At 39.6% G+C, this 942,500-nt stretch overlaps 9 protein-coding genes and 7 long non-coding RNA genes across 37 annotated transcripts in view; 7 read left to right on the top strand and 9 right to left on the bottom strand.

Annotated features, from left to right (window-relative positions):
- Nucleotides 1-165,102: 165,102 nt before the first annotated feature.
- On the top strand, nt 165,103-545,754 carry LOC311299308 (retinoic acid receptor beta-like; the record flags this gene model as incomplete). Its single annotated transcript, XM_084422816.1, has 8 exons — nt 165,103-165,309; nt 250,238-250,386; nt 383,966-384,107; nt 410,490-410,650; nt 526,112-526,288; nt 542,739-542,943; nt 544,257-544,415; nt 545,537-545,754. The coding sequence occupies exons 1-8, from the start codon at nt 165,177-165,179 to the stop codon at nt 545,752-545,754; spliced, it is 1,344 nt and encodes a 447-aa protein (XP_084278942.1). The 5' UTR covers nt 165,103-165,176.
- Nucleotides 339,590-341,093, bottom strand: LOC311299309. Its single transcript, XR_014629094.1, has 2 exons — nt 340,986-341,093; nt 339,590-340,388 (listed from the first exon to the last, which is right to left on the bottom strand). It is a non-coding gene; the product is annotated as an uncharacterized lncRNA (long non-coding RNA).
- On the top strand, nt 505,825-507,328 carry LOC311300221. The gene is made up of 2 exons (XR_014629241.1): nt 505,825-505,932; nt 506,530-507,328. It is a non-coding gene; the product is annotated as an uncharacterized lncRNA (long non-coding RNA).
- Nucleotides 545,755-550,047: 4,293 nt separating the features above from the next.
- Nucleotides 550,048-622,074, bottom strand: top2b (DNA topoisomerase II beta). Of its 2 annotated transcripts, none has more exons than XM_084422813.1 (35): nt 621,228-622,074; nt 619,760-619,939; nt 619,407-619,497; nt 618,617-618,680; nt 617,508-617,653; nt 612,774-612,871; nt 612,438-612,650; nt 612,119-612,292; nt 611,667-611,768; nt 611,392-611,529; nt 607,678-607,816; nt 600,868-601,025; nt 597,916-598,041; nt 597,667-597,777; nt 597,481-597,586; nt 597,289-597,398; nt 597,064-597,156; nt 587,982-588,096; nt 587,556-587,677; nt 587,147-587,295; nt 570,772-571,003; nt 566,926-567,060; nt 566,501-566,701; nt 563,566-563,761; nt 563,223-563,314; nt 561,781-561,936; nt 561,221-561,304; nt 560,098-560,295; nt 558,497-558,650; nt 558,227-558,391; nt 557,703-557,874; nt 557,397-557,479; nt 557,234-557,323; nt 555,264-555,487; nt 550,048-550,571 (listed from the first exon to the last, which is right to left on the bottom strand). In XM_084422813.1, exons 1-35 carry the CDS (start codon nt 621,267-621,269, stop codon nt 550,404-550,406), a joined length of 4,827 nt encoding a protein of 1,608 aa, XP_084278939.1. In that variant the 5' UTR covers nt 621,270-622,074; the 3' UTR covers nt 550,048-550,403. The 2 variants fall into 2 exon arrangements, with proteins under 2 accessions (XP_084278939.1, XP_084278938.1); XM_084422812.1 differs by having other exon boundaries at nt 619,760-619,954; nt 621,228-621,739.
- An 11,896-nt stretch (nt 622,075-633,970) lies between these two features.
- LOC311299307 (T-cell differentiation antigen CD6-like) lies at nt 633,971-657,280 on the bottom strand. The gene is made up of 15 exons (XM_084422815.1): nt 657,169-657,280; nt 653,982-654,029; nt 652,534-652,806; nt 651,844-652,116; nt 649,581-649,892; nt 648,544-648,855; nt 647,884-647,943; nt 647,499-647,630; nt 646,044-646,160; nt 645,828-645,947; nt 641,824-641,898; nt 639,578-639,673; nt 639,313-639,450; nt 635,104-635,181; nt 633,971-634,580 (listed from the first exon to the last, which is right to left on the bottom strand). Exons 1-15 carry the CDS (start codon nt 657,218-657,220, stop codon nt 634,447-634,449), a joined length of 2,220 nt encoding a protein of 739 aa, XP_084278941.1. The 5' UTR covers nt 657,221-657,280; the 3' UTR covers nt 633,971-634,446.
- Nucleotides 657,281-659,842: 2,562 nt separating this feature from the next.
- ints8 (integrator complex subunit 8) lies at nt 659,843-729,441 on the bottom strand. Its single transcript, XM_084422811.1, has 28 exons — nt 729,305-729,441; nt 728,672-728,807; nt 727,363-727,537; nt 719,706-719,846; nt 713,176-713,247; nt 713,044-713,095; nt 709,684-709,866; nt 709,484-709,591; nt 709,165-709,320; nt 682,231-682,331; nt 672,266-672,407; nt 672,046-672,116; nt 670,534-670,709; nt 670,287-670,417; nt 670,032-670,142; nt 669,339-669,543; nt 667,525-667,646; nt 666,860-667,044; nt 666,636-666,669; nt 666,471-666,530; nt 665,081-665,142; nt 664,813-664,931; nt 661,203-661,306; nt 661,020-661,070; nt 660,868-660,941; nt 660,715-660,779; nt 660,504-660,547; nt 659,843-660,287 (listed from the first exon to the last, which is right to left on the bottom strand). Exons 2-28 carry the CDS (start codon nt 728,799-728,801, stop codon nt 660,171-660,173), a joined length of 2,991 nt encoding a protein of 996 aa, XP_084278937.1. The 5' UTR covers nt 728,802-728,807; nt 729,305-729,441; the 3' UTR covers nt 659,843-660,170.
- A 2,155-nt stretch (nt 729,442-731,596) lies between these two features.
- On the top strand, nt 731,597-738,931 carry LOC311300414 (zona pellucida sperm-binding protein 4). Its single transcript, XM_084424660.1, has 11 exons — nt 731,597-732,365; nt 732,453-732,571; nt 733,199-733,415; nt 733,542-733,664; nt 735,212-735,384; nt 735,808-735,905; nt 736,785-736,939; nt 737,040-737,217; nt 737,685-737,823; nt 737,907-737,981; nt 738,847-738,931. Exons 1-11 carry the CDS (start codon nt 732,104-732,106, stop codon nt 738,853-738,855), a joined length of 1,548 nt encoding a protein of 515 aa, XP_084280786.1. The 5' UTR covers nt 731,597-732,103; the 3' UTR covers nt 738,856-738,931.
- A 40,204-nt stretch (nt 738,932-779,135) lies between these two features.
- LOC311300450 (fucolectin-7-like) lies at nt 779,136-789,051 on the top strand. 2 transcript variants are annotated; one of them, XM_084424729.1, is made up of 7 exons: nt 779,136-779,224; nt 779,745-779,804; nt 785,243-785,307; nt 785,508-785,540; nt 786,345-786,627; nt 786,793-787,423; nt 788,794-789,051. In XM_084424729.1, exons 2-6 carry the CDS (start codon nt 779,794-779,796, stop codon nt 787,004-787,006), a joined length of 606 nt encoding a protein of 201 aa, XP_084280855.1. In that variant the 5' UTR covers nt 779,136-779,224; nt 779,745-779,793; the 3' UTR covers nt 787,007-787,423; nt 788,794-789,051. The 2 variants fall into 2 exon arrangements, with proteins under 2 accessions (XP_084280855.1, XP_084280854.1); XM_084424728.1 differs by having other exon boundaries at nt 779,155-779,224; nt 779,742-779,804.
- Nucleotides 789,052-805,313: 16,262 nt separating this feature from the next.
- On the top strand, nt 805,314-808,741 carry LOC311300452 (fucolectin-5-like). Its single transcript, XM_084424731.1, has 5 exons — nt 805,314-805,481; nt 805,647-805,783; nt 806,697-806,976; nt 807,112-807,248; nt 807,347-808,741. Exons 2-5 carry the CDS (start codon nt 805,774-805,776, stop codon nt 807,349-807,351), a joined length of 432 nt encoding a protein of 143 aa, XP_084280857.1. The 5' UTR covers nt 805,314-805,481; nt 805,647-805,773; the 3' UTR covers nt 807,352-808,741.
- Nucleotides 808,742-847,704: 38,963 nt separating this feature from the next.
- On the bottom strand, nt 847,705-850,683 carry LOC311300190. Its single transcript, XR_014629234.1, has 3 exons — nt 850,070-850,683; nt 849,729-849,852; nt 847,705-848,118 (listed from the first exon to the last, which is right to left on the bottom strand). It is a non-coding gene; the product is annotated as an uncharacterized lncRNA (long non-coding RNA).
- A 201-nt stretch (nt 850,684-850,884) lies between these two features.
- Nucleotides 850,885-851,214, bottom strand: LOC311299335. The gene is made up of 3 exons (XR_014629105.1): nt 851,185-851,214; nt 851,016-851,088; nt 850,885-850,933 (listed from the first exon to the last, which is right to left on the bottom strand). It is a non-coding gene; the product is annotated as an uncharacterized lncRNA (long non-coding RNA).
- A 7,718-nt stretch (nt 851,215-858,932) lies between these two features.
- On the bottom strand, nt 858,933-860,224 carry LOC311300455. The gene is made up of 2 exons (XR_014629325.1): nt 859,762-860,224; nt 858,933-859,686 (listed from the first exon to the last, which is right to left on the bottom strand). It is a non-coding gene; the product is annotated as an uncharacterized lncRNA (long non-coding RNA).
- Nucleotides 860,225-875,217: 14,993 nt separating this feature from the next.
- On the bottom strand, nt 875,218-882,371 carry LOC311300226 (uncharacterized protein). The gene is made up of 2 exons (XM_084424380.1): nt 878,845-882,371; nt 875,218-877,154 (listed from the first exon to the last, which is right to left on the bottom strand). Exon 1 carries the CDS (start codon nt 880,004-880,006, stop codon nt 879,044-879,046), a length of 963 nt encoding a protein of 320 aa, XP_084280506.1. The 5' UTR covers nt 880,007-882,371; the 3' UTR covers nt 875,218-877,154; nt 878,845-879,043.
- Nucleotides 882,372-884,990: 2,619 nt separating this feature from the next.
- LOC311300453 lies at nt 884,991-896,564 on the top strand. 6 transcript variants are annotated; one of them, XR_014629318.1, is made up of 3 exons: nt 884,991-885,063; nt 888,331-888,517; nt 888,757-896,564. It is a non-coding gene; the product is annotated as an uncharacterized lncRNA (long non-coding RNA). The 6 variants fall into 6 exon arrangements; XR_014629319.1 differs by having other exon boundaries at nt 888,331-888,686; nt 888,811-896,564; XR_014629320.1 differs by having other exon boundaries at nt 888,331-890,533; nt 890,636-896,564.
- Nucleotides 886,053-897,368, bottom strand: LOC311300454. Its single transcript, XR_014629324.1, has 2 exons — nt 894,227-897,368; nt 886,053-893,705 (listed from the first exon to the last, which is right to left on the bottom strand). It is a non-coding gene; the product is annotated as an uncharacterized lncRNA (long non-coding RNA).
- A 22,176-nt stretch (nt 897,369-919,544) lies between these two features.
- The window catches only part of LOC311300449 (fucolectin-1-like), a 135,722-nt gene continuing 112,766 nt past the window's right edge, over nt 919,545-942,500 (top strand). For 3 of the 15 annotated variants that reach the window (XM_084424717.1, XM_084424726.1, XM_084424727.1), the window contains exons 1-5: nt 919,546-921,665; nt 921,852-921,884; nt 927,895-928,174; nt 928,350-928,486; nt 929,927-929,959. In XM_084424717.1, the coding sequence (XP_084280843.1) occupies nt 921,515-921,665; nt 921,852-921,884; nt 927,895-928,174; nt 928,350-928,486; nt 929,927-929,959 (634 nt within the window). In that variant the 5' untranslated portion in view covers nt 919,546-921,514. Of the gene's footprint in view, nt 921,666-921,851; nt 921,885-927,648; nt 928,175-928,349; nt 928,980-929,926; nt 929,960-932,426; nt 933,061-942,500 lie in introns of those variants that run through there. The other 12 variants (XM_084424724.1, XM_084424723.1, XM_084424722.1 and 9 more) reach the window with 12 other exon arrangements.

The raw sequence follows: 942,500 nt of genomic DNA, 5'->3' as shown, positions 1-942,500 counted from the left end.
TTACTCAAGAAGGCAATGTCCAATCTGCGCCAAACTTCACACTTTTGATAAGCGTTCTGTCCTGAACACATGACCATGCTCATATTCAGTTACAGTCATAGCGCCACCTGCTGGCAACAGGAAGTGACATGTTAAACACTGTTGTGGACTCCTGATAACATATAAAAAAGTGCCAGCAAGTGCTAAACATGCTAACAACATACTAGAAACATGTTAGCAAACACTTAGCTAAGTGCTAAAGCATGCTATTGCTGCAAATAAATAGGAAGTTGCTGTAACTAAGGCATGGAATGTCCAATCTGCCCCAAACTTCACACTTTTGATAAGCGTTCTGTCCTGAACACATGACCATGCTCATATTCAGTTATAGTCATAGCGCCACCTGCTGGCAACAGGAAGTGACATGTTTAACACTCTTGTGGACTCCTGATAACATATAAAAAAGTGCCAGCAAGTGCTAAACATGCTAACAACATACTAGAAACATGCTAAAACATGCTAGCAAACACTTAGCTAAGTGCTAAAGCATGCTATTACTGCAATTAAATAGAAATTTGTTGTAACTCAGGCACAGAATGTCCAATCTGCCCCAGACTTCACACGTTTGATAAGAGTCATGGCCTGAACACATCTACATGAGAATATTCAGTTATAGTAATAGCGCCACCTACTGGTAACAGGAAGTGTCATGTTTAACACGTTGATGCCGTTCTAGCAACATGTTAAAAATGCCATTGACTTCTAAAAATGCTAGAAACATGTTAAAACATGCTAGCAATACTTAGCTAATTCAATGAAACAGGATGTTGTTGTTACTCAAGAAGGCAATGTCCAATCTGCCCCAAACTTCACACTTTTGATAAGCGTTCTGTCCTGAACACATGACCATGCTCATTCAGTTACAGTCATAGCACCGCCTGCTGGCAACAGGAAGTGACATGTTAAACACTGTTGTGGACTCCTGATAACATATAAAAAAGTGCCAGCAAGTGCTAAACATGCTAACAACATACTAGAAACATATTAGCAAACACTTAGCTAAGTGCTAAAGCATGCTATTGCTGCAATTAAATATGAATTTGCTGTAACACAGGCATGGAATGTCCAATCTGCCCCAAACTTAATATGTAACATGCAAGAAACATGCTAGCAACACATAGCTAAGTTCTAAAGCATGCTAGAAATTCTAAAGGAAGTTGTTGTAACTAAGGCATACAATGTCCAATCTACCCCAAACTTCACACGTTTGATAATAGTTATCTCCTGAACACAAGTCCATGCTCATATTCAGATATAGTCATAGCGCCGCCTGCTGGCAACAGGAAGTGACGTTTAACACTATTCTGGACTCCTAATAACATATAAAAAAGTGTCACCAACTGCTAAACATGTTAGCAACATACTAGAAACATGCAATCAAATACTTAGCTAAGTGTTAAAGCATCCTATTACTGCAATTAAATATGAATTTGCTGTAACTCAGGCATTCAATGTCCAATCTACCCCAAAATTAATATGTAATATGCTAGAAACATCATAAAACATGCTAGAAATGCTAAAGGAAGTTGTTGTAACTCAAGCATACAATGTCCAATCTGCCCCAAACTCCACATGTTTGATAAAAGTCCTGCACTGAACACATCTACATAGCGATATTCAGATATAGACATAGCCCCACCTACTGGCAACAGAAACTGACATGGTTAACACAGTAATGCAGTACTAACCACATAACTATTGTGTACTAAGCATGCTAAAAACATACTAAACATGCTAGCAACTACTATATATACCTCCTTAAATGCACATTGTCCAACCATGCTCTGTCTTCCTAAAGCCACCGGGTGGCGGCGGCACGGGTGCGAGGGCCCTTTCATCGCTGCTTGCAGCTTTAATTATTATTATTATTATTATTATTATTATTTTGTCAAACTTTCGGGCACTTTTGGGGCTCTTAACATGCTCGAAAACTCTTGAAATTTTGCACACACGTCAGAACCCGCGGCCATCAGGGCCGGACTGAAGCTGGTACCCGGGCGTGGCAGGGGGGCTCGACAGCGCCCCCTGGAACGGGATCCGAACACGTGTCCATAAATCAAACACGCTTGCATGTAATAATATGAAACTCGGTACACATATAGATCTCATCCGGCCGAACAACTTTCGTGCTCTAAGTTTTACGCCAGCCAAACAGGAAGTTGGATATTTAGCGTTGTTTGGAAACGCATGCTGTGGAATTTAATGTACTCCTCCTAGGGAATTCATCGATTCACCTCCAAACTCGGTGTGCATGAAGTCAAGACATTGAGGATGCTAAATTGCGGACGGATTTTTGATATCTCGAACGGTTTGGCCGTGGCGAGGAAACAAATTTATGGCGAAAAAATGAAACAGGAAGTGTGTTATAACTTCTGCATACATTAACTGATCTTGATGAAACGTCAGCAGTGTGTTCGTTGTAAGAGGCCGATCGCACAGATGTGACTATTGTGAGTCAAAGTTATAGCGCCACCAACAGGCAGCAGGAAGTACATCACTTTCAAAATGCTTTGAAATCAGTGTCTTATTTTTACCCGATTTGCTTCAAACTTTATGTGTACAATGTAGACACACGGCAGATGTAAACCTGTGAAAGGATTATTGATATCTTAGATACTGTTGCCGTGGCAACGCATCAAACTTTAATATTCTTTTTTGATGCTTTTGAGACTCTTAACATACTTGAAATTGCATGAAACTCAACAGACACATCACATTTATTAGCCAGTAGACATGTGCAAAGTTTCAGAAACGGGGGTGGTGGAATGGCTCAGTAGCGCCACCTTTAGTCAAAAATGGGGGTTTAGTTTTTCCTAGAATCACAAAACTTGGTATGTGTATTGTTCTCATCAAGACGGACAACTTTCTAATTTACATGAACCATCTCCGACCAACAGGAAGAGAGATATTTTGGTTTGAATGTGGATTTTCTGAAGAATTTTCTCTCCCTCTCTCTGTGTCTGTGTGTGTGTGAGGGGAGGGGGGGATTTGACTATTGCTTTTATATTGTTAATCAAGGTTTCAGGGGCTTTTGGGGTCCTTAACGTGCTCAAAAACTCTTGAAACTTTGCACACAGGTCAGAACCCACGGCCATCAGGGCCGGGCTGAAGCTGGTACCCGGGCGTGGCTGGGGGGCTCAACAGCGCCCCCTTGAACGGGGTTCTAAAACTTGATCCATATATCAAACACGCTCGCATGAATTAATATGAAACTCGGTACACATATAGATCTCATCGGGCCGAACAACTTTACCCCGGTCAAGTTTTACGCCAGCCCAACAGGAAGTCGGCTATTATGGGTTGTTTGGAAAACGCTTGCTGTGGAATGTGAAATACTCCTCCTAGAAAATTCACCGTGTCCCCTTCAAACTCGGTGTGCATGTAGTCAAGACTTTGAGGATGCTAAATTGCGGACGGATTTTTGATATCTCGAACGGTTTGGCTGTGGCGAGGAATCGAATTTATGGCGAGAAAAGAGAAACACGGAAGTGGAATAACTTCTGCATACATTAACTGATCTTGATGAAACTTCAGCAGTGTGTTCGTGGTAAGAGGCCGATCAGATGGATGTAGCTATTGTGAGTCAAAGTTATAGCGCCACCAACTGGCAGCAGGAAGTGTGTCACTTTCAACATGCTTTTGACAAAAGTGGGGGGGTTACTTTTAACTACAGTAAAGAAAAAATTGTTTCTATATTGTTCTCATCAAGCCGGACAACTTTCTAATTTACATTCAATAGCTCTGGCCATCAGGAAGTCAGATATTTTGGTCTGAATGTGAATTTTTTTGCAAAATCAGCCTCTGAATTTTTAGCCACTCCTCTTAAACTATTTATTTTATTCGTACCAAACTTTTTCAACATGATGAAACTACATTAAATATGCTAAATTGTGAATGGATAAAAAATATCTCAAACGGTTTTGCTATGGCGAGGGATTAAAGTAAAAATCTTCTAAAAATGTAATTATATACCATTTATTTCTATATAAAAGTATACAAATATCACAACTAAACCCATTTTATTCTGTTTTTGCAATTCAAGAAGAATGAAAAAGTTAAAAACAGGCTATTTAGTGCTATTTGGTTCAACAAAAAAGCAAACATAGGGCTATACTGCCCTCTTGTGTCCAAAAGGACATCAAAATAGTATATAAAACTTTTTACCAGGTAGGCCAATATTGTATTTAAATATACATTTATTAGGTATGTGTCTGAGGATATTTTCCCACCGGTTAATCGACGTGTGACACGAGTGGGTGCTTTTAAATCGCTAATATAATAGTGAAAGAAAAATAATGATAATGTTGCACACACAAATCACACACATGTGGGAAAGAATGATGCTTTTAAACAACACTAAACCGCCATTAGGTGTCGCCAGGCATCCATCTTAATAAGCGAGTCATTGATTCATTCGTTCAAACGATTCGTTCGAATGAGTCGATCATGATTAAGACAGATGTTTATGGATTGATCATTCAATCTTTGAGTCAAACGATTCGTTAAAAATGCTGAATCGTTCAGTTATGAGAAAACACGTGATGCGTGATGGTTCTGCCGTGATCTTTGTTTAACTATTTTCGCTGCTGAAACAGAACAAAAACAGTCAACATTGCATCTAAAATGTAAGTGACTTAATTGTAACTGTTTATTAACCTGTTGTATGAAATCTAGGGGTGGGAGAAAAAATTGATTCTTAGATGCATCGCGATGCGGACGTGGACGATTCTGAATCGATTCACAAATGTCAAAAAATCGATTCTCTAAAAAAATATTTTTCTAATAACGTAATATTGACGGAAGGCAAAAGGCGGAACTCTAAGCGGACGTGCGTGCAGTCTGTGGCGCGCACATAACAGAGAAGTTTCTTCTGCTCACCAAGGCTGCATTTATTTGATTAAAAATACAAACAAAAACAGTAATATTGTAAAATAGTATTCCAATTTAAAACAGCTGCTTTCTATTTTAATATATTTTAAACTGTTATTTATTCCTGTGATCAAAGCTGAGTTTTCAGCATCATTACTCCAGTCGTCACTGTCACATGATCCTTTAGAAATTATTCTAATATGATGATTGATACTCAAGAAACATTCATTATTATTTTAAATGTCGAAAACAGTTGTGTACAGTCTTTGATGAATAGAAAGTTCAAAAGAACAGCATTTATCTGAAATCTAAAGCTTTTGTAACGTTAAACACTACCGCTCAAAAGTTTGTGGTTAGTAATAATTAAAATTTTATTTTTGGGGGAAAGAAATAAAATAAATCAGTACTTTTATTTATGAAGGATGAGTTAAACTGATCAACAGTTACAGTAAAGACATTTATAATGTTAAAAATATATATATTTGAAATATATGCTGTTCTTTTGAACTTTACATTCATCAAAGCATTTTGAAAAAAAAAAAAAATCTGTACACAACTGTTTTCAACATTGAAAATAATAATGAATATTTATTGAGCATCAATCATCATATTAGTATGATTTCTGAAGGATCATGTGACACTGAAGACTGGAGTAATGATGCTGAAAACTCAACTTTGATCACAGAAATGAATTACTATGTAAAATATTTTAAAATTGAAAACAGCTGTTTTAAATTGGAATAATATTTCACAATATTACTGTTTTTGTTTGTATTTTTAATCAATAAATGCAGCCTTGGTGAGCAGAAGAGACTTCTCCTAAAAACATTAAAAATCTTACTGACCCCAAACTCTTGAACAATAATATATATATATATATATATATATATATATATATATACATATACATATATATGTATGTGTGTGTATGTATGTATGTATGTATGTGTATATATATATATATATATATTAGTGCTGTCAATCAATTAAAAACTTTAACTAGATTAATCACAAATTTTTTCTGTGATTAATCGCAATTAATCGCAATAAAAAAAGAAATGTTTTTGTACGTTTTTAATATATTTTATAATGTAATAATTTCACAGTTAATCAAATTAATGTAGAAACAACATAGACAGTATATTTTAAATACTTGTTTAATGGCATCTTTTTATGAATGAAGGCCAGTATTACTGATATTAATTTAGCTACTGATTTTTTTTCTTTTTCACATTTATTAGGCTTCAAAAATATAACAGTTTTTAATTTAAGTGAACTTAAAACAATGCTAACATAAACCCATAATAAATGTCATATTTATTCGTGCCCTTCCTGTCTTAACAGTTAGGAAATATACAGAAATTTAATAAAGTTATCAAAGTTATATCCAGTCTGCACTGCATAAACTATAAATTAAATAGTTAATCCTTATTAAAGCTACAAAAGTTATTTAGTCAACAGCAGTGAGTCATTTTCTCTGTTCCCTTTGTTCTTTAACTTTACTGACAGGAAGCTTTATTGGCTGCTGTCCCTTTAAGAGCAGACACACACACACACACACACACACACACACACGCGGATCTCACCGTTTATATACTGTCTATGGATCTCACACGCGCCTCATTCTCTCGCAACTCTTTGTTCATTTTAGACTTTATATAAATCATTTAAGACTGCTCTTATGAGGATAATCGACAAAACGGATATTTTGGGATTGTTATTGTTATTGTTAGTTCAAGCGCGAAAGAGAACTGGATTCTGGCGCCCTGTCTATGTGTGTGTGTGTGTGTGTGTGTGTGTGTGTGTGTGTGTCACATAAGGACATTCACAGACAGCGCATTCTCTTTTGTCTTGCCGCGCTTGAAATGTTTAAAAGCATTTAAATGAATAAGAGCGTGATCATAAAATGTAAAGCTAGCCAACGAATGGCAGAAAAGACGGATGCTGCGTTAATTGCGTTAAATATTTTAACACGTTAAACCAGACAAAAATTAATCGCATGCGTTAACGCGTTAACGTTGACAGCACTAATATATATATATAGCGATGGAGGGCCAAAGCCGGCGGTACCGCCACCCCGGTGCCTTTAGGTAACTAAAGGCACCGGGGTTGCGGTGCCACCGGCTTGGGCCCGTAATCGCTGCTCGCAGCTATATTTATTATTATTATTATTATTTTGTCAACCTTTCGGGCACTTTTGGGGCCCTTAACATGCTCGAAAACTCTTGAAACTTTGCACACAGGTCAGAACCTGCGGCCATCAGGGCCGGGCTGAACCTGGTACCCAGGCGTGGCAGGGGGGCTCGACAGCGCCCCCTGGAACGGGATCCGAACACGTGTCCATAAATCAAACACGCTTGCATGTAATAATATGAAACTCGGTACACATATAGATCTCATCGGGCCGAACAACTTTCGTGCTCTAAGTTTTATGCCAGCCAAACAGGAAGTCGGCTATTTAGGGTTGTTTGGAAACGCATGCTGTGGAATTTAATGTACTCCTCCTAGGGAATTCATCGATTCGCCTCCAAACTCGGTGTGCATGAAGACAAGACATTGAGGATGCTAAATTGCGGACGGATTTTTGATATCTCGAACGGTTTGGCCGTGGCGTGGAAACGAATTTATGGCGAAAAAATGAAACAGGAAGTGTGTTATAACTTCTACATACATTAACTGATCTTGATGAAACTTCAGCAGTGTGTTCGTTGTAAGAGGCCGATCACATGGATGTGACTATTGTGAGTCAAAGTTATAGCGCCACCAACTGGCAGCAGGAAGTGTGTCCCTTTCAAAATGCTTTGAAATCACCCTCTTATTTTTACCCGATTTGCTTCAAAGTTTAAGTGTATAATGTAAACACACGGCAGATGTAGACCTGTGAAAGGATTTTTGATATCTTTAATACTGTTGCCATGGCAACGCTGCAAACTTTAATATTCTTTTTTGATGCTTTTGAGACTCTTAACATACTTGAAATTGGATGAAACTCGACAGACACATCACATTTATTAGCCCGTAGACATGTGCAAAGTTTCAGAAACGGGCGTGGTGAGGAGCTCAGTAGCGCCACCTTTAGTCATAAGTGGGGGGGTTAGTTTTATCAACAGCAACAAAACTTGGTATGTGTATTGTTCTCATCAAGACGGACAACTTTCTAATTGACATTAACTACCTCCGACCAACAGGAAGAGAGATATTTTGGTTTGAATGTGGATTTTCTGAAGAATTTTCTCTCCCTCTCTCTGTGTCTCTGTGTGTGTGAGGGGAGGGGGGGGGGGGATTTGACTATTGCTTTTATATTGTTAATCAAGGTTTCAGGGGCTTTTGGGGTCCTTAACGTGTTCAAAAACTCTTGAAACTTTGCACACAAATCAGAACCCCCTGCCATCAGGGACGGGCTGAAGCTGGTACCCGGGCGTGGCAGGGGGGCTCAACAGCGCCCCCTTGAACGGGGTCCCAAAACTTGGTCCATAGATCAAACACGCTTGCATTAATTAATATGAAACTCGGTACACATATAGATCTCATCGGGCCGAACAACTTTCCCCCGGTCAAGTTTTACGCCAGCCCAACAGGAAGTCGGCTATTATGGGTTGTTTGGAAAACGCTTGCTGTGGAATGCGAAGTACTCCTCCTAGAGGATTCATCCAATCCCCACCAAACTTGGTGTGCATGAAGTCAAGACATTGAGGATTCTAAATTGCGGACGGATTTTTGATATCTCGAACGGTTTGGCCATGGCGAGGAAACGAATTTATGGCGAGAAAAGAGAAACACGAAGTTGTATAACTTCTGCATACATTAACTGATCTTGATGAAACTTCACCAGTGTGTTCGTGGTAAGAGGCCGATCAGATGGATGTAACTATTGTGAGTCAAAGTTATAGCGCCACCAACTGGCAGCAGGAAGTATGTCACTTTCAAAATGCTTTTGACAAAAGTGGGGGGGTTAGTTTTACCCAGAGTTACAAAAATCAGTACGTACACTGGTCTCATCGAGCCGGACAACTTTCTAATATACAGTTATTAGCTTCGACGAATAGGAAGTCAGATATTTTGGTTTGAATGTGGATTTATTTGCAAATTCAGCCTCTGCTTTTTACCCACTCCTGCTAAGTGTTTTTTTTTTTATTCACACCAAACTTTTTTAACACGATGAAAATACATTAAAGATGCTAAATTGTGAACGGATATTAAATATTTCAAACGGTTTTGACATGGCGAGGGATTAAAATAATGTAAAAAAAGGAATCAGAAAACATCTCATATCTTCTTAAAATTTAATTATACACCATTTATTTTCATATAAAATTATACAAATATCAGAACTAAACCGAAACAGAACTAGTTTTGGGTTTATTCAGTTTTTTTCAATTCAAGAATTATGTACAAGTTTAAAATCAGCCAGAATGCGCTATTTAGTAAAAAAAAAAAGTCATACATAGGGCTATACTGCCCTCTCGTGTTCAAAATCAGGTAGGCCCATTGTATATTGTATTTATATATAAATATAATAGCGATGTGACTGAGAATTTTTTCCCACTGGTTAATTGATGTGTGACACCGCGCCGGGGGCTTTTAAATCGCTAACTTAAAGGGATACTCCACTTTAAATGGAAAATTCTGTCATCATATACTCACCCTCATGTTGTTTCAATCCTTTATTAATTTCTTTCTTCTGCTGAACAGAAAGGAAGATATTTAGAAGAATGTCAGTAACCAGACAGTTTCTGGTCTCATTGACTTCCATAGTATAAATTTTTTTCTCCTAAATATCTTCCTTTCTGTTCAGCAGAAGAAAGAAATTCATAAAGGATTAAAACAACATGAGGGTGAGTATATGGTGACAGAATTTTCATTTTAAAGTGGAGCATCCCTTTAAAAGCGAAAGTGAAATACGGTCGTCCAGTAGGAATGAACTAAAAAACATTCACTCTGTTCTGCTCGTTCCTCGCTGTAGACGCGTTATTGCCCATGCAGCCGTGAGCATTTTAGTTTCATTTAAAAAATAGCGCCATTTCGGGGGTGGGATTGCTTAAATGTTTTTTTTACAAAAAGCACAATGTTGTGTTTTATTGCGAGTGTACATAAATATAAGTAAACACAGTGCAGTTTAAATGATGTCCTGTATGAACAAACCGACGGAGTAGCCTATGTTTTTATGTTTCCACTGTTCGATCGTGCCCACGCCTCACACACACACACACACACACACACACACACACACACACACACACACACTGTGCATTCCAGCATTGCAATCTTGACATCGCAGCCGGTTCATTACAGCCGTAATAAAATATAATAATAAATATAAATAGTCAACCTATTTGCAGCAAATGATAGTAGATTTTAGATCAATATATTTGTTTTCCTTACAATTTTAATTAACACTAACTTTATTCTCATCTGAATTATAAATAATTTATTTCTGTATAAAATAATACTACCATTAAAAAATACATTTGATTGTCTTTTTTAATCAATGGAGAATGTGTGACTTAAAAATAAACAGATTAGTGCTCGGTTTGAGGACAAGAAATGAAAATCAATGCAATATGATGAATGTCCAAAAACGTACGCTCTTCTCTGCCCGTTCCTCGCCTCGCCATATATATAAATATATATATGGCAAGGCAAGGCAAGGCAAGTTTATTTATATAGCACATTTCATACACAGTGGCAATTCAAAGTGCTTTACATAGAAGAAATTAAAATAATAAAAAGAATAAGAATAATTAAAACAGTTTATACAGAAAATACAGTACAGTTCAAACAGTCGGACGAACATTGGCACAGTGCTCATTCATTAAATGCATAGCTAAACAGATGTGTTTTGAGTCTGGATTTGAAATATATATTTATTTTTTGTTACATATATATAATGTATATATATATATATATTTATTTTTTGTTACATTTTTATCTCTCTCTCTCTCTCTCTCTCTCTCTCTATATATATATATATAAATATAGCTGCGAGCAGCGATGGAGGGCCCAAGCCGGTGACACCGCCACCCCGGTGGCTTTAGTGTAACTCCTAGGAAATTCATCCATTCGCCTCAAAACTCGGTGTGCATGAAGTCAAGACATTGAGGATTATAAATTGCGGACGGATTTTTGATATCTTGAACGGTTTGGCCAAGGCGAGGAAACGAATTTATGGCGAATAATGGGACACAGGAAGTGTATTATAAATTCTGCATACATTGACTGATCTTGATAAAACTTCAGCAGTGTGTTCGTGGTCAGAGGCCGATCACATTGATGTGACTATTGTGAGTCAAAGTTATAGCGCCACCAACTGGCAGCAGGAAGTGTGTCACTTTCAAAATGCTTTGAAATCACCCTCTTATTTTTACCCGATTTGCTTCAAACTTTATGTGTATAATGTAAACACACGGCAGATGTAGACCTGTGAAAGAATTTTTGATATCTTTAATACTGTTGCCATGGCAACGCTTCAGACTTTAATATTCTTTTTTGATGCTTTTGAGACTCTTAACATACTTGAAATTGGATGAAACTCGACAGACACATCACATTTATTAGCCCGTAGACATGTGCAAAGTTTCAGAAACGGGCGTGGTGAGGGGCTCAGTAGCGCCACCTTTAGTCATAAATGGGGCGGTTAGTTTTATCAACAGCAACAAAACTTGGTATGTGTATTGTTCTCATCAAGACGGACAACTTTCTAATTGACATTAACCATCTCCGACCAACAGGAAGAGAGATATTTTGGTTTGAATGTGGATTTTCTGAAGAATTTTCTGTAAAAAGCTTCTAAAAATGTAATTATATACCATTTATTTCTATATAAAAGTATACAAATATCACAACTAAACCCATTTTATTCTGTTTTTGCAATTCAAGAAGAATGAAAAAGTTAAAAACAGGCTATTTAGTGCTATTTGGTTCAACAAAAAAGCAAACATAGGGCTATACTGCCCTCTTGTGTCCAAAACGACATCAAAATAGTATATAAAACTTTTTACCAGGTAGGCCAATATTGTATTTAAATATACATTTATTAGGTATGTGTCTGAGGATATTTTCCCACCGGTTAATCGACGTTTGACACGAGTGGGTGCTTTTAAATCGCTAATATAATAGTGAAAGAAAAATAATGATAATGTTGCACACACAAATCACACACATGTGGGAAAGAATGATGCTTTTTAACAACACTAAACCGCCATTAGGTGTCGCCAGGCATCCATCTTAATAAGCGAGTCATTGATTCATTCGTTCAAACGATTCGTTCGAATGAGTCGATCATGATTAAGACAGATGTTTATGGATTGATCATTCAATCTTTGAGTCAACCGATTCGTTAAAAATGCTGAATCGTTCAGTTATGAGAAAACACGTGATGCGTGATGGTTCTGCCGTGATCTTTGTTTAACTATTTTCGCTGCTGAAACAGAACAAAAACAGTCAACATTGCATCTAAAATGTAAGTGACTTAATTGTAACTGTTTATTAACCTGTTGTATGAAATCTAGGGGTGGGAGAAAAAATTGATTCTTAGATGCATCGCGATGCGGACGTGGACGATTCTGAATCGATTCACAAATGTCAAAAAATCGATTCTCTAAAAAAATATTTTTCTAATAACGTAATATTGACGGAAGGCAAAAGGCGGAACTCTAAGCGGACGTGCGTGCAGTCTGTGGCGCGCACATAACAGAGAAGTTTCTTCTGCTCACCAAGGCTGCATTTATTTGATTAAAAATACAAACAAAAACAGTAATATTGTAAAATAGTATTCCAATTTAAAACAGCTGCTTTCTATTTTAATATATTTTAAACTGTTATTTATTCCTGTGATCAAAGCTGAGTTTTCAGCATCATTACTCCAGTCGTCACTGTCACATGATCCTTCAGAAATTATTCTAATATGATGATTGATGCTCAAGAAACATTCATTATTATTTTAAATGTCGAAAACAGTTGTGTACAGTCTTTGATGAATAGAAAGTTCAAAAGAACAGCATTTATCTGAAATCTAAAGCTTTTGTAACATTAAACACTACCGTTCAGAAGTTTGGGGTCAATAATAATTTTAATTTTAATTTTGGGGGAAAGAAATAAAATAAATCAATACTTTTATTCATCGAGAATGAGTTAAACTGATCAAAAGTTACATTTATAATGTTAAAAAAAAATATATATTTGAAATAAATGCTGTTCTTTTGAACTTTACATTCATCAACACATTTTGAAAAAAAAATCTGTACACAACTGTTTTCAACATTGAAAATAATAATTAATATTTATTGACCATCAATCATCATATTATAATGATTTCTGAAGGATCATGTGACACTGAAGACGGGAGTAATGATTCTGAAAACTCAGCTTTGATCACATAAATTAATTACAGTGTAAAATATTTTAAAATAGAAAACAGCTGTTTTAAATTGGAATAATATTTCACAATATTACTGTTTTTGTTTGTATTTTTAATCAAATAAATGCAGCCTTGGTGAGCAGAAGAGACTTCTCCTAAAAACATTAAAAATCTTCCTGACCCCAAACTTTTGAACGGTATATATATATATATATATATATGTTTGTATAATATATATATATATATATATATATATATATATATATATATATATATATATATATAAATATAGCTGCGAGCAGCGATGGAGGGCCAAAGCCGGCGGTACCGCCACCCCCGGTGCCTACACTAAGGCACCAGGGTGGCGGTGCCACCGGCTTGGGCCCGCAATCGCTGCTCGCAGCTATATTTAGGGCCCAAGCCCTGAAAGGGCGAAGGCCCTATTGTTTTCGTTAGGATTATTGTTTATTATTATTATTATTTTTTTCTACTTCTCGGGCACTTTTGGGGCCCTTAACATGCTCGAAAACTCTTGAAACTTTGCACACAGGTCAGAACCCGCGGCCATCAGGGCCGGGCTGAAGCTGGTACCCGGGCGTGGCAGGGGGGCTCATCAGCGCCCCCTGGAACGGGGTCCGAAAACTTGGTCCATAAATCAAACACGCTTGCATGTAATAATATGAAACTCGGTACACATATAGATCTCATTGGGCCGAACAACTTTCGTGCTCTAAGTTTTATGCCAGCCCAACAGGAAGTCGGCTATTAAGGGTTGTTTGGAAACGCATGGTCTGGTATTTGAAACACTTCTCCAAGGGAATTCACCCGATTGCCACCAAACTCGGTGGGAATGAAGTCAAGACATTGAGGATGCTAAATTGCGGACGGATTTTTGATATCTCGAACGGTTTGGCCGTGGCGATGAAACGAATTTATAGCGAGAAAAGATAAACAGGAAGTGTGTTATAACTTCTGCATACATGAACTGATCTTGATGAAACTTCAGCAGTGTGTTCGTTGTAAGAGGCCGATCACATGGATGTGACTATTGTGAGTTAAAGTTATAGCGCCACCAACTGGCAGCAGGAAGTGTGTCACTTTCAAAATGCTTTGAAATCACCCTCTTATTTTTACCCGATTTGCTTCAAACTTTATGTGTATAATGTTGACACAGGGCAGATGTAGACCTGTGAAAGGTTTATTGATATCTTAAATACTGTTGCCGTGGCAACGCATCAAACTTTAATATTCTTTTCAGATGCTTTTGAGACTCTTAACATACTTGAAATTGGATGAAACTCGACAGACACATCACATTTATTAGCCGGTAGACATGTGCAAAGTTTCAGAAACGGGCGTGGTGAGGGGCTCAGTAGCGCCACCTTTAGTCAAAAATGGGGGCTTAGTTTTAAGTAGAGTCACAAAAATCGTTATGTATATTGTTCTCATCAAGCCGGACAACTTTCTAATTTATAGTCATAAGCTGTGACCAACAGGAAGTGAGATATTTTGGTTTGAATGTGATTTTTTGGAGAATTATCTCCCTCTCTCTCTCTGCCTCTGCGTCTCTGTGTGTGTGAGGGGTGGGGGGATTTGTCTTTTGAGTGAGATTTGTTTAAAATTCCTGTTTTTCAAGGTTTCAGGGGCTTTTGGGGCCTTTAACGTGCTCGAAAACTCTTGAAACTTTGCACACATGTCAGAACCCGCGGCCATCAGGGCCGGGCTGAAGCTGGTACCCGGGCGTGGCAGGGGGGCTCAACAGCGCCCCCTGGAACGGGATCCGAACACTTGTCCATAAATCAAACACACTTGCATGTAATGATATGAAACTCGGTACACATATAGATCACATCGGGCTGAACAACTTTCGTGCTCTAAGTTTTACGCCAGCCCAACAGGAAGTCGGCAATTATGGGTTGTTTGGAGAACGCTTGCTGTGGAATGCGAAGTACTCCTCCTAGAGAATTCATCCAATCCCCACCAAACTCGGTGTGCATGAAGTCAAGACATTGAGGATTCTAAATTGCGGACGGATTTTTGATATCTCGAACGGTTTGGCCGTGGCGAGGAAACGAATTTATGGCGAGAAAAGAGAAACACGAAGTGGTATAACTTCTGCATACATTAACGGATCTTGATGAAACTTCACCAGTGTGTTCGTGGTAAGAGGCAGATCAGATGGATGTAACTATTGTGAGTCAAAGTTATAGCGCCACCAACTGGCAGCAGGAAGTGTGTCACTTTCAAAATGCTTTTGACAAAAGTGGGGGGGTTAGTTTTACCCACAGTTTTAAAAATCAGTACGTACATTGGTCTCATCGAGCCGGACAACTTTCTAATATACAGTTATTAGCCTCGACCAATAGGAAGTCAGATATTTTGGTTTGAATGTGGATTTATTTGCAAATTCAGCCTCTGCTTTTTACCCACTCCTGCTAAGTGTTTTTTTTTTTATTCACACCAAACTTTTTTAACACGATGAAAATACATTAAAGATGCTAAATTGTGAACGGATATTAAATATTTCAAACGGTTTTGACATGGCGAGGGATTAAAATATTGTCAAAAAAGGAATCAGAAAACATCTCATATATTCTTAAAATTTAATTATACACCATTTATTTTTATATAAAATTATACAAATATTAGAACTAAACCTATTTTATTCTGTTTTTGCAATTCAAGAAGTATGAAAAAGTTAAAAACAGGCTATTTAGTGCTATTTGTTTCAACAAAAAAGCAAACATAGGGCTATACTGCCCTCTTGTGTCCAAAAGGATATCAAAATAGTATATAAAACATTTTACTAGGTAGGCCTATTGTATTTAAATATAAATGTATTAGGTATATGACTGTGAGGATATTTTCCCATCGGTTAAGCGACGTGTGACACGAGCGGGTGCTTTTAAATCGCTAATATAAAAGTGAAAGTAAAAAAACGGACGTCCGCACGGACATTGATAATGGTGCACGTTGGAAAGAATGATACTTTTAAACATAACACTAAACCACCATTAGGTGTCGCCAGGCGACCATCTTAATGAGCGAGTCATTGATTCATTCGTTCAAACGATTCATTCCAATGACTGAGTCATTCATGATTGAGACAGATGTTTATGGATTGACCATTGAATCTTTGAGTCAAGCGATTCGTTTCAAAATGCTGAATCATTCAGTAATGAGAAAACAAGTTGCTGTGATCTTTGTTTAACTATTTTTGCTGCTGAAACAGAACAAAAACAGTCAATATTGCATCTAAAATGTAAGTGACTTAATTGTAACTGTTTATTAACCTGTTGTATGAAATCAATGTCACAGTTTCAATCGTGATTGTATTCAGGAAATAGTTGCCTACTCGTCAAGTGAGGTTGCTTAACTCTATCATATGTTATAAAATATATAAAAACTCCATATTTGTAATTGTTATAGTCAGTATGTTGTTAACTGGGTTGCTTTTTTGTGTGCTGCGCTCATTTGTTTACAATTCTCCTGGAGAAGCAGCATGAGCCTCAGCAGTGCAACCTTGTTACCATTAATCAGTAATACATTTATTATTAACTGCTGATTGCAACTTAAAATGAATGTAATGAAATTAGAATAATCTCTCGTTTTAGTGATTCCCAAGTTATTTTTTTGTTATTGACGTTCTAATCAGGCTATACTTTGGTCGGGCAAGTAAAATTCTCTTTCAGGTAGGCCTATTGTATTTATATATAAATATATTAGGGATGTGACTGTGATAAATTTTTCCCACCGGTTAATCGACATGTGACACCGCTGAGGGCTTTTAAATCGCTAACTATAGTATACTATGTACTAGTAAAATACAGACGTCCGCACAGACATTGATAATGATGCGGAGTAGAGCGAGCATTTTCAATGTATTCCTATGGATGTAGGAATTAACTAAAACATTTTATTTATGTTTTTGTGTCCACTGTTCAACCGCAACCGCGTCACACACACATTCCAGAATTGCAATCTTGACATTCATTATAGCCCTAATACAATATAATAATAAAAATAGTCAACCTAACATAAACGAATTACACTGCTCTGTTTAAATAGTCAGTAGTACAATCTGTACCATTCACAGTAAGCAGAGCTCCACTGTGATGTTTCCAAGAACATTTTTGCGCGTGTGAAGAGGATGATTTTTTCCATCGATATTGGAACACGAGTGAAGTACAAAGCCTATAATAAAGAATAGTTTAGCATCCAAATACATCGCAAAAATTGAAACATTTTGATTCTAATGAGAGGGTTACGTGAGACCAACACTGCTTACTTTCGTTTTTATTTTTACATTAAATTTAAAGGATTTGTTGTGGAATATTTTGAGTGTATCATAAAATCAGAATAAGGTAAGACAAGTAATATTTTCTGTCTTATATATATATATATGTGTGTGTGTGTGTGTGTGTGTGTATATATATATATATATATATATAGATATAGATATATATATATATATAGATATAGATAGATAGATATTTATATACACATACACATATATATATGTATATATATATATGTGTGTGTGTGTGTGTGTGTGTGTGTATGTATATGGGCCATTCTACAGAATTGGTGCAAACTGCTGTCCCTCATCCAAAAAACACATTTGAAAAGCATTTAATTATTAAAATCTTAGATGTTTACTAAGATCCTTCAATTATCTATTGAAACCCACAATAATATTTAAGATATCAGTAAGCTTTATATATATAAAATCATAATTTATGGGCTACTTTCAATTAGGAGGTGGCTGTCCCAAACCCTAACCCCTAAATTTCAACTTGTGAAAATGATATTGAAAAAAATTTTGCAAATTTTTCCATTCTTGTTTTAAAAAAAATATTTTTGTTTTTTTTTAAAAATGAAGTTAAAAAAAATATTTATTTTATATTTTATTTTTAAATCATGAAACTTTATCAAAAAAAACATGTCCCGCATTTTCATGTCACTACCAAAACAGTGAATGTTGTAGTCCATTGGCTGTCCCTCTCTCTCATGTGCTATATGGTGAGTAGATTGATCCCATCATTTTGAGGTAAATGTGTTCTAAAGTCTAAAAATCTGTGTGTAACTTTAAGGAATGTCACTACCAAACTCATTTTTTCTGCTATTGAGAATTTTTTTTGGGATGTTATTCCATAAAATTTAGTTGTTATATGTGTTCATGTTGAGTTATATGTTCTCATTAAACATATAATTTATATTTTGTTATGTAGCTTGCTGTTATTTTATTTATTTTTTAGATTATACCAACTGTTGTATTGTATCATATGCCAAAAATGTGCAAGAGTTCATTGTGCGCATGTGTGAACAAACGGGACTTTTATTTTGACTCAAGTTGTTGAATGCGAATCTTAGTACTGAGTACTTAGTACGTGTTGCTGCTCCCTCGGGCGCTGATGTTATACCAGCGCGTTGAGATGTAAACGAACAAAATAAATAATACTAAGAAGTTTTATCTGGATTTTCTTTAATGGATGGATGACAAAAACATATTGCACATAGACATGACGGAGAGAAATGAAACCTTAACAGGTTATGGGCCCAGGCGCGCCAATGCTACAGGAGGAAGATGGCAGAGGTTAGTTTTCGACGGAGACGAAAACAACTACGAACTATGGGAAGTAAAATTTCTTGGCCATCTGAGAATAATGGGTTTAAAAGAAACAATACTGTCTACCGGGGATATAGACGAGGAAACAAATGAGGAGTGCTACGCTGAATTAATCCAGTTTCTCGATGATAAAAGCCTGTCACTGGTGATGCGGGAGGCGACTGATGACGGCAGGAAAGCTCTGCAAATACTTCGAAATCACTACGCCAGTCAGGGTAAGCCTCGAATTATCGCCCTATACACTGAACTAACTTCGTTAAAGAAGGAATCTGACGAGACGATAACAGACTACATTATCCGAGCTGAGAAAGCGGTGACTTCCCTAAGAAACGCAAAAGAAGTAATAAGTGACGGACTGATAATAGCTATGATCCTAAAGGGCCTGCCAGATTCCTACAAACCTTTTGCTATCCATACTACACAGAGTAGTGAAGAATTGACTTTTTCCCAGTTCAAAAGCAAACTAAGAAGCTACGAAGAGACAGAAAAATTTGATGATAAACCCAAATCTGACAATGTGATGAAAGTGCACATAGCATCCGTGACCTGCTACGGATGTGGAAACCGCGGTCATATTGCGCGCGATTGCCGCCAAAAAGGCGTACCTAAGTGGTGCAGCTACCATAGAAGTTCAACACACAGTGATGAGACATGCCGCCGGAGAAAGGACGGACACAAAGATGAAGCAAAACAGGCTGCGGAAAAACAAGAGGAGCGTGAGAAAGAACAAACATTTGTGTTCAAAGTAAGTCAGACATTTCTTCCAGATAATATTACGAAAAATGGACTAATGGTAGACTGTGGAGCAACATCCCACATCTTAACAGACAAGAACAATTTCACAAAATTTGACGAGAGTTTCGACCCAAAGTCACACTACATGGAGCTGGCGGATGGAGCCAGGATGAACAACGTGGCATTAAAGCGGGGCGACGCAGAGGTGTTACTGCTGGACGTGGAAGGGAAATGCGTCAGGATCACTCTAAAGAAGGCCTTGTTCATACCATCATACCCACAGAGCATCATCTCCGTTCAAGCTGCTACAACAGACGGGGCCAAGGTGATCTTCCAGGAAGGACAGAATGAACTGATAAGCAAGGATGGAGCTGTGTTCCGCATAGAAGAGCATGAAAGGCTGTACTATCTGAAAACGGTAAATAACAACAAACAATGTGTTGATGCATCAGTTACAGATATGATGTCCAGGGACAAAGTGAGTCTAACTTGTGATGTTAAAACATGGCATGAGATCATGGGACATTGTAATGTTAGTGATGTGTTGAAATTACCTGAAGTGGTTGAGGGTATGAAAATCACGGGTAATACCAAATTAGACTGTAATGTTTGTACTGAGGGAAAGTTCATCAACAGCAGAAATAGGAAAACTGACACAAAAGCTGGTGAGGCCCTAGAGTTGGTACATATACTGACTTAGCAGGTCCCATTGAACCAACTTCTCAAGATGGATATAAGTATGCAATTTCATTCACAGATGATTTTTCAGGGGCAGTATCTGTTTACTTCCTTAAGAACAAGAGTGACACTACTCTAGCGACAGAGAAGTTCCTTGCAGACAGTGCACCATACGGTAGAGTCAAATGCATAAGATCAGACAATGGCACAGAATACACAAGCAATGCATTTCAGTCACTTTTACGAGAAAATGGTATAAGACATGATACATCATCCCCGTACTCCCCTCATCAAAATGGTACAGCTGAGAGACAATGGCGAACCATCTTTGAAATGGGAAGGTGTCTGCTAATAGAGAAGGGATTACCAAAGGTTCTGTGGCCTTATGCTGTCCAAACTGCAACTCACATCCGAAACAGATGCTATAATGACAGAATTAAGAATACTCCATACTTCATGTTGACAGGAAGAAAGCCAGACCTTTCTAAAATGTGGATTTTTGGATCAGAATGCTATGCGTACAAACACAATCATAAGAAACTGGATCCTAGATGTGAGAAGGGAATATTTGTGGGGTATAGTAAAAATAGCCCAGCTTATCTGATATACAATCCACAGACAGAAAAGGTGTCAAAACATAGATTGGTAAAATTCATTAGGAAGAGCAGTGCTGAACAGCAGACACAAACCGATGAAGATTTCTTAGAAATACAATACAGAGACAGAACACAGGATAGTAAGAACAGTGGTGATGCCCCACAAAGTGAGGAAAGCACAGAGAACAAGGTCCTAAATGGAAAGATGGAGAGTATTGATACAGACAATACAGAGGTGTCAGAACATGATGGAACTATAGAAAAAGTAGACACAGAAGACAACAAAAACAGTACAGGTCCAACAGCCACGGCTAGTCAAAAACATTACCACTCAAAAAGAGAAAAGAGAGCCCCAAAGTATTTACAAGATTATCTGACATACTCCAAAGATGACGTAACCAATGTGAGTGTTGATTATTGTTACAGGGCAGTGTGTGGGGTCCCCCAAACCTATAGAGAGGCCCTTATGTCACCTGAGGCTCCCGGATGGGAACATGCTATGAAGGAAGAGATGGACTCACTTAAAGAAAATGACACATTTGAATTGACAACTCTACCAGAGGGCAAAAAGACAGTGGGGGGAAGATGGGTATATGCCCTTAAAGAAAATGCAGAAACAGGAAAAATCTTCAAGGCTAGGTATGTTGCAAAGGGATACAACCAAACTGAAGGCATAGACTACCATGAGACATTTGCTCCTACAGCAAATCTCACCTCAGTACGGGCATTAATGCAGATAGCTGCTCAGAACAATTTCTTAGTTCATCAGATGGACGTCAAAACAGCATACTTGCATGCTCCCATAGAGGAAGACATATACTTAGATCAACCAGAGGGTTTTGAAGAGACATCTGACATAGGAGACAAGTTAGTATGCAAGTTGAAAAAATCTCTGTATGGTCTAAAACAGTCTGGAAGAAACTGGTACGAACTTTTAAATGATCATTTGGAACAAAACAACTTTGAGAGAAATCAGTCTGATCACTGTGTGTATAGAAAGCAGATTGAAAATGAGACGATCATAGTGATCATCTGGGTAGATGATTTGATAATTGCAGCAAGCAGTGAGGATCAGCTCAACAGTTTTAAAGAAATAATGAAGTCCAAATTTAACATGAAGGATCTAGGGAAAATATCTTATTTTTTGGGGATTCAGTTTGAGCAAAAAGAGGGAGAAATTAAAATGAATCAGAAAAGGTACATCCTCAAAATGCTTGAAAGGTTTGGAATGTCAAACTGTAAACCAAAAGCTACCCCAAGTGAGTTAAAAGTGGAGTGTAATAGGAATGAGGAAGGAAACAACAATGAGATTGAGAACCCCAAAGAATACCGTGAACTTGTTGGAAGCTTGATCAATGCAATGACCTGCACCAGACCAGACATTAGCTGGATAGTCAGTAAACTGTCACAAACCCTTGCAAAGCCTAAAACACATGACTTAGTAGCTGCTAAACATGTCCTGAGATACCTAAAAGGTACAGCTGACTACGAGCTGTGTTTCAAGAAAACAGACAAGACTTTAAGTCTAATAGCATTCAGTGATTCTGATTGGGCATCTTCTGTAGAAGATAGGCGTAGCATTTCAGGATACTGTTTCAGCCTAACAGAACAAGGCCCTGCTATCTCATGGAAGTCTAAGAAACAGCCGACAGTGGCACTGTCGACCTGCGAAGCTGAATACATTGGTCTAGCAAACACTACTCAGGAAAGCATGTACCTAACTCAACTGCTAAATGGCATGGACAGTAGTGTTTACACTTGCACCACGATGTATGGTGATAATCAGGGGGCCATTGCACTGAGTAAAAATCCAGTGAATAGATCTAGAACTAAACACATTGATGTGAAATATCACTTTATCCGTGATGCTGTCAGTAAGGGAAGAATACATATTGTGTACTGCCCAACAGAAGACATGGTAGCAGACATTTTGACAAAATCTGTTTCAAAAATTAAAATTCTAAAGTTCAAAGGTTTTCTGTTTGGGAACTAAATATTTGTGATGACATTGTGCATGGCTTAAGGTGATGAGAACAAGTGGGGGTGTTGAGTTATATGTTCTCATTAAACATATAATTTATATTTTGTTATGTAGCTTGCTGTTATTTTATTTATTTTTTAGATTATACCAACTGTTGTATTGTATCATATGCCAAAAATGTGCAAGAGTTCATTGTGCGCATGTGTGAACAAACGGGACTTTTATTTTGACTCAAGTTGTTGAATGCGAATCTTAGTACTGAGTACTTAGTACGTGTTGCTGCTCCCTCGGGCGCTGATGTTATACCAGCGCGTTGAGATGTAAACGAACAAAATAAATAATACTAAGAAGTTTTATCTGGATTTTCTTTAATGGATGGATGACAAAAACATATTGCACATAGACATGACGGAGAGAAATGAAACCTTAACAGTTCAACTGTTCTGACCAGTGATTGCTAACCATGTGCTGATTAGCATCTTCGAGCTAGGCTCAAAAGTATCTAAAATTGTCACTACCAAAACAGTCACAACCGAAACATTTTCTTGAAGTTTCGGTTGTGACATTGTTTTGGTAGTGACAAAAGGGAACACATAATCCTTTATTTGGAGGAATAAACTACATTTTAGTACAGTTATGCAAATAATTACTACTGTAGTATGTTTTAGTAGTGTTTTAGTATGCAATATTCTGTTAAAATTCTGTAATGTAATGAGGTTACAATTACTTAAGGTTGCAGTCCATGATACTAGCTTAGGTGTAAGGTTGTTGTCAGTAATGTTAATTTATATGATTAACTTGACAGGGAGAATGACATAAAACACCAACATGCCTAAAAAAAATAGAAAAACTACAACAGAGAGACAGAGAGAATACAAACAAAGGTTGAGGGAAGACCCAGTGAAGTACGAGGAATACTTAAGGAAAGAAAGAGAAAGAAATAAGAAACGAAGGGAAGAAGGAAAGTTGAAGAGTATCAGTGAATTACCTGACAGGGAGCAAAGAGATGTCAGAAAAGCATGGAGGAAAAGACACAGGATGATGGTGAAAAGACAAAAAGAGGTGGAGACATTTTGCAGGGCTTCCACACCACCTAGTACTTCCAGTGAGGGTGATCAGACACCAGTACACACACACACACACACACACACACACACACACACACACACACACACACACACACACACACACACACACAGTTCAGTGGTTCTGGAGATTTATCTGAATGAGGAAAATTATTCTGAAATTAATGTTTTATGTACACACACACACACACACACACACACACACACACACACACACACACACACACACACACACACACACACACACACACACACACACACACACAGTTCAGTGGTTCTGGAGATTTATCTGAATGACTCATAAACAAAATGTTTAAAATGTGCAAATAAAACAAAGTGGTTCTGAGTCTACATTGTAAGTTGTTGTTTTTTTGGGAAGAAAAATCTAGGAGCATACCTCTTCTCACTTGCACCTCAAGACCCAAAGTATAGAATAGCTCTAGGTGTTCTTATAAGATATTTACTGTCAGATGTGTGTCTGCTATATGTACTGACTGCATATGTGCATCATAGTTATTTATTTATATTAACATAAAATGTGGACAGTCTGATTCAGCCATGGCAAACTAATTATTGTGGTCACTACCAAAACATTACTGTCACTACCAAAAATGTGCAGTCACTACCGTAACATGGGATGTTTTGTCAAAAATAAAGTATATTGAATTATCAACTAAGATGTTATGATAGTGTTTGGTTCAATGCATATTCAAACTAATGAATCCTTAACTTTGAAATCAGTACGATAAACTTTATGCCTTCTACAAAGAAAGATTGGGTTCAAAATACAACAAATCTCATAAATCACACTTAAAATATTATTAAAATTATAATCTTTATTGATTTCACCAGTAAAAATATTTTTTAAAAATAGAAAAAAATATATTTATAAGGTAGATGTAAACAAAATCTTAATAGGTCATTATAAGCCTTCTTAATAAATTATTTAATATTGTGTTTCGGTAGTGACAAATTTGGGGAGAAGGAAAATATTCCAGCATTTTCTGAAAATACAATATGAGAATTAACTGCACAATTACTAGAAAAGCGTACCTTGGATATTATACAATTTGCATACATGCAAAATTTGTGGGAAAAAACAAAAAAATTTCAAGATGTTTCCAACTCTGACTTTGCACCAATTCTGTAGAATGGCCCATATATATATATATATATATATATATATATATATATAAAAAAAAAATATATATATATATATATATATATATATATATAAAAAATATATATATATATATATATATATATATATATATATATAAATATAGCTGCGAGCAGCGATGGAGGGCCAAAGCCGGTGGCACCGCCATCACCGGTGCCTTTAGGTAACTAAAGGCACCGGGTTGCGGTGCCACCGGCTTGGGCCCGTAATCGCTGCTCGCAGCTATATTTAGGGCCCAAGCCCTGAAAGGGCGAAGGCCCTATTGTTTCCGGTAGGATTATTTATTATTATTATTATTATTATTATTATTATTATTTTGTCAACCTTTCGGGCACTTTTGGGGCTCTTAACATGCTCGAAAACTCTTGAAATTTTGTACACACGTCAGAACCCGCGGCCATCAGGTCCGGACTGAAGCTGGTACCCGGGCGTGGCAGGGGGGCTCGACAGCGCCCCCTGGAACGGGATCCGAACACGTGTCCATAAATCAAACACGCTTGCATGTAATAATATGAAACTCGGTACACATATAGATCTCATCGGGCCGAACAACTTTCGTGCTCTAAGTTTTACGCCAGCCAAACAGGAAGTTGGCTATTTAGCGTTGTTTGGAAACGCATGCTGTGGAATTTAATGTACTCCTCCTAGGGAATTCATCGATTCGCCTCCAAACTCGGTGTGCATGAAGTCAAGACATTGAGGATGCTAAATTGTGGACGGATTTTTGATATCTCGAACGGTTTGGCCTTGGCGAGGAAACAAATTTATGGCGAAAAAATGAAACAGGAAGTGTGTTATAACTTCTGCATACATTAACTGATCTTGATGAAACTTCAGCAGTGTGTTCGTGGTAAGAGGCCGATCACATGGATGTGACTATTGTGAGTCAAAGTTATAGCGCCACCAACTGGCAGCAGGAATATGTCACTTTCAAAATGCTTTGAAATCAGTGTCTTATTTTTACCCGATTTGCTTCAAACTTTATGTGTACAATGTAGACACACGGCAGATGTAAACCTGTGAAAGGATTATTGATATCTTAGATACTGTTGCCGTGGCAACGCATCAAACTTTAATATTCTTTTTTGATGCTTTTGAGACTCTTAACATACTTGAAATTGCATGAAACTCAACAGACACATCACATTTATTAGCCAGTAGACATGTGCAAAGTTTCAGAAACGGGCGTGGTGGAATGGCTCAGTAGCGCCACCTTTAGTCAAAAATGGGGGCTTAGTTTTTCCTAGAATCACAAAACTTGGTATGTGTATTGTTCTCATCAAGACGGACAACTTTCTAATTTACATGAACCATCTCCGACCAACAGGAAGAGAGATATTTTGGTTTGAATGTGGATTTTCTGAAGAATTTTCTCTCCCTCTCTCTGTGTCTGTGTGTGTGTGAGGGGAGGGGGGGATTTGACTATTGCTTTTATATTGTTAATCAAGGTTTCAGGGGCTTTTGGGGTCCTTAACGTGCTCAAAAACTCTTGAAACTTTGCACACAGGTCAGAACCCACGGCCATCAGGGCCGGGCTGAAGCTGGTACCCGGGCGTGGCTGGGGGGCTCAACAGCGCCCCCTTGAACGGGGTTCTAAAACTTGATCCATATATCAAACACGCTCGCATGAATTAATATGAAACTCGGTACACATATAGATCTCATCGGGCCGAACAACTTTACCCCGGTCAAGTTTTACGCCAGCCCAACAGGAAGTCGGCTATTATGGGTTGTTTGGAAAACGCTTGCTGTGGAATGTGAAATACTCCTCCTAGAAAATTCACCGTGTCCCCTTCAAACTCGGTGTGCATGTAGTCAAGACTTTGAGGATGCTAAATTGCGGACGGATTTTTGATATCTCGAACGGTTTGGCTGTGGCGAGGAATCGAATTTATGGCGAGAAAAGAGAAACACGGAAGTGGAATAACTTCTGCATACATTAACTGATCTTGATGAAACTTCAGCAGTGTGTTCGTGGTAAGAGGCCGATCAGATGGATGTAGCTATTGTGAGTCAAAGTTATAGCGCCACCAACTGGCAGCAGGAAGTGTGTCACTTTCAACATGCTTTAGACAAAAGTGGGGGGGTTAGTTTTAACTACAGTAAAGAAAAAATTGTTTGTATATTGTTCTCATCAAGCCGGACAACTTTCTAATTTACATTCAATAGCTCTGGCCATCAGGAAGTCAGATATTTTGGTCTGAATGTGAATTTTTTTGCAAAATCAGCCTCTGAATTTTTAGCCACTCCTCTTAAATTATTTATTTTATTCGTACCAAACTTTTTCAACATGATGAAACTACATTAAATATGCTAAGTTGTGAATGGATAATAAATATCTCAAACGGTTTTGCTATGGCGAGGGATTAAAGTAATGTCCAAAAAGGAAACACTAAAAATCTTCTAAAAATGTAATTATATACCATTTATTTCTATATAAAAGTATACAAATATCACAACTAAACCCATTTTATTCTGTTTTTGCAATTCAAGAAGAATGAAAAAGTTAAAAACAGGCTATTTAGTGCTATTTGGTTCAACAATAAAGCAAACATAGGGCTATACTGCCCTCTTGTGTCAAAAAGGACATCAAAATAGTATATAAAACTTTTTACCAGGTAGGCCAATATTGTATTTAAATATACATTTATTAGGTATGTGTCTGAGGATATTTTCCCACCGGTTAATCGACGTGTGACACGAGTGGGTGCTTTTAAATCGCTAATATAAAAGTGAAAGTAAAAAAACGGACGTCCGCACGGACATTGATAATGGTGCACGTTGGAAAGAATGATACTTTTAAACATAACACTAAACCGCCATTAGGTGTCGCCAGGCGACCATCTTAATGAGCGAGTCATTGATTCATTCGTTCAAATGATTCGTTCCAATGACTGAGTCATTCATGATTGAGACAGATGTTTATGGATTGACCATTGAATCTTTGAGTCAAGCGATTCGTTTCAAAATGCTGAATCATTCAGTAATGAGAAAACAAGTTGCTGTGAGATGCGCAATGGTTCTGCTGTGATCTTTGTTTAACTATTTTTGCTGCTGAAACAGAACAAAAACAGTCAATATTGCATCTAAAATGTAAGTGACTTAATTGTAACTGTTTATTAACCTGTTGTATGAAATCAATGTCACAGTTTCAATCGTGATTGTATTCAGGAAATAGTTGCCTACTCGTCAAGTGAGGTTGCTTAACTCTATCATATGTTATAAAATATATAAAAACTCCATATTTGTAATTTTTATAGTCAGTATGTTGTTAACTGGGTTGCTTTTTTGTGTGCTGCGCTCATTTGTTTACAATTCTCCTGGAGAAGCAGCATGAGCCTCAGCAGTGCAACCTTGTTACCATTGATCAGTAATACATTTATTATTAACTGATGATTGCAACTTAAAATGAATGTAATGAAATTAGAATAATCTCTCGTTTTAGTGATTCCCAAGTTATTTTTTTGTTATTGACGTTCTAATCGGGCTATACTCTGGTCGGGCAAGTAAAATTCTCTTTCAGGTAGGCCTATTGTATTTATATATAAATATATTAGGGATGTGACTGTGATAACATTTTCCCACCGGTTAATCGACGTGTGACACCACTGAGCGCTTTTAAATCGCTAACTATAGTATACTATATACTAGTAAAATACAGACGTCCGCACAGACATTGATAATGGTGCAGAGTAGAGCGAGCATTTTCAATTTATTCCTATGGATGTAGGAATTAACTAAAACATTTTATTTATGTTTTTGTGTCCACTGTTCAACCGCAACCGCGTCACACACACACGCACATTCCAGAATTGCAATCTTGACATCGCAGCCTGTTCATTATAGCCCTAATACAATATAATAATAAAAATAGTCAACCTAACATAAACGAAACACTGCTCTGTTTAAATAGTCAGTAGTACAATCTGTACCATTCACAGTAAGCAGAGCTCCACTGTGATGTTTCCAAGAACATTTTTGCGCGTGTGAAGAGGATGATTTTTTCCATCGATATTGGAACACGAGTGAAGTACAAAGCCTATAATAAAGAATAGTTTAGCATCCAAATACATCGCAAATATTGAAACATTTTGATTCTAATGAGAGGGTTACGTGAGACCAACACTGCTTACTTTCGTTTTTATTTTTACATTAAATTTAAAGGATTTGTTGTGGAATATTTTGGGTGTATCATAAAATCAGAATAAGGTAAGACAAGTAAAATTTTCTGTCTTATATTTATATATATATATACGTATATATATATGTATATATATATATATGTGTGTGTGTGTGTGCGTGTGTATATATATATATATATATATATATATATATATATATATATATATATAGATAGCTAGATAGATAGATATAGATATAGATAGATAGATATTTATATACATATATATATATATATATGTGTGTGTGTGTGTGTGTGTGTATATATATATATATATATATATATATATATATATAAATATAGCTGCGAGCAAAAATCATTCCCACCGAGCAGCGATTGCGGGCCCAAGCCGGTGGCACCGCCACCCCGGTGCCTTTAGTTACCTAAAGGCACCGGGGATGGCGGTGCCACCGGCTTTGGCCCGCAATCGCTGCTCGCAGCTATATTTATTATTATTATTATTATTATTTTGTCAACCTTTCGGGCACTTTTGGGGCCCTTAACATGCTCGAAAACTCTTGAAACTTTGCACACAGATCAGAACCCGCGGCCATCAGGGCCGGGCTGAAGCTGGTACCCGGGCGTGGCAGGGGGGCTCGACAGCGCCCCCTGGAACGGGATCCGAACACGTGTCCATAAATCAAACACGCTTGCATGTAATAATATGAAACTCGGTACACATGTAGATCTCATCGGGCCGAACAACTTTCGTGCTCTAAGTTTTACGCCAGCCCAACAGGAAGTCGGCTATTATGGGTTGTTTGGAAACGCATGGTCTGGTATTTGAAACACTTTTCCTAGGGAATTCACCCGATCGCCACTAAACTCGGTGGGAATGAAGTCAAGACATTGAGGATGCTAAATTGCGGACGGATTTTTGATATCTCGAACGGTTTGGCCGTGGCGAGGAATCGAATTTATGGCGAGAAAAGAGAAACACGAAGTGGAATAACTTCTGCATACATTAACTGATCTTGATGAAACTTCAGCAGTGTGTTCGTGGTAAGAGGCCGATCAGATGGATGTAACTATTGTGATTCAAAGTTATAGCACCACCAACTGGCAGCAGGAAGTGTGTCACTTTCAACATGCTTTTGACAAAAGTGGGGGGGTTAGTTTTAACTCCAGTAAAAAAAACTCAGTTCATATATTGATCTCATCGACCCGGACAACTTTCTAATTTAAAGTCATTAGCTCTGACCATCAGGAAGTCAGATATTTTGGTCTGAATGTGGATTTTTTTGCAAAATCAGCCTCTGAATTTTTAGCCACCTTTATCTAAGTGGTTATTTTATTCCCACCAAACTTTTTCAACATGATAAAAATATATTAATGATGCTAAATTGTGAACGGATAATAAATATCTCAAACGGTTTTGCTATGGCGAGGGATTAAATTAATGTCAAAAAAGTAAACACTAAAAGGCTCATATATTCTAAAAATGTAATTATACACCATTTATTACTACATAAAAGTATACAAATATCAGAACTTAACTCATTTTATTCTTTTTTTTTCAATTTAAGAATGAAGTTTAAGTTTAAAAACTGCCAGAATGGTTGTTTAGTCTAAACAATAAATAAATAAAGTCAAACATAGTGCTATACTGCCCTCTTGTGTTCAAAATCAGGTAGGCCTATTATATCTATATAAAAATATACTAGGTATGTGACGGTGAGAATATTTTACCACCGGTTAACTGACGTGTGACACTGCTGGGGGCTTTTTAATCGCTAACTTAAAAACGAAAGTAAAATATGTTCGTCCGCACGGACATTGATAATGGTGCGGAGCAGAGCGAGCGTTTTCAATAAATTCCTATGGAAGGAGGAATGACCTAAGAAACGTTGACTCTGTTCTGCTCGTTCCTCGCTGAGGACGCGCACCATTATGAATGCCTGTGCAGCCGTGAGCATTTTAGTTTCATTTTCGGGGCGGATTGCTTGAATGTATTTAAAAAAAGCACAATGTTGTGTTTTATTGCGACTGTACAAAAATATAAGTTACCACTTTGCAGTTTGAATGATGTTCTGAACAAAATGACAGAGTATGTTTTTATGTGTCCACTGTTCAATCGCGCCCTCGTTTTAGTGATTCCCAAGTTATTTTTTCATTTAAGTTTTTTTCATTGTTCTAATCAGGTCAGGCAAGTAAAATGATCTGTCTTATCCCTTACATTTTTATATAATTATATAAATATATAATACACTACTGTTCAAAAATTTGGCGTCAGTAAGATTTTTAAGCTAAGTTTCTTCTGCTCACCAAGGCTGCATTTGTTTGATTAAAAATACAAACAAAAACAGTAATATTGTAAAATAGTATTCCAATTTAAAACAGCTGCTTTCTATTTTAATATATTTTAAACTGTTATTTATTCCTGTGATCAAAGCTGAGTTTTCAGCATCATTATTCCAGTCGTCACTGTCACATGATCCTTCAGAAATTATTCTAATATGATGATTGATGCTCAAGAAACATTCATTATTATTTTAAATGTCGAAAACAGTTATGTACAGTCTTTGATGAATAGAAAGTTCAAAAGAACAGCATTTATCTGAAATCTAAAGCTTTTGTAACATTAAACACTACCGTTCAGAAGTTTGGGGTCAGTAATAATTAGGGCCCAAGCCCTGAAAGGGCGAAGGCCCTATTGTTTCCAGTAGGATTATTTATTATTATTATTATTAGGGCCCAAGCCCTGAAAGGGCGAAGGCCCTATTGTTTTCGGTAGGATTATTTATTAGGGCCCAAGCCCTGAAAGGGCGAAGGCCCTATTGTTTCCGGTAGGATTATTTATTATTATTATTATTAGGGCCCAAGCCCTGAAAGGGCGAAGGCCCTATTGTTTCCGGTAGGATTATTAGGGCCCAAGCCCTGAAAGGGCAAAGGCCCTATTGTTTTCGTTAGGATTATTATTAGGGCCCAAGCCCTGAAAGGGCGCAGAGCCCTATTGTTTTCGTTAGGATTATTAGGGCCCAAGCCCTGAAAGGGCGAAGGCCCTATTGTTTCCGGTAGGATTATTTATTATTAGGGCCCAAGCCCTGAAAGGGCGAAGAGCCCTATTGTTTTCGGTAGGATTATTTATTATTAGGGCCCAAGCCCTGAAGGGGCGAAGGCCCTATTGTTTTCGTTAGGATTATTATTATTATTATTATTGTTCTTCAAGGGTTCGGGGGCTTTTGGGGCCTTTAACGTGCTCAAAAACTCATGAAACTTTGCACGCAGGTCAGAACCCGCGGCCATTAGGGCCGGGCTGAAGCTGGTACCCGGGCGTGGCAGGGGGGCTCAACAGCGCCCCCTAGAACACAATCTTAAATCTTGGACACATACAAGAACGTATTAGTATGAAACTCGGTACACATATAGATCTCATCGGGCCGAACAACTTTCGCACTCTAAGTTATTAGCTCTGCCCAACAGGAAGTCAGCTATTATGGGTTGTTTGAAAAACGCATGCTGTGGAATTTAATGTACTCCTCCTAGGGAATTGATCCGATCCACACCAAACTCGGTCAGCATGAAGTCAAGACATTGAGGATGCTAAATTGCGGACGGATTTTTGATATCTCGAACGGTTTGGCCGTGGCGATGAAACGAATTTATAGCGAGAAAAGATCAACAGGAAGTGTGTTATAACTTCTGCATACATTAACTGATCTTGATAAAACTTCAGCAGTGTGTTCGTGGTCAGAGGCCGATCACATTGATGTGACTATTGTGAGTCAAAGTTATAGCGCCACCAACTGGCAGCAGGAAGTGTGTCACTTTCAAAATGCTTTGAAATCACCCTCTTATTTTTACCCGATTTGCTTCAAACGTTATGTGTATAATGTAAACACACGGCAGATGTAGACCTGTGAAAGGATTTTTGATATCTTTAATACTGTTGCCGTGGCAACGCATCAAACTTTAATATTCTTTTCAGATGCTTTTGAGACTCTTAACATACTTGAAATTGGATGAAACTCGACAGACACATCACATTTATTAGCCGGTAGACATGTGCAAAGTTTCAGAAACGGGCGTGGTGAGGGGCTCAGTAGCGCCACCTTTAGTCAAAAATGGGGGCTTAGTTTTAAGTAGAGTCACAAAAATCGTTATGTATATTGTTCTCATCAAGCCGGACAACTTTCTAATTTATAGTCATAAGCTGTGACCAACAGGAAGTGAGATATTTTGGTTTGAATGTGATTGTTTGTAGAATTCTCTCCCTCTCTCTCTCTGCCTCTGCGTCTCTGTGTGTGTGAGGGGTGGGGGGATTTTTCTTTTGAGTGAGATTTGTTTAAAATTCCTGTTTTTCAAGGTTTCAGGGGCTTTTGGGGCCTTTAACGTGCTCGAAAACTCTTGAAACTTTGCACACAGGTCAGAACCCGCGGCCATCAGGGCCGGGCTGAAGCTGGTACCCGGGCGTGGCAGGGGGGCTCAACAGCGCCCCCTGGAATGGGATCCGAACACTTGTCCATAAATCAAACACACTTGCATGTAATGATATGAAACTCGGTACACATATAGATCACATCGGGCCGAACAACTTTCGTGCTCTAAGTTTTACGCCAGCCCAACAGGAAGTCGGCTATTATGGGTTGTTTGGAAACGCATGGTCTGGTATTTGAAACACTTCTCCTAGGGAATTCACCCGATCGCCACCAAACTCGGTGGGAATGAAGTCAAGACATTGAGGATGCTAAATTGCGGACGGATTTTTGATATCTCGAACGGTTTGGCTGTGGCGAGGACACGAATTTATGGCGAATAATGGAAACAGGAAGTGTGTTATAACTTCTGCATACATTAACTGATCTTGATTAAACTTCAGCAGTGTGTTCGTGTAAGAGGCCGATCACATGGATGTGACTATTGTGAGTCAAAGTTATAGCGCCACCAACTGGCAGCAGGAAGTGTGTCCCTTTCAAAATGCTTTGAAATCACCCTCTTATTTTTACCCGATTTGCTTCAAACTTTATGTGTATAATGTAAACACACGGCAGATGTAGACCTGTGAAAGGATTTTTGATATCTTTAATACTGTTGCCATGGCAACGCTTCAAACTTTAATATTCTTTTTTGATGCTTTTGAGACTCTTAACATACTTGAAATTGGATGAAACTCGACAGACACATCACATTTATTAGCCCGTAGACATGTGCAAAGTTTCAGAAACGGGCGTGGTGAGGGGCTCAGTAGCGCCACCTTTAGTCATAAGTGGGGGGGTTAGTTTTATCAACAGCAACAAAACTTGGTATGTGTATTGTTCTCATCAAGACGGACAACTTTCTAATTTACATGAACCATCTCCGACCAACAGGAAGAGAGATATTTTGGTTTGAATGTGGATTTTCTGAAGAATTTTCCCTCCCTCTCTCTGTGTCTGTGTGTGTGTGAGGGGAGGGGGGGATTTGACTATTGCTTTTATATTGTTAATCAAGGTTTCAGGGGCTTTTGGGGTCCTTAACGTGCTCAAAAACTCTTGAAACTTTGCACACAAGTCAGAACCCACGGCCATCAGGGCCGGGCTGAAGCTGGTACCCGGGCGTGGCTGGGGGGCTCAACAGCGCCCCCTTGAACGGGGTTCTAAAACTTGATCCATATATCAAACACGCTCGCATGAATTAATATGAAACTCGGTACACATATAGATCTCATCGGGCCGAACAACTTTACCACGGTCAAGTTTTACGCCAGCCCAACAGGAAGTCGGCTATTATGGGTTGTTTGGAAAACGCTTGCTGTGGAATGTGAAATACTCCTCCTAGAAAATTCACCGTGTCCCCTTCAAACTCGGTGTGCATGTAGTCAAGACTTTGAGGATGCTAAATTGCGGACGGATTTTTGATATCTCGAACGGTTTGGCCGTGGCGAGGAATCGAATTTATGGCGAGAAAAGAGAAACACGGAAGTGGAATAACTTCTGCATACATTAACTGATCTTGATGAAACTTCAGCAGTGTGTTCGTGGTAAGAGGCCGATCAGATGGATGTAGCTATTGTGAGTCAAAGTTATAGCGCCACCAACTGGCAGCAGGAAGTGTGTCACTTTCAACATGCTTTAGACAAAAGTGGGGGGGTTAGTTTTAACTACAGTAAAGAAAAAATAGTTTTTATATTGTTCTCATCAAGCCGGACAACTTTCTAATTTACATTCAATAGCTCTGGCCATCAGGAAGTCAGATATTTTGGTCTGAATGTGAATTTTTTTGCAAAATCAGCCTCTGAATTTTTAGCCACTCCTCTTAAACTATTTATTTTATTCGTACCAAACTTTTTCAACATGATGAAACTACATTAAATATGCTAAGTTGTGAATGGATAATAAATATCTCAAACGGTTTTGCTATGGCGAGGGATTAAATTAATGTCCAAAAAGGAAACACTAAAAATCTTCTAAAAATGTAATTATATACCATTTATTTCTATATAAAAGTATACAAATATCACAACTAAACCCATTTTATTCTGTTTTTGCAATTCAAGAAGAATGAAAAAGTTAAAAACAGGCTATTTAGTGCTATTTGGTTCAACAAAAAAGCAAACATAGGGCTATACTGCCCTCTTGTGTCCAAAAGGACATCAAAATAGTATATAAAACTTTTTACCAGGTAGGCCAATATTGTATTTAAATATACATTTATTAGGTATGTGTCTGAGGATATTTTCCCACCGGTTAATCGACGTGTGACACGAGTGGGTGCTTTTAAATCGCTAATATAAAAGTGAAAGTAAAAAAACGGACGTCCGCACGGACATTGATAATGGTGCACGTTGGAAAGAATGATACTTTTAAACATAACACTAAACCGCCATTAGGTGTCGCCAGGCGACCATCTTAATGAGCGAGTCATTGATTCATTCGTTCAAATGATTCGTTCCAATGACTGAGTCATTCATGATTGAGACAGATGTTTATGGATTGACCATTGAATCTTTGAGTCAAGCGATTCGTTTCAAAATGCTGAATCATTCAGTAATGAGAAAACAAGTTGCTGTGATCTTTGTTTAACTATTTTTGCTGCTGAAACAGAACAAAAACAGTCAATATTGCATCTAAAATGTAAGTGACTTAATTGTAACTGTTTATTAACCTGTTGTATGAAATCAATGTCACAGTTTCAATCGTGATTGTATTCAGGAAATAGTTGCCTACTCGTCAAGTGAGGTTGCTTAACTCTATCATATGTTATAAAATATATAAAAACTCCATATTTGTAATTTTTATAGTCAGTATGTTGTTAACTGGGTTGCTTTTTTGTGTGCTGCGCTCATTTGTTTACAATTCTCCTGGAGAAGCAGCATGAGCCTCAGCAGTGCAACCTTGTTACCATTAATCAGTAATACATTTATTATTAACTGATGATTGCAACTTAAAATGAATGTAATGAAATTAGAATAATCTCTCGTTTTAGTGATTCCCAAGTTATTTTTTTGTTATTGACGTTCTAATCAGGCTATACTCTGGTCGGGCAAGTAAAATTCTCTTTCAGGTAGGCCTATTGTATTTGTATATAAATATATTAGGGATGTGACTGTGATAACATTTTCCCACCGGTTAATCGACGTGTGACACCACTGAGCGCTTTTAAATCGCTAACTATAGTATACTATATACTAGTAAAATACAGACGTCCGCACAGACATTGATAATGGTGCGGAGTAGAGCGAGCATTTTCAATTTATTCCTATGGATGTAGGAATTAACTAAAACATTTTATTTATGTTTTTGTGTCCACTGTTCAACCGCAACCGCGTCACACACACACACACATTCCAGAATTGCAATCTTGACATCGCAGCCTGTTCATTATAGCCCTAATACAATATAATAATAAAAATAGTCAACCTAACATAAACGAATTACACTGCTCTGTTTAAATAGTCAGTAGTACAATCTGTACCATTCACAGTAAGCAGAGCTCCACTGTGATGTTTCCAAGAACATTTTTGCGCGTGTGAAGAGGATGATTTTTTCCATCGATATTGGAACACGAGTGAAGTACAAAGCCTATAATAAAGAATAGTTTAGCATCCAAATACATCGCAAATATTGAAACATTTTGATTCTAATGAGAGGGTTACGTGAGACCAACACTGCTTACTTTCGTTTTTATTTTTACATTAAATTTAAAGGATTTGTTGTGGAATATTTTGGGTGTATCATAAAATCTGAATAAGGTAAGGCAAGTAAAATTTTCTGTCTTATATTTATATATATATATATATGTATATATATAAGTATATATATATATATATATATATATATATATATATATATATATATATATATATATATATATATATATATATATATATATATATATATAAATATAGCTGCGAGCAGCGATGGAGGGCCAAAGCCGGTGGCACCGCCATCCCCGGTGCCTTTAGGTAACTAAAGGCACCGGGGTGGCGGTGCCACCGGCTTGGGCCCGCAATCGCTGCTCGCAGCTATATTTATATTTATTATTATTAGGGCCCAAGCCCTGAAAGGGCGAAGGCCCTATTGTTTTCGGTAGGATTATTTGTTATTATTATTATTATTTTTTTCTACTTCTCGGGCACTTTTGGGGTCCTTAACATGCTCGAAAACTCTTGAAACTTTGCACACGGGTCAGAACGCGCGGCCATCAGGGCCGGGCTGAAGCTGGTACCCGGGCGTGGCAGGGGGGCTCGACAGCGCCCCCTGGAACGGGATCCGAACACTTGTCCATAAATCAGACACGCTTGCATGTAATAATATGAAACTCGGTACACATATGGATCTCATCGGGCCGAACAACTTTCGTGCTCTAAGTTTTACGCCAGCCCAACAGGAAGTCGGCTATTATGGGTTGTTTGGAAACGCATGCTGTGGAATTTAATGTACTCCTCCTAGGGAATTCATCCAATCGGCTCCAAACTCGGTCAGCATGAAGTCAAGACATTGAGGATGAAAAATTGCCAGGGGATTTTTGATATCTCGAACGGTTTGGCTGTGGCGAGGAAACGAATTTATGGCGAATAATGGAAACAGGAAGTGTGTTATAACTTCTGCATACATTAACTGATCTTGATTAAACTTCAGCAGTGTGTTCATTGTAAGAGGCCGATCACATGGATGTGACTATTGTGAGTCAAAGTTATAGCGCCACCAACTGGCAGCAGGAAGTGTGTCACTTTCAAAATGCTTTGAAATCACCCTCTTATTTTTACCCGATTTGCTTCAAACTTTATGTGTATAATGTAAACACACGGCAGATGTAGACCTGTGAAAGGATTTTTGATATCTTTAATACTGTTGCCATGGCAACGCATCAAACATCAATATTCTTTTTTGATGCTTTTGAGACTCTTAGCATGCTTGAAATTGCATGAAACTCGACAGACACATTACATTTATTACCTAGTAGACATGTGCAAAGTTTCAGAAACGGGCGTGGTGAGGGGCTCAGTAGCGCCACCTTTAGTCATAAGTGGGGGGGTTAGTTTTATCAACAGCAACAAAACTTGGTATGTGTATTGTTCTCATCAAGACGGACAACTTTCTAATTGACATTAACTACCTCCGACCAACAGGAAGAGAAATATTTTGGTTTGAATGTGGATTTTCTGAAGAATTTTCTCTCCCTCTCTCTGTGTCTCTGTGTGTGAGAGGGGAGGGGGGAATTTGACTATTGCTTTTATATTGTTAATCAAGGTTTCAGGGGCTTTTGGGGTCCTTAACGTGCTCAAAAACTCTTGAAACTTTGCACACAAGTCAGAACCCCCTGCCATCAGGGACAGGCTGAAGCTGGTACCCGGGCGTGGCAGGGGGGCTCAACAGCGCCCCCTTGAACGGGGTCCCAAAACTTGGTCCATAGATCAAACACGCTTGCATGAATTAATATGAAACTCGGTACACATATAGATCTCATCGGGCCGAACAACTTTCCCCCGGTCAAGTTTTACGCCAGCCCAACAGGAAGTCGGCTATTATTGGTTGTTTGGAAAACGCTTCCTGTGGAATGCGAAGTACTCCTCCTAGAAAATTCACCGTGTCCCCTCCAAACTCGGTGTGCATGTAGTCAAGACTTTGAGGATGCTAAATTGCGGACGGATTTTTGATATCTCGAACGGTTTGGCCGTGGCGAGGAATCGAATTTATGGCGAGAAAAGAGAAACACGAAGTGGAATAACTTCTGCATACATTAACTGATCTTGATGAAACTTCAGCAGTGTGTTCGTGGTAAGAGGCCGATCAGATGGATGTAACTATTGTGATTCAAAGTTATAGCGCCACCAACTGGCAGCAGGAAGTGTGTCACTTTCAACATGCTTTTGACAAAAGTGGGGGAGTTAGTTTTAACTCCAGTAAAAAAAACTCAGTTCATATATTGATCTCATCGACCCGGACAACTTTCTAATTTAAAGTCATTAGCTCTGACCATCAGGAAGTCAGATATTTTGGTCTGAATGTGGATTTTTTTGCAAAATCAGCCTCTGAATTTTTAGCCACCTTTATCTAAGTGGTTATTTTATTCCCACCAAACTTTTTCAACATGATAAAAATATATTAATGATGCTAAATTGTGAACGGATAATAAATATCTCAAACGGTTTTGCTATGGCGAGGGATTAAAGTAATGTCAAAAAAGTAAACACTAAAAGGCTCATATATTCTAAAAATTTAATTATACACCATTTATTACTACATAAAAGTATACAAATATCAGAACTTAACTCATTTTATTCTTTTTTTTTTCAATTTAAGAATGAAGTTTAAGTTTAAAAACTGCCAGAATGGTTGTTTAGTCTAAACAATAAATAAATAAAGTCAAACATAGTGTTATACTGCCCTCTTGTGTTCAAAATCAGGTAGGCCTATTATATCTATATAAAAATATACTAGGTATGTGATGGTGAGAATATTTTACCACCGGTTAACTGACGTGTGACACTGCTGGGGGCTTTTTAATCGCTAACTTAAAAACGAAAGTAAAATATGTTCGTCCGCACGGACATTGATAATGGTGCGGAGCAGAGCGAGCGTTTTCAATAAATTCCTATGGAAGGAGGAATGACCTAAGAAACGTTGACTCTGTTCTGCTCGTTCCTCGCTGAGGACGCGCACCATTATGAATGCCTGTGCAGCCGTGAGCATTTTAGTTTCATTTTCGGGGCGGATTGCTACTGTACAAAAATATAAGTTAACACTTTGCAGTTTGAATGATGTTCTGAACAAAATGACAGAGTATGTTTTTATGTGTCCACTGTTCAATCGCGCCCTCGTTTTAGTGATTCCCAAGTTATTTTTTCATTTAAGTTTTTTTCATTGTTCTAATCAGGTCAGGCAAGTAAAATTATCTGTGTCTTATCCCTTACATTTTTATATAATTATATAAATATATAATACACTACTGTTAAAAAATTTGGCGTCAGTAAGATTTTTAAGCTAAGTTTCTTCTGCTCACCAAGGCTGCATTTATTTGATTAAAAATACAAACAAAAACAGTAATATTGTAAAATAGTATTCCAATTTAAAACAGCTGCTTTCTATTTTAATATATTTTAAACTGTTATTTATTCCTGTGATCAAAGCTGAGTTTTCAGCATCATTATTCCAGTCGTCACTGTCACATGATCCTTCAGAAATTATTCTAATATGATGATTGATGCTCAAGAAACATTCATTATTATTTTGAATGTCGAAAACAGTTATGTACAGTCTTTGATGAATAGAAAGTTCAAAAGAACAGCATTTATCTGAAATCTAAAGCTTTTGTAACATTAAACACTACCGTTCAGAAGTTTGGGGTCAGTAATAATTTTAATTTTATTTTTGGGGGAAAGAAATAAATAAATCAATACTTTTATTCATCGAGAATGAGTTAAACTGATAAAAAGTTACAGTACAGACATTTATAATGTTAAAAAAAATTATATTTGAAATAAATGCTGTTCTTTTGAACTTTACATTCATCAACTCATTTTGAAAAAAAATCTGTACACAACTGTTTTCAACATTGAAAATAATAATTAATATTTATTGACCATCAATCATCATATTAGAATGGTTTCTGAAGGATCATGTGACACTGAAGACGGGAGTAATGATGCTGAAAACTCAGCTTTGATCACATAAATTAATTACAGTGTAAAATATTTTAAAATAGAAAACAGCTGTTTTAAATTGGAATAATATTTCACAATATTACTGTTTTTGTTTGTATTTTTAATCAAATAAATGCAGCCTTGGTGAGCAGAAGAGACTTCTCCTAAAAACATTAAAAATCTTCCTTACCCCAAACTTTTGAACGGTATATATATATGAAGAGTTCAGATGCAAAAGCCTCTAAGTGCCATCTGAAATTTTCTTCTACAATGATCATTTTTATCAAGCTTGTATATTTAAGTTAAGTAATTTCACTTAAATGACAATAAATAGGTCATTTTCATTGCCATTTAAGAGAAATTACTGAATTTAAATATACGAGCTTGATAAAAATGATCATTGTAGAAGAAAATTTCAGATGGCACTTAGAGGCTTTTGCATCTGAACTCTTCATATATATATGTTTGTATAATATATATATATATATAAATATAGCTGCGAGCAGCGATGGAGGGCCAAAGCCGGCGGTACCGCCACCCCGGTGCCTTTAGGTAACTAAAGGCACTGGGGTTGCGGTGCCACCGGCTTGGGCCCGTAATCGCTGCTCGCAGCTATATTTATTATTATTATTATTATTATTTTGTCAACCTTTCGAGCACTTTTGGGGCTCTTAACATGCTCGAAAACTCTTGAAATTTTGCACACACGTCAGAACCCGCGGCCATCAGGGCCGGACTGAAGCTGGTACCCGGGCGTGGCAGGGGGGCTCGACAGCGCCCCCTGGAACGGGATCCGAACACGTGTCCATAAATCAAACACGCTTGCATGTAATAATATGAAACTCGGTACACATATAGATCTCATCCGGCCGAACAACTTTCGTGCTCTAAGTTTTACGCCAGCCAAACAGGAAGTTGGCTATTTAGCGTTGTTTGGAAACGCATGCTGTGGAATTTAATGTACTCCTCCTAGGGAATTCATCGATTCGCCTCCAAACTCGGTGTGCATGAAGTCAAGACATTGAGGATGCTAAATTGCGGACGGATTTTTGATATCTCAAACGGTTTGGCCGTGGCGAGGAAACAAATTTATGGCGAAAAAATGAAACAGGAAGTGTGTTATAACTTCTGCATACATTAACTGATCTTGATGAAACTTCAGCAGTGTGTTTGTTGTAAGAGGCCGATCGCACAGATGTGACTATTGTGAGTCAAAGTTATAGCGCCACCAACTGGCAGCAGGAAGTACATCACTTTCAAAATGCTTTGAAATCAGTGTCTTATTTTTACCCGATTTGCTTCAAACTTTATGTGTACAATGTAGACACACGGCAGATGTAAACCTGTGAAAGGATTATTGATATCTTAGATACTGTTGCCGTGGCAACGCATCAAACTTTAATATTCTTTTTTGATGCTTTTGAGACTCTTAACATACTTGAAATTGCATGAAACTCAACAGACACATCACATTTATTAGCCAGTAGACATGTGCAAAGTTTCAGAAACGGGCGTGGTGGAATGGCTCAGTAGCGCCACCTTTAGTCAAAAATGGGGGCTTAGTTTTTCCTAGAATCACAAAACTTGGTATGTGTATTGTTCTCATCAAGACGGACAACTTTCTAATTTACATGAACCATCTCCGACCAACAGGAAGAGAGATATTTTGGTTTGAATGTGGATTTTCTGAAGAATTTTCTCTCCCTCTCTCTGTGTCTCTGTGTGTGTGAGGGGAGGGGGGGATTTGACTATTGCTTTTATATTGTTAATCAAGGTTTCAGGGGCTTTTGGGGTCCTTAACGTGCTCAAAAACTCTTGAAACTTTGCACACAGGTCAGAACCCACGGCCATCAGGGCCGGGCTGAAGCTGGTACCCGGGCGTGGCTGGGGGGCTCAACAGCGCCCCCTTGAACGGGGTTCTAAAACTTGGTCCATATATCAAACACGCTTGCATGAATTAATATGAAACTCGGTACACATATAGATCTCATCGTGCCGAACAACTTTCCCCTGGTCAAGTTTTACGCCAGCCCAACAGGAAGTCGGCTATTATGGGTTGTTTGGAAAACGCTTGCTGTGGAATGTGAAATACTCCTCCTAGAAAATTCACCGTGTCCCCTCCAAACTCGGTGTGCATGTAGTCAAGACTTTGAGGATGCTAAATTGCGGACGGATTTTTGATATCTCGAACGGTTTGGCCATGGCGAGGAATCGAATTTATGGCGAGAAAAGAGAAACACGAAGTGGAATAACTTCTGCATACATTAATTGATCTTGATGAAACTTCAGCAGTGTGTTCGTGGTAAGAGGCCGATCAGATGGATGTAGCTATTGTGATTCAAAGTTATAGCGCCACCAACTGGCAGCAGGAAGTGTGTCACTTTCAACATTCTTTTGACAAAAGTGGGGGGGGGTTAGTTTTAACTACAGTAAAAAAAACTCAGTTCATATATTGATCTCATCGACCCGGACAACTTTCTAATTTAAAGTCATTATCTCTGACCATCAGGAAGTCAGATATTTTGGTCTGAATGTGGATTTTTTTGCAAAATCAGCCTCTGAATTTTTAGCCACCTTTATCTAAGTGGTTTATTTTATTCCCACCAAACTTTTTCAACATGATAAAAATATATTAATGATGCTAAATTGTGAACGGATAATAAATATCTCAAACGGTTTTGCTATGGCGAGGGATTAAAGTATTGTCTAAAAAGGAAACACAAAGGCTCATATATTCTAAAAATGTAATTATACACCATTTATTACTATATAAAAGTATACAAATATCAGAACTTAACTCATTTTATTCTTTTTTTTCAATTTAAGAATGAAGTTTAAGTTTAAAAACTGCCAGAATGGTTGTTTAGTCTAAACAATAAATAAATAAAGTCAAACATAGTGCTATACTGCCCTCTTGTGTTCAAAATCAGATAGGCCTATTATATCTATATAAAAATATACTAGGTATGTGACGGTGAGAATATTTTACCACCGGTTAACTGACGTGTGACACCGCTGGGGGCTTTTTAATCGCTAACTTAAAAACGAAAGTAAAATATGTTCGTCCGCACGGACATTGATAATGGTGCGGAGCAGAGCGAGCGTTTTCAATAAATTCCTATGGAAGGAACAATGACCTAAAAAACGTTGACTCTGTTCTGCTCGTTCCTCGCTGAGGACGCGCACCATTATGAATGCCTGTGCAGCCGTGAGCATTTTAGTTTCATTTTCGGGGCGGATTGCTTGAATGTATTTTAAAAAAGCACAATGTTGTGTTTTATTGCTACTGTACAAAAATATAAGTTAACACTTTGCAGTTTGAATGATGTTCTGAACAAAATGACAGAGTATGTTTTTATGTGTCCACTGTTCAATCACGCCCTCGTTTTAGTGATTCCCAAGTTATTTTTTCATTTAAGTTTTTTCATTGTTCTAATCAGGTCAGGCAAGTAAAATTACCTGTGTCTTATCCCTTACATTTTTATATAATATATATACACTACTGTTCAAAATTTGGCATCAGTAAGATTTTTAAGCGAAGTTTCTTCTGCTCACCAAGGCTGCATTTATTTGATTAAAAATACAAACAAAAACAGTAATATTGTAAAATAGTATTCCAATTTAAAACAGCTGCTTTCTATTTTAATTTATTTTAAACTGTTATTTATTCCTGTGATCAAAGCTGAGTTTTCAGCATCATTACTCCAGTCGTCACTGTCACATGATCCTTCAGAAATTATTCTAATATGATGATTGATGCTCAAGAAACATTCATTATTATTTTAAATGTCGAAAACAGTTGTGTACAGTCTTTGATGAATAGAAAGTTCAAAAGAACAGCATTTATCTGAAATCTAAAGCTTTTGTAACATTAAACACTACCGTTCAGAAGTTTGGGGTCAGTAATAATTTAAATTTAAATTTTGGGGGAAAGAAATAAAATAAATCAATACTTTTATTCATCGAGAATGAGTTAAACTGATCAAAAGTTACAGTACAGACATTTATAATGTTAAAAAAAATTCTATTTGAAATAAATGCTGTTCTTTTGAACTTTACATTCATCAACGCATTTTGAAAAAAAATCTGAACACAACTGTTTTCAACATTGAAAATAATAAATATTTATTGACCATCAATCATCATATTAGAATGATTTCTGAAGGATCATGTGACACTGAAGACGGGAGTAATGATGCTGAAAACTCAGCTTTGATCACATAAATTAATTACAGTGTAAAATATTTTAAAAAAGAAAACAGCTGTTTTAAATTGGAATAATATTTCACAATATTACTGTTTTTGTTTGTATTTTTAATCAAATAAATGCAGCCTTGGTGAGCAGAAGAAACTTCTCCTAAAAACATAAAAAATCTTCCTGACCCCAAACTTTTAAACGGTATATATATATATATATATATATATATATATATATATATATATATATATATATATATATATATATATATATATATATATAATATAGCTGCGAGCAGCGATGGAGGGCCAAAGCCGGCGGTACCGCCACCCCGGTGCCTACACTAAGGCACCAGGGTGGCGGTGCCACCGGCTTGGGCCCGCAATCGCTGCTCGCAGCTATATTTATTATTATTATTGTTGTTCAAGGGTTCGGGGGCTTTTGGGGCCTTTAACGTGCTCAAAAACTCATGAAACTTTGCACGCAGGTCAGAACCCGCGGCCATTAGGGCCGGGCTGAAGCTGGTACCCGGGCGTGGCAGGGGGGCTCAACAGCGCCCCCTAGAACACAATCTTAAATCTTGGACACATACAAGAACGTATTAGTATGAAACTCGGTACACATATAGATCTCATCGGGCCGAACAACTTTCGCACTCTAAGTTATTAGCTCTGCCCAACAGGAAGTCAGCTATTATGGGTTGTTTGAAAAACGCATGCTGTGGAATTTAATGTACTCCTCCTAGGGAATTGATCCGATCCACACCAAACTCGGTCAGCATGAAGTCAAGACATTGAGGATGCTAAATTGCGGACGGATTTTTGATATCTCGAACGGTTTGGCCGTGGCGATGAAACGAATTTATAGCGAGAAAAGATAAACAGGAAGTGTGTTATAACTTCTGCATACATTAACTGATCTTGATGAAACTTCCGCAGTGTGTTCGTTGTAACAGGCCGATCACATGGATGTGACTATTGTGAGTCAAAGTTATAGCGCCACCAACTGGCAGCAGGAAGTGTGTCACTTTCAAAATGCTTTGAAATCACCCTCTTATTTTTACCCGATTTGCTTCAAACTTTATGTGTATAATGTAGACACACGGCAGATGTAGACCTGTGAAAGGTTTATTGATATCTTAAATACTGTTGCCGTGGCAACGCATCAAACTTTAATATTCTTTTCAGATGCTTTTGAGACTCTTAACATACTTGAAATTGGATGAAACTCGACAGACACATCACATTTATTAGCCGGTAGACATGTGCAAAGTTTCAGAAACGGGCGTGGTGAGGGGCTCAGTAGCGCCACCTTTAGTCAAAAATGGGGGCTTAGTTTTAAGTAGAGTCACAAAAATCGTTATGTATATTGTTCTCATCAAGCCGGACAACTTTCTAATTTAGAGTCATAAGCTGTGACCAACAGGAAGTGAGATATTTTGGTTTGAATGTGATTTTTTGTAGAATTCTCTCCCTCTCTCTCTCTGCCTCTGCGTCTCTGTGTGTGTGAGGGGTGGGGGGATTTGTCTTTTGAGTGAGATTTGTTTAAAATTCCTGTTTTTCAAGGTTTCAGGGGCTTTTGGGGCCTTTAACGTGCTCAAAAACTCTTGAAACTTTGCACACAGGTCAGAACCCGCGGCCATCAGGGCCGGGCTGAAGCTGGTACCCGGGCGTGGCAGGGGGGCTCAACAGCGCCCCCTGGAACGGGATTTGAACACTTGTCCATAAATCAAACACACTTGCATGTAATGATATGAAACTCGGTACACATATAGATCACATTGGGCTGAACAACTTTCGTGCTCTAAGTTTTACGCCAGCCCAACAGGAAGTCGGCAATAATGGGTTGTTTGGAGAACGCTTGCTGTGGAATGCGAAGTACTCCTCCTAGAGAATTCATCCAATCCCCACCAAACTCGGTGTGCATGAAGTCAAGACATTGAGGATTCTAAATTGCGGACGGATTTTTGATATCTCGAACGGTTTGGCCGTGGCGAGGAAACGAATTTATGGCGAGAAAAGAGAAACACGAAGTGGTATAACTTCTGCATACATTAACGGATCTTGATGAAACTTCACCAGTGTGTTCGTGGTAAGAGGACGATCACATGGATGTGACTATTGTGAGTCAAAGTTATAGCGCCACCAACTGGCAGCAGGAAGTGTGTCACTTTCAAAATGCTTTTGACAAAAGTGGGGGGGTTAGTTTTACCCACAGTTTTAAAAATCAGTATGTACATTGGTCTCATCGAGCCGGACAACTTTCTAATAAACAGTTATTAGCTTCGACCAATAGGAAGTCAGATATTTTGGTTTGAATGTGGATTTATTTGCAAATTCAGCCTCTGCTTTTTACCCACTCCTGCTAAGTGTTTTTTTTTTATTCACACCAAACTTTTTTAACACGATGAAAATACACTAAAGATGCTAAATTGTGAACGGATATTAAATATTTAAAATGGTTTTGACATGGCGAGGGATTAAAATAATGTCAAAAAAGGAATCAGAAAACATCTCATATCTTCTTAAAATTTAATTATACACCATTTATTTTTATATAAAATTATACAAATATCAGAACTAAACCGAAAAAGAACTAGTTTTGGGTTTATTCAGTTTTTTTCAATTCAAGAATTATGTACAAGTTTAAAATCAGCCAGAATGCGCTATTTAGTAAAAAAAAAAAAGTCATACATAGGGCTATACTGCCCTCTTGTGTTCAAAATCAGGTAGGCCCATTGTATATTGTATTTATATATAAATATAATAGCGATGTGACTGAGAATTTTTTCCCACTGGTTAATTGATGTGTGACACCGCGGCGGGGGCTTTTAAATCGCTAACTTAAAGGGATACTCCACTTTAAATGGAAAATTCTGTCATCATATACTCACCCTCATGTTGTTTCAATCCTTTATTAATTTCTTTCTTCTGCTGAACAGAAAGGAAGATATTTAGAAGAATGTCAGTAACCAGACAGTTTCTGGTCTCATTGACTTCCATAGTATACATTTTTTTCCTACTATGGAAGTCAATGGGATCAGAAACTGTCTGGTTACTGACATTCTCCTAAATATCTTCCTTTCTGTTCAGCAGAAGAAAGAAATTCATAAAGGATTAAAACAACATGAGGGTGAGAATATGGTGACAGAATTTTCATTTTAAAGTGGAGTATCCCTTTAAAAGCGAAAGTGAAATACGGTCGTCCAGTAGGAATGAACTAAAAAACATTCACTCTGTTCTGCTCGTTCCTCGCTGTAGACGCGTTATTGCCCATGCAGCCGTGAGCATTTTAGTTTCATTTAAAGGAGTCATAACCTGCAATTTTCACTTTTCCACGAGAATCAATGTATGTTATGATCGACTAACGATTATACACTGGCCGGGAAGCCGATATTTAAAAGTGAAGCGTTTGTTTACCTCAGGGTAAATAAACCAGCGCGCGTGCACGCCCACTCAAATACGAGATTTTGATTTCAGCTCCCTCTTGACGTCATGAGGTAGTAGGATATACCATATATGGACACCGCAGCAGGAAACCCCCCCTTCCCCTCTCCCCCTCATATTCAGTTCAGTCGGGAAAGATGGAGAAACCGAGTGCACACCGGACTTGCTCTGTGGTTGATTGCCATAAAAAACATGGAAATGTGTTTTATCTCCCAAAATCGGACGAAACTATCAGGGACCAGTGGATGAAATTCATTTTTAATGACGCTGTCCCAACAACCCTTTCAACTGGCGTGCAGAGCCATATAGAGCGTCCACGACAGCCAAAACATCGCATTGATCTCGCGAGACAATAATGCCTTCAGAAATAAGGGTAAAAGTAGGTCTGTGTTTATTTTTTTTCCACTTTTCTTTTTTAGAAGGGCCTGAAAGACTATAATACAGCAGTAGGTATCCAATGTAATACAAGGTTATGACTCCTTTAAAAAATAGCGCCATTTCGGGGGTGGGATTGCTTGAATGTTTTTTTACAAAAGCACAATGTTGTGTTTTATTGCGAGTGTACATAAATATAAGTAAACACAGTGCAGTTTAAATGATGTCCTGTATGAACAAACCGACGGAGTAGCCTATGTTTTTATGTTTCCACTGTTCGATCGCGTCCACGCCTCACACAAACACACTGTGCATTCCAGCATTGCAATCTTGACATCGCAGCCGGTTCATTACAGCCGTAATAAAATATAATAATAAATATAAATAGTCAACCTATTTGCAGCAAATGATAGTAGATTTTAGATCAATATATTTGTTTTCCTTACAATTTTAATTAACACTAACTTTATTCTCATCTGAATTATAAATAATTTATTTCTGTATAAAATAATACTACCATTAAAAAATACATTTGATTGTCTTTTTTAATCAATGGAGAATGTGTGACTTAAAAATAAACAGATTAGTGCTCGGTTTGAGGACAAGAAATGAAAACCAATGCAATATGATGAATGTCCAAAAACGTTCGCTCTTCTCTGCCCGTTCCTCGCCTCGCTATATATATATATATATATATATATATATATATATATATATATATATATATATATATATATATATATTTATTTATTTTTTGTTACATATATAATGTATATATATATATATTTATTTTTTTTGTTACATTTTTATATATATATATATATATATATATATATATACAGTGAGGAAAATAAGTATTTGAACACCCTGCTATTTTGCAAGTTCTCCCACTTGGAAATCATGGAGGGGTCTGAAATTGTCATCGTAGGTGCATGTCCACTGTGAGAGACATAATCTAAAAAAAAAATCCAGAAATCACAATATATGACTTTTTAACTATTTATTTGTATGATATAGCTGCAAATAAGTATTTGAACACCTGTCTATCAGCTAGAATTCTGACCCTCAAAGACCTGTTAGTCTGCCTTTAAAATGTCCACCTTCACTCCATTTATTATCCTAAATTAGATGCACCTGTTTGAGGTCGTTAGCTGCATAAAGACACCTGTCCACCCCATACAATCAGTAAGAATCCAACTACTAACATGGCCAAAACCAAAGAGCTGTCCAAAGACACTAGAGACAAAATTGTACACCTCCACAAGGCTGGAAAGGGCTACGGGGAAATTGCCAAGCAGCTTGGTGAAAAAAGGTCCACTGTTGGAGCAATCATTAGAAAATGGAAGAAGCTAAACATGACTGTCAATCTCCCTCGGACTGGGGCTCCATGCAAGATCTCACCTCGTGGGGTCTCAATGATCCTAAGAAAGGTGAGAAATCAGCCCAGAACTACACGGGAGGAGCTGGTCAATGACCTGAAAAGAGCTGGGACCACCGTTTCCAAGGTTACTGTTGGTAATACACTAAGACGTCATGGTTTGAAATCATGCATGGCACGGAAGGTTCCCCTGCTTAAACCAGCACATGTCAAGGCCCGTCTTAAGTTTGCCAATGACCATTTGGATGATCCAGAGGAGTCATGGGAGAAAGTCATGTGGTCAGATGAGACCAAAATATAACTTTTTGGTCATAATTCCACTAAACGTGTTTGGAGGAAGAAGAATGATGAGTACCATCCCAAGAACACCATCCCTACTGTGAAGCATGGGGGTGGTAGCATCATGCTTTGGGGGTGTTTTTCTGCACATGGGACAGGGCGACTGCACTGTATTAAGGAAAGGATGACCGGGGCCATGTATTGCGAGATTTTGGGGAACAACCTCCTTCCCTCAGTTAGAGCATTGAAGATGGGTCGAGGCTGGGTCTTCCAACATGACAATGACCCGAAGCACACAGCCAGGATAACCAAGGAGTGGCTCTGTAAGAAGCATATCAAGGTTCTGGCGTGGCCTAGCCAGTCTCCAGGCCTAAACCCAATAGAGAATCTTTGGAGGGAGCTCAAACTCCGTGTTTCTCAGCGACAGCCCAGAAACCTGACTGATCTAGAGAAGATCTGTGTGGAGGAGTGGGCCAAAATCCCTCCTGCAGTGTGTGCAAACCTGGTGAAAAACTACAGGAAACGTTTGACCTCTGTAATTGCAAACAAAGGCTACTGACCAAATATTAACATTGATTTTCTCAGGTGTTCAAATACTTATTTGCAGCTGTATCATACAAATAAATAGTTAAAAAAATCATACATTGTGATTTCTGGATTTTTTTTTTTTTGATTATGTCTCTCACAGTGGACATGCACCTACGATGACAATTTCAGACCCCACCATGATTTCTAAGTGGGAGAACTTGCAAAATAGCAGGGTGTTCAAATACTTATTTTCCTCACTGTATATATATATATATATATATATATAAATATAGCTGCGAGCAGCGATGGAGGGCCCAAGCCGGTGACACCGCCACCCCGGTGGCTTTAGTGTAACTAAAGGCACCAGGGTGGCGGTGCCACCGGCTTGGGCCCGCAATCGCTGCTCGCAGCTATATTTATTATTATTATTATTATTGTTCTTCAAGGGTTCGGGGGCTTTTGGGGCCTTTAACGTGCTCAAAAACTCATGAAACTTTGCACACAGGTCAGAAGCTGCGGCCATTAGGGCCGGGCTGAAGATGGTACCTGGGCGTGGCAGGGGGGCTCGACAGCGCCCCCTTGAATGGGGTCCGAGTGCGGTCCGAAAACTTGGTCCATATACCAAACACTCTTGCATGAATTAATATGAAACTCGGTACACATATAGATCTTATTGGGCTGAACAACTTTCGTGCTCTAAGTTTTACGCCAGCCCAACAGGAAGTCGGCTATTATGGGTTGTTTGGAAAACGCATGCTGTGGAATTTGATGTACTCCTCCTAGGAAATGCATCCATTCGCCTCAAAACTCGGTGTGCATGAAGTCAAGACATTGAGGATGATAAATTGCGGACGGATTTTTGATATCTCGAACGGTTTGGCCGAGGCGAGGAAACGAATTTATGGCGAATAATGGGACACAGGAAGTGTATTATAACTTCTGCATACATTGACTGATCTTGATAAAACTTCAGCAGTGTGTTCGTGGTCAGAGGCCGATCACATTGATGTGACTATTGTGAGTCAAAGTTATAGCGCCACCAACTGGCAGCAGGAAGTGTGTCACTTTCAAAATGCTTTGAAATCACCCTCTTATTTTTACCCGATTTGCTTCAAACTTTATGTGTATAATGTAAACACAAGGCAGATGTAGACCTGTGAAAGGATTTTTGATATCTTTAATACTGTTGCCATGGCAACGCTTCAAACTTTAATATTCTTTTTTGATGCTTTTGAGACTCTTAACATACTTGAAATTGCATGAAACTCGACAGACACATCACATTTATTTGCCCGTAGACATGTGCAAAGTTTCAGAAACGGGTGTGGTGAGGGGCTCAGTAGCGCCACCTTTAGTCATAAGTGGGGCGGTTAGTTTTATCAACAGTAACAAAACTTGGTATGTGTATTGTTCTCATCAAGACAGACAACTTTCTAATTGACATGAACCATCTCCGACCAACAGGAAGAGAGATATTTTGGTTTGAATGTGGATTTTCTGAAGAATTTTCTCTCCCTCTCTCTGTGTCTGTGTGTGTGTGAGGGGAGGGGGGGATTTGACTATTGCTTTTATATTGTTAATCAAGGTTTCAGGTGCTTTTGGGGTCCTTAACGTGCTCAAAAACTCTTGAAACTTTGCACACAGGTCAGAACCCACGGCCATCAGGGCCGGGCTGAAGCTGGTACCCGGGCGTGGCTGGGGGGCTCAACAGCGCCCCCTTGAACGGGGTTCTAAAACTTGATCCATAAATCAAACACGCTCGCATGAATTAATATGAAACTCGGTACACATATAGATCTCATCGGGCCGAACAACTTTACCCCGGTCAAGTTTTACGCCAGCCCAACAGGAAGTCGGCTATTATGGGTTGTTTGGAAAACGCTTGCTGTGGAATGTGAAATACTCCTCCTAGAAAATTCACCGTGTCCCCTTCAAACTCGGTGTGCATGTAGTCAAGACTTTGAGGATGCTAAATTGCGGACGGATTTTTGATATCTCGAACGGTTTGGCTGTGGCGAGGAATCGAATTTATGGCGAGAAAAGAGAAACACGGAAGTGGAATAACTTCTGCATACATTAACTGATCTTGATGAAACTTCAGCAGTGTGTTCGTGGTAAGAGGCCGATCAGATGGATGTAGCTATTGTGAGTCAAAGTTATAGCGCCACCAACTGGCAGCAGGAAGTGTGTCACTTTCAACATGCTTTAGACAAAAGTGGGGGGGTTAGTTTTAACTACAGTAAAGAAAAAATAGTTTTTATATTGTTCTCATCAAGCCGGACAACTTTCTAATTTACATTCAATAGCTCTGGCCATCAGGAAGTCAGATATTTTGGTCTGAATGTGAATTTTTTTGCAAAATCAGCCTCTGAATTTTTAGCCACTCCTCTTAAACTATTTATTTTATTCGTACCAAACTTTTTCAACATGATGAAACTACATTAAATATGCTAAGTTGTGAATGGATAATAAATATCTCAAACGGTTTTGCTATGGCGAGGGATTAATGTCCAAAAAGGAAACACTAAAAATCTTCTAAAAATGTAATTATATACCATTTATTTCTATATAAAAGTATACAAATATCACAACTAAACCCATTTTATTCTGTTTTTGCAATTCAAGAAGAATGAAAAAGTTAAAAACAGGCTATTTAGTGCTATTTGGTTCAACAAAAAAGCAAACATAGGGCTATACTGCCCTCTTGTGTCCAAAAGGACATCAAAATAGTATATAACACTTTTTACCAGGTAGGCCAATATTGTATTTAAATATACATTTATTAGGTATGTGTCTGAGGATATTTTCCCACCGGTTAATCGACGTGTGACACGAGTGGGTGCTTTTAAATCGCTAATATAAAAGTGAAAGTAAAAAAACGGACGTCCGCACGGACATTGATAATGGTGCACGTTGGAAAGAATGATACTTTTAAACATAACACTAAACCGCCATTAGGTGTCGCCAGGCGACCATCTTAATGAGCGAGTCATTGATTCATTCGTTCAAATGATTCGTTCCAATGACTGAGTCATTCATGATTGAGACAGATGTTTATGGATTGACCATTGAATCTTTGAGTCAAGCGATTCGTTTCAAAATGCTGAATCATTCAGTAATGAGAAAACAAGTTGTTGTGATCTTTGTTTAACTATTTTTGCTGCTGAAACAGAACAAAAACAGTCAATATTGCATCTAAAATGTAAGTGACTTAATTGTAACTGTTTATTAACCTGTTGTATGAAATCAATGTCACAGTTTCAATCGTGATTGTATTCAGGAAATAGTTGCCTACTCGTCAAGTGAGGTTGCTTAACTCTATCATATGTTATAAAATATATAAAAACTCCATATTTGTAATTTTTATAGTCAGTATGTTGTTAACTGGGTTGCTTTTTTGTGTGCTGCGCTCATTTGTTTACAATTCTCCTGGAGAAGCAGCATGAGCCTCAGCAGTGCAACCTTGTTACCATTGATCAGTAATACATTTATTATTAACTGATGATTACAACTTAAAATGAATGTAATGAAATTAGAATAATCTCTCGTTTTAGTGATTCCCAAGTTATTTTTTTGTTATTGACGTTCTAATCAGGCTATACTCTGGTCGGGCAAGTAAAATTCTCTTTCAGGTAGGCCTATTGTATTTATATATAAATATATTAGGGATGTGACTGTGATAACATTTTCCCACCGGTTAATCGACGTGTGACACCACTGAGCGCTTTTAAATCGCTAACTATAGTATACTATATACTAGTAAAATACAGACGTCCGCACAGACATTGATAATGGTGCGGAGTAGAGCGAGCATTTTCAATTTATTCCTATGGATGTAGGAATTAACCAAAACATTTTATTTATGTTTTTGTGTCCACTGTTCAACCGCAACCGCGTCACACACACACACACACACATTCCAGAATTGCAATCTTGACATCGCAGCCTGTTCATTATAGCCCTAATATAATATAATAATAAAAATAGTCAACCTAACATAAACGAATTACACTGCTCTGTTTAAATAGTCAGTAGTACAATCTGTACCATTCACAGTAAGCAGAGCTCCACTGTGATGTTTCCAAGAACATTTTTGCGCGTGTGAAGAGGATGATTTTTTCCATCGATATTGGAACACGAGTGAAGTACAAAGCCTATAATAAAGAATAGTTTAGCATCCAAATACATCGCAAATATTGAAACATTTTGATTCTAATGAGAGGGTTACGTGAGACCAACACTGCTTACTTTCGTTTTTATTTTTACATTAAATTTAAAGGATTTGTTGTGGAATATTTTGGGTGTATCATAAAATCAGAATAAGGTAAGACAAGTAAAATTTTCTGTCTTATATTTATATATATATATATATATACGTATATATATAAGTATATATATATATATATATATATATATATATAGCTAGATAGATAGATATAGATATAGATAGATAGATATTTATATACATATATATATATATATATATATATATATATATATATATATATATATATATATATATATATATATATATATGTGTGTGTGTGTGTGTGTGTGTGTGTATATATATATATATATAAATATAGCTGCGAGCAGTGATGGAGGGCCAAAGCCGGTGGCACCGCCATCCCCGGTGCCTTTAGGTAACTAAAGGCACCGGGGTGGCGGTGCCACCGGCTTGGGCCCGCAATCGCTGCTCGCAGCTATATTTATTATTATTCTTCTCCGCATTTAATTGCATTTTTGAGGGCCTAAACATGCTCGAAAACTCACGAAACTTTGCACACGCGTCAGAACTGGCGAAAATTTACATCTGATATAGGTTTCAGAATTGGGCGGGGCAAAATGGCTCGATAGCGCCACCTATAAATGTTCAACAGAGTGCGCCTCCCGCTGTGTTCCACGTACGTGTACGAAATTCGGTACATATGTGTAATGACCTAATACCTACAAAAAAGTCTCTTGGAGCATAGCTCTAAACACAACAGGAAGTCAGCCATTTTCAACTTCCTCTCTGATTTTTGTGCACTTTTTGCCATTTTCAGGCCTCGTACTTTAACGAACTCCTCCTACAGTTTTAATCTGATCATCTTCAAATTTGGTGAGTGTAATCTTAAGGCCTTTGCGACGTTAAATTGCGAAGATCTTGAGTTTTCGTCGAAGGGCGGGCCCTCGGCGGCCTGACAAATTTTGATGTTTCGCCATGAAACAGGAAGTTGCTGTAACTCAGGCATGGAATGTCCAATCTGCCCCAAACTTCACACTTTTGATAAGCGTTCTGTCCTGAACACATGACCATGCTCATATTCAGTTACAGTCATAGCGCCACCTGCTGGCAACAGGAAGTGACATGTTTAACACTCTTGTGGACTCCTGATAACATATAAAAAAGTGCCAGCAAGTGCTAAACATGCTAACAACTTACTAGAAACATGCTAAAACATGCTAGCAAACACTTAGCTAAGTGCTAAAGCATGCTATTACTGCAATTAAATAGGAATTTGCTGTAACTCAGGCACGGAATGTCCAATCTGCCCCAAACTTCACACGTTTGATAAGAGTCATGGCCTGAACACATCTACATGAGAATATTCAGTTATAGTAATAGCGCCACCTACTGGTAACAGGAAGTGTCATGTTTAACACGTTGATGCCGTTCTAGCAACATGTTAAAAATGCCATTGACTTCTAAAAATGCTAGAAACATGTTAAAACATGCTAGCAATACTTAGCTAAGTGCTAAAGCATGCTAATTCAATGAAACAGGATGTTGTTGTTACTCAAGAAGGCAATGTCCAATCTGCGCCAAACTTCACACTTTTGATAAGCGTTCTGTCCTGAACACATGACCATGCTCATATTCAGTTACAGTCATAGCGCCACCTGCTGGCAACAGGAAGTGACATGTTAAACACTGTTGTGGACTCCTGATAACATATAAAAAAGTGCCAGCAAGTGCTAAACATGCTAACAACATACTAGAAACATGTTAGCAAACACTTAGCTAAGTGCTAAAGCATGCTATTGCTGCAAATAAATAGGAAGTTGCTGTAACTAAGGCATGGAATGTCCAATCTGCCCCAAACTTCACACTTTTGATAAGCGTTCTGTCCTGAACACATGACCATGCTCATATTCAGTTATAGTCATAGCGCCACCTGCTGGCAACAGGAAGTGACATGTTTAACACTCTTGTGGACTCCTGATAACATATAAAAAAGTGCCAGCAAGTGCTAAACATGCTAACAACATACTAGAAACATGCTAAAACATGCTAGCAAACACTTAGCTAAGTGCTAAAGCATGCTATTACTGCAATTAAATAGAAATTTGTTGTAACTCAGGCACAGAATGTCCAATCTGCCCCAGACTTCACACGTTTGATAAGAGTCATGGCCTGAACACATCTACATGAGAATATTCAGTTATAGTAATAGCGCCACCTACTGGTAACAGGAAGTGTCATGTTTAACACGTTGATGCCGTTCTAGCAACATGTTAAAAATGCCACTGACTTCTAAAAATGCTAGAAACATGTTAAAACATGCTAGCAATACTTAGCTAATTCAATGAAACAGGATGTTGTTGTTACTCAAGAAGGCAATGTCCAATCTGCGCCAAACTTCACACTTTTGATAAGCGTTCTGTCCTGAACACATGACCATGCTCATTCAGTTACAGTCATAGCACCGCCTGCTGGCAACAGGAAGTGACATGTTAAACACTGTTGTGGACTCCTGATAACATATAAAAAAGTGCCAGCAAGTGCTAAACATGCTAACAACATACTAGAAACATATTAGCAAACACTTAGCTAAGTGCTAAAGCATGCTATTGCTGCAATTAAATATGAATTTGCTGTAACACAGGCATGGAATGTCCAATCTGCCCCAAACTTAATATGTAACATGCAATAAACATGCTAGCAACACATAGCTAAGTTCTAAAGCATGCTAGAAATGCTAAAGGAAGTTGTTGTAACTTAGGCATACAATGTCCAATCTACCACAAACTTCACACGTTTGATAATAGTTATCTCCTGAACACAAGTCCATGCTCATATTCAGATATAGTCATAGCGCCGCCTGCTGGCAACAGGAAGTGACGTTTAACACTATTCTGGACTCCTAATAACATATAAAAAAGTGTCACCAACTGTTAAACATGTTAGCAACATACTAGAAACATGCAATCAAATACTTAGCTAAGTGTTAAAGCATCCTATTACTGCAATTAAATATGAATTTGCTGTAACTCAGGCATTCAATGTCCAATCTACCCCAAAATTAATATGTAATATGCTAGAAACATCATAAAACATGCTAGAAATGCTAAAGGAAGTTGTTGTAACTCAAGCATACAATGTCCAATCTGCCCCAAACTCCACATGTTTGATAAAAGTCCTGCACTGAACACATCTACATAGCGATATTCAGATATAGACATAGCCCCACCTACTGGCAACAGAAACTGACATGGTTAACACAGTAATGCAGTACTAACCACATAACTATTGTGTACTAAGCATGCTAAAAACATACTAAACCTGCTAGCAACTACTATATATACCTCCTTAAATGCACATTGTCCAACCATGCTCTGTCTTCCTAAAGCCACCGGGTGGCGGCGGCACGGGTGCGAGGGCCCTTTCATCGCTGCTTGCAGCTTTAATTATTATTAGGGCCCGAGCACCGATGGTGTGAGGACCCTCTTGGAATTGCTCTGTTTATTATTATTAGGGCCCGAGCACCGATGGTGTGAGGACCCTCTTGGAATTGCTCTGTTTATTATTATTATTATTAGGGCCCGAGCACCGATGGTGTGAGGACCCTCTTGGAATTGCTCTGTTTATTATTATTATTATTATTAGTGGTGCTTGCTGAAAGCAAGGCATCACTATTGTTATTGCTCATACTTATTAGTGGTGCTTGCTGAAAGCAAGGCATCACTATTGTTATTGCTCATACTTATTATTCTTCTTATTATTATTATTAGTGGTGCTTGCTGAAAGCAAGGCATCACTATTGTTATCCTCCATACTTATTATTATTATTATTATTTTTATTCCACTTTTTTTTCGGCGCGTAACTCGTCCCGCACCGTTTGTCACAGACCCATGAATGAGGTGTCAAATCGACCGGCTCATTGAGGAGAGGTGTGCTATGACTTTTATAAGCGATCGGGGGTGCGGTGTTCGCCCCAGGGGCGAAAAAGCGGCCAAAAAAGTCCCATTGACTTAACATTGCGACGAACTTTGACCACACGTAGCTCTGAGCGAGGATTTCGCAGAAATGTGTGATTTGCCACATTTGAAGAGGCTGACAGGCTCTGTAAGAACATACCTCACAATGGGGTAAAAGTTGCACCCCTGGGGGGCAGGAGATGCCCAAAGTTGCCCCATTGACTTACTATGGGGAAGGAACGTCCCGTGAAACACACATGCTTTTCCTACTATGGTAAATTGCATAGGGACTTTGTATTGAACGTAGCTCTGGATCACAGTGTCATAGAGACAAGGGGGAGGGCTCATTTTACTCAGACGACCAATCAGTCTCTCAGGATCATTGTGAAGCTATCAAGCCACGCCCTAGCAACCATTTAGAGCCCCTTAGCAACAAGTTCCATAGACTTCCATTGAAAGAGTTCAAAGAGATATCTCCAGACTGAATTGTCATAGAAACATGGGGGTGGTCTCATTTGACTCGGGGCAGTAAACAGCCAATCATGAATCACCTCAACACTTCCAAGCCCCTCCCTAGCAACCATTGTCGAGCACCTTAGCAACCAAAATCCAAAGAGGGATATCTTCCATTCTGAATGTCACAGAGGCATGGGAGTTGGTTTATATCATTCATACTGACAAGAAGCCTTTGGAATTTCATCATTGGCAGCTGCCAAGTAACTCCATAGCAACCAAAGATAGTATCCTAGCAACCGTTTAGCAAAACGTATATCTCTGCATCAAAACATAGTATAGAGATGGGACTTGGCTCTTTTGACTAAATCATGGTAAACTATGGTAAATCAACCTTGAATCATAGTAAATCATACTAAAACATGGTAAATCATGGTATACTATAGTAAATCATAGTACACTATGGTAAATCGTGGTAAATCATGGTAAACTATGGTAAATCATGCTAGAATCATAGTAAATCATACTTGAACATGGTAAATCATGGTATACTATAGTAAATCATGGTAAACTATGGTAAATCATGGTAAACTATGGTAAATCATGGTAAACTATGGTAAATCATGGTAAACTATGATAAATCATGCTAGAATCAGTAAATCATAATTGAACATGGTATATCATGGTATACTATAGTAAATCATGGTAAACTATGGTAAATCGTGGTAAATCGTGGTAAACTATGGTAAATCATGGTAAACTATGGTAAATCATGCTAGAATCAGTAAATCATACTTGAACATGGTAAATCATGGTATACTATAGTAAATCATGGTAAACTATAGTAAATCGTGGTAAATCATGGTAAACTATGGTAAATCATGCTAGAATCATAGTAAATCATACTTGAACATGGTAAATCATGGTATACTATAGTAAATCATGGTAAACTATGGTAAATCATGGTAAACTATGGTAAATCATGGTAAACTATGATAAATCATGCTAGAATCAGTAAATCATAATTGAACATGGTATATCATGGTATACTATAGTAAATCATGGTATACTATAGTAAATCATGGTAAACTATGGTAAATCGTGGTAAACTATGGTAAATCATGGTAAACTATGGTAAATCATGCTAGAATCAGTAAATCATACTTGAACATGGTAAATCATGGTATACTATAGTAAATCATGGTAAACTATAGTAAATCGTGGTAAATCATGATAAACTATGGTAAATCATGCTAGAATCATAGTAAATCATACTTGAACATGGTAAATCATGGTATACTATAGTAAATCATGGTAAACTATGGTAAATCATGCTAAAATCAGTAAATCAGACTTGAACATGGTAAATCATGGTATACTATAGTAAATCATGGTAAACTATGCTAAATCGTGGTAAATCATGGTAAACTATAGTAAATCATGGTAAACTATGGTAAATTATGCTAGAATCAGTAAATCATACTTGAACATGGTAAATCATAGTATACTATAGTAAATCATGGTAAACTATGGTAAATGATCCTAGAATCATAGTAAATCATACTAAAACATGGTAAATCATGGTATACTATAGTAAATCATAGTAAACTATGGTAAATCGTGGTAAATCATGGTATACTATAGTAAATCATGGTAAACTATGGTAAATCATGGTAAACTATGATAAATCATGCTAGAATCAGTAAATCATACTGGAACATGGTAAATCATGGTATACTATAGTAAATCATGGTAAAGTATGGTAAATCGTGGTAAATCATGGTAAACTATGGTAAATCATGCTAGAATCAGTAAATCATACTTGAACATGGTAAATCATGGTATACTATAGTAAATCATGGTAAAGTATGGTAAATCGTGGTAAATCATGGTAAACTATGGTAAATCATGCTAGAATCAGTAAATCATATTTGAACATGGTAAATCATGGTATACTATAGTAAATCATGGTAAACTATGGTAAATCGTGGTAAATAATGGTAAACTATGGTAAATCATGGTAAACTATGGTAAATCATGCTAGAATCAGTAAATCATACTTGAACATGGTAAATCATGGTAAACTATGGTAAATCGTGGTGAACTATGGTAAATCATGGTAAACTATGGTAAATCATGGTAAACTATGATAAATCATGCTAGAATCATAGTAAATCATACTTGAACATGGTAAATCATGGTATACTATAGTAAATCATGGTAAACTATGGTAAATCATGGTAAATCATGCTAGAATCAGTAAATTATAATTGAACATGGTAAATCGTGGTATACTATAGTAAATCATGGTAAACTATAGTAAATCGTGGTAAATTGTGGTAAACTATGGTAAATCATGCCTGAATCAGTAAATCATACTTGCACATGGTAAATCATGGTATACTATAGTAAATCATGGTAAACTATGGTAATTAGTGGTAAATCGTTGTAAATCATGGTAAACTATGGTAAATCATGCTAGAATCAGTAAATCATACTTGAACATGGTAAATCATGGTATACTATAGTAAATCATGGTAAACTATGGTAAATCATGGTAAATCATGGTAACTATGATAAATCATGCTAGAATCAGTAAATTATCCTAGAACATGGTAAATTGTGGTATACTATAGTAAATCATGGTAAACTATGGTAAATCATGCTAGAATCAGTAAATCATACTTGAACATGGTAAATCATGGTATACTATAATAAATCATGGTAAACTATGGTAAATCGTGGTAAATCATGGTAAACTATGATAAATCATGCTAGAATCAGTAAATCATACTTGAACATGGTAAATCCTGGTATACTATAGTAAATTATGGTAAACTATGATAAATCGTGGTAAATCATGGTAAACTATGGTAAATCATGCTTGAATCAGTAAATCATACTTGAACATGGTAAATCATGGCATACTATAGTAAATCATGGTAAACTATAGTAAATCGTGGTAAATCATGGTAAACTATGGTAAATCATGCTAGAATCATAGTAAATCATACTTGAACATGGTAAATCATGGTATACTATAGTAAATCATGGTAAACTATGGTAAATCATGCTAAAATCAGTAAATCAGACTTGAACATGGTAAATCATGGTATACTATAGTAAATCATGGTAAACTATGCTAAATCGTGGTAAATCATGGTAAACTATAGTAAATCATGGTAAACTATGGTAAATTATGCTAGAATCAGTAAATCATACTTGAACATGGTAAATCATAGTATACTATAGTAAATCATGGTAAACTATGGTAAATGATCCTACAATCATAGTAAATCATACTAAAACATGGTAAATCATGGTATACTATAGTAAATCATAGTAAACTATGGTAAATCGTGGTAAATCATGGTATACTATAGTAAATCATGGTAAACTATGGTAAATCATGGTAAACTATGATAAATCATGGTAGAATCAGTAAATCATACTGGAACATGGTAAATCATGGTATACTATAGTAAATCATGGTAAAGTATGGTAAATCGTGGTAAATCATGGTAAACTATGGTAAATCATGCTAGAATCAGTAAATCATACTTGAACATGGTAAATCATGGTATACTATAGTAAATCATGGTAAACTATGGTAAATCATGGTAAATCATGGTAACTATGATAAATCATGCTAGAATCAGTAAATTATACTAGAACATGGTAAATTGTGGTATACTATAGTAAATCATGGTAAACTATGGTAAATCATGCTAGAATCAGTAAATCATACTTGAACATGGTAAATCATGGTATACTATAATAAATCATGGTAAACTATGGTAAATCGTGGTAAATCATGGTAAACTATGATAAATCATGCTAGAATCAGTAAATCATACTTGAACATGGTAAATCCTGGTATACTATAGTAAATTATGGTAAACTATGGTAAATCGTGGTAAATCATGGTAAACTATGGTAAATCATGCTTGAATCAGTAAATCATACTTGAACATGGTAAATCATGGCATACTATAGTAAATCATGGTAAACTATAGTAAATCGTGGTAAATCATGGTAAACTATGGTAAACACCTTAGCAACTGCCTAGCAACCACACTGAATACCCTAGCAACCACTTAGCAACGCCCTAGCAACCACCCAGAATACCTTGGAAACCTCCCAGAACACCATAGCAACCACCTAGTAAAACCCTAGCAACCGTGCCGAATTTTGCCACTGCAAGCACCACTTCACATTTTCTTCAGGAAATGTACATTCTAGTTATTAGTGGTGCTTGCTGAAAGCAAGGCATCACTATTGTTATTGCTCATACTTATTAGTGGTGCTTGCTGAAAGCAAGGCATCACTATTGTTATTGCTCATACTTATTATTCTTCTTATTAGTGGTGCTTTTCAAAGCAACACTATTGTTATTGCTCATACTTATTATTCTTCTTCTTCTTATTATTATTATTCCGCCCAAAGTTTGGCGCGTAACTCGCCCCGCACCGTTTGTCACAGACCCACAAATGAGGCATCAAATCGTGCGGATTATTCGGGAATGGTGTGCTATGACTTTTATAAGCGATCGGGGGTACGGTGTTCGCCCCAGGGGCGAAAAAGCAGCCGAAAAAGTCCCATTGACTTAACATTGTGACGAACTTTGAGCACTCGTAGCTCTGAGTGAGGATTTCGCAGAAACGTGTGATTTGCCACATTTGAAGAGGCTGACAGGCTCTGTAAGAACATACCTCACAATGGGGTAAAAGTTGCACCCCTAGGGGGCAGGAGCGTCCCAAAGTTTCCCCATTGAAATTTTTCTAGTATTACATTCTTACTATTCCGGGAAAATTTTTGGGGCACTCCTCCTCCCGCAGCTTTTGTCACAGACCCATGAATGAGGCGTCAAATCGTGCAGCCTATTGAGGAGAAGTGTCCACTGACTTTTATAAGAGATCGGGGGTACAGTGTTCGCCACAGGGGCGAACGAAAAGCCAAAAAAGTCCCATTGACTTAACATTGCAACGAACTTTGACCACTCGTAGCTCTGAGCGAGGATTTCGGAGAAACGTGTGATTTGCCACAATTGAAGAGGCTGACAAGCTCTGTAAAAACATACCTCACAATGGGGTAAAAGTTGCACCCCTGGGGGGCAGGAGCTGCCCAAAGTTGCCCCATTTACTTACTATGGGGAAGGAACGTCCCGTGAAACACACTTGCTTTTCCTACTATGGTAAATTGCATAGGGACTTTGTATTGAACGTAGCTCTGGATCACAGTGTCATAGAGACAAGGGGGAGGGCTCATTTTACTCAGACGACCAATCAGTCTCTCAGGATCATTGTGAAGCTATCAAGCCACGCCCTAGCAACCATTTAGAGCCCCTTAGCAACAAGTTCCATAGACTTCCATTGAAAGAGTTCAAAGAGATATCTCCGGACTGAATTGTCATAGAAACATGGGGGTGGTCTCATTTGACTCGGGGCAGCAAACAGCCAATCATGAATCACCTCAACACTTCCAAGCCCTTCCCTAGCAACCATTGTCGAGCACCTTAGCAACCAAAATCCAAAGAGGATTATCTTCCATTCTGAATGTCACAGAGGCATGGGAGTTGGTTTATATCATTCATAGTGACAAGAAGCCTTTGCAGTTTCATCACTGGCAACTGCCAAGCCACTCCATAGCAACCAAACAGAGTACCCTAGCAACCAAAATCCAAAGAGGGATATCTGCCATTCTGAATGTCACAGAGAAATGGGAGTTGGTTTATATCATTCATAGTGACAAGAAGCCTTTGCAGTTTCATCATTGGCAACTGCCAAGCCACTCCCTAGCAACCAAACAGAGTACCCTAGCAACCGTTTAGCAAAACGAATATCTCTGTATCAGAACATCGTATAGAGATGGGAGGTAGTTTATATCATTCATACTGACAAGCAGCCTTTGGAGTTTCATGATTTGCAGCTGCCAAGCCACTCCCTAGCAACCAAACAGAGTACCCTAGCAACCAAAATACAAAGAGGGATATCTTCCATTCTGAATGTCACAGAGGCATTGAAGTTGGTTTATATCATTTATAATGACAAGGAGCCTTTGCAGTTTCATCATTGGCAGCTGCCAAGCCACTCCCTAGCAACCAAACAGAGTACCCTAGCAACCGTTTAGCAAGATCTATATCTCTGCATCAGAACATCGTATAGAGATGGGAGTTGGTTTATATCATTCATACTGACAAGAAGCCTTTGGAGTTTCATCATTGGCAGCTGCCTAGCAACTCCATAGCAACCAAATAGAGTACCCTAGCAACCATTTTACAAGACCTACATCTCTGCATCAGAATATTGTATAGAGATGGGGGTTGGCTCATTAGTTTCGGTTGGAAAACAGTCTGTAAATATCACCATGGTAACTGTGTATTCACACCCTAGCAACAGTTTAGAGCCACCTAGCAACCCTATTGCAACATATAGAAGCCATATTTTAGCTCCACAACATCGTACAGACATGGTTGTTGGCTCGTATGCAATCATGTACAACACCCTAGCAACCGAGTGGCGAGTTTTGCCACTGCAAGCACCACTTCACATTTTCTTCAGGAAATGTACATTCTAGTTAGTGGTGCTTTTCAAAGCAACACTATTGTTATTGCTCATACTTATTATTCTTCTTCTTCTTATTATTATTATTCCGCCCAAAGTTTGGCGCGTAACTCGCCCCGCACCGTTTGTCACAGACCCACAAATGAGGCATCAAATCGTGCGGATTATTCGGGAATGGTGTGCTATGACTTTTATAAGCGATCGGGGGTACGGTGTTCGCCCCAGGGGCGAAAAAGCAGCCGAAAAAGTCCCATTGACTTAACATTGTGACGAACTTTGAGCACTCGTAGCTCTGAGTGAGGATTTCGCAGAAACGTGTGATTTGCCACATTTGAAGAGGCTGACAGGCTCTGTAAGAACATACCTCACAATGGGGTAAAAGTTGCACCCCTAGGGGGCAGGAGCGTCCCAAAGTTTCCCCATTGAAATTTTTCTAGTATTACATTCTTACTATTCCGGGAAAATTTTTGGGGCACTCCTCCTCCCGCAGCTTTTGTCACAGACCCATGAATGAGGCGTCAAATCGTGCAGCCTATTGAGGAGAAGTGTCCACTGACTTTTATAAGAGATCGGGGGTACAGTGTTCGCCACAGGGGCGAACGAAAAGCCAAAAAAGTCCCATTGACTTAACATTGCAACGAACTTTGACCACTCGTAGCTCTGAGCGAGGATTTCGGAGAAACGTGTGATTTGCCACAATTGAAGAGGCTGACAAGCTCTGTAAAAACATACCTCACAATGGGGTAAAAGTTGCACCCCTGGGGGGCAGGAGCTGCCCAAAGTTGCCCCATTTACTTACTATGGGGAAGGAACGTCCCGTGAAACACACTTGCTTTTCCTACTATGGTAAATTGCATAGGGACTTTGTATTGAACGTAGCTCTGGATCACAGTGTCATAGAGACAAGGGGGAGGGCTCATTTTACTCAGACGACCAATCAGTCTCTCAGGATCATTGTGAAGCTATCAAGCCACGCCCTAGCAACCATTTAGAGCCCCTTAGCAACAAGTTCCATAGACTTCCATTGAAAGAGTTCAAAGAGATATCTCCGGACTGAATTGTCATAGAAACATGGGGGTGGTCTCATTTGACTCGGGGCAGCAAACAGCCAATCATGAATCACCTCAACACTTCCAAGCCCTTCCCTAGCAACCATTGTCGAGCACCTTAGCAACCAAAATCCAAAGAGGATTATCTTCCATTCTGAATGTCACAGAGGCATGGGAGTTGGTTTATATCATTCATAGTGACAAGAAGCCTTTGCAGTTTCATCACTGGCAACTGCCAAGCCACTCCATAGCAACCAAACAGAGTACCCTAGCAACCAAAATCCAAAGAGGGATATCTGCCATTCTGAATGTCACAGAGAAATGGGAGTTGGTTTATATCATTCATAGTGACAAGAAGCCTTTGCAGTTTCATCATTGGCAACTGCCAAGCCACTCCCTAGCAACCAAACAGAGTACCCTAGCAACCGTTTAGCAAAACGAATATCTCTGTATCAGAACATCGTATAGAGATGGGAGGTAGTTTATATCATTCATACTGACAAGCAGCCTTTGGAGTTTCATGATTTGCAGCTGCCAAGCCACTCCCTAGCAACCAAACAGAGTACCCTAGCAACCAAAATACAAAGAGGGATATCTTCCATTCTGAATGTCACAGAGGCATTGAAGTTGGTTTATATCATTTATAATGACAAGGAGCCTTTGCAGTTTCATCATTGGCAGCTGCCAAGCCACTCCCTAGCAACCAAACAGAGTACCCTAGCAACCGTTTAGCAAGATCTATATCTCTGCATCAGAACATCGTATAGAGATGGGAGTTGGTTTATATCATTCATACTGACAAGAAGCCTTTGGAGTTTCATCATTGGCAGCTGCCTAGCAACTCCATAGCAACCAAATAGAGTACCCTAGCAACCATTTTACAAGACCTACATCTCTGCATCAGAATATTGTATAGAGATGGGGGTTGGCTCATTAGTTTCGGTTGGAAAACAGTCTGTAAATATCACCATGGTAACTGTGTATTCACACCCTAGCAACAGTTTAGAGCCACCTAGCAACCCTATTGCAACATATAGAAGCCATATTTTAGCTCCACAACATCGTACAGACATGGTTGTTGGCTCGTATGCAATCATGTACAACACCCTAGCAACCGAGTGGCGAGTTTTGCCACTGCAAGCACCACTTCACATTTTCTTCAGGAAATGTACATTCTAGTTATTATTATTATTATTCTGGACAAAGTTTGGCGCGTAACTCGCCCCGCACCGTTTGTCTCAGAGCCATGAATGAGGTGTCAAATCGACCGGCTCATTAAGGAGAGGTGTGCTATGACTTTTATAAGCGATCGGGGGTGCGGTGTTCACCCCAGGGGCGAAAAAGCGGCCAAAAAAGTCCCATAGACTTAACATTGCAACGAACTTTGAGCACTCATAGCTCTGAGCGAGGATTTCGCAGAAACATGTAATTTGCCACATTTGAAGAGGCTGACAGGCTCTGTAGGAACATACCTCACAATGGGGTAAAAGTTGCACCCCTGGGGGGCAGGAGCGTCCCAAAGTTGCCCCATTGCCTTACTATGGGGAAGGAACGCCCCGTGAAACACACATGCTTTTCCTACTATGGTAAATTGCATAGGGATTTTGTATTGAAGATAGCTCTGCATCACAGTGTCATAGAGACAAGGGGGCGGGCTCATTTTACTCAGACGACCAATCAGTCTCTCAGGATCATTGTAAAGCTATCAAGCCACGCCCTAGCAACCATTTAGAGCACCTTAGCAACAAGTCCCATAGACTTCCATTGAAAGATATCAAAGGGATATCTCCGGACTGAATTGTCATAGAAACATGGGGGTGGTCTCATTTGACTTGGGCCAGCAAACAGCCAATCATGAATCACCTCAACACTTCCTAGCCCCTCCATAGCAACCATTGTCGAACACCTTAGCAACCAAAATCCAAAGAGGGATATCTTCCATTCTGAATGTCACAGAGGCATGGGAGTTGGTTTATATCATTCATAGTGACAAGAAGCCTTTGCAGTTTCATCATTGGCATCTGCCAAGCCACTCCATAGCAACAAAACAGAGTACCCTAGCAACCAAAATCCAAAGAGGTATATCTGCCATTCTGAATGTCACAGAGAAATGGGAGTTGGTTTATATCATTCATAGTGACAAGAAGCCTTTGCAGTTGTATCATTGGCAACTGCCAAGCCACTCCCTAGCAACCAAACAGAGTACCCTAGCAACCGTTTAGCAAAACGAATATCTCTGTATCAGAACATCGTATAGAGATGGGAGGTAGTTTATATCATTCATACTGACAAGCAGCCTTTGGAGTTTCATGATTTGCAGCTGCCAAGCCACTCCCTAGCAACCAAACAGAGTACCCTAGCAACCAAAATCCAAAGAGGGATATCTTCCATTCTGAATGTCACAGAGGCATTGAAGTTGGTTTATATCATTTATAATGACAAGGAGCCTTTGCAGTTTCATCATTGGCAGCTGCCAAGCCACTCCCTAGCAACCAAACAGAGTACCCTAGCAACCGTTTAGCAAGATCTATATCTCTGCATCAGAACATCGTATAGAGATGGGAGTTGGTTTATATCATTCATACTGACAAGAAGCCTTTGGAGTTTCATCATTGGCAGCTGCCTAGCAACTCCATAGCAACCAAATAGAGTACCCTAGCAACCATTTTACAAGACCTACATCTCTACATCAGAATATTGTATAGAGATGGGGGTTGGCTCATTAGTTTCGGTTGGAAAACAGTCTGTAAATATCACCATGGTAACTGTGTATTCACACCCTAGCAACAGTTTACAGCCACCTAGCAACCCTATTGCAACATATAGAAGCCATATTTTAGCTCCACAACATCGTACAGACATGGTTGTTGGCTCGTATGCAATCATGTACAACACCCTAGCAACCGAGTGGCGAGTTTTACCACTGCAAGCACCACTTCACATTTTCTTCAGGAAATGTACATTCTAGTTATTAGTGGTGCTTTTCAAAGCAACACTATTGTTATTGCTCATACTTATTATTCTTCTTCTTCTTATTATTATTATTCCGCCCAAAGTTTGGCGCGTAACTCGCCCCGCACCGTTTGTCACAGACCCACAAATGAGGCATCAAATCGTGCGGATTATTCGGGAATGGTGTGCTATGACTTTTATAAGCGATCGGGGGTACGGTGTTCGCCCCAGGGGCGAAAAAGCAGCCGAAAAAGTCCCATTGACTTAACATTGTGACGAACTTTGAGCACTCGTAGCTCTGAGTGAGGATTTCGCAGAAACGTGTGATTTGCCACATTTGAAGAGGCTGACAGGCTCTGTAAGAACATACCTCACAATGGGGTAAAAGTTGCACCCCTAGGGGGCAGGAGCGTCCCAAAGTTTCCCCATTGAAATTTTTCTAGTATTACATTCTTACTATTCCGGGAAAATTTTTGGGGCACTCCTCCTCCCGCAGCTTTTGTCACAGACCCATGAATGAGGCGTCAAATCGTGCAGCCTATTGAGGAGAAGTGTCCACTGACTTTTATAAGAGATCGGGGGTACAGTGTTCGCCACAGGGGCGAACGAAAAGCCAAAAAAGTCCCATTGACTTAACATTGCAACGAACTTTGACCACTCGTAGCTCTGAGCGAGGATTTCGGAGAAACGTGTGATTTGCCACAATTGAAGAGGCTGACAAGCTCTGTAAAAACATACCTCACAATGGGGTAAAAGTTGCACCCCTGGGGGGCAGGAGCTGCCCAAAGTTGCCCCATTTACTTACTATGGGGAAGGAACGTCCCGTGAAACACACTTGCTTTTCCTACTATGGTAAATTGCATAGGGACTTTGTATTGAACGTAGCTCTGGATCACAGTGTCATAGAGACAAGGGGGAGGGCTCATTTTACTCAGACGACCAATCAGTCTCTCAGGATCATTGTGAAGCTATCAAGCCACGCCCTAGCAACCATTTAGAGCCCCTTAGCAACAAGTTCCATAGACTTCCATTGAAAGAGTTCAAAGAGATATCTCCGGACTGAATTGTCATAGAAACATGGGGGTGGTCTCATTTGACTCGGGGCAGCAAACAGCCAATCATGAATCACCTCAACACTTCCAAGCCCTTCCCTAGCAACCATTGTCGAGCACCTTAGCAACCAAAATCCAAAGAGGATTATCTTCCATTCTGAATGTCACAGAGGCATGGGAGTTGGTTTATATCATTCATAGTGACAAGAAGCCTTTGCAGTTTCATCACTGGCAACTGCCAAGCCACTCCATAGCAACCAAACAGAGTACCCTAGCAACCAAAATCCAAAGAGGGATATCTGCCATTCTGAATGTCACAGAGAAATGGGAGTTGGTTTATATCATTCATAGTGACAAGAAGCCTTTGCAGTTTCATCATTGGCAACTGCCAAGCCACTCCCTAGCAACCAAACAGAGTACCCTAGCAACCGTTTAGCAAAACGAATATCTCTGTATCAGAACATCGTATAGAGATGGGAGGTAGTTTATATCATTCATACTGACAAGCAGCCTTTGGAGTTTCATGATTTGCAGCTGCCAAGCCACTCCCTAGCAACCAAACAGAGTACCCTAGCAACCAAAATACAAAGAGGGATATCTTCCATTCTGAATGTCACAGAGGCATTGAAGTTGGTTTATATCATTTATAATGACAAGGAGCCTTTGCAGTTTCATCATTGGCAGCTGCCAAGCCACTCCCTAGCAACCAAACAGAGTACCCTAGCAACCGTTTAGCAAGATCTATATCTCTGCATCAGAACATCGTATAGAGATGGGAGTTGGTTTATATCATTCATACTGACAAGAAGCCTTTGGAGTTTCATCATTGGCAGCTGCCTAGCAACTCCATAGCAACCAAATAGAGTACCCTAGCAACCATTTTACAAGACCTACATCTCTGCATCAGAATATTGTATAGAGATGGGGGTTGGCTCATTAGTTTCGGTTGGAAAACAGTCTGTAAATATCACCATGGTAACTGTGTATTCACACCCTAGCAACAGTTTAGAGCCACCTAGCAACCCTATTGCAACATATAGAAGCCATATTTTAGCTCCACAACATCGTACAGACATGGTTGTTGGCTCGTATGCAATCATGTACAACACCCTAGCAACCGAGTGGCGAGTTTTGCCACTGCAAGCACCACTTCACATTTTCTTCAGGAAATGTACATTCTAGTTATTATTATTCTTCTTTTTATTATTCCACACAAAGTTTGGCGCGTAACTTGTCCCGCACCGTTTGTCACAGATCCATGAATGAGGTGTCAAATCGACCGGCTCATTAAGGAGAGGTGTGCTATGACTTTTATAAGCGATCGGGGGTGCGGTGTTCGCCCCAGGGGCGAAAAAGCGTCCGAAAAATCCCATAGACTTAACATTGCGACAAACTTTGACGAGTCATAACTCTGAGCGACGATTTCGCAGAAACGTGTGATTTGCCACATTTGAAGAGGCTGACAGGCTCTGTAAGAACATACCTCTCAATGGGGTAAAAGTTGCACCCCTGGGGGGCAGGAGATGCCCAAAGTTGCCCCTTTGACTTACTATGGGGAAGGAACATCCCGTGAAACACACATGCTTTTCCTACTATGGTAAATTGCATAGGGACTTTGTATTGAACGTAGCTCTGGATCACAGTGTCATAGAGACAAGGGGGAGGGCTCATTTTACTCAGACGACCAATCAGTCTCTCAGGATCATTGTGAAGCTATCAAGCCACGCCCTAGCAACCATTTAGAGCCCCTTAGCAACAAGTTCCATAGACTTCCATTGAAAGAGTTCAAAGAGATATCTCCAGACTGAATTGTCATAGAAACATGGGGGTGGTCTCATTTGACTCGGGGCAGCAAACAGCCAATCATGAATCACCTAAACACTTCCAAGCCCCTCCCTAGCAACCATTGTCGAGCACCTTAGCAACCAAAATCCAAAGAGGGATATCTTCCATTCTGAATGTCACAGAGGCATGGGAGTTGGTTTATATCATTCATACTGACAAGAAGCCTTTGGAGTTTCATGATTGGCAGCTGACAAGCCACTCCCTAGCAACCAAACAGAGTACCCTAGCAACCAAAATCCAAAGAGGGTTATCTTCCATTCTGAATGTCGCAGAGGCATGGGAGTTGGTTTATATCATTCATACTGACAAGCAGCCTTTGGAGTTTCATGATTGGCAGCTGACAAGCCACTCCCTAGCAACCAAACAGAGTACCCTAGCAACCAAAATCCAAAGAGGGATATCTTCCATTCTGAATGTCACAGAGGCATGGGAGTTGGTTTATATCATTCATAGTGACAAGAAGCCTTTGGAATTTCATCATTGGCAGCTGCCAAGTAACTCCATAGCAACCAAAAAGAGTACCCTAGCAACCGTTTAGCAAAACGTATATCTCTGCATCAAAACATAGTATAGAGATGGAACTTGGCTCTTTTGACTAAATCATGGTAAACTATGGTAAATCATCCTAGAATCATAGTAAATCATACTAAAACATGGTAAATCATGGTATACTATAGTAAATCATAGTAAACTATGGTAAATCGTGGTAAATCATGGTAAACTATGGTAAATCATCCTAGAATCATAGTAAATCATACTAAAACATGGTAAATCATGGTATACTATAGTAAATCATAGTAAACTATGGTAAATCATGGTAAATCATGGTAAACTATGGTAAATCATGGTAAACTATGGTAAATCGTGGTAAATAATGGTAAACTATGGTAAATCATGGTAAACTATGGTAAATCATGCTAGAATCAGTAAATCATACTTCAACATGGTAAATCATGGTATACTATAGTAAATCATGGTAAACTATGGTAAATCATGGTAAACTATGGTAAATCATGGTAAACTATGATAAATCATGCTAGAATCAGTAAATCATACTTGAACATGGTATATCATGGTATACTATAGTAAATCATGGTAAACTATGGTAAATCGTGGTAAATCATGGTAAACTATGGTAAATCATGGTAAACTATGGTAAATTATGGTAAACTATGGTAAATTATGGTAAATCATGGTAAACTATGGTAAATTGTGGTAAATCATGGTAAACTATGGTAAATCATGGTAAACTATGGTAAATCATGCTAGAATCAGTAAATCATACTTCAACATGGTATATTATGGTATACTATAGTAAATCATGGTAAACTATGGTAAATCATGGTAAAGTATGGTAAATCATGGTAAACTATGGTAAATCATGCTAGAATCAGTAAATCATACTTCAACATGGTAAATCATGGTATACTATAGTAAATCATGGTAAACTATGGTAAATCATGGTAAACTATGGTAAATCATGGTAAACTATGATAAATCATGCTAGAATCAGTAAATCATACTTGAACATGGTATATCATGGTATACTATAGTAAATCATGGTAAACTATGGTAAATCGTGGTAAATCATGGTAAACTATGGTAAATCATGGTAAACTATGGTAAATTATGGTAAACTATGGTAAATTATGGTAAATCATGGTAAATTGTGGTAAATCATGGTAAACTATGGTAAATCATGGTAAACTATGGTAAATCATGCTAGAATCAGTAAATCATACTTCAACATGGTAAATTATGGTATACTATAGTAAATCATGGTAAACTATGGTAAATCATGGTAAAGTATGGTAAATCATGGTAAACTATGGTAAATCATGGTAAACTATGATAAATAATGCTAAAATCAGTAAATCATACTTGAACGTGGTATATCATGGTATACTATAGTAAATCATGGTAAACTATGGTAAATCGTGGTAAATCATGGTAAACTATGGTAAATCATGGTAAACTATGGTAAATCATGCTAGAATCAGTAAATCATACTTCAACATGGTAAATCATGGTATACTATAGTAAATCATGGTAAACTATGGTAAATCATGGTAAACTATGATAAATCATGCTAGAATCAGTAAATCATACTTGAACATGGTATATCATGGTATACTATAGTAAATCATGGTAAACTATGGTAAATCGTGGTAAATCATGGTAAACTATAGTAAATCATGGTAAACTATGGTAAATCGTGGTAAATCATGGTAAACTATGGTAAATCATGGTAAACTATGGTAAATCATGCTAGAATCAGTAAATCATACTTCAACATGGTAAATCATGGTATACTATAGTAAATCATGGTAAACTATGGTAAATCATGGTAAATCATGGTAACTATGATAAATCAGGCTAGAATCAGTAAATTATACTAGAACATGGTAAATTGTGGTATACTATAGTAAATCATGGTAAACTATGGTAAATCATGCTAGAATCAGTAAATCATACTTGAACATGGTAAATCATGGTATACTATAATAAATCATGGTAAACTATGGTAAATCGTGGTAAATCATGGTAAACTATGATAAATCATGCTAGAATCAGTAAATCATACTTGAACATGGTAAACTATGGTAAATCGTGGTAAATCATGGTAAACTATGATAAATCATGCTAGAATCAGTAAATCATACTTGAACATGGTAAATCCTGGTATACTATAGTAAATTATGGTAAACTATGGTAAATCGTCGTAAATCATGGTAAACTATGGTAAATCATGCTTGAATCAGTAAATCATACTTGAACATGGTAAATCATGGCATACTATAGTAAATCATGGTAAACTATAGTAAATCGTGGTAAATCATGGTAAACTATGGTAAACACCTTAGCAACTGCCTAGCAACCACACTGAATACCCTAGCAACCACTTAGCAACGCCCTAGCAACCACCCAGAATACCTTGGAAACCTCCCAGAACACCATAGCAACCACCTAGTAAAACCCTAGCAACCGTGCCGAATTTTGCCACTGCAAGCACCACTTCACATTTTCTTCAGGAAATGTACATTCTAGTTAGTGGTGCTTTTCAAAGCAACACTATTGTTATTGCTCATACTTATTATTCTTCTTCTTCTTATTATTATTATTCTGCCCAAAGTTTGGCGCGTAACTCGCCCCGCACCGTTTGTCACAGACCCACAAATGAGGCATCAAATCGTGCGGATTATTCGGGAATGGTGTGCTATGACTTTTATAAGCGATCGGGGGTACGGTGTTCGCCCCAGGGGCGAAAAAGCAGCCGAAAAAGTCCCATTGACTTAACATTGTGACGAACTTTGAGCACTCGTAGCTCTGAGTGAGGATTTCGCAGAAACGTGTGATTTGCCACATTTGAAGAGGCTGACAGGCTCTGTAAGAACATACCTCACAATGGGGTAAAAGTTGCACCCCTAGGGGGCAGGAGCGTCCCAAAGTTTCCCCATTGAAATTTTTCTAGTATTACATTCTTACTATTCCGGGAAAATTTTTGGGGCACTCCTCCTCCCGCAGCTTTTGTCACAGACCCATGAATGAGGCGTCAAATCGTGCAGCCTATTGAGGAGAAGTGTCCACTGACTTTTATAAGAGATCGGGGGTACAGTGTTCGCCACAGGGGCGAACGAAAAGCCAAAAAAGTCCCATTGACTTAACATTGCAACGAACTTTGACCACTCGTAGCTCTGAGCGAGGATTTCGGAGAAACGTGTGATTTGCCACAATTGAAGAGGCTGACAAGCTCTGTAAAAACATACCTCACAATGGGGTAAAAGTTGCACCCCTGGGGGGCAGGAGCTGCCCAAAGTTGCCCCATTTACTTACTATGGGGAAGGAACGTCCCGTGAAACACACTTGCTTTTCCTACTATGGTAAATTGCATAGGGACTTTGTATTGAACGTAGCTCTGGATCACAGTGTCATAGAGACAAGGGGGAGGGCTCATTTTACTCAGACGACCAATCAGTCTCTCAGGATCATTGTGAAGCTATCAAGCCACGCCCTAGCAACCATTTAGAGCCCCTTAGCAACAAGTTCCATAGACTTCCATTGAAAGAGTTCAAAGAGATATCTCCGGACTGAATTGTCATAGAAACATGGGGGTGGTCTCATTTGACTCGGGGCAGCAAACAGCCAATCATGAATCACCTCAACACTTCCAAGCCCTTCCCTAGCAACCATTGTCGAGCACCTTAGCAACCAAAATCCAAAGAGGATTATCTTCCATTCTGAATGTCACAGAGGCATGGGAGTTGGTTTATATCATTCATAGTGACAAGAAGCCTTTGCAGTTTCATCACTGGCAACTGCCAAGCCACTCCATAGCAACCAAACAGAGTACCCTAGCAACCAAAATCCAAAGAGGGATATCTGCCATTCTGAATGTCACAGAGAAATGGGAGTTGGTTTATATCATTCATAGTGACAAGAAGCCTTTGCAGTTTCATCATTGGCAACTGCCAAGCCACTCCCTAGCAACCAAACAGAGTACCCTAGCAACCGTTTAGCAAAACGAATATCTCTGTATCAGAACATCGTATAGAGATGGGAGGTAGTTTATATCATTCATACTGACAAGCAGCCTTTGGAGTTTCATGATTTGCAGCTGCCAAGCCACTCCCTAGCAACCAAACAGAGTACCCTAGCAACCAAAATACAAAGAGGGATATCTTCCATTCTGAATGTCACAGAGGCATTGAAGTTGGTTTATATCATTTATAATGACAAGGAGCCTTTGCAGTTTCATCATTGGCAGCTGCCAAGCCACTCCCTAGCAACCAAACAGAGTACCCTAGCAACCGTTTAGCAAGATCTATATCTCTGCATCAGAACATCGTATAGAGATGGGAGTTGGTTTATATCATTCATACTGACAAGAAGCCTTTGGAGTTTCATCATTGGCAGCTGCCTAGCAACTCCATAGCAACCAAATAGAGTACCCTAGCAACCATTTTACAAGACCTACATCTCTGCATCAGAATATTGTATAGAGATGGGGGTTGGCTCATTAGTTTCGGTTGGAAAACAGTCTGTAAATATCACCATGGTAACTGTGTATTCACACCCTAGCAACAGTTTAGAGCCACCTAGCAACCCTATTGCAACATATAGAAGCCATATTTTAGCTCCACAACATCGTACAGACATGGTTGTTGGCTCGTATGCAATCATGTACAACACCCTAGCAACCGAGTGGCGAGTTTTGCCACTGCAAGCACCACTTCACATTTTCTTCAGGAAATGTACATTCTAGTTAGTGGTGCTTTTCAAAGCAACACTATTGTTATTGCTCATACTTATTATTCTTCTTCTTCTTATTATTATTATTCCGCCCAAAGTTTGGCGCGTAACTCGCCCCGCACCGTTTGTCACAGACCCACAAATGAGGCATCAAATCGTGCGGATTATTCGGGAATGGTGTGCTATGACTTTTATAAGCGATCGGGGGTACGGTGTTCGCCCCAGGGGCGAAAAAGCAGCCGAAAAAGTCCCATTGACTTAACATTGTGACGAACTTTGAGCACTCGTAGCTCTGAGTGAGGATTTCGCAGAAACGTGTGATTTGCCACATTTGAAGAGGCTGACAGGCTCTGTAAGAACATACCTCACAATGGGGTAAAAGTTGCACCCCTAGGGGGCAGGAGCGTCCCAAAGTTTCCCCATTGAAATTTTTCTAGTATTACATTCTTACTATTCCGGGAAAATTTTTGGGGCACTCCTCCTCCCGCAGCTTTTGTCACAGACCCATGAATGAGGCGTCAAATCGTGCAGCCTATTGAGGAGAAGTGTCCACTGACTTTTATAAGAGATCGGGGGTACAGTGTTCGCCACAGGGGCGAACGAAAAGCCAAAAAAGTCCCATTGACTTAACATTGCAACGAACTTTGACCACTCGTAGCTCTGAGCGAGGATTTCGGAGAAACGTGTGATTTGCCACAATTGAAGAGGCTGACAAGCTCTGTAAAAACATACCTCACAATGGGGTAAAAGTTGCACCCCTGGGGGGCAGGAGCTGCCCAAAGTTGCCCCATTTACTTACTATGGGGAAGGAACGTCCCGTGAAACACACTTGCTTTTCCTACTATGGTAAATTGCATAGGGACTTTGTATTGAACGTAGCTCTGGATCACAGTGTCATAGAGACAAGGGGGAGGGCTCATTTTACTCAGACGACCAATCAGTCTCTCAGGATCATTGTGAAGCTATCAAGCCACGCCCTAGCAACCATTTAGAGCCCCTTAGCAACAAGTTCCATAGACTTCCATTGAAAGAGTTCAAAGAGATATCTCCGGACTGAATTGTCATAGAAACATGGGGGTGGTCTCATTTGACTCGGGGCAGCAAACAGCCAATCATGAATCACCTCAACACTTCCAAGCCCTTCCCTAGCAACCATTGTCGAGCACCTTAGCAACCAAAATCCAAAGAGGATTATCTTCCATTCTGAATGTCACAGAGGCATGGGAGTTGGTTTATATCATTCATAGTGACAAGAAGCCTTTGCAGTTTCATCACTGGCAACTGCCAAGCCACTCCATAGCAACCAAACAGAGTACCCTAGCAACCAAAATCCAAAGAGGGATATCTGCCATTCTGAATGTCACAGAGAAATGGGAGTTGGTTTATATCATTCATAGTGACAAGAAGCCTTTGCAGTTTCATCATTGGCAACTGCCAAGCCACTCCCTAGCAACCAAACAGAGTACCCTAGCAACCGTTTAGCAAAACGAATATCTCTGTATCAGAACATCGTATAGAGATGGGAGGTAGTTTATATCATTCATACTGACAAGCAGCCTTTGGAGTTTCATGATTTGCAGCTGCCAAGCCACTCCCTAGCAACCAAACAGAGTACCCTAGCAACCAAAATACAAAGAGGGATATCTTCCATTCTGAATGTCACAGAGGCATTGAAGTTGGTTTATATCATTTATAATGACAAGGAGCCTTTGCAGTTTCATCATTGGCAGCTGCCAAGCCACTCCCTAGCAACCAAACAGAGTACCCTAGCAACCGTTTAGCAAGATCTATATCTCTGCATCAGAACATCGTATAGAGATGGGAGTTGGTTTATATCATTCATACTGACAAGAAGCCTTTGGAGTTTCATCATTGGCAGCTGCCTAGCAACTCCATAGCAACCAAATAGAGTACCCTAGCAACCATTTTACAAGACCTACATCTCTGCATCAGAATATTGTATAGAGATGGGGGTTGGCTCATTAGTTTCGGTTGGAAAACAGTCTGTAAATATCACCATGGTAACTGTGTATTCACACCCTAGCAACAGTTTAGAGCCACCTAGCAACCCTATTGCAACATATAGAAGCCATATTTTAGCTCCACAACATCGTACAGACATGGTTGTTGGCTCGTATGCAATCATGTACAACACCCTAGCAACCGAGTGGCGAGTTTTGCCACTGCAAGCACCACTTCACATTTTCTTCAGGAAATGTACATTCTAGTTATTATTATTATTCTGGACAAAGTTTGGCGCGTAACTCGCCCCGCACCGTTTGTCTCAGAGCCATGAATGAGGTGTCAAATCGACCGGCTCATTAAGGAGAGGTGTGCTATGACTTTTATAAGCGATCGGGGGTGCGGTGTTCGCCCCAGGGGCGAAAAAGCGGCCAAAAAAGTCCCATTGACTTAACATTGCGACGAACTTTGACCACACGTAGCTCTGAGCGAGGATTTCGCAGAAATGTGTGATTTGCCACATTTGAAGAGGCTGACAGGCTCTGTAAGAACATACCTCACAATGGGGTAAAAGTTGCACCCCTGGGGGGCAGGAGATGCCCAAAGTTGCCCCATTGACTTACTATGGGGAAGGAACGTCCCGTGAAACACACATGCTTTTCCTACTATGGTAAATTGCATAGGGACTTTGTATTGAACGTAGCTCTGGATCACAGTGTCATAGAGACAAGGGGGAGGGCTCATTTTACTCAGACGACCAATCAGTCTCTCAGGATCATTGTGAAGCTATCAAGCCACGCCCTAGCAACCATTTAGAGCCCCTTAGCAACAAGTTCCATAGACTTCCATTGAAAGAGTTCAAAGAGATATCTCCAGACTGAATTGTCATAGAAACATGGGGGTGGTCTCATTTGACTCGGGGCAGTAAACAGCCAATCATGAATCACCTCAACACTTCCAAGCCCCTCCCTAGCAACCATTGTCGAGCACCTTAGCAACCAAAATCCAAAGAGGGATATCTTCCATTCTGAATGTCACAGAGGCATGGGAGTTGGTTTATATCATTCATACTGACAAGAAGCCTTTGGAATTTCATCATTGGCAGCTGCCAAGTAACTCCATAGCAACCAAAGAGAGTATCCTAGCAACCGTTTAGCAAAACGTATATCTCTGCATCAAAACATAGTATAGAGATGGGACTTGGCTCTTTTGACTAAATCATGGTAAACTATGGTAAATCAACCTTGAATCATAGTAAATCATACTAAAACATGGTAAATCATGGTATACTATAGTAAATCATAGTACACTATGGTAAATCGTGGTAAATCATGGTAAACTATGGTAAATCATGCTAGAATCATAGTAAATCATACTTGAACATGGTAAATCATGGTATACTATAGTAAATCATGGTAAACTATGGTAAATCATGGTAAACTATGGTAAATCATGGTAAACTATGATAAATCATGCTAGAATCAGTAAATCATAATTGAACATGGTATATCATGGTATACTATAGTAAATCATGGTATACTATAGTAAATCATGGTAAACTATGGTAAATCGTGGTAAATCGTGGTAAACTATGGTAAATCATGGTAAACTATGGTAAATCAACCTTGAATCATAGTAAATCATACTAAAACATGGTAAATCATGGTATACTATAGTAAATCATAGTACACTATGGTAAATCGTGGTAAATCATGGTAAACTATGGTAAATCATGCTAGAATCATAGTAAATCATACTTGAACATGGTAAATCATGGTATACTATAGTAAATCATGGTAAACTATGGTAAATCATGGTAAACTATGGTAAATCATGGTAAACTATGATAAATCATGCTAGAATCAGTAAATCATAATTGAACATGGTATATCATGGTATACTATAGTAAATCATGGTATACTATAGTAAATCATGGTAAACTATGGTAAATCGTGGTAAATCGTGGTAAACTATGGTAAATCATGGTAAACTATGGTAAATCATGCTAGAATCAGTAAATCATACTTGAACATGGTAAATCATGGTATACTATAGTAAATCATGGTAAACTATAGTAAATCGTGGTAAATCATGGTAAACTATGGTAAATCATGCTAGAATCATAGTAAATCATACTTGAACATGGTAAATCATGGTATACTATAGTAAATCATGGTAAACTATGGTAAATCATGGTAAACTATGGTAAATCATGGTAAACTATGATAAATCATGCTAGAATCAGTAAATCATAATTGAACATGGTATATCATGGTATACTATAGTAAATCATGGTATACTATAGTAAATCATGGTAAATCGTGGTAAATCGTGGTAAACTATGGTAAATCATGGTAAACTATGGTAAATCATGCTAGAATCAGTAAATCATACTTGAACATGGTAAATCATGGTATGCTATAGTAAATCATGGTAAACTATAGTAAATCGTGGTAAATCATGGTAAACTATGGTAAATCATGCTAGAATCATAGTAAATCATACTTGAACATGGTAAATCATGGTATACTATAGTAAATCATGGTAAACTATGGTAAATCATGGTAAACTATGGTAAATCATGGTAAACTATGATAAATCATGCTAGAATCAGTAAATCATAATTGAACATGGTATATCATGGTATACTATAGTAAATCATGGTATACTATAGTAAATCATGGTAAATCGTGGTAAATCGTGGTAAACTATGGTAAATCATGGTAAACTATGGTAAATCATGCTAGAATCAGTAAATCATACTTGAACATGGTAAATCATGGTATGCTATAGTAAATCATGGTAAACTATAGTAAATCGTGGTAAATCATGGTAAACTATGGTAAATCATGCTAGAATCATAGTAAATCATACTTGAACATGGTAAATCATGGTATACTATAGTAAATCATGGTAAACTATGGTAAATCATGCTAAAATCAGTAAATCAGACTTGAACATGGTAAATCATGGTATACTATAGTAAATCATGGTAAACTATGCTAAACCGTGGTAAATCATGGTAAACTATAGTAAATCATGGTAAACTATGGTAAATTATGCTAGAATCAGTAAATCATACTTGAACATGGTAAATCATGGTATACTATAGTAAATCATGGTAAACTACAGTAAATCGTGGTAAATCATGGTAAACTATGGTAAATCATGCTAGAATCATAGTAAATCATACTTGAACATGGTAAATCATGGTATACTATGGTAAATCATGGTAAACTATGGTAAATCATGCTAAAATCAGTAAATCAGACTTGAACATGGTAAATCATGGTATACTATAGTAAATCATGGTAAACTATGCTAAATCGTGGTAAATCATGGTAAACTATAGTAAATCATGGTAAACTATGGTAAATTATGCTAGAATCAGTAAATCATACTTGAACATGGTAAATCATAGTATACTATAGTAAATCATGGTAAACTATGGTAAATGATCCTAGAATCATAGTAAATCATACTAAAACATGGTAAATCATGGTATACTATAGTAAATCATAGTAAACTATGGTAAATCGTGGTAAATCATGGTATACTATAGTAAATCATGGTAAACTATGGTAAATCATGGTAAACTATGATAAATCATGCTAGAATCAGTAAATCATACTGGAACATGGTAAATCATGGTATACTATAGTAAATCATGGTAAAGTATGGTAAATCGTGGTAAATCATGGTAAACTATGGTAAATCATGCTAGAATCAGTAAATCATACTTGAACATGGTAAATCATGGTATACTATAGTAAATCATGGTAAAGTATGGTAAATCGTGGTAAATCATGGTAAACTATGGTAAATCATGCTAGAATCAGTAAATCATATTTGAACATGGTAAATCATGGTATACTATAGTAAATCATGGTAAACTATGGTAAATTGTGGTAAATAATGGTAAACTATGGTAAATCATGGTAAACTATGGTAAATCATGCTAGAATCAGTAAATCATACTTGAACATGGTAAATCATGGTAAACTATGGTAAATCGTGGTGAACTATGGTAAATCATGGTAAACTATGGTAAATCATGGTAAACTATGATAAATCATGCTAGAATCATAGTAAATCATACTTGAACATGGTAAATCATGGTATACTATAGTAAATCATGGTAAACTATGGTAAATCATGGTAAATCATGCTAGAATCAGTAAATTATAATTGAACATGGTAAATCGTGGTATACTATAGTAAATCATGGTAAACTATAGTAAATCGTGGTAAATTGTGGTAAACTATGGTAAATCATGCCTGAATCAGTAAATCATACTTGCACATGGTAAATCATGGTATACTATAGTAAATCATGCTAAACTATGGTAATTAGTGGTAAATCGTTGTAAATCATGGTAAACTATGGTAAATCATGCTAGAATCAGTAAATCATACTTGAACATGGTAAATCATGGTATACTATAGTAAATCATGGTAAACTATGGTAAATCATGGTAAATCATGGTAACTATGATAAATCATGCTAGAATCAGTAAATTATACTAGAACATGGTAAATTGTGGTATACTATAGTAAATCATGGTAAACTATGGTAAATCATGCTAGAATCAGTAAATCATACTTGAACATGGTAAATCATGGTATACTATAATAAATCATGGTAAACTATGGTAAATCGTGGTAAATCATGGTAAACTATGATAAATCATGCTAGAATCAGTAAATCATACTTGAACATGGTAAATCCTGGTATACTATAGTAAATTATGGTAAACTATGGTAAATCGTGGTAAATCATGGTAAACTATGGTAAATCATGCTTGAATCAGTAAATCATACTTGAACATGGTAAATCATGGCATACTATAGTAAATCATGGTAAACTATAGTAAATCGTGGTAAATCATGGTAAACTATGGTAAACACCTTAGCAACTGCCTAGCAACCACACTGAATACCCTAGCAACCACTTAGCAACGCCCTAGCAACCACCCAGAATACCTTGGAAACCTCCCAGAACACCATAGCAACCACCTAGTAAAACCCTAGCAACCGTGCCGAATTTTGCCACTGCAAGCACCACTTCACATTTTCTTCAGGAAATGTACATTCTAGTGTTGTGATTACTATTCACCTAGACAAAACTTCGGCGCGTAACTCGCCCCACACCGTTTGTCACAGACCCAAGAATGAGGTGTCAAATCGACCGGTTTATTGAGGAGAGGTGTGCTATGACTTTTATAAGCGATCGGGTGTAAGATGTTCGTCTGGCGGGTGAAAAATTAGCCGAAAAATGTCCCATAGACTTAACATAGGCACAAAATTAGCTAAATCCTATCTTTGGCTCAGAAGGTCATAGAGCCTTGGGGTTGGACTCTTTTGATTCGTCCTATCAAGCAGCTAATAAGTAGTGACATAACAACTTCATAGCCACGCCCTAGAAAACAGTTACAGGCCCCTAGCAACCATTGAACAACATTTACAAGACATATCTCAGCAACAAAACATTGTAAAAACACAGAGTTGGGCATTTTTTGACCCAGACCTGCAAATACTCTTTAAATATTACCCCATAAACTGTATAAACAAACCTTAGCAACCATTTGGAGTACCCTAGCAACCGTACAAACACATGAATGAGCTATATCTCAGCACCAGAACATCGTATAGACATGGGGGTGTGCTTATTTGTTTCGGTTGGGAAACCAATCTGTAAATATCATCATGGTAACTGTGTAACCACACCTTAGCAACCGTTTAGAGCCACCTAGCAACCATATTGCAACATATCGAAGCCACATTTCAGCTCCACAACATTGTACAGACATGGTTGTTGGCTCGAATGCAATCATGTACAACACCCTAGCAACCGAGTGGCGAGTTTTGCCACTGCAAGCACCACTTCACATTTTCTTCAGGAAATGTACATTCTAGTTAGTGGTGCTTGCTGAAAGCAAGGCATCACTATTGTTATTGCTCATACTTATTATTATTATTCTTCTTTTTATTATTCCACACAAAGTTTGGCGCGTAACTTGTCCCGCACCGTTTGTCACAGATCCATGAATGAGGTGTCAAATCGACCGGCTCATTAAGGAGAGGTGTGCTATGACTTTTATAAGCGATCGGGGGTGCGGTGTTCGCCCCAGGGGCGAAAAAGCGTCCGAAAAATCCCATAGACTTAACATTGCGACAAACTTTGACGAGTCATAACTCTGAGCGACGATTTCGCAGAAACGTGTGATTTGCCACATTTGAAGAGGCTGACAGGCTCTGTAAGAACATACCTCTCAATGGGGTAAAAGTTGCACCCCTGGGGGGCAGGAGATGCCCAAAGTTGCCCCTTTGACTTACTATGGGGAAGGAACGTCCCGTGAAACACACATGCTTTTCCTACTATGGTAAATTGCATAGGGACATTGTATTGAACGTAGCTCTGGATCACAGTGTCATAGAGACAAGGGGGAGGGCTCATTTTACTCAGACGACCAATCAGTCTCTCAGGATCATTGTGAAGCTATCAAGCCACGCCCTAGCAACCATTTAGAGCCCCTTAGCAACAAGTTCCATAGACTTCCATTGAAAGAGTTCAAAGAGATATCTCCAGACTGAATTGTCATAGAAACATGGGGGTGGTCTCATTTGACTCGGGGCAGCAAACAGCCAATCATGAATCACCTAAACACTTCCAAGCCCCTCCCTAGCAACCATTGTCGAGCACCTTAGCAACCAAAATCCAAAGAGGGATATCTTCCATTCTGAATGTCACAGAGGCATGGGAGTTGGTTTATATCATTCATACTGACAAGAAGCCTTTGGAGTTTCATGATTGGCAGCTGACAAGCCACTCCCTAGCAACCAAACAGAGTACCCTAGCAACCAAAATCCAAAGAGGGTTATCTTCCATTCTGAATGTCGCAGAGGCATGGGAGTTGGTTTATATCATTCATACTGACAAGCAGCCTTTGGAGTTTCATGATTGGCAGCTGACAAGCCACTCCCTAGCAACCAAACAGAGTACCCTAGCAACCAAAATCCAAAGAGGGTTATCTTCCATTCTGAATGTCGCAGAGGCATGGGAGTTGGTTTATATCATTCATACTGACAAGCAGCCTTTGGAGTTTCATGATTGGCAGCTGACAAGCCACTCCCTAGCAACCAAACAGAGTACCCTAGCAACCAAAATCCAAAGAGGGATATCTTCCATTCTGAATGTCACAGAGGCATGGGAGTTGGTTTATATCATTCATAGTGACAAGAAGCCTTTGGAATTTCATCATTGGCAGCTGCCAAGTAACTCCATAGCAACCAAAAAGAGTACCCTAGCAACCGTTTAGCAAAACGTATATCTCTGCATCAAAACATAGTATAGAGATGGAACTTGGCTCTTTTGACTAAATCATGGTAAACTATGGTAAGTCATCCTAGAATCATAGTAAATCATACTAAAACATGGTAAATCATGGTATACTATAGTAAATCATAGTAAACTATGGTAAATCGTGGTAAATCATGGTAAACTATGGTAAATCATCCTAGAATCATAGTAAATCATACTAAAACATGGTAAATCATGGTATACTATAGTAAATCATAGTAAACTATGGTAAATCATGGTAAATCATGGTAAACTATGGTAAATCATGGTAAACTATGGTAAATCGTGGTAAATAATGGTAAACTATGGTAAATCATGGTAAACTATGGTAAATCATGCTAGAATCAGTAAATCATACTTCAACATGGTAAATCATGGTATACTATAGTAAATCATGGTAAACTATGGTAAATCATGGTAAACTATGGTAAATCATGGTAAACTATGGTAAATTATGGTAAACTATGGTAAATTATGGTAAATCATGGTAAACTATGGTAAATTGTGGTAAATCATGGTAAACTATGGTAAATCATGGTAAACTATGGTAAATCATGCTAGAATCAGTAAATCATACTTCAACATGGTATATTATGGTATACTATAGTAAATCATGGTAAACTATGGTAAATCATGGTAAAGTATGGTAAATCATGGTAAACTATGGTAAATCATGCTAGAATCAGTAAATCATACTTCAACATGGTAAATCATGGTATACTATAGTAAATCATGGTAAACTATGGTAAATCATGGTAAACTATGGTAAATCATGGTAAACTATGATAAATCATGCTAGAATCAGTAAATCATACTTGAACATGGTATATCATGGTATACTATAGTAAATCATGGTAAACTATGGTAAATCGTGGTAAATCATGGTAAACTATGGTAAATCATGGTAAACTATGGTAAATTATGGTAAACTATGGTAAATTATGGTAAATCATGGTAAATTGTGGTAAATCATGGTAAACTATGGTAAATCATGGTAAACTATGGTAAATCATGCTAGAATCAGTAAATCATACTTCAACATGGTAAATTATGGTATACTATAGTAAATCATGGTAAACTATGGTAAATCATGGTAAAGTATGGTAAATCATGGTAAACTATGGTAAATCATGGTAAACTATGATAAATAATGCTAAAATCAGTAAATCATACTTGAACGTGGTATATCATGGTATACTATAGTAAATCATGGTAAACTATGGTAAATCGTGGTAAATCATGGTAAACTATGGTAAATCATGGTAAACTATGGTAAATCATGCTAGAATCAGTAAATCATACTTCAACATGGTAAATCATGGTATACTATAGTAAATCATGGTAAACTATGGTAAATCATGGTAAACTATGATAAATCATGCTAGAATCAGTAAATCATACTTGAACATGGTATATCATGGTATACTATAGTAAATCATGGTAAACTATGGTAAATCGTGGTAAATCATGGTAAACTATAGTAAATCATGGTAAACTATGGTAAATCGTGGTAAATCATGGTAAACTATGGTAAATCATGGTAAACTATGGTAAATCATGCTAGAATCAGTAAATCATACTTCAACATGGTAAATCATGGTATACTATAGTAAATCATGGTAAACTATGGTAAATCATGGTAAATCATGGTAACTATGATAAATCATGCTAGAATCAGTAAATTATACTAGAACATGGTAAATTGTGGTATACTATAGTAAATCATGGTAAACTATGGTAAATCATGCTAGAATCAGTAAATCATACTTGAACATGGTAAATCATGGTATACTATAATAAATCATGGTAAACTATGGTAAATCGTGGTAAATCATGGTAAACTATGATAAATCATGCTAGAATCAGTAAATCATACTTGAACATGGTAAACTATGGTAAATCGTGGTAAATCATGGTAAACTATGATAAATCATGCTAGAATCAGTAAATCATACTTGAACATGGTAAATCCTGGTATACTATAGTAAATTATGGTAAACTATGGTAAATTGTGGTAAATCATGGTAAACTATGGTAAATCATGCTTGAATCAGTAAATCATACTTGAACATGGTAAATCATGGCATACTATAGTAAATCATGGTAAACTATAGTAAATCGTGGTAAATCATGGTAAACTATGGTAAACACCTTAGCAACTGCCTAGCAACCACACTGAATACCCTAGCAACCACTTAGCAACGCCCTAGCAACCACCCAGAATACCTTGGAAACCTCCCAGAACACCATAGCAACCACCTAGTAAAACCCTAGCAACCGTGCCGAATTTTGCCACTGCAAGCACCACTTCACATTTTCTTCAGGAAATGTACATTCTAGTTATTATTATTATTCTGGACAAAGTTTGGCGCGTAACTCGCCCCGCACCGTTTGTCTCAGAGCCATGAATGAGGTGTCAAATCGACCGGCTCATTAAGGAGAGGTGTGCTATGACTTTTATAAGCGATCGGGGGTGCGGTGTTCGCCCCAGGGGCGAAAAAGCGGCCAAAAAAGTCCCATTGACTTAACATTGCGACGAACTTTGACCACACGTAGCTCTGAGCGAGGATTTCGCAGAAATGTGTGATTTGCCACATTTGAAGAGGCTGACAGGCTCTGTAAGAACATACCTCACAATGGGGTAAAAGTTGCACCCCTGGGGGGCAGGAGATGCCCAAAGTTGCCCCATTGACTTACTATGGGGAAGGAACGTCCCGTGAAACACACATGCTTTTCCTACTATGGTAAATTGCATAGGGACTTTGTATTGAACGTAGCTCTGGATCACAGTGTCATAGAGACAAGGGGGAGGGCTCATTTTACTCAGACGACCAATCAGTCTCTCAGGATCATTGTGAAGCTATCAAGCCACGCCCTAGCAACCATTTAGAGCCCCTTAGCAACAAGTTCCATAGACTTCCATTGAAAGAGTTCAAAGAGATATCTCCAGACTGAATTGTCATAGAAACATGGGGGTGGTCTCATTTGACTCGGGGCAGTAAACAGCCAATCATGAATCACCTCAACACTTCCAAGCCCCTCCCTAGCAACCATTGTCGAGCACCTTAGCAACCAAAATCCAAAGAGGGATATCTTCCATTCTGAATGTCACAGAGGCATGGGAGTTGGTTTATATCATTCATACTGACAAGAAGCCTTTGGAATTTCATCATTGGCAGCTGCCAAGTAACTCCATAGCAACCAAAGAGAGTATCCTAGCAACCGTTTAGCAAAACGTATATCTCTGCATCAAAACATAGTATAGAGATGGGACTTGGCTCTTTTGACTAAATCATGGTAAACTATGGTAAATCAACCTTGAATCATAGTAAATCATACTAAAACATGGTAAATCATGGTATACTATAGTAAATCATAGTACACTATGGTAAATCGTGGTAAATCATGGTAAACTATGGTAAATCATGCTAGAATCATAGTAAATCATACTTGAACATGGTAAATCATGGTATACTATAGTAAATCATGGTAAACTATGGTAAATCATGGTAAACTATGGTAAATCATGGTAAACTATGATAAATCATGCTAGAATCAGTAAATCATAATTGAACATGGTATATCATGGTATACTATAGTAAATCATGGTATACTATAGTAAATCATGGTAAACTATGGTAAATCGTGGTAAATCGTGGTAAACTATGGTAAATCATGGTAAACTATGGTAAATCAACCTTGAATCATAGTAAATCATACTAAAACATGGTAAATCATGGTATACTATAGTAAATCATAGTACACTATGGTAAATCGTGGTAAATCATGGTAAACTATGGTAAATCATGCTAGAATCATAGTAAATCATACTTGAACATGGTAAATCATGGTATACTATAGTAAATCATGGTAAACTATGGTAAATCATGGTAAACTATGATAAATCATGCTAGAATCAGTAAATCATAATTGAACATGGTATATCATGGTATACTATAGTAAATCATGGTATACTATAGTAAATCATGGTAAACTATGGTAAATCGTGGTAAATCGTGGTAAACTATGGTAAATCATGGTAAACTATGGTAAATCATGCTAGAATCAGTAAATCATACTTGAACATGGTAAATCATGGTATACTATAGTAAATCATGGTAAACTATAGTAAATCGTGGTAAATCATGGTAAACTATGGTAAATCATGCTAGAATCATAGTAAATCATACTTGAACATGGTAAATCATGGTATACTATAGTAAATCATGGTAAACTATGGTAAATCATGGTAAACTATGGTAAATCATGGTAAACTATGATAAATCATGCTAGAATCAGTAAATCATAATTGAACATGGTATATCATGGTATACTATAGTAAATCATGGTATACTATAGTAAATCATGGTAAATCGTGGTAAATCGTGGTAAACTATGGTAAATCATGGTAAACTATGGTAAATCATGCTAGAATCAGTAAATCATACTTGAACATGGTAAATCATGGTATGCTATAGTAAATCATGGTAAACTATAGTAAATCGTGGTAAATCATGGTAAACTATGGTAAATCATGCTAGAATCATAGTAAATCATACTTGAACATGGTAAATCATGGTATACTATAGTAAATCATGGTAAACTATGGTAAATCATGGTAAACTATGGTAAATCATGGTAAACTATGATAAATCATGCTAGAATCAGTAAATCATAATTGAACATGGTATATCATGGTATACTATAGTAAATCATGGTATACTATAGTAAATCATGGTAAATCGTGGTAAATCGTGGTAAACTATGGTAAATCATGGTAAACTATGGTAAATCATGCTAGAATCAGTAAATCATACTTGAACATGGTAAATCATGGTATGCTATAGTAAATCATGGTAAACTATAGTAAATCGTGGTAAATCATGGTAAACTATGGTAAATCATGCTAGAATCATAGTAAATCATACTTGAACATGGTAAATCATGGTATACTATAGTAAATCATGGTAAACTATGGTAAATCATGCTAAAATCAGTAAATCAGACTTGAACATGGTAAATCATGGTATACTATAGTAAATCATGGTAAACTATGCTAAACCGTGGTAAATCATGGTAAACTATAGTAAATCATGGTAAACTATGGTAAATTATGCTAGAATCAGTAAATCATACTTGAACATGGTAAATCATGGTATACTATAGTAAATCATGGTAAACTACAGTAAATCGTGGTAAATCATGGTAAACTATGGTAAATCATGCTAGAATCATAGTAAATCATACTTGAACATGGTAAATCATGGTATACTATGGTAAATCATGGTAAACTATGGTAAATCATGCTAAAATCAGTAAATCAGACTTGAACATGGTAAATCATGGTATACTATAGTAAATCATGGTAAACTATGCTAAATCGTGGTAAATCATGGTAAACTATAGTAAATCATGGTAAACTATGGTAAATTATGCTAGAATCAGTAAATCATACTTGAACATGGTAAATCATAGTATACTATAGTAAATCATGGTAAACTATGGTAAATGATCCTAGAATCATAGTAAATCATACTAAAACATGGTAAATCATGGTATACTATAGTAAATCATAGTAAACTATGGTAAATCGTGGTAAATCATGGTATACTATAGTAAATCATGGTAAAACTATGGTAAATCATGGTAAACTATGATAAATCATGCTAGAATCAGTAAATCATACTGGAACATGGTAAATCATGGTATACTATAGTAAATCATGGTAAAGTATGGTAAATCGTGGTAAATCATGGTAAACTATGGTAAATCATGCTAGAATCAGTAAATCATACTTGAACATGGTAAATCATGGTATACTATAGTAAATCATGGAAAGTATGGTAAATCGTGGTAAATCATGGTAAACTATGGTAAATCATGCTAGAATCAGTAAATCATATTTGAACATGGTAAATCATGGTATACTATAGTAAATCATGGTAAACTATGGTAAATTGTGGTAAATAATGGTAAACTATGGTAAATCATGGTAAACTATGGTAAATCATGCTAGAATCAGTAAATCATACTTGAACATGGTAAATCATGGTAAACTATGGTAAATCGTGGTGAACTATGGTAAATCATGGTAAACTATGGTAAATCATGGTAAACTATGATAAATCATGCTAGAATCATAGTAAATCATACTTGAACATGGTAAATCATGGTATACTATAGTAAATCATGGTAAACTATGGTAAATCATGGTAAATCATGCTAGAATCAGTAAATTATAATTGAACATGGTAAATCGTGGTATACTATAGTAAATCATGGTAAACTATAGTAAATCGTGGTAAATTGTGGTAAACTATGGTAAATCATGCCTGAATCAGTAAATCATACTTGCACATGGTAAATCATGGTATACTATAGTAAATCATGCTAAACTATGGTAATTAGTGGTAAATCGTTGTAAATCATGGTAAACTATGGTAAATCATGCTAGAATCAGTAAATCATACTTGAACATGGTAAATCATGGTATACTATAGTAAATCATGGTAAACTATGGTAAATCATGGTAAATCATGGTAACTATGATAAATCATGCTAGAATCAGTAAATTATACTAGAACATGGTAAATTGTGGTATACTATAGTAAATCATGGTAAACTATGGTAAATCATGCTAGAATCAGTAAATCATACTTGAACATGGTAAATCATGGTATACTATAATAAATCATGGTAAACTATGGTAAATCGTGGTAAATCATGGTAAACTATGATAAATCATGCTAGAATCAGTAAATCATACTTGAACATGGTAAATCCTGGTATACTATAGTAAATTATGGTAAACTATGGTAAATCGTGGTAAATCATGGTAAACTATGGTAAATCATGCTTGAATCAGTAAATCATACTTGAACATGGTAAATCATGGCATACTATAGTAAATCATGGTAAACTATAGTAAATCGTGGTAAATCATGGTAAACTATGGTAAACACCTTAGCAACTGCCTAGCAACCACACTGAATACCCTAGCAACCACTTAGCAACGCCCTAGCAACCACCCAGAATACCTTGGAAACCTCCCAGAACACCATAGCAACCACCTAGTAAAACCCTAGCAACCGTGCCGAATTTTGCCACTGCAAGCACCACTTCACATTTTCTTCAGGAAATGTACATTCTAGTGTTGTGATTACTATTCACCTAGACAAAACTTCGGCGCGTAACTCGCCCCACACCGTTTGTCACAGACCCAAGAATGAGGTGTCAAATCGACCGGTTTATTGAGGAGAGGTGTGCTATGACTTTTATAAGCGATCGGGTGTAAGATGTTCGTCTGGCGGGTGAAAAATTAGCCGAAAAATGTCCCATAGACTTAACATAGGCACAAAATTAGCTAAATCCTATCTTTGGCTCAGAAGGTCATAGAGCCTTGGGGTTGGACTCTTTTGATTCGTCCTATCAAGCAGCTAATAAGTAGTGACATAACAACTTCATAGCCACGCCCTAGAAAACAGTTACAGGCCCCTAGCAACCATTGAACAACATTTACAAGACATATCTCAGCAACAAAACATTGTAAAAACACAGAGTTGGGCATTTTTTGACCCAGACCTGCAAATACTCTTTAAATATTACCCCATAAACTGTATAAACAAACCTTAGCAACCATTTGGAGTACCCTAGCAACCGTACAAACACATGAATGAGCTATATCTCAGCACCAGAACATCGTATAGACATGGGGGTGTGCTTATTTGTTTCGGTTGGGAAACCAATCTGTAAATATCATCATGGTAACTGTGTAACCACACCTTAGCAACCGTTTAGAGCCACCTAGCAACCATATTGCAACATATCGAAGCCACATTTCAGCTCCACAACATTGTACAGACATGGTTGTTGGCTCGAATGCAATCATGTACAACACCCTAGCAACCGAGTGGCGAGTTTTGCCACTGCAAGCACCACTTCACATTTTCTTCAGGAAATGTACATTCTAGTTAGTGGTGCTTGCTGAAAGCAAGGCATCACTATTGTTATTGCTCATACTTATTATTATTATTCTTCTTTTTATTATTCCACACAAAGTTTGGCGCGTAACTTGTCCCGCACCGTTTGTCACAGATCCATGAATGAGGTGTCAAATCGACCGGCTCATTAAGGAGAGGTGTGCTATGACTTTTATAAGCGATCGGGGGTGCGGTGTTCGCCCCAGGGGCGAAAAAGCGTCCGAAAAATCCCATAGACTTAACATTGCGACAAACTTTGACGAGTCATAACTCTGAGCGACGATTTCGCAGAAACGTGTGATTTGCCACATTTGAAGAGGCTGACAGGCTCTGTAAGAACATACCTCTCAATGGGGTAAAAGTTGCACCCCTGGGGGGCAGGAGATGCCCAAAGTTGCCCCTTTGACTTACTATGGGGAAGGAACGTCCCGTGAAACACACATGCTTTTCCTACTATGGTAAATTGCATAGGGACATTGTATTGAACGTAGCTCTGGATCACAGTGTCATAGAGACAAGGGGGAGGGCTCATTTTACTCAGACGACCAATCAGTCTCTCAGGATCATTGTGAAGCTATCAAGCCACGCCCTAGCAACCATTTAGAGCCCCTTAGCAACAAGTTCCATAGACTTCCATTGAAAGAGTTCAAAGAGATATCTCCAGACTGAATTGTCATAGAAACATGGGGGTGGTCTCATTTGACTCGGGGCAGCAAACAGCCAATCATGAATCACCTAAACACTTCCAAGCCCCTCCCTAGCAACCATTGTCGAGCACCTTAGCAACCAAAATCCAAAGAGGGATATCTTCCATTCTGAATGTCACAGAGGCATGGGAGTTGGTTTATATCATTCATACTGACAAGAAGCCTTTGGAGTTTCATGATTGGCAGCTGACAAGCCACTCCCTAGCAACCAAACAGAGTACCCTAGCAACCAAAATCCAAAGAGGGTTATCTTCCATTCTGAATGTCGCAGAGGCATGGGAGTTGGTTTATATCATTCATACTGACAAGCAGCCTTTGGAGTTTCATGATTGGCAGCTGACAAGCCACTCCCTAGCAACCAAACAGAGTACCCTAGCAACCAAAATCCAAAGAGGGTTATCTTCCATTCTGAATGTCGCAGAGGCATGGGAGTTGGTTTATATCATTCATACTGACAAGCAGCCTTTGGAGTTTCATGATTGGCAGCTGACAAGCCACTCCCTAGCAACCAAACAGAGTACCCTAGCAACCAAAATCCAAAGAGGGATATCTTCCATTCTGAATGTCACAGAGGCATGGGAGTTGGTTTATATCATTCATAGTGACAAGAAGCCTTTGGAATTTCATCATTGGCAGCTGCCAAGTAACTCCATAGCAACCAAAAAGAGTACCCTAGCAACCGTTTAGCAAAACGTATATCTCTGCATCAAAACATAGTATAGAGATGGAACTTGGCTCTTTTGACTAAATCATGGTAAACTATGGTAAGTCATCCTAGAATCATAGTAAATCATACTAAAACATGGTAAATCATGGTATACTATAGTAAATCATAGTAAACTATGGTAAATCGTGGTAAATCATGGTAAACTATGGTAAATCATCCTAGAATCATAGTAAATCATACTAAAACATGGTAAATCATGGTATACTATAGTAAATCATAGTAAACTATGGTAAATCATGGTAAATCATGGTAAACTATGGTAAATCATGGTAAACTATGGTAAATCGTGGTAAATAATGGTAAACTATGGTAAATCATGGTAAACTATGGTAAATCATGCTAGAATCAGTAAATCATACTTCAACATGGTAAATCATGGTATACTATAGTAAATCATGGTAAACTATGGTAAATCATGGTAAACTATGGTAAATCATGGTAAACTATGGTAAATTATGGTAAACTATGGTAAATTATGGTAAATCATGGTAAACTATGGTAAATTGTGGTAAATCATGGTAAACTATGGTAAATCATGGTAAACTATGGTAAATCATGCTAGAATCAGTAAATCATACTTCAACATGGTATATTATGGTATACTATAGTAAATCATGGTAAACTATGGTAAATCATGGTAAAGTATGGTAAATCATGGTAAACTATGGTAAATCATGCTAGAATCAGTAAATCATACTTCAACATGGTAAATCATGGTATACTATAGTAAATCATGGTAAACTATGGTAAATCATGGTAAACTATGGTAAATCATGGTAAACTATGATAAATCATGCTAGAATCAGTAAATCATACTTGAACATGGTATATCATGGTATACTATAGTAAATCATGGTAAACTATGGTAAATCGTGGTAAATCATGGTAAACTATGGTAAATCATGGTAAACTATGGTAAATTATGGTAAACTATGGTAAATTATGGTAAATCATGGTAAATTGTGGTAAATCATGGTAAACTATGGTAAATCATGGTAAACTATGGTAAATCATGCTAGAATCAGTAAATCATACTTCAACATGGTAAATTATGGTATACTATAGTAAATCATGGTAAACTATGGTAAATCATGGTAAAGTATGGTAAATCATGGTAAACTATGGTAAATCATGGTAAACTATGATAAATAATGCTAAAATCAGTAAATCATACTTGAACGTGGTATATCATGGTATACTATAGTAAATCATGGTAAACTATGGTAAATCGTGGTAAATCATGGTAAACTATGGTAAATCATGGTAAACTATGGTAAATCATGCTAGAATCAGTAAATCATACTTCAACATGGTAAATCATGGTATACTATAGTAAATCATGGTAAACTATGGTAAATCATGGTAAACTATGATAAATCATGCTAGAATCAGTAAATCATACTTGAACATGGTATATCATGGTATACTATAGTAAATCATGGTAAACTATGGTAAATCGTGGTAAATCATGGTAAACTATAGTAAATCATGGTAAACTATGGTAAATCGTGGTAAATCATGGTAAACTATGGTAAATCATGGTAAACTATGGTAAATCATGCTAGAATCAGTAAATCATACTTCAACATGGTAAATCATGGTATACTATAGTAAATCATGGTAAACTATGGTAAATCATGGTAAATCATGGTAACTATGATAAATCATGCTAGAATCAGTAAATTATACTAGAACATGGTAAATTGTGGTATACTATAGTAAATCATGGTAAACTATGGTAAATCATGCTAGAATCAGTAAATCATACTTGAACATGGTAAATCATGGTATACTATAATAAATCATGGTAAACTATGGTAAATCGTGGTAAATCATGGTAAACTATGATAAATCATGCTAGAATCAGTAAATCATACTTGAACATGGTAAACTATGGTAAATCGTGGTAAATCATGGTAAACTATGATAAATCATGCTAGAATCAGTAAATCATACTTGAACATGGTAAATCCTGGTATACTATAGTAAATTATGGTAAACTATGGTAAATTGTGGTAAATCATGGTAAACTATGGTAAATCATGCTTGAATCAGTAAATCATACTTGAACATGGTAAATCATGGCATACTATAGTAAATCATGGTAAACTATAGTAAATCGTGGTAAATCATGGTAAACTATGGTAAACACCTTAGCAACTGCCTAGCAACCACACTGAATACCCTAGCAACCACTTAGCAACGCCCTAGCAACCACCCAGAATACCTTGGAAACCTCCCAGAACACCATAGCAACCACCTAGTAAAACCCTAGCAACCGTGCCGAATTTTGCCACTGCAAGCACCACTTCACATTTTCTTCAGGAAATGTACATTCTAGTTATTCTTATTATTCTTATTATTCTGGACAAAGTTTGGCGCGTAACTCGCCCCGCACCGTTTGTCTCAGAGCCATGAATGAGGTGTCAAATCGACCGGCTCATTAAGGAGAGGTGTGCTATGACTTTTATAAGCGATCGGGGGTGCGGTGTTCGCCCCAGGGGCGAAAAAGCGGCCAAAAAAGTCCCATTGACTTAACATTGCGACGAACTTTGACCACACGTAGCTCTGAGCGAGGATTTCGCAGAAATGTGTGATTTGCCACATTTGAAGAGGCTGACAGGCTCTGTAAGAACATACCTCACAATGGGGTAAAAGTTGCACCCCTGGGGGGCAGGAGATGCCCAAAGTTGCCCCATTGTCTTACTATGGGGAAGGAACGTCCCGTGAAACACACATGCTTTTCCTACTATGGTAAATTGCATAGGGACTTTGTATTGAACGTAGCTCTGGATCACAGTGTCATAGAGACAAGGGGGAGGGCTCATTTTACTCAGACGACCAATCAGTCTCTCAGGATCATTGTGAAGCTATCAAGCCACGCCCTAGCAACCATTTAGAGCCCCTTAGCAACAAGTTCCATAGACTTCCATTGAAAGAGTTCAAAGAGATATCTCCAGACTGAATTGTCATAGAAACATGGGGGTGGTCTCATTTGACTCGGGGCAGTAAACAGCCAATCATGAATCACCTCAACACTTCCAAGCCCCTCCCTAGCAACCATTGTCGAGCACCTTAGCAACCAAAATCCAAAGAGGGATATCTTCCATTCTGAATGTCACAGAGGCATGGGAGTTGGTTTATATCATTCATACTGACAAGAAGCCTTTGGAATTTCATCATTGGCAGCTGCCAAGTAACTCCATAGCAACCAAAGAGAGTATCCTAGCAACCGTTTAGCAAAACGTATATCTCTGCATCAAAACATAGTATAGAGATGGGACTTGGCTCTTTTGACTAAATCATGGTAAACTATGGTAAATCAACCTTGAATCATAGTAAATCATACTAAAACATGGTAAATCATGGTATACTATAGTAAATCATAGTACACTATGGTAAATCGTGGTAAATCATGGTAAACTATGGTAAATCATGCTACAATCATAGTAAATCATACTTGAACATGGTAAATCATGGTATACTATAGTAAATCATGGTAAACTATGGTAAATCATGGTAAACTATGGTAAATCATGGTAAACTATGATAAATCATGCTAGAATCAGTAAATCATAATTGAACATGGTATATCATGGTATACTATAGTAAATCATGGTAAACTATGGTAAATCGTGGTAAATCGTGGTAAACTATGGTAAATCATGGTAAACTATGGTAAATCATGCTAGAATCAGTAAATCATACTTGAACATGGTAAATCATGGTATACTATAGTAAATCATGGTAAACTATAGTAAATCGTGGTAAATCATGGTAAACTATGGTAAATCATGCTAGAATCATAGTAAATCAGACTTGAACATGGTAAATCATGGTATACTATAGTAAATCATGGTAAACTATGGTAAATCATGCTAAAATCAGTAAATCAGACTTGAACATGGTAAATCATGATATACTATAGTAAATCATGGTAAACTATGCTAAATCGTGGTAAATCATGGTAAACTATAGTAAATCATGGTAAACTATGGTAAATTATGCTAGAATCAGTAAATCATACTTGAACATGGTAAATCATAGTATACTATAGTAAATCATGGTAAACTATGGTAAATGATCCTAGAATCATAGTAAATCATACTAAAACATGGTAAATCATGGTATACTATAGTAAATCATAGTAAACTATGGTAAATCGTGGTAAATCATGGTATACTATAGTAAATCATGGTAAACTATGGTAAATCATGGTAAACTATGATAAATCATGCTAGAATCAGTAAATCATACTGGAACATGGTAAATCATGGTATACTATAGTAAATCATGGTAAATCGTGGTAAATCATGGTAAACTATGGTAAATCATGCTAGAATCAGTAAATCATACTTGAACATGGTAAATCATGGTATACTATAGTAAATCATGGTAAAGTATGGTAAATCGTGGTAAATCATGGTAAACTATGGTAAATCATGCTAGAATCAGTAAATCATATTTGAACATGGTAAATCATGGTATACTATAGTAAATCATGGTAAACTATGGTAAATCGTGGTAAATAATGGTAAACTATGGTAAATCATGGTAAACTATGGTAAATCATGCTAGAATCAATAAATCATACTTGAACATGGTAAATCATAGTAAACTATGGTAAATCGTGGTGAACTATGGTAAATCATGGTAAACTATGGTAAATCATGGTAAACTATGATAAATCATGCTAGAATCATAGTAAATCATACTTGAACATGGTAAATCATGGTATACTATAGTAAATCATGGTAAACTATGGTAAATCATGGTAAATCATGCTAGAATCAGTAAATTATAATTGAACATGGTAAATCGTGGTATACTATTGTAAATCATGGTAAACTATAGTAAATCGTGGTAAATTGTGGTAAACTATGGTAAATCATGCCTGAATCAGTAAATCATACTTGCACATGGTAAATCATGGTATACTATAGTAAATCATGGTAAACTATGGTAATTAGTGGTAAATCGTTGTAAATCATGGTAAACTATGGTAAATCATGCTAGAATCAGTAAATCATACTTGAACATGGTAAATCATGGTATACTATAGTAAATCATGGTAAACTATGGTAAATCATGGTAAATCATGGTAACTATGATAAATCATGCTAGAATCAGTAAATTATACTAGAACATGGTAAATTGTGGTATACTATAGTAAATCATGGTAAACTATGGTAAATCATGCTAGAATCAGTAAATCATACTTGAACATGGTAAATCATGGTATACTATAATAAATCATGGTAAACTATGGTAAATCGTGGTAAATCATGGTAAACTATGATAAATCATGCTAGAATCAGTAAATCATACTTGAACATGGTAAATCCTGGTATACTATAGTAAATTATGGTAAACTATGGTAAATCGTGGTAAATCATGGTAAACTATGGTAAATCATGCTTGAATCAGTAAATCATACTTGAACATGGTAAATCATGGCATACTATAGTAAATCATGGTAAACTATGGTAAATCATGCTTGAATCAGTAAATCATACTTGAACATGGTAAATCATGGCATACTATAGTAAATCATGGTAAACTATAGTAAATCGTGGTAAATCATGGTAAACTATGGTAAACACCTTAGCAACTGCCTAGCAACCACACTGAATACCCTAGCAACCACTTAGCAACGCCCTAGCAACCACCCAGAATACCTTGGAAACCTCCCAGAACACCATAGCAACCACCTAGTAAAACCCTAGCAACCGTGCCAAATTTTGCCACTGCAAGCACCACTTCACATTTTCTTCAGGAAATGTACATTCTAGTTATTAGTGGTGCTTGCTGAAAGCAAGGCATCACTATTGTTATCCTCCATACTTATTAATGGTGCTTGCTGAAAGCAAGGCATCATTAGTGTTCTCTTGCATACTTATTATTATTTTTATTATTATTATTCTTCCACACAAAAGTTTGGCGCGTAACTCGTGCCGCAGCTTTTGTCACAGACCCACGAATGAGGTGTCAAATCGTGCGGATTATTCGGGAATGGTGTGCTATGACTTTTATAAGCGATCGGGGGTACGGTGTTCGCCCCAGGGGCGAAAAAGCAGCCGAAAAATCCCATTGACTTAACATTGCAACAAACTTTGACGAGTCATAGCTCCGAGCGAGGATTTCGCAGAAATGTGTGATTTGCCACATTTGAAGAGGATGGCAGGCTGTGTGAGACCATACCTCACAATGGGGTAAAAGTTGCACCCCTGGGGGGCAGGAGCTGCCCAAAGTTTCCCATTGACTTACTATGGTGTAGGACGGCCCAGCATGTGTTTTTCCTACTATGGTAAATTGCATAGGGATTTTGTATTGAACATAGCTCTGGATCACAGTGTCATAGAGACAAGGGGGCGGGCTCATTTTACTCAGATGACCAATCAGTCTCTCAGGATCATTGTGAAGCTATCAAGCCATGCCCTAGCAACCATTTAGAGCACCTTAGCAACAAGTCCCATAGACTTCCATTGAAAGAGATCAAAGGGATATCTCCGGACTGAATTGTCATAGAAACATGAAGGTGGTCTCGTTTGACTCGGGGCAGCAAACAGCCAATCATGAATCACCTCAACACTTCCTAGCCCCTCCCTAGCAACCATTGTCGAGCCCCTTAGCAACCAAAATCCAAAGAGGGATATCTTCCATTCTGAATGTCACAGAGGCATGGGAGTTGGTTTATATCATTCATACTGAAAATCAGCCTTTGGAGTTTCATCATTGGCAGCTGCCAAGCCACTCCATAGCAACCAAACAGAGTACCCTAGCAACTATTTAGCAAGACCTATATCTCTGTATCAGAGCATCGTATAAAGATGGGGGTTGGTTTATATCATTCATAGTGACAAGAAGCCTTTGAAGTTTCATCATTGGCAGCTATCAAGCCACCCACTAGCAACCAAATAGAGTACCCTAGCAACCAAAATCAAAAGAGGGATATCTTCCATTCTGAATGTCACAGAGGCATGGGAGTTGGTTTATTTCATTCATAGTGACAAGAAGCCTTTGAAGTTTCATCATTGGCAGCTATCAAGCCACCCACTAGCAACCAAATAGAGTACCCTAGCAACCAAAATCAAAAGAGGGATATCTTCCATTCTGAATGTCACAGAGGCATGGGAGTTGGTTTATTTCATTCATAGTGACAAGAAGCCTTTGCAGTTTCATCATTGGCAGCTGTCAAGCAACTCCATAGCAACCAAATAGATTACCCTAGCAACCAAACTTCAAAGAGGGATATCTTCCATTCTGAATGTCACAGAGGCATGGGAGTTGGTTTATATCATTCATACTGAAAAGCAGCCTTTGCAGTTTCATCATTGGCAGCTGCCAAGCAACTCCATAGCAAACAAACAAAGTACCCTAGCAACCAAAATCCAAAGAGGGATATCTTCCATTCTGAATGTCACAGAGGCATGGGAGTTGGTTTATATCATTCATACTGACAAGCAGCCTTTGGAGTTTCATGATTGGCACCTGCCAAGTCACTCCCTAGCAACCAAACAGAGGACCCTAACAACCGTTTATCAAGACCCATGTTTCTGCATCAGAACATCGTATAGAGATGGGGGTTGGCTCTTTTGTTTCGGTTGGGAAACAGTCTGTAAATATCACCATGGTAACTGTGTATTCACACCCTAGCAACCGTTTAGAGCCACCTAGCAACCATGTTGAAACATATAGAAGCCATATTTCAGCTCCACAACATCGTACAGACATGGTTGTTGGCTCGTATGCAATCATGTACAACACCCTAGCAACCGAGTGGCGAGTTTTGCCACTGCAAGCACCATTTCACATTTTCTTCAGGAAATGTACATTCTAGTGTTGTGATTACTATTCACCTAGACAAAACTTTGGCACGTAACTCACCCCACACCGTTTGTCACAGACCCCTGAATGAGGTGTCAAATCGACCAGTTTATTGAGGAAAGGTGTGCTATGACTTTTATAAGCGATCGGGTGTAAGATATTCGTCTGGCGGGCGAAAAATGTGCAGAAAAATGTCCCATAGACTTAACATAGGCACAAAATTTGCTAAATCATATCTTTGGCTCAGAAGGTCATAGAGCCTTGGGGTTGGGCTCTTTTGATTCGTCCTATCAAGCAGCCAATAATTAGTGACATAACTTCATAGCCACGCCCTAGCAACCAGTTACAGGCCCCTAGCAACCATTGAACAACATTTACAAGCCATATCTCAGCAACAAAACATTGTAAAAACACAGAGTTGGTCATTTTTGGACCCAGACTTGCAAATACTCTTTATATATTACCCCATAAACTGTATAAACAAACCTTAGCAACCATTTAGAGTACCCTAGCAACCGTACAAACACATGAATGAGCTATATCTCAGCACAAGAACATTGTATAGACATGGGGGTGTGCTTGTTTGTTTCGGTTGGGAAACCAGTCTGTAAATATCATCATGGTAACTGTGTAACCACCCCTTAGCAACCATTGTCGAGCACCTTAGCAACCAAAATCCAAAGAGGGATATCTTCCATTCTGAATGTCACACAGGCATGGAAGTTGTTTGATATCATTCATAATGACATGCAGCCTCTGGAGTTTCATGATTGGCAGCTGTCAAGCAACTCCCTAACAAACAAACAGATTACCCTAGCAACCAAACTCCAGAGAGGGATATCTTCCATTCTGAATGTCACAGAGGCATGGGAGTTGGTTTATATCATTCATACTGACAAGAAGCCTTTGGAATTTCATTATTGGCAGCTGCCAAGTAACTACATAGCAACCAAACAGAGTACCCTAGCAACCAAAATCCATAGAGGGATATCTTCCATTCTGAATGTCACACAGGCATGGGAGTTGGTTTATATCATTCATAATGACAAGCAGCCTCTGGAGTTTCATGATTGGCAACTGCCAAGCCACTCCATAGCAACCAAACAGAGGACCCTAGCAACCAAACTCCAGAGAGGGATATCTTCCATTCTGAATGTCACAGAGGCATGGGAGTTGGTTTATGTCATTCATATAGACAAGAAGCCTTTGGTGTTTCATGATTGGCAGCTGCCAAGCAAATCCATATCAACCAAACAGAGTACCCTAGCAACAAAATTCCAAAGAGGGATATCTTCCTTTCTGAATGTCACACAGGCATGGGAGTTGGTTTATATCATTCATACTGACAAGAAGCCTTTGGAATTTCATCATTGGCAGCTGCCAAGCCACTCTCTAGCAACCAAACAGAGTACCCTAGCAACCAAAATCCAAGGAGGGATATCTTCCATTCTGAATGTCATAGAGGCATGGGAGTTGGTTTATATCATTCAGAGTGACAAGAAGCCTTTGCAGTTTTATCATTGGCATCTGCCAAGTCACTCCCTGGCAACCAAACAGAGGACCCTAGCAACCGTTTATCAAGACCCATGTCTCTGCATCAGAACATCATATAGAGATGGGGGTTGGCTCTTTTGTTTTGGTTGGGAAACAGTCTGTAAATTTCACCGTGGTAACTTTGTATTCACACCCTAGCAACCGTTTACAGCAACCTAGCAACCATATTGCAACATAAAGAAGCCATATTTCAGCTCCACAATAGCGTACAGACATGGTTGTTGGCTCGTATGCGATCATGTACAACACCCTAGCAACCGAGTGCCGAATTTTGCCACTGCAAGCACCACTTCACATTTTCTTCAGGAAATGTACATTCTAGTTATTATTATTATTATTATTTTTATTCCACTTTTTTTTCGGCGTGTAACTCGTCCCGCACCGTTTGTCACAGACCCGTGAATGAGGTGTCAAATCGACCGGCTTATTGAGGAGAGGTGTGCTATGACTTTTATAAGCGATCGGGGGTACGGTGTTTGCCCCAGGGGCGAAAAACGGGCCGAAAAAAACGCATAGACTTAACATTGCAAAAAACTTTGACGAGTCATAGCTCTGAGCGAGGATGTCGCAGAAACATGTAATTTGCCACATTTGAAGAGGCTGACAGGCTCTGTAAGAACGTACCTCACAATGGGGTAAAAGTTGCACCCCTGGGGGGCAGGAGATGCCCAAATTTACCCCATTGACTTACTATGGGGAAGGAACGTCCCATGAAACACACATGCTTTTCCTACTATGGTAAATTGGATAGGGACTTTGTATTGAACGTAGCTCTGGATCACAGTGTCATAGAGACAAGGGGGAGGGCTCATTTTACTCAGATGACCAATCAGTCTCTCAGGATCATTGTGAAGCTATCAAGCCACGCCCTAGCAACCATTTAGAGCCCCTTAGCAACAAGTTCCATAGACTTCCATTGAAAGAGTTCAAAGAGATATCTCCGGACTGAATTGTCATAGAAACATGGGGGTGGTCTCATTTGACTCAGGGCAGCAAACAGCCAATCATGAATCACCTAAACACTTCCAAGCCCCTCCCTAGCAACCATTGTCGAGCACCTTAGCAACCAAAATCCAAAGAGGGATATCTTCCATTCTGAATGTCGCAGAGGCATGGGAGTTGGTTTATATCATTCATAGTGACAAGAAGCCTTTGGAGTTTCATGATTGGGAGCTACCAAGACACTCCCTAGCAACCAAACAGAGTAGCCTAGCAACCAAAATCCAAAGAGGGATATCTTCCATTCTGAATGTCACAGAGGCATGGGAGTTGGTTTATATCGTTCATAGTGAAAAGAAGCCTTTGGAGTTTCATGATTGGGATCTGACAAGCCACTCCATAGCAACCAAACAGAGTACCCTAGCAACCAAAATCCAAAGAGGGATATCTTCCATTCTGAATGTCACAGAGGCATGGGAGTTGGTTTATATCATTCATAGTGACAAGAAGCCTTCGGAATTGCATCATTGGCAGCTGCCAAGTAACTCCATAGCAACAAAACAGAGCACCTTAGCAACCAAAATTCATAGAGGGATATCTTTCATTCTGAATGTCACAGAGGAATGGGAGTTGGTTTATATCATTCATACTGACAAGCAGCCTTTGGAGTTTCATGATTGGCAGCTGCCAAGCCACTCCCTAGCAACCAAACAAAGTATCTTAGCAACCATTTTGCAAGACCTATTTCTCTGCATCAGAACATCATATAGAGATGGGGGTTGGCTCTTTTGACTCATGCTAGCAAAGAGGAATTCCAACATGCTACACATGCTAGCTGTGAATAGCTACATGCTAATAGCGATTAGGTAAGTGCTAAATCATGCCAAGAAAATTCTAAGAACTCCAATAGTAATCATCTGTGACAACTACAAACCACTTAGTAACACCATAGTAACCACCCATAATACCTTATCAACCGCCCTGAACACCCTAGCAACTGCCTAGCAACTCCCTAGCAACCACCCAAGATACCCTAGCAACCAACTAGGAACACCATAGCAACCACCCAGAATACCCTAGCAACTGCCTAGCAACACCCTAGCAACCACCAAGAATACCCTAGCAACCGCCTAGCAACCACCCAGAATACCCTAGCAACCGCCTAGCAACATCATAGCAACCACCCAGAATACCCTAGCAACTGCCTAGCAACACCCTAGCAACCACCAAGAATACCCTAGCAACCACCTAGCAACACCATAGCAACCACCAAGAATACCCTAGCAACCGCCTAGCAACACCATAGCAACCACCCAGAATACCCTAGCAACTGCCTAGCAACATCATAGCAACTACTCAGAATACCCTAGTAACTGCCTAGCAACGCCCTAGCAACCACCTTCCTAGCAACATAATAATCATGCTAGCAATATGTTAATCATGCTAACATGGTACTAGCATTATGTTAGTCACATGCTTATCATGCTTGCATGATGTTAATTTTGTTATCATCTTGCTAAAATCTAGCTAACCGCACCCTAGCAACCGAGTGGCGAGTTTTGCCACTGCAAGCACCACTTCACATTTTCTTCAGGAAATGTACATTCTAGTGTTGTGATTACTATTCACCTAGACAAAACTTCGGCGCGTAACTCGCCCCACACCGTTTGTCACAGACCCCTGAATGAGGTGTCAAATCGACCGGTTTATTGAGGAAAGGTGTGCTATGACTTTTATAAGCGATCGGGTGTAAGATGTTCGTCTGGCGGGTGAAAAATAAGCCGAAAAATGTCCCATAGACTTAACATAGGCACAAAATTTGCAAAATCATATCTTTGGCTCAGAAGGTCATAGAGCCTTGGGGTTGGGCTCTTTTGATTCATCCTATCAAGCAGCCAATAAGTAGTGACATAACAACTTCATAGCCACGCCCTAGAAACCAGTTACAGGCCCCTAGCAACCATTGAACAACATTTACAAGCCATATCTCAGCAACAAAACATTGTAAAAACACAGAGTTGGGCATTTTTTGACCCAAACCTGCAAATACTCTTTAAATATTACCCCATAAACTGTATAAACAAACCTTAGCAACCATTTGGAGTACCCTAGCAACCGTACAAACACATGAATGAGCTATATCTCAGCACCAGAACATCGTATAGACATGGGGGTGTGCTTGTTTGTTACGGTTGGGAAACCAATCTGTAAATATCATCATGGTAACTGTGTAACCACACCTTAGCAACCGTTTAAAGCTACCTAGCAACCATATTGCAACAAATAGAAGCCATATTTCAGCTCCACAACATCGTACAGACATGGTTGTTGGCTCGTATGCAATCATGTACAACATCCTAGCAACCAAGTGGCGAGATTTGCCACTGCAAGCACCACTTCACATTTTCTTCAGGAAATGTACATTCTAGTGTTGTGATTACTATTCACCTAGACAAAACTTCGGCGCGTAACTCGCCCCACACCGTTTGTCACAGCCCCCTGAATGAGGTGTCAAATCGACCGGTTTATTGAGGAAAGGTGTGCTATGACTTTTATAAGCGATCGGGTGTAAGATGTTCGTCTGGCGGGCGAAACATTTGCCGAAAAATGTCCCATAGACTTAACATAGGCACAAAATTTTCAAAATCATATCTTTGGCTCAGAAGGTCATAGAGCCTTGGGGTTGGGCTCTTTTGATTCATCCTATCAAGCAGCCAATAAGTAGTGACATAACAACGTCATAGCCACGCCCTAGAAACCAGTTACAGGCCCCTAGCAACCATTGAACAACATTTACAAGCCATATCTCAGCAACAAAACATTGTAAAAACACAGAGTTGGGCATTTTTTGACCCAGACCTGCAAATACTCTTTAAATATTACCCCATAAACTGTATAAACAAACCTTAGCAACCATTTGGAGTACCCTAGCAACCGTACAAACACATGAATGAGCTATATCTCAGCACCAGAACATCATATAGACATGGGGGTGTGCTTGTTTGTTTCGGTTGGGAAACCAATCTGTAAATATCATCATGGTAACTGTGTAACCACACCTTAGCAACCGTTTAAAGCTACCTAGCAACCATATTGCAACATATAGAAGCCATATTTCAGCTCCACAACATCGTACAGACATGGTTGTTGGCTCGTATGCAATCATGTACAACACCGTAGCAACCGAGTGGTGAATTTTGCCACTGCAAGCACCACTTCACATTTTCTTCAGGAAATGTACATTCTAGTGTTGTGATTACTATTCACCTAGACAAAACTTCGGCGCGTAACTCGCCCCACACCGTTTGTCACAGACCCCTGAATGAGGTGTCAAATCGACCAGTTTATTGAGGAGAGGTGTGCTATGACTTTTATAAGTGATCGGGAGTAAGATGTTCGTCTGGCCGGCGAAAAATTAGCAGATAAATGTCCCATAGACTTAACATAGGCCCAAAATTTGCAAAATCATATCTTTGGCTCAGAAGGTCATAGAGCCTTAGGGTTGGGCTCTTTTGATTCATCCTATCCAGCAGCCAGTAAGTAGTGACATAACAACTTCATAGCCACGCCCTGATAACCAGTAACAGGACCCTAGCAACCATTGAACAACCTTTACACGCCATATCTCAGCAACAAAACATTGTAAAAACACAGAGTTGGGCATTTTTTGACCCAGACCTGCAAATTCTCTTAAAATATTACCCCATAAACTGTATAAACAAACCTTAGCAACCATTTGGAGTACCCTAACAACCGTACATACACATGAATGAGCTATATCTCAGCACCAGAACATCGTATAGACATGGGGGTGTGCTTGTTTGTTTCGGTTGGGAAACCAGTCTGTAAATATCATCATGGTAACTGTGTAACCACACCTTAGCAACCGTTTAAAGCTACCTAGCAACCATATTGCAACATATAGAAGCCATATTTCAGCTCCACAACATCGTACAGACATGGTTGTTGGTTCATATGCAATCATTTACCACACTCTAGCAACCGAGTGGCGAGTTTTGCCACTGCAAGCACCACTTCACATTTTCTTCAGGAAATGTACATTCTAGTTCTTATTATTATTATTATTATTATTCTGGACAAAGTTTGGCGCGTAACTCGCCCCGCACCGTTTGTCTCAGAGCCATGAATGAGGTGTCAAATCGACCGGCTCATTAAGGAGAGGTGTGCTATGACTTTTATAAGCGATCGGGGGTGCGGTGTTCACCCCAGGGGCGAAAAAGCGGCCAAAAAAGTCCCATAGACTTAACATTGCAACGAACTTTGAGCACTCATAGCTCTGAGCGAGGATTTCGCAGAAACATGTAATTTGCCACATTTGAAGAGGCTGACAGGCTCTGTAGGAACATACCTCACAATGGGGTAAAAGTTGCACCCCTGGGGGGCAGGAGCGTCCCAAAGTTGCCCCATTGACTTACTATGGGGAAGGAACGCCCCGTGAAACACACATGCTTTTCCTACTATGGTAAATTGCATAGGGATTTTGTATTGAACATAGCTCTGCATCACAGTGTCATAGAGACAAGGGGGCGGGCTCATTTTACTCAGACGACCAATCAGTCTCTCAGGATCATTGTAAAGCTATCAAGCCACGCCCTAGCAACCATTTAGAGCACCTTAGCAACAAGTCCCATAGACTTCCATTGAAAGATATCAAAGGGATATCTCCGGACTGAATTGTCATAGAAACATGGGGGTGGTCTCATTTGACTTGGGCCAGCAAACAGCCAATCATGAATCACCTCAACACTTCCTAGCCCCTCCATAGCAACCATTGTCGAACACCTTAGCAACCAAAATCCAAAGAGGGATATCTTCCATTCTGAATGTCACAGAGGCATGGGACTTGGTTTATATCATTCATAGTGACAAGAAGCCTTTGCAGTTTCATCATTGGCATCTGCCAAGCCACTCCATAGCAACAAAACAGAGTACCCTAGCAACCAAAATCCAAAGAGGTATATCTGCCATTCTGAATGTCACAGAGAAATGGGAGTTGGTTTATATCATTCATAGTGACAAGAAGCCTTTGCAGTTGTATCATTGGCAACTGCCAAGCCACTCCCTAGCAACCAAACAGAGTACCCTAGCAACCGTTTAGCAAAACGAATATCTCTGTATCAGAACATCGTATAGAGATGGGAGGTAGTTTATATCATTCATACTGACAAGCAGCCTTTGGAATTTCATGATTTGCAGCTGCCAAGCCACTCCCTAGCAACCAAACAGAGTACCGTAGCAACCAAAATACAAAGAGGGATATCTTCCATTCTGAATGTCACAGAGGCATTGAAGTTGGTTTATATCATTTATAATGACAAGGAGCCTTTGCAGTTTCATCATTGGCAGCTGCCAAGCCACTCCCTAGCAACCAAACAGAGTACCCTAGCAACCGTTTAGCAAGATCTATATCTCTGCATCAGAACATCGTATAGAGATGGGAGTTGGTTTATATCATTCATACTGACAAGAAGCCTTTGGAGTTTCATCATTGGCAGCTGCCTAGCAACTCCATAGCAACCAAATAGAGTACCCTAGCAACCATTTTACAAGACCTACATCTCTGCATCAGAATATTGTATAGAGATGGGGGTTGGCTCATTAGTTTCGGTTGGAAAACAGTCTGTAAATATCACCATGGTAACTGTGTATTCACACCCTAGCAACAGTTTACAGCCACCTAGCAACCCTATTGCAACATATAGAAGCCATATTTTAGCTCCACAACATCGTACAGACATGGTTGTTGGCTCGTATGCAATCATGTACAACACCCTAGCAACCGAGTGGCGAGTTTTACCACTGCAAGCACCACTTCACATTTTCTTCAGGAAATGTACATTCTAGTTATTATTAGGGCCCAAGCCCTGAAAGGGCGAAGGCCCTATTGTTTCCGGTAGGATTATTTATTATTATTATTATTATTATTTTGTCAACCTTTCGGGCACTTTTGGGGCTCTTAACATGCTCGAAAACTCTTGAAATTTTGCACACACGTCAGAACCCGCGGCCATCAGGTCCGGACTGAAGCTGGTACCCGGGCGTGGCAGGGGGGCTCGACAGCGCCCCCTGGAACGGGATCCGAACACGTGTCCATAAATCAAACACGCTTGCATGTAATAATATGAAACTCGGTACACATATAGATCTCATCGGGCCGAACAACTTTCGTGCTCTAAGTTTTACGCCAGCCAAACAGGAAGTTGGCTATTTAGCGTTGTTTGGAAACGCATGCTGTGGAATTTAATGTACTCCTCCTAGGGAATTCATCGATTCGCCTCCAAACTCGGTGTGCATGAAGTCAAGACATTGAGGATGCTAAATTGCGGACGGATTTTTGATATCTCGAACGGTTTGGCCGTGGCGAGGAAACAAATTTATGGCGAAAAAATGAAACAGGAAGTGTGTTATAACTTCTGCATACATTAACTGATCTTGATGAAACTTCAGCAGTGTGCTCGTGGTCAGAGGCCGATCACATGGATGTGACTATTGTGAGTCAAAGTTATAGCGCCACCAACTGGCAGCAGGAATATGTCACTTTCAAAATGCTTTGAAATCAGTGTCTTATTTTTACCCGATTTGCTTCAAACTTTATGTGTACAATGTAGACACACGGCAGATGTAAACCTGTGAAAGGATTATTGATATCTTAGATACTGTTACCGTGGCAACGCATCAAACTTTAATATTCTTTTTTGATGCTTTTGAGACTCTTAACATACTTGAAATTGCATGAAACTCAACAGACACATCACATTTATTAGCCAGTAGACATGTGCAAAGTTTCAGAAACGGGCGTGGTGGAATGGCTCAGTAGCGCCACCTTTAGTCAAAAATGGGGGCTTAGTTTTTCCTAGAATCACAAAACTTGGTATGTGTATTGTTCTCATCAAGACGGACAACTTTCTAATTTACATGAACCATCTCCGACCAACAGGAAGAGAGATATTTTGGTTTGAATGTGGATTTTCTGAAGAATTTTCTCTCCCTCTCTCTGTGTCTGTGTGTGTGTGAGGGGAGGGGGGGATTTGACTCTTGCTTTTATATTGTTAATCAAGGTTTCAGGGGCTTTTGGGGTCCTTAACGTGCTCAAAAACTCTTGAAACTTTGCACACAGGTCAAAACCCACGGCCATCAGGGCCGGGCTGAAGCTGGTACCCGGGCGTGGCTGGGGGGCTCAACAGCGCCCCCTTGAACGGGGTTCTAAAACTTGATCCATATATCAAACACGCTCGCATGAATTAATATGAAACTCGGTACACATATAGATCTCATCGGGCCGAACAACTTTACCCCGGTCAAGTTTTACGCCAGCCCAACAGGAAGTCGGCTATTATGGGTTGTTTGGAAAACGCTTGCTGTGGAATGTGAAATACTCCTCCTAGAAAATTCACCGTGTCCCCTTCAAACTCGGTGTGCATGTAGTCAAGACTTTGAGGATGCTAAATTGCGGACGGATTTTTGATATCTCGAACGGTTTGGCTGTGGCGAGGAATCGAATTTATGGCGAGAAAAGAGAAACACGGAAGTGGAATAACTTCTGCATACATTAACTGATCTTGATGAAACTTCAGCAGTGTGTTCGTGGTAAGAGGCCGATCAGATGGATGTAGCTATTGTGAGTCAAAGTTATAGCGCCACCAACTGGCAGCAGGAAGTGTGTCACTTTCAACATGCTTTAGACAAAAGTGGGGGGGTTAGTTTTAACTACAGTAAAGAAAAAATAGTTTTTATATTGTTCTCATCAAGCCGGACAACTTTCTAATTTACATTCAATAGCTCTGGCCATCAGGAAGTCAGATATTTTGGTCTGAATGTGAATTTTTTTGCAAAATCAGCCTCTGAATTTTTAGCCACTCCTCTTAAACTATTTATTTTATTCGTACCAAACTTTTTCAACATGATGAAACTACATTAAATATGCTAAGTTGTGAATGGATAATAAATATCTCAAACGGTTTTGCTATGGCGAGGGATTAATGTCCAAAAAGGAAACACTAAAAATCTTCTAAAAATGTAATTATATACCATTTATTTCTATATAAAAGTATACAAATATCACAACTAAACCCATTTTATTCTGTTTTTGCAATTCAAGAAGAATGAAAAAGTTAAAAACAGGCTATTTAGTGCTATTTGGTTCAACAAAAAAGCAAACATAGGGCTATACTGCCCTCTTGTGTCCAAAAGGACATCAAAATAGTATATCAAACTTTTTACCAGGTAGGCCAATATTGTATTTAAATATACATTTATTAGGTATGTGTCTGAGGATATTTTCCCACCGGTTAATCGACGTGTGACACGAGTGGGTGCTTTTAAATCGCTAATATAAAAGTGAAAGTAAAAAAACGGACGTCCGCACGGACATTGATAATGGTGCACGTTGGAAAGAATGATACTTTTAAACATAACACTAAACCGCCATTAGGTGTCGCCAGGCGACCATCTTAATGAGCGAGTCATTGATTCATTCGTTCAAATGATTCGTTCCAATGACTGAGTCATTCATGATTGAGACAGATGTTTATGGATTGACCATTGAATCTTTGAGTCAAGCGATTCGTTTCAAAATGCTGAATCATTCAGTAATGAGAAAACAAGTTGCTGTGATCTTTGTTTAACTATTTTTGCTGCTGAAACAGAACAAAAACAGTCAATATTGCATCTAAAATGTAAGTGACTTAATTGTAACTGTTTATTAACCTGTTGTATGAAATCAATGTCACAGTTTCAATCGTGATTGTATTCAGGAAATAGTTGCCTACTCGTCAAGTGAGGTTGCTTAACTCTATCATATGTTATAAAATATATAAAAACTCCATATTTGTAATTTTTATAGTCAGTATGTTGTTAACTGGGTTGCTTTTTTGTGTGCTGCGCTCATTTGTTTACAATTCTCCTGGAGAAGCAGCATGAGCCTCAGCAGTGCAACCCCATTGATCAGTAATACATTTATTATTAACTGATGATTGCAACTTAAAATGAATGTAATGAAATTAGAATAATCTCTCGTTTTAGTGATTCCCAAGTAATTTTTTTGTTATTGACGTTCTAATCAGGCTATACTCTGGTCGGGCAAGTAAAATTCTCTTTCAGGTAGGCCTATTGTATTTATATATAAATATATTAGGGATGTGACTGTGATAACATTTTCCCACCGGTTAATCGACGTGTGACACCACTGAGCGCTTTTAAATCGCTAACTATAGTATACTATATACTAGTAAAATACAGACGTCCGCACAGACATTGATAATGGTGCGGAGTAGAGCGAGCATTTTCAATTTATTCCTATGGATGTAGGAATTAACTAAAACATTTTATTTATGTTTTTGTGTCCACTGTTCAACCGCAACCGCGTCACACACACACACACACATTCCAGAATTGCAATCTTGACATCGCAGCCTGTTCATTATAGCCCTAATACAATATAATAATAAAAATAGTCAACCTAACATAAACGAATTACACTGCTCTGTTTAAATAGTCAGTAGTACAATCTGTACCATTCACAGTAAGCAGAGCTCCACTGTGATGTTTCCAAGAACATTTTTGCGCGTGTGAAGAGGATGATTTTTTCCATCGATATTGGAACACGAGTGAAGTACAAAGCCTATAATAAAGAATAGTTTAGCATCCAAATACATCGCAAATATTGAAACATTTTGATTCTAATGAGAGGGTTACGTGAGACCAACACTGCTTACTTTCGTTTTTATTTTTACATTAAATTTAAAGGATTTGTTGTGGAATATTTTGGGTGTATCATAAAATCAGAATAAGGTAAGACAAGTAAAATTTTCTGTCTTATATTTATATATATATATATATACGTATATATATATAAGTATATATATATATATATATATATATGTGTGTGTGTGTGTGTGTGTGTGTGTGTATATATAGATATTTATATACATATATATATATGTATATATATAGATATTTATATATATATATATATATATATATATATATATATATATATATATAAATATAGCTGCGAGCAGCGATGGAGGGCCAAAGCCGGTGGCACCGCCATCCCCGGTGCCTTTAGGTAACTAAAGGCACCGGGGTGGCGGTGCCACCGGCTTGGGCCCGCAATCGCTGCTCGCAGCTATATTTATTATTATTTTTCTTACGACTATTTAGGCATTTTTGGGGCCCTTAACATGCTCAAAAACTCTTGAAACTTTGCACACGAGTCAGAACCCGCGGCCATCAGGGCCGGGCTGAAGCTGGTACCCGGGCGTGGCAGGGGGGCTCAACAGCGCCCCCTTGAACGGGGTTCTAAAACTTGATCCATATATCAAACACGCTCGCATGAATTAATATGAAACTCGGTACACATATAGATCTCATCGGGCCGAACAACTTTACCCCGGTCAAGTTTTACGCCAGCCCAACAGGAAGTCGGCTATTATGGGTTGTTTGGAAAACGCTTGCTGTGGAATGTGAAATACTCCTCCTAGAAAATTCACCGTGTCCCCTTCAAACTCGGTGTGCATGTAGTCAAGACTTTGAGGATGCTAAATTGCGGACGGATTTTTGATATCTCGAACGGTTTGGCTGTGGCGAGGAATCGAATTTATGGCGAGAAAAGAGAAACACGGAAGTGGAATAACTTCTGCATACATTGACGGATCTTGATAAAACTTCAGCAGTGTGTTCGTGGTCAGAGGCTGATCACATTGATGTGACTATTGTGAGTCAAAATTATAGCGCCACCTACTGGCAGCAAGAAGTGTGTCACTTTCAAAATGCTTTGAAATCACCCTCTTATTTTTACCCGATTTGCTTCAAACTTTATCTGTATAATGTAAACACACGGCAGATGTAGACCTGTGAAAGGATTATTGATATCTTAGATACTGTTGCCGTGGCAACGCATCAAACTTTAATTTTCTTTTTGGATGCTTTTGAGACTCTTAAGATGCTTGAAATTGGATGAAACTCGACAGACACATCACATTTATTAGCCCGTAGACATGTGCAAAGTTTCAGAAACGGGCGTGGTGAGGGGCTCAGTAGCGCCACCTTTAGTCATAAATGGGGCGGTTAGTTTTATCAACAGCAACAAAACTTGGTATGTGTATTGTTCTCATCAAGACGGACAACTTTCTAATTGACATTAACCATCTCCGACCAACAGGAAGAGAGATATTTTGGTTTGAATGTGGATTTTCTGAAGAAGTTTCTCTCCCTCTCTCTGTGTCTGTGTGTGTGTGAGGGGAGGGGGGGATTTGACTATTGCTTTTATATTGTTAATCAAGGTTTCAGGGGCTTTTGGGGTCCTTAACGTGCTCAAAAACTCTTGAAACTTTGCACACAGGTCAGAACCCACGGCCATCAGGGCCGGGCTGAAGCTGGTACCCGGGCGTGGCTGGGGGGCTCAACAGCGCCCCCTTGAACGGGGTTCTAAAACTTGATCCATATATCAAACACGCTCGCATGAATTAATATGAAACTCGGTACACATATAGATCTCATCGGGCCGAACAACTTTACCCCGGTCAAGTTTTACGCCAGCCCAACAGGAAGTCGGCTATTATGGGTTGTTTGGAAAACGCTTGCTGTGGAATGTGAAATACTCCTCCTAGAAAATTCACCGTGTCCCCTTCAAACTCGGTGTGCATGTAGTCAAGACTTTGAGGATGCTAAATTGCGGACGGATTTTTGATATCTCGAACGGTTTGGCTGTGGCGAGGAATCGAATTTATGGCGAGAAAAGAGAAACACGGAAGTGGAATAACTTCTGCATACATTAACTGATCTTGATGAAACTTCAGTAGTGTGTTCGTGGTAAGAGACCGATCAGATGGATGTAGTTATTGTGAGTCAAAGTTATAGCGCCACCAACTGGCAGCAGGAAGTGTGTCACTTTCAACATGCTTTTGACAAAAGTGGGGGGGTTACTTTTAACTACAGTAAAGAAAAAATAGTTTGTATATTGTTCTCATCAAGCCGGACAACTTTCTAATTTAAATTCAATAGCTCTGGCCATCAGGAAGTCAGATATTTTGGTCTGAATGTGAATTTTTTTGCAAAATCAGCCTCTGAATTTTTAGCCACTCCTCTTAAACTATTTATTTTATTCGTACCAAACTTTTTCAACATGATGAAAATACATTAAATATGCTAAATTGTGAATGGATAATAAATATCTCAAACGGTTTTGCTATGGCGAGGGATTAAAGTAAAAATCTTCTAAAAATGTAATTATATACCATTTATTTCTATATAAAAGTATACAAATATCACAACTAAACCCATTTTATTCTGTTTTTGCAATTCAAGAAGAATGAAAAAGTTATTTAGTTAGCTATTTAGTTAAAAAGTTAGCTATTTAGTGCTATTTGGTTCAACAAAAAAGCAAACATAGGGCTATACTGCCCTCTTGTGTCCAAAAGGACATCAAAATAGTATATAAAACTTTTTACCAGGTAGGCCAATATTGTATTTAAATATACATTTATTAGGTATGTGTCTGAGGATATTTTCCCACCGGTTAATCGACGTGTGACACGAGTGGGTGCTTTTAAATCGCTAATATAATAGTGAAAGAAAAATAATGATAATGTTGCACACACAAATCACACACATGTGGGAAAGAATGATGCTTTTAAACAACATTAAACCGCCATTAGGTGTCGCCAGGCATCCATCTTAATAAGCGAGTCATTGATTCATTCGTTCAAACGATTCGTTCGAATGAGTCGATCATGATTAAGACAGATGTTTATGGATTGATCATTCAATCTTTGAGTCAACCGATTCGTTAAAAATGCTGAATCGTTCAGTTATGAGAAAACACGTGATGCGTGATGGTTCTGCCGTGATCTTTGTTTAACTATTTTCGCTGCTGAAACAGAACAAAAACAGTCAACATTGCATCTAAAATGTAAGTGACTTAATTGTAACTGTTTATTAACCTGTTGTATGAAATCTAGGGGTGGGAGAAAAAATTTATTCTTAGATGCATCGCGATGCGGACGTGGACGATTCTGAATCGATTCACAAATGTCAAAAAATAGATTCTCTAAAAAATTTTTTTTCTAATAACGTAATATTGACGGAAGGCAAAAGGCGGAACTCTAAGCGGACGTGCGTGCAGTCTGTGGCGCGCACATAACAGAGAAGTTTCTTCTGCTCACCAAGGCTGCATTTATTTGATTAAAAATACAAACAAAAACAGTAATATTGTAAAATATTATTCCAATTTAAAACAGCTGCTTTCTATTTTAATATATTTTAAACTGTTATTTATTCCTGTGATCAAAGCTGAGTTTTCAGCATCATTACTCCAGTCGTCACTGTCACATGATCCTTCAGAAATTATTCTAATATGATGATTGATACTCAAGAAACATTCATTATTATTTTAAATGTCGAAAACAGTTGTTTACAGTCTTTGATGAATAGAAAGTTCAAAAGAACAGCATTTATCTGAAATCTAAAGCTTTTGTAACGTTAAACACTACCGCTCAAAAGTTTTGGGTTAGTAATAATTAAAATTTTATTTTTGGGGGAAGAAATAAAATAAATCAGTACTTTTATTTATGAAGGATGAGTTAAACTGATCAACAGTTACAGTAAAGACATTTATAATGTTAAAAAAAATATATATATATTTGAAATATATGCTGTTCTTTTGAACTTTACATTCATCAAAGCATTTAAAAAAAAAAAAAAATCTGTACACAACTGTTTTCAACATTGAAAATAATAATGAATATTTATTGAGCATCAATCATCATATTAGTATGATTTCTGAAGGATCATGTGACACTGAAGACTGGAGTAATGATGCTGAAAACTCAACTTTGATCACAGAAATGAATTAATATGTAAAATATTTTAAAATTGAAAACAGCTGTTTTAAATTGGAATAATATTTCACAATATTACTGTTTTTGTTTGTATTTTTAATCAATAAATGCAGCCTTGGTGAGGAGAAGAGACTTCTCCTAAAAACATTAAAAATCTTCCTGACCCCAAACTTTTGAACGGTATGTATATATATATGTATATATATATATATATATATATATATATATATATATATATATATATATATATATATATATATATATATATATATATGTATGTATGTATGTATGTATGTATATATATATATATATATATATATATATATACATACATATACATATACATATATATATATATATATATATATATATATGTATGTGTGTGTATGTATGTATGTATGTATGTATATATATATATATATATATATATATATATATATATATATAAATATAGCTGCGAGCAGCGATGGAGGGCCAAAGCCGGCGGTACCGCCACCCCGGTGCCTTTAGGTAACTAAAGGCACCGGGGTTGCGGTGCCACCGGCTTGGGCCCGTAATCGCTGCTCGCAGCTATATTTAGGGCCCAAGCCCTGAAAGGGCGAAGGCCCTATTGTTTTCGGTAGGATTATTATTATTATTAGGGCCCAAGCCCTGAAGGGGCGAAGGCCCTATTGTTTTCGTTAGGATTATTATTATTATTATTATTGTTCTTCAAGGGTTCGGGGGCTTTTGGGGCCTTTAACGTGCTCAAAAACTCATGAAACTTTGCACGCAGGTCAGAACCCGCGGCCATTAGGGCCGGGCTGAAGCTGGTACCCGGGCGTGGCAGGGGGGCTCAACAGCGCCCCCTAGAACACAATCTTAAATCTTGGACACATACAAGAACGTATTAGTATGAAACTCGGTACACATATAGATCTCATCGGGCCGAACAACTTTCGCGCTCTAAGTTATTAGCTCTGCCCAACAGGAAGTCAGCTATTATGGGTTGTTTGAAAAACGCATGCTGTGGAATTTAATGTACTCCTCCTAGGGAATTGATCCGATCCACACCAAACTCGGTCAGCATGAAGTCAAGATATTGAGGATGCTAAATTGCGGACGGATTTTTGATATCTCGAACGGTTTGGCCGTGGCGATGAAACGAATTTATAGCGAGAAAAGATAAACAGGAAGTGTGTTATAACTTCTGCATACATTAACTGATCTTGATGAAACTTCCGCAGTGTGTTCGTTGTAAGAGGCCGATCACATGGATGTGACTATTGTGAGTCAAAGTTATAGCGCCACCAACTGGCAGCAGGAAGTGTGTCACTTTCAAAATGCTTTGAAATCACCCTCTTATTTTTACCCGATTTGCTTCAAACTTTATGTGTATAATGTAGACACACGGCAGATGTAGACCTGTGAAAGGTTTATTGATATCTTAAATACTGTTGCCGTGGCAACGCATCAAACTTTAATATTCTTTTCAGATGCTTTTGAGACTCTTAACATACTTGAAATTGGATGAAACTCGACAGACACATCACATTTATTAGCCCGTAGACATGTGCAAAGTTTCAGAAACGGGCGTGGTGAGGGGCTCAGTAGCGCCACCTTTAGTCATAAATGGGGCGGTTAGTTTTATCAACAGCAACAAAACTTGGTATGTGTATTGTTCTCATCAAGACGGACAACTTTCTAATTGACATTAACCATCTCCGACCAACAGGAAGAGAGATATTTTGGTTTGAATGTGGATTTTCTGAAGAATTTTCTCTCCCTCTCTCTGTGTCTCTGTGTGTGTGAGGGGAGGGGGGATTTGACTATTGCTTTTATATTGTTAATCAAGGTTTCAGGGGCTTTTGGGGTCCTTAACGTGCTCAAAAACTCTTGAAACTTTGCACACAAGTCAGAACCCACGGCCATCAGGGCCGGGCTGAAGCTGGTACCCGGGCGTGGCTGGGGGGCTCAACAGCGCCCCCTTGAACGGGGTTCTAAAACTTGATCCATATATCAAACACGCTCGCATGAATTAATATGAAACTCGGTACACATATAGATCTCATCGGGCCGAACAACTTTACCCCGGTCAAGTTTTACGCCAGCCCAACAGGAAGTCGGCTATTATGGGTTGTTTGGAAAACGCTTGCTGTGGAATGTGAAATACTCCTCCTAGAAAATTCACCGTGTCCCCTTCAAACTCGGTGTGCATGTAGTCAAGACTTTGAGGATGCTAAATTGCGGACGGATTTTTGATATCTCGAACGGTTTGGCTGTGGCGAGGAATCCAATTTATGGCGAGAAAAGAGAAACACGGAAGTGGAATAACTTCTGCATACATTAACTGATCTTGATGAAACTTCAGCAGTGTGTTCGTGGTAAGAGGCCGATCAGATGGATGTAGCTATTGTGAGTCAAAGTTATAGCGCCACCAACTGGCAGCAGGAAGTGTGTCACTTTCAACATGCTTTTGACAAAAGTGGGGGGGTTACTTTTAACTACAGTAAAGAAAAAATAGTTTCTATATTGTACTCATCAAGCCGGACAACTTTCTAATTTACATTCAATAGCTCTGGCCATCAGGAAGTCAGATATTTTGGTCTGAATGTGAATTTTTTTGCAAAATCAGCCTCTGAATTTTTAGCCACTCCTCTTAAACTATTTATTTTATTCGTACCAAACTTTTTCAACATGATGAAACTACATTAATCCCTCGCCATAGCAAAACCGTTTGAGATATTTATTATCCATTCACAATTTAGCATATTTAAAGTAAAAATCTTCTAAAAATGTAATTATATACCATTTATTTCTATATAAAAGTATACAAATATCACAACTAAACCCATTTTATTCTGTTTTTGCAATTCAAGAAGAATGAAAAAGTTAAAAACAGGCTATTTAGTGCTATTTGGTTCAACAAAAAAGCAAACATAGGGCTATACTGCCCTCTTGTGTCCAAAAGGACATCAAAATAGTATATAAAACTTTTTACCAGGTAGGCCAATATTGTATTTAAATATACATTTATTAGGTATGTGTCTGAGGATATTTTCCCACCGGTTAATCGACGTGTGACACGAGTGGGTGCTTTTAAATCGCTAATATAATAGTGAAAGAAAAATAATGATAATGTTGCACACACAAATCATACACATGTGGGAAAGAATGATGCTTTTAAACAACACTAAACCGCCATTAGGTGTCGCCAGGCATCCATCTTAATAAGCGAGTCATTGATTCATTCGTTCAAACGATTCGTTCGAATGAGTCGATCATGATTAAGACAGATGTTTATGGATTGATCATTCAATCTTTGAGTCAACCGATTCGTTAAAAATGCTGAATCGTTCAGTTATGAGAAAACACATGATGCGTGATGGTTCTGCCGTGATCTTTGTTTAACTATTTTCGCTGCTGAAACAGAACAAAAACAGTCAACATTGCATCTAAAATGTAAGTGACTTAATTGTAACTGTTTATTAACCTGTTGTATGAAATCTAGGGGTGGGAGAAAAAATTGATTCTTAGATGCATCGCGATGCGGACGTGGACGATTCTGAATCGATTCACAAATGTCAAAAAATCGATTCTCTAAAAAAATATTTTTCTAATAACGTAATTTTGACGGAAGGCAAAAGGCGGAACTCTAAGCGGACGTGCGTGCAGCCTGTGGTGCGCACATAACAGAGAAGTTTCTTCTGCTCACCAAGGCTGCATTTATTTGATTAAAAATACAAACAAAAACAGTAATATTGTAAAATAGTATTCCAATTTAAAACAGCTGCTTTCTATTTTAATATATTTTAAACTGTTATTTATTCCTGTGATCAAAGCTGAGTTTTCAGCATCATTACTCCAGTCGTCACTGTCACATGATCCTTCAGAAATTATTCTAATATGATGATTGATACTCAAGAAACATTCATTATTATTTTAAATGTCGAAAACAGTTGTGTACAGTCTTTGATGAATAGAAAGTTCAAAAGAACAGCATTTATCTGAAATCTAAAGCTTTTGTAACGTTAAACACTACCGCTCAAAAGTTTGTGGTTAGTAATAATTAAAATTTTATTTTTGGGGGAAAGAAATAAAATAAATCAGTACTTTTATTTATGAAGGATGAGTTAAACTGATCAACAGTTACAGTAAAGACATTTATAATGTTAAAAATATATATATTTGAAATATATGCTGTTCTTTTGAACTTTACATTCATCAAAGCATTTTGAAAAAAAAAAAATCTGTACACAACTGTTTTCAACATTGAAAATAATAATGAATATTTATTGAGCATCAATCATCATATTAGTATGATTTCTGAAGGATCATGTGACACTGAAGACTGGAGTAATGATGCTGAAAACTCAACTTTGATCACAGAAATGAATTACTATGTAAAATATTTTAAAATTGAAAACAGCTGTTTTAAATTGGAATAATATTTCACAATATTACTGTTTTTGTTTGTATTTTTAATCAATAAATGCAGCCTTGGTGAGCAGAAGAGACTTCTCCTAAAAACATAAAAAATCTTACTGACCCCAAACTTTTGAACAATAATATATATATATATATATATATATATATATATATATATATATAAATATAGCTGCGAGCAGCGATGGAGGGCCAAAGCCGGCGGTACCGCCACCCCGGTGCCTTTAGGTAACTAAAGGCACCGGGGTTGCGGTGCCACCGGCTTGGGCCCGTAATCGCTGCTCGCAGCTATATTTATTATTATTATTATTATTATTATTATTTTGTCAACCTTTCGGGCACTTTTGGGGCCCTTAACATGCTCGAAAACTCTTGAAACTTTGCACACAGGTCAGAACCCGCGGCCATCAGGGCCGGGCTGAAGCTGGTACCCGGGCGTGGCAGGGGGGCTCGACAGCGCCCCCTGGAACGGGATCCGAACACGTGTCCATAAATCAAACACGCTTGCATGTAATAATATGAAACTCGGTACACATGTAGATCTCATCGGGCCGAACAACTTTCGTGCTCTAAGTTTTACGCCAGCCCAACAGGAAGTCGGCTATTATGGGTTGTTTGGAAACGCATGGTCTGGTATTTGAAACACTTCTCCTAGGGAATTCACCCGATCGCCACTAAACTCGGTGGGAATGAAGTCAAGACATTGAGGATGCTAAATTGCGGACGGATTTTTGATATCTCAAACGGTTTGGCCGTGGCGAGGAAACGAATTTATGGCGAATAATGGAAACAGGAAGTGTGTTATAACTTCTGCATACATTAACTGATCTTGATGAAACTTCAGCAGTGTGTTCGTGGTAAGAGGCCGATCACATGGATGTGACTATTGTGAGTCAAAGTTATAGCGCCACCAACTGGCAGCAGGAATATATCACTTTCAAAATGCTTTGAAATCACCCTCTTATTTTTACCCGATTTGCTTCAAACTTTATGTGTATAATGTAAACACACGGCAGATGTAGACCTGTGAAAGGATTTTTGATATCTTTAATACTGTTGCCGTGGCAACGCTTCAAACTTTAATATTCTTTTTTGATGCTTTTGAAACTCTTAACATACTTGAAATTGGATGAAACTCGACAGACACATCACATTTATTAGCCAGTAGACATGTGCAAAGTTTCAGAAACGGGCGTGGTGAGGGGCTCAGTAGCGCCACCTTTAGTCATAAGTGGGGGGGTTAGTTTTATCAACAGCAACAAAACTTGGTATGTGTATTGTTCTCATCAAGACGGACAACTTTCTAATTGACATTAACTACCTCCGACCAACAGGAAGAGAGATATTTTGGTTTGAATGTGGATTTTCTGAAGAATTTTCTCTCCCTCTCTCTGTGTCTCTGTGTGTGAGAGGGGAGGGGGGAATTTGACTATTGCTTTTATATTGTTAATCAAGGTTTCAGGGGCTTTTGGGGTCCTTAACGTGCTCAAAAACTCTTGAAACTTTGCACACAAGTCAGAACCCCCTGCCATCAGGGACAGGCTGAAGCTGGTACCCGGGCGTGGCAGGGGGGCTCAACAGCGCCCCCTTGAACGGGGTCCCAAAACTTGGTCCATAGATCAAACACGCTTGCATGAATTAATATGAAACTCGGTACACATATAGATCTCATCGGGCCGAACAACTTTCCCCCCGTCAAGTTTTACGCCAGCCCAACAGGAAGTCGGCTATTATTGGTTGTTTGGAAAACGCTTCCTGTGGAATGCGAAGTACTCCTCCTAGAAAATTCACCGTGTCCCCTCCAAACTCGGTGTGCATGTAGTCAAGACTATGAGGATGCTAAATTGCGGACGGATTTTTGATATCTCGAACGGTTTGGCCGTGGCGAGGAATCGAATTTATGGCGAGAAAAGAGAAACACGAAGTGGAATAACTTCTGCATACATTAACTGATCTTGATGAAACTTCAGCAGTGTGTTCGTGGTAAGAGGCCGATCAGATGGATGTAACTATTGTGATTCAAAGTTATAGCGCCACCAACTGGCAGCAGGAAGTGTGTCACTTTCAACATGCTTTTGACAAAAGTGGGGGGGTTAGTTTTAACTCCAGTAAAAAAAACTCAGTTCATATATTGATCTCATCGACCCGGACAACTTTCTAATTTAAAGTCATTAGCTCTGACCATCAGGAAGTCAGATATTTTGGTCTGAATGTGGATTTTTTTGCAAAATCAGCCTCTGAATTTTTAGCCACCTTTATCTAAGTGGTTATTTTATTCCCACCAAACTTTTTCAACATGATAAAAATATATTAATGATGCTAAATTGTGAACGGATAATAAATATCTCAAACGGTTTTGCTATGGCGAGGGATTAAAGTAATGTCAAAAAAGTAAACACTAAAAGGCTCATATATTCTAAAAATGTAATTATACACCATTTATTACTACATAAAAGTATACAAATATCAGAACTTAACTCATTTTATTCTTTTTTTTTCAATTTAAGAATGAAGTTTAAGTTTAAAAACTGCCAGAATGGTTGTTTAGTCTAAACAATAAATAAATAAAGTCAAACATAGTGCTATACTGCCCTCTTGTGTTCAAAATCAGGTAGGCCTATTATATCTATATAAAAATATACTAGGGATGTGACGGTGAGAATATTTTACCACCGGTTAACTGACGTGTGACACTGCTGGGGGCTTTTTAATCGCTAACTTAAAAACGAAAGTAAAATATGTTCGTCCGCACGGACATTGATAATGGTGCGGAGCAGAGCGAGCGTTTTCAATAAATTCCTATGGAAGGAGGAATGACCTAAGAAACTTTGACTCTGTTCTGCTCGTTCCTCGCTGAGGACGCGCACCATTATGAATGCCTGTGCAGCCGTGAGCATTTTAGTTTCCTTTTCGGGGCGGATTGCTTGAATGTATTTTAAAAAAGCACAATGTTGTGTTTTATTGCTACTGTACAAAAATATAAGTTAACACTTTGCAGTTTGAATGATGTTCTGAACAAAATGACAGAGTATGTTTTTATGTGTCCACTGTTCAATCGCGCCCTCGTTTTAGTGATTCCCAAGTTATTTTTTCATTTAAGTTTTTTTCATTGTTCTAATCAGGTCAGGCAAGTAAAATGATCTGTCTTATCCCTTACATTTTTATATAATTATATAAATATATAATACACTTCTGTTCAAAAATTTGGCGTCAGTAAGATTTTTAAGCTAAGTTTCTTCTGCTCACCAAGGCTGCATTTATTTGATTAAAAATACAAACAAAAACAGTAATATTGTAAAATAGTATTCCAATTTAAAACAGCTGCTTTCTATTTTAATATATTTTAAACTGTTATTTATTCCTGTGATCAAAGCTGAGTTTTCAGCATCATTATTCCAGTCGTCACTGTCACATGATCCTTCAGAAATTATTCTAATATGATGATTGATGCTCAAGAAACATTCATTATTATTTTAAATGTTGAAAACAGTTATGTACAGTCTTTGATGAATAGAAAGTTCAAAAGAACAGCATTTATCTGAAATCTAAAGCTTTTGTAACATTAAACACTACCGTTCAGAAGTTTGGGGTCAGTAATAATTTTAATTTTATTTTTGGGGGAAATAAATAAATAAATCAATACTTTTATTCATCGAGAATGAGTTAAACTGATAAAAAGTTACAGTACAGACATTTATAATGTTAAAAAAAATTATATTTGAAATAAATGCTGTTCTTTTGAACTTTACATTCATCAACGCATTTTGAAAAAAAATCTGTACACAACTGTTTTCAACATTGAAAATAATAATTAATATTTATTGAGCATCAATCATCATATTAGAATGGTTTCTGAAGGATCATGTGACACTGAAGACGGGAGTAATGATGCTGAAAACTCAGCTTTGATCACATAAATTAATTACAGTGTAAAATATTTTAAAATAGAAAACAGCTGTTTTAAATTGGAATAATATTTCACAATATTACTGTTTTTGTTTGTATTTTTAATCAAATAAATGCAGCCTTGGTGAGCAGAAGAGACTTCTCCTAAAAAAATTTTTGTATAATATATATATATATATATATATATATATATATATATATATATATATATAAATATAGCTGCGAGCAGCGATGGAGGGCCAAAGCCGTCGGTACCGCCACCCCCGGTGCCTTTAGGTAACTAAAGGCACCGGGGTTGCGGTGCCACCGGCTTGGGCCCGTAATCGCTGCTCGCAGCTATATTTTATTATTATTTTTTATCAACCTTTCGGGCACTTTTGGGGCCCTTAACGTGCTCGAAAACTCTTGAAACTTTGCACACGGGTCAGAACCCGCGGCCATTAGGGCCGGGCTGAAGCTGGGACACGGGCGTGGCAGGGAGGCTCGACAGCGCCCCCTGGAACGGGGTCCGAAAACTTGGTCCATAAATCAAACACGCTTGCATGTAATAATATGAAACTCGGTACACATATAGATCTCATCGGGCCAAACAACTTTCGTACTTTTACTTTTTACGCCAGCCCAACAGGAAGTCGGCTATTATGGGTTGTTTGGAAAACGCATGCTGTGGAATTTGATGTACTCCTCCTAGGAAATTCATCCATTCGCCTCAAAACTCGGTGTGCATGAAGTCAAGACATTGAGGATGATAAATTGCGGACGGATTTTTGATATCTCGAACGGTTTGGCCAAGGCGAGGAAACGAATTTATGGCGAATAATGGGACACAGGAAGTGTATTATAACTTCTGCATACATTGACTGATCTTGATAAAACTTCAGCAGTGTGTTCGTGGTCAGAGGCCGATCACATTGATGTGACTATTGTGAGTCAAAGTTATAGCGCCACCAACTGGCAGCAGGAAGTGTGTCACTTTCAAAATGCTTTGAAATCACCCTCTTATTTTTACCCGATTTGCTTCAAACTTTATGTGTATAATGTAAACACACGGCAGATGTAGACCTGTGAAAGGATTTTTGATATCTTTAATACTGTTGCCATGGCAACGCTTCAAACTTTAATATTCTTTTTTGATGCTTTTGAGACTCTTAACATACTTGAAATTAGATGAAACTCGACAGACACATCACATTTATTAGCCCGTAGACATGTGCAAAGTTTCAGAAACGGGCGTGGTGAGGGGCTCAGTAGCGCCACCTTTAGTCATAAATGGGGCGGTTAGTTTTATCAACAGCAACAAAACTTGGTATGTGTATTGTTCTCATCAAGACGGACAACTTTCTAATTGACATTAACCATCTCCGACCAACAGGAAGAGAGATATTTTGGTTTGAATGTGGATTTTCTGAAGAATTTTCTCTCCCTCTCTCTGTGTCTGTGTGTGTGTGTGAGGGGAGGGGGGGGATTTGACTATTGCTTTTATATTGTTAATCAAGGTTTCAGGGGCTTTTGGGGTCCTTAACGTGCTCAAAAACTCTTGAAACTTTGCACACAGGTCAGAACCCACGGCCATCAGGGCCGGGCTGAAGCTGGTACCCGGGCGTGGCAGGGGGGCTCAACAGCGCCCCCTTGAACGGGGTTCTAAAACTTGGTCCATATATCAAACACGCTTGCATGAATTAATATGAAACTCGGTACACATATAGATCTCATCGTGCCGAACAACTTTCCCCTGGTCAAGTTTTACGCCAGCCCAACAGGAAGTCGGCTATTATGGGTTGTTTGGAAAACGCTTGCTGTGGAATGTGAAATACTCCTTCTAGAAAATTCACCGTGTCCCCTCCAAACTCGGTGTGCATGTAGTCAAGACTTTGAGGATGCTAAATTGCGGACGGATTTTTGATATCTCGAACGGTTTGGCCGTGGCGAGGAATCGAATTTATGGCGAGAAAAGAGAAACACGAAGTGGAATAACTGCTCCATACATTAACTGATCTTGATGAAACTTCACCAGTGTGTTCGTGGTAAGAGGCCGATCAGATGGATGTGGCTATTGTGATTCAAAGTTATAGCGCCACCAACTGGCAGCAGGAAGTGTGTCACTTTCAACATGCTTTTGACAAAAGTGGGGGGGTTAGTTTTAACTACAGTAAAAAAAACTCAGTTCATATATTGATCTCATCGACCCGGACAACTTTCTAATTTAAAGTCATTAGCTCTGACCATCAGGAAGTCAGATATTTTGGTCTGAATGTGGATTTTTTTGCAAAATCAGCCTCTGAATTTTTAGCCACCTTTATCGAAGTGGTTTATTTTATTCCCACCAAACTTTTTCAACATGATAAAAATATATTAATGATGCTAAATTGTGAACGGATAATAAATATCTCAAACGGTTTTGCTATGGCGAGGGATTAAAGTATTGTCTAAAAAGTAAACAGTAAAAGGCTCATATATTCTAAAAATGTAATTATACACCATTTATTACTATATAAAAGTATACAGATATCAGAACTTAACTCATTTTATTCTTTTTTTTTCAATTTAAGAATGAAGTTTAAGTTTAAAAACTGCCAGAATGGTTGTTTAGTCTAAACAATAAATAAATAAAGTCAAACATAGTGCTATACTGCCCTCTTGTGTTCAAAATCAGGTAGGCCTATTATATCTATATAAAAATATACTAGGTATGTGACAGTGAGAATATTTTACCACCGGTTAACTGACGTGTGACACCGCTGGGGGCTTTTTAATAGCTAACTTAAAAACGAAAGTAAAATATGTTCGTCCGCACGGACATTGATAATGGTGCGGAGCAGAGCGAGCTTTTTCAATAAATTCCTATGGAAGGAGCAATGACCTAAAAAACGTTGACTCTGTTCTGCTCGTTCCTCGCTGAGGACGCGCACCATTATGAATGCCTGTGCAGCCGTGAGCATTTTAGTTTCATTTTCGGGGCGGATTGCTTGAATGTATTTTAAAAATGCACAATGTTGTGTTTTATTGCTACTGTACAAAAATATAAGTTAACACTTTGCAGTTTGAATGATGTTCCGAACAAAATGACAGAGAATGTTTTTATGTGTCCACTGTACAATCGCGCCCTCGTTTTAGTGATTCCCAAGTTATTTTTTCATTTAAGTTTTTTCATTGTTCTAATCAGGTCAGGCAAGTAAAATTATCTGTGTCTTATCCCTTACATTTTTATATAATATATATACACTACTGTTCAAAAATTTGGGGTCAGTAAGATTTTTAAGCGAAGTTTCTTCTGCTCACCAAGGCTGCATTTATTTGATTACAAACAAAAACAGTAATATTGTAAAATAGTATTCCAATTTAAAACAGCTGCTTTCTATTTTAATATATTTTAAACTGTTATTTATTCCTGTGATCAAAGCTGAGGTTTCAGCATCATTACTCCAGTCGTCACTGTCACATGATCCTTCAGAAATTATTCTAATATGATGATTGATGCTCTAGAAACATTCATTATTATTTTAAATGTCGAAAACAGTTGTGTACAGTCTTTGATGAATAGAAAGTTCAAAAGAACAGCATTTATCTGAAATCTAAAGCTTTTGTAACATTAAACACTACCGTTCAGAAGTTTGGGGTCAGTAATAATTTAAATTTAAATTTTGGGGGAAAGAAATAAAATAAATCAATACTTTTATTCATCGAGAATGAGTTAAACTGATCAAAAGTTACAGTACATACATTTATAATGTTAAAAAAAATTATATTTGAAATAAATGCTGTTCTTTTGAACTTTACATTCATCAACGCATTTTGAAAAAAAATCTGTACACAACTGTTTTCAACATTGAAAATAATAATTAATATTTATTGACCATCAATCATCATATTAGAATGATTTCTGAAGGATCATGTGACACTGAAGACAGGAGTAATGATGCTGAAAACTCAGCTTTGATCACATAAATTAATTACAGTGTAAAATATTTTAAAATAGAAAACAGCTGTTTTAAATTGGAATAATATTTCACAATATTACTGTTTTTGTTTGTATTTTTATTCAAATAAATGCAGCCTTGGTGAGCAGAAGAGACTTCTCCTAAAAACATTAAAAATCTTCCTGACCCCAAACTTTTGAACGGTATATATATATATATACACACATATATATATATATATATATATATATATATATATGTGTGTATATGTTTGTATAATATATATATATATATATATATATATATAAATATAGCTGCGAGCAGCGATGGAGGGCCAAAGCCGGCGGTACCGCCACCCCGGTGCCTACACTAAGGCACCAGGGTGGCGGTGCCACCGGCTTGGGCCCGCAATCGCTGCTCGCAGCTATATTTAGGGCCCAAGCCCTGAAAGGGCGAAGGCCCTATTGTTTCCGGTAGGATTATTAGGGCCCAAGCCCTGAAAGGGCGAAGGCCCTATTGTTTCCGGTAGGATTATTTATTATTATTAGGGCCCAAGCCCTGAAGGGGCGAAGGCCCTATTGTTTTCGTTAGGATTATTATTATTATTATTATTGTTCTTCAAGGGTTCGGGGGCTTTTGGGGCCTTTAACGTGCTCAAAAACTCATGAAACTTTGCACGCAGGTCAGAACCCGTGGCCATTAGGGCCGGGCTGAAGCTGGTACCCGGGCGTGGCAGGGGGGCTCAACAGCGCCCCCTAGAACACAATCTTAAATCTTGGACACATACAAGAACGTATTAGTATGAAACTCGGTACACATATAGATCTCATCGGGCCGAACAACTTTCGCACTCTAAGTTATTAGCTCTGCCCAACAGGAAGTCAGCTATTATGGGTTGTTTGAAAAACGCATGCTGTGGAATTTAATGTACTCCTCCGAGGGAATTGATCCGATCCACACCAAACTCGGTCAGCATGAAGTCAAGCCATTGAGGATGCTAAATTGCGGACGGATTTTTGATATCTCGAACGGTTTGGCCGTGGCGATGAAACGAATTTATAGCGAGAAAAGATAAACAGGAAGTGTGTTATAACTTCTGCATACATTAACTGATCTTGATGAAACTTCCGCAGTGTGTTCGTTGTAAGAGGCCGATCACATGGATGTGACTATTGTGAGTCAAAGTTATAGCGCCACCAACTGGCAGCAGGAAGTGTGTCACTTTCAAAATGCTTTGAAATCACCCTCTTATTTTTACCCGATTTGCTTCAAACTTTATGTGTATAATGTAAACACACGGCAGATGTAGACTTGTGAAAGGATTTTTGATATCTTTAATACTGTTGCCGTGGCAACGCTTCAAACTTTAATATTCTTTTTTGATGCTTTTGAGACTCTTAACATACTTGAAATTGGATGAAACTCGACAGACACATCACATTTATTAGCCAGTAGACATGTGCAAAGTTTCAGAAACGGGCGTGGTGAGGGGCTCAGTAGCGCCACCTTTAGTCAAAAATGGGGGCTTAGTTTTAAGTAGAGTCACAAAAATCGTTATGTATATTGTTCTCATCAAGCCGGACAACTTTCTAATTTATAGTCATAAGCTGTGACCAACAGGAAGTGAGATATTTTGGTTTGAATGTGATTTTTTGTAGAATTCTCTCCCTCTCTCTCTCTGTCTCTGCGTCTCTGTGTGTGTGAGGGGTGGGGGGATTTGTCTTTTGAGTGAGATTTGTTTAAAATTCCTGTTTTTCAAGGTTTCAGGGGCTTTTGGGGCCTTTAACGTGCTCGAAAACTCTTGAAACTTTGCACACAGGTCAGACCCCGCGGCCATCAGGGCCGGGCTGAAGCTGGTACCCGGGCGTGGCAGGGGGGCTCAACAGCGCCCCCTGGAATGGGATCCGAACACTTGTCCATAAATCTAACACACTTGCATGTAATGATATGAAACTCGGTACACATATAGATCACATCGGGCTGAACAACTTTCGTGCTCTAAGTTTTACGCCAGCCCAACAGGAAGTCGGCAATTATGGGTTGTTTGGAGAACGCTTGCTGTGGAATGCGAAGTACTCCTCCTAGAGAATTCATCCAATCCCCACCAAACTCGGTGTGCATGAAGTCAAGACATTGAGGATTCTAAATTGCGGACGGATTTTTGATATCTCGAACGGTTTGGCCGTGGCGAGGAAACGAATTTATGGCGAGAAAAGAGAAACACGAAGTGGTATAACTTCTGCATACATTAACGGATCTTGATGAAACTTCACCAGTGTGTTCGTGGTAAGAGGCCGATCAGATGGATGTAACTATTGTGAGTCAAAGTTATAGCGCCACCAACTGGCAGCAGGAAGTGTGTCACTTTCAAAATGTTTTTGACAAAAGTGGGGGGGTTAGGTTTACCCACAATTACAAAAATCAGTAAGTATATTGGTCTCATCGAGCTGGACAACTTTCTAATTTGAGGTCATTAGCTTGGACCAACAGGAAGTCAGATATTTTGGTTTGAATGTGGATTTATTTGCAAATTCAGCCTCTGCTTTTTACCCACTCCTGCTAAGTGTTTTTTTTTTTTATTCACACCAAACTTTTTCAACATGATGAAAATACATTAAAGATGCTAAATTGAGAACGGATATTGAATATCTCAAACGGTTTTGACATGGCGAGGGATTAAAATAATGTCAAAAAAGGAATCAGAAAACATCTCATATATTCTTAAAATTTAATTATACACCATTTATTTTTATATAAAATAATACAAATATTAGAACTAAACCTATTTTATTCTGTTTTTGCAATTCAAGAAGTATGAAAAAGTTAAAAACAGGCTATTTAGTGCTATTTGTTTCAACAAAAAAGCAAACATAGGGCTATACTGCCCTCTTGTGTCCAAAAGGATATCAAAATAGTATATAAAACGTTTTACTAGGTAGGCCTATTGTATTTAAATATAAATTTATTAGGTATATGACTGTGAGGATATTTTCCCATCGGTTAAGCGACGTGTGACACGAGCGGGTGCTTTTAAATCGCTAATATAAAAGTGAAAGTAAAAAAACGGACGTCCGCACGGACATTGATAATGGTGCACGTTGGAAAGAATGATACTTTTAAACATAACACTAAACCGCCATTAGGTGTCGCCAGGCGACCATCTTAATGAGCGAGTCATTGATTCATTCGTTCAAACGATTCATTCCAATGACTGAGTCATTCATGATTGAGACAGATGTTTATGGATTGACCATTGAATCTTTGAGTCAAGCGATTCGTTTCAAAATGCTGAATCATTCAGTAATGAGAAAACAAGTTGCTGTGATCTTTGTTTAACTATTTTTGCTGCTGAAACAGAACAAAAACAGTCAATATTGCATCTAAAATGTAAGTGACTTAATTGTAACTGTTTATTAACCTGTTGTATGAAATCAATGTCACAGTTTCAATTGTGATTGTATTCAGTAAATAGTTGCCTACTCGTCAAGTGAGGTTGCTTAACTCTATCATATGTTATAAAATATATAAAAACTCCATATTTGTAATTTTTATAGTCAGTATGTTGTTAACTGGGTTACTTTTTTGTGTGCTGCGCTCATTTGTTTACAATTCTCCTGGAGAAGCAGCATGAGCCTCAGCAGTGCAACCTTGTTACCATTGATCAGTAATACATTTATTATTAACTGCTGATTGCAACTTAAAATGAATGTAATGAAATTAGAATAATCTCTCGTTTTAGTGATTCCCAAGTTATTTTTTTGTTATTGACGTTCTAATCAGGCTATACTTTGGTCGCGCAAGTAAAATTCTCTTTCAGGTAGGCCTATTGTATTTATATATAAATATATTAGGGATGTGACTGTGATAACATTTTCCCACCGGTTAATCGACATGTGACACCGCTGAGGGCTTTTAAATCGCTAACTATAGTATACTATATACTAGTAAAATACAGACGTCCGCACAGACATTGATAATGGTGCGGAGTAGAGCGAGCATTTTCAATGTATTCCTATGGATGTAGGAATTAACTAAAACATTTTATTTATGTTTTTGTGTCCACTGTTCAACCGCAACCGCGTCACACACACATTCCAGAATTGCAATCTTGACATTCATTATAGCCCTAATACAATATAATAATAAAAATAGTCAACCTAACATAAACGAATTACACTGCTCTGTTTAAATAGTCAGTAGTACAATCTGTACCATTCACAGTAAGCAGAGCTCCACTGTGATGTTTCCAAGCACATTTTTGCGCGCGTGAAGAGGATGATTTTTTCCATCGATATTGGAACACGAGTGAAGTACAAAGCCTATAATAAAGAATAGTTTAGCATCCAAATACATCGCAAAAATTGAAACATTTTGATTCTAATGAGAGGGTTACGTGAGACCAACACTGCTTACTTTCGTTTTTATTTTTACATTAAATTTAAAGGATTTGTTGTGGAATATTTTGAGTGTATCATAAAATCAGAATAAGGTAATACAAGTAATATTTTCTGTCTTATAAATATATATATATATATATATGTGTGTGTGTGTGTGTGTGTGTGTGTGTATATATGTGTATATATATATATATATATATATATATATATATATATATATATATATATATAAATATAGCTGCGAGCAGCGATGGAGGGCCAAAGCCGGTGGCACCGCCATCCCCGGTGCCTTTAGGTAACTAAAGGCACCGGGGTGGCGGTGCCACCGGCTTGGGCCCGCAATCGCTGCTCGCAGCTATATTTATTATTATTATTATTATTTTGTCAACCTTTCGGGCACTTTTGGGGCTCTTAACATGCTCGAAAACTCTTGAAATTTTGCACACACGTCAGAACCCGCGGCCATCAGGGCCGGACTGAAGCTGGTACCCGGGCGTGGCAGGGGGGCTCGACAGCGCCCCCTGGAACGGGATCCGAACACGTGTCCATAAATCAAACACGCTTGCATGTAATAATATGAAACTCGGTACACATATAGATCTCATCCGGCCGAACAACTTTCGTGCTCTAAGTTTTACGCCAGCCAAACAGGAAGTTGGCTATTTAGCGTTGTTTGGAAACGCATGCTGTGGAATTTAATGTACTCCTCCTAGGGAATTCATCGATTCGCCTCCAAACTCGGTGTGCATGAAGTCAAGACATTGAGGATGCTAAATTGCGGACGGATTTTTGATATCTCGAACGGTTTGGCCGTGGCGAGGAAACAAATTTATGGCGAAAAAATTAAACAGGAAGTGTGTTATAACTTCTGCATACATTAACTGATCTTGATGAAACTTCAGCAGTGTGTTCGTTGTAAGAGGCCGATCGCACAGATGTGACTATTGTGAGTCAAAGTTATAGCGCCACCAACAGGCAGCAGGAAGTACATCACTTTCAAAATGCTTTGAAATCAGTGTCTTATTTTTACCCGATTTGCTTCAAACTTTATGTGTACAATGTAGACACACGGCAGATGTAAACCTGTGAAAGGATTATTGATATCTTAGATACTGTTGCCGTGGCAACGCATCAAACTTTAATATTCTTTTTTGATGCTTTTGAGACTCTTAACATACTTGAAATTGCATGAAACTCAACAGACACATCACATTTATTAGCCAGTAGACATGTGCAAAGTTTCAGAAACGGGGGTGGTGGAATGGCTCAGTAGCGCCACCTTTAGTCAAAAATGGGGGTTTAGTTTTTCCTAGAATCACAAAACTTGGTATGTGTATTGTTCTCATCAAGACGGACAACTTTCTAATTTACATGAACCATCTCCGACCAACAGGAAGAGAGATATTTTGGTTTGAATGTGGATTTTCTGAAGAATTTTCTCTCCCTCTCTCTGTGTCTGTGTGTGTGTGAGGGGAGGGGGGGATTTGACTATTGCTTTTATATTGTTAATCAAGGTTTCAGGGGCTTTTGGGGTCCTTAACGTGCTCAAAAACTCTTGAAACTTTGCACACAAGTCAGAACCCACGGCCATCAGGGCCGGGCTGAAGCTGGTACCCGGGCGTGGCTGGGGGGCTCAACAGCGCCCCCTTGAACGGGGTTCTAAAACTTGATCCATATATCAAACACGCTCGCATGAATTAATATGAAACTCGGTACACATATAGATCTCATCGGGCCGAACAACTTTACCCCGGTCAAGTTTTACGCCAGCCCAACAGGAAGTCGGCTATTATGGGTTGTTTGGAAAACGCTTGCTGTGGAATGTGAAATACTCCTCCTAGAAAATTCACCGTGTCCCCTTCAAACTCGGTGTGCATGTAGTCAAGACTTTGAGGATGCTAAATTGCGGACGGATTTTTGATATCTCGAACGGTTTGGCTGTGGCGAGGAATCGAATTTATGGCGAGAAAAGAGAAACACGGAAGTGGAATAACTTCTGCATACATTAACTGATCTTGATGAAACTTCAGCAGTGTGTTCGTGGTAAGAGGCCGATCAGATGGATGTAGCTATTGTGAGTCAAAGTTATAGCGCCACCAACTGGCAGCAGGAAGTGTGTCACTTTCAACATGCTTTTGACAAAAGTGGGGGGGTTACTTTTAACTACAGTAAAGAAAAAATAGTTTGTATATTGTTCTCATCAAGCCGGACAACTTTCTAATTTACATTCAATAGCTCTGGCCATCAGGAAGTCAGATATTTTGGTCTGAATGTGAATTTTTTTGCAAAATCAGCCTCTGAATTTTTAGCCACTCCTCTTAAACTATTTATTTTATTCGTACCAAACTTTTTCAACATGATGAAACTACATTAAATATGCTAAATTGTGAATGGATAAAAAATATCTCAAACGGTTTTGCTATGGCGAGGGATTAAAGCAAAAATCTTCTAAAAATGTAATTACCATTTATTTCTATATAAAAGTATACAAATATCACAACTAAACCCATTTTATTCTGTTTTTGCAATTCAAGAATAATGAAAAAGTTAAAAACAGGCTATTTAGTGCTATTTGGTTCAACAAAAAAGCAAACATAGGGCTATACTGCCCTCTTGTGTCCAAAAGGACATCAAAATAGTATATAAAACTTTTTACCAGGTAGGCCAATATTGTATTTAAATATACATTTATTAGGTATGTGTCTGAGGATATTTTCCCACCGGTTAATCGACGTGTGACACGAGTGGGTGCTTTTAAATCGCTAATATAATAGTGAAAGAAAAATAATGATAATGTTGCACACACAAATCACACACATGTGGGAAAGAATGATGCTTTTAAACAACACTAAACCGCCATTAGGTGTCGCCAGGCATCCATCTTAATAAGCGAGTCATTGATTCATTCGTTCAAACGATTCGTTTGAATGAGTCGATCATGATTAAGACAGATGTTTATGGATTGATCATTCAATCTTTGAGTCAACCGATTCGTTAAAAATGCTGAATCGTTCAGTTATGAGAAAACACGTGATGCGTGATGGTTCTGCCGTGATCTTTGTTTAACTATTTTCGCTGCTGAAACAGAACAAAAACAGTCAACATTGCATCTAAAATGTAAGTGACTTAATTGTAACTGTTTATTAACCTGTTGTATGAAATCTAGGGGTGGGAGAAAAAATTGATTCTTAGATGCATCGCGATGCGGACGTGGACGATTCTGAATCGATTCACAAATGTCAAAAAATCGATTCTCTAAAAAAAATATTTTTCTAATAACGTAATATTGACGGAAGGCAAAAGGCGGAACTCTAAGCGGACGTGCGTGCAGTCTGTGGCGCGCACATAACAGAGAAGTTTCTTCTGCTCACCAAGGCTGCATTTATTTGATTAAAAATACAAACAAAAACAGTAATATTGTAAAATAGTATTCCAATTTAAAACAGCTGCTTTCTATTTTAATATATTTTAAATTGTTATTTATTCCTGTGATCAAAGCTGAGTTTTCAGCATCATTACTCCAGTCGTCACTGTCACATGATCCTTCAGAAATTATTCTAATATGATGATTGATACTCAAGAAACATTCATTATTATTTTAAATGTCGAAAACAGTTGTGTACAGTCTTTGATGAATAGAAAGTTCAAAAGAACAGCATTTATCTGAAATCTAAAGCTTTTGTAACGTTAAACACTACCGCTCAAAAGTTTGTGGTTAGTAATAATTAAAATTTTATTTTTGGGGGAAAGAAATAAAATAAATCAGTACTTTTATTTATGAAGGATGAGTTAAACTGATCAACAGTTACAGTAAAGACATTTATAATGTTAAAAATATATATATTTGAAATATATGCTGTTCTTTTGAAGTTTACATTCATCAAAGCATTTTGAAGAAAAAAAATCTGTACACAACTGTTTTCAACATTGAAAATAATAATGAATATTTATTGAGCATCAATCATCATATTAGTATGATTTCTGAAGGATCATGTGACACTGAAGACTGGAGTAATGATGCTGAAAACTCAACTTTGATCACAGAAATGAATTACTATGTAAAATATTTTAAAATTGAAAACAGCTGTTTTAAATTGGAATAATATTTCACAATATTACTGTTTTTGTTTGTATTTTTAATCAATAAATGCAGCCTTGGTGAGCAGAAGAGACTTCTCCTAAAAACATTAAAAATCTTACTGACCCCAAACTTTTGAACAATAATATATATATTTATATATATATATATATATGTATGTGTGTGTATGTATGTATGTATATATATATAAATATAGCTGCGAGCAGCGATGGAGGGCCAAAGCCGGCGGTACCGCCACCCCGGTGCCTTTAGGTAACTAAAGGCACCGGGGTTGCGGTGCCACCGGCTTGGGCCCGTAATCGCTGCTCGCAGCTATATTTTATTATTATTATTATTATTTTGTCAACCTTTTGGGCACTTTTGGGGCCCTTAACATGCTCAAAAACTCTTGAAATTTTGCACACACATCAGAACCTGCGGCCATCAGGGCCGGACTGAAGCTGGTACCCGGGCGTGGCACGGGGGCTCGACAGCGCCCCCTGGAATGGTGTCCGAAAACTTGGTCTATAAATCAAACACGCTTGCATATAATAATATGAAACTCAGTACACATATAGATCTCATCGGGCCGAACAACTTTCGTGCTCTAAGTTTTACACCAGCCCAACAGGAAGTCAACTATTATGGGTTGTTTGAAAAACGCATCCTCTGGAATTTGAAATACTCCTCCTAGAATATTCGTCCAATCACAACCAAACTCGGTGTGCATGAAGTCAAGACATTGAGGATGCTAAATTGCGGACGGATTTTTGATATCTCGAACGGTTTGGCTGTGGCGAGGAAACGAATTTATGGCGAATAATGGTACACAGGAAGTGTGTTATAACTTCTGCATACATTAACTGATCTTGATGAAACTTTCGCAGTGTGTTTGTTGTAAGAGGCCGATCACAAGGATGTGACTATTGTGAGTCAAAGTTATAGCGCCACCAACTGGCAGCAGGAAGTGTGTCCCTTTCAAAATGCTTTGAAGTCACCCTCTTAATTTTACCCGATTTGCTTCAAACTTTATGTGTATAATGTAAACACACGGCAGATGTAGACCTGTGAAAGGATTATTGATATCTTAGATACTGTTGCCGTGGCAACGCATCAAATTTTAATATTCTTTTCGGATGCGTTTGAGACTCTTAACATGCTTGAAATTGGATGAAACTCGACAGACACATAACACTTATTAGCCAGTAGACATGTGAAAAGTTTCAGAAACGGGCGTGGCAGGGGGGCTCAACAGCGCCCTCTTGAACAGGGTCTGAAAACTTGGTCCATATATCAAATACGCTTGCATGAATTAATATGAAACTTGGTACACATATAGATTTCATGGGGCCGAACAACTTTCCCTCTGTCAAGTTTCACGCCAGCCCAACAGGAAGTCGGCTATTATGGGTTGTTTGGAAAACGCTTGCTGTGGAATGTGATGTACTCCTCCTAGAGAATTCATTCAATCACCTCCAAACTCAGTCAGCATGAAGTCAAGACATTGAGGATGCTAAATTGCGAACAGATTTTTGATATCTCGAACGGTTTGGCTGTGGCGCGGAATCGAATTTATGGCGAGAAAAGAGAAACACGAAGTGGAATAACTTCTGCATACATTAACTGATCTTGATGAAACTTCAGCAGTGTGTTCGTGGTAAGAGGCCGATCAGATCGATGTAGCTATTGTGAGTCAAAGTTATAGCGCCACCAACTGGCAGCAGGAAGTGTGTCACTTTCAACATGCTTTTGACAAAAGTGGGGGGGTTAGTTTTAACTACAGTAAAGAAAAAATAGTTTGTATATTGTTCTCATCAAGCCGGACAACTTTCTAATTTACATTCAATAGCTCTGGCCATTAGGAAGTCAGATATTTTGGTCTGAATGTGATTTTTTTTGCTAAATCAGCCTCTGAATTTTTAGCCACTCCTCTTAAACTATTTATTTTATTCGTACCAAACTTTTTCAACATGATGAAACTACATTAAATATGCTAAATTGTGAATGGATAATAAATATCTTAAACGGTTTTGCTATGGCGAGGGATTAAAGTAATGTCCAAAAAGGAAACACTAAAAATCTTCTAAAAATGTAATTATATACCATTTATTTCTATATAAAAGAATGCAAATATCACAACTAAACCCATTTTATTCTGTTTTTGCAATTCAAGAAGAATGAAAAAGTTAAAACAGGCTATTTAGTTCTATTTGGTTCAACAAAAAAGCAAACATAGGGCTATACTGCCCTCTTGTGTCCAAAAGGACATCAAAATAGTATATAAAACTTTTTACCAGGTAGGCCAATATTGTATTTAAATATACATTTATTAGGTATGTGTCTGAGGATATTTTCCCACCGGTTAATCGACGTGTGACACGAGTGGGTGCTTTTAAATCGCTAATATAATAGTGAAAGAAAAATAATGATAATGTTGCACACACAAATCACACACATGTGGGAAAGAATAAACAACACTAAACCGCCATTAGGTGTCGCCAGGCATCCATCTTAATAAGCGAGTCATTGATTCATTCGTTCAAACGATTCGTTCGAATGAGTCGATCATGATTAAGACAGATGTTTATGGATTGATCATTCAATCTTTGAGTCAACCGATTCGTTAAAAATGCTGAATCGTTCAGTTATGAGAAAACACGTGATAAGTGATGGTTCTGCCGTGATCTTTGTTGAACTATTTTCGCTGCTGAAACAGAACAAAAACAGTCAATATTGCATCTAAAATGTAAGTGACTTAATTGTAACTGTTTATTTGTATGAAATCTAGGGGTGGGAGAAAAAAATTATTCTTAGATGCATCGCGATGCGGACGTGGACGATTCTGAATCGATTCACAAATGTCAAAAAATCGATTCTCTAAAAAAATATTTTTCTAATAACGTAATATTGACGGAAGGCAAAAGGCGGAACTCTAAGCGGACGTGCGTGCAGTCTGTGGCGCGCACATAACAGAGAAGTTTCTTCTGCTCACCAAGGCTGCATATATTTGATTAAAAATACAAACAAAAACAGTAATATTGTAAAATATTATTCCAATTTAAAACAGCTGCTTTCTATTTTAATATATTTTAAACTGTTATTTATTCCTGTGATCAAAGCTGAGTTTTCAGCATCATTACTCCAGTCGTCACTGTCACATGATCCTTCAGAAATTATTCTAATATGATGATTGATACTCAAGAAACATTCATTATTATTTTAAATGTCGAAAACAGTTGTGTACAGTCTTTGATGAATAGAAAGTTCAAAAGAACAGCATTTATCTGAAATCTAAAGCTTTTGTAACGTTAAACACTACCGCTCAAAAGTTTTGGGTTAGTAATAATTAAAATGTTATTTTTGGGGTAAATAAATAAAATAAATCAGTACTTTTATTTATGAAGGATGTGATCAACAGTTACAGTAAAGACATTTATAATGTTAAAAAAATATATATTTGAAATATATGCTGTTCTTTTGAACTAACATTCATCAAAGCATTTTGAAAAAAAAAATCTGTACACAACTGTTTTCAACATTGAAAATAATAATGAATATTTATTGAGCATCAATCATCATATTAGTATGATTTCTGAAGGATCATGTGACACTGAAGACTGGAGTAATGATGCTGAAAACTCAACTTTGATCACAGAAATGAATTACTATGTAAAATATTTTAAAATTGAAAACAGCTGTTTTAAATTGGAATAATATTTCACAATATTACTGTTTTTGTTTGTATTTTTAATCAATAAATGCAGCCTTGGTGAGCAGAAGAGACTTCTCCTAAAAACATTAAAAATCTTACTGACCCCAAACTTTTGAACAATAATATATATATATATATATATATATATATATATATATATATACATATATATGTATGTGTGTGTATGTATGTATATATATATATATATATATATATATATATATATATATATATATATATATATATATATATAAATATAGCTGCGAGCAGCGATGGAGGGCCCAAGCCGGCGGTACCGCCACCCCGGTGCCTTTAGGTAACTAAAGGCACCAGGGTTGCGGTGCCACCGGCTTGGGCCCGTAATCGCTGCTCGCAGCTATATTTATTATTGTTCTTCAAGGGTTCGGGGGCTTTTGGGGCCTTTAACGTGCTCAAAAACTCATGAAACTTTGCACGCAGGTCAGAACCCGCGGCCATTAGGGCCGGGCTGAAGCTGGTACCCGGGCGTGGCAGGGGGGCTCAACAGCGCCCCCTAGAACACAATCTTAAATCTTGGACACATACAAGAACGTATTAGTATGAAACTCGGTACACATATAGATCTCATCGGGCCGAACAACTTTCGCACTCTAAGTTATTAGCTCTGCCCAACAGGAAGTCAGCTATTATGGGTTGTTTGAAAAACGCATGCTGTGGAATTTAATGTACTCCTCCGAGGGAATTGATCCGATCCACACCAAACTCGGTCAGCATGAAGTCAAGCCATTGAGGATGCTAAATTGCGGACGGATTTTTGATATCTCGAACGGTTTGGCCGTGGCGATGAAACGAATTTATAGCGAGAAAAGATAAACAGGAAGTGTGTTATAACTTCTGCATACATTAACTGATCTTGATGAAACTTCCGCAGTGTGTTCGTTGTAAGAGGCCGATCACATGGATGTGACTATTGTGAGTCAAAGTTATAGCGCCACCAACTGGCAGCAGGAAGTGTGTCACTTTCAAAATGCTTTGAAATCACCCTCTTATTTTTACCCGATTTGCTTCAAACTTTATGTGTATAATGTAAACACACGGCAGATGTAGACTTGTGAAAGGATTTTTGATATCTTTAATACTGTTGCCGTGGCAACGCTTCAAACTTTAATATTCTTTTTTGATGCTTTTGAGACTCTTAACATACTTGAAATTGGATGAAACTCGACAGACACATCACATTTATTAGCCAGTAGACATGTGCAAAGTTTCAGAAACGGGCGTGGTGAGGGGCTCAGTAGCGCCACCTTTAGTCAAAAATGGGGGCTTAGTTTTAAGTAGAGTCACAAAAATCGTTATGTATATTGTTCTCATCAAGCCGGACAACTTTCTAATTTATAGTCATAAGCTGTGACCAACAGGAAGTGAGATATTTTGGTTTGAATGTGATTTTTTGTAGAATTCTCTCCCTCTCTCTCTCTGCCTCTGCGTCTCTGTGTGTGTGAGGGGTGGGGGGATTTGTCTTTTGAGTGAGATTTGTTTAAAATTCCTGTTTTTCAAGGTTTCAGGGGCTTTTGGGGCCTTTAACGTGCTCGAAAACTCTTGAAACTTTGCACACAGGTCAGACCCCGCGGCCATCAGGGCCGGGCTGAAGCTGGTACCCGGGCGTGGCAGGGGGGCTCAACAGCGCCCCCTGGAATGGGATCCGAACACTTGTCCATAAATCAAACACACTTGCATGTAATGATATGAAACTCGGTACACATATAGATCACATCGGGCTGAACAACTTTCGTGCTCTAAGTTTTACGCCAGCCCAACAGGAAGTCGGCAATTATGGGTTGTTTGGAGAACGCTTGCTGTGGAATTTAATGTACTCCTCCTAGGGAATTCATCCAATCGGCTCCAAACTCGGTCAGCATGAAGTCAAGACATTGAGGATGAAAAATTGCCAGGGGATTTTTGATATCTCGAACGGTTTGGCCGTGGCGAGGAAACGAATTTATGGCGAATAATGGAAACAGGAAGTGTGTTATAACTTCTGCATACATTAACTGATCTTGATTAAACTTCAGCAGTGTGTTCATTGTAAGAGGCCGATCACATGGATGTGACTATTGTGAGTCAAAGTTATAGCGCCACCAACTGGCAGCAGGAAGTGTGTCACTTTCAAAATGCTTTGAAATCACCCTCTTATTTTTACCCGATTTGCTTCAAACTTTATGTGTATAATGTAAACACACGGCAGATGTAGAACTGTGAAAGGATTTTTGATATCTTTAATACTGTTGCCATGGCAACGCATCAAACATCAATATTCTTTTTTGATGCTTTTGAGACTCTTAGCATGCTTGAAATTGCATGAAACTCGACAGACACATTACATTTATTACCTAGTAGACATGTGCAAAGTTTCAGAAACGGGCGTGGTGAGGGGCTCAGTAGCGCCACCTTTAGTCATAAGTGGGGGGGTTAGTTTTATCAACGGCAACAAAACTTGGTATGTGTATTGTTCTCATCAAGACGGACAACTTTCTAATTTACACTAACTATCTCTGACCAACAGGAAGAGAGATATTTTGGTTTGAATGTGGATTTTCTGAAGAATTTTCTCTCCCTCTCTCTGTGTCTCTGTGTGTGTGAGGGGAGGGGGGGATTTGACTATTGCTTTTATATTGTTAATCAAGGTTTCAGGGGCTTTTGGGGTCCTTAACGTGCTCAAAAACTCTTGAAACTTTGCACACAAGTCAGAACCCCCTGCCATCAGGGACGGGCTGAAGCTGGTACCCGGGCGTGGCAGGGGGGCTCAACAGCGCCCCCTTGAACGGGGTCCCAAAACTTGGTCCATAGATCAAACACGCTTGCATGAATTAATATGAAACTCGGTACACATATAGATCTCATCGGGCCGAACAACTTTCCCCTGGTCAAGTTTTACGCCAGCCCAACAGGAAGTCGGCTATTATGGGTTGTTTGGAGAACGCTTGCTGTGGAATGTGAAATACTCCTCCTAGAAAATTCATCCAATCCCCACCATACTCGGTGTGCATGAAGTCAAGACATTGAGGATGTTAAATTGCAGACGGATTTTTGATATCTCGAACGGTTTGGCCGTGGCGAGGAAACGAATTTATGGCGAGAAAAGAGAAACACGAAGTGGTATAACTTCTGCATACATTAACTGATCTTGATGAAACTTCAACAGTGTGTTCGTGGAAAGAGGCCGATCAGATGGATGTAACTATTGTGAGTCAAAGTTATAGCGCCACCAACTGGCAGCAGGAAGTGTGTCACTTTCAAAATGCTTTTGACAAAAGTGGGAGGGTTAGTTGTATACAAGTAACAAAAATCAGTACGTACATTGGTCTCATCGACCCGGACAACTTTCTAATTTAAAGTCATTAGCTCTGACCATCAGGAAGTCAGATATTTTGATCTGAATGTGGATTTTTTTGCAAAATCAGCCTCTGAATTTTTAGCCACCTTTATCTAAGTGGTTTATTTTATTCCAACCAAACTTTTTCAACATGATAAAAATATATTAATGATGCTAAATTGTGAACGGATAATAAATATCTCAAACGGTTTTGCTATGGTGAGGGATTAAAGTATTGTCTAAAAAGGAAACACTCAAAGGCTCATATATTCTAAAAATGTAATTATACACCATTTATTACTATATAAAAGTATACAAATATCAGAACTTAACTCATTTTATTCTTTTTTTTCAATTTAAGAATGAAGTTTAAGTTTAAAAACTGCCAGAATGGTTGTTTAGTCTAAACAATAAATAAATAAAGTCAAACATAGTGCTATACTGCCCTCTTGTGTTCAAAATCAGGTAGGCCTATTATATCTATATAAAAATATACTAGGTATGTGACGGTGAGAATATTTTACCACCGGTTAACTGACGTGTGACACTGCTGGGGGCTTTTTAATCGCTAACTTAAAAACGAAAGTAAAATATGTTCGTCCGCACGGACATTGATAATGGTGCGGAGCAGAGCGAGCGTTTTCAATAAATTTCTATGGAAGGAGGAATGACCTAAAAAACGTTGACTCTGTTCTGCTCGTTCCTCGCTGAGGACGCGCACCATTATGAATGCCTGTGCAGCCGTGAGCATTTTAGTTTCGTTTTCAGGGCGGATTGCTTGAATGTATTTAAAAAAAGCACAATGTTGTGTTTTATTGCTACTGTACAAAAATATAAGTTAACACTTTGCAGTTTGAATGATGTTCTGAACAAAATGACAGAGTATGTTTTTATGTGTCCACTGTTCAATCGCGCCCTCGTTTTAGTGATTCCCAAGTTATTTTTTCATTTAAGTTTTTTTCATTGTTCTAATCAGGTCAGGCAAGTAAAATGATCTGTGTCTTATCCCTTACATTTTTATATAATATATATACACTACTTTTCAAAAATTTGGCGTCAGTAAGATTTTTAAGCGAAGTTTCTTCTGCTCACCAAGGCTGCATTTATTTGATTAAAAATACAAACAAAAACAGTAATATTGTAAAATAGTATTCCAATTTAAAACAGCTGCTTTCTATTTTAATATATTTTAAACTGTTATTTATTCCTGTGATCAAAGCTGAGTTTTCAGCATCATTACTCCAGTCGTCACTGTCACATGATCCTTCAGAAATTATTCTAATATGATGATTGATGCTCAAGAAACATTCATTATTATTTTAAATGTCGAAAACAGTTGTGTACAGTCTTTGATGAATAGAAAGTTCAAAAGAACAGCATTTATCTGAAATCTAAAGCTTTTGTAACATTAAACACTACCGTTCAGAAGTTTGGGGTCAGTAATAATTTTAATTTTATTTTTGGGGGAAAGAAATAAAATAAATCAATACTTTTATTCATCGAGAATGAGTTAAACTGATCAAAAGTTACAGTACAGACATTTATAATGTTAAAAAAATTATATTTGAAATAAATGCTGTTCTTTTGAACTTTACATTCATCAACGCATTTTGAAGAAAAATCTGTACACAACTGTTTTCAACATTGAAAATAATAATTAATATTTATTGACCATCAATCATCATATTAGAATGGTTTCTGAAGGATCATGTGACACTGAAGACGGGAGTAATGATGCTGAAAACTCAGCTTTGATCACATAAATTAATTACAGTGTAAAATATTTTAAAATAGAAAACAGCTGTTTTAAATTGGAATAATATTTCACAATATTACTGTTTTTGTTTGTATTTTTAATCAAATAAATGCAGCCTTGGTGAGCAGAAGAGACTTCTCCTAAAAACATTAAAAATCTTCCTGACCCCAAACTTTTGAACGGTATATATATATATATATATATATATGTTTGTATAATATATATATATATATATATATATATATAAATATAGCTGCGAGCAGCGATGGAGGGCCAAAGCCGGCGGTACCGCCACCCCGGTGCCTTTAGGTAACTAAAGGCACCGGGGTTGCGGTGCCACCGGCTTGGGCCCGTAATCGCTGCTCGCAGCTATATTTATTATTATTATTATTATTCTCCGCATTTAATTGCATTTTTGAGGGCCTAAACATGCTCGAAAACTCACAAAACTTTGCACACGCGTCAGAACTGGCGAAAATTTACATCTGATATAGGTTTCAGAATTGGACGGGGCAAAATGGCTCGATAGCGCCACCTATAAAAGTTCAACGGAGTGCGCCTCCCGCAACGTTCCACGTACGTGCACGAAATTCGGTACATACATGTAATGACCTAATACCTACAAAAAAGTCTCTTGGAGCATAGCCCTAAACACAACAGGAAGTCAGCCATTTTCAACTTCCTCTCAGATTTTTGTGCAGTTTTTGCCATTTTCAGGCCTCGTACTTTAACGAACTCCTCCTACAGTTTTAATCTGATCATCTTCAAATTTGGTGAGTGTAATCTTAAGGCCTTTGCGACGTTAAATTGCGAAGATCTTGAGTTTTCGTCGAAGGGCGGGTCCTCTTCGATGTTTCGCCATGAAACAGGAAGTTGCTGTAACTCAGGCATGGAATGTCCAATCTGCCCCAAACTTCACACGTTTGATAAGAGTTCTGTCCTGAACACATGACCATGCTCATATTCAGTTATAGTCATAGCGCCACCTGCTGGCAACAGGAAGTGACATGTTTAACACTGTTATGGACTCCTAATAACATATAAAAAAGTGCCAGCAAGTGCTAAACATGCTAACAACATACTAGAAGCATGCTAAAACATGCTAGCAAACTCTTAGCTAAGTGCTAAAGCATGCTATTATTGCAATTAAATAGGAATTTGCTGTAACTCAGGCATGGAATGTCCAATCTGCCCCAAACTTCACACTTTTGATAAGCGTTCTGTCCTGAACACATCTACATGAGAATATTCAGTTATAGAAATAGCGCCACCTACTGGTAACAGGAAGTGTCGTGTTTAACACGTTGATGCCATTCTAGCAACATGTTAAAAATGCCATTGACTTCTAAACATGCTAGAAACATGTTAAAACATGCTAGCAATACTTAGCTAAGTGCTAAAGCATGCTAATTCAATGAAACAGGATGTTGTTGTTACGCAAGAAGGCAATGTCCATTCTGCACCAAACTTCACACTTTTAATAAACGTTCTGTCCTGAACACATGACCATGCTCATATTCAGTTACAGTCATAGTGCCACCTGCTGGCAACAGGAAGTGACATGTTAAACACTGTTGTGGACATATAAAAACATATAAAAAAGTGCCATCAAGTGCTAAACATGCTAACAACATACTAGAAACATGCTAAAACATGCTAGCAAACACTTAGCTAAGTGCTAAAGCATGCTATTGCTGCAATTAAATAGGAATTTGCTGTAACACAGGCATGGAATGTCCAATCTTCCCCAAACTTCACACGTTTGATAAGAGTCATGGCCTGAACACATCTACATGAGAATATTCAGTTATAGTAATAGCGCCACCTGCTGTCAACAGGAAGTGAAATGTTTAACACTGTTGTGGTCTCCTAATAATATATAAAAAAGAGCCAGCAAGTGCTAAACAGGTTAGCAACATACTAGAAACATGCTAGCAAACACTCAGCTAAGTGCTAAAGCATGCTATTACTGCAATTAAATAGGAATTTGCTGTAACTCAGGCATGGAATGTCCAATCTGCCCCAAACTTCACACGTTTGATAAGAATCATGGCCTGAACACACGTCTATGCTCAAATTCAGTTATAGTAATAGCGCCACCTACTGGCAACAGGAAGTGACGTTTAACACGTTGATGCCGTTCTAGCAACATGTTAAAAATGCCATTGAGTTCTAAACATGCTAGAAACATATTAAAACATGCTAGCAATACTTAGCTAAGTGTTAAAGCATGCTAATTCAATGAAACAGGACTTTGTTGTTACTCAAGAAGGCAATGTACAATCTACCCCAAACTTCACACGTTTGATAAGAGTTATCTCTTGAACACATGTCCATGCTCATATTTAGTTATAGTCATAGCGCCACCTGCTGGGAACAGTAAGTGACGTTTAACACTGTTCTTGACTCCTAATAACATATAAAAAAATGCCAGTAGGTGCTAAACATCCTACCAACATACTAGAGACATGTTAAAACATACTAGCAAACACTTAGCTAAGTGCTAAAGAATGATATTACTGCAATTAAATATGAATTTGCTGTAACTCAGGCATGGAATGTCCAATCTGCGTCAAACTTCACACTTTTGATAAGCGTTCTGTCCTGAACACATGACCATGCTTATATTCAGTTACAGTCATAGCGCCACCTTCTGGCAACAGGAAGTGACATGTTAACACTGTTATGGACTCCTAATAACATATAAAAAAGTGCCAGCAAGTGTTAAACATGTTAACAACATACTAGAAACATGCTAAAACATGCTAGCAAACTCTTAGCTAAGTGCTAAAGCATGCTATTATTGCAATTAAATAGGAATTTGCTGTAACTCAGGCATGGAATGTCCAATCTGCCCCAAACTTCACACTTTTGATAAGAGTCATGGCCTGAACACATCTGCATGAGAATGTTCAGTTATAGTAATAGCGCCACATACTGGCAACAGGAAGTGACATGTTTAACACGTTGATGCCGTTCTAGCAACATGTTAAAAATGCCATTGAGTTCTAAACATGCTAGAAACATGTTAAAACATGCTAACAATGCTTAGCTAAGTGCTAAAGAATGCTAATTCAATGAAACATGACTTTGTTGTTACTCAAGAAGGCAATGTCCAATTTGCACCAAACTTCACACGTTTGATAAGAGTTCTGTCCTGAACACACATCCATGCTCATATTCAGTTATAGTCATAACGCCACCTACTGGCAACAGAAACTGACATGGTTAACACAGTAATGCAGTACTAACCACATAATTATTGTGTACTGAGCATGCTAGAAACAGACTAAACATGCTAGCAACACTTAGCTGAGTCATGAAGCATGCTATTATCACCATTATACAAAACATTTTGTAACTGACTTTGACATACTCTTACTATATATACCTCCTTAAATGTACATTTCCCAAACATGCTCTGTCTTCCTAAAACCACCGAGTGTTGATGGCACGGGTGCGAGGGCCCTTTCATCGCTGCTTGCAGCTTTAATTAGGGCCCGAGCACCGATGGTGTGAGGACCCTTTTGGAATTGCTCTGTTTATTATTATTATTATTATTATTATTATTCTTCTCCGCATTTAATTGCATTTTTGAGGGCCTATACATGCTCGAAAACTCACAAAACTTTGCACACGCGTCAGAACTGGCGAAAATTTACATCTGATATAGGTTTCAGAATTGGACGGGGCAAAATGGCTCGATAGCGCCACCTATAAAAGTTCAACGGAGTGCGCCTCCCGCAACGTTCCACGTACGTGCACGAAATTCGGTACATACATGTAATGACCTAATACCTACAAAAAAGTCTCTTGGAGCATAGCCCTAAACACAACAGGAAGTCAGCCATTTTGAACTTCCTCTCAGATTTTTGTGCAGTTTTTGCCATTTTCAGGCCTTGTACTTTAACGAACTCCTCCTACAGTTTAAATCTGATCATCTTCAAATTTGGTGAGTGTAATCTTAAGGCCTTTGCGACGTTAAATTGCGAAGATCTTGAGTTTTCGTCGAAGGGCGGGTCCTCGGCGGCCTGACAAATTTCGATGTTTCGCCATGAAACAGGAAGTTGCTGTAACTCAGGCATGGAATGTCCAATCTGCCCCAAACTTCACACGTTTGATAAGAGTTCTGTCCTGAACACATGACCATGCTCATATTCAGTTATAGTCATAGCGCCACCTGCTGGCAACAGGAAGTGACATGTTTAACACTGTTATGGACTCCTAATAACATATAAAAAAGTGCCAGCAAGTGCTAAACATGCTAACAACATACTAGAAGCATGCTAAAACATGCTAGCAAACTCTTAGCTAAGTGCTAAAGCATGCTATTATTGCAATTAAATAGGAATTTGCTGTAACTCAGGCATGGAATGTCCAATCTGCCCCAAACTTCACACTTTTGATAAGCGTTCTGTCCTGAACACATCTACATGAGAATATTCAGTTATAGTAATAGCGCCACCTACTGGTAACAGGAAGTGTCATGTTTAACACGTTGATGCCATTCTAGCAACATGTTAAAAATGCCATTGACTTCTAAACATGCTAGAAACATGTTAAAACATGCTAGCAATACTTAGCTAAGTGCTAAAGCATGCTAATTCAATGAAACAGGATGTTGTTGTTACGCAAGAAGGCAATGTCCATTCTGCACCAAACTTCACACTTTTAATAAACGTTCTGTCCGGAACACATGACCATGCTCATATTCAGTTACAGTCATAGTGCCACCTGCTGGCAACAGGAAGTGACATGTTAAGCACTGTTGTGGACATATAAAAACATATAAAAAAAGTGCCATCAAATGCTAAACATGCTAACAACATACTAGAGACATGTTAAAACATACTAGCAAACACTTAGCTAAGTGCTAAAAAATGATATTACTGCAATTAAATATGAATTTGCTGTAACTCAGGCATGGAATGTCCAATCTGCGTCAAACTTCACACTTTTGATAAGCGTTCTGTCCTGAACACATGACCATGCTTATATTCAGTTACAGTCATAGCGCCACCTGCTGGCAACAGGAAGTGACATGTTTAACACTGTTATGGACTCCTAATAACATATAAAAAAGTGCCAGCAAGTGTTAAACATGTTAACAACATACTAGAAACATGCTAAAACATGCTAGCAAACTCTTAGCTAAGTGCTAAAGCATGCTTTTATTGCAATTAAAAAGGAATTTGCTGTAACTCAGGCATGGAATGTCCAATCTGCCCCAAACTTCACACTTTTGATAAGAGTCATGGCCTGAACACATCTACATGAGAATGTTCAGTTATAGTAATAGCGCCACCTACTGGCAACAGGAAGTGACATGTTTAACACGTTGATGCCGTTCTAGCAACATGTTAAAAATGCCATTGAGTTCTAAACATGCTAGAAACATGTTAAAACATGCTAGCAATGCTTAGCTAAGTGCTAAAGAATGCTAATTCAATGAAACATGACTTTGTTGTTACTCAAGAAGGCAATGTCCAATTTGCCCCAAACTTCACACGTTTGATAAGAGTTCTGTCCTGAACACACATCCATGCTCATATTCAGTTATAGTCATAACGCCACCTACTGGCAACAGAAACTGACATGGTTAACACAGTAATGCAGTACTAACCACATAATTATTGTGTACTGAGCATGCTAGAAACAGAGTCATGAAGCATGCTATTATCACCATTATACAAAACATTTTGTAACTGACTTTGACATACTATTACTATATATACCTCCTTAAATGTACATTTCCCAACCATGCTCTGTCTTCCTAAAACCACCGAGTGTTGATGGCACGGGTGCGAGGGCCCTTTCATCGCTGCTTGCAGCTTTAATTATTATTATTATTATTATTCTCCGCATTTAATTGCATTTTTGAGGGCCTAAACATGCTCGAAAACTCACGAAACTTTGCACACGCGTCAAAACTGGCGAAAATTTACATCTGATATAGGTTTCAGAATTGGACGGGGCAAAATGGCTCGATAGCGCCACCTATAAAAGTTAAACGGAGTGCGCCTCCCGCAACGTTCCACGTACGTGCACGAAATTCGGTACATACATGTAATGACCTAATACCTACAAAAAAGTCTCTTGGAGCATAGCCCTAAACACAACAGGAAGTCAGCCATTTTGAACTTCCTCCCAGATTTTTGTGCAGTTTTTGACATTTTCAGGCCTCGTACTTTAACGAACTCCTCCTACAGTTTTAATCTGATCATCTTCAAATTTGGTGAGTGTAATCTTAAGGCCTTTGCGACGTTAAATTGCGAAGATCTTGAGTTTTCGTCGAAGGGCGGGTCCTCGGCGGCCTGACAAATTTTGATGTTTCGCCATGAAACAGGAAGTTGCTGTAACTCAGGCATGGAATGTCCAATCTGCCCCAAACTTCCCACATTTGATAAGAGTTCTGTCCTGAACACATGACCATGCTCATATTCAGTTATAGTCATAGCGCCACCTGCTGGCAACAGGAAGTGACATGTTTAACACTGTTATGGACTCCTAATAACATATAAAAAAGTGCCAGCAAGTGCTAAACATGCTAACAACATACTAGAAGCATGCTAAAACATGCTAGCAAACTCTTAGCTAAGTGCTAAAGCATGCTATTATTGCAATTAAATAGGAATTTGCTGTAACTCAGGCATGGAATGTCCAATCTGCCCCAAACTTCACACTTTTGATAAGCGTTCTGTCCTGAACATATCTACATGAGAATATTCAGTTATAGTAATAGCGCCACCTACTGGTAACAGGAAGTGTCATGTTTAACACGTTGATGCCATTCTAGCAACATGTTAAAAATGCCATTGACTTCTAAACATGCTAGAAACATGTTAAAACATGCTAGCAATACTTAGCTAAGTGCTAAAGCATGCTAATTCAATGAAACAGGATGTTGTTGTTACTCAAGAAGGCAATGTCCAATCTGCGCCAAACTTCACACTTTTAATAAACGTTCTGTCCTGAACACATGACCATGCTCATATTCAGTTACAGTCATAGTGCCACCTGCTGGCAACAGGAAATGACATGTTAAACACTGTTGTGGACATATAAAAACATATAAAAAAAGTGCCAGAAAGTGCTAAACATGCTAACAACATACTAGAAACATGCTAAAACATGCTAGCAAACACTTAGCTAAGTGTTAAAGCATGCTATTGCTGCAATTAAATAGGAATTTGCTGTAACACAGGCATGGAATGTCCAATCTGCCCCAAACTTCACACGTTTGATAAGAGTCATGGCCTGAACACATCTACATGAGAATATTCAGTTATAGTAATAGCGCCACCTGCTGTCAACAGGAAGTGACATGTTTAACACTGTTGTGGTCTCCTAATAACATATATAAAAGAGCCAGCAAGTGCTAAACAGGTTAGCAACATACTAGAAACATGCTAGCAAACACTTAGCTAAGTGCTAAAGCATGCTATTACTGCAATTAAATAGGAATTTGCTGTAACTCAGGCATGGAATGTCCAATCTGCCCCAAACTTCACATGTTTGATAAGAATCATGGCCTGAACACATGTCTATGCTCAAATTCAGTTATAGTAATAGCGCCACCTACTGGCAACAGGAAGTGACATGTTTAACACGTTGATGCCGTTCTAGCAACATGTTAAAAATGCCATTGAGTTCTAAACATGCTAGAAACATATTAAAACATGCTAGCAATACTTAGCTAAGTGCTAAAGCATGCTAATTCAATGAAACAGGACTTTGTTGTTACTCAAGAAGGCAATGTACAATCTACCCCAAACGTCACACGTTTGATAAGAGTTATCTCTTGAACACATGTCCATGCTCATATTTAGTTATAGTCATAGCGCCACCTGCTGGCAACAGGAAGTGACGTTTAACACTGTTCTTGACTCCTAATAACATATAAAAAAATGCCAGTAGGTGCTAAACATCCTACCAACATACTAGAGACATGCTAAAACATACTAGCAAACACTTAGCTAAGTGCTAAAGAATGATATTACTGCAATTAAATATGAATTTGCTGTAACTCAGGCATGGAATGTCCAATCTGCCCCAAACTTCACACTTTTGATAAGCGTTCTGTCCTGAACACATGACCATGCTTATATTCAGTTACAGTCATAGCGCCACCTGCTGGCAACAGGAAGTGACATGTTTAACACTGTTATGGACTCCTAATAACATATAAAAAAGTGCCAGCAAGTGTTAAACATGCTAACAACATACTAGAAACATGCTAAAACATGCTAGCAAACTCTTAGCCAAGTGCTAAAGCATGCTATTATTGCAATTAAATAGGAATTTGCTGTAACTCAGGCATGGAATGTCCAATCTGCCCCAAACTTCACACTTTTGATAAGAGTCATGGCCTGAACACATCTACATGAGAATGTTCAGTTATAGTAATAGCGCCACCAACTGGCAACAGGAAGTGACATGTTTAACACGTTGATGCCGTTCTAGCAACATGTTAAAAATGCCATTGAGTTCTAAACATGCTAGAAACATGTTAAAACATGCTTAAATGCTTAGCTAAGTTCTAAAGAATGCTAATTCAATGAAACATGACTTTGTTGTTACTCAAGAAGGCAATGTCCAATTTGCACCAAACTTCACACGTTTGATAAGAGTTCTGTCCTGAACACACATCCATGCTCATATTCAGTTATAGTCATAACGCCACCTACTGGCAACAGAAACTGACATGGTTAACACAGTAATGCAGTACTAACCACATAATTATTGTGTACTGAGCATGCTAGAAACAGACTAAACATGCTAGCAACACTTAGCTGAGTCATGAAGCATGCTATTATCACCATTATACAAAACATTTTGTAACTGACTTTGACATACTCTTACTATATATCCCTCCTTAAATGTACATTTCCCAACCATGCTCTGCCTTCCTAAAGCCACCGAGTGTTGATGGCACGGGTGCGAGGGCCCTTTCATCGCTGCTTGCAGCTTTAATTATTATTATTATTCTTCTCCGCATTGAATCGCATTTTTGAGGGCCTAAACATGCTCGAAAAGTCACGAAACTTTGCACACGCGTCAGAACTGGCGAAAATTTACATCTGATATAGCTTTCAGAATTGGGCGGGGCAAAATGGCTCGATAGCGCCACCTATAAAAGTTCAACGGAGTGCGCCTCCCGCTATGTTCCACGTACGTGTACGAAATTCGGTACATACATGTAAGGACCTACTACCTACAAAAAAGTCTCTTGGAGCGTAGCCCTAAACACAACAGGAAGTCAGCCATTTTCAACTTCCTCTCAGATTTTTGTGCAGTTTTTGCCATTTTCATGCCTCGTACTTTAACGAACTCCTCCTACAGTTTTAATCTGATCATCTTCAAATTTGGAGAGTGTAATCTTAAGGCCTTTGCGACGTTAAATTGCGAAGATCTTGAGTTTTCGTCGAAGGGCGGGTCCTCGGCGGCCTGACAAATTTCGATGTTTCACCATGAAACAGGAAGTTGCTATAACTCAGGCATGGAATGTCCAATCTGCCCCAAACTTCACACGTTTGATAAGCGCTCTGTCCTGAACACATGACCATGCTCATATTCATTTATAGTCATAGCGCCACCTGCTGGCAACAGGAAGTGACATGTTTAACACTGTTGTGGACTCCTAATAACATATAAAAAAGTGCCAGCAAGTGCTAAACATGCTAACAACATACTAGAAACATGCTAAAACATGCTAGCAAACACTTAGCTAAGTGCTAAAGCATGCTATTACTGCAATTAAATAGGAATTTGCTGTAACTCAGGCATGGAATGTCCAATCTGCCCCAAACTTCACACGTTTGATAAGAATCATGGCCTGAACACATGTCCATGCTCAAATTCAGTTAGAGTAATAGCGCCACCTACTGGCAACAGGAAGTGACATGTTTAACACGTTGATGCTGTTCTAGCAACATGTTAAAAATGCCATTGACTTCTAAACATGCTAGAAACATGTTAAAACATGCTAGCGATACTTAGCTAAGTGCTAAAGCATGCTAATTCAATGAAACAGGATGTTGTTGTTACTCAAGAAGGCAATGTCTAATCTGTGCCAAACTTCACACTTTTGATAAACGTTCTGTCCTAAACACATGACCATGCTCATATTCAGTTACAGTCATAGCGCCACCTGCTGGCAACAGGAAGTGACATGTTAAACACTGTTGTGGACTCCTGATAACATATAAAAAAGTGCCAGCAAGTGCTAAACATGCTAACAACATAGTAGAAACATGCTAAAACATGCTAGCAAACACTTAGTTAAGTGCTAAAGCATGCTATTGCTGCAATTAAATAGGAATTTCCTGTAACACAGGCATGGAATGTCCAATCTGCCCCAAACTTAATATTTAACATGCAAGAAACATGCTAGCAACACATAGCTAAGTTCTAAAGCATGCTAGAAATGCCAAAGGAAGTTGTTGTAACTTAAGCACACAATGTCCAATCTACCCCAAACTTCACACGTTTGATAAGAGTTATCTCCTAAACACAAGTCCATGCTCATATTCAGATATAGTCATAGCGCCGCCTGCTGGCAACAGGAAGTGACATGTTAAACACTGTTCTGGACTCCTAATAACATATTAAAAAGTGCCACCAACTGTTAAACATGTTAGCAACATACTAGAAACATGCTATCAAATACTTAGCTAAGTATTAACCTGTTAACCGTTGCCAGAGCGTCGGCGCACTGAAGCGGTTTTATTTATATATAGTTCAAAGTTACTATCAGATTTAATGTTATATCTTGACAAACTATACATCATTAAAAAGATATAAGACTCAAGTTTCAGTATTTGACCACTATTGTATTCTGAGAAACTTATAGAGACAGTTATTTCTTAATTTGTGTCAGGAGTTATGAAATGAAAAAATGAGTCGATACCTTTGATATGAATTATGCGCGTCAGCCGCTTTCATTCATAAAAAAACTCCCGTGCTGTCGTCATGACAGCGATACACAAAACAACGTCCTTCTAGGCTTTAGCTCAAAAATGTGCAGATTTGGAGAAATATTGATATATTCTCATAGGTTTACATCAGATTTCTATAGACAGGAATAATATTTATTGAATTTATACCCAAATGCGTCGATGTAATCATTATGAGCGTTTGCATACTCTGTTAATGTGTTTTCAATTCATACCAATAGCCTGAGGGCGCCCTCGCCGCCCTGTGCACAGTATTAGAACATGAAGAAGTGCCATAATCATGTGACAATCCAGGAAGCCTCGAACACACACACAGCTAACAACAGATCGCGCTGTAACTATGGCTGTAACATGCAGATACAGACATTTTGAAGACAATAAACATGATTGCACTGATATTTGAGTTACCTGTGTTTTTCAATCCATGCCAGGTATTTCCATAATAATAGATTATATGTATAATGTAATGCTAATCTATATAGAATCGTTGTGCAGAACACTATCCAATAGTAGGCTATATTTTCTGTCTGATTTTTTATCTGAAGCCAAATTAAATCACAGAAAATTATTTAAAATACTCGATTTGCTTTATAAAGTAAGTTTATAAGCACAAACATGGTTTTAATCTCATAAATTGTCGTGTATTGATGGTGTGCTAAGCTAACATGCTAGCTAGCCCTAGGTGCACCTGCCACCTAGAAGTTATATTTTTATTATTTTTTGAATGCTTACTGAAATGTTTCTTTATTGAAGAAATGCATTAGATACAGTTTAAAATGTAAAATGTAAGGGTGAACTTTGAGAAAAGAAATTAGTGACTGAAACCATATGAATAGCCTGTGAATAGCCAGTCATTAGTAACTATAATGCAGACAAAAGAAATGCATATTTAGAGCCATAACCAGTCTGGAGAGGTGTGAATGTGTGCAGGGGGAGACTGAGACTGAATGGGGCTCGTCTGCACCACAAAACAATAAAGAAAATATACTGGATAGATGGTTAGAAGATGGCAATAAACATCAGAAGCATCTTAGCGTCAAATCAAAATAAAGTCACATGACATGGTCTTGAAAAACATTTCACTAAATACAGAGTTTTGGACTTATTATCTTAAGATTTTAAACATAAAATGTTTAGACATGTGGCATTAGCTGTAGTGCATTTCTAGATTGCTCCAGTGCCAACTTCAATTTTATTTTCATGAGGATATTTCATAAAAAATAATTTCTAATAACTTTACAAAACTTTGAAGCTATTTATAACAATTTTTGTCATTATGACAATAATTAATTCTACATTTACAATAAACTGCCAGGTGTCAGCTTTCAAATGAGATCATACTTGTGCTTTTAGTACAAAGGGTTCATGAACTGTATCTGTTTCAGTTTGGGTATGTCATTTCTTGGGATTTTTCAAAAGTGGGGTTGCAGCTTAACAGGTTAAAGCATGCTATTACTGCAATTAAATAGGAATTTTCTGTAACTCAGGCATGCAATGTCCAATCTACCCCAAAATTAATATGTAATATGCTAGAAACATCATAAAACATGCCAGAAATGCTAAAGGAAGTTGTTGTAACTCAAGCATACAATGTCCAATCTGCCCCAAACTTCACATGTTTGATAAAAGTCCTGCACTGAACACATCTACATAGCGATATTCAGATATAGACATAGCCCCACCTACTGGCAACAGAAACTGACATGGTTAACACAGTAATGCAGTACTAACCACATAACTATTGTGTACTAAGCATGCTAGAAACATACTAATCATGCTAGCAAATACTTCTAGTCTTCCTAAAGCCACCGAGTGACGATGGCACGAGTGCGAGGGCCCTTTCATCGCTGCTTGCAGATTTAATTATTATTGTAATGTTATGTGCTTTGAGACATGAGATAATTTAATGCCATCTCTCATCTCGTGATGCCTTGCAAACTCTGCTGTGTGCGTTCATGTGTTTTGACTTTGGAAAGCGCCGTGAAGGGAGGGTGGGATGAGGGATCTCATGCTTTCAAAGCTAGCTTGCTATTGCGCCTCTCCAAAATTGCCTACCCTACCTTTAAGTATATTCTTTTAAACTATTATTTCCGTAATAAGTATAGTCTTTTTAAATAAATTATTTTAAAGTATATTATTTCCGAAATAAGTAGGCTAGTCTTTTGAAGTATATTCTTCTTTTTTTTTTTTTTTTTTTATAAGCTGGCTAAAGTGTAGGCTACTTGTTTTTCACAAGGGCTGCTAAACTAATTTTCTGTACTGTAGCCTACTCTTTATGCAATGCTGTGAAGTTGTAAGGAAAATATGAATGTGTAAGGAATAATTCTTTCAAAATGCTGTGTTGAGTCGTGCTTCTGTTCTCAGCCTCTCCTGCGTTGCAGAACTGCTTGTGTGTGTGTGTGTGATGTCACACTTGTGTGGGTCATCTGAAGGTTAGCAGCCTCGGAAGGGTTCATAGAAAGTTCACTCGCAAATATTAGGCAACTCAATCTTTCATTGTGTCGGAATGAACTAGTAGGAAATGAGCTGCACGCATGCAGGAGCCGAAATCCGTCATTGAGTGTTTAAACGCGATATATTTATAAAATAATTTTTCATTACAGAGAACCTCTGTCGCTAACCGGAACGGGACCGGTCACAACACCGAGCGGAACCATATTTATCGGGATGGATCGCATTATTTTGTTGTCTGGTGACTGTGTGGAAACAGAAAGAGATTCGCGCGTACCAACCATAGTGAGAGTTTGATGGAGTTTCTGTGAACAATTGAAGGACAACCAGATTGTTATCTTATTCTTTTATTCTTCAGTGAAATAAAGTGCATGATGTTTGACTGTATGGATGTGTTATCGGGACACATGCTGGAGTTTTACTCGTCCAGTTCCTCGTCATGCATGTTGCAGGAGAAAGCGTTCAAATCGTGCTTCAGCTGGCAACACCGACGCAACAAACACTGTATGTCTATACTGTCATTCCTTTAACTATCAATGTTTTATAATGATTCATATGCATGACGCGTAATTAATGAAAAATCAGCCTTTTATTGCCGTTTGCAAAAATTCATTGTAATAAAGTATTAATTAACCATAACAAAAAATACCATGGTAAGACTATCTACCACGGTAGTTCAGTTGTATTACATCAGAGTACCAATGTAATACACTATGTTATGTTGATCACTTACCATGGTAATATGTTGGACATGTACCATGGCATTTTTTAAAAACCATGTAAATACCATGGTTTATGATAATGGTAATCATTCAGTAACATGGTATTTATCTGATAGCATTGTATAAGTTCCATGAAATTGGCATCTGATACATCACTGTACCATGGTAAAATCCTGGTCCTTTTTTTGGAAAGGTTTGCTCTATACACACACACCTGACAAACAGTTTACTATGATAAAAAATATGATACAATTAAAAATTATACCATACATTACTGATAACAGCAATACATATTCATCTAAAGTATTAAAAGTATTACCACAGTATTACTATGTTTTCTTTTTGGACAATAACTTTATATGTAGTACAATGCAATTCTAAAATGTTGGCACATACAGTACATTTGCCAATTAATTCAATATATAATTGAAGTAACCATAAAACTAATGAATAACATGTACTTTACATCTAATTATTTTATGGTGCAGCTTGTAGTTACAATTTTTTATTGTTTAAAATTATTACAAAAAAATATATAAAATATAATATATAAAAAAAAAAATATTAAAATAATTACTAGTATTTGTTGCATGGATAATGTTTAGTAAAGTGTTACCAAACATTTTAGTGATCAGTTAATGTTTATGGTCTAATTAATAATTAAATATTAGGTACCTATAGCAGAATGTTATTAAATTAAATGTTCTTGCTCTAATATGTACATGTCAAAGCTTCTCACTTTCTCCAAGCCTGAGATACTATATTTTCCACTCATATTATCTGGTGTGTAGCCAAAATCTAAATACCTGGAACATGCCTAGATTTTTATTATCTATCAAATTTTTAGATACAGCCAAACACTACATATCTGCACGCCGTGGACTGGAAGCTGTTTCTCCTCTATGATGGTTATGGTTTAGGAATGTGCTCTGTAAACATTCATGATTTTGACACCCACTGGCTTCAAACCACACTCAGACAGACATACACAAAAACAACTTTTAAACATGGCTAACTTCATAACATAAAACAATATATATATATATATATCTGAGTTTGCTTGAGCGCTTATTTATTGTGAAAGCATGTCCTCCACGCAAGTCATCCAAATGTCTGTTTGGTCCTTTACCATCAAAAGCATTATTTATTTTTACGTCCTAATGACCCTCACGAAGATAGCACTGAGTGCATGTTCACTGTCATTTCCCCATCCATGTTTGCTCAGTGGACACAAATCTTAGCAAAGTGGCACTGATCAGACGGCAGCCGTCTGACAGTGTCAACAGCCCACTCAAGCTCCCTGAGATGCCCGCGTTCGTGCTGTACTGAAGCGATTACCACAACCCATTCACTCAATGTGACTGAATATCTTCTCTATATGAGCCCTATCTTGAACTGTCCCCAGACCTGCTTGATCTCACCAAAGGTTAAAATGTTTTTAAATAAAACAAAATCTGTACTACAGGATCATGTAGCAGAATTCAGAATAATTTTCACAAATCATATCTTATGTAGTGTGTCATTTGGTTGAGTAATTCTCAGCTATGAGTAATTGAATAATTTTCTATAGGCCAACAGATTCTTTAGTAATCACTCAACCTTTTTTTGCATCTCATAGAATTAGAAAATGGTCGTTATTAGTGTGTATTACATTTGCTCTGATAAAACAGCTTGTGTTCATCTGTGGTGCAATGAATTTACAACAAGATATAAGGATGAATTTGCTCTTTTGTTCTTTTATTTATATATATATGGCACGGACCGCAATTACAGAGGTCAAACGTTTCCTGTAGTTTTTCACCAGGTTTGCACACACTGCAGGAGGGATTTTGGCCCACTCCTCCACACAGATCTTCTCTAGATCAGTCAGGTTTCTGGGCTGTCGCTGAGAAACACGGAGTTTGAGCTCCCTCCAAAGATTCTCTATTGGGTTTAGGTCTGGAGACTGGCTAGGCCACGCCAGAACCTTGATATGCTTCTTACAGAGCCACTCCTTGGTTATCCTGGCTGTGTGCTTCGGGTCATTGTCATGTTGGAAGACCCAGCCTCGACCCATCTTCAATGCTCTAGCTGAGGGAAGGAGGTTGTTCCCCAAAGTCTCGCAATACATGGCCCCGGTCATCCTCTCCTTAATACAGTGCAGTCGGCCTGTCCCATGTGCAGAAAAACACCCCCAAAGCATGATGCTACCACCCCCATGCTTCACAGTAGGGATGGTGTTCTTGGGATGGTACTCATCATTCTTCTTCCTCCAAACACGTTTAGTGGAATTATGACCAAAAAGTTCTATTTTGGTCTCATCTGACCACATGACTTTCTCCCATGACTCCTCTGGATCATCCAAATGGTCATTGGCAAACTTAAGACGGGCCTTGACATGTGCTGGTTTAAGCAGGGGAACCTTCCGTGCCATGCATGATTTCAAACCATGACGTCTTAGTGTATTACCAACAGTAACCTTGGAAATGGTGGTCCCAGCTCTTTTCAGGTCATTGACCAGCTCCTCCCGTGTAGTTCTGGGCTGATTTCTCACCTTTCTTAGGATCATTGAGACCCCACGAGGTGAGATCTTGCATGGATCCCCAGTCCGAGGGAGATTGACAGTCATGTTTAGCTTCTTCCATTTTCTAATGATTGCTCCAACAGTGGACCTTTTTTCACCAAGCTGCTTGGCAATTTCCCCGCAGCCCTTTCCAGCCTTGTGGAGGTGTACAATTTTGTCTCTAGTGTCTTTGGACAGCTCTTTGGTCTTGGCCATGTTAGTAGTTGGATTCTTACTGATTGTATGGGGTGGACAGGTGTCTTTATGCAGCTAACGACCTCAAACAGGTGCATCTAATTTAGGATAATAAATGGAGTGGAGGTGGACATTTTAAAGGCAGACTAACAGGTATTTGAGGGTCAGAATTCTAGCTGATAGACAGGTGTTCAAATACTTATTTTCCTCACTGTATATATATAAAAAAAAATTTTATGTTCAAAAAAGATTCCATTTAATTCTGCTTGAATTGAAAAGCCTTTCAACAGGGTCAGCTGAGTATTTTAATTGACATATTTTGAGTAATGGAACACTTTACCATATTAATAAGGGACATGGAAAATGTGAGTTTGCTAAAAATAGCTCCCCTCTCTGATCATGTTTTGCAATGATAAGAAATAGAAAACAATAGAGCTCTCTATCTACATTATACTCAATTCCTAAAATAAGGTAGAATTCTGCACAGTCTGCAGTCAACTGCACAAAGATCTAGTGGAGATTCTTGTTGGCTGTGTTTGAAATAATACTAATTGATAAAAAAAAAAAAAAGAGATTGCCAAAATTCATTTTGATTGAATTTGTTTTATTGGTGTATTATTCAAGCAATACGGTATAGTAATAGTATTAGTATTAGTATTAATATATTTTTAAGTTAATTCATAAAATGGCATCCTTAATCTTGAAGATATAGTCCCTGATTATTAGTTGGGCTCTATCAGTGTTAAGTAGTGATATACTGTGCACACAGTATAACTTGTGAACAGGTGTTTCATGTCATAGCTGTTACTAGTAGTAGTAAACTGATATTATTTTTTTCAATGGTCGACTTATAACTAGACAGTAGGTGATCTAATGTTGATATAGACTAATACTATTAGAACAATTATGTCTCTGAGCTTTTTTTTTTTTTTTTTTTTAATTACTTTGTACCAGAATTTGAAAAAGTAACAAGTAAAAAAAAAAAGTAAATCAAAGTTTTATTGCTTTTTATGCTTTTATTTTTTTGTAGGACATGAGAGGATAAGCCAACGAGGTTTGTGGTAAAACTCAAAATTGGCAAATATTGGCCTAGTAGTGTCATCATATACATTTATTGACCACTTGTCAGTCACTTTTTACAGTATTGTGTATTTTAGCATAGCTGGAATGCTGCATTGACCATTGTATCAGCATCTGGAATATCTGTTTTATAAAGCCAACCAGATTTGAGAAGCCTGTCACATATATCGACTACTATTTTATTTATCTAATTTAAGCAGTTCAACACACCAAATTTGTGTTGGCCTCAAAACAACAGTATTCCCACACCACTAGTCTGTCATCGGAGCTCTTAGCTATGTTTGAACCCTTTAGCCTCAGCATGTGAAAACATCATAAGAGGAGTTTGGAGATTAAAGCAAGATATTTATACATCTCCCTCCATTACGTGATCGTGATATGTGCTAATTACAACCATTGCTTGCTTGCTCTCTGTCTTTCTCCCTCTTTAGTGCTTCACAGGCAAACTTGAAAGGCCATAGGCACAGTGTGCACAGCAAGCTAATTTTGTGGGTCTGTGATGTGACGGCTGAACGGTGGGAATAAAAAAGCTCTAAAACAACTTAGAAATGGGATGAAGCTGCATGTAATATGTAGTTGATGGTTGGACTTGCTATTACTATTTCTCATGCTGCACTGAAAGTTAATGAGTTAATTTGAATAAAGCCCTAAAATCTTTTTAGCATTCTTGTCATTTCACAATAACAAAAATGTAGATTTTAGACTTAAGTTCTTGGTCAAGTTAATTATTTAAATTCTCTTTTCTAAAATACAAAAATACTGCTACTTTTAAGTGTTTTTTTATTATATATATATAGATTTAATGCCATCTAATAATCTAGCATTGTTCACACACAGGATTTTTTAGAAGCTCTTAGAAACAGTTGCATCTCTATGTATAAGCAGTACTGACTGGATGTGGATTATAATTATCAGTCATAGCCTGTAGTGTGTGTTGTAGCACTGTTTTAGGCGTCTTGCATTGCGGACATTTCATTTTATTGCTCTGGCCACATCTTCACTCCTCATGCCTCCCTGTAGCAGGACTATCAGGAGTCAGTAGGAAGGTATCTTTACTGTCCAAAGTTTTTGTAACTGACCTTAATTGTCTTCTGCCTGTAAACTGATAGGGCCATCAGCTTATCAAGTGAAGTCAAGTCACCTTTATTTATACAGCGCTTTTTATAATACAGATTGTTTTAAAGCAGCTTTATAGAGATAACAGGAAAATAATGCAACAAAGTTTGTTTCTAGAAGAAAATAGCGTCACAGTCCAGCTTAAGTAAGTTCAGTGATGGTTCATTTTTGTTGAAAAAAAGTTATTAATTTAGTTAATTTATACGTATATATAGCCACTCTGGAGAAAACAGTGATGTCATCGTCAGCTTATGGCGCTTTTCCATTACCAGTACCAGCTCAACTCGACTCGACTCGCCTCGCCTCGGCTCGGCTCGGCTCGCTTTTCGCTCCGTTTTCCATTGCAGATAGTACCTCCACAATAGTACCTGGTCGTCATAGCGACGCCGCAGGAAACTGCTGTTAATCTTCTACGCGAGACACACCCACACACACAGGACAATGGAGGAAATCGAGTGTATGCTGTTTTTGGATGTTTTTGCTGTTTTTTATTCAGGATATTCCGTCTGGCGCGTGCAATGATGACGCAGTGAATAGTGACGATTCTCTCTGACCAATCAGCAGTCTGCCGTGTTTTCACGTCACATTTTAGTATCGCCTCAGCTCGCTCAGAACCTCGCCGGAGGTGGTACGAAAAAAAGTACCTGGAAGCAGGTACAGGTACAATTTTACACAGTGGAAAACCAAACAGAGTCGAGCCGAGCCGAGCCGAGGCGAGCTGGTACTGTGTAGTGGAAAAGCGCCATTAGTTCATTTCTCATATAATGGTGTCAATGCAGGCAGATCAAAAATATTGTTGAATATTAAATAAAATGTCCCCAAGTCAAGTCAAGTCATCTTCATATATATAGCGCTTTTAACAATGTAGATTGTTTCAAAGCAGCTTTACAGAGATAAACATATAATTTAAGGTAACAGAGACTGTTTTGGCTTTATAGCGGTTCTTTAATAAAGTTATTTTCCAGCTAAAGTTAGTTTTGATTAATTCGCTTCCGTCGCAACGATCATTGTTATTAAATTAGGGGCCGCCAAGACGACACCATTCTCTCTACACAGACTTTAAACGCGAACCTGTGATAAACGCTCAATATTTTCACATGAGCATTAAAGCTACACTGTGTGATTTTTTTTTAGTTGATTCTTAGCAAAAAACACTTAGTTCTTTCAAAAATATATGTGCTCATTAATGTATATTTACTTCTTTCAAGTAATAAAGTATTCTCGTAAGTTTATAATCTGCCATTGAAAGTACATACGGGTGAGGGGTTCGAATGCCGGTCGCCATGTTGCCCCTCCATCTTGAAACTACATTAGCCAAAGAGGGACATACCTGTAAATTCAAGCTTCGCCTTTCGCGCTTTACACTCAGTGACTCAGAGACGAATGCGAGGGGGAGATTACTCGCGACTGCCGGCAGATTTGAAAGATTGCTGATGGAGGATCACACCTATTTTCGAGGACATGTAGCAGAGTCGCCAAGGAAGCGAAAGAGAGAATTAAAACGTCAACGCGACAGGCAAATCAGCAAGACCAAAGTCAATACTGGAGTAACTTTTCACAGATGGAAAGAGCTCATGAGGAGCAAAGATTTTAAAACGGACGCCGAAGTTGCCTGCTTTCTTCTCGACAGGTAATTCAGCCTATTTGTGTAAATTCGAAGTTTTATAGTTGCTTGTCTAACCATAGCATGGTTGTGCATAATGCCAGAATGACCTCTAGTATAACTTGCGTTACTTTTCCTCACATCAATGGTGAAAAAGTATTGTTTACCTTGTAACATAAATCTGTGCTGCGACTAGGGATGGCAAAAACTAAAAAATTTCTTGACCGACCACCGAGCCTCATTAGCCGGTTGAAACCGGTTAACCGATTAGTTTAAAATATGCTACGCTATTTGAAATAACAGCCATTTCGAGCCGCGCCTGCAATTTCGCAAATCTGTCGCATCTCTCCGCCGCCCTTCCACCCACGTCACTTTTTTTTTAAATCCGGTGTTATAATATATTCGGTTCCTGAAATATTTGGTTCCAATGGGTGGAGCTACCATGAATATTCACGAGACCATAGCGTGCATGGGCGGGGCATATACAAGCGAGTGGAACAGAAATTATTAGCGTGAGCGCTTCATATCGCGTTTTGTCCTAAACTACTGCTAACTGTTTGTTTCTCACGAATGACTGAGATTAAGCTTTTTAAATGTATATTATTGCATGTTTAAATAAATATTTACAAATATATTCTTGTGTTTTGATTCTGTCTCCCAAAGTTGTCTGTAGGCTATTATTGAAATAGCTTGATGATAGCTCAAGACAACATAGGCTACTTGGAGTTGCATGTTGTTGCATGCTTTGAATGATGCTTTACACTCAACTGAAAATCTTTTTGATACACAACTGTCAAAGGTTATCATAAATGTTAAGCTTCAGTTGCTTTAACAGTTGTTTTCTCTAGCAATGCTTTAGAACATTGGTCAAATTAAGTGATAATTATTTCAATTGTATTGATGTATACATAGCAAGGTCCAACTAAGTAATTTTATACTCAGTTTGTGCAATTTTTAGTTTTGAATGTACCATTCCAAAGGTAAGTGCACTTAATTGTAATAAAACAGAGACAAAACTCCAGCAAATTGATTCATTTAATTTAGTTTTTTATTTGGCAATGCCAAATTTAAAATTTTCTTTCATTGATATCATGCATGGGAGTACAAAATTAAGGGTGTTTGCATCTAGGGCAAATAAAAACCTCACTGTATAATATAGTATAAAACCTCATCTAAAAGTAGTATGGTGTTACTTAACTCACCTCTCATTGTGAAGTTCTGTGCCCTTCTAAGAAGGACATATTTTTAATTTCTTTTAGAAACACCATGAGGAAGCTTTCCAGATTTTTTTAATCCATGCAAGGTTTTAAACATTTCCTTATCTATATTGACAGCCCAAGTGACAAATTCAACAAAGATGGGTTGGTTTATTTATGAATTGTGGTTGAGACTCGTTATTATTTTAAAACATCACCATAGCTAATTGGATGTTGAATTCTTCACAAACAATATGTACTGAACCAATTATTTATTGGCCAAAACTGTGTACAATAGTAAATTGCACAGACATAGAGGTCAGAAATAGAGGTCAGTTTCTCAGGTGTGGTGGGATATGGGCATATAATTAAAAAGTATTCTCATTTAAAGAATATAATACATATAATTTTTATAATATAAATCTATATGCATAAAGTTATCTACCTATCCTAAATATGATCTATTCTAGACTGTTTAAAACTGATAAACAAAAACATCTGTTTTTTTAAAGCATTCATTAACTCGAAATTATTTTTATAGTAAGATACAGTGTCTTAAAATTACATATTTTATTCATATTCAGCTGTAAAAACAAGAATGTTAGACAAGAGAAAAAAATGGGATCAAGGACAAAATGAATACAGCAGGACTAATAAAATATTTACTATATTATTCAAATATGTATTTATAAATATACCTTTCCTTAATATTTTGGTATACCTATGCCTTTTTCTGTTCACTTGTTTACAAAAAGATTACATAAGAATGATAACATTACTAAACTGATAAGATGTAGGCCTAATTTTTATCATTAATGGTTAGTCATTATTATCAATTATTTTGACCACTGTTCTAAAGCATCTGAAGCTTAACATTTATGACAACCTTTGATAAAGTAAAGGTTGTGTATCAAACATATTTTCAGTTGAGTCAGTATAAAGCAACATCCAAAGCATGCAACATGCAACTCCAAGTTCTTATGTCGTCTTGAGCTATCAGCCTATAATTTAAAGGCAATTTAATAATATGCAGACAACTTTGGGAGACAGAATAAAGACACAAGAATATATTTGTAAATATTTATTTAAACAGCAATCACACACCTTTAAAAATCCTAATCTCAGTCACTCATGAGAAACTAACAGTTCTATAATGTCAGCAACAACTAATCTGGGAAAATTTGGAGAAATATGCCTTTATTGTAGGTCTTGCAACGCTTCCTACAGGATTAGTTCAGTTCAGGTAAACTCAGAGTACTGAAACACATGCTACAAAACGATGAATTATTTATAAAATATATACGACTAGTTTAAGATTAACTTCGTTCAACTTTATTACCTGTTTGAAATAAATAATCCATAAAACAAAACGAGCAGGCGCTCACGCTAATAATTTCCGTTCCACTCGCTTGTATTTGTCGCCCCGCCCACGCTATGGTCTCGTAAATATTCATGGTAGCTCCACCCATTGGAACCAAATATTTCAGGAACCGAATATATTGTAACACCCTTACAGCGCGAAAGAGTCCCGCAAACGCGGTTGACAGAGTCCCGCAAACGCGGCTACGAGGAGCTTGTATGTAATCGGAGGACAAATGGCTCCTTAGTTTCGAAATGGTTTGGGTACAAGGTGATCGCGTTGAAAATAAAGGCGTTGTCTAGCGTTAGAAGTTCATCATTGCCGCGGCTCATTTAAGAAAATGACAGCTCCGAAGAGACGCCGCTTTAGTTTGAGGTAGTGCTTACAATAATAAAGAAAGATGATGATCATCATCACCTTACATCATAGATGATGTGCTACTACTGTATTTAAGCACTGTATCACACAAGTTGCAACTTACATCTGTGTCATTCTTTTTGGTGAAATGGTCCCACACACTACTTTTCTTTGCACGCTTCATCCTGTCGTCTGGCCTGGCTCTAACCTTGAGTGTTTTAGCCTGTAGCCTTTACGAAAAGCAAACCTTGTGAGCGCGCGAACCCAAACGCTGTGACCTCGCGCCAAATGTTTTTATTGGTTTATTAAGTACAAACAGGCGAGTTATGAAAAATTGAGTGTGAGGGATTTGTTCACTTCACACAAAAAGATCTTGGAATGAGATGGCTAACTGTAGTAGCGTTTAGTCCACTGTCTATAATAGCCTAATTTAGAGATCACTTTTTTTTTTCTTTTTTTTTTTTCTTTTTTTTACCGACTACCTACAACTTTGATCGGTTAACGTTGATACGGTCAACCATCGGTCAAACGGTCATCGGTTAACATCCCTAGCTGCGACGGATCACAGGTGATAGTTTTAAAGGCGCGGTTGGATGAAGTCGAACTGGAAGCTATGTTAATCTTGGAATAATACGGCCACCGTAGGAGTTAAAACGCCCTCGAAATTGAAAGGAACAGAAACTAATATTCACTGGGTAGTAGAGATGCACCGATTACAATTTTCTAGGCGGATTCCGATTTCCTATTTTTCATTGAGTTTGACCTGCCGATACCGATTTTAGCCGATTACGATTTAATTTTTTTCTAACCACTTTACAGCACATACAAATATTTATTTTCGATCTTTTCTTTAACCCTTTCAAGTTTAAAATATTCTAACTGACACCCCCACCCCCAGAGTGATTTTTTTTCAAGGCGAACGTTCCCTTTAATGTTTCCATGGCGACGCGTCACGCGATACACCGCAGCCACAATAATACTGTATGACAGATGTGTCGCTTTTATTTCGCTTTTCCTTTTTTATTTATTTTATTTTATTAAAAATATTCACAAACTTGCTTACCATGTCATCAACTAGCCTATCTGATATTCCGATTCTCAAATACGTGTAAGTGAGTGTGTTTGGTCATTTAAAAACCTTTATAAAGATGGGTGCCGCAATGTTGTCCTGTCAGTCGGATTTACTGCACGTGAATTCATCAGTTTCTCCCGAAATAAATGCAAGAAAGTGGCCGGTGAACTGAGAAGAATAGAGTAAACTTTATAGTTACTTCCACTATGTTTGTCTGATATGAATAACACATGTCGGTGTAAATAAAAATCCCATATATGAGACCGTACCTCTCAAAAGGTTAATCATGCGGCGCCCGAGTGCATTTGACCGGCATAAAATCGGCATATGTCCGATCACGTGAAAATCGGTAGTCATATACAATTTCACAGCTAGATGGGGGAAAATATCACACAGTGTAGCTTTAAGAATTGGTTCTATAGTTATGTGCGTTTGAATATATGTGTGCAGGTTTGTAATTCCCCACAAACCAAGCCTAAACAAAGTACTGGTCCTTCCTTATAAATTTTGATACAGAATTTTATTTTATTTTATCACTTCGGGGTAGGTACGCGAAATGAATTTTCCCGACAACGCTTTATCTGTAGAGTGGGAAAGGGATCCTCCATAGGGAGAGACTAGTTGGCACTTCAGCACTGCGTTGTCATCGGGTCCAGGCGAAGGTCCTTCATCAAATCTGGATACGGCCTGGATCCGGCAGGTTGCAGGAAAACCTCGGGATAAACAAAGACACTAAAATTAGCGTAGATGCCATTCTTCTTATGATGTAACGAGTACATCAGGATTTATGGGAAGTGTTCCCGGTTCCGGCTGACCTAATCTATGCAGCCTAACATTGAATTATAGAAGTCTATAATGTATTATGTGAATGCTAGGTCAAAGAGATGTGTCTTTAATCTAGCTTTGAACTGACAGAGTGTGTCTGCTTCCCGTACAATGGTAGGAAGACTGTTCCAAAGTTTTGGTGCTAAATAGGAAAAGGATCTACCGCCAGCAGTCGATTTTGATATTCTAGGTAATATTAACTGGCCGGAATTTTGAGATCGCAATAGACGTGAAGGACTATAATGCGTTAAGAGCTCGCTCAAGTACTGCGGAGCTAAACCATTTAGTGCTTTGTAAGTAATCAGCAATATTTTAAAATGTATACAATGTTTAATAGGCAGCCAATGCAGTGTTGACAGAACTGGGCTAATATGGTCATACTTCCTGGTTCTGGTAAGAACTCGAGCTGCTGCGTTTTGAACTAGCTGTAGTTTGTTTAATAAGCGTGCAGGACAACCACCCAGTAGAGCATTACAATAATCTAGCCTTGAGGTCATGAACGCATGAACTAATTGTTCCGCATTTGTCAATGAGAACATATTGCGTAATTTAGATATATTTTTAATATGGAAAAATGCTTTTTACAGATACTAGACACGTGACTTTCAAATGAAAGGTTGGTATCAAAGAGCACACCCAGGTTCCTAACCGACGACGAAGACTTAACAGAGCAGCCATCAAGTGTTAGACAGTATTCTAGATTATTACGTGAGGAAGTTTTTTGTCCAATAATTAGAATCTCTGTTTTTTCAGAATTTAGAAGTAGGAAATTACGAGTCATCCAATTTTTTATATCAGCTATGCATTCCGTTAATTTTGTGAATTGGTAAGTTTCGTTAGGTTTTGAAGAAATATACAGCTGAGTATCGTCGGCATAACAGTGAAAGCTAATTCCATGTTTCCTAATGATATCTCCTAATGGTAGCATACAGAGTGAACAGCAACGGTCCTAGGACTGAGCCTTGTGGTACGCCATACTGAACTTGTGATCGATGAGACATCTCTTCATTTACTGCTACAAACTGATAATGGTCAGATAAGTATGATTTAAACCATGCTATTGCAATTCCACTAATGCCAACATAGTTTTCTAGTCTATTTAAAAGAATGTTGTGGTCAATGATGTCAAATGCAGCACTAAGATCAAGTAACACTAATAGAGAGATACAACCACGATCGGATAATAAGATCAAATCATTCGTGACTCTAACGAGAGCTGTCTCGGTACTATGGTACGGTCTAAATCCGGACTGAAAATCCTCGCAGATATCATTTCTTTCAAGAAAGGAACACAGTTGTGAGGATACTGCCTTTTCTAATATCTTTGACAGAAAAGGTAGATTCGAGATCGGCCTGTAATTGGCTAATTCTGTAGGATCAAGTTGTGATTTATTTTTTTTATTTTATATATATATATATATTTTTTAACAAGCGGTTTAATCATAGCCAGCTTAAAGTTTTTTAGTACGTATCCTAGAGTAGTGATCGACCAATATATCGGTCGGCTGATATATTGGGCCGATATTTGCGGGTTTTACGTGTATCGGCATCGGCCGATATGCGGCTGCTGCGTTCGCCGGCATTATTTACAGACAGGCGTCCTCAGGCAGTTCTGTGTTGCTGGAGATGCTGCAGTTCATGTGCAGCCCATGCACTGCCCCTCCCACACTAGCAGAGTGCTGGAAGCCTCTTCAAGACAATGGAAAGTTTTAAACTTTCAAAGCATCTTTTAACTGTTTGACTTAGCTGAAATATTGCCATACACTTTGAAAGTGGAAACACGTTGCTCTATATGTGCGTGCAACTATAGCTAAGCAAGTCCAAATGGAAAACGCGAATGCCGAATGCCTCATCTATAAAACTGCTTGTCATTGTATTTAGGGAGCTGCAAATAGCTAAGTTTGAGGCTATCCATATGCATACGGCAGCTGTTACGAACACTGGTCATAGGATTAAATAATGCCGACATGTTCCGTGATTCCGTGATATTTGTGGGAGTTTTATTCAGCGACCACCTGGCTGAGGTTTGGACGTGTGCTCATAAAAGAAGCGACGCGGTTGCGACACGCATGCGATGCAGCGCGCTCGTTTGTCCAGGCGCTCCTATGCCGTGGTGAGATGAAAACATCTAAACTTTTCAGAATGCCGCAAGCGCACGCAGGTCATGTGACAAAAAACAACTGACCTTTCCATGACAACATCGAAAGCTCAGCCGAACAGCTGATCATAGCTGGACAGGACGGGTTTTTATTTCTCATCTCCATAAATATATGTAGTCGTAAAGGGCTAGAAATAAATTAATCCGTCATCATGGAGAGCGCAGTTCATGGTTGCATAGCAACGACAGATGCCACGGGAGCGCAATCGCTTGTAGAAAGGAGAAAGCGGCGCGGCCGTGCTTTCCATATGTTTTTAGACGCGATATGTGAACAGTCCCTAATTCATAATAAACTATGAATCTATTTGGTTTAAAATCGTTTTTGTTTTGTTTAAAATGGAGGAAAAGCCATTTCCTTAGGAAAGCCATTTGCTCTACAAGAGATTAAGTTAAGTGCACTAAAATTTAGGCCTAAGCATTAAATGACTAGGTTGTAAATAGTTGGTTACTTTTAAAAGTAAGTATAGTACAGTTTGCACTTTATTATGCTGCTTGCTTGTTGCTACTGTGTGCAATAGTGTAATTATTTTATTTATGCTTAAATATTTCTTTTCAGAATTTCTTTTCAGAATTTGAATTATTGTTATTATCTGAAATCATATCATTAACAATGAGTGCTTTTGGAGTAAGGGATCGAATATTCAGCAACCCAAGCTTTATCATTTGCTCATCTGTATTATAGCTGTTTTTTATTTGTTGAACATCAATTAAATGTTTAACCTTAGATGGGTTTGGACGTTTTTTGGATTTCCAAATTCGGGGAACAGACACAGTCTCTATATGATGATAGCTAGGTGAAAGAGGCTCTATGTGATGGGATTTATCTGACCTTGGTGATGTGAGGCCGCTAGCAGACAGTCGGTTAAGCCAGTCTGTCTGCTTCCTGACCTGGTGCCCAATTTGACATTTTTTTTATCTCTAAGACTATGAGCCAAATTACTAGAGAGAAGAGCAGCACCATCCCAGGAGGGATGAATACCATCTCTTTTCAACAGGTCAGGTTTGCCCCAAAAACTTTTCCAATTGTCTATGAATTCTATATTATTTTGCGGACACCACCGAGACAGCCAGCCATTGAGTGAACACAATCTACTAACTATCTCATCACTCCTGCGAACAGGAAGGGGGCCAGAGCAAATTACAGTGCTTGACATCGTACTTGCGAGTTCACACACCTCTTTAATATTAATTTTGGTGATCTCCGACTGGCGGAGTCGAACATCATTAGTGCCGACGTGAATAATGATCTTAGAGAATTTACGATTAGCATTAGCCAGCACATTTAAATTTGCTTTGATGTCAGGCGCTCTGGCTCCCGGCAAACATGTGACTATGGTGGCTGGTGTCTCTATTTTCACGTTCCGTGTGATCGAATCACCAATTACTAGGGCACAATCAACAGAATTTCACTGAGCGGGGCAAATTGATTTGTTATGGTAATCGGAACGGAAGAGTGTTTTTTTTTTTTTATCCGCGACTAGAGCGATCCCTCACTGTCACCCATTTGCCTTGCTGCACAGGCACTAATTCAGCCAGAACCGAGTCATGTAAAGAGTTCACTATGCGCATCCAAAGCACTATCTAAAGCTCTAGCACTCTTACTATCCTCAATTAAAGTTTGGATGCGTGTCTCTAGTTCTGAAATCTTCTCCGTCAGCCTAACTGTCTCCTTGCATTTATCACATATAAATCCTATATTGCCGACAGAGAAGGCTATGCTAAGCATGTGACATGAAGTGCAGGTGACAATAACAGGACAAGACATTACTCACCGTGTTTGTTGACTGATTCTTACTCACCTGAGCTTTTTATGAACTCAAAGGCGCGAGAGAAAAATAAATAAAAAATAGCTGAACGCACGGATGGCGCGTTAACAGGCTAGCGAATTACTAGCGTGTTGTGCTAGTAGTAACGGAAGCCAGCGATGTCAGGTTAATCTGAGATGTTGGGTAAGCTGTATTTAGTAGTATAAACAACTAGAAATTGTAGTAAATGATTAGGGGTGGGGGAAAAAATCGATTCTTCGATGCATCGCGATGTGGACGTGGACGATTCTGAATCGATTCACAAAAGTCAAAAAATCGATTTTCAAAAATATATATATATATATATATTCTAATAACGTAATATTGACGGAACGCAAAAGGCGGAACTATAAGCGGATGTGCAGTGTGCGGACAGTCTGTGGCGTGCAACAGAGACGCGCACATAACAGAGTCGCGCACATACATAACAGACGCATGATGGCTGAGCGCCAAATTCGAACGGCACCTTCTTCGTTAAAAGCTAACGTAAGTAAAATTGCCAATTTCATTGTTACCTATTTAGTATTTTTGTATGAGAGCTGCTTTCTGTATTGTTTAGTTTTCACATCAGTACACTGTGTAAACCGATCTGTTACGTTATACTGCAATATGTGCAATTTCAGTCACAAAAAGTTACATTTTGACTGTGCTCTCTGCAGATGTTCATTCACTTTTTTTGTATAAGCTGTTTTTGATTGTAGTATACAGCAAACATTTCAAGTCATAACTCTTTATTATTTAGTTGTGTATAAGAGTGGCTTTAATTTCTACCACCGGTGACATAATCTCTGCTCAGAGGTGTGCTCTTACATCTGAGCATGCTGATCAGTTAGTGTTCCTCAAGAAGAATATGCCTTGATGTGTCCACTGTTTACAGTAACTTACTACTGACGTTTCAGTATTATGGTTTACACATGTTAATGTTCATGTTGTTTTGTAATGTTCATGCACTTTTATCTGTCTAGATGTACAGTGTTTACATTTAAGACCAGGAGGCAGTGAGTTATTAATATGCAAATGCATATTTCTTTGCACAATGTTGGAAATGTTGGCATTAATAAATGCATAAAATTTCCTTATTTCCTTATTCCTTCTTTTTCTTTTCAGTCACATATATCGTGATATATCGTTGATGAAATTTCTTCCAATATATTGAATATCGTAGATATCGCGAATCGTGATATTATCATATCGTGGACCACATATCGCCACAGAATTGAATCGTGAGGTACCTGTATCGTCCCACCCCTATAAATGATGGTTCAAAACAAAGAAATACAAGGCTAAGACGGAGCTTACAGCACCGAAGCAAACAAACTCACAGCAGGCAGCGAGGCAGACAGGAGCAATCGATCAGCGATCTCTGCAAACGATCAAAGGCACCTTTTGCCAGTGGAAACCCTCTTTTGGCGTTAAAAAACTACTGCCAGGATTTACTAATGACACGCAGTGAAAAATTATCGCTAAAAAGGCGTGGACATAGTTGTTTTTGCGCCTGACCTTATTGCCTATACATTTGTAGGAGTTTCCCTTTTAGACACAAAATGTATGGGAGGAAAGTATTTGAATGAATCATACAAGGTGATTTACTAAGGTTTGTGCTAGTCAGTTTAATGGTATTTGTGCCATTATTTACCGCCCCAAAAAAGCATGTCTTAAACCAGATGCTAATTTGTGCTGCTCTGGGTAGATTCCCTGGCCCTCATGTGATCCTGCCATGTGTTCTGTGCTGTCATGTTGTCATTGGTTCATTGTGCAGAGGTGTGTCTTGTTCAATCATTAGTCTTGTGTGTATTTAAACCCTCATGTTTGCCATGTGTCCTTGTCAAGTATTATTTCCCTGTAACCTCTGTTGGTAAGGCCATGTCCATGGTTTGAGTTTCATGCCATACCTTTGTTTTGTTTATTCTTGTTTTGAATAATTATTGCACTTAGGTTCTTCCTAATTGAGGACTATGTTGAGGAGTTTTGTGCACTTTGCCACCAGGTGGGCTTTAATGACACTGCACTCAAAGACATTTTTCGATCTGGATTAAATGAGCACTTGGTTTATCTAAAGACGGACAATACCGCACACTGGACTTTGACTCAGTACCTTGACTTTGCACTTTTACTGAGCGGTTCTTCATTTACTGTGGGAATTGTGGATGATGGGCTCCACAATCCCGCATTACACACCACAGCCAGAGCCAACACGCCAAAGCCTGAGTCACTCTGTAATCAAGTTCCACTGATAGCAAGTTTGAAGTACCCAAGTGCAGTATTTATTCAAAACAAGATCAAACATAAAACAAAGGCATGGCATAAAACTCAAAACAAGGACATGGCCTTACCAACAGAGGTTACAGGGAAACAATACTTGACAAGGACACATGGCAAACATGAGGGCTTAAATACACACAAGACTAATGACGGAACAAGACACACCTGTGCACAATGAACCTGTCACAACATGACAGCACAGAACACATGGCAGGATCACATGAGGGCCAGGGAATCACATGACAAGACAGGAAACATGACTGACATGAAACATGAACCAAAACAACCTGTGACAAATATTTTTACTCCATCTAATTATATTTAAGTGTGAACTAGTGAATTGTTGTTGGCGTAATCTGCGATAAACATAGTGTATAATTATATATTGACAAAAAATATATATACATACTGCAATGATTCTTGAACTCCTTTGGAAGTAATTCCGAATCGGACATGATCTAAGGGCGATGTCGCAGGCATGATTGCTACTGACGTCACTTGCAGAGGAAGTGCTGGATACTAAGATTGCAAGTCTGCGAATGCAAGTCTGCGAGTGCAAGTGCAAGTCTGCAGCCAAACACTATTGGGTGTTTCAGTTTCATGTCCAATATATTTCTAAAATGTAAAGCTCTAATTTCATCACTGGTAACACTTTATAATAACGTTCAGTTGTAAGTTATTTATAACTGGTTAGTTAATGATGAACTAATCATTTACAAAACATTCATAAATGATTAGCAAGTGATATACTAACATTTTATGTATGTTTTGTAAATTCCGTTACAAGTCATTTACAAGTGATTAGTAAATGATTAACTAATAATTTACGAAAACATGACTATGCATTCATAAATGATTAATAAGTGATATGTTCATTATTTTATGTATGTTTTGTAGATTCAGTTATAAGTCATTTACAATTGATTAGTTAATGATTAACTAATCATTTATAAAACATGACTATGCGTTTCATAAATGTTTAATAAATGATGTTACTTTTTTTGTATGTTTTGCATACATCAGGTGCACAGTGGTTAAAGACTCCATGTGTTTCAGAGAAGACAGCTGTCTATACCCTCACCAGTCAGCACTTACACTGCAGTACACACTACAGTGTTCAACACCTGTTATAGATGTGTAAACGCATGAATAAATAATTTACAACACTTTCTGCATCCCCTAATCTAAAGTGTAAACTATTCATCACTTGTAAATGTTACACATCATTCGTATATTCGTAGATCTTATGCCTTATTGATTCTTGAAGTGGTCATCTACGAATGATGTGTAACACATTTACAAGTGATGAATAGTTTACACTAGATTAGGGAATGCAGAAAGTGTTGTAAATGATTTATTCATGCGTTTACACATCATTGTGTTGAACACTGTTACTTACCTGTTACAAATGATCTGTACGTGTATACAAGGCATTTACAACACTTTCTGCACCCTATAATTGCTACATACATACAATAAAAATTACATAATTTATTAAACATTTATGAAACGCATAGTCATGTTTTATAAATGATTAGTTAATCATTAACTAATCATTTGTAAATGACTTTGAACTGAATCTACAAAACATACATACAATTATTAACGTATCACTTATTAAAGGTCCTGTTCTTCGTGATCCCATTTTTTCAAACTTTAGTTAGTGTGTAATGTTGCTGTTAGAGCATAAATAATACCTGTGAAATTATAAAGCTCAAAGTTCAATGCCAAGCGAGATATTTTATTTAACAGAAGTCCCCTTTCAAAGCCTACAGCGAACGGCCGGTTTGGACTACATCCCTCTACTTCCTGCTTTAATGACATCACTAGAACAGTTTTTTGACTAACCTCCGCCCACAGGAATACACAAAAAAAGGGGGTGTGGTCTTGTTGCGCTCCCACAGAGAAGAGGAAGAGTTGCGTTTGTAGAGTGTGTTTGTTGCCATGTCGTCGAGACGCTGTTATTTTCATCCCGGAGTCACATCACCTTTGTTTGGCCTGAGCGCATGCATCTCCACGTTATGGTAAGAGGCGTGACCTTTCCGGGCAACGTGCGCTAAGCTTCTGTCGAATCACAACACAGGAACCGCTGGCACAATCAGAACTCGTTACGTATTTCTGAAGGAGGGACTTCATAGAACAAGGAAGTCATCAGCCTGTTTTTAGGACAGTGAAAACAGCGGTATACAGATAAGTAAATTGTGTGTAAAATACTGTGTTTTTTTACACGCGAAACATGAACACATGTTATATTGCACACTGTAAACACAATCAAAGCTTCAAAAACACAGGAAAACCGGGACCTTTAATCATTTATGAACGCATAGTCATGTTTCGTAAATAATTAGTTAATCATTTACTAATCACTTGTAGTGAATTTACCAGAATTTACAAAACATACATAAAATGTTAGTATATCACTTGCTAATCATTTATAAATGTTTTGTAAACGATTAGTTCATCATTAACTAACCACTTATAAATGACTTACAACTGAACTTTATTATAAAGTGTTACCAGTATGGTACCAGGAATCCTTCCAGGAACTATATGAAAGATACATTTTTGTTTTGTATTATGCTGTATTTGCCATTTGGCTCATTTTGAGATTCCCTTTAGGATTGGTCGGTAGAAGTTTCAATAGGAATCCTGTACACATTCCTTCAGAATTGTTATTTTCATTTTTTTTCACTTTTTCCGTGGCAACATGGGTTGACTGTGTGCATCAGCAGTGCTGTTTCTAGTTTGTTTTCCTGAGTGAATGGCCTGGAATGGGTGTGAGAGTTTCCTGTTTGACCCTGCAGTGGGTTCAGCCAGAGGGTAGGAGTTCAATGAGACAAACCATGAGACTTTAACAGCACAGCTCACCGTTTTTGCTAACCTCTTTTTGGCCTGTCTGTCATTTTATCTGTCACTTGGCCTTTTATCATCTATTGGCTGCTCTGTGTATGTTAGCATGCGGGAAGTCGCCCGGCCACTTAGATGAGATTTAATCACCCAGAAAATGGAGAAAGGTTCCTATACACCTCATGTGGTGAATGCAGAAAGAGTAAATGGAAATGCCTTTATGTGCCTCATGTGTCCGCAGGTGTCCTGAACCTCTCATCGCTACCCCAAAATAAACCGCAATGAGTGAAATGTAAGAATTGTTTTTTTATATTCTACAGATATCATCTTTCTCCTTCTCTCCGGTGTAATGACCCAGAGTTATAATGGAAGAATGCATATAGTGTTACAATTATGATTTAGTCATAAATGTGCTGCCGTAAGGTGGCACGGTGGCTCAGTGGGTTGTCTCACAGCAGGAAGATCCAGGTTTGAGTCATGGCTGAGCCAAAAGGCATTTGTGGAGTTTAGATTTAAGATGGATAGATGTGCAGCACTACATTCATGTAGTTGTGTGCAGGATGTTTTATGCTTTAAACTTGGCCGTCTGCCATTTTGATTGTGGACTAGAGATCTCTTGTAAATACTTCATTGTACCTATTAAGTAGGGGTGGAGAAAAAAAATCGATGCATCGCGATTCTCTCTCCCACGATTTTGGATCGATTTTGAGAATTTCAGAATATTAACCGCAGATGCGCGGTGTCTTATATATTAAAAACAAGAAACTCACTGACAGAAGGCTGCTTTCAATTTCAAATGATAACGTGCACTTTGTGAAGAGCGAAGAGTTAAATGTTCTTGCATCTCAAAATGCTTTTATGACGTGAAATGAATGTAAATACAGTCAGTGATGTCTTAAGGGATTAAACAGACAAGACAAACCAAGTCTTATATTTCAAAATATATCTGTTCATTAGTGTGAATGCCGCTAATTAGATCTCCCGCTGTCTATGATGTAATCAGTAATAATCAAAACAACAGTTAAGCTGAGAGAAAAAAATCCCTTGCAGCTCTTCACATGTATATACATGTTTTTATATTGTACTTTTATTTAAAAAATACCTGCATGAGATCAAAGCTATAATTTCTTTCTGTAATTACATCTGTAATTACACTCCATGATGCCTGTCCCATATCCCACATCAGTAACAGCAAAAGTGTTATTCAGCAATGTTTTTTTAGTTAAAGACACCTAATATCAAGTATGACAGTTTGTTGTAATCATGGAGAATAATGAATTTCATGTATTCAAAGTCCTCAAATCAGTGATGAGCATAGTGATAGACAATAAAAGGCACTCTCATGGTTTTATTTTATCTTCCATGAGCATACATACAGTAATACCGTAAGTAGTTTTAATGCTCAAAAAACTACCAATAACTAAATAATAAAACGTTTCATAAAAGTAGTTAATATTGCTATATAACAAATATTTTGAAATCTTCTGCACTTTCAAACCAAGTAGCCTATACTTGGAATATTAAATGTTCTTATGTAAATCTCAATTAAAAATATTAAGTACAAGTATAGGCTAAATATAAATTTCTTTATACGTATCAACCAAGTATACATATCATTTTAGTATCTCTCCGATTAGTACTTAAAAAGTAGACTAAAAGTATACTCTCTCATTTTTATTTGGAGTACACAAATAGCACACTTGAATGAACTACTTTTTTTGTAAGGGCAGGCAGATGGCAATGTCAACAAGTTGGGTGACAAAATATTAGGGGTGTAACGATTCGTTTTAACAACGATTCGATTTGTATCGCGATTTGTGGTTGTCGATACGATTCAAGGACGATATTGGTTCATTTAGAACGATATGATCCGAAACGATTCAGTGACCTGAAATCGATTCAGTGACTTTTTAGCCCAAAATTCTTGTAAGGGAATCAGGTATCAATTAATTATGGATATAAACAAACAAGTAAACAACAATTAATGTCAAATGCATTCACATTTTATTGGAATAAAGTAGGACTGAACGATTATGACAAAAATTATAATTGTCGATTATTCCCTTGAAATTGTAATTGCGATTATTAATTACGATTATCACAACATTGAATGATGATTTGAATAGTTTGGCCATGGGACCCACATTTCCCCATGGTCATCAAGCCACGACCCACCTTTTTAGGAATTATATAGGCCTATTATAATACATTTGTTTACACAAAAATTGTTGACACACAAGTTCTGTCCCCCTTTACTTAACATACAAAAAATTTTTTAAGAATATGACAAATACTGATAAACAGTAGGCACTGCGAGGTTAAGCTATTAAATAGCAGTCCCAAATTAGTTTTTGTTAATACAATCTTGGTATGAGCCACCACAGTCATATAAAAATATACAAAATAACCAGTAAGTGGCATTTTGTTATGGAAACAACAACAACAATTAGGCTACCATGGTGATACTCAATACTTAGAAGAACTGGTAAAGAAACATGGAAACTGCTCCTGATAAATAGCAACACACATGACGTACCAATAACGTAATTTATTGGTATTTTACTTTTATTTCTTAACTTACTAATTTACGACGTTGCATTCTTGTATGTCTTTTGCACTTTAGTGAAGTGATACAGCGCGCTCCGCCGCATTTGCGCGTGCAATTGAAGAGTGCGCGCTACTGCAGTATAGCGGCTGAGAGGACAGGAAAGTCCGTTTTTCTGAGGTGAGAGACTTTGCGCTGCTTGTTGTCTTTGCGCTGCTGCTGGCGCGTCACGCATGGCGACGACGTCACAGATAGGCAGACTGAATCGAGTAACGTTTAGCGCCTTTATCATTAAAAGTGCTAAGAAAAAACATCCATATAAAGTCGGACGTGCTTAAATCCAATGCGTTATTTCCTAGTATCGATACAATCGATTCATTACCTTTTAAAACGATGTTAGATCGATATATGTCGTCCGGAAGACCAACTTGCCGAGCACAGATCGATGTAGTTGGATCGTAGGAATATGTGAGGCTAATTCAACTTTTACATCGTACCCTTGTTAATCTGCACACACTTACACAACACTCTGTTCTTTGCTTGAGGAATCAATTGCGTCCACTGACAATAAGCGTAATCTCTATCCTGTTACTGTCTCAAACAAGACAGTCATTTGTTCTGTAATGATTGTAATGTAATGTTGTTTAAGTCAAGTCAAGTCACATTTATTTATATAGCGCTTTTTACAATACAGATTGTTTCAAAGCAGCTTTACAAAGATAACAAGAAAATAATGCAAAAAAGTTTGTTTCCCAGAAGAAAATAGCATCACAGTCCAGCTTAAGTAAGTTCAGTGATGTTCCCTTTTTGGGTAACACTTTATAATAACTGCACGCTATTAATCATTAGTTAAGCATTACTAAACCGTTAATTCATCATTTATAAAGCATTAATATACATTAATAAGCAGTTTATAAATACAGCTATAAATGCTTTATTCTGGATTTATAAGCATATCTATAATGTGTTTAATAATTGTATTTTCATACTTTATTAATGATCAATTTATCATTTCTAAATAAAGTATAGCATTATTTACAAAGCAGTTATTTAGGAGTTGTCATTGGTTCATAAGATCACTTAGAAAGTGTAAGTAAATGATTAATAAACTGTTTAAATACATATTATTATTATTATTCAGACATATAGTAATAGTTACTTAGTGTGTTAATAAATGCTTTATTAACATGTATTTCTACTGTAATTCATGATTAATTCAGGTAGTTATAAAGCATTTAGTAGTGGTCAGTTAACTATTTTTGTGAGCTCATCTAAAGTGAGGACTAGTTATGCCTTGTAAAGCATTTACAAAGGAGATTTAAAGGCTGATAAATATTTGTATGTTCTGTATCACTGTGTTGTGTTTGTTTCCTTTTTTCTGTTTAGAAGATCAATGAGCCTTTAAATCTCCTTTGTAAATGCTTTACAAGGTGTGAATAGTCCTCACTTTAGATGAGCTCACAAAAATAGTTAACTGACCACTAGTAAATGCTTTATAACTACCTGCATTTGTTACATTTATTTACACTTTCTAAGTGATCTTATTAATCAGTGACAACACTGTTTGTAAATAATGGTATACTTCATTTAGAAATGATAAAATGATCATTAATAAAGAATGAAAATACAATTATTAAACACATTATAGATATGCTTATGAATCAAGAATAAAGCATTTATAGCTGTATTTATAAACTGCTTATTAATGTCTATTGATGCTTTATAAATGATGAATTAACTGTTTAGTAATGCTTAACTAATGATTAATAGCATGCAGTTTTTATAAAGTGTTACCCATTTTATATGTATGCCAGACGGGCCGTTCTGAGTATTTCACAATCTGCTCAGTTACTGGGATTTTCACGCACAACCATTTCTAGGGTTTACAAAGAATGGTGTGAAAAGGGAAAAACATCCAGTATGCGGCAGTCCTGTGGGCGAAAATGCCTTGTTGATGCTAGAGGTCAGAGGAGAATGGGCTGACTGATTCAAGCTGATAGAAGAGCAACTTTGACTGAAATAACCACTCGTTACAACCGAGGTATGCAGCAAAGCATTTGTGAAGCCACAACACGCACAACCTTGAGACGGATGGGCTACAACAGCAGAAGACCCCACCGGGTACCACTCATCTCCACTACAAATAGGAAAAAGAGGCTACGATTTGCACAAGCTCACCAAAATTGGACAGTTGAAGACTGGAAAAATATTGACTGGTCTGATGAGTCTCGATTTCTGTTGAGACATTCAGATGGTAGAGTCAGAATTTGGCGTAAACAGAATGAGAACATGGATCCATTATGCCTTGTTACCACTGTGCAGGCTGGTGGTGGTGATGTAATGGTGTGGGGGATGTTTTCTTGGCACACTTTAGGCCCCTTAGTGCCAATTGGGCATCGTTTAAATGCCACGGCCTACCTGAGCATTGTTTCTGACCATGTCCATCCCTTTATGACCACCATATACCCATCCTCTGATGGCTACTTCCAGCAGGATAATGCACCATGTCACAAAGCTCGAATCATTTCAAATTGGTTTCTTGAACATGACAATGAGTTCACTGTACTAAAATGGCCCCCACAGTCACCAGATCTCAACCCAATAGAGCATCTTTGGGATGTGGTGGAACGGGAGCTTCGTGCCCTGGATGTGCATCCCACAAATCTTATCTGTGGATAATCAAATACTTATTTGCAGCTGTATCATACAAATAAATAGTTAAAAAATCATATATTGTGATTTCTGGATTTTTTTTTTTAGATTATGTCTCTCACAGTGGACATGCACCTACGATGACAATTTCAGACCCCTCCATGATTTCCAAGTGGGAGAACTTGCAAAATAGCAGGGTGTTCAAATACTTATTTTCCTCACTGTATGTATATATATATATATATATATACAGTGAGGAAAATAAGAACCTTGATATGCTTCTTACAGAGCCACTCCTTGGTTATCCTGGCTGTGTGCTTCGGGTCATTGTCATGTTGGAAGACCCAGCCTCGACCCATCTTCAATGCTCTAACTGAGGGAAGGAGGTTGTTCCCCAAAATCTCGTAATACATGGCCCCGGTCATCCTCTCCTTAATACAGTGCAGTCGCCCTGTCCCATGTGCAGAAAAACACCCCCAAAGCATGATGCTACCACCCCCATGCTTCACAGTAGGGATGGTGTTCTTGGGATGGTACTCATCATTCTTCTTCCTCCAAACACGTTTAGTGGAATTATGACCAAAAAGTTATATTTTGGTCTCATCTGACCACATGACTTTCTCCCATGACTCCTCTGGATCATCCAAATGGTCATTGGCAAACTTAAGACGGGCCTTGACATGTGCTTGTTTAAGCAGGGGAACCTTCCGTGCCATGCATGATTTCAAACCATGACGTCTTAGTGTATTGCCAACAGTAACCTTGGAAATGGTGGTCCCAGCTCTTTTCAGGTCATTGACCAGCTCCTCCCGTGTAGTTCTGGGCTGATTTCTCACCTTTCTTAGGATCATTAAGACCCCACGAGGTGAGATCTTGCATGGAGCCCCAGTCCGAGGGAGATTGACAGTCATGTTTAGCTTCTTCCATTTTCTAATGATTGCTCCAACAGTGGACCTTTTTTCACCAAGCTGCTTGGCAATTTCCCCGTAGCCCTTTCCAGCCGTGTGGAGGTGTACAATTTTGTCTCTAGTGTCTTTGGACAGCTCTTTGGTCTTGGCCATGTTAGTAGTTGGATTCTTACTGATTGTATGGGGTGGACAGGTGTCTTTATGCAGCTAACGACCTCAAACAGGTGCATCTAATTTAGGATAATAAATGGAGTGGAGGTGGACATTTTAAAGGCAGACTAAAGGCGGGCATACACTGTGCGATTTCTGTGCGATTTCGGCAAGGTACCAACTCACACTGTACGAGTACATCGCATGCGATGTAAAGCCAAAGCTCACGATTTATGTGCTCACATTCTACGGTCCGATCGTCGAGCCGCGACTTGTCCGCTCACACTATACGTGGGAAATCATCACGATCCCTCAGAACCCGGATGTTTTTTGGCTGTTTCAGAAGAAACATGCTTTCCCGGGAGAAACGCGCTGCCTTGGTGATATGCGCAATTCTGTGTGCAGAAACGTCCAAAAAAAAAAAGACGTCGTCGTATCTGGACGCGCAGGTGGCTCGGAAGACGTGGCACATATGGTTTATCCATTTTGCAACGCGAACTGGAGGTAAGCAGGCGTTTTCTTCTTTTCTTTTCCTTTCGTTAAAACATCTGTTTATCTATTATTGCTCATGCACCTGAACATCTTCAAGTGGAATGTAATCCATACACAGTCCGTAAATCTACAGTTGTCTTCCCAGTTTAGAGCACAAAACAGTGATATACCTACCGCTGAACAAGTAGTGTTTCAGTCAAGTGGCTTAAATAATAGGCTGTATTATGCTGCCAACACCTGATGTACTGCCTAGATCATCACTTACAGTATATTGCTATATGAAAATGAATTATATGTTTATGTCTCCAAATCCTGTTTCAGTTTGAACCATATTTCACTAATTATTATTTCTGCTTATGATGTCAGTGTGCCATTTCTTGACTAGTTATCATGTTATGTAATGTATTAATGTAGGTGGATGATATGAAGGGCTTTCGAGACCTTCTAAGGGTTTCTGTGGAGGACTTCAATTTCCTCTTGGAGAAGGTGGCTCCACACATCACAAAGAAGGACACCCACCTAAGAAAGGCCATTAGCCCCAAGGACAGGCTTTCTGTCACACTACGGTTTTTGGCAACAGGTGAGTGTGCACACAAATCTAATCACATTTTAAGACCCCCTTTCTCTGTATACCTCTCCATTCAACTAGGAATGATGATGTTATGCATCTTCCATACTCACCTATCTATCTATCTATCTATCTATCTATCTATCTATCTAAGGTGAAACCTTCAACTCGTTAAGTTTTCAGTATCGAATTGGAAGCACAACACTGAGCAGGATTGTTATGGAGACCTGTGCAGCCCTAACTTCTGTACTACGTGACGAATACTTAAAGGTAAATGACTGTAATGGTCATATGTATAATTGTACTCCTTTTGTATGGAATAATCACATTACCCATGTCCACTCTGTAAACAGAAAGTATTAAGAATTATGCTTTTTTTATTGCACATCTTTTAAATGTAACACTTTGACTATAAGTTTTTGTTAACATTAGTTATGTGAGTAAATGTGAGTAAAAAGGACATTCCACAATTATGTGGCTGTCTGAATCCTTGATGTTCTATTTATTCTGCCTTCAGCCTTGACATAATTGTTCATAAGCATTGGTTATTTGTTATACCCATATTTTATGGTGGTTGAAAAAAAAACATTTTGGTCAATTCGAACACGAAAATGAAACCATTTTGAGCTGTATGGCGATCCTAATGATTGAATAAAAATAGCGATTATTCACCTTCATTTGGTTAATTACCATGTGTCCATCTCACTTGTTTCACAGACACCAACAACTGAGTCAGAGTGGAAGGCCATTTCCAAAGATTTTGCTGACAAGTGGAACTTTCCACACTGCTTAGGGGCTGTGGATGGCAAACACATCTTCATTCAACCCCCTGCCAAGACTGGAAGCATGTTTTACAACTACAAGTCCAGGTTTTCCATCATACTTATGGCAGTAGTTGACGCCCAATACAGGTTTGTGTATGCAAGTGCAGGAACCCAGGGCAGAGTGTCTGATGCTGGTGTGTTTGCCCAGTCGGACCTGAGAGTTGCTATGGACGCTGGCCTACTGCATGTCCCCCCTGATGATACCCTTCCCAACACTGATGTCATGATGCCCTACATGTTCATCGGTGACGAGGCCTACCCGCTGAAAACGGATCTCATGAAGCCCTATCCTTTTCGAAACCTGACCAAAAATCAAAGGATTTACAATTACCGTCTTTCCAGAGCACGCCGTGTTGTTGAAAACGCCTTTGGAATTTTGGCAAATCGCTTCAGAGTTTTTAGAACAACTATTTGCCTGAATCCAGACAAAGTTGTGACCATTCTCTTTGCGTGTCTTTGCCTGCACAACTTTCTACGCAACCAGAGATCTGATGCCTATGTGCCCCCTGCCTATGTGGATTATGAGGATGCCAACCATCAGCTTATTGAAGGGGCATGGAGGAGAGAGGGAGCGCTACAGTCTGCATCAACTGGAAGAGCAAGAAATCCCTCTGTGGAAGCCAAGAAGCAACGAGACACACTTTGCCAATACTTTGTTTCACCTGCAGGGAGTGTTTCGTGGCAAGAGGATATGGTTTAGTAATTGTATTGGTTATTAAAATATATCATTTCTTTGCAGTAATAAAATTGTATAACCAAGTTGGATGGTGGACATGCTTTTTGAAATAAATAAAATATATACTTCCTTTTAAATGACTCTTTTAATAGTCTTCAGAACATATTTTTTACTGCACAGATAAAAACAGATTTTAGTCAAATGACTAATTCCCTGAATTCAAAACCAAACAATTGAATTAAAAAATATTTATTCAAAAATATGATTTCATTTTTTTTAAAACAAATGTTTTTTTATGGCACATGTGCATAACAACCCTTCAACCTTTACTATCACATTAGAGGTAGATTACAAAGAACATAAAGTGCTAATTTCAGTAGTCAAGGTAAACTCAGATTACACAGACAGGTTTTGCACATGCATTCAAACACAACTGTGCTTTGTTGTTTGTGTACCTCCAAATAAAGTAAACAAATATGTAAACAAATGTTTTGGTGAAGGTGCAATAGCAAATAACATTGCAACCCCTTACAGAGGTAGATTACATTTTTTGTGTACAACTAATTAAGCATCCTTATAAAAGAGAGTGGTGGAGGCAGACTTTGTGACTGGGCCTGGTGGTCCAGTTCACTTTGAGGGCTCTGCTGGGCCTGGTATACCTGATATTGCACTGGCACAGATGTGAGAGGCCTTGTCTGAGATGAAGGTGCCCCCACAAATGGTGGTTGGTACTGACTTGCTTGCTCTGACTCTTGAGCATCATACAACATATTCATGATATTTCTCCTAAGTCTTAGCTGCAGTGCTTTATCTTTAACATTTCTAAGCTCATTTGCTACTTGTTGGCCAAACATCTCCAGACAGTCATTATTTGTCGCAGACAGTGTTGAATGCACCTGTTTTAACAATGTGAGTTTTGCCATCTCAATATTACTGTCCGATGGCTTTGCCTTGGTTCTACTCAGCCGAGGCCTTTTAGCAGTGTCACCACGCACAGACTCTGACGTTTCCCCTTCCAATGCTGGGCTGCTTGGAGGCTGGCTGCAAGAAGCAGAAGATGACATTTCAGACCATTGGTCATTATCAATGGTGCACATGTCAAGCATGTGATCTTCTACTTGGCTGTCCTCTGTTGGTCCAACGTCTTCTGAGTCAGAGTCAAGCTATAAACAGCACAGATAAAGAGAAAAGCTTATAAGTTAAGACTTTGTCAATTTTGTGTAGGTAATTAACTTTCACTATTACATTTATTTATTTAGCTGACACATTCGTCAAAATAAACTTACAGTGAACTTAACAGAATAAAGGATAACCATCAAGTTACAATGTAATACAGGTGAAACTCAAAAAATTTGAATATCGTGCAAAAGTTCATTTATTTCAGTAATTCAACTTAAAGGGTGAAACTAATATATAGACTCATTACATGCAAAGTGAGATAGTTCAAGCCTTTATTTGTTATAATTTTCATGATTATGGCTTTCAGCTTATGTAAACCCCAAATTCAAAATCTCAGAAAAATAGAATATTGCATGAAATCAGTAATAAAAAAAAGATTTAAAATACAGAAATGTCAGCCCTCTGAAATCATGCATATGGTTAGTACTTGGTTTGGGCCCCTTTTGCATGAATTACTGCCTCAATGCGGCGTTCCATGCATGCTATCAGCCTTTGGCACTACTGAGGTGTTATGGAAGACCAGGATGCTTCAATAGCGATCTTCAGCTCTTCTGCATTGTTCGGTCTCATGTCTGTCATCTTTCTCTTGGCAATGCCCCATAGATTCTCTATAGGGTTAAGGTCAGGTGGGTTTGCTGGTCAATCAAGCACAGTAATCCCATGGTCATAGAACCAGGTTTTGGTTCTTTTGGCAGTGTGGGCAGGTCCCAAGTCCTGCAGGAAAATGTCAAATCTCCATAAAGCTTGTCTGCTGAAAGAAGCATGAAGTGCTCTAAAATGTCCTGGTAGATGGCTGCGTTGACTCAGGATTTAATAAAGTACAGTGGACCAAAGTCCTCTTTTCTGATGAGAGCAAATTTTGAATCTCATTTGGAAACCAAGCTCCCTGAGTCTGGAGAGGCACACAATCCAAGATGCTTGAAGTCCAGTGTGAAGTTTCCACAGTCTGTGTTGGTTTGGGGAGCCATGTCATCAGCTGGTGTTGGTCCACTGTGCTTTATTAAGTCCAGAGTCAACGCAGCCGTCTACCAGGACATTTTAGAGCACTTCATGCTTCCTTCAGCAGACAAGCTTTATGGATATGCTGACAACATTTTCCAGCAGGATTTGGTATCTGCCCACACTGCCAAAAGAACCAAAACCTGGTTCTATGACCATGGGATTTCTGTGCTTGATTGGCCAGCAAACTCACCTGACCTGAACCAAGAGAAAGATGAGAGACATGAGACCGAACAATGCAGAAGAGCTGAAGATCGCTATTGAAGCATCCTGGTCTTCCATAACACCTCAGCAGTGCCAAAGGCTGATAGCATGCATGCCACGCCGCATTGAGGCAGTAATTCATGCAAAAGGGGCCCAAACCAAGTACTGAGTACATATGCATGATTTCAGAGGGCTGACATTTCTGTATTTTATTTTTATTTTATTTTATTGATTTCATGTAATATTCTAATTTTCTGAGATTTTGAATTCGGGGTTTTCATAAGCTGTAAGCCATAATCATCAAAATTATAACAAATAAAGGCTTGAACTATCTCACTTTGCATGTAATGAGTCTATACAATATATTAGTTTCACCTTTTAAGTTGAATTACAGAAATAAATGAACTTTTGCATGCTATTCGAATTTTTCGAGTTTCACCTGTAAGTTCCCTCAGTCTAAGAATACATACTACCTTTGCATGCAATACAAAATCAGAGGATGACAGTGCAGTGCAATTTTAAGGCAATGGATGAAGTAGAGACAAGACAACTTAGGTTTGCAGACATTTCATATCACTTACTCTCAGAGTTGATTCGGTGGGTCTGTGTATCACATGGGCCTTTAAAAAGTCCAGATGTCTGAGGATCCAGTTTTGCTTGGATGTAAGGGGTTTCTGTCCACTGGCACTGGGTTTAGGCTTTATAAGTTTGCCATATTGGGTTCTTAGCGATGCTATTCTTGTTTTCACCTCATTCACTGCAAAAAAACAACAACAACTACACCAACATTTTCCTCTTTGTTATTACTGCATCCTCCTATTATAACAGTACTGTATTTCTATCATCTCTCTCACTCACACACACACAAAATTAAATGTTTTAACTAATCACCTTGTAATGAATATAGATAATGTTTTTACTTATTAGAAATAAGAGCAAATTAAACACATTTGAAGAGTATATAACAATAGGACAAATACGATACAAATTACATAAGCAGTGCTTTAAGTTTTTTAGGTCGGATATGTTCTCTCCCAGCTATTTACTTGGACCTAATTGACTGACTAGTTTATATAGCCTATTTTAACTAAATATGAATAATTTAGTCCCACACATAATGTAACGTTAACTCAAACTTGAGACAGACCGAGAGCGAGAGGACCATCTCGCTCTTTCTAGTTTAAATTCAAGCTGCTTTATTAGTATGACATTTGGAATATAGTACTGACAATGCATTTTTAGTATATAACTTAGGCCTAAATTCGGAATAGAATTTCTCTCTCTCTCTCTCTCTCTCTCTCTCTCTCTCTCTCTCTCTCTCTCTCTCTCTCTCTCTCTCTCTCTCTCTCTCTCTCTCTCTTCACACACACACACACACACACACACACACACACACACACACACACACGTTAACGGGACAAGCGAACCAAAATACATTAACTTACCAGGCAGCTGCAGCTCAGCAGCTATATCCTCCCAACTTTTCTCCCTGGCATTCCTGTCGTGGTAAGTTGACGATGACACGTCGAAAAGGCTGGCATGTTGCTGCCATAACTCCACAAGTTTTGCCTCCATCACTTCAGTCCACACTACACGCCGTGTCGCCATGGTTTCGTTTCTGCTTTTGCGCAGGCGCAGTGAGGGGAAACACGGCAAATCGGTTCGTAGCTCTGCTTCAACAGTGCGATACCTCACGAGAGGCGACCAAAATTTCTGACATGTCAGAAATCCATCCGACCATCCGATTGCCAGTCGGGAGAGGTTAATCGCCTCTCGTTTCTCCCTGTACACTGCACGAACACTCCACGGCAAACGACACACGACAAAGATGAAAATCGGCCCGATCCAAAAAAAAGTCGCACGAGTCAGAATTCGGCTCAAAATCGGACGAAAATCGCACAGTGTATACCCGCCTTAACAGGTCTTTGAGGGTCAGAATTCTAGCTGATAGACAGGTGTTCAAATACTTATTTGCAGCTGTATCATACAAATAAATAGTTAAAAAATCATATATTGTGATTTCTGGATTTTTTCTTTTTTGATTATGTCTCTCACAGTGGACATGCACCTACGATGACCATTTCAGACCCCTCCATGATTTCCAAGTGGGAGAACTTGCAAAATAGCAGGGTGTTCAAATACTTATTTTCCTCACTGTATATATATATATATATATATATGTGTATATATATATATATATATATATATATATATGTATGTATGTGTATATATATGTGTATATATATAACCGTTCTGGAGTAAACCGTGATGTCGTCATCATCCAGCTCAGTTCAGGTCTTGTATAATAGTGTCAATGCAGGCAGATCAATATTATTGTTGAATATTAAATTAAATGTAAAATTTAATGTCCCCAACTAAGCAAGCCAAGCCAATGGCAACAAATGTGGAATTTTTTTTTTACTAAATGTTTACTAAACTGATGTACTCTTGAAGTGCCATCAAGATACAACAGATTGAAATCAGTCTATCTTGTCTTATAAACCAAGCAATATATTAAATATTTACAGTGTATTTGCACTGATTTTGTTGCTTATAAATGAATCAATCTTTGTGAATATCACAATGATTTTAATTTGGCCTTTTAGTTAAGTTTCCTATAAAGCCTGTGTCCATGGTCTAATTTTGCACTCACTTATAAGACAGCGCTAAACAGAAATATTTAGTTTGACTTTCAAGTTAAACTGCCAATACAGTTTGAATTCTTTGGCTTCTTTTCCATGAATCATTTTTATTTATTTTTTAGTAAAATTGTTTCTGTTAATTTAGTCAAACATTTATTTAAATGTTTATTTAAATACGTTATAAAAGGTTTTAGTAGCAATACTTACCAATATATGTTATTGTTGCTATAGCACATTCACAAGTATTTAGACCCCTTCATTTTTGTTTAGATTGTATGTTGCAGCCTTATGCTATAATGATTTAAGTTATGCTAATAATGCAAAAAAAAAAAAAACTGAAATATCACATTGACATACTGTAAGTATTCAGATCCTTCTCCAGACACTTGAAATTTAGCTTAGACGTTTGTCATACTGGTAGTTCCTCTGACTGGAAACCCATTTCAGAACAAATAGATAAATATATCTATCAGATATTGTCATAAGACTGAAACATATTAAGATACATGCTTTAGCTATACAAATTTTTTTTACACCACCCAGCCATAAGTTGAGCCAGAAATCACACATACTGGACTTTGCACTCTGATGAAGTCCAATGTGTTCTAAGAAATGTATTTGTTTTTAGGAAACATTGAGGGAGTTTGGACTGGGATGGTTTAGATTGTCCCACAGGGGAGAAACATTATTTCTGATGGAGAGGAGCAAGTGAATGAGATGGTTAATGGATTTGACTGCAGTAAAGTGCTGTAATCTGATCAGCAGATCTGAGTGTAGGAGTACAGTAGGCTACATGACTACTAGTGCTGCTGGCTGATCCATAAATACTGACTACATGGACTGCTTATGCATGGTAGATTCAAATCTTGAAGCCTATGAGCCTATTCTTATGTAAAAGATGAAAACTTTGCAGACCATTTACATTCACAGACAGCTATATTACACACTGCATGAAAGGTAATGTTAAAAATAAAAAAAAAACACAATAGGGACACTTTAATTAATTTGTTAAAACTAGAGATGCACCGATTGATCGGCTGGTGACCGGAATTGGCCGATTTTCACGTGATCGGCCGTGGCCGGCCGGTCAGTCTGACAAATGCCGATTTTATACCGGTCAAATGCACTCGGACACCGCATGATTAACATCGCCAACGTCAGCATCACACACGCACACGGAACACACATGTAGGAAACCTCGTGAATTACGTCTGTTCAGACCGCAAACGCCTATTTTTTTTCGTCGTGCATGTTAATCAATGAGTGCATTCACAACGGGAGCAGGAGCAGCGCGTGAGCGTCAAGCAGGAGCGTCGCGAGCAGTGAAGCGCGTGTTTCGGCGCCGAGTCTATTTGCTGCACTGCTCACGCTCAATTAAAGGGAAAGCACACTTTTGATGGACAAAATAGCCTAAATAGGGTTTCACAAAAAAAGTGCCCAAAATGCACAGAATTTGCGTGTTTTAACAAGAACTGGAGTAGGCCATGTCAGAAAAGGGAAAGAAGACTAATATTTATATAAAATGTACCCATTTAAACTTGTTTTATTATTCAGTTTGTACAAGTGATTGCAATAGGCCACACAGGTGTGTGCTTTGAGAAACATTCCCTGTTTTCATAAAGACGTTTAGTTTGCTAAATACATATGAAGAGTTTCGTTGCAAAACGAGATATATCCATTTTGAGAAATGTTGGTTATTTGACATTATTATTTAAGACATCAAGTTCATTCACAATTTTTTGTACATTAAACTATTACTTGAGCTCAGTGAAGGCCAGGGACACAATATTCTTCAAATCCAGGATATTTTTTATTTAATTTTATGTCCATAAATAGTTCATAAATAAGTCAAAAAACATGCCAAAATGCAACATATTTATTTTAACATTGTCAAACATCTTAAATTGGTTAAAAAAACAATACATCATAAATATATGGAATAGTATATACAAAGATTGATTAATAATAATAAGATTCTGAGTTAGTTTTGGCCAGAACATAGGGGAGCGCGGGGCACAAAGTAACGCTTTTTGACTTTCTCAGTTTGTGTAAATCTACTTATGGTTCAGAGTATTTTTTTTCCCCCACATTAATTTCCCACATGTCTAGTACAATTATGTGTTTTTGTTTTATTAATACAGTATATACTTTTTTCTTGATATACCCCGAAAGAATGGAAGTGAAATGTGACAACATGCCCCATAGGTGGGGTACATTGTAACATGTGTGGGGCACATTGTAACATAACATATGACAGCTTAAAATGTTATCTGATCTAATAAAAAAAATATACAAAACAAACTAAAATATTTTCTAAATAAAATACAATTAAAAAACTTTTTCATACAAAATAATGGCAATTTTTAATAATTAAATATAAACTAATTTTTGAGTTTTGACTACGAACGCATGAAAACACAGCTATACAACATAGTTCAAAACAAATAAATAATTAGTAATTTCTGAACATTGACTCTAAGTCTTTATTCACCCTTTTCTCACGTTTTCTCAAAAAAAAAAAAAAAAGTATAGAATATAATGGCATATTTCTAATAGGGGCACATTGTAACACAGTGTTACAACATGCCCCGCCTGCACAACTGGGATTCAAACCCTGCTAGTGTCTTCTGCTCGTTAGTGAAGCATTAAATAACTGTCTCAACTGTTAAATAACATCTTGGAGATTAAAATAATATCATTTTTGTCTTATTTTAAATAAACACAAAAAATAGAGATGAAAAATTAACTTAAGTAAGAAATTTACTTTTGCTATGGTTTAATAAATGTCTATGGATATCTTCAAAAAAAAATAATAATTTTGGCGGAATTTTTTTTTCTATATAGTGTTGATATGGCAACTAGTAAATACACAAAGTTTCGTCATCCTAGCATGTGCGGAAGTAAAACAAGCGTGTTACAACTAACCCCGTGTTACGTTGTGCCCCGCGCTCCCCTACACAACATAACAATTTTTTTTTTTTTTTTTTTTGCAAAACGCTATATATCCACCTTAGGCTATATTCTACTGTAATACCATTAAGAAAAGCTAGTGAATCAATGTTTTGTTTGTGTGTGTGCGTGTGCGTGTGTGTGTATACGTGACTGACAGCTCGCCTACAGTATAAACAATTAAATGGTAAACGTTTTTTAGTTAGCCTATTGAATCCTCTTTTTAAAAATATATGTTTTTTGTTTTGATATTATCGTTAAATCACTGAGCAAACTCGGAGCACTTCACCGGCGGTGACTCTCTCCTCGCGTGACATCCTGAGCTCGCGCAGCATCCTGAACGTTCTATAGCCTAACCGTTATATCGCACTTTGTAAAGAAACTGGGCTGGCGGATATCGCGTTTTGTGAAAAAATACATTTTGTAGTAGGCTTAAAATGTACATTTTTAAATCTTATTAATGGCAGCAATTCACACATAGATTAAGGTACATCTGAACAGTGATTTCCAATAATAAAATCCAAATGTCAAAAAATGGCATTTATCGCGTTTTGCAACCGAACTCTATGTACTATGCAAATTGTAAAATGTTCTATTACAAAGAAGATATAAAATAAATATTTGTGTGTGCTGTAAAGTGGTTAGAAAAAATGAAACCGGAATCGGCTAAAATCGGTATCGGCAGGTCAAACTCAATGAAACATCGGAAATCGGAATCGGCCTAGAAAATTGTAATCGGTGCATCTCTAGTTAAAACTACATGAATCCTTTTTGATGACATAACTAACTGGGCAGTGGATCTGTAGTTCCCAGCATGCATTGCAAGGGACTTTATTAGGAGAGCAAATTTAGGAGTTAAGTGCTATTTTATGTGTTTTTCAGTAAAGGGAAATACATGTTAGTGTTTAATGCAGTTAGGTTGGATATTTTAGTTACTGTTATGTTTTAGAATTTTGCGTTACCATAAAATTTTATCTATAAAAAATCTTGTGCTTATGCTGTGGGCACTCTCTATTGTGCACTCTCAATAGTGATCTATACTATTGTCAGTACTGACACCAGTCTTTCCTTGTTTATTTTATACATTGTATGTAATGATGAATGAATTTGCCTGAACCTTAGAAAAATGAGTAAATTGAGTTTTTTGACAAATGTAAAGTTAATACATAAGTTAATACAGAGTAAATAAATTTGCCCTAAACCATCTAAATTGTGTTGACCCAACTAAACTAATTCATTTTGAATTAACTAATTTAAATTGTGATGATTTTTTTTTTTTTTTTTGGTGAACAATACTTTTCTATTGAAACAAATTTGTATGTCATGTGTTTAAATATATCTATAATTAATTTTAATGATGGAAGTTGAAATTTTGCATATTTATATACAAATAGAATATATTAATTTGTAATATTGACACTTTAACACACTGCAGGTAAAATTATTGTAAAGGGTGCGGTGAATCCACATGCACGCGAACCGGAATTATCCCAACAACATTTTATCTGTACTGAGGTAAAGGGAAGGGAAGGAGGCCTTCACAGGGGAGGAACTGGTTGACACTTCAGGACTGCGTTGTCATCGTGTCCAGGGGCAGGTCCTTCATCAGATCTGTATACGGCCTGGATCCGGCGGACTGCAGTAAATCTCGGATAAACAGAGAGACTAATATTAGCGTAGACACCATCCTTATGATGTAACAAGTACATCAGGATTTATGGGGAGTGTTCCCGGTTCCGGCTGACCTAATCTATGCAGCCTAACATTGAATTATAGAAGTCTATAATGTGTTATGTGTATGCTAGGCCAAAGAGATGTGTTTTTAGTCTAGATTTGAACTGACAGAGTGTGTCTGCTTCCCGGACAATGTTAGGAAGATTGTTCCAAAGTTTTGGTGCTAAATAGGAAAGGGATCTACCGCCAGCAGTCGATTTTGATATTCTAGGTATTATCAACTGGCCTGAATTTTGAGATCACAATAGATGTGAAGGACTTATGCATTAAGAACTCGCGAGTAATATAGCTGTACTGGGGAGCTAAACCATTTAGTTCTTTGTAAGTAATCAGCAATATTTTAAAATTTATACAATGTTTAATAGGGAGCCAATGCAGTGTTGACAGAACGGGGCTAATATGGTCATACTTCCTGGTTCTGGTAAGAACTCGAGCTGCTGCGTTTTGGACCAGCTGTAGTTTGTTTATTAAGCGTGCAGGGCAGCCACCCATAATAGCATTACAATAATATAGCCTTGATGTCATGAACGCATTAACTAATTGTTCTGCATTTTTCATTGAGAGCATATGACGTAATTTAGATATATTTTTAAGATGAAAAAATGCGGTTTTACAGATACTAGACACGTGACTTTCAAATGAAAGATTGGTATCAAGCTGATGGGGAAGATTTCAGAACTAGACACACGCATCCAAACTTTAATCGAGGATAGTAAGCATGCAAGGGCTTTAGATACTGCTTTGGATGTGACTAGCTTAGTGAACTCTTTACATTGTTCGGTTCTGGCTGAAGTAGAGCCCGTGCAGCAGGGCAATTGGGTGACGGTGAGGCGCTGTAGTCGCGGGACACAACACCGCTCTTCCGTTCCGATTACAACTTCAAATAGATTCTCCCCACTCAGTGAAACACCCACTGAGAATCCTGTTGAATGTGCCCTAGTTATTGGAGATTCTATTACACGGAACATGAAACAGGGTTCGTACGGGTGCTTGAAATCCTTGAAAATGCTTGAATTTTGATGTTGTGTTTTCAAGGTTTGAAAAGTGCTTAAATTTGGGATAAAATGCTTGAAAATACTTGAAATTGTAACTGTATTTCTTCACAACAAATACTTATCTGATTGAATAGTTCGTTTATTAAATGGAGAAATAAAATGTAGCCCTTCAGATACAGAGCGATTAGCGCTACGCTGGTCTGAGCAAAAGTAGGCAGAGTTTTCATTTTGATTTCCGCGCTTGTTTGGATGCCCGTTTTTATTGGCCGCGCGGGTAATCGTCACTGAGCGCAGCGGCAAAAGTTGAAAAGTTTTTTTGTATGTGAATATTATGACACGAGTGAAGCACAAAGCTTTGTTTACAAAAGAAAAAATAGGTTAGCAATTAAATGTTACATTGCAGCCATGGAAACGTTTGGATTTATGACGAATGAGAGAGTTGTGCGTGAGCCCGTAACTTTAACGTTAAGCTTGTCGGCTTTGAATTCTGGTTTGCGATCTGGTCACCCGATTATCAGCAAATTTAACAATATTCCATTGGTTATTCCATATAGAAAGCTTGAATTGTCTACTTTTAAACTAAACAATTCAAAACGAAAATAAACCGACTAGCCTACTCTCTGCTTATAATCCGTATGAAGTGTGCATTTCTCTCTATAGGCGCGTTCACTGCGAAGATGACGAGTCAGCATCGCCAACTTCATCTTTGCAGAGCCGACACTGACACAGAAAACGCTAGTTTATTAATAAACAATTAAAATGCCTCCTTGCTACATTTAGCCGCTTCCCGACCGGAGGAACCTTTTCACAGTTCCTAGAACTATTGGCTAAAGTACCCGGATGTCGGCGTGTTCGCACCGCAGGAACTAGGAACGATTTTAGTTCTCGGAAGTCCATTTGGAGGAACTAATTTAGGTCCTACTTCAGAGTAGGGTCTAAACCAGCACTGTAGGAACTACCCGTGACGTTAGTGTACGCTGATTTGCCGAACGCACGCGGAGCACCAGCACCCGCCATTTTTAAAACAGCTAGAATGTAAACACACAGATTATAGCATAATTTACTCCATAAACTAACTATACAAACATGGAAAACAGTGAAAGATGGGTCTCTAAACCTTTATGCTGAAGAGAAAATCCAACGCAACTTTGAGGGGACCAAGTCAAACATGATTATGTTTATCTGCCCAGCTAGCAACACTGGACATCAACCACACGGCATAGGCTAATAACCTTTTTTTCATATACTGTCTACTTTCTATAACAGTTGTATCTAATAACATATTAAACAGTACTGTTAGACAGATCGCTAACTAATAAACACAGAGAATGCGAGCATTGTTTGCTCTGGCATTCTCAGCGCCGCCAAAATAAAGGTCCGTCGCACCGTCAAAATAAAAGTCACCGTGCTTGCGTCACTCCCTTACCCCTCCTACCAGTTTCTATGGCCACTTGGCCAGTGCGAACGCAAACAGCAAAACTGAGTTTGGGGGAGAGTAGTTCTTAGAACTGTTTAGAAGTGGACAGTTCCTAGAACTAAGTTCCTGTAACTACTTGGTCGGAAAGCGCCTTTTGACACATTCATAATCATTACTTTTGCCGGTTCTTTGTGACAGCTGTTATGTGCGTTATTGGCAGCGTCACCCTCCGGTTACATGAACAAGTCACCGCATAAGCACAGAAAACATGGAGATTTTATTTTAGAGAATAATCGGTAACACTTTATAATAACGTTCAGTTGTAAGTCATTTATAAGTGATTAGTTAATGATGAACTAATCATTTACAAAACATTCATAAATAAGTAGCAAGTGACATACTAACATTTTATGTATGTTTTGTAAATTGTGTTACAAGTCATTTAAAATTGATTAGTTAATGATTAACTAATCATTTAAAAACATGACTAATCATTCATAAATGATTAATTAGTGATATGTTCATTATGTTTTGTAGATTCAGTTATAAGTCATTTACAATTGATAAGTTAATGATTAACTAATCATTTACTAAACATGACTATGCGTTTTATAAATGTTTAATAAATGATGTTACATTTTTTTTGCATGTTTTGCTCACATCAGGTCACAGTGGTTAAAGACTCCATGTGTTTCAGAGAAGACAGCTGTCTATACCCTCACCAGTCAGCACTTACACTGCAGTACACACTACAGTGTTCAACACCTGTTATAGATGTGTAAACGCATGAATAAATCATTTACAAGTGATGAATAGTTTACACTTTAGATTAGGGGATGCAGAAAGTGTTGTAAATGATTTATAACTCTTTCTGCATCCCCTAATCTAAAGTGTAAACTATTCATCACTTGTAAATGTCTTACACTTCATTTGTAGATTACCACTTCAAGAATCAAAAAGGCATAAGGTCTGTAAATGTTATCTACGAATGTATATGTAACACATTTACAAGTGATGAATAGTTTACACTTTAGATTAGGGGATGCAGAATGTGTTGTAAATGATTTACAACACTTTCTGCATCCCCTAATCTAAAGTGTAAACTATTCATCACTTGTAAATGTGTTACATATACCTACAAATGATCTGTATGTGTATTCAAGGCATTTACAACACTTTTTGCACCCTCTAATTGCTACATATATACAAAAAAACAAACATTTATGAAACATTTATGAAACGCATATTCATGTTTTGTATATGACTATTTAATCATTAACTAATCAATTGTAAATTACTTACAGTATAACTGAATCTACAAAACAAACATCCAATAATGAACATATCACTTATTAATCATTTATGAACGCATAGTCATGTTTCGTAAATAATTAGTTAATCATTAACTAATCACATGTAAATGACTTGTAACGGAATTTACAAAACATGCATAAAATGTTAGTATATCACTTGTTATTCATTTATGAATGTTCTGTAAATGACTAGTTCATCATTAACTAACCACTTATAAATGACTTACAACTGAACGTTATTATAAAGTGTTACCGAATAATCACACAACCTATTCGATATTCTATAATTAAATAAACTAGGCTACTCGAATATTCAAAAATCGTGAATCATCCCTGCATGGAATCTCTTGTTTCTTTTCCCAAATCTTAACTCACATCTAACCCATTTTCGAAGAGGATTATAAACGTTTCTTCCTTGGTTCGCTTTTAATTAGGCCTATTGTTTTCGTATGCTTTGCTGTGGTACGCTATAGGACAGATAGCCTACTTTTTCCTTGTACATCAAATTCTTTTTAACACAGTTTGTGCTTGTTATTAGACATGCTGCGTGTCAAGTTTATTTGTAAAGCGCGCCTCACACGCGCGGGTGATTTAGTTTCGCTTTCTCTGGCAGCGCAATATCAAACATAAATGATCTTGCCCTTGTGGAAGATAAAATTCGCTCTTCATACCTTTTACAAGAAGTAGCCTAGAAAACATGAAGATATCAGAAAAGAGATCGATGGTCTCTTTCCTGCTCGTGTCCCACGTCCCTCTCAAAGCGCAGAGCGGTAGGCTATCACGCGTCTTTTTTTTCTTTTTTTAAAAATAGATTTAACTTTATTATATTATTTAATTTGCCAGTATTTACTGATATTTATTTCAATGCTTTGCAGGCTTTAGTGTGTTGTTTCTTTGACGGAATTGCTCAAATAAACACAATTTTTTTATTATTTCAAAACCCCCCAACCACCGCACCACCGCCGGTAGTTGGTCCATTAAAAATGGAAAAAAAACCTCCCACCGTCACAGCCCTATAACCCGAAAGTAAAACAGCTAATTTTATAATTAAATATTGCAATACTTTGCGCTACTGTATCGATATAATTACGTGCGCAAAATATCGCGATACTGAACAGAATCGATCCCCCCCCCCCCCCCCCCACCCCTAATTTTCAGTCCTTGAAATTACTTCAGTTTTACAGCCTGAAAATCACATTATCTGGGAAGCAATACTTGGACATTAAATATAATGAAAAGTATTATTCATAGGCATTATCTACTTAGACAGTGATACATTTTGAAAAATAAAACTTGTGATTTGCTTAAATATCTGATTACGAAATACAATTTCGGCTGTTTATAGCATTATCTCTTTTAATGTGATAAAAACGCTAATTAATTTTGATTATGTATTGGTATGTAATTTACGGTGGTGTAAGGTGCTGGAAAAAGCTTTAAAATGGACCTTGAAAGTGCTTGAAAAGTGCTTGAATTTGACCTTGGGAAAGGTGTACGAACCCTGATGAAAATAGAGACACCAGCCACCATAGTCACATGTTTTCCGGGAGCCAGAGCGCCTGACATCAAAGCAAATTTGAAAGTGCTGGCTAATGCTAATCGTAAATTCTCTAAGATTATTATTCACGTCGGCACTAATAGAGTGCCAAAGTTATGACGTCACTTTGTAGGCCAAAACGCGGAAGTGAGTTAGCATTTTAGCACTTCCGGTTCCCTCGCCCTAAAGTCTATGGGTTTTTTTAATGGGTTTTTGCTAAATCGCCTGAAATAAGGTCTGTGGTTAACAAAGCCTCTAAATATTTTCACGTTTTGATCTATGACATAAAACACACCAGTTATAACCTGCTTGTGATTTTTAAAACTTTATTGTGTCTTAAAAACGGTGGTTGCTAATAAGTTGCTAAAAGGGACTACATCCTTTGGCGGGGACTTTAGACGTCATCATGACAAACATGAAATCTCTCACTAGCCCGCGTTTCAGCTTCACGTTCTTAGAAGTTTACCTTTCAGTTAATATACATAACGTTATATACTTAGTCTTTTCAAAATGTAGTTTTTCCAAATATTGTTGTACACAGAATTCTGTGATATTAAGGTAACCGATTACCAGTTCTTTATTTCTGTGGAGAGACAATGTCAATGGTGTTTTGTTTTGTCCCGAGATGCAACCACAAGTCGTCGAATGAAAGATGCTCGTTTTACCGTTTTCCGTCCGATGTTACCCAGCGGAGACTCTGGGTTCGTGCCGTAAGGTAAGCTCACACAACGATGATTTCCATGTGAACACTGTATTTACTGCCTTAATGTGGCCACGACGAAACTTTAATGGTGCATATTGCTTAACACGCTAATGTTACTTTGACGGTCAGATGGAGTAAAAAAGGCTAGCAGTAGCAAGAATAAACGTTTTTCATAACCAAATCAACAGCTAAAATACCTTTTGTCTTTCTCTTAAAATATCTAAAAGCTTGTTTACTTTGCCACTGTTTAATAGATTAGATCTGCTGCAGTTTTATTAAAGGCTAACGTTACGTCGAGAAATGTGTCTAATTAAAATATTCAAAATAATACCTGGTTTATTGACTTTTATTGTAACTTGTTTGGATATAATTATAGAAAGGGTGGGTCCTGCACCCTGATATTTGTGAACTTGGCTTTTACCCACTTATAATAATATGATTGTATTTGTAAACAGCATTACCGGTAGTTAAGGCATTAGGTAACAATGATATTAATCTTTGTTATTTTAGTAGTAAATGTTAACTATATTTAATGTGCTATATAAACGTGGACAGATCAATGAAGAAGATTAATGTAAACACAACTCTTTGTTGAACACAGATCTTATTTTTTGCGATTTTCCAAAAGTCAATGGGGAAAATGCATAGCTTTTCAATCGAGGGAACCCATGCGCCGCTAACTTCCAGGTTGTCCTACAAAATGACGTCATAACTTCGGCACTCTATGATGTTCGACTCTGCCAGTCGGAGATCACTAAAATTAATGTTAAAGAGGTGTGTGAACTTGCAAGTACGATGTCAGGCACTGTAATTTGCTCTGGCCCCCTTCCTGTTCGCAGGAGTGATGAGATACTTAGTAGACTGTCCTCACTCAATGGCTGGTTGTCTAAGTGGTGTCCGCAAAATAATATAAAATTCATAGACAATTGGAAAGGTTTTTGGGGCAGACCTGACCTGTTGAAAAGGTGGTATTCATCCCTCCTGGGATGGTGCTGCTCTTCTCTCTAGTAATATGGCACATAGTCTTAGAGCTCAAACATGAATTGGGACTCAGGTCAAGAAGCAGACAGAGTGGCTAAACCGATCGTCTTCCAGCTGTCTCACGTCACCAAGGTCAGATAAATCTCATCACATAGAGCCTCTTTCACCTAGATATCATCATATAGAGACTGTGTCTTTTCCCCGAATTAGGACATGCAAAAAACTTCCAAATCCATCTAAGGGTGAAAATTGTATTGATGTTCAACAAATAAAAAACAGATATAATACAAATGAGCAAATGATAAAGCTTGGGTTGCTGAATATTCAATCCCTTCAAAAGCACTTACTGTTAATGATATGATTACAGACAATAATCTAGATATGCTGTAATTGACACAAACCTGGCTAAAACCAAACGATTACATTACTTTAAATGAGTCCACCCCGCAAGCTTACTGTTATAAACATGAACCTCATCTGAAAGGCAAAGGGGGAGGTGTTGCTGTAATTTATAGTAATATTTTCAGAATTACTGAGAAGTCTAGTTTCAAATATAATTATTTTGAAGTGTTGGTGCTTAAAGGCAGGGTAGGTAGGATTTTTCAAAAAAAAAAAAACATTCCAAATTTGTTTAAACTGTCTTTATATACCAATACATAATTAAAATGTAAGTACTCTGAAAAAGAAAATATAAAAATCGAGTGACTGTAGACCTTTTAATCTGCAATAAACACAGCTCATTATTTCCATTCACTCCCACCCCCTCCCTTCTGAGCTCCTTCCAAAGCCACGCCCCCAAAACACATGAACGTGCGACGCCAAACGCTCAGGCTCAGCTGGAAGACGCATTTATTACCTGAGACGAGTGGAGAGGAAGGAGCGCAGTACATACAGTGACATCATGTCAGAATCACATGTAATAAAATACCTAACTTTATCACTATGAATATAAACAAATAAGATTTCTTTTAGTACTCACTATCAAGCTAGCATATCGATAATGGTAAAGTTTCATTCGGTAACGAGCTATATTTATAAGGCAAAACTAAAAACAGGTTGCATTGATACACGTTTTTCCATTACCATCAGTTACACTGTGATGAAGGTGAATTTCGTGTAAGATTCATAACATATACGGTGTTTTGCATGTAAGAGTTTCCATGATGAAAACATTGTTGACTCTAATGAAGACTAACGTACACTCCGAGTCCGGAGACAAGTACCGCATCGTCGGTTCGAGGACAGGTCCGGGGTTGAGGGCGAAGCAGAGGAGGTCGTTCAAGAGTGCGGGCAGGGTCCGAGGAAGTAGTTTTTGCCTTGTTTGCCTTCGCTGACTGCATATGCAGGTGCTTTGAGCTGAATATTTCCGGGAACGGTGACATGTGATGAGTGCACGCAGGGCAGCGCGTGCAGTGGGGCTCGGGCACGAGACATGAAGACATGTATCTGATTGGTTCTTTACATTCGCACCGAATGGCAGTGATTGGTCAGAGTTTTTACTGTCCTGCAGCTGCTACAGAGGTCTGATTTTTTTCATTCCTTTTTCTGAACACATAATGTATTGACTACTCTCAGGATGGAAGGACCATTTCACCCAGTATAAAAAAAAGTGTTTCTGAACAGGATTACCTACCCTACCTTTAATGTAGCAATATATAGTGCAAATGATAAATCACGTTTGACATTTGTGCTGGCTACTGTATACAGGCCACCAGGGCACCATACAGACTTTATCAAAGAATTTGCTGACTTTCTATCAGAGTTAGTACTGGCTGCAGATAAAGTACTAATTGTTGGTGATTTTAATATACATATAGATAACGAAAAAGATGCATTGGGATTGGCATTTAACCCTCTGGGGTCGGCAAATGCGCCAGCGCCTTTTGCTGAATTTTCTTCACACAGTAGCACAATAAACTTAAATTACTCAGTCATTTATGGTCATACAGAAAAAAGAAATATGAAAAAAGAATCTGTGAGATGTCTAAACAAAACATTGTGCTCTTGTAAAATAAAGAAAATAAACAGGGTGTGCTTTCTGCCTCTCCGTCTCGTGAACTTTTTTTTCTTGAGCACGTCAATAAACTGAAACAAAACTCAGCGAATACTTGTCACATATTTATGAGCCATATATCTTTATAAACATTTAAGTGTGTACTTTTAAATGATCAGATTCAAAATGAAAACAAATATTCTCTGTTTAAGTAATTTGTATAAAACCAACAAGATGTCCAGTTTCTCAAACCCTTGCTCATTATTTTTAATGTGACCACGCCCACGCACGCAAAAGAGATTGACATATGATAATCAATATATTTTTCTCTAGTGTAGTGTTATTGAAGTGTTCCTTTTTAACGATGGCTGCCTGCTATAGGCTATTGTTATTATTATTTTATGCAGCACTGCAGCCTATGCCTACAAGGCACAACAAACCTGGTGTTCATATATATATATATATATATATATATATATATATATATATATATACAGTGAGGAAAATAAGTATTTGAACACCCTGCTATTTTGCAAGTTCTCCCACTTGGAAATCATGGAGGGGTCTGAAATTGTCATCGTAGGTGCATGTCCACTGTGAGAGACATAATCTAAAAAAAAAAAATCCAGAAATCACAATGTATGATTTTTTAACTATTTATTTGTATGATACAGCTGCAAATAAGTATTTGAACACCTGAGCAAATCAATGTTAATATTTGGTACAGTAGCCTTTGTTTGCAATTACAGAGGTCAAACGTTTCCTGTAGTTTTTCACCAGGTTTGCACACACTGCAGGAGGGATTTTGGCCCACTCCTCCACACAGATCTTCTCTAGATCAGTCAGGTTTCTGGGCTGTCGCTGAGAAACACGGAGTTTGAGCTCCCTCCAAAGATTCTCTATTGGGTTTAGGTCTGGAGACTGGCTAGGCCACGCCAGAACCTTGATATGCTTCTTACAGAGCCACTCCTTGGTTATCCTGGCTGTGTGCTTCGGGTCATTGTCATGTTGGAAGACCCAGCCTCGACCCATCTTCAATGCTCTAACTGAGGGAAGGAGGTTGTTCCCCAAAATCTCGCAATACATGGCCCCGGTCATCCTCTCCTTAATACAGTGCAGTCGCCCTGTCCCATGTGCAGAAAAACACCCCCAAAGCATGATGCTACCAGCCCCATGCTTCACAGTAGGGATGGTGTTCTTGGGATGGTACTCATCATTCTTCTTCCTCCAAACACGTTTAGTGGAATTATGACCAAAAAGTTCTATTTTGGTCTCATCTGACCACATGACTTTCTCCCATGACTCCTCTGGATCATCCAAATGGTCATTGGCAAACTTAAGACGGGCCTTGACATGTGCTTGTTTAAGCAGGGGAACCTTCCGTGCCATGCATGATTTCAAACCATGACGTCTTAGTGTATTACTAACAGTAACCTTGGAAACGGTGGTCCCAGCTCTTTTCAGGTCATTGACCAGCTCCTCCCGTGTAGTTCTGGGCTGATTTCTCACCTTTCTTAGGATCATTGAGACCCCACGAGGTGAGATCTTGCATGGAGCCCCAGTCCGAGGGAGATTGACAGTCATGTTTAGCTTCTTCCATTTTCTAATGATTGCTCCAACAGTGGACCTTTTTTCACCAAGCTGCTTGGCAATTTCCCCGTAGCCCTTTCCAGCCTTGTGGAGGTGTACAATTTTGTCTCTAGTGTCTTTGGACAGCTCTTTGGTCTTGGCCATGTTAGTAGTTGGATTCTTACTGATTGTATGGGGTGGACAGGTGTCTTTATGCAGCTAACGACCTCAAACAGGTGCATCTAATTTAGGATAATAAATGGAGTGGAGGTGGACATTTTAAAGGCAGACTAACAGGTCTTTGAGGGTCAGAATTCTAGCTGATAGACAGGTGTTCAAATACTTATTTGCAGCTGTATCATACAAATAAATAGTTAAAAAATCATATATTGTGATTTCTGGATTTTTTTTTTTAGATTATGTCTCTCACAGTGGACATGCACCTACGATGACAATTTCAGCCCCCTCCATGATTTCCAAGTGGGAGAACTTGCAAAATAGCAGGGTGTTCAAATACTTATTTTCCTCACTGTATATATATGTATGTGTATGTATGTGTGTGTGTGTGTGTGTATTTTGTGATTTTTAAAAAGCAATTTTAAGCAGAAAAATCAAAAATGAATTCCCAAAATAGTGCAGCCCTATAGTTTCTCCTGATATCAGCATGTTCACAGCAGGGTTTTTTTTTTTTTTTTTTTTTTTTTTTACAGGGACCAGATGCCACTGATGAGTCCTGCTGACTTCAACATTCACATGAGTCTCTGTACATGAACATGGTAAAGTGAAAAATCAAACACCTTGGAAATGACTAGTATGTATGTTTCAGGAATGGCTCATAGGTGTGTGACTGTTCAAGTCTCTGTCTTTAGATCAGTGTGTTAAATAACTTTTAACTCTCTCTTTTCCAGCACTTTAGACACAGTTGCTCCGTTGCGCTTAAAGAAAAATAGAAAGAGAAATAAAGCTTCAAGCCCAGAAATTTCCAAGCAGCACAGCAGTAATGACTTTATGAACTTCTTCACTTATAAGATTGATAATATCAGGGAGAAAATTATAAAAAATTGATACCGCCTACTACAGTATCGCATCAGGCAGTGCATTGTAGTCTCCCTAAGGAAATATTCGATTCATTCATTGCTATAGAAGAGGAAGAATTCGCTAAACTTGTTAATCATCTAAATCGACAACATGTATGTTAGACCCTATACCGACTAAGCTACTGAAAGAGATGCTTCCAGAGGTCATAGATCCTCTTCTTAATATCATTAATTCATCTTTGTCATTAGGATACATACCAACAACTTTTAAGCTGGCTATGATTAAACCACTTGTTAAAAAAACACAACTTGATCGTACAGAATTAGTCAATTACAGGCCGATCTCGAATCTACCTTTTCTGTCAAAGATACTAGAAAAGGTGGTATCCTCACAACTATGGGAGATATCATTAGGAAGCATGGAATTAGTTTTCACTGTTATGCTGATGATAAACAGCTCTATATTTCTTCACGCCCTAATGAAACTTACCAATTCACAAAATTAACGGAATGCATAGCTGATATAAAAAAATTGGATGACTAGTAATTTCCTATTACTTAATTCTGAAAAAACAAAGATTCTAATTATTGGACAAAAACTTCCTCACGTAATAACCTAGAATACTGGCTAACACTTGATGGCTGCTCTGTCAAGTCTTCGTCGTCGGTTAGGAACCTGGGGGTGCTCTTTGATATCAATCTTTCATTTGAAAGTCACGTGTCTAGTATCTGTAAAAACACATTTTTTCCATCTTAAAAATCAAGTATAGTGTTAGTTCTGGCAGGTCACGTTAGTCAAGCTCGCATCAGCTGACTCTCAGCTGATCCACATCTACCTATAGGAATACGACGCCTTTCACCGTATACATATATAAGCTCCTTCAGTATTATCAGCAGCTATCGTGTTTCTCAGGAGCTAATTACCCTCCTCCATCCCCAGCTCCTCCTCTCGCCCAGTCAGGATTTGGCATTCTGATTCCCCTTGAATCAGAATAAATTCTCGAATTATATTGTACTTTAAAATCTTGAATTAAATATATTTGCAAACATTCATGTTGGTTCTGTTCTGTTTACCCCAAGGGGGGTTATTGTTGCTCTCCCTGCTCTTATCCATGCTAGGCTGCATGGATGCGCAGGGAGTTCTTGCCCAGAACGGTACCATACCGCCAATCCAAACTGTATACTAATTGTCAATCGTATTTGACGGTAGTGGTCCTGACAGAAATATATCTAAATTACGTCATATGCTCTCATTGACAAATGCGGAACAATTAGTTAATGCGTTCATGACATCAAGGCTAGATTATTGTAATACCATAATCGGTAACACTTTATAATAACTGCATGCTATTAATCATTAGTTAAGCATTAGTAAACAGTTAATTTGTCATTTATAAAGCATTAATATACATTAATAAGCAGTTTATAAATACAGTTATAAATGCTTTGTTCTTGATTTATAAGCATATCTATAATGTGTTTAATAATTGTATTTTCATACTTTATTAATGAACAATTTATCATTTCTAAACGAAGTATTGCATTATTTACAAACCAGTTATTTAGGTGTTGTCAGTGGTTCATAAGATCACTTAGAAAGTGTGAGTAAATGATTAATAAACTGTTTAAATACATATTATTCAGACATAGTAATAGTTACTAGTGTGTTAATAAATGCTTTATTAACATGTATTTCTACTGTAATTCATGATTAATCCAGGTAGTTATAAAGCATTTAGTAGTGGTCAGTTAACTATTTTTGTGAGCTCATCTAAAGTGAGGACTAGTTATGCCTTGTAAAGCATTTATAAAGGAGATTTAAAGGCTGTTAAATGTTTTTATGTTCAGTATCACTGTGTTGTGTTTGTTTCCTTTTTCTGTTTAGAAGATAACTGAGTCTTTAAATCTCCTTTATAAATGCTTTACAAGGCATAACTAGTCCTCACTTTAGATGAGCTCACAAAAATAGTTAACTGACCACTACTAAATGCTTTATAACTACCTGAATTAACCCTGAATTACAGTAGAAAAACATGTTAATAAAGCATTTATTAACACAGTAGTAACTATTACTACATGTCTGAATAATAATATGTATTTAAACAGTTTATTAATCATTTACTCACACTTTCTAAGTGGTCTTATGAACCACTGACAACTCCTAAATAACCGGTTTGTAAATAATGCTATACTTCATTTAGAAATGATAAATTGATCATTAAAAAAGAATGAAAATACAATTATTAAACACATTATAGATATGCTTATAAATCAAGAACAAAGCATTTATAACTGTATTTATAAACTGCTTATTAATGCATATTAATGCTTTATAAATGACAAATTAACTGTTTACTAATGCTTAACTAATGATTAATAGCATGCAGTTATTATAAAGTGTTACCCAATTATCTAATCAACCATGGCAGTTGCTTCAATGCATTTAGGGGTGTGGTCCTGGTCAAGACAATCTCCTGAATTCCAAACTGAATGTCAGAATGGGAAAGAAAGGTGATTTAAGCAATTTTGAGCGTGGCATGGTTGTTGGTGCCAGACGGGCCGGTCTGAGCATTTCACAATCTGCTCAGTTACTGGGATTTTTACGCACAACCATTTCTAGGGTTTACAAAGAATGGTGTGAAAAGGGAAAAACATCCAGTATGCGGCAGTCCTGTGGGCGAAAATGCCTTGTTGATGCTAGAGGTCAGAGGAGAATGGGCCGACTGATTCAAGCTGATAGAAGAGCAACTTTGACTGAAATAACCACTCGTTACAACCGAGGTATGCAGCAAAGCATTTGTGAAGCCGCAACACGCACAACCTTGAGGTGGATGGGCTACAACAGCAGAAGACCCCACCGGGTACCACTCATCTCCACTACAAATAGGAAAAAGAGGCTACAATTTGCACGAGCTCACCAAAATTGGACAGTTGAAGACTGGAAAAATGTTGCCTGGTCTGATGAGTCTCGATTTCTGTTGAGACATTCAGATGGTAGAGTCAGAATTTGGCGTAAACAGAATGAGAACATGGATCCATCATGCCTTGTTACCACTGTGCAGGCTGGTGGTGGTGGTGTAATGGTGTGGGGGATGTTTTCTTGGCACACTTTAGGCCCCTTAGTGCCAATTGGGCATCGTTTAAATGCCACGGCCTACCTGAGCATTGTTTTTGACCATGTCCATCCCTTTATGACCACCATGTACCCATCCTCTGATGGCTACTTCCAGCAGGATAATGCACCATGTCACAAAGCTCGAATCATTTCAAATTGGTTTCTTGAACATGACAATGAGTTCACTGTACTAAAATGGCCCCCACAGTCACCAGATCTCAACCCAATAGAGCATCTTTGGGATGTGGTGGAACGGGAGCTTCGTGCCCTGGATGTGCATCCCACAAATCTCCATCAACTGCAAGATGCTATCCTATCAATATGGGCCAACATTTCTAAAGAATGCTTTCAGCACCTTGTTGAATCAATGCCACGTAGAATTAAGGCAGTTCTGAAGGCGAAAGGGGGTCAAACACAGTATTAGTATGGTGTTCCTAATAATCCTTTAGGTGAGTGTGTATGTGTATATATACAGTGAGGAAAATAAGTATTTGAACACCCTGCTATTTTGCAAGTTCTCCCACTTAGAAATCATGGAGGGGTCTGAAATTGTCATCGTAGGTGCATGTCCACTGTGAGAGACATAATCTAAAAAAAAAAATCCAGAAATCACAATGTATGATTTTTTAACTATTTATTTGTATGATACAGCTGCAAATAAGTATTTGAACACCTGAGAAAATCAATGTTAATATTTGGTACAGTAGCCTTTGTTTGCAATTACAGAGGTCAAACGTTTCCTGTAGTTTTTCACCAGGTTTGCACACACTGCAGGAGGGATTTTGGCCCACTCCTCCACACAGATCTTCTCAGATCAATCAGGTTTCTGGGCTGTCGCTGAGAAACACGGAGTTTGAGCTCCCTCCAAAGATTCTCTATTGGGTTTAGGTCTGGAGACTGGCTAGGCCACGCCAGAACCTTGATATGCTTCTTACAGAGCCACTCCTTGGTTATCCTGGCTGTGTGCTTCGGGTCATTGTCATGTTGGAAGACCCAGCCTCGACCCATCTTCAATGCTCTAACTGAGGGAAGGAGGTTGTTCCCCAAAATCTCGCAATACATGGCCCTGGTCATCCTCTCCTTAATACAGTGCAGTCGCCCTGTCCCATGTGCAGAAAAACACTCCCAAAGCATGATGCTACCACCCCCATGCTTCACAGTAGGGATGGTGTTCTTGGGATGGTACTCATCATTCTTCTTCCTCCAAACACGTTTAGTGGAATTATGACCAAAAAGTTCTATTTTGGTCTCATCTGACCACATGACTTTCTCCCATGACTCCTCTGGATCATCCAAATGGTCATTGGCAAACTTAAGACGGGCCTTGACATGTGCTGGTTTAAGCAGGGGAACCTTCCGTGCCATGCATGATTTCAAACCATGACGTCTTAGTGTATTACCAACAGTAACCTTGGAAACGGTGGTCCCAGCTCTTTTCAGGTCATTGACCAGCTCCTCCCGTGTAGTTCTGGGCTGATTTCTCACCTTTCTTAGGATCATTGAGACCCCACGAGGTGAGATCTTGCATGGAGCCCCAGTCCAAGGGAGATTGACAGTCATGTTTAGCTTCTTCCATTTTCTAATGATTGCTCCAATAGTGGACCTTTTTTCACCAAGCTGCTTGGCAATTTCCCCGTAGCCCTTTCCAGCCTTGTGGAGATGTACAATTTTGTCTCTAGTGTCTTTGGACAGCTCTTTGGTCTTGGCCATATTAGTAGTTGGATTCTTACTGATTGTATGGGGTGGACAGGTGTCTTTATGCAGCTAACGACCTCAAACAGGTGCATCTAATTTAGGATAATAAATGGAGTGGAGGTGGACATTTTAAAGGCAGACTAACAGGTCTTTGAGGGTCAGAATTCTAGCTGATAGACAGGTGTTCAAATACTTATTTGCAGCTGTATCATACAAATAAATAGTTAAAAAATCATATATTGTGATTTCTGGATTTTTTTTTTTTAGATTATGTCTCTCACAGTGGACATGCACCTACGATGACAATTTCAGACCCCTCCATGATTTCCAAGTGGGAGAACTTGCAAAATAGCAGGGTGTTCAAATACTTATTTTCCTCACTGTATATATATATATATATATATATATATATATATATATATATATAGAATAGAAGAGAAAGTGTTAGTATTAATTGATCAAGTGTTGATTTTATGCCAGTATATCACTGGGAAACGCTGAGCATGAAACTTTGCGCGTTAAGTTCATATTCTGAGTCCATCTGCTTGCCTGTAGCCTATATAGTACAGCCTACATCTCCAATAAAGTGCAAGTTTGGTCTTTTAACACTGTTTTAGTCCATTAAGCTACGTTTTGTCCCGACGGAAGGGGAATTCTTGAGCATGATGAGGTATTGAGGGAAACCGATTATAATCCCGTTCATGGTAGAGAAAGCTGATAACATGTAGGCTACACAAGGAAAGGAACAATGAAGTTATTGAATGAAACATAAACACAGCTTTTGTGTCTTTATCATCTTTTCCGCATATATACTGACCCAGATCATCACAAAAACGTAATGCATACTCAATTGCAGTGAATGAGTTTTTATGAATGAATGGCTTGCTCTAACTGTTGCTGGTCTTCGTCTACAACGCGCTTTTGCACCACCTGTTGGTGAGGTAGACTAACAGCAGATGAAGTGTATGCTCGGCAATCTACTGCTTTTCCCGCAGTTCCTGGATGTCAATGTTGAATTTTCTGACGAATTTGACCACTGAATTTGTGGAAGCAAATTTGCAAAGCGAAATAAAATGGACCAAAATTGCCTGTTGAATATTATAGGTTGTATTTTTAAACAGTTTGAATATTTTGGAAGTGAAATATGAAAGGCGAATATGGATTATTGAATTTTTAATTATGAAAATGTTTTTGAATTGAAATATTCACAGCTTAAATATTCAACCATGTTGAATTCCAGCCCATAAAAATGCATTAAAATGCAAGCATGGTTAATGCAATGCCGTTTTTTTTTTTTTTACTGGTGCAATTCAACTGCGTTTTTTGTTTCAAAAACATTTGCCATTATTTTACCTCCAAAGATATCTCCCAAGGGTAGCATGTACAGAGTGAACAGCAACGGTCCTAGTACTGAGCCTTGTGGTACACCATTCTGAACTTGTGATCGATAAGACATCTCTTTATATACTGCTACAAACTGATAATGGTCAGATAAGTATGATTTAAACCATGCTAATGCAATTCCACTAATGCCAACATAATTTTCGAGTCTATTTAAAAGAATGTTGTGGTCGATAGTGTAAAATGCAGCACTAAGATCGAGTAACACTAATAGAGAGATACAACCACGATCGGATTATAAGAGCAAATCATTTGTGACTCTAATGAGAGCCGTCTTAGTACTATGGTACGGTCTAAATCCTGATTGAAAAACCTCACAGATATCATTTCTTTCTAAAAAAGGAACATAGTTGTGAAGATACTGCCTTTTCTAGTATCTTTGACAGAAAAGGTAGATTCGAGATCGGCCTGTAATTGACTAATTCTGTAGGATCAAGTTGCATTTTTTTTAACAAGCGGTTTAATCATAGCCAGCTTAAATGTTTTTGGTACGTATCCTAATGACAAAGATGAATTAAGGATATTAAGAAGAGGATCTATGACCTCTGGAAGAATCTCTTTCAGAGCTTAGTCGCTATAGGCTCTAACATACATGTTGTCGATTAAGATGATTTAACAAGTTTAGAAAATTCTTCCTCTCCTATAGCAATGAATTAATCGAATTTTTCCTTAGGGAGACTACAATGCACTGCCTGATGCGATACTGTAGTAGACGGTTGCATAGTTATAATTTTCTCCCTGATATTATCAATCTGTGAAGAAGTGAAGAAGTTCATAAAGTCATTACTGTTGTGCTGCTTGGAAACATCTGGGCTTGAAGCTTTATTTTTCGTTAGTTTAGCCACTGTTTCAAATAAATACCTAGGGTTTTGTTTATTTTATTCTAATTGGGTTGAAAAATAAGCAGATCTAGCAGCTTTTAAGGCCTCTCTGTATGCAATCGTGCTCTCTTTCCATGAAATGCGAAATACCGCATTAGTAGTTTAGTTTTCTTCCAGTTGCGCTCCATTTTTCTGTCTGTGTTCTGAGTGTGCTCGTTGTACCACGCCATTGGACTATTTTCTTTAATCTTTAAGCGCAAAGGAGCAACTGTATCTAAAGTGCTGGAAAAGAGAGAGTTAAAAGTTTCTGACGCAATATCGAGTTCTTTTAAGCTATCTGGGATGCTGAGATGATGAAACTGATCAGGAAGATTATTAATAATGCAATCTTTAGTGGCAGAAGTGATAGGTCTAACATATTTGTAACACGGAGTTGGCTTTGCAGCCTTGGCTAAATGAAGTTTACATGAGACTAGATAATGATCTGAGATGTCATCGCTCTGCTGCAGAATTTCAACGGCATTAACATTGATTCCATGTGATAGTATTAGATCTAGTCATCTAGAGTATGATTACGACAATGAGTAGGTCCTGACACGTGTTGTCTAATTCCAATAGTGTTAAGAATGTCTTTAAATGCCAATCCCAATGCATCTTTTTCGTTATCTACATGTATATTTAAATCACCAACAATTAGGACTTTATCTGCAGCCAGTGCTAACTCTGATAGAAAGTCAGCAAATTCTTTGATAAAGTCTGTATGGTGGCCTGTATACAGTAGCCAGCACAAATCTCAAACGTGATTTATCATTTACACTAGATATTGTTACATTAAGTACCAACACTTCAAAAGAATTATATTTGAAACTAAACTTCTTAGTAATTCTGAAAATATTATTATAAATTACAGCAATACCTCTCCCTTTGCCTTTCATACGAGGTTGATGTTTATATCCGTTACCTTGGGGGGTGGACTCATTTAAAATTATGTAATCGTTTGGTTTTAGCCAGGTTTCTCTCGAACACAGCACATCTAGGTTATAGTCTGTAATCATATCATTAACAATAAGTGCTTTTGAAGTAAGGGATCAAATATTCAGCAACCCAAGCTTTATCACTTGCTCATTTGTATTATATTTGTTTTTTATTTGTTGAACATCAATAAAAAATTTACCCTTAGATGGGTTTGGAAGTTTTTCATATTTCCTAATTCAGGGAACAGACACAGTCCCTATATGATGATATCTAGGTGAAAGAGTCTCTATGTGATGGGATTTATCTGACCTCAGTGACGTGAGACAGCTAGCAGACGGTCGGTTTAACCAGTCTGTCTGCTTCCTGACCTGAGGCTCAATTCATGTTTGAGCTTAAAGACTATGTGCCATATTACTAGAGAGAAGAGCAGCACCATCCCAGGAGGGATGAATACCATCTCTTTTCAACAGGTCAGGTCTCCCCCAAAAACTTTTCCAATTGTCTATGAATTCTATATTATTTTGCGGACACCACTTAGACAGCCAGCCATTGAGTGAGGACAGTCTACTCAGAATCTCATCACTCCGGCGAACAGGAAGGGGGACAGATCAAATTACAGTGCCTGACATCATACTTGCGAGTTTACACACCTCTTTAACATTAATTTTCTCCGACTGGTGGAGTCGAACATCATTAGTGCCGACTTGAATAATAATCTTAGAGAATTTATGATTAGCATTAGCCAGCACTTTTAAATTTGCTTTGATGTCAGGCGCTCTGGCTCCCAGCAATCATGTGACTATGGAGGCTGGTGTCTCTATTTTCACATTCTTTGTAATAGAATCGCCAATAACTAGGGCACATTCAACAGGATTCACAGTTGGTGTTTCACTGAGTCGGGAGAACCTGTTTGATGTTGTAATCGGAACGGAAGAGCAGTGTTTTGTCCAGCGACTACAGCGTCTCACCATCACCCAATTGCCCTGCTGCACGGGCTCTACAGCCGGAACTGAACAATGTACAGAGTTCACTAAGCTAGTCGCACCCAAAGCAGTATCTAAAGCCCTTGCACTCTTACAATTAACCTTGATTAAAGTTTGGATGTGTGTCTCTAGTTCTGAAATCTTCTCCGTCAGCCTGACTATCTCCTTGCATTTATCACAAGTAAATTCTGTGCTGACAGAGAAGGCTATGCTATACATGTTACATGAAGTGCATGTAACAATAAGAGAAGATGACATGACTCACGGTGTTTGTTGACTGATCCTACTCACCACAGTTTGTTTGTTGAACTCGTAAAAGGCACGAGCGCAAGATAATATAAATAAATAAAGAGCGCACGGATGGCACGCTAACAGGCTAGCGAATTACTACCGTGTTGTGCTAGCAATAACGATTTAGATTGAAGCTTGCGATGTCAGGTTAATGTGTGATGTTAAATAAGTTATATTTAGCAGTATAAACAACAAGGAATGATATTAAATAATGATTCAAAAAGATATACAAAGCTTACAGACGCAAACCTACTCAACAGCAGCAGCATGGCCATAACATAAAACTTTTCAACATAAAAGTCCATACAAAACACAAGACAAAGAACCAGGATCATGATATAGCCCCCTCTCAAATGAGTGGCTTCCAGACGCTCCAAAAAGAGTCCAGGAGCTAGGTGGAGCAGAGGCGGAATAAGGGGAGGGCCAGGCCCCTGAGGTAGAAGGTGGTCTGGGAACTGGTGTCCAAAGACCACCAAGGTGCTCTGCCGGGGCAGGAGACCATTTCATTGGAGCTGGCAGAACTACAGATCCCTATGACGGGACACACGGAGCTGAAGACCAATTCAGTAGAGTTGATGAGACTGGAGATCCCCACAGTGAGACAGGGAGAACTGAAGACCACCTTAACAGAGCAGATGGGACTGAAGATCCCTACGACAGAGTAGAAGACCACCCTAGCAGAGCAGACAGGATTGGAGATCCCCATGATGGAGTAGAAGACCACCACAGCTGAGCAGATGGGACTGAAGATCCCCACGGTGGAGCAGATGAGGACCACAGCAGAGCAGATGGGACTGGAGATCCCCACGGTGGAGCAGATAAGTACCAGAGCAGATGGGACTAAAGATCCCCACGACGGAGCAGAAGACCACCACAGCAGAGCAGTGTAGGATTTGAGGGCGAAACAAACACAAATGAATCTTCCAGGTGATTTGTTCAAACATAATTCCACACAGAACTCAACATTCCAGACCCCAAATCACCAATCCAGAGCCATAAAATCAGGCTCCCGCCAGTCTCCGCTAACCAACGAAAACCCCCAGCTAAGAACTTTATGGCCATGCAAGCTTCAAAGAGATGAGCCCAACTAAAGGAAGAACATTGTCAGCGTTTGATAGTTTTGGAAAGACTGATTGGTTCAGAGATGGCACAGCTTGGTGCTCGATCAAGATAACAGCAGAAGCTGCTCGAGCCCACGACAGATATACTAAACAGACCCCTTCTTCTTAAGGACCTCTGAATGACCCAGGGTGTAAAATCTCTTCAAGCCACAAGAGAACTGAGACCTTAACTACAAAAATACATAAAATCATCCCAGAACAATTCTCGATGGACTTATAATCAAACATCATGCAACTACATAATTCTATATTGTGTCTTCAATATATGTGTATGTCTAATATGCTTAGATCCCGTATAATTCATGTAATTGTTGAAAGTGTGTCGTGTCTCCTATCAATATGATTGTATGTTCTTAACTCAAAAGATGGCTTGATTGAAATCTGTGTAAAATGTTTTGTATTCTTATAATAGTAATAATGTCTAAACTGTGGCCTCCTTTCTCTCTCTGCTAGTGCTGGAGAATAAGGGGATCACAGATAAGCATGATTTACGATCAGAAGTGAAAAGAACGCCACCTCCTAAATTAAGCCAGTGTTTAATTGGTCAGAACTCATCCAGGAGGCTGGACAAAAATTTGAGTTAAAATCTTAGACCCGAACAAAGTTTTAGAGGAGAAGAAGAACAACAAGGTTAGAAAAAGTGCGCGAAGGGAGAAGAAACCAGACAGGCTAGCAACTATGTAGACGCGCAGAAACAAAAGAACCCAAATCAAGAACATGGGTTAACAGCTTCATTCAAGTCATCTAACTACTCTCGTCTTAATTTTCTTTCTTTTCTTAGTTTTCATTTCTTTTCTGTTGTGAGTCTCGGTTCTAAGTTAAGTTTTGCGGGAAAGTTTCGGTCCACGATTCGCCTGCGAAACCTGCTTTCCAGCCTCAAAGACTTTTCATTCATCCGCCAGCACACCACGTGATTGGCCGCCCCAAGCACGAGGAGACCAGCCAACTAACTCGGGAAACCCCTTTCCCGCTGACAAAGGGAATCCCCAAAAGCAAAGACATGCAAGTAGCCTCCAGACTCTTAAGCTGAACTGGTGTATTTGATATAGATTTAATAACCCACCTAAGAAACGATAGAAGGGTTAAATTAATGCTTGATGGTTCGTTCAGGTTATGTCTTATAAGTGCCTAGAAACTTGGGATTTCATCATCTCTTGAAACTCATTCTTTCCTCACTCTCTTCTTTCTGCAACTCGTATGAATGTGTGTGTGCGTGTGTTTGTGTTAGATATTAGTTTTATGTGTTAGAATAATCAATAAAGTCTTGTTTGTATTTTAAAGAAAAGTGTTACTTGTGTTATGTGCTTACGAATTGAATGTCTTAAACTTCTGATCTAAGTTACCTTGCTAACTATAGTGTTTCACTATAGTTTGGATATTTATATCCGTTGCAGAGCTGATAGTTACAGCCAGTTCAAATGAACCGCGAACGAGTCATTTGCTCGGTTGTAATAAGTGATTCTTTCGAATTCCCTATAAATTAATTAATAATTCCTTTGAGCTAAATTGACGAATCACTACAATTACAAATACATTACAGCAGACAGGACTGAAGATCCCCACGACGGAGCAAAAGACCACCACAGCAGAGCAGACGGGACTGAAGATCCCCACGACAGAGCAGATGAGCACCACAACAGAGCAGATGGGACTGGATATACCCACAGGAGAACAGATGAGCACCAAACAGAGCAGACGGCTTCTTCATACCCTCATACATCACTCGGATATTGCTACAGTCGGCAGAAAATTGGATACTCTGACAGAGATTCAGCCAGAATTGCCGCATTTACAAGTGATCCTTTTGGTGTCATTTCTGGCCTTCCTGAGTGCAGCCAGTGTTTTCTCTGAAGGCTCCTTTTTGAAGTTAAGTAATGCAGGTCGTTTTGCTGTAATAGCTGGCTCGAGCTCAGTGATTCCCGCTTGGAACCAGTCTTGGTTCTTTCTCCTCCTCTTGCCAAAGATATCTGATGCAGAGATGTAGGTGGCATCATGGATGTGCTTCCACTTTTCTTCAACATTGATTGGTTGGGCAGTCTTTCAGGGCTTCTTCAACGGCCTTAGTAAATCACTCACATAAAACGGGAATTGATGTCATGGCTATGTTGATACGTGGGCGTCCTCTCTGCTTTAATCGGTGGATTTGCTTAGGATGAAGACGCAATTTGCTACCAACTAAGGAGTGATCCGTGTCACAGGTAGCTGCAAGTGATAAGTGAACTGTCAATGATGGTCTTCGGGTGATGACGAGGCCCATTTGGTGCCAGTGTTGGGATCAGGGGTGCCTCCAGGATGCTGTCCTGTGCTTGAGGCTTGGTTATGAAGAATATGTTGGTTATGCAAAGGTCATAATATGAGCACAGCTCTAACAACCTCTGCCCAAACTCATTTAACTTGCCAACACCAAAGTGGCAGATGTTGCGGGGCCAGGGTTCATGATTGACTCCAATCCGGGCATTGAAGTCTCCAAGCATATACAGGTACTCTGTGGCTGGAATCTCTCTAATGGCAGTCTCAAGCTCCTCATAGAACTGATTCTTAACATTGTCTGAAGAGTAGAGTGTGGCAGCATAGATGCTCAGGATGTTTACTGGGCTAGAGTAGGTTTGGAGATGGAGAGAGAGGATTAGCTAACCCTTTGGAAGAGAGCTCTGTTGATTTAAATAAAGAGCTTTTTATTGTGAATCCCACTCCATGCAGTCTCTGTTCCTCTGGTTCTTTTCCCTTCCAGAAGGATGTGTAGTCCTGTTTTTGAGGCTACCCTCTGATGGAAGTCTGGTCTCTTGCAATGCTGCAATGTCAATATTGAGCCTCCTCTTGAGTTTGTGTCGATGATGGCCGTTTTCCTGTCATCATCATCCTGTCATAGGTCATCAACGAGGCCTGGGTACAAAGTACTGATATTCCAGCTTGCTAATCACAGGATTTATATTTTTACTTATTTGTTCTTTGCTTGGTGCAGGGTATACAGTCTGCTCTTCAGTATTTACCCTAAGCTCCAAGCACCCATTGAAGCAGGCAGACTGTGGCGGGTCAGCACTTTATTGACTGAAGACTATATAGCTGACCAATGGGGCTACGATGGCCCCTCCTACCATCGGAGGCAGCCCGTAGTGCCTGAGCTTATGCCAATCACTCTGGGCTTATAACTAGTAACTGCTACCTCTCCTGTTGTTTCTGCCACTACGAGAAGTGGCAGTGGAGTGACCTCTCCAGGGCGCAGGCCTGGGCGAAGTGTAAGTGGGTCCTGAGATGCCCAGTCATTTGAACCCCTCTCTTGGCCTCACTGGTGTTATACAATGGAATATATGAAGAGTTCAGATGCAAAAGCCTCTAAGTGCCATCTGAAATTTTCTTCTAGAATGGTCATTTTTATCAATCTCGTATATTTAAGTTCAGTAATTTCACTTAAATGGCAATACAGATTACCTATTAATTGTAATTAAAGTGAAATTACTGAACTTAAATATACGAGCTTGATAAAAATTACCATTCTAGAAGAAAATTTCAGATGGCACTTAGAGGCTTTTGCATCTGAACTCTTCATATGTATATTGTTTGAAATGCACTGAACTTTAACTTTCCAACTTTTGGAACTACCTTTGTGTCATCCTAAGATGTCTCATTTTGGCAAAATTCTAAGGCATATAATGACTTATGGCATTATAGTCTTTCACGTCTATTGCAATCTCAAAATTCCGGCCAGTTGATAATACCTAGAATATCAAAATCAACTGCTGGCGGTAGATCCTTCTCCTATTTAGCACCAAAACTTTGGGACAGTCTTCCTACCATTGTCCAGGAAGCAGACACACTCTGTCAGTTCAAAGCTAGACTAAAAACACATCTCTTTGACCTAGCATACACATAACACATTATAGACTTCTATAATTCATTGTTAGGCTGCATAGATCAGGTCAGCCGGAACCGGGAACACTTCCCATAAATCCTGATGTACTCGTTACATCATAAGAAGAATGGCATCTACGCTAATTTTAGTGTTTTTGTTTATCCCGAGGTTTTCCCGCAGCCTGCCGGATCCAGGCTGTATCCAGATCTGATGAAGGACCTGCGCCTGGACCCGATGTCATAGCGGGGTGCTAAAGTGCCAACTAGTTTCTCCTTATGGAGGATCCCTTTACCACTCTAGAGATAAAGCGTTATCGGGAAAATTCGGTTTGCATATCTACCCCGAAGTGATAAAATTCTGTATCAAAATGTTAAGTTTAAGTTAAAGTTTAAAGCTTTATTGATCCCCATAGGGTAATTAATTTAAGCTTACATGGTGCCTCACATAAAACACTTGACATATACAATTAAAACACATAGAACAAGAGAAAAAAAAAGAAAAGTCACCTACGTGTGTTACATAACCGTATTGCTTCAGGCACAAAAGTAAATTTATAACGATTTGTAGAGCATTTAATTGCTCTTAAACGTCGCCCCAGGGGCATCCACTCAAAGTCCAAGTGCAGCGGGTGAGTACTATCTCCTAATATTTTGTGTGCCATCCTCAGCACCTGCTGTTCATAATAGGAAGTAAGGCTTCTTAAGGGGACACCCATGATCTTAGAGCACGTGCTGACAATACCTTGCAACCGATTTTTGTTCTTTATAGACAATGAAGAAAACCAACAAATAGAAGAAAAGGACAGAATACTTTCAACAAATGAATTATAAAAAGATTTAAGAACAACTCTCTGTACATTAAAAGAATTGAGTTTTCTCAGCACAAACAATCTTTGATATGACTTTTTGATGATTACCTCAGAATTCTGATCAAACTTTAACTTGTTGTCAAAAACCGTGCCCAGGTACTTATATTGTTCTACTTCCTCTACATGTGTGCCATTAATGACTATCGGTTGAAGTGCTAATGTCCTTATCTTTTATAATTTAATAATACACTATAATTTAATAATTTCCTTATCTATCTAATTAATAATCATCTCTTTAGTTTTTGAGACATTCAGATCTAGTTTCATATTACTGCACCAAGAGATGAAATTGTACAAAACAGAACCATATTCCTGATCTGAATGTGAAAGCAAGGAGAGCAACACAGTATCATTGCATATTTTACCAAGTAACTATTATCTTGCAAACTCTGACAGTCATTTGTATATAATATAAACAAAATAGGAGAAAGCACACACCCTTGTGGGGTACCTGTGGAGATATTTACAATATCTGATAACACCTCATTAATCCTAACCCTTTGTTGTCTGTCTGATAAAAAGTTAATAATCCATAAAACTAATCCATGATTAAAATTAAACTGACTGATAAGTTTTTGCCCCAACGTAACAGGTTGCAAAAGATTAAATGCAGATGAAAAATCTACAAACAAAAGCCGCGCAAAAGCTCCGCTGTTTTCCAGATGACGACTAAGAGTATTTATCAAAAACAGTTTTGCATCGTCTACGCCTCTTCCAGCGCGATATGCAAACTGCAGCGGGTCTAAAAGTGGTCCAGCAACTGTCATTATATACCTCTTGACCTCTTTTTCAAAAATCTTCATGACTAAGGAGGTCAAGGCGATTGGACGGTAGTCGTTCAAGGAATTTGGTTTAGTTTTTTTGGGTATCGGTACAATGATTGAACTTTTCCACAAATCAGGTACCAACCCTTGATCTAATGACAATTGAAAAAGTAACTGGAGAAGTTCACTGAGCTGGTCAGCGCAGTATTTCAATGTTCTACTACATATACCTATATACCCTAGCAGCCCAGCTAACATCTCCAGGCTCTGCGTGGATCCTGAGGCCCTGTCAGCTCCTCCTGGTTTTGCTAACATCTTCTGCTAACATGGCTCTTCTCTTAATGCTGCTTTGTTCATTGTTTGTGCAGAATCTAAGATCAAGTGATTTATGCTGGGTGAGTACATCTTACAACATTTGTGGCTCTTTGGACATAGCCTATGGATTCAACTATTCAGCCTTTGTGCATTCCCCTCAAATGCCAAAAGAGTTGGCAGAGGACTTAAATTTAGCCTGGTTTTTACCCAGAGATATTCTTCAGCTTCAAAATCTTTTGATTTTAAATGACTATTTTGCATTTGATGGCAGACATTACTGGGACTCTCATTTTAAAGACTCTACAGATTTTTCATATACTGATGGTAAACAGAGATGGTTCATATTTTTATTGCTGCTTTTATCTGGCAATGTGCAGCCAAATCCAGGCCCTGAGTTGCAGTGTATTCCATTGCCATCTGATGTGAAATCCATGTCTGGTTTGAGTGTAATTCACCTTAATGTTCGCAGTTTGTTACCCAAAATGGATCTGCTTAGAATTTGGGTGAATTTAACAGATGCAGATATTGTTGTGCTATCTGAAACCTGGCTGACAAAATCAATCACTGATATGGATATTGGAATGGGTGGTTATAACGTGTTTCGTGCTGACAGACCAAAGAAGGGTGGTGGGGTTGCTATTTATGTCAAATCTAAAATTAATGTGAAGTTAGTCTATTCAGAATCAATCGGTAAGCAGCTGGAATTTTTGGCAGTGAAGGTGGAGTTGGCCAAGGGCCTTTATGTTACTGTTGTTGGGTGTTATAGGCCTCCTTCTGCCTTGAGTACTGTATTGCAGACTCTTATTCAACTCCTATCCAGACTGGACTACTCTGAAATTATTTTAGCAGGTGATCTAAACTGGGACTGGCTGAAACCTTGTTCAGATGAATTTAAGTCATTTTGTGATTCTGTCAATTTTACACAGTTAATCAATTCTCCCACTCGTTTAAATCTTAAGTGCCATGAGAAATCCACCTTAATTGATTTAATTTTGACTAATGTCCCGCACAAATTTTCTGCTGTTGGTGTTTTTTGCAATGACCTAAGTGACCACTGTGTTGTTGCTGCTGTAAGGAATACTAAGATGCCTAAATGTAAACCTCGCGTAATATGTAAGAGGAATCTCAAAAAATTTAATGAACAGGGCTTTTGCCATGATTTGTTTAATTGTGATTGGAGTAGAATAGAGCTGATTCCCGATGTGGAGTCAGCCTGGATTTTTTTCCGGGATAGTTTTTTGCAAGTAATAAATAGACACGCCCCACTAAAGAGATTCAGAGTTAAGGGGCGGGACAATCCCTGGTTTTCCTCTGAGCTTGGAGATATTCTTCATGACCGCAATTTAGCTTGGGCCAAAGCAAGAAAAACGGGCTCTTCGTCTGATTGGCTTGTTTTTAGGCAGTTAAGAAATAAATGTTCTTCTTTTATTAAGAAAGCAAAATCTGACTTTTATCTGTCAGCCACTACTAACACCTTAAATGATCCCAGAAAATTTTGGAAGGCTATAAAATTACTTTCTCTAAACAAAGATAGTATTAATGTTCCTTCTTTTATTATGAAAGAGTCTGTAGTAGTTCATGACAAGCTGGAGATATCGAACCATTTTAATGAGCATTTTATTCAGTCTGGTTCTTTGTTTGACACTGCTTGTCCTTATACTGTGACACCTTGTAGAGATGTACCAGTCTCTACAAGTGTCTTTAATCTCACTCCATTCTTAGTGGCTGACGTTCAAAAAGCCCTAAAAGGGCTGGCTCCTGAAAAACCTCCAGGACCTGATCTTATAGAGCCCTACTTCTTAAAAATAGCTGCTGATTGTGTAGCACAGCCTCTAACGTACCTTTTTAACCCCTTAACTGTCACCCCCCTTTTTGAGAATGGACATTAAAATGCACTATTCAAGCTTAAATGGTTGTAATTCAACAATGCTTTGGAGTATTGACCTAAGTTTGGTCTTGTTTTAAAGGTAAAAAATAGCAGATTATTGCTGAAGTGAAAGCACTTCAAAAAATTAAAGTATGAAAAAGTTATGGAAGTTTAAATTTACATTAAATCAAATATATTTATTTAATATTTTTATTTTATATAAAATATATATTTTACAAAATATGTTTTACAAAAATATTACTATAAAATCAAAGCCATATATCTAACCAAGTTGTGTTCCAAATTTGAAGTTGATATCACAAAAAATGAAGTTCCCATGAGATTTTGTTTAGGCGTATTACCAAAAATAGCCACCGGGTATCATTGAATTCCATTGAATTTTACTGTATGCATTCTACCACAACAAATTAATAAATTTCTGTCCAAATAACACTTCTGTCACAAAATATGGAACCTTGAGACTCAGACCTTTCTGACAATATGTGTTTTGTCAAGATTATAAAATATTTTGATCATAAATTATGAAATATAATGATGCCCAAAAGGGGAGGAGCCTGATAAAATTATTTAGAGTACCGTTTCTATGGTAACACAATGTCCAATTTCAAAACAGTTTTCACAGGATGAATTCTGAGATCGTAAGCTTTCAAATGATACCTAATTTATGATAACTACTAAAATGTGTAATATAATAAAAAAAAGCGATACATTTTTTTTTATAATATTTTAGAGGATAATATATATATTATACTTTTTAGAAGATAATATTATTTTATCATTTTTTATTGACAAATACTAGATTATATATTTTCTAATGAAATTTTAGCATAAAAACCAACATATCAATTATTAAAAGTGTGTGCGTCAACTTTTTGTGACAAAGGTCAGAACTCCTGTTATTATGTAGATTTTTTGAGGTGCACTCTTGTCATAAATTCATCTATTTCTGTTCCTACATAATTTATAACAAAAAAACAGTCCTAAATATCTATTTAGGAGTCTTAGAACTTTCCAACGATATATAGTTTGTCATAATTAGATTAGGATTAAATAGCAATATAGGGAAGTAAAGTTAGGCGTCCCGTATACGGGACGGTGTCAGTTATCTTACTTTAGAGAGCAACACTATTCCTAAAATATGGAAATCTGCATTTGTTTGTCCATTATTGAAAGGGGGTGACCCGTCAAATTTAAATAATTACAGGCCAATTTCTAATTTGTCTGTTTTGGCCAAAACGCTTGAATCCCTGGTGAGTGATCAGATGAAAGACTTCTTGCATGTACAGGACATTTTATCCCCAGTTCAGTCAGGTTTTAGAAAAAAAACATAGTACCATCACAGCTGCAATGAAGGTGATAAATGACATCTCTGTCGCTCGTGATAAGAAGCAGCACTGTGCATCACTTTTTATTGATTTGTCAAAAGCTTTTGACACAGTTGATCATGATGTTTTAAAGATTAGGCTTCTTAATTCGGGGTTTTCAGAGAATACTGTCTCTTGGTTCTCAAACTATCTTAGTGACAGAACCCAGTGCATTAAGTATGATGGTGTTCAATCTGGTATTTTACCAATCCTTAAAGGGGTTCCACAAGGCTCTGTGTTAGGCCCTCTTTTATTTACTATTTATATAAATAACCTTAATCGGCATGTGTCTGATGCAAACTTTAATTTTTATGCAGATGACACAGTTATTTACTGCTGTGCACCCTCTCTTAAACAAGCCATTGCACATTTACAGAATGCCTTCACTGTGGTCCAAAACACTTTGCTACAGCTGAAACTTGTGCTCAATGCAGACAAAACCAAATGTATGCTCTTCACGAGCCCTCGGAATAGACCACTGAATGTTCCCTCAGTGATTACTCTTGACGGACGTGAAATACAGACTGTTACAACTTATAAGTATCTTGGTATTGTTATTGATGATTGCCTATCATTTAAGCCTCATGTTCACTGTCTAGTGAGAAAGTTGAGGCTAAAATTGGGTTTTTACTTTCGAAATAAGCTGTGCTTTTCTTTTAATGTTAAAAAACGGTTAGTGGCATCCACTTTTTTATCTGTGCTGGACTATGGTGATATATTATATATGCATTCATCTGCTCAATGCCTTCATATGATTGACGCAGCCTATCATGCATCGCTGAGATTTATTACTAATTGTAAAGCTCGCACCCACCACTGTGAGCTGTACTCTCGTGTAGGGTGGTCTGCTCTGGCCACACGGAGGCTTTGTCATTGGTATATATAAGGCTATTCTTGGTGTGCTTCCATCATATTTATGTTCACTTCTTATGAAAAAAAGTGCTGGTCATTACTCTCTCCGTTCTCAGGCTGTTGTCTTGCTTTCTGTCCCACATGTCAGTACTGAGCTGGGTAAAAAGGCCTTTGTTTATTCTGCTCCCTTTACATGGAATTTGTTGCAGAACAACTTAAAACTTAGTAAATTGATTCCTTTGAGTGTTTTTAAGTTAAGAATGAGATGTTTTGAGTTGGACTCCCTTACATGTCAATGTTTTTAATTGAGATTTCATTGTAAGTGCATAATTGGCTTTCAAACTGTTTCTATTATTAATTTATGTGTCTTTATTCTCATGTTTTTTGTGTGTCTTTGTACGTATGTAATGATGTGATGTAATTCAGCTGCCTATCTTGGCCAGGTCTCCCTTGCAAAAGAGATTTTTAATCTCAATGGGCTTCTCCTGGTTAAATAAAGGATAAAAAATAAAAAATAAAAAAAAATACCATCTGGACCTGGGGCCTTGTTAAGCGGTGTGGCCTTCAGCTGTCTTGATATGTCAGATAAATTAATTTTAAAATTATTAGAAATACTCAAGGTCTTTTTAAAAATGGTTATCTCATCAATGACCGAGGATGTATCCAAACGATAAAAAAAGTCATTAAACTCATTAGATAGAATTAAATCATTGTCAATGTTTCCAATTGGAATATGCATCTTTGGTACTACTTACTGCAGCCATACTCTTAATTCCTTTCCAGGCAGCTTTAAGATTACCTTGCATGAACACATCCTCAATCTTATTTTTATAATTATTTTTAGCGATTTTAATTGCTCTTTTAACTTCCCTATTTATCTGTTTTTTCTCCTCATTGGTCCCCACAAAAAATATTCTCTTCTTCTCGTTCAATATACATTTTAACTCCTTCGTGATCCAAGGTTTATTATTAGGATACAGAGTGATCTTTTTCGTAGGTATAACAGAATCAACACAGAAAGTGATATATTTAGAAATGGTAACCACCTGATCGTTCAAATCAGAAGATGTATTCAAAAACATATTCCAATCGGTGCAATCTAAACACCCCTTCAAAACTTCAATATTAGAAGGTGTCCATTCTTTCACATGTCGTATTTCTTTCTTCACTTGCTTCACAATGGGAATGTATACAGAAGTCAGTAAAATCATATTGTGATCAGCTGAACCAAGAGGAGGTAAAGACAGAGACCGATACGCTCCCGGGATGGGACCGTAACATCTATCCAAGACTTTATCACCGCGAGTAGCGCAGGTAACATATTGATGGTAGCCTTTTAGATGTTTGTCCATAATACAATTGTTAAAATCCCCTAGAACAAATTTGGGAGCATCTGGGGATAAATTATCAAGTTTATCTAGGGTGTTTTTAACAGTCTCAAAAGCCACATCAAAGTTGGCGCGTGGATGAGTATATACCACAATAAAAAACAGCTGAGGGAACTCACGAGGGAGATAAAAAGGACGTACTGATATTGCAATGAGTTTGATATCTGAGTTACAAATCTTAAAACGCACCATTGCTGTTTTACACCAGCTTTCCTTAATATAAACACACACACCTCCTCCTCGACTTTTGCCTGTTGTATGTTTGTCTCTGTCAAGTCGAATAGGTGTTCCAAAACCTTCAATCTTTAAAGTACTATTGTCAACTGAATCATCCAGCCAAGTTTCGGTGAATACCATCATGTGACTGTTTCTATATTCGTGCATAAAACTCACATTGGCTTGTAGTTCATCAAGTTTATAGCGAAGCGAGCGTACATTGCTTAGGAGTATTCCAGGCAGCGGGATGAATCTTTGAGCTCTCTTTAGTCTGTGTCGAACTCCACCTCGCTTCCCGCGTTTCCTCCTAGTTTTCCTTTTCAATTCCTGAGTGTTTGCAGAAGACTGGAGAATTTCTTCGGGAACCTCCCAGGCAGGGTCGACAAAGCCGGCATTAAAACGCAGACCCATCAGAAACTCCCTGGTCATCACTGGCACGTTCTCCACCGAAACTCCGCCATTCACCAAAACGGTCGCATTTCCCCAGTTGATCAGCAGTAACATAAGGAACACCAACTTCCACAGACTTATTTTCTTAGAAAGTGATAAGAATGAATTAAGAACGATAAAAAAAAGATTTAAAACAGGACAGAAACCAACGTACACAATTGAGGCACACACGCATGAACTTTAAACTTTAAACTATCCTTGTATCTCTGTAAAGCTGCTTTGGAACAATCTACATTGTTAAAAGCGCTATATAAATGAAGATGACTTGACTTGACTTAATAATTTTTTGGTGAAATTGCAGCAGTGCACCGGTGATGACTTGGGCCCCATCAGTCCACAGTAAGTAGGCCTGTCACAATAACTACTTTTTGTTGTGCGATATATTGTCTCAGAAATAATTGCGATAAACGATATTATTGTCATTTTAAGACCATTTTATGTCACTGAATATATTATCATAATATACAGTAACAGCATAACAATGCAAGTAGGCCTACACACTATCACATGACAACAACCTTTTAATTCCTTAGATCACAGAAATTAAGTGTCAAAAAATAAATTTTTAACTTGAATAAGTAGTAAATAAACATTTTATTAAAAAGCAATTCCAATAGGGTCCTCACACCATCGGTGCTCAGGCCCTAAAACACACTTGCAAATGCACAAAAGGCACTTATGGAGATTTTCCATTTCCCCTGTCCTTCTTTTCTCTGTGAAGAAAGGGTGCACACTATTGCTGAAAACACAAACCCTAGCAGTCAGATGTCCATATGAACAAAGACACAGAAGCTTCCAACAGGCCATGTCTGCTAAAACTGTTTTTCTTTAGTGTGCACCATTTTGCGCTGTGACATTTATATTTGCAGCAGAACAGTGGATAAATGACAAATGACACCCTTTTCACCATGTCGATGGCCGCTCTGTGTATGAAGGAACTGCCCGAGCCCCGCTGTTGGTGACATTCATTATGTAAACATAATAGGCGATATATTGTGTCACCAAAAACTATTGAGATCATGTACAATTATTGTGTGATTAGTCAATATATTGATTATTGCGACAGGCCTAAGTAGGGGTGCTGGAAAAAATCTATTCATATATGAATCGCGATTCTATCTTCTATTTGCATTTGCATATTTCTAAAGTGTTATACTTCTGTAACTTCACAGTACTACTTAAAGTTAATGACGTTAATCACAATAAGCCAGGAACAAGGACTCAACGCAGTGCTCTTGCTGGCGGACACAGAACGAAATACGGGCACTCTCACATACATGCGATCTCTAATTCAGTTCTCTTTCACAGCTACACACACAATTATGTCGAAATGCACATCGTGTGGACTGTGGAGTATTCAATGTAAACAGAATATGTAATGACCTACACGAAATAAAACAAATGGGAGAAAATCAGATGTGTAACTATATCCATGCATTCATTCTTAAAGGGACAGCAGCCAAACTGTTGTCATCCGTTTCATTAATATTAATTTAAAAAAAGAAAAAAAATACTGCTTTTGACTAAATCACTTTTGTATATTTAATATGAATTAATTTATATTTAATTCATACAGTGAAGACTATACAGTGTTTTGTTTTTACAGATGATTATTCAATTTTGGTAGTATTTATTACTACATGTTGAAAAATTTTGTTTATTTAATTTGTATATTTTTTCTTTTGTATTTGTCCAATTGTTTGTAATTTGATGCTTTGTTCCTATTTTTAATATCAAAAATAAAATAAAATTAAAGCTGCAAGCAGCATTTATCGGGGTTCAAGCAATTAAGGCCTTTAAGCATAAAGCATCAAAAGTTATTACGTTTTATTTAGCAAGCATGTAACCACTGACATCATAGATGGAGAAGACCATTTACAGCCAATACAGGCAATGTACCATAGGAAATATATGGTTCTCTTACGAGAGTTCTCTCGTACTGCGTTTTATCAAAACGCTACGGGAAAAGTCTCTTTTCACGAAACACTGAAGCAAAAAATTATCCTTTAATTTTCATATATGTAAAACGCGTTGCGGCAGCAGCAGTCAGCTATGGCGAGACGGCTTGCTCGCTCATTGGCTGCTCTGCGGCAACTGCTTAAGCCTATCGAGCGAGGCCTGAGATGACGTCAGGCCAATGAGGGCGCTTCGCGCCCTCCTCGCCACTTCCCGCCGAAACGGGCGTGGCTTACCTCTATAAAAGGAGCTCGAGAAGGCTGATTCACTTGATTTTAATCTCTTCAGCGAAGCGCACGCATCGCTGGATCACGGAAGCAAGCGTCGTTCGAAGCAAGCACTTCAGCGGGACGAGCCCTCGAAGCCGCTGGCCAACGCCGCCTTCTACAGGCAGCCGTACCTGCTGCGCTTTCCGACGCCTATATCCTTTATTGCTATTGCTCTGTTTTCTGTGTGTGTGTGTGTGTGTGTTCGCTGCAACACTCACCCCTAAAAGAGCTGCGTCTTTTTCAAGACGCCTTCTCAGGCAGCGCTCGCGCTCGCTCCGAGCCAATTGCCTACGGTGACTCTGAGGACTCGCCAGGCATCCTTTCCGAGGCTGCCCTTCCTGGAAGCGGACGGCGGGATTAGTTTTTCTTTACGTTACAAGAAAAGCTACCCTGCCTCTGCACGCGTCATTCACCGGCGAAGGAGAAAAGAGTGTTCTTAGTCCCACCGTTGGTCGGTCTGAACTCTTTTCTCTCACATTTCTCAGTTCCCTGTTCGGCGACTGGAAATATTATTGCAGAAAGTGAGTCTGTTACACGCTTGCCTGCCAGCAAACGCCGAAGAATACATGTTGACGCCGCTTTCAAAGCCTGTATCCCCCTGTGGCTCAGTGGTGGAATTATAGTGTCTCCATGCGGGAGACCGGGGTTTGGATCCCGGTCTAGCGGCATATATATTTATGCCGCCAATGCTTTGCTCTGTAAGTCCCCTGAAGGCGACTGCAGAGATGCATTTTGCAGCCAGCGAGCGCGTAGTACCCGCTTGCCTGCAACCGAACACCGTTTCTACGGTTCCCGCGCGTCACTGGCGAAAGAGAATGGAGTGTTTTCAGCCCCGCTGAATCTGGGCGATTTCCACTCTTCTCACATTTGCAGGCGTTCTGAAAATGCAAATCACTCTGTCTGTTCCCCGAGAGGCAACTGCAGACGTGTTTTTTGCTGCCCACGAGTACGTGGTACATGCTGTCTATGTATCTTCACTGTGGTCCAGTGGTAGATTCTTAGACTTGCACGCGGGCGATCGGAGGTTCGAACCCCAGGCCGGCCGGCAGAAAATATATATGCCGCCGAATGCAAATCACTCTGTTTGTTCCCCGAGAGGCAGCTGCAGATGTATTTTTTTTGCTGCCCACAAGCACGTGGTACATGCCTGACAAGCAAACGCCAGTGCGGATAATACTCGCGCTGACTTTGTCAATGTATCTTCACTGTGGTCCAGTGGTAGATTCTTAGACTTGCGCGCGGGCGATCGGAGGTTCGAACCCCAGGCCGGCCGGCAGAAAATATTTATGCCGCCGAATGCAAATCACTCTGTTTGTTCCCCGAGAGGCAACTGCAGACGTGTTTTTTGCTGCCCACGAGCACAGCCGATGATGCTATATGTGTAGAGAAGATGCCCACTGCTAGTGCCCATCCCTACACACTAGCACAGCCCTTCACACAGGGCCCGCGCTCATATATTCGACTCGGGTCGATCACGCACGCAACATAGTGAACGTGCCCACTGCCTAGTGCCCACAAACACTATGTTCTGCATGCCTTGTGGTTTCTGTAAAGACGAAACCTGTGTGCATTCACTCTGCTCAGACAGACAGTGCACTCATTGCAGTAACTGTGCCCGCTCTCCCGCGCCCACACTTACTCACGGTATTTCTGGTGTCCCGGCCACGGCCGATGGTGCTATAAATGTAGTGTCGATGCCCACTTCTCAGTGCCCATCCCTACACACAAGCACAGCCCTGCACTTAGGGCTCGCGCAAATAAAATCGACTCAGGTTGATTGCGCTCCCCACATAGTAAAAGTGCCCACTACTCAGTGCCCACGAACACTATGTCTATCAGATCACAGGCTCTCTGTAAAAACGAGACCTGTCAGCGCGCGCGCTGCTTACACAAGCAGCGCGCCCCAAGCAGTAAATGTGCCCGCTCACAGCCCACATCTACTCGCACACATGAGTCCCACGGGACTCGCGCAGCCCCCCCTCACTCAGCCAAACACTGTTGTAAGGTCGAGGGCGAGCGCTCCGCCCGCTGTATTAAGCGCGCCCCCCGCCTCAAATGCCGCAGGCATAACGCCTATGTTTGTGAGCCCCATAGCACCTCTGTCGCACGGCGAACAGAGCGCGCTCTGTATCCGGCCCTTAGCCAACCATGCAGATGCATGGGCAGCGCTTCCAGGGGTTTCGGACTGGGTCTTAGGCATTATAAAGAGAGGCTTCTCGCTACAGTTTTGTCGACGCCCTCCGCACTTCACAGCGCGCGTCGAAACTTCGGTTCCGCTGAATGTAGCACACCTACTTCGCGCCGAAATATCAAAACTGATAAGCAAAGGGGCGATAGAGCTTGTTCCCCGAGTTCAAAGCGAACAGGGGATATACAGCAGATACTTTCTAGTCCCCAAAAAGGACGGCGGTATCAGGCCCATTCGGGATCTCAGACGACTGAACAGAGTATTAGTGAAACGCCGTTTCAAAATGCTCACAACCAGCAAAATTCTCGCGCATGTTCGCCGAGAAGACTGGTTCATGTCGATAGATCTGAAGGACGCATATTTTCAAATACAGATAGCGTCACATCACAGGTGATTCTTGAGATTCGCCTTCGAAGGTCAGACATACCAGTATACAGTCCTGCCTTTCGGCTTGTCCCTGGCACCTCGTACATTTACGAAATGCATGGACGCAGCGCTCGCTCCTCTCAGACTCAGAGGCATGCGAGTGCTGAACTATTTGGACGACTGGTTGATCCTAGCCCAATCACGATCTCAGCTCATAGAGCACAGAGCCATTTTACTCGATCACCTCGAGAATCTTGGTATCACGGTCATTTGGGCGAAGAGTTCACTGAACCCCAGCCAAACGATTCCGTTTCTGGGTATAGTTCTGGACTCACAGTCTATGACAGCGCGGCTGTCGCCACAGCGCGTGCTGAACATTCAGCGCGCGGCGATGTCTTTCCGCCGCGGCGCTTTCACCCCGCTCAGAAAATTTCCTCAGCATCGTCAGTTCTCCGGCTGGGCTTGCTCCGCATGCGCCCGCTGCAGTTCTGGTTGAAAGCGCGGGTTCCGCGCAGAGCGTGGGTGTCCAGTCATTTACGCCTCAAGGTCGATCAGGACTGTGTCACAGCCCTGGTGCCTTGGATGGCGAAAGACTGGTACCAATCAGGTGTAAGCCTGGGGACTTCCTTGAGGGTGAGGATGGTGTCTACGGACGCATCCACCTCGGGATGGGGAGCGCTGCTCGAGGGCAGACCGTCCTTCGGCCTATGGTCAGAACGGGAAAAGCTCCAACACATAAACTGCCTAGAAATGCTGGCAGTGCACAACGCGCTGACGCGTTTTTGTCCCCACATCAAGGACCAACACGTCATAGTCCGTTCGGACAACATGGCAGTGGTGTCCTACATAAATCGCCAGGGCGGTCTGAATTCCATACCCCTGTACAGGCTGGCGAAACGCCTCCTGCTATGGGCTCAGCACAACCTGCGCTCGCTGAGAGCAGTACATGTGCCCGGGCTGCTGAATGTGGGCCCGGACAGACTGTCCAGGAACAACGTTCCTACGGGCGAATGGTCTCTACACCCACAAACAGTCCAGCTGTTGTGGGAGAGATTCGGCAAAGCGGAGGTGGACCTATTCGCGTCCCGCGAAAACGCTCACTGCCCCGCATTCTTTTCAAAGACCGACAGCGCGCTGTCCCAAAAGTGGCCGCGCTGCCTGCTATACGCTTTTTCCCCCATCTCCCTCCTGCCTCAGTTGTTGGAACGGGTCAGGAAAACGAAATGCCCAGTGCTGCTTGTAGCACCGTTCTGGAAGAACCAGGCATGGTTCCCAGTTCTGATGCAGTTAGCAGACATCGCTCCATGGCCAGTGCCGTTGAGGAGAGATCTCCTCTCGCAGGCCAGGGGCTCGATCTGGCACCCACACCTGGAACTATGGTCCCTTCATGTGTGGGCGCTCAACGGATACCCGTTGGTCTCGCAGAGGGAGTCATGAATACCATCACGGAGGCTAGAGCGCCGTCGACCAGGCGACTCTATGCTTCAAAGTGGTCGGTTTTCTCCGGCTGGTGTACAGCTCGGAGCCTTTCACCCCTCGAATGTGAGGTAACGGAGGTTCTCTCCTTCCTACAAGAGCTGTTGGATAAGGGCAGATCCCCTTCCACGCTCAAAGTGTATGTGGCGGCTATTTCAGCGTTCTCCGGTTCAACGCTGGGTCAGTCACTGGGACGGAATGATTTAGTCATCCGCTTCCTCAGGGGAGCTAGGAGACTGAATCCACCCAGACCTCCTTCAGTCCCTATGTGGGACCTTTCTACGGTCCTGGCGGCCATGAAAGGTGCCCCTTTCGAGCCTATCCAGTCTATTAGCCTCAAACATTTGTCTTTCAAAACAGTGTTTTTGATGGCTCTCGCTTCAGTGAAGCGCATAGGCGATCTGCACGCGCTCTCTGTGAGCCCGGCATGCTTGGAGTTTGGTCCTAATGACTCTAAAGTCATACTCAAACCTAAGCACGGCTATGTGCCGAAATCCCTCAACACGCCTTTTCGGGCTCAGGTTATTTCCCTGGCTGCCCTGCCGGCATCGAGTGAGGAAGGGGACTCGAGTTTTCTTTGCCCTGTTAGGGCTTTAAGAGCTTATATGTCCCGCTCTGCTGTCTTCAGACAGACAGAGCAGCTCTTTGTCTCGTTCAGCGGACGTTCCAAAGGAATGGCTGTTTCGAAACAAAGTCTATCCAGATGGATAGTTGACGCCATAGCGCTGGCTTATACTGCCAAGGGCATTCCATGCCCGTTGGGAGTTAGAGCGCAATCTACAAGAAGCGTTGCTTCTTCGTGGGCTTGGTCCAGCGGGATTTCCCTACAGGATATATGTACGGCGGCAGGCTGGGCCTCTCCGTCTACATTTATCAGGTTTTATAACCTAGAGGTTCCCGCCTTACAGGCTAAGCTTTTGTTGGTGTAATCTGTTCAGCCGTCTAGTCAGACCGCTGAAACCCATGCGCAATGCGCTACCGACTATCTTGGGCAGAACTGTGTAAGACCCACATTTCCCACATTAGTTCAGGTTCCCTACCCTGTCTATGTGATGTTATACTTGCGTCTGTGGACATGTCTATTCTACGACGCTACAGTATAGGGAATTAAGGCTCCCACCCTTATTCCCTGACTCTGTGTGAGTCAATCTGGTGATTATGCACTGTGTGCCTGAAATAGCTTCCGGTGATCAGTGTTTTTATCCCAGCACGCACGGCGTTTTGCAAGGGGTTCCCGTAGCGTTTTGATAAAACGCAGTACGAGAGAACTCTCGTAAGAGAACGTACTCGGTTACTAACGTAACCTCGGTTCTCTCTAGAAGAGGGAACGAGTACTGCGTTCTCTGCCGTGCGTACGGTTCACTCTGGTTCGCTTCGGCGATCAAAATCAAGTGAATCAGCCTTCTCGAGCTCCTTTTATAGAGGTAAGCCACGCCCGTTTCGGCGGGAAGTGGCGAGGAGGGCGCGAAGTGCCCTCATTGGCCTGACGTCATCTCAGGCCTCGCTCGATAGGCTTAAGCAGTTGCCGCAGAGCAGCCAATGAGCGAGCAAGCCGTCTCGCCATAGCTGACTGCTGCTGCCGCAACGCGTTTTACATATATGAAAATTAAAGGATAATTTTTTGCTTCAGTGTTTCGTGAAAAGAGACTTTTCCCGTAGCGTTTTGATAAAACGCAGTACTCGTTCCCTCTTCTAGAGAGAACCGAGGTTACGTTAGTAACCGAGTACGTTTTAAAGCTTTTTAACAATTATAGCGCCACCTATGGTCTGATCTCAATAAAATTTTGCATGCTTGTTAATGATGTTATGCCAGATATGTTCACCAATTTTTGTGAAGTTCTGAGTTTTTATTTAGGATTTATAGGCTTTTTAATGTATTTTGCCACGCCACTTTTATAAATTACCCTATTACAGCCATCCAAATGCAAAAGTTCAACTTTTTTTTTGATAATTATTGATCTAGAGAGTCCAGAGAATTGTCCTAGACTGGTTTGGTTCCGATCGGGCGAAAAACCAGGGACTAGTCCGCAAAAGTAGGTTTTAAACATATTCACGAATATTTAATGAACGGTTTGATTGACAGCAATGGTTCTTGAGGCAAAGCTGTTCAGCATGAGCAGATCTATCAAATGATATGCATTTTGTGACAATAAGTGTAACACCACGTGATTACAGAGCCATAAAAACTCGTAAGCGCCAACTAGTGGCCGATTTCTTTCAAAATTCTTACAGACCTCTAGGGCCATGAGTCGAATATGCCCATCGAGTTTCGTTCCGATCGGCCTCCGTTAACCTTGTCTTATGCTGCGTTCACACCAAACGCGAATATGCGTCTGGCGCGAGTGATTTCAATGTTAAGTCAATGGTAAGACGCGTTTACGCGCGTCTGGAGGTCTTGCGGCGCGAATGAGGCGTTTCGCGCAGCGCGGTAGACGCGAATTCGCCTCATTCGCGCGAATTGAGCGTTTGGCGCGTTAAGCGCGTTACGCGCGAATGATTTTATTAGTGCTATTTACGAATTCGCGTCTGCCGCCCGAGTTGAAAAATCTGAACTTCTGCGTCAATTCGCGCCGCGTTAACCAATCAGGAGCCTGCTTGCTGCTGTCACGTGGTGAACTGACAGTTTATAATGTTATTTTATGTTTGGCCTCAATAAATTATTTTGTAATATGACTAAAATGCACAACAAAGCAAATAATCTTTCACATAAAAACTCGATTTCAATGAGAGATACTCATTTTGTAATGAATGCTATTTATTCCATATCTATTCTAGATTATATGAAACTTTATTAATCTAATGTAAAGACAACAAACACAATATAAAAACTTTTCAAAAAATCACAGGACAGGTTTCACTTTTGGAGGCTGGCTCCATTTATTATCAAAACAAAAATAAATGACAGATTAGGTGCGGGAGAGGGTGAACCTCGCGCCGGGCTGTACAGCGCGGGCTCGTCAGGCAGCGACCACTCGAGGCCGAGGCTTTATACGGCCTACGCTGTCCTCGTCAGCGTCCTCACCGTTAGGTCCACCAAACCTACCTCCTGAAGCAAATTGTGAAACTCCTGAAACCCTCCGGAGGGTTTGGTGGACCCGAGTACAGCCACGATGTCCCCTACGCAGCTGTTTCTGCTCTCCAGAGCATATACGAGCGGTGACTCTCTCGATTAATGCTATTGCTAATGCTCGATAAACATCTAAAAAAGATGGCCGCCAACAGGTTTCGAAACTCTCGCTCCCGGAATTCGCCTTTGATGCGCGTGATGCACGTAAATTTTGCTTCAAACTTTTGATTTTACGCGCGAATGCACACAAAGTGGTCACGCGTTTAACTAGACGCGGCAGGCGCGAATTTTGACGCATATTCGCGTTTGGTGTGAACGCAGCATAATAGGTGCTCAAACTTCATTGGCCGATGGCGGCCATGTTTTTTGAGATACGCCAATGTCCTCATAGACATACATGAAGCCTTGGACCAAGACACTGCATACCAATTTTCAAGTCAATCGGACTAACGGTCAGGTGTTTATATGTTTTTTTGTGTTATAGCGCCACCATGTGGCCAATCGACGCGATTTTTTTACTGTGACCCCAGACTGACTTCCTACACATGTGTGTCTAGATTGGTGAAGGCAGCTCATTTACTTCTCGAGTTATAGCCATTTTAGTAAAATAGGCTCCTCCCACAACGTTAATTTTGCATCTCCTAGCAACCGTGAATGGAAATTTCCACTTTTTTTCGATAATTATTGATTGCCAGACTCTAAAGAACATTTCTGCACTTGTTTGGTTCCGATCGGGCGAAAAACCACAGACTACTTCGCAAAAGTAGGTTTTTGACAAAATTCAAAATGGCGGAAAAATTTGCATACCGGAAATGAAATCGGAGATATACGTTTTGTCCGTCTTCAGCCAAGGATTACAGTGATATAAGACACTTGAGTCTACGACAAACCGTCTAGGAGTTATTAGCGATTTCATACTTTTGCTTACTATAGCGCCACCTATTGGCCAATCGGGATCATAATTTGATAACCTCTCCTCGATTTTTGTACTACCATCTGGCAAAGTTTCAAGTCTCCAGCACTTACGGTTTGGGCTGCACGATGCGTTTTACGGAGGAAGAATAATAATAAAAATCAGGGCAATTACAATAGGGTTTCAGCACTTTGTGCTTGAACCCCTAATCAGCACAATTACAATAGGGTTTCAGCACTTCGTGCTTGAACCCCTCATAAAATTTCTTTATTACAAAAGACTGTGTGTAATGATTGTAGTCAGCTTAAAGGGCATTTGTTTTATAATATTGGGTGACTAAAATGAGAAGACAAACCAAATAAATTTCAAGGTTCACATTTAATTCAGTAGGATTTTTTTTTTTTTTTTTGACCTATTAAACTGTCTACTGCAGTCAAATAAGAAAAGTAACACAAAACTACAATCAAATATATACACATATCGAATCTAAATTTTGTTCAAAATCAAGAATCAATTTTAACTGAATCGTGACCTCAAGAATCAATTTTAATTGAATCGTGACCTCAAGAATAGATTTTAATCGAATCGTGAGGTCCCAAAAGATTCCCACCCCTCGTAAGCAGGGTCTTACTGTATATAACGCTATTTTGACACTAACCAAACCAAACATAGTAAGGAAGTTCATTGACTTTTCAACTGACCTTCAAATCATGCAGTAAAAGCAAGTCCCTTTTATGAGGATTGCAGTCTTCCCTGGAGTTGTTGGAGCCCTTTATAGAACTCATGTTAACATCATGGCTCCAACTGTAAATGAGGAGACATATATTAATATAAAAGGATTCCATGACATCAATACTTATTTGTGATAATTTTGCACAATGCAAAACAAATATTTTAAATAAATGTACATTTATTTGTGCCAGAGGCAAAACACTAACACAGCACACAAACTAACACACAAAGGCACAAACACCAATAGTCTTAATTTGTTGTTTATTAGGTATTTATGAGAAATTGAATTTATTTTGAAGCATGCTGTAATATGTATTATGTTTTATCTCTGTTTTAATGTTTTAACATAGGTTATATGTTTGGATGTGCCCGTGATGGGCCCGTGATGTTGTGTGTTTTAAGCCCTATTGAAATAGCCCCCTGTGGGATTAATAAAGTTGCGAACTATATACTAAAAATGTTCCAATCTCTTAATTATATGATTTTATTATTATTATTACATTCATTGATTGGTGTCATGCTGCCGTGACTACCCATCCAGACTCAATATTGGCTGATTTAAAGGTTTAGAGGTGCTACCTCAGTTAGCACTTAAGTCTTAGACTTTGCTGAAAGTTGCTTTTAATTTCTTTATAAATAGCTCCTACTCTTACATGTCCTACTTAAAAAAAAAAACTTAAAAAAAATTCAACATTCAACAAACATTTCAGTCAAAGCTTAAGCCTATTCTTAAGAGTATTTTTGAGTATCTCTGCTGTTTTCATTGTATGTATCAATTACCATTTTATCCATTGCATTTATTGTCTCAGGTAAACCGCTTACAAGTCTGAGGTCATGTCTGAAGCCAGTTTTCATCTCAATCATAATCGGTCATGTTTCTTGTCTCTTTCTGCCCCTATAGCCATTGAAACTCAGAGCACCAGTTCTGAGGAGTTGGTCCCCAGCCCTCCTTCACCTCTACCCCCTCCTCGTGTCTACAAACCCTGCTTTGTCTGCCAGGACAAGTCCTCGGGGTACCACTATGGTGTCAGTGCTTGTGAAGGCTGCAAGGTAAACATGCTATTCAATACCAAATGGAACCCCTTCAATAAATATTCAGGTTTTCACGCCTGCACATTCTACTACCCTGGCCCCAGGTCTGCCCACTAAACAAACTAAGGTTCAAACCCATTTGTGTTAAATTATTTACACTGAGTGCTGTAGAGCTTCAGCCTAAGCTAAATTATCTTGTTTAATGCTGTCTGAAAGTCTGATTGTGGAGTAATGCAGGTCTCACAGGTTCTTGCAGGATATCTCAACATGAATACACTCTTATGCCATGCTAACACTATCAGTGTTTATGGGATTGACGACCGCATTTTCTTCAAAATGTCCTGTCCACACAACAGCCTACATTTGCAGCACAAATTGTATACCCGAGCGAGAGCAGAGCATTTGAGTTTCACACAGACCACAAAACTGATGAGAGCAGCTCCAGTGTATGACAAAGACTGGATCTAAAACCTTCAGATGACACACAGCTCATATGCACTATTTCTTTTCAGAAGTTATTATGATACAAATGTATATGTAGCTACTTGTTTAAGATAAGAGATGTTATCTCTAAATCTCTTTACACAAGCACTCATCAATGCGGGTGTCTATTGTTGTTGCCATCTCCAGTAGTTTGTCATTGTTGTTGTACCATCTCATCGGTTTATTTTGAAACAACAACAAGTGAACTGTGAAACAACAAGCCTTGGGAAACGTTGCCACCTTATGAACAAAAAAATTAGTGCAACAAAAAAAAAAACGTCTCGGGTTACGACTATAACCCTTGTTCCCTGAGAAGGGAATGAGACGCTGCGTCGAGAATCGACACTTTGGGGAATGCCTTCAGCGTGACGCGTCTGAAGCCTGTATGGAACTAGTCCAATCTTGATTGGTGTTGCGTCATGACGTCACTTGTGATGCGGAAGCTATAAAAGGATGCCGGATCACAACAGCATCAGCTTCTGATTGGTCGAAGCAAGTCGTTCTCAGGAGCGTGAGAAGTGTGGCCGAGGGACGCAGCGTCTCAGGGAACTAGGGTTACAGTCATAACCCGACACGTTCCCTTTCGAGGGTACTCGCTCTGCGTCGAGAATTGACACTTTGGGGAACGAAATGCCCACTGCGCCACACTGAGAGATATATGCCCTGGTGTGAAGCAATGTGGCACACTCAAGACGAGAGAACTTGTGAACCCGGTGTAGAGGGCAGATCCAGACTGTAATGTTTTATGAAGGTGTGTGGGGAGGCCCAACCTGCGGCATCACAGACCTCTTGAAGGGAAACCCCTGCCAGCAGAGCTTTAGAGGAAGCCACTCCTCTGGTTGAGTGGGCTCTTATCAGAAGAGGCGAAGGCAAGCTGCGCGCCTCGTAAGCTGAAGAAATAGTTTCTACTATCCATCTGCTGATAGTTTGCTTTGAAGCAGGGGAACCCTTCTTAGGTGACCCAAAACACACACGTAGCTGGTCCGACTTCCTCCAGCCCGAGGTTCTTTGAACATGGGCATCCAGGGCTCGGACCAGGCATAATAAATGTAGTTTAGCTTGCTCATCCGACACATGCGGTGGAGGATGGAATGCCTGAAGAATCTAGACTGTGCCACATTTGTCAGCACCTTAGGCACATAGCCGGGTCTAGGGTGGAGAATGACCCTTACTCTGCCAGGAGTGAACTCGAGGCAAGAGGGAGCAACGGATAGCGCCTGCAGGTCCCCAACTCTTTTTAGGGACGTAATAGCGAGCAGGAAGGCTACCTTTAAAGATACAAATTTCTCAGACACCTCATCCAAGGGTTCAAAGGGTGCCAGAGATCCCCTCAAGAACCACTGCCAGGTCCCACGTGGGGACCCTGGACTGGATGACAGGCCTCATCCTCCTAGCTCCACGAAGGAAACGTACTATAAGTGGGTGTCTCCCCAAGGTGCCCACCCTTAGAGGCGTGTGGAAGGCAGCCGCCACATAGATCTTAAGCGTGGATGGGGAGAGCCCGTCAGAGAAGCGACTCTGGAGGAACTCCAGCACTGAAGCCACTGGACAGTTAACTGGGTCCAACTGATGTTCTCTGCACCATAAGTTGAATACATTCCATTTTAATGCATACAGTTTCCTCGTGGAGGGGGCTCTAGAGTTTAATATTGACTCGACAACCTCAGGTGAGAGACCAGCATTTATGAGTTGGTCCCCCTCAGGGGCCAGACCCACAGCTTCCACAGCTCTGGCCGAAGGTGAAATATTGTGCCCTCGGCCTGAGAAAGAAGGTCCCTCCTGATCGGGATTTGCCACGGAGGGCCTGCTAGAAGAGCCATGATGTCCGAAAACCATACTCGGGCCGGCCAGTACAGGGCATACTAGGAGCAAGCTGATCCCGTACCGCCGGACCCTCTCTAGAACCCTTGGGAGCAAAAGCGCTCGGCCACGCCTGCACCATGGCATCCAGTCCCAGAGGAGCTGGATGCGTGAGGGAGAACCAGAGCGGACAGTGAGAGTTCTCGTGAGAGGCGAACAGATCCACTTCCACCTGACCAAACTCCCTCCATATCAACTCCACCATCTCGGGGTGGAGTCTCCATTCCCCGGGCCTCATCCCCTGCCTCGACAGGATGTCTGCTCCCACATTGTTGTCCCAGGGAATAAACATTGCTCTGACTGAGAGAAGTTTGCCCTGGGACCACAGAAGAACCTGATGTGCCAATCTGCATAGAGGGCGCGATCTCAGGCCCCCCTGTCGATTTATATATGAGACCACCAACGTATTTTCTGTTCGCACTAGAACATGATGGCCTCTGAGGTCCGGAAGGAAATGTCTGAGAGCCAGAAATACTGCCAACATCTCCAGGCAATTGATGTGCCATGAAAGATGATGGTCCTTCCAAAGCCCCCTGGTGCAGCGGCCTTCCATGACCGCAACCCAGCCTGTGAGGGATGCATCCGTGGTCAAAATTTTTCTCTGACACGGTGCCCCTAACACAGGACCTTGAGACAGGAAACACGGTTTCTTCCACATGACCAAAGAACGAAAGCATCTGCGCGTTACTTTTATCGTGCGAAATGGGTTCCCCCTCAGGGAAAACCCTCTGGTCCTGAGCCACCACTGCAGGGCCCTCATATACAGCAGGCCAAAAGGAATCACGTTGGACGCTGCTGCTTGAAGACCCAGAACCCTTTGAAAATGTTTGACAGTGATGCCCTGGCCTAGCTTGATACTCGTTACTGTGGTCAAGATGGTGTTTATACGAGCAGGAGACAACTGTGCCCGCATCGTGACCCGTACTACCCCAGGAAAATGGTTCTCTGTAGAGGAATTAATGAACTCTTCTTGACATTGAGTCTTAATCCTAAGAACCTTAGATGATTCAGAACAACATCTCGATGTTGAACCACCATTTCCTCTGACTGTGCCAGAATGAGCCAGTCGTCGATGTAGTTGAGGATGCGAATGCCTTGAAGTCTCAGAGGAGCAAGAGCAGCATCCATGCATTTCGTGAAGGTGCGAGGTGACAGTGCTAGGCCGAATGGAAGAACTGAATACGCTTTTCCCCCAAAAGTGAACCTTAGAAACTTCCTGTGTTAGGGAAGGGTGGATATGTGGAAGTGAGCATCTTTTAGATCTATCGTGACAAACCAGTCCTCGGACCTGATCTGACTCATGATAATAGGTATGGTTAGCATTTTGAACCTGAATCTTCTCAGAGACCGGTTCAGTACCCTGAGATCTATAATAGGACGTAACCCCCCATCCTTCTTAAGAACTATGAAGTACTGGCTGTAGAACCCGGCCTCCCTCTCCTGAGGAGGAACCTGCTCTATGGCTTCCTTTGTTAAGAGGGACTGAACTTCTTGTTCCATGACCAGACCCTGCTCGGGGCTGACCAGCGTGTGCACTACCCCGCTGAACTTTGGTGAACGATACTCGAACTGAATTCTGTACCCCTTTTCCACTGTGCGCAGGACCCACTTATATATATTTTGAAGACCTTTCCAGGTGTCTAGATAATCTACTAGGGGGACCAGTCTCTCGAGACTGACCTCTGGTGTTATATTTGGGATTTCGGTGACCTGAAGCAATTGACTGGCAGGAACTAACCGATTTAATTTTTCTACAGGCCTCGTGAGAGGGAGCCAAGTTTGTAATGATCAGCCCAATCGGTTGAGTTACATGGATTAAAAATGGAGTCAGATTAAACTGTGTGAGGTTGGGAGTGTTTAAAAAGATGAGACAAACAACAGAAATAGAATGAATAAATAAAATGTATTTACAGTGATCACAGGGAACTTAAAACAACACAATAAAACTAAAATAACTGTTAAAAGAGTGCATTTTCACCGTAAATCCATTAGAATCATACCCCTGGTTTCACAGACTAGGTTTAAGCCTAGTTTCAAACTAAAATGCATGTTTGAGCTGTTTTAACTGAAAGCAACTTTTATATTTAGTGCCCACGTATTTATTTAATTGTTGAGTAGCTAAGTAATAACATCCTTATTACTTATGTGGGTCTGTGCCATGTAGATCCACCCCTGGATATTATTAGCTGAAAGTAACGACGCAGTGTGAAAGCAGAGGCCGGCAATCACACATGCGAAAACAGGCAGAAATATTTGCGTGCTTTCAAGGTGAGAATTGCGGGGAGTTGTATCTTTGTGAATATGTATCTTCATATTTACTTGTAAATATTAATATACAATTCTATAGCTCTGATTGATTTTAAAGTGTCATTTGGCTGCCCGCCACTAAGATGGGTCATTGCCCTCTTTGGCTTGCTGAATGTTCAAGGCAAACTGTCTGCTTAAATACACTGAAATAAGAATGCGATATTTATCTTTCAATCAGTACAGGCCATTCACACATAATTGATTTTTGCAGTTAAAAACTTGAGATGCAGGCCACTGCTGGTCTAGTTAAACTTAAAAGTTAAACTTATTGTAACATTTATATGTAACAAGCAAAATATTTATCCGAACTGATGCAGCGGAACTGATATCTTTCTCACATTAGTTTTTAATGTTATTTAAAGTACATTATGATAAATGTTTTGCTGGTTACATAGAAATGCAACATTTCAGCTGTAAATAAATTAAAAATGTTAGCTGGATAATGTTCATTACCATAGTGATGTATGTTTATGCTGAAAAATAATTATATAATAATAATTAAAAAACATCTTTCAAGTGTAGTTAGTTAGCTCATGTGATTTATGTTTCGTTCTTCAGAACTTCTGCTAAGGGAGTGTAGTGAGCATCGATGCTCCCTGGTTTTCATTGTGGGACTTTTTTGGGAGCAAACGTTTCGGTTCACTGGTAGGATTTTGCGATTGAGATAACAAATAACATTAGATTTCACTAATGTCTGTTTAGGTGTGTATAAAAACAATACTAACAGTAACTGTAATGGGGTTATAATGAGTCTATTGCATTTACAAAAAAAATGTATGACAGGAACATAACTAGTAGGGGATTCATGTGATTTTTTTTTTTTTACTTATTTTTTTATCTTTAATTTGAGGAATTAAACTGATCATTTAAAACTGTGGACAATGACTATTATTAACACTTAATTTGAGTAACATTTTACAATTTTTGGACATAATGTGTTGCATTGATTATACTTTCATACATTTTATTTGTTTTATAGTCATACAATAGGCACATTGCTCACTGCACAGGAGAACACTTGATACAGAATAAAAAAAAAAAAAAATGAAAATGATTTAGACTTATTCATCCAATTAATGATGAAGAACAAGAAGGTCCCCAGTTTGAGTCCCAGCTTAGTGTGGAGGCCTTTTTGTGTTTGTATGTTCTCCCAGTGCTCCAGTTTCCCCCACAATCCAAAAAAAACATGCAGGTTAGGTGAATTGTAGACACTAAGTTGTCCATAGGTGTGTATGCATGTTAATGTGTGTATGAGCACTGTGATGGACTGCAGCCTAGGATGCTGGGATAAGGATCCATCATCCCTGCAACACTCCAACGGGACAAGTTGATAATCAATAAATATATAATCAAAATAATCATACAAACCTACTTGAAAATAAGATTAAAGGTGCTATAAGCGATGTTACGCGTTTTTTTGGCCAAAACATTTTTTGTCACATACAGCAAACGTCTCAGGTTACGACTGTAACCCTAGTTCCCTGAGAAGGGAACGAGACGATGCGTCAATGACGCTTTGGGAACACTTCTGCGTGATTGCGTCTGAAGCACTTGTATCAACTAGTCCAATGGCGAGAGTGGGCGTCACGGGCGGGTGACGTGACGACCAGGAAAGGATAAAGGACATCCGGTTTAGAACCGCGCTAGCTTCGAAAAGGGCCGAAGCAAGTCGATCACAGGGATGTAGGAAGTATGGCAAAGTGACGCATCGTCTCGTTCCCTTCTCAGGGAACTAGGGTTACAGTCGTAACCTGAGACGTTCCCTTTCGAGGGAACTCGCGATGCGTCAATGACGCTTTGGGAACGAGAATGCCCAATACGCCATACGAAACAGAACCTGTCTGTGTGAATACTGCACAACTAAGACAAGAGCATTGAGAACCTGGGGAAACGCCCAGGTCAAAGTTGCAAAACCTTACGAATGTGAGCGGAGATGACCAGGCTGCCGCATAGTCAAGTCAAGTCAAGTCATCTTCATTTATATAGCGCTTTTAACAATGTAGATTGTCTCAAAGCAGCTTTACAGAGATAAATGTATAATTTAACGTAAGATTGTTTTGGCTTTATAGCGGTTCTTTAATAAAGTTATTTTCCAGCTAAAGTTAGTTTTGATTGATTCGCTTCCGTCGCAACGATCATTTGTTTTTAAATTAGGGCCGCCAAGACGACACCATTCTCTCTACACAGACTTTAGCGAACCTGTGAGAAACGCTGATGGCGTTCAGATGCGCATTAAGAACGCATACCACATCCTACAAGGATATATACATATATAATAAGGCTTCTAAGCCGCCATACTCCTGACCTGGTCTAAAAGCACCACGGAGGAAACAACCAAAGGTCCCCCTCCCCTCAGGGAAGTACCACCAAAAGGGACATGGTTGGCATTAAGGCCGCCACATGCACCCTCAGTGTGGAAGGGGAAAACCCTGTGGAAAAATTAACCAGCAGTAACTCCAGCACTGTACCAATCGGGCAGTAAACTGGGCCACACTGTCCGAGACCCTCAATATGAAGTGAAAACCCATCACAAAGTTTCCTCGTGGAGGGAGCTCTGGAGTGAAGTATGGTCTCCACAACCTCAGTTGAGAGACCAAAGTCAATGAGTTGGGCCCCCTCAGAGGCCAAACCCACGGGATCCAAAATCTCTGGGCTGGGTGAAAGATCACCCAATCCACTTGAGACTGAAGGTCCCTCCTGACTGGAATCTCCAAGGGAGAGCCGTCGAGGAGAGACACCGGGTCTGAGAACCAGTAGGCACGGCCAGTACGGTTGTACTAATAGTATAATCATCCATCCCGGCGGACCTTCTCCAGAACTCCTGGGAGCAGAGTAATCAGGGAAAGATGTACAGACGAAGCCTCGGCCATGTCCATACCACAACGTCCAGCCCCAAGAGAGCTGGGTGTGTGAGGGAGAACCGAAGAGAGACGAAGAGATCCACTTGTGCCTGGCCATAAACCCCCCAAATGTACTCCTCACCTCGGTGTGGAGCCTCCATTCCCTGGGCCTCAGCCCCTGCCTCAACAGGATGTCTGCTCCAACATATTTATGTATTACCATATTACCGATGTGTTGTCTGTAAGGACAAGCACATGATGGTCCCTCAGGTCTGGGAGGAATGTCTCAACGCATTGAAGACTGCCATCATCTCCAGGCAATTTATGTGCCAAAAAGATGATGACTCCTCCACAGGCCCTGGGATGAGCGGCCTCCCAAAACCGCTCCCCAGCCGGTGAGGGAAGCATCTGTCGAGATAGCAACTCGATGGCAAAGAGCTCCCAACACCGGAACCTGGGAAAGGAACCAGTATTTCCTCCATATAACCAAGGCGCAGAGACACCGCTGCGTGATCTTGATCGTACGAAGTGGGTTTCCCCTCAGGGAGAACCCTCTGGTTCTGAGCCACCACTGCAAGGGTCTCATGTACAGTAGGCCAAAGGGTATCACATTGGACGCTGCTGCCATGAGGCCCAACAGTTTCTCAAACTGTTTCATAATGCGTGACTGCTCATGTGAGATAGGAACCAGTATTTCCTCCATATAACCAAGGCGCGGAGACACCGCCGCGTGATCTTGATCGTACGAAGTGGGTTTCCCCTCGGGGAGAACCCTCTGGTTCTGAGCCACCACTGCAAGGGTCTCATGTACAGTAGGCCAAAGGGTATCACATTGGACGCTGCTGCCATGAGGCCCAACAGTTTCTCGAACTGTTTTACAGTGCGTGACTGGCCTAGCATCAACTCTTTTGTGGCTGTGAGGATAGCAGCTACACGAACGGGCAATAGTGTGGCTCGCATCGTGACTGAATCCCATACCACACCAAGGAAAGTGGTTCTCTGTAATGGAGAAAGCACACTCTTCTTGGCATTGAGTCTCAACCCCAAATTCTTCATCAGAGCGAGGACGACATCTCGATGCCGAACCGCTAACTGCTCTGATTCCGCCAGAATCAGCCAGTCATCGATGTAGTTCAGAACGCGTAGCCCTGCAGCCTGACGGGGCCAGAGCTGCATCTACGCACTTTGTGAACGTGCGGGGTGATAGAGCTAGACCGAATGGAAGCACCCGATAATGGTATTCTTTGCCCCCAAAAGAAAACCACAGGAACTTCCTTTGTAGAGGGAGGATGGAAGTAAGCGCCTTTTAAATCTATCGTGACAAACCAGTCCTCGGATCTGATTTGAGTCACGATCTGTTGAGTGTGAGCATATTGAACTTGAGTTTCATGACTGCACGATACAACAGACGGAGATCTAAAATAGGACGCAACCCCCCATCCTTTTTCGGAACAATAAAGTAGCGGTAATAAAGTAACAGTAAAACCCCGATTCTCTGTCGGGCGAGTACACCTGCTCTATAGCTCCCTTCGCTAATAGAGACTCTACTTCTTGCTCCATTACCAGAGCCTGCTCGGGATGTACTAACACGAGTAGCACCCCGTTGTAACAAGTTGGAGGAGAACGAAACTGGATTCTGTAACCTCTCTCTATTATCTGCAGGACCCATGGAGATATATTCGGCAGATTCTTCCACTCTGTCAGAAAATCTACTAAGGGTACCAGTCTCTCGAGACTGGCCTCTGATGTTATTGTAACAGCCACTTCGGTGACCTGAAGCATCCTGGCAGGAAACAACCGAACTGACTGTTTTTGAACCCCCCTAAGAGGGTGCGAGTTTGACACGGTGTCGTGGTGACACTGAGCCATGTGCTCGCTGGAGACCGCTGCGCCCCGAGACCAAGGGTGCGGGGTTGGCAGAACGGCCTCCTGAGGGCACCGAGGTGGGGCGGGCACCGTATACTGAGGTTAACACCGCTCCACCCCGGTCGGGGTTGCCACCAGAGGTCTGACACCAGTGGCATCAGGACCTTGGCCGAAGCCTTTTTCACAGAAAAACAGTCCTCAGATCCATCTTCTGCTTTAAAGGCTTCTGTTGAGAATGCCATTCTGGTCCCCAATCTTTCTGAGGGGGAGCACAGGAAATGACACTCTGCCTGTACAAGGAGTTTGTTAATGGCTAGTGCTGCTCCGCCCAGCAGCCCCATTTATGAAGTTATAAACTCCAAACTCATTGTACACAGGAGATTGAGATGTTTTTTAGAATCTTCAATTCCCTTAACTCGATGCTCAGCACATAATTTTACCATTTAATTCCTCCAAATAAAATGTAGTAAAAGATCAACCAGACAAGTTACACAGTCTGGATGAAATGCTGAACTTATACATGAATCTAACTAATGAAAGTCAGATAAGCAAATTTAAATGCAGCCCACTTATTTAATTCCTCAGAATCAAACAGCAAAAGATCAACCAGACAAGTTAATATAGTCTATGGCTGAATATATATTTATAGGCTATATAAGCTTATATATAAAAATAGATTCAACATACAATAAAATAATCCTAAATTCGTAGCTTGCAATACACTGTATCTCTTTAATCAATGCATTGCATTTGTATAACCACTGGACTCTTATTGCAGTCTTTTTTTAAATAAACAGTGCATGGGGAAACTCTTGATAGTGAACACACATCGGTAATGTTCATGAATGAACGTATCCAGTCCACTATTATTGTTATTGCAGACCCCGTAATCTACGCCCTGCCTCAGCACACGCGAGATCCGAGATCGAGTAAAAGAATCTTTATTGCAGACCCGTAATCTACGCGCTGCCTCAGCAAACGCGAGATCCGAGCCAAATAATCTTTATTGACTTTCTTCCCTCGAGAAGAAAGCCATCGGGAGCAGAGCTAAACTCTCGATAGTGCAAAAGATACACGTCGGGAATTTATGAATGAACACTGTCAGTCCCCTTATTTTACTAGAGCTGACCGTGCATGCTCCACTCCCAAACAAACAACACATGAATCGCATGTGTCCCCACTCGTAATGAAGCGAGGGCAGGGAGGAACACACAATCCAAAGCTGTTTGCTCCCCATACTCCTGTCTAGATATATAATATGCTTGTGGTTGTGGACATGCATCGATGCTCAGCACTCTACCTCCTCAGAGATAGACCGCTGAAACACCGGGCTCTCTAACCAGGACGGAAGAAGCCGCGGCGCGGGCTTCCGATCGCAGAGAGAGAGCGCTGGATCTCCCGGATAAAAGCAGAGAAAAGGCGGAGCCCGTCTCTAACCTCTCCGCGAGATCCATTTGCGAACCCACAATACCAACTTCCGTGCTGCCTCGGCAACACGGGGTCGGTACTGCGAGGAACGCGAGCCTGAACACCCTCCTCAAAGAGTGACAAGCGGGAACGGAGCGAGTACGATAGTAACTCGCAATGCTCGTAGTCAGCACCCTCGAGCGCTGACAGAACATGCTCCGTTCCAAACAAACAACACATACATCGTGTGTATCCCCACCCGTAAAGATAGAGGGCAGGGAGGAACACACAATATAAGGTTGTTTTGTTCGCCATAATATCTATGCTTGTGACAGACAACAATAAATAACACAGACAGTATAACACAGAGCGCTTGCTGAGGCACAGAAGCTGGCGCGGTTCTAAACCGGATGTCCTTTATCCTTTCCTGGTCGTCACGTCACCCGCCCGTGACGCCCACTCTCGCCATTGGACTAGTTGATACAAGTGCTTCAGACGCAATCACGCAGAAGCGTTCCCAAAGCGTCATTGACGCATCGCGAGTTCCCTCGAAAGGGAACATCTCCTTACTATCCGCTAGCTGCCTGTCCTCTGAACACACTGTAAAAAAAATGCGGTCTCTGTAGACAGCCCAGGCTCCACAAACGGCAAGAAAAACAAACTGGCCCAGTCTGGACCACAAAACATAACAAACAGTAGGTGCGTTTCCATTGCAGATTTGCGCAAAACTCATTTTGACTAAATGTCGACAAAAAACGATTGCGAAATGATGCCGTTTCCATTAACCGATATTATGCGACTAAAACTTCATTTTTCCTCTCGCGATAAGTCATTCCAAAAATCATAACAACGGACGTTGGTAGGTTTATATATCTCAGCCACCACACTGGCCATTATTATTAATCAAAGGAGCTGTATGTGTTATCCAATCATGGCAAGGAAAGACCCTTATACTTGAGAGCAGCACATATGAGGTGTTTCTGGGTGTTTCTCACTCATTTCTGCTTCGAGGACTTGATTGTGGCATTTCTTTGAGGTTTAGAAGTTAGCTAGAGGAGAGATGTCCTAGACAACGACTATCATTAAAAATGTATATTCTTGAGAATTTTGATATGGCCAACACACAACCAAAGAGACGACGTTCCGATGAACAAATAACAAAGAATAGGGAAAAGGAGAAGGAACGCACAAAGTCCTGAATTTACATCAGAAAAGCATTCAAAAGGTGGCGAGAACTCCTCTGGCAGAAGGGCTTCCAATCCGAAATTCAGGTGGCTCTGTTTTTGCTGGACAGGTGGGTAAATCCAGTTTGTTTTTTCTAAATGGTTCATGACTGTTTCAGGAAGCACGGAAAGGAGGGGGGTGGGGGGACGGGATGAGGAGGAGGGAGGGTCGAGCTAGCCTCCATTTTGTTTGACAATACTTTGAACGTCAACATGTGACGTCACCCAACATCACTTAGAGCACCTTTAATATAGTGATTATTAGACTTACATATCCATTTACACACTCATTCTGGACCTTGTGGTGAGAGAGAAAGGGAAGCAAAAATAGCATATCCAGGCCAGATTGCCTTTGAAAGGGTGACATTAACTAGCCTGGTAATACCAAACTCTGCTACTTCGCTTTGCTTCGTAGACAGAGTCTGGCATGGCATAATTGAAAAGCGTTTTCTTTCTCGCGGGGAGGCGCTTGTCTGAAGTTTAAAATCATTGGTTCCCGTAAGCCAATCACATAACGTTTGGTTATGGCGTGTGTTATGCGCATGCTCAGCCGCATCTAACTTCCACTGTAAACACATGTAGTATGATGCGAAAACAAAACCATCGAGCGAAATACCGGAGTGAACATGGCTGTGAACGACTTTTGCAGATTATGTGAAGTAAATCTACGCATCCACGGTACAATCAGTGTCTACGTCACGCCACGGCTCTCAGCCCGCCCTCTGTTCGTTGATTGGCCGGCTGTTTTCAGGCCGGAGGAAAACGGAAAGCTAGTATGCTGTCTCAGACTGAGTACAGAAGCGAAATGAAATTGAGCGGAAGTAAGAAGTCTGACGTAGTCAGGCTAGACATTAACAGCTTCAAAGGATTAGAATAAGGATTATAGAATATTTCTGTGTCAAATACAGTAACGTCCCTCTGGGCACAGCACCATTGTAAGGGACTTGTTCTAAGGATGAACTTCACGGAATAATAGGCTCAAGGGTGCTCTATAGCCACTGGGTCTAAAACACACACACACACACACACACACACACACACGTTTCAAGTTCTAAATACAGAGCCATGTTCTGTCAAAGAAAAATGCTAATTGGTAATTGTGCCATGTATGATTGTGTGTCTGACATGGGGAAACTTTAATTAAGTTCAATTCACATTTATTTGTATAGCGCTTTTCACAATACATATTGTTTCAAGCAGCTTTAAAGAAAAGTCATGTCAACATTACAATTTAAAGTGAACTGTTGATCAGATTGTGTCCAAGTAATAAATTTCAGAAATGTACATATAAAAATCACGCAGTTAGCTAAAATCATGTATAAGTTTTAGGCAGAAACAATGAGCTCATTAAAGTAATTAATTACAAGTTGTGAACATAATGATTACAATATATAGAAATTTTAGGAAAACTTTGTTTAGATGCTGGTGAGGTCTGGATGTACAATCACAAAGGCAGAGAAATTTATAACCACACGTAAGCATCACAGACACACTAATACATCATAGGGTGGGGTCACACTAGATTTTAAGCCTGCAGTAAATATATAGGCAGTGAGATATGTCACTCTCCAAGGCTTCTGTTTTAAGTAAATTATAAATCTAAAATGGAATTGTTAAAGGGTAACTCTCGCCAAAATGCAACCTAGGGATGGGCAGGTGGAAAAAGGACAAATTGCAGGTCTCATATGAAATTATGAGAAATTCACTTTCTTCGTTTCAGAGGGCAGCCAAAGCTGCTAAGTGTAAATATGTTTCTGATCTGATTACGAAAAATCAGCAAAACCCTCATGTCCTCTTTTCCACTATTGACTCTGTGCTAAATCCACCTGTTAATCTTTTCCCTGAGCATTCTGTCTCCCTTTGGGAAAGTTTGGGAAACTTTTTCACAAATAAGGTATTGGCTATTAGATCTCAAATGGCTTAAACTGGATATACTATGTCAGAGATTCCTTTATACTCCTCCACATGGTCTGTGTTTGAGCCACTCAATTTTGCACTCCTGTAAGGAAATTGTGGATCGCCTTAAGCCCACTTCATGCCCACATGATATTGTTCCCTCACATTTCTTCAAACAAACTATGGATGCAATTGGTCCAGGTCTATTATCAGTCTTTAATAAATGCATATGGGCACTGTTCCAATCTGCCTTAAACATGCTGCGATAACACCATATATTAAAAAACCTAATCTTGATCCTTCGTCTCTTTCCAGTTTTCGACCTATTGCAAATCTTCCTTTTATATCAAAGATCATGGAGAACGTTGTACTGGCTCAATTACGATCTTTCCTGTTAAACAGTTCTATCAATTAAGTTTTACAATCAGGTTTTAAAGCTTTACATAGCACTGAATCTGCTATTGTATGAGTCTTAAATGATATATATCTCACCACTGACTCAGGCAAACAAATGGCTTTGGTCCTGTTAGATCTAAGTGCTGCTTTTGACTTAGTCGACCACAACATCCTTCTGTCACGCCTGGAGTCTTGTGTTGGACTTTGTGGCTCTGTTTTACAGTGGTTTCACTCTTACTTGTCAGATAGATGTTTTACTGTTCACTTGGGACAATACTCATCCACTAACAAACCCTTTGGTTGTGATGTTCCTGAGGGATCTATCCTTGGGCCTGTGTTATTTTCTCTGTATTTGCTCCCCCTGGCCGCTATTTTTTTTTTAAAAAAACATGGTGTCTCTTTTCATTTATATGCCGACGATACCCAGCTTTATCTTCCCTTGCAACGCAATAATAAATATACTCTTCAGCCGCTGTTAGATTGCCTAAACGAACTTAAGTCATGGCTTTCAAGCAATTTTTTAAACTTAAATGAAAACAAATCTGAGTTTATTTTTTTCGGCCCCAAGGAAAACTGTGTTTTTGATTTTGATCTTGGCTTTCTCACCCCATATAACACAAAGTGTGCCAGGAATCTGGGCTTCCTATTTGACTCCAGTTTAAAGTTTGACAAACAGATTTCAGCTGTTGTCAAGTCATGCTTTTACCAACTTCGCCGCCTTAGTAAAGTGAAGTAATTTGGAAACAGATATTCATGCATTTGTTACATCTAGGCTTGATTACTGTAATTCTCTGTATTATGGCATTTCTTAGGCTTCCATCTCTCATCTGCAGTTGGTTCAAAACGCAGCCGCTAGACTACTTGAAGGGAAGCGAAAGTACGACCACATAACACCTATTTTAATGTCTCTGCACTGGCTTCCGCTAAAGTATAGGATTGAGTTGAAAATTGTATTATTTGTCTACAAAACCCTTAATAATTTGGCACCTCAATACTACACTCCATCTAGAAACCTGAGATCCTGTGACCTTGGCCTTCTCACAGTTCCTAGAGTAAAACTTGGTGATCGTGCTTTTGCCGCTGCTGGGCCGAAGCTGTGGAACAGCCTTCCTCCTTCTATTAGGCATGCCCCATCTATCTGTACTTTTAAATCTCATCTTAAGACTTATTTATTCACCTTGGCTTTTAACACTCTAGTTTGTCTTCCTGGATTTCACTTTTATTCTATTGAGTGCTTTTTGGCTTGCCTGGTATTTATGTATGTATATTGGTTTTATTTTTGTGTTTCTTTTATTCCTTGTAAAGCACTTTGGTCAACTTCGGTTGTGTCTTAAACGTGCTCTATAAATATATGATTGATTGATTGATAGGGTCTTTTTGTTAATCTACCCGAGGCAAACTTTTGTTTATAAGCATAATTAGAATAGAAACGCCACTTTTGTTTGACTGTATTTTCGTTTTTGGCTATTCGCTATTTTAAAAACACAACATGAAACTTTGCTTGAAGTATCACCAGGGTCTCTACACATGAACTCGAGCATTGAGAACATTGTTTGTGTACACAATTTACTAAAAAGAAAGATTTTGAACAACTCACTGTAGCTGTGTCCGCAGGCATTTTGACAGTCAAAAATAGTCGATCTCCGAATGCAACGCAACAGGGAGGAGAGTAAAGATGGAAAGCTCCTAAAGCTTAGTTCCATATAAATTCACAGATAATTTGTTGTTTTGTCATTAGTGAAAATCAATATTGACCTTGTATTTGAAAAAGGATGCTCATATAAGAAGCAATACTAAAATTCAGAGTCAGTTCATTCACATTCGGAGATCGACTATTTTTGACTGTCAAAATGCCGCCGGACACAGCTACAGTGAGTTGTTCAAAATCTTTATTTTTAGTAAACTCTATGTACACAAACAATGATTAACAAAAAGACCCTAGGTTGCATTTTGATGAGAGTTGCCCTTTAAATACATAATCTACTTCTGTTTCATGGGACACTGCACACCATGCAGCATGTCCTTTTGATAGAAGTGTGTATTTTAAACAGGGATGTGCATTTGTATCATTTTGACTGCTCAATAGATCTGCTGAGTATGTGAGTAAATGGGTGAGTATACGTGTGTAATTGGAAATTAATATATAAATAAATATAAATTGTCTGTATTTTTTATTTTTTTATTGTAGGTCTATGTACACATGCTCTTAAATCCTCTGTTGTTCAAACGTCTTTTAACTATCCACATTTTTGTCCCATAATGCTTATGATTCCTAATTCTGTGCCTGGTGACTTACAAACTTACAAAGCCAAGAAGATTGTGAGTCAAGCCCAAAGACACAACTGATGCATATGGCTTTCTCCTTTTCTCATCTGCTCTTTTCCATTAGCATACTTTGTTTGATAATGGGTAGGAGATCTGATTTGAATTGGTAGCATAGTGAGGAAAACATATGGCTGAGCATACTTGTATGCATATGCATACAGAAAAGACACATCTCAAGCTAAGCCATGAAGGCGCCAGACTTGTTGTGGTCTGTTTGCTTTGACTCTGTAATCCTTTTTGACATTGGCATCTTTCTGACATGCGTCCTCTGTCTTTCTGTTGCTTTAAACTTGCTGTCCCTCAACTTTGAATCGAGAATGACTTGCTGGCATCTTTTCCTTAGATGTGTTTTGTGTTCACAATCCAAGTTATAAGCACTGTGGTTTTATAGCAAAAACTCCTTCTGAGGTGGAGTTTGTATGGATTGGGCACATATTGCACTCTGTCACTGGCTTAAACTGTATTTGTGGGTGTAGAAGAACAGAGCACAGCTCATTTATTTTGAAACTGCAGGTTCCCTATTTATTTAATTAAATCACAGCATTTGAAAGTGTATTAATCATTGCTTTTATGACCACACAGACATTATCATAATTGTGATTTTATTTTAATAAATTGTGCAGCTCTGTTTTCAAACTACTTTGAATCAATGATTACCTTGAAATAAACCTTTAATTTCATGTTTTTCTAAAAAAAATTATCATACGTTAAAAACAGCCTAATACAATGTTTTTTCTTTTGTTTTTAAATCCCTTGTGAAAAAGAAGTGTGCTTAGTTGTATTGGATGTACATTGGACATTGGATGTACACAGTGTATTTAAAAAAAAAAAAAAACTGATCTTGAATCATCTCGAGAGAATGGTGAGTACAAGCACTGTGAGTTGCTCTCCATTAAAGTGCTTTGCGCTCGTTTCGCATATCTGAGATCTGGCTGGGGAGCGGTAGACGGGTCCTTCCCTTTCTCACGTTCATTCTTCAGATCGTGTCATCCTCCAGTTCGCTGCTGAAGAGAACGCCCCTCCCTCTGTGCTTCTTCAGAGCAGGCTGAGGATGTAGGTTCTCTTGTCAATAAAGAATCTAGTGGCTCGGATTTAGTGGTAGATTATGGATCTATTGGCAGATTACGGGTCCGTTATATTCTGGATTCAATACTTTATACTTTATTGCCATACAACTTGGTGCAAGTTGTTAGGAATTTGCGTCAGTGTGCTCATAACAGGACATCAACAGATACAACCAAAGACATAGAACAATTAAAGCTGCAAGCAGCATTTATCGGGGTTCAACCAGTTAAGGCCTTTAAGGCCTTTAAGCACAAAAGCATCAAAAGTTATTAAGTTTTATTTAGCAAGCATGTAACCACTGACATCATAGATGGAAAATACCATGTTCTAGCATGATTTACCACATTCTAGCATGTTTTACCATAGTTTATCATGATTTACCATGGTTTACCATGATTTACCCTGTTCTAGCATAGTTTACCATGATTTTATCTTAGTTTACCTAGATTTACCATGTTCTAGCATGATTTACCATGATATACCACATTCTAGAATGATTTACCAGGATTCTAGCATGATTTACCTTGATACACCACATTCTAGTAATATTTACTATGATTTACCATATTACTAGCAATTATGTGAAGTGTCAGTGCAAATGAAGTGATAAACACTGACAAAATATGATTGTGTTATAATAGTTATTGTTATATAAGTGATTTTTTGAATGTCTAAATATGAATGATGCAAAAGCACATTTGAAAAGACTTCATTAATAAGTAGAATGGCCAGCAGAGGGCAGTAGAAGACCACTTATTGGCTCACTTTCACTTTAAACTTCATGATTTTCACCAGTTTTCTGCACTAAAGCAAACCAGTTTTTCCATGTTAACTCAATAATGCATGCTTACACACACACACACACACACACACACACAAATACAAATATGTTTTTGGGATATGTTATTGAGAAAATATATTTAATTGTCTATAGGCATTTCTTTGTGATCTAATAATATAAAACAATATTACCAGTATAGGGCTGTAACGATTCCTCGATTAAAGTCAAGTACTCGATTTAAAAAAATCCTCGATTGCAATTTACCCGTCGAGTAATCGGCAAAATACCGGAAGTGGTGCATTCCACAGACGAGAATCCATCAACCGCAGAATTACACAGTTTTCTAAGACAACGCGATATATTTAAAACCATTTACAGTCATAATATAGCATAGTGCTATTGTGAAATCACAAAGGCTGTGATTCAGTTAAATAAATATATCCTCTGTTTTTTTTGTTTGTTTGTTTTTTCACAGAGAAGACGCTTTAATTACATGAGTGCAGATTACATGTTAAAATTACCTCAGCTCCTTCCACAGTAAACGCTGCTCCAAGCAAACTCAGTCTCTGCAGTGCGGTTTGTTTAGGTTTCCAATAACGTGCATTTGGGAACGCAAGTCGGACGCAGTTTGTGTTTCATAGTTGCACTGTTATCATTTATATTTGTGGAGCGTGTCTCGGGTTTCTCAAACTGCTTCTTGGTTTCTCGAATTGCTGTTCATCGCGATTTCAAAATAAAAGTTTAAACATCGCGATTTCAAAATAAAAGTTTAAACATCGCGATTTCAAAATAAAAGTTTAAACATCGCGATTTCAAAATAAAAGTTTAAACTCTCTCTCTGAGTTTGCATGTTTTGATGTGCACATGTTCTTGTTCAAGAAATTACAGTGGCTGCATTCTATCGTACAGAAGTGGCCAAATATTAAAGGTTAAGTTGACATTTGAATTAAATGTTGTTTGGCCAATATTAAACAAGGATTTGATAATGCCTTAGTGTAACAACAACCAGACCGCTGGCGTCCTCTGCAGGCATTTCTTATTTATGTACATAAGTTATGTTTATATTAGTTTATATCATTTATTTTACATGGGTATATTTTAACAGTGTTGTTCAATAAAACCCATATAATTACTTACTTTGATACTTTACTTGAACCAATTATTATTGCTTGTTATTATATATTTGTATTTTAAGTCATTTTAAAGGCTGTTGTTAACTTGAATCTATTTTTTACCTCAATTTTTTTTATCCAATTACTTGAATAGAATACTGGATTACTAAAATAATCGATAGCTACAGCCCTATACCAGTACATAATAATATAATAAAGGCCCGGAGAGATCCTTACCATCAAAATTTGAGCATGCAACGACTTTCCGGTTTCGAGTTATGAGTGAATTTGTACTGGGGGGACGTGGCCTAAATGGCGGTCAAGGTTTTACTTTCGTTTTCAGGATTCCCATTACTTAATGTGCCACAATTGTCAATAGTAATACTCAAATAGATGAATTTTGACAAAATGTGATTGTAAATGTTAAAATAATGATTTTATAAAGTCTAAACATGAATTATATAACAATATTAGGGAGTAGTATGGTGAAATGACAGCAGGGGGCAGTAAAATACCACTTATTGGCTTAATAAGTCATTATATTCATATAAAATCACCTTTTTTAACTGTTATAGAGGTAAATTTAGTTTGAATAGTAATTTTTCATTCTTGTTCAGAGTACATGTTCTGACTTGTTTTTTAAGAAGATTTGATCTACATTTTGAAGTGACCCTATTATAGCCATCCAAATGAAGAAGTTCAACTTTTTCTGATAATTATTGATCTATAGAGTTCAGAGAATTGTACTGCACTGGTTTTGAACATTATAATATGAACATTATATGATCATGGATGGAAAACACTATTCACAGCCAATACAGGCAATTTACCATTGGAAATACATGGTTCCCTTTCAAGGGAACTCCCGTTGCGTCGAGAATGACGCTATGGGGAACGCTTTGCGTGATGACGTCTTGAAGCACATGTAAAATCAGTCCAATGGTGTGGCGGAACGTCAGAGGCGGGTGACGTCACCTACCAGGAAACTATAAAAGCCGGCCCGAAACAGAAAACGAAAGCTTTCTGAGTCTTCAGTTGCGCTCTGTGTTGAATCTGTCCGTTTATTTGGTGTTGTCTGTCTATATATCTATATATATTATTCAGTATGGCGAGCAAGCAGCAGTATCGAGTGTGTGTCCATCCCTGCCCGCGTTATTTAACTGGAGGTGACACACACACTCTTTGTGTTGTTTGTTTGGGAGAGGAGCATGCCCAGTCAGCACTCGAGGGTGGTGACTGTGAGCATTGCTGTGCGCTTCCATTGCGTACGCTCCGATCCCGTTTGGCTCGGTTCAATCCCGACCACGTTCCCCAGGGCTCGGGTCCCGCCGCGGCTGAGGCTCGGCGGCGATCTCAGACCTGGGGTTCGCAAATGGATCTGTCAGTGGATGTTGAGACGGGCTCTGCCTTATCTCAGCATCAATCTGACAGATCCAGTGCCTCTCATCAGGGTGTGGAAGCACGCGTTGCGGTTTCTTCCCCCCCGATAGAGGCACCAATACTGCAACTGTCCAGCTCTGAGGAGTTGGATGTTGTGAGTATTGAAGCTGAGTCTGAGGATTCGCCACCTCAGTCTCACGCGTTTGAGGAACTGCTCGATGTTATCACTAGAGCAGTTGACAGACTTTCTATTGAGTGGCCAGAGGATAGGCAGGACGTTCGCTCAAAAAGCAAGCTTGACGAACGCTTCCTGCCATCTCGTGCGCAGCCCCAGCGCAGGAGTCTTCCGTTTTTCCCCGATCTCCACACCGAGGTGTCGAGATCGTGGGGGAAACCAGTGTCGTATAGAGTTTACACACCACACACATCCCATTACTCTTCCATATATAAATATAAAGAGCATGGTTATGGGGAGATGCCGAAGGTGGAGGAGACGCTGGCTAGCTATCTCTCTCCAGCAACGGCATCTTCCCTGAAGACTCCTACACTTCCATCTAAACCAGTAAAAACAACATCTTCCCTGGTTCATAAGTCGTATGCAGCCGCTGGTCAAGCTGCAGCGTGTCTGCATACGATGTCCATTATGCAAGCCTATCAGGCTGAACTGCTGGGTGATTTAGAGGAGGGCGGGGGTATTGGGCCTGACACTGTGGCTGAACTACGCAGGGCCACAGATCTGTCTCTCAGGGCCACCAAGGAGACCGCCAGATCAATTGGGCGGTCTATGGCAGCCCTGGTGGCCACTGAGAGGCATCTGTGGCTCAATCTGAGCGACATTAAAGACAAAGAAAAAAATGTTCTCTTAGATGCTCCGGTCTCCACGGTTGGTTTATTTGGCGATGCAGTTAGTAGTGCAGTAGCAAAATCACAAGAAGCTGCCAAACAAGCAGCTGCTCTCCAAAAACTTCTCCCCCGCCGTTCTTTCTATGAGGCTGCTGAGCGGGAGCAGCCTCATTCCTCTAAAAAGAGCGCTGAGCACCGTGCCATTCAGAAGCAGAGCGTTTCCTCCCGTGCTCCCCCACAAAAACCTCGGGGACACGGAGGGCGCGCTCAAACCCAGCAGTCTTCGAGGGGTAAGACGGATCTGCGGACCGTCATTACTGCCAGGAAGGCTGCTGGGAAAAAGTCCTGACGTCCGAGGGCTCAGGACAAATGAGGGTAGTCCCCCCCGAAGCAGAGCGGTTAACACCTCTTTTTACGGTGCCCGTCTCTCTTCGGTACCCTCAGGGGACCGTTCTGCCAACCCTGCCGCCTCAGGTGTTACAGGGCGCAGCGGTCTCCGGCGAGCACATATCTCAAGGACCACCCGGAAACGTAGTGGCCTCGGGATGCCCGCCCCCTCCGAGGAGGGTGTTAGAGCAGTCTGTTCGGTCGTTCCCTGCCGGTGCGCCGTTACAGGGCGACGAATTGACTACTCAACAACAACGAAATCCAGAAACCAGTCTCGAGAGGCTGGTACCTCTAGTAGAATCTTTGACAGCGTGGAAGCTACTGTCGAATGTTTCTCGTTGGGTCCTGCAGACCGTGGAAAAAGGGTATCAGATACAATTCAAAAAACGCCCACCTCGGTTTATGGGGGTCCTGCCCACAGTGGTGGGCCCCGAGCAGGTTCTGGTTATGGAACAGGAAGTAAACACTCTGTTAGAGAAAGGGGCCATAGAATATGTACCTCCCTCCAACAGGGAAACCGGGTTTTACAGCCGGTATTTCATAGTTCCGAAAAAGGACGGGGGATTACGTCCCATTTTAGATCTTCGAGTTCTGAACGAGTCAGTCATGCAGCTCAAGTTCAAAATGTTAACATTGAGACAGATCGTGCCACAGATCAGGTCCGAGGACTGGTTTGTCACGATAGACCTCAAGGACGCATATTTCCATATTTCCATCCGTCCGTGTCATTGGAAGTTCCTGAGGTTTGCTTTCGGGGGCAAAGCATACCAATATCGTGTTCTTCCATTCGGCCTAGCTTTATCACCCCGCACTTTCACCAAATGCATGGATGCAGTCCTGGCGCCGCTGCGCCTCCAGGGTATTCGCATCATGAACTACATCGACGATTGGTTGATTTTAGCTCAGTCGCATCAGTTGGCGGTTCAACATCGAGATGTTGTTCTCGCCCACATGAAAGAGTTGGGGTTACGGCTGAACGCCAAGAAGAGTGTGCTTTCTCCACTCCAGAGGACCACTTTTTTAGGCGTAGTTTGGGATTCAGTGTCGATGCAGGCGCGCCTGTCACCGCCACGTATAGAGTCCATCCTTGCAGCTGTGAAAAGTGTAAAGCTAGGCCAGCTACTCACTGTCAAACAGTTCCAGAGACTGTTGGGTCTCATGGCAGCAGCTTCCAACGTGATACCTTTTGGACTGCTACACATGAGGCCCCTGCAGTGGTGGCTCAGGACCAGGGGGTTTTCCCCGAGGGGCAACCCATTTCGCACGATCAGGGTCACGCGGCGATGCTTACGTGCCCTGGTTATGTGGAAGAAACCTTGGTTCCTGTCCCAGGGCCCAGTGTTGGGAGCTCCTTGTCGTCGCAAACTGCTAACGACGGATGCTTCCCTCACGGGTTGGGGAGCGATCCTGGAGGGTCGCTCAGCTCAAGGTCTGTGGGAAGACCATCATCGTTCCTGGCATATCAATCGCCTAGAGATGTTAGCTGTCTTCCGGGCTCTGAGGAGCTTTATCACAGATCTCAGGGGACACCATGTGCTAGTACATACGGACAACACGTCGGTAGTCGCCTATATCAACCACCAAGGGGGTTTGCGCTCGCGCCCGTTATCCAACTTGGCACGCCATATCCTCTTGTGGTCCCAGGGGAAGTTACTGTCACTCAGGGCAGCTTACATCCCCGGGGTCCAGAATATAGGAGCAGACACTCTGTCGAGGCAGGGGCCGAGGCCCGGGGAATGGAGGCTCCACCCCGAGGTGGTGGAGCTTATATGGAGGGAGTTCGGCCAAGCACAAGTGGATCTGTTTGCGTCTCGAGAGACGTCTCACTGTCCACTTTGGTTCTCCCTCACGCATCCAGCTCCTCTTGGACTGGATGCTATGGTTCAGACGTGGCCGAGGCTACGTCTGTACGCCTTTCCCCCAGTTGCTCTGCTCCCGGGAGTTCTGGAGAGAGTTCGCAGGGACCGGGTTTGCCTGCTTCTTATAGCCCCGCGTTGGCCGGGCAGAGTATGGTTTCCCGATCTGGTCTCCCTCCTCGACGGGCATCCTCTGGAGTTACCCGTCAGGAGAGACCTTCTGTCCCAGGCAGGGGGCTCAATATTTCACTCCCGCCCAGAACTGTGGAACCTGTGGGCTTGGCCTCTGAGGGGGCCCAGCTCATAGAGTCAGGTCTCTCAACTGAGGTTGTTGAGACCATTCTACAGTCCAGAGCTCCCTCCATGAGGAAACTTTATGCCCTGAAGTGGAGAGTCTTCACTTCTTGGTGTAGTGACCGTCGGTTGGACCCAGTTAACTGCCCAATTAGTACAGTGCTGGAGTTCCTGCAGGACCGGTTCACAGCAGGTCTAACCCCGTCCACTTTAAAGGTTTATGTGGCGGCCATAGGTGCTTACCACATTCCTTTGGGTGGAATGTCTGTGGGGAAAGACCCTTTGATATCTCGTTTCCTTCGTGGCACTTGGAGGCTGAGGCCTGCAGTTCGCTCTAGGGTGCCTCCATGGGACTTGTCCATTGCTCTACAAGGCCTGTCCCTGGCCCCCTTTGAGCCCATTGAGGAGGTTCCTGAGAAGTTTCTAACTCTGAAAGCTCTTTTCCTTCTGGCTATTTCTTCTCTTAAGAGAATAGGGGATCTGCAAGCATTGTCGGTTGCTCCGTCATGCTTAGAGTTTGCTCCGGGTATGGTTAAAGCTTTTCTACATCCGAGACCGGGTTATATCCCCAAGGTCCCCGCTAATGTGGTCAGACCTATTGTTCTGCAGGCCTTTTGTCCTCCTCCCTTTCAAAATGCTGACCAGGAGGCTAATAATTTGCTTTGCCCTGTGCGGGCGTTAGACGCTTATGTCCACAGAGCTGCCCTGTGGCGTAAAAGTGATCAATTATTTGTGTGCTTTGGGTCCCCTAACAAAGGAGGTCCAGTGTCTAAGCAAAGGATGAGCAAGTGGGTGGTCGAGGCTATCTCACTTGCTTATGAGGCGGCTGGGCAGCCTTCTCCTTTGGCTGTCCGGTCGCACTCGACGAGGAGTATGGCGGCCTCTAAGGCCCTTATTTCAGGAGTTTCATTACAGGACGTCTGTGATGCGGCAGGCTGGTCCTCACCGCACACTTTCGTCAGGTTTTACTCTCTGGATCTAGACTCTGCTCCAGGGTCTCTGTCTTCCTAGTGCTGCTCACCAGATTACACACAGGACAGACATTCGTAGCTATGGAGGCGTTGGTATAGACGTTCCCCATAGCGTCATTCTCGACGCAACGGGAGTTCCCTTGAAAGGGAACGCCTCGGTTACGACTGTAACCTCGGTTCCCTGAAGAGGGAACGAGCGTTGCGTCGCCTTGCCATCTCCTTCATGCCTGTCAGCTCGACTTCAGACATTTACGAAGCTTTCGTTTTCTGTTTCGGGCCGGCTTTTATAGTTTCCTGGTAGGTGACGTCACCCGCCTCTGACGTTCCGCCACACCATTGGACTGATTTTACATGTGCTTCAAGACGTCATCACGCAAAGCGTTCCCCATAGCGTCATTCTCGACGCAACGCTCGTTCCCTCTTCAGGGAACCGAGGTTACAGTCGTAACCGAGGCGTTTTCAAAGCTTTTTAATAGTTATAGCGCCACTTATAGTCCGATCTCCATGAAATTTTGCATGCTAGTTAATGATGTTATGTCACATATGCTCACCAATTATTGTGAAGTTCTGAGTTTTCGTTTAGGATTTATAGGCTTTTGAGTGTATTTTGCCACGCCCCTTTTCTAAATGACCCTGTTACAGCCACCCAAATGCAAAAGTTCAACTTTTATTCGATAATTATTGATCTAGAGAGTCCAGAGAATTGTCCTAGACTGGTCTGGTTCCGATCGGGCGAAAAACCAGGGACTAGTTCGCAAAAGTAGGTTTTGGACAAAATTCGACATAGCAGAACATTTTTCCCTGCCTAAATCAAAATCGGAGAAAGCCATTTTATCCGCCTCGACCCAAGGATTCCAACGATATAAGACACTTGATCCTGGGACAAACGGTCTAAGAGTTATGAGCCATTTTGAACTTTTGGTTGCTGTAGCGCCACCTATGGGCCATTCGAGGTCATACTCTGATAGGTTGTCCCCAAATTGAGGCCTACCATCTGGCCAGGTTTCACGTCTCTAAGCCTTACGGTTTGGCCTGCACGATGCGTTTTACAAATCCTTACAATTACAATAGGGTTTCAGCATTTCATACTTGAACCCCTAATAAGAATGAAGGCTTTTTGCCAGTTATAGCGCCACCTATGGTCCGATCTCCATGAAACTCTGCATGCTTCCTCACCATGTTCTGACACATATGCTCATCAATTTTGGTGAAGTTCTGAGTTTTCATTTGGGATTTATAGGCTTTTGAGTAGGGATGTCCCGATACCACTTTTTGCAGAACGAGTCCGATACCGATACTGTAATTTTTGGTACTCGCCGATACCGATACCGTAACCGATACCTGAATTTTCACTGCATTTGTAATTTTTAAATGTATTAGTAGATAAACCAAAATATTATAAATCATATTAGTTGGCTTAATTTGTTCATCAAATTATATATATTTCTTTGAGTTATTTTCATGCTTAATTAAGCCTGCTTATGAGCTTCTGTAAGCCTACTGTCACTGTTCATTGTATTGCTCTATCATATTTTATCTTTCATTTAATAGCACAGCACATATTTAGAGCTGCTTCAGCAGGGCTCAGTGCTGAGGATCGGGTCAGTGGTTCAAATGTTTGTCAAAACCAGTGAAATATCAATTATTTAATCCAATTTTGATACTACAACAAAAACTAACAGCCTAATTAATGTGAATTTAAAACAAGTAAGCAGTCAGTAACAAAATAAAAACAAACAATTGAATTACAAATAGGACAAATATATACAATAGAACAAAGAAAGGCTACAAATGAAATAAACAGTGTTTTTAGAGTTTTTCGGGTAGATCTAACAGGTACAGAAATTTGAATAAAGTAATCAAATGTGAAAAAAAGCATATTCATTACTGTATGAATTATATATAGATGGATATTTTTCTAAAGTTGAAATGGGTAGCCTATTTAGTCAAGAGCAGTGAGTAATTTCTTTGTCCTTTGTTTGATTAACATTAAAACACAGAAGCAGGTTTATCAAACTGCTGCCCCTTTAAGACCGAGCGCACGGACCGCATTTGAACATGCTACGTTCATTTGAGATATAACCAACTTTGTTTACTATAGGATACTCACCAAGACGGGCGTTATTACATAGTTGTGTGTGAATTCGTCCGTACAAGCGCAAGACGTGAAAGACAATTTAATTCAGTATTCGCGCGCTGAGACGCTGGTTTGAGGGGCGCGCGCTTCGGATGTTTGCATTCATGAAACTTCTTGACCTCTGCACACGTCCTGTAATAATGTAGGGAACCACTCATTATACTTCAGTTAGGTAACAGTTCATGTTTTACTTTACTTACATATACGATTTAGTTTTCATCCAAATAACATGTGCTGAGTGAACGATCAGCAATCAAGACCATTCAACAGAAGTGCGCTTCTCGCTCTCTGCCTCTCTCTCTCTCGTCAGTTAACCTTAATATAATAAGCTAAAGCTACATGCCTCGTTTAAGTTCGTTGCCATTGACATCGGACTGAACAAACTTTCCACTGTTGTCTGTTTAAAGGGATGTGCTCGACCAGCTCGTGCGTCTATGACTCAGTTCACCTCGACAAAGCACTCGCGGCGGCCAGTTTCGTTTCGCAAAATGTACGTGGTATCGGTGCGTGGTATCGGCGAATTTTTATGAGTACGAGTACGAGTATATGAGGACAGTATCGGCCCGATCCCCAATGCCAGTATCGGTATCGGGCCATCCCTACTTTTGAGTGTATTTTGCCACGCCCCTTTTCTAAATGACCCTGTTACAGCCACCCAAATGCCAAAGTTCAACTCTTTTTTGATAATTATTGATCTAGAGAGTCCAGAGAATTGTCCTAGACTGGTTTGGTTCCGATCGGGCCAAAAACCAGGGACTAGTTCGCAAAAGTAGGTTTTGGACAAAATTCGACATAGCAGAAAATTTTCCCTGCCTACATCCAAATCGGAGATATCCATTTTGTCCGCCTTGAGCCAAGGATTCCAACGATATAAGACACTTGATCCTGGGACAAACGGTCTAAGAGTTATGAGCGATTTTGAACTTTTGCTTGCTGTAGCGCCACCTATGGGCCAATCGGGGTCATACTCTGATAGGTTGTCCCCAAATTGAGGCCTACCATCTGGCCAGGTTTCACGTCTCTAGGCCTTACGGTTTGTCCTGCACGATGCGTTTTACGAATCCTTACAATTACAATAGGGTTTCAGCATTTCATGCTTGAACCCCTAAATAATAATAAAAATCAGTACAATTACAATAGGGTTTCAGCACTTCGTGCTTGAACCCCTAATAATAAAAATCAGTACAATTACAATAGGGTTTCAGCACTTCGTGCTTGAACCCCTAATTAAAGCTGCAAGCAGCATTTAGCGGGGTTCAAGCATTTAGGGTCTTTAAGCACATAAGGCAGTTTAGTGAGTTGTCTGAGTTTTTGTTTAGGATTTACAGGCTTTTGAGTGTTTTTTGCCATACCCATTTTCTAAATGATCCTGTTATGGCTACCCAATGGGTAAAGTTTAAGTTTTTTATATAATTATTGATCTAGAGCTTCCAGAAAATTGTACTGCACTGGTATATTTCCGATCGGGCGAAAAACCTAGGACTAGTTCGCAAAAGTATTTAATGAACAAATTGATTGACAGCAGTAGTTCTTAAGGCAAAGTTGTTCAGTATGAGGAGATCTATCAAATGATATGCATCACGTGATTAAAGAGCTGTAAAACCTGTTAGCGCCAACTAGTGGCTGATTTTTCTAAATTCTTACAGACCTCTAGGGCCACGAGCCGAACATGCCCACCGAGTTTCGTTCTGATCGGCCTCCGTTAACCTTGTCTAAGAGGTGCACAAACTTTATTGGCCGATGGCGGCATAGAAATACATGGCACCTTGGACCAAGACACTGCATGCCAATTTTAAAGTCAATCGAACTAATGGTCAGGTGGTTATAGCCCTTTTCATGTTTTTGTGATGATATGGCCTGATCTCCATTTTAAATAATTATTTTAAAGGTGCTGTAGAATGCATTGATATATTTTAAATTGTTCTCTGATATCTCTGAAACAGAAATGTCTTCAACAGTCAAGTAGTGGATAAAATCACTAATGTTACTTTCTGTTTGCGGTAGGGGTTGTAATGGAAATATAACATTAGTTGGAACTGCCCCCTTCTTCAGTATCAAACGATGAGCGAAACCTGCTTGATATTGTCCCACTCCCAGGTTAGAAAAACTGTCTGTGGTAAAATGGGCAGAGCAAACTAACAGCTTTGAATTAAAATGGTGAGGTATCCTGTTGTAAACATCAACCATGCCTGTTGACAGTTTTGTGGGAAGGGAATGAAAAGTTCTCAAATCTGCAGCACAGCCTCGAACATAACATTTATATCCATGATCTGCCATTTTCACTATTGTCCTTGCTTGCTTCTTCACAATACCTGCAGATCTTCTGATGATTCGGCTGTGCAGGTCCACGTTAACACTGCCTGGCCTAGAACATGGGCTGGTATATGCAAATTTGGGGGGTATAAATATTAATGATCCTGACTCCAACGTCACAGTCGGTGTTATGCTGGGATTCACTCATTTTTCAGCGGTCTTTTGCAAACAGGAGATTTACACATGAAGGAGGAAACAATGGTGTTTGAGGCTCACGGTATGTCAGTTCCATGTCCAGAACTCTTATCATTCAACTATGCCAAGATAAATACAGTTTTCAATTGTATGGCACCTTTAAAATAGATGATTAGTAATATAATGCTTACTTGTAGTCTGAAATGGCTTTAACAAAAGAAGAAAAATAGTCTTAGATTTCTGTTCATTCTAATCATGTACAAATAAAGTAGCACATTAAGATTACATTTATTTAAATGCATTAGGGAGTGTGTGATTGTGCTGTGTGTGCAGCGTATCAATACTAAAAGTGAAGGTGTAGTTGATATCTTTGGTGATAATATCTGTAGTAATCATAAAAAAACAATTAAGAAATAAAGAATTAAAATTACAAATAATAATCTATTAAGATATGAGTTACAATAACATGATTTGCAATAGTAACAATATCAATAATATATGCACAATACACACAGATTAGACTATCAGGTCTGTGTCTTACAAAAACATTAGTATTGCAGCCAATGTGAGTCTGTGGGATTTATAAACAGACAAAATATGATTTGAAATGTTATTTTAATGATTTTATTAAGTTTAAACAATATTTCAAATGGAAAAAAAAATGAAAAATAATATTTTAGTGAGCAGAATGAACCAGTGAGTGTTCTTCTTCTGGTGGTTAAAATGTAAATGAAAACAATAATACTTAAACAATAATACTTAATACACTAACCATGCTTGAACACACACATGCACACACATTTTGTTGTAGATGTAGATATTTAAAATAAAAGATAGGTAACAAAATGATAATTGCAAATCTCCTCTGTATAACACCATTTTCAGATTTCAAATTAATCACTGAGGGGCAGAATTGTTCAAACTGAGAGCTCAGTACAAATGAAGTGATAAACTTTGACAAAACATGATTGTGTTATAATAGGTGATTTTCGTGCAAGTAATTTTATACTTTATACAAAAATTGATGCAAAAGCACAGGTGAAAATACTTTATTAAGTAGAATGTCCTGCAGAGGGCAGTAGAAGACCACTAATTGACTCACTTTCGTTTGAAAGACTTTTTTTATCCATCAGTAAAACAAAGCAGTTTCTCCATGTTCTTTCCATTAAGCATGCTTACACACACAGACACACACACAAACACAAACACCCCCCCCCCCCCCCCCCACACACACACACACACACACACACAAAGATAAATATGTTTTAAATGTTTTTAGGATTTGATATTGTGAAAATATCTTTTAATGGTCTAACCATTTCACATATTTCTTTGTGATCTGTATTACCAGTCCGTAATAATAATAATAATAATAATAATAATAATACATATATTTAATTGTCTATAGGCATTTCTTTGTTATCTAATAATATAAAACTTCATAATAATCATAATAAAAAAATAAAAAATAAAATATATACAAATATCATAATAAAATAAAAAACATCATAATAAAAAAGATTGCTTTTTAAAGCATTTGTTTGTTTCCCAATACTGAAAGCGAATAAAAAGATCATGTGTAATCCTGCTGCTCCCTCCAGTGGACAAGAGTGATATGCTTCTGGTGGTGCAACAGTTGAAGTGATTGATTGAATGAATGAATGAATGGGAATTTGGTTTATCACTTATATGTCAGGAACCAAAAGGCGGAAAATTCTGAAACTCAGAGCATAGATAGTGCTTGAGGAGTCCTGTTGAATGAGACCATCGCGGTGTTTTTGGGCGATTGGGACCGGGAGTTATGACTGTTCAAAGGCATATATTTCGGGGCTTTTATCTCTGGAATGCCCAGGGCAAATTACACCACATCTGAATCGAAGCTAGCCAAGGACGGGCCCTTTCCAACGAGCTCTCACACAAGCTTCGGGGTGGTCTGGATCGGGAGTTACGGCCGTTCAAATTCGGGGGCCTAAATGGCGGCCTCCGTTTTTACTTTCGTTTTCAATTCCATTCCTTAATTTGACACAATTGTCAATAGTAATACTTCAATAGATGAGTTTTGACAAAAATGTGATTGTAAATGTTAAAATAATGATTTTATAAAGTCTAAATATGAATTATATACCAATATTAGGGAGTAGTATGATGAAATGACAGCAGGGGGCAGTAAAATACCACTTATTGGCTCAATATGCCATGTTATATCATTTTCACCTTTTTACCTGTTATAGAGGCAAATTTTGTCCGATCTGCCTGACATTTTTCGTGCTTATTAGGAGCAATTTCATGTTCTGACTTGTTTTTAAGAAGATCTGAAGGCTTTCGGGGACATTGGTCAAGGCTATATTTTGATGTGACCCTATTATAGCCATCCAAATGAAGAAGTTCAACTTTTTCTAATAATTATTGATCTAGAGAGTCCAGAGAATTGTACTGCACTGGTTTTGAACATTATTATATGAAAATGATATGATCATTGATGGAAAAGACCATTCACAGCCAATACAGGCAATTTACCATAGGAAACATACGTTTTAACAGTTATAGCACCACCTTTGGTCCGATCTCCATAAAATTTCCCATGCTTCTTTAGCATGTTATGACACATATGCTCATCGATTTTTGTGAAGTTCTGAGTTTTCGTTTAGGATTTATAGGCTTTTGAGTGTATTTTGACACGCCCATTTTCTTTATGACCCAATATAGCCATGCGAAAAATGCAAAAGTTAAACCTTTTTTTGATAATTATTGATCTAGAGAGTCCAGAGAATTTTCCTAGACTGGTTTGGTTCCGATCGGGCAAAAAACCTAGGACTAGTTCGCAAAAGTAGGTTTTGAACATATTCGCGAATATTTAATGAACGGTTTGATTGACAGCAATGGTTCTTGAGGCAAAGTTGTTCAGCATGAGCAGATCTATCAAATGATATGCATTTTGTGTGGATGAGTGTAACACCACGTGATTACAGAGCCATAAAACTCGTTAGCGCCAACTAGTGGCCGATTTCTTTCAAAATTCTTACAGACCTCTAGGGCCATGAGATGAACATGCCCATCGAGTTTCGTTCCGATCGGCCTCCGTTAACCTTGTCTAATAGGTGCTCAACTTCATTGGCCAATGGCAGCCATGTTTTTTGAGATACACCAATATCCTCATAGACATATATGGCACCTTGGACCAAGACACTGCATACCAATTTTCAAGTTAATCGGACTAACGGTCAGGTGGTTATAGCCCTTTTCATGTTTTTTATGTTATAGCGCCACCTAGTCTTCAATCGTCGCAATTTTTTTACTGTGACCCCAGACTGAACCCATACACATGTGTACCGAGTTTGGTGAAGATATACCACATTTACTTCTCGAGTTATAGCCATTTTAGTAAAATAGGCTCCTCCCACAACGTTTATTTTGCACCCCCTAGCGACCATGAATCAAAATTTCAAAAAAAAATTCTATAATTATTGATGTTCAGACTCCTAAGAACATTTCTGCACTGGTTTGGTTCCGATCGGACGAAAAACCACGGACTAGTTCGCAAAAGTAGGTTTTTGACAAAATTCAAAATGGCGGAAAAATTTGCATACCGGAAATTTTGTACTACCATCTGGCAAAGTTTCAAGTCTCCAGCACTTACGGTTTGGGCTGCACGATGCGTTTTACGGCAGAAGAATAATAATAAAAATCAGGGCAATTACAATAGGGTTTCAGCACTTCGTGCTTGAACCCCTAATAAAAATCAGTACAATTACAATAGGGTTTCAGCACTTCGTGCTTGAACCCCTAAAAATCCTTACAATTACAATAGGGTTTCAGCACTTCGTGCTTGAACCCCTAATAAAAATCCTTACAATTACAATAGGGTTTCAGCACTTCGTGCTTGAACCCCTAATAAAAATCAGTACAATTACAATAGGGTTTCAGCACTTCGTGCTTGAACCCCTAATAATACAAATCAGTACAATTACAATAGGGTTTCAGCACTTCGTGCTTGAACCCCTAATAAAAATCAGTACAATTACAATAGGGTTTCAGCATTTCATGCTTGAACCCCTAATAATAAAAATCAGTACAATTACAATAGGGTTTCAGCACTTCGTGCTTGAACCCCTAATACAAATCAGTACAATTACAATAGGGTTTCAGCATTTCATGCTTGAACCCCTAATAATAAAAATCAGTACAATTACAATAGGGTTTCAGCACTTCGTGCTTGAACCCCTAATAAAAATCAGTACAATTACAATAGGTGTTCAGCACTTCGTGCTTGAACCCCTAATAATAAAAATCAGTACAATTACAATAGGGTTTCAGCACTTCGTGCTTGAACCCCTAAAAATCAGTACAATTACAATAGGGTTTCAGCACTTCGTGCTTGAACCCCAGTGGCGTAACGAGCCAACACCGGGCCCTTAAGTAGGATTATCAAGGCGGGCCCCTTGATGACGCAATTGATGACATTGATGACGCAATGTCCGCGAGTAGGCTACCATGAATAGGGCAGGATATGATCATACACAGCATATAAGAGATGAGATGACTAACAAAATCAGGAGGAGCCTACGCTCACCAAAAAAAAAAAAAAAAAAAAAAAAAACACTGGTGACAGCGCACCATAACACATTGTTAGGCCTAGGTCCAAATACATAAAAAAGATGCTCTTTTACATTATAGCGGGATTTTCCGGGCTTTCCTATGTGCAACTGCAAAGTTGTCGATTAGATCAGGATTGTGCGCACGGGCATTCTCAATTGACCCTTCGCAGAGAGTTTGATTGATAGGCGATCTGACTAATAATAATCCGCCATTTTGTCCCACAAAGCAGTCAGGAGAGTTAGTAGATTAACATTGGAGGATTTAAATTTGAAAAACAAAGTGTACTGACGTCTTAGCACTTTAAAACAAGTCAAGTCAAGTCAAGTCATTTTCATTTATATAGCGCTTTTAACAATGTAGATTGTCTCAAAGCAGCTTTACAGAGATAAATGTATAATTTAACGTAAGATTGTTTTGGCTTTATAGCGGTTCTTTAATAAAGTTATTTTCCGGCTAAAGTTAGTTTTGATTGATTCGCTTCCGTCGCAACGATCATTTGTTTTTAAATTAGGGGCCGCCAAGACGACACCATTCTCTCTACACAGACTTTAAACGCGAACCTGTGAGAAACGCTGATGGCGTTCAGATGCGCATTAAGAACGGGTTCTATAGTTATGTGCGTTTGAATATATGTGTGCAGGTTTGGAATTCCCTACAAACCAAACCTAAACAAATTACTGGTGTTTCCTTATAGTTTTGATTCAGAATTTTATTTTATTTTATCAATTCGGGGTAGATACGCAAATTGAGTTTTCCCGACGACGCGTTATCTGTAGAGTGGGAAAGGGATCCTCCATAGGGAGAGACTAGTTGGCACTTCAGCACTGCGTTGACACCGGGTCCAGGCGAAGGTCCTTCATCAGATCTGGAAACGGCCTGGATCCGGCAGGCTGCGGGAAAACCTTGGGATAAACAAAGACACTAAAATTAGCGTAGATGCCATTCTTCTCATGATGTAACAAGTACATCAGGATTTATGGGAAGTGTTCCCGGTTCCAGCTGACCTAATCTATGCAGCCTAACATTGAATTATAGAAGTCTATAATGTATTATGTGAACGCTATGTCAAAGAGATGTGTCTTTAATCTAGATTTGAACTGACAGAGTGTGTCTGCTTCCCGGACAATGGTAGGAAGGCTGTTCCAAAGTTTTGGTGCTAAATAGGAAAAGGATCTACCGCCAGCAGTCGATTTAGATATTCTAGGTATTATCAACTGGCCGGAATTTTGAGATCGCAATAGACGTGAAGGAGTATAATGCGTTAAGAGCTCGCTCAAGTACTGCGGAGCTAAACCATTTAGTGCTTTGTAAGTAATCAGCAATATTTTAAAATTGATGCGATGTTTAATAGGGAGCCAGTGCAGTTTTGACAGAACCGGGCTAATATGGTCATACTTCCTGGTTCTGGTAAGAACTCGAGCTGCTGCGTTTTGAACTAGCTGTAGTTTGTTTATTAAGCGTGCAGGGCAACCACCCAGTAGAGCATTACAATAATCTAGCCTTGAGGTCATGAACGCATGGACTAATTGTTCCGCATTTGTCAATGAGAGCATATGACGTAATTTAGATATATTTTTAAGATGGAAAAATGCGGTTTTACAGATACTAGACACGTGACTTTCAAATGAAAGATTGGTATCAAAGAGCACACCCAGGTTCCTAACCGACGACGAAGACTTAACAGAGCAGCCATCAAGTGTTAGACAGTATTCTAGGTTATTACGTGAGGAAGTTTTTTGTCCAATAATTAGAATCTCTGTTTTTTCAGAATTTAGAAGTAGGAAATTACGAGTCATCCAATTTTTTATATCAGCTATGCATTCTGTTAATTTAGTGAATTGGTAAGTTTCGTTAGGTTTTGAAGAAATATAGAGCTGAGTATCGTCGGCATAACAGTGGAAGCTAATTCCATGCTTCCTAATGATATCTCCAAATGGCAGCATGTACAGAGTGAACAGCAGCGGTCCTAGTACTGAGCCCTGTGGTACGCCATACTGAACTTGTGATTGATAAGACATCTCTTCATTTACTGCTACAAACTGATAACGGTCAGATAAGTATGATTTAAACCATGCTAGTGCAATTCCACTAATGCCAACATAGTTTTCTAGTCTATTTAAAAGAATGTTGTGGTCAATGGTGTCAAACGCAGCACTAAGATCGAGTAACACTAATAGAGAGACACAACCACGATCGGATGATAAGAGCAAATCATTTGTTACTCTAACGAGAGCAGTCTCAGTACTATGGTACGGTCTAAATCCAGACTGAAAATCCTCGCAGATATCATTTCTTTCTAGAAAGGAACATAGTTGTGAAGATACTGCCTTTTCTAGTATCTTTGACAGAAAAGGTAGATTCGAGATCGGCCTGTAATTGACTAATTCTGAAGGATCAAGTTGCATTTTTTTAACAAGCGGTTTAATCATAGCCAGCTTAAAGTTTTTTGGTACGTATCCTAGAGACAAAGAGGAATTAATGATATTAAGAAGAGGATCTATGACCTCTGGAAGCATCTCTTTCAGTAGCTTAGTCGGTATAGGGTCTAACATACATGTTGTAGATTTAGATGATTTAACGAGTTTAGTAAATTCTTCCTCTCCTATAGCAATGAATGAATCAAATTTTTCCTCAGGGAGACTACAATGCACTGCCTGATGCGATACTGTAGTAGACGGTTGCATAGTTATAATTTTATCCCTGATATTATCAATCTTATAAGTGAAGAAGTTCATAAAGTCATTACTGCAGTGCTGCTTGGAACCTTCTGTGTTTGAAGCTTTCTTTTTCGTTAGTTTAGCCACTGTTTCAAATAAATACCTAGGATTATGTTTATTTTCTTCTAATAGGTTTGAAAAATAAGCAGATCTAGCAGCTTTTAAAGCCTCTCTGTAAGCAATCGAGCTCTCTTTCCATGAAATGCGAAATACCTCTAATTTTGTTTTCTTCCAGTTGCGCTCCATTTTTCTGGCTGCTCTCTTAAGGGCCTGAGTGTGCTCGTTGTACCACGGCGTTGGATTATTTTCTTTAATCTTCTTTAAGCGCAAAGGAGCAACTGTGTCTAAAGTGCTGGAAAAGAGAGAGTTAAAAGTTTCTGTTGCAATATCAAGTTTTTCTAAGCTATCCGGGATGCTGAGATGATGAAACTGATCAGGAAGATTATTAATAAAGCAATCTTTAGTAGCAGAAGTGATAGGTCTAACATATTTGTAACACGGAGTCGGCTTTGCAGCCTTGGCTAAATGTAATTTACACGAGACTAGATAATGATCTGAGATGTCATCGCTCTGCTGCAGGATTTCAACGGCATCAACATCTATTCCATGTGATAATATTAGATCTAGAGTATGATTACGACGATGAGTAGGTCCTGACACGTGTTGTCTAACTCCAATTGAGTTTACAATGTCTTTAAATGCCAAACCCAATGCATCTTTTTCATTATCGATGTGTATATTAAAATCACCAACAATTAGTACTTTATCTGCAGCCAATACTAACTCTGATAGAAAGTCCGCAAATTCTTTGATAAAGTCTGTATGGTGCCCTGGTGGCCTGTATACAGTAGCCAGCACAAATCTCAAACGTGATTTATCATTTTTACTATATATTTTTACATTAAGCACTAACACTTCAAAAGAATTATATTCGAAACTTGATTTCTTAGTGGTTTTGAAAATATTACTATAAATTACAGCAACACCACCCCCTTTGCGTTTAAGACGAGGTTCATGTTTATAACAGTAATCTTGCGGGGTGGACTCATTTAAAGTAATGTAATCGCTTGGTTTTAGCCAGGTTTCTGTCAAACACAGCACATCTAGGTTATTATCTGAAATCATATCATTAACAATGAGTGCTTTTGAAGTAAGCGATCGAATATTCAGCAACCCAAGCTTTAGCATTTGCTCATCTGTATTATAGCTGTTTTTTATTTGTTGAACATCAATTAAATTTTTAACCTTAGATGGGTTTAAACATTTTTTGGATTTCCAAAATCGGGGAACAGACACAGTCTCTATATGATGATAGCTAGGTGAAAGAGGCTCTATGTGATAGGATTTATCTGACCTGGGTGACGCGAGGCCGCTAGCAGACGGTTGGTTTAGCCAGTCTGTCTGCTTCCTGACCTGGTGCCCAATTTGTCATGTTTGAGCTCTAAGACTATGAGCCATATTACGAGATAGAAGAGCAGCACCATCCCAGGAGGGATGAATACCATCTCTCTTCAACAGGTCAGGTTTGCCCCAAAAACTTTTCCAATTGTCTATGAATTCTATATTATTACACGGACACCACTCAGACAGCCAGCGATTCAGTGAACACAATCTACTAACTATCTCATCACTCCTGCGAACAGGAAGGGGGCCAGAGCAGATTACAGTGCCTGACATCGTACTTGCAAGTTCACACACCTCTTTAATATTAATTTTGGTGATCTCCGACTGGCGGAGTCGAACATCATTAGTGCCGACATGAATAATGATCTTAGAGAATTTACGATTAGAATTAGCCAGCACTTTTAAATTTGCTTTGATGTCAGGCGCTCTGGCTCCCGGCAAACATGTGACTATGTTCGCTGGTGTCTCTATTTTCACGTTCCGTGTGATCGAATCACCAATTACTAGGGCACAATCAACAGAATTCTCAGTGGGTGTTTCACTGAGCGGGGCAAATCGATTTGTTGTGGTAATCGGAACGGAAGAGTGGTTTTTTGATCCGCGACTAGAGCGATCCCTCACTGTCACCCATTTGCCCGGCTGCACAGGCTCTACTTCAGCTGGAACCGAATCATGTAAAGAGTTCACTATGCTAGGCGCATCCAAAATAGTATCTAAAGCTCTAGCACTCTTACTATCCTCAATTAAAGTTTGGATGCGTGTCTCTAATTCTGAAATCTTCTCTGTCAGCCTAACTGTCTCCTTACATTTATCACATATAAATCCTACATTGCCAACAGAGAAGTCTATGCTAAACATGTGACATGAAGTGCAGGTGACAATAACAGGACAAGACATTACTCACCGTGTTTGTTGACTGATTATTACTTACCTGAGCTTTTGAACTCAAAGGCGCGAGCGCGCGAGAGAAAAATAAATAAATAAAACAGCTGAGCGCACGGGTGGCGCGTTAACAGGCTAGCAGTAGCGAATTAGCGTGTTGTGTTAGTAGTAAGTTAACGGAAGCTAGCGATGTCAATCTGAGATGTTGGGTAAGCTGTATTTAGTATAAACAACTACAAATTGTAGTAAATGATGGTTCAAAACAAAGAAATACGAGGCTAAGACGGAGCTTACAGCACCGAAGCAAACACACTCACAGCAGGCAGCGAGGCAGACAGGAGCAATCGATCAGCGATCCAACAAATCCAACATCACACTTGGATGTGGGCCAGAACACATTCCTTTTATGTTCATTCATGTTTATTTTAATGCTATAAATTAACTAGAAGGAAGAGATGATCGGTTCACGAGCAGCTTTAACTGAGCCTCGAGTCGACAGCGATCTGTCAGACACATTAAAGAGTCACAAAACGGTATTTATTGTTTAAATGTCTCTAAAAAATGACTACATTTGAAAGGTGAGACTTTTGGCGCTTTTCCATTACCAGTACCAGCTCGACTCAACTCGACTCGACTCGACTCGACTCTCGCTCCGTTTTCCATTGCAGATAGTACCTCCACAATAGTACCTGGTCGTCATAGCGACGCCGCAGGAAACTGCCGTGACTTAATCTTCTACGCGAGATACATCCGCTGCCACACACACAGGACAATGGAGGAAATCGAGTGTATGCTGTTTTTGGATGTTTTTGTTTTTGCTGTTTTTTATTCAGGATACTCCGTCTGGCGCGTGCAATGATGACGCAGTGAATAGTGACGAATCTCTCTGACCAATCAGCAGTCTGCCGTGTTTTCACATCACATTTTAGTATCGCCTCAGCTCGCTTAGAACCTCGCCGGAGGTGGTACAAAAAAAAGTACCTGGAAGCAGGTACAGGTACAACTTTTACACAGTGGAAAACCAAACAAAGCCGAGTCGAGCCGAGCCGAGGCGAGCTGGTACTGTGTAGTGGAAAAGCGCCATTTGTTTCATATCAAAAGTACTTGTCTGTCAGCACGCAGTCTCCTCTCTGATCCGCAATGTATTTTTCACTGCGTGAGAACTTGGTGTGGTGTGAGAGTGGCGTCGCTTGTCAGACATAGCAACAGTAACTAAAGTGGGTCGGTCTTTGCGAATGGTCAATGACAGTATGGACGGGGATTCGCCACTCCCAATTCAAAACAAATTTCATCACAATCCATCATTGTTCATTTCAAACATGTGAGAGCATCAAAATGATCCATAGGTGAAATTGATTGGATTTAATTCATTTTTTTGTCAGTTCCTATCATAATTGTAACATTTTGGCGTTATTGTTTAGCTATTTACCTATGTTTTTAAATTTCCTTTTTTTTTTCTTTTTTTTTTGTCTTGATCGGACTAACGGCTTTGAAGATAAACACCATTTTTTAAAGCTCTAAATGACACTTACAAAAACCATAAGGCGAAACCTGGCATGTTTGGTATTGTTGGACTCGGCAAGGATTCAGGAGGTCACTCCTGTGAAAAAACACTGGCTTGAAACTTCTAAGGCTCCTTCAAGGCATTGTGCCAATGACATATACTGAGTTTTTTTAGATACACCAATGTTCTCATAGACTATCATGGCACCCTGGACAAAGACACTGCGTGCCAATTTTCAGTAGACTAACAGTTGGGTGCGCTTATAGCTATTTTCATGATTTTTTTCACTGTTATAGCGCCACCAAGTGGCCAATTGTCACGATTTTTTTCATGTCAACTCAGATTGAGCTTATGAACATGTGTCCCAAGCTTAGCGAAAATATCTCTTTCCGCTCACAAGTTATAACCATTTTATAGTGCCACCAAGTGGCCAATTGTCATGATTTTTTTTCACGTGACCTCAGAATGAGCTCATGAACATGTGTCCGAAGTTTTGCGAAAATATCTGTCTAGAAAAAAACTGTCTAGGAGTTAAGAGCAATTTAGTAAATGTGGTCATTATAGCGCCACCTATGAGTTTCAAGTCTCCAGCATTTACGGTTTGGGCTGCACGATGCGTTTTAGGGGAAAATAATAATAATAATAATAATAATAATAATAATAATAATAATAATAATCAGTACAATTACAATAGGGTTTCAGCACTTCGTGCTTGAACCCCTAAAAATCAGTACAATTACAATAGGATTTCAGCACTTCGTGCTTGAACCCCTAAAAATCAGGACAATTACAATAGGTGTTCAGCACGTCGTGCTTGAACCCCTAATAATAATAAAAATCAGTACAAATTACAATAGGGTTTCAGCACTTCGTGCTTGAACCCCTAAAAATCAGTACAATTACAATAGGGTTTCAGCACTTCGTGCTTGAACCCCTAATAAAAATCAGTACAATTACAATAGGGTTTCAGCACTTCGTGCTTGAACCCCTAAATATATACACAAACGGTATCCCGCACGGGATGACACTTGACACAGGCAGATAAAAGTAAAAGGAACACACCGCTCACCATGTACCTGGATGACAGTCAAGGAGGCTATAGTGGCTGATGTCAGGTAGAAGTGACAATTTGCATAGGGATACAGAGCGCAAATCCACAACTTTACAATAAATAGATAAAATAACACTAGTATGGTTGGCATAAAACATAAAAAGGTATAATAAAATCATTATAAAGAAATGTGCAAATTATGGAGACTCGTTAAGAGAACCTTTTTTCATAAGGGACTGGTTCAGGGGTTGAGAGCTGTTTAGAGATTTAATGGCTCTGCAGTATGTGCTGTTGAGGAAGCGGGAGGTTTTTGTCTTAATAGCTCTCATCCTTTTCCCTGATGGAAGTATGGAGAAAAGGGAGTTGGCAGGGTGAGTATCATCTTGTAGGATCTTTAGGACTTTCCGGTGAATACAGGCCTCGTAGATCTCACAGATGGGGGAGAGTTTGCAGCCAATGATTTTTGAGGCTGTATTGACTATCCTGTCTAGCTGCGACCTCTGCTGGACAGTAGAGTTGCCGTACCAGACAGTAATAGAAAAAGTAAGGACACTCTCGTTGGCAGCTCGGTAGAATTGCAACATACCCTTGCAGGCTACCCCAAATTTCCTCAGCTGGCGAAGGAAAAAAAGCCTCTGATGGGCTTTTTTGGTAATGTTGGTTATGTTATCATCCCATTTTAAAGATGATGATATCGTTGTACCTAAAAACCTAAAACTGTCCACCCGCTCCACCACCTCCCCATTGATGTGCAAGGGCTGGGACGACTTCCCCCTTCTGCGGAAATCAACCACTAGCTCCTTAGTTTTGGAGACATTTAACTCTAAGTTGTGGTTGGAACACCATTCAATCAATGAGAGGACCTCTTTTCTATAGGCAACATCATCATCCCCAGAAATGAGCCCCACTACTGTTGTATCATCTGCAAATTTAAACATTTTAACAGAATCAGTGTGTGATGTGCAGTCATTTGTGTATAGCGAATATAAAAGAGGTGACAAGACACACCCCTGGGGGGCTCCAGTGTTAATGTGCTTGACATTGGAGATGTTATTACCTATTTTGACCACTTGTGTTCTCTGCACCAGAAAATCCAAGATCCAGTAACATAAGGAATTATGGACCCCCATTTGTTGAAGTGTCAGAAAAAGTTTGCTGGGTAAGATTGTATTAAAAGCAGAGCTATAGTCTATAAAAAGGATCTTTGCATAGTTGCCTGGGGCCTCCAGGTGCTGTAGAATGGAATGAAGACATAAGGATACAGCGTCCTCAACAGACCTGTTTGCCCTGTAGGCAAATTGGAAGGGGTCGAGCCTGACCACACTGGACAGATGTTTACATACTATTCTCTCAAAGATTTTCATTATAACAGATGTTAGTGCTACAGGTCGGTAGTCATTCAGGCAACTTATGTTGGGTTTTTTGGGCACAGGAATTATTACAGTGGACTTAAAACATTGAGGGACAGCGCATTCCCTCAAGGACCAGTTAATATATATGTAAGGACTGGGGCCAGTTCATCTGCACAGTGTTTAATAGTAGCAGAGGATACGAGGTCAGGACCTGCAGCTTTCCTGCAGTTCTGCTTTCGTAGTAAGAGCCTAACCTCATCCTCCTCTATTACAAAAGGAGGGCTGGGGGTATTGATGTTCATCGATTGTGTAATGTCACCAACATGGTTTCTGTCAAAGTAAAAGTAAAACTCATTGAGACTGTCAGGCAGCTTAGGATCATCACTGACCACTGGCGCTGTGCTAGTATAGTTGGTAATCTGCCTCAGACCCTCCCATACCCCTCTATTGTCATTAGCCTCTAGTTTGCTTTCCAGCTTGTGCCTGTAGTCAGCCTTGGCCTTATTAACAGCTCTCTCGAAGTCATATTTAGCCGCCTTGTATAGATCTCTATCCCTACTCTTATAGGCGTTATGTTTATTTTTCCATAGATGTTTTATCTCTCTGCTAAACCATGGCTTATTATTGCTGTACACAGTCACTGACTTTGTAGGCACACATACATTTTCAGCAAAATTGATATAGGCATTAACCACCTCAACAAATTCATTAAGATCACAACATGACTCTTTAAAAACAGACCAGTCTGTGTTATCAAAACAGTCCTTGAGTGCACAGATTGCTTGAGAAGACCATTGTTTTACTACCTTAGTTTTTGTTTTTACATATTTTAATTTCTGACGATAGACAGGGATCAAAAGGACGTTATGGTCTGACTGTCCCAAGGGAGCCCAGGCTACTGCATGAAAGGCATATAAAGTACAATAACACTGGTCCAATACTTTTTCATACCTGGTGGGCACCCGAATCTGCTGTTTAAACCTGGGCAGAGACCGCTTCAAGTTGACGTGGTTAAAGTCCCCTAGAATCAACACCGTAGCATCCGGATAGGAGTTTTCGACATTCATGATGTGAGCAGAAAGTTGTTGGGCTGCCTCAGACTCAGTAGCTTGAGGAGGTATATAAACAGCGACCAGTATGATAGAAGTAAAGTCCCTTGGTAGGTAAAACGGTCTGCATTTTATGGTAAGCGTCTCGAGAACTGGGGAGCAGGCCTGTGCGATCACTGTTGTGTCCGTGCACCACCTCTCGTTCACGTAGAAACATACACCGCCGTCTTTGGTCTTCTGAGAAGCCTCGGTGCGGTCGGCGCGGTGGAGGGTGAAGCCGTCCTGGTTAACCGCCGAGTCAGGAATGCCAGCGCCAAGGCAGGTTTCGGTGAGACACAAGATGGAGCAGTCTGCAATGACCCGTCTGCTATTGATGAGGATGGCAAGCTCATCGCATTTGTTGACTAGTGAGCAAACGTTGGAGAGTAGAATGCTCGGTAGTGGAGATTGATGCCTCCACCGTTTAAGCCGGACCAGAGCGCCAGCTCTTTTGCCCCGTTTCCTGGGCTTCCACTGGGAATCCACCGTTCCCTGAAGGAGGGAACGAAGGACGTAATCGACGTCGACTGAATGGGATCACGCTAGGGAGCCTTCTTCAAGCATGTTAGAACGAGCCAATGCACGCATTGGCGTGCGTGAGACCGTGGCGCGCTCATAAATACGGAAGCAGATGCACGCACCACTTGTTTTTCGCTGAGGAGCCGAGTGGAACTCGGAGTCAGCGGTGGTCCGGCTATAGTGGCAAAGGGAATACGTCCTCCGTTCCCTCCTTCAGACGTAGTCGACGTCGACTGAATGGGATCTTTAACCCTGGAAAACGCCACTAGAGTTGTCACCTTCCAGTGCCTGGGTAAAAGCCTCAAGTCCCCACGCAACTCTAAGGCGGAGAAGGGCGAGGCTTAGGCCAGGGAAGTCGACTGCTGTTCCACAGGACCACTGGGAAAGCATACCCTGACAAGGAAGGAAGGGACGCTGCGGAAACCACATCCTGCTCAAAGGGAGGTAACATGTGGGGAATACATATATGGACTGGGCGGATGACCGGGCAGTACAACATATGGAATGTCACTGGGATGACTCCAGCCTATAACAGGGGGGAGGATCAACCAACAGTGACGAGGGAAGACACGGGCTCACCGCAGGGAGCCGTACCGTGGAATAATACACATATGGGATCGCCGTAGGGTTCACAACATATGGACCCAGCCTAACACAGGTTCCACCAGTGCATACGAGTGATAGGCCTGGCTTCGGACGCTCCGCCACGTCTGATGCCGAAGGGTATGGAGGAACTCAACAGGGTTCAGTTTAAGAGGGAACTCAACTGGAGCAAAAATTGCGCACGTATCCAGTCCATAGGAGGGGAATGGCGCAGCAAGCCGACACTTCGAACTGTGCTTACAGTGAAAACTGGCTTCATGTGAAGGGAGCCCATGGGAAGCAACAGTTCAACACATGCTAGTTCTCTAGAGAATGTGTATAGGTGTCGCCCAGCCCCCAACTCTATTCAACATCTGTTCAGCGAGGCACTGTATGCCAACGCCTAGGAGGGAGCAGTACTCTCACTTAGGAGGAGCTCACCGCCCAGGTGGGCACGTGCATCTTGGGATTTCTCACCAAGACGAAGGCAACGACTTTGAAGTGGGCCAACCTCTGCTTGGAAACAGCCTTCCCTTCTGCTGGTTTCCATAACAGATAGAGCTGGTCTAAGGTCTAGGCTTTGCATTCTGATCACATATAACCGCACTGAGGCAGACGGACAGAGAAAAGCCAGGGCTGGGTCTGCCTCCTCCGGGGCAGCGCTTGCAGGCTCACCACCTGGTCCCGTAGGAGAGGTAGGAACCTTGGGCACACATTCAGACCGGGGTCTCAACTTGTGAGAGTTAGCCGGCCCGAATTCCAGGCACAACTCGTTGACCGAAAGCTAGCAAGTCCATACCCTCTAGTGGAGACCATGCGAGCAGGAGAACTGTTTCTTAAAAAACTGAATTTTTTAACTCACTGCCTGCGATGGCTCAGGGGCGGTCTCTGCAGTGCAGTAGCACCAGAGAAAAAGACCCAAGAGGGTAAGGAGGGGACGCAAGGCGGATATATCTCCTTGCTCGCCTCAGGGACCTGACGATCAAATTGCACTCCTCTTGGATTTGAATCCACTGCCTCATGATGTGCTGCAATGTAGAAGCCACAACATTTTGAGGTGGAGGGGACAGCCCTCACTCCAACCACAAGCAGTTTTTTAAAAGGGAGCACTGAAGTGATCGAACACCTTCGGGATCTCCTCACGGAGAGAAGACTCAATTCAACGAACAGGTTTGACTTCTATTAGAGGAGCAAGCGTCTTTCTAGAGGGTGCTCACAGAAGTGATGATCTCTACTGCATAACAATTCTTGCGGTAGACCAGAACCTCCGCGTCCCGTTCTTACTAGAACCAGACCTGGAACTTTCCAAGGTCTAGACGCGGGTGCCATCGTGCCCCATCCCTGAGAATGTGCTCAGAGGAAGGTGTCAGGAATGCTGTCTAGAGGAGGTTGGTTGGGCCAATGAGGGGCAACTAACAAAACCTGTTCCATCTCTTCCTGATTTTAGCACCATAGTGCAAGAAGGCTCACTGGGGAACGCATTTCTGCGGGTTGTGGCCAGAGTGGCCAGAGTCTTTGTCGAGGGATGTCCACTCAGACAAGAGAAGAAACAACTGGCTTAGGACGAGTCCGGAGGGGCAACAGACGTGGCTGTGCGGCCCCGAAGTGGTCCGAAACAGCTGGCCAGCTGGGAATGGAGTCTCCACTGTATCTGGACCGGAGGCTGTCGTGAGGCTTGTGAGCGGCACGATTGAGCAGGCCAGCAAAAATAGGTGGAATGAAGTGACCTTAGAAGCTTCTGACTCCAAGGAGGAGGTGGCGGGCGAGTTGTAACATGCAAGGGGAGCGCAGCTCGACGGTCGCAATGTTGTCAGATCAGTACAAGCTCGCTGAGCGGCTGCGTCTGCCATATGCCCCAGGAGCCTCTGAAAGTTTCAGTGGGTTGCGTTAGACCGAGACCACCTCCATACTAGAAAAGAGATGCTCTGCATTTGGGCGAGATTACTCTATCCCAGTTGACCTGAAGACCCAACTGGCTATGGAGCACTCCAAGGGTAGGACCATGTACTGATACTTTGTATCTTCGAACGCAAGAACACAGTAAGCCTCTGGAGCGGAAGGATAGAGATCTGAAGTACACGTCTTTCAGGTCGAACACTGCAGACCAAGCTTGGGGACGGGGCATTGAAAATGCAACTCTGTGTTTACAAGTGAACGGAGGCTTTCGAAAAAGGGCCCATATCAGTTGGCACAGAACCAAGATGGTCATAACCCACCACATAATAAGGGTACAATGAAGTACGGACTCTGAAGCAAAACTCCATACCGGCTGGAGGGACAGCTAGCATGCGTCCTCCGCCAGTAGGACTGCGGCGCACACACACAGGACAGGAGCTCTGCTCAACACCTAGGTGTGAATATCACTGAGCCTGGGCGGAAGCCAAGCTAAATGAATCGCAAACCGGGTCTGAAGGTACCGAATGGGGCCAGGCTGGGCATCGGTTGGAAGCATTTTAGACTTCGACAAAACCGGACCAGGGGCCAGGGAACCACAGATGTGGGGCCAGGGAACCACAGACGTGGGGCGAGGTGGGGCAGCGAGGTGGAGGACAGGGATCCGGCTCGAGAGGCCCGAAGGCGGCCCGAAGCGGGATCTGAGTGTGCAGTGCAACACTTACCTGACTCCACTAGGTGGCAGGGGATGCGTGAGAAGGCGGATGACCGGGTCCTCGAGCCGCACCCAGCTACCAGCTGGCGAACAAGAGGGGGCTGAGGGGTGCAAGGCTTTACAGGGTCACACACCACCAGACTTGCCCTCTTGGGGCCCAGGAACAGAGGAATTTGCTCTTTCTTTGAAGTGTAGGTACCGCTTGCTCCGCCCTTTTTTTGGGAGCCAGCGGTGGAACAGACACACACACAAACAAAGACTCCACCCGGCCCTCATCCGGGGGGGGAAGTGGATGACCGGGGTGGCAGCAGCGGGCCACCAGGGCAGGATGTGCCGGATGGCCTCCGTCTGCGCTGCGTCAAGGGTAGTGAGGGTGGAAAAGCTTATTCAGGCAGTTTCTGGCAGAGAAAGGTGCCGTCTACAACCTGGTAAGCTCTCCATGCACTTTGGGAAAGAAAGGCACTGGGGCAGCGAGCTGAGAACCAGCGCGGCGCATCCCGAGATACCAATCATCCAACCGAGACTGTTCGGGACACGGTGGAAGATTCCAGTCGAGCCCGACAGCCTCGGCGGCCCGATTCAGCATAACTGATGTTTCTGGATCTGGCTCGGGCAACGTTACACTCCCAGAGAGAGACAACGCAGCCGAGTCATCATTTCCAGAGGTCAGCTCACCCTCTGATGCTGCAATCGGCATCCTGTCCCCTGGAGAGGCCTGAATGAAACGGCTGGTCGGTCCATTACAGAGGGACCAGCGCGCTCAACGGGGCTCCACCGGCTGCGATGTGATAGAGGAGTGAGGGGCCCACAGGGATTGGTAACCGGGCGGAGAAGCCTCACTATGATCCTCTGATCACCCATCCCACATGGCGCCATAGCGGGGCCATGACCGCGGCAACACTGAACAGTGAACTGAAACAGTGAAGCACTCACTTTTCCGCCCTCTAACCAGCCGTCAACAAACACAGAAATTTGATGCTGTTAAAACAGCAGTTGAGAGCTCAAAGCTCGCGATCACCACTGCACTCGCGCTGTAGAATCACCAGCAGCTGGAAGAGTCTTCATAGAAGAAGCACCGACACACTCGCTCGTTGTAATATAACAACACTCTTCAGAGACATCGACGTGAAGACCGATCGGCTCCGAAGCGAAAGACAAGTGGTGCGTGCATCTGCTTCCGTATTTATGGGTGACATAGGATCTGGCATAGGATCATATACTCCTGGATATTGGCTCACTTTGAGTCTAAGTGTAAGGCATGATCAAAAATGAGTTTTGATTCAGTTGTAGATCTGTGCTGACTTAAGCTGCGAACTGTTTTAGACAGTTTAGTTGATTTGGTGAACTAGTTTAACCCCCTGGGGTCGGCGGTATCGCCGGCGATACCAGCTCGCTTTTTTTTTTATCAGTTCAAAAGAGATTCATTTTGCTCTGTTGACTTTGATATTACAAACAAGTTTCATACATCAATCGATTCTGTTAAATGTGTATTATTTTTGTGTATACTCACAATAAAAACAAAGTGTTGTGCTTTTTGCCAAATAAAGAAAAATAAACACGAAGCAAGTTCTGCCTTCTCTCTGTCAGTGAAGTCCATTCTGAAACGCGTCCGAAAATGAACAATAACTCAGCGAATACTCAGTCAAACAGACATACAGACACACAGGCATGAAGCTTGAAATCTCTTCTTTTAAATGAAGTAATTTATATAAAAAACAAATATTCTCAGTTCATGTAATCTGTAAGAAAAGAGCGAGATGTCAGTCGTTCTCATCTCATCTAATTATTTTTAATGTGACCCCGCCCACGGAGAGCGCGCGCTATTCAAACGCAAATGAATGAGGCAATCCACGCAAACCTGTGAACGCCCCCATATCAGCTCGAGAAAACACAAGTTTATTCAGATCATTACTTGTTTACACCGTCTCGCAGCGCTGTGAGGAATAATAATAATGGAAAATGTCCCTCATAAGTGCGGGTATTTCGAGGAGCAAGGATCCGACTGAGCTGAGGAATACTGTAGTAAGTTTTTTTTCCTTCTCAAGTGAATCGCGTTTCTGTTTGTGAATGAATGAACGGTAGAGATGCGCGCTGTTTACCACAGCTCGCAAAAAGACCGTTTAAATTTAAATCGTTTTCTGAGTGTGAAATGAATGATGATGTTTTAGCAAACTGTATTGCTATACTGAGATGAGTAAAAATCGACTGAAATATGTTGAAATAAAATGTAGGCTATTTGTATAAGCAACGTATTAAACTTTAAATTATCATTTATATGCCCTAATATTTCATAAAAACAACGTTACAGTCAGGCGAAATATGAAAGACAACATTTTGTTGACTAGATTTGGGTATAAAATACACTAGATATATATAAAATACTATTTTTGTCAAAAATAAAGTCATCAACTAAGATGTTAGCTGTTCCAATGTTGGCTATATTCAAACTAATGAATACATATGATAAAATGTAGGCCTATAATCATTTTTTTACAAAGAAAGAGTACACTTGAAATATTGTTGAAATTGTAATTAGGGCCCGAGCACCGATGGTGAGAGGACCCTATTGTTTTTGCTCCGTTTATTAGGGCCTGAGCACCGATGGTGAGAGGACCCTATTGTTTTTGCTCCGTTTATTAGGGCCCGAGCACCGATGGTGAGAGGACCCTATTGTTTTTGCTCCGTTTATTCTTCTTCTTCTTCTTCTTCTTCTTCTTCTCCAAAGTGAATCGCTTTTTAGAGGGCCTAAACATGCTCGAAAACTCATGAAACTTTGCACACGCTTCAGAAGTGGTGAAAATTTACGTGTGATATGGGGCCCGAGCACCGATGGTGAGAGGACCCTATTGTTTTTGCTCCGTTCATTCTTCTTCTTCTTCTTCTTCTTCTTCTCCAAAGTGAATCGCTTTTTAGAGGGCCTAAACATGCTCGAAAACTCATGAAACTTTGCACACGCTTCAGAAGTGGTGAAAATTTACGTGTGATATGGTTTTCAAAATTGGGTGGGGCAAATTCGGTAAATTATTTCCCCCACATTTTGCCCCGGCTCTACGTTTCACGCACAGGTATGCAATTTGGTACATACATGTAATGACCCAATACCTACAAAAAAGTCTCTTGGAGCATAGCCCTAAACACAACAGGATTTTCTAATTTTTCTAAATTTCCTGATGTTGTACTTTAACGAACTCCTCCTACAGATTTGATCTGATCCTCTTCAAATTTGGTGAGTGTAATCTGAAGGCCTTTGCAACGTTAAATTGCGAAGATCTTGAGTTTTCGTCGAAGGATGTGCCCTCGGGGGCCTGACAAATGTTCACCCAATTTCGGCCTTTTGGTGATATATGCATGATCAGATAAGTTCAATATTAATGTTGCTTACAGTTCCGATGTTGCTAGGTAACCACAGACAGCCTGCAGTAACTTAGGCATACAATTTCCAATCTGCCCCAAACTTCACATGTTTGATATGAGTCCTGTCCTGAACACATGACCATGCTCATATTTGATTATAGGAATAGCGCCACCTGCTGGTAGCAGGAAGTGTGGCAAATACAAAACGTGCTCGAAAACTCATGAAACTTTGCACACGCTTCAGAAGTGGTGAAAATTTACGTGTGATATGGTTTTCAAAATTGGGGGGGGGGGGGGGGGGGGGGCAAATTCGGTAAATTATTGCCCCCACATTTTGCCCCGGCTCCTGGTTTCACGTACAGGTATGAAATTTGGTACATACATGTAATGACCCAATACCTACAAAAAAGTCTCTTGGAGCATAGCCCTAAACACAACAGGAAGTCAGCTATTTTGAACTTCCTCTCAGATTTTGGGCAGTTTTTGCCATTTCCTGATGTTGTACTTTAACGAACTCCTCCTACAGTTTTGATCTGATCCTCTTCAAATTTGGTGAGTGTAATCTTAAGGCCTTTACTAAAGGCGCCGGGTGGCGGTGGCAGGGGTGCGAGGGCCCTTTTCATCGCTGCTTGCAGCTTTAATTAGGGCCCGAGCACCGATGGTGAGAGGACCCTATTGTTTTTGCTCCGTTTATTCTTCTTCTTCTTCTTCTTCTTCTTCTTCTTCTCCAAAGTGAATCGCATTTTAGAGGGTCTAAACATGCTCGAAAACTCATGAAACTTTGCACACGCTTCAGAAGTGGTGAAAATTTACGTGTGATATGGTTTTCAAAATTGGGTGGGGCAAATTCGGTAAATTATTGCCCCCACATTTTGCCCCGGCTCTACGTTTCACGTACAGGTATGAAATTTGGTACATACATGTAATGACCCAATACCTACAAAAAAGTCTCTTGGAGCATAGCCCTAAACACAACAGGAAGTCAGCTATTTTGAACTTCCTCCTAGATTTTGTGCATTTTTCGTAATTTCCTGATGTTGTACTTTAACGAACTCCTCCTACAGTTTTGATCTGATCCTCTTCAAATTTGGTGAGTGTAATCTTAAGGCCTTTGCGACGTTAAATTGCGAAGATCTAGAGTTTTCGTCGAAGGGTGTGCCCTCGGCGGCCTGACAAATGTTCACCCAATTTCGGCCTTTTGGTGATATATGCATGATCAGATAAGTTCAATATTAATGTTGTTTGCAGTTCCGATGTTGCTAGGCAACCACAGACAGCCTGCAGTAACTCAGGCATACAATTTCCAATCTGCCCCAAACTTCACATGTTTGATAAGAGTCCTGTCCTGAACACATGACCATGCTCATTATGGTTATAGCAATAGCGCCACCTGCTGGTAGCAGGAAGTGTGGCAAATACAAAATATGCTCGAAAAATCATGAAACTTTGCACACGCTTCAGAAGTGGTGAAAATTTACGTGTGATGTGGTTTTCAAAATTGGGTGGGGCAAAATGGCTTAATTATTGCCCCTACATTTTGCCCCGGCTCTACGTTTCACGTACAGGTATGAAATTTGGTACATACATGTAATGACCCAATACCTACAAAAAAGTATCTTGGAGCATAGCCCTAAACACAACAGGAAGTCAGCTATTTTGAACTTCCTCTCAGATTTTGGGCAGTTTTTGCCATTTCCTGATGTTGTACTTTAACGAACTCCTCCTACAGTTTTGATCTGATCCTCTTCAAATTTGGTGAGTGTAATCTTAAGGCCTTTACTAAAGGCGCCGGGTGGCGGTGGCAGGGGTGTGAGGGCCCTTTTCATCGCTGCTTGCAGTTTTAATTCTTCTTCTTCTTCTTCTTCTCCAAAGTGAATCGCTTTTTAGAGGGCCTAAACATGCTCGAAAACTCATGAAACTTTGCACACGCTTCAAAAGTGGTGAAAATTTACGTGTGATATGGTTTTCAAAATTGGGGGGGGGGGGGGAATTCTGTAAATTATTGCCCCCACATTTTGCCCCGGCTCCTGGTTTCACGTACAGGTATGAAATTTGGTACATACATGTAATGACCCAATACCTACAAAAAAGTCTCTTGGAGCATAGCCCTAAACACAACAGGAAGTCAGCTATTTTGAACTTCCTCTCAGATTTTGGGCAGTTTTTCGTAATTTCCTGATGTTGTACTTTAACGAACTCCTCCTACAGTTTTGATCTGATCCTCTTCAAATTTGGTGAGTGTAATCTTAAGGCCTTTGCGACGTTAAATTGCGAAGATCTAGAGTTTTCGTCGAAGGGTGTGCCCTCGGCGGCCTGACAAATGTTCACCCAATTTCGGCCTTTTGGTGATATATGCATGATCAGATAAGTTCAATATTAATGTTGTTTGCAGTTCCGATGTTGCTAGGCAACCACAGACAGCCTGCAGTAACTCAGGCATACAATTTCCAATCTGCCCCAAACTTCACATGTTTGATAAGAGTCCTGTCCTGAACACATGACCATGCTCATTATGGTTATAGCAATAGCGCCACCTGCTGGTAGCAGGAAGTGTGGCAAATACAAAATATGCTCGAAAAATCATGAAACTTTGCACACGCTTCAGAAGTGGTGAAAATTTACGTGTGATGTGGTTTTCAAAATTGGGTGGGGCAAAATGGCTTAATTATTGCCCCTACATTTTGCCCCGGCTCTACGTTTCACGTACAGGTATGAAATTTGGTACATACATGTAATGACCCAATACCTACAAAAAAGTATCTTGGAGCATAGCCCTAAACACAACAGGAAGTCAGCTATTTTGAACTTCCTCTCAGATTTTGGGCAGTTTTTGCCATTTCCTGATGTTGTACTTTAACGAACTCCTCCTACAGTTTTGATCTGATCCTCTTCAAATTTGGTGAGTGTAATCTTAAGGCCTTTACTAAAGGCGCCGGGTGGCGGTGGCAGGGGTGCGAGGGCCCTTTTCATCGCTGCTTGCAGTTTTAATTCTTCTTCCTCTTCTTCTTCTCCAAAGTGAATTGCTTTTTAGAGGGCCTAAACATGCTCGAAAACTCATGAAACTTTGCACACGCTTCAAAAGTGGTGAAAATTTACGTGTGATATGGTTTTCAAAATTGGGGGGGGGGGGGGGGGGGGAATTCTGTAAATTATTGCCCCCACATTTTGCCCCGGCTCCTGGTTTCACGTACAGGTATGAAATTTGGTACATACATGTAATGACCCAATACCTACAAAAAAGTCTCTTGGAGCATAGCCCTAAACACAACAGGAAGTCAGCTATTTTGAACTTCCTCTCAGATTTTGGGCAGTTTTTGCCATTTCCTGATGTTGTACTTTAATGAACTCCTCCTACAGTTTTGATCTGATCCTCTTCAAATTTGGTGAGTGTAATCTTAAGACCTTTGCGACGTTAAATTGCGAAGATCTTGAGTTTTCGTCGAAGGATGTGCCCTCGGCGGCCTGACAAACGTACACCCAATTTCGGCCTTTTGGTGATATATGCATGATCAGATAAGTTCTCTGTCAATATTGCTTGCAGTTCCGATGTTGCTAGGCAACCACAGACAGCCTGCAGTAACTCAGGCATACGATGTCCAATCTGTCCCAAACTTCACATGTTTGATAAGAGTCCTGTCCTGAACACATGACCATGCTCATATTTGGTTATAGCAATAGCGCCACCTGCTGGTAGAAGGAAGTGTGGCAAATACAAATTACTTTGACAAGGAAGTGTGGCAAATACAAATTACTTTGACATAGTCCTCCTATATTTGCATACTGCCCACCGTGCTCTGTTTTCCTAAAGGCGCCGGGTGGCGGCGGCACGGGTGCGAGGGCCCTTTTCATCGCTGCTTGCAGCTTTAATTGCAAGCAGCGATGATTGCAAGATTTGTTTAATTGCAAACAAATCTCTCCTACTCAGCGATTTATTTACGTCCAAAGCCATGGACTTCTTGTTGCTTACGGAGACTTGGCAACGGGATATGGAATATTATCACCTGAATGAGCTTTGCCCGATGGACTGTGAATTTATTAGCTCGCCAAGACTCACTGGTCGGGGTGGAGGCCTTGCTGTGGTTTTTAAAAAGCGTTTTATCTGCCAGTTAATGAGAGCTGACACGTACTCTTCGTTTGAACTACAGATGACTAAGGTTGGTCGCTCTAATTCAGTTTACTGCATCGTGGTTTATCGGCCACCTGGACCAGTGTCTACTTTTCTTACTGAGTTTTCTGACTTCCTATCATCTGTTATTAAGCTTGACAGAGTGATTATTGCTGGCGATTTTAATATACATGTAGATGATCCTTTGTGTAAAACTGCGTCTGAATTTGTAAATATTACTGAATCGTTTAATTTCATTCAGCATGTCTCTGGCCCTACGCACAGCAAAGGGCATACGCTCGATCTTGTCTTTTCTCATGGTGTTAATATTAATAACATCAGTATTGAAGATGTACTTGTTAGTGACCACAAATGCATTTTATTTGAACTTGTTTGTGATGAGGATCCTCTCCCTGTTAAACGAGAGACCTGCTCACGATTGATCACTCAGAGAAATTATTGTCTATTATTATCACTATTGAGAAATTTTCTGCCGCTTTTGACTCAAGCTCTGTTCTTATTTCAACCGATGTAGACACCTGTGCACAGGCTTTTAATGATCACTGTACCCTGCTGTTGGACAAAGTGGCACCTTTTAAAACTAGAGAAATAGCAGCCGTTAATACATCACCGTGGGTGAATGAAGCCATTCGTAGTTTAAGACGTGTTTGCCGGAAAACCGAGCGCTTATGGAAAGCGACTCAGCTACAAGTCCATCGCGTGTATCTTAAAGATCTTTTTATTAACTTGCATGAAATGATTAAAGAGGCTAGAGCCTCTTATTTTACTAATTTGATATCTGCATGTAAGAAAAAAACTAAGGCTCTCTTTGAAACTATTAATAATATTGTTTCTCCTGGCTCATGTATTGTCCCTGTGTTTTCAAATGGTGACTGCAACCACTTTTTGTCTCACTTTGTGGATAAGGTTAGAGCTGTCAGAGCAAGCTTGGTTCCATCAGCAAACCATCATATAGGTCTAACTGATTATCAAAGACCTTCAATACTGGACTCGTTCTGCCCCATTACGCTGAAAGAAATAATTAAATTAGTGGGCACGATGAGACCTTCACAAAGCCCGGTAGATATCTTACCCGCATCTCTGTTTTTAAAATCCATGAATCATCTTGGCCCATGTTTGGTCTCAATTTTAAATTTGTCTCTTCAATTGGGCAAGGTACCTAATTGTTTTAAACATGCTGTTGTTCAGCCTATCTTGAAAAAGAACAATCTTGATGCAGCTACTTTTAAAAATTATAGGCCTATTTCCAAATTGCCATTTATTTCTAAAATTTTAGAAAAGGTTGTGGCGAACCAGCTGAATAATGTTTTAAATGCGCACAATATCTTTGACAAATTTCAGTCTGGGTTTCGAAAAAAACACTCAACTGAAACAGCCCTTCTTAGGGTCTCAAATGATATTTTGATGGCTGCTGATGGGGGTAAATGCTCTGTGCTGGTTCTCTTAGACCTTAGTGCAGCGTTTGACACTGTCGATCACTGCACTCTGATAGATAGACTGAAAAAAACTGTGGGAATTACTGGGTCAGCTCTGAATTGGTTTTCCTCCTATCTCTCCGACAGGAGTTTTTCGGTGTCCGTAGGGAAATATATGTCAGATTCTGCTCCTTTGTCCTGTGGTGTGCCCCAAGGGTCTGTGCTTGGCCCTCTGTTGTTCAGCCTGTATATGCTTCCTCTTGGGAAGATTATTAGTAGCTTTGGAGAAATATCATATCACTGCTATGCAGATGATATTCAATTATATTTTTCTTTTAACTCTGATAGGCTAGACAAACTGTCCTTGTTGCATAACTGCCTAGCCTCCATCAACAATTGGATGGCAGACAATTTTTTGCAGCTAAACCAAGATAAAACTGAGGTGCTGATTTTTGCTCCTGACAACATTTTTCCCAAGATTAAACTGGCCATTGGGGCTCTATCACCCTCAGAATGTAATGCTGTGCGAAACCTAGGTGTCATTTTCGATAGATCTATGTGTTTTAACAGTCATGTTAAATCTGTGGTTCGTTCCTGTTTTTTCCATCTCAGGAATATCGCTAAAATCAGATCTGTAGTTTCTAATAATGAGATGGAGATGCTTGTTCATGCTTTTATTTCGTCTCGTCTTGACTACTGCAATGTACTGTACACTTGTTTAAACAATTCCTCCATGGACAAATTGCAAGTAGTTCAGAATGCTGCTGCTAGACTTTTAACAAAGACCAAAAGAAGATCTCACATTAAACCTATACTCAAGGCTCTTCACTGGCTTCCAGTTAGTTTTAGAGTGCAATTTAAAATGTTAACCAGTACTTTTAGAGCCTTGCATAATCAAGCTCCGGCGTATATCCAGGATATACTTCATGCCTACACTTCGGGCCGTTCTTTGAGGTCTTCGGGTCAAGATCTTTTAACTGTTCCTAGAACACGTTTAAAAACGAGAGGTGACCGCGCTTTTTGCGTGGTGGCTCCAAGGCTCTGGAACGCTCTTCCATTAGACTTGAGAGCTTTGGACTCTGTAGAAATTTTTAAAACGCACCTAAAGACACATCTTTTTAGACAAGCTTTTAATTAGTTTTATGTTTTCTTTTTTATTGTGGCACATATACTGTATATGTGTAATTTTGTATTGTATGTGCATTTATGTTATGTGTATATTTTTTTATTTTTAACTTTGTGAAGCACTTTGTGACACCATTGTCTGTGAAAAGTGCTATAGAAATAAAGCTTACTTACTTACTTACTTACTTTAATTATTGTTGTAATTGTAACCTTTTTAATAAAATAGCAAAACATATTTACAAGAAAGATGTAAGCAAAATCTTAAATGGTCAATATAAGTCTTCTTCTAAATATATCTTTTGTCCTTGCATTGTGGCTCAGTCAGTGTCACACCTGAATGAATGGCTCATTATGCAGAGTGGGTGGGACATTGTATTCTCAGGTGTAAACTACTCCTCCTTCATGCCCCCCTCGCATATTGGCTTTCCAAGCAAAACCTGTTTTACACAATTTAAATCAATGTATTGGTTTATGTGAACGATAAAGCAAGACTATTTTCACATAATTTTGAAGCCAGAACTCGAAGCGACAACATCCATTAGTCAAAAGTCTTATTGACACATATTTAGTATGAGTTTTGTGGTCTTATTTCAGCAACTTTCATTTAAATTTTTTCCAATAACCACGCATAAACATTATTCTCTTAAAAATACAAACATCTACATTCATGTTGCTCACATATTATGGTAGCCCTGTTTGTGCTATATAGAGTGAATTTACACCTTTGCCATTATCATGTTTATAAATAACTGAAAAAAGCACAAATGTCAGAGCATGTCAGAACATCCCAAGGGCCCCAAAAACACCTTAGACCCCAGAGGGTTAACTAGTTCAATAAAAAAAATACTGGTTCATAAGAACATTTCGTTTGTAAACCAGACTACACTTATTTATATTCTTTTAAACGGCAAACAGTGCTTTTATTTCTGAGTATTGTTGTCTTATTTCAAGTACAAATACACTATGTTGCCAAAAGTTGGGAACACCCCTCCAAATCATTGAATTCAGGTGTTCCAGTCACTTCTATGGCCACAGTTGTATAAAATCAAGCACCTATGCAGACTGCTTCTACAAACATTTGAGAAAGAATGGGTCACTCTCAAGAGCTCAGTGAATTCACCGTGATCGGTTGCCACCTGTGCAATAAGTCCATTTGTGAAATTTCCTCACTACTAAATATTCTACGGTCAACTGTTACTGGTATTATAACAAAGTGGAAGCAATTGGCATCAACAGCATCCCAGCTACGAAGTGGTAGGCCACGTAAAATCACAAGAGCGGGTTCAACACATGCTGAGGCGCACAGTCGCCAATTTTCTGCAGAGTCAATAGCTACAGACCTCCAAACTTCGTGTGACATTTAGATTAGCTCAAGAAGAATGCATTGAGAGCTTCATGGAATGGTTTTCCATGGCCGAGCAGCTGCAGCCAAGCCTTACATCACCAAGTGCAATGCAAAGCGTCAGATGCAGTGGTGTAAAGCACGCCGGTCCATAAAGACATGGATGAGCGAGTTTGGTGTGGAGGAACTTGACTGGCCTGCACAGAGTCCTGACCTCAACCCGATAGAACACCTTTAGGATGAATTAGAGTGGAGACTGAAAGCCAGGCCTTCTCATCCAATATCAGTGCCTGACCTCACAAATGTGCTTCTAGAAGAATGGTCAAAATTTCCTATAAACACACTCATAAACCTTGTGGAAAGACTTCCCAGAAGAGTTGAAGCTGTTATAGCTGTAAAGGGTGGGCCAACTCCATATTAAACCCTACGGATTAAGAATGGGATGTCATTAGAGTTCATGTGCATGTAAAGGCAGACTTCCCAAAACTTTTAGCAATATAGTGCATCTAAAAATGAAATCTAGATGCATTTACTAGAGAAGAAAAACAACATATTAAGTCTTGTTTTCTGTGGGGGAAAATCTAATTGAAGTGCATTTTGCTTTAAACAAGCAAAAATATCTGGCCTGGCTGATCCATGACAGTACCTCTTCCCTCCATGGCCTGCTCCTGAGGGCCGTGGACCCCAATGTCCTAGTGGCCAGCTTCTGCCTCGGGGTGCTGGACGATCTGGATGAGTTTCATGGTAAGTGGTAAGGAGTGCTGGATCTAGGATGTTATTCCTGGAGATCCACGAACGTTCTTCTGGCCGATAGCCCTTCTAGTCCATGAGATACACTAAAAGGCTGTTTAATGCTAAACAGTAATGTGTAAAACTGTGTAAAACATGTTCAGTATGGTGTACCACAAGGCTCATTACTAGGTTGCTGTTCACTCTGTACATGCTACCCTTGGGAGATATCATTAGGAAGCATGGTATTAGTTTTCACGGTTATGCTGATAATACGCAGCTCTATATTTCTTCACACCCTGACGAAACTTACCAATTCACAAAATTAACGGAATGCATAGCTGATATAAAAAAACTGGATGACTAGCAACTTCCTACTACTTAATTCTAAAAAAACAGAGATTCTAATTATTGGACAAAAAACTTCCTCACGTAATAATCTAGAATACTGTCTAACACTTGATGGCTGCTATGTCAAGTCTTCGTCGACGGTTAGGAACCTGGGTGTGCTCTTTGATACCAATCTTTCGTTTGAAAGTCACGTGTCTAGCATCTGTAAAACCGATTTTTTTTTTTTTCAACTTAAAAATATATCAAGGCTAGATCATTGTAATGCTATTATGGGTGGTTGCACTGCATGCTTAATAAACAAACTACAGCTGGTCCAAAATGCAGCAGCTAGAGTTCTTACCAGAACCAGGAAGTATGACCATATAAGCCCGGTTCTGTCAACACTGCATTGGCTCCCGATTAAACATCGTATACATTTTAAAATATTGCTGATCACTTACAAAGCACTAAATGGTTTAGCTCCCCAGTACTTGAGCAAGCTCTTAACGCATTATAGTCCTTCACTATTGCGATCTCAAAAAATTCCAGCCAGTTGACAATACCTAGAATATCAAAATCGACTGCTGGTAGATCCTTTTACTATAAAGCACCAAAACTTTGGAACAATCTTCCTAACATTGTCTGGGAAGCAGACACACTCTCTCAGTTTAAATCTAGACTAAAAACACATCTCTTTGGCCTAGCATACACATAACACATTATAGACTTCTATAATTCAATGTTAGGCTGCGTAGTTTAGGTCAGCCGGAACTGGGATGGACTCCCCATAAATCCTGATGTACTTGTTACATCATAAGAAGGATGGCATCTACGCTAATATTAGTCTCTCTGTTTATCTGAGGTCTACCGCAGTCCACCGGATCCAGGCCGTATCCAGATCTGATGAAGGACCTGCGCCTGGACACGATGACAACACAGTCCTAAAGTGTCAACCAGTCCCTCCCCTGTTTACTGAAATCAGCCGGATCCCGGCCGTATCCAGATCAGATGGTGGACCTGCACCTGGACCCATCCATGACGCATCCCTGAAGTGCCAGCCTCATCAGCCCTGTGAAGGCCTCATCGACACGACAGCCATCAGCACTGATCCTCAACAAACTCATCTCCATTCCAGCGTGATGACTCCGACCTCCATCCAGTTAAATATTCTGAATGTTCTGATCCAATCTGACTTCTGACCTGTAATGCTGCCTGGATCATAATCATACCCTGTTCATTCGTTGGCCAGAGGAGAACTGGCCTCCGACTGAGACCTCTGACTTTTTTCTCCATTTTGTCACCTGATGGAGTTTTGGTTCCTTGCCACTGTTGCCTTGGCTTTTGGCTTGCTTAGTTGGGGACATTTAATATTCAACAATTTTATTGATCTGCCTTACTTAACCCCCTGGGGTCGGCTATCGCGCCGGCGCGTTTTTTTCCGTATGAGTGCAAAAAAAAAATATATATATATATATGCTTGTGTTATACATCAATCGATCCTGTTTAGTGTGTTTTTTTTTTTGTGTATGCTCATAATAAAAACAAAGTGTTGTGCTTTTCGCCAAATAAAGAAAAATAAACATGATGCGAGTTCTGCCTACTCTCTGTCAGTGAAGTCAATTCTGAAACGCGTCCGAAAATGAACTGTAACTCAGCGAATACTCAGTCAAACAGGCATATAGTCACACAGGCATGAAGCTTGAATTCTCTTCTTTTAAATTAAGTATTTTTTATAAAAAACAAATATTCACAGTTTATATAATATGTATGTAAAGAGAGAGATGTCAGTCGTTCTCATCTCAGCTAATTAAGTTTTAATGTGACTCCGCCTACGGAGACCGCGCTATACAAACGCAAATGTGAGGCGATCCATACAAACCTGTGAAACGCCCACATCCGCTGGATAAGGCCGGTGACACACTGGATGCGTGGCGTAAGCGACTCAGCTGTGTGGCGTGTCCGTTTTTATTTCGGCTCCCATGTTAACAGTTTAGAGTTTGCACACTGCCTGTGTGAGACGCGCGTCTCAGGCGCGGCACAAGCCGCGTGGAAAACGTGTGCATGCTAGAAATAGAACCACGCCTATTTTTCACGCGACACGCAAGCGTCTTGGAAGCGTTTCCATGCAAAATTGAATAGGAAAATCTGTTTATTTGTCATTTTGACATGAATACATATTAATAAATGTCCTTTTGATGTTTAAAAGTGTCTAGGTTTTGACATAAATGCAAATATAAATGTAATTTTACAAAATATGATCGATTTTCAAATACTGCTGTATTGAATGAACAGCTTTTAGCAAACTCTATTGCTATACTGAGATGAGGAATATATACTGTATGTGTTTTGTCAAAAATAAAGTCATCAACTAACTAATGAATCCTTTACTTTGAAATACGTATGATAAAATGTATACTTTAGTTTTGAAAGACGTTGACTAGTTTTGAAAAGATTATAAAGTATGTATGTGCATGCATATATATATATATGTGTGTGTGTGTGTATATGAAGAGTTCAGATGCAAAAGCCTCTAAATGCCATCTGAAATTTTCTCCTAGAATGATCATTTTTATGAAGCTTGTATATTTAAGTTAGCTATAGGTGACACACCTGAATGAATGGCTCATTAAGTATGCAGGGGCATTGTCTCACCAGGTGTGAACTACTAAATATGCATGATGCTGTTGGAGCGTTTACGCCCCATCCGCATATTGGCTTTCCAAACTAAAAGTGTTTCACAAAACTAAAATCAATGTATCGTTTTATGTGAATGATTAGGCAGGATGATTTTCACATCATTTTGAAGAAAAAACTCTAGGCGACGACATCCATTAGTCAAAAGTCTTATTGCCACGTATGTGTTTTGTGGCCTTATTTCAGAAACTTTAATTTTTAGTTTTTTCGATAACCATGCATAAACATTATTCTCTCAAAAATGAAAACATGTACATACATGTGGCTCACATATTATGGTAGTCCTGTTTGTGCTATATAGAGTGAATTTACACCTTTGCCATTAATATGTTTATAAGCAACTGAAAAAAGCACAAATGTAAGGGCATGTCAGAACATCTCAAGGACCCCAAAAACACCCCAGACCCCAGAGGGTTAAGGTGGACAATGACGCAATTTTCTTCTAGTAACAAACTTTGTTGTATTATTTTCGTGTTATCACTGTGAAGCTGCTTTGATACAATCTGCATTGTAAAAAGTGCTATATAAATAAAGGTGACTTGACTTGACTTGTAAAACTGTGTAGACTGCTCCATCTTCCAGAATCAGAGGAAGGAGGGTTCCTCTGTTAGGCCAGGCTCTGTGGGGGAGAAACAGACACAGGTGAGTGATGGGGTTTAAGCAGTAAAACATGAAATGAAGGTGGATCCTGTAGTGCAGCGTCTCACTCTCTCAGAGCCAATGATCGACAGGAGGGGCATCCGATGGTTCCCCGAACCCCAGGAACAGTGGAGGCTGGTAGCTGAGCATGCACTAGAAGGGAGTGAGTCCGGGTTTCAGGCTGACAAAGGGAGTTCTGTGCATACTCGGCACAGCCTAAGAATTGTGTCCAAGGGTTCTGGTGGCCATGGCAGAAGGTTTCTTAGGCACATGGATGGAGTCGTGCCATGCTCCCCTGCTGCTGAGACAGCACTGCTCCTACCCCAGTGGTGGACTCATCGACCTCTGCGACAAATGGATTGTTGGAGTCTGGATGGATCAGGAGCGGTGCGCTGGTGAAGGCTTCTTTGAGGCTCTGGAAAGCCTGGGTCGTGGCAGGTGTCCAGGACAGGGACTTGGGCTTGTTTTTGAGGAGGTTTGTTGGTGGACTGATGATGTAATTCTGGATGAAACAACAATACAAGTTAGCAAAATCTAGGAAACCCTGGAGTTCTCTGATGCTTGAGGATGTTGGCCAGTTGTGTACCGCATTGACCAATACCAGCGGTGGAATTCTTCAGAACCAGGAAGGGAATCGCTGTGGAATAGTCCGACTTGCAACTGGATGGGTCCTACTAAATATATCACATAGATTGGACTTGGTAATGGGTCTTGGTGGGCCTCTTGACGTTAATCTGTCGGCAGATGGTCCCAGAGATGACGTTTCCGGCTGATGCAGAGTCAAGGAGGGCGAGTACTGGAAGAGAGAGATTAGGAGCAGTAAGGTGAATGTGAGACGAGTGTTATCCAGTTGCATTGGCTCTGGTTCTGGAGAGCTGGTATTCTCTGGCTGGCAAGGTTTATGCGGGGATGGTTGGCCCTTTAGGTCTTCTAAACAAGGCAGCATACGATGATCGGTGCGGATGGAGAACTGGATGAATCTTTCAACGCTGATCGTTTCATCATATGCAGTGAGATGCAGTCACAGCCTGGTGTTTAATCCCTGCCGATTGGTGGTAAGGAGCAAGCGCTTGTTCCATCCGCTGGCTGCGGCGAGGGTTCTAAATTGAAGAGCATATTCACTTACAGACATTTTTCCTTGATGAAGATGATAATTTCTGACCAACTGAAGAATCACCATTGGGAATTCCAAACACCTTGCAGAAATGAGTGGTGAAATTAGAAGTGGTGTCAGAAAGTAATCGCTTGAGCGCATCCACAACCTCCTAGAATGGACCCGGGTTGCTCATCCTCAAAGCGTTTTGTATCTTAGCATGTGTTGCCAGCCACCAACTTCATACTGGCCCTTATAACACAGTATTCAATGTCCCTAATAATTATTGGTCACTCATTGGCCGAAGTGACAAAAAAACGTTCACATTGTTCAATAAAAATTGTAACATCAGCAGACTTTTTTGAATCACCAAACTGAGGAAAATCCACATGAATAGGAGGCTTTACCAAAGTGGCTTGAGACATGACTCCTGGACTGCCTGCTCGGCCACTAATTGCAGTAGGCATAGAGCTATCTCGTCCAGGACAAACAGCTCCTTTGAAAATTCCTCTTAAGCTCTTCTTCTCACTTATCTCTGCGCTGAAGACATGCTACTAGTGTCTCATCTAAATGTTTCAATTTGTCAACTACATGCTGTTTCAAGTTTTCAGCCACTCTATCTATTAAAGCAGGAACTGCCTCTTCTTTATTCAAAATGCTTATGGTGTTCTTCTAGAATATCCAGATGTTCTCTCTGAGAAGCTCTATCTGCTTATATATTGTATTTACTCCCATCTCTTACCACAGGCTCCTCTTCCTCTCTCTGATCTATATACATCTCATTTAGGAGACTAGCAAGTTCACTGACCACATTTCGTGGTGTTTTAACAATGCTTTGGTCATGGGCCATTAGGGCGTTGGATTGGTCGAAATCTTGACTAAACTGAACTATCCTTGCCATATTTTCCTCTGACATTATCCTATCCATTATTTCACCCTATTTTAATGTTTTCTTTAATACTGGTTTTGTGTAATGATACTATAATTTAGTTAACTGCTGTATACAAATAATTTACAAATACATTTGCAATGCTGTACATCTCATGAATATCAAAGAAATAGTAATAATAATAATAAACCTACTAAAACAACATACTGACAACCTCAAAAAAAAAAAAAAACTATACTTATTTCTTGTCATGTCAACTCTCGAGAGATTGGTATGTAATAGAGATTGGCATGGTAATGGATATGGCAATGTTAATGCATTTGGTCTTGAATAGATCTGCTTTGCTACTTGCTATTGCAAATACCTTCACAGACATTGCTGTGAGCATGTAAGACATGCTGCTGCCGCCCATGTAACATGCATGAATTAACCCCATAGCAGATCTATACAGGTGGAGCTGGGGAAGGTGGATGGTTTCTCAAAGTGTGCTACAGACAGTAACAGCAAACAATGGCAAGTATTTGAATGTTTGAGCAGCAAGCTCATTGGTCGCCGATGCAACAGCAACCAATCAGCTGTGCTATGTAGATAACGACATGATTGCTACCAATCAGTTAATGATCTAGCAGCCTGCACCATTCAGAGTTTCATGCCAGAACTATGTAAGGGCGTTTCTTCAACTAGGGGCACTTTTAGGCTTGTGAAGTTGAATAAAAAAAACTTGTTCAAAAGTCACGTCACACAGTCTCATAAGTTTAAATAATTTGTCTAGTTTTAAGGTCTGTAAGAGGACAAACTTAGATTACAAGAGAAATTGTTAATATTTTACATTTTTTTCCGACCTGCAATGAACAAATGTAATTTCCACCACATCTCAATATACAGCTGTTATTTAAAAACAGAATAACTTATGCCACTCAAGAATTGTCTAAGATCATTTTTGTAACTAGTTTTATCAGTTTTTCCACAATGTACAATAATTATATATTTGTCAATGAGATAAATTAACTGCCCTAAGGACCAAATGGCGAACTGTACACCTGTCACACTCTGAAATTTAATATTGGTTTGAGCAAGAGCTTATTAGAAAATAAATAACTTGAATTTTTATATTAAGTAGAGCATGATCTCGTAAATTGTGGATACATTTTTAATGTGTGATGAGAACTTTTTAAATGTTTTTCAAAAATGTGTGTGGTGATGGAAATGACAGGGTGGTGGTGGAAATGACAATGAATTAATGTGAATGTAGAGAAACATTAATATTTAGAGAAATATTTATTTGAAAAACTCTTAAACACATCACACTCAGTAAACTCAATTCACAAAGTCAATCTACTCTTGCAATCCATATCAATTGTACTTTGTAATCATAAATGTCATTTCCACCACATGCTGTCATTTCCACCACAGAGGGCAGTGTGGTGGAAATGACATTTCTGTAGTTTTTTGTGAAAAAATGGAAGATAGCTTCACTGATCAGCTTTGAATTAATACTCAGCATTTCATGCATGCAAAATACTTGTATTTAACTTAATTTTTTTTTTACTTTTTAAAAACACCCTTGAAGGTACAGCATGTTTCCACTACATGCTGTCATTTCCACCACAGAGGGCAGTGTGGTGGAAATGACTGTGGTGGAAATGACATTTCTGTAGTTTTTTGTGAAAAAATGGAAGATAGCTTCACTGATCAGCTTTGAATTAATACTTAGCATTTCATGTATGCAAAATACTCTTATTTAACTTATTTAACACCCATGAAGGTACAGCATGTTTGGAAATGACGTAGAATAAATATATTAACTGATCAAGCAATATTTACCTTGATTTTTCTTATTTTGTTCTTGATGAAAATTTAAAATTACCTCCATGTCCAACATGTGCTCTGATGTCTCTGAACATTTCCATAGAAACCACCTAAACAATCTTTCACACAAACTTTTTAAAGGGACATTACAGTGTTGTGGTGGAAATGACACCAATACTGTGCGACAGCTATGTTTTGTATAAAAAGTAATATTGATGGCAGAGCATGTGAGCGGAGTGGAGCGGTGAGAATCTCCGCTCATCGCTCACTGAACTGTTCACCCCTCCGCTCCCCCGCTCAAAGCTACATCAGGCCGCTCCGCTCATTTTCGCTCAGCGCTCAACGCAGTTTGCTTCGCGCTCCACTCAAATCACCCCCGCTCGCTCCAAAAAAGGAAAAAAAAATCAACATTCATATCACTTGTAGCGGTCCCCAACCTTTTTTGCGCCACGGACCGGTTTAAAATCAGACAATATCAGACATGGACCGGCCTTCAAGGTGTGTGGCGAATAAATACGACAAAAATGATTAAAATGATACGACTGGCATAAAAACTGGGGTATTTTTTTAAATAGCCTATAATAATAAACGTGAATCCAATGTGTAGGCCTACTCGCAACTTTATTAACAGCGTCCTCTAACATCGCGCAGGCAAATGAGAAAGTCTGAAAACAAACAAAATGCCCCCAAAAGAAAAAAATCTCTATGTTTTCAGTGCTGATGCGTTCACGTAACATGTAAGGGCACCTAAAAGCTGTCACAATGAACCGGCAAAATGATTATGAATATGTAAAATATAGCAGAAGACATTTTAATTTTTTTTATGTCTGTCGGCTGGAAAGATGCTGACTCGTGATCTTCGCAGTAGTGAACGCGCCTGAGAGAAATGCACATTTCATACGGGAGAGCAGTCTGTTTTCTTTCGTTTTGAATTGTTCTGTTTAAAAGTAGACATTTCAAGTTTTATATATATGTCTCAGGTGTGTGAGGCAAGTAGGCTATACGCTGGTTCATTCATGAGACAAACTCCACGTTCACGCCGGCGCCTTCGTATCGTGGTTATCTATTTTCTAATATATTTACTTCTTATTAAATCCAGACAATTGGTTGATGAAACCTTGATTAAAATTAAGATACAATTAATACAAAACGAAATTAAATTTAAAGACAGGCTTTGTGCTTTCTGTTTGAGGTCTGAGTGAAAGTTTTAAAGCAGTCTTAGTGCCGCTTTCAGAGCGCTCACGTCCGTAACAGAGAACTGTCCCGTCCATAACATTTTTTTTTTTTTTTTTTTTTTGTATAAATTTCTAAATAAATGTGACTTATAGTCCAGTGCGAGGCTAGGCCTATGTTTTTTCTTCTTCATGGCGCATTTTTTGACTGATGCGCCTTATAGGCTACTCCGGAGCGACTTATATTGATAGGCTACACCTGTATGAATTCTCATTTTACTTTTTGAACTCCATTATTGAGCCGAGTTTTGCCTGAAAATAGTCTACTGTTGATGACTGTGCAAGACAAATGGATTCAGGGTCAGGCTTGAGCTTGACTGAGCATGCTTCAGACTCGTGGTGTGAGCGGAGCGGAGCGAAATTGGAGCGGGAAATGCGACGCTCCGTCCTTTTGAAATTGCCGCTCTGCGCTCTGTCCAAGATCCGCCCGCTCGCGCTCCCCGCTCGCTCCCGCTCCACTCCGCTCACATGCTCTGATTGATGGTGGTCTCACATTAAATACTATAATGTATTTTAATTATTTTACTACTGCTTAATTTAGGTATATTAATAGTTACCAGAGAAGTCATACTTTTAATCTGTATTTTCATTGTTGAAGTTAAAAAGTCTGGGTGTGCGACAAGGAGAAAACAGTGATTTTGAAACCTATAAGGAGGTTGAAAAGTATGAAAAAATCATAATAGAAAGGTAGTAAAAAGTTTTTAAGGAGGTTTTATTGTTAGTTTGAAAAAGAAAGAGGATTTTGTCCAAAATTGTATGTATTTTAAAAAATATGACCAAAGTACATAAAAGTGCCCATAGTCTAAGAATCACCCGTAAATATCACAAACCAAATGACATCCAATCCCCACACGGGCCACCAATCTGTAACAAACCTCTTGTATTTAATAATAATAAGAGTGCGTACAGCACACTTCAAGGGCAATGGGTGGATTTGGTTGCAAATAAATAGCATATATAAATATACTAGATAAATTAAAGATCATAACTTTTAAATATCAAATAAAAAAAAACACAAAACCATGATTTATTTCAACAGCATGCGTGTATTAACAAAATTCCCCTCAGCCAACAAACATTTATGACTTATCGTCATTCACAAACAAACATGATAGACTCAAAGACACCATCATGTTAGCAACACCACAGCATAGGATTCTCAAAGTCCATTCCTTGTTAGTCCAAAAATAGCTTTTATTGAAACCAAGTCAAGAGAACGACTCGTTTTGGAATGTGCCTATTTATGATGTCATAGTGTCACGATCAGGTTTAGATGAACGAAAGGTTCTTTAATAAAACACTCAGGTAATCTAATAGCAGGAAGGTAACGTAACAGTGTTTGATACACAGACAATACCGGACAAGGAGTGCAGGTGAAGGAACAACTTAACCCCCTGAGGTAGGCTCGCTTTTTTTCTTATCAGGTCAAACGTGACTTTGATCTTACAAACAAGTTTCATACATCAATCGATCCTGTTAAGTGTGTATTATTTTTGTGTATACTCACAACAAAAATAAAGTGTTGTGCTTTTTGCCAAATAAAGCAAAATAAACATGATGCGAGTTCTGCCTACTCTCTGTCAGTGAAGTCAATTCTGAAACGCGTCCGAAAATGAAAAATAACTCAGCGAATACTCAGTCAAACAGGCATACAGACACACAGGCATGAAGCTTGAATTCTCTTCTTTTGAATGAAGTAATTTATATAAAACAAATATTTTAAGTTTATGTAATATGTATGAAAAGAGAGAAATGTCAGTCATTCTCATCTCATCTCATTTAATTTTTATGTGACCCCGCCCACGGAGTCACATTTGCGCTATTCAAACGCAAATGATCAAATGAGGCAATCCATGCAAACCTGTGAAACGCCCACATCAGCTGGATAACACACACCGCGAGTTATCAGAGTCATGTACTTTACAACGCTGTGAGGAATAATACTATCTTAATAATAATCCTGGAAAATTTACCTCAGAAGTGCTGGAAGTTTCATTTCAAGGAGCAACAGATCCAGCTGAGGAATAGGTCAGTTCAATATTTGCTTTGTTCTAATCGCAAGTGTCTGTACACGCAAAAAGACTGTTTAAATATGAATCGCGTTTCAGTGTACGAATGAATGAATGCACAGATGCGCGCTGTTGTGTAGCTACCACAGCTGGCAAAAAAAAATGGTTTCAAAATGAATCGCGTTTTTGTGTGTGAATGAATGAACAGCTTTTACCAAACTCTATTGCTATACTGAGATGAGTTAAAATAAATATGATAAAATGTATACTTTAGTTTTTACAAATAAAGATTACACTGGTTATTGTTCATTTTAATTGTTGTTGTAATTGTATAACCTTTTTAATAAAATAGCAAAAATATATACAAGGATAGATGTAAACAAAATCTTAAAAGGTCAATATAAGCCTTCTCTTTAAATAATTTTGGGTAGAGAATATATTCCAAAACATTCTGAAAATACAGTATGAGAACAATTAACTGCACAATTACTAGAAATGTTTACCTTGGATATTATACAATTTGCAAGCACAATTTGTGAAAAAAACAACAACTGTGTTTCCAACTGTGAACCAATTTTATATATATATATATATATATAGTCCTTGCATTCTTTCTTCAGGCTCAGTGACACACCTGAATGAAAGGCTCATTAAGTATGCAGCCCCATTATGCGGGGCCATTGTCTCCTCAGGTGTGAACCACTATATATTCATGATGGTGTTGGATCGTTGACGCCCACTCGCATATTGCCTTTCCAAACAAAAAGTGTCTTACAAAATTTAAATCAATGTATTGTTTTATGTGAATGATTAGGCAGGATGATTTTCACATCATTTTGAAGAAAAAACTCTAGGCGACAAAATGCATTATTCAGAAGTCTTGTGGACACATATTTAGAATGTGTTTTGTGGCCTTATTTCAGAAACTATAATTTTTTGTTTTTTCAATAACCATGCATAAACATTATTCTCTCAAAAATACAAACATGTACATACATGTTGCTCACATATTAGGGTAGCCCTGTTTGTGCTAAATAGAGTGTAATTACACCTTTGCCATTAATATGTTTATAAGCAACTGAAAAAAGCACAAATGTCAGGGCATGTCAAAACCTCTCAAGGACCCCAAAAACACCTTAGACCCCAGAGGGTTAAGAAGGAACACATATGAGGATAATTAATCACATACAGCTGACAAATATGAGCTAATGATAACAGTAACCAAGGAGACAAACGAGTGGCGGGAATCACATGACACAGAAAAATGAAAAAAAAATTAAAGTCAATGAAAACGAAATTTAAACAGAACAGAATGGTGATACATAGATAGGTGAAAGACCACCTCTGCAGAAGAAGATCAACATCTATTTCTACATTTTTACCACTGTAGCCCTGTCCACTTATTCGCTTATGACAAGTAGTCAAGTCAAGTCAAGTATATTTGTATAGCGCTTTTCACAATACAGATTGTATCAAAGCAGCTTCACAGTATTAAATTAAAATAATACAACAAGGTTTGTTTCTAGTGGAATTTATTGATTGATAAAATCAAATTAAATATCCCCAGAATATCCCCAACTGAGCAAGCCAAAGGCAACAGTGGCAAGGAACCGAAAAACTCCATCAAGTGACCTAATGGTGTCCTAAAACTCCATCAGGTGACCCAATGGAGAAAAAAAAACCTTGGGAGAACCCAGGCTCAGTCGGGGGCCAGTTCTCCTCTGGCGTTTATTAACTAGAGGCCGGATTGTAATTTGAACTGTAAGATTAAAAATATTATATGAATGCCTGGCAGAAGAGATGCGACTTTAATCTAGTTTTAAACTGGGAGAGCGAGTCTGAGCAACGAACACTATCAGGAAGGCTATTCCAGAGTTTTGGAGCTAAATGTGAAAATGCTCTCCCTCCTTTGGTGGATCTGGATATCCTAGGTATGACCAAAAGCCTTGAATTTAGTGATCTTAAAGTGCGCGATGGATTATAGTGCGATAGAAGATCCGTTAAATAGAAGTCAGTAGCAATGCCTTGTAATTAATACAGAACTTTATAGGTAACCAATGCAGTGATGATAAAATCGGTGTTATATGATCATATTTTCTTGATCTAGTAAGAACTCTAGCGGCGGCATTTTGGACTAACTGTAGCTTGTTTATTGAGGATGCAGGACAACCAGCTAATAAAGCATTACAGTAATCTAGTCTCGAGGTCATGAATGCATGAACTAACTTTTCTGCATCAGAAACTGATAGCATATTACGTAGCTTAGCAATGTTTCTAAGGTGGAAAAAGACAGTTTTTGTAACATATGAAATATGATTTTTGAAAGACAGGTTGCAGTCAAGTATAACACCCAGGTCTTTTACTGTAGAGGATAAAGTAACAGGACATCCTACGATGTTAAAGTTGTATTGCGAGAGGTTTTGTGGGCGGTTTTTTGAGCCGATGATTAGTACCTCTGTTTTGTCTGGATTTAATAAAAGAAAATTACGCGTCATCCAATCTTTTATATCTTTAACACACTCTGTCAATTTGGATAATTTAGCGTTTTCATCTGGCCGTGATGAAATATATATTTGAGTGTCATCAGCATAACAATGGTGTATATATTATAATATTAATAATATAATATTTATATATTATAAAATATAAAACGTATAATATTTCCAAGTGGCATCATATATACTGAGAATAACAGAGGGCCTAACACAGATCCCTGCGGCACTCCATAGTTTACTGGAGTTATGATCGATTTTTCTCCATTTAAATAGACAAAATGGTAGCGGTAAGATAAGTATGATCTGAACCAGCTTAATGCTTGTCCTTGAACACCAGTATAATTTTGTAGTCGATCTAAGAGTATTGTGTGATCTATAGTATCGAACGCAGCACTAAGATCAAGTAGTAGGTAAATGACATGCTAACACTGGATCGATCAACTAAGCGATAAACATGCCTTTGAAGAATGCAAAATGTTGTGCAGTGCCAGATTTTGGAAAAACACAGGAACTGCATAACCTTCCTTTTGACGCTGGATTTGATGATAGACTGAAATGAACCCCCTGGGGTTGGCGAACGCGCTGGCATGTTTTTTTTGTTTTTTTTTAACATAGCAGCTGGACTTTAAACACTTTGTCATACAGAAACATGTAATACTGTACATCATTCAAAAGTTTTATTTGTGTACACTCACAATAATGACAAAACTGCTCTTGTAAAATAAAGAAAAGAAACAGGGGCTGCTTTCTGCAGTCTCAGTCTCTGAACTTTTCTCTAAAATGCATCACAAAAATGAACTGAAACTCAGTGAATACTTGCCACACAGACATGAGAGATATGTCTTTAGAAAGCTTGAAGTACCTTTAAAAATATTCTCAAATATTCTCTGTTTATGTAATCTATATGAAACCATGAGAGGTTTCATCCATGTGAGCCATGCAAACCTGTAAACGCCCCCATCACCTCGATAAACAATGCATCAAGCTTCATCATTCTCCTGCTTTTCTTTGAGTTTGGAAGAAGACGCGCTTTAAGAAGTCGTAAATTTACCTCAGAAAAAGAACGCGATGCAATGTGCAGCTTGCTCCAAAAGGATATCATCTGTAAGTCATTTATTCTTACTGACACCAGTTAACGTGTTATTGTTACACAAGTTGGACAAGTTACTCCCAAAATGTAATGCATTATATATTACTAGTTATTGTAATTAGTTACATTACAATATTACTGTGTAGCGCGGCCACATAAGGGATGAATGTTTATATTGCAGAGTATTATTCAAATGAATATTATAAGACAGCTGCCATATGTTATAAGTATTCTACCTGTGTTGATTGCCCGGACATGTGGTTGCGCTCCCGTTTTACTCACGCGAGAGTTCTGTCGCGGAGCTCCAGGGAATCCCAGTGACGTCAGTCGAATCAGCTGTATCACTTGACTTCCGTTTAAAGGAGCGGAAAAAACCCGTCGTACGGTAGCTACTTTTCAGTGCTCAGAGATTTGCGATCGATCGCTGGATTATCACACATATCAAGCTGTTCAAGACTGTGACTGGAAAACTTCATTGTGGAATCATCAGTACTTTGGATTTTTTGCCTTTGGGATTTCGTCACAGGACAGCGTTGCCTCTCATCGAGCTCCCAGACTTAAAAGAATCAGCCGGTGAGGCCGATTCAACTACACACACACACACACTCACACACACACACGTACAGTACATTGTACGGGACTAATACGGACAATTTACCTGCTTAAATTACTATTTGTTTGTTGTTTTTCTTTATATGAGTTGTGTATACTGTATATTACTTGATACAGTTTGATGTTTTTTTCTTATTATTGTAAATACACTTTGGGGTTAAACCAAATTGACGTTATCCAAGAGTTTTATTTTGATAAACATTCAAACATAACTTTAAAGAAGGGTCAAGACCGTAAAGTTTGTTGTGTATGATCACCTATAGTCTAGGCTGAGCGTTACATATTGGTGGCCCGTACGGGGACCCTTTATTATTGTGTTTGTTTGTGGAGTTTCTCTTTTTTTTTTTCAATTTGCAATATGGATGTGAATAATTCTGATGCAGTTGCAGAAGTTGTTAATACTGCTGATGTTAATACTGATGACCCAGTTACATCTGAAAATGTACAAAATGATACTGATGCGGCAGATTTTACTGCAGGCCCATTTGTGACCAGGCGTAATCCTACTGCAGAAATAACTTCAATGATTAGCTCATTGTACATTTCTGATTCTGAACACTCCGATGATGATGAAGATGATGAGAGTTGTCTGCAAAATGTTGAGATGGTACAATCATTACAATCAGAAATAACTCAATGTAAAGTGGATTTATTGGCCCTCAATAACAAAGTACATACTTTAGAACAAGATTTCAAACAGTCAATGGACAGTACATTAAATCGGGAAACAAGCTTCAGGCAGGCCGTAGATACTAGCTTGGCAGGGTTGGAGGATTATTTTGTAAAGGCGCTGGAAAAATTAGAAAGGGCCGTAACAGATTGTTTTCTTAGGAGAGATGCTAAATGGGAAAGTCAAATGAGAAAATTGAGGCTCACTAGCACTCCCACACTCTCCAGATTACGGGCATTCTCGCCTGATGCCTCCCACTTTTCTTCTGTCCCTTATCCACCGACCTTAGTTCCAGTATCTAGAGAGAAAATTCCCATTCATACACCGCTCAACGATACTTATGACATTCAACATCCTAGGATTGCGCAAATCCCTAATGTGCTTACCTCCTCAGTAGTGGCTGGCTCATCCTCATTCTGTGGCCGACCTCCTGTCCGCATAGATTTCCCCTCTTTCGGCGACTCCTGTGAGACGGCGGAGGTGCTCAACTTCATCGAGCAATGTGAGAACTTCCTGGAGATCCGACCCCTTCCCAGTGCTGAACTCCTAGGAACCTTGAGCACAGTGCTGAAGGGACCCGCTCTGAGCTGGTGGAAGGCGGAAAAGGTCAAGGTAACGGACTGGAGATCCTTCAAAAAGGCATTCATGGCTGCTTTTCTTTCAGACGATTACCTCTCAGAAGTGGAGGAAAAGCTGAGGACAATGGTTCAGCAGCCAAGACAACGCCTGAGGGACTTTGCATATGACTACCGGGCCCTATGTCTGAAATGGAAACCAGAGATCTCTGAAGAGGAACTAGTAAATCGTATACTTAACAACATCAACCCCAGGGTGGCCGGGTGTATGAGGGGAACAGTCAACTCGGTTGAGCAGCTGGTGAAAGTTGGATCTATGGTGGAAAAGGACCACATGGGAGCCAAAGACTACTGGCAAAAAGTCGGCACTCAGAGTAACAAAGAAAAGACCAACAAGAAATCTGCTGAACGTACCTTCAACAAAAACCTGGCCGGAGTAACAATAGCACAACCACATCCAGTGTCATCTCTCCTGGTGGTGCCTGTAAGGGTGAATGGCAAAGAAGTAAAGGCGGTATTAGACACAGGTAGCACTTACACTTTAATGCAAGAAAACCTGTGGAATCAGTTGAAAGGTGAGATTCCATCAGTCGTTACCTCCAGCCCACAGAGGTTCATTATGGCGGACGGAACGATTCACCAGTCCAAAGACCTGCAAAGGATTAGGTTTCAATGGCATGACCAAGAATGCAGTATGGATACTTATATCCTGAAAGACACTCACCTCGCCTTTCCTCTTATTGCTGGTCTGGATTTCCTGAGGGCTACGGGAGCGGTCCTGGAAGTGGGACTAAGCAGATATGGGTTAAGATCTGACAAAGGATATACCTATTACCCTTTCTTGCCATCACAGATTCCAACAGGTCCAGCTACCCTGTCTAGTCAAGATCTTTCTCATAGGTCTGCGAAGCTGAACTTATACTATGCCTTACCATCAAGTGGTAGACTTCCCGAACTCATGTCTGTTTCCCCCGAGATCACTACGTGGGACTCTGACAATCAGGAGGAGTTATTGAAGTTGATCTCTGCTTGGCCACGTACCACCTCTAACACCCTGGGTAAGACGTCAATAGTACAGCACAAAATCACATTATCGGATGACATACCTCTCAAATCCCGGGCATACAGAGTTTCTCCTCTTAAGAAGCAGATTATTGAGGAGCAAGTAGATCAGATGCTGCGAGATAAAATCATTGAACCTTCCTTCTCGCCTTGGTCTTCACCTGTGGTCCTGGTCCCCAAACCTGATGGCTCATACAGGTTCTGTGTGGATTATAGGAAGCTTAACAGCAAGACCGTACCTGACGCTTACCCAATGCCGTTGATTCACGACATTCTTGAATCCCTGGAAGGAGCCTCCTGGTTTAGTTCCTTGGACCTGCAGTCTGGGTACTGGCAGGTGGAGATGGACGACCAGAGTAAGGAGAAAACTGCTTTTATCTCCACCAAGGGGTTATTTCAATTCAAGTCAATGCCATATGGGCTCAGAAATGCCGCTGCTACTTTCCAACGGTTGATGGAGAGAGTTCTGTCTGATTTGAGGGGGAAAATTTGTTTCGTTTATATTGACGACATCATCATCTATTCAAAATCAATAGAACAACACATTCAACATTTCAACATGGTTCTCCATAGACTTACCCAAGCCAACCTGACGCTGAACATGAAGAAATGCCACTTCTTCAAGCGACAGCTCAAATTCCTCGGCCATATAGTCTCTGAGAGGGGAGTGGAGATTGACCGAGAGAAGACCAGAGCCGTTGCGGACTTTCCCCCACCGCAAGATCTCAAGGCCTTGCAACGATTTCTTGGACTGGCAGGGTGGTATCATAAGTTTATTTCCCACTTCGCTGACATTGCAGCTCCATTGAACCACCTCAAAAAGAAAGGAGTTAAGTGGGAGTGGACTCCAGAGTGTCAATCTAGTATGGATGCACTTAAACAAGCTTTACAAAACTCACCGGTATTAATACAACCAGACATTAACCAAGACTTCCAGGTTCACACGGACGCAAGTGAGGTAGGATTGGGTGCCATCCTCACTCAACAATCAGAGGAGGGAGAAAAGGTGGTGGCGTATGCATCAAGGACCTTAACTGGAGCAGAGAAAAATTACAGCACTTCTGAAAAGGAATGTCTTGCAGTGGTATGGGCTATTGAAAAGTGGAGACATTACCTGGAGGGAAGACCCTTCAACGTCTTCACTGACCACGCAGCCCTCGCATGGGCGTTCAACTGCCCTAAAACCTCCTCACGCCTAACCCGCTGGACTCTCCGCCTGCAACAGTTCAACTTTCAGGTCCATCACCGGAAAGGTTGCCTCAACATGGGACCGGATGCGTTGTCCCGGGTCGAGGAGATGCCTGCTGTAGATGCTGCCCCTTGCCTATCCATATCGTCACACCATGCATCTACATTACCTCACTCTCTGGAAGAAATTACTAAAGCTCAAAGTTTGGATAATACCATCACTCAACTGCAGTCTAGCATTAAACCTCAATCAGTCAAAGATCAACCCATCACCTTTGAAGACCTCCAAGGGGTGTGGTATCGCAAAGTCCCTATGAGAAATAAGGGAGAGAAGTATCAGTTGGTAGTACCACAATCGTTAACCTCTGACTTCATGCATTATTACCACGATAATCCACTTGGAGGCCATCTTGGACAGTTAAAAACTCTGCTGAAAATCCTAGACGTGGCATGGTGGCCGTCCCTCAGGAAGGACGTGTGCCAATACGTCAAAAGCTGTGAAATATGCCAGAAATACAAACCCAGCAATACCAAACCTTCTGGATTTATGCAGAGTACTCAGATCACAGAACCTGGACACATGTTAGGGGTGGACCTAATGGGACCATTCCCCAGCAGCAAAAAACAGAACACGTATTTCACTAAGTGGGTGGAAATGTTCCCGCTGAGAGACAGTAAGACCCAGAAAATTGTGAAAATCCTCCGGGAGGAGATATTTACAAGGTGGGGGGTACCCAAATATCTGGTGTCTGATAGGGGTCCCCAATTCACCTCCAGCATTCTGGGCGATCTGTGTAATAACACAACATGGGGTTGTGTTCAGAAACTCACTACAAGTTATCATCCACAGTCGAATCTAACAGAAAGGATCAACCGGACAATAAAGACTATGATTGCTGCATATGTGGATCAACAACATCAGACCTGGGACCAGTGGATGCCAGAATTCCGCTATGCGATTAACACCGCACAGCAAGAAACCACTGGAAAGACACCTTCTGAACTCATGCTCGGTAGGCAAATTCTGGGACCATTGGAACGTCTAATCCACAGACCCCCTTCACCAGATCAAGCTGCCTATTCCCTGGTTGAAAGACAAAAAATCATGACGGATGAGGTGAAAAATAGGATGAGGATGTGCCAAGCCAAACAAGCCAGGTATTATAATTACCGTAGAAAAAATGCGCAGTTTCAAATCGGTGACCTGGTGTGGATTAAAACACATCCCCTCTCTAGTTCATCAAACAAGTTCTCTGCCAAGCTAGCGCCCAAGTGGGAGGGTCCAGCTGAAATAAAGAGTAAAACAGGGCCAATAAATTACACTGTGTGCTGGGGCAACCCACCTAGAACCGATATATTAAATGTGGTAAACCTGAAGCGCTATTATGGTCGCTCTCCTCTGATGCCGCTGGCTGGGGGGGGGGGGGATTTATGTAGCGCGGCCACATAAGGGATGAATGTTTATATTGCAGAGTATTATTCAAATGAATATTATAAGACAGCTGCCATATGTTATAAGTATTCTACCTGTGTTGATTGCCCGGACATGTGGTTGCGCTCCCGTTTTACTCACGCGAGAGTTCTGTCGCGGAGCTCCAGGGAATCCCAGTGACGTCAGTCGAATCAGCTGTATCACTTGACTTCCGTTTAAAGGAGCGGAAAAAACCCGTCGTACGGTAGCTACTTTTCAGTGCTCAGAGATTTGCGATCGATCGCTGGATTATCACACATATCAAGCTGTTCAAGACTGGAAAACTTCATTGTGGAATCATCAGTACTTTGGATTTTTTGCCTTTGGGATTTCGTCACAGGACAGCGTTGCCTCTCATCGAGCTCCCGGACTTAAAAGAATCAGCCGGTGAGGCCGATTCAACTACACACACACACACACACACTCACACACACACACGTACAGTACATTGTACGGGACTAATACGGACAATTTACCTGCTTAAATTACTATTTGTTTGTTGTTTTTCTTTATATGAGTTGTGTATACTGTATATTACTTGATACAGTTTGATGTTTTTTTCTTATTATTGTAAATACACTTTGGGGTTAAACCAAATTGACGTTATCCAAGAGTTTTATTTTGATAAACATTCAAACATAACTTTAAAGAAGGGTCAAGACCGTAAAGTTTGTTGTGTATGATCACCTATAGTCTAGGCTGAGCGTTACAACTGTCTCTGAATTGTAATGCATTACACTACTTTTGCGTTACTACCAAATTACTTTCACCAAAATAACCACAGAAATATGACTAGGCATTCTAAAATGCTAAAATGTAGTTAATTTCTTGCTCATTATCCATCCAGTGGAGGGTGGTGTGGTATAGCATAATGACTGTGTAGGAAGGCTCATGGAGCAATCAAATAAGTAACAATCACTGTCAGAATGACAAAAGTAGACAAATGATCAAAGTCTGGTAAATGATGGTAGAAATACCAAACACAAAAGATCTAGAGCCCACTATAATGTAACCTATAGCCTAATGACTTGAGAAAGACACACAACCTCTTTTTCTTTTCTTTTCATTTCATTTATATTCTTTTATTTTATTTTAATTCAAGTTTACAGCACAAACCTGGCATGCATCGGTTGGACACGAGTCTCTTCACTTCTCGAGTTCAAGCAGTATAAAAGTATAGCTACTTAAGAAATAATTTACATGAGTACAAGTAGAAGTACTGGGAAAGAATATGACTCAATTAAGAGTAAATAAGTAGTTTGCTGAAAAACTACTCAAGTTAATACGTTACAAAGCACTTTAGTATATTTCAAAATCAGGCGATGTTAGCAATATGGAGCGCTAAACACTCTTGTGTCATTTCTGTTTCATTCATACTCGAGGCCAGAGGGTGCCCTTATAGGAAATCCCTTATATGGACATTAGGAGAGTAGAGGGTCTCAGAAAAGTCCAGTAGTTCCCTTTCAGTCGCTCACGTTCAACGTGTTCGACGTGTCGACTGATTGGGATCACACTTAGGGAGCCTGTCATCTTCGAGCATTGGTAAAACGAGCCAATGTGCATTGGCGTGCGTGAATTGCATCTCACGCTCCGCCCCGCAGTGTGGGTATAAACACGGAAGCGGATGCACGCACCACTTGTCTTTCGCTTCGGAGCCGATCGGCGTCAATGTCTCTGAAGAGTGCTGTTGAGCAAGTGTTGGTGGTTCTACAGCGCGAGTGCAGCGGTAATCACGAGCCTTGAGCTCTCAACTGCTGTTTTAACAGCATCAAATTTCTATGTTTGTTTACGGCTGGTTAGAGGGCGGAAAAGTGAGTGCTTTTCTGTTTCAGTTCACCGTTCAGTGTTGCCGCGGTCATTCCCCTGTGTGCTCCGGCACTGGTGACTCCCCATTACCACGCCCCGCTACGGCGCCGTGTGGGATGGGTGATCAGAGCATCATAGTGAGGTTTCCCCGCCCGGTAACCAACCCCTGTGGGCCCCTCACTCCTCTATCACATCGCAGCCGGTGGAGCCCACCGTTTATCCCTCTGTAATGGATATCAGGGATATTTATCCCTCTTGGTAGACGGATATCTAATTTGATTTTATCAATAAATTCCACTAGAAACAAACCTTGTTGTATTATTTTAATTTAATACTGTGAAGCTGCTTTGATACAATCTGTATTGTGAAAAGCGCTATACAAATATACTTGACTTGACTTGACTAATGGACCGACCAGCCGTTTCATTCGGGGCCCCTCCAGAGGACAGGATGCCGATTGCAGCATTGGAGGGTGAGCTGACCTCTGGAAATGATGACTCGGCTGCGTTATCTCCCTCTGGGAGTGTAACGTTGCCCGAGCCAGATCCAGAAACATCAGCTATGCTGAAACGGGCCGCCGAGGCTGTCGGGCTCGAGTGGAATCCTCCACCGTGTCCCGAGCAATCTTGGTTGGATGATTGGTATCTCGGGTGGGGCCACGCTGGTTCTCAGCTCGCCGCCCCAGTACCTTTCTTTCCCGAAGTGCATGGAGAGCTTACCAGGTAGTGGACGGCACCTTTCTCTGCCAGAAACTACCCGAATAGCTTTTCCACCCTCACTACCCTTGACAGAGGAGCGGTGAAGGGTTGCGAGGCTATCCCTCCAATGGAGTGGTCTGTCATGACACAGGTGTACCTGTGTCCGGCGGCTGCTTTCATTTGGACGGGGGCCCCTCGTCTCCCCCCTAAGGCCTGTGAATCCGTTCTGACGGGCAGAGCTTACAAAGCCTGTGGGTAAGCTGCCTCCTCTTGTGTGCCATGGCGCTGCTACAGGTCTATCAGGCCAGGGCACTCATGGACATGCACGGGGGTAGCCCAGACCGTGCGCTCATAAGTGAGCTTCGCACCGCATCCGACCTCGCCCTCTGGGGCACGAGTGTTGTGGTGTGCGTGATCGGTCTGGCAATGTCTACATTAGTGGTCCAGGAGCGCTATCGTTGGCTCAGCCTGGTTGATATGGCGGATGCGGACAAGGTTCGGTTCCTGGTCTCCCCAATTTCTCAGGTTGGGCTGATCGGCGACGCGGTGGAGTGCTGCGCCCAACAGTTCTCTGCCGCCCAAGCGCAGACGGAAGCCATCTGGCACATCCTGCCCCGGCGGCTCGCTGCTGCCTCCACCCTGCCGCCGACTCTGAGTATGTCTTTGGTACCCTTGGTCCACCTGCGTCGGTCCGTTGAAGCACTAGATGGTGCTCCCGACCGATCCAGCCGGTTCTTCTGTGCCAGCAGACTCGGCTAGACAATTCAGTTCGCCTGGCGGACTCGGATCAGTTCGCCTGGCGGACCATGTTCAGTACTGTTCGTTACACTTCAGTGTTTCTGAATATGCATCTGTCGTGCGCGCGGTCATCGCATTCCTACTGGCGAAGGATGCGATTGAAAGGCCAGCTTCTGAAAGTTGCCCACACTCAAGTAAAGGTAAGTTACGACCATATTGGATCTGTGTCACTTGATTCGGGCCCTTTTTCAAGCTTCCGTTCAAGTTACAGACACAGAAACACATTCCCAATGCTCCGTCCCCAAGATTGGTCTGCAGCGTTTGACCTGAAGGAAGCGTAGATTCTGAAGATCTCTACCCTTCCACAACGCAGGCCATGCCTGTGCCCTTGCATTGAGGGGTCGAAGTCTCAGTACAAGTCCCTCCCTTCGAGTGCTACATAGCCAGTTGGGTCTTCAGGTCAACTGGAGAAGAATAAACTTGTCCACGTACTAAGGATCTCTTTTCCGGTTTGGAAGTGGACTTGGTCTAGGAACGTGTCCAGTCGGTGCTACATAGAAGTGAGAAAGGGTCCCACTGAAACTTTCAGAGGCTCTTGGGGCATATGGTAGACGCAGCCGCATAAAACTGGCTTCCTCCATATGATGACCGCTTCAGCACTGGCTTTATGGCCGAGTCCCGAGATGGCCGTGGCAGAGCGGCGCGGCACGCCCCGTGTGTTAACGACACCCAGCCTGCCACCAAACTCTCAGCCGTGTTCAGACCTTTTGCTTCTCCGGGCCAAAGCACTCCTAGAACAAGTGTCTGCTAAACACCAGCCGAGGGGCCACGTATAACGGGCATGTAGTAAACGGGGGTCTGGCCGAACCTCCCACTGCATTGGCATCCATTGCCTCCAGTTGTTAGCCGTTCCCTTGCTTGATGCCGCTGCTCAGCAAGCTTGCACTGCTCAGTACAGCGACTGTTGCTCATACACTTCCCTCGCATGTCACAACTCGTCCTCCACCTCCTCCTATGGAGTCTAAAGCTTCTGAGGTCGCTTCTTCCACTTTTAAGTTCCGGCTTGCCCAATCGTGCCGCCCACGAGGTCTCACATCAGCCTGTAACCGAAGAGAGTGGAGACTCCATCCCCAGAGTGGAGACTCCATCCCCAGGCGGTCCAGCTGATTTGGGATCACTTCGGGGCCGCACAGTTACATCTGTTGCCTCTCCAAACTCGTCCCCTTGCCAGTAGTTTACTCCCTGAAACACGGAGACACTGGCATACAGCTGACCCCGGGTCCCACGCAAAATGCATTTCCCCAGTGAGCCTTCTTGCACAACATTGTGCTAGTCAGGAAGGAGAATGAGCAGGTTTCTTAGTTGCCCCGTAATGGCCCAAACGGACCTCGTTCCCCCGAACTTATACTCCTCTCGACAGCCCCTTCCTGACCCTTTCCTCTGAGACATCTCAGGGATGGGGCACCGTTGGCACCCGCACCAGACCTCTGGAAACTCCATGTCTCGTTGCGGAGGTTCAGCTATCTACCTCAAAATGACTGTAGATACCATCACTTCTGTAAGAACCCCCTCTAAAAAGTAAAGAGGCTTGCTTACGACCTGAAGTGGAACCTGTTCGTTGTTGGTGTTCTTCCCACGGAAGACCCCCGAAGGTGTTTCGATCACTTCTGTGCTTCTTTCCTACAAGATGGGTCGGAGCGAGCGCTGTCTCCCTCCAACCTGCTACTGCACTCAGAGACCTCCCCTTGAGTCACTGCAGGCAGCTGAATTAAAAATCCTGTTTTTAAAGAAACAGTTCTCCAGCTTGCTTGCCTCTATTGCGAAGGTAGGGGACCTGCACACATTTTCAGTCAACGAATCGTGCCTGGAATTCGGGCCGGCCAACTCTCACAATATCTGAGACCCAGGCCTGGATACTTGCCCAAGGTTCCAACCTCTCCCTTAAGACGGGACCAGGTGGTGAGCCTGCAAGTGCTACCCCGGAGGAGGCAGACCCAGCCCTGGTTTTTCTCTGTTCCTTCCCCCTTGCGGTTATACAGGACAGAATGCAAAGCCTCAGGACCTCTTTCAGCTCTTGGCTGTTTCCATGCTGAGGTTGGCCCACTGCAAAGTGGTTGCCATCATCTTGGTGTGTTTATACCCAAGGTGCACCATTCCCACCTGGGTAGTGAGCTCCTCCAAAGAGAGAGTTAGCTCCTTTCTGGGCGTTGACACAGAGTGCCTCGCTGACAGATTTTTTAGAGCTGTGGGCTGGGCGACACCAGCACATTCGCTTGGAAAATAGCCTATGTGTCGAGCTTTCCGTGGGCTTCCTTTACTTGAAGCCAGCTTCACTGTTAGCCCGGTTTGTAGTGTCGGCTTGCTGTGCCATTCCCCTCCTGTGGACTGGATACGTGGATAAAAAAGCTGTTTGAAAATACATGTCTATAAAATTCAGCCATAAAAACATTGCAATTTGTTAAAGTCCAATGTTCAATATTCGTTTAAAGAAATTAAATTCAGAACTATTTAAAATACCACATAATATTCAATTTTGTTAGATTACACTTGTCAATAATTAAAATGGACACAATTCAAATTCAAATCATTTTGTCATTAAACTGAACTGTGTGCAACTTACTTTGTCTTTGCTCCATCCATGCAATAACTGCATCCTTGTATGAGCCAATCGAGTCTTCTATTTACTTCAACTGCTCAGTGCTCTATTAATATCAATGGTATGACCAATTTAAATTTTAAATCAGAATGTGAGCATAGCCACTTACATTCACTAAAATATTAAAACGTTAGAGATTGAACGTTATTTTTCACCTCTGCGGTGTTTCACATAGATTGCAATTGACTTGACTATTACATTATTGTCCTTTTCTCTGACAAACTGAAAATAATGGGAATATGTCCATCTCACAAATGTAGAATTTGTCTCTGCAGTCATCTCAACCATCGAATTCTAGCAATTTTACCCGCAGAATTTTTATTGCGGTGTTGGAAAATTATTTTCTTTTTTTTTAACAACTAACACCACTTAATTTTGGGTGAAAATGCTTTGTTCTAACGTGTGTTACTGAGATTGTAACGGGTATAATATTACCAAAATGTTATTAGTAATGTGTTATATTACTGCGTTACAGCAAAAAGTTATATAGCCTATCGCTGTAATGTCTTTCCTTTTGTAATGGTTACTCCCAACATTGTTGTTACATAAGCTTGTACACATTTTATTAGTTGAAATATTGCCAGACTAAGATGTGTTAAATCGACTGAAACATGTTGAAATATGAAATATAGGCAGGTAGGCAACCTTTCAATGCTAAATAAATATAAATGTACGACAGGATTATGTTTTTATGTAATTTGAGTGTTTAAAACTGTAACATGATAAATATTAGAATGTTTAGACCAGTGTTTACTGTGAAATTCCGTGTTTGTGAATATCTGCTCAAACATAGATGTTTATAATGTGCTAAACAATAATGTTTAATAGTGAGAAGCGGCTCTATCAGTTCAGTAAATGGTCTCTGAAAGCGCTGTGAGTTTGAGTCACTTATAATGTTCATTTGAAAAGCAAAACGTGGCAAAAATAACATGTTTTTTCTCCAAACTCACTTCATAAGTGTTTGAAATAATACTGCCTTCATGTGCTTCGGAAATGTCTTAAGTCATGAAGTCACTTCTTAAGTCATGATTACGAGCTCATCGCATTCAAATTTTCACTAGAGAGGGCGTTTATGTCCAAGTTTTTAACAAGGAAACTAGCATTTACAATAATTCCGATAGCATGTGAAGACAGCAAAATTTCCATTTGGGATCTGAAGTGGCTTCTTATTACAGAATGTAATATTATTTTGTAGTATAGAATAGAATAGAATAAATCTTTATTGTCCACCAGGGTGGAAATTTTTCTTTGGCTCACCAAACATGTAAAACAGATAAACATACAGACAACATCTCAAACATAATAAAAGAAAGATAAAAAAGATACAATGAAAAATATCATAATGAAAATAAATATACATTAAGATAACTAACTCATTTGTTGTTGTCACTTGGTTTGGTTAAGAATACTAATGGCATTTGGGATAAAATATTTTTTTTAAATACTTTTAGCCAGAGGCACTCTGAAGCGCCTCCCAGACTTCAGAAGCTCAAACTGCCAGAAAGAGGGTGAGTACTATCTACAGTGATTTTCCTAGCTTTCTTCCTCATTCTATCAGTCTATATTTGGGTCAGGTGTTTTTGGGGTTTTCCTATTATTTTACTAGCCATTAACACTATCCTGTTAAGCTTGTTCTTAAGTTTGCAATTTAAATGGCCAAACCAAGCAGAGAGATGGAAGGTTAAAACACTTTCAATCTGTCTGATGTACACTAGCTCAATAATCTGAGCACTGATGCCCAGGCGGTTCAGTCTTCTGAGAAGACTAAGTCGTTGTGAGCATTTCTTAAAAATATAGTCTGTGTTATCTGTAAAACTCAGATGGTTGTCAAGAACCGTACCTAGATACTTAAAAGTTCCCACAGTTTCAACCGCTTGACCATTAAGTAAAACTGGCTCTGTTGTTATGTCTTGTTTTTTGCAAAAAAGTAGCTTGTTTGTCTTCGCCACATTGATTTCTAGCTCGCTATCTTTGCACCATGCTTCAAGGGCCTTTATATGTGCTAGATAAGAGGCCTCACCAAAGGGGTCAGTTTTTTGTAAGAGGCCTACTAGGGCCATATCATCTGCATATTTTATCAATTTAAAGGTGCTATTATTTATGGAAAAATTCATTTGTGAATAATGAAAAAAGTAAAGGGGAAAGAACACTGCCTTGTGGGCAGCCTGTACTGATAGTATGCACTCCTGACAAAATGCCATTTACACATACCCTCTGAGGGTGACAGGAGAGAAAGTCTCTGATCCAAAGAATCAAGCCCTTATTTATCTATGTTAATATTGGCTAGTCTTTGCAGGAGAATGTGTAGCTTCATAGAATTAAATGCTGCACTAAAGTCTACGAATAGAACTCTAGCATGCCCTTTAGGGAGTGCAAGCTGTTTTGAAATGGAGTCTAAAAGGTCCAGCACAGCATCATCAGTCCCTCTGTCACTTCTGTAAGCGAACTGCAGCGTATATAACACACTGGTTACATGAGAGGTCAGGAGATCTACCAGAACTCTCTCCATTGTTTTACACAATATGGAGGTGATGGCTATGGATCGGAAATATTCAGGCTTACTTGAACCAGAAATGTATTCTATAAGTAATGCCATGTCGATTAGCATTGCATTATAAATATACTTTATTCTTATGAAAATACCCGAAATGGCTTGAAGAAGACAGATAAACCATATATTGTTGCAGTCGTGTGTTTGACTTCCTATTTAATAAGTCAAAGTTTTTCTATCTTATTTGTATTCAGCTACAGCAATACCCAGCAAACATTTGGACGTTTAATGACCGTTGAAAAGACGTCCGTCCGAGACGTCCCGTCATGGTTGAAAAATAGTTCCAAAATGGAAGTTGAACCGACGTCATTTCTGGCCGTGAATTCCACGTCTTTTCTGGCCGTGAATTCCACGTCTCTTCTGCGCGTCCCTGGACGTCTAAATGCGTCGTCATATGTGTTTAAATGTGTTGCTGCATAATTTAAGTGTATATATAAGCCTGCATATAAAATAATCACACACCTATTGTGTAACATCGTGAAAGACAATCAAGTCTTGAGGTTTAGCCTACACATCTTGACAAAGGTTCTAAAAAGGTCCAAAATTGGTCCAGTCAGACCTGAACGTCAATAAAACGTTTTAATCACGTGTACATCAAAAACAATAACACATTATTTGTGGACATAAGCAAAAAAGAAGCATGTTCTGATTAAGCACAACATTTTATTGATATTGAACAGCCAAAATTTCTCTTTATTTTTTTCAATGTTTAACATTTCGTGAGCTTAGAATTTTAAGGTTCTATCTCCACTTTTGGTTGAAATTGAGTTTTTGACAATCTGATCCATTAGGTGTTTATTAATGCCTGTGTGGTGTTATTTTTGTAAAAAAAAAAAAAATTGTTAGTAGTTATTAATAAAATAAAAGGTTCCATCTCACAAAACATAAACCGAGTTTAAAAACTTTGATGCTCAATAAACTACAATAAACGGAGATAGAACCTTATAATTCTAAGCTCTCGATTTGTTAACCAAACTAAAATACCAATTGCAAAATACTGAATTATTATATAAAGATAGTTCACCAAAAAATGAAAATTATGTAATTTACTCACCAAATTCCAAACCTGTATGAGTTTCTTTCTTCTGCTGAACACAAAAGAAGATATTTTGAAGAATGTTTGTAACCAAGCAAATAGAGCATCCACTGACTACCATTGTTGGAGAAAAAATGATTATAAATGGGAAGCGACATCTGCTTGGTTACAAACATTCTTCTAAACATCTTTGTGTTTAGCATAGAAAGGTATACAGGTTTGAAACATGAGGTTGAGTAAATGATGACAATTTTCATTTTTGGGTGAACTATCCCTTAAACACATTGTTTGGCTCATTTTTTGTATCCACCACCCCCAGCTCTTCCTGGAGTGTGTTTCAGGTGTTCTGCCATTGCTGCATCAATTTCAGTGTCTGTAGCATGTGGGCTCCACCTCTTCACAGCATCTAAGGGAAGAGAATATATTTCTTTTTAAAATAAATGAAAATTAAAAATTTGAGGTAAATGACATGCACTTATTTTCAAAATATTTGTATGGTCTTCAGCTAAATTCAAAACAGCATTTGTCCCCTGCCTCTTCAATACCACTGTGGTGCCCTTGAGAAAGACCCTTAACTAGGTGTGTAACAGTGAGAAAGTGAACAGGACATTTCTGATAAAGACAGGTGGGCTGTGATGTCCCCTGAATAGACATGTTTGGCAATTCTAAAATTACAAAAAATTTAAAGCAGTTACTGAAAACATACATGTTCAAATCCAGCTAAACATTTCATTCTACTTCAGATAATTTACTTTCTGAAAGAAACTCTCAAAAGGCTACATTAATAATTTACAGTAATAACTTTGACTGTATCATTAAACATACTTTATACTATGGTATACCGTTGTATAAGTTCAAAGCAACTTTTAGCCTACTAGCTAATTTTAGCCAAACTCAGTTAGCCAATTTCAGTTGACAATGTGGGGCATCATTTCTTTCGGTTCATTCATGTCAAACAAGTAAAACTCTAGCACGTGAATCTAATAATACAAAATGTACGTACCCAACAGTAGATTTTTAATAATATGGGCCTCAATTCCTCCTCTCTTCGTGGTTGTTCAAACTTCAGTGTTCCGGAGTGAGTCTATGGGGAAAACGCGTTAACATCTCGTGAGATAATCTAACCTATCGCGGGATTTGGTAATGTCGGGAGATCTTTTGTTACATCTTGGCAGCACAGTTTTGGCAATTACATCCAACTCAGACATAAATGGTGACCAGATATATTTCTGTTTTACATGCATACATTCCATAAAAAACACACAAAAAAACACAACGTATCAGGTAGGCTACAGGTTGAAATAATGACTAAAATGCAGAGGCTTTGCATTCACTTAACCACACTGGGAACTGTGTGATTATAATTTATTTAAACAAGATAAAGTAAATATATTTACTTTGTATACAATTCGTGTATTTCATAAAGATAATTCCTGGGTTTTTTTTTTCTGTCTTGCTTGACTAGATGTGTAAAGGACAGTGGACGTGTATTCACAGCCTTGACGTGTAAAGGACGTCAGTGGACGTCTTCACAACCTCTTAAAAACTACTTGGGCAATTAAATGAATTTTTGCAGTATTAACCATGCAAGGATTAAGCACAGCTTTTGCATATTTCACAAGGATTCCATGATGGAGGGTCATGATGGACTATAAATGCACGTGTAAAAGACGTCGCCAGGTGACGTCCTCTCACCCGATACTATAGACGTGTAAAGGACGTCAGTGGACGTATTCACACAACTTATTAAAACTTTAATTTAATAAAAAATTTAATGAATTATTGCAGTATTAACCACGCAAGGATTAAGCACAGCTTTATCACAATTGATTTCATAGAGGGTCATGATGGACTATAAATGCACGTGTAAAAGACGTCGCCATGGTGACGTCCTCTCTCACCCGAAACACAACATGGTATATATTGAACTACACGTAGCTAAAAGTCAAAATAACAATTATACATGCAACCTCAGATAACTGTAGACATGCACACATGTATCTGAATGCATTTTTAGGAAATGTTCTGTGTTACATATTTTTACCGATTTATGCCGTCATACCGCGACTATTTTTGGCCAGGGACACGACGTTGCCGTCGGACCAATGTTTGCTGGGTAGCTACAGTATATTAGTATAATAATCAGTATAAATTCCAAATGGAAGTGAGCATCCCTATGCCCTACTCCCTTCGAAGGACAGAGCCCTTGAAGTGGGGACTTTGGAGGGAGCAGAGCAATTGTTTCCCATTATGTAGCCGTTTGGAATGCACTTGGTGAAGGGAGCAACGAAAGACAATGTAATTTCCTCATTCTTCACCTGGGATGTTCCCATGACAACGCAGCATGGTGTCCATCAGCTGAATAGCTGTTCTTAAGACATACATGTCTTATTATTGCTGTTAATGTAACTGTTGCAAATAAATATACATTTTATACAAAAAATTTGACTAAAATGGTACTGGGTAACATGATCATAAATGATAACATTACTTCCTTGAAGTGATCATCGCATGTACCCTTTGCCCTTTGCAACGGCCTTGTGGAAGGGCCCTTCGTGAAGGGATCCAGTTGTTCACTTTCGCTTGGAACACCCCTACAAATGGCGTCCCCTTCCTGAAGGGCACTTCAAGGGCGCAAAAATGCCATTTGGAATTTGCCCCTGGAATGTCATGTTATATTACTTCTGTGAGGCATATTTGGACTTTCTGTGCGAGGGCACCCTCCGGATTTCAGTCTGAATGAAACACACACCACCCTATTTTGGGTAATATATATATATATTTAAAAAATGGGCAGAAAGTAAACATATGGTAATCCATACATTTTTATCTATTGAATGTTGTTTTCTAATTATTTATAGTTGTAGTCCACCTGCATTTTCCCATAAAATTAAAGTATTCTGTTAAGAAAAATTATGATTATTTTAATTACTATATTATTATATTTATTCTTAAATACTGTATTTGTATTTTTAATAATGAAATAGTGTTATTACTATAGCCATAATTCTTATTTGTTATATTTTTTTATTTACTAATACTAATAATAATCATAATTATTATTATTAGTCATATTGATCTACAAGCACCCATTTTGGGGCCAAATTGTGCAGCCCTACAAGTAGGCACAAAAAACCTGGTTATAATTTTTTTGTGAATGTTAAATTGCAAAACACTATTTTAACCAGAAATACTGCAATTGGATTTTCCCCCTAAATCGTGCAGGAGCATAGTTGCTCCTGATATCAACATGTTCACAGTTGTTTTGTTATTTTTTACAGGGACCAGATGCTACTGATGAGTCCTGCAGACTCAAACTTTCACACAAGTCTTTTCAAACTGTTTTTTTCTGATGACAGGGTAAATGACAGGTATGTTGAACAAGAACTGTTTCGGGAATGGCACAAAGGTGTGTGACTGTTCAAGTCTCTGTGTTTAGGTCAGTGTGCTCAATAATGTGCCTATTTGTCCTCCGTTATGCATATTTGGATTATGTTGTTGTAAAAAAAAAAAAAGCCATTCTTTTAATCTACTCACATTCTTTCTTCTAGTCCCATTCAGCTGATAGGGCCATTAGGGGAGGGTCTTTGTCTTCCCAGGTGTGAAACAAATCAATATTCATGATGATTCACACCTCCCCGCATACAGCCTTTGTGACACAAAACTCGCCTTACAAATTTTAAATCAATATATTGTTTTATGTGAATAAGTGGGCAGGATGATTTTCACATAGTTTCGAAAGCAAAAATTCTAGGCTACAAGATCCAGTTCTCAAAAGTCTTGTGGACAAATATTCAGGATGGGTTTTATGGCCTTATTTTAGTGACTTAAAAATAAAAAATCACAAATTACACGTTACGGTATGAAGACACAGGAGAGGAAGAATGATGGTGAATGATGATATTTATTGAATAAAGGTGCAGTGATGAGGTGAGCAGGTAAGGGAGAGTCCAAATGGTGATCTTGGTGGAGAGACAGAGGAAAGGAAGACGCTGGAGACAGGGAGATTGCTGGGACAAAGGGGAATAGTCCACATACAACAAATGAGGTTGGACAATAAACTGTGGTGAGGAGTGTGCGTTTGTAGTGGCAGTGATGAGGGTGATGGTGATGTGCAAGTGTGTGTGATTGGAAATGATGTGCAGCTGGGAACCAAGGAAAGTGATGGAAAATGAAGTGCAGAGGATGGTGACTAGGTGGATATGTGACAAACCATAAACGTAATTTTCTCAAAACTACAAACTTTTACATACATACTGCTCACATATTATTGTTGCAGAGTTTGTGCTAAATATAATGTAATCAGACCTTAAAAGTAATCAATATAAGCACAAATGTCAGAACACTTCCAGGGCCCAGAAAACACCTCAGACCCAGAAGATTAAAAAAACGGATGCTTTTATATTGGATCCGACAGGAACGGGACAACACACTTATGTGAGTAAAAACATTTTTACTGTGTCACTATTGCTTTGTTACAGATTGTTTGATATGTACTGATTATGTGTATGTGTCTAAGCAAAATCACCAGTGACCAGTGATTCCTGATATGTAATGATTCATGTACAGTCAGATGTTCATTGTCTCAAAATAGTTAATTGCTGTTTATGTGTCAGTAAATCAAACCAGTAACTAAACGGTCAACTTTACATTGTTTCTCTGAGTAGGATGAAAATAATCTGTTTTTTAAACTGTGATTAAATTATAAATAGAAAACAATCAAAGAATGCTCCCTTTACAATCGCTAGAGCTGTCGATCACATAGCACAAGCTTATAAGTGACAGTTATGGAAAACTCTCGCCAAAACTCCCGTTATAATCAAGGAATCTCTTATTTACATCGTGTTTGCACTGTTAGTTATGATGAAAGCATTTGTGAGAGTGCAGAAATCAAGTTGCAATGACAAGATCACTGCATTCATGCGCTCAACTTGTCTGTCATTGGCTACAATGCTCATCACTGCAACCTTTCATGCCAAAATCTAAATATAATGCTATTGATCTAAATATAATGTTTTAGATCTAAATATAATACTATGATCAACACTTTTCACAGTTATGGCTTGTTTCCACACAGTGTAATGGTACAGTACTGGTTGCTGATTTTCTATTAGAGTTAGTACTGGCTGTTGATAAAGTTATAATTGTTGGTGATTTTAATATCCATGTAGATAATAAAAAAGAGGCATTGGGTTTGACATTCTAAACTCTATTGGAGTTAGACAACGTGTCAGGACCCACTCATTGTCGTAATCATACTTTAGATCTAATATTGTCACATGGAATCAATGTTGAAGTTGTTGAAATTCTGCGGCAGAGCGATGACATCTCAGATCATTATCTATACTTAATTACAAATATAGTAGAACTATCACTTCTACCACTAAAGATTGCGTTATAAATAATCTTCCTGATCAGTTTAATCTCCTCAGCATCTCAGATAGCTTAGAAGAACTCAATGTTGCAACAGAAACTATTGACTCTCTGTTTTCTTGCACTTTAGACACAGTTGTTCCTTTGCACTTAAAGAAGATTGAAGAAAATAGTCCAACACTGTGGTACAAACACCCATTTCGTGGAAAGAGAGCACGATTGTGTACAGAAAGGCCTTAAAAACAGCTAGATCTGCTTTTTTTTTAACTCTCTTAGAAGAAAACCAACACAACCCAAGGTATTTATTTGATACAGTGCCTAAATTAACAAGAACTAAAGTTTCTACTTTCTACTTCTACTGACATTTCCAAACAGTACTATTATAACTATTCAACCGTCTACTACAGTATTGCATCAGACACTGCCTTGTAGTGTCCCTGAGGAAAAATTCCATTCATTCGTTGCTATAGGAGAGGAAGAATTGTCTAAATTCGTTAAATCATCTAAATCAACAACTTCTATGTTAGACCCTATACCGACTAAGCTACTGAAAGAGATGCTTCCAGAGGTCATAGATCCTCTTCTTAAAATCATTAATTTATCTTTGTCATTAGGATATGTATTAAAACTTTTAAGCTGGCTATTATTAAACCTCTTATTTTAAAAAAACGCAACTTGATCCTAGAGAATTAGTCAATTACAGGCCGATCTCAAATCTACCATTTCTGTCAAAAATACTAGAAAAGGCAGTATCCTCACAACTATGTTCCTTTTTAGAAAGAAATTATATCTGCAAGGATTTCCTGTCAAGATTTAGACTTTATCACAGTATTAAGACTGCTCTAATTAGAGTTAAAAATGATTTGCTCTTATCATCCGATCGTGGTTGTATCTCTCTATTAGTGTTACTGGATCTTTTGATTAGACTCGAAAATTATGTTGGCATTAGTGGGACTGCATTAGCATGGTTTAAATTAAACTTATCTGACCGTTATCAGTTTGTAGCAGTAAATGAAGAGATGTCATATTGATCACAAGTTCAGTATGGAGTTGTTACAGGAGAGGCTTCCACTCCGCCTTCTCTAGGTCACCAGAGGGAGCTCTCACCAGAATATTGACTGTTGCTATTCGGACTACAAATCCCATAGGCCCTCATACCTGGGACTGATTACACACACACCTGCAGCTCATCTCACAAACACTATTTAAACACTCCACACACACACCACCATTGCGAAGTCTTGATTTGCCGTGGTGATCATTTCTGAGCGTTTTCTACTGTGGATTATTTTCTGTGTTTGATCTTGGACTGTTTCTCGTTGTTTGATTCCTTGCCGCCTGCCTCGACCTTTGCCTGTCTTTTGGATTACGATTGTCAGCTACCTGCCCAGACCTCTTGCCTGTCCTTGTTCTGTGAATGTTTGCTGCCTGCCTCGACCTTGTTAGTACCTGTTTTCGACTCTGTGTTAATAAAGCTGCAGATGGATCCTCAATCCGATGACTCCTCATTACAGGAGTACTGCAAGGCTCAGTACTAGGACCTTTGCTTTTCACCCTGTACATGCTACCCTTGGGAGATATTATTAGGAAGCATGGCGTTAGTTTTCAGTGTTATGCTGATGATACTCAGCTCTATATTTCTTCATGCCCCAACGAAACTTACCAGTTCATAAAATTAATGGAATGCATAGCTGATATAAAAAATTGGATGACTAGTAATTCTGAAAAAAAACAGAATTTGCACATAGTAACCTAGAATACTGTCTAACACTTGATGGCTGCTCTGTCAAGTTTTCGTCATCAGTTAGGAACCTGGATGTGCTCTTTGATACCAATCTTTCATTTGAAAGTCACGTTTCTTGCATCTGTAAAACTGCATTCTTCCATCTTAAAAATATATCTAAATTACGACATATGCTCTTAATGCCAAATGCGGAACAGTTAGTATATACGTTCATGACCTCAAGGCTAAATTATTGTAATGCTCTACTGGGTGGTTGCCCTGTACGCGTAATAAACAAACTCCAGCTGGTCCACAACGCAGCAGAGTTCTTACTAGAACCAGGAAGTATGACCATATTAGCACGGTTCGGTCAACACTGCATTGGCTCCCTATTAAACATTGTATATATTATAAAATATTGCTGCTTACTTACAAAGTACTAAATGGTTTAGTTCCCCAGTACTTGAGCAAGCTCTCAATGCATTATAGTCCTTCACGTCTATTGCGATCTCAAAATTCTGGCCAGTTGATAATACCTAGAATATCAAAATCAACTGCAGACAGTAGATCCTTTTCCTATTTAGCACCTAAACTTTGGAATAGTCTTCCTAGCATTGTTCAAAAAAGCCGACACACACTCTGTCAGTTTAAATCTAGACTAAAACACATCTCTTTAACCTGGCATACACATAGAACATTATCCGTTTCTATTATTCAAATCAGTTAAATGATTGTTAGGTCGGCCAGAACGGGGAACACTTTCTATAACACCCAATGTACTCGTTACATCATAAGAAGAATGGCATCTACGCTAATATTAGTCTCTCTGTTTATCCCAAGGTTTACTATAATCAGCCAGATCCAGGCCGTATCCAGATCAGATGGTGGACCTTCGCCTAGACGCGACCACAATGTAGCCCTGAAGTGTGTGAGATTGTGTGAACTAGACTTTCTCCTGTGAAAGCCTCATCGACACGACAACCAGTGGCACTGATCCTTAACAAACCCGTCTCCATGATTACTCTGATCTTCAACCAGATGGAACTGGATAAATATTCTGAATGTTCTGATCTAATCTGACTTATGACCTGTAATGCTGCTTGAATCATAATCATACACTGTTCGTTCATTGGCCAGAGGAGAACTGGCCCCCCTACTGAGCCTGGTTTCTCCCAAGGTTTTTTTCTCACTTCTGTCACCTGATGGAGTTTTGGTTCCTTCCCACTGTCGCCTTTGGCTTTTGTCTTGCTTAGTTGGGGGGATATAACAATATTATTGATCTCCCTGCATTGACACCATTATATGAGAACTGAACTGAGCTGAATGATGACATCACTGTTTTCTCCAGAGCTGCTGTATAGATAAATTAACTAAATTAATAACCCCTTCCTCACTTTTGGAAAGTGCTGCATACATGACATACCCAAATTAAAAAGGTTGCTGCTCATAAGTCATTCTGAATAGACACATAACACACATATATTCAGAAAGCCAACCCTTGAGAGTTTATAGTTCAAGACTCAAAATTAACCAGACTGTTATTAATATTGAGATATATAAGCTCAAACATAAAAACAAAAACAACAAATATTAAGAACATATTTATTAAATGTATAAAAATATTATTTGAATTTAGGATAGCAACTTATAACCACAACTAAAGTGTAGCCACAATTGTAGTCATGCTTCATTTCAAATCTGAGTATATTATCTCTAAAATTATGCATTTTATGATGCTTATTGTAAGACCATGTCAGGGGAGGATTTCAGATAAGTTTTTTAGAAGGCTACAAGATTCTCATCAAATATTTTATTGCCCTATAAACACCCATTTACAGTCTCTGACTAATGTCTAGCAAGGAGAACTGGCCCCATTCATGTTCTATTCATTTAAATAGACAAACCTTTCACACCTCTGCCCGTATGAGACGAAGGGCCCTATTTTAACGATCTGAAACGCAAGTGTCAAAGCGCAAAGCGCAAGTAACTTTGTGGGCGGGTCTCGGCGCTGTTGCTATTTTCCCGGCGGGATAAATGACTCTTGCGCCGGGCGCAAATCTAAAAGGGGTTGGTCTGAAGTAGCTTCATTATTCATAGGTGTGGTTTGGGCGTAACGTGAAATAAACCAATCAGAGCATCATCTCACATTCCCTTTAAGAGCAGACGCACTTTTTCCTTGGCGTATTGCTATTATAACGGCGGATTTGCCAGGCGCACGCCAAGAGCGGTTCACAGCCGAGGAGACCAACGCTCTCGTCACGGCCGTAAAAGAGAGAGAAGTGACATTGGGGATGGGAGAAACACACCCAAATTAGCTTCGGTTAAACAGGCATATAATAATGTGGGTAAATGTGTAAGCTAGATGTATGCTTTTATAATAAATTATTATATTTATAATAAATTGTCTATATATATATCTATCTATCTATCTATCTATCTATCGTTTGTAATAATATGATTTGCAAAAATGAAAACTGCTGCTTCTGTGTAGATTAGAGAATCACAGTGTATGAGCGTTGTGCACTCTATACATTATGGTCAAGCATGCGCCCTTAAAATAGCATAATGAACAACGCGCAACGCGCCACTGACTTTAGACTAGGTTTTTTCTGGCCAGTGGCGCAATTGTTTTATGGAACAGTAAAATAGCACCAGGGAACGTTTGCGCCGGAACACGCCTCCTTTTTTGCGCTGAACCGCCCAGGGAGCGCAAGTTCATTCCCTAGTTTAGCGACGTACTTCTGTGGAGGGAAAAGCGCGCTTTGCGCGGGTGCAAAATAGGAATGAAACATGCGTCGGTGTACAAAGTCAATTGCGCTGGGTGCAAGATAGGGCCCTTAATCTTCTTTATTCTTTTATCCTTATTCTTTTGTTTGAATTCAGCCATTATAGCCTTTCTTCTGGCATAATGCTTGGCCATCGACAGCTATGTAAATCCACTATACATGAATAATCATTAAGTCTTGTTAGAAAACAAACAATAAAAAGCTATTCTTGGAACTTTTAAAGGTGAATTATTTTTAAAAAATGATTGTATGCAATAGAAAGCTCCTGCAGCAGGTGCATTAGCACAACAGGTAGCCTCAAGCTACATGACACAATTTAATTTATTAATATTACACTTTTACTAAAAGCTCACTTTAAAACACCATTGAGTATTTGTATCATATTTCGGTCGCGGTTTAAAATGTTTTCAAGTAAAAAAAAGATTTTGAAATATGTTATATTTAGCAATTTATATGAAGCTATGGGCTATGCTTACCTATAACTTTATTCTTTATTCATATAAAAACACCCCAAATCGCACGAAAATCAAACACAAAACATATATACTTCACTCGTGCATTTATTAGCTGCTTGTTTCGGTGAAGAAATGTCACTTTCGCTTTGTTTATCACGGATGTCCAGAATCAGGAAGTGTTGCACATGACGCGTCATGCAGAAGAGGTCACGTTGAACCACGTGAGATGATTGACAGCCGTACAGCCGAATCAAACAGCTTTGAGGTCAAATCTGACGCAAATCAGGAAGAGGAGACACACATCTCGCTCCGTTCGCTGTTTGAGCTCTTCAGATCGCATAATTCAGTGGAAAATGAATACAAATGTTATTCTGTATGACGAACGATTTTACTAGCATGTAATAATTATTCATTATTTCTCCAAATATGCGCACTATTGGACTAATAGCCCTGTCGTATGCTGTATATTATATGTATTTGAGCACAAATAAACCGGAGAAGACGAGAATGAATGTCGTGTGAGTGTTGATTTCTATTCAAAATAACGATCGTTACAGATTAATTATTTTGCACTCCTGGCATAAATTAAGAAATTAATGTTACTGCAAACCAGTTTAATCATAAACAGTGGTCAAATATCGAAGCTGGAGTCTTAAACCTTTCTCATAATGCTGAGTTTGTCCAGATCAAGTAAGAGTGTGATGTTTTGAAGAGTAATGCATTTTGAACAACAATAATCCGGGATTACCAGTGATCCCTGACGAGCAAGGGGTTTTTAATAACTTTTTTACAACATAAATTAACAATCACTGAACTTACTTAAGATGGACTATGACACTATTTTCTTCTAGATCTGCTGTACAGCCAAAACAAACTTTTGTTCCACCGCCAGTGTATAATAAGGTACAGAGGACCGCTGACACGAGAGACTGGTTTAGTCAAGCCTTTAATGGCGAAAGAAGATAAACAACGACGAAAACTTCACGCGCATGCGCCGCCTGGGTCTGCGCATCTGCGCTCCACGTCACAGAACACGTCACGATCCACGTAACACTCCACATCCTGGCGCCACCCGTTTTCCTCCGGATTCTACGCCCTCTTTTCCAGCTTGAGAAACACACAAACAGGGAAACAAAAAGGTGGAATGTGACAACACAAGATAAGATGACTAAACCATTCGTGCCATAACACACAGAATATCTCACGGAGCTGCATAGAACACTAATGCAACGTCTCAAAGAAAATACTTTTAAGCCAAAATAAGGATACAGGCGAAGGCAGCCCATCTACTGAAGCTCATAATCTTTCAACTTGTCAGGAGGCCGACGGAGACGAGCAGACCGCCGTGGGACCTGCACCGGGAAAGTTGATGGAGAGACCAACTCGTGACATGGAACCTCCACCAAACAAGATGGGGACACTTGTCTATCCACCTGACGTCCGTTGCCATCAGACCCTGGAGGTGATGCAGGCTCCGCTATCGCCAAGGGGATATCTGGATCACTTGAGGGAGCGCTAAGTGGCACTCTGCCCTCCTCTTCACACTCCTCTTCACTCTCAGACGCTGCACCGTCTTCACAATGACCTAGGACACTTGGGAAAGAGTCAACTTTATAACAATCAGATAAGCGGACCCTATAAGAAGCACGCCGCAGCTGGGAGCCTGTAAACTTGCGGATGTTGCACCACGTACCGTCAGATCTAAGCACGAGATATCGGCTTCGAGCTCGGGACTTATTGCGGTCACTATAAAGGTAAACAAGGTCGCCCGGGCTAATATCTGGTCTGGGTGCACCCCGACTTCGTGGTGCTTTTGCCTTAACACTATAGGGGTGGTTAGCGAGGCGTTGTGCATGCTGCATTGAAATCAGTTCCCGGTCACGCACAGGTAATTGCTCGAGAGAGAACTGATCACGCTGCAACAGCATTTCACGAGCGGACATACCACGAGACCGGACACGGCTATTTAACTGAGCAACAGCTACCGACAGCAACACAGGGGTGACGACCCCGCAGTGTGGTTCTAGACGTAAAATCTCGCCCTGTAGCTCCTGTATAGCCTTTTCCGCCACTGGATTTTTGTTGATATTTTTAGCATCGCCTACCTCAATGGCCAACCTGTGCTGAGCAAGCATTGCGTCTTTGGCCAGTGCTGAAAAACCTGGTGCTGGGTCCGTTCTAACTACGGCAAAGGGGCCATCGAGCGGACGAAGGCTAATACACATACGTATGATACCATCCCGCAACGTTTCCTTCCGTTCGTCATCAATCAACAATGCAGCTGTGAAGGATGTCACACACTCACGAACGACTAGGATGAGCTGACGTTCACGTTTAAGCACGTCAGCTGCAAAGGTAGACCCGACCGTCTCAGGTGGATCGCAGCAGGACTGCTCCACTGCGAACACTGGGGACTGTGCCAGTGAAGCACATTGGTGACATCCCTTACTAGTAAGCTGAACGGCAGCCTCCAAATCCAGTGCATAGAAGTACCTGCCAATAACGAGTCTCAACTGGTGTGCCGAGGGGTGATCTAACCTAATATGCAATGACATAAGCAAACCATGCAACACTGACCTAGGAACGACGATGCACTCAGTGGTGGTCGACAGTGGTGTGTTGCGTCGTACGACTAAAAGCCCATCTCTTGCCAAGGTAACAGTGTTCAAATAACGTTTCACATCTTTAACATTAGTAACCCTCTTGGAAGGGCGCGTACCCTGCCGAAGATGCGCGTGCACCCTACGAAGGTCCGGACACTCTGCCTGAATGGACACCCACGTGGCTCTATTGGCAAAGGGTACCTTTTGAGCTCCACGCAAGATGTCAGCGACGTCAGTACGGCACACCACAGAGACCATAGATTCACGGACGAAGTTGCAAACCTGACATGAAGGACTATCACATTGAGCAGCATTACGACTAGCATAATCTGACGGGAGAATGGCAGCCCCAGCGACATGCCTAACAGAGACCTGGAAGCGGCTTGCAGTGGACAAGAAAGTGGTAACTCGCGGGCTTGCAGAGAATTCGCCCCTGCACAGCTTTTCAAAGGCCTGTACACATGGTTTACTGTCAGTGAGCACACATGCCTTCTGTGATGACTGAATAATGTATGGGCTGCAATGTTTGAGGGAGGCAGCTATTGCCAGGGCCTCAATCTCGCACGGAAGCCAATTAATCTGATTCTTACGAAGTTTAGCGCTAAAATATCCAGCGATCAGCAGCTTTTCCCCCCGTGTAACATACATTGTAGCGCCTAACCCTGGATCCCTGAGAGCACCATCAGTGACAATCCAAAGCTGATCATCAGGACGCGGTATCGTCACAGCACAACTAGTAGATAACGCCTGCTGAGCCTTATGAAAACACTGGAGAAGCTCATCTGACCACACAATCGCAGCCGTCGACTCACCCCCAGCGACCACATTGTCGAAGGGAGCAAGGATCGACGCACAACCCTTAAGAACACGTGCTAGGACTTTATACGCACCGATGAAGGACCGTAGGCCACGAACAGTCGCAGGGGGAGCACATGAAGCCAATGTTGCAATGCGGTGTGAACTAGCACGAATAGTACCCTGACTCCACACCCACCCCAATATGTCGGTCTGGACCGGGGCAACGACAGTCTTACTGGGAGCTAAGCACAGATTGCATGCCTGGAGAGCCACTAAGACCTTTTCCCACACTGCAAGAAGGCCCTCAAGAGTATCAGCCCCACAATAAAGGTCATCAGCAACCTTAGCCACCTGTCCCTGTTGAAGGAGATCACCGAGTACCCGACAGGTCAGTTCTTCTAACGCAGTTTCTGAACCAGGCATGCCCATGGCACATCTTGCATACACCCGGACTCCTTTAAATGGCGTGACGACCCCGCAGTACTTCATGGAGGCTTTGGATAGTGGGATTTGGTAGAACGCCTTGGTGAGGTCAGTGGCGATAATATACCTCCACTGAGCAATCTGACGCAACGTGGCGTCCACATTTGGCATAAGGGATGGCTGGGGTTTGCTATAACGACCCACATCGGCGAAAGCTGTAACGAGACGAAACCCGCCATTAGGTTTTTTGATAAGAAATGATGGGTTGACATATTCAACGTCGATGTCAATGTCTTCAGGCTTTCGAAAAACGCCTAGTGATTCTAGCTCGTCGAATTGAGCCTGCAGCTCCTGTAACTGGCCCCTGGAGTACTGCGGAACTCTTCCCTTCCGTTGCGGTGGCTGGACAGGTCCCATGTTTACCCTCGCCTGGAAGGGGCCAGCAGCGCCATTATAGCCTCCAAACTGCGGATTGAAGACCTCATCAAATTTCCTATGAATCTCGTGAAATTTTTCTCTGATGTCTGCCGTCATAAGACCATTGGGGTCTAATGAGATAAGGTCAGAGAATAGTGTTAAACTGGGCGAACTGGACTTGCAAACAGTGGCCTGAGAAGTCTCCATTGGGGCATGTTCAGTTAGGGACTCCGGAACGTAGGTCATGCGAACACGGCATACATGGTCATGTTTCTTAATCCCCTGCGGTACGTCAGTCAAATTGGGAATCCTGATTTTTCCGGATACCCCTACGACCAACGATGGGGCAAACCAGTGTGTACGGCCCTCGTGCGGCTCAACAGCAAGCTTGTCGCTAATGTTTGCTAGTTCTGCTGGAAGCTCAAGTTCGACAAAATCCCCCGGCCACACAGTATGTGATGAGGCGGCACGGAGTACGTGAGCTCGCCGAATGGCATGTCTGTCTCCATACGTTTGACTGGCACCATACTCGTATGTGTCAGACCCCACACTGACCTGATGTCGAGCAGGGCGGATGGAGATGTCATTACATTCCATAAAGGGGATGCCAGCGAGAATGTCAGAATCCAGGTTCTCTACCACAAGTCCGTCGAAAAAGAGATTGTGACCATCTCTCTGAAAGTGTGTGCGTGTCTCCCCCACTACCTTCAATGGTGAGGAGCCATCTGCCTGATGAGCTGACTGTGTACTACTGGAGACTTTAAGGCCCAGTCTGCTCGCACATGCTGCCCTTATCATGTTTCCTGTCGCCCCACTGTCAATGGTCAGCCTTATGGGGATGTGGCCATGGAAGGCTTCGATGCATGGTGACTGCATAATATGAACGCGCTGTACTGCCTTAAGGTTGGATGCACTGTCCTCGTTGTCGTCCTCAGACTCGCTGTCAGAATGACTCAGTGAGCCAGCAACTTGCCGCGCCTTGGCAATGAAAGCTCTGTCAGGAGGGGGCAGAAAGGGGCACTTACTGAGAAAGTGATTGTCTGGTCTGCGAGCCTCTTTACAAAGTGGGCAGGATTTCTTTAGTCGACCCAGTGAAGCCAGCTTCTGTCTTGGGGGGTTAGACACAGCCATGCGCATTGCTCTAGCATCCTCTGAGGACTGCAGCTCGTCTAGTAATGAGCACAGGGCTTGAGATATCTCTGGTTTAAAGGGACACCAGGCAAGTCTGAGTGTTTTTTCTCTACGAAGCTCCCCCTAGCGTCTGGTAGTAAATGCTTTCAAACACACTGTCGTAAAAACGAACTGTTGTCCCTCCCCCCTCGCCACGAGCAACCCAGCTGATCAGCTGTCAACAGCTGAGCAGAGGAACCGGCTATTTCAAAACCAGTTATGTCTACCGAGGCAAGTAAAGCAATATTTTCTTCACAACTGATGGCGAGTTTTTTTTATTTTTTTTATTGTGTTATCATGCATACTAGTATTTTTACCAGGAACGAACGATATGAACGAGGCTAACTAAAGTTACTGCTTTCGTGTTTTGTTTTTTTGGGAGAGTGGACATGAGCATAAAAATATATATATATATATATCGGAGGATAATATTTGTCTAAAGTTATATTAGCAAGGCCTAAAAGTTAATCTGGTATAATGACGGTTTACCTTTGCTTGTCTAAGAAAACATCAGAACGTTTATTCTAGCTCGATCATGATATGTGCAACATGTTTATTGCCTATTATCCGATGCGTTGACTTAGTGACATAAAATAAAAGTGTAGGCAATCGCAAAAGCAAGAATGCGAGGTCTGCATCTGACTTGGAGCCTTCTCTGTCTTTCAGCTCTCGCCATTCTGAAAAAGCTTGACCAATATTGATACGTGTGCGAGCCCTCGCTCGGTCTGAAGCTCTTTTCCTTTTTTTTTATTCTTCTGTCAAGGGTTTTCGCTGCTCTGCCATTATCAACAATCTCTAGCCGAATTTCTTTAGACTGCCTCTGTGCTGGGGATGCTTGCCGTATACTGATCCTGCTTCGCGCGATGTTTGAGACTTTGTGAGACTTTGCGAGACTGAAGGACGCGGGTAGGATACACCGAACTTGCAAGCGGGATATTCTTCCTACAGGCAGTATTTGCGGGTGAGAGAGTCTTCATTCGCCCTGTAATGAGTCATTTAACCATATACCGACTTACGAAGATGATTTATTAACACGAAAAAGTTGCCTGGTGTCCCTTTAATGGACGCCAGAGTGCGTGAACGTAACTCTGTGCCATACCTCTGCTTTACAAGCTTCGGCAACTCGCAGTGTATAAGACGAAGCCAAGTGAGAACAACAAAGTTTTCTATCGTGGGGGAGAGCTCCTCATCCTCTGCGATGAGTTCACCTCCATGAGTAATACCAGAGTCTCTGCGTAGTAGATTATCCTCAACAAAAGCCATTAATCTCTGGTACAAATCCTCTGGTCCTTCATTAGACTCTAGTTTAATAGCAGAAAAATCAATAAAATGTGCACCAGTCGACTGGAATCCATAATGTAGTCTGATTGTCTGCCATATGTTATCAATGCATGTAGAGCTCTTAACAACAGTATTTCGGGAAATAACTGGGCAGTAGTTAGCGATCTGCCCCAGCATAAGCTCAAGCATGCTGACCTTTTGTTGGCGCGTGCGCCGTTGCGCCGCGGGAACATCTGCGTCATCATCGGTAAAACCTCTGAATGGTGAAGCCCTCGTCTTTTTTTCCCAGCGCGCGCCGTCGACTAGAAACGGAGCGAACTCTGTGTCCAGAGATAAAGTGTAGACGAGGTTCTGACGCCAGTTCTCAAATGAATTTACAGTCTCAACTTTTGTGAGGCACCATTGTTTCGGTGCTCTGTGTGTATTCGCCATGGCTTAAGTCTCGCGTTACACCAGCAAAGATAATCCACAACGCGGCTCGTTTATGCGCGTCGATAGAGTGAATTAATCTCGCATGAACTCACCAGGCTGTTTGGGGAGTGAGTGCGTTAAAGCTGCCACCACGCCAGTGTATAATAAGGTACAGAGGACCGCTGACACGAGAGACTGGTTTAGTCAAGCCTTTAATGGCGAAAGAAGATAAACAACGACGAAAACTTCACCCGCATGCGCCGCCTGGGTCTGCGCATCTGCGCTCCACGTCACAGAACACGTCACGATCCACGTAACACTCCACATCCTGGCGCACTGTATTTTTCTGTTATCACTGTACAGCTGCTTTGAAACAATCTGTATTGTAAAAAGCGCTATATAAATAAAGGTGACTTGAATCTCTGAGAGCTGTTTTTGAGAAAGTTCCAAATGTAATACTTGGTTTTTCATATGCAAAGATGTTAGCCAATCATAGCAGTGGGCGTTTACACAAAAGTCTCACAGCAGACACGCCCCTTCAAACAGAATGTTCAAATCAGAAGGCTTAAATCAGGGTAGGAAAAATGCCTTTTATTTCTAAATTATGACCATTTTTAATGAAAAATCATACTAACATTATAAGTGAACCCCAGGAAACATTATAAAATAATAAAGTAATGCAGTTCATGACCCCTTTAAGAGAACACAGTGTTTCTTTCCGTTAACCACCCGCCGCTTACCACCGTGCTCACCTTGTGCGTGTGCAATGCGATCTCCGATCTCTCTGTGTGAGTGTGTGATGTGTGCGAGTGATGTGTATACGCACCTACGCACATACGCATTCAAACATGCATGCCTGTAGACTGTACACGTTAAACCTATGTGCATTTTCACAGATTCACGCTTTTGAAATTTACACGGAGATGATAACTGTGTTACATGTCAGTTTGTTTCTGGACTTCATTCTGTGTTTCTTTTGTTCTGTGTCCCGCCCCTCCTTTGTTTCCATTGTCACCATTGTCACCTTCATCTTTAGTTATTTTGGTTCAGCTGTGTGTCTTCAATTATCTTTTCAATCAGTGTAATCAGTTCCTCCCTGTCACCTGTATATATTCCATGTTCTCCCTCTGTCTTTGTCGGTTCTCATTTGGTTTGTGGTTGTGACAATCTTTGTAATTTTCCAGTTTAATTATTAAAATATTGTTTCAAGGTCTTCTTCGTCGTTGTGCGCTCTCATTCTCACACCAGAACCGTAACAGAAGAATCGACCAAGACAGAAGATGGATCCAGCAGTGCTACTGCTATGTCTGGACCAGAACCAGTTTTCTCTCACACCGCGGCGTTTCTCGACCTGGCATGCCTTACCTCCTTCCTCGATCACTCATGGAGTGTTTTTTTTTCAATGCGGAAGCCTCAATTCAAAGCCTCAATGCGGAGACGAAGGCACTTCTGCCCAGTGTGGGACCTCGAGAGAACTTCGAGGTTTTCGTGGAGTGGGTGTTGGCCAACTGTGAGTCCCAGTTCACCATCGGCCCTTCCAGCGATGGTGAGCTCGAGTCCATTCCAGAGCCTTGTCCCAAGATGGCCGCCGCCGTTCCAGAGTCTCGTCCCAAAATGGCCACCATTTTCAAAGCCCTCTGCCAAGATAGGCTCCGCCACGCCACAGCCCTCTGCCAAGATGGCCTCCCGCGCGTCTGAATCTCCAGTCTCCGTCCTCATTCCGAGGTGACTCCAGAACAAAACAAACTTTGTTGCATTAATTTCCTATTATCACTGTAAAGCTGCTTTGAAACAATCTGTATTGTAAAAAGCGCTATATAAATAATAGTGACTTGACTTGACCTCTTATATATCCTAGTCCACACTTCAATCTCTTCAATAGGTTCCGCATCTCATTTTGCCAACTCAATAATTAATCATTTTTGTCCAAATTATAGAGGCACATGGAGGGAATTGACATACATGTTACATAAAACACACGGAAAGAAAAAAACAAGACAAACATCATCATGTAAATTCAACAGTAACATGTATGACACATACCCCACATAATTAATGGCCAGCATTAAACCCTCAATGAAGATTTTGAGATTTTCCTTGAGATTTTGGAGGGCCATTTCCTTGTCCTCCTCTTCCATTTTGAGGAAAAGAGGCTCTTCCATAGGGCTTCTGAGCACATCTGTTGGCATGTATCCATTTTACAGCCAATTGTATGTCGTATTATTGAGAGCTCCTTTCTTAGAAAATGGTAAAGAATAATGAAATTTAATATTTCATATAAATGTAATATTTGCAACAACACATATACTGACAAATACCTCACTGATGCTGGGTGTACCTTCTTCTCCATGTTCTTAGCTCCTTGGTCGTAGCTTGTTGGCAGTGTCTTTTGGAGGTTTTCTGTCCGGTAACATTCATTTTTTGGTTTATTTAGTATTGATTGGGATAGGATGCAATATACTGTGAGCTGGAGGGAAATAAGGAGATACCTTTCAGAAGAAAAGAAATCCAAGTTTTGGAAGGCCTGCTTTATATATATATATATATATATATATATGTATATATATATATGTGGTGATGCGCTCCATCATGATAATGATTAGGGGCGGATCGGGTATGCGCGGCGAATATAAAAGAGGGACGGAATGGCGCCTAAGCGAGCGCGTCATTCTCGTTCTGGAAGTGACGTCATCCTGGCACGCAGTGTTTACGTTCGGGAGGTAAGAAATGTTGGTAGCTGCTTAATTCTGAATGTGCGTTAGAAAAGATCATTTAAGACTCGTTCAATTCACAGTGCGACTGAGGAGGACTGTAAATTCATTGATAACGTATCCGTTACGGCAAGCCTGTAATTTGCACCCTATTGAGTGCACGGAGCGGTGTGATTCGCCATTTACTGGTGAGTCATACTCATTATCAGGTTCACAAGACCTTAAATGCGCAAATTATAAACGATGTGATATATTGTTTTTTTAGTGATTTGATCCTATAATCCGCACCCTATTGAGTGCACTGAGCGTTGTGATTCACTATTTACCGGTAAGTCATACTCAGGTCAACGTTAAGTTTATGAGATTATAAATGTGTAAATTACAATTATCGTGTGTTCTGTTTTTTTAGTAATACAGGGGTGGTGTTACAGCAGGCTTGGTGGGAGTAGCTGGGCTTAGTAACGACCGATTGGATTGTGTTTCCCCCTTGCCAGAAACTCCTCGACCATTTCTCAGTGACTAGTTCTGGAACAGCGTATTTGTTGTGATCATCTGACTAATACTTTCTCTTATCTTTCATCCGTCTTGAGACGGCCGGAACGATAGCGCATTGTCGGCCGTGGTGACGCTTCCAAACCTAGCAAATTCAGTGCTGATCTTTGGGCTGGAGTACAGCGGCGAATAACTGGGTTGTCATTTCTACTTGCTCTTTTAGCAGAAACATTGTCATTTCTACTTGCTCTTTTAGCAGAAACATTGTCATTTCTACTTGCTCTTTTAGCAGAAACATTGTCATTTAAAGTATTTACGTTTGTGAAATTGTTATTGTGTGTTTTGTTTAATGTCTTACATGTATTTCTAAATCCGACCTGAGAAGGGTACACTTTTAAAATGTTGTAATCATCAGGCGACGCAGTGTTGGAAAGCTATTAATGAGCGTTGGCCAGTGAGTGGTTGCTTTTATTTTCTTTGTAAACAATTGATTCCATCTGTCCACATGTGACTCCGTCCAGGGTTTAACCAAAAGACTATTACGTGGAGCGTGCGTGTGTGCGTGTGTGTGTGTGTGTGTGTGTGTGTGTGTGTGGTTGCTTATGTCTCAATTTGCCCTCTTTTCCCTTTATCCAGAGTTGGGGTGTCAGCTCAACGCCCACGTCCTCCGGTGTGGTGGTGGTGTTTACCGCTTGCAGTGTTCACAGAGGGTGATTGGGTGCTGTGTGGTGAGAGTGCTAATAGTTGCAGTGTTCACTGGTCAGGCGAACTGAATCCCCAATTCTGAAATGGATAAGTGCTATGGTTGACATATTTACTCTAATGTGTGTTTGTATTATGTCTTTTGGTATCTTTCTTATGTGTATTTAATAAACGATTTGTAACGTTTCCTTGTCTGTTATCTGACCCAGTCACCACGTATCTGTGTGCTTTGCACTTGATGTACAACTGGGTCCCCGGCCCATTTCCCGGGGTGGCGTAGTCTATTTTGTGCCATAATTGGTATTGTATTGCGCTTAAAGGAGCAAACTGCCACATATATATATATATATGTATATATATATTTTTTGTTGTTGTTGTTGTTGTTGTTTGTTTTTGAATGGTGTATGTCCTGCTGTTGGGCCTAGAGCCTGTAAAAAAGTTTATATATTAACTAAATTCTAATATCTAACTAATATCAATAAGACGAGTTGATACATACCTCTCTCGTCTCAGTGCGTGCACTCAATCGCTCTGGCGCGCGGGGACACTTTGATAGCACTTAGCTTAGCCCAGTTCATTCATACCCACTTAGAAAAGCGCCACGTTTTATTTTTTGTCACCATACTTGGTTGTGTAATTACTCGTGTAACTGTATTTAAATAGGGAAAACGTGGAGGTCTGGAGTTTGGTCGCTTCTAGCTTCATCTCTGTTTGGATCCTAATGAATGAACTGGGCTAAGCAAAGTGCTATCAAAGTGTCACCGCGCGCCAGAGCGATTGAGTGCACGCACTGAGACGAGAGAGGTATGTATCAACTCGTCTTAGTTAAGGGAATAACATAGTTTAATATGAAAAAACGGTGGAGTGTTCCTTTAAGAACTGACAAAGACTGAACTAGACACAGGGCTTAAATACACAAACAAACCGGAGAGCTAACAAGATAAGAAGAGACAGACCTGAACAGAACTAACTAATCAATATTTAACCATAGAAACAAACAGGCAGGGGCGGAGGAAGACTAAACTGAACTAATAAACAGATAACTAGACACTGACAAGAACAGAAATCAAAACCGACTGCCAATGTTACAGAATGCCCCCCTCCCGGAAGGCGTGTCCTCACGCTGCAAAAGACTTCACAGGGGTGGGAGGGTGGAGCAGGCTGTGCAGGCGGCCAGGGTAGAGCAGGTGGCGACGGTTCAGGGGGCCAGAGAGGCGCCGGCTGGTCATCTTGTCCGAAGACACAGGCGTGGAGGCGGCCATCTTGTCCGAAGACACAGGCATTGAGGCGGCCGTCTTGTCCGAAGACACAAGCGTGGAGGCGGCCATCTTTTCCGAAAACACAGGCGTGGGGGCGGCCATCTTGTCCGAGGGCTCTGGAACAGCGGCTATCTTGTCCGAGGGCTCTGGAATGGCGGTGGCCATCTCGGCTGAGAGTTCATGGGATGGAGTTGATGTGTGTGCTGCCCACATACACAAAATAGCCTTGGCCATTATGATCAGTGCTGTATCATCCAGAGCTGACTCAGCCATTTTGTTCAAGGACTTTGGAACGGCGACCATGACGGGCGAGGCTCTGGAAGGGGCTGACCTTGACATGTAGAGGCTCTGGAAGGGCGACCTTGACGTGAAGAAGCTCAGGCTCGGCAGGCATGACGTGAAGAAGCTCAGGCTCGGCAGGCATTACGCGAAAAAGCTCAGGCTCGGCAGACATGACGCGAAGAAGCTCAGGCTCGGGAGGCATGACGTGAAGAAGCTCAGGCTCAGCAGGCATGACATGAAGAAGCTCAGGATCCATGTGCCGCAGTCTTTTATTAAATAAACTCAAAACTTCACAAATACAGACTCAGACTCAAGAACAAGACTTGGGAATGGAACAATCAACATAGTACAACGTTAAGAACTGACAAAGACTGAACTAGACACAGGGTTTAAATACACAAACAAACCGGAGAGCTAACAAGATAAGACAAGACACCTGAACAGGGCTTAACCCTCTGGGGTCTGAGGTGTTTTCTGGGCCCTGGAGGTGGTCTGACATACTCTGACATTTGTGCTTATTTCTGTTACTTGTGACATTTTCATGGCTAAAGTCTGATTACACTGTATTCAGCACAAACCCTGCTAACAATAATATGTGAGCAGCATGTATGCAAAAGTTTCTAGTTTTGAGATTATGTTTTGTGTGGTTTGTGAAAAAACAAAAACAAATTGTCACTGAAATAAGGTCATGAAACCCATACTGATTATTTCTTCACAAGACTATTGAATATTTGCTTCAAAACTATGTGAAAACATCCACGTATTCAGATAAAACAATATATTGATTTAAAATTTGTAAGACATGATTTGTTGTAAGAAAGCTTTATGCAAGGAGGCGTGAATCATCATGAATATTGATGTGTTTCACACCTGAGAAAGACAAACTCCCATAATGGCCCTATCAGGTGGGGACTGTGAGAGAACCAGAAAAAAGAACGAGTAGAGATTTAACCCTCTGAGCTTCTTCGTAAATGGGTTACACTTAGCTTCCTCCGGGTCAAAAAAGACCGAAGCCTTAAAATGTAATTTTTTTTCCCCCAGGAAAACCAATCAAATATATTTTTGTTCAATAATATTTTTTTAATATTATTTAGAATTTTTAAAGATTTTTATGATACTTTGCATTAATTATATAATTTTTATGAGCTATTTTTTCCATTAGAATTAATATATATATATATATTTTTTTTTTTTTTTCAATAAATGCACCATTTCACATCAAAATAGAGTGCAGGCCTAAAAAAAATAAAAATTCAAGTGAGAAGAGCGCCATCTAGTGGCTTTAAAAATATATAAATATGTGTCATGTCCTATAACCGCCTATAGGCTGCCTATAGCTTTTTTTTTTTTTTTTTTTTTTTTTTGATTCCCATTCAGAAAGAAAAAAATTAATTACTAAGCAACCACTGAATGGAACAACACAAATTATATATCATTTTAAAGCTTAGGATCTCAGCTTTTTAATGCATCTAATCACATTTATTAACTCCTAACGAGTGCTGAGTAATCCCTCTAAAACCGAGTGTACCGCCAGCAGGCGCCACCTAGCTGCGAAAATATTCATTACCATATTTTTCAAAAATTTTGCCTTGATTAACACAAAGTTGATGTCATTTGAAAGCTTAGAGTCTGAACTTTACAGTGAATGTATCCACTTTGAAAAACTCTTAAGTATTGCTGAGTTATATGCTGATAAATAGAATTTCTTTTTTTCATAATCTATAAAATAATGTACTGCAATGTGTCAAAAACATCCTACAGCTCATGAAACATTCACAGATCATTGAAAATGGCACTTCATTTTTTACAGCATATTATTACAATTAAAATGAGCCCAAAATTAACATAATCTATTGCTTTTATGACAAGATATTCTTCATGGAGAAAAAATTGCCCATGAGGGGGTGTCAAAGACTGTACAAAAAGGCTATCTCTTTTCCAAATGCTGTAACTTTTGATTCCTTTATCCAAAAAAAAAATGTTTTATCCAGATGCAGCTAACATGTAGGGGGACTTCACTAAAAAATAATTTTCCTCCTACCTTATTTCCTTCCTGAGTTATTCCATGACAAATAAGAAAGATATGCAAAATCATAATAAAAATTATATATATATTTTTGTCTTTTATCCGCCGTTTCTCGGCAGGACAATGTCCAAATGTAATCTAATTTATATTTTCAAAAAATGTAAAAAGAGTTCTTTCAAACGATACCTACCTTTTGACTCTCCTTGCTACAGTTTTGGAGTTATGATTATATAGTTTTTATAAGTTTGGTGCAAAATTTGTTGTGTGTGTGGGTGCGTGTGTGTGTGTGTGGGGGGGGGGGGGGGGTGGGGTGGGGGTGTCATATTTGCACTCTTGATGTTGTGCAAACGTAGCTAAGTGTGACTATTTTTTTTACGACCCTTTAACATATCCGAATCATGTCCATGATTTTTTTGTGTGTTCACATAGCTAATACGACAAAAGTTACCAAGTGTCATCCCATTCCGATGAAGCAAAAAAAAAAAAAAAAATTCAAAACGTAAACGTTTCGGGTCATTTTTGACCCGAAGAAGCCCAGAGGGTTAAAAAAGAATGGCTTTTTGATTGTTTGGATTTATTTGCAACACAACATAATCCAAATATACACAACAAAGGACAAAAAAAGCACATTATTGAACACACTGATCTAAAGACAGATACTTGAACAGTCACACACCTTTGTGCCATTCCTGAAACATAGTACCTGTCATTTCCAAGGTGTTTGATTTTTCATTTTACCATGTTCATGTACAGAGACTTATGTGAATGTTGAAGTCATCTGTTAGTGAAGTCACCCTGTAAATAAATAATAATAAAAAACTAAACAACTGTGAACATGCTGATATGAAGAGAAACTATAGGGCTGCACAATTTTTCTGGTTAAAATTGCGATTTAAATCGATATATCGATATATATATATATATAATGACCACCAGGGTTGTTTTGCCTTGTAGGCATATATGTGTAGGGCTACATAAAATAATAACAACAATAGCCTATAGCAGGCGGCCTATAAATCGTTAAAAAGGAACACTTCAGTAACACTACACTAGAGAAAAATATATGGAATATATGTATATATATATATATATATATATATATATTTTTTTTTTTTTTATATATAGAAATATATTATTGTTACCACATTATAAATATCTACGTTTGAGCAGATATCCACAAACACAGTATTTAACAGTAAACACAGGTCTAAACATTATAATATTCACCATATTAGGGTAAACACTCATACTAGCCTACTTTTATAGCAAGCTGTGTTTTATTATCGAACATAAAAACATCCTTGTGTCGTAAGTATATAAATTTAGCATTGAAAGGTTGCCTACCTGTCTATAGTTCACATTTCTACATGTGTATGTCTATATATATATATATATATATATATATATGAAGAGTTCAGATGCAAAAGCCTCTAAGTGCCATCTGAAATTTTCTTCTAGAATGATCATTTTTATAAAGCTTGTATATTTAAGTTCAGTAATTTCACTTAAATGGCAATGCAAATTACCTATTAATTGTCATTTAAGTGAAATTATTGAACTTAAATATACAAGCTTTATAAAAATGATCATTCTAGAAGAAAATTTCAGATGGCACTTAGAGGCTTTTGCATCTGAACTCTTCATATATATATATATATATATACATACATTTTAGTCTGGCACAAGTTTAACTAGTAGCTACAATGTAAAGTTTATGCAACAATAACATGCTTACTATTATGAGTGGAAATGTCTTCCCTTAAAAATCTCTCATCTTCAAATTGCATTCTTCTAATTCTTCTGAGGTAAATCCAAGGTAAACAGCACAGCACAAACACAACGCGTCTTCCAAACTCGATGAAAAGCAGAGGAGTACTGAAGTCTGATTCTTTGTTTAGAGGTGATGAGGGCGTTTACAAGTCAGCGTTCCTTCACGTGGATGATTTGCATCTGAACAGCTCTTGTGCGCGTGGGTGTGGTCACATTAGAGTTAATGAGAACGCGCTTGAGAAACTGTACCTCTCGTTGATTTCATACGGATTACTTTAACAGTGAATATTTGTTTTTGATATAATTTACATCATTTAAAAATAGAGTAAAGACATAAAAATCAGTGTGACAATGTAAAGACAATGTCAGTGTGACAAGCATTCACTGAGTTACAGATCATTTTCTGTCGCGTTTCAGAATGAACTTCATATTGAGAAAGACGGCAGAACGCGCATCATGTTTATTTTCTTTATTTTACGAAAAACACAACATTTTGTTTTTAATATGAGTATACACAAATAAAAGAAGACATTTAACTTATATGTAAGATCAAAATCAACAGAGTATTTTGAGTCTCTTTTGCACTGATAAGAAAAAAAGCGAGCTGGTCTCACCGTCGCGACCGCCGACCCCGCCGACCCCAGGGGGTTAAAAACACAAACAAACCGGAGAGCTAACAAGATAAGACGAGACACACCTGAACAGAACTAACTAATCAATATGTAACCATAGAAACAAACAGGCAGGGGCGGAGGAAGACTAAACTGAACTAATAAACAGATAACCAGACACCGACAAGAACAGAAATCAAAACCGACTGCCAATGTTACACTAGGTTACTTTTGTAACCCCCGTTCCCTGAAGGAGGGAACAGAGACGTTACGTCATAACGACTGACAAATTGGGATCTCGCCTGAGAGCTGCATCATGAACCCCGCCCTGCAAAGCGCATATATAAGGAAGCGTGGTGCACTCGGTCATTTAAGTTTTGCACTGAGGAGCTGAGACGATGTGTCCTGGCTGGGTAGTGGTACAGCAATTGTGTCGACAGGATGTAATGTCACATAAGTAATCTAGATAAGTTACATAAGTAATCTAGACATTCCCTATCAGTCAGTCATGTTTGATGTTACGTCAGAACGACTAACGAATTGGAATCCCTAATAAAATGCCACAATGCTACCCCTTCCAGCACCCTGTGTAAGCTGCCTAATCCCCCTGCACCTGCTGTGGCGGAGAAAGGACAGGGCTTTAACGCAGGGAGAGTTGATCACTGCTGTTCCTTCTTACCCACACGGTGAGACTATTTGGATAACAGTGGGAAAGCGTGCCCATTCTAAACAGAAGGGGACCACATCCTGTCCGTAGGGAGGTAACATGTGGAGTTTACACATATGGACTGACAGATTGGGCAGTGCTACATATGGAAGGTCTCTGTGGTAAATCCAGCCTTTCTAGGGTGAAGTCAATACCGGCAGAGATGGCAGGGATACGGGTTTGCTGACAGGGAAGCCATACTGTGGAAGACTACACTTGTAGGGGAATCACAACACATGGGCACCTAGTCTAGCACAGGGGCTAACCTTCTGGACATACACACTGTAATAGAATGATGATTAGTTATGTCTGAGTGTATGACGTAACTGATGACGTGTATGGAGGGAACAGTTTATAGAAGCTGAAAGTTATATAAATGAAGATGACAAGTGAACTGTGTGTATGGCGCGGCTACTGAATAGTTGTTAACGAGTTCACCAATAGATTCAGTAAAGGTTCAAAGAACAGAATCAAGACTGGACATTGTATTCTTTTGCAACATACAAGGGTTTATTACATGGTGTCAGAGTGCCAATCGTCGGGATGGCGAAGTTTAACCCACCTGAAAGCTTTTGCTTCGAGAGACCCGCGGATAAAGACTAAAAGACTTCGAGAGACTAAACTGGATAAAGAGGACGGCAGTGTACAAGTAAGCACCCTTATCTATGCCCTGGGGGGCGAAGCAGATAATATTTTCAGCTCATTCACCTTCGACGAGGAGGGAGATGATGAGAAATACGAACTAGTGCTCGGCAAGTTTGATTCGTATTTCATACCAAAGCGCAACGTAATTCATGAAAGAGCATGCTTCTATCAGCGTGTTCAACGTCCAGGAGAGAGAGCGGAATCTTTTATCCGCTCCCTTTATGAACTGTCAGAACATTGCGAGTTTGGGCATTAGAGACCAAATCGTGGTAGGAATCCAGGACGAGCTGTCACGCAATTTGCAGCTAATTTCAAATCTCACACTCGAGATGACGGTGCAAGAAACCCGCCAATCGGAGGAAGTAAAAGCACAAGTTAGCGCGCAAGGAGAGGCTGCTGCGTGCACTATTCAAGAGGTAGCACATAACACAAGTAAGATGGCGCCTGTTTGTATGGCTGGCCGTCTGCTGCTCCCGCTTATGTGGTTGTTTATCTTGATTTTATCGACTATTTTAAATACTACAAACTCTCTATTAATGTACGATCGCCAAACACTTCTTACCATCAGGTCGAGTTTGGAGAATATGCCGATTTACTTTGTGAGCCGGGGAGGAACAAAAGATTCTTCTTCTCCACCGTTCATGTGTGAATTACCTGCTTATCTCCGCCGAACCCCATGGTTTCCCGTGAGAAAGAAGCGATTCAGACGCCGAGGGAAACGAGGTGGTCGGTTGGTGAAAATAAGGACTTTTCTGACTTTGTTCCCGAATGCTGATCCTCGCGGGATGTTTGGGGATTGTGACGCGGAATGTCGTCGCTACGCGCCTTGGCGCACCGTTGATCCTATGTACAGGTGGTTGGTACCTGTGACCGACGTGGATCTGGATAAAAAGCCTATGATCACAACTTATTGGCCATCCAGGTTTAAAAAAGGTGTGGATGTATCGTTCCATCGGTCTTTGGGCCAAAAATCCCCGCTTACAACACATTGGACTTCCCGTTTTAAAAGAGGTGTGGACGCTACTCTCCATCGGTCCTTGGTCTTCGAATCTCCGTCGCTGAAAGACTCTACTCCTGTGAGGATAGCTTTGGTGAATGCGAGATCACTAGCCAATAAGTCCTTTATTCTGAATGACTTTTTTACTTACAAGGACCTGGACATGTTGTGTGTGACTGAGACCTGGGTCGGGGTTGGTGAGTCGAGTGTATTTTCTGAAGTTTTACCGTTGAATTGCACCTATTTTAACTCTCCACGCCTTAACGGACGTGGAGGTGGAGTAGCAACCATTTTTAAAGAACATTTAAACTGTAGGCGTCTGCCTGCTTTCTCCTACTCTAGCTTTGAACTTAATGTTTTTGAATTTGACCTGAGCCATCCTGTATTGTGCACTGTGGTTTATCGCCCACCTACATATAACAAAGAGTTTATTGACGATTTCTCTGATTATTTAGCCGGTATCATGATCAAATATGACCGGGTTTTAATTGTGGGGGATTTTAACATCCATGTATGTTGTCCTGAAAAGCCTCTGGTCAAAGCTTTTTTAAATCTTGTGGAGTCTTTTAATTTAATTCAGTTTGTTGTTAGTCCCACTCATATACGTGGACATACATTAGATTTGGTTTTGACATATGGCTTGCCTATTAATAACATCGACGTCTGTGATGCCACTTTCTCAGATCATTTGCCTGTCCTATTTGAGATATGTAGTTCTCGTGACTCTAAAGTGACTGCTCCAAAACGTCGTTGCCGGATGATAAATCCCTCAACTTCTCATTTATTTTCTGAGGCTTTTAATTTAATTGAGTTGGACTATTGGATGCCATCATGTGGGCTAACTACTGAAGAATTAACTTCATCGTTCTTTTCAACTTGCAATAGCATTTTGGACACTGTTGCCCCTTTCAGGACGATTCGAGATAAATGTAGAGTTCAACCGTGGCTGAACACTACAACTAGAGCTATAAGGCTGGAATGCAGAAGGGCTGAACGCCGCTGGAAGAAGGATAAGTTGCAGATCTCACTTGATATCCTACGCTATAATTTGTCTAAATATCAAAAGTGTGTGAGACTGGAGAAATCAAAGTACTTATCGAATATAATTAGTAATAACTCCCTTAAGCCAGCTGTACTGTTTAGTACCATTAATGCGGTTTTGAACACTCCCCAAGCTGCTTGTTTAGAACATTCTGCCGAACTGTGTGAACAATTTTTAAAAAAAATTATTGACAAGATTGATGCTATTAGATCGAATATATCATCTTCTCTGATTTTCCAACCTATTAATTTTGAGCGTTCTGCTGTCTTAAATCAGTTCGAGCCGGTGTCCCTTGTCTCATTGAGGGAGACTTTTGTCAAAATGAAATTTTCTGCATGTCACACTGATATTGTTCCTCCACGACTCTTAAAGGATGCATTTGATGCTATTAGCTCTTCGGTTCTTGCTATTATTAACAGTAGCCTGGCTACGGGAGTTGTACCCATATCTTTTAAACATGCAGTGGTGGAACCGGTTATTAAGAAAAGTAATCTGGATCCATCAGTCTTTGCTAATTTCAGACCTATCTCTAGACTTTCGTTCTTGTCTAAATTACTCGAAAAGGTTGTATTTGAACAGTTGAATGTATTTTTATGTTTAAATGGTATCCATGAAGTGTTTCAGTCTGGTTTTAAGTCTTTGCATAGTACAGAAACTGCATTGTTGAGGGTTTCAATTGATTTGTTACTTATCACTGACTCAGGGAATTGTGCGATTTTATTATTATTGGACCTTTCAGCTGCATTTGATACCTTGGACCATAGGACTTTAATTTCACGTTTAGAAGAATGTGTTGGTGTTGAGGGTATTGCGTTGGCATGGTTTAAGTCGTATTTGTCCGAAAGAACTTTTGCTGTTCGCCTCGGAGAATTTGTCTCCTCTACGGCTTCTCTCACGTCTGGGGTCCCCCAGGGCTCTTTTTTGGGTGATTTTGGGGCCTATGTTGTTCGCCTTGTATTTACTGCCCCTGGGTCATATCTTTAGGAAATTTGGAATCTCGTTTCATGTCTATGCAGATGATACCCAAATTTATCTGCCTTTGAAAAGAGAAGACACTTGCACCTTAGCGCCTTTACTCCAGTGTCTCGAGGAAATTAAAGCTTGGATGGCACAGAACGTTTTATGTTTTAATGAAAACAAAACAGAGGTTATGCTTTTTACTCCCCGTGGGATTTATGAATCAAAGAATTTTGATCTTGGTGAGTTGAATCCACTAGTGAAACCTTACGTCAAAAATCTAGGTTTCACTATGGATTGTGATTTTAAATTGGATAAACAGATTAACTTGGTAGTTAAATCGAGCTTTTTCCAATTGAGACAACTCACCAGGGTGAAATCATTTTTGTCTTCTAGAGACTTTGAAAGACTTCTTCACATTTTCATTGCATCGCGTCTAGATTATTGTAATGGCCTCTATATAGGCATTAGTCAGGCCTCTCTCTCTAGACTGCAGAGGGTTCAGAATGCTGCAGCTCGCTTGTTGACTGGGACACGAAAGCGCGAACATATTACACCTGTTCTTTCCTCTCTTCACTGGTTGCCAATCTATTTTAGAATTAATTTCAAAATTTTGATGTTTGTTTTTAAATCGCTTCATGGCCTTGCTCCTAAGTATATGTCAGAATTGATTAGGCAATACGCTCCGTCAAGAACGCTTAGGTCTGCTGACCATTTGCTGTTGGTTGTCCCTCGGGTGAAACTAAAAAGCAGAGGTGAAAGAGCATTTGCAGTAGCAGGACCGAAGCTCTGGAATAGTTTGCCCCTGCACATCAGACAGGCTAAAACCCTGGCTATTTTTAAATCGAATCTCAAAACTCACTACTACAGTTTGGCATTTGATGCTATGTGAGAGTATTGTTTTATTGTTTTTGGGTTTCTTTTTTATTTCTTTTATTTTAAGTCATGTTGGTTGATTGCATTATTGATAAAGGATATGTGTGTACAGCACTTTGTTAAACACTTGTTGTTTTTAAAAAGTGCTATATAAATAAACTTTGACTTTGACATAAAAGATACACACATCGGAAGCAACGCGCTCCAGGGCCAAAGTTTAAACAACATTCCAGAGACAATGAAAGAGAGAAAATATGCGGCAGATGTGGAAAAGGAATGCACAAAAAATCTGACTGTCCAGCGTTGAAATCCTCATGCAACAGATGTAGGAAAATGGGACACTGGGAAAAGATGTGCAAGAGCAAAGTGGTGAGTGAGGTAAGAGACTGTGAAGAGTATAATTATCACTTTCTGGGCTCAGTTAATAGCACTACTTCATGCAATGAATGGACTGTACAATTAGAGATTGGTAGTACTCCAGTTAGCTTTACAATAGACTTTAAAATAGGATGTGTGCATTATGACTGAAGAAGCATTTAGAATGCTCAAGCCTGAGAAAACACTCCTCAGTGCTAAGACTGTACTGAATAGCCCAGGTGGCCGTCTGGACTGTATCGGTCAGTTTACAGCACATACAGAGTTAAAAAATAACCGGTACTCATTCAAAGTGTATGTTATCAGAGGAGAGACCCCTAGCAACCTACTTAGCCGAACAGTAGCTGAGCAGATGGGGCTGGTGAGGAAAATTCTGGAAGTGCACAATGCAGTAATGGAGGTTGACTTACTAAAAACACAGCCAGTGAAGATCTCATTACAAGAAAATGCACAGCCCTACGCAGTATATGCTGCACGCAGGATCCCAATCCCCCTCATGACACCTGTGAAGGAGGAACTGAACAGGATGGAAGCTGAGGGCATCATAGAGAAAGTAACAGAGCCCACAGAGTGGTGTGCACTGATAGTGCCAGCTCCTAAAAAGTCCGGACAGGTGCGTATATGTGTCGACCTCAGGAAGTTAAAAAAGCTGTCAAAAGAGAAAGGTTTGTTTTATCTACTGCAGAGGAGATCACAGCAAAACTGACCGGTGCAAGAGTGTTCTCCACACTGGATGCCGCTGCAGGGTTCTGGCAAATACCGCTGGATGAAGACAGTCAAAGACTGACAACCTTGATTACTCCTTTCGCCAGGTACTGTTTCAAACGCGTTCCCTTTGGAATTTCCAGCGCTCCTGAAATTTTGCGTTTTGCAGATGCAAGCAGCTATGGAATTGGTGGCGTACTGATGCAGCAACATGACAAGGACTGGAGACCAGTGGATTATTGCTCCAGACGACCAGATATGCTCAAATAGAAAAAGAGTGTCTGGCCGCTGTCTGGTCGTGTGAGAGATTTGAAAAGTACTTGTATGGTCTAAATGAGTTCAAGCTGATCAGTGACCGTAAGCCATTGGTGGCACTAATAAACGGCAAAGACCTGGACGTGGTTCCACTTTGTTGCCAGAGGCTGCTGATGCGATTGATAAGATTCAACCCTACTACAGAATATGCACCCGGGAAACTCTCATAGTGGCCGATGCTCTGTCCAGGAGCCCCTCAGACGATTTACAGGACTGTAGTGGCACCCACTCAGATGTGGAGTGCAATGTGGCGTCCATTATTTACAGCATGCTAGCTTCAAAGCAAAAGATGGACATCATCAGTTCTAGCACTGTCGAAGATGAAAGCTTGCAAAAGGTAATCACATATATTCAGTCAGGTTGGCCTGAATACATAGCCAGGGTGCACCCGATGGCCAGAGACTTTTTCCCCGTGAGAAATGAACTTTCAACTCTAGATGGAATTGTCACCAGGGGCAACAGAATGATCATACCTGGAAAACTGAGGGCTGAGATCATAGATCGCATACACGACGGGCACCAGGGTCTGAGCAAATGCCGGGAAAGAGCAAACACATCGGTGTGGTGGCCCGGTATATCGTCCCAAATTAAACTTAAAGTCTCGTCCTGCCAGTCCTGCAAAGAATGAGAAAAGCTCAGCCCAGAGAACCACTAATTTCCACGCCTCTTCCCGAAAGGCCATGGAAGAGGATCGGAATTGATCTGTGTGAACACAACAAACAGACCTACCTAGTAATTTCAGACTACTACTCACGTTTTCTAGAGGTACTTCACATGCCCACAACTACCAGTACACAGGTAGAGAGAAAACTGAAAGCCAGCTTTGCCCACTATGGTTCTGTCACGGTTCCGCAAGGAAGAGGGCAAAGCGATCCAAAGTGCAGTGATGAGTTTATTATATAGGGCAATCCAAAATCATAGACAAAACAGGCAGGGTTCAAAGTCCAGACAGGCAATACAAAACAATAAACAGGCTACAGGCAAGAAACATGAGAACACAAGCGAGGTGACATAAAACAACGATCCACACAGAACATGAGACAAACAGGGCATTAAATACAAGAACAACGAGGGAACAACGAGAGACAGCTGGGTGATTAAAAATACCAACACCTGGGTGTAATCACGCAGACAGGGATAGTGGGACACGTAGTTCCTGTGAATGACACCGTGGGGAAAAGGAGGACATCTAGTGGATACCCGGGGAAACACAACCAGACACTGTGACATAACCCCCCCTCTACGGAGTGGCTCCCAGACACTCCAAGACAGGACACGGAACAAAACAAGAGTTCAGGAGGGAGGTGGCACGGTGGAGGATCAGGGGGAGGGACGGGGGGCCAGGTCCATGAAGGGAAACAGAAACAGGGGTGACAGACTCAAAGGGAGCCAGGGTGACACAGATAGTCCAACGGCCGACCAGGGCGGAGACGACAGTTCATCGAGGGGCCTGGACAGAGGAGACGACCCCTCGGGCGGCCAGGGCGGAGACGACCCCTCGGGCGGCCAGGGCGGAGACGACCCCTCGGGCGGCCAGGGCGGAGACGACCCCTCGGGCGGCCAGGGCGGAGACGACCCCTCGGGCGGCCAGGGCGGAGACGACCCCTCGGGCGGCCAGGGCGGAGACGACCCCTCGGGCGGTGTAACTGACACCAACGGCTCTGGAACTGGCACCACCGACTCAGGCACTGGAACCGGCACCACCGACTCAGGCACTGGAACTGGCACCACCGGCTCAGGCACTGGAACTGGCACCACCGGCTCAGGCACTGGAACTGGCACCACCGGCTCAGGCAATGGCACTGGCACCACCGGCTCGGGCAATGGCACTGGCACCACCGGCTCGGGCACTGGACCTGGCACCACCGGCTCGGGCACTGTAACTGACACCACCGGCTCGGGAACTGGCACCACCGGTTCGGGAACAGACACCACCGGCCCAGGAACAGACACCACCGGTCCAAGTGTGTGCGTAGCCCACACAGACCACATGGCTGTGGCCATAATGGCCAGTGTCGCGGTCACTGAGGGCTCAGGAACAGACGGCTCCGGCTCAGGAACTGGCAGCACCGGCTCGGGCACTGGAACTCGCACCACCGGCTCGGGCACTGGAACTCGCACCACCGGCTCGGGCACTGGAACTCCCACCACCGGCTCGGGCACTGGAACTCCCACCACCGGCTCGGGCACTGGAACTCCCACCACCGGCTCGGGCACTGGAACTGGCACCACCGGCTCGGGCACTGGAACTAGCACCACCGGCTCGGGAACTGGCACCACCGGTTCAGGAACAGACACCACCGGTCCAAGTGTGTGCGTAGCCCACACACACCACATGGCTGTGGTCATAATGGCCAGTGTCGCGGTCACTGAGGGCTCAGAAACAGACACAGAAACAGACACAGGCTCAGGAACTGGAACAGACACAGACACTGGCTCCGGCTCAGGAACAGACACTGGCTCCGGCTCAGGAACAGACACTGGCTCCGGCTCAGGAACAGACACTGGCTCCGGCTCAGGAACAGACACTGGCTCCGGCTCAGGAACAGACACTGGCTCCGGCTCAGGAACAGACACTGGCTCCGGCTCAGGAACAGACACTGGCTCCGGGGTGACAGCAGGCTGTACGGGCACGGTCTTGGACCCGTTGTCGAGGCCGAGAGGTTTCCTCCTCCTCCGCCGTCTCTGATGGTGAGTGGACGGCTCTGGACTGGGTGGAGCCCACGGCGAAGGGACCTCTGGATCAACGGGCGGCCAGAACGGGTGATGGGACTGAACTTCCTCCCGACCCCCTCCGCCTCCTCTGCGACCTCCACGAGTCCCGCGGAATTTAGCCAGTTTGGTCCCCTCGAAGGACTTGTCATGGCGGGGGGCGTGGTCCGACCCGAAGCTTGGTGTGGGCTGGGAATCAGGGGTTTTGATGAAAAATCTTTCGTCCGTCCTCCGAGCCCACAGCGCAAAGCAGTCAAAAATGTTCATTCTGGGCTCTGGCTTACTGTCTGATGGTGCTGGCCATCTCCTCTCCTCTCCTCTGGCAGCGGGGAAATTGCGGCGGCCACTCATCCTGCTTGGATCCTAGTGGTGGTGGATCGTTCTGTCACGGTTCCGCAAGGAAGAGGGCAAAGCGATCCAAAGTGCAGTGATGAGTTTATTATATAGGGCAATCCAAAATCATAGACAAAACAGGCAGGGTTCAAAGTCCAGACAGGCAATACAAAACAATAAACAGGCTACAGGCAAGAAACATGAGAACACAAGCGAGGTGACATAAAACAACGATCCACACAGAACATGAGACAAACAGGGCATTAAATACAAGAACAACGAGGGAACAACGAGAGACAGCTGGGTGATTAAAAATACCAACACCTGGGTGTAATCACGCAGACAGGGATAGTGGGACACGTAGTTCCTGTGAATGACACCGTGGGGAAAAGGAGGACATCTAGTGGATACCCGGGGAAACACAACCAGACACTGTGACAGGTATAGCTGAGGAGGTGGTCAGCGACAATGGGCCACAATTCACCAGTGCAGAGTTCAAAGAACTGGCTTGTGAGTTAGATTTCAAACACATAACCTCCAGTCCACATCACCCACAAGGGAATGGGCATGCTGAAAGAGGGTCGAAAAATTCGGACAACCTTACCCACCCTTGACAGTAATCTGTTACCTAAATGGCCAAACACAAAAGTCATCCAGAGAAATTATGCAGCCAAGAAAAAGGAACAAGCTTACTACTACAACCAGCGTCATGGTGTGAAATCCCTACCTCTCCTATATCCAGGGAATCAGGTCCTCACCAAAGTGGACACTCAAAAATCCTGGCTGACAAAGGCAACTGTGATGAAGGGGAGTGTCACACCACGATCTTGTCTGTTGGAGACAGAGCAAGGGGGTATGTTACGCCGAAACAGACGCCACCTACAGGAAGTGCCAGTGGGGAAAGCACCAATAACAACATCTGTAAACACCCCACAGCATGAGACCGCACTACCAACAACACCGAGTGCTGTCAAAACACCAGATGTTCCAGAACAATATGGAACAAATCCAAAGTCTCCTGACGGACTGATACGAACCAGGTCTGGCAGGATTAGCAGACCACCACAAGTCCTGGACCTATAAATGAGGAAAGAAAGATAAGAGACAGAAACGCATAGTATGGTTGCTTTGAGAAATGTTAAGAGTAAAATGTTAAATGCAGTTCACAGAAAACCCAAGTTAATACTGGTTCATTTGAGACTGTGTATGTTCTACCTATGGAAGGAAATGTTATGTGTATGCTTGAAGTAACAATGAAGCATTTGTTATAAGGCAAACAATAGATTTGTAAAATGGGGAGATGTAATAGAATGATGATTAGTTATATCTGAGTGTATAACGTAACTGATGACGTGTATGGAGGGGACAGTTTATAGAAGTGAAATGTGTGTATGGCGCGGCTACTGAATATTTGTTAACAAGTTCACCAATAGATTCAGTAAAGGTTCAAAGAACAGAATCAAGACTGGACATTGTATTCTTTTGCAACATACAAGGGTTTATTACACACACAAGTGCTAGACCTAGCGTCAGACACCTCTGCTGCGTCTGACTGCCAAGGGTGCTGGAGGAGCTGCATGAGCTGCATGCAGGGTTCGCCAGGTGGGGCAGATAAGCGCACGTATCCCATCCTAGGAGGAGGTGTGGTGGATGGCAGCTGGTTCCCCCAATTACCCTTTTGAGGTACAACAGCCTGTCACTGGCAGCCTTTTAAAAATAATTAACAATGGTTTTACTACAGTAACACACAACTAATTACAGGCATGTCGACAGAGCAAATCACAAAATCTTTTAGTGGTCATGAAAATGTATTCAGTTTTAGCATATTAGTGATGCATTCACCTCATATATAATGACACACTGCTTTCCCCTAAAGGAAAGTCCATGTAAGTTCAAGTGCATGCTTTTAAACGTAATCGGTACCGACATCATTATTGGTGACATTGGCCCTGTATTTACTTGGAACCGGATCCCTAATGCACATCAGCCAAAACACGCCATTAACTGTAAACTTAGTAATTGATGTGACAGTTGAATACAATAGAATCAAAACAATAATGCCACGATTTTAATATTCATGGGAATTTTCATGCATTTGTATGTCTGTAAAGTTGTTCATACATAAATAATTGACGTTTTAGTGCTGTGAATACGTCAATATTGTATGTTTCGATATGTAAATGTACCTTTGGAAGAACCACACCTTACGTAAAAATATACACGTATTCTCGTGAGATCACATTAAATATTATTAGGGTTTGGTTGTTGCTCAAATTAAAATTGAGTTTTCATATTTTAAAATGGTTAATAATGTATTAGAATTTTATAATATATAGTCTGTCGGAATTCTGGGAAACATTTTGGGTAAAGTTGGAGATTTTAATTTAGAGAAATAGCATTTTGAGATATTTAAATTGTTTAAAATAATTAAAGAATTATGGAATAGATTTATTGATATAAGAAAACACTTTTTAACTCAAGTTAAGACCCTCTCCTCATTGGTCAGTCCGCATGAGGTGGGTCAAAGGTTATGCCGAGCGGGTTACGTGACGTCAGGCGTTGCTACAACAGAAAAAAATCAGACATGGAGAAGCTAAGTGGGAGCGCGAAGCGGAAATTAAAAAAGGAAAAGGACATCAGAAACGCAGAAAATTTAAAGTATATACCTAAAATAGGTAATTTCTTCACTCCTGTTAATGTTGCCGACAGTTCTGTTAAGTCAGCTTCCATCAACGACGAGGACAACTCAGCTAGCCAGGACTTTTCTACACCGCCAGCTTACGTTTACAGCCCGGAAAGCGAAGAGCCAGCAGCAACTTCTAGCAACAACCCAGAGGCAGCGAGTCTGATCGTAGAGGGAAGCGGTGATGGCGGGTCTCCAGTGTCACCGCCGGCGCCACCTGAGCCGCTTGTCGAGTCTGGGAGCAGCCCCTGCATCTCAACGCCTCAACTCCCTGGGGATCCTGCACTGTGGGGGGCCGTTACGGAGCGGCTCCGGGAAGAAGCGATTTACCGAGGGCCTGCAGCTTTCCAGAACCGGGCCGCCAAGTATCCTGCATCGGTAAGGGAGTCCGGACTTGGAAGTAGGACACGCTCCCTCACCAACGATTTGCTTCACTGCCGGCTCCCAAAAAATCAAATTGTGCCAAGGGAATGGCTTCTTTACTCGCCATCAACTGGATCAGTTTATTGTTATGCCTGCAAACTTCTGTCATCCCAAAAGCATGCATTTATCATCGGATTCTGTGATTGGAAACATCCAGAGAGGGTTAGTGATCACGAAAAGAGTGCAGAACATAGACAAAACATGCTGTCTTTATTGCACAGATCTAAATATGCATGCAGAGTGGACGCTTCTCTTGCCCGACAGTGTGAGTCAGAACAGCAATACTGGAAAGAAGTCCTCAGACGTGTGGTGGCTGTTATTAAATTTTTGGGAGTGAGAGGACTGCCATTTCGAGGCGACAACGAACTGCTGGGCTCTGCGCACAATGGGAACTATTTGGGACTGCTTGAATTGATAGGAGCATCTTGAGAAACATGGCAATAAGGGTAGAGGTAAGCCATCTTACCTGTCATCAACTGTGTGCGAAGAATTTATTTCATTAAAGGGTGAAAAAACTAAGCAAGTGATTGCAGAGGAAATCAAACATGCAAAATATTTCTCTGTAATCGTTGATTCAACACCAGATTTAGCACATGTAGATCAGCTCACATTTGTTTTTCGTTTTGTCAGTGCAGATGGCAGAGTAGTGGAAAGATTCCTCGGGTTTGAGCCCATCCACAGCCACACAGGTGTCAGCCTAGCTGAATTTGTGATTGAAATGGTGCGTCGCTTGGGGTTAGACTTGTCAAACTGTCGTGGCCAAAGTTACGATAATGCTAGCAACATGGCTGGCAAATACAGCGGGCTCCAGGCGCACTTGAAAAAACAAAACCCGCTAATTCATTATACACCGTGTGCTGCCCATTCTCTGAACCTCGTAGGTGTTAACTGCGTTGATAATTGCTGTGAGGAGGTTAACTCTTTTTTTGAACTGCTGCAGTCTCTGTATAGATTTTGTAGTGCATCAACACATCGCTGGAATACAGTTTTCAATAACAGCGAACATAACATTAAATACACTTTTAAATCCCTCAGCACCACCCGATGGAATTGCAGAGCAGACTCCACAAAAGCTCTCAAAGAAAATTACGGGGCAATTAGAGATATATTAGCCAAAATATCTTTAGACTGTGATGAGAAAACACAAACTAAACTCGAAGCTGCTGCATTGGTCGCAAAACTTGATAAACTGGAGACGGTAATAATGACTATGCTGTGGGACCGGGTACTGCATAGATTTAAGGCAACAAGTGACCAACTCCAAAAAAGTGATATGGATTTAGCTACTGCTCTTGGCCTTTTGCGCTCACTGCTTTCATATGTTGGCACTCTACGAGAACAGTTTTCAGAGCTCGAAGAATCAGCACGTGCGGTCAGTGTGACACAAAACTACCAGTTTGACACTAAACGTGTGAGAGAAAAAAAGAGATTTGCAGATGAGTCTGCTGATGACAGCAAAGTAGATTTTAATGACAGCAGTCAGAAATTTAAAGTTGAAACATATTACGTCATCATTGACAGACTTTGTTCATGCCTATCCAAGCGCATAGAAGCCTACACACATGTGTGTGACCTCTTTGGGGTTTTATTTGAGAGGGACTGTGATGATTGTGATGTGCGTGTAAAAGCTGCTAAGCTGAGCTCCACTTATCCAGCAGATCTGGATAGTTCCTTGTCAGATGAACTTATTCAGTTCAAGCACTTTGTGCATGAGACTTCACCTGTACAGCTGCTGCAAGCTCTTGACAGACATGGACTTAAGACAACATTTCCGAATGTTTATGTTGCACTAAGACTGTTTTTAACCTTACCTGTGTCTAACTGTGAGGGCGAGAGGTCATTTTCTGTTTTGAAACGGGTTAAAAATGAGCTGAGGACCACAATGTCACAGACACGGCTCTCTGCACTTTCTCTCTTAGCCATTGAACATGAACTTGTAAGTGGCCTTGATTTTGAAGATATTATACATCAGTTTGCACAGTCAGAGTCCAGAAAAAAGCCAGTATAAGATGCCAAATGAAAGCAAACATGCACTTCCTCATTATTTAGGATTAAAATTGTGTGTTTTGCCAGGTTTTGTAGTATTTATTTTTATCTTGTCTTCTAGAGAGAAATTGTGTCACAGACACGGCTCTGCACTTTCTATTTTAGCTATTGGACATGAACTTGTTAGTGGCCTTGATTTTGAAGATGTTATACACCAGTTTGCACAGTCAAAGTCCAGAAAAAAGCCATTGTAAGATGTGTTTGCCATATGAAGGCATTTCAAATTCAAACATGCACTTCCTCATTATTTAGGACTAAAATTGTGTGTTTTGCCAGATTATGTAGCATTTATTTCTGTCTTGTCTTCTTCAGAGAAATTGACAGATTTCTAAATGTTTATGTAGCACTAAAATGTTTAACTGGTTAATTGTGCTGTGATATGTTGTTGTTCTATTTTAAAAACAAGTTAAAATGAGCTTAGGATAAAAATGTTTATGAGCAGATAATAGTGATACTGCATTTTATTGATTAATTTTTTCCTTGAGGTTCCAGCTTTATTAAAATGCTGTAAATTGTTGTGGAGGGATAACTGGCAGATTTCAAATTGTTTGTGTTGGACTAATAACTTGATTGCCTTGTTGAATTCTGAGGAGACAGGGTCACCCTGTCAGGGTGATTTCTGCTTAAAATGAGCTGAGGACCAAAATGTTTCTTGATGTGTTGTCTGTGGTCTTCTGTTATAGCTCTATCAATTCAATACATTTCTATTGGGAATAAATGTTGTTAAATAAACAATGGTTTGAAAGTGGTTGCTTATTTATTCATTTTTTGTGAAAATGGAGGATATTTCCCTCCCTCTCAATGTACTGGGTCAATTTTACCAGATTATACAGATGCTGATGTGTTTTGTTTTCATAGCATCATATGTGAGTGAATGTCTTTGATAGGGGACATAGTAGTGCATTTGTAGTTCTATGAGCATTTAAATATTTGTAAATCAAAATACACCTGATGACAGTTAGAATTTGAAGTATTGAGTATATATACTGTATATTACAGTAATATATTCTGTATATGACCATATTATGGTGATCCTGGGGTCGTGATGATGGGGCCCTTGAATATTGTTGCCCAGGGTACAACAAAGTGTTAATCTGGCCCTGCTTCTAGGTAAATCTTACATACACAAATACATGTTCACCCCAACATTTTTATTTTTTTTCAAAGGCACTGTAACACACACAGGCTGTTTTACCTCAGCAACTAACTGACAGCACAGCAGTATATTCACAACAGCCTTGGCCTCAGCCTCAACACGCTAGCTGAACATTACTAAACAACCAATCATATTATCCATCAATGAGATGATTCAAGATAGAGCCGTGCATGGGAATGCTTTGAGTTTGCATCACCATAAATCATATATTTGCTTAGCCAACTGAAGAATGCAGGGAGATATTTGTGTTGCAGTGAGTAAAGTGAGTAAAGCAGGAGACCCCTTTAGCAAGATCTGTGAGCGATATTCTCCAGAATGGAATTGTAATTGAGTGTTTTCTGCAGCAGACTGATATCTAGTTATCTGGTGAGGGTGAGACAAATGGCGAGTCACATGATTTTTGTCAAGTGCCACATATGACTCCTGATCCATAAGTTCCTGACCACTGGATTAGACTCTGTTGTGTGTACTTAGTCTAACCCCCAGAACAATACCAGACCCCCTAAGATCCAGACCAAGACATACCAGGACCAGACCAAGAGTTGGCCAAAATTTAGATGCAGAGCCATTTTATTTATTTGCAAATTCTCTATAACAACTTAGCTTGAGGTAATTATCACCTTCAGTTCATTGTAGATAGTTTGTCAACCAGCTTTTCAGCAGGGTAGACCCATACCAAGTTTTAGACCACAAAATCAAGTCTCTCTCTCTCTCCACAGGGTTTTTTTCGTAGAAGTATCCAGAAGAACATGGTGTACACATGTCACAGGGAGAAGAACTGTATTATCAACAAGGTGACTCGGAATCGCTGTCAATACTGCCGGCTGCAGAAGTGCTTCGCTGTAGGGATGTCTAAAGAGTGTGAGTGTTAAAAGCCTTTATCCTACACACACACAAACTTCAGCTCAGGAGTTTGTCCCTTCAACAGACACATATAATTTTTTCACACCTTTTTCTTCAACTTTCAAACTGTGGAGTTATCTTCAATTATATTATTCATTGTAAGTGATTCAGTAACAAAAAATATCACACTGTAATATGCAATTGTCACTAAAATGTTGTGCCCTTTGTCTTTGAGATTTATTTAAGAGCTTTAACTGTTTTGTCCTTTTTTATAGTCAGCATAACTCGACTCATGATAAGTGACAGCAGTTTTGTCAGAGGTGAGATGTGTTGGTAGCCCTGTTTAGTGCACTGTGCCGTATTGCTTTCCACCCCAATTTCCTATGACTCACCAATGAAACCCAAATTATTTTGTGCATTGGCTATAACTAGGTGTAAAACGTTATGAGAACGGACTATTATAACATCCAGAATTAGAATTATCTTGTGACATTAAAGGGGTCCCGTTCTGAAATAAAAACAACAACTGAAATTTCTTTATAATCTCAATTGTTTCTCAGTTGTTTTAATCTCATTAGATAACAATGAGATTATATGCAGCACGTTACTGCTGTGAATAAGACCATGGCAATCTCGCATTTGTCATCTCTAGAGTTTCAAAAGAGACCTCAACAATGCCTCAAACTACCTTCTTCTTTTAGTCATTAAAGTTAATTTAGATTGGTTGCTTTGAAGCTATACCTGCCCAAAAAAACAGACAACTATAGAGCGCACTATTGAGCATTTTTCATACTGTAAAAAATGTATCCGTCCAATCATTTAATAACCATTAAACATAACTAAGAACATAACATTAAGTCATAAAACTGCAACATTTGTACTGTGGTTATAAAACATAAAAAGAAAGGTGATTGTTTGACCCTGGATGATATTCTATATGGAATGAGTTTCTCAAAGGAATCTATATGTGATAATTTCTTAGAGATATCTATTATCCCATTGAGTGATTACTTAATTAAATCTGTATGTCTTCAATTGAAAATGTTCAAAAACAGTGTTACAGTTCAACAGGACAGTGATTAACTTTTTCACATTAAGAGTCACACTGTAAATTGTACCACTGTGGCAAGTTGTACACACCATTGCTTTTGATTCAGAATACCACCACTCAAGTCAACTGAAGCAGTTTGCATTTTACACATTATTACCGTGGTTTGATTGCATCAGCACTTTCCTGTTCAGGTTGACCTCACACTCCATTTGGTGCAGGATAAGAGATTCCATGCTCTTCTTCTGAACAAAAAAGCGGTGTGATGCAGCAACATCACAGTCGTCTTTCTATTTCCTGCTTTTTAGATCATTGTATGCAGTTGACTCACTGAAGTTGGAGAAGTACAGTCAGAGCCGGCCCGAGGCATAAGCAAACTAAGCTGCTGCTTAGGGCCCCCTGGCCCCCAATTGGGGTTTTTTTTTTTTTTTACTCAGATTTTTAACTTAAACAAGTGACATGAATGAATTAATGACTAATTCAAGACAAGAAAATTCTGATTTCATGATCAATATACCTGCCTACAACTGCTGCTGTGTCTGCCAGTGTTTGAGTCATGCACATAACCTCGCGTGCATAGACAATTCGTGCGCAAAGTCACGGTAATGTTAAGCCATGTCACAAAAATGTTATTTGATCAATGATTGATGATTGACATTTAAATCAATGATTTATCCTTTAAATTTAATAATATTCAGAACAGAACAAGAATAAAAAAATAACTATAAACAAGCCAAAACTAAATAATTTAAAGCAAAAGTGAAAGTAAGCGGCGTTGGGCTCACGTATCTCTCTCATTAGAATCAAAATGTTTCAACATTTGCGATGTATTTGGATGGTAAACTATTCTTTATTATAGCCTTTGTACTCACGTTCCAATATCGACAGGAAAAATTCATCCTGTTCACACGCGCAAAAAAGTGCTTGGAAACATCGCAGTGGAGCGGAGCTTACGCTGAATGGTACAAATTGTATTACTGACTATTTAAACAGAGCAGCGTAATTTTTATATGTTAGGTTGACTATTTTATTATTATATTTTATTACGGCTATAATGAACCGGCTACGATGTCAAGATTACAATGCTGGAATGTTGTGTGTGTTTGTGTGTGTGTGTGTGTGTGAGGCGCAGGCGCGATCGAACAGTGGAAACATAAAAACATACTCCATCATGTTCATACAAGACATCATTCAAACTGCAAAGTGTTGCAAAACGTTGGAGGATATTTTGCAAATAATTTATTTAATGTGTTTTGTGACAGTTTGTTTTCAGAAGTTTCAAAGAGTTAGTAAAAGAGTAAAGAAAAAGTAAAAACTTTTTATTTAAGTAGGCCTATCTATTTTTTATTAAATATTTATTTTGTATTAATACATAACCTCATAGTATTAATTTATAATGTAACATTATAGTGTGACATTTGTGTCAATAATCGTCAAACAGGTGACTCCGCGTGGTGGGAGGGGGCCCCCAAATCAAATTCTGCTTAGGGCCCCCAAAAGGCCCGGGCCGGCACTGAGTACAGTAGTGGCCAAAAGTGATATCTGGAGGAGATATTTGTTTTTAATGACCCTACAAGTTCGATTAAACCATCAAAATATGAGGGAAATATTTTAGATATATTTTAATTATTTTAAATATGAGGGAAGAACAACACTGATTTTAAGATATTTATCTGACAAAATTATTTTGGCAAAAAGACAAACTACAGGTTTTTTTTTACTATGCAAAAACATGCATAGAAAAACAAACAGCTTTCAAGAAATAGCATACATTGACTACAACATAATCAGTTATTATTAATTTGTTCTCTCTTGTTTTTGCATGTGTTCATAATATCTTTATATGACAGCCTGGCCAAAAAGTATGTCCTCACAATTTGGCATGTTTCATTGCGTTATCACAAATAAAACAATTGACTCCAAGCACAGCTACACAATATGCTTAAAACATCTTTTTTGTCCATTTGCACAACAAATTTCATATTATGAAATAATAAAATATCTGTTTGTATGAATATCTGAATATGCAATATATCAAAAGAAAGAACAGACCCTCTGCTTAAAAAAAAAAAAAAGTTTTATTCTGTTTTATTCTATCTTCACACATTTTTTTTTTTTTTTATCAACACTTGAATGTGGGTAAGTTTCATAAAAAAAAGCAACATTTTGAGCAAAAAGCTGAGAAAATAGCATTTTTGTCAAAGACTACATCTGGATGGGATTCAGAACGATGATCAAAACACCCCCAAAGCTTGCACAGTCCCTATAGCACTTCCTGGGTCAACATTTATTTCAGTAACATTAGGACATTTTTATTTATATACTGTTTATGGTTGATTATCGCATTATTTTTAATATGCATCTGCTTACATATGAGATCGTTTTGATCTGGAGATACCGTACTCGTTCAGGAGATGTGTAATAGCGCCCCTACCTTATAACAGTGATTACACAGAAAGCCGTAAAAACTCATTATTGGCAGGGAGGCATTTTTTCATAAATGACGAGTTAACTCATCAATGGCAGGGAAAAAGTTAACAGATTTTTTAAGATATTTGAATAAAGGGTGAAGATGTCAATTTTCCTAGGCTGGACCACTTTTGGCTACTACTGTAGGTGGCAGCTATCTATAGACGGACCTCAGTTGAAAGGCCTGTTTTACATGAAAATTCAGCACAAATAAAAATGTGTTTGATTTTCAGACCAAAGCAAGTGTGAAAAAACCCCCAGCAGAATTAAATTAATAAAAAAGGCACTTATTGTCACGGAGTCACCAGATCAGCCCACTCGTTCACTCTCCCCGGAATTCTGATTCACTGCACCTGCACTTCATCATCAACGCACACTATATAAAGACACTTCCCCTTCATTTCATTGTCTGGTCTCGTCTTTACCTGAACGTACAGACTCCTCTAGTCACCTGAATATCCCTTACCTGAACTTCATCCTCGAATCTCCGATTCCCGTCATCCGCTTCCTGTCTTCTGTCTCCTGTCATCAGCCTGCCGTATCCTGTCCCGCCATCTGCAAACAGACATCATTGTTATCAATCATTGTTATCATCCAGCTAAGTTCATCATCCTGTTCTGATTCTCCATTGCATACTCACCAGTCTCATCTGCTGTGCCACTCCCTGCCTCTGTTCAATAAACATCAGTTTCAACCATTTACCTGTCTGGTTTCTCTCTGTACCGTGACACTTATAGAAATGTAGAGAGCAGTACACAAGAACAGTGGGATAATATGACATTTACTTTCAAGCTGGTGATATATCAGATAAGTTTTTTTAATAATATTCTTATGTTTGTATTTGATTTGCTATGACTGATAATTTGTCAAAATTGCTTTTAATCATCAATTATGTTGCTCAGACAACACTAAATACAGGAGCTATTCCCTGTCACTTAACAAAATTCTCTGTTTTGTAGTTTTATGTATGCTCTGGGACACTGATCAGTGTTGTATATTGAGCCATTGTTTTGTGTTGAGTAATGTTTGAGTAATGTTTAGACATGTACAGCACTTTGGCAAACTTGTTTCCCTGAGTTGAAACTGATGGGCTGAATGCTGCGTTCGCTCCTGGAACGGGGGACATATGATGTGGACTTGGGCGCTTGTGGTTCTAGAAGGGTTGGGGAATCCGGTGTTACTTGGGGACAAGACGAAGTTGTGTGAGTAGTCGATCTGCAAATGGCGCAGGAGAGACTTTGACAGCCCAGGAACACTTTGTTGTAAAGTTCGAGGTCGAGAGCCCCCCAATATGGGCACTGATTCCAATGAGTGATGCGAGTGGTACATTTTGCGGAAAAAAGTTTATGGTATGGGCAAAAGTGACTACCACCGAAAGAGAGGCTGAGTTCGGCTATGATGGAGAGATATTCATTTAGCTCTTTACGCTTGTGGGAAAGACGGCACATATGACTTCTGTTAATCTGCTGAAAGCTATGCAGAATTCTGAAAAGGTGAGTACTCGGATTAGAGAAGCTGAGAAGATACTGGTGGAGGTTCCTGGGCTGCTGCGTGAGGAGGAGGTGGAAGAAGTTCAGCTGACGCGAGGGTATGAGATAGCCAGCGAGCTGGGGCTGTAGATGTGGATGGCTAAGCTGGAGGCATCCTTGTTGATGCTTCTTGGCTAGAATGGGTTACAGTTGGAAAAGAGTTGGAAATAGGAGGAAAATAAATATCTGGGACAGATTGCGGTGGCATCCTCACGCTACAATCTGCGCCTGAAATAGCTGCAGATGTGAAAGTTGGGCAAGAGAGTGGCTGGAGTGGAGGTGTTCTTGCTGAAGGTTGCAGAGATATGAGAATGAGAAATAGGAAGAAAACTTTAAAAAGTGGGACAGACCACGAGCGGTCGCTATGGGAATAGCGCGCTTAGAGTGGCAGCGACTATTCTGCTGAGGTGGGGAGGAACGAAGAGCTGAGGGGCGTTGAGTAGGGTTTTTTGATGAAGGTATAGGAGGGCTGGCGGAGTTTTTAAACTCGCCAGAAGATCGTATACGTAATTGGATCTTTGAGGATCTGCATGAAAAATGGATACAGGAATTAGTGAGTGCTTGACGGACGCTGTTTACGGTCCATTTTGAAATAGGGGGAACTGATGAAGCGTCTACGCGAGTAGGTAGAGATGAAGTCTGAGGAGGAGAAGAACGAGAACGAGAGACAGAGGAAGCTGTCTGTCTTGATGGAGGAGGAGAGCGCTATCTTCTTGAGCGCGGCTTGTACGAGTGCTTGAGCTGACATTGGATCACAATCCGAGGTAGAACGACCTGGTCTAGGTTGAGGATGAAAAGCTGGTGTCTCTGGGACGCTGGAGAGTTCGTCATCTGACGGGAATAGCTGGAGCTCCAGGAGATCCGACATGTTTCGGTAACGGAAACGTCCGGATGATGCCAAAACAGCTGATGCTAGAACAAAGTGAGCGGCTGCTTATATGCTCCAGCAGTTAATTGAAAGATTAGATGGGTTTACTCCTCCCGAAATTTGAAGCTGTCATATGCTGTCACATAGCACATACAGTAATTTAAAAATGTTCTCTCTGTGTGTACTGAAATATTCTTATAGTAAAAGTCTAAGTGGTATGGCAAGCCTGGAAAAAGCTAAAATTGAAAGTTATCATTTTTAGTGCTTTCTTTAATTCTTCCAAACAAAATACAGTCAACACAATTTATGTCATACTGAAACATGAGTGAGTATTTTATATTTCTGTGATAATAGAACTTATTATTGAACTTTTTATTGAAACTGAAACATTTCTTTGGTTACACTTTCTATGAAGCCTGTAGTTCTAATGCATTATAAGGGTATTCTTAATGCATTAAATACAAGCATTATGCCTTATAAACAACCTTATAATGATAAGGCAGTGTTCTGGATCGGGGCGCGACGCTCTCCAGACACCTATTGACAGTCTCTTTCCAGTCCAATCCTGTGGTGTCTGGGAGGTCGCTATGGTGGTGGAAAGTTGCCCCGATCCAGAACAGGGTCCTTAGGGTCTCGACATCCAGGGCGCTGGTGGCGGCAAGACACATAAAGTTCTTTATAAAAGAAAAAAGGATTAGGGCTCTCCTGAGCCAGGATGATCATTTGTGCCCTATCATCCATTTTGGGCGGTCCGTTCTTCTGTCACGGTGTGGTGCAGGCAGAAGAAGACGAAGGAGAATCAAAAGCTCCAATACAAAGTTTTACTTACAATATAATTCCAACAGATACAGACAGGCAGAGTGTGTGCAGAGTGTACACACATACACATGTACACACACACACGTACGCACGCACGCACGCACGCACGCACGCACACACACACAAGTACGCACGCACACACAGAGAACAGGCGAAGAACAAGGCAAAACACAGGGCTTAAATACGTGGGGAATGATCAGATCAGGGAAATGAGACACAGCTGACAAGACTAACGAGGTAACAGAGACAGATGAACTGATGAGGGTTACCAAGGAAACAGATGAGTGGTGGGAAAACAGAACAAACACTGACATGTGACAATAAGACATTTCCCTTAAGTTAAACTCAAAGTTGTGTGGAAAAGTACAAAGGAACAATACATTCACAATGCAATGCAAATCATTGATATTTAGAAGTGTTATAACACAAGTGTATGTGCAGCTAACTGTTATTTATATTTATGTCCAAGTTATTGGTTATTTTTGTTCTTGTCCTGATAAGCAAAGATACTTTTTAAATGTGCAAAAAATCTTTCCAGTAACACTTTCTATGAAGACCATGCTTATAATGAATTATAGCTCCATTTATACTTACTTATAAGTAAGTATTACTATTCTATAAGTATATTTATAAAGACTCATTAAGACCTACAGTAGCCTATACTGCATTATTAGAATAGTTATACTTACATTTATATTATTTTTATAATTACTTATAAGTCATGCATTTACGTACGGAAGCCCTGAACCGCATGGTAAAAAAAAAACAACCTTATCTCGTTATTTCAACATAAGTCGTTATTTCGACATAATATTTCGTTATTTCGACATAAGTCATTATTTCGACATAATATCTTGTTATTTCGACATACAGTAAATCATTATTTCGACATAAATATCTTGTTATTTCGACATAATATCTTGTTATTTCGACATAATAAATCGTTATTCCGACATAGTATCTCGTTATTTCGACATAACTCGTTATTTCGACAATAAGGGGACATTCTAATATGCATTAAGCCACATTAAGCATTCTTATAATGTCCCAATTTTCTATGGGAGGAAAATGCTTTACGTGAAATTAAACGCGTTGCGTTCATATTCTGGACTCATCAGATTTTTTGTAGTTTACTTTATTATGATTTTAGTATCATAATGATTAATAAATGCATGCACAATTATCCGTGACCTTCATAAATGTTGCAGATAGTTTTAGCCTACTATCCACAAACAAATTGCTTTCAACTTATGTGTGCAAAATTCTGAATTCAATGAATGTACAGCAATTTGTACAAATAGAGACATTTTTGTGAATAAAATGTTTTATTTTGTATTAGTGATCATAATTTGCGCATGCAACAAAGATGTACAGGTGACACACATGCATTTATTGACGTCTTTTCTGAGTCTCTCAAATTTCTCATTTGAGTGTATTCGGCAATGCTTAATATGAAGTATTTGTATTTTTACCTGGCAAACCAACTTGTGCACACAAGTTCCCATGCTCTTTTTATTTATATCCCTGTAAATTCCATTATATTTAAAATGATCTTCTCCATCACGTTTTCAACACATTTCAAAATGAGCTCACTGAAATGTTCTTGGCTGTTAATAATCTGGTTAAAAACTGGTTGAAGCCGATGTGGCTGCTGCTGCTGCTCACAAAAAGATAGCTAACAGGTTGTGTCAGTGGCAGGATGGGGTCCTTAGATGTTTAGACATTCACAGAGCAATTTGTGGGGGTTTGAAATGTAAGGCACCTGGTAGAACTATCAAGAATGGGGAATGATGTGGAGTATTTTGTTTCCTCTGACTCCAAACTTCAAATGGCCCTTTCCAGTGAGGAGCAAGTTTCTGCCTGATTGTGGTAGGGTCATGCCGCCACACGAGGTCTCCCCATTGATAAGGAGTAAACTTCAGGGCCCGGTTGCATGCAACCTCTTAAGTGGTTTGACCCTGAGGGGAAAAATATTCTTGAGGTAAGGAGGTTTCTCTAAAAGCGTTGCAACAAATGTCTTAACCGTCACCCTTAGCCAAGTGGCAAAACACGGCAATGGGGGAGCGGTTGCTATAGTTACGATATCTCCCACAATTAAAAAAACATAACAGACCACTGACATTTAAACCAGTTTAACATTTACTAAACTATACAGCTGTACTACACTATTTGAATTATGGAGATCATTAAAGGTGGTCTGACAGACGACACAGAGAATCCTAAAATTCAAGCACATTGTTTCTATGAGTGTACACACACCAGTGACGTCCAGCTATGGCAGCGGAGGAAAATGCGTAAAATGCACCACTCACATAGTTTTCCATTGTTTATCCAACTCATTGTTATTATACTTACTCATCGATGCTACTTTGCTTGTATGGCGAATAGATTTACTGATTTTGCCACCTTGAACTTAAGCACGAAAGTACAGAATGATGGGTCTGGTGTTCAGTGTCCTAGCCACAACGTGGGTCGGCGCCTAGTCCTGCGTGCTAACCGGCATTACAGTACAGTACAATCTATTTACTGTTAGAAGATGGGGGGAAGAGGGGGGAAAACAGTCTGCCGCTGTCATGAGATAATTAATTCAAGTGCACAGTGGAAGTGATGAAATATGAAAACGTTGTTGTTCCTTTTTTTCTTGCAGCCCATGTTTCACTAAGGGTGTGTTTGCTCTTGTAGTTTGGTTCTCCTGGTTCCTTTGGTCCGGACCAAAAAAAGAAAATAATACATTTAGTCCTGGTTTGCTTAACGTTCACACTGTCAAATTTAAGACAGAGCCAAAAGATACCAAAAATATATATATATTTTGTGACGGAATTTAATGGACATCCAAAACAACGCTGTGGTTTGGGCTAAATGCTCTTGTTGTATGTGCAAAAATCGAAGGGTTTATAAAATGTGTAAAAGAGTCAAAACAGCGGCAGGAATTCCTCCATTGCACACAAATGAAGATCTGCTGCAAGAAGACAGAAATTATGATGCCTGTACCGAACTGTAATGGGCAATGTAGCTCCTATGATGAGAAAAAAAAACAGGTATGCTTCAGCATTCTGTCCTTTTTAGGGTGTTTTTTGTTGCATTCATATTTCAGTCGAACCGCCACCAGAGTTTGTTTGGAACCTTTTCATGGGTCTCTGTCCGCTTGTATGCTGCTCACCATGGTTATGGATGGCAGCGTTCACACCTAATGAAATAAACTACAATAACAGAGGAATCACACCAGAGTTTGTTTTAATAAAATCAAACCTGCCAAGTGTGAACACACCCTAAGGGTACTCTTAACCGTACGACTTAGTTTAATATGTTTTCTTAACTTGAGGGCTTTCATGCAACCGAGCCCAGACCCTTATCATAGTGTTGCTTTTGCTGATGATATGCATGCTCCCTGTTTTGGGTTGCAGCAGTGAATACCTCTTACATCTTGGTTGTGAGTTACACACTGTCCACCTCTCTGCTGAGTGTTTTGCTATTGTAGCTCTGTTTAGCTTTGTTTTGAATATCCATCTTGTTCTTTGTCTTTAAACTGCTAAATACAACTTAATCATTAACATATCTGGTATTATCTGATATTAACCCGGTTTCACAGACAAGGCTTAGATTAATCCAGGAGTAGACCTTAGTTCAATTAGTGCATTTAAGTAGCTTTTATAAATGTACCTAAGAAACAGGGGCGGATTTACCTCATATTGTGATATAGGCAAAAGCAAATTTTGGTTTATGACGGTTTTAAAGAATATTGTAGCTGTAGCTATGTGGGCACTCATTTTTTTCCTCTGTTTTTCTTGTTGTTTTTTTTCAGTCATTTGGCCAAAATCTCACATTATAATGAAACGCTACGTACAGGTTATTTGGGCTATGACTCGACGACAAAAAGACGCTCTTCTCCGCTCCTCAAATACATAAAAGATTACCCTTTATATATAATGTGTTTCTTAAGTAAAGAAAACACTCTAGTTATTAAAATAACAAGTTCTTTATTTACCCTTGATAATAAAAATAAAAAAATGTTTCTCCTCAATGTAATTGGCCACTATAGACTTATTTTACTGCGAGCCAGAGAGGCTGACGTCAAAGCAAATTTAAAAGGGCTGGATAATGCTAAATGCAATTACTCTTAAGATTGTTATTAACGTCTGCACTAATGATGTCCAACTTCTTCCATCAGAGATCTCTATAACAAGAACAATGTCAGACACTGTAATACACTCTGGCCCCCTCTCTGCTGTCTGCAGTGGTGTCTACAGAATAGTATAGGTTTTATAGAGAATTGGACAAGTTTTGGGGGAAGACCTGATCTATTAAAAATAGATGGTCTTCATCCCTCCTGGGGTGGTGCCACTCTTCTTTCAAGAAATATAGAACATAGTCTTAGAGTTGGTAATTGACTATCTGGGGCCCATGTCAGGAAGCAGACTGACTGGCTAAACCAACCGTCTGCTAGCCACTTCACTTCACAGAAGCCAGATAAATCCCAACACATAGAGACTCTTTCGCCTAGATATCATAATATAGTGTTTGTTCCTCAAACTAGTAAACACAAAAAAGTCATGAACCTATTCAAGATTAATAATTTAATTGATGTTCAATAAATAAAAAGATAAACAACGATAAAGCTTGGGTTGCTTGATATTGGATCTATTTCTACAAAAGCATTTTTTGTAAACAATATGATCACAGGTATAATATGCTCTGTTTGACAGAAACCTGGCTAAAAACATTTTAAATGATTTTACCACCCAAGGTTACTGTTATAAACATGAGCCTCCTCTGAAAGGCAAAGGGGGAGGTGTTGCTGCAATCTATTGTAATATTTTAAGAATTACTCAGAAGTCTTGTTTCAACAACAATGTTTTCGAAGTGATGGTGCTTGATATAATGGTAACAAGTGTAAATGATAAATCCCTGTTGACATTTGTACTGGCTACTGCAACACATTATCACTCCCAACTCGTCACATATTGACACTTGATCAGGACCCCTGGGCTTTACTTTTCAACGTACAGGGTACCCCTTTGGTGTCATACACAGATGCAATGGGCATGGGTATTTTAATCAAAAAAAGAAATGTGAAGTCTGCACACTGCAAGCTACTCCAGATAAATTTATTGAAAGCACAACGTTTCGACCATCAGGTCTTCATCAGGTACGTTCATGGGTATTTTAATGAAATGGTATATTGGGGTATAATTTTTCTATTATGACATTTATGTTAGGGTGTAATTTTCAATTTAATCAGCCAGCATAATTTTATTTACATTTACTTTCTTTTTTATTTACACTATTTAGACATGCATGTAACTTAACCCCAGCCTTAAACCTACCCATTTGTATATTATATAATATAAAACAGGATATACCAGACAAATACGACTACAGACACAATTTATTTAAAAAGTACAAATATTCCAAGTGTTCCAAGGTCAAATGATTGATTTGTGTGAGGAACAGACCCAAAAGCGGTCACCGTCTCCATCCGCCGTAAAGCTCAGATCCTGCACACATTCAAAAATTGCCGCCAGAAGAAGTGTTACGTCAGCTTTGATTGTGAAATGGCATTGGCTTTCATATGTCTCGTGACTGATTGCATCATTACGTCAGCTTATATTGTGAAATAGCATTGGCTCTGGATTGTGTGTCTAGTGACCAATTACATCATGCTAAAGTTTGGGTGTATTTTATTAATGAGATCTGACTTTGTGCGTTAACGGAGCAGGATCATTTTCAGCAATTAAAACTATATGATGTTTCATTAACAAAGTTCAGGAGGAGCACGTTCTATTAACGTGGAGATTTCTAAATAATCTATCCAATCAACACATCATCAGCAATCAACACATCTGTCCTATCAGTATGAGAGGAGGCCTATATACACAGTTGACATTCCTCGACAGTTTTTCAGCATTTGGTCCCGCCCATTTGTTTACAATGTCAGAGATTGAACTCTTTCCATCTAATGACGACTCCCTCGTTGCCCAGGATCCTTCGCAGCATCTCACTGATGCAACTCATACTGATAGGACAGATGTGTTGATTGCTGATGATGTGTTGATTGGATAGATTATTTAGAAATCTCCACGTTAAAAGAACGTGCTCCTCCTGAACTTTGTTAATGAAACATCATATAGTTTTAATTGCTGAAAATGATCCTGCTCCGTTAACACTGTGTATATAGGCAAAATTTTGGAAGAAACCGTACAGCACCTTAAAACATCATCCTGCGCTCTTGACACGCTTCCCACATCTTTTTTCAAAAGTGTGTTAAACAGTTTAGAAGCAGATCTTCTAGAAGTGGTAAATGCTTCACTTCTCTCTGGGAGTTTTCCAAACTCCCTGAAAACTGCAGTTGTCAAGCCCCTCCTGAAAAAGAACAATCTGGATAAGACCATATTAAGCAACTATAGGCCGATCTCAAATCTTCCTTTCATAGGCAAGATCATTGAAAAAGTTGTCTTCAATCAGCTGAACAAATTCTTATGCTCGAATGGATACTTTGACAATTTTCAATCTGGTTTCCGACCGCACCACAGCACAGAGACAGCGCTCATAAAGATAATAAACGATATTCGCTTAAATACTGATTCAGGCAAATTATCGGTGCTGGTACTACTCGACCTCAGTGCTGCATTTGACACTGTCGATCATAACATACTTCTGGACAGGCTGGAAAACTGGGTGGGGCTTTCTGGGATAGTCCTAAAATGGTTCAGGTCATACTTAGATGGGAGAGGTTATTATGTGAGTATAGGAGATCATAAGTCTGAGTGGACATCCATGACATGCGGAGTTCCTCAAGGCTCAATTCTTGCGCCACTCCTGTTCAACCTGTATATGCTCCCACTAAGCCAAATAATGAGAAAGAACCAAATTGCTTACCACAGCTATGCAGACGACACACAGATTTACTTAGCCCTATCACCTAACGATTACAGCCCCATTGACTCCCTGTGCCAATGCATTGATGAAGTCAACAGTTGGATGTGTCAAAACTTTCTTCAGTTAAACAAAGACAAAACTGAAGTCATTGCTTTTGGAAACAAAGATGAAGTTCTCAAGGTGAACGCATACCTTCACTCTAGGGGTCAAACAACCAAAAATCAAGTCAGGAATCTTGGTGTGACACTAGAGTCAGACCTTAGTTTCAGTAGTCATGTCAAAGCAATAACTAAATCAGCATACTATCATCTGAAAAATATTGCAAGAATTAGATGCTTTGTTTCCAGACAAGACCTAGAGAAACTTGTTCATGCTTTCATCACCAGCAGGGTGGATTATTGTAATGGACTCCTCACTGGCCTTCCCAAAAAGACCATAAGACAGTTGCAGCTCATACAGAACGCTGCCGCCAGGATTCTGAGCAGAACCAGAAAATATGAACATATCACACCAGTCCTCAGGTCTTTACACTGGCTCCCGGTTAAATTTAGGATTGATTTTAAAGTATTATTACTGGTATATAAATCATTCAATGGCCTAGGACCTCAATACATTGCAGATATGCTCACTGAATATAAACCCAACAGATCACTCAGATCACTAGGATCATATCAGCTAGAAATACCAAGGGTTCACTCTAAGCATGGCGAGTCCGCTTTTAGCTATTATGCCAGCCGCAGCTGGAACCAACTTCCAGAGGAGATCAGACGTGCTCCTACAGTAGTCACTTTCAAATCCAGACTCAAAACACTTCTGTTTAGCTATGCATTTAATGAATGAGCACTGTGCCGCTGTTCGTCCGACTGTTTGTACTGTACTGTACTGTATTGTATTTTATTTTTTATTTTTCTAAACTGTTTTAATTATTCTTATTTCTTTTTATTATTTTAATTTCTTCTATGTAAAGCACTTTGAATTGCCATTGTGTATGAAATGTGCTATATAAATAAACTTGCCTTGCCTTGCCTTGCCTTGCAACGAGCACCTGTGCTCGACAGGACGCCACAACCGAGCCTCCAGGAACACTGCGCGGTCATCGGCCCAGCCGCGCCGCTTCTCGTACCCCAAGACGCCAAGGCTTGCTCTCACTCCACCATCATCTTCAAAATTCTCCTACACCTCAGCACAACCCACAATCCCTGCAATAGAAAAATGGGCAGTATTGGGGTTAAGACAAGCTTTAATTTTTTTAGGAGGATAAACAAAGCAGAGCTATACAACCTGTATGTTTCACTTCAGTCAGCATTCCCATCTCCAAAATCCACTCCACCTTCCAAAGCCACGAACAAAGTGAGTAAGAATCACAAGGCCCTAAACTCACGCTCTCAAAAATCCCCGTCTCCCTCTCTCGCAAGACCGGTTCTTCTGCTAGCGTCAGGCCGCGGCAGCAGGCCTTCAGCTAGTCTGGGCTGCGTCCCAGATTCTGCCGCAGCCAGGCCTCACTCTCCTCTTCGCGCTGCGCCTCACGTCGTAATATAACCTTCGTCGACACAGGCCGCCCTTTTTGCGTGAGTATGCCTTCACCAGTGGCGCAGGCTCAACCTCAGCATTTTCCTATCACTTTCTTCAACCCGGTCCATGGCCTGCAGCCCGATATCAGACTCTAACGCAAGGCTGCCTCCACTAGCAGCGCAGGCCCAAACGTCCTATATTCCTCATCAGCTTCCTTCCTTTTCCACCCTGCGGGGCCGACCAAAGCGTGAGGTTTATCAGTGATAGACAACAAAACCATCTTTTACTTCATAAAGCAAAGCAAGACCGATCAAACAAAAAAGGCCATTTCATATACATTTTCAATCTCCTATCACCAATTCAACTGTACCAATCTCTCTTAGCCTACCTACATTTCAGAAGCTCGCAGGCTAAACTCCCATCCGACCCACTCTTCGCAGATGACTCCATTCGCCCCGTCACACGATTCTGGTTCCAAAAACACTTTAACCCCCTGAGGTCGGCGGTATCGCCGGCGATACCAGCTCGCTTTTTTTTTATCAGAGTTTCATACATCAATCGATTCTGTTAAATGTGTATTATTTTTGTGTATACTCACAATAAAAACAAAGTGTTGTGTTTTTTTCCAAATAAAGAAAAATAAACACGAAGCGAGTTCTGCCTTCTCTCTGCCAGTGAAGTCCATTCTGAAACGCGTCCGAAAATGAACTGTAACTCAGCGAATACTAAGTCAAACAGGCATACAGACACACAGGCATGAAGCTTGAATTCTCTTCTTTTAAATGAAGTAATTTATATAAAAAACAAATATTCTCATCTTGTGAAATCTGTATTAAAAGAGATCGATTCCAGTCGAGCTCATTACAGCTAATTCAAATGTAATGTGACCCCGCCCACGGAGAGCGCGCGCTATTCAAACGCAAATGACTGAGGCAATCCACGCAAACATGTGAACGCCCCCATATCAGCTTGAGAAAACACAAGTTTATTCAGATCATTACTTGTTTACACAGTCTCGCAGTGCTGTGAGGAATAATAATAATGGAAAATGTACCTCAGAAGTGCGGGTATATCGAGGAGCGAGCTGAGGAATACTGTAGTACGTTTTTTTCCTTCTCACGTGAATCGGGTTTCTGTTTATGAATGAATGAACGGCAGAGATGCGCGCTGTTTACCACAGCTCGCAAAAAGACAGTTTAAATTTAAATCGCGTGTGTGTGTGAATGAATGATGATGTTTTAGCAAACTGTATTGCTATACTGAGTAAAAATCGACTGAAATATGTTGAAATAAAATGTAGGCTATTTGTATAAGCAACGTATTAAACTGCAAATTAACATTTATATGCCCTAATATTTCATAAAAACAACGTTACAGTCAGGCGAAATATGAAAGACAAGTTTAGAGTTTGTACACTGCCTGTGTGAGACGCGCGTCTCAGGCGCGGCACGAGCTGCGTGGAAAACGTGTGCATGCTAGAAATAGAACCGACGCCTATTTTTCACGCGACACGCAAGCGTCTTGGAAGCGTTTCCATGCAAAATTGAATAGGAAAATCTGTTTATTTGTCATTTTGACACGAATACATATTAATAAATGTCCTTTTGATGTTTAAAAGTGTCTAGGTTTTGACATAAATGCAAATATAAATGTCATTTTACAAAATATGATCGATTTTCAAATACTGCTGTATTGAATGAACAGCTTTTAGCAAACTCTGTTGCTATACTGAGATGAGGAATATGTGTTTTGTCAAAAATAAAGTCATCAACTAACTAATGAATCCTTTACTTTGAAATACGTATGATAAAATGTATATTTTAGTTTTGAAAGACGTTGACTAGTTTTGAAAAGATTATAAAGTATGTATGTGCATGCATATATATATATGTGTGTGTGTGTGTATATATGAAGAGTTCAGATGCAAAAGCCTCTAAATGCCATCTGAAATTTTCTCCTAGAATGATCATTTTTATGAAGCTTGTATATTTAAGTTAGCTATAGGTGACACACCTGAATGAATGGCTCATTAAGTATGCAGGGGCATTGTCTCACCAGGTGTGAACTACTAAATATGCATGATGCTGTTGGAGCGTTTACGCCCCATCCGCATATTGGCTTTCCAAACTAAAAGTGTTTCACAAAACTAAAATCAATGTATTATGTGAATGATTAGGCAGGATGATTTTCACACCATTTTGAAGAAAAAACTCTAGGCGACGACATCCATTAGTCAAAAGTCGTATTGCCACATATTTAGTATGTGTTTTGTGGCCTTATTTCAGAAACTTTAATTTTTAGTTTTTTTCGATAACCATGCATAAACATTATTCTCTCAAAAATGAAAAAATTTACATACATGTGGCTCACATATTATGGTAGCCCTGTTTGTGCTATATAGAGTGAATTTACACCTTTGCCATTAATATGTTTATAAGCAACTGAAAAAAGCACAAATGTCAGGGCATGTCAGAACATCTCAAGGACCCCAAAAACACCTTAGACCCCAGAGGGTTAAGTCCATTTTGCTCCAATCCGCCATCCCAGCAGACCACTTTTCCAGTCACAGCTGCCCAAAAAGGCCTCTCCCAGCAGCAGATCCAAGCACTTGGCTGCTGGTCATCGGAGGCTTTCAAGATTTACATTCGTTCAAATCGCTTCCATATCAATAGAGCTCAACGAACCCTCATCAGCTAAATTCTTTAGCGTCAACTTGTTCTAATACACCCAACCCTACAGGTTCACCGCTCCCACAGGAGCCCCGTTTCCCGTTCCAACTTGCTTCACTGCTTCATCAGTGTCATCTGTTCCGCTCCCGCAGGAACTCAGTTCTGGACAGTTGGAAAGCAAATTGAAAAGCAAGTTTTGTTCTACTGCTGCAACAGTGTCATTTACTCCGCTCCCGCAGGAGCTCCATTACTCTAATTTTGTTCCACTGCCGCAGCATTATCTCCTCCACTCCTGCAGGAGCCCTATTTCTCATTTCAACTTGCTTCACTGCAGTGTTATCTCTTCCACTCCTGCAGGAGCTCAGTTCTCTGTCCAACTTGCCCATTGGATAGTTTGGAAAGCAAGTCGAAAGCAAATTTGGTTCCACTGCCACAGCAGTGTCATCTCCTCCTCTCCAGCAGGAGCTTATTCTCCGTCTAACTGGCTCACTGGATAGTTGGAAAGCAAGTCAGAAACAATCATTTCCACTGCCGCTACAGCATCATCTACTCCCCTCTTGCAGAAGGTCTGTTACTCCGTCCAAAACTTGATCCACTGCCTCAGCAGTGTTATCTTCTCCGCTCCCGCAGGAGCCCTGTTTCCCATTCCAACTTGCTTCACTGCTGCAGCAGTGTTATGACTTCGGCTCCCGCAGGAGCTCAGTTCTCTGTCTGAATTGCACTTTGGATAGTTGGAAAGCAGGTCAAAAAGCAAGTTTGGTCGACTGCCGCAGCAGTGTCATCTCCTCTGCTCCAGCAGAAGCTCCGTTTCTCTGTCCAACTGGCTCATTGGATAGTTGGAAAGCAAGTTGAAAAAGTCTCAGGCTACGACTGTAACCCTGGTTCGCTGAAAAGGAAACGAGACGCTGCGTTGAGATGCTGTGGGAACACCTCTGCATGATTGCGTCGTGAAGCACCTATGAAATCAGTCCAATTGCATGATGGAACGTCACAGGCGGGTGACGTCATCCACCAGGAAACTATAAGCATACCTGGAACAAACAGTTACTAGCTTCTTATAGCAGGGAGTATGGCAGTGCGATGCAGCATCCCATTCCCTTTTCAGGGAACCAGGGTTACAATCGTAACCTGAGACGTTCCCTTTCAAGGGAACTCGAGCTGCGTCAAGACGCTGTGGGAACTTTATAACCACAATGTCATAGTAACAAGTACCTGTCTGTGTGAAATCTCTGCGCACACTAAGACGAAAGTACCTGCACTCCTGGAGTGGAGCCGAGGTCAAGGTCATAAAACCTCACGAATGTGTGTGGCGAGGCTAACTACCTGCCCCATCACAAACAACTTGGAGGGAGACTCCTGACGATAATGCTTTAGAAGCAGCCATATTCCTAGTCAAGGTACAGCCAAAGGTGAAGGCTGACCGGCCAACTCCTAAGCAAGTGAGATGGCCTCGACCACCCACTTGCTCATCCCCTGCTTAGATGCCAGGCACCCCTTTAGGGTGACCCAAAGCAAACAAACAGTTGTTCAAATTAGTCTCTTGTTTTGATGCCTCAGGAATCCTTCACTGGTTTTGTCACTTTGTAAATAAATTCATCCTCCGGGCACTTTGTTTGGGCTATCCTTGTCGTGTGATTTTTTCACCCCCGTGACACTGGTGGAGAATGCGGGCAAAAGAGTGAAGAATCACCGACAAACAAGCTCTTTCACCTCTCAATTTTTTCTCTCTCTTTTTCTTCTCTTCTATCTCTGGTTCTGCCATAGGTGAGCGCTCCTTCCCCAACATGGAAGAAATTCTCAAACGGCTCACTAGCATCCGCCAGCAACAAATAGTTGAGCACCTTGCCACCCGCCAGGGTGAGAGTGAGCAGGAGCTCACTCCCAATGAAGGTTGGCAGCACGATGACTGGGCACAGCTTTTGGCCCCTCTCCTGACCGGTGAGGCGCAGCGCACACACTTTTCTCTCCCCGCCGCCACCGCCAGGCACTACGATGATGTGAAGCGGGAAATTTTGGCCCGTCTGGGTTTGTCCGATATGCGCTGCTCAGTACTTCTTCGATTGGGAATATAAGCCCCGTCGGCCAGCCCGTCCCCAGGCCGCTGAACTCACACGATTCGCGCAGCACTGACTGCTGGAGGGGGATCCAATGGCCAGTCAGGTGGCGGAACGCGTTGTCATCGACCGTCTGCTTCGTGCTCTTCCTCGTTCACACCGACAGGCTGTCGGGATGAGGAACCCAAGTACCACCCTAGAGCTCGTTGAGGCCATTGAGTTGGCAGATGCTGCCCTAGAGAGGGAAGTAGGGGAGCGAGTGCCGCCATTTCCTTGGAGGGTGGTCTTGGAGCAACGCATGCCAAAGGGTGCTCAGCGACAAATAGACAGGTCAGTGGCCCCCTCACCGCGGGACGAGCCCATGCCAACGGAGCCCCCTGCACCTCCTGGCTGGCTGGCTGCATTGTTCACAGCAATCTACCAGTTGGAGCTCCAGAAGCTGATGTCATGGTCAACGGGAAGCCGTTTCGGGCCATCCTGGATTCCGACAGTGCGGTAAGCCTGGTCCAGTCGAACATTCTGTCCCCACGTTTGGAGTCTACAGCCTTTCTCCCTATTACCTGTGTCTGCAAGATAAAAAGGTCGAGGCAATCCGCTCAGCCCCGAGGCCCGAAACCAAGACCCAGGTACGAGCATTTTTAGGGTTGGCGGGATATTATCGCTGCTTCATCCCTAACTTCTCCTCCTTAGCCACCCCTCTGACAGACCTGACTAGGAAGGGACAGCCGGAGAAGGTTCACTGGACACCAGAAAAGGAGGAAGCCTTCCGAAATGTTAAGACAGCCCTCACCTCGGAACCGGTACTCCGAGCGCCGGACTTTAGCTGCCCCTTCCTGCTACAGACAGATGCGTCCGATACTGGACTGGGAGCCGTCCTGTCACAGATCCAGGAAGGTGAGGAGCACCCTGTCTTGTATATCAGCAGGAAGCTGACCCCAGCCGAGAAAAACTATGCCGCGGTGGAAAAGGAGGCCCTGGCCGTCAAGTGGGCAATCTTGGAGCTGCGATATTACCTCCTCGGCCGGAAGTTCACCCTGGTCACGGATCACACTCCCCTTCAGTGGATGGCCCGAGCCAAGGACACCAATGCCAGAGTGACTCGATGGTTTCTCGCGCTCCAGGACTTCCACTTTGTGGTGCGCCATCGAGCTGGAGCTGCGAACGCCAATGCTGACGGTCTCTCTCGGATTTGGGCAGCTTTTTCATTCCCCACCCACCCCCCTTTTCTCCCCTACTGTCTCAGATCGCCCACAGGACCAAGACGACGCACCACAAGGACTCATCAGCGTCGCCCTGGAAATAGACGAGGAGCACCTGCACGCCCTCGTCACAGGCTGATCGGCCCCAGCTGTGGTCCATCAAGCAACAGCCAAATAAGCCGCATGGGATTTGCCAGAGGGTGAGATACCTCTCCATGAGACAGAACTCTAACGCCTGTTCTCTATCTTTCTCTAGAAAGCAGTGGGTGACCGATCAGCCTTGCAGGAACACAGCCCAGACTCGCTGTACCACAAGGAAGACCACACGCACTTCACCGGAGCACCCACCTAAATCCTTCACTGGTTTTGTCACTTTGTAAATAAATCCACCCTCCGGGCACTTTGTTTGAGCTATCCTTGTCGTGTGATTTTTTTCACCCCCATGACAATATTTACAGCGGGTCTATTCACACTGGATTAGTATTGCCTGAGGTAATTTTTCCGGACCTTTCTACTGAAGGTAAAAGTCCCCGTAATCTTTACTGACATTGTATGCAATGATTACTGAGATGGCACATTCGGACGGGACTAAAATCACAGAGAAGCTCTGGTAATAATTACTTTACCCCACCTCTCCATGTTAAACTAGTCCCGTCCGAATAGGGCTTTTGTTACATATTTCATCACAGCCAGATTATCCAAGTTGACAGAGTGTGTTAAATATATAAAATATTTGATGACCTGTAATTTTCTTCTATTAAATTCAGATAAGACTGAGGTATTACTTATTGGACCAAAAACTTGTACACAGAATCTCTTAAAATACAATTTGCTTTTAGAAGGATGTACTGTTACTTCATCCTCTACAGTAAAAGACCTGGGTGTTATATTTGACAGCAACTTGTCTTTCGATTATCATATTTCACATGTTATTAAACCAGCCTTCTTCCACCTCAGAAACATAGCTAAGCTACGGAACATGCTATCTGTTTCTGATGCAGAAAAGCTAGTTGCATTCATGACTGTAGATTTGAAAATCATGCTTTTCCTATTATTGTTGAATCACGGAAGCTACTACAGTTACTTTTGCCAAGAGATTTATTATTTATTATTTTTATACATGTATCAGACAGAGAGAAACAGGCATAGAAGAATAAGGCTATTCTTAGGTGAGGAGGTCTTCATTCCAGATTTCTCTGTTCCCCATTTCTCTATCCTCTCACCCCATCATGCCAGCTGTAAATGGTTTCTTGGTGTTTCTCCTCCCTCACCCCCTCATCTCTATGTTTCTCCTTCCTCTCACCCTGTCATGCCTTTATGTTTCTCCTTCCTCTCACCCCGTCATGCTTTTATGTTTCTCTGAGTCAGTACATTAAGGATTGAGCTTATACTGTATACACCACTGAGCAACTTTCAACTTCCTTGTAAGGTAGAAAAACGTTGCTTATGTTTAAAATGGAACGTACAGTATACCTCATGCTTACACATGGTACAATCCACTTTCCATATTAAGAAACTATTCTCGGTGTATACATTTGTGGTACATTTGCATCAGTTGAAAAACATTCCTTTCCTTGTAAAGAACTTACCAACTGTACACATTTGATGTATCATCATCATTGGAACATCTCTGCTCAGTGAACATGTTACATTGTTTTTTAATTTTGTGAGTCATGTTACTCTGACTCACAAAATTAAGTTTTATGTAACAAAGTTTGGGAGGAGCATGTTCAGGTAATCAACTAATCAGCACAAGAGGAAGCCGGTATAAATATAGCCTTCCCTCACCTCTGTCCCATGACAGTTTCACAGCATCCCTCCACCACCCCATCACCTCACTTTTGGCTGGTTTTGTATCCCAGGCAAAAGGGGGGGGGGGGGGGGGGGGTTCGGGCCATATTCCGAACTCGGAGCCCTCTCCCAGACAGCACTCCAAATACGCATAAATTACTACATCTGATTTCATGTACGTGTGAACTCGTGAAATACATTATGAAATTATTATGAAAATGAATAAAGAAAAATAATTAAACAAATAACATTAAACAGTCAATTTTTTATCTTCAATGACCTCTAGACATTACTAGGTGGTTATCCTGCATCTTCAATAATCAAGCTACAATTAGTCCAAAATGAAGCTGCTAGAGTTCTTACCAGGTCAAGAAAATATTATCATATAACACCAATTTTATCATCTCTACACTGGTTACCTATTAAGTTCCGTATCGATTACAAAGTATTGCTACTGACCTATAAGGCCCTAAATGTTGTATTTAACTGACCTTCTATTGTCCTACAATCCATCACGCTCTTTAAGGTTACAAAACTCTGGACTTTTGTTTGTACCTAGGATGTCTAAGTCTACTAAAGGAGGGAGAGCATTTTCACACTTTGGAATAGCCTTCCTGATAATGTTTGGGGCTCAGACTCACTCTTCCAGTTTAAATCTAGATTAAAGACACATCTCTTTTGCCAAGCATTCACATAATGCATCTCATAACCTTGTACTCCATTTATATCAGATCAAATGCACATGATTATCTTTGCTTAATGTTATGAACAGCAGCTACACTAATTATTTTCCGCTTGCCTTTGTGTTTTATATATCGGGATACCCATCCCAAGGTAACTAGAGAGTATGTAAGCTCCAGTCTTGATCTAGCCTCTCACGAAGACTTCAGATGACCCAACACCTGGGAAGAGATGACTCCAACTCCTGTGAGGACGATGCAAATTATAAATTAACATGCACCAATGCTAAATTTTCCATATATTGTAATCATTATGTTCACAACTCGTAATAATTACTTCAATGAGCTCATTGTTTCTGCCTTAAATTAATAAATTGTTAGCTAACTGCGTGATTTGTATATGTACATTGCTGAAATACATTACTTGGACACAGTCACCTCTGATAACAGAGTACTTAGTCTAAATTGTAATGTAGACACATGCATTTTCTATAAAGCTGCTTTAAAACGATATGTATTGTATAAAGCGCTATACAAATAAATGTGAATTGAATTCAATCACACTGATCACTTTCTTCATTCCCGCTTTCATCCCTTTCACTTTTATTCTCGTGCACTGTTTGCTAAGCCAATCAGAGATTTTCTCTCTCACCGTTGGCCCAGCGGCGATTCAACATGCTGAATCGGCCCAAAAAACCTGATGGCGTCCAACTAGAGACAATGGTGCGGAATGCGGCAAAAAAAATTCAATTAAGCCGACTAACACTCAAAACCAGCTTGACATTGCCAGATGGCCAACCGTCAGCTTTGTGTGTCCCATTAAAAGAACGAAAACCTTAAAGCTGCAATTTGAATAATCATCAATTGAAAGCATCATTAATGTCTGTTGTGCTAAAGATACTGGACAAGCTGCACATTGATTAATATTTAATGTTAGGTATTCAAATTGAGGTTCTTTTTTGGCAAATTCTAAATAAAAAAATCTAGTTTTAACAATGCAAAAACCTTTTTACATTATGTATTAAATTGATTATTTGTTGTAATAGGTCAGTATTTGTTAGAGCCATTATAAATAAATCTGTTGTAATATAAATCTTCTTAAGGACTTTTGCTTTTTAAATATGAAGAGGATCTACATTTAACTAGGGCAGATGTATGAGAAAATTGGTATCAGTTTCATTATCAGCCATGGCTGCTACAATCTCTCTAGGGGACTGCAATAACAACAGTGGAGAGCTGAACTTGCTTTGAATTTCATCACAATTGTTTTTAGATGTCTGGTATAGGAATGTTGTTGAGAAAGATCCTTGTCTTATTTGGGATATTGTCTGAGACTCCTCTCCTCCAGACAGCAGCTTCAAAGATGAGCCTCTCCAAGGCTTAATGAAACAGGATGGTCCCCAGACGGCCCTCCACAACACCAGGTGTTCTCTCCTTAATGATCTCATACAGCGATGCAAGCTTCATCAGCCTCTCCTGTATTAATAATGCTGGCAATGGCTGGGCTCCAGCTTGTAGTTGAATAATAGAGCAGTGTGCTTCCTCGACCTTGACATATGTCCACAGATTCAGTTTGATGCAGTGCCGACGAGATGGAAGCCACAGTATTCGTTATTTTCCCATACATTTCCCATGCAACAAATTTGCATGGTACTGTAGGAGTCTTTTGTTTCATGGAGAAGAAAACTACAACATTAGAGATGTTCGAGGACATGCAAATAAAATATTTGCCTTATACATCACTCTCAGGAAAAGCCATTTGTTCTCAAAAAAGTTTGATTTTTTTTTTTTTTTTTTTTTTTTTTGCATTTCAGGGCAAATTACCTGTTATACACATTGGGGGCAGAGATGAATTATTGATTTTGACCCAGTATGTGTAAACATAAATAAATGCTAAAAGGGGTAACAGGATAACACAGGAACAGAAAATAGGAATAAAAACAAATTATGCATTTTTCTCAATTAAAAAAAAAACAACAACAACATTTAAGACAATAAAATATAGACAATGAAATAATATAATATACATATACAGAATAAACTTTTTAGTATAAGTTCAAATTGTGGTTTTCTGTTTGTATACAGGAGTAAAATTGTCCACTGTGTGGTCCGTCTTCTCTCTGCAAAAGGATACAGATTTTTCAACAAAACTGTCTGCACAGGAGTACTGTTGTATAGGAATGTTACTGACTCAAGACCTGACAGGAAATTACTTTGTAAATATCTGTTAACAGACAGAAGCTTAGTGTCTGTAACACCTCAGCTAGATCAAGGCTTATAACATTATAGTCTTATATAGGCTTATGTCTTATAACATGCCTTTCATTGACAGACCATTTCTGTTTGAATCTGCAAGAATTTTGCATTGCTAGTGTGTGACTGTGTGCAGACAGTATAACAATAGTAGAATATATCTCAATAATGAAACCACTCACATTGAAATTTAGTACAGAGCTGCACATTACTTTTTCCTGTAATTCTCAGAGATGTTTCATATACTGAAAATTCCCAAGTAGGTGTTGGTTTTCATTGCATCTGTTTTAAAATCTCCAATCTTTGCTCTGCAAAATTGTTTGTGTACTTTGCATAATTTTTATACATTTTAGCTCTTTTCGCAAATCTAGCAAGCTGACTTCCTAGAAAGAAAAAGAATTAAGACTGTTGAAAAAGATTATTTAGCCTTTTAGGGGAATTCAAATCTGTCGTCAAATTCAAATAAATCATGACGTTCTGGGAATTTATTATTTTGAACACACAGGTGTTCAATAATACTTTTTTATAAAAAGTGTTTTAAAGATTATATATGTGTGTGAACATTGGCACTTAAATGTAAACAGACCAGAAAGTATGTCTGACCTCACTTCATTTTTTCATTTTTTTTCTTAGCTGTCCGAAATGACAGGAATAAGAAGAAAAAGGATATTCCAAAGCAGGAGCTGGTCGAAAGTTATGAGCTGACAGCGGAACTAGATACCATCGTTGAGAAGATACGGAAAGCTCACCAAGAAACTTTTCCTTCACTCTGTCAGCTGGGCAAGTACACCACGGTAAGCCACTCACTTTTAAAAGAGTGTATGCAGTGGCCCCAAAAAGTATTTCTGCACTAAAGTCACATCAGCATCAGAAAAAAACATACTGGCTAGCTAGGGTTTGCTAAACTGGCACTAACTCGCATTGTGTCCTGGAAATGGGGTGCTTGAATTGACATAAAAGTACAAAGAAAAATACAAATACAGTATGTATGGAGGAAAAACACTGTCAACAAATATTTACAAAAATAACATTTACAAATGCTCAGACTCAGCGTTAACTTTGTTGACCACAACAAAATAAATACACTTTTAACCCTCTGGGGACCAAGCTGTTTTTGGGGTCCTTGAGATGTTCTGACATGCCTTGACATTTGTGCCTTTTTCAGTTATTTATAAACATGTTAATGGCTAAGGTGTAAATTCACTCTATATAGCACAAACAGGGCTACCATAATATGCGAGCAACGTGTATGTAGATGTTTGTATTTTTAAGAGAATAATGTTTATGCGTGGTTATTGGAAAAAATAAAAATGAAAGTTGCTGAATTAAGACCACAAAACACATATTAAATATGTGTCCACAAGACTTTTGACTAATGGATGTTGTCCCTTTGAGTTCTAGCTTCAAAATGATGTGAAAATAGTCTTGCTTTATCGTTCACAAAAAAAAAATACATTGATTTAAATGGTGTAAAACAGGTTTTGCTTGGAAAGCCAATATGCGAGGAGGAGGAGTTTACACCTTAGATTACAATGTCCCACCCACTCTGCATAATGACTCTGCATAATGACTCTGCCTAATGAGCCAGGTGTGACACTGACTGAGCCACAATGCAAGGACAAAAGATGTATTTAGACTTACATTGACCATTTAAGATTTCGCTTACATCTCTCTTGTAAATATGTTTTGCTATTTTATTAAAAATGTTACAATTACAACAATAATTACAATTTCAACAATATTTCAAGTGTACTCTTTCTTTGTAAAAAAAAAAAAAAGATTATAGGCCTACATTTTATCATATGCATTCATTAGTTTGAATATAGCCAACATTGGAACATCTAACATCTTAGTCTATGACTTTATTTTTGACAAAAATAGTAGGCTATTTTATATATATATATATATATATATATATATATATATAACGTTAGATATGAGCAGAAATTGCTAAACAAAAGCTTATTTGATGTGGCAGTATATTCTACAGTAGCCTAAAAACTGTTTAATACGTTGCTTATACAAATATATTTTATTTCAACATATTTCAGTCGATTTTTACTCATCTCAGTAGGCTATAGCAAAGCAGTTTATTCTTTCACACACAGACGCGCGATTCATATTTAGGCTAAACAGTCTTTACAAATATGTACCCTTCATTCATCTCACAGAAAGGCGAGTCATATTATAGAAATGCGATTCATCTTTTTGCGGTTTACATAGGCCTACACTAACGTTATTCCATAACGTTATTCCACATCAACACTTGAGAAAAGAAAACAGCCTACATCACTCCTCAGCGGGATCTGCTCCTCATATCAGGAGATATTGCTCCTCATATCAGCACTGTTCTGAGGAAACTTTTCTCCATAAGGTAGGCTATATTATGCCTCACTCGCGGCGCTTTGTTTACAGCTGATTTGGGGGCGTTTCACAGACTGAAATGGTTCTCAGAATTTGCATTTGAATAGCACGCGCTCTCCGGGGAGTGGTCAAATAACTTTTGAATGGCTCGTAATGAGCTCGACTGGAGTCGCTCTCTTTTTATACAGATTACAGAAGCTGAGAATATTTGTTTTTTATATAAATTACTTCATTTAAAAGATGCGATCTCAAGCTTTATGCCCGTGGGTCTGTTTGCCTGTTTGACTGAATTTTCGCGGAGTTATAGATCATTTTCGAACGCGTTTCAAATGGGAGTTTACTGACAGAGAGAAGGCAGAAATCGCATCATGTTCATTTTTCTTTATTTGTCAAAAAGCAAAACACTTTATTTTTATTGTGAGTATACAGAAAAAAAATAGAAACTGAACAGGATCGATTGATGTATTACACGAAAATGAAAGATCAAAATGAACAGAGCATTAAGTGTTTATTTTTCATTGCTAAAAAAAAAAACGAGCAAAACGCGCAGGCGCGTTTTTGGTCCCCAGAGGGTTAACAGCATAACCGTCTCAGTTTACATATATAACCATGGTTCCCTGAGAAGGGGAATGAGACACTGCGTCTTCTGATACTTTGATCCCGGCCTTTTCCAGCCTTCCTTTCTTCCATGCAGGGCAGTTTTGGCAATGTCAGCTCTTCACACTGGACACCACCTTTAAGGGAATACTGGCCCAGGGAGAACAACTGAGTTCCCTTGGCCTTTCACTACCTCCAGGGGGAGCAAGAGATCTTCTAAACTCTACCTAGGACACCACAGGGGAGCTTCAGCTTCGCTTCCTCTATAGAAAGCGCTGACATCTGGCTATGTCCAGAATCTTAAGAATCCGGCACTCCTGACGGTTCCTGACCATTAAAATGGATGCCAGAAGGTAAGAATCTACTTCTCATTGGATTCTAAGAGATGGGTAAAATCCCTGGGGAGCAGAGGACCCTGCTATTAGACCCTCAGTAGTGGGGAGGGTTCCTTTACACTCAACCCTAAAGACTCGCTTACCAAGGGGACCATGCAAAGAGCTAGATACTATCACTTGATACTGCTGTCCTCATGGATATGGGATATGTCCATGATCTGAAGACTCCAGCACTCCTGAAGGTGCCTTACAATGAAAAGGGTTTCAAATTCTAGGCAAAAGCCTCTTCTTGTCAGGTTCTAAGAGATTGGAAAAACTCTTGTGGGGGAGCGGAGGAGTCTACTTTAAGACCCTAACCACGGGGAGGGTTCCTCTGCACTCAACCTTGAAGACTCGCTTATCAAAGGGAGCTCGCAAAGAGCTATCTGCAACTACTCAATACCAAAAGATCATACAGAAAGCTCTTACGGGGAGCGGAGGAACCTGTCAGAGCCTTCAAAGAAGACACCTCACCCACTGAGAGATAGCTCACGAGCATTTCTTCAATGGGAGGCATTAGCACATCCATACTAAAGCAATTCGCGTAATTCGCATGATGGGAAGGATGAATGTGGGTCGAAAATGTTTTCTCCCATGATCTCTCTACCTCAGCGTAGAGATCAGGGAGAAACGGAAAGTTCAGAGGAGTAGGACGGACAGGTATCGCTTGTGATCTCCCATCTCTCACGCCACCAAGCAAAATCTAATCTTTCTGTGAAACTGGCCATAACCTCCAACAGCTCCTCAAATGGCAGCCTGGCAGGCTGGGAGGGCTCACAGATAACGTCTTCACCCACCTCAGCCTCATCCAGCTCTTCCTGACTAGATGCCAATAAAGCAATATCTGCTGGATCTGAAGATTCGAGAGAAAGAACATCCTGATCCAGCAGGTCGCTTGAGTTAACAACTGAAGAACGCGAGAGGGACATACCTTGCTTGAATTCCTCAGACAACTTGACCTGCAAATCCCCACAAACTCAGTCTCCTCTTTGCCTCATCCATTGCAGGTCCCGAATAGGGACAGGCGCGAACTGAGCTTCATGGAGAAATTCTCACAATGAGCGCATTCAGCTTTCTCGAGAACTGAATGCACATGCTCCTCAACCATGCACATAATGCACAAGTCGTGTGTGTCCTCAGGTGTCAAGAATTGCTGACACGGAGACAAACACTTCCTGGAATGCTTGGCAGAGTGCTTTCCCATAGAATTCACCTTTACAGGTAAACAAACAAATGGCTCTAAAGACAAAAAAGCTGATGACTTGTACTACAGGCGCCCTTTTATACTCTCAGGCTCACTGGTAGTGACGTCACGGACTGTCGTCAGCCAATGAAAATTTCTTGTTTAACCCTCTGGGGTCTGAGGGGTTTTCTGGGCCCTGGAGGTGTTCTGACATGCTCTGCAATTTGTGCTTTTTTCAGTTATTTATAAACATGATAATGGCAAAGGTGTAAATTCACTCTATATAGCACAAACAGGGCTACCATAATATGTGATCAACATGCATGTATATGTTTGAATTTTTAAGAGAATAATGTTTATGCGTGGTTATTGAAAAAAATAAAAATGAAAGTTGCTGAAATAAGACCACAAAACACATAGTAAATATGTGTCAATAAGACTTTTGACTAAGGAATGTTGTCGCTTCGAGTTCTGGCTTCAAAATGATGTGAAAATCATCCTGCCTAATCGTTCACATAACACAATACATTGATTTACACTTTGTAAAACAGTTTTTTTGTCAGAAGAGGTTTATGCATGTGAGTGGTAATGGCCTATCAATATTAATGAGATTCAGACCAGGGGTGTGACAGACACTCCCCCAGTGGCTAATGGGCCATCAAGTGAGGCAGCCTGAACAAAGAACAAAGATTGAGAGGAGATTCAAAGGTTTTGTTTTTCAATCTGTTTTATTGTAATTCCTCTATGTGGAGGAACATAATGTTCTAAATTTGCTCTAAGCAAATCAAATGTGAGAAAAATAAAAAAATAATCAGTCTGCTATAAACAAAGCAATTGTGAGCAATAAACAAAAGTAAAGGCAGGTATCTCACAGTAAATGCTTATGCCCCGTTGATGCGGGCTCTAAGCAAATCAAATGTGAGCAAAATAAACAAAAGTAAAGGCAGATCGCTACGGTCCATAGGACAGAGAAATATCACTGCGAGTATCTGTTTATGGGCCATGACCGCACGTATTTAGTGACGCACGCAATGAACGGATCGTTCGCGAACGACACATCAATACATTTCAAACATTTACACCTGTATTCACAAACATCTGTGCATAAGGCAGTATGGAAGCATGATAAGCAGTGTCATAGTCTAACCAAAACCATACGTTTATATATATATATATATATATATATATATATATATATATATATATATATAATGTCTAGTATTTAGACAGTAGGCCTAGGCTATCACATATTTTACCGGAGGCTGAAATATATTTAGACTAAATCACATTACACTTAAGCAGATATTCGCAAATAAGCTACATTAAACATAAGGCAGTATTTTAGCATGATAATCAGTGTTATAAGCTAATCAAAACTGAGTGAAATATATTTAATATATAAATATGTTTAGAGAGTAATAGCCTATCACATTGAAAAAGTTTACACTTGAGCATATAGACGAATGTTAGGGATATTGTAAGGCAATCTTTCCTGTAAGATGTCAAAAGCTAGCCAAAACTAAGCAAAATATAGTCTGAAAATTCATATGAGTTCTATATTATCAGAAAAATAATTATATAACAGTAAAACTTACTCCGAAATTGTGTCCTCGGCGGGATCAATTCGCTCTTCAAAATGCTGCCATTCGTCGTCCGAGTTACAATCTTCCTCTGAGGAAAACGTGCATTCTTCCTCGCTGTCCAGAATCATCTGAAGGGCGTCTTTACCGGAGAAGCGTGCCATACTCAAAACGCGATGAACTATCAGTGAGTCTGATGAAGAAACTGTGTTTGTATGGCATTGATCGGGGGGCGTGTGCGATGCATAGATCACCTAAACTATTTACCATGTGAATAGTGCCGGGGGCGGGGCTGCCTCAGCTCATCAGAGATAATGAAGGGAGAACGAAAAAATGGTACCTCTCCTTGCTTTTAAAGGGACTACATAAGCTGAGAATATTTGTTTTTTATATAAATTACTTCATTTAAAAGAAGAGATTTCAAGCTTCATAAAGACATATCTCACGTGTCTGTGTGAGAAGTATTCGCTGAGTTATGGTTTATTTTTGGACGCGTTTCAGAATGGACTTAACTGACAGAGAGAAGGCAGAACTCGCTTCGTGTTAATATTTCTTTATTTGGCGAAAAGCACAACACTTTGTTTTTATTTTGAGTATACACAAAAATAATACACATTTAACAGGATCGATTGATGTATGAAACTCCTATGGAAAATCAAAGTCAACAGAGTTTTTATGAGTTTCTTTTACACTGATAAAAAAAAAGCGAGCTGGTATCGCCGGCGATACCGCCGACCCCAGGGGGTTAAAGGGCATGTTGCAGGAGTGTTCTGCCCCCGCTTCTGTGTGTGTATGGCGTGGCATAACCTGTTACATCAGCTCGGCAGATAGCTAACAGTTTCCCCAAGACAAAGAATGAAGCTTGTTTATCCTTTCCAAACTTTACTCAGGAAGCACTGTAAAACTGCAAAAAACAATACATTTCAGTATTCAATTCAAATACATAAGTTGTTCAAGAACAATATTCACATTTAATGTGTTGAAAGTATAAAATAAATGTGCTAGCTTAATGCTAACTTCTATAGGAAATTACATTACGAGGCTAACGTTTAGCATATGCGATCAAAATACACACTTAGAACGAACTCAACTTCATAAACAAAGGATCTCATTACTAGTATTCTTAGTGCTAGATGATGATATAACTGTATGACTTCGTACTTACAGGCAAACGTGTTTTCTGGCCAAATTAAATCCAGAGAGAAAAATATGAGACTGCTTAATTTACCGAGAGACATTGAACTGACGCGAGACTGCTAGTAGAATGTGAACTGACGCGAACTGACGCGAGACTACTAGTAAATGTAAACAGCGCGCTATGTTAGGAGTCGCCACAAGAGGTCTCTCTTTTGCCAAGATAAACAACAGAACATAACACTCCCCGCTTGTTATAATGTATTATAACACTATTCCCTTTTTACAAGTAAAACAACTTCTGAGACTGGTCTAGAATACACCCGCTGAGTACCCTGTCTGCCCACCCTAACATCCACTTTGCGAACTTTAGAGTCTTTGCTGGGAATGGCGTTTACCACCACTCCGACAGGCCATTCATTCCGCTTGACCTGAGCATCCTTGAGCAGCACAACATCTCCTTCACTCAGGTTTGGCTTGTCCACGTGCCACTTTCTCCTTGGTTGGAGTAACACCAGGTATTCTTGACGCCAGCGTTTCCAGAATGAGTCGGCCAACGCCTGTACTTGTTTCCACTGCTTGCTGTATAGGTCTTTAAGGTCATACTCTCCCGCTGGTGGCAGCACTGGGTCGACTTTCTGTGTTAGCAGCATGGCAGGTGTGAGCACTGTGGGCATGTCTGGGTCGGATGACACAGGAACAAGGGGTCTAGCGTTCATAATGGCCATGACTTCAGCCATGAGTGTGACCAAAACTTCATGAGACAGGTGGGCAGTATTTGTCTGTAACAGCAGTGCATCCAGTATTCTGCGGGCAATACCTATCATACGCTCCCACACTCCACCCATATGTGAGGAGTGGGGAGGATTAAAGTTCCAGGTGCAGCTTTGGTTGTGAAGGTAAGTATTTAGTTCATGATCATCAGGTTTGATCTGAAGTTCCTTGCATGCCCCAATGAAGTTCGTTCCCTGGTCAGAACGAAAGAGGCGAACAGGACCACGGACAGCTGTGAATCTCCTTAGTGCATTAACAAAGCTTGAGGAGGACAGAGACTCGAGCACTTCGATATGCACAGCTCTTGTTACCATGCAAGTAAAGATGACTGCCCAGCGTTTGTTCTCTGCAATGCCGCCGCGAGTTCGTCTTGAGCTTATGGTCCATGGGCCGAACACATCGACACCCACATTTGTGAACGGAGGACCTGGGTCGAGTCGTTCAGAAGGTAGGCTTGACATTTTTTGTTCTTCCATTCTTCCTCTCAGCTTATTACAAGTCACACATCTGTGAATGATGCTTGACACCAGTCTCTTGCCTCCAATCAGCCACAGTCCAGCAGAACGAACAGCACCTTCTGTCAGATGCCTTCCCTGATGAGCGACCTTTGCATGGTAATGCCTCACCAATAAGGTAAGGTTTCTGGGAACAATGATTGGATGTTTCTCTTCCCAGGGTATGTCAGCCAAAGGAATGCGTCCTCCAACTCTCATTAGGCCGTCTTTGTCCACAATTGGATTCAGTTTCCTCAGAGGGCTCGACTTTGGAACGACTTCACCTCTGGAAAGGCATTTCATCTCCTCAGCAAATGTATCGTGTTGAGCGTTTCTGATGACTATTAGTTTAGCTTGTGTCTTCTCATCTGTATTGCTGATTGAGCCCTTTGCACAAGACCTGGCATTGTGTATGAGCTTGGTAATGGCTCGAATAAGTGACTTCCAGTCGGAGAAGCGTTCAAATCGGTTTGATCCAAGCCCCCCCTCGAAGGTCTTGGTTATGAAAGCTTGGATCTGTGGGCGTACGTCTGCGTCTGCTTCAGGGTCAATGAGCTCAAACTCCTCTGGCGGTGAGGTGTCTTTGGCTAAGAAGGCTGGACCTTTGAACCAGTTGGTGTCTTTCAACATGGCTGCTGGCACTGAGCGAGTCCCATGGTCTGCTGAGTTGTGTTCTGTGCTGACAAAGTGCCATTGTTCTGGGCTTGAAGACTTTCTGATGCGTGTGACTCTGTTGGCGACATAAACATAGAATCTTCTACTTGTATTGTTTATGTAGCCCAATACAATCCGGCTGTCTGTGTAGAATGTGACTTTGTGCATGTCTACATCGAGTTCTTCTGTAATTAAGTCTGCCAATTCAACAGCCAAGACAGCAGCACAAAGCTTGAGCCGTGGAACAGTGTGCAGGGGATGAGGAGCCAGTTTTGCCTTGCCCATGAGGAATCCAATGTGAGTGTGTCCATTTTTATCTGTTGCTTTGAGATAGGCCACTGCTGATATGGCCATAGTGGAGGCGTCGCAGAAGATGCAGAGTTCTCTGTGTTTTGTGGAGCACAAGGAAACTGGCAAATAGGGTCTGTCAATCTGAAGCTGCTCAAGCTCACAGAGTGAGTCTGTCCACATTCTCCACTGTTCCTCTTTCGACGCTGGCAGAGGAGCGTCCCATTCAGCTTGCTCGGCAGACAACTCCCTGACTAAGGCCTTTCCTTTGATTGTGACAGGTGCTACAAACCCCAGGGGGTCGTAAAGTCCATTGACTGTAGACAGGATTCCCCTCCTAGTAAATGGCTTCTTCTCTCTAGATACACGGAACGTGAACGTGTCTGACTGCAAGTTCCATGAGAGTCCCAAACTCCGCTGCAGTGGCAAGGGGTCAACAGTTAGCTCTAGATCCACCAAGTCCTTGGCCCGCTCCTCAGGGGGAAAGGCATCCATCACAGTACGACTGTTAGAGGCTATTTTGTGTAACTTGATGCTTGACTCTGCCAACATCTCTTTTGTGTTTTTCAGTACAGCGATGGCCCTTTCGTCAGTGGGGAATGAGGAAAGCCCATCATCCACATAGAAATTTCTCATGACGAAGTGTGTAGCTTCACTGTCCCGTTCCTTTACACCATGCAAGGCTGCTCTTCTCAGGCCGTATATGGCTACTGCAGGGGAAGGAGAGTTGCCAAAAACGTGCACTTTCATGCGGTACTCAGTGATGTGTTTGTTTGGGTTGTTGTCTTTGAACCACAAAAATCTTAGAAAATCACGATGGTCTTCCTGTACAATGAAGCAGTAGAACATCTGCTGGACATCTGCAGTTACCGCTACAGGTTCTCTGCGGAAACGCATGAGGACCCCGAGTAGGGTGTTATTCATGTCAGGCCCACTGAGCAGAACGTCATTAAGGGAGGTGCCTTCGTGCTTCGCACTGGAATCAAACACTACACGTATTTGGTCCTTTTTCTGTGGGTGATAAACACCGAATATTGGTAGGTACCAGCATTCTTGTTGTGGCTTCAGTGCTGGTGCAAGCTCCGCTTGGTCAGCGTCAAACATTGCTTGCATGAAGTTGAAGAAGTGTTCTTTCATGCCATGTTTCTTCTCCAGCATGTGACGGAGGGAGGCGAGGCGATTGACAGCATGTTGTCTGTTGTTGGGCAGACGTGGCCTGTTCGGCTTAAATGGTAGCGGTGCTACCCAGCAGTTTGCTTCGTCTATGTAGACTTCCTTATCCATGAGGTCAAGGAACAACTCATCTTCGATGGACAGGCCAAGCTGGTCGTCGCGCTGTGTTCTTTGAAACACGTCTCTGCCCAGGCTATCTGCTTCATTGGCTGTATGAGACACACATGGAAAGGTGTGGGGTGGTACAACGTTGTCAATCTTCTCTCTGACCATTAAGTTGCTGATGCATGGGTTAAGGATGGAGTGGCGTCCGCTTATCAGCACACTGGTTCTGAAGACGCTGGCAGTAGTAGTTTTATGTGCTCTTCCCAGACACACATCTCCGATTATCACCCATCCAAGGTCGAGTCGCTGCGCAAACGGTGCATTGTGTGGCCCATTACATTGTTCACGCACTTTGTGCAGCCGGATTATGTCTCGCCCAAGTAGAAGGAGGATGGACGCGTTGGGATCCAGGGCTGGGATTTTGTCTGCCAAGTGTTTGAGGTGAGGATGATGTCTGGCTACCTCTGGTGATGGTATTTCGGACCTGTCGTCTGGCAGCATGTCACACTCAATCAGAGTAGGCAAGGGAATGTGGATGTTGCCGTCTACTGACTCCACTATGAAGTTGCTGGCGCGTCGCCCTGCTGTATCCACCACTCCTGAGCATGTCTTCAGAGTGTACCTCGACCCTGCGCTTTGAATTCCAAAATGTTCAAAGAATTCTGTTCTTCCAAGGGACTTATTGCTCTGCTCGTCAAGAACAATGTAGGTCTTCATGGCTTTGTCTCTTTGGCCAGCAGGATACACTAAAGCGAGACAGATTTTGGAACATGATTTTGACGTGTTCACACTCCCACAGATTTCTGTGCATTTGGACGTCACAGACGGAATGACCTCCAGTGGCTGCCGCTCCCCGCTGTGATCCACGGTACTCACATGAACATCAGTTTTCCATGGGGCGGGCCCTGGATGAAGCGCTGACAGGTGTTTGTCACTGTTGCACTCCTGGCACATCAGAGGCCTGTTACAGTCCTTAGCGACATGAGTGGATGAAGCACAGCACTTGAAACAGATGCGTTTTTCTTTCAGATACGCTTTCCTTTCCTCGAGAGTTTTGTTTCTGAAGCCACGACATTTTCTCAATGGATGAGGCTTGTTATGTAGTGGGCACTGTTTGTCGGGATCCTCTTTTTTCCGAATTACTGTTGTATTATCGCTGTCGCTGCCACTTGTTGAGATTTCAGTCCTCCTTACAGCAACTGATGTTCTCACGTGATGACTGGCTGGCTGATAAACACTCTTTTCTGTCTTTGTTGCATACCATGCTCCTGTAATGCTGGCAAAGCTAGGATCGTTGCGTGTTTTTGCCTGTTCACAAACAAAGTTGACGAAGACTCCAAAGGGAGGATATGGCACCCTGTGTTGGTCTTTGTAACGTGATCCTACAGTAATCCACTTCTCTTGTAGGTTGAGAGGGAGTTTCTGGACTATTGGGGTTACTCCACGGGAGGTGTTGAGATATGAGAGACCAGGTAAGTATCCATCTGCTCTGGCTGCTTCAAGTTCCATGAGAATGTCTCCCAGTTCTCTTAATTTGTGGTTTTCTTTGGCTGAGATCTTAGGAAATTCCTCAACTTTTCTCAGAAGAGCATTTTCAATCACCTCAGGTGAGCCATAAACATCCTCCAGTCTTTGCCATAACATCTTGAGGCCTGTGGGTGCATTGTGAATGTGTACCGCTCTGATCCTTTTAGCTTGCTCAGATGACGAGGGCCCGAGCCATTTGCACAGCAAATCAAGTTCCTCTCTAGCGGAGAGTTTCAGGTCATCATTAGAGCTGATAAAAGACGCCTTCCAGGCCCAGTAGTTCTCCGGCTTGTCGTCGAACTTCAGTAGGCCTGAGCTCACCAGCTCTCGTCGCATCAGGTACTTCCCTAGGTCTGTTGCAGCCACTGCACTGGGTGGGCTTGTGTTGAACATAGGCAGTGCCTGTGTGTAGTAAGACTGGGGAGGCTTGAAATCGTCACTGGTTTGTTTCACATTGTGGGAGAGCTCACTATAGCTGTATGATTTTCTCTGTGCAGTGCTGCATATCTGATTTGGGGTCCAGATTGGTTCTCCTTTGTACGAGTGGTGTTGAGTCTGCTCAAGAAACCTGTGTTCACTGATTTCACTTGGTGACGCGTTGACTTGATTGTCACATCTGTTCACTTCACTGCTGTCCATGAAAAGCTGGCGCACTGGTGAGGTCGTCTGTGGTCTTGCATCTGATTGTGAAACTGTAGCTAAATTTACTGTATTGGCTGCTTTTGCACTCTGATAAGGCTGGTGACCTGGATGTGTAATAGGAATCTGCATTGCAGCATTTCCACAATGAATTTCGACTGGAGTTAGAGGCATTGTGTTTTTTTTTATTTGCTGAAGTGGATTTAACAGTTCATTTTCCTCCTCAGCAGCTGCTTCAAGGCTTTCAGCTTCGGCGTTAGCAGCAGCTAACGTCCTTGCTAATTTCAGTTCATGCAAACTGGCGCTTAGAATGGCTTGTTGTTTTATTAGTTCTGCCTCTTTTCTAGCAAATGCAAGCTCCGCACGTGCAGCTTCTGCTTTAGCCTGTGCCTTCAACGCCATAGAATTAGCTGCAGATTGTCTGCTGATTCTTGAGCAGTTAGATATTTGTGATCTGGTTTCTAATCCATCCAAATCCTCTTCTTCTATTCTGTGTGCCATGATGGTTGCTTTATGTGATTTTCTACTCACAGATCGACGAACGCTGGCCGTTAGAAGAGTTGCCTTTTTACTGTTCTGCCCCCGCTTCTGTGTGTGTATGGCGTGGCATAACCTGTTACATCAGCTCGGCAGATAGCTAACAGTTTCCCCAAGACAAAGAATGAAGCTTGTTTATCCTTTCCAAACTTTACTCAGGAAGCACTGTAAAACTGCAAAAAACAATACATTTCAGTATTCAATTCAAATACATAAGTTGTTCAAGAACAATATTCACATTTAATGTGTTGAAAGTATAAAATAAATGTGCTAGCTTAATGCTAACTTCTATAGGAAATTACATTACGAGGCTAACGTTTAGCATATGCGATCAAAATACACACTTAGAACGAACTCAACTTCATAAACAAAGGATCTCATTACTAGTATTCTTAGTGCTAGATGATGATATAACTGTATGACTTCGTACTTACAGGCAAACGTGTTTTCTGGCCAAATTAAATCCAGAGAGAAAAATATGAGACTGCTTAATTTACCGAGAGACATTGAACTGACGCGAGACTGCTAGTAGAATGTGAACTGACGCGAACTGACGCGAGACTACTAGTAAATGTAAACAGCGCGCTATGTTAGGAGTCGCCACAAGAGGTCTCTCTTTTGCCAAGATAAACAACAGAACATAACAAGGAGAGTACCCAGTAAGCCAATGTATAGAAAAATAATGTAGGAACTAGATTTAAATATAAACATATACTTATAAAATGCTATTTAGGCTTCTGCAGTCGTTTTTGTGAGAAAATTTTACTTCCGCATTTGAAAACCGCCGTACCGGAAGTGACGTAACGGGAGGGAGAGCGGTCAAAGTAAACAATAGGAAAGCAATGGATTGCAATGACAGCTCGGAAGCTGAGGAAATTGTAGCCTAAATGTTTACTCGTATGATATATATATAATTCATATAATTGATATATATGATGATATCATATAATTATGAGCCTGATATGAAGCCAAGTGAGCAGGACAGGCCAGGATTAGACAGAACAACGGTGAGTTGTGGTGTGAGGAGAACAGGGCGAGAGAACAGTGTTGGCTTATAGATGTATTCACGTTAGCCGACGATATGTATAACACTATGCTCAGATCACAATACTGTACAGATTATTATCATCATGTATCAGGCAATAGCAAAGCTAGTATTGGACCCTTACCTGCATGTGTTGTGTGTGTCAGCCATTAGGAGACAGTTTCCAGAGGAAGAGGGACTTTATAAAGGCTTTGAATTGACCCATTTGGTGACGATGAATAAAACAAAATGATCACAATCACAACTGTCTAACTGTATAAAAACTTTATATGTAGAAACAGCCAACACAAACATTAAAGTCGGTTTGTACAGATTGAAAATGAATTATAGAACATAATATATTATATTTATAATAATAATAATAACTAGATGCGAAAGTTCGTCGAGACAAACTTTAAGTTGGCTTGAGAAAGTTTGGAGCAGAACGTTTTTTGCTAGGCGGTTGCTAGGATGTTATGGGTGGTTGCTATGGTGTTGCTAGGGTATTTTGGGCGGTTGCTAGGGTGTTCTGGGTGGTTGCTAGGTGGTTGCTAGGATGTCCTGGGTGGTTGCTAGGGTCTTTTGGGTGGTTGCTAGGGTGTTCTAAGTGGTTGCTAGGTGGTTGCTAGGGGTATTCTGGGTGGTTGCTAGGCGGTTTCTAGGGTGTTCTGGGTGGTTGCTAGGTTGTTGTTAGGGTATTCTGGGTGGTTGCTAGGCAGTTGCTAGGATATTTTTGGTGGTTGCTAGGGTCTTTTGGGTGGTTGCTAGGCGGTTGCTAGGGTATTTTGGGTGGTTGCTAGGGTATTCTGGGTGGTTGCTAGGCGGTTGCTAGGGTATTTTGGGTGGTTGCTAGGGTGTTCTGGGTGGTTGCTAGGTGGTTACTAGGGTGTTCTGGGTGGTTGCTAGGCAGTTGCTAGGGTGTTATGGGTGGTTACTAGGATGTTTTGGGTGGTTGCTAGGCGGTTGCTAGGGTGTTTTGGGTGGTTGCTAGGATATTTTAGGTGGTTGCTAGGGTCTTTTGGGTGGTTGCTAGGCGGTTGCTAGGGTGTTTTGGGTGGTTGCTAGGGTCTTTTGGGTGGTTGCTAGGCGGTTGCTAGGGTGTTTTGGGTGGTTGCTAGGATATTTTGGGTGGTTGCTAGGGTCTTTTGGGTGGTTGCTAGGCGGTTGCTAGGGTGTTTTGGGTGGTTGCTAGGGTCTTTTGGGTGGTTGCTAGGATCTTTTGGGTGGTTGCTAGGCGGTTGCTAGGGTGTTTTGGGTGGTTGCTAGGATATTTTGGGTGGTTGCTAGGGTATTTTGGGTGGTTGCTAGGGTGTTCTGGGTGGTTGCTAGGCGGTTGCTAGGGTGTTCTGGGTGGTTGCTAGGGTCTTTTGGGTAGTTGCTAGGCGGTTGCTAGGATATTTTGGGTAGTTGCTAGGGTCTTTTGGGTGATTGCTAGGCGGTTGCTAGGATATTTTCGGTGGTTGCTAGGGTCTTTTGGGTGGTTGCTAGGCGGTTGCTAGGGTATTTTGGGTGGTTGCTAGGATATTTTTGGTGGTTGCTAGGGTCTTTTGGGTGGTTGCTAGGCGGTTGCTAGGGTGTTTTGGGTGGTTGCTAGGATATTTTGGGTGGTTGCTAGGTGGTTGCTAGGGTCTTTTGGGTGGTTGCTAGGGTCTTTTGGGTGGTTGCTAGGCTGTTCTGGGTGGTTGATAGGCGGTTGCTAGGGTGTTATGGGTGGTTGCTATGGTCTTGCTAGGCGGTTGCTAAGGTATTCAGGGCGGTTGATATGGTGTTACTAGGTGGCTGGTAGTTGTCACAGATGGTTACTATGGAGTTTTTATAGAGTTCTTAGCATGATCTTGGCATGATTTAACACTTAACTAATCACTATTAGCATGTAGCTATTCACTGCTAGCATGTGTAGTATGTTGGAAGTGCTGTTTGCTAGCATGAGTCAAAAGAGCCAAACCTCATCTCTATACGATGTTCTGATACAGAGATATAGGTCTTACAAAACGGTTGCTAGGGTACTCGAGTTTGGTTGCTATGGAGTTGCTTGGGAGCTGGAAACTTTAAACTTAAGAAGTTTAAAGTGGTTTAAAGTTTAAAGTAGTTTGAAGTTTATGACAGAGAGATAGATAGATAAATAAGTTAGATAGATACACACACACACACACACACACACACACACACACACACTCACACAGACTACCTCGCTCACACACTCACTCAGACACACACACACACACTCAGAGTTTATGAGTTTAGAGTTTATAAGTGTATAAACTGATGAGTTTATAAGTGTATGAGTTTTTGAGTTTAGAGTTTATAAGTTTAAATGAGTTTAGAGTTCAGAGTTTATTAATTTATGAGTTTAAGAGTTCATAAGTCTATGAATTCATGAGTTTATTAGTTAATTAGTTATTAAATTTAAGTTAATTAGTTTATAAATGTATGAGATTAGAGTTTATTAGTTTAAATGAGTTTCATTGGCTAATATATATAGAACGACAGTTTGGTTTAGTCTTCAAGGTGTTTAGATTAGAATTTTTGTCGGTTGGTGAGTTTGAATCTGGATTTGAATTTTTTAGAGCTCCCCATTGTAAGTCAATGGGAGTTTTTCCGAGTTTTGATCGTCATTTGTAGGAAAACCGTAAGTCCGATCAGTCTGAAAAGATATAGCACACTTGGTCAGATCAGTTTGAGTGTCTGAGCCGAGTTTGGAGTATGTAGAGTTAAAGCTCTAGGACGAGTTTGATATATAGAAATTTTAGTCTCGGAATAATAATAATAACTAGATGCGAAAGTTCGTCGAGACAAACTTTAAGTTGGCTTGAGAAAAGTTTGGAGCAGAACGTTTTTTGCTAGGCAGTTGCTAGGATGTTATGGGTGGTTGCTATGGTGTTGCTAGGGTATTTTGGGTGGTTGCTAGGGTGTTCTGGGTGGTTGCTAGGGTGTCCTGGGTGGTTGCTAAGGTCTTTTGGGTGGTTGCTAGGGTATTTTGGGTGGTTGCTAGGGTGTTCTAGGTGGTTGCTAGGGTATTCTGGGTGGTTGCTAGGCGGTTGCTAGGGTTTTCTGGGTGGTTGCTAGGCTGTTTTGGGTGGTTGCTAGGGTATTCTGGGTGGTTGCTAGGCGGTTGCTAGGATATTTCTGATGGTTGCTAGGGTCTTTTGGGTGGTTGCTAGGCGGTTGCTAGGATATTTTAGGTGGTTGCTAGGGTCTTTTGGGTGGTTGCTAGGTGGTTGCTAGGGTCTTTTGGGTGGTTGCTAGGATGTTTTGGGTGGTTGCTAGGGTGTTTTGGGTGGTTGCTAGGCGGTTGCTAGGGTGTTTTGGGTGGTTGCTAGGATATTTTGGGTGGTTGCTAGGGTCTTTTGGGTGGTTGCTAGGCGGTTGCTAGGGTGTTTTGGGTGGTTGCTAGGGTCTTTTGGGTGGTTGCTAGGGTATTTTGGGTGGTTGCTAGGGTGTTCTCGGTGGTTGCTAGGGTCTTTTGGGTGGTTGCTAGGCGTTGCTAGGGTGTTTTGGGTGGTTGCTAGGATATTTTGGGTGGTTGCTAGGGTCTTTTGGGTGGTTGCTAGGGTGTTCTGGGTTGTTGCTAGGCGGTTGCTAGGGTGTTCTGGGTGGTTGCTAGGGTCTTTTGGGTAGTTGCTAGGCGGTTGCTAGGATATTTTGGGTAGTTGCTAGGGTATTTTGGGTGGTTGCTAGGCGGTTGCTAGGATATTTCGGTGGTTGCTAGGGTCTTTTGGGTGGTTGCTAGGCGGTTGCTAGGGTCTTTTGGGTGGTTGCTAGGGTGGTTGCTAGGTGGTTGCTAGGGTGTTATGGGTGGTTGCTAGGCTGTTCTGGGTGGTTGCTAGGCGGTTGCTAGGGTGTTATGGGTGGTTGCTATGGTGTTGCTAGGCGGTTGCTAAGGTATTCAGGGCGGTTGATATGGTGTTACTAGGTGGCTGGTAGTTGTCACAGATGGTTACTATGGAGTTTTTATAGAGTTCTTAGCATGATCTTGGCATGATTTAACACTTAACTAATCACTATTAGCATGTAGCTATTCACTGCTAGCATGTGTAGTATGTTGGAAGTGCTGTTTGCTAGCATGAGTCAAAAGAGCCAAACCTCATCTCTATACGATGTTCTGATACAGAGATATAGGTCTTACAAAACGGTTGCTAGGGTACTCGAGTTTGGTTGCTATGGAGTTGCTTGGGAGCTGGAAGATTTAAACTTAAGAAGTTTATAGTGGTTTGAAGTTTACAGTGGTTTACAGTAGTTTGAAGTTTGACAGATAGATAAATAAGTTAGATAGACACACACACACAAACACACACACACACACACACACACACACACACACACACACACACACACACACACACACACCCACTAACTCGCTCACACACTCACTCATAAACTCAGTGTGTGTGTCTGAGTTTAGAGTTTATAAGTGTATAAATTGATGAGTTTATAAGTGTATGAGTTCTTGAGTTTTGAGTTTATAAGTTTAAATCAGTTTAGAGTTTATAAGTTTAAATGAGATTAAGAGTTCAGAGTTTATTAATTTATGAGTTTAAGAGTTCATAAGTTTATGAATTCATGAGTTTATAAGTTAATTAGTTTATAAGTGTTTATAGTTTAGAGTTTATTAGTTTAAATTAGTCTCAATGGCTCATATAGTATATAGAACGGCAGTTTGGTTTAGTCTTCAAGGTGTTTAGATTTAAATTTTTGTCGGTTTGAATTTTTTAGAACTCCCCAATGTAAGTCAATGGAGTTTTTGAATGAGTTTTTTCGAGTTTTGATCGTCATTTTTAGGAAAACCGTAAGTCCGATCAGTCTGAAAAGATATAGCATACCGAGTCAGATCAGTTTGAGTGTCTGAGCCGAGTTTGGAGTATGTAGGGTTAAAGCTCTAGGACGAGTTTGATATAGATTTTTTTAGGGTCAGAAGAATAATAATAACTAGATGCGAAAGTTCGTCGAGACAAACTTTAAGTTGGCTTGAGAAAGTTTGGACCAAAACGTTTTTTGCTAGGCGGTTGCTAGGATGTTATGGGTGGTCGCTATGGTGTTGCTAGGCGGATGCTAGGGTATTTTGGGTGGTTGCTAGGCGGTTGCTAGGGTATTTTGGGTGGTTGCTAGGCTGTTGCTAGGGTCTTTTGTGTGGTTGCTAGGCGGTTGCTAGGTGGTTGCTAGGGTGTTCTGGGTGGTTGCTAGGATATTTTTGGTGGTTGCTAGGGTCTTTTGGGTGGTTGCTAGGCGGTTGCTAGGGTGTTTTGGGTGGTTGCTAGGCGGTTGCTAGGGTCTTTTGGGTGGTTGCTAGGGTCTTTTGGGTGGTTGCTAGGCGGTTGCTAGGGTCTTTTGGGTGGTTGCTAGGGTCTTTTGGGTGGTTGCTAGGGTGTTCTTGGTGGTTGCTAGGCGGTTGCTAGGGTCTTTTGGGTGGTTGCTAGGCGGTTGCTAGGGTCTTTTGGGTGGTTGCTAGGGTGTTCTGGGTGGTTGCTAGGCGGTTGCTAGGGTCTTTTGGGTGGTTGCTAGGCGGTTGCTAGGGTGTTCTGGGTGGTTGCTAGGCTGTTTTGGGTGGTTGCTAGGATATTCTGGGTGGTTGCTAGGCGGTTGCTAGGATATTTCTGGTGGTTGCTAGGGTCTTTTGGGTGGTTGCTAGGCGGTTGATAGGATATTTTGGGTGGTTGCTAGGGTCTTTTGGGTGGTTGCTAGGCGGTTTCTAGGGTGTTTTGGGTGGTTGCTAGGGTCTTTTGGGTGGTTGCTAGGCGGTTGCTAGGGTGTTTTGTGTGGTTGCTAGGGTCTTTTGGGTGGTTGCTACGGTGTTCTGGGTGGTTGCTAGGGTCTTTTGGGTGGTTGCTAGGCGGTTGCTAGGGTGTTCTGGGGGGTTGCTATGGTATTCAGGGCGGTTGATATGGTGTTACTAGGTGGTTGGTAGTTGTCACAGATGGTTACTATGGAGTTTTTATAGAGTTCTTAGCATGATCTTGGCATGATTCAACACTTAACTAATTGCTATTAGCATGTAGCTATTCACTGCTAGCATGTGTAGCATGTTGGAAGTGCTGTTTGCTAGCATGAGTCAAAAGAGCCAAAACTCATCTCTATACGATGTTCTGATACAGAGATATAGGTCTTGCAAAACGGTTGCTAGGGTACTCAAGTTTGGTTGCTATGGAGTTGCTTGGGAGCTGGAAGCATTAAACTAAAGAAGTTTAAAGTGGTTTGAAGTTTAAAGTAGTTTAAAGTAGTTTGAAGTTTATGATAGATATATAAATAAGTTAGATAGATACACACAAACACACACACACACACACACACACACACACACACACACACACACACACTCAGACTACCTCGCTCACACACTCACTCAGACACACACACACACACACACTCAGAGTTTATGAGTTTAGAGTTTATAAGTGTACGAGTTTTTGAGTTTAGAGTTTATAAGTTTAAATGAGTTTAGAGTTCAGAGTTTATTAATTTATGAGTTTAAGAGTTCATAAGTCTATGAATTCATGAGTTTATTAGTTAATTAGCTATTAAATTTAAGTTAATTAGTTTATAAATGTATGAGATTAGAGTTTATTAGTTTAAATGAGTTTCATTGGCTAATATATATAGAACGGCAGTTTGGTTTAGTCTTCAAGGTGTTTAGATTTAAATTTTTGTCGGTTGGTGAGTTTGAATCTGGATTTGAATTTTTTAGAACTCCCCATTGTAAGTCAATGGGAGTTTTTCCGAGTTTTGATCGTCATTTGTAGGAAAACCGTAAGTCCGATCAGTCTGAAAAGATAAAGCAACGCGAGTCAGAACAGTTTGAGTGTCTGAGCCGAGTTTGGAGTATGTAGAGTTAAAGCTCTAGGACGAGTTTCATATAGAAATTTTAGTCTCGGAATAATAATAATAACTAGATGCGAAAGTTCGTCGAGACAAACTTTAAGTTGGCTTGAGAAAGTTTGGACCGGAAAGTTTTTTGCTAGGCGGTTGTTAGGATGTTATGGATGGTCGCTATGGTGTTGCTAGGCGGTTGCTAAGGTATTCTGGGTGGTTGCTAGGCGGTTGCTAGGGTATTTTGGGTGGTTGCTAGGGTGTTCTGGGTGGTTGCTAGGGTGTTTTGGGTGGTTGCTAGGGTCTTTTGTGTGGTTGCTAGGCGGTTGCTAGGGTGTTCTGGGTGGTTGCTAGGATATTTTTGGTGGTTGCTAGGGTCTTTTGGGTGGTTGCTAGGCGGTTGCTAGGGTCTTTTGGGTGGTTGCTAGGCGGTTGCTAGGGTGTTTTGGGTGGTTGCTAGGATATTTTGGGTGGTTGCTAGGGTGTTCTGGGTGGTTGCTAGGCGGTTGCTAGGGTGTTATGGGTGGTTGCTATGGTGTTGCTAGGCGTTGCTAAGGTATTCTGGGTGGTTGCTAGGCAGTTGCAAGGGTGTTCTGGGTGGTTGCTAGGCTGTTTTGGGTGGTTGCTAGGGTATTTTGGGTGGTTGCTAGGCGGTTGCTAGGGTGTTTTGGGTGGTTGCTAGGATATTTTGGGTGGTTGCTAGGCGGTTGCTAGGGTCTTTTGGATGGTTGCTAGGCTGTTTTGGGTGGTTGCTAGGCGGTTGCTAGGGTGTTTTGGGTGGTTGCTAGGATATTTTGGGTGGTTGCTAGGCGGTTGCTAGGGTCTTTTGGATGGTTGCTAGGGTCTTTTGGGTGGTTGCTAGGCGGTTGCTAGGGTGTTTTGGGTGGTTGCTAGGGTCTTTTGGGTGGTTGCTAGGCGGTTGCTAGGGTGTTTTGGGTGGTTGCTAGGGTGTTTTGGGTGGTTGCTAGGCGGTTGCTAGGGTTTCTGGGTGGTTGCTAGGGTCTTTTGGGTGGTTGCTACGGTGTTCTGGGTGGTTGCTAGGGTCTTTTGGGTGGTTGCTAGGCGGTTGCTAGGGTGTTCTGGGGGGTTGCTATGGTATTCAGGGCGGTTGATATGGTGTTACTAGGTGGTTGGTAGTTGTCACAGATGGTTACTATGGAGTTTTTATAGAGTTCTTAGCATGATCTTGGCATGATTTAACACTTAACTAATCGCTATTAGCATGTAGCTATTCACTGCTAGCATATGTAGCATGTTGGAAGTGCTGTTTGCTAGCATGAGTCAAAAGAGCCAAACCTCATCTCTATACGATGTTCTGATACAGAGATATAGGTCTTGCAAAATGGTTGCTAGGGTACTCAAGTTTGGTTGCTATGGAGTTGCTTGGGAGCTGGGAGCTTTAAACTTAAGAAGTTTAAATTGGTTTAAAGTTTAAAGTAGTTTGAAGTTTATGACAGAGAGATAGATAGATAAATAAGTTAGATAGATATACACACACACACACACACACACACACACACACACTCACACAGACTACCTCGCTCACACACTCACTCAGACACACACACACACACACACACACTCAGAGTTTATGAGTTTAGAGTTTATAAGTGTATAAACTGATGAGTTTATAAGTGTATGAGTTTTTGAGTTTAGAGTTTATAAGTTTAAATGAGTTTAGAGTTCAGAGTTTATTAATTTATGAGTTTAAGAGTTCATAAGTCTATGAATTCATGAGTTTATTAGTTAATTAGTTATTAAATTTAAGTTAATTAGTTTATAAATGTATGAGATTAGAGTTTATTAGTTTAAATGAGTTTCATTGGCTAATATATATAGAACGGCAGTTTGGTTTAGTCTTCAAGGTATTTAGATTTGAATTTTTGTCGGTTGGTCAGTTTGAATCTGGATTTGAATTTTTTAGAACTCCCCAATGCAAGTCAATGGGAGTTTTTCCGAGTTTTGATCATCATTTGTAGGAAAACCGTAAGTCCGATCAGTCTGAAAAGATAAAGCAACTCGAGTCAGAACAGTTTGAGTGTCTGAGCCGAGTTTGGAGTATGTAGAGTTAAAGCTCTAGGAGGAGATTGAGTGGAATTTTTTGGTAAGAAGAATAATAATAATAATAAGTTTAAATAGGATTTCAATATGTTGGCTCTCTCAAGCCAACTTAATAATAAGTTTAAATAGGATTTCAATATGTTGGCTCTCTCAAGCCAACTTAATAAGTTTAAATAGGATTTCAATATGTTGGCTTTCTCAAGCCAACTTAACTAGATGCGAAAGTTCGTCGAGACAAACTTTAAGTTGGCTTGAGAAAGTTTGGACCGGAAAGTTTTTTGCTAGGCGGTTGTTAGGATGTTATGGGTGGTTGCTAGGGTCTTTTGGGTGGTTGCTAGGCGGTTGCTAGGGTCTTTTGGGTGGTTGCTAGGGTCTTCTGGGTGGTTGCTAGGCGGTTGCTAGGGTGTTTTGGGTGGTTGCTAGGGTGTTTTGGGTGGTTGCTAGGGTCTTTTGGGTGGTTGCTAGGCGGTTGCTAGGGTGTTCTGGGTGGTTGTTAGGATATTTTTGGTGGTTGCTAGGGTCTTTTGGGTGGTTGCTAGGCGGTTGCTAGGGTCTTTTGGGTGGTTGCTAGGGTCTTTTGGGTGGTTGCTAGGCGGTTGCTAGGGTGTTTTGGGTGGTTGCTAGGGTCTTTTGGGTGGTTGCTAGGGTATTTTGGGTGGTTGCTAGGGTGTTCTGGGTGGTTGCTAGGCGGTTGCTAGGGTCTTTTGGGTGGTTGCTAGGCGGTTGCTAGGGTTTCTGGGTGGTTGCTAGGGTATTCTCTGTGGTTGCTAGGCGGTTGCTAGGGTGTTATGGGTGGTTGCTATGGTGTTGCTAGGCGTTGCTAAGGTATTCTGGGTGGTTGCTAGGTGGTGGCTAGGGTGTTCTGGGTGGTTGCTAGGCTGTTTTAGGTGGTTGCTAGGGTCTTTTGGGTGGTTGCTAGGCAGTTGCTAGGGTATTCTGGGTGGTTGCTAGGGTGTTTAGGGTGGTTGCTAGGGTGTTTTGGGTGGTTGCTAGGCGGTTGCTAGGGTATTCTGGGTGGTTTCTTGGGTGTTGCTAGGGTGTTTTGGGTGGTTGCTAGGCGGTTGCTAGGATGTTTTGGGTGGTTGCTAGGGTCTTCTGGGTGGTTGCTAGGGTGGTTGCTAGGCGGTTGCTAGGGTGTTATGGGTGATTGCTAGGCTGTTCTGGGTGGTTGATAGGCGGTTGCTAGGGTGTTATGGGTGGTTGCTAGGCGGTTGCTAGGATGTTTTGGGTGGTTGCTAGGGTCTTCTGGGTGGTTGCTAGGGTGGTTGCTAGGCGGTTGCTAGGGTGTTATGGGTGATTGCTAGGCTGTTCTGGGTGGTTGATAGGCGGTTGCTAGGGTGTTTTGGGTGGTTGCTAGGCGGTTGCTAGGATGTTTTGGGTGGTTGCTAGGGTCTTCTGGGTGGTTGCTAGGGTGGTTGCTAGGCGGTTGCTAGGGTGTTATGGGTGATTGCTAGGCTGTTCTGGGTGGTTGATAGGCGGTTGCTAGGGTGTTATGGGTGGTTGCTATGGTGTTGCTAGGCGGTTGCTAAGGTATTCAGGGCGGTTGATATGGTGTTAATAGGTGGCTGGTAGTTGTCACAGATGGTTACTATGGAGTTTTTATAGAGTTCTTAGCCTGATCTTGGCATGATTTAACACTTAACTAATCACTATTAGCATGTAGCTATTTACTGCTAGCATGTGTAGTATGTTGGAAGTGCTGTTTGCTAGCATGAGTCAAAAGAGCCAAACCTCATCTCTATACGATGTTCTGATACAGAGATATAGGTCTTACAAAACGGTTTCTAGGGTACTCGAGTTTGGTTGCTATGGAGTTGCTTGGGAGCTGGAAGATTTAAACTTAAGAAAGTTTATAGTGGTTTGAAGTTTACAGTAGTTTACAGTAGTTTGAAGTTTGACAGATAGATAAATAAGTTAGATAGACACACACACACACACACACACACACACAAACACACACACACACACACACACACACACACACACTAACTCGCTCACACACTCACTCATAAACTCAGTGTGTGTGTCTGAGTTTAGAGTTTATAAGTGTATAAATTGATGAGTTTATAAGTGTATGAGTTCTTGAGTTTTGAGTTTATAAGTTTAAATCAGTTTAGAGTTTATAAGTTTAAATGAGATTAAGAGTTCAGAGTTTATTAATTTATGAGTTTAAGAGTTCATAAGTTTATGAATTCATGAGTTTATAAGTTAATTAGTTTATAAGTGTTTATAGTTTAGAGTTTATTAGTTTAAATGAGTCTCAATGGCTCATATAGTATATAGAATGGCAGTTTGGTTTAGTCTTCAAGGTGTTTAGATTTAAATTTTTGTCGGTTTGAATTTTTTAGAACTCCCCAATGTAAGTCAATGGAGTTTTTGAATGAGTTTTTTCGAGTTTTGATCATCATTTTTAGGAAAACCGTAAGTCCGATCAGTCTGAAAAGATAGAGCACACCGAGTCAGATCAGTCTGAGTGTCTGTGCCGAGTTTGGAGTATGTAGAGTTAAAGCTCTAGGAGGAGATACATATAGTTTTTTTTCCGGTCAGAAGAAGAATAATAATAAGTTTAAATAGGATTTCAATATGTTGGCTTTCTCAAGCCAACTTAACTAGATGCGAAAGTTCGTCGAGACAAACTTTAAGTTGGCTTGAGAAAGTTTGGACCGGAACGTTTTTTGCTAGGCGGTTGTTAGGATGTTATGGGTGGTCGCTATGGTGTTGCTAGGCGGTTGCTAAGGTATTCTGGGTGGTTGCTAGGCGGTTGCTAGGCGGTTGCTAGGGTATTTTGGGTGGTTGCTAGGGTGTTTTGGGTGGTTGCTAGGGTGTTTTGGGTGGTTGCTAGGCGGTTGCTAGGGTCTTTTGTGTGGTTGCTAGGCGGTTGCTAGGCGGTTGCTAGGGTATTTTGGGTGGTTGCTAGGATATTTTTGGTGGTTGCTAGGGTCTTTTGGGTGGTTGCTAGGCGGTTGCTAGGGTGTTTTGGGTGGTTGCTAGGATATTTTGGTGGTTGCTAGGGTCTTTTGGGTGGTTGCTAGGCGGTTGCTAGGGTGTTTTGGGTGGTTGCTAGGGTGTTTTGGGTGGTTGCTAGGCGGTTGCTAGGGTGTTCTGGGTGGTTGCTAGGATATTTTTGGTGGTTGCTAGGGTCTTTTGGGTGGTTGCTAGGCGGTTGCTAGGGTCTTTTGGGTGGTTGCTAGGGTCTTTTGGGTGGTTGCTAGGCGGTTGCTAGGGTGTTTTGGGTGGTTGCTAGGGTCTTTTGGGTGGTTGCTAGGGTATTTTGGGTGGTTGCTAGGGTGTTCTGGGTGGTTGCTAGGCGGTTGCTAGGGTCTTTTGGGTGGTTGCTAGGCGGTTGCTAGGGTTTCTGGGTGGTTGCTAGGGTATTCTCGGTGGTTGCTAGGCGGTTGCTAGGGTGTTATGGGTGGTTGCTATGGTGTTGCTAGGCGTTGCTAAGGTATTCTGGGTGGTTGCTAGGTGGTGGCTAGGGTGTTCTGGGTGGTTGCTAGGCTGTTTTGGGTGGTTGCTAGGGTCTTTTGGGTGGTTGCTAGGCAGTTGCTAGGGTATTCTGGGTGGTTGCTAGGGTGTTTTGGGTGGTTGCTAGGGTGTTTTGGGTGGTTGCTAGGAGGTTGCTAGGGTATTCTGGGTGGTTTCTAGGGTGTTGCTAGGGTGTTCTGGGTGGTTGCTAGGGTGTTTTGGGTGGTTGCTAGGCGGTTGCTAGGATGTTTTGGGTGGTTGCTAGGGTCTTCTGGGTGGTTGCTAGGGTGGTTGCTAGGCGGTTGCTAGGGTGTTATGGGTGATTGCTAGGCTGTTCTGGGTGGTTGATAGGCGGTTGCTAGGGTGTTATGGGTGGTTGCTAGGCGGTTGCTAGGATGTTTTGGGTGGTTGCTAGGGTCTTCTGGGTGGTTGCTAGGGTGGTTGCTAGCTGGTTGCTAGGGTGTTATGGGTGATTGCTAGGCTGTTCTGGGTGGTTGATAGGCGGTTGCTAGGGTGTTTTGGGTGGTTGCTAGGCGGTTGCTAGGATGTTTTGGGTGGTTGCTAGGGTCTTCTGGGTGGTTGCTAGGGTGGTTGCTAGGCGGTTGCTAGGGTGTTATGGGTGATTGCTAGGCTGTTCTGGGTGGTTGATAGGCGGTTGCTAGGGTGTTATGGGTGGTTGCTATGGTGTTGCTAGGCGGTTGCTAAGGTATTCAGGGCGGTTGATATGGTGTTAATAGGTGGCTGGTAGTTGTCACAGATGGTTACTATGGAGTTTTTATAGAGTTCTTAGCATGATCTTGGCATGATTTAACACTTAACTAATCACTATTAGCATGTAGCTATTTACTGCTAGCATGTGTAGTATGTTGGAAGTGCTGTTTGCTAGCATGAGTCAAAAGAGCCAAACCTCATCTCTATACGATGTTCTGATACAGAGATATAGGTCTTACAAAACGGTTGCTAGGGTACTCGAGTTTGGTTGCTATGGAGTTGCTTGGGAGCTGGAAGATTTAAACTTAAGAAAGTTTATAGTGGTTTGAAGTTTACAGTAGTTTACAGTAGTTTGAAGTTTGACAGATAGATAAATAAGTTAGATAGACACACACACACACACACACACACAAACACACACACACACACACTAACTCGCTCACACACTCACTCATAAACTCAGTGTGTGTGTCTGAGTTTAGAGTTTATAAGTGTATAAATTGATGAGTTTATAAGTGTATGAGTTCTTGAGTTTTGAGTTTATAAGTTTAAATCAGTTTAGAGTTTATAAGTTTAAATGAGATTAAGAGTTCAGAGTTTATTAATTTATGAGTTTAAGAGTTCATAAGTTTATGAATTCATGAGTTTATAAGTTAATTAGTTTATAAGTGTTTATAGTTTAGAGTTTATTAGTTTAAATGAGTCTCAATGGCTCATATAGTATATAGAACGGCAGTTTGGTTTAGTCTTCAAGGTGTTTAGATTTAAATTTTTGTCGGTTTGAATTTTTTAGAACTCCCCAATGTAAGTCAATGGAGTTTTTGAATGAGTTTTTTCGAGTTTTGATCATCATTTTTAGGAAAACCATAAGTCCGATCAGTCTGAAAAGATAGAGCACACCGAGTCAGATCAGTCTGAGTGTCTGTGCCGAGTTTGGAGTATGTAGAGTTAAAGCTCTAGGAGGAGATACATATAGTTTTTTTTCCGGTCAGAAGAAGAATAATAATAAGTTTAAATAGGATTTCAATATGTTGGCTTTCTCAAGCCAACTTAACTAGATGCGAAAGTTCGTCAAAACAAACTTTAAGTTGGCTTGAGAAAGTTTGGACCGGAACGTTTTTTGCTAGGCGGTTGTTAGGATGTTATGGGTGGTCGCTATGGTGTTGCTAGGCGGTTGCTAAGGTATTCTGGGTGGTTGCTAGGCGGTTGCTAGGCGGTTGCTAGGGTATTTTGGGTGGTTGCTAGGGTGTTTTGGGTGGTTGCTAGGGTGTTTTGGGTGGTTGCTAGGCGGTTGCTAGGGTCTTTTGTGTGGTTGCTAGGCGGTTGCTAGGCGGTTGCTAGGGTATTTTGGGTGGTTGCTAGGATATTTTTGGTGGTTGCTAGGGTCTTTTGGGTGGTTGCTAGGCGGTTGCTAGGGTGTTTTGGGTGGTTGCTAGGATATTTTGGTGGTTGCTAGGGTCTTTTGGGTGGTTGCTAGGCGGTTGCTAGGGTGTTTTGGGTGGTTGCTAGGATATTTTGGGTGGTTGCTAGGGTCTTTTGGGTGGTTGCTAGGCGGTTGCTAGGGTGTTTTGGGTGGTTGCTAGGATATTTTGGGTGGTTGCTAGGGTCTTTTGGGTGGTTGCTAGTGTATTTTGGGTGGTTGCTAGGGTGTTCTGGGTGGTTGCTAGGCGGTTGCTAGGGTGTTCTGGGTGGTTGCTAGGGTCTTTTGGGTAGTTGCTAGGCGGTTGCTAGGATATTTTGGGTAGTTGCTAGGGTCTTTTGGGTGGTTGCTAGGCAGTTGCTAGGATATTTTCGGTGGTTGCTAGGGTCTTTTGGGTGGTTGCTAGGCGGGTGCTAGGGTATTTTGGGCGGTTGCTAGGGTGTTCTGGGTGGTTGCTAGGGTGTTCTGGGTGGTTGTTAAGCAGTTGCTAGGGTGTTCTGAGTGGTTGCTAGGGTGTCCTAAGGTATTTTGGGTGGTTGCTAGGGTGTTCCGAGTGGTTGCTATGGTGTTCTAAGGTATTTTGGGTGGTTGCTAGGGTGTTCTGGGTGGTTGCTATGGTGTTCTAAGGTATTTTGGGTGGTTGCTAGGGTGTTCTGAGTGGTTGCTATGGTGTTGCTAGGGTGTTCTAAGGTATTTTCGGTGGTTGCTAGGGTGTTCTGGGTGGTTGTTAGGCAGTTGCTAGGGTGTTCTGAGTGGTTGCTATGGTGTTGCTAGGGTGTTCTAAGGTATTTTGGGTGGTTGCTAGGGTGTTCTGGGTGGTTGTTAGGCAGTTGCTAGGGTGTTCTGAGTGGTTGCTATGGTGTTGCCAGGGTGTTCTAAGGTATTTTGGGTGGTTGCTAGGGTGTTATGAGTGGTTGCTATGAGGTTGCTAGGGTGTTCTAAGGAATTTTGGGTAGTTGTTAAGGTTTTCTGGGTGGTTGTTAGGCAGTTGCTAGGGTGTTCTGAGTGGTTGCTAGGGTGTTCTGGGTGGTTGCTATGGTGTCCTGGGTGGTTGCTAGGTGGTTGCAAAGGTATTTTGGGTGGTTGCTAGGGTGTTCTGGGTGGTTGCTAGGCGGTTGCTAGGGTGTTCTCAGTGGTTGCTATGGTGTTCTAGCCGGTCACACACACACACACACACTAACTCGATAACACTTACAGAGTTTATATGCGTTTAGTTTATAAGTTAAAATGAAGTAAATTTAGTAGTTTGAAGTTTAAATTATCTTAAAGTTTATATAAGTTGACGTTTAAAAAGTTTAAATTAGTTTAAAGTTTAATTTAGTTTGAAGTTTAAAGTAGTTTGAAGTTTAAAATAGTTTGAAGTAGATAGATAGATGAGTTTATTAGTTTAAATTAGTCTCAATGGCTTTTATATTATATAGAATGGCAGTTTGATTTAGATTTGAATTTTTGGCAGTTTGATTTAGTTTAGGGTTTCAAGGGATTTAAATTAGAATTTTTGCCAGTTTGGCAGTTTAAAAAACCTGAACATTCCGCAAATATAATTCAAATGTTTTTTTCCGAGTTTTGATCGTCATTTGTAGGAAAACCGGAAGTCCGATCAGTCTGAAAAGATAGAGCACACCGAGTCAGATCAGTCTGAGTGTCTGTGCCGAGTTTGGAGTATGTAGAGTTAAAGCTTTAAGAGGAGTTTGAGACAAACTCCTTTTTGTTGAGACAAACTTTAACCTGTTAAGCTGCAACCCCACTTTTGAAAAATCCCCAGAAATGACATACCCAAACTGAAACAGATACAGTTCATGAACCCTTTGCATTAAAAGCACAAGTATGATCTCATTTGAAAGCTGACACCTGGCAGTTTATTGTAAATGTAGAATTAATTATTGTCATAATGACAAAAATTGTTATAAATAGCTTCAAAGTTTTGTAAAATTATTAGAAATGAATTTTTATGAAACATCCTCATGAAAATAAAATTGAAGTTGGCACTGGAGCAATCTAGAAATGCACTACAGCTAAAGCCATATGTCTAAACATTCTATGTTTAAAATCTGAAGATAATAAGTCCAAAACTCTGTATTTAGTTAAATGTTTTTCAAGACCATGTCAAATGACTTTATTTTGATTTGACGCTAAAATGCTACTGATGTTTATTGTCATCTTCTAACCATCTATCCAGTATATTGTCTCTATTGTTTTGTGGTGCAGACGATCCCCATTCAGTCTCAGTCTCCCCCTGCACATATTCACACCTCTCCAGCCTGGTTATGGCTCGAAATATGCATTTCTTTTGTCTGCATTATAGCTACTAATGACTGGCTATTCACAGGCTATTCATAGGGTTTCAGTCCCTAATTTATTTTCTCAAAGTTTACCTCAGATTTTAAACTGTATCAAATGCATTTCTTGAATAAAGACACATTTCAGGTAGCATTCAAAAAATAATAAAAGTATAACTTCTAGGTAGCAGGTGCACCTAGGGCTAGCTAGCATGTTAGCTTAGCACACCATCAATACACGACAATTTATGAGATTAAAACCATGTTTGTGCTCTAAACTTACTTTTTAACGCACGTTGAGTATTTTAAATAATCTTCTGTGATCTAATTTGGCTTCAGATAAAAAAAATCAGACAGAAAATATACTATTGGATAGTGTTCTGCACAATGATAGTCTATATAGATTAGCATTACATTATAAATATAATCTATTATTATGAAAATACCTGGCATGGCTTGAAAAACACAGGTAACTCAAATATCAGTGCAATCATGTTTATTGTCTTCAAAACATCTGTATCTGCATGTTACAGCGCGATCTCTTGTTAGCTTTGTGTGTATCAGTGACGTCCTGGAATGTCACATGGTCATGGCTCTTCTTCATGTTCCATATATGGACTATTATTGTGCATGTAGCGCCCTCAGGCTATTGGTATGAATTAAAAAACACAGTATCGGAATACCAAATGCTCATAAAGATTATATCGACGCATTTGGGTATAAATTCAATAAATATTATTCCTGTCTATAGAAATATGATGTAAATCTATGAGAATCTATCAATATTTCTCCAAATCTGCACAGTTTTGAGCTAAAGCCCTGAGGGACGTTGTTTTGTGTATCGCTGTCATGACGACAGCACGGAGTTTTTTATGAATGAAAGCGGCTGACGCGCATAATTCATATTAAAGGTATCGACTCATTTTTTCATTTCATAACTCCTGACACAAATTAAGACATAACTGTCACTATGAGTTTCTCAGAATACAATAGTGGTCAAATACTGAAACTTGAGTATTATATCTTTTTAATTATGTATAGTTTGTCAAGGTATAACATTAAATCTGATAGTAATTTTGAATTAAATAAATAAATAACGCTTCAGTGCGCGGGCGCACTGGCAACGGTTAACAGGTTAAGTTGGCTTGAGAAAGCCTGACCAGAGAGTTTGAAGAAGTTTGAAGTTTAAAGTAGTTTAAAGTTAGATTGATAGATTAGTTAGAAAGAAAGAATAGTTGGAAAGAAAGAAAAGGTGGAAAGAAAGAAAGAAAGAAAGAAAGAAAGAAAGAAAGAAAGAAAGAAAGAAAGAAAGAAAGAAAGAAAGAAAGAAAGATTAGTTAGAAAGAAAGAAAGAAAGATTAGTTAGAAAGAAAGAAAGAAAGATTAGTTAGAAAGAAAGAAAGATTAGTTAAAAAGAAAGGATAGACAGAAATAAAGAAAAAAGAGAAATAGGAAGGAAAGAGTAGGTAGAAAGAAAGAAAGATTAGTTAGAAAGAAAGAAAGTTAGATTAGTTAGAAAGAAAAAATATAGATTAGAAAGAAAGAAAGATTAGTTAGAAAGAAAGAAAGAAAGAAAGAAAGAAAGATAGAAGGATTAGTTAGAAAGAAAGAAAGAAAGAAAGAAAGAAAGAAAGAAAGAAAGAAAGAAAGAAAGAAAGAAAGAAAAAGATTTATTAGTTAGAAAGAAAGAAAGAGAGAAAGAAAGAAGGAAAGATTGATTAGTTAGAAAGAAAGAAAGATTGATAAGAAAGAAAGAATGAAAGAAAGATTGATTATTTAGAAAGAAAGAAAGAAAGAAAAAAAAGAAAGAAAGAAAGAAAGAAAGATTAGTTAGAAATAAAGTAAGATTCGTTAGAAAGGAGGAAAGAAAAAAATTAGTTAGAAAGAAAGATTGATTAGTAAGAAAGAAAGATAGATAGCTAGATTAGTTAGAAAGAAAGAAAGATATAAATAAGATAGAAAGATATATATATTAATAAGAAAGAAAGAAAGAAAGAAAGAAAGATTGATTAGTTAGAAAGAAAGAAAGAAAGAAAGAAAGAAAGAAAGAAAGAAAGAAAGAAAGAAAGAAAGAAAGAAAGATTAGTTAGAAAGATTAGTTAGAAAGAAAGAAAAAAGAAAGAAAGTAAAAGAAAGATTAGTTAGAAAGAAAGAAAAAAAGAAAGATTGATTAGTTAGTAAGAAAGAAAGAAAGAAAGAAAGAAAGAAAGAAAGAAAGAAAGAAAGAAAGAAAGAGAAAGAAAGAAAGATTAGTTAGAAAGGAAGATTCGTTAGAAAGGAAGAAAGAAAAATTAGTTAGAAAGAAAGAAAGATTAGTTAGAAAGAAAAAACGAAGAAAGGAAGAAAGAAGGATTAGTAAGAAAGAAAGAAGGATTAGTTAGAAAGAAAGAAATGTTAGTTAGAAAGGAAAAAAGAAGGATTAGTTAGAAAGAAAGAAAAAAGAAAGAAAGAAAGAAAGAAAGAAAGAAAGAAAGAAAGAAAGAAAGAAAGAAAGAAAGAAAGAAAGATTAGTTAGAAAGTAAGATTCGTTAGAAAGGAAGAAAGAAGGATTAGTTAGAAAGAAATAAAGAAAGAAAGAAAGGATTAGTTAGAAAGAAAGATTAGATAGAAAGAAAGAAAGACAGATTGATTAGTTAGAAAGAAAGAAATGTTAGTTAGAAAGGAAAAAAGAAGGATTAGTTAGAAAGAAAGAAAGAAGGATTAGTTAGAAAGAAAGAAAGATTAGATTGAAAGAAAGATTAGTTAGAAAGAAAGAAAAAAGAAAGAAAGGATTAGTTAGAAAGAAAGAAAGATTAGATAGAAAGAAAAAAAAGACAGATTGATTAGTTAGAAAGAAAGAAATGTTAGTTAGAAAGGAAAAAAGAAGGATTAGTTAGAAAGAAAGAATGAAGGATTAGTTAGAAAGAAAGAAAGATTAGATAGAAAGAAAGAAAAAAGAAAGAAAGAAAGATTAGTTAGAAAGAAAGAAAAAAGAAAGAAAGAAAGAAAAAGAAAGATTGATTAGTAAGAAAGAAAGAAAGAAAAAGATTAGTTAGAAAGTAAGATTCGTTAGAAAGGAAGAAAGAAGGATTAGTTAGAAAGAAAGAAAGATTAGATAGAAAGAAAGAAAGAAAGAAAGAAAGAAAGAAAGAAAGAAAGAAAGAAAGAAAGAAAGAAAGATTAGTTAGAAAGGAATATTCGTTAGAAAGGAAGAAAGAAAGATTAGTTAGAAAGAAAGAAAGATTAGTTAGAAAGAAAAAAGGAAGAAAGGAAGAAAGAAGGATTAGTTAGAAAGAAAGAAAGAAAGAAAGAAAGAAAGAAAGAAAGAAAGAAAGAAAGAAAGAAAGAAAGGATTAGTTAGAAAAGAAGAAAGAAGGATTAGTTAGAAAGAAAGAAAGAAAGAAAGAAAGAAAGAAAGAAAGAAAGAAAGAAAGAAAGAAAGAAAGAAAGAAAGAAAGAAAGAAAGATTAGTCAGAAAGAAAGAAAGAAAGAAAGAAAGAAAGAAAGAAAGAAAGAAAGAAAGAAAGAAAGAAAAATAAAGATTGATTAGTTAGAAAGGAAGATTCGTTAGAAAGGAAGAAAGAAAAATTAGTTAGAAAGAAAGAAAGATTAGTTAGAAAGAAAGAAAGAAAGATTAGTTAGAAAGAAAGAAAGGAAGAAAGGAAGAAAAGAAGGATTAGTTAGAAAGAAAGAAAGAAAGAAAGAAAGAAAGAAAGAAAGAAAGAAAGAAAGAAAGAAAGAAAAAGATTAGATAGAAAGAAGGATTAGTTAGAAAGAAAGAAAGGATTAGTTAGAAAGATTAGATAGAAAGAAAAGAAATATAGATAAGTTAGTTAGTTAGAAAGATAGATAAGTTAGTTAGTTAGAAAGATAGATAGATTAGTTGGAGAGAGAAAGAAAGAAAGAAAGAAAGAAAGAAAGAAAGAAAGAAAGAAAGAAAGAAAGAAAGAAAGAAAGAAAGAAAGGATTAGTTAGAAAAGAAGAAAGAAGGATTAGTTAGAAAGAAAGAAAGAAAGAAAGAAAGAAAGAAAGAAAGAAAGAAAGAAAGAAAGAAAGAAAGAAAGAAAAATAAAGATTGATTAGTTAGAAAGGAAGATTCGTTAGAAAGGAAGAAAGAAAAATTAGTTAGAAAGAAAGAAAGATTAGTTAGAAAGAAAGAAAGAAAGATTAGTTAGAAAGAAAGAAAGGAAGAAAGGAAGAAAAGAAGGATTAGTTAGAAAGAAAGAAAGAAAGAAAGAAAGAAAGAAAGAAAGAAAGAAAGAAAGAAAAAGATTAGATAGAAAGAAGGATTAGTTAGAAAGAAAGAAAGGATTAGTTAGAAAGATTAGATAGAAAGAAAAGAAATATAGATAAGTTAGTTAGTTAGAAAGATAGATAAGTTAGTTAGTTAGAAAGATAGATAGATTAGTTGGAGAGAGAAAGAAAGAAAGAAAGAAAGAAAGAAAGAAAGAAAGAAAGAAAGAAAGAAAGAAAGAAAGAAAGAAAGAAAGAAAGAAAGAAAGAAAGTTAAGTTGGTTAGAAAGATAGATAGATTAGTTAAAAAGAAAGAGAAAGATAGATAAGTTAGTTAGAAAGATAGATAGATCAGTTAGAAAGAAAGAAAGAAGGATAGATAAGTTAGTTAGAATGATAGATTAGTTAGTAAGAAAGAAAGAAAGATAGATAAGTTAGTTAGAAAGATAGATAGATTAGTTAAAAAGAAAGAAAGAAAGATAGATAAGTTAGATAGAAATAGATAGATTAGTTAAAAAGAAAGAAAGAAATTTAGATAAGTTAGTTAGAAAGATAGATTAGTTAGAAAGAAATAAAGATAGATAAGTTAGTTAGAAAGATAGATAGATTAGTGAGAAAGAAAGATGGATAAGTTAGTTAGAAAGATACATAGATTAGTTAGAAAGAGAAAGAAAGATAGATAAGTTAGTTAGAAAGATAGATAGATAAGTTAGATATAAAGATAGATAGATTAGTTAAAAAGAAATAAAGAAATAAAGATAGATAAGTTAGTTAGAAAGATAGATAGATTAGTAAGAAAGAAAGATAGATAAGTTAGTTAGAAAGATAGATAGATTAGTTAGAAAGAGAAAGAAAGATAGATAAGTTAGTTAGAAAGATAGATAATTTAGTTAGAAAGATAGATAGATAGATTAGCTAGAAAGAAAGAAAGAAAGATTAGTTAGAAAGAAAGAAAGAAAGAAAGATTAGTTAGAAAGAAAGAAAGAAAGAAAGAAAGAAAGAAAGAAAGAAAGAAAGAAAGAAAGAAAGAAAGAAAGAAAGAAAGAAAGAAAGAAAGATTAGTTAGAAAGATAGATAAGTTAGTTAGAAAGATAGATTAGTTAGAAAGAAAGATAAGATAGATAGATAGATAGATAGATAGATAGATAGATAGATAGATAGATAGATAGATAGATAGATAGATAGATAGATAGATAGATAGATAGATAGATAGATAGATTAGTTTATTAGGTCATAGAATGGTAGTTTAATTGAGTCTAGGGCTTCAGAGAATTTAGATTTGAGTTTTTGGCTTGTACACTAATGGGCCACCGTAGTCTTGGCTCAATTTGAACAGTCTGCAATGTAAGTCTATGGGATTTTTATGGTTTTTAATATTAATTTTTAAGAAAACTGAAAGTCAAATCAGTCTGAAAAGATATAGCACACCGAGTCAGAACAGTTTGAAAGTCTGACCCGAGTTTGGAGTTTGTAGAGTTAAAGCTCTAGGAGGAGTTAGAGTTGTAAATTTAGGGTCAGAAGAATAATAATAACTAGAATGTACATTTCCTGAAGAAAATGTGAAGTGGTGCTTGCAGTGGCAAAATTCGGCACGGTTGCTAGGGTTTTACTAGGTGGTTGCTATGGTGTTCTGGGAGGTTTCCAAGGTATTCTGGGTGGTTGCTAGGGCGTTGCTAAGTGGTTGCTAGGGTATTCAGTGTGGTTGCTAGGCAGTTGCTAAGGTGTTTACCATAGTTTACCATGATTTACCACGATTTACTATAGTTTACCATGATTTACTATAGTATGCCATGATTTACCATGTTCAAGTATGATTTACTGATTCAAGCATGATTTACCATAGTTTACCATGATTTACCACGATTTACCATAGTTTACCATAATTTACTATAGTATACCAGGATTTACCATGTTCAAGTATGATTTACTGATTCTAGCATGATTTATCATAGTTTACCATGATTTACCACGATTTACCATAGTTTACCATGATTTATTATAGTATACCATGATTTACCATGTTCAAGTATGATTTACTGATTCTAGCATGATTTACCATAGTTTACCATGATTTACTATAGTATACCACAATTTACCATGTTCTAGTATAATTTACTGATTCTAGCATGATTTATCATAGTTACCATGATTTACCATGATTTACCATAGTTTACCATGATTTACTATAGTATACCATGATTTACCATGTTCAAGTATGATTTACTGATTCTAGCATGATTTACCATAGTTTACCATGATTTACAACGATTTACATTTACTATAGTTTACCATGATTTACTATAGTATACCATACCATGATTTACCATGTTCAAGTATGATTTACTGATTCTAGCATGATTTACCATAGTTTACCATGATTTACCATAGTTTACCACGATTTACCACGATTTACCATAGTTTACCATGATTTACTATAGTATACCATGATTTACTATAGTATACCATGATATACCATGTTCAATTATGATTTACTGATTCTAGCATGATTTATCATAGTTTACCATGATTTACCATAGTTTACCATGATTTACCATAGTTTACCATGATTTACTATAGTATACCATGATTTACCATGTTCAAGTATGATTTACTATGATTCTAGCATGATTTACCATAGTTTACCATGATTTACCACGATTTACTATAGTTTACCATGATTTACTATAGTATACCATGATTTACCATGTTCAAGTATGATTTACTGATTCTAGCATGATTTACCATAGTTTACCATGATTTACCATAGTTTACCACGATTTACCACGATTTACCATAGTTTACCATGATTTACTATAGTATACCATGATTTACTATAGTATACCATGATATACCATGTTCAATTATGATTTACTGATTCTAGCATGATTTATCATAGTTTACCATGATTTACCATAGTTTACCATGATTTACCATAGTTTACCATGATTTACCATGTTCAAGTATGATTTACTATGATTCTAGCATGATTTACCATAGTTTACCATGATTTACCACGATTTACCATAGTGTACTATGATTTACTATAGTATACCATGATTTACCATGTTTTAGTATGATTTACTATGATTCAAGGTTGATTTACCATAGTTTACCATGATTTAGTCAAAAGAGCCAAGTCCCATCTCTATACTATGTTTTGATGCAGAGATATACGTTTTGCTAAACGGTTGCTAGGATACTCTCTTTGGTTGCTATGGAGTTACTTGGCAGCTGCCAATGATGAAATTCCAAAGGCTTCTTGTCAGTATGAATGATATAAACCAACTCCCATGCCTCTGTGACATTCAGAATGGAAGATATCCCTCTTTGGATTTTGGTTGCTAAGGTGCTCGACAATGGTTGCTAGGGAGGGGCTTGGAAGTGTTGAGGTGATTCATGATTGGCTGTTTACTGCCCCGAGTCAAATGAGACCACCCCCATGTTTCTATGACAATTCAGTCTGGAGATATCTCTTTGAACTCTTTCAATGGAAGTCTATGGAACTTGTTGCTAAGGGGCTCTAAATGGTTGCTAGGGCATGGCTTGATAGCTTCACAATGATCCTGAGAGACTGATTGGTCGTCTGAGTAAAATGAGCCCTCCCCCTTGTCTCTATGACACTGTGATCCAGAGCTACGTTCAATACAAAGTCCCTATGCAATTTACCATAGTAGGAAAAGCATGTGTGTTTCACGGGACGTTCCTTCCCCATAGTAAGTCAATGGGGCAACTTTGGGCATCTCCTGCCCCCCAGGGGTGCAACTTTTACCCCATTGTGAGGTATGTTCTTACAGAGCCTGTCAGCCTCTTCAAATGTGGCAAATCACACATTTCTGCGAAATCCTCGCTCAGAGCTACGTGTGGTCAAAGTTCGTCGCAATGTTAAGTCAATGGGACTTTTTTGGCCGCTTTTTCGCCCCTGGGGCGAACACCGCACCCCCGATCGCTTATAAAAGTCATAGCACACCTCTCCTTAATGAGCCGGTCGATTTGACACCTCATTCATGGCTCTGAGACAAACGGTGCGGGGCGAGTTACGCGCCAAACTTTTGTGTGGAAGAATAATAATAATAAAAATAATAATAAGTATGCAAGAGAACACTAATGATGCCTTGCTTTCAGCAAGCACCATTAACTAGAATGTACATTTCCTGAAGAAAATGTGAAGTGGTGCTTGCAGTGGCAAAACTCGCCGCTCGGTTGCTAGGGTGTTGTACATGATTGCATACGAGCCAACAACCATGCCTCTACGATGTTGTGGAGCTGAAATATGGCTTCTATATGTTGCAATATGGTTGCTAGGTGGCTCTAAATGGTTGCTAGGGTGTGAATACACAGTTACCATGGTGATATTTACTGACTGTTTTCCAACTGAAACTAATGAGCCAACCCCCATCTCTATACAATATTCTGATGCAGAGATGTAGGTCTTGTAAAATGGTTGCTAGGGTACTCTGTTTGGTTGCTATGGAGATGCTTTTCAGCTGCTAATGATGAAACTGCAAAGGCTTCTTGTCAGTATGAATGATATAAACCAACTCCCATCTCGATACGATGTTCTGATGCAGAGATATACGTTTTGCTAAACGGTTGCTAGGGTACTCTATTTGGTTGCTAGCGAGTGGCTTGTCAGCTGCCAATCATGAAACTCCAAAGGCTTCTTGTCAGTATGAATTATATAATCCAACTCCCATGCCTCTGTGACATTCAGAATGGAAGATATGCCTCTTTGGATTTTGGTTGCTAGGGTACTCTGTTTGGTTGCTATGGAGTTACTTGGCAGCTGCCAATGATGCAATTCCAAAGGCTTCTTGTCACTATGAATGATATAAACCAACTCCCATGCCTCTGTGACATTCAGAATGGAAAATATCCCTCTTTGGATTTTGGTTGCTAGGGTACTCTGTTTGGTTGCTAGGGAGTGTCTTGGCAGCTGTCAATCATGAAACTCAAAGGCTGCTTGTCAATATGAATGATATAAACCAACTCCCATGCCCCTGTGACATTCAGAATGGAAGATATCCCTCTTTGGATTTTGGTTGCTAAGGTGCTCGACAATGGTTGCTAGGGAGGGGCTTGGAAGTGTTGAGGTGATTCATGATTGGCTGTTTGCTGCCCCGAGTCAAATGAGACCACCCCCATGTTTCTATGACAATTCAGTCCGGAGATATCTCTTTGAACTCTTTCAATGGAAGTCTATGGAACTTGTTGCTAAGGGGCTCTAAATGGTTGCTAGGGCGTGGCTTGATAGCTTCACAATGATCCAGAGAGACTGATAGGTCATCTGAGTAAAATGAGCCCTCCCCCTTGTCTCTATTACACTGTGATCCAGAGCTACGTTCAATACAAAGTCCCTATGCAATTTACCATAGTAGGAAAAGCATGTGTGTTTCACGGGATGTTCCTTCCCCATAGTAAGTCAATGGGGCAACTTTGGGCATCTCCTGCCCCCCAGGGGTGCAACTTTTACCCCATTGTGAGGTATGTTCTTACAGAGCCTGTCAGCCTCTTCAAATGTGGCAAATCACACGTTTCTGCGAAATCCTTGCTCAGAGCTACGTGTGGTCAAAGTTCGTCGCAATGTTAAGTCAATGGGACTTTTTTGGCCGCTTTTTCGCCCCTGGGGCGAAGACCGCACCCCCGATCGCTTATAAAAGTCATAGCACACCATTCCCGAATAATCCGCACGATTTGACGCCTCATTCGTGTGTCTGTGACAAAAGCTGCGGGACGAGTTACGCGCCAAACTTTTGTCCGGAATAATAAGAAGAAAAATAATAATAACTAGATGCGAAAGTTCGTTGAGACAAACTTTAAGTTGGCTTGAGAAAGTTTGGAGCAGAAAGTTTTTTGCTAGGCGGTTGCTAAGATGTTATGGGTGGTTGCTTTGGTGTTGCTAGGGTATTTTGGGCGGTTGCTAGGGTGTTCTGGGTGGTTGCTAGGTGGTTGCTAGGGTGTCCTGGGTGGTTGCTAGGGTCTTTTGGGTGGTTGCTAGGCGGTTGCTAGGATATTTTCGGTGGTTGCTAGGGTCTTTTGGGTGGTTGCTAGGCGGTTGCTAGGGTATTTTGGGTGGTTGCTAGGGTATTTTTGGTGGTTGCTAGGGTCTTTTGGGTGGTTGCTAGGCGGTTGCTAGGGTGTTTTGGGTGGTTGCTAGGATATTTTGGGTGGTTGCTAGGGTCTTTTGGGTGGTTGCTAGGCGGTTGCTAGGGTGTTTTGGGTGGTTGCTAGGATATTTTGGGTGGTTGCTAGGGTGTTTTGGGTGGTTGCTAGGGTCTTTTGGGTGGTTGCTAGGGTCTTTTGGGTGGTTGCTAGGGTGTTCTGGGTGGTTGCTAGGGTCTTTTGGGTGGTTGCTAGGCGGTTGCTAGGGTGTTTTGGGTGGTTGCTAGGATATTTTGGGTGGTTGCTAGGGTGTTTTGGGTGGTTGCTAGGGTCTTTTGGGTGGTTGCTAGGGTATTTTGGGTGCTTGCTAGGGTGTTCTGAGTGGTTGCTAGGCGGTTGCTAGGGTGTTCTGGGTGGTTGCTAGGGTCTTTTGGGTGGTTGCTAGGCGGTTGCTAGGGTGTTTTGGGTGGTTGCTAGGATATTTTGGGTGGTTGCTAGGCGGTTGCTAGGGTGTTTTGGGTGGTTGCTAGGATATTTTGGGTGGTTGCTAGGGTGTTCTGGGTGGTTGCTAGGCGGTTGCTAGGGTGTTCTGGGTGGTTGCTATGGTATTCAGGGCAGTTGATATGGTGTTACTAGGTGGTTGGTAGTTGTCACAGATGGTTACTATGGAGTTTTTATAGAGTTCTTAGCATGATCTTGGCATGATTTAACACTTAACTAATTGCTATTAGCATGTAGCTATTCACTGCTAGCATGTGTAGCATGTTGGAAGTGCTGTTTGCTAGCATGAGTCAAAAGAGCCAAAACTCATCTCTATACGATGTTCTGATACAGAGATATAGGTCTTGCAAAACAGTTGCTAGGGTACTCAAGTTTGGTTGCTATGGAGTTGCTTGGGAGCTGGAAGCATTAAACTTAAGAAGTTTAAAGTGGTTTGAAGTTTAAAGTAGTTTGAAGTTTATGATAGATATATAAATAAGTTAGATAGATACACACAAACACACACACACACACTCACTCAGACTACCTCGCTCACACACTCACTCAGACACACACACACACTCAGAGTTTATGAGTTTAGAGTTTATAAGTGTACGAGTTTTTGAGTTTAGAGTTTATAAGTTTAAATGAGTTTAGAGTTCAGAGTTTATTAATTTATGAGTTTAAGAGTTCATAAGTCTATGAATTCATGAGTTTATTAGTTAATTAGTTATTCAATTTAAGTTAATTAGTTTATAAGTGTATGAGATTAGAGTTTATTAGTTTAAATGAGTTTCATTGGCTAATATAAATAGAACGGCAGTTTGGTTTAGTCTTCAAGGTGTTTAGATTTGAATTTTTGTCGGTTGGTGAGTTTGAATCTGGATTTGAATTTTTTAGAATGCCCAATGTTAAGTCAATGGGAGTTTTTCCGAGTTTTGATCGTCATTTGTAGGAAAACCGTAAGTCCGATCAGTCTGAAAAGATAGAGCACACCGAGTCAGATCTGTTTGAGTGTCTGAGCCGATTTTGGAGTATGTAGAGTTAAAGCTCTAGGAGGAGTTTGAGTCAGATTTTTTAGTAAGAAGAATAATAATAATAAGTTTAAATAGGATTTCAGTAAGTTGGCTCTCTCAAGCCAACTTAATAATAATTAAAGCTGCAAGCAGCATTTATCGGGGTTCAAGCAGTTAAGGCCTTTAAGGCATTTAAGCACAAAAGCATCAAAAGTTATTAAGATTTATTCAGCAAGCATGTAACCACTGACATAATAGATGGAAAAGACCATTTACAGCCAATACAGGCAATTTGCCATGGGATATATATTGTTTTAAAGCTTTTTAACAGTTATAGCGCCACCTATGGTCCGATCTCCATAAAATTGTTTACTGTGACCTCAAATTGAACCCATACACATGTGTACTGAGTTTGGTGAAGATATCTCATTTACTTCTTGAGTTATAGCCATTTGAGTAAAATAGGCTCCTCCCACAACGATTTGCCACATTCTAGAATTATTTAATATGATTCTAGCATGATTTACTATCATATACCATGTTCCAGAATGATTTATTAGGATTCTAGCATGATTTACCTTGATACACCTCATTTCAGTATTATTTACTATGATTTACAATGTTTCTAGCATGATTAACCACATTACTAGCAATTATGTGAAGTGTCAGTGCAAATGAGGTGATGAACACTGACAAAATATTATTGTGTTATAATAGTTAGTTATATACGTGATTTTTAGTGTGTGTCCAAGTATGAATGCAAAAGCACATGTAAAATATTTCATTATTAAGTAGAATGGCCAGCAGAGGGCACTAGAAGACCACTTATTGGCTCACTTTCACTTTAAACCAGTTTTCTGCACTAAAGCAAACCAGTTTTTCCATGTTAACTCAATGCATGCTTACACACACACACACACACACACACACACACACACACACACATACACACACACACACACATACACACACAGTATAGTTAACCATGATTTACCATGATATACCACGTTCTAGTATTATTTACCAGGAGATAAACGACAATCTAGTATTATTTACTTTGATTTACCATGTTTCTAGCCTGATTTATCACATTACTAGCAATTATTTGAAGTGTCAGTGCAAATAAAGTGATTAACACTGACAAAATATGATTGTGTTATAATAGTTATTGCTATATAAGTGATTTTTAGTGTGTATTCAAGTATAAATGCAAGCACATGTGGAAAAATTTAATTAATAAGTAGAATGGCCAGCAGAGGGCAGTAGAAGACCACTTATTGGCTCACTTTCACTTTAAACCTCATGATTTTGACCAGTTTTCTGCACTAAAGCAAACCAGTGTTTCCATGTTAACTCAATAATGCATACTTGCTACATATGCTACACACAATAATGCTACACACACACACACACACACACACACAAATGTTTTAGTGATATTGGTGTCACATTCACCTTCATCACATTCACCTTCTGTCTTCATCACATTCACTATCTGTCGTCATCACCTGCACCTGCTCCTCATCACCCTCCTCATCATCACCTGCTCCTCATCATCATAACCGTCACCTGTTGTCCTTGTCTTGATCTGTGTATTTAAGTTCCCCTCTCATCCATTATCATTGTCGGTTATTGTTTGTGCACTAGCACTCTGTTATGTTTGTTTTCATGTTGGAAAATAAAACCTTTGTTATATTTGTACCACACACACACACACACACACACACACACACACACACACACACACACACACACACACACACACACACACACACACACACCATCATTTATCATGATTTACCATGGCTGATACCAATACCAATATGAGAAAATGACTATTTTAAACAGCGGGGGGCAGTAAAATACCACTTATTGGCTTAACATGCCATTAATTCATATCATTTTCACCTTTTTAACTGTTATAGAGGCAAATTTTGTCCGATCTGTCTGAAAATTTTCATGCTTGTTCAGGGTGATATTTCACACGTTCTGACTTGTTTTTAAGAAGGTCTGAGCATTGATTAAAGAGATATAGGCTTTCGGGGACACTTGGTAAAGGCCAGATTTTGAAGTGAACCTATTATAGCTATCCAAATGAAGTAGTTCAACTTTTTCTGACAATTATTGATCTAGTGAGTCCAGAGAATTGTATTGCACTAGTTTTGAACATTATGATATGAAAATTATATGATCAGAGATGGAAAAGACCATTTACAGCCAATACAGGCAGTTTACCATAGGAAATATATGATTTTAAAGCTTTTTAACAGTTATAGCGCCACCTATCGTCCGATCTCCATAGAATTTTTCATGCTTGTTAATGATGTTATGTCACATATGCTGACCAATTTTTGTGAAGTTCTGAGTTTTTATTTAGGATTTCTAGGCTTTTTAATGTATTTTGACACGCCCATTTTATAAATGACCCTATTAGAGCCATCCAAATGCAAAAGTTCAACTTTTTTTTGATAGTTTTTGATCTAGAGAGTCCAGAGAATTGTCCTAGACTGGTCTGGTTCCGATCGGGCGAAAAACCTAGGACTAGTTCGCAAAAGTAGGTTTTTAACATGTTTGCGAATATTTAATGAACGGTTTGATTGACAGCAATGGTTCTTGAGGCAAAGTTGTTCAGGATGAGGAGGTCTATCAAATGATAATGCATTTTGTGACGAAATTTGTTACACCACGTGATTACAGAGCCATAAAACTCGTTAGCGCCAACTAGTGGCCGATTTCTTTCAAAATTCTTACAGACCTCTAGGGCCTTGAGTCGAACATGCCCATCGAGTTTCGTTCCGATCGGCCTCCGTTAACCTTGTCTAATAGGTGCTCAAATTTCATTGGCCGATGGCGGCCATGTTTTTTGAGATACGCCAATGTCCTCATACACATACATGGCACCTTGGACCAAGACACTGCATACCAATTTTCAAGTCAATCGGACTAACGGTCAGGTGGTTATAGCCTGTTTTATGTTTTTTTCATGTTATAGCGCCACCATGTGGCCAATCGCCGCGGTTTTTTTACTGTGACCTCAGATTGACCTCTTACACATGTGTACCAAGTTTGGTGAAGATACCTCATTTACTTCTGGAGTTATAGCCATTTTAGTAAAATAGGCCCTGCCCACGACGTACGTTTTGGCGCCCCTTAGCGTCCGTGAATCGAAATTTCAACTTTTTTTCGATAGTTTTTGATATTCAGACTGAAGAGAACATTTCTGCACTGGATTGGTTCCGATCGGGCGAAAAACCTAGGACTAGTTCGCAAAAGTAGGTTTTTGACAAAATTCAAAATGGCGGAAAATCTATCATGGCGGAAATGAAATCGGAGATATACGTTTTGTTCGTCAGGCGTCCAGCTTTCCAATGATATAAGACACTTGAGTCTACGACATACGGTCTAGTAGTTATGAGCAGTTTTGCGCTTTTGGTTGCTATAGCGCCACCTATGGGCCAATCGGGGTCATACTTTTATAGGTTCTCCCCAAATTGAGGACTACCATTTGGCCAAGTTTCAAGGTTCCAGCTCTTACGGTTTGGTCTGCACGATGCGTTTAAGGGGAAAATAATAATAATAATAATAATAATAATAATAAAAATCAGTACAATTACAATAGGGTTTCAGCACTTCGTGCTTGAACCCCTAATAATAATAAGTATGAGCAATAACAATAGTGATGCCTTGCTTTCAGCAAGCACCACTAATAAAAATAATAATAAGTATGCAAGAGAACACTAATGATGCCTTGCTTTCAGCAAGCACCATTAACTAGATGCGAAAGTTCGTCGAGACAAACTTTAAGTTGGCTTGAGAAAGTCGGACCAGAAAGTTTGAAGAAGTTTGAAGTTTAAATTAGTTTGAAGTTTAAATTAGTTTGAAGTAGTTTGAAGTTTAAAGTAGTTTGAAGTTTAAAGTAGTTTGAAGTTTAAAGTATTTTAAAGTAGTTTAAAGTATTTTGAGTGGTTGGTTAGTTGTCACAGATGGTTACTATGGAGTTCCCCTTCGTTACGGGGAACTCCCGCTGCGTCGAATACAACGCTACGGGGAATGCCTTCGGCATGCGTTATCTGAAGTCACTATACAACTATTCCAATCTGGATTGGTGTGCGTCATCGTGCGTCATGACGTTGCATGTGACGGTGACCCGGACGCTATATAAGGGTCACAGGAACAAGGAAATGACAGCTTCTGTTCTTCAGCAGCGTTCTATGTCAAACTGTACGTCTTATTTGGTGTTGTCTGTCAAATCTACTATGGCGAAGGCAGTGTGCGTCTCCTTGATTTAAGAAAAATTAAAGAAGCAAGGATGGCGCACACTTGCTTTGTGGTGTTGGGTTGTGAGCGGAGCTTGCACGGACAGTTCTCGAGGGCACTGTCTATTTTGTGCAAACTGAAAGGATTCTGTGACTGGGATCTCGCGTTTGCCGAGGCAGCGCGTAGGTTTATGTCTGCATTGCAATACAGAATCTATAGTGGCTCGGATCTCGCGTTTGCCGAGGCAGCGCGTAGATTACGGCTACTCTGCAATAAAGATTCTGTGACTAATCTCGCGTTTGCCGAGGCAGCGCGTAGATTAATGTCTGCATTGCAATACAGAATCTATAGTGGCTTGGATCTCGCGTTTGCCGAGGCAGCGCGTAGATTACAGGTCTGCAGGGTGTAGACTCTGAGTTTACTCTTCCGCTCCCGCCTGAGCCTGTTTAAAAATAATAAAATAGGCTTGCGTTCCTAGTGCATCAGCTCGCGTCTGTCGAGGCAGCGCGTTGTCTGTTTGCATTGGGTTCGCACGTGGAGCAGTGTTTACAGGTCTCGCGCACGGTTCGGAAGCCCGCGTCACTGCGGCTTCTTCCGACCGTGTTAAAGACCCGGTGTTTGATTTATTTGATTCTGAGGAGTCAGATACTATCAACACTGAACCACGAATATTCACCACATTATGAGGAGTTGCTGGAGAAAGACTGGGGCTGTAATGAAATTAAATGTTTGGTAATTTAATAAGAAGGAAGCGTCTAAAAAGAGTGCTTCCTGCAAACCCAGTCAAAATCCTTGTGTCAGAGTCTTCCTTTTTCAAACGATCTCCATACTGAGGTACTGAGATTGTGGAATAATTGAAGAGGAAAATTAAAGGGGAATTTAATGATGCAGGGGGTAGAAGAATATTTCTCCCAGATATCGTATTACCTCTGATGACTCAGACACGTCCCTCTAAAATTAAAGTGGAGCTAATATAAATATTATCTCGAATTTGGTAGGGAAGGCTTATATGGATGACAGTCACCAGCTCCTCATATTCTGGGAAGTCACCTCTTCCCCTCCCCTTCCCCCTGTACAGGGCTCGGGGTCAGAGGAGACGTTCTCATAAAAAAAAAAAAAAAACAACCCGAAGTCAGGTCTGAGGACTGCCTTTCGGGCTAAGAAAAATAAATCAATAAACTATGAGGTCCTGGCGTAAAAATGCGGACCCTTATGGGCACTTCATATTATTTTCGGTTAGTTCCTGCCGGTCTATCGCTTCAGGTCACCGAATCTCAAAACCTGAGGTCAGTCTCGAGGGACTGATCTCCTTATTAGATTATTCATCGGTTACGTCCTGCCAGTAAACTGCTTCAGACCACCGATAAGCACATTATATCACCTGAGACTAACCCAGAGAAATTGATTCCTCTTGTAGATTGTTTAGACGCCTGGTCAGGCCTTCCGAATATGTCTAAATGGACCCTGGGTATAGTTAAAGGATATAAAATCCAGTTTAAAGTAAGACCACCCGATTTTAACGGGGTATTTCACACACTGGTTTTCTCACATCAGCGCCAGGTGATGGAAAATGAAGTTGAATCTCTTTTAGCAAAAGCAATAGAAATTGCCCCTAATCAGGAGAGGGATTCAGGTTTTTACAGCCGTTACTTCATTGTTCCGAAAAAGGATGGTGGACTTCATCCTATTGTAGATCTTAGAGTATTGAATAAATCTTTGAGGAGATTTAGTTTCAATATGCTCACTATACCCAGTATCATTCAGCAAATCAGATCTGAAGACTGGCTTGTGACAATAGATCTCATGGATGCTTATTTTTCATAACTTCATCATCCATTATCATAGGAAGTTCCTTAGGTTCGCTTTTGGGGGGAAAAGCTTACCAATATAGGGTTCTTCCTTTCGGCCTAACTCTATCCCCTTGCACTTTCTGTATGGATGCTGCCCTTGCTCCACTGAGACTTCAGGGGAACCGCATCCTAAATTATTAGATGACTGGCTTATTCTGGCAGAACCAGAGACGCTAGCAATCCAACATCGAGATGTTGTTTTGCGTCATCTTCAGTGCTTGGGGCTAAGGCTCAATGTCAAGAAAAGTTCTCTGTCTCCTCTTCAAAGAATAAAATTTCTTGGAGCTGAGTGGGACTCGCAATCTATGCAAGTTCACTTGACCCAGCCACGTATTTAAAGTATCGTGGCTGCAGTTAGAGCTATCAGGTTAGGCCAGGCCATCACTGTCAAACATTTTCAAAGAATTTTGGGCCTTATGGCAACCGCATCAGTAGTGATTCTACTCGGCTTGCTTCATATGAGGGCCCTACAGTGGTGGCTCAGGACCAGGGGGTTTTCCCCAAGGGGCAACCCCTTCCGTACGATTAGAGTTACGTCCAGATAACCTCGTTCTCTAGTCATATGGAAAGACATACGGTTCCTGTCCCAAGGCCAGGTGCTTGGAGCTTCGTGTCCCAGAAAAATTCTGACCACGGATGCTTCCCGCATGGGCTGGGGTGCGGTCATGGAGGGCCGGTACACCCGCGGGGTCTGGAAGGACCATCACCTCGCATGGCACATCAGTTGCCTGGAGATGCTGGCAGTATTCTTTGCCCTTAGGCATTTCCTTCCAGACCTCAGAGGCCATCAGGTCCTTGTTAGGTCTGATAATATATCGGTGGTCTTCTACATCAACCATCAGGGGGGCTTGAGGTCTCGTCCTCTGTGCAAATTGGCCCATCATATTCTATTATGGTCTAAGGACAAATTTCTCTCTGTGAGGGCCATGTATATACCTGGGGTTGATAATGTGGGAGCAGACACCCTGTCGAGGCAGGGGCCCAGGCCAGGGGAATGGAGGCTCCACCCCGAGGTGGTGGAGCTTATATGGGAGAAGTTCGGCCAGGCGGAGGTAGATTTATTCGCTTCTCATGAGAATTCTCATTGCCCGCTCTGGTTCTCTCTCTCGCATCCAGCCCCGTTGGGTCTGGAGGCCATGGTACAGACGTGGCTGAGGCAACGTCTGTACGCCTTTTCCCCCGGTCGCTCTACTCCCTGGAGTTCTGGAGAGGGTCAGAGGATTTTGAGTAGATCTTATTCTCGAAAAACCACTCTGGCCTTCTCGAATAGGGTGATCTGGTGGCCGAGGTCATCAGATCAGCTACCTCCAGAACTCCCCGGCTCAGGAAGTTTTAATTGAGTTAGCTGGATCCAGCCTTTTACTGCCCTATGGCTTCAGTACTGGGATTCTTCTATACTCTAATCGGGACCTCTCGTCCACGCTCAGAGCCGCTATGGCGCCTACGGCCTCCGTATGCTCTCAGGGTGGTCCACCCGGGTCGTCCCATGACCTCCATATTTCCCTGTAGCCTTCTAGGATGAATCCTGTTATCCTTGCAGGCTGACAGGTCTGTGGAAAGAAAAGCCCCTGTCGGTTCTGCGGGATAAGTGTATATAAGTTAGATTAAAAGAAAATCTACATATTTTGGAAATCTGTTAGCTTTCTAGTAGGAAATTTCCCCGGTCACCAATAAGGGTACCGGAGGCTATCTTATGATTTCCTCTGGCTCTTCATCCTTCGTTGCTATAAGTGTGACAGGAGAGCCTTCTAGGCTTTTAGGGTTATCCACTAATGGTGCCTTGGAGTCAGTGTCCTGCCTTTTTAGGCATATGTATATATTGGACCTCACTTCTGAGGCTGTTAACTCAGCCTTTTTCTTACACCAAAAAAGACAAGAATAAAATTCTTAGTATAGTGGGTTCTATAAATTCTCCCCTGTCCTTAGCAATGATCCTCACCTTCAGAGTGCTTTCTGCCTCTGTATGCTGCGTCAAAATCTGGATGAACCCTGTCTCTGCAGGCTATCATATTAAATTGCTTAGAGCCTTTATTCGGCTCCGCAGAGTATATCTATATAGGGTATTAAATGGGAGTTTGTTAGCTTTCTTTGAGATATTTCTCCCCGGTGACCAAGGTACCGGAGGCTATTCTAAAAATTCCTCAGCTCTTCATCCTTCGTTGCATGTACGGTGTAAGCAAGAGAGCCTCTTAGGCTTCCAGAGATTATCCACTAAAAAGGGTGTTAGGAGTTAAGTGTTCTGCCTGTCATTAATCAGGCCTATCTACTTGGACCTTAATATCGAGGTTGCTGATGCGACCTTCCCTTTGTACACCAAACAAGAAAGAATAAAATTCTTAGCACAGTTGGATCTTTCACTCTCCCTTGCTTTAGTGCTCTTGAGTGTGCCAGATGCTTCACACCCAGGGCGCTTGTTCTCTGTGGGGGCTAGCTGGTACTCGTTCCCCGTAGCGTTGTATTCGACGCAGCGGGAGTTCCCCGTAACGAAGGGGAACGTCTCGGGTTACTGGATGTAACCCTGGTTCCCCGAGAGAGGGGAACGAGACGCTGCGTCCCCTCTCCCCACCTTCGGGGCGCCCTGAGAACAGCTGCTTTGAACCTTTTTCGAAGCTGTCATTTCCTTGTTCCTGTGACCCTTATATAGCGTCCGGGTCACCGTCACATGCAACGTCATGACGCACGATGACGCACACCAATCCAGATTGGAATAGTTGTATAGTGACTTCAGATAACGCATGCCGAAGGCATTCCCCGTAGCGTTGTATTCGACGCAGCGTCTCGTTCCCCTCTCTCGGGGAACCAGGGTTACATCCAGTAACCCGAGACGTTTTTATAGAGTTCTTAGCATGATCTTGGCATTATTTAACACAAAGAAAGAAAGAAAGATAGGTTAGAAAGATAAAAAGGTTAGAAAGAAAGATTAGTTCGAAAGAAAGAAAGAAAGAAAGAAAGAAAGAAAGAAAGAAAGAAAGAAAAAGAGTAGTTAGAAAGAAAGAAAGAAAGAAAGAAAGAAAGAAAGAAAGAAAGAAAGAAAGAGAAAGATTAGTTAGAAAGAATGAAGGAAAGATTAGTTAGTTAGAAAGAAAGAAAGAAAGAAAGAAAGAAAGAGAAAGATTAGTTAGAAAGAATGAAGGAAAGATTAGTAAGAAAGAAAGAAAGATAGGTTAGAAAGTTAAAAAGGTTAGAAAGAAAGAAAGAAAGAAAGAAAGAAAGAAAGAAAGAAAGAAAGAAAGAGAAAGAAAGAACAAAAGAAAGAAAGATGGATTAGTTAGAAAGAAAGATAGATTAATTAGAAAGAAATAAAGATGGATAAGTTAGAAAGAAAGAAAGAAAGAAAGAAAGAAAGAAAGAAAGAAAGAAAGAAAGAAAGAAAGAAAGAAAGAAAGAAAGAAAAATAGTAAGAAAGAAAGAAAGAAAGATCAGTTAGAAAAGAATGAAGGAAAGATTAGTTAGAAAGAAAGAAAGAAAGATAGGTTAGAAAGATAAAAAGGTTAGAAAGAAAGATTAGTTAGAAAGAAAGAAAGAAAGAAAGAAAGAAAGAAAGAAAGAAAGAAAGAAAGAAAGAGAGTAGTTAGAAAGAAAGAAAGAAAGAAAGAAAGATAGATTAGTTAGAAAGAATGAAGGAAATATTAGTTAGAAAGAAAGAAAGAAAGAAAGAAAGAAAGAAAGAAAGAAAGAAAGAAAGAAAGAAAGATGGATTAGTTAGAGAGAAAGATAGATTAATTAGAGAGAAAGAAAGATGAATAAGTTAGAAAGAAAGATAGATAGATTAGAAAGAGAAAGAAAGAAAGAAAGATGGATTAGTTAGAAAGAAAGATAGATTAATTAGAAAGAAAGATGGATAAGTTAGAAAGAAAGATAAATTAGTTAAAAAGAGATAGATAGATAGTTTAAAGTTTAAAGTAGTTTGAAGTAGATAGATGGATGAGTTTATTTGTTTAAATGAGTCTCAATGGCTCATATAGTATATAGAACGGCAGTTTGGTTTAGTCTTCAAGGTGTTTAGATTTAAATTTTTGTCGGTTTGAATTTTTTAGAACTCCCCAATGTAAGTCAATGGGAGTTTTTGAATGAGTTTTTTCGAGTTTTGATCGTCATTTTTAGGAAAACCGTAAGTCCGATCAGTCTGAAAATAGATAGCACACTTAGTCAGAAAAGTTTGAGTGTCTGAGCCGAGTTTGGAGTATGTAGAGTTAAAGCTCTAGGAGGAGTTACATATAGAAATTTTTGGTCTCAGAATAATAATAATAATAATAATAATAACTAGATGCGAAAGTTCGTCGAGACAAACTTTAAGTTGGCTTGAGAAAGTCGGACCAGAAAGTTTGAAGAAGTTTGAAGTTTAAATTAGTTTGAAGTTTAAATTAGTTTGAAGTAGTTTGAAGTTTAAAGTAGTTTGAAGTTTAAAGTAGTTTGAAGTTTAAAGTATTTTAAAGTAGTTTAAAGTATTTTGAGTGGTTGGTTAGTTGTCACAGATGGTTACTATGGAGTTTTTATAGATTTCTTAGCATGATCTTGGCATTATTTAACACAAAGAAAGAAAGAAAGATAGGTTAGAAAGATAAAAAGGTTAGAAAGAAAGATTAGTTCGAAAGAAAGAAAGAAAGAAAGAAAGAAAGAAAGAAAGAAAGAAAGAAAGAAAGAAAGAAAGAAAGAAAGAAAGAAAGAAAGAAAAAGAGTAGTTAGAAAGAAAGAAAGAAAGAAAGAAAGAAAGAAAGAAAGAAAGAAAGAAAGAAAGAAAAAGATTAGTTAGAAAGAATGAAGGAAAGATTAGTTAGTTAGAAAGAAAGAAAGAAAGATAGGTTAGAAAGATAAAAAGGTTAGAAAGAAAGATTAGTTAGAAAGAAAGAAAGAAAGAAAGAAAGAAAGAAAGAAAGAATGAAAGAAAGAAAGAAAGAAAGAAAGAAAGAAAGAAAGAAAGAAAAAGAGTAGTTAGAAAGAAAGACAGAGAGAAAGATTAGTTAGAAAGAATGAAGGAAAGATTAGTTAGTTAGAAAGAAAGTTAGAAAGAAAGTTAGAAAGAAAGAAAGAAAGAAAGAAAGAAAGAAAGAAAGAAAGAAAGAAAGAAAGAGAAAGAAAGAAAGAAAAAGAGTAGTTAGAAAGAAAGAAAGAAAGAAAGAAAGAAAGAAAGAAAGAAAGAAAGAAAGAAAGAAAGAGAAAGATTAGTTAGAAAGAATGAAGGAAAGATTAGTAAGAAAGAAAGAAAGATAGGTTAGAAAGATAAAAAGGTTAGAAAGAAAGAAAGAAAGAAAGAAAGAAAGAAAGAAAGAAAGAAAGAAAGAAAGAAAGAAAGAGAAAGAAAGAACAAAAGAAAGAAAGATGGATTAGTTAGAAAGAAAGATAGATTAATTAGAAAGAAAGATGGATAAGTTAGAAAGAAAGAAAGAAAGAAAGAAAGAGAAAGAAAAAGAGTAGTAAGAAAGAAAGAAAGAAAGATCAGTTAGAAAAGAATGAAGGAAAGATTAGTTAGAAAGAAAGAAAGAAAGATAGGTTAGAAAGATAAAAAGGTTAGAAAGAAAGATTAGTTAGAAAGAAAGAAAGAAAGAAAGAAAGAAAGAAAGAAAGAAAGAGAGTAGTTAGAAAGAAAGAAAGAAAGAAAGAAAGAAAGAAAGAAAGAAAGAAAGAAAGAAAGAAAGAAAGATTAGTTAGAAAGAATGAAGGAAATATTAGTTAGTTAGAAAGAAAGAAAGAAAGAAAGAAAGAAAGAAAGAAAGAAAGAAAGAAAGAAAGAAAGATGGATTAGTTAGAGAGAAAGATAGATTAATTAGAGAGAAAGAAAGATGAATAAGTTAGAAAGAAAGATAGATAGATTAGAAAGAAAGAAAGAAAGAAAGAAAGAAAGAAAGAAAGAAAGAAAGAAAGAAAGAAAGAAAGATGGATTAGTTAGAAAGAAAGATAGATTAATTAGAAAGAAAGATGGATAAGTTAGAAAGAAAGATAGATTAGTTAAAAAGAGATAGATAGATAGTTTAAAGTTTAAAGTAGTTTGAAGTAGATAGATGGATGAGTTTATTTGTTTAAATGAGTCTCAATGGCTCATATAGTATATAGAACGGCAGTTTGGTTTAGTCTTCAAGGTGTTTAGATTTAAATTTTTGTCGGTTTGAATTTTTTAGAACTCCCCAATGTAAGTCAATGGGAGTTTTTGAATGAGTTTTTTCGAGTTTTGATCGTCATTTTTAGGAAAACCGTAAGTCCGATCAGTCTGAAAATAGATAGCACACTTAGTCAGAAAAGTTTGAGTGTCTGAGCCGAGTTTGGAGTATGTAGAGTTAAAGCTCTAGGAGGAGTTACATATAGAAATTTTTAGTCTCAGAAGAATAATAATAACTAGAATGTACATTTCCTGAAGAAAATGTGAAGTGGTGCTTGCAGTGGCAAAACTCGCCACTCGGTTGCTAGGGTGTTGTACATGATTGCATACGAGCCAACAACCATGCCTCTACGATGTTGTGGAGCTGAAATATGGCTTCTATATGTTGCAATATGGTTGCTAGGTGGCTCTAAATGGTTGCTAGGGTGTGAATACACAGTTACCATGGTGATATTTACAGACTGTTTTCCAACTGAAACTAATGAGCCAACCCCCATCTCTATACAATATTCTGATGCAGAGATGTAGGTCTTGTAAAATGGTTGCTAGGGTACTCTGTTTGGTTGCTATGGAGATGCTTGTCAGCTGCTAATGATGAAACTGCAAAGGCTTCTTGTCAGTATGAATGATATAAACCAACTCCCATCTCTATATGATGTTCTGATGCAGAGATATACGTTTTGCTAAACAGTTGCTAGGGTACTCTATTTGGTTGCTAGCGAGTGGCTTGTCAGCTGCCAATCATGAAACTCCAAAGGCTTCTTGTCACTATGAATGATATAAACCAACTCCCATGCCTCTGCGACATTCAGAATGGAAGATATGCCTCTTTGGATTTTGGTTGCTAGGGTACTCTGTTTGGTTGCTATGGAGTGTCTTGGCAGCTGTCAATCATGAAACTCAAAGGCTGCTTGTCGATATGAATGATATAAACCAACTCCCATGCCTCTGTGACATTCAGAATGGAAGATATCCCTCTTTGGATTTTGGTTGCTAAGGTGCTCGACAATGGTTGCTAGGGAGGGGCTTGGAAGTGTTGAGGTGATTCATGATTGGCTGTTTGCTGCCCCGAGTCAAATGAGACCACCCCCATGTTTCTATGACAATTCAGTCCGGAGATATCTCTTTGAACTCTTTCAATGTAAGTCTATGGATCTTGTTGCTAAGGGGCTCTAAATGGTTGCTAAGGCGTGGCTTGATAGCTTCACAATGATCCAGAGAGACTGACTGGTCATCTGAGTAAAATGAGCCCTCCCCTTTGTCTCTATGACACTGTGATCCAGAGCTACGTTCAATACAAAGTCCCTATGCAATTTACCATAGTAGGAAAAGCATGTGTGTTTCACGGGATGTTCCTTCCCTATAGTAAGTCAATGGGGCAACTTTGGGCATCTCCTGCCCCCCAGGGGTGCAACTTTTACCCCATTGTGAGGTATGTTCTTACAGAGCCTGTCAGCCTCTTCAAATGTGGCAAATCACACGTTTCTGCGAAATCCTTGCTCAGAGCTACGTGTGGTCAAAGTTCGTCGCAATGTTAAGTCAATGGGACTTTTTTGGCCGCTTTTTCGCCCCTGGGGCGAACACCGTACCCCCGATCACTTATAAAAGTCATAGCACACCATTCCCGAATAATCCGCACGATTTGACGCCTCATTCGTGTGTCTGTGACAAAAGCTGCGGGACGAGTTACGCGCCAAACTTTTGTCCGGAATAATAAGAAGAAAAAAAATAATAATAATAATAAGTATGAGCAATAACAATAGTGATGCCTTGCTTTCAGCAAGCACCACTAATAATAACTAGATGCGAAAGTTCGTCGAGACAAACTTTAAGTTGGCTTGAGAAAGTTTGGACCGGAAAGTTTTTTGCTAGGCGGTTGTTAGGATGTTATGGGTGGTCGCTATGGTGTTGCTAGGCGGTTGCTAAGGTATTCTGGGTGGTTGCTAGGCGGTTGCTAGGGTGTTTTGGGTGGTTGCTAGGGTGTTTTGGGTGGTTGCTAGGCGGTTGCCAGGGTCTTTTGTGTGGTTGCTAGGCGGTTGCTAGGGTGTTCTGGGTGGTTGCTAGGATATTTTGGGTGGTTGCTAGGGTCTTTTGGGTGGTTGCTAGGGTATTTTGGGTGGTTGCTAGGCGGTTGCTAGGGTGTTTTGGGTGGTTGCTAGGCGGTTTTGGGTGGTTGCTAGGCGGTTGCTAGGGTATTTTGGGTGGTTGCTAGGGTGTTCTGGGTGGTTGCTAGGCAGTTGCTAGGGTGTTATGGGTGGTTGCTATGGTGTTGCTAGGCGTTGCTAAGGTATTCTGGGTGGTTGCTAGGTGGTGGCCAGGGTGTTCTGGGTGGTTGCTAGGGTCTTTTGGGTGGTTGCTAGGGTCTTTTGGGTGGTTGCTAGGCGGTTGCTAGGGTCTTTTGGGTGGTTGCTAGGGTCTTTTGGGTGGTTGCTAGGCGGTTGCTAGGGTCTTTTGGGTGGTTGCTAGGGTCTTTTGGGTGGTTGCTACGGTGTTCTGGGTGGTTGCTAGGGTCTTTTGGGTGGTTGCTAGGCGGTTGCTAGGGTGTTCTGGGGGGTTGCTATGGTATTCAGGGCGGTTGATATGGTGTTACTAGGTGGTTGGTAGTTATCATAGATGGTTACTATGGAGTTTTTATAGAGTTCTTAGCATGATCTTGGCATGATTTAACACTTAACTAATCGCTATTAGCATGTAGCTATTCACTGCTAGCATATGTAGCATGTTGGAAGTGCTGTTTGCTAGCATGAGTCAAAAGAGCCAAACCTCATCTCTATACGATGTTCTGATACAGAGATATAGGTCTTGCAAAACGGTTGCTAGGTTACTCAAGTTTGGTTGCTATGGAGTTGCTTGGGAGCTGGGAGCTTTAAACTTAAGAAGTTTAAATTGGTTTGAAGTTTAAAGTAGTTTAAAGTAGTTTGAAATTTATGATAGATATATAAATAAGTTAGATAGATACAAACACACACACACACACACACACACACACACACACACACACACACACACACTCACACAGACTACCTCGCTCACACACTCACTCAGACACACACACACACACACACACACACACACACACACACACACACTCAGAGTTTGAGTTTAGAGTTTATAAGTGTACAAGTTTTTGAGTTTAGAGTTTATAAGTTTAAATGAGTTTAGAGTTCAGAATTTATTAATTTATGAGTTTAAGAGTTCATAAGTCTATGAATTCATGAGTTTATTAGTTAATTAGTTATTAAATTTAAGTTAATTAGTTTATAAGTGTATGAGATTAGAGTTTATTAGTTTAAATGAGTTTCATTGGCTAATATATATAGAATGGCAGTTTGAATTAGTTTTCAAGGGATTTAGATTTAAATTTTTGTCGGTTGGTGAGTTTGAATTTTTTTAGAATGCCCAATGTTAAGTCAATGGGAGTTTTTCCGAGTTTTGATCGTCATTTGTAGGAAAACCGTAAGTCCGATCAGTCTGAAAATAGATAGCACACTTAGTCAGAAAAGTTTGAGTGTCTGAGCCGAGTTTGGAGTATGTAGAGTTAAAGCTCTAGGAGGAGTTTAATATAGAAATTTTAGTCTCAGAATAATAATAATAACTAGATTAAAAAGTTCGTCGAGACAAACTTTAAGTTGGCTTGAGAAAGTTTGGACCGGAAAGTTTGAAGTTTAAAGTAGTTTGAAGATTAAAGTAGTTTGAAGTTTAATTTAGTTTAAAGTTTAAAGAAGTTTGAAATTTAATTTAGTTTAAAGTTTAAAGTAGTTTAAAGTTTAAAGTAGTTTTAAGTTTAAAGTAGTTTTAAGTTTAAAGTAGTTTTAAGTTTAAAGTAGTTGTAAGTAGTTTGAAGTTTAAAGTACTTCGACGTTTAAAGTAGTTTGAAGTTCAAAGTAGTTTAAAATTTAAATTAGTTTGAAGTTTAAAGCAGTTTAAAGTTTCAAGTAGTTTAAAGTTAAAAAGTTGCTAGGCTGTTGCTAGGGTGTTCTGGGTCGTTGCTATGTTGTTGCTAGGCAGTTGCTAGGGTATTATGGGTGGTTGCTATTGTGTTGCTAGGTGGTTGCTAGGGTATTCTGGTTGGTTGCTAGGCGGTTGCTATGGTGTTGCTAGGGTATTCTGGGTGGTTGCTAGGCGGTTGCTAGGGTGTTCTGGGTGGTTGCTATTGTGTTGCTAGGTGGTTTCTAGGGTGTTCTGGGTGGTTGCTAGGCGGTTGCTAGGGTATTTTGGGTGGTTGCTAGGCTGTTTTGGGTGGTTGCTAGGCTGTTTTGGGTGGTTGCTAGGCGGTTGCCAGGGTCTTTTGTGTGGTTGCTAGGCGGTTGCTAGGGTCTTTTGTGTGGTTGCTAGGCGGTTGCTAGGTGGTTGCTAGGGTGTTCTGGGTGGTTGCTAGGATATTTTTGGTGGTTGCTAGGGTCTTTTGGGTGGTTGCTAGGCGGTTGCTAGGGTCTTTTGGGTGGTTGCTAGGCGGTTGCTAGGGTGTTTTGGGTGGTTGCTAGGGTCTTTTGGGTGGTTGCTAGGGTATTTTGGGTGGTTACTAGGGTGTTCTGGGTGGTTGCTAGGCAGTTGCTAGGGTGTTATGGGTGGTTGCTAGGGTGTTTTGGGTGGTTGCTAAGATATTTTGGGTGGTTGCTAGGGTCTTTTGGGTGGTTGCTAGGCGGTTGCTAGGGTGTTTTGGGTGGTTGCTAGGGTGTTCTGGGTGGTTGCTAGGCTGTTTTGGGTGGTTGCTAGGGTGGTCTGGGTGGTTGCTAGGCAGTTGCTAGGGTATTTTGGGTGGTTGCTAGAGTGTTCTGGGTGGTTGTTAGGCAGTTGCTACGGTGTTCTGAGTGGTTGCTATGGTGTTGCTAGGGTGTCCTAAGGTATTTTGGGTGGTTGCTAGGGTGTTCTGGGTGGTTGCTATGGTGTTGCTAGGGTGTTCTAAGGTATTTTGGGTGGTTGCTAGGGTGTTCTGGGTGGTTGCTATGGTGTAGCTAGGGTGTTCTAAGGTATTTTGGGTGGTTGCTAGGGTGTTCTGAGTGGTTGCTATGGTGTTGCTAGGGTGTTCTAAGGTATTTTGGGTGGTTGCTAGGGTGTTCTGGGTGGTTGTTAGGCAGTTGCTACGGTTTTCTGAGTGGTTGCTATGGTGTTGCTAGGGTGTTCTAAGGTATTTTGGGTGGTTGCTAGGGTGTTCTGGGTGGTTGTTAGGCAGTTGCTAGGGTGTTCTGAGTGGTTGCTATGGTGTTGCTAGGGTGTCCTAAGGTATTTTGGGTGGTTGCTAGGGTGTTCTGAGTGGTTGCTATGGTGTTGCTATGGTGTTCTAAGGTATTTTGGGTGGTTGCTAGGGTGTTCTGGGTGGTTGCTATGGTGTTGCTAGGGTGTTCTAAGGTATTTTGGGTGGTTGCTAGGGTGTTCTGGGTGGTTGTTAGGCAGTTGCTAGGGTGTTCTGAGTGGTTGCTATGGTGTTGCTAGGGTGTTCTAAGGTATTTTGGGTGGTTGCTAGGGTGTTCTGAGTGGTTGCTATGGTGTTGCTAGGGTGTTCTAAGGTATTTTGGGTGGTTGCTAGGGTGTTCTGGGTGGTTGCTAGGCGGTTGCTAGGGTGTTCTGGGTGGTTGCTATGGTATTCAGGGCGTTTGATATGGTGTTACTAGGTGGTTGGTAGTTGTCACAGATGGTTACTATGGAGTTTTTATTTATTATTTTTTTTAGAGTTTATAAGTGTACAAGTTTTTGAGTTTAGAGTTTATAAGTTTAAATGAGTTTAGAGTTCAGAATTTATTAATTTATGAGTTTAAGAGTTCATAAGTCTATGAATTCATGAGTTTATTAGTTAATTAGTTATTAAATTTAAGTTAATTAGTTTATAAGTGTATGAGATTAGAGTTTATTAGTTTAAATGAGTTTCATTGGCTAATATATATAGAATGGCAGTTTGAATTAGTTTTCAAGGGATTTAGATTTAAATTTTTGTCGGTTGGTGAGTTTGAATTTTTTTAGAATGCCCAATGTTAAGTCAATGGGAGTTTTTCCGAGTTTTGATCGTCATTTTTAGGAAAACCGTAAGTCCGATCAGTCTGAAAATAGATAGCACACTTAGTCAGAAAAGTTTGAGTGTCTGAGCCGAGTTTGGAGTACGTAGAGTTAAAGCTCTAGGACGAGTTTCATATAGAAATTTTAGTCTCAGAATAATAATAATAACTAGATGCGAAAGTTCGTCGAGACAAACTTTAAGTTGGCTTGAGAAAGTTTGGACCGGAAAGTTTTTTGCTAGGCGGTTGTTAGGATGTTATGGGTGGTCGCTATGGTGTTGCTAGGCGGTTGCTAAGGTATTCTGGGTGGTTGCTAGGCGGTTGCTAGGGTATTTTGGGTGGTTGCTAGGGTGTTTTGGGTGGTTGCTAGGCTGTTTTGGGTGGTTGCTAGGCGGTTGCCAGGGTCTTTTGTGTGGTTGCTAGGCGGTTGCTAGGGTGTTATGGGTGGTTGCTATGGTGTTGCTAGGCGTTGCTAAGGTATTCTGGGTGGTTGCTAGGTGGTGGCCAGGGTGTTCTGGGTGGTTGCTAGGCTGTTTTGTGTGGTTGCTAGGGTGTTCTGGGTGGTTGCTAGGCAGTTGCTAGGGTGTTATGGGTGGTTGCTATGGTGTTGCTAGGCGTTGCTAAGGTATTCTGGGTGGTTGCTAGGTGGTGGCCAGGGTGTTCTGGGTGGTTGCTAGGCTGTTTTGGGTGGTTGCTAGGGTATTCTGGGTGGTTGCTAGGGTCTTTTGGGTGGTTGCTAGGCGGTTGCTAGGGTATTTTGGGTGGTTGCTAGGGTGTTTTGGGTGGTTGCTAGGCTGTTTTGGGTGGTTGCTAGGCGGTTGCCAGGGTCTTTTGTGTGGTTGCTAGGCGGTTGCTAGGGTGTTCTGGGTGGTTGCTAGGATATTTTGGGTGGTTGCTAGGGTCTTTTGGGTGGTTGCTAGGGTATTTTGGGTGGTTGCTAGGCGGTTGCTAGGGTGTTTTGGGTGGTTGCTAGGCGGTTTTGGGTGGTTGCTAGGCGGTTGCTAGGGTATTTTGGGTGGTTACTAGGGTGTTCTGGGTGGTTGCTAGGCAGTTGCTAGGGTGTTATGGGTGGTTGCTATGGTGTTGCTAGGCGTTGCTAAGGTATTCTGGGTGGTTGCTAGGTGGTGGCCAGGGTGTTCTGGGTGGTTGCTAGGCTGTTTTGGGTGGTTGCTAGGGTATTCTGGGTGGTTGCTAGGGTCTTTTGGGTGGTTGCTAGGGTCTTTTGGGTGGTTGCTAGGCGGTTGCTAGGGTCTTTTGGGTGGTTGCTAGGGTCTTTTGGGTGGTTGCTACGGTGTTCTGGGTGGTTGCTAGGGTCTTTTGGGTGGTTGCTAGGCGGTTGCTAGGGTGTTCTGGGGGGTTGCTATGGTATTCAGGGCGGTTGATATGGTGTTACTAGGTGGTTGGTAGTTATCACAGATGGTTACTATGGAGTTTTTATAGAGTTCTTAGCATGATCTTGGCATGATTTAACGCTTAACTAATCGCTATTAGCATGTAGCTATTCACTGCTAGCATGTGTAGCATGTTGGAAGTGCTGTTTGCTAGCATGAGTCAAAAGAGCCAAACCTCATCTCTATACGATGTTCTGATACAGAGATATAGGTCTTGCAAAACGGTTGCTAGGGTACTCAAGTTTGGTTGCTATGGAGTTGCCTGGGAGCTGGGAGCTTTAAACTTAAGAAGTTTAAATTGGTTTGAAGTTTAAAGTAGTTTAAAGTAGTTTGAAGTTTATGATAGATATATAAATAAGTTAGATAGATACAAACAAACACACACACACACACACACACACACACACTCACACAGACTACCTCGCTCACACACTCACTCAGACACACACACACACACACACACACTCAGAGTTTATGAGTTTAGAGTTTATAAGTGTACAAGTTTTTGAGTTTAGAGTTTATAAGTTTAAATGAGTTTAGAGTTCAGAATTTATTAATTTATGAGTTTAAGAGTTCATAAGTCTATGAATTCATGAGTTTATTAGTTAATTAGTTATTAAATTTAAGTTAATTAGTTTATAAGTGTATGAGATTAGAGTTTATTAGTTTAAATGAGTTTCATTGGCTAATATATATAGAATGGCAGTTTGAATTAGTTTTCAAGGGATTTAGATTTAAATTTTTGTCGGTTGGTGAGTTTGAATTTTTTTAGAATGCCCAATGTTAAGTCAATGGGAGTTTTTCCGAGTTTTGATCGTCATTTTTAGGAAAACCGTAAGTCCGATCAGTCTGAAAATAGATAGCACACTTAGTCAGAAAAGTTTGAGTGTCTGAGCCGAGTTTGGAGTACGTAGAGTTAAAGCTCTAGGACGAGTTTCATATAGAAATTTTAGTCTCAGAATAATAATAACTAGATTAAAAAGTTCGTCGAGACAAACTTTAAGTTGGCTTGAGAAAGTTTGGACCGGAAAGTTTGAAGTTTAAAGTAGTTAGAAGTTTAATTTAGTTTAAAGTTTAAAGAAGTTTGAAGTTTAATTTAGTTTAAAGTTTAAAGAAGTTTGAAGTTTAAAGTAGTTTAAATTTTAAATTAGTCTAAAGTTTAAATCAGTTTGAAGTTTAAAGTAGTTTAAAGTTTAAAGAAGTTTGAAGTTTAAAGTAGTTTAAATTTTAAATTAGTCTAAAGTTTAAATCAGTTTGAAGTTTAAAGTAGTTTAAAGTTTAAAGTAGTTTACAGTTAAAAAGTTGTTGGGGGTTTTCTAGTGGGTTGCTAGGGTGTTCTGGGTGGTTGCTATGGTGTTCCTAGGCGGTTGCTAGGGTATTCTGGGTGGTTGCTAAGCGGTTGCTAGGGTCTTCTGGGTGGTTGCTATGGTGTTGCTAGGTGGTTGCTAGGGTATTCTGGGTGGTTGCTAGGGTGTTCTCGGTGGTTGCTAGGCGGTTGTTAGGGTGTTCTGGGTGGTTGCTATGGTGTTGCTAGGTGGTTGCTAGGGTATTCTGGGTGGTTGCTAGGCGGTTGCTAGGGTGTTTTGGGTGGTTGCTAGGCGGTTGCTAGGGTGTTCTGGGTGGTTGCTATGATGTTGCTAGGCGGTTGCTAGGGTGTTTTGGTGGTTGCTATGGTGTTGCTAGGCAGTTGCTAGGGTGTTCTGGGTGGTTGCTATGATGTTGCTAGGTGGTTGCTAGGGTGTTTTGGTGGTTGCTATGGTGTTGCTAGGGTATTCTGGGTGGTCGCTATGATGTTGCTAGGTGGTTGCTAGGGTGTTTTGGTGGTTGCTATGGTGTTGCTAGGGTATTCTGGGTGGTCGCTATGATGTTGCTAGGTGGTTGCTAGGGTGTTTTGGTGGTTGCTATGGTGTTGCTAGGGTATTCTGGGTGGTTACTAGGTGGTTGCTAGGGTGTTCTGGGTGGTTGCTATGGTGTTACTAGGTGGTTGGTAGTTATCACAGATGGTTACTATGGAGTTTTTATAGAGTTCTTAGCATGATCTTGGCATGATTTAACACTTAACTAATCGCTATTAGCATGTAGCTATTCACTGCTAGCATATGTAGCATGTTGGAAGTGCTGTTTGCTAGCATGAGTCAAAAGAGCCAAACCTCATCTCTATACGATGTTCTGATACAGAGATATAGGTCTTGCAAAACGGTTGCTAGGGTACTCAAGTTTGGTTGCTATGGAGTTGCTTGGGAGCTGGGAGCTTTAAACTTAAGAAGTTTAAATTGGTTTGAAGTTTAAAGTAGTTTAAAGTAGTTTGAAGTTTATGATAGATATATAAATAAGTTAGATAGATACAAACAAACACACACACACACACACACACACACACACACACACACACACACACACACAGACTACCTCGCTCACACACTCACTCAGACACACACACACACACACACACACACACACACACACACACACACACACACACTCAGAGTTTATGAGTTTAGAGTTTATAAGTGTACAAGTTTTTGAGTTTAGAGTTTATAAGTTTAAATGAGTTTAGAGTTCAGAATTTATTAATTTATGAGTTTAAGAGTTCATAAGTCTATGAATTCATGAGTTTATTAGTTAATTAGTTATTAAATTTAAGTTAATTAGTTTATAAGTGTATGAGATTAGAGTTTATTAGTTTAAATGAGTTTCATTGGCTAATATATATAGAATGGCAGTTTGAATTAGTTTTCAAGGGATTTAGATTTAAATTTTTGTCGGTTGGTGAGTTTGAATTTTTTTAGAATGCCCAATGTTAAGTCAATGGGAGTTTTTCCGAGTTTTGATCGTCATTTTTAGGAAAACCGTAAGTCCGATCAGTCTGAAAATAGATAGCACACTTAGTCAGAAAAGTTTGAGTGTCTGAGCCGAGTTTGGAGTATGTAGAGTTAAAGCTCTAGGAGGAGTTTAATATAGAAATTTTAGTCTCAGAATAATAATAATAACTAGATGCGAAAGTTCGTCGAGACAAACTTTAAGTTGGCTTGAGAAAGTTTGGACCGGAAAGTTTTTTGCTAGGCGGTTGTTAGGATGTTATGGGTGGTCGCTATGGTGTTGCTAGGCGGTTGCTAAGGTATTCTGGGTGGTTGCTAGGCGGTTGCTAGGGTATTTTGGGTGGTTGCTAGGGTGTTTTGGGTGGTTGCTAGGGTGTTTTGGGTGGTTGCTAGGCGGTTGCCAGGGTCTTTTGTGTGGTTGCTAGGCGGTTGCTAGGGTGTTCTGGGTGGTTGCTAGGATATTTTGGGTGGTTGCTAGGGTCTTTTGGGTGGTTGCTAGGGTATTTTGGGTGGTTGCTAGGCGGTTGCTAGGGTGTTTTGGGTGGTTGCTAGGCGGTTTTGGGTGGTTGCTAGGCGGTTGCTAGGGTATTTTGGGTGGTTGCTAGGGTGTTCTGGGTGGTTGCTAGGCAGTTGCTAGGGTGTTATGGGTGGTTGCTATGGTGTTGCTAGGCGTTGCTAAGGTATTCTGGGTGGTTGCTAGGTGGTGGCCAGGGTGTTTTGGGTGGTTGCTAGGCTGTTTTGGGTGGTTGCTAGGGTATTCTGGGTGGTTGCTAGGGTCTTTTGGGTGGTTGCTAGGGTCTTTTGGGTGGTTGCTAGGGTCTTTTGGGTGGTTGCTAGGGTCTTTTGGGTGGTTGCTAGGCGGTTGCTAGGGTCTTTTGGGTGGTTGCTACGGTGTTCTGGGTGGTTGCTAGGGTCTTTTGGGTGGTTGCTAGGCGGTTGCTAGGGTGTTCTGGGGGGTTGCTATGGTATTCAGGGCGGTTGATATGGTGTTACTAGGTGGTTGGTAGTTATCACAGATGGTTACTATGGAGTTTTTATAGAGTTCTTAGCATGATCTTGGCATGATTTAACACTTAACTAATCGCTATTAGCATGTAGCTATTCACTGCTAGCATATGTAGCATGTTGGAAGTGCTGTTTGCTAGCATGAGTCAAAAGAGCCAAACCTCATCTCTATACGATGTTCTGATACAGAGATATAGGTCTTGCAAAACGGTTGCTAGGGTACTCAAGTTTGGTTGCTATGGAGTTGCTTGGGAGCTGGGAGCTTTAAACTTAAGAAGTTTAAATTGGTTTGAAGTTTAAAGTAGTTTAAAGTAGTTTGAAGTTTATGATAGATATATAAATAAGTTAGATAGATACAAACAAACACACACACACACACACACACACACACACACACACTCACACAGACTACCTCGCTCACACACTCACTCAGACACACACACACACACACACACTCAGAGTTTATGAGTTTAGAGTTTATAAGTGTACAAGTTTTTGAGTTTAGAGTTTATAAGTTTAAATGAGTTTAGAGTTCAGAATTTATTAATTTATGAGTTTAAGAGTTCATAAGTCTATGAATTCATGAGTTTATTAGTTAATTAGTTATTAAATTTAAGTTAATTAGTTTATAAGTGTATGAGATTAGAGTTTATTAGTTTAAATGAGTTTCATTGGCTAATATATATAGAATGGCAGTTTGAATTAGTTTTCAAGGGATTTAGATTTAAATTTTTGTCGGTTGGTGAGTTTGAATTTTTTTAGAATGCCCAATGTTAAGTCAATGGGAGTTTTTCCGAGTTTTGATCGTCATTTTTAGGAAAACCGTAAGTCCGATCAGTCTGAAAATAGATAGCACACTTAGTCAGAAAAGTTTGAGTGTCTGAGCCGAGTTTGGAGTATGTAGAGTTAAAGCTCTAGGACGAGTTTCATATAGAAATTTTAGTCTCAGAATAATAATAATAAGTTTAAATAGGATTTCAATATGTTGGCTCTCTCAAGCCAACTTAATAATAAGTTTAAATAGGATTTCAATATGTTGGCTCTCTCAAGCCAACTTAATAAGTTTAAATAGGATTTCAATATGTTGGCTCTCTCAAGCCAACTTAACTAGAATGTACATTTCCTGAAGAAAATGTGAAGTGGTGCTTGCAGTGGCAAAACTCGCCACTCGGTTGCTAGGGTGTTGTACATGATTGCATACGAGCCAACAACCATGCCTCTACGATGTTGTGGAGCTGAAATATGGCTTCTATATGTTGCAATATGGTTGCTAGGTGGCTCTAAATGGTTGCTAGGGTGTGAATACACAGTTACCATGGTGATATTTACAGACTGTTTTCCAACTGAAACTAATGAGCCAACCCCCATCTCTATACAATATTCTGATGCAGAGATGTAGGTCTTGTAAAATGGTTGCTAGGGTACTCTGTTTGGTTGCTATGGAGATGCTTGTCAGCTGCTAATGATGAAACTGCAAAGGCTTCTTGTCAGTATGAATGATATAAACCAACTCCCATCTCTATATGATGTTCTGATGCAGAGATATACGTTTTGCTAAACAGTTGCTAGGGTACTCTATTTGGTTGCTAGCGAGTGGCTTGTCAGCTGCCAATCATGAAACTCCAAAGGCTTCTTGTCACTATGAATGATATAAACCAACTCCCATGCCTCTGCGACATTCAGAATGGAAGATATGCCTCTTTGGATTTTGGTTGCTAGGGTACTCTGTTTGGTTGCTATGGAGTGTCTTGGCAGCTGTCAATCATGAAACTCCAAAGGCTGCTTGTCGATATGAATGATATAAACCAACTCCCATGCCTCTGTGACATTCAGAATGGAAGATATCCCTCTTTGGATTTTGGTTGCTAAGGTGCTCGACAATGGTTGCTAGGGAGGGGCTTGGAAGTGTTGAGGTGATTCATGATTGGCTGTTTGCTGCCCCGAGTCAAATGAGACCACCCCCATGTTTCTATGACAATTCAGTCCGGAGATATCTCTTTGAACTCTTTCAATGTAAGTCTATGGATCTTGTTGCTAAGGGGCTCTAAATGGTTGCTAAGGCGTGGCTTGATAGCTTCACAATGATCCAGAGAGACTGACTGGTCATCTGAGTAAAATGAGCCCTCCCCTTTGTCTCTATGACACTGTGATCCAGAGCTACGTTCAATACAAAGTCCCTATGCAATTTACCATAGTAGGAAAAGCATGTGTGTTTCACGGGATGTTCCTTCCCTATAGTAAGTCAATGGGGCAACTTTGGGCATCTCCTGCCCCCCAGGGGTGCAACTTTTACCCCATTGTGAGGTATGTTCTTACAGAGCCTGTCAGCCTCTTCAAATGTGGCAAATCACACGTTTCTGCGAAATCCTTGCTCAGAGCTACGTGTGGTCAAAGTTCGTCGCAATGTTAAGTCAATGGGACTTTTTTGGCCGCTTTTTCGCCCCTGGGGCGAACACCGTACCCCCGATCACTTATAAAAGTCATAGCACACCATTCCCGAATAATCCGCACGATTTGACGCCTCATTCGTGTGTCTGTGACAAAAGCTGCGGGACGAGTTACGCGCCAAACTTTTGTCCGGAATAATAAGAAGAAAAATAATAATAATAATAAGTATGAGCAATAACAATAGTGATGCCTTGCTTTCAGCAAGCACCACTAATAATAATAATAAGTTTAAATAGGATTTCAATATGTTGGCTCTCTCAAGCCAACTTAATAAGTTTAAATAGGATTTCAATATGTTGGCTCTCTCAAGCCAACTTAATAATAATAACTAGATGCGAAAGTTCGTCGAGACAAACTTTAAGTTGGCTTGAGAAAGTCGGACCAGAAAGTTTGAAGAAGTTTGAAGTTTAAATTAGTTTGAAGTTTAAATTAGTTTGAAGTAGTTTGAAGTTTAAAGTAGTTTGAAGTTTAAAGTAGTTTGAAGTTTAAAGTATTTTAAAGTAGTTTAAAGTATTTTGAGTGGTTGGTTAGTTGTCACAGATGGTTACTATGGAGTTTTTATAGAGTTCTTAGCATGATCTTGGCATTATTTAACACAAAGAAAGAAAGAAAGATAGGTTAGAAAGATAAAAAGGTTAGAAAGAAAGATTAGTTCGAAAGAAAGAAAGAAAGAAAGAAAGAAAAAGAGTAGTTAGAAAGAAAGAAAGAAAGAAAGAAAGAAAGAAAGAAAGAAAGAAAGAAAGAAAGAAAAAGATTAGTTAGAAAGAATGAAGGAAAGATTAGTTAGTTAGAAAGAAAGATAGGTTAGAAAGATAAAAAGGTTAGAAAGAAAGATTAGTTAGAAAGAAAGAAAGGAAGAAAGAAAGAAAGAAAGAAAAAGAGTAGTTAGAAAGAAAGAAAGAAAGAAAGAAAGAAAGAAAGAAAGAAAGAAAGAAAGAAAGAAAGAAAGAAAGAAAGAAAGAGAAAGATTAGTTAGAAAGAATGAAGGAAAGATTAGTTAGTTAGAAAGAAAGTTAGAAAGAAAGAAAGAAAGAAAGAAAGAAAGAAAGAAAGAAAGAAAGAAAGAAAGAAAGAAAGAGAAAGAAAGAAAAAGAGTAGTTAGAAAGAAAGAAAGAAAGAAAGAAAGAAAGAGAGTAGTTAGAAAGAAAGAAAGAAAGATAGATTAGTTAGAAAGAATGAAGGAAATATTAGTTAGAAAGAAAGAAAGAAAGAAAGAAAGAAAGAAAGAAAGAAAGAAAGAAAGAAAGAAAGATGGATTAGTTAGAGAGAAAGATAGATTAATTAGAGAGAAAGAAAGATGAATAAGTTAGAAAGAAAGATAGATAGATTAGAAAGAGAAAGAAAGAAAGAAAGAAAGAAAGAAAGAAAGAAAGAAAGAAAGAAAGAAAGAAAGAAAGAAAGAAAGAAAGATGGATTAGTTAGAAAGAAAGATAGATTAATTAGAAAGAAAGATGGATAAGTTAGAAAGAAAGATAGATTAGTTAAAAAGAGATAGATAGATAGTTTAAAGTTTAAAGTAGTTTGAAGTAGATAGATGGATGAGTTTATTTGTTTAAATGAGTCTCAATGGCTCATATAGTATATAGAACGGCAGTTTGGTTTAGTCTTCAAGGTGTTTAGATTTAAATTTTTGTCGGTTTGAATTTTTTAGAACTCCCCAATGTAAGTCAATGGAGTTTTTGAATGAGTTTTTTCGAGTTTTGATCGTCATTTTTAGGAAAACCTTAAGTCCGATCAGTCTGAAAATAGATAGCACACTTAGTCAGAAAAGTTTGAGTGTCTGAGCCGAGTTTGGAGTATGTAGAGTTAAAGCTCTAGGAGGAGTTACATATAGAAATTTTTAGTCTCAGAAGAATAATAATAACTAGATGCGAAAGTTCGTCGAGACAAACTTTAAGTTGGCTTGAGAAAGTTTGGACCGGAAAGTTTTTTGCTAGGCGGTTGTTAGGATGTTATGGGTGGTCGCTATGGTGTTGCTAGGCGGTTGCTAAGGTATTCTGGGTGGTTGCTAGGCGGTTGCTAGGGTATTTTGGGTGGTTGCTAGGGTGTTTTGGGTGGTTGCTAGGCGGTTGCCAGGGTCTTTTGTGTGGTTGCTAGGCGGTTGCTAGGGTGTTCTGGGTGGTTGCTAGGATATTTTGGGTGGTTGCTAGGGTCTTTTGGGTGGTTGCTAGGGTATTTTGGGTGGTTGCTAGGCGGTTGCTAGGGTGTTTTGGGTGGTTGCTAGGCGGTTTTGGGTGGTTGCTAGGCGGTTGCTAGGGTATTTTGGGTGGTTGCTAGGGTGTTCTGGGTGGTTGCTAGGCAGTTGCTAGGGTGTTATGGGTGGTTGCTATGGTGTTGCTAGGCGTTGCTAAGGTATTCTGGGTGGTTGCTAGGTGGTGGCCAGGGTGTTCTGGGTGGTTGCTAGGCTGTTTTGGGTGGTTGCTATGGTATTCTGGGTGGTTGCTAGGGTCTTTTGGGTGGTTGCTAGGGTCTTTTGGGTGGTTGCTAGGGTCTTTTGGGTGGTTGCTAGGCGGTTGCTAGGGTCTTTTGGGTGGTTGCTACGGTGTTCTGGGTGGTTGCTAGGGTCTTTTGGGTGGTTGCTAGGCGGTTGCTAGGGTGTTCTGGGGGGTTGCTATGGTATTCAGGGCGGTTGATATGGTGTTACTAGGTGGTTGGTAGTTATCACAGATGGTTACTATGGAGTTTTTATAGAGTTCTTAGCATGATCTTGGCATGATTTAACACATAACTAATCGCTATTAGCATGTAGCTATTCACTGCTAGCATATGTAGCATGTTGGAAGTGCTGTTTGCTAGCATGAGTCAAAAGAGCCAAACCTCATCTCTATACGATGTTCTGATACAGAGATATAGGTCTTGCAAAACGGTTGCTAGGGTACTCAAGTTTGGTTGCTATGGAGTTGCTTGGGAGCTGGGAGCTTTAAGCTTAAGAAGTTTAAATTGGTTTGAAGTTTAAAGTAGTTTAAAGTAGTTTGAAGTTTATGATAGATATATAAATAAGTTAGATAGATACAAACAAACACACACACACACACACACACACACACACACACACACACTCACACAGACTACCTCGCTCACACACTCACTCAGACACACACACACACACACACACACACACACTCAGAGTTTATGAGTTTAGAGTTTATAAGTGTACAAGTTTTTGAGTTTAGAGTTTATAAGTTTAAATGAGTTTAGAGTTCAGAATTTATTAATTTATGAGTTTAAGAGTTCATAAGTCTATGAATTCATGAGTTTATTAGTTAATTAGTTATTAAATTTAAGTTAATTAGTTTATAAGTGTATGAGATTAGAGTTTATTAGTTTAAATGAGTTTCATTGGCTAATATATATAGAATGGCAGTTTGAATTAGTTTTCAAGGGATTTAGATTTAAATTTTTGTCGGTTGGTGAGTTTGAATTTTTTTAGAATGCCCAATGTTAAGTCAATGGGAGTTTTTCCGAGTTTTGATCGTCATTTTTAGGAAAACCGTAAGTCCGATCAGTCTGAAAATAGATAGCACACTTAGTCAGAAAAGTTTGAGTGTCTGAGCCGAGTTTGGAGTATGTAGAGTTAAAGCTCTAGGACGAGTTTCATATAGAAATTTTAGTCTCAGAATAATAATAATAACTAGATGCGAAAGTTCGTCGAGACAAACTTTAAGTTGGCTTGATAAAGTCGGACCAGAAAGTTTGAAGAAGTTTGAAGTTTAAATTAGTTTGAAGTTTAAATTAGTTTGAAGTAGTTTGAAGTTTAAAGTAGTTTGAAGTTTAAAGTAGTTTGAAGTTTAAAGTATTTAAAAGTAGTTTAAAGTATTTTGAGTGGTTGGTTAGTTGTCACAGATGGTTACTATGGAGTTTTTATAGAGTTCTTAGCATGATCTTGGCATTATTTAACACAAAGAAAGAAAGAAAGATAGGTTAGAAAGATAAAAAGGTTAGAAAGAAAGATTAGTTCGAAAGAAAGAAAGAGAGAAAGATTAGTTAGAAAGAATGAAGGAAAGATTAGATAGTTAGAAAGAAAGAAAGAAAGAAAGAAAGAAAGAAAGAAAGAAAGAAAGAAAGAAAGAGAAAGAAAGAAAGAAAAAGAGTAGTTAGAAAGAAAGAAAGAAAGAAAGAAAGAAAAAGAAAGAAAGAGAAAGATTAGTTAGAAAGAATGAAGGAAAGATTAGTAAGAAAGAAAGAAAGATAGGTTAGAAAGATAAAAAGGTTAGAAAGAAAGAAAGAAAGAAAGAAAGAAAGAAAGAAAGAAAGAAAGAAAGAAAGAAAGAAAGAAAGAAAGAAAGAAAGAACAAAAGAAAGAAAGATGGATTAGTTAGAAAGAAAGATAGATTAATTAGAAAGAAAGAAAGAAAGAAAGAAAGAAAGAAAGAAAGAAAGAAAGAAAGAAAGAGAAAGAAAAAGAGTAGTAAGAAAGAAAGAAAGAAAGAAAGATCAGTTAGAAAAGAATGAAGGAAAGATTAGTTAGAAAGAAAGAAAGAAAGATAGGTTAGAAAGATAAAAAGGTTAGAAAGAAAGATTAGTTAGAAAGAAAGAAAGAAAGAAAGAAAGAAAGAAAGAAAGAAAGAAAGAGAGTAGTTAGAAAGAAAGAAAGAAAGATAGATTAGTTAGAAAGAATGAAGGAAATATTAGTTAGTTAGAAAGAAAGAAAGAAAGAAAGAAAGAAAGAAAGAAAGAAAGAAAGAAAGAAAGAAAGAAAGAAAGAAAGATGGATTAGTTAGAAAGATAGATTAATTAGAGAGAAAGAAAGATGAATAAGTTAGAAAGAAAGATAGATAGATTAGAAAGAAAGAAAGAAAGAAAGAAAGATGGATTAGTTAGAAAGAAAGATAGATTAATTAGAAAGAAAGATGGATAAGTTAGAAAGAAAGATGGATTAGTTAAAAAGAGATAGATAGATAGTTTAAAGTAGTTTGAAGTAGATAGATGGATGAGTTTATTTGTTTAAATGAGTCTCAATGGCTCATATAGTATATAGAACGGCAGTTTGGTTTAGTCTTCAAGGTGTTTAGATTTAAATTTTTGTCGGTTTGAATTTTTTAGAACTCCCCAATGTAAGTCAATGGGAGTTTTTGAATGAGTTTTTTCGAGTTTTGATCGTCATTTTTAGGAAAACCGTAAGTCCGATCAGTCTGAAAATAGATAGCACACTTAGTCAGAAAAGTTTGAGTGTCTGAGCCGAGTTTGGAGTATGTAGAGTTAAAGCTCTAGGAGGAGTTACATATAGAATTTTTTAGTCTCAGAAGAATAATAATAATAACTATATTGAAATCCTATTTAAACTTATTATTATTATTATTATTCTTCTTACCAAAAAATTCCACTCAAACTCGTCCTAGAGCTTTAACTCTACATACTCCAAACTCGGCTCAGACACTCAAACTGTTCTGACTCGAGTTGCTTTATCTTTTCAGACTGATCGGACTTACGGTTTTCCTACAAATGACGATCAAAACTCGGAAAAACACCCATGCTAATAGCAATTAGTTAAGTGTTGAATCATGCCAAGATTGGTGAGTCGCTATGGTGTTGCTAGGCGGTTGCTAAGGTATTCTGGGTGGTTGCTAGGCGGTTGCTAGGGTATTTTGAGTGGTTGCTAGGGTGTTTTGGGTGGTTGCTAGGGTGTTTTGGGTGGTTGCTAGGCGGTTGCCAGGGTCTTTTGTGTGGTTGCTAGGCGGTTGCTAGGGTGTTCTGGGTGGTTGCTAGGATATTTTGGGTGGTTGCTAGGGTCTTTTGGGTGGTTGCTAGGGTATTTTGGGTGGTTGCTAGGCGGTTGCTAGGGTGTTTTGGGTGGTTGCTAGGCGGTTTTGGGTGGTTGCTAGGCGGTTGCTAGGGTATTTTGGGTGGTTGCTAGGGTGTTCTGGGTGGTTGCTAGGCAGTTGCTAGGGTGTTATGGGTGGTTGCTATGGTGTTGCTAGGCGTTGCTAAGGTATTCTGGGTGGTTGCTAGGTGGTGGCCAGGGTGTTCTGGGTGGTTGCTAGGCTGTTTTGGGTGGTTGCTAGGGTATTCTGGGTGGTTGCTAGGGTCTTTTGGGTGGTTGCTAGGGTCTTTTGGGTGGTTGCTAGGCGGTTGCTAGGGTCTTTTGGGTGGTTGCTACGGTGTTCTGGGTGGTTGCTAGGGTCTTTTGGGTGGTTGCTAGGCGGTTGCTAGGGTGTTCTGGGGGGTTGCTATGGTATTCAGGGCGGTTGATATGGTGTTACTAGGTGGTTGGTAGTTATCACAAATGGTTACTATGGAGTTTTTATAGAGTTCTTAGCATGATCTTGGCATGATTTAACACTTAACTAATCGCTATTAGCATGTAGCTATTCACTGCTAGCATATGTAGCATGTTGGAAGTGCTGTTTGCTAGCATGAGTCAAAAGAGCCAAACCTCATCTCTATACGATGTTCTGATACAGAGATATAGGTCTTGCAAAACGGTTGCTAGGGTACTCAAGTTTGGTTGCTATGGAGTTGCTTGGGAGCTGGGAGCTTTAAACTTAAGAAGTTTAAATTGGTTTGAAGTTTAAAGTAGTTTAAAGTAGTTTGAAGTTTATGATAGATATATAAATAAGTTAGATAGATACAAACAAACACACACACACACACACACACACACACTCACACAGACTACCTCGCTCACACACTCACTCAGACACACACACACACACACACACACTCAGAGTTTATGAGTTTAGAGTTTATAAGTGTACAAGTTTTTGAGTTTAGAGTTTATAAGTTTAAATGAGTTTAGAGTTCAGAATTTATTAATTTATGAGTTTAAGAGTTCATAAGTCTATGAATTCATGAGTTTATTAGTTAATTAGTTATTAAATTTAAGTTAATTAGTTTATAAGTGTATGAGATTAGAGTTTATTAGTTTAAATGAGTTTCATTGGCTAATATATATAGAATGGCAGTTTGAATTAGTTTTCAAGGGATTTAGATTTAAATTTTTGTCGGTTGGTGAGTTTGAATTTTTTTAGAATGCCCAATGTTAAGTCAATGGGAGTTTTTCCGAGTTTTGATCGTCATTTTTAGGAAAACCGTAAGTCCGATCAGTCTGAAAATAGATAGCACACTTAGTCAGAAAAGTTTGAGTGTCTGAGCCGAGTTTGGAGTACGTAGAGTTAAAGCTCTAGGACGAGTTTCATATAGAAATTTTAGTCTCAGAATAATAATAATAAGTTTAAATAGGATTTCAATATGTTGGCTCTCTCAAGCCAACTTAATAATAAGTTTAAATAGGATTTCAATATGTTGGCTCTCTCAAGCCAACTTAATAATAATAATAAGTTTAAATAGGATTTCAGTAAGTTGGCTCTCCAAGCCAACTTAATAATAAGTTTAAATAGGATTTCAGTAAGTTGGCTCTCCAAGCCAACTTAATAAGTTTAAATAGGATTTCAGTAAATTGGCTCTCCAAGCCAACTTAATAATAATAATAATAAGTTTAAATAGGATTTCAGTAAGTTGGCTCTCCAAGCCAACTTAATAAGTTTAAATAGGATTTCAGTAAGTTGGCTCTCCAAGCCAACTTAATAATAATAATAATAATAAGTTTAAATAGGATTTCAGTAAGTTGGCTCTCCAAGCCAACTTAATAATAATAAGTTTAAATAGGATTTCAGTAAGTTGGCTCTCCAAGCCAACTTAATAATAATAAGTTTAAATAGGATTTCAGTAAGTTGGCTCTCCAAGCCAACTTAATAATAATAAGTTTAAATAGGATTTCAGTAAGTTGGCTCTCCAAGCCAACTTAATAATAATAAGTTTAAATAGGATTTCAGTAAGTTGGCTCTCCAAGCCAACTTAATAATAATAAGTTTAAATAGGATTTCAGTAAGTTGGCTCTCCAAGCCAACTTAATAATAATAAGTTTAAATAGGATTTCAGTAAGTTGGCTCTCCAAGCCAACTTAATAAGTATGAGCAATAACAATAGTGATGCTTTTAAAAAAGCACCACTAATAATAAGTATGAGCAATAACAATAGTGTTGCTTTGAAAAGCACCACTAATAAGTAAGGAGAATAACAATAGTGTTGCTTTGAAAAGCACCACTAATAATAAGTTTAAATAGGATTTCAATATGTTGGCTCTCTCAAGCCAACTTAATAATAATAATAAGTTTAAATAGGATTTAAATATGTTGGCTCTCTCAAGCCAACTTAATAATAATAATAAGTTTAAATAGGATTTCAATATGTTGGCTCTCTCAAGCCAACTTAATAATAATAATAAGTTTAAATAGGATTTCAATATGTTGGCTCTCTCAAGCCAACTTAATAATAATAATAAGTTTAAATAGGATTTCAATATGTTGGCTCTCTCAAGCCAACTTAATAATAATAAGTTTAAATAGGATTTCAATATGTTGGCTCTCTCAAGCCAACTTAATAATAATAAGTTTAAATAGGATTTCAATATGTTGGCTCTCTCAAGCCAACTTAATAATAATAAGTTTAAATAGGATTTCAATATGTTGGCTCTCTCAAGCCAACTTAATAATAATAAGTTTAAATAGGATTTCAATATGTTGGCTCTCTCAAGCCAACTTAATAATAATAATAAGTTTAAATAGGATTTCAATATGTTGGCTCTCTCAAGCCAACTTAATAAGTTTAAATAGGATTTCAATATGTTGGCTCTCTCAAGCCAACTTAATAAGTTTAAATAGGATTTCAATATGTTGGCTCTCTCAAGCCAACTTAATAAGTTTAAATAGGATTTCAATATGTTGGCTCTCTCAAGCCAACTTAATAATAAGTTTAAATAGGATTTCAGTAAGTTGGCTTTCTCAAGCCAACTTAATAAGTTTAAGTACAATATCAGTAAGTTGGCTTTCTCAAGCCAACTTAATAATAAGTTTAAATAGGATTTCAGTAAGTTGGCTCTCTCAAGCCAACTTAATAAGTTTAAGTACAATATCAGTAAGTTGGCTTTCTCAAGCCAACTTAATAATAAGTATGGAGAATAACAATAGTGTTGCTTTGAAAAGCACCACTAATAAGTTTAAATAGGATTTCAATATGTTGGCTCTCTCAAGCCAACTTAATAAGTATGAGCAATAACAATAGTGATGCCTTGCTTTCAGCAAGCACCACTAATAATAAGTATGAGCAATAACAATAGTGTTGCTTTGAAAAGCACCACTAATAAGTATGAGCAATAACAATAGTGATGCCTTGCTTTCAGCAAGCACCACTAATAAGTATGGAGGATAACAATAGTGATGCCTTGCTTTCAGCAAGCACCACTAATAAGAAGAAGAATAATAATAAGTATGAGCAATAACAATAGTGATGCCTTGCTTTCAGCAAGCACCACTAATAATAAGTATGAGCAATAACAATAGTGATGCCTTGCTTTCAGCAAGCACCACTAATAAGTATGAGCAATAACAATAGTGATGCCTTGCTTTCAGCAAGCACCACTAATAATAAGAAGATATAATAATAAGTATGAGCAATAACAATAGTGATGCCTTGCTTTCAGCAAGCACCACTAATAAGTATGAGCAATAACAATAGTGTTGCTTTGAAAAGCACCACTAATAAGTATGAGCAATAACAATAGTGATGCCTTGCTTTCAGCAAGCACCACTAATAAGTATGGAGGATAACAATAGTGATGCCTTGCTTTCAGCAAGCACCACTAATAAGAAGAATAATAATAAGTATGAGCAATAACAATAGTGATGCCTTGCTTTCAGCAAGCACCACTAATAATAAGTATGAGCAATAACAATAGTGATGCCTTGCTTTCAGCAAGCACCACTAATAAGTATGAGCAATAACAATAGTGATGCCTTGCTTTCAGCAAGCACCACTAATAAGTATGAGCAATAACAATAGTGTTGCTTTGAAAAGCACCACTAATAAGTTTAAGTACAATATCAGTAAGTTGGCTTTCTCAAGCCAACTTAATAAGTTTAAGTACAATATCAGTAAGTTGGCTTTCTCAAGCCAACTTAATAAGTGTTGGCTGCAGACTAATAACAAACACATAAATGCATTACATTACAAGTTTATGTAGGATATGTTAATTATGACCGCCGCTAGCGTAGCTAGTGAAAGCGGTCATATAGGGATTGTCAAAGTTTTTTTTTGTCATCTACTGAATTTTTCGTCAACGATACCAGGGACACCGAAATACCGGGGAACATGAAATTTGGTGGGCATGTAGCCCCACTAGACTTTTACGGAAAAATTTCGTTTGGTCCCCGGGGGCCACTCCCCCCCCCGCGCTGGGCCCCCCCAAACCCAAAAAATGCAGTTTTTCCTAAATAACTACCTGAACCGTGGCACCGAGGATGAAGAAATTTTTATGGTATGTTGGTCTTAAGGGCCCACATCAACCTAGCCCATAATCGATTGTCAAAGTTTTTTTTTTTTTTTTTGTCATCTACTGAATTTTTTCGTCAACGATACCAGGGACACCGAAACACCGGGAACATGAAATTTGGTGGGCATGTAGCCCCACTAGACTTTTACGGAAAAATTTCATTTGGTCCCCGGGGGCCACTCCCCCCCCCCCCCGCACTGGGCCCCCCCAAACCCAAAAAATGCAGTTTTTCCTAAATAACTACCTGAACCGTGGCACCGAGGATGAAGAAATTGTTATGGTATGTTGCTCTTAAGGGCCCACATCAACCTAGCCCATAATCACTCATTTGTGATTTGCGCCCCTCCCATAAAAAATGAAAATGCAATATTATTCTGCTTTAATCGCCCCTATCTTCAGTTGAGATGTTCAGAACTGCACCATATTTCATGTGTATGATTAACTTGACATCCTCTGGGGGTATGCTAAGTTTCGTAGAATTTCATCCATGGGGGGGTATAAAATAAATTCATTTATGTGCACATTTAGTGACTGTACACTCATCGGCCTGTAGATGGTGGTGTTGAGCGAAGGGTTGCTGGTTTAGGATGATACTGTCACTAAGGTTGCCAACTGTCCCGAATTAGGCGGGACGTCCCGTATTTTGGGCCTAATTTATTTGTCCCGTGCGTGCGTGACCTCCCGTGTCCCGTTTTTTGACAAGCTGATAAACCACTGACTGATACAACAGCAACAGCAGCAGTGCTGACCACGACACTTGAGAATGATCACCGACACCTGTCATCATCCAATCACAGCTTTTTTTAATCACTGTTTTGAGACAAATCATTGTTTGATTTGCGAACATCCTCTGCCGTCTGGTCGCTTCCGCTTCAAGCCGGACTCGTCTCGCGCTAACGGTAATTTCCTTTCACTGTCCACGTTTTGATTTCGGCTAATCAATTTTGGCGAATGCAAACAACGTGATTATTGTTCATGAGTCTAACATCCAGCCACGCAAGAAAACATGTAATCTACCTGAGGGAATAATATGCTCAAAAAACATTTCTGATTATTATTAATGGTTTAAAGCTTTTAGAAAGTACATAGAAAGCTTTTGTAACATTATCTTAACTGTCACTTTTGATTAATGTAATGCATCCTTGCTGAATAAAAGTAGGCAATTACTTTCTTTATTTTTTTTCCCAAAAAATAATCTTACTAACCCCATGAACTGTAAGCCTAGTGTATAATGTTAAAAAAGCTTTCTATTTTAGATAAATGCTGTTATTTTGAACTATGGTTTGTTTGTAATGTGACTTTTTTCATGTATGACATTAAAATTATTTTTAGAATTAAATACATAAATAGGTATGTGTTTATGTCTGATAACCTTTTAAACACAAACTTAACTGCAGACACTGAAATGACGTACACTGTGTGATACAGTACAAATATTTTGAGTGTCCCTCATTTTCCTATAAATAACCACGATTGTCCCGCATTTTCCTTTTCTGAAGTTGGCAACCCTAACTGTCACACACACACATGCAGGAATACAAACAAACGCAAGCATGCACACACACTGACATCCACACGCACAGACACACACCCATACACACACATACAAATCCACATGCACAGACACACACACACAAACACACATGTACGCACGCATACATACACGCACAGACACACACACACACACAGACACACACATACACACAGACAGACATGCACATACTACTACTTTTTTTAGGTATACATAAACACGCAATACAGCCAAATTGCTCCACGTCATTTATTTTTGTGGAAAGCCAGTGCAGGCCTGAGCGGCGGTCATATTTTGTACCGCCATGCGGTACATCTAGTTAATTAAATTAAGACAAGGCACATTTTGTAAAACAGATGTACAATAAGTGATCTCTGACGGATCCGTGAGCGTCATGTTTCCCGCCGGCGGCCGAACCACATGCTGACGGCGGACCGTCACCGGGCGACCCGATGAAGGAGCCGGGACAGTGTGCACCTATCGCCGGGATTATAATCATCCGGTCTATAGTGAATGCTACACACTACCGCGTTATTCAAAGCAGAAGCAGAAGTGGAGTACCGTCTCTTACCCTGCACAAAACGCAGTTCATTACAGGCACGGAAGATCGCACCGTCCTTTTTCTTATTCAGAAACCTGTGGACTCGGTGTCCTGACAGGCCATAATTGACAATCATTTACCACGACGATGATTAATTGAAATACAATAAGCACCGAAAACACACTGAATCATGACCGCTCCAACTGAATAACCTACTCCACACTGAGCGAACGCAGAGCCGGCAAACGACTCCCTCTGGTGACGTCATATGATGGGATGGTGAAAAAAAAAGTGGTTTTCAACACAGTCAAGGAAACTGTCACGTTTTCTATTAAATTTGTGCCCTTATGTCTTGCAAAACAATTTTTAATCCTGCATTTACTTTTCATATGGTATTTTCACACAAGGTTATATTAATTTTGAAAAAAGAAAAAAACCTGCAACATGCCCTTTAAACAAGTGCTTCGACACTGTTCACGCTGAGGACGTTCTCCAAAGCGCCAGCAGATGCAGTGTAGAGTTCCCATTTGAAAGGGAAACACGTTATACAAATAGCATTGGTGCCAATGTTCTACAATTTACTTAGTCTTGCAATGTCACTGAATTAAATAAAAAAGTATGTTTGAATTTAGTTTGAGCTACAGCAATAGTGGATTATCAAATGTATAGCTCCCATCACTGTTGTGCCTGAACGCGTTCATTGAACGATAGTTCATGAACTCGTTCATATTTTGGGCGAACGTGAACTGAACGTACTGAATTACTGCCTAATGAATGTTACTGTGAACTCATTCATTCTCGTGTCTGTGAACGGCACGCTCTCTCAGTTTAACTTCGTTCAATAGGGTGTCAGATTTCTATAGAGCCTTCCATGCAAAAACCCGGCTAAAACACACCTTAAACGGGGCCTTAATATGTAGTGGAAAAAACACCCAATCTGGCAACACCAGCCACCAGTGTCGCACCGCCACATGCGTCATCAACACAAAAAGAAGCATGGAGGCGACAGCAGCATGTAGGCGACAAAGCAGCAAGGAGGCGTCGAATGATCATTTAAACAAGTTTTATGACAATTTCTGTGCAAACTTTGCCCGCCAGCTTTCAAAAAGAAAATCCGCACTTCAGCCACATTCACAGCAAACCTGATAATAATATATAATAATAAATAATAATAATAATTCCTCATTAAAAAAGACCATTCAAGCAGCACGTTTTTCCTCATGTTTTTGAGAATATACTGTAGGGGTGAAAGCTGCAGCTGCTACTAGTGTGGACTGAATGGACAGCAACAAAGCGTTAAAGCAGGGGTGGGGAACCTTTTTCCTATCAAGGGCCATTTACAATTTTTTAACATCCTTTAAGGGCCATTGTAATGTTGAATGAGCAGGGGCGTTTCTAGGTTTTTTAAAAACATCAGGGGCTGAGCCCGAAACATCAGGGGCTGGGGGTGGGTAATAAGATAACATGATTCGATACAGAGAATAATGTATATTTTAGGCCTATATGCAGGGGGGCAGACTGGTTAAAAAATTCAGTCCTGGCACTGTCGCCACACCAGCCCATATTACCACACAGACACACACATTCAAATGTGAGGTAGTTAGGGGGGTTGGGGGGCATGCTCCCCCGAGAAAATTTTGATTTCTTGGACCTACATATGTGCATTTTAAGGTGTTTGAAGGCCAACATTTTTTGATAACAATAGCTTTAAAAGCTTGTCAGTGGGCAGTGGCATAAATTATTTGTCAAGATAACAGATTCTTAAACATGAGAATGAGGATAAATGTTGAAATGAATCCACACTACAAAATGGAAATGCAAAATGTTTCTGCTTATTGTTGACAATACACAATCACATATTCCAAACAGGAATGGCCTTAAATGAGAAATCTTTCAAGGATTATTTTGCATAGATGTAAACTTTTTAGCATTAAAGATTGGTTTCAGCAACTTGTTTCTTTCTTGAGTTAATGTTTTTGGCACTATTAAATCAGCTCAATTAAATTTCAATTGTTCACTCATAAAGACAGTCACTTGTCACCACCTACTGGCTTAATGATGCAAATTGCACAAACACAGACAAGCGGAGTGATACAAACTGTGAAAAGGCTGATGCTGGTGAAATATTCGAACACATTCGAGGACCTTATATAGGCTACATATCAGAGTTAAATAGGAATACATTGTAATAATGTTAATCAAGCAGACGACTGCGCAGCAATATAAGCTCATTATACAAAGGAAATAATACAGATCTAGACAAATTGGGTTGCTTATAGTTAAAATCGTCATGAACGATCATTTAGGCTAGATGTAGGCCTATTTTTCACATTTTTGGTCACAAAATATTTAGTCAGTTTTGATGACTTTGCAATATTGATAAAATGTTTGAATATTAATAATGAAAATTGAGTAGGGCTACGCCAAAATGTGTAACATTTATGTAGCCTACAAAGGAATACAAAAGCCCCGACATAGAGTTTTGACGCAGCTTTAATCTCCCTTTTGGTTATTTCAATACTTAATTGACGACAGAACACGACGTTACATGCTAGTAGTTTATTTTGCGTGATACAGGGCGTGCCGCATTTGCGCGTGATTGAAGAGTGCGCGCCGCGAGCAAACGGCTGGCACGACGTAAGTAAGTTAGTTTTTTGCTGCTTCCGGTTTCATATTTGTCAGTCAACTTTTCCAAATACATTCGGGGCTGAAGCCCCGGCAAAATCGGCTGACGCCGAGTCCATGCCTGGTCCTCCGCTGTCTTCGTTCCGATCCTTTTATGCGCCCCGAAGCTGATGATCAGTGAGAAACTTGAAACCGGTGCGGCGCGCGCGCCCCCGAAGCTCATCCGTGAGAAACTTGAAACCAGTGCGTCGCGCATAACACTCGCGCTACTGGCCTCGCCCTGCTCTCACGGCTCGTGGACTCGTGCTGCTTGCCTATTTTGTGTTTTCTATCACAGGAAAAGTAATTGCTGAGATTTTTGTTTCTGAAGTTTTTTTTTTTTTTTTGGGAGGAATTGACTCGCGGGCCGCATCAAACTGTTTTGCGGGCCGGTTGTTCCCCACCCCTGCGTTAAAGCAACAATGGGGAAATGCTGTCCCCTCAATGCTAATGTAAACCCTGGTTGGATATGGATTCAGTGTTAAAACTGATAAAATAATTGCTGTCTGTGGTTCTATATGGGCTGTGGCAATAATTTTGAAAAATAATAGCTCGCAGCAACATAAGGAAAAAAAGAACTATGAACTAGTTTATGTTTGGAACTGTGAACTTAGTTCAAAATTTGGAAGTATGAACTATGAACTGAACTAGTTCATTTTAAAATTTGTGAACTGAACTTTGAAATAGTTCATGTAGAAAGTGAACTCTCCCAACACTGGCTCCTATGCTGTAATCCTTTATTCACAGCTGATATAGAGGTGATCAATTCCATAAAGTCTACTATAAATAATTTGTCTATACAGTACAGACCTATTCAGTCTATCTATCTATTTCCTTATACAGCCTTCTAGGGTCATAGTGCTGGAGCCTATCCCAGTTTCTTTAGGCCAGAAGCAGGGGAAAGCACCCTGGACAGATGGCCAGTCCATTACAGGGCTCTCACACACACACACACAATCACACACAGGTAATTTTGACTCTGAAATTCACCTAACCTGCATGAATTTGGACTGTGGGGGATACCGGAGTACCCGGTGGAAACCCACGCTGACACAGGGAGAATATGCAAACTCCACAGAGCGACAATCAAATACAATTTGTTATAAAAACATCATCAATCTTCCATTAAACTTGTGATATCTGTACTACACTTCAGACTGACACAGCTTTGGAAAGTCCCTGACATGTAAATACTAGATGTAGGGGAGTGTTGACTGATTGACAGCCACTCTAGATAGTGCATGATTTTATTGACAGTGAGTGTGTGCTCCATGTGGAGATTGCTGGCAGTGGCAGTGTGTGTAAATATAGCATTGGTTCAGTTTGAGGTGACTCAGATTGACATGACTGCTCAATTAGCTCTGAGGAGTTATTCGGCAGCAGTGCATTGTGGGCAATCATGGTTTGTATTCACATCTTTTAATGACAGACTACAGTCGTCATGTTGCTTGGTTTGGCTTTTGTTGTAAGATCACAAGCACGTATAATAACTTAATTCCCAGAAAAATGCACTGTTTGGGCTAGAATTTCGAGATGGTCCTCACTGCAGAATACGAAATCCAGGGGGAGGAGTTGGATCCAGATCCAACTCCTCCCACCTTACATATACCTAAACCTACCCATCTCCACCCCCTGATCCCTAAACCCACCCCTAAACCTACCAATCTCCACCCCTTATATCTGGATCCAACTCTGCCCCCTGGATCTCGTGTACTGCAGTGAGGTGCTACTGAGAATTTCAGTATTTTTTTGTTATTATTTATCATCATTAAATTTTGATTTTGATTTTTTTTAAATATAAATCCGTAAAAAAAAAAAAAAAATCTACTTACTGGAGATTATCCCTGAACACATTATTTACAGTCAGTATTGTGCTTTGAGACAGGTTTTTCTTTACTGTAAAATCTCTGATCATGAAATATTTTTCCCCAATACAGAGTAGTTGCATCGCAACAATTCAATAAAAGCAAAATTTAGGTAGAATTTTATTGCATTATGAGGTATTTGATTTGGCGAAAAGTGTTGGGAACATGTCCCACTCGTCCCACATGCCTACATACTCTACTAACGAACTTTTTCTTGTATTTGCAATTTAGTATTACTGTTTTACTGTTTAGTATTATTGTTTTTAAGATATGTTCAGAGATTGTGTAATACAAATTTTTTTTTTTTTTTAATTTATACAATACATAATTACTATATGGAAACTATGAAGGGAACGGGTCCGTTAAAATGGTATTTTTTGTTTATGTAATTTTACAAATATACTAATACAAATCACTTTACCAATACTACAGATACAGATATTGGAGTGTGTGACACACTGTGGTTATGGTGATGGAGAGAAATGCTGAAGCTGAACCAGTCAGCACGGATTTGAATCTGGAAAAAGAGCTCAGTGCTGAAACGTCACAGAACACTGGAGTGATGTGTGATGGTTCTACAGTCAGAAAAGAGAGACTCACACACACACACACACACACACACACACACACAGGTGACACAGGCAAATGCTGCTGGTTCAAGAATAAAAACATTGGTAGGTAACTGTAGTTTGCTAATTCTAGAGGCAGGTCGAAACCTGGATATGGATAGTTCTAAAAGGATTTATTCTGCTTCAATCTGGTATGTTAAAAGCATATAAAAACAAAGTCACACAGGGACGGACTGACAATCTGTGCGTTCTGGAAAAGTCCAGAACGGCCGTCCAACCGAGGGCCGTCGGCAAACACAAAAAAAAAGTCTAATAAAGCAATATGAACAGCCAACAGCAGGGGCACTAATACGATCACTTATACGCTACATGTAAAAAAAAAAAAAAAACTGAGGAATTAGAGTTGGCCTACTAGCCACTGACAGAAAGTCAGTAAGGCTTACCTATACTGCACTTTTAAATTTGCTTACATTATATTTGAATAGTTAAGTTATAGTATAGCAGTGGTCTCCATCGTGGTGCCTGTGAGTTGCCAGCTAAACACATTCTATAAATAGCCCCAACTTGCCAATAGCGATCCACTGTAAATCGGGGCTCCAGACTTCGACTAATGGTATCATTTTGTGACCTTTTCAACTAAACTTTTCAATTTGCACTTTTGCCTCTACAAAATTACCCAACTATCTTTGATAGTTTGCATCATTTGCGTTGCGTATGAGAAACATCAAATGGCAAACGCTCAAAAAGCGGAACAAAACTTGTTTGATCTGAGCAGCGCAGAGCATTATCAGCTCGGCCCAAATAACAGCGATCGCGGACAAAACAGCTGTGCGGGCTGATCTCGATCACGCGAACATTACACAGAGCTGCACGATCCAATGAGAAGCAGTTCAATTCATCTATCTTATAAACCCACAGATGACTATGTGATTTAAGCTTGTTAAAAGCTAGATGAAACAGCGCTGATATTCTCAACATATTGACGAAAAAAAAAAACAGGCGATTCATTGTTCCTAGAACGAACCAGTTAGAAGACATTTCACTCCACAACTTATGAATTAACTGTAGTAGCCTAAAACAAACTTGTTTGGCAGAAATGTGCCTGTATATATTCATATTAAAAATGCTGTTATATTAATATAGTTATGTATAAATGTATTAAATGTAATGCAGTAATGTTTTTGTTTAGAAGTTATGGCAGTTTATTTATTTATTTTTGCATTTATATTTATACTAAATGTTTGGGATACTGTTTTTGATAACACATACAATAGGTTTATAGAAAATCAACAAAAAACAATTATTTTTCAGGAATTGTTGATTTTTTTTTTTTTTTTAAAGGCTTGTAAGTCTGAACCAGAATATCAAGATATTTTATTATTTCGCATATGATGTTAAAAAGTAAAAAAGCACCACCATGTTATATGTATAATAAATATTTGAGTACAACAAACAAAAATCCCTTCTAGATTATTTTATCCCTTGAGGTAGGGGATAAAAAGGTACACAAAAAGGTTGGAGACCCCTGGTATATAGTAATTATATGTTTTATAATTACAATTTTGTGTAATTTGGGGTTTCTGTAGCCAGTGACATTTCATTATTTGTATTTTATTGCATTGTACATTTTTTTGTCTATTTGAAAGCTGAGGCTTCATTAATAAACACAACCCCAATTTATCATCATTGGTTTTGAGATGTTACTTGCTGTGAATACCTTGTCTGATAGGCTACAGTATTGTGGCATAGTATCAGGACATCCTGGCTAGTGTCTGTCGCACACGGCTAGAGGTGAATGGCCAGATGATGGGCCTATTTGGAAGTCCAGGGCTGTTTTTTAGCCCCAGTCTGTCCCTGCACAGTAATGTGACCAAATGATGACAAATAAATGCCACAGTAGCTCGGCACTAAGCCTTTTTCTTTTCTTGCGCATGACAGAGAACTCTGACAACCACACATAATTAACAGAACTCAGTAATACAGTTATGCAAGCTCACAGAATGAGACACAGCTACATTGACCTTGTAAAACCATGCAAAATTGCAATGGAAGCCCAAACATCTGTTTTGTTTTGTCTTGTATGTTAAATACTTAAATTTAACCAATTACATCAATCAATTACAATCCTAAGACAAGCTACGGGCCATTTATGAATTATTTTATTGCTTTTTTCGCATTAGAAAAATCAAGACTTAACATTGGTTATTTTACTAGCATGAAAAACTAAATAAATTATTCAAATTAGGATAAAATTATATACAGAAAGCAAGTGAAGAACATTCCCCATCACTGAAGTGATTCAAGACTTCAAGCTCACCGAATGAGTTCTCACAAAAACTCCCATTTTATATTTTATTATAAATATTCGCTGAAGCTGTCTAGACTGCAAAAAATTTATATTTGTTTACATCGTATCTGTACTTTGTTGTTTACGATGAGAGAATACAGAATTCAGTCAGTGAGCTTGCATACTGAACAAAACTATTTCTTCATTAAATCTAAATGGCTCTGATTAGTCATTTTATTCATACACTCTACTGAATTGTGAGTGATTGCTTATAATGCTCAACTCTGCAAAAATATGTGTAAAAAGAATGCAATGTGAGCACAGATCTAAATGTAATGCCGCAATCTACACTTGTCCTTTATTTTCACATCTCACTTTAATCGCAACAGTAGTACTAAATTTAGTTGAAGTGTACAGGGCCATTTTTTGCCCCCTTACCTGGAACTTTGCCCCCTTACTCCATTAATTTCTGACCCTGTACTGCTGCATATATGTATTTGTTTATTCAAAATCTTGACTTTTAAAGATTTGGGAAATGACTTGGGAAGTAATTTCTTTTGGCACAATTTTTTCTGTTATTTTGTATTTATAAAAGCTAAAGATATATCTTTTCTTATGTCCCTTGCCTCAAAATGACTACATGTATTAAAAAAGCACAAATATGATACTCTTAGAAAGGGCCAGTGGTAATGTTTGCCTGAACAGCAGCTAGGAGTGTTTAAACATGGCTTTAATCTGGATCAGGGCTAATTATCCTCGCTCTCAGCCTGAGAGAAGTTCTTCATTATTACACACGGTTCCCGACATGCTTTTATTAGGCAACAGAAAAGAAGCAGCACTGCCTCAGGATTAGGTTAAAGCTCCAATTATGTTGTAAAATATTCAAATCTCATCCTTCAGTGATTGAGGAGTTCACAGGCGGGTGAAAGAGATAGCTGCGCTTCCACCCTATAATGAATAATGCTTTATGGACAGTGATGGTTATGAGAAATGACACTGGAAGCTTTAAAGATAAAATAAAACAGCTCTGATATGTGGCCTTCGGTTCAAGGAGGTGGCTTTAAAATGACTGAATATTAGCTGCATAGGCACGATGTGCTCTTTTACATTATTCTGAGCCACTTTCATATTTGCTGCCTGCACTGTTTGTGTGATTGATGCCATTGCATTCATTCTAACATTGGCAGCTTTTTTTCTAATGTCGCAAGTTGTTTAATTTGTTAAGATAAATGTTGCTAAATGAAATTAAAATTCCCTGGGCACTTTCTTGTTTGGCTCTATTGAATTATGACCATGTGGAGATTGGAAGGGAAATCAAACAGCATTGTCTTTACCCTGGGGAGGAAGAAGACAAGTAGGTTTAATATTGAAGCCTGGCCGCTTGTCTTTCTGTGGTTAGTTTGTCAATCATCGTGAGGTCTCAGTGAAATGTGCCACGAATCTCTTGAATCTCTCTCTGATTTAATGTCAGCTGTGATATGCTTCTCTCTTAAGCAGAGATCATATTTACTGATCTGAGCCTGAGACAATAGATTGCCTGCCCAGCATCCACGCAGAGTGTCTCATAAGCCTGCGGGTTCAGTTCTCACTCTATAGCGGAGCACAGTAAACCATTCTTTTTGATGAATAAGGCTAGTGACAGAAACAACCTGGGGCCAGCATGAATGAACCTGCAGGTTTTGTTTTTGGGATATCTAACTAGTTTAGGTCCAATTTATCATGGCATATGGTCATCATTTTGATTATGTTTTGATTCAGTTTGAAAATCAAAACAAAAAAATGGCATTCAAAATTTAAGCCTAAAAAGATGAAGCCTCTTTTAGGACTATTAAGAAAATTACACAGACTTCTCATTACTGTAATACTTGTAAGTAGTAATAACATTGTAATAATTATGTTTAAGTGCTCATAAAGAATAAAAGAACACTGTTCCTTTCTTCTTCTGTTGATCTGTATATGTTACTGCTATGTGAACATGGGCTGTCTGGAGTGGTAGGATTGCTGATCTGGAACAGATGGGCTGTTTAATGTAAACTCTTGGAAAACAAACACATTAGCATCAGCTGCTCTCAAAGCAGACACTCCACAGAGTCATGTCTCTGCTCTTTTGAGGAATGTTACAGAACTTGCCTTTAACCCTCTTGTACTGTTCATTTGGGGTTCACACTTATCAGGTTTATCTGTCATAAATGGCAACAAAAACAAAAACAAAAAAAAAAAATTTGAAAAAATAATGAAATTATTAATTATATTTTTCTTTCTTTTGAGGGCATTTCATGTTACTAAACAATATTTATCAATATATGTATATATTTACCATTTATTTGCATAAAAACTATTTCCAATATTATTTTGCATTAAAAAAAACATTAAACATTAATGTTTACATTTCAGTTAAAACTAGAGCAAATGTATTTAAAATCCAATTAAGTGTGGCAGATTAGCACCTTCTGGTAAATGCTGACCAATATTTAATTATATTTCTTTTTACTGAAAATGATATAATTCAATAAAACAAACAAAATGTAATGTATGTCATATGACATAGCTATGCATGATTGAATACACTCAGATAGTGAACATATCTACATTTTCATTCAAACAATTAAATAAAGCATTAATTAAATAATTATATTTTATTTACTGACAACAATGAGAAATATTAATAAATTAGTAAAAGAATGAATGAAAGTCACCATCACACAATAAACAAATGCATATACAAGACAACACATGAAACAAAGCTTTATTCAAACTACAATCATGTATGTAAGCTACAGGTGCTGAACCCCACATCCTTCTGCCATCTCAACACAGCGCTTCCCATTCTGCGGCTTTAATCTGATGACCGCCAGAGGTGAGCCGTGCCTTCGTGCCTGAGGTTGTTGCGTGATGTGTTGTGCTTCACAATCTGAGGCAATAAGGGCAGGTGGGGTGATGGAGGGACTCGTAAGGGCAGGTGGAGTGATGGAGGGTCTTATGAGGGCAGATGGAGTGATGGAGGGTCTCATCCATGGCACCATCTCCAGGATTTAGCTCTGTGCTCTTCATCCTCAGTGCTCACACCAGCCTGCTGACATTTCAGATCCTACAAAATGCACAAACATAACACAAAAGCAGTCATTTTAACCAGACAAGACTAACATTACCTCTGTGATTTATGAGCTCAACACTACATTTACATGTTGAGGTTGTTTTAACTTTTTATCCAACATGTTCCTCAATTTATCAACAGTAATGGACAAATAAAATAGATAACTTATGTCTAGTTACTTTATAGATTTGTTCTACATAATAGCACACATTCATCACTCAGATGTCTATGGCGCTTTTCCACTGCATGGTACGGTACGGCTCGGTTCGGTACGGCACGCTTTGGCGCTTTTCCACTGCATGGTACGGTACGGCTCGGTTCAGTACGGCTCACTTATGACGCATTTCCACTGCATGGTACGGTACGGTACGGCTCGCTTCGGCTCGCTTTATTGGCGCTTTTCCACTGCATGGTACGGTACGGCTCGGTTCGGTACGGCACGCTTTGGCGCTTTTCCACTGCATGGTACGGTACGGCTCGGTTCGGTACGGCACGCTTATGGCGCATTTCCACTGCATGGTACGGTACGGTACGGCTCGCTTCGGCTCGCTTTAAATGGTACCACCTCTGTTGAGGTTCCAAGCGTACCGTACCGGTACTAAAATGTGACGTGAAAACACTGAAGATCACTGATTGGTCAGACAGAATCGTCACTACCAGTGTCATTGTATTTGCGACACGAGACCATGCACGAGACAAACCCGCTAGATTTAAATAGCCAGTAGACAACAGCCAACGCTGTAGTGTCTTGCAGTTAAAAAGTTTCTTGTAAACTGTTTCTTGCAGTCAGGGGCGGCGCCGGATAATTTTTAACGCATGTGCTGAGGGCACACACACACATATGTGTGTGTGTGTATATATATATATATATATATATATATATATATATATATATATTATTATTATTATTATTAATAAATGAGCAAAACTTGGCCACAAAATATTTAATATTCAATTATTTTAATGATCACAATTAAAGTTTTAATTTTATTAAATTGAACAAGCGCAAAATTCAGCATTCAATCAAATATTCAAAAAGACTTAATAATAATGTTATTTCTCTCTATAGGCGCGTTTACTACGAATATGGCGATCGTCGAATATGGCGATCGTTCATCTTTGCCAGACACTGACAGAAAACACTATTTTATAAATAAAAATCAGTGCACGCGTCCCCGGATTTACAAACGCACATCTTGCTTGTTGCACGCACATTATGTCGAAATAACGAGATATTGTGTTGAAATAACATTATTATTATTAAGTCTTTTTGAATATTTGATTGAATGCTGAATTTTGCGCTTGTTCAATTTAATAAAATTATACGCCTATATATAGCCTATATATACATACTATTAATAAATGAGCAAAACTTGGCCACAAATTATTTAATATTCAATTATTTTAATGATCACAATTAAAGTTTTAATTTTATTAAAACGCGTGCACTGATTTTTATTTATAAAATAGTGTTTTCTGTCAGTGTCTGTGCATGGCAAAGATGAAGTTGACGATCGCCATATTCGTAGTAAACGCGCCTATAGAGAGAAATGCACATAATGGATTACATAAGAGAGTAGCCTATTTCTTTTTGTTTTGAATTATTTCGTTTAAAGACATTTCAAGCTTTGTGTATTTGAGGATGAGATGCGCTCCAGTTAACGTACAATGCAAGTGACCGCTCGAGCGCCTCAATGATTAAATTGTCTATTTTGCATCTTATTCAATCCAGGCAATTGTTTGATGAAAAAATTATTAAAATTAAGATACAATTTATACAAAACGAAATTCACTTTAAAGAAAACAAAGTGAACAAAACTTAATGAAGTGGTCAAAATTATGTCTGACTCGCTCCATGTCTCTCTACTCGTCTCGTGCTGTTCACTTTTCATAATCAACATAGGCAGATGGAAAAAAATAACATAACATTAACATTAAATGCGCTTTTTTAATGGCAGTAATTTAAAACAGTACATTAGGCCTAGACTCTCTATTTGTAAAGATTGCTGCACATTCATTTAATTCTGAATTTTGCACACACAAGTTGAAAGGCATTTGTTCAAATCAAGTTCACGGATAATTGTGCGTGCATTTATTAATCATTATGATACTAAAATCATAACAAAGTAGGCTATGCTATGTACAAAAAATCAGATGAGCCCAGAATATGAACGCAACGTTTAATTACACGTTAAGAATTTTCCTTCCATATAGTAAACCATTATAAGAACGTTTAATTTAATTTAAAAACATCCACATGCCGAGAATCAAGAGCACCATCCACTGTGTTGTGCGTTTGAAATGTGGCGCGTTTACGATGATGTCATGGCAGTAGAGGCGGCAACTATAACGATCAGTCCCACCCATTTTGAAGCGGTACTAACTGCAATGGAAAAGCAACCGAGCTAAAGCGAACCGAACCGTGCCGTACCGAGTCGAGTCGTACCACGCAGTGGAAAAGCGAAGCGAGCCGAACCGTTCCGCGCCGAGTCGAACCGTACCGAGACGAACCGTGCCGTACCATGCAGTGGAAAAGCGCTAAATGGTAGGCTACCACCTCTGTTGAGGTTCCAAGCGTACCGTACCGATACTAAAATGTGACGTGGAAACACTGCAGATCACTGATTGGTCAGACAGAATCATCACTACCAGCGTCATTGTATTTACAACAGGAGACACTAAACCCGCTAGATTTAAATAGCCAGTAGACAACAGCCAACGCTGTAGCGCCTGTTTTAAAAGTATTTGCTTAAAAAAAATAGTATAAACTTAAATAAAAAAAATGGCTGAATCGTGGTCATTGGACGAGGTGCAGACGTTCTGCAACGTGCAGACGTTGGTTGCCGAGGAGCGGATGGGGAAACCCGAATGAAAAATTCGCATTTAATATGATGATGTCATGGCAGTAGAGACGGCAACTATAACGATCAGTCCCACCCACTTTGAAGCGGTACTACTGCAGTGGAAAAGCAACCGAGCTAAAGCGAACCGAACCGTGCCGTACCGAGCCGAGTCGTACCACACAGTGGAAAAGCGAAGCGAGCCGAACCGTTCCGTGCCGAGTCGAGCCGAACCGAGCCGTACCATGCAGTGGAAAAGCGCCATATTTCATGTTGTGATGTGCTCTTCTGCAATACTTAGGCTACTTTAGATTTTTCTGTCAGATGTAAATAGACATTTAAAATTAGCATCTTTAAGATGTATATGGTTTATGTAAATCCACGTTAGAGACGTAACTTCCCAGCAAACATTGGTCCGACGGCAACGTCGTGTCCCTGGCCAAAAATAGTCGCGGTATGACGGCATAAATCGGTAAAAATATGTAACACAGAACATTTCCTAAAAATGCATTCAGATACATGTGTGCATGTCTACAGTTATCTGAGGTTGCATGTATAATTGTTATTTTGACTTTTAGCTACGTGTAGTTCAATATATACCATGTTGTGTTTCGGGTGAGAGAGGACGTCACCATGGCGACGTCTTTTACACGTGCATTTATAGTCCATCATGACCCTCTATGAAATCAATTGTGATAAAGCTGTGCTTAATCCTTGCGTGGTTAATACTGCAATAATTCATTAAATTTTTTATTAAATTAAAGTTTTAATAAGTTGTGTGAATACGTCCACTGACGTCCTTTACACGTCTATAGTATCGGGTGAGAGGACGTCACCTGGCGACGTCTTTTACACGTGCATTTATAGTCCATCATGACCCTCCATCATGGAATCCTTGTGAAATATGCAAAAGCTGTGCTTAATCCTTGCATGGTTAATACTGCAAAAATTCATTTAATTGCCCAAGTAGTTTTTAAGAGGTTGTGAAGACGTCCACTGACGTCCTTTACACGACAAGGCTGTGAATACACGTCCACTGTCCTTTACACATCTAGTCAAGCAAGACAGAAAAAAAAAACCCAGGAATTATCTTTATGAAATACACGAATTGTATACAAAGTAAATATATTTACTTTATCTTGTTTAAATAAATTATAATCACACAGTTCCCAGTGTGGTTAAGTGAATGCAAAGCCTCTGCATTTTAGTCATTATTTCAACCTGTAGCCTACCTGATACGTTGTGTTTTTTTGTGTGTTTTTTATGGAATGTATGCATGTAAAACAGAAATATATCTGGTCACCATTTATGTCTGAGTTGGATGTAATTGCCAAAACTGTGCTGCCAAGATGTAACAAAAGATCTCCCGACATTACCAAATCCCGCGATAGGTTAGATTATCTCACGAGATGTTAACGCGTTTTCCCCATAGACTCACTCCGGAACACTGAAGTTTGAACAACCACGAAGAGAGGAGGAATTGAGGCCCATATTATTAAAAATCTACTGTTGGGTACGTACATTTTGTATTATTAGATTCACGTGCTAGAGTTTTACTTGTTTGACATGAATGAACCGAAAGAAATGATGCCCCACATTGTCAACTGAAATTGGCTAACTGAGTTTGGCTAAAATTAGCTAGTAGGCTAAAAGTTGCTTTGAACTTATACAACGGTATACCATAGTATAAAGTATGTTTAATGATACAGTCAAAGTTATTACTGTAAATTATTAATGTAGCCTTTTGAGAGTTTCTTTCAGAAAGTAAATTATCTGAAGTAGAATGAAATGTTTAGCTGGATTTGAACATGTATGTTTTCAGTAACTGCTTTAAATTTTTTGTAATTTTAGAATTGCCAAACATGTCTATTCAGGGGACATCACAGCCCACCTGTCTTTATCAGAAATGTCCTGTTCACTTTCTCACTGTTACACACCTAGTTAAGGGTCTTTCTCAAGGGCACCACAGTGGTATTGAAGAGGCAGGGGACAAATGCTGTTTTGAATTTAGCTGAAGACCATACAAATATTTTGAAAATAAGTGCATGTCATTTACCTCAAATTTTTAATTTTCATTTATTTTAAAAAGAAATATATTCTCTTCCCTTAGATGCTGTGAAGAGGTGGAGCCCACATGCTACAGACACTGAAATTGATGCAGCAATGGCAGAACACCTGAAACACACTCCAGGAAGAGCTGGGGGTGGTGGATACAAAAAATGAGCCAAACAATGTGTTTAAGGGATAGTTCACCCAAAAATGAAAATTGTCATCATTTACTCAACCTCATGTTTCAAACCTGTATACCTTTCTATGCTAAACACAAAGATGTTTAGAAGAATGTTTGTAACCAAGCAGATGTCGCTTCCCATTTATAATCATTTTTTCTCCAACAATGGTAGTCAGTGGATGCTCTATTTGCTTGGTTACAAACATTCTTCAAAATATCTTCTTTTGTGTTCAGCAGAAGAAAGAAACTCATACAGGTTTGGAATTTGGTGAGTAAATTACATAATTTTCATTTTTTGGTGAACTATCTTTATATAATAATTCAGTATTTTGCAATTGGTATTTTAGTTTGGTTAACAAATCGAGAGCTTAGAATTATAAGGTTCTATCTCCGTTTATTGTAGTTTATTGAGCATCAAAGTTTTTAAACTCGGTTTATGTTTTGTGAGATGGAACCTTTTATTTTATTAATAACTACTAACAATTTTTTTTTTTTTTACAAAAATAACACCACACAGGCATTAATAAACACCTAATGGATCAGATTGTCAAAAACTCAATTTCAACCAAAAGTGGAGATAGAACCTTAAAATTCTAAGCTCACGAAATGTTAAACATTGAAAAAAATAAAGAGAAATTTTGGCTGTTCAATATCAATAAAATGTTGTGCTTAATCAGAACATGCTTCTTTTTTGCTTATGTCCACAAATAATGTGTTATTGTTTTTGATGTACACGTGATTAAAACGTTTTATTGACGTTCAGGTCTGACTGGACCAATTTTGGACCTTTTTAGAACCTTTGTCAAGATGTGTAGGCTAAACCTCAAGACTTGATTGTCTTTCACGATGTTACACAATAGGTGTGTGATTATTTTATATGCAGGCTTATATATACACTTAAATTATGCAGCAACACATTTAAACACATATGACGACGCATTTAGACGTCCAGGGACGCGCAGAAGAGACGTGGAATTCACGGCCAGAAAAGACGTGGAATTCACGGCCAGAAATGACGTCGGTTCAACTTCCATTTTGGAACTATTTTTCAACCATGACGGGACGTCTCGGACGGACGTCTTTTCAACGGTCATTAAACGTCCAAATGTTTGCTGGGTTACGTGTCCTTACTGGAGCTCCCCTGTTAGCTAACGTTATACATAATAAAACGTGTTTTTACAGCAAAATCATACTACACTGTGTAACGTCTTTACACCTTCAACAATTCAACAGTTTACTCTACAGTAGTTCAACACATGCGATTTTAACACAAGGAACCGTGTTTACTCACATTTGAAAGCACCCGCGTCGCTGATCTCTGCGATGTTTGATAATGACGTATCCTCTCGCGTGGCCTCCTGGGATAGAAGAATATCCATCGGTTGAGCACTCGAAAATCTGGGGCCCGTTCTTCGTACGTTGCTTAAAACATCCGAGATCAAATGAGACATCCAAGATAATATCATTGTGCTAATCATGATCTGGCTAACTCGGTTCTTCGAACACACTTGCCGGATATGATTAGTATAGCTGGATTGAGTCATCTGAGATAATTGCGCGTTCATGCGCTGGTTAAAAGGGGATATGTATCGATAGTAGAAACATTGATCAGCAACGCTGCTATTGGCTGCTCAGCGTGGGCGTGGCCAAAGAGTGCGCACAGTTTTTCTCCTCAGCAGAGCAAGAACTAATAGTCAAAGTTTATTCGGAATTTTAATGTTTAATTAAAACGCCAGGGAACACCTCAAAGTCTGCAAAAGCCAGGAGAGAGGGCTGGCAAAAAGTAGCAGACAATTTAAATCCGTTAGAAGTGGCCATGTTAGATGTTTTTATCACTTAAAGGTGCATTGCGCGAGAGTCTGAGTTTTCGCAGAACTACGCCCCCTCTGGCGGCAAGCGAAACTGCAACCAGAGGTGTGCACGCTCACGGACCACACGCACACGCACGCTTGCACGAGCTCGAGCTGGTCATAACCCAAGGAGCATCAGCCGCACAAATCTTTTGTTTACAATCATAATGTCTTCAGAGGTAATAAAGTTTTAAATCTGCAAGTAATTTAAAATATGTGAAAGGAAAGGCAATTGAGTAAATAACACACTTATGTGTGAGGGAAAAAATGGGGGTAGTAGAAAACTTCGTTTTTTATTCCCATCTATCTCCATGTTGAACTGTGTTATGTGTTTACTGTATCCACTTATGACTATTATTATGGAAACACGTTCATGAACAATATAAGTTATAACTTTGTAAAAGCTCAAAATTGTAATCATGATACCATACCATACACAGTCGGTCAACAAAGTACACCCAAATGTCTCAAGGTAATAAACAATCAAGTGGCACTATGACGTTACCATAAAAGCCAAACAGGCTAATCCGCCGAAGATTTGCGGGGGTTTAGCCTGTTTTATTGATCAGCTAAGTAGCATATTCCAATAGCAATACATCGTAATTAAGCAGTAATTTGCTCAAAATTTGTGTCTAAGTATCTAACTTATATATCAGCATTTTATATCACAATCATTCTGAACCTGATCACTGACAATGGTAAGTTAGTAAAACCTATTCCGATTGTACATTTATCTAGCTTACGCTAAAGCATTACACATTTTATGGATCGTCATTTATTGTCATTATTGGCCGTATCAGACATTAGAGAATGGGATATATCTTACCTTTTTATCAAGAAAAAAGCCAACTGAGGATCCCGTTTGAGCCCTAGAGCAGACCGGAGATCTCTCCATTTGTTGAAAGCCTTCCCTATGTTTACTCTCGTCTTACCCCGACGCCTGTCTGACTCCAATTTGGACCTTTTGGTTGCACTAGACAAAAGTTCTCTTTTTTTTTTTATCTTACGTGGAGTTTGCGTTGGTGTTTGAAATGAACTACAAGCCGGTCTCTTAGAATCCATTTTCTACGGAGAATGGCGGCGTCGGCGCATACACAAACCTGCCAGACATATGAGCATGCCGTGAACGCGCATGACGTCACGCCCAGTCTCAGATTCCGACCCGAATCCCTCTTATTTATTTTACTGTACAGGATTATAGAGGCAATCGCAGTGATCAGAGAAGGGCTCATTCAGCCCATCAGGCAATTGTTTAAGCATGTATGGGTTAGAAAACGGGTATTTTTAACATGAAAAGTTGCGCAATGCACCTTTAATAGCCTATATTTTTGTATTTTAATAATTGCATAAATACTTTGTTCATTGTAATGTCAGAGTCACCACACTAGAACATGGGAACTAATAAAAGTGAAGTACAAAAATATTCTACATAATGGTAATTTTTTGTTATATAGTCTCTTTTATAAAAGGCACTGTTAAATAAATGGTTGTCTGATTATAAAAGCAACCAAGAAAAAGGCTGAGAAAAGAAAAGATCTTACTCTCCTACACTGTAAAATAATTTTTGCTGCATTAAATTAAGGCCGTATAGTCATTTCAACTGTTAAATCTTGAGTGATGAATTGCTTTGACTTGTGAAAGTGAAAACTGATAAACTTATGTTAATGTAAAAATATTAACACTTGTATCTGTTCCCAAGAAAGTGGTGGCTGAAATATGTGCAGTAAGTGGACATTTTCTAACTTTCCAAAATAAATAAAGTATAAGACTTTGTAATGTCCATTTGTTTCCATTGCACTGGACAGTGAATAAACCCTCTCAGATAACTGTCATATGAAGGAACTAGCCTACCTGCAAGTGCATAAATAACTTTACTTCATTTATACTTGTATGCTTTATGGCTGCAATAAAAGTTGCAGGATTCCACATCTACAGAAAGGCCTACAGAAGAGTCTGCACAGACAGAGGAGACATAGGCCTACAGGTGGCCAGTGTATAGCCAACTTTTCCTTTTTATTTGTTGCATGAGGCATGTGTCTAATATCTCTTGTTGCAGGCACTTGACCACTGGCTTTTCTTTACAAAGAACAATTGAAATAAAACTCAAGGAACTAAGCATAATTGTATTTTATTAAACATTTAATGAAAAGTGTGTTTTTTTGGCAATGTTGTGTAATATGGCACATGCAACAATGTCACAGGCCCTGTCAGGTGTGCAACCCTCAGACTTTTCAGACACTGAAATCTTCCCTTTAGTTAGCCAAAGTTAATTTCATTGTGTGCCCTTGTCCTGGCTAGAGCTGCATTGTAACTGGTTTGGGTCAGGGAATGGGCTCATAAAACACCTGTCTGCAGGCAGGAACATGTCATAATCACCTATGAAAAAATGCAGTTCTGTTAGGATCAGCATAAGTGTATGTAATACAGTGAGCTTGATATTTAATTGTGGAACTTTCCTTACCACTTTCAAATAATGTGCATAAATGTGAATCTCTGAAAATTCTTAAGTCATGCACAGATCCTGGCCATTTTGCTTTCACATTTGTGATATGGAAGATTTTAGTCAATTGCCTTTTTTTTTTTTTTTATATATAATATTACTAATCTGGAATATTAAGAATCACAATAGTAACTGGGCTGCACATTTACATTGTGAACCCTCTTTTTGTTCACATAATCCCCTTCATTGAGGCCTTGATGGCAGTCTATAGCCTATAGTCTACCAATCACGTTAGTGAAGCCTGAGTGACATATACTGTAATCGGCATGGTCATGATTGCATGATCTTCATAAAAAATTATGATAGCCTAAAAAAAAAAGAAAAAGAAAAAAGGCTTTAAAAAAAATGCTTTACAACATTGTGTCTTCAGTGGCTTGGAAATGCCACAAAAAAACCTAAAACTGTTTTTTAAACCTAAAAGCGCCAGGTAAACTCCGAATGACACGACAGACAGCACTTTCCATCAAGTTCTCCGCATCTCCAATAGTATAAAGGAAAGAGCCACTCGCAAATAATCTTAGGGCAATGCAAACAGTTTGTGCTGTAGCCTAGTTAAAGCCCGACTCTGACAAGTCGAAAATAAATGTGCGTTTCCAACAAATTAATAATGTAAACGACAATCTCACGAGTCACGAGAAAAAATCTATATCTCAGAAAGTGCACTATCGCGCTGCGCTGGACTTCCCGTATCAGCTCCGCTTATGAAGCCGGGATCTAATCCTGATAACATGAAATAAGCCTGCTCCCGAGCAGGTTTAAGATTGCGCACCTGTTGCTATGACAGCAAGTCCAGGATGAGCGTCGAAGAACCAAACAATCCAAGATCATGCCAAATCCCCAACAATCAAATCCAGCTAACTGAGTTAGCGACGTACGAAGAACGGGCCCCTGGGCTGAAGCAGTAAGCCATCCGGGAACTTCTCGCCTACTCTTTTATGAATACTGATGTTTCGAACGTACTGCTTCCTTCACGTACTGTTTTCGCCTACTATATAGTAGGAAAGTAGGCATATTCGAACCGACGCAAGGCCAAGATGGCGACGGCCGGCTCCGCCCACTTTAGGCTTCAAAAATGCTCTTCAGAAACCTACGGGTGACGTCACGGACACTACGTCCATATTCTTTTACAGTCGATAGCTGTGTCCCAAAGTGAAGGCTGCGTCCTTCGAAGGCCGTATTTGAAGGCCGGATGGCCGTATTTGAAGGCCGATTGCGTCACCGCGGCGCGACGAAGGACGTCCCAATTCAAAGGCTGCATCCTTGGAAGGACGCATTTGAAGGCCGATTGCGTCACCGCGGCTCGATGAAGGCTGTCCCAAATCAATTCTCCATCCTTCGAAGGCCGTATTCGAAGGCCGGTTGCGTCATCGCGCCGCGACAAAGGCTTCCCTGATTCAAAAGCGACGCCAAATGCACCCTTCGTTTCCCCGTGAAAAGAAGGATACATAAATGGACACTTAGCGGCCTATTTTACCCCATAATTCATTGCGCGCCGTTGACGACAGCATTTATTTATTTATTTTTAAAGGCGGCCGAGACTAGAGATCGGTGGTGGACAGCAAATTCACATTTAAATGTAAGTATTATGTTTTCATTTACTCAAATAGCTAGCGAAACCAGAGTTAAATTTTCTTATAAACTTCTTCTTAACTCCTTCGTCACCATTGCGTGGCTTCATTTGTCAGGTAGTTTTAGGCAAAACTTGTGGTAATAACGTTATTAGTTTAACAACCTATTTGTAATATTTGCACTTGTGTTTTATAAGAAATTTCACTCACCCAATAAAGCCCAAAACAATAAGAAAAGCAGTAGATAAGGCAATGGGGTTTCACTTTTATGTGTGTTTGTAGTGCTGTCATGCAAGCTATGTGGTTTTAACCAAATTTTAGTATACAGAAATATGTTTTCTTAAGTATTTTGTATGCATGTCTTGATGTGTCATATTTTGCAGTGTTAACAATGCACTTAAGATTGCTCATCTGTGTTAAGTACCCTTTTCTGCTTTTTTAAAACAATTCAGGAAAAAATGGGTCTATATATATATATATATATATATATATATATATTAAAGAAAAGTAATACACACATCTTTGCTGAAATGTATTGTCCTGTTGTTGTTAACAAGCCATGGTTCATTTGCTCTGCCTTTAGGATTGCAAGTGTCCTGGGACAGGAGAGGGTGTGAGTGGGAAACCCACTGCTGCAACTTGGCCCTGGTTTGTCCTCATGGATGAGATGTTGGGACAGAGGCATTGCACCAACCCCCCTGTCCTCATCGCCTCAATCCCTGAGGACACACCAGGGCCGAGTTCAGTAGTGGGTGCCCACGGTGAGGAGGAGCCAGGGGCAGCAGCACCAGCACCACCAGCAGGAGCACCAGCACAAAGGCGGAGAGACAGGACGAGTTTTTGGACTTGATCAGAGAAGAAATGCAACTACAGAGGGAGGCAGAGGCGAGGAGTGCACAGGAAAGAAGGGAGAGGATGGACAGGCTGTTTTCTCTTCTTGAGAGAATGATTGAAAAATATATATATTTTCTACATATTCTTGTTTAACTTTTTTCACTTTTATTTTTTAAAAGAAAAATTATGTACATTTATTTTTATGCAACTTTAATTGTGTAAATAAAAGAGAATGAATTGTTCTGGACATTGTTTATTTTTGTAATGACAGTAATACTTTCTGCATGAAACAAATTCTATACCTTTTTATTTTTTCAAATAAAATTGGTAAATGAAAATCATTTGTTCTTTAGGCTACATTAAAGTACTTTTTCCAACTATTTACAAAATACGTTAAACATATCAAAATCAACATAAACATTTAATTTTACAATACATAAAATAAGAAAAAAATGATGTAGACTCTATTTTGCTGAGCTGCTGGACCGGGATGGGCTGCCCCTGGTAAGGCCTCCTGCTGGTGGGACATCATCTGGGATGGTCTCCAGAGCGTTTGAGTGCATATTTCCACTATCCACTAAGTTGTCTACCAACAGGTTTGCAGGGCTGATTCAATCGACGGCTTTCTGAAAAAAGTACTTTTAAAAACTACTGCATTAGGCTTCTACTGCATTACTGCGTAGGCTATGTTGCATTTTACCTCTGTATATTTTCAATATACAGTAATATCTGGTTGTTACATTATATACTTTTGTGTAGTGTAATGTAATCACATTGTGATGTGAGGGAAAAAAGTACTTCAGGTTACTTCACATTTGTAAGTGAATACTTAAAGGGACACTAGGTAACTTTTTAACCTTAACTGAACAGCTTCGGAGTCAGTGGAATGGTTATATTACTCATTTCGGGTTGAATGGTGGTGGTTTCGCACCCCCCTGGTGCCCGAGAGCGGAAAAAACTCACTTGCAACTTTGGGACGCGGGTCGGTGTCAGGAAGTATCGCGTGATATCAGGTCTCGCGATGTAACGAATTGCTTGACGGCACTGCACACGTACACGCCCCTATTCAAACACCGGCGGGCTAGCTATAAGCAAAGGGCAACGATAGATTGAGTTATGGCTGAGGCTGAGCCTGTAAAAAAGAAGCAGAAAGCTAGGAAATCTTTGTCGGAGGACCAACGAAAGAGGAAACGGGAGACTGACCGAGCAAGAAGTCAGACTCGAGTAAATATATCGGACCGGCTTTTTCAGAATGGTGAGAACTGAGAGAAACAGAAGCCTGCAAAACGGATGCTGATCCTGCTGTTGCACTTGTAAGTAAGTATCTTTGGAATAAACTGTGTTTAATATTTAAATTTCAAGTAATTGCGACCTCAGGATGTTTGCTATTGTCTGTAAAGGTTTTTATTATGATCGCTGTCTGTTAGGGGCTTACTAGTAACATTACGCTAGATACTATAACTTTGATGTTAGGCATTGTCATTAGCAAACACGTTTGATTTCTGTAGTTGTGTGGCCGTTCCTCTGTCGGTTTTATTTGTGTAACTTACACTTTTATTTTATGTCACTAAGTCAACGCGTCTGATAGTAACGTTAGGCAATATCAGACGCGCAAAATGTTGCACATATCATGATAGAGCTAGAAAAAACGTTCTGATGTTTTCTTGGACAAACAAAGGTAAACCATCATTCTACCAGATGAACTTATAGACCTTGCTAATATAACTTTAGACAAATATTAGCCTCCGATATATATATATTTTTTATGCTCATGCCCATTCTCCCAAAAACAAACAAACAAACAAACACGAAAGCAGTAGTTCGCCTCGTTCATATCGTTCGTTCCCGGTAAAAATACTAGTATGCATGACAACACAATAAATAAAAAAATCGCCATCAGTTGGAAAGAAAGTATTGCTTTACTTGCCTCGGTAGACATAACTGGTTTTGAAATAGCCGGTTCCTCTGCTCAGCTGGGTTGACAGCTGATCAGCTGGGTTGCTCGTGGCGAGGGGGGAGGGACAACAGTTCGTTTTTACGACAGAGTGTTTGAAAGCATTATACTACAGACACTAGGGGGAGCTCGTAGAGAAAAAACACTCAGACTTGCATAATGCCCCTTTAACGAAATATGCAGTTCCGAAAATTAAAGTGACAAAATGTAGGCTTATTGTCACAATATTAACAAATTGTTGCTAACTACAGCAGCGTCCCATATCAAAGGGCGCATCTGAAGCGCTCGGACCGGTCTAGCCTACGAAGGATTGTTCTTGTCGCCTGGCAACCGTGACAGCTGCAGATGACGAGCGCGAGAAATACTGGACTTTTTATATTAAATTGGGTTTTGTATTCAAACAGGGCTAAACCGAAAATACATGATCCGGCAGCGCCGGGGCACACCATGTCCTCCAGTAAAATATAAAACATAAAAATGATAATAGCCAATTCTGCCTCCATAGCTGTTTACTCAGTTATCAAAATGAATGATCATAGCAGCTGTCCTCTCGCACCGTTGCTTGGCGCCAGGAGCGGTGATCGGGAACACCTGGTTGCACAATTAGGAAATCCTAGGAAGGCTACATGGTGCGTCTGTAGTACCCTCACCGCCTGATGAGGGGAGATATATTTATTAATACAGGACACGGAGCTGTTGCTGCTTCAATCATCAGAGTCTGTATTGTTTTCTTTTATACAATGTAAAACAGTTCAATCACTCTTATGTCAATCAATGACAGTGTATCACTTCAAGAGTAGGCTAATCACAACATATAACAGAATTACATACACATATACAGTATTTCTCCTTTACTACTGTGTCCACAGATTAAGCATAGGCTATGTACTATGAAATATTCACTGATAACATATAACATTTTACATGTGAATAAATCCTAAAAATGTGTTCATGTTTGCCAGAATTATTCTTTCTGATACATTTTTAGTACAGACACTCATTTTCAAAGTCATTTGGCACTTACAACTTACTCATTGCGTTCTTTCACCAAAACACATCTCATTTGTGGACTTACTCTAGTATTGCGCCTTCTCTCTGAGACCGCATGGTCTCCATCACTAGCATGAAATTTGTAACTAGCATGCGTGACGCAACACACAGACGTGAATAGAAGCGAACTTTTACATGTCCGTAATAACAGTAAACAAACACTTTAAACCATGTAATTAACATTTCTTAAACTCTTACATGTCAAAAAACATACTCCCATTGTTTTTATGTAATTCATACCTGATGAGGGGAGATATATTTATATATTAATACAGGACACGGAGCTGTTGCGAGATGCATGCCGGTTAGAAATGTGTCCGAGTGCGGTCCGCCTTGCTCTGATGTCATGCTGACGTATGTCAAAAAACTCTCGCGACCGCAAGGCGCACGTGTCGGATTCTGCAGTCGCGCGCAGTTGCTCTCCACCGACTGCGCTGATCAAAAGCATGATGGGAAACGACTTACTGACGACACAGCTTCATGCTCATTGGTTTAAACAACCGTGATGTATTGTTCTCTTTTAAAATGTTTGATTTTAAAACTCTGATATCATGTTTTTTTGTGTATACGTTATGTGTGAATATTCCCAAACTATCCGACAGTGCGATTTCTATGGGTTATGCAATGTAATTTTTATAAAAAAACAAACAAAAAAACACATATGTCTGTATTAAAGAAAAAAAGATTGATAAACATACTTGGAATGGAATTAAGTAAGTAGGCTACTTTGGGTGTCTTGTTCATTATATTTATTTTCATATAAAAGCAACAGAACTTAAATTCCATCCAGTTTATTAGCAACACTGGGCACCAGCGTGAATCCCGTGAATCCCACGATATCCATCTTTGATCTCGCAGGTGTCAGATCCACTGTGAGAAGAGAGAACTGTCCGTCTTGCCTGCGCTTTTTTCACTCCTCCCCTCACTGCAGCCGCCTACTCTCGCATACATTTCAGGCGAGGCTAGGCGCATCTCAAACAAGCCTAATGATTCGAACGCACTTAAGTCCGAATCTCGCGATAAGTAGTACGTCACCCAGGTAATTCTCGCCTACTCTTTTGGATTCGCACATATACTTTTTCGCTCGCCTACTCTTTTTCCCATACTAAATAGTAGGGAAGTATGCGGTTTCGAACGCAGCCCACTAGTTGGATAAAGTCGTTATTTTTGTTGTTTTTCCGCACAAAAAGTATTGTCGTCGCATGATAAACTTAATGTATAGCCACTGTAGTCACTTGGACTATTTTAACGATGTTTTTAATAACTATTCTGGGCCGGCAAGTTTCGGTCCCTCTGAAAGCCTATGAAGGAGTGAGACAACTGTCAGATTTCATCAAAAATATCTTAATTTGTGATCCGAAGATGAACGAAAGACTTACATGGTTGGAACAACATGAGGGTGAGTAATTACTGACAGAATTTTCATTTTTGGGTGAACTAACCCTTTAAGCCATAGCTTAATTTTACAGTGAGCATACCAAATAAAATGTACTTTTATTGGGTATACAGAATATACCGTATAAAATCATTGTCTATAGAATGTACCAATAAAACATGAAAACCCAATGTGTGTGGGTGTACTTATAAAACAGGAGATGAGACATGGGGATAAACTGAGCAGGATTTTATTCACAGAGTGGTTTAAATCTTTAGGATTGTCAAGCAGGTAAGTGAAGAGAATAAGCAGTTCAGTTGACAGTCACACTTAACTGAAAATTTTTCCTTTACAGGAATATGGAAAACACAGATAAGCAGTCTGAAGGATCAATGATTTGAGGAAGACAATGGAGGCAAGTAGACGCACATAGGTAGTTGGGTAGGTTCACTCTCATGCTGAGACCAGACAACAGGTAAGCAGACAGAAGGTGTTTCTCAATGTCAAGGATACTTCCTTGGCAGGACTGGTCCTTCCAAGTCACTTCCTTCAGAGGCTAGGCGAGGCTCCTCTTTAGCATTCGGAGAACACGTAAATGGAACAGGCTAGCAAGTGCACGTCAGTGCGTCATTACGTCAGTGAAAATGAAAAACAGAGCGTTGCTATGGACGCAGTTCTGTTCACTCAGGCAATATAATCGTTTTTAAATCAATAAACTCCTTTTTAATCATATTGATTATTTGACTGTCAAGTGTGTTTAAACAGTGCGGGTCAATTTGACCCATAACATAATGGATGTAATTATTTTTTTAAACAAATGTTTGGTAACGTAAATATATTTACATTTGAAAGCATATTGATTCGTTAATGTCCAACATTTTGCATTTTTTGAACAAGATAGCAAAGCTGCGCGCATAGGATTGTGGGTGATTTGAGAGCGCGAAGAGTGCGAAGGCTACACATATGCATCCTTTCCTGTATATGGGATATTTTTCGAACATTTCGTACACTCGACATTGGAACAGTCCTTCGACGGATGTCGATGACGTAGCATCCTCGAAATTCTGGCTTCCGAGGATCCTTCCTTGACATTGAGAAACGCCTACAGTGTGCTTTTAAAAGGTGTGCTTTTAAATGGTGCGCTTTTAAATGGTGCTTAATGAGGATGTGGTGAGTTAATATTCTGGTGATTGGGAACGAGTGGGTGGAGCTGAAGGACCTGGTGCTGAGCACGGTGACAAGGATGACCTCTGCCCCAGGGTGCTGGACGTTCCAGATGGGAATTATGGAAATCGGTCAGTTGTTTTATTTTATCTTTAAAGCTTCCAGTGTCATGATCTATGCGGACATGGCTATGAGATCCAAGATGGCGGCACCTGTCTTGAGTGGTTTGGAAGGCTCCACTCATGTGCTAGGATTTTATAAACGTTTTAAAATTGCCATCAGATATTTTTTCAGCCTACTTTTTAAGGTAATTATTTGGCCTTCAAACAATCTGTGGCAAGGTAGTGTGAAACAGAGCTGTAATAGTAAAGGCAAACACGAGCAAAGCAATGCCGGCATGTATTTGATCACCTGTGGCATCTTGGTTTTGCTGCCTGTTTTACTCACGGGCAATTCACCAAAGACTCATCCTAATCATCCCTTTATCATTGATCCACTGGGCATTTTATCAGAAAAACCACAACTATATTTCTTTGGATTTGGTTATGTCGCAGCCTTTACACGGATTCTGAATAATGGCAGAGCCCTGGTTTTTAAGCCAGCGTTCAAAATCACAAGGCGGCGTACAAATAGCTTGTCTTCAGCCAAAATACTGCTGCTACTGCTGCTACTATCGGGAGATGTTCATTTGAATCCTGGACCACTTTCTCACTCAGAGCCTAACTCAACAGCGCATGATATCATTCAGATGCAGTCAGCATCACCTGCAGTGACACTCCAGTCCGTTATAACATCTAAAACATCTTCGTTACTCACCCTAACTCCGATGCTGGAAAGCATTTCTTCCGGTGGAGCTGCATGCGCTGCCCCTGGGTGTCAGTTGGTCGGAGGGGGTTTTCGTAGACGTGGTTCGCGAGGGGATGCATGGTCGAGTGGACGGGCTAGTCCGGCCATTTCTGGTGGAGATGCGGAGCCGGGTGGTAGTGAATCAACAGGTGCTCTGGACGAGCAGGATGGACTCAAGCAGTGGCTAAAGTTACAAACTCCGGGCTCGGAGTGGCAGGAGCGGCGGCAGCGTTTGATCAGTCTGGGACCACTATCACGGACACTGGGGTGAGTTATGTACCTCACACTGATCCACGTACACCAGCTACAAACGTGGGTTTTTACGACGGCCCGTCAATGACGGTGGAGAAAAGTCAACAAAGACCGGGTCAAAACACATGGAATAAATCATGCAATGCTGAAACAAAGTAAGTCAAGACTCTTTCAAACTGTTAATCATGCTAAAATCATCTGGAACTCTGAAACAAAACCCAAAGGAATATTGGGAGGACATATAAATATAAGAAGCATATTGCCGAAAATAGACCAGATACATCATTTACTTATTGATTCTAATTTAGATTTTTTGTGTATATCTGAGACTTGGTTAAATCGAAATGTTCCTACTGATTTGATTAATATACCAGAATATACTTGCTATAGGAGAGATAGGGTCAAAGGAAGGGGAGGGGGTGTTTTAATTTATATTAGGGAGCATTTTAAAATTTTGGAACTTGATTTGAAAGTAAACATGTAGTGTTTGGGATTAAATGTAATTCTTTCTCCAAACATGAAATTTAATATAGTTGTGCTTTATAATCCTTATGATGTGAATTTCTATAACGATTTGAAAAATCTTCTTGTTCTCGTTGACAATCGTTGTGAATGTATGATATTTGGGGATTTTAATATTAACTGGATGGTTAAAAGTGGCAAATTACAACTAAAGGCATCCATGGACAAATTTAAATTCAAACAGCTGATTGATAGACCCAATCGAATTACTAGAAAGAGTGAAACTCTTATAGACCTGATTTTTACCAACAGGCCAGAGAGAGTAACAAAAACATATAATCTCATTACTGGCCTTTCAGATCATAACATGACACTGATAGTGAGAATGAGAAAGCTAACCAAAAAACGTCTAATTCACCATAATAAATCAGAAAATCCAATTATAACAACAGGAATTCCCAAATCTAGAGAAATACATTTTGAACATGATTTAAAGGAAGTTAATTGGGAAAAGGTATTTAAAGAAACAGACTTAAACAACAGTACAAGCAATTTTAACTCTGTGTTACATGATCTAATAAGTAATCATACAAAAACCTGGAAAAAATCACCTAAGAAATACTCTTTACCATGGTTTAATAATGACATCCTTCAGATCACTAAAAAGAGAGATATTGCTCTTAAAAAGTCTCTGTCAACAAAAACTATTACTGACCACCTTATTTATACAGGCTTGAGGAATAAAGTAGTAGCAGAGTTGCGAAAGGCCAAGACTAATTATTTTTCTAAACTAATTGAAGAAGCTAGTGGAAATAGTTCTAAATTGTGGCAACATATAAATAGACTATCCAATTCAAGCAGAAAAAAATACTCACAAATAAGTGGTCTTAAAGTTTGTCATAACTTGATTCATGGTAATGAGGCTATTGCAAATGCTTTTAATACTTTTTTTATCAAATCTGTACAAGATTTAGTTAGTAATTTTAAGTGTATCGAGTCATCTCTTGAAAAGCCTGACAATGTCCACACAGGCTTATTCTGTATTAAAGAGGTATCTTGTGATAAAGTTAAAAAGGTGATTGTAAATATGAGTAACTCCAGGTCTAAAGACATTTTCAATATACATGCTGCATTAATCAAGAGATATGAAAGCTGTCTGTTAGAGCCAATTACTTATTTAGTAAATTTATCAATACAAACAAAAATTTTCCCAGAGAGCTGGAAAACAGCAATAATTGTACCAGTCTATAAATCAGGTGATAAGGAAGTAGCAAGCAATTATAGGCCTATTGCTATCCTTCCGGTAGTTTCTAAAATTCTGGAAAAAATTGTCGCAGAGCAACTATCGGAACATTTAGAGTCTAACCAGCTGCTTTATCCATTGCAGTTTGGATTTAGAGACAAACATTCAACAGAAACAGCTAACTGTTATCTGCTTGACAAAATTAAAGAAACACTGGATAAAGGAAATGTTGTCGGGGCAGTGTTTCTGGACCTAAAAAGGGCATTTGACACTGTAAATCATAGTATTTTACTACATAAATTAAATCAATTTAAAATATCCTCTGAAGCTTTGCAGTGTTTTAGGTCTTATTTGGGTGGGAGACAGCAATGTGTTAGGGTCAATGGGGTTAAGTCACCTCTACATGCTAACAACATGGGAGTACCGCAAGGGTCTGTACTTGGCCCATTGCTGTTTACAATGTATATAAACGACCTACCAAAATGCTGTCCGGGGGTAAATTGTCAGATGTATGCGGACGACACAGTGGTTCTTGTTTCTGCTAAAACACCAAGTCTGGCAGGTGAGCACCTGACAAAGGCATTACAGAATATCTCTAAATGGCTGGAGTTATCTCATTTATCTCTTAATGTTAAAAAAAACGTTTCCATGTGTTTCTCTATACGAAATAGGCCTATAAGTAATATATTTGAGGTACAGATAAAAAATGAGGTAATAGAAGCAGTAAACGAAGTCAAGTATCTTGGAATTATTCTGGACAAAAATTTAAATTTTGATAATCACGTTAAGCACATCTGCAAGAAGGTCAAACCAACTATAAATTGTTTCCGTTTTATCAGAAGGGATTTGTCTTGTCACACTGCTAAACTATATATGCATTCAATGATATTTACACATCTATCATACTGTATTACATCATGGTCACAAGCATCTCCATCTAAATTAAAACCAATTTTCTCAATTTACAAACAGGCAATAAAAATTATGGACAAGAAACCCATGAGATGGCATCATTGTGATGTTTTGAGAAAGCATAAGCTTTTGGGCTTTGAAAGTTTTATTGATTTTAATTATATTACATTGGTTTATAAATTTCTAAATAATCATGTCTCACCATCATTTTCTAAACTAGTAAGTAGGCGAACACACGAGCCACTGTCAGAGGTGACTGTCTAGTCCCGAAGTGTAAGACTCTTTCGGTCAGTCTGCTTTCTCAGTAAAGGGGCCAAATCTCTGGAATGCTTTACCCACTGATTTAAAACTAGAGACCGATGGAAATGCTTTTAAAAGAGGACTTAAACAATGGCTAAAAACAAAGCAACAGTGCTCACATGAATTGCCTACTATTAATAGTCTTTGATTCTGATGTTTTGTTGTTTATTCTTCTTGTTTTTTTTTTAGCTATATGGTATACTGTAGTTATTTTTTGTTAATATCGTTATTATTATTGTGATATTAGTCTTGATATTGTATTTCTTTGCTAAAAGCCTCCCGTGGACAGGTGTTGAAAATTAGCATGTGTGCTATAACACTCATACTAATACATATGGTTCGTCCTATGTCATTGTATGTCCATGTCAAATAAAATCAATTCAATTCAATCTCTCTTCTGGACTGTATTCTTCGCACTCCACAAGGACTTCCAAGCGGTAACCTCGTTGCCGGGAGTCCAAGATGGAATGGACGTGTAGAATAGGTTTTCATCCGCTTCTACTGGAGGAGGTACGCCAGCAGCACCAGGTCCTGTGGAGGAAGGGCGAAGAGAGATCTGGTGAGGTTTGAGCAAAGAAACATGAAAACTGGAGAAATTTTGTTCTGAGGAAGTAAGTTGAGGTGGTAAGTCATATTGATTTGGCATTAGATGAAAGGACCAATGAATTGGGGACTCAGCTTGCAACAGGGCAGTCAGAGGCAGATGTCCCTGGTGGAGAGCCAGACATTCTGTTTGGGATGGTAAGTGGGAGTTACTGCACGTCTTGCTTTGGCCTGGCTCTTATGTCTCCAGAGTGCCCCCTGCAGATGGACATGAGTGGAGTCCCATACCCTCTTGCTCTCCTGAAACCAATGGTTAACAGCTGGAACCTATGATGGCTCACCTGACCAGGGAAACATGGGCGGCTGGTAGCAGAGTATGCACTGGAAATGAATAAGTACTGTGGTGGTTTGACAGAGGGAGTTTTGTGCATACTCTGCCCATGGTAGGAAATGTTTCCAGCTGTGCTGGTGGTTGTGGCAGTATAACCGTTGGTAAAGTCCTATTTCTTGAATCTTGCGTTCAGGTCTGTGAATGATAACCAGAAGACAATCTCACAGAGACTGAGAAGTTGGAAGGCTTTCCACACACGCGGAACTACAGAAAGGCATTGTTCAACATCCGAGAAAATTATAAATTAATGAAACACTTGATCAACATTAGACATGCTGGATGATCAATGAAATCAGGACTTATACAGAACAATTATATTAAATTATTATTAAATTTGCATTTACAAATACATACTGCTACATTTAAAAAGTAGTCAGCGACTAAAAACAGCTCCTTTGACAGAAGACTGATGCGGATGTCCTCGCCTTTACAGATTGGGTCTCTTTTTCTTTTCAGCCTTTTCAAATACACAGAAAATAATGTTTAAATAGAGAGATTTGCCAAAAAATGTTTTTCATAAAAAAAAAAATAATTACAATACTCCTCAGGAAGGCTGAAGTTGCGGAAGACATGAAACAAGGTTTCAGCAGGGTTCAGTGGCAGTGGGTAAGCCTTTGAATGGAATAAGTTTACAAGCTTTGGAGCAGTCAGCGGCTACCAGGATGTAGGTGTTGTTGTCGGATGGAGTCAGGTCGGTAACAAAATCTATTCCCAGGTGAACCATGGTCTGTAAGGAATTGATATTGGTTGGAGCTTGCCTTCCAGTAGATGTCTTGTAAATGGCACATACAGGGCATCCTCAGACGAAGCAGAATTGAATGGTATAGTTGCCCACAGATGATCTTCCTTGGCAGAGATTATAGAGCTGATCATGGGCAGAAATATTTTGGCTGGCTGGACCAAAAACCTAATTGCTAATGTGAATGACGGAGAAGAATGGGAAGTGGTAGTGACTGTCGGAGAGTTTGAACCAGTTCCTTCTTTCATTGTGTTTTACTTTGGTGGTCCGATCTTCTGTCATAAAACAGGAGATGAGACACGGAGATAAACTGAACAGGATTTTATTCACAGAGTGGTTTAGATCTTTAGGTTCATTAAGCAGGTAAGTGAAGAGTATAAGCAGGTCAGTTGACAGTCACACTTAACTGAAAAGTCTTTTCCTTTACAGGAACGTTCATGGAGCGCACAGATGATAAGCAGTCTGAAGGATCAATGGTTTGAGGAAGACAATGGAGGGTAAGTAGACATAGTAGATAGTCTGGTAGGTTCATTCTCATGCTGAGACTGACTTGACCAAAAAACAGTTGAGTATACTGTGTGCTTTTAAATGGTGCTTAATGTGGATGTGACAGGTGTGGTGAGTTAATATTCTGGTGATTGGGAACAAGTGGGTGGAGCTGAATGACCTGGTGCTGATGGCATGCTGGCTGAATCTGTGTTGAAGTGCCTATGCCCACAAGGATAGCAATACCAGACATTTTTTTTTATCTTTTTTTTGTTGTTGTTTGTTTTTTTGAAACTGTAAAAATTCTGAACGGTTTCTATGAGGGTTGTGTTTAGGGTTTGGGTTTAGGAATAGAATTGACTTTGTAGATTCTTTATTCCTGTGTGTGTGTTTTTTTTTTTTTTTTTTTTTTTTGCATTATGGCTGATTCATTTATTGTACCCACAAGAAAATGCTAAGTGTCTTCATATTTTTCATGTATCCCATTAATTTCCTATGGCAGTCAATTTGTTTAAATAAATACATTTTAATGTCATATTGAAGTGTCATACATCATTACACACGCATCACTGTCTAGCATAGCATCCGTGCAACAAATGCAACAGCAGCAACTCATAAAACTGGTATCTCCAAATCAATCTTTCAAATATTTTTGTTCTAACCTGTAGTCTATGGAAGTCACTTTTGACCCTGAACAGTACAAGTGTGACAAGTTTTTGTATAAGTTTGGTTTTTCATCATGTCCCCAATTTCTTGTGCATTCACACAGCAAATGGGACAAAAGTAATTAAGTTTTGTACCATTCCGACAGATTAAAAAAAAAACTGATTAATTTACCAGCAGTTTGAGTGTTTTTAGGTGTGCCATGAGCCAAAGATGACACCGACAATCACAACCCAGAAACATGTTTTTTTTTTTTTTTTTTTTTTTTTATGATGCATGTGTAGACAAGAGATTTGGTTTTAACTCTATTCCTGTGTGTGTCATCTACAGAACTCCAGTGCGGATCACCGTGTGTGCTTGGATCTGGGTCTCTGGGATAAGTTCAGTGAACTGGCCACTAAGTGCATTATTAAAATCGTGGAGTTTGCCAAACGAGTTCCTGGTTTCACTGGACTCACTATCGCCGATCAGATCACACTGCTCAAAGCTGCCTGCCTCGACATATTGGTATGTGCATGTGTATATGCTTTACTATCATGATTATGCAACACTTTTGAATTATACACAAGGACACAAAATACAACTTTACTGTATTATAAATATAAGTATTAAATACTATATGTACATTGTATGTGTAATATTACTTATAACAAAATATTATACAAGCTGTTTAATTTTTTGCTATTTTTCAACCCTGTTACCAAAACAGAATAGTTTGAATAGTGTGATTTTAGTTACTTCGAAATGGCTACAGCTTTTGAACCCTTTGGTCTACATGCATAATCTTGGACTCGTTTGAAAGCAGATACATGACGATTTCTTGTCAAAGAGTCAGAATTACTCAAAGTATTACAGGAACAGTTTAAGGGAAGCTCAAATAGTCTGAAAAGTGACAGCCATTTTTTGTGTGATATACTTTCACACAAAAAAAAACCCAAATGGAACATGGAAAACATTCCAGAACATAGTTTTCAATTTATAAAAAATATACTTGTGAGGGAAAAAATAAATGTTACATTTGTTGAGAGTTTTTTTATATATATACAAATAATATGTCAAGACGACATAACAAACAGGACCACATGGAGATGCCAAAAGACCACTGGTCCAGCCACCTTAATAGACTGCGTATTGCTAATATATGGATTCATTCAGAATTAGGCTACTAAACACTCCAAAATAAAAGTTAAAAATAAAAATATTCTAAATGTGTCGAAACTCAGTGATTTGAAAGCAGGTCGACATCATCAGAGAACAGTTCCTCTGTCAGAGTGAATGTTCGTGTCTGTGCTCGAAACACCACTGACCCATGCAAACTCCTCCAAACTCCTCCTTCATCCGCGAGTCCATTATAAAACACTCGCCAGACATGAATTTTGACATGTAATGTAATTATAATAAAATCATTTAATCATTATCATTTATTTTAATATTTTAATTAATTTAGGAAAATGGATTTTGCATTGTGCAAAATGATCATAAATTAGAGTTGATGCTATGCAATCCTTTTCTACTGCTATAGACCTTATGTGCCAGAAAAACAAGCCATCTTTAGAATATTGTCTTTTTTCGACTATCGACTATTTTTGACTGACAAAATGCCGGCGGACACAGCTACAGTGATTTCTTTAAAATCTTTCTTTTTAGTAAACTCTGTGTACACAAACAATGTTTTCAATGCTCGAGTTCATGTGTAGAGCCCCTGGTGATACTTCAAGCAAAGTTTCATGTTGTGTCGAGCCTTCTTAGTGTTTAAAAAATACTAGTGCTTTTTGATGCTATCATAGAAGTGCCCCAAGCACTCCCATTCAAAAGGCAATTTGACCGGAAACGAAAATACGGTCAAACTTAAAAGTGGCGTTTCCATTCTAATTATGCTTTTAAAGGTGAACTAAGTAACTTTTTTACCTTAACTGAACAGCTTCGGAGTCATTGGAATGGTTATATTACTTATTTCGGGTTGAATGGTGGTCGTTTCGCACCCCCCTGGTGCCCGTGAGCGGAAAATCCGCACTTGCAACTTTGAAGTATCGCGTGATATCAGGTCTCGCGATGTAAACAATTGCTTTACGGCCAAAAGAAATCTGCTAAAATGCTGTCATTATTGCGCTCCCTCACGCTGTTCGAACCCGAATGAAGAAGACGTTTTAAAGAATGTCCCATCTGCTTTGATGTCGTTGATCTACTAGCCTCTGGTGTCTGAGAATCGCCAACGAGTTTTTACAACAGTGTTGTCAAATATCTATTCCGAAGCTGAGGGGGAGCTCTAGAGAGAAACCTGCGAGCAAAAAGCGAGAATACAGCGAAGAAATCCCGAAACTACCGAGGCCCGCTTTAAACGAAAGTTTGCCTCGGGTAGATTAACAAAAAGACCCTAGATTGCATTTTGGCGAGAGTTACCCTTGAAGAATATGAAGCTGGAAGCTTTTGGCTCCACTATCCTCAAGGCTCATTATTCACAATAATATGGTAATGTGGAAGGATTCTGTCATGACAGGAGGAGGAGCAGGCTGGGTCAAGTCAAGTCAAGTCACCTTCATTTATATAGCACTTTTAACAATATATATTGTTTCAAAGCAGCTTTACAGTGATAATAGGAAATTACAGTAACAGAGATTGTTTTGGATTTACAGCAGCTCTAGAATAAAGTTATTGTCCAGCTAAAGTTAGTTTTGATTGATTGATTCACTTCCATTGCAAAGAAGATAATTAGTTATTAAGTTAGGGGCCGCCAACACGACACCGTTCTAAACACAACGCGCTCCAGCCCATTGTGGTGAAAACCACAATGTTTCTCCTGGTTTCCACGTCAGTGCTGTTTGATCCGTTAATAACGGAGAAATTTGAATGTTTCTCACTAGATCTCGCAGCGTTATTACGTCTGTGGCGAATTCAAATGCTTTCTTTACTGGATCTCTTAAGGCAGGCTTTCGTCAGGGTTTATACAGGGTTTGAAATGAGGGGGGTCTGGGCCCTCCATAAGTCATTAGGGACCCCCTATAAGAATTTATTTTTGGATTTTAGGGGGTCCCCGGCAAATATATTTTAACATTAAAAATGATTGTGAAAATGATAGGTCTTTTGTGACGTTTTATATTTATAACAGTAATTAATTTATTTCCTAGCACGAGGCAGCAATCAGGGCAGCTATTAGCCGAGTGAGTTCCTATACAGCGTCACAGATTGTTGTTGTGGTGCTCCCGCAGACACGCACTGTAGCTGAACGTGGCAAAACGAAACCTCACAAAGAGTGAAATCCTGAATGAAAATCCTGTAAGTGCTTCGATTATGTTTATATCTCCATAATTGCTTATAGTAAAATATTAGGAGTTCGAGTTCCTATATCAAAAGTTGCATTAACTAGATACCCAGTGTAATGATTAGAAGAGTAGGCTACGTTTGTCAACGTTTCTTGCTAACGTTAGCTGTATGTGTATGAAGCCAAATGATCTGCCAGCTAACAGCAGACTATGGAAGCTTGTTTCCGCCACAGAGTGAAAAATAAAAAAGGTAATTGCGACTTTTTAATCTCACAATTCTGACTTTTTTTTCTCACAATTTCGAGTTTACATCTCACAATTCTGACTTTTTATCTCAGAATTACGTGATATAAAGTCGTAATTGCAGGTTATAAAGTCAGAATTGCGTGATAAAGTCACAGTTGTGTGTTATAAAGTCAGAATTATGAGATATAAACTCGCAATTGCGAGAAATATACTTGAAATTCAGACTTTTTTTCTCAGAATTGCATGTTTATATCTCGCAATTCTGACTATAATACGCAATTGGGTGATATAAAGTCAGAATTGCATGATATAAAGTAGCAATTGCGTGTTATAAAGTCAGAATTGGGACTTTTTTTTCCTTAGAATTGGACTTTATATATCAGAATTGTTAGTTTATAACAATTGTTAGTTCTGACATCTTTTCTCAGAATTGTGAGATATCGCAATTATGTGTTATAAAAGCCCTATTCGGACGGGACTAGTTTTCCAAACAGTTACAATTCTTATCAACCTACGTCTGTGATTTCATGTACGGATTCGGACGGGACTAATGCTGCGTTCCAGGCAGGTTTTTGAGCACGTAAATCACAACTTCAAACCACGACTCACGACTTTGTAGCGTTCCAGGCCAGTCACGCCAAACTACCTGAGCGCAAGGAATTGTGGTAGCTAGATGTAAACAAACCAGCATGGCGGACCTTACGGGGCTTATGTGCATTTGTAATAATTTCTGTCGCCAAAGGTGCTTACTCCTTGTTTATTTATTATTATTATAATTATTATTAATTTGACTGCAACGTTATATTGTCCTAAAGTGTATTCTCACCGTGTACCGCCTGCAGAAACAGTGCATCCGTAGGGGCTGCCATTGTTGTTTTGTATGGTTTCGCGGGCTATGTGACGTCAGAGCTCGTAACTGGGAGTACATCAATCTAGTACGAGTTCACGGGTGGGAAGTCACGGGTTTGACTGCTGTTCCAGTGCACTTTCACGGGTATAAGGTTGGAAAAACACGGGTTACAGGTTGCCTGGAACGCACCATAACATCTCTGTGTTTATTACCGAGGTAGGAGTGTCTGTGTTTTACATGTGGGCATTGCAGAAGATCACGTGTTCAGAATGCGTGGATTGAGTATGAAATTTGATCAAATGTATTTTGAAATTAAGTACTTTTAAAATTAAGCATTTTGAAATATAAAGTAAAACGTCCTAACGTATTTAGTGTTTTGTAAACATTTTATAAAAATAGTATAAAAAAAAACTAAACATACATTGATCATCATGATTTTATAGAACTGGGTTCTTATAATAAACCCTCTGGAATAAAAAGTTTTAACTTATATAATTTACACGTTATGTAATTAAGTGCAGAAATGAAAGTAATCTTACCTGAAACTGATATTACAGTAGCCAGTCTTAACAGTTTACGTGATTTGGCTCTTCTTGTTGATTTCATTTTTTTATTTCTTCGCAGTGTACCCGAACACATCTACATCCATTATCGGTGCGCAAAAAGCAGAAACTTGAATACCGGCACGATAGCGAGAGATTGTACGGTAGTTCACGTTGACCAAAAGACACAAGAAAAAGCGTTTTGGAAAAAAACATTTTCGGCAATCACAGACATTCGCATTCGGACGGGATTAGATTTCTCTGAGGACCGCCAAGTTTGACGAAAAACAGTAGGTAATTTGCTCTGGAATTTTTACAGAGGTCGTGTGAGAAAATTCTGACTTTATAAGACGCAGTTGCAACCTTATTTCACGCAATTCTGACTTTGTCTCGCAATTCTGACTTTATAACACGCAATTGCGACTTTATTTCACCAATTCTGACTTTATATCGCGCAATTCTGACTTTATATCTCGCAATTCTGAGAAATAAAGTCAGAATTGTGAGATGTAAACTTGCAATTGTGAGATAAAAATTATCGCAATTATCTTTTAAAATGATTTATTCTGTGGCGGAAACAAGCTTCCATAGCAGACCTAGCAGCTAGACTAGTTATTCAAAGCTAGCATAACAACCTACTTGTCCAGTCAGTGATTACGAAAGATAACCAGGACTTAATTCAAGTCTGTGAATTGATTAAAGTGAATGTGATTTGAGGATGAATGAGTATATACATACATATACATACAGGGCGGAGCAGGCGGCCAGGGCGGAGCAGGCCCTTCGGGCGGCCATGGTGGAGACGACCATTCGGGCTGCCAGGGTGGGGACCACCCTTCAGGAGGCCATGGTGGAGACCGTCAGGCGGCCATGGTGGAGACGACCAGGGCGGCGCAGTTCTGTGCAGGCGACCAGGGCGGAGCAGGCCCTTCGGGCGGCCATGGCGGAGACGACCAGGGTGGAGCAGGCTGTGCAGGCGACCGGGACGGGGCAGGCCCTTCGGGCAGCCATGGCGGAGACGACCAGGGCGGAGACGATCCTTCGGACGGCCATGGTGGAGACAACCCTTTGGGCGGCCATGGCACAGGAACAGACACCGGTGCAGGAACAGACACCGGCTCAGAAACAGGAACAGAACCCGGCTCAGAAACAGGAACAGACACCGGCTCAGAAACAGGAACAGACACCGGCTCAGGAACAGACACCGGCTCGGCGGCGGCCATCTTGTCCGGAGACACAAGCTCGGCGGTGGCCATCTTGTCCCATCTTGACACTGGCTCGGCGCCGGAAGGGCGAGACGCTTGGGATGGCCTCCAGGCCCTGTGGGATGGAAGACGCCTTCCTCCTCCTGCTCCATTTACGACAGCGCGGCGATACAGCAGCCTCTTCGGCCACCACTGGGGCCATGACAGGGACAGTGGACAGCTCCGGGACAACTGGGTCAGGGACCACCGAAGTCGGGTCCTCCGGGACCACCGAAGTAGGGTCCTCCCGGACTACCGGGCTTGGGACCACTGAAGTCGGGTCCTCCTGGACCACCGGGCTTGGGACCACCGAAGTCGGGTCCTCCTGGACCACCGGGCTTGGGACCACCGAAGTCGGGTCCTCCGGGACTACCGGGCTTGGGACCACCGAAGTCATGTCCTCCTTGACCACTGGGCTTGGGACCACCGAAGTCGGGTCCTCCGGGACCACCGGGCTTGGGACCACCGAGCTAAGGGAAGCAACAGGAGCCCTCCTCCTCCTGCGCTGGCGAGTGCAAGGCGGTGTGGGAATAACTCTGCAGCTCCTTCCTCCACCCCAGGATAGGAGGCAGATGGGTCGGACCTTTTCTTCCTCCTCCCTCTCCCCGAAGGGGTAATCGGAGGACTGGGGACTTGGCAGTTTGTGAGGTAAATGGGAGGTGGGCCAAGAGGCGGAAGACCACCCTGCCATCCGCGATGGTAAACATACCCCACAAACTGCCAGAATGATAGTATCCCCAGCATTCCCATCTCCCAGGCAGGCACAGGCTCATTAAGGCTGGTGTTGAATGTGTCCTTTAGCACTGCGTCGCTGATGTTGAGCCCCTCCGCTACAAACACAAACTGGTGAGCAACCAACAAACACTGAAACAAACAGGGTATATATAAACACAGATACTAACAAGGTGACAGGAAACAGCTGTGTGTAATGATCAATGAGTGACAGAACAGGATGATGGGAAATGTAGTTATGAGAGAATGACACCATGGGGGAAGAGGACCTCTAGTGGTTACCCAGGGAAACACAAACCAGACACTGTGACATAACCCCCCCTCTACGGAGCGGCTACCAGACGCTCCAAGACATAACTACAAAACAAAACAAGAGTCCAGGAGGGAGGTGGAACGGTGGAGGATCAGGGGGAGGGATGGAGGGCCAGGTCCATGAAGGGGAACAGGAACAGGGGGAGCGGCAATCAACATTCAGCCGCAAGAGCCCTTTGATTTCTCCAAGCCGCAGGAATGGCCCAGATGGATCCGACGATTTTAATGATTTCTTCAAGCAAGTAATCTGTATTCGTCTACGGAGGGAAATCAGGTGAATACACTCGTCTATTGCATGGGTGACGAGGCGGATGATATTGTGCAATGATTGAAGCAAACAAAACAAAGGCTGGAAGCAGTTCATGTCCAAAATGTGGTAAATCTCCCTCCCATGCAAAATACCAATGCACTGCGAATGATGTAGATTGTCAAAGGTGTGGGACAAAAGGACATTTTCAGCGTGTGTGCATTTCAGTTAAGTCAGTTCATGAGGTGACAGAGGAAGTCAGCTTCATTTATAAAAAAAATAAGGAAAGCACCATATTCCTTGGATCAGTGAGGATATCCCAAAGAGGATAACTGAAATTGCAGTGGTAGGCACAAAAGTGAAATTCAAGATTGACACTTGGGCTGATGTGACTGCAATCTCGGAGCGCACATTCGAGAACATTTTCTCACATACTAAACACATACTGTCAAACCTGTGAACAGGCCACTCATTGGACCAGGTGGACAACAACTGGATGTAATAGGCATGAGCAGGTTAGTGCTGCAAAAGGAGAGGCGAGCAGAAGAAATTCAGGATGTGTATGTTATTAAAAACCTGCAAATGGCGTTATTGGACAGGCTGCCAATAACTTACCTAGATCTAGTCACAAGATTGGACAGTATAGACATAACAATGCTAAAGAAAACATACCCAAAATTGTGCAGATGTTTGGGGGTCATCGAACAGTCATATGCCATCAAGCTCCAATCAAATGCAGTACCTTTCTCACCTAAGACTCCGAGGCACATTAAAGGCACTTAAAGGCCATGTTGCAGGTTTTTTTTTTCATCGAATTTGTGCAGTTTACTTGTTGGTAATAAACATTTAAACTGTTATCCATTGTATTTTATGTTGTTGGGTATCACAAAACGCAATATAATACGAAAAAGTAGGCTATCTTACAGCGGTTTGCAACGATTCTCCTTTCCGCCACAATGCATTCCATTACATCACGTTGGGGAGAGAATATTCCAAAGCCCGCCTTGAGAGCGTTGAGAGTGACTAGAGAGACGAGTAGTAGACGAGAGTATTCAGATAGCGCAGATTATACAACACATCTCTAGTCACCTATAACTGTTTAAGCTGGTTCATAAGACTTCGTGTAAAAAGAATGGTAAAGTAAACAAACAATTAACATACTCGTGCGTGCCGGCTTGAAGGGGACCATGATCCTGCGTGAAATGGGTTTATGCTATCTTCAGCACAAACGGATTCAGGCAGCATGCAAATCCTGGATGCTGAGTGAGGCACGTCACATCTGGTCGCGGGGTCAGATGCTTATGTTAAGTATACCCTTCCTGTTGATATGTGGGGGTGGGGGTGGGGGTGGGGGGGAATTCTCTGTAATTCTTAAATTTCTTTGTTCTGTAATTTACTTCTGTGAAAACCCTCTGTTAAAAGAATTGTCTGCTGAAATACTTGAGAATTAAAAAAAAGATTTGAAGAGAAACTGAAAAAAAAAAAAAAAAAAAAAAAAAAAACACATCTGGTCGCGGGGTGAGCTCCTCGACCAGCGACCAAAACGCACTCACTTACAGCACAAGCTTTCCAACGCAGTTTCCATGGGACGGCACCGCCGGCGCCCACACAAGCACCTGCCAAACAGCGACAGACACGTGGCAGCTGTGTTTGCAACATTTTCACCGGAGGAAGAGGTAAACTGCATTTCGTTGCCTTGTACCTGTACTTGTGTAATGACAATAAAGTTGAATCTAATCTAATCTAATCTAATCTAATCTAAAACGCTTAGAAACACTTGGCAATGATGCTGTTACTGGAGCTAGTAGGCTACCATCAAAACGTGGGATAACTAATCATTAATGTGTTTACCACGTTGGGGGAAAGACTTAATTAGGGATTATCTGGAGGGGGTGGATAACAGGTGGGACTGGCAAATTAGCCCATAGCTAGCATGATGCCTTCTATTTCTAGATGAAGACAAAGTTTACCGGTACTTATCTGAACTAATGTCATGATCACTGCCACTAGATATAAAGAAAACGTTGATTTTTCACTCATTTTTCCCAGTCAGTCGCCATAGTTCTAATACAAACTGTATTGGCTGAGGCTACCTTTCCTCCGCTTCTCCCCAACGTGACGTCATCACCGAATTGCGTAAAAAAAAAACGTTCATACCAAAAAACGTAAAAAACTGGTCTTTAAGACCATTTTTGAGACATTTTAAAAATGGTATACATATCTTGAGTGATTAATGTACCCATTGATCAACAGTGGTGGTTAACCTGCAACATGGCCTTTAAGTGCAAAGTTAAGGAAGAACTGCAGCGTATGGAAAAAATCGGTGTCATAAGCAGAGTAGAACAGCCGATTGACTGGTGGTCTGCTATGGTGGTGGTGGTTCCAAAGAAAGATGGGACTGTTCAGCTTTGTATTGATATAACAAAGTTGAATGAAGCAGTTTGTAGAGAGAAATATGGTATGTTGGCAGCGGCCAAGATTTTTAGTAAGCTTGATGCAAACTCACAACATTTATAACACCCTTTGGTAGATTCTTCTTTAACTTTTTAACATCGCTTCAGCTCCTGAACATTTCCAAAGCAGGATGGTGTCGGAAATGAAGGAAGGTCTGGAGGGGGTCACCAAGAGGATGTGCTTGTTTTGGAAGGAACTCAGGAATAACACGATGCACGTTTGCACATGGTTTTGCAAAAGATTCAGAATGCTGGCATCACACTTAACATGGATAAGTGTGGTCTGTTGAAAAGTAAGATAAACTTTGTGGGACATATCATCACAGCTGATGGAATCAGACCTGACCCTGTGATAACTGAGGCCATAAGGAGAATGCAGCCACTCTCAAATGTGACAGAGAAAGTTGGCGAAAGAATGTAGGTGTGTCAAGCGAAATTAATCTTGCGAATTTCGCAAGCGACAACCAATAGGTTGTGAAGCGACAACCATGGAGTGAAGACTATCAGTGGAACTCGCACGTCACCATCTTGAGTGCAGGAAAGACAGGGCAAAAGAAGTACCAATAACATTTGAGCGACAGCACTAGGAATGGCCATAGTACAAAAAGCTAGCGACATACAGAGACAATGTCTCTGACAGTGTGAACAGAGCTTTAGTCTGTTTCCCTTTCTCACAGCTTTCTTAGCAATGCAAGTGGAGGGCCGAGACCCCTCTTTCTTCAAGACCCGTGATGGCTTGCAGCAGATATCTATTTTTGAGATTATTCTTATAGCATAGGGCTTGGCTCTGCCATTCTCAGCTCAATGTATTTCTGGATTGTCCCTGTAGGTGAACAACTTCATGGGTTTTGGCCTTTTTGGGCAACTCAGATTGGTAGAGCTCTCTTTCTATCTGTGAATCAGTGCTGTGTTAGACCTTTCTGCGCACTTCTAAAATCCAATGCTTAGGCATGATGTTAACCCCAGGTTTAGATCCTTCTGGGTTAATGTTTTGGTAACACTTTCTATGAAGCCCATGCTTATAATGAATTCATTTATACTTATAGTATTATTACTATTAGTATTACTATTCTATAATTATATTTTTATTTAAATGGCTAATGTTTGCATTAGAGTTCATGTGTGGTAATTTTGTTTTGTTAAAATCTATATCTCCCTATTTGTATAAGTTTAGAATTATACTTTAAAAAATATTGTTGGTGTTTTGCTAGTATGTAACGTTAAAAAAATATATAATTTTTTAACTGTTTGTATTGATGATTTCTGGGGGAAATCTCATCTGGGGAGATGAGTTCTCAGTTATTTTATTACAGAAATTATTGTTCATTAGTTACATTTACAGGTAAACAACTTAAAATGTTTAATGAGCACATCTTCATGATTTCTTAAAGGATTTCATAAAGTTGATTATGATTTAACTTTTCTAACTTTAGTTAGTGTGTAATGTTGCTGTTTGAGCATAAACAACATCTGCAAAGTTACAACGCTCAAAGTTCAAAGCAAAGGAAGATATTTTCTTTTAAAGAAATCACTTTTTTAGGACTACAGGGACTACACGACATTCCTCCTGGGTTAGTGACATCACAAACCCTAAAATTTACATAAACCCCGGAACACGATTTATAGATTATCAAGAATATGCTAATCAATGACTAGAAGATAACTAACTACACATAAGCTACATAAATTCATCAACTAACCATTCAGAAATATTGTCTACATGTTGTCACTTCTTCCTGAGTCGCTCTATCTTTGTCTGACTCCGGTTTGAACATAAAAGGCTAAACGTTTTTGAAATTTTCAGTGCATGTCTGTGTGAGGTAAAAGGACACAAGCTGTTGTAGCTCCGCCCTCTGTGCTGTGAGCAGCAGCTCATTTACATTTAAAGGGACAAACACAAAAACGGTGCGTTTTTGCTTACCCTCAAAAAGTGATAATTTTAACTTGCTATATAAAAAAATCTGTGGGGTATTTTGAGCTAAAACTTCACATACACACTCTGGGGACATCAAAGACTTATTTTACACCTTATGAAAAGGGCATTATACCACCCCTTTAACATTTGCTTTAGGAAAATTGCATCCTATGTTTTCACTTAAAGCCATCAATGATGCATTTATTAGGTTAGTAACTGTATTATCACTCCCAATAAATATTTATAAGAACACAACACTGCTATTAATAACAATATATTAACTTATTTGACAGAAATAAATCTAAATTACTAAAAAGTAATTGGAACTATAATATAATAACATTATAATTTATATGCTGGTTGCATCTTTATAAATACATTCATGGAACCATATGACTAATTAATAATGATGATAATAATTAATAACTAAGTATAATGGATTATGAGCATGCACATTGAAAAACCAAATGCATGACATAAGTAATTATAAATAATAATATAAATGTAACTATAACTGTTCTTATAATGCAGTAGAGGTCTTAATAAGTCTTTATAAATATATTTATAAAATAGTAATACTTATAAATAAGTATAAATTGAGCTATAATTCATTATAAGCATGGTCTTCATAGTGTTACCAATGTTTTTTCAATAATTCTGGCTGGGTAGGCTGATGAAGTGGAAGTCCTATGGCAAACTAAAGATGGCCCATTTTCCAAGATTCCCAAGACCTTGATATTAGAAGATCTAAGAACCTGTTATCTCTCACTCTGAGAAGATTTTCTTTGAGTCATGAAGCTTGGTTCTGCTACACTCGGTCAAGGATTTGTGTGTCCGGCCACCCAAAGAGGGGTCTGTCTTGGGGTCTGGTTTTTAACTAAGGTCATTAGACCACTCAGATTGTTAGAGCTTTATCTTTTTCAGAGAATTTATTGCATAATGGCTGGGCCTTTCTGCGCGCGTAGTTTTTGACCTCAGGTTTAGGTTCCTTGGGTTAATATTAGTTGCTCACTGAGTCTGTGCTTGCTTAAATTCACAGCTTCGGTGGCCAGGCATTTGGTCAGTATGGAGGTATGGTTGGTATTAACTTTCCATAGCGTAAAAACCATGACGCAGTGTCTCATTCCCTCGAAAGGGAATGTCTCAGGTTACGTGTGTAACCTGTTCCCTGTTCCCCTTGTCTTTTACTTTGTCTATCTGTCTGTCTGTCTGTTTAAAAAACACACACACCATGCCCAGCTCCATAGGTTTGTCCTGTGATAGCTGCTTTCCGTTATGGTGTGCTATAAAGTTTGTATTGAGGAGGAGGATCAAATGCACCTCTCTCTCTCTGTGTGTGTGTGTGTGTGTGTGTGTGTGTGTGTGTGTGTGTGTGTGTGTATGTGTGTGTGTGTTATAGAGAGTGAGCAGCCTGCTGTCAGCAGCAGTCATGTTTTATTCTGTTTCATCTCTTTGACAGTGACGCCAATCACTGTCAGCAAGCCACAGTATGTACTATCACCACACACTTGACTTGACTTGACACACACACACACACACACACACACCATACACAATGCCTTTTATTATGCATATGCACCAGAGTTGGGTATAACGCGTTACAAAGTAACTGTATTCTAATTACTTTTCGTGACAACGCAGTAATGTAACTCATTACATTTAAAATGAATGTAATTTGATTACAGTTACTGATGTCAATAAAATTAAGTTACTTGCGTTACAAATGTATTGTTAAGAAAAAATATTAAAGTAAATAAATTAAAATGCATTTCTAATCACGTTTTGGGGCGGCTGCAGTTATTGAGCATGCGCTTTAATGAATTACCGGAGAACTCGTGCTGCTAAAATGGACGGAGACAAGTGTGGTGGTTGTTTCTTCAAGTGGAAATATAAACATTATATTCTTTCTTTGAGCGTAAAAACAAAAATATAACTGTTAAATGCAAACTGCGCGCAATTTCTAAAGAACTTTCTACCGCTATTAACTCGACCAGCAATTTGTTGAAGCACTTGAACAGAGTGCATTCTACGACAAAACTCGTCGCCAAGGAGAATAACGTTACCAACGCCCGAGACGAGAGTGGTGCAACCTCGTCTAAACAAGCTAGATTGGATTTTTGTTCAAGATCGGGAGGGAAGATAACTTTGAGATTTGCAAATATATCACAAGTAACAGTTTCAAGAAAGAAACTTGCTGCATGCAGAATTGCATATTAGTACCATGTAGTGTAGAAGAAACCATGGGCGTAGATTACGCGGGGGACGTGTCCCCCCCACTTTTTATAAAATGTAAATTCGTCCCCCGCACTTTTTCATAGGGCAAGTGTGTTCACGACAAGTTGAGGTTTTCGCGGGCCAATGTGTATACATCCAGATTTAAAATTCAAAGAGTCAAGATAGTCTATACGTGAGTTTCACGTTTCCATGGTAATCAGTCACTCGTGCATCACGACACGCCCATGCTCGCACCCGCACTGTATCATTCATTTTCATAGAGGTCGCAAACGGCAAAAAACTCTTCACCCCTTTTCCCCGAAAAAGTCAAGCACTGTAAGTTGTCATGTGGTATCCGAATTGTGTTGCACAATAATTCAATGAAATGAATTGCACAATTATTCAAATCGAGAAGCCTATTTCTCGAGTTGAATAATTCATTGAATAATAATAATAACAAGTTTTGTTGGAAATTGGAAATATTTACTACTCGCACAAACGTGCGCTTATTTTCAGTCTTTTTTTTTTTATTCGTAATGTCTTTTATTTTCACAGATATGTAATCAAAGCCCTTCAAATTAGAATAAAGATGGTGATTGTTAATGCTGAATTTGGATTTTCATGCATTAACAGCCACTATATCTGCTTGAATCATGCAGCGTTGTAACGTGTAGCCTACATGATGTTTACCATATATAATTCGGTAACACTTTACAATTGTTAGATCAAAAATTTTGTAGACAAACTTTAAGTTGTCTTGAAAAAGCCTAACCAGAAAATTTGAAGTACAGTGGGTACGGAAAGTATTCAGACCCCCTTAAATTTTTCACTCTTTGTTATATTGCAGCCATTTGCTAAAATCATTTAAGGTAATTTTTTTTCCTCATTATTGTACACACAGCACCCCATATTGACAGAAAAACACATAATTGTTGACATTTTTGCACATTTATTAAAAAAGAAAAACTGAAATATCACATGGTCCTAAGTATTCAGACCCTTTGCTGTGACACTCATATATTTAACTCAGGTGCTGTCCATTTCTTCTGATCATCCTTGAGATGGTTCTACACCTTCATTTGAGTCCAGCTGTGTTTGATTATACTGATTAGACTTGATTAGGAAAGCCACACACCTGTCTATATAAGACCTTACAGCTCACAGTGCATGTCAGAGCAAATGAGAATCATGAGGTCAAAGGAACTGCCTGAAGAGCTCAGAGACAGAATTGTGGCAAGGCACAGATCTGGCCAAGGTTACAAAAAAATGTCTGCTGCACTTAAGGTTCCTAAGAGCACAGTGGCCTCCATAATCCTTAAATGGAAGACGTTTGGGACGACCAGAACCCTTCCTAGACCTGGCCGTCCGGCCAAACTGAGCTATCGGGGGAGAAGAGCCTTGGTGAGAGAGGTAAAGAAGAACCCAAAGATCACTGTGGCTGAGCTCCAGAGATGCAGTCGGGAGATGGGATAAAGTTGTAGTAAGTCAACCATCACTGCAGCCATCCACCAGTCGGGGCTTTATGGCAGAGTGGCCAGACGGAAGCCTCTCCTCAGTGCAAGACACATGAAAGCACACCTGAAGGACTCCAAGATGGTGATAAATAAGATTCTCTGGTCTGATGAGACCAAGATAGAACTTTTTGGCCTTAATTCTAAGCGGTATGTGTGGAGAAAACCAGGCACTGCTCATCACCTGTCCAATACAGTCTCAACAGTGAAGCATGGTAGTGGCAGCATCATGCTGTGGGGGTGTTTTTCAGCTGCAGGGACAGGACGACTGGTTGCAATCGAGGGAAAGATGAATACGGCCAAGTACAGGGATATCGTGGACGAAAACCTTCTCCAGAGTGCTCTGGACCTCAGACTGGGCCAAAGGTTCACCTTCCAACAAGACAATGACCCTAAGCACACAGCTAAAATAACGAAGGAGTGGCTTCACAACAACTCTGTGACTGTTCTTGAATGGCCCAGCCAGAGCCCTGACTTAAACCTACAGACACTCGATTTTGAGTGAGAGGACTACAGACACTCGATTTTTATACTCTCTTTTTCAGAGTACTTACATTTTAATTATGTATTGGTATATAAAGACAGTTTAAACAAATTTGGGATTTTTTTTTTTTTTTTGTGAAAAATCTTGCCTACCCTGCTTTTAACTTGACTTTAAACACGGAGTGAGCTAAAGATGAGACATGCTTTATATTCAGAATATTTAATAGCTATACATGAGAAGTGCTTTATATTAAAAGTGGAAGCACACTCTTCCCACACTTCTAACAGCACCAAAAACTGCAGTAATTAACATACAAAGTGTTAAACTTTGTGTTGCTGCTTCATCTCCAGCAGAGAAGACTTCAAAGTGTCAAACTTCATTTACCCATGGTGTGGTGAAAAAATAACAAAACATTTAGCCCACTACATAGAAAATACAGAGATATACAGTACTGTGCAAAAGTCTTGGCCACGTTAGTATTTTCCCAAAACAAAAATGGCACAAGGAATGTTTGGAAATGTAAACTGATATGTCCTACTGTCACACTACAGCAAAATATATAAATAACTGGCTTAAAACCTTTTTGTGTGTGTGTGTGAAAATACAAAGACTTTTGCACAGTACTGTATATATTGTGTATTTCCATTCAACCTAAAAATTCCAAGATTTCCCACCCATTTCACCCAGCCTACTGTCATTTGCCATTTCTATTTCCAGTAGCCATTGCTTTTCATTGCATACACTTCTGCTTTTTCATGTCTATATGTGTGTGTGTGTGTGTGTGTGTGTCCAACTTTCAGTGTCTCAGAAAGGTGATGCTCATCATGGGTCAGTTTCCTCCAAATCATTTGGCAGTCATGTCATACAGAGAAGTGAAGCTGACCTATAATGGAGCATTCTGAATTCAATTGGTCCTTTGTTACAGTAATTTGATGCTTACTCTCTAGATACTGCGTATCTGCACACGTTACACCCCTGACCAGGACACAATGACGTTTTCTGACGGTCTCACACTGAACCGCACACAGATGCACAATGCTGGCTTTGGCCCGCTAACAGACCTGGTGTTCACCTTCGCGAACCAACTTCTGCCCATCGAGATGGACGACACCGAGACAGGACTGTTGTCCGCCATCTGCCTCATCTCTGGAGGTGGTCACTTTCACACACACTAGAAAAGAGGTCGGCAACCTTGTCATGAAATGGCATTTTTAATTTTGATAGATAATCACTGTGCTACCCACTGTGCAAAAATACTTGAATTATGTTTGTTTTCAGGTTTAAATCAGACATTGAATAACGAATTTCTAATGCGAAACTATGGGACCCCATTGTATGTGTGTATGAATAATGCACATCAAAGTCATTGTGATTTGTGGAATGTTAGGGACTCACTGATAGTGCTGTCATTCACTTAATCGCACAGTGCGACTGGTGCAAAATTTAAAGGGATGGTTCGGAATAAAATAAACCTAGGGTCCTTTGCACCATGACATCGAGCCAAACTACTGTAGAAGTTTGGTATCATTTCAGGCATTATTAGTGGGGTAATTTACGAGATACAAATTTGGAGCCAATAGCGCCTGCACTAAGCCATTCGGCTGATATCTCGAAATAAGCTCTAACTTTAAAAATGTTCAACAAAGGGAAAAAAGGCTTCTGGGGGGGTGTTTGGCTCGATGTCATGGTCCAAAGGACCCTAGGTTGATTTTACTCCGAACCATCCCTTTAATTTGTGTGTTCTGCTTTTAATGCTTTTTTTCTGCTCTTTTGGTCATAACGCTCAGTGGTTTAATAAATAATTTGTCAGAGCTGCACACTTCTGTTGACTTGTGCAATTTAATTCTTAAACGTCAATAATATGTGTAGCTCCATAAAAAAACAGTGACTATGAGGAATGATTGTAGATCACTATGCAGGTGTGTGCCTGTGATTATTACCCCTTCCTGGGCCAATGTTGGCAAACGTGCCATAGGTTGCCGACCCCTGCACTCTGTGCAATTTAAATGTCATTTGTGTTTTTCACTCAAACTAACTTTTATGTTTTTCTGCAGTGGTTTTGGACTTTATATTGATACATTTTAATGTAGACGCAACAGAAAAAGTTTTAATTTCCACTGTCATTGTAGCTCAGCATACCCAGACCTACTACATTCTGCAAAATGTGTGAAGCACACTGTGTGCAATACTGTATATTGAATACTTACATACTGCATACTATTTCAAAAACTAGGTCACTAGTTTGGCCGTAGAATACAGTAGATGCTGTGACAGTAAGCTGAATGTGAACACAGCCACTTCAGTGAGAGTGATAATACTGCCCTCCAGTGGTCATGGGAGTTCCTTCATCATTGAGCATGGCACATTTAGAGGGTTCATATTCTGTTCAACGACACTCTGAGGGAAGGATTGTTTGTGATATCTTATTAATTTATAATGCCTTTGATCATATGCTGTCTCTCTAGACCGTCAGGATTTGGAAGAGCCTTCAAAAGTGGACAAGCTCCAGGAACCCCTGCTGGAGGCTCTGAAAATCTATGTGAGAAAGCGAAGACCCAGTAAACCACACATGTTCCCCAAGACCCTCATGAAGATCACAGACCTGCGCAGTATCAGTGCTAAAGGTCAGCATGAATTCTGATTCTTCATATAGGTCAACACTGTGGTCCTACAAGGAGAAAATGTAAGAATTTTGTGACTGCTGAACTCTTAAGATGTCATATTTTCCCAGCTCACACTCTTAAGTACCATTGACTTTAGCACCAGTTGGCTTAGACATTGGCACAAATAAGCACATAAGCACTTAGACACAGCATACGGGCAAAGTTTTGTAAAATATGGGGAAATGGTTGATAAAAATTTGGGTAAATGGCTGATTCTTAATATTTGACCCCCAATCATAAATATGTGGTGACAGTCTTGTAATTAGTTGTTTGTTACTAACCTCAAAGTGCTGTATTATTTCAATCCTGTTATACCTGTAGTAAGTTTGGAGTACCTTGAAATAAATGACTATAATTTATTTTATTAAAAATACCCCCATGCTTTAAAAAAAAAAAAAAAAAAAAAAAAATATTGTGCTAACCCAGTTATCAAAGTCGAAAATATATAGCAAATATGGCTTTTTTTTTTTTTTTTTTTTGCTAAGATCAATGGGTCTCATTCAAGCATGCGTACGCACAAATTTGTGCGTGAAATGTGCGTATGAATATGTTGTGAATTAGGCGATTTTTCGGGAGAAGTTCTCCTGTGCGTATACATATATGAAATAATCCACACAATTATTAATGAATGAGACCCAATGTCTTTTTGTTTTTGTTAACAATTGGTTGTTATAATATTTCCCATAACATAGTTATTAGTTTAATTGAGGCCAATGTAAACATAATGACTTAATAATAAAGGCTGTGGGAAGCTGCCTCATTCTGAAGGCTGCGCCCTCCGGAAGTCGCATTTGCCGGCCACATACAACATCTCATTTCAGAAAAAAAGTAACCATTATAAAATTGACTTTTATTCCTGTAATTTCTTACTTTGGAATCTAATGATTAACTTCTCTGAAATGAGGCAGCCTCAATGGTGTATTGAAATTTCATAGCATAAGAGGGTTGAACAGGGTCAGTGAAGCAACTATTTTTTTATAATCTTTAATAAAGTTAAAAAATTATATTTTAATTTTTAAAAAAAGAGGCAAATGAGGTGCCAAGGCAATATGAATGGAGCTTATAGTGACTGTTTCCTATAGGCGCTGAGCGCGTGATTTCTCTGAAGATGGAGATCCCTGGATCAATGCCTCCCCTCATCCAGGAGATGCTGGAGAACTCAGAGGGTCAGGACGGTCAGAACTCAGAGCGGAGCAACACGGACAAGAACAACAGCAGTTCCACGAAGACCAAACCCTCTGCCCCCTCCCCGGAACCCACAGACGATTCTGGGGCCACTTCCTCCAGCGAGGAACCCTAGAACTAAGGCAGCTGTAAGACATTACTTTGGACAGTACCGGTAGACTGGAGGCCGTCCTCTCCAGTGTGTTGGATTCCTGGTTGATTTTTGCTTGTTTCCTGCTTTAAGAACTGATGATGGCTGGAGTATAATCAAAAACACAACTGAAGAATCAAGTCCTACTAACATCAGTATCATAGGACTGAATAACACACACCCTGCAGTGTGCATGTGTGTGTCCCAGATGCCCACCTCAGGTCTCCTGTATGGATTTCTTCATGTGCATGTAAGCTGTTACTTTTATTAAGTGATTTTTTTACTCTGTCCTCTCATTTCAAGCTGATCCATTATTGTACATATCATTGTAACATTTGTTGGTGCTTTTTACAATGTCTAACATGATAATGCGATACATTGAGCTGAAATCCTTTAAATTACACTTATATAGAATGTTTTTGCTTATAGACATTAGGGAACTCAAATATGTTATACTGGTTTGTATATTTAAAGCTGTTTCAATTCTGAATTTTAAAGCTCTGTGTTCACTTGTAAGGTGTGGTGAACCCACTGATGATGGCTGGAGTATAATCAAAAACACGACTGAAGTATCAAGTCCTACTAACATCAAATTCACTTTCCATACACTAGTGAACTCTTATCAGTAATCATGATTTGAGACCTTCATATGGAAGAAATCTTTAGTTATTGACTTTAACCAATTACCAGTTTAACTCATTCTAAGACAAATTTTTTTTAAGACAAATTATAAATTTTTATTCAACCAGAACAAACAGTCAAACTCACCCTCATGTTGTTCTAAAACCATATGACTATCTTTACACACATGAGAAGATACTGTATGTATATATTAATATTAATATATATATATATAGAGAGAGAGAGAGCTCACCATTAAAGTTTCACAAAAGCAGTTCAAACATCTCATGCACAATATTCCAAGTCTTTTTTGTTTTGCTACTAACACAAAAGTAAAGCAAACTTGATTTTATGTCAGTCGAGTGCTGCAGTAATGAGTCGTAAAACCGGAAAACAAGTTAGCATTTTTGAACTTCCAGTTCTATATTCCTCAAGTAAATGGGATTGTTTTGTTTGTTTGTTTATTTGCTCTTGCAAAATATTCTAACTCAAACTTTCCAGCATGTAGGTTTTAAATAAAGTTTAATGGATTTGCTAGAGGGGTTTAAGATGGAGACGTGTGACCGTAGTGTATAGTTCATTTATAGCTTTTTACTTCAGGTGATGGTATTTAGGCTTCAAAATGATAGAAGTTGTGTTTATGAAGATTATTTTGATGAACAGGTGTAAATATACAATTATTGTTGGTCGCTGCCTGTTACCTGCAATAATCCCAAAGCCAATATAAAATCTTATTGGCTTTTTGTCAACCAGGGTGATACCACGGTTGGCCAACAAAATTACGTCATCCCTGCAGCACTCTATTTTCAGTCATTTTCTATCTCAAAGCTGTCATATGCCATCAGAAGACATCACACAAGTCGTACACACACCTTCTATGGTACATTTATGGTACTCTTTTTACAGTGTCAGTCCCCATTAACTCTATGGAAAAGAGCAAGAAAGTCATACAGATTTAAATGACATGAGGATGGTAAACAATCACAAACCTTTAATTTTTAGAGTATTTTAAGCAGTGAAACTACCCGTCCCATGTGGGTGAAAAGGCTGATATGATTGTGTTTTGAAATAATTTTGAAATTGGCAGAGATATAGGCCACTCAAACGAGACCAGAATCACCAAATTCCTTTACATAAGTGTCTTTTTTTTTTTTTTTGCAGTAACTCAGTGGGACATTGCAGTTATTTACAGCATGACTGACAAGCCTGTCATGCTGCAGCGAGCATATTGTACATGTATCTCTGTGTGCACTGCACTCATTGGGGAACCTTGTTTTGTGTACAGATAAGGTTTTTTGTTTATTACTATTATTTCATTTTCAAGTGAAACGACATTTGTTTGATCTATGATCGCCTTCAGCTCTGATCAGGAAGTCAACTCTTTCTCTAAAGAGCTTAATTTAAACTGATCCTGAGTTTGTAAAATACCTCCTACTAAAACACAAGTGTCGCTGGATTATCGTTTTTTGCAACAGGACCCTTGCTCTTCTTTGGCTGATTTATGATCAAATCCAATGCTATGTTTCTTATAAAGGTGCACGATGCAGGTGCTGGCTGTGTGGTTGTTTGTAAAGCATGCAGCTTGTCTGCATAAAGGCATTTTAGTTATTAAACTCTTAGTGCACTTAAACTGCCCCCCTGAGAGGACCAGGATAAGACAGATGTCATATTATTTTTCATGAATTGATGTCATATGGTTTTTTAATTCATTAATGATGTCTTTATTTAATTTTTCTCTTGTATGAGTGGATAACTTTGTGTGATGGTTTAACTTGGAACATAACTGTAATCAATTGATCTAATATTTTTTTCCCACAGGGGCGGATAGGGTCTTTGTTTACTTTTTTTACTTAAAAGGATAGTTCACCAAAAAATCTGCTCACATCATTTCAAGCCCATATGACTTTCAGCATGAACTTCTTTTCTGTTCCAAGGAGGAAAATAAGTCTTATGGCTTATATATAAGATTTGGATATCACTTAGTCAAATTTTTTGGTGAACTCACCATTTAAAAATATTCTCCTCCTGTCTCACTGCACATCTGCTCTGAAAACATATAAGGGAGAACAAACTCACTCATCTGAATGTGAACAAGGAATGACAAACTCTAGACAGTATATGCAGTATTTATCGTAATGTTTTCTTCTTTTACCTCATCAATCTACATCAGAAAGACGAATGTTTTTGCTCTACATCTTTTGTCTTCAAAAAAAAAAAAAAAAAAAAACTTGCTTTGATTTTTTTTGAAGCAGCATGCGTCTTTGAAGTTAACAAATGAAACAGCACCACTCACAATTCCCTTCGCATCTACAATCCTCAATCATTAAAATGTTAAGCTATGAAAGCTGTATCCTTTGAATTATGTACCCAATATGCTTTGTTGCACAGGAAAAAAAGACAACCTATTTTATTTTACTAGCTAGTTGACATTGTGTTTGATGAGTTAGCATATATCTAACTATTATAACTTTATGTCACAAGAAATTTTCAGAATCCATGTTCAAAATATGTTTTGAAAAAATCTCTTTCGGTAACAAGGGTTATCAAATGTGTCTTGTTAATCTTTATCAAAATTACCTCGCATGGGCCGGCTTGACTGCTAAGGGTCCAGGCATCTCATATGGATTGTTCAATAATGCTTTTTGCTGAATGTGATATTGTTCTAAGCTTGTGTCATGGCAGAGATGCAACAGTGTGCTTGTCTTTAATAATAGGAAACATAATTTTGCTGTTGTCATACTGTATGTTGAAACCATTGCATTTGTGTGCTGGTCATGCTGTACATAAAGAAAAGCAAGTGATGCAAATTTGTAATTTTGATTTTGAAAAAAAAAAGGAAGCTCTTTACGAGCTTACGTGAGCTCTGAACCAATGGAAGAGCAGATAGACCAAAACCGACATGTACTAAAAATGTTACTGAGATGTTAGGAGATTTGTTTTTATCTTGTTGATTTTTCATTGAAAGGCACACAAACACAAAGTTGGCCCAAATTTAACCTACAAAGGAAGAGTCCTTTAACATTTACAAAACATTTAGTTTTTTTTTCTAAAAAACAAACAAAACTAAAAAACATTTAATAAGAATGAAATTATCAGCTTGTGTTTAAAACCTCTAAACCCAAGGAGTTTAGATAATGACAATTCAAGAATATCGGTTATCAAAACCCTGAGTGTTTGTATCCAATTGTAAATTCCTTTGTTTTACTTGTCTTTTTTAGGACATTAACAGTGCTTTAGTTTATGTTTACTATTGCCTTTGCAATCCTTTTGGCAAAACAATAAAAAAAAAAATATATATTTTAAAATGTTTGGAAGTACTTGGATGGTCCATGTTAATGTATGCGTAAAGTGTGAGATAGAGTTAGAGGTTGCAGTTGCGGTTGTGGTTGATTTTGTTCAATTCTTTCATACAATGTTAAATGTTGTGCTGTTACAGTTGTATAAATCATTATTTTTGCATCCTTGGAAAACTTTTCTATGCAGATCAACTTATGGTTCTGCATAACAAGAGCACTATTTTAGCTCGTTTTTAAAAATGGCAGGATGAGTCAACATTTCTGTGGTAATAAACAGCATGTCCTGTCATTGTCTCTCATGGTCTCTCAAACATTTTGCAACATTTCAGTCGTACTGCCATTGCTATAGACTAACAAATAATTTACATTTCATGTTTATTTCCAAGTCATCTCAAAAAGGGAAGTCATCTCTAACGTTGAACCATTAAAGGTGCTGAAGCACAGCAGTCTACATTTCTAAAAGCTGCTCAGGACAAATACAATTCAATGATAAAAAACAACATTGTCAATGTATCATAACAATAATAATAATAATAATAATAATAATATAGCAATAACGATAAAAAGAGTAAAACAGCTACACAGTAGAAAGAATTCAACATCACAATTGAAGAAATAAAATGGAGGGTAAAATGTACAAAATTCTGCAGGGCAGAAGACAGTTAACCTGTTCTTCAACAAGGATTTTTCTGGACTGAGTGTGTGTGAGTGTGTTATCTAGTCAAACATATCGTCGTCGTCTTCATCATCATTATCAGATTCTGCAAAATATTTGACTTCTTTCTTGGCTCGACCGGATCGATCTCTGCCTGAGTCCAGACGGCTGAAGCTGTTCATGCCTGCGTCGTCATCATCTTCATCGTCAGACACTGCCTTCTTTGGTTTCTACATGCAAACACACATACACAACATAAGACTGTACTCTTCCTCATGGGTAACTGCAAGATCCAGAGTAAAAAAAAAGTGAAGAACTGGACTTATCTGGACGCATCTGACCACTGAGTATAGCTTGAGTGCAGTGCGCAACATTATTTAATACTGTGCATCACAGTTCTATTGTTTTTAAATATTGTGGTTCTGCCATTATTATTTTTAATCCAGTGAGATTTCTGTATGCACAAGGAATCTGACAACAGCCAGAATGATCTGATCTCACCATCATCGAGTCCGTCTGTGATTACATGAAGAAACAGAAAAAACTGAGACAAACTAAATCCAGAAGAACTGCAGGAACGTCTCCAAGATGCTTGAAGAAACCTTCCTGCAAAGCTACAGTACTGTGAAAAGTACTGGCACTTGTGTTAAAATGCTGTAAAGTGAGAATGCTTTCAAAAATAAAATCACAAATTGAATTTATTTATGATTAAACTTCTATTAACTAATTCAAATCAATATATGGTGTAACGACCCTTTGCGTTTAAAACTGCTTTTGTCCAGGTACACTTGCGCATAGTTTTCCAGGTAGCTTTGCAGGCATATTAACATGCCTAAGACTTTTGCACAGTACCATATACTGAATATACATACCACAAGGTAAAAAATAAATAAATTCTCAAACCAGTACGTTTTCATTTTTAAGTAAAATTTTTTTTTATTATATGATCATTGGGTATAACAATCATAAGAAAATGAGTGCGGCATTTAAATGGCAGTTTTGAATTATGTTTCTAATGTAGAAACATAAACTTTTTGCATTATTCAAAAAGATTGTTTAACAATTTCAAACTGAATATAATGCAGATACTACTGCATTATCTACATTATATTCAGTGTATATTTAGTATATATTGTGCTTGCAGTTTTGCAGACTTGGTCTGAACATTAGGTATATGAGTGAATGGTTTTCACTTTTCACAAAGTATCACTTTTACCTCTGGTTTTACAGACAAGGCTTAAGCTAGTCCAAGACTAAAATACATGTTTGAGCTGTTTTAACTGAAAGCAACTAATTAAAATATGTCAGGGCCAATGTTTTGTCTCAAAATGCACACCAGTAATGCTGTTTTCTATGGCACGTTTATAAAAGCTACTTAAATACTCTAATTGAACTAAGGCCTAATCCTGGCTTCATCTAAACCCTGTCTGTGAAACAGGACCTTAGTGGCAATAAAAAAAAAAAACTGTAATCTGCAGCAACCTGCATTAACTGCAAACAGCTTGAGTAGTAATCAGGGGTTTAGCCGATTATGTTATTACCAAAATAATCAATGGTGAAAAATCAAATCACATGAAAAGCCATTGTGAATAAAACTACCCTGAGCTATGGCCTGCTAAGTTATCAACATAAAGATCTTAAATATTTGTTTAATGGCATCTTTTTACTAATTACTATGAATGAAGGCCAGTATCACTGATACCAATACTAATACTGATGCCTCTATTACAGTTTTTCTCGATTGCTTAAACACGTTTCTTGAAACTATGCCTCGTATTCTCAAAACAGTAAACACAAACCCATAACGTCTCACCCAATTCCCCAAACATCCTATTTTCAGGTCAAAATTAAGCTCTACACTCAAAACCATTCACTCTTGCTGAAAAACCAAACTTTGCCCTCAGACAGGACACACAAGCCCTCAAAATCACACACACTACAACATAGCCTAACACACTGGTGCAATAAATTCAAAACAACATTTCCAAAACTAGTAAGTTATGTTGCTTGTGGTTCCCCCCTCACAAACCTTTTCACATGATGAACACAAAAGACATAACCAATGGATACATTGGCACATTTTTATTCATTCATGTACTACACAGTACAACACACACACAACAAAACAAAACAAATTTTTTTCCCGTTTTACTTTCTTTTTTTCTCCTCTAAATGTATTTTTTATATTTACTTAAGATGTGTGTGACCATCATATGACAGTAAAAGAGCACACACAAACCTTATTCTAATATGGAATTGTATTGGAATGGTAAAAAATGTTGGTAGGTGACAGGAGGGCCTCCACTCAAGGATACAATATGATGAACAAGTCTAAGAATGTTCCACATATGGTTGAACATACCTAGAAAGATAACATTCTGGGAGTCAAGACTATAAAGGATGAAGGATGCCCTCCCTTCACTGTTACACTCTGTGTGACTGTACGACTGCTGGCCTTTTCTTGCAAGAAAATAAACCTCATCAAAGACTATAGGAAATGTTTGTCTCTTATTCAGTGATAGAATTCTCCCTGAAGGTTCTCGAGGCGACGGTAAAGCGACTCAAATTTGGCCCAGCCTCCCTCATAGTCATACCATTGACTAAGACATGGGCTACTAGAGTGGCTTGAATTTAATCTGAGACTGCTTGTCTTCTTGCCATTGCCCTTCCTCCTCCTCCTTCTTATCCCTCCTCGACCTTTTCCTTAATGACTTTCTGGATTCATTGTTCCAAAACTCAATAAACTGATTTGGGCCCTTTTATATATCTTTTGAAGGATCTGATTTATGTGTGTTAAATTTTGACTCTTAGTGTTTCCACTTGTGTAATTGTGTGCTAACTGAGCTGAAGCTGTGCTGACTTGAGTGATGACAATGAGAAATGAAGGGATTTGTGACAGTTCAACAAATCTGACTCATGTGTCAAAACAGGGAATAGTGTTTATAGTTTAGTGAAATGGGTGTGCTTTTTGATAAATGGCATTATGGTTTTTAAATTTTAGTTCAAAAGCCTGGTTATAGTGTTTAAGCAATCGAGAAAACCTGTATTCAGTGATAGAATTTTGTTTGCCACCACTCCTCCCTGAAGGTTCTCAAGGCGACGGTGAAGCGACTCAAATTTGGCCTTACTCGTAGCCCAGCCTCCCTCACAGTCATGCCATTGATAAAGACATGGCAACTAGAGTGGTCTTCTTGCCCTTCCTCCTCCTCCTCCTTATCCCTCCTCGATCTCTTCCTTCATGTCTTTCTGGATCCATTGTTCCAAAACTCAATAAACTGATTTGGGCCCTTTTATCTATCTATTGAAGGATATGATTGATGTGTGTTCAATTTTGACTCTTAGTGTTTCCACCTGGGTAATTGTGTGCTAACTGAGCTGAAGCTGTGCTGACTTGAGTAAACAATATTGAATGCTAGTGCTTTCTAAATGACAACATGGTCTAGGCAATGAGAAATTAAGGGATTTGTGTGTAGAGTTTTGCAGTGACAAGTTCAACAAATCTGACTCATGTGTCTAAACAGGGAATAGTGTTTAGTTTAGGGAAATGGGTGTGCTTTTTGATAAATGGCATTATGGTTTTGAAATTTTAGTTCAAAAGCCTGCTTATAGTGTTTAAGCAATCGAGAAAAACTGTAAATTGACTTTTTTTTCCACCTTACAATGAAGAAATAAAATGAGTATTTATAGCCATTCAACATTGTAGTATAACTGAAAGTCACGCCTAAACAGCAAATTATCAGATTGTTTTATTTTTTCATTTAATAACAAATTTTATAGAACATTAAAAAAAGTGAACTTTATTCACATAATAAATGTTACATTTAACTGTGCCTAATTTTAACTATATTAATTTAAGTTGAATTTTTTTTTATATTACAATTAAGAACTTTTTTTCTATTTTAATATATTTTCAAATGTAGTTTATTCCTGTGATGCAAAGCTGAATTTTCAGAATCATTACTCCAGTCTTTAGAGTCACATGATCCTTCAGAAATCATTCTAATATTCTAATTTGCTGCTCAAGAAAAATCTCTGATTATTATCAATGTTGAAAAACAGTTGTGCTGCTTCATATGTTTGTGGAAACCATGATACACTATCCTAAAAAAAAATTGGGGTATGTAAATTAATAATTTTATTCAGCAATGATGCATTAAATTGATCAAAAGTAGCAGTAAATACAATTCGATTTCAAATAAATGGTGTTCATAAAATTTGAATTCATTAAGGAATTCTGAAAATAATGTATCATGGTTTGCTCCAAAATATTAAGCAGCAAAAACTGCATTTAACACTGATAATAATAAGAACCATTATTAATCACAGAGCAAAATATGGCCACAAGCAGCAATCATCAGGGTCCAAGCACCAATGGCCAATTTGGATGATTAGTGATCCAACTGAAATGTATTTTATGATGTGTTTTATACACATGAATAGTATTGTGAAAAGTGCTACACAAACAAATTTGACTTGACTGTTATAATTACACTGAAGCGTGTTACTGACGGGATCAAAAACAAGTAGCCAGACGGAGCTTTCAGCATCCTTCATGAGGGTCTCGCATGTTGTGCCCTCTAAAGTAGAGGACACCGGGTTGAGCACAGCTGGATACATGCAGACTATCAGTCGGACACTCTCTCCCTCTCACTTTGCGGAGCTGGTGAGCAATGCAAAGACAGCTTAATTCTATACTGATTCTATATTCTTATTTCTATTTTTACTGCATTAAACAGCGAATATTAATCACAGAAATCAATGTGTTAATTTCCCACTCCTAATTATTTTATAATAGACAGATAATATGATGCATTTTTTATAAACTATTTAAAATGCATTACATTATCTGCATTGATATACTGTTTTTCACAAGCTGTAATACAGTTTATAGGATTATTATTAGTAGTGGATATATCACTCACCCTGCTTGTGGCAGTCTTTGCAGTCTTCTTCACAGGGTTATAAACCTCCTCCTCTGAGCTCGACTGCTTCCTCTTCCTGCCTCGGCCTTTCCCACCCCCTTTTGGTGCTGCTGGTGCTTTTTTAGTGCCCGTGTCTGAGTCTGAGTCCCAGACGCATGTATCAGGCTTCTTGGCTTTTACTGGAGCTTTCTTCTGTTTAGGTGCTGTGTCAGCAGGTTTCTTAGCTGGAGTAACAGAACAAAATGATTTTAACAGACTGGAAACTGGTCATTCACATCTACTTGTTAAGATCATAACTGGGCTGAACTGGTGAGCTACATGGCCACTAGTAAAGATCTCTGCAGGGTTTTTCCTGCATAGAGAATTATGGGGCAGCCGCCTCCGTCAAATTTCGTGCCACTTCCGGCTCAAAGTGCTCAATAGTGATGTGTGGATCGCGGTTATATCCGCGGATACTGCGGATAATCCGCGGGTAGGGCGAGCCAAGTAATAAAAAAATTACTTTCCAATTAATTGTGGGTGGATCGGAATGAGAAATAAATCATTAATGTGTTAATTTTAATAAAGACACGGGACTCTCATTTCACTGTAAGATAAAACGAATGTGTGTCACTCTTTTAATTTAATTTTAAACTGAACGTTTTTCTCTTCAAGGGAAAACCAATCAAAGAAAATATATGCCTAGAGCACCTCCTAGTGGTCCTTATATAAAACAAGTAAAAACCTGAGATATTGAGATATTGCTTTATTATAACTTAAAGGGATACTCCACTTTTTTCGGAAATATGCTCATTTTACATCTCCCCCAGAGTTAAACAGTTGAGTTTTACCGTTTTAGAATCCATTCAGCCGAACTCCGGGTCTGACGGTACCACTTTTAGCATAGCTTAGCACAGATCATTGATTCTGATGAGTCCAGTAGCATTTCTTTCAAAATGACCAAAGAGTTTCAATATTTTTCCTATTTAAAACTTGACTCTTCTGTAGTTAAACCGTGTACTAAAATCGACGGAAAATGAAAAGTTGCGATTTTCTAAGCCTATATGACTAGGAACTACTCTCATTCCGGCGTAATAATCAAGGAACTGTGCGGCTGTACCATGAGTGCAGCAGGCGTAATGATATGACGCAGCGCCTGAAAATAGGTCTAATAGGTTAGACAAACTTAGTCCCGGTCACGTTGGAAGAAGTTACCGAGCTGGGGACTATTTTCAGGCGCTGCGTCATATCATTACGCCTGCTGCACCCATGGTACAGCCACACAGTTCCTTGATTATTACGCTGGAATGAGAGTAGTTCCTAGCCATATAGGCTTAGAAAATCGCAACTTTTCATTTTCCGTCGATCTTAGTACACGGTTTAACTACAGAAGAGTCAAGTTTTAAATAGGAAAAATATTGAAACTCTTTGGTCATTTTGAAAGAAATGCTACTGGACTCATCAGAATCAATGATCTGTGCTAAGCTATGCTAAAAGTGGTACCGTCAGACCCGGAGTTCGGCTGAATGGATTCTAAAACGGTAAAACTCATCTGTTTAACTCTGGGGGAGTTGTAAAATGAGCATATTTCCGAAAAAAGTGGAGTATCCCTTTAACAGCTTTAAATAAAAATATACACAAGCTTAACAGAAATAATTCTGATTAGAGTGTTTTCCAACAACTTTCTTTTTAGTAAATTTTGTGTACACAAACAATGTTGTCAATGCTCGAGTTCATGTGTAGAGCCCCTGGTGATACTTCAAGCACAGTTTCATGTTGTGTCGAGCCTCATTAGTGTTTTAAAAATAGCGATTTTGATGCTATCATTGTAGTGCCCCTAGCACTCCCATTCAAAAGGCATTTTGACCTAAAACGAAAATACGGTCAATCTTTGACTCGGGTAGATTAACAAAAATAGCCTAGGTTGCAATTTGGCGAGAGTTACCCTTTAAACATGATCACTCATCACAGGTTGGTTGCCGGTCAGGTACCTTTTTTAGCTGGAGGTTTCTCAAAAACAGAACTGTTGGAAAATGATGAAAACCCTGGACCCCTGTCATCATCACTGTCTGACTTCACATCTGAAGAATAAATAAACATTATTAACACATGCACATTATTAACATGATAAACCACCACTGAACACACACATACCGTCATCGCTGCTCTTGTCAGCATACTCCGTTTTAGATGACAATACAGGCTCTGGGTCCCTTTTCTTCGCTGGTGAAGTAGGCCTGAAAATGATTTAATTCAAATGAAAAAGAGTTGGAATCCATATTTGATTGTCACTTTGAGAATAATAATAATAAAAGTATACTACATGGTTTCATTAAATGGGTGGACCTCACAAAAAGTTGCCATTAGTTTCAGATTCTTGTTAGGTTATTGTAAAACTTAAACTGCTTGTGACAGGCTTTGTGAGATTCACCCAAATGTGAATATTTAGACAGAACATACAAAGTAAATGTTGTTTTTGGAGGAAAAATGTCTTCATCATCTTCTTCATCGTCATTTTGCTGCTCTGTGTTTTTATAGGAGTGAACTGGTGATGCTGAACCATCATTCTCCTGTTCTTCGTCACCACCCTCCTCTTCCTCAGAGAAGTCAAATGTGTACTTGGCCTTCGCAGCTGTGAAACAACACAATAGAACATTTCAGGCTATGTTTAAAATGTCATGTTTTCATATGGGAAGAGTCATTTAAACACAGTATGAATACGTTACTTTTGTTGGAAATTCAACTTAAAAATGTTTTTATGTTGCCACCTCTGCAGTATTTTTTGTCAATTATTTCTTCCATAGATATATAGTTAAATGTTTTTTTTCACCACACTCACGTGTAAATAACACCGCATTTACGATCATATCACTCAGGCCTGGTTTAAATGCTTAAAATTACATTTTGTACAGAGGTATTAATGGAAGCACACACACCTGAGGCTATTACATTTTGTACAGAGGTATTAATGGAAGCACACACACCTGAGGCTCTCCTGGATGTGGTGTCCCTGGGAATAACAGGTTCACTTTCATCCAGCTCATTATCGGAACGATCATCATCACATTCATCATCTGACCATGGATTCCTTTTTTTTACTTTCTTAGCTGAACCTTTAGCACCTGGTGGCTTCCTTTGTTTCGGAGTACCTGAAGATAAGAAATATATATAAATATAAAAAAATTAAATAAAAACATAAAAAATGCTTTTGAAAGTAAACTAAAGTTAAATATAGTGCCAATATTTATTGTTACCAGGTTCTTTCTTCTCTCGCTTGACCCGCGGAGCTTTGGGTTTGGCTCCTGGGTTGGGAAGGCCGGATGGAGAAATTAGGGAATTCTCTCCTCCATTGGAGCCCAGCGCGCTGTCCTCATCAAACTCCACCTTCAAGGCTGGATCTACCTCACTCTGACACCAACACAGACATCATTAGACACAGACACACACTGTACCAGGCTTGACATTTATTAGTTGTGCTTCAGCCTATTTAGGTATAATTGATACATGGCTCTAGACCAGGGATAGGCAACTTCAGTCCTGCAGAGTTGAGCTCCAACCCTAATCAAACACACCTGAACAAGCTAATCAAGAGCTTCAGGATTACTAGAAATCTACAGGCAGGTGAGTTTTTATCAGGTTTGGAGCTAAACACTGCAGGACAGTGGCCCTCCAGGACCCAAGTTGCCCACCCCTGCCTAGACAATTACATAAACTAATAATCACAATATTAATATTGTATTTTCACAAATAAGTGCAGTTACTAATAATATTACATAATATTTCTAGTTAAAAAAGATATTTGGCAGTAAAGCACTGAGGTTGAGTTGGGATGCAGACATACATTTACTTACATAAAACAGTAACATCTGTAAGTGTAAAAAAAAAAAAAACCCTCTTTTATATAGGGAAAAAATGCAAAGGTTCTGAAACTAGGACAGGTTAGACCAGCGATCAGAAACCTAAATGGTAAACCTAAACCCAAACCAGGCTCTTTGACAAAAATCATGTGGCAAACCACTTACGTTCCTGTGGTAACCTAGAGCTCCTGAACTCAGATTCAAACAGCTACATAGTTTGTTTGTTTGTGGTGAAAAGAAATACTTTTTGAAACAGCAAAAATTTTAAAGTATATTAAAAAGTGATTGGACGGACACATATCATTTTATTGAAACTGGTGTTCTGCTGTGGTAATAAACATTTCACCGGGTACTTTCGCTTTTGCCGCAGAGACATTTTATGTCCCATAAATGTGTTGTATGATACAATATGTCCGTATGATAATGCGCGCAGCTTTCAGTGGGAGGGACTGTTTGAAGTTAGCTATGGACCTAATAAAGTTACTATTACTGAAAAATATATATGTTTTTTCTATAATATAATATAATATAATATAATATAATATAATATAATATAATATAATATAATATAATATAATTTTTTGACGTGGCTCTTTTAGGAAAATGCATTAGCCAAAAATAAACTTAAAAATGTCTCTTTGGTAAAAAAAAAAAAAGGTTGCCAACGCCTGGGTTAGACTCTACAGCCCTTGATTCAAATTTGTACTTGCTCGTTACAATTTACCATTGTTCTTCCACAATATCATACATTTGTAGATCATGATAACCATGGGTAAAATCATGAACGGCTCCTCACTATCACTGTAAAAAATAACTATACAGTTTCTATAAATATAAATGCAAAAACTGAAATAGCTTCGTAATAACTGTTAATTGTATTCTCCAACTCCTGTAATATATTTAATACATGACACATTAATGTAATAAAGTTCAGAGTAAATATAACACATTTCAGCTTACACACACACACACACACACACACACACACACACACACACCTTCTTCTTTTTGGTGAGTTTCTTGCAGGCATCGGCCTTCATAGCCTGTGTGACCTGTGGCTCTATCCTGCGACCAAAGGGAGAGGGCAGAGTTTCTTCCAGGTGCATCTTCTTCACTTTAGGTTTGCCCACCTTCCCTTTCACCAGCTTCGTGGCCTTCCCAGAGTTCACACTCTCCCTCTCCTGCCCCTCTATACGCTGGAAGAAAGACAAAACTCTCAAATACTTTATAACACACATCATGATTCAACCCAATCCTTAAAGGGATACTCCACTTTTTTCGGAAATAAGCTCATTTTACATCTCCCCCAGAGTTAAACAGTTGAGTTTTACCGTTTTAGAATCCATTCAGCCGAACTCCGGGTCTAACGGTACCACTTTTAGCATAGCTTAGCACAGATCATTGATTCTGATGAGTCCAGTAGCATTTCTTTCAAAATGACCAAAGAGTTTCAATATTTTTCCTATTTAAAACTTGACTCTTCTGTAGTTAAACCGTGTACTAAGATCGACGGAAAATGAAAAGTTGCGATTTTCTAAGCCTATATGGCTAGGAACTACTCTCATTCCAGCGTAATAATCAAGGAACTGTGCGGCTGTACCATGAGTGCAGCAGGCGTAATGATATGACGCAGCGCCTGAAAATAGGTCTAATAGGTTAGACAAACTTAGTCCCGGTCACGTTGGAAGAAGTTACCGAGCTGGGGACTATTTTCAGGCGCTGCGTCATATCATTACGCCTGCTGCACTCATGGTAAAGCCGCACAGTTCCTTGATTATTACGCTGGAATGAGAGTAGTTCCTAGCCATATAGGCTTAGAAAATCGCAACTTTTCATTTTCCGTCGATCTTAGTACACGGTTTAACTACAGAAGAGTCAAGTTTTAAATAGGAAAAATATTGAAACTCTTTGGTCATTTTGAAAGAAATGCTACTGGACTCATCAGAATCAATGATCTGTGCTAAGCTATGCTAAAAGTGGTACCGTCAGACCCGGAGTTCGGCTGAATGGATTCTAAAACGGTAAAACTCAACTGTTTAACTCTGGGGGAGATGTAAAATGAGCTTATTTCCGAAAAAAGTGGAGTATCCCTTTAAGCAAACATCTATAAATGAGACTCACGTCCAGCTCCTCAATGAAGACGGCCAGATCTTCCCTCCACAGATCTTCTGAATTTTTCTTTTGGAGTTCATTCAGCTCAGCTTTCTATAACAACAAATTAAAGAGCACACACTCAAAGTTAACAGCGAAGGTTTCAACCTGCTGCTGTTATTAGTCAAATGAATCGATTTTCAGTGAATAACAACATTTGGTCTTTTCCTCACACAAAGCTATTACATGACTTTAGAAGACCGGGAATAGAAGTGGGCAATATACCAGTAAACCAGAAAAATGGTACAAATTTGGCAACCGGTATAAATATTGGATTATAGTTTCTATCTTTGTAATGCTCACTTGATGTTCCTGTTGTGTCATCACGAAAGTTTGCCCTTATATTGTTTATCCTTATAACAAAATAAATAATGACAGAATTTACATTTTTGGGTGACTCCTTTAAAAAGAAGGTTCCAACATTGCTTCACACATGATATAACATTACAGTAACAAAGTTCAGTCATATTAAGTGTATAAAAACTGATATAAATCATTGAATGTAACACTAATGACTGTAAGAGTGATACCTTCAGGTCTTTCTGCTTGAGGAGTTCCTCAACCTTCTCCTTGGTTAGACACCACAGAGGCATGTTCAGAATGTAGTTAAAATTTGGCCCAGAGGAGGAGCCAGAGTCCACTGAGATGTCACTGTCATTACCATCACCGTCCTCATCCTCCAAAGACTAACAGCATCGTTATCCGACCAAACAAAGAGAAACAGTGAGATTATGAACAGTGAGTAAAAAGTTAAACTAAACTACAACAGTCTTCTTAAAACACTAGAACAGGGGTCAGTAATCGCTGGCACGTGAGCAAAAGAGGTGCATGTATTTAATGTAGATGAAGTACCTTGCACCTGCATACAGATCTATATTTTGAGGTAATAATTTATCATATTCACACAGCTTGTTTAAATAAATTAGGAGCTATACATACTTTTAAAAGTGTGCCATATGCATCAGACGTTCAGCCAACGGTCCGTGGGTGTGACGTCTTAAGCACCCTTTCCACTGCACACGACATTAGCATACGATTGTCGCATTTAACCCCCTAGTGTCAGTCGCATGGAACTTTGAAATTGGTCGTGAAGCAACCGTTACCCTCGGCTATTCACAATGGTAAAATTAATTATATGTTTTAAATGATGTATTAAATGATATTTAATGAATGTAATGCATGCATGAATATATCCACACAAAACAAATGACCTCCAATACATCTCAAATAAAAACACAGTCGATTTTCTAGAGCTAATCAATATAAATATTGATTTAATAATTATAAAATATTTGTTTCTGCCATAATTATTAATAACAGCCATTTTGCAGAAATCACGCTTACAGAATGACGTTAAAAGTGTTAAAATATTGATAATTCTAGCTTCGCGCTCATAGTTTTGATTAGAATACATCACATCCGGTCAACCGGGCGCATACGGTCTAGCCGCAGAAGTTCAGATATTTCAACGCATCCGAAGCTCAAATCGGATCCGCATACGCATATGATCGGAACTCCCCGCAGTTCCGGTACGACTCTCCATTGGAAATGAATGACTTCCGGTCGTTTGTCATGTGCAGTGGAAAGGCGGCTTTAGGCTGAGACTATGCAACTGCATGCACCGTACATGTACCGTTACACCCCAAAGTGTGCATGTTTGACATTTGAGACTCTCCTTAAAGACTAAATATAAAGATTCTCGTTATGTGCGTGATGCAACCAGATTTAATAATCGGTTAGGATTTAAAAACTCCTGTAGTCTATGGTGTTTGTATTGAGTTCAGATTTTTTTTTTAAGTAATTAATAATAAAAAGTAATATTAAAGTTAAAGTAATATTACGCATGTCTACAATTGTGGGTTTGTTCTTAAAATGTATGGGTCAGGCCCTTGCTTTATTTTAATGCATGAGCTGTCCTCTAACAGATGCATATAAACACAGCTGTATCTATCATCTATGTTTCCTCACATACCTTCTCCTGAGCTTTGTTCCAGGCAGCCACAGGGTCAGATTCATATCCTTTTTGCACCAGCATTCGGATCAAATCTCTTTTTGACTTGTTCTCTGATAAAAAAATAAATAATACAAACTATTAAAACACACTGAGAGTACATGACATTCATTTTTTATGGTTTAAAATTTAAATTTAAATTTAAAGAGCGCGTCATTAATTTGTCCTCTGCATTAAAGCACTTACACTCAAGTCAAAATTCAAACTTACCAACCAAAAAGACAGGAAAAATACATATACTTCAGAAGAGAATGCAGGCCAAAAATTATCTTAAAATCTGACAAACATTGGATAAATATCTCACCGATTGATAGTTTTCCCTCAATCTTTTCAAGCACAAATCGTGCCTGGTTGGAGAGTTTGGCCGACTCAGCGCCCAGACTGCCCACCAGCCAGTCCTTCCTCAGTTTATAATAGTGCAAGCGCAGCTCAAAGAACTCCTTCAAGATATCCTGCACAGACTCATAGCGCTTCATACAGCCCATGTGATCAAACAGCACCTACAAACCAAGAAAGACCAAGAGAAAGAAGCATGAGGCAAAAAACAAATCATATGGCACACCATCAGTTACCTGTTTCACAATAGACCCCGGTAAATGTCTAGGCGGTTAGTATTATCGTTTCACATTTTAGTTATCCTTAAAACAGTGTTAAACTCACGGAAAATAGTGTCAAGTTTATCTGTTGGTATTTACTACACTGTAAAAATAAATAAAAATTAAGTACAATCAACTTGGAGTCATTTGAACTGAAATAACATTAAACTGACTTAAAAAAGTTGAATCTTGTATAACATAAAAAAGTTGAAAATTGTTTAACTTATTTTGTTGAGTTAAAGCAATGTAAAAATATATGTTGTCATAACTTATTGATCATATAATTTTTTACAGTGTAGGATCCATGATACCATGTATCTTAACAAGATGTCCAAAAGACCTCCAGCCAAAAATATAGGCCCACAACATTAAAGATCCCACGGTATATTTAACAGTGGACATGGGGTACTTTTAGATATTTAAGTAATGTCTGACAACTTAATATGCTGGAGTTTGTTTTTGGATGAGCGAGGATGATTTTTCTTGAAACCCTCACAAACAACATGTGGTGATTTCTGACCCCAAGACTCAACTAATCTCTGCAATTCTCCATCTGTGATCCTTGGAGAGTCTTTGGCCACTTAAACTTGCCATGCATTAAGACACGTCCTCTTCCTGGCAGATTCGTAACATCTTTAGTTGATTGGAACTTCTTAATTATTGCCATGATGGTAGAAAGGGGAATTTTCAATGCTTTAGCTATTTTCTTACAGTAACATTCTATTTTGTGAAGCTCAACAATCTTTTGCTGCACATTATAACTAAATTATTTGGTTTTACCCATTGTGATGGATGATTAAGGGAATTTGGCCTTTGTGTTTCCTCATATTTAAACTCCTGTGAAACAAGAAGTCATAACTAGACAATTTCATGTTCCTAGTCACCCTGGTGTGCTAAAAATGTAAATATGAATGGGAATATACAGTCAAACCAAAAATTTATCAGACACCAGATATATTTTTTTACTAGTGGGTGCAGGACACTATAGTTCATTTATGTAAATGAGGATAGCAAAATAAAGTAAACTGTGATATTTTATACACAAAAATTCTTCATAAAGTGGACCACCAGTAAAATTTATAAAAATCTGGGACCAAAAATTATTCAGACACTTTGACCTGACCATGTTTTGCTTAAGTGTTTTTTCTTTAATTGCTAATGCAACCTTTTTACACTACAGACTACACAAAATTAAGCATTGCTTGGTAATTGGTTGACCTACATTGGTATTACCTAATTGTGTCCTTAAATTTAAAGTTCTTGTCATATTTTATTACCATTTTCTAAACTATAGCGAATAAACTGATAATGTGAGAAATGTTGAAGATGTCTGAATAAATTTTGTTTCGACTGTACTTCAGAGATATTTTACTCATAAAAAAAAAAATCTGGTGGTGCCAATAATTGTTGCCAACGTGTTTTGGAGAAAAACATTTATTTCATAAAGTCATTTTCCCCCCACTTTCAATTGTTTTACTTCAATGAAAGGTTCGATATATATATATATTAGTGGTGTAACGATTCATCAACTACATCGATGTATCGATTCATATTCTTAATGATCCAACTACATCGATCTGTGCTCGGCAAGTTATATCGATCTAGACATATATCGATCTAACATCGTTTTAAAAGGTAATGAATCGATTGTATCAATACTATGAAATAACGCATTGGATTTAAGCACGTCAGACTTTATAAGGATGTTTTTTTCTTAGCACTTTTAATGATAAAGGCGTTAAACGTTACTCGATTCAGTCTGCCTATCTGTGACGTGATCGCCATGCGTGACGCGCCAGCAGCAGCGCAAAGACAACAAGCAGCGCAAAGTCTCTCACCTCAGAAAAACGGACTTTCCTGTCCTCTCAGCCGCTATACTGCAGTAGCACGCACTCTTCAATTGCACGCGCAAATGCGGCGGCGCGCGCTGCAAGCTTATATCGTTTCATTAGCCTATATATAAAGCACAAAATAAACTACAAGCATGCAACGTCGTTACGTTTTAAATTAGAAAAAAATGTGTTGTCCAGATTAAGTATCTGCGGTCAGATGATGTTGTCAGGCTATATGTCCGTGTCATTATTCTATCATTATTTTCATAACTTGTAACGAAATAAAGTCTCTCACCTCAGAAAAACGAAATCTCATGTCCTGTCATCGTTATACTGTGCTCGTAGCGTGCACTCTTTAATTGCACGCGCATGATTAATTGATACCTGATTCCCTTTCAAGAATTTTTGGCTAAAAAGTCACTGAATCGATTTCAAGTCACTGAATCATTTCGGATCGTATCGTTCTAAATGAACCAATATCGTCCTTGAATCGTATCGACAACCACGAATCGCGATACGAATCGAATCGTTGTTAAAACGAATCGTTACACCCCTAATATATATATATATATTATTAGTTTAATGGCACAGATATTTGAAGGTAACAGGGGTATCAGACCCTTGAGTACAGAAATCTGTTACTGCAATAATGCAAGACTGCACATCAAGTATGTACAACAGGACCATACACAGCCATCCGACAAAGCACTGAAACCTGTGTACCAGCGTAGAGTATGTTTCTGACTTAATAATTAATCAAAGTGTGAAACTGTTAGCTCAATTCAAGAGCTTCAGGAGGGAAGGTGCGTACCATGGAGTTGCAGGTGAGGGACGACTGCAATTTGAAGACCTTGTGAAGGCCGGCCGCCTCTGCCTGTGCCAGCTTCTCCTCTGTCATGCGCACCACGAACTTCACTGTGGTGTCAGTGTGGTATTCCTTATAGTCATTGATCAGAGGAGGAGTTTTATCTGTTCCTTGGAGCATGGGCTCAAGAACCGACTCCTTATATGCCTGAGAGAGAGAGAGAGAGAGAGAGAGAGAGAGAGAGAGAGAGAGAGAGAGAGAGAGAGAGAGAGAGAGAGAGAGAGAGAGAGAGAGAGAGAGAGAGAGAGAGAGAGAGAGAGAGAGAGAGAGAGAGAGAGAGAAAAAGATGTCATTTTTGGCATCACTAGCACAAGGTATTCCAATAAATAGATCTTATGTCATAAAATCGAGACTTCTACCAGTGACCTTACCTGAGTCCAGGTGCGAACAGGAAGTTCAATAATCTCAATGGTATTTTTGTCCAGGACGGACACTTCTCCACTGACCAAATATTGGTTCTGTCCCAGCTCATGAATTATACCTTTAAAGTTCTTGTAGCTGGGCAGCTAAGAAAAGCATATAAAGAGGCACAGAATGAGTAATCTTAAAGGGATGGTTCGGAGTAATTTCAATTTAGGGTCCTTTGCACCATGGCCTCAAGCCAAACACCCCCCCAGAAGCTTTTTTTCCCTTGGTCGAACATTATTAAAGTTAGAGCTTATTTATAGATATCAGCCGAACGGCTTAGTCCAGGCACTAATGGATCCAAGGTTGTATCTCGTAAATTACCCCACTAATAATGCCTGAAATGGTACCAAACTTCTACAGTAGTACAAATAGAATCTGTACTCATAAAACGAGGCATTGTAAAGTTTGTAAGTACGTAAGGAGTTAATTTAATTAACACTTGCCTGATGGCCTATGCTACCAAAAAAATCTGAAATTACTAGTTAACTTTATTTTGTACTCATGATGAGAGTCTTGCTTATTAGATTATGTATGTTGTTTGTTTTTAGTAGTTTATTGCTTTGAGCAAAATATAAAAATGACCCATACTTTTCTTAAGAGGTAAACCCTGCACCCCCAGTATGTTTTCTCAGTCCCAATGCCTTCTGTGTGCATAGATGTTCTATGTGAACACCCTGCTATTTTGCAAGTTCTCCCACTTGGAAATCATGGACGGGTCTGAAATTGTCATCGTAGGTGCATGTCCACTGTGAGAGACATAATCTAAAAAAAAAAATCCAGAAATCACAATATATGATTTTTTAACTATTTATTTGTATGATACAGCTGCAAATAAGTATTTGAACACCTGTCTATCAGCTAGAATTCTGACCCTCAAAGACCTGTTAGTCTGCCTTTAAAATGTCCACCTCCACTCCATTTATTATCCGAAATTAGATGCACCTGTTTGAGGTCGTTAGCTGCATAAAGACACCTGTCCACCCCATACAATCAGTAAGAATCCAACTACTAACATGGCCAAGACCAAAGAGCTGTCCAAAGACACTAGAGACAAAATTGTACACCTCCACAAGGCTGGAAAGGGCTACGGGGAAATTGCCAAGCAGCTTGGTGAAAAAAGGTCCACTGTTGGAGCAATCATTAGAAAATGGAAGAAGCTAAACATGACTGTCAATCTCACTCGGACTGGGGCTCCATGCAAGATCTCACCTCGTGGGGTCTCAATGATCCTAAGAAAGGTGAGAAATCAGCCCAGAACTACACGGTCAATGACCTGAAAAGAGCTGGGACCACCGTTTCCAAGGTTACTGTTGGTAATACACTAAGACGTCATGGTTTGAAATCATGCATGGCACGGAAGGTTCCCCTGCTTAAACCAGCACATGTCAAGGCCCGTCTTAAGTTTGCCAATGACCATTTGGATGATCCAGAGGAGTCATGGGAGAAAGTCATGTGGTCAGATGAGACCAAAATAGAACTTTTCAGTCATAATTCCACTAAACGTGTTTGGAGGAAGAAGAATGATGAGTACCATCCCAAGAACACCATCCCTACTGTGAAGCATGGGGGTGGTAGCATCATGCTTTGGGGGTGTTTTTCTGCACATGGGACAGGGCGACTGCACTGTATTAAGGAGAGGATGACCGGGGCCATGTATTGCGAGATTTTGGGGAACAACCTCCTTCCCTCAGTTAGAGCATTGAAGATGGGTCGAGGCTGGGTCTTCCAACATGACAATGACCCGAAGCACACAGCCAGGATAACCAAGGAGTGGCTCTGTAAGAAGCATATCAAGGTTCTGGCGTGGCCTAGCCAGTCTCCAGACCTAAACCCAATAGAGAATCTTTGGAGGGAGCTCAAACTCCGTGTTTCTCAGCGACAGCCCAGAAACCTGACTGATCTAGAGAAGATCTCTGTGGAGGAGTGGGCCAAAATCCCTCCTGCAGTGTGTGCAAACCTGGTGAAAAACTACAGGAAACGTTTGACCTCTGTAATTGCAAACAAAGGCTACTGTACCAAATATTAACATTGATTTTCTCAGGTGTTCAAATACTTATTTGCAGCTGTATCATACAAATAAATAGTTTAAAAAACCATACATTGTGATTTCTGGAAGCTTTTTTTTTTAGATTATGTCTCTCACAGTGGACATGCACCTTACGATGACAATTTCAGACCCCTCCATGATTTCTAAGTGGGAGAACTTGCAAAATAGCAGGGTGTTCAAATACTTATTTTCCTCACTGTAGGTGTCTAAATGAAAAATGAAAAATGAAACAAAACAAAAGATTTTTAAAAAGAGCCTGATAAAACCATCTGATCTAACCTTTTATATTCATGTCCAGTTCAGAGAAATATTTACTTTTTGGGGGGTAAATATTGGTAAACATTCTTAGACATAACTGCTTTGGCTCTTGGGGCCCAAGATTCTCATCTTTGATGACTATTTTGAGTGTTTAGGATTTTTTCTTTTACAAAGTACTACAGCTGCCCCTATGGAAATCTATAACTGTTCCAAAAAAGTATTGTCTGGACCTTCGCTGGGAAGGAAATATAGAGACCGGACCTCTTTGAACTTTAATTGAATACCCCTGGTATATGGTGTTGTATGTCTGTATAAGCAGTGGCAGCTGTTTATCACTGTAGCTAGACTCAAGACACAAACAAGCTACAAAAATGGAAAACACTGATCCCTTCACTTTTTTTTTCTTTGGTTATACTATCATAACGTAACATGGACGAATGGCACCTGCAGTTCACCCCTGCAAATTAAGCCAAATTCCTTTACAAATTAAGTGTACAATATTAAGAAGTAGTGATGCTCCGATTGATCGGCCGCCGATCATGATCGGCCGATATTGGCAAAAAATAGCTTGATCGGTAACCCCCAAAAGCGCCGATCAAAAAAGCCGATCACGTGACGTAAATAACTCGCGCAACTTTTCCGCATGCGCGGCAACACAACAGCAGAGCAGAGCTTGCTTAACAGTGGCAAAATGAGTTCTCCTATGACGGCAATTCAATGGCAATTATAAACGAGCGCACAACTGATGCTGGCAAGCGCGGTAAATGACATTCGTGAGAGGATAACAGATGTACGCGCGAGGAAACGGGAAATCGCAAGCTCATTCAAACCCTGCGCGGGCGCATGACATCTCTGCCCTCGCGCGCGCGCATGATCATTCCCCACACTCTCGCGCTTGATCTCCTCTCGCCTGCTGATTTTGCTCGCTCGAACACTTTTATATTTGGCAGTCGAGGGGCGGGACTTACTGTTTTAATAACCTCAAATGTCATTGTCATTATTTTATTTTTTGGATCTGATGTAGTTCCTCAACTACATCCATTGTAGTCTGCCTGACACCTCTTTGTTTAGAAAAATTATACTGTGCCTTATTTGGAAAAGGTGGCCTACAGTAGCCTTATGTTATCTTGTTTTCTAACTACAATTAAATAAATATTGGTGGTTCTTCAAGATTTTCTTGACTCTAGCATATTTCCATTCTGTGATCGGCAGTGATCGGCAATCGGCAGATCATGATTTTGGTGATCGGTAATCGGTGATCGGCCCCAAAAATGCTGATCGGAGCATCACTATTAAGAAGCATAACAAATACTTTCTATATAACTAAAATAACTAAAATCGGAAGCCTTACACATACAAGTCACATATGGCCACTCCCGCTCTTAAGTTAAAATTATAGTGTGTACTGTGATGTAAGTTTCAGCGATAATCATTATATGAAAATGTGATGCTGTCACATGCCTATTAAACATGCATCAGTAAAAGAGTGAGGATAAGGTGTTACCATGGGTAGAGGGTCCTGGTGGTTGAGCATACGGCTGATGTTGTTGACAATCTCTCGCGGGTCATAGTTGGGGATCTTGCATGCCCAGCCAGTCCCGATACCCTCAGCTCCGTTTACCAGTACCAAGGGAATTATGGGTATGTACCACTCTGGCTCCACCTTCTGGTTGTCATCATACAAAAACTTCAGCAGGCTGGAGTCCACAGCAGGAAACAGCAGTTTGGCCAATGGACTGTGTGAAAAGAGAAAAACTGATTTTTAGTAGAATTTTGGTGTATTTGAAGATATAGAGTTATTAACCAAAATGTGTCAAACTATATGATAATAGGATGAATGAATGAAATGAAACATAGCAAAGGGCTGCCAAAACTAATCGATCAAATCAAATTGATAAATATAGCTGCGAGCAGCGATTGCGTGCCCAAGCCGGTGGCACCGCCACCCTGGTGCCTTTAGTTACACTAAAGCCACCGGGGTGGCGGTGTCACCGGCTTGGGCCCTCCATCGCTGCTCGCAGCTATATTTATATATATATATATATATATATATATATATATATATAATAAATGTAACAAAAATATATATATATATACATTATATATATATATATGTAACAAAATAAATAAATAAATAAATATAGAAAGAAATAAATATATATATATATATATATATATATATATATATATATATATATATATATATATATATATATATATATGGTGTGCGTCCACGGCGAGGAACGGGCAGAGAAGAGCGAACATTTTTTAGTTAATTCCTACTTCCATAGGAATTAATTGAAAACGCTCGCTCTGCACCATTATCCATGTCAGTGCGGACGAACATATTTTACTTTCGTTTTTAAGTTAGCAATTCAAAAGCCCCCAGCGGTGTCACACGTTGATTAACCGGTGGTAAAATATTCCTCACCGTCACATACCTAGTATATTTTACATAGATACAATAGGCCTACCTGATTTTGAACATAAGAGGGCAGTATAGCACTATGAATGACATCATCGGTTTAGTTCTGATATTTGTATAATTTTATATAGAAATAAATGGTGTATAATAAAATTTTTAGAAGACAGGAGGTTTTTAGTGTTTCCTTTTTTGACAATACTTTAATCCCTCGCCATAGCAAAACCGTTTGAGATATTTAATATCTGTTTACAATTTAGCATCTTTAATGTATTTTCATCATGTTGAAAAAGTTTGGTGGGAATAAAATAAACCACTTAAGAGTAGTGGGTAAAAATACAGAGGCTGATTTTGCAAAGAAATCCACATTCAAACCAAAATATATCACACTTCCTGTTACTCAGAGCTAATTACTGTAAATTAGAAAATTGTCCGGCTCGATGAGACCAATATGTGTACTAATTTTTGTGACTGTACATAAAATTAACCCCCTCACTTTTGTCAAAAGCATTTAGAAAGTGACACATTTCCTGCTGCCACTTGGTGGCGCTATAACTTTGACTCACAATAGTTACATACATGTGATCGGCCTCTTACCACGAACACACTGCTGAAGTTTCATCAAGATCAGTTAATGTATGCAGAAGTTATAACACTTCGTTTTTATCTTTTCTCGCCATAAATTTGTTTCCTCGCCACGGCCAAACCGTTCGAGATATCAAAAATCCGTCCAATCCGTGGCCAACAAGACTGAAGAGAAACTTGTGACCGCCATTTTCAAATAGCAGCTAATCGAGCTAACAGCAGCTAAACACGATGGACGCGATCTAAAATATAAATCTAAGGCTAACGTCGGCATCTTATTGTTAGAAATAAATGTTATGTACATGCCGTTACTCTCGCTTGTAATCTCCGTCTGTACAAATAATGGCGAGCCGCGCGAACACGTTGGATCCGCCGTGTTTGGATGCCGATGTAGGTCCGCAAAGCCATGAACATCAATAGCAAAGCAACGTGCGCCATTGTTGATGATGTGTTTGTGTTTGGCGCCGCCGCGCTAACGTTGCTGAGAAAGATGAGACGTAGCTGTGACGTAAGACCTGGCTCTGCGTTGGCTCTTTTAGCCTGTGGAAAAGCAAACCGGTTCTTTGGAGGCTCGTCAGTCGAACCAACTCCGAACCGGCACTAGCTCTAGCTCCGAACCAGCACCTGGTTCTTGTTGGTGGAAAAGGGGTATTAGTGTAGGCACCGGGGTGGCGGTACCGCCGGCTTTGGCCCTCCATCGCTGCTCGCAGCTATATTTATATATATATATATATTATAAAAACATATATATATATGTGATGAATAAAAGTATTGATTTATTTGATTTCTTTCCCCCAAAATTAAAATTAAAATTAAAATTATTATTGACCCCAAACTTCTGAACGGTAGTGTTTAATGTTACAAAACCTTTAGATTTCAGATAAATGCTGTTCTTTTGAACTTTCTATTCATCAAAGACTGTACACAACTGTTTTCGACATTTAAAATAATAATGAATGTTTCTTGAGCATCAATCATCATATTAGAATAATTTCTGAAGGATCATGTGACAGTGACGACTGGAGTAATGATGCTGAAAACTCAGCTTTGATCACAGGAATAAATAACAGTTTAAAATATATTAAAATAGAAAGCAGCTGTTTTAAATTGGAATACTATTTTACAATATTACTGTTTTTGTTTGTATTTTTAATCAAATAAATGCAGCCTTGGTGAGCAGAAGAAACTTCGCTTAAAAATCTTACTGACCCCAAATTTTTGAACAGTAGTGTATATATATTATATAAAAATGTAAGGGATAAGACACAGATAATTTTACTTGCCTGACCTGATTAGAACAATGAAAAAACTTAAATGAAAAAATAACTTGGGAATCACTAAAACGAGGGCGCGATTGAACAGTGGACACATAAAAACATACTCTGTCATTTTGTTCAGAACATCATTCAAACTGCAAAGTGTTAACTTATATTTTTGTACAGTAGCAATAAAACACAACATTGTGCTTTTTTAAAATACATTCAAGCAATCCGCCCCGAAAATGAAACTAAAATGCTCACGGCTGCACAGGCATTCATAATGGTGCGCGTCCTCAGCGAGGAACGAGCAGAACAGAGTCAACGTTTTTTAGGTCATTCCTCCTTCCATAGGAATTTATTGAAAACGCTCGCTCTGCTCCGCAGCATTATCAATGTCCGTGCGGACGAACATATTTTACTTTCGTTTTTAAGTTAGCGATTAAAAAGCCCTCAGCGGTGTCACACGTCAGTTAACCGGTGGTAAAATATTCTCACCGTCACATACCTAGTATATTTTTATATAGATATAATAGGCCTACCTGATTTTGAACACAAGAGGGCAGTATAGCACTATGTTTGACTTTATTTATTTATTGTTTAGACTAAACAACCATTTTGGCAGTTTTTAAACTTAAACTTCATTCTTAAATTGAAAAAAAAGAATAAAATGAGTTAAGTTCTGATATTTGTATACTTTTATATAGTAATAAATGGTGTATAATTACATTTTTAGAATATATTACCCTTTTAGTGTTTCCTTTTTAGACAATACTTTAATCCCTCGCCATAGCAAAACCGTTTGAGATATTTATTATCCGTTCACAATTTAGCATCATTAATATATTTTTATCATGTTGAAAAAGTTTGGTGGGAATAAAATAAACCACTTAGATAAAGGTGGCTAAAAATTCAGAGGCTGATTTTGCAAAAAAAACCACATTCAGACCAAAATATCTGACTTCCTGATGGTCAGAGCTAATGACTTTAAATTAGAAAGTTGTCCGGGTCGATGAGATCATTATATGAACTGAGTTTTTTTTTACTGTAGTTAAAACTAACCCCCCCACTTTTGTCAAAAGCATTTTGAAAGTGACACACTTCCTGCTGCCAGTTGGTGGCGCTATAACTTTGACTCACAATAGTTACATCCATCTGATCGGCCTCTTACCACGAACACACTGGTGAAGTTTTATCAAGATCAGTTAATGTATGCAGAAGTTATACCACTTCGTGTTTCTCTTTTCTCGCCATAAATTCGTTTCCTCGCCACGGCCAAACCGTTCGAGATATCAAAAATCCGTCCGCAATTTAGAATCCTCAATGTCTTGACTTCATGCACACCGAGTTTGGTGGGGATTGGATGAATTCTCTAGGAGGAGTACTTCGCATTCCACAGCAAGCGTTTTCCAAACAACCCATAATAGCCGACTTCCTGTTGGGCTGGCGTAAAACTTGACCGGGGGAAAGTTGTTCGGCCCGATGAGATCTATATGTGTACCGAGTTTCATATTAATTAATGCAAGCGTGTTTGATCTATGGACCAGGTTTTGGGACCCCGTTCAAGGGGGCGCTGTTGAGCCCCCCTGCCACGCCCGGGTACCAGCTTCAGCCCGTCCCTGATGGCAGGGGGTTCTGACTTGTGTGCAAAGTTTCAAGAGTTTTTGAGCACGTTAAGGACCCCAAAAGCCCCTGAAACCTTGATTAACAATATAAATGCAATAGTCAAATCCCCCCCTCCCCTCACACACACAGAGACACAGAGAGAGGGAGAGAAAATTCTTCAGAAAATCCACATTCAAACCAAAATATATCTCTTCCTGTTGGTCAGAGGTAGTTAATGTCAATTAGAAAGTTGTCCGTCTTGATGAGAACAATACACATACCAAGTTTTGTTGCTGTTGATAAAACTAACCCCCCCACTTATGACTAAAGGTGGCGCTATTGAGCCCCTCACCACGCCCGTTTCTGAAACTTTGCACATGTCTACGGGCTAATAAATGTGATGTGTCTGTCGAGTTTCATCCAATTTCAAGTATGTTAAGAGTCTCAAAAGCATCAAAAAAGAATATTAAAGTTTGAAGCGTTGCCATGGCAACAGTATTAAAGATATCAAAAATCCTTTCACAGGTCTACATCTGCCGTGTGTTTACATTATACACATAAAGTTTGAAGCAAATCGGGTAAAAATAAGAGGGTGATTTTAAAGCATTTTGAAAGGGACACACTTCCTGCTGCCAGTTGGTGGCGCTATAACTTTGACTCACAATAGTCACATCCATGTGATCGGCCTCTTATAACGAACACACTGCTGAAGTTTAATCAAGATCAGTTAATGTATGCAGAAGTTATTACACACTTCCTGTTTCCATTATTCGCCATAAATTCGTGTCCTCGCCACAGCCAAACCGTTCGAGATATCAAAAATCTGTCCGCAACTTAGCATCCTCAATGTCTTGACTTCATGCTGACTGAGTTTGGAGGCGAATGGATGAATTCCCTAGGAGGAGTACATTAAATTCCACAGCATGCGTTTCCAAACAACCCATAATAGCCGACTTCCTGTTGGGCTGGCGTAAAAAGTAAAAGTACGAAAGTTGTTTGGCCCGATGAGATCTATATGTGTACCGAGCAGAGATGGGACCAAGTCATACATATGCAAGTCTCAAGTAAGTCTCAAGTCTTAACCTTCAAGTCTCAAGTAAGTCCCAAGTATTTTTTTCTTGGGCAAGTCAAGTCAAGTCAAGTCAAGTCACAGGCTATGTCAAGTCAAGTCAAGTCAAGTCCTGTAGTTGGTCAAGTCAAGTCACCTTATTATTGTAATTTTACCTGCAGAATCTGATCTTAATAAAGTGAAAAGACAAGATATCAGTTACTGTCAATAAATTACAATAATTTGGATTTGCATTGTAAATACTCATGTTCAGTAAAATACATCATGGAATCAAGCAAAATTGTAACTTCATAAAATTATTTATTTTTCACTTCTGCCAACAGTGTTTAAAATGTAACAAAGTTTAATGTTGTACGTAAACTGTGTTTACAATAAGTGTATTGTGATTGTCAAAACATTTTAGTAACTAAACTGAATTGTATTCGGTTTAGTGACAACATGTTACAATGTTTACATGGTACAATTTCTGGTAAGCTACGCTTTTTTATTATTTCAATTCAATTCAATTATTGTGATCTGACTTAATATTGACTCATTTGGATAAATATTAGGTAGGCTACACAAGATAGGCACTAATTTTTCTCAAGAAAAAAACAACTCACCTAATGCTGTAAACATACAGAGAGATATAATACGTTTTTTATTATAATAACAACTTTATTTAATGATAAGTAAAAATATAATAAATATGTAATATAGTACACATATTTAGCAAAATACTTTTTCTAGCCAACTAACGTGCTATATAGCCTATATGGTCATCAAATGGCTTTCCCGAGGTAAATGTTATGTGACATAATTGTTCTCCAGCTGTTTTATTGACCCATTTGTTTGATTGATTGGTCGATATTATGTATGAGGAATATACATTTCGGTAAGTTCAGCTGTACTGTATCTTTCAACATTGTTCATTCGTGTTTATTTACTAGCTAGAGATGATCGGTTCACGTGCCGCCCTAGGGATCTGCGTCACATTTACAAGCGCCAAAACGGTATTTATTGTTTGAATTTCGTAATAAAAATGACAGAATCTGAGAGCTGAGATTTTTTTATATAGTAACCTGCTCTTGTGTCACGATTTTTCTGTGCGTGAGAAAATGAATGAGAGCGTGTGAAAAGTCAGTGTCGCGTGTGTCTCACGGTGAATGCGTGAGAGTTGGCCGCGATGTTAATGGTGCATGTCTTGCAAAGCGCTGTTCGTCTTTTGCCATCTTGTGAATAATTCTCGAAGCCGAAAGCGATGACCCTCAGTACCCCTCCGGCTGACATGTTGATGTGATATCTGATCTAAGTGGGCGTGGTGTGCAAGGTACGAGAGGGCGCGACTGATGATAGTGTAGTGATCCAGTCATGACAACGCTATTCTCAGCCTGCGTTCCAGCTGGGTAATCAACTTTATTTTTTAAAATAATTTATATATTTTATATTCAAACTGAAAAAATTATGTGATTAACACTCAAGTCATTCAAGTCATCGTGTCTCAAGTCAAGTCAAGTCCCGAGTCTTTAACTTCCAAGTCCGAGTCAAGTCTCAAGTATTTTATTTTTTGTCAAGTCAAGTCACAAGTCATAAAAATAGCGACTCGAGTCGACTCGAGTCCAAGTCACCAAGTCACAAGTCCCCATGTCTGGTACCGAGTTTCATATTATTACATGCAAGCGTGTTTGATTTATGGACCAAGTTTTCGGACCCCGTTCCAGGGGGCGCTGTCGAGCCTCCCTGCCACGCCCGTGTCCCAGCTTCAGCCCGGCCCTAATGGCCGCGGGTTCTGACCCGTGTGCAAAGTTTCAAGAGTTTTCGAGCACGTTAAGGGCCCCAAAAGTGCCCGAAAGGTTAAAAAAAATAATAATAATAATAATCCTTAGAAGAACAATAGGGCTCTGCGCCCTTTCAGGGCTTGGGCCCTAATAATCCTTAGAAGAACAATAGGGCTCTGCGCCCTTTCAGGGCTTGGGCCCTAAAAAGGAATAGACAAATCCCAGAACACCAGAACCATTTTCGGAACCGAAACTACTTATATTTTAAAAATATTTTTCAAAAACACTAACGGTTCTGGATAAGAACCGATTCTCGGTTCCCAATCCTATACATGATGTATTTTAATAATGTTGTTTAAAAAAACATTTGATTACAAGCTTTTGAACCAATTATTATTGACTCATTGTTATTATATATGTATTTTCAAGTCATTTTAAAGGCTGTTGTTCACTTGGGTCTATTTTTCTTACCACAAAAAAAAAAAATCTAATTCAGTCACTTTCATTCGAATAAAAGAATATTTCTCCAGACTATATTTTGTCAATATAGTTTTCTTAAAAATAGAGTTAAAATATAGTTTCATTCTCGTGAACCCAATATCGTGTATCTCGTCTCGTCTCACCCCTAATCACAATAGCATTATATTAAACATTACATTTGTGTTTCTTTCTCTTTTGTTGTTGCTGAAATAAGAGTGCTCTTTTTAAGACTGCGCATTCTTCTCCTGTGTCCTATTCTTCTGCAATCCAGAATGGCAGCACAGCTAAAAGGTTTGTTTGAGCTGAGCCCTCTAATGCACAGGTGTGAATTTGCATTTCCTTTAACCCTCTAGGGTCGACAAACGCGCCGGCACGTTTTGCTCAATTTTTTTTCACATAGCAGCAAAATAGACTTAAAATACTCTGTCATTTATGGTCATACAGACTTAAGAAATATGAAAAAATAAACTGTAAAATGTCTACTTTTTTATGTGTCCACTTACAATCAAAACAAAACATTGTGCTTTTGTAAAATAAAGAAAATAAACAGGTGTGCTTTCTGCCTCCGTGAACTTTTTTTTCTGGAGCACGTCTCTAAACTTATAGTTTTCACTCAGGCATGAGCTATATATCTTTATAATCATTTAAGTGTGTACTTTTAAATGATCTGATTCAAAACGAAAACAAATATTCTCTGTTTATGTAATCTGTATGAAAAGAGAGAGTTGTCAGTCATAATGTGAACACGCCTACAGAGAGCGCTATTCAAACGCCCACATCAGCTCGATAAAACACATCAAGTTTAATAAGAATCATGTACTTTAAGTCGTCTTGCGACGTTGTGGGGAATAATACTATCCTAATAATAATCCTGGAAAATGTACCTCAGAAGTGCTGGTTTAGTTTCACTTCGAGGAGCAACGGATCCAGCTGAGGATTGTGAATAGTAAGTTCTTTATTCTTAAGTGCTTTGTTCTAATCGCGATATGGAATAGTGTCTGTAAACCGCAAAAAGACTGTTTAAATATGAATCACGTGTCTGTGTGTGAATGAATGAACGTCACAGATGCGCGCTGTTGTTTACTACAGCTGTAGTAAACAAAAGTGCGCATCTGTGCTGTTCATTCACAATCGCACTTAAAGGGGTGGTTCAGAATTTTGGACATCGGACCTCATTTACAAGTTAGCCTGTGTGTTATTTATCAGTGGAGACAGTTTTCAAAAATGTTCACCCAGTCCTTCCAGTTGCATAGTTCGCCAGTGCTAGGCTAACGCGAGTCAACGGTATTAGCCTGCCATTAAAAACAGTTTTACCCACTCCACAGTACACCAAAAGCAAATAAATTATAACGCCAGACTATCGATGTAAATGTCTGTTGAGAGAATAATGTTAGAAATCAAACTACTCTTGCATCTCAATGATCGCATTACATTTACAGGAACTAGTTTCTCAGCAGCGGCGGAATTTTACTTTGCTCCGGTTAGTACTGCGCCGAAAAGTAAACACAGAACAGAAGCACACTACAGTCGGGACGTCTAGCTAGCTATATGTAGCTATACATTTTCTGCACTGGCACCACCGGTCTCCCGATGTTCTGTCCCGGTTCTCTACGGCATCTCCAGCTGCTGTTGTCTCTACAGACAGACATTCTTTCTATTTCTGCCCTTTTAGCATCCATCTCGATTAGTTATTCGTCTGTGTATTCCGGCTCATACATGTAAGTTACGGTTCGTTGAATAACACACATTCCTCGCCTGCATCGTCTCCAAAGTCCAAAACATTGCCATGGCTTTCAAACGTGGCCATAGTCCTATGTCTTGTTGATTTCTTCGTGAAATATACTCTGCTTCTGCTGTAGTGATGAGTGTCAGCGGCAGGTAAATACACTTGCGTGATTGTCATGTGGACCGGCTCTCTCGGTTGCCTAGGTAACTTAATATCACTTCACCACTGTTGTAGACAGGGAACAAAGTATAACTATTGCAATGCGATGAAAGGGTAGTTTGAGTTTTAACATTATTCTCTCAACAGACATTTACATCGGTAGTCTGGCGTTATAATTTATTTGCTTTTGGTGTACTGTGGAGTGGGTAAAACGGTTTTTAATGGCAGGCTAGCAGATACCGTTGACTCGCGCTAGCCTAGCACCGGCGAACTATGCAACTGGAAGGACTGGGTGAACATTTTTGAAAACTGTCTCCACTGATAAATAACACACAGGCTAACTTGTAAATGAGGTCCGATGTCCAAAATTCTGAACCACCCCTTTAAATTATTAAAATTTGTTTAAAACATGTTACTTTTACATGAACACATCTACTAGTTTAGCTTTTACCAAACTATATTGCTATACTGAGATGAGTAAAAATCGACTGAAATATGTTGAATTAAAATGTCTTTGTATAAGCAAAGTATTAAACTACAAATTAAAATTTATATACTAATATATCATAAAAACGATATGTTACAGACAAAATATGAATGTTTGGACAAGATTTCGTTGATTAATTTTGGATAGATTATAAAGTTTGCTGTAAAAAAAGACTACTGCCATATCAAATAAGCTTTTGTTCGCCAATTTCTGCTCATATGTTAAATATACAGTATGGGATGTTTTGTCAAAAATAAAGTAGGTTTATTGAATTATCAACTAAGATGTTATTATACTGTTTGTTCCAATATTCAAACTAATGAATCCTTAATTTTGAAATACGTATGATAAAATGTACACTACCGTTCAAAAGTTTGGGGTCAGTAAGATTTTCTTTATATTTTTAAAAGAAGTATCTTCTGCTCACCAAGGCTGCATTTATTTGATAAAAAACAATAAAAAAAACCCAGTAATATTGTGAAATATTATGACAATTTAAAATGACTGTTTTCTATTTTAATATATTTTAAACTGTAATTTATTCCTGTGATCAAAGCTTAATTTACAGCATCATTACTCCAGTCTTCAGTGTCACATGATCCTTCAAAAGTCATTCTAATATGATGATTTGATGCTCAAGAAACATTCATTATTATTATCAATGTTGAAAACAGTTGTGTACAATTTTTTTTCAAAATTCTTTGATGAATAGAAAGTTCAAAAGAACAGCATTTATTTAAAATAGAATATTTTCTAACATTATAAATGTCTTTACTGTAACTTTTGATCAGTTTAACTCATCCTTGATGAATACAAGTATTTTATTATTTTTTATTTGAAGTATTATTTTATTTCTTTCCCCCAAAAATAAAATTAAAATTCTTACTGACCCCAAACCTTTGAACGGTAGTGTTTAATGTTACAAAAGCTTTAGATTTCAGATAAATGCTGTTCTTTTTAACTTTCTATTCATCATAGCATCATGAAATAAAAATGTAAATAACTGTTTTCAACATTGATAATAATCATAAATGTTTCTTGAGCATCAAATCATCATATTAGAATGATTTCTGAAGGATCATGTGACACTGAAGACTAGAGTAATGATGCTGAAAATTCAGCTTTGATCACAGGAATAAATTACACTTTACTGTATATTCACATAGAAAACAGTAGGGCTGGAATCAACCAAAGAAAATCTTGGTCGACTAAAGTCCTGAAATTTTCGACTAAAAATTACGTTAGGTAAAAAAAAAAAAAACTTTAAATGAATTAGCTGCGCACTGTGCGCCTTGTTGTCCGCCTAAATTAATTATAAATAAACATAAAAAACTAGTAGGCTATTTGCAGTATTAAATCGTTTTTGACGTAATTATTTTGCACTGAAATGAGTCTGACACACGAGTCTGTCGGCTCTGACAGCGTTGCATCACGTGCACCTGCGCAATATCATAGCCTATGATTTCCGAAAATAGTACCATGTTGTCAACTAGTGATATCATGACAAGAACTTTTGAGGAATATGTAACATAATTTAGACAATTGTTTTTGTCATATGTATTATAATAACTGACAGACACTATAATTTCAGCCGCTCTGTGCAGCTCGCGAACATAGGAGCTCAGCTTCGCGGCTGAGACACGAATAGACTATTAACTTAAAGCTTTTACTCTTAAACACAAAAGGCACGTCCACTTTAATAAAAAAATAATATTTATTAAACAAACCAGATCAAGTAATAATATTCAGCAAACCTTCTAGTAGTCTACTTTCTTCAATCTGTCTCTCTTCTCCAGTGGGTTGGGCTAATCCAAAAGAAGTGAAAACAAGGGGGGTGTTCTGAAGACAGACTGTTACCTGTGAAACAGCGGTGCTCTGAAAACACCCCCATTAGCAATTATTGCTTTCCACCTGATGAAATGAACGTGGCAAAACCTATTTTTTTACAGTCTATGGGCAAAACTGATTAAATGAACGCGACAAAACTAATGAAATGAACGCGGCAAAAAATCGACCAATCAGAATTTTGGTCGAGCCAGAACGTATCGACCAAATAATCGACTAATCGACTGGGAGATTACAGCCCTAGAAAACAGCTGTTTTAAATTGGAATAATATTTCACAATATTACTGTTTTTGTTTGTATTTTTAATCAAATAAATGCAGCCTTGGTGAGCAGAAGATACTTCTTTTAAAAACATTAAAAATCTTACTGACCCCAAACTTTTGAACGGTGGTGTATACTTTTTACAAAGAAAGATTACACTTGAAATATTGTTAAAATTGTAATTGTTGTTGTAATTGTAACCTTTTTAATAAAAAAGCAAAAAATATATTTACAACGTAGATGTTAACAAAATCTTAATAGGTCAATATAAGCCTTCTCATTCAATTGTTTTTATTGTGTTTTATTAGTGACAAATTTGGGGAGAGGATACATATTACAAAACTTTCTGAAATACTGTATATATATTTATTTTGTCTTCGCATTCTTTCTTGTGGTACCCTCTCTCAGTGACAGACCTGAATAAAAGGCTCATTATGCAGGTCATTGTCTTCTCAGGTGTGAATCACAGCATTATTCATGATCATTCATATCGCATATTGCCTTTCCAAACAAATAGTGTCTTACAAAATTTAAATCAATGTATTGTTTTATGTGAATAATTAGGCAGGATGATTTTCAGATCATTTTGAAGCAAAAACCCTAGGCGACAACATCCATTAGTCAAACGTCTTGTGGACACATATTTAGTAGAGATTCACCGATTGATCGACTGGTGACCGGAATTGGCAGATTGTCACGTGATCGGCCATGACCGGCGGCCGGCCGGTCAGTCTGACATATGCCGGTCAAATGCACCGAGCTGCATGATTAACATTGCGCAACATCAGCATCACACATGCACACGGAACGCACATGTAGAAAACCTCATGAATTACGGCCGTTTCACACCGCAAGCATGAGCAGCGCTTTTTTTTTTCGGCGTGCATGTAATCAATGAATGCATTCACACCGGGAGCAGGAGCGTCGCGTGAGCAGCAGTGAAGCGCAGGTTTCAGCGCAGAGTCTATTTTTGCTGTGTTGCTCAATTAAAGTGAAAGCACACAAAAAAATATTTATAGAAATTTTACCCATTTAAACTTGTTTTTATTATTCAGTTTCCCAATCGTTTCTCTGCACTTGCTCCACTTGCCCGAGCTTACCTCTCTGCACCACGTACAAGCGTTGACAGTGAGCGCTTGTTTAGCCTGGCTGGACATGTGGCAGATGAGAGAAGAGACAGACTATGGTGACAAAGCAGAAATGCTTATGTTTGCGAAGAAAAACTTGCCATTGATGTGCAAGTCATTGCAATAGGCCGTTTGTGTGTTTTGAGAAATATCTTTATACTGCAAGGATATATTTATTTTATTTTTATTTGTTATTTATATATTATTTTATTACCATTACCTGTTCTCCCTGTTTTCATTCAGAAGTTTAGTTTGCTAAATATATCTCCAAATTGGAATCGGCCAAGAAAATTGTAGTTGGTGCATCTCTAATATTTAGAGATGCTGTTTTGTGGCCTTATTTCAGAAACTTTAGCTTTAGTTTTTTCATTAACCATGCATAAACATTATTCTCTCAAAAATACAAACGTATTATGGTAGCCCTGTTTGTGCTAAATAGAGTGTAATGACACCTTTGCCATTAATTTGTTTATAAGCAACTGAAAAAAGCACAATTGTCAGGGTATGTCAAAACATCTCAAGGACCCCAAAAATACCTTAGACCCAAGGTTTATTCATTTCGCTTTTGGTGTGAAATTATATATACATATACAGTGAGGAAAATAAGTATTTGAACACCCTGCTATTTTGCAAGTTCTCCCACTTGGAAATCATGGAGGGGTCTGAAATTGTCATCGTAGGTGCATGTCCACTGTGAGAGACATAATCTAAAAAAAAAAAAATCCAGAAATCACAATATATGATTTTTTAACTATTTATTTGTATGATACAGCTGCAAATAAGTATTTGAACACCTGTCTATCAGCTAGAATTCTGACCCTCAAAGACTTGTTAGTCTGCCTTTAAAATGTCCACCTCCACTCCATTTATTATCCGAAATTAGATGCACCTGTTTGAGGTCGTTAGCTGCATAAAGACACCTGTCCACCCCATACAATCAGTAAGAATCCAACTACTAACATGGCCAAGACCAAAGAGCTGTCCAAAGACACTAGAGACAAAATTGTACACCTCCACAAGGCTGGAAAGGGCTACGGGGAAATTGCCAAGCAGCTTGGTGAAAAAAGGTCCACTGTTGGAGCAATCATTAGAAAATGGAAGAAGCTAAAAATGACTGTCAATCTCCCTCGGACTGGGGCTCCATGCAAGATCTCACCTCGTGGGGTCTCAATGATCCTAAGAAAGGTGAGAAATCAGCCCAGAACTACACGGGAGGAGCTGGTCAATGACCTGAAAAGAGCTGGGACCACCGTTTCCAAGGTTACTGTTGGTAATACACTAAGACGTCATGGTTTGAAATCATGCATGGCATGGAAGGTTCCCCTGCTTAAACCAGCACATGTCAATGCCCGTCTTAAGTTTGCCAATGACCATTTGGATGATCCATAGGAGTCATGGGAGAAAGTCATGTGGTCAGATGAGACCAAAATAGAACTTTTTGGTCATAATTCCACTAAACATGTTTGGAGGAAGAAGAATGATGAGTACCATCCCAAGAACACCATCCCTACTGTGAAGCATGGGGGTGGTAGCATCATGCTTTGGGGTGTTTTTCTGCACATGGGACAGGGCAGGGACAGGGCAACTGCACTGTATTAAGGAGAGGATGACCGGGGCCATGTATTGCGAGATTTTGGGGAACAACCTCCTTCCCTCAGTTAGAGCATTGAAGATGGGTCGAGGCTGGGTCTTCCAACATGACAATGACCCGAAGCACACAGCCAGGATAACCAAGGAGTGGCTCTGTAAGAAGCATATCAAGGTTCTGGCGTGGCCTAGCCAGTCTCCAGACCTAAACCCAATAGAGAGTCTTTGGAGGGAGCTCAAACTCCGTGTTTCTCAGCGACAGCCCAGAAACCTGACTGATCTAGAGAAGATCTGTGTGGAGGAGTGGGCCAAAATCCCTCCGGCAATGTGTGCAAACCTGGTGAAAACTACAGGAAACGTTTGACCTCTGTAATTGCAAACAAAGGCTACTGTACCAAATATTAACATTGATTTTCTCAGGTGTTCAAATACTTATTTGCAGCTGTATCATACAAATAAATAGTTAAAAAATCATACATTGTGATTTCTGGATTTTTTTTTTAGATTATGTCTCTCACAGTGGACATGCACCTATGATGACAATTTCAGACCCCTCCATGATTTCTAAGTGGGAGAACTTGCAAAATAGCAGGGTGTTCAAATACTTATTTTCCTCACTGTATATATATATAAGATGCAGAGAACAGCGTCATCTCTAGGGCTGGACCCGAATATTCGTTTGGTGGGTTGGTATTCGATTTGAAAATTTGACATTCGAATATTTATTTTATTTTATTTTTGCACACCTGGGATCCCCCGCGAAACGGTTCTCATTCGCGCTTGAATAAGGCCGGCGACACACTGGCTGCTTGGCATGTCCGTTTTTATTTCGGCTCCCATGTTAACAGGTTGGACTTTGCACACTGCCTGCGTGAGACACGCGTCTCAGGCGCGGCTCGATCCACGCGGAAAACGCGAGCATGCTAGAAATAGAACTGACGCCTATGTTCCAGCAACGGGAGTATTCTCTGGCTAGAGCGCAGAACAGCGCAGTGTGTGTGGACAGAAGTGCATGCCTGAGCTTGTGTTTTGTGTTTTCTTTATTTAAATCTACCCTTTACTGTCAGTCATTTGTTAGTCAGAAAAATATTAGACTACCTTATTAAAAGTATTGCTTAAGTTAACAGACCTGTGTGTGTGCGTTTTATATCACTAGTGCAGTGTCCGTTCTCGGAACATATAAGCCCTGCTCGCGTGAGGTGCGCCGCTTCCCGCTCGCGCTGTTCTGTAGTTTATTAAAAGTTTATTCATTCTGAATGTGTCTCGTCTCGCGTGTCTAACTATATTGCACCAAATGCGACACTGCATTACAGGATTTTTTCATCTGATTAATCAAAGAAATAATTGACACAAAAATCAATTATCAAAATAAAACGTTAGTTGCAGCCCTAAAAAGCATCATGATGAAGATCTCAACATTTCTAAAATCTAATCATTATTAGAAATGCTCTGTTATACATGGTCTAAGTACTCACTTCACAAATTATTAAATCAAAACAAATAAAATCTTACCTAAGCATAGTGAAGATGTAACGAGGGCTGGCAGCATCTTTACCGCCATTGATACGGGTACCAAACTGGCCAAGAGGCTGAAGGATGTTGACATTGTTGCTGCCAACAAAGTTCTGGGCCAAATTCACGATAGTCATCATCAGGGCTTGCTGCATAAAATACAACATTTCTTGTAAAAGAAATCTTCAATTCGGTTCATATTTATTTAAATAAATAAGTGTACACTTGATGCCTTCAACATTATATTATCTTGATTTTTTTCTTTTTTTTTAAATAAGCACTTATACATATTCCAAGGCTAATGCCTATGAATCACATTTTAATCAATGCATCAAGAAAACCAGTAAATTACCTGATAATGACCAAGACCAAATTAAAGAAGAAAGGAAAATAAATGTTTGCTACTAACTTCACCGTGATGGTATGCAGACATCTCAGCCACGGATCCGGCCAGCTGGGCCACCTTAACCTCCCTTTTATCATTCCTCTTCAAACAGGTGAACAACACCTTCCTCTGACCTGGCTTCAGACCTGTATACAGCAGATGAAAGTAGACTTGAAGTTTAGAAGCCCAGTTAAATTAGAGGCAAGCAGCATTTGGAAATTTCACATCTACATTATTACTTTGGTCATACATAATCAGAACTGCAACTATTCCACACACACACAAAAAAAAAGTCATATGAAGAACTTTGACGATGCGGCATGGTAGCAGAACGGCGAACCAGATGCTGCTAAACTGCGGCTCCATTAGAGCCCCTCCCCTAACCGCATGTGATCTCACTCCAAGCTTTTGATAAAACTTGAACGTAAAAACGTAAATCAAGATACACACCATCAACAAGCGATGGAATCGAACGCTCATTGTCAGAATTGGAGAAGAGGATGAGTTCTTTATTGATGAAGTCATTGTAGGACAGGTGTCGTGTTGTTGTGCCGTACAGGTATTGCTGTGAAAAGAAAACAGATGTGCACAATGAAAGATCAGAAAATGATAAATTTTTTAACAGTAGTGAGTTTTAAACAGCATGAAAAAGTCTTGACACTTTTAAGTTTGTATTGGCCTTATGTAGTTAGTAGGGATGGGGGTGGGGATGCATAAAATGCATATAAAAAGTGTAATATCAGAGGTAGGTAGTAGCGAACTATATTTACTCCGTTACATGTAAATATTTTTAGAAAATGTGTACTTTTAGATTTAAATGTGGGTTGTTTTATTTTAACTCGAGAACATTTAAAATAAAATAAAAACTGTACTTTTACTTCGTTACGCTGGGCGACATTCCTCTCGTTACTTTATTTTAATGCAATACATGTTACGTTTATTCCAAGCACGCGGTGTCCTTTTTCTGGGGTATGAGCGATGTCCCATTCACAAATGAATCACTCGTTTGAGTCGATTTTGTTAAAAGACTTGATCAAACAAGTTGGCAAAACAGTCAAAATTGGTTCATGAATCAGTTTGAATTATTTGTTCAGTTCCCTGCATGTTCTGAATCATCTGAAGCAATTTCTCATTTGGTGTCGTGGACGTGGACATATACAGTCAGTTGAAAGCAAATCTGCAGATGCATCCTATTGTTTGCCAGTTATGAAGATTTTTATTAGTTGAACATCTACCTGTCTGTGAACGATTCCACAGGTATAGTTACATTCAATTTCATTTTATACAGATAAAACATTTTTTACAACCAAACAGATTATTACGCTAAAAGCACACAATTACCATTACCAGTTTTTTTGGACATACCTTAATTTATATATTAAATAAGCTATATAACATGTCTAATTAATTAACGGAATGCATAGCTGATATAAAAATGTCCAATTACTTAATAAAAAAATAAAATAATGTTTCTAATGAATGGACCAAAAACCACCGCACGTACTAAACTAGAATACTGTCTAACACTTGATGGCTGCTCTCTCAAGTCTTCGTTATCGGTTAGGAACCTGGGTGTGCTCTTTGATACAAATCTTTAATTTGAAAGCCACGTTTCTAGCATCTGTAAAACCGCATTCTTCCATCTTAAAAATATATCTAAATTACAACATAATATGCTTTCAATGAAAAATGCAGAACATTTAGCTAGTTCATGCGTTCATGACCTCAAGGCTAGATTATTGTAATGCTCTTATGGGTGGTTGCCCTGCATGCATAATAAACAAATTACAGCTGGTCCAAAATGCAGCATCTCGAGTTCTTACTAGAACCAGGAAGTATGACCATATTACCATGGTCAGATATTTTTTCTGATATTGTGAAAAAATATAATTACAGTTACAATACAAGTCAACTCCTATTTTCACTGTAGGAACATTTTAATGTAAAGCGATTTCAGACACCCCTATTGTGGACCGTACCATTTTTAACCACCGTGGCTAGAAGCAACTGAGATAGAGAACGGCTTCAACTTCTCAAGCAAGTGTCAACATTGAATGACAAAACGCTAGTTTCATAAAGTATCATTCTTTTCAACATTCCTTATTTGTATATTCAAAATATTTAAAATAATCTAATTTAATACAGTTATAATTTTTCAATGTAAATTATTTAATTTTATTGGTAACAGCCTAGTGTCTAATTATTTTAATTGAATATATTTATCAAATTTAAGAATTTGAAATGAAAGATGGAGCATACATTTAATAAAATTAGGGGAAAATGCCCTTTATAAAGGTACAAAAATTATTCTGAGTGTTTTCAAACAGTGATGTAATGAAACATTGACAATTTAAGTTTGAAGGGAGTAAAGCCTCTGTTTAGGCTATTAAGGAAATGTAATTTTGCCAAAAGAAGAACTTTTATTTTAAATAAATGTTCATTTTAAATCAGCCTACTTCAGTGTGATATGTTACCATATTATCATGCTTAACACTAAGAATTTGAATAATTGTAATATGATGATCAGATGCAGATATCTAAATCAAACAATATGGGCGGTTTGCGGGTGGATTATCTATTTTTAACAGTGGATTCGGGTGACTCAAAGTGCACCAGATTAATGAATTTATCTTTAAAATGTACAACATTTTCTGCCGGGGGGCCATGCACCCGGACCCCCCTAGAGATACCAAGCTCCACCAACCAACAAATGTGGGAAACACATTAGGCTATATGATGATCTACAACAAAATACACATTTAATTATCTTATTATTAAAATACATTATTATGATTTTACCACCTCCACCTCATTTTGAGCCAGGAAAAACCCTGAAATAGGCAATAGGCTTCTTGTAAAGGTATTACTTTTACTAGTAATTAGAATGGTATTTCAGTGCACTTAACTTCTAACATTTGGGAGTTGATCAAAACAGTTCTCTTTTGGATATATAATAACAATGAGATATTCTGTAGCCTACTGATTATCAGTTTGTTGCATGTTTAGACCTTGTATGTGTGTTGCACAACACATGTTGCACTTGGTGATCACGGTGGGGATTGATATGGTAGTGGACCATGATGGTCATAGAAGAAGTGAAGGAGCAGTACCCCCCAATTATGGTGGAGTAATTCGCACTCTGTCCCCAGTACTTGAGCAAGCTCTTAACACATTATAGTCCTTCACGTCTATTGCGATCTCAAAATTCTGGCCAGTTGATAATACCTAGAATATCAAAATCGACTGCTGGTGGTAGATCCTTTTCCTATTTAGCACCTAAACTCTGAAACAATCTCTCTAACATTGTCCGGAAAGCAGACACACTCTGCCAGTTTAAATCTAGACTAAAAACACATCTCTTTAACCTGGCATACACATAGAAAATTATACATCCCTATTACTCCAATCAGTAAAATGATTATTAGGCTGCATAAATGAGGTCAGCCTGAACCGGGGACACTTCCTATAACACCTGATGTATTCGTTAAATCATAAGAAGAATGGTATCTACGCTAATGTTAGTCTTTCTGCTTATTCCGAGGTTTACTGTAATCAGCTGGATCCGGGCCGTATCCAGACCAGATGGAGGATCTGCGCCTAGACACGGCCACAACGCATGATGTAGTCAGCCGGATCCGGGCCGTATCCAGATCAGATGGAGGACCTGAGCGTAGACACGACAACAACGCATCCCTGAAGTGTCAGCAGAGGTTGTGTCAACTAGACTCTCCCCTGTGAAGGCCTCATCGACATGACAGCCATTGGCACTGATCCTCAACAAACTCGTCTCCATACCGCGTGATGACTAGGGATGGGTACCGAAACCCGGTATTAAACGGGCCCCGGTGCTGAATTATGAAAGACCGCTGGATCGATAAGCTCAGACGTTGTCTGTTCTGCTGTCGGTACTGGAGAAATTAAGAAAGTAGGCCTACACGTGCTATTTATTATTGCTATTAAGAAATTATTATCTTGCAAATTTCATCTCGCCACCCACTTCTATATATAATAATATTGAACCATTTGTCTGTGATGCATTTTTGCTAAAGAGAGAGTGTGTGTGTGTGTGTGTGTGTGTGTGTGTGTGTGTGTGTGTGTGTGTGTGTGTGTGAGAGAGCGATCTTTCACGCGGAGCCACGGCGTGCACAAGACAACAGCCCTGCTTAATGAGTGACGATGAGGACAGAACTAAACATTCAAACGGTTACACTTTAGATCTTTGATATTAAACTAATTTTATTTTAGATTTAGATTTTGGCTTCCAATGATTATAAAAAAGAAGATATTTGAGGTATAACCATTTAATAACTAAAGCCGCACTCTGTCTAGCGCAACTTCCTTCCCTTCACAGCGGTGCGCTGTCATTTCTCCCTAAAACCAAAACGTAACGTCAGAATCTGCACGATCGGTGATTGTTGTAAAATGTAGTCTATACTGTTGCTAAACTGCGGGACACGTTTGATAATAAAAGACTATTAAAAGTACCAAAATTGACGCAATAGACGCTGTTCCAAATGCGGTGCACGCTCCGAAACACACCGCAATGAGACAAGCAACGTATATTTTGGGCTTCGTGTGCGCATCTAAACGATCACATATACACACAAATATGTCAAAATGGCCGTCTTGGAGATTCACTTAAACAGTTTATTCACTTAAATACAGTTTATGTCTTAAATGGGCGTAAATAGTTGGGAGAAAATATGATGCGTAATAATGATTAGATATGCATTTGGTCTTAAAGAGGTAGCAGTCTAATAAACCTGCTGACGATTGCTCCATTAATGTGAATCAAACAACAAAAGGCAAAGAGAAAATCAGTCACAGCTCTTGAATGAATAATTTTGGCTTTTATAAGCTTTAATCTATCTATGATAAACTATGCAGTGTTATTTTACATCTGACTTTATTAGATATTAGATAAGCCCATATTACTCCTGAACAGTAATGTCAGTAGACATTACTGAAATTAAAGCACTGGGTATATAATTTGTATATTTGATTTATTGTATACTTTTGTTTGACCATGTGTTTGTACTTTGCGTTTGGTGTCCTATGTCTTCTCATAGGTGTGATTGGCAAAGGACAAAAAAGCAGGAAAATATACGGCGCACCTACCATGACCCCCCCCCACCACCACCACCACCCACCCATCATATACATTTAATGAAATACAGTGTAAACGTCCTATGTATTATATTTTATTTTATTTTATTTTATAACGTCCTATAACGGTAGCCTAATGCCATGTTGGTAGATTGGCACCAGTAGAATTTCCTTTTGTTGAAAGCCCAGATAAAAGTAAAAAGCTATTATTTTGTGTAGATCCATGTCCGAGGCAGTTCGACTTAACAAGCGCATTTCTTTACACAAGCACACACACACACGCGCACGCACACACACACACACACACACACACACACACACACACACACGCGATCTGCGCCAGTGGACGCGTACTGTGAAAGCCTGTGCAGCAATGTGAAACAACGGCAAGCACACGCGCAACTTCTACGAAGTCTTCTACTGTATTCTCGTCCTGTTTCGACTTTATTCTCTAAATGTTTCCATTTTAATCTCGAAATGCTAGAATTATTTTTTTTTTTTCGTTGCGGTTCAGGGCTTCCGTAGGCTATTCTGATCTTGCTGTGGCTCTAGAGGCAGTATTTTCTAACCATGTCGGGGGAGTTTTATGCGTATGCGTTTTAGAATAATGTCACTTGCCAGGTCATGTAAGGGCTAGACTACAGAATTTATTATAGGCCTAAAACGAAAATAGGAACTCCACTATGTCTCTCTTTACATTTATTTTGTCCCGTTGTTGGCTTCAGCTAAGAAAAGAAATAGTTCGCCCCACACGTCCAAAATTCTTAGCACACTTTAGATAACCTTCCGCAACAAGTGCAGGCTCTAGTATATGGTGGAGCTCTGCTTTGAATGAAGTTCCATCATGACAAATAAATGGACTATTTGCGGAGTGACATGAAGACATGAATCAGAGGCACAAAAAACGTTGACAGTGGTAAGCGGTCATATACCCGAACCGTGCTTTATGCGCGACCCGCAAAAAAAAAAAAAAAAAACGGATTTGCATGATTTACGAGAGCAGCATTTTCAGGTCGGAAAAGCCGGATTTCCGGATTTATCCGGAAGAATCACACCCCTGCTTCTGTATAAAACACAAAAGCCTGCACCCTTCTGCATAACATACATGTTTTATTTGTTTTGTTAAAGCATTGCTTTTTCTTTTGCTATAGATATTTATTTTACATTTCAAAATATAAAGCAATATTAATTATGTTCTAAATTATTTTTTTTCCTTTTTTTTATATAACAAAAAGAACCGATAAGAATACCGTTAAAGTACCGGATCGATAAGGAGTATTGGTAAGAGTAGTAATACCATTAAAACCTTAACGATACCCATCCCTAGTGATGACTCTAGTGTTACCCTAGTGATCAACTGGATAATATTCTGATTGTTCCAATCCAATCTGACTTCTGACCTATAATGCTGCCTGAATCATAATCATACACTGTTCGTTGGCCAGAGAAGAACTGGCTTCCCAACTGAGCCTGGTTTCTCCCAAGGTTTTTTTCTCCATTCTGCCACCTGAAGGAGTTTTGGTTCCTTGCCACTGTCGCCTTTTTTCACCTTTGTTGCCATTGGCTTTTGGCTTGCTTATGGCTAGTTCACACTACAGGATTTTAAGCCCGATTTAAGCCCGATTTGCAAGTTAACGAGCTCGCCGACAGGTCGGGCTGTAATCGCATGCAAATCTGCGGGTGATCCGCGCTCGCCAATCTTTAAGTGTGAAATACTTAACGACGCATCAAAAACACTCGCTGACACATCGCCGACGCGCCGCAGACGCCAGACAAATATCTAGCATGCCAAATATCTGGAGCTGTCGGCCGACTCGATAGCCTGTGGTGTCACGTGTCGCGACGAGCAACAGCCAATGATCAGCTTGTTATGACATTACAAAAGCTTTTTGTATTTGTAACCATGGCTGCCAAACCACAACAGGCAGCTGCTTTTTCATTATAATGTTTTACTCACTTCCAACTCTCTCTGACAGACAATCCCTGCTGCCCGCGTGTGCTTATCCATCCTTTCACTTATCTTTTTTTCAGGGTTCTAAACAGATCATTGCGCAAACTATATATATATATATATATATATATATATATATATATATATACACTGTATATGTATATGTATGTATGTATATATATATATATATATTTTTTTTTTTTTTTTTTTACTGCCAATTTTGTCCCGCCGTCCATTTTCAAATAGACAATGTAGGCTTGGGCGGTATTCGAATTTTGAAACCGTCAAACCGCCTCCCTATTTTACCGGGGTATACGGTATTACCGTGACTAATTAAAAATTATGACATAATGGACTCAGACGGCGTCACCAAACTGTTGGCTTGTGCCTATACCGTTCAGAAACTGAATGCCAGATCGGGCAAAAAAACAACAACAAAAAAATCAAGCCCAACCCCTGCACGTTGTGTCTGAGTCAGGCCGACGGCATTAACTGTTATTATGAGCCCGAGCCCACCATTATTCAACATATCTGTGTGCGTGCAACAAGCAAGAAGTGCAATCCGGTGACGCGTGTCCATTGATTTTTATTAATAAAACTTTTCTGCAAAGATGGAAGTTGACGATCGCCATCTCTGTAGTGAACGAACATATAGAGAGAAATGCACATCATTACACAATCAGAGAGTGGCCTTTTTCTTTTCGTTTTGAATTGTTTCGTTTAAAGAAATTGACGATCGGCATCTCCGTAGTGAACGCTAGAGAAATGCACATCATGGATTACAGAGAGTAGGCTAGTCTATTTATTTTCGTTTTGAATGGTTTCGTTTACTGAAATTGACGATCGCATCTCCGTATGAACGCGCCTAGAGAGAGATGCACATCGTGGATTACTTAGCCTAATCAGTGAGTAGCCTATTTCTTTCGTTTTGAATTGTTTCGTTTAAAGAAATTGACGCTCGCCATCTCTGTAGTGAACGCTATAGAGAGAAATGCACACCATTGATTAATCAGACTATATTTCTTTTCGTTTTGAATTGTTTCGTTTAATGAAATTAACGATCGCATCTCTGTATGAACGAGAGAAATGCACATCATGGATTACTTAGCCTAATCAGTGAGTTGCCTATTTCTTTCGTTTTTAATTCTTTCGTTTAAAGAAATTTCAAGCTTTATTTATTTGTCATGTCTGTGAGGCATAGCCTTTTTTATGAGATTTCAATGCAAGTGACAGCGGCATGCCCATCATGTCATGATTATATTAAATCCAGGCATATTGGATGATGAAAATTTTATAAAAATTTAGATACAATTTATACAAAACGAAATTCGTTTTAAAGAGGCCTTTTACAAAACTAAATTTATTGAAATGGTCAAATCGTCTGACTCCCGATGCATCCCATCTTATTTGTGCTGTTCACTTTTCATAATCAACAAAGATAATATATAACATAACAAAAATAACATTATAATATTTTAACAAATACGAAACTTAATGCGCTTATGTATCCTGGCAGCAGTGAGTGGGCGGTTGTTTCGGAGATGCAACGTTAGAGGTGTTTACCGGTCACCTTTTTATTGCATTTTACAAATTGCCTCGTCAGTATTTACCGCCTCTCCCTTCATATTCGGTTGGAACCAGAAATATTGCCAAACTGCAACCACACATAAGCATTTTTTAGGCAATAAATAAATTATATATATTATAGGCTATATAAGTGCCGGTAATGACGGTATTGAAACTGATACCGGTGCTATTTTAAGATCCCGCGGTATCCGATATTACCGTAATACCGCCCAACCCTAAGACAATGCGCTATTTCCCCTTCCACTTCTTGCGCATGTTTTCGTGACATAATGTGGTTTTGGGACCGGATAGAGTCGTTGGGTGATAGAGTTGTTGTCAGCTCATGTAGTGTGTAACCCCCTGTTGCAGAACATTTACGTAGTGTCACATAGTGTGAACACCACAACGACTTCAAGACTCCAGAGCAAGTCATGTAGTCTAAACAGCACAGCGATCTGCCGACGTTTAAAGTTGTGTAGTGTGAACTAGGCATTAGTTGGGGACATTAAATTTAACACTTAATTTAATATTCAACAATAATATTGATCAGCCTGCATTGACACCATTATATGAGAACTGAACTGGACGATGACATCACGGTTTTCTCCAGAGCGGCTATATATATGTATTGTAAAAGCACTATATAAATAAATGTGACTTGACTTGACTACTATTTGGTCAGGGTTAAATGATGCATATAAATATTTTTTTCCATATCACCTAACCCAAAGCAGTTTAACTGAAAAGTCAAAAGTCATGCCATAATACATTCACACACTTGTTTTGTGTGAATGGGTCCTAATACTCTGTTTCGCTACTTCTATATAAAGACTGTTTTAAGAATGTTTATCATTAGAAACATTTCTCTTTCATTTGAGCTGTAGTGTGTAACTGACAGGGAGTCCATACCTCAGGCAGTCCATGCATCCTCCTCTGCCGTCTGTCCTCCATGAAATTAGTCAGCCACTCTTTCCTGTCATCTGTTTTCTTCTTACTGAAAGCCTGAGCAGAGATCACAGACAATGTTAACCAATATGTCAAAGTTATATGCAATTACTATCTGAAAAAATGTTATGTTGCACTAAACGCAGTACAAAGAAGATCCAACATTATGAACAGCAGCGAAAAACGAACCAGTGTAATGGCCGCATCATCTTCGGTGCCATTGTACTTGAACATAATTCGATGTCTTTCCATGTCAGCAAAATATTCCTTTGCTTCTTTGCTTGTGCTGGTACCCAAACCTGACAAATATGCAGTTAACATATAGTTAAGAATGCTGCTTGCTATTTGATGCAGACTTTTTCAAATAAACAGAAAACAAACCTTTATAGTACTTTATGTGCCAAGTTTTAAAATTGTCTGTGTGCTTCTTCCATTCTTCAAATTCTGGGATGCTGTAAAACGATACTGCCTGTTTGTTCTTATTGGCCTAAAGAGAAAGTTTTAGAAACAAGTATAAAAAAACCTGATAAACTGAACTTTTTTGTTGTTGTTGGATGATTATCATACCTTCACAATGGGTGTGATGAACTCCTCCAGGAAAGTGTGCTTCAGCAGAGATGGCCAGTTGTGATGGAAGAAGTTAATGAGAAGACCCTTGATGTGAGAGCCATCTTGATCCTGATAGTACACATAACAGAAATTATGCATAGAGGTTTAGGGAACTCATGAAAAAACCTGCATGCATTCTGAACAGAAAAGATCTGTTCTCTTAAAAAAAATGATCAGATTAAGACCAACTAAAGCACATAATCACACCTGATCAGTCATGATCATAATCTTTCCGTAGCGTAAGCTCTTCAGGGACTCTGGATCTTCATAGCTCTTCTTGTACTGAAGACCCACAATTTTAATGATGTTGTTGATTTCTGCATTCTCCATTATCTACAATCAAAGCAAGGGTCAACTATCAGTAAAAAAAAAAAAAAAAAAAAAAAATACATATCACAGTCAAAACATACTTGATGTTTAATAAGCAAATATGTTTAAAGTGGAATTTTGGACCAATGAAATTTAACTGGGGCGGGGCTATCCAGTAGGGCTGCAACTAACGATTATTTTGATAATCGATTAATCTGCCGATTATTTTTTCGATTAATCAATGCTGTCCTCAAAACAATGTGTAATATAAAGCCTATGAAAACAAATGTATCTATATAGGCTATGCTTTACATTATAAGAAAAAAAGGGTTAAAATACAAACATTTCATTCTAAACCTAAAATCAACTGATTGCAGAAATTTAAAGCAGAAATTAAAGCGACTACATTAAAAATGATAATAAACAAAAATAAAAGCACAAAATCTTAACTTGTACAAGGCATGAAGAACACACATTCACTCGTCTGAACATGGTAATTATATTACATTTGTAAGAATTGAGAAATAAGAAAATGCTGGACAGTCTGGTTGAAGACAGGACCTTGCTGGAAATTACCATTTGAACTCACCATTTCAGACAAAAGTCTCACCTCAGAATACATCTCTTTCCCTCTTCCCCCACCTTCTCTCTCTTATGCTAAAATCACCTGAGATTTACACACAATCTATATGGTTTAAATGTTAACAATTGTCATCCAGTTCGGTATCATTTGAAATGTCTCAGTGCGACTGGTACAAAGGTCTCATTTCCAAATAAGTAAAACAAAAGGTAATAAGGTTTTTAGGAGTTTAGAGATAGCTGGCACACAAAGGAAGGTGGTCTCTAGGCAAATGGTCTCCTACCCCCCAAAAGGTGTCAACTCTGAATGTAAATTCCCATTGTTAGCAGATGTTTCCATGTGAAAGAGGTTCTGTCTAAATAATGGAATGCAGCAAACGGGCTCTGGGCCTTTTTGTAACTCAAGTTGGCCCATGATGCTAAGAGTGACTCTTACTTAAGAGTAAAACTCTTAGCATCATGTATCTTAATGTTGGGTTTGCATCTCTTCTCTTTATTCCAGAGCATTTGATGTTTCATATCGATTATCTTTGAATTGATTATGAAATTGGCATGCTACATTTACCTGACATAATAAATTGTTACATTTGATTATTCTAACTGACTTTGACATTATTTTCATTAAAGAGTTAAAAGGAATAGTCAAACATTCGCTGACATTTAATGATGCACAGATATCATTAAAACCTTTTCATTTATGGAGTCAGATGAAACAACGACAGAATACATATTCAAATGTATTGCATTTAATCAAAAAATACTTTGCCTTGAGAAAAGACAATAACACATAGAGACCTTCCGCGCTGGTCAGATGCCGGACTTTGGGCCGATGGAGCGCAAGCTTACACATTAATGGGCTATTCAGTGCCTTTACTGTTACTGCTCTCATAAATATGATTATTTGATTTACATGTAGAATTTGAAACCTACACTTAAAGGTGCCCTAGAATTTGAAATTGAATTTATCTTGGCATAGTTAAATAACAAGAGTTCAGTACATGGACATGACATACAGTGAGTCTCAAACACCATTGTTTTCTCCTTCTTATTTAAATCTCGTTTTTGAAAAACACCCCTGAAAAATAATTCGCCTCCAAAAATTTGCATATGCCAACCCATGTTCAAGGCCAGCGGAACTGCGCAGCCGAATCATCGTCCGAATCATTTTTCTTCGAGAGACATCATGGCTTGCAAACGAGCGAAGCATGGCAGTTGCTTAGTGTTTGGATGTACAAATGAACACAAAGGTATTTTTTTAGTTCCTTCATCCGAGCCTCTGAAGAACCAGTGGGTTATGTGGATTTCTGATGTGTAATTGTTCAAGTTCAGACAGATAATCTTTCTCTCAAAGTCGTTCAATACTGTTTATGCATCAGTAAATCAAACCAGTGACTAAATGATCAACTTCACGTCGTTTCTCTTAGTAGGATGAAAATAATCTTACTTAAACTATGATTAATATACAAATAGCGATCAAAGAACAATCCCTTTCCAGTCGCCCAAGCTGTCAATCACACAGCGCGAGTTTATCTAGACACTTGCCAAAATTCGTTATGAAATCAATGACGCTGTTACACTGCACAACGAAGCTCTTACTGTACGTAAATCATGTTTACATTGGTGAAATCATTAGTGAGAGTGCAGAAACTGCATTGCAATGATAAGATCTTCATTCACTTGATCAACGGGCTTACACTAAAGTCTCACAGCAGCCAATCACAGCAGTGGGCGTTTACACTGAAGTCTCACAGCAGACACGCCCCTTCAAACAGAGTGTTCAAAAATCAGGCTAAAATCAGGCTAGGAAAAATGCCTTTTATTTCTAAATTATAACAAATTTTGATCTAAAAAACATACTAACATTATAAGGGCACCCCAGGAAACATTCTAAAATAATAAAATAATCCATGCAAGGGCACCTTTAATTTCTATCGGTGCTCCGTCTGTTTGACGCACTCATTGAACACTGAAGTATAACAAGACACTTGTTGTCAGAATATGCTAAATGGAAATACTCACGGGACTTTCTAACATTTACAGATAAGGATAAAATGAAAGCTATCAGAAGCATTAAATCAGAGGCATTAGACAGCACACACATCTGTCGAAGCATGAGAGGGCAAGACGCAGTAAACAAACACCAGGTCTGTTAGAAGCGCTTATAAATATAAAGCCTATCTCATGTACCTTGGTCAATATTGTACTTCATCATTACATTCTCTGCCCTTATTTTATGGTTTGTCTTTCCGTGTCAAGATTCCTGCAGCTTACCTGTTTGTGTGTGGCCTCCCTCACGTTGAGGATCTTTCCCCTGAGCGGAAACACTCCATATCGATCTCGCCCGATCACTCCTAAACCGGACACAGCCAGAGACTTGGCTGAATCTCCCTCAGTCAGGATCAGAGTGCAATCTGAAGAGTGTTTCCCCCCTACATGACAGAGCAAGAGTTACTCATAGATGAATCAAACATTTTAAACAACACTTTCATATTTACTGTACTTTAAGTCATCTGCCAAGCAAAAAACCTGCTACAATATGCAATACAGAACAAAACTGCAATTACCAAATGAAATAAGTCCAACAGCTGTAATTTCTTTTATTGTAAGATTATTTTTGACTATTAAACATATTTTCTGCACCACTTCTCTTTAATATATTATTCTCATTATAAAATTACAAATGGCTCGTTTCCACTGAGCAGTACGGTACGGTACGGTACGGTACGGTTCGGGTCTTTTAACCATGATCTGGCTAGCGTTTCCACTGCCAACAGTACCCTTACTTGATAGGCGTGGTGTTTCGATCGACGTCATTTTCGCGCGAAGAAGAACATAGTAAACTACAATGGATGACATACAGCAGATCTTGTTCTTGCTCCTCGACATGTTTGTCACAAGAAGACAAGCGCCGACATTAGGCTTTTCTCAATATCAAGTACGCAAAGTTTGTACTTGCCATGTGCGACTCTTAAGGCGGGCATACACTGTGCGATGTCTGTGCGATTTCAGCAAGGAACCTACTCACACTGAACGAGTATATCGTATGCGATGTAAAGCCAAAGCTCAGGATTTATGTGCTCACATTGTACGGTCCGAACGTCGAGCTGCGACTTGACTGCTCACACTATACGTGTGAAATATGCGCGAATCAGCGCGATAAATCCTCGTGCCGGGTTGCGCCTATGGACGATATCAGCCTATCCAGAGATATTGTCAAAACAAGCATCAGCTATCAATATCAAGAAGATTTAGCATTTCCAATTTATATATTAAATTATTAGTAGACTAGTATTATTGTATTATTATTATTATTATTATTAGGGAAGGCCTAGGCTACTTTTATTATTAAAGTGATAGGCTATTATAATTAAATTGCCACGCAACAATTTCATAGCGCATCACCGCATAACCAACGCGCTGTGAGGATAATAAAATATTACATAGAAGCTTACTTCTCCTCATTGAAAATTGTCTAAAACATTTAGGTCGATTACAATGAATTATATACATATAATTAATTATTAACAGTCTATGTCCGACCACTGCAATAATTCATCAATGAAAATTAAAAACAGCTTTATTTCAAAAACATTTTTTAACAATAAAAGAGGCAAAGTGTACATCGCAGGTGGCTTGGAAAAAGTGGGTAATGGTTAATCCATTTTGCAACACGAACTGGAGGTAAGCAACAGTAATTTGTAGCTTTGAACTACAGAACTTAAATAGGCCTATCTCCCTTTTCTTTCTTTTTTTTTTTTTTTTTTGTTGCTGCAGATTAAACTGTTTTCGCGCAGGCGCAGTGAGGGGAAAAACACTGCGTTTAGGGCAATCGGTTCGTAGCTCTGCTTCAACTGTGCGATATAGTCACGAGGAGCGACCAAAATTTCTAACATGCCAGAAATTCATCCGACCATCCGATTGCCGGTCGTGAGAGGTTAATCGCCTCTCGTTTCCCCCTGTACAAAAGACAAAGCTGAAAATCGGCCCGACCCGAAAAAGAGTCGCACGAGTCAGAATTCGGCTCAAAATCGGACGAAAATCGCATAGTGTATGCCCGCCTTAACATGCAAATGGTAGGCTACAGCGCGTTCTTAAAAGCGTCACTCAGCTCGCTCTGCTACTCCGGTTATCTGTTACTCTGTATGTACATTTTAAGCAACAATAAAACGAAATATGTTATAAAACACCACTCTGCCTCTTTTCGTTTTCATTTAAATAAATTAAACATTATAGGGACACAAATGTGGTTCATGCGCAACGCATATTGATTATTCACTGCACGTTATACGTTATTCTATTTATAACAAAACGAAATTTAAAACACAACCCTAACGTTACCTCTTTTCGTTTAAATAAAAAAAAAATTACACATATTCCAGGCAATATATGCATTTGTACAAATGTTGCAATAAACATCAGTGATAATCTTGTAATAAAAAAATGACAAAAAAACATATTTCTTTTTGTAAAATTTCAGTTTTATCAATAATAGCCAATATAAAAGTTTAAGTAAAAGGTACAAGAAGCTATACAATAAGAAATAAAGCAAACAATTCAGTCAAATATCCAAATGCAGCGCTCTAGTCTAACATTACAACAGTAAAGTTAAATACAAATAGCCTATAATATGAAACTAAACTTAGCCCTCAGCCAAAACGATTGACAGGGAACGAATTATATATTCACGAGACCAAAGATCGCCCGTTAGGTCTACACAAGACGAATTATATCTCATGTTTAACCACTACCGTCGGAGTCAGCGGCGAACGTCAGAAGAACTAGCCGAGGAAAGGCTCATCCAGCCGGGAAACATGAGCGCCGAGCGCCCGCTGATCGCATGGATCTCACAACCAAAAAAAAAAAAATCATCTTTATAAATAAACCACAGATTTGAGCTTTAAACAACTACATTCTCGCCTGAAAAACTCTTAAAATTACATTTCGTGACACAGTAACAGTAGTATTATATTAAACTGTATATTAAAAATGGCGCTTCTTATGTTGTCATTCCCCTTGTAGCACGCGCAAGTGACGATTCTCTGTCAACCAATCAACGTCCTGCAGTGAGTCTAGCTCCACCTTTTAGTACCGTACCACTGTGCTAGGTACCCCAATGGAAGGGTACCTAAAAAGTGGTACGGTACGGTTCGGCATTTTGGTACCATTCACAACTTTTGATAGTGGAAACGCAAATAAATGCGTACCGTTCCGTACCGTACCGTACCGTACCGCTCAGTGGAAACGAGCCAAAAAACATTACTTTTTAACAGGAATTGAATGTTTTCACAAATAAGGCCTGTTCACACCAACACAAATGTTTGGTCGATCTTCGCATGCGTGTTGTGTGTTTAGACCAATGCCATAAATTGAGCGTCAGCGTCAGTTCTGGCAGGCCAGGTAGTCAAGACGCTGCTAATGCTATTTGCTAACAACACTGTCCCGTCAGCTGATCTGCTCCAGCTGATCTGCTTCAGCTGAGCTGCATTAGCTGGTTAGCTCCCCTCGCTGCTCAATGGCCAAGCTCAAACAAGGCGCCCTATTTAAAGCACTTTCAGTTTGCTCATACATGCTTGCTGCTCGCTTCTGCTGCCCGCCACCTCCCCAGCTCCTCCTTATGCATAACGTGGCATTTGCTTTATGTCATGTTGCCTGCTCTGTTCACAGGGGGATATTTTAGCTCTCACAGTCCTAAACTGTGTGAGCGTTCCCTAATGCTGCTGCTCATGAGCACCATGAAATAGCAGAGAGTCAGAGGACTCCCTGAACAGAGCCATACCGCCAAATTTCAATTCAGGAACATCAACTTGTTTGCAATCTATTCAATAAAAATTCTTAAATTATTTTTATTGTCTGTGTGTTCTTGACTTAATGGACCTGACAGAAATGAAAATTATATTTCACTCTCTGAGAGTAGTTATCACTTATGGAAAAGCAGAAATAAACAAAGGCAGTGGTATAATGGCGCTTTTCCACTACACAGTACCAGCTCGCCTCGGCTCGGCTCGGCTCGACTCGACTCGACTCGGCTCTGTTTGGTTTTCCACTGTGTAAAAGTTGTACCTGTACCTGCTTCCAGGTACTTTTTTTCGTACCACCTCCGGCGCGGTTCTAAGCGGGCTGAGGCGAGCTGAGGCGATACTAAAATGTGACGTGAAATCATGGCAGACTGCTGATTGGTCAGAGAGAATCGTCACTATTCACTGCGTCATCATTGCACGCGCCAGACGCAGTATCCTGAATAAAAAACAGCAAAAACAAAAACAAAAACATCCAAAAACAGCATACACTCAATTTCCTCCATTGTCCTGTGTGTGTAGGTAGCGGGTGTGTCTCGCGCGTCTCGCGTAAAAGATTAAGTCACGGCAGTTTCCTGCGGTGTCGCTATGACGACCAGGTACTATTGTGGAGGTACTATCTGCAATGGAAAACGGAGCGAAAAGCGAGCCGAGCCGAGCTGAGTCGAGGCGAGGCGAGTCGAGTCGAGCTGGTACTGGTAATGGAAAAGCGCCATAATATTCTATTTTCTTATTAAGATGCTGATATACATTATTAGTAGTTGTTTTTTCATTTTTAATAATATTCTTTATTACTTAAAGGAACACGCTGACTTTTTGGGACTTTAGCTTATTCACCGAATCCCCCAGAGTTAGATAAGTCCATACATACCCTTTTCATCTCCGTGCATGCCGTAACTCTGTCTGACGCACCCAGCGCTAGCCTAGCTTAGCACAAAGACTAGAGGTAAACAGCTCCAGCTAGCTGAAGCTCCCAATAAGTGACAAAATAACGCCAACATTTTCCTATTTACATGTTGTGATTTGTTTAGTCACAGCGTATACAAATAACAATGTCACATGAGACACAGCCATCTTCTAACCGTATACATACTGGGAACTATATTCTCAGAAAGCAAAGCACTGATACTTGGGCGGAGTGATTTGCTCGCAGCACCTGAGAAGCCCCGTGGTGAACAGCAGAGAGTTCACTCAGAGTTGGAGTAAATCACTCCGCAGAAGTAGCAGTGCTTTGCCTTCTGAGAATATAGTTCCCAGTATGTATACGGTTAGAAGATGGCTGTGTCTCATGTGACCTTATTATTTGTACACGCTGTGACTATACAAATCACAACATATAAATAGGAAAATGTTGGCATTATTTTGTCACATATTGGGAGCTTCAGCTAGCTGGAGCCGTTTACCTCCAGTCTTTGTGCTAAGCTAGGCTAGCGGTGGGTGCGTCAGACAGAGTTACGACACACATGGAGATGAAAGGGGTATGTATGGACTTATCTAACTCTGGGGGATACGGTGAATAAGCTAAAGTCCCAAAAAGTCGGCGTGTTCCTTTAATTTGCTTTAACTGATATGTGCTATAACTGATATCTGCAGCAACTTTCCATTTCTGACACACACTCTTTACAAAGAACAGTGAAAAGTCAACCAGTTTTTACATGTTTTCATCGAGGTGTAATGGAAAAGACCTTAGAACACCTCTCCACTAGAGCTGCACGAATGATTGATAAAAGATCGCAATCTTGATTCAAACACCCACGCGATCTTATTTCTAAATGACAACGACTCGGCTGTGTCTATTAAACCTTTGACAAAAATACCACCGGAACATTAAATTCTGTGTTTGCGCTGCCGCTGAGCCAGAGGGAGCATTTGCCATGTATGCATGTAATCTTTTCAACCACACAGTGTCCAGTACTTCTGTATTCACACTCCAGTGTTCAGTGTTCACACTCCAGCATTTCTGTCTTACAATACTTCAAATGATCACAGAAGTACTGGGATAAAAGACACTGATTCAATTGAAGTATTTGAGTGAGTTGTACCATTCATTGAATCATTCTTTCAAACCAATTTTTTTTAAATATGAATTCTAATTAATAAATAATAATAATAATAAATAGACTGCAGCGTTTATATTTTGACAGAATAATTTACATGTTATTAGTAATTGAGTTAATTTACATGTTATTTTATTTAGTTGTCTGTTCAGAATTGTGATCTCTATTTGAAGCCAAAAAATCGTGATTCTTGCCAAAAAATTTATTTGCTTTCGAAGCTACTCATCTGCAGCAATGCGTGCTGCTGCAGTGCTGTCATATCTGGCTACCGGGAGCCTATTACATGCTCTCATACGTTTAGTTTTGTACCATTTTTGGAAGAGTAAAATTTACATATTTGGTTTCAAAAACCAGACGCATTTTCACTGAACCAGTTTTATTTGGAATGCGTCTCAAACCTCCTGATGTGGTTTGAGTGATCGGATTTGAGTCTCGAAAGCTGTTCGGAGGGCATTTACACCTAAACTTTTAACGATCGGAGAAAACGTGACCAGGTATAAACAAGCCTGAACTAACCCTTTAACATTCTTTTCAAATTCAAGTGAAAATGTTTATCGCAAAGAATTTTTGCTCCCAAGTCCAACATTTGTCTTTGTGCAAAAAAGCCTATAGTCTTACTTTTTTTTTTTTTTACAAAATTCACCAAAATATTTAAATAATACTGGCATACATTACGATCATTTAATTAAAAGCATTCAATTAATCGATTTATCAAAGAAATAATCAACAGATACAGATTATATAGTTATCAAAATAAACATTTGTTGCAGCCATAGTTCAATTATTGAAGATTATTCAGATTTAAAAGATCAGATGAGCGGCGAAACCATTTAATCTGTAGGGAATGCCATAAACAGGTTGCATTCAGAAGTGGAAGTACGTCAAATCTCTTTAAAAAAATTACAACAGCACCATAAACTGCAGTACAAAGAATAGTGTGTTAAACTTAGTAATGTAATGTATGGCCTTTACAGCTTAAAAAGACTTTTGCCCTGAAACAAAGTGCATTGCAAGCTTCATTTACCCATTGTGTGCATTATGAACTAAAAACTGAACATTTAGCCTACTTCATAGAAAATACCAAGGATATATAACATATTCAGTCTAAAAATACAGAAATTAGATTTTTGGACCATATCGCCTAATAAGCAGAACATGATCTTTAAAATCTGCTGATATGGCTGTGGACAGCAGAAAAGAGAAAGGGGGTTTATCTGTCATGAACTCACCAGCATCATTGGCGTCGTCTAGTTTGGGAATTCCTTTAATCTTGCTGTGTTTGACAGAGGAGCATTTCTTGTTGAGCTGTGTCTGAGCCTTAAACTTCACCCAGTTCAGAATGCTCTCCACAATACCACAATTTGTGGCCTATGATGGGACAAATAACTCAGATATTACCACAGCTCGATGCTTATTGAAGTCAGCATTAAACCAAATATTCCCAATTGATTTTCTTAATACATGTTACGTGTTGTCTTGTGCATAGGGCAATTCCAGCGTTATGGACGTGACATTTGCAGTCAAATATTGTAATATAAATTCTCATAAAATGCATTTAATACCAATATATTGTAAACGTCTGTTTATATATCCATACTCCCTTATTAAAGGAGTCCAGACATTAGAAAAATATCAGTCTACGCATGCGTTTTATATTTAATATGAGGGAAATACACATGCGTTACGGACGTGACAAAAAAAATCTCTAACTTTTTGTTGTCAAAATATTTTTTAGTAATTCTGTGAATTACACTGCGCAAACCAAAAGTAATAGTACCCACCGAATGAAGAAGGGTTGGCTCTCCACAGAACATAAAATATTCATTTTATGTTATTTTTCGTTTTCGCATTTATGAGGAAAAAACAATGTTACGGACGTGACAGTTCTCCGTTACGGATGTGACCGCTCTGAAAGCGGCACTAAAATACTGCTTTAAAACGTTCACAGAGACCTCAAACAGGCATTTAAAACACCAAATATTAAGGATTGGCATTATAAGCAAAAATAATATTCGATGTTTGTTCGAAAATCATACCTCTCCCCAACATGCTCACCGGTAAGACGGCGTTCACTCAAATCCCGCTCCAACATTACATTTGAGTAGGCATTTAGTCTCATATTAATGTTTAAATAAAATAATTGTATTTTTTATTTCATATGTTGATTATATGAAAGGATAACAGCATGAGTAAGATCATAAGATGCGCAATATATCGGATACAGTATATCAGTGGGCAGCAAGGTTATTATAGTTTTGCATTTTTCACTAGTTTTTATTTTTATTTCGTTTTGACTTTTTGTTTTCAAATTCAGTTTAGTTTTAGTTAGTTTTTAAAGTGGGTTTGCTAGTTTAGTTTAGTTTTTATTTTTTGAAAATGCTTAGTTTTAGTTTAGTTTTTATTAGTTTTAGTGTTAGTTTTAGTCTTTTTTTTTGTAATTTGGGTTATTTGTCAGGGGCAAGATTCAAAAAGGTCAGAAAAAGTATACTTTTTCTGACCTTTTTGAATCTTGCCCCTGACAAATGTATCTAAAATTGTATGTTTTTGTTGAGTTATTATTAATAACTCAACAAAAACATCATACAATTTTAGAAAATATTTATTCAACAATAACAACACCAGTACATAAAATGTCCATATGGGCACAAATATGTATGTAAACAGTCTCAAGACTCCGCAGTAAGTGCAAAATGTGTAAGTTCTGTGCCAAGAAAAAAAACTAAATAACGTTAGCCAACAGACTAAAGAAGACATACATGAACCCAGTATTCAACCCATTTTTTGAGCCACACAAGACATTTCAGTCAGATTGTAAAAAAAATGACATAACATTATTTAATATTTGAATCACAGTTAGTGTTTTGACATCGACAACCACAACCAAAAAGTGCATTTTACCTCAAACTTGCGACTAGTTAACTTTCTAAAGAAGGCGCAATCGCTTCTCGGGTCGACATTAACAGACTGACAAAATTATATTCAGAATTTAAAATATTTTTATACCACTTTTTAATGTGTGACTGTAAAGGTGTTCACGAGATAGAGATACCAACCTTTCGCGAACTTGCTTTCAACGTCGAACGAACACTCGTTCTCATGGAGACGCGGTGTGCACGGAGGGGAGGGGCTGTGTGTGTGTGTGTGTGTGTGTGTGCGCGCGCGCGCATGTGAGTGACAGAGAGACGGAGGGAGAGCAGCAGGGAAAGGAAATGCAGCGTGTTTTAAATAGCGTTAAAAAATGAAAGACCTTGACAAAGACGAAAACTAAGGACATTTACTCTATAATTTTATTTTATTTTAGTTAGTTTTGCCAAACACACATTACAGTTTTAGTTAGTTATCGTTTTTTTGTAATGCCTCGTTTTTATTTTTATTTCAGTTAACGACAATGTTTTTTCCCACCTAGTTTTCGTTTTTTCGTTCGTTTTCGTTAACGATTATAACCTTGGTGGGCAGACATGATTTTGACCAATTCTTTAGTTTTTTTTTTTTTTTTGTAGAAAACCTTTCTTTAATGTGAATTTCGTTTTGTATAAATTGTATCTTAATTTTAATCAATGTTTCATCAACCAATTGCCTGGATTTATTAAATAAGAAGCAAATAGGCTATAGCAGACAATATAATCAGGACACGGAGGCGCCGTCGCGTGAAGTGGAGCGCGCGCCTCATAAATGAACCGAAACTCCGCGTATAATGTAGGCTACTTGCCTCACATACCTGAGAAATATATCTATAGGACGTCTGAAATGTCTACTTTTAAACTACTTTTAAGTCGTGAGTCAAAATGATTGCAATTATTTTGTCAGCTTGATCGCGGGATTATGATGAATATTCATGTTTTAACCAAGAGGGAAAAACGCAACATCCCGAAGGAAGTGTCCTATGGCTATAAGACACATGCTCTTCTTTAAGTTGTACTGTATCATATACTACCTTCTGATATTCATATTTCGTCCTGTAACTGGCAGAGGAAGAGAAGATCCGTTCATGTGCGATTTATCCGCCGCGCACTGAGGCGCTATATACAGAAATATACCACGCTGTATTAAAGAGCGGTCTCTATTGTTTATATTTTGTTATAAAATAGACTGAATTTGAAAGTTGAGACATTTTTTCATATTAAAACTAACAAAGCACAAATATTATTGCGATTATTGGATACGCACTGAATATATGGTAAGCCTGAAACCGATCACAAGTGCATATGATTTCATGTGAAGTGTCCGTAACGGTCACGTCCGTAACGCATTATTATGGTTGTTCAGAGCAAAGTAGTGGAATGAAATGTCGATCCTAGTAAGCATAAACATAGTTTAGCTTTGCATATAAAGTTTCAAGTTATTTGCATTTATAATTGTTATATTATATAAACTTAATCTTTAAAACGTTACGGACGTGACAGAGCACTGAAGCGTCGAGACCTCTTTATTAAAGCCCTTATAAATTCAACAGGCAGTGCTGTTATGACCAAATTAGTATATTTATTTCTCAGGCATGCCTCCATCTTTCAGCAAAATGCTTTATGTTCAAATTAAGTTTTTAAAAGGGGGGTCTTTAATACCTCTTTTGAAAGCATGAAATATGGCAGGTTGAAATTAAAATTTTAGCATTGTTGCTCACCTCATATGTGGTGGAAAAACTAGGCAATTTTCTTAACATTTCTGATACAGCACATTAATACAGTATATTACAGACCTAAATGGACAACTTAAAAGGGGTTTTGATCTTTAGGTAAAAACTTTATTTTTTCATGGTAAGGATGACCTTTGCGTGGAATTGCCCCATTGGTCGCAACTTCAGTTTCATGCCGAGTTCAATTCATGCAATTATTTTTTTGTCCCGAAGCTTCTGATAATGATAGGGACTCTAAAATTAAAATGTGAAACTTTTCTGTTTTTTTTTTTATCATCAGAACCAAGATAAGAGATAATCACACACTTACAGATCTGATGAATTTCTCAGTGAGAGCACATTTGGAGCCAAAGCTTTTGGTCTGTAGAGTCATGTTCTCCTTGGTCTGGGAATCAAAGGTTGGGTTCTCGATCAGGGCATTAACAAAAACCCACACATGGTTTTTAACCTGAAATTAAAAAGCATTTTCTTAGAACAGTTGAAACAGTGAATTCTTAGCACTCAACATCTTAAGAGATTGAAGAAGCACATTTCCAAGTGTCTAAATAGATATTATATCTTGTGTGTTGAGCAGTGAAAATAAACCTGGAATGGTTTCACAGAGACTCCAGCTTTGTTCTTCTTCTTCACCACTTCAATCAGTTTCGCCACAATTTGGTCCACAACATAGTCAACATGTCTTCCTCCCTAAGATATCACACATCTAATGAGTATTACGTTACTTTAAAAAAGCATCTAAACAAGGAGGAATGATAAGAAACCACCAGTATAGCAGAAGTGTTGACTAGAGTATAGCAGAGAATGCTGTTATTGCTGTTAGTTTAGTTGGTTCAACCCTTTAAACGTTGCACAATTAATTTCATCAGCTTTAAAGCACCACTGCTATATTAAAACAATCAGATTGGGGTCTGGCATGCCTGAAACTAGTTTAATTATGCAGGTTTCAGTTAAAACTGATAGCCAACCGACAATTCTGAAAAATGTGTAATTTTCTACAGCCCTAGTTTCAGGAATAAGTAACGGTGTGTTTCACAGACCTTGGTGGTGGCAATGCTGTTGACGAAGCTGATTTGCTGGAAGCCCTTCTCACTCATGGTGAGACACACTTCCCAGCGCTCATTCACCGTCTCATTCACCACCTTTAGAGCGACTCCCGTCTCATCTAGTTTATCCTTCACATAGAGATCCACATAACTGCGGAAACCATTCACCTGCAGCACGAGACACAAAAACATGCTCATTAGAGACAAGAAATGTCTAAAAATGTTTGTATGTCTTTCAGATTTAAAAGAAAATCCTCATCACACTGTTGTGTAGAGAGCTCTTTTTTACTTAAGGAAATGACAGGTGACTTACGGGTAGCTTCTTTCCATTGAGCATGACTTTGACGCCCCTACAAGAGCCAGCCACATCATACGCCCTGCGTGTTAGCAGAGCCACAATGTCCTTATCCAGTTTCTCCATCTTGAATTTGGCCAGATCAGGCTGGAAGGTGACACACGTGAAGTCATCCCCATCAAAGTATTTGATCTTTGCCTCACTGGTCTTTCCCATGTTCTCCTGCCATGTCTTTGGGAGAGATGGGAGGAGAAAAACTAAGTTAAAGTGTAAGACTTCAAGATAGCTGCAGTTTTATCACAACCACAACATATTTCTTGTATTCCAAATCACCCTTCAGTAAAACGGCTGTACCTGTTTGAAGCTGCGTTTGTACTCCTTGCAGGCTGTCTCTACTGTAAACTTTAGGCTGAATATGTTACAGAGTTTAGCACCATATCCATTCCTGCCACCTGAAGAACACAAGATTGATGAGTTACAATTAACTGTTGATTATTTCTCTTGATATTGTAATAGTGATTATTAATAGCGATTAATCTGATTTATTTGTGAGGGGCAACTGCATGTCCTCTTAGCCGCATGAAAAACAAAGCTCAATTCCATCAGGACTGTGAGAACGGTTGAGCTATTTTACTAATCCTTATCCTACAGTTTAAAAAGTGAGCAGCGTGTCAAAACAACGGAGCCATACACACCACAAGCGCTCAGGGGGATTTATGACAATGATCTTTTGCTGCTATATGCGGTAATATTTGTATCTAGCACCAACTTTCACTACAACGCTGCAGAAAATGAGAATGCAGCAAAGTAAAAATATTTGTATCTGCATGCATGACTGCGAGCATCCAAATAATCTAGGTTTGTTACAAGTTAAAGAGTCGTCTTTAGACGATAACATTTTATTCCGTCAATCAGCATTGCTAAGAATATTTCATAATAAACAATGTTCTAATTGAGGAAATTATTTGGCATGGATGGCAAGGAAAAACTTTTTTTGTTTTCTGCTCATGATGAGAGTGTTTTGATTATTAGTTTATGTATATTGTTTGTTTGTGGTTTAAGGAAAATATTGAAAATTGTCCACTTTGACACAAATTGACACAAATTGTCCAAATTGTCAACCGTATTAAATTTAAAACATTTCCCTAAGAGAAGAACTCTGAACCCTACTCACTCAACAGTAATTAATGATAGAGAGGGCGAACATATGAAATTGAATGTAAAAAAGAATTTAACAACCACTAAAGATGTGAATACAGGGCAGTGCACAGACATTTTGATGACCAGTTGCCCAAAGCAAGAAAAAAAAAATTGTTCAGCTACCTAAACAGGGACATTCCATATATGTCTATTCTTTTAATATACAGCTAGATATAAATACAATAACTAAACCCGAACCCAAGCAGAAAAACTTTTCTTTTTTTTTACAACTGAACAAAATATATATATTTTGAACAGTTTTCGCGAATGAGGACTTCCCGAAAGGGAGGTTTTGTCCGATTTAGCTCTCTCCACGTTCAAATGTGTCCCCAAAATATGGTTAAGTAGGTAAGCACCACATACATAAAAATGTATTCTCTAAAATTCTTTGCTACTTGAGGGTGTCAAAGAAGTAACTGGATGATGATCTTGTAACTTCCCATGTCACAAATATAATAAAAGCAGACTGCACATTCTTATCATAACAGCTCTCTAGAATAAAGTAGACTGTATATTAACATGACACACCATTTAAAGATTATTCCATTTAATTTGATGATAATTTGTCATCTAACTGAAATATGTACATTTTAAAAACTGACTGGATTTTATTTTGATTGTAAATCTTAGTGTTAGTACGGTGGCCGAGAGGTGCAAAACAAATCACAATTACAAAAACAAAATAACAATTCAGAAAACACAACGACAATTTAGAAAACAAAATAACAATTCAGAAAACACAATAACAATTCAGAAAACACAACGACAATTCAGAAAACACAACGACATTTCAGAAAACACAACGACAATTCAGAAAACACAACGACAATTCAGAAAACACAACGACATTTCAGAAAACACAATGACAATTCAGAAAAAACGGAAAAGGTAGGTATATTTTGAGAATGACGTACTTATCGCTGAATGGACGAGATACCTGTCAATCAAGAAATTTGTGATCAACTTTGTTTTGCTATGCGAAAATAGAACACATTAAACTTTACTTTGAAGAAGGACATTCATGTGCCGTGATTGTGGACATGCTGGCGACATACCACATACTATTTACTATATTAATAGTGTGTCATGAGTTTAGTATGCCTGAGCACATGGTTAGCATGAGTGTTTCGCGATTAGCGCGATAGCCCGCTATTCATTATGTCTATGTTATTTGAGTGTATGAGAGTACATGATGTTGTTTCAGTCTTATTTTGTTTGTAAAAAGCATGAGATTAGAGTGTTACTACAGCTGCCACACATCATTTTGTGGCTAGCTAGAGCATGAGAACTGCACAGAGAGAGTGTTAAATAGCTTGTTGATCATATTTTTCCTTAGTGTGATGGAATGTTTAAAGTCACTTATGTGTAACTTACAACGGTCATTACTGTAAAAAAAAGTGATATACATGTTGAGAATGTATGTTTTGAGCTTTTGTTATGCATATTCTCTTATGCTTCATTCTGAGTAAATACACCAACAAAGAAGCCATCACTGCAATGCTCTCTTTTATTTCATTTTTCGACATACCACGACATTAAAAGCTGCGTCGACCAGGACAGTTGTTCGGCTACCGGACAATGTGGTTAGTACTTCTGCAGAAGTTGCGTGTTAAACGTGATGACATATGCGGCTGCTGCAAGAACTCGACCCACCAGGGACAGAACAAGGACACGTCGTAGATTCGTTAGGCGTACCCATAGATATCATATAAAGGCTAGATGTCTCGTCCGCGCTGCTGGCCAATGGAGCTCGACATCCGCACACGGCGGCCATCTTACGACAGGGTGCTCGCTCACTCATAACATGGTGCATGTACTTTTAAATAACCATAACTTGCTCAATTTTCTACCGATTTTCAAACGGTTTGGTTTGTTATAAACGTCAGAGATGTAATGTAGCTATTATACTGTATACATATGAATAATTATGTTCAAAATGTTTAAGCATTCAGAATTATAGCCACGTTAATAACGTTTGTAAGAAACCAAACTGTTTGTAAATCCGTCCAGATTTCAGCGAGATAAGAGGATTTGTGTGCGTGCTGCTCACTCACCTTAATTCACAGAGCCCTGTCCTAAGATGGCCGCCGGTGATGCCGGAAGTGACTCCGCCTTAAGACATCTAGCCTTTATATGATATCTATGGGCGTACCTATCACTCCATGGGACGTTGATGGGTACGATTTGTTTCTACCGGTACTTCCAGACAGTATCGCTTGATTCCGGTTCTGGCTTGATTGACAGGTATCTCGTCCATTCAGCGATAAGTACGTCATTCTCAAAATATACCTACCTTTTCCGTTTTTTTCTGAATTGTCGTTGTGTTTTCTGAAATGTCGTTGTGTTTTCTGAATTGTCGTTGTGTTTTCTGAATTGTCGTTGTGTTTTCTGAATTGTTATTGTGTTTTCTGAATTGTTATTTTGTTTTCTAAATTGTCGTTGTGTTTTCTGAATTGTTATTTTGTTTTCTGAGTTGTTATTTTGTTTTTGTAATTGTTATTTTGTTTTTGTAATTGTGATTTGTTTTGCACCTCTCGGCCACCGTATGTTAGCCTACATGTTGCCTTGATTTTGTGGTTTTTGGGTTTGTTTAATGGACTTTTATTTTGTAGCGTTTTGTACCTATTGTTCCTGGGGTTTTTTGTCTTCCTATGTTTAGTTTCTGTTTCCTTTGTTTAATTTCCGCAGTTACCCTCACAATTTCCATAGTAACTAAACACCTGTCCCTTGTTAGCCCTTGTATTTATACCCGTGTTTCAGTTGTCTTTGTCTATCGTTGCCCTTACATGTCTTCACACTTTGCGTAAACTGTTGCGTTCCTGGCTTCCCCCTGTTCGGATTATGTCTCTGGTTCCCCTGTTTGGATTATGTTTCCGTCTCTGGTTTGGATTATCTTTGTTTGTGTGTGTGTGTTTTTGTTTTTGTTGGAATAAACTTTTTGCTGCATCTGGATTCTCACTTCTCCTCCTCCCTGCTCATACGTAACACTTAGAATATAATTTGTTTAATCTTCCAGAGTGAGTCAGCTTCATTTCAGTATTTTGTACTGCTTCAAATCTGTACTGCAAAAGATCATGTTGATAAATAGGTTTATAGTGCATTTTTGTCTCACTGTGTTCAGCATCTGTTCAGCTTGAGCCACACTGCAAAAATCACCCTTGCCTGAGTGAGGAAATGTCAAGCATTAATTTAAGCCAGGCTTAAAGCCAGTTTAAGCCATAAACACCAATCTATTTTGTCCATCTATTCACCAATTTTCTCTGATATTTGTGTTTGTGTGCACACCAACACTGGACTGTTTTAAAGTCCGCGTGAACCGGAAGTTGCAAACAACTTTTCTCCAGTGTTGTGACGTATTTCCCAGTGAAACGGAATATTGAACAGAGGGCAGGATTTTACTCTAGCGCTCCTCCTCTCCATCTCTCACTCATAGCAGACTAACGGTTTGAGGGAAGTGGTTTAGCGTTTCCCAACCCAAGCCGTCAAACCTACATCATCAGAGAAGGAACGCCATTCCAGACCGGAAGTAACTTTTCAAACTTTGATTAAAGATTACGACGGCAAACAATTTTTTTCTGTGTATTAACTTGCACGGATTAATTTTTCACCACAAGACTAGTAATATGCACTAACAAAGTAAATAGGGTCAATTTTGATTTCAGTTGGACTTTAATCAAATTTATAATTAACAATTGATTGTGTTAAATATGATTAATTATGCAACACTGGTCAACCCATTAGACTGCTTAACCATTCTGTGACACAGACAAGTTCAATAACCAGCAGAACACGAGCAAAACACTACCAACAAAAACAAACTCCACAGCAGAGGAGTTTTTGAAGATACACCATTGCACAATTGCAGTATACAGGGCGTGACTGTATTACCTGTGACTTTTTTCTCATTGTCATCATAGTTGCTAGAGGTGAGGAGGTGTCCAAAGATCAGTGCAGGCACGTACATCTTCTCATCTTTGTGTTCAACAACAGGAATTCCCTTCCCATTATTCCACACGACAATGGTGTTGGACTCTCTTTTAGAACCAGGAGGACAAAACATTACAACGCAAAGAAACAGAATTTTCAGAATTTACAAATTGTGTTTTCCAACAAGATCAGACTGTTGCTACAATATTATTAAAAATTCAAATATATTTAAAATTCCCTCAAAAGAAGAACTGTAGTATGTCTTTCTGTGTTTAAGAAAAGGACAGTATACAAAAACATCTGCCTAGGACAGTTTAGCATTATAAAAATATTTGTCCAAAGAAAGTGACTAAATCTGCAAATATATTAAGAGACAGCAAACACAGACAGATGCAGAGCGTGTGTGTGTGTGTGTACATGGTTTATGAAGACAAAAGTGTGTACTTTTACACTGGTATTACCCAAACATACAAAATGATAAAGCTTTGGAATATAATAATTATTACGATGATAGGAGAGAGGTTGTCATGTAATTTGACATGTGAATAAGTTTGATAACAGCTGGTAAATAAATAAGCTGAAAGAGAAAGAGTTTTAATTGTGTGTATTTCAATTAAAGATTTGGAGGTCATGATGCATCGAGAATCATTTAATAATCGAATCGTTACCGTCTGAATTCGAATTGAATTTGCAAGATTCACACCTGTGCTACATGGTGTGTTTTATTCCAAAAACACCACAGGGTTTCTGTATGGGTTATGTTTAGGGTTAGGGATTGAAAATATGATAAGCTCAGTATAAAAAAAACATTATTTCTATGGAGAGTCGCCATAAACCACATATGCAGGTGTGTGTGTGTGAAGGAGGTGAAGTGAATGTGAAATGAGCAGACATGGGACTATATTACATCGTAACACCCACTGCATGTTCTCCCAAGAATCAATCACATCAACATTTTCCACTGCAGTAGTCAACTGTCTGCCAGCTCCAACATTTACTTGATACAAGAGCATTTAGAGTCAGTCTTTAATCAGAGCAGATGTGAATGAGACTGTTAAAGCTGCACTCACGGATCGATGGTGATTTTGATGGTGGTCATGTTCTTGTCTCTTTGTTTGTTATCAGCTGCATTGACTGATGGTAAAGAAAATCACTGGTTACAGTATGAAAGATCACAGACATTTATCATACAGATGTTGAAAAATAGCAGATTGCCTATGAAGCAATCCTAATAGTGATAATATCTATATTATTACTACTAGTGATAGTATTAATAAGAAAAACAACGCATTTCAAAATTATTTGGAAAAAAAACATTTTGTACTGCAAAATGTTGACATAAACTGCAGAAACATTCAGAATTCTCTTAAACATTGTCAGCTGACTACAGCAAATATTATAGTACTTATTTAGAACAGCAATATTTACTTTACTCCATATAATATTACTAAAACATTTAAATATATGAGAAATGCCACGCTGAGACTTGTGAACATTTTTGAGGGATGATGCAAAACAATGGTTGAATCAGTTTTGAATCGATTCACTGAAATGAGAAATGAACAAAACTTCAAAATTCTTATTAAGTTTTGCTACAGATATTTAGAAGATACAAAAAACGCTCTGTGTCTTAATGCTTTCAAACCTGCAAGTTGTGAGACAAGAAAGGATTGCAAAATTGAATGGCACAACATAATGGTTGAAAAACATGAAAAACATAACTTCTGAGCACATCTGTTATTGGTGAAATGCTATAAATCTAAGTTTAATGAAGACTACTGAACAATGAAGTGGAAACAAATGATCACTAAGCAATCCTGATTTTTCTTTTCACTGAAAGGAAAATGACATAATTCTTACCAAGGATCTCATCAAAGATTTTATATAATCCAGGGACGAACGTGATCTCCCTCAAGTTCATTCCAATTTCTTCATCAAAAACCCACATTTGCTGTAGAACACACAATCACTTGAGTATTATATAAAGTAATTAAAATGCATTTGATGACACTGAAACAAGCTTTTAAGAAGTCAATCAGTCAGTTAAACATTTACTTCAACAGTAATTCTACTACTATAAGCATAACATCAATAATTTGTTTCTGTCTTAAAATGTGTTTCATTATAAAAGGTTGGATTCACATTTTTCTGAACGTCAGTCTAAATTTTAGACTGAATCTCTAATCTTGATCTTGATAAAAGTTTTCTGTTACCTGAGTGACAGGTTCCACGGAGCCGATATAGGTGTCTGGACGGAGGAGGATGTGTTCGAGTTGAGTCTTCTTCTGGTAGATCCTCTCCACTGACATCTTCTTAGAGCTCTCTTTCTTGCCCGCCTCACTCTTCCCTGCATCTCCCCGGCCGTTCACTTCCTCTTTCTTCGCACCATTGTTCTTGTCAAAGAGGGTCTGTTGTTAGATACATCCATGCAACTTTGTTAAACTTGTCCGCGGCTATCAAGTGGTTCTCTCAAAAAGTTTGCGAACCTTTTAGTTGCTTTTGAGGTTGGAATTATTTTACAGAAACAAAAGGAAGCTGAAATATTTGGTTAATCATCTAGATTGCCTGGATTAACAATTGCTTTGCAAATATACTTGTGCAATAGATAATCTCTGTAAATTCATGCATGAACTGGTGTATATTATCTATCTGTCTGTCTAGTCTGTAGTTTATTGCACCCACCCTATAATCTTTTAACATGTCTATGATTGGAAAAATTATTTTCAAGTGTAATGTCAGTGCTTTATAATACTCTCGGAGCTGTTATTTCCTAGATTACACTGAATTAACATGATGTCAGATTTCCACATTTTCCAGTGACTTTTACAATGCAATGGTCTCAAACGGCATCACACACATTTATTAAGGTGCCGTTATAGCAGAATCCTTTTTTTTATTTTTATTTTATTTTTTTATTATTAATTATCATAGCAAGCCAAGGGCTGTAATCTAACTGTAAATACAATTTGTAAATATAAGATTCCTATTACAAATGTAAATATTATCTACAAAAAAGTAAATAATATGTGTAACATAACATGTTTGGGTCAACGTTATTTTTCCCAAAGTCTAACAATGTCACTTGCAAAAATCTACACATCATATATCTGTTAAAATCAGTAATTTGAATTCATAGTAACCTAGTTCATTAGTACTGGCCTGGGATCAGTTATTATAATAAACATCTATCTCTCCATGGACTGCCCTATTGTTGTGGCTTTGAATGATCAAACCCAAATAAACCCTTCCACCATGTCCCGGTTTAAAATCAGCACATTATCTTGGAGTTTTGGTTGTAATAGAGCAACCGTCTGTTGATGTGTAAACATCATATCTGTAGGTTTGACTCTAACAAAGATGAGAGTTGAAATCAGTGGAAAGAGTCAACACAAAAGAACTTTCCTCTACATCACCATGAAGAGATTCAAATCATTATCTTTATACACAAATTGATTAAATGTGAGGTATTAAAAACAGATGTAAATTAATATTATGTTCACTGCATGAATAATAAAGAGATACAGATGAGGCTGTGGGATCATTTATGTTGAACTGGGTGAATATTGCAGCTAAAAGGCTAAAACACACGCGTGAGTACACATAGTGGTTATAATCTTTAATACGCGAAGTATGTGCGTAATAACACGTGAATTACAACGTTAGTAATCATATATGACTTACCACCCAGGTTAAGCCCCCGCTCCCCGCTGCACCGTTAGACATTTTCTATTGTGTGTGCCCAGAAAAATAATCAGGAATTGTCCATATGTGATCTCCAAACGCCTCAAACGCCGGGCACCATCCGGGCTGGGCTCCCGTCGTTTCTCTTCCCTTTGTTTATTTACTGCTGTGATGGATGTGAGGTTCTGCGGGCTGGTTTCATGGAGGAAGTGTGCCCGCTTCTACGTGACTGTTCCTCGGCTATTGTTAAAATCGACCACCGGCGCCTGCTCAAGGCCTAGGGCTTTAACTAAGACTTTTAAATAGCTCCTTAATATTAAAAGATGTTTTTAAAAAAACTGCGTAATTACATGCTAATAAAAACAAAAAAAGTTAATAAAAGATACAAACAAATACATTTAATTTTTCGTGTGCTAAGTCGGAATATTGCCACATAAAAAGGATTTCCATTCAATAACAAACAGACGCGGCGTCCGTCCGGCTACACCATCCGCATGGCGACATGCCCCCATAGCTCCACCCGACCAATAAGATGCCAGAGAATCTGAGGCGCCGGCATTTCAACCAATAGGAGTATGGTCGGCGTCGTGCAACGTCACTCGCTTTAAATTTCGGGAATAACTGACTTGTCCCGTAGTTGCCACAGACCCAAGCAATTTCACTTTCTGTCTGTAAAAATACGGTTGGGTGTCCGGACGTCCAGGTTTTTGTAGTCGACTAGAGCTGTCCCCGTTTTACATCAGGTTCAAAACAACCCGCAAATACACTACAAAAAAGCCAGAACCAGCATAGCTGCTGGTTGCCAGAAAAGTCAAGTAGGCTAGTGATTATTTTTTACCAAAAGAGTGGGCTGATAGCTACACTTCCTTGTTCACGCTCCGCTACTTCAGTCATGTAGACTTTAAGGGTTACTTCACCCAAAAATGAAAATTATCCCATAATATTGCACCGTCAAGCATAGCGATTCGTTTTTGTAAGAAAAATATCAATTTTTAGAACTTTATAAACTATAGTCACTGGCTTCCGGTAATGGCCTTATCTGATTCTAGTTCCAGCAGAAGAGTGACCTCTGACCCTACGTATGCTTAGGTGAGAGTAGACGCATCTTGTGGTTCAAACAAATAGGGCTGGACTGTGGACAACAAACTCAAGCTCCTCTGACATTTCTCTTTAAAAATGCTCCTTCTAATCTGTCTGCTCCTTTAGACTTCTAATTCGTGACCTGTGTTTTGTTTTGCTCTAACCTACGCTTCCATGTTCGTCAATACGTCATGTGTCTGGTCAGAGTTCACTGTATAGTCGGGGAGCCAAAGTCTCAAAAATGGGTTGAACCTGACATGGTCTGCCATACTTTTTATGTGTGTTTTTTTCTGTTAACTTTGACCCTAAGAACATATAATTGGAGGGTCTGCTCTGCCGGAAATATCGCGTTTTTTTTTTTTTTGCCATTTTAGTGTATGGCCACTACATATTTAGTACATGTACTAAACACTACATATTTAATTTTTCACCAGAAAAATGTGGAAAAAAAAATTCCTCATCCTCAGTGGGTTGGGTAGGCTGTCAATAAATGTATTCCAGATACACAGAACACATGTGCTGACATCATCCACTGATGCAAAATCATGTAGAAATGTGTTTTAAGAGTTATTTTTTCAATTTAATACAAAAGAATTAGACGTTTTCTCACTTTTTTCCAATATTTTCATTTTTACTTAATTGGCAATCAACTATTCACCAAAGTGATGACATCAGTCAATATGCCATTCTTTTCACCAAACAGTATACTCATTCCACAGAGAAAAATATAAAAATCCAACCAAAAATCAATGGATCTGTGATGATTTCACTACTAGTTGGCGATCAACAGGCTCAGAACTCATATCCATCGTCTTCACCCACAGCTCCTGTGTGTGATGCAGTACATGCACATCATGATCACATCTGTGTCAGTTGCAACCACTACAGCCCGTTTGTGGTGCAGAATTTGTACTGAGTATGCAATGTGAGCAAACATCCTGGTATCTGCCTCCTCATGTTTCTCGCAGGAAAGTTCTGGAAGCTCAACCTGACAATCCGCTGACAAGAGGACAGTGCGATCAGGATTACAAAAGATTCCACCAAGAATAAGTGTGCATCCTGCAGGAAGTGACTTGTTCTGAGCTGACCATGCTTCCCACATGTAGTTCAACAGATTAGCTTTATTCAGTGGATTGTGAATGAAGCCTTTCCATTCAGGTATACGCTGATTTCACGCAGCCGCCATTTTGAACTTGAAAGTGAGGCTCCGGTGGGAAGAACCCCGGAAGTACAGATAAACAACAATGCCTTGGACTACCAACCTGAAGCTGCTGCCGCGATTTACACTATTGGAAGATCATTTCTAATGTAGGATATGTATATAGTTCATTCCTGCTTCGTTTTTTACTCTCTGAATTATATATAAAAAAATTATTTTATTTATAAATAAATTTCACTGTATATAGTCTAAAGTATGAAAGAAGTGTATGTACAGTTTTAGAATTGACACAACATCATTAAACACAACAATACGCCATCGCATTCACGACTCTCCTATGATTAAAGGCGACACTTCCGGTTTTCTTCCCACCGGAGCCTCGCTTTCGATTTCAAAATAACGGCTGCGTGAAATCAGCGTATAGGGAGAGTATAATGTGGCTTGTACTCCTTCATTTTGCTAGGGCAGGTCTTCATCTTCTTCTCTCGTTCCTCACCTTTCAGACTGTCAGCAGGGGAGACATGTCGATCACCAACAAAGTGGATGCAGTCACACTTGTCTGGGAGGATTCCAAGGAGCTGCCTCAGGTACTTTCCTTGCTGTTCATGGAAGGTGCTGCTCCCAAGATGTTGGTAAAATTGAATGAACGCCATGGAATCTACTACCATTACAACAGGCTTGTCAGATGTCGGTAGTTTGTCCACTTCCCCCCATGAGCTGCCAACGGCTGTCTTGATTGCAGCCAGGTAGTCTGCCTTGTTTCCTTTACGCATTGCGTAACTTTGGTCAAGGGACAGATCTGGCTCAAACAGGGAGGCTGGGCAACTTGTCCATTCATGGCCAAACACTTTCCACCTCCCCGTCTTCCTCTAAGTCCTGAACAAAGTACAGGTTCTGCACAACTGCACTCTCCTCCTCATAGACATTTTTGGCTTTGAATGCCATGGACATTGACTTCTTTGGCTTTCCTGCGAAACGTTGAAAGTTTAATTTGGGCTACTTTCTCACTGTCTGTTCTTCTTTCTGCAGCCAGTGCCTCCAGTCCTTTTTCACGAGCGCAGATCAAGTCAGCAGATGTGGCTTTGTGGCCTGTTGAAATGTTGATCAGCTCCTGTTTGGATTGGAAAGGATTGATCATCTGGTTGTTGATGACATCTGTTATTTTCCTTACAACTTCTGCCTCCTTTGCACCTTGGCTGTCCTTGTCCTCATGGTGTTTGGTGTCATCCGCATCCAGGTGTGCCATAGCCTTTGTCTGCTCTGACACAGCTGTCAGAACTGGAAGAGCTTTCAAGTATTTGCCGCTGGCTGCTGACTGATGCCAGTGAAGAGTTTTGTCTTGGCATCACGGTTGTAGGTTTTTTCAAGTGCCATGTCTGTCCAGACACCATTGAACCGTCCTTCTGTTTGACGTACAGTGAACTTCCCATCCTTGAATTCCCTATAGATGTTTGGAGCCAGTGTAGGCAAGCTTTTCATAGTTTCTAGGTAGTGGGGCAGGCAGGATACGTACTTGTAGTGGCCAGCAGCTACAAGGTATGGTAACATCCTTTCCACTTCAGCCAGGTGTTCCTCCCACAGACCTGCACACTCAGCATGGATGAACCGTCTAAGAATCATCACCATATCCATGTACATTAGCCATAGCTTTGTGGTAGGTGAGGTACGTGCTTCATCAAACTCAGCCATCAAACATGACAGCTTTTTCAGTTGGTCAGTTGCATCAGCACACACAAAAGTTGCCTTCTCTACTTCCTCTTCTGACAGGGCATTAATTGAATCTTTTAAATTAAAAAGATGCATGGGCCGTGATGTTTAATAATATGGACATTTACAACCATGTTAAATATCCAGTATGTCTTTCGGAATTTTGAGAGTAGCCTAAAATTCTGTTGAGGTTCTGAGCCTGTTGATCCATTGATTTTGGTTGGATTTTTATAAAAAAAATTCTGTGGAATGAGTATACTGTTTGGTGAAAAGAATGACTGATTTCATAACTTGGGGGAATAGTTGATTGCCAATGAAGTAAAGATGAAAATATTCTTTTGTATTAAATTGAGCCAAAATCATGTAGAAATGTGTTTTAAGAGTTATTTTTTCATTGGATGTTGTCACCACATGTGTTCTGTGCATCTGGAATGCATTTATTGACAGCTTACCCAACCCACTGAGGATTTGAGGAAAATTTTCATTTTCCAAAATTTTCTATCAAAAAATTAAGGGTCCATACACTAAAATGGCCACAATTTTTTCTCCGCAATGTTTCCGGCAGAGCAGACCCTCCAATTATTGGTTCTTAGGGTCAAAGTTAACAGGAAAAACACAAATAAAAAGTATGGCAGACCATGTCAGGTTCAACCCATTCTATTGAGCTTTTGAGACTTTGGCCCCCCGACTAGTATAAGATTTTTGGATTTTTTTCTTACAAAAACACATCGCTTCACTTCAGAAGCACTTTATTTACCCCCTGGAGCCGTATGGATTACTTTTATGATGGATGGATGAGCTTTTTAGAGCTTCAAAACCTCAGGCTCTATTCACACCCATTATAAAGCTTGGAAGAGGAAGGATATTTTTTTTCTATATAATTCCGATTGTGTTTGGCTGAAGAAGAAAGTCATATACACTTAAGATGGCTTAAGGGTGAATTATAATTTTTTTGGGTGAACTAACCCTTTAACACGAGACATGTGCAAGCACTGTTATCATCAATTTTCATAAAAAAGTTATCTGTTTCGAGGTAGTCACATACACGTCACACACATACACTCAACACTACATGAAGTCACAATCATGTTAAATTAAATTAATACAGTTTACTGTATATAGCAGGACTTGAGGATGTCTTAACAATACAACATGGGTACACCCCAATGGACAAATAAAATTAAAAAAATCAACCAAACAATTAGGGCATACATGTGTGATAATTACATATCCAGAAAGCACGTGCTCTGCTCAAAATTAGCCTAATTAGGGATCGTGAAAGTTAATATTATCATTTCAAAAAGCACAAAAAATTATATTAAATTATTATTATTATTTTTTTTTGTAATTACTGTATAAATTCACAGTTACATACAATCTGGAGAAGGAGGTGACTAACCCTAAAAAAATGAATTGTGCTCTTCAGAAGGTCCAACTAAATGTATGCTGCTTTATGTGTATTTTACACTAAGTTTGTGATTTTTCAATCTAGCTAACTAATAGTGTTGGTTGGCCTATGTAATTATTGATAAATGTATTTAGCAATTTCTCACACAAAGTAAATAAAAACATAACATGTAATTTCACTTATAACTTGGGTAATTCACTTACTATTTCACTTACAATAACTTGGGTTGAATGGCTGAGTTGAATGGATTGACGAATGCAAAAATATAAATAGACAATGCAATGAGGCTATCTTTGTAAAATCAGAAACGTGGAACACAAGAAATCAACACAAAAAATAGTTTTTTGTACACATTTTGGTTTCTAAAATAAAACATGTTTACTAGCAGAGCTATTATATATACACTGCTATTAACATAACTACTCATATCTCAGTTTTCACTCCAAAGAACATGCAAATTGTACTTTTAGACTTTTTTGTGGTAACTCATTGGCAGCAGGGAGAATGTGAAACTTTGTGATGCGTGTTCATATTCTGGGTTCATCTGCTTTCCTGTACACAGTGTTTTATAAATAAGGTGTATTAAACAGTGTTATGAAACAAAAAACAAATTCAGTATAAGTACATTACAAACCTGGTCAAAAATAACTGGCAGGCAGCAGAGGAAAGTTTTGAACTCCAGGTCGGCATTCCTGAACTGGTGTGATGTCACATGAAAATGAATGAAGAAGAAAAGACGATCACAATTTCCATTTCATGGCAACTTTAAAGCGGGTATATAAAGACATACAAGACTAGATTTTCCCTCTTTGCAGTTTTCTTTAGATTAGTTAATTTCTTTTTATTTCATGCCATGTGTCCCAGTCACACCAGGCTCTCCAGTCACACCCACACAGTGCCATCACCTGTTCTTCATCACCGCAGCACCCAGCAGCAGTGCTGAAGCGCACAACCTCTCAGTTACTCATGGTCTGGCCTTGAACATGGAAACAGACTCCTTACCTGCTCTACTTACCATGGTGGTTATCTCATTTATCTCATATGTCAATTCCCGTTTCCTTTGTCTCTCCAACGATCTCCTTCATCTTCGTGCTTGGAACCTGTGGGTTCAAGATTACCTGCATACTCACCGTATTCATCAAGAGGTGTATGCTTCACCCAGTTCCTCTATCATCATCACCATTCATTACCTGCAACAAAAAGAGATGCAAGTTATCCACCAGCATTCATTCAGTAACGGTTTTTGTGCCATTTACTCACCTGAACCATGCCATACATCCCGCCCATACTAAATAGACTGTCCTCACTCAATGGCTGGCTGTCTAAGTGGTGTCCGCAAAAAAAATATACGGTTCATAGACAATTGGAAAAGTTTTTGGGGCAGACCTGACCTGTTGAAAAGAGATGGTATTCATCCCTCCTGGGATGGTGCCGCTCTTCTCTCTAGTAATATGCCACATAGTCTTAGAGCTCAAACATGACAAATTGGGGCTCAGGTCAGGAAGCAACAGACTGGCTAAACCGACCATCTGCTAGCTGTCTCATGTCACAGAAGTCAGATAAATCCCATCACAGACTCTTTCGCCTAGATATCATCATATAGAGACTACAGTATGTCTGTTCCCCGAATTAGAAAATACAAAAAACTCCCAAACTCCCATTTAAGGGTAAAAATTGAATTGATGTTCAACAAATAAAAAACAGATATGATACAGATGAACAAATGATAAAGCTTGGGTTGCTGAATATTCGATCCCTTACTTCAAAAGCACTTATTGTTAATGATATGATTACAGATCATTACCTAGATGTGCTGTGTTTGACAGAAACCTGTCTAAAACCAGACGAGTTTTGAGTCCACCCCCCAAGATTACGGTTATAAACATGAGCCTCGTCTGAAAGGCAAAGGGGGAGGTGTTACTGTAATTTATAGTAATATCTTCAGAATTACTAATAAGTCTTGTTTCAAATATAATTCTTTTGAAGTGTTGGTGCTTAATGTAACACTACCTATTGTAATGATAAATCACGTTTGAAATTTGTGCTGGCTACTGTATACAGGTAGCCTGGCAAGCCAGACCTACATCAAGATGTTTGGTCTGGCAACTCACCATAGACACGTTCAATCCGAGGGGCGGGATAAACGGCTGTCTTTCAAATTCCCTCTGCACGCAATAGGACAGCGCTTCAACCAACCAGAGCGTTTTCCCACCAGCAGAGCTAGTTGATAGATTCAACTTTTGCCATATCTGGCCGGCAAAACTACGAACACATCTTCCTTTTTTTAAGAATGACTTAAGTGCCGTTCTTTGCTCTTTTCTCAAAGAAAAACTTTACTCCAAGTCCTCCAGAGTCGCGGCCAAAGCCGATGAGCAGCCGTCATTCTTTGTTTTCAAGTAGCAGCCAGGGAACCGTCGCAACTCTGTCGTCATATGTTAAGCCCGCCCCGCATACTCTATACGCGACGTGATTGGCCTGACTCAATTTAGGTTTTTGCAGCTCGAAAGTCTATGGAGAGTTGCTAGACTGCCCTGGCTGCAAAATACATTTTGCTGCCGCTAGGGTGCGTCTAGATTTCTAGGCTAGTATACAGGGCACCAGGGCACCATACAGACTTTATCAAAGAATTTGCTGATTTTCTATCAGAGTTAGTACTGGCTGCAGATAAACTCCTAATTGTTGGTGACTTTAATATACATAATGAAAAAGAGATGCATTGGGATTGGCATTTAGAGACATTCTGAACTCTATTGGAGTTAGACAACATGAATCAATGTTGATGCCGTTGAAATTCTGCAGCAGAGCGATGACATCTCAGATCTAGTCTCATGTATACTTCATTTAGCCAAGGCTGCAAAGCCGACTCCATGTTACAAATATGTTAGACCTATCACTTCTGCCACTTAAGATTGCTTTATTAATAATATTCCTGATCAGTTTCATCTCCTCAGCATCCCAGATAGCTTAGAAGATTTCAATATTGTGACAGAAACTTTTGACTCTCCCTTTTCCAGCACTTTAGACATAGTTGCTCCTTTGCGCTTAAAGAAGATTAAGGAAAATAGTCCAATGCCGTGGTACGAGCACAGGAAAGAGAGCAGCCAGAAAAATGTGGTGCAACTGGAAGAAAACAAAACTAGATTTTTTTTGCATTTCATGGAGAGAGAGCACGATTGCATACAGAAAGGCTTTAGAAACTGCTAGATCTGCTTATTTTTCAACACTCTTAGAAGAAAACAAACAAAACTCTAGGTATTTATTTGAAACAGTGGCTAAATTAACGAGAAATAAAGCTTCAACCACAGACGTTTCCAAACAGCACAGCAGTAATGACTTTATGAACTTCTTTACTTACAGGATTGATAATATCAGGGAGAAAATTATAACTATGCAACTGTCAATTACAGTATAGCATCAGGCTATGCATTGCAGTCTCCCTATGGAAAAATTTGATTAATTCATTACTATAGGAGAGGAAGAATTTTCTAAACTCGTAATATCATCTAAATTGACAACATGTATGTTAGACCCTATACCGACTAAGCTATTGAAAGATGCTTCCAGAGGTCATAGATCCTCTTCTTAATATCATTAATTTATCTTTGTCATTAGGATACATACCAAAAACTTTTTAGCAGGCTATTATTATTAAACTGCTTGTTAAAAAACGCAACTTGATCCTACAGAATTAGTCAATTACAGGCTACTACCTTTTCTGTCAAAGATACTAGAAAAGGCATTATCCTCACAACTAAGTTCCTTTTTAGAAAGAAATGGTATCTGCGAGGATTTTCAGTCAGGATTTAGACCGTACCATAGTACTGAGACAGCTCTCATTAGAGTCACAAATGATTTGCTCTTTTCATCCGATCGTGGTTATATCTCTCTATTAGTGTTACTCGATCTTAGTGCTGCATTTGATACCATTGACCACAACATTCTTTTAAATAGACTCGAAAATTATGTTGGCATTAGTGGAATTGCATTAGCATGGTTTAAATCATACTTATCTGACCGTTATCAGTTTGTTGCAGTAAATGAAGAGATGTCTTATCGATCACAAGTTCAGGATGGAGTACCACAAGGCTCAGTACTAGGACCGCTGCTGTTCACTCTGTACATGCTACCCTTGGGAGATATCATTTGGAAGCATGGCATTAGTTTTCACTGTTATGCTGATGATACTCAGCTCTATATTTCTTAACGCCCTGACGAAACTTACCAATTCACAAAAAACGGAATGCATAGCTGATATAAAAAACTGGATGACTAGTAATTTCCTACTTTTTTAATTCTGAAAAATTCTGAAAGATTCTAATTATTGGACCAAAAACCTCTGCACGTAATAACCAAGAATACCGGGAAGACTTCCCATAAATCCTGATGTACTCGTTACATCATAAGAAGAATGGCGTAATAAAGCTCATTTTAGTCTCTCTGTTTAATCCGGGGTTTATCGCAGTCCGCCGGATCCAGGCCATATCCAGACCTGATGAAGGACCTGCGCCTGGATACAACAGCAACGCAGTCCTGAAGTGTCAACTAGACTCTTTGAAGGCCTCCTTCCCTTCCCTTTACCTCTGTACAGATAAAACGTTGTCAAAATGATTCCAGTTCACATAGATACGCGGAAGCGATAAAAAATTCTGTATTATGAATTTTTAAGGCCAGACAAGTAATTTGTTGAGGTTAATACATATATATATATATATTCAAACGCGCAGACTGAACACGTAATATGCATATGCACGCCGTCAGCGTTTACACAGATACGTGGAGATGATAAAGTAAAAAAGAAAAAAATCAACACTTGCACCTTGGAACCTATTTCAAGGTTTTCGTTCTCGAGCCATGAGGCACTGTTGTTGTGCGAATGAGCGGACCGGAGCGCGTTAAGGGTTTTCTGTTAGAACGGTGTCTTGTAAGTGGCCCCTAAGTTAATATCTAATGATCTTTGCAACGGAAATGAATCAATCAAAACTAACTTTAGCTGGACAATAACTTTATTCTAAAGCTGCTGTAAAGCCAAAACAATCTCTGTTACTTTAATTTCCTATTATCACTGTTAAGCTGCTTTGAAACAATCTATATTGTTAAAAGCGCTATTTAAATAAAGGTGACTTGACTTGACTTACATTTAATCACTTAGCAGAAGCTTTTATCCGAAGCGACTTACGAATGAGGAGAGCAATAGAAGCAATCAAACCAACAATAGGACAACAATATGCAAGTGCTGTGACCAGTCCCAGTTAGTTCAGCAGAGTACACGTAGCAAGGTTGATTGATTGATTTATTTAAATAAATAGAATAAAAGGTGTTTGTATTAATAGGTCAAGTGTTGCCGAAAAAGATGCATCTCCTAAGCAGTTCCCTTAAAGGTGCTGTATGTAACTTTTTTTATAAAATGAATCCTTTTTTTATTGCCCGTCTGTGAAGGGGTTGTAATCACACATTACAATGATCCACTTTTCGCGTTTTGCTATTACCTCTGAAGGCCAGTATTCCTATTTTTATGTGAAGTCTCCGGGTCGGATTTTCTGCGAAATCCACCGGATGTGACGTGCATGCGCGCTCCCGAGCCTCTCTGTTTTATATATACAGTCTATTGCGACGGCACTGCAGCTAACGACACGGAGTCTGATAACACCAAAAAACGACCTGCCTCCAGCACAACACAGACTCCAACACAAACTCCAAAAAAAAAAAAAAAAAAAAAAAAGTATCTGCTGAAGCTCGTCAGGCCAAACGTCAATCGGATCGACTCAGGACGAAAACACGAATCAACATTGGCAGAGCGTTTGAATTATGGAGAGACCTCCGCTTTGTTTTAGGTATAAAAACAGACCCTGAGTTGGCTTTCATCCTTTTGGACAGGTAAGCTAACAATACTTCAAAGCATGTAAAATATATTGTGATTTTGTGCTTTAGTTGGCTCAAGTTAGACATCATTAGTTCGCCAGCTAACGCCGACCATTTGCTAACGTTATCTGATCTGAAAGACTACAGTTGTAACTTTATTGCTTTTCACGAGCACGAGCGCTGTTGTTGCAATCTGAAACATCACCGCTAGAGGCCGCTGGATCCTACATACAGCACCTTTAAGGGTCAGTTCACCCAAAAATGAAAACTCTTGTCATCAATCACTCACCCCCACATTGCCCCAAACCTGCAAGACACCCGCTCACCCCTGGAACACTAATGAAGTTCCCTCCAATGAGAGCCATCCGTCCCCCCATCGACAGCCCACACAGCCACCCCCCTCAAGCCCCAGAAAGGCAGCAAAGACACCACCAAAATAACCCATGTGACTCCAGCGGCCCAACGCCAGCCCCAAACCAGACTTATGAAGCGACATGAGTGCTTGCCTGCACAAAAAATATAATTTTCCTACTTTATTTACAAAATATTAATCTCCAACACACATTCAAGCAATGACGTCTGCTCTCGCATCAACAAAACACGTTTGCATTATGTTCTCGTGAACGTGTGCTGTTTTGCTCAAAGCACTCGTGTCGCTCAACAAAACCGAGGCTAAACCGCGAGTCACACGAACCACCCCAATGATGCCCCCACCACCAGCCCCTGTATGTAATGTAGGCTTAAAGGGATAGTTCACCCAAAAATGAAAATTAGCCCAGGATTTACTCACCCTGAAGCCATCCAAGGTGTATATAACATTCTTCTTTCAGACGAATACAATCGGAGTTATATTAAAAAATGTCCTGGCTCTTCCAAGCCTTATAATGGGAGTCAATGAGTATATTGTTTTTGGAAGTCCATCAAAGCCTATCTAACCGTAATAAAAGTGTTCGGAATGGCTCCGGGGGGTTTGTCATTACGTTGTGCGTCAATTTCAAGGGTTCTTATATATCTATGGGCGTTACTCTTTTGGCGTAAATCGACTTGCGTACGGCTGTCTACCGGAAGCTAGTTATTTTAGTCGATGAAGTTTTATGGATATTTTTCTTACACGAACGCATCGCTTCACTTCAGAACCACAGACCACAACCTAAATACGCAAGTCGCCACATCTTTTACCTTGTTACTTGCTGTATAGATCTGGTGATGTCAGAATCGTATTCTCAGACAAGTGAATTTACTGAAAGGCTTCCAGGAAACCACTTCTATTAAATAAATTAACAAAATGCACATATTTACTCTCAATCATATGCTTAACATGCTGAAAACAGCCTTAATGTTTCTTGTCTCATCACAATAAATTACTAAATACATTTCATGAATCTTCTGTTCACGTTCCAGAGATCTGAGGTTAGAATAAAATAAAACAATGGTTAATAACTTTGTTATTAACAAAGTTCATAATTAAAGTACATTGTGTTAATAACAATAATATCAAATCAATCTGCAGTAGTAAGTGAAACGTTTTTTGTGTGTTTTTAACATTTTAATGTAGTCAGCAGCAGACATCAATACAGCAAGCACTGGCAAGGGTGCCTTCAGTTACGGATGCCAGCTTAAGTCTCAGATAACATTTCAAAAATTCTTAGAGCATCTTGCTTTAAATGGTCACATCTCATTATTAGGGGGAACATGTCCCCCTCAGTCGTTGTGGTTATATGACCCAATCATCAGTCATATGCATTTGGAGTAAAAGCACTTGTAGGCTATATGTAAATGTACTTTTTACACTGGTATGCACTCAATGCATCTACAGTAATATCAAAACTTGATGAAACATTTAGTATACATTTTAATTATACTATGTAGAAGCAGACATGAATGTACAAAGAAATAACATCAAAAACATGGAAAGGTCTGAAAGAATAATGGCATAAAATGGTTTCAGATATGGTGTCTAATGGTACTGTGCTAATAGTATGTGGCCACTATATCACAATCTCCAGCTAATCTAAGTAGTTAGGTTGTTGTATATAGTTGCCAATGTCATCATAGTCACTTTCAGGAGAGAAGATCTCATTATAGGTGACGGGTGAGTACAATGGAGAGTCCTCTCTGCTGCTGCCCCCTTTATCTAGTTCTGATAAAAAAAGAAAATAAATAGAAATTACATATTTTTACATATTAAAAATTCTGTCCAAACATTACCAAAAACAAACTGGTCAAGAGGTTTATATATTGCAAAGAGTATGGAACAGTAACTAAATGCACTATCATATATAAAGAAGTGATCACCGTACAACATCTCTACAAAAAACTAAAACATCAATTTGGGGACACTTAATATTCAACAATATTATTGATCTGACTGCACAGATGCTGTTGTATGAGAAATGAACTGAGCTGGATGATGACAATGATAATTGATGATAATTTTCTGCAGAACTGCTTTATAGATTAAATGAACTCATTTAATAATTGATGATTGTAAAATAAAATCAACACTGAACTGACTTCAGCTGAACAACAGCCGAAATGCATAATTTTTCTGTTATCACTGTAAAGCTGCTTTGAAACAATTTGTATTGTATAAAGTGCTATAGCCCTAAATAAAGGTGACTTGACTTTTAAAATGTAGATTTCTGTTGGTGTTAGATACACACCTTGGTAATTGAAGGAAGGATCCATGGTGTTGCCCAGGAACGACCTTCCGGATTCCTGCTTCAGTAAATCTTCATTATCTGAGTCAAATTTGGACAGCATTTAGAATATCTACAGTCCAGCAGGAATTTAGGCCTCTATTCTCTTTTTCAGTTTTTCTCTTAACCTATATAATATATATATATATATCGTCACGCCCCGGCTTTGCCGTGCTGGGTGTGCTCACTTCACCATGAACAGAATATGTTTGGGCCGTCTCTCTCCCCCCAGTCTGAAGGGGGAGCTGTCTGTTTTCGGTCCATCTGACAGTAGCTGATGGGCGGGACCATAGATATCATATATAAAGGCTAGATGTCTCGTGCGCACTGCTGGCCAATGGAGGTCGACGTCCGCACGTGGCGGCCATCTTGCCACAGTGTACTCGCTCACTACTTCAATGGTGCATGTACTTTTAAATAACCATAACTTGCTCATTTTTCTACCGATTTTCAAACGGTTTGGTTTGTTATAAACGTCAGAGATGTAGTTATGACACTGCATACATACACTGCATACATATGAAAAATTATAACATACATGTTCAAGCATTCGGAATTATAGCCACGTTAATAACGTTTGTAAGAAACCAAACCGTTTGTAAATCCGTCAAGATTTCAGCGAGATAAGAGGATTTGTGTGCGTGCTGATCATTCACCTTAATGCACAGAGCACTGTCACAAGATGGCCGAACGATGATGCCGGTAGTGACTGCGCCATAAGACATCTAGTGTTTATATATGATATCTATGGGCGGGACTGTTTAAAAGCATCTCCTGCCAGTTGTTCTCTCTCTGCTCTGGGCTGCGCATTTCTGCTCTGCTCTGGCCTCCTGGCTGGCAGCAGCACCATCCTACTCCTTTTTGCCTTTTTTGCATTACATATAGTTAACATTTTACTGATCTGCACTACACTTTTGATTAGGTTTCTCTTGCTTCTCATTTACTGACTTGATACATTTATTGATTCAAATTATGATTTCATTGAATAATTTAATGTTCTAATAAATTATTTTTGATTTAACTTAACAAACGGTGTGGTCTCCCCTATGTCATTGCTACTGTGAGCCAGGTAGTCGTGACTATATATATATATATATATATATATATATATATACACAGTACAGGTCAAAAGTTTGGAAACATTACTATTTTTAATGTTTTTGAAAGAAGTTTCTTCTGCTCATCAAGCCTGCATTTATTTGATCAAAAATACAGAAAAAAAATTTAATATTGTGATATATTATTACAATTTAAAATAATTGGTTTTCAATTTATTATACTTTAAATTATCATTTATTTCTGTGATGCAAAGCTGAATTTTCAGGATCATTACTCCAGTCTATCACATGATCCTTTAGAAATCATTCTAATATGATGATTCATTATCAAAGTTGGAAACAGTTCTGCTGCTTAATATTTTTTCATAACCTGTGATACCTTTTTAGGATACTTTGATGAATAAAAAGTACAAAAATAATAAATAAATAAAAATTAAAAAAAGAAGCAAATGTTTTAAAAATAGAAATCTTTTTAACAACAATATACACTACTGGTCAGTAATTTTGGGTCAGTCATTTTTTTTCTTTCTTTTTTTGAAATAAATCAATACTTTTATTCAGCAAGGATGTGTTAAATTGATAAAAAGTGATAGTAAAGAAGATTTATATTATTAGAAAATATTTTTTTTTTTTTTTGAATAAATGCAGTTCTTTTTAACCTTTTAATCATCAAATATATTAGGCAGCAGAACTGTTTCCAACACTCATAATAAATCAGAATATTAGAATGATTTCTAAAGGATCATGTGATAGACTGGATGTCACATGTGACACTGAAGACTGGAGTAATGATGCTGAAAATTCAGCTTTGCATCACAGGAATAAATGATTTTTTAAAGTATATTCAAATAGAAAACTATTATTTTAAGTTGTAATAATATTTCACAATATTACTGTTTTCTGTATTTTTGATCAAATAAACACAGCCTTGATAAGCATTACAGACTTCTTTCAAAAATATAAAAAAATCGTAATGTTTTTGTGTGTGTGTGTGTGTGTGTGTGTGTGTGTGTGTGTGTGTGTGTGTATATATATATATATATATATATATATATATATATATATATACACACACTGCTCAAAAAAATTAAGGGAACACTTAAACAACACAATGTAACTCCAAGTCAATCACACTTCTGTGAAATCAAACTGTCCACTTAGGAAGCAACACTGATTGACAATCAATTTCACATGCTGTTGTGCGAATGGAATAGACGACCGGTGGAAATTATAGGCAATTAGCAAGACACCCCCAATAAAGGAGTGGTTCTGCAGGTGGTGACCACAGACCACTTCTCAGTTCCTATGCTTTCTGGCTGATGTTTTGGTCACTTTTGAATGCTGGCGGTGCTTTCACTCTAGTGGTAGCATGAGATGGAGTCTACAACCCACACAAGTGGCTCAGGTAGTGCAGCTCATCCAGAATGGCACATCAATGCGAGCTGTGGCAAGAAGGTTTGCTGTGTCTGTCAGGATAGTGTCCAGAGCATGGAGGCGCTACCAGGAGACAGGCCAGTACATCAGGAGACGTGGAGGAAGCCGTAGGAGGGCAACAACCCAGCAGCAGGACCGCTACCTCTGCCTTTGTGCAAGGAGGAGCAGGAGGAACACTGCCAGAGCCCTGCAAAATGACCTCCAGTAGGCCACAAATGTGCATGTGTTTGCTCAAACGGTCAGAAACAGACTCCATGAGGGTGGTATGAGGGCCCGACGTCCACAGGTGGGGGTTGTGCTTACAGCCCAACACCGTGCAGGACGTTTGGCATTTGCCAGAGAACACCAAGATTGGCAAATTCGCCACTGGCGCCCTGTGCTCTTCACAGATGAAAGCAGGTTCACACTGAGCACATGTGACAGACGTGACAGAGTCTGGAGACGCCATGGACAACGTTCTGCTGCCTGCTTTCATCTGTGAAGAGCACAGGGCGCCAGTGGCGAATTTGCCAATCTTGGTGTTCTCTGGCAAATGCCAAACGTCCTGCACGGTATTGGGCTGTAAGCACAACCCCCACCTGTGGACGTTGGGCGTCATACCACCCTCATGGAGTCTGTTTCTGACCGTTTGAGCAAACACATGCACATTTGTGGCCTACTGGAGGTCATTTTGTCAATAGTCATTTTGCAGGGCTCTGGCAGTGTTCCTCCTGCTCCTCCTTGCAAAAAGGCGGAGGTAGCGGTCCTGCTGCTGGGTTGTTGCCCTCCTACGGCCTCCTCCACGTCTCCTGATGTACTGGCCTGTCTCCTGGTAGCGCCTCCATGCTCTGGACACTATGCTGACAGACACAGCAAACCTTCTTGCCACAGCTCGCATTGATGTGCCATCCTGGATGAGCTGCACTACCTGAGCCACTTGTGTGGGTTGTAGACTCCGTCTCATGCTACCACTAGAGTGAAAGCACCGCCAGCATTCAAAAGTGACCAAAACATCAGCCAGAAAGCATAGGAACTGAGAAGTGGTCTGTGGGGGTGTCTTGCTAATTGCCTATAATTTCCACCGGTCGTCTATTCCATTCGCACAACAGCATGTGAAATTGATTGTCAATCAGTGTTGCTTCCTAAGTGGACAGTTTAATTTCACAGAAGTGTGATTGACTTGGAGTTACATTGTGTTGTTTAAGTGTTCCCTTAATTTTTTTGAGCAGTGTATATATATATATATATATATATATATATATATATATATATATATATATGTTTCATTTATATGTTCCTAAATGTTTCATTAAGAGAAACTGCCTTTCATAAAGCTCTTACTATCAAACTTTTCATTTGCATCTCTTCCCGTTCAGTTTAATACATTCAAACTTAAACTGATTTTAAGTAAATTATAGTAAAGTATAGATTTCTATAGATATGCAGTAGATTCTATAGATATAGTATCTGTAGAATTTGTTTGCAATTTCTGATACGGATAACCAAATTAATTCTTTTGACATTATAAGCGATTTATCTTAGATGATAACCACTATATATCAGCCACGGCTGTGAATTCACCTGCGAAACAACAGCACTCAGCATTCTGGTTGTACTCATATAATATTGCTTACTTTTTCATCAGTTCTATGTATTTAACAGATTTTCTAGAGAGTATGAAAGTCCGGGGAACATTTAATACCTGCAGTTTGTAGACAGTCTCTGTTTTCCCCTGTATTTTCATAACATTCAGCAGACTCAAGTGAGCACAGGTCCTGTGCATTTGTGCCTGTGTTCTCATAGCATTCTCCTGATGAGGTGCAGGATGACTCAGAGTCCACTGTGTGAAAGAGGGCTAATTATAATACTCATTGTAGCTTAATAAAAGCATTTTAAATATCTAATGTGAATAATAATATAAAAAAGACATGTCTATTAGTCAAAGTTTTGTTATAAATAATTCTCACCAGTTGTAGCAGACTCATGCATCTGGTGTGCACCATGATTATAGGAAGTGTCACAGATTTGTTGGTATCCTTTCACTGAGATCTCTGCCGGGACAGCTGAGACACAACAGTGTTTGTGTATTTAAGAATTGTAATAATTTATCCGTAACAGTTTTTGTTTAATTGTTTTGCCGCAATTTTCACAAGCAAGTGTTACATTTTCAAAATTCTTAGTTCTAATATCACAACAGATCATCAGAAGTGCACTTTTTCAAACATTTTAGCATGTTTTCAATTGTGTTTGCACAATACACAAAATCACAAAGTATCCTTTTCACAACACAAAATAGCCTAAGTCTTTAACATTTCATTCACAGTAACTGCCTTTTATAATGCTATTATTATTATTAAGCTTTTCATTTGCATCTCTTTTCATTCAGTAGAATACATTTGTATATTATTTAATCCAACTGATCCTAATGGTTAATTAATGAATCATTTGGTACATCTATTTCTGTAGATACAGATTAGATATTTGTTTGCAATTTCCCATATGGATAACCAGATGTAATGAATTATTTTCACATTATAGCCAATTTATCTTAGATTATAACCACTATGTTCTGTGTGTGTGTGTGTGTACGATCAATAACTGTATAACATCAGATTGATCAGACATGCAACATAAGGGAGACAGATGGCATCAAATACAGCATTTTACATACAGTATGTATGCCATATGATACTGTAAACAGATTACTATGGTAGAGACTGCCACATTACTGTAACTCACCCTTATAAAGGTCAACTACAGTATAGATTCAGTCATATGGCACAGTGAGAACATTTACTGTATTGCCAGCAAACTCTGTTCTAGCACAAAACCTCATGGCTGTGTCATACTTCACTAAAGAATAAACAAAAATCAGAGGTGTAAAGTCCAGGGGTCAGAAAGTAAAAGTCTTGCCATATGTGTATTCCACCCATGAACTCAGCCAGCTGATTTCACCAATTAGTTTTATCTCCTGGCTGAAAAACTGTGCTAATTAGCAAATACAGGTGATTGGAACAAAATACTAAAGAGGACCTTTACTTTCTGAACTTTACACCTCTGACAAAAATCGGCACCCTGCCACTGCTGCTCCCAAAAATCAATATATTAAAATATACAAAATTTCGACCTGAAGGTCTGCGTTAGGCAAAAAAGGTTGAAACATTGTATATTTTAATAAATTGATTTTTGGGAGCAGCAGTGGCAGTGTGCCAATTTTTGTTTATTCTTTAGTGAAGTGCTTTATCTGATCATGCACCTGCCTAAGGTTTCTGGATGTGCGCATATTATTATTTTGTGTCATACTTCATCACACATTTTGATAATTCACTGAATGTATACTATTACAAACATTATGGATTTTATGTTACGTAAGTTCGGTCATGTACGTTTTTTAATGTGGCATCTGTAGCCTGTGTTAGTGTAATTATTTCAGCAACAAGGGTGATATGAAACATGCATATTGCATTGTTTGCTATTAAATGAACTGATTGTTAAAAGTACTAAATAATTATTGTTGTGTTTTGGTGATTAAAACACAGGTTCTAATTACATATTGCAATAATCTTGAGCTTGAAACAATGATTATGTGGACTGAAAATGTGTATAACTCTAATAAAAGCATGGGATCAGGTTTTACAAGTGGTAACACAGCTAATTGTTTAGATTTGTCTGGCTACAAATTTGGATTTTTGTACTAAGTATTTTGAAAATGTACACCTTACTTGTGAAAATAGTACCAAAGCAAAAAAAAAAAAAAAAATTTGTATTCATCAGCCTATACCAGTGTATCAAAGTGAAACAGGATATTAAATGAGAAAAAAGTAGGTTTTTGTAAAGACTCGATTTTCTCAATTGTTATTGTTTATCAATAATGTTGTACATCAACATTAATCAAGTCCAGCTTTGGATTCTGTGCTAAAACCCTTCCATTATGGACAGGACTAATTTGTTTACCTACAGTAATTCACACTTGAGAATTACATGAATTTGTGACCTTGTGAAATCACATCTTAATGAAAGTTTTTTTTTTTTTTTTACGTTTCAATAACATGAACACTTTCACAGACCAAGAATGAAATATTAAGAAAAGTAAACCGAATTTTGATTTCGGTGATGTTGATGTTACACATTTACATTCATACTGTACATACATGCATACAACTGAAATAATGTAAAGAACAAACAAAGTGAAATAAAACCTTGCCCTTCTTACCCTCCTCCATCACACTGTTCAGGTTTGATGCCTTTACAGCGGGCGTTTTACCATCTGCACTGTACCGCATTGAGTCTACATGAGAAAGAAGAGAGAAGTCTACTCACAGTACTGCCTACTAATTTTCAGTGTTGGGAAAAGTTACTTTTAAATGTAATGCATTACAATATTGCTTTATTTCATAAAAAAGTAACAAGAAAAAAGTAACGTTAACTAAATTAACGTGTTATGTTACTTTTTCTCACCTGGGCTGGGCTTGCTTGTTTGTTTTTTAATGACAAAAAGTTATATTTTTGGAAAATGTAAAGGCCCTTTCACACCAAAAATTCAATTAATAAGCCTCAGGCTAACCCAGCATGGAACCCTGGGTTAGAAACCAGGGGCTTTTTCACAGATAAAGGGTACAAAGCCCTTTGCATGCAAACCTTATAATGCGTAGGGGGTTGCACATAGGGTGGAACCCTCTGAAATACCCTGACCTAGCCTGACGTTTCCCATAATGGCAAGGAACAACTCGTGCGGGAGATAAACAGTTCCCACATGGGTAACTTGAATTATAGTAACCTGCATCGCGGATGAATCCCATACCACCTCCAGAAAAGTTGTTCTCTGATTGGAGACAACACACTGTTCATGTGGTTCAACCTCAGGCCCAAGCACCTAAAGTGAACAAGAACAACATCTCGATGCCGAGCTGCTAATTTCTCTGACTGGGCGAGTATCAGCCAGTCGTCGATGTTATTCAGCTCACAGATGCCCTGGAGTCGACAAGGCTGAAAGTAAGAATTCAGCAGAATTTTGATATGAAAGTATGCATCCTGTAGATCACAGTTTAGATGACTTCCTAATCAAATACACCTGATTCAACTCATCAGCTCATTAGCAAAGACTCCAAGACTTCAAAATTTCAAGATTTCAAAAATGTGCAGTGTTGGGGGTAGGGGAGAGCGGGGCACAAAGTAACGCTTTTTGACTTTCTCAGTTTGTGTAAATCTACTTATGGTTCAGAGTATTTATTTTTTTCCCACATTAATTTCCCACATGTCTACTACAATTATGTGTTTTTGTTTTATTAATACAGTATATACTTTTTTCTTGATATACCCCGAAAGAATGGAAGTGAAATGTGACAACATGCCCCATAGGTGGGGTACACTGTAACATGTCGAGGGGCATATTGTAACATGACCATATGACAGCTTAAAATGTTATCTGATCTAATAAAAAAAATATACAAAACAAACTAAAATATTTTCTAAATAAAATACAATTAAAAAACTTTTTCATATAAAATAATGGCAATTTTTAATAATTAAATATAAACTCATTTTTGAGTTTGGACTACGAACACATGAAAACACAGCTATACAACATAGTTCAAAACAAATAAATAATTAGTCATTTCTGAACATTGACTCTCAGTCTTTATTCACCTTTTTCTCACGTTTTCTCAATAAAAATAATAAAAGTATAGAATAGAATAGCATATTTCTAATAGGGGCACATTGTAACGCAGTGTTACAACATGCCCCCGCCTGCACAACTGGGATTTAAACCCTGCTAGTGTCTTCTGCTAGTTAGCGAAGCATTAAATAACTATCTCAACTGTTAAATAACATCTTGGAGATTAAAATAATATCAGATTTGTCTTATTTTAAATAAACACAAAAAATAGAGATGAAAAATTAACTTAAGTAAGAAATTTACTTTTGCTATGGTTTAATAAATGTCTATGGATATCTTCCAAAAAAAAAATAATTTTAGCGGATTTTTTTTTTCTATATAGTGTTGATATGGCAACTAGTAAATACACAAAGTTTCGTCATCCAAGCATGTGCGGAAGTATTTAAAACAAGCGCGTTACAACTAGCCCCGCGTTAGGTTGTGCCCCGCGCTCCCCTATTCTAGGACCAGGGTTGGGAACCACTGCTGTAGATTTTATTGTGTCGAATAAATCTTGTGACTGGATTTGAGACATGAACAGCTTTAGCGTTAACATCTTGAACTTGTATGTCCTCAAAGTACAGTTCAGACAACACAGATCTAGGATCGGATGCATCCTTCTGTCCTTTGTTAGTTCCCATTTAAGTAGTGGAATGTGGAGGCAAAATCGAGGTGTCCAAGAGAAAAACTTTTTTTCCTTGATGCCCATAAGATTAAGCCACAGATGCCTCTCCGTAACTACCATAAAAGCCATTAAACGGCTGATGGCTTGGGCCATTTTCTTGGTGGCACGGAGGGTGATATCTATGGCTTGGAGGAGTTCTTTGACCGCCCCATACCCATAGTCCTTTATCACTACAATGGCCGAATAATTAGATGTTGCTGGGCTGAAGGTTCTTGATGAATATGGGTTCTTCCATGATCGCAACACCTCAGTGAAATCCAGAAAGAAGGGGGCTAATAGACTGAGTGTACACTTCTATCACAATGTGCAGAAACATCAACATATTTCACATATTAAATGTCTAACTTCTCAGAGCCAGGTGCCTATTAAGCATTTAACTCCTCAGAGCTAATGCAGCCAGTAAATCAACCAGACGAAGATGTAGCACGGTCTGGATGATAGATCAAATATGCCATATTCAACCAAATCAGCATCTTAGAAATATAATCAATATCTATCATACAAACCAAAAGAGATCACAAGTGAGCTTCCAGTTTACATGAGATCTTCCCGTGCAACATAATCCGTTTGCATGCAGTCGGGGGATAGAGAGAGGAAAAGGGGAACCTCCATCTACTCAACGTTTCTTCCAGTTTTTTTATTTAGTTGCGGACCTATAATCCACACGCTGCCTTCCCTCAAGAAGAAAGTAAAACGGAACCGAAGCTTAAACTGAAACTCTCGGTATAGTGCACACATGTACACATCGGGACATTTCATACACAGATCGCTCCTAAACTGTTTGCTTATCATTCTAATCTCAACAAAATCAGATGAACAATGTGACGAGACATGACGTGAAGGCCAAGTACGGTAACCCGTACTCAGAATTTGTCTGCTGCATTTAATCAATCCAAGTTAGTGCACACACATTAGCAGTGAGTAGTGAAGACACACACAGCAAACCATGGACACATACACCCTGAGCAGTGGGCAGCCATTTGCTGCTGCGCCCGGGGAAAGATTGGTGGTTAGGTGCCCTGCTCAAGCGGACCTCAGTCACGGGTATTGAGGGTGGAAAGATTTCTGTTCATTCACTCCCCCACCTACATTTTTCCTGTTGTTATTGAGAATCGAACCAGCAACTGGACAATTTCAACATATTTAGAAAAATTTGACAAGTCACAAACTTTTCACACATTCACATCAAACAAACGGCTTCTAAAGACAAAGAAGCTGGAGATTCCAAGGGCACATAGGTGCCCATTTATGGAATTGATGACAAGCATGCAGTTATGTTGCACACAATTATGTTACACAATGATCTCATGTTAAATCAGAAGCACACTCTGAGGAGTTAGATATTGATTATGCTTCTATCTCTAAGAAGTTAGATGTTGAATATGTTGAATATGGTATATTCAGTCTGTCATCCAGAACGTTACATCTTGTCCCGTAGCGTTGCGAAGTTGCGTGCATTGAAGTAATTTGAGTTCCATTTTTTAAAAAGTATCTTTGAAAAGATATTTTTTGTAAATTTAAAAATAATGCATTTACTCGTTACTTGAATCTGATTACATAATGTTATCCAGACCCCAACATTGGATTTCACAACAATATTTTTTGTTTAGGGGAGAATGGAGATGGTTGTAACACCTTTTGCTCTAACGTGTGTAACTCAGTGTTTACTGAATGTTGCAGTATTTCTTTAAAAAATTATTTATCCGAGCACATAATTATAAATAAAAAAATAAAAAAATGATGTACCCTTGTAATCTTTAATCAAAAACATAAACTCTAACTCAGTAAACTGATGGTGTTACAGCTGACCCCGTGTTACAATCATCCCTAGTCTTTCCTGCTTGCTCAGTATTATCCATAATACTTAATGACTAACTGTGAAACGTGGATAAAGGAAAAGCCGCTTCCAGACTGATGTCATGTTGCTCATAATCCGTATCATACGATCCACTCTCAACGCTACTCTGAGGCCAGATACGCTGAGGAAATATGGGAACTACAAGCACACAGAGAAAACAATTTACAAATACAGAAAATAAATGTTAAGTATCTTTCATCCACATAATATCAGCACAGAGTAAAACACACTCACCATCAGCATCACTGCTATTGTTTGTAACTTTGACAAGATTGACAGAATCTCTGTAGTTATTTTCCTCGGCTTCAGCTGTGGCCTGTAGGTTCATGTATCTCTTTTGGACCACAACAGCTGACAGTGAGGTTAAACAGGAAAAACAAACAGTTTTATACCACAGTATCTAACATCCATCTATAAATGATGTTAGAGGCCACTGACATTCCAAATATAGGGTACAACGGGGCTAAAGGCGCACCGGGGTAAAAGGAGCATTTTACTTTATTCTCTTTTAAACCACTAGAAGGCACAAAAATTCAGCTCAGCACTTTTCTTAAGCTCTTTTGATGATGCATGTGAAAATTTAGCTGTTCCTTGACACGATCGCAGACAGCAACGCAAAGTTGATTCTGCACTACTTTGATCTAATTTTTGTTTGTAGATTTATGTAGCAAATTAGAATCGATAAAATCATTGATTATATTTTGAGGCAAAGGTCATGTTAATATTTTTTAGTTTTGTTCAAGATAATTAAAGCAACAGTTTTTCAATAACGGAAGAATATATAAAAGTATGGTATTTGGGGTAAAAGGCGCCACAGCTGTTGGGGCTAAAGGCACAATAATTAACATGATAATAAATAGCTGACTGAATTTCCATTTGTTGACATGACACAGATTCAGATGGTAAATATCACATATTAAATGGGGTGAGATAATCACCATATTTATAATGAAACAATATATGATATTAATAATATCATATAATAAAATATCATATTTATAGTTACTACTGTAAAGCTATATTAAATTATCCTGGGATCTAATTCAATGGTTTCCGAATATTTACTTTTTTAAATAATTTTGTTTCTGTATCTTTAAAATGAACATATTTTAATGACAGTTTATTTACTGAACAAAAATGAATCTATTTATTTATCAAAATAAACCAGAAATAGTACAAACTTTGCTAAAGTGATTGTTTTGAACAAGTATTAACTTTATTATTATTCAAAACATATTATTTTACCAAAATTATTTGTATAAATAATGTGTGCCTTCAATAATGTGTATAAATAAAAAGGCTCACCTGGCCACCTCATACATAAGATTTTTAAACAATAAAAAATCCTGCAATCATACACTATGGGAGCAGTGAAAAGCAAATTGTTCTTAAGGTGTGCCTTTAGCCCCCGTTGTACCAACCCGCAGTACAAAAACACTATCCCATCCATTATAGAATTGCACACAATTGGCTTACTTCTTAAAATCGCAATGGTCCTTGAATTGGTATTTGAATGTAAAATGTAATTTATTATTTATTTAGGGTTTAATTATGACCTGCTCTTCTTCTGCGAGATTCACCAAAATAAAGGTATAGCTAATTAGGTGGTCCACAAGGTTTTCTGCCAACAATTAGTTAGATAAGAAAGTGTTGTGCTTTAGATGTGTTGGTCTATAGGTTTGGACCTACCTGTATTCTTTTTAACATGACACAAGAGGATATTTGTGATAACTGCAATCACAAGAAAGAACCCCAGAACAAAACACCCCAGTAACTCTGGAGATGGTGAGAATCTATGTGAATTGTCCATTGTTGTTATCTCTAGATGATAGAAAAGAAAATAGTCCAAGACATGTTAAAAGTGCGATGCTTCTGCCTGACATCATTTCCAAATGCAGCCAACCATGAATGTTATATAACTCACAGTTACCTTTCTTCAAATGTAACATTTATTTTACACTCCATCCATGGCATAACTACAACTTAGTAGTAAATTAACCCCCTTAATTTTCCAAAGTAATTTCCCCCTTTAATCATTTTCAGTTTTAGGATACTTAGAAAGATTCAAGATTACTTGTGGTTGCTGATGCTGAGGTTGGTATTTGACTGGTGGGAACAGGGAGACCAAGAGAATCTGGAAAAGAAGAAATGTTTATCTTGAAGCTGTTGTACATGGGCTGCTCTGTGCTGCTGCAACCTCTGTGTGAAGTTCTGACCCACTTTAGTGTTAAAGGCTCTGTGGCTGCTATGTGTCTGTGTTAGCAAGCAGCCTTAAAACTTTGCAGTTGTCATAACATATATGTAATTATTTAGAATTTCATTATTAAAAGGGAATATAAGTAAAATTTGTATGAACTACAACACATTGGTGGCAGCACTGATGGACAATGCCACTGGTTATCACATGTCTTGTGAATAATGGTGTCAATGGCACAATTATAAGGGGGAAAACAGTGAATAAAAACAATGAGGGAAAAAACAAAGGGGGACATTTTTGCATAAATCTTTAGAAGGTTTGGAATATAACATATGAGCTATATTAGCTGAAATATAGCATATTTTTGAAGTTTGACAAACATCGTTGCTGCTAAGGGTTGTGTAAAGATTTAACAATTATTTTAGTGTTCCACAGAAGAAAATTAGAAAATTTCAGTTTTGGGGTAAACTGTTGCTGTAACTATTAAAATTTTCTCTTACATGTTACATACAAAAAAACACAAAACATGTTACTTACTGTTGCAAATCAACCCAGCTGCTTTTGCTTCCTTGCATACAAATTTATTGTCAATATACTCTGCACACTGCCATAGGTTTTTGCTATTCTGGTCACAGAGAAAATACCAGAGTGATTCATTTTTATGTTTGAATGGGTCGTCAAAGGCTGTGAATTGTTTGACCATTCCACAATTCAGCATTTCACAGGCCATAGTAGCTTCTTCCTTCTGCCAGCACGTGTCACACACTGTTCCCCATCTACCATTGCGATGGATTTCCACTCTACCAGCACATCGATCCAGACCCCCCGTCAGTCGCAGAGCCTTGTATTCTTCATTAAAATGAGAGGAGACATGTGAACAGACACATGCAAAATGTAAGTGTCACCCATGGCACAGACCCCCGTATTGACAGTTTTTTGACACAAAGGCTTTAATTACTTTATAATTTTATATTTAATCCCTCCATTAGCCAAAGTTTGTGGTATAACATTTTTGAAAGACACTTGTAGAGGTTAATGCTGCCTTTACCACATTTTCTGGTAATGCAGACACAGATGAGTGTGAACCAAATCGCAGGTATACTGAAGGTTTGAGGAATGAACAGAATAATAATGAGAACAAACATGCAATGGAGGCAAGGTCATTAACTCTTACTTTATCTACTTAATTACAAACATTTTATTCTGAATGTATAACCAGAAGAGATCTGCCCCCCTTGTTTCTTCCAAGGTTAGTTTTCTCCATTATCCAACATCAAATGGAGTTTTTCATTCCTTGCCACAGATGATTTTGGCTTGTATGCTATAAGGGACTAAATTATTATGTACTATGCATTTTCTTTTTTATAAGTATGGCATGACTTTAATTAACTTCTCAGTTAAACTTCTCAGTTTAAAATCTTAAAACATGAATCTGAAAACAACAAAAAGGCTTATATCCGTCATCGAATAGTAATTATTGGCTTATTTGGCTAAAATATGGATCATTCCATAATTAACTCTCTTATCAACATTGCTTGAGATGCCACTTATAACTCACACATAGTATTACATACCTGAGCAAACCACACCTGAGTCCTCCTTATGACCACAGTCATGTCCTTGAGTAAGTGCCGGGCATTCCCATAAGCTCCTCTCTATTCCAGTGCAGTTGAGTTCGTCCAGGTGTATGGGGCCTGTACCCTGGCCGTAGGGCTCACCTTGACCACTGACAGACACAGCGTACCCACAACCAAGCTGTGAACACACCACATTTGCATCCTCCACGTCCCATTTATCATCACACACTGTGCCCCAGGACCCCCGCCACACCTCCACACGGCCCCCACAGCGATGACCGCCCCCAACCAATCGGACAGCAGCATTGCCTGAAGAAGCAGTTGGGACATATAAACATTTAGACAATACTAACATTTTTTACATAATTTAGACAAAGAACTTCAAACCAAAATCATGCTTGCAGCAATGCACTTCCTGGAATGTTCATTCGGAGAGTGTATCAAAGGGTATAAAAGTAGAATTGTGCAGCTTTTTTCCATACAAAACTGTTTGCAAATTGCATTTCAATTCAAGGTGGGACTACTGTTCTAGGAAAATCTGGTTATGTGTTACCAATGTAATTCCTGCAGGTGTGTAAACAACCCTTCCCAGATTGCACTTGGGCGTTCTGCTCCTGTTTGACAGATATGGGCTACAAGGCGGCCATTGCACAGCCACATGTCAGCATTTTAAAGGATTATTATTATTATATATATATTTTTTTTTTTTATGCCTTCATTTAATTACCATCGTTTTTAATAATAAATTATTTTTTTGTGTGTGTATTTGCCAGTGATTACTGTCCCATATCTTTGCCAAAACTGGCCCAGATATTTCTGAATTGGGCGACATTTTCTACATGGGCCACTTTTGTATTACCGTCAGACAGGGCCGTCCTTCCGGTGGTGCAACAGGTGCACTTTCTCTAGCTCCTCCTGGGCCCTGCCCCATGCTTGTGACGGTGCCGGTAGCCAGATTAGACTGTTCCACATTTTTGTTTTGTGATATTTGGGCCATATCCACCATTTTCCAAAAGGGCCACTTTAGGGTCACACCCAGATTACACATTGCAATAAGCAGTGCAGCTTTGCTTAAAAAAAGCCCACATGCGATTTGGGATGTTTGGGACATATTTTCTGTTACACATGTGGGCCACTTTAGGCTCACATTTATTTTGTATAGGCCAGAAGGCGGCCAACAGTGCCATATCATTGCCTGAAGTGGCCCACATCTGGATGCTATCTGGGTTATGTATATGGTGTAAAAGTTAAAGGGTTTATCAGCTTTACATAGTCATGAAATGCTTAGAAAACTGTCACAAACAAGTTTAGTATGTGATTTTATCACATTAGTTTCACATGTATAATGTGCAAATTTTGTTATTTCAAAATAGTCTATTTTAACTGTTTATCCAGTTGAATTGTTCCATTTTAAGTTCTTTACTGTAAAAATTATTTTGGGTTTTTTGAGTAAAATTTTCACAAATTGAGGCATGCTCTGAAATTAATTTCTGTGGTAAATGACAGACCACATTGGTCTGGTCTGGTAACTCACATTGTCACAGATGCCATCACAGAACTTAAAGGTGCAAATTGCAGGATTTTTTTGGGGGGGGGGAGGGAATAAAGCATATTTATAAATAATGACTCTCAATCATTGCTTATGGTCCACTAGAAGTGTGTGGTGGTGTGTGTGTATAGAGAGACATTGTCTTGTTCCTGTAATTCCTGAATTGTGTGCCAGACGTTTCTGGGCTGCAACCTTTGGCCAGCAGGTGTGCAGCCCCAGCCAATTGCAGGTGAGGGTGGGACTTTATTGTCTGTGCCTGAAGCCCTGGATGGGAAGCAGTTGTCGTCTCGATACAATTTTTTTTTGCTATTGCCTTTTTGACTACTATCTGTAACTCGAGTGAAATTATTAGGCATTGTAATTAAGTTTTTATGATGACATACTTATTAGCGAGCTAGACTGAAATGGCTAAAACTCGCTCTATTAAAACTCAACTATTAGCTTAGCTGTTCTTTCATATACACACACAAATGCTATTTATGCATGATTAACACAATATTTGCAAAATAGCTCATCACTCATCTTCCCGCAGATAATTTCTTGAGTCATGTTCCGCCCACGAGGAACTTGAATGATGTGCTTACAAACAGTAACTGAATATCTTGCATAGTGCATCTTTAACTAGTACTGAACCCAGAACATTTATTTAAATTAATATACCGTCATCTTTTTCATAACTGTTATATTGTAATGAAAGATTTACAAACTTACCGCATTTAACTTCAGAGAGGACTGAGCATCTAAGGTTAGTAACCTCCGTACAGTTCTTTAATTGATAGTTGTGATAAACACAGTTTGTGAAACAGGTTGTGTTCAATGCGCTGCTCTGAGTGAGACTGTAGGCCTTTCCACAGCCAAGCTCATGGCAGATCTCACTGGACACATTGTGGAGAGTGTCTTCAGGCAGAGAGACAGAGGATTCTGTGTCTGGTGTTTTAATAGTCCAAGAACATGGGCTAGATATTTGAGCCACATAGGGAGAACCTGGGGGTGAAAGAAGAAAATCAGCATTTCAATAGGCCATGCTAATAAAGCTATGCAATGCATTCCTTATGACTGACATAATATCCTATAAACATACATATAGTACTGATATACTATATTTACTATATTACCTGAATACTAAACCGGATACTGAATATAGTCATATTATGTAATAGATTTAAATTTGTTTGCAAAAAACTTTTAAATAATACATTTTAAATAATAAATTGAATAATATTAAAATAAATAAATACATTTTAAAATAATTTATCATGATTATTTGTACAGAAGTTAATCTTACACTTATCTCACTATCATTATTTCTTGTATGGGAACAGTTTTTACAGTTTCACATTGGCCTAATACATGCCAACCTACAGACATGTTCAATTTCACGTCCCACTGCATGGTTCTTACCACAAATAACCTCAGAGAGCATTTTGCAGTGGCTTCTCACAGTCTGAGTGCAGTTGTTTAGCTCAGAGTTGTGGTAAAGGCAGCCTGTGAGACAGGTACTGTTTAATTCTGCATCAGATGCCTTTAATTTATACACATCACCACATCCCAGGGACAGGCAGATCTGAGAAGAGAGACTGTGAATATCCTCCACAGCTATAACTGGCGTGTTGCTTCTAGAGGTGCTGAGGGTCCAGGAGCACGACCCAGAACGCTGATCTGCTTGTGACACAACTGAGAATACAAGAAAATTTACTTTTTACAATTTACTTTCTCAATGCATATTCCTGGTCTGTGAATTGAATTGAAATTATTCATTTCAATTCAATTTAAATTAATTTGAAATAATATGTGTTGTGAAAAGCACTATACAAAGCGGCTTTCCAGAAAATGCATGTGTCTACATTACAATTTAGAGTGATTTGCTATCAGAGGTGACTGTGTCCAAGTAATGTATTTCAGAAATGTACAAATACAAATCACACAGTTAGTTAACAATTAATTAATTTAATGCAGAAACAATGAGCTCATTGAAGTCATTATTACAAAGTTGTGAACATAATGATTACGATATATAGAAATTACATAAATTATAATTATAAAAAAAAAAATTGTCTCTGTAATCTTTAATCAAAATGTAATAACTTTAGCAGTCTCTGCTCCTTTTCTAATGACGTCAAAACCGCAAAGGCTAACTAGATAATGTTAAAGCCAAATAGTTTTAGCAAGCTTTTATTTGTTCTTGCAATTGATTGTTATCCAATCAAATCCCAATGCACTGGAAATAATGATAATAATGATGAGAAATAGAGTTTTATTAATGCTATTTAAATAAATTACAATAAGGTAATCAATTAGTATATCAATAGAATGCGAGAGCTATGCAAGTTTGCTAAAACAATGCCTATATTTGTTTTTCATGTTGTGAATGACCTGTTTCTGAAATACTGATGTTGTTACATAAGGGCACAAATCCAAATAAAACAACACAGCACAACTCTGCCTTTTGAACTTGGGTAATACAACTGAACACACAACATACGTTTATAATAAACTATAAAAATGGCGTTCAAATAACAATAGCATAGAGCACAACATGATCTGACATTTCACAGGCTGCCTGTTTGATGAGACACCTGTTTTAGTGCAACAAAGTGAAATACAGTGGAAGTGAGCAAATTTGCAGTGGTTGGATAACAAGAGCATCACCGCAACATCCTGTCACACTCTTCAAAAGGGTTAAGAATCATGTGAAATTATTCTTCATGATTCTCTAAGGCTTAATGTCAAAACATTCAGCAGTTCACATCGAGGCACAAAAAAGGAGTGATTTAAAAGTAAACTACTAAAGGAAGAATTACCCATTATTATCAAAATGACATACAATTTTAGGGAAGCAAATAACTCACATTTCATATTGACCTTTGGATACTCAGTAGAGATGATATTGTCATATCCTGAAAAAAAAAAATAATTTTACAGTCTTGAAAAAACCAGTTCAAAAGTTTACAAATGCTTGATTAAATGCAAATCTTTCCAGCAATCTTTCTTTTGAGAGCCATTTCACACTGAGGACAACTGAGGGATGTCAAGAACAGGATGAAGATGTATAACTGTTTCTTATTTTGTTTTTCATTTATTACCTGTGAGGGATTTTTAATAGATAAGATAGTAAACTATCTTGAAAACTAACCATGATTCTAACATCTAAACCTTACTTCCCTTTTAGGCCTAACACTCTAACATTTGTTAGTCTAATATTGTGTCCATGGAAAATTCTGAAGTGCTGACCAAGACAATATAAAAAATATACTGTCCATAATTGTCTCATGACATATTGAGTAATCAACTGAACTCTTAACTATTTTCTGATGATTCGAGATAATTTTGCTCATGCCAGTAAGAGAGGGTGAAAGAGGAGGGCTTGCTTTTACAAATTTAACCAATCATATTGAAAGAAGGTGACATGAGTTAAGTCACATTGATCTTATTGTTGTGTCTGTCTTTATCCTATAAAACCTGATGTAGTCTTCTTGGGTGCGATTCTCTGAGAAATGCTCGAGAACCTATTTTATGTGAAACAGCTTATTTAGGGCATGTAGTACTAAAAAAAAACAATAGGTACGTTTTATGATCCCTCTTGTTTTGTTATAATTATTAACATTTTGTAGATTCTGCTAGGTGTATCTAAATTTATGACCTCAACGATATATGCTATATTGAGAATATGTATAATAGCACAGTTAGATGCAAATTTGTCATACAAACAACATTTAATGATATTCAACCATCCTTATATGCTTTATTAATGCAATAATCTTTTAGTCTTGACTTCAATATGATAGAAAGCATTACTGAATTGTTTACAACAGCTTATGATTTGGATTCTCTATCTTTCTCTGTATTGAAAGAAATTGGGTAACGCTTTATAATAACTGCACGCTATTAATCAGTTAAGCATTAGTAAACAGTTAATTCATAATTTAAAGCATTAATAGACATTAAGCAGTTTATAAATACAGCTATAAATGCTTTGTTCTTACTTTATAAGCATATCTATAATGTGTTTAATAATTTAATAATTAATACTTTATTAATAATCATTTATCATTTCTAAATGAAGTATTGCATTATTTGTCAGTGGTTCATAAGAGTTGTCAGTGGTTCATAAGATCACTTAGAAATTACAAGTAAATGATTAATAAACTATTTAAATGTACATTCATACATATTATTCAGACATATAGTAAAAGTTACTTAGTGTGTTAATAAATGCTTAATTAACATGCATTTCTACTGTAATGCATGATTAATTCAAGTAGTTATAAAGCATTTAGTAGTGGTCACTTAACGATTTTTGTGAGCTCATCTAAAGTGAGGACTATTTATGCCTCGTAAAGCATTTACAAAGGAGATTTAAAGGCCCACTGATCTTCTAAACAGAAAAAGGAAACAAACAACACAGTGATACAGAACATAGAAATATTTAAGATGTATGAATGGACATTTAAATAGTTCATTAATCATTTACTTAAACGTGCTAAGTGATCTTATGAACCACTGACAACTCCTAAATAACTGGTTTGTAAATAAAGCAAAATAATAATGCTATGTTTAATGTTTGTAAATAATACTAAATTGATCATTAATAAAGAATCAAAATAATTCATAATTATTAAACACATGCTTATAAATCAAGATTAAAGCATTTTTAGCTGTATTTATAAACTGCTTATTAATGTCATATATAAATGGATGAAATGTTTATTAATGTATAGATAATGATTAATTGCGTGCAGTTACTATAGAGTTACCAGAAATGTATATTATTATTATTATATTGCTTTATTTGCTTCAGTTTAAAAATTCAGTACTGTGCAAAAGTCTTAGGCATGTTAGCATTTTCACCAAAACAAATTTTTGTTTTGTTTTTTATATCTTTTGCTGTAGTGTATAGGAAATATCAGTTTACATTTCCAAACATTCCTCTTGCCATTAATTGTAATAATCCAGTGAAAAAAAACTAACATGCCTACTTTTGCACAGTATATGTCAGCAGTGGCAGATCTTAAAGTGACTGCAGTCACTAATTCTGCCTGTCAGAAAAGTTAATCAAAGAACAAAGGGAACAGAGAAAAATCACACTTTGCTCTTGACTAAAGAACTTTTGTAGCTTTAATAAGGATTAATCTGTATTTAACTTATAATTTATGCAGTGCAGACTGTTTGACAACATTATTCAATTTCTGTATATTTCCAACCTGTTAGACAGATTTTCATCGAGACATCAGTAGCTGTATTAGTATAAGTGATACTGGAAAATCAAAAACACAAAGCTGGTGTGCACATCCCAAACACCCAGATTGGGCTCAGGTGCAGGACAACTGAGTGATATAAACAAAAATAAAGAAGTGTGAAGTCCGCACACTGACGTTAACTGCTTCCAAATGGATTTATTTAACTTTAACAAGGCAACGTTTCGACCCTCAGGTCTTCATCAGGTGCCTGATGAAGACCTGAGGGTCGAAACGTTGCCTTGTTAAAGTTAAATAAATCCATTTGGAAGCAGTTAACGTCAGTGTGCGGACTTCACACTTCTTTATTTTTGTATAAGTGATACTGGCCTTCATTCATAAAAAGATGTCATTAAACAAGTATTTCAAATATACTGTCTTTCTGTTGTCTCTACATTAATTTGGAGATTAACTGTGAAATTTTTACATGATAAAATATCGGAGAATCCTGAAAAAAAAAACACTGTATTACAGATTCAACACTTCAATTAGCAGAACAATAATTTTCAGCTGTGATAAGTAAAGCTCGAGAAAAAGCTTTTTTATTAGAAATATTATAATGATTTCTTAAAGATCATTATACTGATGAATTACCTGGAGTACATAACAAGAACAATTTTATTTTAAAATATAAACAAAATAGTTATTTAAATTTGTCAAAATCCTTAACACTACTGTTTTTTAATAAATAAATGAGGCCGTTGTAGACATAAGAATCTTCTTATAAAAACAAAATCCTACTGATCCCAGATAGATAGATTAGATAGATGATAGATGGATAAATAAATAAATAGATAGATACCTTGTATAAAAGCAACAGTTTGGACAATTGTCATGATCTTGAAAGCCTCCATTCTTCATGAGCTGAATGAGGGCTGTTTTTAGTACTGCTGTACTTCACTTTCTGAATCAAAGGGAGGAAGTGAGACTGCCTAGCCGTTTCTCTCTCTCTGTGTGTGTGTGTGTGTGTGTGTGTGTGTGTGTATGTGTGTACTCATCTACCCATCTAAGTGGGGACCTTGGTGTCGTTACACACTCACCAACAGGGGACCGCCGAGCCAAGTGGGGACATTTTTCAAGTCCCCTGTTGGTCATGCTTTAAAACATGTTAAAATCAGCTAAAAAACGCTCTGGTGAATTTTATACATTTTTGACCAAGTGGGGACCTGCGTGTGTGTGTGTTTAAGTCCTTACTCAGCAGCGCTCCTGTAGGCTGGAGCAGGAACTGCAATGGCCCATTAAACACACGTCGTTCACACTTCTCTATTGTTTGAATGGCTTGCCGTCCTAGAGGCTCTGAGACTGTAGAGCTGCTGTTTAACTGGCTGCTTAGTTGAGGAACTTTTAGTAACACTTTATAATAACACCACGCTATTAATCATTAGTTAAGCATTAGTAAACAGTTAATTCATTTATAAAGCATTAATATACATTAATAAGCAGTTCATAAATACAGCTATAAATGCTTTATTCTTGTTTTAAAAGCATATCTATGTGTTTAACAATTGTATTTTCATACTTTATTAATGATCAATTTATCATTTCTAAATGAAATATAGCATTATTTACAAAGCAGTTGTTTAGGAGTTGTCAGTGGTTCATAAGATCACTTAGAAAGTGTAAGTAAATGATTAATAAACTATTTCAATGTACCTTCATACATCTTATTCAGACATATAGTAATAGTGTGTTAATAAATGGTTTATTAACATGTATTTCTACTGTAGTTCATGATTAATTCAGGTAGTTATAAAGCATTTAGTAGTGGTCAGTTAACTATTTTTGTGAGCTCATCTAAAGTGAGGACTAGTTATGCCTTGTAAAGCATTTATAAAGGAGATTTAAAGGCTCAGTTAAATATTTGTATGTTCTGTATCACTGTGTTGTTTGTTTCCTTTTTCTGTTTAGAAGATCAGTGAGCCTTTAAATCTCCTTTATAAATGCTTTACAAGGCATAACTAGTCCTCACTTTAGATGAGCTCACAAAAATAGTTAACTGACCACTACTAAATGCTTTATACTACCTGAATTTACTACATTTACTTCCACTTAAGTGATCTTATGAATCACTGACAACACCTAAACAACAACTTTGTAAATAATGCTATACTTCATTTAGAAATTATAAATTGATCATTAATAAAGTATGAAAACACAATTATTATACACATGTAGATATGCTTCTAAATAAAGAATAAAGTATTTATACAAGAATAAAGCATTTATAGCTTTATCTATAAACTGCTTATTAATGTCTATGCTTTATAAATTACGAATTAACTGTTTATTAATGCTTAACTAATCATTAATAGTGTGCAGTTATTATGACGTGTTACTGAACTTTCAAGTATTTTCAAACATGCCCAAACATACATATATACATATATATATAGCATATCATTAATGAAAATCATTCATAATGTTATTTTTCTTATTTAACGCTTTCTCTTCATAGATACTTTCTATGCTTGGTTATGCAGTCCCTAACAATTTACTTGCCATTGTTATGTGCCATTGCACACACACACGTCTATTACTAACAGAGCACTATCGCTCTACACTGGCCAAAAGGGGACTCTCTGACCGATGTCAACCTATCCAACAGGGGACTCCCATCAAGGTTATTGTAGTCTGGCATTTTTTAATTAGTTTTTATTTTAATATCATTTTCAAATTTCCAATAAATTTCAGTTTAGTTTTAGTTTTTTTCATTAATGGTTTTGTTAGTTTTAGTTTAGTTTTTATTTTGTGAACACATTTCTATTTAGTTTTTATATGTTTAGTGTCAGTTTTAGCTTTATTTTTTATAGTTTAGCAGAGTTAACAGAACACTTCCAGTTAAAGACATTTAATTTCAGCCAAGTTTAATGTTTGCAGTTTACAGTTAACTCTTGTGAAAACCTCTTAATAAAAAAATTATAATAATTGAGGATGAACAAAGAACCAAACAAATGCAACTAAAAAGTAAAAATTATTCTTTCACACTCATTCATGAGTGCTGTATAAGAAAAAGAAAAAGATATGCGTATGATTATTCTTTAAGGTTATTTCTATGATTAATCCTTTCAAACATTATTCTTGTATTGATCCACTTATGCTTTTTGTCTATTGCATCGTGGCAACAACGGAAAAAAGACGCGAAATGGGGAAAAAGCACAAGGTCTAGATACGCGTCTTTTAAAAGTTTAACTTATTTTAACTTGACTGCCGCGTTTTAAGAGCGTCGTGTCATGCACGAGACGCTGCAAAAGACACGAGACTCAAGCGCAGTCATACATTGAAAAATAAAGTAGCGCAGTGGAATTGGAAAAAACGATTATTTATTTTTGCTAATTATTATTTCGTTTTTCAGTAACTGTTGTTAGTTTCGTTTAGTTTTAGTTTTTCATTTATGTTGAAATTTCTATTTTATTTCAGTTTACGAAAATGTTTTTTGACCAATAGTTTTAGTCTTAGTTTCAGTTTTTTTTATTTTTATGAAAATAACCTTGCTGCATGCTGGTGAGTCTAGTGCTTAACTAATATTGTTACTTATACAGAATACTGTTAATTTGCATATACAATGTAATCAGTTTACATATACCAATTTCTCCTTTACAAAAATCATTAAATTGTGCATTGGATTGTTAAAAACACAAAATGGGATATAAAGTATTTGACCACAGAAAAAAGAAAAAAAAAATCATACACCTCTGTGTATTTGTATATAAACGTAGGAGACAACTTATTTAGGAAAAGCTTAGCCATATTTATTTGAAATTGATTTTTCAGTATAAAGATTTAAATAAACATTTTGGATTGAATTTAAAAGTAGAGTTTAGCCATGGCCTGTAGGAATTTCTTCTTTCTTTTTTGTGCTGCGAGCTGCAGGACTTCCTCTGGATTACTGGAGTTTAACTCCGTCTGTCCGATGGCCTTGATCTGTGTTCACATAAATTTACCATCATCAGCTTCATATTAATGCAGTGAGCGAATTAGTTTCTTTTGTGATGGCCAAATGTTACTACAAAAGATACTTCTGTCCAAATTTTGCATTAAAATTGCACTGAAATTATAGATATTACTAGATATTAACAATTCCACACTATCTGCAATAAATGTAATTATTGAATCAATAGAGAAAACAAATCAGCTTACTGCAACTTGTCTTTTGTCACCCTCTCCTCGTTTTTGGTGAATGTCTGAGAGCCAATGTTACGGTTTAACAACGGCTAGAATATCAGATATGCTGGAAAAAAAGGTTATTCTAATTTTGTATTAATAAATTAGCAGATTTAGACCTCAAAACTGATAACTCCTGACTACAGATTGTTGTTGGTCTGAAATAGTGTTCTTTAAAAAAGGATACATGTCAGATATTCCAGAATCGTCACATCCCAAATGTAGTCATAGAACGAATCCATAGAGTCATGACTGATGGAGTAGGGGGAAGGGGTGGAGAGAGAATTAAACTTCTGAATTATTTTGTAGGGTACTGATACAGTATGCATTGTAAGTTCACCTGTTTTGCTCTTGTAGAGCTTTAAAAGCAGTCATGTAGTCCACTTCCCTCAGAAACTGGCAGAGAACAGCTACCTGCAAAGTGTACACAATCACATAATGAATTAGTTAGTACTAACATCTGAAACAAGACGGTTCATGACGGCTTGTTACCTGAGTGTGACAATTCAACAACGAACAACACTTGATCATTCTCTTCAGAACCTGCAAAGACATTCCACATGTCAGTCCTGACAATATTTCAGTCACATCTTTAGACAGCATTTTATTACCAAGACAAAAGTAGAAATAATTGTTTTTATTTGTTCATAACAGCGTTCAGCAAATTTGCAGCACCTGGTCAGTGTAGACATCAGGAGGAACTGGTTTAGTGAAGTAATCTGAGCACACAGTCCCTGCCTGCAGGTAATAATGCATCGCTGCAGAATATTGGTTGGTCACTGCAAAAACAATGGAAGAATATAAAATTCAATAAAAAATGAACAAGTAAAAACTTTGCATAAATTATAGAGGCATTGACTTCACTTTCCCGCCAGAACGCCCCCTCAGCCGGACTAAGTGACAAAAGAGCCTGCTGCGTGACTGGATTTAATAGGGGAAACTGCAAAACCGTGAGTAAAACAAACAATTATCATTTTAAATTAAAGGTTGGACTCGATATAGTGTTCCTTAAAACTTACCAAAGATCCAGTGATCCATGGATATTGACATGCAGCCAGGAATCCTGTTTCCTGACATTTATCTGTGCTTGATTTCGACTCAGGGAAAATGCATAAAGCAAATTTGCCTGTGAACGCTTTATATAAATACAATATAGGTAGGTCTAAATCCAGGTGATCACTTACAGTGGGGAGAACAAGTATTTGATACACTGCCGATTTTGCAGGTTTTCCTACTTACAAAGCATGTAGAGGTCTGTACTTTTTATGATAGGTACACTTCAACTGTGAGAGACGGAATCTAAAACAAAAATCCAGAAAATCAAATTGTATGATTTTTAAATAATTAATTTGCATTTTATTGCATGACAAGTATTTGATCACCTACCAACCAGTAAGAATTCCGGCTCTCACAGACCTGTTAGTTTTTCTTTAAGAAGCCCTCCTGTTCTCCACTCATTACCTGTATTAACTGCACCCGTTTGAACTCGTTACCTGTATAAAAGACACCTGTCCACACACTCAATCAAACAGACTCCAACCTCTCCACAATGGCCAAGACCAGAGAGCTGTGTAAGGACATCAGGGATAAAATTGTAGACCTGCACAAGGCTGGGATGGGCTACAGGACAATAGGCAAGCAGCTTGGTGAGAAGGCAACAACTGTTGGTGCAATTATTAGAAAATGGAAGAAGTTCAAGATGACTGTCAATCTCCCTCGCTCTGGGGCACCATGCAAGATCTCACCCTCTGAGGAAGGTGAGCGATCAGCCCAGAACTACACAGCAGGACCTGGTCAATGACCTGAAGAGAGCTGGGACCACAGTCTCAAAGAAAACCATTAGTAACACACTATGCCGTCATGGATTAAAATCCTGCAGCGCACGCAAGGTCCCCCTGCTCAAGCCAGCGCATGTCCAGGCCTGTCTGAAGTTTGCCAATGACAAAAATAGAGCTTTTTGGTCTAAACTCCACTCGCCGTGTTTGGAGGAAGAAGGATGAGTACAACCCCAAGAACACCATCCCAACCGTAAAGCATGGAGGTGGAAACATCATTCTTTGGGGATGCTTTTCTGCAAAGGGGACAGGATGACTGCACCGTATTGAGGGGAGGATGGATGGGGCAATGTATCGTGAGATCTTGGCCAACAACCTCCTTCCCTCAGTAAGAGCATTGAAGATGGGTCGTGGCTGGGTCTTCCAGCATGACAATGACCCGAAACACACAGCCACGGCAACTAAGGAGTGGCTCCGTAAGAAGCATCTCAAGGTCCTGGAGTGGCCTAGCCAGTGTCCAGACCTGAACCCAATAGAAAATCTTTCAGCCCCGAAACCTGAAGGATCTAGAGAAGGTCTGTATGGAGGAGTGGGGCAAAATCCCTGCTGCAGTGTGTGCAAACCTGGTCAACTACAGGAAATGTATGATCTCTGTAATTGCAAACAAAGGTTTTTGAACCAAATATTAAGTTCTGCTTTTCTGATGTATCAAATACTTATGTCATGCAATAAAATGCAAATTAATTACTTTATTGATTTTCTGGCTTTTTGTTTTAGATTCTGTCACTCACAGTTGAAAAATTACAGACTTCTACATGCTTTGTAAGTGGGAAAACCTGCAAAATCGGCAGTGTATCAAATACTTGTTCTCCCCACTGTATATTGTTATATATATCATCATATCCTCCAGCCCTAAAACGTTTTTTTTTGTCAGTGTTTATTTAAAAACATCCAATTATTTAGAATATACAATGGTACATTTTTAATTGAGTTGTCAATACAATATATAAAAAAATACAATATATAGGGTATGATTTTACCCCTAAATTCAGCATATTGCAAAATGATAACTGCAAATCCACCTTTCGCTGCCTGGAGTCCAGTTGTTTCTGTGAATTGCAGCGATCCATTTGCTTCTCTGCCACTCAGTGGATGTAACCGCAGTCACTCCGGCCGACGGTGTATACATAGTGTTACATATGTGTTACATAGTGCATACCCTCTATTGCAGTCTATAGTCACGGTTATGTTTCAAAATGCTTTCTCTGCATTTATTAACCTGTTCTGGCAAAAACCTATCTACAAGTAGTGTATTAATCATTCTGTTAGCATTAATGCCTATTTAATACTGAATATTCAGCATGAAAACCTATTTAAATAATAATAAAAAAAAAGATTGTATGCTTTGTATAAAAAGATTACCAAGTAATGCATCACAATGAACTCGCCTCCATTAAATATCATGCGTCTGACATTAGGCTAAGAGTTTCATTTCAGGTATCCAAACTTTATTTTCGGAGTATTATGAGACTTCAGCATCAGTCTTGTTAAATATTTTGATGCACAAAACCTTTTTTTTTTTTTCTTCCACACACCAGACATGGAAGTATCATGTCATGACTTTCAATTTACTTTTAAGTTAAATGGCTTAGTGCTTAGAGGTGGCGCAGTTAAGCTAAACTTCTTAAACCCTGCTGTTTATATGCATAATTTAACCATGGCAGTGACGCACATCACCAAATAGTAGTAACAATTTTATCCACACATCCGAAATCGCATACCTCCCTACTATATAATAGATGAAAAATCTATGCCACAAAATGTATGTCACAAAAGTGTATCCGAATTAACAGTACTCACAAAAGAGTAGGCAAAAAGTACCCGGATTAACTACTTTTTCCGGTGAGATTCTGAGGTGTGCATTCGATGGACACTTTACTATCCCATGAGGCCACTGGAGAGGATTTGTGAATGGTGGTAGGTCATGTGATAAGGGCAACATGGCTTAGATTATACTCAATACTCATACACATTCATACTATATAGAATGCATTTTTTTAGCGGTCGAGAAGTAATTACTTATTAAAAATAAGTACCAACTCAGAGTATTGGATTTCAGACAGAGGCATATGGTGCATACAGAACACTATATAGCTAATTTCAACAGCTTTATGGTTAATATCATCATCAAACAGTGCTCGAAATTAACTTTTTTATTTGGTAGCACTGGTGCTCTTATATATATATATATTGTGACGAGTTGCCAGCAGCTCATCAAGCGTCACCCCTGGCAACACACACACATACCAGCTGGGGTGCAATCACCAATCCCAGCACATGGCATTCAATTGTAGATAATTAAGCATTAACATGAAACTCTGTAAAGCTGATTTAAAACAATATGTATTCTTTAAAGTGCTATACAAATAATACGACTTGAAATAACCCCTCCATGTTGGATCTTTACAGTATGAGTGCAAGGTTTAATTTTATTCATTGTTTCTACTTACCAAAGTAAATGTCGGCCTGTGTGCAGAGCCACGACTGGTTGTTGGGGTTGAGGCTGAGAGCATAGTTAACCAACTCCTTTAATGTGACAACCACGGCTTCAACATCCACAGACTGTAAACTGCATCGACAAAATCATCATCAGCACATTTGACACCAAGATTACACCATCAAAACAAACCTTATAAATTTACAAATTATCATTACATATACAGATATAAACAAAGGGGCATTTCTTCATCTAATGGCATTTCATTTGTTGTGACGTACTTGGCGAGAGATGAAGGCCATATGGAGATATGCTCAGCTGTCACTTCATTCACTATATCATCCTGGTAAATACAAAACATCATAAGCATAATGACCTGGAATCAGTCCAGTCCACAGGAATGAGCCTTTCATGAAGAATGTCTAGCACATTGAACCAACATTTAGAAATGTACTGGTCAACGTGACCAGTGAATTTCAAAGCAACAATGTTAGGCTAGATGAAGGGCTAGTGTGCTAGTTTTGCAGGAGTGAAATTGCGTATTGGTGCCGTCTTTGGCACATGAATCAATTTTCAGCAATATTCAATATTAACAATATTCTGTAATTTTATTATAAGATTATCGTGATAATAGAGCTAATAGTTGATATCGCACAGCCCTACAAGAGACTACTCCCTTTATAGTACCTACAGTATTCTGTCATTATTTATTTGACATACTTCACAAAATTCATGTCATACTCCAGGATGACTTACAATGAAATAGTGAAGGCAAAACGGTGATTATAAAAAAAAGATAAAATCCCCACCAAAACAGTTACAATTAGGGTTGTAAAGTAGTCGTAGTAGTGGTTTTAAATTTCAGTAGTCGCTACCAATACTAGTTACCTTTCGAGGTTCTCTGTACCAATTTCGGTACAAGAGCAAAAACTATTGGACTAAGTACTTTTAAAAATTTAGTCCTGATGGTTTTCACTGTCAATCATCGCAGTGTCCGATTCAATCGCGCATTTAAATATGGTTGTCAATCCAGAAACTTTGCTGTGTACTAACCAGCATGAAAAACTAAACTTGTATTCAGATTGTGAATGGGTAATAAACAGAAAGCAAGAGAAGAGCCTCCCTTTGTAATCACTAAGGCTATCAATCTTTAAACCGCAAGCTCACTGAATTCTGCACTCTCGCAAAAACTTTTGCTATAATAAATACAAAACAGCAGTCTTAATTGTAGGCTACAATTAATATCTTTGCGTTTACACTTTTTTCCACAGTCCAGCCAAACCGTTTTCTTTGCTTAACCGTTCTATTCCGTGCCGATCTGGTTTAAGTTTCCACTGTGGGGCTGATAACGGAGCTCTTTGTTATGTAAATTTAAATGCTTTTACAGATGATAAGAGATGTAAATACTGACCTTGTCATGCAGGGTTATCAGATATTTAATTTGATTTTCTTATTAATTTGTGTTTACATCACTCAAATAGCATGCTTAGCCAGCAACAGAAAAACAGGTAGCCAGGCAACAGAAAAGTAACCAGAGTTGCAATGTCACTCCACACATTCTACCAGCATGGTTAGCATTTTTTTTGTACAGACTGGTACCGGTAGTAACGGTACATTTGAAAATCCTAAATACAATCTAAAGTAATTTCCTCTACACCGGTTAGCACATACCCGTACAATACTGTGCAGCCGCACAAACAAAGAGATGAGTGTTGTCAATACCAGTGGCTCCTAAAACAAAACAAAACAAAATTATATTTGTAGATTAATTCTGGAAGTTCTCTATATTTACGATAGACTTATTTAATGCTATGTACTTGGAAATGTTACACTTACCCGTAGTTTCTTCATAAAAGTCATGAATTTGCTCCTTATAACACAAAAGAAAAATGTAACAAATGCATTAACATGACATGGAGAATTTTTAACATATAGTATATAATTACAGCTTATTGCAATGAAACTGATTTTTTTTTTCTCAGGAAGTCATCTAGGCCAGGATTTAGAATAATTCCCCATGTACAATATAGTGGCCTTGCAGTAAACGCCCTCCGTCTCACCGGGGCAGGATGCCGAGTGAGGACTCTCTCAGTTTGAGAAGGCTCACTCTACCCTCACTGGTGCGTTTGTGCTGGCTGGAAACACTGCAGATTTGCACCACCGCTTCCCAGAGCTCCTTAGCTGTGCGTCTGCTCTCTTTAGGACCTGGCAGCTCCTTACAGGTGGAAGCTATCAGCTGCCCCAGCTGCACGAGTTACAAGGAGAAGAACAAATTAGAACAACCTGAGATTTAAATCTAGACATGCATAGATTTAAATAATAAAAATTTGCAATTAAGCACATTTTCCCACAATTCTCATTTCTGTAATGAAAAAATTTAACTATATTCTTTAAACTGTAAGCATTTATACAGTGTGGTAGCATTTTGTTGCCTTTATTTAAATAAATCACTTTATTTAAATAAATAACTATATTACAGTAACAAGAATCAAACTTGGAAATAATTGTTTTTTAAAAGACATTACAGAAACAGATTATTTAGATAATTAAAAACTCTCAATGGTCCTAAAACAGGCTTCATTTTCTGTATGCAGTTTGCAATTTCTTTTCTTTTTTTAAATATTTTTTGTGGTGAAATTTGACCTAGAGATTTTTCGTTAGATTCAAATGTCCAACCATCTGAATGCCGTATGAGCAGCAGGGTGTGTGGAGAGAGTGCAGATACCTTTATATACGGGTTGTTGTTGACCAGAGACTGGGGCACCTGCAGTGTCAGATATTCATTCTCCCTCCAGTTAAGCATGAACACAACACATTCCTCACCAACAATCTGACGCAGCGGGAGATCTATGGACGTGAAGAACACTGTAACAAACTACAGCATCCTCTCCTAAAATATGAATTCCACTTCATCTGATTTCATTAGAATAACCAAATAGCTTGTTTTGTCAGAAGAATAAACTCAACACTTGAAAAAAACTCAATCACTGTTTTAGCACAATTTGGGTTGATCACATCCTGAGTAAATGGTCATTAACTAATGGGATCAGGTGGACCTTCAGGCCAAAATCTGCAGAGCGGAACTGACACTCACCTGCCTTAAAATGTGCAATCCAAACTATCCAACACTACCTTAAAGTCCCCCTGTAGTCAATGATTTTATCCCTTAAAACTCATCTTTGATCACCAAAATGACATATTTAATAGTTTTTTTCCTGTGAAAAAAGCATCATGCCTTACAATAGCTTGAATGTAACTCTACACCCTTGCTTCATGTAGAATCAGCGGAACCATGAATATGCCAATTAGCCCCGCCTCCACTCACTCACACCAGCTCATAGATCCACTCGTTGACAATCACACATTGCTGTTATTTTTTTCACTGTAGTTTTAAGGAGAAAAAACTCAGCAATGGTGTTGACTTATGAGTTTGCACATGGTTTGTCTTAAAATCGTACTAAAAGCACCATATAGACAAAAAACAACATTAAAAACTTGATTTTCACCAAAGGGGGACTTTAACAGCTTTTGCCTTCTATCATATTTCTCAGACTAAAAGAATTTTCTCTTTTTTATGTAAGCACTGCATGTTTATATCAATTCTGTGCAGATCTACTAATAACCAAGGACAGACTGGCATGAAAACTGAAAGTGAATGAATGTTGGAACACTTTTGTCAGAATATAGTTAAAAATAAATAAAAAGCCAAAGAAATTTACATAAAGATTTGCATCAATGCCAGCCTGAGTGAGCAACAGTTACAGTATATCTACAGTATACGGTCAGATTAATTTATTGCCCTTAACAGTTTCTTTAAATTGCCAGAAGTGAGTGTAAAAGACCTTGCTCTTGTTCAGTTCGAGCTCCGGCGAGGGTGGCGCGGCGCATCTAGGACGGCGAGAGAGGTGTGGAGAAGTTGAAGTCAAGTCAACTTTATGGTAATGAGCTATGACGCGGTTCGGCGGCAACCAATCGGAATGTAGAAGGGCTCCGTTTAAGAGGATTACAGGGAACGCAGTCCTGTAAACTTTGGTTCCGACCACATTAGTTTCCAAGCAAAATAGAGGAGAGGTTGATCATTTGAATTTGATAAGAAGGCGCGCAACACTATTTATAGGCAAGATTTTCATGCTAGAATGCTTGTTTTTCAGCGGGAATGCAAATTAGATTAGCACTTAACCATGAACATAAGCCACACCACACAAATTGCTTTTAATTGGCTTATTTCACTAGCAAACATGTCACTATAATTGTTAAGTTCTTTCCATCGATCAATTTCTTACTTTCACGTTTAAAAGATTCCATGAGGTTAACTTATACCCTACTTGGTCAGTCTGCAAAAATAACGATCGACATGCTTGTTTGCTTTGCAGCCCCTTTAAATAAAGTTTTATAAAAAACTAAGCAGTCGATCTACGTCAGAGCGTCCACGAATCTTTCCACGGCGTCGTTGGCAGGGCGCCAAGAGCAAATTTTGTCGCTCTCGCTGGCGGCGGTGTGAACGCACAGTAAGAGACCTTGTAACAGTAGACGTAATACCATGTATCCTCATCTCCAGATATCCGCGGACCCTGCTGACCAGGTCGGATGGAGGCCTCTCCATATTGCCTTTGACAGCACTCGCCTCGTGTGCTCTAACCTCCATCAGCAGTAGCTCATTGAGCATGACCTGACGCAGTTTAGGAGAAAACTCTGTCACCAGCTCCAGGCACGCTGTGAACAGCTGACGAGCATGCACAAAATCCTGCAACACCCAAAGAGACAAAAAAGGCTAAGTCACTAAGAAATATTTCCTGTTTGGGTTAAATCCCAGATTAATTCATCTTAATTAAACTACCTCAGTTTTCAAAATGAGTAACAAAAACGTGGCACTTGGAATCACATGACTGGATAACTGAAGTGTGCCTATGCACGTAGGTGATTTTGAATTAATATTTCATGTCGATATACAATAGTTACATACTGTTAAAACTAATTGTGGTGTTGATATCTTTGTAAGACTGCCGACTCTATAGAACAGTGGCAAGGAAAACTAATTTGACCTTACTCAGAGACCCCTATAGTGGTCGGGAGCATTAAAATTTTTGACAGTGTTCTGACACGGACATTTGGTCCTCTAAGGACCTCTGAGTAACTTTTTAAAATTGACACACAAGGGTTAAGAAGCTGGTTTTCTGGTGTGCATGTAAACATGCTGAATGGTGTTAAAGTGAGTCTTGTACAGATACACACCTTTATACTGATGCAGTGTAGACCTTTGGCCATGAGGATGTACACCAGGTCTCTTGTCAGGTTGTCTTTTATTGCTAGTATGACGTTTACATAGTCAACAGGAATCTCCCACTACAGAAAAAAAAGCATATAACTTTAAACTAACTTGAAATGTTTTTTTTCACAATGTCAACAATTATAATTTATTATTTTTTTAAATGTAAATTGCTTTATGACAAGCATTTTTGGTTTGCGAATCGGTCCACAAGACCTGACCTTATTGTTAACCCTCCAGAAGGGTCGCTCGGCCATCCCATGCAGCTCAATGAGGATTTGTCGGATATGTCGAGCATCCAATGACAGAATGAGCTGCTGTTCAAGCTGGCTGATATTCACACTGGCAGACACTGTTGAGAACAAGACATAAATAGCACACCACAACCAAAAGCAAGTAAAGCTCCTCATATCATAATATAAAAAAATTAATATTGTCACGATTAAATATCTGTCTGTCAGGATGTACCAGGTATATCGTAGAATGAGGGCAGTGATTTGGCACTGAGGTTGACTGTGGCTGAGCTCTTCCTCATCTGCTCTATCAGGATCTTCTTCTCCTCATCTTGAAGAAGTTCATTGAAGAGTTTATGAGATGACACCATGAAGGCCAGAGAAACATCCTCCAACCGGTCACAAACAGTCCTACAATGAAAACAAGAAAGAAAATCTAAAATCTCTGAAAAACAGGCAAGCTCAAAGCTCAAATGAACAGAGAGAGACGTCATGGAATATTTGTGTAATTGTAACACAATAGGAACATTTCAAATGAAATATAGTAGTGACAAAGTGAAAAAGAATATTATTGAAGTAAAACCCACTTTAAACAAATCCACCCTTAAAAACTAGAGATGCACCGATTGATCGGCTGGTGACCGGAATTGGCCGATTTCCACGTGATCGGCCGTGACCGGCGACCGGCCGGTCAGTCTGACAAATGCCAATTTTATGCCGGTCAAATGCACTCGGGCGCCGCATGATTAACATCGCGCAACATCAGCATCACACGTGCACACGGAACACACATGTAGGAAACGTCCGTTCAGACCGCAAGTGCGTATTTTTTTTCGGCGTACATGTTAATCAATGAGTGCATTCACAACGGGAGCAGGAGCAGCGCGTGAGCGTCAAGCAGGAGCGTCGCGAGCAGTGAAGCGCGTGTTTCGGCGCCGAGTCTATTTGCTGCGCTGCTCACGCTCAATTAAAGGGAAAGCACACTTTTGATGGACAAAATAGCCTAAATAGGGTTTCACAAAAAAAGTGCCCAAAATGCACAGAATTTGCGTGTTTTGTGTAGGCCATGTCAGAAAAGAAGACTAAATATATTTATAGAAAATGTACCCATTTAAACTTGTTTTATTATTCAGTTTGTACAAGTGATTGCAATAGGCCTGTGTGTGTGTGTGTGTGTGTGTGTGTGTGTGTGTGTGTGTGTGTGCTTTGAGAAATATCTTTATACTGCAAGGCTATATTTATTTTATTTTTTATTTATATATTATTTTATTGCCATTCCCTGTTTTCATACAGACGTTTAGTTTGCTAAATACATATATTAAAAAATTATTGGATATTGAATGTGAAAAGGAAATGGTTCTTCCATAACACTGCACTTCAGATGTGTGTGAATTACCCACACCTGGAGTAATTTATATAGTTCTATTTTATAGCGTTTATCTGTTCAAAAAAATATATACTATGCAAATTGTAAAATGTTCTATTACAGAAAAGATATAAAATAAATATTTGTGTGTGCTGTAAAGTGGTTAGAAAAAATGAAATCGGAATCGGCTAAAATCGGTATCGGCAGGTTAAACTTAATGAAAAATCGGAAATCGGAATCGGCCCAGAAAAATGTAATCGGTGCATCTCTATTAAAAACCACGTGAAAGCAAACAAAATGCAGGAAAAAAAATTTGAAAATGCATTTTCAAAAGTCTGGCTAGATGAAAATAGTCTTTTAAAACTATGTAAAGGTGCTCACTTGATGAAAAGAGCCATTTTTCTCTTGCTCGTTTCTGACAGGTGCTCCTTATCCAATGACCTTGTACACACCTGGAGACATGAGATCACTGAGCGTAAAAGAGCATTTCGTTTAAAAAAAAAAGACCAGGTGAACTAGATCAGTTTAGAGTGAGAACGTAGTAAATTAAGAGAATGGAGTGTGCGATGTGTATGATTCAGTGATGCAGCAGGGTTTATACCTCCAGCAGAAAGCTGATGGTGTTTTCACTGGGTTTGAGAAGCAGCTGATGGAAGGACACACAAGGGACACCACCCTCCAATGCATCTCTTACTGCATTACACACACACAGTTTATGACATACTTCCTCCAGAGCCCTGTCCCTGTCACATAAACACAAACGCACATTAAAGGAATATTCTATGCTTAAATATAACAAGCTCAAACTTTGTGCAATGTCATTTATCATGGCTTAACTAAACAAATTGTGTTTATAGTAAACCACTTATTATGGAAATCTATGGGGCAAGACATTCGGGTGAGTTTATAAACAAAAATATGAAGCTTTTACACAAATTCCTTAGTAAAAAATAAATGGTATTTGATCTTTTAGGTGGGACTACTTATCTAAAGGGCTTTTCACACTGCGCTTAACCCTGGCATTTGAGAGGGAAAATGTCAAATGGCCAAGTCAAATCATTTACTCTTTACGCTCTTTTTACAATACAGATTGTTTCAAAGCAGCTTTACAGTGATAACAGTAAAATAATGCAACAAATTTTGTTTCTGCTGTTCAGCAGATCTAGAAGAAAATAGAGTCATAGTCCAGCTTCAGTAAGTTCAGTAATGGTTCATTTTTGTTTTAAAAAAAGTTATTAATTTAGTTAATTTATATATAGGCTATAGCCGCTCTAGGGAAAACAGTCATCGTCCAGCTCAGTTCAGTTCTCATATAATGGTGTCAATGCAGGCAGATCAATAATATTGTTGACTATTAAGTGTCCCCAAGTAAGCAAGCCAAAAGCCAAAGGCGACAATGACAAGGAACCAAAACTCCATCAGGTGACAGAATGGAGAGAAAAAAACCTGGGGAGAAACCAGGCTCAGTCGGGGGGCCAGTTCTCCTCTGGCCAATGAACACCAACAAGTCATCACACTGGTATGGAGACTGGTTTCCAAAAAATATTATCAGGAAAAACTTGACAGTGTAGTATCAAATATGTACAATATGAGGATGCGCAATGCTAGAGCCTTTATGCAAACAGGTAACGTGCTGCGGTCTAATCAATGACACCGACACCGCAAATATGCAAATAAGAACGTTAGGAATGTTGTACACTGTGAAAAGTCAGCTTACGAATCCCCAGCATTAATTGTTAACCCCAAGTGTGTGTGAAACAGGATAACCCAGGATTCTGTTAACCTGGTATTTAAAATGGCCCAGAATTGACAATTGGTTTTTTAACAGTTACATATAAACCTTTCAAGTAAAAAAATTGTCAAATGGACTACTTGCACAACTACTACCGCATTCTACTTGTTACAACTCAGGTGTTTCTGGTAACAGTGCACCTACATACATGAGAATGCAGATTATACCTACGGTTTATGGCTGTTCTCTGCGTTAACATGAATAATCTTGAACCTGCTGAAATGTTCCTATAAATATTTTTTCTTTCCAACTGAGCATTCTGAATTATAAATACATACTGCATATTTCCCCACTAACCTAAAGCAGTCCAGTGCTCGTCTTCTCATTAACGGTGTTTTTCTCTTACTGATCATATTTCATACCTGTTCAGTTAATATTTTTAAATGAATTCGACTGATAAAAGGTATATCCTCCCATGGACAAGTGTTGAAAATTAGCATGATTAATTAAACAGTAATGCACACAGCGTAGAGAAGAATGACAGTCAACTACTTTGAATATTAAATAAGAATTTTGGGCAAATGATTGACAGTGAAAACTGACACAGAATAGTGATTAAAATATTTAATAAATTCATGGAGCATGCGACTTGTGATAATTTCAGCGTCTCAGAGCGTCTCAGAGCGTCTCGGTTCATTAAGCGGTTCGGTGCGCATTATTAACAAACAGAAACTCATACCCTCTAATGATTGCACTGTATTCTGCATGAGATCAAATTACACTGGATAATTCAAATGTCACAAAAGGCTGATTCAGGTTTGGGCTGCGTTTCCCAAAAGTATCGTGAGCTGAGTTGATCGTAGAGACCATTGGTTGCAATGGTTCTACGATCTACATACAATGCTTTTGGGAAACGCATTCATCTCTGTCGTCTGTTCAACTCAGCGCTGTTGTCTTTCAGAGATACGGTCATTGTAAGAGTGGGTTGTTTGCGTTCCCTTGCGTGCTTGTGGCTACCTACCAACACATAGGGAAAATATTTAAGAATAAAGTATTTCACATGTATACACACACGAGCACGAAAGCGTTTTCTGTGCTGAACAACGCGATGCTGTTTTAATCGTTATCAACATTTAAGTTTGTATTGCAATTAAACTCATGTAATTCACGCCCAAGCCATATTCATGTGTTTCAATTATTTTGGTGGGTCTTGAGATAGATTATACTTGTCTAGGTGGATCCTGGAATGGAAAAGTTTGTGAACCCTTGAACTACGTGACTACAGGACACTGAAAATATACATAAGCGGAAATAAACGAGTTGTACCATTTCAAAACTGAAATGCATCACAAAGCTCAGTGCAAGTAGTCCATTGGACAGATAATTAAATTCAAACGCAACACACGCACTGTGTTGTGATACATTCCTCTTCTTACCCTCATTACAAATTTGTGTGATTGTGCAGACAGATCACACAGTACCCGTCAAAAGTTTGGAAACATTACTATTTTTGATGTTTTTGAAAGAAGTCTCTTATGCTCATCAAGCCTGCATTTATTTGATCAAAAATACAGACAAAAAAGTAATATTGTGAAATATTACAATTTAAAATAATGGTTTTCTATTTTAACACACTTTCAAATATAATTCCTTTCGGTGATGCAAAGCTGAATTTTCAGCATCCTTACTCCAGTCTTTAGAGTCACATGATCCTTCAGAAATCGTTCTAATATGCTGATTTACTATCAATGTTGGAAATGAATGAATAGGTTTAAAAAAAAGAACAGCATTTATTAAAAATAGAAATATTTTGTAACAAAATTAACTCCCGTTGAAAGGTTTGGGGTCAGTTTTTGAAAGAAATTAATACTTTTATTAATTTTATTCAGTCATTAAATGTGTTAAATTGATTTAATAAATCACAAAATAAACAAGTGATAGAAATATTTTCTAACAATATAAATCCTTACTATCACTTGTATGAATGCTGTTCTTTTTAACTTTATTCATGTATGAATCCTGAAAAAAGTATCACAGGTTCCAAAAAAATATTAAGCAGCACAACTGTTTTCAACATTGATAATAACTGAGTATCAAATCAGCATATTAGAATGATTTCTGAAGGATCATGTGACACTTAAGACTGGAGTAATGATGCTGAAAATTCAGCTTTGCATCACAGAAATAAATTAAATTTTAAAGTATATTAAAACTAGATTGATCTAGGCAAGATGGCCGCCATGGTGCAGCCACAGTGTTTGGCAGGTCCTGTGTGTCTGCCACAAAAGTATATCAAAAACCCTTGGATTTTGCCATGCTTGTCTGGTCTTCTCCTGTCCTTCTACCTCCTCTTGAGTTTAACGTGTCCAAGGAAAATGGATAACTTAACTCTCTACCCAGCAAAGAGGAGCCAACATCTTCTGTATGCAAGAATCCTGGATTGTGGACATGCTAGGCCGCCCCCAGGTAAACTTGATCAAACAGCATCTAGATCATTCCCTGGGGCTGTGAATCTTTTGATGATAATACTTCTGGCTGGTGATGTTGAGCAAAACCCTGGACCTGTTTTAAGTCCTGTGCTACAGCTGTTCCCTGGGCTAACACCACCTCTGCTACCTGGGCTACAGCAGCTTCCTGGGCTAATTCCACCTCTGCTACCTGGGCTACAGCAGCTCTCTGGGCTAATACCACCACTGCTACCTGGGTTACAGCAGCTCTCTGGGCTAATACCACCACTGCTACCTGGGCTACAGCAGCTTCCTGGGCTAATTCCACCTCTGCTACCTGGGCTACAGCAGCTCCCTGGGTTAATACCACCACTGCTACCTGGGTTACAGCAGCTCCCTGGACTAATACCACCATTGCTATCTGGGCTACAGCAGCTCCCTGGGTTAATTCCACCACTGCTACCGGGGCTACAGCAGCTCCCTGGGCTAACACCACCACTGCAGGACCTTATTTCAACTAAGCCCAGTATTTCACCACAACCCATTACACCCATGCGTACACAGAGGAACCCTGTATTTAAAAAACATCGATCGTGTAAGTTATTTCAGACTCTTAAAGGTCCCGTTCTATGTGATCCCATGTTTCAAACTTTAGTTAGTGTGTAATGTTGTTGTTAGAGTATAAATAATATCTGTAAAATTATAAAGCTCAAAGTTCAATGCCAAGCGAGATATTTTATTTAACAGAAGTTGACTACAAAAAACGGCTCGATTGGACTACACCCCTCTACATCCTGCTTTAATGATGTCACTAGAACCGTAACCTCCGCCCACAGGAACACAGGCGTATTGATGGCGAAATGTCAACAGACGTGGTTGATGTTTATCTATAATCGGATACCGCAAAAGTTTAATTCGAAGTTGTTAGTTTGCTCTGTCCATTTCACCACGGACTGTTTTTATTTGGAATAATATCAAGCAGGCTTCTCTCAGCGTTTCATACTGACGAAGGGGACTATTTCAACTATATTCCAGCAAGCGGTAAGTAGTGATTTAATATGGAAGTAGCGATCACTCTTCACATCGTTCGTTTCTCTTAGTAGGATGAAAATAATCTTACTTAAACTGTGATTAATATACAGAAAGCGATCAAAGAACAATCCCTTTCCAATCGTCCAAGCTGTCAATCACACAGCGCGAGTTTATCTGGACACTTGCCAAAACTCGTTATGAAATCAATGACGCTGTTACACTGCACAACGAAGCTCTTACTGTATTTATATGCCTCATGTTTGCATTGGTGAAATCATTAGTGATAGTGCAGAAACTGCGTTGCAATGATAAGATCTTTCACGCGATCAACAGACTGTCATCTGCTCAGTGCTCACCAGATATTTCATATGCAAGCATGTCAGCCAATCACAGCAGATGGCGTTTACACTGAAGTCTCACAGCAGACACGCCCCTTCAAACAGAGTGTTCAAACCAGGGAATGAAATCAGGCTAGGAAATATGCCTTTTATTTCTAAATTATAACAATTTTTGATCTAAAAAACATACTAACATTATAAGGGCACCCCTGGAAACATTATAAAATAATAAAAATAATCCATGGAATGGGACCTTTAATCAAGCCAGGACTATATGGGATCCACAGTGTAAAAACAAAGGGCTCTTAGGTGGCCATCTGAACATACGCAGTATGGCCCTAAGAGGGAACAATTGGAGCATCTTCTCATTAACTCAAATGTAGATTTCTTGGGACTTTCAGAAACTTGGCTTAAACCCTCTTCCCCACAAGCAGTGGTATCATTACAAGGCTACAATGTCTTTAGAAAGGATAGGCATCAAGGAAAGGGGGGAGGGGTGTTACTGTATATGAAGGACTCTTTAAAATGTACACAAATAATTTGGCCTAATGAAATCCCAATTGAATGTGTTGGAGTTAAAGTGTCACTCTCAGCAGAAATGTAATTTACTGTTTTATGTCTTTATCGCCCGCCTTCAGCAAAAGTAGATTTTTATGATCAATTTAAGGCACTTCTGAGTTGTTGTGACTTTAATATTGAGGTTATTCTAATGGGAGACTTAAATGTAAATTGGGACAACAAAAGTGACAGAAAGAAACTGAAAGAAATTACAGATAATTTTGGACTAACACAAATGATCAGTGATCCCACTAGAATAACAAATCGCTCTAAAACTCTAATAGACCTGGTGTTCTCTAAAGCCCCTTTCACACAGCGCTTTGAACCCGGGAAATTGCCGGCAAATTGCTAGAACGCCTTCTGTGTGAACACAAACACGACCCGGGATTGATGCCGGCATCGATGCCGGGTTGGGGACCTAGTAACATTGCCGTGTTCAGTCCCGGAACACGCGCTGTGTGAACAAAAGCCGTAATAATGCTGTCGTAGTGATGACACTGAAGCCGGGATCGTTCGCCAGCTGTGAAACGGTACGTAATGCGCAAGTTTATGATCGAATCAGAGAAAAAATGCACAAGCTTGGTTTCTCGAGAGAGCAATCGCAGCTCATAAGCAAACTTCAGACGCTGCTGAGACATTACAAGTCACATCGATGTCACGTGTCTTTACGGGATTTTTACGGCTTGTGTGTGAACGCACTCTCTGATTCCGGAAAATCACTGGCAATGTGAATGAACCAAAATCAAACGAACCCGGGTCAAATCCCGGGTCACTTTATCCGTGTATTTTCCGGAATCTCTGTGTGAAAGGGGCTTTACAAACTAGATAGAATGATAAAAACATACAATTTCTTGACTGGCTTGTCTGACCACAATGCCATATTCTTCTCTAGAAAGCTGACTAAAAAACGATTGAGAAGTGTCAGTAAAAGCACTAATATAAAACAAACATTTATTCCAAAGAGCCAAGAACAACGTTTAACTGCAGCTCTAAATAATCTTGGTCTAGCATATTATCTTGTGATGACACTAATAAATGTTGTAATCTACTATACTCCTCTATTAAAGGGGTTCTGTCTCAGTTTCAGAAAGTGGGTCATTTAAAGAAACGAGTTTATTCCTTGCCTTGGATCAACAGTGAGTGTAAACAGCTTATGACACTCAGAGACAAATTACTTAAAAAATCATTACAATTTGGATTAACTACTGATCGATTAAATTTTGTATCCGCAAGGAATAAAGTCACACAAACTTTGAGAATGGCAAAAGCTAATTTTTTCATGACTGTAATTAATGGTGGCAAAGGCAATTGTAAGCTAATTTCGGAAAATATGAACAAACTCCTTGGTAAAAGTAAGCACAATGCTGATAAAGACCTTGAACTCAAATTTGCCAATGAATTGGTATCAGAGCCCTTCAGCCTAGCAACTAAATTAAATGATTATTTCCAAAGTACCATTGATGAGATTGCACAACTGTTTTCTAATTCTTGTGACTCTCAACAAAATATTGGCAACACCGACCTCCATATGGATGCTTCAACTCAAAATTCAAAGTTTAATATTCAAATAATTACAGAAAATGAAGTAGAAAACATAATCTCTAAATTGAAAAGTTCTAAAGCAAGGGATGTGTTTGGATTTGATACCAATCTTCTGAAGCATTATAAATCTTGTATCTTGGTGCCTGTGACCTATCTTATTAATTTATCAATCACGCAGGCAGTCGTCCCTTTGAGTTGGAAGGTGGCAAATGTCATACCAATATATAAATCGGGTGATAAATTAGACCCTGCTAATTATCGACCTATTAGCATACTCCCTATCTTCTCAAAGATAGCAGAAAAGTGGGTCGCTAACTCTATTATTGCACATCTTAATGATTCTAATCCGGGTTTGCACCCTATGCAATTCGGATTTTGATCTCTTCACTCAACTGAAATGGCTGTCTGTGTTTTTGTTGAGAAGGTGAAGTCTTATTTAGACAAAAACAGTTATGTTGCGGCTGGTTTTGTTGACTTTAAGCATGCGTTTGATACTGTGAATCACCTTAAGCTCTTGTCTAGACTGTCAACATTTAACTTTAGCAATCAAATCGTTAAATGGATACAGTCTAATCTATCAGATAGAAAACAATGCGTGCAAATAAAGAATAGTAAGTCACCCTATCTTCACTACACGCAAGGTGTCCCTCAGGGATCAATTTTAGGTCCCCTGCTATTTTCACTTTATGTAAATAACTTGCCCAATGTGTGCAAAAATGTGGACACGATTATGTATGCAGACGATACGGTAATTTTTACACAAGCCAAAAGTGCTGATGATGCAGCCCATCAGCTTTCATTAGCCTTAAATGACTTACAAAAATGGCTGAATGATTCATGCCTGTGCCTTAATGTTAAAAAGACCGTATCAATGTTTTTTAGTAAACCTAAAACAACCGTGGCCGCAGTAAAAGTTCGCTTGGGTGGACAAGAATTAATTAATGTTGAGGAATTTAAGTATTTGGGAGTGCTAATAGATTCGAAATTATCCTTTAAAAAACACGTTAAAAAAGTAGTGAAAACTGTAAATGTTAATATACGGAACTTTAGACATATTCGTACATCATTAACGGATACAGCAGCGATTACATTCCTGCACTCTATGATACTGGCTCATATTGAGTACTGTATCACAAGTTGGTCCTATACGAGTCATGCTGCTATTGGGCCAATCGAAGTATGCTACAAAAGAGCATTGAAAATATTAGACAAGAAACCTTCGTCATATCACCATTGTCAAATTTTAGATAAATATAAGTTTTTAAATTTTGCTAATTTCAAATTATTTAAATCAGCCTGTCTAATCTCCAAGGTTATACATGGTCTGGCGCCTCCACCATTGAGTGATTTTATTAAACAAAAGTCTAGCAGTGTTGCCGGGTCTCGAGTGACTAGAGCCACTATGAGAGGTGATTGTGACTTGGCATTTAGGCGGACCGCCTTTTCACAGAACGTCCTGTCATATCAGGGAGTGAGCTTCTGGAATAGTATTCCACTGTCAATGAGGGAAAGCACAAGTCTTCCTACCTTTAGGAGTCATTTAAAAGTGTGGCTGAGGGACACACAAACATGTGATCATGTTTAGTTAATCATTATATATCAGACGTAAAACAGAGTTAGAGCATTACAAAAAGGGATACAATTATCAGTGTAATATGGGTTGTGCAATAAGAGTCAGTAACATGGGTTGTGCAATAGGGGTCAGTGTGATGCGGGTCAGTGCAATATAGAATGGTGTAATATGGGTCAGTGTAATATCAGGTCAGTCAGGGCATGTGCAAAATTGTGATTTGTGCAATACAGTTGATGCTTTCCTGTTTTTTTTTATATGTCCTTTGTTGTCCACTCTTGTTGTTATTGTTTGTTCTAACATGATGTGATCACTGTTCTTGTCCTTGTCTCTCTGTATATAGTCTGTATATAGTGTATCTGTATGTATTTATTAACTTGTGTGTAACACCAACCTGCCAGGGGGTCTGCAGATGGAAATTAGCCTAAGGCTATAATCTGACATATTTACATTTGTGAAAATGTTCATTAATATGTATTGTCCCTTTTGTTTTTCAAAAAAAAAAAAAAAAAAATAATAATAATAATAATAATAATAAACATTATTTTAAATTGTAATAATATTTAAAATATTACTGTTTTTTTCTGTATTTTTGGTCAAATAAATTCAGGATTGATGAGCATAAGAGACTTCTTTCAAAAACATTAAAACTGTAATGTTTTCAAACTTTTGACTGGTACTGCTATGGCTTGACATTAACTTTTTTGCTCACCAGCCACTGTGGCTAGTGGTTTTCCAAAGTTCACTGGCCACAATTTTGTTGTTGGGACATTACATTTTAGTTCGGCTGTGATGCATGTTATTGGATGCTCAAACAAACAGCACAACTGAGTTCATGTGGAGCAGCATTTAGTGTGAACAAAGCCACTCTGAAACGTGTAACTTCCACATGTAAAAAAATGTAAGCGTTGCGCTTCACTCTAAAACCCACCAAATTGACAAGTGGAAGTGGAAGTGGCTGTTAAACGCCACTGCTGAAATCCACCCACATTTGGTTAGTTGACGAGTGTCAATGTCAAGCCCTGTATATACACATATAAACAAGTTGAATATAATTTCTGTTGTTGTTTTTCATTTCTAATGTTTTGTAATAAAATAAGAATTTTGTATAAACTTTTTGTATAAATTTCATTTCGGATTTAAAAAAGGAAAAAAGAATGGAACTAAATGGTACTAAACACATTCTATGCTTTTTTTAATGCTTTTTTATGCAAACCAAAAAATGTGGCTCTGAACATTTCAGTAGTTATTAACAGTCTCAGGTGCTGTCCAAAAAGTCATTTTGAACCCTAAATACACATATAATTATCCATTAAGCATTTAAAAAAGCATCAAGCCATGTCTCACCCATGTTGAAGCTTGTGCAACAGCTCTAGCTGAATTGAATGTCTGAAGCTGTTGGGTAGACTGAGTGCTACATTGTCCCTGATAAAGGCCTCGATCAGCGCCTACAGCAAAAAGACACAAAACAGAGATAAAAGTTACTAATATACAAATCAACAAATTCACATTTCAACAACTGCACAGTCCTGGCAAACTCCAGTGAAAAACAAATGCAACATTTTCTGGTATACAGTTGCAATCACAATTATTGAACCCCTTTGGCCTGCAAGACATTTTTCTGCCAAGAACAAAATTATACGAAAACAATTCAACAAAGGCATCAGTAAACTATTATAGAATGTTTATTAATACACATTTGAGTGATTCTGACTGAGAATGAAAAGTTTTTGCAGAATATTTTATTCTTTATAACCTTCAATATACGCTGCCTGTAAGTGCTTAGAAGATTCTGTCACCTCTCTACTGCAATCTAGGCCATTCCTCGCTTAAATATTTTCCAGATCACTGATAATCTTTGGTTTTCACTTTAAAACTGCTTTCTTCAAATTCCACCAAATATTTTCAATGAAATTTAAATCTGAAGACTGTACAGGCCAATCAAGAACATTCTACAACTGATTTCTGAATCAAGCTTAAGTAGATTTGGATGTACACTTTGGGATGGCTATCCTGCAGGAAAGTCCATTGATCATCAAGCTCTGCACCCAAGGCATCACCATCTTTGCCAAAATGGCTTGATATTTCAAATAATTTATTAAGTACTTCATACAGTCAAGATTTCCACTTCCTGCAACAAGCAAAGCATCCCCATAACAAGACTGGACCACCTCCATGATTGACCATGGAGATGGTGTTCTTCTGCTCAGCTGCAGCTTTGCCTTTTTTGCACCAGACATATCGCTGATACATGGGCTAAAAAAAGTTCCAGTTTGGTCACATCACTCCATTAAAAAAAATTCCAGAATCCAAATGAATTTTAGCATATTCAAGTCAGCCTTTTATGTTCTTCTTGGTCAAGACTGGCATTCCATTCAGTAATTCCATTTTAGCGTTTTTCTTATAATCTGCCTTGAAATGATTTTTCCTCTTTTCATCAGGTCATCTTGCAAGTCTTTGGCAGTAAATTGAGAGGTTTTCTCAGTTGCTCTGATCAAACATTTTATTTTATTAGCATGTAAAACATACTAAAACATGTTAAAACATACTAGCAATGTGCTGAAAAATGCTAGCAATTTGACAAGACATGCTAGTAACATGCTAAGTCATGTTAGCAACATGCTAATCATTCTAACAAAACATGCTAATCTAATTCATGCTAGCAATGTACTGAAACATGCTAGCAAAATGCAAAATAATGCTAGACACGTGCCAAGGCATGCTAACAAAATGTAAAAGATTACAAACAACATAAAACATGGTAAGAAGCTTTTAAAGCTTTCAAACTTTCAGACAAGGCTTTGTCAATACAACATAACAGTTTGTCCTGACAAACTTTACTTTCTAGTTTCTGAATTGTGGACTTTCTAGTGGAACTGCAACATACTCAGGAATAACACATTTTCTGGAAAATGCATTAGTTGTCAAAAACCTCTGAATGTAAGACAATAGAATATAATGTCTTTTGATGGATTTACTGTTATGCTGACATCTTCAGTTAAGAACCTTGAATAGAAATGTGTGCTTTGACAATTATATTTTCAGTGTTTGCAGAAACGCCTTGTTCCACCTTATAAATTTTGCCAAAATAAGACATATGCTGTCTTTGATGCTTAAAAAAAAAGTTATATATTATATTCATAACCTCAACACTAGATTATTGTAATTCTGCTAAAGAAGACGATCAACATCTGCATGTCCCTAAGTCCACATTAACCCTCAGACGGTCCTCGGTCATTTCTGACCGATAAATTTTCTGTTTTGAATTTCTAAAAATCACAGCTTCATCGGAATGTTATGAAACTTGGTGACTTTTATGGCATTAGGTATGTGAATACAAAAAAAATTGAGGTCATGATCCGAGCATGCTAAGTGGTCGTAAAAAAAATAGTGACGATTTTGGTCTTCGGTCAAAAATGACCGACCCATAGGAAATGAATGGGAAATTGACAAAAAAAAAAAAATTCTCAGAATTTTTGTGTGTACAATCTACAAATCGGCCTCAATCCTAAAAAAAAGTACACCGCTGTAAAGGGGTGACACTCTACAACATCAAGAGTACAAAAAAGACACACCCACCCACACACACACACACTTTTATACACATAAACACCAATAAATTTTGATTACAAAAAATCTGTTTAGAATTTTTAAAAATCACAGCTTCATTGGAATGTTCCGAAACTTGGTGACTTGTATGGCATTAGGTATGTGCACGCACAAAAAAATTGAGGTCATGATTCGAGCATGCTAAGTGGTCGTAAAAAAAATAGTCACACTTGTGGTCTTCGGTCAAAAATGACCCCCATAGAAAATGAATGGGAAATTGAAAAATAAATAAATAAATAAAAAAAATAAAAAAACCTTAATATTATTTTACAAAAAGTGTTATAATTGAATGAATTGCATTTTTTGTTACAAATTCTGTAAAAAAAAAAAAGTAAATGTGTCCATAAACAGCTGGGGAATTCACATGCCTCTCCATAGAGAACTGTAGATGCCATCTAGTGGTTACACCATGCTCCTACGCTTTCTCTCCATACTCTCACCAGATGGTGCTAATCTGCTTCAAACATTTTTTTTTTTGAAGGCCTAGACTCAAAATACTGTATAATTTTTTTTTTTTTAAATACATATATTTATATAAATTTTTTAATTATTTTCAATGGCAAAAATAGACCATAAATATTGCATAAATATTAATAAATTCAATAAAATGATCTCAAAATACTAAATTAAAAAGAATAAATATTATAGAACAAAAATAAATTGCATTGGTTTTACTGGGATGGAGGAAGTTTCATTTTTAGGCCTCCGGTCACTTCTGACCGGGAAGGCCCAGGATGTGACTCCGAAACGAAGACCGTCTGAGGGTTAATAGACGGCACAGAGGATGAACTACTGCTGCTTCCAGATGGACACTACTTCTACCTGCATTTTACTATTCATTCCTGGATGGGCCTCAATGACTTTCCGTATACCCCAGAGTTAAATAACTCCATACATAACCTTCTCATCTCCGTTCGTGCCGTAACTCTGTCTGACGCACCCACCGCTAGCTTAGCACAAATACTGGAGGTAAATGGCTCCATCTAGCCTACTGCTCCCAAAATAACGCCAACATTTTCCTATTTACATGTTGTGATTTGTATAGTCACAGCGTGTACAAATAACACCACTCTGGGTACTACGGGTCTTCTCAGGTGCTGCGAGCAAATCACTCCGCAGAAGTAGCAGTGCTTCGCCTTCTGAGAATATAGTTCCCAGTATGTATATGGTTAGAAGATGGCTGTGTCTCAAGTGACCTTGTTATTTGTACACGCTGTGACTATACAAATCACAATCCGGACCTTTTTACAGAAGGTAAAAGTCGCCGTAATCTTTACTGACATTGTCTGTAATGATTACTGAGATAGCACATTTGGACAGGACTAAAATCACTGAGAAGCTCTGATAATAATTACTTTACCCCACCTCTCCATGTTAAACTAGTCCCGTCCGAATAGGGCTCAAGTCATTTGCCAATTGGCTTACTTATACAATGCCCTAAAAGTATTTATTGTTTTTGTGAAGAAAAGTGTCATACTTTTCAGTGTGTAGCAGAAGAGTAGGCAAGCTTTGGGATGTACTACATCATTATTATAACTGCCCCAGCTGCTTAGAACTGATAAGTTACAAAAAATAAATAAAAGGGGGATCATATTTGCAAAATACCCAGGGAAGGATATAATGTATTTCAAGAAATCAAACAAAGAATAATGGAAAAAAACAGCCAAAAGATCATAAACTCTTTTCAAACATATATTGATGCATAGACAATATTTACATAAGCACATGCCAAACAATCACCAGCCAAACAAACTGTCCCAAATAGGAACCGTAGGTGATCATAAGAGGATACTGGGGAATGAGTTAATGATAGATAAGCGGAACGTCAAAAGTCAGTTTCCTCGGAATGAGACCAGACTTGTCTGTAGTTTTTAAGTGGTCACACAGATGTCCTTCCTTGGCTAATGGCATTTCTGCCTCCAAAGGGAATCAATGAAATAGGTCCTCTGGTAAGTAATTCAGTAGTAACATAATAGCACAAAAATCCCATTTGGGCAGCAAACAAACAGTTTCCCAAATCAGGATTTTTCAAAGACAGCGGTCAACAGCATGTGGCAAATCACACTGGGTATAATTCTCCTTCTGCTACTTCCCCTTTAAATCTAAACATGGAGTGCTACTAGTGACCCCTAGAGAACATAGCCCCCAGAAAAAGATGGCCTGCCTTGTAACAGGCTGTGACTGTTACATTATCGCTCTGTCGCTTAGTTATTATGTGCATCCTGTCACCAATTAAAATCCTCCACGTTCACTTTAATTTAATTTCCTACTGTAACGGAGAGAAATGTAGATGCACGTTGATCTGCCAGTAGTGGGTTTTTCATGTGGAGAACTCTCCTCATGTGTTTGCTTGATGCATTTTTAAATGTTTTAACTAATAATCTTGTAATGAATGTCATTTCAGTTTTACTTTATGAGTATGAATTATCAAGTGATTAAAAGACAACAATATGCAAGCACTGGTTCTCTTACGAGAGTTCTCTCGTACTGCGTTTTATCAAAACGCTACGGGAAAAGTCTCTTTTCACGAAACACTGAAGCAAAAATTATCCTTTAATTTTTCATATATGTAAAACGCGTTGCGGCAGCAGCAGACAGCTGAAGCAAGACGGCTTGTCTGCTCATTGGCTGCTCTGCGGCAACTGCATAAGCCTATCGAGCGCAGGCTGATGCAACATCAGACCAATGAGGGCGCTTTGCGCCCTCCTCGCCACTTCCCGCCGAGACGGGCGTGGCTTACCTCTATAAAAGGAGCTCGAGAAGGCTGATTCACTTGATTTTAATCTCTTCAGCGAAGCGCACGCATCGCTGGATCACGGAAGCAAGCGTCGTTCGAAGCAAGCACTTCAGCGGGACGAGCCCTCGAAGCCGCTGGCCAACGCCGCCTTCTACAGCCGTACCTGCTGCGCTTTCCGACGCCTATATCCTTATTGCTATATTGCTCTGTTTTCTGTGTGTGTGTGTGTGTGTGTTCGCTGCAACACTCACCCCTAAAAGAGCTTCGTCTTTTTCAAGACGCCTTCTCATGCAGCGCTCGCGCTCGCTGACGGCGAAACGCCCTCACTCCGAGCCAATTGCCTACGGTGACTCTGAGGACTCGCCAGGCATCCTTTCCGAGGCTGCCCTTCCTGGAAGCGGAGGGCGGGATTAGTTTTTCTTTACGTTACAAGAAAAGCTACCCTGCCTCTGCACGCGTCATTCACCGGCGAAGGAGAAAAGAGTGTTCTTACTCCCACCGTTGGTCGGTCTGACCTCTTTTCTCTCACATTTCTCAGTTCCCTGTTCGGCGACTGGAAATATTATTGCAGCAAGTGAGTCTGTTACACGCTTGCCTGCCAGCAAACGCCGAAGAATACATGTTGACGCCGCTTTCAAAGCCTGTATCCCCCTGTGGCTCAGTGGTGGAATTATAGGTTCTCCACGCGGGAGACCGGGGTTCGGATCCCGGTCTAGCGGCATATATATTTATGCCGCCAATGCTTTGCTCTGTAAGTCCCCTGAAGGCGACTGCAGAGATGCATTTTGCAGCCAGCGAGCGCGTAGTACCCGCTTGCCTGCAACCGAACACCGTTTCTACGGTTCCCGCGCATCACTGGCGAAAGAGAATGGAGTGTTTTCAGCCCCGCTGAATCTGGGCGATTTCCACTCTTCTCACATTCTGGCATTTTGCAGGCGTTCTGAAAATGCAAATCACTCTGTCTGTTCCCCGAGAGGCAACTGCAGACGTGTTTTTTTGCTGCCCACGAGCACGTGGTACATGCCTGACAAGCAAACGCAAGTGCGGATAATACTCGCGCTGACTTTGTCAATGTATCTTTACTGTGGTCCAGTGGTAGATTCTTAGACTTGCGCGCGGGGGATCGGAGGTTCGAACCCCAGGCCGGCCGGCAGAAAATATTTATGCCGCCGAATGCAAATCACTCTGTTTGTTCCCCGAGAGGCAACTGCAGACGTGTTTTTTGCTGCCCACGAGCACGGCCGATGATGCTATATGTGTAGAGAAGATGCCCACTGCTAGTGCCCATCCCTACACACTAGCAAAGCCCTTCACACAGGGCCCGCGCTCATATATTCGACTCGGGTCGATCACGCACGCAACATAGTGAACGTGCCCACTGCCTAGTGCCCACAAACACTATGTTCTGCATGCCTTGTGGTTTCTGTAAAGACGAAACCTGTGTGCATTCACTCTGCTCAGACAGACAGTGCACTCATTGTAGTAACTGTGCCCGCTCTCCCGCGCCCACACTTACTCACGGTATTTCTGGTGTCCCGGCCACGGCCGATGGTGCTATAAATGTAGTGTCGATGCCCACTTCTCAGTGCCCATCCCTACACACAAGCACAGCCCTGCACTTAGGGCTCGCGCAAATAAAATCGACTCAGGTCGATTGCGCTCCCCACATAGTAAAGTGCCCACTACTCAGTGCCCACGAACACTATGTCTATCAGATCACAGGCTCTCTGTAAAAACGAGACCTGTGAGTGCGAGACCTTGTGTAAGCAGCGCGCCCCAAGCAGTAAATGTGCCCGCTCACAGCCCACATCTACTCGCACACATGAGTCCCACGGGACTCGCGCAGCCCCCCCTCACTCAGCCAAACACTGTTGTAAGGTCGAGGGCGAGCGCTCCGCCCGCTGTATTAAGCGCGCCCCCCGCCTCAAATGCCGCAGGCATAACGCCTATGTCTGTGAGCCCCATAGCACCTCTGTCGCACGGCGAACAGAGCGCGCTCTGTATCCGGCCCTTAGCCAACCATGCAGATGCATGGGCAGCGCTTCCAGGGGTTTCGGACTGGGTCTTAGGCATTATAAAGAGAGGCTTCTCGCTACAGTTTTGTCGACGCCCTCCGCGCTTCACAGCGCGCGTCGAAACTTCGGTTCCGCTGAATGTAGCACACCTACTTCGCGCCGAAATATCAAAACTGATAAGCAAAGGGGCGATAGAGCTTGTTCCCCGAGTTCAAAGCGAACAGGGGATATACAGCAGATACTTTCTAGTCCCCAAAAAGGACGGCGGTATCAGACCCATTCTGGATCTCAGACGACTGAACAGAGTATTAGTGAAACGCCGTTTCAAAATGCTCACAACCAGCAAAATTCTCGCGCATGTTCGCCGAGAAGACTGGTTCATGTCGATAGATCTGAAGGACGCGTATTTTCAAATACAGATAGCGTCACATCACAGGCGATTCTTGAGATTCGCCTTCGAGGGTCAGACATACCAGTATACAGTCCTGCCTTTCGGCTTGTCCCTGGCACCTCGTACATTTACGAAATGCATGGGCGCAGCGCTCGCTCCTCTCAGACTCAGAGGCATGCGAGTGCTGAACTATTTGGACGACTGCTATATAGCATTTAGAGCACAGAGCCATTTTACTCGATCACCTCGAGAATCTTGGTATCACGGTCATTTGGGCGAAGAGTTCACTGAACCCCAGCCAAACGATTCCGTTTCTGGGTATAGTTCTGGACTCACAGTCTATGACAGCGCGGCTGTCGCCACAGCGCGTGCTGAACATTCAGCGCGCGGCGATGTCTTTCCGCCGCGGCGCTTTCACCCCGCTCAGAAAATTTCAAAAGGATGCTGGGTCTCATGGCCTCAGCATCGTCAGTTCTCCGGCTGGGCTTGCTCCGCATGCGCCCGCTGCAGTTCTGGTTGAAAGCGCGGGTTCCGCGCAGAGCGTGGGTGTCCGGTCATTTACACCTCAAGGTCGATCAGGACTGTGTCACAGCCCTGGTGCCTTGGATGGCGAACGACTGGTACCAATCAGGTGTAAGCCTGGGGACTTCCTCGAGGGTGAGGAGGGTGTCTACGGACGCATCCACCTCGGGATGGGGAGCGCTGCTCGAGGGCAGACCGTCCTTCGGCCTATGGTCGGAACGGGAAAAGCTCCAACACATAAACTGCCTAGAAATGCTGGCAGTGCACAACGCGCTGACGCGTTTTTGTCCCCACATCAAGGACCAACACGTCATAGTCCGTTCGGACAACATGGCAGTGGTGTCCTACATAAATCGCCAGGGCGGTCTGAATTCCATACCCCTGTACAGGCTGGCGAAACGCCTCCTGCTATGGGCTCAGCACAACCTGCGCTCGCTGAGAGCAGTACATGTGCCCGGGCTGCTGAATGTGGGCCCGGACAGACTGTCCAGGAACAACGTTCCTACGGGCGAATGGTCTCTACACCCACAAACAGTCCGGCTGTTGTGGGAGAGATTCGGCAAAGCGGAGGTGGACCTATTCGCGTCCCGCGAAAACGCTCACTGCCCCGCATTCTTTTCAAAGACCGACAGCGCGCTGTCCCAAAAGTGGCCGCGCTGCCTGCTATACGCTTTTCCCCCCATCTCCCTCCTGCCTCAGGTGTTGGAACGGGTCAGGAAAACGAAATGCCCAGTGCTGCTTGTAGCACCGTTCTGGAAGAACCAGGCATGGTTCCCAGTTCTGATGCAGTTAGCAGACATCGCTCCATGGCCAGTGCCGTTGAGGAGAGATCTCCTCTCGCAGGCCAGGGGCTCGATCTGGCACCAACACCTGGAACTATGGTCCCTTCATGTGTGGGCGCTCAACGGATACCCGTTGGTCTCGCAGAGGGAGTCATGAATACCATCACGGAGGCTAGAACGCCGTCGACCAGGCGACTCTATGCTTCAAAGTGGTCGGTTTTCTCCGGCTGGTGTACAGCTCGGAGCCTTTCACCCCTCGAATGTGAGGTAACGGAGGTTCTCTCCTTCCTACAAGAGCTGTTGGATAAGGGCAGATCCCCTTCCACGCTCAAAGTGTATGTGGCGGCTATTTCAGCATTCTCCGGTTCAACGCTGGGTCAGTCACTAGGAAGGAATGATTTAGTCATCCGCTTCCTCAGGGGAGCTAGGAGACTGAATCCACCCAGACCTCCGTCAGTCCCTATGTGGGACCTTTCTACGGTCCTGGCGGCCATGAAAGGTGCCCCTTTCGAGCCTATCAAGTCAATCAGCCTCAAACATTTGTCTTTCAAAACAGTGTTTTTGATGGCTCTCGCTTCAGTGAAGCGCATAGGCGATCTGCACGCGCTCTCCGTGAGCCCGACATGCTTGGAGTTTGGTCCTAATGACTCTAAAGTCATACTCAAACCTAAGCACGGCTATGTGCCGAAATCCCTCAACACGCCTTTTCGGGCTCAGGTCATTTCCCTGGCTGCCCTGCCGGCGTCGAGTGAGGAAGGGGACTCGAGTTTTCTTTGCCCTGTTAGGGCTTTAAGAACTTATATGTCCCGCTCTGCTGCCTTTAGACAGACAGAGCAGCTCTTTGTCTCGTTCAGCGGACGTTCCAAAGGAACGGCTGTTTCGAAACAAAGGCTATCCAGATGGATAGTTGACGCCATAGCGCTGGCTTATACTGCCAAGGGCATTCAATGCCCGTTGGGAGTCAGAGCGCACTCTACGAGAGGCGTTGCCTCCTCGTGGGCTTGGTCCAGCGGGATTTCCTTACAGGATATATGTACGGCGGCAGGCTGGGCCTCTCCGTCTACATTTATCAGGTTTTATAACCTAGAGGTTCCCGCCTTACAGGCTAAGCTTTTGTCGGTGTAATCTAATTACAGGCGCAATGCGCTACCGACTATACTGGGCAGAACTGTGTAAGACCCACGTTTTCCCACATTAGTGCAGGCTCCCTACCCTGGCTATGTGATGTCATATTCGCGTCTGTGGACATGTCTATATAAGGACGGAGGAAACCCCTCCTGTCTTTAGACTCTCCCTGTGAGGTCATGTTAAGCCTGCGGACGCTACAGTATAGGGAATTAAGGCTCCCCCCCCCCTTATTCCCTGACTCTGTGTGAGTCTATCTGGTGATTATGCACTGTATGCCTGAAATAGCTTCCGGTGATCAGTGTTTTTATCCCAGCACGCACGGCGTTTTGCAAGGGGTTCCCGTAGCGTTTTGATAAAACGCAGTATGAGAGAACTCTCGTAAGAGAACGTACTCGGTTACTAACGTAACCTCGGTTCTCTCTAGAAGAGGGAACGAGTACTGCGTTCCCTTGCCGTGCGTTTGGTTCACTCTGGTTCGCTTCGGCGATCAAAATCAAGTGAATCAGCCTTCTCGAGCTCCTTTTATAGAGGTAAGCCACGCCCGTCTCGGCGGGAAGTGGCGAGGAGGGCGCGAAGCACCCTCATTGGTCTGATGTTGCATCAGCCTGCGCTCGATAGGCTTATGCAGTTGCCGCAGAGCAGCCAATGAGCAGACAAGCCGTCTTGCTTCAGCTGTCTGCTGCTGCCGCAACGCGTTTTACATATATGAAAAATTAAAGGATAATTTTTGCTTCAGTGTTTCGTGAAAAGAGACTTTTCCCGTAGCGTTTTGATAAAACGCAGTACTCGTTCCCTCTTCTAGAGAGAACCGAGGTTACGTTAGTAACCGAGTACGTTTTGCCACAAACTCAACTGACTGGCTTCTCTCCTGTATGATTTCACACGAGTCTCTTCAGACATGAATTATGAGCTTCCAGAACTTCTAATTGAGTAGACAATGAATAGACGTAAATAGACAATGAATAGACGTGCCACGTGAGAGATTCTTTCTACAAGGCTTTGTTCTAACTTTATAGTTCGAGTATTTAATTTGCAACAGTATTTAGTACTTGGGCCTATTGTGAATTCATTTTGGCTATGTTGACATTGGACATGCTTTTTTTCTACGGAGTTACAAACGTTTATTTTGGGACAAAGACGTGGTAGTTTTACTGTACTGTGGATGTTCCACTGCGATTAAAAAAAAAAAAAAAATTTAAATGACCTGAATACTAGGCCCATTTGTTTGCTTTTGGCTATAAGGAATATGTAGGAAAGTGAAGGAAGTGGGCAAAACTTTCCTGTAGAAAGCGGCCACTCACTGTTGCCCATGCCCTGCCAAAAAAAAAAATTCTGTCAGTGTCTTATGCAGAATTCACACTACACGATTTTAACACTTCAACCAATTTTGCGAAATCCAAGACAAGTGCCCGAAATTGAAGGCAAATCGGTGCTTGTTCACGCGAGTGACAATCACGCAGTGTGCATTATCTGTCACGGTTCATGAATTCACTGTTTTCTTCGTGTCTCATGTATTTGTTGTTCTGTGTGTGTGTGTGTGGGTGTGTGTGAGTGGGCGTTACCGCTCGTTCCAGCTGATCAGCGCGCCAGCTGATCTCATTCCCCGCACCAGCTGCTGCCAATTCACTCACCTATAAAGACTCATCGCACTCTCCTCTCTTTGTCAGATCATTGTTTGGTGTCCTCAGTGTGTGTTCATCGTGTGCCCGTCTGCAGTCCTGTTTCTGGTTCGAGTTCCTGTTCGGTGTCTTCGTGGATTTCGTCTCGTCTGGATGTTCACCTGCACTGGGTTCACTGTCACCACTCTTCACCAGCACGCTGATCATCTTGTCCCTGCGCCACCAGTCCACCCGTGATTCTGAACTGTGTTTGTGTCTTTTGACCAACTTAATAAAGAGTTACTTGCATCCTTGCTTCCGCTTGTGTATTATGACAGAACGATCTGACCAAGCGATGGAAGCAGCAAGCGGACCCTCTTCTCCTCTGGAAGAATTCATCAAAACCAGCATTTCACGGATGGATACCCAGGAGAGGAACATGAATGAGTCGGGTCGGGCTATTCAAGCTCTTGTGGCGCAGGTATCCGAGCTCACCCAGCAATTACAACTTCTGCGAGCTCCCACTGCGCCACCCACACCGCCCGCTCCCCCCGTACCACCAGAGAGCGTCTCCCAGTCAGAGCCCCGCCTACCTGTTCCCGAGTCATACAACGGTGAGCCAAACTATTGCAGAGCATTCCTAACACGCTGTTCGATGCACTTTTCTCTGCAGCCCAGGACCTTTGCTAGTGAACGGAGCAAGGTTGCGTTTGTGCTCACGCTACTGACTGGGAGGGCAGCGCTATGGGGGACAGCGGTGCGGGAGAACCAAGATCCATGCTGTGCCTTGTTCCAGACACTCTCCGCCGAAATGAAGAGAGTTTTTGACCGTGCGGTCGCGGGAAAAGAAGCGACACAGATTCTCGCGGACCTCAAGCAAGGCGAAAGATCTGTATCTGATTACTCTATCGAGTTCCGGACTTTGGCGGCAGAGTGTCAGTGGAACGAGGAGGCGCAGTGGGATATGTTCCTGCATGGGCTGTCTGACCGCGTCCAGAGAGAGATTTATGCTCTGGACTTACCCACTACCCTCAATGAGTTGATCGAACTGCCGCTTCGTGTGGATTCCCGACTCTCCCGAGTCGAACGTCGGATGTTACCCGCTCGTGTTTCTGGAGCGGCTGAGACTTTGCGAGCCAGCGGCGGGGACGCGGTAAGCCCGTCTACGATCACGAGCCCATGCAGGTCGGGCGAGCTCGGCTTTCCCGGGAGGAGAAAAAAGGGCAAGCCCGGTAAAAGGGCAAGCCCGGCAGTAAATCTGAGGCTACTGTCGGGTGGGATCTCCGCTGAGAAGACCTCATCAACATCTACGCTCCTCCCGGTAAGACTAAGATGGTCAGCCCACACTCACGACTGTCGAGCACTACTGGACTCCGGGGCAGAAGGTAACTTCATGGACTACACATTTGCACTCAAGATTCAGGCTCCCCTTCTACCCCTCACCCGTACCATCGCAGTTCACGCTCTCAACAGCCAAGCTCTTCCCACCATTTCATTCACCACTGGACCCATCAGACTCATCGTATCTGGCAACCACACTGAAACCATTTCCTTCTACATTCTGGACTCCCCCCTCGCACCCATTGTTTTAGGACACCCCTGGCTCATTGAACACAATCCCAAGATAGACTGGCAGCAGAGATCAGTGTCGGAGTGGAGCAGTAAATGTCATGAGTCCTGTCTTGTGTCTGCTTGTCCGTCTGTTTCTGTTTCTGCGTTTCAGGAGGAAGCAGTGGATTTGTCAAACGTGCCCACGGAGTATCAAGACCTGAAGGAGGTGTTCAGTAAGTCTCGTGCTGCTTCTCTCCCTCCGCATCGTCCCTATGACTGTGCTATAGAGTTACTGCCAGGTACGTCTCCGCCTAAGGGCAAGTTATATTCACTTTCTAATCCAGAAAGAGAGGCTATGGAGATATATATTTCTGATTCTCTAGCAGCGGGGTTCATCCATCCCTCCTCTTCTCCAGCGGGGGCGGGGTTCTTTTTTGTGGGGAAGAAGGACGGATCCCTGCGACCTTGTATTGACTACCGGGGCTGAACAGCATCACGGTAAAGAATACTTATCCTTTGCAGATGATGTCTTCAGCCTTCGAGAGGTTGCAGGGAGCGTCGATCTTCACTAAATTGGACTTACGTAATGCTTATCATTTGGTCCGCATCAGGAAGGGGGATGAATGGAAGACTGCTTTTAACACCCCCAGGGGGCACTTTGAATACTTGGTCATGCCCTTCGGCTTGTCCAACTCCCCAGCAGTCTTCCAGGCACTCGTCAACGACGTGCTGCGAGATATGGTCGATCAGTTCATATACAGTACCAGTCAAAGTTTGGAAACATTACTATTTTTAATGTTTTTGAAAGAAGTCTCTTATGCTCATCAAGCCTGCAGTTAAAAAAAACAAAAAACAAAAAAAAAACAGTAATATTATGAAATATTATTACAATTTAAAATAATGGTTCTCTTTTTTAATATACTTTAAAATGTAATTGATTTTTGTGATGCAAAGCTGAATTTTCATCAGCAAGTACTCCAGTCTTTGATTTCTGAAGGATCATAAGACACCATTCTAATATGCTGATTTATGATTGTAGATTTAAAAATCATGGTTTCCCCATTATGGTTGAATCACGGAAGCTACACCACCAGTTACCTTTGCCAAGAGATTCAACCATAATGGGGAAACCATGATTTTTAAATCTACAATTGGCGTCACGAACAGGATTCCGTCTTCAGGCATTTGTTTGATCAGTCAGGTAAGACCTTATTTTATTCTAAATAATTATAAGTCTGCCTGATGATTAAACATAGACTGAAACTGCTTAAAAGAACTGTGCTATTTAAAGTACCAGTTGTGTTGCCAAGAAACATGTGTCAGACATGGTAAAATTGGAATTAAATTAAGTAATTTAATTTGGAATTTTTAAGTTCCTCTGAAAGGTAAACCTCTAAAGTATTTGATATGCTGGGATAGAGATAGATCTTTTTTAGAAAGAAGACTATCTAGTCAAAATTTGGGAAATTAGCTGTAAGACGGTTAAGCTAGGACATTTTGATAGGATACTTGATTAATAGGAGCGATTAGATGTAGGGAGTTTCCAAAGAAAGGAGTAAAAATAGTCTCTAAAAACATTAACGCTGGAATTAATACAAGTATGAAAAGGCAGCAAGACTTGATTGACAGGAGTAGTTAAGTGTGACGAGCGCCATAGAAAGGGTTAAAAATAAGCTCTAAGGACATTAACACTGGAGTCATAAAAGTATGAATGTGCCGATGTAACTAGTTAGGATCGCAGGCATTTCTGATTTTGACCGTAAATCTGTTCAAATATTTGAGGATACTATTCTGAGCAAGCTTAGAGGAAAAGAAAGAAAAAACAAAGAAATTAATCTGAGTTAAACTGAAAAAGGAAGAAAAAAGATAAATACAAATATAAGGGTTAATTTTGTTCATTGAGTGAGAAGGGAGAGTGAAGCAGCCCCTTCCTCTGGAATCTATACCCTCCTTTAGACACACACACACAGAAAGATATAAATAGAAAGCTTGTTGCTTCTCTAGAATACACAAAGGTAATTGTATAGCAAAACATTATCTTTGGGGTATTTGAAGAGAAAAACAGAAACAAGCTAAGCTTTTTAACAGATTTCTGCTGTTAAAGTGTGTTTGAAAGTTTATCATTGTTTAACATTACAAAATTTAAGTTTTGTCTGAAAAGAACAAGACATAAAACAACATAATTTATAAGACTGAAGTTAAGGAATTAATTTGAGGAAAGATCTATGATAATAGTAGTATAGTTAAATGACAAGTACAAGCTGATGAAAATTATAGATAATGACTCCATAAAATGTGAGTTGGAAAATATATAAGGAGAAATTACAAATATAGACAAATTTTTTTATTTGGAATACATATTATTTCTGACTAGGTCAGAGTAAAAAGTGATTAGGAAGAAATTATAAAAGTATTGAAAATGCAGAATTACTCTGAGGCAGTCTCGACATTCTCTCAGAGTCTTTCTCTTATACAAAGTCATTTAGATCTTGACATTTGAGCCTGTGTCATAAGTAACAAGCTGTTTTGAGTGAGCACAGCGTCTCAGTTGGAAATTATAGACACAGAGATTTTTAAATAATAATATATGCAATTGGGAGTTAAATGTTTCAATGATATTCTACCTTGAATGATAGAAGAGATCATTTTTATTTGTTTATTCCATGACCAGTAACTTCTTTGTCTCATCTTTGTCTTCACCATGTACAGGATTGATGGTTCCAGTTATTGATTGGTTCCGGTTATTGATGTAAAAGAACATTACACTGAATTAACGGTTGCAAAAACTAAATTCACTGAGTAAACTCAGCATTGATATGTTGATGTTTGAAGATGTCTGATGGATTCTAGTGATTAAATACTATCATTAATTTGTCTCCATGTTTACACTATTAGGCATTCCAAATGGCTCTGATGGCTCTTGAATGCACTTTCCTGAGATTTGGAAAATATCAGTTAAAAATTTCCTAATGGGAAGGAGCGGTTACCAGTGTGAATGATGTGATTTCTCAAAGACGGGAGATCCTTTCTTTTGGCCAAAAAGAGGACAACCTAGGAGAGGGTCACCGCCACTGGGCACCTACCCTGAAGGGAGGTGTTATGTGAGATGGGTATGGTTGAGCAGATGTTTGTTAGGCCAACAGCATCATTGAGGGTTACAGCAGTTTGCCCTAAACAAAAAAAGTGAGCTCTCCAATGCCTGATCACCAGAGACCGCATTCCTTGAATGGTTTGTATTTCATTGTGACAAGTGTCATAACTTGATCTATGCCAGGGGACAACACCCTGAGAAAGGAAAGAGAGAGAGAGGGGGTTGGAGGTAATCCAGCAAAGGCAGGCAGCCATCCGGTCCTGCAGCCATTTCGGCGCTGGTCACAGACCCGCCTGACAAACTGGTGGTAAAAAGCGTCGAAGGCGTGGGATGTGGGTGGGGTAGGGTGATTGCATATCTGTATCTATGTAAGAGTTCGTGTATGTGTAGGCCTGAAGAGTCGCTACGCCTGGCATCCCAATCTAGGTGCCTCAGTCCGCAGGATGTCATAGCGAAACACAGCAGTTGCCATGGAGACAACCTTGATCAGGTCCCAGACAGAGTCAACAATCAGCAGGTGTCAGTGTGGAGTCGGGGAAGGAACGCAAGAGCGTCTCTTTGCAGTGCTCTCTCCAGAGGGAGTTGTTGTTCCAGCAGCGGCCTCGGCCAAGGCCAGTGCTGATAGAGGGGGGCCAAAAGCAGATAAGATTGTGGTTGTTTGGTCTTGGGACGAGTAGCCGCATTCCAATTTACACAGCTCCAGGTCCGTTTGGGTCTCCGAAACGATCGATTTGCCTTTGCAAAGCTGTGAGCTTCTCCATGATGTTATCCATATTGTGGTTCATAGTCACAGTCTGAGTGCCAACAGCTCTGCCCACTGCTTCAATCATAACGGGCAGCCTTGTGGGGCTTTGGACAGCTGTCACCGTCTTCTTAATTCCTCGATAAACCAGGGCAATGCCTAATCCAAACAGCAGAAAACCTGTTATCATGGTTCCGAATAGGTAGATATCTTCAACGTCCTCCACGGAAAGAGCCGCCAGACACACGACCCGCCACCTCTCCCATGCGTCCATCGTGTAGCCAGCTGCGAACGTTCCGGCAGGGCAGTCAGGTTCCCCCGAACCCAAGCTTCTCGTCGAGAAGATGGTGTCAATTGCGTTGAGAGACCAGTTGATCAAATCCATAATTTCTTAATTTGTAGAGCAGTGCGGAGAGAGTCTCTCAAAGTACAAGACAGTAGACGAGAGGAGCAAAGCAGGGAAGATAAGGGAGAGGAGGGTAGGAAAATGCGACCGCCTTCGTTGAGAGCCAAAGCAAGAATGCCATTAGACATGGCATTGGATAATTCCAAGACATGGTGGTGTTTAAAGATGAAGACTTTGTTTTTGCTAATTTAAAAGAAGTCTGGGTAACAGGGAATAAATTAATTCATTTATTTTAAACTAAAGATAACTTTAGAAATGCTCCTTTGATGACAAATGGCTATAACTGAGAATGGGACATAAGGAGTGAAATAGGAGATTTTATATTACTTACAAAACACAACTCCACAAACAATGAACACTCGTTTACTGATTTTCAACCCCAAGGGATAGGAGCTTTTTAACATCAACGTTTGTTTTGGTTTGTTGTTTTGGCTGGGAACTTGAGGAGTTAAGTACTTAACGAGTCAAGGCACCAGCAGAAGAATTGTTAGTTTTTCTTTTCTTAGATGATGGGGTTCATTTTAAATGCTTACACATAGACGTTAAAATACACATATCCACGGGGACATGACATGGTGGGGTTATTTGTTTGTTTCGTGTTTTCCCTTTTCCTTATGTTTCTATTGTATCTTTATTTGTTTTGTTATCATGTCTTTCTTTGGTCTGCTTTTATTTTTCTCGCTATTGCTTCATTAGATGGCCACTGGTGAAGTGACGGTGTGGAACTTACTGTCGTAGTTCCAGTGGAGGGACTGAAGACTAAAATTTACTGTTTAATGTTATGTATTTGTATTATTTTTCTATATTCATAATTTCATAATGTATTTTGTCAAGCCAGAGTTGTATCTGTGTTCAGTGCATGAGAGACTATACATAGAATGGGTGCATGTGAAGATCATGTCACATGAGACAGCTGTTTGAGCTATATTTTGTAGAGGGAGACAGAAGGGTGTGTACTGTACATGTGTTGTAACTGATGCAGATGTAAACAACAGAGATATTTTCTTAATATGGAAGTGAATTGTGCCATATGTTCGTATGACATATACGTTCCATTTTTAAAAGCTTTAAGCTACATGTTTGTTACCTTAAAAGGAAGCTGCTCTGTAATGTATATAAGCTCTATCTTACTGTACCACCTCAGAGAAACCAAGCCATAAGCCATGAGAAACAGAGGCATATGAGAGTGAGGGTAGAAAAACTTAATGGCAGAGAAACATAAAGCCAGAGAAACCATTTACATCTAGCATGATGGGATGAGAAGATAAAGAAATGGGGAACAGAGAAATCTGGAATGAAGACCTCTCATGTAGCCTTATGTTCTTATATGCCTGTTTCTCTCTGTCTGACACATGATACATAATAAATTGAATCTCTTGGCAAAGGTAACTGGTGGTGTAGCTTCCGTGATTCAACCATAATGGGGAAACCATGATTTTTAAATCTACAATGATCAATCAGGGTTCGTACACCTTTCCCAAGGTCAAATTCAAGCACTTTTCAAGCACTTTCAAGGTCCATTTTAAAGCTTTTTCCAGCACCTTACACCACCGTAAATTACATACCAATACATAATCAAAATTAATTAGCGTTTTTATCACATTAAAAGAGATAATGCTATAAACAGCCGAAATTGTATTTCGTAATCAGATATTTAAGCAAATCACAAGTTTTATTTTTCAAAATGTATCACTGTCTAAGTAGATAATGCCTATGAATAATACTTTTCATTATATTAATGTCCAAGTATTGCTTCCCAGATAATGTGATTTTCAGGCTGTAAAACTGAAGTAATTTCAAGGACTGAAAATTAGGGGTGGGGGGGGGGGGGGGTCGATTCTGTTCAGTATCGCGATATTTTGCGCACGTAATTATATCGATACAGTAGCGCAAAGTATTGCAATATTTAATTATAAAATTAGCTGTTTTACTTTCGGGTTATAGGGCTGTGACGGTGGGAGGTTTTTTTTCCATTTTTAATGGACCAACTACCGGCGGTGGTGCGGTGGTTGGGGGGTTTTGAAATAATAAAAAAATTGTGTTTATTTGAGCAATTCCGTCAAAGAAACAACACACTAAAGCCTGCAAAGCATTGAAATAAATATCAGTAAATACTGGCAAATTAAATAATATAATAAAGTTAAATCTATTTTTAAAAAAAGAAAAAAAAGACGCGTGATAGCCTACCGCTCTGCGCTTTGAGAGGGACGTGGGACACGAGCAGGAAAGAGACCATCGATCTCTTTTCTGATATCTTCATGTTTTCTAGGCTACTTCTTGTAAAAGGTATGAAGAGCGAATTTTATCTTCCACAAGGGCAAGATCATTTATGTTTGATATTGCGCTGCCAGAGAAAGCGAAACTAAATCACCCGCGCGTGTGAGGCGCGCTTTACAAATAAACTTGACACGCAGCATGTCTAATAACAAGCACAAACTGTGTTAAAAAGAATTTGATGTACAAGGAAAAAGTAGGCTATCTGTCCTATAGCGTACCACAGCAAAGCATACGAAAACAATAGGCCTAATTAAAAGCGAACCAAGGAAGAAACGTTTATAATCCTCTTCGAAAATGGGTTAGATGTGAGTTAAGATTTGGGAAAAGAAACAAGAGATTCCATGCAGGGATGATTCACGATTTTTGAATATTCGAGTAGCCTAGTTTATTTAATTATAGAATATCGAATAGGTTGTGTGATTATTCTCTAAAATAAAATCTCCATGTTTTCTGTGCTTATGCGGTGACTTGTTCATGTAACCGGAGGGTGACGCTGCCAATAACGCACATAACAGCTGTCACAAAGAACCGGCAAAAGTAATGATTATGAATGTGTCAAAAGGCGCTTTCCGACCAAGTAGTTACAGGAACTTAGTTCTAGGAACTGTCCACTTCTAAACAGTTCTAAGAACTACTCTCCCCCAAACTCAGTTTTGCTGTTTGCGTTCGCACTGGCCAAGTGGCCATAGAAACTGGTAGGAGGGGTAAGGGAGTGACGCAAGCACGGTGACTTTTATTTTGACGGTGCGACGGACCTTTATTTTGGCAGCGCTGAGAATGCCAGAGCAAACAATGCTCGCATTCTCTGTGTTTATTAGTTAGCGATCTGTCTAACAGTACTGTTTAATATGTTATTAGATACAACTGTTATAGAAAGTAGACAGTATATGAAAAAAAGGTTATTAGCCTATGCCGTGTGGTTGATGTCCAGTGTTGCTAGCTGGGCAGATAAACATAATCATGTTTGACTTGGTCCCCTCAAAGTTGCGTTGGATTTTCTCTTCAGCATAAAGGTTTAGAGACCCATCTTTCACTGTTTTCCATGTTTGTATAGTTAGTTTATGGAGTAAATTATGCTATAATCTGTGTGTTTACATTCTAGCTGTTTTAAAAATGGCGGGTGCTGGTGCTCCGCGTGCGTTCGGCAAATCAGCGTACACTAACGTCACGGGTAGTTCCTACAGTGCTGGTTTAGACCCTACTCTGAAGTAGGACCTAAATTAGTTCCTCCAAATGGACTTCCGAGAACTAAAATCGTTCCTAGTTCCTGCGGTGCGAACACGCCGACATCCGGGTACTTTAGCCAATAGTTCTAGGAACTGTGAAAAGGTTCCTCCGGTCGGGAAGCGGCTAAATGTAGCAAGGAGGCATTTTAATTGTTTATTAATAAACTAGCGTTTTCTGTGTCAGTGTCGGCTCTGCAAAGATGAAGTTGGCGATGCTGACTCGTCATCTTCGCAGTGAACGCGCCTATAGAGAGAAATGCACACTTCATACGGATTATAAGCAGAGAGTAGGCTAGTCGGTTTATTTTCGTTTTGAATTGTTTAGTTTAAAAGTAGACAATTCAAGCTTTCTATATGGAATAACCAATGGAATATTGTTAAATTTGCTGATAATCGGGTGACCAGATCGCAAACCAGAATTCAAAGCCGACAAGCTTAACGTTAAAGTTACGGGCTCACGCACAACTCTCTCATTCGTCATAAATCCAAACGTTTCCATGGCTGCAATGTAACATTTAATTGCTAACCTATTTTTTCTTTTGTAAACAAAGCTTTGTGCTTCACTCGTGTCATAATATTCACATACAAAAAAACTTTTCAACTTTTGCCGCTGCGCTCAGTGACGATTACCCGCGCGGCCAATAAAAACGGGCATCCAAACAAGCGCGGAAATCAAAATGAAAACTCTGCCTACTTTTGCTCAGACCAGCGTAGCGCTAATCGCTCTGTATCTGAAGGGCTACATTTTATTTCTCCATTTAATAAACGAACTATTCAATCAGATAAGTATTTGTTGTGAAGAAATACAGTTACAATTTCAAGTATTTTCAAGCATTTTATCCCAAATTTAAGCACTTTTCAAACCTTGAAAACACAACATCAAAATTCAAGCATTTTCAAGGATTTCAAGCACCCGTACGAACCCTGTCAATGTTGGAAACAGTTGTGCTGCTTAATATTTTTTTTATAACCTGAGATACTTTTTTCAGGATTATTTGATGAATAAAAAGTTAAAAAGAACTGTATTTATTTAGAATAGAAATCTTTTGTAACAATATACACTACCGTTCAAAAGTTTGGGAACAATAACTATTTTTTTTTTTTAAGAAATTAGTACTTTAATTCAACAAGGATGCGTTAAATTGATAAATGGTGATGGTAACGATTTATATTGTTAGAAATGTTTTTATTTTGAATAAATGCTGTTTTTATGAATAAATGCTGTTAACGTTTTACTCAATGAATCCTGAAAAAAGTATTCCAAAAAAATATATTAAACAGCACAAATCAACATCATTGATAATAACTGAGTATCAAATCATCATATTAGAATGATTTCTGAAGGATCATAAGACACCAAAGACTGGAGTACTTGCTGATGAAAATTCAGCTTTGCATCACAAAAATAAATTACATTTTAAAATATATTAAAAAAGAGAACCATTATTTTAAATTGTAATAATATTTCATAATATTACTGTTTTTTTTGTTGTTTTTTTAAACTGCAGGCTTGATGAGCATAAGAGACTTCTTTCAAAAACATTAAAAATAGTAATGTTTCCAAACTTTTGACTGGTACTGTATGTCTACCTGGATGACATATTGATTTTTTCTTCTTCTCTCCAGGAGCACGTGCAGCACGTTCGACGAGTGCTTCAGAGGCTGCTAGAGAATGGGCTTTTTGTCAAGGCGGAGAAATGCGCTTTTCATGCACAGTCTGTTCCTTTCTTAGGGTACATTGTGTCGTCTGAAGGAATGCGTATGGATCCTGAGAAGGTTAAGGCTGTGGTGGATTGGCCAAGTCCAGATTCCCGTAAGGCCCTACAGAGGTTTCTGGGGTTCGCCAATTTCTACCGGCGGTTCATTCGCAATTTCAGCCAACTAGCCTCACCTCTGACCGCCTTGACCTCCCCCAGAACTACGTTCAGGTGGTCAAATGCAGCTGAGGCTGTGTTTGCCAAACTGAAAGACCGCTTTGTTTCAGCCCCCATCTTAGTTACCCCTGATCCATCACGTCAGAGGTGGGGGTAGGTGCAGTGCTATCCCAACGTTCTCCTACAAGCAACAGAATGCATCCGTGCACGTTTTTGTCTCACCGTTTGTCCCCTGCCGAACGTAATTATGATATTGGTAACAGAGAGTTGTTGGCAGTCAAGTTAGCATTGGAAGAATGGCTTCACTGGTTAGAAGGGTCGGGGGTACCTTTTATCGTTTGGACCGATCATAAGAATCTGAAATACATTAGAACCGCTAAAAGATTGAACTCCAGGCAGGCTCGGTGGGCACTTTTTTTCGGACGTTTTGACTTTACTCTCTCGTACCGCCCGGGTTCCAAAAACATCAAGCCCGATTCTTTATCGCACATTTTTGACCGTTCCAATCGCCCGTCTACTCCCGAGTGCATTTTTCCGGAGACCCTAATTATCTCCACACTCGAGGTCGAATCGAAGGTCAAGACGGCCTTACAAGGGGTAACGCCTCCGGTCGGTTGTCCACGTTTATTTGTGCCAGAGGGATTACAGTCCGACGTTATTCAGTGGGGGCATTGTTCCAATGTGGCTTGTCATCCAGGAGTCAGTCGCACTACATCTTTAGTCAAGCAACGATTTTGGTGGCCACGTATGGCTCACGACGTTCACAGTTTTGTTTTGGCTTGCTCAGTTTGTGCCACTGGTAAGACTTCCAATCGACCCCCAGATGGGCTCCTTCAACCGCTGCCGATCCCTTCGAGACCCTGGTCCCATATCGCACTAGATTTCGTCACCGCCCTCCCACCCTCTCAGGGTAACACGGTAGTTTTGACCGTGGTGGACCGGTTCTCGAAGGCGGCCCACTTCATTCCCTTGCCCAAATTACCCTCAGCCAAGGAGACAGCGTTAACAGTCGTTAACCACGTCTTTCGGTTACATGGCCTCCCGACGGACGTGGTTTCCGACAGAGGACCCCAATTCGTGTCCAAATTTTGGCAAGAGTTTTGTAGATTACTGGGTGCGACTGTTAGTCTGTCCTCAGGGTTTCATCCCCAGAGCAATGGTTAAACTGAGAGAGCCAACCAAGATTTGGAGAGAACGTTGCGATGTCTGGTCTCCAAGAATCCTTCCTCATGGAGCCAACAACTGTCAATGGTGGAGTACGCCCACAATTCGTTACCAGTGTCATCTACGGGCCTATCTCCATTTGAGTGTAGTCTAGGTTACCAGCCACCAATTTTTCCTAGCCTGGAATCCGAAGTCGCGGTCTCCTCCGCTCACGCTTTCGTCCAGAGGTGTCATCGCACTTGGACTAGAGCCCACGAGACTCTACTCCAAGTGGGAGCGCGCACCAAGGCCAAGGCCGATCGCCACCGGTCTAGACCTCCCGTATACGTCGTCGGTTCCAAAGTGTGGCTTTCTACCAAGAACATTCCTCTCCACTCCGTATCTAATAAGCTTGCTCCCAAATTCATTGGCCCGTTCACTGTCACCAAGATCATTAGTCCGGTGGCAGTCCGCCTCAATCTTCCTCCAGTGTACAGGAGAATTCATCCCGTTTTTCATGTATCCAAAATCAAACCCGTGTTTTATTCCCGCATTAATCCGCCAGCCCCGGTTCCCCCACCGCCGCGACTCGTAGAAGGGGAACCCACTTATTCGGTTGATCGTATTCTGGACTCAAGGCAGAGGGGACGCGGAGTCCAGTACTTGGTGGACTGGGAAGGTTACGGTCCGGAGGAGAGAAGTTGGGTGCCTGCTAGAGACAGCCTGGATCACTCCCTTATTGATGATTACAATCGACAGGTAAGGGAGTCTGGGGACGCCAGGAGGCGTTCCTAGGAGGGGGGGTACTGTCACGGTTCATGAATTCACAGTTTTCTTCGTGTCTCGTGTATTTGTTGTTCTGTGTGAGTGGGCGTTACTGCTCGTTCCAGCTGATCAGCGCGCCAGCTGATCTCATTCCCCGCACCAGCTGCTGCCAATTCACTCACCTATAAAGACTCATCGCACTCTCCTCTCTTTGTCAGATCGTTGTTTGGTGTCCTCAGTGTGTGTTCATCGTGTGCCCATCTGCAGTCCTGTTTCTGGTTCGAGTTCCTGTTCGGTGTCTTCGTGGATTTCGTCTCGTCTGGATGTTCACCTGCACTGGGTTCACTGTCACCACTCTTCACCAGCACGCTGATCATCTTGTCCCTGCGCCACCAGCCCACCCATGATTCTGAACTGTGTTTGTGTCTTTTGACCAACTTAATAAAGAGTAACTTGCATCCTTGCTTCCGCTTGTGTATTATGACATTATCAAAGACGCGATCTGAGAGAATCGACGAAGCGTTCACTTCTGTGTGTGTTTGGTTGTGAAACGTAGTTTGCAGACCAGACAGAGTTGTCTGTGATTCTTCTTACTGTAAAGTCATGCAATGTGAAACCCCTGTTGCCGATCCATCGTGCTGTGCACACAACTGCACCTGAATGCTACCTCAGATAGTCGTGCAGTCGAAAGAAAAAAAAAACTGTTACCGAGACGAGGTAGCCTATCTATACGTGCACAATATAATATAATAGAATCATGTCTTAATGTCATTCTTTTTCACAGTATAAATTAATAGATTTATTAATTAAATCTTTAATTAATCTATTATTAAATCTAAAGTTATTCATTGAAGAGCTGTGAGTAATTTTCTCTTTGCCTTTGTTGTTTGATTCACTTGACTGCTGCTGCGAGTTTAAGACCGAATGCAGATCTATCAATATACATATTTTCTCCCAAATATTTACGCCAAACTGTGTTTAAGTGAATACTCTTCAAGCCGGCCATTTTTACATATTTTTGTGTGGATTTGATCGTACACAAAACCTAAAGTATAATTTGCTTGTCTAGTTGTGGTCCATACACACAGAAAGCTGCCTTGAAGTTGGAAACAGCGTCTCATGCATGGATTATTGTGCTTTTAATTATCAAACACGTCCCACAATTTAGCAACATTCTTTTGATTATGTCGACTCAAGTCACAAGTCATCACATTTGGGACTCAAGTCAAGTCTTGAGTCATGGCGACTCAAGTCCACAACCCTGGTTTTAACTTTTGTCATGTGATCATTAAAGGGATACTTCAGGATTTAGCATTAAGCTTTGTATCAGTAGAAAACCTGTAGTATTTTCGAATTACCATGTTTTCCTCCCTCATATCCCCCTGAGACAAGAGATTTATGTATTTTTTTTTGTCTGGAAAAAATCCTCCGATGACGCAAAAATCGTCATTTTGCGTCATCGGAGGATTTTTTGGCCAGAGGCCAGAGGCTAGAGACTACAGCCAGTAGTAGGGGCTGTTCCGCATGTTTTCAACCCGCCCATAGAGGGTGGGATCTCACTCACAGAATGTACATATAGTGTCAGCCATCTTTCTTTGGAAGCTAAGCTAACGGGTTCTTATTCTGTGGAGAAAGCTGAGTAGTAGGGGTTACCATCCTCTTTTTCCCGGACATGTCCGGCCGTCGAGATCGTCCAAAATGTCCGGGATTCAGCTTTTGCTTTCTGCGGTCGCCATTCATTGTTTACACGCACACCTTTTGTTTCAATCAATCTGATTGGTGAATCTGAATGTAGTGTTTACATGAATGCTAAACAAGTGATTGGTTGATGTGCATTTTACCATTGCTAAGAAAACACCCGCTCCTCCGTGAGAGATACGAGACCGGTGGGGCATCTGCATCAGTAATCACGCCACCGGCCTCGCGTCGTTCTCCCGTGGCCCTAGCCTCGTCCTGCTCGCCACAGTAAACATGATGAATGGCGACTGTAGAACGCAAAAGCCGAATCTCATTTTGTGCGATCTCAAAAACCCGGGGTAGACAGGGTTTTTGCATAGACAGTATAAGAAAGGGTTTTTGTCACGGAGACTCACTAGTAGCTTAGCTTTGTTGTTTAACTGCTCTCTAACCGGTAGGTGTGGCTTGGGAGTGGCCTCCTAGGGCAGCGAAGCAAGTGCATTCTGGGAGTTGTTGTCTTTCATCGACATGAGCCAAAAATACATTTTCTGGCTTTTCTCATTCTAGAAGGCTCCAAATTCAAAAATAATTTCACATTTCTACTACATAAATGACCCAATTTAAATACACATTCATCTTTCCAGAGGTGAAGTATCCCTTTAAGGGTTTTTAATCAATAAGAGTACCATGGTACTCTGTTCATCTCAAGATATTTAATGGCACACTGCATTGAGAGTTCTTGCTGACCCCATAATTGTGGATCCTCATGAAGCCGCTGATCTGGCCATACGGGGTGTGTTGGCTCTCGTTGGGGTCTGAGGTTCCGGTCAGAGTTCTGCAGGCGCTCCAGTATCCAGCCAACCGCTGCTCATCCAAACAACAGAGAGTTGCAGAGAAATCCAGCTGCCATCAGACACAACAAAATGAATAAAGAAAGTCATGATTCAGAAATGTGTGTTGATTACCTCAACAGATTAGTACAATCTTGAATGCATTTCAGATATGTCATGAACCTGATTAAATAATGACAGCATCTTCCTTTTTGGGTAATTTGATTATGTCTCACCTTTGTGAAAAGTTCTCGTGCCATTCTGAAGTGTTCTCTGGCTTTCTCATACACTAAAGTCTCAGAACAGCCTTGCTGAAAGTAAATGCCTCCTAAATCGTAATGCACCTGTCAGACAGATATGAACATTGTTCACTTTTAATAACAGAACATATCTATACATGATGAATGGGAACCTTTATATTCTCTGTAGGACACACCTGACAGTGCAGGTGATCAGCGCTAATGTGCAGTCCTGCGGTGGAGGACTCAGTCTCTCCATTGGCTGTACTGGGATCAGCAGCTAGCAGGTCAAGGGTACGAAGAGTGTGGATGTAGAAGTCTTTTTTAATGTTCAGGGCTCTTTCTAACACCATGATAGAGTCTGTGGCCTGTTCTCTGAGCTGAAAAGCAGAGCGTTAAACAAGTGACAGGGCTATGATGAGCTTTCTTTGAGAAAGAAAGTGGCATTTTGAAGAATACACAATGCATTCTCGCTACTGTCTGCTATTGCTTTATTGTGGCAGGGTTCGTACTAGAGATGCACCGATTGATCGGCTGGTGACCGGAATTGGCCGATTTTCACGTGATCGGCCATGTTGCAGGTGAATGCGGCCATGCGACCGGCCGGTTAGTCTGACATATGCCGATTTTATGCCGGTCAAATGCACCCGGCATGATTAACATCGCGCAACATCAGCATCACACATGCAAACAGAACGCAATAGGAAACTTTGTGAATTACGGCCGTTTCACACCGCAAGCGTGAGCGGCGCATGAGCAGCGCGTATTTTTTTCGCCGTGCATGTTAATCAATGAGTGCATTCACACCACGAGCAGGAGCAGCGCTTGAGCAAGCAGGAGCGTCGCGTGAGCAGCAGTGAAGTGCGGGTTTCGGCGGCGAGTCTATTTTTGCTGCTGCTCACGCTCAATTAAAGTGAAAGCACACTTTTGATGGACAAAATAAGTATTATTTCACACAAAAAGTGCCCAAAATGCACAGAATTTGCATGTGTGTTTTAACAAGAACTAGAGTAGACTATGTCAGAAAATAATATTTATAGAAAATTTACCCATTTAAACTTGTTTTTATTTTTCAGTTTGGGTAAAAAATACTATATGGTGTTTTATCTTTTTTTTTTTTTTTAAATGAGTAAACTAGTCAGAATATATAGGATAAGCTTTCTTTTAGTTTAATTTTAATTAACTTTTAATTTCCCACACCAGGAGTAATTTATATAGTTCCATTTTATAGCGATTATCTGTTCAAAAAAATTTCTATGTTCTATGCAAAATGTTCTATTAAAGACAAGATAGAAAATAAATATTTGTGTGTGCTGTAAAGTGGTTCGAAAAAATTAAATCGGAATCGGTTAAAATCGGTATCGGCTAAAATCGGTATCGGCAGGTCAAACTCAATGTAAAATCGGAAATCGGAATCGGCCAAGAAAATTGTAATCGGTGCATCTCTAGTTCGTACACATTTCTACAAATAAATTTCCATGGCTTTTCCATGACTTTTGAGGCAAATATTCATGACCATGTTCCATGGTCTATGTTCCATGAAACGTCTGTGTAACGTCAAATTTGATCAAATTTCAAATTACAGCATATCTTAACTAATTAACAACAAGCTATGTGGGTTAATACAAAATAAACACTTATTTGAATAACACTGACACACCAGTGAGACAATTAGATAAAATAGACCCTCAGAACTCCACTGTCACAACAGATTAACATACATCAATGGGAGGTAACAATCTGAAGTGAATAAAAGTGTGTGTCCAGTAACTTTACAAGGTGGCAATTCCAGAGACCAACTTTTGGAATACAAAATTTGGTAACTAAGAAGATTTTAATACAGATTTGCCTCCTATTTACCATTAATCTCATTGGATAACCATCAATCATCAACAAGATAACGTCCCTATTTGAATTACCCCAAAACAGTCAAGTTTATTTTTTCATTTCTGCAATTTACACCTAAGTACAAACTGTAACTGCCAGACGTTACCCCATGCCAGGGGCAGAAATTAACTTTTCCATTAACTTCTCCTTGCAATTGATTTCCAAGGGCATTTTCTTTTACATAAGTGCAATTGTTATGATTACCTGTGTTGTCTTTTATGTCAAATACTTAAATTTAACCAATTACTTAAATCAATCAGAATACTATATAGACTGTTAGGGCCTACCAATAAAATCGTATCATTAACAAAAGCCATCTTTACACTGCAAAGGTGGAACAGAAGCTGCATTTGAAATAGCATAAATGTTTATTTACAAAGACTTTTTAATGTTACTCAATTATAAAGTTAACAGGAACTCATTACAGGGCCATTATTGTAATTTAATGCTCTTGATATTGTAATAGGCCTACTGATTATTAACATAGATTAATAGAACACATAAAAATGTTTTTGTGTTTGGGGAAACTGCACGTCATATTCTGGCTACACAGATAAAACGATCTAACAATTTATGAATTAATGTAATGCTTTTTATGCATTAGAAAATGCAGACTACACAATCTTATAAGCATGATGAATAAATGATATTAACTGGAATAAACTGTATACAGAAAGGGAGCAGAGAATGTGACCAATCGAGCCCAATCTCCTGGTACTGCGTATCTATAGCACGAGTCCAAGCTTTCATTTTGCGTGCCCTTTATACGCATAAATGACCTTTTACAAGCATCCAATACGCACTTTTTTTAGAGTACATATGATACGCACATACACACCCAAACAATTCTACCCAGAGAGTAAGTTTTGCGTACCAGATGAAAGTAAAAGATTACTTTTGTGTATAAAGAGCACGCCAAATAAAAGCATGAACTCGTGCTAAAGATACACAGTGCCAGGAATGATCGTGAGGCTGTCCATAACTTGGGTCTAGTGCGAGTTTAGGCACTTTCACAAACACTCCCGTTAAAATCCCGGAAGCTGACAACACTGCAACATTAATCTCTTACAACAAATCTGCATTTTGTTGTTTTATGAAGGGAGAATTTGCAAGTTTCAGTCAGAATTATATCAGAGAGCACGAGCACTTGAACAAAACTCTTCGTTTCAGCGATGACTAATCTTAACGCCTGTGATTGGCCATCACACTCAAGCTCAATGGAAACATGTTTGATTGGTTATAATGCTCAACGCTGTAAAACGAAACCTGATAGAAATGGCGCAGTCGAAATGGATTGATTGAACGTTAAGTATTGTAGTTTGTTCAACCAATATTATCACTTAAACATATAGTCTATTATATAAATATTTTTAAACTAATTTCCATGACTTTTCCAAAACTTTTCCAGGCCTGGAAATTGCCATTTTAAAATTCCATGACCTTTCCAGGTTTTTCATGACCGTATGAACCCTATGTTTGTCTATGCAAACAAATGGAAGTCGCCACGTTTCCTTTGCTGTTAATCTGTTGCACTAAATATTGCTGTTATATTGGTGCTGTATTAGTAACACATCCTGTGTGAACGTCTTCTTTTATTACCCAGAGTAAGAGCAAAGAGATATCAGTATATAAAAACACTGCAGACAGCTACAAGCAAGTTTCAGTCATACCACACTCAGTATGTTCTCTGTGAGTTCCTTTTCCTGCTGGACCAGATTCATCCTAGAGGACACACAACAAAATTAGAACAAATTCAACAGAACACAACACAAAAACTGCCACCCCTGTCATTCCTTCCTTACATATTCAGCTGATGTGGTCCAGGTTTGGTCTGTTTCTCAGGAAAGCTGCTCAACACAATGGTACGAATGGCCCTATTGAGAAAGTTCATATTACAACATCAACACAGTCAAGTCAAGTCAAGTCATTTTCATTTATATAGCGCTTTTAACAATGTAGATTGTCTCAAAGCAGCTTTACAGAGATAAATGTATAATTTAACGTAAGATTGTTTTGGCTTTATAGCGGTTCTTTAATAAAGTTATTTTCCAGCTAAAGTTAGTTTTAACACAGCATCAGCTTAAGGCTGACTTTCTTCTGTACTACTTTATTTTCATCGGAAATCAATTAGTGTAAAACACTTAAGCTTAACAAATTTGCATTATAATATAATATAACATTACATAATATAAATGTTTCAACTGTTCATACATGTAGTACTGATTTATATTAGAAGGCTAGAGAGAAGCATCACATACTGACTTTGATTAGAAATACGGGTCCAGCTGAAGACGGGTCCAGCTGCACATTACAGTTTAAACAAAAAAACAATATACTGTAGAAGAAAAAATGGTAACACCGCATAATAATTTTATAAAATTAAAGCTGTAATATGTAACTTTTTTTTTGGTAAGTACATAAGACCACAAGTACATAAGTAAGTACATAAGTAATCAGTCTTCAAAAGTCTCTCTCTACCTTACCTTGATGCACAAGGTAAAAAAAAAAAAAAGTTTAAACATTATTTGTTGGGTCTGATTTCGGCAGAAATGTCAGTCACTAGTCATTAGTCTTTGCATGGTTACGTCATATGTGTAAACAAAAAAGACGCGGCTAAAATATGCAGCTTGCTGAGGATGCAGGTGCTTAGAATTTAAACTTCTCATCTAGATGGCCGCTTTTAATCTAGAAAGGACTAAACGGAAATTACTTGTCAAAAGTTTCAATTAGGGGTGGGCGATATGGCAAAAATATCATATCACTTTTCTTTTCTTTCAGGAAAAATCACGATTCACGATTTTTATCACGATTCTTTTCCATGTTGGTTTTTACTATTTTGCAAGTGACTGAGCATTAACAGCCAAACTAATTTCCCTATTTTAAAAACAAAGCCTTACAAGGTAACAAAATATAAAATAAATAACAATGGCAGACATATAGGCCAAAGTGGCAAAGATAAAAAATCTTTACCATTATTTTATCTTTGTTATTGAAAAATAAGAACAAAAACACACATTACATGTACACAGCATAATATACAGTGCTTTATTTTTTCATCTAGGTGTATTTAACAGCAGCATTCAAGTAAGAAATTGAATGAACAAATAAATAAAACACTAGAGACTTCACTGTATAAATTATACATTGATTCTTATTAAAACTACTGTATTAAAGTTCTTCAGTCAAGGGCAGTGAGTGATATTCTCTTTGTTTTTTGTTGTTTTATTAACATTAAAGGGATAGTTCCCCCAAAAACGAAAATTCTGTCATCACATACTCCCTCAAGCTGTTTTAAATCCAAATGAGTTTCTTTCTTCTGTTGAAAATAAAAGTTATTTTGAAGAATGTGGGTAACCAAACAGTTGCTGGTCCCCAATGACTGCCATAGTAGGAATAAAATATACTATGGAAGTCACTGGGGACCAGCACCTGTTTGGGTACCCACATTCTTCAAAATATCTTTTTTGTGTTTAGCACAACAAAGAAATTAATACAGGTTTGGAACAACATTAGAGTGAGTAAATAAAGACAATTTTCATTTTTGGGTTAACTACCCCTATGAATAGCATGTTTACTATTAAGCAACTGTCACTTTAAGACCTGCATGCAAGTAATATACAGACACGCATCCGATTTTCTCTCAAACGTTTACTTTTGCTTACACTTTAGACATAACCAAAAGTGTCTATGTAAACCTTGTGTGTGTTTGAGAGTATTGGCGCAATATGACTCGAACTTAGTCCAGTAATCAGGCGCTGTTTGCCAGTGGATGCGCTCAGAAAAGCATGTTAAAACAGTGCATCAGCACATGAATTAAATGTTTAACCGGCAAGGCTTTAAAGCACATGCAAATAATGAATTTGAATTGCAGTTTCCCGTGAGTGTAACTCTACCTTTGCGTTAACATGTGATGTGAATGTAAGTCGCTTTGTACTATGGAAAGCGTATTATATACGCAAAAATATTGTATATACGTATTATATAACAAATATATTGTACTATATCAGCTGTTGAGATGAGATGGAGGCACCAGAACTGCAACCGATAGAATCTATAGCACGATACTACGATATTTCTTCAAAAGCAGATCATGGAGACATTTTAATCTTCCATGCTCAAAAATCGTGATATTGCACACCCCTAGTTTCTTTTTTATAAATTAATATTGATTTCTGACTATACATTACTGACCTGTTAATAATTAGGGGCCAAGCACAGAATGTGCGTAGGCACCTATTGTATCTGTTGGCGTACCAAAAATAATTCTTCTTCTTCTTCCGCTCTGGGAGTCTATGGCAGCCCATAGAACCGCTTGCGGGAAAGTTATGAAATTTGGCACACTGATAGAGGACAGACTGAACAGTCACCATAGCAAATTTGGAGTCTCCAACTCATTCCCTCTAGCGCCACCAGCTGTCCAAATTTGCACTCATGTTTATGCTAATAACTTTTGAAAATTCCAATTTCTTCTGATTCCCTAGCTCAAGACGATTCGATTGCACCCTATGACGTCATTTTCCGTCATGGAAATTTGTCCGCCATTTTGAATTTTTCGAAAAATCTACTTTTTCGAACTCCTCCTAGGCCGTTGCTCCGATTTTCACGAAAATTGAACCAGATCATCTACAGACCATGCCGACAAAAAGTTATGGAATTCAAGTTGATTCGCTTAGCAATTTTCGAAAAAACCCACAAACAAATTTTACGTAGCGCTTGCGAAAACAGACGTAAGGCTGTATCTCCGCAACGCTTTATTGGATTCAGACCAAACTTGGCACATGTCATCACAAGCATGACCTGAGGCTACATGCTGCGTTTCGGCGCAGCACCACCTACTGGTCCGGAGATATGAAAAATGGCTATTTTTGCTTATAACTTCTGAATAGTTTGCCCAAAAATCATCAAATTGGTCTCGTTAGATTCAGGCCAACATGCTGAGTCGACTGATATCCAATTTTACCATATCGGCCATTTTGGCTGTCGGCCATTTTGAATTTTGTGCTAAAATGCTGTATTTTAAGAACGCATGAATGGATTGTTACGAAACATGGTATGGGTCATCAGCACGATGCCCTGAAGGAGCGTGAGAAGTTTCGAAACAGCGCCACCTTGTGGTCAAAAGTTATAACAACATTTCCAAAAAGGCTAATAACCTTTGAATAAATCTGCCTATTGAAATGCCACTGGTCTTAATAGATTCCCTAGGTCACGCCAGAGAATGTCTAATAGGAAGAGAATTGGCACTCTCTGCTTACTTCCGGGTTCTGGATTGGTTGCAGTAACACGTCTCTGTCCATGCGGGGGCGCTCGCGAGCGAGTGCAGAATGAATGGAGGTCTATGGCGAAAAACCCTCAAAATCCACTTTTCTCAGGATATAATTTTTTGTCTAGTAATTTGAATGTTGTATTCGAAAGGAGATGCAAAGAAATTACACATTGCTGGGTGTTAGATTTTTTAGAGCCACTTATTTGGTTTAAAAAGTCTTTTAAAATGTCAATGACGTTAGAATGCTGACGTCATTAGCAGAATGCTAGCGTGTTATGGGCAACAACAACTCAACCTGTAAGAAATCGAAAAGAAATAAGTACTCGTTCATTCAACTTTCGACCTATAACCCATGTTGAACTTGCAAAGTCTACAATAAAATCTGAGATTTCTCAACGGCAATCGGGTGAAAGAGACACATTTAGCCGTCTAGCCCCATTGACTCCCATTCAGTCTGCACTCGCTCGCGATCACCCCCAGTGGAATTCTAATGGAACTGCAACCAAAATCAATACAATGGGGCTGAATAGGGAGTGCCAAGGCTCTCCGTAGACGGGCTCTGGTCACGCTGAGAACATAGATACCAAGTTTGCCATATTTGGCCGAACTTCCTGTCCGCCATCTTGATTTTCAGTCAAAACCTACTTTTTCGAACTCCTCCTAGACCGTTTGTCCGATTTTCACCAAAATCGAATCGTATCATCTCCAGACCGTGCCGACTAAAAGTTATGGATTTCGTGTTGATTGACGAAACCATTTTCGTATACCGCAGCAGTAAAGTTGAGGCATGATGCCAAAAGGACTATTCAGGCTTTATCTCTGCAATGCCTTGACATATTGACACCAAACTTTGTATGTCTTATTGTCACTTCACTCTGACCACATCACATCAGTTTTGTGACTGCGCCACCTATTGGTCAAAAGTGATAATCCATTAAATCATATTTTTAATTACTGTTTATATGATTTTTCAGGCATTTCGCCTAAAATCTTCTTTAAATGTCTTTAATTGCTGATTGTTGCAGTTGATCTGACACTTTCAGCAATGTTGGCATGTCTTGTCTTATTCTGCTTGGCCCCGGTAATTGCTGCTTGCAGCTATATTTAATATAATGTTCATTACTGACTTATTGCTAAGAGTAACATATAGGAACTATAAATATACAGTGAGGAAAATAAGTATTTGAACACCCTGCTATTTTGCAAGTTCTCCCACTTAGAAATCATGGAGGGGTCTGAAATTGTCATCGTAGGTGCATGTCCACTGTGAGAGACATAATCAAAAAAAAAAAAAATCCAGAAATAACAATGTATGATTTTTTTAACTATTTATTTGTATGATACAGCTGCAAATAAGTATTTGAACACCTGAGAAAATCCATGTTAATATTTGGTACAGTAGCCTTTGTTTGCAATTACAGAGGTCAAACGTTTCCTGTAGTTTTCACCAGGTTTGCACACACTGCAGGAGGGATTTTGGCCCACTCCTCCACACAGATCTTCTCTAGATCAGTCAGGTTTCTGGGCTGTCGCTGAGAAACACAGAGTTTGAGCTCCCTCCAAAGATTCTCTATTGGGTTTAGGTCTGGAGACTGGCTAGGCCACGCCAGAACCTTGATATGCTTCTTACAGAGCCACTCCTTGGTTATCCTGGCTGTGTGCTTCGGGTCATTGTCATGTTGGAAGACCCAGCCTCGACCCATCTTCAATGCTCTAACTGAGGGAAGGAGGTTGTTCCCCAAAGTCTCGCAATACATGGCCCCGGTCATCCTCTCCTTAATACAGTGCAGTCGCCCAGTCCCATGTGCAGAAAAACACCCCCAAAGCATGATGCTACCACCCCCATGCTTCACAGTAGGGATGGTGTTCTTGGGATGGTACTCATCATTCTTCTTCCTCCAAACACGTTTAGTGGAATTATGACCAAAAAGTTATATTTTGGTCTCATCTGACCACATGACTTTCTCTCATGACTCCTCTGGATCATCCAAATGGTCAGACGGGCCTTGACATGTGCTGGTTTAAGCAGGGGAACCTTCCGTGCCATGCATGATTTCAAACCATGATGTCTTAGTGTATTACCAACAGTAACCTTGGAAACGGTGGTCCCAGCTCTTTTCAGGTCATTGACCAGCTCCTCCTGTGTAGTTCTGGGCTCATTTCTCACCTTTCTTAGGATCATTGAGACCCCACGAGGTGAGATCTTGCATGGAGCCCCAGTCCGAGGGAGATTGACAGTCATGTTTAGCTTCTTCCATTTTCTAATGATTGCTCCAACAGTGGACCTTTTTTCACCAAGCTGCTTGGCAATTTCCCCGTAGCCCTTTCCAGCCTTGTGGAGGTGTACAATTTTGTCTCTAGTGTCTTTGGACAGCTCTTTGGTCTTGGCCATGTTAGTAGTTGGATTCTTACTGATTGTATGGGGTGGACAGGTGTCTTTATGCAGCTAACGACCTCAAACAGGTGCATCTAATTTAGGATAATAAATGGAGTGGAGGTGGACATTTTAAAGGCAGACTAACAGGTCTTTGAGGGTCAGAATTCTAGCTGATAGACAGGTGTTCAAATACTTATTTGGAGCTGTATCATACAAATAAATAGTTAAAAAATCATATATTGTGATTTCTGGATTTTTTTTTTTTAGATTATGTCTCTCACAGTGGACATGCACCTACGATGACAATTTCAGCCCCCTCCATGATTTCCAAGTGGGAGAACTTGCAAAATAGCAGGGTGTTCAAATACTCATTTTCCTCACTGTAAGCTGTTTCATTTCAAAGGCTGTGCATTCATCATGGAAAATGTCAGAAAAACAACCATTATAAACTTTACTATTGTGATGCATGCTCTCTTAAAACGTAAATTACTGTCATTTCTCCTTCACTTTGGAATGTAATGGTAACTTTTCTGAAAATAAGCAGCCTCAATGATGTTTATGGCCGATAAATGCGACCTCCAAGGAACGCAGCCATTACATGCATAATATATACATGTATAATGCCATACAATATAAATAGTTACCTAACCCTACCTAAGCTGTAACATAAAAATGAACACCACACTGACCATCTGTTGTAGATGAGCACAGCCATAGCTGTGGTGGGCGGCAGGGTGGACAAGTCCAGATCCACATGTTTAACTCCAGGAGGAACACGACTGACACACAGAAGCTCATTCAATAACATATTGAGTACAGGGATGGTCAAACTGTGATTCAAAAACAGAAAGACAAAACAAGACACTTTATTTTTTTTACCATTTGATATCAATGTCCAACACAATCTTTACATTTTCTTAAAGGGGTCATATGATGCTATTTTAAAAGTATTTATATTATTTATTGGGTGTAATAGAATGTTAACATGCTTTAAAGGGGACATATCATGCTAAATGCACTTTTTTAGCCCTTAAATGCATTTTGTTGTATATTTGGAGTGTTTAGAAGTACAGAAAAGATGAAATTATTCTCTTCAGGTGCTTCGTTGATATCTTTATATTCTGTTTTGGTCATATTTTTCAACCGGTTCAGATTTTTCTGTTATCTATGACGTTTTGCGAACTAATACGTCACAGTATTTGCAGTGGAACTGCCAAATAAGGACATTGACTTCCGGCCCAACACTTAGAGCAATCCGCCATTATTATTTATCGCTGCAATTTTGTAGTCCAAGCTGGATGCAGAAGTTACGAGAGGGTAAGTTAAAATGTTCGGTTGTTGGATGTAGTAACCCACACGCTTCATTACACCGTCTAATGTAGATGAACTGCCGCGCTTGTGGCGCATGTTTGACTGAAAGAACGAGCAGAGAGAGAGAGAGAGAGAGAGAGAGAGAGAGAGAGAGAGAGAGAGAGAGAGAGAGAGAGAGAGAGAGAGAGAGAGAGAGACCCGGTCGCGCGGGCGCTCTCTCTATCTCTCGGAGCCCTATGGTGTAAACATGACTTCACCGTCTCCAAAAGACGCTGTCTTGCTCGCTCTCCCTCGCACATATTAATCAAAATAAATCAAACACGGTGGTAAAAGGTCGGAAGACCAAAGTTTCATGTGTAAATACAGTAACATACCATTGCGATACATCCATATGAAGACGTTGTTCTACAGGTTCGTCGTCTACATTTTTATCTCGCTCCGGCTCCGACTCTGGCTCGAACATGTAAGGCTGGCTGGACAAGTCTTCCGTTGTTGACATTTTGTTAATAACGTGTGAATAAAAAGTTTCTGTGCCGCTAGTAATCCTATCTCTGCTATCAGACTACAAAAATGGCCGAACGGGGTGGAGTTGAACCTCTGCAACCTGGAGAGGGGGCGGGGTATGAAGTGTCTCAATGTTTTTTAAAGAGGCCGCACCAAAACGGGTTGCTCTGAGACGCACATCAGAAAAGGGGTAAAAAGGGGGCTTGTGGAGCTATAATAATGAGGAATTCAGACCCAAGCATTGCAGTTCCGCTTTATATAGACTACAAATGTATGATTTATATGTAAAAAGGAACAATTTAAAAGCATGATATGTCTCCTTTAATGTTCAAAAAACTAATTTTTCACATACTGTCTGTCTGAAACACTCTGATTCTGATTCTGACTCTGACTCTGACTCTACAAAGAGTGCTTCTCAATATCCCTCCTCGTTTCCTCGCTCCTCCGTCCTCCATCCTATGACCCGGAAACCGATTGAGCTCAGCCATCTTATAGGACATCTCAAATCTCTAATTGCACAGCGAGGAGACATCCTGAGGAGTCATGAGCGAGGATACACAGGTGTATCTCTGCGGAAGTGTTTTATCAACTAAACGTGACGTACGTATAGATTCTCCTCCCCCTTCACATCTGCACCAAGTGCTAACCATGGCAGAAAATACAAGCACACAGAGTATTAAGCATGAAGTATTTGTAAATGTGGGTTATAAGTTTGACAGTGCCTTTAATTTCAATGTATAAAGTGCACTTTTCAGCAAATTACACTTATTTACATCTCTTGATTTTAATGGCTTATTGCTTTTAATTTTTAAATTAATGCATCTTGTATTGGTTAATAGATAATAGAGAATAACTTTAATGTAGGCCTGAAGTTCATTCGTTTTGATGTGTTGATTACACAGTATATTTGTAGTTAATGCCAGCAGGGGTTAATATGCAACACATTAACATTTCGAACTGCTTCACTGTGGTGTATGTCAAATTACAACAACTGTAGTGGGACAGTTTCAGAATTATATCAAAACACAATAAAATTAAAGAAAATTAAACAAACTGTAATACTATACAACAAATAAAAAGCAGTTAATAACTGGGAATAATTCAATAATAATAATAAACTGTTAATATAAAAAAAAATAGAAAATTGTGTTATTTTGTGGAGGTTGAAACTATTACAATATAAATAATTATCTCTAATGTTCAAGAATCCCAACGTGAAAGCTAAATACAGCGGTGTAGAGTCCTCATTACATGGCAACGCTTTGAAGTGACGCTAAAGGGAGTGAGGATATACAGTATAATTTCACTTGATTCAATTCCTCTGGGGAATGGAAGCGAGGAAGGAAAGGAGGATATACAAATAAGAATTGAGAAGCACCCAAAGTCTCTCCTTCGAAAAGTCCAGAGTGCTCTGATTGGCCAGCTGGCCCAGTGGGTCGTGATTGGTCAAAAACCTCAAGCGTGTGTAAGAAATGTAACGGCTCTTTACAATCACAATCTTCAGCTTCCAAGACTTTAAAAGCAACTGTAAACACAAAGTAATGATATCGTCTGTATTACCGTATCAGTTTGAGCCAGAGTAAGATTCTGAAAATGCGGATGATCAAGCAGATCGCTCAGAAACAACTTTGCAAGCATAACTTCAGCAGAACATTTGATAAGTTGGTAAGTTTTTATTTTGTACCTCTCTTACGTTATAACAGTTTAGTTTGTCTTCTTCACTGTAACAACTTTATGTCCTGAAGTGACAACATAAAATTCAGTTAAAAAAACATACTGAAGTGTATATTTCTAATTAAGAGAAAATGTGCAGCAGCTGCGTAAAATGCACTGTACACAAGCTAACTTTTGGGTTGTACTGCTCAGGAACAGAGATATAAATAAATCTTAACGTAATCGGTTACCTAACGTAACCTCTGTTCTCTCTAGAAGAGGGAACGAGTATTGCGTAAGTTGCTTACGCTACGGGTAAAGTCATCTTTTCTCGAGATATGTTATTTTCCTTAAAAAAAAATTATCCTTAATTTTTATAATCTTGTCAACGCAGTGCAGCAGCAGGCAGACCTAGAGCAGGCTATCTAGCGTGCTCATTGGCTGCCCTACGGCAACTGCAGCAGCCTACCACTGAGCCTGGCGTGACGTCATGCCTAATGGGGGCGCTTGGCGTCCTCACGCGTCACAGCCCGCCAGAAGGGGCGTGGTTAAGCGTATAAAAGGAAGGCTCGGAGGCTGGTTCACTGGTTTTCGTCAATGAAGCGAATGAGCTCGTGGCGCGAGCACGGCAGGTTACGCAATACTCGTTCCCTCTTCTAGAGAGAACAGAGGTTACGTTAGGTAACCGATTACGTTCTCTTACGAGAGGTTCTCTCGTATTGCGTAAGTTGCTTACGCTACGGGAACACCCTTGTCAACGCCGTGCGCGCCCAGCATCCACTGAATGAGTCCCAGGGAAAGCCCAGGGAACACGATAAGTGGGAGCCGGGCGGCCAACAGAATGGCTAGCGCATGTACATAAGCACACAGTAGGGAGTGCAGAGCGGCCCAGCCGGTCTGTACTGAAACTGACACAACCCTTTATAGTGCAGCTCAACCAGGAGAGCTAAATTGAACAGCAGTAGCCTGCGCACGAGAATGTGGGCCGGGCATACGCGCGACTTAGACTGATAAAAGTTTAGCCTGCAGGGCGGGAACTTCCAGGTTGTAAAACCTAACAAATGTAGAAGGGGAGGCCCAGCCCGCCGCCGTACAAATGTCATGAATGGAAATCTCGGTGGACCAAGCCCACGACGAGGCCATAGCTGTGTCTGAAACCGCTCACTCGTTCACTCATTCACTAATCCCTACATAGTGAATGGCAGTTGAGTGCACTACATCAGCAAAGAGTGAACGAAAATGAGTGAGCGAATTCGGATTAGCGAATTAGCGAATTATCACGCGCCAGAGAGCTCGGACAATTTCGTCATAAACATTACCTATCCATCTTTAATATTTCCTTTTTTGGCTGTATGAATTGTATGTAACAATTGTATGTATGTATTTTTCACGTATTGCGTTATTTGATAAAAAAAAAGATAATAAAAACACTTGCTTATCATATTTATTTACTTTTTAATTTTACATTTATATGTGAAAATAAAAGAGAACAAAACACTACACAGCACATTTGTTTATTCAAATATAGATATAACGGTATATATATAAATAAATAACCAGGCGTCTGGTCTTATAAATGATTGTTTTCTATCTCGCGTGCGCCGTTGCCATGGTGACATTTTTGTTTATTTTTCATTCGCGCTCTATTGTGGGAAATTGTGGGAAATAGTGTCTCAGCAAGTGTACATCGGATGTACACTCGAATTCAGAGAGGATTGTGGGTAAAAGTAGTGAACGAATGTAGGGAATGATGTCGTTCACTCAGAATTCGGACACCACTACAAAATGGCCGACACCCTAAATAGTGCACTATATAGTGGATAGGGAGCGATTTCAGACACAGCTCATGCCTCTAGTGGAGTGAGCTCTGATGCCCAAGGGGCAGTGCAGGTTTTTAGATGCGTAAGCAGCCGCAATAGCGTCCACTATCCAACTGGACAGACTGTGTTTCGAGGCGGCGAGACCCTTGGTGCGCCCACCAAACGAAACGAAAAGCTGCTCCGAGCGCCTGACAGCGGCGGAGCGCGTGATGTAATTTCTCAGTGCTCTGACAGGGCAGAGGAGGTTATTATCGACCTCGCTGCCGGATGCCGGCAAAGCTGAGAGAGAAATGACTTGCGCTCTGAAGGGAGTGCCCATCACTTTGGGGACATAACTGTGCCTCGGTTTGAGAATGACTTTCGAGTCATTAGGTCAGAACTCGAGGCACGCGGCGTTAACTGATAACGCGTGTAGGTCACCCACACGTTTGACTGATGACAGAGCTATCAGAAAAACGGTTTTGAGCGTGAGATATTTGAAATCCACAGTTTCTATCGGTTCAAAGGGATGCGCTTTCAAGGCCTCTAGGACCAGGGAAAGATCCCAAATAGGAACCGACGGGGGCCGCGGGGGATTCATCCTCCTGGCTCCTCTAAGGAAGCGGATGATGAACTCGTTCCTTCCTAATGCGCGGCCATGCGCAGAGTCGGCGAACGCTGAAATGGCCGCAACATACACTTTGAGCGTGGAGGGGGACCTGCCCATGTCCAACAGCTCTTGAAGGAAGCAAAGCACCCGCGAGACCCCACACGTATGTGGGTCCAAATCTTTGGTGGTGCACCACTTATCGAACACAGACCATTTCGACGCGTAGAGCCGTCTCGTAGAGGGAGCTCTAGACTGTGTGATCGTGTTCCCAACCCCTTTTGGCAGGTCAACGGGTATTCGTTGATTATCCATGCATGCAGAGACCAGCGCTCTGGATGAGGATGTCAGATCGAGCCGCGGGCTTGAGAGAGAAGGTCTCTCCTCACCGGGATCGGCCATGGGGCTGTGTCTGCCAGCCGCATTAACTCCGGGAACCACGTTTGATTCTCCCAGTGCGGGGCTATGAGGAGCACAGAGTGGCGCGCTTCCCTGATTCTCCCGATGACCTGTGGCAACAGTGAGACCGGGGGGAAAGCATACAGCGGGCCGCTGGGCCAGGTTTGGGCCAGCGCATCCTCGTTCTTTGAAAAGAACCTTGGGCAGTGAGCGTTGTCTTTTGACGCAAAAAGGTCGACTTTCGCTTTGCCGAAAAGGCGCCACAATAACTGGACTGTCTGGGGATGCAAGACCATTCCCCCGGGGGAACATTGTTCTCTGGACAGTCTGTCTGGACCATCGTTCAGGTGACCGGGCACATGCGCGGCTCTCAGCGAGCGCAGTGAGTGCTGAGCCCAAACGAGGAGGCGTTCCGCCAGGGAGCAGAGAATTTTGGATCTGACACCGCCCTGACGGTTCACGTAGGACACCACTGACGTATTGTCCGTGCGGACTAGTACATGGTGATCCCGCAGGTATGGGAGGAAGTGCTTCAGCGCATTCTCGACCGCCAGCATCTCTAGACAGTTTATGTGAAGGCGATTCTCCTGGTCTGACCAGAGGCCATAGACCGGTCTGCCCTCGAAAAGAGCCCCCCAACCTAGGTTGGAGGCATCTGTCGAGACAACTTTTTGGTGCGAGACAACTCCCATTGTCACCCCCGTGTGGTACCATTCGGCCGCCAGCCAGGGCTGCAGGGCTGAAACACAGCCCTGATTCACACTGATTGGCGAGCCGCCGGCAGTCCAGGCTCGGTGAGGCACTCGCGCTTTCAGCCAGCGTTGTAGCGGGCGAATGCGCAGTAAGCCCAGCTGGAGCACAGCTGCAGCTGAGGCCATATGGCCCAACATTCTCTGAAATGTTCTCAGCGGGACCCGGCTGCCTGTGTGGAAAGACGCGGCGAGATGTCGAATGCGGCGCGCGCGCTGCGTTGACAATCTAGCCGTCATAGCCACCGAGTCCAGTTCTATTCCCAGAAAGGAAATTGACTGACTGGGCAGTAATGAGCTCTTGGTCCAGTTGACCGAGAGACCCAGGCTTTCCAGATGGCTGAGGAGCGCTGTTCTGTGAGACATGAGCTCTGTCTCTGACTGCGCCAGTATCAGCCAGTCGTCCAGATAGTTCAATATCCGCATCCTTCTTCTCCGTCTTCTCAGGGGAGCGAGGGCCGCGTCCATGCACTTCGTGAATGTACGGGGTGCTAAAGACAGGCCGAACGGCAGGACGGTGTATTGATATACCTGACCGTCGACGGCGAATCTCAAGAATGGCCTGTGACGGGGTATAATCTGGATCTGTAAATATGCATCTTTCAGATCGAGAGAGATAAACCAGTCCCTCGGGCGAACCACGCCCCTTCTGGCGGGCTGTGACGCGTGAGGGCGCCAAGCGACCCCATTAGGCGTGACGTCACGCAAGGCTCAGTGGTAGGCTGCTGCAGTTGCCGCAGGGCAGCCAATGAGCACGCTAGATAGCCTGCTCTAGGTCTGCCTGCTGCTGCACTGCGTTGACAAGATTATAAAAATTAAGGATAATTTTTTGGCTTCATATCTCGAGAAAAGATGACTTTACCCGTAGCGTAAGCAACTTACGCAATACGAGAGAACCTCTCGTAAGAGAACCACTGGTTTCTAAGTTCATCCATTTTCGCAAAGCCAAACAAAGAGGTTTTGCTTTTGCATCGAAACACAGACAGTGTCCTCGACATGGTGACAACACTACAATTCACTGAAGCAGTCTTCTTTCTGCATGTATAGCTTTACATACAGTAATATCAAGTAATATCTGGACTTCGATAAAGACTTTTTGGCAGGTCTGGAGAAGTAACTTTGCAGATCTTATACACACACAAACAGATACATTACACACAAAAGTATCATATGACCCTTTAAGAAAATGTAAGTGGAAATCACTGTCACAATGGCCAAGGACTGCTTTGTGGGTGGCTGTTCTAAATTTGTAAACTTGCTATAAACCTCCAAAAAAAAAAAAAAAAATAATCAACACTAAATCAAACATTTTATCTGCACTCACCCTTTCTCTAGTATGTTCAGGTCCCATCTCAGGTGGGCGGCAACCTTAAGTGCCATTAGCTTCAGTGTGCGGTTCCTCCGGTTGTCCACTGGTGGCTGGACCTGGTTCTGCTCATTCACAGATGGTTTGGAGGCTTGCTCAAGAAACTGAATGATGAGCTGAACAGGAGATGGATCTGTGGAAAACATACACAATTCAATTCTAAATCTTATCTTAGGAAACTAAGGTTATCTGAACTTTTTTCTTTGTTGACATGAGGACCTGTGGAAACTGTCAACATAAAAGAGCATTTGCAGCTAATTTTACTTCTGTATTTTGACACGATGTATCCAAGTAAAACAGCACATTCAATAACTTAAAGGCAGGACTTGATTTTTTTCAATGCAGAATAGATTTGGATGGTGAAAATTGACTGTATATGACATACAGTTGCAGGGGAGGGGCTTAAAACTAATTTGACATCAGCTGAAACATTAAGCATTAGCAGACATGAAGACAAGTTAACATGCTGACCATACAGTGTGACATACAGTGCACTTTTTTTACTACAGTGAAGTCCTAATAATATGCAATCTCCTTCGAACAACGTTAGAGGATTTCTTTGTCTTTTTCAGAAAAATTTCTGAAGAGACTCAATCGCTTTATACGATATGATGAACATTGAATTTAGGCTTTTATACACATGAACATTCATCAACACATCAGTTGCAGTAAACCAACGGAAGCTCAAGCATGTTCGCTTGACATGCAAGAACCATTGAGGTTGATTCTCGTGTAACGCAGCACTTTTGAGCTTCAGCAAGAACCAATGAGGATCATTCTCGTGTTATGCAGCACTTTGGAGCTTCAGCAAGAACCAATGAGGATCATTCTAGTGTTATGCAGCACTTTTGAGCTTCAGCAAGAACAAATAAGGTTTGTTATCGAGCATCAAGCAGGTCTGGTTGAGCTTCTGTTAATATTTGCTGATCAATGTTTTTATGTGAACAAAAGCCTAAATTCAATCTGTAAATGAATACAATTTTACGATCTCTTTCTTAACTTTTTGAAGCGTCAAAGTTTCAGTTGCATAGATGTCTATAGAGGGACAGAAAGCTCTCAGATTTCATTAAAAAATATATATATATTTTTTTTTTTTTTCAAAGATGAACAAAAGTCTTATGGGTTTGGAACAACATGAGGGTGAGTTATCAATGACAGAATTTTCATTTGTGGGTGAACTAACCCTTAAGTATAAGTATATAGTCTGAAATGCTAATTCATTTACAAGCAAGCAACTCCATGGTCCGTTTTTTAGCGTATAAGATACCTGGATGAGGGCCCTGTAAGTGCTGCTCCAGTAATGATGGATCAAGCAGAAACTCAAACCAGGAGGTCTGTGGTGGGGTGCAGGGCCGACTGCCAGTCACCGCCTCCCGGTCTGCAGCTTCAGCACTCATTCTAACCTGCAGAGAAACATCAGTGTATACAGCACATAACATTCAGTACATAAAGCATATTAACTCTGCCTCAAAATATAGTGAGCTGATGAACTAAACAGTATTTTGGGGTTTGAGATTAGAATGCATATGCCCAAAAATTATGTATAGTATAGGTAGACATCTCACTAGGTTTTGGCACACAGTCCATGTCTGTGATGTACTGGATTACATCTTTGAGCTTTTAATTGCAATCATGTTGTTATTTCATTACGTTTTAGAAACTGAAAATCATTAACGATAGAGATATTGGTGACAGTAAGGTTAAGATTTACTAGTATCAGGCTCGTGTTAACTGTTCAGGGCTACGTTTCCCAAAAACATAGCCATCAGCCTAAGTAGACCATATATAACTACTGTCATCAAAGGTCTCTACGATCAACTTAGCTCACGATGCTTTTGTCTTTGATCAGTCCCACCGAAAGAGACACTCTGTTTTTACCCTTTACTGCATTATCACTCACCTGTTTAGAACGTCTGAATAAATAATATTATAGATATCACAATCTGTTTATATCATATTAATACAAGACGTCAATGAGTTTTTCTTCATTGTAGAGAGTCTGTGAGAGACTAAACGAAACAGCGCCGCTAACTGTGCAGGCGGTTGTCTTCTTCTTTCGATTTATTGGCGGTTGGCAAGCAAATGTATTGTGCATTTCTGCCACCTTCTGAGATGGAGTGTGGAGCATCAATAAATTAATAAATAATACAAAGCATCAATAAATAATAATAATATAAAAGAAAATTTAAAAAAGACTAAATAAATCAATAAAAAGGAAAAATGTAAATATGTACACTACCGTTCAAAAGTTTGGGGTCAGTAAGTTTTTTTATGTTTTTAAAAGAAGTATCTTCTGCTCACCAACTACACCAAGGCTGCATTTATTTGATTAAAAAAAAAAAAGTAATATTTAGAAATATTATGACAATTTAAAATGACTGTTTTCTATTTTAATATATTTTAAACTGTAATTTATTCCTGTGATCACAGCTGAATTTTCAGCATCATTTACCAGTCTTCAGTGTCACATGATCCTTCAGAAATCATTCTAATATGATGATTTGATGCTCAAGAAACATTCATTATTATTATCAATGTTGAAAACAGTTGTGTAAATTTTTTTTTTTTTTTTAATTCTTTGATGAATATAGAAAGTTCAAAAGAATGCCGTCATGTGACACTGAAGACTGAAAATTCAGCTTTGATCACAGGAATAAATTACAGTTTAAAATATATTAAAATAGAAAACAGTCATTTTAAATTTTCATAATATTTCACAATATTACTGTGTTTTTTTTTATCAAATAAATGCAGCCTTGTGAGCAGAAGATAGGGTAGAGTGGGGGAAAACGCCCCCCTTAAGGAAAATGTGACATTACAGTTAAACAAAACATAAATGTGACTAGAATTGCCATCCCGGTTTTGAGTGACAATGGCAAGGAGTTATTCACCAAATATTAAAATTGCTCAGCCTTCATAATTAATTAGTATTTTCACTGAAAAATATTTTTGTACAAAGGGGGCGTTTTGCCCCAGCGGTGGGGTAAAACGCCCCCCAAGGTGGGGTAAAATGCCCCCTTTCTTACGAACCAGTTTGCTTCATAGATCAACAGCAAAATTAACAGACAATAGTTTTTAATCTCTAAAAGTAAAAGGCAAGTAATGTATCAACATGTATATATATTAATATTTATTTCAGCAATGTCCAAAATAGCCAAATTTAACTACCTTCCATCAGTGAGCTAACTTTGCTAGCAAGCTAGCTAGTTAATGCTCACTTGAGGTAATTTTTTCATGTTTTGTTCAAATATTTTGATTTTACCACCTAGTTATACTGCATTAAGTGTAAAACAAAGGATTTGATAGACAGAAATATTTTATTATAGTAATTATGATAGAGAGAAACTATGCCCCCAGGGGGGCGTTTTACCCCGTAGCGTAGGGGGCGTTTTACCCCACAAGCTATGACTTTAAAAAAAAAAAAAACTTTTTTTTTTAAATATAATTATATTCCTTATAAATAGCATATGATCTCAAACTACAGACTTCACTATTCATCTATCATACACTGTGATATCCTGCAGAACAATATTCTCTTAAACACTTGTTTACAAATATCTGAAAATTATAGCATTTACTATGTAATCCTCTTCTCTTCAAATATGTCGCTGGTGTCAGCTTCTCCATAGAGATTTGTATATCCCCGTTATCAACGTAGTGCATAGCAACAGTAAAAATGTATCTTGAACACTTTTAGTGGTTATTTTGGGAAAAACAGGGGGGGGGCCTTTTACCCCAGGGGGGCGTTTTCCCCCACTCTACCCTACTTCTTTTAAAAACATTACAACATCTTACTGACCCCTAACTTTTGAACGGTAGTGTATTTTCACACATGGGTTAGTAAAGTTCAACGTATGTAACCTACATACCATACTTGTTGTTCAGGCTTTTAGATTCAAAGACTGCAATCTTTTTTATGAATAATTCAGATCAAGACCGTTCAAGGAATGTTGCAAATAATCTTAAGCGGACTTAGCAGAAATAGATTTTAAAGATAATATGGAAAAGTGTAACATACGAATACTTTTGAACAAAGCAACATCTTTAGGAAACAACATGGAAGTTAATTCATGGTTGTTTTTAAACAACAAAACGTGTTTGTTTTGGTATTGTGTGAAGCACGTGGCTGAAAACGCCCGTTTCCACTGATTGGTCAACCAAACATCAAACCGTGCAGTTTCCTCAGTTTCGCGCAGCAGAGAACAGAATGTCATTCGCTGCAGTTGTACTGATTCTTAAAGCGTTTATTGCTGCATTTCATCTATTTCTCATCAAACAACCAGACTAATGAATGACTCGACACAAACCTTACCGGGGCTGAGCCTAGAAAGCTTTCTTCTGTGAAATATTAGTATCATATTATGTTTCGCTTCTTCACCCACAACTACATATTTGGCAATCGTATGTTTTATTTAGCTGACCAACTATCAAAATATCTGTGTGGGAAAGCTGCGCGATGGCACTGCGTTCCGAGTTTTCAGACACATTAAAATAATGAATTCTAATTAGGTCAGGTCGTTTTTTCAACAAAGGCCTTTTGTTTTGTTGAGAAATGCGTCACGTGACCTAATTCATATTCAGCTAATTATAGGAACTGGTGGAGACAGGTGTTTTGAATGAAGCAACACTTTTAATTATTTGAATTTTGCAGCATTGCTCTTTATTCTCCATCCCATCTTTTGCTGCGTTTTAGGCACACATGGCTTGGCAGGGAGTGAAACCAATCATTTTGTTTTTGTGCTACATTGATTTGTGTCTATCACAGATTTCAAAGCCGATCTCTTCTTTAGATAATTTTTCAGGCGTAGATTATGATTATTCTGATGGTGAAGCTAATAAATCAGAAGTGCTGGCTAAAAACAGTAAACATAAAATGAAATCGGAGGTGGCAGTTTACTGTAATAATAATACTATGAAAGTGATTTTGCCCTCTGGTTCTCTCAGTCAGGTCAAAATCTTGGGTAAGTATTTAGTAGCCTATAGCAATTGTTTATTTTCATACATGTCATTTTAATTGGTATTTAATTTTTTTGCATAAATATTTTCAGGTTTTGCAGTGATTGAATCTGTGCTTGAGGCCCCAGTGGCCTGTGGATACTCTCTGACACAAGGCCATGGACGTAATAATTTGGTTGTTGACTACACTGGCTGTCACGTCACCTTGGAGGTATTTAAGTTATGGAAACATTTCTGCTCTTGAAGTTCACATCAAGTCAGCTATTATAGTAGTCATTTATTCACTCCTACGTCGTTCCAAACCTGCATGCTTTTCTCTCTTCTGTGAAACACAAGATATTTTGAAAAATATTTTGTTGTTGGTGTGTTTAATTGTTTATTTTACATAGTGAATGTCAATGTAGTTTGAACCCTATTGACTGCCAAAATTGTGTTCCACAGAAGAAAGATTAACATTATTGGCAGACGCTTTTTATCTAAAGTGAGTAGGTTTGGTTAAAAGCTTACAAAAGATATGCATAGAGGTATGACACAACATGACAGGTGAACAATCTTTGTAACTTTGTACACATTCATGGTCCTGTTGTAAATGGTTTCCTGTCAGTGCATGTTATTCTAAAGAAAAAAGGTAATGGCAAAATGGAATGTCTTGATGCACCTGTGAAACAAATGGTCTTTTTCTTTTGATGTCCAAGCACTCTTATTTTTCACCTCTCCTTAATCCAAGCACCTCTCAACTAATCTTAAATTCTGCCCTATACTTTCCTACCTAAAATATTAGTTGCAAATGCAGTTTCATGTTGCACCCGGCTTTCTCTCATGATTGTTCTGTCTTTAGGACGGCTATTATACCCTGAGGGTCCTCTATCCAAATGAAGCTGGAAAGTTGGATGTCGCTACATTGTCTTGTGATGCAAAACAAAGTCTTACTGCTTCCCTAAAACGGCTCAATGTGCAGTCAGATCAGACGTGTGCGAAACTACCGCCTGCACAACCTTCTCAATCATCTCCCCAATCCCCACCAAACCTGCTGCCGCTGAACGGCAAACCAGTTGGTGAATGTGAAACTCACTCTTGAACATTTATAACTTTGCATTGCTACATTCCAGCTTTAACTTCTTTGAATTTGAAGTCCTGCTTCTTTCCTCAAATTAACTCCACTTTTCTTGTTTTCATTTAAGGCTGCAGCATCTCTGCCGATCAGAGAGTGTCGTGTAGCACTTCAGGTATAACGCAAGAGGAGTGCCTGACCATAGGATGCTGTTTTGATGCAATGACCTCAGTCTGCTACTATCCCATGGATGGTGTGTTCTTTCTTATATACTTCACAGCTAAAACTGTAATGTGAGAAACTAGCGTATATTAAGGCAAGTCAGTTTTACAAGTAACAACAATGGTACCATGAATTCAAGTCGTGTGTGTTATTTTTTTATTTATTTTTATTTTATTTTATTTTATTTAAAGGAACACTCCACCGTTTTTTGAAATAGGGCTTATTCACATTCTTTCATACATTTAGATAGGTGGGTAAATGCATTTTTGTCTCAGTGCATGCATTGTTTTAGTTTGACAGGGTCGGCGCTAGCTTAGCTTAGCACAATGAATGGAATCCTTTGTTGCCAGCTAGCATGGCCTGAGTAAAAGTGAAAAAAAAAAAAAAACACCACGTAATTACTTGTGGCCTGCGTATTCACAACGAGTACAAATAGCGATGCATATTAACACTAGGCGATTTCCTAGGTAGATATTGACTTGGGACTATATTAGGGGGAAGCACAGGTGAAGCACTGCTGCTTAGGCGAAGCACTGCTACTTGGGCGCAGAGATATCACGCAACGCATGAAATCCCACGACTTCCGTCAACATCTGCCTAGGAAATCGCCTAGTGTTAATATGCATCGCTATTTGTACTCGTTGTGATTACGCAGGCCACAAGAAGTAATTACGTGGGTTTTTTTTTTTTTTTTTTTTGGATCACTTGCCATGCTAGCTGGCAACAAAGGATTCCATTCATTGTGCTAAGCTAAGCTAGCGCCGACCCTGTCAAACTAAAACAATGCATGCACTGAGACAAAAATGCATTTACCCACCTATCTAAATGTATGAAAGAATGTGAATAAGCCCTATTTCAAAAAACGGTGGAGTGTTCCTTTAAGGTTGGTCCACTTAATGCACATGTGACAATTTATTTCCTTTATCCTTACAGTTGAAAGGAGAGACTTCCATTCTACAGCTGCCATATTGATTGTTAAATTGTTGTTTCCCTACAGGTGGCATTACAAACCCATACATTTGACATGTTCCAAGGAGTCAGGGTTTTCTGCTTTGCTTTCAAATTTGGCCTGTTTATTTTCCTCGTACTTAAACACCTGAATTTGATACGTTTATGTTCTGATTAACCGATTTGGTAGTTCAGTAATTGCATTAAATTACTGCTATACCGCCATGTACTAAAGCATAGAATTCTCTAGAAACTTCTCTTAAACTCATGATTTTGAGAAGGATTTGCTGGATTATACAGATGAAGAACCAATCGTATTGTAGACAAATTATGTAATGAATCATGTCACCTTTGCCATGATCCTATTCTATAAAAACTGTTGTATTTTTACTGGTGGGATTCTTTTTTCCAAGGAAAGAGTGTGTGGAATGCCCTTATGGACATGTTGTGGTTTGAGTGTTTTATGCAAATATCTAACCTTGTGCATGCGGTCGCTCATTTAGAATACTACAAATTTATTAGCATTGAAACAAGGCTATGGTTAGTCCATGTGCTTACCCACTTGTGAATAAAAAAATTAGTTTTGACATTTGACAAATTTGGACATTTGTCTCGACTTTGTTTTCCCAGAATGCACTGCTGATAAGAATTTTGTGTTTGCTGTTCACAATGATTTCACAAACTTCCCTGTGAACCCCATGAGCTTGATTGTTGCTGGGAAGACTGGTTGCAAACCTGTTATCTCCAACAAAGACTTGGCCATCTTCAGATTTTCTGTCACTGAGTGTGGAACACGTTCTTATGTAAGTATTTTGCCTTAGAAGCATCATCTTTGGGGGCGTGACTCACTCACCCGGACTGTCCTGCCCCCTCAGTCAAAAGGAATGTGAAAATAAATTAATAATGACATGGATTATTTAAACTGATTATTTCATGGACATGAGTTAAATGTTCAAATATATTGGCTTAGGCAATTTTCCTTTGTTTTGTTATAGTAATATTTTTCAATGCTCTGACATCTGTATTTTCTCAGTAGCTTTTGGTTTCATAGTTTTGGTAGCAACAGGTTTATTTACGTGAATGAGCCACATATTTTTTCTATCTGGGGATACGTTGCGTCACGTTACGCCCCCTTTGTTACTTCAGACCCCCTTGCTGGCTCTGCCTTGTACATTGATTTAATTGGTTGATTGAAAGAAATGAGAACAACTGTCTTTTTACATCAGGTCATAGGCGAGACGACAATTTACCTGGCTGAGGTACAGGCCCTCATCAGAGTTCGCAACCTGAAGTATGGTGTGATCTCCAGGGATAACCCTATCAGGTTTTTGAAAATAAATTCTTTAAAAAAAACTAAAAAAACACACATTTTCAATGTACATTCCAGGGGCCTATACCATAAAGCTGGTTTAGGTGGATAGCCAGGTATGTTTCAGTTTAGTCTGATCCAACCTTGAGTTTTAGGCAGCATGAAAGTGGCTTATAGCGGTGTTCATTGCCATAGTTGTGCTCCGTGGCTAACCTGCTCTGAGGCAGGTTATGTTCTAGGTAAGAAATCAAGCAAAGTGACACCTCTGATGAAATGAGATCTTTGTATACTTTATCAAGTGCATAAACTAACTTAACAACTTGCACTGATATAGCAAGCTATTTTCTTCTTGATGTGTAAATGTATTTATGTATTTTATAATCTTCAATCTCTTAATCTTTGAATCTTGCTGATTCTCTTGAAGTGAATCACAGTTTTTCCTGTTTCAAGGCATGTTATTGGTGTAACACTTTCATGTGTAAATGCTCCATGAACTCAGGATCAAAGCCTGAGTTGATAGAGAAAGTTGATGAATGGCTTATGATTAATCCTGTAACACAAACCAACTCAGTTTCAAGTTGACAACCAGTTTTTTTTCAACCACCATCATGGTATAGGCCCCTGGTCTTTTAGTGCATGGTTTCAACTTCCAAACCTTTGTAATATTTCATCACAGTAGTAACTTACTAAAACAACAATCTTCCTTTTCAGCTGATTTCACCTTGATCACATGGGTGGTCCTGCCCTACCTTTTTTCTTGTTTGAGCCGTTTCACACGTATGCCACAATATTGAAGAAAACACTTTCGCTACTTCTGTTTCATGTTAGCTTTAATTAAATGGCTATGTAAAGATTGTTTCAGTCTCATTTTTCCCTTTATTTTGTGCTCCTTAGACTGATGGTTGAATGCCGCTACCAGAAGGATTCAGCTGATCCTTTGCTTTCCAGGCCTGTGCTTGCCAGTGCAGGGTACATGGTTAGGAGTCCCAGTCTTCCTCCATACCTGCTCTCTGAAGGACTGTTTGGAGTTCAGCTTTTGATTTCTGAGGGTGAAGCTCTATAGTGGTCAAGCTGGTTGCTCTAGTTGATCAGAATAGTGACTTTAGAATGTTTTATATTTTCTTTTCATTTTCTCCTTTATCCTTGCAGATGAGACTTTCACCAAGTTTTATCCACAGTGTCATCAGCCCCTACATGTTCTTTTGGGGAAGCCTGTATATCTGGAATTGCGTCTGAGATCTCCAAAACCTACAGCTACTCTTCTAGTTCACTACTGTGTGGCCTATCCACGCTCTGCTAAGAGTGCCCTGGTTCTGCTTTTTGAGGGGTAAGAACCTACATTTTAAATTTGATGTAAATTTGATACATTTTGATGCAGCATTGAATTGAGTTGAGGATGCAGATTTGATCTTGAAATAGAATTTTAGAATGATGTCGCTTATGCAATGAGTAGAATTTTTAAACCGATGAACATTTAATGTATTGGTTGTAAGCCCAGTTTGAAAGCTAAAAATAAAATGTAAAATTTTTGAATGTGTCTGTCAGTAGATGCATAATTGTTCGAAATGCCACCTATAGAAATTTCTACTTTTAGATTTAGTTAACTTCAATAACTTCTGTAATTCCTGTGAACTTGCTTGAATTTCAGTTCAGTAAACTTCTTTTGAAATGATAGGCTGCTAAGAACTTGATATGCATACTTAGAAGTTTTGCATATCTCAGATATCTTTTTTTTTATTCATGATTGAGCCTTTGATAATGAATTTCTTTTCTTTCTTTTTTTTTTTTTTTCAGATGCCCCAATCCTCTTGACTCGGGCAATACCTCCATACTTTATGTGAAACATCTGCCTCAGAATCAGTACCAGCGTCGCTTTGAGATTAAAGCGTTTCAGTTCATGGATTTGTCCACCAATAAATATCTCAATGAGGAGGTAACTACTAGACAAAACACATGATCAGAATCATGATTTGGTAAGGCAACCTGATGGTTCCTGTGTTTCCTCCCTGCAAACAGATTTACTTCATGTGTTCTACTGAAGTGTGCATGCCCTCTGGGTCGCCCTGTGCAGAGACCTGTTTTGATGGAAAGGTGTGTACACAAGGTTGTGCAAAATTTGTATACATTATAGGCAAGCTCACACTACAGGACTGCAAAACTACCTGAATTGCTGTGGTGCTCACTGTAAGGGTTTCTTATCTGTAGCAGAGCGCAACGCTGTTGAGTTGCACAAACTGAAAGAGCTTTGGTCAAGAGGCAGTCTCGACCAACATCGAATAAATGCTATATTAATGCTAAATGCTAACAATAAGGTTCATTAATGTATTAATTAACATGAACTAACAATGAGCAATACATTTGTTACAGTATTTATGAATCTTTGATGTTAATAAAAATCCAGCTGTTCATGTTCGTTCACAGTGCATTAACTAATGTTAACAAATACAACCTTTGATTTTAATAATATATTAGTAAATGTTGAAATTAATATAAACTAAGATTAATAAATGCTGTAGAAGTATTTTTCATTCTTAGTTCATGTAAACTAAGGTAGTTAACTAATGAACCTTATTGTAAAGTGTTTCCAAAAAAAATTCTCACATAAATTAATGCACGAAATTTGAGACTGAGATGTTTATACCATCTGCAATGTGATTGACTGGATTAGTTCCACGTTGTTGCATCGTACAAACTAAAAGCTCATGTGGCCTGTTGGATCTTATCATAGCGTCTGTGACTGCTCGAGACTGGCTCAGATCATGTCACTGCTAATAATTAACAAGTGCTGATTTGGCCAGGATCCGGGGGTTTTGTCACAGACCTTGGAAATCTCTGTGACGGCAAAATCTGGCCAAAAGTCATGTATTGTAAGCTTGCCTTAAGTCACTCAAATGTTCATGGATTACAACGAATTATTTCTTTTGTCTGCAATCTGATATTGTTCATTTTGTTGTAGTCTCAATGAATAAGGCCCAGGTGAGCCACTGGCAGTTGGAGTGTGTTTGTGCTGTCTAACTTGGAATAAATTTTTTTTATCTCTATCTGTGCAAGATGTAAATTTCTAGCAAGTACCTAAGACTAAAGCATCTAACTGTCCAGGGATGTAAACATATCAGCAGTGAAACGGGTGACAAAGATGTGAACTTGGGTGTTCTGGGCACATGCTCCCCGGGGAAGAAAGATGTTTATCAGTTTTATATAATCAAGTGATATTATATAGAAACCTCACTTGAACAAGCTGAGAACTTGAGCTCAAAATACTAGAAACTGTTAGCATTGAAACATCTTTTAACATTGCCTCTTTTTAGCATGGCCTTGTTTTATAAATTGTTACCTGTAAATTTAAGTTTTAAGATTTGTAGGTAAAAATTAATCAACTGTCATTTAGTCAGTTATGGTAACTGATCATTATCAATTTTGTACCGTGCTTTGTTGCATAGTGAATGTAAAGCTACAGATACTGGAGGAAATATGTATTCCAATAATATGGAAATACGCAAGCAACAATTAATTAGGTTCAAGCGTTTAAGACCATAAATTATCAATGATCAAGAATAGGCTAAAACAAGACTACTTAATACACCCTAAGCATGCTCACACACGTTGTAGATACAGATGTTTGAAATAAAAGATGGTAACAAAATGTTTATTCCAAATCTCCTCTGTTTAACATTTTCAGGGTTCACAATAATTGTGGCACAATTGTCAAAACTGAGAGCTCAGTACAAATGAAGTGATAAACTTGGACACAATGTGATTTAAGTGTTATAATAGTGATTTTATGTCTAAATATGAATGCAAAAGCAAAACTTGAGAAAAATAACTTTATTAGTAAGTAGAATTACAATTAGAGCTGCAAGCATTTATCGGGGTTCAAGCAGTTAAGGCCTTTAAGCACAAAAGCATCAAAAGACATCAAGTTTTATTTAGCAAGCATGTAACCACTGAAATCATAGATGGAAAAGACCATGTTCTAGCAAGATTTACCATAGTTTATCATGATTTACCATGGTTTACCATGATTAACCCTGTTCTAGCATAGTTTACCATGATTTTACCATGATTTTATCTTAGTTTACCTTGATTTACCATGTTCTAGCATGATTTACCATGCTATACCACATTCTAGCATGATTTACCATAGTTTATCATGATTTATCATGGTTTACCATGATTTACCATGATATACCACGTTCTAGAATGATTTACCAGGATTCTAGCATGATTTACCTTGATACACCACACTCTAGTATTATTTACTATGATTTACCATGATTCATCACATTACTAGCAAGTATGGGACGTGTCAGTGCAAATGAAGTGATAAACACTGACAAAATATGATTGTTATAATAGTTATTGTTATATAAGTGATTTTTTTTTTTTAGTGTCTAATTATGAATTCGAAAGCACATGTGAAAAGACTTCATTAATAAGTAGAATGGCCAGCAGAGGGCACTAGAAGACCACTTATTGGCTCCGTTTCACTTTAACCTTCATGATTTTCACCAGTTTTCTGCACTAAAGCAAACCAGTTTTTCCATGTTAACTCAATAATACATACACACACACACACACAGAGAAAATGTTGTTGTTTTTTTCAATGCTATTGGGATATGTCATTATGAAAATATATTTGAATGGTCTATAAACATTTCACAAAGTCTTTGTAAACTATTAATCATATGATTCAGAATTTATTCAGAAACCTAAGATTACACGCACACATTCTGTTGTAGACACAGACATTTGAACTATATGATGTGATCAAACTGTTTACTGCAATTCTCCTTCAGGATTCACATTTCTCAATGTGAGACAATTGTCAGTAGTAATACTTCAATAGATGAATTTTCACTAAATGTGATTGTAAATGTTAAAAGTGATTTTATAAAGTCTAAATATGAATTATAGAACAATGTTAAAGGGTTAGTTCACCCAAAAATGAAAATTCTGTCAGTAATTACTCACCCTCATGTTGTTCCAACCCCGTAAGACCTTCGTTCATCTTCGGAACACAAATTAAGATATTTTTGATTAAATCTGAGAGCTGGCTCACTCCTCCATAGGCTTCTAAGACACTATAACTTGCTGGCCCAGACAATGTGTTAACAGGGTTCTCAAGTCTCACGCATTGGCCGTGAGACACACGCAATTCAACCAGTTCACACGCTCACACGCCACACCGTGTATTTCTCACGCTGAAAAGGCAATGCCAACCAAGTTGTCCTGCAAGCTTTATATATAACGTTGTATACGAGGCGCAGGCACACAAAGTGTAGTTTCCTGCCGCCAGCACGTATCTCGGCCAGATTGCGTTCGTTACATAGATGCGCAAACCATAGGCGCGAACACACGGAAGTTGACGGAAAATTCTCGGCCGCCGTACGTTCGTTACTAAGTAACCAACAACATCACGCGAACACACGTCTTGATGGAGAAGGTAAGTTGGAATTAAGAAAGCTCGTCTAACATTTTTAGGCCAGAACATTAATAAATGTTATCAAGGCGTCAAAATGTGCAACAAACACTTACAACACAAAACACATTTCATAAGCTGGAGTGTGTACTCTTGTGTACACACACACACACATGTAGTGTTTTAATTTTTTATGGGGACTTTCCATAGACATAATGATTTTTATACTGTACAAACTGTATATTCTATTCCCTTACACTAACCCTACCCCTAAACCTACCCATCACAGAAAACTTACTGCAAAAAACTTTTCAAAAAAACATAACTTTTTTGATTTATAAGCCGTTTTCCTCATGGGGACCAAAAAATGTCCCCACACGAACAAGGATTTCGGATATTGCCATCCTTGTGGGGACATTTTGTCCCCATAATGTAAGGTTTACCAGGCCACACACACACACACACACACACACACACACCTTAATACTATGTCATTTGTTCACAATGTCCCACCACACAATAAATCATTATACCATTACGACTAGATACATTCAAAATGCAAAAAGATTTGTTTTTCCAAACTGTTTGGAGCAATTTGTTATATTTTTGTATATTTGTAATTTTGAAATATAACATTAAAGAGTATATTTGATGTGATTAATTGCTCTGTCATTTATCAGATTTACCAATTGTTATAATTTCAATTTGTGCTGGTTAATTATGAACAATGGGTAAAATTGGGGGGCGGGGACGGACGGGCGGGGGCGGGGCTCCATTAGGGCTCCTCCCCTAACCGCATGTGATCTCACTCCAAGCTTTTGATAAAACTTGAGAACCCTGGTGTTAAAGACATCGTTAATATAGTCCAAGTGACTCCAGTGGCTCAATCTTAAGTTTATAAAGCGACGAGAATACTTTTTGTGCGCAAAAACAAACAAAAATAACGACTTTATTCCACTTTTCATTTCCTTCTCTCTGGGCCTCGAGTCTTTTCACGTAGTGTTTAAGCGTAGCGCGTCTGTGTTGCACGTCACCAGGTATCACACACATGACCAGCGTCGCCCAATAGTGAGCCTACGTGGTGACGTGCAACACAGACGCGCTACGCTTAAACACTACGTGAAAAGACTCGAGGCCCAGAGAGAAGGAAATGAAAAGTGGAATAAAGTCGTTTTTTTTGTTTGTTTTTGCGCACAATATGTCACATATGCTCACCAATTTTCCTGAAGTTCTGAATTTTTGTTTAGGTTTTATAGGCTTTTGAGTGTATTTTGCAACGCCCATTTTCTAAATGACCCTATTACAGCCATCCAAATGCAAAAGTTCAACTTTTTTTTTGATAATTATTGATCTAGAGAGTCCAGAGAATTGCCCTAGACTGGTCTGGTTCTGATCGGGCGAAAAACCTAGGACTAGTTCGCAAAAGTAGGTTTTTAACATGTTCGCGAATATTTAATGAACGGTTTGATTGACAGCAATGGTTCTTGAGGCAAAGTTGTTAATCATGAGGAGATCTATCAAATGATATGCTTATTGTGTCGATGTGTGTAACACCACGTGATTACAGAGGGCGTAAACCTTGTTAGCGCCAACTAGTGGCCGATTTCTTTCTAAATTCTTACAGACCTCTAGGGCCATGAGTCGAACATGCCCATCGAGTTTCGTTCCGATCGGCCTCTGTTAACCTTGTCTTATTGGTGCTCAAATTTCATTGGCCGACGGCGGCCATGTTTTTTGAGATACGCCAATGTCCTCATGCTGAAGGGCCAACTAGTCTCTCCCTATGGAGGATCCCTTTCCCACTCTACAGATAACGCGTCGTCGGGAAAACTCAATTTGCGTATCTACCCCGAATTGATAAAATAAAATAAAATTCTGAATCAAAACTATAAGGAAACACCAGTAATTTGTTTAGGTTTGGTTTGTAGGGAATTCCAAACCTGCACACATATATTCAAACGCACATAACTATAGAACCCGTTCTTAATGCGCATCTGAACGCCATCAGCGTTTCTCACAGGTTCGCGTTTAAAGTCTGTGTAGAGAGAATGGTGTCGTCTTGGTGGCCCTAATTTAAAAACAAATGATCGTTGCGACGGAAGCGAATCAATCAAAACTAACTTTAGCTGGAAAATAACTTTATTAAAGAACCGCTATAAAGCCAAAACAATCTTACGTTAAATTATACATTTATCTCTGTAAAGCTGCTTTGAGACAATCTACATTGTTAAAAGCGCTATATAAATGAAAATGACTTGACTTGACTTGACTCATAGATATACATGGGGCCTTGGACCAAGACACTGCATACCAATTTTCAAGTAATTTGGACTAACGGTCAGGTGGTCATAGCCCTTTTCATGTTTTTTTTTTAATGTTATAGCGCCACCTAGTGCTCAATCGTCGTTTTTTTTTTTTTTACTGTCACCTCATACTGAGCTCATACATATGTGTACCGAGTTTGGACGAGTTATAGCCATTTTAGTAAAATTAGCTCCGCCTCCTGCGAACGTTTTGACGCCTCTTAGCAACTGTGGATCGAAATTTCAATTTCAATACATTTCTGCACTGGTTTGGTTCCGATCGGGCGAAAAACCAGGGACTAGTTCGCAAAAGTAGGTTTTGGACAAAATCCAATATGGTGGAAAAATTTGCATACCGGAAATGAAATCCTTGAGGCCAATTTTGTTCGGCTTGAGCCAAGGATTCCAATGATATAAGACACTTGAGTCTGTGACAAACGGTTAATGAGATTTAAGAAAAAAATTGAATTTTGTTTTTGTTTTTTTGCACTGTAGCGCCACCTATTGGCCAATCTGGGTCATATTCTCTGAACCTCTCCTCGATTTTTGTACTACCTTCTGGCAAAGTTTCAAGTCTCTAGCACTTATGGTTTGGGCTGCACGATGCATTTTACGGCAGAAGAAAAATAATAATAATTAAAGCTGCAAGCAGCATTTATCGGGGTTCAAGCAGTTAAGGCCTTTAAGGCCTTTAAGCACACAAGCATCAAAAGACATTAAGTTTTATTTAGCAAGCATTTAACAACTGCCATCATAGATGAAAAAGTACATTTACAGCCTATACAGGCAGTTTACCATAGGAAATATATGGTTTTAAAGCGTTTTTACAGTTATAGCACCTTTTGCCTGAGTCTTCTTATAGTCTTGCCTGATCTCCACCACTTTTATTAGTAGTACTCAAAGTGTGCCCATATATATGTGTCAGATTTGTTGTAAATATGTAATTTTGATAAGGAGTTTAGACAATTATATTCAGTGGCGTAACGAGCCAACACCGGGCCCTTAAGTAGGATTATCAAGGCGGGCCCCTTGATGACGCAATTGATGACATTGATGACGCAATGTCCGTGAGTAGGCTACCATGAATAGGGCAGGATATGATCATACACAGCATATAAGAGATGAGATGACTAACAAAATCAGGAGTAGCCTACGCTCACCAAAAACAAAACAAAAAAACAACAAAAAAACAATGGGGACAGCGCACTATAAAACATTGTTAGGCCTAGGTCCAAATACATAAAAAAAATGCTCTTACATTATAGCGGGATTTTCCGGGCTTTCCTATGTGCAACTGCAAAGTTGTCGATTAGATCAGGATTGTGCGCACAGGCATTCTCAATTGACCCTTCGCAGGGAGTTTGATTGACAGGCGATCTGACTAATCATAATCCGCCATTTTGTCCAACAAAGCAGTCAGGAGAGTTAGTAGATTAACATAGGATTTAAATTTGAAAAACAAAGTGTACTGACGTCTTAGCACTTTAAAACAACATTCTTTTATTTATTTTAATGCTATAAATCAGTGGTTCTAGTGGTACGCAGAGGAATCACTGAATTTCGCATGTAAGATCAAACCAGTGTGATCTAAATTTACTGTCTATTGTGTGATCAGTTTTGACTTACGATTACACCGGTGTGAGTAGAACGGCCAGTGCATCACGTGATCAACTGCTAAATTCAAATCGTGCTCGCAGTTGGCTGGCGCTGAGCCAGAGACGGACGCCCGCCACTTATACGCTGTCAAATATCACAATTATTCAGTGTTTTTAACCACATAATGTTTATTTTACGTTTCAGACATTTAAATTCACATAAGTACTAAAAAACAATACATTTACAATTGGTAAAATACACACTGATGTCTATGGAAGCGAAAATATAATAATTGCCATTATAATTAGACGGCACGTTTTACACATTGTGTAAGTAACTTTAAAGTTAACTCTATTCTTCTCCCAGTTCACCGGCCACTTACTTTCATGTATTTTGGGAGAAGTGGATGAATTTACAGATAAATCCAACAGATACGATTCTCTGAACAGTGGCACAAACTAACATGACGGCGCATATAGCTCAACTAACACGATCGTTTTAAAGGTGTTTAAAAAACATAACACTTCCACTTGCATATATTTGACAATAGGAATATCAAATATTTCATGCCATAGCTAACAAATTTGTGAATATTTTGAATTAAAAAAAAGAAATAAAAGCAGATAATTAGTCATTCAGCGCTGCGGTGTGTCACGTGACAAGCAATGACGCGTCACCATGGAAAAAGTAAAGTGATCAGTTCTGCCTTGAAAAACTCACAGGGGTCAGCCAAAACATTTTAAATTTACGTTTAAAAGGGTTAAATATGAATACACAGCCTTGTTTTTTTTTATTAATATTTTAAGGACAGTAGGCTACAGTTTTTATTTCACTTTTAGGTGCAATACATTTGAATTGAATCATTATTTAAGTTTTTTATTAACCTGTATGCAGGGGTGGTAAAAGTACTCAAAAGTTATACTTGAGTAAAAGTATATATACCTAAATAAAAAATGACTCCAGTAAAAGTAGAAAGTCCTCCATTCAAACATCACTTGAGTAAAAGTACAAAAGTATCCGATTTAAAACGTACTTAAGTATGGAAAGTAAAAAGTAAATATTCAAATTAACTGTAAAATATAAATAATTAAGCAGATCAATTGTTTTGGGAGTGATATGCAATGTTTTAATTGAAGAAATTAAAAGATTAGATACTGCAATTAAGAATTTGTTAGATTTGCAATCATAAGAGACAATGAAGCACCTTAACATAGTATAGTGGTTGAACTTGCAATAGACATGTTCCATAACATTAGCTGCATCAAACAGAAGATGCGCAAAATACAAGATAAGACTTGTATTGCATATGTTGTATATGTTTTAGTATAACAATGAGGAAGAACCATCTCTTTAAGTTGAAATATCTTCAAAACACACCATTAAGCTACACAGAATACTATTCCAAGTTGTAAAAGCTTTTGTTCAGCTTTAGCAGAAGCTGATTTTCAAAATTGCGAGTCCATCCTGGCTCTCCTGGGGCTAAATAACAATCCTGCTATACTAAACAGCCTCTTACACGCCACTGAGACAGGAAGGGGTGTGTTTAACCTGATGTACAACTTGCAGTTCACAAGTTCACACTTACATACAACTAGTGGAAATAAAGTTTAATGCGTATTTGGCGTGCTGTCCGGGGGAGGGCTCTGAGCTCGGATTTCGGCCCGAACCCAGAGGACTCCCCCCCCGTATGTAAGTGGTTAGGACTAGAAGTGTGGAGAAGGGGTGGTGGAGGGATGCTGCTAAACTGTCAATGGATTGAGGTGAGACCGCTGAATGTATATATACCTCTTACCATTGATTGCTGAGTGCTCTCCACTCGTGTTAATTATCTGAACGTGCTCCTCCCGAACTTTGTTAATAAAACATCATATGGAGGGAAAGGTATTCAGCAGACTGATGTAGTCAGCACGGTTTAATCACACGCAACCCCAAGTCTGCCACCGTTAGCTATCAATATGCGTTAGCTTGACTAACATTAGCTATCTGTTTACAAGGCACGTTTCAATATGAAATCACTTGGCTAACAATAGTAACAACATTAACGTCAACTCACCTCAATATGTTTTCTCAGATTTGAGGGTGAAGTTTTGAATGCTGAAATTCCATTCACCCATGGCAGGCAAAAAAGACATGCGTGAGAGTATGCTGGCAAAGACCTCATGGCCTCACGCATTCTTTTTTTCAAAAGAAAACCAAGTTTTTCACTGGTTTGGAAAGCCAGTGTAATAAATACTTGGAGCGGGCATGGGGAAATGTATTGGAGTAAAAAATAAACTTTGTCTTTAATATTGTAGTGGAGTAAGAGTGAAAGTAGATGCAAATAAAACATACTCAAGTAAAGTACAGATCCCCGAAAAAAATACTTAAGTAAAGTAACAAAGTATTTTTACTTTGTTACTTACCACCACTGCCTGTATGCAAGCAGCACAGTGCATTGTTAATGTTCAAACTGTGTTTTTACAATGTTTAAAGTGGCTGACAATAATAAATATTCTTATTAGAAATTAAGCTGCCTCATTTTTGAGCTGTGCATAACTGTAGCTGAATAGTTAGGCCTACTACGCTACTGTATTTTCATATTGGTCATTATGGTGGTACTTGAAGAGCCAAATATTTTCTGAGGTGGTACTTGGTGTAAAAAGTTTGAGAACCACTGCTATAAATTAACTAGAAGGAAGAGATGATCGGTTCACAAGCAGCTTTAACTGAGCCTCGAGTCTACAGCGATCTGTCAGACACATTAAAGAGTCACAAAACGGTATTTATTGTATATATGTCTCTAAAAAATGACTACATTTGAAAGGTGAGACTTTGTTTCATATCAAAAGTACTTGTCTGTCAGCGCGCAGTCTTTTCTCTGATCCGCAATGTATTTTTCACTGCGTGAGAACTTGGTGTGGTGTGAGAGTGGCGTCGCTTGTCAGACATAGCAACAGTAACTAAAGTGGGCGGGTCTTTGCGAACGGTCATTGACAGTATGGATGGGGATTCGCCAGTCCCAATTCAAAACAAATTTCATCACAATCCATCATTGTTCGTTTCAAACATGTGAGAGCATCAAAATGATCCATGGGTGAAATTGTTTGGATTTAATGTATTTTTTTGTCAGTTCCTATCATAATTTTAACATTTTGGCGTTATTGTTTAGCTATTTACCTATGTTTTCAAATTTCCTTAGTTTTTTTGTTGTTGTCTCGATCGGACTAACGGCTTTGAAGATAAACAATTTTTTAAAGCTCTAAATGACACTTACAAAAACCATAAGGCGAAACCTGGCATGTTTGGTATTGTTGGACTCGGCAAGGATTCTTAGGAGGTCACTCCTGTGAAAAAAACACGGGCTTGAAACTTCTAAGGCTCCTTCAAGGCATTGTGCCAATGACGTATACTGAGTTTTTTGAGATACAGCAATGTTCTCATAGACTATCATGGCACCCTGGACAAAGACACTGCGTGCCAATTTTCAGTAGACTAACGGTTGGGAGCGCTTATAGCTATTTTCATGATTTTTTTTTTACTGTTATAGTGCCACCAAGTGGCCAATTGTAACAATTTTTTTCATGTCAACTCAGATTGAGCTTATGAACGTGTCTCAAGTTTAGCGAAAATATCTCTTTCCGTTCACAAGTTATAACCATTTTATAGCGCCACCAAGTGGCCAATTGTCAAGATTTTTTTTTCACGTGACCTCAGAATGAGCTCATGAACGTGTCCCAAGTTTTATGAAAATATCTCTTTCTGTTCACAAGTTATAACCGTTTTATAGTGCCACCTAGTGGCTAATTGTTGCGATTTATTTTATTTTTTTATTTTTTTTATTTTTTCCAAGTGATCTCAGATTGAGCTCAGGAATATGTATCCCAAGTTTAGCAAAAAAATCTCTTTCCGTTCACAATTTATAACCGTTTTAGTAAAAGTGGCCCTGGTGCCATCAAAGATTTTGGTTCCCCTTATCGACCGTTAATTGAAATTTAGAATTTTTTGGATGATTATTGATTGTCAGACTCCAGAGAATACTCTTGCAGTGGTTTGGTTCCGATCGGGCGAAAAACCAGGGACTAGTTCGCAAAAGTAGGTTTTGGACAAAATTCGACATAGTAGAAATTTTTCCCTGCCTACATCCAAATCGGAGATAGCCATTTTGTCCGCTTTGAGCCAAGGATTCCAACGATATAAGACACTTGATTCTGGGACAAACGGTCTAAGAGTTATGAGCGATTTTGAACTTTTGGTTGCTGTAGCGCCACCTATGGGCCAATCGGGGTCATACTCTGATAGGTTGTCCCCAAATTGAGGCCTACCATCTGGCCAGGTTTCAAGTCTCTAGGCCTTACGGTTTGTCCTGCACGATGCGTTTTACAAATCCTTACAATTACAATAGGGTTTCAGCATTTCATGCTTGAACCCCTAATAAGAATGAAGGCTTTTTGCCAGTTATAGCGCCACCTATGGTCCGATCTCCATGAAACTCTGCATGCTTCCTCACCATGTTCGGACACATATGCTCATCAATTTTGGTGAAGTTCTGAGTTTTCATTTGGGATTTATAGGCTTTTGAGTGTATTTTGCCACGCCCCTTTTCTAAATGACCCTATTACAGCCACCCAAATGCAAAAGTTCAACTTTTTTTGATAATTATTGATCTAGAGAGTCCAGAGAATTGTCCTAGACTGGTTTGGTTCCGATCGGGCGAAAAACCAGGGACTAGTTCGCAAAAGTAGGTTTTGGACAAAATTCGACATAGCAGAAAATTTTCCCTGCCTACATCCAAATCGGAGATAGCCATTTTGTCCGCCTTGAGCCAAGGATTCCAGAGATATAAGACACTTGATCCTGGGACAAACGGTCTAAGAGTTATGAGCGATTTTGAACTTTTGGTTGCTGTAGCGCCACCTATGGGCCAATCGGGGTCATACTCTGATAGGTTGTCCCCAAATTGAGGCCTACCATCTGGCCAGGTTTCACGTCTCTAGGCCTTACGGTTTGGCCTGCACGATGCGTTTTACGAATCCTTACAATTACAATAGGGTTTCAGCATTTCATGCTTGAACCCCTAATAATTCAGCATACGACACTCCTCATGCTGGCGCGCTGGCCTTGCACACGTGAACTGATAGTTGCAACAGTTGAACAAATTAAAACATATAAACCATTGTTTAAAATTATGCATTCTCACAAAATCAAAACATAACATGTACCTGAGAAAACATTGTGTAACAGTGAGTTGAAATAATTCAGCATACGACACTCCTCATGCTGGTGCTATAATAAAACACACATTTTTCACACTCTTCATCAATATATAACGCTTTTCTTGGTCTCGAATAAATATGCTGTTGCTCATAATATATCACACGTTTCATTGACTGATCATTACAGACAGAATTACAGAGCTCTCAATCACACGACTTACTGCTGGCCTTACACATGTAAACTGAGTTGCTACACAGGGTGCACAGAGAACCAGCCAATAGGAAACCCTGTTAACCCTTATTCTATCCAGTCTTTCAGTGTGAATATTTAATGATCATTTTTAGCAAGTGGAGACGCACATATATATATATATATATAACTCTGTTACAAGTGCACGTTCAGTAATGGTTTGTAATGGTTTTAATGCACCTGATTCTTAACCCGTTTGATCCAGGGGTTTGTGTATTTACTTATCTTTGTTTTTCTCTTTTTCTACATCAATAAATTACTACAGCATTGCATGTATGTTTCAATATCAGGATTACAAAAATAAAATTGTGAACTTTCTTTGACGAAGCAGAGACCAGGAGATGTTGGGATATCTTTCAAGCAGAAGTTACTCTTTATTGAGGACTCGCTGTGCGTCGCTGTAGTCATCCAAGTCTGACTATAGCTCAGCACAGTAGAGTTTATACCTTTCAAGGGGGAGGGATACATAGAGGTGGAGACAATCTAAACAAAGCATGCAAATGCAGTACAGGAATCAACCCGTTACTGGAATTTCCCCGGCCCTGATCTCAGCATAACATGGTCATTCAAATGCATAGATGCTAATCCAATCAGGGCGACAGTATCGCCCATACCTTCACATTATCATAGAGATAAAGGCACAGCTGCGCTTTGAGCTTAACCTGGGACCCTGCCCAATGGTCAGGAGGTGCATAAAGACAAAAGGTTAAGTCGTGGCTGTATAGGGTAAAGGAACAGCAGCTATCGATCTTCCCCTTGGAAAGTTATGTTCCACCGGGTATGGAGGTCTATGCGACTTACATAGGAAGGATCAGCGGTTGTGCCACTATCCATAGAGATCCCGATGCTTCAGTCAGTTCTGACGTGACGTAGAACGTGACCGACTGATAGGGAATGTCTCAGTTACTAGTGTAACCTCCGTTGCCTGAAGAGTTACGTCCCGCCTGCCACAACCCCTGTACTACTGCTGAATGGCCGGGACCCCCTCAGCAAACTTGAATGAGTGAGTTGCATGCTGCCTTATATACCCATATGTGAAGGGAGTGGCTTACCACCAAATCTCGCTCGCCAGTGTACATTGGCTTGTTTTTGTTACTAATTGAAGGTGATTGGGCTCTCAGGTGAGATCTCAATGTGTCAATCAGTTCTGACATAATGTCCCCGTTCCCTCCTTCAGGGAGCGGGGTTCCATTAAAGGATTAGTTCACTTAAAATTCTGTCATCATTAACTCACCCTCAAGGTTTTTCAAACCTATATCATTTTCTTTTTCTTCTGCTTAACCCTCTGGGGTCGGCAAACGTGCCGGCGCATTTTGCTGGATTTTCTTAGCACCTGATAGGGCCATTAGGGGAGGGTCTTTGTCTCTCTCAGGTGTGAAAGCCATCAATATTAATGCTATCAGGCCCTAACATTCTGAGCAACCTTGCACAAAGAATGAGGAGATTTTAAAAAATAATGGCTTTTTGATTGTTTGGATTTATTTATAACATAATCAAAAGATACACAACAACTGACAAAAAACCCACATCCTCGCATAAAGCTTTCTTACACAAAACATGTCTTACACATTTTAAATCAGTATATTGTCTTATCTGAATGAGTAGTCAAGATGATTTTCACATAGTTTTGGAGCAAATATTCTAGGCTACGTGATTCAATTTTCAAAAGTCGTGTGAAAAAATAATCAGTATGGGTTTCATGACCTTATTTCAGTGACAATTTTTTTAGTTTTTTTTTCACAAAGAAACGACGCCCTCTAGTGTTCAGAGGAATATATGTTGTGTGTGTGAGACGCCCTCTGGTGTTCAGATGGAGTGTGTGAGACGCCCTCTGGTGTTCAGAGGAATATATGTTCTGTGTGTGAGACGCCCTCTGGTGTTCAGATGGAGTGTGTGTGAGACGCCCTCTAGTGTCCAGAGGGAGTGTGTGTGAGACGCCCTCTGGTGTTCAGAGGAATATATGTTGTGTGTGTGAGACGCCCTCTGGTGTTCAGAGGGAGTGTGTGTGAGACGCCCTCTGGTGTTCAGAGGGAGTGTGTGTGTGAGATGCCCTCTGGTGTTCAGAGGGATATATGTTGTGTGTGTGTGAGATGCCCTCTGGTGTTCAGATGGAGTGTGTGTGAGATGCCCTCTGGTGTTCAGAGGGATATATGTTGTGTGTGTGTGAGATGCCCTCTGGCGTTCAGATGGAATGTATGTGAGACACCCTCTGGTGTTCAGATGGAGTGTGTGTGAGACGCCCTCTGGTGTTCAGGTAAAGTGTGTGTGAGATGCCCTCTGGTGTTCAGATGGAGTGTGTGTGAGATGCCCTCTGATGTTCAGATGGAGTGTGTGTGAGATGCCCTCTGGTGTTCAGAGGGAGTGTGTGTGAGATGCCCTCTGGTGTTCAGATGGAGTGTGTGTGAGACGCCCTCTGGTGTTCAGATGGAGTGTGTGTGAGATGGCCTCAGGTGTTCAGGTGAAGTATGTGTGAGATGCCCTCTGGTGTTCAGGTGAAGTGTGTGTGAGATGCCCTCTGGTGTTCAGATGGAGTGTGTGTGAGACGCCCTCTGGTTTTCTGGTGAAGTGTGTGTGAGATGCCCTCTGATGTTCAGAAGGAGTGTGTGTGAGACGCCCTCTGGTGTTCAGATGGAGTGTGTGTGAGATGCCCTCTGGTGTTCAGATGGAGTGTGTAAGATGGCCTCAGGTGTTCAGGTGAAGTGTGTGTGAGACGTCCTCTGGTGTTCAGAGGGAGTGTGTGTGAGACGCCCTCTGGTGTTCAGATGGAGTGTGTGTGAGATGCCCTCTGGTGTTCAGATGGAGTGTGTGTGAGATGGCCTCTGGTGTTCAGGTGAAGTGTGTGTGAGACATCCTCTGGTGTTCAGAGGGAGTGTGTGTGAGATGCCCTCTGGTGTTCAGAGGAATATATGTTGTGTGTGTGTGAGACGCCCTCTGGTGTTCAGATGGAGTGTGTGTGAGACGCCCTCTGGTGTTCAGAGGAATATATGTTGTGTGTGTGAGACGCCCTCTGGTGTTCAGAGGGAGTGTGTGTGAGACACCCTCTGGTGTTCAGATGGAGTGTGTGTGAGATGGCCTCAGGTGTTCAGGTGAAGTGTGTGTGAGACATCCTCTTGTGTTCAGAGGAATATATGTTGTGTGTGTGAGACGCCCTCTGGTGTTCAGATGGAGTGTGTGTGAGACGCCCTCTGGTGTTCAGAGGAATATATGTTGTGTGTGTGAGACGCCCTCTGGTGTTCAGATGGAGTGTGTGTGAGATGCCCTCTGGTGTTCAGAGGAATATATGTTGTGTGTGTGAGATGCCCTCTGGTGTTCAGAGGGAGTGTGTGTGAGATGCCCTCTGGTGTTCAGAGGGAGTGTGTGTGTGATGCCCTCTGGTGTTCAGGTGAAGTATGTGTGAGATGCCCTCTGGTGTTCAGGTGAAGTGTGTGTGAGATGCCCTCTGGTGTTCAGATGGAGTGTGTGTGAGACGCCCTCTGGTTTTCTGGTGAAGTGTGTGTGAGATGCCCTCTGATGTTCAGAAGGAGTGTGTGTGAGACGCCCTCTGGTGTTCAGATGGAGTGTGTGTGAGATGCCCTCTGGTGTTCAGATGGAGTGTGTGTAAGATGGCCTCAGGTGTTCAGGTGAAGTGTGTGTGAGACGTCCTCTGGTGTTCAGAGGGAGTGTGTGTGAGACGCCCTCTGGTGTTCAGATGGAGTGTGTGTGAGATGCCCTCTGGTGTTCAGAGGAATATATGTTGTGTGTGTGAGACGCCCTCTGGTGTTCAGAGGGAGTGTGTGTGAGATGCCCTCTGGTGTTCAGAGGGAGTGTGTGTGTGATGCCCTCTGGTGTTCAGGTGAAGTATGTGTGAGATGCCCTCTGGTGTTCAGGTGAAGTGTGTGTGAGATGCCCTCTGGTGTTCAGATGGAGTGTGTGTGAGACGCCCTCTGGTTTTCTGGTGAAGTGTGTGTGAGATGCCCTCTGATGTTCAGAAGGAGTGTGTGTGAGACGCCCTCTGGTGTTCAGATGGAGTGTGTGTGAGATGCCCTCTGGTGTTCAGATGGAGTGTGTGTAAGATGGCCTCAGGTGTTCAGGTGAAGTGTGTGTGAGACGCCCTCTGGTGTTCAGAGGGAGTGTGTGTGAGACGCCCTCTGGTGTTCAGATGGAGTGTGTGTGAGATGCCCTCTGGTGTTCAGATGGAGTGTGTGTGAGATGGCCTCTGGTGTTCAGGTGAAGTGTGTGTGAGACATCCTCTGGTGTTCAGAGGGAGTGTGTGTGAGATGCCCTCTGGTGTTCAGAGGAATATATGTTGTGTGTGTGAGACGCCCTCTGCTGTTCAGATGGAGTGTGTGTGAGACGCCCTCTGGTGTTCAGAGGAATATATGTTGTGTGTGTGAGACGCCCTCTGGTGTTCAGAGGAATATATGTTGTGTGTGTGAGACGTCCTCTGGTGTTCAGAGGGAGTGTGTGTGAGACGCCCTCTGGTGTTCAGATGGAGTGTGTGTGAGATGCCCTCAGGTGTTCAGATGGAGTGTGTGTGAGATGGCCTCAGGTGTTCAGGTGAAGTGTGTGTGAGACATCCTCTTGTGTTCAGAGGAATATATGTTGTGTGTGTGAGACGCCCTCTGGTGTTCAGATGGAGTGTGTGTGAGACGCCCTCTGGTGTTCAGAGGAATATATGTTGTGTGTGTGAGACGCCCTCTGGTGTTCAGAGGAATATATGTTGTGTGTGTGAGACACCCTCTGGTGTTCAGATGGAGTGTGTGTGAGATGCCCTCTGGTGTTCAGAGGGAGTGTGTGTGTGATGCCCTCTGGTGTTCAGGTGAAGTGTGTGTGAGATGCCCTCTGGTGTTCAGGTGAAATGTGTGTGAGATGCCCTCTGGTGTTCAGATGGAGTGTGTGTGAAATGCCCTCTGGTGTTCAGATGGAGTGTGTGTGAGACGCCCTCTGGTGTTTAGATGGAGTGTGTGTGAGACGCCCTCTGGTGTTCAGAAGGAGTGTGTGTGAGACGCCCTCTGGTGTTCAGAAGGAGTTTGTGTGAGACGCCCTCTGGTGTTCAGATGGAGTGTGTGTGAGACGCCCTCTGGTGTTCAGATGGAGTGTGTGTGAGACGCCCTCTGGTGTTCAGAAGGAGTGTGTGTGAGACGCCCTCTGGTGTTCAGATGGAGTGTGTGTGAAATGCCCTCTGGTGTTCAGATGGAGTGTGTGTGAGATGCCCTCTGGTGTTCAGAGGAATATATGTTGTGTGTGTGAGATGCCCTCTGGTGTTCAGAGGGAGTGTGTGTGAGATGCCCTCTGGTGTTCAGATGGAGTGTGTGTGAGATGCCTCCTGGTGTTCAGAAGTAGTGTGTGTGAGACGCTCTCTGGTGTTCAGGTGAAGTGTGTGTGAGATGCCCTCTGGTGTTCAGATGGAGTGTGTGTGAGATGCCCTCTGGTGTTCAGAAGGAGTGTGTGTGAGACGCCCTCTGGTGTTCAGAAGGAGTGTGTGTGAGATGCCCTCTGGTGTTCAGAAGGAGTATGTGTGAGATACCCTCTGGTGTTCAGAGGGAGTGTGTGTGAGATGCCCTCTGGTGAAGTATGTGTGAGATGCCCTCTGGTGTTCAGATGGAGTGTGTGTGAAATGCCCTCTGGTGTTCAGATGGAGTGTGTGTGAGATGCCCTCAGGTGTTCAGATGGAGTGTGTGTGAGATGGCCTCAGGTGTTCAGGTGAAGTGTGTGTGAGACATCCTCTTGTGTTCAGAGGAATATATGTTGTGTGTGTGAGACGCCCTCTGGTGTTCAGATGGAGTGTGTGTGAGACGCCCTCTGGTGTTCAGAGGAATATATGTTGTGTGTGTGAGACGCCCTCTGGTGTTCAGAGGAATATATGTTGTGTGTGTGAGACACCCTCTGGTGTTCAGATGGAGTGTGTGTGAGATGCCCTCTGGTGTTCAGAGGGAGTGTGTGTGTGATGCCCTCTGGTGTTCAGGTGAAGTGTGTGTGAGATGCCCTCTGGTGTTCAGGTGAAATGTGTGTGAGATGCCCTCTGGTGTTCAGATGGAGTGTGTGTGAAATGCCCTCTGGTGTTCAGATGGAGTGTGTGTGAGACGCCCTCTGGTGTTCAGATGGAGTGTGTGTGAGACGCCCTCTGGTGTTCAGAAGGAGTGTGTGTGAGACGCCCTCTGGTGTTCAGAAGGAGTTTGTGTGAGACGCCCTCTGGTGTTCAGATGGAGTGTGTGTGAGACGCCCTCTGGTGTTCAGATGGAGTGTGTGTGAGACGCCCTCTGGTGTTCAGAAGGAGTGTGTGTGAGACGCCCTCTGGTGTTCAGATGGAGTGTGTGTGAAATGCCCTCTGGTGTTCAGATGGAGTGTGTGTGAGATGCCCTCTGGTGTTCAGAGGAATATATGTTGTGTGTGTGAGATGCCCTCTGGTGTTCAGAGGGAGTGTGTGTGAGATGCCCTCTGGTGTTCAGATGGAGTGTGTGTGAGATGCCTCCTGGTGTTCAGAAGTAGTGTGTGTGAGACGCTCTCTGGTGTTCAGGTGAAGTGTGTGTGAGATGCCCTCTGGTGTTCAGATGGAGTGTGTGTGAGATGCCCTCTGGTGTTCAGAAGGAGTGTGTGTGAGACGCCCTCTGGTGTTCAGAAGGAGTGTGTGTGAGATGCCCTCTGGTGTTCAGAAGGAGTGTGTGTGAGATGCCCTCTGGTGTTCAGAGGGATATATGTTGTGTGTGTGTGAGATGCCCTCTGGTGTTCAGAAGGAGTGTGAGATGCCCTCTGGTGTTCAGAAGGAGTGTGAGATGCCCTCTGGTGTTCAGATGGAGTGTGTGTGAGACGCCCTCTGGTGTTCAGAAGGAGTGTGTGTGAGATGCTCTCTGGTGTTCAGAAGGAGTGTGTGTGAGATGCCCTCTGGTGTTCAGATGGAGTGTGTGTGATTCGATTCATTCATTGCTATAGGAGAGGAAGATTTGAACTTTTGGTTGCTGTAGCGCCACCTATGGGCCAATCGGGGTCATACTCTGATAGGTTGTCCCCAAATTGAGGCCTACCATCTGGCCAGGTTTCAAGTCTCTAGGCCTTACGGTTTGTCCTGCACGATGCGTTTTACAAATCCTTACAATTACAATAGGGTTTCAGCATTTCATGCTTGAACCCCTAATAAGAATGAAGGCTTTTTGCCAGTTATAGCGCCACCTATGGTCCGATCTCCATGAAACTCTGCATGCTTCCTCACCATGTTCGGACACATATGCTCATCAATTTTGGTGAAGTTCTGAGTTTTCATTTGGGATTTATAGGCTTTTGAGTGTATTTTGCCACGCCCCTTTTCTAAATGACCCTATTACAGCCACCCAAATGCAAAAGTTCAACTTTTTTTGATAATTATTGATCTAGAGAGTCCAGAGAATTGTCCTAGACTGGTTTGGTTCCGATCGGGCGAAAAACCAGGGACTAGTTCGCAAAAGTAGGTTTTGGACAAAATTCGACATAGCAGAAAATTTTCCCTGCCTACATCCAAATCGGAGATAGCCATTTTGTCCGCCTTGAGCCAAGGATTCCAGAGATATAAGACACTTGATCCTGGGACAAACGGTCTAAGAGTTATGAGCGATTTTGAACTTTTGGTTGCTGTAGCGCCACCTATGGGCCAATCGGGGTCATACTCTGATAGGTTGTCCCCAAATTGAGGCCTACCATCTGGCCAGGTTTCACGTCTCTAGGCCTTACGGTTTGGCCTGCACGATGCGTTTTACGAATCCTTACAATTACAATAGGGTTTCAGCATTTCATGCTTGAACCCCTAATAATTCAGCATACGACACTCCTCATGCTGGCGCGCTGGCCTTGCACACGTGAACTGATAGTTGCAACAGTTGAACAAATTAAAACATATAAACCATTGTTTAAAATTATGCATTCTCACAAAATCAAAACATAACATGTACCTGAGAAAACATTGTGTAACAGTGAGTTGAAATAATTCAGCATACGACACTCCTCATGCTGGTGCTATAATAAAACACACATTTTTCACACTCTTCATCAATATATAACGCTTTTCTTGGTCTCGAATAAATATGCTGTTGCTCATAATATATCACACGTTTCATTGACTGATCATTACAGACAGAATTACAGAGCTCTCAATCACACGACTTACTGCTGGCCTTACACATGTAAACTGAGTTGCTACACAGGGTGCACAGAGAACCAGCCAATAGGAAACCCTGTTAACCCTTATTCTATCCAGTCTTTCAGTGTGAATATTTAATGATCATTTTTAGCAAGTGGAGACGCACATATATATATATATATATAACTCTGTTACAAGTGCACGTTCAGTAATGGTTTGTAATGGTTTTAATGCACCTGATTCTTAACCCGTTTGATCCAGGGGTTTGTGTATTTACTTATCTTTGTTTTTCTCTTTTTCTACATCAATAAATTACTACAGCATTGCATGTATGTTTCAATATCAGGATTACAAAAATAAAATTGTGAACTTTCTTTGACGAAGCAGAGACCAGGAGATGTTGGGATATCTTTCAAGCAGAAGTTACTCTTTATTGAGGACTCGCTGTGCGTCGCTGTAGTCATCCAAGTCTGACTATAGCTCAGCACAGTAGAGTTTATACCTTTCAAGGGGGAGGGATACATAGAGGTGGAGACAATCTAAACAAAGCATGCAAATGCAGTACAGGAATCAACCCGTTACTGGAATTTCCCCGGCCCTGATCTCAGCATAACATGGTCATTCAAATGCATAGATGCTAATCCAATCAGGGCGACAGTATCGCCCATACCTTCACATTATCATAGAGATAAAGGCACAGCTGCGCTTTGAGCTTAACCTGGGACCCTGCCCAATGGTCAGGAGGTGCATAAAGACAAAAGGTTAAGTCGTGGCTGTATAGGGTAAAGGAACAGCAGCTATCGATCTTCCCCTTGGAAAGTTATGTTCCACCGGGTATGGAGGTCTATGCGACTTACATAGGAAGGATCAGCGGTTGTGCCACTATCCATAGAGATCCCGATGCTTCAGTCAGTTCTGACGTGACGTAGAACGTGACCGACTGATAGGGAATGTCTCAGTTACTAGTGTAACCTCCGTTGCCTGAAGAGTTACGTCCCGCCTGCCACAACCCCTGTACTACTGCTGAATGGCCGGGACCCCCTCAGCAAACTTGAATGAGTGAGTTGCATGCTGCCTTATATACCCATATGTGAAGGGAGTGGCTTACCACCAAATCTCGCTCGCCAGTGTACATTGGCTTGTTTTTGTTACTAATTGAAGGTGATTGGGCTCTCAGGTGAGATCTCAATGTGTCAATCAGTTCTGACATAATGTCCCCGTTCCCTCCTTCAGGGAGCGGGGTTCCATTAAAGGATTAGTTCACTTAAAATTCTGTCATCATTAACTCACCCTCAAGGTTTTTCAAACCTATATCATTTTCTTTTTCTTCTGCTTAACCCTCTGGGGTCGGCAAACGTGCCGGCGCATTTTGCTGGATTTTCTTAGCACCTGATAGGGCCATTAGGGGAGGGTCTTTGTCTCTCTCAGGTGTGAAAGCCATCAATATTAATGCTATCAGGCCCTAACATTCTGAGCAACCTTGCACAAAGAATGAGGAGATTTTAAAAAATAATGGCTTTTTGATTGTTTGGATTTATTTATAACATAATCAAAAGATACACAACAACTGACAAAAAACCCACATCCTCGCATAAAGCTTTCTTACACAAAACATGTCTTACACATTTTAAATCAGTATATTGTCTTATCTGAATGAGTAGTCAAGATGATTTTCACATAGTTTTGGAGCAAATATTCTAGGCTACGTGATTCAATTTTCAAAAGTCGTGTGAAAAAATAATCAGTATGGGTTTCATGACCTTATTTCAGTGACAATTTTTTTAGTTTTTTTTTCACAAAGAAACGACGCCCTCTAGTGTTCAGAGGAATATATGTTGTGTGTGTGAGACGCCCTCTGGTGTTCAGATGGAGTGTGTGAGACGCCCTCTGGTGTTCAGAGGAATATATGTTCTGTGTGTGAGACGCCCTCTGGTGTTCAGATGGAGTGTGTGTGAGACGCCCTCTAGTGTCCAGAGGGAGTGTGTGTGAGACGCCCTCTGGTGTTCAGAGGAATATATGTTGTGTGTGTGAGACGCCCTCTGGTGTTCAGAGGGAGTGTGTGTGAGACGCCCTCTGGTGTTCAGAGGGAGTGTGTGTGTGAGATGCCCTCTGGTGTTCAGAGGGATATATGTTGTGTGTGTGTGAGATGCCCTCTGGTGTTCAGATGGAGTGTGTGTGAGATGCCCTCTGGTGTTCAGAGGGATATATGTTGTGTGTGTGTGAGATGCCCTCTGGCGTTCAGATGGAATGTATGTGAGACACCCTCTGGTGTTCAGATGGAGTGTGTGTGAGACGCCCTCTGGTGTTCAGGTAAAGTGTGTGTGAGATGCCCTCTGGTGTTCAGATGGAGTGTGTGTGAGATGCCCTCTGATGTTCAGATGGAGTGTGTGTGAGATGCCCTCTGGTGTTCAGAGGGAGTGTGTGTGAGATGCCCTCTGGTGTTCAGATGGAGTGTGTGTGAGACGCCCTCTGGTGTTCAGATGGAGTGTGTGTGAGATGGCCTCAGGTGTTCAGGTGAAGTATGTGTGAGATGCCCTCTGGTGTTCAGGTGAAGTGTGTGTGAGATGCCCTCTGGTGTTCAGATGGAGTGTGTGTGAGACGCCCTCTGGTTTTCTGGTGAAGTGTGTGTGAGATGCCCTCTGATGTTCAGAAGGAGTGTGTGTGAGACGCCCTCTGGTGTTCAGATGGAGTGTGTGTGAGATGCCCTCTGGTGTTCAGATGGAGTGTGTAAGATGGCCTCAGGTGTTCAGGTGAAGTGTGTGTGAGACGTCCTCTGGTGTTCAGAGGGAGTGTGTGTGAGACGCCCTCTGGTGTTCAGATGGAGTGTGTGTGAGATGCCCTCTGGTGTTCAGATGGAGTGTGTGTGAGATGGCCTCTGGTGTTCAGGTGAAGTGTGTGTGAGACATCCTCTGGTGTTCAGAGGGAGTGTGTGTGAGATGCCCTCTGGTGTTCAGAGGAATATATGTTGTGTGTGTGTGAGACGCCCTCTGGTGTTCAGATGGAGTGTGTGTGAGACGCCCTCTGGTGTTCAGAGGAATATATGTTGTGTGTGTGAGACGCCCTCTGGTGTTCAGAGGGAGTGTGTGTGAGACACCCTCTGGTGTTCAGATGGAGTGTGTGTGAGATGGCCTCAGGTGTTCAGGTGAAGTGTGTGTGAGACATCCTCTTGTGTTCAGAGGAATATATGTTGTGTGTGTGAGACGCCCTCTGGTGTTCAGATGGAGTGTGTGTGAGACGCCCTCTGGTGTTCAGAGGAATATATGTTGTGTGTGTGAGACGCCCTCTGGTGTTCAGATGGAGTGTGTGTGAGATGCCCTCTGGTGTTCAGAGGAATATATGTTGTGTGTGTGAGATGCCCTCTGGTGTTCAGAGGGAGTGTGTGTGAGATGCCCTCTGGTGTTCAGAGGGAGTGTGTGTGTGATGCCCTCTGGTGTTCAGGTGAAGTATGTGTGAGATGCCCTCTGGTGTTCAGGTGAAGTGTGTGTGAGATGCCCTCTGGTGTTCAGATGGAGTGTGTGTGAGACGCCCTCTGGTTTTCTGGTGAAGTGTGTGTGAGATGCCCTCTGATGTTCAGAAGGAGTGTGTGTGAGACGCCCTCTGGTGTTCAGATGGAGTGTGTGTGAGATGCCCTCTGGTGTTCAGATGGAGTGTGTGTAAGATGGCCTCAGGTGTTCAGGTGAAGTGTGTGTGAGACGTCCTCTGGTGTTCAGAGGGAGTGTGTGTGAGACGCCCTCTGGTGTTCAGATGGAGTGTGTGTGAGATGCCCTCTGGTGTTCAGAGGAATATATGTTGTGTGTGTGAGACGCCCTCTGGTGTTCAGAGGGAGTGTGTGTGAGATGCCCTCTGGTGTTCAGAGGGAGTGTGTGTGTGATGCCCTCTGGTGTTCAGGTGAAGTATGTGTGAGATGCCCTCTGGTGTTCAGGTGAAGTGTGTGTGAGATGCCCTCTGGTGTTCAGATGGAGTGTGTGTGAGACGCCCTCTGGTTTTCTGGTGAAGTGTGTGTGAGATGCCCTCTGATGTTCAGAAGGAGTGTGTGTGAGACGCCCTCTGGTGTTCAGATGGAGTGTGTGTGAGATGCCCTCTGGTGTTCAGATGGAGTGTGTGTAAGATGGCCTCAGGTGTTCAGGTGAAGTGTGTGTGAGACGCCCTCTGGTGTTCAGAGGGAGTGTGTGTGAGACGCCCTCTGGTGTTCAGATGGAGTGTGTGTGAGATGCCCTCTGGTGTTCAGATGGAGTGTGTGTGAGATGGCCTCTGGTGTTCAGGTGAAGTGTGTGTGAGACATCCTCTGGTGTTCAGAGGGAGTGTGTGTGAGATGCCCTCTGGTGTTCAGAGGAATATATGTTGTGTGTGTGAGACGCCCTCTGCTGTTCAGATGGAGTGTGTGTGAGACGCCCTCTGGTGTTCAGAGGAATATATGTTGTGTGTGTGAGACGCCCTCTGGTGTTCAGAGGAATATATGTTGTGTGTGTGAGACGTCCTCTGGTGTTCAGAGGGAGTGTGTGTGAGACGCCCTCTGGTGTTCAGATGGAGTGTGTGTGAGATGCCCTCAGGTGTTCAGATGGAGTGTGTGTGAGATGGCCTCAGGTGTTCAGGTGAAGTGTGTGTGAGACATCCTCTTGTGTTCAGAGGAATATATGTTGTGTGTGTGAGACGCCCTCTGGTGTTCAGATGGAGTGTGTGTGAGACGCCCTCTGGTGTTCAGAGGAATATATGTTGTGTGTGTGAGACGCCCTCTGGTGTTCAGAGGAATATATGTTGTGTGTGTGAGACACCCTCTGGTGTTCAGATGGAGTGTGTGTGAGATGCCCTCTGGTGTTCAGAGGGAGTGTGTGTGTGATGCCCTCTGGTGTTCAGGTGAAGTGTGTGTGAGATGCCCTCTGGTGTTCAGGTGAAATGTGTGTGAGATGCCCTCTGGTGTTCAGATGGAGTGTGTGTGAAATGCCCTCTGGTGTTCAGATGGAGTGTGTGTGAGACGCCCTCTGGTGTTTAGATGGAGTGTGTGTGAGACGCCCTCTGGTGTTCAGAAGGAGTGTGTGTGAGACGCCCTCTGGTGTTCAGAAGGAGTTTGTGTGAGACGCCCTCTGGTGTTCAGATGGAGTGTGTGTGAGACGCCCTCTGGTGTTCAGATGGAGTGTGTGTGAGACGCCCTCTGGTGTTCAGAAGGAGTGTGTGTGAGACGCCCTCTGGTGTTCAGATGGAGTGTGTGTGAAATGCCCTCTGGTGTTCAGATGGAGTGTGTGTGAGATGCCCTCTGGTGTTCAGAGGAATATATGTTGTGTGTGTGAGATGCCCTCTGGTGTTCAGAGGGAGTGTGTGTGAGATGCCCTCTGGTGTTCAGATGGAGTGTGTGTGAGATGCCTCCTGGTGTTCAGAAGTAGTGTGTGTGAGACGCTCTCTGGTGTTCAGGTGAAGTGTGTGTGAGATGCCCTCTGGTGTTCAGATGGAGTGTGTGTGAGATGCCCTCTGGTGTTCAGAAGGAGTGTGTGTGAGACGCCCTCTGGTGTTCAGAAGGAGTGTGTGTGAGATGCCCTCTGGTGTTCAGAAGGAGTATGTGTGAGATACCCTCTGGTGTTCAGAGGGAGTGTGTGTGAGATGCCCTCTGGTGAAGTATGTGTGAGATGCCCTCTGGTGTTCAGATGGAGTGTGTGTGAAATGCCCTCTGGTGTTCAGATGGAGTGTGTGTGAGATGCCCTCAGGTGTTCAGATGGAGTGTGTGTGAGATGGCCTCAGGTGTTCAGGTGAAGTGTGTGTGAGACATCCTCTTGTGTTCAGAGGAATATATGTTGTGTGTGTGAGACGCCCTCTGGTGTTCAGATGGAGTGTGTGTGAGACGCCCTCTGGTGTTCAGAGGAATATATGTTGTGTGTGTGAGACGCCCTCTGGTGTTCAGAGGAATATATGTTGTGTGTGTGAGACACCCTCTGGTGTTCAGATGGAGTGTGTGTGAGATGCCCTCTGGTGTTCAGAGGGAGTGTGTGTGTGATGCCCTCTGGTGTTCAGGTGAAGTGTGTGTGAGATGCCCTCTGGTGTTCAGGTGAAATGTGTGTGAGATGCCCTCTGGTGTTCAGATGGAGTGTGTGTGAAATGCCCTCTGGTGTTCAGATGGAGTGTGTGTGAGACGCCCTCTGGTGTTCAGATGGAGTGTGTGTGAGACGCCCTCTGGTGTTCAGAAGGAGTGTGTGTGAGACGCCCTCTGGTGTTCAGAAGGAGTTTGTGTGAGACGCCCTCTGGTGTTCAGATGGAGTGTGTGTGAGACGCCCTCTGGTGTTCAGATGGAGTGTGTGTGAGACGCCCTCTGGTGTTCAGAAGGAGTGTGTGTGAGACGCCCTCTGGTGTTCAGATGGAGTGTGTGTGAAATGCCCTCTGGTGTTCAGATGGAGTGTGTGTGAGATGCCCTCTGGTGTTCAGAGGAATATATGTTGTGTGTGTGAGATGCCCTCTGGTGTTCAGAGGGAGTGTGTGTGAGATGCCCTCTGGTGTTCAGATGGAGTGTGTGTGAGATGCCTCCTGGTGTTCAGAAGTAGTGTGTGTGAGACGCTCTCTGGTGTTCAGGTGAAGTGTGTGTGAGATGCCCTCTGGTGTTCAGATGGAGTGTGTGTGAGATGCCCTCTGGTGTTCAGAAGGAGTGTGTGTGAGACGCCCTCTGGTGTTCAGAAGGAGTGTGTGTGAGATGCCCTCTGGTGTTCAGAAGGAGTGTGTGTGAGATGCCCTCTGGTGTTCAGAGGGATATATGTTGTGTGTGTGTGAGATGCCCTCTGGTGTTCAGAAGGAGTGTGAGATGCCCTCTGGTGTTCAGAAGGAGTGTGAGATGCCCTCTGGTGTTCAGATGGAGTGTGTGTGAGACGCCCTCTGGTGTTCAGAAGGAGTGTGTGTGAGATGCTCTCTGGTGTTCAGAAGGAGTGTGTGTGAGATGCCCTCTGGTGTTCAGATGGAGTGTGTGTGATTCGATTCATTCATTGCTATAGGAGAGGAAGATTTGACTAAACTCATTAAATCTAAATTCTAAACTCTAAATCGATAACATGTATGTTAGACCCTATACCGACTAAACTATTGAAAGAGATGCTTCCAGAGGTCACAGATCCTCTTCTTAATATCATTAATCTAAACAACTTCAAAGTTATTACATTAGCCTGCATACTAAAAACTTGATATATTGTCACACTATTTATGGTGTAGCCAATTACATTGCAAATGTGTATTCATTAGTTTATTGTTATGGACATTTACTGTATATACAATTTGCTGTCAGATGTCTAATGTTTATTTGTTTGTTTGCTTTTATTCAGCTCTTACGGTGATTTTGGAAATGAAATCCTTTATAAACATCAGTTCCTGACAGTAAATTGCATCTGTTCAGCCGGGAATGCTACAGCAACAGTTTTTACCTTCACACTTCAGTACATCATAGCAAAGCAGAAGTTATACGTGTCTCGTTTGCTCAATATGCACCTTGACTGACATGCAAAAACATCACACTTACTTCATAACTTAGCAGAAACATACTCAACAGGCGTTGTCAAACTTCAACTGAAGTGTTACACCCTCTGCCAATTTTTCCATCAAGCCATATAGGTGTAAGTGACATTCTTCTTTCAGACAAACACAATAGGAGTTATATTAAAATATGTCGTAGATGGAAGTGCATCTATCCATGATAAAAGTGCATCTATCCATGATAAAAGTGCATCTCTCCATGATAAAAGTGCATCTCTCCATCATAAAAGTTCATCTCTCCATCATAAAAGTGCATCTATCCATGATAAAAGTGCATCTATCCATCATACAAGTGCATCTATCCATGATAAAAGTGCATCTATCCCTCATAAAAGCTCATCTATCCATCATAGATGGATAGATGCAATCGAAGAATTTTCTAAACTCGTTAAATCATCTAAATCGACAACATGTATGTTAGACCCTATAGCGACTAAGCTACTGAAAGAGATGCTTCCAGAGGTCATAGATCCTCTTCTTAATATCATTAATTCATCTTTGTCTCTAGGATACGTACCAAAAACTTTTAAGCTGGCTATGATTAAACCACTTGTTAAAAAAACGCAACTTGACCTACAGAATTAGTCAATTACAGGCCGATCTCGAATCTACCTTTCTGTCAAAGATACTAGAAAAGGCAGTATCCTCACAACTGTGTTCCTTTTTAGAAAGAAATTATATCTGCGAGGATTTCCAGTCAGGATTTAGACCGTACCATAGTACTGAGACTGCTCTCATTAGAGTCACAAATGATTTGCTCTTATCATCCAATCGTGGTTGTATCTCTCTATTAGTGTTACTCGATCTTAGTGCTGCATTTGATACTATTGACCACAACATTCTTTTAAATAGACTCAAACATTATGTTGGCATTAGTGGAATTGTACTAGCATGGTTTAAATCATACTTATCTGACCGTTATCAGTTTGTAGCAGTAAATGAAGAGATGTCTTATCGATCAAAAGTTCAGTATGGCGTACCACAAGGCTCAGTACTAGGACCGTTGCTGTTCACTCTGTACATGCTACCATTAGGAGATATCATTAGGAAGCATGGCATTAGTTTTCACTGTTATGCTGATGATACTCAGCTGTATATTTCTTCACCCCATTTCCTACTCCTTAATTCTGAAAAAAACTGAGATTCTAATTATTGGACAAAAAACTTCCTCACGTAATAACCTAGAATACTGTCTAACACTTGATGGCTGCTCAGTCAAGTCTTCGTCATCAGTTAGGAACCTGGGTGTGCTCTTTGATACCAATCTTTAATTTGAAAGTCACGTGTCTAGTATCTGTAAAACCGCATTTTTCCATCTTAAAAATATATCAGAATTTGACAGAAGCACAAACATTTTTCAATGAGCAGCTCTGGTGAATCACCTGCTCAGGCAACATTTGGTTACCCACCTGTGTAAAAACATGCTTAAAACACCTGTCTTTACATTTATTTCTGTTGTTGCAATTTGGGGAGCACAGTAAGAGATTTATGTTCTTTCAAATAACTCCTTTATTTAAAAGTTCTAGAACACAAAGTTTACGAATTGTCAGTTATTTTGAATTATAACAATAAATGGCCTTAAGTCATTTGCCACTGTGCCAAATGAAAAACAAAAAAAGGTACAGATGTTACATTTCTGTATCTTACCAGAACATGGCATGGCTTTAAATGACTTGTACACTTGCCATTAAAATGAACATAAGAACAATGACCAAATAGTGTGTTTTTGTACATAGCATCTATAAACTTGCGGTTTGCTGTAAGCCTGTTTACAACACTCAGAATACACAAACAGTAAATAAATAAATAAAAATGAATAAATAAAAATCAGCCGTAACTTGCCATTAAACATAACTATAGGAAACACATTTTTCTATTGTGTGTGTGTGTGTGAGAGTGAGTGATTTGAACAGAAAGGCATATTTCTTATGAGTTGTGTATGTAATGGATTTATGTATTCGCCTAATGTATCATTTTATACTCAAATTTCTACCGCTTATAAATTATCTATTATCTTCAGACTATGAAATATGAACATGATCATCTTCTTTGCCTGTTCCCTTCTGATTGATAGTTCTTTTTTAATATAGAAAATGAGTCATTCTTAATTTTTCTCATGTTAAAAAGGAAATGTTAAATATGAAAGAAGGTTTATTTGTCTTTCAATCAGTTGTATTGCATATATGAGCCATAAAAACCTGATGTATGAAATATGAAACAATGAAAACATATACAAATTTTATACAAAAGATTGGATATGTGTTTTGTTTAGTATTTTAGATACATAGGCCTACACATATGCGTGTGTGTGTGTGTGTGTACATGACTGAAAAATGTGGTGACTTACCTGATGAATCCGACGATGGATCCATGGAACAGGCAACCATCTCTGAATCTTCATTCTCGTCATCTAATGTTAATTTGTTTACATGTAAGAACTAAGAACCTATATTATTAACAAGAGTATATCATCGAACGCATGTATAGCTTTAAGGTCGCATAAATTGACATGATAAGCAATAACCTTTTTAGCTTAAGAATTATGATTGGAACAATCAAAGTTTTACGTGAACAAAGCCGAGGATAACAGCCATTCTTGTAAAACTAAAATACACCAGGCTAATTCATATTATATCAGTTCATGCCAAAAAAAGAAAGAAAAGAATGTTTGCCTTACCTATGCTTACCTAGAACTGTGTTCATCGACGTCACAATAGGTCTCTGGCCAAGTATTTAGTCCATTAAGTCGAAATACTTGAATTTTACTTTCCCTTTCCCACCAGCACCTCTTTTGCAAAGATTTCTCTTCTCTGAAGGATATTTTTGTTTTAGAGTTTTCCATTTGGACCGTAAGATTTGGCACGGCTTGTCAAAGCCCTTGTCCTTTATGTCTGCTTCCAAGTCTTGATAAATGATGGCATTTCTCTGTTGCTTGGAATCTTATATTCCCGTAATTACGTAATTACCTGTGAACCTCCATGCGAAAAAAACATATCCATTGCAGTTTTGCGAAATATTCCTTTTTACGAATTGTCTGAAAAACCAGCTCATGCGAGCGTAAAAACTTTTTTGCGATATATGGGAGTTTTTTGCGAAATTGACGTGTTTCCATTGGGCGTATTTTCAATTTGCAATTTCGATTTGAGCATTTGAAGGGTAATGGAATAACCATAGTATGTGATGGCTAGTGATGACCATTTCATTTGCTTATGATGTTATGTAGAGAGTGTGTGTGATTCATTGTTACTGTCACATGCAGAACACAGTGTATTATTGCTTCGTTTCTCTTGATTTGCACTTCTGATAGATTGTTTACAGTAAATTACTGTCTTTATTTGGTCATTTTATATATTTTATGTTATTCTCTCTAAACTGAAATCATCAGCTCTATCAAAAGTAATTCATATTATTCAGGTTTACTACAGTACAGTAAGGCAAGGTTATTACATTAACCTGCATACTAAAAACTTGATTTATTGTCACATGGTGTAGCCAGTTAGATTGCAAATGTGTAGGCCTATTCATTAGTTTATACATTTGTTATGGACATTTATATTCAATTTGCTGTCAGATGTCTAATGTTTAATTGTTTGTTTGCTTTTATTCAGCTCTTACAGTGTTTTTGGAAATGAAATCCTTTATAAACATCAGTTCCTGAGAGTAAATTGCATCTGTTCAGCCGGGAATGCTACAGCAACAGTTTTTACCTTCACACTTCAGTACATCATAGCAAAGCAGAAGTTATACGTGTCTCATTTGCTCAATATGCACCTTGACTGACATGCAAAAAAAACAGTTTTGCCAGCTTTATCTCTTTTAAGCAACAGGATATATGTAAAATATATGTTGCCCTATTCCTATTCATACCTATCTGAGTTAAACATCACACTTACTTCATGACTTAGCAGAAACATACTCAACAGGCGTTGTCAAACTTCAACTGAAGTGTTACACCCTCTGCCAATTTTTCCACTTTATATTTCCAACAACTTTCCTCAATATGTTTTTCCCCAAATGACTGCTTTATAAGTCTCAACAATCATTTATTCAATCGTTCTTGTTGTCTAATGATTCACATAATCTCTCTTGCTTTGGAGACGGTTGATTCCTGATGAGGACCTTCCCTTCTCCTTTTCTTGGCTTCTTTCTTCTTTTCATATGTTCATGAATTAAAGGGATAGTTTACCCAAAAATGAAAATTAGCCCATGATTTACTCAGCCTCAAATCATCCTAGGTGTATATGACATTCTTCTTTCAGACGAATATATTAAAAAATAGTTATTTTAATAGTTATATTAAAAAATGTCTAGGCTCTTCCGAGCTTTATAATGGTAGTGAATGGCTGTATATTTTTTGAAGTGCATCTGTCCATCATAAAAGTGCATCTATCCATGATAAAGGTACATCTATCCATCATAAAAGTGCATCTATTCATCATAAAAGTGCATCTATTCATCATAAAAGTGCATCTATCCATCATAAAAGTGCATCTATCATGATAAAAGTGCATCTATCCATGATAAAAGTGCATCTATCCATCATAAAATTGCATCTATTCATCATAAAAGTGCATCTATCCATCATAAAAGTGCATCTATCCATCATAAAAGTGCATCTATCCATGATAAAAGTGCATCTATCATCATGGAAGTGCATCTATCCATCATAAAAGTGCATCTATCCATCATAAAAGTGCATCTATTCATCATAAAAGTACATCTATCCATGATAAAAGTGCATCTATCCATCATAAAAGTGCATCTATTCATCATAGAAGTGCATCTATCCATGATAAAAGTGCATCTATCCATCATAAAAGTGCATCTATCCATGATAAAAGTGCATCTATCCATCATAAAAGTGCATCTATCCATGATAAAAGTGCATCTATCCATCATAAAAGTGCATCTATCCATGATAAAAGTGCATCTATCCATGATAAAAGGGCATCTATCCATGATAAAAGGGCATCTATCATCATAGAAGTGCATCTATCATCATAGAAGTGCATCTATCCATGATAAAAGTGCATCTATCATCATAAAAGTGCATCTTTCCATCATAAAAGTGCATCTATTCATCATAAAAGTACATCTATCCATGATAAAAGTGCATCTATCCATCATAAAAGTGCATCTATTCATCATAGAAGTGCATCTATCCATCATAAAAGTGCATCTATCCATGATAAAAGTGCATCTATCCATCATAAAAGTGCATCTATCCATGATAAAAGTGCATCTATCCATGATAAAAGTGCATCTATCCATCATAAAAGTGCATCTATGTGCATCTATCCATCATAAAAGTGCATCTATCCATCATAAAAGTGCATAAAAGTGCATCTATCCATCATAAAAGTGATGTCTTTTAGGATAACAGCCATTCTTGTAAAACTAAAATACACCAGGCTAATTCATATTATATCAGTTCATGCCAAAAAAAGAAAGAAAAGAATGTTTGCCTTACCTATGCTTACCTAGAACTGTGTTCATCGACGTCACAATAGGTCTCTGGCCAAGTATTTAGTCCATTAAGTCGAAATACTTGAATTTTACTTTCCCTTTCCCACCAGCACCTCTTTTGCAAAGATTTCTCTTCTCTGAAGGATATTTTTGTTTTAGAGTTTTCCATTTGGACCGTAAGATTTGGCACGGCTTGTCAAAGCCCTTGTCCTTTATGTCTGCTTCCAAGTCTTGATAAATGATGGCATTTCTCTGTTGCTTGGAATCTTATATTCCCGTAATTACGTAATTACCTGTGAACCTCCATGCGAAAAAAACATATCCATTGCAGTTTTGCGAAATATTCCTTTTTACGAATTGTCTGAAAAACCAGCTCATGCGAGCGTAAAAACTTTTTTGCGATATATGGGAGTTTTTTGCGAAATTGACGTGTTTCCATTGGGCGTATTTTCAATTTGCAATTTCGATTTGAGCATTTGAAGGGTAATGGAATAACCATAGTATGTGATGGCTAGTGATGACCATTTCATTTGCTTATGATGTTATGTAGAGAGTGTGTGTGATTCATTGTTACTGTCACATGCAGAACACAGTGTATTATTGCTTCGTTTCTCTTGATTTGCACTTCTGATAGATTGTTTACAGTAAATTACTGTCTTTATTTGGTCATTTTATATATTTTATGTTATTCTCTCTAAACTGAAATCATCAGCTCTATCAAAAGTAATTCATATTATTCAGGTTTACTACAGTACAGTAAGGCAAGGTTATTACATTAACCTGCATACTAAAAACTTGATTTATTGTCACATGGTGTAGCCAGTTAGATTGCAAATGTGTAGGCCTATTCATTAGTTTATACATTTGTTATGGACATTTATATTCAATTTGCTGTCAGATGTCTAATGTTTAATTGTTTGTTTGCTTTTATTCAGCTCTTACAGTGTTTTTGGAAATGAAATCCTTTATAAACATCAGTTCCTGAGAGTAAATTGCATCTGTTCAGCCGGGAATGCTACAGCAACAGTTTTTACCTTCACACTTCAGTACATCATAGCAAAGCAGAAGTTATACGTGTCTCATTTGCTCAATATGCACCTTGACTGACATGCAAAAAAAACAGTTTTGCCAGCTTTATCTCTTTTAAGCAACAGGATATATGTAAAATATATGTTGCCCTATTCCTATTCATACCTATCTGAGTTAAACATCACACTTACTTCATGACTTAGCAGAAACATACTCAACAGGCGTTGTCAAACTTCAACTGAAGTGTTACACCCTCTGCCAATTTTTCCACTTTATATTTCCAACAACTTTCCTCAATATGTTTTTCCCCAAATGACTGCTTTATAAGTCTCAACAATCATTTATTCAATCGTTCTTGTTGTCTAATGATTCACATAATCTCTCTTGCTTTGGAGACGGTTGATTCCTGATGAGGACCTTCCCTTCTCCTTTTCTTGGCTTCTTTCTTCTTTTCATATGTTCATGAATTAAAGGGATAGTTTACCCAAAAATGAAAATTAGCCCATGATTTACTCAGCCTCAAATCATCCTAGGTGTATATGACATTCTTCTTTCAGACGAATATATTAAAAAATAGTTATTTTAATAGTTATATTAAAAAATGTCTAGGCTCTTCCGAGCTTTATAATGGTAGTGAATGGCTGTATATTTTTTGAAGTGCATCTGTCCATCATAAAAGTGCATCTATCCATGATAAAGGTACATCTATCCATCATAAAAGTGCATCTATTCATCATAAAAGTGCATCTATTCATCATAAAAGTGCATCTATCCATCATAAAAGTGCATCTATCATGATAAAAGTGCATCTATCCATGATAAAAGTGCATCTATCCATCATAAAATTGCATCTATTCATCATAAAAGTGCATCTATCCATCATAAAAGTGCATCTATCCATCATAAAAGTGCATCTATCCATGATAAAAGTGCATCTATCATCATGGAAGTGCATCTATCCATCATAAAAGTGCATCTATCCATCATAAAAGTGCATCTATTCATCATAAAAGTACATCTATCCATGATAAAAGTGCATCTATCCATCATAAAAGTGCATCTATTCATCATAGAAGTGCATCTATCCATGATAAAAGTGCATCTATCCATCATAAAAGTGCATCTATCCATGATAAAAGTGCATCTATCCATCATAAAAGTGCATCTATCCATGATAAAAGTGCATCTATCCATCATAAAAGTGCATCTATCCATGATAAAAGTGCATCTATCCATGATAAAAGGGCATCTATCCATGATAAAAGGGCATCTATCATCATAGAAGTGCATCTATCATCATAGAAGTGCATCTATCCATGATAAAAGTGCATCTATCATCATAAAAGTGCATCTTTCCATCATAAAAGTGCATCTATTCATCATAAAAGTACATCTATCCATGATAAAAGTGCATCTATCCATCATAAAAGTGCATCTATTCATCATAGAAGTGCATCTATCCATCATAAAAGTGCATCTATCCATGATAAAAGTGCATCTATCCATCATAAAAGTGCATCTATCCATGATAAAAGTGCATCTATCCATGATAAAAGTGCATCTATCCATCATAAAAGTGCATCTATGTGCATCTATCCATCATAAAAGTGCATCTATCCATCATAAAAGTGCATAAAAGTGCATCTATCCATCATAAAAGTGCATCTGTCCATGATAAAAGTGCATCTATCATGATAAAAGTGCATCTATCCATCATAAAAGTGCATAAAAGTGCATCTATCCATCATAAAAGTGCATCTATCCATCATAAAAGTGCATCTATCCATGATAAAAGTGCATCTATCCATCATAAAAGTGCATAAAAGTGCATCTATCCATCATAAAAGTGCATCTGTCCATGATAAAAGTGCATCTATCCATCATAAAAGTGCATCTATCCATCATAAAAGTGCATCTGTCCATCATAAAAGTGCATCTATCCATCATAATAGTGCATCTATCCATGATAAAAGTGCATCTATCCATGATAAAAGTGCATCTATCCATCATAAAAGTGCATCTATCCATCATAAAAGTGCATCTATCCATGATAAAAGTACATCTATCCATGATAAAAGTGCATCTATCATCATAAAAGTGCATCTATCCATCATAATAGTGCATCTATCCATGATAAAAGTGCATCTATCCATCATAAAAGTGTATCTATCCATGATAAAAGTGCATCTATCCATCATGAAAGTGCATAAAAGTGCATTTATCCATCATAAAAGTGCATCTGTCCATCATAAAAGTGCATCTATCCACCATAAAAGTGCATCTATCCATCATAAAAGTGCATCTATCCATGATAAAAGTGCATCTATCCATCATAAAAGTGCATAAAAGTGCATCTATCCACCATAAAAGTGCATCTATCCATCATAAAAGTGCATCTATCCATGAATAGATGCATATGATTGATCCATTATGGCCTATCATCCCCATAAACTAATTGGCTTCATTCACTGTCTCCTCTCCACCAGTAAGCTGGTGTGTGTGTGTGTGTGTGTGTGTGTGTGTGTGTGTTCTGGTTTCCAGGTGGATGCTGCACATTGCTGGTGGTTGAGGAGATTCCCTCTTCCATATGTGAAGCGCTTTGAGTACCCAGAAAAGGAACAAGTCTGCCAGTCCAAAGGTACTGTCCCCAACCGCCACGCGATGTTGCAGAGGCGTGTCAGCCAAGACAGCCCCACAACATCCAGAGACTTGAGGTACTCAGGGCGGATCTCATCCACCCCCGGTGCCTTGCCACCGAGGAGTTTCTTGACTACCTCGGTGACTTCAGCTTGGGTGATGGACGAGTCCGCCTTCGAGCCCTCAGCCTCTGCTTCCTCAATGGAAGACGTGACGGCGGGATTGAGGAGATCCTCGAAGTATTCCTTCCACCGTCCGGTGATATCCCCAGTCGAGGTCAACAGCTGCCCACCTCCACTGTAAACAGCGTTGGTAGGGCACTGCTTCCCCCTCCTGAGGCGCCGGACGGTTTGCCAGAATCTCTTCGAGGCCGACCGATAGTCCTTCTCCATGGCTTCACCGAACTCCTCCCAGGCCCGAGTTTTTGCCTCCACAACCACCCGGGCTGCAGTCCGCTTGGCCCGTCGGTACCCATCAGCTGCCTCAGGAGTCCCACAAGCCAGCCAGGCCCGATAGGACTCCTTCTTCAGCTTGACGGCATCCCTTACTTCCGGTGTCCACCACCGGGTTCGGGGATTGCCGCCTCGACAGGCACCGGAGACCTTACGGCCACAGCTCCGAGTGGCCGCGTTGACAATGGAGGTGGAGAACATGGTCCACTCGGACTCAATATCTCCAGACTCCCTCGGGATCTGGTCGAAGCTCTGCCGGAGGTGGGAGTTGAAGATCTCTCTGACAGGAGATTCGGCCAAACGTTCCCAACAGACCCTCACAGTACGTTTGGGTCTGCCGAGTCTGTCCAGCTTCCTCCCCCGCCATCGGATCCAACTCACCACCAGGTGGTGATCAGTTGACAGCTCCGCCCCTCTCTTCACCCGAGTGTCCAAGACATACGGCCGGAGGTCGGATGAAACGACCACAAAGTCGATCATCGACCTCCGGCCTAGGGTGTCCTGGTGCCATGTGCACTGATGGACACCCTTATGCTTGAACATGGTGTTCGTTATGGACAAGCTGTAACTAGCACAGAAGTCCAATAACAGAACACCACTCGGGTTCAGATCAGGGGGGCCGTTCCTCCCAATCACGCCCCTCCAGGTGTCACTGTCGCTGCCCACGTGGGCGTTGAAGTCCCCCAGTAAAACGATGGAGTCCCCAGTCGGAGCACTTTCCAGCACCCCTCCCAGAGACTCCAAGAAGGCCGGGTACTCTGCACTGCCGTTCGGCCCGTAAGCACAAACGACAGTGAGAGACCTATCCCCGACCCGAAGGCGTAGGGAAGCGACCCTCTCGTTCACCGGGGTGAACTCCAACACATGGCGGCTGAGCTGGGGGGCTATAAGCAAACCCACACCAGCCCGCCGCCTCTCACCATGGGCAACTCCAGAGTGGTGAAGAGTCCATCCTCTCTCGAGGAGTGTGGTTCCAGAGCCCAAGCCGTGCGTAGAGGTGATCCCAACTATCTCTAGTCGGAATCTCTGAACCTCACGCACAACCTCAGGCTCCTTCCCCGCCAGAGAGGTGACATTCCATGTCCCTAGAGCTAGATTCCGCGTCCAGGGATCGGGTTGTCTAGGCCCCCGCCTTCGACTGCCGCCCGATCCACTTAGCACCGGCCCCTTACGGTCCCTCCTGCAGGTGGTGGGTCCACGGGAGGGTGGCCCCACGTCACTCCTTCGGGCTGAGCCCGGCCGGACCCCATGGGGGGAGGCCCGACCACCAGGCGCTCGCATACGAGCCCCAACCCCGGGCCTGGCTCCAGGGTGGGGCCCCGGCTGCGCCATACCGGGCAACGTCACGGTCCTCTTTTTTTTGGGCATCATAAGGGGTTTTGAACCGCTCTTAGTCTGACCCGTCGCCTAGGACCTGTTTGCCTTGGGAGATCCTACCAGGGGCATATAGCCCCAGACAACATAGCTCCTAGGTTCATTCGGGTACTCAAACCCCTCCACCACGGTAAGGTGGCAGTTCAAGGAGGGGCAAGGCACCGGGGGTGGATGAGATCTGCCCTGAGTACCTCAAGTCTCTGGATGTTGTGGGGCTGTCTTGGCTGACACGCCTCTGCAACATCGCGTGGCGGTTGGGGACAGTACCTTTGGACTGGCAGACCGGGGTGGTGGTCCCTCTTTTCAAGAAGGGGGATCGGAGGGTGTGCTCCAACTATAGGGGGATCACACTTCTCAGCCTCCCTGGGAAAGTCTATGCCAGGGTACTGGAGAGGAGAATCCGGCCGATAGTAGAACCTCGGATTCAGGAGGAACAGTGTGGTTTTCGTCCCGGTCGTGGAACACTGGACCAGCTCTATACCCTCTACAGGGTGCTGGAGGGCTCATGGGAGTTTGCCAAACCAATCTACATGTGCTTTGTGGATTTGGAGAAGGCATTCGACTGTGTCCCTCGCGGCGGCCTGTGGAGGGTGCTCCGGGAGTATGGGGTCCGGGGCCCTTTGCTAAGGGCTATCCAGTCCCTGTACGACCGGAGCAGGAGCTTGGTTCGTATTGCCAGCAGTAAGTCAGACTTGTTCCCGGTGCGTGTTGGACTCCGGCACGGCTGCCCTTTGTCGCCGGTTCTGTTCATAATTTTTATGGACAGAATTTCTAGGCGCAGCCAGGGGCCGGAGGGGGTCGGGTTTGGTTACCACACGATTTCATCTCTGCTCTTTGCGGATGATGTTGTCGTGTTGGCCTCATCAGACCAGGACCTCCAGCATGCACTGGGACGGTTTGCAGCCGAGTGTGAAGCGGCTGGGATGAAAATCAGCACCTCCAAGTCCGAGGCCATGGTTCTCAGTCGGAAAAGGGTGGTTTGCCCGCTTCAGGTTGGTGGAGAGCTCCTGCCTCAAGTGGAGGAGTTCAAGTATCTTGGGGTCTTGTTCACGAGTGAGGGAAGGATGGAACGGGAGATTGACAGGCGGATCGGTGCAGCTTCTGCAGTAATGCGGTCCCTGTACCGGTCTGTCGTGGTGAAGAAGGAGCTGAGCCGGAAGGCGAAGCTCTCGATTTACCAGTCAATCTACGTTCCTACTCTCACCTATGGTCATGAGCTGTGGGTCATGACCGAAAGGACAAGATCCCGGATACAAGCGGCCGAAATGAGCTTTCTCCGCAGGGTGGCTGGGCGATCCCTTAGAGATAGGGTGAGAAGCTCGGTCACTCGGGAGGAGCTCAGAGTAGAGCCGCTGCTCCTCCACATCGAGAGGGGTCAGTTGAGGTGGCTCGGGCATCTTTTCCGGATGCCTCCTGGACGCCTTCCCGGGAAGGTGTTCCGGGCATGTCCCACCGGGAGGAGACCCCGGGGAAGACCTAGGACACGCTGGAGAGACTATGTCTCCCGGCTGGCCTGGGAACGCCTCGGTGTCCCCCCGGAAGAGCTGGAGGAAGTGTCTAGGGAGAGGGAAGTCTGGGCATCCCTGCTTAGACTGCTGCCCCCGCGACCCGGCCCCGGATAAGCGGTAGAAGATGGATGGATGGATGGATGGATGGATGGGCAATATAAATGTAACAAATTATTATTATTATTTCTTATTGTATAGCTTCTGATACCTTTTACTTATATACTTTTATAATGGCTATTATTGATAATTAAAACTGACATTTAACAAAGAGAGATTGTGTTTTATGTGTTAATATTATATTTAGTATGTATTATATTAGAGGCAGAGTGGTCAAGACCGAACTAGTTTGGTATTGGGAAACGGACATTTGAAACATTTCGACACAGTTATGATGTAACGAAGCCTAGATTACTGAAATCACGTGACTTTGGCAGTTTTATAAACGCTCTGAACCACTGATTCGAAACCAAAGATTTGAAGAATCTGAAGAATCAGTGTTTCGAAATCGCTCATCACCAACTACAGGTAACAAAGGTTTTTGGCTCCATCGCATGTTTTGATCTGCGCATCTGAGACGTAGACACACACAGACCAGTGAAAAGGGTCTCGTTTTGAAGCTAAAAACCTGAAGAAAGAGCTGGAGTAGCGTTTGAGGCTAGTAGTGATCAGAGCTGGAGTAGCGTTTGAGGCTAGTAGTGATCAGAGCTGGAGTAGCGTTTGAGGCTAGTAGTGATCAGAGCAGGAATGTGACGTAGGAGTCATTTCCATCTTCGTGATTCTTTTGATAATTCTGTTACTGTAATGTGTTAGATCAGTGAAATAACACAGTGATACTCTTAAGAAAGCTTTAATTTGATATTTGTCTCTTTTTGGCGTGTTTGTGTGATATAAATGTGAAATTGAATATTATTCGTATGATTGGTCATAATATTCCTCATATGAATAATATATTGGATAAATAATAAGTATAGTAATTGTTTATAAAAATATTATTAATTCCATTTATGAAGCCTATTATATAAAAATGTATTTTGTTTAAAAGCAGATCAATTGCTGAATTGTGAAGGTCTTCTGTGACTGAGGGTGATACATTGATGAAATTCAGGTGAGTTGAATGTTTATGCACTTTCTATAGAGCATGATATAAATTGGAGGTTTTACTAATAAAACTAAACTTTTGTTTGGACAATTCAAGTCAGTGTGTAAAGATATAATATATAGTAGTCTAGAAGCGTCTTGTTGCACTCAGAGCAATACAATAATGACAAAAGAACATTCAACAAGAACCAGTTATATCGACAATTTATCGCTAATTAAGATTTTTTTTAAATTACTGAAAATACTGTTTTTTGTCAATTATTCTAAATAGCATTAAATAACACTGAACATTTAATACTTTGCAACACTCTTAAATTGATCTTATGATTGTCTGATTTCCTTACAATACCTCGGTTTCTCAAAATCTAAGGAATCTGAAAGTAGGAAGTTAATTATTTGCAATTACTTAAGCACAACAACATATCAATACAAATCTAAAAGAAAGAAACATACAGCAAACAGACAGACAGCATTGGTACATTTGTTCAGGGTTTGTGAATGTAAAACGAAGCTAAACAGCAAAATAATGATTAGGGGAGTACACTTGCCTAGTACAATAATGTGGTTTTGTTTCACAGTGTACTTTTTTCTTGATTTACCCCGAAAGAATGGAAGTGAAATGTGACAACATGCCCCATAGGTGGGGTTCATTATAACATGACCATATGACAGATTAAAATGTTATCTGATCTAATTAAAAAATTATCCAAGACAAACGCAAATATTTTCTCAATAAAATACAATTATTAACTTTTTCATATAAAATAATGGCATTTTTTAAATAATTAAAAATAAAATATTTTTTTGAGTTTGACAACAAACACAGCTATACAGCATAGTTCAAAACAAAATAATAATTAATCATTTCTGAACATTGACTCTCAGTCTTTATTCTCCTTTTTCTCATGGTTTCTCAATAGAATTCATAAAAGTATAGAATAGAATATCATAGTTCTAATAGAGGCTCATTGTAATGCAGTGTGACAACATGCCCCGCCTGAGCAACTGGGGTTTAAACATGACGAGTGTTTCTGCTGGTTAAATCAGCATTAAAGAACTATCTCAACTGTTAATTAACAGATATAAGATTAAAATAATATCAGATTTGTCTAATTTTAAAGGTCCCGTTCTATGTGATCCCATGTTTCAAACTTTAGTTAGTGTGTAATGTTGTTGTTAGAGTATAAATAATATCTGTAAAATTATAAAGCTCAAAGTTCAATGCCAAGCGAGATATTTTATTTAACAGAAGTTGACTACAAAAAACGGCTGGATTGGACTACACCCCTCTACATCCTGCTTTAATGATGTCACTAGAACCGTAACCTCCGCCCACAGGAACACAGGCGTATTGATGGCGAAATGTCAACAGACGTGGTTGATGTTTATCTATAATCGGATACCGCAAAAGTTTAATTCGAAGTTGTTAGTTTGCTCTGTCCATTTCACCACGGACTGTTTTTCTAACCTGGAATAATATCAAGCAGACTTCTCTCAGCGTTTCATACTGACGAAGGGGACTATTTCAACTATATTCCAGCAAGCGGTAAGTATAGTGATTTAATATGGAAGTAGCGATCACTCTTCACATCGTTCGTTTCTCTTAGTAGGATGAAAATAATCTTACTTAAACTGTGATTAATATACAGAAAGCGATCAAAGAACAATCCCTTTCCAATCGCCCAAGCTGTCAATCATACAGCGCGAGTTTATCTGGACACTTGCCAAAACTCGTTATGAAATCAATGAAGCTGTTACACTGCACAACGAAGCTCTTACTGTATTTATATGCCTCATGTTTGCATTGGTGAAATCATTAGTGAGTGCAGAAACTGCGTTGCAATGATAAGATCTTTCACTCGATCAACAGACTGTCATCTGCTCAGTGCTCATCACTGCAACCTTTTATGTGATGGTAATAGATCTAAATACTTAAAAAACTTCTCATGATTCGTTAATCCAGATAGCTGTAATAGTAAAAACGTATAATAGCTGTAATAGTAAAAGTTTTCCAGATAGTTCCACATGTAATGCCAGATATTTCATATGCAAGCATGTCAGCCAATCACAGCAGAGGGCGTTTACACTGAAGTCTCACAGCAGACACGCCCCTTCAAACAGAGTGTTCAAACCAGGGAATGAAATCAGGCTAGGAAATATGCCTTTTATTTCTAAATTATAAAAAAAATTGATCTAAAAAACATACTAACATTATAAGGGCACCCCTGGAAACATTATAAAATAATAAAAATAATCCATGGAATGGGACCTTTAAAGAAACACAAAAAACAGAGATGAAAAATTAACATAGGCTAAGTAAGAAATTTACTTTTGCAAGTGCAATTTTTTTCTCTATATAGTGTTGATATGGCAACTAATAAATACACTAAGAGAGACCGAGTGTGTCAGATATTCTGTTCAGCTTGTCCACTGATAGGTTTGTTGCTTTATTGGCCTGATATGTGGAATATAGTAGCCTATTGCCAAAGCATTTTAATTATATTTAAATACAGAATAGAATTACACCACCATAGAAAAACAAACAAATAAACATTCAAACAAACAAACAGAAGAGGAACAGTTGATAATACAAAAAACAGCCGATAATATCACTTTCCTTATATTAAAGGGACACTCCACCCATTTGCATTAAGCTTTGCATTGTTAGAAACCCAGTCATACTATTGAATGGTCGTGCAACACTCTCTCATTTTCCCCTGAGACGGGAGAAATCCGTTATTTACCTTTTACACTTCCTCCTACAATGACGCAAAAATCGTCATTTTGCGTCATTGTAGGAGGAAGTGTAAGAGGGGGGGATTTCTGTTGAGACTACAAGCACTAGTTCCTCATCTTTCCCAGGGGGCGGGACCCGCTCACGCTACAGACCTATTACAGATCAGTGGGTGCAGGGCCGTTTGAAGGAATTTGGGGGCCCCAAGCAAAATGGACATGGAGGCCCCCCCCCCCAAAAAAAAACATAATATAATATGTAACCATATTCCGTCCGTTCGAAAAAAAAAGTTGCACTAACTGTTTGTTACAAGCAGCATTTGCCGTCAGGCAGGTAGCTAACATAAACATATTTTTTCTAGCCTACCTGCTGAAAAATTACACCATTTGTACAAGACAAGTGGAGCTATTTTATCCAGTGTAATTTATCACTTAGGCCTACCTCTATCTTTAGGGGTGTAACAAAATTCACGGTTCGGTTCAATACGATACTCATGTGTTACGGTTTGGTATGTTTTCGATACAGCAAAAAGAAAGAAATGCCAATTTCCTTGATTTATTTATTTTTCTTCTTTTTTTAATTAAAACTAGCATCATAAAATATGATTTATTTTTACTTTGAGCAATTCTGGAGCTATAATTGACTCTTCTTAGGAGCATATAAAACAAAACAGCTCCTTGGAAAAAATTTAATGTAATTGTATTTATGTATTGTAGTAGTTATAAACAAATGTTTATTTTAGTTAAGATTAACATTTGCATTGTATTCATAATGTCAAAATAAAACCGAAGTAATGTTACTTGAAGGCATTATAGCCTACTATTCCTGCCAAACTATGTGAATGTTTCTCACTAGATCTCGCAGCAATGTTATTACTTCAGTGGCGAATTCAAATGCTTTCTTTACTGGATCTCTTATTAGAGCTGTGTAGTAACAGTAACAGTGTCGCATGATCACGATCGGCTCGCGCTGCACTGGTCCAAACTGATAAACAACGGTCCGTCAACCACACAATAAAAACGAGTAGCTCATTTTCGTTCCCGCTTACATTACATTTGCCATTTGATGTTGGGCAATGTTGTGGCCGCGCCGGCGTCTCTACATTATGAGCGCGCTTGCCACGCGCAACGCGCCTACATTTGAAATAACTAAATTTTGGTCGGCAGGAAAAATGATCCAACGAACCGATCGGTTTGAAAACGCGTACCGAACACCGAACCGAAAGCCTCGTACCGAACGGTTCAATACGAATACGTATATCGTTACACCCCTACTTACCACTATCTTGTTTTTTCTTATCCTCCTCTTCCTTTCTCTTCATTATTTTCTGGCTTCCTGAAGCATAATTCCGCTTCATGATGACTGCCGAGGAGTTTTTGTATTTTGCCGGCAGCAGAGATCACGTGATTGGCTGGCTGCTGTCAGCGACTACTGAGGGGGGCCCCCTTGAGGGGGATCCCGATAACAGTGTCATTGCACTTTACTGCATTGACTATCAAAGGGGCGCTCACACAGTTTGTCATTGCATTTTATTCTTAACCAGTCGTTGTCTTGGGGCCCCAGGCCAGCTCGGGGCCCCAAGCAATTGCTTGGTTTGCCTGTCTTGTCGCGACGGGCCTGAGTGGGTGGGACTTTACTCTCTGAAACTGAAAGCAATATCCTCCATCTTGTTTGAAGCTAAGCTAACAGGCGCTGTGGAGACAGATGTAAAGTTATGACAATAGCGGAGGAGAGTGCTCAATATGATATAGAAGAAGAGGATTTCGGAAGTCTGATGCTTGAATCAGGTGTTTGTGGCTACCTTTACAAACCGCATTATAGCGAAGAGCTGCCGAGGCAGAAGACCTGCCTGCCGCGGACGAGGAGCCCGGACTGGCTCGAGTTAGGGCGGACTGGTGGCGCCGGTGATCTCACTATGCAACTCATAGACTGTAAGATGCAACTACGAACACAGAGATAGAGTCCGTCTGCGGCAAAGAGTTTCAACGATGACAATTTCTCCTGGACGAAATCTCTGAATCAGACGAGGACACGGACGTTTGTGTTGAGAACTATCCTAGTTTCGCACCGCATATGTTCTGACTGAACATCCAGGTACCATGCAATAATTCACCTTTTCGAAAGAAATACAAACGAGGAGTAATGAGTTCGCCAACTAACTAGACATTTTGTGTGAATGTGAAATGAATTTCAAGCTCTGGTGGTAGCTAGCCTTGTAGACGGAAGAGTGATTTCTCTTATAGGCAGATATGCGCTTTCTGGATTAGTGGGAGTGGCTTGCGGAGCTGTGCAATGTGGTGCATTGTGGGAGTTGTTGTCTTTCATACAAATGCGTCCTGAAGTTATTTTTTGTCTTTCCTCGGTCACGAAGGCACCAAATTCAAAATTTATTTTACATTTCGACTACATATATGACCCACTTTAAATAAAAAACAATGTTAAAATGGGTGGAATGCCCCTTTAATTATAATTAATTACAATTATTTACAATAAAGAATACTGTATGTGAAGTATAGAAAACAAATATTAGTATGGTGTGTAAGGTATAGGCTATTCATATTTTGCAGTTTGGCTGCCATGCCATCCTCTCCGAGCATATACCATTTTATCATTACAATACCAATATATATGTTTCTTTGTTTAAATGAGGAGGAGAAATTGAAAATGATTCCTTCATATGCTGATATGAGATGTGTTATGTCTTATATCAGGATGGACATGCGTGTGGTTTTGTTTCTAACACTTTTTACTGGGATGTGCGTCGCTGATTCCAAAGGTACGTTTAGAATAATACAAGTAAAAATGCCTGGATCTGAAAATCTGTAATTATTGTGTATCATAATCAGATTAATTTATTACAATTATAGGATGAAAAATGGTTATTGAAAATGTGTTATTTATTTATAAAGACTCTATGGTATAATTGTTTTTTTGTACTTGGTAATGTGTTTATAACTGTTATTATTGTATTAACAGTAAAGGACACAGCATCTTGCTCTGTTGATTCAAGTGAGTGTTCTTCATTAATTTGGATGTTGTCAGTAACACGTATATAATATTCTTACTGAATATTTGGTAAGGGATAATGTACATCATCAAGACAGTTATCGCAAAATAACCCATGGCTACTAGCCACAAATAAATGATTTTGGACACAAAATATTGATTTGAGTTTAAATAGCTCACTTGTAAAAAATGCAAATCTTCTTTGATGAAAAAATATTCCCAGCAAGGCAAACATTTAAGGGATAATGTACAGTTCATTTACACAATTTTTACACTTATTTGTCTCAAAAGTATTTATTGAGTCCATATGTCATGCAAACAAGAAACTGCTTCTAACCTTAACTGCGATGCTGTTAGCGAATGTTCATTGGAAACATGGTTTCAGGAAACACCGACCATTACGGTGTAAAAAGCAATCATTCGGGCAACAAGACGAACACTACTGTACTCTTAATACTAAAAATACTTCAATGCAATCTGAATATTTCAATACAATCAATAACTATAACAGAGACGCAACTGGCACCAGTTGTGTTTGTATGAAACGAGAGAGAGTGGGTCCACAGTGTGATGCGGCTCCAGAAACCCGGATGAGCTGTGTGTTATCCAGCGTTACTGTTGATGACGGTCATTATCTGGGAATATCAGACCTCGGAATGTCACGACTGACCGATCAGAATCAAGTATTCCAGAGAGCCGTGTAATAATCATTTGGATTACATAGTTTAGCATTATTTTGCCAATTTTATTGGGAAAAACACATTAAAGTAAAAAAAGAAAAGTTATTTATTATTTTGTGTTAAACAGGGAATCTTGCTCTTGGAGCCACAGCTGTCCAGTCTTCCACATTCGGTCAAACTTACTTATACGAAGCTCAAAATGCTGTCGATGGCAACAGGAATTCAATTTGGAGTAATGGGTCATGCATTTATACTAATGCAGACAAAGACCCCTGGTGGAGAGTTGACCTGGGGAAAGTCTACAAGGTAACCAGGGTTAGCATCACTAATAGTGTAGAATTTCAGAATACAAATGGAGCTCAGATCCGTATCGGCAACAGCCTGGGAAATAATGGCAACAATAATGAGCTGTAAGTATTATCTCTCTCTTAATACCCTTAGACATTTACTAAATTAAATAACATTACTTTGAAAAAATAATTTTAATATAAAAACTTGCCTTTGACAGAAGTATATTTAATATGCTTCTTACCGTTTTGATCCGCCCCTCTCTATTTCTCTGTGTGTCTTCACAGGGCTGCGACTGTTGAGTCCATCCCAGCTGGAGAGACTAAAACATTTGATTTTAAGCCTATTAGGGGGCGATTGTTATGGTTTAGAAGGAGAGAACCCAATCGCAGACCATTTGCAGACATCTCAAGGGTTTATTACAGAAAAAACAGGGAAAACAAAACCCACGAGGGGGCAAAACAAGATAGGGTAGATATTAGACAGACAAGACTAGACTAGACTAGGACTCAGACTCAGACTCAGACAATAAACTAACAGCTAAGACAAGATCAACTCTTCACAAGACTTTCAACAGGTTACTCACGGTAGGTATCACATTGATTGAATAACAATGAACCAGCACAGGACAGCAAACACAAGGGGATTAAATAGGGAGAAACTAATGAGGGAAACAGGTGAAGCAATAATGACAAAACGAGGATAACAAGGGGGCGGGGCAAGAGAACGAGACAACACAAGCACATGGCCCCGCAAAAGGCCATGTGTTTGCACATAAAACACGGGTCTGTCATGATTCTGCCTCAAGACTAAAGAAAATCAAGGACACGAGTGCAGAATCATGACAGCGATATGTCAATATTTTTATACCGGGGCGCACTCAATATTTCTCACTGTGTGAAGTCGAGGTGTTTGCAGGTAAGGGACAGAGAGAGAAGACTCTGTGATAGAATTTGTTTATGTTCTTATTAATGTGTGTATAACTGTTATTATTTTATTAACAGACACATCAACGTACACTTGTGTTCCAAGTGAGTGTTCTTCATTACTTTGAATGTTGTCAGTAACAAATAATATAATATTATGTTGTTACTTAATATATTCTTACATATAATATTCTTACTGAAAATGTGATAACCAATAAGGGATAATGTGAATCAACACAGTTGTTATTGTAAAGTAAACCCTGAAAGGGTGATCAGGACCCCGTCTTATTAAATTGCTACTAACCACAAATAAAAAAAATTGGACACAAAGTATTTGAAAAAGAGCTGAAATATTATATTAGCTCACTTGTAATAAACGTAAAGCTTCTATGAAGAAAGAATATCCCTAGCAAGACAAACCTACAAGTTCAAACAAGACAAATATTTAAGGGATAATGTACAGTCATGTACACCAAATTAATAATTACATGAACATATTGATTAGAGATGAAACTGTTTTAAATTCTTGGCCGTTTATTATCTTAGAATCCATTATGGTGTACAAAAACAATCATTTAAGCAATAAGACGAACACTACAGTACTCTTAATACTATTATACTTCAATACAATCTTAATATTTGAACACAACCAATAACTATAACAGAGACTCAACTGGCACCAGTTGTGTTTATGTGAAACGAGAGAGAGCGGGTCCACAGTGTGATGCGGCTCCAGAAACCCGGATGAGCAGTGTGTTATCCAGCGTTACTGTTGATGACGGTCATTATCTGGAGATATCTGTCACGACTGACCAATCAGATTCAAGTATTCCAGTGTACCATGGGTGCAGCAGGCGTAATGATATGACGCAGCGCCTGAAAATAGTCCCCAGCTCGGTAACTTCTTCCAACGTGACCGGGACTAAGTTTGTCTAACCTATTAGACCTATTTTCAGGCGCTGCGTCATATCATTACGCCTGCTGCACTCATGGTACAGCCGCACAGTTCCTTGATTATTACGCCGGAATGAGAGTAGTTCCTAGTCATATAGGCTTAGAAAATCGCAACTTTTCATTTTCCGTCGATCTTAGTACACGGTTTAACTACAGAAGAGTCAAGTTTTAAATAGGAAAAATATTGAAACTCTTTGGTCATTTTGAAAGAAATGCTACTGGACTCATCAGAATCAATGATCTGTGCTAAGCTATGCTAAAAGTGGTACCGTCAGACCCGGAGTTCGGCTGAATGGATTCTAAAACGGTAAAACTCAACTGTTTAACTCTGGGGGAGATGTAAAATGAGCATATTTCCGAAAAAAGGGGAGTATCCCTTTAATAATGGTTTTCTGATTTCATTGCCAGATTAAGTGGAATGAGAGGGTGTTACGCCACAGTCCACTGATCCTACAAGCAAAATACCAAACTTCTGTTTTCTGAGCAATACTAATATTGCACTTTTTTCATTGTTTTAATTTTACCTGTATGCACATTTTATCCTTAAGATAAATTATAAGTTTCAGTGCACATTCAGTAAAGGTTTGAAATGGTTTTTAAAATGCACCTGATTCTTAACCCCAGTTTGATCCAGGGGTTTGTGTATTTATTTACTTATCTTTTTATCTCTCTGCTTTCTAAATCAATAAATTACTACAGCATTGCATGTTGTATTGTATGTTTCTGAATCAAAAAAAGGCTCATTTGGATATTTACAATGAGGAGGAGGTATAGTGTTACATAGCCACCCATCTAGGGTTGAGGAGCTGATAACAAAGTAAAGAAGAATTACGTTAGAAGAATTAGAAGAAAGAGAAAGAAAAAGAAAACCATGGAGAGAACAAAGATTTCCAGCCTTCTGTCACAATCAACAACAACCACCAAATCAACCAATATTAACTTTTAATTTAATTTAACTTTTAATAAATAATCTGTTATAAAGAGAAAAAAGGCACAAAATCAACAATAACCAAGCCAGAAATATTAATATGAAAAAGAATAATAATGAAAATAGGGGCAATAGCTTCAGGGGAGAGCCTGGCCAAAATAACAATACAAAAAACGAACTACCCCAGAAATCTCTCTAAATTACCTGGAGAAAGATAATTCAGTATAATAATTTACATAACTCTTCCCTCTCTCCCTGTTTAACCATAAACTGGAGAAAATCAGGATTGCAAACAAAAATTGCCCGGTATGGGCATGGAGACCAACATCTGGCACCATGAAAAGTCCCAGTTACGAATGTAACCCTCGTTCCCTGAAGGAGGGAACAGAGACTTGAGATTGGGATCACGCTTAGGGAAGACTGTCATCTTCGAGTATTGATAAAACGAGCCAATGCACACATTGGCGTGTGAGCTTTGCATCCACACTCCGCCCCGCAGCGCGGGTATAAATACAGAAGTGGATGCACGCACCACTTGTCTTTGCTGAGGAGCCGAGCGGAGCCTGGAGTCAGCGGTGGTCCAGCAATAGTGGCGACTGGACTACGTCTCCGTTCTCTCCTTCAGGGAACGAGGGTTACATACGTAGGGGTGTGAAGTAACGAATTACAAATACTCACGTTACTGTAATTAAGCAGTTTTTTTCAGAAATTGTACTTTTTTGAGTAGTTTAAAAATAGTGATTGACCAATATATCGGGCCGATATTTGCGGGTTTTACGTGTATCGCATCGGCCGATACGTGGCTGCTGCGTTCGCCGATATTTTTTTCCTGCCATTATTTACAGACAGCTAAGTTTGTAAGCTGTAACCTATTTGACTAAGCTGAAATATTGCCATACACTTTGAAAATGGAAACACGTTGCTCTATATGTGCGTGCAACTATAGCTAAGCAAGTTTGTGGGTCCAAATGGAAAACGCGAATGCCTCATCTATAAAACTGCTTGTCATTGTATTTAGGGAGCTGCAAATAGCTAAGTTTGAGGCTATCCATATGCATACGGCAGCTGTTACGAACACTGGTCATAGGATTAAATAATGCCGACGTTGTTCTGTGATTCCGTGATATTTGTGGGAGTTTTATTCAGCAACCACCTGGTTGAGGTTTGGATGTGTAAAAGAAAAAAAGAAGCGACGCGGTTGCGACACGCATGCGATGCAGCGCGCTCCTATGCCGTGGTGAGATGAAAACATCTAAACTTTTCAGAATTCCGCAAGCGCACGCAGGTCTCATCTCCATAAATATATGTCATAAAGGGCTAGAAATAAATTAATCTACTTTGTTAGTAAATTAATTTACTTGTTCTACCTCACATGTTTTTAATATTTGTCAAATATTGTTGTTTTTTTAAGTTCAATAAATGTTCCTTTTTTAAATTGAGACTTGTAACATTTGTTATCATCATTGTGTCATTTTTATGATGTAAATTGAGTGAGCAAAAGCAGTACCGGCTCCAAATATCGGCCCAAGAAAATCGGCAGCCCGTATCGGTCATCGTCTAAGGCTGATGGAAAAAAAATCGGTATCGGCATCGGCACTAAAAATCCATATCGATCGATTCCTATTTAAAAATTGTGTAATTTTACTTTACTTGAGTACATTTTAAGTGATGTATCGGTACTTTTACCCAGCTATTTTCCTTCTGTTTGTGGTCGTTACTCATTACATGCTTGTTTTAATTTTATTTTTATCCATCAACGTGATTGGATCGAGTAATCGGTCTTGTGACTGTCACCAAATCAAATTAAGCATAGAAAACTTTAACCGCCTGTACCTGCTGTTACTCGTGACTGCTGTGTGGAAGTGCATTCTTCAAGTATCAGTTCAATCCAGATATCAGCGTCTTCCTCTAATATGCTAAGGTACATTTCACATTTCTGCTTAATATGATATTTATATAGGCTGGGCTATCTACAGGGCCTAACATTCGGTGTAAGGTTGGGGGTATTGCCTGACGAGTTCATAATGCGGTGAATTCCCGCTCCCATTTACTTCACAATCTCATTATAGAGAGAAGCGCGTCACGATCTGTGCACTGCTGCGTCTCGTGCTCGTCATGCAGCCAGATTCAGTATCAGTGCACCTAATGAACCATGGTGTTAACTTGAACTGCATTTCTGTCAGTGCGTGACTACAGCTTGTTAATAAACAACATTTTTTGATTGATCCATTTCATACAATCCATCTTCATTTGGCAAGTGCACTTGCGCAAAAACATTTTTCATTTTCAACTTTTGTTTTTTTGTGTGTGGATGCTGCTGATAAAACAGCTTCGTGGAGACTACAAAGAGACATGCATTTGTGTGTGTGTGTGTGTGTGTGTGTGTGTGTGTGTTTGTTTCTTTTGTAAAAGTTTCCTGGATATAACTTCCCTATTTAATGCACAATTTTCCTTATAAATTATATTATCAGCATTACAATGTGAGTAAATGTAGCCGTGTAAAATGTAAGGGATGATGCCACCCTTCTAGAACAATGTGCATTTACATTTAAATTGTGACATATTTAATAGCATGGAATTACAGTGTAATTAGTGTTAGCCTACTATCTTAGCCTTTTTCAGTGCATTAGGTGAGGTAATCTGATAATATTAGTGATTCTCATTTATCAAAAGACTAAAATTGGTACCGTTTAAAAAGATGGATGATAGATATTCTTCAATCTTTCTGACAAAGAACAAAATATAATGTGAATTACAGTGTGCAATTTTTTTTTTAATTTATAAATTGTAGTGCACAGTGTTTATTATAAGGGGGTAGAATCCGCAGCTCAGTACTCACTACTCATGAGTACTTTTAAATAAGCTACTTTTTTACTCTTACTCAAGTAGTTTTTTGGACAAGTACTTTTTACTCTACTCACACTAAATTTTTTTGGAATGTAATGGTACTTTTACTTGAGTATGTTTTTTCAGTACTCTTTCCACCACTGTGCCGAGACGTTCCCTTTCAGTTGCTCACGTTCGACGTAGCCGACGTGTCAACTGATTGGGATCCCTATTAAAACGCCACTAGTGCTGCCACCTTCCAGTGCCTAGACAAAAGCCTTCTGATCCCCCCACATTATTGGGGCGGAGATGGGACAGGGCTTAGGCCAGGGAAGTCACTGCTGTTCCGCAAGACCCACTCAGTCAGGCTTGGATAACACTGGGAAAGCGTGCCCTTTAGTTGGAAAGGAAAACGCTGTGGAAGCCTCATCCTGCCCGTAGGGAGGTAACATGTGGAAGATACACATATAGGATTCCGCGAGCCCGACAGCCCGACAGTCTGTTTCAGCATAGCTGACATCTCTGGATCTGGCTTGGGCAACGTTACACTCCCCGAAGGGGATAACGCAGCCGAGTCGTCATCTCCAGAGCTCAGCTCACCCTCCGATGCTGCAATCGGCATCCTGTCCTCTGGAGGGGCCCCGAATGAAATGGCTGGTCGATCCATTACAGTGGGACCAGCGCACTCAACGGGGGAGTCCACCGGCTGCGGAGTTATAGAGGAGTGATGGGCCCACAGGGATTGGTTACCGGAATGGGAAGCCATCACTATGACCCTCCGATCCCCCATCCCACACGGCACCCTAGGGTGGGGCGTGGTAATAGGAACTCCACCTTCGCGGACTAAGGCGAGTCTCGAACTCAACACCGAGATGGTCATATTCCCGCAATGGGAACATGAACCATCCACAAAAGCTGCTTCAGCGTATTGTAAGCCCAAACACGTGATGCAACTATTGTGACCTTCAGAGGGGGACAGGGAACGACCGCATCCAGAAACGCACGGGTGGAATGACATCTTGAAAAAGACGCAAACGCACCCGTGTTGCTCTTTGAGGAAATAAAAACTCTAACCCTAACCCTAACCCACACAGGGGGAATGATCGCGGCAACACATCCCTGTCAGGGATGTCCTGTCCTGTGTGCAGCCTGTACCAGATAAGCACTCACTTTCTTCGCCCTCAACCGGCCTTCAGACAAACAAACACAAAAAGGAATGCTGTTAAAACAGCAATTGAGAGCTCAGAAGGCTCACGACCACCGCTGCACTCGCTCTGTAGAACCACCAGCACCGGGAGAGACTTCCAGAAGAAGCACCGACACACTCGCTTGTTGAATAAATCAACACTCTTCAGAGACGCCGTCATAAAGAACGATCGGCTCCGAAACGAAAGACAAGTGCTGCGTGCATCCAATTCTGTATTTATACCCACGCTGCGGGGCGGAGTGTGGATGCAAAGCTCACATCGCAAATGTGTGCATTGGCTCATGTTATCAATACTCGAAGATGACAGGCTCCCTAAGCGTGATCCCAATCAGTCGATACGTGAGCGACTGAAAGGGTACTAGGAATTTCTTACAAAATAAAACAGACCAATAAATAAATGCAAATAAAGGTTATTAGTGGACATCAGCAAAAACAATATAAATATTGCTTTTGCTTATTTTATTTAAATTTGTATACAACGTTTTATAAACACAAGGCTACATCGAAACAATGGCATGAAGTGATTAATAACTTCTTATGAAGCATTGTTTAAAGTCATCAATCAGTGTTTTGAGACAAACTAATAAAATAACAACAAAAGAGAAGATATTAATAATAAAAATAAAAATAAATATATATTATTATATTATATATATATATTTTTTTTTTAAGTAGGCCTACCAGCAATATAATATAAAATGTCTAACTAGTCAGTCTGGTGTAACATTCCGAAAAAAAGTAAAAAGTAAAATGAAACCACATACATTTTTTATTGCCTTAATTTTTGATGAAGATAAAATCCTTGTGACACATTTTTCTGCGTGTTATACAAACCAACAAACTACATAATAGCGCAAAAAGACTGGGACTCAGAGTGCGTAATCCTTCGGGTGGTGCGCGGCAGAGAGGTGTCCCTGAGGACAAATTCGATTCATTCATTGCTATAGGAGAGGAAGATTTGACTAAACTCATTAAATCATCTAAATCGATAACATGTATGTTAGACCCTATACCGACTAAACTATTGAAAGAGATGCTTCCAGAGGTCACAGATCCTCTTCTTAATATCATTAATTCTAAACAGATTCAAAGTTATTACATTAGCCTGCATACTAAACACTTGATTTATTGTCACACTATTCATGGTGTAGCCAATTACATTGCAAAATGTGTATTCATTAGTTTATTGTTATGGACATTTATATACAATGTCTAATGTGTTAATCACAAGTTCAGTATGGCGTACCACAAGGCTCAGTACTAGGACCGCTGCTGTTTACTCTGTACATGCTACCATTAGGAGATATCATTAGGAAACATGGCATTAGTTTTCACTGTTATGCTGATGATACTGAGCTCTATATTTTTTCACGACCTGACGAAACTTACCAATTCACAAAATTAACGGAATGCATAGCTGATATAGAAAACTGGATGACTAGCAATTTCCTACTTCTTAATTCTGAAAAAACTGAGATTCTAATTATTGGACAAAAAACTTCCACACGTAATAATCTAGAATACTGTCTAACACTTGATGGCTGCTCTGTCAAGTCTTCGTCATCGGTTAGGAACCTGGGTGTGCTCTTTGATACCAATCTTTCATTTGAAAGTCACGTGTCTAGTATCTGTAAAACCGCATTTTTCCATCTTAAAAATATATCAGAATTTGACAGAAGCACAAACATTTTTCAATGAGCAGCTCAGCACCATCCGTGTGAAGGTGAACATACATTTGGACACCTAAAAACCAGATGACGTGTCCTGGCCAAAATGTGTGACATAGACCATGATTTCATGCCTACAGTATAGGGTCACCGTGATTTTGCCAAGTAAGACATATTTTGTTGATCCTGGAATAACATTCCTGTCCCAAAATTTAGTCCTTACCCTATCCCTACCCCTAAACCTAACCCTACCCATAACTTTTTCCTAAAATCAGAGGGAAATGATAGGTGAATAACACTGATGTCGAAGCACCTCACCCTGGTTCTAAGCCTAAACTTGACATAAACTGTAAACTTGTCCCTCAAATCTGATTGGTTGATTGGAAAGTTGTTCCAGGATCAACAAAGATGTTGATCCAGGAACATGTTGTACTCGGTGAAATCACGTTCACCTACAGTATAGCTGCATGCTGCATTCTCCACAATATATGTGAAGGGGAAAAACAGCAGCTACCACCTGCAGCATTACAGGTACATCCAGCTCCTCAACAGCCTCAGGAACACACCCGGGGTGAACCTGATGCTCCGGCTCTTGAAATCAGGCAGGCTCTGGTGAATCACCTGCTCAGGCAACATTAGGTTACCCACCTGTGTAAAAACATGTTTAAAACACCTGTCTTTACATTTATTTCTGTTGTTGCAATTTGGGGAGTACAGTAAGAGATTTATGTTCTTTCAAATAACTCCTTTATTTAAAAGTTCTAGAACACAAAGTTTACGAATTGTCAGTTATTTTGAATTATAACAATAAATGGCCTTAAGTAATTTGCCACTGTGCCAAATGAAAAACAAAAAAAGGTACAGATGTTACATTTCTGTATCTTACCAGAACATGGCATGGCTTTAAATGACTTGTACACTTGCCATTAAAATGAACATAAGAACAATGACCAAATAGTGTGTTTTTGTACATAGCATCTATAAACTTGCGGTTTGCTGTAAGCCTGTTTACAACACTCAGAATACACAAACAGTAAATAAATAAATAAAAATGAATAAATAAAAATCAACCGTAACTTGCCATTAAACATAACTATAGGAAACACATTTTTCTATTGTGTGTGTGTGTGTGAGAGTGAGTGATTTGAACAGAAAGGCATATTTCTTATGAGTTGTGTATGTAATGGATTTATGTATTAGCCTAATGTATCATTTTATACTCAATTTCTACTGCTTATAAATTATCTATTATCTTCAGACTATGAAATATGAACATGATCATCTTCTTTGTCTGTTCCCTTCTGATTGATAGTTCTTTTTTAATATAGAAAATGAGTCATTCTTAATTTTTCTCATGTTAAAAAGGAAATGTTAAATATGAAAGAAGGTTTATTTGTCTTTCAATCAGTTGTATTGCATATATGAGCCATAAAAACCTGATGTATGAAAAATGAAACAATGAAAACATATAAAATTTTTATACAAAAGATTGGATATGTGTTTTAAGTATTTTAGATACATAGGCCTACACATATGCGTGTGTGTGTGTGTGTGTGTGTGTGTGTGTGTACATGACTGAAAAATGTGGTGACTTACCTGATGAATCCGACGATGGATCCATGGAACAGGCAACCATCTCTGAATCTTCATTCTCGTCATCTAATGTTAATTTGTTTACATGTAAGAACTAAGAACCTATATTATTAACAAGAGTATATCATCGAACGCATGTATAGCTTTAAGGTCGCATAAATTGACATGATAAGCAATAACCTTTTTAGCTTAAGAATTATGATTGGAACAATCAAAGTTTTACGTGAACAAAGCCGAGGATAACAGCCATTCTTGTAAAACTAAAATACACCAGGCTAATTCATATTATATCAGTTCATGCCAAAAAAAAGAAAGAACAGAATGTTTGCCTTACCTATGCTTACCTAGAACTGTGTTCATCGACGTCACAATAGGTCTCTGGCCAAGTATTTAGTCCATTAAGTCGAAATACTTGAATTTTACTTTCCCTTTCCCACCAGCACCTCTTTTGCAAAGATTTCTCTTCTCTGAAAGATATTTTTGTTTTAGAGTTTTCCATTTGGACCGTAAGATTTGGCATGGCTTGTCAAAGCCCTTGTCCTTTATGTCTGCTTCCAAGTCTTGATAAATGATGGCATTTCTCTGTTGCTTGGAATCTTATATTCCCGTAATTACGTAATTACCTGTGAACCTCCATGCGAAAAAAACATATCCATTGCGGTTTTGCGAAATATTCCTTTTTACGAATTGCCTGAAAAACCACCTCATGCGAGCGTAAAAACTTTTTTGCGATATATGGGAGTTTTTTTGTGAAACTGATGTATTTCCATTGGGCGTATTTTCAATTCGCAATTTCGATTTGAGCATTTGAAGGGTAATGGAATAACCATATATATGTGATGGCTAGTGATGACCATTTCATTTGCTTATGATGTTATGTAGAGAGTGTGTGTGATTCATTGTTACTGTCACATGCAGAACACAGTGTATTATTGCTTCGTTTCTCTTGATTTGCACTTCTGATAGATTGTTTACAGTAAATTACTGTCTTTATTTGGTCATTTTATATATTTTATGTTATTCTCTCTAAACTGAAATCATCAGCTCTATCAAAAGTAATTCATATTATTCAGGTTTACTACAGTACAGTAAGGCAAGGTTATTACATTAACCTGCATACTAAAAACTTGATTTATTGTCACATGGTGTAGCCAGTAAGATTGCAAATGTGTAGGCCTATTCATTAGTTTATACATTTGTTATGGACATTTATATTCAATTTGCAGTCAGATGTCTAATGTTTATTTGTTTGTTTGCTTTTATTCAGCTCTTACAGTGTTTTTGGAAATGAAATCCTTTATAAACATCAGTTCCTGAGAGTAAATTGCATCTGTTCAGCCGGGAATGCTACAGCAACAGTTTTTACCTTCACACTTCAGTACATCATAGCAAAGCAGAAGTTATACGTGTCTCGTTTGCTCAATATGCACCTTGACTGACATGCAAAAACGGCAGTTTTGCAAGCTTTATCTCTCTTAAGCAACAGGATATATGTAAAAGATGTTGCCCTATTCCTATTCATACCTATCTGAGTTAAACATCACACTTACTTCATGACTTAGCAGAAACATACTCAACAGGCGTTGTCAAACTTCAACTGAAGTGTTACACCCTCTGCCAATTTTTCCACTTTATATTTCCAACAACTTTCCTAAATATGTTTTTTCCCCAATTGACTGTTTTATAAGTCTCAACAATAATTTATTCAATCGTTCTTGTTGTCTAATGATTCACATAATCTCTCTTGCTTTGGAGATGGTTGATTCCTGATGAGGACCTTCCCTTCTTCTGTCTTCTACTTTTCTTGGCTTCTTTCTTCTTTTCTCTTCTTTGTTTTGTTTCTTTAAAATACTGTCTACAAGCATATCATCCATGCTAATCTCAAGTTTGTTTTTGGTTGTTGCTCTTCGCCCAGGGAATTTAAAATGGAAGGACACATTAATGTGTCATCTAGTACGACATACTGTATAAAAACTTTAAATGTAGAAACAGCCAACACAAAAATGTAAAGGTTAAAGTGGTTTTGTACAGATTGAAAATGAATTATAGATCTATTTATGATAATAATAAGTTTCGGCTGCAGACTAATAACAAACACATTAATGCATTACATTAAATTTATATGTAGGATATGTTCATGAATTAAAGAGATAGTTTACCCAAAAATGAAAATCAGCCCATGATTTACTCAGCCTCAAATCATCCTAGGTGTATATGACATTCTTCTTTCAGACGAATATATAAAAAAAAATGTATTTTAATAGTTATATTAAAAAATGTCATGTCTCTTCCGAGCTTTATAATGGTAGTGAATGGCCGTATATTTTTTGAAGTCCATCATAAAAGTGCATCTATCCATGATAAAGGCACATCTATCCATCATAAAAGTGCATATATTCATCATAAGTGCATCTATCCATCATAAAAGTCCATCTATCCATGATAAAAGTGCATCTGTCCATCATAAAAGTCCATCTATCCATCATAAAAGTGCATCTATCCATCATAAAAGTCCATCTATCCATGATAAAAGTCCATCTATCATCATAAAAGTGCATCTATCATCATAAAAGTCCATCTATCCATCATAAAAGTACATCTATCCATCATAAAAGTCCATCTATCCATGATTAAAGTCCATCTATCCATCATAAAAGTGCATCTATCCATCATAAAAGTCCATCTATCCATCATAAAAGTACATCTATCCATCAAAAAAGTCCATCTATCCATGATAAAAGTCCATCCATCATAAAAGTACATCTATCCATCATAAAAGTACATCTATCCATCATAAAATGTCCATCTATCCATCATAAAAGTACATCTATCCATCATAAAAGTCCATCTATCCATGATAAAAGTCCATCTATCCATCATAAAAGTGCATCTATCCATGATAAAAGTACATCTATCCATCATAAAAGTCCATCTATCCATCATAAAAGTCCATCTATCCATGATTAAAGTGCATCTATCTATCTATCTATCTATCTATCTATCTATCTATCTATCTATCTATCTATCTATCTATCTATCATAAAAGTACATCTATCCATCATAAAAGTACATCTATCCATCATAAAAGTGCATCTATCCATCATAAAAGTGCATCTATCCATCATAATAGTCCATCTATCCATCATAAAAGTGCATCTATCCATCATAAAAGTCCATCTATCCATGATTAAAGTGCATCTATCTATCTATAATAAAAGTACATCTATCCATCATAAAAGTACATCTATCCATCATAAAAGTACATCTATCCATGATAAAAGTGCATCTATCCATCATAAAAGTGCATCTATCCATCTTAAAAGTCCATCTATCCATGATTAAAGTGCATCTATCTATCCATCATAAAAGTGCATCTATCTATCCATCATAAAAGTGCATCTATCCATCATAAAAGTGCATCTATCCATCATAAAAGTCCATCTATCCATGATAAAAGTGCATCTATCCATCATAAAAGTGCATCTAGCCATCATAAAAGTGCATCTATCCATCATAAAAGTGCATCTGTCCATGATAAAAGTGCATCTATCATGATAAAAGTGTATCTATCCATCATAAAAGTGCATCTATCCATCATAAAAGTGCATCTATCCATCATAAAAGTGCATCTAGCCATCATAAAAGTGCATCTGTCCATCATAAAAGTGCATCTATCTATCATAAAAGTACATCTATCTATCATAAAAGTACATCTATCCATCATAAAAGTGCATCTATCCGTCATAAAAGTGCATCTAGCATCATAAAAGTGCATCTATGTGCATCTATCGTCATAAAAGTGCATCTATCCATGATAAAAGTGCATCTATCCATCATAAAAGTACATCTACCCATGATAAAAGTGCATCTATCCGTCATAAAAGTGCATCTATCTATCATAAAAGTGCATCTATCCATCATAAAAGTGCATCTATGTGCATCTATCATCATAAAAGTGCATCTATCCATGATAAAAGTGCATCTATCCATCATAAAAGTGCATCTATCTATCATAAAAGTACATCTATCCACGATAAAAGTGCATCTATCCATCATAAAAGTGCATCTATCCATCATAAAAGTACATCTACCCATGATAAAAGTGCATCTATCCGTCATAAAAGTGCATCTATCTATCATAAAAGTGCATCTATCCATCATAAAAGTGCATCTATGTGCATCTATCATCATAAAAGTGCATCTATCCATGATAAAAGTGCATCTATCCATCATAAAAGTGCATCTATCTATCATAAAAGTACATCTATCCACGATAAAAGTGCATCTATCCATCATAAAAGTGCATCTATCTATCATAAAAGTGCATCTATCCATCATAAAAGTGCATCTATCCATGAATAGATGCATATGATTGATCCATTATGGCTTCCTAATCATCCCCATAAACTAATTGGCTTCATTCACTGTCTTCTCTCCACCAGTAAGCTGGTGTGTGTGTGTGTGTGTGTGTGTGTGTGTGTGTGTGTGTGTGTGTGTGTGTGTTCTGGTGTCCAGGTGGATGCTGCACATTGGTGGTGGTTGAGGAGATTCCCACTTCCATATGTGAAGCGCTTTGAGTACCCAGAAAAGGGCAATATAAATGTAACAAATTATTATTATTATTTCTTATTGTATAGCTTCTGATACCTTTTACTTATACTTTTATGATGGCTATTATTGATCATTAAAACTGACATTTAACAAAGAGAGATTGTGTTTTATGTGTTAATATTATATTTAGTATGTATTATATTAGAGGCAGAGTGGTCAAGACCGAACTAGCTTGGTATTGAGAAACGGACATTTGAAACATTTCGACACAGTTATGATGTAACGAAGCCTAGATTACTGAGATCACGTGACTTTGGCAGTTTTATAAACGCTCTGAACCACTGATTCGAAACCGAAGATTTGAAGAATCTGAAGAATCAGTGTTTCGAAATCGCTCATCACCAACTACAGGTAACAAAGGTTTTTGGCTCCATCGCATGTTTTGATCTGCGCATCTGGGGCCGTATTCACAAAGAATTTTAAGGCTAAAAGTAGCTCCTAACTGGCGAATTTAGGAGTAACTCCTAAAAATAATGGGCGTGTCACTCGTAACTTTAGGACTCCTAATTTTTTTGACTAAGAGTAATTCACGAAGCATTTTAGCCCTAAAAATAGCACCTAAGCCTGGGACAGCTTAAAAGAAGTCGAGAGGACTCCTAACTCACTAAGACCTATTCACAAACCGCTTTTTGTGGCATTTCACGTTGCGATGTTTTGAAATGCGTACGCGGCGGCTACAGGAGCTTCCAATCGCGAGGGAACAATTTTGCATTGTAGGCATAACTAGGGATGCAATAACGCCACCAACAACAAGCAAAACTAGGCTACTCATTGCATGTAAACTAATTGTAACGTTTCATTGTGAATCAAATTAAAATGTTCTTCTCTTTGCAAACGTAGGCAGAGGCATATAGTGACAGATTTATTCAATAATGTTGCAAAGATATTGCATCAATCCATATGTTTCATTAGGCTACTAGGCTATTTGTTTTGCCTTACTCTTTATTCATTTAGGCTATTTATTCAGTTATTCATCATCTTCCGTCCTTCGCACTACTTGTGAAGCGCACGCTTTCTGAGACCTGTCACCTGTCACTCATCATCGTAGGGGAGGTGTTTGGAATCATTCCCGCGTTACAATCATCAGCCAATCAAGGTGGTCACTTCAGTCAAGCTCGTGCATGAGTAATGACGTCATCCATAGCAACGAAGACTCACTCTTAGTTTAGGAGTTGTCATTTTTCTTTATTAAGAGTAGGTCTGAAAGGCGTTGTGAATAACTTTTAAGAGAAAACTCCTAGCTAAAATCTTTTAGTGCGATTTAGGAGTACTCCTAGTGGTAAGATAAAATGCTTTGTGAATACGGCCCCTGAGACGTAGACACACACAGACCAGTGAAAAGGGTCTCGTTTTGAACCTAAAAACCTGAAGAAAGAGCTGGAGTAGCGTTTGAGGCTAGTAGTGATCAGAGCAGGAATAGTAGGAGTCATTTCCATCTTCGTGATTCTTTTGATAATTCTGTTACTGTAATGTGTTAGATCAGTGAAATAACACAGTGATACTCTTAAGAAAGCTTTAATTTGATATTTGTCTCTTTTTGGCGTGTTTGTGTGATATAAATGTGAAATTGAATATTATTCGTATGATTGGTCATAATATTCCTCATATGAATAATATATTGGATAAATAATAAGTACAGTAATTGTTTATAAAAATATTATTAATTCCATTTATGAAGCCTATTATATAAAAATGTATTTTGTTTAAAAGCAGATCAATTGCTGAATTGTGAAGGTCTTCTGTGACTGAGGGTGATACATTGATGAAATTCAGGTGAGTTGAATGTTTATGCACTTTCTATAGAGCATGATATAAATTGGAGGTTTTACTAATAAAACTAAACTTTTGTTTGGACAATTCAAGTCAGTGTGTAAAGATATAATATATAGTAGTCTAGAAGCGTCTTGTTGCACTCAGAGCAATACAATAATGACAAAAGAACATTCAACAAGAACCAGTTATATCGACAATTTATAGCTAATTAAGATTTTTAAAAAATTACACTGTTTATATAACAGTATCTATTAATACTGTTTATTGTCAATTATTCTAAATAGCATTAAATAACACTGAACATTTAATACTTTGCAACACTCTTAAATTGATCTTATGATTGTCTGATTTCCTTACAATACCTCGGTTTCTCAAAATCTAAGGAATCTGAAAGTAGGAAGTTAATTATTTGCAGTTACTTAAGCACAACAACATATCAATACAAATCTAAAAGAAAGAAACATACAGCAAACAGACAGATAGCATTGGTACATTTGTTCAGGGTTTGTGAATGTAAAACGAAGCTAAACAGCAAAATAATGATTAGGGGAGTACACTTGCCTAGTACAATAATGTGGTTTTGTTTCACAGTGTACTTTTTTCTTGATTTACCCCGAAAGAATGGAAGTGAAATGTGACAAAATGCCCCATAGGTGGGGTTCATTATAACATGACCATATGACAGATTAAAATGTTATCTGATCTAATTAAAAAATTATCCAAGACAAACGCAAATATTTTCTCAATAAAATACAATTATTGACTTTTTCATATAAAATAATGGCATTTTTAAAATAATTAAAAATAAATTTGACAACAAACACAGCTATACAGCATAGTTCAAAACAAAATAATAATTAATCATTTCTGAACATTGACTCTCAGTGTTTATTCTCCTTTTTTTCATGATTTCTCAATAGAATTCATAAAAGTATAGAATAGAATATCATAGTTCTAATAGAGGCTCATTGTAATGCAGTGTGACAACATGCCCCGCCTGAGCAACTGGGGTTTAAACATGACGAGTGTTTCTGCTGTTAAATCAGCATTAATGAACTATCTCAACTGTTAATTAACAGATATAAGATTAAAATAATATCAGATTTGTCTAATTTTAAATAAACACAAAAAACAGAGATGAAAAATTAACATAGGCTAAGTAAGAAATTTACTTTTGCAATTGCAATGTTTTTGTGGATCTGAAAATCTGTAATTATTGTGTATCATAATCAGATTAATTTATTAAAATTATAGGATGAAAAATGGTTATTGAAAATGTGTTATTTATTTATTTATAAAGACTCTATGGTATAATTGTTTTTTTTTGTACTTGGTAATGTGTTTATAACTGTTATTATTGTATTAACAGTAAAGGACACAGCATCTTGCTCTTGTGTTTCAAGTGAGTGTTCTTCATTAATTTGGATGTTGTCAGTAACACGTATATAATATTCTTACTGAATATTTGGTAAGGGATAATGTACATCATCAAGACAGTTATCGCAAAATAACCCATGGCTACTAGCCACAAATAAATGATTTTGGACACAAAATATTGATTTGAGTTTAAATATTATATTAGCTCACTTGTAAAAAATGCAAATCTTCTTTGATGAAAAAATATTCCTAGCAAGGCAAACATTTAAGGGATAATGTTCAGTCATTTACACAATTTTTACACTTATTTGTCTCAAAAGTATTTATTGAGTCCATATGTCATGCAAACAAGAAACTGCTTCTAACCTCAACTCTGCGATGCTGTTAGCGAATGTTCATTGGAAACATGGTTTCAGGAAACACCGACCATTACGGTGTAAAAAGCAATCATTCGGGCAACAAGACGAACACTACTGTACTCTTAATACTAAAAATACTTCAATGCAATCTGAATATTTCAATACAATCAATAACTATAACAGAGACGCAACTGGCACCAGTTGTGTTTGTATGAAACGAGAGAGAGCGGGTCCACAGTGTGATGCGGCTCCAGAAACCCGGATGAGCTGTGTGTTATCCAGCGTTACTGTTGATGACGTCATTATCTGGGAATATCAGACCTCGGAATGTGGCGACTGACCAATCAGATTCAAGTATTCCAGAGAGCCGTGTAATAATCATTTGGATTACATAGCTTAGCATTATTTTGCCTATTTTATTGGGAAAAACACATTAAAGTAAAAAAAGAAAAGTTATTTATTATTTTATGTTATACAGGGAATCTTGCTCTTGGAGTCACAGCTGTCCAGTCTTCCACATTCGGTGCAAACGTAGCTCAAAATGCTGTCGATGGCAACAGGAATTAAAATGATTGGGATGGGTCATGCACTTGTACTAAAAGAGAGCTGAGTCCCTGGTGGAGAGTTGACCTGGGGAAAGCCTACGAGGTAACCAGGGTTAGCATCATTAATAGTAGAGAATATTCAGGGACTATAAATGGTTCTCTGATCCGTATCGGCAACAGCCTGGAAAATAATGGCAACAATAATGAGCTGTAAGTATTATCTCTCTCTTAATACCCTTAGACATTTAATAAATTAAATAACATTACTTTGAAAAAATAATTTTAAAATGAAAACTTGCCTTTGACAGAAGTATATTTAATATGCTTCTTACCGTTTTAATACGCCCCTCTCTATTTCTCTGTGTGTCTTCACAGGGCTGCATTTGTTGGGTCCATCCCAGCTGGAGAGACTAAAACATTTGAGTTTAAGCCTATTAATGGCCGATATGTCAACATTATTATACTGGGGCGCAATGATTATCTCATTCTGTGTGAAGTCGAGATGTTTGGAGGTAAGGCACAGAGAGAGAAGACTCTGTGATAGAATTTGTTTATGTTCTTATTAATGTGTGTATAACTGTATAATTCATTACTTTGAATGTTGTCAGTAACACTAACACATAATATAATATATTATTGTTACTGAACATATTCTTACATATAATATTCTTACTGAAAATGTGATAACCAATAAGGGATAATGTGAATCAACACAGTTGTTATTGTAAAGTAAACCCTGAAAGGATGATCAGGACCCCGGCTACTAACCACAAATATTTTTTTTTGGACACAAAGTATTTGAAAAAGAGTTGAAATATTATATTAGCTCACTTGTAATAAACGTAAAGCTTCTGTGAAGAAAGAATATCCCTAGCAAGACAAACCTACAAGTTCAAACAAGACAAATATTTAAGGGATAATGTACAGTCATGTACACCAAATTAATAATTACATGAACATATTGATTTGAGATGAAACTGTTTTAAATTCTTGGCCGTTTATTATCTTAGAATCCATTATGGTGTACAAAAACAATCATTTAAGGAATAAGACGAACACTACAGTACTCTTAATACTATTATACTTCAATACAATCTTAATATTTGAACACAACCAATAACTATAACAGAGACTCAACTGGCACCAGTTGTGTTTATGTGAAACGAGAGAGAGCGGGTCCACAGTGTGATGCGGCTCCAGAAACCCGGATGAGCTGTGTGTTATCCAGCGTTACTGTTGATGACGGTCATTATCTGGAGATATCTGTCACGAGTGACCAATCAGATTCAAGTATTCCAGAGAGCTGTGTAATAATCATTTGGATTAAATATTTTAGAATTATTTTGCCCATTATATTGGGATTATACTTTAGCACATTAAAGTGAAAACAAGAAAAGCTATTGTTTATTATTTTATTTTAAACAGGGAATCTTGCTCATGGAGCCAAAGCTGTCCAGTCTTCCACATACGATCAAGAAGAAGCTCAAAATGCTGTCGATGGCAACAGGAATCCAATTTTGAGTGGTGGGACATGCACTCACACTAATGCAGACAGGAACCCCTGGTGGAGAGTTGACTTGGGGAAAGCCTACGAGGTAACCAGGGTTAGCATCACTAATCGTGGAGATTGTTGTGCAGAGAGGATAAATGGAGCTCAGATCCATATCGGCAACAGCCTGGAAAATAATGGCAACAATAATGAGCTGTAAGTATTGTCTCTCTCTTAATACTTACACAAGTTGTTGAAAAACGAGTAAATAAGATAACATTACTTCGAATAAATCCTTTTAATTTGACAGAAGTACATTTAATATTTATCTGTTACTCTGTGTCTTCACAGGGCTGCAACTGTTGAGTCCATCCCAGCTGGAGTCACAAAAACATTTCAGTTTAAGCCCATTAATGGCCGATATGTCAACATTTATATACCTGGGCGCAATGAATATCTCACTCTGTGTGAGGTTGAGGTGTTTGCAGGTGAGCAATAAATGGAGAGAGAGATGGTGTGTAGACATTTTTTCTATTTATACTATGTGTATGTTGCCTTAATAATGGTTTTCTGATTTCATTGCCAGATTAAGTGGAATGAGAGGATGTTACGCCACAGCCCACTGACAGTCCTACAAGCAAAATACCAAACTTCTGTTTTCTGAGCAATACTAATATTGCACTTTGTTCATTGTTTTCATTTTACCTGTATACACATTTTATCCTTAAGATAAATGATAAGTTTCAGTGCACATTCAGTAAAGGTTTGAAATGGTTTTTAAAATGCACCTGATTCTTAACCCCAGTTTGATCCAAGGGGTTGTGTTTTTACCCATCTTTCCTTATCTTTCTGCTTATTTGGATATTTACAATGAGGAGGAGGTATAGTGTTGCATAGCTACCCATCTAGGGTTGAGGAGCTGATAACAAAGTAATGAAGAATTACATTTTACAAAAAAGAGAAAGAAAAAGAAAACCATGGAGAGAACGAAGATTTCCAACCTTCTGTCCCAGAATCAACAACACAACCACCAATTCAACCAATATTATCTTTTCATTTTCTGTTATAAAGAGAGAAAAAAGGTATACCATCAACAATAACCAAACCAGAAATATTAATATGAAAAAGAATAATAATGAAAATAGGGGCAATAGCTTTAGGGGAGAGCCTGGCCAAAATAACAAACAATACAAAAAACGAACTACCCCAGAAATCTCTCTAAATTACCTGGAGAAAGATAATCCAGAATAATAATTTACATAACTCTTCCCTCTCTCCCTGTTTAGGGATCAGGATTACAAACAAAAATTTCCCGGTATGGGCATGGAGACCAACATCTGGCACCATGTAACTAGGAATTTCTTACAAAATAAAACAGACCAATAAAAAAATGCAGATAAAGGTTTTTTATTGGACATCAGCAAGTCAAGTCAAGTCAAGTCAAGTATATTTGTATAGCGCTTTTCACAATACAGATCGCATCAAAGCAGCTTCACAGTATTAAATTAAAATAATACAACAAGGTTTGTTTCTAGTGGAATTTATTGATAAAATCAAATTAGATATCCCCAGAATATCCCCAACTGAGCAAGCCAAAGGCAACAGTGGCAAGGAACCGAAAAACTCCATCAAGTGACCTAATGGTGTCCTAAAACTCCATCAGGTGACCTAATGGAGAAAAAAAAACCTTGGGAGAACCCAGGCTCAGTCGGGGGCCAGTTCTCCTCTGGCGTTTATTAACTAGAGGCCGGATTGTAATTTGAACTGTAAGATTAAAAATATTATATGAATGCCTGGCTGAAGAGATGCGACTTTAATCTAGTTTTAAACTGGGAGAGCGAGTCTGAGCAACGAACAGTATCAGGAAGGCTATTCCAGAGTTTCGGAGCTAAATGTGAAAATGCTCTCCCTCCTTTGGTGGTTCTGGATATCCTAGGTATGACCAGAAGCCTTAAATTAAGTGATCTTAAAGAGCGCGATGGATTATAGGGCGATAGAAGATCCGTTAAATAGAATAATAATAATAATAATTCATTACATTTATATAGCGCTTTTCTCGGCACTCAAAGCGCTTTACATGGAAGGGGGGAATCTCCTCAACCACCACCAATGTGCAGCATCCACTTGGATGATGCGACGGCAGCCATATTGCGCCAGAACGCCCACCACACACCAGCTTACTGGTGGAGAGGAGACAGTGATGAAGCCAATCAGTATATGGGGATGATTAGGAGGCCATGATGGACAGAGGCCACTTGGCAAATTTTGGCCAGGATGCCGGGGTTACACCCCTACTCTTTCGAAAGACATCCTGGGATTTTTAATGACCACAGAGAGTCAGGACCTCGGTTTAACGTCTCTTCCGAAGGACGAGACTGGAGCTAAGCCGTTTAGGGCTTTATAAGTCAGTAGCAATACCTTGTAATTAATACGGAACTTTATAGGTAACCAATGCAGTGATGATAAAATCGGTGTTATATGATCATATTTTCTTGATCTAGTAAGAACTCTAGCGGCGGCATTCTGGACTAACTGTAGCTTGTTAATTGAGGATGCAGGACAACCGGCTAATAAAGCATTATAAATATTAAACTATAAATATTGCTTTTGCTTATGTCACAGGTCGGGATGGGCCGAACCAGACTACACCCACCCCTAGACCAAGAACACTTTGAGGAGCGTGCCAGAGACGAGACCAGAGACAGAGGATAAAAGTAACAATTTTATTGAGAGTAAAATAATTTATAATCCTAATCTAAAAGTCTTCTTCTCTCCCTCGTCCAGGGAGGATCCCAGGCGGGGCAAGCAGACACACCCTTCCCCACGGGTGGCGATTCCCAGTGAGGAGTACTGGACAGGTAAGTATTGGACAGGTGAGTTCCTCACAGGTGGGTAGATGATCCAAGTTTCCTTTCCTCTTGCACGTGAGGGGAACAGTTCCCAGCAGTCGATAATGGGCAGGTAAGTATCTTACAGTAAGTAGGTTGTCAACGTTCCTTCTCCCAGGCTGGTATCAGGTGCACGGTGGGAGGTAATGGACGGGTGAGTTCTCCGATGAGCGGATGGTCAAAGCTTCCTCTCCTCTTTCGCGTAGGGGACAGTTCACAGCAGTCGATGATGGGCAGGTAAGTATCTTACGGTAGGTAGATTGACCGAGCTCCTTCTTCCACGCTGGTATCAGGTTCACAATGGGAGGAGGTGAAACAGGTGAGTTTTCCGATGAATGGATGGTCAAAGCTTCCTCTCCTCTTTCACGTGGGGAACAGTTCACAGCAGTCAATAATGTGCAGGTAGGTATCTTACGGTAAATAGGTCGACCGAGCTCCTTCTTCCAAGCTGGTATCAGGTTCCCAATGGGAGGTGGTGAACAGGTGAGTTCTCCGATGAGCGGATGGTCAAAGCTTCCTCTCCTCTTTCACGTGGGGGACAGCTCGCAGCAGTCGATAATGTGCAGGTAGGTATCTTACGGTAAGTAGGTTGACCGAACTCCTTCTTCTACACCAAGGGCAATTACAACGGTAAGAAGTGGACAGGTAGGACTGCAGCAGGTCCTCCGTAAACACCGTACGAGACTTCCCCTAGGGCAGAAGGGGGCAAGCTCAGGAGCGGTGTACAACTCTCACGGGTGTCTTGGGCGGGTGAGTACTTCGCACCCTACAGATGGACTTCAGGGCTGTAGCGGACTCACGGTCACAGGTAGAACGGCTCACGTGTGTCGTAGGAAAGACGGGGACTTCACACCGTACCGGTGGCTTCAGGGCTGTAGCGAACTCACGGTCACAGACTAAGCTGGGCTTTCTCTAGGGCAGACAGAATCATAACTTCACACAGCAGTTTAGTGTTTCTCACATGTGTCGTGGAGAAGACAGGAACTTCACACCGTACAGGTGGGCTTCAGGGCTGTAGCGAACTCACGGTCACAGACTGAACTGGGCTTTCTCTAGGACAGACAAAATCATAACTTCACACAACGATATAGTGTTTCTCACATGTGTCGTGGGGAAGACAGGAACTTCACACCATACAGGTGGACTTCAAGGCTGTAGCGAACTCACAGGCACAGACTGAGCTGGGCTTCGAGGCTGTAGCGAACTCACAGTCACAGACTGAGCTGGGTTTTCTCTAAAACAGACAGAATCATAACTTCACACAGCAATATAATGTTCTCACAGGTGTCGTGGGGAAGACAGGAACTTCACACCGTACAGGTGGGCTTCAAGGCTGTAGCGAACTCACAGTCACAGACTGAGCTGGGTTTTCTCTAAAACAGACAGAATCATAACTTCACACAGCAATATAATGTTCTCACAGGTGTCGTGGGGAAGACAAGAACTTCACACCGTACAGGTGGGCTTCGAGGCTGTAGCGAACTCACAGTCACAGACTGAGCTGGGTTTTCTCTAGAACAGGCAGAATCATAACTTCACACAGCAATATAATGTTCTCACATGTGTCGTGGGGAAAACAGAGACTTCACACCAACTGTCTTTTCAAACCCTTTCCCCAGTTGGGCATACTCGATCTCTCCAGGCTCTGATGATGTACAATATACCAGTCTGACTCTTGGGCGAGTGCACGGCAGTTAAAAGCAATCTTCCACACAGCCACAGCAATTACACTCCAATAGGAACGTCAATTCGAACACCACAAGTCCACTCGTTAAGGTGTAATTAAGACCAGCACTCACCCTGGGTCTCGATCTAAAGAGCGAAGGATCGGCGGTGTGAGAAAGGAAGTTCTAAACACTTCTTCATAGGCATGAACTGGATTCGCTTCACCATCCGAACGGAAGGAGGAGATAAGAACGGCAGAGAATCAGTTTACTTCACTCAGTGTTATTCATACAGCGCACTCCAAGCACTTCAACCCACATCTATCTCAGTATCAAGCGTGCAATAGGAGATTCAATAATCAATTACTTATCTTCACTCTCCCATCCAGACGATGTGCTTTCCTCTTTCCCTCTCTCTTTCCGCCTTCAATTCCTCATACACACGATATTCCTTTTTCCTCGCAACAAGCCCTCAACGACACACTTCAGAGAACACTTCCCAACAGGAACAAGTCACATCCAAGCGGGGAAAAAACGCCACAAACAGGGGAAGAACAACCCTCACTTTCTCTTCCTCTGACTTTTTATACTCTCATGAGCTAGTGTGGCCCCATTCAAACGCTCAGCGCAAATTACCCACACCTGCTGTCAATCCGCCACTCGGTTACCATAGCGACAGGCACTCACCCAGGCTTTGGGACGGTGTTTCGCTTCCCAAATCTCAGCGGGGACATTTCTCTAGCAGGGATAGTCCCGGGCTTATTTGTCACCCCGTGACATACCCCCCCGCCAAACCGTTCTAGTCCCGAGAACGGTCTCCGGACACCCAGTCCCCATACCTGGCTGGTGGCTGACCCCGATTTCCTCGTTGAGACCGTCGGGGAGGGGAGATAGGCGCTTCCGGTCGTGGTCCCAGGCCTAAACCTCTTGGGATTACTGCCCACCCTACCAGCGGGGGTGCCCATGACGTGTCGGCGGGCGGATTTCCTACCACTGGCTTTGGGAAATGCGGGCAAGGGCGAATCAGATTGCGGTGTAACACCCGTTCGGGGCCTGCCCTTCCTTCTGGCCGTAGTACGTATACCGGTTGGTCCGGATGGGGTTGTCGCTGAACGACGTACGGCTGAGCCTCCCATCGATCGCTCAACTTCCCTTTCCCCTGCCGGCGATTATCTCGCACCAACACCCTCTCACCGGGTAGTAACGGGGCCTCTCGAGCCGTACGATCATACAACCTCTTATTCTTTGACGCCGCTTGGTTTATCCGGCCGGCGACTTGCTCGTATGCCGACTGCAGGCGTTGATGGTGATTTAACACCCAAGCAGATAGATTTCCTCCCTCTTCTTCCCCGGTGGTCCCCATAAGCATATCCATCGGGAGTCTCACGTGCCTGCCGAACATTAGGTAAGTAGGGGCGTAACCGGTGGTACTGTGTATACTATTATTATACGCCTGTATCACCGCTGGAAGCCTATCAGCCCAGTGGCCCTGCTGTTCCTCCTCCAAGGTCCCCAATAAGCCCAGTAAGGTCTGATTGAACCTCTCACACCCCCCGTTCCCTTGAGGATGATAAGGGGTCGTGTGGGTCTTCTTGCTTCCGTACAGGTGGCACAGTTCGCGGATCACCTTGGACTCGAAATTGGCCCCTTGATCGGAATGGAGGATTTCTGGACAACCGAACGGCTGAATTACGTATCTCCAGAGGGCATTGGCGGTAGTAAGGGCAGTTTGGTCCACAGTAGGGACGGCCCAGGCGTATTTAGTGAACAGATCAGTGATGACAAGGATATTCTGGATCTGATCCACCGGTCGCCCCAGAGTGAGGAAGTCCATGGCCACCATGTGCAGAGGTGCCTTGGCCTGGATCGGGACCAACGGTGCCCGTGCCTCCTTCCTAGATTTAAACAAGGTACAGCGTGGACATCTCTGAAGGTAAGCCCTGGTGGTACCCTCCATCCCGGGCCAATAAAAGTGTCGTCTCAACAAGGCCAACGTCCTCTCTTGCCCCTGATGTCCCATCCGGCCATGATAGGCCTCCAACAAAGCCTGCCACCGTCCTTCAGGGACCACTATCTGACGGACCTCCTCTCCTCGGCCGGGCTCCTGCAGTGCCCTACAAAGCACCCCTTCCTTTAGGCACAGCCTCGCCCTCTGTCCCAGCAAGCCCCGCACAACTCGAGTCTCAGCTCGACGTTCCGCCCCCTCGGGCCAGATCTTCTGTTCTACCCACGTCCGCACCTTCAGCACATCTCCGTCTTCGCCCTGCCACAACCTCCAACGTGACGGATCCCACCCCCAACATGGAGGAGGGTCCTCGGACTCTTGTCCCGGTGCTTCAATGATCCCCACCATCAAGCCCTCATCGGACCCCGCTCCGGGGGCCTGTAGATGGCCTGCCGATCCTTCACCCGGTAGCCTAGATAATACATCGGCATTGGTGTGTTCCCTTCCTGGTCGGTACCGGATCTGGTAGTCAAAATTGGCCAGTTGTGCCACCCAGCGTTGCTCCACCGCCCCCAGCTTGGCCGTTTGTAGGTGTACCAGCGGGTTATTGTCTGTGACCACCTGTACCTTGGCTCCCCAAAGATAGTCTTTGAACTTTTCGCTCAATGCCCATTTCATGGCTAACAGCTCGAGTTTGAAGGAACTATAATTTGAGTCGTTCTTTTCGGCGGGGTGTAAGCTTCGGCTGGCATAAGCAATTACCCTTTCCTCTCCTTGCTGTTTCTGCGCCAGGACTGCACCCAAACCAAGCTGACTAGCATCAGTGTACAAGATAAATGGTTGTGTGAAGTCGGCATAGGCTAGGATCGGAGCCTGCAACAGCTCTTGTTTAAGCCTCTGAAAGGCAGTCTCACAGGCTGGGTCCCATTGGATCGTCGGGGACCCTCGACCCCGAGTTCGCCCTGTGCCTCCAAGCAGCTGGTTAATAGGTTTCGCGATTTTGGAGAAGTCTTGTATGAATCGCCGGTAGTAGCCCACAAAGCCCAGGAATGACCGCACTTGACGCACCGTCTTGGGTGCTGCCCACTCTTGCACCGCCACCACCTTCTCTGGATCAACCGAGATCCCTGCCGCACTGACCACATGCCCCAAGAACTTAACCTCCTTACGGAAAAGCTGACACTTGTCGGGCTGTAGCTTCAACCCGTAATGCTCGAGGGAGCGGAAGACTTGCCCCAGATGCTCCAAGTGAGACTTGAAATCGGGAGAGTAAACGATAACATCATCCAAGTAGACGAGGGTGGTATCCATCAACTGGCTGCCTAAACAACGCTGCATCAGCCGTTGGAAAGTGGCTGGGGCGTTGCAAAGCCCGAACGGCATCCGGTCCCATTCATAGAGGCCGAAGGGGGTGGTAAATGCCGTCTTCTCCCGGTCATGCTCGTCCATTTGCACCTGCCAATAGCCGCTGGCTAGATCGAGGGTGGAATACCAGGCAGCTTGAGTAAGGCTCGTGAGGGAATCTTCAACTCGTGGTAATGGAAAAGCGTCCCTTTTGGTTACCTGGTTTAACCTCCTGTAGTCCACACAGAACCTCCAGGAGCCCGTTTTCTTGCGGACCAATACTATCGGTGCGGCCCAAGGGCTACTGCTCTCACGAATAATCCCTCTAGCAAGCATTCCCCGCAACAAAGTACGAACCTCCGGGTACAAGGTCGGGGGCACAGGTCGATAACGTTCTCGGCTCGGCGCCGCGTCTCCGGTCAGAATCTGATGCTTTACCGCATCTGTGCGGCCATAGTCCTCCTCGTGGGTGGCAAATAAGTGCTGCCAATCCTTCAAGAACTCTTGGAGTTGTCCCGTTTGTTCTTCCCTCAACCCTTCACCCCGTAAAGACTCTCCCTGCAAATGGGCCGGCAATCCTCCCCCACTCTCCTCCACTCCCGAACCAACTCAGGCTAGGGCCACTTCAACCACCGTTGGACTCACCCGCTCAAAACTCACTTCCCCCTGCTCATGAACCTGCTGTGGCTTCACTGAGGTCACTCGGGCCAAACGCTGGTGACGGTATAAAAGCACCGGAAAAGGGTTTGTGTTCCGGACTCGAACGGGGATCCTGCCCCCTCGGACGGTGGTTAGCCCTCGAGCTACCTCCACCTTAGGACCCTCGTCATGGGGTTCCACCAGGACCCATTCGTGGGGATGGTAACGTCGAGGGGGAAGCCTAACTCGGACCACAGCCTCGCTTTGAGCTGGAATAGACAGGGCGTAACAACAAACTATTCTTCCCATACTCTCTCGGTCATGCTGTTGTTCGGCCAGACATATCCGGCGGCAATCAGCCCTGATGCGGTCCCACTCTTGGCCGGCAGGTGTTGCGGCTGCTCGTGCCGGTACACTTCGAAACAGCTCCTCCCAACAGTCTGAAATGACATTCATTCCGATCAGTGCACGATGGGATCCCAGACACGGGTCTCGGACGACCACTACCCCCTTCTGAGGTTCTAGAACTCCATGGATCTGTAAATCGGTCACCAAATATCCCACATACGGGATGTCCAGCCCGTTCGCTCCACGGAGCGTCAGCCAGGGGGCCTCTGCAGGGAGTTGGTTTCCGGAACCAAACAGCTCCTGGGCCAAGCTTTCTGAAAATAGGGTCACTTGGGAACCCGTATCCAAGAGACACCGTATTTTCTGGCCATTTACCTGGACCACAACCACCGGACAGCGGCCTACCAGGCAGCTCTGAGAAGATATCGAAGGAGGGGGGTCTGACAGGGGGGTCCCGACCACTTGACCCACAGTGGCCGGAGACTCTAAAAACCCCCTTGTGATGCCCGTCGAGCGGAACACTGACGAACGTAGTACCCCGGTTCTCCACAGCCGTTACAGATGGGACGCCCATGTACATCCCACTGAAATCGAGAGCCCACTGACCGGGGAGGGCGATGTTCGAGCGGGCGACCCCCATCGGAGTAGGCCCGCTCTCGAGAGTGAGAAGGAAACTGGGGCCGCTCTCGACGTAGTTCTTCCCTCACAGATTTGGATAACTCAGACTCGAAAGTCAAATTCGGCTCTCTCCTCAGTTGTACCCGCAAACTCTGGCGAACTGGGCCCTCCCGTAGTCCCAGCACAAATTGGTCTCGCAACAGGACCCCTTCGCCCCCCAGGCCATGATCCTGTCTTTCCGTCAACCTAGAATACTGCTCCCACAGTTGTAAGGTGAATGCCCGAACAGATTGCCGAGGGCCTTGACGAGAATTAAAGAACTTCGCCCTCAGTACTGCTACCGGGGTGGTATCCCCATATTGCCCTGTGAGAAAGTCGAAAATCGCCTGGATTGTCGCTCGATTAGCTTCTGGTGCTGCTTGGACTTCCCTTCTTGCATCCCCTTCCAGGGAATTCAACACAAACTGGACCCTCTGTGTGGCGTTCAGACCTTGGAGTCCCGCCAAGTACTCTACCTGGGTTCTCCACTCAGACAGACTCATTTCAGACCCCGGGCCTCCATACCTCGGGGCCCACGGGGCACCCATGAAGATCGGCATGACAGGTGGCCGAGCCCCAGGTTCTTCTCCCTCCGCCATCACCGACTCTGGTCGCTCAACTCAAAGTGTTACCCTGCCGCACTACGCCAAATTTCTGTCACAGGTCGGGATGGGCCGAACCAGACTACACCCACCCCTAGACCAAGAACACTTTGAGGAGCGTGCCAGAGACGAGACCAGAGACAGAGGATAAAAGTAACAATTTTATTGAGAGTAAAATAATTTATAATCCTAATCTAAAAGTCTTCTTCTCTCCCTCGTCCAGGGAGGATCCCAGGCGGGGCAAGCAGACACACCCTTCCCCACGGGTGGCGATTCCCAGTGAGGAGTACTGGACAGGTAAGTATTGGACAGGTGAGTTCCTCACAGGTGGGTAGATGATCCAAGTTTCCTTTCCTCTTGCACGTGAGGGGAACAGTTCCCAGCAGTCGATAATGGGCAGGTAAGTATCTTACAGTAAGTAGGTTGTCAACGTTCCTTCTCCCAGGCTGGTATCAGGTGCACGGTGGGAGGTAATGGACGGGTGAGTTCTCCGATGAGCGGATGGTCAAAGCTTCCTCTCCTCTTTCGCGTAGGGGACAGTTCACAGCAGTCGATGATGGGCAGGTAAGTATCTTACGGTAGGTAGATTGACCGAGCTCCTTCTTCCACGCTGGTATCAGGTTCACAATGGGAGGAGGTGAAACAGGTGAGTTTTCCGATGAACGGATGGTCAAAGCTTCCTCTCCTCTTTCACGTGGGGAACAGTTCACAGCAGTCAATAATGTGCAGGTAGGTATCTTACGGTAAATAGGTCGACCGAGCTCCTTCTTCCAAGCTGGTATCAGGTTCCCAATGGGAGGTGGTGAACAGGTGAGTTCTCCGATGAGCGGATGGTCAAAGCTTCCTCTCCTCTTTCACGTGGGGGACAGCTCGCAGCAGTCGATAATGTGCAGGTAGGTATCTTACGGTAAGTAGGTTGACCGAACTCCTTCTTCTACACCAAGGGCAATTACAACGGTAAGAAGTGGACAGGTAGGACTGCAGCAGGTCCTCCGTAAACACCGTACGAGACTTCCCCTAGGGCAGAAGGGGGCAAGCTCAGGAGCGGTGTACAACTCTCACGGGTGTCTTGGGCGGGTGAGTACTTCGCACCCTACAGATGGACTTCAGGGCTGTAGCGGACTCACGGTCACAGGTAGAACGGCTCACGTGTGTCGTAGGAAAGACGGGGACTTCACACCGTACCGGTGGCTTCAGGGCTGTAACGAACTCACGGTCACAGACTAAGCTGGGCTTTCTCTAGGGCAGACAGAATCATAACTTCACACAGCAGTTTAGTGTTTCTCACATGTGTCGTAAGGAAGACAAGAACTTCACGCCGTACAGGTGGGCTTCAAGGCTGTAGCGAACTCACAGGCACAGACTGAGCTGGGCTTCGAGGCTGTAGCGAACTCACAGTCACAGACTGAGCTGGGTTTTCTCTAAAACAGACAGAATCATAAATTCACACAGCAATATAATGTTCTCACAGGTGTCGTGGGGAAGACAGGAACTTCACACCGTACAGGTGGGCTTCAAGGCTGTAGCGAACTCACAGTCACAGACTGAGCTGGGTTTTCTCTAAAACAGACAGAATCATAACTTCACACAGCAATATAATGTTCTCACATGTGTCGTGGGGAAAACAGAGACTTCACACCAACTGTCTTTTCAAACCCTTTCCCCAGTTGGGCATACTCGATCTCTCCAGGCTCTGATGATGTACAATATACCAGTCTGACTCTTGGGCGAGTGCACGGCAGTTAAAAGCAATCTTCCACACAGCCACAGCAATTACACTCCAATAGGAACGTCAATTCGAACACCACAAGTCCACTCGTTAAGGTGTAATTAAGACCAGCACTCACCCTGGGTCTCGATCTAAAGAGCGAAGGATCGGCGGTGTGAGAAAGGAAGTTCTAAACACTTCTTCATAGGCATGAACTGGATTCGCTTCACCATCCGAACGGAAGGAGGAGATAAGAACGGCAGAGAATCAGTTTACTTCACTCAGTGTTATTCATACAGCGCACTCCAAGCACTTCAACCCACATCTATCTCAGTATCAAGCGTGCAATAGGAGATTCAATAATCAATTACTTATCTTCACTCTCCCATCCAGACGATGTGCTTTCCTCTTTCCCTCTCTCTTTCCGCCTTCAATTCCTCATACACACGATATTCCTTTTTCCTCGCAACAAGCCCTCAACGACACACTTCAGAGAACACTTCCCAACAGGAACAAGTCACATCCAAGCGGGGAAAAAACGCCACAAACAGGGGAAGAACAACCCTCACTTTCTCCTCCTCTGACTTTTTATACTCTCATGAGTGGCCCCATTCAAACGCTCAGCGCAAATTACCCACACCTGCTGTCAATCCGCCACTCGGTTACCATAGCGACAGGCACTCACCCAGGCTTTGGGACGGTGTTTCGCTTCCCAAATCTCAGCGGGGACATTTCTCTAGCAGGGATAGTCCCGGGCTTATTTGTCACCCCGTGACACTTACTTTATATAAATTTAGATACAACGTTTTTTAAACACAAGGCTACATCGAAACAATGGCATGAAGCAAATAATAACTTCTTATGAAGCATTGTTTAAAGTCATCAATCAGTGTTTTGAGACAAACTAATAAAATAACAACAAAAGACAAGATATTAATAAAATAATATAAAAAAAAAATTCGAGTAGGCCTAGCAGCAATATAATATAAAATGTGTTTCTAGTCATCCTGGTGTCTAACAGCTGAGGTAAACATTCAGAAAAAAAGTAAAAAAAAAGTAAAATGAAACCACATTAATTTTTTTCACAATTCATTTTTTGATGACTTCAGCACTTTTTTTGCTGTGTGGTGTTTCTCTGTCAGAAACATCTGCAGAGCTGCGCGCTGGCCAACGCCCAACACATACTCAAAATTCTACAATCTCATGGTGGAGCCGGTTTCTTCCCATGTGTGAGGTACAAACAGGTTATATGTGGAAAGCCTGGATTGGTGTCCTGCCTGCAGCACCATTCCCCTCTCATGGGGGATACAAGCGTCTAATTTGCTCTACAGGTGAGTTCCCCGCCTGGCGAACCCTGGATGGAGTTCGAAGCATCCTCCAAGCATCCTTTGGGAGTTAGACGTGGTGGGGCATCCGACACCAGTCGTAGTACTAGTGTGCATGCCCAGTCAGTCAGCCCCTGTACGGCCTATATGCCCCATATGCTGTGATTCCCTCTTGGTAATCCCATATGTGTATTCTTCCACTGTACGGTTTCCCTGTTGGTAAACCTGTGTCTTTCCTTGGGCAGATTCCAGTCTGTCCCGTCTCTGCATTGGTAATGGTTCCATCCCTGTCTTGGCAGGACCTACCGCAGGGATCTTCCATAAGAAGCACTTCTCCCATGGCCAGTCCATATCAGTGGCGGATTTAGGAAATTGGGGGCCCAAGGGCGAAGGTATGTAAGGGGCCCCCCCATCCAATCTTTAAAAGAGAACGAAAAAAAAATTTACAGACTGAATGGTGGATAGGTAGGTAAAGCTAATCCATGGGGAAGTAAAGGTTGGAGAGGAGAAAAAAAACGTGTGTGTGTGTGTGTGTGAGGGAGAGAGGGCTGAAGTTGCAATTGCCATTGCATAAGCAGCCCCATGTACAGGATACAGGGTATTACAGAAAGTGTTTGTGTGTGTCTGAGTGAATGAATGAGAGAGTGAGTGAGAGTGGGTAAGAGGGGCGAACTGGGGAGAGGTGAGGTTGCATTTGTCTCTAAGCAAATCCACGTATATCCATATGAGTGTGTGTGAGTGAGTGAGAGAGAATGAGACAGTGGCCCTCATTTATCATTCTTGCGTAGAAACGGGCGTATATGTTGGCGTAAGATTATGCTTACACTCCTCTCACCGCCTGATTTATGAAGCTGTGCGTACCTTTGAAATCCAGGTGTACGCAATACCTGCGCTTGATAAATGCCGCGGCTGAAAACGATCGTCATTAGAATAACACGCCCCTATATATTCAAGTCTCCGCTCCCCCCACGCCCTCATTTTACGCCATGGACACACGGAAGACGGCAAAGAAGAGAAACTTCTTTGAGAAAGAGAAAGCGAAACCAGGGAAGTGGAAAGAAACAAAATTGATTTCTAGACTTTTATTATTAATGACACTTATTGTTATTTAGAAGAAGAATGTCGTTATTATTATTATTTGTATTATTATTATTATTATTATTATTTAAAAGAAGAAGAATGTCATTTTTATTATTTTGTCAGTCTGAATTATTTTTTTGGTCATTGAAAGCCTTTCATTACTAAACCCAGTCCGTGCACACCTGCCGGGCCTAACCCTGGCCTAACCATCGTTTCAAAGAATAGTACAACGGCGAGCGCGTCGAGTATAAACGCCTCGTCCGTTTGGGGAGGTGCGCGCGCAGTCTGCGGAGACTCGCGCTGCGGAGCCAGGCGAAAGTATAAACAAGGCTTGAAACGTCAGGGAAAGCGCACAGGCTCGCAACTTAAGGAATACATATGCCTACAATTCAAATGCTTTGGTAAAGTCACACAAATTAAACATTGAAGTCCATGTTGCACAAAAACAAACACTGAAGTTTATAATTACTATGTTGTTGTTTTTTTACAGTGGGTCATAATATATCATATCTTTTAGTTTATCAGTGCGTTTTGTGGTGTTAGGAATTGTTTTTCTGCGCATTCCCGCACTCAAAACGTGCGTACACCACCTCCTGAGCTGGCGTAGGATTTGAGCGTGCCGTACGCCAACGTCCATATTGATAAATCTCAAAGTCACCGTGGTTTTGGGTGTACGCTGGAAATTTGGTGTACGCACTTTTGATAAATGAGGGCCAGTGTGTGTGTGAGAGAGAGAGAGAGAGAGAGAGAGAGAGTGGGTGAGTGAGAGAGTGCGTGAGTGAGAGAGTGCATGGCGCTGCTATAGGTCCATCAGGCCAGGGCTCTCATGGACATGCACGAGCGTAGCCCAGACCGTGCACTCATAGGTGAGCTCCGCACCGCATCCGACCTCGCCCTCCGGGGCAGGAGTGTCGTGGCGTGTGCGATCAGTCCGGCGATGTCTACCTTATATGGTGGATGCGGACAAGGTTCGGTTCCTAGCCTCCCCAATTCCCCAGGTTTAGCTGGTCGGCAACGCGGTGGAGAGCTGCGTCCAACAGTTCTCTGCCGCCCAAGCGCAGAGGGAGGCCGTCCAGCACAGGGACTTTTTGTAGTGTTTTGGTTCGTGCGTCAAGCGGGTGAAGCATTGCACTTAATAATGACGTTGCTCTTTAAGTTCTGCGTGCTACAGGAACGCATCACAAGATCACACACACTTCTGATTACCTGCTCACACACACACCGTCATACACTCTCGTCGATGCACTGATGATCAACCTCCTCTTCATACTCACAGCATTATTAAGGGATGGAGCAGGGAGTCTTTTTAAAATTAATAGTTAGCATTTGAACAGCTGGTATCCACTTGTTCTCACTCCTCACTGAATTCTGCTAAAAGAGGAGCTGCACTGATGGGTTGCCAGGTATTTGTCCCAGTCAAACAAAGAGAAAAATGTGGAGCAGTTTGAGAAACAACATCACAATGACTCCATCCGCTGGTAACCAACGCCCAACAATAACTGAAACAATGGTAGAAAAAAATTACAATGCTTAAAACACTGTGTCACCGGGCCATAGCCATTGCATATTTAAAACAGTAATATCCTATACTAAACCTGAACTAATCTTGACAAAACAATCTCAAAGCTTGAAAGCTTACAATCTCAATCTCAATCTCTTGGGTGACTGATTTCCTAAATAAATTACAGAGGAGGCATAATTTATCAATTTGCAACAAGAATATGTTCACGGTGACCTTTATTTTGAAATAGCGATGAACATGAAAAATCATGAAAGACTGGTAGAAACCTCAGTTTGTTTTCATGCCAAGAGTTCAAAAGACAGCATCCATTCAATATTTTTTTATTTTTTTATTTGTATTTATTTAAAAGGTCTGAAAATGTTTTAATATAAAGAAAAAAATAACAGATTCACTATTTGTGATGTGTCAGCGAGCTATAACGCACACATCTGTTTCTGAGGTTGAATTCATATAAAAATCTGCCACACTTCCAATACTACTTCTGAATAGAATGTCTACTTCATAAATTGTATAAAAATTGTGGAAATAGTGGGTCAGATCACTCAATCCACATATGGAAATGGAGGCGCCCTTATATGCCCTTTAAAACAATTCTGTTGCTTAGTAAATATCACAGTAATATTTAACTTTATTAACTTAATAAAATCTCTGAATATCATTTACTTGATTGTTTGAGTTAAACATACCAAAATAGTTGACTAAAATCCAACAGTTAATTTGATCTAAAATGTACAGTTCCCTTTCGAGAGGTCTCGTATTGCGTAAGGAGCTTACACTATGGAAAAACTCCTTTTCTGGAGAATATTGTAGCTAGTTTGTTTTTAAGCGCAGTGCAGCTGCACAGCAGACGTCTAGCGCGGTCATTGGCTGTGCTGCGGCAACTGCACAAACCTATGGCTTGAACCTGAACCTTACACCTATTTAAGGCGAGACACTACAGGTGAATAGGGTAATATTTTTAACTAGCAGATATCACCATGAAACTTTCCCAGTTGATTACCTACATTAAGATAAGAAAAAAAAATGATTACAAGTTTCCTAATTCCATGTTTAAATATGCAAAATAGACAATATCTAGTTAAATATGCGCTAATTTGCATATATTTAAAAAAATGAAATCTGAGTATTGGATAAAGCCAGGTTAAAAATAATTTTTTCATTGTGTTCACATATTAAATGGGGGAAAAAATTACAGAGGGATTTATGGATATCTACTTTTGTTATCCTGTAAATCAGAATATGTGACCCGATCTGGCGAAATGAGTCGGAAGTCGCAACGTTCCAATTTAAGATATGGGCCGTTTATGTGGAAAAACAATGAAATAATATTTTTTATTTTATTTTTTTTTTTGTGCTAAATTTCAAAGAACAGACATTCAAAAATAATCTCCTAAAGTTTCGTAGTCCAGATAATTGAGTAAAGGTATTCAAATGACTATTAAAGTTTACAAAGTTTTACTAAATTCGCTGGAAATGAATATTGCTTTTCTCAACTCCTCTCGTCACCTCTGAGCATTTCCCGGGTATCCCCTGAAACGTCTCTGCTCTCCAAATATGGTGTTACACGTTGTATAGAACCAATCAAAAAGCTTAGAAATGTACACAAACGCTGATCATTTGTCAATGGGAAGCCCCATTTCGACTGACCGGCACGCGATTGGTCCAGCCATCCTCCTGTCAGACTCGCGGCGCTCTGTGTAAACAAGCTAGCAGATCTCCTCAGAAAGATTAAATATTATTAATTTGAGAAATGTCGCTGTCAAAAGAGAGCAAAGTCGCCAAAAAGTCGCCAAAAGCGTTGAACTCACTTGAGGCTTCTAACCTAAGCTCTGCTGCTGGTCATCAAGAGTGGCTAAGGCTAGTCAGTGATTGTTTTGGATCTGGAGACGTGTCATCCTCTGATGATTTATCGTGTATGGATGTGAGTGAGTGCAATTATTCTGTGAGTGTATTTATCTGCAAGGAGAATCCATTACAATGTGTTTGATTTATTTTAACCCAATATTTTACTGTTGGTATATCCGGTATGAATATGTTACACTGTTATTGTCAACTAGCCTACACAAAGATATGATTGCATAGGCTAACATTATTTGTTCTCGGTTTCCTTGTCTCTCTGCCTCTCTCACTTTCTCTCTCTCTTTCACACACACACACACACACACACACACACACACACACACACACACACACACACACAGAGAGAGAGAGACACACACACACACACACACACACACACACACACACACACACACCCTCTCTCAAGCAAAACTGTAGCACCTCTGTTCAATCTTTCTGATTTTAGTAGATGTTTGTAAAAGTGCCTTTTAAATTATTTATTCAAATAAAAACTTTAAAATAATTTGAGCTTCAGCCTGGCATAATAGCATGTCTTTGGTCAAATTAAGCTGTACAATAAATAGTTCATCCCTTTAAATGCAATGGATTTTGAAAGATATCAACAAAAATCGGGCAAAAAACTTTAAAAGCGATTTTCTCAGGTTTTCAATTGGAAAAAGAGGGCAGACGACCATAATTCAAATGTGTATATATTTACAACCATTCAAGGTATGACTTTGACTAGGATATCGTTTGAAAGCTTATGGTCTCCTCTTTCCAGTAATACCAAAATATCAGTTTTGAAATTTGGGTCACTGTGACTCATTTTGCTGGATCAGGTCACATATAATGTCAATAGCCTTAAAAAAAAAGATTTGCGCCATGTTTTTTGGAATAAAATGTTATATAAATCAGGCTAGGAATAATATATTTACAAATCCCTCTGTAAATGTCTTCATAATATAACTAGGTACAAGACTGGAAAGTTTGGTGTATATAGGTGCTACTGAAGTGGAGATTTCGGACTTGGAGTATGAGAGAAAAGTCATTTTGAGAAAACAGGCTTAAAGATTTATCATCAGCCAATGAGATTGCGCATTCAGCCCTTCTACTTTCACGATTGGTTGCTGATAAAAAGGAAATGACCATATTTGGATCTGACAGCATTGTACAGGAGAGAGAGAGCTTTCCAGTGGTGTGTGTGATGACAGGGTGTAGACAGCGATCGCGGAGCAGCATGTTGATTAAGAACGCCAACTTTTGTTGAATTTATGAGAAATCTACAGACGCAAACGGACAAAGTGTAGTAAAATAAAGACCTAAATGTGTATTTCTGACTTTTTTTCACCACAAGTCTGAAAGAAGACATGTTATTGAAGACAAATATCCAAAAATCTCTAAATTGACCAGTAAAAAAAACAACGATATTTTTGCCTGCCGTGTCCCACCTTAAGCCCCCATTTTCGCCGGTCCTGTTTACACAGTTGGACCAGCGCCCCTCTCAGCGAGCGCCCGGTCTCTTCTCGTTTGGTGCATGACGAGGAGGATGACAGCCTTTCTCTCGCTGCATCCAAATGCGAGGAATGGGAGGGCCCCGTGGCTAACCCCGCACCCTCAACACAAGCAGAGCTTCTCCACGTGCTGACTAGGGCCGTTGAAGACCTCGGGCTTGAGTGGTCTTCGCCCGAAGAGCATGCGCGTAGCAGATTGGATGAGGGCCCGACAGGCCCCTCAGGAGAGGCCTGCTCCTTTCTTTCCTGAAGTTCATGACGAGCTAACGAAGTCATGGAAAGCACCGCATTCAGCTCTTCTGAAGCCTTCCATCTCCTCAACGCTCTCGACTGTCGATGCGCGGTTGAAAAAGGATACAAGTCGATTCCCCCCCTCAAAGGAAGCGGTGGCTGCACACCTGTGAAAGCTAAAGCGACTCACCCGTCCAAGCCTTGTCGCATCACTTCAGCTCTCCCCGGCCGAGCATACGCCTCCGCTGGCCAAGCTGCTTCGGCACTTCACAGTTCACACCATGGCTGTACTCCAAGTTTTCTAAGGCCAAACTTCTCTGCTCGATGCACGAGTCTGGACCTGAACCGGAAGCTTTCAGAGACCTGTGCAGCGCCACTGACCTGGCTCTGCGAGCTATCAAATCAACCGCCCAGGAGATTGGCAGGAGTATGGAGAACCTGATGGTGATTGAACGTCATCCTTATGTTTTAGTTCAGGGGTCCCCAGGGCCGCGGACCGGTACCGGTCCGTGGGACATTTGGTACCGGGCCGCACAGAAAGAATAAATAACTTACCGTATTTTCCGGACTATAAGTCGCTCCGGAGTATAAGTCGCATCAGTCAAAAAATGCGTCATGAAGAAGAAAAAACATATATAGCCTCGCATTTATTTAGAAATTTATTTTACAAAAAAAAAAAAAATGTTACAGACACAGGACAGTTCTCCGTTACAGACGTGAGCGCTCTGAAAGCAGCACTAAAAGACTGCTTTAAAACTTTCACAGAGACCTCAAACAGAAAGCACAAAGCCTGTCTTTAAATTTAATTTCGTTTTGTATTAATTGTATCTTAATTTTAATCAATGTTTCATCAACCAATTGCCTGGATTTAATAAATAAGAAGTAGATATATTAGAAAATAGATAATCATGACACGGAGGCGCCGGCGCGTGAACCTGGAGCTCGTCTCATAAATTAACCGAAACTCAGTGTATGAGGTAGCCTACTTGCCTCACAGACCTGAGACATATATAGAAAGCTTGAAATGTCTACTTTTAAACAGAACAATTCAAAACGAAAGAAAACTGACTGTTCTCTGCTTATGTAATGTGCATTTCTCTCTCTGGCGCGTTCACTACCGCGAAGATCGCGAGTCAGCATCGTCAACTTCAACTTTGCAGCTGACACTGACACAGAAAACACTTGTTGTCTGATAACATCTCCAAGATGTTGAATACCGTTTGACTAGTAACCAAAAGTCCAAATTACAGTCTCTGCTGCACCAACTTAATTGATATAAATACTAGTGTAGAACATTGCATAGAAACTGTGTCTATTCCTTGTTTAGTGAGATCAAATAATAAATCTACTGCAGGATCTAGGAAAAATCTAATTGTTATTAAAACAGAAAATCTCGCTATTAGTGAACAAAAACAATTTCTAAAGCTAGGTCTTCTAAACATTAGATCACTCACATCTAAGGCAGTTATTGTAAATGAAATAGTCACAGATAATAGTTTCGATGTACTTTGTCTTACTGAAACCTGGCTAAAACCAAATGATTATTTTGGTCTTAATGAGTCTACTCCACCAGGATACTGTTATAAGCATGAGCCCCGTCTGATTGGTCGTGGCGGCGGTGTTGCAACAATCTATAGAGATATTCTTAATGTTACCCAGAAAACAGGTGACAAGTTTAATTCATTTGAAGTACTTGTACTAAATGTTACACTCTCAGATGTAAGAAAAAAAATCCCTATTATCTCTAGCCTTGGCTACCGTATATAGACCGCCAGGGCCTTACGCTGATTTCCTAAAAGAGTTTGCAGATTTTCTCTCAGATCTATTGGTCAACGTCGATAAAGCATTAATTGTTGGAGATTTTAACATACACGTAGATAATTCAAATGATGCGTTAGGGGCTGCGTTTACAGATTTATTAAATTCCTTTGGGGTCAAGCAAAACGTCACTGGTCCCACTCATCGTCTTAATCACACACTCGATTTAATTATATCATATGGAACCGATCTAACCGATATAGATATCATTCCACAAAGTGATGATGTTACTGACCATTACATGGTAACTTGCATATTACGTACTGCTGTAATACTGTATGTCATGCTGCGCCGCGTTATCGACCAGGCAGAACAATCCTTCCATCCACCATAGATAATTTCTCAAATTGCTTATCTGATCTGTCTCAGCTGCTGCCTGAACCCAAACAAACAGATGAACTAGAGGAACTAACTAGCACTATGAGCACCATTCTCTCTAGAACATTGGATATTGTTGCACCCACTAAATTAAAAAAGGTCAGAGAGAAAATTAAAGCACCATGGTACAACAATACTACGCATGTTCTAAAGAGAGAAACCCGTAATTTAGAGCGTAAATGGAAACAAACTAATTTAGAGGTCTTTAGAATCGCGTGGAAAGACAGTATGTCACGTTATAAAAAGGCCCTAAAAGCGGCCAGGGCTGAGCACCTCCGCAAACTAATAGAAAACAACCAAAACAATCCAAGGTTTTTATTTAACACCGTGGCTAGACTAACAAATAAACAGACGTCACCTGATCAAAATATCCCGTTACAGTTTAGTAGTAATGATTTCATGAACTTCTTCACTGAGAAAATAGAAAGCATCAGAACCACAATTGTAAACGTTCAATCTTCAATCGCGCCTTATAATTCAGCCTCAATTAACTCCCCGCAAGAACAATTACAGTGCTTTACAACTATAGAACAGAAAGAGTTAAATAAACTTATCACTTCATCTAAAACAACAACATGTTTATTAGATCCTATACCAACTAAACTACTGAAAGAAGTGTTACCTATAGTGGAAGAGCCTCTCCTCAATATTATTAACTCATCTTTATCTTTAGGTCATGTTCCAAGAACATTTAAATTGGCAGTTATAAAACCACTCATTAAGAAACCACAATTAGATCATAATAACCTAGCAAATTATAGTCCCATTTCAAATCTTCCATTTATGTCTAAAATATTAGAAAAAATTGTGTCCGCTCAACTGGTCTCTTTCTTGCAAGAAAATGACATCTATGAAAAGTTTCAGTCAGGATTCAGGCCGCACCATAGCACTGAAACTGCGCTCGTTAAAATCACAAATGATTTACTTTTAGCTTCTGACCAAGGCTGTATCTCAATATTAGTTTTACTTGATCTTAGTGCTGCGTTCGATACTATAGATCACACGACTACAAAATTATACTGGTGTTCAAGGACAAGCATTAAACTGGTTCAGATCATACTTATCTGACCGCTACCATTTTGTCTATTTAAATGGAGAAAAATCGATCATAACTTCAGTAAACTATGGAGTGCCGCAGGGATCTGTGTTAGGCCCTCTGCTATTCTCAATATATATGCTGCCACTTGGAAATATTATAAGGAAACATGGAATTAGTTTCCATTGTTATGCTGATGACACTCAAACATATATTTCATCACGGCCGGATGAAAACACCGGAGTGTGTTAAAGATATAAAAGATTGGATGACGCGTAATTTTCTTTGATTAAATCCAGACAAGACAGAGGTACTACTTATCGGTTCAAAAAACCGCCCACAAAACCTCTCACAATACAACTTTAACATAGTAGGATGTCCTGTTACTTTATCCTCTACAGTAAAAGACCTGGGTGTTATACTAGATTGCAACCTGTCTTTTGAAAATCATATTTCATATGTTACAAAAACAGCCTTTTTCCACCTTAGAAACATTGCTAAGCTACGTAATATGCTATCAGTTTCTGATGCAGAAAAGTTAGTTCATGCATTCATGACCTCGAGACTAGATTACTGTAATGCTTTATTAGCTGGTTGTCCTGCATCCTCAATAAACAAGCTACAGTTAGTCCAAAATGCAGCCGCTAGAGTTCTTACTAGGTCAAGAAAATATGATCATATAACACCGATTTTATCATCACTACATTGGTTATCTATAAAGTCCCGTATTAATTACAAGGTATTGCTACTGACTTATTGTAGTGGCAATTTTCATTAAACAATCATCAACTGCGTAAGAGAAACTCTGAAATTCAAATGATCATTAAAAAAGAATTTTATTCTTGCAAGAAGGCCCAGTTGCCACACAGAAGTCATTAGTACAGTCTGTGGAACAAGTGCGACGAAGGGAGGGTGGGCAGAGGAGCCTTTATAGTACCTTCAAGGTCTTCTGCTCACAGGCCCTTATCTAAACAAGGGAAGGTTTCTCTGCTAGTGACCTAATCCTGCTGAGTTTATTCCTACAAACTCAGAAGTCCCAAATGGGACTACCTCTGATCCCAAGGGGTCAGAGGTTCCCTTTTCAGCTGTCTCCCCCTTTGTCTCACAGTGTTCACATTAATCATTATATTGAAAAATCAGGAGCACACCTAGAGTGTGAAAATTAAAATTCCCATTACAATCCCCCCTTTTTATCATCCATTGATAACTGATCAATCAAAACACATCATACTAATACTACAACTCTGATCACTCTTCTTAAACTTGCAGGAACAGAAAAAGATTAAAATGAAATAAGCTTAGGCTGTTTTGTAAGGATAGGCCCTTAATTTTTGTAGCAAGCAAGTAAAGGTTTATATAAAGCCGGGCTAGGTGGATAAGCACTGTTATCGCACCCCCAACACAAGGTCGGACCCTCAGTCACCTCACTATAAACAAGAAATAGTATAGATTATATTTAGAAAGAAAAACATTAGGAAAAGATAAAAGTAAGATAAAAGTCCCTCATTTCAAACTCTGTCCTTGTACGCCACCTCGTAACACGGATGACTACTGTTTTTAACCCTCTTTACATTATCATCGTCCTTAGAAAGAAATAATTTAGAAAGTAAGAAAATAAGAAATTGAAAAACATTAAAAAGTATTCACCCATGAATAACAAAATTATCAGAATAACACATGCAATCATAACTCCTGTACATTCAGCCTTTTCCATTAATCCACGCCCATCCACATATTTCCTAACCATATTTTGTTAACTTTTAATTCAATCGGGCAATGGTTTTACTTAGTAAGCTCTATTTAATACCCTATTTAATCAAATCTAACCAGAAGAGTTTTCTGATTTTATCCATTCTATCCAATTTGGTTGTTAAAAATTAACTCTTACTTTTCCATTGCAGACCGACTGTCTTTTTTGCTTATGACCGTACTTCACATCATTGAATAGATTTTCTACTTTTCCTGAAAACATTTGCACCAATCAAATCATTAGATCTATATCAATACTAAGCCCTTTCAATCAAATAAAATCATCAAAAACCGTCACAAAACAAATTATTCTGCTAAACTTAAACCATTAGTTGGTCCACACCCTCCTCCAGGTGTGTTGATCATCTCGTTCGCCCCATGGACATTCCGTCTTCACCAGGGTGACTCTTTGCGAACCGTTGCAATGGGCTTTCCCTCGCTGGCAAGGGAGGTACGTTACTAGCATGTCCTTGATCCCTCACTGCCCTCCGCGTCGGCGCGTGGGGTTGCTGAGGTTGGTTGGTGTAGTCTAAGGTGAGAGGCGTGGACCCAGGTGTCACCCTCTCCGAACATTTTCCCGATCCTTACGGGATTTTCCCTCAGATCCCGACTGCACCTCCACTGGAATCAACCATTTGCTGTCTGCTGTCTGCTGTCACCTGTGAATGCAGACCCTAGCTATTTTGTTAGTGACCGCTTGTCTAGCCGGTCGTCCCTTTTGATGTGACCTGTGGAATCAACTTTGCTCATGTCAACAAAACAATATTTATACATTTGGAACAGAATCAGTTCTGTTTGACACAATCCATCGTGACATTCTGCAAAAGGAAAAAATTTAAGTTATGCGCTGCGCAAGGTGTGGCCTTTCATTCTGCCCTGTATCAAAAGTCTGCATGCTCTGTAAAGAAAAACAAATGTCGAGGTTATTGTCAGATAGTAAAGTACGTAGTTTCTTTTGTCTGCTGTGCTGCCGCGGCCTTCGCTGCCGCATCTGCCCTGGCGTTTCCTGTTGAAACGGTCCTTGTTATAAGCACTTACAGACAGCAAATTTTGTTAGGGAGAAAAATGACGACTTGCAGGGCTTTTACCCAGTTAAACCCAGTGTCCTCCCAACATTTATCGTCCCACCTGTGCGATTGCATTCAGCAAATTTGAACCCCTTGGTATGGCAATTGTTACCATCCCCCTTTGATGCATGATACAACTCGTGCATCAATTTAACATAATGGTGTTTGGGTAACCAAAGTTTTCAACACTAACCCAAACGTTGTCCTTCAACCAAATTTCCCCCCAGACATCCTTCTCTGCCTCTGAAACAAAACATTATGTAAGCCACAATCTCATCTTCTTATCTAATAATTTGAAGGGCACTGGCCCTGAGTCTCACTGCTTTTCAGGCCTGTTATTTGGTCTCTTAAGTCAGTCATCTACAAACATTTTCCAATGTCAAAGTCATCAATTGTTTCTATCAGGTCAGGTCGTGGTGTACAGACTTGGTCAGTATCAGTCAAACAACATTCTCCTCCCTTTGTTCACAATAATCTACAGAGCTTGATGACCAAATTTCTTTCTCATATTTGTCATTTGCCTTAACCCATCTGTAATGATAAAACTCTCGTTCCAGAGGTTAATGACACATACATAGACACTATTCAGACAGAATAGCTCCCATAACCTAACACTTACCAAGACCTAGTCCATTCACCCTCAAACACACACACACATACCTGACTATAAATCACTCATATTTTCATATTCACATCTTTTTCTAAAAAGATTAACGTTTATAATAAGATTTTAAACTTCTCATTTTCCTGTAGCTTTTATCTAATTTTACATGGTCTCTTAACCAGTTTCAAAGCACGTTTGTTCATTATTCATTTTCTCTTAGAAAAGTCAGCTGGGTTGTTTTGGTTCATTATCATTATTTTTCTTCAGCTTGCTTTAGCAGGCCGATAACAGAAAGACAGACAGAGTACCCTTCCTCCACTCAGAGTCTCTCTCACTATACACAAATAATCTTTTCAACAGCCTCCTAAGACTGTAATTTAGACAAAACATAATAATAAATTCATTACAATAACCTTTGAACATTCACCTTTGTTATCCAGACTTTTTCTTGAATAAACAAAAGCTGTCTTCATCTTTAGCCACCAACATGTCTAATGACCTTCAGGAGTTAAAACCATCTTACAGCATATTATTTCAATATCAACACTTCTATAATTATATAAGTTCTATAATAAGTTTTGTCACTGTCTCCACAACAAATAATGACAATCACCTCATGGTCTCAGCTGGCTCTTGAAAGCCCATTCCCATCAGCTTTTTATCTATAATCTTCATCAGGGTGTTGTCCCCTGGCATAGTTTCAAACACTTGTCATAAAAACAAGCCATACAATTAATGCGGTTTTCTGGTGAGTGGTATTAGAGGGACTCACATTTTCTGGGTCCTCACAGCTCCATCTCCCCTTAATGATTTAAGGATGCTGCCGGCCACACAGTCATCCGTTCCACTCTCATACCCATCTCACATAACACACCTCCATTCAGGAGATGCCCAGTGTTTGTTACGTGACCCTCTGTCTTAGGTTGACCTCTGGCCCTAGAGAATCTTACCCGTCTTTGAGTGATATCACTTCGTGCACACTGGTAACCGCTCTTCCCCATAACAGAATCTTTGACCATTTTCTTCAACCTAATCAGTTGTTTTCTGGAGCTTAGGAAAGGCACATTCAAGAGTCACCAGAGCACTCTGGACTGCCTAATAGTGTTAACACAGGGAGACAGGTTAATAACAGCTGTATTTAATCACTAAAATCCATTAAACATCTTCAAATCAGCAAAATCGCAATACTGAGCTTATACTCAGTGAATTTAGATCAACCGTCCATTCAGTGTACATCTACGTCTGTAGCCGGATCCATCGGCCCTGTTTCATAGTGGAGGCTAATATCAGACAAAGAAGTTACTGGGCCTAAAATAAACTAGTCAAAACGTAACCTTCTATCATTTAAGGTCATTATTATTTTTAAAAAACTTCTTTAAAGTCATTCAGTTTTACTTTTAAAACATATGCCCTCTAAATATAAAATCCTGTAACATTATTATGATTTTTTTTTTTTTTTTGTCACCTTACTGAATTTTTCGTCAACGATACCAGGGACACCGAAACACCGGGGAACATGAAATTTGGTGGGCATGTAGCCCCACTAGACTTCTAAGGAAAAATTTCGTTTGGTCCCCGGGGGCCACTCCCCCCCCCCGCGCTGGGCCCCCCTTAACCCAAAAAAATGCAGTTTTTCCTAAATAACTACCTGAACCGTGGCACCGAGGATGAAGAAATTTTTATGGTATGTTGGTCTACTAGACTTTTACGGAAAAATTTTGTTTGGTCCCCGGGGGCCACTCCCCCCCCCCCCGCGCTGGGGCCCCCGTAAATTTTTCGTCAACGATACCAGGGACACCGAAGCACCGGGGAACATGAAATTTGGTGGGCATGTAGCCCCACTAGACTTCTACGGAAAAATTTCGTTTGGTCCCCGGGGGCCACTCCCCCCCCGCGCTGGGCCCCCCCAAAACCAAAAAAATGCAGTTTTTCCTAAATAACTACCTGAACCGTGGCACCGAGGATGAAGAAATTTTTATGGTATGTTGGTCTACTAGACTTTTACGGAAAAATTTCGTTTGGTCCCCGGGGGCCACTTCCCCCCCCGCGCTGGGGCCCCCGTAAATTTTTCGTCAACGATACCAGGGACACCGAAGCACCGGGGAACATGAAATTTGGTGGGCATGTAGCCCCACTACACTTCTACGGAAAAATTTCGTTTGGTCCCCGGGGGCCACTCCCCCCCCGCGCTGGGCCCCCCCAAACCCAAAAAAATGCAGTTTTTCCTAAATAACTACCTGAACCGTGGCACCGAGGATGAAGAAATTTTTATGGTATGTTGGTCTACTAGACTTTTACGGAAAAATTTCGTTTGGTCCCCGGGGGCCACTTCCCCCCCCTGCGCTGGGTCCCCCGTAAATTTTTCGTCAACGATACCAGGGACACCGAAACACCGGGGAACATGAAATTTGGTGGGCATGTAGCCCCACTAGACTTCTACGGAAAAATTTCGTTTGGTCCCCGGGGGCCACCCCCCCCCCCCCCGCGCTGGGCCCCCCCAAACCCCAAAAAATGCAGTTTTTCCTAAATAACTACCTGAACCGTGGCACCGAGGATGAAGAAATTTTTATGGTATGTTGCTCTTAAGGGCCCACATCAACCTAGCCCATAATCACTCATTTGTGATTTGCGCCCCTCCCATAAAAAATGAAAATGCAATATTATTCTGCTTTAATCGCCCCTATCTTCAGTGGAGATGTTCAGAACTGCACCATATTTCATGTGTATGATTAACTTGACATCCTCTGGGGGTATCCTCTGCTAAGTTTTGTAGAATTTCATCCATGGGGGGGGGTATAAAATAAATTCATTTATGTGCACATTTAGTGACTGTACACTCATCGGCCTGTAGATGGTGCTGTTGAGTGAAGGGTTGCTGGTTTAGGATGATACTGTCACACACACACATGCAGGAATACAAACAAACGCAAGCATGCACACACACTGACATCCACACGCACAGACACACACCCATACACACACATACAAATCCACATGCACAGACACACACACACAAACACACACGCGCACACATGTACGCACACATACATACACGCACAGACACACACACACACACACAGACACACACATACACAAACACACACACATACACACACACACACACACACACACACACACACACACACACACACACACACAGACAGACATGCACATACTATTACTTTTTTTAGGTATATACATAAACACGCAATACAGCCAAATTACTCCACGTCATTTATTTTTGTGGAAAGCCAGTGCAGGCCTGAGCGGCGGTCATATTTTGTACCGCGATGCGGTACATCTAGTTTCTTTTAACATCTCCATGTCTATGATTTTTTAACTGAAACTGTGCTTTACACAGGCTCAGATGACAGCCTTTAGCTGACATTGAATGAGAGAGACTCTGAGGCATTCAGGACTGGTACAGTGCACTCTCATAAACTTCTAAAATCAAACTTTATCTACCATCTTTTAACTCTAGCCCAGCGTAAGGCATCTTTGCCAGAAATTACATGCGTTTTCAAATAAACATAATTTTTATATTTGTCTTTTGCCCACATCAGGGAATTTAGACATTACAAATTTCCACTCAGATCGTGTCTCTGTCGCACTGGCCGTTTCAGCCACAGCACAAGCTTATCTTTTGAAAGCAAAACATCAGCTCCTAGTTCTTTCATGGTCAACACTATTCCTCCACGTTCAAGACACTAACAAGCTGTTTGTTTAATCAGATGCCTTTCTACATATTTTACATTTAGCAACTGTTAGTCCAGTAATACTGCTTTTACTTATTTGATCACATTTCATCTCAATTTTAGTTGTCAAGTTCTCAATTACTTCAATGTTTTGTTTTCTAGGAGTTTATCAATCTCCAATTAGGATTCACACTAACTTTTGAGGAGGCTAGCACTCTCCGCTTGTGATGCATTTTATTACAAGTTGTGATACAACTCGTTAGATTTGTCTCTCTATATCATCTAAAACCTTATCAAAGCGTTTCATTCAAAACACTATCATCCTTTTAGTTACCGGTACTTTTAAAATATTTTGCAACTCATTTGTTGGAGTCATCTGTAATTTTACATCAACCTGTATTCATCAATTCACTAGCTCTTTCCTTCAAAAGGATTCCCTTAAGACTTCAATATTTTGACCTTGTTTTTATCTCTTATTCTTTCTTAGATGAAAACACTGATCTACTTTCAAACCCACATTAATACCATAAATTTCTGTTACTTTCACTTTTTCTCACCTTCTGAGTGGCCATTTACAATTACGGGCTAAATGGCCCTGCTGACCATAATTAAAACACTCTCTGTCATCTGGTGGGTTTAGACACCTTGCCTATAGTTTGATCATTGAGCTTGCAAACGGCTCAAACTTACTGCACACCCTTGAAGCAGTGTGTCCCAATCAGGAATGTAAACAGAGCCACTGATAAGCAGTTCTCTGTATTCTTTTACAGTCCACCAGTGGCGGATTCAATCACAATAGCCAAATCATAATCTTCATCATTATCATTGGCAGCACATTAATTTTCATAAACTGCACAGAAAATCATTCAACATATTCTAAGGGGTTTTCACTAAACATTTTCTTTTTTAACTTCACATTTCTTTGAAGTCAAAGCTTAAGAGCACACACATTTTCACTTTCAAGTGCCCTGGGCACAGATTTTTCACACACTTCTTACATACATGTTTGGCACACGCGCAACAACCCTGTGGTTTGTCACCGTGTCCCTCAATTGACTCTTTTACCACCTTTAATCTTGTGGTACTCAGTGTTCCTTTATCAACTTCCCTATGTCTTTTATGCCCTTTTTTCCCATGTTGTTTCTTTATTGCACAGTATACTGGTGTGCAATATTTACTGTTAGATGCTCCTATGATGGCTGTTTTCTCTCTTTCACTACGGCCTGTGGCTTTTCAATTTTCAACGCGCTTTAACCGACTTTTCACCCAAAGTCAGAAGGGTTGAAATTAATTTCCGCTTACTCTCAATGTCTTTCTCTGGATGGCCCAGTTTCGGCCTGGAAATTTCTTGACCTGTGAGGTCTTTATTTCCTGCCCTTCTTAAAAACTTTCTTCCATTGATCAATTACTTCAGCTCCTTGAATCAATTTCTAGTCACGAGTACTCGGCTTCGGTCTGGACAATATCTTGACCTTTTTGTGGTCTCAATCTCCGTTCCCTATTTAAAAGCCTCCCCTTCCTCGTACCACAGCTTTAGTTTCAGTATTCAAATACAGCCATTATGGTTCACCATAACATTTTCTTTTCAAAAGAAATTCTTTTCAAATCCCCAAAAGTAAATGAATTTACTGTCTCTTACCAGAGATTTTTCTGTCGCCACTTGGGTTCTTTTTTTAGTTCCCTCTGGAAGTCCTCCCGGGCCTGAAGCGGCTGGTTCTCCTTCTCTCAATATTTTTCGAGGTGAGACTGAAGCCTGTTGCTTTCAGGGCGTTTTCCCTCCACCGTCCGCTGATCAGACCCGGAAAGCCCTCAAGGAAAACTCATCCCATACTCTGACACCAAAATTGTAGTGGCAAAAATTCATTAAACAATCATCAACTGCGTAAGAGACACTCTGAAATTCAAATGATCATTAAAAAAGTATTTTATTCTTGCAAGAAGGCCCAGTTGCCACACAGAAGTCATTAGTACAGTCTGTGGAACAAGTGCGACGAAGAGAGCGAGGGCAGAGGAGCCTTTATAGTACCTTCAAGGTCTTCTGCTCACAGGCCCTTATCTAAACAAGGGAAGGTTTCTCTGCTAGTGACCTAATCCTGCTGAGTTTATTCCTACAAACTCAGAAGTCCCAAATGGGACTACCTCTGATCCCAAGGGGTCAGAGGTTCCCTTTTCAGCTGTCTCCCCCTTTGTCTCACAGTGTTCACATTAATCATTATATTGAAAAATCAGGAGCACACCTAGAGTGTGAAAATTAAAATTCCCATTACACTTATAAAGCCCTAAACGGCCTAGCTCCAGTCTATTTAACGGATCTTCTATCGCCCTATAATCCATCGCGCTCTTTAAGATCACTAAATTCGAGGCTTTTGGTCATACCTAGGATATCCAGATCCACCAAAGGAGGGAGAGCATTTTCACATTTAGCTCCAAAACTCTGGAATAGCCTTCCTGATACTGTTCGTTGCTCAGACTCGCTCTCCCAGTTTAAAACTAGATTAAAGACGCATCTCTTCAGCCAGGCATTCATATAATATTTTTTATCTTACAGTTAAATCCTGTCTCTAGTTCATAAACGCCAGAGGAGAACTGGCCCCCGACTGAGCCTGGGTTCTCCCAAGGTTTTTTTTTCTCCATTAGGTCACCTGATGGAGTTTTAGGTCACCATTAGGTCACTTGATGGAGTTTTTCGGTTCCTTGCCACTGTTGCCTTTGGCTTGCTCAGTTGGGGATATTTTGGGGATATTTAATTTTATTAATCAATAAATTCCAATAGAAACAAACCTTGTTGTATTATTTTAATTTAATACTGTGAAGCTGCTTTGATACAATCTGTATTGTGAAAAGCGCTATACAAATATACTTGACTTGACTTTACTTGACTTGTTTATTAGTAAACAATTAAAATGTCTCCTGCTATATTTTACATATTCATAATCATTCATTTTGCCGGTTCTTTGTGACAGCTTTTAGGTGCTTTATTGGCAGCGGCACCCTTACGTTACATGAACTCATCAGCACCGAAAACATGGAGATGCATTTTTTTGGGGGCTTTCTCAGTTGTCTTTAGGCGCGATGTTACGAGGACACTGCTAATAAAGTTGCGAGTAGGCCTACACATTGGATTCACGTTTATTATTATATTTAAAAAATACCCCAGTTTTTATGCCGGTCGTATCATTTTATTTTGTTGTATTTATCCGCCACACCTTAAAGGCCGGTCCGTGAAAATATTGTCTGATATTAAACCGGTCCGTGGCGCAAAAAAGGTTGGGGACCGCTGTTTTAGTTGATTAATGTTTCTCGCTGAATACTTAATGTGGACATTCTTATTTGTTTTACAAGAGTGTATACGTTACTTACCACACATGCTTTTATTTTGAAATCTGTGAAAGGAAGTGCAGCGGATTTGGTTGGAATATTAATACAGTAGCAGAAGAATATGGATTAAATAGCATAGAATATGGACCAACTACTGTATGGGGTAATGTTCCTCCGTGGATATTTCCTGTGCCCAATGTGGACCTGAAACTTCTAGAGAAGAAGAAAGAATGGAATGAAAGTAATGTGAATAATATAGGATATTTGGTTCGAGATTATGTGAAGAGGAATTATTATAATTATATGTTAATATTTACTGACGGATCAAAAGATCCAGGGAATGAACATGTAGGATCAGGAGTATACATACCTGAGTTTGAAGTAGGTATTTGTAAAAGAATTAATAATAAATTATCTGTATATACAGCAGAAATGGTTGCTATTATTTTAGGTTTACAGTGGATAGAAGAGGTGAGGCCAGAGAGAGTTGTCATTTGTTCAGACTCCACTGCTGCCCTGTTTAGTTTGAATTCCAAAAAGACCTTAAGAGATGATTTATTGATTGAAATATATACAATAATGCTGAGAATACAAAGAACTGGAGGTGATGTACAATTTGTTTGGGTCCCGGCTCATGTTGGTGTTGAGGGAAATGAAAAAGCAGATGAGATTGCAAAGGCAGCATTAAAATTAAAAGATGATGAAATAATGAAAGTTCCTTTTGGAAAAGGAGAGGCTAAATCATTAATTAGAAAAGCAGTGAGTGACGAATGGCAGAAGAAGTGGGACACAGACACTAAAGGGAGACACTATTACAGCATTCAGAAATCTATTAGGGTGAAGGGTTTCAAAGGGAAATGTAGAAGAGATGAAGTGATTTTTTCAAGATTAAGGTTTGGACATACTGGGTTAAAATCAAAACTGTATTTAATGGCAAAATGTGTGTCTGATAAATGTGAGGTATGTAATGTTCCTGAAAATGTTGAGCATGTCATCATGAAGTGTAGTAAATATGATTTTGAGAGGAACATCTTACGTGATAAGATATGTGAATTAGGACGGGGATGGAATTTAGAAGGGATACTGGGGATGAGTGAGGAAACATGGGAGTGTTGCAAAGCTCTTTTTAACTTTCTCAAATCTACAGGATTAGACCATAACATATAGGTTTAAAAGGTTGTTTTGTGGGTTTTTTTTTGTGTTTTTTATTTTTATTTTTTATGGGTGCATTAAATTTATAACCTGAAGTACTAAAACCTTGAATTACACACTCCGGTACAGTAGGTGGCGGTATGCACCTGAAAAAGTTGGTTGCGACCCGCCATTAATATTAGAGAAGAAGAAGAAGAAGAAGGAAGTGCAGCGGTGCAGTGTGTATGTTAGCACACTTTCCACATGAAGAGTCATTCTGATTAACACTCCCAGAGAAGAGAGATGAACTTTTGGGTAAAAAGTTTTAGTGTTAAGTGTTTTAGATATCATCATATAGAGACTGTGTCTGTTCCCCGAATAGGGAAATACAAAAAACTCCCAAACCCATTTAAGTGTAATAATTTAATTGATGTTCAACTAATAAAAAACAGATATAATACAGATGAACAAATGATAAAGCTTGGGTTGCTGAATATTCGATCCCTTACTTCAAAAGCACTTCTTGTTAATGATATGATTACAGATTATAACCAAGATGTGCTGTGTGTGACAGCACTTGTGTTGTTCCAGCACTTTAGACACAGTTGCTCCTTTGCGCTTAAAGAAGATTAAAGAAAATAGTCCAACGCCGTGGAACAACGAGCACACCCGAGCCCTTAAGAGAGCAGCCAGAAAAATGGAGCGAAACTGGAAGAAAACAAAACTTGAGGTATTTCGCATTTCATGAAAGGAGAGCTCGATTGCATACAGAGAGGCTTTAAAAGCTGCTAGATCTGCTTATTTCTCAACCCTATTAGAAGAAAATAAACAAAACCATTAGGTATTTTTTGAAACAGTGGCTAAACTAACGAAAAAGAAAGCTTCAAGCCCAGAAGTTTCCAAGCAACACAGCAGTAATGACTTTATGAACTTCTTTACTTACAAGATTGATAATATCAGGGAGAAAATATAACTATGCAACTGTCTACTATAGTATTGCATCAGAGAGTGCATTGTAGTCTCCCTGAGGAAAAATTCGATTCATTTATTGCTATAGGAGAGGAACCGACAACTTGTATGTTAGACCCTATACCGACTAAGCTAATGAAAGAGATGCCAGCTGTCATTGATCCTCTTCTTAATATCATTAATTCATCGCTGTCTCTAGGATACGTACCAAAAACCTTTAAGCTGGCTATGATTAAACCACTTGTTAAAAAAACGCAACTTGATCCTCCAGAATTAGTCAATTACAGGCCGATCTCGAATCTGCTTTTCTGTCAAAGATAAAAGGCAGTATCCTCACAACTGTGTTCCTTTATAGAAATAAATAATATCTGTGAGGATTTCCAGTCCGGATTTAGACCATACCATACCATAGTACATTACATTACATTACATTTATTCATTTAGCAGACGCTTTTACCCAAGACAGCTCTCTTTTAGTACCGAGACAGCTCTCATTTCAGTCACAAATGATTTGCTCTTATCATCCGATCGGGGTTGTATCTCTCTATTAGTGTTACTCGATCTTAGTGCTACATTTGCTTATGATGTTATGTAGAGAGTGTGTGTGATTCATTGTTACTGTCACATGCAGAACACAGTGTATTATATTAGCCTGCATACTAAAAACTTGATTTATTATCACAGTATTTATGGTGTAGCCAACAATTAGATTGCAAATGTGTATTCACTAGTTTATTGTTATGGACACAATTTGCAGTCAGATGTCTAATGTTTATTTGTTTGTTTGCTTTTATTCAGCTCTTACAGTGTATTTGGAAATGAAATCCTTTATATTTTACTTCCTGCTCAGTTACTGTTCGGACGCTCTTGCTTACTGCTCCGTGCTTTGCTCTATCGCTTTTACATTTTATCTCCTATATTTTTATATTTTATTTCCTTTTATCACCTAATTTTAACTTCAGCAAATCAGCACAGTGCTCAAATGACAAAGTTTGGATTGCTACAAAAACGCACAATTCTTTTACCCGACCAGCTTACATTCCGGGGAAAGGAAAACACAACTGCCTACACTCATACGGATAAGAGAGAAAATGCCTCTTCTGGTTCAAGAATCTACTTGCTGCACTAACTGCCACAGACTTTTACAAAGGATTGCAGTTCTTGAAACAAAGTTACGTACAGGGCCACCAAACCAGACGGAACACACAACAGAGCTTTGTCATGGACACCCTCAGCATATAGCCGGTGAGTCCCATGAAACTAGTGCTCCTCGACAGGTAGAGAAACAAGCCGATCAACTTACAAATCAATGGTGCAAACAGGGAGCGAGACCCAAAGGCACTCAAGACATCAGATTGTCACGACCATCACATATTGCCGCAGTAGCATCCTCTACCCCAGATACAGCTCTGACAAGGATTGCAAACACTGGTCTCCTACCACCGCCTATACATCTTGAGAACAGATTTGAAGTACTAATGAATGTAAATGAGGAATCCCCAAACGTGATGAATGTGATCGAACACAGACTGAATGGGCCAGTAGCTAACACTGATGTTAACTGGCGCTCAAGGTCGAGCAGACAGCGGCACTCAGCTCAGAACGCAGCCGAGCACAGGACTCTGATAGTGGGGGACTCCATAATCAGAAACATTAGCAGCAGGGATACAACTACGTGCTGCCTTCCACAAGCAACAACTTCTGATATAAACAGGGAACTTCAGAACATTCTGATGAAACATAAGACTGCAAATCGACTCATCATTCATGTGGGGAAGAATGATATTCATAAAGAGCAGTCAGAACTCCTTAAGAAGGATTTCAATGAACTTTATGAAACACTTAAAAGACTGAAAGTTCAAACATTCATCAGTGGACCACTCCCAGCAAGAGGAACAAACAGGTTTTCACGGCTACTTGGGCTTAATACATGGCTGCAAAAAACCTGCAATATAAAAGTAGTGAACTTCATTGACAACTTAAATCTTTTCTGGAGTCAGAGACAACTGTTTCATCGGGATGGCCATCATCCAAACAAACTTGGTTCAAGAGTGTTAAAGGACAATATCTACTTCTCCCTCAATCATCCTTCTGCAGTGTGTACCAATCTGAACGGCACACACACACCTGGACACAGTATGAATGACCAGAGGACTTCATTTCAGCAGCAAAATGGACATGCGGTTGACATATCACACAAGGACAATGATAACACCACTCAGCCAAAACAACAACCTCTGCTCACGGACACAATCTCAGCTGAGCCCTGCCCACAGAGCTCACCACAGACAAACATATTAGAACTGCTCCAAGATTCAGCACCCAAGGACGACTTCCTGGAAAACAGCCAGGGAAGCCAGGACAGCATATTACAGCCTCCGATAATACCAGAGCAACAGCCCCTTTCACCAGACACTTTATCCCTCTCTCCAGCATCTCCACTTCAGTGCTTCTCACAGAAAATGGAGGAACTGGTATATGCTGGAACCAGACTACCCACTCTTTTGCTGCAAGCCCCCAGATATCAACCAAAAAACGGCAGGCACCTCAACCACCAAAGCCTGCGGGCCCAGCTCGCCCTCCCCCTCCTGTGAGAGCTCTTCGGCCTCTGCCACAACGCCAGGGCCCACACCCTCCTCCATCTGCACGAGGTGAACCAAAAACAACTGATACCAGCTCTCAGTGATATGTGTTGGGTCCCTGCTATGATAACAGTAACTTTCTCAAATGTTTACAGAACAAGCGGGAACCCAGTGTGCCTGCATCTTTCTCTATTGCTGTTCTATTACAAGATAGAAAGTCTAAGGCCTTCAATAGCCGTACAGCAAACCCAACTAATCTGGTGCCTATTACACGTCAAACTAAGATTGCTGTGGGGACAAAAAGTAAGACTGTTAAGTTAGCACTTTTAAACATTCGCTCACTTAAAAATAAATCACTTCTAGTCAACGACTTAATAACCACAAACAACCTGGATTTTATGTTTCTAAATGAAACTTGGCTAGAAGACAGCTGCAGTGCAACAGTCCTCAATGAAACAGCCCCTCCTAACTTCACTTTTATGAGTGTCTGCAGAGCTGTTAAGAGAGGTGGGGTCTAGCTGCTCTTTTTAAAGATATCTATCAATGTAAGCAAATATCATTTGGGAATTACCCATCTTTTGAATATCTAGGTACTGTGTTAAAAGGTGCTCCACGCATTTTACTCATCATTATTTACAGGCCTCCAAAATACTCTCCAGCCTTTGCTGAGGACTTTACAGAACTGTTATCAACAATTACCTCAGAGTTTGACTGTTTTGCCATTGCTGGAGATTTTAACATTCACATAGATAGTGCAGAAAAAAATATGGCAAAAGAAATCAAAACTGTTTTAAAAACTTTTGATCTGACTCAGCATGTACATGGACCCACACACAATCGTGGACACACTCTAGATTTACTTATCAGTAAGGGTCTAGACATTTCATCGATTGTTATTAAGGATGTAGCACTGTCTGATCATTTCTGTATTTTCTTTGATATATTGATCTCTCCTGCCACTGAAGCTAGATCTGTGTCTGTCAAGAAGAGATGCTTAAATGAGAACACTAGTGTACTATTTATGAAGGCTATATCCTTAACACCAAGCATATCTGCAGACTCTGTTGATTTTCTCCTTGATTCTTTTAACTCAAAAGTTAAAAGTGTAATTGATGAAATTGCTCCTGTGAAAGTCAGGAAGAAGAGTGGCAGACAAAAAGCACCTTGGAGAAACTCAACAGCAGTGCAAAATATGAAAAGACAATGCAGAAAAGCAGAGCGCATGTGGCGGAAGACAAAACTTGTAGTCCATTATAACATCTACAAAGACAGCCTGCATGCTTTCAATATGGAACTAGGCAAAGCTAGACAGACTTTCTTCTCAAATATTATAAACACCAACTTAAACAACACACGCACTCTTTTTGCTACTGTAGAGAGACTGACAACCCCCCCCCCAAGCCAGATTCCCAGTGAAATGCTCTCAGACAGCAAGTGTAGTGAGTTTGCTTCTTTCTTCTCTGAGAAAATCAATAATATCAGAAAGGTGATCAGCACATCCTTGAGTTGCACTGAGGTCAGACAGATCAGACCACCTGAGAAAGTAGTTACTATGTCTGATTTCGAAGAAATTGATGGCAACATTTTGGAAGACACCGTACAGCACCTTAAAACATCAACCTGCGCCCTTGACGCACTTCCCACATCTTTTTTCAAAAGTGTGTTAAACTGTTTAGAAGCAGATCTTCTAGAAGTGGTAAATGCCTCACTTCTCTCTGGGAGTTTTCCAAACTCCCTGAAAACTGCAGTTGTCAAGCCCCTCCTGAAAAAGAGCAATCTGGATAAGACCATATTAAGCAACTATAGACCGATCTCAAATCTTCCTTTCATAGGCAAGATCATTGAAAAAGTTGTCTTCAATCAGCTGAACAAATTCTTAAGCTCAAATGGATGCTTTGACAATTTTCAATCTGGTTTCCGACCGCATCACTGCACAGAGACAGCGCTCATAAAGATAATTAACGATATTCGCTTAAATACTGATACAGGCAAATTATCAGTGCTGGTACTACTCGACCTCAGTGCTGCATTTGACACTGTCGATCATAACATACTTCTTGACAGGCTGGAAAACTGGGTGGGGCTTTCTGGGATAGTCCTAAAATGGTTCAGGTCATACTTAGATGGGAGAGGTTATTATGTGAGTATAGGAGACCATAAGTCTGAGTGGACATCCATGACATGCGGAGTCCCTCAAGGCTCGATTCTTGCGCCACTCCTGTTCAACCTGTATATGCTCCCAATGAGCCAAATAATGAGAAAGAACCAAGTTGCTTACCACAGCTATGCAGATGACACGATTACAGCCCCATTGACTCCCTGTGCAAATGCATTGATGAAGTCAACAGTTGGATGTGTCAAAACTTTCTTCAGTTAAACAAAGACAAAACTGAAGTCATTGCGTTTGGAAACAAAGATGAAGTTCTCAAGGTGAACGCATACCTTCACTCTAGGGGTCAAACAACTAAAAATCAATTCAGGAATCTTGGTGTGACACTAGAGTCAGACCTTAGTTTCAGTAGTCATGTCAAAGCAATAACTAAATCATCATACTATCATCTGAAAAATATTGCAAGAATTAGATGCTTTGTTTCCAGACAAGACTTAGAGAAACTTGTGCATGCTTTCATCACCAGCAGGGTGGATTATTGTAATGGACTCCTCACTGGCCTTCCCAAAAAGACCATAAGACAGTTGCAGCTCATACAGAACGCTGAGCAGAACCAGAACACATGAACATATTACACCAGTCCTCAGGTCTTTACACTGGCTCCCAGTTAGATTTAGGATTGACTTTAAAGTATTATTACTGGTATATAAATCATTCAATGGCCTAGGACCTCAATATATTGCAGATATATCTATATATATATAGATTACTTATTTCTTTTTATTATTTTAATTTCTTCTATTTAAAGCACTTTGAATTGCCATTGTGTATGAAATGTGCTATATAAATAAACTTGCCTTGCCTTATAAACATCAGTTCCTGAGAGTAAATTGCATCTGTTCAGCCGGGAATGCTACAGCAACAGTTTTTACCTTCACACTTCAATACATCATAGCAAAGCTGGAGTTATACGTGTCTCGTACTGTACCACTTACTGTAATTGCATTTACAGTATTAGTACTGTATTTTCACTTACAGTATACTGTATCATTTACTGTACTTGCATTTACAGTATTATTACTGTATTTTCATTTACAGTATTAGTATTGAGTTTTTTTTTTTTTTTTTCATCATTTAAATGTTCTTTTTTTAATTTATGTTTACCCCACCCACCCACCCCCAAAAAAATCACAATAACTCACAAACATTTGTCCTTATAATATTCTTTTTAATCGTTGAACATTTTGTTTTAGAAGTACAAATTACAAATCTTGACCTTTAGGAGCCACTAGCTGAAGAAAAAAAAAGGCAACATCTCCAAAGTCCATAGAATTAATCTCCTGGTGACCATTTGTATCTGTAGCATGGCAAAAACGTACACACACTGAAAAGCAAAACAGGCCTTAAAACAATAAAATACAGTCAAAGTCAGTGTTGTGTTGTTACATTTCAGTAATTTTGCCAGTCAAAGTTGACAAGCTCTCTGATGAGAAACACTGAGGGTTTCAGGCTGATGCTTTTCTTTGGACCTTTCCAGATTTCCATCTGATCTGTGCCTTTGGTGTTTGGTGCCATCAGGGTTGACTCTCAGAATGAACCTGCAAACACAAGCAGGGAAAAATATATAATTTTTTCAGACCGGTGTTGGCAGAATTTTCCCTAACCCTCAAACTTGATGCTGCATGTACTTTGGTGTTAATAAAAGCACTACATCTGATTCTGAATCCACCTACAGTAGTGGTGGGGGAAAAATCGATTCTGTTCAGTGTCGCGACATTTTGCGCACGCAATTATATTGATACAGTAGCGCAAAGGATTCCAATATAGGTTATAAGGCTGTGACGGTGGCAGTTTTTTTTTACCACTGCGGTGGTAATGGACCAACTACCTGCAGTGGTTGGGGGGTTATTATGAAAATTGAAATAATTTTTTTTAGTTTATTCGAGAAAAAAAGTCTTTATTTGAGCAATTCCGTCAAAGAATCAACACAAAGCCTGTAAAGCATTCAAATACATATCAGTAAATATTAGAAACTTACATAATAGAAAAGTTAAATCTATAAAAAAAAAAAAAAACTTTTGTTTAATACTTCCACACAAAGACACGTGATTCCACATGAAGCCATACCGCTCTGTGCTTTGAGTGGGATGACACGAGGAGGAAAGAGACCATCGATCTATTTTCTGATATCTTCATGTTTTCTACTTGTTGTAAAAGGTATGAAAAGTGAATTTAATCTTCCACAAGGGCAAGACATTTAAGCTATGTTTGAAATTGCGCTGCCAAAGAGAGCGAAACTAAAAATCAAATAAACTTGACGCGCCGTACATCTCTAATAACAAGCAAAAACTGTGTTGAAATGAATCTGACGTGCAAGTAAAAATGTAGGCTATCTGTCCTAAAACCTTTTTCTACTTTACCACAGTAAAGAATGTGAATGTAATAGGCCTAAATAAAAGCGAACCAAGGAAGAAACGTTTATAATCCCCTTCGAAAATCGAGACGTAAGTGAAGATTGTGGGAAAAAAACAAGGTATTACATGCAGGGATGAGTCACAATTTTTGGATATTCGATTAGTTTATTTAATTATAGAATTATAGTATATCGAATAGGTTGTGTAATTATTCTCTAAAATAAAATCTCCATGTTTTTGGTGCTAATGCGGTGGTGACGCGTTCATATAATTACGTTCTGTAATAAGGTCCTGTGTCCTGAATGTTCAAGGACAAAGTTTCTGCACTAGCCTCCAGTAAATGTGTAGAAGATGTTCACAGATTTAATGTGACATTTGAAGTGAGTTGAGCAGTCTTATTTTTTGTAATGTCTTTGAATAATATGGGGGACATGAATCGCAATATATCGCAGAATCGAATCGCAATACTTGCTGTATCGCAATGTTAGGAAGCGCAATAATATTGAATTGTGGCCCAAATATCGCAATACTATTGAATCATCAAATTTTTGCCAATTTCCACCCCTAACCTACAGGGATGGTATTACCCCATAATACATTACATTAAAATCATTAAAGCTTCATTCTTTTTCAATACATTCCTGTAGCTTAGATTTCCAGGGAATGGATAATTTAAATTAAACTTAATACAATGTAAGTTGCTTTGGATAAAAGTGACTTCCAAATGCATGCATGTAAATGTAATGTAATGTAAAAAAAAAAATATATATATATATATATATATTTTGGTTTACCTGATTCTGCATTCGACAAAATAGACCGCTAATGCTGAAGAGTCGTCTGTTAGCAGTTGTAACTGGATGATGATTCTGCCCTTCATTGTCAGCATCCATGTTTTTGCTTTGAGAACAGACTCTCCTGAAACAGACAAAGTCACAGCAGCCTTTTAGTGTTATAGTTTACAGAAAAAAACTAAAATACAATAACAGAACTTATTACTAACAACAATAACATGTGGGGTGAAGATGAGGTAAGATATAATGTTGTATGGTGTTTATAGTTTTTAATCAATTAAACAACATTAAAAATATTAGTTAGCAAAACTTTGCTATATTGATAATGGTATATTGCTAACCCTTTCCTCCTCCTTCTCCTCTTCCTCCTCCAACGGCAACCCGTTCTGTGTATTAGTGGAGAGCGTCAGCAGTGATGTACAGTCCGGAGGGAATGGCCGCTGCAAATTCAAAATAAAGAACAGAAAAGAACATGTTTGCCTGCTTAACTAATGCATACTTCAGCTAATTTAGTTGATGTCATCTTACTCACCTGTAGATGTTATCACCATTATGAAGGCAATCACAAAAAAGACTCCAAAATACACCTCCGACATTTCAGACGACATAATTCAGACCACAAACTTGAAAATAAAACAAAAGATGAAATTAACAATGGTGTTGGATAAAGGGTTAGTTTACTCAAAATTGTAAATTCTGTCACCATTTACTCACCCTCAACTTGTTCATAACTTCCATTAAATTATTTAATGTGCTGTATACAAAAGAAGATATTTTAAAGAACATGAGCAACCAAACAGTTACTGGTCCCCATTGACATCCAAAGTATTTTTTCTATTATAGAAGTCCATGCGGACCAGCCACTATTTACCAACATTATTCAAAATATCTTATTTTATGTTCAGACGAAAGAACTTCATGCAGGTTTAGAACACGTTGTGGGCGAGTAAATGATGACATACATAATTTTCTGTTTAAGGTGTACTACGTTATCCCTTTAAGTATTAAGTATTTACGTTGTACATCTGCCAAAAAGTTGTGAAAGAGGAGACAGAACATACCAAAGTTATTATGCTTCTCTGTTTAATAAGTTTACTTCGGCTAATTTAGGTGAAGTTGACCATAACGTTACATACAGATGTTATCACAATGGAAAGGCTCCAACACACTCCATCGTTGCAGATGGCATTATCCAGATCACAAACCTGAAAATAAATCATATAGGCCTACGTGAAAATATTGTTTAAAACCCGCACTTTAACAAGGGTTTCGTCTATCTCACTTTACCTCAGTATTTCACGTTGAGTTCGCTGTTAGCTCGGTTAACGTTACCGACGACTCCGCCCGCCTGATGAGCTAACTTGCGTTAAAGAGGCAGAGGAACACACAACCATTATTTTTTATAGTTTTAACTAAAGAATATTTCGGCTAATATAAGTGAACTTAACTTACTCACCAGTTAATATTATCACCGTGACAGCGACCCAGCCGACAGTCAGGAAAAAAGACAGTAATAAAGGCACCAAAAAAACATTCTGAGGACAGTCAGGAAAAAAAGGCACTAAAACCATTCAGACGAAAACAAAACGATACATCATGTTAGTTTGCTGTTAACATAAGTAAAAACATTTGAAAATGTTTGTTTTACATAAAATAGAAATTATATACTAACCTTTTTGGTGAGTTACATGATCTTTTGTCCGTGCATTAACTGCCACTTCACCCCTCAAAAAAACACTTGAAAAGAAATCCCTCTTGCCATTGGTCAGTTTTTCGCGGGCAAGTTCACTACTGTAAATTGATTTACAGTAGTGAAGAATTACAGTAGTGACCCTATATTTTCCCATAATCCTTTGCTGTTTACAGTAACATACTGTATACATATTTTACAGTATCTTACTGTACATATTACAGTAAAATACTGTTCAAATTACAGAAATCCGTTACAGTGTACTCAACAGGCGTTGTCAAACTTTAAATGAAGTGTTACACCCTCTGCCAATTTTTCCACTTTATATTTCCAACAACTTTCCTCAACTATCCCCAATTGACTGTTTTATAAGTGTCAACATTCATTTAATGATTATTCACATCATCTCTCTTGCTTTGGAGATGGTTGTTTCCTGATGAGGACCTTCCCTTCTTCTGTCTTCTTTCTTCTTTTCTCCTACTTTGTTTTGTTTCTTTAAAATACTGTCTACAAGCATATCATCCATGTTAGTCTCAAGCTTGTTTGTTACATTTGTTACAATGTTTTTGGTTGTTGCTCTTCGCCCAGGGAATTTAAAATGGAAGAACACATTAATGTGTCATCTAGTACGACATACTGTATGGGCCCTATCTTGCACCCAGCGCAATTGACTTTGTACACCGACGCATGTATCATTCCTATTTTGCACCCGACGCACAGCGGACTTTTCCCTCCACAGACGCACGTCGGTAAATTAGGAAATGAACTTGCGCTCCCGGGGCGGTTCAGCGCAAAGAGGAGGCGTGTTCCGGCGCAAACGTTCCCTGGTGCTATTTTGCAGGTTTAGAAAACAATTCATGTGGCATGTTATTCATATACTATTTTAAGGGCGCATGCTTGGCCATAATCAATGTAGCGTGTGCACAACGCGCATGCACTTTGCTTATCTCATCTACACACAGACGCAGCAGTTCTCATTTTTAGAAAACCATACATTATTACAAGGAAAAATATTAACACACGAGGAAAATCATTGTTGTGTCCATGAAGATGTGAAAAAATAGGCATAAATCTAGCTTACACATTTAACAAAATTATTATATGCCTGTTTAACCGAAGCTAATTTGGGTGGGTTTCTCACATCCCCATACAATGTCACTTCTCTGTCTTTTCACGGCCCTGATGAGAACGTCGGTCTCCTCGGCTGTGAACCGCTCCTGGCGTGCGTCTGGCAAATCCGCCGTTATAATAGCAATCCGCCATTAAACAAGCGCACCTGCTCTTAAAGGGAATGTGAGATGTCGCTCTGATTGGTTTATTTCACGTTACGCCCAAACCACATCTATCAGTAATGTAGATACTTCAGACCAACCCATTTTAGATTTGCGTCGGGCGCAAGAGTCATTTATCCCGCCGGTATAATAGCAACAGCGCCCAAGACCTGCCCACAAAGTTACTTGCGTTTCGCGCTTGATACTTGCGTTTCAGATCGTTAAAATAGGGCCCTATATGTAGAAACAGCCAACACAAAAATTAAAAGTTAAAGTGGTTTTGTACAGATTGAAAATGAAGGTGAAGGTGGAGCCAGGCCAGGAGCCAGGAGTCTCACCCATGTTGACATCATCATATCACCAGGATTATAATCATCTGGTCTAAAGTGAACGCTACACACTACCTTGTTTTTTGAAGCAGATGCAGAAGTTTAGTTTAGTTTAGTTTAGTTTATTGGTTTATAATAATGTGGACAACCTCTTTTAATGAAAAGAGCAGCTTTAGCCTCTACGGCTAATTTCCAGCTGTAGTCCCCAGCCAGTTGTTAATTGGCATACATCAATAAATACATTACAATTAAAACAAGGCTTAAGCAAGAGCTTAGACAAACAAACAAGGTGGCACAAAATTGAAACAGACAAGCAAGCACAAATTGCAAAGACATAAAAGCAGGTCAAGCAATAAACTAGAAAAAATTGACACAAAAAATAATCATGCAGAGGCCACATTGAAGCACATACAGGACATAGCATTGAAGCAGCCAGCAGAGATCAAGTGGCAGAAGCATGATCATGTCACATCTAGTGCACACATCACATCTAGCATATTAATGTGTGCAGGTGTAATTGTCGATTAGCCAATTTTTAAGGTGTGCAATAAAAGTCGAATACATATGTATGTTTTTAATTGTAATGGGCAATGAGTTCCAGTTATGTATTGCAGTAAATGAAAATGATAATTGACCAAATGTACTTTTTCTGAGTGGGATTACTAGGTCGCCACGTGTGGTGTTTCTGGTATTATGACTGCTGTTATTACGTTGGATTATGAATGAATTGAAAGGAGGCGGAGCGGTATTATGTAAAATTTTGTAAACCAAACAAATATTTTTATATTTGATTACATTTTCCCAGCTCAGCAGTTTATAGTTTTTAAGGATTATACAATGGTGTAAACTGTTAGGCTTTTGGTCCAAAATTTTAAGAGTTTTTTTATAAATAGTTGCTAGTGGCTTAAGTGATGAGCTGTTAGTTTGTCCCCAGCTTGTCAGACAATATGTTAGATGTGACATAATCATTGCATCCATAAATAATTTAGCAGCATTAAAAGTAAGGGCATTTCTAATATATCTAAAATTAGCTAAACTAAACTTGACCCTATTGCAGACTTTCTTAAAGGAGTCATAACCTAGTATTACATTGGATACCTACTGCTGTATTATAGTCTTTCAGGCCCTTCTAAAAAAGAAAAGTGGAAAAAAAATAAACACAGACCTACTTTTACCCTTATTTCTGAAGGCATTATTGTCTCGCGAGATCAATGCGATGTTTTGGCTGTCGTGGACGCTCTATATGGCTCTGCACGCCAGTTGAAAGGGTTGTTGGGACAGCGTCATTAAAAATGAATTTCATCCACTGGTCCCTGATAGTTTCGTCCGATTTTGGGAGATAAAACACATTTACATGTTTTTTATGGCAATCAACCACAGAGCAAGTCCGGTGTGCACTCGGTTTCTCCATCTTTCTCGACTGAACTGAATATGAGGGGGAGAGGGGAAGGGGGGCTTCCTGCTGCGGTGTCCATATATGGTATATCCTACTACCTCATGACGTCAAGAGGGAGCTGAAATCAAAATCTCGTATTTGAGTGCGCGTGCACGCGCGCTGGTTTATTTACCCTGAGGTAAACAAACGCTTCACTTTTAAATATCGGCTTCCCGGCCAGTGTATAATCGTTAGTCGATCATAACATACATTGATTCTCGTGGAAAAGTGAAAATTGCAGGTTATGACTCCTTTAATATGTGTTTTAAAAGAGAGATTAGAATCAATAATAACGCCCAGATATTTATTGCAGACCCTATTGCAGACTTTCTTAATATGTGTTTTAAAAGAGAGATTAGAATCAATAATAACGCCCAGATATTTAAATTGTGGCACAATAGTAATGTTTTGACCCGAAATTGATATGTTTGACACACTATTACATTGTCTTTTTGTAAAAAACATTCCCACAGTTTTATCTACATTTAATTGAAGACATGAACGATTTAGCCAATTGGTGATCCTGTCCTGTCTCTTCACCTTCACCTCTTCACCTTCATCTTCAGTCCTGTCTCTTCACCTGCACAAAACGCACCCAGGAATGGAAGATAGCACCCTCCTTTTTCTTGTTGGGAAACCTGTGGACTCGATGTCCTAGGCTCAGTGCAACCTCAACAAACACAACAATTTCCCATGACGATGATAAACTGAAATACAATAATGACTGAAAACACACTGAAACATGACATTCAGTTCATTCAGTTTTATCAAGAATGCATTTAGAGCCAGGTATCCCAGAATGCATCTCACACCAACCAGCAGACGTCAATAGAGTAGTAGAAGTAAACCCGCGTAAATTACAAATAGGCCTACTACAGTTATTATCTCACAAAATGTAGTTTTTAGAGTTTTTCAGACTAAAATGTAGTTGTTTAAAGCTCAGATCTGTGGTATATAAAGATAGTGTCAATTTGAAAATTTAATATGACATTTTCGTAGTTGTGAGATCCAGTCGGTCACCGCGTACTCAGCGCTCATTAACCCCGTGGAGAACAGCCTTTCCTTGGCTAGATCTTCTGATGCTTGCCGCTGGCTCTGATGTCTCTGTGGTTAAACATGAGATATAATTTGTCTTGCTATATCCATCGTGAATCTATCGTTTATTCCCTGGCAAATCGTTTTTACTGAGGGCAAAGTAATCAGTTTACTTTATATTTAGGCTATTTAACTTTGCCGTTGTAGCCTTGAGCTGACGTGGTATTTGAATTTATAAAACTTTATTTCGTATTGTATAGCTTCTGATACCTTTTACTTGTATAATGGCTATTATTAATAATTAAAACTGACATTTAACAAAGAGAGACAAGATTGTGTTTTATGTCATAATTTCATTTTATTACAGTGAAGAGAATCAGAGTAGCCTACATTTGCACATTTTGCCTGAACCACTATTTTTTTAAATGTACACGAAAACAGGCAGATTTAAGGGTTTCACTTTATTTTGATGGTCCCTTTAACACATTCTGTTGTCTAGAAGTAACATTGCACCTAAATGTCTACTAACTCTCATTAGAGTATTAGTAGAGTATTAGTAGACTGGTAGGGTTAGGGTTAGAATAAGTTGACATGTAGTTGCAAAGTTACTTATAGTCAGTAGAGTGTCTGTTGGAGGACCATCACAATAAAGAGTTATCAGATATTAAGCAGACAGTCTACTAATACGGAATGCTGTTAAAACAGCAATTGAGAGCTCAGAAGGCTCACGACCACCGCTGCACTCGCACTGTAGAACCACCAGCACCGGGAGAGACTTCCAGAATATTTGCTCAATATGCACCTTGACTAACATGCAAAAACGGCAGTTTTGCAAGCTTTATCTCTCTTAAGCAACAGGATATATGTAAAAGATGTTGGCCTATTCCTATTCATACCTTTACCTTGACCATGATTTCATGCCTACAGTATAGCTGCATGCTGCATTCTCCACAATATATGTGAAGGGGAAAAACAGCAGCTACCACCTGCAGCATTACAGGTACATCCAGCTCCTCAACAGCCTCAGGAACACACCCGGGGTGAACCTGATGCTCCGGCTCTTGAAATCAGGCAGGCTCTGGTGAATCACCTGCTCAGGCAACATTAGGTTACCCACCTGTGTAAAAACATGCTTAAAACACCTGTCTTTACATTTATTTCTGTTGTTGCAATTTGGGGAGTACAGTAAGAGATTTATGTTCTTTCAAATAACTCCTTTATTTAAAAGTTCTAGAATACAAAGTTTACGAATTGTCAGTTATTTTGAATTATAACAATAAATGGCCTTAAGTAATTTGCCACTGTGCCAAATGAAAAACAAAAACCAGTACAGATGTTACATTTCTGTATCTTACCAGAACATGGCATGGCTTTAAATGACTTGTACACTTGCCATTAAAATGAACATAAGAACAATGACCAAATAGTGTGTTTTTGTACATAGCATCTATAAACTTGCGGTTTGCTGTAAGCCTGTTTACAACACTCAAATACAAAAACAGTAAATAAATAAATAAAAATGAATAAATAAAAATCAACCGTAACTTGCCATTAAACATAACTATAGGAAACACATTTTTCTATTGTGTGTGTGTGTGTGTGTGAGAGTGAGTGATTTGAACAGAAAGGCATATTTCTTATGAGTTGTGTATGTAATGGATTTATGTATTAGCCTAATGTATCATTTTATACTCAATTTCTACCGCTTATAAATTATCTATTATCTTCAGACTATGAAATATGAACATGATCATCTTCTTTGTCTGTTCTCTTCTGAATTGATAGTTCTTTTTTAATATAGAAAATGAGTCATTAATTTTTCTCATGTTAAAAAGGAAATGTTAAATATGAAAGAAGGTTTATTTGTCTTTCAATCAGTTGTACTGCATATATTGTAGTGCTGGACGCACCACGGGATCAGCCCAAATAAAGACAGACACCAGCGAAGCCTTCTCACTTTTGTGTGTTTACTGCAAGCATAAAATGGGACAATGTTACAATCGTCTGTTCTGGATCAACAATCTGGATCGACAATCTCTCTTCAGAGTGCTTCCCGCAAACTCCCACATAGGCTATTACAAGATGTATTTTCTTTACAGTATTTTAAATTGTTCAATTTAATAAAATGCATAACACCAAAAGCATTTTTTTTTTATGTAGAATTAATAACATTTATGAATTCTGAAAATTAATAAAACAATGAAACTAAATGAATACAACTCATACCTGCAAGCATAAAATGGGACAATGTTACAATCGTCTGTTCTGGATCAACAATCTGGATCGACAATCTGCAAATACATCATTCAGTTATTTACATTGTCCCATATTTCAAGTATGCTTGGCGAATTTACAAAATCAAAGTAACAATACAGAGTTTCAGTTTCTTCTCCTTAACACATGTAGCCCTGTTGAAATTATCTATAATATTTTCTTCAAAACTTATCTTTATATTGTTTTGTTTATTTGATTTATATTGTATATTTGTTTTTCTCATGTGTATTAAAAAACGATTTTATATTGTTAGAAGTGTATAAAGTTTGTCTAGGCTCTGATTGGGTATATCACATGTCAGTTTGGTTTGGAGAGCAAAGTGATAGGCCAGAGGGGGCGGGAGGAGAGAGTGGGGAGAGAGAGGTAGAAGAAGAGGAGATAGAAGGAAAAAATAACAACGTCGACAGAGAGTGTGACGCAGTTACAATTTGAGTATTCTTTTGTTTTACTAGTAGTGAGTCTATATAATTTCGTACAGAAGTTAAAGTGTTGATCTTCTACATTAGTTCATCATGAGTGCATGTAGTATGTAACATTACTCGCGAATGTGACACACTTGTTATTCACGAGTGAGCTGGATGAACCGGAGACTGAGGTCCTCCGGCTACGTTGGATTTCATCACCAGGTAGCGCTTCAGGTACCCTGGATTGCCTGAAAGTTCCCCTGGCCTCGTTGGATTCCCTGATCGGGACCGCTCGACGAGTGTTGAACTTTTTGCTCGGTGCAGCAGTCTTTCTCCTTCTTGACACTCTCTATGTTGCTCCATTTGTCGTGGGACTATGATGACCGTGAGTAGTAACATTACTTTACATTATTGTTGGCTCTAGTAAGAGTGAAGCGGCGATCTGTATTTTTTCCGCCCCATCGCACACGAGCATCGTTCAGGCCTGCAACTCTTCTTATTTGTTTACTTTATTGGGACTATTTTTGTCAGTTTTACATTTTTTCCAAAAGTCTGGGCCCAGTGAAAATTTAATAACTGTCTGAAAAGAAATGTAAAGTGATGTGAAAGTGTTGAATATACCCTTCTCAATCCAGTTCCTTGTGAGTAATGTAAATGTAGCAATACGTGGCCGTCTAGTAGTGACTACGCCACCCCGAATTACCGGGGAAATAATCTAATAAATAGGACACAAGTCCGTTTACTCAGGAGAGGCAAGAGACGTGAGTTCACATTGAAACAGGCAATTTTTATTAAAGAAAGCAATTAAACAAATAACACAATCAATTGTGTCATTTCGTAATCAAAAAGGCAACCAAAACAAAAAGAATATGATCACTGCAGGGGCTGAGACCACAGAGAAGCAGGCTAGCTATAGCTGCATATGGCAATCAAACACACTTTGAAGAATCACTCCACTACAAAATAGTGATAAAAAGTCACACCACACTTATAACCCCTACTTAGGGTGAAGGCCTGCAGCTAAAACCACCAGCCTGCCTCCAGGAAAACCCAGCTCCTGCAGAATACAGAAAAGAAATAAATATAGAAATGATTAGAGATAAACCAAATCACAATGAGACAAATAACGAAAACAAAAATCAAGTTATAAGATAAATGGTCATCTATAATAAAGACAAAGAAAATAAATATAAACCATTCAAACAGTCACAACACAAAAATCACACAATCAGTCCAACCTACACAAATGATGGGACCAGTTTGGTAGGCTAATTATCACTCCATGTAATAAATCACAGGTATTTAACAGTGATGATCATGCGGCTAAGGACTGGTAACAAAACCAGCCACATTCATACAACATAAACAACATATTGCCTGAGCAATAGATAAAGTGGAGTCCAGCAGTAATATTCGGCTTCCACAAAGCAGCAAACGTGGCTCAATGAAGCATGGATTGCTGACAGCAAGTTGCTAAAGTAGCTGCTCAGCCTGGCTTTAACACGGGCAAAAGAGAACTCCTAAACACAAATATTCATTAACTATCTAATTAAAAACAGTTACAGATTAAAAGAAACGATCGTAAATGTACTCACCCTGATTCAATTTCGGCGCGCGCACACAAACAATCACAGGCACACGGAAATCATATGACAGTCATCTGATGTTAGTGAGTCAATAAACAGCTGATACTCCGACGCAGCTATGAGGAGACGTCACACCAATGGGAGACCGAAGGCACGCCACACTAAAACGCATTGCAGGTCGCTCAAACAAACAAACTACACAAAAAGTTAAAAACTAACATTAGAACTTACCACAATGTGGGTGTCGCCACGAGAACGTGCACAGCCTCGATGGCCGAGTGTCACACTAAACAGATACAGATGAAGGCACAATGAAACATCACTTAATACTAACATCAAACCAACCGGCTACACGGCTGACACACATACCTCCGCGGTCTCTTGGAATGAATGACAAAGGGGCGGGCTTTCAATGACGTATCCCAGGGAGCATCCAAAGAGTCTATATACCCCAAGGGGCAGAACCCTATTGGCCATATATGTAATGAGGGTGACGTGGCAACGAGTCACTCACTTCACCACATAAAGTTATTTACGGTGTTTGATAACTTTTTTTTTGATAACATTTCACAACTTTAGTTAATCTTCAAGTAAAAGGGAAACAATTGAGTATTTCAAATTGAGTATTTATTCATGGTTTCTTATTACATTTACATTCTGTGATTTTAAAAGCTTTCATTCACTTTCCCCTTAATATAATATATCACCGTAACGAACCCAGAGCACTCTAGATAACGTTATTGGAACATAGCCTATACACACATAACGTGCTTTAAAGGAGTCATAATGTAGAAATTTCACTTTTCCACGAGAATCAATGTATGTTATGATTGCATAATGATTGTACACTGGCCGGAAGCCGATATTTAAAAGTGAAGCGTTTGTTTACCTCAGGGTTTGTAAAAAAGGCCACGTGTATGGCAAGCCGTTTTAACTTTTATTCATTTCCAGGATATGAATCCTTGATATCAACAATTCAATTTTCACTAGTTAAAATTATAATTCTTGATATCAGGAATAATGTTTCTACTAGTAACAATGGCAATTTTCGATATCAGGAATTACATTTCCACTAGTAAAAATGTTCATTCTTGATATCAACAATTGAATTTTAACTAGTAAAAACTATCATTCTTGATATTAACAATTGAATTTCAACTAGTAAAAACTATCATTCTTGATATTAACAATTTATATCCTGGGAATGGCAATAGGCAAGCCGTTTTGACTTTTAATCATTCGCAGGATATGAATTCTTGATATCAACAACTAAATTTTCACTAGTTAAAATGATAGTTATTGATATCAGGAATTAGATTTCTACTAGTAACAATGGCAATTTTTGATATCAGGAATTACATTTCCACTAGTAACAATGCTAATTCTTGATATCAGCATTTACATTTTCACTAGTTAAATTGATAATTCTTGATATCAACAATTCAATTTCAACTAGTAAAAACTATAATTCTTGATATCTGTAATTGTATTTTCACTAGTGAAATGTCACCATAGGCTGCCATTCAAAATCAATTGTTGATATCAAGAATTGATTTCTTACTAGTTAAAATTCCAGTTTCACATATCAGAAATACAATTCTTACTAGTAGAAACCTTTATTTTTGATATCAAGAATTCAGTTGTCACTAGTTGAAATGTCTATTCTTGATATCAACAATTGAATTGCTACTAGTAACAATGTTCATTTTTGATATCAATAATTCCATTTTCACTAGTGACAATGTTCATTTCTGATATCATGAATGTGATTGTTACTAGTAAGAAAGACATCTTAGATATCTGAAATTATATTGATATCAGAAATACATTTTCAGATATCAAAAATGAAAATTTTTACTAGTAGCAATTCAATTGTTGATATCAAGAATAGACATTTCAACTAGTGACAATTGAATTGTTGATATCAAGAATTCAATTCTTGATATCAAAAATGTAATTGTTGATATCAAAAATGTAATTGTTGATATCAACAATTAAATTCTTGATATCAACAATTGATTTTGAATGGCAGCCTATGGTGAGATTTCACTAGTGAAAATACAATTGTTGATATCAAAAATTAAATTGTTGATATCAACAATTACATTTTTGATATCAACAATTACATTTTTGATATCAACAATTACATTTTTGATATCAAGAATTGAATTGTTGATATCAAGAATTGAATTGTTGATATCAACAATTTAATTGTTGATATCAACAATTTAATTGTTGATATCAACAATTCATATCCTACATGTGTTTTAAATGTTAAAAGGGCAACACAACTATTACAGATATCAAAAATGTATTTCTTACTAGTTAAAATTCTGAATACACATATCAGAAATACAATTCTTACTAGTAAAAACCTTTATTTTTGATATCAAGAATTCAGTTGTCACTAGTTGAAATGTCTATTCTTGATATCAACAATTGAATTGCTACTAGTAACAATGTTCATTTTTGATATCAATAATTCCATTTTCACTAGTGACAATGTTAATTTCTGATATCATGAATGTGATTGTTACTAGTAAGAAAGCCATTTTAGATATCTGAAATAATATTGATATCAGAAATACATTTTCAGATATCAAAAATGAAATTTTTTACTTGTAGCAATTCAATTGTTGATATCAATAATATATATTTCAACTAGTGACAATTGAATTATTGATATCAGTAATTCACATTTTTACTAGTAACAATGTAATTCTTGATATCAAAAATGTAATTCTTGATATCAACAATTCAATTATTGATATCAACAATTGATTTTGAATGGCAGCCTATGGTGAGATTTCACTAGTGAAAATATAATTACAGATATCAGGAATTCAATTGTTGATATCAAGAATTACATTTTTGATATCAAGAATTAAATTCTTGATATCAAGAATTCAATTGTTGATATCAAAAATTAAATTGTTGATATCAAGAATTACATTTTTGATATCAAAAAATGTAATTGTTGATATCAAAAATGTAATTCTTGATATCAACAATTCATATCCCGGAAATGAATAAAAGTTAAAACGGCTTGCCATACACGTGTACGCGCACGAAAAAACGAGATTTTGATTTCTTCCCCCTCTTGACGTCAAGACGGGGGAGGATATACCAAATATGGACACCGCGAACCTATGCCGCGGGAAGCCCGCCCCTCTCCCCCTCAGATTCAGTTTAGTCGACTCGAGAAAGATGGAGAAACCGAGTGCACACCTGAGATGCTCTGTGGTTGACTGCCACAAACAACATGCAAATGTGTTTTATCTACCAAAAACGGACGAAACTATCAGGGAACAGTGGAGGAAATTCATTTTTAATGACGCTGTCCCAACAACTCTTTCAAGTGGCGTATCGTTAGGTGTGTGCGCTAAACATTTTACACCGGAATCATTTACAAATTTGGGGCAATATCAGGCGAACTTGGCCTCGAAGCTCCGTTTGGGAAAAGGTGCCATCCCAACCATCAGGGACTTGCCAGAAATTGAAAAGGTAAGACTGTGTTTTTATTGCTCTACTGTGGTTAACAAATAGCAGCTAACTGCTAATGCGGCTATTGTATGTAACGTTACCTTCGAGGTAAACACGGGGAATGGACTCTACGAATGCTAGCCACATCTTTCCACTTTGTTTTACACTAGCAGCTACAGTAGTGACGGTACAGGAGTCCATGCTCAGTGGCTAAAACTGTTTAAATGCAAGTATGAAAACAATATACCACTAAACATTATTAGCCAAACTCATGCAAAACATGCAGTTTGAAAATAGCTTTCAGTTAGTGGGGCTTCTGTAAGAATGTATCTGGAAATGGTGTATTTTTTCTACGACCAATCAACGCGCCCCTCATTTGCATTATTATAATGACCGTCCACGACAGCCAAAACATCGCATCAGATCTCGCGAGACAATAATGCCTTTAGAAATAAGGGTCTGAGGGGCTCTGTGTTGATTTTTTTTCCACTTTTCTTTTTTAGAAGTGCCTGAAAGACTATAATAGAGCATTGGGTATCCAAGGTAACACAACATTATGACTCCTTTAAAGTCATGAACTACATTACCCATAATGCACGCCGATTACCGGCGCGCATTTCACTCTGTGCAGCAAAGATTAACCACTCGTGTCATCAAACAGATTTATGTGAAACTCAGATTAACATTAACAAGCGTCCTCATACTTATAAAAATTAACATGGACATTAACTGGTACTTCAGATGTTATACCACTCATAGAAATATGACGCAATCGCACGTTTCAAGCAATACAGTTCATATACTTGATTAAACATGAAGAACCATCTATTTAACACACAACAGGGTCATTAACAGTGTTACCAGCATATTTTGTTTGGATTTCGTTGTAACCTCTATTTAATATGCTCTAAAACCTTGCTCGAGTCGAGTTGTCTATTACCATGGACACATACCTCTCTTCAGAGTGCTTCCCGCAAACTGAAAAGTGCAACACGTGAGGAATGTACCATTGGTTGAAGAGGGGGTTTATACCAAATCAGTAACACAAGCGAACACTCCACATCTTTATCGTCAAACTTATACAGTACAGGGCAGTAGTGCAATTATAATGTTCGATAAGCACAAAAACCAATTGCTGGATAAAACAATTACAATTTCCATTCTGAGTGAATTTAATATTCCAACCTTCCCCACTTTAATGAAATATGGATCATCTCATTATTAAGCTCAATCTCTCTCTGCAACTGATGGAGGAGCAGAAGTTTGATGAATTATACATTTTTCACACTATTACAATATGAGCCATAAAAACCTGATGTATGAAATATGAAACAATGAAAACATATACAAATTTTATACAAAAGATTGGATATGTGTTTTGTTGAGTATTTTAGATACATAGGCCTACACATATGCGTGTGTGTGTGTGTGTGTACATGACTGAAAAATGTGGTGACTTACCTGATGAATCCGACGATGGATCCATGGAACAGGCAACCATCTCTGAATCTTCATTCTCATCATCTAATGTTAATTTGTTTACATGTAAGAACTAAGAACCTATATTATTAACAAGAGTATATCATCGAACGCATGTATAGCTTTAAGGTCGCATAAATTGACATGATAAGCAATAACCTTTTTAGCTTAAGAATTATGATTGGAACAATCAAAGTTTTACGTGAACAAAGCCGAGGATAACAACCATTCTTGTAAAACTAAAATACACCAGGCTAATTCATATTATATCAGTGCATGCCAAAAAAAGAAAGAAAAGAATGTTTGCCTTACCTATGCTTACCTAGAACTCTGTTCATCGACGTCACAATAGGTCTCTGGCCAAGTATTTAGTCCATTAAGTCGAAATACTTGAATTTTACTTTCCCTTTCCCACCAGCACCTCTTTTGCAAAGATTTCTCTTCTCTGAAAGATATTTTTGTTTTAGAGTTTTCCATTTGGACCGTAAGATTTGGCATGGCTTGTCAAAGCCCTTGTCCTTTACGTCTGCTTCCAAGTCTTGATAAATGATGGCATTTCTCTGTTGCTTGGAATCTTATATTCCCGTAATTATGTAATTACCTGTGAACCTCCATGCGAAAAAAACATATCCATTGCGGTTTTGCGAAATATTCCTTTTTACGAAAAACCACCTCATGCGAGCGTAAAAACGTACTCGGTTACCTAATGTAACCTCGGTTCTCTCTAGAAGAGGGAACGAGTATTGCGTAAGTTGCTTACGCTACGGGAAAGTTGTCTTTCTTCGAGATCTGAAGCCAAAAAATTGTCCTTAATTTTGTATTCATTGTCAACGCAGTGCGGCAGCCGGCAGACCATGGCAGGCTGTATAAGTGTGCTCATTGGTTGCCCGGCGGCAACTGCTTAAGCCTACCAGTGAGCCCTGTGTGACGTCACACCATATCAGGGCGCTTCGCGCCCTCCGCACCCTTCTAACTGTCAAGGTGGGTGTGGCCAGTGTGTATATAAGGAGGGCTCGTAGGCTGAGAATCTGGTTTTCATAGTCTGAAGCGCAAAAGCTCGTGGCGCGTCACGGCCGGTTACGCAACACTCGTTCCCTCTTCTAGAGAGAACCGAGGTTATATTAGGTAACCGAGTACGTTCTCTTACGAGAGGTTCTCTCGTATTGCGTAAGTTGCTTACGCTACGGGAACCCCTTGTCAACGCCGTGCGCGCCGAGCATCCAGTGCATGAGTCCCAGGGAGACCGGGGAAAACAACATGCTGAACAGGTGGCCGGTCAAGAAACGGGCCAACACATGTACAAAGCACTTCACTACATATATAAAATAGAGCGGCACAGCCGGTCTATATATATCAATGTGAACGATGCGGCCAGTAGCACGGGCCCGCATAGTACATCAGCACATATAGGGGAAAAATAGAGCGGTATCACCGGTCTATGTGTGGAGAAAATAACCTCAGCGCAACCGAGTGTAGGACAGGCGGCCAGTGGCGCGGGCCAGCACCGGTACACAGGCGCGTAGTGGGGAACAGAGCGGCATAGCCGGTCTGTGTACAAAAACACTCTTCCCTTGGTGCCATACCAGAAATATTTGCCAGTACGTGAACGTAGTCTGCACATGAGCGACTGGGCAGAACATACATGCCACTTATACTGACAACAGTTTAGCCTGCAAGGCGGGAACTTCCAGGTTATAAAACCTCACGAATGTCGATGGGGAGGCCCAGCCCGCCGCCATACACATATCGTGGATAGAAATTCCGCTGGACCAGGCCCACGAAGAGGCCATGCCTCTAGTGGAGTGGGCTCTGATACCCAAAGGGCACTGCAGGTGTTTGGAGGCGTAAGCTGCTGCAATCGCGTCCACTATCCACCTGGACAAGCTCTGTTTCGAGGCAGCGAGACCTCTGGTGCGCCCGCCGAAAGAAACAAAGAGCTGCTCGGAACGCCTAAAAGCGGCGGAGCGCGTAATGTAAACTCTCAGCGCCCTGACGGGGCATAGGTGGTTATCACTGTCCCCGCTATCAGATGCTGGCAGAGCCGAAAGGGAGATGATTTGCGCCCTAAAGGGGGTACCAATCGCTTTAGGGATGTAACCATGTCTCGGTCTGAGAATGACTTTAGAGTCATTAGGTCCAAACTCGAGACATGCAGGGCTAACAGACAGCGCATGCAGATCCCCCACGCGTTTTACTGAAGACAGAGCTATCAGAAAAACGGTTTTGAGCGAAAGGTATTTCAGATCCACGGATTCAAGCGGTTCAAAGGGAAAAGCCTTCAGGGCCTCCAGGACCAAGGACAGATCCCAAATAGGAACCGAGGGGGGCCGCGGGGGATTCATCCGTCTGGCTCCTCTGAGGAAACGGATGATAAGCTCATTCCTTCCTACTGCACATACACTTTGAGCGTGGAAGGGGACCTGCCCTTATCCAACAGCTCTTGAAGGAAGGAGAGCACCCGCGGAACCTCACATGTGTGTGGATCCACGCTCTTAGTAGCGCACCATTTAGCGAACACAGACTATTTAGATGCATAGAGCCTTCTCGTAGAGGGAGCTCTAGACTGCGTGATCGTGTTTGCGACCCCTTCTGGTTGGTCAACGGGTATCCGTTGATTATTCACGCATGCAGAGACCAGCGCTCTGGATGGGGATGCCAGATCGATCCACCGGCTTGAGATAGGAGATCCTTTCTCACCGGGATCGGCCATGGGGGTAAGTGCGACAGCCTCACTAGCTCTGGGTACCAGATTTGGTTCTCCCAACGCGGGGCTATGAGAAGCACTGGGTGGTGCGTTTCCCTGATTCTCGCAATGACCTGTGGTAACAGGGAGATCGGAGGGAAAGCGTACAGCGGGAGGCTGGGCCAGGTCTGGGCCAGCGCATCCTCGCTCCTCGAAAAGAATATCGGGCAGTGAGCATTGTCTTTCGACGCAAAGAGGTCGACATCCGCTCTGCCGAATAGGCGCCAGAGCAACTGGACTGTCAGGGGGTCCAGGGACCATTCTCCCGGGGGAATGATGTCCCTGGACAGTCTGTCTGGGCCGACATTCAGGTGGCCCGGCACGTGCGCGGCTCTCAGCGCGTGCGCTGTATCGATAGGCGGGCCGTCATTGCCACAGAGTCCAGATCCAAACCCAGGAAAGAGGTTGACTGACTGGGCACTAAAGCGCTCTTGGTCCAGTTGACCGTGAGCCCCAGGCTTTCCAGGTGGCTGAGAAGCACTGTTCTGTGGGCGATAAGCTCTGCCTCTGACCACGCTAGAATTAGCCAATCGTCCAAATAGTTCAAAATTCGCATTCCCTGACCTCTCAGGGGAGCGAGAGCCGTGTCCATGCACTTCGTGAATGTACGGGGTACTAAAGACAGGCCGAACGGCAGGACGGTGTATGGATATACCTGACCGTCGAAGGCGAATCTCAAGAATGGCCTGTGATGGGGTATTATCTGGATCTGAAAGTATGCGTCTTTTAGATCGAGAGAGATAAACCAGTCCCTCGGGCGAATCTGCGCGAGGATCTGCCTGGTTGTGAGCATTTTGAACGGTCTTTTCATAAGAGCCTTGTTCAAATGTCTCAGATCCGAAATCGGTCTGAGAGCTCCGTCCTTCTTGGGAACGAGGAAATAACGGCTGTAAAAGCCCATCTCGCTCATAGAAGGGGGTAGCGGTTCTATAGCCCCTTTGCACAGGAGTGTCGCTATTTCTGCTCGAAGTAGATGTGCTACTTCCCCATTCACTCTCGTCTCGGTTCGCACATGAAAGCGCGGGGGGCGGCGAGCGAACTGCAGAGTATAGCCCTCTTTTACTGTGCTTAGCACCCATTCTGACGCGCCTGGAATAGCTTCCCACGCTTTCGCGTGTGCAGCCAGGGGCAGAATGGCCTCCGAGCTCTGATTGCCGCGCGTCGCGGGCTCGAGAGCTCGAAACGGAGGCGCGGGCGCAGCGCGCGCGCTCTTGGTGCTTAGATATGGCGGCTCGCATGCAGCGATAGCTGGCCGTTTTACACACAGTGTCCCGGTGGCTTTGGACGGGGAACATACAGTGTGAGGCGCGACGCGCGAGGGCGGCGTCGGGGCGAAATGTTTGTTAGTATGTGTGAGCGCTCGAGGGCGGGCACAGGACTTACATTTAAAACATGACCGGTCGTGAGAGGCCGTGTGACAGAGCGGGCAGTGAGTAGGTGTGGGCACGGGGAGGTGGACACGTGACCTACTTTTAACACTCGAGCGGCTTCTGCCTGCTTTATGAGAGTGGGCTCTGTGAGAGACACGGGATTTATAGTGCTTGTGTGCAGGGGTGGACACGGAAACGTGGGCACATTCACTGCATTTGAAACACATACGGCGTGAGCCGTGCAACCAGACATTATGCTCATTTGAGATTTCTCTGGGTCGCCGTGAGAACGGTGGTTGCGCGCAGGCGAGCGGGTAGATATACCGGCTCGTTGGCTGCGAGGTAAACATCTGCAGTAGCCGTGGCAACGGGGACTGACAGAGCGTGAAGCTTTGACGGTGGTCCAGCCGCAGCGGGACTTAACCGTCTTCCCTCGTGTTTAGACGCTCATAAATACTCGAGCACCATGAGTAGGAGTGGTGCGAGAGGCGGGTTCGTTTTCTGTATGTAAGAAAAACTGGCCGCGAGCTCGGAGAAGCGAGCAGCATAAATTTTTATCTGCCGCGAGAGCCGGGATCGAACACTGGTCTCTGGCGCAAAAGCGTATGATTCTGCCACTGTACCACAGGGGCGAGCACATTAACTTTCGGTTAGCGCGACCATGTAACAGAGCGACCTCATGTTTGTTTGCAGGCGTGCGTGCATTAAAACAGGCTCGTTTACTGCAATAGTAATATTTCCAGCCGCCTGAACTTAAGAGGGGACTGAGAAATGTGTGAGAATTGGCGGCTTGACGGCCACAGCGGGACTAAAACACTCTCTCTCCTCTTTTCGCCGGTGAGTGAGGCGCGCGCGCTGAACGTTGCTCGTGACAGTCCGCTCTGTCATCCCTTGTGATCGGCGCAATCTGCGCGGCCCAACAAGGGGGAGAGCGGGTTCGCTTTCTGTATGTAAGAAAAGCTGGCCGCGAGCTTGGAGAAGCGAACAGGATAAATTTTTATCTGCCGCGAGAGCCGGGATCGAACACGGGTCTCTGGCGCGAAAGCCTAAGATTCCGCCACTAAGCCACAGGGGGGAACACATTAGCTTTTGGTTAGAGCGACCATATAATAGAGCGTCATCATGTCTTGTGACGGCGTTTGCTTGCAGGCGTGCGTGTATTTATAACAGGCTCGTATACTGCGATAAGAACAATTCCAGTCGCCTGAACTTAAGAGGGGACTGAGAAATGTGTGAGAATGGAGGTAGGTCCGGCATGGCGGGACGAAAACACTCTGTTCTCCTTTTGCCAGTGAGTGACGTGCGAGGACGGAGTAGCTTTCTTGTAACGTAAAGAGAGCTCCAAGACCGTCCGCTTCTGCCATCCCTTGTGAGCGGCGCAGTTTGCGCGGCTCGAAGAGAGGGAGAGGAAGCTCGCTCCGAGACCGTCCGCTTCTGCCATCCCTTGTGAGCGGCGCAGTAGTGCGGCTCGAACAGAGGGAGGGTGTCTATCTCATTCGCCTCATCCCCTGACGCGGCGGCGGCGCGGGCGAGAGCCTCTCGTAAGAGAACTTTTTTGCGATATATGGGAGTTTTTTGTGAAATTGACGTGTTTCCATTGGGCGTATTTTCAATTTGCAATTTTGATTTGCGCATTTGAAGGGTAATGGAATAACCATAGTATGTGATGGCTAGTGATGACCATTTAATTTGCTTATGATGTTATGTAGAGAGTGTGTGTGATTCATTGTTACTGTCACATGCAGAACACAGTGTATTATTGCTTCGTTTCTCTTGATTTGCACTTCTGATAGATTATTTACAGTAAATTACTGTCTTTATTTGGTCATTTTATATATTTTATGTTATTCTCTCTAAACTGAAATCATCAGCTATACCAAAAGTAATTCATATTATTCAGGTTTACTACAGTACAGTAAGGCAAGGTTATTACATTAACCTGCTTACCAAAAACTTGGTCACATGGTGTAGCCAATTAGATTGCAAATGTGTAGGCCTATTCATTAGTTTATACATTTGTTATGGACATTTATATTCAATTTGCACTCAGATGTCTAATGTTTATTTGTTTGTTTGCTTTTATTCAGCTCTTACAGTGTTTTTGGAAATGAAATCCTTTATAAACATCAGTTCCTGAGAGTAAATTGCATCTGTTCAGCCGGGAATGCTACAGCAACAGTTTTTACCTTCACACTTCAATACATCATAACAAAGCAGAAGTTATACGTGTCTCATTTGCTCAATATGCACCTTGACTGACATGCAAAAACGGCAGTTTTGCAAGCTTTATCTCTCTTAAGCAACAGGATATATGTAAAAGATGTTGCCCTATTCCTATTCATACCTATCTGAGTTAAACATCACACTTACTTCATGACTTAGCAGAAACATACTCAACAGGCGTTGTCAAACTTCAACTGAAGTGTTACACCCTCTGCCAACTTTTCCACTTTATATTTCCAACAACTTTCCTAAATATGTTTTTCCCCAAATGACTCAAACAGTCTCAACAATCATTTATTCAATCGTTCTTGTTGTCTAATGATTCACATAATCTCTCTTGCTTTGGAGACGGTTGATTCCTGATGAGGACCTTCCCTTCTCCTTTTCTTGGCTTCTTTCTTCTTTTCATATGTTCATGAATTAAAGGGATAGTTTACCCAAAAATGAAAATTAGCCCATGATTTGCTCAGCCTCAAATCATCCTAGGTGTATATGACATTCTTCTTTCAGACGAATATATTAAAAAATAGTTATTTTAATAGTTATATTAAAAAATGTCTTGGCTCTTCCGAGCTTTATAATGGTAGTGAATGGTGTTGTGGCAAATTCATAGTTCTTTTTGGTTCAGGTCTCAAAGAAGTTTCTCAGAGTCGAGGTTCCAGGTCAGAAGAATTAACTTTATTGACAAGCAACAAAGTGAGAAGCCGGCCGGCCGTCCGGACATCTAAGGTTACATTGGCCAGTGTTCATGTCTTATACTTTTTCTTATCGCTAGGTGCCCAATGGATACTCTCAAATCTATCTCTTCCCCTCTGTCACGCCTGGTGACCTTGGCACAGTTAGACATGTCTTCTCTATTGGTCAAACCTCACACAATGGTGCTCTGTTTCATACTTTGTTTTGACACTTCATATTGCTGATGCATACTGGTTATTTTCCATTCTCTCATCCTTCTTCAGACCTATTTTTTCATGCTTGTCATCATTTTTTGTTTTGTTTCATTACATCATACTTAGACATGAATCAAAGGAAAATTCTCCAACATATCCCCCCTTTGGGACTAATCCTAGTCCCACCTTCATTTCTGTCCCAGAATGTATCTTCATGATCAGGCATCTCTCCATTATCTTTCAACCATCCATCTCTCTTATCAATAAGCCCACTCACGAAGGTACACCCTGGAGGAATAGTGAGACCAAACATCTCCGCCCCCACTTGACTAGGGTGGAGTAAAAGATCCCACCTTCCTTTTATATCATCAATCTTGAAGGGATAGATTACTTCAAACATTTGATTTTTCATCATAATCAACATATCTCAGTGTGCAGACTTGGAGTTACGATTGTCCCACGGTGCCAGAGGAACTGCACAGGCGCTTCCGGTGGCCTGGAGTTCTATCTGGGTTGCTCCATCGTTGCCAGAGGTGCCCTGGGCACTATCTGGTGTTGGAGCAGACAGCGGGCTTTTAAACCACCAGTTGAGTCTGCCCTTGCTGGTCCGGCAATTGGCGACCGCGCTTGTAATTAATTTCTCTGTTTACCCCATGGAAACATCTACCAGTAGTCTAATGCACGTACTTCACTTTTGATTCATAAAAAACTTTAAAATATTAAAAATAACTCTTTTATAGCGAGTAAAATGATTAGTAAGTGATAAAAAATAGTAAAAACATTCTTATCTTTTCCCTTTATATCTGGTTGCATTACATCGTACCACGGGCAATGACCTGCTTCAAACCTTGTATCGTCCCCTCTCATTCACATATTCATAATTGTGACAGTTAGTGTGATTATATGTAAAAATATTCTCAGTAGGATTATAAGTGTAAAAAGAAAGAAAAAAGAAAACTCAAGAAGGGGTCCTTTATAAAAATCAAAGAAACAATTAAAACCCCTCAAGCTAACTCCCTACTCTATTCATATTCTAATGATCTGTCTAATTTTACCCCAAAAATAAAATACACAGTGTTACTACCTCCCTTTCTATCAAAAACAGAATCAAACTGTTAGAAATCAGAAGTAACAAGGTACCCCATTCCTTACTCCTTCACCAGAACTCCTTAGAGGAAGTCATCTAGCTCGTCCAGTCCTGGCCCAATTTGGTGCACTCTTGTGTTTGTGCACCCGATGTCAACTGCCGATGGTTTGACTGACACATTAATCATCTGTTTGGCGGCCACGTTGGCTAGCATGGATCTTAGAAAAGGCACAACACAGCAGAACAACAAAAGAAACATACAACAGCCACATTAGTCCCACCTTAATGAACCATTCTTTCCAAGACCCAAATACAGAACCAAACCAGTATCCAAAGTGTCTGTCTCTCCTCGCATTTTCAGCAACTTCTTGTCTCAGATCCTTCATGGCCCTAGTAAAAGCTCCATCAGAGGCTGTATTATTCGGAATAAAGGTGCAACAGTCAATTCCAAACATCACACATACCCCTCCTTTTTCTGCCAGTAGCCACTTCAGAGCTTGTCTGTTTTGCCATGTCATTTTGCTGGTGTATTTTAGCTGATGGCCTAAGGCATCCATTGCTTGATCTTAGTCTTAATTGTTCTGTTGATTGTCAGAGCTAATCTGAGATGGTATGCCAAATCTTGGGATGACTTCTTTGGTTAAAATTTTATCAGTTTATGCTTCTTGGTCTGCTGAGGGTTCTGCTTCGACCCATCTGCTAAATCTATCTATGAAAACTGTATCTGTATCGTTTTCCTCTTACTGATTTGATCATGTCCTCATAATCCATCACTAGATGTTTGAAGGGTCCTTCTTGAACTGGGATAGAGCCTATTGGAGTTGCTGTTCCTTTTCTGACATTATTCTGTGAATCTTTGTCTTTCTTATTCCTCTAATAATTTTATTTTTCTAATAATCTAATCTCCCCCCTTGCGCAATGGTCAACACCATGCGCATCTGGAATTAAAATGTTAAGCAATGGGGTGGGGTCTATCATATGGCCTTCATGTGATCTCCATATATATTGTTAGTGTCTCTCTTGTCGCCCCCCTCTGCTGCTATATATGTATTTCAGATCGAGAGGCTCTGGATTGCATTTGAGCAATGCTGTCTAGGGCCGCAACGACGCGTCGACGTCATCGATTACGTCGACTATGAAAATACGTCGACACACATAAAAAACATTGACGCGTCACATTCATTATTTACGTTTAAATATCGAGTAATGGCGGCTTCTGCTCCCGCTCATGGTGAAAATAACAGACCACGATCATCCAAAGTATGGGAATACTATAAACTACGGCCGAACAGAAAGGTGCGAGACCTCTACTCCCGCGGGACCCAACGAGTGCGGCGCGGAAATAGATCTGATGGCCGAGTGCGGGCGCGGGCGGTAATGCATTCGTGTGTGTGCTGGTTGCGGGAGAATAAAACGATTAGCGGGACTCCCGCAAAATAGAATTATCTATAAACTGAACATCTAAAAACGAATAAATTGTCATTCATCTGTTGCACAAAAGCAACAAGAACAACTAAAACAAAATAGAAACGATTTACAGGCCAGAGTCTTTATCTATTTATAACATGTTTGCAGCGTTGAACAGTGTAGCCAATCACAGACATATGTGTTGATTTCTTGAACGCCAGTCAGATGCATTTAAAATAGAATCCCCTCACCGCTCAAAATGGACTTTTTGTTCAGTGCTGAATTCTGCATACTGGCAAATCATCTGATTATAGCAAACAAAGTGTATATATTATGAAAGATTCATTGTGCACCCAGTTTCATTTATAATAGCAGAGATTTGTGAGATCGCGATGAACTGAGATGTTAAGGGAGAAATCCTTCCCGTGCAGGTCTCTAAAAACGTCTTATATTTACATTAACAGTAGCCTAGGCTGCAATCTATTGTATGTGAACCTTTTTGCAGATAAACACAAGTGCATTTTCGGACAAGATAATGGACAAGTTAATTGAGTTAATCATACTACCACTGTGGTAATTAATAACAGACTATAGTGAACACATTTCCTAAATAGGCCTATGAGTGACTGTATCTTACATTTTGTGAAATAGTATCATTAGTTAAAAATAAAGTTTGAAATGCTTCCTGTTCGCATATTTCATAATAAAATGACAAATACCCTTTCTGAAATAAATTTTTTTTGTCATCATTCATAGATTTCATGTTAAGATGCACTACCCTCTTCAAAATACAGCTGATATATTGTTGTACTTATTATTTATTGGAAAGTTTGCCAATGGATAAATCAACTAATCCCAAAAATAATCATTAGATTAACCGGAAAAATAATCGTTAGATTAGTCGACTAATCGAAGAAATAATCGATAGATTAATCGACAACAAAAATAATCGTTAGATGCAGCCCTAATGCTGTCTACAGTAGGTAGGGGCTGAATCAAAACAGATGGTGCCATAACTGCTAATTGACATCCTGAGGCTTGTTTCGCCTATCAGCCGCATTTTTACCTTTGATCACAAAGTTATTGCCTTTTTTATGAGCTTGACACTTGATAATGGCCAGTTTGTTTGGAAACATCATAGCTGTGATTAGTTTAGTAACTTGGCCCCCATGTTGGATTGGGGTTCCATCACTCTTTTTGAATCCTCTTTGTTTCCATACTGCACTAAAGAGATGAAATACGCCATTAGCATATGCAGATTCGGTATAGATGTTGGCTACTTTGTTTTTGCAAGCTTCAGTAAGTGCTTTTAGTTCGGCCAATTGTGCTGAGCAAGGTTGTTCACAATGCTGCATCACAACAGAATTGAAATCATCTCCATCTCTCTATACAACAGCAAAACCAGCATGATTGCCTAAATGGTCTCTAAAACACGAGCCATCCACAAAGTAGTCCACGTCTGCATCAACAATTGGTGTTGATTCCAAATCTGGTCTCAGACGTGTAAAGGCTAGAGAGGCAAAAATACATTCATGAGGTGTTCCCTCCCCCTCTAGCTGGACAAAATTAGCTGAGTTTGCTGCAGTAAATCTCCTTATTGTAATATCAGGATATGTTAGTAACATGGAGTATGTCAAACATCTAGCTTGGGTTAAAACAAAATGTCATTGTTCAAAATATTAGTCTAAGTCTTGTTGATAGCATGGTGGGTAGCCTTGAGCAACATTATTCAATTTGGTGCTATAATATGCAATATAAAAATATAAAATATATTTTATCCAGTCTTAAATCTTCCAAATCAAGCTTCAGGACTTGGTCCAAGACCAAGTGGTGAGTGTTTAAATCCTTAGGGCATCCTAGTGTATGTATATTGTTTACAGAACAGAGATCAATTACAGTGAAATAATGAGCAGCAGGTGGAACATTTTTTCAATAGCTCATGTGGATTTGGGACTTCTGCCGGCCAATCTTCTACTATCTCATTGATTGCCCTTAAATCATGCACTAATCTCCATTTTGACTTACTGGTCTTTTCAACTGGGAGAATAGGTGTTACAATAACTAACAGTTTCAACTAACACTCCAGCTTTTACCAATCCCTCAATTGTTGTTCTGATTCCTTCTACTGGTTCTAACTTCAATGGGTATTGTTGTTTTCTTGGCAACTTCATTCCTGATTTTACTCTAATTCTAACAGGATTGGCTGACTTCACCAGGCCCACATCTGTATCATGCTTAGACCACGACTCTACCGGTATCTTTTGTTCCATCTCCAATTTCAGCTCCATTTTTGACTTCAATTCATTTTTCTTTTCTGTCTCTACTATTAATTTAGGGATCCTTAACATGTTAGTCGAGCATACAATTTTAAGATGTGTCATATCTGGTGTTTGAAAAATGAAAGGGTTTTCAGTGGCTTCCCACTGTTTTTCTGTGGCTTTCAACATCATTAGGCCTATATCTTTCGCTTGACACCCTTCATTCAGGTAAAGAGTTACATGTGGGATTGAATCGTCTACTCTAAACCATGTTTTAGTAAAGTCACATTTTTCAATTTGCAATGCTGTCCCTTCTGGTCCTACGATTATATCATTTGAATTCAAATATACTCTCTGTCCCCTCGTTTTTTCTAACCAGTCATTTTCTAATCTCGGGTTTCTAAGGGGGTCATATATCATTGTACAATGAAACTCAGATTATGGCACACTTTTTTTTTTAACCTGTTAACCGTTGCCAGTGCGCCCGCGCACTGAAGCGTTATTTATTTATTTAATTCAAAATTACTATCAGATTTAATGTTATACCTTGACAAACTATACATAATTAAAAAGATATAATACTCAAGTTTCAGTATTTGACCACTATTGTATTCTGAGAAACTCAAAGTGACAGTTATGTCTTAATTTGTGTCAGGAGTTATGAAATGAAAAAATGAGTCGATACCTTTAATATGAATTATGCACGTCAGCCGCTTTCATTCATAAAAAACTCCGTGCTGTCGTCATGACAGCGATACACAAAACAACGTCCTTCAGGGCTTTAGCTCAAAAATGTGCAGATTTGGAGAAATATTGATAGATTCTCATAGATTTACATCATATTTCTATAGACAGGAATACTATTTATTGAATTTATACCCAAATGCGTCGATGTAATCTTTATGAGCATTTGGTATTCCGATACTGTGTTTTTTAATTCATACCAATAGCCTGAGGGCGCTATATGCACAATAATAGTCCATATATGGAACATGAAGAAGAGCCATGACCATGTGACATTCCAGGACGTCACTGATACACACAGCTAACAAAAGATCGCGCTGTAACATGCAGATACAGATGTTTTGAAGACAATAAACATGATTGCACTGATATTTGAGTTACCTGTGTTTTTCAAGCCATGCCAGGTATTTTCATAATAATAGATTATATTTATAATGTAATGCTAATCTATATAGACTATCATTGTGCAGAACACTATCCAATAGTATATTTTCTGTCTGATTTTTTTTTATCTGAAGCCAAATTAGATCACAGAAGATTATTTAAAATACTCAACGTGCGTTAAAAAGTAAGTTTAGAGCACAAACATGGTTTTAATCTCATAAATTGTCGTGTATTGATGGTGTGCTAAGCTAACATGCTAGCTAGCCATAGGTGCACCTGCTACCTAGAAGTTATACTTTTATTATTTTTTGAATGCTACCTGAAATGTGTCTTTATTCAAGAAATGCATTTGATACAGTTTAAAATGTGAGCTAAACTTTGAGAAAAGAAATTAGGGACTGAAACCCTATAAATAGCCTGTGAATAGCCAGTCGTTAGTAACTATAATGCAGACAAAAGAAATGCATATTTCGAGCCATAACCAGGCTGGAGAGGTGTGAATGTGTGCAGGGGGAGACTGAGACTGAATGGGGATCGTCTGCACCACAAAACAATAGAGACAATTTACTGGATAGATGGTTAGAAGATGACAATAAACATCAGTAGCATTTTAGCGTCAAATCAAAATAAAGTCATTTGACATGGTCTTGAAAAACATTTCACTAAATACAGAGTTTTGGACTTATTATCTTCAGATTTTAAACATAGAATGTTTAGACATATGGCTTTAGCTGTAGTGCATTTCTAGATTGCTCCAGTGCCAACTTCAATTTTATTTTCATGAGGATGTTTCATAAAAATTAATTTCTAATAATTTTACAAAACTTTGAAGCTATTTATAACAATTTTTGTCATTATGACAATAATTAATTCTACATTTACAATAAACTGCCAGGTGTCAGCTTTCAAATGAGATCATACTTGTGCTTTTAATGCAAAGGGTCCATGAACTGTATCTGTTTCAGTTTGGGTATGTCATTTCTGGGGATTTTTCAAAAGTGGGGTTGCAGCTTAACAGGTTAACTGTTCTGCTGGTTCTGATTAGTCTGTTGCCATGGTTGGTACATTTGGTCACGCAGCGGTTCATTTTGGGGCCATGGGTTAATAGGACAGTTCCTCTTGGTATGTCCAGGCTGGTTGCATCCCCAACACATGCCTTGAATGTCTTGTGTTCTTTGTTGATTGTTGTATTCTCTTCCTCTTCCTCTTCCTCTTCCTCGTCCTCATCCTCTTCCTGGCATTGCTCCATTTCTGTTGTTTTGCTGTTCAGGTAGGTATATCACAATTGGTGCACTTGGCTGTTGCTGATTTCCTGTGGTGTTGGATGTGCTCTGACCCATAGGGGCTGGTGCATGCGGCATGGCTTGTGCAGCTGGGTTCGGTATGTTTACCGCTGCCATAACTGCTGACTGATCTTCAACATCTTTTATGTTAGCTTGGATTTTCTTCTTTTTATTGACTAGGTCATCCAGCTGTAATTGGGTCAGCCTTCTTTGGAGCTTTCTTTCTTTATTCTTCATCTTCTGTTCACTCTTCCTGTACTGTTCTACTGCATGAGTCACATGGTCACAGAACTCTCTTGTCGTCTTTGAATTCAGTCCCACTACATCTTCCAGCTTGGCTTTTACAACAGTTGGCATGGCTTCCATTATGGCAGCCCTGAACAGCACTGTTATCACTGGATCTCGTTCAGGGTCTTTTTCCAGCTCTTGCTTCCATCTTCGTGATTGTCTCTGGACGTAGGTGGTTGGGTTTTCTTCTTCGCCCATTGGTTCCCCTTTTAATAACTTTGGATCCATCTGGGTGGGATAATGTCCTCTTAGGGCCTGCCACATCACTGTTCTGTAATGGTCAAGTGGTATGGCATCCATCCCTGTCGAGTCAACTGCTTGGTTGAGTCCTGAATCATTCAAGATTTCATTCGTTCTTGCACCTCCCACACACTTTGCCAACAAGGCTTTGATGTCTCCGATGGCTAGTATCTTGCCCATTGTCTCTTCTTCCAGTAGTCGAATCCATTTGCCCGCCCCTTCGTGTATGTCAGGGAGGCGTGCTATTAGTCCGTCCAGATCTTGTCCCGCCCACGGCACATACTGTCCTTGGTGTCCTTTAATCAGGATGGGGCACTGTTTTTGTTCCTCTCTCAGTTGGTCTCTTCCGTCCTCATGCAGATATGCTCCACCCATTGACCTTCTTCTCAAATTGTCCCCTCTTATCCAGTGTGGTTTGCTTTGGGGGAGTTCTTCCAAGAGCAGGGTCCCTGACACGTTCTTGTATTCTTTGTTAAGGATGGCTGAGTGGGGTCTGTTTTTTTGTGTAGTTCTGAAGTCTCTGATGTTCTCTTCGCATGTTTTCCTCCAAGGCTTTTCGCATGGATTCAGTATCTCTTTGGATTTGTTCTTTGGTGATGAGTATGACTCTTTCTATTTCATCCTGTTCAGGCTCGGATTGCTGAGAGTCAGCTTCCATCTCCTTTTGCAGTCTCTCTTCAAGTTCTTGCAGGGCTTTGCTTGCATGATGATAAGGATTGGATAGGGTGGGGTCTGGGGTTACCCTGGTCAGATGTTTCATGCTTAGGTTGCTGTCTTGACTTCCCCCATAGTTCAGTGTGTCTTGCTTTGAAACTTCAAAGAAGTCTGTAGTTTTTCTTCCTCTGCGGCCAGGGCTCACTTTTCTGTCGTCATCCTCTCCTCCCTCTCTACTTGCTTCATCACTTGGCTCGTCTTCAAAATCCACTTTACCTTGAACTGTTAAAGTTGCATTCACTAGTGGCAGTTGTTTACCGGTTGAATCATAGGGGGTAGATAAGGGGGTGGGGTTGCCATTATGTCACTTTTATTTTCTACCTTCTCCCTAATTCCCTTAATTAATTTTATCCCCATGTCCCTAAAAAGATTCAACACTTCCTGCTCTTTCTCTCTCTTCTCAACTCTTTTTTTGCTTCTATCTTGGGCTTTGTGATTCTTTATTAGTGCTCCCATTTCCCTGCACATAGCCAAATCAAATGTTCCCTCTGCTGCCCACTTAGTGTTTAACTTTCTGGTCCTTTTTTCCCACTTCCGAGATAAGTTTTTGATTAGCATCTCTACATATCGGATATTGTGTTATAATCTGCTCTACAGGGGTCTCTTGTTGCTGTGACATCGAAGCCATTGCTGCAAGTCTCAATTATTTCTTCATTCAATTAATCAAATGATAATTTTGTGTTTTCTGTTAAGTTTAAAAATTCTGGTATCTGTTTAGTTTTTTGAAGATACCTCAAAATGGTTTGTATTTATACCTCAGACAATGGCTTCGGCATCACTTTTTCTAGCTGGTTGTGTATATTTCGTTTCCAAATGATGTCCTCCCCCAGGCACACCAGTAAGAAACTCCAGATAATGTTCTTTTCCAACCACCGTCCTCGTGCAGTTACTTCTCCCGCCCTATATAGATAAGTGAGAGATGGGGTTAATTTCACTTCATGGCCGTTCAACATGATGACTGAAATATTTAATTCTTCTTTGCTACAAGTGTCTGATTCAAATGGTTCAAATAAATCAATTAAAGTCTTTCTTCCTTTTTTATTTAAAATTCTTCTCCCTCTATTGCCCCTCGCGCCCCTCCTGTTCTTCCAGAACTGCGGCATTCTCGGTTGATGCAGGATGTCTTTCTATCTCCTGCCTATTTCGGTGAATTTACACCCACAACTGAGTTAACTCTCTTGGATTGTCTTTCAAAACAATCAACACTGTCAGTCTTTCCAATGTCCAACTATCTACAAAGACTGGCCTGATTTCCCCTCCCTGCTTGACTTCAAAGATTGTGTCACTCTCCCATTTCACTGACCTAATGTACGAATCCACCTTTATACATTTCTCAGAATGGTTGCCACTTTCAGTTCTCTAGGCAAATTCCTCCTTTCCTTCCTTTTCACATATGGAATCCATATTGGATCTATGTTTATTTCGATGGCTGTGAGCTGTGGGTTCAAAAGAACTGTTTTTAGAAGATTAAATTTGTTCAAATGTGGTCTCAGGGCTTCAAGAGTTACCTGGTTTTTTATCACATTACGCCAATCCACTAAGGGCCACTTTCGTTCAACCTGGTTCAAATTTGTTATTCCTGTCAGTTTTTTCAAAAGCTCATACTTCCCTTGGTCTGTTAACTCCTGTCTCTGTCCTTCATTATCTATAAACTCTTTTTCTAACCAGAAGTGATTCTTAATTCCTTTGGTTAGTTTTAATGCCTCTTGAAAATCATTTTCATCTTTTCTTTCTTTCTGCAACCTAGTCTCCTCGGCCTCATAATTATCTCCCACTCTGGACCACATGTGTACTTTTCTTCAGGTGTCAAAAGGTTAGAAAAAACTCTATCTCTGTCACTGTTCTCCCTCCTTATTTTCTTATCTCAATATAAACGCTTTCAGTCTGTTATAACGCACACTCATACACCCGGGATTTCATACACACCGTCACACAACCGTGCACAGAGTCACTCACACCCACGCAGAGCCGCTCAGAGTCACACACACAGAGCTTCTCTCACACGCAAAGCTGCTCTCTCACCTACTCGAAGCCACACACACACAGACAGCCGCTCTCACACTTATTTATTATTTTCCTACTTTGTCTTGTAACAAAGGAAAAGTCAAAGTCAATCAATCAAACTTCTGACAATATCGGCTGTGTTTCCCTATTCGGATCACAACGATTACAGTCCGGAAGATGGCCAAACAGCCGACAAAGCCAATTTCGTGGAATATTTTTTGTTCTTTGATATCTTGATTTTTTTATTTTAATTTTAATTCTCCTGTCATCAATTTTTGTTTTATCATCCATTAAGCTTTTAATAACACTGGTTCAAAAATTATTTATTGTAAGAGTTTTATTTTATGTGCCTTTGTCTGTCTCAGCCTAATTACTCCCTTTTTTTCTCACTGAGCGGTGCCAAGGTCACTTGCACACAATTGTAACAATTTCGGGACAGTGGCTCAGCTGTAATTTCATGCAAAGCACAGAGCTCAGTCAAAAAAACACTTTATCTCTGCGTCTCTGTCCCTTCCATGAATTTTACTCAAATACGGCTGTATAATTTCTAACTTTTAATTTCTATCACTTTTGGATTTTTGGAAAAACACATTATAAGTAAACTGTATTTTTATTATTATTATCACTTTTGCTAATTTTCTCCGAAATGACCCTTCCCCTTATTTCTAAGACGAAAAATTACTAGTTTTTTCTAGGCAAAATCATAGTTCTTTTTGGTTCAGGTCTCAAAGAAGTTTCTCAGAGTCGAGGTTCCAGGTCAGAAGAATTAACTTTATTGACAAGCAACAAAGTGAGAAGCCGGCCGGCCGTCCGGACATCTAAGGTTACATTGGCCAGTGTTCATGTCTTATACTTTTTCTTATCGCTAGGTGCCCAATGGATACTCTCAAATACCCTCACACAATGGTGCTCTGTTTCATACTTTGTTTTGACACTTCATATTGCTGATGCATACTGGTTATTTTCCATTCTCTCATCCTTCTTCAGACCTATTTTTTCATGCTTGTCATCATTTTTTGTTTTGTTTCATTACATCATACTTAGACATGAATCAAAGGAAAATTCTCCAACAATGGCTGTATATTTTTTGAAGTGCATCTGTCCATCATAAAAGTGCATCTATCCATGATAAAGGTACATCTATCCATCATAAAAGTGCATCTATTCATCATAAAAGTACATCTATCCATCATAAGTGCATCTATACATCATAAAAGTGCATCTATCCATCATAAAAGTACATCTATCCATCATAAGTGCATCTATACATCATAAAAGTGCATCTATCCATCATAAAAGTGCATCTATTCATCATAAAAGTGCATCTATCAATCATAAAAGTGCATCTATCCATGATAAAAGTGCATCTATCCATGATAAAAGTGCATCTATCCATCATAAGTGCATCTATCCATCATAAAAGTGCATCTATCCATGATAAAAGTGCATCTATCCATGATAAAAGTGCATCTATTCATCATAAAAGTGCATCTATCCATCATAAGTGCATCTATCCATCATAACAGTGCATCTATCCATCATAAAAGTGCATCTATCCATGATAAAAGTGCATCTATCATCATAAAAGTGCATCTATCCATCATAAAAGTGCATCTATCCATCATAAGTGCATCTATCCATCATAAAAGTGCATCTATCCATGATAAAAGTGCATCTATCCATGATAAAAGTGCATCTATCCATCATAAAAGTGCATCTATTCATCATAAAAGTGCATCTATCCATCATAAGTGCATCTATCCATGATAAAAGTGCATCTATCCATGATAAAAGTGCATCTATCATCATAAAAGTGCATCTATCCATGATAAAAGTGCATCTATCCATCATAAAAGTACATCTATCCATGATAAAAGTGCATCTATCCATCATAAAAGTACATCTATCCATCATAAAAGTGCATCTATTCATCATAAGTGCATCTATCCATCATAAAAGTGCATCTATCCATGATAAAAGTGCATCTATCCATGATAAAAGTGCATCTATCCATCATAAAAGTGTATCTATCCATGATAAAAGTGCATCTATCCATCATAAGTGCATCTATCCATCATAAAAGTGCATCTATCCATCATAAAAGTGCATCTATCCATCATAAAAGTGCATATGATTGATCCATTATGGCCTCCTAATCATCCCCATAAACTAATTGGCTTCATTCACTGTCTCCTCTCCACCAGTAAGCTGGTGTGTGTGTGTGTGTGTGTGTTCTGGTGTCCAGGTGGATGCTGCACATTGCTGGTGGTTGAGGAGATTCCCTCTTCCATATGTGAAGCGCTTTGAGTACCTAGAAAAGGGCAATATAAATGTAACAAATTATTATTATTATTATTTCTTATTGTATAGCTTCTGATACCTTTTACTTATACTTTTATAATGGCTATTATTGATCATTAAAACTGACATTTAACAAAGAGAGACAAGATTGTGTTTTATGTGTTAATATTATATTTAGTATGTATTATATGTATGTATTATATTAGAGGCAGAGTGGTCAAGACCGAACTAGTTTGGTATTGAGAAACGGACATTTGAAACATTTCGACACAGTTATGATGTAACGAAGCCTAGATTACTGAAATCACGTGACTTTGGCAGTTTTATAAACGCTCTGAACCACTGATTCGAAACCGAAGATTTGAAGAATCTGAAGAATCGGTGTTCAAGAAATCACTCATCACCAACTACAGGTAACAAAAGTTTTTGACTCCATCGCATGTTTTGATCTGCGCATCTGAGACGTAGACATACACAGACCAGTGAAAAGGGTCTCGTTTTGAAGCAAAAAACCTGAAGAAAGAGCAGGAGTAGCGTTTGAGGCTAGTAGTGATCAGAGCAGGAATGTGACGTAGGAGTCATTTCCATTTTCGTGATTCTTTTGACAATTATGTTACTGTAATGTGTTAGATCAGTGAAATAACACAGTGATACTCTTAAAGGGATACTCCACTTTTTTTTGGAAATAGGCTCATTTTACAACTCCCCCAGAGTTAAACAGTTGAGTTTTATCATTTTGGAATCCATTCAGCCAATCTCCGGGTCTGGGGGTCCCACTTTTAGCATAGCTTAGCATAATGAATTGAACCGGACAAGACCATTAGCATCTCTCTCAAAAAAATGAACAACTGTAAAAACGAACAAGTTCATTCAACTTAAAATAATTTGTAACCTGGCTGCCTTAAAATGTTGTGTTAAGTAAGCTAAGAAACTTCAGTTGTTTGTACATATATTGGAGTTCCTTAAACCTAGAATTAATCGTTGGGGTAACAAAGGTGAAGGCAACAAAATAGTCTGATCAACTTGAATTTAAGTTTAATGAACTAGTTTTTTAGTTACTCCAACAAGACATTAAAAGTTGTGTAAACCTGAATCCCAGTTGAGACAACATAAAATGAGTGACACCAACAAACTTTTCTGCTATCTTGAGTTGTTTACACTAAGCATCTTGTTGAGTCAATTTATAATTATTAGTTGTGCAAACAAAATAAAAATTGTCTCAACTATTAATTTTGTTGAATGAACTTATTATTTTAAGGCAGCCAGGTTACTTTTTCAAGAATAGTTCATTTTAGTTGGAATGTTAAGTTCATTCAACAGACTGAACTGCGTAATTTGCCCACACAACTTAAGTTTCTGTTTTCTAATAGTACTACATAAAAATGAATCATTGGCAAAGAGGAACATGCAGAATGCTATTTTATTTGATTTCAAAACAGACAACATCTTTTAATGTACCTAATGTTAAAACACCTTACCATTAAAACACATAGCTAAACATTGACATTTCATATTAATGTTTCTGTAAACATAAACATTTATCTAAAAAAATTTAAACTCTGGTACATAAAACTGTAAATATAGAAATAAAATCGATGCCGATACCACTGCCGGTGTCCATGAAAACTTTTTGTATCATCTCGAATGTGTACTTAAGTTCAGTCACTTGGGATAGTCTATTGGCGCTTTTCCACTGCATGGTACGGTACGGCACGCTTTGGTGCTTTTGCACTGCATGGTACGGTACGGCTCGCTTATGGCGCATTTCCACTGCATGGTACGGTACGGGACGGCTCGCTTCGGCTCGCTTTAAATGGTACCACCTCTGTTGAGCACAAATGCACCTGATTCTTAATCCCAGTTTGATCCAGGAGTTTGTGTATTTACCCATCTTTCCTTATCTTTCTGCTTTCTACATCAATAAAATACTACAGCATTGCATGTTGTATTGTATGTTTCTGGGTCAAAAAAAAAGAGGCTTATTTGGATATTTACAATGAGGAGGAGGTATAGTGTTGCATAGCTACCCATCTAGTGTTGAGGAGCTGATAACAAAGTAAAGAATTACATTTTACAAAAAAGAGAAAGAAAAAGAAAACCATGGAGAGAACGAAGATTTCCAACCTTCTGTCCCAGAATCAACAACACAACCACCAATTCAACCAATATTATCTTTTCATTTTCTGTTATAAAGAGAGAAAAAAGGCATACCATCAACAATAACCAAACCAGAAATATTAATATGAAAAAGAATAATAATGAAAATAGGGGCAATAGCTTCAGGGGAGAGCCTGGCCAAAATAACAAACAATACAAAAAACGAACTACCCCAGAAATCTCTCTAAATTACCTGGTATAACTGTCCCAGCTAATTTAAACCAGGCCTGTTACAGAAGAATGAGGGGGGAATCAATTTTGCACTCTATCCTACTGGATTCTGTGTTCAGGGTATACATGTATCAACAAAAGACAACAAAGGAAAATCTTTTCATAGCATATATTGAATTTTTTACATGAACAGTGCACCATAAACACCAAACAAACAAACTCAAACATTAAATAAATCACATAAAAAGTAATGGTGTGAGTGGATGAGTGTGAAATGTCCCAAAAAGATGTTGACGAATAATGGAGTTGATCAAGTGAGCAGTCTTTAGAATGAACAGTCTTATCTGCAAATGGTAGGTATTGATGAAAGAAAGTATTTGTTCCTCTGGTTGTAGTCAGGGAGTCTTTGAATACAATCCTTGGGCAGTTGCTTTGTCCTAAGCACCCAAGCAAACTCTCAATCCAGCCCTCAAGGCAATGCAAGTTCCAAGTAATACAAAATCCTCTACAAAACAAAACAACTCATTAACATTTTTACAAATTCTTAAACAAAGCATACACAAAAGATGAAATAAGAACTACAAACTCACAGCTGAGCAGCAAACAAAATGTTTCTCAAGCCAGGATTAAAGAAGAGAACAGCCATTAACCATGTGGTTACTCATACTGAAGCTACCTCTTACTCTTCTGCTTCCTCTTTTATACACAAGGTATAGATGCTACCGGTGCCCCCTAGTGGATGGGATGGACATAGCATTGCCCATAAGGACAAGTAAATAATGTGACAGACAGTGACTGTTACACTGGAGAAAGATAATCCAGAATAATAATTTACATAACTCTTCCCTCTCTCCCTGTTTAACCATAAACTGGAGAAAATCAGGATTACAAACAAAAATTTCCCGGTATGGGCATGGAGACCAACATCTGGCACCATGTAACTAGGAATTTCTTACAAAATAAAACAGACCAATAAAAAAATGCAGATAAAGGTTTTTATTGGACATCAGCAAAAACAATATAAATATTGCTTTTGCTTACTTTATATAAATTTAGATACAACGTTTTATAAACACAAGGCTACATCGAAACAATGGCATGAAGCAAATAATAACTTCTTATGAAGCATTGTTTAAAGTCATAAATCAGTGTTTTGAGACAAACTAATAAAATAACAACAAAAGACAAGATATTAATTTTAAAAAAATTATATTATTTTATTAATATCTTGTCTTTTGTTGTTATTTTATACAGCTGAGGTAAACATTCAAAAAAAGTAAAAAAAAAATAGTAAAATGAAAACCACATTAATTTTTTTCACAATTCATTTTTTGATGACTTTTCTCTGTCAGAAACATCTGTAGAGCTGCGCGCTGGCCAACGCCCAACATACTCAAAATTCTACAGTCTCATGGTGGAGCCGGTTTCTTCCCATGTGTGAGGTACAAACAAGTTATATGTGGAAAGCCTGGATTGGTGTCCTGCCTGCAGCGCCATTCCCCTCTCACGGGGGATACAAGAGTCTAATTTGCTCTACAGGTGAGTTCCCCGCCTGGCGAACCCTGGATGGAGTTCGAAGCATCCTCCAAGCATCCTTTGGGAGTTAGACGTGGTGGGGCATCCGACACCAGGCGTAGTACTAGTGTGCATGCCCAGTCAGTCAGCCCCTGTACGGCCTATATGCCCCATATGCTGTGATTCCCTCTTGGTAATCCCATATGTGTATTCTTCCACTGTACGGTTTCCCTGTTGGTAAACCTGTGTCTTTCCTTGGGCAGATTCCAGTCTGCCCCGTCTCTGCATTGGTAATGGTTCCATCCCTGTCTTGGCAGGACCTACCGCAGGGATCTTCCATAAGAAGCACTTCCCCCAGGGCCAGTCCATATCAGTGGCGGATTTAGGAAATTGGGGGCCCAAGGGCGAAGGTATGTAAGGGGCCCCCCCATCCGATCTTTAAAAGAGAACGAAAAAAATTTTTACAGACTGAATGGTGGATGGGTAGGTAAAGCTAATCCATGGGGAAGTAAAGGTTGGAGAGGAGAAAAAAAACTTCCCCTTTAAACCCTTCATACACTTCCTTACTCCAAAATGAAGATGGAATGCAGAGAACACACAAAGTGTAGCACTACACAAACTAATAGTCACGATGGAATCCAACAGAGAATAAGGTTTCAGATAACACCTGTCTTTGCCAAAATGCCAGTCAAACCAGCACTGTTTATTCTTTTTTATTTTAGATCAAATCAACATCAATATAACCAGCAAGACAAGTAGTTAGTCATATAGTAGACAAGTAGTTAGGGCCCCATATACAGGATACAGGGTATGACAGGGTAAGTGTTTGTGTGTGTGTCTGAGTGAATGAATGAGAGAGTGAGTGAGAGTGGGTAAGAGGGGCGAACTGGGGAGAGGTGAGGTTGCATTTGTCTTTAAGCAAATCCACGTATATCCATATGAGTGTGTGTGAGTGAGTGAGAGAGAATGAGACAGTGTGTGTGAGAAAGAGAGAGAGAGAGAGAGTGGGTGAGTGAGTGAGAGAGTGCATGGCGCTGCTATAGGTCCATCAGGCCAGGGCTCTCATGGACATGCACGAGCGTAGCCCAGGCCGTGCACTCATAGGTGAGCTCCGCACCGCATCCGACCTCACCCTCCGGGGCAGGAGTGTCGTGGCGTGTGCGATCAGTCTGGCGATGTCTACCTTATGGTGGATGCGGACAAGGTTCGGTTCCTAGTCTCCCCAATTTCCCAGGTTGGGCTGGTCGGCGACGCGGTGGAGAGCTGCGTCCAACAGTTCTCTGCCGCCCAAGCGCAGAGGGAGGCCATCCGGCACAGGGACTTTTTGTAGTGTTTTGGTTCGTGCGTCAAGCGGGTGAAGCATTGCGCTTGGGAGTGTTCTGGTTCTAAGACGGTTAGTCTGGTTCGAGACTATCAGTATTGAGGTACATAAATACCCACCGCTAGTATGCACAGAAGACTGATGATTGGTTGAGTTTAGCCTAGCCATGGTGAAAGTTAGGGGGAATCAAAGAAAACGCATTGTACCTTGTTCAAGTGGAAACACAAGTCATAAAAGGGCGCTGTGTTTAGTGTCATTAGCAGATTTTTTTTGTGATTATTGGATTATTTTGTAAATGAAAAATGGAGTTGAATGGTACCAGGTCTAATGAGAAAAGACAAATAACACTTACACCCAGGGCTTTTGAATATAAATTGGAAAAGCTCCAAGAAGAACGGCAAGCAAAAATAAAAAAGATTAAAAGTGCAATAAAAGAAATTAAAGACCTAATGCAAAGTGCTGATAATGCTGAAAAAATATGTCTTGAAAATATATCGAGCTTGTTTAGAGAAGCAAGTCATCTTCATGGTGTTGTGGTTCCTATGCTCCCACCTGAAGAACAAGAAAAACAAGAAAAACAAAATGCTTGGTTTGACAGTGTTGAAGAACATTAAACTGCCTTTGTGGAGGAGACAAATAAATGGCTGCTGGAGGCGCCAGATAAACCAGCAGAGGGCGTTGTTGCCCCATGTTTAGGATCTACTGTTTCCAATGATGAGGTACGTATATTTAAAATGATGGAAAATGCAGTAGAAGATGACATTAGTCCAAGTGATGGTGTTTCTAATGTGTGATTAAATCTATGTCCACTACATCATCAGCCAGATTAAGGGCTGAGGCTGACACAGTTGCTCTTATGGCTCTTCAAAGGCTGCTGAGTCAGAAGCATGTCCTGGAGGAACAGCAGGAACTGTTGAGGAGAAAGAAGGAGGAGCTGGACCTGGACATGGAGCTGGCAGCATCTATGGCTAAAGTGAGTGTGTTCAAGGCTTCAGAAGGATCTTGTGTGTCTCACGTTTCTGTGAAATCAGATGGGATGAACTCTTATTTGAAAAGAGGGAAAAGAACACAGTTAAGCCATGACACTGCAACATTTGTGCCTTCGGCTGCAGAGGCTGGAGGTGAAGCTTTGCTTTCAAGTTATGCTGCTGTGAGGCCCAAGACACACAACAAAATTGAGCTGCCTGCTGCTGTGACCCGGGCCGGTCCGTCCACTTTGCTTACTCTGCCCGCTGCTGTGACTGGGGTTGGTATGCCCACTCTGCCAGAAGGTGCCTTTCATCCACCAGTTACTCACCTTCAGTATGAAGCTACACCTGTAACAGTGAATAATCCTGATCAGCATTTTCTAACAGTTTTGGAAAGGCAAAATCAAATTACATCTTTATTGGTTGGACAACTGTCACTTTTTCTCTTACCTAAGCGAGACCTACAAGTTTTTGACGGAGATCCGCTGCAGTATCAAACCTTCATAAGAAGATTTGAACACAACATTGAAGGGAGAAGGACTGTTTGTATTACCTCGAACAGTATACGAGAGGTCAGCCCAGGGATTTGATCCGAAGCTGTCAACATCTGCCTCCGTCCCATGGATACTCTAAGGCAAAGTCACTACTTCAGGAGCATTTTGGCGATCCATTCAAAGTAGCCTCTGCCTACATGGATAAGGTGCTTTTATGGCCGATGGTTAAAGCTGAAGATATCAAGGCTTTAAGGGCCTACAGTCTATTGTTGCAGGAATGTTGCAACTCTATGGGAGCCGCCGTAAGTGACCTGAACGTGCCTACAAATATGCAAACAGGACACAGAGAGTAAAGGTGAATGGAGCTCTGTCTGGTCAGCTTTGCTCTTCTACAGGTTCACCACAGGGGTGTGCACTTTCACCCCTTCTGTTCATTCTATATACAAACATGTGTCAGAGCAAATATGTAAATAGGACCATTATTAAATATGCGGACGACTCCGTTATAGTGAGTCTGCTCCATAAAAATGATAGAGGCCACGGTCCAATAATTGAAGACTTTGTCCATATGGTGCGAGGAGTCGCACCTTCAATTGAACATATCCAAAACGAAGGATATGTACATTGATTTTGGAAAAACTCCAGGATATGAGGCTATAACTATAAATGGTCAACTAGTGGATCAAGTACAATCCTATAGATACCTAGGGACAATTATTGACTCTAAATTAAATTTCCAGGAGAATTGTGAGGCTGTCTGTAAAAAAGGACAACAGCGTCTATACTGTTTGAGAAAATTGTACCATTTCAATATAGACAAGACTATGATGACATTATTCTATCATGCTTTTATTGAAACCATCATATCTTTCTCCCTATAGTGGCATGGTTTGGTTGTGTCTCAGTCAAGCACAAGAATCGCCTAAACCAAATTGTAAAATGGTCAAGTAAGCTGACTGGGGAGCCCCAGCTGCACCCCACATCCCTGTATGCTAAACAACTACAGCGAATAGCTATGGCTATCAAAAAAGATAGCCTACATCCTCTGAATAGGGAATTCCAGTATCTCCCCTCTGGACGGAGGCTAGAAGTTCCTGGTTACAGAACCACAAGATTTAAAAACAGTTTTGTACCAGCGGCAATCACTCTGTTAAATAAACAGTAATATTATTTGCACAAAACGCACAAGCACTCTGGTCATGTACTGTTCTATGTTCCTCCTTTTTTCTTTTACTACTTGTTTTTATATGTTTTAATGTTTTGTGTGTTGCATGTTATGTTGTGGTCAACAAAGTTGTAAGGATGTCCTGCCTCTTAGACTGTAAAACTAGTTTACTTATAACCTAACCTATATTACTCAAGTCATGATAAAATGAGGTCACGGCCTCGATTTTCGAGGTCGTAATTATCACTTAATATGTCAGAATTTCGACTAAGTATGTTATAAATTCGACTTGATCTCATTAGTTAAGTGTGTTCATAGTGTTAAGTGTTTTAGATATCATCATATAGAGACTGTGTCTGTTCCCCGAATAGGGAAATACAAAAAACTCCCAAACCCATTTAAGTGTAATCATTTAATTGATGTTCAACTAATAAAAAACAGATATAATACAGATGAACAAATGATAAAGCTTGGGTTGCTGAATATTCGATCCCTTACTTCAAAAGCACTTCTTGTTAATGATATGATTACAGATTATAACCAAGATGTGCTGTGTGTGACAGCACTTGTGTTGTTCCAGCACTTTAGACACAGTCAGAGGTGTAAAAAGTACTCAAAAATGTTACTCAAGTGAAAGTACAAGTACTGAGGGAAAATTTTACTCAATTAAAAGTAAAAGTATCTGGCCAGAATCGTACTCGAGTAAAAGTAAAAAAGTACCACATTAAAATTGTACTTGAGTATTAAAGAAGTAAAAGTAACAGCAATAATGTAAACTAGAGATTCTTGTTTAAGCTTTTAATCTCTAAAATCATGAAGTGAATGAACCACATACAAGGTTTTATCCTGCTTTAGAACTGTTTGTATTTAATTGTATTTATTTATCAAACTATAAGACTACTATCTAATGCCAGTATGCAACATTTTTTAAACAATCCACTAAACATGCTTTTACCACTAAAAGAAAAGAATTCGCTAAGGTACGGCCACGGGTGCTCTTGATCCTGTGGCTGATTTTGGACTGTGTTCGCAGCTGAATCACGTTCTTCCTCCATTTTCTTCCACTGATTGACCATAGACAGTATAAGAAATGGACACAGCGACCCCATAGATTTCAACAGAGAAAAGTGAAGCAAATTAGAAGCACTCACTTCCTGATGGCTGAGCGTACTGCGCAGACTCAAACTGAGCTTGATGGCGTAGATGTGACGTGAGCAACCTGTCTGACCGTTGTAAGTCTTCTAGTAGCTGTGCCAAGAGAAATCTAACTTGCAGAAAACAGAGAGTGTGAGTAGGAGCTGTCCATGAGCTAGGAGCAGGAGCAACTTTATGACTCTCTATGGGCTTCTCCCTTGACTTTATGCCTCCACGTCCCCCCAATTGACTGTGAGCTTCTCCTCCTGTCTATACGGTAATTTCCAGAGAGTCGCGTGGTTATGATGCAATTGTTAGCCTATTTTTACAAAAACTGCTTCTAAGGGGCCATAATGTAAGATACAAGGTAATGGAGCCTTTTATACATTTTCGTGTTTCTTTAGAAATAAATAATGGACAAATGGAGTCTTTAAACGTCTCAGATGTAAAGTTATTCGCTGTCAAAGTGATGCCAAAATGAATGGGAGTCAATGGAATGCTAACAGCAGGTGATGGCTCGTTAGCCAATGGCGGCCCCCGGGGGTGGTACGCTTTTAGGCTGCTGGATTGACCCATAGACAGTATATAAACTGGACACAGCAACCCCATTGGATTCAACGGAGACAAGTAAAGTCAATTAGAAGCACTCACTTCCTGGGGGTCGAGCGTACTGCGCAGACTCAAACTGAGCTTGACGACGTAGATGTGACGTGAGCAACCCGTCTGTCTTCTAGTAGCTGTGCCGAGAGAAATCTGAATCACTCCCTTCCGAAACTCGCAGAGACGGAGAGTGTGAGTATAAGCTGTCCATGAGCTGGAGCAGGAGAAACTTTTGCTAAGTATTCTGATTAATTATTTTGTCATTTTGCCTCCACGTCCCCCCGATTGCCCGCGAGCTTCTCCTCCTGTCCATACGGTAATCTCTCTACTGTGCGACAGAGAGTCGCGTGGTTATGACGCAATCGTTAGCCTATTTTTACAAAAACTGCTTCTACGGGGCCATAACATAAGATACAAGGTAATGGAGCCTTTTATACATTTTCTTGTTTCTTTAGAAATAAATAGTGGACAAATGGAGTCTTTAAACGCCTCAGATGTAAAGTTATTCGCTGTCAAAGTGACACCAAAATGAATGGGAGTCAATGGGATGCTAACAGCAGGTGATGGTCCGCTAATCAATGGTGGCGTCCGGGGAGGCTTCAATAAAATATGAAACAGTGCCCCCCTGGATTGACCCCCTGTGATTGACTGTTATAATTTCTCTCATTTCCAGGTCAAGGTGCTGTGCGTTGTGGTAATAGATGCGACATGATGTCACTTCCAAATGACCAATGAACATGTCTGACCAATTTGGTGAAATGTGAAACCGAATCTCATTGGCAGAATAAATGACATTTAAATTAAACAGCATCAGCACAATTCAATTGGTTTGGTAATAGCAAGGGAAAATAGAATGAAGTGATCTCCAAAAAATAAGTACTTTTTGACTATAAATAGAATTGTAAGGAGTAAAAAGTACTTTTTTTTCTTAAAAAATGTAATTAAGTAAAAGTAAAAGTACTGATTTTTAATTGTACTCAAGTAAAGTAAAAATCCCCAAAAATAATACTTAAGTACAGTAATCAAGTAAAATTACTCAAGTATTTTACACCTCTGGACACAGTTGCTCCTTTGCGAAGATTAAAGAAAATAGTCTAACGCCGTGGAACAACGAGCACACCCTAGCCCTTAAGAGAGCAGCCAGAAAAATGGAGCGAAACTGGAAGAAAACAAAACTTGAGGTATATCACATTTCATGGAAGGAGAGCTCGATTGCATACAGAGAGGCTTTAAAAGCTGCTAGATCTGCTTATTTCTCAACCCTATTAGAAGAAAATAAACAAAACCATTAGGTATTTTTTGAAACAGTGGCTAAACTAACGAAAAAGAAAGCTTCAAGCCCAGACGTTTCCAAGCAACACAGCAGTAATGACTTTATGAACTTCTTTACTTACAAGATTGATAATATCAGGGAGAAAATTATAACTATGCAACTGTCTACTATAGTATTGCATCAGAGAGTGCATTGTAGTCTCCCTGAGGAAAATTCGATTAATTTATTGCTATAGGAGAGGAACAGACAACTTGTATGTTAGACCCTATACCGACTAAGCTAATGAAAGAGATGTCAGCTGTCATTGTGTAACGAACATGATGCACTCGAGTCACATGATGCACTGAGTCGCATGAGGTGGGGAGCACATGTCTTAAGAGAGTTGGAAGATGGCAGTTAGAGGGTAATGCCTTGTGCAGTGGGAAGATGTGGGAAGTTAATCCCTGCATATCTCCAAAATACCTGTGAGGTAAAAGGAACCTTTCATTGATTGCCTTGGGATTTATGGACCTTTTGGAAGTTGCTGGATGTTCAGGGAAATTACCAATGGTACAAACGACAGATCATTTGTCTGACTGACTGACGGGACAAAACCAAACAAGTATTGTTTTTTTTTCTTATATTCTTATGTTGGGTTTGCCAGTTGAGTGTCCATGGGACTGTGTAAGTATTGTTTGAAGTGCTAAAAAAAAACTCTTTCTGAACTGCACAGTGGACTGGTTGCTCAGTGCTGGTCTGAATGGACTTAATGGTCTAAGTTCATATGAACTCTAAGCTACTATGCTGGATTGAGAACTCAGTTAAGAACTGTTAATGTGAACTTGTGAAACTGGTGGGTTGCACCCCAAATGAGTTGAAAAGGAATGAACTGAATTTAAACGAATTTAATTTTTGAATGAACTGATTTCTTTTTGTTGAAAGATTTTGTCATGTTAAGTGGGCCCAGAATTGGGAATTGAGTATTTTAATTTCTGGGATCCTTTCTTTATAAATTGAATAGTTTTTTTGGTTTCTTGTTTAGTTTTTTTGTTGAACGTTGCATTTTGTGAATCATTAATGCTTTCCCCTCACTGAATGTTATTTTGCTAAAAAAAAAAAAAAAAACGAATAACAGTTTCTATGAATTGAGCCTGTTGATATTTGTGTGTTAATTCTTAATCCACATATTAAGGGTTCATACTTTAAAAAAAAATAATAATAATTATGTTTGAATCCTTTGTATGGTTGACTGACTCAAAGAAATTTAGTAGGTTTAATCACCTGTTTGGCACCCCAATTAATTAGGTCAATCTGTTACAATTGATCCTCTTCTTAATATCATTAATTCATCGTTGTCTCTAGGATACGTACCAAAAACCTTTAAGCTGGCTATGATTAAACCACTTGTTAAAAAAACGCAACTTGATCCTCCAGAATTAGTCAATTACAGGCCAATCTCGAATCTGCTTTTCTGTCAAAGATAAAAGGCAGTATCCTCACAACTGTGTTCCTTTATAGAAATAAATAATATCTGTGAGGATTTCCAGTCCGGATTTAGACTGTACCATAGTACATTACATTACATTTATTCATTTAGCAGACGCTTTTATCCAAGACACCTCTCTTTTAGTACCAAGACAGCTCTCATTTCAGTCACAAATGATTTGCTCTTATCATCCGATCGGGGTTGTATCTCTCTATTAGTGTTACTCGATCTTAGTGCTGCATTTGCTTATGATGTTATGTAGAGAGTGTGTGTGATTCATTGTTACTGTCACATGCAGAACACAGTATATTATATTAGTCTGCATACTAAAAATTTGATTTATTATCACAGTATTTATGGTGTAGCCAATTAGATTGCAAATGTGTATTCATTAGTTTATTGTTATGGACACAATTTGCAGTCAGATGTCTAATGTTTATTTGTTTGTTTGCTTTTATTCAGCTCTTACAGTGTTTTTGGAAATGAAATCCTTTATAAACATCAGTTCCTGAGAGTAAATTGCATCTGTTCAGCCGGGAATGCTACAGCAACAGTTTTTACCTTCACACTTCAGTACATCATAGCAAAGCAGAAGTTAGACGTGTCTCATTTGTTCAATATGCACCTTGACTGACATGCAAAAACGGCAGTTTTGCAAGCTTTATCTCTCTTAAGCAACAGGATATATGTAAAAGATGTTGCCCTATTCCTATTCATACCTTTACCTATGAGTTAAACATCACACTTACTTCATGACTTAGCAGAAACATACTCAACAGGCGTTGTCAAACTTCAACTGAAGTGTTACACCCTCTGCCAACTTTTCCATCAAGCCATATTGGTGTAAGTCAAGTCAAGTCAAGTATATTTGTATAGCGCTTTTCACAATACAGATTGTATCAAAGCAGCTTCACAGTGTTAAATTAAAATAATACAACAAGGTTTGTTTCTAGTGGAATTTATTGATTGATAAAATTAAATTAAATATATCCCCAACTGAGCAAGCCAAAGGCAACAGTGGCAAGGAACCGAAAAACTCCATCAAGTGACCTAATGGTGTCCTAAAACTCCATCAAGTGACCTAATGGTGTCCTAAAACTCCATCAGGTGACCTAATGGAGAAAAAAAAAAACTTGGGAGAACCCAGGCTCAGTCGGGGGCCAGTTCTCCTCTGGCGTTTATGACCTAGAGGCCGGATTGTAGTTTGAACTGTAAGATTAAGAATATTATATGAATGCCTGGCTGAAGAGATGCGTCTTTAATCTAGTTTTAAACTGGGAGAGTGAGTCTGAGCAACGAACAGTATCAGGAAGACTATTCCAGAGTTTTGGAGCTAAATGTGAAAATGCTCTCCCTCCTTTGGTGGTTCTGGATATCCTAGGTATGACCAAAAGCCTTGAATTTAGTGATCTTAAAGAGCGCGATGGATTATAGGGCGATAGAAGATCCGTTAAATAGACATGAGCTAAGCCGTTTAGGGCTTTATAAGTCAGTAGCAATATCTTGTAATTAATACGGAACTTTATAGGTAACCAATGCAGTGATGATAAAATCGGTGTTATATGATCATATTTTCTTGATGTAGTAGACTGCAACATTCGCAGTTCATGGAGTTCGTCTCTTTACAGTACCTCAACCAGCTGAATTCTCTCAGCCAGTTTTCCCGAAAATGGTGGGTTCGGGCCTTTATCACCTCACAAACCTCTGACTCTGAATCATCATCCGACTGTGTCTGTGACATTGATATTTGTCTCTGTTTCCTTCGCACAGACGTTTACGCGCGCTTGATTATCTCTAGGACCCTCCCCCTCCGCACATTAGCCAGTTACAGTGGCCGTTCCCTATTCTTCTCACACATTCCGGATTCATTGGAATGAACATTCCAATGTTCATTGGCCCCTTCCACATTTAACGTGTAAAAAAAAAAAAAAAGGGGGACAAATTTACTGGTCGCACATGTGCGACTGGATGTGCGGAACACACTGAGGAAACTTAGTCGGCAGACGCACAAAAACTGCCCGACGGCCGACCGTCGGCTTGGTGTGTTCCAGGCTTTAGTCTACATGAGTCTCCATCCATCTACATCTGTCTCCATCAGTCTTCATCAGTCTTCATCAGTCTACATGAGTCTCCATCAATCTTCCATCAGTCTCTATCAGTCTTCCATCAGTCTCCATCAGCCTTCATCAGTCTCCCTTCAGTCTTCAGCCTTCCATCAGTCTCCATCAGTCTCTATCAGTCATAATCAGTCATAATCAGTCTCCATTATGCTTTCTGTACACCTAAAGACTTTGAAAAGATTTAGAAAAGACTTTATAAGATTATCAGCTCACATCTAAAGACTTGGGTTCACAGTTTTTAGTCTCAGACTAAAGATTTTACAAACATTGAATCTTGTAGTGACACTATTTACAAGACTACAACTAGATTATTTTAGCTTTTTATTCCCACCAAATTCCTCCTATCATGCTCAGCAGTGATTTAACAAAAATGGAGGAGAAGCAGCTACAGTTAGATATCAACATGTATCACATTATGTTGCATGATCCAAAATATTTCTGAAGGTAGGCCTACAGTGGTGGTATATAAGATAAGATAAGATAAGATAAGATAAGATAAGATAAGATAAGATAGACCTTACATTCCCACAATGGGGAAATTCTCAGTGTTGCAGCAGCACAGTGGATAGTTAAAAAAAGAATAAATAATTATAATAATAATAATATAAACAATATACAATAAATAAACAATATATGAACAATATTAAACTGAGTCCTTGGTGTGTGTGTGGTCTACAAGGAGCAGTGCTAGTGTGAAACAGTCTGATTGCAGCAGGAAGGAAGGACCTGCGATATCTCTCCTTCACACATTTGGGTTGAAGGAGTCTATCGCTAAAGGAGCAGCTCAGTGCAGTGATGGTGTTCTGCAGGGGTTGGGAGTCACTGTCCAAATTATGTGATTATCATCATTAAATAATAATTAAAATAATAATAATATTAATAATAATTATCATTATTATTAAATTATATAAAGGCAACCATACAGTCATGTGAAAAAAATAGGACACCATGAAAGCCTGTCTATTTTTCAACATATGGACATGTAATAACAATTTGAACAATACTGAAGGACCCAGTGATTTAACTAAACTATTTAAAAATAAGGAAGGCCTTTTTAAGACTCTCTGTGAAATGTAATTTTAAAAGAATGCAATTTTTGAGGAGGAATAAATTAGGACAAATAATAAATTTGAGGGTACATAACCCCCATATATTTCCCCCACACTGCTTATGAGTGTGGAAAAGGATTTAAAAAGATATCAAAGGACTTTGACATCAGCCATTCCACCATTTTACCTCACTGAAGTAATTTCAACAACATCACTAGTTATTAGGGGTCCTAATTTTTTCCTCCATTAAAATAGGCATTTTTATGCATATTTTTAGTTTGATGAGTAAAAACATGTTAATTTATATTGTTTAATTACAATAAATCACTTTCTTTTCCAGGAATGAAAAAAAATAAAATTAGACATTGTTATGTGAACATTTCTTAATAAAGAGTTGACTATTTAATGGGATGACCTAACTTTTTCACATGACTGTATATGGGGGTTATGAATCTATATCATTATATGATGAGAACAATAGTTTTAACTAAATTTCTTGAAAGGGTATAATTTTAAATGCTGTGTTGAAATTATGAACAAGTGTTTCACAGTGAATATTTGAGGGTACATAACACAAGAAAAGATACATATCTACTATAGAATACAGAGAATGGACAATACTCACAGCAAGGGTAGCGAATTTATTGGTTGTTGATTGTTTTACGTCACTATGACTACGCTAAGACTTGCGATAATATCAAACATGTTTGATATGAAAGACTAGAGAAAGACGGGCATAAATCGGGTCGCCGACTGCAGATTATCACCTCACATTTAACGATCGAGACGACGGGAGCGCGCCGAGACTCCAGTAAGATTCCTAAAAAATGCCGGTCTTTAGTCTGGGACTGTGAAAATCCTTTGGTGTACGCCCGGCATTAGTCTCCATTAGTCTCCATTAGTCTCCATCAGTCTTCCATCAGTCTCTATCAGTCGCAGATCTGATTTAACTCACTCCTGTCAAGGGAAATAGAAACTCTGATTACCACTTTGAGCTAAGTGCTGAACTGAACTTATCCCATACCACTCACCTGAGTACTTCAGCTGTTCTTCCCGGTTCTCTGCTAATAAAGCTTGTATTCATATTACCTTGGTGTTATCTTCTGTTGCTGACAATCCCAGCAGCATATGAAGGATTTTCAATTTCTCATCCTCATTTAAACAAAGAAACATATATATTGCTAATGTAATGATAAAATGGTATAGGTGAACCCCATGACCAAGTCAGTATACTGTGAGTAACCTTGCGCTGTTTTTTGGATTTTCAAATGCCTTTTTTCTGAGTTTGCTCTATTTGTAACTTTTAGAATTAAAAGTTTTTTAGAGGTGAATATTGTTTACAAGTGTAGCTGATATTTTAATAGCCAACAAAGCTTGATAATTGTTCGTCAATAGAAATAGTTAAAAAATATGTAGAAAATTATTCATCATTGTGCAACACAATATGGATACCACATGCCAAGGCAACTTGCACTGCTTAACTTAATAGTGGAAAAGGAGAAGGTTTTTTGACGCTGAATGTTGGATAAAGCGCGGGTGTGAGCATGGGTCTCACACGTGAGTGACTGATTGTCATGGAAATGTCACGTACTGTATCTTGTCTCTCTGAATTTTTAATCCTCACACACATAGCCCCATGAAAACACATGTGAACACTCTTGTCCAATGAAAAACTGCGTGGCACGAATTGTATTAAACGTGCTTTAACGAATTTTATAAAATTATTATTACGTTTTATTAAAAGGGCAATTTTAGTTTTAATTCATCTGCATATTCTACGCCCATGAAACCAAGACAATTTGATCAAACATTACAACAGTGTTGTTATAGTTATCTAACAACAAACATTTTCGTCGTTTGAAATGTCAACTGAAATAAAATAAAATAAAATAACTAAAATAAAACGCATCAAATCTGCTCTTAAATGAATAACTTTGGCTTTAATAAGGATTAATCTATATTTAATTTACACATTATAGTATTTTATACTCGAATACTGTAAGACCTGAAGAACTTCAAAAGTTTTTGAAAAACTAGTGGCCAAACAAATTATTGATCATCTTAATAATAGTTCTTTTCAATTACATCCGATGCAATTTGGTTTTAGGGCAAATCACTCAACAGAAACTGCAATATGTTACTTTACAGAAAAGGTAAAAGCATTAATGGATAAAGGTGGAGTGGTGGGGGCTGTATTTCTTGATTTACAGAAAGCATTTGATACTCTAAACCATAATAACCTTTTGCATAAACTGTATGATTTTAATTTTTCTATACATTTTGTAAATTTAATCAAATCTTACCTTTCTTCCCGTTCTCAATTAGTAAAAATTGATCATTTTAAATCGAATTTATTAGACCTATCAACTGGTGTTCCACAAGGGTCCATACTGGGCCCAATTCTTTTTAGCTTGTATATTAATGATTTACCTAAGGAGTGTGAACAATGTAATATTCTAATGTATGCTGACGATACAGTCATTTTTACACATGGTAAAAATGCAGAAGAGGTTGCAAAAAAGTTGACAGACGTTATGGTAAAAGTTACATCCTGGCTAAATCAGAGTTTTCTGAGGTTAAATGTGTCAAAAACAGTCTGTATGTTCTTTTCTAAAGGACGTAGGCCTGATATAAAGCAGGACATTTTTATTTCAGGAGAAAGATCAACTTTAAAAATGTTTGTTTAGTTTATAAGATCATGCATGGTTTGGCTCCTCCTCCTTTGGCTGATTTTATTAAATTTAAATCTATTGAAAACAGAATTACAAGAGGAGCAATTAGAGCGGATTGTATAATTCCACGTAGGAAAACATCGTTTGGCCAAGCTGTTTTCTCATACAGAGCTTCACATCAGTGGAATACTGTACCTCACTCAATTAGAGAGTGCTCAACATTTAACTCTTTTAAGCTTAATCTTAAGAAATGGCTTCTTCATAACCAACAATGTGAACATTAATGCTGCTCCTCTATTATTATTATTATTATTATTATTAATCTTATTATTAATTTTATTATAGACCTAATCAGTCATATTTAACTCATAACAATTTTTTTTCTATTGTGTGTATACTATATTGTCTTTTTGTATAATGTTCTTAATTGTATTTTATAGAGGTGTTTACAAGTTCTAGATTTATGATTGTTGTAGTGTATTGTTGTAATGTTTAACCTTTTTTCTTTTTTCTAGTTTAGAGCCTAATAACATCCGGCAAAGGGACTACCAATGAAAACTAGCCTTCGGGCTAATTTGGGTACATTTACATTTATGAATGTTAATTAATGTACATTGTCCCTTTTCTAAATAAATAAATAAAATAAATTATAAAAAAAAAAAAAAAAATTGTTTGTTTAATTTGTATTCCATTGTATTTATTTGTGCTATTGCTTGTAACTTGTTCATTTGTTCTTATTTTATTACTGACTGTATACTTGTCTTTATTTAACATTACTTATTAAAGGAGAACTCTGGTCAATTTTAACATTGAGCTCATTTTTTTGTACATTTGGAGTGCTGTCAGTACAGAGAACAACGACAAAAATCGGTGTTGCCTACACCGAGTTATCCTCTTTTTAAAATTTGCACCCTGTTGACTTCAATGGGGCAAGTTTTAAACCTGCTTTTAGCCTCTTAACATCCTTGATGTGTCATTACAAGTTCACAGGTCATGTGAGTGATTCCTTCTGAGTGAACGCGGGTGAAGTACTAAACCTATGCGCGTGAACTCGACAATCGATTACTGTGGACTTCGACCGAAAACAGGATGTAAATACAGGTATGTGCGCTGGCTGAATAAACATCATTTTTTATATATTTCTTTCACATCTACTGCAGTCAGATTCACCCGCGTTCACTCAGAAGGAATCACTCACATGACCTGTGCACTTGTAATGACACATCAAGGATGTTAAGAGCCTAAAAACAGGTTTAAAACTTGCCCCATTGAAGTCAACAGGGTGCAAATTTTAAAACGAGGCTAACACGGTGTAGGCAACACCGATTTTTGTCGTTGTTCTCTGTACTGACAGCACTCCAAATGTACAAAAAAATTTGCTCAATGTTAAAATTGACCGGAGTTCTCCTTTAAAATACTTATTCTTTTTCATTTATGTTTCTCAAAATTTATCTTTGGCTGCATTATGATTTACTTGTTTGGAATATTATCAAAGTTTGTGTAAGCAGATGAAGCTCATGTGGACATCATAAATAATCATCCTTTTGATGTTTTGCTTTGTTTACATTCGCAAACCCTGAACAAATGTACCAATGCCGTCTCTCTGTTTGCTGTACGTGGATGACTGAATGTTTTTTTTTTTTGTTTGTTTTTTTGTGATTAAGTAAATGCTGCACAAATGATTAACTTCACCCTTTGATTCCCCTTTCAGACTCCTTAGCTACGTTTTGTTTTGAGGAACCGAGGTATTGTAATGAAATCTACAAGCAGACATAAGATTATTTTAGAGTGTTGGAAACTGGAAAGTATTTAATGTTCAGTGTTATTTAATGCTATTTAGAACAATTAGCAATAAATATTGTTTAGCCATATTTTGCCCTTTAAAAAAAAAAAATAATAATTATTAGCCACAAAGTCAATAACTGATTCTTCTTGAATGTACTTTTGTCATTATTGGATTGCAGCGAGTGCAGCAAGACACTTCTAGACTACTATATATTTACACACTGACTTGAATTGTCTAAACAAAAGTTTAGTTTAGTAAAACCTCCATTGCATATCATGCTCTCAAAGAAACACTACTAACAGCTTCTTCACTAAAGCCCTTCTTTGTCAGAACAGTTTTTATTAATAAAAACGGATTGATATAGTCATTTGTACTATTTTATAGCACATGTTGTATTAAATTACAAATTATTCAATAGACAATTTAATGATATGTATAACTGATCCATTCGATAGACTGAACAATTGCCACCTAATGAAACTTATTGTGCAATGAGTAACTGTGATGTTTTTAATGTAATTTAATCTATCTGTAATTAGGCAGAGTGGTGTTTTGTGACATATTTAGTTCTCTTACGAGAGTACTCTCGTGTTGCATAAGTTTAGCTTAAGCTACGGGAAAACTCCTTTTCTCGAGAATACTGAATACGAGAATTGACTGGTCTACGCCCAAGGAGCCCGTGCCTAACAGGTTGGATGGTTGTTTTCTGCCTGGACGCCGCTCTGCACCTGTCTCGAGGCCCGCTCCCTTCCTCCCCGAGCTACACGATGAGCTCTCCAGGTCGTGGGGAGCCCTGTTTTCGGCCAGGCTGAGATCCTCTGTCTCTTCGACGCTCTCCGTGGTTGACGGCGCGAAAGACAGGGATATCTCTCCGTTCCTCCTGTTGAGGAAGCTGTAGCGACGCACTTGAGGAAGGCGCCGATGGTTAAGTCCCGCCGCGGCCGGACCGCCATCGAAATCAGCACGAACCGCTCTCTCAGTTCCCTCAGCAGAGGTGACTCGAAGAGTGTATTTAGCAGCCAACGAGTCAGTTCCTCAACTCGCTCGCCTGCACACAAACGCCATTTTCACGGCGACCCACATATATCTCAAAAAGAGCATTATGTCTGGTCATATTCCGGCTCAGGCCGAAAGTGTTTTAAATGTAGGACAGGTGCCCACTGCCCACTGCCCACCCCTGCACAAAAACACTACCCTTTCTGTGTCACACTCATCCAGGGTCGAAAACAATAAAGCTGGCTCAGGCCGCTCGACTGCTAAGTGTAGGAGAAGTGCCCACTCCCCAGTGTTCACCCCTACACACAAGCACTACCCATGCAGTGTCTCACACCACCACAGGGTCCATATCAGTCAAAGTTATGCCGTTCATATTTTAAGTGTAGGAAATGTGCCTGCTGTACAGCGCCCACCCCTGCCTGTGAATATGACTGTATCTGCGCTACGCACACACATAACGCCTCAGCGTATGAACCCAGCTCGCGCTGGAAGTGTCTCGGGTGCAGATCACGTGTCTGCCTCTCAGCGCACACACTTTGTGGAAAGCTCGCCGCGCCACGAGCCCACAGAGCTGTGCCTGTAATAAAGCATCTCCCCGTTCATACGGCCGGGGTGCCAGTTACAGAACCACTGCACGAAGTACTGTCTGCCCCATTCAAAATGAGCATGATGAACGAAGTACGTCATCATGGCCGGGTCTCCGGGTCCCCGTACCTGAGCAACCGGATCCCAGATTTCATTCTACCCTTGTCCAGCACGTGAAAGCGTGGGAAAGCATCCCAGGGGCTTCAAAATGGGTGTTAAAGATAGTGAAACAGGGCTACTTGCTACAATTCGCTCGCAGACCACCGCGCTTCACAGCCCGGGTCGAAACTTTGGTGAATCAGGAAGTAGCACACCTACTTCGCACCGAAATAGCGAATTTGCTGAAAAAAGGGGCTGTGGAAACCGTCCCCTTGGCAGAAAGCGAGTCGGGGTTTTACAGCCGTTACTTCTTAGTACCAAAGAAGGATGGCGGGCTCCGCCCTATACTAGATCTCAGACGCTTGAACAAAGCGCTGATGACGCGTTCGTTCAAAATGATCACAACCAGACAAATCCTCGCTCGAATTCGACCGGGGGACTGGTTTATATCAGTGGATCTGAAAGATGCCTATTTTCAGATCCAAATAGCAGCCCATCACAGGCCATTCTTGAGATTCGCCTTCAAGGGCCAGGCTTATCAGTACACCGTCCTTCCCTTCGGCCCGTCTTTAGCACCTCGTACATTTACGAAATGCATGGACATGGCGCTTGCGCCCCTCAGAGAAAGGGGTGTGAGAGTCCTGAACTATCTGGACGACTGGCTAATTATAGCACAGTCAAAAGAGGAATTGGTGCTACACAAAGCATTACTGCTGACCCATCTCGAGCAGTTGGGTCTCAGAATCAACTGGGCCAAGAGTATTCTATCCCCCAGCCAGAAAATATCCTTTCTGGGGATAGAATTGGACTCCAGCTCTATGGTGGCGCCCCTGACGCGAGAACGCGCGGCAGCGATCCAGCGCCTAGCGGCGATATTCACTGTAGGGAAGAATCTCCCCCTCAGAGTGTTTCAGAGGATGATGGGTCTCATGGCCTCAGCCTCGTCGGTTCTGAAGCTGGGTCTGCTGCACATGCGCCCTTTTCAGCTGTGGCTGAGACGGCGGGTGCGGGCGTGGACATCAGGTCTGCTTCGTCTCACGGTGAATCAGATATGCGTTGCAGCTCTGAAACCGTGGATGAGACCCGGCTGGTACCAGTCCGGCGTGAACCTGGGCATCGCTTCACGAATCAAAATAGTCTCGACAGATGCTTCCAACACGGGTTGGGGCGCCCTATACAAAGGGAGACCTTCAATGGGCCTGTGGTCAGACGCGGAGAAGCGTCTACACACAAACTGTCTAGAGATGAAAGCAGTCGAAAACGCCCCTTCAGTTCTTCCTCCCCACATTGAGGAACCACCACGTTCTAATCAGAACGGACAACATGTCGGTGGTGTCCTACATAAATCGCCAGGGCGGCCTCAGGTCCCGGAGCCTTCTTGCAATGGTTTCTCAAAAAAGCTGAAAAGATGGTTAAATCAAAATTGTGAACATTTATAGGTATTCTGGTATGGTCGTTTTTTATTTGCTATTTTTCTGTATTGTGCTGTATATGTCCTTAACATCAACCTGCAGAAGGGACAACGGATGAAAATTAGCCAGTGTTGGCTAAATCTGTCGCATTTTACATATGGTTATGTATTATTAATGTGTACTGTCCCTGATTAAATAAATAAATAAATAAAAACAATAGCAAAACGCCTCCTCATATGCGGCCAGCACAATCTACGCTCGCTGAGAGCGGCGCATGTGCCGGGCGTCCTGAACATGGGCCCAGATATGCTATCCAGGGCAAAACTCTCCCCAGGGGAGTGGTCCCTGCACCCCCTGACGGTGCAAAACATCTGGGACATTTTCGGCAGAGCAGAGGTAGACCTGTTTGCGTCGCAAACCAACGCTCACTGCCCAAGGTTCTTTTCAAAAGAAAGGGATGCGCTGGCCCTGTTTCCTCAGGTTGCCTTATTACCACAGGTAATCAAGCGAGTCAGGGAGAGCAAATGCTCGATACTCCTGATAGCTCCGCTATGGCAGAATCAAGTCTGGTTACCAGAACTGATGGAACTGGGGAATATAGCTCCATGGCCGATTCCGCTGAGGGAGGACCTGTTGTCCCAGGCCCAGGGCGCAATTTGGCACCCATACCCCGAGCTATGGGCCCTACATCTGTGGGCGATCAACTATCACCATTTCACCTCCCGGAGGGAGTGCTGAACACTATCACAGAGGCTAGAGCTCCGTCTACTAGACGGCTCTATGCGTCCAAATGGTCAGTGTTCGCTGAATGGTGCTCAGCTCATGACTTAAACCCGCTAGATGGTGAGGTAACGGTGGTACTTTCTTTCCTACAAGAGCTGTTGGACAGCGGGAGAACCCCATCCACGCTCAAAGTGTACGTGGCGGTCATAGCAGCATTTACGAAACCTGTAAATGGCCAGTCGCTGGGAAAGAACGACCTCATAATCCATTTTCTGAGGGGTGCTAGGAGGCTGAAACCTCCTCGGCCACCCTTGGTTCCAGTTTGGGACAAAGGTGGACCATTCGAACCATTACACGCGTTGGAGCTAAAGTACCTGTCATTCAAAACCGCTTTTCTGCTGGCACTAGCCTCAGTAAAACGAGTGGGCGACCTGCACGCGCTCTCGGTGAGCGCCACGTGCCTGGAATTTGGGCCTAATGACTCTAAGGTCATCCTCAAACCAAGGCACAGTTACGTCCCAAAAGTGCTTGCGACTCCTTTTAGAGCGCAAGTTATTTCCCTCTCGACCCTCCCTGCATCTGACAGTAAGGCTGGGGTTAACCTCCTTTTCCCAGTAAGGGCTTTAAGGATTTATGTGGAGCGCTCTGCTGCCTTTAGGCAAACGAAGCAGCTTTTCGTTTCATTCGGTGGCCGCGTCAAAGGGCTAGCCGCTTCGAAACAGACCCTGTCCAGATGGATAGTAGACGCTATTGCGTCAGCTTACGCGTCCAAGGTCCTGGATTGCCCCTTGGGGGTTAGGGCCCACTCGACTAGAGGTATGGCCTCGTCGTGGGCATGGACAAGTGGGGTCTCACTTCATGACATTTGTATGGTAGCAGGCTGGGCCTCGATGTCTACATTTTTAAGGTTTTATAACCTTTATAACCCGCCTTACAGGCCAGACTGTTCTCAGTCTGATTATGTTATATTAACATTGTCTACCCAACTCAGTTTGATTAGACTGTTGATATGCTGCAATGTATGCAAATGATATGCTTTGATGTATGTCTCTTTTTGGCGAGTTTGATATAAATATGAAATTGAGTATTATTCGTATGAGTGGTCATAATAGGCTATTCCTCATATGAATAATATATTGGATACATAATAAATATAGTAATTGTTTATAAAAATAGTATTAATTCCATTTATGTAGCCTATTATATAAACATTTATTTTGTTTAAAAGCAGATCAATTGCTGAATTGTGAAGGTCTTCTGTGACTGAGGGTGATACATTGATGAAATTCAGTTGAGTTGAATGTTTATGCACTTACTATAGAGCATGACATGCAATAGAGGTTTTACTAATAAAACTAAACTTTTGTTTGGACAATTCAAGTCAGTGTGTAAAGATATAATATATAGTAGTCTAGAAGTGTCTTGTTGCACTCAGAGCAATACAATAATGACAAAAGAACATTCAACAAGAATCAGTTATATTGACAATTTATAGCTAATTAAGATTTAAAAATAAAAAGTACAAATATGGCTAGAAAATACATTTTTTTGCTAATTATTCTAAATAGCATTAAATGACACTGAACATTTAATAATTTCCAACACTCTTAAATTGATCTTATGATTGTCTGCTTGTAGATTTCCTTACAATACCTTGGTTTCTCAAAACAAAAAAAAACTAAGGAATCTGAAAGTGGGAAGTTAATTATTTGTACAGCAATTACTTAAGCACAACAACATATCAATACAAATCCAAAAGAAAGAAACATACAGCAAACAGACAGACAGCATTGGTACATTTGTTCAGGGTTTGTGAATGTAAAACAAAGCTAAACAACAAAAGGATGATGTCCATTGAGCTTCATCTACTCACCCAACCTTGATCATATTCTGAATTAGGAAATCAACACGTTCTCGCTACGAATTGGTCACATTTGACGCTTGGTCCGGCGATGTTTGGAGATGCCATAGCAATAGGTTTGTTTGAGATGCGTCTTCCTCAACTGAGATGTAGCCGAGAGGAATTACAGTATGAGGCGCCGGATTGAACAATCAGATTGAATTGAAAATGGATGCGCGACAGACTGAGTGTGTAAAATATTCTGTTCAGCTTGTCTACTTATAGGTTTGTTGCTTTATTGGCCTGACATTTGGAATATAATAACCTATTCCCAAAGCATTTGAATTATATTTAAATACAGAAAAGAATTACGCCACCATAGAAAAACAAACAAATAAACAGAGGAACAGTTGATAATACAAAAAACAGCCGATAATATCTCTTTCCTTATTTTAATTATAATTAATTACACTTATGTATTCTAAATTAAAGATACAGATTGTACTGAATGCTTGCTTATTTTGTTCAAGATAAGTATTTGAGCCCACATGTCATGCAAACTAGAAACTCTGCTTCTAACCACAGGTCGAGATCTGTCATTCCAAACACACAACTTTGCGATGATGTTTGCGAATGTTCGTTGGCAATATGGTTTCTGGAAACGACGACCATTACAGGGTACAAAAACAATCATTCGGGCAACAAGATGAACACTATAGTAATACTCTTAATACTAAAAATACTTCAATATAATCATAATATTTAAATAAAATCAATAACTATAACAGGGATGCAACTGGCACCAGTTGTGTTTGAATGAAACGAGAGAGAGCGGGTCCACAGCGTGATACAAGAAACATTAAAGAAAGGCCGGCTCCAGAAACCCGGATGAGCTGTGTGTTATCCAGCGTTACTGTTGATGACGGTCATTATCTGGGAATATCAGACCTCTGAATGTGGCGACTGACCAATCAGAATCAAGTATTCCAGAGAGCCGTGTAATAATCATTTGGATTTCATAGCTTAGCATTATCTTGCTTATTATATTGTGATTATACTTTAGCACATTAAAGTAAAAAAAATTAAAGTTACTGTTTATTAATTTATGTTATACAGGGAATCTTGCTCTTGGAGCCACAGCTTACCAGTCTTCCACATACGGTGGAGCAGGAGCTCGTAATGCTGTCGATGGCAACAGGAATTCAAGTACAACAAGTACCTTGGGAAAGCTACTAGGGTTAGCATCACTAATCGTGGAGATGCTGTTCCAGGGAGGATAAATGGTGCTCAGATCCGTATCGGCAACAGCATGGAAAATAATGGCAACAAAAATTAGCTATAAGTATTGTCTCTCTCTTATTACTTACACAAATGGTTGGAAAATTAGGAAATAAGATAACATTACTTTACTGAACATTACTGAACTTTGACATTTTTTTAATATGCTTCATGCTGTTATCACCCCATTCTATTTCTCTGTTTCTCTGTGTGTCTTCACAGGGCTGCAACTGTTGTGTCCATGTCACCTGGAGAGACAAAAACATTCGAGTTTAAGCCTATTAATGGCCGATATATCAATATTATTATACCTGGGCGCAATGAATATCTCACTCTGTGTGAGGTCGAGGTGTTTGCAGGTGAGCAATAAAAGTAGAGAGACATGGTGTGTAGACATTTGTACTATTTATACTGTGTATGTGTATGCTGCCTTAATAATTGTTTCCTGATTTCATTGCCAGATTAAGTTGAATGAAAGGATGTTACGCCACAGTCCACTGATATACAAACAAAATATCAAACTAGGTTTTTTTTCTGAGCAATACTAATATTGCACTTTTTTCATTTTTTTTTTTTTTTTTCATTTTACCTATATGCACCTTATATCCTTAGAAGCATAGTTTCTTGTTTGCGTGACATTTGGACTTATCTTGATCCTTGATCCTTATCTTCATCCTTATCTTGAGCAAAATAAGCAAGCTGACATTCAGTACTTCTTTATCTTTTATTTAGAATGCATACAAATGTCATTTACGTCTTTTAGTTTGTCAAGAGATTTAAAGCACCGTTTTTGAAGAGTGCGCATGTGTGAACGAGCTCTAGTGTGTAAGAACGAGTCTATGATTGAATCTGGAAATAAAGCAAAATACTGTATCTCCATGTCTGTAATTTATATCAAAACATCTAGCGTTACTTCGATTTCAAACAGTTTCATTAAAATAAGTTATTACTCCACCACGTGTGTGACGTCATAAACTAAGGTGGTTGAACAACCACTTTGCAACAATATGGTTTCCGGAAACAGTCGTGACGAGCTAGTTGATTTCTTCAACGATGCATCGTACTATGGTAGTGAATCAGCGAGCTACGTCTTTGTACGGGAAACGCATCCCAGGTCGTGCTTTCCAAGTGACTAACCGTGAATTGCATTGTGATGTGCTGTGATGGAGACAACATTCACCTTCAAGGTAGAGGGGGACAGCCTCCGCTCCAGCCTCTCTTTCACAAAAGAAAGCACAGAGCTGATCAGGCTTTTCCTGGAGTCTTCCCTGTCTAACACAACTCAACGAACAGACTCTACTTCAAAGCATAAGCGTACCTAGTAGGGGGCTCTAACTTGAGTGATAGTGTCTACCACTGCTGGTAGTAGGCCACTTAAGTCCTACCCGTCTAGTCCAGAGACCACACGTGGAGGCTCCAGAGGTCTGGACACACGGGTGCCATATGGTGCCTCGTGCCTGAGAAAGCAGGTTCTTCCAGAGGAATCCGTCAAGGAGGGGCCATCAAGACCTGCTCCTCGTTCGCCCTCACTGGAGGAAACACATATTTGCTTCGACCCCGGGGCCAGCTGTGTGCCAGTGCATTCGTGCCGAGGGTCCCATCTCACAGGGAATAGAACAGCTGGCAATGGGAGGACTCCAGAGAGGTAAACAGGTCTACCTACGTGTCTCCGAATCGACTCCAGATCGGCTGGACCACCTGGGTTTGAGTTTCCATGGCTCTCGGAAGTGTAAGCTGTCGTGAGAACACGTCGGCTGCACGATTGAGCTTGCCCGGAATATAAATGGTGTGTAGTGACTTGAAAATGTGGCTTTCAAGTGATGGATTGGTATCAGAGAGCACACACAGTTTCCTAACTGATAACGAAGAATTGACAGAGAAGCCCTCAAGAGTTAGGTAAGGCAAGACATTTTTATTTCTAAAGCACATTTAAAACAACCACTGCAACTTTAGACAATGAAACACTTAAACTGGCAAGAGAATACAATACAATAAAATGCATAAACTGACAGGAAAACACAGATTAATAAAATTGCATTGATCAAAAAGCCAGAGAAAAAAGTTATCTCTTTAGTGAGGATTTAAAACTATCAACATCGGATGTTATACCGGCAGATCATTCCACAAATGTGGAGCAGCAACAGAAAAAGCACCATCTCCTTTTAACTTCAAAGTGCTCAGCAATGAAGGGGTGAAACTCTAAAACATCAATAGTGAAAACCAGACCCACCCACTCTCACACACACACACACACACACACACACACACACACACACACACACACACGTACACAATTATAAACAGAAATTAATTGGTAGGGCAAATACCATACAGCATAATTGAGTCAGAAGACTGAAATCAGATCCAGATGGAATAAGCTGTGATAAAGCATTCCTGTTTATTTTAGTATTTTTTTTATTGAATTGTAATGTTACGTGTAACAAAATGCTTTCTCTGTATTCAGGTTTGACTGTAGTAATACTAATCCAAAAAACATGTACACTTCAAATCAAAATGGTTTTTTTTTTACCTTTTTTATAAAGCTTGACAAAAAGTATTATTTGAGAATTTCAAAAAAATATGTTCAAATCCACTTCTTAAAAGTAAGTAACTTTGTCCAAAACCGACTAGTGAATTCACAAGCCTCTCCATAGAGAGCAATACAGGCATCTAGTGGAAACACCATGAAATGACATGTTTTATTTTTGTAAAAATTGTATATAAAAGGCCTAGTCTCTATGTTGATCTGAAATTCTGATCTGATCTTTTTTTTTACTATTTTCAATGCCAAAAATTAACCATATTATTGGATAAATATTAATAAGTACCATCAAATCCTCTCAAAATACAAAAGAAAAAAATATTATTGAACAAAAATATATTAAATTGGTTTTACTGGTGTGGAGGAAGTTTCATTTTCAGGTGTCCGGTCACTTATGACCGTGAAGATAACAAGTGTGACTCCCAAACAAGGTTAAATTAAGGGCCTAGGACATTTCCAGTGGAGAAGAAAATCTGTAATATTAGACAGTATTCTGGGTTATTACATGTTGAGGTTTTTGGTCATATATATATATATATTACCGCTTTATTAAAAAGAGAGAGAGGCTAAGTCCAGGAGAGGAGATGAGGACAGGTTACTGGACCCCGAGGAGGGTCTTCTCAGTCCAACAGGAAGATAGCCTGGCAGAATACCTAAAAAGAGCAGCTGATCTTTTCTATGGTCTCAGTGCTAAAGAGGTAAGCATGAGGAAGGTATTAAAGCAGTGTATGGATTAAAGGGAGGGCTGGTAGGGAGAATTAAATAAGAATATTGAGAGTGTGAAATAATAAGATAAGAGAAATTACCATTCTACCTCCATTTTCATTTACCATCCATTTCGCAGGTTCGTCAATTGGCCTTCCAACTGGCTGTCTACTACAAGTGCTCCTACCCTGAAACCTGGATTGAGTGCTCCCTGGCTGGCCGGGATTGGTTAATGGGGTTCATGAAAAGACAGCCCAGTCTGTCTATACGGTGCCCTCAAGCTACCAGTCTCACACGGAACACTTGTTTGTTGTTTGTTTGGCTTGTTTGCGATACCTGGATATGAGAAGTCACCCAGGCCTGACGATGTCCATCTACGACATTCCTGGAATTGTTAGGTTGGCCCTCCCATTGGCTGGAACACCAGGCAATGTGCAGAATGGCTTTAGCAGCACTGGAATTTGGCCTTATAACCGTGATAAATTCAAACACAGTGACTTTGCACCATCTTTGGTGACAGACCGGCCGCCACCACCAGTTCTTCCAGTGCAAGCTGGGACTTCTGCTCATTTGGAAGTTCCTCCAGTGCACGCTGGGACTTCTGCTTCTTCTGCAGTTCATCCAGTGCAAGCTGGGACTTCTGCTTCTTCTGCAGTTCCTCCAGTGCATGCTGGGACTTCTGCTTCTTCTGCAGTTCATCCAGTGCAAGCTGGGACTTCTGCTTCTTCTGCAGTTCCTCCAGTGCACGCTGGGACTTTTGCTTCTTCTGCAGTTCCTCCAGTGCATGCTGGGACTTCTGCTTCTTCTGCAGTTCCTCCAGTGCACGCTGGGACTTCTGCTTCTTTTGCAGTTCCTCCAGTGCATGCTGGGACTTCTGCTTCTGCTTCTTCTGCAGTTCCTCCAGTGCATGCTGGGACTTCTGCTTCTTCTGCAGTTCCTCCAGTGCATGCTGGGACTTCTGCTTCTTTTGCAGTTCCTCCAGTGCATGCTGGGACTTCTGCTTCTTCTGCAGTTCCTCCAGTGCATGCCTGGAGTTCTGCTTCCTCTGCAGTTCCTCCAGTGCATGCCTGGAGTTCTGCTTCTTCTGCAGTTCCTCCAGTGCATTCTTCTGCAGTTCCTCTAGTGCATGCTGGGACTTCTGCTTCTTTTGCAGTTCCTCCAGTGCATTCTTCTGCAGTTCCTCCAGTGCATGCTGGGACTTCTGCTTCTTCTGCAGTTCCTCCAGTGCATGCTGGGACTTCTGCTTCTTCTGCAGTTCCTCCAGTGCACGCTGGGACTTCTGCTTCTTTTGCAGTTCCTCCAGTGCATGCTGGGACTTCTGCTTCTTCTGCAGTTCCTCTAGTGCATGCTGGGACTTCTGCTTCTTCTGCAGTTCATCCAGTGCAAGCTGGGAGTCCTGCTTCTTCTGCAGTTCCTCCAGTGCATGCCTGGAGTTCTGCTTCTTCTGCAGTTCCTCCAGTGCATTCTTCTGCAGTTCCTCTAGTGCATGCTGGGATTTCTGCTGCTTCTGCAGTTCCTCCAGTGCATGCTGGGAGTTCTGCTTCTTCAGCAGTTCCTCCAGTGCATGCCTGGAGTTCTGCTTCTTCTGCAGTTCCTCCAGTGCATGCTGGGAGTTCTGCTTCTTCAGCAGTTCCTCCAGTGCATGCCTGGAGTTCTGCTTCTTCTGCAGTTCCTCCAGTGCATGCTGGGAGTTCTGCTTCTTCTGCAGTTCCTCCAGTGCATGCTGGGAGTTCTGCTTCTTCAGCAGTTCCTCCAGTGCATGCCTGGAGTTCTGCTTCTTCTGCAGTTCCTCCAGTGCATGCTGGGAGTTCTGCTGCTTCTGCAGTTCCTCCAGTGCATGCTGGGAGTTCTGCTTCTACTACAGTTCCTCCAGTGCAAGCTCAGTTCTCACCTGAGACTGTTAGACCTCACCCCAGAGCAGGACCACGGAAGATAACGAAAGGTAGGAAAAAATGAAAATCGTCCATCTTGACAGACACCCCTGAAAAGGAGGCTTTGGAGAGTGAGAAAGCAAAAGTTAAGAGAAAGCTGGAAAAAAACACACTGGAAACAAGCCAACAAACCAAAACCGAGAAGAAAAAGCATACAGAGAAGGACAGTGACTTTAAGAAAGAAGAAGATGTTTGCCTTGTCTGTTTGGAGAGATACTCCAGACCGAGAGAGGTGTGGCTTCAATGTTGGCAGTGCAAGGCATGAGCTCATGAAGCCTGCACTGATGGTGGTTCCATTTACATTTGCCACAATTGTGAGTCAGATGTAGCCTGGAAATCCAGACCTAAATCTAAAAGATTAATGGTCTGGCGTCGACTAATGAAAATCGCCCAACTCGAGGGGCGGCACCAAGCACGCATTTGAAAATCTCACTGCACGCAATTGGATAACACTACGACCAATCACAACAATAAACCACATACGCTTTAGCTAGTAGCTACCAGTGGAGCTAACTGCTAGATTATACTCTTACCGTATCCGGTCGGCAAAACAGCAAAAACGTCCTTCTTGCAAAGGAACGATTCGAGCGGCGTCTTCTGTTCCTGTTTTAGATTAAAAGCCAAGTCTAACTCGTTCATTGTAGCAGCCAAAGCCGTTTCAAACAACTGGTATTCATCCAGAGCCATCTTGCAATGTTTACTAATGACTTCGACGTCACAGCGCTGTCGTCTTCTGTTTAGCTCGCCTCTGGCCCGCCTATATCAGATAACCCGATGTGATTGGTGCAGCTCAGATCGAGGGGCATATTTAATGAGCATCATTATTCGACACCAGAGTAACTCGCTGAGAATATTCAACTTGTGCTCTCGCGAGAACTCTGGATTACCAGGGTAAGTCAGAGGGGCAATTGTGAATACTTGATGCTATGAAATAATCAGTTTGTGTGCTTTTGGTGGTGTTATGAAATTGTTACTGCTTGTTACTACAGTTGTAAACTTTAATATTTTGCCTTTTAAATATTGTTATTAAGTCAATGAACTCTGTCTGGTCTAAGATAAATAATAGATGTGACAAATGAGTGATCCCATGATCCTTTATTTTAAGTGATTTTAAATTTTAAATAATCCCTTAGGGCTAGGGCTGAACGATTAATCGCACTTTACATGTAATCGCACTTAAATCGAGATGGCTTTTCGTGATTTTAAAATCGCAAAGGCTGCGATTATTTTATTTTTTATGTGCAGCTTGTCATTGATGTACGGCTCTGTAAACGCTGCTCCATCTGAAAGCACTGTGAGTTTGAGTCACTTATAACATGCATTTGAAAAAGCAACACATGTCAAACATCTTTCCAAACATGAGAAGCATTTATGAACCTCTTGTCCAACAACAGACAACATTTAATAACATGCATTTACTCCAAACTCACTTGCACATACTCCAGCTCCTCCTTCTGTGAGATGATGATGAGCATGCACTGGAGGAACTGCAGAAGAAGCAGAAGTCCCAGCATGCACTGGATGAACTGCAGAAGAAGCAGAAGTCCCAGCATGCACTGGAGGAACTGCAGAAGAAGCAGAAGTCCCAGCATGCACTGCAGAAGAAGCAGAAGTCCCAGCATGCAATGGATGAACTGCAGAAGAAGCAGAAGTCCCAGCATGCACTGGATGATTCTTACACAGAATAAGGCAGTCGTGTATTTATAAGTCATGTTTAATCAAAGCGTTTTTCATCTTCTGTTTATTCAGCTACAGCGATAGGGATGTCCTGGAATGATGCACATTATTGTACTTCTGCGGCGGGGCATATTTATCGTGTTTGCATGAGAGCGCCCTCTGGCGTTCAGATGGGGCAGTGTTTACTACCAATCAGCCGCACTCCACTTACAATATTGCGATTAATCGTTCAGCCCTACTTAGCCTACATAAATCAGTTTGTGTGATTTTGACAAAGGTGTTACATGGTTGTGTACTTGTTTTTTACTTTAATAAGTTAACTCAATGAACTCTGGTCTCAAATAAACTAAAAAAGATTTGAAAAATGATGCCGAAGTATGAGTTTTATTACATCTAAATGACTGTTGCAAAAAATTTCAGGGTCCATTTAAGTACAAAATTACTTTCATATTATCATATGTACACATGTTGCAACAGTATGGGGAGGTAGGTGACATATATGGGTTTTATATATATATTTTTGTCTTTCTAATACAAACAGTCGCTGAGAAACTGAAGGAAATGTAAAAAGTGTTGCAACCGCCCCCACTCTGCCCCTACCTGGAAAGAACTGAAGAACATGTTTGTTTAATTATCCTTTTGCTGTGTTGCTTTGTTTATATTCACAAGCCCTGAACAAATATACCAATGCTGTCTCTCTGTTTGCTGTATGGATGACTGAATGTTTTTTTTTTCACAAATAATTAACTTCACCCTTTGATTGCCCCTTTTTTTGTTTTGAAGATTAATGAAATCTCCAAGCAGACATAAGATCATTTAAGAGTGTTGGAAACCTCCATTGCATATCATGCTCTCCAAGAAACACAACTAAATCTTCATTAAAGGCCTTCTTTGTCAGAACAGTTTTTATTAATAAAAATGGATTGATATAATCATTTGTACTATTTATAGCACATGTTGCATTAAATTACAAATTTATTTAATTGTCAATTTAATGATATGTATAACTGATCCATTTGATAGACTGAATTGCCACCTAATGAAACTCATTGTGCAATGAGTAATTGTGATGTTTTTAATGTAATTTAATCTAGCTGTAATTAGGCAGAGTGGTGTTTTGTAACATATTTCGTAAAGAGATAACCGGACTTCAGTCCTCGGGAGTCCAAACTACCAAGGTCGCAAGACCCAACTTTGCGTAGGCCTCATGGTATTGAGAAACTGACTTTTCGGAACAGTTATGATGTAAAGAAGCCTAGTCTACTGAAATCACATGACTTTGGAAGTTTTGTAAACGCTCTGAACCACTGATTTGAAACATAAGATCTGTAGGTTTCGAAGCTTCAAGAAGCAGTGTTTCGAAATCACTCATCACTAACTACGGGCAGGTAATACAAGTTTTTGGCTGCTTCGCATCGCATGTTTTGATCTGCGCATCTGAGACATATTACAGTGGTTTGGCCATGCATGCTCACAGACAAGTGAAAATCGTCTCATTTTGATGAAGAAAACCTAAAGAAAGAGGTGCGTTTGAGGCTAGAAGTGATCGGAGCAGGAGTGTGACGCAGGAGTCACTTCCATCTTCGTGATTCTTTTGATAATATATGTTATTGTTAAATATTAGATCGGTGAAATAACACAGTGATATTCTTAAGAAAGCTTTAATTTGATATTTTGATATGTCTCTTTTTGGCGAGTTTGTGTGATATAATTATGAAATTGAATATTATTCGTATGAGTGGTCATAATATTCCTCATATGAATAATATAATGGATACATTATAAATATAGCAATTGTTATAAAAATATTATCAATTCCATATATGTATTAAAATGTTTTGTTTAAAAGCAAAAAAAATGCTGAATTGTGAAGGTCTTCTGTGACTGAGGTTGATACATTGATGAAATTCAGGTGAGTTTAATGTTTATGCACTTTCATGCATGTTTTTCTGTAGTGTGGACTATTGGAGATGTCCATTATGAAGGTATTTTTGGTGCAAATCAACTGAACACACCTGTGACAGTGGAATTTGTAGTTGTAGAGAATAGCCACACATGTGTATCAGAAAATTTTACGTCACAGAGAGTAATGTTTTAAGAGTTGCAAACTTGTAGATTTTTTTCTCTTTCCCACAAACACAACAGTTACAACCTTCTCAATTTTTTCATTACAGGTGCACAAATCCTAATCTACAAATCACAAATTAAGAAACCCGTACGCTCACATTTTTGCTGCTGTTGCTGCAGTGAATATGGTGCAAAACGCATTCACACACCCGCGTCAAAAAATGTGAAGTCACAGAGAAATTTTGCACATCCTCAGATCAGTGAATTCATCCAATGAGAATTGCACACTTGTAGAATATTTTCTCACAAATGTCTTTGATGTTTTTCTTGGACAAACACAAGTAGGCTTCGAAACTACAACTGCTTGAATCTGCTGCGACGAGTCTCAAACACAGTTTTTCGCTTTCAAGTGACAAGTTTCGCGCGCTCTCCCTTTTGCACAATTGGTCTACAAAAACAAACAAATAAACATACAAAAAAAAAAACAGACAGAAGAGGAACGGTAGCTGGATAATACATCTCTTTCCTTTATATTAAGTATAATTAATTACAATTATATATAATAAAGAATATGTGAAGATGGCAAACAAATATTATATAGCCTAGTCTATTATATAGGCTAATATTATATAGGAGGTATGGAAGCTTGTTTCCGCCACAGAATAAAACATTTTAAAAGATCATTTCGAGTTTTTATCTCACAATTGCGAGTTTACATCTCGCAATTCTGACTTTATTTCTCAGAATTGTGAGATATAAAGTCAGAATTGCGTGAAATAAAGTCAGAATTGCAAAATATAAAGTCAGAATTGCGAGATATAAAGTCAGAATTGTGTGAAATAAAGTCGCAATTGCTTCTTATAAAGTCTAAGTGAATTATTATTTAACCTTTTCATTTTTTGTTGAACCATGGTAGCCTATTAATACAAACTACACAATAGTAAGAGCTGAACTGTTGCTTCATTTATCCAATTTGGAAAAAGTGCTAATTTGGAATTCCACCATGGAAAAAGTGGGCCGGCCTGAAACTCCCGGGCTGAAAAGTGGCCCCACTCCAGCTCTGGTCCATCCTCTCCGTCTCCGAGCATATACAAATTTTTCATTACAATACCAATATATATGTTTCTTTGTTTAAATGAGGATGAGAAATTGAAAATGATTTCTTCATATGCTGATATGAGATGTGTTGTTATGTCTTATATCAGGATGGCCATGCGTGTGGTTTTGTTTCTAACACTTTTTACTGGGATGTGTGTCGCTGATTCCACAGGTACGTTTAAAATAATACAAGTAAAAATGCCTGGATTAAAAAATCTGATTAATTACATTTTAATCATTAATTTATTAAAATTATAGGCTGAAATATAGTTATATAGTCAAAAATCTATTATTTACTTATTTATGAAGACTGTGATTGAATTTTTAATTTGTTTAACTGTTATTATTGTATTAACAGTAATGGACACACCATCGTGCTCTTGTATTCCAAGTGAGTATTCTTCATTAATTTGAATGTTGTCAGTAACACTGAATAATATTCTTACTGAACATTTAGTAACCAATAAAGGATAATGTCTACATCATCAAGACAGTTGTTATCGCAAAATAACCCATGGCTAGCCACAAATAAATAATTATGGACACAAAATAGGCTTGATTTGAGTTTAAATATTTTATTAGCTCACTTGTTGTAATGAATGCAAATCTTCCGTGACGAAAAAATATTCCTATTAAGACAAACGAACAAATTCAAACAAGACACACATTTAATGGGTACAGTCAAGTAGCCTACATCAAATTAATTATTACATGGACATATTGATTTGAGATTAAACCTTTTTAAATTCTTACTGATTTATTAAACGGTGTAAAAAAACTAAAACAAAAAAACAATCGGCCAACAAGACGAACACTACAGTAGATGTTTTCATGGGTTCACTTGGATCCGAAAACCCGAGGTCCGACCCGAGCGGGTCCAAGTTCAAAATTTGGGTTCAAAAGTTTATCTAAATTTTCTGCCAACATTATTATCTCACTTTTTCTAGTTCTCTCTGAATCCGCACCTCTGCTGCCCCGCACATTTTTGCCTACCGGTTCAACGAAGAGCCGTCATCATTGATTAAAATAAACTTGAAACATCTTATGGTCAGGTAAATAACATCACGCCAAAAGTTATAGGATGTAATGATGTAACAGTGCTGAGTAATGGACTTTTCAGCACTTCAGTGCGTACTTGCGCGTTCATGTCAAGTGCATTTTTGAGAAACGCACGTAAATCAGGCATAGCCTTAGTTCTGGCAGGTCACGTTAGTCAAGCTCGCATCAGCTGACTCTCAGCTGATCCACTTCTACCTATAGGAATACGACGCCTATCACTGTATACAAGCTCCTTCAGTATTGTCAGCTGATATCGTGTTTCTCAGGAGCTAATTACCCTCCTCCCTCCCCAGCTCCTCCTCTCGTCAGTCAGGATTTGGCATTCTGATTCCCCTTGAATCAGAATACATTCTCGAATTATGTTGTACTTTAAAATCTTGAATGAATGATATCTGCATACATTCATGTTGGTTCTGTTCTGTTTACCCTAAGGGGGGTTATTGCTGCTCTTATCAGAGCCCGTCTATGGAGAGCCTGTCCACTCCCCATTAAGTCCTATTGTACCGAATTTTGGTTGTAGTTCCACCAGAGTTCCACTGGGGGCGATCGCCCATGAGTGCAAAATGAATGGGAGTCTATGGAGCGTGTTTTACCTCAGACATAGCAATAGAGCTCAGAGTGGCAGTGCTGAAGATTTAAGGCCACAGTGACACCTAGTGGTGTGACCAAACGATACGCAAGAGGTTTGTGGATGTGCCTGTACAGGTTAAACAGGGAATTAATTACTTAGAGATGGGCAATATGGCCAAAATCTTAAATCACGGTTTATGTCCTTTAATATCACCCTAACTGTATGCATATAGGGTTACCATACATAGGCCCAGGGGTTAAAGTGGGCTCAGATAAATAAATAGATTCAAATCAATTTATCATTCTCATCAATTTCAATGATTCTCATCATTCATCAAATCGAAACTGAATATCACCGCCTGGCCGCGCCTTCACAAACATGCTTCCCGACGTTACGTTCTCAGTCACGGTTCTCCTGTCTGATTTGAGAGCATCTGCACCGGTTCACGCCTCCCCTCCCAGCTGAACGCCAGCGACTACAGTGTGTGATTGCACTCACGGTGGTTGAGCGCGGTAAAGTAAGTTTTGGGTTCGATTTTCGCCAGACATTTGTTTTCCCTTGTAATATATTTTATTATTTATTATTATATTATATATTATATAGGGCTGGGTACCGAGTTCGATACTTTTTAGGTACCGACCGAATTGCCTCGATACTATCGAGTATCGAAAAATGACTTGTTTTTCGGTACCAGATTTCGATACCTAAGGGGTTAAAGCTATAGTAGGTAATCCTGTTCAGAAACACTTTTTTTTATACTGGGTGAAATGGTCCTTCCATCCTGAGAGTAGTCAATACATTATGTGTTCAGAAAAAGGAATGAAAACAATCAGACCTCTGTAGCAGCTGCAGGACAGTAAAAACTCTGACCAATCACTGCCATTCGGTGCGAATGTAAAGAACCAATCAGATGCCTTCAGAGCCAGGAGGAGTGTCTTAGCAGTGTCAATCAAGTTCGCGTACGCGCTGATCGCCCCTCTCTTGCACAGCGCATACCGTCATTCAAAATCAAGATTGCCAGTGTGCCGAGCAGCTGTGCTAATGGCGGACAAACAACCAAAACTGCCAATTTCTCGAGTGGAACCTGCTCATACAACAAAGACAGGTAAACGGAAAAAGACCGATGACGATAAACAAGCCCGTCGGAGCCCATTGACTCAGTGTTAAAACTCTAGCCGCATAACATACAGATAAAATGTCACGCACTGTGCAAAGCAACAATTGAATACCTTAAGATAAGATACCTTATATCTAGCGACCTTATCCGTCGTCATTGGTGACCCTGCATGTTTACTAGCCTGCGCGTTCACGGCAGGCTCCGCTGTGGGGGGAACTTTACATAACAAAATACATGTTTAACAGCTAGTAGGCCTAACGTTATATGTTATGAATCTTACACGAAATTCATCTTCATCACAGTGCAACTAATGGAAATGGAAAAACGTGTATCAATGCAACCTGTTTTTAGCTTTGCCTTATAGTTATAACTAGCTCGCAGGGCCGGCGATTGCTATAGGCGAACTAGGCGGTTGCCTAGGGCGACAAATGTGTTGGGGGCGCAGACGCACTCTAGTGTCGCCCTATCTACTTCCCATATTAATCATAAAATTAGAACGAAACGCGAAATAAAACATGTTTATTAAACATGATCAAAGGGCAAAGGGCGCCCCCTCAACCACACGTTTAATTACTTGTCAACCTGATTATTAGATTGAATTTATGATTTTTGTCGACCATTTCTGGATTGGCGGGGGGCGGGAGGGTTGCGTTACGTTACGTTAGGGAAGTGCTCAGCTGCTGGCGCGTTGATCGAAAATGAAGCGGTCTAAACCTCTGGTGCACAGGGACGAAAACGGAGAAAGGAAGAAGATAAAAAATAAAGCTCAGTATAGAGTAAGTCTTCTCATCTTAGCTATTAAGGTGTCCAATGAAATAAATTTACTTAGTATTGTAGCCTACATCACCTAATATTGGACGTTTGCTGTCACTAAGCTATAGTTTGCTAGCTATAGTTACTTTGAAGGTGAATAGAAATGGCAGAAACAACTGTTAATATTTTATTATTTGAGATAGAACTAAAAGAACTTAAATATTTAAATTTTGTAGTGGTACATACATTATCCATAATAGCACATTTGTTTGTAGAAGGTATAGTTAAACCAGTTTAATGGTCATAATTTGCTTAAATTAATCCAATTTGGTAAATATCCTTGATCATTCTTTGTAGAATTTGTGTATAAACAATTTACAGTTGATTCTTCAAGTCATAATTTGCTTGTTGAAGTGTTGGAGTGACTATTAGAGCATTTTTGTTTGTTCATCAATGAACATTCTTTGTAGCATTTTTTTGTAGGGGGGGGGGCGCAAAAACTCAATCTTGCCTAGGGCAACCAAAGGGCTAGAGCCGGCCCTGCTAGCTCGTTAGCGAATCAAAAAATATATATTTTAAACTTTACCAATATCGATATGATAGCTTGATAGTGAGTAGGCTACTAAAATACATCTTATTTGTTTATATTCATAATGATAAAGTTAGATTTTTTTTATTACATGTGATTCTGACATGATGCTACATGCACTGCGCTCCTTCCTCTCCGCTCGTCTCAGGTAAATAATGCGTCTTCCAGCTCAGCTGTCGGAGTCGCGCGTTCATGTGTTTTGGGGGCGTGGCTTTGGAAGGACCCCAGAAGGGAGAGGGTGGACTGAATGGAAATAATGAGCTGTCTTTAAAACAGTCGTTAGAGGTCTACATACACTCGATTTTAATACTTTCTTTTTCAGAATACTTACATTTTAATTATGTATTGATATATACATAAAGTTTAAACAAATTTGAAAAATACGTTTTTTATACCATTAGACCTCATTTAGACCTGTGTGTGTGTGTGTGTGTGTGTGTGTGTGTGTGTGTGTGTGTGTGTGTGTGTGTGTGGTCTCATGAGAAAAAGCCGCTGTTTTGTTTGAGCGCGATTATTGTTTGGAAAAGACGCACAGTATCTAATAAAACACACGATCCACAGCAAGCCGACCCCGTCTCCTTCCTTCTTCCCACAAACGAACTTTTGTGGACGGACGTCAACATTAGACGTGCGGAAGACGTCGGAAAAAGACGTCATCTGGCGTCACAGTCTGCACCTTCAAGGGGAGCAAAATTGGACGTGCAAAAACGACGTAGAAAATACGTCGTTTCGACGTGTCTATGCGCAGTGGGCATAATGTATTGACTACTCTCAGGATGGAAGGACCATTTCACCCAGTATAAAAAAAAGTGTTTCTGAACAGGATTACCTACTATAGCTTTAACTTGTCTCAGAAAATGATTCATAAAACATATAAATATCAGTTGAGCCTGTGTTTACTTTCTTCACTGACACAGACGAAAATGAAAAGACTATCAGTCAAAGTTCAGCTTTAGGAGGGGAAGAATTAGGGAAGAAGGAGACTGAGAGAAAAAGAAATATGAAGATGAGGAGAGAGCAGTTATTGACAAATAATCTAATGACAAAGTTTTAAAGCTATTTCTTATCAAATTTTTTCTGGCCTTCAAAAGTCCTAAATTGCACATATGTTGGTCAGAGAAATCCAGAGAAATTTGAGGGTTCCCCCACCTGCCAAATCCCACTTTAACCACTGCATAGGCCTATACTCTTTATTCTGGACATGGCCGTAAAACATCCTAAAATGCCTTGGCACACATGAACAGAAGCAGCTGATAACAAACACTTTGACACGGAAGAACGTGAAATTATCAACTGAACTATTTAAACACATTTCATGTAAATGTGCTGGATGAGGCTGATAAGAGCTTGTGTTTATTGTCGATGAGACTCGCTCACCAACTCAGCGCACATTTCACTGAAGTCTACGCAAGCATATTGATCAATGCGTTTGAAACACGACTGCATATTCAGTTCACATTCACGTTTCCATATTTTGCATGCGCAACGTGACAATTCAAATGCTTAAAAATATAACGCATATTCCAAAGATGGTGCTCTTAGAGACTGATTAACAGGCTAAATCATCTATTGGAATTATTCAGAATTAAATCAAACAAAAGGTGCATCATGTAAGCGCAGCTAGTGAGACACACATCGCATCCTATGTATTGTAGATGCGTACACATAAGCTAACTTCATTTTTAATGTATCTTCCAAAAACAATGCTGACAGCAATAGAAACAAACTTTCCCATAAAGAGGTGATATTTCCGCTATAAATTGATTTCCAGGGGCATTTTTTTACACCTTATGAAATATATGAATCATCATGTGTGTCAAGGTCTTAATTTTGATCGATCAATTCAGCTAGAATAATAAAGCACTACTATAGGGCTGTTACCAGTAAAATAAAATCCGTATCAACAAAATCCATCTTCGCACTGCAGATATGAATGACATTAGATTTTATTTTCACAGTATAATGCAGAGGAGCCATGAATGCATTTACACTGTCTGCAATTACAATTGCATAAATAATGTTATGAGATTTATGTTTTATAAATTACATTTTGAATCAAATCAAAGAAAGGCCGTCTCCAGAAACCCGCATGAGCTGTGTGTTATCCAGCGTTGCTGTTGATGACGTCATTATCTGGAAATATCAGACCTCGGAATGTGGCGATTGACCAATCAGATTCAAGTATTCCAGAGAGTCGTGTAATAATCATTTGGATTACATACCTTACCTTAATTTTGCCCATTATATTGGGATTATACTTTAGCACATAAAAGTAAAAAAAGAAAAGTTACTGTTTATTTTATGTTAAACAGGGAATCTTGCTCTTGGAGCCACAGCTGTCCAGTCTTCCACATACGGTGGAGCAGGAGCTCAAAATGCTGTCGATGGCAACAGGGATTCAGATTTCCCTCATGGGACATGCACTCACACTAATGCGGACAGGGACCCCTGGTGGAGAGTTGACTTGGGGGAAGCCTACGAGGTAACCAGGGTTAGCATCACTAATCGTGGAGATGGTTCTACAGAGAGGTTAAATGGAGCTCAGATCCGTATCGGCAACAGCCTGGAAAATAATGGCAACAATAATGAGCTGTAAGTATTGTCTCTCTCTTAATACTTACTCTAATGGTTAGAAAATGACTGAATAAGATAAAATTACTTTGAATAAATCCTTTTAATATAAAAACTTGCCTTTGACAGGAGTATATTTAATATGCTTCATGCAGTTTTGATCCGCCCCTTTCTATTTCTCTGTGTGTCTTCACAGGGTTGAAACTGTTGTGTCCATGTCACCTGGAGTCACAAAAACATTTACGTTTAAGCCTATTAATGGCCGATATGTCAACATTATTATACCTGGGCGCAATGAATATCTCACTCTGTGTGAAGTCGAGGTGTTTGCAGGTAAGGGACAGAGAGAAGAAGACTCTGTGATAGAATTTGTTTATGTTCTTATTAACCCTTGTGTTATGTTGCGGGTCAATTTGACCCGTTTAGATTTTCTAGTTGTTGGAAATACTGGTTAACCTATGTTTTTTTTCTTGATATTTTGTGACTTTTTCTCATTTATCATCATGAACATGCATGCAAAGTTTCAACATGCTGGTGTTTTTTGACATATACAAACAAAATTACTGTTCCTTTCGTGATGTTCGCGGGTCAATTTGACCCGCATATTTTAACGCTCTAAGGCAACTGTACGGACCCAAAATAATAACATTTCTTGGTTATATTTTGTTATTTTATTTTTTTACTACCTTATGAAGCTAAAAAAAATTGTTTTACACACTTATTTCAATACAGAAAAATATTTTGTCAGCCACAGATGGTAAAAATTACCTATCATTTATTTTTTCAAGCTACCTGAAATAACATTAAACCTTTTTTTTTTTCTTAATATTTTGTGACTTTTTCTCATTTATCATCATGAACATGCATGCAAAGTTTCAACATGCTGGTGTTTTTTGACATATACAAACAAAATAAATGTTCCTTTCGTGATGTTCGCGGGTCAATTTGACCCGCATATTTTAACACTCTAAGGCAACTGTATGGAACCAAAATAATAACATTTCTTGGTTATATTTTGTTATTTTATTTTTGATCATGAACATGCATGCAAAGTTTCAACATACTGGTGTTTTTTTTTTTTTGACAAATACAAACAAAATTACTATTACGTCTGTGATGTCCATCATAGGCAGCTATTCAAAAGCAACTGTACAGACACAAAATAAAAACATTTATTTTATGTATGGCAGGGCATCAACTCCAGTTCTAAAGTGTAAGTGTATCTAAAAGTGCTCTAACCCAAACCATACACACTTGAAAAAGCTAAATCATGGTGTTCAGAATTAATTGCAAATTACAAATGAACATCTTTGACAGACACAGATAGTAAAATAAGCTCTCATTATATATTCAAGATATCTGAAATATCTTGAGACTTCGACATAGACAGCAGGAAAAATTTGCTCAGATTAACTGATTAATTGTTCAGTTATGATGTTCTAAGCAAAAAAAAAAAAAAGTTTAAAAAATGTATATGCAAATATATATAAATATAACGTATATTCAAATTTTAAATAGTTTTAAAAAATGGTTAAAAAACATTTTCATTAAATCATATCTTCAGATATATATTTTTTGGAATATTTGACAAATGCTGATATTAAAAGTTTACAGTTTGAACCTGAATCTTTGTTGTTTTTCATAGTGTGATTTTTGAGGAATTGTATTGAATCCAATGCGGGTCAATTTGACCCGGACCATAAGGGGAGTGCACAGAATTCCAACATAACACGAGGGTTAATGTGTGTATAACTGTTATTATTTTATCAACAGAAAAGTACACATCAACGTACTACTGTTTTCCAAGTGAGTGTTCTTCATTACTTTCAATGTTGTCAGTAACACATAATATAACGCAATATTCTTACTAAACATTTGATAACAATAAGGGATAATGTGAATCAACACAGTTGTTATCGCAAAGTAAACCCTGAAAGGGTGATCAGGACCCCGTCTTAGTACATGGCTACTAACCACAAAAATATTACTCAAAATATTAATTTGAGTTTAAATATTATATTAGCTCACTTAAATAAACGCAAAGCTTCCGTGAGGAAAAAAATATTCCTCGCAAGACAAACGAACAAGTTCAAACAAGACAAAAATTTAAGGGGTAATGTAAGTCATGTACAACAAATTAATAATTACATGGACATATTGACTTGATGAAACAGTTTTAAATTCATACCTGTTTATTATCTTAGAATCAATTACAGTGTACAAAAACAGTCATTCTGGCAACGAGACGAACACTACTGTACTCTTAATACTAAAATACTTCAATATAATCTAAATATTTGAATACAATCAATAACTAAAACAGAGACTCAACTGGCACCAGTTGTGTTTGTATGAAACGAGAGAGAGCGGGTCCACAGCGTGATACAAGAAACATTAAGGAAAGGCCGGCTCCAGAAACCCGGATGAGCTGTGTGTTATCCAGCGTTACTGTTGATGACGGTCATTATCTGGGAATATCAGACCTCGGAATGTCACGACTGACCAATCAGAATCAAGTATTCCAGCGAGCCGTGTAATAATCATTTGGATTTCAAATATAATTATTTTGCCCATTTTATTGGGATTATACTTTAGCACAGTACAGTTGTTGTTTTTTTATTCGCTTTGTAATAACAAAAATCCAAACTGATCACACTTGTAACACAGCTAGTCATTCTTTCAAAACCTGATCTCATGCTTTCATTACAGCTATACACATTTCAGTCCACATAATCATTGTTTCAAACTATTGTAATATGTAATGACAACATTTGGTTTAATCACCGAAACACAACAGTATTATAACGTGTCTGGTGGGGATCGAACCTGGGTCTGCAGTGCTCAAGTGCAAGGCTGCGTTCTCCGAAACTACCTTAACGCTACGTCGTTCTTAAGTTGTACCTTAAGAAGTACCTTATCGTTAATACGTGTTTTCTGAAACCTTCTTAGTTAAGTATACCTTCTGTAAGTCATACGTTCGTAAGGTTGGTCTGGAGCGCTCTTAGCTATACCTTATCGCTGCTGACGGTTCATACCGCTAGTGGCCACCACTACGCAAAAAGCTTTTTTACATCGCAGTTTAATTACATTAAGAAATTTTATATGAACATTTAATATAAAATCTGATTTAGAATTAAAATTACATTTTTACTTTACTTTAAAATTTTACACATAAAATACTTAAGTTGTTATAGCCTACACCCAGTGTATGGAAGTGTTTTCATTAATAAAGTTTCCATACACTAATGGTTGTTAGCTTTTTTAATTACTATCCTAAGGCACATCAGCTGGCGAACCATTTGACAGAAAAGGCTTAGGAGTCTATATAAAGAAAGATGAGTTTACACAAACTTTATAGCTATGGCAGCGAGACAGCGAGTACTTGTTTTAAATCAAAGACGGCGCCGTCCGCGGAGCCAGTTAGTGTATGTCAACTACTTTATAAGAGAACACTTTAGTCCACTGACTACCATGTCAGAAGAGACCATTGTAAAAAAAATTACTCAGCATACGTTGTGGAGAACATTAACACACTTATGGCCGTGAGGGTTTGGGATTGCACACTTGCTAAATTATAAACACATACTCATATTTATTTCTGCATGTATATTTCAATGAGCCCCGATAAATGCAGTTTGTACTATTTCTAAAACGCTTCTTTATAAAGAACATTGTTTTCTCAATACTTTACCTATACCGCTGTGAAGGAAAGAGCGCACAATCGATCATCGAGGCATCGATATCAACCTATTCAGCACCTCCACCATGGACAGCACCTGCTAAGGTCGAACTTAAGAAGGTTTACCTTAAGCAACATCCTAAGGTATAGTTCGGAGAACACACGTAGGAAATGTATACCTGTAGTTAAGGTGTACCTTTTGAGTCTTCGTAGCGCGCTAAGAGACAACGTTATCGGAGAACGCAGCCCAAGGTGTTTACAACTGAGCTAACTCCCCAACAACTGAACCCAAGAGCAGAAGAGCAATGAGCCAGGATGCCTGTGTTTCTTTCCAAAAATATAATCTTTACTTGAAGAAAAAATACAAAGTACAAATAAACAAGGAAAGCCGAGCTTCCATAAAACAGTGAAACAAAATAGACACAAGGGTCAAAAGGTACAATAAAGAACAAACTTAACTTGAGAACTGATCACAGAGCACTGAAGCACAGAGTACATAGGCTCAAGACTGAACACAAAGGCAGGGAACAAACAGACTTGAGGGTTAACGAGCAGAGTCCTGAACAAGGTTAGTGACGTTGGCGGTATCTGCAGGAGTGGAGAGAACATAAGTGCCATATGTAGGCCTGGAGGGAGCATGGCATAGAAGACTCAAGGAGAGCACCCCCTGCTGGGAGGAGGGGAACAGCAACTCAAAGATGAGATCTTTACAAGTATGATCTTCTCATAGTAGTTTTAACAATCAATTAATTCAACGCCAAACAATGCAAGATACATGTTTCAATTCACCCTTGTTGGTGAAATAATTACAGTAATACAGGCTACAGTTGCCACATTAGAATATACACTTACATTACATAACTTATGAAACTGAATCCATAATGTTTGTAATAGTATCTATCTAGTGTGTTATCAAAAGGTGTGATGAAGTTATAAAACTGCCATGAGGTTTTGTGCTAGAACAGAGTTAGCTGGCAATACAGTAAATGTTTTCACTGTGCACACACACACATATGATTTAATCTCTTCTGTAGTTGACCTTTACAGATGAAGGGTGAGTTACAGTAATGTGTCAGTCTCTACCATGGTAATCTGTTTACAGTATCACATGGCATACATACTGTAATGTACTATGTTTTATGCCATCTGCCTCCCTTCTTCTGATGCATCTCTGATCAATCTGATGTTATACAGTCATTGCCTGTTTCCTCTAACTGTAAAGTAAAAATATAGCTGCGAGCAGCGATTGCGGGCCCAAGCCGGTGGCACCGCCACCCTGGTGCCTTTAGTTACACTAAAGCCACCGGGGTGGCGGTGTCACCGGCTTGGGCCCTCCATCGCTGCTCGCAGCTATATTTATATATATATATATATATATATATATATATATCTATATGTATATATAGATAGATATATATAGATAGATATATATAAAAATGTAACAAAAAAAAAAATATATATATATATACATCATATATATGTAACAAAAAAAAAAAAAATATATATATATATATATATATATATATATATATGGCGAGGCGAGGAACGGGCAGAGAAGAGCGTACGTTTTTGGACATTCATCATATTGCATTGGTTTTCATTTCTTGTCCTCAAACCAAGCACTAATCTGTTTATTTTTAAGTCACACATTCTCCATTGATTAAAAAAGACAATCAAATGTATTTTTTAATGGTAGTATTATTTTATACAGAAATAAATTATTTATAATTCAGATGAGAATAAAGTTAGTGTTAATTAAAATTGTAAGGAAAACAAATATATTGATCTAAAATCTACTATCATTTGCTGCAAATAGGTTGACTATTTATATTTATTATTATATTTTATTACGGCTGTAATGAACCGGCTGCGATGTCAAGATTGCAATGCTGGAATGCACAGTGTGTGTGTGTGTGTGTGTGTGTGTGTGTGTGTGTGTGTGTGTGTGTGTGTGTGTGTGTGTGTGTGTGTGTGTGTGTGTGAGGCGTGGGCACGATCGAACAGTGGAAACATAAAAACATAGGCTACTCCGTCGGTTTGTTCATACAGGACATCATTTAAACTGCACTGTGTTAACTTATATTTATGTACACTCGCAATAAAACACAACATTGTGCTTTTGTAAAAAAACATTCAAGCAATCCCACCCCCGAAATGGCGCTATTTTTTAAATGAAACTAAAATGCTCACGGCTGCATGGGCAATAACGTGTCTACAGCGAGGAACGAGCAGAAGAGAGTGAATGTTTTTTAGTTCATTCCTACTGGACGTCCGTATTTCACTTTCGCTTTTAAAGGGATACTCCACTTTAAAATGAAAATTCTGTCACCATATACTCACCCTCATGTTGTTTTAATCCTTTATGAATTTCTTTCTTCTGCTGAACAGAAAGGAAGATATTTAGGAGAATGTCAGTAACCAGACAGTTTCTGATCCCATTGACTTCCATAGTAGGAAAAAAAATTATACTATGGAAGTCAATGAGACCAGAAACTGTCTGGTTACTGACATTCTTCTAAATATCTTCCTTTCTGTTCAGCAGAAGAAAGAAATTAATAAAGGATTGAAACAACATGAGGGTGAGTATATGATGACAGAATTTTCAATTTAAAGTGGAGTATCCCTTTAAGTTAGCGATTTAAAAGCCCCCGCCGCGGTGTCACACATCAATTAACCAGTGGGAAAAAATTCTCAGTCACATCGCTATTATATTTATATATAAATACAATATACAATGGGCCTACCTGATTTTGAACACAAGAGGGCAGTATAGCCCTATGTATGACTTTTTTTTTTTTTTACTAAATAGCGCATTCTGGCTGATTTTAAACTTGTACATAATTCTTGAATTGAAAAAAACTGAATAAACCCAAAACTAGTTCTGTTTCGGTTTAGTTCTGATATTTGTATAATTTTATATAAAAATAAATGGTGTATAATTAAATTTGAAGAAGATATGAGATGTTTTCTGATTCCTTTTTTGACATTATTTTAATCCCTCGCCATGTCAAAACCGTTTGAAATATTTAATATCCGTTCACAATTTAGCATCTTTAATGTATTTTCATCGTGTTAAAAAAGTTTGGTGTGAATAAAAAAAAAACACTTAGCAGGAGTGGGTAAAAAGCAGAGGCTGAATTTGCAAATGAATCCACATTCAAACCAAAATATCTGACTTACTATTGGTCGAAGCTAATAACTGTATATTAGAAAGTTGTCCGGCTCGATGAGACCAATGTACGTACTGATTTTTGTAACTGTGGGTAAAACTAACCCCCCCACTTTTGTCAAAAGCATTTTGAAAGTGACACACTTCCTGCTGCCAGTTGGTGGCGCTATAACTTTGACTCACAATAGTTACATCCATCTGATCGGCCTCTTACCACGAACACACTGGTGAAGTTTCATCAAGATCAGTTAATGTATGCAGAAGTTATACCACTTCTTGTTTCTCTTTTCTCGCCATAAATTCGTTTCCTCGCCACGGCCAAACCGTTCGAGATATCAAAAATCCGTCCGCAATTTCGAATCCTCAATGTCTTGACTTCATGCACACCGAGTTTGGTGGGGATTGGATGAATTCTCTAGGAGGAGTACTTCGCATTCCACAGCAAGCGTTTTCCAAACAACCCTAAATAGCCGACTTCCTGTTTGGCTGGCGTAAAACTTAGAGCACGAAAGTTGTTCGGCCCGATGAGATCTATATGTGTACCGAGTTTCATATTATTACATGCAAGCGTGTTTGATTTATGGACACGTGTTCGGATCCCGTTCCAGGGGGCGCTGTCGAGCCCCCCTGCCACGCCCGGGTACCAGCTTCAGCCCGGCCCTGATGGCCGCGGGTTCTGACCTGTGTGCAAAGTTTCAAGAGTTTTCGAGCATGACAAGGGCCCAAAAAGTGCCCGAAAGGTTGACAAAATAATAATAATAAATATATATATATATATATATATATATATATATGTTTGTATAATATATATATATATATATAAATATAGCTGCGAGCAGCGATTACGGGCCCAAGCCGGTGGCACCGCAACCCTGGTGCCTTTAGTTACCTAAAGGTAGGGTGACCACCCGTCCCGCGTAGCGCGTGCGCGCACAGCGTTTGAAACCCAATTCACGCGTCACGCAAATTGAGACCGTGTCACGCATAATCTATGCTTGCTCAAAAAAAAGTTGGTCGCTCTATTTACTCGAGCCCCAAGCAGACAAACGAACATTACTTGGCATTTCAGCACGCTATTGTTGCCACACAAACCCCTCAGTTGAACTCCTGACTAGGTTGTTGTCAACTTTTTCGTTGTTGTCATGACAGCGCACGCACGCACATACCAGACACACTGGGAAGGAAGGAACTTTTAGATGCGCGCTTTCCAATTCGAAAAATTCGAGAAAGAGACTGAGTCTGAGAGGCAACGCCATCGTCAATTAAAAAGAGAAGGTGTGAGTACAAGAAACAAGAATGGGGAAATGAATATTTGTGGCTGAAAGGTGTTGAGGGGGATACCGAGAGGGCTTTTTGTGACCTTTGCAAAACGTCCTTCTCAATCGGACATGGAGGGAGGGGAATACGAGGTCAATCGTATTTTTTTTTTAAATACTTTTTTTTAATTGTTCCTGTGGTGTTGAGCAACTACAATTCCTGTTAATCCTATACATTTATATTATAATTTATTAATTTATTTAAAGTAAATAAATTGTAATGAAAAATAAATAAAATTAAATAGTAAATCTTAAGTGGAAGTACATCTGTCAATTCATTGAATGTTCAAAATATTATGAGTCTTTATTTAGGCAGGCAAGGCAAGTTTATTTATATAGCACATTTCATACACATAGGCAATTCAAAGTGCTTTACATAGAAGAAATTAAAGTAATAAAAAAAAAAATTAAAACAGTAAAAAAAAAAAAAAAATGAAATACAGTACAGTAAAAACAGTCGGACGACCAGTGGCACAGTGCTCATTCAGTAAATGCATAGTTAAACAGATGTGTTTTGAGTCTGGATTTGAAAGTGACTACAGTAGGAGCACATCTGATCTCCTCTGGAAGCTGGTTCCAGCTGCGGCTGGCATAATAGCTAAAAGCAGACTCGCCATGCTTAGAGTGAACCCTTGGTATTTCTAGCTGATATGATCCTAGTGATCTGAGTGATCTGTTGGGCTTATATTCAGTGAGCATATCTGCAATGTATTGAGGTCCTAGGCCATTGAATGATTTATATACCAGTAATAATACTTTAAAATCAATCCTGCCAAATTTAGAAAAAAAACACACATTGGTTGGCCTATTCATGAGCATACATAAAAAATGACACGTTTAGGAGAATAGGGCATTATTAATACTATGCAAGGTGGTATGTGCTAGAAATGGGTAAACCACTATCAGTGAGTCTGCCAGTGGGGCACCGCCGCGCCAGGCAGTGTCCCACATTGTCCCTCAGAAACATACCCATTGTCCCCCCTTGGGCTTATTAGCAGGTGGTCACCCTACCTAAAGGCACCGGGGTGGCGGTACCGCCGGCTTTGGCCCTCCATCGCTGCTCGCAGCTATATTTATATATATATATATATATATATATATATATATATATATATATATATATACCGTTCAAAAGTTTGGGGTAAGGAAGATTTTTAATGTTTTTAGGAGAAGTCTCTTCTGCTCACCAAGGCTGCATTTATTTGATTAAAAATACAAACAAAAACAGTAATATTGTGAAATATTATTCCAATTTAAAACAGCTGTTTTCTATTTTAAAATATTTTACACTGTAATTAATTTATGTGATCAAAGCTGAGTTTTCAGCATCATTACTCCCGTCTTCAGTGTCACATGATCCTTCAGAAACCATTCTAATATGATGATTGATGGTCAATAAATATTAATTATTATTTTTAATGTTGAAAACAGTTGTGTACAGATTTTTTTTCAAAATGCGTTGATGAATGTAAAGTTCAAAAGAACAGCATTTATTTCAAATATAATTTTTTTTAACATTATAAATGTCTGTACTGTAACTTTTTATCAGTTTAACTCATTCTCGATGAATAAAAGTATTGATTTATTTTATTTCTTTCCCCCAAAAATAAAATTAAAATTATTACTGACCCCAAACTTCTGAACGGTAGTGTTTAATGTTACAAAAGCTTTAGATTTCAGATAAATGCTGTTCTTTTGAACTTTTATATTCATCAAAGACTGTACATAACTGTTTTCGACATTTAAAATAATAATGAATGTTTCTTGAGCATCAATCATCATATTAGAATAATTTCTGAAGGATCATGTGACAGTGACGACTGGAATAATAATGCTGAAAACTCAGCTTTGATCACAGGAATAAATAACAGTTTAAAATATATTAAAATAGAAAGCAGCTGTTTTAAATTGGAATACTATTTTACAATATTACTGTTTTTGTTTGTATTTTTAATCAAATAAATGCAGCCTTGGTGAGCAGAAGAAACTTAGCTTAAAAATCTTACTGACGCCAAATTTTTGAACAGTAGTGTATTATATATTTATATAATTATATAAAAATGTAAGGGATAAGACACAGATAATTTTACTTGCCTGACCTGATTAGAACAATGAAAAAAACTTAAATGAAAAAATAACTTGGGAATCACTAAAACGAGGGCGCGATTGAACAGTGGACACATAAAAACATACTCTGTCATTTTGTTCAGAACATCATTCAAACTGCAAAGTGTTAACTTATATTTTTGTACAGTAGCAATAAAACACAACATTGTGCTTTTTTTAAATACATTCAAGCAATCCGCCCCGAAAATGAAACTAAAATGCTCACGGCTGCACAGGCATTCATAATGGTGCGCGTCCTCAGCGAGGAACGAGCAGAACAGAGTCAACGTTTCTTAGGTCATTCCTCCTTCCATAGGAATTTATTGAAAACGCTCGCTCTGCTCCGCACCATTATCAATGTCCGTGCGGACGAACATATTTTACTTTCGTTTTTAAGTTAGCGATTAAAAAGCCCCCAGCAGTGTCACACGTCAGTTAACCAGTGGTAAAATATTCTCACCGTCACATACCTAGTATATTTTTATATAGATATAATAGGCCTACCTGATTTTGAACACAAGAGGGCAGTATAGCACTATGTTTGACTTTATTTATTTATTGTTTAGACTAAACAACCATTCTGGCAGTTTTTAAACTTAAACTTCATTCTTAAATTGAAAAAAAAAAGAATAAAATGAGTTAAGTTCTGATATTTGTATACTTTTATATAGTAATAAATGGTGAATAATTACATTTTTAGAATATATGAGCCTTTTAGTGGTTCCTTTTTTGACATTACTTTAATCCCTCGCCATAGCAAGACCGTTTGAGATATTTATTATCCGTTTACAATTTAGCATCATTAATATATTTTTATCATGTTGAAAAAGTTTGGTGGGAATAAAATAACCACTTAGATAAAGGTGGCTAAAAATTCAGAGGCTGATTTTGCAAAAAAATCCACATTCAGACCAAAATATCTGACTTCCTGATGGTCAGAGCTAATGACTTTAAATTAGAAAGTTATCCGGGTCGATGAGATCAATATATGAACTGAGTTTTTTTTTACTGTATTTAAAACTAACCCCCCCACTTTTGTCAAAAGCATGTTGAAAGTGATACACTTCCTGCTGCCAGTTGGTGGCGCTATAACTTTGAATCACAATAGTTACATCCATCTGATCGGCCTCTTACCACGAACACACTGCTGAAGTTTCATCAAGATCAGTTAATGTATGCAGAAGTTATTCCACTTCGTGTTTCTCTTTTCTCGCCATAAATTCGATTCCTCGCCACGGCCAAACCGTTCGAGATATCAAAAATCCGTCCGCAATTTAGCATCCTCAAAGTCTTGACTACATGCACACCAAGTTTGGAGGGGACACGGTGAATTTTCTAGGAGGAGTACTTCGCATTCCACAGGAAGCGTTTTCCAAACAACCAATAATTGCCGATTTCCTGTTGGGCTGGCGTAAAACTTGACCGGGGGAAAGTTGTTCGGCCCGATGAGATCTATATGTGTACCGAGTTTCATATTAATTCATGCAAGCGTGTTTGATCTATGGACCAAGTTTTGGGACCCCGTTCAAGGGGGCGCTGTTGAGCCCCCCTGCCACGCCCGGGTACCAGCTTCAGCCTGTCCCTGATGGCAGGGGGTTCTGACTTGTGTGCAAAGTTTCAAGAGTTTTTGAGCACGTTAAGGACCCCAAAAGCCCCTGAAACCTTGATTAACAATATAAAAGCAATAGTCAAATTCCCCCCTCCCCTCTCACACACAGAGACACAGAGAGAGGGAGAGAAAATTCTTCAGAAAATCCACATTCAAACCAAAATATCTCTCTTCCTGTTGGTCGGAGGTAGTTAATGTCAATTAGAAAGTTGTCCGTCTTGATGAGAACAATACACATACCAAGTTTTGTTGCTGTTGATAAAACTAACCCCCCCACTTATGCCCACTTATGACTAAAGGTGGCGCTACTGAGCCCCTCACCACGCCCGTTTCTGAAACTTTGCACATGTCTACTGGCTAATAAATGTGATGTGTCTGTCGAGTTTCATCCAATTTCAAGTATGTTAAGAGTCTCAAAAGCATCAAAAAAGAATATTAAAGTTTGAAGCGTTGCCACGGCAACAGTATTAAAGATATCAAAAATCCTTTCACAGGTCTACATCTGCCTTGTGTTTACATTATACACATAAAGTTTGAAGCAAATCGGGTAAAAATAAGAGGGTGATTTCAAAGCATTTTGAAAGGGACACACTTCGTGCTGCCAGTTGGTGGCGCTATAACTTTGACTCACAATAGTCACATCCATGTGATCGGCCTCTGACAACGAACACACTGTTGAAGTTTCATCAAGATTAGTTTATGTATGCAGAAGTTATAACACACTTCCTGTTTCCATTATTCGCCATAAATTCGTGTCCTCGCCACGGCCAAACCGTTCGAGATATCAAAAATCCGTCCGCTATTTAGCATCCTCAATGTCTTGACTTCATGCACACCGAGTTTGGTGGCGATCGGGTGAATTCCCTAGGAGAAGTGTTTCAAATACCAGACCATGCGTTTCCAAACAACCCTTAATAGCCGACTTCCTGTTGGGCTGGCATAAAACTTAGAGCACAAAAGTTGTTCGGCCCGATGAGATCTATATGTGTACCGAGTTTCATATTATTACATGCAAGCGTGTTTGATTTATGGACCAAGTTTTCGGACCCCGTTCCAGGGGGCGCTGATGAGCCCCCCTGCCACGCCCGGGTACCAGCTTCAGCCCGGCCCTGATGGCCGCGGGTTCTGACCTGTGTGCAAAGTTTCAAGAGTTTTCGAGCATGTTAAGGGCCCCAAAAGTGCCCGAGAAGTAGAAAAAAAATAATAATAATAAACAAATATAGCTGCGAGCAGCGATTGCGGGCCCAAGCCGGTGGCACCGCCACCCTGGTGCCTTTAGTTACACTCAAGCCACCGGGGTGGCGGTGTCACCGCCTTGGGCCCTCCATCGCTGCTCGCAGCTATATTTATATATATATATATATATATATATATATATATATATATATAAAAATGTAACAAAAAAAAATATATATATATAAATATATATATATATATATATATATATATATATATATATATATATATATATATATATATGTAACAAAAAATAAATAAATAAATAAATAAATAAATATATATATATATATATATATATATATATATATATATATATATATATATATATGGCGAGGCGAGGAACGGGCAGGGAAGAGCGAACGTTTTGGGACATTCATCATATTGCATTGGTTTTCATTTCTTGTCCTCAAACCGAGCACTAATCTGTTTATTTTTAAGTCACACATTCTCCATTGATTAAAAAAGACAATCAAATGTATTTTTTAATGGTAGTATTATTTTATACAGAAATAAATTATTTATAATTCAGATGAGAATAAAAATAGTGTTAATTAAAATTGTAAGGAAAACAAATATATTGATCTAAAATCTACTATCATTTGCTGCAAATAGGTTGACTATTTATATTTATTATTATATTTTATTACGGCTGTAATGAACCGGCTGCGATGTCAAGATTGCAATGCTGGAATGCACAGTGTGTGTGTGTGTGTGTGTGTGTGTGTGTGTGTGTGTGTGTGTGTGTGTGTGAGGCGTGGGCGCGATCGAACAGTGGAAACATAAAAACATAGGCTACTCCGTCGGTTTGTTCATACAGGACATCATTTAAACTGCACTGTGTTTACTTATATTTATGTACACTCGCAATAAAACACAACATTGTGCTTTTGTAAAAAAACATTCAAGCAATCCCACCCCCGAAATGGCGCTGTTTTTTAAATGAAACTAAAATGCTCACGGCTGCATGGGCAATAACGCGTCTACAGCGAGGAACGAGCAGAACAGAGTGAATGTTTTTTAGTTCATTCCTACTGGACGTCCGTATTTCACTTTCGCTTTTAAAGGGATACGCCACTTTAAAATGAAAATTCTGTCATCATATACTCACCCTCATGTTGTTTTAATCCTTTATGAATTTCTTTCTTCTGCTGAACAGAAAGGAAGATATTTAGAAGAATGTCAGTAACCAGACAGTTTCTGATCCCATTGACTTCCATAGTAGGAAAAAA

This window comes from Rutilus rutilus, assembly GCF_951802725.1.
Source record: "Rutilus rutilus genome assembly, chromosome: 11".
NCBI lineage: Eukaryota > Metazoa > Chordata > Actinopteri > Cypriniformes > Leuciscidae > Rutilus > Rutilus rutilus.
Note: the sequence above shows the minus strand (reverse complement) of the source record. Positions and strands in the feature narration are given on the sequence as shown.

Bases quoted from the DNA above. Each gene is read 5' to 3' on its own strand.
- LOC311300450 (XM_084424729.1), top strand. The intron at 785,308-785,507 runs GTACGTTTAGAA...TTGTATTAACAG, and splicing joins GTGCGTCGCTGATTCCAAAG to TAAAGGACACAGCATCTTGC. The intron at 785,541-786,344 runs GTGAGTGTTCTT...TGTGTTAAACAG, and splicing joins ATCTTGCTCTGTTGATTCAA to GGAATCTTGCTCTTGGAGCC.
- LOC311300226 (XM_084424380.1), bottom strand. From the start codon at position 880,006: ATGGGTGGAGCATATCTGCATGAGGACGGAAGAGACCAACTGAGAGAG.
- top2b (XM_084422812.1), bottom strand. From the start codon at position 621,269: ATGTCTAACGGTGCAGCGGGGAGCGGGGGCTTAACCTGGGTG. The intron at 612,651-612,773 runs GTACAGCCGTTT...TCTCTCCCAAAG, and splicing joins ACAAACGCAGCTTCAAACAG to ACATGGCAGGAGAACATGGG. The intron at 597,399-597,480 runs GTTTGTTTTCTG...CATATTTGTCAG, and splicing joins GCACATAAAGTACTATAAAG to GTTTGGGTACCAGCACAAGC.
- LOC311300414 (XM_084424660.1), top strand. From the start codon at position 732,104: ATGGCTTGGCAGGGAGTGAAACCAATCATTTTGTTTTTGTGCTACATT. The intron at 733,665-735,211 runs GTGTGTTCTTTC...TTGTTTTCCCAG, and splicing joins CTGCTACTATCCCATGGATG to AATGCACTGCTGATAAGAAT. The intron at 737,218-737,684 runs GTAAGAACCTAC...TTTTTTTTTCAG, and splicing joins CTGGTTCTGCTTTTTGAGGG to ATGCCCCAATCCTCTTGACT.
- LOC311299307 (XM_084422815.1), bottom strand. From the start codon at position 657,220: ATGGAGGCTTTCAAGATCATGACAATTGTCCAAACTGTTGCTTTTATA. The intron at 652,117-652,533 runs GTAAGAACCATG...TTTCACCCCCAG, and splicing joins GCTCTCTGAGGTTATTTGTG to GTTCTCCCTATGTGGCTCAA. The intron at 646,161-647,498 runs GTAGGTCCAAAC...CCTCACTGTCAG, and splicing joins TCATGTTAAAAAGAATACAG to CTGTTGTGGTCCAAAAGAGA.
- LOC311300452 (XM_084424731.1), top strand. The intron at 806,977-807,111 runs GTAAGTATTGTC...GTGTCTTCACAG, and splicing joins AATGGCAACAATAATGAGCT to GGCTGCAACTGTTGAGTCCA.
- ints8 (XM_084422811.1), bottom strand. From the start codon at position 728,801: ATGAGTGCTGAAGCTGCAGACCGGGAGGCGGTGACTGGCAGTCGGCCC. The intron at 719,847-727,362 runs GTGAGTGCAGAT...TTTGAATCACAG, and splicing joins CTGAACATACTAGAGAAAGG to TTTGACCATCCCTGTACTCA. The intron at 667,045-667,524 runs GTATCTGCACTC...TAACTCGTGCAG, and splicing joins ACAACAACCCGTATATAAAG to CTGGGGCAGCTGATAGCTTC.